This window comes from Lycorma delicatula, chromosome 3, assembly GCF_047948215.1.
Source record: "Lycorma delicatula isolate Av1 chromosome 3, ASM4794821v1, whole genome shotgun sequence".
Taxonomy (NCBI): Eukaryota; Metazoa; Arthropoda; class Insecta; order Hemiptera; family Fulgoridae; genus Lycorma; species Lycorma delicatula.
In genome coordinates, this window is record NC_134457.1 from 5,262,913 (window position 1) to 6,376,232 (window position 1,113,320).

The 1,113,320-nt window shown below is 32.3% G+C and overlaps 7 protein-coding genes across 14 annotated transcripts; 1 reads left to right on the forward strand and 6 right to left on the reverse strand.

The window, feature by feature from the left end:
• Positions 1–74,563: 74,563 nt before the first annotated feature.
• Positions 74,564–118,021, reverse strand: PIG-O (phosphatidylinositol glycan anchor biosynthesis class O). The gene is made up of 7 exons (XM_075359381.1): positions 117,061–118,021; positions 100,716–100,786; positions 96,207–97,721; positions 95,176–95,382; positions 87,132–87,334; positions 77,039–77,230; positions 74,564–75,239 (listed from the first exon to the last, which is right to left on the reverse strand). The coding sequence occupies exons 1-7, from the start codon at positions 117,900–117,902 to the stop codon at positions 75,042–75,044; spliced, it is 3,228 nt and encodes a 1,075-aa protein (XP_075215496.1). The 5' UTR covers positions 117,903–118,021; the 3' UTR covers positions 74,564–75,041.
• Positions 118,022–123,793: 5,772 nt separating this feature from the next.
• LOC142321361 (peroxisome biogenesis factor 2-like) lies at positions 123,794–184,194 on the reverse strand. The gene is made up of 7 exons (XM_075359384.1): positions 183,791–184,194; positions 165,089–165,166; positions 153,112–153,174; positions 139,829–140,011; positions 134,781–134,984; positions 130,212–130,424; positions 123,794–125,756 (listed from the first exon to the last, which is right to left on the reverse strand). The coding sequence occupies exons 1-7, from the start codon at positions 183,830–183,832 to the stop codon at positions 125,649–125,651; spliced, it is 891 nt and encodes a 296-aa protein (XP_075215499.1). The 5' UTR covers positions 183,833–184,194; the 3' UTR covers positions 123,794–125,648.
• A 91-nt stretch (positions 184,195–184,285) lies between these two features.
• On the forward strand, positions 184,286–197,167 carry Mettl4 (Methyltransferase like 4). Its single transcript, XM_075359382.1, has 6 exons — positions 184,286–184,716; positions 186,380–186,747; positions 189,294–189,670; positions 191,256–191,430; positions 192,773–192,950; positions 196,902–197,167. Exons 2-6 carry the CDS (start codon positions 186,493–186,495, stop codon positions 197,045–197,047), a joined length of 1,131 nt encoding a protein of 376 aa, XP_075215497.1. The 5' UTR covers positions 184,286–184,716; positions 186,380–186,492; the 3' UTR covers positions 197,048–197,167.
• Positions 197,168–201,869: 4,702 nt separating this feature from the next.
• Positions 201,870–278,586, reverse strand: LOC142321362 (UDP-glucose 4-epimerase-like). 3 transcript variants are annotated; one of them, XM_075359385.1, is made up of 8 exons: positions 278,433–278,586; positions 231,036–231,280; positions 229,130–229,243; positions 221,230–221,406; positions 217,328–217,508; positions 215,055–215,143; positions 211,724–211,916; positions 201,870–202,763 (listed from the first exon to the last, which is right to left on the reverse strand). In XM_075359385.1, the coding sequence occupies exons 2-8, from the start codon at positions 231,273–231,275 to the stop codon at positions 202,627–202,629; spliced, it is 1,131 nt and encodes a 376-aa protein (XP_075215500.1). In that variant the 5' UTR covers positions 231,276–231,280; positions 278,433–278,586; the 3' UTR covers positions 201,870–202,626. The 3 variants fall into 3 exon arrangements, with proteins under 3 accessions (XP_075215500.1, XP_075215501.1, XP_075215502.1); XM_075359386.1 differs by lacking the exon at positions 211,724–211,916 and adding an exon at positions 211,965–212,157; XM_075359387.1 differs by lacking the exon at positions 278,433–278,586 and having other exon boundaries at positions 231,041–231,184.
• Positions 278,587–309,432: 30,846 nt separating this feature from the next.
• Positions 309,433–873,347, reverse strand: LOC142320839 (facilitated trehalose transporter Tret1-like). Of its 2 annotated transcripts, XM_075358815.1 has the most exons (7): positions 873,221–873,347; positions 764,023–764,045; positions 670,992–671,018; positions 528,368–528,442; positions 466,389–466,460; positions 318,362–318,733; positions 309,433–310,613 (listed from the first exon to the last, which is right to left on the reverse strand). In XM_075358815.1, the coding sequence occupies exons 4-7, from the start codon at positions 528,398–528,400 to the stop codon at positions 309,630–309,632; spliced, it is 1,461 nt and encodes a 486-aa protein (XP_075214930.1). In that variant the 5' UTR covers positions 528,401–528,442; positions 670,992–671,018; positions 764,023–764,045; positions 873,221–873,347; the 3' UTR covers positions 309,433–309,629. The 2 variants fall into 2 exon arrangements, with proteins under 2 accessions (XP_075214930.1, XP_075214931.1); XM_075358816.1 differs by lacking the exons at positions 670,992–671,018; positions 764,023–764,045; positions 873,221–873,347 and adding an exon at positions 447,099–447,171 and having other exon boundaries at positions 528,368–528,432.
• Positions 873,348–908,322: 34,975 nt separating this feature from the next.
• Positions 908,323–1,052,144, reverse strand: LOC142321363 (DDB1- and CUL4-associated factor 6-like). 3 transcript variants are annotated; one of them, XM_075359388.1, is made up of 17 exons: positions 1,051,752–1,052,144; positions 1,023,579–1,023,733; positions 998,980–999,097; positions 995,073–995,251; positions 994,186–994,321; positions 992,449–992,606; positions 979,928–980,126; positions 969,265–969,451; positions 962,520–962,811; positions 954,829–955,214; positions 949,331–949,521; positions 945,474–945,608; positions 944,604–944,685; positions 943,370–943,534; positions 924,121–924,385; positions 913,822–913,927; positions 908,323–908,828 (listed from the first exon to the last, which is right to left on the reverse strand). In XM_075359388.1, exons 1-17 carry the CDS (start codon positions 1,051,843–1,051,845, stop codon positions 908,758–908,760), a joined length of 2,919 nt encoding a protein of 972 aa, XP_075215503.1. In that variant the 5' UTR covers positions 1,051,846–1,052,144; the 3' UTR covers positions 908,323–908,757. The 3 variants fall into 3 exon arrangements, with proteins under 3 accessions (XP_075215503.1, XP_075215505.1, XP_075215504.1); XM_075359390.1 differs by having other exon boundaries at positions 1,023,579–1,023,755; positions 1,051,752–1,052,137; XM_075359389.1 differs by having other exon boundaries at positions 924,121–924,373; positions 1,051,752–1,052,127.
• Positions 1,052,145–1,075,074: 22,930 nt separating this feature from the next.
• Positions 1,075,075–1,104,365, reverse strand: LOC142320840 (F-box/WD repeat-containing protein 9-like). 3 transcript variants are annotated; one of them, XM_075358819.1, is made up of 10 exons: positions 1,104,214–1,104,348; positions 1,101,486–1,101,623; positions 1,098,672–1,098,834; positions 1,094,036–1,094,178; positions 1,092,866–1,093,080; positions 1,090,319–1,090,473; positions 1,085,410–1,085,498; positions 1,078,966–1,079,088; positions 1,075,766–1,075,930; positions 1,075,075–1,075,469 (listed from the first exon to the last, which is right to left on the reverse strand). In XM_075358819.1, exons 3-10 carry the CDS (start codon positions 1,098,682–1,098,684, stop codon positions 1,075,386–1,075,388), a joined length of 987 nt encoding a protein of 328 aa, XP_075214934.1. In that variant the 5' UTR covers positions 1,098,685–1,098,834; positions 1,101,486–1,101,623; positions 1,104,214–1,104,348; the 3' UTR covers positions 1,075,075–1,075,385. The 3 variants fall into 3 exon arrangements, with proteins under 3 accessions (XP_075214934.1, XP_075214933.1, XP_075214932.1); XM_075358818.1 differs by having other exon boundaries at positions 1,101,414–1,101,623; XM_075358817.1 differs by lacking the exon at positions 1,101,486–1,101,623 and having other exon boundaries at positions 1,104,214–1,104,365.
• Between the last annotated feature and the right edge of the window lie 8,955 nt (positions 1,104,366–1,113,320).

The following is a 1,113,320-nucleotide window of genomic DNA, read 5'->3' on the forward strand; positions in this document are numbered from 1 at the left end:
AATATTTTCATTACTTTTAATTTTAAAATTTAATAACTATTACATTTATTTATTGGTTATTTATTAGATATTTATATAATTTATTTTTTACTTTTTAGAGGGTTTTTCTAATTTGTTTCCTTTTTTTATTAATGTTAATAAAGTTAAATAAAAGCTTTTTTAAAAAATAATTTTTTATATGTAATCAAATATATTTTTGTAATTTTTTTTTGTTTTTATGTATTTTTTTTCAATATTTCCAAACCTGGGCGTGCGTGGTATATGGGTGTATAAGATAATATAATTATGTATGTTATCGTTTTCAACAAATTAAAATTCAAATGCTTGTATAATAAATTTAAAAATGGGATTCCAGTATGTGTTATCTTAAAGCTTGTTTCTCTCTGTTAGCTTACGAGAAAAAGAAATTTAACAATAAATTTCAGTTTTTTCTTTTGAGTGTGCGTACGTGGAAGTCTTAACACTGAGTTCTGATTAACAGTTTATGTGAATAATACAACAAAATTGAAACCGGTACGAAATATTAAAACATTCGTTGTTGATTGTATTACTTTTTAAAATATTTAAAAATAATTCGATTTAATAGATGATCTGTTAGTTTGCTGCAATTTGTTTTTGAACCTGATGCGTTTAGTTATGACAGTGAATTTGTGAAAGGCTATTCGCGCTCGACCGAGGCTAGTGTAAATTTACAACTTTAACGTAATATAATGCCGTAAAAATTATAAAATATTTTATTCTGATAAAGCGCTAATTTGTTTAAAATATACACCAAACATATATCGTTTAATTAAAACATCTTTACTATTAATATCTACAGGCAACATCCATAAGATATCTATTTTCTACAGAAATAAGGTCCTTTCTTTAAGAAAAGTTTTTTTATTAAATTTCTGTTGTAAACTGTTTATTAATATGGAAAAAAATCATTACGTTACAGCAAAAGGATATCGAGATAGCAAATTTTTTCCAAAAGCTTTCCGCTGTCAAAATATCGGAGCAAACTGCCTGAAGATGGTGAGGGGAAGACACCCCGCCTTGTGACGATACCGGTCTCCAAACCCCTTCTTCGGTCTCTAGCCGTACCGGAGGTTGTCTCTTAAATCTCTAAATCCATTAAATATCGCAGTCATCGGTTTGCGGTTTGGCCTCTTGTCAGAATCCCACCGATACGAACGCCTCGGCAGATGTTTCCATCGGTGCATTTACTCCACTTTACTGTCGCCTTCGAATTAAGACTTCTTTCGATTTCGATCACCTTCTTGATTAACCAATTAACAGTTTCGTGGAAGCGCGATCCCTGCGCCTATCTCTAACAGTGAAAGACGCAAAATAGCCATTTCCCATAATTAAATTTCAAATTAAACCGTACTATCAAATATTTATTGTTTTAATCTACTAGAAACATCTAAATTTTATCATACCTCTAAAACAAATGTTAATCGCGACCACAATATTGTCCCACAGATTCACCTCTTAACATACTCATATTTCACACACACATATTTCAACATATTGAAGCCGCACATTTTGATAAAAAGGTTTTTGTCGAAATTCTAGAGGCTGGAAATATCGAATACAATTAAAAAGCAGTAAAAATCGTGTTTCCCACGTTTTCCTTACGTCATTTATTGTTGTTTGAATAAGTTCTTTACAAACTAATGTAAAAAGTAACAAGCTTCGGTTCGGTAAATATTGAATTTTTTGTAACGGTTTATCGAAAAATGATTGCGCTCTAAGTTCAGGTTCATTTTTTAATTTGCCAGATTATAACTTTTTCATGCGTTGACAAATACGTATATATGCGTTGTATAAACACGTACATCAAATATAATTTTTTCACAACCTACTTGTCTTACCGACTCAAAAAATATTAAATATAATAATATTTTGTTTAATTCAATGTTTCCAACTAAAGCGCAGATGACTACAAACTAACAAAAGTATAGTAGACGACTACAAAAGTTGTACGTCAGTGCTTCACTAGCGCTCCTTGTGGTGAGTTGGGTACTACTGAGGCAGTATACCCACTTAGCCGCTAGTTTATTTAGATAATTTTTGCACGATTTTGCAAACTTTATTTTTGCACATATTTTTTAATTGTTAACAAAGACCTTAATTAGGGGAATCTAGAAATATTAAGGGTGACCTTGGTGTACAGCCTCACCCCCTTGACTTTTTATATTGAAAATTTAATGGTATTCAATGCCTCATACACATAAGTAATTGATCGATTTAGGTCAAGATCGGTGCAATAGATCTGGAGATATAAAGCGATTTATAGCGCGAAACCGAAAACACGTACATACGAACATCTGGAAATTCTCCATCCGGTTTTTTGGGTTCCTTAGGTGTCAAAATGTCAAGATCTGGTGAGAACCGCATACCCTCAAATTGGAACGATTACAATGCTTTTCCTTCTAAAGCTATAAGCTCTGCTATAGCGTTAAAAAAAAATTCAATTTATTCTAATTAATTTAATAGTGGTGAAATGAAAACCGGCTGAAAATTACGTCAACAATTTTCTGCAATAGCTTGTTTGGTTGTCGACTGATTTTTCACAAATAAGATACTATTCTATTTATGATAAAAGGTTTTATTATTTTGGGTAATAAAAAGGATTTTATAAACTAACGATTACAGAGAAATAAGTAGAAATTGTAGAAAAAATTGATGTGGCCTCCAATTGAAATTTGTGTTTACACATTAATTTTTTACTTCTTAGAAACCTTTTGTAGAAATACGTGTACCACACATATAATTTTCTTCATCAATTCTATCTAAGAAAAAAAGTTTCTTTATAAAAAAAAATTGTGGACAGAAAGAAAAGTAAGGAAAAATCGCCTTTTTTCGTAAAAGATCTTTTTGTTCATTTTGATCCGAAATGAACAGCGGATGCTCTTTTTGATACCCTTTGTATAACAGCCATAGGACTATTAAAACTTAAGGTGAACCGGACCAGGAGTTTGGGAAATATCGACCCTTACGGAACTATACTCCTATCTTAAAAACGGCAACGCTTTTGGTCGCGATGATAAATTTCCTCGTAGTTATTCCAAATAAGGGAGTAGTTAATAATAAAATTTTCAACAATATCACTAAAGTAAGACGATAAACGAATAGTTTTAGCTGTATACAAATCCCGGGAAAGTTCGCAGACATCGAAGTATAATTAAAAAAAAACCTTTTTTGTATAATTATCATCGCCGTTCATCAAGGGTAATAATATTAAACAATGTTTACAAATTCAGTGTTTCCAGGAAATCCAAAACGGAAAATAATTTCTATTTTGCCTTTTGATTTCGAGACTAATTGTACAATAAGTTAATAAAAAAGGGAAAATTGTATAACAAAAGAATAATAATGATTTTATAAATATTTTAATCTTTGAAAAAAGAACGGACGGACAGAGACAGACAAACCATTTCGACAGACGAGTCCCGATGAAAACCTAAATATCGGATATCGGGGAATCTTCAGTTATAATATTAACTCGAGAACTCTTAATACGACCGCGAACGGCTACAACAGAACGGGATTACAAAACGGTGTGGAAAAGCAGAATATTAAGAAAAAATTTTTAAAGAAAATTTAGATTTTGCTTAAATCGTCAAATAAACGTTAACAAACGCCCTTGCGCGGTAAAGGTAAATATCCGTATCATAATTTTCATGGAAATTCAAAAAAAATTAAATAAAAATAAACAATTTTACAATCGATTCTTATTTACCTATAATAAATTAACATGCATACTAGCAACAGCGTTTAAAAGACGTATTGTTGCTATGGCAACATCTAACGTATTATACGTAACGGCGGACGTGTAGCTTCTGCTTCTCGAGGCGACGATCCCTGATGTAACAATATACCGTACAACATAGAAACATCACCCGTTAATTCTGTATCCTTTAATGTAGCGACTAATTGTGTCGGATCTGTACTGGCTCCGTTACCGCACCTGTTAAATCGAAGAAATAAAAATAAAATCATATTACATAGTCTATAAAAATTATGTTTGTCGAAAAACTATTAATTGAATAAGTTTTATAAAATATAATTATTAAATAAAAAAAATATTGTAATTATTATTATTATATATTTATTTCGTTTTAAACAATAAAATTTACTAAAATACTTGATAAATCTACTAAGTACATTTAAAATTTTAAAAACATTTATTTATTTTTTTTTTTTAATAAACAGGGAAAATAGCGGGCTAATAGTATTCCAATTAGAATTACCTAGAGGGCTAAAGGCAAAAGAAAAGACGCAATTTGCGGGTCACCGTCCAACGGATCGCTCACTCTTCCGCAATAAGCCGCCAGTCGATCTACTATTCCGATACTTACGGATTAACTACAACAAAAAAAAAAATAAATAAATCGGTATAAAATACAGCATAAAAATAATAACCTACCTAATACAGTCTGATTTTTGAGATATTTTAAACATCTTTGCATTTCGAATTCGTTTGTACATTTACTCATCTAGAATAACGTACAATGTAAGAACCGATCCTCAACCTTAAGTTTAAAAGTAAGCAGAAGATGAGATAAAAAATTAGCAAAGAAATGGGCACTTACAACAAAAGGGCAAGGACGCATAAAGATAGAAAGAGAGGATTGTACAAGACGATACGGTTATCCGAATGTACATGCTTTTTTAAATTTTTGGTAAACTCATTAAAAGATCAACACCTAATTAATCAAAACCAATCGTTATCAGAAATAATCGACATTCAAGTTTTATTTCTATAATTAAAAAAAATACACCCGTAAATCCTTACGGGTGTATTTTTTAATGGGTGTAGGTGAACACTACGATCACCTGCCATCCGGCAGGTGATCTCAAAATTAACACCGCGGCGTATATAAACAATAAACCCCTTAAAACAGGTAATATAGTAGCAAAGTTTAAAAAAATTCAAACTGCCTAAGCCGAACTCAAATAAATAATTACTTCGCATCGTTCGCACAAATTTTATTTTGGAAAATTTTAAAATTGAATTTCTCAAAACAGTCTTTATATAAAGTTTTAAATTTTAATAAAGTTATTACCATTGTACTACAAATTTTTCGCAAATCTTTAGCTCCTACAAGCAATTTTTCAAAATTATTAGGGAGCTAGAAATCGCTTTTCTAGTTAAAATCACTTTATATTATCAGGTGTCATTTTAGAAATATACGTTGAAAAGGCTTGAAACAAACAGTTTTTATGATAACAATCGATTAAAAAAAAAAATTAAAGTCTATCTGAAAATATTGATTCATGAGCAGCACACACTCGCAAAAGAATTCTCCTGGAGTGTTAGTTTAGAGCGAAGCGAAACCTTGTCCGGAAAATTCCGAAATTATTTTCTTTTTTCTTGTTTTTTTTTTTTTTTTTAATAATGTGGAATTCATCTCATCAGTAAATTAAGTGGTGTAAAAATATTTTTCAAGTATATAACTACTATAAATAAATCGATGTTAACTAATTGTTCGTATAAAAATAAATATTTTCAACAAAATTCTGACATCTAAAAAAGAAGTTGATCAGGAAGTAAAACTGTTAAAACCTTAATAAAGGATTTTTTTTTCATTTGTTTTAGCTACGTTTCGGATAATCTGGATAACTATCCGATGAATTTTTTAACTCATCGGACAGTCTTAACCTTTACTGTCAGTCGCTCTATAAAATCAATTATTTCCAAAAATTATCGCATTAACATTTTTCACAATATCAAATTATCACATTTCGATCGTGCATGAAGGTACGCCTATTTCACACAAAATTTACTGGGCAGTAGAATCGTGGTTTTCCGTAAGATTCTTGAAAATAATAACGAGTAGCTTTTAAAATCAAAAATTAAACTCGACTAAAGTATACGAGCACAACAATAGAGAACAATTTGCAAAGTTCCAGTGAAATTTATTTCGGTGACCTTCCTGAGAGGTAATTGTACGATTCTAGTACAAAAATTAAGTCTCTTAACCGAAAATTTAATAAAAAAATTTACGAATTTTCGTAAACCGAAGTTACTGTCCGGGTAAATTATTGGTTCACCCGATTCCTGACCGAACCTGGTGCGTTTAGGGCGTACCTCTTTGGAAGGAGAAGGGCGAAAGACCCTGAATGCCCATACTGCGGGGAACGAGACACACCGTAGCATTTATTTCTGTCTTCGACACGTGGATACACAAGAGACGCGAATGCGTCGCCCCTACAGAACAGATTGATGCGGAAAACATGGTGCTACCAAGCTTGCCGGGGCCCTCTATTTTGCGGCAGTGTCAAAACTGGTCACGGTAGTGCTACAACAAAAGGAGAGGGTTGCGAGGGAGTGAAGGACCTGCCGTTCGTCTGCACTTATGTGGATGGGCGGCAGTGATTAGAAGGGTGATTCTCCTGAGCCAGAAGATCGTAGTTCCGGTGGTGGCCTCCCTTCCGGGATTCCCTATTAGAGGCATGACAAAAAAAGACCGAGACCCGGTTGTTTAAATGACCCGACGTCGAGAACAGCATAGCCGGGCTTGGCGGATTTGTCCAGACGATTTGGCACCTTCCGGGAATGCGTTTATGCCTAAACGCAGGTCCGATCCCGGGAGGGTGGGGGGAAAAGAAAGTTTAAAAACTCCAAAAAGAAAAGCAGGACCTTCTTAAATCGCAGTCATGCACATCAGAAAAGTACAAACAACGTTCAAAATTAGTTAGTGGATTAGACAGTTTTGATCAAGACGTTGTAAGAGGAACAGTTTACGAGTTTCACGCAAAAAATAATGAATTGCCTACATTAAATAAATTACGTGAAGAACTTCATAAGAGTATTCAATTAAAGGTTCTAGAACTACATTAGCAGCTATCCTGAAAGATTTAAGGTTTAATTGATGTAAAACTTATAACAGAAAATGTTTGATCGAGAAAGAAGACTTCCAGTGGAAGAGGATGGAAATTTAACAAAATTTAAAGATCGCGTAAAAGAAAATTGTTCGATTGTTTATTTGGACAAGTCATATATTTTAACGTTTTAACGACAACAAATTTGTAATCGGATAACAGAGGTGCAGGAGTAAAAGTACCGATTAATAAAATCGATCGATCATAATCCACACTTGAGGAGAAATGAAGTTTAAAAAGCGTTTATCCTGAACGAGTTTAAAAAGCGGTGACTATCATGATAGCGTTAACAACAACAATTTCATGAAGTTGGCATCTGAAAAATTAATTCCTGATCTTTCCTCTTCCCAGTCAGTGGCTGTTATGAATAATGCGCCTTACTACAATTCTCTTCTAGTGAAGCCTACGAAGTTCAAACGGTAGGAAAAGTGGCATCTCTAATTGTTTAGAAAAGAAAAATATTCCCGTTAATAAAGCAACGTAAAGAAAATAATTGCATGAAAATTAAATCACATAGAAATTCAAAAATAAAATGCCATTTTGATGAATTTTTAAAAAAAAGGGGCATCAAGTTCTGCGACTTTCACCTTACCTTAATCCGATCCTTAAATCTTACCGATCGACCTTAAATCCGATCGTGATGGTACGGTCGGCTCTGAAAAGTATGTTGTTAGTAATAACGCAACATTTTTAACGTCAAATATTAAAAAACTAGCCGAGAAAAAATTAATAAAGATGATTGGAAACCATCCTGCGAACGTGTAAAAAAATCTGAAATTGAATATGAGAGGACGGAAGCGCTAATCGACGAAATGACAAATTTACCATACACAAATTTGCCTAGACAATGGTAGTGAAAGTTTGTTCGGTTGGAGACAGAAGATGTTGAACTTGCACAGGAATTGGACATATTATGCAAATTTCAATTAATTTTATAATAGTACAATCAACAATGAAAAACAGCTTACTAACAAACTTCTGAAAAATCTAAATGTACAAAAAAAAAGGAAAATAATAATTGTATATCTAATTTAGTGTAATTACGGATACAATCAATATGCATTCAAGCACTATTTAGGATTTGTCTAGTTTTATAATAACCTAAATTAAAATTGTTTTTTCGATCTTTATTTATCAAATTATTTACACTAATTACGTAATAATGAATTATAGCTAATAAAACCTGATAATAGTAATAAATTAAACGCGCATAAATAAAAGTGCAACGAATATTATCGTTATCTTATTAGACGAGAGTAGATGTTTTCAGGTTCGGTAATAATGCGATCACTACGTATGTGAAAATCATGATGAGAGCACCTCCAAGCAAGGGAGGAGTCACGAAACAATAAACGGCGTCGGAGAGTGCGGGGGCGGACAGGTTCGCGAGTGAGCGACTACGGGGTCCCCCGTACATGTGGGGGTCGTCTTGACGTGAAGAGGCCGCGGACGCTCCGCTCCCGTATCTGATGGCGTCGGCAGGTAGTAAGTATAAGGGGTATGTATATGTCCCTGGTTAGTTTATGATAAAGTTTGCTGCACTGATATAATGTATTTTTTTTTTTTACATATATATTTGAGTATTTTGCTTTTGATGTATATTGTCTTTCTAATGTTGGGGTAATTCCCTTTTTCTTGGGGCCATTTTGTAGTATATAGTATTTTGTATCTTCTGCATTCTGTGAGGTTTTACTGTTCGGCTGCAGGTTTTTGTTTTTCTGTCCGATCTATACATTTTTAGTGTTGTGTTGTTGCACTGATGGTGTAATATTAATTAATGTCTCTTTTCAGGCTTTTATTTTTCTTTATGTTCTTGCGGTTTTTTTTCTATGTTTATATTGTTGTGAGACTTGTTTTCTTGAGTTTTTCTTTTCTTGTATTCGTATATATTGTATGACATTTTTCTTTGTATGTAGTTTCATCATCTGTTTTCTGTATCTTGTTTGCTGTAACTGATGTGTTTCTGTTGATTTTCCTATTACGATGCGATTGCACTATGACGTATAAGTGTGTGAGTGGGCGTGTAACCCCCTTCCAGAAGGAATGCTTCGTTAGCGGTTCCAGGAAGGGTGGTATCCAGGGGTGGCGGTTTAGTCGGTAGTGCGCAGGTTTACATACGCGTATTAATAACATCTTGCGGCACCTGTTAGCGAACCCGACACTTCTTAGGCCTCCGTAAATAGGATTCCTCACCTCTTAGTAGTAATACAGCCTCGACCTTCTCCAACACAAGCTTTTATTTTCATTGTACGCACTATACATATACAGTCAACTGAACAGTTTGTTCTCCCCATCTATCGTCGATTCCGCACTGCATTACGTATTTTGTTTTATACATAGCCCTACAATATTTACTCCCCTACGGCAACATGTTGGCTTCACGCTATTTCACATTCATTGAGCAAACCGTATCGTAGTAAACAATAAAACTTATACGTAATAAAAATAAGAAAACATGAATGGATCGTAACGGACAACAAACACAATGAAACGTTAACTAAGTGCACCGTTCAATCAAAATTAATAACTGTAAAAATTAAAATTATTCTTTTATCAATTAACTACAATCGTTATTAAAGCTTAATTAAAAATATGGAATTGTTCAACCAGGAAAGGACACATTTTAGGAAGTGATTCTAAAGCCCAAAAATAAGAAAAAGTCATAGTTCCGGAAATGCTGTTTTAAAGTTACGGCTGCCGAAAATTTTCATTCTGGTTTTTCATCCGTAGGAAGCATAACGAAGTAAAAAATATTTTTATATTAATTATAGAAAAAATTAGTGGGTATTTGTAACTTGACCCGAAAATTATAAAAAGAGTAGTTTCCAGAACTTTGTAATAATATTTGAAGCAAGTTGACTAAAAAAAACAAGGTTTTTAGTAAAAAAAAATATTTTTTAGCTTTAGTATAAGATGATTTTGTTGAATTTCCGATTAACAAACAACTTTCTAATAAATTTTGTACATAAATCCTGATAAAATGTAGTATATTAATTCAATAAAGAATTCTACGTAAAATAAAACCTCTCATCATTTTATTTAGTCAGATGCGAGTTGCACCGGTGATTCCAACGGTACCAAAATTATGGCAAAACTCCCGTAATATCCGAAATACGCTTCTCTTGCGATAAAAAAACTCGTAACTGGCGTTTTAAAAATAGTTTAATCGAACTAGTACTCTGCAGAGTAATACATATATCAGATGGACATGTTAGGATATAACATTTTTATCGCCGTCAGTTATTTTCTTAGAGTTGTCTAAATTTTTCTTTTTCGAAAATTTATTGAAAAACTAAACTTCTTTGAAAACGAAAAACGAAACGCAAATGTTGTTTTATAAATTTTACGAAGGAAAGATCGATAACTATTAATTGAGTAACTGAATCTTTTGGATGACGCAACACAGCAAAGTCACCCGCCGAGTTACACGTGGAAGTTAGTAAAGTATTTATCGTATTCAAGATTTTCTTTCTAGCAAGCGTTGATTTCAAAATTTTGAAATTTTTCTAATGATAATTGGCTAAATTTTTTTTAATTTATCGTGCTCAGTGAACTTATTCCAATTATTAGATTTATTTTATTTTCGACAAAGCACTCGTCACAATCCAAAATGAGAAGTAGCGTAAAAAATTAACGAGAAGGTGTCCAAAGAGTAATTTATTTAAAAAAAGATATATTCTTCTATAAAGATCATTGCTCCTTCTGAAAAAGATAGTACTCTGCAGAGCATAAACAATAAACTATTAAATTTTGTATTATCTGAGATAAATATATATAATAAATCTGAAATGAAAAATAATAGTAACATGTAACATAAGTTATGTTACAGTAAAATCCTGATGCATTGCATACCACAACCACCTGTGTTGGATATCACTAAAATACTAGGAAATCCACCGAGTGATGGAATGCAATGCAGCTACATTTTTTGTTAATGTAATAATAGTTAGTTCTAATACAGTACTCGTTCGATTCTCATCGTCCTATTTAAGCCCTTGTACGGTACTCATTCGATGAACACAGATCGTCTTATTATTGTAAAGTTAGTATATACGCATAATTTACTATTTACGCATTACATATACGCATAACAATGAGTATTTAATAATAATTATATTATATAATTAGTATTTGCACGTGTATATCAAAGAAAATTGTATAGTATAGTATTAAGTGTTCATAAAGTTATTTTTAAAAACACTCTTTCGTTGTGTAAACGAAATATATATATATAAATGTGGCTCGCTTTTTGCAGGGTGCCATAAAAACTTGACAATACTGTTCAGTTGTTTTTATTGTTTTTAATTACATAAATTTTCCCAAAATTAAATTCTTCACAAACTGCGTCTTGAAGATTTTATTTCGTTATAGCCAACTTAACAAAGTAAATTTACGTCAAACCTAAATGAAGTCACCAATTATTAGGTTTTACAACAATTTTCTAGAAATTTCTGGAGAAACGTTTCGGAAACACCTTATTTTCAGTAATATTCCAAATAAAACCAGGAATTTTCTTCTATAATTTGAGTTCGTAGACTTTTAGTATAGCATTATCTGACTTTTAAACCAGAATCTGTGCAAAATCTTTCGCTACTCGTAAGTCATAAAAAACGCATATCCATACCTACGTTTACTGTCCTTTTTCATTATTTTGACGAAAAGAATACGTCCATAAAGAAAAGGCAGAACCTTCCTGAAACGCCCGATTTATATATTCTTTAGATATCCTATTGCTAATGCCGGATAAATCTAAAACTACGCAAACGTTAAACTGAGATCGGATGATTTACGCGCAGGCAAACTTTACGTACCATTTGTCATACGGAAACACTAATCAAGGTTACCTGAATGTAGCGGTTGAAATCGTTCAAAATTTGACACGAATTTCAATTTAAATTTCCCGATCTGCAATTCCAAGACGGCAAAAAATTATAAATAGATAAATTTCGTGAAACTGAAAGGGTGTATAAAGAATCAAAAAGGCCCAGACAAACCGTCATTGTTAACCGCGGAATATTTCAAGGTTACGGGTAAGAAGCAGCCCGCAAGTTAAAGGAAAATACTTTTATGACGTATTAAGAAATTAAATTAAAAGGTATACGGTTATTTTTCTAATTTGAATATTACGTCGTGGGACAAATAAGTCCAGTTTATATTATAAGAATTCAACTTTTATCCTTTTTGAAATGCTCTGTACCAAAAAAAAATATGATTTACAGAGTAAATCGATAATTTCTGTTCTTTCAGTATAATAGAAAAATCACGGCATTTATTTCATTATAATAACCGCTTTTCTTTACGTAAATCGTTTATTAATATATTTAATAATTCCGTTAAAGCCGTGTAGTAAACTAAAGAGGAAAGTAAACGGGTGATCTTCGAGCTCTAATGTGGACGTCAATGTCGAATAGGTGTAGCCATAAAATTTCTTGCGGGTCGTAAATAATGCACCCAAGTTTCGTTTCCCGTCAGAATATTGAAAACGGAGTCATCTCCGCGTTTTAGAAGCGCTGACATAACAGACGTACTCCACCCCATTACGATGGCTGCCGACAGAAAATGTCGGGAGATGGGTCAACTACTAGGAAATGAAACTACAAGCTTATGTTACCTGTCGGTTTGTGCGACATTTTGTTCTCCCGTTACATTCCAGTGCGCATTACATTTCAGTCGCTCCTCGTATGTACTGTTTGCCGCACAATTTTTTACTTATTCAGTTCGTCCCGATCTTTATTATAGCAGAAAGATACGTAAAAGTTTTGAAATGAAACTAGCCAAAATTTCTCTTCCTAATAGTAATAATATCCATTATACAGCCGGTCTCTACGGTGAACAAAACGAAGATATTAGTAACAGTACTGAAAATCACCCGCGATTCTGACGCTTAGCGAGCCGATACGCAACAACCGAATCCAGAAGAAATCATGGAAAACGATTACACTCCTCGATTATCCAGTAAAGCTCGGTAAATCCCTATGCCCTTTTCCCTTAGGAAAAGATACTTGTATCTTTCGCGTTAGGTCACTGAAACTGTTGTACAGCGTCACCTGATGTTTAATTCATTTTGAGGTTTTTTTAACTATCGCAAAAATGCAAACTGAACGTTAAGCACAAACGTTTAACCGACTTTAAGTATTTAACGCGTCTAAATTCATCTTTAAAATCGATATTTTTATTAAACTTATTTATATCGAAAAAAGAAGAAATTATATCGTAAAAATAATACTAACAAAAAAATTAATTTTACCGATTAATAAATTTAATATAAACAGTTACGCTTGTTATAAGGAGTTAAAAACAAACACGAAGTTCAGAAATTTGAATTTTCAATCAAGACATCTGATCCCCGACTCCGGCTTCTTATTAAAACTTTATGCAGGTAAAGATTATCAAAGCGTGATTTATGAAATAAGAGTAATGTAAACATAAAAAATTAGTTTTCAATATAAAAACAAATTATAATTGTGTTTACGAAAGTAATCTACGTCGATTTTTTTTTTTACAAAATTTAACCGTTATTTACCAGATAACTCGAATACTTACACGATGTAAATATAATTATATTTTTACGCGGGCCTTTAAAGAAAAGAGAAGAAAAAATTTATTAATGGTATTTAAAACAATTAAATCTTCGGTTAACGTAATAGACTAATTTAACAAAAAGGATGAGCAATAAAAGATTTACTTTAAATGATAAATATCCTTCAGATTTTACCGCGTATAAAAAAGTGTAGTATTTTTTTATTCGATTAAGTTCACAATAAATAAAATGACAAACGGATACAGAAACAATTACGTATGCGCTTCTGACCAGAATTTTAGCAACAGACGCAATAAATCGACGAATAACTTACCTAAGAATATATTGTAACGGAAGTAACAAATTTTCAGGTATATTGGAATTTCCAAAAGCACTATCCAGTGTAGTAGTCAATAACCTCATCAGAGCTCCTGTAAATAATTAATAAAATTCCTTCGTTAAATTCAAAACTGAAACGTAAAAAACTAAAAATAAAATAATCGACTGCAATATAATTAAAGTGATAAACAAAATAATAAACTAGAAAGTACTTATTGGTCATGTTTAACTTCATAATTTTTCAAATATACAGTGTAACTTCGTTAATTTAAGTATTGATAATTACACTTCAATAAAAAAAAATCATTAACCTCAAGTCTGACTAATTTAGTTTATCTCATAAAAAGTAATGAAAAAATATTCCGATAATTAAAAATTAAAATATATGTTTCGCTGAAATTTGAAGCGTACTAGTGCGCCAACGGAACCGTTCCGGCTGACATTCTACTATCCTTTTAGCATAAAAATGATTCCATCATTTTCGCAGTACAATACGTTGTTCTAATTTATTATACGATAGTCGTATGCAGTAGTTAATGTTTGTGTACGGTAATTTTACAAGAAAAGTAGTACTGAATATTTAAAAGAATAGTTACAATTGAACTAATGAAGTCAAAAACTCTAAACTTTGATTAGAATTACGCGTAGTACTTTATCAAATATTTATTTATTTTATTTATGTACGTTATGAAACTGATTTACGGTCCTTCACACTTTGCCCGTATCGAAATCGTTTTCATGTAAATCTTTCAATAAATCTTTTTTTTTTTTGTTTTCTTACTCTCTTAAGTCAAACTTTATACACAGCCGCTATTTCTTTAAGATTTTGGATTGAAATATCCCGATCGTTTCCCAATTTTCGAAACCTATTCGATTCTTTTTTTCATGAAATCGTACACATTACTGATTATCTTCCGAGCTTGCCGACTTAATTTTTTATGTTTCACCTTGAATTTAAGTTTAATCATTTTGCATGAAACTAAAATTATTATTATTATAACTTATCATACACACGATACACCATCGCAAACTAAATAAAACAAAAAACGGCACCGGCCAAAACGACTCTACGCTCTAAACCAGTGGTTCTCAACCGGTGTGCTTTCGAAGACGATGTGATAATGAAGGTGAAAAATAAATAAAAATAGTAAAACTCAAAATAAATTAAAAAATTCCAAAGGACTACCTAAAAATATTTACTCGTATTAATGAGAAATTTGAGTTCGCCAATTTTTACTCAACAGTTCAATTCGTGATGAAACTGACAAGCACACGCGCAATTCTTAATCGATTCTAGCCTCCGGAACCGCCGTAAGATATTACTTCTGAGGATGATATATATGAATGTAGATGGAATGTAGTCTTGTACAGGATCAGATCGACTGCTCCTGAGACGTTAGGTTAATTGAATCCAACCACCAAAGTCGGCCGGCCTCCGTGGCGCGAGTGGTAGCGTCTCGACCTTTCACCCGGAGGTCCCGGGTTCGAATCCCGGTAAGGCATAGCATTTTTCACAGACGCTACAAATCATTCATCTCATCCTCTGTACAGTAATGCTTAACTGCGGCTCCGGAGGTTAAAAAAAAAAAAAAAGTTTGAATAAGTGACTTCGTAGTAGAAAAACGTGTTGTTGGCTGCTCCGCTATTTTGTAGTTTTTGAACGGGTTTTTGTGGAATTTTTGGATACGGACTTTAGCGATTGTAGATTAAATTATTTTGGATACGTTTTTAAAGTGTTTGGATAACGGACAACTTTTTATTAGATTTTTCAGAGATAGACCTTACTGCCATAGGCAATAGGACTATATTCGAACGTTTTGCTCATGTACGCGCATGGACAGGCGAACAGTAGTTTACCAGCGTAGAAGTGACGTCAGTTCGACTAATAAACTTTTCATCTAATACAGTTGAGTGAAATATTCTGTCATAGACTCAATTATAAGAAGGAACTTTACCCTGCTATAACTCCTGTCTTTTTTTCAGATCCGGCAGAACAACTGGGGATCTATCCCGATCCCCGGACCCCCCCTATCACCCCTCCCGACCACCAAATTCGACCCCTACCACCCCTTCCGAACCCATGAAGAATGGCAAGAAAGAGGAAGGGGCTCAACAAAAGGCGAGTGGACTAGAAGGTTAATAAAGGAGATTAGACCGTGGCTCAGGAGGGGGTTTGGTGGGCTGAGTTTCTGGCTCACCCAATTCCTGACCGGCCACGGGGGTCCTTCAGGGCTTACCTCCATGCGAGGAAGAGAGCAGAAAGCACAGAGTGTAGATACTACACTATCCTTGACACAGCAGAACATGTATTTTTTGAGTATCACAGATGGGAATATGAACGTCGAGAATGCAAGGAAGTAGTAAGCACCTACCGATTTCAAAGGGTTACTTTCTTGGCTGTTTCACTTTTCAAACCGTAAAAATTGTTTAAATTACCTTTGTTAATAAAAATTATACACATTGTAATCAGAATAATCTTTTGTGGACGTTCTGTATTATTGAATTCTTCTTTTACTCGTAATTTTGAAAGTCAACAACAAATTGAAAACAACTAGCAACAAGTATCACGCCTTGACTTTGCTGCGATATGAAAAAATCGAAGTATTAAACAGTTTCAAAAATAACAAAGCGAAAAATTTACTTTTTAGTGTTTTTTTTTGGGAAATAGATTTTAATCTTTTAAGGTTAATTTAAATTTCTTTTGTAAGTACGGATAGGCCTATAAAGAACACTCACTACTCATATGAAAGTAGATCCTTCTCAAGAAACACAAAGATCCAGCGTCTTGTTTGTAATAAGAAAGCTAGACAAAGTGGAAAAGTGAATATATATTTTTTAAATAGGGTTTTTCAATTAATTTTCTTAAATTTTCGCGTGAAAATTTTTTCATACCGGAATTAGAATGCAAAGCGTTGATAACTAACTAATAAAAAATATCCCTGCATTGTCAGTAAAGACAATGTAATTTTTCATTTAAAATATCTTCCACAGAATTATCTGGAGAGAAATTTAAAAAGCGATCTTTCTGTACAGAATCATCGAAATCGGATTATTTGGTAAAAAACAATACATTAATGTAGTTAAAAATATATAATGGATTGATCGACAAACTCTTTCTTTTTGAAAGTCGATTAAAAATGAATTATTAAAAAAATTAATGATTATTCTATACTTTCTCAAACACATTAAAAAAAAAAATTTATTTTATAACAATATGTTCCACGATCAACATTTCATCTGGAATTGTTAGAATAAAAGTAGAATAGTCGCGTATAATATTGGGATCATTGTTTAGCCTTCTTTCTACCGATAAAAATCGTTTCTTTGCATTTATAAAAGAATCGTCTAGCCTTATATTATTGCGGTTACGTGGTAATGCTATTGCCACGATTAAAAATTAATTATTAAAAAAATTAATGATTATTCTATACTTTCTCAAACACATTAAAAAAAAGAAAAAAATTATTTTATAACAATATGTTGCACGATCAACATTTCATCTGGAATTGTTAGAATAAAAGTAGAATAGTCGCGTATAAGATTGGGATCATTGTTTAGCCTTCTTTCTACCGATAAAAATCGTTTCTTTGCATTTATAAAAGAATCGTCTAGCCTTATATTATTGCGGTTACGTGGTAATGCTATTGCCGATGTGCCTTAATTGTATCGAGTATAATTGCGTTGAAAATGTTTTTCGCAAATAGAACTTTCATTAGAAGGAATATCAGAGAGAAATAGAGAGTTGTGACCGATCATTTTAAAGGGCATTGAAAATAAAAATTTTAACGTAAAAAACTTCCAGTTAGGACAATCCTTTTTTTATGCAGAAATGGTTATTTTATTTTTTCAAAAATACTGAAATAGAATATAGATTGACAGAATCGATCCTTCCTAATGCTACTTCATGATATTTATTGATTTCTGGGCTCGTCGGTCGCGAAACGCTAAAAAGCAAAAAATCCAAGCAAAATCTTTTTTACCAATACTTTTTCGCTGTTACACGGTTTACAAGAGGCGGGAAAGTGAATTCTATTTTCTATTTAAAAGGCCAGAATTTACTAATTTAGTTTCCTTTTAACTATACCACGGACAGTCTACTACTTAAGCGAACAAGTAAGTTATTATAGATGAATGTTCTTTTCTGAGGTTTCATTTTAACCGCTAACGTCACATTAAGTGACTTACTGGCAATTTAGCCTCCATTAATGACATGGAGAACAGCCAAATTGAATAGCGGCAATAAAACCGATGTTAAGTGAAAACTATTAAAAGTGACCGACTAACTGTCGATTCTGTACGACTCCGTCAAATGTCAAAAACAAAAATAAAAAATTAAAAGGCGGTCGATCGTATTTTTAAAAGTTAAATATAACTTCTTCGCATAGTAGTGAATAATTTAGAAATTAAAAAAATTTTGACGGACGGTACCGTATACAAAAACTGCCTTGCACTTAGCTTTTCATAAATTTCACCGTGAACAAAACAAAAATTTCGAGACTTTTCAAAACAACAAATAAAGCACGATTTCTGTAAATGCTTTCAGACTTCACACCGATCGGCGTCTACCGCTGCGGCGATAAGAAGTTTACTTTCCTAATATTTAGTTTATCATCTCAGCATAAGTACAAATATTTAACGTATTACAAAAAGAAATATACACGCGTGTATTCTCGTAAAATGTTCACGCATTATATATAAGCATTAACAAAAAAAACAGGAACTCTTAAATAACGTTTAGACAGTTAAACGAAGAAAAATTAAATTTAGCACGCGCTCGTAACTCCAAACGATGTATTTTTCCGTACGAGACCACCATAGCCCAAGTATATGGGAGGCGACTCAAAAATTTAAAATGAAAAGGGTAGGGTTCAGACAGATCGTATAGCCGCCACTTCGGTTGCGGTTGTCGTACCCCGAAGTTTTTTACGTAAAAATTTTTTTTTCATTGATCTTTAAAATGATCTGCCACAACCCGACCCTTTCCGCTTAAAATTTTGAGTCGATCCCCTCATGAGAGCTCTCTGGTGGCTTGGGATGCGATGATGCACCTAATACTGAAAAAAGGTAGTTTCAAAATAATAAACGATTTGGTTTCCGTCTGAAAATTTGAAATGGCGTTTCAAAAACTTAATATTACGATAATCCAACGGAATATGTACTTCTATTATCAAAATTTACCACTTTCTTTACCGGCAGTTACTCTTATTCTATTTAGGCGTTTAGCGTTTGAGTTTTTGTAACAGAATTTTAAATATTCATCGATTTCCCGATTTCTTGCCGATCGATTAAAATCTTCGTGTTTCTTCAGTACCGCTAGAAGTTTTATTTTTTTTATTTTTTAGATCGGAAGAAAATTGTTTTCGACTAAATTTTATGCTCTTATTTTTATTTCGATCGTTTACAGATAAGAAAATTTTTAGAGTAAATGTTTTTCTGTTTACCTATTCGTATAATTTTCAGATGAGAAGGCAATTTTTTTTTAAATAAACATTTTCGTCGCTCTATTTTATTTTTCATAATTTTTTCCCCGAAACCAGTTAATACAAGAAATAATCATACTGTATAAACTGTGCAAGCTCTGCTCCTCTGCAGATGAAGGGTGCTCCGCCAAAGCAAATGTTGTAAGCTCTAGCTTGCCTTTCTAAGTATCCTGCACGTCGCGGGACTGTTTGTTTACATTCGGCCGGATGTTAATTTCCTAGAGTCGGATAGATTTTGTTCTGTAACATCCGAATATAATATCGATTCCTTAAGCGGAACTCCGAATAGTCAGAGCGCCGAATATTTTCCGGCGAACAGTCGCACATACATTCTCAAACATTCATTGAAACTTATTTAAGATTTTCAATGAAAAATATAGTAGAAGCTACAATTAGAATTCCAGTCCGTATGGACGAACCGTTACTAAAATATTACAAATGAGAGCTAAACGTAAACCCGAGGCTGAATATTCATCTGTGATCTAGAAACTTCAGTTAAAATTTAACATCGATCGGTTAAGCCGTTTCTTAGATACCGCTGTTACGTAACCGCAAACATCCCGTCAAAATTAAAGAAAGTTTTTAATAAAACTTATTACTAAAATATAGAACATTTTCAGACGACTAAGGATGGTCGAATAAAAAAAAACAAAACATAATATTCAAAATTATAATTTTCTTATACAATTCCTTCCATTACTTTACGGAAAGGGCGCAAAGCGACCGAACACATGCAGGAGTTCTTAAATCCATTATCTCCACAGGCGTTCGACTGAAATTCGATTACAGATTATTAAGCAGCACATCGGTGCGGAAAATCCGGGAATACAGGTAATTTTCTTACCGATCAATCGTATCATAAAAAGAGCTAATAAATTCAAACGTAAGGGTAAGTAACCAACCACCTTGTAACCCTAAATTAATAATCGCTACTAAATATTACTAACAACAGCAGAAAAAGAGTAATCTTTTTCGATTTTTAGAACTAAAAAATCTAAAAAAAACACTGTAGGGGTAATACCTGTTAAAATTTTACGTAGAATAATTTCTAATCTAAGTCCGTTATGCGTTTCTATCATATTATTTAGATTTCAAACTGCTACATTCGAGTTCGCGTCGCAGAGACGATATCAACGATACTATTTTTATCGTAGAAAGCCTGTCAGCTGTTAGATCCCGGATGGCCGTTTTGTAAAAAAAAACACTGAAACAGATATTCTGCTTCCGATACTCTGACTTTAATACGTAAAATGTTTTACGTACTTTCGGCTTAAACAAGAGCATTATAGAAAATAATTAGCAAAAGTTTTTAAAATCAGATAGTCGATTTATTTCACACGAGGTTAAACTTAAGTTTATTTTCAACTTTTGTTTTTATTCATTCAGATCGTCGAAGAAAGATGAATACTTTTTCAGTTAGATTACGTATGTAAGAGCAACTTTTACTATTTCTGTTAGACGTCGACACCTAAATTAGAAAAGGAAAATAAAGATATTTTCGAATAACTCCTGTCTAATGTTTTTCGTTAGAAATTCGTGAAATTTTCGAATTATAAAATCGGAAGGGAATTTTTATAAATAAATATCTTACTGATGGACGCTTTCATGGAAAAAGTACTACAATAAGCGCTTGGCGGAGTAAATTGTATTACTCCGACTTTATTACAACGTTTTGTCAAAAAAGAAAAAAAGAAATTAATTACACAGATAAAATCATCAAATTTTTCCGTTTAAAATTTATAAAGTAAGTGTCGTTTTCTTCTTCTTTTTGTCCGTAACAAATAAGGAAAAGATATTTTCGGAAAAGTAAAATTACACGACTAAAAAAAGTAACAAACGGCAATAAAAATATAATATTCTAACGCGTCGTTCATGTAACCTTTATTAGGAGGAAGCAGAGTATCTGTTCGGATGTTTTTTTTTTTTTTGCAAAACGGCCTTCCGGGATCTGACAAGCTTTTTACGATAAAATTGGTACCGTCTGTGCGACGCGAATTCGATTTAGCAATTAGAAATCTAAATAAAATGACGAGAACACATAACGGACAAAGATTTGAAATTATTCTACGAGTTAAAATGCGCGCGAGAAACGGCAGTTCTGTTTGGCGTTCAAGTACGCGCAATCGTGAATTAAAATTTTACGTCAAAATTCTACGGGAAAGGTTACAGTTTTTTCACGCCCACAAATACCCGGTAAAAACATGGGAAATGTCGTAACCGGTTCAAAGTTAAGCGACAGAAAATCATTTTAAAAACTTAATTTTTTTTAAATAATACCAACGTTAATAAAGAAAAAACAACGTAAAAAAACATTACATCGAGTTAAAGCTTCACAGAAAAAAAGCATTTACCTGACACAAGGATAACTATTACAAAAATATGTAAGTTGCTTTTTTAATAACTTATACTCTGCGATAACCTATATACAACTACATTTAAAAATTTAAATTAATTAATTTAATATATATTATAACTTAACACCTTAAATATAATACGGCGTTATAACTATTTCATTTGCGTTAATGAAAAAAAAAAAAAAAATACAACAGTTCCATTCAAAATCGACAACTTACATGCAACACATTTAAAATATTACAAGAACGTAACGAAATGAAAAAAGTAAATATTTCCTGACAAAGAAAACGACTGAATAAGAAGAGAAAAAATAGTACGGTTTCCTTATAAATCGCTGAACGGAAGAAAAGAGTGCCATTAACTCGCGCGTCTCCCGGTAGGTCGACCAAAAGAATGGGACCTGTATGAGAGTGAATTGCGCGATTTCTTCCGACTCGGAGATTCCAATTCTTTCCATCCTATTGTCATGCACGATCCACTCAGGTCGTAGTTTACCCCAGCGACAACTTTTTTTCTTTATTTTTACTGACGAAACCTAAAACAACCCTCCCATTATCGGGATAAAAATGAAAATCAAGAAGGGAAAGAAAAAGATAACAGCTGACAACGTACTTTTCCATGTGTAAACATTCAGAAATGTCAATTCCAGAAAATTATACTATAGCTGTAATTTCGCCCTCGTATTCATTCGCTTTCCTCACTTTATCGGCTCGCTATCTCTCTCTTCCTCTTAACAATAAAGAATAAGTAACCCGGGGGGTCGAATTGTAGCCTCGATCGGGTGGGGTGACGATCTAGAAGTCAACCCTTGCTTATTATTTTTTTTGCGATCCGATATTTGCAAATCTTCAGTTCGTATCGTTTAAAAGTTATTAAGCTACATAATCAAAAACAAAAAGAAAAAAAGCGAAAACTACACCCCTTATTCAAATGGCATAGAATAATGAAAACCGTTTCGATTATACTCTTACAGAACAAAATAACGAATGTAAAATTAAATTATCGGTGAAGCATCAAATATAATTTTAAGGGACTGTATAAAAGAACGGTATCGTATAATAAGTCGCTAGTAACATATTAATTATACGCGTAGTAACTAACCGAAGTCGTAACGCTTATATAAATTAATTTCCTAAAACGAAAATCGCGATCCGACGAAGAGGGTAGATACGGTAAGGGTCTCTAAATTTAAAACGGGTAGTAATAAACTGAAGAAAAGTTAACCGCGAGTTGCATAGTTATTTTAATCGTTTTTCACCGACCGTACATGTACGCTAAATATCAAACCGAGTCGCAAAATAGTACTACAGTTCTACACTTTTAAACATTAAAAGTCCGTTTCGCATAATTAAAAATTGTTTTTTATAACTTTAGCAAGTACTCTTCACAAACGTTAGACGGTCAATCGTGTTTTCATTGTACGAAGAGAATCGCCCACGAATGTATTTCTGTAGTTAGATAATAATACAGGTTTTGCTTTTACGTCGATAGTAATAACTATTTATTTTTATATAAACATCCCGTTCGAAAAGATTTTAATTCTCGTATAAGAAACATTCAAAGAGAGGCGAGTCGAGTTAAAAAGACGATGAAGATAATCGCAGTATACGTATACACTGTGTATGCATACATACTGTATACATTGAACTCGATGTTTCCAGCGTGTATCTGTGTGCAATGTGTGTACCTTCCATCAAGACAGCCCGCAATGTCTGAGAGAGACGACTACGTTTCGTCAGTATATTTTCAATTAATGAAATTTTTTAATAATTTTTAGTTTAAAAGAACGTGGATACCGGTGTTCTTTGGTGGTTGGGTTTCAATTAACCACACATCTCAGGAACGGTCGAACTGAGAATGTACAAGACTAAACTAACACTTCATTTACACTCATACATATCATCCTCATTCATCCTCTGAAGAATTATCTAAACGGTAGTTACCGGAGGCTAAACAGGAAAAAGAAGAAGTTTAAAAGAACAGCAGGTCGAATTCATATCGATTAACGATTTCCGCCGGTTCAAAATAAATCGACCCGAACGCATAATGTAATCGTTTTCCTACGACGGCTCGTATTTTTGTATTCCGTTATTGTTATAAATTCTAAGATTTTCTACCCCGTAGCACCGGTTAATAAATGAAACCTATGCGAGACGATTTTAATATCTGGCCAGAATAGCCCTATTTCTATCTGATAAAATAAGAGTACGCTCAAATTTTTATTTAATTCTTTAATTTTAATTAAATTATTATAGAAATTTAATTTTTATACGACTTAAAATTCATAAAATCGGTGAAGCCCGAAAAACAATTTACAGTCATCGAATAATTCCATCGATGACGCTAAAAAACTGAAGTATGTCGCAGTTATACTCTCTCTTCTTTATACTTAAAATCGTGTCGTGACATTCACTACGACTAGTAGGTGATAATTTTTCCGATTAATATTGCACACGTTTCGTTTTTATTATTAGAACTGGACGTTCACAAATTGCGCGATCGCTTTATCCCTTTTTACCTTTTCTCTGCAGGGGACATTTATAGAGAACATGAACAGCGCACCAAGGCTACTAACCCGTAATCGGTTGAAAAATACTTATATTTTACCCAAAAAAAGGAAAATGTCGTGACTGTGAATACATTAACTGCGAGAGACGTTAACTAAATACGTAAAAACATACACCAGGAAAGAAGGAAGAATCAGACGCCTTCGCAAAAAAAAATAATTAAATACCAGGGTAAGTCAATTATTATCCGCAGTTTAGTTATATTTTTGTTTATGTTGGTAGTACTGTCGTGTTGCGTAGATGACGCATGCGTGGTTTAATTGTTATGTCTATGCAGGTTTGATGCTGCTAGGTTAGTTCCATTATCCCTGCCGTTAACCATGGCCGCTCCGCTTTCTGTTTGCACCAAAGAACAACAACGTTCAGCGATCCGTTTTTTGTGATCCGAAGGTGTACCAGGGGCCGAGATTCATCGAAGACTTTCGGTACAGTACGGGAGCAGAGTGTTACCGCAACGGAGTGTCTACGAACGGATTGAAAGATTCAAAAACGGTCGCACAAGTGCTACGCACGACGAAGGAGCCGGACGACCGTTTACCGCCACAAATGAGGAAAACATTGAGCGTGCACGTGGCATGGTTTTCTTAGCCAGACGAGTAACTATTGATGAAGTGGCACATCATCTGCAAATTAGTTCTGCTTACGAAATCATCCACAACAGACTTGGGTTTCATAAAGTCTGTGCAAGATGGGTCCCAAAACGACTCGTACAGTCGCATAAACAAACGCGCTTGGACATCTGCCAAAAACATTTGAATCGCTACGGTAACGAACGGGACATCTTAGACAGAATCATCACCGGTGACGAAACACGGATCCATCATTACGAGCCGGAGAGTAAACGGCAGAGTATGGATGGAAACGTCCAAACTCGCCCTGGAAAAAAGTACAAGACCCAAACGTCCGCAAGAAAACTGATACTTACCGGTTTTTTGGGACTCACAATGCTCGGTACTGGAACATTATGAGGAAAGAGGCACGACAATAAACAGTGCACATTACAGTGAGACGCTTACTGCCAAGCTGAAGCCTGCAAATCGAAGCAAACGCCGGGACTGTTGTCGAAAGGTGTTGTGTTGTTGTACGACAATGCCCCCACATACTTCTGCCCACACTGCTGAAACGCTCCAAAAACTCAACATTGAAGTACCGGCTCGTCCTCCGTATAGTCCTGATCTTGCCCCTTCTGACTACCACTTGTTTGGTCCACTCACAGAGGCATTAAGGGGCCGTCGATTTACCTCGGACGAAACAGTAAAAGAAGCGGTGCATTCCTGGCTCGCAGCTCAACCGAAACTCTTCTTTTATGAGGCCATCAGGAAGCTTGTGCAACGGTGCGTTGAAAGACCAAGTGCGTTGAAATGCAAGGGGACTATGTTGAAAAACGGTGTACATGTAAGTTTAATATCTGTATTGCAATAAAATGTATAAGTACATTGCGGATAATAATTGACTTACCTTCGTAGATAAACACGTTGAAACATTAGGTATTTTGATAAATTCGCAATTTAAAACCCTCATGGATGTAAGTTTCTTGCCTGTTATTAGCCCTGATAAAAATATAGTACAAGTTTCTTGTGAAAGTAATTTGGGGACTTACGCGATACGGATAAAATTTATTTAGATGGTACGCTTGATTACAATTTGGAATTCTTCCTCGCGGTTATTTACTTTGCTTTTAATAATAGTAAACGGGCATTTCCTGCCCTTACACTTTTGCATCTTGCCAAATCTTGTAGATTTTTGCATCTCGCAAAAAAAAAATCTACAGAGATGTATTTCAACTGTCACAAGACAAACGTTTAAATTAAAATTTTGAGTTAAATCCGAAATATATAAAAGTTGATTTCGAAAAGAGTATTCATAACGCATTACTATCGACTCGGCCGGAAGCGCAATTAATCGGTTGTCATTTTAACCTCGGCCACAGTCTGTATAGAAATAATATTCAGATGCTAGATTTAGTAAAAGGGTATAAAACTGCGAAAAATGAAGCGGGGAGTAGGTTGAACTATGTATTTGGTTTACAATTTTTGGAAACTTCTGAAGTATTTTCTATTCGGTAAGCGAACGACCCCAAGAAGAAATATAAAAAAAATATTCAAAATGATTTAATCGACGCGTGCATATCGGAAAATGCAATGTTTCTACCGACGAAAGGGTCACTTTCACAGCTCCTTTAAAAAGAACGATAAACTGCTTGCTGTGAATCGTTTCACTCACGAACGCAAGGTTTTACAAAGCACACCTGCGTAAATAATTTTGAAACATTATATTAGAAATTCTAACAGATACTTACAACAAACTGAAAATATTAAACGGAACTTTTAAAAGCAAGGATCTTATAACCAGACGCCGAAAGGACTTAATACCATGAAACGGGCCGAATTGCAGTGTTTGAAACGTTTGAAGTATTTTAATAATCAATAATTTTAAAGGTATGACTTAAATTTAATAAGAAAAATTGTATCGTTTTTATAATTTGAACTAATTAAACTCCAGTAAATTCGTATATAGATTAAACGATCTAAATTCTTACACGTCAAAGAAATTTTCATTCATTTTTTAATTAATGTTTTCGTATTATTATGATATTAACCGCATTATTATTTATATATTTAATTAAGAAAAACAGTACGTAGCTGATCTGTTACAAAACATCCTAATCTAAACGGCAGTGCGCTGTTCGTGTAGAATTTTATACCCAGCTACTTAGCGCGCATTTCGAGGTCGCTATTAGATTAAAATTATTAATATAGAAATAATTATCTGGTAATTCTTTTAAAAATGAACGGACTATTATACTAGAACGATGTTGGCATCCTTAGAAGCCTTTAGTTTTGTGGAGAACGCATCATAACAAACGTTGTACTTTTTAAATATGTTTTTCATGGTCGTGGATTAAATCATTATTATTATTTTGGCCTTATATCTTGTAGACCTAACTCGATCTTTTTCTACCTCGATCGCAGTTCGATTATTTACTCGTTCACTAACACCAGAAGTAACGTTTAACATTTTGGCAGTAGCGACGTCCGATTGACCACTGCTGCGGAAGTTTACAGGGAGGAAATCGATTTCAACCGATAATTCGTAATGAATCTCTAATCATCTTTGTCCGATATCAATAATAATAAAATAAATCGATTGTAGTTCAGTCTAACTGAAAATTATTTTAATACCTTACTTTACTAATTACCAGGCGCATCATTTTGTCCGAATTGACGACTGCAAAAACAGACTGCACGTCTTAAATGGATTTTAAAGTTTCACACCGATGAATATGATGATTAAATTAATATACTAATCGATCCGTAGTTTGTATTGTAATGCAAACCGTTTTGCTGTTACTTCATACCTACACCCAGAGAAATAAATGATTTAGATGAAACGCAAAACTTCACTGCGAGTAATTACCGCAATTTAAAAAACTACACTCTTATCTTCGACGTGGCGCCAGACTTATCGAAAGCTGACCTTTTCAATTTTCTCACACATTAGGCTCATTATATAACATATATTCTAATTTCATGCAAAACACTTTCATCGATCATTCTGTAGCAATTTGATCAGCGGTTTTCGTTCCACAGTAGAACTACAGAACGTATAAAAAAAGGGGCTGTGTTTATTCAGCGTTGCAGAAAGGTTACGTTTTATTGCTTACAAAATGGAGCATAAAAATCGTGCTTCAGACAGAAAATTATATACTAAAAGATCTACATTCGTGAATGGCGAAAGAAAGAAAACGAATTGCTTGTAGTCGATAAAAACAAGAGGGGATTTCGACAGAAAAGTGCGAAATACCCGAAAATAAAATTTTGCAGCACGTACATGGAATATATATCGGTTTGGATACGTAATTTCTACAGATATTTGTTACGACGAAAGCCCCGGAAATCTCCGATGAATTAAATAACGGTAGGGATGAATTTAAACCCAATCTTAACCGGGTAAACCGATTTCTTAGCCGACATAGTTTTTCTATTCGAAGAAAGACGACGATAACACAGCGGCTACCAGAAGTACACAAAGATAAACCGACAAAATTTCAAAGATATGTCGTAAATTTACGAAAAAGGAACAATTATTACCTACATTAAATCGGTAATGCGGACCGGACACCGTGACTTTCAAAATGCCATCGACTATCAGTTGAAAGTGAAGGTGCAAGAGAGTTTGGATAATGAACTACCGGTTACTAAAAACACCGTGGCTCGGTGATGCTGACAGTACTTTCGGACGAGGAAAAATTATCCCCATATGTGATTTTTAAAGGAAAACATCTACCGAAAGCTGAAAAATTTCTACCCGATATCGTGGTACGAGCACAAGAAACGGGATAGATGAATAACGAATAAGACTGGACCGGATTAAATGCGTCTGGGAGCATCGAACATGCGGTTTACGGCTACGTACTAGTTATGGACAGTTTTAGGGGCCGTGCACCGAAGATGTAAATGGAAACCGATTGCTGGAAAGTATGATCAAGTTATTATTTCTGGCGGAATGACATTTATTCTTTAAACTGTAAATAACTATGTCAAATAGCCGTTTAAAACCAAACTCTGTACACGAACTCTCTCTCTTTTTTCCTGTTTAGCCTCCGGTAACTACCGTTTAGATAATTCTTCGGAGGATGAATGAGGATGATATGTAAATATGATATGAGTGTAAATGAAGTGTAGTCTTGTACATTTTCAGTTCGACCGTTCCTGAGATTGTGGTTAATTGAAACCCAACCACCAAAGAACACCGGAATCCACGATCTAGTATTCAAATCCGTGTAAAAATAACTGGTTTTACTAGGACTTGAACGCTGTAACTCTCGACTTTCCAAATCAACTAATTTGGGAAGACGCGTTCACCACTAGACCAACCGATGAGTTTCTGTACACGAACTAGATGGCCAATTCTACACACGAGACTACAAATTTGTAAAAATTAAGAAACCTTTACAGCTTCGCGAGTGGATTATTGCGGCTCGCTGAAATGACTGACCTAAGCCAGAACCCAAAATCAAATTTCATTTTGTCTAACGCAGAAAGAAAGAAATTTATTTTTATCACTGTTATAAACTTTTAATCCCACAAAAAAGTAAAACTCTACTAATAAAAATCATTATTATGTAAAGAAGCACATCATTATGACAGCTGTAACAATAAAAATAATTCTTATATGTACATTACAAGTGAAGAATACAGAATAATTAGCTTAACTAGCCGTGCATCAAAAATCTTAACTAGAATTCTGTACAGAAGAATTGAAAGGAGAGTGGAAGAAGTGTTAGGAGAAGACCAATCTGGTTTCAGAAAAGTATAGGGACAAGGGAAGCAATTTTAGGCCTCAGATTAATATTAGAAGGAAGATTAAAGAAAAACAAATCAACATACTTGGCATTTATAAACCTAGAAAAGACATTCGATAATGTAGACTGGAATAAATTGTTCAGCATTTTAAAAAAATTAGGGTTCAAATACAGGGATAGAAGAACGATTGCTAAAATTTACAGGAACCAAACAGCAACAGTAATAATTGAAGAACATAAGAAAGAAGTCGTAATAAGAAAGGGAGTCTGACAAGGATGTTCCCTATCCCCGTTACTTTTTAATCTTTAAATAGAATTAGCAATTAATGATCTTAAAGAACAATTTAGATTCGGAATAACAGTACTAGGTGAAAAGATGAAGATACTAAGATTTGCTGATGACATAGTAATTCTAGCTGGAAGTAAAAATTATTTAGAAGAAACAATGAAGGGCATGGGTGAAGTCCTACACAAGAAATACCGCATGAAAATAAACAAGAACAAAACGAAAGTAATGAAATGCAGAAGAAATAATGAAGATGGACCACTGAATGTGAAAATAGGAAGAGAAAAAATTATGGAGATAGAAGAATTTTGTTATTTGGGAAGTAGAATTACTAAAGATGGACACAGCAAGAGCGGTATAAAATGCCGAATAGCACAGGCGAAACGAGCCTTCAGTCAGAAATACAATTTGTTTACATCAAAAATGAATTTAAATGTCAGGAAAATATTTTTGAAAGTATATGTTTGGAAAATAACTTTACATGGAAGTGAAACTTGGACGATCGGAGTACCTGAAAAGATTAGAAAAGAAAAGATTAGAAGCTTTTGAAATGTGGTGCTATAGGAGAATGTTAAAAATCAGGTGGGTAGATAAAGTGACAAATGAAGAGGTGTTGCGGCAAATCGATGAAGAAAGAAGCGTTTGGAAAAATATAGTTAAAAGAACAGACAGACTTAAATATTAAGGCATCCTGGAATAGTCGCTTTAATATTGGAGGGTCAGGTGGAAGGAAAAAATTGTGTAAGCAGGCAACATTTGGAATATGTAAAACAAATTGTTAGGGATGTAGGATGTAGGGAGTATACCAAAATGAAACAACTAGCACTAGATAGGGAATCTTGGAGAGCTGCATCAAACCAGTGAAATGACTGAAGACAAAAAAATACATTACATACATTTCTAAAACAAATTAAATAAATAATATTAAAAAAATTGTGAATTTTCTGTTAACGTATACATAAATATGTCTACAAATAATGTTCATTAATCTCTTCTGATTGTGATTTATTTTTTACTTATTTCATTCATCCAATAACTTCACATATTTCATTTATTATTATTTCACATATTTGCTAACGAAACTTGGCCATTAACCGTTTAATCATTACAGAAGCTGCGGGCAGCACAAAGAAATATAGAACGATGTATGCTTGGAATTACCAGACGGGACAGTAAGACCATGGAACAGATTAAATAATAGATCAGAATAAAGTATATGATATCATCATAAAAGTTAAAAAATTGAAATGGCAATGGCAGGCCATGTAGCAACAAGAACTCAAGTAATGGCAAATGAATTAAATTGGGATTTGAATAGATACCGGTAGGTTTTAAACCCCAACAAAAAGACAAAAGGCTCATTGGATTGATGATATTACCAAGTGCATTTGACCGAATCGGCACAACACTGTATTAGTTGAAAACAAGTTGAAGAGGCCTTCATCCTACAATGGATTAATAATGGCTGAAATGATGATGAAAATGATTTCACATACTTATTAATATGGACTTCAACTGCTTCTAGTTTATTCTATAATTAACTGTGCATTTCATGCCCATCCATCCAAATGGATGAAAGGTAAAGCTGGAGCAGTTCCCGTTTTATCCATGGAGTTATCAACTACCCGTACCAGAAGTGATCTAAATATTGTATTATTATGCACCGATAATAATAGAAATATTTATCTATTTAGTAGGATAAATAAATCAAAATAAATAATACCTTTAAGCACATTTTGATTCTACCTAGATCAATGACCACTTTTTAAGATAAAATCAAACTATATTTTTAAGCGACAGATCATTTTTTAAAATTTTATCATACACATAGTCAATTAAAATCACAAAAATATATAAACATACTGAAATAGTTTGTCACAAGAAGCCTTACATTTAAAACACAAGAATTATTTATATAACATAAATTCAGAAGAGAAAAATATTAATAATGGATTGAAACCTGTAAACGTATACTGTCAATGGAATAAGTAAGTTTACACAGTTTAATATTCTGTCACATTATATGAATTGATAATATATAAAATTCCATTTCTACCAGTTAATACTTACAGTTACAAAAATAGAACAAACAAAAAAAGCTAAACCTTCTAAGAATAAGTTCTTGAGAGAAATTTTAGGGCTAACTTATAAAAATGGCATCGACAAATATATAAAATTTATTGAAATATACATATATCTATATGAATTAATATTAAAAGAATAAAAACGGTCGATAAAATGGAAGAATGAAAGTTAAAACCTTTGGGGAACAACAGTGCACAGTTACAAATCTAAAGGAAGATCTTAGCAAAGACAGTGAAACAAGAGAACTGAGGTACGTAATGAATGAAATTCACAGAAGAACACGTTGAAACTTAAGCAAAATTAAGTAGCCCAGATGCAAGGCCGAATATCACCCCTGCAAATAGGAAATCCCTTACTGACTTGCTCACCACGGTCAGTCATTTCACCTGATGTGAATTAAAAATCTTTCAGTTTTTCTTTTCTTATAAGGAACTGACTGCCATAATCATAAGCAAAGAAATGCCAACTGTCAGCACCATCCAAATAAATGAAAAATGTACCAGAGAATTATTTTTTACATTACTAAATTACAGCAACCAGTTTAAGTGTAGCTTTGACTGACGGTATTATCATTACTTTTTATATCCTTTTATCTTTCAAGATGCTGCTATCTAAGCCGTTACAAGCGTTACAGAAACACTGAGATGTAAGAAAATGTCAGACTATACAATTTAGTAATATACTGAGAACAACAAATTAACCTATTCTGAAACAAATCATTAATGCGGAATCTATCGCTTTAATTATGTTTGGACTCTTCTAACAGAATATAAATAAGATTTACAAAAACAAAACAACATATAGATGTGCATATGTTCACACAACATGAATAATGCAAGGGGCTCACAAACATCTGTCCAACAGGCACTATGCATTTTCTGTGTCGTAATTTACAGATAGCTGAAAAAATAAGATAATTTCACATCAACTCTGTCTCTGATGCACTCAAAATATAAGTCTTTTCCTATTACTCCTTTTTATAATAATATTCAGTTCAACAGATGATAGAAGATGTTTTATACATCTTATGAAATCAAAGATCCATTACTGTTAATATGATAATTCAAATGTACTTAGCAGATTACTTAATGCAAAGCAGCTCTTTACAGTTTCTTAATTCTTTCCAAGTATTTGTTGAGTTAAATCTTGTTTAGTTATTAAATAAAGATTATAAAAAAACAATGTTGCAGACACGAGTTTTTTAAACTTCAGTTTAACCGTAAATATGTTCAACTTAACATAAACATTCAATTTAATCGTGTTATTGGATTACAAATATTATTGAAATCTCTAAAAAGAGGATTGATGCCTGCTCCCCACAATTTCATTATATAAATAATTAGAAAAAGGAAAGAAAGCCTAGAAATAATTTGAAATATCACCTAATAACAGTTCAGTGTAAAGTAAGATCAGTTTTAAATTGTACTTACTGAATTGACTCTTAATTGAATTTGAATTAATAAAGTGAGAATTAAAATTAAACTCATTAAAGTGAAAATTAAACTCACAGATTTAAATTCAATGTGGAAGATCTAGCCAGGGTCAAAAATAATCTTAATCTCGCTATAATATTATCATTATCATTGTTATTATATAATATTATAATTCGGCAGGACTGGTGTGGTATAAAATTGTTGGTGTATTTTGTTTGTTTTTTTTACTTTTTGTGATGGGTTTTTGAAGTGGCTTGCTGAGAGTGGAGTACCAGTGGATCTAGTACATTTTTCTGATTTTAGTCAACTATATTTTTTTATTGAAGTACTATTTTATAAAAAAGTTACTGATCAGAATAGACTTAATAATTATTAAACTATAAGAAGGTTACATTTTGAGAGCATAATACTCCTATAGTACTTGGTTTGGAATCTTATAAACAACTGGTTCCCAATTTGTATATCTGAAGTCTGCAGTTATTTGATGAAAAATGCTCTTATTATCTTACCACATTCTGCTGTACTGAATTTAGAATGATAAATTGTTTATACCTGACCTATATAATAATTTTAACTTGACTATATAATACTTACTAGACTACATAATAATTTTGACTTGCACTTGTGGATATATTTTTTTCTTATTTTTGCCTTTTCTGTTTGTTAACTTAATTTCGTATTTTTTTTTTATTGACAATGGCACCTGGTAATTTGGTTTGCTTGGCATTTCTCCCGCCACTACTCCATTTGGTTGCCCTAAAGCATAAGACCGAATGTCTGTGCCACAAACAGTTACTGAACCTTGAAACAGTTTAGCGACTAGTGTCCTAACTAGCTCCTAGAGCTAACCTCCACCGCGTTATCATCGCCTGGTTCATACATAATTTAAAAGAAAAAAAATAAAACAACATAAACTAAAACTAGATAAAAATTAAAGTATATATAAGAAAACTACCAACTAATAATCACATAAACTAAAAAAAGGTAACTTAAAACTATTATCACGTAAATCTTACAACTAATATCACAGTCAACAGTAAAATAAAATTATATAAAACAAAAAACGAAACCACAAATAATTTAACAAAATCCGAAAGGGGTGTAAAGGACCCCTTCATGGAAAACAAAGATTAACTTTTTGAAAAAACTACGACTAATATTAACTACGGATACAAAAACTTAATATAGGTATACATTATATTTTATTAAACATATTTATTTTCCGTAGGAATAAGATTACCTGGTCTACCACTTGCCTGTCATTGCCTAGAATACGGTGAAGGTTTCGAGATATTTTAAATTTGTGACATAAGGCCGCATAACATACGCAGTCTAAAAGGATATGGCACACAATTAAATGGCAGTCGCATGTTACGCATATTGATGCGTGACCTGCTGACATGAGGTACTCTTGCGCGACTCTGGTATGTCCTATCCGCTATCGACAGAGGACCACTTCCTCAGTTTGAGTTTTTCTGCATGAGGAGTCCCATGGCCACACAGAATCTTTAATGTGCCGGAGTTTATTATCAAGGTCCACTCACCTTGCCACTTAGCTCGTAGAGATTGTTTTACATAATTAATAAAATCAAAAGTAGCAACACGCGTGGTGGAAGGAGGTTTTTTACATGCATCTTTGGCAGCGGAATCTGCATGTTTACCCGGAATCCCTACGCTGCTAGGGACCCAGTAGAAACTTACTTGAGTGTTGCGATTATTCAACTCAGCGATTGCATTGTAGATTTCGACAACAGGATGTCTGGAATAAACGTTTTCTAAGGCTTGGAGAGCGCTACACGAGTCACTCCAAATAAGGAAATTTCTGTATTTAGGGTTAATGACATTTAGAGCCTTATTTATAGCGTATAATTCACCAGTAAACACATTCGTAATACCAGTTAGACCAAACATATAAGTTAAATCATTGACAACAAACGTGCAACCAATGGTATCGTTCTGTTTCGATCCATCAGTGTATACCACCGTGTCTGGGTTCATCTCGGAGAGAACACACTGAAATATTTGCTGGAAGAAGTAGATAGTATTGATTGTTTATTGTATATCTTAAGGTCAAACATAAAATTTTTTAAGGTTTATTCCCCACGGAGGATATGAGCACGGATACATTGGAAAGAATGAAGGTGTATCAACATTTATGTGGTGCAGTAGACGTCGGGTACGGACACCTACAGGCGCAGTATAACGTGGATGGTCCTCATACCTTCCGATATTAGGATTCCTAAGGACCGAGTAAAAAGCCGGGTGATTTGGCTGAGAAAAATAAGATGCTAAAAGCTGGTCCCGTCTACCCCAAAGTGATGGCTCTCCACAATCTACAAGTAAGCTTGTGACAGGGCTTGATCTAAATGCACCTGTGGCAAGCAGAAGGAAAGCATGATGTACAGCATCCAGCATTTTAAGCACAGTATGACGAGCTGAAGAATAGGCAACACCATAATCTAAATGGAAACAAACTAAGGAATAATAAAAATGTATCATACTTGACCGATCGGCTTCCCAATTGGTGTTACTACGGACTCGCATCATATCTAAATGTTTGGAACATTTTGTTTTTAATTCTTTGATATGTTTGACCTAAGTAAGACGGTTATCAAAAAATACGTGTCGAACGTCGTTTTTATATCTAAGAAGATAGCGATGAGGTGCTGGCGGTGTAGGAAAGCATTTTTTATGGCTATTTCTATTGACATTAAATGGTCAATGGAAGATCGTCCTTGCCGGAAACCACTCTATTCTGGAGATAAAAGGATATGTCTCTCCAAGTACCATGTAAGCCTGCGATATACCATTCTCTCTATTACTTTGCACAAAATGCTTGTTAAGGATATAGGGCGGTAGCTTAAGGAGTAGGCTTTGTCTTTACCAGGTTTAAGTACTAGTATGATAAAGGCTTCTGACCAGCCGGGTGGGAAAACTTGTTCGGAGAATAAACCATTGTAGATGTTCCATAGATGTTGCAACGCCGAATTAGGAAGCTGTGAAAGCATACAGAGGCGAATGTTGTACGGTTCAGGGGAAGTGTCACGTGAGTTTCTAAGTGCGTGTGACAATTCCTTGGATACAAATGGGACGTTTAATTCGCCAACCGAATCACCAATGTTTAACGATAATATTTCTACCTGTATCTTGTACCTTTGGAAATTGTTATTTTATGATGAAGTGATAGACACCGAGCGGAAAGATTTTGCTAAGGTATTTGCCACTGCGGAAGATGATGAAAGGAGTTCACCTTCATCAATAAGACCAAAAATAGATTGTTTCGGTGATCCGAAAATTGCACGGATCTTTCTCTACACAGTAGATGTGGGAGTAGACCTCGTCCAAAAATACTCAACGGCATACCACTATGGTATAAATTTAGATGTTGAGTTGTAGGCCTACGATTAAATTTGCGAAGTGCCTGCCGTATATTCCTAATAGCGTGTTTGCAATCATCATTCCACCATGGACCGGAAGGACGTCTAGGATTATCCGATGTTTGTGGGATATATCTGTTAGCATTCTCAAGTATCATGGAACTAAAAGAGAAAAATTGGTCAAGGATGTGTGCACCATCATCATACATAGATTGGAAGGCTTTATGGTATCTGTTCCAATCCGCCTTTTCAACAATCCATCTCCGTGGCCTTCTTTTTACCTAGCAGTCAACACCGAAACCAATAATAATTGGCCTGTGATCACTGCCGTGAAAGCCATCACAAACAGATCAATTAAGATGAGGGAGTAAACTCGGTGAGCATACAGAGAGGTCGATGTTAAATACAGTACCAGATGATAAAGACATGAATGTGTGTGATCCATCATTCAGTAGACAAAGGTCTGTTTATCATATTTCCTCGAGTGGAGCAGAAAGTTGAGCCACAGGATATGGTGGGCATTGAAGTCTCCTACTATTAACGATGGCGATGGTATTTGCGTGGAGATTTAAGATTTCTAGTGCACTGAACTCAGAGTTCGGCGAGAGATATAAATTGCAGATATAAAATTTGAATGGGATAGAGACCTTCACTGCAACAGCAGGAATGAGGGTGGCTAGTTGAATCTTTGTAGCCGACACCTCAATATTCTTGAAAATAGCAACTCCACCACTCTCTCTACTGTCTACTAAACAGTCGTACCTCTCACAGAAATACCCTCTGAGTGTTATTGGATCTTGTTGTAGAAGATGTGTTTCTTGGAAGCACATGATTAGTGGATCATGTGCACGTGCCAATAGTCTAATATCTTCAATGCGGGACCGAAGACCTCTAACGATACACTGAATAATGTTCATAAGTATAGATAAATAAATTCAGGAAAGAATATAAAAATTAGTTGTATGTGATTCGGTTTTTCTTTTTGTATTTTTATTTTAAAGAACTCCGATGCCCTGGGGTCGGTAGTTCTTCAACCACATCCTCCAGTATACGAGGTGATGGTGAAGAAGATTTAGTGGAATGGGATGGCACAGATGACACCCCAGAGGGGGTGGTTACGTGGGTTCCCTTAACAGGCAGCTTATTAGATGGCTTACCGTCAGCTCTGATTACTCCTGCCCGTACCGGTAAAACTTTGGGAACAGGACCTTTCATAGGGATCCCACTGTTGGGTTCACTAACTGAGACGAACGACTTTTTGTTCATCTTTGACAGCTGTGGCTGTTAGTGATGCAACTGGATCAGATAACATCTGAACAAATCGTTTAACTCATTGTAGGATCCGCACGGTTGATTAATTAAATTTGTAGGAGCTTGTTTTAATGTAGCGGCAGCAAAAGAAACGAATCACTTGCACCTGTAATAACTTTATTTATCAAGAAAGGCGAAACCGTTTGCAGTAGCCACCTTCCTGATTATTTCGAAGAATAACGAATCGAATATTTTTAAATTTTATGTCAGACTGACATGCAATTCTCTTCGGTAGGACTTTTATCGTCGTCATGTAAAACTGACCGAGGCCTCTTCACAAGACTAAAATTGGTGGTTTACTCAGATTATAATGGTGGTTTACCAACCATTATAAGATTTTTTTTGTGGACTAGAAATTTTGGTCCCACGAATACCGGCGATATAATAGATCACTCCAGCAGAGCGCACGCGTACTGGAGCTAGAGCTAATTACAACTGGGTTCGCCCCCGTGCCCAGAGGACATCGTTCGAGACTTACCACGTAGAGCCATTCACCCACCGACTCGATAGTTTCCACCTTGGGTTACGGTTGCGTTTACACAGTGTAAATGTACGAAGAAACAGTGTAGGATGTTGTGTAATTGTGTAAAGGTATATGCTGTAGTATGTTTAGTATTCTTGGTGTAGTGTATGTGTATAGTATAAATGTTCTGCAGCTCTGGGTGTAGTAGGAAGAAAAGCTGCAGAGGCTAGGGCCGTGGGGATGCCAACCCCCAAAGTCTTAAAGATTAAGACTCCCCGTCGGGGTTCCCTTAGTTTTGGCGTGCCATTCTTCTATCGCAAGGCGGTAAAGCCTCCTACGCAGGCGGGAGATGAGTAACTGTTTGAAATTTCGAACCGGTGCACTGAGATCACCGTTCAGCTCCGGCAAAGGCCCGGCTCGAAAAAGCATCCCAAATACTTCGGCCTCCCTGCCTCTTCGCAATTTCTACATGACCGGCCGAACTTTCACCACTAAATCGATTGGGAGAGCCTTTCCCAATTCCGTGGTAGCCTCGTAGGAGGTTGTTTTAAAAACACCAGTGTATACTATTAAGGCTCTGCGCTGAGCACTCCTTAAATTTTGAATAAGTGTTCGATTTCTTTTCAACCTATGCGCCAAACGGACGCCGCGTAAGAAGCCATACTTTTGAAGATACCTCGGTACACCATGTACAATTGACGGCCCGTAATCTTTTCGAGCAATCCTTTTAAGCTTGTGCATCACAGAGACGGCGTCCCCTGCTACTTGCCTAATGTGGTTCCTAAACAGCAACTTTTCAACAAACAAAACATCTAAGTACTTATTAACTCGAACTCGGCTGATTACACAGCCTTTATACTTTAATACAGGGGTTACGACAGTATGATAATTTGTTGTCTGCACCCTTGAGAAACATAAAGTTCGTCTTGGGCACAGAAATCTTTAAATTTTGAATATCCATCCAGCCCTCTGCGGTTAACAAAGTCGCCTACACTCGGTCTTCCAACTGCGGTCGTGAGTTACCACGAACTAACAGAAGACAATTATCGGCGAAAGCCTGCGCCGTAATTCCTTCCGGAAATGTCAGTCCCAAAAATCCGTCGAATACCAGGTTCTACACAAAGGGACCGAGAACGCAGCCCTGTGGGCTTCCTCTGGTGACGAACTTTTCCACAACTAGATGCGCATCCTTAATCAGACAAATAGTCAGGTACCACGGCCTGCAGGGCTACGGGAACATTGAGGCGCTCGAACTCATAGAGGACAGAACTCAAACACAAGAAAGGAAATGCTACCTCTATGTCAATAAAAATTGCCAAAACGTATTTACAGTCGTCACTTTCCACCACGGCAAGAGCATTTATATTGCAATCCTCGATGCCAACCCCTTTCATTTCCAACAGATTGGGAACAGGCTGGGGTTGCTTTCCAATAGGTCGGAAAGCAACCCCAGCTTAAACACCCTGAGAACAACCAGCCAAGCGGTTTTCTTATGACAGGTAGCAGATGATAGAAAATATCCGGGTCAAGTTGGTCAATCCCCGGTGCCTTTTTCAGTGCCATTCGAGAATCCACTCAGTCTACATCTACGAGATCCACAGCCCGTCCGCCAGGGAATGGTGTCTCACCCGCCCTAACGCCGATTTCTGCTTAACCCTCCGGAGCATCTGGAAACAGAATATCAGGAACGCCTGGTAAGTTACCACAGATGTTAAAAGTGTGGTCGCGACCACGAAACCCGCATCGAACACTGAACAGCGCGTGCAATGGCTTTGGCCGGTAACATTCTTCGCGAGCTGCCAGGGGTTGCGCGTGGAGTCTTGCCAAAACTTGGGTCTGGCTTCCTTGGTGTCATGAATGTACTCATTACGCCGAAACATCCGCAGACTCTCAGTGCGCACGTCATCAACGATAATCCCTGTTAGGGGGCGACGCTGATTACTTCTCCTAGCGGACCTAACTCTAACGCGCAGCACGCTAAGGTCAGAGGACCACCACTTTTTCCCGGGTTTCGGCCTACATTTAACATACGGCTCCCCGGAAGCAGCTGTCATAACGGCTCCAGGCACTCTGATCAGCGAACTGGTCATTATCTAAGGGTCCGTCCATTGGCCGAGGCCACCGTAGGACCCTATCGCAGCTAGTCTTGATGGCCCGACCGAATTGTTCAGCCAATAATTCCACCTCCTCTCTGTGCTCCATGTGCCATTCCAACCCCTGTAAGACAGCCGTACACTCGCGTCGCAGCATGTCCTGATCCAGGCCCCTTAGTTAGAGCGACCCGAATCTGGAGCTCTTGGACTGCCACCGTAAGCAATCTCATAGATTATAAGCCTATGATTACTCACATCGGCCTCGGTCCAGACAGTCACCAAGGTGACATCGATATAACTTTCCCCAATTTCGGAAGAGAAAGTCGGCGGTTGTTCTGCCTCGTTAAACAAGTAGAGGTTCCTAGCTTCTAAGATATGTGCGAGATCAGCGCGTCTGGAGTCAGTAAGTGGTGAACCCCAGGCGGAAGACTTGGCGTTAGCGTCCAGAGCAACCAGCACTCTGATGCCCTGGAGACCGTCTAGAATCCGCCCCAACTTCGCCAACAAGTCATCGATACTCCATCCACGCTGGAAGTATCACGTTACCAGTACAACATCGGGCGTAGCCCTCGTTACTCGCACGACGGTGAATTGCTCGTCAGAAACCGAGGCATCCGAGACCGAGCCGACCACGATACAGAGAGCGGCCATTCCCCACGAGAATGAATAATATCAACCCCGTGGAAGCCGACCATCCTATCCCCGATCATGTATGGCTTCCGAATTAAGAGGACCTCGAGGTTGTACTCCTCAAGAATTCTCATGACTTCATTGCCCACGAGCAACACTCATTTGTTTGCTTGGCATTTCTCCCGCCATCACCCCATTCAGTCGCCCTAAAGCACAAGACCGAATGTCTGTGCCACAAACGGCTACTGAGCCGTTTGTGGCACACAACCGCATCTAGGAACTCCCACACGGTGCGACAGTGCGGCTCTCGCCATATTGACTCGCCGCTTGTGAGTTACCAATTTTCCCCATGACCTCTAAGTCCAAGGTAGCCTGAGTTCTGCCCCCCCCCCCTACAGTTGGGCAGTCGAACATCATGTGCTTGTTCGACTGGACCTCCCCACAAACGCAAAGCTCAGCAGCTGCCAGGCAGAACCGAAACAAATATTGGTTTAATTTACATAGTTGGAGAGCATACAGGTTCCCGTTATGATCAACACACATATAGATTAATACGCATTTATCATTATTTTAATATTTTTAATTTTATTATGAAAAATTAATTACTTCAATCATGACTGAGGACCAGTATCCTGCAAAGGTTCATAATGAAAAATTAAGGTAAGATATGTCATATCTCAATATTTGTAGAATGTAAAAAACTTTCAAGACATGTTCTAATGGTGAAAGAATAGAAGAAAGTTCATAAAAACATAGGTTGATAAACGCTTCATTAATGTCAGCTAGTGAAAGATTTTTTTGATTTCTGTGCCTTTGTAAAATTAACTCGTACTGTAATACTTGACATAAATCAAGGGATAAATTTAGAGGTTTTATATTATATGTATTCTATTTTGTTTATTTATTACCTAGTTAAATTGTGCCACATTTTTATGTTTTGTTTTTAATAAACTTCAAATTTCTTACATTTGTACATAAAAATAGTCACAAATACTAAATAGTTTCTGTGGGCTTTATTCATATCACTTTAGTTATACCAGTCAAATTTTCAACAAGTTTTGCTTCTAACCGTTACATATTTATTACCAATTTTAAAAACTTATTTTACCCAGAATATAAAACAGTGTGTTTATCACCCCAACCTTTTATCTTTTACCCCCAGATCTCTAGAAAACTACTGAACATACAGTTCTGGAATCTATTTTTTAATTTTTGGGGTCAAATTTCATATAACACCACTAAATTTATACTTTAATTTGGTTCTCAAGAATTAGTCTGGCTTAATTTTACCGAAGGCACAGAAATCAAGACAAAATCTTTCCCCAGCCGACACTAGCTCTAATGAAGCATTTCTGAACATTTGTTTATATGAACTTTCCTTCTTTACTTCCACCAGTAGAACATGTCCTGAGAGTTTGTTACATCCTTCATGAATCACTCTGTGCAATTATCTAAAAATCAATACAGACTTGAGAAATTAATAACAAGCTCAATGTAAATTTATGTAATAAGTATTAGCTCAGGGATGAATGTTCTCAATCATAAGTTAAAACTTATAGTTATCATAATCAAACTGGTTACAACTAACCCAGTTACAGGTGTGCCAATTTAAACAGTTTACCGTTTTCAAAATTTATTTATCAATTATTTTTTTTAACTTATGAAAATGGTAATGCATATATACAAATACATGTTCAAAAATACAAACTACTCTGATTCAAATATGCAGAATTATTCTTGCATCCATAATCAGCAGCTATTTCATAATACAGCTATTACAGATACTGTCTCATTTCTTTTTTTTAGTAATTATATATATATATATATATATATATATATATATATATATGAGAAAGAGAGAGAGAGAGAAAGAGACTTATATAGATTTTCCATTCCATATACTAAAGGTTAAAAATCATTTTTTAATGATGATGATCACTTATTACGAAAAAATAAATTTATGAAATAGTAATAATCCATTTACAGTGGATTGTGGTCTTGAAAAGATATTCTGAAATCAAACATACAAGTACAGTACAGCCCCACTATAATGCGGCTCAATATACCGTGGATATACATATAATGTGTTTTTTAACCTGTCCTCCAAAAAATATCTGAATAAATGAAAAAATAAAATAGGATGAAGAAATGCTAGTCACCCTACCACTGTTTCGATATCGGTGTAAAACCAACCATAAATCCTTTGAAATTGTCAACAATATGCTTCTAATATAACATCTGTCAGTCACGGCCAATTTTAAAGTAATTTACTTCGCAAAATAACATGGTTAGCCTATAACGTGGGTGTCACATGTCACCTGATAACCATGTTTTAGCATGGATACACTGTTTATAGAAAGTAATAATTTTTATGATTTTATTTATGTAAAATTAAATTAACTAACACAAGAGGATAAGTTTAAAATAAATAATAATGTAATTTGTATACACATTATCAACAAAGTATAGGACCTTAATGGAAAATGAAATTTAGCAAATAAATGCTCCTACCTTGATATGAACTATTTTTTTTTTTACTGCCACATCCTGAGCCCATAGGAGAGACATCTCAAACAGCAATCTTTTACAGCAAGTTTAGAAGTAGTCTACAGTACCTTTTAAATAATAATTGGTACCTTTTAAAATTTAGCAAATGCTATCGCTTTAAGAAGTTTTATTTTGTACGAGACCATTATTTGGAGGTGTACTCTTAATACTACCAATGCAGCATTTATTTGTTGCGTTATAACAACCTGTTTAATCTACTGCCATTCAGACATCTTTTATCTCTTATATAAAACAGAATGTCCTGACTGATTCATTGACTCATAATCAATGTACAACCAAAACTATTATAGGTAGACTCAAAATTTTCAGGGTACCTTCGTACCTTTAAGTAGAGATGCACTAAGAAAGGATTTTGCGAAATTTTGATTTTAAGGTGTTCAAATCGATAAAAAACTAAATTTTGTGTTAACAGCGCTATCTGTTGGACATAAAAGCAACATACGCTATACTAAATATTTTAGAATTCCATTGCTATGTTTCCAATATATGTGTCTGCTATAGACTAAAAAACTATCGGATCAATTTACGCGCGGGGAAGAAGGGAGAATGAGAAAAATCGGAAATAAGATAAAAAGGGAAGAAGGGGAAAATGGAAAAGGGGGAAAACAGGGGAAAGGAAATGTAAAGGGGAAAGATAAAAGAGGAGGGGGAAAGGGAAACAGGAAAAGAAGAAGGGGATTAAATAAATTTAATTAAAATAAAATAAAATAGTATTAAATTAAATTTAAAATAAATAAATAATTAAATTAAAATGGAATTAAAAAATTATAATATATAAAGCAAATAATTGAAGATGTCAAATGCAAAAAAATTGGTTGAGATTGAAATGGTACATTAGTAAAGCGTGGAAATGAAGTAACTCATTACATCTATCAAATAAGTAATATTAATACATTGTGTGCGCGCGCAGAGCAACAGAATGAGTGTGTGAGTGCTCCAGAAGAATATCGTAAAATTTTATATCTGTATTTCTGTTTAAAATAATGAAAAACATTCATAATAAACATGTGTCCGGAAAAGGCTTTGTTTTTAAATTAGGAATTACAAACAATTTTACCATGATTTTTGCTTAGCAGCAAAATAAACCTATACTGAAATTCATCGAAAACCAACTGGGAAAGAAGGGAGAAAGGGAAAATCCAGAAAGGGAAACAGGGAAAATCAAAAATGGCAAAAGGGAAGAGGGTAAAAAGGAATGAAGGGAAAAATTGAAAAAAGAAAAAAGGGGAAAATGGGGAAAAGGAAAAGAGATAATAGAAAAGGAAAGAGGAAGGCGAAAGGGAAAATGGAGAAGATGAAGGGGGAAGGGAAGTTTTGGAAAGGGAAACGGGAAAAACGCAGATGGAGAGCGAAGCGAGCCATGATCCTCTGATCGTGACGGGAAGCACAAGTAACCATATAGCACAAGCGAAGCCACGATGGGGATCCTAGATTTGAGATTGTAATATATTTTTTGTTTACCTTAAATTGTTTATATTAAAAAAGCATAGCGAGTGAAGTTATATCTATATTGTGGGCGAAATTGTGACGAGGTACATTAGTTATAATACATGGATGTGTATTTTTTATTTAAGTTTTGTTTTTTTCTAAAAATATTTACTTTATTTAGCACTTTGATTATTTAATACTTAAAAGTGTTTTTTTTTGTCATATACAATATGACAAAATCTCAGCAGGATTATAGTGTAAATAGATTTTAATTATTATATTTAAATGTTAAATAAATAAAAACCATCCCAACAGAACTGATAATATATTTAAACAAAAGTTATTTCCAAAATAAATCACACAGGAAAAGCAATTATATTTAATTAACATTCCTTTAGAGTAAATAGATATACTTTTAATAATACAATAACATTAATACAATAAATTAGAACAAAGTAGACGCTTCATAAGATCAACAACCAAAGAAAAATTTAATAGTGTACTTTGTTAGCGATTTCAGTAAGTATTCTTCATTTTTGCAATTATAAAGAATTCAAACAGCCTGTTTTAGCTTTAAAGCAAAGCAAGAGTACACAAGTTTGGTTAATTTAATTACTAATATCTCTGCTCACATGTTAAACTCATCAACAATCCTAACTGCTACCGTTGAGGTTAAAATATTAAGTTTTTATCAATAACAAAGTACAATCTGTAACTGAATAATAGTTTGCAAATAACATTAAATTAAATGATAAACAATTCTTTTTGCTACCTTAATGAAAATTGTATGCTTTTAAGAATCCAAAGTGTTTTATTTGTACTGTATAGTACATTAAATACACATAATATGAACAAATTCTTTTTTTTTTTTAATAACTCAAATTGCTTAAGTTAAACACATTAAACATGTTTAAAAGCTTATGATAAAAACTGTTAATTTACTTTTTTGAAGTTGCTGTATTATGAAAATTGTCTGATAAAAGTTAATTAGCAACTGTCCATTTTAACATTTTGTTTAGGCTCTATGAATATCACACACATAAGTTTTTATTACAGCTTAAAATTTTGCTTTGTGCCTAACAGTACCATGAAAATGTAAAGAAGGTTTAATTATAATTTCACAAAGAGTAAGTTATAAAGTTTGTTCATGATGCACTGTTCGCATGTATTGTGGCTTAATAAGATGTCAAAACCATATTTATGGTTCCTCTTAGTGAAAATATAGGGCATATTGTGAATTCTCTATCATCTCTTACCTATCGTCTTCTGAACTATTACCACAACACTTAATTCACACAAAGATCTACAGACTGTTCTGAGCAAAATTTCCCATCGGTTACGGTCAGCCACAGTTAACTGTACTGATGCAAATGCGGTTAGGCATAATCAGTAACGATACTAATAAGTTAATGAACACTGTAAATGTGATGGTGCTTATGTCTATATGAGTAACACAATACGCATATAATTATTTTTTCTCTTCTTATATTACCGCATAAGTATGTACGCAAAGGTTGCAACAAAACCACACGTTTTAATGATATAAAGTTTTATGTTGACACAGCATTTATCAATATAAAATGATAACTACTATTTAAAAATATTTTTGTTCAACGATATTTCTTAATAATCACTACAGATATAACAAACAACTTTTTTATTTCAAAACAAATGTCACACAAACACACCGGCCAAGTCAAAGGAAATTTTGATTAAAATTTTTATACTTAACATTAATAACTACATTTGTACTTGTTCAATATATACATAATAATATTATATACATACAAATATATATATATAAAATAATATTATTATAATCATTAAATAATAACAATGAGTACCCTTAATATACTATCGTGGATGAATCTACATAAAATTTCTAACATGTAGCTTTTCTAAGTACCAATTACAATAAAATATCAATGACAAAATTATCAGGTTGCACAGTTAAATTATTGGAAATACGGTAATAACCTACATGTTTTAATTAATTAATACAATGGCAGTAACATATGATAAATTCAACTCACATACTTAATATCTATAACAATTAAATAATAAACAGTCCTTTAAAACTAAACAAACACATAATTATTATTAATTAACGTTAAGAACTTAATATTAAACATACGCCTTTACTCACATACAATTAACACGCGCACATACGTATAAGGGTAGAACTCACCATATTGTCAGTTTTGTGTATAATAAAATTATTGGAAAAAATGAATTATATTCTAGATTAAAAAAACACTACAAAATAAGACGAATGTATTTTTGTAATTTGCTATTTAATATAAATATTCAACTTCTAATAACAAGACGTTAATGACACTGTAAAAATTTAAGTACATATAAATGCAACCACAGGGATCGTGTGACACTGCCTAACGGGTAGAAATTAATACAGGCATACTCATTTATGAAGAAAAGATTTATTTAGATACCACCAACAATGAAATTCAGTCTGAGAATGTGTTTTACGAAAACACATTTTCGTAAAATTCATACCAGGCATCGGCTGAGAAGTGATTATAACAGAAACATCCTTTCCTACAAATGTAAAATAATGTTAACAGAGTTAAGAATTTATAGCTACAGGTTTTATCAATAAGTATTATAGATTGTCAATATGAAATAAAATTTAAATCGCTATCACTGGAACGCCTGAAAAATAAGTACAATTATTCCCGTAACAAATCAAATTTTGTGAAAATCTTAAGATACTTTTCTTTATGCATATACTTTTAAGTTAAGGTTTTTATATTTTTTTCTTACAAATATTTCTTTTAAAAACTTTCTAATTGAAACGTTAAAAAAAAAACAGTGAAAGATACTATGTTTTAAAGTTACTAAAGATACTATGTTCTAACATGAATAAAAACCTATTTGGGTGGCATCTTTGGGTATGAAAGTAGCATTCTTTTTTCACTGGGAACCATATGTACAAAATTGATACACTACCAATTAACAAAACATATAAATAATCTTGTCTTTAAAGAAGCACTAAGTGTTGTTTGCCACAGAGGCAAACACTTATCACAAAAAAAATAGACCCATGTAACTTATCAAAAATAATAAAGTTTCATGGTAAACTGTCCAAAACAAACCTGCAGGTAAAATATTAATAGACCAATGATAATTCAACATTTCCAAAAATTAATCAATAACTTCTGCATTATAGAACACTCATACAAATGTATATTCTACCCGATAAAATAAAAAGCTATGATTACATAGCTACAAAAGAAGGCTACATGATAAAAAAGAAGTTAAAAAGTTATTTATGTAACATTGTAATAGAAGTTTTATAGTAATTTCTGGGGGGGGAATGTTATAAAAAAATTATATCTTTAAATATTAAACAGTTTATTTATTTATTTTTTTGTTTACAAAGTTACACGCTTAGTAAGTTATTCCTGTAATTAAGATTTGCATTGTTTATGACTTTGTTGAGCTTTAATCATCTTACACCTCACAGTAACAAAATCTTTTCTCATTACTTAATTATTCAAAATTTATCATCACAATATTCAATAATGAAATTCTAACAAATTATAAACAGCTGATTCATTGTATTTATTTATTATTTAATTAGTATAAAAAACTTTTTTTTTACTCCTACCACTACAAATCACATCTGCATTGTTTTTACTTCTTTTTATTTTCCCAAAAGGTTTTCATTCTTCTGCTCTGTTGTTGTCGCCTATCTTCTTACAATCTATTTAGTTTCTTCCTTCATTTATTTTCTCTCTGGAAACTTGATTCTCAAATCACTTTTCTAAATTTATCTCTGTCTTTACACAGTTGTTTGGATGTATAATGTTTTTAGATCTGTTTTTATTTCTTTAAACCAAATCGTCTTTATGGTTCTGTTTACGTAGAAATTAAATATTTGTTTTTTCTACGGTTCCTCAGTCTGCATAAATGTCCATAAAACATGTAAATCTTCTTTCCTGGATTCGGTCCCCTATTTTTTCTGTATATTGTAAATTTCTTTTTCACTTTTCAACTTGTAAATTACACCTTCATAATTTGATCCATAAATTTTTCATAAAAAAATTATTTTTAATTATTTATAAAAAGTATTTTTTCAAGAAAATTAATATTGTAATAAAAACATAACAAATATGTACTATAAATTCACAACTGATGTTTAAAGAAGAAAAATTTAGCCGTGAAATTGTTAACTTATTCTCTTATTTTACAATGAAGAGTTTTTAGATGTTAAGTAGAAAACATTTTAATGAAATAATTAAGAAATCGCATTAAAGTTAATAAAAAAGAAGTAAAAAACTTAATAATAATATTAAATAATATCTGTTTTTAAAAATTATAATAGAAACATATCCGGTTAAATACAAAGAAAATTTGTAAACCAACTTACAAAGAATGTGAAATTTTACTCAAACTAAAACTGAATTTTGAGCTTTTATCACAGTGAAAGGTAAAAAAGATGTCTGGATGCTCTTGAAATACAGGTGTGGAGAAGCTTATATGGACAACCAGACTCAAAAATGAACAAATGTAAAATGAATGAGAAAGAAGCTTATGAAGAATAATTCAGAATAGGAAACTAACTGCCTGAAACCATCAGAGAAGAGTTTTTTAAAACAAGAAGACACAAAAAGAGACCACTTCGGTAAAAATTAGATGGTCTTAAAGGAAATGTAAACTTTAAGGAACTTGAAAGTTTAGTTGGGAATAAAGAATAGAAATAGGTTTGCGTCAAAGGACCTACCTCTGACCAGATAACATAATTTAAAGATATGTTCTAAAAGAATAAAGAAATAAAATTATCAAATATTTAACTAAATAACTGAAATGTTTATTAGAATAGCTAAAAGGACTTTAAAAGTGGTTTTGTATAAAAATTACAAGAAAAATATTCCGATAACTAAAGAAGCAATTGTTTCTAATAATGGTATTCAAATAATGCAGACTAATAAAAATTATTATCCGATCATTAAAAAAGACAATTTTTTACAGAAAATAAAACAAAAAATAATTGTCCACATTTTATAATTAAAAAAATACTATGTTCTAACAGAATCTCTAGGGTCACAAGAGAATAGCAAGATAATATTCATACTAACTCCAGACATTATTTCCCTATTTGTGGTGCACACCTGCTTTTAACTACATGTCTAATCAGTCACTGCAGTTATCAGTATAACAGGCCTTCCAAAAACAATGTTTTTAATATAGGCATCTAGTACTGTTGTAACATGTTAAGAAAAACAATGAAAGAATTTCAGGAAATCTTTGGTAATCAGAGTGTATCCACATCTATTAAAAATATCTGAACACAGCAAACGTTAAACGTTTAAGAATTGTTTACAACTGTATTGAAATAAAATAAAAAGAATATTGTATTACTGATTTCTTATAAAGAAGTTACAGCAGAGGCTGAATTTTTTTACAACAGTTTGATGTAGCTTGACATCATGAACATAAATCCCAATACAATTAAAAGATACACACACATACACAGGCACGCGTGCACAGATATATAATTATTTCAAAAAATTCATTTTATAAAATTCAATTTGGCAAACATAAAAAGAAAAGATTCAGCAGCATAAAAAGAAAACAAAAATAAAAGCTGTAAATTTCACTTCAGCGACTGACTTCTGATAATTTAATATTATTTTTGTAGAGATCCAATAATTTTGGTAACTTGATAATTTAACTCGGTAGTGCAGGTAAGATAGTGCAATTCATCCTAAATTAACACGATTAATTTATGCAATCGGGAAGAATAATTCAACAATCCATTTATGTTAATAAGCATGAATATATAATATAAACTTATACATGAAATAGGCCTGCACGGTTGTCTAAAATGACGCTTCTATTCTTCACGACTAACTTCATAAATAACTTTTTTTACTGAGATTTAAATGGAATTTTTTCTACCAATAATATTTTAAATAATGTTATAGCAATACTGGAAAAAACATTGAATATGACATTAGTAAAATTAACCATAAGGAGAGATATCTATAAATAACAAAGTATGGAAGGGGGAGTATTTATGGAAATTACAGCAAATAAGTTTTTTCTTTTCATTTAACAAATACAATACAAACAACAAAGTAAAAGCGATGAATGTTTCTCAAAAATTAATTTTTTGTTTTCAAAAAACTTGCAACTTATTTAATCAAATGCATTAATTATATAAAGTAAAACCATGCAACAGAAAATTAATCACAAAATAAATAATTTTACTGAATACAGATAACAAACAATATTTCACAACATTAAATTTAATACCTAATTATAACAATATTACGAACTTAATTTTATTATGAAATATTTTGTTAACTTTGTTAACAAAATAGTACTTTGTTAACTGTTACTTCAAAAAATATAAAAGCTTAAGATTATGTACAAATATTACAAACAATTAATTACACATGAATAAAAAACAACTTCTTAATGCACGTGTTTTTTTTTCTAATTATACTAAAACATGAATTAATAAATGTCATGTAAAATATTTACTTTGTCTGATAATTTAGTCTAAGCATAATTAACAAAGAGAAATCAATAAATAAGATAACAGCTAAAGAAAAAATTCTTTAAAAAACAATCCTGAGGAATTAATACATAAAACAATCCAAAGATCAAGGATATTAACTAATCGAGAGATAGGATCGACAATGTAAATAGCAAAAATCATTCTATAAGTTAACACATCTGCTAATTTTTATAAATGGACCCAAACTCAATGTTTTCAGTGAAAATTACACAGTGTGCTCCTGTCCGTGCATGTTTAAAAAATACAACAGCAGGTTAAATATGTCAGAAAATTAAATGAATACATCGTATTCCTCCATACTTTCTTTCTAAATCAAACTACATAAATTTTATTTATTTTCTTTGCACCATTAATTTATTTGATAGCGATACAAGATTTATATAATGGTGATCAAGAATATATATCTTTTTTAATAATAAAACTGAAACAAATATCAGTATTATTTATGAATAAAATAAATAAATATCAGTATTTATTTTATGAATTTTATATGAAATGACTATTAAATAAAAAGGTCTTCAGAATTTAATATCATTTGAAAGCAGACTAACCTAATTATCATCCAGGAATTCATTTTAATCCTACAATACTAACAATGAGTAATTTTTACAAATATTCTGCTCCTTCACTCCACTGATTGTGTACCACATAGTCGTCTAGCAGTGCTGTCTTTGTTTATTTTAGTAGTGAACTTGATGTTAAAGTGTGAGTTCATTGTTCTGTCTGTATTCTATTGGCATTTTTCAGTAAGTTACATTTATTTTACACATAGTTAGCGTTATTAGAATATTTTATATATAAAATTTACTCATGTTTAGTATTAACAGCACAAAAATGTCTGCATAAAACTGACTCATCCATTAGTACTTATAGACAGCATTACTTCATTATAAATTGAAATTTATTACAGCAAGATGGCAGATACACTTGATGATGAAGGTATTCACCAGATTTTGAATGAGTTAGATGAAGAAGAAGATGATTATTTTAAAGTAGATTATGTCAAAAAAATAATTAATTCTGACGACAGTGACTGTGATCCTGACTACTGTCCTCTAAATGAGGAATATGAAAACGCAGAAATGGAAGTAGAATTAATCTGGATATCGAAGCGAGAAGAAAAATTGATGAACAAAGGAATGAAACAGAAAAAAGAAAAAGAAGGAAGTTAACTGAATTGACACCAGAACCCACTACACCTTTTTCAGTTGATGAAGAACAGAAAAAAAAACAGAAAAGAAACTTTGTATTATATTTCCTGAAAAAAATGAACTGTTTGGTAACAATGGATTCAGATGGAAAATAAATGCAAATTATCCCAAAGACAAAACAAAACATAAAAATATTGTAATATTCTACCTGGGCCAACAAAAAACACAGAACCTGAAGCAGACAGTTGTTTCAATTTATTTTTAGATAATAGTACACTGGATGAAATTTTAAGAACAAATGAAGAAATAGAGACAAAAAAGTGTTTGGATAAATAATTGTACTGTGAAAAACACGTGTATTGAAGAATGTAAAGCTTTAGCTGGGATTTTTATATTTTCTGCGGCTTTGAAATATAACCATTTGTCTTCTAAACTTTTATTTGATAGCGAGTATTGTAGAGACAGATATCATGCTACAATGTCCCAAGAAAATTGACGACTCACAAACACGACAAGTAAGACGAACTGAGAGTAAATCAGCTCCTATTAAAAATTTCTGGGATGATTTCAATAATAATAATTGCAAACAAAATGATAAACCTGGCTTCTACTGCACGATAGATGAGCAGTTATTTGGTTTTCGAAGCCATTGTTCGTTACGTATTTAGATGAGTAACAAACCGAATTAAAAAAAGTTATCATGTTGTAACAACGCTACAAAATATATGATCAAAGCTATTCCATACTTAGGTAAAGAATCTACACACAATAGGGAGCCTGTAGCAGGCTACTTTGTGAAAAACTGGTTGATGAACTGAGAGGCAGTAATGAAAACATAACTTCTCACAACTGGTTTACAAGTATTCCTCTTGTTAAAAAGCTTCTTACTGACTACAGACTGACAGTTGTTGAAACAGTTAAGAAAAATCTTTGTTTTTGTACTTGGATGAAATAACTGCGGTTTTCTATAAACCAAGAACCCAGTAAATTGGTGACACTTCTGTCAAGTATGCATGATAATGTTTCTGTGCAGACCCCCTCTAAAAAGTCTGAAATTGTCCTTGTACAATCAGACAAAAGGCGCAGTAGACATGTTGGATCAAATGTCAGAACACAAATTGTGAGAGGACGACTTGTAGGCGGCCCTCGGGTGTTTTACAATATTTTGAATATTGCTGCTATTAATGCATATGTTACATACATACATCAATTCTATAAAAAATCACCAGACTCCAACTAAGAACAATTGAGAATAGTCTTAATTTTCTCATAGTTACACAAAAAATTGACCACTCAATGACAGATGCAGCGCATTAGTATCCCGACTCTCGGTAGAGAACTAACAGCTATAATTCATAACGATCCTTAAAAATATTGCAATATTTAACACTACTAGAAAAGTAGATTTACAAAATCATACTGTGCTATGTGCAACAAAGAGATCTGCGAAGATCATCAAAAAATAATTATCTCCTACCTGTCCATAAAAAAAAACACACTTAACATTAAATAGAACTAATCTTATTTTATAAAATAAACTGCTTCATTATATTTAATTTTTTTGTTTAGAAGATATTTTCAAATTTTTAAAATTAACGTTAAATAAGTCATTATTATTATTGTCATTATTTTAAAAGTTAACAATAATAATCAACTCAATTTTCAAATGTTAATGCTTTAATATTACTATTATTATAATTGGTTGAAATAAACACATGAAAAACATATTTTGTAAGTATATTTTCTTGAAAACCTGCAACCATTTAGATATTATAACACAACGTACTAGTGAGTCAGTTTTACGCATCATTAGCAATAACATCAGAAAAATAACATTAGTACTCTAGGGTTAATATAAGAAAAAATCTGCAACAGTTAGGTCTACTGCATGAGAATTTAACCAATAAAAATCTCAAATCATTAAGATGCACTTTAAAAAAAAATACTGTAAAAAACATCCACCTTAGCATCATTATCAATCAATTGGTTAATAAAAGATATTCTTACATGGTACATGTTTCAGGTCCAAAATTAGTTAGAAGTATATTTAACTTTATTTAAATCACTCTTATTATCAGTAAACATTTGTTGTTCAGGTTTGATTAATAAATAATCCCACCCCAATAAACCTAATTATTTTTAAAAATACAAAATGAACTCTATGTTCCAATACAAATATTTTGTTAAATCAAAATTTAAACACACATATATATATATATATATAATACAAAAAAAACAAAATATATATATATGTATGTACACATAGTAAGGGTACAATAAAACAATCAGTCACAATCATTTTAAATTTTGGCATTTCTGAATAGCTTTCCTCATGCTCTGCAGAATATAAAGCATTATAACATATGCTCTAATCAGAATGAAATCTTGAATTGTTACACGAGTTTGTTTTTTTATTTATGGAGGATTGATCATAGTCCAAGATATATACATTAGAAATATTCAAATGATCAATCAGTAGAATGGTCAAAGTCCACTCTTTGTATAAAAAAGCAATCATAGTCCATACAACATAGGAAAGAACAAGCAAGGTCATAGTGAACAGCTGATTTTTTAATCACCTGATTTCTGTTGTATCTCAGTTACTGAGGTTAATATTATTGTAATCAATGCAATTACTGTGGCAGTAAATCGTTTATTTCAGTTTTATAATTTTAGTAAGGAATATCAAGTGAAGATGTACAAGAAAGTAGTAAAGAAGAAAGTACAAAGAAAAGAAAGATGACAGAGAGAATTTCAGATGGAAGGAAATCAGACATCAGTTTCATACTGTAAGATCCGATTGTCAGTGTAAATGGTATGAATGTTTTAAAATAATTTCATTACAAGAAAGAAATAATGTTATCTAAAATTTTAGTTTAATGCCATTTTACAATGACTGTGCTTACCTCCTAATGGTTCTTATATCCGATACCAATATTGCTCAATACAGACCGAGGGTTTATTGAGAGATTTGCCAAACCCAATAATCGTTAGTACATTTAAAAAATTTGTGGACTAAGAGAAGGTTCTACAATAGAGATTCCAGTTTGGCAACAAATAAACTAACAATCACTCTCAAACAAGCATTACCAACTTGTAATAAAGCTCCTTTTGATTGCAGGAGTAAACATTCAAATCACCAGCACAAGTTAAGTAAAGATATAGTTACAATGATACATCAACATATAAAATCCTTCAAAAGCCTTAAGGCTTATTAGAATTTAAAAACACCTCAAAGACATATTTAGCAGAACATTTACAGATTAAAAAAAAGTTTACCCAGATAATAAAATGTCATATTAAACATTAAGGGAAATATTTAATTCCAAACTTATTATAAGTTTTGGTTATCCACGGACCGATACTTGTAGCAAGTTCGATGAATTTAAAGCTAACATTAATGCATTGAAAGTGAAATTAAGTCAAACAGAAAAAATGTAAAAAGATTAAATTCCTTAAATAATGAAAGAAATCCTTCAGAGAGTGAGAATATGTTCCACAAAGGGAGAGAAATTTTATGACATTAAGAAAAAACTGTAGAAAACCTCAAAGTAGTTGTATAGCGATAGATTTTCAAAAATATTTGCCATTACCAAACAGTATTAGTAATGATGTTTACTGCAAGCAACAACTATCATTTTTCATTTTATATTCATGAGATTAGTACTTTTAGATCTGTTTTTACATCATAATAGTGATGGAACAGTTGCTAAAGAAGGATCAGAAGATGTAACTTCATTGTTTATCACTACTTAATGAATAAAGAAGTATGCAATTTCCAAATACTTAGCGACTCTTTATAAATTTAAATTTTTGTACATTGTGGTATATAAACTTGAGCACCTTGATACTGTGTCAATGGTATTTCCAATCAGAGGACACAGTTATCTTGTGTAAGTAATAAAAACATTGCTTGATTAATCAGAAAGCATCATGTGAGTTACCTGATGATTGGCGACAAGAATTTAAAAGGGCTCGATCAAAGCCAAAACCATTTATCATCCAGCATTGTAAGCAGGATACATTTGAGTCTTGGAAAAATTATATTTTTATAAAAAGTGCCAATTTCCTCCCCAGTCCATGAGAATTAAAAATTATGAAAATTGGAGGAGTAATTTTCTTCATAGGAAATTTTAAACAACCACTTTTCATAAACTTTACTTTTATTTTGAAAAAATTATTGGAAGATTTGTAAAATTATTTAGTGATGACTGTCAACCAACACTGCTTTACTCAAGTCCTTTGCCAGTTAAGGATGCAAAATATAAGGATCTGGACTTTTTAAAATGCTTCTGTGGGACTATGAAAATTAGACTTTAAAATTATAGGACTATGATCGTTCTTTTTCTAAATACAAGTGTGACTGTTATTTTCAATTATTTTTTGCAACATTGAGCATTACTCAAATGTTTTTAGTTCAAAGACTATTTTCAAAATTTATATCATTTATTTTGTGTACTAATTTTCTTTAAAACAAAACAGAATTTTGGAATTTAACTTTTTTTAAAAAATGTTTATTAAAGTTTTTTTTTTTAATTTCTCAAAAAGTAAAAGTATTTGTGACAATGATTGTTCCTTCCCTGCATCCTTCAATAAGTACATATACATGTGTGGCGGAGCGGTAACATCTCAATTTTTTATCCCAGTCATTTTTCATACCCTACAAAATTTCATCTTAATATTCCCACGAGTTCAAGTTTCAAAGCTTCTGTGGTGAATTAATTTATTTTGAAAAAAGATATATATATATATATATATATATATATATATATATATAAATTAGTGAATGAGAAATAAAACTTAATATAAAATGTTTAATTACAACATATAAGAAGAAACATTACGAATAACAGTAACCAAAAAAACAATAAAAAAATTACTAGTGTAATTAATGTTTAATGAAAATAATGTTCTGATAAAGATTTTACTTATGAAATCATTATAAAAAAAAGTCAGTGGAAATAATGAAACAGGGAAATTAAAAAATAAATATACAGAAACAGATAAAAGATAAAAAAACGTACTTTTCTTCTTATCGACCACGATCTATGTTCTAGTAAATATATTTGAAACTCATAACTTGTGTCGTGATAAAATAAATGTGATTTGCTTTCTTCAGCAGAAATGTGAATGCAATCACGACATGGTTCCAGCATTTCAGAAAACAAAAAATGCTGTAGATGCAAAACACAAGCTCTATGGAAATGTGAATTTTAGAATGGGATCACAATCGCAAGGATTATGAGAATTATATGTGATAGTACTGCAGTTCATTTACACAATGTTACGCAAGATAACTGCAATCAAGTACCGCATATGTGAACTTGGTCTGATCCACAATACTATTATCAATTCGAGTAATCGATAACGAAAACTTTGTGGATCAAAATTACTGAAAAATGCTGTAGCAACTGGTGTCAGCTAAAGGGTGGAAATTGATGAATTCCTGTTAACAAAGCGGAACTATAATGTCCGCAGGATGCTGTAATAGCAGCGGTGTCAGCAGCTGATGCCATAAAACAAAGAAATGTTCATAATTTGTTGTTGCTGAACACAAGAAACAATCACTTATAAACAAATCACTCCAAAAACAGTAATCTTGTCTGACAGATGGCAGTCTTATGTCATCCGCATCAACAGCTATCGCTGATAAAGAGTATGTGATGGTAAATTTCTCTGAAAATTTCACTGACCCCATTTCCAGGTTACACACCCAAAATATTGAGCAGTTATGGATGTCAGCAAAAAAAAAAAAACAACAAAAGAAATTGTGGGATGGTGACTACAATGTTAAGACAGCCAAGTGTGTATTTTTCTGGTGGTGGAAGTTAGAAAACGATACGATCCCCGTTGAAGTGATACTGCACGATGCTTACCCTCGATAAATAAGTTGCTCCATCACTACAGTTTTAACAGAAAAATGAGTTATGTTGTAATTTTCTTTGAACAAAATGTTAGAGTACAAAAGTTTGTATTGGCAAGCACATTATGGAAAATACCATTCAATATACAGAAGCAATAACGTAAAACTTTCAAATTCAAAAATAAATAATATTAAAATTAGGATTATTTATTAAAAACTTACTGCATAGAATAGTTATTAGTAGTCACAAAAATTTAACAATTTTTTTAAATTTTTTTTATTGTTTCTGATCTCAAGTTTTATCATTTCAAGGAAATAAAGTAGTATTACAACATATGCATACAGACAAACAAATATTAAACTATTGAAAAATTTTCAATTTAATCTAATAATATGGATCAGAATTCGCAAAACGTGAGGTTCTTAAAACAATAACATTTTATTCAGTAAGTTTTTACTAAATAATTTTGAATTCCAAATTTATTTTGTAAAAATTTAGTTAAATCTTATTAATTAAATTAAAATGTTGATAAAATAGATTTCAACATTAAAAACAAAGAATAATAGTCTTAGAGCTATTACTAAATAATCAAAAGTATAAAATGAAGATTATAAATATTACTAATTGTAAATCTACAAGCTCAAAGCTTATAAAAATAAATAAATAAATAAAGTCAAACATTCTATCTTATAAAACAATAACAGGCAAAAGTTTCTTTTAAAATCTAGAATAAATACTTAAATGAAAAAATGTAAATCAAGAAATATTAAATATTTGTATTGGAACAAGGACATAACTTTATTATAAGGTAAGCATAATAAAAACTGAGTATTTGTGTGCACAGGAAAATCCCATTAATTCAGTTTTTCATTATTTATAGATTCAATTTTTGCAATTCAAAAATGCATTATGCGGTAAAAAATTATCAGCACTTAAAACAAATAGTTCATCTTAAAATACTGATATAACAAAACAAGAAAACTGGCATACGATAATAAATCACAAAAATGTTTCACTTGTAAGGTTTCAATCACAATTCGGTTGGATATTTTGCGAACGCAAATAAAAAGTTGTACCGATATACTAACATAATCCATCAGTTAAAAGCAGAAAGAATAAAAAATATAAATAACAGAACTGTATGTTACAACACACCCTGTCAAAATTTAAATGGATGAATATTCTTCTAAGGAATTTTCATCCAGTTTAGATCAAGAGAAAAAGGATACACGGATTCCTGAAATTTACAAATGTTAATAATATAGTTTAAAAAATTTAGAACAAATCATACGAGTCCAGAAGTTTTTAAATCAACTTATTTATCTATAAAAAACAAAGAACTTCTATTTAATTGAAACTTATAAAATTCATTCACATAATTTAGCAATTCAAAAGAAGGGAACTTTTGTATGTAAAAATTCCTGTTACTTTTTTTTTATTTATATAGATTACACAATATTTTTGATTTATCAAAACACCTCAAGCTTTACAAAGTTTATTGAAGTAGTACACAAACATAATTTTATGAACTGCAATTTTAACTATTTATTTTAAATTTTTTTTATAAATATTTTTTATAAAATGATACAAATTCAAAAGTTTAGAAACATTTATAATTATGTTAATGTTTACTTTTTGCTATAAAATGTTAAATTAGTTAAAATTAATATAATTAATTATAAATCTTTTTAAACTTTTGTAAATTTGTAAATTTTAAATACATATATTTGTTTTACGTACTTATGCAAATATTTAAATTTTTACTCGATTCATTTATTTTATTTCAGTATAAATTAAGAAAACTAATGTCACATTTCCAATTAACCTGAATTTTTAAAAATCTGTATTAGTTACAATCCTGTAAAGTTTAAATTAACAGAATTATATATATATTTAATATTATGAGATAAAACCACCAAAACATAGTAATTGGATAAGTTAAATTTATCGTATTAATTTCCAATAATCGACTTATACAGTATCCCGCATCTTCAGCTGGTATTAAACTCTACTAAGTAATATCTATTACATTAAAAAATATTTTTTACCTGCTTGTCATTTTACTTGAAATTATGTTTTATATTTTGAATAATATTATAAGCATACATGTAAATTTTGCACTCTAGTACTGGAACGATTTAATATTTCAAGCAGGATATTGTGAAAACTAGTTACTGGAAATTAATATGGTAAGTTCAACTTATCTAATTACTGTGTTTTGATGGTTTATATATTAATTTAACAAAATCAATTCAATTCTTTTTTTGTTATTTCATTTGCCCATATTCTCCTCTGTACTAATTATGTCAAAGACAAAAATATAACCAGTATTCCACCAACAGTACAGAATTCAATAATGCCTCTTACCTTTTGTTTCATTCTAATAGCGCTTTCGAAGGTTTCCCTCATCATCAGTTAAAAAAAATTTTTTGTTTTTTATTTTTTTCAAAATCACACATTAAAACTTTGTAACATATAAAAAATATGTAATCATAAAATTAAAAATTTTTTTCACATACAGTACTGTACTAAGATCATTAATTTAAATTGTTATTATTTAAATAATCTGGCTGGCCACATGGAAAAAAAATGTTTAATTTAATTTTAAAAATAATTAATGTTAAAAAATTTTAATGTTTTAAGTATGTGTGATTTTGAAAAAATAGAAAACAAAAATCTTTTATTAATTGATGATGAGGGAAACCCTCGAAACCACTAATAGTACAAAAAAAAGCATAAGGTAAGAGGTATTATTAAATTCTATACTGTTGGTGGAATATTAGTTATACTTTTGTCTTTGGTATATATATATATATATATATATATATATATATATATATATATATAATAAAATATAAGTACAAAATAAAAATTAATTTGAATCAAGAACAGAATGCAGGTACATAATTTTAAAAGTTTACATAAAAAATGTTTAAAATATAGTAAGAAATCACAACAATTTTTGATTTTTGATGTAGTTTCAATAAAACTGAATGACAAAAAAAAAGAATTGGAATTAATTTCTTTAATCTTTTCACCGACAACGCAGTAATGTACACTGTACCAGGTGTGTAAATATGAAACTGGAATTTGCCCATAGATGGCCCTAGGTGTCAATGTAGTTACCGTCAAACCGCATTATTTGCGCTATTTTCTTTCTTTGACGGCTGACAAAGATTTTCAACTTATAACAATAGAAGTTTCATACAACAGTATAGTTTTAATTAACGTTGAATATGTCAAGTTTTGTATCTAAAAACTATGATTTGCGAACAGCATTGATTTCTTGTTACTATCTAAAGAAAACTGCTGCAGAATCAATCAAATGCTTGTCAAAGGTTACGGTGAGCATGCTGTTGGTAGAGTGCTTTGAGTGGTTTAAAAAAAATATTTCAAACGAGGCGATTTTGACATGAGAAACGAAAAACTTGGAAGACTACTGAAAAAGTTTGAAGACAGCAAATTGCAAGCATTGTTGGATGAGGATGACACTCAAACTCAACAACTCACGGATCAATTAAATGTAACACGAGAAGCCGTCTACATATGTTTGAAAGCCACAGGAAAGATCCAGAAGATGGGAAAATGGGTTCTATAGGAACTGAACGAAAGACAGCAAGAAAGCCAAAAAAACCACTTGCAAAATGCTGCTCTCCAGGTACAAAAGAAAGTCATTTCTCCATCAAATTATGACAGGTGATTAAAAGTGGATATATTTCGAGAATCCTAAGCGTAAAAGATCATGGGTGTCTCCAGGCGAACCACTGACATCGATTTCAAGGCCAAATCGCTATGCTCTGTGTTTGGTGGGATCAGAAGGGTGTGATCTGTGCTGCTAAAACCTGGCAAAACCGTTAATACTGAACGCTACTGACAACAAATGATCAATTTGAATTAAGCATTGTGAGTAAAACGACCAGAATGTCAAAAAAGGCAACACAAAGTGATTTTGCTACATGATAATGCACCATCAAACATAGCAAAACCAGTCAAGGAAACAATTGAGGCGTTCAGTTGGGAAATACTTTCGCATGCGGCTTACTCACCACACTTGGCTGTCCGACTACTATTTATTTAAATCAATGGGACATGCACTTTCTGAAAAGCTTCACTTCTTGTTCTGCCTCTTGTTCTTCTTGACTGTTCTGCCTCAAAACAGCAATATTTTTTTTTGATTTGGCATTCATCAAATGTCAGACAGATGGGAAAAATGTATAACTAGCGATGGACAATATTTTGAATAATATATTTTTTATCATTTTCATGCAATAAATGTGCATTTTCAATACAAAAATTCCATTTACACACCTGGTAAATGTACATATCAAGCTATGAATGTATAGGGATTTTCAATATTAAGTCACTTTATCAAATGGAAGTAAAATTCTACCTCACAATTGAATTTAAGTTAATTTTTTTTAATCTGAATACAAATATATTTTATGTTCATTTAATGAATAAAAACAAGTGGAAATCATATGTGCAGTTATAGCTAACAAATTTTCTTCAAAAATTAGTGGCGATTCAATATCTTATAGTAATTAAAATAAAGATTACCTTATTTTATTCTGACTGTAATGTAAATTTTACGGTTAAATAAAATATAAAATGCATGACTAAATAGTAACATATTTCACGTATTTTCAAAATATACGGAAGAAAAACATCACAAAATATGGTATCGATAAAAATTTTCATTAAAGAACAATCTAAAAACATAAAATCAATAAATTTTATAAAGGGAATGGCAGTAGTTTTCTAATTACAAAGAAAAGACTAACATACATTTTTAAACAACTTGATAAAACAAAAGTTATTTTTGCAACCACTAAGATAAAAATAATAAACTATCAAACGGATGTAGAAACAGCTAAGAGACTAATCTTATTTACAACTTTATGGAAATTAGCTTAATTAAAAATAATAAAGCTTAATAAATAGCTTAAATAATAATTATATAATAGATGTTTCATTAACATACAAAGTAAATACACATTTTATTACATCCTACTAACATTCAACAATAATCTAACGAAAAAAAATTACTCGCGGAATTAACTATAAAAATAAATATTAATAACAACAGCTTATTACCATACTGCCTGCTGCCCATGTGACTTAACAATTTCTGTATAACTGCGTATCACATATTACATTCATTCACAATTATTAACTATACAATTAAACAATCAAAAACCCACTTAGATCTGGATAACACGCAGACCAGAGATACGGCAAACACAAGAATATTTCAATTTATAAGTTATCTATATTTTAAATATTGAAAAAATTACTTTAGAAAAATCAAGTGTTATAATATAACAGGACCTCATTAAAATATTAAATATTATAGTTTGTCTTATCATGAAATATACATTAGGTAATACCTACGATTGTGTTTTACTGATATTAACACAAATATATTTAAAATATAGATGTTGTTATAATAAAAATTAAACTTATTCTAATGCAAACATTAAATTCTGACTATAGCTCTTAGATGGCATTTTATACAAATTCCAACTTTAATACATAAATAAACTGAATTTCTGTTTTGTAAAGCTTGTAATTTGATTAAGTACATGAAAATACCATAAATAGTTCTGCCAATGAGGATAAAAAATGGCAACTGTAACTAACTTCCTGAAGAACAATTTAGATAATGTTTAACAATAAAACGTAATTCATTACAAATTCCTTCAGTGAAATCTGTAGAAATTAAACTGATTATTTTAATGACAGTATATAAACATTTATTAAAAAAAAAATTTTATTTTTCATATATATACTGAACAGGCAATAACAAAATATGTAAGTTTAAGAATAATCAACTAATAAGTTCATTTTTTGGAGACCAAAATTATGTGTAATACAAGGGTGCATGCAAAACATAAAAATCTCAATGCACTACATGGTGACAGTATTACGGCCTGATGACAATTAATATAAAATGATCCTCTCAACTACAATACCTAAGTGTCATAAAAATTAAACGGCTTGTTCATATGAATTGTCAATGTAAAATTTGTAAGGATGTGGTAACAGCTTTTTGAGTTTAACACAACACAACAGGAAGTTTAATGCAACACAATGTATCTAAATTTGTCCCTACTGCAATAAAAAAATGAAATTCAAAGATAATTATTAGTGAAGCAAGGTGAGTTTATGTTTCTGATTGAAGTTAAATAAAGAATCATCTTGACTGAAAAACTGAGTTTCACCAACACCTGAAACAAACGGCCAGACAGCTTAAAGCCGAAAAATTAAGAGGATAAACTGTACATTTTCAGATAAAGCATGTTTTCACCAAAACACCCTATCATTGAAATTTCTAAATACAAACAAGCTTTGAGACTGGCATGTCCATGTTTAACAGAACTAATTCAAGTGTAATGTTGAGGAGTAAAAGCTATGTAAGATTTCTATTTTCATTTATATGGTCTATATATAAATATAAAATGATTGTGAGGATATTTATAAACCAGTAAAACCACTAGATTATTTAAAGCCAGATTTTATGAACATTTTAGGTATTATAAAAATAAAAAAATTGGGCTTTTCTAATGTTGCAGATCACCTTATAAATAATAAACATTCTATTTATGACGTCAACTCAAAAATATTATACTGTGTATGTAAATATAAACAAAGATTCAACTTAATCAACTTATAGACAGATTTTGAAGGAAATATACTCATAAAAGCTGCAATAGATAGCACAGTACCTTCCTAGATAATACTGAAATTTTCATTTATTTAAATAGTACAGTATCAGAATTTGCCTAGCCACATACAGGTTATTTTATATGCTTTTATTTTATTTTACTTCATATGCCTTTGCATATATATATATATGTATGTGTGTGTGTATGTAATTTAAACTTTTAATATTTTGTGTTTAATATGAAATTGTATACAAATTTAATTTTATATACGACTGATGATGCAGGATCCCACGAAAGTACTATCGTAAAAATTATAAAGAAAATAAAAATAAAAATAAGGTAAGAGTTTTCATACTTCTGTACATGGGTGGATTAAGTTAATTTATATTATATACATATACATATATATATATATACTTGTAAGGTATTTCTGCTTAATCTAAAAGTTACTCATCTAATAGTCTAAATATAATTGGAGGTGTAAACTTACTACATAATCACAAACTTTTTTTTAGAATAAATTTGTTATTTGATCAGCGAGATCAGTAACAAACTTTTAAGAGATTAGATTTCATTTTATATATATTACTGAAAAGATTTATAATAATTTTTTTTTTCACTTTTTTTACCTACGGCAATGCATCAAGAAAAGTAAAGAAGAAACAAAAATGTAAGCTGGGGTGTATTACAATAAGGAGAACATCATCCATTGATATGTTAGATCATATGAATGCAAATATTTTTAGCTAAAATGTTCTATGAAATAATACTATAAGAAACCATGGGATATAATAACTAAACTCAAAGTTATAAATACATTTAAAAAAAAAACAAGTAAAATAATAAAAATCATTCAGAAATATCTGGTAGTTCACATTAACTAATTTACTGACTACATTTATTTTTACCAAGGTAGTCAGTCAATAACAGCCGAATGGTTACAGAACCATTGTTGGTTCTGCAATCAACAATAGTTGGTTATCGCTTGTTTTAGCAAAACAAGCTATAAAGTCTTCATTTAATTTTTATGTATAATAAAGAATCTATAATTATTACAAATACTCCACAAAATGCAGTAAGTGTAAGTGAAAAAAACCATAAGCTTTTTCAAAATTGTAATTTCTTATAAATTGTTTTATAATGTCATTATTATTCAGTTATTTTTATTAATTCTTTTATATTACTTTATTAAAATCTGAAAAAATCAAATAGAAAATGTTTTTATACATCTTGACCATGAATAAAACATTTTATTATTTTATAAAAATGATCAGTGTCAATTAGTTATTGTACTTTATTTTAGTTTCTTTATAATTAAATTATCTTCCATCGGGCAAATCGTTTTTAGTTATTTAGAATTTAGTTCATTGTAGAATCTTCAACAATGAAAACATCATTGACCACAGACACACAAGAGTCACACATTTATTTCATAATTTAATCACAAATATTTCATACGGCCATGAAATAAAGTTAACTACGCAATAATGTCAAAAAAGTTAATCTTTTCTCAAAAATGTATAACGTTACTCATCATCGCTAATTTTAAATGATTAAAGTAAATTTTTTTTCTGATAGAAATTCAGTACTTCATAAATTTTTAATTAAATAAATATGCAAAATATGTACTAAAATAAACTTCATTTTATAATTTTTCACACAACATATATATTTAAGCTCCCTAAAAAGGGAAATAAACTTACAAAAATTTGTTTTAAATACCTAAAGAACATCAATGAACCTAACTCCCAAAACATTAATGAAATAACATAAAACTGTTAAAAACATGACACTCCATCGATGATCCTTTTTAATATAAATTGCTGATGCCAAATTTGTTAGTACTAAATCTCAATTTCAAATCATTAAGTTTGGCTGAAATACTACAACCAATATTATAAAATTTTAAATAATTTTATACGTTTGATCACTGCAGCTGTGAAGATTTTTTTATACACATACATTATATTTTTGATAAACTGACCAGCTGGATAATCTAATATGTCAATAATTTATGATATACCAAATATTTTACACAATTCTAGGTCTGAAATTTTTTTCTTTTTTTTGTTAAAATATTATACATTTTTTATTTATAGCAAATAATGTTTTAACAGATTCTTCCAATCTTTTAATTTAAGAAACTTTAACTTTCTTTAGAAAATGTGTGCAATCTATTTCTTTCCTAAATAAACTTTTCTAGGAATTAATGGTGTACTAGAAATGTGATGTTTATCCCGACTGGCTGCAGAATGAAAACATTATATCAGTTAAATATAATATATGACTAGCCAAAATAAGATTGACCAGTTGTTTGCTACCCTCAAAGAAACACTATATTATGTAGCCACACGAATGCAACAATAAAAAAATTGCCAAGTAGATTTATTTTTCAATCATTTATATAGGGGAATTTTTTTCAATATGATTTAATCCATTTTCCCAAGTTTTCTCAAGTAATTAAATATGAGAAGATTCTTGGAAAATTAGCTGAAAGCAACTAACAGGAGATGTGTGCTTTTTTTACAATTTAAAAAAATGCCAACAGAGGAGTTTTTGGTATAAAGGGATAATTAAACTGTTAAAAAAAAACCAACTGAGATTTTGTTCTGTTACAAAATACTTCATTCATAAATTGAAAAGTTGGCTTTGTTTTTCTTTAATATGTAGGTTTCGTATTTACCATAACACAAAAATAAAATAGTAACGCACTACTATTAATATTTTTAATGTCAAAACAAAAGAAAATTTATACTTCACTGATTTTTTACTTTAATCAGAGTACATTCAACCACTCTAAGGAGTTTAGTATACTACAACAGTCTATGGTGCCTAGAAAGAAGTAAATTGAGCTAACCCCTGAGTCTGGATTAAGGTATAATATAAAAGTTATGTGAATACAGAAATATTTGGTCTGTGCCATTGTAGAATTGACAATTCTAAATTCTTCTTGCCTCTTTATAAAACCAATTTTTTTTTTATTTAGTTAACCACTGTTGTATTAGTCATTGTGTAGGGTTTTTATCTGGCGCCTAAACAAGTTAAGAAAATATTTTGTTCAACTTTCAGTTTACTTTCATGAATATATTATATTTTTTTATAAAATAAATAATTAATTACCAATAAAAAAATATTTTTTATTCAATTACCGATTAATATGACTCAATTTTTATTGTTTTTTGCAGACATATTTTAAATCGATTATTAGATTAAGATCTAATTTAATGAGTATATTCTGAAGCGCTTGGAGAATCCTTCACAAATACTTTGATTACACCTTTTTGATTATAAATTATGTTTGATTATTATCTTCTACATAATGCACGACATATAGTAAATCTAAATAAAATATTAACTATAAACATTCTTTACTCTAATATGAATTGATAATAAATCTGAATAACTTTAGAAAAATTTATGAATAATTATGTTTCTCAGTAGCAAAGATCAGCATATGTGAATGAAGAAAAAATATTTTCATAGATATTTTTCTGTAACAGAGAGCATTTATAAAAGTATTAAAAAAATAATAAACATGTGTGTTTAACAACAGAGTTGCCAGCTACAGTACTTCCTATTGTTTTTTTACTTTTATTTTTTTTTTTTTATAAAATTGAACATAGTATAAAATTAACGATTCTTATCTGGATGAATTTAATGCAACAACAATATATATATATATTTTTTTTTTTTTTTTTTTTTAAATAATGAACAATACTGTAAATTTCCTTCATGTTATAAATGTAATACACTGATTGACCTTAAGTATTTTAATTATATATATAAATAATATTAATAACATTAAAATAAATTTAGAAACTTTATATTAGTAAAATAACATAATTAACCCTTACCGAACATTTGGTGGATATATTCATACCATGTATTTTTATCAATGTCAGTATGCGGATATATCCACCATCTGTTTTGATGTGTTAAGATCATTTAGCGAATATATTCACATTTTGTTGGTGAAAGATCCAACAGATGTACCTTTTATTTCCGCTAATAAACACAACATAACAAATCAATTTGTTAAATTTGAGAAGAAATTTACTATATAGGAAGGGAAATTTTGTTTTCTTTTATTAACAGCCCTGCTGATGCTACAGCAGATGCAGATGCTACTGTATTACCACATCTTCCTTAATACTCTGTTCATATAGTAATTGTTCAGTAATTTTATTAGGCGACATTAAAAACTGTCCTTTGTGTTAAGTAAATCTCTACTCCTGTGAAAAATGGTAATATCAATGAGTTGTTATTATTATTAATAAATCTTTTTCCGAGGGTGATCAATTTTTAATCATAAGCAAACTGATAATTATTTTCTTTAAAAAATATAGCGATAAGAATGTAATTTCTTTTTTATTTAAGGTATTGTTTTTGTATTTCAAAATACACTTTCTAATAAATTAAACTATTCTCATATAAGTCTACTGATGGATATATATGCATGTTAGACATTCAATTCAGACTACTGGAGGACATATCCGCCAAGTCAATGTTCAATTCAGCCTACTGATGAATATATCCCCGCACACATTTTTTGAGCCTAAAAAACTGGGAGAATTTTTTCTGTGATTTGGTCAAATATTATTCCATCAACAGACCATTTTTACGACGGTAATGAATAATTCGACAAAAAAATTGTATGAACACAACTCATAAAGAAATACAGATTAAACCGTAAAACTCACCTTTACTAAGACCTAAAAGGGTTAATGTAAATAAAGTAAAATTAATCTTAAAATGAGACCAAATTAAAAAGAAAATAAAAAAATTATGTAACACAAGCTGGCACTGCTGAACTTCATGTAAAGCCTAAATAGTAATATTTTTAATGAAAAGGTAAGTTTACAATTTTAGCGATACAAAGTACTGCCTACTGATGAAAAAGATCAATTTTTTCATTTAGGGAGATAAATTACTTAAAACATAATTTAGGGTATATCTAGCCTCTTCATTCCCAGGGTACACACACGTGCACTTTCCGTTTTTAGCTGCAATTTCTTTATAATAATTACTTTTTGTTATACCCTGCTGACACACATCAGTATATCCAGTAGTTCATGTTTCATTCACCAAACGCAGTCCAAATGCATTATTTCATTGAATTGTAGTTCATTGTGAACATTCAACATATGTGGAAGATGATTGTGACAACGTTGTCTGTAAGTAAAATATTTAATTTAATTTTTATATTTTGTTTTTGTTAATACCTTCTTAAAGTAGAAAAATAAAAAATCATTTATTACAATGTATAATTTGATTAATTTAACTGTTTAATTTTTATGTTAAAATTTACTTATGCACATGTGCACTTCAGGCAGTAGTTGTGTTTTATGGTCATGTGAGGTTATGTTACACTTGCTTGGAACCAGTATGTTTTTTTATGATTTTTTACATGTTTTTTTTATTTATATTTGATAAAAAAAGGTAATGATTTTTAATTTTTAGTATTCTTTTTGTGCTTTTTAAAATTAATATTGTTTGTAATGTATTTTTTTACTATTATTTTAATACCTGTTTTTCAAAATGTGATCATTTTTTTAATTTTCCTAATCTACATTTATTATTTACATACTGATGTGAGATTGTAAATTCTCTGGGTTTAATTAATGCACTTTTAATAGTGCTTGTCATTCTCTGATGACAAGCATATTTTGGGTTTACAGGGATCAGCAGTAAAATTACTCACTGAACATGTGCCAAAAGATAATGCATGAGTAATCTACACAGACAGATTTTTTTACTGGTATCAAGTCTGTTGAATATTTACTATTAGAACAAAATATTTATCAAATTGGAACAGTAATGAAAAACTGAGCTGGTCCTGGTTTTAAATAACTGCCAAATTATAAATTATTGAAAAGAGTTAAGCAGTTCAGCAAAAAAAAAGAAAAAAAAGCCTCTTAAAAAGGGTGGACAATAAGATATTGTTCTGCATTGGAAGTGTACCATTTTCAACTTTCAGGTGACGGTCAAAAGTAGATAAAAAGAAAACTATGTCCCTCTGCCTGCAGCAGTGAGGTCATGTAATAAATATATGAATGGCATTGATTTATGCAATGGACTTCTAGCACACTATCGCAGCAAGTTGAGAACTAGGAAATGACCGGTAAAGATTATTAACCGCTTTCTTGACACAGGTACAGAGTTGCTTAAATTGAGAAAAAATCAAAGTCACTGATGTTATATATACTTAGTAAAATTTAAATCTGACCCTAGAATAGGCAAAACAACAATCTTCTACTGTAGGTGTAACTTGAAAGAGTTACCATCATCAGATAATTCTGAATCTGAAGGTCCTTCCAAACAAAAAAAAAATGAAAAGCAGTACCTTCTCTGGAAACCCGGTATGATGGCATCAATCATCTGCCTGAATTCAGAGATGATAGTTTTGCATCAAAATCCAGATACCCTGAATGCAAGTCAAGGTGCAGAACAAAATGTGTAAAATGCAAAATTTAGTTATGCATTTTGAAAAATAATTATTTTAAAAAGCATCACATAAAAGAATTAATTCCTTTAGATTTTAGCATACATCTAGTTTTTAAGTCAGGTTAATTTATTTCAGTTTACTAACAATTTTGGTTCTTGTCAAAATGAAAGTAGTAACAAAATTTTAATCAATATTATCTTTGTTATAAAAATGAAATGAAAAAAAACAGTTTTCAGGAAGTTTTGTATTTTTGGTATTACAATTGTTTAGTAAAATGTGTATGAATTTGAATTTATTGTAATTAATTATTTTTTGACATTAAAGTCTTGTAATTACTTTTATTATAATTTTAAATTGATTTCCTCACTACATTGTCATTTTTTAACACATTGTGGACCGGGTTTAAATGATCTTCATTTACCCTAGTTCTGCATTTAGAAAAAAAATCATATCTTCACTCACCATTGTCCAAATTCCACGAAACTTACTTAAAATCATGAGGGGGAGGTTCTAGTATTACTTCAAGGTGTGGTGGTACCTCTGAAACCAGCTTCCTTTATGAAGTGGTACCTGGCAAAACTTACAAATGTACCTTGTTTCTTTTCTAAGTTTTGTTGCAGCCCACTATATGCTCTTGTAGGATATTTTTTCCCTCCAGAACTAACAATAACATCAAGAGCATGTTACTTCATGTCACTACTCAATTTATATTGGGGGGGAGGGTCACTAAATGAGGCACATTTGGTTGGTTGGGAGGGACCTGGAAGAACACTGTCAGTGTCTGAATGGGAGTCAGAACTTGTGAGATTTCCTTTACTGTTGGTGCCCAATTTTTTGCCATAAACAAAAGAAAGTTCTTATATGTAATTTTTTGGGGGGGTTCAAACAACTGTATATGCTGAATAAATTGAAAAGACCACAATTTATTAGGGAAAGAGCCACCTTCTTGTCTTTCTCATAACCGAGTAATATGACAAGTACTTATCTGCATGATCTACACCTTTCACACGGTTGTTGTATTCTAAAGTGCATACATGCTTGGATATTTTGTCTCCTGTTTTTCTGTTCCTTTTACCAGTTGTCTGTTGTTGGACTATCATGGATTGTTGAAATCCTTCTAGGATTTTCAAATTTTTCACTTTATCTTTCCAAGTGCACAGTAAACCTCTATCGATTCTTATTGTTCCACAAACTCTGGTTTTATTTTCCAACCTTTCAGCAACTGAAACACTATTGTAATAGTTATCTTGGTATACATGATGCCATAAACAAAGATTACAATCAAGGGCAGAAAGAATAATTTCATCCGATCTTTTACCTCCCCCAGTCTACAGTTCCATGTTACAAACATAACCTGTGTCACTTTCACATACCATTCTGACTAATAACCCATATTTTATAATTTTAGTAGGATTATACGTTCGAAACCGCAGCCTACCTTGGCAGGGAATCATTCCTTCATCTAAAGACAAATTTTGCTTGGGTTTATAAACCGTTTTGAATACTGGCTGTAAATACCCTCTTACACAGCTAATATGAATGACATCCTCAAGATCAAGTATGAATGGGCATTCATTAACGAAACACATGTGTAAATGTTCAGAGAATACTGAGTCACGGCTACTAACCTTTAGAAATAATAAGAAGTTCACAAAATATATAAGAGATGGCATGAGAGTTACCAACGTACAAAACCTGGTGATTCTCATGAACAGTCTTTTGACAATACAAGACAAATGATGAGAATTCTTATAACCGGCCCACAATGTGTTAACATAACCTGTTACTCCCTCAGATTCTATGTCAAAGTATTTCTTGATTTTAATTTCATTTACCTATTTTGTGTAGGTTATTTATTTTAATTTCAGGTATAATTTTCTTATTTTCTATCCAAAAGAAACAAATAAGGTCTAAAATTTATTTTTAATTAATTCAAATAACATGCCTTAAAGAAAACAATTGTTATTTATGAATTTGGAATGAAAATACGTACATCACCTGTAGATTATTATGTTCTGAAAAAAAAATGTTAATATTCGCCTAAAGTGCACAAATGTGTACCGCTTTAAAAAACAATAATAATACATTTTTTTTTTAAATTCCTTAGGTACCTAATATTTTCAATATTTTAACACAAATAAGACAATTATTTTTATAAAACAGGTGATGGGTACTTCTCGGGACTTAAGAGACTAAAGTTGAAGAAAATTACAAATATAATTGTGATACAATTTCTTGCTCAAACTGGATAAATTAATAGAATCTTACTTCTATTCAGCCTTCAAAGGGTTTAATAATTTTTTTTGTTCATCTATTTATCTTTAACAGCAGTAATAATTTTAGTGTATTTAAATGTGAATAATACAAAATATTCTGAATTTTATACAGTATTTGATAATTTCTTATAAAATTAAATGACTTTAAGGCCTAAATTTTTACAATCATGCGCAGATTTTCCCAAACTGGCTTGACAAGTTATTAATGTATTTTTCTCTTAAGGGTTATTAAAATAAATTAATTTATCAACAAGATGCAATAAACAAAAAGCACTAACAAAAAATGAAATTGCTAAAATTAAAAGACCTAACTAAAAAAGTGCAATAAATAGATAACACAATTTTCTTTAAAATATGTCCTAACTAATTCAGTGTTACCCAACTGATCATCAAAATTTACACTTAAAACTGCCTTATATATTAGGCACATCTTTTTGAAGATTACAAAACGCATATTTAATTCCCAAAATATGGTATTATAATAATAATAATAATAATATGGTAAATAATTTTTTTTAATCATTTTTCTTCCATTCTAACATTTCTAAGCGTATTAATATGTGCTTGGCAGCATGGGATAAAATTGAAAACACTCATCAGCAGTCACAACATTAACTAAAATTACAATTTAGGTTAGCAACTATATAAAAAAGGTATAACAAGTCTTAAGATATAATAATTATAATTTAATAATGTTTCATGACTAGGTTAACTTGACTTTAGCCGTCAGGTATAAATGTTAAATGTTCCCATTGCACATAATCAACAATATACCTTACTTTTAAATACTAAATATTACTGTAACAAGTAATTATAATAATAATAATATTAATAATATTAATAATAATAATAACATAATGCAGCAGTTTCTAAAAAAGTATAAAAAACAGTGACAACACGTTACCATATACAGTAAAAATAATAATAATAAATATGTTAATTTAGCATTTAGCACCACAGTTCTACAAGTGACTGGATCATCTGTGATGATCTTCAAGTAGTTGCAACATTCTATCTACACTCACTGTTACTCGATGTACAAGAATAACTCCGGCTAGAATACATGGCAGTGAGACAGTGAAAGCCACTCCCTCAAATATTAATTTTGGGGCAAATACCTTCCAAACCATTAAATGGCGAGAATGAATAGCAGCTGCCATCATGCACATAAAAACCTAAAAAGAAAAAAATATGGATAAAATTGTAATATAAAATTAGGGAAGACAATTGAAGTAAATATCTTCAAACAACACATCTGTACTAAAGACAGCTGAAATTCTGTTAACTCGCCAGAACTGAGGGGTAAAATTTTCTAGCTTATGGGAACCAATTTTATTGTTACTTTTTTTTAAGGTATCAAACAAAACGAAAATTTATATTAAAAAGAGTTGTTTTTAAAGCTAAAATAACAAATTTCATAGTAATACAACACTGTTTTCCTTCCCACTAAAGTATAATTGTCATCTATAAAATACCACAAATTCTAATATTGTACTAAACACAGTCAAGGCAAAAAATAACTTTTTGTAGAAAGATCTATTGTCACCAGAAAAAAACCATCAATATCAATAACAGGTTTTTTCCATAGACTATACTTCCTACCTTACCTAGAATGATCGTATAATTACATCCTGATCCTAAAGGGAAGGACACCCAGCATGTGACGTTTCTGGTCACCACATCACCCCCCTGCACCTACCCCTCTGATACGCTTTACTGGAAGTCATCTTCAAAATACCTCGGCAGTTGACATAGTCAACTGCAGTCTCGCCTCAGCCAGATGCAAATGCTGCAAGCGACATTCCCATCAGTGTACTTCTAACAAAAATAGACATGTAGAAAAAACACATCTCTGTTAGTCTTAAAGAAGACTAAATCCACAATCATCGGGTGAAAGAACTGAAATCACCTACTCGAAGAAGTAGCACAATTATTTATTTTCTGTAACAAGGTAAAAAATGTCAATAGGGATCTTAATAACAATTAAGGAGCATTCAAATAAAATTTATGCCAGATCTGTCAGTAAATATGAGAAATATAGAGAGAAACAATATTTTTAAAGAACAGTTAATAGAAAATTTTCTGCTCGTTTGAACAACTGTGTTGACTGCAATTTTGGTCTCATTATAATATATTTTTATTACTTTCTTTTTATATTTATATATTATTAAAACGTACCTAGACATAGCTGAAACTATGTCTAGGGTTGAAATTAAAAGAAAAATCTTTTTAGATTTTTTTTAGATTCAACACATGTTTTGGTCACAGATTTGATATTATCCACAAACTCGATAGACTAATTATTCTACCTAAAACCAGCTCTGAGACCTTCAGATACATACTTTTGTTTTTAGATTACCAAGTAACAACAACATATATACTTTGATGTAAAAACTATGTGTAATATTGGTCAGTTGTTATATTTCACAGCATAAAAAATAAACTTAACTGGGTTCATATATCTATAAAAACAAATAAAATCTGTAAAGCTTAGACAACATGGTATTACTAAAAGCACCATAAATCAATTATAGAAACAAATAGCTTGACATGGCAAAAGTAGTTTGCTAGTTACAATCAACTATGCGGTGCTGAAAACTGTGTTCAATCACAAAGATTGAACACAGCTATAATAGTAAGCTATATTACTCTATCAAGAACCTTTTGGTCAGAATGCAATTACAAAAATCTTAGTTAGAAGTTTAACTAAGATGTAAGAAAAAGAGAGAAAGAATTCGGTCTAAAACGAATATATGTGTACTTTCATAAAAAATATGAATATACACGAATGTGTAATTTAACAGCCTAAAATATAACGCACATGAACAATGATGTACAAAATAAACATTACAAATGAAGAATAATGAGAGGGTAATGTAAGACATGAGTGAAAGATCTCAAAAATAATAAAATTTAAGCATTTTAGTAATGCAACATTTGTTTTAATGAAAAAAATTTTGATCATATAACATACCCGTAATCCTTGGAACAAAATGTACCGTATAGCAAGAGAAAATAAGGCCCTTACTAGAACAGACTCCCTCTCAAATATTAGCAGTTCACCCCGTTTCACCTCAGCTGGATCACGATCAATCGCAAGTTTAGGTGCAACAGCATGAAGAGTAAATGGAGCAATCAACAACATTGGCAGTAACAATGCATGTACCTTAAGTTAAAAAATAAAAAAAAAACAAAAACATAACTTATTTTTGAATAAACAAATGTTTCATATAAATGATAGAACTATATGATAAAACTTCTTTTTTTTTGGCGAAGAACACTTTTGTGTTATCATCGCCCAGATTAAAATAATAACAAGAGGCTTCTTCTTGGATAAAAAAATAATAGCAAAATACGGTTATAACTATAATGGAAACTAAGATAATAATAGGAATAAAATTGAAATATTAAAAGAAACTTAACAATTAGGATAATACATGAAACATGAATAAAATAATATCAAAATTTTTATGAGTTAAATCTTATTAAGTATATTAATTCTTTTTGGAAGTAATAACACCCGGTCTAGTACATTCTTTTCATTTCTCAAAATGCACTGTATGTCCGTAGGCAATTTAAATTTGTAATGTATGACCGCACAGCACATGCAGTCCACAAGGATGTGGTGCATAGTCAAGTGGCAGTTGAATCGAACACACAGTGGTGTGTGCTCTCCACTGGCATCAGGTGTCCGTGAGTAGCTTTGGTATGTCCTAATCGCAATTGACACAGAACCACTTCCTCTAGGCAAACTTTCCTGCATGAAGAATTCCATGGCAACACTGTATCTTTTATGAGTATCTATGTAGTCTTTTATGAGTATCTATGTGTCACTATCTATGTGTACACTATCTATGTGTCTTTTATGAGTATTTATGTATCTTTTATGAGTTTATTATCCGCTGCAGCGGTCCAGTCATCTTGCCAACTTCTTCAAAGTGTATGTTTAATGGAATTAATGAAATTGGTAGTTGTAACTCAAGTGGAGAAGGACGGTAGGCTATACGCATTTTTAGCAGCAGAATCCGCATGTTCGTTACACAGGATTCCCACATGGCCAGGAATCCAGTAGAAATTCACCTGTGTTGTGAAAATTTAATTCGGAAATTCTAAGTATTTTGATAGCAGTAGGATGTCTGGAATACAAATCCTTTAAAGCTTGGAGGACACTATATGAATCACTATAGATAAGGATGTGATGATATTTGATCTAATGATATACAAGGCTATTTTGATGGTACAGAATTCAGTATTGTAAACACCTGTAATGCTAAGTAGACCATACACATAAGTTCTGTCATTTATAACAAAAGCAAATGCTATGATATCATTCTGCTTTGACCCATCTGTGTATACTACTGTGTCGGGGTTTGTCTCTGATAGAAAATTGTAAAATGTTTGTTGAAAGACAAAAGGAGTTAATTTTTTATCATAAATGGTGAGGTTGTGATTAAAATTAATGGGGGTTAAGTCTCTATGGAGGATATGTATGTACAGGAATAAGTTGGGAAAACAGAAGGCGGGTCAAAATGTAGAAGTTACATTAATCGCCAGGTACGGGTATATTGTTTTCATACCGTTAAAAATGAGGATTTGCGAGGGCTGCTTTAAAAACTGGGTGATTTTGTTGTCCTTTAAGAAGGGCAGAGTAAGATGCTAGTAGCTGGTCCCACCTATCTGAAAGTGATGGCCCACTGCATTCAACAAGTATGCTTGCGACAGGTTTGATCTAAACACACCAAGGCAAGACGAAGAAAAGAGTGATGTACAGCCTCCAGCATATTAAGCACTGTATAACGAGCTAAAGAGTAGACAATACAAGCATAATCTAATCGGGATCAGATTAAAGAATAATAAAAACATAACACACATGATCGATTAGCTCCCCGCTTGGTGTTGTTAAGGATTCTTAGCATATCTTGAATTTTTAAACATCTCGTCTTTAAATGTTTAACGTGTTTAGCCCATGTAAGATGACTGTCAAAAAGTAAACCTAGAAATTTAATGTCAGGAGAGATAACAGTTGGCTCTCCATTGAGCAAGGCTTGTGCAGTGAAATGGTCTCATAGACAAGAAAAGACTACACTTGTTTTGTTTTCTCCAGAGAGAATGAGAAGCCAGTGACTTTGGACCGAGTTTCAAGGTGAGATATAGTTTTCTGTAGTAGTCTCTCAGCTGTGGCTACTGAACGAGTTATGATATACATAGCAAAACCATCAACAAATAGAGAACATGAAACAGGTGGTTGCACACATTTAGTAATACTGTTGATTGCTGTAGTAAACAAAGTGGCACTTGGTACACTTCCTTGAGGCATTTCATTCTCCAGAGTGACGCTACTCAACACAGAGTCATAAACACAGGCACAGAATGAACAGTTAGAAACCCCTAATAAAGGCAAGCATATTACCTGCAACTCTTCATTCTTTAAGGGTATTTAGGATGCCTGGTCGCCAGGCTGTCATATGCCCTCCTGATGTCAAAGAAAATAGCAACAAATTGTTGGCCAGAAAGGACACTTGGATAGCTGTTTCCAGTGGTACCACATGATCAATGGAAGATTGTCCTTGGCAAAAACCACATTACTCTGGAAATATCAGCGTGTGCTTCTCTAAACCCCAGGTGATTCTCCCCATCACTTGGCACAAAACGCTCATCAAAGAGAAAGGTCAGTAGTCTGAGGAGCATACTTTATATCTACCAAGTTTAAGGACTGGTACAACAATTGCTTCCGACCAGATGGGTGGGTAGACTTGTGCAGAGAACGTATATACACAGTAGGTGATGAAGAGCCTAATTGGGAAAGTTTGAAAGCATACTGAGACAGATGTTATCAGGTCCAAGGGAGGTTTTCACTTAAGTTTTTTAATGCCTGCGACAACTCATTGAATATAAACGGAGTATTTAATTTGCCGAAAGAATCACCAATTTTTAACAGTATCTTTTCCATTCGTATCTTATATCATTAATATATGATGAAGTTAGAGACACCGAACAAAAACAATCAGCTAGGTTAGTTGCGACTGCAAAATGTAACGTAAGGAGTTCTAGTAATTCCTTCCAGTTTATGGCATAAGAAAAATAATATTATACAGCTATACAGTATTGCTGATATATTCTTCAAAAATTTGATTAAAAATATCTTTAAAATACGTATTAAGTGTTCCAACATACCGATGTCTAAATTCCGGAGGAAACAAGTCTGCAGGAATAATAAATACTTAATTCACTAGTTAGTCTGTGTTGTTTTACTGATTAAAATTTCATCAAATTTGTATACTCGCATGGCATTAGGCCTATATGCTTTTATAAATATAAATTTTTTGAAGTCAAAAGAAGACATTTTAACAAAATTGTTTTTCTTTTTACAGAATTTATAATTGTTAAAAAATTATCCATGGATTTTTGGTCAAACAGAGAAAGTTTGATAAAAGGAAGACATGGTAATTCAACTGATATATCTACTACTGAAGAAAAGGATATACAAACCGTGCTTTCTTCAAAAGATAACATTAAAGAACAAGTGTCATATACAAATAGAGCTAAACACAAGTATGATGAAAGTTATTTAAAATTTGGATTCACGTGTACTGGTGTGATGTTCCTGTTGCAGTGTGTGTTTTATGTTAAACAAAATTCACAAACAGTTCTTTGACTCCAGCCAAACTTCATAGGCACTTAGAAATGACACATACTGATCACAAAGGAAAAGACATGCACTTTTTTAAAAAATAATGTGACAACAATAAATAATTACTTTTGCTAAAACTGAAAATGAAAATGCAACCGAAGCATCTTACTGCGTTAAGTACCGCATTGCGCTTAATGGTGAAGCTCATTCAATTGGAGAAAAACTTATTAAGTCATGTGTAATGTGTAAAAGACATATAATAGACACATAAGACAATAGACACATATTAACGAGCAGACTGCTAAAAATAATAGATGCAGTACAATTATCAAATAATACTGTTTCACAACACATCAAAGATCTTTCTACTGCCATAAGGAGTTAATTTATCGACTGCAACTTTGCAGCAAGTATGCATTGCAAACAGATGAATCCACAAATTTTGCAAGACTAGATGTACTACTAGTATTTGTTCGTTACACATTTGATAAAAGTATTGAAGAAAGTTTATTCACGAGTGCATATTTACATGAAAAAACAACATGAGAAGATATATTCAATTCTATTAATGATTACATTATAAAACACAAGATCGGTTGGAGAACTGTATTGATATTTGCACAGATAGTGGTAAAGCCACAGTAGGAAAAACAGTGGGAGTTTTATCACGAATACTGCAAGTAGCTACAAGAGCCACCAGCAGTCATTGTGTTGTACATAGGCAAGCTCAAGTTATAAAAAAAAATTGCTATGAATTTATAAAATGTTACAAATGAAGCATTAAAACTGACAAGCTATGTAAAACCACGACCACTTCATTCCAGATTGTTAAAAATTTTGTGCGATGAAACGGTAATGAATACAACAAATTTTTACAACATGCAGAAGTGAGATGCCTACCAGAGGAAAAGCACTATTAAGGCTTTATGAACTTTGCAGCAAGTGCTCTTCTATGTGTAAAATAATTCAGGACATTTTATTGAATTTTTGAGAAATCCTTTAAAGTTGATAAAAGTCACCTATCTGGCAGATATTTTTACAAAGTGGAACAAAATTAACTTACCAGTATAAGGAAAGAGCATTACAATTTTCAGTACAAGAGATAAAATTGCATCTTTTGATAGAAAAATGAAGTTTTGGATTTTTTAAGGTGAACAGAACAATTTTAATTGCTTTCCTGCCTTACATGAATGTTTGACTGAAAACAATTTTAAAATAGATGAAGAAATTTCTGAAGTATTTTTAGAATACTTACATGACTTAGAAAAAACTCTTCTGCAATATTTTCCAAAAAATAGGGAGGGCAATTCCTGGGTTCGAAACCCATTTTCCATAACATCTAAGCTAGCAGGCTTAAGTGCAAGCGACTATGAAAATCTAATCGATTAAATAAGCGACTCAAATAAGCGATTTAAAGCAAAAGGAATAGTCATTAAGTAATTTCTTGGCGAATTTATCAGAAGTATATCCCAATCCCAGTTTATCATAACAATCTATTATCGTTTTACTTCCAGTTACCACTACATATTTATATGAAGCAGGATTTTCTTATTATGCTGCAATGAAGACAAAGTGCAGGAACAGGCTTGACACCACACCCAATATTAGAATTCAACTTTCTATTATTATATCAAGAAGATTGCAATTTTAAGACTCAACATCATCAAAGACATTAAAACCTTTACACCATTTTGATATGTGTTGTGGTTTAAAATTTAAATGATTACAAATATGCAAGTAATAAATAATTGATTTTTTCTTTTTTTTTAATTTTATTGTTATGATATTTGTGTTATGAATTATGACTTAGAATTTAAATAATTACTAAATAAAAAAAGTTTTTTTCTCATTCTTAAAATTTAAAAAAATATTATTGATATTTTTTTTTACTTTTTTAGTTAATTTGTTATTACCTACCCTTCAAAATATACAAGGTGTTTCATCAAAATTCCAGGATTCTCAGAGTGTTCCATTAGAGAAAACATTTGGGAAACCCTGATCTAATGTATCAAACTCAGGAGTTCAATGACAGGTATAAATTGCAGGTGTGTAATATGAACGGGACAGAGATCCCTATGGCAACTGTGGGGATGTGGCTAGCTAGTGTATCCTTGTAGCCGATACCCGTCCTGCATGAAGACAGCAACCCCACCACTTTCTTTACTACCAACAGTCATATCTCTCATACAAATAGCCTCTGAGAATAACTGCATCTTGTTGTAGAGGATGCATTTCTTGGAAATACATTCTTAATACACATGTCAATACCCATTATCTTCAATCTAAGAACAAAGCTCTCTGATGTTCCACTGGATAATGTTCACAGATGAAAATAACTACAGATAAATACAGAATTACAGATACATCAAAAATTTATTTACAGGTGATCTGATTTTCTGTTGTAAATAACACTGTGTCAGATAATTTTTTTAATATTATTCATTTGTCTTTCTTGTGTTTATAACTTTTATGAAGTGCTTGGCTTCTTCGGGCACTTCATCCCCTACCATATCCTTGAGACCTCGAAATGGTGGTGGCGATTTCAAAGCCTGGGAAACCAGAAATACCATACCAGGTGTTAATTTTTTAAGAGATCTTTTTAGTTTGCTGTGTAGGTGGTGTAATGGGGATTTTTTTGGCAGCATAGTGATTTAAGTGGTTTTCAATAAACCAATGTCGGTCTTTCTACTAATACCTTTTTTCTTGCCTGTGCTCTTACTCGATCTGAAAAGTTGCTGTGAGTGAGGTAACTTGATCACACAAAATCTTAATGATCTGTTTTAATTCATTGCAGGTTTCACACTGTTTATTACCAGCATTTGCAGGGGCTTCGTTTGATGAAGTGGTAGTAAAGAACACGTCTGATTTAACTAGGTTCTGGGAGTTCAATGTCTTTTTGTATTCTTTTCATGCAGCTGGAAATGACATTTTCTGCTCAACACAAATTTTCAGAATTGCATTTTCTTCTTTAAAAATTGGGCAATCACCGAGAAAGCAGAATTAAACCCTCCACAGCTAATACATTTTTTCCTCCTGACAGTCAGTATCTTTGTGGCCTTCTTCTGCACATCTAGCACATACTGTGGTTTCAGGCAAGAAGTTGTGGTATGGCCATACTTTTGACATTGGAAACATCACTGTGAGTTAGGGACAAATGGTTGTAATCTAACCAATAGGTGTCCAACTTTAATTTACTCCAGTGCTGTGAGTTGGTTGAAGGTTAAAATAAGGAAGGGAGTAGGTTGTTACATCCCACTCTGACGTTTCATTAATCTCTTCACCTCTATAACATCTTGGGAACAAAGCTTTTCGGCAATTTCGCCAACATCCTTCACAAGAAGATTTCGGCAAAAAATTACTCCTAAGCTAGTATTCACGGTTTTATGATATACTGCACTAGTACTTATACTGCCCACATTTATTAAACGTAAGAACAATCGATTCTGCATCTCACTGAAAGTCTCTTATTAGTATTGATCCACTCTTAGTTTTCTTATGTTCTTGGGGAAGCCGCTTGAACCAGTCTTATTGATCAGGAAAGATGAAACCTTATGCGGGGAGCCATCCACCTTCTTGATTACTGCGTAGAACTACAAATCTGACATTTGCATATTGCAGGTGTGATTTGTCACCATTTACATTATTATTTACCTCAGGACAATTATTGTCATTAGACAAAGCTAATGAAGGTCTATTCACAAGATTAATATTGGTGGTTTTTTTCAAATGGACCATCAACCATTAGAGTACCTGTGTAGCACTAATTTTGGCCCCACAAGTACCAGAGAAATATAGGACCACCTCTGCAGAGCCCATGAGTACAGAGCCTAGAGCTAAATACAAATGGGTTCGCCCAGGCACCCAGAAGACATCATTCAAGACCACGTACATAGAGACATCCACCCATCAGCACAATAGTTTCCACCTTGGGTTACAGTTACATCTCATAAAATGTTACAACACCACCGAGTGTAAATTTAATAAGAAACAGTGTAGGATGTTGTTGTGTAGTTGTGTAAGGGTATATGTTGTAATTGGTGAAGTGTATGTGTAAAGTGTTCTGCAGCTCTGTGAGTAGTGGGAAGACAAACTACAGAGGTTAAGCCCACGGGGACACTAACCCCGTAAGTCTTAAAGAATAAGACTCCTTGTCAGGGATGTGATAAAACTGGAACTCTGCAAGACATCTAGTGCAGTTTATTTATTTGGAACCTTTAGGTGGCTGTGACCCTTGTTTACTTTATTTTTATTATTATTATTATTATATATTACATATGCAATTTTTTTTTTACATTGGAAGTGCTTTTAAACATACTCATACTTTAATAAAATGAGAAAGATGAAATGATAATAAAAGTTGCCAGATCCTCGCCGAAAATCAAATCGCAGACTAACTGATCTAGAAGCAAGCTAACTGCTACATCAACCAGACATTCAGTTCACAAAAAATGTAACGTAAAAGTAATTGTTTACTATAAAACAAAAATGTATATTAGCAGTCAATGTTTTCAACTTTTTTTAAATCATCATTGAACTTGCGATTCAATTAATGAAGCCGCATGGAATTAAGTAGTCAATGTAAGACCCTTTCAGTTTTGCTTAAAGAAAACATAATTTGAAAGATAAATATTTGATTAAACTAAACACACACTTACAAATAGATAAGAATGAGATTTGCCCACTACTATTTAATTCTTTACAACTAATTAAATCATAAAATAAATCTGTTTCATCTGACACCAGTCATATAACAGTTAATATTAATATCCATACTACTATTAAATAATCATATATTAGTTAACGTTTAACAGCTGTCTACTATTTAACTTGTATAAGCATTTTAAATAAATAATATAATTTTATCTATATTAGTGTATCACTTAATTTTATAATAATGCCGCCAAGTATCTATAATTATGTGCACTTCTGCTAAATTACTGGATAGAATGTTGAAGGATTTAATAATGTTGAATCTTACAACAGTCATTGTAACAAACCTTAAAGCAACGTGAAAACAAACACAGAAATTCTTTCAGAATAATTTTACTTGCAATTTTAGTTACTGATACCACAAAATAGTCATGGAAAAACAGGATTCACCATAACTTTTCTCATGAAATTTTTCAAAAAATCCTGCCGAGTGAAAATTGGAAAAATTTCTAATTTTCTATACATATAATAGTATTTTTGCAGCTATACAGATCTATATTCATTTCTACTATGTAATCGCACTCAGTATTATAATATGATGCACTTTCCAGACTCTAAATGAATTTAATAACTCATTTATAACATAACTATATTTTATTTATTTTTTTTTTACATTATTATACATAAAATAAAATAAATAAGATAAAGTAGCTCAAATAAAAATTAACTATTCATAATGGTGAGTGTGCAGGTTATTAAATCTCCAGCTGTACAGTAAATTAGGCAGTCTCAACCAATCTGTGTACTATTTTTATATTTTTAAGTTCATGTATATTTTTCAAGAAAGTATAAATCACAGTACTATCAGAAGATAATATGACCTCAAAAATGCAATAAAAAATAATAAATACACCTGTAGATCAACTGTTGTGAATATAGAGCCCAATTAAATCATTATCACATGACAATCTTATATCATGGATTTTTTAGTGAATATTTTCACACTAAAATTATAATTTTTTTCAGGATCCTCACCCCTATTTCAAAGAGGAGGCGAATTCTCCTTTTTAGTCCCGAGAAACAAAAAAATTTAACAAATCTTTTTCTTTTTCAATGTTTACAAAACAGTCATTTGATGGCTATTAAAGCTTAATATTTTATATAAGCTTAATAAGGCTATAAGCTTTATTTTTGCATAAATTTTCAAAAGTATTTGGAAAATATTTTGCGGTTTTCTTTTTTCCAAAAGATTCACTTCATTACTGTTAACTTCAATACTGTACCCAATATTATTATTATACAAATGTTAAAAAAGGAGTTATTACATACAACCAAGAAATTCTCTAAACTATGTTGCCAGTTTTGCTACCTTGATTCGCTTATGCTTGAGTTAGCCAAAGGAAGCATTGGCTATTTCTTAAATCAATTTTTTTTTTAGAAAATAAATAATTGTTTTAGTTAAACTGTAGGCACCATTCTTTTGTTTATAATTATATATTGTTTTTCATTATATATTTATAACAAGAGAAGGGTAAGACAAAACAAAAATTCCTAAAATTTAAAAATATAGTTAAGCTGAAAAGGGTATGAAATAATCTATTTGCAATGAACAAAAAATAGTTACTAAATAATTTCTTAAAATCATTAACTGATGAGTCATATTTTTTAATCTTCAAGCAATATAGTTTTGTGTTATGTTTTTAATTAGGAAATAATCTATGCTGAGGGAAACTATTAAAAATTATATGTAACTACAACAAGAATATAGATCGCTGCTAACACGTACCATTTGGGAGCAAAATGTGTTTGAGAGCACAAGGAGTCCAGGGATAAGCAACGAGTCCAAATTAGATCCAGCTGAAGTAAGAAAGGCAGCATCCCAATGCAAAGAAGAGAATACTGGCTGATGACTAGTACTATAGAAAAAATGTACAGCTGATAAGCCCCAACAAACTATACTCCACCATGGAACATCAAATAACTGCACTGCTGTAGTAAAAAAAAAAAAATGTATTATCTACTTATCTCATACACATCATATCTAATCAATTACCTGAATAAGAAATCTAAATAAAAATGTAAAAACTTAAATTTAATAAATCTTAAAATTTAAAGATATGTACACTGGAAAATGATACAAAGTAGAGAAAAATTCACCACAGACTAAGAATAGAGCATAATAAAACATAGAACATAAAGCAAAATCAATCGGAATTGCCTAAAACAACAATTCTTATTTTGTTATTTAACTGTTCAAGAATAATTTTTTAAATTAATAACTATTTCTTTATTATCATTGTTTCAGTTACTATTTTTTATACACTAATTTCACAGAATCTACTGATTATGATTGATTTAACAATTGAAATGACCATCTAATTTTAGATTTAAGCAATTTTTTATTTGTAAACAGTTTGGCACTTTGTTTTCCAATTTATATGCATATATTGTCTTAAATTTAGGCTCTGAAGAATCATATTATGAAAGAAATGAGTGGAGTATACTAAGCATACAACCCACTACTACAGTCTGTATAAGTACAGATGAATTCTTAGAATGCATATGGACTACAATAAAAGAAAAGAATTAGTTAGATAGATAGATAGATAGATATAGCAGGAAGAGGTAAACATAATGAAAGGCAGCAACTATTAATGTGTAAATAAATTATATACGCACCAACAATTAAAACAGAAATTCACTATATTAATCACAACAAAACTTTTAACTAAAATATTATCTTAATTGGTCCTTTATATTAGTAACAGGAAGTGTTTATTTTCCAAGTGTAAAAATAACACTTTCATTAGTTTTATTTATATTTATTGTATTGCTGCTAAAAGTGTTTTCTGTTTAAATTTTCATTTTGAATCTTGTAACATTATATTATGAACCTTTTTAAATGAGAGTAAATTTTATTTATTCATTAATCTATGTCATTAGAATGATTTACGGCATTAGAACAAAGAAAAATATGCCGTTTAAAGTATTACATCATTCCAGTACTGGACAGCAGAATTTGCGTATTCATCCTTAATAAATCTCAATATTTATGAAACAGTAACAATTTCCACAAATTCAAAATTCACAAATTTAAAAAAAAATTAATTTAATGAAATTATAGAATTAGATACAAACTGACAATGCGGAGATCCTAAGAAAATAGATCCTTGGAAAAAGTTTATCATTTACTGTGTTTTGCTGGTTTAAATTTCATTTAATATTAAACTCTATAAAACACAGTGGTCAATATGTTAATGAATTATTTGAATTTTCAAAATTACACACACGCATGCACACATACAAAACATATGTAATACATCCTCAATATTCCACACATGGTTATGAAAAAAAACACCTTAATATTCACTTTGATTTTTTTAAATCCTTAATATACCGGGTTAACTATTGAAATTACTTCACGAAGTGTCAGAATGGGAAATAATTTTTTTTAATTAAATAAATACACTTACATACACATAAATTAAATTGTATACAGCTATCTGGATATATATTCATATATAATAATACTATATTAATCCGATCAACCTATGTACAGAATTAATAAATAAAATAAAATAGGGTGACATCTACTTTATTCCATTATTCATGCAAGAGTGTTTTCACGAGTTACTCGCATCATCAGTTGCTCCACGTAACTTTTACAAATCATTCATTATCAAATTACATACTAAAATCACAATTAAAATTGAAATTAAAAATAATTTTTATACTTAAGATTTAAAATTTAAAGATCATTTACCAAACTAAAATCAAATCAAAAATAAAATTAAAAATTTTTAAATTCAAATTTTGAATTTTTAGTTTTATTTTTATTATATAAATGAAACCATAACATGTGTAATACACTTGTTGAATTGATGCCAAATGTGTATGTGAAGCAATTAAGAGTAAAGGAAGATACGTTAATTACTAGAGATATTCACAAATTGTAAGATGTGATTTTTTCTAAATAAAGTTACTATTTATTAAATAACATCTGTGTTCAGATAAATTTTCATGCTACTGTATTTCGTTATTTGGTTTATTTTTTCCACACAGTTTATCAATTTCTTGCCATCTTTTTTTAATGTTTCTGCCTAAATTAGATAAAATATCCTGGTAGTATTTATTTTTTGAACTCTGGAGTTTCTATTTTAAATTATCAAGATTTTTTTGTGTAATATTCTATAAGTTTCTTGTTGAAAGGTAATTTGTTTTTCTTTCCCGCAGACTTATGCAATTCAGTGCTTAACCATGGTTTTTCTATCTACATCATTGCATGCATAGCCAGTTGATAAGTCTGTATTAATAAGTAATTTTTAATGATGTTAATATTCATTCTTTTTATTTTTATTGTTTTGTCTGGTGTGGCATATGGAGATTAATTATTTGGTTTGCATATAGATTAATCTTACCAGTGGTCTGCGATTTGTAGTACATCAGCTCTAAAAATAATGTTTAGTTATTTGTGGAGTGAAGTAAAACGTGTTAACCATGAAGTTGTTAACCCACACATTTGTGTTGGTTCATTAACAAGAGAATCAAAACTAAAATTAGACATAATAAATTTACATGCATCTATTAGTATTTCACTTCAGAAGGTTGATATAATATCGCCTAACGATAACATTATCTTTGTTTATAAATAGTATGAAGTCTTTAATTTCTTCTAGAATTTATGTAAAGGCATGTTATGAAGTATATACATAGCAATAATATAAATTTTAGTTTCATTTATCTGAAAAATTTACTTTTAAACCACCCGCAGTAACAACCAGTATTATTTAGAATGAACTTTAACATCTTTTTTTTTTTATATAAATTGCAATTCCACCAGATCTATAAACATCACTGCAATGAATATAGCAGTTATTATTCTCAATAGGATACAATTTGATCTCGTTACTATAAATCCAAGTCACAGTTAACAAAATACATATAGGTTTTATCATTAAACTTATTCAATTCACGCAAAAATAAATCAAACTTTTCTCTCTTGCTTCGAATATCTTGGACTGCACAAAGTAATAAATCATCAATGTTCATAGGTTAGGAGTATAGCAATAGAGAAAGAAAACACTAACTTATTTAAGTTATACTTATGTTAGATTGTTATATATTGAAACTTATGTAACTTAACTTATTCAAATCTTCATCCATTTCTAATATAATAAGTGACCTGCTTTTCTCAACATTTTGCACCAGATCTCCAAATATTTAAAACCTCTGTCACATCTTGCTGTTCTCATCAGTGCTTGCACTTTCTTTCTTTTTAAAGACAAGCTTTCATTTAGATATAGAGGATATCTGTGAAAGATTGAAGTAACGTGTCAGTCTCGTTTAATTCTTCTTCTTCTTCTTCTTCTTTGCAGTAATTCCTCTTCACCTATTCTCCTTGTACATTTTATCAATATTACTGAAGGTTTATCACCTTGGCCACCAGGAAGACGATAAAAGTTACTGATTTGTAGATCCGTGATGTTATATTCTACAGCATTTCCAAAAATCTAAACTACACTCAGAAGGTCTTCGTTTTTATCCAGGGTAGTTATGCAATTCAAAGCAGTTAGCTATGAAATACTGTTATAATTCAGAAACAGCACAATATAAGTCTTCATGTCCTTCTTAAGGTCATTAATTTTTCTAGCTTGAGCTTTTAACCTCTAAAGACTGAAGGAAAATTGCTTTTCTTGAAGATTAATTCTCTTAAGGACATCTTCAATATCTGTATGATAAAGTTTGATAGATTCTCTTAATTCTTGCTCCATTCTTCTGTTGTCTTCTCTCATTCCACTGAGTAGGTGGAAAATCTCTGTTAGCAAGATTTCTCACTTTTTTGAAACGTGTACATCAAAGTGAGAAATCTTTCGTTTCCAAAGACAAGCTTTTTCTCTTCTTTTGTGCGTCGTTCGCATCCCCATTTATTTTTATTTTTCATGTAGGAATTTGATTTGTTGAAACTGATTTCATCTACTTTCAAGTTTACACAAGCCCAGTAAAACTGGAAGTTGCGCTTATAACAAATTATTTTTTAATAGTTCCCACTTGCTAAACGATTTACGGCAGGCTTTGCAAGAGACTTTTGCAATTAAAAATTCAAGTTCATAATTAATTAATTCACCATAATACAAATATAAGACATAATCTACAATGTAAACAAGAGTATTAAATACACAAGTAATGCAATATGTGTATTCAATATGGAAATAAACTTACAATATACAAGATGTTCAGCTTTATTGAATAAAAAGAAATAATACAATCAATTTGTATTAATATATACATCTCAGATTAATATTTTTTATGATAAAATATTTAAGTTTTCTTAAAGAGAAAAGAAATCTATCTGGTTATCTTCATTTGTATGAAGATATACAGATCTCTCACGCACACGCACATGTGAAATCATACAAACGGTTTTAATTCTGATACTAATATAATTTTTATCTTTTACTGTAATGGAAATATCTATATTGGCTCCTTATTCACTCAAAGCAAAATATAAATCATACTGGGTTAAAGGACAGACCAGCCAAACAACAACCCAGGACATCAGAATACAAATAGTCTAGTTAGCTCGATTTTATTCTATCTAATCGTGTTACTTTTATAAGTCCATTATTTAGCACTTTGGTGTCAGTATTTGGTTTCAAATGAATGATAGTATATTACTCACAATGGCAATAACATTATAGATCTGTATTATATAAGAGATTTTCATTAAAAGACGTAATGATAATGCAACTAAACGATCAAGGTAAGAAATTAAATAAAGCTCAAAAAATTATGGTTAATTATCTATTTTGCATTTCGGTTACAAGCTTACATTCAATGACAGCTACCTACTTATTCATTTTAATGATAATAAATTAATTTTGCGACATGCGGAAAATGGTTTCTAGATGAAGACAAAGATTCTATACTACAAATTTTACATGTCAATATTTATATATTTATGTTTATATAATAAGATCACACAATCGGTGAAATCATTATTAAAACAGAGTAATCATAAAGCACGACTGTTTACCCAATGTTTTTACGGTCCTGTAATTTCAGATAATCAACATTTACATTATGAGTAAAAACACATAAATGATTTTTCCAGGGAAATATTTGGAGAACATAGATTTTTGATGCGATTCAAAAATATAGCAATAAATATTTCAGTATGTCAAACGACACATATGCGATTCTCACAAACTAGAAATAAAGCTGTAATTTTTATGTACTCGGCATTTAACTCAAACAGATTTCATGAGTTCTGAAAAAGAAGATATTTAAATTTTGAATGGTCTACATCTAAAGTAGCTTGGACCGGTTCTCAAGAATTTTTTTTCTTTCTTTTAGGGAAAATTTAGATTAAGACTATACCTTAGCGGAAACTTTTGATGACTATCTGTATGAGCATCCTGACCCCCATAGAGGAAGACACCCTCCACCACCCCTTCTGTACATAGCCCTTATAGGCTTTACTGGTGGTCATCTTCAAAACCTCAGCAGATGAAATATTTCAGTCCGCCTCATCCAGGATGACACTGATGCAACTGCCACAAGCGGCATTCTCATCGGTGTACTACTATCTACGGAGAAGTCGAACAAAACACATCAACCAAGTCTTAAACAAGACTGAATGGACTAAACCAGTGATTCCCAAACTGTACACCACAGCACCCTGAAAATCCGCAGCCTCTTCACAGGGGCACCACGAAATATTGTAAAATTTTGATAATTAATTGAACCAAGACATCTATAATTATTAATTTAAAGTAAAAAAATAATGAAGATACACAAGTTTTATTTATTTTTATCTCTTAATTACGAGTAGTCATACTTTTTCTCAGGGTAGGGCACCATGGATAAATTTTAATTGAAAAAGGATGCCACACTCGAAACGTTTGGGAACCACCAGACTAAACTATAACGACAATGAAGGAACTGGACTACCTACTTGAATAGGTATAAGAGAGTTCAACACACAACACAAAAAAACTAAAACATAACTGAAAACAGAACAATAACAAAAGTACAAGTAAGGGCAAAATCCAAACAGGGGCAATCCCCTCAACAATTCTTTTCTTTTGCTACATAGACTATAAAATTCTCCACAATTGCTCATTTGGCCCGGCTTCTCCAGTTTACATGGAGATCCAACGCTGATATGAGTAGATCAAGCAGACTGATGGTCTCGATGTGCATCAACTCATACTTTAAGCACTCATAAAGCCAAATTTCTAGTCTGTCCCTGAAACCGCCATGGCAAAAAAGAAATTACATCACAAATTTATAAGGATGTACCCAAGAGGCGTTGCAAACAAAATTTGGAAAGAGATCATGCGTATAACGCCCATCCTCTGTCTCATCCCACTTTGCCTGCCACAAGGTATTGCCATGTTGTCTAATCTCTCAAATTTTATCAGAAGTCAACTCACCAGACTTCTTAACAACATACCACTGCTGCTTCTCAGATGTCCTGATTTAAGCACTACTTGAATGTAGGCTCTTCCACCTAATCGACATTCAGACTTCAAAGTATTTTGCTCCCTACTGAGAGCCGCAAACTTTGCCTAAGACAACCGCCAATCTATGTCATAAACTATTACTTTTGGATGCCTCTTGGCTTTCAGATCGACTTTCACATTGGATTTTCCAACTTTGACAAAGTCTGGGATGACCTGTACGGTCTCATTGTCATCAGCAATGATGTCTAACCCCTTTTCGTTTCTCTAATGTTCTGAATTTTCATGTTCTACCTCTTTTGTCGAAGGATGACCTGAAACTCGTCTATCTCTTGGCTTTGTTTTTGAAGCTGCCCTCTCCTTTAGGTTGACGAACACAACCTCAGGCTGTTTCCAGGACAGACCTCTCGCTTTTCTTTTAGCACCTCAGCATACCATTTAAGGTGAGACAATCCCTACTGCGAGACCAAAATACGGGGAAGGATTCCCCAGACAATTATCTGAAATGGGTGAACCTACAAACATACATTAATGTTATAAACAAACAACAATCAATGGAGAAAAATAAAATATGCTAACAAAATAGCAACCAATTGGAAAAATGGGTGGCAATACTGATTGAGCATTCTCTTCACAATATGACTTGACATGTAGTTAGTCGTAAAAGGAGTGGGCCAAAGTCCAAGTAGTTATAAATGTTGAGAAATATTATATTTTAATATATGTCACTGTTTCAGTAAAATACTTAGGTATTTCAATAAAAAGCTTTAAATAAATATTTAATAAATATACTGGATATGCATACAGGTAAATTCAGGTATCATTTATTTCATTATAGAATATAAAATCAATCATAATACTACTACTAATATATCAAAACGCTGCATTCTACTCAAATGCATGGAGAAATAAGCTTCCAAACATTACGTTTTATGCTCTAAAGTAAATCTATAAAAGCTTATAAAAAAGATTTTTTAAGGGAACTACTGGTCTAAAATTTCAAATAAATCATGTCCAAGAAGCACAAACTGATGATATTTTCCATCCAAGACAAATCTTGATAACAAAACACCAAAAAAATTCATAATCCTGATTTTCAGGCTTTATTCTCTTAATCACAAAATGCAAATAAATAAATTATTTACACCAGTTATGTTAAATAAAGTTGTGAGATAACAAATTTCAAAAAGAGAAATAAAGCAACTCAAAAACAAAACATTTTTTCTTGAAAGGAATTAATTTAAGGTGGCAGATGAAGAACAAATTTTTCTAAACTACAATAACAATTTTTTCTGTATATATTTCATTATGTTTTTAACTTTTTTATCTAACTTTTACCAAATAATATAATTGAAAACTAATCCTTACTTGATAATATAATTCTGTTCTGCCGAATGATAGCCGATACAGCAGAAAATAAAAGTAATGATAAGACCATTAGCACTGCAGAAGCAGCTGAATTTTGTCCAAGTAAAAGACCTGCCAAAAGACAAAGGAACACACTCATATTGAGTAATGTTGCACTGTATGCAGTCGCAAGTCCAAACACAACAGGGTAGCCCTTCACATCACCTCCTGAAAACCAAAAAATAATTAATATCATAATGTAAAGCTAGTCTCATTTATATGCATTTAATAGAACTACAACTAAAACACCTATACAACATTTAAAAAATTGTTATATAACATTATTGCAGCCAAACAACAGTTCTGCATATCCATGAACTAACATTTAGTATTTTTCAGGAATAATCACAAATGACCATAGAAGTAGAAAAAAATACTTAATATTAAACTACTTAAAAAAGCAGATTAAATTCGATTCAGTCTAAGAATACATATACTGATTACATCAAATTAATTCAAATCTGTATACATTGTACATTTACAACAGTTAGCATATGCCCAACAATTATGATAAAAGTGAAATAATGCAATTTGAATTATGCTTTATGCCAACATAATTGGAATTTATAATCTTAAACTACTAGTAGCAATAGGGAGAACAGAAGACCCAAGATCACATTAAAATGATTCTACCAGCTCCAAAAACTAATCAAAGTTAAAGAACAATAGAACATTTTGCAAGTGATTTCATAAAAATTTCATTATTTCTGCAAATAATTACAAAAAAATTGATTTACATGAATTAATTAAAATTGTTTCACTAAATTTACTTCCAACTAGATAAATAAATCTATTTTATAGTTAAAATTTCCAATAGTTATTATAGTTTCAAATAACTTCTCTAATAATATACATGTAATGTAAAAGCAACATTGATCCCAACACAAAAACTGGCAAAACAAGAGATTCTAATATCATTCTCATAGAACAGAAGTAGTCTTTAATACAAAACTTACTACTATTGCAAAAAACAAAGAAAACAGATACTGTACCTGTTCGCCGAACCATCAACTCTTTCAGCTGATGGAAAAGAGCAGGAACAATATTCTCAGTTGGAATGACAGCAGAATCGGTCAGATGATAAACACTGAGAGGACGGACATACAAAGTCAGGATTCCACCGAGCGTCATCAGAATGACAGTGCGGGGAAGAAGTCGCAGTTGCCAAGGCACAAAGAGTTTCCCTTGAGTTTCAACTGGGAGTGAATGCAAGATCCAGTAGCCCCCTAAACTGACAACAGCAATGGTAGGTGCATATCTTGAGATGAACACTGTCGGCGAAAACCCAACCAAGTTTCCTAGGCTGCGAAGACAGATCCTACAGGCAGTAATAAACACAGCAAAACAGAGAACGGTCAAAAGGCACTGTGATGAATTCGATAACATTCTTTTATTCGGTAGACACCGAATTTGTTCCTCACGGCATCGCCAGTAACGTGAAGAAATTCGCACAATAACACTTAACAATAAAGAAAACATTATGACCTTCCCTCTCGATGAACTGAAAACACTCTTTAAAGTAAAGTTTTCAACAAGTTTTTGTTTTTTCAAACGATCCGGTCTTGTATCAAAAACAGAAAACCATAACAACGTAAGAAATAGAAAAGAAATAACTGACGACTCTTCTATAATATAACTGTTGGAAAATACTCCGATTACAGAAAGAAAAATAATTATCCTGGAAGCAAAATGTAACCAATCAGTAATAGAACTGAGGCCATACCACTTACCAGCAATAGAAGTCCAATGATGGACTACAGTGATGGCCATGACAAACACTGAACAGGCTCCAGTAGCAAAATATATTGAAATTTCAATGTTAGTAATGATCTCAAAATAATTAAGAATTAAAATAAGTAAAATGGAAAAAAATATGGCGCCATATGCAAAAAAAAGAAAACTACCATCCAAAATGTTCTGAAATCTATCACCCGGAGTACCATCGACAATAAGGAATGTAAGAGCCAGTGTTAGGAAGACGATAACTAGGCCTCGAGACATAGAAAATGAATCAAACTGTACCCACACTTGTTCACACATTTCTTTTAATGATTTTAAGTATTCACGGCCATCATTAATAAAATCAAAAAGTTCATCAGTTCCAACTAAATGTTCCATTTCCATTCTTAATTTATGATATTTATTTAAAAGTAAACTCATTTTTTCTACAGGAAATTGTTTATTATTTTTAGAGTATTCTTGAATGTATAACGTTGCTTGTTTTATATTAGCCCAGAGAGCAGATGTAACAATTTTCCAGTTTGAAGCGATATCCGAACTGTTCCCGCCAGCAGGAAGCACATTCGTTATAACAGTTCCAATATTGGAGAATGGTATCGGGACACCAAGAATAGTAGCCATTGTCGGTACAATGTCCACCTGTCGAACAATACCACTCTGTGATTCATCAACACCATTCTCACTATCTTCAGAGACAAGAACATGTCCAGGTGAATAGACGAACATTGCTGATGTTACTTCTGCTTCACTATCACCTCCATGATCCCCTGAAAAAAGATAAATCTACATCAACTTACAGTATCAATTAAACAGTTTCAAACAAAAATAAATTAATAAGCAAAAAATTAAATGAAATGACTCTATATGCAATATTGAATGCAATCATCAAATAAATATACTATTACTTGATAACAATGCACTTATTCAAATATTAACAAAAAAACATTATATTACATTATAAGAAAAAGGACCATATGCAATGTAATAGTACATATGTAATTCTACTACCAAGTGAGCCATATGGTGGGCAATGGTGGGTGATTCTACTACTGGGTGGTGTTTGTCCATCATGATGTATTCAACTGAAGAGACAGTTTTTATTGTGAAGTAATATGTTCACACAACTTCAATAAACTTGGTTCGTGAAAAGTTTCAAGGGATGTATTCTAGAAGTAATGTGCCTGCAAAATCAACAATTCAAGATTTAGTGAAAAAGCAAATTGTATTGGAAGAAGTCCTCAGAAGTCAACACGATAATTAGTCCAACAAACAGGAGTTTCTTGAACACTAAGTCGGCATACACTTCACGGTTTATGCTTACGTATAGTAAGCTTCACGAAAGCTTACTATACGAGTCTTGAACATGAATTAAAACAATATGATAAGGGAAAACAAATAAATTACTGCTAGTGGCTTTTACAAAATATTAGCGAAGGATTCTTTGAACCTTTTCTCTTCAACAGATGCAGTGTGGTTCCATTTATCAGACTACGTTAATTCTCAGAATACGCGGCACTGGACTACACAAAACCCAAATGAAACCAATCAGAAACCGTTCCAAGATTTAAAAATTGGTTTGTGGTGTGCAATTTCTGGAAGCCGGATTTTATCAGATCAATATTCACTGAGGAAACTATTAATACAGATCTATTTATGACTGTATGAAGAATTTACGCATAACCTGACTCCAGAAGAACTTTCTTATGGATACTTCCAACAAGACGGAGAGACTTGCCACACTTCCAATTGGTCTCTTGCTTGAATCCACTGAGATTTCATGAAGGACAGAACAATCAGTAAGGCCTTGTGGCCACCCGCATCTCCAAACCTATCGTCATGGGATTTTTACCTCTGGGTCTTATCTGAATGGGATAGTTCTCAAGAACAGCCTATGGATACTGGAACTGTTCAAAGACAATATACGACAACAGACTGTCAGGATTCAAGTTGGAGAATTGCAGAAAGTTTTTCTGAACATGATTCACCGCAGTGAACTTTGTTATGCACTGGATTTAGCTCTGGTGGTGAGCATTTTGACCGGAAACTTTGAAATTACATTCCAACATTGTAAACACTATTTGAAAAGCACTGTAATTGAATCAATAAATGTAAGTAATTTAATATTACTTTTCATTTTCATTATTAAATTTTTCCTGGTCTCGTTTTATTTGGCCCACCTGTACCACTACTATTACTACAAATGTAATACTTGAAAATCTTCCCACCAATTTATTTAAAATACAATTACAATAAATCTATGAAAACAAGATTAATGTCAATAAATTTAAAACAAAAAACAAATTGTTTATCAGCAATATGTACATGTACATAAATATGTGCTCAAAATAATTTTCAATAATTTTTTTGTGAACTGTGAATTAATTTGTAGTAATTTTTATGTTTAATGTATTTAACTTAAAACATTATTTCATGATTGTATTATGGACTTTAATCACATCTATTTTTTACCTTTTGTTTTTATATCTAAAACCTTATGTTTTTATGTAATTTATCTTATGATTTACATAATGTTTTATTATATAATGATCTGAATAAAAGATCTACTTCTCTATTTATTTACTTACCACAAAACTGAAATTATATTTTTCTTATTTTAATCGCCTCAAAACAAAGAAATGTCATGAAATAACATTCACTCAGATAAAACAAAAAAGCTTGATGAAAGTTCAAATAAAACACCAAATTGAAAATACAGATTTCTTCTTTTATTAGAAAATAACTTTTTCATCTATTATTCATAATCTATGAATATTAAAGGCATTATTATCAGTCCTTTAAAATTTCAGAACAGGTTTTATAAAGATCAGCGAGATGATGGATAAATCTGCACAACCCAGGTGCCTAACCACGCACAAAACTTATTGTTTTATTTATGAAGATACTCATGTTCCTCATATTCTCTGGCATGGAATGTTTTTTTAATTTTGAGAATAGCTCCACTGTTTTCGAAGTGATGAGCGACACATATCTTACAAAAGTTCTTCCTTTAATCAAACTTATGTAAGTTAGGTGCATAAAAAATGTAACCCTGCAGAAAGAAAACTCTTTAATAAAATGACAGTTATGGCATTAAAACATCTCATAGACAAAAATTGAAAAAGATAAGAAATAGAAGACAACTAAAGCCAAAACAAATTATTTTTATAACATTGCATTGAATACGGATTGTACATCATTTTAAAGATGAAATTAATCATAATTAAGCTTAGCAGTCCAGGGTAAGATTATGACCATACAGTTTGATAACACTTGAACTATTTCAGGGAGTAACATTCTAGAAATTAAAAGGTGTGAAATAAATGTAAAATACTGATAAATTAAGAAGCCATATTTAAATAAACCAATTCTTGCAAATCACAGAAGTTAAATAATATGAGTGCAGTTTCACAGCATGCTGATGACATTTATTGGTAGCTAATGATTACAGGAGTGAATGCCACTGGAATAATAAAAAACGTTTAAAGGATAATTACCTATTTTAAAAGAAACTTATTATAATTTCTTATTCTTGGCATAATAAAGATGATTTATAGTTCAAAATAAACAATACAATAAACTAATTGATTAATACAATAAAAGAAACAAAAAGCCTGTCTTAACTTTTAATTACCCAACATACAACATTAATATTACTAAAACATTATATACATATAAATATATATATCTACAAAACATAATTAAACCTACTGAAAATTGGGTAACTATAACAAATATTCCAAAAAATAAAAATAACTTATTACCTGTCATAGTCATTCCATGATCTCCAATAACAAACAGCATTGTATCCTTGTCCATCACTTCAATTACATCTCTGAAAAAAAAATTTTTTATTAAATATCTCTCCCTTTCTCATACACACAAACTCAACATTGAAATTTTAATCTTTTTTATTCATAGAGCAATGGAGTTGTTCTACTCCAACAGAGTAGAACACTGGTAGGAAAACAAGGGCACTGGTAGCAAAACTGCCTGCCCCTTATTTAACAAATATAGGAACTGATTAAGCGAGTTCCCAAGCTTTTTCAATTTTCAGTGCCCTTGCTGAATTAAAATTTTCCCAAGGCAGCCTGTGTCAAATTCTAACTAGTACCGCTTTGCCAAACAGTGAATAATGTTTTGCAAAGATTAGGTAAAAATAAATAAAATGCATATTAGATCACAAAACAACGTAATTGAACAAATTCAACTAAGTATGGCAGTAATTAGAGGAATGGATGAGCCTATTAATTGACACACACTTTCTCAAATCATGGAATTAAACTTCTCTTTCGGAACCACCGTTACGTATAACTTCAGAAGATGAGATGAATGACAATTTTGCATCTGGAACAAAACAGTGGAGACAAAGCATTTGCTCCACTCCAGACTGCTATCAGATATAAATGTACCAAGATCACAAACAAGCCTTGAGTTATATAACTAGCAGTGATACTTTTACAGACAGGCGTTCAACAATATTACTACTATCCATAAATTATACAGAACAAATCAAAACGGCACATCATTATTATCTGTTATTATTATCATTATTATTGTCATTATTATCTGTGGCCTCCACCTCCAAGCCAAATTCCTCCACATTTAATTCTTCAATTAATTGATCAAAGAGGTCTCCACTATGAGCTGTATTCTGTGGCCGATTGTGTTATTGTACAAAGGTATTTTTAAAGTAGCTTTGTGCAGGTATCAATACCAAGCAGTGCTTGGTATTGATACCTGCTCATAAAAAACTACCCTTTTGTAGATTTAACTCTTTTAGCCTCCTAGTAAAGTAGTTATGAAATTTACTAATTACACTTGAATGAGTGGTTTCCATTTGCCTGACAGCATGCACTCTGGTGCTGAAAATTTCATATACAGACCACATTATGAGCTCAAAACCAAAGTCCAAATAGTCACAATTTTGATCTTTACAGATCTTCATACTGGTTAACGATGTATACTCTTCATTTAGACTATCATAACACTTATTTCTGTTTAATAAAAATTTATCAATTTTTAAAAATGAATACGAGAAAAAAAATTTCAAAAATTTCACTTGACTTATCACAACAATATTCAGCTGACAATTTTCGAAAACTAATTTTACACTAAAACCTTTTGAAACAAACTTTATTTTTGCACAAATGCAAAGAACCAGAAAATTATTAAAACAATAGACAGAATAGCGACACATGATTTAGTACCATTCACAAAGGTTTCTGCAAACAGTAACCAACATTCTTAGGCATTCAGTTGATACTGAGTCACATGTTGTGCGCCACAATAATTGTTAAGTTTAAAAGTTGAACAACATATCAATTTGAAATTTTTAGTAAACTTAAATAGAACACAAACAGAATATTTTCAAAAAGCTTACTGACGCTTATGGGGAAGACTAAATTTTGTGTACACATTTTGAGTTGCAAAAATGATTCAGTGAAGGATATCAGAATGTAGAAAATGATGAATGCCCTGGACAACTTTCAACTTCATAAACCGAAAAAAATTAAAAAATTTAGTCAGACTGCTTGAGAAAATCACCTCAGTAAATACTAACATCACTAATAATGAAAAAAGCTCATCAAAACAAGTCCAAATTTAAAGCCTGCTCATTGTGTTTTTTTATGTCAAGGGAATAATTTTAAAAGAATAGGTTTCGGAAGGCACATCAGAGACCAAGCATTACTATAAGGAAATTCTGGCATAGCCAAGAGACTGTTAGAAAAAACAACCAGAATAATCATAATTTTGCAAAAAATCACAACACTGATCAAAATGCTATCATTTGTTTTTGCACTAAATATAATGTGAAGATAGATTCTGTTATTTTACAATTTACTAACAGCGTCCTTTGACTTATTGTTATCAAATTACTTAATTTTGTAACAAAATAGTCATTCAATAAACTATTTCATGTGACATATGAGAAAAATAATAGTGAAATGTGGTTTTTTGATGACTACTACCACTTTAAGATGATATTAGCAAACAAAAATGTAAAAATCACACAAGAAATGAAATGAGGAAAAACATTCTGTACAAATTTTTCTACAGGAATATTGCTACATGGGTGAATCAAACATAAATCAGAATTTTGTTGTCGGTGCATGGCTATTGGAGAGGAGCATGGCTTCTCAATATTGTACATAGGGATGCATGGAGGGGATCCCACTCTTAAAAAGCCAGCTCACTACTTTTTTTTAGTCAGTAACACAATGTCAGAGCAGGAGGTATCATAGCGTGTTGCACAACGTATTATTAATAAATTTCTCACGACAGAGTTTTGAAACCATCCAAAATTTTGAGAAGACTTTAGGCACAGTTCGGGAACAACACACTTAAAAAGACTAAGTGTATGATTGGTGTAAGCAGTTTTCAGAAGAATTAGTTGTAAATGAAGGTCACCAATGTCACCCAAGGACAAGCGCTACTTCTGAAAACATTGTCATGGTTTGTCGCCTTATCGAAAATGACCGTCAATTAACAATTTCAGAAATTGCTTCTGAGATAAAAATAAGGAACGGCAGTGCTCAGGTAATCATTACTGGCAATCTTGGATTTAAAAAAGTGGCAGCACAAGGGTCCCTCATTTTCTCACTGAAGGTTGGAAAAGCTATCAGTTACAGGTGTGGCAGCAGTTGTGAATCATTACCAAGCTGAAGGAGAATTTTTTTTGCATCGAATCATGACCTGTGATGAAACCTGGGTGCATCATTACACCCCAGAATCAAAACAGGCAAGTATGAAGTAGCAAAAAAGTGGAGAAACTGCACCCATTAAAGCCAAAACTCGACTGTCAGCTGGAAAGGTTCTGGCCACAGTATTTTTTGATTTCAAAGGAGTTTTGCAGGTTGATTTTCCCCATGAACGTTGTCCAGTGAATTCTGCGTATTACTGCCAACTTTTAAACAAAGCAAAACTCGCATATCATCAAAAAACACATCAATCTCCAATCCAAGATGTCATTCTGCTTCATGAAAAAATGCTCCGCCCCATACCATGTCTCAAACAAAAGAAAAAATTGCATCCTTATTCTGGACTTTACACTGGAGCACCCTCCATACAGTCCAGACTTATCACCCTGCAATTATCATTTGTTTAGAGCACTAAAAGAAGCACTTGGAGGGCAGAAATTTGAAGATGATGCTTCTGTTGAAGCGTTCATGCGCAATTGGTTGACATTACACACATTCATTTTATGATAGTGGGATCAAAATGCTACCTATCCGCTGAGAAAAATGTGTTTCCAAAAGAGGAAGTTAGATACAAAAATAATACTGGGAGTATGTATTTTTATTATCCTTAAATAAATTGTAAAACAAAAATTCCACTTTATATTTGATTTACCCTCATATATATATATATATATATAGATTCCCCATCAAAATAAAATTTTATGTATTTCAGCCAAATATCCAAAGGCAGGTGCAGGAAGTCGCATGGCACATACAGTAACAGTGGCACTGGCTGTGTTGGCTGAGCCACCGTATCATACACAATCGCACCCCTTTCAAAAATCAAAATTCATTTTTAGATATGAAGTAAGATGAGGTGCACTCATGTATGCGTAACGGAATGTTATAATTTAAAAAAAAAAATAGGATTGAAGCGTGGCGACGTGCAGGGTCAGGAAGGTAGTCTTTTTGCCTAGGGTGTTCGGGTCCACCCACATTCAAGAGTGGAGGGGTCGGGACTCCCTGATGATGGCATAAAGAACTCTCAAGGTATGAATGGGTCGCAAAGTGAAGGATGTGCAAAACGCACATCTGGAACTGTTAGATTAGGGACAGGATGGGTAGCTCCTTAGCGGAAGGGCATAGCGGCTATTTGTAAGAGGAATGTCGGTGTGTCCTAGTGAAGTCAGGGAGACCACAGTGGGAAAGCCCCAGAAGGTGGCTAGTGAGAGCAAACAGAGACTGCTGCCACAACACTCCGAGGTGACTGTGTTTTGCTTAAAGGCGAGGACCAGTTGCCCTGGTGGCGTTTAAAAACAAAACAAAAAAAAGAAGATATTTATCTGTAGAGTTCTTGCAAGCCCAAATTTAGTGAAAACCTCATTTATTAGAGTTGGAAATGGGGGAAATTTGCAATTATTGTTCAAAATTATTTTACCTTTCTTTACTCTTTCAAGGTCGAATTTCAAAAAATATGAATTGATTTTTAGATTTCACACGAAGATTACACACATCAAAAATCAAGTTGATATCTTCATTTGTTAACAAGAAATTAAAAATATAGTAAATTGCTTTGTTACTCCATTTTAACTCTTTATACTTAGAATTAAAAAAAAATCCTATCTTAGTTTGCTCTTACACCATAAAAGAACATATATTAAAATTTTCATCAATTTATCTTCAGTAGTTTTTGCTGGGCTTTCATTATGAATTACTCACAACATATATATATATATATATATATAAAAATACTAAAATCCATTTTATTTTCATATTTTAAATTGATACTTATAACTTGATTTATTTATATGTTGTATATTATAAAAATCTACCATTGTTAAGGTTTTAAAACTAACATTTACAAGCACAAGTATATAATAAACCATGATCTATATACACTGTTTATGTATGAGGAAATAAACACTTATTCTGAAGTATAGAAAACATACCAATTTATAATTAACAAATTTACAACCTTCACACTTGAAAAAATTTAACATAATAAATAACAGTAATGAAAATAAAATGAATGAAGTAAAATTTGTTTATAATAAATAAATTTAAAAGATGTACTCAATACACAAGTATTTGTTTCTAAATACAATGACTAGCGTAGGGAAACAACACATTACAATTTTTCAACAATTCATAATTCACACTTTAAAAATATTTAAACTATATTTAAATAATAACATTTCATTATCTCATTTTCTACTAAAAGATTATAATAGCAGTAAAATAATTAATTTTGTTTGAATGACTTTTATAACAAGCTTACACTCCTATAAATTTTAAGTTTTATTTCATCTTTTATATAAAAAAAAAAAAAAATTATCTAAGAGGTAAGAAATCACTACTAAGTACTCAACAGAGATTGTAAAATATAGAATAATATAGAATGGCATGGAAAAAATTTTTAATGTAAAAATAAGTGCTGTGTATGTGTATATAAAATTCTGGACGTTTATATGTTGTTAAAAAAGAGTTTATCCAATTTCTATATATGGAGTGTCTTGTATAGAAGTAAAGCACGGACAATGAGGAAGACTAACAGGAACTGAATTAAGGAATAAGAATGATGAAGTAATAGGTGAGAAGAAGATTGGAAACTACAAAGGGATGAAGAATGGTTGGGGAAGAAATAAATAGAGACAGTGGTGGTGTAAGAACCTGCTGCCGCCATGCAGAATACCAGATGATGATTATATATGTATATACATATATGGAGACATATGTATATACAAATAGTACATTCAAATATTGTTAGTTTGGTTTAGTTTGGTTGCCCTGTAGGTTCGTTGAACATTGCTCAGTAATAAACCAAGATGTCAGTTGTTGAGTTGTGATTGAACGTACTACATTTCATTTCATTTTGTGTTATTTTTTTACTTATTGCAATCAATAGTTGTGAGAAACATAACGGTCCTTTCAGTAGAATAACACATTTTTCTTGATGAACATGTCTTTCATAAAGGTGACAAGTATACAAGTGAAGAACAAGTCTTGTGAAAAGTTTCCAAATACTTATGTTCCTCACCGCAATGCAGTTCGAACTCTAGTCAAAAGGTTCGGTCAACATTGAAGTTTGGCTCTGTTGAAGATCCTGATCGAAGTGGAAGACCACTTAGAACTAAATAAACAAGCTACTTGATATTTCAGATGCTATGACTGAAAGTCCAACAAAGTCAACACGTAAGTTAGCACAGCAGCAAGATATCGGACTTGCAACCACACATAAAACTGTTAGGAAAAGAACTGAAACTTTTCCCCTACAAAGTAATATGTTCAAGAACTGAAACCAATTATTAATAATTGATCATCATGGCAAAAGACTAAATTAAAATTGGCTAAATTGTCAATGGTTTAAATGCTTTATTGACCAAAATTCAGTAGTATCCTTGACATTACATCTTTTACAGATGAAGCGTGGTTTCATCTGGGAGGGTATATTAATTCACAAAAACACAACTTTGGTTAACAATTAACCCCCATGAATTACATGAACAATTTTTACATTATACAAAAATTGGATTCTGGGTAGTATGAATAGAACACGCATTGTGGGTCCAATCTTTTTTTTTAAATTCAGTTAATAGCAATTGTTATTGTGCTGTTTTAACAAAGCTTTATTAGTCAGTTAACACAAGTAGAAATCAATCACGGTTGGTTCCAACAAGATGACACCACAGCTAAAAGATCAATGATTTTTTATGAATGTCTTTGGTGAACATATAATTTTGAGGGGTTTGTAGCCCCAGATTTCTTTCTATGGGAGGCAATGAAACGAGCATACTACTGCAACAGACCAAGCATGATTGATGAACTAAAAACCTCAACAGCATACATACTCTTGAATATATGCTGTTTCAAAACATCAACTGGTTAAAGTTCATGTGCCATTCCAGTACATCAGCTGGTTAAAGTGTTTTAAAAAAAAATGAAATGTGTGCAGTGTTATATTGATGTTGGAGAAGGTTATTTTCAACACCTTTTATCACAGAGTTCATTAGAACTTAATCGACAAAAGGTGATGAAGTCAACAAGCTAGGTTTACAGTTCTAAACATGACCTAAGCTAACTGCGATATGAAAATGGAGAAAAAAAAAATAAATGTGAAAACGCATTTAGTTCAATTAGATTAGTATCAAAGAATATTTTCAAAAAATTTGTCAAATTTTTTTAGACAATTTTATTCATTTTTTCAATGTACCTTTACGAATCGCACCACTAGATAGCAGTATTTGATAGTACTAGGAAGCATACAAAAACTTGATAATGTACTTGAAATAATAAAATTTATTAAAAGAATTTTACTACAGCTTGTTTTAATAGTAAACGCTGTTATGTAAATGAAACAATTTTGAAATTAATGATGAAACAATCTTTTTAATTCCATCACTTCTTTAAAAAAAATATATATATAAATATTAGTTTACAAGAGATTATACTACAGAGTGATTTTTTAGTCCTGTTACCCAATTGTTAATCTCTGGTAATTTTTTTCTAAGAAGGGGAATTTAGTTTTGTGACACGAAGTTGGTAGCGCTACTCAACCGGTATAGATACGGCAGTGTGAGTTGTCTCCTTGAGCCGTGTAAACTTTTGTGCCATTTCCGGTCGTGTTACGAATAGAATGTCTTTTACCATAGAACAACAAGTTTTCATTTTTGAACAATATTTTGCTACGAAATCGTACGCAAGTGTAAAAGAATCATTTCAAATTAAATTTGCTGGTGTTCCTCTGCCAGAAAAAATGTCAATTTCTAGGCTAGCAAACTGATTTCGAGAGACAGGTAGTATTTGCGGCAGAAAACGTAGTGGTCCACCGACTCGCTTGACAGATGACGTTTTAGAAAATGTGAAAACAAGATTGCTCAATTCTCCACGGAAAAGTTTACGAAAACTTTTCACGCAAGTTGGTTTGTCATATTCGAGTGTTCAGAAAGCCGTTAAAAAATTGAAATTGTATCCGTATCGCGTACGATTAGTCCAAGAGCTTCAGCCTCCAGATTTAAACAAGCGATTGCAACATTGCCGTTGGTTTAGGTCTCTCGTAAACGTTAACGGAATCGAATTTTTAAACACAGTTTTCTTTAGCGATGAAGCTTGGATCCATCTCGACAGTTATGTGAACTGTCGAATTTGGGCGGTTGAAAATCCTAACGCTTTACAAGACAAATCTTTGCATCCTGAAAAAATTGGTGTGTGGTGTGCGATATCTCGTCGTACAGTCGGACCCATATTCTTCGAACAGACAGTAAATGGTGAAGTATACAGGAATACTGTAAGCCAATTTGTGTCCCTACAGGAACCTCAAGAACGGTATTGCTGGTTTCAGCAAGACGGCGGTACATGCCACACGTCTCGAGAAACCGTGGATTTTCTGCAAGAGTTCTTTGATGATCGAATAATAAGCAAGGGCTTATGGCCACCAAGGTCCCCAGACCTCACATCTCCTGACTACTTTTTGTGGAGCTATATTAAGTCCGAGGCCTTCAAAAACAATCCTCACACTATTGATGAACTAAAGTCAATATTACAGACCTAATTACGAATATTTCCAATGCAATTCTTAAAAAGGTTTCTGCTAATAGGCTGAAAAGAGTCCGTGCGTGTATAACTGCAAGGGTGGACATGTTAGTTATATTTTTGTTTACGTTAGTAATACTGTCGTGTTGCGTAGATGACGCATGCGTGGTTTAATTGTTGTTACGTCTGTGCAGGTTTGATACTGCTAAGCCACCGGGTTGGTCTAGTGGTGAACGCGTCTTCCCGAATCAGCTGATTTGGAAGTCGAGAGTTCCAGCGTTCAAGTCCTAGTAAAGTCGGTTATTTTTACACGGACTTGAATACTAGATCGTGGATACCGGTGTTCTTTGGTAGTTGGGTTTCAATTAACTACACATCTCAGAAATGGTCGAACTGAGATTGTACAAGACTACACTTCATTTACACTCATACATATCATCCTCATTCATCCTCTGAAGTATTATCTAAACGGTAGTTACCGGAGGCTAAACAGGAAAAAGAAAGAAAGGTTTGATACTGCTAGGTTAGTTCCATTATCGCTGCCTGCCGTTAACCATGGCTGCTCCCCTTTCTGTTTGCACCAAAGAAGAGCGACCCGTTTTTTGTGGTCAGAAGGTGTATAAGGGGCCGAAATTCATCGAAGACTCTCAGTACAGTACGGGAACAGTGTGTTGACGCATCGGAGTATCTACGAATGGAGTGAAAAATTCAAAAACGGTGGCACAAGTGTTACGCACAACAAAGGAGCCGGACGACCGTTTACCGCCACATATGAGGAAAACATTGAGCACGCACGCGGCATGGTTTTCTTAGACAGACGAGTAACTACTGATGAAGTGGCACATCATCTGCAAATTAGTTACAGTTCTGCTTACGAAATCATCCACATCAGACTTGAATTTCATAAAGTCTGTGCAAGATGGGTCCCAAAACAACTCACACAGCCGCGTAAACAAACGCGCTTGGCCGTCTGACAAAAACATTTGGATCGCTATGATAACGAACGGAACATCTTAGACAGAATCATCACCAACGATGAAACACGGATTCATCATTATGAGCCACAGAGTAAACGGCAGAGTACGGAATGGAAACATCCAAAAATAAAATACAGTGAGATGATTACTGCCACGCTAAAGCCTACAATTCGAAGCAAACGCCGAGGACTGCTGTCGAAAGGTGTCGTGTTGCACGACAATGCCTGTCCACATACTGCTGAAACACAACTTTGAAGTACCGGCTCATCCTCTGTATAGTCCTGATCTTGCCCCTTCTTACTACCACTTGTTTGGTCCACTCAAAGAGGCAGTAAGGGGCCGTCGATTTACCTCGGATAAAACTGAAAGAAGCGGTGCATTCCTGGCGGGCAGCTCAACCGAAAACCTTCTTTTATAAGGGCATCAGGAAGCTTGTGCAACGATGGATCAAGTGCGTTGAAATGCAAGGGACTATATTGAAAAATGATGTACATGCAAGTTTCCTATTTGTACTGAAATAAAATTTATAACTACATTGCGGATAATAACTGACTTACCCTCGTATAAAATATGAACTCATTAATAAAATAAAAGACAAAATTAAAATCAATGTTTTCTATTTGGTTTTATTATTGATTTTAATTCTGTCTTTTAATTTAATTTTATCATGACTTCATATTTTATGTATATGCAATTTTTAATTTTAATTTACAATTTTAAATTTTAGAATTTAAAAAAAAATGTTAGTTTTATTTCTGTTTTGATTTAATTGGAAAAGGCTCTTTTAACAATTTTAAATCACTTGTATAGTACAGGGGTTTTCAATTTTAATGTGTAATTTGCAACGAAGGATTTGAAAAATTATATAGGGCAACTGAAGATGCGAGGTACTCGCGAAAACACTCTTGCTTGAATTATGAAATAAGGTAGGTGTCATCCTATTTTATTTTATTAATTCTGTACTTGGGTTGATGGATTAATATAATTTGTATAGTGCAGAGGAATATGATTCCAAAAAGGATCGATTTTTAGAAAAATATGTGTATATATATGTCGGAGAATAAAGTACAGTGGAGTATCTTCCGACAAAACGATGAGAATATTCTTTAGAATATCTGTATTTTTAGTAGTTTTAAGAAATGCACTATTACTTGTAATGTTTTGTAAAATAAGGTTTAAATTGTTTTATTGCGGTAGGCTTAGGCCTAGGTAGGCACATGTTTGTCAACGTAGTCGGGATCCCAGGACGATAGGGGTATCATAAAATTAATAAGGAAAAGGAAATATGCAGTAGGTATATTATTTGAGAATATTGAGAAAAGGTAGTCTTGCTTTGGAACCCAGATCGAACAGACGTCCTGGTGGTCGCGAATTCGTTATTTCCCTGAGCCTCGGTCTATCGCAAGTTGTTTTAGTATTGTTTGAGTTCTAAATTAAATTAATCTTATATTATGATTCGTGTACTGCTGAGTTATTGATGGGTGATAGTTATCATTTGTAATTGTTTCATTGTACGAGTTGTCTACTCATTTTTATTGGTTGAGCTTTATTATAGTCTTATATATTCTCCACTTGTAATAATAAAAGTGAGTGAAACACAAAACGTTGAATCCCTGACAGATCTCCTCTCCTCTCCGACATATATATATATATATTTTCCTTATAATTGTGATTATGTTATTTATGTTTATGGAATTATAATTATTAATAAAATTACGTTTTATTAATACTATAGCTTCGTTTATAGGAATATTTGTGTACATGTTTGTTATATCATATGATACCAACCTAGTATTTATTAACAATTATTACATTTTTTAATCTACTTGTTAACTGAAACCGTTTCTTACATTATACAATATAAGGTAAATTTATCTTATTTCTCAATATTTTATATACAGAGTGGCACAGGAAAACAGGAAATTTTGACAGCCCTGAGAAGCAGATAGAAAGGTGGGGGTAGCACAACTACCTGCCATTTAGTAAATCATGGACCGGTGGGTCGATACACAATGTGCATTTGTCGTAAAGGCATCTTACAAAAATTGTGTGTCACGTTCCATCTTGCCACACCATCAAGACACGGGTTGAGAATTTTAAGAAGAAAGGTTCAGCTCTAAAAACGAAACCACCAAAAGGTTAACAAACTCAACGAACATCAGAAAGCATTGAAGCAGTTCAAGCCTCAATCAAAAGGTGCCCACAACGATCGGCAAGAAAACACCCAGCAGTATTGAACCTAAACCAAACAACCTTTCGCCGAATACTTCAAAGTGATTTGAAGTTTCACCCTTACAAAATTCAAGTCGTATAGGAAGTGAAACATCATCAGACTATGTGATCCAATGAATTCCCATAAAAGTCTTTCAAAATCTCAGCATTTCCTTCCAGGAATGCATACATTTGAATGGCCATCAGCTTATGGGCACTGTTTTTTGAAATTGAAATTTTTTGTGTTGGGACACTTAATGACGTGTAATTTACTTTTTGTTTTTAACAATAGAACTTCTAAATTCATTTTTTTTTTACTTTTTTGAGAGTTACTTCAAAAGAGAGTTACTCTGTATATTTTTGGTAATCCAGCTAATTCTGGATTACTTTGTATACATGGATATAATTGTGTACAATATTTTATCTTATTATAATTTAGTGTTGTGTACTGAACACTATAATAATTACAAAAAAAAAGGTAGTACTAAATTTTCAAAAATTATTATGCAACACCTAATAAAAATAAAAAACATAATATTATTAATATATGAAATAATTTAGCAATTTTAAAGATAAGTAATAATAATAATAATAATAATAAGAAAATTGATATATTGTAAAAATATCATATTAGGGTCAATCCATTTGAAGTTGTCTCAAAAAACATAAGCTGGTTGCTCAACAAAATCAAAAAAAATTGAAACTTACCCGCTTGTTTCCTTCCTACATGTTTAAAGATCTTAAAACTATTTTATTTTTTATTTAAGCTACAATTTATTTTTTCTTTCATAGAGTTTACAAAAATAAACCGCTACAAAAATAAAAATGAATTCTTGAAAAAAGATGTAGTGGACTACTCAATGAAATCTCAGTTTGTGTAAGTTTTACAAGCATTTATGAATCAATATTGTATTAGGTTACTGGTATTGGTTCAGTTATCATTAAATTACGACTTGTCATTAATAAATTAAAAAAACCTATTTTAAAAATATTGAAAATGTCAACTTCAGCAACATAGGTGCTAAATATAAAAAAAGTATATAAAAAATGTAAAGTTCAAAGAAGACAAGAAACCCCCTTGGGACACTTATTTAGGGAGTCAAAATGGTATCACTTTTGAAAGGTTTTTCACAATTTTTGCAAGGTTATAACTTTTTTATTAGCACAGTACACAAGAAAATTTTTTATTCGCCATAAACATCTACAAAAACACTGTAAGTTGTGCAATTTTGAGATTTTTACCGCCAGCCCCATCAGAGTTATTTGATCCAAAATTTGAATTTTTAAAAAAAATTATTTTCAAAAATTCAATTCAAAAATTTAGGGGTAACTATATCACCATTAATATTATTTGGTAAAACTAACATATACCTACATATAAAAAAATAATTAAAACTGTGTATGCGCCATCCCTGCATCTTGAAAAAATTACGAAAAATTAAATTTCAGTTTTTCATGTTCAACTTTATTGGTAATTTTCTAACAGAAAGAAGAAAAATAGGTAAATAAACCTATGCATCGATCTTTTACCTTGAGAAAATATGAATTAACTGCTTTTTGTTTCATCTTTCTGGGACCAACAGTTTTTTAGTTATGATTTTTTCCATAAATCTTTAGAATCACAAAAATAGATGTGCACACTGTAACAAAAATGGGTGCCAAAGGGTAAACAGCATTAATATTTTTTTTTTTTTTTTTTTTTAATAGTTTTAAGATCCTAAAACATGTAGGAAGGAAACATGTGGGTTTCAATTTTTTTTTAATTTGTCAAGCAACCACCCTTGGGTCACTTCAAATGGATCGACCCATTAATGAATATAAACTTATTTAATAAACAGATTGAATCTGATAATAAATTGATAAATTTGAATTTGATAGACCTGATGCAACAATTAAATGGTTTGATAATATTATTCTAGATCATACCAGGGTGGATATAGGATGTTTTTAAATAAGACAACAAAGCATGCTGACTTTTCAATATTTTTTGACTGCATAAATTTTTAAAAGTAACATTTTTAGTTTCCACATTTTAATTATGAGTATTTTATAAATAAGTCTGCTGTGATGGAGCTATGCTCTGAAAGTACTTCAGACAAATAGGTATGTTATATAAATTAAATTTCCATTTACCAACAATTTAAAAAGTGTAATTCCTAGTACTTTCGGATCTGTTAGTTTAACTTAAAAACTATTATTGATTTGAATTTAAATTAACATCTTTTAGAAAATCCCTGAAGATGGAGCAACAGCTCCGAAAGTACTAGGATTTACACTTTTTAAATTGTTGATAAGTGGAAATTTAAATTATACAATTTTATTAATACCAACGGTGCCAAATGCTTAGTAAATTAAATCTAAATAGGTATGTGTTCTTCTTTTACTTTTTATGAACTGTATCAGGTGGTATAAAAATATTATTATTATATAAATATTTGATGTAGTGTTTGTAATATTTTATAAAATAATTTTTTCTCACTGTCATGCCATAATATGGGAAAGAGATTTTAATGTTAAATGGCAAAGTGGATGTATTTTGTGTAATTTTTAATTTTAATTTCTGATGAAGTAATCACTTTGAAAGCACTACAGTTGGTGTCTCTTACTTTTAACATACTGCATTTGGTGGTTTTGATTTTATAATTGATTAAATTATATATATAATACAAAAATATTTTATATATTTATATTACAAAACATTTCTTTGGCAATAATAAATATAATTAAAACATTGTAAATAGAGAGCTATCAACCAATTAACCTGCACCTTAAGCATTCATCAGATAAAAAAATAAATAACTTGACAGAATTAAAATAATTGATTCTAATATAAAACTAACAAAAGAAATTTCTAAGTGTTAAATAAAAAAGGAAAGCATTCTTCTGAACAAAACAATGGGAATTCTGACTAAACAGCAGTTGAATAAAAAAACAAAAAAATATCTTAGTTTCTTAAAAACAATCAACTCGGCTAAAGAAACACAATAATGGGTTAAACTCAGTTATATGCCCAGCAGACATTGTACTACTTCTAGATCACATCTCAGTTTTGTAAATCTTCTTACATTGCATTAGTCATCTAATAACAATTCACTGTTTGTAATCGAATTAAAATTTATCACATATTAATGTGTACAAAATTTGTATATTTAATCTTAATTAGATAGGGTTAGCGATCGAAGCAAGCATAAGTTTAAGTACAGTTGGTTAATTTATGTTGATACTGCATTAACTTCAGTACACAGAAACGACATTACCTAACCAAACTTAACCTATGCTATTTGTTCACTAACGTCATCTAATTTGTAAATTGAACAATGTTAGTGCATGTTTGTTAAAGCACAAATTATATATAATTTGTATATAATAATATTATTATTATAGTATAATATTTATACTATCTGCAATAAATTAGGTGGGACAGTGCTACTTTAGACCTCATGATGATGGTAGACTGTAAACTAAAGTAGGACCAAAATTAATTAAGTTAAGTTAATTCCATATCTAAACTTAACACAATATCAACATAAATCTAACCAAGCTTAACCTAATACTTGCTTTGCTCACTAACCTCATTTAATAAATATTAAACATACATGTTATTAATAACATAAGTGATAATTCTAACTAAATACAAAAGGGTATTGAATATTAAATAGTGATATTTAAAATGGTAGTTAATTAACACAAAAGACCAAACTTAAGCTTAAGTTAATTTTACCAGGTAAAATAATGATCTTTAATTAAAATTAATTTAAATAATTAATTTTATTAATTAATAATTTGAATCTCTAATTGAATTACATTAATAAAATGTGATAATGGCATACTGTCCACTAACAAACCGTAAATCGTTACTATATGACTAATGCCATCTAGCGGAGACTTAAAAAACTGATGTGATCTAGATGTAATATAATGTCTGCTGGGCATATAATGGAATGTACCCCGATCATTTCCTCACAGACTAAAGAAAATTATGGTCAATAGGTCAAAAAAATCCATTTTTAGTTACTTATTCATCCATAGATCAATATGGACAGGATTAGGTTTAAACTTATATGAACAGCAAAGTAATTATAATTAATTTTATAAATTCCTGAAAATACACTTCCAGACCTTTTCAGAGCTCTATGGAAGTTTCTTTCTCAAAAATGTTCTACATGACACTAATTTTTAAGCGGTAAAATGTTAAATTTGACTATAAATATATTTATAGCTCTACAAGAATAATCATTCCTATGGATAATTTAATACTAATTTTTTTAATCTATTACTAAGCCTAATTATATCATAATATTGTAAAACAAAAACTGATGTATGGCTGCTACGTTACAGAACTACTATGTTGCTGCCACTTTGTCACTCAATAATTGTAAATGTCAAATATAAATGCTGAAACTGTAAGTAATTGTTTGAACTATAACAATCCAAATTTGTACAAATACAAAAAAAATTAACTCAATTTCTCTCAAGTGAAAAAAAAAATGTTAAAGAAGCACCCATATAATAATAAGCTCCTTTTTTTCTCTGAATAGTTATTTGCAAAATAGTTCTTAACAATTTTCATTGGAAATATGTCACCTCCAGCAATTTATAACTGCATTAAAGAATTAAAACTATTAGAAATTCTATTGTACATTATGTAACTTAATTACCCAACAATAAACAAAAACTTTATCACTATATAAATATATAAGTTTCACGCTTACCTAATCACCTGATCCATTTCTTTTAGCTTTCTGTTCATTTCATGATGCAATGGACCATACCTATGCCCACAATGGTCTACACCAAGAAAATGTGCTATTATAACATCCCAATCCTTTCTTTTTATTTCTGGTACTAAATGCTCTTTAATTCCACTGTCCACAGTATCTAAATCCCACACGTTAAAAGAAGGATAGGAAAACTCTCTAATAAATCGTTTTGGATAAAGACTAGTCCAAGTATCATCTCCCATGAATACTATTCTTCTCTCAAGGCTGACCAACTGATCTATAATATTATCTTCACTAATTTCAGAAGTAGCAAAATTTGAGCCGATGTCAATAAATGTAGGTAAACTGCCAGTAGTTAAACCATTCAACCGCTGCATAGTTGCAGTTGGTGGATCAGCAATGAATTTATATAAGCGAGCATGCTTTGATGATTTGTTCAACAAATCATTTATCACAGTCATTTTATTTTGATAAGCAAGATTGTGTGAACTTTTTCTGTTATTATTGTATGCTACAAAGTCATAATGTAAGGCATCGATTAAAAGTACAATAACTTTGACTTTATTTTTGGTACAATGTTGTAAACTATCTATACCATAATTCAATTTCATAGAAAAAACATCTTCTTCAGTACAATCCAAAATCATTTCACCTTTAATGTGACGCGATTCCTCGTGCAAATGTTCACAGTAGTGGCTGGTGGATTTGCAAGAAGAATTTAAACTTAACACATCTCTGTTTAACAAAAATCCACGAGTAAACAACAGTAATCCTGACAATAACAAATAGGACACCCATATAATGAATAGGATGTATTTCCAAATAACTGCCATAACTATACTTGTAATATTTCATAACAACAATATAGAAAACAACAAAATTAAACAATGGCTTTTGTAATCAGCCATACTGCTATACCATAATATCAATACGTACACAAAAAACACGAGCTTCTCTCAGTAACCATTCTGAAATGGGAGGGGAAATTAATAACAGCTGTTTTAATTTCGCCTCTCAGAAGCACCAACATTGACGTACTTTATGTACTTACAGTAACGAAATAAATGTTATAATAATTTACAATTCAACAAAAATACAAACTTTGTTATTTTCGATTAACATATAATTTTTCCACCATATTTAAACTATAAAGAAAAGGTTGGGTCAATAAATGTTTAAACATAATTTAATTTGAATGTAGTCATAATGGTTTTATTAACAATAAAACCAGCTACCAGCTGCTACTAACAAATTGTTAATATAGTTTTTAGCAGTAACACAAATCAACAGCGGATAGAGTACAATAAAGCTTTGCCTACCTATTGCTAATAATTTTACACTATGTTTTTAAGAACGTGCCCCTGAAATATGAAGGCCAGTAGTAGTGGCCGCAATCGTTGGTTAACAAGTTCTGAATAGTCTGGAATACATTGCTTTTCTGTTGAGTAATGTACATTACATTACTGAGAGCTAGTTACATTACATTAGCCTAGTTACATTACTCTCAGCTCTGATGGCCAGTAGCAGTACTGGCCAAGTTAAAATTCGAATTCAGTTAATTTGCGAAGATGCGTTCACCACTTGACCAATATGGTGGGTTAGATAGAGTAGCTTTGGTTTTTCCCGTTCCTTACGTATCCAGACCGAGTTAAAATATAACCTTAACAGCTTTAACTTTGCTGTACTGTTGATCGTGCTACTCTCTTCGCATTGCTATTTCGTGTAATTAATACTTTTTAAATAAAGCGTGTTGTATTATCTAACCAGATGAGATCATCAGATTACTAATAACATGACAAATAGCAAATGCAAAAACAATGACTTTTACACTAGTCACAGCAGTTCGCGGGGGCAAACTTTCAGCTCATGTATTATAAAAGCTGACAAATATCATCTTTGTGTTGGAAAGATAGCGTGATGTAACAATGCTAACTATCCTGTATGGCAACACTATATAAATAAACGGTTAGGTATTTAATGAAAAAAGAGTTGTAGAGATTGTGAAAAACCTATAGTTGGTGTGCGTGTAATAAATTAATGGGTGTTAATAGAATAGACCATTATATATCATATGGCTTCACAAGAAAATATAGCTTCTCAAGTGGTGGAGAAAAGTTTTTTCTGTATACTTAAAACTGATATTAATGCTTATTTATTCTTCAACATGAATTAAGTACAAAACAAAGTACAGCAACAGCGATTCAGGAAGGAATTAATAAAGGAGCTAGTTGGAAATATGAGAGATACAAATATACAAGAGAGACCATCGGATTTAGTAGATGAAGGATTAAATGGTAAACTACTTCTGCTGTATCCTCTGGAAACACTGTAAACTTTAAGCAAAACATGTCAAAAACAACCGAGTCTTCATGCAGGGCTATGTTTTGAAATATATCATACTGCAAATAAGATTAGAGCTTAGGAAAAAATTTTAATGTATCTTGTAGGCTGAACTATATTTAACTTGTTTTAAATGTAATAAAAATATTACCATAAAATTGAAAATAGTATATCAATAAACAAGTTTTCTAATGTAATACATCTTTTTTCTTTATAAATTAAATACCACATTTCATGTCATAGTAAACAAAATTCAGAGCTAGTGATGCATAGAAAGAAAGCCTAGACAGAAAAAAGTGGCCAGACCGGCCATTACAGCTTACAGTACCGCTCACATGGAAAATATCCAGACTTAGCTGGGAGAAGGGTGTGGCCAGTAGGACTAGCAATCAGAGTGCAAAGGGTTAATATTTTTAGTTCAGTGAAATCATTGCCTATGGGTATGGGGCTTCGATCACGTAACACATTAAGATGTGTAGTCGCACGTAATTGTGAATAACTAAAAATGAACTTAAAATAATCACCCTGTCAGTAGCTATAATAGCAGAACTAATTATGGTTATTAATATAATCTTTTGTTGAACATGATAACGATAATATTTTAATGAAATAATATAATACTTTAAAATTGTTAATATTTAACAACTATTTTTCAAAATACTGCAACTTTTTGTTACAAAATTTAGTATGGAGCTACTTAGCAATACAGTACTTCAGCAAAGTACCAGTAATGTTCTTGTGCAGTCGTGTGTGTGTGTGGGACTGACTGACTGGCTAATATATGGGAATATGAAAGGAAACTTTTAAACAAAACATCTGTCTTTCATTCAAAATACTGAAAACAAGGAATCAAATGTTTTTTTATTTTTGCTGTTTATTATATTGAAATTCAGCCAGAGAATATTGAAAATTTCTTTTTATTGCATTGCTCAGAATTTGATGTCAAAAGCTTTTGGAAGCTTTGTGATTTTTAATCCTGATGAAAGGGAGACACAATATTCAGTTAGTAATCTTTCAAAAGTTTGTAGAGACTAGAGATTTTATTCCCTTGGTCCCTATATTTATTGATGCTTGTTTTTTCTGTGGCCATTGAGCCAGTTTCTGATGCGCATCGCTAAAGAAACTTGTCAAATATAGAATAAAGATAGTACATATGAAACTTACTGTAACACATTATATGCATAACTGATATATTTATTTCAGAAAAGGAGGTGATTAGCTCATTAGTTCATGGTTGAACTATTCAAACTTACAGTACCTTTATAAGCCATGAAAATGTTATAAAAGCTGCAGAGAACTCATGAAAAAATATCATAGTTGCAAATTACTTTAGCTAAATTGAGACTACAGTATATAGTAAATGAAAATTTAATGTGTAGGAAGACCTAAAGGACAACAATTTACAGGACAATAATTAGACTGTATCTCATAAAAGTCTTGGCCAGGAACTAACTTATCTTCAAATACATCACAGTCAGATACAATAAATATCTTACATGGTATAAAGATACTAATAATAAAAAATAACAATAAAATAATTCAGACTTAAGAAGGCTTTGATGAAAATTATCCCAAGAAATGATATACTTAAGATGGGAATATACATAATAAATTTAATAATAACGTAATGCTTAGTGTATTATTGAGGCAATTCAAAGCAAAACGTATGATTTCATTTCTTCGCAAATGAAATTAATTTGCCCAAACCAAGAAAATTTGTCATCTAATAAAATATCCAGAAATTTTCCTTTAAAGAAATATTGTTATCACTGTTGGGAATTTTAGTCAGTAATGTTACATTATCTGTGAGAAACATTATGCATTAATTTTATCCATATTACACACTGAATCTCACAACCTTTTTTAAATAATTTAAAAATTCATTCATTGTCTTCACCAGCTAAAAATGGCAATTTTTTTTTTAATGAAAATGCATTGATTTAAAATTTACTAACAAGAAATACATATTTTTTTCAGTCATCAATAAAAATGTTGATTTTTATGTAGCTAAAAACAAATGCAAGGGTGCTCATAAATTGTAAGACAGACTTTCTTATATTCTTTTACTAAATTCCAAGTGCATTTTTTTAATGATGTTTATGAAACCACTTGAAACAATGAATGCACAAAAAAGTTAATCCTCACCTTGGTTTTCTACATTAGTGGTCATTATCTGTACAATAAAACAAGATTTAAAAATTATTTAGAATTGATGTAACTTGTAAAACCTCTCTTTTAACCTAAGTACTTGTATCTTTATTTCTTTAAAAGAATACTTCTAATAAAAAAATTAGTTTAATCTTGTTTTAAAATTTGTTATTTTCTGTTCATTTTAATACTGAAATTTCTTTCAACAGTCGGTAGAAATTATGAAAATATTTGTACAGAAGTTGAATAATATAATTTGTATTGTTTTGTGGGTTGTGTAATTTTAATGTTCTATAAATTCATTAATAGATTATCAAAAAAAAAATTGCTTTTGTAAACTTCAGAGTAGAATTCATCTGTTATTAAGAATTTAAACAAAAGTTTTTGATCGATCACTTTCATTATGGTCACCATTTTTATAAAGATTGCTTTAACATGTATCCCTGTAGACAATTATATTTTTGCACAGAACCAAGTGTTTTAACAACATTACAATGAGAAGTACAAAGTTTTTTCATTTACAAAGGAAAAGGAACCCTTCTTAAACCTATTAAAATGTTTTGGAATCTCACATCAGAAAAGAAAGCACCTCAACTCTCATACAAAATAGTATAGTCTCAAACATTACAGTATGTGTCCCAACTATCTGACTTTCTTATATTTTGTAGTAAAGTGGTCATCTCAATAATCAGAATTTTTTTCAATTTTATGGTTATAAGAAGTATTAAAATTATCACGATTGTAACAATATTTATTATATATAGCCTTGTAGCCACTGGATATTAATTCTATTTGCTTGGTGCAGAAACATTTTTTTTTTTTATTTCTAAATTGGGTAAAAATTCCATATGCATATTAAATAGTCATCTAAATCTATGAAAAACTTGTAGACCTCTCATGAAGCACTTTAGACAGTAAAATTGAATAGTTTTGAATTACACTGTCTTCTCCCCTACTTGGGTGGGAAGAACCGGACCGATGTGAGAATATACACCTTGCACAATGCCAATTCAGTAGCAAAAGATTCCTGGAATGAACAACATCGTGCATTTGTTATAGACGTAATTTAATTCAGGCTATTCTGTAGTCAAAACTCTGCCGTTGTTTTGTACAAAATTTGGAGTTTGTATGCATGGTAGTGACTCCAGTCACAATGCAGTAATGTATTGCGTTAATCATTTTGGATAAATGGCTTTACCTTCAAAAAGGAAACCTGCAGGCCGTCTAAGTACAGTTTGTACCACCTTATATTATCAAAACTTTGCATCAGTCAATTCATACCATTGTGCTGGGTGTATCAGATCAGACTGTTTGCAGGATGCTGCATATGGATCTTCATTTTCATCCATATAAAATTGTAATAGTTCAAGAATTAAGCCATGATTTTCAAACCAATAAGACTGTGACAATTCAATTATAAACATTCTTATTAACAACATAATCATCATAATGTCAGATGAGGTCCACTTTCACTTTTCTGGCAACATGAACGGTCAAAATTTACAGTATTCGGCAAGAGAAAATACTTCACGACGGCCACTTCATTGTTAATGTGTAGCAGTATGGTGCACTATGATGCAAAATTTGATAAAATGACTTCCACTTAGGAAACATTGATATTAAATTATAAGTTTTTATGAAAATACTGATACAAAATGTAAATGATAATTGGAAATCGTTACCACTCTTTTTAAATGTTTATCAAAATAAGACTTTAACATTCTCACTATGTAGAATATGACAAAAATTAACAATTAAATTACAATAAAAAAAACTTCATTTAAATTCATATCAGCTCACTCTGTAGACAAATTAAAAAAAAAAATGACACCAACGCTCTAGGAATCATTCTACAAAATCTTATTTGTTCAACCTCTTCTGAAATTAAGTAATATAAAGACCAAGACAAATATACATGCGCATATGCAAAGGAATTTTTACTTTGTTTTTATTAACTTTAATTACATGAAATTTATAAAAAAAACATTTTATAATACAAAATGTAATTTTTCCCCAAGTGTTTCATTAAATATAACTTTGCATATATGTATTATTTCACTAAGAATAGACAAGTTTTTGCAACGTAATATATTTTATAAAACAAATGTCAAGTATGCAATATAGACCTTTATTTAAAGCAAATACCATAATGTCATCATGGTTTTAATTAGTTTATTTAAAGCATCAAGATTTTAAATGATGGAAACATAGGAAGTGATAAAAAACAATTTATAGAAACAGATTACATTCTTTTATTGTTAAGATTTATAAATACATAATCATGCTAAACATTTTAACATAACAACATATAAATATTTTCTTGAAAAGTAAGTGTAAATGAATATCCACTATCCATAAATACTAACTAATATTAAAATGGAGTGAATGGAAAATATACATAAGAAATAGAAATTTCTCTCAGTACATCAAACAAATTTCCTTTCAGAAAACAGTAAGCTTCCCAGTGTAGCAAATTCATTTTTTAAGAAATATTTTGAATTTTGATTGTTCTGTTCCATGTTGAGCCGGTTGATGCTGCATTCTAACATCTACTAGCACTGGCCGGCGAGTTAGTCTTGTACGACCATTCGAGAGCTGCCGGATCCCGCTCAGTGCGGTCATGATTTGTTTAATGTAACATTTCATTCGTAGTCTAATGCAACTAGTTTTATTTAGTATTTTAAAGTCTAATGTGGCTTACAGTTTTTATTGAAAATGTTCAATGGTATTATTCTGACTAATGTGTCATTTATTCATCAGTCTAATGTGACTTGTATTTCTCGATTATTATTATTCAAAAAATATCTAATGTGACAGATTAAATTTAATTATTCAAGAAGAATATGTTTTAATTTATTTCATCATCTCAACCATCATTTCAAATACAGTCCATACTTGCTCTACAACTTAACATTGATAAATAAAATATATAAATATATATTAGCTAATTACAAAATATAAACTTATTTAGTCATCCACAAGTACAGAAATAAAGAACACTGTTACCTTACTTCACTCTTTCAATCAAAGCACTTTCGAGCCTAAGCCCATCTTCATTAGTTTTTTTTAAATTTTTTTTTCTATTTTCACATTTACATTTTTTTGATAAGATAAATTTTTTAAAACAAATATTTGGGTTTAGTCAATAATTTCTTTTTTTAAATTTTAAAACATTAATACTTAAAATTTCCTTAACATTTCATCTAATGTTATTACAGTACTGTACTGATTATCTGATTTATTTACCAAAAATTTCTTGTCAATGTATTACCAACTTAAATAATGTTTATAAGAATGTCCCCATCAATCTCTGTCTGCAATTCATTAGGCTGAATTTACATTTATATTTATATGTGTAAAATCTTTCTAAAATTTCTAATTTTTTATAATTACTTTTGTGTTCAATGTTAACTTTTTCAATTATTTCTAAATTATTTTCAAATTATTTTATATTATGTTTATTAATTATTAAGCGGTCTGCAATATTCGAGAAACCTATTTTTTTTATTTTTAAATGACCTGAAATTTTCATTAAATCTATCTTTAAATGATCTATTTGTTTTTCCAATATATATTTTTTCATAACTATTGCATTTTATTACAAATACATATTTATAAATACCAGAAGAATCATATTTATTTTTTACTATTTTCTTATTGTAATATTTTCAATGTTTTATTATATGATTATCAGGTTTATATTTTTTATCATTATAATATATTAATATATATTAACAATAATAATAATATTAAAAAAAAATATATATATATAAATAATAATAATAATATTAATATTTTTTTAATTATATATACACATGTTTAATATAACAAACAATTACTTGAGTATTTGGGACAAAAAGTCAGTTTTCAGAAGAGTGAATCATGTGTTAATAAAAGTTAATTGATAAAATTAATTCTTTCTTGATGAAATCTACTTATTATAATAGTACTTTTCCTGTTTAATTCTACTACTACATTCCTGAATTATTGGTTTAAATTCTATAACCCACAAATCTTTCTGAAGTTTGTGTACTTTAACCCAAGTAATAAAAAAGTGTGCATTAAATTTAAATATTAGAAGAAAGTATTCTTCATAGACCAACCAATCTTGAATTTTGAGGCACTGTTAAAGAAATTATATTCTTAGCTGGATGTCCACATAATGGACATTCAAATTTTTTATCAGCCAACCTATTAGACTAAAACAGACAAAAACATTATAAACAAAAGAAAACATTAAAGTAGTATTAGAAAAAATAAAACATTTATTAATTACAAAGATAAAATCTGTATTTAAAGAAAAGTAAACATGTTTAAGATTTTTAATTTAACAAAGTAACAAGTTTTCATTACATTTCACTTTTACATTTTGCAAAAACCTGGCGAAAATGAGATCAATATTTTGTAGAATCCTGTTTGAAATGAATTTCTAAATCCAATGTTGTTATTTGTATCATGGAGTCTTTTTGTATAAATATCCTTTGCTATGGAAATCATGTACACTGTTAACTACACTTGACTTTGACTTGTTGTCAATATAAATTTACATAACAGATAAACCATTTTGTTTGATACATCTAAAAATTTACATTTTGTTACAAAGAAAAGAAAGAAATTTAAGTTCTTTAAATTTACTAACCAATTTGTATTGACAAAATCATATTTATCTGTGTAACTTGTGAAAAGATATGAGATGAATAATGTACAAGCTGAAAGAAGAATGATTATACTGTGAAGGACAACGTACATTAAATTGTAAAAAATGAAATTGCCATTAATTTGTAAACATACATACTTATAAACTACATTTTGTAAATGTAAACTGAGAAAATATAACATTTTTTTTATAAATTACAAAAAATATAATAAAGCATATACTGAAAAGAAGAGTTGAAAAAAGTTAATATTTTATTGAAAAGGAAAAAAATAGTTTTTTCACTACGTTCTTAACACAAACTGAAACTTATTTTTTGAAGTAGACACCAAATTTTAAATGAATTAAACGAGCACATGAGATACAGATAACAAAATTTATTTCATAAAGACTTTCAGCTAATTCTAAAATTTGGTACAGACTTCAAAAAATAAATTTCAAAGATTCTGTTGAGGGAGTAGTAGAAAAATGAATTTTCCCTATTAATGCAATATTTTTTTTTTATATTTAGTCAGTTCAATTTTTATCCACAAATTTTTTACTTTATTTTTTTTAGTTTTATAACTTGTCAAAATATGGACCAGCCTACAAAAGAGGCAGCTCCTAAGAGAAAAAAAATTCTTTTGAAACAAAGCAGGTTTGTTCAAAACGATTTAAAGATTCAAGTAAAAGTCTGCAATGGATTCAGAGTCAAGAGTTTGATATTGTATATGAGTAGAGACTGTCTAAGATGCAGGAATACATGAAACATAAGTTGACAAAAGAAATGCAGTTTGAAAGGAAACACTGACATGATCTGCCTATCTACCAAGTGAGACTCAAGAACAAAGATCACACAGTTTTTCATTAATTCATAATAATTGTACTTATAATTTAACGTCTGTAGAATGTTCATATCGATTGACAGCTGTAAGAGAGCACCAATATGAAACTGCAAAATGAAAGGATGATGAAAGACAGAAGATTTTACAGAGAATGTGTCAATACTGAGTAATCTAAGGCAGAAGGTTTTTGAAATGAAATAAATATGTTTTACTGCATGGAATGTAGTTGAAATGAAACCCTGGGATCATTCTGTATTGTTAAAAAAAGTTCATCCAAATTCGTACACTTTGTGAAAACAAAGCTATGCCTGAACAAACAAAAAAATAAATTTTGTTTGTTTCAAATTACTTTGTTACATTAGAAATATAGATTATATAAAACACTGCAAAAAAAACCTTTTACTGAAAAAATCTAAAAATAGATGGCCATTTCAGTCATTAAACAATAATCAATAGACACTGACAAACTATTTTATGTATAGAGTGTTCGAGCTAAAAATTAATGGATTGGATTATATTTAGAAAACCAGACATAACCTCTTAAACATAGGCTCAATCAACAGGAAATATCTCCAAGATTTGTTCTGTATACTCTCGAGCCCAGCAGAATATGCATGCACAGGCAAATTCACCAAATGCAATTGTAATCAGTTGAGATGTGGACCCCACACCAAAAGGTTCAGTGTGTGCTTTGGTTCATGGAGTTTCAATCAGTTACGTGGGTTCAACAGCATGTATGAAGTCTAAATGGAATATTGATCCTCCTATATCCAAGACCATTTGGTCAATGAGATACAATTTTAAGAGAGACTGGAAGCTTGGTTTCAGAAACTGGAATTCATCCAAACGTTTCAATTAGTGACGAGACTATAGATTGTGAACACAATGCATTCACTGCCAGTCCTTGAAAGTCAATTAGGGGGACTACTTACGAACTGCAAATTCCTTGTTCCACTGTTCATGACATTGTTCATTCATAAGTAGCTCTATTTGTGAGTGTACAAGTTACAATTCCCTCAATAAATTAAACTAAATAATTGCCGCCTGTGATATAATTTGCTGCAATGCACTGTGTTGAAAAAAATACTAATTATCTTGATACTTTTTTATTTATTGATGAGGAAACCTTTCATACATGCAGGAAAGTTAACAGACAAAATTGTCAAATTTGGGGTATTGAAAACCCCCATACTGTAATGGAGAATGAAAGCGACATACTGAAAGTCAATGTCTGGTTAGGACTGCACAAAAATGATGTCATCGGTCCATTTTTTCGTGGAGCCCACTGTAAAAAGAACAAATATCTCAACATGCTTGAGAACTTTGCTGTTCCTTAGATTCCAGCAGGATTCAGTTTTCAACAAGATTGTGCTCCATCATACTTTCATTGAGATGTTATACCATGTTGTTCTTAAAGAACACTTTCCCTGGAAGTTGGATTGTATGAGGAGGTTCAACTGCATGGCCACACAGATCTCTAGATATCACTACTTTGACATTTTTTGCTTGGGGATTAATTAAAAGTTGTGTGCACCAAAGAAATTTTTCGAGATTTGGATGATTTAAAATAGAATTGTTGAAGCTGTTGGTCTAATAATGTTGCAGATGCTCTTAAACATCTGGCAAGAGTTAGATTATCGTCTAGACATCTGCCGAGCTACAGATTGAACTTTACTAACCTACATTAAAACTTTGTGAGTTGCTGTGTTTACTGAAAAAAAAAAAATTATATTAATTGGTTCTTTTAATATAAGCTGTTCCTTTTAGATATATTTAGCTTGACATCCACTATGTAGATAAGAAAAAAGTAAATAAATGGCAAATGGAGTAATAGCAAGTATTAGAAGATGAACAATACAAATGAAACTTTAAATGAATACTATAAACAAGGGTTTTAGAATAAGAGTAAAAAAAACCGTTGCTTTCACCAACTCAAGTATAAAGTGAGCTTTTTAAGTTCACTTTATATTTATCAAAAACTTAAAAACATCTAAATTACTGAAACTCAGACCACCTATTACAACTTAGTGCCATATCTTATGTAAGTTGGATAAAAATTAAAAAAAAAAAGATAGCTTGAACTGTAAACCACCCAAAGAGGTATCCTTCTCTCACAAATTCTAAAGGAGGAGATAATGGTTTTATGACAGAATGCTTACACAAAAAAAAAATCAATAAATTACATTTGTATAGCTGATTTACATTTATAACAGGCCAAACAGTCCTTCGATTTTTTTTTTCTCTTCTATGTTCAATCTTTTTTTAGCTTGCCCCTACATAACCTAAATTGCAATTACTGTTTTTAGTCACTTTATAAATGCCTCCTATTTTAATATGTTCAGTTTTATCTTTAGCACTTTTGAGGACAGAGGATGGATAGATAGATTCCCCTACACTTGGCCAAGACACAGTTAAAGCTGTTGTTTTTTATACAGTCTCTGTATGTAAGGCAGTATGAATATCAACTGCAAAACAAGATAAGAACTACAATCTCAAATATATTTTTTATATATAGTATTGAAGAGTATTTAAATCAATTTTTTTTCAATCAGTGCAATGTTTGTTTATGTAGCTGTAGTAAACAAGATAACCTCTTCAACAGAAATAAGTTATATTTCAAAACTGTAATTGAATTTCTTTTAAAAATTTCAGTAAGGCAAATTAGTGAGTTTTAAGTTTTAAAATACTTTCCTAATTGCAGTTTTTTTTTAAAAGTTTTTAACTCAAATGATATCATTTATTTTAAATTATTATACTAAAAATTATTGTTTATTATTTATATTTAAATTCTGAGTAAATTTAATGATTTAATGTTAAAAAAATTAGAAATATATTTATTGCAAAAAAAGTATTTTATATGTTGACAAATCTTTGCTTTAAACAAGTAAAGGGATAATATTTTAAGAGATAGATTAGCAAATGTATAATTTAACTGCTTTTTAGAATAATCAACAACTTCAGAAAACCTCAAAACTCTATATAATCTTTCCTACAAAATTTGAAAATTTATGTGGTATGGAAGTAACTACACGTGGAAAAATTTCATTAACTGAGATCATAGAATCAGAATTCACTGATGAGTATAACTATCTAGCTATAAAACTGTAATTAAAAAAAAAATTAACATAATAAAATTCAAAAGCAATGATAGCGTTATAAAATAAATATATATATACCTCCAAACAATAATAACAAAATGTATGGATACAACCAATATGATGAGGTAAGATAGGAATATCATCACATATGGCACAATTTGTATCTGGTAAATACTCTTCTGTTCTTCTTTTTACTGATTTATGATCAATCTTACTTTTAGAGAGTAAATTAGTGATTTTCCTTTTTATAGACTGATAATTTATAAGCGGTAAAGTGAATGTTATCAGTTCCTGGAAATAAAAAATTCATTTGCCTAAATTTCTTCCACATTATTTACATTATTGCATAACGCATATAAAGATTTACTAAAATGATAGAATATATGACAAAAAATACTGCACAGTATAATAAATGATAAAATCATTGCAGAATACACATAATCATTGAAATAAATTATGATATATATGTTTAAAAATTAAATCATATGCTCAGATTAAAACTAAAGACCAGATGAAGTTATTTCTAGCCGTATACATCAGTGAGATGGATTGGTACTGTGTCAAGTTTTCCTGAAAAATAACTTGACTAAGAAACAAAGAAGCAATTTAAAGTGCATTATAATTCCTGTAATCCACAGAGTTCAAAATTTGTTTATAAGTAAAAAATTTCTTTCTGCAATATGCACTACTAATAATGGCAAATTTTAGAAACACAATGCTGTTTGATACATCACACTATCATTTTTAGTTTTCAAGCTAAAACAGTTGGAGTAAACCTGAACATTAACTTCTCACAGGATTTTTTGCAAAGGCTTAGCTCATTATAAATTCATTCCACACAGTCAGACAGTAAACAAAGAGTTTCACATGAATATTTTATGGCGTTTGAGAGCTGCTGTATACAGAAAGAGGCTTAAGCTTTGGGAAAACCCGAGTTGAATATTACACTATGACAACACGCCAGTTCTCACATATCGCTTCTTATTCCCATTATTTAGCAAAACACAAATAACCATAGTGTTTCACCCACCTGACTCTCCAGACTTGGTCTCAGAAAATTTTTCATTGTTTCCCAAATTGAAGCTAACCTTAAAGGAGATCAATTTCAAATCTTAAAAGAGGTTACAGAAAATATGATAAATCTGCACATCATCCTCAAAAAAATGTGTTTCACAAAACGTTTCAAAATGGAAGATACATTGAAAGAGGTGTATTGCCAGCAACAGTGACAAGCCTAAATAAAGTTGTAAATACATTAATAAAGTTTTTATTACACGCCTTTTTCTTGCACATTTCTATAAATATTCTTTCCTTGTAAGAATCTCTCAGAGTTCTGCTGCCCACAAAGTTATTACCGTAAATATGACACAATTGTTGATGGATTTTGAGTGTCCTTCCAATTACATAAAAACTACAATAAGTAATGACGAATTACTTAAGTAGCCACTGAAACAAATAAATGACAGATGGGAATGTCATGAGATTAAAGATTTGTTGTGGGTAAATATGCATGCATTGTTCTGTGGCAACTAGTTTATGTAATGGCTAATAGAAAGTCAATCCCAGAATAACCCTTGAATAAAGTTAACATTAAAGAGATAACAAAGTAAGAAATAAAAAAAAATAATTCTATTTTTGGCTGAATTCTTTTTATGTTTAATTAAAAAACTATTAAGTGAAATTTTCCAGAGTCAAGTATACGAATTTTCATAGGAATAACAAATACAAATTAAGGTTTAAACTAAATAAAAAAAAGAAACTGCTGTGTTTTTAATTTCACTGATTATATTATTCACTGTAGATCAATGTGTGTATTTTAAAGAATATCTATTTGTAAATTTGTTAATCTTAAAAACATGAATGTCATGGTCTGGTTTATTACTTAATGACATTCATTTTTTCTTTTTTCCTGAATTTTTACCATCCTCTTCCACTAAATTTCATATATCAGTGCAAACTTTTTTATATTGTTTATTTAGTTGAGTATTTTCTATTAAGAATTAAAATAATTATACCAAGTAAGTATAGTGAAGTAGTTAACATTGTAATGTTCATTTTTGTTTTGTTACAGTCTTCTGTTGCATTAGATGGTGTAATATTACACTAATAGCGGTTCTTCATATTTTCTGAAAATCATAGCATCAATATACAAGGGTGGTAAGCTTAGTCCCAGATGATAAAAAAGTAACTGTTTATTTTGTAAAACAGTGGTAGTTTTGGTTTGCAATGTTTTTTTTTTTTACTTCCCAGCTATAACTGCACTGAACAATTATAAAGTATGTTATATAAAAATAAAAAAGTAAGCTAATCAGGTCAAATATTGCATGTTAGGGTTTTCCACAATTTGATGTTTCATGGCCCCCATTAACAAAAAAAATACAATTTTGGCAATGAAAAAGTCCAGCAGAATGTAGGTATGTACATATGTTAACTTGTTTTCACTTATGTCTTCAGTCTAAACAATCAGATTTGGATAAAATTTGCATGATGACCTCTGTATATAGACACTGATGTTACTTAATTTTGGTCAAAATTAATCAAGGAGTCAGTAGATATGGACATCATGGGTGCCATACTAAAAAATTTATTCAAATTGTAAGTCATTTTTTTTACAAATTTAATGTTGCTTAGGTAGCTAAAATACTTTATGATTGTGCTTGTTCTTACATGAGGGTTATTTAAATATATACAGGAATTTTCCTGTGTGGTCTGAGGAAGAGCAGTGAGTTTGGTGGGGTGCTGTGGGTAGTTAGTGGGATATATGTAGAGGGGTACAATCTGCCAGCCACACCTGTAGGTCACATTCCCACATCAGTAGCAGTGTATCCGAACAGGATATATTATTGCCTGTTGCACAATGAATTATAATCTTGATTTCTCACCGACGAAGGTGTCCAATCCTCTGAAATTTTTACTTGACTCCAGGTACAGTTCAGAGATGCTACCCTGTCAAAAATTCAAGTGTTTTGCCTAAAAATTTCAACGTGGCTGTGATGCGATGGAGAACATCATCCACGGACCTGCATTACTGATGTCAACATTCAGGCTCATCGTGACCTTGTGGAAGATGGCCACCACATAATCGTCATTGAAATTGCATCAGAGGTGGGCATAAGGGTTGAGAGTGTGCATACAATGTTGTCAGACACTCTTGGACAGAGAAAAATGTCAGTGAGGTAGGTTCACATCTTATTGCTGAGGCATCAAGAAATTTTCTGGAAAGACAGCACAGAAAGAAATCTTTTATCAGCGACTTCTGAATTGCTCTGAGGAAGGAGAAGCATTATTGGACTGTATTGTGACCAGTGCCGAAACGTGGGTCCACCACTTCACCCCAGAAAGCAAGAGAACAAGTGTGGAGTACAGTAAAAGTGGGGAGAGAACACCAATCAAGAACAAGAAATACTTGCCAACCGGAAAATTTCTGGCAACTGTGTTTTGGGACTCAAAAGGTGTGCTGCTGATTGATTTCCTGCAGAAACTGTAGAGATGGTAAATGCGGGATACTACTACTGCCACTTGTTGGATTATGTCAGGGTTGTTTATCGCAACAAATGATCAAATGATGCTAGCAACTGATTTGCAATGTCCTCCTTCTCCACAACAATGTACAATCACATACAGCAGCTCAGACTCGCTATAATTCACTAAAATTCATTGGAGATCTCCTGAACACCCACCTCATAGTCTGACTCCATGTGATTTCCACATCATGAAAATCATCATGATTTTTTCACATGTTTGGTTTGCTGAAAGAAGCTTTAGGTGGGGAAAGATTCAAAAAAATGCTTCAGTCAAGCATTATGTGTGCAATGCTTTGCTGACTTTTTAAATATCAGGTATAAATATTACTATATCTTAAGTGTGATAACACTTTTTTTTTTGTTTTAATTCTGATTGGTTAATTACTGGTTGATTCTGTAATTATCTAGTATTACTAAATAAATAACTTTTCCACTTCAAGATATTCTCATTAAAGGCAGAAAAAATTGTTTTGTTTGAACTGTACATTTTAGCAAGATTAATATGGAATATATGAGAAATGTTCAAAGAAAATACAAAAATTTAGTTATACTATAATCAGTGCACAGAGTGTTGCTGGCTTCTAAGAATTTTTGGACTGAAGGATTATTACGGCTTTTTAAAATTCACAGTATAATAAAAACATTATGTAGTAAATTTAGATCAAACTAGTTTTCCACTAAAATTTGGCAGTTTAAAATCGGATTAAAAAAAAATAATTGTCACTTTGTTCATAATGAAATGCTTAAACTTTATGGTAATTAACAATCATTTTGTCACATTAGTTCTTGAGCTAATACGTAATGAAAACTTAAGATGGCCATCATTTTGAAGTTCATTAATATAAAATTTCTGAATGTTTTTTGTAGAGTATTAGTTTAAAAACATATGCCAAATTTCATTAAATACATATGCCAATTTGTTCTGGAGATGTAAATTTCTATTTAAAAAACAAAATGGTAAACAGATGGATAAAAAGATATTTTTGGACTATGGTTATAGGAACTTTTTATCTCACACTGATGTTAGAAAAATAATACTGAATTATTACATTTATACACACACACACACACGCTTATTTGTACATTATATTAATCATGATTATCAATAAAAAGGATTACTCACAATAAAACCATGCCAAAGTAATTCTCTTGTCATATACTGATAACCAGCAACCCTGTTTAAACCAGGTGAAGCAGTGGAAACTGGTTTTAATCTTAGAACTCTATCAATCAATGTAGGGTAATCACCATGCCGTAAAAACACCATTAAATTAATAAGACTTGCTAATAAAACAATAACTTCAACGGTAGATAACATTCTTTTTATCTAAAAAAAAATTCCAATTAATTCTACAGGTAAACTATTCTACTGATATTAGAATTTACATAAAATATCATCCTGAAATTATAGCATAGTATTTACCGAGAAAGAATCATTTTTAAAATTATATCTTACATACAGCTTAAAGAAAAAACTGATTTTTATAATATATATAAATATATTATACCATACTTTTTTTTTTAGTTGTATTTGAGAATTCAAAATAATGAAAAAGTTAAAAAATAATGTTAATTATAATTAAAATGGTAATAGTTAGTTTTAACAAGGCACTTAAAAAAAAAAAATTGTAATTTCACATTGGCTGATGAAGATCCGAGATCTAGACGACCTTACACTACAACAAACAATGAAAACATTGATGCAGTTCATGTATTGTCAGAATGATTTGCTCCCAGATGACATTATGGTGAGGGTTTCATAACACCGGTGTGTCAGATGGGAAGTCACAGCTTTCGAGACCAACTTACAATCTTCTGAGATCACTGAGGCAGAGGCGCATCAGGTGATCTGCAGTATGGCACAGCACAGGGCCCCCAGATATATCACAGTGGAGCTCCTCGTCCGAACGCTTCCAGTAGTTCTTGGTCTTCTAAATAGAATTTATAATAGGCTGCTCTACATAGGCCACTTTCTGGCATGTTGGAAGCATAGAGACTTGGAATTGTTGTTCAAAGGTGGCAACAAAGATCCTAATGTTAGTTCTTAAGTTTACTAACGCTCTTGCCTGTGATTGGTAAGGTTTTTGAGAAGGTCCTATATTTGTGTATTAATGTTAGATTAGTCACTGATCATTTGCCAATGGACAACCAGTATGGTTTCCGACCAGGCAAGAGCACTGAGGATGGCATACTAAAGATGGATATAGCTTCCTCTATTTCAAGCAAATATGTATTGGGGATTTTTCTGGACATATCCGGGGCATTTAATAACTTATGGTGGCCCTCTGCCCTGTTTCAAATGCAGAAGTGTAAATGTACACTAAATGAATTAGAAGTGCTCTCAAATTATTTCATCCATTGAACTGTTTCCCTGCGTGATGGTGGCTCGCAGATTTGCAAGACCCTAACTAAAGGATGCCCACAGGGCAGTGTTCTAAGTCTCCTTTTTTGGATTATAGAATTCGATTCCATGTTACATTTGAGATTGCCATGTAGTTGTCGTATCATTGCCTATGCTAACGATGTGCTACTGCTGACTGAAGTATATATAAGGTAAGATATATTTCCTATAGTGTATGATTTAGGTGTGATTAGATGGGTTTCCCCCAATCGGTATATCATCCAGTTTCTCACCAAGCATGGTGCCTTTCGAGCGAGATTGGCTAGGTTTTGTTTGGTGGATTCGAGTCAATGGCCAGATTGTGGGATTGATGTACAGTGGACCAAGTCCTCTATGTCTGTCCTGATATGAGGTCAATCATTCACGAGCTGTTAGAGAACTTGAGAGAATACATTCCTTTCTGGATTTCTGTATTATTTGGATGAACAATGAGGAGTGGTCTATAGAGGCTGGTTTTCTTTGCGCCCTTGTGGTGTGTAGGTCTGGAGAGGGAGTTTAATCAAGGTATTTGATCATGGTAGGATCCTGGGTGGCTAGGTTTTCGGCCTAGGCATTAGATTGGCTGGAGGTAAGAGCATTGGCATCGTGCCATGGTTATATTGGTATCATTTGTTATTTGATTTGATTTGGGGCTCCCACTGTCGAGGATGGCCATGCTGCCGGGGTATGGTAGCCCATGTGACCGCAGGCATGGCTTCATTCTGCTGGTGGTGGTCCCTGATTGTAATGGTAATGCTGCACGAGAGACTCCATGAAGGGATTGGATGGGAGTGCGGGGTTTGTCCCCGGTTCATGCATGAACCATAGGAGAATGCCCAGTGGCTGCCACATCATGGCTTATACTGACAATGGGTTGCTGCTGGTTGAGGGTGACTTGCGTGCTGAGATAGAACTCAGAGCAACACAGGCATGCATTGTGGAGTCTTCAGAATAAGATGGTTTTCAGTGTGGAGAAAACCATTACAATGTTACCTAAAGATTATCTAGCCGTGATCCGTCACCTGTGGGTTGTGATGGACGGCCTTCTGATTAGGTCTCACCATTCAGAAATATCTGGGTGTCATCCTTGAAGAGAGGCTTCGATTCAGGGAGCACCTTCAGTTGTCACAAGGAAGGCTATAGATGCTTTCTTTTGTGTTCGTAGAGTTATTCATCCCAATTGGAGGTTGAATTATATTGTACCATGCGTATTCTTTACAAAGGTGTCTGCAAGGCCATAATGTATGCTGTGCCTGTCTGGGCTCATCGTTTACAATTCCAATGTTATAGGGACTTTCATTGCAAGCCCAGCAGCGCCTTCTATTGTTAACTGTTGGAGGCTACAGACTGTCTCATAAGAGGCAGTCTCTGTGATCGCCGGCATAAAACCCATTGAAATTTTAGTTACAGAACACAGCAAGCAGTATGATTCTAAGAAAGGAGGCTTTGACTATTGGCAAGTTACGTTAGAATGATTCTTCTACTGGTCGATACACACATGGTATATTTCTAAATGTTAGGGAGCTGCGAGCAGTTAGGTTGGTCTCTCCCAATCGGTGCACAACTCAATTCCTTTCAGGACATGGTGCTTTTAGGAATAGTTTGTGCTTTTAGATTTGGTTTGACTGATTCAGACTTGTGCTCGGACTGTGGGGTCAATGACACTGTGAACCATGTCCTTTATGTTTGTCCCTGGTACGAGGCTGAACATACCAAAGTTGTTAGGGAGCTCGAGAGTAAATTCTTTTTTTGATATGCGAGTCAACTGGAAGACCTGCAGAAAATGAACTATCCTGGCTGGCTTCCTTCATTTCCTCACCCTGAGCAGAACGACTGAAGCGGTATAAGTAGAGTAGCACCCCAGATGGCTAGGGACCGCCTAGACAGTTGATTGGCTGGAGGTTGGCGTGTTGGCATCAAGCCATGGTTAGTCAGTAAAAGTAATGGTGATTATTGTTAAATGTTAGCTGTCGGCAGAACGATGACTGCACTGCCAAGGGTATGGGTAACCGTGCAGCTGTGAGGTGTAGAGTCGTTTTGACGAAGGCAGTTTTGAATGAGCAAGCAACATTGTTGGCGGGATGGCGACTGCACCACTGAGGGCATGGATTCCCATACAGCTGTGAGATGCAACGGCATTTTGATGATGGTAGTAAGTGAAAGTAAATATCACACGGGACGCTGATATCATATCAGCGATGAAGCTGAGTGGGAGTAGGAGGTCTGTCTGCGTCTCTCTGATAGACCAGATTGGCGTTCATAAATGAAACCAATCAGGGATATGAACTGACAGTTGAGTTCACTAAGAGAACCAGGAATAAATTTAGTTGATGTGTATAACATTTTTGGTGGTATGTTATTTATTCAACTGCCTCGAATATAAGACATTATGCACAAATTGGCTCTGTAAAGTGTAGAACTAGGTGCAGGGTTCGTGCTTCCGTAAACTCAGTTAGCTAGTTCAGAAGGAAACAATGTAGGACATTCAAGATGGCCAGATGTGGTCTGCGGCGAAGGCAAAAGCTGAGTTATAAATCACTGATGTAATTGTCTACAGAGGTATTTACATCGGTGGCATCCCAATGAGGCCGGGCTTATAACTATGAGATGTAAAAAGTTAGAGGACAAAAGACAACTCTTGTTAAAGCCCACCAGGGCTTGTAATGGGGGGGGGGGACTGGTGTGGTGACTGGAAGCGTCACAAGGCAGGTCTTCCCCTATGGGGTTGGAATGTGGCGACCGGTAACATCACATGTTGGGTGTCTTCCCTTATGGAGTTGGGGTGTACAAGAGTTTGCTGAGCAAGTGAGCATCTGAAAAGCATTACACCGTACAATTTAACAAGAAAACTTAACATGGATTGCATCTCTGCCCAATTTGTTCCACACGCTGACTAATCATCAGAAAGAGAATTATGTTAACAACAGTCAAAAGGTCTTGTCAGAAAGGCTTGATCTATTATAATTTATTTCATGTGATCAGACAGTAAACACAGAATTCTACAAAAAAATTTATTGACATTTAAGGGATGTTGTACACAATAGGGTTGAGCAGTGGGAAAACCTAACTGGATGTCGCACTATGACAAAGCGTCTTATCTGCCATTTTCTAGCAAAACTAATGGCAACCACTATGTCTCATCCACCCTACTCTTCAGACTTGGCCGAAGCAGATGCTTTACCAAATTTAAAATAACATTAGAAGGACATTACTTTCAAGCAATAAATAAGATTGAGAAAAATATATACAACAGCTGCACACCGTCCCCAAAATGAATTCAAGGAAATGTTCCAAAAATGGAACAAAGACTGAAGTTGTATTATGAGCAACAGGGAACTAATTTGGAGGGGGCAAGCCTACTTAAAATTGTAAATACAATAGTAAAGTTTTTATTGCACAAGCTTGCCCTTTTTTTAAAAACATTTCATACATAGCATGATAATTTAAATTAACATTGGGATGGAAAAAGGGATGTGAAGGAAAAATATTTTCAATAAACTCCTGGTAATCTTGTAGAACTATTAGAAAAGCATACATAAAGTGTAGAATATAATAAAAATATTATAATTACTAAATTATAATTGTCAGAGCTTTTTGAAATGGAGCAGCAGTGTGAAATTCATGCTGCATCCAAAATCAGCAATTTTTTTGTTATAAAACCAGTCTCTCTATTTTAAAAGATTATATTATATAAAAACCATAAAGACCATTTTTAATTAAAACATTTTCAATTTAAAATAAATAAAAAATGGATAAAATATATTAATAGTATTTAACTTATGGAAAATTACATGATGTAATTTTGAACTTGAATCTTCAGTGCTGTTAGATATTTGTGATATTTTCTGTTTTAAATATGTGCAACCAACAGTCAAAGCAATAAGTAATTGACCTTTCTTCTTTGTGAAGTCACTTCCATACTTCACTCTTAGCATTTGCTGTCCAAATGTTGCATGATGACGGCAAACAGAAAGCTGAAATAAACAAATAAATAACTTTTATTTGGTAAAACCTTTCTAAACTTCATTATCTTTACTTTATAAGTAACCATTTAAATAAGTACAGCTTGAATAAATATATAAATATTTACACATGTCAGAATATTTATATCGATATCTATACCAAATTTAATCTTATTAAATTTATTTATCAGTTGCTTGAATATAATTTTCAGTGGCAACAACTCACTGTACTGATTTTGCTTCAAAATGAAGAATTAATTTACTTATGATGTATTCTCAACTAACTAAAATTTAAGGCCTACAATTATAATTTTTTTTTTACAATTTATTTTGAAAATAGGACCTTAAGGACAAAATCAGTTGTCTTTCAACTGAGCATCATTGGAGTCAGATGTTGACAAATACTCTTCTCTAAATCAATAGTTATTATCTGGTCTGATAACTTCTATGCTAGAGTATCAATTAAAAATTTAATTGCCAAATTATCTGAGTTTTTTCATTAACAGAGTTATTTTGTACTTAACTTGCTAATATCATGGCAACATGTGTGATTTGCAGTGATAATATTAAAATTATAGCCAAGTCTCCTGCAGTACTTGTTCTGGAATATGTTATTACAAAGAAAGAATTGGATTATTTACAATCTGAGGGTCGAATTTGGGTAAATTTGGCATTTGAGTATTATGGTGTAAATAAAGATCAGGGGAATTGGTTGGAAGAGCAATCAAGTTAAACTGATAAAGTGTTACAAGTAATTGCAAATCTTAGAATTGAGAATATTCATCTGAAGAAGAGGGTTAAAGAGATGAAAACTTGATCATATGATAATGAATGATATGAAAGATAATGGTAATGAAAGATCTTACACAGTTGAAATTCACGGGGGTCCTTGAAGATGACAAAGATGTTTGTGACATTGTCAAAAAAGTAGGCATGACACAGGATGTAAATATTATTTATTACTCTACTGATGTCGAGTAATTGGCTGTGTGTTACCAGCTGAGCCAAGGAGGCGACTGACAATCCTGCAGATATCAATGCCAGGTTTGAGAGATCAGAAGATAAGCTGAAAAAATTGAAAAAAGGGTAAGAGAAAAACTTCATAGGTTTGTAGTTCAGAGCTCCCGCCCAAATTTTTTAAAGCCTAATTATTGGTAGAAAGAAATTGATTTAATTACTTATGAATAAATTGATAATTGAAATGAAATTTTAAAAGGTCGCTTTTATCAATATGAATTACAAAAACTAAACATAATGATGTATAGTGATTGAGAAAATAATCAAAAGAAAGGCCAATAAAGCTTATGTAAAATGGTTAGGTTTCAATAAAAGTTACAATTCATGGATAAATTTAAAAGATGTTGTATGAATGTTTGTTTATTTTTTTATATAGATTCGTAATGATGAAATTGTTTTTGTAGCGCTAAGTTTTATACTGATAAGTTATTTTTCCATGCCAATTTATTATTCAAGTAAAGAACTTGATGAAATTATTCATAAAATTATGTCTGCTGAAACATGCATAAAAAATATTATTTGTCATGAAATTTAAACTAATATTTTATTGATGTAACATTTAAAATTTATATATATATGAACTTAGTAATAATAAAATTATTGGTGAATCATTAAAAATAAAATAGGATAATGACAAAAAATGTGCAGCTCCTAACTTTACAACATTTGATTTTAAATACTCCTTCACTGAATCTGAAAGACCAATATATATAGTTGACATAATTACAAAGTTTATATTATGTATTAATGATTAATGAGTGTTGGTGTGCAGTGCATGTAAAAATAACTATTCAGAATGATTTTGACTATATTGATGTGCTAGACACATACTGTATGAATAAAATTCAATATGATTTCTTAATTCACTCATACCTTACATACCCAATTAGTAAAATTGACATAAACTTGACAATAACACATACATACATCTTGTTATATTTATATATACATATTCAATACATTTTGTTGAAAGGAATTATAATTTCAATATTCTATTGGTGTAACATTTAAAAAAAAAGTTTTATAGATAAATAATATGCAATTTCATGATAGTAATTTTGTTGGTGAAACAAGAAAAGAGACATCTTAAAAATGCTTGAATTCTAATCCTGCAACATTTAAGTTTAATTACTCGTTCAATCCCATCTGAAAAAAAACAATAAATTGTACAGTTTATGAGTTAATTAAAAAGTTTATATCCTCTATTATTGATTATTGGGATTGAATACATGTAAAAGTAACTTTTCATAATAATGAAATTATCGATGTGCTGGATACATTTTATGTGAATAATGAGAAATTTTTGATGAAATTCATGATGATTTGTTAATGTAGTCTTATATATATATACAATCAATAACTTGTTTTATTGAATTATAATTTCAACAACTTATTAATTCTCAATTTAAATATTTCATATTAGACAATGAAGGAAATAAAAAAATAAAAAAATCACTATTGGATGCAAATTCAAAATTGGGATAAGGATGTAGTAATTCTAAACAGTATAAACATAGTTCTTTGTTGACAAACACTATTAGGTGCATTATATGCACCCCATCCATTTGTGGAAAAACAAATATGTATGGTTTTTAATCTTCTTTTAATTCATTCAAATGGATTACATTTTAAAAATTTGTACATATTTTAAAAATCTTTACATCAACCATATTATAGAACAATATCAGAAATTATGATGCTAAATCTAGAATTTTGTAACTATGAATATACTGAAAACGATCAAATTATTTTACCAGAAATGGATAAATTGCATTTAATAATAATTTTTGATGATGTAATTAAGAAAAACAAAGCATTGTAAATGAATATTTTGCTAGAGGTCGACATAATGATATTGATTGTTATTTAGCGCAAACATACTCTAAAGTTCCAAAACAATTAATATGAAACAATTTTAATTTTCTAACGTAAGAGCATGTAAATGCTGATCTGTCAATTGAAGATTTTAAATATTTATGCAATCATTTATGGAATAAAAACCATTATAGTTTTCTGTTTCAATAAACTTCTAATCATTGATTAAACACTACATTAACACTACAAATCAATACATTAATGCTACACATTAAACAATTATAGGTTTTTAGTTGTGTAAGCTAAATTTATCAATTTTTATTTTTATTTTTTTATAACATCAATAAACTAATCGTTTCAATAGTGACATTTTTCTAAATAGAATTACGGGAAAAAGAAGCAACAATTGGTTAAAATAAATAAGTTGAATCTTTTAAATGTAAAAATGCAGCTTATATTATGGGTTTGGCAGAAGATGCTTTATTTGCTAAAATCTGTAAACTAATAATTGAACCTATAAAAGAAATTTAAGAAAGTGTTGAAAAACATAATAAACCAAAACCAATACCAATACCGCCACCAACTGATAGTGAAATTGATATTGCTAAAGTACATCATGAATTGGGTGATAGGTTATCTGCTATTAGAAAGACAACAACAAACTAGTAGTTTGCTAGCACAAGATTTAGAAGTTTCAGATGATGAATCACCATTTAAACAAATAGGACATTCAACAATGTTATCACAACAAACCGCTTTAATTGATAATGTTGATGATGAACAAACTCAAACTGCATATGAAGATGAAGAACCCATTAAATATACAGATATTGTGGCAGGTAGCCCATTTACACAAGTTTCTGATACACGAGAAAAAGATTTTAATGTTATAAAACAATTACAAATGTTAAGAGAAGGTTCAAAAGTTTCACCGGATCATGTGTATGGTATGATAAAAACAAAAAGATAAAAGCACTTTGGGTAATAAAAAAATTGAATTTGTAGAAGATAAAATCTATTTGGATAATTTTATCTATTTGACTACACCTCTGGTATTTTAGAGTTAATTTTTAAAAACCAGATTTGAGAAAAGTTCATACAATAGATATGCAAACTTATGGTGAAATGTTGAAATAAACTGGTGCTCACTTAACAGATGCTGGAAAAGTAAAAACAAACAAATCTTTTAAATACAATGAAGTAATTAAAAAAGGTTTTCCTTCAAAAAGAACTAACAGATCCATTTCTCCATATCAAACACCATCATCATCATATAGTAGCAATGGTTTATTGCACACACAATTTATTATAATCCAATCTAGCAATATTGAGACGATCAAAATGAATTGGTAGATAGATTGTACACTCTAAGGATATGTGCGCAGTGCCAACCAGATTCAGATTCCGAAAGCAGGTGCTGACAATAAGCGCAGTCAAGAAGATAATCAGCTCAGATGGATTTGCATAATAGAAGCAGATTTTAAGCGCAAAATCTGCTTCATTTCATCACATATTGTTCATTTTCAGTCATGGAGTCAAGTGACGAAGATGCTATCATTTACTCTGTGCATTTACTCTTTGAAACTAAAAAATAGTAAAACCAGTGTTCATGCTACTCGTATTAATAAGGTTAGACATCATTAAGGTTAGATATCTTTCAATCAAAGTCATCAAAATCACAGTCTCCGCAACCATATTTTATCTTAACTTTAATACATAAAAAAAATTTCAACTACTGTAACTAGCTTACTACTACACAAATGGAATACTTATTATACCAGTATCTGAAACCAGAATGAACATTTCATTCTGATGACTAGTCTGACTCAGACGAGCAGTTAGTTGGCACTGGAATATGTCGCCAGTGTGAGGCTCTTGTTTAAATATGTTGGTTATTCCGAAAGCCAATCAGTGCCGGTTATCTGTATCTGACTACCGGCTTTCAGTGTGCGCATACCCTAATGGGCGAATATGATTCTGGAAATATAAGTGTTTCAAATGAAATTTTATCCATAATTACAAATTGAAAGATGTTAAATTTGATTAATGTATTTGTTTTTATTTTATAAAATAAACTGTCACACTTAAACCTGAGTATTAAAAAAAAATAAAAAAAGATTTATTACAGGCCCACCAGGAATTGGATTTTCATTTACTGATGATGGAAATTATGAAATGAAAAATCATAGATTGTGTAATGCATCAGATCCAATTAATGACACGGATGCTGTCAATTTTCATATGATAACCAATCTCAGTGAATAGCTTATTGTGTTTCGAAAAAATGAATCAAGCTATAGATGAGTATGATATACACATTAAAAAGCACTTTACTGAGGAACATATAAACAAACTATCTGATGTAATTGATGATATAAAAATTTTATTGAATGCTAACATTAGCATTCAATAAAAGATTAAAAGAACTGGAAAAGAAAAATTAAGATTTAATAGATGTTGTCAAATTACTCATACCACAATCAAAGAATACGATATCAATAGGATAAAGCCAAATACAATCAATAATTAATACTCCAATTTTAATAACTAACTTTTTTTAATAAACTTTTTTTTTTAACTTTTTAGAAGTTGTAAAAATAATTTAATTAAAAGTAGACATCAATAAATCTATTTTATTTTATTATTTCATATGAAACATTTAGCTGGCTCAAATTCGAGCTAGCTAATTTACTCAAAATAATTGGCATGTCAAATCATTTTTTTGAAATATAAAAACGGCAAAAATTCAAATTCTTTTGATCAATAATGTATTTGAATAAAATTAACATTTTTTTATAAATACATATTGTAAAAAAAAAAATAAAAAAGGGCAAATATAAAAGGAAAAAAATATAAAAAAAGGAAATACAAAAGGTTCAGTAATCAATAAGGCTGTAGATTTATAACCATTTGAAGCTCATACTCTAGGTTACAATTGTTGTGGACCCAGAACAAAATTAAGTAAAAGATTAAAACATGGTGATAAAGGTATGAATAAATTAGATGAAGCTTGTAAATTACAAAATATAACTTATTCAAAATATTCAGATAATAAAACTATATCTGGAGCTGATAAAGCATTAGCTGAACAAGTTTTTTTTTCTTCCTTATTCCCCTATGCCGGAACCACAATTAAGCATAGAACAGCATAGGAGGTGTCCTTTCTACTCTAACAGCCCTTCCCACCTACCGACAGTATGTCTGGCATGGCAGGTCATGGGGGTTGAATCTTTATTTTATATTATATTAGTAAGCAACCCATTAGAGTACCCTGCTTCCTATGTAGTTTTTTTTTGCAATGATCCTATACGAGGCTATCCAGCTTCCAGTTGTATTCAAAAGTATTGTAGTATTGTAGTATTGTATTCCAGTTGTATTCAAAAACTACCACAAGGGGTCCCGATCCCTCATCAAGAACGGCCTACCTCAGCGAACCATCCTCTCCAGATCAAGGCTGCCCTCGCTAACTAAACACTCACAGTTATAAACGTTCAAGGTCCCAACTTTCATGGGATTTTGTCTTCAATATTCTAGAAGCGAGCTTCTCCACATTTCCCCAGGTCTGCCTACTGGAAAGCATATAACCAATAGTCCTCTCTGGAGTAAGCCAGGTCAAACCCAGCTTCTGTCGAACACCATTCCACCTACAACAGTGGTATATGGTGTGCTCCGGTGTAGTTTGCGATTCGCAGTATCTACAAACAGAGGTAGTGCATTTACCAAACCAGCACAGGTACCCCTTAAACTCCACATGCCCAGTTAGCAGCTGGGAGAGGTAGAATCCCACCTCTCCAAAGCCACGCTGAACCCACAGATCAACGCTATGTATAATGCATCTTGTCCATTCTCCCTTAGGAGAAGCATTCCAGACTTCCTGCCAATCTCTCAGAAGGATTTGTCTACCCAAGGGTGCCTTGAGACAAGCGTCTTAATAATGGACCCTGGGCCCTTAACTGGATGTAGCCGCGAAGCAGCTCCTTGCATCTCATTGATGGCTGAACAAGCTTGGGAACGTGTAATTCCACTAGATAGCAATTTAACTGAAAAAGCAGCAGCTTATGCTGTAACTAATGCAATGAAACTTAAAACTAAATTTGGAGGTAGATTAAAGTTGAAAAGAGGTGATAGTATAGAGAAAAAAGTTAATAGTAAAAGTATTAAAAAGAAATTAATAGATTCAATACCAAAACATGCTTCATATGATTACAAGTTGGTTGAATTGCAAAACAATTGAAAATTCCACATTTCAAGAAGTTTTTTCATTAAGGATGCATTACCTATGAAAACTGCAAAAAATGAATGTGCTATAGTTAATTTAGACTGTTCAAATGGTACTGGTACACATTGGTTGTATTATAAAAAAACTGATAAAAATAAAGATTATTTTGAAAGGAAATGACGTTTCTTTTATCAGTAGATAGAGATGGTAGTAGTTAAGTGATTAAGAATACATTTTTTTCCACCAAAAAAGGACAATATGAAATGGTTTAATAGGTTTACTGGTAACAGTATTCCAAATGTAGAAGAAAATAAAAACAATAAACTATGTTTTGGTTTGGATGATGTAGAAAGAGATGAATATAATAATTATGTAATAACTTTTTTCTTTTTCCTGTTTAGCCTCTGGTAATTACCTTTCAGACAACACTTCAGATGATGATATGTATGAGTGTAAATGAAGTGTAGTCTTGTATAGCCTCAGTTCGACCATTCCTGAGATGTGTGGTTAATTCACACATCACCAAAGAACACCGGTATCCACGATCTAGTATTCAAATCCAAGTAAAAATAACAGACTTTACTAGAAATTGAATGCTAGAAATCTCGACTTCCAAATCAGCTGATTTGGGAAGACACATTCACCACTAGACCAACCCGGAGAGTTAATTATGTAATGACTAAAAAAAAAAAAACATTACATAACTATACCAACAGGCAGTTATGAAATTGAAGATATTGGTGAATACATACAGGCAGAAAAAAAAGAAAGTTTAAGCATACAATTTCCATTAAACTAAACAATACATTTACAGAGTGAAATTAAAAGCACTGAATGGATAGATTTTTCAGATAAAGATTGTAGTATTGGAAGTTTAATAGGTTATGGATCGAGACTTTTGAAACAAAATGTAGCTCATGTATCAGATCAGCCAATTGCTCGTTTAAATGTGATATGTGTAAAATGCAATATTATTACAGGCAGTTTCAAAATTGGAAATCAAGAGCATATTCTGTATGCATTCCCATTAATTGCAGATCCTGTTTTTATAATTGAAAAATATCCATTGAATATTATATTTTTTCCAATAAATGTGAAAGAAATTAACAATTTAGAGTTACAATTGACTGATCAAAATGACAATTTATTAAATTTGCGTGGTGAACAAGTCAGCTTGTTGTTGGCATTGAAACTATGCAAATAAACTATTGCAAATAAATTATTTTTATTTTTTATAGATATACAATATGCCTGTTATCTATTATGATGATGATGATGTTTTTGTTAATAATGTCATAAAATAACTGAAGAAAGCATTAAAAAGTTAAAAGTTTTAGGTCTTGAAATTGTAAATGAAAAATAAAATCTTTAAAATGATAAAGTATTAAATTTAATACATCTAATAGATTTGAATCCACTTTATATGAAACATTTAGGTTGCTCGAATTTGATAAACTAATTTTTCAGTTTTCTACAATGGTAATATTTTTTGCAGAAAAATATATTCTTAAATTTACTTATATGAAATATTTTCCCATAAAAAGCTGATACTCGAATTTGAGTGTTAATAGGAAAATTAAAATCTTTTAAAGCAACAAAAAAGTATTGAATTTAAAAATCAAATTTTTCCTACATAGATTGCATAACGAATTATTTAAACGCTGAAAATTATCAACGACAACATGATTCATTGGCGTATAAGCAATACCACAAATATTATCCATTTGTATATAAATTCAACAAAGGTGCAGAAATTAGAGTTGCTATAAACCAACCAGATATATATACTGTTCCAGGTGATAGTTTTTTGATTATTTGCAGGAAAACTTATATGTGAAAATGGTAAAAAATAGACCATCATAACAGATTTGTTAAGTTTTACAGCTGCATTTTTATTTGAAGATATTAAATGTTTTAAATGGACAAGAAATAGCCTATACTACAAATGTAGGTGTAACAACCATTACAAAAAATGCAATTTCAATGACAAATTCTTTAATTCCATCAGCTGAAAGTGCTGGTTGGATAAGCGATGAAAATAAAATTTATATAGACAAAGATGATAATTTTAGTTTGTGCATTCCTTTATCAACGTCGAATCATTAATAAACAAAATCATTATAAACAATACAAAAATTAGTGTTGAAACGTAGTAATAATGATGTAAACGCAATAGTTACAGTAGTTTCAGATCATAAATCTATATTGGAAATAACTGAAATCACATGGGATGTACCATATTTAAAAGCTGCACCTGAATTTCATTTCGAATTGGTTAAATTGAGAGATACAAATGAGTTGCTTACGAAATTTAGAAATTAGGAACTGACGAATATCCATCAATCTCAAAAAACCAATTCTATAAAATTGAATGTAAAAACATCGCCACAATTAGACAAACTGCATTACGTTAGTGTAGGTTTTAAATCTGATAGAAAAGATAATGTATTTAAAGACATGTCAAAATTTGATTCTTGTAATGTGAAAAATATTAGTGATGATAAATTCCCTTCAATATTCATATGAATATTTATTTACAAGTAATTCAAATATTGATGTTTAGAATGTTTACAGAATTTCAAAAGTCATATTATAAAAGTATCAAGTCACCATACACTTTCTCAGACTAAAAAAAAACAGTTATCCTTTATTGATTGTTCTCAACAAGATGAAACTATAAAAATAGGAATTGCTGATTTGAAAATTAAAATTGAAACTGAAGAAAATACAAGCCCAATCCATCAGCACACTGCTTATTAATATATGATACTGTAGTTGGTTTTCCACAGAGTGTGAAAATACAACTCAATAACAAAACAAAAGTATTTTTGTAACTATGATCTGGTGTAATAGCTTTTTTTCTTCAGTTAATATTATTGTTTCTTTAAATTAAAACTTTTTTTTTTTACATCGAGTCAGTTGAATGCAAGTGGTAGATAAGCAGGTTCAAACTTGTTCGTTTCCTGTTTAACGGAAAAGAAACGGTTATTTATTGCATCAGTTCACAGAATAGCAGATGTGGTAGTTGATAAACAACATAATTATTTATTGCGTTGTTTCTTGGAAGACCGGATGCGGGTTGTAATAAGCAGGTTCACACTTGTTCGTTTGCGGTTTAACGGAAAAAAACGGTTATTTATTGCATCTGTTCTTAGAATAGCAGATGTGGTAATTGATAAAAAAAACATAATTACTTATTGCGTTATCTTGGAACACCGGATGCGGGATGATGATAAACAGGTTCAGACTTGTTCGTTTGCGGTTGGTTGAGGAGGGGGAAGTTTTTTCATCTAGTGAGTATAAATAGCGGTTCCTAAACAGCATAAGGATCATTCTAACGTTGACTACTGATACATCATGACAGACGACGCATCGACAAGAAAAGCTTTCGTTGAACGGTTAAATACAAAAACCGTTTGTCTAACCGAAACTAAAACTGTAGTGGCGATGACGGTTGGTAAACCGTATGACATATGAAGACCGTAGACACAAAATATGGTAAAAGTATTGTGTGTACTGTAAGAGGCAGCGGCGAGGAGGAACCGTTTAATGTATTCCTACCGACCGAAGCGGTTCTCTTCGACTATTGAAGAGGGCGAGGTCCAGTCGATATTAGAAGAGAAACTAACACTCGTATTTAAGGGTCGAGTCGGCAATGCGTACGATGTAGTATTCGACTAAACTTGGAGGTATTAGAAAAAACTATAGTCCTTTTTAAGACTACAACACATAACACATTACACAATCTTACACATATATACACAAAACAAAAAACACTTTAAACCCCCATTCAATAAAAACTGTAACTAACTATTGTTTTTTTTAAAACAATGTTTTCTTTTAAAGAAAACTATATTTAGTTACGTTTATTGAATGCAGTGGTTCCAAGGCCCGTGACACATCTGGTAATAGATTTATCTACTATCGGATTATGTTGCAAATGGTGAGGAGTGTTTAAATTTTTTTTTATACAACTTATTATGCGAAACATTTTTTTTCATGGTATTTCTTTACAAGACCATGATGCGATAAACATCAAACGTAAATGATGGATACTGGTAAACTTGCAATTGTTTCGCATACATACATGAAAGTTAACGGTTTTTTTTCAGATAGATCTGATGTGCAAGTTTATCGGTATCCATCGTTTGCGTTTGATGTCTATCGTAACGCGGTCTTGTAAAGACATATCATGAAGAAACTTTTTGTAGATGAGTGTTTTGTAGGCCTACTGGGGAGAGATATCACTCTAAAAAAAAATCTCAATGCGCCGCGGTTGCTACCTCTTGGGTGGTGTGGAAATGCGACCATTTTTTTATACACAGAATTCAAGTCTCTCTTTATTTTTGTTCGGAGTAATTTTTATAATATCTAACTTAATTTTTAGCTTATATTTTAAATCATTTGATTTTTTTATACGAGTGTTTTGTAGGACTATCGGGGAGAGATTTCACTCAAAAAAAAATCTCAACGCGCCGCGGTTGCTACCTCTTGGGTGGTGTGGAAATGCAACAATAATATGATCATTATTTTTTTTAAACTAATATTTTATATATTTTTTTCAGACGTACTACTATCCATCATCTACGATTGCAAAACAAATAGAGTACCGTATTGCGCGCCAGGTGTGACGTCGCAAGATGGCGGCTGGACTGCCCGCCACCGCCGCCGTCGTCGACCGCGACTTATATACAACTTATTTCGCTCTCTGAGTGGTCTAAGGCGTCAGTCAGTCAGTCGCGTCCCGCCGTGTCTAGGTTCGATTCCTAGCCGACCTGGTTTTTTTCACTTTAAATATTATTTATTTATTTAATTAAAACCGACCGGTACACAATAGCTGATCAACAGCGGTACCAACCTTTGAATTAATTATTATAAATAATATTCAAAGCGAACAAGTATTACCAACGTTGGCTACCCTGCAGAATTTCAAACATTCCGCTCAGGGAAAAGGGAAATTCCCACAGGGACAAAAGGGAAAACCAACATGGCGGACGCGACACTAGCGCTCTCCGCGGAAGGGGAGGGCAAAACTGACGCCGTACTCCTATTTATACACTACTGACATGGTATTGCTACCAGAAAATATCAAGACATTTACAGGAATGCTGATGAACTTAGATATGTAAGAACATTGTTATGAAAATCAGTAATAAGAAACTAAATGTACGATGGTCAGAAAGGATAATAAAAAATGTTACTCAACCTAGAAGGAAATGAAATTGAACAGGTGGAGTCCTTTAAATATCTTGGGAGCATTACGTGTGATGATATGAGATACATAAAGGAAATAAAAACTATAACTGCAATGTCAAAAGAAGCTTTCAATAAAAGAAGAAGCTTATTTTGTAGTAAGCTTGATAAATATCTGATGAAAAGACTTGCCAAATATTTTATATTGAGTGTAGCATTATGTGGGATGGAGGCGTGGACTTTATACAAGAAAGATGAGAAAAGATTAGAAGCTTTTGAATGTGGATCTAGAGGAGGATGGAAAAAATAAAGTGGACATGGACAGACAGAATTGGTAATAATGAGGTGTTAGAGAGAATGAGAGGTGGTAGATCACTAGTGCAGATTTTGAGATAAAAAACGATACTGGATCGACATGCGTTAAGGAAGGACTATTTGTTAAAGGTTGTCTTAGAGGGAACAGTAAATGGTAAGAGAGGGGAGGAAGATGAAGATGGAAACTGTTTGATGATATTATGGTAGCAATAAATTATGTTCATATAAAAAAGATTAGCTGAAAATAGAAAAGAATGGAAAGCCAATGGTACACTACACAAATACCTGAGCCAACGGGAGACTTGTTTACAGAACAAAGATGTGAAATTTAATGAAGATACTGATTTTTATAAACTAAAAAAATATTTTAGGAACATAAAATATTCACACAACCTTTGTGAATCATACTACCTTTGCTTCATATTCTAGGGAAATAGGTAAATATATCGTCCATCCCACAGTACAAATTATTTCAGTAACAAAAAATGTATAAACGTAAAATATGAATAAGATATTTAGAATGAATAAAATATAATTACAAAGCTAAACTCACTCTCCATATTCCATAGCGGAGAAGCGCATCCATTTCTGCTTCCCATTTTACAAGAAAACTGGCCTAAAAACCAAACAAAATCTAAATGAATTCATCATAAAACAAAAATTATTACTGGATAGATTATTTTATTCAGATAAGTAGATTAGGTAATTACACAATTTACAGATCATATCAAACATACAAGTACGTTTCTATCCGTATTCTCATACAGGTAACTTCTTTATCGCTTCACATCAAGGGATATAACAGAAAACTTCATTAAAGCAGCACCATGGCACGAGTGGTAGCATCTTGGCCTTTTATCGGGAGGTTCTGGATTTTAATCCCGCTCAGGCATGGCATTTTTCATATGCTACATTTCCATATTTCACATACAAGCTTCAAGCTTATGTAGCGATATCATCAAGCAAAAAATAAAAAAGAATAGTAATTTCAGTTCATATTAACATTTTAAATAATAATAATTATTGTAATTTTAAAACATTTAATACCACCAAATGTCTGCTCAAACAGATGACTAGTGACAAGTAAAATCCCAAAAATTAAAGAACATACAATAAAACATAAAAACTAACATAAATAAATATACACATTACACATAAACATCACAATTATTACACATTTAACAGTGTAAGTGGTAGGTCATAGTTCAAATACTCATCAATGGATGAGTATTTTTTTTAACAATAAACCTTTAACATTATTTTAAACAGTCTAGGAAAAGTATCATCAATCTTTTCTGTATTTTAAATATATTTTGATATACCCCATAGAAATCAAAATTTTACTAAAGGATAAAAAATCCCATGTATATTACCACTTTTGTTTCAAAATTTCTCACCTTTGCTGAACAGCTCATGTTAAAACAAACTCTATTATAATTCTTAGATAGGTTATGTACATGCCCTCTCGATGCTACCTTTCCCCAAACAATTTCACCGACTTCCCTGAGGCAGTCTTTTCACTATCCACATTTAATACTGAACCACTATTATTTCTGGACTCAGATGTAAACTGTGTCAGCCCTGTTTTAGATTTATTGAGCATTAGATTATTTCATTTAAGCCATTATTCCAATTCTATAATCACTTCTTCTCCTCAATTTTTTAGGTCTTGTTTGGAGTTCTTTTTGTAATAACTGAAATATCATCAGCGTACAGAAGTGATCTTGCTTTGGAGTTAAAAAAAATTTATTCAAGTAAATAAGAAGAGATGTTAAAATCAAACCTTGTGGGACCGTAAATTTTATTTTTTCCACTTTGATTCACATACACCTCCTGTATTGTTCAAAATAGTTTTCTGCGATCTGTTTTCTAAATAAGAGGATAACCACAAATTTCGATCACCCTGTACTTTCATAACTTATTTTTAAGTACAGCATGGCTGATGCAGTTGGACTAATGATCTTTGACAAATTGCAGTATATAGCAGCTCTACTTTAAGTACTTTAATTTGGAACCCTGTATATAGATATAAAAATTTTTTGAGAGCTACTCACTTCTACAGCTGACAATTCAAATGTATTACTTTCACAATAAATTTTTAAATCTCACTGACTACAACTGAAGAAGTAAAAGTATCTTTTACCAAGATTGCAGATCTGTCAAGAATCAAATTATTTTCCCTAACATAATAATCAGCCAATTTATAACCGTTCAAAATATGAAGAATATCTACATTGTCTGAATTTAACCGATGTTCATTAATGCTAATAAAAGAAACTCAATTTGTCAGATAAAAATAAATTAATTATCTTAATTACTTAATTTCTATATGCTATGATTTTTAATTTTATATGAATTATGGTGGAACAAAATAATTGAAGTGAAAGTTTGAGTAGTAAATGGCTTAATGGAGAAAAGCAAGATCGGAAGAGGCATTAGATAGGAATGATGTCTGTCTTTCACCTACCAGATAAAAATAAATTAATTTCATTTTTTTCCTTAACAGCACTCTGTATGTTTAAATATAGATTAATCGCTGAGGAAATAATTAAAATTTTTAATGTCCAGCTGATGCCTGAGGCTGACATCAGCTTTGATTACAAGTTTTCTACTTGAAATGTGAACTCATTTTTCAAAATAATTGAAATTTCAACTTGCTTAAACCTGTTAATTATAACATCTATTCTATCAACAATAAATCTATTTAAAAGCTTTTTTCCTAAACCACTGAAATGTAATCCATTCTTTATTTAAAATCTATGACCTTACATCTAATAATACATTTTTTAAATGCTAACACATATTTTTAATTTTCCTGCTTATATTCTGGACTCCTTTATTAACATATGACTCTGATATTAGGTCGTGTCTATGCAGAATAGTAATTAATATTATAGTGTTATGAATTTTGTAAGGTTTTTTTAAAACAATTACAGCATTGTAAGATTTGCAGTTGTAATAGTTATAGGTAAGAATAGGCCAAGTTTTTGAGCACACCAAGGTAAATTTGTTTATGAAAGAAAAACGAGCCAATTACTCATTAGTTAATATACAACACGAACTTCTGGACTCATGCTCTGTAATGAAGTACAGCTTTTTTAACCTAAAAATTTGTTTATTTAAGTTTGGTTTATTTAATTTATCCCAATCAACCAATAAGAAGTACAGTCACCATGATCACAACTTTTTTTCATAAAAAAGAATTAATTATTTTTAAGTAATAATTACTATACAAAAACAAGAGGTGATGCAAATACATGAAGGTTTTATTTTTTTTATTTTAAAGATAAAGCAAAAGCGCTACCACCTATGACAAAGACAAACAATAGAATGTTTCAAACTATGACCATAGAATGTTTCAATCTATGACCATAGACCGTTTCAAACTATATAAACCATTAATAAAATTTTGATAAAAAGCTATAAAAGATAAATAAATTTTCAAAAAAGAATGTTACTGAAATAACATAGTATTTAAATATACAACTAATTTAGAAATGAACAATTAAACAAAACCTCGTAAACAAGAAATGAACAAATTTTGAAAGTCAAAAAATTTGAAAATTCATGAATCTTGAACCTGCGCAGGACACAGCCGTAAAAAAAATTACAATAACAAATAATAAAGTGTAACATAAACGTAAGAAACATTTTTGGACACATCATCACCAAAAACAATAGCAATTCTCTGTACCAATTCAAACCAAACTGAAGACAGAATTCCGCATTGTGTACTCAATGTAAAAGAATGTAATGCACACAATCTAGTACAACAAAAGTAATAAAATACAGAATGGCTGATAATGAAATACAAAATCAGTCAATAATTAAGTAATAAATTTAAGGCATAAATTATCACCATGAAGATCGGCACCTGTCAATCTCCATGGCGAAGTAATAACATCTTGGCCTTTCATCCAAGGATACTGGAATCAAATTCTGGTCGGATGTGGAATTTTTCATGTTATAAAAAATAAAAATTTCATCTGCTTAAAATCCATTTCCCTATTCCCATGTACAAGCTTGTAAAGCCTCAATAATAAATTAATTCATCACACAAAAAAAAAATTGAAGAACATCCAGGGTGCAATAAAAAAGCGAACCTGGATGTCTATTTCTGGATTATAAATATAAAAATGAACAAAACGTTTTCTATGAAAAAATAGTATTTTCTTTCTGTTTGTTGTTTTATGTTTATTAAAGAAAAATGTATATCTCAAGAATGAATTAAGACAGCGTTTCTCAACCTTTCAGTATTTGTAACCCAATTTGCAATCATAATTTTTCACACCCCCCTCTCATATAATAACAATATATACAATAATAATCTATTTTGAGTATTTTGATGTAGTATTTGTCAAGTATTTTGAAAAGCATTTCATATGCTATTATGTACCTTTGCAAAACCGGATTTTCTGTGGTGGCTGCTTTGAAAACAAAAAATGGATTTCAGTTAAATATAGAAAAACAACTCACTGTGTCTATTTCTAGTATTAAACCTTTCTTTTAAAAAACCTTTTAAACCATTTCTTCAAAAAAATTTTGAAGACAGGCCCAAGGGAATCATTATTATTAAATTTGATTTTAATTTAGTATCGGTAAGTTAATTATTAAACATATTGTGCAGTACTGATACAATCCTATTTATAAGTATATTATATCAGTGTAAATGTGCACTTTATTATTTGTTATATTAGAATGTAGTTTGTTTTGCCCTCCTTTCAGTAAATTAATAATTTTTTTTAATATTAACTTTTTGATATGCTCATGCCTCCAATTTAGTGTTATCATGCCCTCCCCCCTAGAGGAGCATGCCTCACAGGTTGAGAAACACTGAATTAAGGAATCATTACAAAAAAAAATTACAGTGTAGATACCTTTGCAAATTTCAAAATGATGGCCACATCAATTTTTTAATTTTTTATATCTCGGTAATTGCTAGTTTCATCTAAATATTTTTGTTTCGCTTAAAGTTTAAGCCTTCTATTGCAAACAAAATGATGAATCCTAATTTTTGAAGATCGGTTGATATACAACCAAATTATTACAGAAAATCGATAACATAATTTTCAGCTGGATTTTATTTCACCACTATTAATTAAATTAATAGTGGCGATATAAATTAAATAATCAAAGTTAATTTGAATAACCTTTAATGATGTACATACTTTTGATGCTAATTAAACTACTGCAAATAAAGAAATTTGTGAAACATTATTTACATTGCAAAATGGTATTATGGTATTATTTAAAAACAAATAGTTGATAAATAATAATATTTAATAATAAATATTTAATTTATTATTTAATAATAAATATTAATAATTAATAAATTAATTATTAATAACATTGTTTTCCACAATTTTAAAAGAACTGCTCATAACAATGACTATGTGAGAATTATTTATAATAGGATTTAATAAAATTTACGTTATTACAATAAACAGCAAATTTATTCATGTGCGAAAACAGAATTTAAACAATAAATCATTGGTAACATATTGTAGTGGTTGGTTTTTTAACAATCATCTGATTCTTTTAAAAACTGTGATGTCAAAAATGTTTTTCAGTTCTTTGTTGTAGATGTTCAACATTGATCACTGGTGTAACGTAAACAATATTTTTTTGGTTTCCCCAAGGCAGAATCTACTTAATTTGTTTAGAATAGGTGATCCTACAAGCCCTGTTACTGGCTCTGCAGGACCAATCCGCTTTTAGGGAAGTGATTGTTCAAGTACTGGCAGACTTTGATAGTGAAGAGTGGTGGGGCACTATCATAGAAAACTATTTTATTCCTAATTACTAGGAGCTTTATCCAAATAGATCTGTAGGAAGTTTTTTAGGAAATGATAATGGTTAATTTTTAAATAGTCTTGGCAGGAAACATGTAACAATTCATGCATCTCTGATAACACAAGCCTAAACAATTACAAATAGAGAAACTGTATTTTATTACTACTTCGTATTTGGAGATTACCATTTTGCAAAGTAAATAATATTTTGCAAGTTACTTTATTTACAATAAATTTAATTAGCCATCATTTATTTAGTGCTAAAAATGTGAAAAACACTCAAGTTAACATTCAATTAATTTAATAGTGGCAAGATGAAATCAGTTAAAAATTGTCATCAATTTTCTTTAATAATTCGGTTGTTTGTGGACCAATTTTCAAAATAAAGCATCATTTTGTTTAAAATGGAAGGATTGACATTTTACCTAATCAAATGTATTTTGATAAAACTAACAATTACTAAGATGTAAAAGTTTAAAAAACTAATGCGGCCACCAATTTGAAATTTGTGAATGTGTTAAAAGTAATTCTTTATTAGAAAAAATTGGTTCAAACAATGTTCCAAATAATATTCCACATTAAGGTAATACAAATATAAATTTTTCTTTAAAATTTTGAAAATGGTGGAAAGAAGAAACAAAAGGGAAATTGCAATTTTTTCATTTTAATATTAATTTTTGTTCATTTAATATTTTGTTCACTTAAATATTTCTGTGTAGAATCCAAAAATGAATAACCAAGTAAACTTTTTTTGTTAAACAATGTGGAATATAATACTTAATAAAACAAAGAAACTGAAGAGTATTGATTTTGTAAATTAAATTCTTGAATTTAATTAAATTTAAATAAATTAAAAAAACTTTATAGTTTAATAAGTAGACAATGGTAAAACTGTTTAAAATATGATAAGTGATCCTTGTATATTTTTTTAAAAAAATATGCTTAAAAAAAAAATCAACAAAATTTTATCAAATAATTTTTTTTGTATATTTATTGATCAAATTATTGATCCCTGGTATCTCTTATCTTATCTTAGATGTAGAGAAAAAGATCTTCATACTTTTATCATACGTCCTTTTTTATTAAATATTCATGGCTTAATAAAGAGGTTCTAAATGTAAGTTGCTATGAACATGTAGACTCTTTAGTCTTTAAATAAATAAAAGTCTTTACACAGCAGTACTGACCTATAACAGCAACAATTTTATTCCAATACCTGTAAAATATTCAGTGTATGTGAATGAATGTTATATTATAAATCTAGTCTTAACATTCACCAAAGTAATTAAAAAGAATTATTCAACGATGATATATGGTAATTTTAAATTACAGGGAGTACAAAAAAGAATATCAGGATTTTAATTTGTTGTAATATCTCTCGAATGAGGTATGTAGTGTTGATTTGTAGAATGAATGGTTGGATGTGCACTGCATGACAAGAAGTGCTTACATTGAAAAAAATAATAAAATAATAATAAATTACTAGGAAAAAAATTGTGTTTCTCTCATTTTATTTGTGATTCATTACTGTAAGTCAAAGTTGAAAGATAAAAATTAACTTTAAAATGTTGATTTTTTTGTTTACACCCTGTACTTTCCACGGTTCTTGGGAGAGGGCACAATGATGATATACTAACTAACAATGATTCTAATGTGAATGAAACTTCCAAGATACAAGTCAATAGTAGATTGGAAAAAAGCCGTGAAAAGAATTAGAACCTTAAATTAAAAATGTAAAAAGTTTGAATGACTAAAAGATTTTTTGCTTCCCCTTCACATCAAGCTTGAATTGATAAAACAATTTGCAAAAGCATTATCAAAAGAAGAAAGTTTACATAAACTGGGAAAATTTAAAAGAATTACTTCATCAGATGATCTTGAGAAATTTCCGACTGACAAAGCATTAAAAAAAATATGGAAGATTGAAATAAAGCAAATGAAAAAGAAAGATATAAGAGTTTTGTTTCAAAGAATTTATTAAAAAATTTCTTGAAAATTATAAGAAAAAAATTTAAACATGCTGAAAAAATTCAGGGATTTTATTTGATGTGCTTGATAGTGCACTTTCTGAATTTGAATTTGGCTTTTCCCTAAAAACCTTGATGCTAATAGTGAAAAAAAGTAAGAAAAATTTCATTAATATTATAAAAAAGCAATGTAGACAACAGCGAAGAGGAAATATTAGCATGATTTAAGAATATTGTTTTATGGTGCTTAGAGAAGAGTTTATTTAAAAGAGAAGAAACTATGAAAGTAATTCTATATAGAAAAAGAAAGAAAATTTGAAGACTTTAGATTACATCCTGCAAAGTTTCAGACACTTTTGGCTTTAGTTGCTTGTATTTGGCGATTGAGTAAAGTGAGCAAATTTGAAATTAAAAAAAAATGAATAAAACTGAAGTTTCAGCTGTTATAATATACTTTCTTTTAAAAGTTTTAAACTGTTTTCTTTTAAAGTGAAAACAGTTCCATTTGCACGAAAAGACATGGTTTCAGTTTTTTGGGTTCTTGTAGTATGGTGCTCATCGACTACCCAATGTTTGCAGGACCATCACTGGAGAGTATTAAGCTTCACTACACGACAAACTGAAGAGTGCTATTTAGGCTAAACATTCACATTTGGCCAAAGAAAAAAGATGTGTTCTTTCATCAAGATAATGCTCCTGCTCACACGTTGTTGTTGCAAAACTCAAGACCAATGCTTCAAAGTAATTCTACATGCATCATATTTGGCTCCTAGTGATTACTTCCTCTTTCAAACTGAAGAGATGGCTCGTTGGAAAAAGATTCACTTCAACTGTGAATAAATGTGACATCTGAAGAAATCTTTTCCAAAGAAATTCTGAAATTTATTCGAATGAGTATATTGTAAAAATTAATGCAAGTAAAATAAAAAATTAGTAAGAATTTAATCAAATGTTAAATTGATAAAAGTTATTATAAATTTTTAAGTGTCAAGTGATCACTATTTGCATTAAGTTTAAAAAAGGTTATTAAATATTAGTATTTATAAGTAATATTAATACATTATTAGAAAATAAGAATACAAAATTTACTTAAAAAAGCCAATTTTGTTGCTCTGTGTAATATACCAATATTCTCCAACCGGCATTTATTTGCAAATTTTTTTAACAGTTCAGCATCAATTCAAAGAAAGTTGTTGATGAAAACAGGAAATTTAATGATCATTGGGAAAAAGATTATTTTATCACAATGCAGAACTCAATATTAACGTGTGTTTAATTTGTAGAGAGACAGTTCCTGTATTTAAGGAACATAACATTAAAAAGCATCACGAGACAAAACATACTGAATATGTAAATTTCAGTAAAGAAGCAAAAATTTTTAAGTTAACTGAGCTTAAATCACATCTGAAAGCTCAGCTAATTATGTTTGGTTAATCATTACAGCAACCATCAACCACTGTCAGAGCAAGTTATTCTGTTGCCATGTTGACTGCAAAGAAAATGAAACCATTTTCAGATGGTGAACTGGTGAAGGACTGTTTGGAAGTGATTATAAAAGATGTTTTGCCAGATAAAAACAAACTATTTTCAAGTATCAGTTTTTCACGCCAAACTATATGTCATCGCACCAATGACATTTCAGCTGAAATAGTAGTAACTTTGTGAGATAAAATTAACGAATTCAAAGCATATTCTTTGGCATTCGATAAAAGTACAGATATCTCAGGCACATCTCAACTTGTAATATTTATTCGTGTGTGAATGATTCATTCCAAGTGACAGAAGAAATGTTAAATCTTTTAAATTTAAAAGACTAGACAACTAGCGAAGATGTTTTCCAGGTGATTGAAAAGTGTTTAGCCAAAAATAGCTTAAATTTTCAGGCTCTTTCTGGATTAACAACAGATAGAACACCTGCTTTGGTAGGTAAAAATAAGGGAGCTGTAAAATTACTTATGGATAAGCTAGTTTGAAGAGGCATTAAAACCAATTTTTATTATTCTCTGTTTGATACATCAACAAAACTTATGTGCTCAAGTATTATCCATGAGTCACATTACGAACATAGTTATAAAGATAGTAAATTAAGATATCATTCACATGCTCTTCAGCATTGGCAATTCAAAGAATTCTTTAGCAAATTATCTTTTGAATATGTATATTTTACCAATCTGATGGCTAAGTCATGGAAACATTAAAAAAAATTTTTTTTTATTTACGGGAGGAAATAGATATTTTTATGAACAAAAAACAAGAATCTGTTCCTGAATTAAGTGTTGTTGACTGGCTGTTAGACCTATGTTTTTTAGTGCATATAACAGAAAAACTTAATCAGCTAAATAAGGAGTCGCAAGGATAAGATAATTTAATAATCGATGTTTGTAATTTCATTAAAGCTTTTAATTAGAAATTATTGTTATTTGAGTGCCAACTTAGAAATAATAATACTCAACAATTTCCACTGTTAAATACGAAGTGGGTTCAACAAGTAACGAGAATTTTTCATTGTTGTATTGGTAAACATGTCTAAAACATATCTGTACATTTTTAGTCATATTGGATGTTTAAGTCTGTTGTCAGCTGTCAAAAGGATAACACATATTTTGGTACGATCAGCGATTTTTTATTTGTTTAAATAATGGATCAGAGAATTTGTATTAAATTTTGCTATAAGAATGGAATAAAGTGTAGCAATATTTAAAATATTGCTTTTGGTGAGTCTGCTGTGAGTAAAACAAGGGTTTGCAAGTGGTATAAGTATTTGCAAGAAGGTTGTGAAGATGTTGAAGATGATGAGTGCCCCGGACGCCCCAGCACATCAACAACTGATCAAAACATGGAAAAAGTGAAAGAAATGATTATGAATGATTGCCGAATCACAATCAGAAAAGTCACTGATGATGTTGGGATACAACAATTGGCTCATGCCATGAAATGTTTTTGGATGTTTTGGTATGAAACAGGTGCAAAATATGTTCTAAATTGTTGAATTTTGAACAAAAAAATCAGCAAATGGAAGTTGCTCAGGAGTTACTAAACGAAGTCAACAGTGATATAGAACTACTGAAACATGTTTTAACAGGTGATGAAACATGGGTTTACGGATATGATGTTGAAAGTGGAGGCATTCTGGATTACCAAGACTGAAAGTGTTCTTAAATTTTAATGGCACAGTGCATCATCAGTTCTTGGCACAAGGTCAAATAAGGAGTATTACCTGCAAGTTCAATGCCATTTGTGTGAAACAATCCGAAAAAAAAGCCCAGATTTGTGGCAAAACAATTCATGGCTTTGCACCATGATAAGTGTGCGCCTGCTCACACTTCATTACTTGTTTGTCAATTTTTAGCCAAAAACAACACTGTAATAATACCCCAGCTGCCATATTTGCCAGACATGGCCCTGTGTGACATTTTTCTATTCCCAAAAATAAAGAGGACCTTAAAGGGCCGTCGTTTTACAATCTTAGATGAGATTAAAAGTGAATCGCTGAAGGAGCTAAACACTATTCCAAAGATCGAGTTCCAGAATTGTTTTCGGGATTGGAAAAAGCACTGGCATAAGTATATAATTTCTAATGAGGACTATTTTGAAAAGGATAACATTAAAGTAGGCGAATAATTAAAATTCTTTCAAAAAAACAAAAATTCTTGTTACTTTTTGAGCACACCTTGTAACTTCCCAAAAAGCCAACGTCACAATTTAAAATAGACTTACAACTGCATTTGATAGTCATTTCTCAAAATTAGCAAAATATGATCAACTTCAACACTCAACTATCAAAAAACCGATTCGTGGAAACATGATCCCCACGCCTTCCTCTAACACCAAAAGTTTCACATACTTACATCTATCTTCAATTAGACTCTGAGATGAGATCATTAAAGACTCGATCGAGTCTTTAAATACCAAAAATAGTATCCTCATACCAACAAAACCAGTGCTGATTAAAACGACGACAATTTTGTCCTATGATTCAGTTTACTTACAGTTTTCTTGATTTACTTAAAAATCAAGAAAAAATTCATAAATTTATTAAGCCTCTAATAAAATCATACCCTATCTGGTCCTCTTTCAGGAGTGAGGTCAATAATCGCTGGATCAGGTCAGGCATGGCATTTTCACGTGCTACAAAACTTGTCATTCATATCATCTGAAACAATTACTAATGGTAGTTCCAGAGATTAAAAAAAAACTAAAAAGTATCATTTGAATAAGAAAATAACAATAAAAAAAACTACTGCATTTACCAAAACAAATTCTTATTCACTGGGTTTCTCTTCTGCATTTGCAACAGAAAAATTATTTGAATTATCCTACAATATTCATCCATATCCTCCAACTTACTGATCTTAGCGACTTTGGAATAATTGTTTCCAAACATGAAGAATCGACTAGCTGTAAAGAAATTTACAAGTGATGAAATCATTGCCAAAATATCAGCCTTTGAAAGCTTTGATAAATCTTATAATAGGAATACGACTGAAAAATTTTACCGTCAATTAACTAAGTGAATCGTATGGATAGGAGATTATGTTCAGAAACAAAAAGGATTTTTTTCTAAAAATTGCTGCTTCTTTATTTCTGCACAGACTTATAAAACATTACTTGTAAATATAAATTCATTATGATTATTTTTAATTATACAAAGATTACCTAAGGAAATATGATATTGTATAGTGAAATAACATCTACTGATAAATTAACATAAAATAGTTAATTTATCAGCAAATGTATTCCATATTAAGCAGAAAATGATAAAAATACTCACCGACAAGAATTTAGTTGCCTTTGATAACTGATCTTTTAACATAGTGTGAGTTTCTTTATCCAAATTCACAGCATCTAGCTGTAATAAAGAAAAAAAATATATAACCACCAAATTATTTCAATTAAAGAATTCCTACAGTATATAATAGTAATAATTATAGTTTATAATTCCTATAGTTATGATTACATGAACTGCTGAAAAATGTTTAGCTACAAAAAATCTAATTCATTATAATAACTGGAGACAAGCATCTTTCACAAATAACACTGTATATATAAATTATCAATAAGAAATTACTACTTTAAAATGCATATAGCTATAATCATTCAAATAACTACATAAAAACAACAACATTTCACTTTTCTAAACCATCAAATTCTGTTAATACTATAATAATATTAAGTGCAATTTTATAAACATGAGTATATTTCTTCCTCTGGCGATGAGCTAATCTTACTAATTATAATTAGTTGGAACATGATGGTTTATTAGGAAAACATTAATGTTATTTGTTTAAATCATTAACTGGTAATCAATCATGACTCAATCATAATTGGAAAGTGTATATTAAAAATGGTAAAGTATGCCCCCTCCCGGAAGGTAAGCTTTGTAAAGGAACTGACTGTAATTCTGTAATTATAAATGTAATGGCCTTAGGGCTGATGACCCTAACGCTAATATATATAATATATATTCAACACAACACAAATATACATTAAAACAACTTCATTAACAATAAACACCTCTGCAAAAAGCAATCTGACAACACATTACACAACCTCTCTGTTTATCAAACAAGTTGAGATATTTAAATACAGCCTCCTCTACTCAGATTATAAATGTTTGACTTTCTTTATCTCTGTCATAACTAAAAAACATTGATTAATGAGAATATTTAAATTTATATTGTATATATATATTGTTACCACCACATATAAGCCTAATTTAATATCAGTGGCGAACGGTATAGCAACTCAGATGCGAATAAAAGAGCGGCCCACCAAGAGAGTGAATTCAATTCATTGTCGAACACCACCTGAAGAAGAACAAGAAGAAGACAGAAGAAGTTCCCTGGCCGGCTCAATGTGGGGCCTCCTGGCGTATGCCACATCCCCACAGGAGCAGCAGGCCTGGCAGTGGCCCATCGAGGGAACCACTGGACGCGGACGCTACCTTCCCGCTCAAGCTCCAGCTCGCCGGGCTTCAATCGCCCTCAGCGATCTGGAGCCCTCAATCGACTCAGCAGCAGGAGCCGGCCCAGCGTGGGATCGCTCGGGGAGAACCGCCTCGGCCGCCCCGGCGAAGGACGACCGATGCCAACCCGACACAGTGGGGCTCTGGGGGGCCACCACTGCCACTGAGGGAAAGGCTGGTCGGACTTCAATCGACGAGCCGCAACTCCCCGACTTCGCCGGGAACCAGCTTCCGAACCCAACAGCTCTTCTCACAGCTAATGAGATAGCTTACGGTGGCGGTCCAAGAGCTCCAGATTCGGGACGCTATAACCTAAGGGGCCTGGATCATGACGGGCTGCGGCGCGAATGTGCGGCTGCCTTACAGGGGTTGGAATGCCGCAGGGAGAACAGGAAGGAGGTGGAATTGATGGCTGAACAATTCGGCCGGGCCATGAAGACTAGCTGCGATAGGGTGCTACGGCGGCCTCGGCCAATGGACGGACCCTTAAGATAGTGGCCAGTCCGCTGATCGGAGAGTGCCTGGAGCCGTCATGACCGCTGCTTTCGGGGAGCCGTCTGTTAAACGCAGGCGGAAACCTGGGAAAAGGTTAAACCTTAGCATGCTGCGTGCAAGAGTTAGATCTGTTAGGAGAAGATACCAGCGTCGCCCCTAACGCGAATTATGGTTGATGACTTGCACGCTGAGGGTCTGAGGATCTACCGGCGCGCCCGTAATGAGTATATTCATGCCATCAAGAAAGCAAGATTGGCAAGACTCCATCCACGAAAGGCAGCGCAACCCCTGGCAGCTCGCGAAGTCATGTTACCGGCCAAAGTCACTGCACGTGCTGTTTAGTGTTTGATGCGGGTTTGGTGGTCGTGACCACACTGTAACATCTGTGGCGACTTACCAGGCGTTCCTGAATACTCTGTTTCCAGATGCTCCAGAGGGTGAAGCAGAAATCCGCGTCAGGGCGGGTGAGACACCATTCCCTGGCGTACGGACTGTGAAAACTGTAGATGTAGATTGAGTAGTTTCTTGAATAGCACTGAGAAAGGCACCGGGGACTGACCAACTTGACACGGATATTTTCTATCATCTGCTGCCTGTCATAAGAGAGCCGCTTGGCAGACTGTTCTCGGGATGCCTAAGTTGCTTTCCAACTTGTTGGAAGGTGGCTTTGGTGAAGGGGATCTTAAAATCAGGAAAGAATGCGAGTGAGGTCATCAGTTATCAACCCATCAGCCTCTTGCCGGTAATCGGCAAGTTGCTTGAAAGTCTGGTCGTGGAACGGCTCTGAGAAAGCATCGATATGAACTCACTTCTAAATCGAGGCCAGTATGGCTTCATGAATGGATTTGGTACAGAGGATTGCATCTTAAATGTTCTTGCCGAGGTGAGTAGATATAGATGGTAGGTTCTAGCAGAGTAGCCAGTTAGAAAGCAGCATTCTAATCACGTGACTTAAGCCACGCCCACTTACTCTATAGAGAGATTTACACATTACGCAGCCATTTACACATTTACAAGCAAAATTCCCATATTTCGCACTCTTTCGCGAGCGTCTGTGTTTTTATCATACTTTACACCATACACATGATCCATTGATACTTTTGGGCCTGTTTTTAACATATCTAAATACGGTTTTATAACTTCTTTATATTCTTCACTTGTAATTGTTTCTTGTATGTCAGAAACTTGTGTAAATGGAGGGTCTGGCATTGTATACACGGATTGAGTTTGTTCTGATAACACAGTTGAATGCCCTACACCTACTTCTTCTTCATCTGTAATTTATAAATCTTGTTCTAACAAACTCTTTTCACGCCTATCTTGATGCCTTCTAAATAAGGTAACAATATATCACCCAGTTCAAGTCCTACTCTATCTATATCAATTTCTCCATCGGTTGGAGGTGGTCTTGGTCTATCTACTTTTTCTTTAATTTCATTTATAGGATCTATTATCGGTTTGAAGCGTTTAGAAAATAAAGCTTCTTCTTCAGCCAAACTCATCATAAAGGCTGCATGTTTACGTTTAAAATCTTTATTAAGCTTATTGATTTCAATCATTTGTTTCTCCTTCTTCATTGTTCTAAGAAAAAAATAAAATTAAACACGATTATTTTATTAACATTAAACATTACGTTAAACGTTACGTTCAACAATGATGAATTTACCGATATTGTTTCTATATCGACCTTTATTTTTATCTTTCTTTTTATCGATAACTAGAAACTATATAGATTTGTGTTCCAAGCTTGATCACACATCGATTTAAAATCATCAACGTTTACATGATCATCGTAATGTGTTTTAAATTCAAATTGTCGTTTGATAAAAATTGAAAAATTACAATTGTCACGTACGAGTTGTTTTGGTATTTCAGTATATGTTTGTGCTAGATAAAAGCAGCATAACTTAGTCCTCTGAGTACTGCGCAGCTGAATGCAATGGAAAACTACAGATGTTTTTTTCCAAGAGAATGTGGCTCTGCATTTTCATATAGCAATGATGGAGGCGCCTTCCTCAGTAAAATATTCCGGAGGTAAACCAGTCCCCCGTTCGGATCTCGGGTGGGGACTACTAAGGAAGGGGTCACCAAAAAATTAAAAAATAACATTCTACGAGCGGAGCGTGGAATGTTAGAAGTTTAAAAAAGGTTGGTAGGCTAGAAAATTTATAAAGGGAAATAAATAGGATAAATGTGGATGTAGTAGGAATTAGTGAGGAAGAGGAGGTAAAGAAGATTTTTGAGGACATCGCAAGAGGTCTGAGTAAAAAAGATAAGGTACAAAATGTAGAAGAAGAATGGGAGAATGGTAAGAAGGAAATTCTTAAATCAGCAGAAGCAAACTTAGGCGGAATAAAGAGAACTGGTAGAAAACCTTGGGTTCTAGACGATATATTGCAGCTGATGGTTGAACGTAGAAAATATAAGAATGTTAGTGTGAAGAAAGTAAAAGGAACTATCGGCAATTAAGAAATGTTATAAACAGGAAGTGCAAACTGGCGAAAGAAGGTGGATTAAACAAAAGTGTTCAGAAGTGGAAAGAGAAATGAACATTGGTAAAATAGACGGAGCATACAGGAAAGTTAAGGAAAATTTTGGGGTACATAAATTAAAATCTAATAATGTGTTAAACAAAGATGGTACACCAATATATAATACGAAAAGTAAAGTCGATAGATGGGTGGAATATATTGAAGAGTTATACGGAGGAAATGAATTAGAAAATGGTGTTATAGAGGAAGAAGAGGAAGTAGAGGAGGATGAAATGGGAGAAACAATACTCAGATCTGAATTTAAGAGAGCATTAAAAGATTTAAATGGAAGAAAGGCTCCTGGAATAGACGGAATACCTGTAGAATTACTGTGCAGTGCAGGTGAGGAAGCGATTGATAGATTATACAAACTGGCGTGTAATATTTATGAAAAAGGGGAATTTCCGTCAGACTTCAAAAAAAGTGTTATAGTCATGATACCAAAGAAAGCAGGGGCAGATAAATGTGAAGAATACAGAACAATTAGTTTAACTAGTCATGCATCAAAAATCTTAACTAGAATTCTATAAAGAAAAATTGAGAGGAGAGTGGAAGAAGTGTTAGGAGAAGACCAATTTGGTTTCAGGAAAAGTATAGGGACAAGGGAAGCAATTTTAGGCCTCAGATTAATAGTAGAAGGAAGATTAAAGAAAAACAAACCAACATACTTGGCGTTTATAGACTTAGAAAAGGCATTCGATGACGTAGACTGGAATAAAATGTTCAGCATTTTAAAAAAATTAGGGTTCAAATACAGAGATAGAAGAACAATTGCTAACATGTACAGGAACCAAACAGCAACAGTAATAATTGAAGAACATAAGAAAGAATCCGTAATAAGTAAGGGAGTCCGACAAGGATGTTCCCTATCTCCGTTACTTTTTAATCTTTACATGGAACTAGCAGTTAATGATGTTAAAGAACAATTTAGATTCGGAGTAACAGTACAAGGTGAAAAGATAAAGATGCTACGATTTGCTGATGATATAGTAATTCTAGCCGAGAGTAAAAAGGATTTAGAAGAAACAATGAACGGCATAGATGAAATCCTACGCAAGAACTATCGTATGAAAATAAACAAGAACAAAACAAAAGTAATGAAATGTAGGAGAAATAACAAAGATGGACCACTGAATGTGAAAATAGGAGGAGAAAAGATTATGGAGGTAGAAGAATTTTGTTATTTGGGAAGTAGAATTACTAAAGATGGACGAAGCAGGAGCGATATAAAATGCCGAATAACACAAGCTAAACGAGCCTTCAGTAAGAAATATAATTTGTTTACATCAAAAATTAATTTAAATGTCAGGAAAAGATTTTTGAAAGTGTATGTTTGGAGTGTCGCTTTATATGGAAGTGAAACTTGGACGATCGGAGTATCTGAGAAGAAAAGATTAGAAGCTTTTGAAATGCGGTGCTATAGGAGAACGTTAAAAATCAGATGGGTGGATAAAGTGACAAATGAAGAGGTATTGCGGCAAATAGATGAAGAAAGCAGCATTTTGAAAAAATATAGTTGAAAGAACAAACAGACTTATAGGCCACATACTAAGGCATCCTGGAATAGTCGCTTTAGTATTGGAAGGACAGGTAGAAGGAAAAAATTGTGTAGGCAGGCCACGTTTGCAATATGTAAAACAAATTGTTAGGGATGTAGGATGTAGAGGGTATACTGAAATGAAACGACTAGCACTAGATAGGGAATCTTGGATACCTGATCAAACCAGTCAAATGACTGAAGACAAAAAAAAAGATAAAAACTATCAATTTTATTGTGACGACCCCTTGCAAAATAAGCACCGATATTATTTTGTTTCTCTTTGATTACATCATCAAAAATCATTATTGAATGGGGTTCAATCGACTCCGAGTGAGGGACTTGCTCGTTTTCAGTATATTCATAATTGCCCATTTCAGGATTCATCAATCAAATTCAATAGCATTCTATAGAGCGGTGGATGAATTGATTTTGAGAAAATGTACAAGTTTTGAAAACGTACTCCTCCGTTTTCTTGACCTAAAAGATTAAATAAAAACTACATTTGTTCTACCACAATTCGATGGATCGCATAATAGTGTTTGGTAAGAGAGATCTATGTTTACTTTGTTTTTTGAATGCATATCCCGTCATTGCGTTCACAATGGGGAATTTTGTTTTTTGTTGTACTTCCTTCATATCTCTCTAATTATAAAAAAAAAACTAAAAATTAATAAATTATTAAAAAGTTAAACTTATATCAATTCCAGTGATTGTATCAATATCAAAAATAATTTTTGATAAATCATAATCAAATTGTTTTCTAAATGACTACATCATCTATATCATAGAAATAGTCTTTATCTAAAACAGTGAACCATTTATGATAACAGCGATAATCTATTTTCAAATGTATTTCTTCGCAATCATTATCTATATCATAATTAATAGAATAGAACGAATCAACTGTAGATTTATTCTAGAATCTATCTCCATTACCTATATTTATAATCATCATATTCTAGAAGGAAAGAATGTTTAAACTTAAATTTTGAAGGAACAGAATCGTATTTATATACATCGACAATTTAAAGCATCATATGTTGATATATCATCATATATATATGTTTATATATATGTCGGAGAATAAAGTACAGTGGAGTATCTTCCGACAAAACGATGAGAATATTCTTTAGAATATCTGTATTTTTAGTAGTTTTAAGAAATGTACTATTACTTGTAATGTTTTGTAAAATAAGGTTTAAATTGTTTTATTGCGGTAGGCTTAGGCCTAGGTAGGCACATGGTTGTCAACGTAGTCGGGATCCCAGGACGATAGGGGTATCATAAAATTAATAAAGAAAAGGAAATATGCAGTAGGTATATTATTTGAGAATATTGAGAAAAGGTAGTCTTGCTTTGGAACCCAGATCGAACGGACGTCCTGGTGGTCGCGAATTCGTTATTTCCCTGAGCCTCGGTCTATCGCAAGTTGTTTTAGTATTGTTTGAGTTCTAAATTAAATTAATCTTATATTATGATTCGTGTACTGCTGAGTTATTGATGGGTGATAGTTATCATTTGTAATTGTTTCATTGTACGAGTTGTCTACTTATTTTTATTGGTTGAGCTTTATTATAGTCTTATATATTCTCCACTTGTAATAATAAAAGTGAGTGAAACACAAAACGTTGAATCCCTGACAAATCTCCTCGCCTCTCCGACATCAGAAGTGGGATCGTCTCCATCTGGTCCATCACCTGATCAGTGGAATACATTGTTTGAGTTTATGAAGTGTTGTATGCAAAAGCCATTATCGACAAAGAAAAGTGTTGCGTTACCACGATTTAATCCAGAGAGTGCGGGATCGGATTCGGTTGCTTGGTGCTCTGCAGCAGAACTGTGTCTATTAGAAAATCCTCTTCATCGCGCAATGTGACGTGTTTCAAATGTGGGGTAGCTGGTCATATTGCGCCAAACTGTACGGCTCCAGGTAGCAGCCGTAGCGGTCCAGGGAACAACAAGGAGACTGGTAGCGTCGAACGCCGTGTGAATCTTTGCACAGTTGCAGCTCCTACTGGTATTCTAAACCATCTTGGTGAGTCGTTTCCATATTGTTTTGATTCAGGAGCGGAATGCTCATTAATAAAGGAATCGATAGCGATTAAGTTTTCTGGACGTAGAATTAATGAATTAATAATTTTGAACGACATCGGAAATGTTGTAGTAAATTGTAGCATGCAAATTTTATCTATTGTAATTATGGATTTGTTTACATTAGAGATTCTTTTTCACGTTGTCCCAGATGAATATTTGAGTTATAATATTTTAATTGGTCGAGAAATTTTGAGCTTGGGTTTTGAAGTAAATATTTCTCAAAATAATTTTAAAATCTGTAAATCTAAAGTAGTAAATGAATGTAGTAAATTCGAAATTATAAATTTTGATAATTGCAGATACGGTAGAAGAAGCGTTTGAAAGACTTCGAGTGGTATTAAAAATTCTTATAGATGCGGGATTCTCATTTAATTTTTCAAAATGTTCTTTTCTCAAAACATCTGTTTCATACCTTGGGTATGAGATTCAAGAAGGACAAGTTCGTCCAAACCCTCGTAAAATAAACTCTTTGACAATGTTACCCGCTCGAAGGACCGTTACTCAGCTTAGACAGTTTATTGGCCTTGCATCTTATTTCCGACGGTTTGTCCCTAAGTTTTCACAAATCATGAAACCATTATATGCTCTTACCTCAGGTAAAAAATATATTGAGTGGACTGAGACACATGAAAACGCCCGACAAAAAGTAATTCATACTTTGACCAACGAACCCGTCTTAATTATCTTTGACCCGGATTACCCTATAGAACTGCATACCGATGGGTACGGAGCAATACTCATGCATAAAGTAGACGGTAAAAATAAAGTTATTGAATACTTTAGTAAAAGGACAAGCCCAGCCGAGTCCAGGTATCATTCTTACGAACTCGAAACTATGGCCGTTGTTAAATCTATTAAACCTTTTCGGCATTACTTGCATGGACGACAATTTACTGTTGTAACTGATTGTAATTCATTGAAATCTTCTCAAAATAAGATTGATCTTAATGATAGAGTCCATAGGTGGTGGGCTTATTTACAGGCTTTTCAGTTCGATATAGTTTATAAAGAAGGCAAGACCTTACGGGTTGTTAGTTGATGACAACGAAAATGAAATTGATATCTCTAATGTAAGACAACGAGCGATTGAAAGTATAGAGGAAAATGCTAATTATGAGAAGATTAGATTTGATAAAAATAAAGCGAAGGTTAATAAGTTTAAAATAGGAGATCACGTTTTGATTAAGAACGAAGAACGTAATCAAACGAAACTCGATAGGAAATTTAGAGGTCCATTCGTAGTAACAGAATTACTTGATACCGACAGGTACACACTAAAATCTTTAAGTAGTAGTAGAAGTTATAAGTATAGTCATGATAAGTTGAGAGAAATGCCTGAGAATTATATTCCTAATGAGTTGGATGTTTCCTCGGACAATGAAAGTTGTGCCGAGGAGACTGTTGATGTTGGTCCTGAAACAGGGACTATGGTTTAAAAAGAGACCACCAATGACGCAATGCACTAATGGCTGGCAGCAGGTCGTGGACCTGGCATTTTTATTTTTCGCACATGCATCAGTGTGTAGTCGTAACTGCAAACTAAATTAGTGGCTAATGTTAGTTTGATCAGGGCGCGATGGGCACCTGATGATGTGTCGGGCAGGTAGTTGTGGCAACTACAGAATATGCATGATACTGTATGTGGCATACAGGGTAGCCTAGAGATAGTGCAGAGGTCTATTGGTGGAGGAAATTAAATCTTATTTGACAGTTAAATGATAAGGAATAATGATTGATGGCTTTTCGATCTCTTGAGTACTGTACGATGACTATTTAGGATAATGAATAATTAATGGATTTCTCTTACTCGAGAGGACTTCTGAATCTATCTTTTGTACTTTAACTATTGTAAAACGCTTTATAATGACCGAGGTCAGTTGAAAACAAAAATTAAAATACCACTGTAACTCAGTGTTTTAGATACACCCGAGGGCGTGTGATTGTCAGAATGGCCGTGTCGGAGAATAAAGTACAGTGGAGTATCTTCCGACAAAACGATGAGAATATTCTTTAGAATATCTGTATTTTTAGTAGTTTTAAGAAATGTACTATTACTTGTAATGTTTTGTAAAATAAGGTTTAAATTGTTTTATTGCGGTAGGCTTAGGCCTAGGTAGGCACATGGATGTCAACGTAGTCGGGATCCCAGGACGATAGGGGTATCATAAAATTAATAAGGAAAAGGAAATATGCAGTAGGTATATTATTTGAGAATATGGAGAAGGGGTAGTTTTGCTTTGGAGCCCAGATCGAACGGACGTCCTGGTGGTCGCGAATTCGTTATTTCCCTGAGCCTCGGTCTATCGCAAGTTGTTTTAGTATTGTTTGAGTTCTAAATTAAATTAATCTTATATTATGATTCGTGTACTGCTGAGTTATTGATGGGTGATAGTTATCATTTGTAATTGTTTCATTGTACGAGTTGTCTACTCATTTTTATTGGTTGAGCTTTATTATAGTCTTATATATTCTCCACTTGTAATAATAAAAGTGAGTGAAACACAAAACGTTGAATCCCTGACAAATCTCCTCGCCTCTCCGACATATATATATATATATATAAACAAATGATTTTTCAATAAACTATTGAATGTGATTACATTGACATAAATTAACTTAATGAAGTTACATATATATAGAAAATAGCGGTCCTAAAGTAACTTTTGATAAATCACTCTCAAGTTCTTTTCTAAATGACTACATCATCAATATCATACTACTCATCAAAAATAGTGTCGCATATACAAACTCTTTGACGACAATCTATTTTCAAATTTATTGTTTTATCTAAATTATTATTATCAATAATAAAATAGATCGAATCAATTAACATTATTAGATTATATTCATCATCATTACAGTGATTTATACATTTCATTATATTCAAATGTAGATGATGAATTTGGTGAAACAATTTTATTATTACGAAGCTTCATTTTGGTATCTATATAAAAATTAACTTTTTTTATTCAAATAGACTAATGATAATAGTAGGTTTTTGATTTATTTACGAACCTAATTTAAAATTTTCAATTTATCGAAAATATTAGTCATTTTTGCAATTTTACATAATAATCATATTTTATAATTAATAGAATCATTTGGTGGCTCAGATTCAAGCGACCAAAATAATTCATATAAAGTCGTTTAAAAGGGTACAAATCCACTAGATTTAGTAATTTCTGGTATGTAGATGAATAATTTAAACTTTTCAATTTATAGAAAATATTGGACACCATTTTTGAAATTTTAAATAATTAAAAATACTTAAAATTAATATTTTATTGTTGTTAAAAATTATTAAATTTATATGCAACAAAATTCTGTAAAGATGGTGGGAAACTATTTCGAAATTGGATTCAAAATAAACAATCTAAAGAATTAATCCATTATTATTCAGAAACTTTGGTTACTCGGAATTCCGATGCGATGGGCCAAACACTATATATGTAATTAGTCCAAAAAGTAACAAAAATCAATTATGTTAACTAATTTCTGATTTGTAGATGAAAATAATAGAATATTATTACAATAATTAAAACTTCTCAATTAATAGAAAATATTAGAAATTTTTGCAATTTTATAAATAATTAAAAATATTTTATTGTTGATGAAAAAATATTTTTATACAGAGATAAAATGAGTTTAATAGATGTATGTTATGAACAGATAAGACAATTATTCATATGGTATCTTTGGTGATTTTAAGCTAATTATTGATACAAATACAGGTTTTTTAACGCAACAAAATTATGTAAAATGGTAAGAAACAATTTAAAAATTAGTTTCAAAATAAAGAACCTAAAGAATTAATTGAGTATTATTCAAAAACATTTGGTGGCTGGAATTCCAGCTTCCAAAATATGGTTAAAGTCGATTCAAAGGGTACAAATCCATTAGATTTGCGGATTTCTGGTACATACTTAAGACAAGAGTTAATTTTGAATTTAGCATGTTGGATATCAAAAGAATTCTATGATAAATAATTTAAAATTATACAGGAGTATATCATCAAAGATTTTAAGTCATATCAAAATGAGATAATATTGAACTAAATTCAAAGTTGCAATATATAGAATTCGAAAATAAGAGACTTATAAATGAAAATAATAGATGTAAATTTAAAACGTAACTTTCAAATTAACGAATTAAATGGTAATGTAAAAAAATAAAACTATGGCCACCCCATATTTATCTTCACTTTATCCACTCGATGAAAGTGATAGATAACTGTGTTATAATTACAGATAAAAATGAAGATGACGAAGAGTATAAGTATTATGCTATTCGTGTTAAAGAAGATACATTGAATAAACTTAGAAAAATATGTCCCAATTCTAAAATTGTTTATCAAAAATCAAAAGATCCAAATAGTATACGATTTTTTAATCTTGCTTTTAAAGATCTTAAATTTAAAAGAAAACGTAATCATATTAATATAAATATGGAATTTGATGGTTTTATACAAAAGTTGGATTTGTTGTATGAAAAAACTTTTAATACGTTGTAAATCACAACAAAAGTAGAAAACTAGTAATTTATTATTTTATTTTTATTTTTTTTAGAATACATGTCAATTAAAGCCGATTAGCGAAAGAATTACACAAGCTAGATGTAATTATCCTACTAAAAAGACGAATTAAAGGGTATAGATGATCTTGTGCAAGCAGATATAGTTGAAATGATACCTTATTCTCGATCCAATAAAGGTTATAAATATTTGTTGACCATAATCGATTGTTTTACTAAATTTGTATACGCTGTGACTTTAAAGAAAAAGATGGGAAAAGAGGTCGCGTTTGCTTTGGAACCAATATTGAAAAAAACATAAAATGAAACATTTTCAAACAGATCAGGGAAAGGAATTTTATAATCCACAAGGGAAATCCTTGTTGAAAAAATACAACATAAATCATTATTCCACATATTCAGATAAAAAAAACTGCTATTATTGAACGCTTCAACAGAACGTTGAAAACAAAAATGTGGACTAAATTCACAGAATATGGCAACTACAAATGGCTTGATATACTACAAACACTTGTTGACGAATAGAACGATACTATACATTCAGCTATATCATTTAAACCTAAGGATGTGAATAAAAACAACGAATCACAAGTATTGGCAAATCTAAGTAAAAAATATGATAGAAAAAAGTTGTAAAAATTAAATGTAATGTTGGTGATCATGTTCGTATAAGTAAACATAAAAAAGTATTTGAAAAGGGTTATCTACCAAATTGAACGAATGAAATATTTAAATACACATAGTTCACTCAGAATCATGTCCTGTAACATATGAATTAATTAATTCACGAAATGAACTCATAAAAGGACGTTTTTATCAACACGAACTACAAAAAACCAAACAAAGATGTATATCAAATTGAGAAAATACTCGGACGAAAAAATGACAGAGCCTATGTAAAATGGTTAGGTTTTGATAAAAGATACAATTCGTGGATAGATTTGAGTGATGTTTTATAATAGATGTTTTATTTTTTATTGTTATTATTACTCGAATACAGAGGTTGTGAATTTATGATAAGTTGAAAATGTTTAATTTGTATTATAGAGATCAAAGGTCAATGCTATAAATAATATCTACCTTTCATTGAAAATAAAAAAAGACAATTATTATAATGAATGATTGACAGCCATATATAATGAGAAGAATTCCCGTTAGCATACATCTATTATCTCTAAATAAAAATTTAAAAAATTTTTTACATCAATAAAATATTAATTTAATTATTATATAGATTAGTAAAAATGTCTAATATTTTCGATAAATTGAATAGTTTAAATTATTGTAATAATATTAAAAATATTAAAGAAAAGATACATAATAGGCGTTATAGAACTGAAAAAGTCGAGTTTATAAAGACAAAAACTGATGATACAAATTATTACATCAATTGAAGGATTTGGAAAAATATTTTTACCTCAAAGGTTCAATGATCTTACACTATCAGATTTGAATGAATTAATAATTCTAAAAAAGTTTATATAACATATAAGACTATGAAAAAACGTCTAATTGACATAATTATCATGATGTAGAGTAAACATGTGGTATTGATGTTCCATATTAAGTTGTACATATTTTAGAGATGTAATGTATTCGTTTTGTATGAAATGTAGATTTACGTCAACTCCGTCTCGTAATTGTGTCGTGGTTGAAAATAATAAAATACAATCTAGTTGTAGTATTTTTTAGGAAACTAAATTAACGTATATTAAAAAAACTAAATTAATTAACAAAATCGATTGTGCTAATAAAATGGATGTAGGCTAATTTTTATTTATTTATTTTTTTCATATAACGTCTCAATTCTAACGGTATATTGTAATGAACCCAAGCCAGTCTAATTGATGTTATCTATGGCCATCCTTTTGTCGTCATAGTACAACAGCGTCAATTTATTTGTAACTAAAGTGTTTATTGTGTGTTTGTTCGTTCTAAACAGTGTGATAGTCTTGTAAGTTTCCAAATCTGAATCGTCAAGACATGCTTCATACTCGTCAAACGTAATACGTTTTTGGACTATATGTTTTTTTTACACCTTTTGCTTCTTTCGTGTTTTTTGTTTGTTGTTTTAAATGTGTAGATTTTCGATGTCAACCCGATAAATTCATCGATTTGATTACCGTTTACTTCGTCTAAATTTACAAAGTACATTTTTATTTTTCAAGGAGATTCGGATGGTCTATCGGACAATCTGACGTATCGAAATGGTGAAACAGATCATCGCCTCGCATGTCGACGTAAAAATCATCGGTTTCAGTCTCGTAGGAGAGAATGGGCATACTGCATCAATATGGCGGCCGCCGCCATCTTGGAATTTCCCTTTGGGAAATTCCCAAAGGGAAAAGAGAAAGGTGGTGTAGGTCTGTTTAGGTGTGTATAGGTAGGTAGGTAGGTAGGGTAAGGGTCAGTGGCCCAGGCGATTTGTCGCGGATATCGGGCCATGGGTCCGGCGGGAATTTGGGGAAGTGGGATACTATCTCACCCAATTTCTGTCGGGCCACGGAGATTTCATGGCATACCACCACAGGTTTGGGAGACGGGACTCCCCGGAGTGTCTGTATTGCTGTGAAGAAGACACGGCCCACCACACTTTCTTCGAATGCGTCAGGTGGGACCACGTGGTTGACTGTGGATAATGTGGTGGGCTACATGCTCCGGGGAAGGCGAGAGTGGGATGCTGTGGAATCCTTGGTGACTCGGATATTGCGGGACAAGTCCGACGAGCAGCGACTGGTAGAGGAGGCGCCGCTGCAAGGCAGGTGACCAACCATGCTGGACGTTCAGAGGGAGCCAGGTGGTGCTCCATGCAGTTGGGTTTAGTCGGTAGTTTGTATGCTAGTTGATAATTTGGTATGTTGTGTTGTTTGTTTGTTTTTGAGGGTTTCAAGCGTAGGGCTTGGGTGTAATTGTAGAATAGGGTTGCTTGTCATTTGTGTGAAAGTAGGAAGGAAAAGGTGGTGTAGGGTATGTGCGATGCAGAGGCACGCACGTGGAAAGGTAAGCCACAGGGGGTGTGCTGGGGTTGGTGTTGTGTTAAGAAAAGAGGGCGAATGTGGTCGCCGAGTATGTCCGGGAAGGCAGCCTGGATGCAGAGGACGTTCTGGCTCCTTCATATGCAAGAATGAGGGTTAGTCGGGACGCTCCGATGATGCATCTGGGACCCTTAGGTGTGAGAGGTATGAAGCTAGCGGGAATTTGAGTTCATAAGTACTTAGGTGTTTTGTTTGCTGAAAAGGTGCTGTTTAGCAACCACACTGTGCAAGTAGCGGGAAAAGACGTCGTCTCTGTGATGCATAAGCTTAGAAGGATTGCTCGAAAGGATTACGGGCTGTCGGGCCGTCATTTGTACATGATGTACGGAGGTGTCTTCGAGAGTATGACCTCTTACGCGGCGTCCGTTTTGGCGCATAGGTTGAAAAGAAATCGAGCACTTATTTAAAATTTAAGAGTGCCCAGCGGAGATCCTTAATTGTATGCAATGGTGTTTTTAAAGCAACCACCTACGAGGCTATTACCGTATTGGGAAAGGGTGTCCCAATAGATTTAGTGCTGAAAATTCGGGCGGCCATGTGGAAATTGGGAAGAGGCAGGAGGACGAGGTATTTGGGATGCGGTTTCTAACTGGGTCTAAACCGGAGCGGAACGGTGATCTCAATGCACCGGTTCTAAATTTCGAACACTTGCCCATCTCCCGCCTGCGCAGGAGGCTTTACAGCCTCGCGATAAAAGCATGGCAGCAAAAATGGCACGCCACTACTAAGAGTAGATTCTTGTATAAGTTTATAAAGGATTTGGGAGGATGGTATGCCTCTTCTTCGTTTTTCAGGGCAACGGGAGCCCGAGTGCTCTCCAACCATGTAAATTTAAACCAATATTTGTTTCGGTTCCGCCTGGCAGCTAATGAGCTGTGTCTGCTGGGAGGTCCAGTCAAACGAACACATGATGTTCGACTGCACAGCTCTTGGGGGGGCCAGAACTCGGGCCAGCCTGGAACTTAGAGGTCAAGGGGAAAATTGGCCACTCACAAGCGGCTAGTCAATGTGGTGAGAGCCGCATTGTCAGACCGTGTGGGAGTTCCTTGATGCGGTTGCTTTGTTCAGCCGACATCAGTAGTTTATCTAAGGGAAAAGATTCCTATCATGCTGTTGTAGGAAGCTAACCGAGAAATATGGCTGGCTACCAGCCAGATTAAGGCTCCAAGCGCTTTAATGGTGGACAGGTACTTGCTGGCATTCAGCGGCTTAGGCGTTGCAGCGAATTTTATCTGACAAGATAAATTTAATTGTCGATAGTCATATATGTTATTATATATTAGTAGTTGACGGGATGCGCCTACCTATTTTGGTGATATATGACAAGTGGACGGTGAGACACGCAAGCGAATGATGTATGATACCACACTTATTCTGCTCACTCTTTTAGGTTAGCTCTAGGAGCTAGTTAGGACACTGGTCGCAAGACTGTTTCAAGGCTCAGTAGCCGTTTGTGGCACAGACATTTTGTCTTATGCTTTAGGGTGACCGAATGGAGTGGTGGCGGGAGAAATGTCAAGCAAACCAATGAGTGTGAGGATTTTCAGAAGCCCAGTAGACATAATTGTGGTGGTTCACAGTATGTTAAACTTGAATTACGCTTCAAGCTTATCAACTTATCAATCCACACAAACCTCCCTGTAAATTCCTCATCCTCACCAACTGTGCTAAAACCATTCACGGTACTCCAGCCTTTGATCTTCTGGGTTGTCCTTATTCATAGCATGTAGCAGTCTTGGAATGTACACTTTACATTCTTCAGAATGCATCTTACACTTGACTGGCTCATCTCACTTTCGTGTGCTCCCTGGTTCACTGATTTTTGCGATGATCTGGTGAAATGTTGTAACACCACAGCACTGGACGCTGAACCTTTAGCTGTCCATGATCGGTCAAATCTTTCCTTGTTCCAAACTCTCTCTGCCACTGTTGTAGTATCTCATTAATGTTCTCATACTTACAGTACCATTTCAGTTAAACCTTGCATTCAAGATACAATAAGCAAATCTCAGCTATTGTTGCTACTCGACTGTCTTTTGCTGCACTGACTAATATGACTGGCTTGTTCCACCACCAACCACCCATGCACGCGTGGCATAAATTGCCAGCTCCGCCTACCATGATAAATTTAATACCTTACTACACATAAGATTAATGAGTGTCTTTTTGTTTGATACATGTATTATTTAACTACAAACAGTTAGTTTTTATGGACCCCTCTGTATATATATTAAAAAAAAACTTAACACCATAATAACAGAAAAATCTAAAAAAAAATTAATACCAATAGTTGACTCTACAATTCCATCAATAATTTTATAATTACATAAACAAATCAAAAAGAAATAAAAAATTTAGAAAATAAAAACTCTAAAAACTACAAAATTTCTAACAACTACATGATTCCACGTCCATTACTGGAATAACTGATGTTTTTTTTTTGTTACTATGTTTTTTCTATTACTGCATTTGGTGGCGAAGTTGTTGTTTTTTGAATTGAATCAGCACAGTGGTCAATATGTAGATGAATTACTTGAATTTTCAAAAGGTTATATATAATTATATGTGTACAATATATATATATATATATACACATCATACTAATATAAAAGACTTTAATATATATATATATATTACTTTATAATAAATGTGTTTATATGTATACATATAAGAATTATAATGAATGTATATACATGTATATATGAATTATATAATTCATGTGGGATTTTATTAACCAGATTATTAAATTATTTTTTTCACATGCATTAAATCAATGCCCAGAACCTTTCTGTACCACAACTATAACAGTCTATGTAATATCTAGACACAAATGTTGTTTCCTCTTCCTCCTTTTCACAGCACTCATGAAAAATCTTGTTAACCACAAATTATTCTATCTGTTTGGGTTTGATCAATACAAATCTAAAAAGGTACCTATATTCAATCCAAAACTTTTACAAAAAACCAAAAAAGTTACTACAGTTTCTTAATTTGACCTTTTATTCCTTTGGATTTTAAATTGCAGTTATAAATTTTAATAAATCCTATCCAATCTGATTAAAAAAATATGTAGGAAAGTAGTTATATCTTTCTAGCGTTAAATTATATTCAAAAAGAACCAATATAAAAAACCTCTCGTTAATATTTCTTAATTAAAAAATAAATAATAGTTACACAAAAAATGAGGTTAGGTTATGGAATAACAAGAATGAAGATTATCGCATATTAAACAGTATCCTAACATGCACCTTAATAATTAACAATAGTAAGACGTTAACCTTACCAAAGTAACTCTTGTTGCTCGTTTTTCGTAACTTTCTGCCATTTTAGAAATAAATCTTCAACTTTTTAAGATCAAGAAGCGTAATTTTCTGAAATATTTGTAACTTAATTATTCTCTGGTACCTTCACTTCGGAATGTTACATTGTCATCTCAAACCGATTAGAATAAATTAATTTTAGTTGAGAATCGCAATTATGAAGGCCAGGTTGCTACCCAACCGAAAAATAAAGCATTCCAGTAAGTCCTTGCCGAAAAATGTTCATTAACTATTTCTGCAGCAAAGCAATATACATATGAAAGAAAAACTACTAATTACCCAAAGTATATACGTAGAAAAACTTTCTATCGGGTTTGAGTATAAAATTTGATAATTTCATCAATATTTTTTGTGAAAACGTTAAGATGAAAAGAGGCAATTTCCAGTGTTTATCGGTTTAAATCCTATCGATAGAACAATACACTTTTACATATCGAAATAACGTCGTTTTAAATGACGGCGATGTGTATTGTGAAGCCATGTGAGGTACTCTTAAATAGATAACTTGATAAGTATAATTTATTTCCATGTGTAATATATTTAATCAAGGTAATACTGCATTTTAATCTTCATTAACCGAAACAAACATAAAATGATGTAAATGCCAATTGCTTTATCGCATTGTGCTAATATATAAGTGAGCCGATAAAATGAGGTTATGTTATTGTTTACCTGTGAAAACTATAATCTTATTAGTAAATTGGCGTTATGTTTTATGAAGACGTGTACACATTTTTGGACTGTTATTTGAGGTGTAGACAGCAAAGGATATAATTGTCCAATAAAAAAAAACCATTGGAAGCTAATGAAGTACTTTAAGGTAGTCAATTCATTGAGCCACTCGTTTAATAGTAATTGGATATAAAGAATGTATTATCAAACATAAAAAGTAAGTAGCCTTAGTATAAGTGTAAATTTTCTTTCTGTTAAAATATATGCATATTTTTTTCAGCTTGTTTATGTAAACAGCGTTAGCTTCAGTTATATCTTATTAATGTTGTTATTGTAATAATATTGGATGTTTTCATGAAAAACTTATTTTTAAAATACTTAAGAATATGGAATAAAAAAAAAGACTAATCAACAGTAGAATTTACCGTTGTTTTATATTTGGCTAGCCATTCTATGCTGATCTTAAAAATGTTATCATAGTGTGTAGTAACTGTGAGTAACATTATTGACAAGTTTTTGTTTTTATTACTGTTAACCTATAAATTATTTTATTGTCGCATGACAATATTGCTCTTGATTCAGCCATTAGTGGATCTACTTTTGTATATAAAGTCTGTAAGAGCAATTCTGGGTATATAAGAAGTACAATATTTATTTTACATTTTGTTAGTCCAATATGATAAGATAATATGTCATTATAAAAATGAACTACAAGAAGATATATCATTGCTTTTCTTATTTTGATAATCATCTGGGCTGTTGGGTATAGGTCTGTAAATGATTTGTATTATTGTGTAATATAGCTAATCTAAAGCGCAGATGTAATATAATAATTGAGAGGTTAATTTTGCTAAATGTGTCAGATTTGTAGAACTTAGCAGAACATGTAAAATACATTAATTAACTTTACTAAGCATCTCTAATAATAAATCATTTGCTAATAAAAAAAAAAAAAAAAAAAAAAAAATATATATATATATAAAAAAATATATATATTAAATATATTTATTAGAAGAAATTTATTTGTATTGTTTTTATAATTTTTTTGTGTATTTTTATTTTATGTATTTAAATAATATACGTGTGTGTATGAAAAATATATTTTGGTCTAAAGGTCTGGTTTCCATGCATGCAAATTTAAATTCTGTAACATGATAAATTTTGGTTTTGAAATTGATAGTACTCAACTGACAAATATACTGTTCAGCTTTTTTAGTACATTTTTGTGCATGTCACAGATAGATTAATGGTGTTTAAGTACACAAAACAAGGTTTTTAGTGTTGGTGGTAAAATAATAATGATACTTCTGACAACCGTGGAGAAATTCTTGTGAACTTTCCTAATTCTACACTTCAAACCAATTAATATTTACATTTGTTGTAAGTTGAATATGAAACTGGAAAGTGCTGGTGGCCTGTAATCAGAAAGACCTAGAACTATTTGCACAGAAAACAAAAAAAAATATTTTAGAGACATTAATAAAGGTGCTCTCAAACATAAACTGAAAAGACTTACGTTAGCTTGTAAATACCCAGAACAAATTTATGAAAGATAGCAAAGGAAATGTAGTTTGTTATAGCCAGAATTACTTCATCTAAAAGTTGATTGTATAAATTGGAACAAAATTGTATTAGAATAATTGTGTAATTCAGTTGTTAAATGTTACCATGAATGCTGCATAAGAACAGAAGGGGAGGACAGTTTGAATATATCTAATGTGTATTAAAAAAAATGTTATTTACTGTTTTCTTATTATACTGGATACTTAAGAATTTGTTAAACAAAATTACAGAAAATTCAGGTTTATGCAATTTTTTTTTTTTAAATTCACCATTATATGCTACTGTAATCTGTCAAATTATAAATTTATTTGTTTCAGGTTGAAATATTTATTTTATGTTTCTACTTGTATTTTTACATCTTCCAAAAATTAGCATATAGGAATACACATGAACAAACTCAAAAGCTATTTATTTATTCTTTTAAAAAGAGATGAGTATTTTGTATTTTGGTAAAAATGGATGTATTATATCACATGAACGCTATATTGACTATATTTACAAGGAGACAAAAGGTTCTACAGAATTTTATAGCTTCTCACTAAAGAGTGATTTATTTAATATTGTAAGTCCGTATTTACGAGATGTTCAGTTACACAATCATCATTGTTTGAAAAATTTACATTGCTCAAGGAATAAAAAGAAGAGAAAGAAAAATAATTCAGAAGTTAACCTTACATATCATGAAGTAATTTATTTTAAACTGATTTTAGAACTAAAATAGGATAATCTAAGTGTATTAGAGTGTAGTTTATTATGGTTACATAGCTAAGAATAATTAAATTAACAGTGATTTGTTTTTTATACCATGCATTTGAACTGAAGCATTTAAACATAACTATATACTGCATTATCTAGCAATAGGTTGATTGGAGTTCAACTCGACTGACTGCAGTAGTTACCATGGTGGCTTCTAGAATAGTAACCTTGGGTTTGAATCTCTGCAAGGATATCTGGCATTTTTCATGTATCATTTCATCCATCTCATTTTTGTTAAAATATGTATGTAATATGCCTAAGATTTTAATACTAAAAAAAAGAAAATTAAAATTCACTTCAGAATCTATTTCTAAAACACTTCTGCACGTATTAGTATGTGTCCATTTTGTTTATTGTACAGTTGTTTCCTGCTCGTGCTGTTTGGAGCTTTAATCATATTCAGTCTCTAGTTAATATTAGTTTCTTATTTTAAAAATAAGCTTAAATTTTTAAATGCATATATTGAAATTTAATGAAACGCTGACTAGTATTGGTTTTTACTTTTTAAAGCATCTGGTTTTACTATAATTTTTTAAATTTTTATTGTTATTTAAAAAATGAGAGTTGGCCTTGGCCTAAAAACATTCTCATGTATTGGAAACTAATTGGCAAGAAATGGCAAAGGTAAGAATCCTTCACTTCAGTAAAAATAAAAGGAATACAGGTAACTGCTAACAACTATGAACTTGTTTAAAATACAAAAATAAAATTATTATTTTTTATCTCAATTTTTCAACCGATTTACTTTAAGTTTTTGGATGTATTTATTTTAAATATCAGAATAATTTCAGGCCATATGTTAATATGCTATAAAAATCCAATACTAAATGATGATGATAAAATAAATAATAAATATATTTTTTAAGTAAAACTGTCAAGCAATTATGTTCCATTGAAGTGTAAAAGAAAATCCAAACTAGAAGTCTAGTGAAAAATTCAGTATATTTGGTATAAATAAAGATTGAACATATATCAGAAATTGGGTTAAATTGAGAACTTCCTTATTTTTTTTTTTTAATTTGGTTAATTGTAAACATTAACAGTCAGTATGATAAAATAAAAAGTACTCAGTACATCTCTAGTAGTGGTGGTCTAATAGAAAAAAAGTTGATTTTTTTTTAGGTATTTGATAAATTTTTTTTTAATGTTTCATTGTTGATCAGTTATTTACAATGTACCTTAGACACTAAAACTTGGTGTAAAATGACCACCATTTTGGTTGAAGTTACTTAAAAATTTTTGTCTGTGTATCTTTAAATATATTTAAATAGTCACAATCTTACCAATTTCATTATTTTTTAAGTTGCCTGCCATAGGGGCTAGGGTCTGTAGTAGTCTGTTATAAAAAATAGATTGTTTCAATGTAGCAGCATTTGATAAATTAAATTTTTCTTTGTTTAGTGATTGAAAAGCTATCTATGGGTTCCTTACTTTATTAACAGTGTGTGTGCATGCAGGAACGTGTGTGTAATTAAATAATTGTAATCCATATTAGTTCATAAAAATATAATTATTTAAAATAATTATGATGCAAATATTTGAAGTTAATAACAAAATAAAATCAGAATTGAATAAAATAAATTTTTAAAGGCTTTAACTGAAAAACAGAAATTCAAGTTTATCTAATTAGTATTAGTTTAAAAGAATCATCAGTATATCAATACTACTTATCTAAATTAAAATAATTTAATTTCAAATTGATTTGCTTGTAAAACATTTAATCATTAGGTAATTTATTAAAAATGGAAACTGAAACATAACAAGCTCTTTTCTCAGAAGCTGAGCAAATATCCAGTTTTATTTTTGGATATTAATATCATCTATATTAAACTAGCATTGTTTTCAGTCAGCCTACTACCATGCTAAATGTTTGCTGAATGCTAGTGGTTTTTGTGTCAACTTACATGCTGATAGTTCTACACAAAAATGTTCCTGTTTTTTGTTTGGTACAAGTGAAAATTGTTATTTTTTAGGGATAAATAACAGTTTATTTTTTTCGCTTTTATTTTATAAAAATAAAAAAATAGTTAGTGTATTTGTAAATGTAAGCACATGACAGGTTTAGATTTTTAAATTGGTCTTTATAAATTATATATAAAGAAGATGAAAAGTTGAAATAAAGTTTTTACAGATATTTACTTGAAGCTGGAAACTTCATCCTAATAATAATATATTGCCTTGAAGTATTTTATAGAAGTGCATATGATTAACAAAAAATACGTAAAACTAAATAAGTTTAACACATTATTTTTGCAGTATGTACAGCTCTGAATTGTTGTTTACATGTATATAATTTGAAGAATTTTCAGGTAAAATTATTGCAAAAGGGCCTACTTACTAAAGTTACTTGAACTGAAACATATTTATAAATAAAAAAAGTTAAGCAAGCTTTCAAAGTAAATTAATATGTGTATTTGGGTAAAATAGTGCTTTTCTGTTTATAATTAATTTGATAGTAATATTTTTCTGTTACAGGTAAAATTTATTAAATCAATTTTTCATGAAGTTACAGCCAATGAAATTGTAAAAACTAAGTTGTTTAGCTTGGATTCTGTAATCGATGTAACCAATAATGTTGAAGCAAGAAGTGCAAGCAAGAGTCACTTTGAAAATATTTCAAAAGATTCAATCGTACAAGTATTTAACGGTAAAAATGAGAATAGTACTGCGATCATAGTTGTAATCGATAATAAAACGTATATTATACCAGCGATGTGTCAGTTTTTCAACTGTAACATTTTGGATTTACCAAGCAAAATCTCTGAAGATATAAAATTTGATTTCATTCTATTAGATCCACCTTGGTGGAATAAGTATATTAGACGAAAGAGAAAAAAGAAAGAAGAAGAAGGGCGAGTACTACATTTGGTTTATTATTATATATATTTTTTAATTTTGTCAATATGTATCATCTCTGAAAAACTGCATTGAAAGGTCTTATAAAAGTAGTTTAAATGAATAATATTTAGTCACACTCCTTATTTTCTACTCAGCATTAAAAGCAACATGTAATGTTTGCAGGAACAGAAAAAAATTTCCACAGCCTTCAATTTGTTAGGGCCTTCATACAAGGCAGATTATGTTCCTCTTTAGATCACCACGGCTGTCTAGCATTGAGAATGCAGTCTTATGACCATTAAACCTACTGCAAATTTATTTCATTGTTTTGAATACTTTTGATACATAAGAAACACTTATTTTTAAAAAGTAAAGTGTATTTGCTAGGCGAAAAGTTGATAGAAATTGTGCTTTAATATCCAATTTTATCTGACAATATGCATAAGGATTACAAAATATAAGGAAAAAGTCAGTTATAATGTCATTTGTGATTAGGTTTAAAATGTTTATCAATACAGACACTGTTCATTCTATATTCTTTGTTAAATCTTAAAAAATATTATCATTCCTCCTTAAAATGAATAAAAATATATTTAATTATTGATCATAAATAAAACATTCCCATAATTTCATAATTTAATTCACAAATTTTCATCTTCAATGAATAAATAATGTCAGTATAGATAAATATGAAGTAACAAATATAAAAATTGTACCTAATAAGTAAAGTACGTAAATAAAACTTTGTAATTATAATAATTTCATAATAACGATTAAAATAATAGTGGTATTCTTAATCCAAAAAAAATTACAATGAAATTGTAAACCATACGGTAAGAGTCTGGCAGATATCATTTCTTCAGTTCAAAAAACAAAAATTTCTGTAATATAAATAAAACTGTTGTTTATAAAATGATTTATTAATTTAGAATTTTATTGAAAAAAAAATTGCATGTTAGATATATGTAATAGACAATAGATGTAAAATAATAGATAATAACAATGTTTAAGCGTTCCATATAATAAGCAAAAAGTAGAAACACTTGTTACAAAACTCTTACTGGCCCGATTTCATTTATTAAACAACAAATAATCATGAAGGAAAAAATCTTTATAAAAACGTATTCATCTGGTGATGAATACATTTTCCACAAACATTTTTATGGAACTGATGTTTTTTTGTGAATAAATGTGTGGATTTTGTTGCCATAGCAACATGGAATGCTTGCCGTTATATCACTGAATATGTTTCACTGGTTTGTGGAAGGCATAAAAGTATCTTCTACTTTGTTCTTTTTTTTTTTAATACGCATACATAAGGTCAGGTCAGGTATATATATATATATATATATATAGCTACATGCTATATATACTCAACTTTTTTACTATAACTAAATTTTAATTTGTAATGAATTCACTACATAATTGTAGTATATAAAGGATAGAAATTATATTTCTATCCTTTTTTGTAAAAAAAAAATATATTATAGCCACAGATAAAACTGTTGTGCTGTAAATAAACACATTTATTATATGTAAATATGAAATAATAGATGTTTAAAATAATTCACTACATATTTGTTATATTTTTAACTCTAGGTATAAAATGATGTATGACAAAGAAATTTCATCAATACCGCTGCAAAGGCTATTAGAAAAGGATGGGCTAGTTGCAGTTTGGTGTACAAATTCTCCAAGTCATCTGAAGGCTTTAACTGATGATATATTTCCATCGTGGAGTATTAAATATGTATCGACTTGGTTTTGGATTAAAGTAAACATTTTAATATAGAATTAACTGAATTTCAATTTTTAAATTTATTTGTATATATTAACTACAGTTTTTGGTACACTGTTTATAGATTTCTATAGTTTATTTTCACGAAGAAAAATTTTTAAGTACAGAGGTAAATGTCAGCAGTACATAACTCTGTGTAATATCATCATTTATCATTCAAATACAGAACTATAACTAAAGAAAGACGTTTCTGTATATATTTATATATAAATCAGATGATTTTATATTGTCATTTAAATTTGTTAAACTTCAGCATTTTTGCACTAACTATATGTGCATCTGATCAAAAGTTGAGCATTCTTGTGAAGGCAGATAATCGTGATGAAATTTATGTTATGTGTTTACAAGTAAGTTTCATTGTAAAAAAATTTATTTTGAAAACTTTATAAATATTTTTCTTAAACTACCTTATACTACTCCTCTATATAAGGAAGACACTATTTACATTTTATTTATGTAAAATACTTCTCTGAATGCCATAACTATAATTAATTTCTTGTATTATTACTATCATTATCATCAACATAAAATAAAATAATATTCAAGATTTAAATGAAATTTTGGTTTTAAATTGTATAACTTGTGTTCAAAGAGTATCTAAAAATAGTTCAGGAAAAAATTGCATATCTTTTAGCATTATATGAAGTGAACTAAAATCTGCTTGATATCTATGGTTACCCACCGGGTTGGTCTAGTGGTGAATGCATCTTTACAAATCAGCTGATTTCAAAGTCGAGAGTTCAAATCCTAGTAAAGGCAGTTGTTATATTTACATGGATTTGAATACTAGATTGTGGATACCAGTGCTTTTTGGAGGTTGGATTTCAATTAATGAAACATCTCAGGAATGGTCGACCTGAGACTGTACAAGACTACACACCTCATTTATACTCATACATATCATCCTCTGAAGTAATACCTGACAGTGACTCCCAGAGGCTATACAGGAAATAAAATACCTATGGTCTACTAACGGAAGACTTGTAGACTTTCAATCATAGTCTCCTTTGAAGTAGTGTCTTTGTGACAACATAAAACAGCAATTCTTACATTGATAAAAAAATTTCCATAGTGTCCTGCTTTGGAATGGCCACAACTGCTGTCAGGACAACTGACTGCTGGACAATATCTGATGCACTCAGTGAGTTAACAAAAAAGCACGCTTGTAGCCTAGGCAATAGTGTTCTGCTCTGTTTTATTGTTTGCATTCAAATACTTTTAGAGAATACATATGATAAGATAATTTTTAAATAGACCTTATACAACTTAGTATAAATGATAATTAAAATAATTAAATAATTTAAAACATTTGTTTAAGGTAACTAAAAAAGGAGAAACAGTTTGTGAATTTTCTGATCCTCCTGGCAAACAACCTTATGAAAGAATTGTTTTTGCCTGTGCAACAGAACGTAGTAAGTCATATAAAAATCCTGAGGATAAGAAAATAATTATTAGCATACCAAGCGCTATACATTCGCATAAACCACCACTATCAGGTATAGTGTAGTTAATTTCAAATAATGCTTTGAATGATGATGATGATGATATGTTTGATAACAGATGTGCAGTAGAGTCTAAAGCTCTTAAATACTGTTCTGAATACAGTAAGTGTTCATTTCTGTTAAAGAATTATTTTATAACTTAATGGTAACATATTTATGTCTTAACAAAACAGTTAAATAAAATAGACAATTTGCAGAATATAATTTAGTACATAATTCCCTGTTATAATAGTGTGGGCAGTACAATTTTATATTAAAGGAATATCTAGGAATTTATTTAATATTACACAATTAATGCAGTTTTTATTCCATAAAGAATTTAACTGATATTATGCAGGCCAATAACATACCAAATACCATATAATAATAACATATAATTGACTGGAAAGAAATTGGTTTGCAACAGAAAAAAAAGCAACAATAGTTGTAAATACTGGAGCAGTTGTTTCATAAATATAGACATAAAATATTTCAGATGTTTTAGAAAAGTACCAGTTGATTTGGCTCCATATATTGAAAAATTTGTCTGCTCTCTTGACACACTGATATGGTTCATTATTGAGGTAAATTAGTTTGCTGTATGTATACAAACTAATTTTGGTTTGGTCTGGTAGGTTGTGGTATGTGTCCCAGAGTGTGGACAATTGAATGACACTTTCCATGCGCTCAGATTGTGCAAAGTTAATGTGTATGGTGACCAGGCCGTATGGACAGTTGTGGAAATCTTTATCGTCTACTTGGCAAAGGAGAGGATTGGGGAAGGCTTATGGGGTTCCACCTGGGTTTACAGTGTTGTAGATTTGTTTTAGGATTTAAGATTTTTTGTTTAGAATGGAGTTGCATATTGAACTCAATGTGCTGGTAGTAGGTCGTTCAGTTGTCAAATGATGAAAATTGGGCAACTTTGTTCTTACTTGTGAATATAAATACGTTATATGTATGTGCATTGACACTTAATAAAATATTCATATGCATAATGTTGTAATGAATTGAAGTAGAATATTTATAATATAATGTGTATTTGGTGAGTGGTTCACGATTATGCATGTACGAGGATTATTTTTTTCAAGGTCCGATCAGTCGCGAAATAAAAACCCGCACAAAAATCGGATGAACCTTTGCGCATATGTGTTGTGCAGCATCTCTAGTATGGCCTTCAATCACGCCGCGTCACTTCGTTTAGTTCTGAACATGCAGCTAGCACGTAAACATGTCTACAACAATAGCATCTCCCGCCAAGTGTGAAGTGCGTGCAGTAATTCAATTTCTTCAGGATGAGGGGTGTAATGCGGCTGAAATTCATAGACGAATAAGTAATGTGTATGGTGAAACCTCGAGTGACAGCAAAGTGCAATAATGGTGCAGGAACTTTAAAGCAGGACATGCAGATGTTCATGATGTAGGCGGTCAGGGAAGGAAGCGATCAACCGATGATCTCGTTGAGCGAGTGAGTGGATGAGGCAATTCGAGAAAATCGTCGGTTCACAATTTTTGTATTGAGTGATTCGTTTCCTGAAATTTCAAGGTCAGCTCTCTACACCATTGTGAGTGAGAGACTTCAGTACTGCAAACTGTGTGCAAGATGGGTTCCCAAGATGCTGTCCAACCATCACAAAACAATGAGAATGGACGCCTCCCTAATGTTTCTCCAGCGCTACCACAATGAAGGGGAAGATTTTTTGAACAAAATTGTCATAGGGGACGAGACATGGGTCTATTTCGAAGCTGAAGAAACAAAAGAACAATCGAAACAGTGGATGCATTCTCATTCTCCCAGTAAACCATAGAAGTTCAAGCGAACCTTCTCCAACAGAAAGTGTATGGCTACTGTGTTTTGGGACCGGAATGGAGTTCTCTTGGTGGCATTAATGGAACGTGGCACGACCATCACTGCAGCCTCGTACTGCGTGACTCTTCAACGTCTACAAAGGGCAATTCAGAATAAGCAGAGAGGAATGTTATCAGGCATTGTCTTTCTCCATGACAGTGCTCGGCCGCACACTGCAGCTGTAACAAAGAAGCTCCTGCAGTGTTTTCGTTGGGAAGTGTTTGTTCACCCACCATACAGCCTTGGCTCCATTCGATTTTCACCTCTTGCTCACATGAAACGCTGGCTAGGAGGACAATATTTTGGCACAGACATCGAGCCGCAGACCAGCGTAGAAACGTGGCTGAAAACACAGGCGGCTCCATTCTATGACGAGGGTATTGGAAAGTTGGTACCACACTGCAACAAATGTCTAAATCAGAGTGGCGACTATGTAGAGAAATAATGTAACTATGTAAGTACTTGTTACAAATAAAGAATTTTTTATTTTCATTATGGTTTTAATTTCATGACCGATCGGACCTTGAAAAAAAATAACCCTCCTAATAATATAATTAATTAGATATATAAACAATAATGTTTCTTGAAAAAATTAGTGCCCATTTTCTTGTGATGCTGATAATATTTAAATTGAAGAAAGATCTAAGTGATACCCAAGATATCTTCAAAAAATGTCCTACATTATATATTTTACTTAGTACTTTAAAACAGTATTTCCTTAAACAGCTAAACACTTTTTCTGGTATTCATAAAAATTTGTGGGAATATTCTCGGAATCTATTTTAAAAAACTTCCTTCAGAAGCTTTGTTGCATCGGTATATTTCTTTTATATTCTTTTCATATTGAGCACAATATATATATAAGATTACCACTGAAAACATTACAATATAAATAACGACTTCTTGCTGATATTCCAACAGATTTTTGTCTATTATTTTTAACATGCCAAGTGATTTTATCTTTTCTCATGGTAGCACCATGACAAAATAAATGATTGTCACGAGCACTCCTTGTAAACATAATCCAATATAATCATGCAGAAACGGTCAGCGTGCAGAAAACGGCTTCTTTTGAAACAAAACACAAGTTTATATGCTTTCAGAGGTATACTTTTTGAACTGTTATGATGTAGCAGTTATTCAATGTACTTTCACACAAATATATTGCTGTTGCTATTGTCAGAAAGGAAACAAGTAAATGGTGCTAGCCATATTGTAATGTACAGTGCCAATTTTTGACACAATAAGTTTCCTTCTAAGATTTCTATTTAAAATAAAACTGAAACTACAATATCTTTTAATCAAAGAAAAGAATAATAATTAATAAGAATACTTGGTTGAACTTTAAAATAAACAGACTTTAAAAATAAACAACAATTTTATTTTCTTTAAATTATTAGATAGTAAGGACCACTGTGTTAATAAAATTAAATTTTTTATGAAATATAAACCAGCATAATACAGTAATTAGACTTACCATATTAATCTCCAATAACTATTTTTTGTGGAATCCTGCATCTTCAAATTTGTAAATTTGCTCGTAATGTAAATGTATACTCAAAATACTGTTCAAAATATTAAACATAATTTCAAATAGAGTGACAAACAATTAATTAAAAAAATATGTTTTAATGTAACGGATATAGAATCTAATACCAACTGAAGAAGCGGGATACCATCAAAACTAGTTATTGGAAATTAATATGGTAAGTTTAACTTATCTAATTACTGTGTTTTAGTGATTTATATTTCATATAATATTATATATATATATATGTATAATCTCAAAAATCAGCATAATTCATAGAACTGACAGAAATCAAGATATTTTCAGGAAATAGTTGCATTTTTAAAGTTATCTTTTAAAGAATTTCAAAATTCTTAAAACTGGATAAATTAGCAAGTATGTAATATTTAAGGTGGATTTTTTTATTATTGAAAATTATTCTAAAAATTTCAAGGTTTACTGTAATAACATATCATCATATCTTAAGTCAGTAATTAAAATACTATTTAGGTTCTAATTTATCTTTAAATAATTTTTTTGTAGTAAATATTTTTATGAGTACATTTAGAATACAGGTAATCTTTGTGCTTATGTGTGATAAATGTTACAGAATTAATGAACGGTTACTTGAATGACACACCGAAATGTTTGGAATTATTTGCAAGATATTTGCTACCCGGATGGACTAGCTGTGGTGATCAAGTTTTGAGTTTACAAAATATAAGTCTTTACAACATGAAAATTTCTACTCCATGAATAGCAAGCATCATGATGTGTAGTATTTATTATTACATAAATATATGCACGAGATATTTTATAAATCATACAATTAAAGAAATAAAGACTAAGCAGAGTAATTGCTCAGCATTTTATTAAGTGTGGTTATTTTGTTAGTATTATTATTGCCCTGATCCTATTTAACGATTAAACAGATTATCATTTCTTGTCTAATGAAGTTACTTTATAGTAGAATTAGCATAAGTATTGTTAACACATTAAATGCTACAGAACATCGTGGAATGTCATGCTTTATCAACTGACAGCGCAACATAACAGAAATTGACTATAAAAAGAAATTGGAAACATTCACTATTAAGGTTTAAACTTATTATAGTTATTCAGCACAGTCCAATGATGTGCTTGATTATAAACTGTTATCGTTCAGTTCTTAAGTAGAATGTTAGTAGGCTTGTTAAACATCTGGAGTACTACAATGTACTTTCAAATAAAAATAAACAGAAGTGGTTTACAAACATATAAATAGATTTATTTTTTTACACAATCATACCGATTGAGTATGAACAATCAAGTTAGAGTAGAAAATTTATTTCAAGTATTTCCTCTGGTATAACTAGATTGTTTTAACCGTACAATGCATGATTTTTTTTTTATTTTCAGTGAAAAAATATATCTTGTTTAAAACAAAAAAAAAATATCTTTTTGGTTTTTCCCCCAGTTTTGACCAAAAGTAATCATTGACACTAGTTCTCTTTCTTTTTTATGATAGCTGCCTCAATTTCTGCAATGGGACTTCCTCTTTTCATTGAATCTTGCCATAATTTGCATATAAAGTCATAGCACTCTATTCTCTGAGTTTAGCAGTTATTATTGTATTTGATCAGCTTTTAGCAGCATAAACTCTGTGATAAAGTAACCAGCTGTTACAAACAGTCAAATCAAGTAAATGATAAAATATCCTCATGTACCATTTTGTAGTTCTCATTCTTATTTTATAGCAACGCAAGATAAGAGTTTATTTATTCCACTCCACCCATGTGGTGATTATAGACAGCCACAACTTCAGGACAATTAACTTCTTGAATATTTTTTATTGTTTCGTGGCACTTTTCTTTCCTCGCCAACAAAAGTTGAATGTAAGGTAACAAGGTAAGATTGTTATCTTTCCAGGCAACACAGAATAAATCAGTACCAACCAGTGAAGCATTCAGCTGAAAACCCCCTGCTTTTCATTTTTAATTCAGTCTCCATTGTTCATTTGATTTCTGGCAGTCGATTTCTTTGAACAGTACTCACAGAAAATGTCATTTTTTGCCATATAAACCATAAGAGGTACCACAGCTATATCAAAATTATCATAATATTTGTTATGATTTTTGTGTTTAGGAAATGAAGTGTTTCCATTTTATTAATATGCAAAAAATCTTCTATTAAATTCAAATCTATTGATTCCCATTGTTTCTTTAATAATGTGACTTATCAGTTCATCATCAAAAAAATAACAAAAAATTCATAAGGTGTTTCTAAATTCAAAATATCTTCAAGCAATACTGAATTATTTTCATCAAAAGGAAACTGCTTTGATGGTAACATGGGAGAATTTTCCCTTGAAACTGAGTTCTTCCTAAATTGAGCTTTTGATGTAAAAGATACAGGTACATTGTTTTCAGTCAACTAACTGAAAGTTCATCAGCATCACTCACAATTCATATATTTCTTCCATTACTATTTACAAAGCAAAAATTTTATTTCTTTACCTTTTGGCTCATGTCTCACTGGACTGACCTATGCTCTGCTGTATCCTCTTCACTAAGACTACAATCAGGATCTTCAGCCATATTATCAGTACAATCTTCACTTAAATCTGATAGTGAAAAAATAATATTGTAAATTTCATCTTGTAAAAGCGGAATCCATACCTAAAACCAAAATAGTAAAATAATAAATAGTAGGTGGTTATCATGCATAATTCTACATTATCAATATTATTTGTTCTAAGGTCCCAGTTGTATCATTTATATATATATTAGGCTGTATAAAAATAATATAAAGAATATTTTTTAAACAAAATTTTAAAGTAAAACACTCTGGCTGACAAATTGTCTAACAGATAGTTTTCACTTTATTCTATTTTCAATGTATGATGGGAAATATCTGGCGCAACAAATTTGTTGGTTGTATAGTAGTTGCATGTTGTGCCAGATGTGGAACATCTAAAAAAATACCAATATTTCAACAATAAAACTAAGATTCTTAAATGTTAATATTATATGAACTGTACATACCTGTGGGTTGTAGAATATAATTTTTTTGAACCAGTATAAGTGACAATTGATCCCAGTTGAAATATGAAAATGCAGAAAAATGCACCTAACCAAAAACTCAACTTCAATTACTTCACAATGAAATATCAAACAAGTGTAGCAATCTGGTGGCCAAATGGTGACACTATGCTCTTCAGTATAGGCAGACAAGTACTAAAATCTGTGGTAAATTTACATTACTAATATTGAAAGAAAAATAAAAGAATAAACATTAGAGACACTTAGGGTACATTATGTACCCAATTTGTTAAGGTGTCAATTTGTTAAAAAAAACATGCATAACAAGTGTCATGAATAAAAATTTGAAAAATTGCTGTTACCAAGATGTTAAAAATTAAAATATTTCAATGTTGGTCATTTTGAAATTTAAAAAAAATTATTTTCATGATGTGAATGTTGCACTCTGTTCAAAGTTGCTCCCATGGCCCATTGAGTTGAGGATGACATGTAAATGTGGTGTAGTCTTGTATAGACTTAAACCAACCATTCCTGAGACATGTGGTTAATTCAACCCAACCACCAAAGAACACTGGAATACTAGTTTGTGGATACTGATGTCTTTGGTGGCTGAGCTTTAATTAACCACACTTCTCAGAAATGTTCGACCTGAAACTATATAAGACTACATTTCACTTACACTCATACATATCATCCTTATTCATCACCAGAAGTGATACCTGACAGTGATTCCCGAAGGCTAAACAAGAAAAAAAACCACTGAAGTACACTGGAATCCACTGTCTAGTATTCAAATCCTTATAAAAAGCAACTAAATTTTACTACAATTTGAACTTCTGAATGTTCGACTTCAAAAATCAGCTGTTAAACAACTTACTTAATTACGATGATGAGTTAACCACTAGAACAGCACAGTGGGCTTAGAAATTTTTGAAATTTGACACGGAGAATCTCCAAATTTATTTTCTCTGTATAATATGTATGTTTAAACATGCATACCAAATTTGGATGAAATACCTAAAACTATTGTAAAAATATGAATTTTTATTGAAAAAAAAAGGGCAGACAGAAAACAAAACAAGATAGGTACAAGAGCTATTTATAAATTAACAGTTAAACTGTTCTTTCATGTCGATACTGATAAACCGAATACCCTTCTCATCTTTAGTAACAATACTCTCAAAAAATTCACTTCCATTCTATTGTATTGAAAAGTCAATGCCAATCCCACCCTTTTTTTTTTTATGGGCATCTATTAGTTATTTTGGTACCAATCGTGCACAATACTTATGAAAGGAAATCCAGTCTGTCAGTAACAATTCTGAAAAGAGTGAGGCTTGAATTTTGAGGAAAATTTTCACTAATTCAATAATTGTGAAGTGGTTTATCATGAATAGCATGTTCAATATTTTCAAAAGCTCATCATTCGCAATGGAATGATGCCCTCTTTCTTCCTTATTGGTGTACATTAGTTCGTCCTTCCCTGAATTTTTTGCACCATTCGCTTGCTGAACCATCACTTATTACTGTAAACTTTGCACAACTGTCTGCGTAAATTTCAAAATTCAGATGTTTCTTCACCTTGAAAAAATGAATGACACAACATACTTTGCAACAATCACCTCCATATTCACCCATGTACTACTCAAGTGGTAGATGTTGGTCAACCACTTACAGGTCTAAGTGGTTGAGGAACTACAGAAATGTTTTTCTTTGCCAAAAACTCATTGAGAGTGCACTGTGAAAGGTGCATTGTCATGATGCAGCATCATGAATCAAATCAAAACCATGCTAATTTGTTTCTTCAATAGTAATGGCATTGTCCATGATAGTTATTTTGTTGGTAATTTTCATTCTTGATTAGTTGGGTAGGGTCCATTTTCTTTTATTTTTAGGGGCTTGGTTTTGTTGTTTTCTTTATGGAGTTTATGCCTATAGGACAGACTGTAAATCAATATTTTTACCAAGAAATTCTTGAAAGACTGCGGAAAAGAGAGAATAGCCCACATGAGAATTTGTCACGTGAGAATAGCCATCAAAGACAATTGGATGCTGCATCATGACAATGCACCTTGTCACACTGCACTCTCAATTAATGAGTTTTTGGCAAAGAAAAATATTCCTGTAGTTTCTCAACCACTTTATTCACCTGACTTGAGTTCCTGCGACTTTTTCCTGTTCCTGACTTTAAAAGACACCATTTTCGAACAGCAGAAAACATAAAAAAATGTAACCGACCATCTGAAGGATATTCCGGTTTCTGTGTTCCAACACTGCTATGAAAAGTAGGAAAACTGTTTGAAGCGTTGTGTAGCTTCCCAAGGGAACTATTTCGAAGGTGATAGAGTCCATGTATAATTGGAGTGTAAATAAAAAGTTTTTCTGAACCAGTCTCATTACTTTATTTATAGACCTCGCAGAAAGAGTACTTGATGAATTTATGAACGTAAATTTTGTCAGGCAGGTCTATAGAAACATTTTATCTTCATGTTTGTAAAATCCTCTATAAGCTATAAAATAGAAAATTGTTATGATAAAGGATTTAATCAAGCAGAAAATTATTTAAAAAAATATTTATATTATTTAATTTTTTTTAAAAGATATACAAAAATAAAAATTTAATTTTTGCCCTATTCATATTAACATGAAAAAGGTTTATATTTGATATATAAATTCCATAATAGTACTTTTAAAATATAATTTTTGATAAATAAAATTTAAATTATGCAAGAGATAAACTTCAAAACAGTTCCACATATTTGATATCACTTTTGATATATCATTGTGAAGTACATGAAGAATTTAAGTAAAATAATATTGAGACAAAACTATATAATCACTGCTGAAAACTTATATTTTTTAGCATTCTCAATATCAACATTGACATTCCAGAACCACATATTCAGTAGCAAAAATTAACTAACAGTACGTGTTTATACTTTATTTTTATGATATATCCTCTGAAGTACTATTAATAATAATAATAACATTCATTGGCTCAGGAATAATCACTAACAGATGATGTGATTGTACAAAGTACTACTATTGATTATATATTTTTAGTAATTTGTTTATTTGACTATTGATTAAATTATCTTGATTAAACATGCATTTATCAAGTCAGTTTTTTAGATACATTTAAAAAGAACAGTTTTTTAAAAATAATATTATAATTATTCTGCAAAATTAATGAAAATAATACATTTGTTTCTTTTAACAATTTTTTAAATTAGCAGTTTATTGATTTATGAATAATTAATTTTCAGCCAGAACATCACCTGAGACTCACTTTCTTATAATTTTTTTCAAAATGTATTAATATCCATTAGTATGTAAACCATTTATGTTTGTTTTTATAACAGATGTAGCTATTCCATTAACTTTTGGTTCTTTGGCTACAGATCCTCTGTAACCTTCTGGATTCATTGTTTGCCATCTCCAAAAATCTTCACCTTTAAAAAAAAGATAAACTTGAATCAGTCGTAGTGAATTTGTTACAAAAAGAATAATGCATAATTAGATTGGTTTATAAATTTTCTCTTTTTAATATTTTATCTGTATTATGTATTAAGTTTTGTCAATTTTTAAATTAACAAGAAAACAAAAATAATATACTTCCAAACTGAAATAAATAATCACTTAACTGAAAAATATATATTTCACAGATATTTTATAATTAATATAATTTTCAAATACATTAATATAATAAGATTTAATTAATCTAAATTAAATTATCACTGCTTACATTAGGAATGGATTAATAATATCTTAACTCAACATTTCTCAACCTTTCAGTATTTGCAACCCAATTTTCAATCATAATTTTCATCCCCCCCCCCCCCCCACTCAGCTTGTACAATAATAATGTATTTTGATTTTTTTAACGCTTAAGCTACATTTACAATCTTAATTACAAACCTTACAAATTAACAAGAATAAGTAAATTTATTGATATTTGGCAACACTGATCTACTGCATTGACAAAACCAGAATCGATGGTTTTCTATTGTTCTCCATCTTACGTTCACAATATCGGATATTCTCGCGCTTCATGAGAAGTTCTGATTTGTCTTGAACATTCTGGAACGTCTGTGCAAGTGTGTATTAAATGCTGCACCTCGTTTGATTCCAGTCTCAGTTGAGTTGATCCTTCTATCGCTATCGAATCTATTTATTGTGAATGTGTATATTGTAATTAGAGTGTTAATTGCAATTCACGGTATTAAATATTCACGGCAACAGATTTATACAGAATTATGGATAAATTTTTAAGTGGGCATATGCAAGCATTAGATGGTAGTTATCAAAAAGCGCACAAACGAGCATGGTTTTGAAAATAAAATACAGAAAATATTCTCAAATTACTTAAATTTTGGGTTAACCAGTACTGAAGTAAATTAAGAAGTGCCCTCTATCTGTCATTTGCTCAAAAGTTTTGACAGCAGACAGCATGAAACCTAATAAACTTAAATGACATTTGGAAATGCTTCATAGTGAGTACGTTAACAAACCCTAAGAATTCTTTGAATTAAAATCATATGAAAAGTAAACATCATTTTAAAAAAAACACTTGCCTCTTACAAAGTTTCACATAAAATAGGCAGATGTAAAAAGCCTCACAACACTAGTGAAGAGCTTATTTTGTCAGCTACAATTGAGATTGTAGAAACTATGTTTGGAGATAATTTTGCAATTGCAGTCCATGCCTCTATCAAATGATACTGTTGCCTGTCAAATTGATAATATAGCTGAAGTCGTGTGCATCGGCTTTTCGGGAAGTTGTGAGACAAATTGTTTTCAATTCAGCTTGAGGAGGCAACAGATAGCAATAAAGATGCTCATTTCATTGCCTATATTCGACTTTGTGATGATATGTCAGCAGTAGAAGAACTACTTTTTTGCAAACCAATAGAACTCAAAGCAACAACACTCGCATTATTTGCTATATTAAATGATTTTATAAACGAGGCAAACATAGAGTAGAAAAATTGCATCAGAATATGCACCGATGGTGCTTGTTCAATGTCTGGAAGATTCCAAAGTATACAAGCAGTTGTGAAACAAAAATCTCCACAGTGTGTCTGGACACAGTGCATGATCCACACAGAAACTCTGGCTTCCAAAGAAAAAAGTCCTGGTATGAATATTGTTCTAACGATGGTTGTAACTGTAGTAAATTATATAAAAATGAGACCCCTAAAATCAAGAATCTTTTCTGCACTTGGTAAAGACATGGGTGCAGTAAATTCAGCATTACTATTTTATTGCGAGGCAAGATGGTTACCACATGGGAAATTTTTTACCTTGAATCTTCAATTCCAAGGAGCAAATACACATATGTTGGATATGAGTGTTAAAGAAAGCTCTATATGCTTTTTATAGAAAATTGGAATTGTGGAGCAGAAATTTAAAGCAAAATCAATCTAGAAATGTTTGCACATGTGAATGAATGTGTTTAAACTTACAAGGCTGAAGTAAAACATGCGAAAGTTATTTTTGTCACCATTGAAAATCATTTAGCCGTTCTGGCAAAGAATTTTAAAAAGTATTTTCTTGCTGACAACTTGGTAGTAAGTTTCGAGTGGGTTAAGGATCTATTTCAAAATAATCCTGAAGGGCTCTCACCTGCCAAAAAAGAAATCTTATAGCCTTCACGGCAAGTGGCAAAAACAAAATATAATTTAGTAATAAATCACTCCTTGAATTTTGGCCAGGTGTTCTTTGGTGGTTGGGTTTCGATTAACCACACATCTCAGGAATGGTCAAACTGAGAATGTACAAGACTACACTTCATTTACACTCATACATATCATCCTCTGAAGAATGATCTAAACAGTAGTTACTGGAGGCTAAACAGGAAAAAGAAAGAAGATAATGATGAGTTTTCTGTACTGAAATTAAGATAATTTCGTATACAACTACCATTTTCAAAATCTTATCATTGTAAAACCAGATTTTCTGAGGTGGCTGCTTTGAAGACAAAATGTAGCTCAGCTAAATATAGAAAAATAACTCACAAATTTCTATTTCAAATATTAAATCTTCCTTTGAAAAATTTTGCTCCACAAGACAGGCCCAAGGGAATTGCTAATAATTATTAAACTTGTTTTTAATTTAGTATCAATTTCTTTATTATTAAATGCATATACAGTACTAATACAATCCTGTTTATAAATGTATTATATCAGTGTAAATGTGTATTTTATTATTTATTATTGTTAGAGAATGTATTTTGTTTTGCTTTCCTTTCAGTAAATTAATAAGTTTTTTAATATTTTCTTTTCAATGCTTGCGTCCCCCATTTAGTGTTATCACACACCCCTAAGAAGCATGCCCTACAATTTGAGAAACACTGTCCTTAATTAATTAAATAAGTACTATTTAAATAAAAATAATAAATTAATCCATGTATAACCCGTAGCAGATGTAGAGATCTAAGTAAATTAGAAGTGGAAGAAAGATAAATACTGAGAAATATATTGTGACCAAAAAAAAAAAAATGGACAGTACCAAATATAACAAAAACTTATATACACAAATTGAAAAGATCACAGATACTATCAGAATATTAAGAATTGCATTCTATGGACATCTACAAAGAATGGATCTAAACAGAGTCGCACACAAAAAACCAACAATAACTGGTTTCAAGGAAGATTTAATCAAATTAGGAATAAATGATGCTGACACCAAACAACAATCAGCTCTGAGGAACAATTTACAAAGAATAGTGGGTTTGCAGGAGAAAACAAAATATCAGACCAGAACAACTTTAACTGAAGAAAGGAAAGAGAAACAAAGGAAGATTATGATAGAAATAACTTAACAAAATGGATTAATAAATTGAATCTTGTGGTCCAAAGAGGCCTATTCAAACAAAAAAAAAAGTAGTTCAAATAAAATGAAAGTTTACTGCAATGAATCATTTACTGATAAATGTTTCTAAAATAATTTTTTTTTCAGCTACAGACAAAAATAAACCAATTTTAATGTTAAATACCCTCAGTAAAGTGATAATTCTGTGTGATGAATCACCACTCCAAAATAATGTAATTAAACAACTTGATGTTAAAAATCTTCCCTTATTAGATTAAATTTTATGGCTGTTCAAATTTGTAAAGAAAAGTTTTTCACTGAAAGGATAGTGTAAACTAAATCAAATTTTATTTGTGACGCTAATCAATTGTTCTAGAGCTTGCAATGAACTAAAAACAGAACATTAGTGAATCATATAAACTGAATAAAGAACTAACATAGAACTCTTTTGCATAATTCAGCCAACTGTATATTCCCCTAAGTCTTGGCCATCAACACGTGATGTGAGATTGCACTGGTTGCATAATATCTTTGGCAAAGATTTCGAATTGTAACAACTCATCTTACTTGTGTAAAATTGGGCACAGTTTTATTTATTCCTGAATGATGAAATATCAACTACAATTACTTCAAAATGGCTTATGAATGAAAAACCACTGATCAAAAATGCCCGTATTGATGAAAAGTTATTTGCAGCCAATAACCCAACAGAGTATGAATTTATGTGTATATTTTACTTGGCTATAAAGACTGGATGATAATCACTAGCAACTGTATCTCTCAGTTGAACAGTACTTGATAGAAGTGTGAATTGCATCCAGAGAAATAGCAACACCCATGTTTTGCATCAAGGTTTTGGGAGCAATATTTCTAGCCGTCTCCTTCTCTCAGCAACTGTACAGTCCTTATTGCTCATACTCCAATAAGTTCAAGTTTAAAAATAAAGGGTGTTTGTAGAAACATTTTTTTAAGTAATAGTGTTATGGAACTAATTTACTAAAAATTATTGCTTAATGATGAAAGTTTATTTTAAAATTTCTTGAGAATGAATAAGTTGGTTTCAAAAAAGCTTCTTGAATTATTTGCTCCAAAAATTGTGAAGATATGAATTTTTGTTGAGCAATTCAATTGAACAGATTTATTCCAATACCAAATAAGCAGAGAGGCCAACAACATAAATTAACTGAAACTTTCACAGTTTTGATATCTTGTGTGCTAATGCTACTTTATTTTGAACTAATACAAAATTATTTCTCGTTTTTTATTCTGTAATACGAGTAATTAAAATCTTCATTTTTTAAAATAAAAAGTGTAAGTATTTAGTTTATTTGAAATAGTATTTTTGTAACATAAATGGTAAGTATTTGGATTAAATTTCATTTAGTTAAACATGACTTATTATTTTAAAACATGCACACAACGAGGCCTTGAGAATATGTTTCTTGTGTCTGTTTATTAATACATCCAAACCCAGGGTTCATGTTTCCCTCTCAAGGTGGAGACACAAGTTTGATCTTGATCTTCTGGCAATATAAGAAATTACCTCCTTTATCCACGTATTTTGAAAATATTGCCAGGAAAAATCATCCAGATACTTGTTATCATTTATTCTTTACAAGGTTTAATGCTAAAAAGTAGTCAAGAAGGAGTAGTTTTTTTTTAATTTCTTTTGTAGACAAATTTCAATAATATAATAAAAACTGAACAATATTAAAACTAACTGGAAAACAACACAGGAGTTCTTGTAATTCTTTATCTTTTTATGAAAGAAGTTATTATGCTTGAAATTAGTTATATCTACTAGTACAGATGGTTGAGATGAGAGCAGATCATTCTTGTCTTAGTTACATAATACCCAAAGTTTTTACCTAATTACAGTTTGGTTTTTTTTTAAATAATTGTTTTCAAATTTAATGTTTTTATTCACACTCTAAGGATCTGTTAAGTATAAAATAAACTATATAACAAAATATTTCAAAATAGAATCCAATCTCATTATAACAAAACCTCTGTATAATATTTTTTTCCTGGTCAGTAGTACATCTTTGTAAAGGGATTTTATTTACTCAAGTAAAAAAAATTCAAAATCTAAGAAATATCGTATTTCACCACATAATGGTCAAATCTTTACCCTTAAGGTAGAAAAACAGTATAAAAATTTTTGTTAGAATTTTTAGTTTAGATAACCTATATTGTAAAACAAAACCTGGCACAGCTGTTAGTCTGACGGTTATACTGGGCAGTTGCCATAACTTTCTTTAACTCTTTTGCTCAATTAACAGACAGCATAAGGAAGTGGTCATTGGCGCCCACTACTGTTTGTTATTGCACACTTGTCAGTTTTTCAGTATGTGTTGTGCTGAAAACAACCTGTCTGCCTGTTTCATAATAGTGTGTTTGGAGTTTTGTTCTGTGATCCTATAACTACCACAGTAGCTTTCAAAATGGAGAAATACAATAGTTATACTGCTGGTTTTAAACTAACACTTATTGATTATGTTGAACAGCATGGTAACAGAGCAGACAAACGACAGTTGTGAGTGAAAAGTTGGTGACACATGGCAAAAAAAATTTGAAAAAATTACTGAGAAAAAGAAAAAATGAAAAAGAACTGAGAAAAAATTGTGTCTGCATTGATTCAGTGTATGGCTCACAAAGTGGCAAGAAGTAAAAACATTTCTAAACAATTATTCCAAGGAAGTCGTGGTTGGGCACATAAATTTATGCAGCAGCACAACTTATTCATGAGTAGACAAATGTCTATTTGCCAAAAACTGCCAGAGGATTATGCAGAAAATGTTGTACAATAACATTTTTTATTTTTTTGTTTTAAGCACATGGCAAGCTGTTTTGTATGAATTATTGCAGGTAGGTAATGCAGATCAGACTGCTGTGCATTTTGATATGCCATTTAACACTTTCATCGCAAAAAGGGGATCATCAACTGTAACTGTCTGAACAACTTGTAACAAAAGGTTATGCTGTACCATAATGCTAGCTTTAATGGTTGATGTAAATAAATTACCAACCAACATAATTTTCAAACAAAAGGGATTACCTATGAGCCTCAATTACCACAGGGAATCCCTTGTTGAAACACAATCAAAGGGATAGATGGATTCTGAAAATATGATTAAGTGGGTCAAATTAGTCTAGAATAAGAGACCCAGGGCGTTGTTAAAATGGTTCTTCTAGTTATGCACAGTTTCCAAGATCACATCACTGATGAATTAAAGGAACTTTTATGAGAAAATAACACAGTAAAAATAAATCAACCCTGGTGGTTTTATCAGTCCTTTAACCCATAGATGTGTGTTTGAACAAGCCATTCAAAGACAATTTACACAGCCTTTATGTGAATTGGAAGCAGAGACCATCAATTCACAACTGGTAAAATTAAACATAATAGATCTAAGCATACTATATTAAGAATAAGATCTATCCTGTGTTCCTGGACAGTGAAGAGCTGGGATTCTGTAAAAATGGAAAGTGTACATAATAGTTTTTGAAAAAATGGAATTTCAACATTTACCTTGCAACCAAAACAAACAAACAAAATGTCATATTACAGGGATTTCTTTTGTTTCTTTCCAGGTTAGAAAAAAATGATAACCTGTCTGCCTGGAAATGCATGCATACAAAACAACAAAAAATCCTTAATCAAAAAATATTAGTAGGATAATAAAACATATTGACTAATAATTGTCTGGCATTACTACAAATATGTGAATAATTTGTTTTTTCTTATTTGAAGTGTATTTTTTCAAAAATCCTCAATTTTCATGTACGCTATGAACATATTTTGCATAATGGTCTTTGCCGTAGTTTGACAGGAAATTTTTGGGTACAGAAAGTGCAACCATTATGCAGTGAAATACAGTATAAGGCAAACATTTTGACAGCAGCAGATTTCAGAACTGTGGTCTAATACAGCATGTTAAATGGGGTTTAAGCAGATTTCAACTAAACAAACAAAACAATGCATGACCAAGTTGTTTTTTTTTTTTGACATGATATCTGAAGCCAAATATATTACATGTTCTAGGACTAATTAAACCATTAACCGATAACATTGTACTTCATAATACTGTAATACATATTACTTATCTTTTTTTATGCATATGGTTATAAAAGTCAAGCTCAACTGAAGTTTGTAGTTATACAAAGATAATAATTATTACAGTGGTTTTAATTTTATCAAATGACTGACAGTTTCTCATCACCAAAATATCCTATTACTTTATGCATTATTGTAACATCATTATTGTAATTATTTTAGACTACTTAAATCAATCTGTAAACTTGAATTTTTGGATGAGATTGATTTAGTGAGAGAAAGTATGGAGTATGCAAATTCTAAATGAGATTTAATTCAGAATCATCTAACTGACTGATCGAAATTCAGTCAGCCTCTGTATCTTAGTTATAGATATACCAGGAAGAATACTGTACATCCCAGCTTTTATTCTTGATTCAGTTTTTATATTTTTTATAGCTATTGCTCATTTAATATTTGTTTACCATCAGTAACTGATTACCTTGAAACATACCTTATAACTTTATTTTTTTATTAATTTAAGTAGTTGAACTACTAAACTCAATTATCCATTAGTGAATGACACAGAAATCAGGGAAACTCCATCCAGTGTTCTCTAACTTTAGTGACGTATGTGTTTATTGAAACTGGCTTTGACCATTAGCATTTTACAAATAAAATATCCCTATTGCTGGACTGCTAAATTTGTAACTTCCAGATTTTGGAAAACTATCAGATTGTAAGGATGCAGTTTATTATCCTATCCAGGGTCTCATTAATTTATTATTATTAAAAGTATGAAATTTCACTTTTTTTGAGATAGAATTGTTTATCATACACATTATCTTGGGTATAGGGACTTTATATTATTTTTTATTTTCATTTCTATCGCTTAAATTCCAAAATCCTCAACTTGGTAATGTTTTCTTTCCTAATCCTGTTATTTAAAGTTTATGTGCACAATCTGTTCAGTGAAAGAACACTGGTCATTTTTTCTGCAATAGTTCAGGATCCTGTTTCAAATCAAAGTAATAATACAAAATAGATGTCTTTAAGTGCATTACCTGGTATGATTATTTTTATTATTTACCAAATCTTTTTGGTCATTAGAGTTGAATCAATAGCACATGATCTGAAATCACAGGATATTTAAATCTCAACCGTTCCAGTATAGTGATGTTTATTAGCATTATATGATGTGTATATAGTTTATTATACACTTGATATTTGTATATCAAGAATATATATTATTGTATATGATGTGATGTTTATTAGTTTATAGTAAATCTATGATGTTTATAAAGAATATCTTCTAATACTCAGTTCCATTTCTCAAAAAGAATAATAGTTATAGTTACCGAATTAATATTAAAATGTTATTACATTTATAGCTTATTTCTAAAAGTTCTCTTGTCTCTCTTAAAACTATTCTCTATAATCTATCATTTATAGTAATAATCTAAATTCCACTATTTATAATAAAACTAACCTTAATAGTATTACAAAAAAAATCATGCCAAAATAAACATAATTTAAACCGCAGGAGTATATCAAACTTACACATCTGTTGAAGAGTGTACTTAGCTTCCCATCCAAGTTCTTCCTTTGCTAATGCAGTGTTGGCAAACATAGAGACGATATCGCCTTCCCGACGATCTTCTATACTGTAAGGAACTTTTGCTTTTGTTACTGTTTCAAATGTCTTAAGTAGTTCAAGTACAGATATACCCCTCCCTGTTCCAAGATTGTACATCTGTGAAAAAGAATGAAACATTTTTCTGATAGAAGAAAGTTCACTTACACATAGTTATAACATCTCGTGTAGGATGCCAGTCGAGTTCTTGTTCAGCAAGTTTGTTGTCACAGATTAAGCTGTCAACATCTCCTATTCGGCGTTCACATAATTTCGTGGGAATCTTGAGCCCACATACTTCCTCAAATATACCAACAAACTGCTTCACAGACAGCCCTGACCCAACACCAAGGTTATACACCTAGAGGTTATAAATATTATTGTAGAAATCACCCAAAAATGTTTATACAGTATACATGACATAACATATTCATGATAACTGCACGATTTATAGTAATAAATTTAGAGTTAACACATTTTATTAAGAATTAAAGATATGCTTTGTTTATTTAATGAATGAAAATAAATAATCATAGAATGTTTTTTATCAACAATAATAGACTAAAAGAGTTGCAATTTTTACAGAACTTTACAAATCAGAAATGTTTAGAAGGCTAAAAAATAATTTGAATTCATTTGTGTTGAACTAGTGATAAAAAATAAAAATTTATTTATTTTCAATAGTCACCAGTATGGATCTCATTGCAAGTGGCAAGCTTGAGAACAAGATTTTTGGTTGTCATATAAGTCTCTTACCTCTTATCAATACCATTGCCTGAATTATGTCATTGTGTATGTAATCTAAAATTATAATGAAAAGTTTTTCTAGTTAGATGTTATTTCAGCATTAAAAATTAGTAATAGTTGCTTGGTATGAAGTATAACAGGCGTGAAGGACAGGTAAAAAAATTTCATTTGAAGGTTTTCAATAACTTTTGTGTGATATAAGCAATATATACACAGATATTGTAATGCATCAGACAGACTACTTGTATTAATATTTGTGTCTGTTTCATATAGCAAGATGAAGTTTTATCAGAATAATCATCAGCTTTTAAACTGTCTTCTTGGGAAGAAAGTCAATAGAAATAGCCTTTTGTGCCTTTTAATAGCATTTTTTTCTGGTTGATGTTAACATTTTGAATTTTTGCTGTTAAATATGTGCATGATGCTACAGCATCATGCACCATTTTGCCATTTTTACCTATTCAAAACATCTTGGCAAAATATATAAATAAGCCAGCACTGGATTTCAGGAGCAGTTATTCTACTTATCAATGAAATGAAATGACTGAACATAGCCTGCATTTGGTGGAATTAGAAATTAAAGGCTAATTTATACGTGCTACAAGGACATTATTGTTATTTTTAAAGCTCTGTAAACTTGACATGTCATTGAAAACAGACTAAATTACTATAGTGTAAATCATATTTCTTGTAAGTTATATTCCTAAATTTAAAAATTCACATGCACATACACACACACACACACACACACACACACACACACACACACACACACACACACACAATAAAAAAACAATGAATAGCAATAAAACTGTAAAGAAATCTTGTCATTAGTTGGCAATTATTTTAAGAATGTATTTATGTGGAAAACACTGAAGTGAATTTTCATATTTTCCAGTTATATTGTTCTCTATCATTTTTGGAACTGCAAGTCACATTATAAAAAAAACTATAAAACTCAGCTTAATATACAAATTTTGATCAAAAGGTATCTGACATAGGTTGGAGGAGGGGAAAAGATAGCTACTATGGCTTCCAATTTTAATCTCCTTTAAAGCAGTCTATTTGTTGCTCTACACAATTAAGACAGCAATTTTTCTAAAACTAGAAACATCTCTGGAAGTCCTCTTTTGGCATGGTGAACCACTGTGATATCCTGTTCTTTGCTCACATACAACTCTTTCACTGATCCCTTCAGCTTAGAGAATAACCAGAATTAAGAAGAAGCAATGTCAGGAGAGTAAGGAGCTTGATAAACCTGTGAGGAATTCTCTGATCGCCCAAGCAATCGTTGACTAGGCTAGGCATTGTCATGACAAAATGCATATGGACCTCAATTTCTGGGGTTATTCCTATACACTCAAAACTCATCATCAGTTATCATATAGTCTTATGAAGTCAGGAATGACAGCAGCTTTGTCACAAATTTTGTGGCCACTCTATGCATGTTCAAATCACCAGTTATAATCACATATATAATTATCATTTATCCTAATGCCCATATATATGGCAATTTCTTGCGTAATAAACAGCAGTCTTTCATGATAAAAATGCACCCTTTCTTAATGATATCTAGATTTCAGCTTATTGACATTATATTGATACACAGATCTCTCTCAATTGAGGTTCACTAATTTTAAATTAGTTGCACTATTTTTTAATTTATTAATTTATAGGAATGTAGCCAAAAGCCTGTTGAATCTTACCCAAAAATATTTTTCAACACACAATAGCTTATTGTAAAACACGCCCTTCATATTCCTGCTACCACCATTTTGCTCTCTTTTCATTTAATAGTTTTTGACAATGCTCTTGTTATTTCTTGACTGAACTTTCCACTTACTCTTTTTTTCTGTTGCATACATCCACAACCATGCAGGTATCTCCAAACTTATATGCCTCCTATACATGTCAATTTTCTTATAATATACTTCCTATTCCACAAAAGTTCTTCCAAATTAGTCCTTTCTTTTTCCCATCTCATACACTGGCTTCTTATCTCCTCAATCCTAGGCTACATCCATTTAAAGAACATCTTAAAATAGATATATTAAAAGAAATTATTATTTTTAACAGAAATGAAAACAGCAAAGTCATCTCAACCTTGTTAAATTTGATGAGAATTGTTCTTAAATGAAAAATTTGTCTCTTTTTAATAAGAAAAATAAGTAAGAATATTTTTCAAATTCCATGATAAGGTGTGGTATTAAGAGAGCATTATAAGAAGAAACAGAAATCAAAAATTAATTTTGTATCCTATTTTATTGTATTTCTACTTATGTACTGCTTGCAATAATAACTCGTAAATTATTTTTAATAAAATTAAGCAAAAACTGAAAATCATGAAATAAGTAAAAATTATAGTTTAGATGTAAATGATTTTTATGTATCGAAGGATAAATGTACTAATGTACTAATTTATAGTCCTGTAAAAAACAGGTAGAAAAATACTGTCATAAAAACAACAAATTTAACTGGAAATATTATTAAATTTAATATTAATTTAGATACCTTCAGTCTGAGATGTTCTTTTTGCAATTTTTTAAGAGCTGCTACATGACCAGTAGCTAAATCCATTACATGAATATAATCTCTTACTCCTAAAAAAAAAGTAAAAAATACATTTATGTACTATAACCACATTTTACATTTCTTCTACACACTAAACTCTTTCTGGATTTCAACAGATAAACAAGATCTCTCTTACTGCAGAATCAAAATTGATTGGCAAAATTACTTAAGCTATATGAATAAAAATTTAATTTAAAATTAATTTCATATTAAATAAAGTTATAACCAACCACTGCTATAACTTTAGTGCAACATATTTTTTTAAAACAGATAAAAATATATTAAATATAGAACAATATAATTTTAATGAACTGAAAACAGTCATGAATTTTTATGAATAATTGTGTAAACTGATTCATAAATAAAAAAATAGAAGACAACTATCTAGACACAATAATTAAGTCTAAGTAGAAGTAAATGAAAGCAGTTTAATAGTTAAGGTAAATGAAAAAGAAAAAAATATTAAGGTCATGTTATATTTATTTTTCAATATAAATTCAGCTTAAAATACATACCCATTATTTTTTGAGAGCCATTGTTCTGAGAGGATCTGATGGCCTTGATTGGGTAGTGATTACAAAAAAGAAAAGAAAAACAATAAAGCACATCAACACTATTTAAGGTTTGATAAGTTTATAAATTATACCAGAATTAAAAGAAGAGTTTGTGCATCAACTAAACTAAACTAAAGGAATAATGCAATAAATGCTATTTATTCTATAAGAGCAGAAATCTAAACAGAAAATAATACAGTCTGTATGATTTGTACTGTATTTATCTGTACTATATTATTTATAAACATTACATTCACAAATAAAAAGTAGAGAAATTCATACAGATAATTAATGAACAGCACCACATGGCACGGTTAGTCTTATCGAGCATAAAATTTTTTTATAAATAATCTAATTTTAGCCTTTTTAATTATATTCTTCTGACAATCCAGCAAAAGCCACGAATAATAAGTAAGAATTAAATTAAATCTTTAGATTAATAAAATCTCATCAAGAGCTTAACCTGATGATTTATTGATAAAAAAAAACTTACACAGTGCAACCGAAGCTAACACACTCATCACACGAAGAAAACCGCTAGACTGAGAGCTCACATCATCGTTCCCACTCGAACAGAATTGTAATAGTAATAAATAATATTGTGTTACGTTGATGATGTAATTTCACTGGTATGTTGTTATTAACATACAAACAACATTATTAACATTGTCATTATTAACATTAATAACATTGTCTGCAATCCTGACCAAAAACTGAACAGCCAATAAACTAGTTATGCAGGGCAATTTTTCTGAATCTTCAAAATAGTTGTTCACAGCATCAATCAATTCACCAAAAAAGTCTTTCTTCTGTGCCATTTTCTTTGCTTCAGGAATAGTTGGAAATTACAGTGAGCTAAATCTAGTAATCAGAGTGGATATATGGTAGCAACTCAAGTGTCAATTCGCTCAATATCATCATTAAAAATCCTGCAGTGCGAACCAGCTTACTGCCTTGAAACAGCTTCATTTTCTCGACTATTTGCAGTCTGCATTTTTTCAATTTCATTGCTCAAATTTCCCAATAAATTGGAGTAAAACTAGCCACTGATTGCTTTTCCTTCTGTAAAATTGTCAATGAAAATTAGGCCCTTTTTGCATCTCAAAAAAAAAAACAGTGGCCATGCCTTTCCTATAAACATCAGTACTTTGTCTTCTCCATTGATCTGGCTGTTGTTATTATTTGTTTGAGTGTTCCTTTATCTCAGTGTATAGCAATGAATACAGGTTTCATTAGCGGTTATGAATTGGTGGAAAAATTCATTTGAATTTCTAATGAAACAGACTAAATTCTGGAATCAAACAAGTTTTCGGTAGAATATGAGAATGTAAACAATCTTGGTACCTATTCACATAAAGCTTCTTTATATATAAACATTTAAGTAGTAACAAATTTGTACATTCTGATGTGTGCTCACACCCAAATGATAAAAAAAGATGGAGGATCTGCTAAGTGGCATAATAAAAACAATGCAGTACTGTGCGACATCACATGAATATTAGCTATAAGAAGAACCAATAAGAACCAAATCATTAATTTTCTAAGTAAAAAATTTGTAAAAGACCCAAAATTTATGAAAGAAATTAGTAAAATCAAACTCTTATTAATGTAATATAACAAATATTATAATAACATATAATTATAAAAAATACACTTAACCTGTCCCATCTTGCGTATTATAATCACCACCAAAAATTGTCAGACAAGGCTTGTTTCCAATCGCTACTTGAGCCATATATGGCATAAGATTTGTGTATGCTTTTGTTGGATCTTCTCCAATTAAACCTGATGGATGGGCACCGACCGGGTTGAAATATCTTAATGATATTATATTCCAATTCTGAAATAAAGATTATGAATAGTAATATTTAACTTTAATTTTATTTATCAACAACACAATTTACTAGTATAGTTAATCTGGCAAGCCGACATTAACATAAACATAATAATAAATCATCAGTGTTTAAGAATTCAAAATACCATTACTAAAATACCATATATAGTGTATTTGTAATGAAACACCTGAAGAATCAATTTACTGTTGTAAGACGGTGCCAGTGAAAAATTGTGAAACAAAAGATATGATGAAAGGCATACTACTTCACAGAAAATGCATGTACGTAGAAAGATTCTTTGATTATGTATGAAGAAGCTTTTAGAAAAGCAATACCTTGTACAGAATACAAGAGAACTTAATATTCACAACAATGATGTATTGTTAATACTACCATTAAAAGATCTGTAGTTTTATCTAGATCTGTCTGCTTTAGGAAATATAGTAATATGTTCTCGATGTTCAAATAATCTAAAGAAGCACAAAGTTCCATTTCCTGTGCAAGTGAACATTTAATTTAATTTTACATATTTATTTTATTTTCTTGTGGCCATGGTAAAGATCTCATGAGATATTTCACAAATTATTATTATAATTTTACAAATTATTATTAAATTTCATAAATTCATTGCTCCTGAAGGAAATTTCAAAAAGTGAAAATTGATATCATGTTTATATCCAACTCTCTTATGAGAAAATCATTTATTTTATATGTATTTTATATCTTATTAACTGTTCAGAGTAGTGATTCGCAAGTGGGTACACTAAACACTTACAACCAATAAATCCTCTACCTTTTCAAGAAAAGACATCACAAATGTGCTATCATTCTGGAAAGTACCAATATTAGTGATGTTTTTGTTGACTTGTAAAAATTCTCACCAAAAATAATGAATTTACATATGAAATTTAATTTTCTTACTTCATTAAAAAAATTAAGTTGAAGAGACTTGTCAATGATATATTGTACAGTACACCAGGTGACAAAATTACAGGCACATTAAAACATCCTGCAAGCACACTAAAGATTCTTTAGGTCAACATATTTCCTTACAGTTCACCAAAAAGCAATTCCTCCTTATAAGTGTGGCTTGTCTGATGACAATTATTCCGCCAATTAACACGGATGTGTCATTCATAAAAATCTGCAAGGTGTTTATTATCCAGAGTTGTCTTGTGTCAAATTAATGGAAGGTAAAACCAGTAACAATATATTTCATACCTGCAGGTCTTCAACTGTTACTGAAAAAGGTCTCCAAAATTCTCAAAAGTCAATAACATTTTTAATCAACAGAACTTTTAATTCCTAATACTTTAAATATAAATCAACATTCAGTTAATGTTATTAATTTCTTTAAAAATAATAATTCAATGATAAGTTTCTGACACAAAATAAAAAATCTAATCACTGTTAACAAATTAAATTCAAGCACTTTGTAATAAACATCATGAATATTTTGCTTTTGGTCACTTTATTATTTAACTATCACTAATAGCTTTTTCCAACGAAAAGATGAACTTTATTTGACTCTTCCTGATAGAAAAATTGATGAAGAACTTTCTCACAATACTCATCAAGTACAGAGTGAGCAACATAAAACCGAACCCATAATGTAACTGCTGCAGAATCAGCAAGTTATGTTGGAATGAAATTTTATGAACGGTACAGATAAATTAAGAAAGGAAAATATAAAACGTAATTTAAATGTTGCATTCATTTACCTTATTGTTAGAAAAGATGTTCAAAATGACCACCTGGGCATCTATGCACTTTTGTGCTCAACTGATCATTTGAGAGTGGTCTAATGCAAAATGTTGTCAATTGTGTAGATTTCTTGTTGAATGTTCGTTCACCTTCATTTCATCAATATTGTGAGGATTAGATGCATAAACTCTCTCTTTCAAGTAGCCCCAAAGGAAAAAATTGCAAGTAGACAACTCTGGGGAATGGAAGTCACCGTCCTCTGCTAACAGCTTGTTCATTTGTGAAAGCTGCATGAACCCGATTCAGTGAAATGTTTGATGCATGACATATTGCTCCGTCTTGATGGAAGAGCTGAATTCTTTTCCATTATCAGTTAACTGTGCATAGAACTCTTCAAAAATTATGAGGTAAACTTGTGTATGGACAGTCCGGTCAAAAAATACTAGTCCCACTAAACAATTATCAGAAACGGCACACCAAACACGAATTTTCTCATCATGAAGTGAACGCTTGAATATCTTGTGAGGATTCCTCGCCATCCAATACCTGGTGTTCTGTGAATCAACATGGCCAAATAAATGAAACCATACCTCGACTGACATGAAATACGACATCAGGTGTATCTGTCCACAACAATGTTTTCGAGAAGCCAGTTGCATTAATCAAGTCTTTTCGGTTTGTCCGTCTCCTTCAGTTGTTGCACAGTTGTAACGCAGTATGATTTCAATTTTAATTCATGAAGAATTTTACAAAAAGATGTGTATTTAACACCAGATTATTGGGATAACTTACATAGTGATTTTTTGGACTGGCAGTAATTCTTTCGTTGTTGGCAATGGCCTGTGAAGTCCTAACAAAGGGTTGCCTATTTTGTTTTGCATTTGAAACCAAACATGTTGTATGCCATTTTTTAAATAAATCATGTACACTACTCTTTGCTGGAAAACAGGCATGCTGCAATTTTTCTATAAATACTTGATGTAATTCTTCAAACGATCCAGAACGCATGTAGACCTCAACCATAGCTATCCTCCCTTGGATTGAATAAGACATTTTACAAAAACACAACTGTACTCACAATAATGCAATGCAACAAAACATGTACTGCACTGACACATAACCATCTGAAAAATGTCAGCAACAATCAGTAGTAACATATGCATCCAATAGTCATGTTAGTTGTACGAAAGACTTTCATAAACAGTGTTGGGTAGCGGTTTCATTATGGGTTTGGAAAATTAGCGGTTTGTTGCTCACCCTGTACTATGACTAATAAGATTCAGAAATTATCATCAAGATGCAAACCTTCAGGAACAGGATTTAAATTAAACTATCACACCTAACACTCAGGCTCAAAGTACACCCATATCACTAAGCAACTTATATTTTCATTTTACTTTGCTCGCAATTTACAGTCCTCTGATTTTTAAATTTCATCACAAGATTTTAAAAATATTTTACACTTCTAGGTTCATAATACCAAACAGCTGATGATTTTTTCCAAAAGTACTAGCAATAAGAGTCTAGGGTAATTAATCTTAAGAAAGGCAATTTACTGCATAATAATGACAACTATTAGTCTCAATATGAATAATCACTCCCAAATGAAATCACATATTGAACCACAGCATAGACTGAACTACCTGATCTCCTATACTTTTTTATCACACCCAATCTTGGATTGATCAGATTTAATCTAAATGTAATTTTTATAATAAATGGATAAGCCATTCAGGAATGATTCATGAAGAAATAGACAGACTTTCATTTTTATTTTACAAACAGATTTTTCTGGATGCTTTGATCAAAACTGCAATAAACAATAATATGCAGTTATCAATGCAACAGAAAACTGTACACATGATTGTTCAGTTGTTATCTACAGGAACAATTTTACTAATGTGGATTCTACCATAGAGGTATTTCCACTTGTGACACATAATATTGTAAGAGATGCAATTTAATGTCTTGTACAGGATTTTCATAAATTAGTATTACTACTATGTGAATAAAAAAAATTACCTTGTCTGAAGCACTAATATCTTTAAGCATTTCTTCAATGAAATATTTTGTTCTTCCGTAAACATTGGTCGTATTACCAGTAGGATGTTCCTCAGTTATAGGTAAATGTTCAGGATTACCATACACAGTACACGAACTAGAAAATACCAGTTGGAAACATTGATACTGTTTCATTACCTGAAACACCAAAGGGAATGTTTTAAAAAAAAATTACATAAGTTTTGGATGGATAAAAAAGGTTGTTAATAATATTATCGAATGGGTAGTGTTTATCTCAAATCTATCTGAATGTAATTAAAACATTAAGTAAATGCCGGAATTGATTAATTACACATACTATGCATACATATGTATGTACTATATACATACACATTGTGACATTTGCCCAGTAAATTCACAAACTTTTCAATAAGAAATTTTCTGCTTACCTTATTCAGTTTTGTGGCCTTTTGTAAGCCTCTTCATTTTGAATTCACGACTCCCAGTGATTCTTCCATTTTTCAAAACATTTCTAGGATGGTTCATTTAGGATAATGCACAGTTCTACTAGCAAATTTTCTTTGTCTATAGACTAATAACATCAGTCTTTCAATAATATTTTTAATTTAGCAAATAAAAATAAGTCGGCTTATGTTTGGTCATATGAATAAGAAGATTGTGCTGCGATGATCATTTTCTTTTATTTTTCAGCAGAATTTTACAGATTGATAATGATGCTGGGTGGGAGCATTGTCAGCATAAATTTTTCATCACTTCATCTTCCAAGGATCTTTTTTTTCTGATAGCTTCAAGACAGTTCATAGATTAAAAAATAATTGTTCTCCTAGCTTGTGTAAGAGATTCATGATGAACAACTCAACACTTAGGATGCTGAGGTTGGCATGAACAAGGATCATGATTGTTTAAAGTTCAGCCACCTTTGAAATATTTCTATCTTTTGTACGTTTGAGTCCGACTTAAAGCCTCATTCCTAAATATCATTTTTAACATTTCAAATGTCTATGTAAAGGATATAGCCAATTTAATAAAATTTCAAACAGATTTGTTCCTTGTGAAAAATCACTCATTTAAAATACAAAAGTGATCACTGGCACATGTAGTAGTTGTTGACCCAAACAACCACAGTACAATTACCAAGCAAAATATTGCATTGAAATTTTTGCCAGGCTAGTTCCCAGTGTTGCTACTTGGCCAAACCATGTCACTCATTTCATTAACAGTACAACCTTGCATGCTAATTAAAAGGTTTGGAAATTTACCAAACTTTATACATTTTTCTCTACACACATGCATGAATATTAAATTTCAATAAATAAATAAATTTTTATTCCAATTGGAATATCATAATACATTATACAGATACATCAATATAAGATAAATTATAAATACAATCTACAAAAAAGAATATCGGGTTTTAATCTGTTATAATACAGAGTGATCATAAATCATTCAATGGATTTTAGGTATTAATAAAAAAATAACAAAGCAATGTAGTTATTCTTATTACTTATGTATAATGCATGGACAATTAATGGAGTTATTCCATTAATTACACCTTCGATTCTTCTTTTTAGTTCATTAATGTGATAATCTTCATTGAGTACACCAGCCTGACTTTGACAAACCCCAAAAGAAGGAAATCGAATGGTGTAGCATCAGGGGATTGAGGTGGCCAGGGAACTGGTCCAACAAGGCCAATTCGATGCTGAGGAAATTGTTCATGTAAATTCCAATGTGGTGGTGTGCCACCTTGTTGGAAGTAAACATTGGGATGCTGATGTTCAATTTGTGGTACTACATACTCCTGTAATGTCTTGATAAATAGTGATAACAACTGTTGGCTCAGTGAAGAAGAATGGTCTGATCACTTTATAGCAGTTAACGCACACCGAATGTTAAACGCACATTTTAATTTTTAATTTGTGTGTGTGTTTGTTGAACAGGATGAAAGTTTTCATACCCCAAATCCAACAGTTATGATCGTTAATGTGACCAGAAACATGGAAGATATAATTGTCAGAGGAGATTACCTTTTGTAAAAACGCATTATCTTCATTCACTTTATCAAGAATGTCCACAGCAAAAATGTAATGATGTGGTCTATTGTAATTTTCAATTACATGCACTGTCTGATTTTGAATGGGTGAAGAATAAGGATTTTTTAAAGAAGATTTACTTTTGGAAGACGGATTTACTTTTTATTAAGTTTTTGTTTAACCAACAGTATTGCCATTGGCAATAAGGAACATAATTGTCTGACTGCCACTGTTACATGTTAGTGCAGGTTAGTGGATGCATTTGTATTCAGTTGTTTGCAAACCAGGGTGGTTGTTATTGGTATCGGTAAGGGTTACAAAGTTGTCAGGACAGAATTGGGTTATTATTATCAGTAGAGATAACATTGTGGAACAAATAAATAATAATTAATTTTACTTATTAGCAAGATAAAGAATGTTCCAGGAAGTATTCACACTCACATCAAAGTCATCTGAATGCAGGAAGGAGAGTAGAACACCATTTGAGCAATCTTTTACCAGTCTGCCCTCCAACATGGAGGAAAAGCTAGAAAAAGCACCTGAAGTATCGCCTGAGCCTACAACCTCGAGGTGGGAGGATATGGAAGTTGTGGAAGGTTTACCCCCTAGATTGGCGATGAGGGAAGAAAGGGCGCCAAGAGAATCAAGACTAGGCAATCCCCCTCTGAGAAGGAAGGCGTACCCCTCAACCTGAGGAAAGTGGACAGGAGACTCAGACAGCTGGTGAAGGATCTTAAAAAGAATATCAACAAGAACATCAAGTGCAGCATCAAGGATATTGAGGTGCACTTTGGTGTTGCTGTTGGGGACTTTCACAAAGTGATCAATGCTTATTCTACCTCTCTGCAGAGGAATCAAACTGTAGACATAGCCACTCAGACTGCAGTCGCCACTGAATGCCTCGATGGGCTGGAAAATGGAGTCCCGATTGAGCATATGGTCAATTTCATAAAACAAAATTGCCCAAGGAAGCTTCTTGTTACAAAAGATGAACTTCTGGAGGCAACATCATGTATATCTCTCGCTAAGCCGTCATGATCTCCACTTCCAGGGAGCCATCTGTTAGCCGCACAGGTGGAGACCTTTTTTTTTTCTGTTTAACCTCTGGGGCCGCAGTTAAGCATTACTGTACAGAGGATGAGATGAATGATTTGTAGCGTGTGTGAAAAATGCCATGCCTGACCGGGATTCGAACCCGGGACCTGAGAAAAAGTAGTGGTCCTCTGACCTGAGCATGCTGCGCGCAAGACTTAGGTCCACTAGGACCTAACTTGATAATCCTCGTTAGGGAGCGTTGCCCCCCTAACGGGGATTATCGTTGAATTCGTGCACGCTGACAGTCTGCAGATCTACCGGTGCGTCCGTAGTGACTACATTCATGCCATCAAGAAAGCCGAGGTGTCTTCGGAAGAATGAACTCTTATGTGACGTCTGTTTGGGCGCATAGGTTGGAAAGAAATCGAGCACTTATTCAAAATTTAAGGAGTGCCCAGCGCAGAGCATTAATTGTATGCACTGGTGTTTTTAAAACAACTACTACAATGCTACCACTGTATTGGAAAGGCTCTCCCAATCGATTTAGTGGTGAAAGTTCGGGCGACCATGTGGAGATTGCAAAGAGGCAGGCAGGCCAAGGTATTTGGGATGCGGTTTCAAGCCGGGTCTGTACCGAAGCAGAACGGTGATCTCAATGCACTGGTTCTAAATTTTGAACAGTAGCCCATCTCCCGCCTGCGGAAGAGGATTTACAGACTCGCAATGGAAGCATGGCAGCAAGAATGGCACACCACGACTAAGGAATGGTCCTTGTATAGATTTATACAGAATCTGGGGGATGGTATGCCTCTCGTTCGTTTTTAAGAGCAACTAATATTTGTTTCAGTTCCGCCTGGCAGCTGATGAGCTGGGCGTCTGCAGGTTAGGTTCAGTCGAACAAACACATGATGTTCGACTGCCCAGCTCTTTGGTGGCGGGGGGGGGCAGAACTCAGGCTACCCTGGAATTTAGAGGTCAAGGGAAAAATTGGCTATTCACAAGCAGCGAGTCAATGTGGCGAGAGCCACTTCTCAGACTGTGTGGGAGTTCCTTGATGCGGTTGCTTTGTTCAACCAACATTAGTAGTTTACCTAAGGGAAAAGACTCCTAACACGTTGCTGTAGGAAGCTAACCAAGAGATATGGCTGGCTACCAACCAATTTAAGACTCCAAGTGCTTTAATGGTGGGCAGATACTATCTGGCATTCAGCGTCTAGACGTGGCAGCGAATTGCTGTCTTTGACGAAATAAATTTAATTATTGATAGTCAAATATGTTTTGGTAGTTGATGGGATGCACCTATCCATTTTAGTGATATATGACAAGCGGGCGGTGGGAAACGGAAGTGAGTGGGTATGGCACCACACCTATAGGTTATCTCTAGGAGCTAGTTAGGACTGATTGCTAAACTGATTCAAGGCTCAGTAGCTGTTTGTAGCACAGACATTCAGTCTTATGCTTTAGGGCGACCGAATAGTGAGGTGGCGAGAGAAATGCCAAGCAATCCAATATGCCTCCAGCTAGGGGCCGAGCCCAAACTGGTTGTTTCATTTAACTGCATTTCTCATGTCGCTATAATGGAGGCACTGGAAAATCACAGGGTACCCACGTACTTATGATGAATCATCAGATCTTACCTTGCGGCACGCAGGATCGAGTGGAACGTATAGGGGGTATTGGCTGAACAAAGCCTGCGCAAAGGTGTGCCCCAGTGATTGGTCCTTGGCTGACCCTTTGGACCTGATATATGATGGGGTATTCCAAGTACCCCCTCCACATGGTGTAACCGTAGTAGGGAATGCGGACGACCTCACACTGGTGGTGAAAGCTACCACTCAGCGAGACGCCACTGGGAACATAAGTGAAGCATATGTGGCGATAAATACATGGATGATGGGGGCGGGGTTGTCACTCGCTCCAGACAAGACTGAGGTGGTTGCAATCTCCAGGGTAAGGAGGAGACCGAAACTGAAACTAACGCGGGAGAATGAAGGATTGATGCAAGGCCAGCAATAAAACATTTAGGAATATGGAATGATTCCAGAATGAAATTTGGCATTTGTACCATAGAAACTACTAACAAATCAGAGAGGATGATGAGATTAATTGTTGCCCTTCTACCAAACACTGGAGGACCGACTCATTATCACAAGAGATTATTGGCCAGAGTCACATATTCCACCATGCTTTATGGGGCCGAGCTATGGACGGACGTGACAAAATACACAAAATATAAAGGGAAGCTTGAGGTGGTACATAGAAAATGCTGCTTCAAAATTATAGCAGTGTTCCGGACCGTCTCAAAGGAGGCGACTAAGGTCCTTGGAGGTCATGCCAATAGATCTAGTCATACAGTGAAGGACGAGGCTCTGGGAACAGCGACCTTTGCCACACGGGCACAAAAAACTCCTATCATTGCAAATTGAAGAGGAGGTACGTGAGGTCTGGCAGGTGCACTGGGACCAGGGGACAAAGGGCCGCTGGACCCATCACCTTATTGGTGACATTAAGAGTTGCTACAGGAGAAAACATGGCTCACTGGGATACAGTTTAACACAGTTCCTGACAAGCCATGGAGATTACAGGTCATACCTTCATAGATTTGGCCTAGATTATACGGATCTATGCCCTGACTGTGACGGAGAGGAGTCTCCATATCATATCCACTTTTGCTGCCTGTGGGTTGGTGGTGAGCATGAGGAGATGCTGGATGCTCCTGGAAGACATGTTCCATCTCGAGGATACACAGGACATCATGTTAAAGGGTGTCAGTGAATAGAGGGCAGTAGAAAAATTTGTCAAGAAGGTATTAGACAAGTTACACACCTGTGAAGAGTCCCTCAGGGAATAACATGCCAGAGGAGTCCTGTGACTGAGAGCTACAAGGCCCCCTGAGCATGTGGGAGTTGTCCTGGCACAGTGTGGTAGCCAGCACTCCGCATACTGGCACCTGACAGTGTTGCTCTCCCCTTTCCAAAGCAATGCTCTGTAGAGCAGTTCCAGGGAGGTGGGAGGATAAAAAAGAGCCTTCACATTTGTCAATTGCAATATTCCCAGTTATGAACTCGCATAAGTCTATTTACCTGGGCTTCTCTGAAGTTCCTCTTAGTTGAGCCACAACTTTCTTGGAGATGGCAGGTCTACCATCATGTTTTTTGTATACTACACTCCCTGTATCCTTAAACTGCTGATACCAATGTTTAGAGTATTTATTAGGAGGATCATGACTGTACTTTAAATGAAAATGTCTTAACAGTAATAATGCTTTATTTGCTTTCATGAAACCAAAATATGCACATTGCTTTCTCCTGCACAGTAGCCATTGCTAACTGACAATCCATCTTGTCATTATATCTCGGTGGCATGTTCATTCAAGATCATCAGTAACTCTAGTACCTACACTAATTTTTGGGAAAAAATGCTTCCTTCATGTTTTATTAATCCCCAATTGTGCTGAATAACTTATGTTCACTCTGTATTTCTTGGATGAGATGTACAGTGTTGATTTAAGTCTAGATTCAAAGAGCAAAAAACCAGTTCTAGTTGCATGCATGGTCATAGATTGAGACGCTATCTTTCTGCTTGCCAGCGCCAGCAGCAAAGATTGTGATTCTGGAACAGAATGCCTTCTGTGTTTTGCAGTTTGCTAAATGTGAACCAGTAGTTACAGTCAACATGCATTCTGTAGAAAGTTTAATTGTGATCCTCCAAGTGACAATAGCACTAATTATGCCATCCTCCATAGATGGCATAATCAGTTTGAAATGACCAAACACTGTGTAAAGGCAAAAATATGGGATGACCAAAGGTGTCTGAAGAAAATGTTGAATGTCTCAGGGAATCTTTTCAGCACAGTCCTAAAAAATCTATTAGAAATGTCAGCCGCGAACTAACAATGCCAGTGATGACAATGTGGAATGCTTTAAGGAAATGCATGCATATGTGTTTCAAAATTGCAAGATGGACCAGAGAATTTTATTTGGTAAGGAGGAGCATAAACTGTACGCCTCCTCCTCACTGGAATATGTCTGAACAGATTTCATTGAATGACATTTTTCCCAAACATTGGATGGGTCAGCACAGATCAGTGATAGAGCTTGTTCTTGTTTGTGGTGGCCTCGAAGGTCACCTGATCTGGCCCTGTGTGATTTTTCCTTTGTGGTTTTATAAAGGAACTTCTGAGTGTTCCCCTGCTACCTGCTGATATATGTGATTTGAAGCACAGGATTGAAGCAGCTGTTGCTTCCTTTATTGACAGATGTGCTGGTTAAAGTATGGGATGAACTCTGTTATCCATTGCATGTATGCCATGTGATGCAAGGTGCTCACATTGATCATTTGTAGGGAAATCTATAAGTGTTACTCATTCATTTTATTTGTGATTTATTATTATAAGTCAAAGTTCAGAAGTATTAAATAACTTTAATACTGCTTTTTTACACTCTGTATAAAAAGAAAATATAAGATAAAAAATACGTGAGTTTAAAGACTATATTAATTATTTAAATACATCACATGACATAATGTTAAGGTTAATACATTAAATGTAGAAGTATTACTAAAAAACAAACTTTGCAATTTAGAAGATGCTATTGAAAATTAGTTTGAGCACACATTTATGTACATGTTGAACATGATACAGATGAATTTTGTTCTTAACAAAATTTGTTCATTGTCTTATGACAGTTTTCATTACCCCTTAATAAAGTCACTAACTGGGTGAATGTCTGTTGCAAATTAAATTTTTTAAACAATGAAATAATACACATATATTATATTATTTATTAACAGACTTAACTAAATTCTAATAAGTTTAAAAAAAGGCTTACTTCTAAAAGATTTATTGTTCCAATAAGATTGTTTTTGTAATACAGAAGAGGTACTTGCATAGATTCTCCAACAGCTTTCATTGCAGCAAAATGAATTACACAACTAATCTTGTGCTATAACAAAATCATAGATTATTAGTATGATAATGTTAACATAAGAAAATAACAATGATATCAAATTTCTAATTAGGAAGAATAAAGCAAATGTATACATTGAAACAATATAATAATATTGTATTAGCTTATCATTTAATTTGGAATATATTGGAATTTATACACTACTAAGTTTTTAAAGGTGGCAAGCTGTAGCACAATCCAACTTGATGATATCCAATAAGCATTCACCAGGTAAAAACATATCCACAGCTGATTTTAAAAATTACAATTATGCTAAGGTAGTATGTATTAAAAAGAGGCAAATTTTGTATGACAGGATTTCCTGCAAAGAAATTGTTCCTGCTTATGGTAGAAGTGCTCATCACATAAAGTAGTTTACATCTGGATTAATAAATTCTCTCAGGGGCACTCAAAAGTTGTAGAAAAACACTAACAAAGTAGTCCCTTTAGATTACAATAGAATCAACATTTTTGCAAGCAGAAGGAATGATTTAAACTGGTAAGCACACAAAAATAAATAGAATAGCCATTTCAATAGTGTGCTTTCATGGCTTAACATACAGCATAATAATTCTCTAAAAAGTGTGCTGCCAGAGAGTCCAAGAAAACTAACTAAGGAACACAGAATGAACTGAATAGGCCTATACTTATAACATCACTCAGTATGTTGAAGAAGGCATGCTTAACAGAAATGATTCACAAGTATCATTACTAACCAAAGTGTGATTTGATAAAATAGAAATATTCGACATTACCTTAATGTAAGAAATTAAGGTTACAATCATTCTCAGCTAGTATGGTTACATTTATCTGTGTGCGAATTCTTAAGTGCTGAAAGCCTATATCCACAAGCATAATGGAAGTGCTAAATGTACTATGAAGTGCACTTGATGATCCTGATTACAATTTGAAGAAAACATCCAGGGCTACTATTAAAGGAGTATTTCTTCATTACTACAATGCCAGACCTCATGTAGCTCGATGAAACCAGAAGAAAATTGATGAATAAAGGTGAAAACTTCAATATCTGTTTTCCAGTCCTGACTTACATCTGAGTAAACTTCACCTGGTCAGCTACATTTTGGCAGTAAAAATTTTGCAAATTATAAAGATGATGAACAAGAAGTATAATTGCGGTTAAGGTAACAGCTCAAAGACTTTCAGAAGAAGGTTTTGGGGGTACTGCGAAAGAGAAAATTTAATGTAATCTATGGACAGGTGGAGATTTTGGTGAAAAATAGAAATATTCAAGTAAATTTCTTCCTAAGTACATGAAAAAAAAATTATGTGCCTTAGTTACTGACTTTCACACAAATTCGCTCACATTTGTTCCTAAAGAAACAATTCGCCTACCCCAGGAATTGTGCAGAATGTGGAAATATCTAACCAAACCAATTTTTATTTCAGTTATAATGCAACATATAAGATAAATGCAGCAAGTTTTGAAATATACACAGTATTATTAGTTGTTTATTGAATTATTAGATGTTTACTGCATTCTGTAGTTCATTTCTAGTAGAGTCTACACCAGTTTTTCTTTCTTAAGCCATTTTTTCAATCTTGATTGTCGTTTTTTTCTTCAAATTATTGATCACCAAAAAAAGCTGATGACATTAAAACTGATATAAGATACATTACTAATAAAAGTAAACTTAAAAGAAATTAAAATTAAACATTTTCCTAAAATTCATATGCATAACATATTTTTGAAGGCTGCCTATTAAATAGGTGTAGAAAACAAATGACATTTTGATATATTAATACAAACTTACAAAAAAAAAAAAAATACCTTACTAAAAACATCTTCAAGAGCAGCTTTATCAAGTAAATCACACTGATAAAAAGTTACAGGTTTACCAGTTATTTGTTCAACTCTTTTTAAACTAGGTGCTTCACCATTTCCATTAACTGAATTAGCAAAATTATCAACAGCAATCACATTGTAACCTGCATTTAATAATTCTACAATACAATGACTTCCTATATATCCTGCACCACCTGACACAAAAACATTCTCCCATTTCGCCATTTCACCTGAAACAGATAATACAAAAAAAAATCAGTAACACATTCTAAATCATACATACCAATCTGAAATGAAAATATACAATAAATATGTTGATGAGTTAAACTACTTCAAGTTTGGGAATGAGACATAAATATGCCTGTAGAAGCTTCAGTAATTATATTCTATGAGCATGTAAACAATAAAAAAAAAGTTGTGGCACACAAAATACCATATCAGAAGAGTTTCTAAAAAAGAAGTGATAGAAATATCATCAACATACAAACAACAAAAAATAATCTATTTTTTTCATATGAAATAATGAATTTCCCCATTTCATGTTTTTAAGTTAGAACACAGATTCATAGAGTATAATTTAATAATCCTACTTCATTAAATCTTTGTACTTGATAAACTATTTTAAAATTAATTTCTTTATCACTTTCTCTTGTAAAATAAACATACTTATTTCATTTTGTTAATCAAAAATCAGATAGAGATGGAAAACTTTCCCAGTGATGCTGGAAAAGTTAAGCCCCTCTAGCAAGTAAAAACTTCACTCTACATTACCAATTAAGAGTTACAAATATTAATTAGGATTAATAGACACTGGACCTGTTTTCTGCTGATGGAATTGCATAAATCTCCTAAGAGACATTGAATTATGTACAGAAATTATTTGATTTTTAAGAAATACTTTGAGACATGGGACCCTTAGTGACTGTACACTTTTAACCCGTTATAACCAAAATTAAATAATATCACTGAAGTCATCACACAAAATTTCATAAAAGTCAGCTAATATGTAAACATCAAGGAAAACGATAAATAATGAAAAAAACAAACATAAAAATTAGGTTTATTATCATCTCCTTAAATTGTCCAAATATATTTATAAAAAAGACATACAAATAAAATGGAATTAATTAATACAAGAATGTGATTTTTTTTTGTCCAGAAATAACAAAAAAGTTGTAAGTTTTTTTATGTAAAATTAAGAGATCAATCAATACTCCATAAACTAAATCCTTGTCCCATCCATTCTGAAGATATCAAGCAAAAAAGAGGGTAACATACATATATCCTTATGGAATTTTTCAATTGTAGAAGTGTGTTTTTTGGTTAGAGGGGGTCGTGAAACATCAAGATCTGCAAAGATACAGACATTCAAAATTTGAGCATATTAGCAGACTTTCCCTCATATTAATATGCTATACAGCTCCACACTCAGGAAAGTAAAATGAAAACTTCTTTTAATACAATATAAGCAAAGAATTTTCATTAAAATGTGAATACTTATTAATTTTCACGTTATTAAATTAATGACTTATAAATTCTAAAAAATCTATGCCAAATAATATCACTATTTTTTCTTGTTGGTAAGCATGGTTTTGTTTTGATTAGATTGGATTACAGGCAGTTTGAAATGTAAAGGTATAAATTTTGTCAATTTTAATGATATACAATACTTTCAATGTTTTACTTCAGTGACTTTCATTTATTACCTTGATTATGTTAAACTAATTAATTATTAATGTACATGCAAAATATAAATGTAAACAGTTAAAATGAAAATAGCATTTCACGTGGTAAAAAACCTAATGCATGCATAAATATTCAAGGCTTATCAAACATTCACTATTAATAATAAATTACAACATAACATGTTTGTAAACAGATAATTATAATCTATTCTGACTTAATATTTTTTTGAAAACCCTTTATGCTGCTCCAATATTTTATTAGTAATAGTGAACAAGATTGATAACCCATATATAAAAAATGAAAGTAAGTCTATATATTATTCCCGTCTGTTTTTAATAAAACTCTCAAGACTAATTTGGTCTAAGCCCTGGATCAAACTTATGTTACACGGAATTTTAAAAATACCTAACACATATTAATTACAATAGATCATTATTTTTACAAGCGTCACCCAATTGAAGCTGCTCCCTCTTGTTCATAAATAGTCCATTTTCTTACTAAGGTGTTGTTTACCAAAGAATTTAAAACACATTTTGATACACACAACATTTTTCGAGTTGTTGATATTCTGCTTGTAGGGTATTTATTGTATCCTGGGTCTACAATACCAGTCACCATGATAATTATGTGAATGCGCACGATAAACCAAATAACAATCAAAATAAAATAAAAAAATGGTAATCATAAAGTAACTGAAGATAGAATCTAAAATTTAATTTCTGAGAAGAGATTTTCTAGATTAGTAATGGCTTACGGAATTTACAAACTAAACAACTCAGTGAAGTCAAACCTCTACCACTCAGTGACGTCACAACATTGCAGATGATTACAACAGCTGTATGTCATTGCTACACTAGCACTCCTCGTGGAGTGAAGGGGTACAGTTTATTTTGCTAGTTTATTTTGAGCATTTTTTGGGGCGGGGGAACGATTGTGTAAAAGTTTTCTTTTTGTATTATTTTTTAATTAACAAATGTGCCTAAGAAAAAAAAGACGTATCTCAAGATTAGGAAAAATCTTGAGATACTGAAAAAAAATCTTGACCTTACTCTACAGCCCACCCTTGAAATTTTAAATTGAAAATTTAATGGCATAAATGCCCCATAAAGAGAAAAATAATCTGACCAAAATTTAAATCCTCTGTTAAGGTATAAAAAAATTATTCAGAAAATCATGGTCAAAATGGTCCAAAATCATCAACATCTTCCAGGTTTTGGTCAAAATAGGCCAGTAGTTATGAAGATATAAGGGGTGCGACACTGAACACAAACATACAGACAACCATTCGTAAAATTTCTATCTGGTTTTTTAGGTTCCTTAGGTGTCAAAAAGTCAAGATCTGGTGAAAACTGCATATGCTCAAATTGGGCAGATTACAATACTTTCCCTTCTAAAGCTATAGTGCTAGACAAGAAAGTAAAAATCATAAAAAATATTCTAAATGTTATAACTTTTGCAAAATCAATATTCTCTTTTGAACTATATTTATTTCATTTTTAACCTCCTTAGAGAAACTGTACACTATACTGTACATGAAAATTTAATAACCCTTAGAGGCAAAATTTATTGGTACAAAAAAATATTTTAATTTTAATTTTTTTTTTACATTATGTATGCTCTTATTATGACATAAAGACAGTTTTTGAACCATTACCTTCTTCAAATTGAAAAAATACTCAATGTATTATATTGTACATTTTTAGTCAAACAATACAGGTGTTAATAAATTTTTAGAAACAACAGAAATAATTAAACTTACAACTAAAACAATAAAATTAAATTTAACATTCTAAAAAGAATTATATAATAATTCTTTAATGCAAAGAGAATTAAATTAAGTCCATTTTTAGTTTTTTTCATGAAATAAAGAAAACAATTGCATTTTTTATTAAGGCACAAATGAACTTTATACCTATTTGAAAATAAAAATGCGACCTATATTTACCTCAGCCATTTCTTTTACACCTAGTTAGTTCTTTATTATCATCATGTATTGGCATGTGATCGACATTATCATATTTCACTTCAACAATTGGACTTGATTCATAAGTATTTCTTGATTTTTTTTTTATTTCATGAAGCTCTCCAACTGTTAAAGGTTGATTTCATGAAGCTCTCCAACTCTTCCCTGTTTTCTTAACTGCACTGACTTGCCAACTTAAATTCTTCTGCTAGGTACAATCTAAAATAAAGTAAATCCAGTATATCTTTTTTTTGGTGTATTAAATTGATTGCACGCAATTTTATATTCGATCCATGAATTGCATATTGTCATGTCAATGGCGTGAAATATTACGTGTAATGTCCATTTTTTGGAACGAAGATTTGTATGATACAAATTAACAAAATGATTGAGCAAGTCAACTCCTCCCGTAGCACTATTGTACTCCTTTACTACTTGTAGGCAAGATAAACTTACTGAAGATTTGCCAGATTTATCCCACTTTCTTAGACTATCATTCTCACCAACACCCATAAAATTGAAAGCAAGAACAACAGTCCTATTATCTAACCATTTGGTCATGATTACATAATTATCTTGGCAGACCAACTCTTTTATATTTTTTAAAAACTACTGTCATCAGTAAATGGAGGTTTTGAAAAATTATTTACTCTAGCTGTGCCTTAAGAAAAGATCAGTCGAGACTTTAAAATCTGTAGCAAGTGGTAATTCGTAGAGTAAATGTCAAAGGAGGGACAGTGATCTGATCTACTAACTTTTACTGAGCTCTAATGCAACAGAAGCCCCCAATACAAATTGTTTAATTCACTATCAGCATGTTCTGTTGTTCTACCTTGGTATAAAATGAAATTGTGGGGAAGACCACTCTTACCACAAAATATGACATTTTTTATCTCCCAGGGTAAGGGCTTTCCCATAACATACTGTTTAACACATATTTCCAGTAAAAAGAATTATCTGCTCATCAACACAAACAGATTTTTCTATTACTAATTGTTTACAATGTTCATTTATTTTATTTTAAAAAGGTGAAACTTAATGAAATACGTCAATAGTTTGATGATCAGTAGCAGCAGCACGAATATTTGATTCATTTCCTTCAGTAGAACAGTTTGTTCTATGCCACACTGGATGATGTTCTAAGTTATTAACAAAGTGCAGATTATTTCTTAATTTGAAGAATTTTTCTTTTGACATTCATGAATCTTGAAAAAGCCCAATTTTAATGCGTGGATCCCAGCAAAGTTCCACTCTGGAAATATGTTATGTACCTAATATAATAACGCTAATAGAGGCTTATAAGAATTTCAATTCTGCAGCATCACAATTTCTATAGTGTACAGTATTGTTCTGTATTGCATACATATTGGTCAACTCGATAACTTGCTCTACAATAGAGCAAGGTACATATTTACTAAAAAAGGAAGTTTACTTTTAAGTAACTTTCAGACATATCTGTAAATTCAGGGGAGAATAAAAGTTGTAAAAAATTTGTTCCCCATTTTATATTCTTTTAATCGGTAATAATTTCAGTAAATAATACTTCAGTACCACGTTTTTGGTCGTCATTTAGGCCTAAATTTGGTTGATTATACTTTAAAATTTTTTGTGGTTCACACTCTATGTTAATAGTAGATTTTCCATTCTCCAGTTGAAACAACTGTTTAGCAATTTCATCAAGTAAAAGCTCATCTCATCTCAACTCATCTGGTAAAAGCTCATTAGATTCACAAACTTCGTTCAAGACTGGTATAGTAAGGTAACAATGTCATTCATTACATCTTCATCGTCACTTAAAACTTCAACTTTACAGAGATTTCCATCGTTTAGCACAGATAAAATATTTTAAACTATATTTCGCGACATTTTATTTTAAACATGATTAAAGTAATGAAAATCTAGAAACAAATTCTAAGCATGACTCAATGAAGACACAAGTACGCATAACCTCACTTCAAAACAAATATATATTATGGAAAAATACTTAACAAGTGTGTATTAATCATTACAAAGAATTGTATAGTATACTATACAGCAAAATTTGAAAGGTAATAAAAATATTTTTAGCGATTATTTTGCTTTTAAAACATATGTGTATGTTATTAAATATTTTAATTTACTGTGTACATTATTACATATACCAATATAAAGTAAAGTAATAATATATATCAATTTTTTTTTTTTGGAACCATGTCAAAATGAGTGTAAATCAAGGTTGTTGACGATGCTGAGAATTTCCACAGGTGCAGTTGCAAACCTGTAGCTGTAGTGTGGTGGAAATTTAAAAATTATAGAGAACAGTGTACAGAATACTGTATAAACACAGTCTGTTATTGTAATAGACAAAGCTATCAAAAACTGTCTGTACAGTACACTGTACAATCCTGGTTAAAACTCCAGTAAAAAAAATCTGATAATGTTTTACTAATGAGGTTAATCAACATGTATTTTTTTAAGATAAATTTCAATCAAATCTTTTCTTAGAATTTTAAGAAATTAATAAAAACATTTGGTCATATTAATCATCAAACTATATATTAATTTATTAATTGATATTCAAATGTTAAAAAAGTCAGACTGCATTTATAAATATCTTTACAATTTGATCAAGATGCAAATTGAGAGATCTGTGTGTAACCCTTAATGAATATCAATCTGGCTTACTGTACAAGTGTAAGGCTGCTACAGTCTGTTTAAGTGTAAGATTGGTACGGTGGTTAGACGTAGTTTCAAGATTAGCTGATCTCTGGTTTAAGTTTTTGTAAGTGTCTTAACATTCTTGTCTGTCATTTCAGCTATCTCATCTTTCTTAATAAAATATATGAAAAACATGTTCAAGATGATACAACAATAAAAATAAATTTCTACCTTTTACTGTCTCAACTGACAGGAAGGGAATAGTTTTTTTACTCCTTAATTGGGGTTTTGTTTAGGAGGAATTAAGAGGCAAGTCTACCTTAGTTTTACTTGATGATGGTATTAGGGTGAAAATAATTTTTAACTTTTATTACAAAAGGTACGGTAAATTTTCTTATTAAAAATTTTTTTTTCTTTCAAAAACCCAAAGAATTTTACAATTTTGATAGCTTAGGTGATAATGCCTTACCATACGTGTTGAATCTGTTCTAATTAAAAATTTTTTGCTGTTTTAATGACTCATCATTATTAGGAAAATGTTATTTTCTGGATTCAGTTATCCAGCAGTACTGAGTTGGAAAAATTCAGTACACGGAGTGTGCAAATAATTTTTTTTTTTTAGGCTGAGGTGTATAGAACAAGGCCTGTTCTTCATAAAATCTAAATCTACTAAAAATATAGTGAAGAAATAATAAAATATATAAATGTTATAGATTCAGTTATTTGAACTATGTTACCAAAAATTATTATGATCTCTCATGAGTCTACCAGTAATTAGAGAACTTTTATGATTTGGATCAACCCATTTCTTCCCAGGCAACTAATTTGCAGAAATTACACAAGGTGGAGGCCACGTTCCAGCAGAACACGCCTGATATGGATGGATTTTTCTTTTTAATTTTTCATCTAAACTAGGCATTGAAGTCAGTAAATTCTATCAAAATATTTCTCTAGTAATTATGAACTATTAGGAATAATGAGGTATTTAAAAAAAGAAGAAAATTATTGCATTCAAAAACCTTGTTTATTAATCTTACTATTTTTGGGAGGGAGAGAACTATATATTTAGGTACACTTATCACATGAAATTTCTTTTTTTATACATTTAATGGAATTAAGGCAAGTCCTCTTCTCAGAACTACTAATGAGGAGAAGGTAGCTCACCAGACTGGTCTATTGGTTAACTCGTCATCATAAATCAGTTGTTTGTCAGCTGATTTTCAAAATCAAATTTTCTGAGGTTCAAAAATCCAAGTAAAATAGTTGTTTTTATATGAATTTGAATACTAGAAATTGGATACCAGTGTACTTTGGAGGTTGGGGTTCAATTAACCGCACATCTCCAGAATGGTCAGCCTGAGTACAAGACTACACCTCATTTACATGTTATATATATCATTCTCATTGGGCTGTGGAGGGAGGGGTTGCTTATTGTTTACTAGTTAATAGTAAACATACATGTTACTAGTAATGCAACATACAACCCACCGGGTTGGTCTAGTGGTTAACGCGTCTTCCCAAATCAGCTGATTTGGAAAGTCGAGAGTTACAGCGTTCAAGTCCTAGTAAAGCCAGTTATTTTTACATGGATTTGAATACTAGATCGTGGATACCGGTGTTCTTTGGTGGTTGGGTTTCAATTAACCACACATCTCAGAAATGGTCGAACTGAGAATGTACAAGACTACACTTCATTTATACTCATACATATCATCCTCATTCATCCTCTGAAGTATTATCTAAAACGGTAGTTACCGGAGGCTAAACAGGAAAAAAAAAGGAAAAAGTAATGCAACATGCACATTATTTATATTTAACAATTATGAAGAAATGAATGTTCATAATTAAAGTATATTAATCTTTAATTATTTCCCAAATTGATCAAAATAGTATGCTGACCTTCACGGCTGTTTCTGGTCTTTCACCCTGGTTCTGGTTTTTATTGCTGGCCAGACTCTGCATTTTTCATATGATGAAAAATTCAAAGTCTGTAATTGAGCATTAGCCTACTTGTTGCTTTGAGAATAAATAAATAATTTTAGAGAGATTTCAACATTAAATACCATTATATAAAGTAGAAAAATATATTTAAAAAAAGTAGAATATTATAAATGTTAACATAAAATTAAATTTTATAGCACAGAAGCATCACTTTACAATAACTACAACTAATAAATAATTTAGTTTTTAACAATTTCACCACTGACAACAAAAAAAGTATATGAGCAGATTTTTTTTCACCTCAAATTACTTTGAATTCACATTATTTATTAAATAATTTCATTCGTATTTAACATAATAAACCAAAATTGTGGAAATCAACTGAACCTGACTATACTTATGAAACAATTAATTTCAGAAATAATAGTCAAAACAGGTAAGAAAATAAGGCAAATAATACGTATACATAACAATAAAAATTATTTGTCCAGAAATAATTTTTATTGTTTAAACTAGTAAAGCTGCCTTGAGGCAAGGTTGTCTTAACAATCTAGTACAGCCTTGTTGTACATACAAATAATATAACTGCTAATAATATTTAAACACGAATTAAAAAAATAAGACATTTAAATATTTTTAAGTAGAAAAGATAATATTCACAATTAGGATTTCCATAGTGAAAAATATTCAAACATTTACCAAATATTAGCAATTTTTGCATATCTTTATACCTGTTATTCTGAAAGATTTCTTTGCAGGTGATTTTAAATCGTTATTTTTGTATCCAAAACTGGCAAAATATTTACTGTGTTCCTGTTCATGATGGTCAGCGATGTTATTAATTTAAATTTTAAACTTCTGTAATGATAAATTGAACCAGATTTTATAATAAAAAATTGTGTAAACTTACTTCAAAATGTTTTCAGTGTTCTTTCCAATTATTCTGTTTTTTACATTAGTATAAGGTGATGTTACTGCAGGTTTTTTTAAAAAAGGCAGACACATATAAAAAATATGGTCAAAGAGTTTGTCTGATCTGAATCGTATCTCTTTATTTAGTATTTCATTCTCATGTGATTTTGTGTGATTATACACTTTATAATGTTCAAGTGTATAACAGCATGTCTGTCCTTGTCTAGATAAAAGGGTTGTTGTCAATGTTGATGGATTTGTGATTTTTTATCTATGAAGCGATTAGTGAAAGTTGACTATGTTGAGTCTGAATATAGAACTGAACAGTGTTCTAAATCAGTTAAAAGGGGCAGTTTTAAACAGAAGTACAATGGATAGATAAAAGTCCTCCAAAGCAACACTGACAATAACCTTGAGATATTCTACACATCCACCAAAAAGGACAACGTCTTAATACAATTCCGTACCATGAAATATGTAAACTTATAACAACGATATGGTAAATGAATAAACACCATTCAAATCACACAAAAAAAATTACAAAATTAGTTCTTTTTATCATTATAAAAGTTTCAAATTTAAAATAACGACAAAATATTGTTTAAACTACTTATAACATCATTATATTATCACAAATTATAAGGATTAATAAAACAAAAGTGTAGATAGGAACACTGATGGGATTACTGTCTAATGTGACCAAAATTTTATTATCATTTCTTTGTATAGATTGGTACTGATTAGGTACCAATTTTTTACTAATAAAAATTATTATTAATAAATAATAATAGTAAATTAATACAAATTTTCAGCAACAACATGCTGAGATAAGGATGCGACCCTCAGCATGGAAAACCTAGAAGGGTCAAACTTACATCCACTGAACTGATAATGAGGAAGAATAAATTAAGTGTATTGGAAAAGGATGAATGATAACAAAGGAATTCACGGTAGTTTACAATCTTGCCCAGGACCCAAGTGGCAGTCTTGAGTTGTTTATCTTTTAGATGAATAAATCCATCATTTCAACATTTTTGCAAATTAAAATTTTTATTTTTCTTTGTTAATTACTTGAACTCTTTTGTCTTTAAATTTAAATTAAAAAATTCCTAAATTCAGGTTTGTGATAAACCTGAATTTCAGTCTGGTTCAATTTATCGTTACAGAAGTTTAAAAATTAAATTAATATCACTGCTGACCACCATGAACAAGAATGTAGCAAATATTTTATCAATTTTGCGTACAGAAATAAGCAAACTGATTAAAAATTTAAATTTTAAGAAAATTAAAATTTTGGGTATATAAAACGTAGTTTAAAGCACCTTAAACAAAAATATTTTTAGCTACTTGAACAAAAACTGAATTTTTCATAACTAAAAAAAAAAAAAAATGGCCATCTAAAACGTAGCTTTTAACACCAGCAATGTGCAAAAAAAGGCTCTTGTGAGTTAAAGCACATGCTATCTGGACCAAAGAAGACTGGAAAAATGTTGTTTTCCTATGTCACATTTTTATGTTCAGGGGCAAAGGGTTTCATACATTAGAAAAGTATCAGATGAAAATACATCACTTGCTCATATCCAACAATCAGTTGAACATCCCCAGAAAAAAGTTTTGGGGTTGTTTCCCACCTTGTTCATTACTTTCAATAGATCATATGTTGAAAAGTGATGGAGATACCAAGATTCTAAAGAAAGGGTTGTGACACAACTTCAAAACAAATTCCCACAAGGCAACTGAGTATTCCGATTAAATTTGGCGCCATATCGTACTGCCAAAAAAGTGGAAAAACTTTTTAAAGAAAGAAAAATTTAAGTGTTCCCACAGCCAGGCTATTCCCCAGACTTAAACCAAAATGAAAATCTTTGGGCAATAGACAAAAAGCAACTCTCAAAAATGAATTGCACCATAAAAATTAACCTCATTAAAACAATAATATCGGTATGGTTTCATGATAAAGAAATCAAAAACAATGTGTAGCACACCTGTTGAATCAATGCCAAACTGTCAATGTGAAATAATTAAAAATAATTACTAGATGTTCACAAATTGTATAGGTATGATTTTTTTTCTAAATAAAGTTACTTTTTATTAAATAACATCAGTGTTCAGATAAATTTGCACACTACTGTAATTTTGAGAAAAATACCATTAGGTTCAGAAAACAAGTTACAAAAGTACATATAAATCATATTTTTATGAGCTGGGTTTATTACCCCTAACCGTCTGATAAGGATTACATATTATTCCTACCTGGTAAGTCAACATTAAGAGAAACTTCTAAATTAAAAAAAGTTAATGTTTAGAGGACTAATGACCACCTTAAACCAATTCAATAGTTTGCCTATTAAGGGAGATATGATTTTTTTGTTTCAAAACCAAATTTTTTCCACCCCCCTGGGCCAATGGTTGGTGATATCAAAAAAGTTTACTTAAATAAGTTTTAGGCCCTTTTCCAAAAAAATAAAATAGTAGAAGTTTAAACTAATTTGATATTTTCTTAATAAGGAAATTATAGCGATATTTTGTTTTTTCAAAAAAACCTCCCCCATTTCCACCCCCATAGTCCGATTTTGACAAACTCAACTGAGATTTTGGGATAAGTTATTTTTAAGGAACAATTTGAAAGTGATTGGCACAAAATTACAGCAGTTATCGTGTCTACAAGAAAGTGAAATATACATATAAATGTATATAACTTTTGACTTGATGGTGGTTTTGGGGTCTGAGGGTTGTGAAACGTGAAGATATGTAAAAATTTTTCAGAAGTTGAATCATGGTGCCCATTACAACAGGTTCTTTCTTATGAAATCTTCCTAGAAGGAATTACCCCAGCATTTGCCACGATAGATCAATGAGAATTGTGGTAAAATCTTGATCATAATGATATCACATAATACAAAATGAATTACAAGACAAAAATCAGATGTTATTAAAGCCTATATAAATTATTTATAATAAACCCTTGAAATAAAATTAAAGTAAATATAGCATTCGCTAAACATAAAAAATAACTACAAAATAATTCACAATTCAGAAAATAACACAAATTATTTGAGCGCATATTTAAGTACTCATTAAATGGAACCCAGAAAATTCAAGAACTTTAAAAAAATTTGGATTATTATTACTTATGAATCAACACAAGTAAGTAATGTTTTTCAAAAGCAAATATTTTAGTTGTATTTCAAATAAATTCATAGGAAGATTATCTAAATTATTTAGTAATTTATTAAAAATTTCATCAAAAGTATAATAAGGGCTTGTAAATCAACATATTCTGTTGAGTTACACGAAAACAATTTTGTTGTCTGCTTTGATAAAGGTGGATGTAGTCGTTTCTTAAAGATAAGTGACTGTACTTTCTAGCAAAAATTGCACATTCATAATTACATTATACAAGGATAAGTTAATATTTTTAATTTACTAATATCATCTCATAGATTCATACTTATGGGTACCAAACAATGATTTGATCAATGATTTTTGTATCTTGAAAACTCATTCTGACTTTTTTGAGGAGCCTCAAAGATGATATTATTCTTTACATGGGAATGCCACCAAGCAAAATAAATATTTAATAGTGCTGACAAGTTTAAAATTTTTGAGCTAAGCTTTGAAATGAATTCATAAATTTACTCAATTTTTTTTTATTAATATATATAATTAATAAAACAAATAAAACTATTTGCTAAAGTATCAAATAAAGGCTGATCATAACTCTTAATTGTGTTTTGTTATCTGTAGCCACATAGTAAGTTTGTGCAGTATAAACAAATAAGCAGTAAGATTTATAAACAAATTTGAAATCTCCATTAATTTTTTTAAAGAAGTTTATTAAACACCTATAAATATATAATTAATGAATAGAACTCGATCAAGAGAGAGAAGGTTGATTCAAAATAAGCTGATAAATTTTAATAAAATCTGTTTCCTATTTAATCAAATATGGTCGGATACACCACTAAATCTTCTATTCTATACAATAATATCCATCAGTTAGTTGGCTGACTCTGCTAATTAAAAGCCTTACTCTAATAGAAATGCTCACAAATCACTTGTGTTACATAATTTATTTTTATTTTTTTATCATCGCCTCACTTTAATTTCAAACTAAATTAAATGGCTAAATCAATAATATCCTGTCTTCCAGAAAGGTTCTAGATTTGATGTTCCATATTTTTAATAATAATTTCATAAACCTTAAACTGGTGCAATATTACTAGTTAGTAGATTGATGGTATGTTTTTTTTAAATTCATGACTAAATTCTCAAACTCTCAAAGTAGAATACAACATTTTTCTCTTTACTTTTTTGAGAAATTTCTTTTGAAATTGAAGTTAATATTTAATTTTATCTATTTTTCATCTTTGAGTTTGCATTTTATTTTAAATGTCTGTAGACATATAACAAAAAAAATGTTGTCTATATGAAAAAAGTTATTTGAATGAAAAGCAAAAAAACTTGCATCTTGATAAAAGTTAAAAAAGGAATGAAAATAAATAATCCAAAACACTGATATTGAGGATGAACTAAGAAAACCCTCTGTGGAAAGTGTAAATACAACTTTTTTTGTTAAATATTCTTACTTTTTTCTTGAATTTTTGAACTGAAGTACTTCAAATAGCAGAATGAAAGACTATATTATCACCAAGGTCAATTCATTTGAAGTGTCCCAAAAAAACATAATCTGATTGCTTGACAAATTCAAAAAAAATTGAAACTTACCCACTTGTTTCCTTCCCACATTTTTCAGGACCTTAAAACAAATTTTTTTTAATTTTTTATTTAAGCCGTTTACCTGTGGTGGCCATTTTTGTAACGGTGCTCACACCTATTTTTGTGATTGTAAGGGTTTACAGAAAAAATCATAACTAAAAAAATCAAAGCTTCAAATAACTCTGATGGGGCTGGTGATAAAAATCTCAAAGTTTCACAACTTACAGTGTTTTTGTAGATCTTTATGGCAAATAAAATAGTTTTTTGTATATTGTACTAATAAAAAAGTTATAACCTCTCAAAAATCATGAAAAACCTGTTAAAAGCGATACCATTTTGACTCTCTAAATCAAAAACCCTCTTTTGACTCAAGGCAAAACCCTCTTTTGACTCAAACAGGGTTTTTTTGCCTTCTTTACACTTTACATTTTTTATATTTAGTACCTATGTTGTTGAAGTTGACATTTTCAATATTTTTGCTGAGAAAAAATACTTTTGATACAGTTAACAAATAGAGACTTTCCAGGAACTAAATTTAAATTTGGAAAAATGTGTTCTTTAAGAGCTGGCTCTAATGTTATTTGTCTTAAGTTTTCTTAACTGTTTTTTATGAGTTCTCAAAGGATCACAACAAAACAGTCCATACAGGTGACTGAATTTTGACAAAAACATTTTTTCATGATATTTACAGACACTAGTGACAACTAAATTAACACGTAAAAACATAAGTTGTTGGTTTCCATCACTAAATTCACAAATTTTAAAGAGTTCTTTTGTCACTGTACCATATATATATTTTATGACACTCTTCATTCACATAAATTACTACGGAACATTGTTCTTCCATTGTTTTATGTGAAATTTTTTGAAAATAATGTAAAAATTTGCAAATATAATATTATATTGAACAGGTCACTTACTAATGTCAGACTGACCAGTCTGTAACTGCAAATCTAAATGATGCAATAACCATAAATGAGCATGTTGCAATATGAATTTTCCTGACGATACGAAATGACTTCAAGCTCTGTTGTAACAAGAACACTGCAGTTGAATGGTTCAAACAAGTAATAAGTATAAAAATATTAGAGTGCCAAGAAGACAAGAAATCCTCTTGGAGCACTTATTAAATAAGTGCTCCAGTGTTCTTGTTATAACAGAGCTTGAAGTCATTAATCAAAACACTCCTGTTAATTAGTAAAGGTTAGCGAGCGTAGGTTAAGTTTGGTTAAATTATATTTATAAAATAAATAAATATAAAAAACCATTTATTAAAATTAATAAAGAGACTGTTTTGAATCTATGTTAAATTCTCTATATCGGCCCATTTTCCACCGAAATACGATTGACAACTTTGTTTTTAAATAAGGCTGTAGCTGCGGTGGCGTTAATACGTAAGTACCAAATCGTTTTTAGGGCCATTTAAGAACATGCTGCCGATTCATATTTACTCGTTATATTTAATATAGGTTCTTTTACGGTAATTATCTACGCAATTTAAACAGGCAGTTCTGTATGTTTGTAACTGATGCATCACAGTTCATGTACTGTATACATTTGGTGCAACAATAACCTTATTGCTATTGAACGGTACATAATCCTTGTCGCGAAAAGCAATTTTTTATATTTGTTTTTTTTTATAAAATTCGATTTTCAGTATTATTTAATCCTTTTACATTTGAAATCTCCAACAGGTCTTAATCACACGCGCGCGCACACACACTCTCTCTTTCTCTCTTTTTTTCAGTTATTAGATGGGATTTGCCAGATGAGTATGAAGTATAAAAAGTAAGTTTGAATTTGCTTTTTATTAATAAATACATTTAAATATTGAAATAGGGACTAAATATAGAAACAGAGCTATTCTAAAATGTCCGTAAAACAATTTTAACGGGTGGGGGTTTATAAGTGATGTTGAACGATCAAGTGTTTTTAAACGGTTACTGTTCTCACTCTGAGCCGTTTTCCCTGATTAAAGTTGCTTTCACCCCGCTTTAAAATTTTCACTAAAAACTGATGAAAAAAGAATGTCATCGTCTATTTTTAACGGTTTAAATTTAATCTTTTTATTTTTAAATCTTTTATTTAATTTTCCTGGAAAAACTTTACAACGGGACACCAAAAGAATTTCCTCTTCAAGATAACCGTACCGAAATCAGTCCGTTTCGAAGAGTAAAGGTTGTACAAAAAAAAAAAGTAGTAACCGAATCGAGAACCTCACCATCCGTATATCAGATCGATTAAAATTACCAACACTTCAATATTGACGATAATTTCTCTGAGTAATTTATAAATTCTTCCCAAAAATTTCTCCAAATTTTGTGTAGGAGTTTCTTAATTCAAAACATCTAGAAGCAATCTCCCACGTAATGAATTAAGTTACACCTGAGATAAGAAAAACAAATCGGTTTGTTAAACTTTTTTTTTTTTTTTTATAAAACGAAAGAGGAAGTACGTGCGTTTACTCGGTAACTTCTACGGGGAAGGTCAGCGCACCATATTTCCCAAGAAGTGAAGTACTTGCAAAGTCAAGGACGAAAGTACGTTAACCTTACATTGTAAACAGCGCAAGGATTGACATAAGCTGAACTAATAATAGTTTTAATCAGATACATACCGATTTAATATAAGAAACAAGATTTTATATATATATATATATATAAATAAACTAGCAGTTGTAATATAATATGTAAGAACACGACGCTTATCGTTAAATCTTTTAATTGAGTCGATTCATCTGGTTTACCGTATATTCAGAGGGGAGTGTCATAACAACAGATGACGGTAATAAAAATCGAATTTTATAGAATTTATTTCAGATCCATTTAAACAGACTACCCCCAAAACGGTAGTACATAAAAAATCTGATGTGGACACCACATGACGTCCATGTACGCTTATTAAATTACATATACACATGTTTTGCTGCACTTCATTTAAACTTATTTCATTTGAAAGTAAGGTACGATGCTCCACTTTTTTAAAAAAAGTGGACAGTTACACAATTGTTGAAATATTAATTTTTATTAACATCAAATATTTATACAATTATTAATTCATGAAATATTAGGATAGACTAAAAGTAACTTTATTACTGGTATTACTAGATCACCATTATTCGTATCTTCGTGAGTTGTTGATTAACAAACTTTTCAGATTTTTGGTGTGTCGTATAAATAAAAGTTAATAATGATTAAACTACACCGTTTAGTGTACTCCTGTCTCCTGTACGCTGGTTAAATGAAGTTTAACTAGTATTATATAATGCTTATAAAATTATTAGGTCAAAAATGCTCGAAAACAATATCGGTCACTATATATATAAACTTAAACGTGAAAGAACATATAGAGTGGTCATGCGAGGCACGCATCACTCGGAAGATAAATCAGAAATCATTGATGAATTGACGAAGTTAGGCCACAAGGTTAAAAACGTTACTGACGTTCTACATCGTCAAACGAAGGAACCGCTGCCACTTTATTTTCGTAGATTTGGAGTCCAAATCTAATAATAAACAAATTTTTGACGTGAGATCTCTCAACTATACAATTGTAAGCTTTGAAGGTCGGTATGTTAAAAAAGAAGTCATCCGATGTAAATGTTGCCAACGCTTTGGGCATATCAAAAACCTATGCAATCGCCCGCACCGTTATTTAAAATGTAGTGCAGATCGTGCTACAATAGTCTATTCTAAGGAAGCACAAGTTCCAGCTTCCTGCGTCAACTGCGGTGGTCAACACCCAGCCAATTACAAAGGGTGTAAAATTCATCAACAATATAAAACTAAGGTCTTTTCTCCCAAACCCACTTTATCTTCCAGAGTTGCAACTAATAACAATTCTACTAATAATAATAATAATTATACTAATGTCAATAATGACAATCTGAGCGCTAAAAGAGGAGATGTTCGTTTAACTAAGTCGAATAACAATGATTTTCATAATTATAATAGTATTAACGTTAGTGATGTTAAAGAACAATTTAGATTCGGAGTAACAGTACAAGGTGAAAAGATAAAGATGCTACGATTTGCTGATGATATAGTAATTCTAGCCGAGAGTAAAAAGGATTTAGAAGAAACAATGAACGGCATAGATGAAGTCCTACGCAAGAACTATCGCATGAAGATAAACAAGAACAAAACAAAAGTAATGAAATGTAGTAGAAATAACAAAGATGGACCGCTGAATGTGAAAATAGGAGGAGAAAAGATTATGGAGAAGAAGAATTTTGTTATTTGGGAAGTAAAATTACTAAAGATGGACGAAGCAGGAGCGATATAAAATGCCGAATAGCACAGGCGAAACGAGCCTTCAGTAAGAAATATAATTTATTTACATCAAAAATTAATTTAAATGTCAGGAAAAGATTTTTGAAAGTGTATGTTTAGAGTGTCGCTTTATATGGAAGTGAAACTTGGACGATCGGAGTATCTGAGAAGAAAAGATTAGAAGCTTTTGAAATGTGGTGCTATAGGAGAATGTTAAAAATCAGACGGGCGGATAAAGTGACAAATGAAGAGGTATTGCGGCAAATAGATGAAGAAAGAAGCATTTGGAAAAATATAGTTAAAAGAAGAGACAGACTTATAGGCCACATATTAAGGCATCCTGGAATAGTCGCTTTAATATTGGAAGGACAGGTAGAAGGGAAAAATTGTGTAGGCAGGCCACGTTTGGAGTATGTAAAACAAATTGTTGGGGATGTAGGATGTAGAGGGTATACTGAAATGAAACGACTAGCACTAGATAGGGAATCTTGGAGAGCTGCATCAAACCAGTCAAATGACTGAAGACAAAAAAAAAAAAAAGTTAGTGATAACAATAATAATAGGCTGAATATTTCTGGTCCTACCTACGCTGAAAAAGTTAAAATGAGTAGCCCCTATGATCAATAAACTATTGATAACCAAATTTTTCACGGGCTCATAAATGTCGTGGACCACACGTTTCAAAGATTTGAGCGAATGTTTGAAAATATGGTGGATAGAATAATTGGACTATTCATGAATCGTCTTGAGAAAAAATGAACAACCGTTTCAGATTAGCAATCTGGAATGTTAACGGGTTGTCTGATAAAAAACAAGAGTTAGAAGCTTGATATATAAGCAATAACTTCATATATAATAATTTTAAATTACGAACCGTTAGGCAAGAAATTTCTCTGAACTACATCAGTCAACGATATTAAAACCGTTTGGATCGGCATCCATATTATATGACGGTCAATTTATTGGATAAAACTACCAACGATTTTTCAAGATTAATGAGAAACAACATCCTTGATTTGGTATATCGATTCAATTAAGTGGATTTATAAACTAGCTTTTCGAAGTCCTCTTCAATTTCATTTCTTTTCGTTATTAACTCTTAACTTACAAACCACCCAGTCTGTAGCTTCTTAATGTTCATTCCAAATTTAACTTATTTACTTTACTAACGGCTCAATTTTATTTCTGAACAGATTTTAAAGTTACTGTAACGTTATAATGAAAAAAAAGTAATAACTTCTGATTTTATTTCATTTTTTTTTTATTACTGTTTTTTGTAAAACCTTTTTACAATCACGGGTTAATAATTGTTAATATATCAATATATTAAAATTTAAAAAAAGTTAAAAAGAATAAATTAAAAAAAAAAGTAAAAAAAGGAAAGGAGATGAAGTCTGATTCGATTGAAAGATCCAAATATTTCATTAATTAATGTTTTATTTGGCTATAACTGTGGAACCAATGAAAATAAGTACCACTTATGATATATCCCTGAAAAGCTCTCAATGAGGTCTTATAACTGCACTTAAGAAAAAGTTAAAAATCAAAATATTTTGAGATTTTGGCTTTTTTGGACACTTTTGGTTCAGTCAATTGCAATCAAAAGGGGAGGTGCACAACTAGATGTTATAACAGTCCTAAATCTAAAATTTCGACATCCGACGGCTAGTCGTTTTTGAGTTATGCGTATGTATGTATGAACATACGTACAGACGTCACGCCGAAACTAGTCAAAATGGATTCAGGGATGGTCAAAATTGATATTTCCGTTGAAATCTGAAAAAACCGAAATTTTTCGCGATCACAGTACTTCCTTTACTTCGTACAAGGCAGTAAAAAGAAAAAAAAATTAATTAGCGGTCGAGTTGTGACAGAAAAGCTACGAAATGCACTTTTAAAGTGATGGAGATGGATTAATGGATCCCTGTATTAAACCAACAAAAAAACATTTCTCAGATTATAATTATAAAAGGAAATTTAATGATTTATACTTCCATTGTGAAAAATGACTACCATTTTTTTCTTCAAGGAATACATCTAACCAGCAAAACTACACACTAATGAATACTGAAACGCGCTTTACTATAAATAAATATTATCTAATACCCGGAAGGGAACTCTAAGATTTAAATTTTACTTGGTCTAATTACAATCTCTGGAAGTTTATTTATTATTTTAATAATTACGGTCTTCACACACACACACACACACACAACCGGTTGTCTTTTCACACACGAGTATGGACAGGAAACAGTCGGAAACCAAAGAAACATGCAACAGAACAATAATTAACCTTTGTATATTGTATCTTTTGGCTTTTGTTATACGTCAATTAACATTTTTTTTTAAATATACAACATATAATATGAACATCAGTATGTTTTTCTATATATATATACATATAATAAAAATACAAACAAGTAAAAAAAAAATTAATTAATTAAATGTATAGATATATATAAAATAGATAGACACAGAAAGAGAATAGATAGATATAGAATAGATAAATAGATTGTAGTCCTACAGTTAGGGCGGCTTTTTCACGATTAGTTTATTTCAGACTCTATGTGTGTCAAATGTTTATCTTAATAAATGGCAGGCAGTAAAGGTCAGTAGGAAAATGCTGTTGAGCGGTTGCTAAAATATACATACTCGTATAATTAATAAAAGATATAAAATGTATATATATATATATTCATTTATAATAAGACTATAAACATAAAATTTTGTACGATCTTTTTATTCATTCATAAAAAGATATTATCTTTTTTACTATGTTATTGATCTGTAACTAATATAAAGAACCAATCGACAAACATTGTGGTCTGTTTGTGATCACACGTAGACATCCTGATTCTGTAAAGCTTTATATGATTATAGTCTCACCTATAACAAGCTTATAATTTTCTTAAATTATAACCGACCTGAAATAAATACAAAAAAAAGATTACAGGCTATCATCTTGATCCTGTAAAGTTTTGTTCGTGTTATACATACTGAGACGTTTTGGAAACGTCCCGATACACTTTTTAGGCAATTCTCCTTCACTCCAGATCAAAGGAGGAGAGAGTGAAAAAGAGAAAGACATATCGACCAAGATCCAGGAAGATAACGATAACAGATCTACATATTTTCATCGCATGACAGTAAAAACTGACTAATAATTTAGCCCTCAATGTAATAAGTAAATTCCGCACATGAAACTTATTTAGTGTTTTATTTCAGTTATTTAATATAACCGAAATATGTGGACTACCATCTACCATAAATATAACGGTAGTCTCATACCGAAAAACAAATAGTTTCGTGAAAATTTACTTTTTCCATATTTAATAGTCGAAAAGTTATTGAAGGGTTGTTAACGAGATGTACATAAAAAATAAAAAAACGGTAGTAGAAAAATTAAACTTTTAAACTCGGAATAAATCCCTCGGTAATAAAATTGTATTTTAGTTGATTCGCTTTAGATTTGTAGACCGATAAAATAAATTACACGCTAACATATCAATCGTTTACGAGATCTGTTTTTATGCTAATCACTTATCTGTACCTGTTCTTAAAAATAAACTGCATTAAATTCAATTACGAAGATTATCCACGAGTATTATTGTATGTATATTTTCGTCGGCTTTGTAGTGATATACGATGTATAACGGACCGGTCTTGTTACAATATTAATTCTTACCGATTAAAAAGAAAGTAGTAGAAAATATAATAACGGGAGGAATCCAGAAAGAGTCTAAAGGAATCCTTTTAGTAAAGCTAACAGGTCCGTTTGACAATCATCCTTTACGATACTGCCCGCTGACACACCTAAACAAATGTTATTCAATGTAAAGGAGTTACCGGACCAGGGTAGGATTGGGGAAATGTGAAGGCGGACGATCATTGTCACGTTTCGAATTGGGTTCGGTCCTACAGGTAAACAGGATAGGAGTATAAATACTCCGGGGAAGATCAGTCTGCGAGAGACTGCTACGATAGAGTTCTGCAAGACAGTACCTTTTTTTTTTATCTTCCTTCCCTAACTTCCCAAGACCGGCCCCGCAGTACTCATTAGTTTAAGGCACGGCCCCGCAGTACTGCATACTCTGCCTTAAGAAGATGCTTCTCTGTCTCTAACCGGCCGAACGATCCGCATCAGGCCTAGCTATGTTGTTCTAGGTCAGCCGCCCGACCGGCCGGGACTGGGTCCTTTTTGCTTTCCTTTGCCTCTAAGGTGTCAACCCCCCGAAGAGGGCCCTCAACGGGACTCGGTTCTTTTAAAACCCCAAACCCTAACCTCCCCAGGAGTCTCCCCCCAATCCTTGGAAGCGGAACGCCGGAGTATCCAATCCCTCATGGACGGTGCTGTTCACCCATCTTTAATCTAACCCCTCAACGTCCTCTTCGTTATCCTGCTTCTTTTTCTTTATCACGGCACCGTCATTTCCCTAATTAGGATCCAGTTTCTCTCCCTGTGCAGCATAGCCTCTATAAAGTTACCCGGAGTAAGCACACCAATTCTATAACCAACCTCCTCCCGGTATCTCTCCCATCTCTTATACATAAAAACCGGGTGCTCCACCGTATCTACAGCCGGGCAGTACTGACGTCTACTGGCCCGGCTCCTTTTCTTCTTAAATAAATATTCATTAAAACTACCGTGACCCGAGAGTGCCTGCGTTAGCTCAGAGGTTAATTCACAATGTTTCACCGTGGGTTTATATTCACAATAAGCCTCCTGGTCCAACAGCGGCTCCAGCCCACCTCTCCTGCCACTTCTCCAACATCATTCGCCTCGTCTCCCCACGACTCTTACCACCAGCTCTCTCCACCCTTTCCTTCGCCAGCAACGCCAACGGCAGTATCGAAGCGATGACGAAAATGGCCTCCGCCGACACGGTCCTATACTCCCCGGCCATCCCGATCGCCATCCTTCTTTGTAACACGTTATGCAAGCATAACTGACGATACAATGCAGGATCAAACGGGGCACCTATCTCTTTGGTCCCCTTCTGCAGCAGCACTAACCTCGTTCTCTTCCAAGCATCCGTCAACCAACCTTTCACCAAAATCTGATTAAACGCCAAAAGAATCTGGAGCGGCACCGCTTCAACCGTCGTCACCACCGCTTCGTTGGGGATGCCGTGAAGGCCCGGACTCTTCTTCCTCGACAATCGACTCGCCTTCCGATACAACTCTATCGACTCAAAGACTGGTAAAAAAAAAAACAAATTCATCCTAAAAACAAAGATTTCTTGTTACAATAAGTTATCGATATATGTTAATGCAATTCTTACTAAAAATCGAACGTATCTTAACTTATGTTATCGAGTTATAAGTTAGCAACAAGCTCTCGAGTGCACCAGACGTCATTTTTCAATTGTTTTTCATGTTAAAGGTGTCGATTGTAAATTCCATCGATTACGAAGAGAGCTATTCGATATTTAAATCCAAAAAAAATTCGTCGAATTAAACTCATCGCAGTTAGTGGAAGTGCACGGAGGTGTAATGAAAGAAGTAAACGAAGGTTTACCTTCATACTCGTATTTATTTAAAATACGAGTATATTAATTTAATATTCACAATGAATATCATACTAATATACTATACTAAATGATATATCGAATTTTCCATCGATTAGCAGCCGGAAACTTTATCATATATAATGTACAATTAGCGTTTCTTCAATGTCCTACAAATCTGCTAATATTTTTGATATAAATTTTTACTATAGCCGTAAAATCGCACGTTTGGTTAACAACAAACCAAATTCGGGAATTTTTGGCGGCAACTGAACTAAATTTTAGTTCAAAATCTAGTTTTGAATTTACCCGTAATAACCGATTTTTATCCGTACGACTTAAGATCGTTAAGAGAATTTATTTGAATTCAAACTTAGCATTAAAAAGAATGTAATCAAACTGTTTACTTTATAACGTGTACTGATTATTATTTGAATCCTTTAATAAATCCTAACTAATTAATACATTTGCAATTAAAGTTAAATATACAAAAAACCGATTACCAACAATTGAATTCGAATCGTTCAAACGATTTCGGAATTAAATTCCATCTTCAGGAACTCTCATATTCTTCCTATTTGTAATAGTAATAAAAACTTTACATGCAAATTATAAAAAAAATCGTGGTATTTGCTTACAACATAACAGTTGGTCGTAGTATTGTATAAAATTATGTCAACGTAAACGACCTGTCAATTTTGTATATGTCAATATTAGTATTGGATATAATATTAGAGTAACCGAGTATGTTAATAAATTTGTTTGGTCATAATTATGGTTATTATTTATAATATGTTCAGCAAAATTTGATTTATCTGAATGACCTTGGTTTATAAAATTTTGATTCTCTTTTATTCTTATTGGAAATGATCGATCGGTTATGCCGATGTATTTTAAATCACAATCCGCGCACTTCAAACAATATATTCCATATGTTTTTTTGTAAATTGACTTTGTTATTATTTTTCAATTTTTTTGCAGGATTCACATTATTTATATATATTTTTATTTTATTATTTATGTGTGCAGTTGTTAGCCCAAATAATTTAAATATTTTGTTGAATTTTTTTTTAAATTTACATTATATTCGATTTTAGCGTAATTATTACCATTATTATCGGTTAATTTTATTTTGTTTTTTATGTATATTTTGTTTTATTTTATTATACAATTTGTCTATTAAGTTTTTATTATATCCATTTGTTGTGGCGGTGTATTTAATAACATTTAATTCGTTCTTTAACTATATATTATCGTTTTTTAAATATTTTAGTGCTCTATATATTAGAGCATTAAATAGAGCCATTTTTTGGTTGCGAGGATGAAACGAACTGGAATGGATTATTATGCTTGGCTTAGCAGTTTTTACTAAAAATGTCAATTTCTAACTTATTATTATCGTAATTTTTATTAATTTTTAAGTCATTAATTTTTTTTAAAACAAAAATTTTTATTGTTTTCAATAAATTTGATGTTGTTTATAAAATTCATAGCATTGAATATATATTTTCCTCCGTTGTATTGTTCATTATAAATAATCAATACGTCATCCACGTATCTTTTACATAGTAATATATGATAAACCTTAAAAATATTATGCAAATTATTAGTCTCTAAATATATTAGTTAATATTGCTGAAAGCGGTGAACCCATAGTAAAACCTTTATCTCGAATACGTATGCATTTTATATCGGTTATAATTTTAACGTTTAATAATTACATTTTTGTTTTATGATCGTTACTTAATAACCGGGACAGAAGTCTCAGTCAGCAAACAGGTCAGCAGCGTAAGAATAAAGCAACAGATTAATGGATCCTTTTCTACAGAAAACTATGCACCGATACACATATTCTCTGTTAGATACCGTCTTAGTCGGGGGAACTAATTATGTACAAACTACACTCATTAATTTATTTTTACGGTCTACAGGAAAACAAAATTAAAATACTAATTATTAAGAATACTACAACTAACATATCACGGTAAATCTGGTTTTAAAAAAAATCGGTCAGATAGAGAAAAGTAATTAACGTATAATGAAAAACGAAGTCATCTGGCAGTCGGATTACTGATTTATTTTACTAAACCGAAGTTCAAAAACAATTTATTCAAACGATTCCATTATTTGAATAGTATGTCTTACATTACGACTCGTGAAAAGGTTTTAATTTAGTTTTAACTTACTCGTAAGTAAGTTTTAATTTAGTGTCCCTGATTAAAAAGAGTTATCTGTCGATCACTTATTAGGTTATAAGACAACAGTACAAAAATTAAGGGCCATTTACAACAGATTGAAACCGTTAAAAGTACACGCTTTTTAAAAAAAGAAATAAATAAAACAGCGGTCATATGACAGAGAATCGTTGGATACCTATGTAAGTATATAATTTGTGGAAAAGAGAAATTCATTAACTATATCGGTCGGATAATTATGTAGAATAAGGAATTATCCGTATATGGAAAACTACAATTCTTTGTTACAATATGAGTACACGTACGCGTGAAAGCAAGCTATTTTGTGAGCCCAAATGGCGCTAATATTCGTACACAAAAAAGTCAGATAACCGATAGGCAAAAAATAATAAACGATATGAAATTAAAGAATTATCGCCTAACGTTACGCGTAATATTTTCGTTTCCCATTTATCATTGTTTTGACAAATTTTTTGTTAATAAATATTCATTTATTCTAAATTCATGATACAGCCAAGTCCCAATTATCGGAGATAATAACCGGTAAGAGGATCGCGGATAATTCAAAATCGCGGTCGATACAAAAATTATATTTAATAAAGTAATACGTGTTAAAATAAGCCGATACTGTATTGCGGTTCAGTATTTATATTCGCTATTATATTGAAGTACAACAGTAAATAATAAAATAAAACAGTTCACTACACTTTACTATTACGTACCCTGGTAAAAGTAATATCCAGAATTTTATTCAAGATATACATTACAAATTTTCACTATCGCTAATACTAAACGTAAACTAATTTTACACATAGTAGTGTATGTACCACGCAATGCATAAACAAACTTTTATTAAAACTACAGTAGCTAATGATAAAGGAAATAAATATTAAAAAAAGAAGAAATTAATAAATTATGGATTTTACTCTTTCAATTAATTTTTTTTTTTTTTAAATAAAACTCGACTGATTGTTGTTTTAGTGACTGAAAACATTTTCTTTTAATTGAACATCGTAGTTTGTCTAGCATAATAATATCGCACAATGAATTATCGTCCTATCATATCCACAATCAACTATAGTACAACATTATTTAATTCAAAACAAGCAAACATTCAAGTAGCAAATGAATAAACGAGTAAAACCTATCGCAGAACGATAAAAAACTTAAAATTTTTAACTTCTTTTAGTTTTTATAACATTATTTTTTCCGAGAGATATCGCGGTTAATCGGGAGTTGACTGTATTTTTAGATGGAAGAAATCTACACTCGTATAAGTTTACTTAAAAACCAGTATGCAAATGACCAGGCTAAATTAATGTTAAGTTTGCCGGATAATATTTTTGCATAGTCTAAAAATGAATGTTAGACGTTCAATAATTTTCTACGTACAGGACAACTTTTCTAGCATACATGACATTACACAGATTTCACGTTATCTTCTTTCATATGAAATGACTGAAACCGGTTTTTTCATCGACATCGTACCGATTTAAAATATGTTATTTATACGGATGCGTCTAAAGCCGTGTTCCGGGAAAGTCCTACAACTGTGGGTTGTTTCTCATGCACGGCTTATACAGACAACTTAATTTAAAATATTTATCATTTAAATATAATATTTTTTCGTTTATTTAATTCAATGATTCTAACTAAAGCGCGCGCGCATAACGTATTTAATTCGGACGGGTGTGGCGGTACTAGCGGTGATGGTCAGCACTAACTAAACTAATGTAATTTTACAACTTACATGGAACAAATCTCGGCCTGTACGGTGGACAAACTGGTGTAGCCGCTAGGCTTAACGCATCAAGTACCGAGTCAACCGGGCGATCGATTTCGAGACCCTGCCAGAACGAACGACTTACTTCCTTTACACTTTAAATATTATTTAATTCTACCGCTCACCTGTAACGTCACAATATAACAGCATTTTTTTGGGTGGGGGTACGATTTTGCAATTTCCGGATTGACATCCGAATTTACCCCGGGAAAATCCAACTCCACGTCCGTGCAATAACATCTACGCAAACGTCCGGAGCGGCCAACGACATAGTACTTTAGTACTTCCACTTATGGTCGGCGAACAGGGCAACGGTCTTGCTCAGGAGTTCCCTTGTGGAGTACGGGATCGCCGGTCCCGAGCTGGTTGCGGTTGTGCTTTTCGGTTTCGCTGCTTGCAGCGGGGGTGGGAGGCATGAACGTGATTTGTTTTTGCTGACGCTGGGCGGAGTGCGGACGTGAAATGACGTGCGTCATTTCTTTTCCCCGGCTGTGGTGTGGGTTTAGGGTGGGCTGTTCTGAGCTTGCTCTGGCAGCCCACCTTAAACGCCGCTCAGTGTGTATCAGTCACTTCGGCCTTTGACAGGAATTGTCTCATGGGTAAGGGTATCGAAGCCCTTACTGCAACGAGCGGGCCCTGACACGTCGGTATCATGGGTCAGGCGGTACCTACTCCTCGGCCCGGGTTACATTTAGAAACGGAAGCTGCTGAAGGACCTGTTAAAAAACTAGGAAGACGGCTGTGGGACTCTTTGTGGAGACTGTAAACGACCTACAGGCATCACGGTTTTTGAAAGCCACGGAGATTGGTTTATTTGCTAATAAGGTTCTTCCACATCGCACGCTTAATACGTCCAAAGGTGTTGTAGTATGCGGAGACTTGCTAAATTGCATTGAAGAAGAAATCGTCGAGGAGCTTCATGCACAAGGAGTTGCTGTATGTCGGCGATTGAACAGGCGACGTAACGGAAAAGTCTTACCCTCCGCTTCGGATGTTCTGACGTTCAATAGACCAAAATTGTCGGAAAAATTTAAGCCTAGTTTTTATAGGCAGGATGTTCGTCCTTTCATCCCTACTCCGTTGCGGCGTTTTGGATGCCAGAGGTTCTGACATACAGCAGCGCGATGCAGCTAGGCGATAGCATGAAGAATGGGGTAAAAGTAATTTTATTCGTGCAATTTTTTGTAGCGTTTGAAGATTTGACAAAATTTCATTGGAAACGTCTTAAGTATTTTAACGTGTATGTTTTTAGTGATTTTAAATGGCAAAGACTCTTTACACCCTTGTCATATTGTGTTTCTTTTGAGGTTTTGTAATATACACTGACGAGTCTACTTCTGGATGATTTGTTATGATAAGACTATTGTACTGGCTACGTCGCTCTTGTTTTTAACAGGAAGGAAAAGTAATTTTTTTTTTCTCTTTTGATGTGGAAGTTGCTAACCATAGCAGTCAATGCTCCTAAAACTTTAAAAAAAATTCGGAATATTTCCATCCGGTTTTTTGGGTTCCTTAGGTGTCAAACGGTTAAGATCTGGTGAAAACCGAATATGCTCAAATTGGACCGATTACAAACTTTCCCTTCTGGGACTATATCTCTGCTATACCGCTATCTAGACGGGAAAGTAGCAGGAAGGAGTAGAACCAATTTCTTTTTACAATACACAAACCTTCTTACTACATTTCATTTACTTTCATACATATCATCCTCACTGATCCTCTGAAGTAATACCTTACGGTGATTCCGGAGGCTAAACAGAAAAATACGCACAAACTTCTGGATGTTTTATACTTCCTGTTACGATGTTGATTCTTTGTATAAAAAAGAGGTAACATGTAATAAATTATACTAAAGAGTAATTCAATGAATCGTAACTAGGTGCAAATTAACCGTGACAATTTATAATACAGGTCGCAGACAATGGACAATTCATGAACCTTGAAACTTGTCGCATCAATTTTAATTTTATCACCGTATTAATATCAATCTCTTATTATTATTAATACATTATTTATGATAAAAATTCTCTATTCATTGATAATAACATTATGCTAATAATAATTACTGTAAATTTTAATTATGAATTTTTACTTTCTTGTTCGAAGTAAAGGAAATATTGTGATCGCGAAAAATGGCGGTATTCAGATTTCAACGGAAATATTCATTTTGACCATCCCTGAATCCATTTTCAGTAGATTCGGCGGGACGTCTGTACGTACGTATCTCGCATAACTCGAAAACGATTAGCCGTAGAATGTTAAAATTTAGGATTTAGAACTGTTGTAACAACTAGTTGTTCGCATCCCCTTTTGATTGCAATCGACAGGACCAAGAGTGTTCAAAAAAGCCAAAAATCCAAAAAATTTGGATGTTGGAATTTTTTCTTAACGGCAGTAATCAGATCTCATTAGAACTTTTCAATGATTTATCATAAGTGGTACTCATTTTCATCGGTTCCAGAGTTTATAGCCAAATAAAATTTTAATTAATGAAATAGTCGGATCGTTCAATGGGAAGGCACATCGGTTCGAATCCGAATTCATTTCCTTTTTATTCAACTTTTTTTTAATTTAAATAAATTGATTTATTAATAATTATTAACCTCTGATTGTAGAAAAAGTGTGTAATTTAATAGGCGTACAAGGAAGTCACGTGGTGTCCAGATTGGATTTTTAAATTATGATTTCATTTTTCCTTATTAATAAAAGTCTTTACAACATTATGTCATCGCCCAATGAATAAAATGATTTCATTTTTAAGATTACAAAAGTAAAATTTTGCAATATAGATGTTGCAAATTATGTCGTGTAAAAGACGTATCGTTTGTCAGTGATGTAATTTCATTATATACTTGTTTGAAAAATAATTTTATTACAAAGATCCTAGGCAAGGTCGTTGTGTATGCATAAACTAATTGTGAGATCATCGTTTACCGCATTTACCTTCGGCAAAAAAACTTAGTTTATACGTAATAATGTAGATATCCTCGGGTCCAAATTCTACGTATTTTTGTTACGCGAAGGAAGTAAGAGAAGATGCACGCTTGTAATTGTATAGTATATTGACCTTCATCGGCTAATAAACACATACGTATTTTGTTTTAATCGAAAGCGTAATACTATTTATGATATCTACATACTCCATAATTATATGCTCTAAGTAAAGTGCATTAAATTATAAATGCTTAAGTATTATGAAAAGGTTTTTAATCTTTCCACCCGATTAACTCGTTTACTTCCAGTCGAGACAAGCAGAGTAAGAAATCCGTAATAGCTACGGATAATAAGGATCATCTTTAAAATAGAACTAACTTAAAATAACTTAACTTAATTAATTTAACTTTAAAATAGAAATGAAAGCGAGGAACAGATGAACGGTTTCAAAAAAAAATAGAAATAAACGTTTTTAAAAACAATAAAACCGACTCAAATACCGCATTAAAACTTTAACAAAAAAACTATTTCTTCTGTGTATATTAAAAACCAACTATCGACAGTTAATTTTTATATCGAGTACATTTACCTACTTTTTATTTTATTAATTTATTCTAATTAAAAATAAGAGTAGTTATTTGACAAAGAATGTCGACAACCTTTTGAAAAAAGCTGTATTTGAAATTTCTCAAGAAAATAAATTTCAAATAACAAAATGTCACGGAATGAGGTGTGATCAAGAAGTATCCGAGCTTATTTTTTTATCGTAGTTGTAACGCGGGAGAAGAACCGTCGTGGAATGCGACCTTGTATCTGTTACGAATGATTCACTGCTTTGCTGTCGTTGCAGCCAGTCGCTGCTTAAAACACGAAAGAAGTGCTAATCGTGTTTCAGTTGCTGTTCAAAATTACTGAACGCTGTGAGCAGAGATGTAATCAGTTAGAGGGTCTCAAGACGACCTCCGGTAAAGCTGTATTACATTTTGTCAGAAACTTGGTGATACGCAAGCGAGCCGTTAAGGAAGATTCAAACAGCTTTTGGTGATCAAGATACGGGTGTTACACAAATGAAAGTGTTATCGCCGTTTTCAAGATGACCAGACGTCTGTCTAAAGTGTCGAACGCTCTGGCAGACCTTCCACTAGCAAAATAGAACGAGTTCGACACATGTTGATAAATTATAGTCGAATAACAATTAGAGAGCTTGAAGATGAAGTAGGAATTTCATTCGACTCAGTGTAATCGCTTTTAGCAGAAAATCTCGGAATGCAGTGCGTAGCATCAAAATTTGTCGCAAAACTTCTCATTCGTGAACAAAAAGAAAATCGACTGCAGGCTGCGCAAGGCATTCCGGAATGTGCTAATATTGCTCACGATTTTATGAAAAAAATAATAACCGGAGATGAATACGGGTTTACGGCTACGACTCTGAGAGAAAGACACGGTTACACCGTTGGAAAACTCAAAGTTCTCGGCGACAAAAGAAAGCCAGGCGATCCCGAAGCGATGTGAAGGTCATACTAACAGCCTTTTTTTATTATCAAAGCATAGTTCATCGTGAGTATCTTCCTTAAGGACAAACTGCCGATCAAAGATACAACCGTAACTGTTCTTCGTCTGCTAAAATATGTTGCTCAACTATAAGAGACCACAGATTTGGGAAAATGGCGGTTGGAAATTTCATCCCTACAACGCTCAAATCCAAGCATCACAACTTAGCTAAAGATTGTTGGCAAAGTACAGACAGGATTGAACAACTTCAGCAGATTCCTCATTCACCAGACACGGCTACCCGCAATTTTTGGCTCTTTCCTAAGCTTAAATTTCCGCTTAAAGAAAAGAGATGCGACAAGAAAACTTATGGTATTCATTAAAAATTGTTTTGAAAAAATGCTTTTAACGATAGAAATCGCTGGGAAAAATGTGTTACGTTACATCAGAAGGGGCCTACTTTGAAGGGGATAAGTTACTCCATTAAAAAGGATAAGTATTATCGTTTTTATGAGCCGACCAATGTCGGATACTTTTTCATCACACTTCTTATACTGTATGTCAGCAAGCTATAACATTCAATAACTAAGCAACGATGAGGTATAAATATGAAAAATATCGTCAAACCATACACGTAGATGATATACCACATACGTAGGAAAATCAAAACGTAAACTGAAATTTAAACCGCCATTATTTTCATTTACACTTGCATAGTTGAAATATGCTTACTATTCAGTATAATTCTATTCTCTTACACTCACTTCTAACCTCCGGGACCACCGTTAGGTTTGATGAATGATTTTTAGCTTGTAAAAATGCCATGCCTGACCGGGATTCGAACCTGGGAGCTCCGGAAGAAAGCCGAGACGCTATCACTCGCGCCACGGAGGCCGGCACTTCTACGCACTTAGTCCATTTTTAACAACCTTTGGAATTCCTTGCAGAAACTTCTCGATTCGGTGCTTAGCCAAATTTGCACCGTTTTCATGATCTCTTCATCAGAACAAAACTGATTTCCTGCAGCTCTTCTTTCAGCGGATCAAAAAGATGAAAATCATTTGTAGCTAGGTCAGGACGCACGGTGGATTGTCCAATGATTCAGAACCTACGTTTGAAGGCAGCGAAGGATTGTTTTGTCGGATGAGCGTTATCCTGAAGCAAAATCGTATATTTTGGACTAGACTTTTGTCTTCACTGATTGCAGAAGATCAAAGAAGTTTTCATTATTTACAGTTTCCGCTTTAGGTATGAATAAAAAGTTGGATCTCCGATATCCCAGAATATTATCAAAAACATCAACATTGTCGATTACTCTAAGATTTAAACTGACGGAAACTTGTATCTAATCGACATTTATTATTCGTGAAATGAATTTTCTCATCTTCATAATGTTTCAAAAACTAGTGGAATATTTTCAAACGATTTTCTTTGCGGTAGTCTGTCATTTGACGAGAAATCTAACAAGCCAGAAGAAATTCAAAATGTTTAAAGAATAGTGGATGATCGAAGTCCTCGACTCGCGGCTTATATTCAATTCAGTTGCAACTTTACCGACGCTAAACGGTCGATTATTGTTAATCATTTGTTTAACAGCTTCGACACTATCATTATCCTTTGAAATGGAAGTACTATTTTTCCGTTGTTCACCATTAAAAGAAATTTTTGAAGCAATAAACAAAATTTATGAATAAGAAAGTTTTTTAAATGCAATTAAAAATTTAATTTTCAAAAATTAATAGAAAATTTTAAAAAATGCGATTTTTCTCAGAAGAATTGTACTCATAAATTTGAATCTAGAAGTTAAGAAGCGCTTTGTGAATTTTTCTATTTGTTTAACAAAAAGAAGAATGATTTTTCTTTTTACACTGCAATCCCTACCGATTCATCTGTAGGAATTCAGACACATTTTCTGTTTGTATCGATATAGTTCAACGTAAGAACAGCGATATAAAGTTATCTAATTTCAATTTACGTGTTTAATGTAACAGAGGTGACTATTTCCCAATACTCTGATTAATATTTGGAATAACCAGAAAAATTCGCAAGACGAAAAACCGTAAGCCCTGTAAGTAATAACAAAATGAATAAACGGTAGTAAAAGGATAAAATTTACTTTTCTTATAAGAAAGGTTCAAATTTGGCTATCCGAATGTAGAACATTGCTAAAATTCGTACTAGTGATGCAATACTGGAAGATAAGTCGTTCTTTTACGCAAATCTAATATTTTTATAATTGTGTGTATTACAAATTTAATTTTAAAACTTTTTAAAGTTGATTTTTTTTTCTCAAGTAATGTAGGATAAATAATTTTATCGGTAATCTTATAGGATGTAGTCGGAAGACGTAATCAATGTAATCTTAGTTATTAATTGCCGTATTTAATTTGTTTTGTAACCGTACATTTTCTTGTAAATTCTCCTGTATTAGGAGCAAACAAGGAACAAACTTTAAAGCTTAAAGAAAGACATAGAAACTTTGAAATGAAAAAAAAACAATTAGAAAGTTTAAAATGTTATAAAATTATTATCTGTAATTCATTTTACGATAGGTATTTATTAGTAAAACGACAGACTACTGTCTTAATTTTTTTTATTATTTTTAATCTAACAATATTATATAATAATATACGCTGTAACAACCACACCGAATTCCGAAGCGGATTACTTCATCTGGAAAGATCTGAATTCAAATACCGAAGACTAAGCACTTTTCTTACGCTACAAAATTCATCTAACACCAACAAAATGTAATTTGCTGTCAGCCGTTTTTGAAGTAAATAAAAACAATTAATTAATAATACCGTTATTTTAAAACATAATTCGTTTACTTATTATTGCGTCGGCAAGTAGACACGGATTTCGGATAAAAGGTCCTCGAAGGGATGCAAATTTTTAAAAGTTCACTTTTTGAAATTTCAAAGGGACTCTGCAAGAAAGGCGACAAGTTGCTAACGAAGCGGTTTCGCGAAGTTAAGAAACATTTTTTAAAAACTTAATTTTAACCAAAAAAAAAAAAGTATTATAGTAACCAAACACCTCGCAAAATACATTTCACGCTGTAACCGTTTTGGCATAACACGAAAAACATTATTTTCTTTAAATAATTTTAAGAAACCCAATCGCAGAAGTCGGTTTAAGGTAGGAAATCGGTTTGAAGGTTGTTCAAGAACCTCAAGAAATTTTTTTTTTCTTAACGATACTACTAAAAACTCGACGGAAACGATAAAATTTCAAGGTTTACGAGACCGTACACAAAACACAAAAACAATTGCGGACCAGTTCTTATCGTTTTTAACAATGCGGTACCGCTTTGTCAGCAATTCGACGACACCTTCCTAGATGAATTCATGCAGCGTCAGTAAATAAAAACCAAAATTGCGGAAAATCCTTCCAAGATCAGAAAATCCCTGTCTACAGGCCACCTCAATAAATAAATCATTTTTTTTTATAATTTGAAAAAGAATTAAAAATAACAAAAATCTAGACATAAACACAAAAGGAAGCAAAAAGACACTTATTTATCTTTCGAAACAGGACACTATTTATCTTTTGTCGAGAAGAAACTTATAATTTATCTTTAGATCTTTTAAACGCTGTTAAACACTGAAAAAAATTGTAGATGCTCCTATTTTGTTCCTCATTCTTTTTATTCTATTAATATGTATAATTTCATTTTATTAATGAAATGTGTGCGCGTGTATGTGTGTGTGTTTGTGTTTTAACTGCAGTTAAAATGTACACTTATTCTAACTCGACTCTAATTTTTTATTTTTATTTTAAAATACTACTTCTGTCCATACGTACATAAAATCTATCTGAATAAAATACTATTAATCACAAGAGGCTCGCTTAAAAATTCGCGATTTTTCGAGACATAAAAATGGGATGTCAGATAATTTTTTGACGCTCATAAATATAAATAATAAATTTTTAGCGAATTAAAAATAATAACTTATCCGCGTGTTTTTTTTTCTTTTTTTTTCACGAACGCGCAACCTTTATTAAAAAGCGTAGTCAATTATTCTTATAAAATAACACTATCCAACTCTATTAAATCAGATAATAGGACTGGTTCTTCGTAACTTCTGTCTACGAGAAACTGCCTTAATACGCTTCCGTTAATTAAATTATTGACCCGTTTTAAAAGTCTTCCGGTCAATTTATTTAAAATAAAATGAAAAATATGGAATTTTACAGAAACAATATTATTTTTCGGTGATTTTTAAAACGGTAATAATTAAAAGTTAAAAAACAGATCTTGAACTTTCAGCGTTTCCGTTAACGGGTAAATAATTAAATATGCGCTCAAATAATTTTCATTAACGACTTGTGAATTGTAATCTATTTTGTAGTTATTTTATGTAATTATAGTATAACGTATAAGCTTTAATTTTAATTCACATATTTATATTTTAAATAATTAATAAGAACTTTAATCGCTTCTATTTTTTATTTTACAATTAATCATGTATTTTGTTGGCGATGCTGTGATCAAGGTTTTACCGCATTTTCCCAATTTGATGTAACATTCCCTGTTACATCCGATGAAATGGTGGATTTATAATATTTTTTTTATTTGTGGAATATCATACCCACACATTTCTGATGTGATCAATATTATTATTTACTTATAAGAATAAAATATTTATTTATTTAGGTCGATAAAAATACAGATTAAAAATTATGTAATTAATAAAGAATGAATTTAGAATTTTTTTTATTACAATTTGCAAGTCTCTCTCCATAAATCTATATTTATATTTCAAATAATCTTAAGGTATTTTAAAGACAAACTTCGGTAAAGAAATGAAGTCATACTGATATAAAAATAAAAACAATTAGGTAATTAAATAAGACTGAAGTCGATATTTTACCCTCGTGAATTATTTAACTTCAAACTCAAAGGTAAAGAAATTACGCGAAAGGTATTACGAGTTCTGTAATTAATCAATTGCTTTTCCTTATTTACGATGATTTAATTCTATATATTCTAATAACTTGTTTAAACAAAGTAAAATTTAATTTCTTTTGAAATTTTATCGGTATACGGTATTACCGGTTAGAGCATCAATAATTAAATATCCTAAGAGGCGCTATCGTGACGTAAAGAGGATTCAAAGAATTGAATGTTTGTATAATTTTGATTACGATAAACCGGTTATAATAAACAGATTATAGGCAAAAAGCACGCGTATAAATGTAGATATAAGTTAAAAGCGGTTCAGTTTGGTTTTAGATTTAATATTTATATTAATCTAAAACCGATAAGGAATTACGTACAGTTTATAAAAGAAGATTATGTCCTTCCATCTTGAATAACATCTCCCGTTCTGAGAACCTAGTTTACGTTTGTATGATTCATATAATTTTTTATTTAGTACTTTTAACTATTTGAATACTAAGAGGTACAACTGAAAATAATTGTAGGAAGAGACGTTAAGAGAAAGATAAATACGTAGTAAAGAGAGGGTGAGAGTGGCAAGGCGAGGTCACTCGCTGGTTTTTTTCCTTCCTTTATATTCAGCGTGCCACTGAATAGTCGGTCTAACCGTGACATTACAAGTCCGAGTGCTATGTTAAATAATCACATGTAGCCCGACCTAGGCGTATAAATTAAATTTAATTTAACTAATTTTTTTTCAACTATTAATGTATGTGCTTGTAGTTCAAAGGATCGGTTGACAGTATAACTAAATTTTAGTAGATGTTTTTCTTATTTTGTATACTAGTGTATATATATATATATATATATATATATATATATACAGGATTTAGAAAAGTAGGTGTACCGTTAGGAAATGTGCAAATAAACAGTGACTTTTAATAAGATATAATACAGTTTAATTAATTAACAATAAAGTTATATACAAATTGAAATTAAGAAACATTTTTTGAGTATTGAAACTGCTTTCCTTCAACATTAACATGCATATGCAGCCTACATTTTACACTTAAGCATAGTTTGCTACCGATTTCGACTTCCAACGATCTATCCCTTTCTGGGATGCTCTCGTTGAGGTAAGTCGCATATTGTTCGGCAGCCTTATTGTCCTTCTCATAAACGCGTTGCAGACGTAAAAATGACAAAAACGGTATCCCTCAGCGCGCTTAAGATATTCGTGTTGATCTATAGCCGTATCGAAAACGACAGGTCCACAACACGTTTACACGAAAGCCCTATCCAAACCGAAACGCCGAGTCGATTCGATCGTTCTTGAATCGCTACAAAAGCGATTCCTGTCGAGTAATAGACCGAGTGGTGTGTATTAACGGCCCCAAAATATATAAAGTTTGTTTCACGGCACCGTTTTGAATAACACCCGGTATAGGTCGTCGAGAGTGAATCGAATCACCGCTGAGATCTCCATATCTTACTCTTACGGATTTCTTATTTAGGGTATTATTAAAGACAAAACTCTTACAAAAAAAATCTCCTAGAAATAAATGAAAATAAAGAACTTTGCAGCGAGTTCGAGTATAAAAAGTAAACTATAGCGTATTTTTTTTTTTTTTTACAAAATAGTGATGCTTCACCGCACTTTACATTTAGTCGCCATTACTTGGACGAGTACTTCCCAGAAAGGCAGTTACATCGGACAGAATCAACAGATCGGGTCGCACGATCACCAGATATAAAGCAATACATTCCTACCTTTGGAGACACCTAAACTCGAACATTTGCTCTAGCTTAGTTGAAAGTAAAACGGGTATCCGAAATTTTTTAAATCATTTTAATGTTTCTATCCAAATTTAAATAAATTTGTAATTTATTTAAATCCTGTTATAATAATAAATAACGATTTTAAGATCGGTATTGGGAAATGGCGGAAAATTGTGTTATTAATTAATAGTATTTTTTTAAAATTAATCTCTTTTTAAATAAATAAGAACGCCGCCATTTTACACTGAATATAGTACATACAAGTTTATTTACGTTAAGTTTAATTTGCCATTATTTAATGTTGAAATTATAAAAAAATATTCAAGCTTATTCAAAAGTGAGGATTAAATGCGGCAGAAAATTTTAACATCAATTTTCTGCAATAACTCGCTTGTTTTTCAGAAAGAAACTGTAGTTTGTTTAAAATGAAAGGGTTAACATTTTAGCTGATAAAACTTATTTGGTTAAAACTAACGACTATTTCGATGTAAAGGATTAAAAAAATGAATGTATTTACACCGTAATTTCCTTTTTTTATCTGGTTTTGACTTAAAAAAATTTCTTTAAAAAACAGAAAATGGCGGCTAGATGGAAAACGGAGGGGAGATCGCCAGTTTTTTAATAGAACATTTTTGTTTACTTTAATACTCGTGTGTGAACCGAAGTGAATAGTCAGGTATATTATTTTTGTACTACTAGCATCTGTAATATATATATATATTGTTACGACATATATGCTTAATTTAATATCGGTGGGCGATAACGGTAGGAACGATGTGGGCGGGGCGCACAGTATACGGACGCGTGGTGGGAGTGATGCAGAACACTCCCACCATAGCGGCACTGCAGCCCCACCACTCTCAGGCACCAATAAAAGAGCGTACACCACGAGAGTGAACGAAATTCAACGTCGACCACCACCTGAAGAAGAAGTTCCCTGGCCGGCTCAACGGCAGCAGGCCTGGCCGGCCCGCCGAGGGAACTGCTGGACGCGGACGCGTCCAGCTCGCGTCCAGTCCGGCGAGCTGGAGCGGGAACGGGAACGTTCCCGCTCCAGCTCGCCGGACTTCAATTACCCTGGGCGCGGCGAACTCAGCAGCAGGAGCCGGCTCAGCGTGGAATCACTCGGGAAGAACCACCTCGTCCGCACCGGTGAAGGACGACCGACGCCGACCCGAAACTGCGGGGCTCTGGGGGCCACAACTGCCACGCTGTTATGGGGACCCAACTGCCGCTGAGAGAAAGCTCGGTCGGACTTCAATGGACGAGCCGCAACTCCCCGACTTCACCGGAAACCAGCTTCCGGACAACAGCTCTTCTCAGAGCTAACGCAAAAAACGGCCCTTTTCAGGGTCACCACAAGGTTATGAAATACGTGCTGTCGAAGCTATTCGGCGACAATATATATATACTGTCACGTGTTCGCGGTTCGATCAGGATATTCAGAGACTAACAATTAAAAAATGTTTATATAATTACGATTTATTAGTTAAATAACATATATGAAATAACACACATTAATAATAATAATAAATTATATAAGGAATACAATCTACAGGTAGTTAAATCGTAAAAACTACAATTCAGTTCAATTGACAAAAGATATAATGACCACCTTATCCATATTTACACTCTAATATTTACACCAATTTAATCCAATATTTAAAAATTAAAAAAAAATAATTTAAACAACGACTTTAAAATAAAGATTTCTACTGATCGTGGCTAAGGCTCTTTTGCTGGAATGTACAATTATAAATATTTTACCTGAAGAAAAACAAACCAACATACTTGGCGTTTATAGACCTAGAAAAGGCTTTCGATAACGTAGACTGGAATAAAATGTTCAGCATTTTAAAAAAATTAGGGTTCAAATACAGAGATAGAAGAACAATTGCTAACATGTACAGGAACCAAACAGCAACAATAACAATTGAAGAACATAAGAAAGAAGCCAGAACAATAACAATTGAAGAACATAAGAAAGGGAGTCCGACAAGGATGTTCCCTATTTCCGTTACTTTTTAATCTTTACATGGAACTAGCAGTTAATGATGTTAAAGAACAATTTAGATTCGGAGTAACAGTACAAGGTGAAAAGATAAAGATGCTACGATTTGCTGATGATATAGTAATTCTAGCCGAGAGTAAAAAGGATTTAGAAGAAACAATGAACGGCATAGATGAAGTCCTACGCAAGAACTATCGCATGAAAATAAACAAGAACAAAACAAAAGTAATGAAATGTAGTAGAAATAACAAAGATGGACCGCTGAATGTGAAAATAGGAGGAGAAAAGATTATGGAGGTAGAAGAATTTTGTTATTTGGGAAGTAAAATTACTAAAGATGGACGAAGCAGGAGCGATATAAAATGCCGAATAGCACAAGCTAAACTAGCCTTCAGTAAGAAATATAATTTGTTTACATCAAAAATTAATTTAAATGTCAGGAAAAGATTTTTGAAAGTGTACGTTTGGAGTGTCGCTTTATATGGAAGTGAAACTTGGACGATCGGAGTATCTGAGAAGAAAAGATTAGAAGCTTTTAAATGTGGTGCTATAGGAGAATGTTAAAAATCAGATGGGTGGATAAAGTGACAAATGAAGAGGGGTATTGCGGCAAATAGATGAAGAAAGAAGCGTTTGGAAAAATATAGTTAAAAGAAGAGACAGACTTATAGGCCACATACTAAGGCATCCTAGAATAGTCGCTTTAATATTTAGAAGGACAGGTAGAAGGAAAAAATTGTGTAGGCAGGCCACGTTTGGAGTATGTAAAACAAATTGTTGGGGATGTAGGATGTAGAGGGTATACTGAAATGAAACGACTAGCACTAGATAGGGAATCTTGGAGAGCTGCATCAAACCAGTCAAATGACTGAAGACAAAAAAAAAAAACCTGAAGAATTTTACGATATTTTTTTTAAGTCCAACGTAAAGCACTGTAAAATCATATTTTCTCAGGTTTATATTTAATTATGATATAACTTAATAGTAAGCGATGATGACAAACACACAGAAATCGAATTTTAAAAATCATATAATTTTTGGTTTTAATAAATTTGCAATCGACATTATTGGGAAAAATTTTACTACGGGACTACCAGAGCGAAATCTAAAAAATGAAAAAGAATCATGAAAATCGACCAGTTCGTAAAACGTAAGACATAAAAAAGACAATGGATCAAATTTATTTTTATTGGAATCGATTAAAAAGGGAATTAAAAGTTACCCTATAAAAATGTGGCATTTTAAATTCTTGCTATTCTAAAAAAAATGAGATAACTTTTTCAAATTCTACCGATACATTTTTAATGCTTTTTCTAAAATTACAGAAAAAAATCTTCTTCAAGTAACAACTCCAAAAAACAAAACAGCTTGTAATAAATATTTTCAAAAATATTTGGTCTTAGACCGACTGGAAATTTTCCCACAACCAAAGGTTTACCTTTGGTAAACCTTTGGTTTACCAAATTGCATACACTCAGAATCTGACCCTAGGAATTTTTAAATAATTATATGTGTAGTTAGCGACAATTCTATTAATAAAATTCTATATTATGTTAAAGTATAAAAAATGAAGGTGAGATACGGTCTAATAGAGCCATCCTCTGTTTAATTTAACAACTAAAATTGGCGTTACGGTTAATTAAATAAACCTAACTATATTAGGATTAAAATAACTCTGGGATAATTCCCCTGAATTGAGATTATCAAGTTTTCTCTTACCTGCGCGATCACTTATGTCAGTTATGTTTGCACATTTAAACAAAATTTAGTCGGTGGTTCGATCCACCTTCCCAGAAGAACCAAAGTTTCCCATCCGTTCATCCATCTTGACCCCGTAGGGGAAGACACCCGCCTGGCTTCTTTTTTTGAGCCAGTCTGGCATTACGGCTCGCACTACAAACGAGAGGGCACGCCATTATTGAGAGGGCAGTAGTTTCCGCTTTCGGCAACGACATTTCAGAGTGAAACTGTCTACAGCCCATCGCATGAACAAAACATTCAATTAGGGAACATCCTAGTCGGACTCCCTTTTTTATTAAGACTTCTTTCGTATGTTCTTCAATTACTACTGTTCCTGTAAATGTTAGTAATTGTTCTTTTATCTCTTTACTTGAACCCTAATATTTTTAAAAGGGTGAACATTTTATTCCAGTCTACATTATCGAATCCCTTTTCTAGGTCTATAAATGCCAAGTATGTCGGTTTGTTTCTCTTTAATCTTCTTTCTACTATTAATCTGAGCTCTAAAATTGCTTCCTTTGTCCCTATACTTTTCCTGAAACCAAATCGTTCTTCTACTAACACTTCTTCCACTCTCCTCTCAATTCATCTGTACAGAATTCTAGGTAAAATTTTTGATGCGTGACTAATTAAGCTAATTATTCTCTATTCTTCAAATTTTTCTGCTTCTGCTTTGAAGAGCTTAACATCGCTATTTAATTGAGGATCCCGACTCAGGAAGACTCCCCAGCCAGCAAATGCGACTCTTTCCGGAAAGCGGAGCGCATGGCATCCTCCAAACACTAGGACTCCGAGTGTCGTATTCCTGCTAGGCCGGAAAGCGCTAGCACCGAAAGGACTTCAGGGGACGGACTGAAGTAGAATCACGCCGGGAAAATGAACCCCATATGCGCCTAGTTTCCCACGGTCAGCCCCGGTCAACAAATTCCCTGGTCTAAAGGATCGGAAAGCAGCTAGTAATTCCGTCCGTAAATAAAACAAAATAATTATAACCGCCACTAAATAAATAATAACCCGCCCGATAAATGAAAGATAGAGCAGCAAGGGAGATTTTTCCAGGTTCTGCGATTAGTAGGGAGATACAAATTCTCCCGCTATCCTTGAGTTCCGTTCCGTTCCGTTCCAGGAAGACTCTATGCTAAACGTAGTTTTGAGAACGGAGGTAATACGAAACGCGTCAACTATGAATGTTACAGTGACAATGCTACAAAGGACAAAAAATAACACTTAAATCCATTATGATAATCCTAGGTGAAATATAAAGTATTATTAAAAAAAATCACATATTTATTTAATTAATCGATCCCTACATGCATAATATCAAACCTTTTTAAATACTTGGACAAAATTTCAATTTTCGAAAACTATAATCAACATTGACTTTATACGTATACCTTCCCCCTTAAAATCTGTCACGAATTCACACTCCCTTCCTACCCTTAAGTAAAGCTTTCCATTTGTTGGGCTAATTTTCTAAATGCGTCGGGGCAGTATTTTTCTTCTTTAGGGCAATATAGGTCAATGTAACTAAATTTGATACGGCAGAACCATCTTCTCGAATGTTGTATTTCACCGACCCCGAGTCGGTGGACACCGAATATCTCCGCTTCGTACCCCGATTCCGATTTCAACATAACTCGCTTCTTCACAAACAAATTTGCAAGGACAGTCTTTCTCAAAACAGCGTTTAACTCGAAGAAGTGTATTTTAAGTACCGGTCTAAACGTTAAAGGCCTAAGAAAAAACATTCAAACGAAATTTACCTTTCTATAATCCTGAGAAAGAGATGCTCTCAATATTAGATATTTCTAGCCGAACTACGAATTCCGCTAAATAACAAACCTATTTGCCATAAAGATATTCGTTTTTATTCCACAACAATCTTTCCTTTGTAATGTATATCGACGTAAACTGATTATGCAGACAGATCACGCAACCTGAAAATCCCACCTGAAATTCATTACCTTAAACCAGGTGACACCGTTTTAATGATAAATTTCTTCCTTGCATAATCAAAATTTATGACTGAGGTATAATCGGCCAGATAAAGGTTTATCCATAAAGTAAGTGTAATAACCGTTGTAACCCTTGGCAATAAAAAGCTGAAGTGTTATTTAAACTAAAAAAATTTAGGAGAAAATAAGCACGGATATGAAGTAACAGAAGTAGGACGACTTTAAGCTGTAATTATATTTTCAAAATGGTTTCAAAACGAATTACATAAGAAAACTAAAAATCGGGTAGTTTTGTCTTTATTAACAGCTGCAGCCACCAAATAAACTTCTATAAAGCGGATTGCTACAGAAAAAAAGCAAATACCTACCAATTAAAAAGCTTTATTTAAAAATAAAATAAAAAGCTTTAAAAACGCTTTATTAAAAAATGTTTAAAAACCTATCAATAAAATTACACTGAAGAACTATTCGATTTTAAGGCTAGATTTCATATTTCTTTTGATGAATGTAGTACGCAAATCGTCGCGTCTTAACTTCAGCTACCCGTAATTAAGAAGTTAAAAATCGGTGACTGACATAAAACAAACTAGTTCAGTGCGATGGTATGCGCTATTTTTTGTGGCTAGAAAAAGCGATAAAACTTAACAAATAATAACTCTCTGGAATGGAGTTCAGCTACCTCAAAAGTTGTTAAGACTCAGTATCGCCGCAGAAAATACGTGAATGTATTATATCATACGTTATATGATGTTTCCTCTGCCGACTCTCAATAATTGATTTAAGATATACTTCAAGAGAATTAGGATTGAGTTTAAAACATGTCATTATTTCTACCTCAAAAAGTAGGCTTCAAGTTACAAAAACTGCTTATCATATTATTATTTGGCATTTATAAACATCAATAATATAGATCGATATTTAGAAAATTAAAAATGAACAAACTTATTCTCGTGTTTATATTACGGATGTAAAATCTATGCTAAAAAGAACAGTCACTTCATCTTAAAAATACTCTTGTAACCAAATGTTTTCGAGCAACATAATATTTCAATTTACGAGAAACGGCTTTATTATATTTTGTATTTTTAATAAATTACAGAACCATTTAAAAAAGTCTAAGAACAGTTTATTTAAATCGTGCACATTTTATTTAAATATAACACAACATATTTTCTTTTACTTTGTCGATGAATTTTTAAATATAAATTAACAAGACCCTGAATTTTTTGCATTTCCAATGCAAAACGTGAATATGAATAAGTGTTCGAATAATTTTAATAACGCCTTCTGAATTTTGAGTTATTTTATGTTTTTTTTTAAACTTAATATATTTATATATTCGTATTTAACATTATTAAATAATGTTAAGTTAATTAAGTTTAAAAAAAGTTTAATATATATATTTAAAAAAAATGTATATATATACATTTTTTTTTTTTGAGAATTAATATGGACTTTAACCGCATCGATATAATTAACAGTGTATTTGATGGCGTTGCTCTGATTAAGACTTTTACCATATTTCCCCTTGATCCATCCAAGCAAATTCTGGGGCTGTTATTTACCCATGGAATAGCATATCGATACATTCCTGTGACGATCTATGAGAATTATTATGTAACGACCATAAAAAAATATTTCTTTATTTATCAACGTCGATTAAATAATATGTCCCAACAAAATGTATACTGTTTTGCGATTTAGTTTTCTATTTAAAAAAAATATTTCGATTTATATCGATATAGTATCGACATTTTCGTATCGATATTTTTTAATTGTAATTAAAAAAAATTATAACTACCTGCACACGATACAATAGGTTAACACTTTTTTAAACTCATTTAATCGAAACAACTATCGGTCAAAATATTTTCGTAGTGACAAAATACTATTTCAAATATGTACCAAAATCAACTCTGTTTTAATTACGTGTAAACATATGCTTGTTAATTTAATCTTAAGATTATAGAGGATGTACAATATCAATAAATAGATGTACAATATCTATATAAATTAGGTCTACGTTATTTCATTCAGACGAATAAATTTAAAATATATTACCAAATAAAATAATATGAACTGAAATTTTGTTACGGACCTTGACTACCACTTAGACTTATCGGGTAGATTGTGCGTTTATTAAAACTAAGCAAGAAATCACTAAACAGTGAACTTTGTTAACAAATAAACTGGCTAGAACATATTTAATTCATTCACATCACAAAAATTTTAATCCGAAAAACGCCGCATTATTATTGGTTCAATTTTAATGAATTCGGAAGAGTTAATGAAGACGGATATTTCGTCTACGTGTACTAAAGTTTACGATCTGTTTAAATCGCATCAAAAATAAAATTATTTATGAATATTTAAATAATTTAAAAATACAATAGTCCACGTATTGAATTACTTAAGCTGACCGAAGAAAGCAATCGATTTTACAACTGTGTAACTCGTTAAACAATACAATAATATTATTTTAAAATAAAGCAAATTTGACGTTCAATCTTTTACCCGCAAGGTACCGGGTTCAAATCAGTCAGGCATTTCATTTTTCATACGCTATAAATTTCCATTCCGTATCCCAAACATAAGCTTCGAGCTTATTCGGTGAATTTATCTACCATTAAACAAAATAATTCAAACAAAAAATGCTTGTAAGGAGTTAATTACCGTAAATCAACAAAAACAACTTGATAATTTCTAATAAAAGTAATAACATCTTTATGGAATAAAAAAATCAACCGTTTTATGAATAAGCGACCGATCAACCGAATATCGAACAGTTTGAACTTTTTATTATACTTTTTCAGAAAGTTGAAAATATTTGTACGGATTAACAGATAAGTTTAGTTCAGTGTTTAATAATATAAATATTAGTGTAAATTACAGATGAAGAAAGAAAATATATATTCTTAATTTAAATTGCGTTAAATAAATAAATGAAACATTAACTTTAAAGCTAGCACTCACAGAATAAAACCGGGTAATCCAAACAGAACAATACCCCTCGTGACACTGGCAGGAGCTAGGATGGCCGCTGACTGAACAGTTACACCAGACGAGCAACAAGCTAACAGACGTCAGTTTCTAAACGTAGCCTTGCAGCAGGCGGCTCGTTCTCTACGTCCTCACGGTTGCCAACTCAACAACACCGAACAAAGTTTTGCAAAAGCATTCTTTCAACATCCAGCAGAAATATAGAACCATTTAACTATTTATTGCTTAACGTCTCTGTTTAGCAGCATCCATTGCGAAAACGCAGTATTGTTTGTAGTTTTTATACACCAACTCATCATTAACACAGTGCGTACGGTGAAAATAAAAGCTTGCTTGCACGAGGCAGACGGTTGCAGTGCAGGGCATTATCATGCTTTTTCTCGTAACATTAGGCTTATTCAGAAACGGAGTATTCTGCAATAAAGCGTCTTTAATTGTATTCATAAACAGGAAACATTCTTTCTACAATTAAAATTTATTATCAGTTTGTTTAATTTCAGATAATAATTTCTTCAAAAATATTTAGCGTACTTATAAATATTTCTTATTGTATTTATATACTTATATTGTGTTTAATATTACACTGGGGAACAAAAAATAACTTTTTTTTTTGTCTCAAGAAGAAAAATATGTGATTCTGAAAGAATTTTTTCTCCTGAATTCAAATATAATATCAGGTTTTCCCCATCACGCAAGGTTTCCGAGAGACAGGCAATTATAATTTCTAACATTTTTATACTTTCTGATTTCTTAACTACACAATATTCAGACATTTGACTCACCTAGAAAGTAATAAATGAGGATTTTCTGCTATATTTCGCCTGTAAAACATTCCTCTTGATGGTTCAACAATAATCGGCCAGCATATTAGGATTCAATTACCTTGATACCTCTTTTCCGTAGCTGAAATCTCCTGATGAAACTGTTCCCCGTGCTCATCTCTCATTGCGCCAAAATTTTCCAGAAGAAATCTAGGTGTACTTTTAAGGACATATTACAACCAAAATTTTTATAACACATAAAAAGATCGTTGACAGTATCACAATAATTTTCCACCTTTCGATTTTCCAAAACCTCTGAGTAACATTTTTGGATGCTTGCCAAGCTGCTTTCTCCAATGGATTCTGTAGTTTCTCAAACTTTTCAACATGCATTAGTGATCGTATTTGTGGACCCACAAATATTCCTTCTTTAATTTTTGCATCACTAATTTTAGGAAAATTCTGTTTTAAGTACTTGAAACCAGGAGTATTGTCCACGCCCTTGACAAAATTGTTCATTAATCCTAGTTTGATATGTAACGGAGGTAGATACACATTTTTAAGATTACACAATGGGTCATGATTTCATTTTTCTGTTCAGGAATGAGTGATTCGCTTTTTAGACCATTCTTTTCTAATGAAATAGTTTTTTCTGTTCCTACTATCCCATTCACACAAAAAGCAACAGTACTTTGTGTAACCAAGCTGCAGACCAAGAATAAGTGCAATTACCTTCAAATCACCACAAATATTCCATTCATATACTGCATATTAAAGCATTTCCAGTATAGATTTAAACTTTTCATATGTTTCTTTCATACTAGCAGGGTGAGCCACAGGTACTGATGGGAATTTATTGCCTTTATCCAGACACATAGTTTTTAAATTAACTTTAGAGGAATCGATGAACAAGCGCCATTCTGTTGGATTATGTTCATTACAAAGAGAAGAAATGTTTTAGCCGGGAAGCAAGCATCTCAGACTGTTTTTTGGATAACTTTAAATCTCGTATGAGATCGTTAAGATTTTGTTTAGTCAGTAAATGAGGCTCAGATGAACTGCTTTGTTCAAAAGTTGTATCACCAGAATCTGTTTCTTTTTCTTCCTTACTTCCATCAGACTCAGAGCTCTCTTCATCTCACATGTCACTTCATTTATGTCACATGTTTTGGACGCTTTGGTATGGGCAATTCTTCGCAGTGTAGGAACTGGTCTCATTGCAGATTGTAAGTTAGGTTATTTTGACATAACCCCTTTAATGTTTGTTAAGAAGAAATAACAGTCAGACGAGTGATCTTTGGGTTCCCTCCAAATCATAGGGATAGCAAATGGCATGTGGCGTGTACCATTTTTGCAAGCAGTGAGAAGCTTAGAACATTATAAAGCTTAGAACAGATATGTGGGGCCTAGGCCCTTGTTTGGTCCCCGACTTCACACCCAAAATAAAGTTCATAACACTTTTTTACTAATGGAGTAAGTTTTTACGAAGCTGTTCTAGGTCCTCGTTTCACCAGCAGGTGTCGTTTATCTATTTTTCGCGCTACCATCAAGGTTGTGTAATCAGCCGAGTTAGAGTCCATAAGTACGTAGATGTTATATTTGATGAAAAGTTGCTGCTTAGCAACCACATTAGGCAAGTAGCGGTTGACGCCGTCTCAATGATGCACAAGCTTAGGAGGATTGCTCGGAAGGATTACGGGCTGTCGGACGGTCATTTGTACTTGGTGTACCGGGGTATCTTCGAAAGTATGGCCTCTTATGCTGCGTCCGTTTGGGCGCATAGGTAGGACATAAATTGAGTACTTATTCAAAATTTAAGGAGTGAGAATATTACCATCTCGCCTAGATCGACCCCAGTAAAACCATTTCCTGCGCCATGTCTACTCGCCGGGATTCCGACCACCGGAAAGCCGATCGCAGCATCAGTCGCCCTGTCGACTAACCAGCCAGCTCCAGTCATCAGCCGTACATTGAGCTCTGACAGGAGGACTACATCTACACGCTGCTTCAGCGCCAACAAAGATCCCAAGCTCCCAAGTTGAAGGTCCCATCGGACCTTCAACTTCTGTTAGTATTGAGTTGTAAAATTCTCATTTGAGATGACACCTTGCCGTCTTGTAGTCCTCCTTACAACATATCGCGCATACTGTCGAGATGTCTCACATACGCGTCTGCACACAGACGCGATTGGTCGTGTCCAGGCTGACCACAATTAAAACAAAGTCGGGATCTGTGCTCGTCCTTGCAGTTAGTCGTCACATGGCTCGAGCCCCAGCATCTATAACATCTCTCGTCGGGCTCACAGATTTGGGCCTTACAATGGACTCAACCAATCCTTATTAGCGCTTCAGTGCGTTTAACTGCCGCACGGTAGGTCGAGATCAATCACGTTTTTAGTCTCCCTATATGCTGGCCGGATGAATGTAATTTTAAATTCCTCCGACCCACCTATGGTTTGAGCAACGGCCTCTTTGATTTCATGCTCACTGGTATATCGTGGTCAACATAATTCAGATGAACCACCGTTCTTCCTCCACTCCTCGACTTGAGGTCCACCTGAATATCAGCTACCCTATCACGTAGTACAGACTTGACTTCTGCTTTCTGAACACCCCTTAACTCTAATATTAATTTCGTCCTTGTTTCCTCTTCTCAAGGAAAGGATTTCCTCTACTTCTTCTCATAGTTTTTAAGAGGTCAGCGTAAGATCTGCCATTTCCTTTAACTATTACTGTCACTAACCGGGGGTGTGGACCTCTTTGTTCCCGTTATTTTTAATTCCGGTGCTCTCACTTTTACTTGGTGTATGAGAACCCGAACCTGGTCAACTCTGTCTTTGTACATGTATGCCATCATTTTTTTTGATAGTTTGGGTAAGTCTGCCTCCGGGTAAAACAAAGATCGGAGAGACTTCGTTTCATCAATTGTCCTTCTTATCGCCTTCAGTATTACAACCAGTGTTCTCTTCGTCATACGTCGATTCAAATTATATTGTACACCTACGCTTCTTTATGGAATGGGGGGTGTCTCTCTCCATAATTTCCTAATCATCCTTGGCGATATCTCCCACTTTGACCTCGTTTAACCTATGTGTGGGAAGTCCCGCTGTTCTGACGGAGGTCGTGGTAATAGACCACGTCTACTTCGTCGTCTATCAGTTCCTTCAACTCCTCTATGTGTTGGGTTACCTCAACTGGCCGTTTCATGGCCAACAGCTTAATTAATGGCTCGTCTGTTAACTTCTGAGTGAGAATACTCCGTAATCCAAGTTCCCTGAGACTGTCAGTTTGGGTAGCCTGGGTTATTACAGTTATAGTCGGGGACACCTCCTTGAGCCTTTATATATTCTGACTGGCATCTCACTACTTCGCTAGTCCAGCCCCCAGATTCTGCTTAAAGTTAAATAACTAACAGCAGTCCTAACTGGCTGGTAAGTTCGTCCATTGCGACTATTTCACTTTTCTCCTCTTCGGACGACATTTGTCTTTGTCTCTTCTTGCCAGATTTTACAGTTCTCTTTATTTTGGGCTGTATCGCTGTCCGCGAAGTTCCTGGTTTTGAAGCTTCCACGTATGATAGTGATCTTCTCCTCTCCATTCCTATAGTAAGGTTTAAATCACTTTCTAATTAAGAGGGTGTCGAGGGCCAAAAACCAATATCCTGGGCACTCCACACGCCATTTTCGGGGGAAGTAAAATGAATCTTTCCAAATCCAGGGACGGATTCTACATTCTCAACGTCGGGGTTGTACAACGATAGACAGCGTGCTCGGATTACATTTGCGGACGCTCACCTGGTTTTGTGTTAAGTGGTAGTTTCTTACAAGCTGTAAACGTAATGCCTGGCGTTGCAGCTGGTGTAGTTTTGTCTTTTAGCGGCATGGAGCAGCAATCCGGAGGGGATAGCCTTGGTAGCCGTTGACCCCTTCCCTCCGCGAAGGTCGATACGTAGGTCGCCGCCAAGACCGCGGGTTCCGGCTAAGGATCCCGTGGTCTGCGCGGGGAAGGTACCTCTACCCGCTAGTGTTCAGGTGGCATTGCACGAAAAACCTGCGGTTGCCTCTGTTTTGAGTTGTGTAGGGAAGGCGCGGTAGCTGAAACTGCACGAGGAGAGCACGTTGGCGATGGACGAGCCAAGTCGGAAGGGCGTCCTCTTGCGAAGTCGATGGTGGCTGATGACAGCAGTGTGGTGATCTACCCTGAGCTGGTCTCCGGGGAGAACCCTGTAAAGGTGAACCTGGGTCCAACAGTTTAGGGCAGATCGAGGAGATGCGGGCCGCGTGGTCAAAAACCTCCTCAAAGGAGTCACGTATTTCGGTCGAGCAGCATGTCGACTCGTACCTGTTTGAATGTAGGTTGCTGAGCTGACGTTAAAATATGAGAGCCTCCAGAGCGCTAACCGATCCTTAGATTCAGTAGTTGATCGGCTGTCGGGCAAGGTGAACCAGGTGGTGGAAAGAGTTAGGGACTTCAAACCGGCAACGAGAAGGGTCCTTGGTGAGATCCACACTTCTTTGAAACGGGTGGTTGAGAAGGTAAAAAAGCCTGTCTCCTTCGCTGCGGTAACAGCCGCACCTGGACCTAAGCGGGTTAGTCCGGCTATCAAAATTAAGCGGGCCACCGTTAAGGTGATCCCAGTAACGCCTGGTCCGAGGGCTTCGTCTGCGGTGACAGAGCTTATCCTGAGAAAGGTACTGGACTCGCGGAAAGAAAGGTTCCAGATCTCCCAGGTCATAGAAACAAGGGACCATGGAGTGTTCCTGGAGGTCATAAACGAGCAGCAGGCGAAGCGGCTGCTGGAGGCCAATGCTCTAAAAAAGAATGGGCTGAAGGCTCAGTTGCTGGCCGAGCGAAGGCCACAAATATTGGTGTACGATTTGCCAAGGGCAACGAGGGCTAAGGAGCCCGAAATCCTCAAGGCGATACACAGCCAAAATCCAGCAATGTATATGGCTGCTAAGGACTTCCTCAAGGGAACCAGGAGGGTCCGGCAAATTGGCCGGAAAGAAGCCTTCAAGGAGCCGCTGAATAATTGAGATCTTGCCTAAGGTACTGCAGGTCTTGGTGGCCGGTGGTCGGCTGTTCCTTGAGTAGACCTCTTGGAGGGTCGTCGATCATACAGAAGTACCCCGGTGCTTCAAATGTCAAGACTTTGGGCACACCTCTCTCCGCTGTAGAGCACAGACGTAGATGTGTGGTCATTGGACACAGGGCAGTTAACTGTCCTGCAAAGTGTACTCCTTGTGCCTTGGTAAAAGGCTTTGATGCTGGACACCAAGTAAGGGGCGGGCAATGCAGGTCGCACGACATAGCCCGGGTGAAGATCGTACATACTACGGGGTACGGCGACGCCGAGATTGAGGGAAGCTTTTGAGGACGGTCGTCACCATACCAAACGCCTGACTGGGACAGTTAAACCTGCATCGTTCCCGGGCGGTCACCAATAAAGCCATGAGGATTCTTGAGGAGTAACCTCGAGGTACTCTTGGTTCAGGAGCCGTACACGGTCGGGAATAGGATGGTCGGCTTTCACACGGGGTTGATGTTATTGATTCTCGTGGGGATCGGCCGCTCTCTGCGATCGTGGTCGGCTCGGTCTCGTTGGGTGTCTTCTGGATGCCTTATTTAATGAGAAATTCACCGTCGTGCGAGTGAATTTCATCGAGTGTACACTCGAGGGGGGTACACTCGATGTTGTACTGGTGTTGGGATACTTCCAGCTTGGATGGGAGTATCGATGACTTGTTGGCGAAGTTGGGACGAACTCTGGACGGTCTTCCGGGCATCAGAGTGCTAGTTACTCTGCTGGACACCAAGTCTTCCGCCTGGGGTTCACCACTCACTGACCCCAGAGGCGCTGGTTTCGCACAGTTCGTTGAAGCTAGGAATCTCTACTTGCTTATCGAGGTAGACCAAACGCTGACTTTCTCTTTCGAACTGGGGAAAAGTTACATCGACGTCACCTTGGTGACGAGCGATCTGCTTAGGTGTACAAGTAATTGGACTGAGTGTCCATAACTCAGTCCAATGAGTTATGGACTCATTGGACTGAGTTCAGCCGGAGGCCAGTGTGAGTGATCATAAGCTTATAACCTACGAGATCGCTTACGGTGGCAGTCCAAGAGCTTCAGATTCAGGTCGCTATAACCTCAGGAGTCTTTCTTTCTTTTCATCTTTAGCCTCCAGTAACTACCGTTTAGATAATTCTTCAGAGGATGAATGAGGATGATATGTATGAGTGTAAATGAAGTGTAGTCTTGTACATTCTCAGTTCGAACCTCAGGAGTCTAGATCAGCATAGGATGCGGTGAGAGTTTGCAGCTGACTTAAAGGGGGTTGAATGGCGCCTGGAGCACAGAGAGGAGGTGGAATTGATGGCTGAACATTTTGGCCGGCCCATCAAGACTGGCTGCGATAGGGTCCTACGGCGGCCTCGGCCAATAGACGGACCCTTAGGTAGTGGCCAGTCCGCTGATCGGAGAGTACCTGGAGCCGTCATGGCTTCCGGGGAGCCGTCTGTTAAACGCAGGCGGCAACACGGGAAAAGTGGTGGTCCTCTGACCTTTTCGTGCTGCGCGCAAGAGATAGGTCCGCTAGGAGAATATACCAGCGTCGCCCCGTAACGAGGATTATCGTGGATGACCTGCCACAAATGGCTAATGAGCCACGAAACAGTTTAGCGACCAGTGTCCTAACTAGCTCCTAGAGCTAACCTAAAAGCGTGAGCGGAATAAGCGTGGTACCATACACCACTCGCTTGCGTGTCCTACTTGTAACATACCATTAAAATGGGTAGGCGCACCCCATCAACTACTAAAACATACACAACTATCAGTAATTAATTTATCTTGTCAAAGACAGCAATTCGCTGCCACGCCTAGGCCGCTGAATGCTAGCAAGTATCTGTCCACCATTAAAGCGCTTGGATCCTTAATCTGGCTGGTAGCCAGCCATATCTCTCGGTTAGCTTCCTACAGAAGCGCGGTAGGAGTCTTTTCCCTTAGGAAAACTACTGATATCGGTTGAACAAAGCAATCGCATCAAGGAACTCCCACACGGTGCGACAATGCGGCTCTCGCCGCTTGTGAGTGGCCAATTTTTCCCTTGATTTCTAAGTTCCAGGGTTGCCTGAGTTCTCATCAGCTGACAGGTGAAACCGAAATAAATATTGATTTAAATTTACATGGTTGGAGAGCACTCGGGCTCTCGTTGGCCTTAAAAACAAAGGAGAGGCATGCCATATCACCAGATCCTGTATAAATCTATACAAGGCTCTACCCTTAGTTGTAGTGTGTCATGCTTCAATTGCGAGGCTGTAAAGTCTCCTCCGCAGACGGGAGATGAGCAACTGTTCAAAATTTAGAATCAGTGCATTGAGATCACCGTTCCGCTCCACTACAGGTCCGGCTCGAAACCGTATCCGAAATACCTCGGCCACCTTGTTCTCTTCGCAATTTCCACATGACCGCCCGAACTTTCACCAATAAATCAATTGGGCCAATACAGTGGTAGCCTCGTAGTAGGTTGTTTTAAAAACAACCATGCAACAGTGCATAGCATAAATTGTATGCACTGGGCACTCCTTAAATTTTAAAAAAGTGCTCGATTTCTTTTTAAACTATGCGCTCAAACGGACGCCGCATAAGAGGTCATCATACTTTCGAAGACATATCATAGGCCATATAACTATGTGTGTGTATATATATAAAATTTAAAAAAAAATTATTCTATATACAAATACTACATACAAAATTGTTACCAGCACAATCTTTAAAGAACAATTTGTCAGTAATGTTTTTCTGGCAGTCGTGTTTTTTTAATTTTTAATATTTATCTCTTGTTACAGAAAATAAATCTTTTATTCTAATCAGCACATAATACATCATGTAGATCACATCAAGAGGGTAGATAAGCTACTAAGTGTATAAAAAAAGGAACTGCCCCAGCATTTGCCTCCCACAGATGAAACCGTGGTAAAATTTGGTCTGTCTTTCATCGAAAAATTCCAGGTTTGTTTCCTGGTCAGACATAGCATTTTCACTAGCTACAAATTTTCAAATCTCACTTCCCTCTACTAGTTTGGCATCACCAGTTAAGTGTTTAAGTATTAAAATGGAACTCTAGGAACTCCAATGGTACACATAATGAATTATTCTCACTTAGATTATTTATATAATATTAGTACCCACTAAATTTTGTCATTAAATAGCTCTTTTAAAAATAGTAAAAAGAAAGTTATAAGATATAAACAAAGTTTATTTTTAATTCTTATAACATTCACAATTGTTATTTTTCCTAAATTATGATGACAAATTGTAATCCGTAAAAAGTTATAAAATATAATGAAAATCATAACACATAAGCAACAAACTACACATTATTTTTTTATTCATACTTACCTTTTTTTTTTTTTTGCTTTTTTTTAATTTGTATAATATAAACTCCGTTGGGCATAGTGCTTAGGATTAGACTTTTTAACTTTTCTCCAAAATAACAACTTTAACAAAAGTCAGATTGAGCCTCCACAAGCTGTACTTGGATGTATACAGAACAAAAAGGAGAAATTTGTCCAGTGACCTGAATCTGAACAAACTTTATCTATCATAAAGTCATACCCCACTATCATTTAACTACATCACAACTAGAGTTGTAACTCGGGACCTAGTCCTGCCACAGGTGACCTCTCGATAGTCAACCATGAAAGGTCTTTTAAGGAATTTTCCATCAGCTGAACCAAGTAACACCAGACTTCAGAGAAGGCAGCACTTGGATAAGGTAAGCTTCCACTTAGAAAATAACATGTGATCAGAAGCACTCTCTTTTTCTGTTTTAGCCTCCAGAAGCACTGTAAGATATTACTTCAGAGGATGAATGAAGATGGTATATATGAATATAAATGTAGTATAGTCTTTTACAATCTCAGGTCAACTGTTCCTGAGGTGTGTGGTTAATTGAAACCCAACCACCAAAGGATACTGGTGTCCATGATCTAGTATTCAAATCCATATAAAAGTAGTTACTTTTATATGGATTTGAATATCTTGCAAAGCCAGTTAAAAATATCATTAGAAAAGACAGAAATTATGCCACAAAAACCAACACAATTAAAAGAAGTAAACATAAATGGTAATAAAGTCAAAATAGTAACCCAATTAAGATACCTCAGAGAAATAATATCAAGCAAACTAAACGAAAAATCTTCAATCCAAACAAGACCAAACTCTAAATATTATTTTTACTTCTTGTATATTTGGCATTTTTTAAATTTTATCAAATAACTGAATCAAAATGACAAACTGGTTGGAACACTAGGGTCATATCATCAAATCAGGACAGTCCTGGTCAAAGTGGGACATGTTGTTAAGTCTAACTATTCCATTCTCCAAATGTTTTTCAATCTACTGGGACGCATACTTACAGCCACCATCACTTTAAAACAAACAACACAGTGTAGCTTTTTCTTAATTTTTATAATAAAATGAAAATTTGAAATTCAACTAACTATTGCTAACATTTTTGTTTCCTTTTCGAACTGCATGAAACGCCTGAAAATTCACTATATTTTGCTTTTACAGTGTGTTCATAAAGTATTGGTAGGGTTTCAAGCAGTTATAATGTTGGAACCAATCATGACAGAGACATGAAGTATATGTCAAAATGAAGAGATACTGTTTAAATTATCAATACGTAAACAAATTCTCATACCAGGGCATATATGTGCTGTGTTACAAGATCAATAGCCACATGAAGATTGTTGTTATCTTGTCATAATTATGGTTCATAGGAAGGTTCAATGTATTTTGTGGCTTCCTATATTTTAGTCAGTTACACATGTTAGGTGTGAATACCTCATCTCCTAAACTGTAACGATTGCAGAAAAGTAATGTTCACCAATGGGAGAAAGAGCTCAGAGAAACAGGGAGCCTGCTGTAGATACATGTCCAAGACAACCATCAGTATCAGATAAAACCATCGGTGCTATGTGAATAAGCTATTTATGTAGCAAAAAAATGAGTGCAAAAGTAATCTGTAGATTTTAAAGTTCTAAAAACAACTGTTTAAGTTTAAAGAGAAAATCACTATACTTTACCGATTATAAAATGTAAGTACTAATTAAAATTTATCCATAAACAAAATTAAATGATTTGAATTATACCAGATATTCTGCATAGGTTAGATCATGATGGAAAGTTTTTAAATAACTTTTTTTTTAATGATGAAGCTACTATGTTCATGTTTTGGGACAAGCATACAGCATAATGTTTTAATGTAAAGTACTGTACCTCAAAATGTCATGGAACACTAATGTGGCAGTCCAAAAGTTAATGTATGCATAATTGGATGAAACAGTTATTGGTTCCTTATTTTACAGAAAAAACTGAAATTTGAAACAATTTCCTGGATTTATTAGAATGGTATTAAGTGCACAAAATACCTGAGAATTCCATTCTCTCAGCATTAGGTGGGATAAGAAAGTAAGAAGTTTGACCTTTCTCTCCCACATAGTTTTTTATTCATAAGTTATGTAAGGACACAAGTGTTCTTTTTGAAATAAGAAGTTTGGGCTATTTAAAAGAATGGATCACACTAAAGCTGTTTCATCTATCACACTGGACATTCTCTGTCACATATAGCAAGATTGATTATCATTTTTATGTGTGTAGGGACATAAAAATAATGAGTGTATATCAAAATCTACTCAATAGATAAGAGCTGGAGAGTTTCTGATAAAGTGTTAAAGAATTAATGATAAAGTAAAGCAATACTCACCATCAAAAATTCAAATACAAGAAATAACACAATTTGACTGCCAAATAATAATGTGTGGCAGAATCTGTATAAGGCATAATGGGCACTTAAGGTATGTGCACGCGTGCACACACACACACACACACACACACACACACACACACACACACACACACACACACACACACGAGTCCAATGATTACATGTACAGCAATAGTTCACAACTAAGAGTCCATACTTGAAGCAGCATGAACTGGTCACTGTCTAACAAAACCAGCTTAAAGGACAACATGCAACAGAAAAGCAAACGACCTTTTCATTGATGGAGCTAAAATTAAAAAACTTCTATTAACAACCAAAAATGATGCCACCAGAAGGTTGCCACACACATAGTTCGACAACCATTATTCTAGGGAATGTATATCTCACAAAGGAAACAAATATTAATTAAATTTAATTTTAGAATTTGTAAATAATAATTAAAATTTATTACAAAGCAAGATATTTACATTTATCAGCGAAGTCTTTACAACTAATATTAATTTTTTTTTTCTATTATTACTTTTTCTTTAAAATCATTTTTATACATATTATTTACCATAATGTATACTTTAAAAGTACATTATTGTCAAAATATTGATGTTTTATAATTATGTTAATTATTTGTTAGAATTATTGTCAACATATAGGCCTAAGAATTAAAAATATGCAGCACTACATTATTATATAACATGATAATATATTCATTTGATTATATTACAATATTTTCAATCGCTGGTAATAAAAAAATATTTAAATTTAATTTATTATAAACTTAAATATAAATTATTTTGTATATTATTTATATATTATATTTTACACATACTGGAAGCATAATTCAAGGAACAAAAATACTCTGTTTAAAGTATTTACTAATTTTCATTTTATTATTACTTTTTTTAAAATTAAAATAATTTATGCTTTTGGGTTTTAATTCTGTATTCAAATTAAGTAAAAATGTTTAGTCATTTTGCAGTTTAGTCAATAATTAAAATGCACAGTTGCAAATGTCCAAATCTTTGTTCCTTAGAAAGATATCCAATGTCGTACGTATCCATGATTATTCATTATAACTGTACAACTATTTCTTTTATATTGTACAATCATGAAACTGATTTAATTCCTTGATTATGATCTCCAATACTGAATCGAAGATTCACACAATGAGATGATTTGTGAGTATTAATATAAAATAAAATATAAAATTTAAAAACTGAATGTAGTTTGTTGTATAGTGTTATTTGTTCTAAATTTTAATATTTTATTTTATCAAATTTATTTTTAAAGAAATATTATGGTTTTATTTAACTTCGAAATAAAATTTCCAGTATCAAAAGCAACTGACAAAAAATCATTTATCTTTTCAAAGTTAGATAAATTACCATATAAACTATTTCAGTAAATAGTTACCAATTGCAATACCCATAATATAGCAAATATCTGTAAAGAATAAGTTTCAATGATTAGTATAAAATGAAAAATGGATAGTATACAAATTTTTAACATTTCTCAGTGTTTATATAATTTATTTTTATATTCTTTACCATAACAATGATTTATTATATCGTTGTTAATCATGTATTGTAAAATGCATTTACAACCCATTTTATCTTTAGTTTACATAACCTGAATCTCTGAACCAACACAACTTTAGTTGTTTAATTTTTCAAATCAAAATAAAACAAGGGAATTAAATGGTAATATACTTTAGAAAATAAATTAATAAAAAATCTAGAGATTTTACTTTAAATTCTTTTTCCTAAAATGATAGTTTAAGTAAATAGAATAATTACACTTTTTATATACTGTGGATATACTATATGCACAGTATATACTATATATGTATATTTAGTGTAAATGATAAATCATACTCAAATTCAAAGTTATGATTACGATTATAGTTGGGTGCTAACTGTCTGTAAATAAATGTAACAAGTAGTATATTTACTTGGTATAAAATTTGCTAATAGATGGTATGCTATTTAATTGTATTAAAGATATTTTCTTTAAATTCATGCTCTAAATAAATGTTATACCTTTAATATCCATTTTTTGAAAATTTCTATTTCTAATTTAAAAAGTGCATGAAAACATATCATGCACTGTGAAAACATTTGTGAAATTTAAAAATGGAAAAAAGCAGTAAGTGTTGTTATTATTTATTTGATTGATAGTTATAGTAATTCTATTTCTATGCATGTTATCAAGACGTTTTATATATATATATATATGTGTGTGTCTAAGAATTTAGTGTTCATGCAGTAATGTAATAACTTATACAGTAATCAAAATTTAAACTGAGGAACAGTTTGAAAGAATTTAAATGCTTTGTAACTTCCTCCAAGAGCTTGGAAGGAAATGAAAATTAATATTTTGTACTTAAGTTTTAAAAAAAAATTTAGTCTGAAATTTTTAAAAATATAATTCATAAGTACTTATAAAGTTTATTAATATTACTATATTAGTTAATAATAATTTTTATTTTCACAATTACTTACAATTTGACTCATGATAATGAGTCAAATGTTTGATATTAATGTTGACTATATTTGTTTATATATATGCAGTGTCCCATAAATTTTCATACACAAAAAATAAACATTGCTTGCTGGCATTAAGATTTCCCATCAATGAAAAATGGTCCAATAATTCTGTCACCCCATATTCCAGCCACCACTAACTATGTTCCACGGCAACACTACCCACCTTCCCTTGAATCTTTGTTAGACTCATACAGTGAGAATTACCATTTTTCAGGTGTCATAAATTGCCATTTCAGGTTTGCTGATTAATCTCCATAAACATAAAAAATTGCTTCATGAGTATTTTTCCCACGTATGGAAACTTATGAGACACTCTGTATATATTTATATACATAAGTAACACATTCAAATTATGAATTTTGAGAACTATTTTTAGAATTAAAGATATTATTTCTTAAAACAACATATATTCAGTGAGAAAATTTTTGTACTTCTATTAAACACACTAATCAGTTTTTAAATTAATTTATAAAATTTTCCAAACTAATATTAATTCTAATGGTATTTTGAGATTGTCTTACCTACAGTATATATGTACATAAAATTAATATTTCATGCAGACATTACACGCCAATGTAATGTGCATTATAAACTGTGATTGCCAGATTATTTTAATATGTAACATATTAATCATTTTTAAGTAAGAAATTACTTAAATATGTATGATTGAGAGTTAAAATATTATTATATTTTACCATCCACATTAAATATATATTTTTTTTAAATTTAAGATAAGCTTTAGTGCACCATTCATTTACTTCAAGTAAATCTATTACCTTATTGAATGGACACTTTGACCAATAAATTCCTCTAATTCAGTTAAACAACAGAAGCTGAAAGAGCTTCGATTGGTTAACTGAAAATTAGAAATATAAAATAAATTTTCTTAAAGGTATATGTCAATTGAAAATTCATAGATAATAGACCTAACCTTTTTATTCTTTATGATAGACTTTTGTCCTATCTTCATTAAAAAATCTTTTAATAATTCTCATATGCACTCTGTAAATTTTGACAATGGGTCTTAGCCAAAAAAAGATTTTTTTATTTAAAATTGCTTATTGCATAAAACCACTGACTGTTTCAGCATTCATTGCAGTTCCTTATAAAATAGAGTAAAAGTTAGCAAATATCTAGAAATTACCTACAGTGATTGATTATACCATCAGTTTGAACTTTAGAAATATCCTTCAATTTATGCATTTGATTTCTCTTAATATTATTATCTTATTTAACTATTAAAAATTCTGTAAGTAAAATATCTTTAGTATATGTAAAATTCTTTTTGTATACCTAAAAAAACATATGATATTATTTTGTGAGTTTTGGTCCTTTATGGCTTACCTATTATAAGAATTTATTGTTATTTTTGAGCCATTATTTAGCTTCATGTTTTTAAGATAAATGCCATTTAAGCATCAATTAAAATTTTATTTACAACGTTACAACTTGGTTCTCTGTAACAAAAAATATTTATTTTACATATAATTTATTTTTAAAATTTATGATTGTTGTTAAATCAATTTATATCTAATAAATGAAAATACTTTAACAAATATGATTACAACATATTTATTAAAAGAATATAAATATACTATTTATATTCTTTTAATTTAAGAAATTATTTATCTGTTTATTATTTTTTTTATAACTGTCATTTATATTTATTTTTGTGAGATAAGAGAGATATTTACATACTGAAACACTACATTTTGATAGACATTATCAATAGCTGTTCCTTCTTTAATGTTTGTGCCTGCAAGTTAATAATTAATAACCAGGTTAATTTAATAGCTATCACTAATTTTTTGTGCATTATAATATTCAGGATATGTATTGTGGTAAAATAATATTATTTATTTATTGACCGATAAATTTATTTACCAAAGAAGCTTACAAAGGAGTTTGCACATGGTAATGTGAAAATGGGAATTTATAGAGGATGAAAAATGTCATGCCTGATCGAGATTCGAAACCAGGACCTCCAGATTAAAGGCTGAAATGCTACTGCTCCACCATGCAGATCGGATTACAGAAAGAACTCTTTTTCCTTTTATGAGTGAATATTGGTGTATGTGTGTTTAAGATGAACTAGGGTGTCACTCACACATTTGAATACTAAAAGAATTTTTTCTTTTAATTTTATGTTTTGACATTAACCTTTACAAATATCTTCATTATTCATATGCTTATGCATCTGAATAAAAGGTTTTAAAAGAGACCGTAAAAATTAATTTAAACAAAAACTTTTACAATCTGAATAATACATTAATAAATGAAATTGAAATTTATGTAAAAATGATCACTCCAGGAAATGTAGTAAAGCCTTACATACCTACAAAGATTTACACCAATCAAGTAAAAACCAGTCGCTCATGAAAAGGTTAAAGAGTAGTACTGCAATGATATATTTTACAAAGCTCATAACATAAGCCTGACCTACGTATCACTGCAAAACAGTGTTGTACTGAAGAAAAAAGATCCACTAGAAAATACATAGGTTAGGTTTAAAAAATCATGACATTACATAGATTAATGTATGATAATTAATTATGATCTGCTCAAAAGGTTTCAGCAGAGCAGAGATGACTGAATTCGGACTTCAATAAATGAAAAGTTGAACAAGCAGGCAGTATAACAGTGTCGAAGAAAAAAGTGAATAGCATTTTTACAAAAAACAAAATAATTTTAAGCAATACTTGGTATCCATTCTAAGAATAAATGACTACGTAATTCTAAAATCTACAATATATTATCATCTAATATTAGAAAAAGGCATGTAGGAAGACCAGAGAAGCATGATGATTTTTAAATTTGAAACTATATCATCTTATTCATGGAAGCAGACAGTAACAACTAAAATGAATAACTTTGGTAGAAATAGAATTGTATTTTTAAATGAATTTTTTGATTTCAATTATTTACTATTTTAAGACTGTACAAAATGAAAGGTATCCAGTTTCTGTATCACAAGTAATAACAAATATCATTGTTTGCAACTACATGCTGCATCACTTATTGAAGAATTGTGAACAAAATATAAATGGGGTATGTTAAACATTATTGGTTTTACTATTTTTTTTTTTTTTGATTGTATAGCTATTTTACATCTTTATTTATCTGTATAGAGTAGTTCAGTTTAATATAGAATTATCTCAATATTATAACAATAGTTATAAAACTTGTGTTACATTATTACAACAGATAAATGCAACTGAGAATAAATTTCTTTTACTGTTAACCTGATTTAATTATATCATCAACATAACTGGATAAATCTAAGTTTAACAATTTTCTTGCATTTATGGTTTCTGATGCTGTACAACAAATTACCTTTCTCATAAATTTCTGAAAGTACTCATAAAAAATATTTTTTAAATACTAAATCTATAAACAATTTTCAATATCAAACTATCTCTTATTCCAAATTTATATAAATTATACTCTTCTTTTTTAATTATATGATCCATTCAAATTATTAGTCATTTAAAAAAAAATTATAATTTAAAAAAATATTCTAATGCATTTTTATATGATAGAACTTTAAGAAAAAAAACTTCAAAATATCAAAGAGATGTATAAAATTTGAGATATGTTTGCTGTACTTAAATGCAATGTATTAATTATTTTAATTATAAATTGCTGTATTTTTGAAGGTAGTTTATATACTGCACTTCTGAAATCTATAAAACTAGTAAATACCAGAATTTATTAAAAAATGAGTGATTTTTTTTTTTTCAATCGACGACAAGCTGTAAAGTATGACCCCCTTCTATACAAGACAGGACTAGATGCAATCTGAATAAATTTAAGTCCAAGTAATAATAAAAAAATGTCGAATAACTTTATTTAAATTGAGATAAATCTTGAGCAAAATAGTTTAACAAAATTGGAAAAAGCCTCTAATGTAATTGGAAATAGCTTATAAATTTACATTCATATTTCTCATTATGATGAATTTGTTTTATTGTGACTGAAAAGATTAAGCTTGAACAAAAATATGTGGATCTTTCTGATGGGTATATATATCTGTAGTCTTTAATTGTAGTTGACTGAAATAAATAAGAATGAAAAATCTAAGTTTTTAAATTTATCTTATAGACTGTATTTCATAATATCATACTGATTTGAGATTAAAAATTTGAACCAGAATTATGAAAGAAATGAAGTTCTGAAGTTTAATATAAAATAAAATAAAGAGTATTAGTTAAAATATCCTGAGTCAATTCAGTTAGGATAACTTGGATATCCACATAAACAGGATAATATCACATTATGTTGGATGATTTATGAATAAATAATTGAATAAAAAATATATACAGATATTACAGTATTATAGTACAATTTTCAAAAAAACTGCTGAGATATCTTACGTTCCTACACTCTCTCTTATTTATGAGAGCTATTTAACGCTAATATATACATAAAAAAGCAATTTTTTTTGGAACATATATGTATTACTTGATATCAATGATTTAAATTAATTTTGTTGATTTTTTTTTATCAATAATTACCACTTTTTTGATATGTAGATGTCCAATAAATTAATTTTGAGTAATAATAATCTGAAACTAATTTCTTGATCTAAAGAAATTTATAATGTAATTAATAGTAAATTCTGTGTTTGATCATTTTTATTATAAAATATTTAATTGAAATTACATAATGCATATGTTAAAACTGTATTTATAAATCATTTTATAAATAAAGATTTGAAAGACTATAAAACATTTTCAACATGCCATGCATGTTTGTAACTTTACTATCATAAAATAAACAGATCAAGAATTCTAAAGGAATATTCTTAAAGATAAAATTAAAATTGTTAAGTAAAATATATTTTTGCATTCTTTCTTTGTTACATTTAAAAATACTCGCTCTTTTGATGTCTGTAGCTCAGTAGGTAATTATTTGTATATATATTAGGTGTAGTTTAAATGTTAAATTTAAATTAGGTTGTTTATAATTTTATAAGTAACCAAAAATACATTGAATATATAGATAATATTGAACTGTAATACTGTACATTGATGCAGTAAGTTATTGATAATAGTTAAAAAGTAATGTCTTACAGTGTTTTGATAGTTCATTGTTTTGACAGTGCTGTGTTTTATAACTAATTTATTTATTTATTTATTTTTTTTTTTATTGTAATGTAACAGAAATTTATGTATTGTAACAAAAAAAGAAAAATTAGAATTCTATCACAATAAGAATAAAATCACATTGGTTTACAGAGGGTTAATTAATTTAAAAAAATCACAATGAACCATCATTGTAACCAATTGCTTATCATATTAATAAATATTTATTACACTATCTTACGAGATTAATCTGTAATACCTACAATGCATTTTGTGCTATAATTTAGGATAATTATTCTGTAGTAACTGCACCTGCTTGTTTAGTGAGTATGCAGTTTATACATCGGTATGAATATGTGTATGCATAGTTATGCATACGCATAATTTAAATTAAGATTCGTATTATTTATATAACAGTTTACTTAATTAAATAAATATGGTACATACTGCATTATAAAATACATGTATTAGTCAATTTTTTACATATATAATATTTATTTTCTCTTTTACAAGTGTAAATATATGGTGCAAACATTACCACTTTTAGGACAAATCATGTAAATAACATACTGAGCTATAGGCTTAGTTGCAATAGATCTTGTTTCAATCCGACATTCCTGAGACACTGCCCTTTGCTATACCTCAACAACCAATTTGGCCTAAAATAAATTAAAAGGTTAGTTTACTTTTAACCGGATATGAACCAGGGTTTTGCAGTTTCACTTGACACCTTATTTTGAATGTACATAAATATCAGCCGATGTATAATGTAAATTCTGAATTATCAGTAGATATTATCATTTGGTTTTTGTTTTCACTGGAAATGTTTATTTGCTACTCATATATAATTATTGAGGTCATTTCATGAAGAGTCTCTAATTAGTTCAATGACCATGATAATAGAAATTAAAAGTAATACAAGAAAAATATAGTGGTGCATGAATCAGTTGAAATATGTAATGTTAAGCTGCATTTCTTGTCAGACAGTCAGTCAAGTGGATTAAACTACGCAGATTTTGTTGTTGAGTTTTGATTTTGTTACTATAATGGTGTTTTGTGTTCTTTCAGAAAAACATTAATGATGTTATGAAGAAACAAATTTCCATTACATCCTGCCTCAAACTCAACAAGATGGCTGCAGAAACTGGTGAGTGTGTTTAGGCTGAGCACAAATATAAGATTTGTTCAAGTGATGTAGGAAAAGAACATGAAGCTTTTTTGCAAGACTGAAGGAGAGTAATATAAAAGATTGGCATTTATCAGTAAATTCTGGGAGCTCAATATTCGGTGCATTTTTATAAAATTTGTATAGAGGTTGCTCAGCATTGAACTAAAACAGCACTGTGTTCAAGTTTTACAAGGCATAGCTCATCACACTGTCATTTTTCATGCACCTCTTGAGAATTAGCAGGAGCCCAGTATAAGTAATTTTATTTATTTATAAATCAACTTAAATGAAAAGTCGGTTAAAAAATATAAATGGGTTTTAAGGTAATTTGACGGTTTCATTTATTACTTCAATAATCCAATTAACAAAGTTCATCAGAAAATTTTATCTTTGGAGTTAATCTTGTGATATGGTTTGTAAACCACATTGCATAATACTTCTTATGCTTCTGTTTCTGAAAATCCCAAGGCCTGCGTGTTGCAGATCTCCACAGATCTGCTGTACGGCTAATTCAATTGCTCAACATTCTTGGGTGTTCATACTGTTTGTCTACCATCAACAAAAGATGAATAACTTACACTACTTTTAGCAATAAAAGAATTACCCATGATAGATAGAATTACTCAAAAGAATGGGATTGTGTCTACTAAGTGTAATTTTTCAAAGAACTTTTGTCAAGTGAAAATATAGATTTAGTTTTGATGAATGCTGTGACAACAAGAGTTCTCCTGTTTATTGGCTAGTTATTCATGGTGTACAGAATGGCATGACTGATAGCTCACTCTACCACTAACCAATAACCCAAAGTGCAAGTAAAAAAATAAAATAAATAAATTTTGAAAAAAATAAGAATATTTTATGAATACTTTGTATGTAACAATGAAAATAAATTAAATTTTTTAGATTGGAAATACATTAAGCATTCATATTCTGCTGATTATTTGCACAAATTTTCTAAAAATTGACTTCTTATATTGTATGAATCTAGTGAAAATTTATAAACTGAAAATCTAATTTATTAGAAAAATTTGGGTAGAATATTTAAACAAAATTTGAGTTAATTATTTTGTATACAGCTGATATGATTTATATATTTTTTTATAAATAATATTTATAATCATTTTTTCTTTATTTCTGCTAATTTTAAGCTACCTGCACAATTTTATACTTGCTTATGTTATTGCACAGTTGTTGTTTGAAACCAGATAACCCAAGTTCAAATCCAGATAAAGATTAATTTTTAACAGATCTTATGATCACTTTATCTTTGGTTGTTAATGGCCTCCAGTATCTCAGGAATGGTGTTAGTGTTATAGAATTATTATTCTTAAAAATAAACACTACTAGATTACCGCTTGCTACATTTGACCCAAACAATAAATGTTTAAAAATTACTGTATCATAATAGAAGTAGATGTAATTTTACATAAGCAATCATGTTTAGTTTTTATATAATATGTATGAGCAATTAAATTTAGATAGATATATTTTAACTATAATTTAAACAACATTTTATTTAATTAAAAAAAACAAAAAACAAGTAAGTTAAATGCATTTTGTTATTTATATAAAAGTAATAAGTAATTTATTAAAAAGTGATTCTTCCATATTTTATAAATAGTTAAGTTTTTGTTTTACTTAAATGCTAATTTTAGATACACAAAAATATTAGTAAATAACTTTTGTTTTTATATACAATGCATTTCTTTTATTATAAAAAAATATATTTACAATCAGCATTGAAAATATCAACAGTAAATATAATAATCATAATGTATCAATGTATTTATATAAATATTTAACACCTTAAAATTAATTAAGAAGCAGAATAGTAACAATTATGTACAAAACAATAAAAACACTCTTACTACAATACTAATAATACATAAATAATATCAATTACTAAATGCAGATCTAATTAATAATATTAAAGATAATAATATGTTTCATAACTATATATTTTTAATTATTTAAATCAGTCTACTGGTAAAACGTATAGTAAAAAATAGAGGTAGGGAAGAGAAAAAATTGACTAGTTATTTCTTTTCTAAACTTTTTTATCTAAGGCGATGGAAAATTTATACTTTATGCTACTTAATTCATTAAAAAATATTTTCATAAATAATCAAGTAAGTTACACGATGAGTAATATATATATATATATATATATCATTTGTTGTGTTTTATGTTTTTAAGTTTATTTTTTATAAGAATAGTTATGGTTACACTAAAATAGTAAATCATTAACCAAAATATAAAAAAGGTAACCATCTTATATTATTATAATCTACATTGTTGTTTTTTTATAATTTTTTAATCTTAGGTAAACATTTGACATGAAGTTTAATGAACAACATTAATGAAATTATCAGTAGAAATTGAACCCACATCTATTTAGAAAATTGTCTTTAAAATTTATACCAATTGACCTGGTGTATTATTCTATAACAATCTACAGACTAGATTAGGTTATATTATAGGTATATAGACCTAGGTTAGGTATATAAACATTATTCATTTAAAATTACACTGCAGATCACAATAGAACTATTGTTAAATTAATGTATACAACATATAAATTATTATTTTTGTTTTTAGTAAAAGTTAACAGAAAACTGTTATAGATAACAGTTTTCTAAGAATACTTTTAATCTGCTACTAGGTAACTGTATTCATTTTTTGTCTTCATTAAGAGGGTGAAGTAATTTATTTTTTATTAGAATAAAAAATTAACTATTATTTAAAATATGATCTAAATATTTTTAATTTTAAGAGATAGCAAACTGCATGTCTTTACTACTTAAATATAAATAATAGATTTAAATTTTTTTTTCAGTGGATTATTACACATAACATAAATTATGTAATAAAAACCACCTCATTAAATGGTCAAAGTTTAGCAGCTTAATTTTAGTTGGAAACCCTTCTCAGCTACTAATTTGGCATTTTGTGCATACCCTGGATAGAAAACAGAGGACTATCTACTCCAAATTTTCTATGATGCATAGGATTGCTACCCACTAAGTTTAAATAAAGAAGTAGCTGGCCTGGTGGCTGCTGTATGGTAGAAAAAAGGTGATACAACAGATGTACTTATCCAAGGAAAATGAAATAAAGGATAAGGAAAGGGGAGGGAAAAAAATGGAATATTAGAGTAGAATAAAACTTTTTCTTTTGATTACGATGATTTACTGTTTTGCCTAAAATCATTCCCTTTCAATTAATAACTGCATGCTGTCAGTATATCACAACTAAGTACCAAACTAGTCAGTACAATACTAAGTTTTAAAAACTTTTAAAAGAAAATATTTTTTAATTTAAATTCTTATTAAATTAATTATATAATTAATTTTTTTTTACTTTTAGTTTTTTTATTTTAAAAAAATTAAAAAAAATTTAATCAAATTACATTAAATTTTTAAACTGAGTGTGAATTTGATAATTATTATTAACAATTCTCATTACAGACGAATTTACACATTATAAATACTAAGTAAGTTGTAATTATTAAAACTATAAAGAACATATTTAAAATAATTATTTTTCAAAATCTCTATGCAGCTATCATTAACTTAAAAATAATATATTATTAGTTTTAAGAAATATTAAAAGTTATGTAAATTGTTTTATATCTTGTTTCCTGGAAAAAAATCCTTGTTAATTTAATGTATTAATTGATTGTTTTAATTAAATTTTTCTTGATATAAATAATATATGATAACCAAAAGTGCATAAGAATGTTTTTCTGTTTTTAAAATTTAGTCAATAAATTTTTCAGAGAACTTGGACCAATTGACTGGCCTGAAGGTATTTCAATAAAACATTAACTGGGAAACTTTTAAAAGTTAAACTAAAGCTGGAGAATTAACTTGTTGACCTAAAAAAAAAATATGTTGAGTTATCTTGGTGGGTCAATATTCAATTTTCCAAATACTTAAAATGTGATAAACATTCTCATCAGTGTTGAATTATAAGATTTTCATGGCATTTTATTGAAAATTATACTAGGGATCATAAGTTCTTAATGTTAGATGTTGGCCTTAAGAGTAGGATTATCACTCAATATATATCTATCTATGGATTATTTCTGTAGAAGATGAATCTAATTTGGTCAGTAAAATGGGTCTATTGAATAAAAATAAGTAACTACAGTTAAGAGACTACTTATCAGAATAAGCGAACACTTGTAAGCATAAGTTATCTCTTGATTGTAATTGAATAAAAGCAACATTTTACTTAAAAGTAAACAATGGAAAATATTTTGTGGTAGGTAAGTATACTCTTATAAGTGATTACTTAATTTGTAAGTACTCTCTTAATATTATCTAATAGAATGTATATATTATTTCAGTAACATAAAAACATGTTTAGTTATAGCTGTAACTACAATTCTTTTAAGACAAAGAATTTTATTTAGTCATTTGATATTGTGAGTAGAATTTGATATTGTATATTGTCAATTCTTCCTTTAGTGAGGAAGAATTGCTTGCAGATACTAGTTTGTGGATGGCTTTTATTTGCAAAGCTTTTAAAAGATTATGCTGTAGTTTTCAATAAATCCATGATCCTGGCAATTGTATAGGCCAAAGAAAAAGCATGGATAAAATTAAACAATAAATTTGCCAGAAGGAACAATTATACTGTTGGAAAGTTAAAAAAAATTCTTAATAATATGAAGACAGATGTAAAGCAGAAATGAACTGAAATACTACAGGAAACAAAAAGAATAAACTTCTTGAATCGGAAAAAGTGTTACTGGAAATGTTAAATTATGAAGAAAGTCTGGTTTTCCAGAAGATTGCAGGAGGCTGTGATCCTGCCACATGTGATCCACAAACTTAAAAAAATCAGATTGGAATTTGAATCGTGAAGAGCTAAATGAAAGTACACATTCTGAATTACTGCCTGCACAGATTACAGTAATTAAACAGATAGAGGAAAAAAAAAATTGTTTAGAAACTTAAAATTTGTCTACATTAGAACTCCAGCATCTTGTTTTACTTAAGCAACTAAATGCTGCCAGGTTGCAAAGCACAAAAGAACAATTTATCATTGACAGAATATCAGCTAGGGCCAAATCTGACACTATACAGTCAAGTGAAACTAGCTTTGAAGTGGAACAAGATGGTTTGTCATCAGATTTATGAGAATATATACAGTTGTAATAAAAATGACAAAAATAAATATTAATTGAATAACTGTAGACCTACTTAGCAAAAAAAATTATTCTTTATTTAAGACCATTCATAACTTGTAGACTACTGATTGTTATGTTTTTCAAATAAATATCCAGTTTTCTGAAAAAAATTACAATAAAAAACTGGAAAAAAATATATAAATGGAAAAAAGATTAAAAAACAAAAAGAAACATGACGCCTCGGCATAGCTCAGTCGGTAAGTTGTTGGACTGAATCTCCTGATTGCATAAACATTAAGGTCCTGGTTCAATTCAGCTAATTCAGTCTGATACCTTACCAATTGAGCTCCACCAAAGCATCATTTCTTACATACTCATTACTGATTTTATATTTATTTATTTTTTTAATACTTATTTATTGTTTTTTATTACAATTCATTTTGTTAGTAATAAAAAAAAAATACAGACGTGACAATAAGTAAATTAGATTACAGTTATTTACAAAATGAAACAAAATAAAAAAAGAATAAAACAATTGTTAGCCTTGGTTCTGTATCTTATGGGGAAACAGTGTTATGTGCTGATGGAAAGAAGTAGATGACATTAGCGCATTCTTCGTAGGTGTTTTCTACATTTTCTTCAGAATATTCAAAATTACCCTGTAAATATTTACTAATATTGTATAAAACAGTGCAACTCACAATTATTTTTGTGACTTTTTCCAAAGATACTATCACTTTGTTTCCTACAATTGGAAACCTTTGTTTCAGATGGCTGAATACTCTTTCAACTACGACCCTCTCTTTAGCATGCTTGACATTAAACAGTTCCTGTTTTCTGCTGACAGGGTTTTTAAATGGTGTTAATAACTATGGTGAAATTCCATACCTGCTATCTGCAAGCAAGCTGAAATTACCTTTAAAGTTTTACACATATTCTGGTATACTTAACTCCAAGTCTAAATCCTTGAATCATGTACACTTCCTGCCTGCTGACTGTTTACATTAATTATTATTTTAGTTGAATCACAAATGACTTGCACACTGAGGCTCACAAATCCTTTTCTATTCATATAATAGTCTCTGAATGCAGATGGTTTTTTTAATCCTGACATGTGTGCAATCAAGTTCACCAATGACTGTTGGTAAGTGAAATATGTCAAACCACTCTTCTCTAGCTGTTTCCATTGCCTCTAAGTCCAATGGAAATTTGATCCATAAATGTGCTTTCTCCTTTATGCTATTTATAACCTTACAGACTGTTGAATGGTGTACACCAAAATCTTGCACAACTTTCAGTTTGAAATCTGTTGTCACTTACGAATCACAAAAATACTTGCATTTTCTGGTATGAGTTGAGAGCTCTTTCTCTAGTTTCATCTTCTTCTCCCAAAAAGTAATACGAAAGGTAATCTATGTTTTCACTTTCAAATAGCAATAAAATCTTTGATTTGCTGTGGCTAACATCCTTTCTCTCCAAGTAAATATTCTCTTTTGAAAACCTTATAAACCCTGCCATATGTCTCAAATTAAGATGCAATAGTTACCAGTGCTGTGATTCAAGTATTATCAATAGTTACTTTAAATATAAATAAGTGTTCAACTAAAAATAAGACATTACTAGAAAAACCGTAAGTAACTTCTTATAAGATAAGTAAACACTGATTAAATTATGAGTTTAATTATTGAATTGAGAGAACACTTAATTTTTAAGTAATCCTTTTGTTTTATTCAGTTCGTTGTAAGTAAGTACTTAAAATGCCATAAGTAAGAAGATAATACTTTTTTTATTCAATAGACCCATAAAGGTGTTTTTATACTTACAAAAAGCCTAGGATTTTAGGTGTATATTGTATAAATTTAGCCTAATTTTTTTTTGGCTTTATTACATTACACAATTTCATTGTTTAATGTGTTTGTATAGTGTTTTATGAGACTGATAACCTAAAGAAAAAAATTAAATTAGATAATGAATGCTTATTTCTTGATTTTTATTTTTACAAATAATTATATTTAACCAAGGATATGTTAACTACATTTATATAACCTTACAGCAATACTGTATTCTATGAAAAAAATCGAATGTTTCATACCTTTATGATGTTTATTGGTTAACAATAGAATGGATATTCCCTTACGTTTAGCTACTTTATTATTATCAACCCAACCTTTGAAGGTATGTTGTACACACACACATACACACACACACACACACACACACACACACACACACACACACACACATATATATATATATATATGTATTCTTATATACTTGCTTTTTAAAGAAATATGAATTTTAAATGTTCCTTTTTGCACACACTATCAATAAGTTCATATCAATATACTCTAAGGTATTTATATTTAAGGAAAAAAGACTTAATCGACTTACTAAAATTTTTAATTTACGTCAGCACTTTATTTTTAGCATTTTTTCTCTTATAGAAAATGGCAATGGAGATTATAAAATACAAAATTTAGGGTCAATTTATTTACTAATAGCACTTAATGAAAAACCTTACAAGCGACACAGAAGGCTACAGATTATGTATGTGATTGTTTTAAGTCATTCTATATCTAAATTATTTTAATATTTAAATTCCACTATAACAGAACTTATGTGAAATAATATGAGAATAAAATTTAATTAATAAAAAATATTTTTACATGTTAATAGAAAATAATGTAGTTTAAATAGCATAAAATATATCTACTACATATTTTATAGATTAAATATTAATTTTACTTACTTATATTTTTTGACTTATGTAAATTATACGTTTTTTTTTTGTTGACAAAAGATTACAAATCATTAACCTAAAAACATAATCATTATATATGATAATTTTCTATAAAAATATTTTACCCTTGAAATCAGTGAAATATATTATTTACTTAAGTTTATGAGTTTAATTTATTAATTACATACAAACTGATCTAGAACACAGCTGATGAAAATCTGAAAATCGTAAGGTTTTTAAATGCTAAAGTCAGAATAAAATAATCTGAGGTTATACAAACAGTTTCTAGTATTACCGCTCTGATTCTGTGTCTTATTGTTATAGACCCAGAGTCAAGTTTTCAATTTTTTTCTAGTCCTAAATTATCATTTAAAGAAATGAACTTAAAGGATGTAGGTGTTGAAATACATAGGAAGATGGGAATTCTGAATTTTGTTGATAATGTTAGCAAAGGTTTTGAAAATAAGAATTGATTGAAATGTTAATTTGAAAACTCAGGTTTGGATAATTAAAGGTCGGCGATAATAAAGCAAGATATATCTGTTTGATTTGGAATCATCTATTAAAATTGGAACTATATCTTCTGGAATGTGGTGTGCTGAGATATCTTAATTAAGAGTTCTTAGAAAAAGGAAGTATGAAATATGTGAAATTAAATCTACACAATTATTTTCTCGTTTAAACAATTTTTTTACCAATGAATTGATAAAATGAATAATAGTAATAAGCAGGATTATTAGTATGTATCAGGAAAGTATACCAACAGATGTAATACCTGTTAGTGTAAATAACATAACTGTTGAGTAAAATGTAGATTAAAACATAGTTAACTTGAAAATTCAGGAAGTTGGGTAAGAAATAAATATAATTTTATTTTATAAATATAATATAATAATATATAAATAAATATATTTTAACTAGATTAATAATGTTGGATGGAAGGTATAATCAGCAGGAGAATAAAACAAAAGAATATTGTAAAGAGAGGTCAATTGGAAGATCTTACTTTCTGTTAAAGAAAAGTCGGGTTGAGATGATGAGGCCAAATTTATAAAGAGTTGTTTAAAGCAGACTAAACTCTGACAAGGCAGAGTGATTGAACCGGTTCAATCACTACTTAAGCAGTAGTTCACCAATTTAGAAAAATAAAATATGTGAACGCTCAAATTTTCTTTTTTTTAAACAAACAATGCCAAAAAGAGCATAAAAAAGTCAATACCTGTTATAATCTTTTTTCAGTTGTCACCTGGGTCAATCAATAAGTATAGTTTATTAAATATGATCAAAATGAATAAAAAAAAAACTTATTAGTAAATATTTCAAGTATTAGTATAAAATGCTGTAAACTAATTTTTGCATTAAAATTGTTATAAAATTTCTATTTAAATACTGTTTATATAATCATACTACTAAATGCATGATAACTTTTAAAAAATCAGTAAAATTTTGTTTCACATAGTTATGAAAATTTACTTATTATTGTGAATAATAACAATAAAAAATAATAATAATAAGGGTAATGATATAACAATAGTATTTTAAAAATTGTGTAAAATCTAAATAATATATTTTATTGTCATATGTATCATTTAAATGAAATTGAATTATTATTGTCATAAATGCTTTACAATCAATTACATGCACTTTGCTTTATTACAATTGTTAGACAGGTTGATGTTGTTGTAACTGCTTTGTTTTCTTTTGGAAACACGTGAATGACCCAATTCTTTAAGGCTTGAGGAGCATGAAGAACCAGGATATAAAATAGATTTTTAATACAATTGCTCACTTATTTATTGTCAAGTTACACATAGAAAGTTAGTTAAGTTGTACTCTCATGTTCTATTAAATTAATAATAAATATATCGTTTACTTTACTATATAAGAAACTTACTACCAGTAAGTTGCATGGTAATTAGAAATTATGAAATAAAAACTATAGAATGATGTAAATTTTTTCCATAGACCTGGAAGATCCCAGTGCAGTTCTGTACTAAATCAGCTCCCAATACTTATTTAATGCTCAAGTCAGATAATTAAAATGAGGAAAAAATAAAAACAGAGTCCTAACACGATGAACAGCTCAAATTCAATGATCAGCTGGATTTTGAAAAAGGATGCATATATCATGTGATACGCATACTGCTGTATCTATACTGGTCCAGAAGTAACTCTTTAGAGTTAAAAGAAGTTATACAACTTGTTCCATTGCTTGGTGATGCTGTATCTACGTTAGACCAGTTGTGGGGGTTACTCATAAGACATCGTACTATTTAATTGCACAAAATCCAATCTTAAATGACATTCAAAGCAGTTTTCAACAAAAATTTACTCCTAATATTTAAAAATATTATCGTCTTTAATAGGAAATAAATTTATACCTTAATTTTAATGAAATATTTACAGGCTAATGGTATTGTCATTATTTCTTTTAATTATAAATTAACTTTACACTATATAGAATTATTTATTGTCAATTTTTTGAATACCCCACTACAATGAATATTTTTTCAGAACTGATTTTTTTTAAACAGTTCAAAGTGCTTAGTTTGAATTTGAAGGTATTCATTATTGTAGCTTCAAAACATGAAAACATTTTTATTTAAAAAATGATGTATCTAAAAAATATATATATATATATATATATTTAAAAAAATGACAAATATTTACTCTTTTGAAGTAATATTATAATTGTTTTGAAAATATTTTTTTTAAATATATATATATATATATATACATGACATTTTGTGTCTTTAAAATTATTTTACTGTTTGGGAAGTTATAATCAAAAGTAATTGTTCAGATAGGGTTGATTAGCTAAAGGCACAGAGTAGGTATTCATTAAAAATATATGATATAATTAAATACTAAATATCTAATCTTATATAATAAAAATAAAGTAATGTGCGTCACAGATCGATTACAACCTCCTATCTTTCCTTTTGCACCTTTAAGTCCTCACATACCTATGATCCATTTCATCAAGATCTTTACCCTTTGTTTCTGGTACAAAACAAACTATAAAACACAGTCCTCCTACAGATATCGCTGCATACAACCAAAATGCACCATGCAAACCAAATAATTCTTGAAAATCTATAAAGGTTTTTACACCTATGAAATTGCAAGCATAACTGAATGACGTGGCGAGAGCGCTTCCCAATCCTCTGTATTCAAGCGGGAAAAGCTCAGCAATTAAAAGCCATGATATAGGGCTTATACCCATTGAAAAGGCGATAGTAAAAACTAACACACAGAGAAGAGGAATCCAGTCATACTGTGCTGCGATACGATCTCGATGCATATGTTCATAGTACGCAAATGAACCAAAACTAGCTAAAGCCATAGACATAAAGACACTGCTGGCGATAAGTAAAGGTAATCGCCCTACTGTATCTATTAAAAGTCCTGATAGAAGGGAAGACAAAAGCTGAACAAATGCTACTGCAAGTGCGCCGCTGTGGGGATCCATTCCACCAAAAGTTTGTTTAAAAATACTCACAGCATAAAAATTGAAGGCATTCGCCCCAGAAAATCGTTGAAATAACATTAGACCACATGTTATAAAAATCGGTTGCATAATAACTGACATATTATGTTTAGCAGATGTTCTGAGTGCTCTACTTCCAATAACATTTTCCCGTAATGTGGCTAATTCCCTATGAATATCAGCTCCTGGTCCTCTTAACCATTTCAAAGCTTTTACTGCTTCTTGATCCCTTCCTGTAAGCACCAGATAACTTGGTGTTTCTGGAATATATAAAACACTGATAAGCAGCATCATCGGTGCTCCTGCTATGACCAGTGCTAATTGTCTCCAGTCCAGATATGCTCCAACAGCAAAACTTACCAGCATACCAACATGTGAAAGTATTTTAAGAATAGCACTCAAACAACCTCTAATATCTGGCACAGCAATTTCACTGATATAGACCTGTAAATAAAAAAATAAAAAATAGTAATAATTAGAATTAATAGTATTAGTATTTTGAATTAAAATTAGAGTTTAGTTAGCTAATTTATTTACATAATATATTAAACATATTATTGGTTTTCTATGTTTAAAATTACATTAATTGTAATTTTGGTAATTCAGAAGTTCTTGACTGTGCTTTACATGGATGATCCAATGGGTATGTAACCCTATAGCTAAGAATTCTGGAATAACTTAACCAAAATCTTTTCAGAAAAATAGAATAGTTTAAATGCATTTATATTTGTTGTAACTGAATGTAAATATTCATGTTCTTAGGAGTGATGTTTAAGCTCCAACTTATGCAACAAGAGGAGGTTACAATATTTATTTACAAAGATTTCTCCAACCTTCATAAATGAAGTACCACTTGCTTTACCAAAAATTTGATTAATACACTCCAGTTATTAAAGATTTCAATATAGAATTATAAGTAGGTGTTATCTTCATTAACAGCCAGTTCCAGTTCAATTCACTGTAAGAAGATTAGGAAACCAGACTTAACTGATAGGTAATTCAGCCAATATCGATTAATTAAACATTAATGTCTAAGAGAGATATTTTAAATGAATAAAAAAAAAATTTTTTTTTTGTTTTTCTGATTTTAAAGATCTTACTTTGGCTGATTATAACTCAGAATTCATAACCAGATTGTTCCAAATTTTTAAGTTTTATTTGTTAAAGGTTTTAAATGAATCTGACAAACCTCTAATCGCTAAATTTTATACTTTTCCAATTTTTATAAAGATATATCTCCATAATTACAAGCAATGATAAATTGAAAAATTTTAATAATAATCTATTAATCAGAACTTCAGTTTAATTAAATAATTAAAAACTTAACATTTAACTTTGCTGACCTACGCGGCAGAGAAGTAGCATCTCTGTATTTCATCCAGAAGGTTCTGGGTTCAAATCTTGGTATTTTCATACACTAAAAAATTCATCTATTATAAAGCAACTTTAATCGGGATAAGCCTATTGTTATTTTGAGATTAAATTAATAAATGGTTTGAGATCAGGCAGGTTTGTTTATAACACTATAATATATAGTACTTCAAAATTAAAAATAATGTAGTTATAATATTTACTAGTTATATTTAGACAAAATAATATATTCAGTATTAGAGCTCTAAAAAAGGCTTTGTTTATCTGATTTATCTATAAACTCCATCAAATAAAGTTGGTCAGCAACAAATGTAGAAATAAAATTTTTATGTATAAATTATTAAAATCAGAACTAACATTTCAAAGGTATTTATCTTCTAACATAAATAAAAATAATATTTAATTGCACGGTAGTTAAGCAACTCCCCTGGAGAAAAAAGAGTGGTTGAAAAAAGCTTACATAATCCTTAGTAATACGTTTTCTATAATTTTAACAGAATTATTTAATGAGTATACGGCAGATATTTCTTCTTTATAATGCATGTACTAATTCATGTGTGGAATCAAATTAATGAATAGTTAAGAGATATTATTTATTTAATAATAACTACAACATAGAAGTTATATTCTTTCATTTTACTTCCTTTTTGAGTATTACCATATTTATTATTATTATATGGTTTATTCAATATAATTCATTTTCATTATCAACCTGTGTAACAAGTGGTGGAGTCTCTGCTTGGTGGCCTTTGTGGCGTGAGTAGTAGCATCACAGCTTTACATCCGGAGATCCCAGATTCGAATCCCTGTCAGGCAACATTTTCACATGCTAAAAAATTACCATTTTATCTTATCCTCTGAAGCAATACCACTTTGAGGGTGGTTCTGGAGGATCTGTCTTTCATCTAGAAGGTTCTGGGTTTGAATCCCAGTCAGGTTTCACAATTTTCATAAACTAAAAAAATTTATCTTCCATAAATAGATGAAACGGGGCGATTAGCCTGTAATTGCTTAATTAAATAAATAAAATAAAATTATACTTATTTGCATTATTTTTGTTGAATTAGCAATTTTCTAACAAAAAGAGGATAGTTGATATTAAATTACTCGCAAAACTAAGTACTCTTGCCCCATTGAATTTTGGTTTTTCCTTGTTGCTTAAATAGCCGATCTTTAAAACAATGATATGAGAATCTTTAAATTATCTGTATGTGTTGTATTATACTCTAATAATCCCTTATCTACTTTTTTTAAAAATATAATAGAACATTTTGAAATATTGAAAAGTACTATGTTCATTATTTGGTAGGTCCTTAAGAATAGTAATGCACAAAAAGAGCTACAGTCTATGCCAGAGCAAAATTCACTTTACTTTCAGAGATTACTCAAATAAAATTTTTGAAACAAAACCTGAAATTTAGGAATTAAACATTAGTCACAACTACAAAAAAGGAAAGGTTATAAAAAATTACCTTGATTGATAACGGCATTAGCTACAGAAAGCGTAAAAACTACAAAAATCACTTAGTTTGAATGATCTACTGGAACTAGTTTACTAAATATTTACACCATCGGTATTTTAACCTTATTTTCTATGCTGCTACTCTCTGAGAAATTCTAGGTGTTACAGATAAGATAGTTAAGGATGCAATTTGTAGTCTTATCAATGATCAACAATTTCTTCAAACAAAAAACTGATGGTTTAACATTTTCATTCTACAGTTATTTCTATAATACTATGTGATACTAATACAGAAAATGAAATTGAAAATACAAATATGAAAAGAAAGTGAAATTGAATAATTTCTGTTGATCTGAATAATTTTACGATTTAAATTATAAGTTATTAGAAAAAGTAAAGACTTGTTAAACATTCATTTATTGTAATTGCATTACATAAAATGTCTGAATTAGGTTTATATACAACAGTCAAGTAGGATTTTAGTTTCAACCAATCTCAGTTTCCTAGATCTTCTATGTGGAAAAATACAGTCACTATGATATGGTTTTTTTCACAGTATATTATTATTTTTTGTTTATATTATTTCTGTGTAAAAAAAAATCACAATTCTGCTGGTCTTTGCTTAGAAATAAAATACATTAAAGCAAAATATTCAATGTCTTAATAATTTTATTTTATTAAATAATAATTAGAGAAAAAATATCAATTAGGTTTTTATTGTTCCACAATGTGATTCAAATGATTAAAAACGTTTTTGAATTGGTAATAATTTGGCAGGAAAAATTTACATAATGTTTTTGTATTGTCAACTTTACTTATAAGAATTTTTTATACAAATAGTGGACATTTTTAAAATCTAATATAAGTAATAAAAGTGAAAATCAGTTCATATAAAAAGAATAAGAACATTTTCATTGAATGTACTGTTTAAAATCGATTCATTTAATGAATTAAAATTAAATATATTTTTGAATGAACCACCAAATAAATACACACTGTAATAGAACAAAACTCATCAACTGAGAACCATTTTTTGATTTAAGATCATTTTTAATATTTTAATGATTTAAATATAGATATAGAAATGTTATTTTTATAAAAATAAATTTTTTACGTGATTAATTCTTGAATTCTACAGTACAAGAAGAAATGTCAAGTCTGATCAAGATTTAAACCCATGACTACTGAATGAAAATCTGAGATGTTACCATTCCATCATGATGTAGTTACATCAGAGGTGAAATTACATTAGTATAGCAAATATTCAGTTCAGTTTTATTTACAAAGATATCTAATACAAATGAATTACAAAAATCGCCATATGCTGTTAGTATATTTATAAATGCAAGTCACAGAATTTAAACATTTGAAGCAAAAATGAGGTTAATAAAGTAGAGTGAAAGAAATTATAATGCTTGAGTAAATAATTAATTGTTCTTACAACAATTAATATTTGAAGAATTCTGTGCTTGATAACAAATTAAAACTAAAAGAATAAATTATTAGATTTTATCATATATGTAAAGTAAAATTGTAAAAGACTTCACAATCCTGTGAAATAAAAGTGTTTACAATTCTAGTTTGTTTAGTACTCAAAAATAGAGGTTTTGTTAGAAAAATATTCTCTGAAAACAAATTAATCATAATAGTGTAATAATTGTTTGAAGAAGCCTTTCACTATTCTGTAGTTCTGCTCCACTTACCTCTTTTATATTCAACATAAACACAAAAATAATCTGTTTTTGTTGTAAGATTTTGTAAACAGATACTAGGGAAGAAAAAAAAATGTTGCCAGATCTGCTTTTCATTATTAATGTAGATTATAATCTATTAAATTTATACCAATGTATATAATCAGTACACAATAGACATTTTTACTGGTTCATTTATGGTATTGGCCTGATTCCACAGATTCTATGTAAAATAAAACAATAAACTTTTTCGTGTGAAAAACAAAAAAATATGCTAGTGCAATACAAAAAAAATATACTCATAAATTAATGGATTTTTAGATCAGCATTTCTAGATTAACTGTGAATATAATGTTCAGTGAAGGGATTAGAGTTAAAGTATTTTCTCAGTTAGTCTGATTATTAATTAAGGGGCATTGTTTTTTATACAGAAATTTAGAAGGTTTGTATTAGTTAGGGGAGTAAACTACATACAGTAATATTGCAAACATTACTTTTTTTATAATCCTTGTAATTATTTTAGAAACTGAATGTAAATTGTTAAATTGAATGTCAATTTTGTTACAAAAAAAAAAATTGTTGTACATTCTTATTACTAAATAAAAACTAATAAAGTAAAGTAAAAGAATACAACATTGCGATTCTTCAAAATTAAACATTGTTAAAGAACAATTTAGATGATAGGAATCTTTAGATAAATTCTTGGATATAAACTTCTCTCTCTCAGTATGTGTGCGCGCTCGCACATCCTTAAGAATGTGTGAATATGCCTGCTTGTATCCAATTTTTTAGCAATATTTACAGGAAAGTATTGATAAACTGTTTTGAATGCAATACCTTTATAAAGAGCACATAATATATGTCCTTTATAATTCCCTTCATTTTGCCCTTTAAATTGTCCTTTACAATTATGCTGGCTCTGGGAAAATATTGATATGAACGGTTTTCGAAATCAAGGCCAATACGACTTCATGAAAGGGGTTGGCACTGAGGATTGCATTTTAAATGCTCTTGTTGAGGTGGAAAGTACCAACTGTAAGTATGTTTTGGCAATTTTTACTGACAAAAAGGCAACATTTCCTTCCTTGTGTTAGAATTCTTTTCTCTATGAGTTAGAACAGCACAATGTTCCCGTAGCCCTGAAGACAGGAATACATGACTATTTGTCTAACTGTACGATTCTGTTTAAGGATATGCACCTAGTTGTGGAAAAATCCATCACCAGGGGAAGCCAGCAAGGTTCCGTTCTCGGTCCCTTGCTGTCGAACCTGGTATTCGACGGATTTCTGCGATTGACATTTCCAGAAGGGGTCACGGCCCAGGCTTTCGGCAATGACTGTCTCCTGTTAGTTCATGGTAATTCAAGACCACAGCTAGAAGACCAGATGCAGGTGACTTTGTCAAACGCAGAGGGCTGGATGGACATGCAAAATTTAAAGATTTCTGTGCCCAAGACGAAGTGTACTCTTCTCAAGGGTGCAGACAAATTATCGTACAGTCGTAATCCCTACATTAAATATAAAGGCTGTGTAATCAGCCAAGTTCATAAGTACCTAGGTGGTTTGTTCGATGAAAAGTTGCTGTTTAGCAACCACCTTAGGCAAGTAGTAGCAGACTCTGTCTCTGTGATGTACAAGCTTAGGAGGATTGCTCGGAAGGATTATGGGTTGTCAGAACGTCAATTGTACATGGTGTACTGAAGTGTCTTCGAAAGTATGACCTCTTATGCTGTGTCCATTTGGGTGCATAGGTTGGAAAGAAATCGAGCACTTATTCAAAATTTAAGGAGTGCCCAGCACAGAGTCTTAATCGTATGCACTGGTGTGTTTAAAACAACCTCCTACGAGGCTACCACAATATTGGGAAAGGCTCTCTCAATCGTTTTAGTGGTAAAACTTCGGGTGACCATGTAGAAATTGCGAAGAGGTAGGGAGGTCGAGGTATTTGAGATGCGAATTTTAGGCGGGCCTGTACTGGAGTGGAACAGTGATCACAATGCACCGGTTCTAAATTTCAAACAGTTGCCCATCTCCCACCTGTGGAGGAGGCTTTACAGCCTCATGATATAGATTTATACAGGACTTGGGGGGTTGGTATGCCTCTAGTTTGTTTTTAAGGACAACGGGAGCCCAAGTGCTCTCCAACCATGTGAATTTGAACCAATATTTGTTTTGATTCTGCCTGGCAGCTGATGAGCTCTGTGTTAGCGGGAAGGTCCAGTCAAATGAATACATGATGTTCGACTACCCAGCTCGTGGGGAGGCCAGAACTCAGGCCACCCTTGAACTTAGAGGTCAAGGGGAAAATTGGCCACTCATAAGTGGCGAGTCAATGTGGCGTGAGCTGCATTGTTGGACCATGTGGGAGCTTCTTGATGCCATTGCTTTGCTCAACCGGCATCAGTAGTTTAAGGGATATAAGACTCCTACCGCTTGCTGTAGGAAGCTATCCTCCAGAAATGGTTGGTCATCAGTCAAATATAGCTCCAAGCGCTATAATATGGTGGCTTGGTACTTGCTGGCATTCAGCAACCTAGGCGTGGCAGTAAATTGCTGTTCTTGATGGAAAAAATTTTAATTACTGACAAGTCATATATTTTAGTATGTAGGCAGGGTGCATCTACCCAGTTTAGTAATATATGACAAGTGAGCAGTGGGACGCAAGCAAGTGGTGTAGGGTACCACGCTTATTTCGCTCATGCAGTTAGGTAAGCTCTAGGAGCTAATTATGATATTGATCGCTAAATCATTTTGAGGCACAATAGCAATTTGTGGCACAGACATTTGGTCTTATGCTTTAGGGCAACCGAATGGGGTGGTGGTGGGAGAAATGCCAGACAAATCAAAATTTCCTTTATAAGGGTAGGATAAAATAAAAATTTCCCTGAAGAAGGCCAGAGATTGGTTATTGGTCAACCGATCTGAAATATTGTCTTGATCAGTCTCGGTCAATCAATCAGAATAATATATTATAAAACTTTCACAGAAAGTTAAAAAAATTTTAATTCTAAATGATATAGATATTATGTATAATCATTATTCAACAATGAAGTTTCTCAATCATTATCATTGTATGAACTAAGTTTCCCAACTATCTAATTCCTATCTATTACAGATTTTTTTAAAACTTAGCTTTTTTAGTAAGCTAATTTGATGACTAGTTTCTAACAAATGTTGGACAGTCAACATCAGTCAACAGTACAGCAGTCAGTTTCTTTTATTTTTTTAATATTTATAATGAGCTGAATGTCTTATTCTTCATTTATTTAATCTAAAATTTTATAATTCTTCATTCTAGTTGTGTTTAAGTTAACCTCTAGCTGGGAAGGTCAAAAATAATACTGCATAGTTTTTTCAATAGTTTGTTTTACTGTTATTTTATATTAACAGTTACAAACTGTAGTGTTTTATAAATATTTAGAATAAAATAGGAAAAAAAATTAGTAACTAATTGTAAAAGTTAAAATTTGTTTGTTTTGCAAAAGAAATCATTAATGACTAAATCACTTACTCTGTAGGTCCAAAAGAATCTTTAGGAAACAATTATTATAATATTAAAGTGTTATTTTATTTTTTAAGTAAAATTTTGAAAATTTTCATTTTAAAAATTGAATTTAACAGTTGAAACAATAATAACTTAATTAAAAAAAACAATATAAGTAATATTACCTGTGATACCAGTAAAACAATAGCACAGCAGAATCCACCAATAAAACCAGTAGCAAACATCATTTCAACACTATTAGCAAAAACTGTAACGATCCATGAAGCTGAGAACGGAATCGATGTAAACACTAGCACTTTTTTTCTGCCAAATTTCATAGCAAGCCCTCCAAACATTCCTCCAAAGAGAGCACCTAAAAGGCTAAGACTAGCTACCCACGATGCTTGTTGTTGTGATATTGTAAATGCATCCGTAAAATTTCCAGTATGGATAGCATAATTTTGTTTATCTTGAAGTGATGCAATCGCAGGGGAGCTGTAACCTTTACCGAGACCTGCAGCAAATGATCCTAGTGATACCGCTAATGCAGCTAGCACCTGCAAGAGAAAAAAGTATATTTACTTAATCAGCTTTTTAATATATATATATATATATATATATATATATATATATATATATATATATATAAATATACAACCATTATATAGTTAAAAAATTATCTTAAAAATATCCAGCAAAAATCTGATTATTCTATATTTTAAATCATACTCACAGTAAATAATTTGGGCAGATTTTGTCAGACTGAGGAATCTGTAGGTCTATAGCTAATACCTTCTCTGCTAATACAACACTCCTTTAAATTGCAAACATTCCTTTGGAAAATTTAATTAATATAAGATTTTTCCTTATACAGCAGTTCTGTGACAAATTTATGGATGGAATTTTTAACTTGTAATTCAACTGCAGTATGGCATTTTGTTGTTAATCATGATTTTTAGGTTGCAATAACCTATCCACATGAATGTTTGCTCTGACAAAAAAAAATTATCTCACTGCATTAAGGCTGATAATGAAGTTATTTTAATACATTTGTTGAATTTCACCACACTGTTCCATTCATTTCACATAAAGTGCATTAATTTAAAAGATATTCAGCTCTGACATTTTTAAATGATAACAAGATTGAACTGTTTAAAAAACATTAAAATTCATAACTGAAAAGATCTAGGACCAGTCACTTCATCTGAAGGTAGGAGTGCTTAATCAGTAACAAATAGAAATTTAAATATATTCAAAAATAATTTAAACACTTTGTGGCTTATTCTTACGGATTTTATCCTTAACATGACTTGATCAAATTTTCTAATTTTTGTTCTTTCCACTTATCAAGATTTTCCACATGATAAGGAATAGACACAGTTTATAAGGGATGTAGATATACTAATTTGCACGATACTCAAAATACTCAATAACTATCAGAATTTACATACTAGTTTAATCATTGAATCTAACACGGGGTATAGAGTTGAAATTTTTCTGGGGTCCACATTGTCTTTAATTGAAATTTTCATTTTTCCTTTCCTCCTGAGCCTCTTATAAAAATCCAATAAGAATCCTGCGTCCTGGCTTCTCATTGGTTGCAAAGCTGTATTTAACTGAATCTATACTTTTATTTAATTGCAGGTACTAGACCCAGTTATCATTACCAGAGATACATACAATTTAAAACATATGAAAAATACTAAGTTTGATAGGGATCAGAAACCCAGAATCTTTTGTGTGAAGAAGTGAGATACTATGATTCACTCACACGGAAGTCAGCGTCACGATGTTGAGGTCAGGTTTAGATTTGGATATCACTCTTCAATAATGAAAAACAGGAAGAATATAAAAAGCTATACTACTTGATTATTGATATAACTGGAAAAAACAAAAAAATGCTCAGAGAACTTATAAAAATATTTTATTTAATATCTAACACTAAACGGTAATTTTGATTATTAAACTGTCATCCATCAGCAAACACTAACAAAAAGCATATGTAACAAAATAAATAAATAAATTAAATGTATAAATTTAGAAAGAGAAATGATTATAATTAAAAATAATAACTGACAAATAAGCATTCCTTTCAAAACAATAAAGAATAAATTTTTAGAATAGGAGTAAAAAATACAGTAATAGCTGTTTTTTTGGCATAATTTGATTTAATCTATTAGAAAGCACATACGTAGCTTAAAAATATTATAACATCGGTATGCTCAAACCTATAACTCAGAATGTCCACCATGACCTTAAGGATGCTGTTTATACAGGTCAGATAGACAAAATTTTACCTCAAGAAAGAGAGAGATAATCTTAAATCAATCAAGAAATTGTGTCTACTGATGATGGTTGCTTAAGAACCAGAATGGCCATCAATCTTTAAAGATTAAGTAAAAATTTTTGAGTATTTTCTGGCTTTCCAGTTAAATAGAAAGAATAACTGATATATTTTTCCTTCTCTTATTAATAATCATATGGGAATGTAATTCAGTACTTGCTTATTATTAATATATATTCACAGTTCTTTTGTACATATAAATTAAATTTATGATAAAGTGATATATAAAAGTTTGGTTACTTTTCATTTTATTTTTTACTTGGCTTTTGTAACACATTATTATTATTATAAATACTTCAGATGAATAAAAAAAGCGCATGCATACAGCTAAAATATTTATTATTATTATTATGTTTTAAACAAAATAAGTAAGTACACTTGCTTTTTTAGTTAAATATGACAAAAACTAATTGAATCAAAGAACAATTTGGTTCAATCAAGAATTCAACCTAAATTATTTTTACAACTGATTATGAACATTGTTTTTCTTTATAATTAAAACATTTATAAAAACCTTTTAAGAAGATAATTGGGTGCATGAACTCCGTGATTTATCTGAAGAAATATCAGGGTACTATGAGAGCATTAAAAATCAAAATAATAATAAGGCAGTGAAACATAAATAAACAAATTTAGTGTATTGGTGTTATAATAAATAATATATTCAGCTGAGAACATAATTCCAATCAAGAATTTTAGATGTGTAATTCCCAGGGAAACAAAAAGAAACTATTCCAGGATTTGCTAGGAAGAATCAAGGAAAAAATTCTCATTTAGTATTATCAAAAAAAAGAAAGCTAAAAAACAAAAAATTCAGGTTTATCTAATAATATTGTTTATAAATGCATCAATAAATAAATATTGCAATGAAAGCAAATCTTTTAATTTAATTTTAAGTAAATCGCTATTATACTGAGTAAAATGAAAATAGTCTTACTGTTTGGTTTGATAAAAGTACAAATCGATATTTTTTAGAATAAATTAGTTATTTTATAGTAAAGATTGAACTCACAACTCGTGAAAAGATCAGATTTTTAATTAATTAAAATGAATTTACAGGAATTATATTTATTAAAACAAAGATTTGACAATTTAGCAAAAAGATATTATACTGCTAGTATCCAGTTTTACTTCCTTGTATGTATGTATCTCGCATAACTCAAAAAAAATTAGCCGTAGAATGTTGAAATTTTGAATTTAAGACTGTTGTAATATCTAATTGTGCACCTCCCCTTTTCATTGCAATTGTCTAGACCAAAAATGTCCAAAAAAAAGCCTAAAATTCAGAAAATTTGGATTTTGGACTTTTTTTTAACTGCAGTAACAAGCTCTCATTGAGAGCTTTTCAGTGATCCCTGTAAGTGGTACTTATTTTCATTGGTTCCAGAGTTGTAGCGAAATAAAATTTTAATTAATGAAATATTTGATCTTACAAGGACAAGGCATATCAGTTCGAATCTGACTTCATTTCCTTTTTTTAACTTTGTTTTTTTTTTTTAATTTAAAAGTATTGATTTATCAATAATTATTAACCTATGATTGTAAAAAATAAATTACAATTAATAAAAATTCAATAATAATAATAAAAAAAAAAAATATTAAAAAATCAGAAGTTATTAGTGAAATAAAATTTTATGTACTTTTCATTTAAAAAAAATGTGTACATGTAATTTAATAGGCATACAAGGATGTCATGTGATGTCCACATCAGATTTTTATTACAATACATAACAATATATAAAACCAATAATGTCACCACACGTAGAAATATATTGGTCTAAAATGCTTCAGATTTTTTTATGGTACCTTAGGGTAGTTGTCAGTTGCAAATACATAGTTCACTGATATTTTGTTATATCAAAATTTTGTTCTTTGAGTTATGTATTGTGATGCAACTCATCATGTCTATGAATATGTGTGGTGTATGCAGTGTAGTTAGATGTGTGTGGCGCTATTCAATAACTTTTCCGTAAATATGTAGTAACCATTGTTATCATTTTGTGATATTTATTTGTTGATGAATGATTTCTCTGTTTGACCTCATAACCTGTCTAAACTACAATCATGACTTTAGTTTATGTATTTTCCAGTTTTTGTCATTCTTGTTATTGTATGTGAACAATGAGAGTCTTGTTATTTCATTCAACTTCAACCGTTCACACTTGTGTACATGTTACATAAGGAAAATTAATGGATCGCCACACATATATTTCAGAATTATATCATGAATATTTTATCTGTTACGGTTTCTAAATGGAAATTATAACTTATGTATTGTGAGGAATAGCAGCATTTTTTAAAATTTTTTTTATGGAAGTACAGGTGAGAAAAAATAGAGTAGTATTTATATGCTCGGCCCACATTATTAAAGTAATTTTTTTTCTCATCTTGTTCTGTACAGTTTTTGTTGATTCAGCAGTTTTTTTTATCTTTTCCTAATGACTTTTCCTCTTCCTTTCGTAATGTTCCCTATTTTTTATATAATTACCTTAAGTAGAAAAAAATGCATTAAAACATTTACTTTCTTTTTTTTAGTAAGCATTTCATTTAATGAATTTTTAAATATGTAACATAACAGTGACAAAAATATAATGACAAATTCTAGAATAGAACCTGGTTTAGGTTTACGCTTTGTACCATTTTGTTTACAACATTGACTGGCATGACTTCTCAAGTACAGCTAAATGTCAAAAGAAAAAAAGAAAATCAAATCTGTTTGAATTTTATTTAATTTTTTAAATATACCATCCCTCAGAGATGAAAATATAAATAAAAATATGACCAAGTCATCTCTCATCAGTGGAAGGAGGGAAATAGTGCCAACATTTTCAAAAACCTTTTAGTCTATCGACATAGAAATATATTATTTGTGGTTTTGTAAAACGTTTCAGTCAAAATATTTTTTTAAACTGTAAACTCAAATCCCCCAAAAAATGAAAACTTCTTAAATCAATAAGTTCACAGATTATAATTACACGACTTGCCATGGAGGCCCTCTATGCAAATAATTAGGAAAGTTTGGTGATGAAAGTTTGGGTATTTTATTATCAATATAAATATTTTCTGATTTTCATTATTGTTATTATTTCTTTTTTATGAAAATATTATCTTAAGGAACTGAAAATTTTGTTTTAAGAACTCTTATTTAAAATTTAAAAAAAGTTTCAGAAAAATATTTTTGTGAATATTATGATTAATTTTTGATTTGAAAATGTTTTCTTTAAAACACATCTTATGAGATGAGACATTTTAATAAATTTCTTTCCGCCAATAGAAGTAGAGCCATCATATATAATTTTTAAATAAAAAAATATAAAACCATTTACATTTTAAGGCGAACCATTTACAGTTTTAAGATAATAACTTTTACCTTAATTAATAATGTGCATTCATTTAAAACTGATTTATAATCTGTAAATAGGGTAGGTAGGTACATCGTGTTATAAAAATTCAAATTTTTAATTAAAAATACAGAACAGTGTAAAACTATTTTATAATGAGAAACTAAACTGAAGTTACAAACATAACATGATTATAATGGCTCAAGTCATGGTGCTTTCAGTTGTTTTTTCTATCATCTTTAGCAGCTGGTGGTACCTGTTTTTACTCCTGTCTCTTTCTGTTCTGCTGTGACATTTCTTGAGTTACAAAAATATGCATTTTGGATGCATTCAAAGCAAAGAACATACTAGACTTGAATAATCAGTGCATTTTGATTATTAATGTTTCTTTTTGTTTGTTTAATTCACAAAACTAAACCTTTTTCATGCTAGGGTAAAATATCATGTTTCTTGTTAATGGTGACTGACTAGTGATCTGCATCGATCAGGTGACTGTAAAATGTTGACTAAGCACCATTCACGAGTGCTTTTATGTTATCATTTTATCTTTATTAAAAGAAGCTTATTTTCCTTATTTATCTGTTTGATGTAGAATACTTTTCTATTAAATCAATTTTGTTTATGAGTAATGACCTTGATATTCTACATGTATATAATAAAGGACACACCTTAATGTACTGAAAAATAAAATTTACAAACAAAAGCATTAAACTAGGTGAACAATGATTCAAATTTATTATAGCTTTGCTGCAACTATATCTTAAATATGTTTACCAGACCAAAAAACAGTCAGTAATAACAGTCAATCAATGCCAAAATAGAGAATACCAAACACTAAAGATGGAAAATATTGACGGAAAGTGCTATAAGTTTTAAAAGTGAATAAGGTTCAGTTCGCCATTAAAAATAAATAATTTGCACAAATTTCAGGACAACCATCATGGACAAAACCATCACAAATAATGTGATAATGCATGACAAATTTACTTAACAAGTTTAGTTAGAATAAGTTCAGGTATTTTTAAACCGAGGTTAAACATTCAAACATAAAATGCAAAAAGGTTTTAAATACTGGTATTGAAAAATAAATGGCAAATACATTTAGAATAAATGCAATTTATTACAATAAATTAAAATAAATTTTTATTACAATTTTGTTAAACTTGTTTTGATGAAAGTTTAAAAGAATTTTTATATAAATTCTAAATAAATATTTTTTAAGTTTTGTAAGGCTTACTTTGAATTTATTTAACTGAAGTCACAAACAGCAACAGAGTGAATTTTGGTGTTTCCAGAATTTGAAACACTTACTAGATTCTACACATTTCTCTGATGGAAGAATAATTACTATATACAACAGAAAAATATTAATAAATAATTGATTCAGATCAATATATATTTATAATCATCATATATATATATATATATATATATATATATATATATGCTACTTTATGAATAGAAAAAGGAAAGCCTTTCTGTTTAGGCTTCAGAAGTTCTGTGTATTACTTAAAAACTCATCGATCCAAGCGATATTGGTTCTTAAAAAATTCTTCCTCCAATAAAATGATGGAAAGGTCTTTTAAATGAATTAGCAGTTAATAAAAAATGGGAAAGAAAGTATATTAGTGTCCTTCCTTGTCGACTGAAATATGCTGTTATACAAAAAAAGCTCAGTAGTTGGCTTTAATAGAGGTGGTATAAACTATTGTTTTTATAGCAGAAATAGCACATTCTTAATAAATGCATGGAAAAGAGAGAATTTTTAATTTTTTTAATTTTATCAAGCGACATGATTTTATATTTACCAAATAACGATCTGATAATCCATTCTTTTAAAAGACGCCCAAATATATTACATTTTTGATGGGAGTGTTGGTAACCACAATTATTGATGATGAGCTTAGCTTTTCATTAAGCCACTTCTGATAGAAATTTTGATTTTGTGGCAGAGAAAATCAATTGTCATTTAACAAGAAAACAAACAATGTCAAATGATGGGCAACAAAAATACTACTATTATCATTAACGGGAATATTATTTATGTTATTTCATCCACCAGAGAAACACATCACAACGATTTTTCCATATTTGAAATTTTGTAGATGCACTTACAGTCCAATAAGTCTTTGAACCAATAATTTTTTGATATTATCTTTGGAAGCAAGTAAACAAATGGTACAGCATATACAACAAAGAATATTGGAGTTTTAAAGCTATTTAATTTTGACCCATAGTAATAAATCACAAATAAAATGAAATAAAGCGTAACTATTACAGTTTTTTTCAATAAGTGCTCAATGTGAGCATCTTCCGTCACACGGTGTACATCCAATCAATAAGAGAGTTCATCTCTTAACAGAGATAAGAGAGTTCAACACTTTAATCAGCATGTCTGTGAGTAATAGAGGAATCAGCTACTTCAGTTCTGAATCTCATATCATGTAGATCAGTAGGTAGTGGAGGCGTATACAGAAGATCCTTTATAATACCCCAAAGGAAAAAATCATGTGGGGTCAGATCAGCCAAACAAAGAAGCTCTGTTGTTGGTCTATGTTAACTAATCAAGTATTTGGGGAAAACATCATTCAATGAATTTTGTTCAGAGAAACACCATTTAAGGAGGTGCACCATTTTGTGCGCCTCCTCACCAAATAGAATTCTCTAATCTAACTTGCAGTTCAGGAAAGAGCCATGTCCACAACGTATCCAAAAAGCAACACCTAATGCGCTTACTCGAGTGAAAAAGAACAGTCCATAAATTTTCGGTTAGAATATTTCGCAGAAAATATTATAAGAGTTCATGAGGATTTTCTGACCTCCAGATACAGACATTATGTGTGTTAACTTTTATATTTAGATGAAATGTCGACTCATCACTAAATACAATACAATCAAGAAAGTCGGTCATCTTCAAGCTGCAATATTTTGATCACGAGGCCAGTACTCACAGCATATGCTTCAAAACCTGTTGTGGATGTGAATAGTATGGGTAAATATGCAGGTGTTTCCTTACAACATTCCGCACTGTCATCACAGGCATTGCTAGTTCGTGGGCCAGCCTTTCTAATAAATATTTTAGGACTATGCAGAAAAGATTCTCTGACATATTAAACATTTTCTTCAGATACCCTTGGTCGTTCCATACCCTTTACTTTAAACAGAGGTCCGGTCATTTCAAACCAATTACGCCATTGATGATGTATTGTCAAACGGAGAATCGCAATTAAACTTTCTACCGAGTGCACTTTGAACTGTAACTATAGATTCATATTAAACAAATCGAAAAAACATAGAAGATATTTATTCAGGAGTTGCCAACTTTGCTAGTGGCGTTGTCATGCGGAAGACAGAGAATCGATCCATTGCCATGCGTGCAACTAAAATAGTTTATTTGCTGTTTGATTCTAGCCTTAAATCAGCACTATAAATTTCATTCTATTGTAATAAATTTAAAACCCGATATTATTTTTTGTACACCAGGTATATCTCTAATGAAATGAATAAGTGAGACTCTAATAAGCTCAGGTACAGTACAGTACCACTGCTATTCGTATCATGACTGCACACAATTTGGCACACAATAATTAATCAGTTCAGCGTGCCTGGAGGCTATGTAGAAGATTTAAAGAGATACAGTACTAATGATAGACAGTGATGTCAGCAAACCGGCAAAGGGAAAGATCAAGCGGTTAAAAGTGAAAACATAATTTGAAAGCAACATTTTTTTGGACAAACCATTAAAAATTGTTTTTCCCAGTGGGTAGCGGGTGACACTATTTTGATGGTCTGAACAATCTTCTGGTATGCAAAACCAGATATATTGATTGAGTCGCATAGAATGCTGCTCATCAATTAAAAAAAGTCATTATTTTATTTATATTACTGTTTAGTTGTTTAATCTAAAATATGGTGTCCATAAAGTTTTTCCATGATTACAAAAAACTTATTACAGTTACAGCTGTGTGGTTTGTAGAAAAAAAATAAAAAAATATCAATTTTTTTTTTTATATTAGTTTGTTGGAGGTAGAGGCAGAGAAGAGGGCATTGTCAATCCAGGAGAAAATGACGTCAATCCAGGAGAAGGCGCAATTTGTGTTTTGATATCTCAAGTCGAAATCACCGATTACGACTTTAGAAGGAAATACGGACGACCAGCATCTGATAGCAAGGAGAATGGAAGTGTAATCGACCTTGCGCGAATAAGGCGGCCATCCGTTAACAAAGAGAAGGTTGAGGTTGTGCGGCAAGCATTTCTACATAGCCCTTTAAAATCGTGCGTCTTGTGAACTACAAATTCTTCGGTCAACGGTGTACAAATCCTTACACAAGAAACTAGGGTTGCACCAGTATAAAGTTCAGATATTGCAACATCTACAGCCAGATGACGGCGCTCGTCGTGCGACCGAGATTTTGCAACGGATTGATAACGACAATGAGTACCTGCAGCGTGTGTTTTTTCAGATAAGGCTACTTTCTATACGTCAGGGAAAGTAAACAGGCGTAATGAGAGAATATGGAATCAGAAAATCCGTACTTTACCAAGGAAAAAATTAGAGATTGCCCTAAAGTGGATGTGGGGTGCGGTGTGATGCACAACAGAATCGTTTCTTTTTCTTCGAGCGAGCTAATATATACCTGGATATAATGCAACACTTTACTATACCTCGACTAAATGACTTGCAACTAGGGTGGTTTTCCAGCGGGATGGCGCAACATTACATCGGGAATTACTAGTTTGAGATTTTCTGGAGAATGATCATTTCATGGCAGATGGATTGGACGAGACGTTCCCACTCCCTGGCCACCACGATTACCAGACATAATTCCTTTAGACTTTTTCCTCTGGGGTTGTGTTAAGGACAGAGTTTATGAATCACCCGTTCCTGATCTGGAGACATTAAGACGGAAAATAACTGAAGCTGTTGCTAGTGTTAGCGAAGAAATTTTGGTCAACACGTGGCGAGAAATTGATTATCGGTTAGATACGAGCGACAAAAAAGCGCACTTGTTGAAGTTTACTGATATGGTAAAAAAACGTGAGAATTTTTTTCATTCTTTTGCCAGAAACCGCACTGCTTAACTCTAATATATTTTTTTAAATAGATTTTTGTAATCATTGGAAAGACTTTATGGACACTATTATTTATATTTACAGATTTAATCACTTTTACGACTGCTTCTACACAGCATTCTCAAAATTATTAATTATTTTTACAATAAAAAATGTTCATCAAACACAGATTTTCTTAATTTTATGTTTTGTTTTTCAATAAATGGTCGCACCATTTTAATATTCCTGAAACACTAATCTTCCACTCTTAGAAATGTTTTAAAATCGCTTGCATCAAACACGGACAAAACATTTGCGTGACCGAATCTCTGCTGATTTTTCAGTTTTTGCCTGAACTGTTCCTTTCTCTTTCAGATGAAGTGAGGTTTAAAATCGTTAATGCGGTTTTAGAAATTAGACGGAGTCGGAGTCATAATGAACGTACGAAAACTGAGTTTCGTGTCGGTCACGAAACTCAATAATAACTGAGAAATTATATTAAAAGTATTATAGTGTATAAACTCGCATCCAACATTCAATTTATCATGTCCGACAAGTTGATCGACAAACAAGTCAGTTAATGTATAGCAGCCTTAAACAATAAGGAATTTCAGAACAACACAATAGTCTAGTATAATAATAAAAAGTATAAAACCATTCAAATCTTCAAAATTTAATTCTTCATCTAAAAAAAGAAAGAATATAACCCCATTTTTGAGAAAATTAATGAACACGAGGTAAAAGTAATAAAGCTCCTCATAAGTACTTACTCGAATCAACTCGGTCCACAGTTAATTTCCGAACGATCTGTAGAAATTTTACTATCCGTATGGTCAATTCATGATGTATGTGTAATTTTTACAAACATCTGCACGTGCGGGGAGCCATCACGATATTTAATCGATCATATCGATTATTCCGTTGTTATATAACAACGAAGGGTCGGTCATTTATTCAATTATAAATTTATGAACACGTTAAATTTATATTTTTTAATTATTTTTAAATAATAGAAACAAAAAATTACAAAAATGTTATCGATGGATTACTTGTTTTAATCTAACTTGTATAAAAAGTGTTTGTTTTCAGAACAGCGCAACATTTTAAATGTATTAGCCTCTTAACCTCTTCCGTTTAAATTTTTTTCTATAAACGAATGCGTATTATGATTCAACACCATAACTCTTTCTATCCTTATATAATTTTTGGTGATTATTTTACATATTTTTTTTTATTCTATTTAAGTGTGTTTGTGTTTTATTTACGTGTATCTATTCTTTTAAGGCATTCCCTTTTCTTTTTTTCTAAACTCTATCAGCCTACTTCTTTTATTCTTATACTTTAGAAAATTTTACGGGAGTAAAATTGTGAGAAAATTTTACAATCGAACTATAAAAAATTGCTAGAAAATTTTACAGCAGCACGAATCCTTTATGTATTGATCGTTTTCTTCGGTTAATCATAAAGGATACATTTTATAAAATATAATATTATTATTTCGTATTATTTACTCTAGGATACGGAAGTTAAGACTTGTCTTATTACGAGTAATAAATATCGTTCTTATATATAATAATAATATATATATATATATATATATATATATATATATATATATATAACCGTAATATAATAACCGTATTATTATATATATATATATATATATATATATATATATATATATATATATCGTCGTATAAATAAATGCACTTACAAAAATTTAGTATTAAAAATTAAATAAATTATTGAAAACCTATCTTACGATTTTTTTAAAAACTTTTATTAAATGAATTTCGTTTTGTCTAATTTTATATAGGTTTGATATAAAAGGAACAACATAAAGGAAAATAATAAGCCAGGTTTACCGCATTGCGTGATGTTTCCTTACGGCTTGTTCAATAAGATATCGCCTCTGTTTCTGATTACGTCTTCGGTACGCTTCCTTTATCTTAGTACACAATCTTCAACGCCTTTTACTACAGTCAGACGCATGCGCGTGCGTGATCATCTATTTGTCTTTGCTTCTTCTTCGTTTATCGTCAAACACTGATTGTTTTTAAGCGAGTGCATATGTTTAATATAACACACAGATTCGTGCGACACCGTTTTCATTTATATATTTATCCTTCTTATAAATTTTACAAATTCCATCGTCGTTTCATTTATTATTTTATAAATTAATGTTTAGTTTTTTTTTTGTATAAGTTTCTTCACTGAACGATAATACCCAGTTTCACCTCAGGAACCGTAATAAATAAAAACAGAACCTTTGATTTTTACATCAACCTATTTCTTACAGTAAACGTCGAGTGTTAATTCAGGACTTGCGTCCTTCCCCTCATGTCGTCTAGTTCTAGTGCGGGTTTTCATCAAGAGTCTTCATCGGTCCCCCTGCGTCTTCCGTGGTTCTTCACGATATTACAAAAAAAACTAATCTTTGTAAGACCCCTACATTTCTCTTAATAACCAAATATTTCGGAATCGCTGTATTATTCTTCGGTCGAAACTTACTTCCATCCAAATTCTCCTTATCGCTACACTCGAAACTCTTTCTTCGCTTCGGATTTAAAGACAAAAACTAAAAAAATTGCAAAGTTCAAAAATGTGAAGACAAAAGCAAAAATCTTTGAAGTAGATTGTTCCATGAAAACGTTGGAAACCTGTGATCTACCAACTGCGGGCGGAGAAGCGGTCGGGGACGTCCTGAATCACTGAGATCTGCCTGGGATTCACCAGTCAGCCGCCTCCCACAAATTTCATCCGGGCAGAGGAGTCAGGTACTGCCTGACCCGCTATACCGATCCTATTTCTATTTTCCTGTTTAGCCTCCGGTAACTACCGTTTAGATAATGATATGTATGAGGATACGTTCAGAGGATGATATGTATGAGTGTAGATGAAGTGTAGTCTTGTACATTCTTAGTTCGACTATTCCTAAGATGTGTGGTTAATCGAAACCCAACCACCAAAGAACACCGGTATCCACGATCTAGTATTCAAATCCGTGTAAAAATAAGACCCGCTATACCGACATCCCAGGACTCGCACGTAGCAGTAACCGGGAAGGGGGATAAGCACTCCCCGTCTGCACGACGTTCAACGTCGGCAAATACAGACCTCAGTCGTGCAACATAAAGTTCAACATAAATTTTACGTATCCCTATGTTAACATTTCAGATCTTTACGATGAATATTCTGTCAAACATAGAGTTGAAAGTTTAACACTGATTTCAACGTAAATTTATCTTTAACTTCATATCTTCTGCAGATAATGAAACGACCCAGAACTCTGAGGATATAATAATATATTTATATGTATTTATGAAGTTTGAGAGACGATGCATATTATAGTAATATTTTTTATAACGTCTAAAAGAAAAATTCCTACATAAGCTTTTACTGTGCGCAGCAAAATTATTGTACGTAACTTATTACGTGTTTTCATTCTTTTTAAGTAAAATATCTGTCTATTGATGAATTACAGATAATGTTTTATTTGGGGTTAAATACCTGTAGGGTAATTCTTCAACGTAATCTTTTTTAAACGTAAAAAAGATACAGAGAAAGAAAAAGTGGAAATACGTAGAGGGTTTCTTAACGGTTAGCCCTTGCAGTACGTTACTAAGTAGACCGCTGAGAAGAAACGAGTGGGTGTTAGGGGTATATATAGGGTAGGATTTATGCGTAGCGGTAATATTTTCCTCTCAATGTTTACTCCTTACGTCATGCTTTGCTGTTAGTCTAATGACAACTATCTCTTTTTCTTCTTTTTTCTTTTATTTTATACTTCTCTCTCTCTCTCTCTCTCTCGTTGCACTATTTTACTTACTAGTTAGTCTTCTAATGACCCAGCCCCCTTGCCTTTATTACTGTTATTATTATTATTATTATTGTTATTACTGCTTTCACTACCACGAAGTCTTCCTCGTCATGTGAAAATGCTTATTGTCTACAAATCCTTCGTGTCCTTGTGCATTGCATACAATTTTCACTAATGTTCCTTCTTAACATCTATACTGAAACATATTGCTCATTAACTGTACTTAATTATTTTTTATTCCTGTCTTAATTTAATTTAAAATTTAATATATATATATAAAAAAGATTTAAATTTTTTGGCAGAAACACAATTTTTAAATAAATGAAAAATATTTTATTTTTCCTCAAGTATGATGAAATAAAATGGTCAATCATATATACGTATATATATATATATATTTTTTTTTATTTTTATTTATATAGTCTTCATAAGAAAACTGTAATTTTTTTTTTAATTCTTATGATTAAATTACTTGGAATCTAGTAGCGATTAAACTAACAACAGACAAAGTATGACGGCAGGAGTAAATGTTGAGAGGCAAATAATACCGCTTCGCATAAATCCTTTAATCTAGATTCTATATATAATAAAATTAAAATAAATCAAAAATAGATTGTAATTATTTAATTGATAAATTCGTAACCATCTTGTATTGTATTTGTATTTAAATTAAAAAAAAAATAAATAAATAAATAAAATATTTTAATAAGTGATAATGGAAATAGAATAAAATCATAATTATAAAAGTAATATTTAAAATTTATAATATATTTTTACTAAAAACGTGATAAATTTTGTTGTAGCTTATATTTTAGAAAGAACTATCATATGTACCGTGAGATTAAATTAGAATAGAAGGTTATTAATTAAAAATTTAGAATAATAAAATTGCTAATAATAATAAAATTTATTCGATTTCCTTTCGTATATTAAAAAAAAGTGTTACTTTTATTAATCTACATTCTAGGAATAACAAAACTCGAATGTAAATTCTACGGTATATCAGTAAAATTTAATTATCTTAGTCTATAAAGCCTCCTCTATGAATCATGAGACCTTGCCGTTGGTGAGGGGGCTTGAGTGCTCAGGGATACAGAGTAGCTGGACCGAAGGTGCAACCATATCGGAGAGGTATCTGTTGAGAGCCAGACTAAGGAATGATTCCTGAAAGAGGGCAGCAGCTCTTTCAGTAGTTGTTAGGGGCGTGAGTCAGGATGACTTAAACGGCCGTATCAACATCACTCAGTCCTCTGAGTACTGCGCAGCTGAAAGCAATGGAAAACTACAGCTGTTTTTTTTTTCCAAGAAAATGTGGCTCTGCATTTTCAAAAGCAATAATGGAGGCGCCTTCCTTGGTAAAATATTCCGGAGGTAAAATAGTCCCCCGTTCGGATCTCCGGGTGGGGACTACTAAGGAAGGGGTCACCAGAAAAGTAAAAAATAACATTCTACGAGTCGGAGCGTGGAATGTTAGAAGCTTAAAAAAGGTTGGTAGGCTAGAGAATTTAAAAAGGGAAATGGATAGGGTAAACGTGGATATAGTAGGAATTAGTGAGGTTCGGTGGGAAGAGGAAGGCGACTTTTGGTCGGGTGACTTTAGAGTAATTAACTCAGCGTCAAATAATGGGCAGGCAGGAGTAGGTTTCGTGATGAACAAGAAAATAGGGAGGAGAGTGGAGTATTTCAAGACGCATAGCGATAGAGTCATTGTAATAAGGATAAATTCAAAACCTAAACCGACAACGATTGTTAACGTCTATATGCCTACAAGCGCCCATGATGATGATGAGGTAGAATGTGTATACGAAGAGATTGATGAAGCAATTAAACACGTAAAAGGAGATGAAAATTTAATAATAGTTGGAGATTGGAATGCAAGCATTGGAAAAGGCAAGGAAGGAAATATAGTGGGTGAATACGGGCTGGGCAAAAGGAATGAAAGAGGGGACCGACTTATAGAGTTTTGCACGAAGTATAATTTAGTAATTGCCAACACCCAATTTAAAAATCATAATAGAAGAATATACACTTGGAAAAAGCCAGGCGATACTGCAAGGTATCAGATAGATTATATCATGGTTAAGCAAAGATTTAGAAATCAACTCGTGGACTGCAAAACTTACCCTGGAGCAGACATTGATAGCGACCATAATTTGGTGATAATGAAATGTAGATTGGGGTTTAAAAACCTGAAGAAAAGGTGTCAGATGAATCGGTGGAATTTAGAGAAGCTTGAGGAAGAGGAGGTAAAGAAGATTTTTGAGGAGGACATCGCAAGAGGTCTGAGTAAAAAAGATAAGATAGAAAATGTAGAAGAAGAATGGGAGAATATTAAAAAGGAAATTCTTAAATCAGCAGAAGCAAACTTAGGCGGAATAAAGAGAACTGGTAGAAAACCTTGGGTTTCAGACGATATATTGCAGCTGATGGATGAACGTAGAAAATATAAGAATGCTAGTGATGAAGAAAGTAAAAGGAACTATCGGCAATTAAGAAATGCTATAAACAGGAAGTGCAAACTGGCGAAAGAAGAGTGGATTAAAGAAAAGTGTTCAGAAGTGGAAAGAGAAATGAACATTGGTAAAATAGACGGAGCATACAGGAAAGTTAAGGAAAATTTTGGGGTACATAAATTAAAATCTAATAATGTGTTAAACAAAGATGGTACACCTATATATAATACGAAAGGTAAAGTCGATAGATGGGTGGAATATATTGAAGAGTTATACGGAGGAAATGAATTAGAAAATGGTTTTATAGAGGAAGAAGAGGAAGTTGAGGAGGATGAAATGGGAGAAACAATACTGAGATCTGAATTTAAGAGAGCATTAAAAGATTTAAATGGCAGAAAGGCTCCTGGAATAGACGGAATACCTGTAGAATTACTGCGCAGTGCAGGGGAGGAGGCGATTGATAGATTATACAAACTGGTGTGTAATATTTATGAAAAAGGGGAATTTCCGTCAGACTTCAAAAAAAGTGTTATAGTAATGATACCAAAGAAATCAGGGGCAGATAAATGTGAAGAATACAGAACAATTAGTTTAACTAGTCATGCATCAAAAATCTTAACTAGAATTCTATACAGAAGAATTGAGAGGAGAGTGGAGGAAGTGTTAGGAGAAGACCAATTTGGTTTCAGGAAAAGTATAGGGACAAGGGAAGCAATTTTAGGCCTCAGATTAATAGTAGAAGGAAGATTAAAGAAAAACAAACCAACATACTTGGCGTTTATAGACCTAGAAAAGGCATTCGATAACGTAGACTGGAATAAAATGTTCAGCATTTTAAAAAAATTAGGGTTCAAATACAGAGATAGAAGAACAATTGCTAACATGTACAGGAACCAAACAGCAACAGTAGCAATTGAAGAACATAAGAAAGAAGCCATAATAAGAAAGGGAGTCCGACAAGGATGTTCTCTATCTCCGTTACTTTTTAATCTTTACATGGAACTAGCAGTTAATGATGTTAAAGAACAATTTAGATTCGGAGTGACAGTACAAGGTGAAAAGATAAAGATGCTACGATTTGCTGATGATATAGTAATTCTAGCCGAGAATAAAAAGGATTTAGAAGAAACAATGAACGGCATAGATGAAGTCCTACGCAAGAACTATCGCATGAAAATAAACAAGAACAAAACAAAAGTAATGAAATGTAGTAGAAATAACAAAGATGGACCACTGAATGTGAAAATAGGAGGAGAAAAGATTATGGAGGTAGAAGAATTTTGTTATTTGGGAAGTAGAATTATTAAAGATGGACGAAGCAGGAGCGATATAAAATGCCGAATAGCACAAGCTAAACGAGCCTTCAGTAAGAAATATAAGTTGTTTACATCAAAAATTAATTTAAATGTCAGGAAAAGATTTTTGAAAGTGTATGTTTGGAGTGTCGCTTTATATGGAAGTGAAACTTGGACGATCGGAGTATCTGAGAAGAAAAGGTTAGAAGCTTTTGAAATGTGGTGCTATAGGAGAATGTTAAAAATCAGATGGGTGGATAAAGTGACAAATGAGGAGGTATTGCAGCAAATAGATGAAGAAAGAAGCATTTGGAAAAATATAGTTAAAAGAAGAGACAGACTTATAGGCCACATACTAAGGCATCCTGGAATAGTCGCTTTAATTTTGGAAGGACAGGTAGAAGGGAAAAATTGTGTAGGCAGGCCACGTTTGGAATATGTAAAACAAATTGTTAGGGATGTAGGATGTAGAGGGTATACTGAAATGAAACGACTAGCACTAGATAGGGAATCTTGGAGAGCTGCATCAAACCAGTCAAATGACTGAAGACAAAAAAAAAAAAAAAAAAAAAAAAGTCTATAAAGATTTAAAAACGTTAAAACTAAATATCAAGAAACCCTCAAAAAATCTATAAAATTGTTATCTTAAATTCATACACATAAGATTCGCTTAGATAGGAGTTATTTAATTATAAGAATTAAAAAAAATATTAAAATAACTAGCTTTCTTATAAAAACTATATAAATATATATACTGTTTATTTTTCTCCAACCAGTTTTCCAGCTACTGCCGGGTCAGAATGTGTGTGTGTGTGTGTGTGTGTGTATAGGTAAATGCGATTACCGCTACCGGCTTGCCAGGTCTGACGTAAATTGCAGGAATAATTTAGTTATCTAATTATTTAATAATTTAATTATTTAATTATGTTTAATTATCGGACAAAAATTTCAGGAATAAATTAAGTGCTGCAATCAAAATTGGGAAGCGGGCTGCCTGGTGTAAATTGGTTTAGGAGCTACATGTCGATCCGTGTGGACTTGCGTTTAAACTATCATGAAGAGGTTCGGTAGCCCCTCTCTCTGTTAACCAGGCAGCAAACTCTCCGCGCGGTACTGGATTTGTTTACCACGACAGAGGGTGATCATAGAGACGCCTTTTGCCGGCATGACATCGATTTACCTTGGCAGAATTAAAGTGGACTGCTAAATAAAATCAACGTCACAAAGGGCCTTGACGGTGTCATGGGGAGTTTGATGAAACAGCTAGTAGCAACACACCCGTGGATTGTCTTGGACACATTGAACAAGGCTTTGGAAAGCTATAGTTTCCGTAAGGCATGGAAAGTAGCCATACTAGTGCTTATACCTAAAAGAGGTATACGTAGAACTTGGCATACAGACCAATTTGTCTGCTCAAATATAGCTAAGCTATAGCATTGAGACTTTGGGCTGAGGTTGAGGAAAGAGGTGGATTCTCTCCTCGGCAAAACGGTTTCATCAGAGGAAGATCTACTGTGGATGCTATTCGTTATGTGTTGAGGGACTGAGCGGCTGGGAACCGGAGGACCAGAACCATACCTCTGATAATATTACTGGATATTAAAAACGTTTTTAATAGTGTACCGTGGTCGGTGGTTTTTGACGCGATCAGACGTAGGAATCTCAGTGATTATATCACGGCTATCTCTGCGAGAGAGAACTGAATGCTAGGACAGAGAAATTTTCCATGTACGGTGGTGTGTCCCAAGGCTCCGTGCTGGGCCCCATCCTCTGGGACCTTGTATTTGATGACTTGTTAGAACTAGAACTCACGGGGGATGCAGGGGCAATTGCATATGCGGACGATCTTGCCCTTTTAGTGAAGGGGCGTACCGAGGCTGATGTAAAAGACACTGCAACGGGAGCCATAGACAAAATAAGCTCGTGGTCAAAGGAGAGGGGGATGAGCCTCTCTCCCAGTAAGACCTCTATGATCGCCATGGTTGGTCGGAGGAAAGTAAGATAAATTAATGTTGTCATCGACGGCCTAAGGATTGAGGCAACCAACAGCATAAAATACCTGGGCTTATGGATCGATAAATCAGGAAGGTTCAACACGCTTATACGAGAAACAATTGAAAAGACTGAAAAAGTCATTGCAACCTTTGGTTGATTGATGGAGCTAAATGGAGGCCAAGGCCAAGTAGAAGGAGAATCATCTTGTCCGCGGCCATGACGTTCCTCCTTCACATGCCGTGCCAGCTTGGGCTGAAGCCTTCAGTATCAAGAAAAATGTTAGACGGATGGCCCTGCTGCAGAAAAGGGCGGCAATTAAAATAACTGCTGCATCACCTCGCGTGTGGCAGTGGATGTGATTGCAGGAGTCCCTCGATACATATTCGTGTGAATAAACTGCGGAGGGTGTACGAAGACCTTAAGTCAATTGAGACCAAAGAACAGCTGATGAATGAGTGCCAAGAAGAATGGGATGGTACATGCAGAGTTCGATGGACGAGAGTGCTTATACGAAGGATAGAACCCTGGCTGGAAGGAGACCATGGTGAGATGTGGGTTCCATGTCACCCAACTCCTGTCCGGGCATGGGGTGTTATCCGCATACCTTTATAGGTTTGGAAGAAGGAGCTCCCCATCGTGCATTTATTGCGGGAAGGAGGATACCCCAAACCACATCTTCTTTGTATGTCCGAGATGAATACAGACGAGGAAAGGACTCGGACTGTGATGGCCGTAATCAGACAACATCGTACACCACATGTTCAAAGGAAAGAGGAGTGGGACGCTGTAGACAGCCTGGTCGTCAAAATACTGAAAACTAAGGAGCAAGAGCACCGAGATTGGGGTGATGATTAGCGTAACCTTGAGAGGTTAATCCTAGAAGAAAACAAAGCCGGAGAGCGAATGGATGACGAACAGCCCCTTGTGGAGCCGGCGTTTGTTCGGGCTTGCGCGGGTGAACGTCGGTGATGAAACTCGGGGACTCCTAATCCCCTGAGCTCAAAGGCACCTCCCAGGGCTATGTAATGCTTAATTGCCGGTCCGCTCCCGGGAGGGAAGCTGGTGAGATAGGAGGTTTGGTCAGTAGGGCACTTTAACAACATCTTGAGGAACCTGTTGCGAATCCGACACTCTGCCCGTAAACGGGTTTCCGGTTCCTCCACTCACCAAAAAAAAAAGAAAAGAAGTCTGACGTAGCTGCGATGAAAGTGTAAATGCACCGGTAAACATGTAGCATTGTACAGACTCAGATCGACCACTCCTAAGAAGTGTGTTAATTGAAACCCAACGTACAAGGAACACCGGAATCCACAGTCTAGCATTCAAATCCGTATAAAAGCGACTATCTTTACAAGGACTCGAACCTTAGAACTGTCGACTTCGATAATCAGCTTATTTTGCGATGACGCGTTTAACCACTAGACTAACCCGGCGGGTTAAATATATATATACGATTAACCATTGAATTTCACCGTACCTGAAGAAAAATAAAACAACAGAGAATGATTTTAAGTTTATTAATGAGAATTAATCGACTATAAAATATATATCCTTCCGAATTTATCAACATTTTTATTGCTAAATATTAAATGCGTCAACTTGTTATATGTTACCTACGTAACGTAAAATACGTGTATAAATTTCATTATCTCTGAATAGGAAATGAAGCTCCAAAATACTTCCCTCTAAATACGGTTTAGAATTTTATACAAGTTTAGAATTTTTTTTATCATCTTCATTCATCCTCTGAAGTAATACATTACGGTGGTTTCGGAGGCTAAACAGAAAAAGAGAGAGAGACGGCTATGTGAATGCTACAGCTGTGCTCCTTGTGGCAAGAAGGGATTACTAATGTCGCAGTATATCCGCTTAGCCACTAGTTTATTTTGAACATTTTTTTAAGTCGATTTTGCAAAAATTATTATTTCTTAATCGTTAACAAATGTGCTTAAGAAAAATAGGAACTTAATTAGGCGAAATCTTGAGATACTGAGGGTGACCTTGATCTACAGCCTTATAGCCTAGACATTTTAAGTTGAGAATTTAATGACATCAATACCTCGTATATAGAAGTAATTTGACCAAGAGATATTAAGTGATTTATAGAGTGATACCAAACATACACACGTATATACGAACATAAATTAGATTGTATTTTAGGAGAAATTAGGAAGTTCGGTTTTAATCGATAACTACTAAGTACTTCTGCCTTCAAATATGATTTTACAATCACCTTACAAGAAATAGTGTCCCGGAATCGATGACTTACTAGAACCTCACCACCACTTTTCACACTAACAATGTACCGGTCGTATCGGTTAAGTGTCGTCAAAATCATTTATTTAAAAGTATATCAAATAAATAAGATATATTATAAAGTTTTGTATTTTTTAAAATAATATTCTATTGATTTCCAATTATATGAGAAAATACGTTTTAGATTTTGTTTGTTTTCTCGTAAATTTATTTCTTAAACGTTTTTTTAAAATCGCTCTTTTCCGATACATTTTACTGTTTTAAATTTATTTTTAAAACTATAAACTACTTTCTATTTAAACTATTTCTGGATAATTCCAGAAATCGGGCCAATTTCTATACTTTATCGCGAATAATTTCAGGTAAGAAAGTTTTTTTTTTATAAAAGGTATGAATTTTATCTCATTCCATTAGATTTCGCTTATCTCATTCATTAAATCTTTCTCGTTAACATATATGTAGAAAAACGTCCAAGATCGTACGTAATAGCAAAATTAAAAATGAACATCGTTCGGTAATAATGAGTTCGTTTGGATTTTTTTGACATTTTAAAAAGACAGAATTTTTTGGAATTTATCACCTCTTTCTACTGTGCGGATTAATTTGATTTTTTCCGGTAAGTTTAAAAAAACGAAATTAAACATAAACAGACGTTACGTTAAATGTTAATACTAATGCTTCATTTACATAGCAAAGCTGCTTTATTTGCAGTCGAATGAATTCTACACACGCATATGAAAGCGTTAAATAAGGCTCGTTGTCGGATAGGCTCGTGAACCGACTCAAATCCGTGAATCATGATCTCAATACGTTCACAAGCTCTGCAAAAAAAGAATTTCCTGAAACCGTTCTATAAGGTACGATGTACCGAAAACAAAACAAACGTAATAGTATGATAAGGAATTAAGCGAATATTTTTCTTTTAACTTTCAGAACAATTCAATAATCTGAGACAGCAGACCAAAGGATTTAATAAAGTTAAAACCGACTACATACTTATAACTTGCTCTCGTGGATGATAAACTCGTAAGATTGAGTTTTTGATTTGTTAACATTTACGAACTTAATTGCGATAGAAGAAAAGTAGCTTGATTTTATTTTTGTAGGAAAATGTCTTGCTACAAACAAACATATTGACTTAAATATTGTATAAATTACAGGATCATGAATAGTCGTCACGTAAAATTAATAAACGATTTACGATTAATGTTAAATAAATAATACAAATTAAGCAAATGATGCGACTCATTTTCTGAAAAATATATCATTTGCATGGATTTTAAGGTGAATGAGTTATAAATAGAAAATTCTGACCCCTGCAGGGGTAGTTCCTTTACGAATTTTAATTTTTCTAATGCACAGCCTGCGTTTTCTAAAAAGAACTGCGCCGGAAACGTAGTGTACTTCCCTTTTTCCCTTTTCCAAAAAGAATATTACTAAGTTAATTATGAAAAACTATTTTATTTTAACAAAGTCAAATTCCTAAAAAATTAGGTTTACTTACAGTTATAGCCTATTACTCTTAAAAGATGTTATTTCCTAATACTTTTTTACTTCCTTGTACGAAGGAATGGAAGTATTGTGATCGCAAAAGATTTCGGTTTTCAGATATCGACGGAAATATCCAATTTGACCATCTCTGAATCCATTAAGACTAGTTTCGGCGTGACGTCTGTACCTACGTATATATCTCGCATAACTCAAAAACGATTAGCCATAGGATGTACAAATTTTGAATTTAGGACTGGTATAACATTTAGTTGTGCACCTACTCTTTCGATTGCAATCGAATGAACCAAAATGTCCAAAAAAGCCCAAATTCCAAAAAAAAAATTGAATTTTGGACTTCTTAAGTGCAGTAATAAGCCCTCATTGACAGCTTTCCAACGATATGTGTCATAAGTGGTACTTATTTTCACTGGTTTTAGAGTTATAGTCAAATAAAATTTCAATTAATGAAATATTTGGATCTTACAAGGGGAAGGCCATCGGCCTTCGACTTGGCCATCGGCCAAGTCGACTTGGCCATCGACATCGGCCATCGGCCTGAATTCGACTTCATCTCCTTTTTTTTAACTTTTTAATTTAAATATATTGATTTATTAATAATTATTAACCCGCGAGTGTAAAAAAAACTGAAGAAATAAAATTGTAAAAAAATGAGAAGTTATTAGTGAAATACAATTTTATGTACTTTAAAAAATGTGTTTATGTAATTTAATAGGAATTATCACATATGTATATACGCAGTAGATTTGGTGAAATATTTGATTATTTAATATTAATTGAAAATTATAGTTTAGAATCGTATTATTTTTGTATTTTCTAGTTTAATTTTTATTTAATTACTATGAATTTCTGTTTAATTTTATCAACATTAAAGTGAACTACAGAGTGAATGAAAAATAGACCCTCATAAGAACAATATATACTCTGAGACATACATGCCCGACCTTTAATAAATTGCAAAATAATCTTATCTTTTAGTTCATTACTTCTCTGATATTGTCGGACAATATTCTCCCTAAGCCGGTCGATCATCATTTCGTTTGTTTTTTGCTGCCAATCATTTAATCGCTCTTTGGTTTGATATAATTCTTCTGATTTTAATTTCTGTACACGTTCTCTAATTTCCAAATTCTCTTTCTCTTTATATTCATCATCCTTTCTTAATCTTTTTATTCTTTCTTTGGTTTTTAACATCTTCTTTATATTTACCACCTCTTAACTTTTTTATTCTTTTCCTGTTCTTAACATTTTCTTCATCTTCAAATTCATCTTCTTGTCGTTTTTTTAGATATATTTCTTCATGTTATCTTTCTTTTTGCTGTATGATTGTTTCTTTTTCAGTTTTGATTATTCGCCAAATAATCCAATAATAAAAACTGAATATTTTACACTGTAAGGTCGAAATTAACATTTGTAACCGGTATACAGGAGTTCACTAAACGGAATAGTTTAATTATTATTAACTTTTATTTATACGACATACCAGAAATCTGAAACTTTTTTTAATCAGCAACTCACGAATACTTACCTAGTAATACGAGTAATAAAGGGACTTATACTCTATCCTAACACTCGTATTTCATGTAAGATTGTTGAATTAATAATTGTATAAATGTTAATAAAAACTAATATTTCAGCAATTGTGTAACTGTCCTCTTTATTAAAGAATTGGAGAATCGTATCTCACTTTCAAATAAAATAAGTTTAATGAAGTGCAGCAAAAAATGCATACATGTAATTTAATAGGCATACAAGGAAGTTGTGTCTACATCAGCTTTTTTTACTTCCTTGTACGAAGTATACATACTGTAATCGCGAAAAATTTCGGTCTTCAGATTTGAACGGAAATATCTATTTTGACCATTCCTGAATCCATTTTGACTAGTTTCAGCTTGACATCTGTACATTGGTATGTACGTGCGTACGTATATATTTCGCATAACTCAAAAACGATTAGCCGTAGGATGTTGAAATTGTGGATTTAGGACTGTTGTGTCATTTGTAACATCTAGTTGTGCACCTCCTCTTTTGATTTTTGGACCAAAAGTGTCCAAAAAGCCCAAAATCCAAAAATTAGAATTTTTGGTTTTTTCTAAACTACACTAATAAGCCCTTATTTATTTATGTATACATGCCCTCATTTATTTGTGTATTATTATGCGCCGATGATAATAAAAAAATTATTCGTCGACTGAAAAAAGAAAAAAAAAGTTAACATTTATTTTTTTATTTTTCACTTGACAAGAATAAACTTCGATACTACTAAGTATTTTGATTGCTTCGTAAGTTCATCTCAAAATCGTTACAAATAAAGATTGATTTTCATTCGTATAAATAAATGTCTAATCATCACAAAAAAATAAGCACAAATATTTTAAGTAAGTTTTTTTAAGAGGTTTAAAATAAAAAACAAGTTAATACCCAGAATGAAATATTCTAAGGAACGAAATATATTTTAAGGAAAAAAGTATAATGCCTAGATAAAATGCAACCCCATGTCCATCCGGTTACACCAACGCGTATGACCGGGCGGGTCATATTTTTAAAACATTACACATCAGCACCTTTACTTATGTCGGCCGACGACGCAATGCTCTTGTTTAGGAGCTCCACTTGCAGGGTACGGAAAATGGAGGTTTCGAGCTGTTCGACCTGTCGCGGTTGTACGTTCTAGGTTTCATTGCTTGCATCAGAGGGGAGGCTTAACCGTGATCTGCTTTTGCTGACGTCGAGTGGACTGCGTACGGGGAGTGCTTGTCCCCTTTCCGGTAGTAGAAAACGGGTTGGGGGTAAGCTAATGTGAGCTTGCTTTGCCGAAGTCCTGCGCCGTTCGGCGTGGGCCGGTCACTTCGGCTCTTGGCAGGGAGTATGCCGTGTGTAAGGGTATTAATCTTAGGCTCATACTACTACGTACGAGCCCAAGAACGTCGGTATAGCGGGTTAGGCAGTCCGGCCCAAGTTAAATCTATGGGAAGTGGCTCCCTGGATTCTTCCAGACAGCCACTTCCCAACTTTTGTTCCGGGGCGTGCCCAACCGCTTCTCAGCTCGCACCTTGGAACATCTTGACTGGAGTTTTTATGGATGGTTTCTTCTATTTTCACACATTCCGTGGCAGAGGAAAGAAGAGCATAGAATTCAGCGATGCAGAAAAGACGGATCCAACTAAATTTTGACCAAAAAGCAATGTAGTTTAAGAGAAGTGTAAAAGAAGATCGTCGAAGAAAATGAAAAAGGAGTTGTTGCTTATCGACGTTTGAACAATGTAAAGGAGAAGTTGTATCCTTCCCGTCGTATGTCCTCACCTTTAGCAAACCGATGTCCAGAAAAAATAAAATCTGGTCTCCACAGATACGTCCGTTCATCAAGGCTGACCATTGTGGTGCTTTGGCTATCAGAGATTCGGACGTACAGCAGCGCAATGTTAAAAACAAATAGATACATCTGTTCTTGTGGTGACCCACTTCATCTCGATGACCCGTGGATGATCCATCTAGCTGTGTCTATTGTCATCGAGGTCCAACTAGTTCTAAATTGAAGAAGAATGAAGCTAAAGTAAAAAGAAGAAGTCTGAACCTAATGTAATGCAGGTCGAAGTTCAGGTAGAGAAAATTCCCGATCAGGGAAGAAAACAGAAATGATGAGATTATGATTTTAGATAATGAAACCGTTAAAAAAGTAGCTGTGGACTACTGAAAGCTCAAAGGACTCCAAAAGAGAGAGCGAGCATTTAGCCGCCTAAGAAATTCCAGCGGGAATGCTTCCATCCAGTCTAGACTTGGATAACCCACCGGGTTGGTATAGTGGTGAACGCATCTTCCCAAATCAGCTGATTAGGAAGCCGAGAGTTCTAGCGTTCAAGTCCTAGTAAAGCCAGTTATTTTTACACGGATTTGAATACTAGATGGTGGATACCGGTGTCCTTTGGTGGTCGGGTTTCAATTAACCACACATCTCAGGAACGGTCGAACTGAGAATGTACAAGACTACACTTCATTTACACTCATACATATCATCCTCATTCATCCTCTGAAGAATTATCTAAACGGTAGTTACCGGAGGCTAAACAGGAAAAAGAAAGTCTTGACTTGGATACAATACTCTTCTCTCACCCGGTTCGGTATCATCTGATACCGGCCGCAAAACATCCTCGATCTCCATCAGCGGTATCTCTGAGATGGATGAAGATTTTACCTCCAAGGTCTTCTTCAGAGGTGGAGGGAGTCAGGAGAATAAGGAAAAGAAATAAAAAAGGTAGACCTGAGAAAGAACCTAGGCGATAAATCTTTTGAAGTAAGTTTTCTAAACAACTGACGAATTTATTTTAAGGATTAAAAGGCTTAAATCTATTTTAAGCATTGCACGGCCTTTACAACCGTTTTGATAGTTTTGGCGACATCTTTAGAAATGGATTTTACTTAAACGATAAGGCTCCTAAACACCGTCTTTTGCTGTTATGGAGTTTTAAGTTTCTGGGTTACATGTATTTTTAGGATTATTTGTTTGACAAAACCGATGTTTTGACTTGGACGCTATTCTTAATCAGAATGGGTAAGTTTTAGCGTGGAACAAAAGCTAATGACTAAAGTAGACGATGCTCGCTGCAAAATAAGAAACCTCGGTAGCTCGGTTTGTAACCGTGTTAGATAAGATGTTATATAATAGAATCGAATCCCATTATTCGTTTTGAATTTATTTCATCTGGATTCATTAACGGTAAACTCATCTTTTCAAATAAAAACAAAACTACAAGGACTACGATCCCAGAATAAATAGAGTTAGTTTTAGGCAATTTGATACGAGTCGCAAATAATTTCAAAAATACGACATTTTATATATTTTTTGGAAGAATGACAAACTCTAAGAAAATCAAGAATTTATGCCACTTATTAAAGGAAGTGAGGGGATGTGAGGATCGATGCGGTTTCCCGTTGACTTCTTCAGCTTGTCAAATACGGTTGCAACAATATTCCGATTTCTCCCACCACAATACAGATACTATTTAGTTCTACAATGACGTCTTCATTTTACTGAAGTGATAAAAATTAAATCTTAAATTTTTTTCTACGTAAGAATATTTGTAATGGTTATCGAACGATAATAATACTTTAAAATTCCGGCAGCGGGGCTCAAGGTATGATCTTATTTAATTGTATTTTTTGTTTAAAGTGCAATACTCGCCTTATCGTTCATCGATTTTCATAGTTTTAATATTTATAATTTAACTTTTTTTTTACAAACCAATAAACATTAAAGAAACATTAAAAATTATTCGTCGGTATATATTTTACTTTTTTAAAAACTTATGCACGAATACAGAACAAAATAAAATGTAATATTCTTTAGTGCATTTCTGGCGATAATAAAATAAAGTTTAATTTTACCGATCGTTAGAAAGAGGTAACCGCATCCCCTCGACTCTTAAAACAATTAAATGTTTTTTTAAATTTTTCATAAAGAGAATCATTAATTAAAACGATCGAAAATCGATTAAAACTAATAAATAGCCCTCACCAATTAATTACGTAGAATTCTCTTTTTATATGAAGTAAGGATCGAGTGGTAAAGCTTCTTTGAAACGTTACGTTAATACCTAATTATTTTATGCAAAAATATATTTATTAATTTTTTTAATACATTATGAGAAATTTCTACTTATTTATTGTTTAACAATATAATATTTAAAATATAAATTATATATATATATATATATATATATGTATTACTATTATTGTTATTATTATTTTCCTTTTAGTACAATTTGATAGATATGAATACAATAAACGCTATTCATAAGGCGATAATAGTAATAAAGTATATTGTAATAGGTAACGATCTAAATCACAGACAACATTATTTATTTCTAAATTACTCGTGCAGTCAAAATGGAATACTTGCGTATAAATGCTGATTTGAATCGGTTTAGTTATTATAATGTACTGTATAAGTAGTAGATACTTCTTGCACCGGAACTTAAGCGGGCCACCGCATTGTTAGCAGTACGGACCGCCCCATGGCGCAGTCTCCGATGCGATGCAAAATCGATTATGTAAGTTATGTATGTTTGTGTTCACAGTATATCGGCTACATTCATTCCGGTATTACTCTTTCACATATCTGTATGCGATTGTACGGTTGTAAAATATGGAATTTATTTTATTACTAACGATAATTAGTTATTCGTTACCGAAATTAAAAGAAATATGAAATAATACTGCTTCGTTTTAATTATATAAAAGTAATCCGTTTCAGTATTAATATCGTATCGATCTGTTAACATTACTTGTTTCATTATATTATTTTAAATTAAATAAAATTAAAAAAAATTCTGTAGATTTGGAAATAGGCAGATCTTGAAAGAAATAAACTAACAAATTACAATTTTATTTACATCTCACTAGCTTTGAAGTTATTATTTACCCACTAAAACCCGGTCGAAAAGACTGTAGCGTCCAAAAACCCGCAAAATTCATATAGCTTCTTTTTAAAAAGTATTTTTTAAATCTGATTTCCCTGCCCCATAAATGTTTACGAAATATTACATACCGTAAAGATATTTTTTTTACTATTAAAACCATAAAAGTATTTAAAATTTAAATAATTAAAAATCCGAACTAAAGATTTTGTTCTCCGATTAATGGACGATAGAAATCTCTAATAATAAACCAAATATCGTTTAAGAAAACCATAATAGTGAGGTTTCATAAATAAATATGCTCACACATTAAATTATTAAACAACGAAATTATATTATATATAAATTATATTCGATCGAACGCTACCTTGTTATTCGATAAATCATGTTATAAATTAACAGAAAGACCAAATCTACAAATTAAAATATTTAACGTATCTCTTTTGAATATCTTTTAACTCCGTCTTTTTAAAACGATAAAATGTTATTTTCATGTTATCGCATATTCCATACGAATAACATTTCTGGAATACGAACTGGATACTTCATATCTATAATTTTTCTTAAAATATAAAAATCAAGCAATTCTGATAGTTAGGTAACGTCTGTCAATTATACCAAGAAAATCATGTAGAATTTTAAAATTTTGTTTAACGGACAAAGTATTGCCGTTGCAAATTTGCATGAAATTAAATTTCTACTTTACTTGGGTTTAATTTCACTAAACAATGAAATGCTTAGGCGTCGATGTATTGTTATAATATGTACGATCCCTCAGGATGTTTAAATATGAGCTATTTCCTTAAAAAAAATTTCAAGCCGACAATAATTACTTAAAATTTTAAATTGCACCAAAAATTTAAATTTTGTTTAATCTTATACATATCGGTGAATTTTTTCTGAATTTATCGAACTAAAAACGATAATTGATTTTGCTGTTTCACAGAATGCTGCTTCATCATCGAAGATCACACATTCATTAATATTTTCTTAATTATTCCGCGTATCCAAGAATATTTTATAACGTGGAAAAATTTTCGAATTTGTGATCATTTCTTTAAACGTGCACTACTCGTATTTTTCATCCTTAAGAGTTCCAATCGCGATCATCGATGTCTATTATTAATGAAACATTCGCACGATTAATCCCACTTTTTAAAATGTAATAACGTCTTATTCACTTAAAGGAACGATGTAAAAATTCTACTAAGCGGTAGAAATTTTCTTCGCTTGAAATTATACGATTTTGTCGATATATTTCTTCCTGATTTTCTCGTCCTAATGTTGGTTTTTTCTCATTCGTTTATAAGTGTGAATAATAGTTACTCGACCGAGAGGTTTTTTTTACGAAATGTGTAAAAAACCGTTTCCTTAGACCAGTCGATAAGCTTAAAAATTCACTACCAAAATTTATACGTCTGTCTATTTTAATCGAAAAGAATTTTAACTTAAAATTATATGATAAATGCTACCAAAAGTTTCAAACTTCAAATTAAATTTAATCAAATCAAAAGCGATTATGTCGATAATTATTAAATCTTACATATCGATAATTTAAAGCGTTAATTATTATTTTTCTGATATTAAAAAGTTAATTCTCGATAAAAATACTAAATACTCGCTTATTTACTTTTTATTAAATACTGTAGCGGAACAGAATTCTGCTCCCGTAGAGAACCACAGGATTTATATTGAAAAAAAAAATCTTTTTTTAATTTCCTTTACTTTAATTTCGATACCATGGTGTCTTTATTAAATTAAAATTAAAATTAATGTTACTTTTCCATTTATTAATATTAGGACGCAAATAAAATTTTTAATCTAACGATTTTATTCTTCAGTTCAATAAACAAATTGAAAATTATAAATCGTATCTTATCAGCTACTTTTATATTTTAAATTAGACAACCGGACTGTACGACTACACCAGTGTGATTCAACGGTTGTACAACTCTTTATATTAAAATATTTTGAAATAAAATTGTTAATAATTATTTCATTAAAAACAAGAATCGAACGAACCGGCAGAGGTATGCATTACGATCATCCTCTTCACAATCGGGAAATATCCTTTTTGTAAAAAAAGAAAAATGCAACTTAAAAAAATATCCAAAAAGGAGATTTTTTGAAAACTTTGCCATTTTAAAGGAATTTCAACGATAAGTAAAGTAACTTACAACGATAAAAATAAATTAACTTATGCCAGAAACTAAGCTTCTATATCAATTTAATTAACAGCTTTATTAATTTAAAAACTTAATTAAATACTACGTATTAAGCAGCAGCTTTTTATAACTAGAAAAATTACAAATTATCTTTCTTTCTTAAGCGTAAAGCACCACGCTTAATTTTTTTACCGTCATCCATACTATTAAGTCATCGTGGTTATTAATTTTTAAGCCCAGGAGATAAATAAGTCCTTAAATATTTTTTTAAAACACCCTCGTTAAACTTAATTTGTTCTTAGCAAAAGGATTTGTACTTTCTTTTATACTTCCCATTTTTTTTAATTTGGTTTATTAAATTATATTTTAATTACGCTTCACTTTCATATACCTCAAAAACAGTGAAGTATATACAATATAAAAACTCAATTATCTCTTTTTACTTTCTATTTTCTATTCGTTATTATATCGTGACCCCCGTAGGGGAAGACACTCATCTTCTGACGATCCCGGTCGCCACACCACCCTTCCGTTCCTAACCATAATGGGTTTTACCGGAGGTCGTCTTTTAGACCCTCTACACCTGATGAACACATCACAGTCATCGGTTTGACCATTGTCAGAACGCCACCGATGAAAACGCCTGGGCAGATATTTCCATCAGTGTATTTACACGCCGGCCTCTGTGGGGCGAGTGGTAGCGTCTCGTCCTTTCATCCGGAGGTTCCGGGTTCGAATCCCGGTCAAGCATGGCATTTTCACACGCTACAAAAATTTTCATTCGCCTCAACCTCTGAAGCAACATCTAACGGTGGTCCCGGAGGTTAAAAAAAACAGAAAAAAAGTGTATTTACACACTTACGTAGATCTTTTCTAACTACGACCACCTACTATCACTTACAACCCTCAACTATCAAATTAACCTCTTCGCGTAAGCGCTGCCCCTGCGTAAAGGCCGTACTAATTAGTCTTAAATGAAATAAAATCAAAGCCATCGCTACATTTTATTAATTCTGACAATTATTATAAGTTATTAAGGAAATTTAAGATAAAAGTTGGGTGGAATATAATTATTGCATAATGTCTAGGTAATATTTACGCTTAAAATTGTTGCATAAGGTTTGATGTTCCGTATTTATTATTAAATTATTTGTATAAGGAAGATTCTACGTGACGTTAGGATTCCAGCATACAAAAGCCAGGCGGGCGACAGAGATAGGATTCTCACTTAGTCAGGCACACGCGTAGTCAATTTGTAGTAATCAATAGACAGTCAGTCAGACAGATGAACGCGATCGCCGCAATCGTCAAGAAACTATACTAGCAGTCACCGGGAACAGGAAACAGCCAAGGTGTCGGCGGCCGTTCCAAGAAAGTTACACTTGCACCGCTCCACCGTCTTTCCTGACTGACTTTGAATAGCGGTTACCAGCGACGACTCCAGACTGACAAGACATCGATCGATAGAGATAAAAAAAATTCCTTTAAAACATGTTTTTTATCAAAAATTTCTTTCACAAATATAATATTTATAATATGTTAATAATAAAATATATATGAAAGACCGCAACCCAGGTAGCTGGACTACCCGCTCAACCACGGGGGCTAAACACTTCTTATTCATTAACAATGTATCTTTTTTTAAGTTTCAAGCTTAATGATTTTTTTTTTGTTTCGTATATTATAAGGAATGGCAGAAAAACTCCTGGAATACACGGAATACATGTAGAACTACTGCGAAGTGCAGGTAAGGAAGCGATTGATAGATTACACAAACTGGTGTGTAATAGTTATGAAAAAGGGGAAGTACCGTCAGACTTCAAAAAGAGTGTTATAGTCATAATACCAAAGAAATCAGGAGCAAATAAATGTGAAGAATACAGAAAAATTAGCATAACTAGCCATGCATCAAAAATCTTAACTAGAATTGTGTACAGAAGAATTGAGAGGAGAGTGCAAGAAGTGTTAGGAGTAGACCGATTTGGTTTCAGGAAAAGTATAAGGACAAGGGAAGCAATTTTAGCGCTCAGATTAATAGCAGAAGGAAGGTTAAAGAAAAACAAACCAACATACTTGGCATTTATAGACCTAGAAAAGACATTTCATAACGTAGACTGAAATAAAATGTTCAGCATTTTAAAAAAATTAGGTTCAAATACAGAGATAGAAGAACGATTGCTACTAACATTTACAGGAACCAAATAGCAACAGTAGTAATTGAAGAATATAAGAAAAAAGCCGTAATAAGTAAGGAAGTTAATAGCTTAATGATGTTAAGGAACAATTTATATCCGGAGTAGCAGTACAAGGTGAAAAGATAAAGTTGCTACGATTTGTTGATGATATTGTGATTCTAGCTGAGAGTAAAATGGATTTAGAAGGAACAATGAACGGCACGGATGAAGTCCTACGCAAAAACTACCTCATGAAAATAAACAAGAGCAAAACGAAAGTAATGAAATATAGAAATAATGTAGATTCCAAAGGATATAAAAATTGGCAGAGATTATGGAAGTAGAAGAATTTTGTTATTTGGGAAGTAGAATTACTAAAGATGGACGAAGCAGGAGCGATTTAAATTGCCGAATAGCACAAGCGAAATGAGCCTTCAGTCAGAAATATAATTTGTTAACATCAAAAATTAATTTAAACGTCAGGGAATGATTTTTGAAAGTATATGTTTGGAGCGTAGCTTTATATGGAAGTGAAACTTGGACGATCGGAGTATCCGAGAAGAAAAGATTAGAAGCTTTTGAAATGCGGTGCTATAGGAGAATGTTAAAAATCAGATGGGTGGGTAAAGTGACAAATGAAGAGGTGTTGCGGCAAACAGATGAAGAAAGAAGCACTTGAAAAAATATAGTTAAAAGAAGAGACAGACTTATAGACCACATATTAAGGCATCCTGGAATAGTCGCTTTAATATTGGAGGGACAGGTAGAAGGAAAACGTTACGAAGTCTTTATGTTGTTACACAACGATGTTTTGTGAGAATTTTTGCGATATTTCTTGAGGATAAAATACCAGTCTGAGATATTAAATCTGTTCTAGAAAAGACTAAACAATTTGAACCAGCGGCGGACTTCTTTGGATAATTGCATAATCAGGATAATCGATTGTTTACTTCATTTCAACGTACGGGTACGTATAAGTGATACTATAAACAATTCACAGGTACCGAAAATAGAATTCACAGAAGAAAATATTTTTTCTTCTATAATATAAAGAAATTATTTATGTAAGAGGTTTTCTTAGTTTAAAATTATGATTAAGAATATTTCTTATTTACTTTAGGGTCTACTTTTTAAAATATTAACTTGACGAATATTCTTAAAATTAATTTAACGAAATATTACAGTATTTCCAATATCGATATTATTGTTTAATATTTTTAAATAAATTACAATTTATTAATTAAATTATTTGTACGAGTCCCCAAAAGTTTATTACATTTAAAAAAATATTTATCAAAGAAGAAAAGAGAGAGAACGTTTACTTCATGAAGCTTTGATTTTAATTCCGTTCAAAACATTTAACATTCTATTGAAGTAACAGTAGTTGTTTATTGCTAAAGTTGTTCAGATTGAAAATCACAGCAGTCTTCAAGAAATTTCTTTCTTTTCGAGTTCAATGATTCATGAAATTAGATAGAAAAAAACAGCGAAATAAAATCTTGATGCGTTTCATTTTTTTTAATAAATATTTTATCACTACCGACTGTCTAAATGGTTTTTCATTATTTTTGACAATAATTAAGATGTACTAATAATATAATATATATATCATAATTTTATAATATTATTATGTTCTGAAAATTCAGATATTTCATTAACATACTTACCGTTGTGCCGATTAATGTCAAAATATTAATTTAAAAAAAACACCGTACAGAGTATTACAGAAAAAATCTAATAAATTACGAATAGTTAACTTTCGCGGAATCCAGCATCATAGGTCGTTACATAATTTTATAATTATATGCAAAAAAAAAAAAAAACTTAAATGAAGACGAAAAAATTTAGCGATCGTAAAATTAAAATAACTGAATATCAGCTGGATTATGTAAATTAAAAATTTCATGTAATTATGTGAATAAATGTTGTTGCCAACTGTTACAGCTCGTTGTGTCTTTAATTAAAATGTCAATTTCAAAAAATATCTTTGATTAATCATTTTATGTTTTTCTTTAAATTTAGAAACGTTTATTTTTTTGAGTACATTCACTTTTTTATCGTCGTTACAAATTTCTAATTATTATAATATAATTATTATTATTAATAATTATAACATAATTATGTAATTAAATGGAAGAGTCGACTAACAAGAGGAAGCAGCTTCAAATCGACGCAGAAGTAAGCAGATTCTTCGAAATCGATGAGTTCTGAACAACCCAGCAATGAACCATCAACCGGTCGCAAGAATAGTGAAAATGAGGTTAAAACACAGAAGAAGCAGCTCGAAGCTAATCAGTGCAGGTTAAAACCAAAATAGAGAAAATCCCATTCAGGCAACAGCGAAGCCAGAAATTTAACTACTAGAAAAAGATGACTTTGAACTCCAAAGATGGAGCCTCCGAAGATACAGAGGCCCTTTAAATGAGGCGCTGAGACGCATACTGGAAACTACTGACATATGGAGCGTTCCGAGACGTATTACCCGAACTTCAGGGACTAAAAATAGTTCACATCGACATAGACCTATTTTGCTTTGTTTCCGGACACCATTTTGTGATTTTCAGCAGAAAAATTATTTCTCAGGAACGTATAAACCTATTTTAATTAAATTTTTCGACCAGAAGTGTTTTGTTCTATAAAATAAGAATTTTTAAAATGTCTCCTTCAAAATAGCGGCCACCTTAATCTTTTATCTTCAATATCTTTGTAATTATTTGTTTGACTAAATTTTTACTTTTACAAAATTTATTAGGCATTTAATTTTGAAAAAAAAAATGATACCTCATTTGTAAAAATCCGTTGAAAAACAATCGAGTTCTTGCAGACAATTTAACCTTTTCTTTTTCCTGTTTTGCCTCCGATAACTACTGTTTAGATAATACTTCAGAGGATGAATGAGAATGATATGTATGAGTGTAGTCTTGTACATCCTACGCTTGCGCAATGTAATGCAAGCGGATAATTTTTTGCTGTTTTTATTTCATCCACTAAATGTAATAAAAATTATTAATAATATATTATAACAAATTTAATAAATTTTATAAAATTAAAAATTTGATCAAACTAATAATTACGAGATACTGAAGATTAAAAAACTAAGATGGCCGCCATTTTGACATTTTTAAAGATGACGTTTTAAAAATGTTTTATTTTGTAGAACAAGACTACTTATAGACTACTTACAGTCTTAGATCTACCAAATTTAATTAAACTAGGTTTACCCGAGTCACAAAATGGGTCCAGAAGAAAAACAAAGCAGTAGTTACAGATTGTAGGTAGTAACAGCCAATCAGAGAGCAGCATTCTGATCACGTGACTTAAGCCACACCCACTTTATTCTAGAGAGAAATTTACACATTATGCAGCCTTTTACAGGCAAAATTCCCATATTTCGCAAGCGTAATTAATGATTCTTTATTGTATATACCTTCAGATTTGTGAGATGTCGCAAAATACATTAAATTTAATGCTCAAACAGCTGGCTTGATGATAAATGTATCATTAAATGTAGGTCATTCATACGAATTAAATATCACAATATTAATATATCTTATTATAACACACTAGATCGTGTGCATGACATCATGGGATTCCCCCAGCTGTAAACCTTTGTTCGCGTATGCGCAATAACATTTTTCATAACGAATATATTATATAATACTTATATTATGAGCGCTTCATCCGCCCCACAAGCTTTAGCGGGAAGTTTATAGAGTCTCAATCTGAAGCACTGTTATCGCAGTTTGTGCGGTCAGCAAAAAATGACGTTGGGAGCAGGAGATCCTCCGTGATTTTCTATGGAGAATCAATCAATCCCTGTGGCCTCAGACAACCTGGAGTTCGACATCGAGGCCTTCAAGAAAATGGAAAAAAAAGAAGAAAAAAAGGATGTAAACCAAAGGGTAAACCAAGGCGTTGGAAATTAAGAAATTGATAGTTCTTATCTGATTTGATCTAATTTTGTGATTTAATGTTTTTAATTTATTTTGATAGTTTTTTGATTACTTTTCATTAGATACGGTTTGAGTGTTTTTAAGTGTTTTCTAACTTTTTTAGAACTGTTTTTTAATGTGTTAGTTTTAAGTATCTTTAAGTGGCAAGGGCCCTTTTTACCCTTGTCATCTTGTGTTTCTTTTTTGGGATTTTAATATCCTTCGACAAATCAATTTCTGGATGATCTGTCATGACAAGACTAAGTCGCTAGTGTTTTTATCAGGGAGGAAAAGAAAAGTTTTCCTTTTCTGTATTTTTTTTTTTTTTTTGATGTGGAAAGGTGTTAATGATCGCAATGGTTGATGCACCTAAAGCTTCAAAAAAGTGTCATTAGAGAAAATATATCTTAATGACACTAAATATTAGCGTTTAATAATATTCTACATTTATGTTCTCATTGCGTCAATGTCCATGGCGGAGCGGTAACTGTCATTAACTCGGAAGGTTGTGAGTTCAAATCCGTCAGGCTTGGCATTTTATTATTACATCCCGCAAAATTCATGAACGATAATGTATGTAGTAGGGTGTACATATGTAGTAAACGGGGGGAAGGAATAAATAATTATTCAAATTTTTTCACGGTCTGATTAATATTCCATTAAATTATATCAGCAACAGTTAATTATTCGAAAGTACACATTTATTTGTTAATTTATTTAAAACTGTTTTACATTTAATACACATTTTATTCAGAGAAATTAAATTTCTTTAAGTTACTGAAAAAGTTAATTTTGTACGTAATTACACGAAATAAAAGTAAAAGAAATTGTATTTTCAAAAATTTCTCTAACGTCATTATTTATTTGTTAATATATAACTGTAAAATATTTTAGCGTTCTTTTGATATATTAGTTTTATTTTTTATACGAGTATAAATAAAAATAGTTCTGTATATACCAAACATCTCGGAAATTTTTGGTACCTCGTCGTGAAGCTTACGAGCAGATGATAGTGACAGTAGACGGATGACATACAGTAAATTGGATTTTTCGGTTCCTAGTGGAGTGGAAAAAAAAGAAAGAAATACAGTAGACTGTGTATAAAAAATACGGAATATTTCCTGTATGCAATATTAAACTTCTACTTAATGTATTGATTAAATGATATAAAAGATCGATAAATCACACACACACGCGCGCGCGCGCGCGCGTATATATAAATTTACGTGTCGCTGCATTAACTTTAAGTTTATTAAGTTTTAATATTAGCTATAAAATGATAAAATTAAGATTTTGTACACAGAAGTTAGAGTATGTTTAAATGAATGAACTTTACCGAATTTTTATAGTGTTCTACAAGAAGCATACTAATTAAGCTATTCTTTAACAAGAATTAGCGAAGAAAGTTTAGTCGAGAAATAATATTCTGAATAAAGATTTAAAAAAAAAATAAAGTAAGTAGAAATATTAAAGTATTTACTTAACGTCTTTGTATACCGACTAAGGAAAACAATGTAGATGCTCGTCATACGCACACAAATACACATTTATTTATTTGTATTTAACTTTCATCGGATGCTGCGCGCTATTAACTATCTACTATTAATATTCAGTAGATAAGATTTATACGGTTAATTAAGCAACACAACCAAGCGGTTGTATCCGATATGAAATAAAAGTACTCCTTAAACTGATGTAGTCATTTTGAATAATAGCAAGTAACAATGCCAAACTTACTAAGAATACGAGGAGTGAAATGGTTTCCCACATCCTACTACAATACACTACTTCTCAGCATGTTAAACTCGCTTTCAAAAGAAAAAGAAAAACTTGAATGGCCTAGAATTAAAAATGTTTTACTTTGCCGCTATTAAGATCGTAGATCTTTCTCTACGTATTAATTTTATTTAAGATAAGGCAATCAAAAGGTTTTCTAGAGTAGAACCTTTGTCTTTTCTTTACTTAAGATAAACAACTTCACCGACTCTAATAAAAATATAATCGTCCACCCTCGGCCCCTTAAACATTTTTTTGAATTAGTATGACTTTTAGGGATACATACCGAAATAAAAAAGTACATAAATCCGAATAAAAGCTAGTGATAATATCGATTGCTTTGTGTAACAGCTGATGATGCTATTTATTAGGGTCAAAACACCTTTGGGCTGGAAACGTACATATAGATTATAGACTGTTACATGGTACGTCATACAGGGTTTCATAACTAAATACAAAATATTAAAATACTATAATATACATTTAATAATTATGTTATTTTAAAGTAAATGATAATCAGCTCTAACATTAAAAAAGAAAATTACAACCGTTTACATTTTAAAAGATATTTTAGGTACCAGTTCTGACCTATTTTCAACAGTAAAAAACGTTTAGAAATTAAAAAAAAACCTTTAAACGTTTTTCAGAGTTCATTTATTTTAATACTTTTTCCCGTGAAATCTATAGAAAAAAATCTGATGTGGACACTACATGACTTCCTTGTACGCCTATTAAATTACATATTCACACTTAAATTATATATATTCACAATATTAAATTACATATTTTGCTGCACTTCATTTAAACTTATTTCATTCGAAAGTGAGATACGATCCTCCAATTCTTTAATAAAGTAGATAGTTACACAATAATTGCATTATGGTGAACACCACATTACACTACTTTTTTTTGTAATGTCCGTATCGGTATTTTATATTAGTTTATACATTAATCTTGTTTCACGTCGCTGAAGTAGTTATGTGGTGTAAGTGATAATGAGTCGGATACGTAACCGTGGACACATCGGTTCGAATCCGACTTCATAAACATATATATATGTTTTTTAACTTTTTTTTAAATTTAAATATATAGATTTATTAATAATCAGTAACCTCTGTAAAAATTTTTGAATTAAAATAAAAAGTACATAAAATTTTATTTTACTTATAATTTATGATTTTTTTTCCATATATATATATATTTTTCCATATATTTTTTCTTATTGTTATTATTATTTATTGTAAATATTTTTTTACAATCAAAGATTAATAATTATTAATAAATCGATATATTTAAACAAAAAGAAAAATTAAAAAAAAATATATGTATATGAAGTCGGATTCAAACCGATGTGCCTTCCCCTTGTACTATCCAAATATTTCAATAATTAAAATCTTACTTGTCTATAACTCTGGAACCAATCAAAAATGAAAACAAGTACCAGTTTTGATATATCATTGAAAAGCTCTCAACGAGGACTTATTACTAAAATATTCAATAGAGGGCTTATTATTAAAATTCAAAATTTTTAGGTTTTAGAATTTTTTGTCACTTTTGGTTCAGTCGATTGCAATAAAAAGGGGAGGTGCACAACTAGATGTTACAGCAGTCCTAAATCCAAAATTTCAACATCCTACGGCTAATCGTTTTTGAGTTATGCGAGATAAATACTAACGTACTAAACGTCGTACTAACGTCACGCCGAAACTAGTCAAAATGGATATTTCCGTTGAAATGTGAAAACCAAAATTTTTCGCGATCACAATACTTTTTTACTTCGTACAGGAAGTAAAAATGATTCTCAGCTAGAGAAAGTCAAAAACTGTTTCCGTAACGATAGAATGAGATCCCCAGGAGGAATCGAGTCATTTTTTTAAGAATTTCACGGTACGTTCTTTGAGTGTTATTTAAAACCAGTTTTCCAAGAAAAGATGTTCCAGGAATTGCTCTTATTTAAAATTTGAATATTTTTCGTTGAATATTGGAATTATTTGAATTGTAAACTAAATTGATTTCTAGACGTTTTCTTGTATGTAATTTTCATTTTCCATTTTGAAGCTTAATAAAAAAACTTACATAAATATATATATATATATATTGCATATACTACTGTATATGCAGTGTTCTGGGACGTATTTCCCGAATTTCAGGTACTAATTCAGTACACCAAAATGAGCAAAAACATACATTCATATCGACATAACTCCTATTTTGCTTTGTTTTCCTTCTGGACACCGTTATATGATTTTCAACAAAAAAACTATTCCTCAGGAACTAGTAAACCTACTTCAATTGAATTTGGCAAATCTAAGAGTAATGTCTTAAACTACAAATAAAAAATTTTCAAAAAAATTCTTTCAAAAATTAAAAAAATGGCGGCCATCTTAATTTTTAATCACCAATATCTTTGTAATTATTTGTTTGATCAAATTTTTATTTGTAACAAAATTTATTAAGGGTTTTATTTTGAACAAAATGACACCTTATTTGTAAAAATCCGTTGACAATCGATAGAGTAATTGCAGACAATTAACCCGGAAGTAAGCACTGCCTTTATTTCCACCACCAAATGTAATAAAAATTAGTAATAAATAATAATAGTAAATTAATAAAAATTATCAGCATGCATTACAATGCGCAATTTAACTGTCTTCAATAATTCGATTGTTTATCAACGGATGTTTGTAAATAAGGTGTCATTTTGTTTAATTAAAGTTTATCCGTTCCTGAGAAATAACATTTTTGTTGAAAATCACAAAATGGCGTCCAGAAGGAAAACAAAGCAACTTATGCCGATGTGAACTATTTGCTCATTTTGGTGTCCTGAATCAGTACCTGAAGTTCGGGGAATACGCCCCAGAACATTCCGTATAATATAAATATATATACAAAAAAAGGGTTGAATGAATTAAAATTAGATACAAATTGTTAAGGGCTTTTTAATTTTCTATTTAACGATTTTAGTGAATGAAGAGCAACATGTAATGCCAAAAATATATAGTTTATATGAAGATAAAAAAAATGGAACGCTTATTAACAGTAATTAAAATTTTTACTCAGAATTAACATATTCTACGGAAATAGAAATAATTTGCAATTTTTTTTTGGTTTTGAATGAAATAAAACGGTATGAAAAGTAATCGATTTGAAAAACGAGCTATAAAACTGATTTTAATAATTTGTTTACATTAATCACAATAATAATTATCGATTTTTATCTTTTACATAAATATTAATTCAATCCTTATAATTCCATCACCTGTTTCTGTATTTAGAAATATTTCTTAAGCGATAGGTTTAAAAAAAAAAAAATAGTCTTTATTGCATATTAACACAGAAATTTATTAGCATGCTTTCTATGTATTTATAGATAGGTAGGAAATAAATAAGGTTTTCAGATAAAAATAGGGAAAATGACAGAGAGGATCTGTGATATCGATATACATATATATATATATATATATATATATCGAATCGAGATACTGTATATCGAAATGTTCATGAAGATGAAGTAATAAAAGGTTTATTACATTCTGGGTTTATTAGACCAATTTAAATCTGTTTAGTATGCACAAAGGAGTATACTTTCTCATAACATTTCCATCAAATCTAGAATATATGATCAGATTTGTTTAGAAAATTTATTCTTGAAGAAATTTTTTTTTATAGTAATGAAAAATGTTCGATTTACAATAAAAAGGTTCCTAATTTTCATCCATTTAATTTTAAGCTCTAGAACTTACTGTTAAAAGCTACAGAAATTAGTAAATATGTTTTACATATTTTTAATTTAAAAAATTTACTTGTAATTACTAATCATATTTGTGTATTTTAAATATAATGTTTGAAAATAAAAGATTTTGAATATGAATTGTAAATCAATTTCATCTCGACAATATATAATTTTCATTTATAACATTAACATTTTTCTATTACTAATTAACAGTAAACAATCTTTACTTCCTTGTACGAAGTAAAGGAAGTATTGCGATTACGCAAAAATTTTTATTTCAGATTTCAACGGAAATATCTATTTTCACCATCCCTGAATCCATTTTGAGTAGTTTCGGCGTGACGTCTGTATGCACGTAAGTATCTCGCATAACTCAAAGTATGCACGTAAGTATCTCGCATAACTCAAAAACGATTAGCCGTAGGATGTTGAAACTTTGGATGATTTAGGACTGTTGTAACATCTAGTTGTACACCTCCCCTTTTGATTGCAATCGATTGAACAAAAAGTGCCCAAAAAAGCCCAAAATCCAAAAACTTTCGATTTTGGTATTTTCTTTACTGCAGTAATAAGTCCTCGTTGAGAACTTTTCAACGATATATCATAAGGGTACTTTTTTTCATCGGTTCCAGAGTAATAGCCAATTAAATTTTTAATTAATGAAATATTTGGATCTTAACAACGGGAAGGTATATCGGTTCGAATCCGACTTCATCCGTTCTTTTTTAATTATAATATATTAACTTATTAATAATTATTAACCTCTGATGGAAAAAAAAATTACAATAAATAATAATTCAAAAATAGCAATAAAATAAGAAAAAATCAGAAGTTATTAGTGGCATAAAATGTTATGTACTTTTAAATATGTGTATATGTAATTTAATAAGCGTACAAGGAAGTCATATGGTGTCCACATTAGATCTGGTGAAACGTCTGATTATTTAATATTAATTGAAAATTATAATTTTGAATCATATTATTTTTATTTATGCATTTGTTTATTCATTTGTATGCTTGATAATAAATATCGCGGTATAAAATTTAGTAACCATCTACCGTTTCATTTTTTCCCCATTTTGTTGATGGTTACATCATAATAATTTAGAAAACATAGTATTAGATAGATATAAGACATATACTTATTTAAAGAGTAATAAAATGACTTTTACTCTTACCTAATATTTCAGGCAAGATTCTTGAATTAATAACTGTATAAATATTTGATGTTAATAAAAACTAATATTTTAGCAACTGTGTAACTGTCCGCTTTATTAAAGAATTGGAGGATTGTATCTTACTTTCAAATGAAAAAGTATAAAATTTAGTGCAGCAAAAAATGTATGTGTGCAATTTAATAGGCGTAAAAGGAAGTCATGTGGTGTCCACATTAGATTTTTCTTTAAGAATTTCCTGTAATTTGTTTTAAATTAAATTTTACATTAATATTCACAATATTAATGTAGTATTAATGAGTTAAGCTTGTAGTTAAACTCGTCATCGTAAAATCAGCTGATTTTCGAAGTCGAAAGTTTTAAGATTTGAATCATTGTAAAGGCATTTGCTTTTATATGGATTTGAATGCTAGACTATAGATACCGGTCTTCTTTGGATACGGATATCAATGAACGACACGTAACAGGGGTGGTCGACCTGAGTCTGCTCCAGACTTGATTACCGATAATTATTTACACTTACATTACAGCTACGATAGGCCTGGTAAGCCGGTACCGGTAATTGCATTTGACTATACAAACACAAACACACACACACACACACACACACACACACACACACACACACACACACACACACACTAGATCCGCCAATAACTGGAAAAGTGACTGGAGAAATATATATATATATATATTTCTCCAGTATATATCTATATATATATATATATATATATATACATGTATATAATAACTGATTTATTAGATAATTATCAAATTTATTATTAATAAAAAAAAAAAATCACGGTCAAAAGATTTTAGGGGAACACTCAATTACTTGTAAATATGTGATAGATTCTGAGATGAGATAGCTTAATGGTTCACATCTTCCATACAGTTTGTTTATTCATTAATCCCCCGAGTAGTTAAACGATAATAATAGTTGTTTGTATAAGGTCAATCTAGATAATAATTTCATACATATTTTTACGATAATTTTGTCTAAAGAGTATTTTTTTCTACCCTGATAATATTATTTCGGAACGTCGATAATTTATTTAAAATCTTTCCATTTTATGAGTATCAAACGATTTCAGTTTTTCGATTCTGAATAATTGCCTATCGTATACCTTCCTCTATTTTGGCTTATTAAATAAATAATTCTTTTATAGGGAACGGTTCATAATAATACATTACACAAACCAGATAAGGAAAGGATGGGTCCTCTAATCTACGATAAAAAAAAAAGTATTGCCGCCTCAAGCGTTTGCCTGGATGGATTGAAATAAATCGTGGTAAAACCTTGATCAGAGCAGCGTAACAAAATATATAAATAATTATAAAAAATAAATAGATTTAATTAAAATCAATTATTAATAATTAAAAACATGTAGAACGTCTCATAAAGAACCAAATAGTATTTCGTGGCATCATCTGCGAGTGAAAATAAAGAAAAATGCTCACATAAACATTAGTTCGGAAAGCATCGTTTTCGAGTAATAGTTTTGAAATATTTCGCTCTGATTTCTGCTCCCAAGATTAAAATGGAGCCATAATGAAATTCATGGAAAACTTATAAAGAGGCCCCATCACTCAGTAGTTTATCCTCTATGAATATTTTTCTTAAAACACATACATTGGTGTGAGATGGATAAAGTGACGTGGAAGATGTTGTTGATACGATTGGAACGAGCGGGGAGGACTGTTTATTGCCTGCCTTTTGATTATTGCTAGTCTGCGTCGAGCATTACCTTTTGAACAAGATTGCATAATCGTATGTTGTTTGTTAAAATGCGGTTAACTGTTGAAAAAGGTGTATTCGTGATGGAAATTTACTTAGAGATGATATCTCATGTTATGTGTCAGCGAAAGTTCAGGGAGAAATTTGAAAGGGATGCAACAGTGCAAATCGTTACTCAGAAATTAGTTAAACAATTTCGTGAAAAAATTGGTGTTAGTTCAGAAACGCGCCCGACACAGATCAGTCCTAAAGACGCAGGTCGTACAAAATATTAAAGAGGCAGTTACAAGATCTGCTCATATATATTTGCAGAGACTACGGCCGGAAGGAACATTTCACTAGGTAAAGTCCACACTGCAGTGAGGAGAATGCTGATCGTATCGAATGCAGGTTCTCTACGAGCTAACGAAAGCCTAAGTGCTAAAGCGTCACTTATTATGCTAAACGGTTAAGAGATTCATTAGAGCCGACATTGGCGTTTTTGAACAAGTGTATTTCACAGATGAAACGTGGTTTCTCCTCGGCGGGTATGTTAATAGTCAGAACTACCAGACCTGGGGGTATTGAAAACTCGGACATTTTGTTTGAATCTTCCCTATACCCACAAATTACACCATACGCCATTAGGCGTATGGTGTGCGGTTTCTAGGTGACGAATTATAGAGCCCTTATATTTTGAAAAAACCTGTGGGTGATGCCATTTACCAAAAAATTATTCAACAGTTCATAACCTTGGTGCAAGAGGATGAGCGTGACTAGTTACAACAGGACAGAGCTACTTGCCGTACAGCTCGTTCTACTATGGAGATGCTACAGGATCTATTTGGAGGAAGAATCTTTCCAAAGGATTGCGGCCATCAAGATTAATCTATCCAGTTCGACTTGTTTCTGCGAGGTTACTTAAAAGAGATTGTTTATAGGAGTAATCCTCACACCCTACAGGAATTAATAATAAGGATTACCGATGCCATCCGGGAAATATTCCTAGATAGGGTACTGCTAATAAGAGCAGCCAGGAACACTGTCAAACGTGTTGACAAGTGCTTAGAAGTGGACGGACTTCTGTGAATTACTCTGTAAGTGTTTGCAAACGAACAATTATTTATCGACTAAGCTAAGTGACGGGGCCTCTTTTAAGTTGAAACCCTGTACCTTTTGAATGAATAAAACGAATCATAAAACTGTATCTCTAGTAATTTGTGATAAAGAAAAGATTGTTTTAAATACCGTAACACGAAATATTGTTGCCGCAAAACAACTTTTTTGCGTTCAATATATAACGACTTCGTTAAACTGCCAGAATACAAATAAACTTTTACAATAAAGTTTGTCGGAAATTTGATTCTGAGAAAAACTAAATAGTTAATTCGACTGAAGGCGAAGGATTCTGAAATTTAAAGAAAACAGACCGAAATGCGGTATTATAATTTTAAACCGAAACAAGATTTGTTTCAAAATCGGAAAATATCTAAAAATAAAATCAATAGAAAAATTAAAAAAAAAACATTAAATAAAACGATACTTTTACAACCGAATCATAGACCAACTGAAACAAGAACTAGGGGAATACCAAGGAGGATTTAGACCATGGCGAGGCTGCCCAGAACAAATTCTAAATTTAAAATTAATTATAGGGTTTCATAAGTAATAAACAACTGGTAGTGACTTTTATTGAATTCAAGAAAGCATATGATTGTGTACATCGACAATCCCTGCTAAAAATCCTGAGAAATTCTGGGCTTCACCCAAAACTAGTCAAAATCATCGGACTAACACTAACGGATACCAAATCCAAGGTTAAATTCAGGGGAGAAATATCTGATCCATTCGACATCAAAACAGGACTGAGACAAGGAGATAGACTGTCACCGCTTTTATTCAACTGTGCCCTTGAATTTATAATACGGGATTGGAAAAAATTAAATTAAGATAACGTTAAAATAGGAAAAGGTATCTCCGTAAATCGCCTAGGCTTTGCGGACGATTTAGCCCTGCTATCCCAAAATATAGAAGAGGCCAGATACCAACTGTCAACACTGGAAGAAATTGCAGGAAAAATTGGTCTAAAAATTTCATACGAAAAAACCAAAATTATGGTGAGAGACCCGCTATGCATAAGCAAAGTAAAAATAAGCAATAATGACATAGAACTAGTAGAAAACTTTAAATATTTGGGGGAAAACATCACACACAACCTCCAAGAAAATCCAAACTGGAATGAAAAAATAAATAAAATCATCAAAGCCACAATAAAAACACAAAACATCTATAACAAAAAAATGCATGTCCATAAACACAAAAATAAGACATTATAACTCAGTTATCCGACCGGAAATACTTTACGGATGCGAAACCATATTTGGACCGTACAAGACAAGGTTTACCGACAAACTGGAAAAGATTGAAAGACAGATTCTACGACGATGCATCGGGAAAAACATTAAAAAAGACGGGATTTGGAGAATTATTCCAAACGATTTACAAAACGATCATCCCGATAACTAATAAATTTAGAAAGAAAAGAATTTCCTTTCTAGGTCATATTTTCAGAACGGAAGAGACCAGACTTATCAGCCGGATAATCGAACTTTTCTGGAACAAGAAAAGCAGACCGAACTGGTTATACGAAGTACAAAAAGACATGGAGGAATTAGACATAACCCGTGAAAACCTAAAAACGAAAACCGTAAACTATGAGAAATTAAAAAATAAAGAAACAAGATTCTTATGAAAACCCAAGAAAACAATAAGCCGGGTGTACTCTGAACAAGAAAGAGCAAGAAGATCTGAAACCCTTAGAAATTACTGGCAAAAAAGAAAAGTTGAAAAACAACAAATCAGCAAGAAAAGAAAGAACTTGCCAAAAAAAAAAAATGAACGAAATTGATCCATTATGGCCTTAAAAGTAAAAAAACACAAAAAACAATGCTTTATTTACGTTATTTAAATTTGATTGCATCACAATCAAATTTATTAATAAAAATATTAACCTATTTTATTTAAAAAAATATTAAGAAACAAAAATTAATTATTTACGTAAAAATAGGTTTGAAAAGAATATATTTAGAAATCTTTTTGTAAAACGGCAATATTAACAGACGATCAGTAAGTGAAATACGTGCATCCATTCGAACAGGTCTTTACGCTTTCAAAATTGAAGAAAAAATTAACCGGCACTTGAGTATTACTTTCTAAAAAAATTAGTTTTCAGTTTCAAACAAAGAATATGCAGACATAATTTTTTTTTACGGTTACCAAATGGAATTACACAAATTGCAAATCTTGAATAACAAAAAATATCGCTAATAAAAGGATTCAGAATTCGAAAACCTTCGCTTCAGTATTAAACTGTTTACGCAGGATCGTTTCTTTCCCATCCTAATTTTGCTGAAGTACGTAGTATAGGCGGGTGAAGAAAACAAATTATAATACGTTATCGTGCCGACCTCCGTGACGCGAGTGGTAGCGTCTCGGCCCATGATCCGGAGGTCTCAGGTACGAATCTTGGTCAGGCATGGCATTTTCACGCACGCTACAAATCATTTATCTCACCCTCTGAAGCAATACCTAACGGTGGTTCTGGAGATTAAAAAAATACGTTATCGTTGAAAAGAAAATTCAAATCGATAAAGTTTAACGGTCCTACTTATACCCGCTGAATGATAGAACAATACTGTAACAGAAACAAGAGAATTAATTATTAGCCGGATCGGTCTGAAGAATTTAGTTAATTGAATCTCAAAGCTACTAATTTTAATGCTAATCGACAGTTATGTTAACATTTAAAACAAATTTATCTAAGGCAATTTAGCAGTTTTCCGAGGTAATACTAAAGTGCCAGTTAAAAAGAACGATAGTGATTCAACATAGCAAGAATTATATCTGAAGTATCTGTTCCTTTTAAATTTATTAAAAAATGAAAATAAATTAACGGCAAAAATTCTAAGAACGGAAAATAACATTAAACTAGGATTTCAAGTTATGCATATTACTCGTACGTTTTAGGTACGATTGTAACGGGTACCATGATTCGACTCCCGGAAAATTTCGACATATCTTTGCGTTTCACACCCCCCAGACCCCAAAACTACTGTCAGTTCAAAAGTTTATATATATATTTCACTTTCTTGTGGACACGATAACTGCCGTAATTTTGCGCCAATCATTTTCAAATTGTTTCTTTAAAATAACTCGACCGAAATTCTCGGTTGAGTTCGTTAACGACCAAAATAGGACCATGGGGAGTGAAAATGGGGGGAATTTTTCGAAAAAGAAAATATATATCGCTATAACTTTCTTATTTATTAAAATATCGAATTCGTTTAAAGTTCTTACTATATATTTTATATATATAAGAACTTAAAACTTATGTAAGTAAAGTTTTTTGATATCACCAACCATTGGCCCAGGGAGTGCAAAAATAGGGTTTCGAACACAAAAATTCATATCTCCCTTAATAGGCACAGTATCGAATCGGTTTAAAGTGGTCGTTAGTCCTCTAAAAATTATCTAAAACTTTTGTCTGAAACAATTTTTGATATGACTAACTCTTACGGCAAGGGATGACCAAAACGTTGCTGGAATTGTAAGAAGATGGGGCTTATCGTATGCAAAACATGTGAAACTTTTTTCACATCCAACCATTGTCGTATTTAGTAAATCTGAAGTTTTTCTTAACTTTAAGGTGAAACTATTTTTTATCCCCTACTAAGCACCGGTGAAATCTACTTTCGCCTTTCGGCGTGCCGAAAGGAATTTTTTATTAATCTGTTAGAAAAACGTAAACGTTTATTTCAGAACGTAGAAAGAAGGAATTTATATGAAAATTTTTTACTTTTAAATCACGATTATACAATGTATTAGTAAAACAGAGGAAAGGATTTTTTCTACATCGCGGTAAGGGGGAGGTTACCGTTCAGGCGAGCCGTAGATTACTACAGGCCGTGCATTGTGCAGTAGAACAGTGTAAAAAAGATGTACAAAATGAGTGCACGCGGCCTTCTGTACAACCCTTAAGATGACAACAAAACAACGTGTAGGCAACGCGACCAGGTTTCTCTTTTTATAACAATACTTCCTTGTACTTCGTGCAAGGAAATATCGTAATCGCTAAAAATTTCACTTTTCAGATTTCAACGGAAATATCCATTTTGACCATCCCTGAATCCACTTTGACTAGTTTCGGTGTGACGTTTGTACGTACGTATGAATATGTATGAACCATCTCGCTTAACTCAAAAACGATTAGCTGTAGAACGTTAAAATGTTGGATTTAGAACTGTTATAACATGTGGTTGTGCACCTCTCGTTTTAATGGCAATCGAGTTGACCAAAAAAATCCAAAAAAACCCCAAAATAAAAAAAAAATTGGTTTTTGGTCTTTTTCATGACTGCAGTAATAAGCCCTCATTGAGAGCTTTTCAACGATATATCATAAGTCGTACTTATTTTGATCGGTTCCAGAGTTATAGCCAAATAAAATTTTAATTAATGAAATATTTGTATCTTACAAGGGGAAGGTACATCGGGTTCGAATCAGACTTCATCTTTTGTTTTAATTTACATAAATTGATTTATTAATAATTATTAACCTCTGATTATAAAAAAGGTTTTACGATAATAATAATTCAATAATAACAATAAAAAATATATATATATGAAAAAATATCCTAAGTTATTAATGAAATAACATTTTATATACTTATCATTAAAAAAAAAAAATGTGTATATGTAATTTAATAGGCGTAAAAGGAAGTCATGTTTGTCCACATCAGATGTTCCCCGTTTGCAACGTTAACTTTTTCATTACTTTTATTTATTCTTTTCTCAATATTATTACAGGCGATTTTTCTTATGAATTGAGGAATATTATTGTTGTTATATTTCAAGTACAGAAATCTAAACAGCTTTCTCTAAGTGCTGCTTCCTTTATTACTCGATCATTTTTTATCTTTATTCCGTATTCGAAATGGTGCACGCATACAAACTTCCTTTGTGCATGACTGCAGTCTATTTATTAACTTTTGTCAAATTACACTCATGAGGGTAGTATAATTTTTTTTTCTCTTTGATCCGATGTTGTTTAAAAGATTGTAATTTATATCAGGTATTATTTTTTTTTCCTTATCTGTGATTGGTAATATCAACTTTTATTATTAAAACTCTTACATTTGTAAATTAGGAATATCTTCACGTTCACTGTATATGATGTTTTAAATATTTCTTTATTATACGATTGAAGAAAAATACTAGAAAATAAAATTTTAGTTTTGGAAATTTTTGTTATAATCACCTTGGGATAACTTTCCGGTTCTGGTAAGCAGTAGTTCAAAATATTAAAATTTATTTTAAAACAAATATATTATGTTATTAAAATTATCTTTACAGAAATTTTAATTTTATTATAATAAAACAGATTTATTAAAATTAATGTAAAATGAAGATTTAAAAATAACATTACTTTACTCTTTTTATTACAATGCAAAGTTTAACTGCTTGCACTGGGATTTACAAAATTAGTTAATATAAATAGTTTAGTTTAGTTAATATATAGCATAGTTTTATGTATATATATATATATATCTTAATCCTACACTTTCCGAACGATAGTTATTATCATAGCTATCTATACTAAGCGGTATATAACTTGGCAGGTGACATTGCAATGTTACTGTCGAAAAAGAAATCATAGTAAACATTTAATTACACCATTAGATTCATCAAACTGTTTAAACAGTGCTTGCCATTTACTTTCAGTTTTCTTTTTGTTCTAGTGAAAACAGTAAAAACTTGGTTTTTTCAGGGAAATTTTCGGAAAAATAAAATCTAAGCAGCTTTAAAAAATAACTGAGGACGATAATAATCTGATATTCTAGTGTGTTGTTCTTCTAACCCAGCGTTTCTCAACCTGAACCCACCGGGTTGGTCTAGTGGTTAACGCGTCTTCCCAAATCAGCTGATTTGGAAGTCGAGAGTTCCAGCGTTCAAGTCCTAGTAAAGTCAGTTATTTTTACACGGATTTGAATACTAGATCGTGGATACCGGTGTGTTTGGTGGTTGGGTTTCAATTAACCACACATCTCAGGAGACTGTACAAGACTACACTTCATTTACACTCATACATATCATCCTCATTCGTCCTCTGAAGTATTCTAAACGGTTCTAAACGGTAGTTACCGGAGGCTAAACAGGAATAAAGAGAGAGAGCGTTTCTCAACCTGGGGATCGTGAAATTAGCCTACAACTACACACGTAAACAATAATTAAGTCATGTTATGAAACTAAAGATGATTTATTATAAACATTTTACTTACATTCATAAATACGCCTGTAAAGAAAATAAATTAATGAGACGGTTGCGTTTGTTTTTCATTGAAAAATATCTCCATACGTGCATCTATGTTAGAAAAACACAAAAGAAATTTGTTTTCCATTGATAAAAGACGCTTCATATATTTAGTTTTTAGCGTAACTGTAGACAAAGTAATCCTTTACACTGAGGTAAGACGTGATGAAAGGGATTGATATTTTCAACGCTTCCGTGACTAAATTTACATATTCACTTCGAGATAGCAAGCCAAATCGTATCTAAACCTTCAGATGTGAATTGTAGTTGTATTGTTTTAGCGGGAGACATTTCGATGAGCCAGTCGTGAAACACAAACGGGAACTTAACAGCTGCAACAACGTTTTCACTAATTGTTACCGTCACGTTCCGGAAAATACACCGCCGAGTGAATTTTTAGCTGACGTCAATGCACCTTCATGCTATTCATACTGTGGATAATTTTATTTCTTTGAAGGTGAATAATCCAAATATCATGCTTCTTAATGAAAGTATGATCTTTGGCTGTCATTAATAAAATGCTTTTATCACGTCCTTGTAAATTCACATTCAAGTCGTTAAAATGCGAAAAATGCTTCATCAGGTTGTGGGGTTGGGAGTCACGAAATAAATATTATATATATATATTTTTTTATTACTTTTTGGAGGGTCGTGGAGCTAAAGATGTTGAGAATCACTGCTCTAACCCTTATCGATCATTCTGCCTAGTACCGGCTCCATTAAACCTTTTTTAAAACCACAATGGCTTTTTTTCAAATAAGTGCACTCCGGAAACTACAGGTGATTGCGATAAATTTTGTTTCGTTGGAATCATCGGTGAATAAAAATTCGGTTTTAAAATCGAAAAAAAATGATGGAAATGCGAGGTGGAAGTAGATTTGTAAATATTTTTAAATTAAAAAGGTGTTCGTGTAACTGCAGTTCTTTCGTTTAGGTAAAGTCTGGTTAGACGTGAACATACATACTGCATTTTACCTTTATAGATTTTTTATAGAAAATATTGATGATTTTAACGTTTTAATAACATTGTTTCTACATTTTACTTTTGACGACTCAGTAACACTGCAAATTATATGGCGTCTAGTTGATTTAAGCTGAAATAATAAACTCGGTAGTGATCTTTAGCAAAATCATAAAGGCAGTTGTTTTAATATGGATTTGATTGTTAAGACTGTGGATACCGGTGTTCTTTGGTGGTTGGGTTTCAATTAACCATACGTCTAAGGAGTGGTCAACCTGAGTTTGTTCCAAACTACATGTTTACCTGTACATTAATAAAACCAATCTTTTTTTTTATAGTACATCGCACTACATCTGCAGCTACGTCAGGCCTGGTAAGCCGGTAGCAGTAATTTACATTTGCCTACACACACGCGCGCGCGCGCTCACTCACTCACTCAGATCCGGTAGCAATTTGAAACTGGTTGGAGAAAAATATAAATGTTGAATCTTTAGTTAAATTTTTCTTAAGTTGATAAAAGAAATCGACTTGTATTTTATTACAAATTTTCCTCTGAAACTCACAAATACGATCTAACCTATGAAATTATACATGAGAGAGAAATTTTTTTATGAATGTCCACTCTGGCGGTTCCACAGAATTGGGTTAGATTGTTCAGAATACGAGTACATTTATTAATAATTTTAATGTGTAAATAATTTAGTAACGATCTAACATTTTTAAAGAAAATAAAAAATAATATTTATTAATTATGGTACTAACTAAATAAACATTTAATGAAAAATATATTTAAATTTAAAAAAATAATAATGAGAGGGAGATTTAAACGATTTAAACGATTAAAAATAATTCTTAATTATTTAAATTTTTATTATTACCTGGTATTGTATTTACCAGTTTAACTCTGATCCGAAACGATTCCGTACAAATAGGAGAGTATGACAACCGTTTAACGACGGTGGACCTATTTGATCACTACCGGACGAAATAAAATATCTTGTTTACTCTGATTGTAGACGATGTGTTCTGAACCCAAGCACTGACGATTTTCGTTGAAATAACGTGTTAAAATTTTTTTGTAAAGAATAACTACACCCTTTCCTGGTCTGTTAATAACAACAACAACAAAAAAAAACCTGTAATCAGCAGTGAAATTCTATGACAGCCCGTTGAATGTAATTTTTTTTTAATTACTAAATCGAGTTTTTCACTGTCGTTAAAGAGACTAGAATTTTTTAAAGGACACATCCGGCTCTTTTGCAACTTGAAACGTCTAATCGATTAAAAGGAAATATTGGAGACCTATTTTGACTCCATTTATTAGATTCTTAACTACATTTTATTCGTTTATTTTATTAGCATCGTTAATTTTAATATGATATAATTTTTAAAAAATGTTTTAGACTCTTTAATTGTTAATATTTCATCTTTCTATCGGATAAAAACAATACAATACCCATTTCCGAGGTCGTAATAATATAAACTATTTTGAGAACGATATATTTAATTTTTAATTTTAATTTTCTATCTTCTTGAAAAGAAATTTAGTGTGATGGAGCGTTTCTGTTATTAGGTATAACCGCTAATACAGAACAATAAATTAATTTAATCGTTAAGCGTTGCTGAGAAAACCTAAAGGGAGTTCAACGAATAAAAAAGAACGAAGTTAATATAAAATATAGGTTAGGCAGCGGTGTAAAAGAAACAGTAGGGTATCTTACCGGAATGAACGTTATGTTTCTAGTATATATATAAATATATATAAACTACTGTATGCGGAGCAATTTCTGTTTCTCTAGTAGCTTGATCTACTAGAATTATTTTGTTCTTTATACAATTTGAGGTCGCTGCACAAGATAGTTACCGCAATAAAGCGTGACCCGGCACCGGATTCCTTTTCCTGTAAAAATACCTACTACTTCTACCCTCTTGATATTGTGACCATAAATATGAACAAAGCTGCCCGTTTTCTCTACGGTTTACTGTATAATGGAAATCGTTGTACTGTTAGAGGACCACTACCGTTCTTATGAAAAAAACTCAACAGGAAGTGTAATATTTATTTTCATCTTGCAATTGTTATATAAAACTGCACGTACGGTGCCGGTAACTTTTTTTTATCCAGTCGATATATTTACTGGTATACTTACACTTGTCTGAAACGATGCTAACCTGGCTTTTTATTTATCTATTGGCACGCTCTCAAATAATGGAATGGAATGGAATGCAAAGTTAGCGGGAGTTTATAGATTTTCCCTTCGGATCCCAGAACCTGGACAGAGTCCCTTGCTGCTGGATGATTCAATCGGGCGTGTTTTTTTTAAAAGGTTTATTTTTTAAGTGACGGGTCTAATTTTTCAAGTATTGTCTTCAGTATTTAGTGTTTTAAGGACGGATTTAATTGCATTCCAATCCGTTGTTAAACCGGCGTTATCAAACCCATTTTGTGGGCCGACCGCGGAAGGCTAGGCTTATGAAACCTGTCCTCCCGACGTAATTCTCCTTCAGACCGTCCGCTGAAGTCCTTTCGATGCTAACGCTTCATAGGCTAGCAGGAATACGCCACAACGGGGCACTAACTATATGGAGGGAGCAATGCGTCCCCTTTTCCGGTGGAGTCGCAATTGCTGATTTATGTTAATTTTTATGTAAGTTTTAAAGGAAGGGTTGTGTAGAAGCTCTTCATTCACTTCTGTTATGGCTGCCTTTCAGGACGCATCTCTGCTGGGCTCTGTTCCGAACTCCTGTCCGTGATGTTGGGACGTCAAATAATGATAATTTAAATCTTCATTTGAAACTTTTCATTGAAATTTCAATTCATTTCTCTCAAATTTTTTTGAACACGTTGTTTCCTAGTTTTAACTGGAGTTAAACCAACGTTATGTAACTGTTGTATTACTATTATAATAGAAATTATTTTTTAATTCGATCAATGAAGAAGATCAACAGGCAGAAAATGTTCGGGCTGCATAATTTTTCTATCCGTTAACAATTTCACCTCTATCTGCTCGTAACTGTTTATCAACCGATTTGAAGAAATAAAGGTATCATTTTGTTTAAAATAGAACGTTAGCATTTCATTAAGTAAAACATAATTGATAAAAATGATATTTACGGAGTACTTAATGATTAAAATGTTTAAATGGGCGATAAATTTTGTAATTTGTAAACTTATTTATTTTGTAGACGGAGGTGGGTGTACGTAAAACAAATTTCATTAAAATATTTCAATCCGTTGATATAAATTTTTATTGAAAAAACACAAGATACCATACAATGGGAAAATGAAGCGAGGTTGTATTTTTATATATACGAAATTTTTTGTTTATTTTTATATCCTCAGTCAGTCCCTTAAATGTGGCCAACACTTCCCGGGACACTCTATATTCTCTATAAAAAAAGGCAAACTGGCATTTTTAAAATCGGTCTACATTCATTTAAAGTTATTTTTAAAAAATACAACCTACTTTTGATTTAATTCTGATCGAAGAAAAACATTGGTCTTAGTACTTCTTGTGTAAAGGTTAAATCTCACTGAAATAAAATTAAAAAAGAAATAAGGTGGGAAGTCCAGTCAAAATGAAATCCTACATCAATTAATACGTACAGAAGATGTTTCCAAGTATAATAAACCTATAAGATTCGTAAGTAGTCAGCATTTTTGATCGTTTATTCATAAATTATTGATATTAGAAATCGTTTATTTTATTTCTTGATTTCATAAAAATTTAGGATATGAGTGAGTGGGTTAAACTATTTTGAGTTCCTATTAAAAAAATAATGGTCGGGTCTTCTTTGATTTTTTGTGAGAATGTCACCTCATTAATTAAATGATTATATAGCATTGACAAAAAAATGAATTTGACATATACGATTAACGGTATTAAATTCGAAACAGATTAATAATAATTATTATTACTAATCTTTCTAGTTAATATCTAAAAAGCTCGACAGAAAAGCAAAACTGAAAATATTTCCATTGTACGTTTTCAAGCACTGCATCGAGTTAAGGCGATAATGAAATATTACAAATCAGATTTCAGTCACAATTTTACCTAATAGACGATCTCAATAAAAATATATTTACTCATATTATGACTGAAAACTAAATTTTTCTTGATTCTGTATTCACACTCGATTGCATTTAAAAAAAATAATCTGTTAAAAACTGCCGGTTAAAAAAATCTATTAAAATTCTCCAATAAGTATAAACCACATAAAATTAATCGTCAAAATAAGTTTAATATCATTAGAATATACTAGTATTACGTAAGTAATAAAGATTACAAACAATGATAGGTTCTAATTTGATCCTTGCGGTACACCGAAACGGAGGAAAAAACTGAATTCTTCCGACGAAGATCCATCAAAAAAATAAACTGTTAACGATTTCTTAAATATGACTTAAAATCAGTTTATGACTTTTCGACTAAAATCAATGTTTTCTTCTTTTTTTGTAAAATTTTACCGTTGATATTTACTGAATGTCAAATTAAAATAGTTATAACTTTCTGTTACAGTATTGTTCATTCATTAAGGTGGTAAAATTTAGGTCCGTTAAACTTTATCGATTTGAATTTTCTTTTCGACGATGAACGTATTGTAATTCGTTTTTTTCACGCGTCTATAAGACCTTGTTCTTGGCGTTCCACAGAATATGAATTCGGATGGAAGAACTGATCTTGCATAAACACTGTAATACTGAACCAAGATTTTCGAATCTTGAATCCTTGTATTAAAAGATTTTTCTTGTTATTCAATATTTCAACTTACGTATTTTCAATACGATAACTGCAAACAGAAAAGAAATCATGTCTGCAAAATATTCTTCATTTGAAAGCTAAAAACGCATCTTTTAAAAAATAATACTCAAACGCCGGTTAATTTTTTCTTCTATTTTGAAAGCGTACAACAAAACTGTTCGAATGCGATACACGTATTTCAATTATTACTCCCGCTTACAATTACTGAGGGATGAAAATAAATTTTGTAGCAAGCGAAAATGCCATGCCTAACCGGGATTCGAACACGGGACCGCCGAATGAAAGTCGAGATCCTACCGCTTCACTACGGAGATATTACATAAATTAAAAACTAGCTGGTATATGTGCAATATAAAAAAACTTGTAAATAATACCCATAAGAAAAAAAAAACGATTACAAACAAAATAAAAATACATAATTACCGTATAAAACGATGTACGAAGCACACCATTTTGTTTAAGACACATTTTGCGGTTGCAAAAATAGCCTGCGCGTCGTACATCGATTTTAAGGTTTCACGTTGATGATGTAATCGGTAAAGTTAAATTAATTGATATTAATCAGTCGGTACAGGATTGTAATACAAGTTAGCTTTGTCTTGACTATGAACCTACATCTAATGAAACAAAATTATTTAGATAAAACAAAAACTTGGCTAAGAATAATTATCAGTATAAAAAAAATATCTACGACGTAGCGCCAAACATGTGAAGCTGTCCTTTATATTTTTCTCACCGAGTGGCTATTCTTATTTCATACAAAAACATTTTTATCGATAATTTCTAAGCATTTTATAATCAGTTTTGATTGCAACAATAGCCGTTCAATATGTAAAAGGTTCGTGTACCGTAAAATTAAAGAACAAGTGAGACTTTACTGTTGCAGAAACTTTACGTATTACTACTTACGCAAAGGAATAAGGAAAAATTAATAATAAATGTAGCTGCCACCATCTTGAAAATAATAATAATAATAAAAATTACGGTAAGTGCCCAAAACTCAATACAACTTTTGTCGTCTTTTTTTAAACAGTGCAGTATGTGAATGTATGCCTTCGTGATACACTTATTGTGGCATAACATGCGTCATGTTGGCCAGTGTGCACTCTTCGGTAGTGTTATATGGAGTTCCTGTATGGCTGGGAGCGTTGTCGAGGAACGCGAGGCGTTTGGTTATGCAACAACGTAGGCTAAACATACCTATCATCGCAGGGTATTGTGTACGATCAGCGCCGAGGCGGCATCGGTTATAGCTGGGGTACCGCCCGTAGACTTACAAGCGCAAATGAGAGCTTCAATAGCGGCCGGACGGGACAGAAAGGAAAAAATTGACGGTCTCTACATGGCTTGATGTGACAGATGGCGTGATTCGGACAAAGGAAGGTGGACCTATGGGTTCATAAGCGACGTCAGGAACGGGTGGAGCGAAAGCACGGTAACACAGGCTACGAAACTGATACATAAAACCCCTTTATTTCAGTCGATCTTTATAAAATAACCAGAAAACGCCTATAAGTAAAGCAAAAAAATACTTATAATAAAATAAAATAAAAGTGTTCAGAAGTGGAAAAAGAAATGAACATTGGTAAAATAGACGGAGCATACAGGAACGTTAAGGAAAATTTTGGGGTACATAAATTAAAATCTAATAATGTGTTAAACAAAGATGGTACACCAATATATAATACAAAAGGTAAAGTCGATAGACGGGTGGAATATATTGAAGAGTTATACGGAGGAAATGAATTAGAAAATGGTGTTATAGAGGAAGAAGAGGAAGTTGAGGAGGATGAAGTGGGAGAAACAATACTGAGAACTGGATTTAAGAGAGCATTAAAAGATTTAAATGGCAGAAAGGCTCCTGGAATAGACGGAATACCTGTAGAATTGAGAGGAGAGTGGAAGAAGTGTTAGGAGAAGACCAATTTGGTTTCGGGAAAAGTATAGGGACAAGGGAAGCAATTTTAGGCCTCAGATTAATAGTAGAAGGAAGATTAAAGAAAAACAAACCGACATACTTGGCGTTTATAGACCAAGAAAAGGCATTCGATAACGTAGACTGGAATAAAATATTCAGCATTTTAAACAAGTTAAGGTTCAAATACAGAGATAGAAGAACAATTGCTAACATGTACCGGAACCAAACAGCAACAGTAATAATTGAAGAACATAAGAAAGAAGCCGTAATAAGAAAGGAAGTCCGACAAGGATGTTCCCTATCTCCGTTACTTTTTAATCGTTACATGGAACTAGCAGTTAATGATGTTAAAGAACAATTTAGATTCGGAGTAACAGTACAAGGTGAAAAGATAAAGATGCTACGATTTGCCGATGATATAGTAATTCTAGCCGAGAGTAAAAAGGATTTAGAAGAAACAATGAACGGCATGGATGAAGTCCTACGCAAGAACTATCGCATGAAAATAAACAAGAACAAAACAAAAGTAATGAAATGTAGTAGAAATAACAAAGATGGACCGCTGAATGTGAAAATAGAAGGAGAAAAGATTATGGCGGTAGAAGAATTTTGTTATTTGGGAAGTAGAATTACTAAAGATGGACGAAGCAGGAGCGATATAAAATGCCGAATAGCACAAGCGAAACGAGCCTTCAGTAAGAAATATAATTTGTTTACATCAAAAATTAATTTAAACGTCAGGAAAAGATTTTTGAAAGTATATGTTTGGAGTGTCGCTTTATATGGAAGTGAAACTTGGACGATCGGAGTATCTGAGAAGAAAAGATTAGAAGCTTTTGAAATGCGGTGCTATAAGGAATGTTAAAAATCAGATGGGTGGATAAAGCGACAAATGAAGAGGTATTGCGGCAAATAGATGAAGAAAGAAACATTTGGAAAAATATAGTTAAAAGAAGAGACAGACTTATAGGCCACATACTAAGGCATCCTGGAATAGTCGCTTTAATATTGGAAGGACAGGTAAAGGAAAAAATTGTGTAGGCAGGCCACGTTTGGAATATGTAAAATAAATTGTTAGGGATGTAGGATGTAGAGGGTATACTGAAATGAAACGACTAGCACTAGATAGGGAATCTTGGAGAGCTGCATCAAACCAGTCAAATGACTGAAGACAAAAAAAAAAATAATAAAATAAGTGGAAGAATGAAATTACGTGATAACTGATGGACAAGAATTTCTTACCGAAGATGTTTTTACAAGTTTAAGAATACCGGAAGATATTTTAAAGCATTTTTGGTTTTCTTCAAAATTATATGAATACAAATGCTGAGATTAAATGATTATAAAACCTTTTCTTTTTTTAAAATACACAAGGTGTAGTTTAATACACAAGGTGTTCAATTACATTACAAATATTAAGAATAATTTTTAAGCATAAGCCCGTTTCTTTTTTTTTTTTAATAACAAATGGATTATTTATCTGATGAAAAATTGCTAATTGTTTTAAACGCATCTTCAAAGCGAGTCGTTTAATATTTAATAATTTTTAAATTTGTTTTTTCATACGTTTAACAAAAAAAATCTTTTTATTCATCAATTTAGGGATAATTTTCGTGCTGAGCTCGGGAACAAATTTTTTACTGCGATATAAAAGAAAACCAAAATTTATTAATAAAATAATAATAGAGTAAATATAAATGTTGATTTAAATCGTATATAAAATACTCGTTATTTTTTAAATATTTTAAAATACTGTTTAATATTTCACGTAATTTAACAAAAACGGTGAGCGATAATAATGTCCGACGCATCCTGGCTAACGTTGTGGGGTTATTTAGGCTGCAACGTATTCCGTTTAAGCAATAATTCAAACACGTTAAAGCCTGGTTTTATAGCCGTGTACCGTATATCTTCCGTTATTGTTATTTTGGAGTACTAATATGAAGCAGTAGTTTAATACACGATTTGCAGTATATTTAGTAACTAAAATACATAAATGTACGTGCATATACTGAAGATGTATGGGATAAACAAAGCTGATTTGTAATTTGTGTACATAAAGTCTATTTATTTACACGTTTACAAAGTAAATTAACCGATTATTTTACTGTATTACGTACGTAGTTAAACTACGAAGCTTAAATACATTCGCGGTATTATTTCCTCCGTTGCAGAAGAGCATCAGCGCGTTTACAATCGTGTAACCCTACAACTATTGCACCGGTTTTCTTGGCTTTAATAATATCAAATATTTGTCTATATCCCATAACTAACTAAATGTACACGGTGATAAAAAAAAAAATCAATAAACAATCGATACCAAATTTTCTTGACTGAAATAATCATATTATTTGAAACTCATCGATCGAATAAAATTTTCTAAAAAAACAGTTTCAAAAATAAATATACGAATGTATTATATGGGTTTTACGATAACATTATACCAGAAAAATAATTATAAAACTTGAAAAATATTCCACGCATTTTTTCCTTTACTATTTTAGGTCGGTAAATTTTGTACAGAAGACTTTTGTTTATATATTTATGTTTACAGATGTGCAATTTTTGCTAATATCAATACTCACTTATTCTTAAAAACTAACTATATTCACTTCTATGAAATAACACAAAGAATTGTTTTCGTGTAACCGGACGCGATACTTCGGCTTAGAAGAAAAGATATTTTTCCGTTAACGTTTTTAATAAATTACCCGACCGTTAAAAAAATCTTTCTGCAGATTTATTTAAGATACATTTAAAAAATTGTCTTTTACAGAAACAATATTAGTCTGTCAATAAATTTTTAAATATTATAAAAAACTGAATTCTGTAAATCCGTTCAACATGTACTTGAAATTATTTACATTAACGGAAAATATAAAGCCTTTTGCTTTATACTTTCCGTTTGAATTGTAAATGTGAACACAACAATTATAACAATTCAAATAATTATAAGGAAATTTATAAAAATTATAATTTTATTAAAAAAAAAAAACAAACTGTAGATAATTATTTCCTGTGGCTGGTTCATTGATTTGCAACAAAAAAAGAAAAATCAGCTATAAGAAAGAGGAAAAGGTTTTCTTATGCATATTTTTGGGAGGACTTCCGGTTAACTGCCTATTTTTAAAACAAAATAAATAAAACGGAGAAGTTTTGTGAGGTTTACGGTGGGTGACGGTTTAGTCACCCGCCAAGATATTCGGCGCAAATCAAGCCTAACAGAATGTACGTGCAAGTAATCGTATCGCATGATTTTCTATAATCTCTCAAAGAAAAAATTTTATCGTGTAATTCTTAAATTTTAGAATATTATTGCGTTTGATTTTAGACAAGACTAGACGGTTGGAGATCCATCCCCAGGACCCCCCCAGAACACCGGGCCACAGACCTTACTTCCCTCACCAATTTCCGTCTAGCCGTGACCCCAGAAGTGTTTCGGGTTGTAAGAATATCACTGATAAATAAAAAAGTATTCAGGATTTATAGAAATCTTAAAAAACTAAATTACAAAATACAGAATAGTTGTAACTCCGGTAATTTAAGTACACCGACCATTGACGAGGAAAACTTATTTCATTGCCGCGGTGAAAGAAATTAATTTCAGTCTTAATTATTATTCTTTTCTTCTTTAATTAATATATTTAACTGACAACTTTAATTGACGGTCTCTTGGGGCCGGACTCGGTCAAAGGGTTAAAACCTTCCCACCCTTAGGTTAACGGTTCTAACACATTCGTGTTAACAAATATATCCTACAAATTTGAAAGCAATCGGTCGGTTGGTTCTCGTTTAATGTGAGAACATACACACAAACTTGAGGCTTTATATATAAGATTTTTTTTTTAAATTTTACCTTACAAATATTTCTAGTCAACAGTTTATTTCACGCGTACTTAATTTTCTTTTTTAATTATTATAATATTTTTCTATTAATATTTTTAAAACTAGATAGGTATTTCCTAATTTCAAGACGGATCGATTTATTTATACTGTCCCGTTTGTGTGAAAACATTAATCACAACTTGTTCTGTATTATAATTACTAGCTTTGACGCAGATAGATCGCTTACTTCTCTAAACAGCTGAGACTTAATTTAACCCTTTACACTTGGGTATATTATAAATTTTTCACAAACGAAAAAATACGTATATAAAAATAAAGTATTTTTATATTGCGAATTGATTTTCTTTAAACCGCTTTATATTCTTTATTTTTCTTACTTCTTTTACATTTGAAATTTTTTAGTCTGTTTTACGAACAAATACTTTGTTATTTTTACAAATACCTCATTTCTACAAATATTTACCTTCAATCGTTCAAACTGAACTTTAAATGTTATATTTATTTCTTGAACAATTTCCTAAACAATTTTTCTCAAAATTATTCGATTTTTATATAATTTAATATAAAATGTAGAATTTATATTTGTTTAAGCGATAGTAAATAGTAACAATAATTATGATTTGGGTACTTTTGCGGAATTTCACAGCGAAAATGTTTCCCTCTTTTTCACGAATCGTTATACTTTATTATATTTTTTAGATGTATATAAATTGTTTATTTAACGTTAATTAGAGGAGATTAGTATCGTCATGTACGATTCCGTGCACGAAATACGAAAGACGAAATACGCATCGTGCGTATTTCAACACAATGTAACTAAACGTAACCTACGCTCACACTACCATCGCCTAATTAATATTAAATATATAAATTATAATTATAATTTTTTTTTTGTTTTTGAGTATGAGATTCCTAAAAAATGTACAATTTTTTGTTATTTTTACTATTATCCATTTCTACCGCTGATATATTTTAGGTACAACAAATTGTAATTATAAAAACATTAATCTAAGTATTCTTCACTTCACCGGTTAGTATGTTATCTGTTTTTACCCGATCTCAATAAGTGAGGAAAACTTCTGTTAAACGCATCGGTATTCCGTAAAAATTCTAATGTTAGACTAACTACATGAGCGATTTTCTCAACGTTGGATTGGCCGTGACGGACTGATCCCTGACCACCTCCATCCTCTGACGTTACACCGCTCGATTCGTTTCTTTGGGGGATCGTTAAAGATAGGGTGTAAGCGACGAAGGTAGTCAACTATAAACTATAAACTAAAAATAAGGATCGAAAGTGTAATTAACGGAATAACTACAAATGTTATTCGTAACGTGTGGCGTGAAATTGAATATAGTCTAGTCATTTACGCGCCAGAAAAGGTGCTCATGTGGAACTTTTTGAAGTTAATAAGTGTTGTAGACAAAACCGTTTAAAATGTTATATTCAACTATAAAAGAAGCACTCGACCATATCGCTTTACAATTTTTTTATTAACACCTAAAATGCGCTTTACAATTTTTTTATTAACACCTAAAATGCGCTGAATAATTTACGTTTGCAATATATTTACTTCTTTATGTACTTTAAGAACTGTAAGCTAACAGAACACTTCCGATTACAGTTCAACGTATAAGATGAATTTTTCTGCGTGTGAAAAATGCCAACCCTGATCGTTATCAAATCCAGAACCTTCCAGATAAAAAAATATAATATTAGAGGTCTGAACTACGTAGCTCGTATTCCGAAGACATAGATTTCAATTCTCAATTTGATCTGAAATTAATTAAATTTATTCATTTAAAAAAACTTATTAAGATACTGCAAAGACACAATCTAAAATAATTATGCGGTATCCACTTGAAGTAAAATCGTTGTTTGACGCTCGGAAATATGAATCATGAAGACCGATGTTTAGAAAATTATAGTGTTATTTTATTCAAGAATAAATTTATAAACATACGTTATTCAAACTATATAAACGTAAGAATATACGATCTCTGCTTAGAAAAATAGTCACTTATTCTTCAAAAATAAAAATATCCTTTTCTATTACACAGCGCTAGACAATAGAACCGTTTTCCTTCCTGTAAATCAAAACAATATACTTCGATTGACGAGAAATCTCATAATTATGCTAATTAAACATTCAAACGTAACTCATAATTTTTTGAATTTTGTTTAACATGCAGATAATTATGCGCTTAAATAATATTCCTTAACGCATTCGGAATTGGAAATTATTTTTTTATATTTACGTAAATACATCTTTACATATTGATCTTAAAATTATTTCATTTCTTATTTGTTTTAAGAATTAAATTATATCTATTTTTTATTTTATTTTTATAATTAACCCAATATTTTGTGATGCTGCTCTGATCATCCACGTTTTACCACGGATTACCTTTCCAGGCAAAGCCGGTGTAGTTCCTTTTTTTATCAGCGGGGTAGAAAATCTATATCCTGATTGGATCTATGTAATGTATTCTTATGAATCGATGAAAATAAAATATTTATGTTTTTATATATTTATTTATGAGTAAAACGGACTGTACGCAAACTTCTTTTTCAATTATCGCAGAGTACAAATTCCTGCAAGAATCTAATATTATGATACACACAAAAACTAATTTTATTTAATTAATTTTATACGAATAGCTAACTAAATGAGTTTCTTTTAATTTGAAAACTTTAAGTCGAAATGAAAATAAAGTTTCAATTTTTGAAACTTAAAGTGTAAGTAATGCTATTCCTCTTTTGACGTTTTATAAAAGATAGTCAAATTTTAAGTGGTTTAAATTTTCTTTAATAATGACTTTTAATTTTCTGAAACGGTTCATAATTTGAAAAATCAAATACCGAAAAATGATCGCTGATTAAAGAGAAATAACCCTCTGAAATCGGAACCAAAGAGATAAATTTCATGTTAAAAAAATATCCGAGTTATTTTAAAAACAAAAATACCGGCATCAATCGGGTAATAGTTAAATTTATTCGAATAATTTTTGAAAAACGTAATTATACCGTGCAAAAATAGGTTATTATGAAATTAACAAATAATTCAATCGGTAAAGGGTAAATAAGAAAAAAATTTGAAATTTCTTTCCACACCGGTTGGGGTAAGAAGACCCTAAGATTGTAAAGGTGTAAAATCAGAGGTAACGGTGTTATATAAAGTTCTGCCGAATGGTAGAAGATCACAGTACGATAAAAAAGTAATCGTCTATTGAAAGTCGGTTTTTTTTTCTTCTAGGAATTAGGCGGTAGGTATTTAGCGGAATTTTTTCAAAAAAATATGCTCATTCTGAGATGCGGTAATTCCGAGTAGGTGGTCTTAGAGGGAATGTTGTATGATAATTTTTAGCATGTGAAAAATACCGTTCCTGGCTGGCAGTTAAACCAGTAAATTTATTTTTGAAAACAAAATAGAGTAATTTTTTGGTTTACTACTAGGGCTTCGAAATTAATTATATTTCTTAATTGTTTTTCAAAATTGGTACATACACGAAGAGAAATTTTGTATCTTTTTCGTGAAAATTCTAAACTTTTCAACGCTATAAATTCAAATTCAATTATTTAAGTGACATATTTTGATATATTGAAAGACAGGCGTAACCGGTAAGGGTCAAGAAAATCGTTTTTTTCTTTTAATTTCTTCTCGGTTTATTTATCTCGAGTCATTCGATATCAGATTCATAACTGTATCTTAACAAATAATTTTTGTATGATTCTTTAAAAAAATTGCGTCACAGCTGTTATCAAACAACGACGCCCAAATTTGTCAGTAAAACTGGCAAATTTACCAAAAAAAAAAACTGTTCTTACTCCCACAAAACTTCTCTCCCAATGTCTGTCTGTTCTTCAAGCTATAAAGACAATATTTCCAAGTTTATCTGATGAAAAAAATGTCTCCACGGACCGATGCAGAACTCCAACGAGTATCTCGACCGCATAATTTGGAACCGGTTGCCAAAAAATATTTTTGTGCGAAAGGAAACAGAGTTTTGGAGTGCATGATGCAGTTTCAACATTTAATAATTGAAACATTAGCAAATGTAAAGTTCTGCATCATCTTTAAATCGAACCGGGTCTTAATGCTGTAAAAATTTTAAAAAAGATCGATGAGGAACGGTAACCGAGGCGGAAAAAAGGTAAGACAGATAAGCTGAAAAAAATGTTAAAGTTAGAATATCAGAAGCTAACACTGATGACCGAGATTATGAAGTTGTTTTAAAACAATGGCGTAAAAAGACTTGTTCATTAACTTTTAAATCCCGTTTTTCAAAAATCATATTTTTTAATATTTATGACCCGATCAATATCTTAGGAATCACCAAAGATAACTTGAATTTTTTGGTCATTATTCTATATATACGTATCTTTCAATAAATCAAGAATTATGAAGATATGTGAACAATTATCCGTTAAAAAAAAATAGTTCCTAAAAAATTTAAAAAAGTTACAATATTATTAATTTATATTTAATTAGGGAAGCGGTTTATAGTTATAATTCTTGATGCGTCTAATCTACTTAGAATACCAGGTAAAAAATTGAAACCTGTAGGATTAATAGTTCCCGAGATAATGGATCTTTAATGCAGCTAAAATTAACATAGCAAAGGGTAGGCGGTAACGACTGCCGTAAGTGATATTTTTTCTTCAGATTTTTTATCAATTTTAAATGAAGTATTAATTTTAATATTTATCGAATAGAGTTTAAATCTATTTCAATTAAATTTTATAATATTTTTTTATTATTTGCTAGTTTTAATGCGCAAAAATATTACTGAACTTTATAGAAATTGTATGTAATTTTCATTAAAATTTTGGATAAATTGAAGAAAATTAGTGTAAAGAATATAAAATATCATGCACTCATATAAATAATTAACAAGATGAAATTTTTATTTGGATAATATTTGCGTAAATAGAAACTTTGTCTACATATTATAAATTTTAATGGATTATAAAACGGGAGAAATGCAGCGATCGCATGACATGACAAAGAAGAACCTCGCGTTTATTTATGAGAAAAGGAAACAAGAATAGATTCTATAGTTCTAAACTACGAAAGAAAGACTGGAGTACTAGGCCGACAAATCCTTAAGACACTCCTTTATTCAGACACTACTTGCTGGCTGAAAGCCAAATATGCGTTCCGGCTTCGGTCTGCACTTAAGGGAAATAGCAGGGCTATTGAGATTTCTTCATCTAGTCGATAAAGATTTAAAAACAATGTTACAAGTAACGACAATGAAATAAAAATTCTCATTTATTAAGAATTAAACGAGAAACTTTGCAAGTTATTCATCGTATAAAAATAAATAATTTTCTTAGTCATTAATATTTAATTTCCTCTCGTCTAAATATGAAAAGAAAGATTTTATACACACAGCCATGATAAATTACAACCTGTTACCAAGGGAAATCATAATCAAAAAGAAACATCTTTAACTAGTAAAAAAAAGTGTGTAAAAAAGTAAAGATTTTTCAATCGCACTGCATAAATTGAAATCTCTTTTAGAATGTAATCTTTGTTTCCGCTACGCCGCAAAAAAAAATATATATATATAGTTTATAAATAATACATTATGTAATGATCTACAATAATAGCCGTTAATTCACGAATGCGTAGTAATTTTACCGTATTTTTTCTACGGCTGAAAAAATACTGGGATTATTGATTTAAATCGCCGATATAATACAGTGTTCACGGAATATTTCTTTTTTTAATTTTCAAAAAAAAAACATTAGAAAATACATTTCTGTAGCAATAAGTTCTGCATTTTTCTTTAATATCGATCGATGTTGAAGAATTTCTTCCTCAGAATCCAACATAATTAACAAAAGGATAAACAGTGTATGCAAAACTCGCTTACCGATCGGTGTAATTTCAAATTAATCTCTGCTTGCGAACTACTAAATCGGATTAAAATCAAAGTATTAAAAAAAAAATCAAAGTAATTCAAATGTTACATACAGCCGTAGAAAAAAAATAAAACCATTATATATACTTACATATCTGTAAAACCTACAGTGCAATTAAGTGTCAAGATTATAAAGAAATTAGTTAAATTTTGCTAATGTTGATAGATCGATGAAACTGATATTTAATAAGACGTATCGTTAAAGATGTATTTTTATTTGTTTTGTTTTTATTATATTTGGATTTTTATTTGTTAAGACGCATCACTTTAGTGAAATCACATAAAATAATCTAAAAGGTGATGAAATTTTGAGATGAAATTATTATTAAGGTGAGGCGATTTGTTTCGACATCTCTTGGGCGGTTTTATTTTTATAAAGTCTCAAATCGGCGTGCAGATACTTTCTGCCCCGAAAGCAGATGATCGCAACGATATATCAACAAGAATAGCAACGCTAAGGGCACAGTTCCTTTCCAAGCGGTTATATGCGCAAGGTCAGCAAAGACCTACCTAAACTCAAACTTTTCTATCTGAGCGATTCTAATTAAACCGGTTCAGACGTAATTACTTTTCCGACCATCAAATGAGTTTATTTTTTTTTTTTTTTTTAAGATCGCTGATGACTGTAAAAACCGGTTATGAATTTATTTCTGTTAGTTTTTCTACAGTTTTAAAAATATTTTCTGAAGTTCGATAATCGTTTTAAAACATTTTCACTCTCCGATCTGATGCGAGATTTCAATCCGTGACCGAGGTGGGGGTGGCGCAGGCGCGCAGACTGTTCGGGAGAGCGGCTGTGTCCGAACCACCGTGATGGTGCGGTGCGGTAGCCGAAAATCGACAAACCAGGCTTAGGGGCCTCCATATCGCATGAGCCATAAACGGAATAGTGCGTCAGACGCGTTTCCGGGGTCGCGAGTGAAAAGTTTTCGCGAGTTATATAGTTTGAAGACGTGAAACACGGTAAGTCGCGCATAAAACAAAAACGCGGTCTAAATTTAAAAAAAAACTTACAGTAAGACAAAATATCCCAGCAATTGCGACTCCTCCGGAAAAGGGGACGCATTGCTCCCTCCTTATAGCTAGTGCCCCATTGTGGCGTATTCCTGCTAGCCTATTAAAGAGTTAGCACCGAAAGACTTCAGTGGACGGTCTGAAGGGGAATTACGTCGGGAGGACAGGCTTTATAAGCCTAGCCTTCCGCGGTCGGCCCATGAAATGGGTTCGATAACGCTGGTTTAACAACGGATTGGAATGCAATTAAATCCGTCTTAAATTCACTAAAATAATAATAGACAAAACTTGAAAAATTAGATCCGAGATTAAAAAAAATAACCCTTTTAAAAAACAAGCCCGATTAGAATGATCCAGCAGCACGGGACTCTGTCCAGGTTCTGCGATAAAGTAGGGAGTAATAGACTCCTGCCAACTTTGCATTCCATTCCCAAAACATTTTCAATATGTTGGAGAACGTAGTCAAATGTTTTTATATCAATTCTGTAATATTCTTTATATTTTCAGGTATTATTTTAACCGTAAGTACAATTTGTTAGATCGTGAATCTATCGTTGTTTTTTTTATAAAATTATAAGTAATACTTTCCATAACCGAGTCATACCTCTCATCGGAAAAACTAGATATATTCGCAGGATCCAAACCTGAAGCGAACTAAAACGGTAAGAACTTTATTTAATTAGATGCTAGTTTTGCGTTGCCTGTCTCAATGTCATGTTTCACCATCGAAGGACATCCAACAGAATTACCACTGCGCCAGAATTTAACCTAACTGACGCCTGGCGTTAATAATGGACTACAAAGCAGAATAACCAAATCCCATGTATTACTCAAAGGTCGCCGGGTTTTGACTCGCCACGTAAGACATGGTGAACGCTAAACAGAATACGAATTCAGCACGATAGATGCGCCTATTTCCTGTATAAATGGGGTAAAACACCGACGGCCCTTTGTGAGGGTAGTGAAAATCAAACCTTTAGACACATCACAGAAGTTTGCCCTAGGACAGCTTATGAAGATTTCCTGATGGCGATTACAGAATTAATAGCATATATTAGTTTGTTAAATCTTTGTTTGTAATTTTGTCTGTAATTGGTGTTGGTTTTGATGCCATACGCTAAATAAATAAACCACTGCGCCGGTTAGATCTGTCCGCTTGCAACGGAAACGTACTTTAAGGAAGCGTTCAACAGAAAGAACCAGTTATTATTTAGCGAGAAGAAATTATTTTATTTTATTTTTTAGAGCGATAATTTAAAATATGTTGTATACTTTTTCTCTTCGATTAAGCTTATTTTATTTTACTGTTTTCATATAATTAAAATTAATTATTCAGATATGGGTAATTACATCTAGAAATCGTTTATACAGACTGTGTAACTTTTCGTATTTAAAAGTGTTAGACTTAATATATCATGGTATTCAAAAGAAAAATTACAACGTACTAAACTACTACTGGAAAAATATACCGATCGAGATCGAACTGAGAACTTCTCTTATTGTATATAGGCTACACAGTTTTTTAATCGTTTAGCGAATAAAGATCATAAATATATACATGCACAGGAAATTGTTTTTTAAATTAAAAAAAAAAAAAATTAATTTAAATTATAAACTGTGATTACGAAACGTCATTCGGTAATTTATTAATAGTAAGATAAAAACATGTCAACTCAGGGTTATCTACATATTATCTACAATAGTAACCTTGAAGATAATAACCTATTTTTTTATTTAATGGAGTATTTTTTATTCAATGGACTATTTTTTTGGGAATGTTCAATTAAGTTTGTAATTTTTATTTTTAATTCATAAATAGATACAAATGTATTCTTTGTTTAATTAATTTTTCATTTTTAACCTTTTTTATATTACATACTAGATGCTGATTAAAAATTGTACATAAGTTTTAAAATAAATATGTAATAAGATATAAAATGTAGTATGTATCTCGTTTAATTTGATATATACGCGTATATATTTAGAATTACAAAATAGATAGATTATGGACTGACCAGGAATGCGATACTTGCCTGTCAGAAGAATATCGCCTAAAGTGTTACAAAACTGGAATACAATATATTAAACCTACATAACATTAATGAAAAATAAACTAGGTACTCGTTACAAGACGGTCCTAAACAGCTGAAATAAAACCCGCTGAAAATAAATCTATCCCTAAGCTGATGATCGATAAATAAATATTCATAAATAATTACTTAAAATATTTATAGAAAATGGAGAGAGAGTTTGTAAAAATTTTACGTTTTCCAACTGTGTTTGCGGGTCGGTCTATATATACTATATATTACCATCACCGTCGTGGCATCGCCCGCGCTAAACGGTTACTTGCGTTTCCCGTTGCGGTCAATTTTGTTTTTTTATTTTATGTTTCTTAATCAAGTAATCGGAGGCTGGTGCAACCAGTCTGTACTCAAAATATATATTATGTAAAGTTTACAAACGTCACCGGTGATCGAAATTCTCTATATAAAACAACTTACTTGGGCTTTCTTCTGTTATAGCTGTAGATATAACATTTGCATTAAGTATATATATATATATATATATATATATATATATAGTGTTAATAAAGTATCACAACTCTTAAATAGCTTAACATAGAAAAATGAACGTTAGCAAATGTTCTTATTTCAAAACCATTTATTTTTCGATATGAAACCACCACACCCCTAGCACACAGGTAGATTTACCATGTTCTTTAAAATAATCTGTCAAAATTTTACTCTTTCCATTTAAAAGTTTTGATTTGCCTCAGATGGGGGCTTGTGAATGTGGTCGGCTGCACCTCAAAATAGGTCGTTTTGTGGCAAGAACACTTGGTAAATTTCATTTTTACGCTTAATGTTAAAAAGTTATTTAAGAGTTTCCGTATATTATTGACACTTAGTTCTTATATACATATAAATAAATATGTATATATAAAACTATATAATTTATGCATGCACATATATATTATATTATATATATATATGAATAAGAAAGTTTTTCTATTTGATTTTTTGCAACAGCATCACCAATCAAGAACCAACCGACCGATTGCTTTCAAATTTTCAGTATACATTCGTGTTATCCCAGAGAAGGTTTTAAGCCATAGGTCAAGACCCTAGCCCCCTCGGGAATTATATTTCTGTCACCGTGAACTAAAACGACTAATTCGTTTTTCTTTAACGAATGTAAAATATTTAATATTCTCACAACCATGAGGAAAATGAATCCGTCGGGGGTCCATGTTGGACGGTCGGATGAGCAAAGCAAGCCCTAACCGGCTAGAGTATATATCTTTAAAAAAAAAATTAAGATAATATCAAAACCACCAAGTAAGGTAAAAAAATGTTAAGAACACTTTCCTAACTGGCGCGTTTTCAAGTTAAGTTACTTCATCTTCAGTAGTTAAAATTACAAGGTTACAAATCAAATATCAGCATAATATGCTTTGTCATTAAAATAAAATATCTTTCATATACCATGGTATCCTTTACTGATATTTTACATGTAACCTTGTACTTTTAACAACTGAAAATTAAGTAATTTAACTTCGAAAGCGCACCAGTTAGGTATGTTTTCTTACCATTTTTTGACTGTATTTGTTGGTTTTGATATTTATTTAATTATTTTACATTATTCAATACAGTGGATATAGTATGTTTGAATATGTACATGTATTATATATTTCAGAAATTAATTTTATGCAAATTATAAATTATTATTACTAATAAATATATCTTGTTTTCAATTCTAACGTAAGAAGTTTAAAAAACCAGCAAAAAATTTATCACATTTAGAAAATTAAAACTGTAATCTTGTAATTATAATTATTTCAATCGATACCCAATCGGTTGAATTCCAGAATCCTCTGGTTTAAGATTTTAGTGATTTACTAGCTAAAGAAGGACACAAAAGAAAAGTTAACTCAAGGAAAAATTAATTAATATAATTTTAAATAAACTTTTTATCGATGCATAATACTAATCAGAAAGTCTGCTCTGTCGTGATGCATCGAAACAGTTTTGCAAAAATAACCGAGGAGAGTTTTTTAATATTATTTCTAAGGAAGCGAAATTAAATAATTTTAGGTTGTTTGGTTATAAGGTACAACAAAAATTCCAAAATTTCTTATTTATTTTATTTCCACTTAAACTGGAAATAAATTAAAGTCGACTTTTGGAAAATATATTATCTAATGCTATGCGAAATGCTGTAAATAAATTTATATAATAGTACTATTTTTTTTTTTTGGTCAAGTTTCTTCGGGACTTGAGTTTAATGAAATCTAATTAACAAAATTTCAGCCGTAAATTAATAGCAGATCAATCTAATAACAATGCATTTTTTTTTTTTGTCTTCAGTCATTTGAGTGGTTTGATGCAGCTCTCCAAGATTCCCTATCTAGTGCTAGTCGTTTCATTTCAGTATACCCTCTACATCCTACATCCCTAACAATTTGTTTTACATATTCCAAACGTGGCCTGCCTACACAATTTTTCCCTTCTACCTGTCCTTCCAATATTAAAGCGACTATTCCAGGATGCCTTAATTTTTGGCCTATAAGTCTGTCTCTTCTTTTAACTATATTTTTCCAAATGCTTCTTTCTTCATCTATTTGCCGCAATACCTCCTCATTTGTCACTTTATCCACCCATCTGATTTTTAACATTCTCCTATAGCACCACATTTCAAAAGCTTCTAACCTTTTCTTCTCAGATACTCCGATCGTCCAAGTTTCACTTCCATATAAAGCGACACTCCAAACATACACTTTCAAAAATCTTTTCCTGACATTTAAATTCATTTTTGATGTAAACAAATTATATTTCTTACTGAAGGCTCGTTTAGCTTGTGCTATTCGGCATTTTATATCGCTCCTGCTTCGTCCATCTTTAGTTATTCTACTTCCCAAATAACAAAATTCTTCTACCTCCATAATCTTTTCTCCTCCTATTTTCACATTCAGTGGTCCATCTTTGTTATTTCTACTACATTTCATTACTTTTGTTTTGTTCTTGTTTATTTTCATGCGATAGCTCTTGCGTAGGACTTCATCTATGCCGTTCATTGTTTCTTCTAAATCCTTTTTACTCTCGGCTAAAATTACTATATCATCAGCAAATCGTAGCATCTTTATCTTTTCACCTTGTACTGTCACTCCGAATCTAAATTGTTCTTTAACATCATTAACTGCTAGTTCCATGTAAAGATTAAAAAGTAACGGAGATAGACAACATCCTTGTCGGACTCCCTTTCTTATTACGGCTTCTTTCTTATGTTCTTCAATTGCTACTGTTGCTGTTTGGTTCCTGTACATGTTAGCAATTGTTCTTCTATCTCTGTATTTGAACCCTAATTTTTTTAAAATGCTGAACATTTTATTCCAGTCTACGTTATCGAATGCCTTTTCTAGGTCTATAAACGCCAAGTATGTTGGTTTGTTTTTCTTTAATCTTCCTTCTACTATTAATCTGAGGCCTAAAATTGCTTCCCTTGTCCCTATACTTTTCCTGAAACCAAATTCGTCTTCTCCTAACACTTCCACCACTCTCCTCTCAATTCTTCTGTATAGAATTCTAGTTAAGATTTTTGATGCAATGCATTTTATAATTTGCTTAATTAAATTACCGAACTGTATATTTTTTTTGTCGATTACTTCAGTAAAATAAATATTATCTGGATAATTAATAACAAGGAAACTATAATCTTTACAGAAAGAAAGTGAAGTCGTAACGTAGTCTCTGTAGACCTAAAGTAATTTTTAAACAACCTGTCAGATTGTCAGTAGTGTAGACCACACCGATGCTGCCTAAGGCAAACCGAATGCAGTATTATGATGCATAATGTAGACCACTATCGGTTACGTGTGTGTCAGCGCACAAAGGGTTAAGGCGGTTTAAATTATGTTCTGATGTTGAACCGCTGGGTCAGTAAGGGATGACATGTCTTGAACCTTTCTCGTAGATAAATCATTAAATTTGATTTTTAATTATTTATATTAATGTAAAATATAAATAAATAAGGAAATAATATCGTAAAAAAATTTCAGGTATAGAAATCACATTCTATAACTTAAATGTCATTTTTATATGTTTAAATTAAGTCGACCGAGAGCGTTAACATAATTTTCGTTGATTTTGTTTTTATTAATAATTTTACTTATTAATAACTTTTCTTTAAAGAAATACTAATTTATCGTCTAAAACGTGTTTTTACATCGATAAATTATAAATTTATTTTTTTAAAGAAACATCAAAGTCATTTTTCCTGAACAATGTGTGTTACACTTTTTACTGCCTCATAAAATATGCATGTCGGAATTAAATACCATTTCTTTGCAAAGAGATTTAACATTAGACAAGCTAATTCGTAATCATGAGCTCCCGTAAATTTATTTTACGCTCACAAGTACGTGTTTCCTTCACGTTTTAAAGTACTCGAATGAAAATATATCCCGAATGTTTTAGTTATATTTTAATTTTTAAATATTTGTTTGTCGTATTCTTACATAGATAAACCTTCTGTTTAAATTATTTAAATCTCTTAATGCGCTACCGGTATCTAAATGTGTTTCTCTTGATAAATTGTTCTTTTTTATGTTTAAACATCTCAAGTTTGTCCCGTGCATGCAGCGATCTTATCTAGACGTTAGATATTTTAAACTGTACCAGGAAGCCAGATCTTATCTTTTTCACGGTTAAATTATACATTGAGATAAAATATTACCGCAATATTGCGTAAATAACTTACGTGTGTGAATACATATACCGCATTTGCTCGAATGTACGTCGACTTCAAATATAGGTCAACCCCACGTTTTTGAATTTCATTTTTAGGCAAAAGGTTGGTAGAAATCTTTTTTTTCACTACATAAAATTTTACCTCCGATAAGAAATTAATTTCGAAATTTATTATTCAATTACATTATACTTTATGTATTTAACTTACTACTTTTTCGCGTCCAAATTTGGGCGAAAACCTTATACAATTTCGCTCGTTTCTGGGGAGAAACAATTAAAATAAATAATTTACTTAAAACGGTTTGAAGCTAAATAGGTTTAAACTGAGAACGAACACAAAGTTTATATACAATGAAAAAAATAGAAAAACTGTTATGAATTGGACACATCTATGTAAAGGACAAATTCAAAATTCTCAGACCCAAAGAATAGGATTTTAATACAACTTTACGTAAAGTACAACTGTGTTTATTAAAAATATGGTTTCAAGGAAATGGGAAAATTAAAACCATTTACCGGTTACGTAGACTCAGTTAGTCATCTGTTTTCTTTAGTCTGAAAATGTAAGACTATTTTTGAAATTTAATTAATACTTAATTGTGGTATTTATAATAATAATAATAACAGTAACATTAATAAGATTGATAATAATAATAGGTAATAAAATAATAGATAATAATAATAGGTAATAAACAAGAACAAAACAAAAGTAATGAAATGTAGTAGAAATAACAAAGATGGACCACTGAATGTGAAAATAGGAGGAGAAAAGATTATGGTGGTAGAAGAATTTTGTTATTTGGGAAGTAGAATTACTAAAGATGGACGAAGCAGGAGCGATATAAAATGCCGAATAGCACAAGCTAAACGAGCCTTCAGTAAGAAATATAAGTTGTTTACATCAAAAATTAATTTAAATGTCAGGAAAAGATTTTTGAAAGTGTATGTTTGGAGTGTCGCTTTATATGGAAGTGAAACTTGGACAATCGGAGTATCTGAGAAGAAAAGGTTAGAAGCTTTTGAAATGCGGTGCTATAGGAGAATGTTAAAAATCAGATGGGTGGATAAAGTGACAAATGAGGAGGTATTGCGGCAAATAGATGAAGAAAGAAGCATTTGGAAAAATATAGTTAAAAGAAGAGACAGACTTATAGGCCACATACTAAGGCATCCTGGAATAGTCGCTTTAATTTTGGAAGGACAGGTAGAAGGGAAAAATTGTGTAGGCAGGCCACGTTTGGAATATGTAAAACAAATTGTTAGGGATGTAGGATGTAGAGGGTATACTGAAATGAAACGACTAGCACTAGATAGGGAATCTTGGAGAGCTGCATCAAACCAGTCAAATGACTGAAGACAAAAAAATAAAAAATAAAATTAACTGAAAGGTAGTTATTATTATAAATATAAACAGTAATTAGTCATCATAACGAATATAAAAACGAAAATAAACTACAAAACAACTTGAAATCCCGATCGAATCAAATAGGGGTAATTCGGCCTCGTATATAAGTCGAGATTTTATATGGAAAAATGTACGAAAATCCTCGACCTGTATTCAGGCAAATACGGGATATATCAATGTGTGTGTGTGTGTGTGTGTGTGTGTGTGTGTGTGGTGGGAGGGGGGCACTATGCCCGGCCGAAAATATAAAAATCTTATTGTAAACGAAATTTAAATTTATAAAATAGATTATGAATCACATTTCAGACACTAATAATGAAGTTTTATTAACGGTGGATCATTACTATTTTTCACCTTCAATTAAAGAACTATATTAATGAAAATTATTTCTAGACAAAATATTTAATTTTAAAATTAAATTATGCCTTTTTTCAAAAACGATTATTTATTTACTAGAATTATTATCTTCTACCCGGTGATTGTTTTGTAATTAGTTTTCATTGATTATCAGAAGAGATTCTTTGTAGGAAAATATCAACAATTATAATTAAACAAAACATGAATAAATTTGTTTCATTAAGTTTAATTTTATAATAAATGTATTTTTTAATAAACTGATTACTAGGAAGGAAAGGAAGATAACGAAGGATGCAAAGTAGTTGAATTGCAAAATCCCGGTTCGGATCTCGTTACGCTTAGAGTTCTTCACACGCTTTAATATGACCATTACATCTATCACCTATGTAGCGAATGAATCCAAAAAAAAAACATCAGTTAAAATAATTTTTTACGAGATTTATTTTAAGATCTACATTATATGCATTTTTTTCTATAATTCATTGAAAGTGTAAAAAAAACTCTTTAGAAATATTAAAATAATTTTCTACAAAAATTGTAAATTTATAATAATAAATTTGATTAAAACCATACTAAATCGATAATCACCTTAAAATGAAATATGTACAACAAATAATATGCTTAGTCGTGAATTGCACGACTTAGTTAAGCCGCTGTCTTTGAGAGAAATCCATTTCCCTGTATCAAGGAAGATTAAGAAACAAACTGGAAAGACATTTTATTAATACAAATTTTATGCTGAGCCTTTTTGATTCGTTCACTTAGGAGTCGCACTAGCGAGTGTTTTCACAATCCATATCATCTTATCATTTTATCCCTTTATCTGCATTATAAAGTCTTTAAAAAAAATGGCAGAAATGCATCGTATGACTTCTTGCAAACGACAAATGTCGAAACACTATTTTTAATGACCGTATTTAGATGGATAAAGAAAGAAAAGGAGAGAAAAAGAAAACAGGTTCAAAGCGTTATAGTAATTTAAACAGAAAGTTCGTTTTTAATGTGGTTAGAACGTAAGAATCATTTGATAGAAAAATTAGGTTTTTTATACCTTAAAACTGGTGCTTCTTATTTGGCTGGCCTTTCCCTTTTGTTACTTTTTATTAAATTTTTGGTTTTAAAACTATTTTGAATATACTTTAATAATATATTTGCCTACGACCAAAAAGTCAATATTTTTCTTCAATAGAGATTAGTCTATTATTCTTATATGTTTATAACTCCTGAATTGACAGATTTTCAAAATACAAATTTTTACTTTTTTATAATGTTTTAAACTTGCTCATTATGCAGTTAGATTACCAAATTTGTTAAATTTTAGAATTTTCACATTTCTTTACCAGATAACGAAGGAGATTATGATTCAATTTACTGCTACCTCCCTCCCCCCTTACAAATGCGTTTCTAGGCCTTAAACAAAAAATGCTATTTTAATTGAACTAGAATTTTATTTAATTTTTATTTTATTATTTAAATTTTCAAACCGCAATATACTGGATCAATCTTTTTCAATTTTGTTGATTTTAAAACTTTTGTGTAAATTTTCCTCTACGTTCGATTTTTATATTTTTAGAAATTTGCAGCACCATAAAGAAAGCCGGTGTTATTAACCGGTAGACACCGGTAGTTAATAATATCGGTATTATTAACTAGCGGTATTATTAAATGTTTGTTTTCATGTCGATGTTTAGGTGATTACCAAAGGCATCTGGGTTTAATGATTCTTGATTTCTGAATTACCGAAAAGTTTTAAATTTTATACTTTATTATTTCCAAGCCTGCCGTTCTGGTGGTCGCCGGCGTTATACACGTTCTCCTTTTAGCAAGGGAGAACGTTCTCCTTTTTGCCCGTCGGGCAAAACCTCCTGCCCTACCTCCTGTAGGCCGCCTGGCCTACAGGAGGCGACGGGCAGGCGAAGACCGGGAGACCATCGCCGATGGGGAACGGACTCGCACGTTCCTCGTCTGGCAAGAGACCTGGGAGCGCGAGACCAGAGAACGACGGACCGCAAGACTTATCACTCTTGTCATATCTTGGATAGAGCAGGGGCGAAGAGAGGTGGGGTACTGCGTGACCCGTTTTTAACGGGTGATCTCGTGCTTATCTCCTTGCCATAGGGTAAGCGCCGTCTCCCGACTGACTATTGCCCCGGTGTACGGGTCGACCCGAGCACACCTTTTTTAAGTGTTCTCGGTGGACGGGGGATTGAGGGTAACTAGAGGAGGATCCCGGAGCATTGAGCCCTCACAATATGGTTGCGATGATGCTCGGTGACCTGAATAGTTGGGACAGTGTGACCCGATTCGTCGGCAGCATTCTCAGGACCGAGAAGGGCGACCTAGATAGTCCAGAGCCGGGTGAAAATTAAGTAGCACCTTCTCAAACTAGTGTAGGAGGACTCGGCCTGAAATAATGTGTGAAACGTTTCCTGATAAAAACCACCCCGTTTCCGGGGTGGTTTTAGTCGGTAGTTTACTGATTGCGGTTGGATAAGACCACCAGTGGGAGCCTGACATTTCGTGCATAAATGCACTTCCATGTCCCCACCAAAAAATATTATTATTATTATACTTTTACCGTCAGCGTATTATATTATCCGAAAAGGGAATTTTTCTAGAACTTCACTAAGTTTATTTGACCCGATACTTTATTTACACGATGTGGATTTTTACTTCCAAAGCGGTAATTTAATTTTTAATGTTTTTAGTAGTACTCCAATATCCTGGATCTTTGTTCAGTCAGTGAAACCCTAGCAATTACGCCGTGAAATCACGAATTTTGCACCAGCCGTCATGTAAGCAGGTTCATCTAGTCCAACCACAACTCGGCAGTAATACCAACCAACAGGCCATCTCCAGTTCGATCTACAAATTTAGTAACGGTTGTAAGATTATTAAATTATAATATAATTATTATTTACGTCAGCAATACAATAGTTTTTAAAATACACAGTTCAGTGTAAAAATAACAACTCTTTGTTTTTAATATCTACTAATTTGAGATAAACTATCAGGAAAATGTTGAATAAGTATCCTAAAATATAATTAAAGATTTTTCTATAACTTTGAAATTACACTCGCGTAAGAACATCCCAACCCCATAGGGGAAGATATCTGTCTTGTGACGCTTCCGGTCGACACCCCCTCCCCGGGTTTTAGCTCTGATGGGCTTTAACGGAAGTCGTCTTTCGTCCTCTAACTTTTTATATTTCATAGCATAAGCCAGGCCTCGTTGGGATGCCACCGATGTAAATGCCTCGGTAGACATTTACATCGGTGATTTTTAAACTCAGCTTTTGCCTTCGCTGTAGGTCTCGTCCGGACATCTTGAATGTCCTACATCGCTGCCCTCTGAAGTAGCTAACAGAGTTCGCGGAAGCACGAACCCCGCGCATAGTTCTACATTTTATAGAACCAATTCGTGTGTAAACGTCTCATACTCCCGTAAAATCAAACAAAAAATGGGGTTCTTTTTATATATAATTTACCGTAATTTATATAGGTTCTTTTACGTAAATATAAACTAACAAATTTACGCCGATAAAGGAAAAAGATTTAAAGTATTAAAATCAATTCTTTGCAAGAAGTGATGTAATATAATAACTGGTCAAAGACAAGTTTTTTCTTAATATTCTAACGAATACATTTTACTGTATAAATAAGCTCAAATATATCATTGAAAAACTGTAACACGAAAAAAAGCCAATAAATCATTTTTAAGCAGTAGCAGAGAAAGTAACTTTTACAATTTGGGTTAATTTCGTTCCAGCATTTATTTTGATAAAAAATCGTTCAATTTTTGAGCGGAAATATATAATCACATGTAAATCGTAACCAAATGATTTTTGGAGGCTTGATGTGAAACACCAGTCACTCCAAAAGGTAATATAACCTTGCCCAAGAAGAACAAGTATACTATATTATGCTTAATAACGACGTGAGAACTTATATCGTTTTTTGTTACTTTCTTTATCGAGTCAGCACATCTAGCCAGCCCTAATAAAAATGTTATTTAGCTATACAAATTATATCTTCATTCTTTCTACGTACATAAAATGTTCATATTTTTGGCTTCTATCCCAATATTTACAATAATATTGGAAAGTTATTTGTAGAAGTCTTGAAAATATGTTTTGAGAAAAGAAATGTATAAGTCCTACGCGGTTTTGGAAAAAAAATTAAAACTGTTTAAAAAAAATAATAAATAATAATCTGATGTGAACACTACATGACTTCCTACTACTCCTATTAAATTATATATACACAATTTTTAAATGAAAAGTGCATAACATTTTATTTCATTAATAAGTTCTGATATTTTTTCATATTTTATTTTTTTTTTATTGTTACTATTGAATTATTATTTATTGTAATTATTTTTTACAATCAGAGATTAATAATTAATAAATCAATATATTTAAATTAAAAAAAAAAGTTAAAAAAGAAGGATATGAAGTCGGATTTGAACCGATGTATCTTTCCCTTGTAAGATCCAAATATTTCATTACTTAAACCTTTATCTGGCTATAACTCTGGAACCAATGAAAATAAGTACCACTTATGATGTATCGTTGAAAAACTCTCAATGAGGCTTATTACTGCAGTTAATAAGAAGTCTAAAATCCAAATTTTCTGGATTTTAGGCTCTTTTGGACACTTTTGGTCCAGTCGATTGCAATCAAAATGGAAGGTACACAACTAGATGTTACAACAGTCCTAAATCCAAAATATCAACATCCTATGGCTAATCGTTTTTGACTAATACGAGATACATACGTACGAGTGTACAAGACGTCACGCTGAATAGTAAAATTGGATTCAGGATGGTCGAAATGAATATTTCCGTTGAAATCTGAAAACCGAAATTTTTCGCGATCACAATATTTCTTTTACTTCATACAAGGAAGTAAAAAGCAATTTAAATAATCCGTATTCTTTTCTCTTTAATTTTCCGTAGTCTTTAAAAACAAATTCCAATATAGAAATATTTTGATGGTTATATTACTAAAAAAAAAAAAAAAAACAAATAAAAAAATACAAATAAAAAGCACTCTACGGAAATAACATGGGAGTTAAAACCGTTTTAAAACAATAGGTTCTACTAAAAAGCAAAAGCATCGATCTGCTGCACTTGTATCGTTACCTTAATATCCTCCAGCAATGCAAAATAATGATTTATGTTATTGTCTTTTTCATTTTCTATACAATTCGTAACAGTTTCAAGAAACCTTCCTCATATTTTATTTATTTATTACACATACGTATGTACCGCTATGGTAATTAGTATTAATTATATATCAGAAAAATATTGTACTTGTCGACTAATTTTGGTAATTTTCAGGATCGATTGATTAAACGCAGTTTGGACAGTACAAATTATATTCTAACTGGAGCACTAGCTTTTTAATACTTTCTAACCGCTGTAATACTTTCTTTCTTTCTTTTTCCTGTTTAGCCTCCGGTAACTACCGTTTAGATAATTCTTCAGAGGATGAATGAGGATGATATGTATGAGTGTAAATGAAGTGTAGTCTTGTACATTCTCAGTTCGACCATTCCTGAGATGTGGGGTTAATTGAAACCCAACCACCAAAGAACACCGGTATCCACGATCTAGTAAACCGCTGTAATACTATCAGGCCGTAAGCGGTTGTAATATTCTGTGTCGTCCAAGAACTTATTATCTCTTACTAGACAACTTATCTTCATTAGTTCGATCTTTACTGCAGCTGCTGGTGATAGGGGCTGATGAATTACAAGTATATTTCTCTTAAAGTTAAGCTAAACATATATGTTGATATACACGATGTTAATAAAGTACAGGAACCCTTAAATAAATTTTTAACAATTAAATATAGAGAAATGAAACTTAACCGAAGAAGGCCTACTGCATCGGTTAAATTTGTCACCAAAAAACGATGTATTTTTTAATACACACATCCCGTGCCTTTATGGGGAATTCAAAAATTTCAAATCGAAAGAGTAGGATTGTAATATGATGTTTTAAAGGGCATTGAAAACATAATTTCACTTAAAAAAGATCGATTTACGACAAAATTAAATGAAATGGTAGCGATTAAATATTTACACTGCTATTTTCAAAAGTGTTCTACTGTACCACTTAACTAAATCATTCAGTTAAACGTTTTTGAGTCGGACCCTTTGGAGGCCCCTGGACTCTTAAGTTGGCTTTAAACTATCTACAATTAAGTAGTTTTGTACGATCTGTTGTTTAATTTTTAAATATTTTATAGTTAATCGCTTAAACTACAACATACGCGTATGATTAGTAATTGTATCAAATATAGGGAAAAAATTAAAACAGTACCGAATTAAAAACAAGATAATTTATAAAAACCCACATCGTTAAAGATATCTTTTAAATTTGTTATATAATAATAGAGAAGAAATGACAACGTAACTTAGAAAGAATAAGAAAAAATATTTTTTTTCCTATTCTTATAGTTTTTGTTTAGCGACTGATTTTATTTTTAGTTAAGAGTCGCGTGGAGCTATAATCGTGTCCTTTTAGTCGTCTTGAAGTTTATGATAGAATATGTAAAATATGAGGATGTTAAAAAAAAAATTAATAAAAAACGCTCAAGATTTCGTTTAAATGATGAAAAATTCTTGTGTTGACGTTATCTAAATCATAATGTTATATAGTATATGTGTGTATATATATATACAGTGACATTATGTAACTGAAAAACACAAATTATGTGATGGAATACTCTATAAATCATCACCTTAATGACTTTAATGTAATGACCTTAATGTAACTTCATGAATACTTTTTAAAAATTGTAACTTACGCGCACGTATACAAATATTAAATAACGCCGCATACGCTTGGCCCCATTCAGAGCAAATTTTACGTTACTTTGTGATAAAAGTTATCAGTAATGCCGCACATCTTTTTATTTTAATTTAAAAATAAATAAAGAATAACAATCTACTAGAAAATTTATCGGCAAGCGTATTTGTAAAAGTACATAAAAAAACGTTAATATCCGAATATGTAGCTAATTATATATAATATATTGTAAATGTAATATCTTTACCCTAATTAAATTAAATATATAAATAAAACGATGTTAAAATAAAATACATAAGATGAAAAAATAAATTAAAAAATTATAATTAAAACAAAAGAAATAAATGCAAAAAAGCAACAAAAAAGCTTGTTTTTTTGAGGTAGTAATGGCTCAGTTAAATTAAATATGATGCATTATTTTAAAAATTCTAAAAAAAAGACGCGCTATACTTTTAATGATAACAAATGCTGCCTGTTAACGGAAAAAATTAACAATCACTCTTCGTTCCTCATTCTTCTTAAGAAGTATCGTTATTTTTGTGAATTGCATTGCTATTTTCAGGTATAATCGCAAGATCACATCTACTAATATGTACCTATATGTATTTTCTTACCTAGAAATAATTTTTTTTTCATAAGAAAAAGAGGTCGGCAATAATTTAATATGCTATATTCTTTTCCCGTTATAGTAAAATCTAAAATCTCGTTTTTCCGATCGTTGCTTAACTGTAAGTTGAATAAGACGAACCTTTTTCACGTACCTGTTGATTATTAGACTCCAGCCTTTTCGCTAAAATTATTTAATTTTATTATTTATTGCATTTTAGAAAATTTATCGGTATCCTATTTTATTTAAATGGTTATCTATAATTACAAACACGAAAGCCTACGTTCTTCGACTTGCTGAAAATCTAGAATTTCGAAATTTATGACGTTCTGACAACCTTAAAAGATAAGCTAATCGAATATTACGCTAATAGTTAATGTTTAGCGGTTGCAAAAGAGTAAAACCCGAATAGTAAAATCTTTTATATACCTTTTTGGTAGACGCTTAAAGCGATTAGAAAAATTTTCGTTATTATCCCTGAAAAATAATAAATACTTATCGATCGATGAACTTCAAATCCTTTTCTATTCGATCAGGATTATACGATAGCCTTTCATAAATATTTATATGAAATGTCATCAGTAAATATTAAAATAAAGGTTTATTTTTAGAGAGTTTATCTTATAAGGTCGTAACAGATTTTAATCTGAAATAAAATATCGTTGTAATTTTTTTTCATAAAAAAAATTGTGACAAACAGGCTGTATTTCTTGCGATACTAATAGAGATATTAAATAAATATCATATCGGCAAACAAATCTTAAAAGGTAAAAGTGAAGTCGATCTACAAATTTTTCACACGTTTCTGTATTCTCGGTGTTAGAGTCTGATCGTTTAAAATTGGCTACGGTCTAAATTTTACATCTGTTCGTCTGACGTATAAAAATCATGTTCGCATTTTTTTTGTTTTTTTTTAAAATTAGCAACGAACAACAATATATTTGTTTTTGGATTTAGCAATAAGATTAAATTTGGAGATAAAACATTATCTGAAAAAAGCTCGATTTTATTTCATTTAACTCTTCAATCTCTTTGTAATAATTGTGTTATATGTCCAAACAAAAAGCTAATAGATTAATTAGCAAATGCTTATCGAACGAGACTGCGGGAGTTGTCCTTTATTTGTTTTGTTTGTTTTTCTCCGACCGGTTTTACAGCTACTGCCGGGTCTGGTGTGTTTATAGGCAAATGCGATTACCGCTGCCGGCTCGGCAGGTTTAATGTTGCTGCAACGTAAATGTAAAATGTAAATGCATCGGTAAACACGTAGTCTGGAACAGACTCAGGCCGATTACTCCTGAGACGTGTGGTTAATTGAAACCCGACCGTCAAATAACACCGGTATCCACAGTTTAGCATTCAAATTCATATAAAAGTCTTTACAAGGATTCAAATCTTAGAACGTCAATTTCGATAATAGGTTGATTTTGCGATGACGAATTTAACCGCTAGACTAAATCGGTGAGTTAGTCTTTTATAAATTACTCGAATTTATGCGTTATTAAAATATGGTAAAATAATTTTATTGCTCTACTTGGAAGTCGTAAGAAATATTTCAGCGTAAAAGAAACAGGACTCTGACGAACTCAAGGAAGTGGAATACAAACTCTCATCAAACTACCGATGGTTGGTTGAAAGAACGTTAAAACATTGTATGTTTATCCCAGAAAAAGAGCAAGTTAGGGAAGAGAAAAAATATTTTATACTTAGATATATGTTAAATTAATCCAATGTGTTAAACAAAGATGGTACACCAATATATAATACGAAAGGTAAAGTCGATAGATGGGTGGAATATATCGAAGAGTTATACGGAGGAAATGAATTAGAAAATGGTGTTATAGAGGAAGAAGAGGAAGTTGAGGAGGATGAAATGGGAGAAACAATACTGAGATCTGAATTTAAGAGAGCATTAAAAGATTTAAATGGCAGAAAGGCTCCTGGAATAGACGGAATACCTGTAGAATTACTGCGCAGTGCAGGTGAGAAAGCGATTGATAGATTATACAAACTGGTGTGTAATATTTATGAAAATGGGGAATTTCCATCAGACTTCAAAAAAAGTGTTATAGTTATGATACCAAAGAAAGCAGGGGCAGATAAATGTGAAGAATACAGAACAATTAGTTTAACTAGTCATGCATCAAAAATCTTAACTAGAATTTTATACAGAAGAATTGAGAGGAGAGTGGAAGAAGTGTTAGGAGAAGACCAATTTGGTTTCAGGAAAAGTATAGGGACAAGGGAAGCAATTTTAGGCCTCAGATTAATAGTAGAAGGAAGATTAAAGAAAAACAAACCAACATACTTGGCGTTTATAGACCTAGAAAAGGCTTTCGATAACGTAGACTGGAATAAAATGTTCAGCATTTAAAAAAAATTAGGGTTCAAATACAGAGATAGAAGAACAATTGCTAACATGTACAGGAACCAAACAGCAACAATAACAATTGAAGAACATAAGAAAGAAGCCGTAATAAGAAAGGGAGTCCGACAAGGATGTTCCTTATCTCCGTTACTTTTTAATCTTTACATGGAACTAGCAGTTAATGATGTTAAAGAACAATTTAGATTCGGAGTAACAGTACAAGGTGAAAAGATAAAGATGCTACGATTTGCTGATGATATAGTAATTCTAGCCGAGAGTAAAAAGGATTTAGAAGAAACAATGAACGGCATAGATGAAGTCCTACGCAAGAACTATCGCGTGAAAATAAACCAGAACAAAACAAAAGTAATGAAATGTAGTAGAAATAACAAAGATGGACCGCTGAATGTGAAAATAGGAGGAGAAAAGATTATGGAGGTAGAAGAATTTTGTTATTTGGGAAGTAAAATTACTAAAGATGGACGAAGCAGGAGCGATATAAAATCCCGAATAGCACAAGCGAAACGAGCCTTCAGTAAGAAATATAATTTGTTTACATCAAAAATTAATTTAAATGTTGAAAAGATATTTGAAAGTGTATGTTTGGAGTGTCCCTTTATATGGAAGTGAAACTTGGACAATCGGAGTATCTGAGAAGATTAGAAGCTTTTGAAATGCGGTGCTATAGGAGAATGTTAAAAATCAGATGGGTGGATAAAGTGACAAATGAAGAGGTATTGCGGCAAATAGATGAAGAAAGAAGCCTTTGGAAAAATATAGTTAAAAGAAGAGACAGACTTATAGGCCACATACTAAGGCATCCTGGAATAGTCGCTTTAATATTGGAAGGACAGGTAGAAGGGAAAAATTGTGTAGGCAGGCCACGTTTGGAGTATGTAAAACAAATTGTTGGGGATGTAGGATGTAGAGGGTATACTGAAATGAAACGACTAGCACTAGATAGGGAATCTTGGAGAGCTGCATCAAACCAGTCAAATGACTGAAGACAAAAAAAAAAATAATCCAATAAATTCTGCTCGTCTTTGAACTCAGCCGAAATAAGGAAATAAAAAGTGTTATTACGATTGAACTACCCGTTACCTGCTTAACCGGAAGGAAGGGTACAACTAATTCTATTATACACTAAACCTGATATTTTTTTGTGTCAACAAATTTTTCTTGTTTAAGCAATCCGATTTACTAGCATTTGATACTTGGTTGTTGCATGACCTTTATTCCATAGTCTCCGACGTTTTTATGTCAAATGCTACAAAGTACATTTTTATTTTGCTACCTTAAATAAAAACGTTAAACTAAACTTAGATATGTAAGTTGTCAACCGTATTTCGACGTCTTACTCCAATATGATACTTATGATATTACCGCGTGTTCGCGGCTCGATATTGAGAGATTAACAATTTGAGAATTTTTGTATAATTACAATTTATTATTTCAATAATATAGACCGTAAATAAAATAAGACAAATCAGTAATAATAAAAGTGACAATAATAATCGGCAACAACAAACAATAATAATAATATGAATAATAACAATAATCGACAACAACTGTCAATAATATTAATAAGTAATGATTATATACAAAATAAATTTAAAGCAAAGTCAGAATTTATTTACAGGTTGTGAATCGTAAAATCGAAACACAATTCAACTGACAAGAGACAGCATAAAGACCGCTAACATTTACATCTTTAACAACTAGTCCTGTATTAATTAGAATAATACAATAGATAAGACAAGTATAAAGTTCATTCAATACCGTTTTCTGCACATACCTTGGCCGTTTTCAAATAAAACTACTCCAACAATATATGAATGAGTTCAATTCCTTATCCCTTTCACTAATTGTTTACATTCATTCACCGAACAACTTCCCACGAGGTCTCCCACTATTCTCACGGAATGCTTGTGACATCACTTCACACGTTGTACAAACATGCACAATCTCGGTTCTTCACTCACTCGCATAATAACTTCTCGCTTAAACTGATCTTAACTCGTCTTTCCTGGTGTATATACTACTAACTTCTTGACCTACATATTCAGACGCAAGTTGAAGCGTGAGAACCAACGTCCGAGTCCTTACATTTTCCCATGAATTCCTACTATGATCCCGTAATTCTTCTCATGGAACATCTGTGATAGGTGTGTCGTTGGGTAATATTACAAAGAACGATTGTTGAACGGACCTGCTAGCCTTAGGATTCCTTTTAGTCCCCTTCAGGATTCTGTTCATTATTATATTTTCTACTACTTTATTCTTAATTGGCAGGAATCCGTTACTCAGGTCCAATATACCGGTCTTGTTAGAATATTTTTTTTTTGTCTTCAGTCATTTGACTGGTTTGATGCAGCTCTCCAAGATTCCCTATCTACTGCTAGTCGTTTCGTTTCAGTATACCCTCTACATCCTACATCCCTAACAATTTGTTTTACATATTACAAACGTGGCCTGCCTACACAATCTTTTCCTTCTACCTGTCCTTCCAATATTAAAACAACTATTCCAGGATGCCTTAGTATGTGGCCTATAAGTTTGTCTCTTCTTTTAACTAGAATATATGTTATATATATATATAAAATAGCACAATTAAATAAATATGGTAAAATAAACAATTATAAAAAAAATTAAAATAATAATAAATACAAGTCTGTATCATTTTGAGATCTTACTTTCGTCACAACCAGTAGCGCGTGTCCGTATGACGGGTTATAGGAGTGTTGAGATATATATATATATATATATTGCAATCGCTCAATCGCTGCAAGATAAATATTTACACACATTCTACTATCTGCTATCAGACTAATGTTCTTATGAGTCTAAAAATTGCAAAAAGTTATTTTTTCTGCTTCATTTTTAAATAAATAAATACCATATTTTTATAAAAATTATTTTCTGGAATAAACTTTATCGCGGCATGTATGTAGGTTAATCAAGCCGTCCGATAGTCGGTCAGTAATGTGTAATCCTGTTTTGAGTCAAGATGCATTCATCTTAAACGAGGTAATTTGAGTATTAATAAACGTCGAAATGGATCGTCAGATTTTTACGCGAGATAAGTCAGCTTTTAGCTCGTTCATAGTTAAATTTAAGGGTTGTCATCATAATTTTTTTTCCGTTAAATGAAATTTTGTTTTGAGGTGTATTCAAAAAAGCTATCGATGTTAGAGAAAAAAATTAATAAACCCTAATTCGACTAATTCTAACTGGCAAATAATGCGATAAAATTACATCAAGTAACGATGTAAAATTGTTTACTTGATGTAAAATTACATCAAGTTTTAAAGGGTTGTTTGTCAAGTCTTCTTTTTTTAAAAATATGTATTCAAATCATTTGAAAGTTTTACGTTTCTTACAAAGTCCTACTGACTTTGGAATTGCAAGTCCTACAAACAAGTGACAATGTTTAATCGATTCATAATGAGTTCAGTATATCGAATAAAATATGCAGATAAAATTACGATTAGTTTTTCCTTACATAAAGGTGAGAGTAGATCGGCGCTACGTGGAACGGGATACGATTATTGCCAAATTCTTCGTGGTAAATAGTGAATCGATTCACTGCAGAAGGTAGCTATGATTCAAAAGCTATCATCTCTATCACTGTAAACGGTTATTCCAAAAAAATTAAATATTATTTTATGCGTTTAAGCGTGATTTTCTCTTCATTAAAATAATAATTGTGAGAATAGAAAGAGCAATTAGCAAGGTGATACTATTTTATTTTTGTAATATATATATATATATATGTATGTGTGTGTGTGTATGCGCGCGCGCGCTAAGTGCGTGCATGCATATGCAGTTGTTTCAATTACGTATAATTCAACTTATCGTAGTGACCTCAATTATCCGGCAGCGCCACAGTTGTGTATTTACCGACTGGTAGTAAGCCATACGTTATTGCGGTAATAATCAATGCTATATGTTATTTGAGTTGGTGTTTATGTTTTATGTGTACGCGCGCATCTATGTACACGTGTGTACACTATTATTTGATACTGGTAGTCGTGTTTAAACCGCTGCCACATTTGCTGCAATACCTAACTAACATTGTTCACCCCGTCAACCCTAAATCAACCAAATTGTCCATCTGCTATTACATGTTTGGAGCATTAGAATCGATTCAGTTTGTTTGTTGCATTTTTTATAAAAGAGAATATTTATTGAAAATCTGATTTATATTAAAGGTAAATAAAATATTTCATTACATCGACTACTAGTTTAACTATCCATTATGTTAATTCTTTTTAACGATAGACTAAGTTTACATAATTATTTTAAAAGAAATTAACAGAAACATTTCTGACGTTACAGGCGGTGGATATATGTTGTTTTGTCAAAGAGAATCATATAGTAATATTTGTAACGTAGGTTTCAGATCGGATACTATCTATTTTCTTTTGACTACGCGGTAGGATAGTTGTTTACCCACCGGGTTGGTCTAGTGGTGAACGTGTCTTCCCGAATCAGCTGATTGGGAAAGTCGAGAGTTCCAGCGTTCAAGTCCTAGTAAAACCAGTTATTTTTACACGGATTTGAATACTAGATCGTGGATACAGGTGTTCTTTGGTGGTTGGGTTTCAATTAACCACACATCTCAGGTACGGTCGAACTGAGAATGTACAAGACTACACTTCATTTACACTCATACATATCATCTTCATTCATCCACTGAAGTATTATCTGAACGGTAGTTACCGGAGGCTAAACAGGAAAAAGAGGATAGTTGTTTATAATTATTCATCGATTATATTCACGGGTGTAGCTTTCGAATTTTAATTCACAATATAAAGCATTTCAAAAAAATTATTTCCATATGACTTTTTTTTGCTACGATCTAGCTTAATTAGAATTAAAACTAACAGCTCATGCGGAGGTCCGGGTTCGATTCCCGATCAGGCACGGCATTTAAACACGCTACAAAAATTTCATTCATTTCATCCTCTGAAACACGCTAGTCTCGGAGGTAAAAAAAATTAACAGCTGATTCTGAAAAAAAAGAATTTACATAATAAACTGGCCAATTTTCTCAACATAAACACATCGTATTTGTTATTGACTTCAAAAAATTCTAATCGTACCGTATCTCTTCGAGCGAAAGAAATTTTATTATTTCTGAAATCACTCAAAGTAACTCCAGTGAGAGATTCTGCTCACGCTTATCCAGCCATATTGGTATTTCAGTCAATGAACGCGCTGATAGTATGGCAAAAGAGGCTTATTTGTAGCTTATTTCACTAATCGCGTTGTTTCTGATGGTGGTTCGTAATGAGTGGCAAAGCAAGTGGAATGGTACCACCAAACAATAGACTTTGTCCAGTTAAGTATACTGGCTCTTCATTCAGGAGAAACTGTCGAGAGCGAGTTATTATTTGCCGTTTGCGAATAGGGCACTCTAGATTCACTCGTAGACATCTCGTGAATCAGACCGATGCGGCTACCCCACCGGGTTGGTCTAGTGGTGAACGCGTCTTCCCAAATCAGCTGATTTGGAAGTCGAGAGTTACAGCGTTCAAGTCCTAGTAAAGCCAGTTATTTTTACACGGATTTGAAAACTAGATCGTGGATACCGGTGTTCTTTGGTGGTTGGGTTTCAATTAACCACAATCTCAGGAACGGTCGAACTGAGAATGTAAAAGACTACATTTCATTCACACTCATACATATCATCCTCATTCATCCACTGAAGTATTATCTAAACGGTAGTTACCGGAGGCTAAACAGAAAAGAAAAAAAAGACCGATGCGCCTGTTTGTGTTCGCTACACAACCAGGTACATCGAACCTACCCGTACTTGTGCATTCCACAAGTATTTGGTGTACCGCATACTTGTGGAATGTGTCTGTTATATGGCATTGCGTTGGAAATTTATAAATTAGGGGCTAATATCCGTAATATTCTAGGAAAAAATATAACTGCTATAGAATGTCTTGTTGTTTCTTAAGGCCGTGCGTCCTGTATTCGAATATTTAATGTTTTTAATGCGTTTCAGATTTTTATCATTTTGCCTATTATATTGGGCTTTTTCATCTATAATTTTATTCTTTATATTACTGTTATTTGGTTAATAAATCCGTGATATTTAGCGTTTTCTGTTATAGAACTATTTCGTTTATTGTAGAAACATTGTTTCCCGGCGCTATTAACGAATCTTCGTTGTGCGGAACAAAAATTGCAAAAATGAATGATTGTCGTAAACCATTTAGAAATCAATATCCATAAACAATAATAATTTTTTAATTTTGTTTTGTTTTCAATAGTTTCTTCTTCGCAAAAGTAAAAAAATTCACGGGGTTTAGAGGTTTTGTTACATTATTCTTAATTTAATGATTTTTTTTTTTGTAAATTAACAAAATGCTCATTCTATGAAGTTTCTCAGAAAAACAAAACATTTTCAGAATCTTATGTTCATGAGCAAACCCTATTTCATTTTCGGTCCGGTTTCATTTTCTTTAAAGATATTTTACTAGCGTGCTGTAGGTTTGTGGATTTCAAATAGACTAAAAAAAGGTAAGAAACAGAATTATGCTACCTTCTGAATTTAACGAGTTAATATTCGTTAAGAAAAATTAGTAACAAATTTTTATTTTACGGAAAAGTAATACAAGTTCAGAGTTTATTTAATGACTACCCAAAATTACATAATAAAAAAATGATTTTAAAATTAAAAAAATACGATATTTTAAAGCGAGGACTCAGCTTTCTTTGGATTTTTATTTAACATCACCTAATTTTTAAGAAAAATGGAAATTCATCCTCTTAATTACGTACAAAAATGAAATTTATTTTTATCAAAAATTTATTTCTAAAAAATATTTTCGTAATTTTGATTAAATGCTGTTTAATAATGATTTCGAGGATAGTCATCGCAGTTAATTATAGTATTTTTTGACATTCAACCTGTATTTTAATTTGAAGATAGTAAAAATGATAAATTTTATTATTTGTTTGTAATTTTTTCTAAGGCAATAATATTTACCGGACCTATAATGACGTACTGGTAATACAGCTAATAGGATATAGGTTATCGCTTCTTACGGTTATACTTAATGTTATTTATTTATTGATGCAGCAGTTAGTAACTCAAGGAAGCATCGTTTATCCCGACAAGGCAGCAGCACAGATTAGTTCTGTTTATTTTGTCATAGAAAAGAATTGTCTTTTTATAGAGCGGTAAGGTTGTTTTAACTACACGTACAAGATTACACTTCATCTTAATCGTTACTATAAATTACTACTACACAAAATTACTGTAATAAATAAAATACAGATCTTTAATGTAAAATCCATTTTCATACGCTATACTGACATGTTACATTTTATTTTTTTAACCGATGAGTAATAAAATAAAATCTTGTTTATATAACAACAACAATACGTGTCATATGTAACAAAAAAAAAGATAAATAAATCATATTACAAGGCAATTCTCCAAGTAGTATTTCCGAAAATAACTATATTAATATTATGTAAAGAATTTTTAAATTAAAAATAACAGAATGGTTTTCAAAGATATTACGAACAAAATATGTTAGTATTCTCTTTATCACCCGACAAGTTATACAGTATAATGAGATTTTTAAAAGCAAGTTCAGATCACCAGACTTGACTTGTTTTAGTACTTCATAATGATTATTTAACTAAAATCTTACGAATTATAATGAAATTGTAAAAGTAAAAAATTAAACTTTATATTTTACGTAGTAATATATACATATAGATTAAATTATATATTTTGAAATTAAAACAATATATTTAAGCGATATAGATTTTTAGAATAATCGCTTCAGTCATTTGAGAGTGTTTAGCGCGAATAGTACAGTTTTAGGAGAGTAAATGCTGCCGTAACCACCGGTTACTATGCTATGCCACCTAATGGCCCCCTACGCATTAATATCAGACAGTAAGTCACATTCTCACAGCCAGCGCCGATCGGCGTGAGAAATTTCCAATTTCTAAAGCAATAGGGACAGAAACCGGCCCCCGACGCGCTCGTCGTCCGATTCAGACACGATTTGTCTTAATGAAACGTTCATTTTGGTTTCAAGTATCTGACCGATTACTTATTTTAAACGATATTTAAATAGCTAATTAAAAAATTTACGATGATTTTTTCATATATGTATTTCGGTTTAATCTTTGTATTTTTCTAACCGATTACTGTTTTTATTTAATAATGTTTTGTGTTTTTATTTCTTAATAATTAATCAGAAACTCTAGTATCAAATGTGTTTGAAAGCTACACAAAAAATTGAGTAAACGATTTAAAAGTTTCTCTAAATTGTAGTATAACTTTTCTCTTTCAATTCTAAAAAAATCGAATAACTTGTTACAATCTTAAATTTGAAGCGTTAAAAGCAATTTAACAACTGTTTAATATTTATTATCCCTTTCATTTATTATCTTCTTTTTAGTAGTCTTGAATTTGCATGTTTTATGGCTTAAATTACTGAAAATTATTATTTGACGGATATTTTTTAAGTCTTATTAATAATTTCTTCAATTTAACAGAGACTCCATTCAGCAAACTTCTATTCATATAAATCTTACATTTAAAACGAGCCGTTTATTCGTTCTATAAAGAAGAAGAAATATATATATATATTTTATTCATTTTATCTCGAACAAACTTAAAAGAACGTTTTTGTATGCGATTCTTTATTTCACACTTAATACTTATTTTTGGTTTCGCGACCAGACTTCTATCCTGACGTAAGCTATTTGTCTGTCTTCTGCATGGCTTCATCTTTAAATTCTCTCTCTCAGTTCGTTTCTTTTTATGTTTGTCTCTTTTCAGTTTTTGATGTTTGCTATTTATATATGTATACGCGTTTGTTATTTCTAGATTTAGTTTTATAAAGTTATTTATTACTTTGAAAAGAAACCGTATAAAATTGAAAAACTGATAGATTGCTCCTATATTTTCTTTATGACATTTCAATATTATTTATCATGTATATATATATATATATATTCTGTTTAAAGGTTTCATTTAAAATTTTTATTATTTATTACCTACAATGAAAAAAAGTATATATATATATATATATATTATTTTTTTTATTCAGTAAGGAATTATATGAGGAATTGATTATATCATATTTATTTATAAATAATGTTCTACACTCCCAGCAAATAAATGAAATAATATATTATTTCAGCATAAATTATATAAAAAAAATTTTAAAATTAATGTTAAATTTTCGACGATTCAGAAATTTGGCCACATATAACTGCAATTCAGAATTTTTAATTCTCTAGCTACGTTAAATTTTAACAATTAATGACAATAAATTTATATTCTATTTCTTAATAGTTAATTCCTATAATAATTCTTAGTTAAACATGACCGTATTTAGGTAATTAAAATATTTTTGGAGTTAGATTTTTAAAATACGACGAAAATTATATTTCCTGTAAAGTGTTAGAACTTGGTAAGAAAATTAAATCGTTTTTCTGGATGAACTTAAAAAAAAAACAATAATAATTTATTCTCTAATTGATTCTCGACATTATTCACAATGGTAAAATATTTTTTATCAAATTAATTTCATGGGTCTGCCTAAGGTCATAAGAATTGTGTTTCTGTTGAGAGCATAAAAATAAATTAATAATTAATTGCCGGTTAATAAGTACAATTATTAATTAACTAGCCGGCCGTCTAACCAGAACCTGGACCCTCGGGCTCAGTCAGCCCAGGCGAATCCCGGAGCCAAGTCAGGGGCTCTTCGGGGCCTACCCCATAACCGCAGAGTTCACTTCGCTCGCCATTTCCAATTTGCCAGGGGGACCGGCACCCTGGATGCCCGCAGAACTTGTTTCGGTCGCCATTCCCATCTATCCAGAGGGCTCCACTCTATGGACTCCCGCACTGTACTATTAAGTACAGTGAGAATTATCTCACGGTTGTGAGAGTAATACCGATAAATGATAATTATAATATTGAGACTTTATAGAAACCTGAACATGAAACTAAGTTACAAAATATAGAATAATAGTTACTTACTTCTTCCTTCCTTCTTTTTCCTGTTTAGCCTCCGGTAACTACCGTTTAGATAATACTTCAGAGGATGAATGAGAATGATATGTATGAGTGTAAATGAAGTGTAGTCTTGAACATTCTCAGTTCGACCATACCTAAGATGTGTGGTTAATTGAAACCAAACCACCAAAGAACACCGGTATCCACGATCTAGTATTCAAATCCATGTAAAAATAACTGGCTTTTACTAGGACTTGAACGCTGTAACTCTCGACTTCCAAATCAGCTGATTTGGGAAGACGCGTTAACCACTAGACCAACCCGGTGGGTTAGAATAATAGTTACTACGGTAACTATTTTTAAGAACGAAAATTTCTCTGCATGTTGGCAAAAGTATAATAACGAAGTAAAAGGATTAATCTATCTTTTCTTTAATTCACAACTTCACCCCTCTTGGGGGCGAAGAAATAATGAATATTTTTAATGCCTTAACCTTCAAGGGAGCTGGACCTCACTCGATGGCTTAAAACGATCCCTGGGATAACACGAGTGTATCCTGCAAATCTGAATGTAATCGGTCGGTTGGTTCTCGCGTGAAGAGATAAATAAACAGGCAAACTCTATATATATATATATATATATATATATATATATATTTACATTTCCGAATAACTGTGATCTGTTAGATCAAGAGTGTACCTGATGGATGCAAAGTTTAGAATTCAAGCTACTAACAAATACCCGTTTGAATTTTGAAAATCGGACGACTGTTTTCAGAGATATTATAAGAGCGCCCCATTGCATCTTCCAAAATAGCTCCCCAGGGGCACCCCGTTTCTTAACAGTTGATGGGTGATGATCAGTCTAGCCTTCCACTATCTGCTCGCACACCTAACCGCTCTAATCACATACGCAGTCTCCACAGGAAGCCCAATGTTGTTAAACAGAAATTTTTTTATTTTATTTTATTTAAGATAATATTAATTCTATTATTTTTGTAATATTATTCAATCGATTGATTCGAATCATTCAGTTCAAACCCGGCTCACACAGCGAAAGAGACTCACAGTTCATTAATTCAATTCATTAAAGTTTCTGCTTCAACCGGCAAATCTGCACTACTATATACATTTTTTTTTCGAGGTGAAAAATATCTACAAACCTTTTCAGCTATGCCAATAAACATAGGTAAAAATTTGGGTGTGATTGATCGAGTAGTTTTTTTGTTTATTCCGAACAAAAAAAAAGCCCTCTTACTCTATATTAGTATTATATATACAACATACAACATTTGGTGGTCGGAATTCCGACCACCAAATGTTTTCACAGTCGGCATTCCGGCATCGGTTTTTTTTATAAAATTCAATTAACTCTTTTGATTGTTTATTTTCCAACAGATGTTTAAATTGTTTTCCACCACCGTCATTACCTATTGTTTTCTGATCTCATGTTTACGAATTGCAGATATTTTAGAAAAATATGACGATTCTACAAAAGATATATCTGAATATCTTACATTGTTATATTCGGAATTACAAGAAACTGTAAACGTTATCGATTATAAACTTAAAAGCGAAAATAAAACTTTTAAAAAAATTATATTGAACGTATGGAAAAATTTTCCGAGTTAACTATACGTCAATCGCAACATAAAAACGCTGCGTCAATTATATTGCATAATATTGCTTATGAATTGATGTATCAAAAAGAAAATTTAGAAAACAAAAGAAATCCTCTGTTGAAAAAATAAGTTCGTTTATGTTTTAACATAAATGAAAATGATTATATATATGAAGTGGTACTTGAATTGTATAACAATTTAAAATAGATAATAAATTTTTTTTATGATATTCTTTATATATTAGACTGCAAACAATTATATTCATATCTCCGCATTTGTATAATGAAATTTGCAGTTCTAACCAGATAATACCTATCGTAGAAGATTTATATAAAGAATGTCTAAATAACAAAACAATACGTGTATCTAAAGGACAGTTACGAATTATGACGTCTTTATATTCAAACGTTTTATTAGGTTTAGATCTTGAAAGTGTAATGTTGTATATTAAACACCAAATGGGAATCGGTGCAGTAACTGTTGTTATAAAGCATTTATTGACTGGAATTTGTAAGGAAATTTCTAAAACTGCTTTTTCTAAATCGACAAAATATATTTTTATCTCTAATTAATCTGTTTAAAGATAAGTATTACGGACCGCTATTAGACAAAATTTTACATATGTATTGTAATATAAAATATAAAAAACATACAAGCAATATATTGCAAACCCAAATGATATTTCATTATTTGCAAAGACAGCAATCAATATAGTTACAATTAATATTTATTCGTCAAAATATCAATTATTTTTTTCATATAAAACAGAATAGTAATTTTAAATTGTTCGTATATAAAAATCAAAATTATAACAGTATTATTGTTTACTATTTATTAGCGTTAAATCAAATTCCTTTACATGAATATTCTTGAAATGAAAGACTTCAAGTATATCATAGATATCGTAAAAGTTTGTCTTCCATACGACAGTATTACAGTAAAACGTATGTAATTTTTAGATGTGTAATTTAATCGTTTTTATTCAAAATAGCGTATCGTATAATTATATAAAAACAAAAGGTTTATATAATGGTACGTCTTTTAAAAAAATTAATAAATACAAATCAGCAGATACAGATAAATATAAATATAGAAAAATAATCTCTAAAAAAACACAGAAAATTCGAAATAAAAGACACTATAAAACAAATTATGTTAGTTAAAAAATAAAATAATTATATATGGTAAGTTAAAAAATAATACTTGTACTGAAAAAACAAATAAATTTTGCGAAGACGTTATAACATTATCAATACGGATTCTTTATTGTTTACAGATTCTAATTGGTATTAATTAGACTGTACTTAAACATTTTAACATCGATGCACTGCAACCAATAATCTTTTGAATAAAGATAAGTTTTGTTATATATATATACATATATATATATATTTAATGATGTTACACAATCAGATTTCAATGATGTTAATTAATCTAAAGATTACGTAAAGATATTCGTATATAAGGATATTGATTTTCCATATTTATATCTAATCTATTAAATGTAGATTTATAACATTATCACATAATTGCATTGTGATTGAAAAAAAATAAGATCTAGTTGAAATAATAAAAAGTTTTATTTTTTTCCGCAATGATTTTTTTAAAAAAAGTTTTGTTAAATAGGCACTTTTTTTTTGCTTACTTGGTCCGAGTACTTCGAATCGACATGAAACCACATCTAGTATAATTAAGTGAACAATTGTAATGATGACATGGTATTGCTGTTACGCGTAAATAACGTACAACTAATGTAATACAATTTTCACAACACATAACGTGCAGCTGGTGTAGCCGAACGGATTAAGGCGACAAACAACCGCAACCCGTGGACAGCTGGTTCGAAATCCAGCCAGTTTTTTTTTTTTCATTTTTTAATGTACGCGAAATGCAGATAAGTAATAATTTCTTATAAACATACGTACCGGTAATAATTTTAGTTGTTTCGTCTTTAACCTCATAAAAAGCCGAGGTGCAGATTCTCGCGTCGGCTTTATTATTGTAAAATTCAATTAATTTTTTTTATTCTTTCTTTATTACAATACTATGCTTTAAACGCTTTCCCAGCATTTTGACATAATTTTGTGGTGTAAAAAAACCCGTATTTGTATTGATAATTAGATTAAAATCGGTGAAAATATCATATGAATAGTTATCTTTTATTTGTTCGTATTTTTATTATGCTATTACGCATGCGTAGAAAAAATGTAATTTACACTAAGTAGAGATTAAAGATCAATGCTATTGTAATATCTATCTAAACCAATATATAAAAAACAACTAATTATGAATGATTGACAGCTACTATAGGGAATCCCCTGACGTCATAGACCGTCTATAGTATGTTAATACTATAAAATGCATTTATAACAAACTATGAATTGTGATGTAGAAGCTGTTTGATCGATAAATTTATTGTATTTTACGGCTTTATATGAAATTATTTTAGTCTGGCAAATCTGAAGGAACATATACAATAAAAGAATCATTAATTTTAAAAATGTTTACAACCCGTTTTCACGGAAAGTAATGATGACCGATTGATGCAGAACCTCGTCATAATTTTTCTTAAATTTACAAGATAAAGGAGTAGATATATTGAAAAATTCATACTTAAAAGCGGGTTTGAGGTGAATTGATACATGCGAATTTTGCTCGCGCTAGTATTTTGAGAACGGTGGTCGCTAGACACATGGGGTTGAGGCTTATCGTTCCGGAGGATCGCAAAGTACTTTCTCCAGAAGGCCTTTCAAAATCGCATCAGAATTGGCCTAGGACGCACTGTTTTCGAGATACGCCCTTGTTTTTATTTAATGAAAGATATGTCTGAGAAATCCCGTTTCTTATGTATAATAAAAATAAAATAACATCAGTTGTCAATCATTAGCTATCACAACTATAAAAAAGTAAAATTTACAACAACCGCATTCGCTGAAAGTAATGATGACCTACATCATAATCATAAATTAATCATGGTGTTTTCGGTTAAAAAAGATGTTTTACTATGAATTTTTCAGTAAATCAACTGTTTCAACGTGTGAACACACATTCATCCTTGAAAAGTAGCCGTTCTTTAATGTATTAGAATAAACCCGTGAAGAGACCCTCAGGTTCAAACGTCATTTTATCTGTTGATTATTTTTTGTAATTTTGAAGGCATCTCAAACCCGTGTTTTACTCATATAAACACAGTTAACACACATACTGCTACAGCGAAGAAGCAAATGAACGCAATACATAACCCCACCGCCGAAAATGTGTTGTCTCTTTGGAAACGCTTCAAGGACAGACTTCTTATGGTTTGCAACACGCTCTATAAGGTTATGAAATTATAAATATATATATATATTTTTTTTTTTTTTGAGAAGAGGAATAGAAATAATAGTAATATGAATGAAAGAAAAATTTACGATAAGACTGTACTTTTCTTTACCACAACCGAGAACCAACGCTTTAAGTGCTGTATAATCCCAAAGTTATTCAACATATTGCCGAATCTCATAGCAAAACGAAATAAAATCGTAAGATTTTTAAGAAAACTAAGAACATTCGAAGAAAAAAATCCTGTCACTCGACCATCTGCACCAAAGAATAATAGCATCCGTGGAAGCCATTCCTGCATACATGTTCGCCATAGTGTGAAACGAGTTGGATTATCGGTTTAACAACTGCAGAGCTGTAAACGATGATCATATTCCGTTACCGTAAAAGGTAAAAAACCTTTAAATTTTATACTTTTGTGTAATATAACACATACATTTTATAGTTAAAATGTAATGAAATAATTTAATTTAAATAAATCGGTTTTTTTCGAATACCAGATATATATTTTACAACAGAATATTTTTGTACATAATAATATGGTTTATGAATAAAAAAACCCAAAGTAATTTGTTTTACGTAAATCGTTATTCAAGGATTGAACATTATGCATGGAAAATTAAATCAATTGAATGATAGCCTCCGGCAGTGACACAAATCCTGGTTCTTACAAACTTTTCTCACTACATTAGAGCAATATTTAAAAGTTATTTGGACAAATTCGTGATAGATGTTGGTCTTCCGGTGTTTGAATTTTGTCGGCATGTTAGTGTAGACTCATTCCTTCAGGTAGCATCAAAATCGTGCTGAAATCTGGCGAACGAGGTAGCTGATAGATATCACTTTGGTAGAATAATCTTAACCGAAACGGCGGTCATTTAATACTTTTCACAGTAATTTTCAAAAGTGGCTGATTGTACATCTAGAATAATAGTGATCCTTTAAAAAAACAAAATAGATCGTTTTGGGTTAAGAGGATTTGCTAAATTTTATTTTTCTATGCTGAACTGCTGAATTTTTTAAGGGTTTTCATACCCTGTTAACATCCGGTATACATAATATCCGGATACATCATGTGTGTGTGTGTGTGTGTGTGTGTGTGTGTGTGTGTGTGTGTGTGTGTGTGTGTGTGTGTGTGTGTGTGTGTGTGTGTGTGTGTGTGTGCAAAGAAATATGGGATAACTGAACCAATTAATAAATTACTTGTGACATTAAACACCTCTTAGGTAACAAGCAGTACTAAAAAAAATATAACTAAATTACACAATATAAATTTATTTAATAAATATTGCATGAAAAAGATTAAACCACAAACAAATATTTGTTATTGAATCGCTTAAAAATAACATCTCTATATTAACGAATTCAAATGACCGTACCTTTAGAACGAATAAAAGACGTGAGAAATTTGAGGCAGAATGTTGGAAATAGACAAAACTCGGTCTATCAGTCATGTATTATGACGTTTAGATTTAATTTGGACGCGCAGAAGATAAATAAAAACTTTTGAAGACAAATACAAGAAGATATATATATCAGATAACTGACGAAGTATTATATAATATTCGTGTTGCGGTTAAAATGAGTACAATATAGAAGGAATAGAAAATAACATCAAATCGGACTCTAGAAAAAAAATTCGAGCGCTTCGGTCCCGACATTTATAGTACAAAAAAAACAAATGATCTCGCTTTACGAGTATCTTAATCAGAATCCGAAGATAACATAAGAGTTAGATTTCTTATCTTACAATAAAAAACGCAGGATGCGTAAACCAGTTAGTTTTAGAATAACTAAACCGGTTTAGTTTTTGAATGACTGTCAACACGGTACAACACTTTTTTATTCTTTATGTTTGTAATAACAATAGAGAAATATTGTAATGTAATAAAGCCGGCTGATTGTTTAGCGCTTAAATGTTACAGTTCGGATTTATGTATAATGTTCATTTGAACATGAAGCGAGGGGAAAAAGTGGGGGGACAGAGAGCGAGAGAGAAAATGTAACTCAATACAACAGAATACAGTGTGGGTCAGATGTACTCACAATGGAATGAAATTGTGAACGGAGAGTGAACGAAGAGCGAGCGTTGGGCTGTTCATGCATAATGCAAGCGTTTAATGACCGCTCGCTCGCTTTGCTAGCTCTTCTATTAGTCCACTCACCGAACATGCGGTTACTGCTCATATCATTATTATTTTAGGCATTATGTTTTTGTATTAACCCCTTCCCTTTTTTTCTTGTACGCACGCTCTTGTATCACCCTCTGTAGATTATAGCCTCGTATAATAATATACCGTTCAAAGCGTGTATTTGTTCCATCCAGTACGTTGAAGTATATAAAGTCAAGTAGTCTTCAAGTAAAAATGATCGTCGGCAAAATTTCAAAACAAGTCGTATCATTCGCAGCGTTACTTTCTATTATAATGCAGGCTAATATTTGATTCTACACTTAATGATTTGGGTATAATATAAAAAAAAAGTTTTTTCTTTTCCCCTTTAACTCGGAACGGTTGTCAGAAGATTTCAGGGATGTAAATTTATTCTAACTCTGTCACGATAAATCAAAAGTTCTTGTTGAAGGACAAAAAAATATAATAGTAAAGCTTTCATCGATTATTTGTTTACTCTTCTTTGTACACAGAGATTATTCTTACTTTTGAATTTTGATCATGTGAAATGTAACCAGCTGAAAAAAGGTTTTTTCATTTCTTTATTATTATTATTATTATTACTTAGTATATAATTTTTATTTACTATTATATTTTTTAAAGAATTATTATTATTTCCTAATGTGTACGTTGATATCTGATCAACTAGTTAACAATAAGCACCCCTTCCCAAGATCCAATGAGATGAGGATGATATTTGTGACATGTACGACACCACCACTCTAAAGTAACGAATGTGAAAATCGCATTTTTCAGATTCGTCAGTCTACTACTAATCTGAACGTCCTGCATCTTGTGGTAAATTATCCAATGTTTATCTCTTTTAGAAAGGCCAGTATCTTATCAGATTTACGAATACTTGTATATCTATTTTGTGGCATTAATAGTGTACGACTAACGGATAAATTATTCCGTAGTCTTTGCTATTACAAAACTCCTCTCGACTTAATCTTAACGAATAACTCACATTCGCGAATTTCCACTACTTATTTTAACGTTCTTCTTGTATGTAATTATTTGCATTCACGAATGTATCAAATTCATTTTATAGAGGTACCTTTCTTTCTTTCTTTTTCCTGTTTAGCCTACGGTAACTACCGTTTAGATAATACTTTAGAGGATGATATGTATGAGTGTAAATGAAGTATAGTCTTGTACATTCTCAGTTCGACCGTTCCTGAGATGTGTGGTTAATTGAAACCCAACCACCAAAGAACACCGGTATCCACGATCTAGTATTCAATTCCGTGTAAAAATATTTGGCTTTACTAGGACTTGAACGCTGTAACTCTCGACTTCCAAATCAGCTGATTTGGGAAGACGCGTTAACCACTAGACCAACCTGGTGGGTTTTATTGAGTTACCTGTTGTGGTTAGTTTTAAACGTACGACTACAATATTTCAGTAGTTCAAACAAAAACCCACCGGGTTGGTCTAGTGGTTAACGCGTCTTCCCAAATCAGCTGATTTGGAAGTCGAGAGTTACAGCGTTCAAGTCCTAGTAAAGCCAGCTATTTTTACACGGACTTGAATACTAGATGGTGGATACCGGTGTTCTTTGGTGGTCGGGTTTCAATTAACCACACATCTCAGGTATGGTCGAACTGAGAATGTACTAGACTACACTTCATTTACACTCATACATATCATCCTCATTCATCCTCTGAAGAATTATCTAAACGGTAGTTACCGGAGGCTAAACAGGAAAAAGAAAGAAAAAGTAGTTCAAACAAAGGATAACAGTAGTAATAAATACTTCTCTTTTCACAAGTCTCCATCAGGTTTTTGATAACCATAACACACGTCTCGTTACATAAACAATACATTTGTTTACATTTTCAAATAATTTTGTAATGATTGTTTAAATCTGTGCATTTATTGTCTCTCTCTTATACAGTTAATCACACTTGTGATGACATCATAATTGTCACATTAACTTTAGATTACTTGTCATCGTTGCTTTAGTTTTTTTAGTATTACAGTTCAACCCACCGGGTTGGTCTAGTGGTTAACGCGTCTTCACAAATCAGCTGATTTGGGAGTCGAGAGTTACAGCGTTCAAGTCCTAGTAAAGCCAGTTATTTTTACACGGATTTGAATACTAGATCGTGGATACCGGTGTTCTTTGGTGGTTGGGTTTCAATTAACCACACATCTCAGGAACGGTCGAACTGAGAATGTACAAGACTACACTTCATTTACACTCATACATATCATCCTCATTCATCCTCTGAAGAATTATCTAAACGGTAGTTACCGGAGGCTAAACAGGAAAAAGAAATTATTACAGTTCAATATTACACTTATTCTCTTGTAATATTCTAGAGTTTTTATCTGTTGTAATTAGCGATGTCAGGCTGGTATTATTTTTGAAAAATATAACAGATGCTGCTTATGGATTGCTTTCAATTTCAAACAATCAGCTTCAGTCGCGATGACTTCCGATGTTCGGTATAAAGGTACATCGCAATATAAAAGATAATATTTTAATAAGTACTGTGCAGATGTTTTAATAAATCTCACATTGAAATAATTATCAAACAAAAGATACAAATAACAGTTTTTTTAGGTAACGATATCAGATTTAGTTGTTCGTTATTATTATTTTTGTACATTATAGAACTAATTTATTTTTTTATACAGATTTCTTCCTGAGTTCAGATGATATCGATAATGATCCTACTTTTAATCCTGATAATGACAACAATGACGATAATGAAACCGATTTCGGTTTCAGCGGGAAAGGAATCAGAAGGGGGTCTATAATTTCTAAGGGAATTCCACCACCATCATCAGATCCTAATACTTTGATGGAAAAAATACTACTAATATTATAAGTACCTCTATTAATCGATCTAAATCAAAGTCAGATCCAAGAAAACGATATAAAGGCGACCCCTGCTAACCGGAAAAGAAGTAAAAATAGGATTCTTCGGTTAATAGGAGAATCATATGAAACAACTACAGAGAAACTCATTGTTGCGAAATCTTCGAGACTCCCTGCATATCTTAACCGTCCAAATCACAAATGCTCTGATTCTATTCCAGAAGACGCGAGAAAAGAAATATACAAACATAGAAACTGTACAAACCCAGCGTGAGTTTTTAATTTGTCATATTGAAGTAGATAACCCACCGGGTTAGTCTGATTTGCGAAGAGTTAACCGCTACATCAGCCTGGAGGACAATTAAAGAATTGCAATAAAAAATCCCTCGAATTTCTTGTTAAAACCTTTGTTTTCTTTCTTTCGAAAATTTGCAATTTTTACTTCCAAAATGTTAAATATTTAAAAACCTGTGAATTACTTGAGTTATTACAAGGAGGGGCAAAAAAATAATTAAGTGAAGAGAAAGCTTTAAAATAATACCTTCGAAATTTTTTTTTTACCGTAGTTGATTTAAAATATTTTTAAAAAAGCAGTATTATATTTATAAATATAGATATAAGCTATAATCGGGGCTCTTAAAATCTGTAAAAATTTTAGATATTAAAAATTCCTACTATTAATGCCTTCGCTTCGTCAGTAGTCGCTACTAGAAATATTTCACTTCGTAGTTTCTAGGTACTTACTGTTTGTGCTATGTACACACAGGAAGATATAAAAAAATAGTTGTTTCATTAGAGCAACTATTTTAATCAACTTTAAAACATCGATTTTATCCCTAAAATCATTTTATTATATTGTTATTTTTATAATATTTGTAATAAGAAATAGTTCTGACAAATACGAAAATATTTAGAGTAGAATAATCGAATTTATAAATACCTCATAATTTTACGAAGTTTATTTTGAACTTAGTAATTTTAATTAATTTTTTACAAGAATATATAAAATACGAAATGTGATCAATTGCAATTCTACCATTCGCTCATTCAAAGATACAACAATATCACAACCGGTATTCGACAACAATATCCCAGCAACAATGGACATAAGGAAGGTAACGCATCCCTCGACATAGTTGCATCCTGTTACTGATTACAACGATTTAATTTTACAACATTTCATCGTTATAACTTTAATCGCCTCTAGTTCCCATAAAAGTATAATCTTAAAGGTTTCTCCTTCAATTTTCCCGCTTTAACCAGCTCACCGATCCATCGCGGTTCATCAATCCATCTTCACACTGCCCGTCAACTGAGCATTCTAAACTTTGACAGATAATACTATCGAAACGTTTTGACACGCTATTGTTTCTAATGCGTATCGGAACGGAGCAGAAAGTTAACCTCCGCTCGCACGTGCGGTGGGTAGACGGTTTGAGGATAAGTCTGACTACTTTTTATATTAACGAAACGCCTTCTCGAAACCGTCTCCGATCGATATTTCATTAATCGATTCTAATTAATAAGAAACGCCGAATTGAAAATTAAGAGATGTGATAAGTTACAAACACACTTACTATGGATCCAAAATAAATGAACAAAACTGTGTAAGTCATTAGAAGTCTTATAGATTATCATACGATTCGATAAAAAGTATTTCTCCTTGGAGGCATCGGAATTGAAAAAGTCAATGAAATAAAAATCTCACGGTACTAAAAAAGTATATAAATTGGTCATCATTATCTCGTAAGAGTACGAAAAGCGCGCGGTAAATAATTATTATCGTCCAGAATCTGAAATATTTTAAATGAAAGTATTCAGTATAGTTGAAAAAATTAATAAAATTCATGAAATCAGTTGGATTTTATGCATTTTTAATATATGTATTTTATATTTAATCCGAGCTATAATGTACTTACTGATCTTCTATTTCAAATTTTCTTTTAATTCTTATTTTTACATATATTTTAAACTACTATTTTTTGTCGGTTTATTTTACTGAGTAGTGGTTTTTTACGCAGATCTTAATTTTATTTGTACAACACTTTGCGTAGTTCTTCGCTAATACCTTATCAGATTTTCCGCATTTTTCTGTTTGTTTACTTCGGAAAACAACGGCTTCGTGGTCGTTCGCCCACACAAAAGAAGAACAAAATAATCGTCAGAAAACGTTTTTTTTTTCAATCCTTTATAAACGAACTGAATTTTCTTATTCGATACTTAGAGGAAAATGATTAATCGTACAAAAAGCACGATCGTTAGTAATAATGGTAAAGTAGCCTTCGAAGAGATCATACTTTATAAGACACGAGCGGCGAGTGACAGAGAAGATAGGTACAGAAATATTCATCTGTATTAATTGCACAATTTATCGGTCAATTGTGATCGGTGTTCAATAACTTGTCCGTTTTGATTAATTTGATATATAATTCGAATATTTATTAATAAATGGTCTCAGATTTACCGCTGTTCCAATTACGTCCAGGCGTAGAAAAGGATAATCCGTGAAGGTTTGTGAGCAAGATAATTTATAACAGTACACGGTGCTAGATTTTTATCATTGCTGAATATCTTACTTTATGCAGCACACAGTGCAAGTACAATAGGGCTGCTACCGCATTACGTCTTTTCTATAATCGTCATACTAGTTTTATTCAAATATATTATTACAAACTCTTCAACATATGTTTGCTAAGGGGCTAAACTGTTTTAATAGGTGTGTGTGTGTGTCTATCTCTTTCTTTGTATATGCATGTGTAGAAAAAAACGGGGAATATGTACATGCATACAACGCGTTATCATGATAATCGTAAAATAGGAGTGGCCTCCTCATCATAATTTTACTACACTGCATGTTGGATAATAAATTAATCTATAATATACAGATTTATATATATAAAATATATATTTATAAAAAAAATTATCGGTTAAAAATAGAAATAATATCTTGTTCATAGCCTGCTACGATTATGTAGATTACTTAATTATATTACTTAAAATTCTAAGTAGTGTGTGTTTTGTTCTGGTTGTTATATTATTTTGTCGTAAGTTAACAGGCTTTTAAAATAATAATCTTTTTTTTTATATAAGTGATTTATTCATTAACCTTCTGTATCTCAAACTTATAATTTTTCGTATATATATAGATATATAAACGAATTGAGGAAGAGGGTGTTTGTTTGTTCGTGAACGACAAAAAAACTACTCGATCCATCGCAACCAAATTTTTACCCATGTTTATTGGCATAACGGAGAAGGTTTTTGATATATTTCATCTCGAAAATATATTTTTAGTAGTGAAGATTAGCCGGTTGAAGCGCAAACCGGCTAATGAATCGATTTAATGAACCGTGAACTGTGAGTCTCTATCATGTCTAAGCCGGGTTTGAACTGAATGATTCGAATCGATCGAATGAATAATATTTCAAAAATAATAGAATTAAATTTACGTTAAATAAAATAATATTAAATTTGAAAAATATTTGTTTAACCATAACGGGCACCTATAGGGACTAGTGTGAGGCTAGAGTTGCGAGGTATGCAAGCACCCTCGTGGGAGGCTAGACCCACCGCCACCATCAACTGGTAACAAACAGCGTGCCCCTGGATCGCTGTTTTGGGAGGTGCAATGGGGCGCTCTTATAATATCTCTGCAAACAATCGTCCGATTTTCAAAATTCAAACAGGGTATTTTTTAGTGCCGGCTTCCGTGGCGCGAGTGGTAGCGTCTCGGCCTTTGACCCGGAGGTCCTGGGTTCGAATCCCGGTCAGGCATTGGATTTTTTCACACGCGCTAAAAAACACTCATCTCATCTTCTGCGAAAAAAATTGCTTGACTGCGGACCCGGAGGTTAAACAGACAAAAAAAGGCTATTTTTTATTGGGTTAAAGGCTAACTTTTGCACGCATCAGGTACTCTCTCGATCCTAACAGATCTAACGAGTGATCGGAAATGTTATCTAAAAATGATAAATTACTTTTTTCTGAAGTAGCCTTATTATTGGTTTTCAAAGTAATTGTTGAAATGATTCACGAACAAGTTCTAAAGATTCGTCATTTAAAACTGCTGACGGGCCGGACCGTTTTCGTTCATCTACAATACCGGATTTTCTACACGCGACCGTGAATGAAATTGACATATTAGGCACGTTTGATAACTGAAATCGCATGATAATCATTTTATGGAACACCTCCATTGACAGTAAAAATAGGGAGATATTACTCGATTGTTGCGTATACATTATTGCTACACGTTCAAGCATTACCGACCCTCTCGTTAGTGTCAATAAAAAAGAAATCCCACTTCAGTGGATTAATGAATTCAGGTTTGCTCACTCTGTATATATAAAACTTATTTTTATTATAACGTATTTATTATTATCGATAAAATTCTAAAAATAAGTGTTAATAAAGGCGATCTAATGAGTAAAATTAATTCGTTAAGAATAAAAATATTGCTTATTCTTTAAAATTTCACTTCAATTGATAATCACAATTATTGAAGTCGGTTAAATAGAAAATTATGAAGACCTTAATAAGTAAGTTGTAAAGCATTACGGATTTATTTTAAAAGAAAGAGGGAATCCTTCTTATGCATCACGACTTCAGAAACGATGACACAATAGCAGAGATAAAGAAAACATTATTTTTATTTATTCATTTAATTAATAATACAAAATGTTTAAAAATTACTCTTCAATTTTGCTTGCTGCTGCTTTAAATATATAACTTTCAATAAATCTTTGTTCTGTTTTATCTGAAACGGCATTGTAGAAGTATAAAATTGGATTTATGAATATAATTTTTACGACTGTTATAACAGTGCTGAAATAAACTTACTAAATTTAATTTAAGTTACCGGGTATGTAAAATTATCTTGTTTCTTAAATCAAAATTAGACAGGAAGATTAATAACAGAAAGTTTTGTTATCGTCCGACCTATTTATTCTTACCTTGGTAACATATTCCATCGTTCAATTTTCTTGTTAATATTCATTTATTAAAGATTTTATTATTAATATTATTATTTTATTATGTCATCACCAACAAAGTAAGTTTTGTTATTGGAAGTCGGTAAAAGTAAGAAGAGACGACTGCGTTGCTCTATTATTATTTTTGTTTTCCTTCGCTTTTCTCTTATACCTGTCTTGTTTTAGTTCTCTCCAACACCGTTAAACTCTTTCGTTGTCGTTTATTTATTCCATTCGAATAATTTAAAGTTATGACGTTAAACTGCTACGGCGATCAATTAAACAGTAATTAGTCGTGAAAAGTCTGTGCTTACAATCTAAGTCGAATCTTATCGCTTTACTCGTAGTTATTTCTTTTTCGGCTTCGCTTCTCGGTCGTTAAGAGGTATAATTATAGTACTTAAATATTACGAGCTAAATTAAATTATATGTTTATAAGGGTACAAATACAAGACTAAAAGTACCGTAACTAAACTAACAAAAATCACGGTCCTATCGTATCGCAAGATAATTAACGCGAAAGTAATTCCGCGATTGTACTAAACTTTCACTGAACCGACGCGTTAAACGTTAACTTTAAAGCGATAAAATTTTGATAGCTATTTAAAAGTTTGGTGAAAAATTAAAGAAAAATAAGATAAAAATACGTAGGATTATTCTGTACCGTGAAAATATGAAAAGAAAAATCAGACCAGATTACAAAATAAAGAATTATGTAAAATTCTCTCCTCAAAAAAAATGAATGCAGGTTCAACAAGCCTTAAACCGTTTAATTATTATTATTATTTTTTATATGAAACGCATTTTAAGTATTGGCTCATTTTAAGCATTCTAAGTAATCTAAAATTGAACTTTGAAAAAAATTTAATTTATCCTAAGTACTGCTAGAATTCTAGAGAGTATACATAACTGAAGGTCAAGACAGTTTAGATTGGAATTTCAAACAGATCTTCTTAAACGATTCACTAATACACGCGTATGAGGGGTAAATTTTAAATAGCTGCAGCTGTTAAGAACGTCTTTCAAATAATGTTTTGGAAGACGACGAAGACCTGCAAGCTTGAAACAGAGTTTAACATACGGAAGAACTCGAAGGTAAGTGGCTAGCGAGATAAGAAATTCAGATTGAGAAATGGAAATTGATGTTTGTAAGTCGGAGACGTTACATTCAAAAAATAGTCCACGCTCTTTATGATGAAATCGACAACAGAAAACGTTTTGGTACTTTTTCGATAAAAATAGCATTTTTAAAACTGTATGTTCACAGTGCGAACATGTTCTCGGCAATCACACCGGGATCGACGTGCTTCAACTGTTTTAATAATCATATAAAACAGTATTTTTGATAACATTGAATCTTATTTGTCGCTTATGATGTTTTTATTTATTGTTTATTCATTTTTCAATTACGCGTTTATTATTTGTATGTGTCTATTTGTTATACTAATTAATTTAATCTAATTTACAGAAGCATAAATTAGAGAATGTTTTCAATAATATTTCAGAAAAATATCAACTAAAGTAATTTCGAAAATTCAACGAGAACGTTGCAGTAGATAGCAACTGAATCAGAACGGTAGAATCTTTATAAATGGGAATAGGGTAGCGCGATTACTGACGGAATGCGTCATAGTTTTAAAAATGCTGTCCTTTAACTGAAAAGATATGAGTTTTTTGAGCGGTGTAGTGGGAGAAAATGTGTAGAAGACGAAGAATTTTGAAACAAGATTGTTTGGTGCGATGGAGCGTTATTTATATTAAACATCTGAGACTCTTCAAGTTGTAAAAGAACAACGTAAGCATTCGGATTGCATTGTCAGCACGGTGTTCAATCGAGTCATTATTTAAAAAAAAAAAAAACTGTGATCGGTGCCGTTTAATTGCTCTGACAACTAGGAATTTGTCATACTGCGCAATCATGAGTTCAAATTTGAGGAATTTTATAACCGACAAAATAAGGCACTTCCCAGCTACCGAGATGATATAAGGGACTGTCTTAAAGAAAATTTTGCGACCCAGTATATCGGATAAAGAGTGGGTATTGTATATTTTTGGTGATCTCCAGACCCATCGTTCTTCTCTGGGTAATGACCGAAGATAAAATTTATGAAAAAAATGATCGACAACAGTTGATGAATTTCCAACAAAGGGTGAAAGAAAACATAAAAAAAACATATTTGATTCTATCGCTAATCAAAATCTGTCGTATTCAAAAAGAGGTTACTTTTATCAACATTCTTGTTCGTAATAGTCGATGATAAGATTAATTTGAATTTAAAAATGTTTTTTGTTACGACAAACCTAACCAAATCGTAGAAAAATTTATTTCAAAACGTTTTCAGTTGCTTTATTACCATTTTATATGAATCCGTGGCTTCTATTGTCATAACGGTTCTACTATTGGCTATTTGTTTTTCATTAGACAGGTTTATATTAAGACTTGGATCGAAAAGTGGTATGATTTGAAATACGTCTGCTTTTTTTATTTTTGTCTCTGTTTATTTACCATATCATACATTTATTTATTCCATAATCTTCAAGAGGATAAAGGAGAGGTCCTTTCTTTTTACGTATAAGCAGAATATCGAAATTGACATCGATATCTCTATATTTGAGATTTATGCGTCTATGAAAGATTAGCGTATGTCGATCGCATCCTTTTGCTAACAGACGATTTAATTTATGTATTCCAGCGTCATAGTTTTCGTCGGATGATCGTGTTTTTTGTGCAACGATTTATTTTGTTTAATTTGTCATTCTAAAGGCTATATTGTTCCCATTTTTTTTTCTTTTAAAGAGAACTACTTTCTTCTAGTCATTGTTTATACAGAGTGTCCAAAATGAAAGAAAGAAACTTTCAGGACATGTTCTACATGTAAATTAATGAAAACAGTTCACATAAACATAGGTCTGGAAACTCTTTGTTTTTGAGTTACGGCTACCGAAATAATTCGCTCAGATTTCAGCTCTTCTAATAAAAAGAAACCCTAATATAATTTTTGGGACTCAATTTAAGAAAAAAAGTTGGTGGTTTCTTATGAAATTTAAGCTGGAACGTACGACAGAACAGGTCCCTGAACGGTAATTCCAGTTCTTTTTAAGACATTCGACATAAAACACAAAACTCGGTGTCGAAAAACAAGCTTTCTATCTATTTGTAATACAATAGCTTTTGAAATTGGTTAATAAATGCGTAAGATTTAGTAACAAAACTTATAGAGAATTAATGTAAATACAGCCAATAAAAAGGTAAATAAAAACTTCAAAAATCTGTTTTTTATTGAAGTAAAACGGACGAGAAGTAGACAGAAAATCGGATTTATTCTGTAGTTAATAAATATTATTCTTAACATTTTTTCTTCTTTTTTTGTCTTCAGTCATTTGACTGGTTTGATGCAGCTCTCCAAGATTCCCTATCTAGTGCTAGTCGTTTCATTTCAGTATACCCTCTACATCCTACATCCCTAACAATTTGTTTTACATATTCCAAACGTGGCCTGCCTACACAATTTTTCCCTTCTAACTGTCCTTCCAATATCAAAGCGACTATTCCAGGATGCCTTAGTATGTGGCCTATAAGTCGGTCTCTTCTTTTAACTATATTTTTCCAAATGCTTCTTTCTTCATCTATTTGCCGCAATACCTCTTCATTTGTCACTTTATCCACCCGTCTGATTTTTAACATTCTCCTATAGCAGCACATTTCAAAAGCTTCTAATCTTTTCTTCTCAGATACTCCGATTATTCTTAACATAACAAAACTAAAATATGAAATGATAAATGATAACGAAATAACAAATCTCAGTTACAATAATTGCTCAAATTTCCCTCCTTCACAATGTACACAGCACTCGGGCCTATGTAAAATATTTCTGGTGGCTTTCCGAATCATCTTAGGATAATTTCGTATTTTAATGAGTAACGTTTCTTTAGTATTAACTTTTTGCCGTTATACTATCGTTTTCATATGACCCCAAATGAAGTAATGTAGTGGCGTTGTTAGGTGATCGTGGTAGCCGACTGAGTGGTCCAACACGTCCAGTCCCGTTTAAGAAATAGCATTCAAGTGATTTATAGCAACTAAGAAAAATGGGCGTTGTACCGTCGTGCTGGAAAATGATTTTCAATCTAGTTTGTAAACGTACATCTTTCGAAAGAGCAGAAAAATTATTTTTCAATAAACGGTCGTATGCATCTCCCGTAAGTTTTTCATTGTAAACAAATGGTCCCAGAATTTTGTTATAATAATGCCGCACCAAACATTAATGGGAAATCTATGTCGGAAACTAGTTTTATTAGTACCTTAGTATTGTCTTCCCTCCATAAATGATTACTTTTAGAACTGAAGACACCGTTTCTCGTAAAAGTGGCTTTATCAGTAAATAAAATTGAATTTACCTTATCAACGTTGACTAAAAGCCGATGACAAAGGTTTAATCGCTGGGAGTAATCTGTTGTCCGCAATGAATCTTCGGCAGGTGGACAGGATAAAGATTTCCTTCCCTTTTGGGTGCACCACACCTTGGAATGGAATGGAATGCAAAGTTGGCGGGAGTTTTACAAATTCTCCCTACAAATCGCAGAACCTGGACAGTGTCCCTTGCTGCTGGATGATTCTATCGGGCGTGTTTTTAAGGGTTTATTTTTTAATGACGGGTCTAAGTTTTCAAGTTTTGTGTTATTTTATATTTAAAATTTTTAAGGACGGATTTAATAGCATTCCAATCCGTTTTTACGAGCGCTCTCGAACCCATTTTATGGTCCAACCGCGGAAGGCTAGGCTTTGAAACCTGTCCTCTAGGCGTAATTCCCCTTCAGACCGTCCACTGAAGTCCTTTCGGTGCTAACGCTTCATAGGCTAGCAGGAATACATCACAACGGGACACTAACTCTTTGGAGGGAGCAATGCGCCCCCTTCTCCGGAGGGAATCGCAATTGCTGATTTATTTTAATTTAATTTAATTGTAAGTTATGCAGGAAATGGTTAAGTAGAAGCTCTTCATCCACTTCTTTGATGGCTGCCTTTCACGGCTCATCTCCACTGGGCTCTCCTGTCCGTGACGTCGGGTCGAGTAGATGGTCTTCTTTCTTCTTCTTACAGATGACCTCTTCTTTCTTCTTTGGCCTGCACTTTTGGAGAATTGGCAGTAATCGGAATTACATACCGTTAACCTTGATATTCCCTTGACCCCGAAGGGCTGAACGAGGGAAAGTGCAGGTTTCTTCTGTCTTCTTTCTTCCATGCTGTCAGTGGCCGCTGGGCAGGTATCTGCTGGGCTCGTTCCCTCTTCTTCTTTCTTGAAAGGAAAGGAGATAAGAGAGCTTACAATTTTCCACACCTTGTCTTTTGACAAATTAGTGCGACATGAAATTCACCTCAGAAACAAATCAGAAATGACCCTTTCGTTTGTAAATGGTGATACACCGAAGAAAACGTTTTCGTATTTGGAATCCGCTTTCTAGGAAATATCTCCTGATATTCAGATTCAAAATTTTCATTACAAAATCCATAAACAAAAAATATATCGGCATATTCCTCGTCAGAAAGATGAAACGGCATTTTTACACTTCGATATGACAACACTACACTTCCTTCATCTGGATGATAATTTATGACAACAAATTCAAACGAAGAACAAAATTTTCATTGTCAACCAATTAATAAAAGTTTTAAAAATATTTCTAAAATAACATACATTTCAATTTTTTTTGTAATTATTTCGTTTACCTGTATAAATTATTGAATATACACAGCTGAAATACTGTTTTATAAATTTTTTATTTCTTTTAAAATTATTATCAGTAATTAGCGTTTTTGTTTTTCAAAAGAATGTTTATTAGGTACAAAATAATACGATTTTCTGTCTGTTCGTATCTTTTGTTTCAATAAAAAACCGGTTTTTAGAAATTTTTATTTACTATTTAATAACTGTATTTACATTATTTCTTCAGAATTGAATTCTCTACAAGTTTTAGTAATTTAACAATTTAGTCATTTAACAAAACTAGTTTAATCATTTGACCAAGCTATTGTATTACAAATCTAAAAAAAAACTTGATTTTCGACATCGAATTTTGTGTTTTATGTCGAATATATTAAAAAAAAACTGAAGTTACAGTTCTGGAACCTGTTTCATCCTATTTCCCGGCTCTAATTACATAAGAAACTACCAACGTTTCTCCTTAAATTGAGTCCCAAAAATTACAACGGGGCTTCTTTTTATTAGAACAGCTGAAATACGGGCAAAATCTTTCGTTAGCCGTAACTCGAAAATAAAGCGTTTGCAGAACTATGTTTATACAATTTGATTGTTCGTCTAGTTAACAGAAAATTTCAATTTATATTTAACTATGTATACATTTTTCAATCACCTAAACTTTATCGTTTACTCCTTTATAAAAGAGTAAAGAGAAATAAATAAAATTACAAAAATGAAAAACTTCCCTGGAATCGTAATGACGTTTATAATCTATCGGTCGCCTTGTAAGCTTTTGATTGTCATTGCTAATCATTCGGTTTACTCCTTCGTTCACCGATTTAATGTAAAACTCTTTCTTTTTCCTGTTTAGCCTCCGGTAACTACCGTTTAGATAATACTTCAGAGGATGATATGTATGAGTGTGAATGAAGTGTAGTCTTGTACATTCTCAGTTCGACCATACCTGAGATGTGTGGTTAATTGAAACCCAACCACCAAAAGAACACCGGTATCCACGATCTAGTATTCAAGTCCGTGTAAAAATAGCTGGCTTTACTAGGACTTGAACGCTGGAACTCTCGATTTACAAATCAGCTGATTTGGGAAGACGCTTTCACCACTAGACCAACCCGGTGGGTTGATTTAATGTAAAACTGTTAAATAGATGGAATACGGTATTAAGACGTGAAAACATTAATAAATTCCTCGATGATTAAATATAACCTCCGGTCGGGTTGTTAGAATGTTGCTTTCTTAAAAGTAATTTCTAAACTAAATTCTTGAGGGACATATTTCTAAAATAAGCCGATAACAATTTTATTTAATGAAATGTAACTAAATTACTGTTAGGAATTTATTGTAAAATAATATAAAATTAATATTCATATCTACCAATAAGGTCACAAACTTATTAATTTTAAATACAGTAATCATTATAACACAATTAACGTTAAACACTGTATTCGTATACTCGTATTAATCGACGTTTATTATCTGTTAAAACAATACTGACATTCAGAAGAAATAACATTTTTTCTTTCAGTAATAATTTTCCTTCTGTTAAAAATATATCGATTTTTAAATGAAATATTTATCATTTCTGGTTATTAATTGTTACATTAACACTTGGAATCGTATCGTGGTTGTATGCATATACAGATTTTGTTTTTAATTCGCCATACTCAAATTATCGATTTATGAATGTTAGAAATTATATACGAATAAAGTTTTGCTTTTTAAATATTTCCTCTAGTATAAAATTATTTAAAAATATACTTTAAGAAATGCAATTCTAAATCTGTTACGACTAATATTCGTTTTTAGATTAATTATTTAACTACGGTCAAGTAGTTTTCTGCAGATACCCTTGAATAATAGTAGCTGCTCGATATATTATTGTCTTTCAAAACATTTTTGTTATACTTTAAAGAAATGTGTTTCTTAAGATGTTGTTCTGTGAAGCGAATTTATTACAGAATGTTGAATAAGTAAATCTTTATTCCGATCGGTAGACATTGTATAGATAGTGTCAATAGTCATCGGATAATTCTTAAAAATTTATAAGAGAAATGACAAAAAATATTTTGAATTTTCTCTTTTCCTATCTACCGCATACTAAACCATTAAAAGAAACGGAAAAAGGGAGTGATCGAGTCGCTTCCTTGTTAGTTATCGGGTTTATTCCTCGTGCATCGCACAGATAAGCCGGGCTCCATCCGATCGGTTGTAGTAAATTTTTTTTTTTAAATACCCCCTCCCCAAAGCCGGACCCACAGTTAAGTATAACGTTAGTGTCCTTTAATTCTAACGGGCCTTCCCGCCCACCGGCTGGATCTTTTATTTTATGCCTGCCTCTAACACCCATCGAGGAAACTCCAGATCCAGCAATGCCGTAATCATAATCCCCATCCCAGGGGCCGCGTCTCGATCTTTTGAGTGCCTTATGCCTCAAATGGGGAGTCCGCAAGGTGTTCCCTCGCGCCGGTACTTTGGTCTTAACTCCCCCCTAAAAGACGTCAGGTTCAGATGATTATCGTCACAGCAGAAAGCGTCACACTTCACACATGGAATCCCCAGCTGATCATCGGAGCCAGCACACCAGAGCATACCGGCCCTCACAGCCGGGGCTGTCGTGCTTCGTTTCGTGTTGTTTCGTTTATCGGAACCGAAAGTTGCAAGAAACGTAATGGTTATTTAGGTAAAGGAACGCATATTTTTCGTTGAACACGTCTTTCGTGTAGGTGACAAGTATACTGATTTAGCGAAGCACAAGTTTTCTGAAAAGTTTTCAAATAATACTGTTCCTCACGGCAATGCAGTTCTTATTCTTATCGATAAACTTCGAGCAACAAGCTCTGTTGAACACGCTGATTGAAGCGAAAGACGACATAAACGAACAAAAGATGCTTGATATTTCGGATGCTGTGGCCGAAAGTCCATCAAAGTCAACACAAAGTTAGCACAGCAGCCAGATATCGAACTTGTTATCGCACATAAAGCTGTAAGAAAAGAACTGAAACTATATTTCTGTACAAATTAATTTGTATTCAACTGAAATCTACAGATCATACCAAAATACTAAATTATTGTCAGCGGTTAAACGTTTTATCGACCAAATTTCTGTAGGTATTCTATACATTACATGGCCGTCAGGGCCTCACAATACCCAGTACTGAACAGTGCCAGCCCATACCCACTGGCGACCAAATTGCTCATTTTTCGGGTACACGTACTGCCGATTCTAACATATGCTTATCCGGCATGGGGAGCTTTGTTGAACTCCACGCTTCAAAAGAAATTAGAAGACGTCCAAAACATAGCGTTACGGAGGATAGTTGGAGCACCGTGGTTCGTCAGATACGATGCGGGACTACACACCGTATCCGAGGTGAGGGTGGCGCAGGCATGTAGACCTTTCGGGAGAGCGGCCGTGTCCGAACACGGCCATCTCCGGGACATCTGCCGAGAAGACCGTACTCTGCAGGGTATAAGAAAACGGCCGCATGTCGTATTAAACAAACCACCGTGAAGAGGCGGTACGAGAGTAAAAAAAATGACAAACCAGGCTTAGGATCCTCTATATCGCGTAACCTATAAATTGAAACCGCGAAAGTGACCGTTTTCAGAAGTAAATTTTGTTAAACTATAAAATCCTAGACAACACCCCACACCGTCCCACGAAGAGACCACAATTTCATTTAGTCAGCATATGCTACTCCCTCCGGAGAACGGGGCGCATTTTTCCCTCCAAATATGTAGAGCTCCGATAGGCGCATTCCTGCTAGCCCATAGGTGCTGGTACCGAAAGGACTTGAGCGAATGGACTGAAGGGGAACCACGCCGGGATTACTAGGCTCAAAAGCTTAGTCTCTCACGATCAGAACCAGTAAATAAATTTCACGCTGGTCCATACGGATAGGAACGCAAATTACCAAATCCGTCCATAAATAAAACTTAAAATTTATAACCGCCACTAAGTAACCGATGAAACCCACCCGATAATAGAAAGATACAGCAGCAAGGGACATTGTCCAGGCTTTGCGATCTATAGGGAGAAATATTGAAACTCCTGGCATTCTTGCGTTCCGTTCCATACTTTTTGTTTGACTTCAGTCATTTGACTGGTTTGATGCAGCTCTCCAAGATTCCCTATCTAGTGCTAGTCGTTTCATTTCAGTATACCCTCTACATCCTACATCCCTAACAATTTGTTTTACATATTCCAAACGTGGCCTGCCTACATAATTTTTTATTTCTACCTGTCCTTCCAATATTAAAGCGACGTAATGTATGCCGTTCCATACATTACGTTTTTATAGATCAAGTGTGGTTTCATCCGGGAGGGTACATTAATTCACAAAATATACGACTGTGGTCGACAATTAACCCCCATAAAATACAAGAACAATCTTTACACGAAGCAAAAAGGTAATCTGGGTCGGTGTGAGTAGAAGCGCATTGTGGGTCCAATCTTTTTTTGAAAAGAGAGTTAACAGTGATCGTTATTGTGCTGTTTTAACAAACTTCATTAATCAGTTAAGAAATCAATCACGATCATTTCCAACAAAATGACTTCACAGCGCACTAAACTACTGATCATTGATTTTTTTACGAAATATCTTCGTGAACGAGTCATTTAAGGGTTTTGTGGCCTGCACGATCACCCGATCCGACTCCCCCAAATTGCTTTCAATAGGGGGCAGCGAAACAAGTAGTGCATCGCAACAGACCGCGCACGATTGACAAACTAAAACCCGCAATAACGGCCTACGTACGAGACATTCCAATACATTCAATTTGTTTTTAAAGAGTTTAAAAACAAATTGAAACGTGTGCAGCGTTGTGTTGATATTGGAGGAGGTCATTTTCAATACTTTTTATGAACTGTTCCAGTTATAGTAATATTTGTTAAGAAAGTTACGTCATTACACTTCTATAATTGTATTGCACAGTAACTTCCCGGACGCATGTATAAAGCATACCTATTCATTGATATATCTGAAAAAAATTGTTTTTTTTTTCACAAATATAGTTGCACAATTAAATACAAAATAACTGTAACAAAAAGTTATAACTCTGTTCAGTCGATCTATACTAATTTAAACTTTAAATAAATTCATAATATTATGTTATTTTACAGCCATAACTTAGTAACTAAACTAACTATATCATATATGCACTTATGAAGAAAAGTAAACAAAAAGACTTACACTACTTTACATAAATTGATGTCTTTATTACAAAAAAACAAACAGAAATCAGAAATATGTTCTCGCAGAATCCATTAAAAATATTTAAACGTTTTACTTTTACGAGTATAATGAAATATGCATGAAACAATAAATAATTCCGATAAATACTTCTTTCTTAATTAATTCCCGTTATAGAAACAAAATATTTGAATTTTGTTTTTTTATTTAGTGGTTTTATTATCATAAGTATTCCTGTATTACTAACATAATTTTTTCATAAAATATTTATCTAATGTGATCTATTGAACGATAGAAAAAGTATTATCATTTCACATTTTTGTACGTTATCTTCTTTTACTCTATTTCTAATAAAATAAAAAAAAAACCGTATTAAATTTTTCTATGCAAAATGTTTACTAAATCTATTTAGTAAAATTTGAAATTTATTTTATTTAAAGTAGAGGTATAAATAAAATATAATTAATATGTTAAAACCCGTTAATTTTGATTAAAGATTTCGGTTAATTGAGGTTCCCCACAGACGAATAAACTTACTACATAATAATTATAATAATATTATACGTACAGAAATAGATATTATAAAATAATATTTAAATTGAATATAAATATAATGAGTGGTTTTTCCTGAATTTATTTATTCTTTTAACTTTGGCCTCTTCAAAACTGTTTTTTATGTTAAAATTTTTAATAGATGCGACATAAATTTTTCATAAGGACTTGATGAATCTTGAAGATGTCTTGATCCTATGAAAAGGGGGATACAACATTCGGAAATCCTTAGTAGACTATAATCGATTCAAAAAAATACACCGGATTCTAAGATTTACTTTAACTGATGAACCCTCGATTATAGTTTTTCGTGATAAAATATATACTCAATATTTGTAAAATTAACATGCATTTTATTTGTGTGTGTTTATTTTTTCAAATAACGAGCCTTAAAATAAAACAACAGTAGTTTCTATTACTCGTTACTTTTTCTATTTAGAATTAGCATACTACGCGATTCTAATATAAATTAACTGACGTAAATAAAAATTTCAGGTTTAACATTCGACAAAGATTTCATTTAAAAATATTAAACCATCGATTACATTTTTGTAAACGAAATATTTATAGTAAATATTAATATATAGTTCATTGTTTTTTTAAAAATAGAGTTATAGGAATTAAAATGTAATAAATTAATATGTTAAAAAAATAGACCGATTTCGATCGATGAGTCATACAAAAAACTCCGAAACTTCCGCTTAGCTTTATCTAGGGCGTACTAAACTACGATCGAAATATTGTTTAAAATTATAATAATTAAGATTCAAATTCTTTATTTTTATTACGATCGGAAATAAAGAAAAAAATTCAAATAAACCACCGCTATTGTTGTCAAGATAACATTTATTAACATCTAAATTATAATTGTACGCGTGATTAAACAATCGTTTTAAAAAAATGTATCACAGAATATCATTAAAAAAAAAATCTAAGTTTATATAACTTAAATAAACCTTGTTTTTTCTTAATGAGGTTTGTAAATATAAAAATTCAAAATTAACCAAACAATTAGGATAAACGCTATTTTAGAAACGTGTGACCTACATGATAATAAATATAATAATAATAATTTTACTATTAACGGGTTGATCGATCGATTATCATAAATATATATATATATTAAGCTTTCTTATTCATCGGATGCAAATTAGTTAAGCGATTTTTATTTCAGAATATACATTTATTCATATTTAAAAAAAAATGTTATTAGTATTAATTAGTGGATAAACTAGTTTTTGTTAATTTTATTACCGATAAAGAATGTATATAAGGTTCAAATTTTTACTTACCCGACGTTTGTTGTTTCGAACTTCGTGTAACATTTTATCCAATTTATCCATTTCACTGACTAACTAACACTAACTAGAAAACAAATAATATATTAATTAATAATAAATAAAATTTAAAAAAATAAATAAAAGTAAAAGAGTATAAATAAAAAAAACTATTGGAATACGTAAACAAATCATAACCTAAATTATATAGGAGTTCTCTAATCGTTATTTCTGTCTTGTTCTATATGAATTCTTTGTAATAAAGCAATTTATTTTATCGCCTTTTCTTATCTTCATTTATATTCATATTACTGTAACAATATATATTTAATATTTTTAAATTTTAAAGTTTCTTTTTATGTTTTATTTTTGCTGGTTCATGTTAATAATAAAAAAACGATTTAAAAAAATTAATTATATAAATGTAATTAAAAAAAAATCTATTTACAAGAATTTGATAAAGTTTTACTTATTTTCTGTGGAATTCAAACGTGATTTTATTTCCTATTTTCCTTACAATAATCCCGCGATTTTACAAATAACCTAAATTAATTAAAAAAAGAAGTCATTTTCTGTTAAGCAATTACGAATATATTTTGTCTGTGTAGAACGGTAATAAGAATTTGTATTTCCTTTTAAAAGAAGAGATTTCTGAAATGTAAAATAATCTTTTTTAGAATAAAATTAATCGATTAGAAAAAATATTTTAAAAACACAATAAATAAGTAAAGATTTTTAAACCTAAAATATAATTCCAAAATTATCAATTATAATAAAAACTATAAATACTGTTCTCATATTTTGTTAAATAATTATACGTAATTATATCTTATATATTATTTTCACTTAATCGTTTACAATTAAAAATAACTTTTTATTTGAAGTATTTATTGCACGATTTCTAATCGTCGAGGATTATTTTTCTGACTATTCCAGAATGCAGAGATAAACACCACGACGTGTATAACTTAATTATTCGTTTTTGGCAAGTAAAAAATTGAATGAGAGTACACAACGTTTTACACAGTCTGAATAAACACTAAACACAAGCGTCTGTGTGAAACGCGGATTCACCGATTTAGCCTTGCGCATCATAATAATAGTAGCCTCGCACCCAGTCTATTTTGTGCGAAAAACGCATAAAAATTTAGCTACAATAAGTAGCCACCAATCTGTCCGTTTTCATATATACCTATTTGAATTATATATTTTTCTAATTAATTTAATATTATTTTTGCTGATTTTTACTTAAACACAGCTTCACAATAATTTGTATGTTTTTTTCAAATATGACAAATTCTAATTAAAAAAAGAATACTACTTCAGTAAACATTAGATGGGAAAAATTAAAAAAAGATCCTAATTAAATTCTGTCGCATTTTGATATGTTTTGCTTTAAATAAACTTCGAAATTCTTAAGTTTGTATTTAGTTTATGCGGGTCTTCTTTGTGTCATTTTAATCAGAATCAAACTCTCTACAATTTTTGTTTAAAAACTTAACGAGTTTATTACGCATTTAACAATGCTCTTTTACGGCAAACATAAAATATTTCGATTACAATATTTTGTCTTTTACCCGAGATTTCTCAAAAACTATTAAAAATACAGTTCTGGAACCTTTTTTCAGGTTATATTTCGTATAAGGCTACTAAATTTACCCCTTAAATTTGGGTTCCGAAGATTACAGTCTGGCTTAATTTTACCGAAGGCGCAGAAATCAGGGCGAAATCTTTTGCCAACCGACACTCGCTAACGGTAAGTCAATACGTATGTAGAAAAAACAGTTTATTTTTACTTTTTTAAATAAATGGTTATTTAAAAACTCATGGACAGAGTAATAATCTTTCTGTAAAAGGAAATCTTTAAGTTATACAGTGATTTATTAAAATTGACAACGAAAGCATAATAAGACCGTTTCTCCAAAGTCGATTATTTTGTTGAGTTACTGAAAACGGTTGTTATCCTGTTTGCTAAAGGTGAATACTGTTATTTTTTAATTTAATATAAGTGAACATTACCGTCCATTTCTTATCAAAATGTGTTTACTAACACGTACCGAGTTTCAGATCCAAATGAATTTAACGATTAATTAATTTAAATCGAAATATATCTGTTAAAAAATGTTATTTATTTTAAATTAAAAACAAAAGATTTTAAATAAATATAAAGAGGGTATCACGAAATTCTCCCAGGACTTTCATAACCTATTTTACTCACGAAAAAGATGGAAACGATTGTATTAAACATATGTCCGAAAATGCTTTGTTTGTGAGTTACCGCTAGTGAAAGATTTCGCTCGGATTTCAACTACTCCGGTAAAATGAGATCCTATTGAAATTTTTAGGACGTTAATTAGGGCTGAGAGATAGTTTAATTCGGTCTTTTCGGTAGTTTTTGTTTTTGACCTAAAAAATAAATACAATAGGTCTCAGAACCGTATATTGAGTAGATTTTGAGAAACGGAAACCAATATTTGGATAAAAAGACCTTGTTATTATGTTTGACGTACAATAATTTTGTTAAACGGGTAATAAACACAAATTATATTATTTTTAGAAACAGTACATTACTACAATTGTCAGAAAAGTATATATTTAATGTAAACAAATGTCAAATTATTTTTTGGTGGTGTGAAGAATTTGTAAAAAAAATTTACTGTTAAAATGGATTTAATGTTTTAAACCGGAAGCTACACAACAATTGTAAAATAAATATAAACAAATAAAAATTCCTTACATAATAATTTTTAATTAACGACAGAAACACAGTAAATTATTTGAAAAATTATTATTTCAAAGTTGGTATTCTTCATCAGCTCTTGTTATTACAAAAGCTGATCCATGATGCGCAATACTGTATTAGTTTTTAAATCATTCTGTAAGGTACAATAAGTACTATACTGTGAATTGTGCTGTCATTAGCGAAGGTTTTCGTGAATTTAATTTCAAGTTAATCGGTTTGGCATTGAAGTAATGCAGTACTTATTTACAGCAGAGGAATACTCTGATACGGTATGTGTGTAGTGGTAACGCTACAGCTACCACAGTAGAATATGAAAAAAATCCCTCTCAGCACCCCAGAAGGCGGAAGTAGATTTCATCGATTTTTATCAATTTGGGGATAAAAAATATTTCCACCTTAAAGTTAAGAAAAACTTCAAATTTACTCGATACGGCTATGGTTGCATGTGAAAAAAAGTTTCACATGATTAGTATACGACAAGCCCCATATTCTTACAATTCCAGCAAACGTTTGGTCATTCCTTGCCGTAAGGGTGATGATCATATCAAAAATAGTTTCAGACAAAATTTTTAGGTAGTGTTTAAATGACTTTAAATGAAAGTTAATGTAGGTAATGTAAAGATGACCACTTTAAACAGATTCGATACTATGCCTATTACGAGAGGTATGATTTTTTTGTGTCTTCGAAACCCCATTTTTTTCAACCCCCTGAGTCAATGGTTGGTGATATCGAAAAACTTTACTCAGGAACGTTTTAGGCCTTTATCCAAAGAATAGTAGGAACTTTAAACGAATTCGATATTTTATTTAATAAGAAAGTTATAGCTATATTTTTTTCCGATAAAGCCCCCCACTTCCAACCCCATGGTCCGATTTGCCCGTTAACGAACTCGATCGAGATTTGGGTCGTATATTTTACGTATAAATTTGCAAATGATTTTCGCAAAATTATGGCGATTTTCGTGTCCACAAGAAAGTGAAATATACATATATATATATATAAACTTATGAACTGACAGTGGTTTTGGGGTCTGGGGTATGTGAAACGCGAAGATATGTCGAAATTTTCCGGAAGTCGAATCATGGAACCCTTTACAATAAGCATTTTTGTTATGAAATCTACCTAATACGTTTTCCGAATCTCAGTATTCCAGTTACCCAAACAATTAGCACCACTTTTCACAATCTTCGGGAAAATTCGTATCAGCTACGAACGATCTGCAACACGACGATAAAATTATTATTTATTGATGAAATTATTATCGATTCAGTTCAGCGCAGTCCAGGCATAAGTACACGACGTCTTTTTAAGCGGACCGCAGTTTCATGTTCGATGGTTTGTACTCTTAAATAAAACAAGTTTTATCCTTATTATCCCAGCACGATGGCGCGCCTCCCCCTTCCATTTGTGTCGTTTCCACTCACATAAATCATCATTTCCCGGAGAAATGGATCGGCCGTGGAGGGCCACATTCCTGGTCATCAAGCCTAAGCTGAAATCGTTAGATTTTTGCGTCTGAGGGTGGATAAAAAATATTGTCTACAAAACAAAAATCCACTCTCGTAAAGAATTAATTGTCCGCATTAACCAAACTCTTTTAAGTGATGTAAAACTTTGTAAAAACAAAATTCTCCTTCACGCTTTTCTTGTGCCGTTTCCACTCGCTAAAATCATCATTTCTCTGAGAAATGGAACGGTTGTGAAAGTTCACCTTCCTGGCCACCAAAATCGCCTGATCTAACACCTACACATTTTGGATCCGTAGATGGATGAAAAATATCGTATACTAAACAAAAATACATTCTCTTGAATTAATTGTACCCATTATGGATGCGGCTTAACAACTTAAGGACAGCCATGAAGAACTAAAAAGAGCAACAGACAGTACAAAAGAGTGCTAAGATATGTGCTGAAAATAATGAGGTCATTTCTGAGTATTTATATAAACTGACACGTATGGTTTAGTGTACTGTTTCTAAATAAAATTCGGTTTTTTTTGCTTTTCTTTGTTTTATTCAACATCTCACACCATTTTGTTCAGAATTAAATTCTGTATAAGTTTTGATTAAACGTTTTTTTGAGTTTATTACTTATTTAACAATGTTATTAATGTTATGTCAAACAAAAAACAGGATTTTTAACCACTATTTACTGTTTTTCACCCTAAATTTCTCAAAAACGAGTAAATATATAATTTTGGAACCTATTTTATTCGTTTTCTCAGGTCTAAAACCATAAGAAACCACTAATTTTGCTCTTTAATTAACTTTATTAAAATTTCAGTACGACCTCATTTCACAAGGCTAGCTGAAATCCCAACGAAACGTTTTACTAGCCGTAACTCGCAAACGAAGCATTTTAGGAAATTGTTTATGAAAACTTTATCTATTATTTTCACGAGTAGATAAGGCTATAAAAGTCCGAGCAGAACTTTCTGACACACTCTGTATTCAGATAATTACTTGAAGAAAAAAAAATTGGGATATATATTAAGCGAAATTAAAAATTAATAAGACGATTTTAAGTAATGTCTCTTTAGAAAATAAAACTGCTTGGAATAATCAATTTTTAAAAACTAAAAAGTAATCCTAAAATTAAAAAAATTAAAAAATAAATAATAGATAGTTGACGGTTAATTAAATAAATATAAGAAAAAATCAAACTAAATAAATAAAGATAAAATAAAATAATCTTATCGTGACATATATTCAAGGGTGTAGGAAGAAACCTACCAACGATGTGTAGGAAAGAGGAATAAAATTAAGTTTAAATAACATGTCGTAATTTGTAGACCTTATAAATAAATTTAGTTTATCGTTCCCATCAACTTTGCTTATTATCTGTTTGTATTTTTATCTCAGAATTGATGCGTCAACATTCTTTAAAATTAGTTTTTTTATAATCCATAATTCCTCTTTTTAATGTGAAAAATAACATTTTGTTAGTTTTTGAAAGGTTTTATATATATATGTAACAAAACAACAATTTTTTCTCGTACGTTATAATATTTAAACGGCTAAATGGTTTAAATTTAATCGGTTACGAATAAAAAATTCAAAATAGATAATTCCAAAAATAATTTATTGCACCACTTACATACAAATCAAATTACAATGTTATCCGAATAGCAAAGGAAATTTTTTCCTGTTTAGACTCCTGGAATCACTATCAGGTATTACTTCGAATGATGAATGAGGATGATATGTACGAGTGTAAGTGAAGTGTAGTCTTGTATAGTCTCAGATCGACCGTTTCTGAGATGTAGGTGGTTAATCGGACGAGAGTGACGACTGTGGTGTCAGCCAAAATTAGAAACAAGGCACCGAAGGAGAGGGGCATGCAGACTGGAAGACTGCAGTTGACCTGAGGCGGAGAGACTTATGCCGGACGGCTATGGAAGGCCAGCCTTAGGGGATGGTCGGCGGAGGCTCCTCGGAGTCGTCGTTCGCCGATAATCCCCTGGGGACGTCGCTCTGGCTATTCTAATTCGGTGATAACAGCGCCCAGGTTGTCGCGCAGGGGCTGTGTACATACCATGCGGATTAGGTCTGTCCCCTGCGTGACTAGAGGGGGAGGTTTTTTAGCGGGTGAGAGCCCCGCACTTGCCGTCAGAGCGGACCTGGCGGCGGCTGGCAGAGCTTTTTCCTCCTCCTACGGAAAAAAAAAACACCAAGGAACTAGTATTGTTGAGCTACTACTAGAGGCGTTCGTGTTTTGTGATGCTTTGTACTTGCTGTTCGATTCTTCGTATTCCGTTGTTATTGTTTTGTTGTTAATTTCATTGTGCGAGTAGGACATGATAGCTTCCGGATGCAGAGTCGAATCAGTTATCAGAGACTCTTCGCGAGCGGAATAAGAGGAGGGAGGACAAATACGCAGTGCACTCGATGCGGCGTCAGTGTAGGTCGGCTACCTCCTCGATATCCGGTAGTGATGATTCATTCCTTTCACCGATGCTATGTATCTGGCCGAGCTGTACAAACTGGTAAAATTACACGTACTTTGATTTTGCCGCAACAAGCTTAAGTTGTTCTAGAAAAGAGTCATGATATCTTAAGACTGTCGCCATACCATCCAGACCTCGACCCGATTGAGCTCATTTGGGCCGAAAAGCTACGTCGCTAGTAAAAATATATCTTTAGTTTTCTTCAAGTTCAAACGCTAACCGAAGAGAAGATCGCTAGCACGAGCCAAGAAGACCGGGTAAGGACGTGCGACAACGTAAAAAAAATGGAAGTCGAGTACTTATCAAAGGAAAGTGAGATCCTGACTCCGAGAGCAGTGATTAAGACTCAGATGACATGAGCGGGATCAAGCCGCTCGAGTGAAAAAGTGAAGGTACTTGAAAGAGTAATCGATGACGTTTTTTTCGATTTGTATAAAATACGCCTTGATTAATACTTCTTTATTGTGCTTTGATGGTTAAATAGTGCTAATAGTTAAGTGATAAGTGATAGATAAAACCGTAACATTTTGTTAACCGTTTCATTGAAGAGTTAGTACAAAAACATATCGCTTTTACTATTATTATAATAAAATTTATGAAATAATTCATAATAGTTGTAATTAATCGGCAGAGAATATGCTTTTCAATATTACATTACCTAATTATTCTATAGCGCTATTACAAAAACATACTTGGTTATCGTGTTTTATTAAATAATTTTTCATTTATTGGAAAAATTTGGATTATTAAAATAATATGTGTAGTTCATATTACAAGTAAATTACCGTATTATAAGATTATATTTTGATTTTAATATTATAAATTCAAGCTAAATACATTAATTTACACATTCATAAAAAATACTTCTAAGTTACATATTAATGAGGTATATTACCAAATAGTTTGATTTTAATGAATGTCGGTTTAGCAGTTAGCAGTTAGTCACATTAGCCGTACTACAGACGTCAGTCGATAGAAGGGAGCATGATGTTTTCGGCTAGTAACGACATGGCCGCACGCGCAAATAGTTTGGCTCACCAGTGTTTTATTCGGTTTGAGTAACAAATAATCAATCGGTATTCTCACTCGTTTCCGTTTCTTAGAAAGGAAGTTATAACTTTTAGCTCTCATTACAAGTAATTGATCTTTTTGAAATTTAATAAAAAAGGGTGCTCTCATACCATTAATGAAGACGATTCTGGTAAGATGAAAAAGGCGGATGAATTTGTTCGCTTTAGATTTTTGGGCAATGCAGCGATCTGTATAAGTCAGTAGAATTGCGGATAAAAAAAGCATTTCAGTGGTGAGTGTAAATTCGTCCCGGGTCTGTTTAAATGATTATACTAATCCTTTAAACGTTTTTCTGCAGCATTAACGGAAATTTAAGATTATTATTTACATTCTTATTTTTTACTTAAAGGTTAACCTTATTCTCAGAAAAAGAATACTGATTGTCTTTTAAACAAGCATAAAAAACATACTAGTTGCAAAGCCGAATTGTACCGTAACTCCATATTTTTATCAGTATTGCCAACAAATTAAATTTTTTAGGATGAATCTGAACGGTGTTTTACTAATTTTTAGAGAAAAATTATATATATATATTTTTTTTTATCTTACACACATTGGAAAAACGTAAAGTTTTAGAATATATGAGAGACCTTGAAACAAGCCGTTTAGCGATACAAAATACTCCGAATCGCAAAAGAAACATTAATTTCCTAATTTATATTAATTATAACTTATAGTAATTTGGACGAATCGGTTTTTTTTTATGTAAACGGGTCCTCATCACAGTCCTGACCATCATCCTGCTTTTGACATACAATTAACAACACATCCTGGCACGACGATCCATAAATAACTCGAGATACGGGAGTGTATTCATTACAACGTCGAGGATCGCAGTGACTAAGCCTTGCTAAATAGATATCCGGATACTTCCAGAATATCAAACGAATCAAATTAAATTTAAACGTTCATCCGGATCTGATGTCTCCTTTAGTGGGAACTTGTCCCACCAACAAACACAAAGAAGAAGAATAAAAAAAGTAAGACGAAATGTATTTTGAGTTCACCTGAACATATGCAATAAAAGGAATGAACTTAGAGAATTAATGAAACATTTGCGCTTAAAAAATTGATTGATCCGATGATCAGAGATCACTAAACTATCCCAAAAAGGAAGATTTATGTATTTAATGAAGATTTAATATGCGATTAAAATATTCGGAAGATTTTTTACACACTTTAATGATAAAAAATCAGTTGTGAAAGGTAAACGGATACTTTTCTGAGGTAGAAATTCCAAAATTTGGCACCGGTGGTTCGGTTTCGGAAGATGTACGGAAAAGATTAAAAAACACAATTAAAATTAATTATCTTAATCTAGAATGCTCTAGAATTTAGTCGATTTTTTTTTAATATAACGGTATTATTATAACTTTTTATATCGTAAAAGTATAGTTGTATCTCTTGATTGTTTACTTTTCAATTTATTTCGTTTTTAAATCTTACGATGTTTCAAAATTATATGCAACTATGCTGAAACGATTTTTTTTTGTATGCTGTTTTGTAAAATTTAATTGCAAGTGCGAATCGATCGGAAACGCTCTCACTTACCGGATTTCAATAAATGTTACAGGGTATATTATTTTTAATAAAAATTTGATTTTTATTCGTAAAACGTAACTAAATAATATTGTATAGTATGACAGATACTCGATTCACCCACCGATCAGTAGAATAATCTTTCAATTCATAGTTCTTAAAATTAAAAATTGTATGTGACAGTTTTATAAAATTACTTTCGCACATGGCGTGCGAAAGAGATAGACGTATAGGACGGGTGGAACGGTTTAGTCATTCCTTTACGAAAACATCTAGTATAACTACTTACACAGTATGCGATGCAGTACATTGTCAGAGTTGTAGAATTGTTTCAGGATAGTTAATAGCGCGGTAAGCCAGCCGTCAGCCTATGCTCACAGCAATACGCCACCCGATATAAAAGAATGTGGACTAAATGTTGAACTTTCGTATTTAAAAAATATTTTATTTTTTTATTCAATTTTACGAAGAAAAGATTTTAATATTTTAACATTCTAATATTAAAAAAATGAATACATAGAAGATTGATATTAGAATACGCTTGAAGAAATATTTTTTTGTCGGTTTAGGTGTAAACAACGTTAGCATTTAATACAAATTTAATCTAATTATAATAGGATGCGCACAACTGTACGTATGACAAAACGTAAAAAATAGGCACGTTGCTGAAATATAAAAATTATATTACATGTTTACTTATCTTTGGAAATTAAAATAAGTTCATTTCATTTCATAACGTACACGATAAATATTTGTACACGTTCAAAAATATAAACTACATTTTTTCAATACTAACATTTAATATTTACAGCGAAGTAAAAATGAATATAAATGATGAAAAATTTCGTGCACTAATAACCACCGGCTGAGAGATGCAGATGTTTTAAACATATTTTGAGCATCCGACAAGCGTCGATGATTAATGAATATAGTTTTGAGTAATATTAACCGTTGTTTTGCTTTTTTATTTTAAAAATAAATAAATATATCGCTTCAAAAAATCGTACGGTAGACGTAGATTAATTATTTCATTTAATCGGATTACTTTCAGGATATTAAAACAACTGCTTTCTTTTACAATTAAAAATAAGACAAATGATGTATTCTATTTTCAAGATTTATAAGTAAACGGCAATATAATTATAATTTCGTAGTGTTTTACACCGCTGTTCTTAATTGAATCGTTTTAAAATGTTTTTAGTTAAACCGATTACCTTGATTTCTGTCTTATTATCTGATCGGAAATACCATTACTAAAGCAAAAATCTTAATTTCGTCTTAAAATCTTTTTCCTTAGAGAAAGATAGTTTTTTTTGTTTTTCTAGCAGAAGTTTTTTCTTAGATTTAAATACTAACAATTTTTCGCAGGAAAATTATCTCGGACAAAAAATGAAAGAAATTAAAATTTAATAAAAGAAAAAAATCCACAGAAAATGCTTAAAAAATTTTGAAAACGAGACCGCACTCCTTTTTTGGTAAAACTATTTCTTTTATATGGTTTACTCTTGGAATAGAAATTTTGCCGAAAACTTACAATAAAAAAGTATTAAAAGCAATAGAACTTTAATCTTTTTCGTCAACGAAAGAATTTCTAAAACTTCACAAAAAAAAAAATGTAAACGCGCTTGCCAATCATGTAACTGTCAACACAAGGTGCTTCCACACCTTTACTCCCTTTCTGATATAAGTCCATATAAAAAAATAAATATTAGATCTAATGTTGCGCAATGCAATAGGCCATACACAAAAAAATGAATGATTCCTACCAGGTTGAATTTATGTGGTGATAACGATACAGTAATGCTGTTATTTTTTTTTATGTATAATTAAAAGCAATATTGTAAAATTTAAGGTTCTTCGGTAACCTTATGACTGTTAAAATGTGTAATTATGTAATATTATATAATAATATAATATTACATAACTACATATTTCTAGATGTAATCTTTTAGGATATATCTTTATTCTAAAACCAGTAAAACGTTAAAATAAACAATGCGAAACGATTTAAGTAAATGCAAAAGATATTAACATAAGTAAGATAAAAAATAAATCGATCAAATTAAAGATAGAATACACTAAAAAAATAAATCTAAATTTTACAGCAATTAGAGGTGGCGGTTACACTGTAAAATTTCATACGAGTATATCGAATAATTTTAAGAATATCGACTTACATGAGTGCTTACAATCTCAGCGATAGAAATGCTGCCTATCAAGAAAAAATTAAAAATGGAAGTGTTTTATATGAATTTTATGGGATGATATTTTGAAATCCCGTTATAAAAAAACCGTTCCCCTTCGATAGAAATCATTTTTTGAGTTATTTTCCAGGGATTTATTTTATCATTAGAGTTCAGGAACAAAAATTAAATTAAATGACATTTAGATAAAGTTTTCTTGTTCACATTTTCATTACTTTCGAAGAAGACTGAGTTTGAATTTATTCGTGGGAGAACGATTAGATATAAATTGATTAGAGATAATGTTAACGGTACCAAAATATCTAAATCAATTTTCGAAATGGTGGGTATTATTTCAAACACACAGTAGAAACTTTATTAAACAGCCTTTAAAGTTTGAAAGTAGATAAGGTTTGGAATATTTAATGAAATACTTCAAATAGTTTTTGTAATAGTAATCGGCAGGAAATAATGTATTCTGTTATTCTGATAAGTCCCTTGACGCCCCCGATCGGATTCATTTCTGTTCTTCCTACTTATAGCAACGACTTCTTTCACGCGTATCAGGTTTCGGAAGAAATACCAACAACATAAGCCAGTAGGTAAGATTTAGATACGGTAAGGGTAGACGGATACGGTAAGAGATAGTTTTTATAGAAGATATTTTTTTGGAATTTTTATCGAAGGTCTCTTTCAGGTAATAAACACAGACTTTGTTCTACTTATCCGGAGGAACACGGGTTAATTCAATAAGTCATGATAGGTAGATAAAAATAATAACCTATTAAATTAATTGTAAATGTATATTATTTATTATTAAAAAAAAAAGTTGAATAGTTGCAACATTTCTTAAAAGAAACTAACTTAAACGTCTTCAAATTTCTAAATTTTGTTTTGCCTTAAAAAAAATTATAACTCACAAAAACATAAAAAAAGTTCCCTAAATTTTTATTCGAGTGCAGAAAAAAATTAAAATAGATCTTTGGACGATCCTTAAGGCTTTAAAAGGGATTTGAAGATAGATATAATTGTAAAAAAGATCATTACTCACTCTCACTTTATCTCAGTATTTCTTTCTTGCAATATAACTTAGCGGTGTATTTATGTCTTGAGTTGATTTTGTAATACGAGAATTTATCTTTAGACCTAGCTTCTGTGAGTTACGCATACCAGAAATTCCACGTTCGGCATACTAATACCTAGACTCGAGTCATGTATCGCATATTCTATCACATAGTTATACCACAGTTAGTTTTTCTTAAGAAAATTGATGTCGCAATTAATATTTCTCGTAAACTTTAAACTTTACGCATTCTTTGACGTTAATCAAAATTCTATTGTACATTATTATTATTAAATTGTAGGAGTTCTTGCCAATCGTATTTTCACACGTAAAAATTTATTGTTCTGTTCATGATATGCCTACATAATTAGTAAATACTCCTATCTGTTAAATACAGAAAATATTAGATCATATTGACTATTGATAATATTTAAAAAATGTATACTTTTAGTAATTATTTTAATTATTATTGTTTATCTATTTGCGTATAAAACGAATAAAACTTAAAACTATTGCATGAAAATAAACAAGAACAAAACAAAAGTAATGAAATGTAGTAGAAATAACAAAGATGGACCACTGAATGTGAAAATAGGAGGAGAAAAGATTATGGAGGTAGAAGAATTTTGTTATTTGGGAAGTAAAATTACTAAAGATGGACGAAGCAGGAGCGATATAAAATGCCGAATAGCACAAGCTAAACGAGCCTTCAGTAAGAAATATAATTTGTTTACATCAAAAACGAATTTAAATGTCAGGAAAAGATTTTTGAAAGTGTATGTTTGGAGTGTCGCTTTATATGGAAGTGAAACTTGGACAATCGGAGTATCTGAGAAGAAAAGATTAGAAGCTTTTGAAATGTGGTGCTATAGGAGAATGTTAAAAATCAGATGGGTGGATAAAGTGACAAATGAAGAGGTATTGCGGCAAATAGATGAAGAAAGAAGCATTTGGAAAAATATAGTTAAAAGAAGAGACAGACTTATAGACCACATACTAAGGCATCCTGGAATAGTCGCTTTAATATTGGAAGGACAGGTAGAAGGAAAAAATTGTGTAGGCAGACCACGTTTGGAGTATGTAAAACAAATTGTTGGAGATGTAGGATGTAGAGGGTATACTGAAATGAAACGACTAGCACTAGATAGGGAATCTGCATCAAACCAGTCAAATGACTGAAGACAAAAAAAAAAATTTGCGTATAAAAAATAAGTGTAATGTTTTTTTTATATTTCTGAAAATAAATCATTTCTTTAATATCTTAAGTTAAAAGAAAAACATTTCTTCGTGAGTTGGCCAGATAAAGAAAATTATTATGACGAATATGATGTTTCTCTTTAAAATTATTAATTTCCATAACCATGATCCAGTAATCGTTCCCTGTTTAGAAAATGTAATGTATATTATTTTACTCCTAAAAAAAAAAAAACCACACTTACCCGACAGTGAACTGTAAAACTACCTCTGATTAATAATAACACGTATTTAAACGGGAAAAATTTTCTATCTCGGTGAACTTTTGCATTCCGTAGCTAATTTTTGTTTGAGATTATATCTTATATGTAAGTACGAAAAACAGGTTTTATCGATAAAAAGTCGATTGCAGATTAGTTCTAACTCCAGAAACTGGATAGGAGACTCAAAGCTGCCCTCAGCAAACTGCAGTCTATAGATTTCCATAAACTTAGCTCTAATCCTACGGATATCAGTACAAAATCACCAAAGAGAAACGGCTCAAGGATGATGGCAAAGGATGGTCAATAAGAATCAAGGGATCCTGAAACCAAACGGCCTTTTTTAAAGGAATAATTCAAACCTGTTCCTAACGATACACACACGTTCCGCTCGTTATTCTTCGAGATATCTGTGGACTGTTCAGCGATTTTGAAGCAACCGGTTTAAATACATGTTGAAACAATTTGTTTTCCTCCAGATTCAAAAGGAATACCTGAGAACCGGTTCAGATTTCATTAGAAAAAATTTTCCCCTGTCTTCGAAATTGTACGTCACAAAAAAAGCATGAACTGAATTATAAACCGTTCACCAAATTATTACCGGTGGATTTAAATTGTGTTACAAAAGTCACAATTTTACAATAGTTAGGCGATGATATTTACCATTCTCAAGATCTAGATATCCTTTAGCGGTTCATCTAGGTTTAGGCCGATGACTCGTTCCGGCTTCACATCTCATTTTTGATCTTCCAATTTTTAACCCGCATAAAGACTTGTACTCTATCGCCCTTCGAGTATCCGTTTGTGAGGCTACTCACTTTTCCTTATACCCGGATTCACGGTCAAATTTTAGATGAGATGATAACACTAAAATTCGTTCTATATGTTATTTTTGAATTTAAATTCCCACGTAACACCTAACTTTTCTAAAAAATCTCATTTCGTTTATTTCTATAGTTCGGGTGCCCAACATTCCAAGTTGTTTAGTAAGAGAACTTCATGATTATACAGATTTAAGCTGGGTCTCGGTATCGTTTTATCGTGATGTATATTCACTCCCCGTTTTAATTAAGACCTGACTTTATCCTCTGCGTAAGATAGATTGCGGCCGATATACCGGAAACGTTGAACTCGCTTGACGACTTCATTATGACCTGTGTCATAAAATACGTTCTGAAATTCAAGATTATTATCTAGATAACAGCATACAACTGACGGCTAGTGCGAGGCTTACACCTGCTAAAAATCCTCTCCCTCAAGTCGCACAAGGGCCGGACCTAACCCGTGGGGCATATACAAAGCTCTCTCTCGGGCAACCGCTCAGGTACACCTAACGCCGACATAGAACAGCAGCGACGAGGCCTCAGGGGGCAATTGACGGACAATGACTCCGAGAAGCCACCGCCGCCCAACTGCATCCACCATCAGCATATCTGTGACAGCCTGTCGGCCATTACGTCTTAACGCTCCCAAAACCAGTTCCATTTACAGCCATTGCAGGGGAAATGACCAAAATATCCCCATTCGCTTCTTCTATCCATTTTGTGTTGGATATAGTCTTCCGATTTGGCTCGCTGACTATGATGATGTCTGCATTCAGCCTAGTGATCACCTTCCAACAGGCATCCATAGCCCTACTGCTCCGGTTTGCGTTAAGTTACGGTAAACGCATTACTGAGACCTGCTTTCTACTCGACATTTACAAGAATTATTTTACATAACCGTACAATATTCCTGATCGTGTCGATAAAATAGTATATAAAATATTTTAATGCTTATCAGAACTTCTATGTGTAACTGTTATTATTTTTACAGTACTAGGATAAATCGTTTAAACACGGTCGAAGAAAACAGCCTGCTCAATTAAGTTAACTTTATTCCAAATCTAGATGAACATTAGTATATATCGGCCACCCATTTAAGCTGGGGTGTAATATACAGGCCTATATGTTGTTCAACCATCAGATTAAATTTATATATATATATATATATATATATATATATATATATATATATATATATATATATATATATATATATATATATATGTGTGTGTGTGTATTTGGATGCATAAAAAATTGTATAATCCAATACTTTCTCTATCAATACTGTTATATTTTTATAAAATGATCTATCCCAAAAATAAGATCAATTAAATTCCTTACGGTTTTACATTACAGGTCTAAATACGTTAGTATTTTATAAGATTTCCACGCTAACATAAATGCGTATTCGATTTTCACTTCAAATTAACATATTAGATAGAAGAAGTATAGGCCAGACAATCGAGCATAGTAAAGCATTATCTTTGTTAGATATAACTGTAAATAAGTTAATTGAAATAAATTATGAAAGAGGAAATGACTAATTTAATAACACCTGATTACTAAACAGATTGTAATTACCGAGTTCATGCGTAAATGATATTACGTATCTTGTTTGTAAAAGAATGAGAGATAGATGAAAATACATTTCAGTTCTGAGAATAACTTAAAGTCACGGTTTTTGAACAATATTTATGAATTTTTATATCATTTGAACTACTAATTCAAGCATCCATTTAACTGTTTTATCAACTTTAAAATTATTAACTGATAATTTAAATGTAACGCAAGTATCAACACAAAGAAAAAAACAGAAAATGTTTGTGAATGTGGTAATTACAATAATATCTAAAAAGGGAAATAATATAATAAATTATTACTATTTTATTAACAAAGAGATTTATGTTAAATTTCCAAACTCCCTCGTTAAATTATTACAGAATCCAGTAGCGTTTTTAAAATTATAATAATAAACAAGTAAAAACAGTATTTGAAATCGGTTTAAAAAAATCCGACCTAAAAAAAATTTAATTTAATTCTTTAAATTTCAGCTTTTACAAGTAGCTATCAAATTAAAAATCAGCTAAGAAAACACAGACGAAGCCGACTCAAAAAATTGAAAGAACAGAAAATGTGTTATTTTTCCGTTTTAATGCAGTATTTACTTCATTTTACATTATATTTTCCCGACTAGCGCTATAGCTTTAGAAGGAAAAGTATTTTAATCGGTCCTATTTGGGCATATGCGATTTTCACCGGATGATGAAGTTTTGACAACTAAGGAACCCAAAAAATCGGATAAAAATTTTCCGGATGTTTGTATGTACGTGTATGTGTTCGGTGTCGTACTCCTTATTTCTCCAGAACTACTGGACCGATTTTCACCAAACTTGGTTAGAATATTTCTATGTATGGCGCCATTTCGTTGATGCATAGACGCCATATTTCATTGACGCCATTAAATTTTCAACTTAAAAGGTCAAGGGGGTGAGGCTGTACAGCAAAATCACCTACTGCAAGGTCATCGTATCGAGATTTCACCTAATTAAGATCTTATTTTTTGTAGGCGCATTTGTTAATTAAAAAATAATATTTGTAGAAACAAAATTTTCAAAATCGCATCCCCCAAAAAAAACATGCTCTATATAAAATCAATAGTACCCTCTCTCACCACAAGGATCGCTAGTGTAGCACTGACGTACGGCTGTAGTCGTCTGCTATATTGCGACGTCATAGGTGACGTTAGAATTAAATAAATTAATAAAATTTAAATTGTAAAAAAGTATTTAAAGTGGCCGCTAGTACCGCCACACCCGCGCGAATGAAATACGGTATGCGCGCGCACTTTAATTAAATAAACAAAAAATATTATATTTAAATAAAATTATAAATATTTTTAATTAAGTTGTGTGTGTAAACCGTGCGTCAGAAAAAAAACGACTGACGGGAAAAGTCCTACAACTAACTGTCTTGTCAGATTTTTTTTTCAGTTGTTTTAAAATGTTACGTAAGGTTAAGCCAAGAAAAACATTTGTCCGTATGCCGGAAGAAACTTAAAGGCGAGTAACCTTAAATTTGATAAAAATAAGAATAATGCCGAGAGAATATTTTAAATACCGGTTAAATTTTTCTGGAAAAGGAATTAGGTATTTTTTTCCCGATTACAGTTTTCTTTATTTTCAAGCGAAGGCGATTTAATATTAGAATGACACAAGACTAAATACAATTAACATAACCTTAATGATTGTGAGAGACTTGACACGTATCGTAACTTATTTCTAAAAATTACACTACCATCTTGAAGAATCAGAAGCACATCACGAAAGGCTTACTATGGAAAATAAGGAGTGAAGTGGTTCTCCATGTATTTTTCATCGAGCCGAGCCTAATATATGTTGTATATCAAACCCGCCGAAATGCAAGTGATATTCAGCTCTACAAGTGACACCCTCACACTATTCACCACAGAGTATAATGAACATCATTACTCCCAAAGAAAGCCATTCTGATTATACCTCTTGCAACTCAGGTAATCTACACGCGTCAATCCGTTGATGACTGGGCTAAATAGTGTAAAGCCACAAATTAACGTACTCCTTTCTGTTGAGATAAAAAGTTTCCCGTAAAATCTTCCGGTGTTTATTATAGTTGTGACTTACGTAAAACATCTGAAAGACAAACGAGACCAATCGAAGTTACTTTAAGGTGATGGTTATTAATAATGCCAAACAAGTAAGCTCTATATCTTAAAAAAATCGAAGGTAGTGTTTGTAGGGGTGAATTTCATGTACATATCGACGGACATGTTATACTGACGTATATTAGGCTCGTTGAAAAAGACAACGGGAAACCGCTCTACTCCTCATATTTCTTAGCGTATTCCGAGATACGGTGATGTTTCTTATTTGATAATGGAAGTGATATTTTTGGAATTCATTTATTTCTAGTATCAGGACGCTTATACCGTTCGGTTTACTTATAAGGTAAAAATCCAAGTTAGGATACACTTATTTCTATTTGGAATTAATTTCTGGGTTTATCAGATTACTTTCGACTTTAGTTTTCAATAAACGGCATTGCTCAGAAGTGATGGATCTAAAACTGAATAAACCGACTTCGTGCGTTATTGCATTCAGAGTAACAGACTGTTATGAGTCCGTATCCGTATCACCTCTTTCTACAAAAAGGGAAATAATAATGCAACTTCAAAAATCACAATTTAATTGCTTTTACTATGCTTTTTTTATTGCTTTTACTTGTTATTCGATTGTTATTCATAAAAATAAAATCGTACTCAAAAACTGAATGATTTAGAACATTAATTATTTCTAAAAAATTTTCCGCCGCCTCTTCACTATACCATTTGAAATTGCGTTTAATTAATTAAATTTAGTTTTGTACTGTCTAATAGAACGTATTTTCATTTTTATTGTAAGAAATATTTGTAAGTAGTTAATTTTAATTTTAATAATAAGACTTACCTGTGGAAAATAATGGGACACAGTGGGACGGGGACTGAGCACCATCGGATTCATCAGTTGGGGGGTCGTCATCTGGAACATAATATTTTCTATTATAATACTACGATATTAGAAATAAAAAATAATTCACTTTTTGTATCAGTTTTAACATCATTTAAAGCACAAATCTTTTTATTATTAACTTTTTTTATATTCTAAATTATGCAAGAAACATTAGTTATAAATTAGTACGAGGTGTATGAGAAAAGTAATGAGACTGACTTTTTACTTACCAAAGTTTTTATTTTTTTCAAACAACAATATTATCCCGTTCAAAGAAATTCCCATGGGCAGCTATACATCGGCGGAGTCGTTGTTCCCACTGCTGTTAGCTGCGCTGGAAGGCTTTAAACTGGTCGGTCACAGTCTTTTGAATGTTCTCAAGAGTTCCAAAATGACGTCCTTTTAAGACACGTTTCAATTTCGGGAAAAGGAAAAAGTCACAAGGACTCAAATCAGGTGAATAGGGTGGTTGAGAACCGTAGGAATGCGTTTTGAGGTCAAACATTCCGTGATGGAAATGGCCGTGTAACACGGGGCATTGTCATGATGAAGCATCCACTTGTCTGCAACGTCTGGTGTCACGCGAATCACTCTTTTCCTCAGCGTTTGAAGGACACCTTTGTAAAACACTTAGTTGCCGGTTTGTCCAGGAGGAACAAATTCTTTATGCACGAAACCCCTACTGTCAAAAAAACAAATCAGCACCGGTTTTGATCTTTGATTTGCTCATTCGACATTTTTTTGGTCGAAGAGATGACGGAGTGTACCACTCTTCCCTTTGCCCCTTTGTTTCAGGATCGTATTCAAATATCCAGGATTCATCACCTGTGATCACACGGTTGAAGAATTCTTGGTCGTGGTCAATCCTCTCAAGAAGATCAACGCACCGTTTCTTCGATTGTCCTGTTCCGTTGTGAGGTTTTTCGGCACCAATTTCGCACAAACCTTTCGCATGTCCAAATCGTCTCTCAAAATTTGATGTCACACGCTCAACGTTTTCGTCAGATTTTGAATATGAAGGTCTCCCTGAGCGAGGTAGTTCTTCAACGTGTTCTCGGCCTTCCAAAAATTATTTGTGCCAGCGGAAAACTTGTGCTCTTGATAGGCAATATTCCCCATAGGCCTGTTTCAACTTTTCAAAGGTCACACTTGCGGATTCCCCAAGTTTAACACAAAACTTGATTGCACAACGTCGCTCTAAATTCCGATGCTCTATTTTCGTAACACACAACTTCACTGATGGCGCTGTCAAAAATAATGTGTTGGCTGAACGGGATTGAAACTCGTACTGAGTATGTGGAAGGGATGAACAAACCGGTCTAGTACATACCGGTAGACAACAATTTGACGGTATTAGGGCAAGGGTAGGTGCCAGAAGATCAAGCAGACTAATATCTTCAAAAAACAGTGACAATATTTAGTTCGTAGCGAAGAAAATAACGAAAAGCCGAAAAGTTTCGACTAGAAAACGCTTTATTTTTTATTTTTATTTGGGAATCGGCCGTCATCATTGAGCAGAATTTTCCCCATCAATTTAAAGTTGTATTCCTCGAAAATTCAATCAGTTCAAATATTAAACCCTCAGCGACTACGGGTTGAGCCTACAATACAGCCGCGTGTTACTCGAGACAAGTAAATTTTATGTTTTCTTTTTATAGAATTTACGGATGATTGATGAAAACCGTTCCCATTTTAATGACTTCGATGAGAATAATTCGCATTTTTAAGATACTACCGATTAGCAAATTACTTATCGATACTATTGTTTGTCATTCAGAACAAATAACGGTGTAGCGTACGGTTTCTGTAAAATGAATCATCGAATTGAATTATTTTACTTAATTACTTTTTAGTTTAAAAAAGCGTTGCCGTATTAACTGTGAAAGAGGAATCGTTGTAGAGATGTCTGAAAAATTTTCATCCCGAATATTGCAGATGAGATCGGGGAGGACTGATTCCAACAGGGTGAAACCACACTAGAACTCCTAATCCTCAACTTTCAATCAGTAGCCTACGCGTATAAAGTCGCCGGATTTGACGGCTCTACTTTATTCTTTTGAGACTACGTAAAAAAAAAAAAAAAAAAAATGATAGATGTTAATTTGCCAACTTTAGCCGAATTAATTAACCGAAATCGATGCACAATAATACCAACGGCAACATTCCAGTCGGTAATGAAAAACGAGTTAAAAAGAAGATAAATTTGCCAACGCTTTGGTGATCAGCATTTGAAAGAAATATTTTCTTAAACTGTACGAAAAAATCACGTTTAAACTAAAAATTTAATTAAAATTAATCATTTTTTTTTCATACATTTTGATGTCTCGTTCTTGTTTACAAAAATATGGAAGACTTTTGGTCAAATTTTTATGTAATACATCTTAATTACCATAAAAATTAAGTAAATAGGAAAACAAAGTTACGTTTAAAAATCGTTTACAAAAATCTTCTTTTTTTTTTAAATTTAAACCAGGAAGGCCATTTTAATTGTTAAACAATCATCATCCGACGATGAGGAAAATATCTCTAAGAAAACAAATAAATAAATTACGAAAAAAACAAATAGTAGTTGATAAATAAACAGTATTATTGCAGTGTTATATAATGTTTTCCCCCGTTTATTTATTTACTAATTTTTTTATAAGTATTATATTTCCTCAGTTTCTACTAACGATCATCGTTTAACAGTCGAAATTGCCATCTATTTTTAAATTTTAAGTAGGATTTTTGTGAATGGTTTCGGAACATAATCTTTTTCTTATTTATTTCAATAAACATTCAGCGTAACCCTTTATACGCATAAAAATCAAAGTTTCAACCGGAACTCTTGTTTGTTATTCTAGTTTTTTAATTATCGTTAAACGTCTATTAGCCCGGTACGTAGTACATTAATTAAACCGTATACTTATTTATCTGCCAGTGGAATAAATAGTTATCTGATCCTTTCATTGAGGTAATCCATTATACCTGAATATGAAAACGTATCTTCTTTGAAATAATTAATTAACTAATTATTAACAGGTTGTGCTAGACCTTAGATCAAAATGTACTTATGTTAAATAACTTAGAAGAGTGAGTAACAAAAAAAAATAACGCTACTGAAAAACTAACGAAACGACAATAAAACAGCAATTATAAAAATGTATTCTAGAAACCTTTCTATATGTATTCTGCCTGATACGGAAGGAGCTTATTCTTTAAAAATTTTCCTATAAATTTCGGGTTATAAAATTGTGTTAAGGCGAGTTGTTCGTAAACTAAATTTGGTAGATTTTTTTTTATACCTATGTTTAGCAAATTACCTGTCTGATTTTACAAAAAAAGACAAAAAGAGTTTATTGATCTAAAATACCAGCACTGTTTCAATTTATGAATTTAAAAAAAAAAAAAAATTGAATAGAGTTGAAGTTTCCTTTAGATTTTTTTCGTTTTACCCGCGATTTCCTTAAATCCTTAACTAAATAATAATTCTAAAATTCCTTAAATTCTAAATAATAATCCATTCATTAATACTGATAAAGTGTTCATTACACAGCTAGTCAACTGTAGATCTGAATATCGGTACATATTTAAATAGGCTTGCCGTGTTAATACATAAAAAATCTATTTGGCTTAACGAAGACAAGGCGAAAAGAGTCTTGACGTTTTGATACCTATAGAACCCAAAAAACCAGATGGAAATTCTCCGGATACTAATGTTCGTATGTACGTGTGTGTGTGTGTGTGTGTGTGTGTGTGTGTGTGTGTGTGTGTGTGTGTGTGTGTGTGTGTGTGTGTTTGTGTTCGGTGTCGACCTCTAAATTACCTAATATGTCCAGAACTACTGAGCCGATTTTGAACAAACTTAGATTAGTTTTATATATGGGGCATTGTTGCCGATAAATATTTTCAACGTAAAAGTTAAAGGGGTTGAGGCTGTAGAGCAAGGTCTCTCTCGTATCTCGAGATTTCGCTTAATTAAGTTCATATTTTTCTTACGCATTTTTGTTAACGATTAAAAAATGACAATATTTGCAAAACAATTTTAGAAAATCGCATCCCCATCCCAAAAAATGTTCTAAACTTTGAAGCTTTGTTGTGATCGCTATGATGGTTCTTTTTCATTGCAGTCTTCTAATTACGCGTATAAATTGAATCTTTACTTAATTGGGAGTCCCAAACCTCACCGAGCGGCCGGATCCGATCAAAAGTTATGCATTTTTAATATTTTTCTTCTTTCCCTTTTTTATTGTAATCAAGCCTGCTTTAAAATGATTTTTTATAAAATTAATCTTTGAATCCCGTTTTGCGGTTCGCGCAAAAAGTAACAAATATGGTTGTGTGAGGTAACAATTTATACATTTTCAAGGGCGCTGAAAACGATTTTAATATATAAAGATATTGAAATAGAAGCTCTTTTTTACTGATAACATATTTGAAATTTGCGATTTTAACTTCAAGCCGTATTATTATCTTGTAATTATAACGTGTGTCCTACAACTGTCTTGTTAGTTTCTTTTTTTTTCCGTCTGAAAATGTTTGATGGAAAAAACATCCTATATCACTGAAATCACAAACTCTGATCGACCACTGCAACCTAACGCACTCTTATAGATTTAATAGATAAAACTTTACCTCAAAAAAGTAAGAGAACAAACGATGAACACTACTTCCTTATGAACCAACCGATCAACTATATCCCTTCCCGTGAACAATACTTAATAATCAGTAATCAGGGAGCGATAACTATTTAATATACATATGATTTTGGACAAAAAAAAGTTTTAATAAATTAAAAATTCTGAAAGATTGCTGACTAATCGTCATTTGACATAGGGTTTTACATCATGAATCTCCAATATATAATTTTCGTTTATTACAAATACGTTTTCTTTAAACTATCTTTAGTAAAGTGATTTATCGATCAACTTCTGGGATAATTCGGAGTATAGCCGATATATTTGGTCTTTTTATTATTTTATCGGACCTTATTAAAATTATAATTTTTGATTTTCTTTGCTTTTCATAAATTACGTACATTTTCTTTACAAATCAATTTATCGTTCTTCAGACGGGTTTATTTTCATTTCATTTTTCGAGGACACAGGACAATTTTCGAACATACGCTTAGGCACGATACTGTTAAAATTGTAATTTTTAAAAATACTGTCGCGTGTTCGCTGCTTTATCAAGATATTGAGAAATTGACAACTGACAATGATTATTTAATTAAAATTTATTAGTTTAAAAACATAAGCAAAACAAAATAAATCAATAATAATAATAAACGACAATAATAAACAATTCACAATAATCATAATAATAACAATAAATGTCAATAATAAACAAATAGTAATCACAACCACAACAATAATAATAAACAGTGGCTACATACAAAGAGAATTTAAAGTAATCGTAAGGATTTATTTACAGGTAATTAAATATTGAAAAACTGAATTTAGTCCCATTTACAACAGATATTAGCAAGACCGCTAATCTTAACACGTTTAATCATTAATCTTGTATTAGCAACAATAGTACAAAAATAGATAACACAAGTATTCTTTTACTGCAAATACTTTTGCTGTTTACAAAAAAACTACCCTAAAAATTTATGAATGAAATTTTGAACATTTGTTTAGGTGTGTAAAAAGGAAGATTGTTAAATTGACTTGTTAGTTTTCTAAAAGGGTTTCTTTTAGCCCCTTTCTGGATTCCTCCAATTATTATATTTTCTACTACTTTCTTCTTAATTGGCAGGAATCCGTTACTCAGGTCCATTATGCCATACCATATAACAAGACCGGTAGTCTTGTTACAATACATTTTATTTTGCTGGTGTAATGAGGGCAATACGTAATTTTGGTTCATTCTTTCTCTTTTCCTGGTTTCTTATTGATTTTAAGTAAGGTTTCTTTACTTTTTCGTTTAGTAGATTTTTCTGCACGCTTGTTTCAATATTTCTTGTAAAACTGTATAATTTATTAACTTATATAATTATTTCCTCAAGTTCTACTGATAATAAACGATGAAACCGCCGTGAATTTTTAATTTTAAGTAACATTTATGTAAACGATCTTTGAGCGTATTCTTGCGTTTCAATTTTTCTTTTCATTTTTATAGCTTAAAATAAGATAAATTTAACGCACAATAAATAATGTGCACACACACACACACACACACATATACATATATATATAATAAATTAAACAACCGTTAAATATTTATAATCATTTTTACAAACAAAAAAAATCCACTGAAAATTTATATTTTTTATTAAATTGCTTGATCTGTAGGTAACCATCCATGGTGACGTACGTACATGCACGTTCTTGTTTTCTGGTGTGCTTTTAAACGTGTGCGTTTGCTGTACATGTCTCTACTTTGTATGCCGCATTCGTTCCCGCGGTTTACATTCACTCCAAACTAGTGTACCGCTCTGTAGGATAAAATTGAAGTGACGCGGTACGAGCGAACATTGGGGTAGGACGCTGTGGCGTGGCTGTACACGGGCCAGGATACCGTTGGTGGAACACATTTTCGAGGGCTGTGTCAAAATCGATCGGTCTGTTCCTCTCACCCGCATTCTTTCCTCTTTTAGTCCCGACCCCTCTTTTCCCTTCCGCTTACTCCCACCAAAAGCTACCCCTATTCAACTCTTTTACGTTGAAACTCAAACTTTTTATGTTTTTTTTTTTCACCTATCCGCACTCATTTACTACCACATTACTTGTTTGTTTAATACTGTCTCATTTTGGTTACATAGGGACATACATTTGTTTAAAAAAACAATTATAATAAATAAAATAAAAAATAATCAAAGTAAAAAACAGAAATGGTTCTTTAATGAGTCTTTCTTTATAAAGAGTAACCATATTTTTTTTAATGATTATTATTTCAAAATTGACGAACGTTTAATATTGTTTTCCACTAAACTGAATTTTGTAATTCACTTTTTTTCAGTCATTTGAGAGGTTTGATGCAGCTCTCCAAGATTCCCTATCTAGTGCTAATCGTTTCATTTCGGTATACCTACTACATCCTACATCCCTAACAATTTGTTTTAAATATTCGAAACGTTTCATGTCTACACAATTTGTTTCTTCTACCTGACCCTCTAATATTAAAGCTACTATTCCTGGATGCCTTAATATGTGGCCTATTAGTCTGTCTCTTCTTTTATCTATATTTTTGCAAACGCTTCTTTCTTCTTCGATTTGCCGCAACACTTCTTCATTTGTCATTTTATCCACCCATATGATTTTTAACATTCTCCTATAACACAACATTTCAAAAGCTTCTAATCTTTTCTTCTCAGGTACTCCGATCGTCCAAGTTTCACTTCCCATATAAAGCTATGCTCCAAACACATACCTTCAAAAATCTTTTCCTTACGTTTAAATTAGTTTTTGATGTAAAGAAATTATATTTCTGACTGAAAACTCGTTTCGCCTGTGCTATTCGGAATTTTATATCGCTCCTGCTTCGTCCATCTTCAGTAATTCTACTTCCCAAATAACAAAATTCTTCTACCTTCATAATCTTTTCTCTTCCTATTTTTACATTCAGTGGTCTATCTTCGTTATTTCTACTGCATTTCATTACTTTCGTTTTGTTTTTGTTTATTTTCATGCGGTTCTTGCGTAGGACTTCATGCATCCCGTTCATTGTTCCTTCTAAATCCTTTTTACTCTCAGCTAGAATTACTATATCATCAGCAAATCATAGCATCTTTATCGTTTCATCTTGTACTGTTACTCCGGATATAAATTGTTCTTTAAAATTCAGTAATAGCAGCTTATTAATTGTTCTTATTTACCCGCTGTTATAACAAAAAATATTATTAAAGGAAACTATTGCAATGGCTCAAAACCTCACCCGGTTTTGGGCATTTTGGTTTTGGATTTATTGAATCCAAAATGAGAAAATGTACATCGAGATTCAGTGTGTTCGAGAGAGTTGGTTTATATTTGTATGAAAAACTATAAACCAATAAAATAACCGCTATGTATTACTGAATTTATGATTAATCTACGTCGAAATTTGGCATTTAGGTTCCCAGACTGAGATTAAAAATCCGCAAAATAAATAAACACTATTATTATCTTTTATATATATATATATATATATATATTTTTCTTCTTTCTAATATCTGTAATAATCTGTTTTTGTATATTATTTATATCGGCTGTACAAAGAATTTAGCTCTTGAGAAAACATTTAATTTGGATCTTCGTTTACTCGTCACGGTTCTCTGAATCGATTACGATTGTCGAACCATTCTTTCATCGCAATTTTTACTTATATAAAATATTTTTACCCTGGGGGACACCTAATTTTGCTAAACCATAAGAAAACAAGATAGATTAATTGTTAAGCAAAAAAAAAAAAAAAATCAGGACTGATTTTCCGTAAACTGAAGCCTAACGCGATTAAATGAAGCGGTCAGTCGCATCATCCCATCTCAACAAAATGTAGTGTTTACAGTCAGATTTTTCAGCATAAATTATACGTTTGGTATCAAAAAATACAGTCGGCGTTCCTTCTACTCGGAATTTTTGTAACCTCGATATTAAATATATCGATTTCTTGGTACACAGCCAAATTAGACTTTGAAGTTTTGTTTTCGAACGGTATATGATTTTTAACAATTTTATATCATCAGAAATTTGTAGATCAGCCTATCCGTTTATCGTCTTGTTTCAATTTTCTTCCTTCTTTGAAGCTCTCAAATACAGTTACTCTTCATAATATTTCATCGAAATATATACTATTTTACACATTTAAACATTTTCTCTAATTTTGCGCAACTTCATGAAAGGTTCCGTTTAAATTTTACTGTGACAACCGTACAGGTTGAAAGTAGCATAAGCTATCACACAATTTCTTTCTAACTAGTACCACTGATCCCGGACAGATAGCGTAATAGTAAACATGTAGTCGTATCGGTCAGTATCAGTCCCGGAACATAAACGTCACTGTGCTTAAAAGATAATATTAAAAATAAATTTTAAATAATTATTTTAAAACCTATATTTTCTTTATCTTCAGCAAAAGAATACGACCTGAAATTATTTGTATCTCTTCGTGAGACATTTTTACGTATAATTACCTTGTACTGTGAAACATAAAATCCAGAAATATTTTATTTTAAGATAATACCCGGTCGTTAAAAAACAATATTTTAAAGTAATTTATTTAACTCAAGTTGACGAAACTTATATTTTAAATATTAAAACATAGTTTTTTTTCTGTTCACTTACCATTATGTCAACCGCGTATAAGTGTAGTAGCTCGGACTGTAAATAGCGTGTCCGGGTGCGGTAGACTTGTCTAAATTTTATCTTTAAATTGTATTAAATTTTAATGAAAAGCGGACAAAAGTTCTCTAACGACCGGGAGAGGGGCTAAACTAGGCCAGTAAAGTTTCAGAACCGCTTTTCCAACAACTTTTTAATTAACGATTATTTTTTTCTTTAGTCTCATTAGCGATCTGATATAAATCATTCCTGAACAACGGTAATGCTGAGCTCAAGGACAACAACAGATATCCCATGTTGTGTACAATTGCTAGTACAATATTTTGGCTATTACAATTCAATTCTTTATTTATTTTTTGGTCAGGAGTGTTCATAATATTTTCACCTACTTCGAAAAGAGTACTATAAAAATTCAATACAATTAGTATTTATAATTTACGTAAAAATTAATAATATCTTGGTTTAATATTAAACTTTAAACCTCAGCAATCGAGATAATACACTTTCTTTCAGCATGTTTATACAGATTATAAACTTCTTTTTATAAATTTTTATGTAGAGATTTGCACAAAAACCGAATTAAATTAGGTCAATACAGTATAAACAGCTGTACAATATCAATTATAAAGAAAAATCTAGTAAAAAAAAAAAATACAAAGGAAAACCCCAACAATAAATTTCCAGAACATGTCAATATACCAGCGCAAGAAAAAATAAACCGGAAGGAAATAAATTATATGCTGACCTGTCAGTCTGCTGCACGAAAATTTACATCACTAAATCAAAACTAAAAAGACTTTCTGTGATTTTTTTATTTAGTCTACATCATTATTCAATCTTTTACAAGGATTTATGGAGATCAGGTAGATGCTGCAGGATTTGTAAAGGAACGAGCTAAATAAGGTATAGTTTAGCTTAACTTTCAAAGCTAATCGTATATTCGAGAAAGTGTACTTACACTGTTTACGTTACGTTAATGAGAGATAGCTTATGACTACAAAGATCCTTTTTGTTGCAAATATATGATCGGCTTATATTTTAATCACTATTATACATCAAGAGTTACAGAAAATATTTCAATAAATCGAATCTTTATCAAGTAAACATCACGTTAGTGTATATATGCTATACTGACATATTTTTTTTTTTTTAACTGAATTTTTACGGACATCGACTGCTAAGGTCATTAGCCCTCGTCACATTCTTTAAAAGAAATTATTATCTCCATCAGGATCGTCATATGTAAGAGTGTAAATTTTTAAATAAAATAAATTTTATTTAAAAACACAAACTTCACAATAAACATTAAAACATGAAAGACAAGGACAATCACAAACACTTACGGGGTGTAAAGGGCCCCAATATTAAAATTTGAGATAGGTTCTCAAAAGACCATGAACTTAAAATTAAAATTAAACTAATCAATACCATATCTTTCTTTCTTCTACGAAGTCTCATTTATAGTTTGCTTAAGCACCCTCGGGGCGACCAGAACCGCCGTTGAGCAGTATATCAGTCGTGCCAGGGTGCCGTGGCAGTTGAATCCTTCTTATATCAGGCCATAGGCATGCACGGCGTACACCCATAGCCTCGCGCCCTCAATCCACCCTTGAGGGTCCCCCATATTAATTAATACTGACATATAATATATGTCTGACATATAATATAATATTAATACTGACATATTAATTTTTATTTAGCTGAATCGCGGTGGTTGAAAAACTGTTTATTCATATAATCATTCGTATAAAAACTGTTTATTCATTCGTATAAAAACAGCTGTTTATTCATATAATCATAAAAATACATGTAGTTTTATAATATAACGGTTTTAAAAGTAAAGCACTACAATTAAGAATATAGTAAATCCAAAAATGTAATTGAACAATATAATGTAATTAATACTCGATGTTGCTGAAAGTAACTATAAATATTCATATAACAGTAATAAATAATTTATATAAAAAATTAATGAATAATACTTATATGCATCAGTCATAATCGTTTCTGTAACTACTTTATTTCTAGTGCCGTTGGATTCACGTTAAAAAATGTAATACACAGACAGATCAGCCGTTTTGTCGGTTGCATGGATATATAACTGGATCGTTAGCCGACTGTTATAAAGCAGCTCGGTTCTGTGTAGAATTTTCCCTACTCAATTACGTCGAGCCTGAGAGTAACTGATTCACGCCTCATAATCCTATTGTTTTTCTAACTTTTCTGAATAGTGTGCGTTGTGTTTAGACTTCCGTCGAAAAGAATTTGAATATATGAAAATTTTACAAAGTTTATAGGCAAAATTTATAGTCTACTAAAATTAACTAATTTATAGTTTATTTGCGTCATAAATATTCCGAAAAATCATTAAATTCATTTATCTGTTAGCTTTAAAATTAAAATTCAATTTTTTGAATTGAAGTTATAAAGGCTAACTAAATGAATTACCTACGTCGCTATTTGAATTAAAATTATCTTTCATATCTATACTAAGTATTTAAAAATAATTAGTCATCTAATGCTAATAATCTGTCTTCAAAATTCGAAACGTCTTAATATTAATTAAAATTATAATAGCATGTGGCGGTCAAAAATCGATAAACCATCTATTTTAAGTGTAGACGGCGAAACTTCAGCTTATTTTAGTACTTCTTCACCTTTGACTTTATTTACTAGCTGTATTGTACGTTTAAACACCTTGTTTATTTTTAATTTTACGGTTTCTATAAAATTCGTGCTTGCCGAAAAACTTATTAGTTAGTTGTAGATCATGTTTCTTTTGAAATCTTTTTAAATATTTAAAACCAACAATGATTTTTTTAAATTCGATAACCCACACATATGTCACAGCATTGCGGCTTAATTTTAAAATTTGATAAAGGTCCAATATAATACAAACGATGCGGTTTATTACAGCGATTTAAAAGTACGGTTCGTCAGGAAACATACATCCTAAATTTTTCAAAGCCCATATTTGAAATAGTTCCAACGAAAGTTACATTCTGAACTTTGACTCCCACTTTATACACTTTTAAAATTTGTAATAGATTTACCGCTATTATTTTATTTATAAAAGAAATAACCTATGACACATTTGAAATTTGGCACTATTTAGATTAACGTTACTATTTAAATATAAAAATACTTCTCGTAAAATACGTGGAGAATAGATAAAACGCGAAATTCATTTAAAGTAGAAGGATTTGATAAGCAAAATTTACATTTTTTAAATATCTGTAACACTTAGAAGAGTAAAAATATTTGCCGAGCGCACACCTGGAAAAAGCAAACAAATTTCTCACGACCGCACAAACATGCACGCACAATTTTGAGCACTGCGCTAAATAACAAAACAAATATTCCTTGTTCTTTAATGTATACCAATTTAATAAATTTATGAATGCTTACACACATATTTTTCTTTATTAATCTAATAAATATTACCCAAAGAGTAGCCAAATTTACAGTATTGTACATATAAACGCATAACAAAGTAACAAAGTTTTGCGTTTATATGAACTGTAGTTTCTGATTTACTTCGGTTTTTAGGTTATAGATTACTTTTTTTTAGATCAGTTACTTATAAATCGCTATGAGATTTATAGTAAATACATCAAATTTCAATGATTTCTTTTCCACTAATTTTAATTGATTTTATTTTTAAATGAAAATTAGCTGGATGGTCACAAGGCGGGTATCATCTACTACGAGGTTCAGGATGGGGCAAATTCCATCCTCCCTGGGACTGGGAACCGACACTCTCTGTAAAAGTAAAATGAAACACGATTATGAAATAACCGAAAATAACAAAAATCATATGCTTATGCAGATGAATGATATTTCGCTCTCCTTCTTCTGACCCTAGTAATGCAGAAAAGTTAGGAATATTTTTTTAGAGACGAACTAGGTCGGGCGGTCATTTTAATAAATAAATAATCTTTATTCTGATCGGTACATAATAACACATTATACGGATCATTTCATTATAAGAAAAATTACAAATATAAAAACAAATTATAAGATAAAAAATAAATTTGTTTAAAGTCCATACTAATTATTTAAACACAAAAATGAGTAATTTATTAAAAATAGAAACGAAAGTAAAATAAGTTCCTTTCTCGTAAGCTAAAGTATTCTGTTGAGTTAAACGAAAACAGTTCTGCTGTCTGTTTTGATAGATGTATTTAAGAATAATTGATTATTCTTTTTAGCAAAAATAGTAAATTCATAAATAAATACACAAGGTTAATTTAAAATATTTAATTTTCTAATTATCGGTCTACACGAATCATATGCTTATGGACGCCAGATAATGATCCGACAGCCCGTTTTTGCCCCCTTAAGAACTCGTTCTGACTTTGTGAGGAAGTCGGAGGAGATGACGTTATACTTTTTTGTAATAAAAATGTTTAGTGATCACAAGCCTAGCGTTTTATTAAGCAGCTTCAGTTCAAAACAGTAACGCTTGATTTTATTAGAAACGAAATGAATTTGATAATTCCGCGACAAATTGTCATTTAATAAATACCTAAATATTTTGCTCGGTAGACAACAAAAATATTATTGTTATCATTAACGAGAATTAATAAAGTACGCGATTAGAAATTTTACTAAATAATTTTTTGAACTGCTATCATATAATTTTCAATCCCTTTTATAATTACCTTCAGATATAGGTACAGTTGTGTCGTCTGCAAAAACGTTTACCATGAATGGCTCAAGATTTGAGGCAGGTCATTAATAAATAGTAAAAACTAGGAAGACTACTTGTTTACGTACTGTAATATATGACCTAACCGATATTGTAAGCAGAACTTCTAATGTCAAAGCTACTAAGTTTTTCATCGATAAAAAATGTTGAACTAAATCAAATGCTTTTCTGCGATCGCAAAAAATTGAGAATTGAATAAATTTATTATCTACACCGTTTAAAATATTTTCCGTAAACTGAGAAATTTTCCTAAAACCTTTTTAAATACACTATGCTTTTAAAGAAATGTTAAAAGTCATTTTTTCATAATTTTTTCAATTACTTTAGAAAATACGGACAGAAACGAAATTTAACTATAATTTGGTAAATAATGTTCAGATTTTTTTCTAAGGAGGGAATATCAAAGCCGTAATAAGTCAAGTAAGTCGCGGCTGGGAAATATTTACCAGCCGCCATAAGATTCCTTACAGATTCAGTTGTTTAGTAATGCAAGATGAAAGTACCACATTAAAATTAAAAAAAAAAAAAATTCTTACAAATATTATTTATTTAATTATTTTTATTATTTAATGAAATAATAATAATATTTTATTCCTCTGTTTTATAAAACAGAGGAATTACTAAATCCAGGATAGTTAACGCAAACGATAGTTTGTTAAGGAGTGTGTTGTAGTTATTTAAAATTTAAAAATATTCTGGATAGGGGTTTTGAAATTTAATTAAAATTACAAAAAGCTGAAAACACAGTTGTAGGACTTGCCCGTCACGCGGCGTTTTTCTGATGCACGGCTTAGACACACAACTTAATTTAAAATAGTTATCATTTTATTTAAATATAATATTTTTTGATTATTTAATTCGATTATTCTAACTAAAGCGCGCGGGCACACCGTATTTCATCGCGCGGGTGTGGCGGTACTAGCGACCACTTTAAATATTACTCATTTATTTAATTCTATCGCTCACGTGTGACGACACAACATAGCGGTCAACTACAAAATCTATATGTCAACGCTACCCTAGCGCTCCTTGTGGTGAGAGGAGGTACTATTGACCTAGTACACCCACTTAGCCGCTAATTTATTTATAGCATTTTTTGGGGTGGGGTGCGATTATGAAAAAAACTTTTCTGCAAATATCAGTTTTTAATTGTTAACAAATGTGTCTAAGAATAATAAGACCTAAATTAGACGAAATCTCCAGATACCTTGCTGTACAACCTCACCCCCTTAATCTTTAAGTTGAAAATTTAATGGTATCAATGCCCCATATATAAAAGTAATCTGACAAAGTTTGGTCAAATTCGGTCCAGTACTTCTGGAGATATAAGGTGTCCGACACCGAACACACACACGTAAGTAAGAACATCCTGAAAATTTGAATCCGGTGTTTTGGGTTCCTTAGGTGTCAAAACGTAAAGATCCGGTGAAAACCACAAATGCCCAAATCGGACCGATTACAATAAATTCCCTTCTAAATCTATAGCTGTGCTACAACGCTAGACGGGAAAGTAAAAAAAAATAAATTACAAAAATTCTAATTTAAATAAACATACAAGGCACCAAACCCGAACAGGATTTAACCTTTGTTCAGAATTGTAAAAATAAATCATAGTAAAGTTATTGGGAAGATGAAAATTTTATACACTTTAAATTTTTACCTTATTATTATAGCAAGGGTTTCTCCTCTTCGCAGAAAGAGCTTTCCGTTATTAGTCAAGTATACATTAATAATAACAATGGTGTGACATTACACCCCTAGCAAAATTAATAATTTCTATCACTTAAATATTAAGACCGATCAAGATTTCATTAATTTTCATTAATCAAGGCTTCCTCCTCTATGAATCATGAGACCTTGCCGTTGGTGAGGGGGCTTGAGTGCTCAGGGATACAGAGTAGCTGGACCGAAGGTGCAACCATATCGGAGAGGTATCTGTTGAGAGCCAGACTAAGGAATGATTCCTGAAAGAGGGCAGAAGCTCTTTCAGTAGTTGTTAGGGGCGTAAGTCACAATGACTTAAACGGCCATATCAACATCACTCAGTCCCCTGAGGACTGCGTAGCTGAAAGCAATGGAAAACTACAGCTGTTTTTTTTTCCAAGAAAATGTGGCTCTGCATTTTCAAAAGCAATAATGGAGGCGCCTTCCTTGGTAAAATATTCCGGAGGTAAAATAGTCCCCCGTTCGGATCTCCGGGTGGGGACTACTAAGGAAGGGGTCACCAGAAAAGTAAAAAATAACATTCTACGAGTCGGAGCGTGGAATGTTAGAAGCTTAAAAAAGGTTGGTAGGCTAGAGAATTTAAAAAGGGAAATGGATAGGGTAAACGTGGATATAGTAGGAATTAGTGAGGTTTGGTGGGAAGAGGAAGGCGACTTTTGGTCGGGTGACTTTAGAGTAATTAACTCAGCGTCAAATAATGGGCAGGCAGGAGTAGGTTTCGTGATGAACAAGAAAATAGGGAGGAGAGTGGAGTATTTCAAGACGCATAGCGATAGAGTCATTGTAATAAGGATAAATTCAAAACCTAAACCGACAACGATTGTTAACGTCTATATGCCTACAAGCGCCCATGATGATGATGAGATAGAATGTGTATACGAAGAGATTGATGAAGCAATTAAACACGTAAAAGGAGATGAAAATTTAATAATAGTTGGAGATTGGAATGCAAGCATTGGAAAAGGCAAGGAAGGAAATATAGTGGGTGAATACGGGCTGGGCAAAAGGAATGAAAGAGGGGACCGACTTATAGAGTTTTGCACGAAGTATAATTTAGTAATTGCCAACACCCAATTTAAAAATCATAATAGAAGAATATACACTTGGAAAAAGCCAGGCGATACTGCAAGGTATCAGATAGATTATATCATGGTTAAGCAAAGATTTAGAAATCAACTCGTGGACTGCAAAACTTACCCTGGAGCAGACATTGATAGCGACCATAATTTGGTAATAATGAAATGTAGATTGGGGTTTAAAAACCTGAAGAAAAGGTGTCAGATGAATCGGTGGAATTTAGAGAAGCTTGAGGAAGAGGAGGTAAAGAAGATTTTTGAGGAGGACATCGGAAGAGGTCTGAGTAAAAAAGATAAGGTAGAAAATGTAGACGAAGAATGGGAGAATGTTAAAAAGGAAATTCTTAAATCAGCAGAAGCAAACTTAGGCGGAATAAAGAGAACTGGTAGAAAACCTTGGGTTTCAGACGATATATTGCAGCTGATGGATGAACGTAGAAAATATAAGAATGCTAGTGATGAAGAAAGTAAAAGGAACTATCGGCAATTAAGAAATGCTATAAACAGGAAGTGCAAACTGGCGAAAGAAGAGTGGATTAAAGAAAAGTGTTCAGAAGTGGAAAGAGAAATGAACATGGTAAAATAGACGGAGCATACAGGAAAGTTAAGGAAAATTTTGGGGAACATAAATTAAAATCTAATAATGTGTTAAACAAAGATGGTACACCTATATATAATACGAAAGGTAAAGTCGATAGATGGGTGGAATATATTGAAGAGTTATACGGAGGAAATGAATTAGAAAATGGTTTTATAGAGGAAGAAGAGGAAGTTGAGGAGGATGAACTGGGAGAAACAATACTGAGATCTGAATTTAAGAGAGCATTAAAAGATTTAAATGGCAGAAAGGCTCCTGGAATAGACGGAATACCTTTAGAATTACTGCGCAGTGCAGGGGAGGAGGCGATTGATAGATTATACAAACTGGTGTGTAATATTTATGAAAAAGGGGATTTTCCGTCAGACTTCAAAAAAAGTGTTATAGTAATGATACCAAAGAAATCAGGGGCAGATAAATGTGAAGAATACAGAACAATTAGTTTAACTAATCATGCATCAAAAATTTTAACTAGAATTCTATACAGAAGAATTGAGAGGAGAGTGGAGGAAGTGTTAGGAGAAGACCAATTTGGTTTCAGGAAAAGTATAGGGACAAGGGAAGCAATTTTAGGCCTCAGATTAATAGTAGAAGGAAGATTAAAGAAAAACAAACCAACGTACGTGGCGTTTATAGACCTAGAAAAGGCATTCGATAACGTAGACTGGAATAAAATGTTCAGCATTTTAAAAAAATTAGGGTTCAAATACAGAGATAGAAGAACAATTGCTAACATGTACAGGAACCAAACAGCAACAGTAGCAATTGAAGAACATAAGAAAGAAGCCATAATAAGAAAGGGAGTCCGACAAGGATGTTCTCTATCTCCGTTACTTTTTAATCTTTACATGGAACTAGCAGTTAATGATGTTAAAGAACAATTTAGATTCGGAGTAACAGTACAAGGTGAAAAGATAAAGATGCTACGATTTGCTGATGATATAGTAATTCTAGCCGAGAATAAAAAGGATTTAGAAGAAACAATGAACGGCATAGATGAAGTCCTACGCAAGAACTATCGCATGAAAATAAACAAGAACAAAACAAAAGTAATGAAATGTAGTAGAAATAACAAAGATGGACCACTGAATGTGAAAATAGGAGGAGAAAAGATTATGGAGGTAGAAGAATTTTGTTATTTGGGAAGTAGAATTACTAAAGATGGACGAAGCAGGAGCGATATAAAATGCCGAATAGCACAAGCTAAACGAGCCTTCAGTAAGAAATATAAGTTGTTTACATCAAAAATTAATTTAAATGTCAGGAAAAGATTTTTGAAAGTGTATGTTTGGAGTGTCGCTTTATATGGAAGTGAAACTTGGACGATCGGAGTATCTGAAAAGAAAAGGTTAGAAGCTTTTGAAATGTGGTGCTATAGGAGAATGTTAAAAATCAGATGGGTGGATAAAGTGACAAATGAGGAGGTATTGCGGCAAATAGATGAAGAAAGAAGCATTTGGAAAAATATAGTTAAAAGAAGAGACAGACTTATAGGCCACATACTAAGGCATCCTGGAATAGTCGCTTTAATTTTGGAAGGACAGGTAGAAGGGAAAAATTGTGTAGGCAGGCCACGTTTGGAATATGTAAAACAAATTGTTAGGGATGTAGGATGTAGAGGGTATACTGAAATGAAACGACTAGCACTAGATAGGGAATCTTGGAGAGCTGCATCAAACCAGTCAAATGACTGAAGACAAAAAAAAAAATCAAGGCTTAAGATAAATTCATCCGCAAATTTTGTATAAATTGTTAGAGTATCACACAAAACTCCCTATAAATCTTGACTAACCGGCTAACGTGATTAAGTATAAAACTCCGATATAAGAGAATCGTGTAAAAAACGAATTATTTTTCTCTGAGAAATGTTTGGAAAAACGTCAGTCATGTTAATATCACTTTCTGATGGTGTTAAAAAAAAGTAAATTTCCTTCTACAAAGGAATGCAAGTACCTTTTAAATTCCACCCTGTCAATTTTAAACATAATCTAAAAGATAATATATAAATTAAATTTCCATCAAAACAGTTTTTACGTCAGGTAGATTACATTTTTAGCCGAGCGGAGATGGAATAGAAAAGAACAGGTGTTTAATTTTAAGCAACAGATTTGTTCAAATAAAAGTAATATAATTGAAGGAGACATGCAACTACGATTTAAAGGGAGAAGGACGTTAAAGATTCAGTTTTGGCTTCAGGTCAGATTAATTGTTTAGAATACGGACCGCTAACATTGCAAAGAAATAATAACTTAATACGTTTTTTCTTTCTGTAAATCTCTTCGGATATAGCTAACGGGTAATTATGTTTCTTTTCTTTTTATTGCCTAAAAATCAAACTTCGATTTACAAATACGTATTATACACTAAAATATGTATTATGTATTTATTCACCGTTTATAAAAGCATTTTTCTGAAATTATTGCTGCTTTTGATTTTCTTCCGATATTTAGTATTTTTGTAAAGGTCACTGTTTTATCAGAACCGTTTTATAATACATTAATAAATTTATACGTGTATATTTCAGGAAATTAATATACTTTACAGGAGAACTCCTCTCAGTTTAAAATACGGGATTAAGATAATATTAAATTCCTTACTCAAAAAGTTACATGTAAGTCAATAAAAGATAAAAAGTAACAAAAAGAATATAATGATAATGGCTTAGAATTTTTGATATCTTTTTTTTTCTCTTCAGTTATTTGACTGGTTTGATACAGCTCTATCTAGTGTCAGTCGTTTCATTTTGGTATACTCCCTACAATCTAAATCTCTAACAATTTGTTCTACATATCCCAAACGTTGCCTGCCTCACAATTTTTCCCACCTACCTGCCTCTCCAATTTAAAAGCGACTATTCCAGGATGCCTTAAGATGTGGCCTATAAGTCTGTCTTTTCTTTTAGCTATATTTTTTTTCCGAATGCTTCTTTCTTTATCGGTTTGCCGCAACACCTCTTCATTTCATCACTTTATCTACCCGTCTGATTTTTAACATTCTCCTATAGCATCGCGTTTTCAAAAGCTTCTAATCTTTTCTTCTCAGATATTCCGATCGTCCAAATTTCACTTCCATATAAAGCTGCGCTCCAAACATATAATTTCAAAAATGTTTTCCTGATGTTTAATATAATACATTTAATTGAAAAATATATATTTTAATTATATTTTCAAATTATTGAACTAAAAATAGATTCATTGTAAATCAACATATGAAATAGATCAGAATAATTCACTTTATTCATCGATTGAGATTGTATATCCATATGTACGGATCCCTGAAAAAACGTTTAACATTTTATTTTATTTTAACATTAAGGTAAATAATTTTAAAATTGTTTTTTGTTACTTGGACAATGTACAAACATATTAAATTATTCTGTTGTCTTAAATGCATCCCTTTCTCAAATGGATGGCTCTTTCTGTACTTTGTGAGTGGATTGGAGGCTAGTACGGAAGTTGGAAGGCCATTAAAACAAAATTATGTAAATAATAATTGAACGGTGAATTATTCGTTGTTTCTCATTTATTTTTAGTAAAAATGTTATTTTATCACTAACCTAGAGAAATTACATTTTAATTTAAATCCGAGGGTATAAGATGATTGATCTTTATTTAATTATGGTTAGGTTTAAAAATCTAAATTTATAAGTTGAAAATTATGGGCAAAAGTTAGGAAAATAATTATATTTAATAAATTGAAATTTTTCATCTGTAATCAATATAGTTTATCTGCAGCTATTTTCTTTTGTATTTTTAGAACAGGTTACAAATATTTGCTCATATGGCATGAAAAATGTCTACTATTTTGTGAATTAGGCTTTAAAAAACTATTTTAAATGACGTTATGTGTATATTCTTCTCTAGTTACTTGAAATCTAATTTATAATTGTATCATATATATATATATATGTATGTACGGATGTGTGGTGTGTGTGCGTGCGCTATCAAGGACCCCTATATATGAGTTTCTTGAGCGTGGAATTTAATATAGTTATATGTGACATTTTCCAAGTGATATGAAATTGTGCAATATCTTGAATACGCTACAGAATAGATTGTCTTTGATATTAAACAAACAGTTTAGTAGTCTGACTTTTGAATCGTATAACGAATTAAACGACTTCAAAAATTATATTTATAAGGAAAATTTGATTACATGAATCGGTTCGTGAAAACCGGACTTTTTTTTCATTTCTTTCCCCGGGCCGGATCAACGTAGGATAAAGACAGCCCGGGGGAGTGTCCATTACTCTAACGAGCTTACCCGCTTACCGGCTGTAAGTCCGGCATGACAGACAGGCCTGCCGGTAGGATCTTGATTTCCTCTGCCACTAATCCACAGCGCAAAGCCACCAGATCCTACAAAGTCGTGCCCAGCGACCACACCCTGGAGCCGGAACTCGGTCTTTCATTGCCTGCCTCAAACAGAGGCACCCCGAAGGTCACCTCCGCCGGGACTCGGTCTTTGAAGCACCTGTCTCTAACAAACACAACCCACAGGTCACATCTGCTGGGGCTTGTTCTTATCAGCTCCGGGGCACTAGAGTCCCTCTGTTTCGTCATCGACCACCCACCCACCCAACTGGCCACCCACCTAAGCGTGGACAGACGCCGACTCTATAAGGTGTTACTCCACAACTCACGGTACTGAAATGAACCGGAACGTCCCCCAATAGGAGAAACTGAAATTCCAGACGCTTGACAACAGCCACCTTTAACAAAGCCTGTGGCTTTGTGGAAGGTGTCTGTGAATTAATTCAAGTCCGGTCTTCACCGAACTTTGTAGCCGATTTCAGATGTTCAGTGCGTAACAAAAGTGAAGAGAAAGATATTCTACACTTTATTCGGTGTCCTATTTTAAGTGCGCGCGCGCGTTTGTGTGTGTGTGTGTGTGTGTGTGTGTGTGTGTGTGTGTGTGTGTGTGTGTGTGTGTGTGTGTGTGAAGAAATAGAATATATCAATTTCTAGAGCCGGTGTTAAGTAAATTGAAATCCTAGTATTATAAACTCCAGCTAATTAAAGAATTTAATTAATATTGGATTATAAAAATTCCTAATAATTGTATGTAATTGTTTAAGGTAGTGGAGGCGTATTAATTCTTACCTGTCACAAGGTACCGCCATGTTGTTCAATTTCTCGAATTTTATCCGAAGTTTTTTTTTAACTCAACGGACTTCTTAGCAACATACCGCTGCTGCTTCTCAGACGTAATCAAGTCTATCGATTTCACGCCTGCAATCACCAAGACTGCCTCCTGTGAAATAGTACGGTAACCACCCGTTATCGTTAACAATATTAGACAATGAGCTCGTAATAAAATATCCCTATAACTTTTACATTTTAGCCTATCCGCCCAAACAGGCGCCGGTATAACATAATAGCCTCGCACATGCCTTTATACAGAATGCTCATGGTCTTAAAATTAAGACCTCAATCAGGATTGACCACGCGTGTGGTCAATAAAAACAACAGTCGATACAATTAAAGCTCTGCGCTGGGGACTCCTTAAATTTGAATAAGTGCTCGATTTCTATCCAACTATGCGCCATTACGAGTGCCACGTAAGTGGCCATACTTTAGAAGGCACCTCGGTACACCATGTAAAATGGACGGGCCGACAGCCCGTAATCCTTCCGAACAATCCTACTAAGTTTGTGAATCACTGAGACGGCATCCGTCGCTACGTTTGATATGATTGCTAAACAGCAGCTCTTCATCAAACAGTACATCTAGGTACTTATGAACTGTTCCTCGGCTGATTACAAAGCCTTTATATTTAATATGGAGATTTTGACGGCATGACAACTTGTCTGCGTCCTTCAGAAGCATGTACTTCGTCTTGGGCACAGAAATCTTTAAATTTTGATTGTCAATCCAGCCCTCTACAGCTGACAAGGCTGCTTTTACCCTTTCTTTCAGCTGTGGTTGTGAATTACCCCGAACCAAAAGGAGACACTCATCGGTGAAAGCCTAGACTGTGACCCCTTCTCGGAATGTCAATCCAAGAAATCCGTCAAAAACCGGGTTACACAGCAAAGGACCGAGAACAGAACCCTGTGGGCTTCCCTGGTTACGGACTTCTCACAACTACGGGCGCATCCTCAAACACAGTCATACAGTTAGACAAATAGTAACGGAAAACGGCCTGTACAGCTTCGAGAACAGTGCGGCGTTCCGACTCATAGAGGCACAATTCCAACACAAGGAAGGAAATGCTGCCTCTATGTCTATAAAAATTGTCAAAACCTACTTACAGTCGGCGCTTTCCACCTCGGGAAGAGTGTTTAATGCAATACTCGGTGCCAACCCCTTTCACGAAGCCACTTCGGCCTTCATTTAGAAAACTGTTCATATCAGGCTACTATCAATGCTGTTCAAAGAGCCACTTTCCAACAAGTAGGAAAGCAACCTCAGCTAAGGCACTCCGAGAACAGTCTGCCAAGTGACTCTCTTATGACAGGCAGCAGATGGTGAAAATTATCCGGGTCAAGTTGGTCAGTCCACGGTGTCTTTTTCAGTGTCATTCGAAAAACCAGTCGGTCAATGTTTACGGGATCCAGACACCGCAAGCCAGGGAAGGGTGTTAATCCCACCCGAACGCCGATTTCTGTTTCACCCTCCGGAACATTTGGAGACAGAGTATCAAAGAACACCTGGTAAGTCACCACAGGTATTAAAGTGTGATCTGGTCCTGACTACGAAATCCGCATCGAGCACTGCAATTCGAGGACGTGCAATTTCTTAAGACACATAATATATATATATATATATATATATATATATATATATACATACACACACACACACACACACACACACACACACACACACACACACACACACACACACACACACAGAGAGAGAGAGAGAGAGAGAGAGAGAGAGAGAGAGAGAGAGAGAGAATATATAATTAATATACCAGATAAGAACTTAAAACCAAACGGAGCCGGATCGACTGATGTTATTTGAGTGTCATTTATATCGTCGCTACTTCGTTGTTACTACTAGCGTCACTATCGGTTGTGTATGTTATACTCCCTTTTATTCTTATAAGACGTAAACTGTTCATGTTTCAGTGCAGTAAAGTTTTGTTCTTTGTAGTTGTGGTTTTGCAAAAATTCTTATTCGATTGAGGAGGAAAGGATTGTTTCATTGGAAGTTTGTACTGTCTAGATCCTTTCAAGAAAGGCGTCAAGTTTGTAGAAAAATTTCCAAAATTGGAAATTTTTACGTCATTACGTAAAACATACGTCATTAAAACATATAATGACGTAAAACATACGTCATTACGAACGCAAAAGCCGACCTTCCGTTAAAATAACAGAAGCCAAAGCCGAAAGGAAAACTTTCCGGTCCGAAAATATCTATATTAAAATAAAATCATAGCAGGGTGAGGTAAAATATACATCTTGCCGTAACATCGTTGGTGATTTAAACATTATTGTTTAACAACTTAAGAGAGAGACGAAACACCAACGTCTTAATTATAACGACCGGCTTCTAAAAAACGATTTCAACAGACAAGTATACTCGATGATATATTTCATGTCAGACGAGGAACAATTTCATTTACCTGCGTGTGTAATTAGCTAAACAACAGATATCGGATGACTGGAAAACCTCACCAAGTGTTTGAGCGACCACTTCACGATGAGAAAATCGGTATATGGTGAGCTCTTTCCGGTAATCGAAGATCGGGACCCATATCTTTTGACCGGACTGTCAATAGAGAAATGTATTTACAATTTTCGAATAATTCTACCCTGAGTTAATAGATCGTGAAAACGAATACGACTTCTTCGAACATGTTACACATTTCGCAACTGCGTTTACCGCTATATCAGTTGGTTTTAAGTTGTTTATCGGTCAAAAGAATGAATGATGAAAAGAAATTGTTACACGATAAAAAAATCACTACGCAAAAGTTAAAACAAAAAAAGATTAATGATAATAAATGAAAAAAAGCATCTTTTAAATTTGAAAATTTCTTCTAAAATGCGTACTAAGCTACAAGTAATAATCATCATTATTTTGGTCATACAAACGGATTCAGCTTCCTTCAAAATTATGTACATAAGTAATTCTAAACTTTATGATCTTCAACCTATTTCTTAAAATGTTCCCTAAATACATCCTTAATGAGAAATCGACAAAAAGAATGGAATTTTAATTTAAAAGCACAAAGTTTACGATACTGTTGATTGTTATCAAAAATAATAATCATTCCGTAATTATTTCATTTAACAACGGTCGGCCGGTTTTTAACTAAATTCGAACCAACAAATGAGTATATTACCAACCAATAATTGTACAAATGATTTGTATTTCTTCCAAATCAAAAATTATTTTTTTAAAATTTTACAAATCACGAAAGATTTTCCACAAATATTTATTTTAATAGTAAAGGTAGGTTGCTGGTAGGTAAAGGTAGGTGCGTGCGAGTAATAGCGGCGCATAAGTTTGCTTGTGTGCGTGTGTACAAAACTTAAAAAAAAAAAACTTTTCCTAACATTTTCCTTCATATTTCACTTCACATGAGTTGTACCTCCTTGATGCATTTTGTAAGGAAAGATGAATCAGAGTTGTTACAATAACTGAAGTGGAATCATAAATATGTATGTTCTCTAGGGTATATATATATGTTTGCTTGTGCACCTATATAACAGTGAAGGAGACTATGTAGTGAATACACTGTCTTTTTGAATGAATATTTTTCATTTTTCTATTGTGACATGACAATGGGAACCTGTTACATTACATGAAGTACTTTGTTCTTATTCTTTTTCTTCTCATCGGAAGTTATGAGATTTATCCTTTTAGTCGGGTTTGTTATTCACGTCATTAAAAATAATGTATAATGGAACCTTGTTAGTCGTTAAGAAGAGCACATGGTTTTAAATTTAAAGCAGAGGGCATATACTTTAAAAGTCCGTTTAAACCGAAGAACATTTAAAATTTACCGATATAACATTAACCATAAAATATTCATTTATTTTATATAAATGTGAAATTGAATGAATTCTACCACATTTTCTTCATTTTTTATTAATAAGAGAATGTTTCTATTACTACTTAAGTTTCGGCAACGAAAATAAATAATTTTATATTTAAACTACTGAAATTCTTTTACGCCTTACATTAGAAGGTTTAAATTTTGTTTTTACATTAAATAAATTACAGTGTTTACTACTCGTATATACCTTATCATCAGTGCTCGAGTTTCCGTCGTCCATAGAACTGCAATCATCTTCGAAATCACTTAACCACAAATAATCGTACACAAATAACCACAAATAATTTCACTTCCATCGAAATCGTTCGAAATACAACACTCGATAGATTTTTTAATCAAATCATCCGATATTTCTCTTCTAGCCGCAGTCACTACTGGCAAATCTGTATCGAAAATGGTTTTATTAATTTTACCAGATTTTATAGTCTCTTGTGTCGTTTTGGTTATCGAGTTTGTGTAGTGTTAACGGAGTTTAGTTTTAACGGCTCTTTTACGCAGAAATTCCATATCTATTCCATATCATCTATTTCCATATAAATCGCGTTTTTCCGCTGAAATGCTCTATTTTTTTTTTTTTTTTTGTTTTAGTTACGAGAAATTCGTTTTCTTTCTTTTATCACTCAAAAAAGTAGAACTTTAGGTTTATCTGGCATTTCTTCCACCACCGCCCCATTCGGTCGCCCTGAAGCATAAGACCGAATGTCCATACCACAAACGGCTACTGTTCCTCAAAACGGTTTAGCGACCAATATCCTAATTAGTTTCTAGAGCTTACCTAACTGCGTGAGCGGAATAAGCGTGGTGCCTTTCACCACTCGCTTGCGTATTCCACCGCCCACTTGTCATATATTACTAAAATGGGTAGGCGCACCCCGTCTACATAGTAAAATATATGACTTGTCAATATATAACGCTGAATGCCAGTAAGTACCTGTCCACCATATTATAGCGGTTTGAGCTATATTTCACCGATGGCCAGCAGTTTTTCTAGGTTAGCTTCCCTTGGCTAGCGGCAGGAGTCTTATATCCCTTAAACTAGTGATGCCGGTTGAACAAAGAAACGGCATCAAGGAACACCGACAATGCGGCTCACGCCACATTGAGTCGCCGCTTATGAGTGGCCAATTTTCTCCTTCACCTCTAAGTTCCAAGGTGGCCTGAGTTCTGCCCCCCCTCCCCCCCAAGAGCTGGGCAGTCGAGCTTTACATATTGAACACAATGAAAAAAAAATGACTGATAAAAATGTTTTCATATGAAATAGAAATAGCCAACGTGAGAGAAATGCAAAAGGCAGTTTCCGATAAGACTGGCGCCAGGTCATAAATAATTGAATATTTTAATACGGTACAGTAATTGCTCATAGCCAGGTTTATTATTCGTTTCTTAATCGTTTTATTTCACTGGATTTGGTTTGTAGTCAAAACAAAGCATTTTGTATTACAACTCTATGAATTTACTTTTATATATTTGTATACGTATATAATTTTAATGTTTAATCATGATCAACGTGAAAGTTTAAAATTTATGTACGACGCGCAGGATATTTTTGCGGACAAAAATGTCAGGACAAAATGGTGCAATTGTTATGCGGTAATATCTAAATAATAATAATAAATAATGCAATAATAATAAGCAAATAAACAATAGTTACCGAACAGTACAAACGATCGTTTCGTTTATAGGAAAAAATAAAAAACTGTTAATCATAAATTAAAAATTTTTTACTTTTTTAGGCAACGAAAGTGTAAATGATAAAAATAGCTTAGAAAGAGTGAAAAATTACTGTAACAGATTGGACCTTAAACTAATGCACCTTCCACATGTAGGATCGGCTAACATGCTAGCCAATTACTGTTGGACATTAATTCGGGATTTGCCAGAGGCTATTTATAAAAGAAAAGCATCAGCGAAATCATTCTAACACAGGTATGACCGTGCAAAATTATAAATTTTACAGATTTTAACTATATTTTTCCTTAGTTTTTTGAAACGTTTATTTAAAACTTAAGGTGATAGAAAAATTATATGTATAGATCTGTAATATACGAAACAAAGCAATTCAAGAAGTCGTATTACACTTAAGAGGGAAACATTAAAAAATTAGTTTTTTGTGTATCAGTGTAATTATACGAAACTGTTAGGAAGGCCTTAACCCGTTTACAGGTTTGTATTTAAACGAAGAAAAGTCGTTCCTTTGATCGTTCTACTAACTTAATTTGATTTTAAAGAAAACCTCAACATTTTTATACGGCTTTGGTTAAACGCAGAAGCAGTCAAATCATTTTAATTATGATTTTAAATATTAACTTCCACTTGCATATAAAAAACAAACTAGTAGTTTTAATTAATTAAAAAGTTGTTAATTATTACTTACTGAAATACTTTATATGGTTTTTTATAATTTTATCGATAAATATTTTAATTAGATTACCAACTTTGTTACCCAGTTTCAGATTAAGAAGAAAAATAATATTTTCTAATAAATTAGATAAAAAACAAAAGAAATACTTCTATTAAATTTGAGCACGTTCATTCAATATATTGAATGGCTAAGAATTCAGCCTTAAAATATCTAACGAATATTTTAGTCCTTTTTAGTATTTTGGATAAAGAATTATTTCGGCTATTAATATGTTAATATTCACAATCTGAAGTTTCAATTTCTGTTGAGTTCTCCCTATATTTAAACTAATAAACCCAAATGCGTCGTCTAGTCTGGGTGAAAATTATCCGATTTCCGGATCGAAATCCCTGGAATAAACCTTAAGTTTTTCTCTTAGTGAAATTCGTTTCGTCATGCGATCCCTTCAAGGGTAGATTTTTTCTACCGCGACCATTTTTCCATATCTTTGATCCCTTCTTCTCCATTTTCGGTTGATGTAGATCTATACCTTGGACATTATGAACGTAGAACGTAGAATAGCCGGAAAATTACAGCCCAGTCCCCATTATGTATTCAGCCGGAGATATACTCATATTTTGCTGTCCGAAGGCTGCACAATAAGACTAACGATTTAAATGGCTGTAGAGTTAACTTGGGCCTCCTAAAATATAATACAAATAAATATACTTCTCCTACAACTAACGCGTAAAATGTGGTGGAAGTGTTTCCCTTTTTACGCCCATTCACGTAAATAATTAGTAACTTTAACACTACTACTTGAAAAATTTGAATCCCTGTTTTACTTAACAAGATTTTATTTATTTCTTTTCTCAAGCAACTACAGGTTAACCGCCCGATTACGACCGCTGATGAGAGTTTAATTATTTCTTTAACTTGACTGGAATTCAAAACTAGGACCTGTCGAATTAAAGGAAGTAACGCTACTACTATATAATACTCTGGCCTCCGTGGCAAAGAAATGTAATTCTTTTTTAACTAAAAAAGGAAATCTTACGGGCTATGTTTTTTTTGTTACATTTTTTTTTTGTATTTATGTTTATGAATATATAAAATAAGTAGAGAGGTTGTTTTCTGTAGTTATTGATAACTATATATAGAGAATTTTTAATCTTTATATATCCATTCCCGCTTACATTTCTGTTTAAAATATTTGCAATAAATGTTTTATTTGTCTAATTCAGAAATTAAGTTTATATAATCGATTTAATAGAATATATTATCGTGTCGAACCTATTTTTGTCCGTAACAATTTTAACTTTTACAATAAAAGTACTCAATTTAACTTTTATAAATATTGTACTGTTGTGAAATCATTTTGGTAGACATGTATTGTCGAAATTCAACTTTTCAATTTATTTTCACTTCGCTTAGAAAAGCGGTTAACAAAGTTAAATACAAACTTTACTTTAACAAAATGGAAGACAAACATAAAGCTAAGTTAGTTTCCCCATCGAGTGCGCATTTTGATTTCGTATTTTTTTTTTAGATAAATATTTTATCGTCAATATTTTTTTTATAAATGTACGGCGCCGTGTCAAATTATGAAGCTTAATTTAGGAATTACAATGTAAATTTTGCTTCCCTGAGGCCCCGCAAATTTTATTAAATTTCCCTTCTGTCGTGTTTTTTTTTTTTCTATAATAATAATAGAAAGCTAGAAAAATTATTTTTTAGCCTGTTTTTTTAAAACGTTTCTCACACTTTAAAACACCGTAGCGTAAAAATTTTCCATTACGATATTTTTCTCAGGTATTTATCTGAAACCGCCTATTCGAAATTAAACATTTCAGTTCTTTATCATATAGAGAAGCGCTAATTTCGGAAGGAAAATTTAGAAAAATACATCATTCATTCCAGGAATTTTTTTATTCTTTTTTTTTAATATTATTTCTCATGCAATCAGTGTTCAAATGCCGTATAGGGTTAAAATTTCCATCTTTAATTCTTACACACCATTTCTCTCTATTTTTACAATTCCTCTCTCTATTAGAGGAATTGAAGAAATAAAATATCATATTCTTTCCAATATAATTTACTGGAAAGAAATCATTTTATCCCATCTTTTCAACATACTTTTAATTCATTCGTTCGGTATGTGTGAACCATCAAAGTCTACATCCTACAGCTTTCTGGGCCGTATAGATCCTTTAATGAATCGACTTACTAACTAGTAATACAATCATTTTACCATTATACTAGTATTTCCACTACATCCATATTCTTCTTCTGCGTCTTTGTAATATGTTACGTCACAGACAGACGTACATCATCGTCGGCCTCGCTACAGTTTTATGTTCTCTTTTTATCATTCCACTTACTTTTACAAAGTTATTTCCTTTATTTCAGTCTCTAGTCCTTCACTGAAATCTACAATCATCCTTTAACTCTTAATTTGATCTCGAGTACTCGAATTTATTTGCCGTTAATTTTGCAACTTATAATTCTATAAACACTTCTCCCTTCATTTATTATACGACTCTGATAATTACTTTTACTCCTTTTAAAAAGTAATCTAGTAATTAAATCTCAGGTACATAAACAAAGATATATTCATATCCTTTTAAAATAGACATTTCCTTAATATCGCACTAAAATCCAATTAATGTGAGTTTCATATGTTTTCTCTTTTATTTTTCATTAATACTGATCTATTTTTAATTTAATTAACGAGGTACAAAAATTTTTAAGAAAAGAATTTTCTATCATGACAGTAGATACAGATTGCTAACTCATAAATTATATTTTTTAATAGATAATCTCATACAGCTTCTTTTTTTTTCTTCCTTCGTGTGTGTGTGTTCTGCTTCTTTTGTTGCAGATACCAACAGCCACCACAAAAACAAATGGTTTCTTCACTGCGGCCACGCGGTCCCCCCAACCCCTTCTCAGACACACGTGTGTCTGAAGGTTAATAATTACGTGGAGTGAATAATTTCTGTTTACTTCTTCTAAGAAAATCGCCGCCCCAAAACCGCGATCGCGAATAGGTATCACCATTTGTAAGTTCCCTATTACCTTCCTTTCCTTTCAAGAAAGAAGAAAGAGGGAACGAGCCCAGCAGCCATCAGCCCAGCAGTCACAAGCCCAGCAGCCACCTGCCCAGCAGCCACTGACAGCACGGAAGAACGAAGAAACCTGCACTTTCCCCCGTTCAGCCCTTCGGGGCCTCGGGAATTCCAAGGTTTATGGTATGTAACTTCGGTTACTACCAATTCTTGGAAAGTGCAGGCCAAAGAAGAACGAAGAGGTCTTCGGAAGAAGAAGAGGGAGAAGAAGAAGAAGATGAAGAAGAAGGAAGACCAACCACTCGTCTCAATATCACGGACTGGAGTCCGGAACAGAGCCCAGCAGAGATGCGTCCTGAAGGGCAGCTATACCAGAAGCGGATGAAGAGCTTCTACACACCTCTCCTTTTCAAAACTTACAAGTTAGATAAAATAATCCAGCAATTGCGACTCCTCCGGAGTAGGGATCGCATTGCTCCCTCCTTATAGTTAGTGCCCCGTTGTGACGTATTCCTGCTAGCCTATTAAGCGTTACCACCGAAAGGACTTCAGTAGACGGTCTGAAGGGGAATTGCGTCGGGAGGACAGGCTTCATAAGCCTAGCCTTCCGCGGTCGGCCCATAAAATGGGTTCGATAACGCCGGTTGAACAACGGATTGGAATGCAATTAAATCCGTCTTAAATTAACTAAGTAAAAATTACCAAAACTAAAAAAAAATTAGACCCGCTATTTAAAATTAACCCTTTTAAAAAAAACAAGCCCGATTAGAATGATCCAGCAGCAAGGGACTCTGTCCAGGTTCTGCGATAAAGTAGGGAGTAATAAACTCCCGCCAACTTTGCATTCCATTCCTACGGCTTTTTGTACATATCTTAAATCAAATTACTAATTCAAATTTCTGGAATAATACACGAATATATATATATTATATATATATATAAATTTCTAATATTAAAAAAAATATAATTTAACATTTTAATTAAGTAGAATAGATTTAAATATAATTAAAATAAACGGATTAAAACTATATTTTCAAGAGGAATCTGCAGTAGTAATAATACCTCTTATTTAATTGGCCGCTAAAAGAACCGTACGGTTCTAACCACGGCAGTATTACTTTAAGTTAAGTATAAAACGCAATACTGAAAATAATTTTTTTTTATTATTGAAAAATAATACTCCTGATTACGAGTATATCATTGAATCAGAATTAAGAAATATTCTCTACAGTTTGTTAAAAGATTATTTTGATTTTTATTATTTTGCTAAACTAACAAAGAAAGATAATCGCATACTGAATCTGGTAAGTAAAGCTATAAAAAGTACGGTAGCCGAAACAAACATTATGTTTAATGAATTTAGACCGGTTTTTATAACCTTAACGAATGAAAAATACTTGCTTCCTTCTAACATTAAAATTAAATTCAAAATTGGTTTTGCATAATTTTTGTTCGGTTTGAAAATTTATCGCCAATATAATAAATATGCAAAAATAACAAAAAAAAACACAATTACTGAAAGAGGTGAAGAAATATTATGTTTTTCAATATAGCTTTATATTTACAGTACAGTTTTAACTGAACACAAATCCTGCTGCAGATGGTATAATACGAATTAAGTAAATATAAAATACAAGTAAGAAATAAAAGATTGCAGTTACATAATGCGTTTCAATCGAACTTCTTATTCGCTTGAACAAGAAAACAGAGAACTGGCGTTACTTTTTAATTGATAAAATACTCTAAATCTACATCCGTGTTACTTAGATTTCAAACTGTTGTAGTGGAATTCGAATTGTACTAACGATTACAATTATAACAAATCTGTCGAAAAACGCCCGTCAGATCCCATAATGCGCCTTGTTTTGATAGATCTCTAAATTTTACTTTTCCAAAAATATCCCGAAAACCCGTGTTTTTTCTACCTCCTCGCGAATAAAACAGAAAAAATGACATTTTTTTTGGAGTACCAACAGCTGAAACGAAGTTATATATTTTCTATGAAAAACGTTTCTTTTCTTAAAAACCTATTGCATCAAATAAGGATTCTATATCGGTATTTTAAATTTGTTTACAGTCAAAAACTGCAAGAAAAAAATGGCTATCGAGTCAGTTGATTTGTTTACTTAATTTAACCAGAAAAACCCCAAAGATAATAAAATTAAACCGAAATCTAAAGATAAGTTTATAGCTAATATTGAAGCTTAATTAAACAAAATGGCGTATAACTTTTCATTTTACACAATTCAATATGTTTTTTTTTGTAATTCCTTAAGTAAATTTTATAAATATATAAGCCGATATAGTATTTATTAAATCTTTTAAATGTGTTTAATAGACAAATAATGAATGTTATCGATACGACGTTCACATACTGCTTAATTTTTAGATTTTTTTTAGTTTATATGTGTAATAAAACATCCGCTTTAATATTTAAGGGGATTCTTGAGTCCATCAGGTAGTTTTAAAAAAAATAATAATATCTGTCCCTGAATTAAAAATGATCGTCCGATTTCTATACGGAAATATCCGGAAAATAATTCCAAAAATTACAATTATTATACGAGTGTAACCGGATTTTCTAATATGTTATAATATCTCTCGCATGAGGTGTACAGCGTTTATTAAGGCTAGAAAGGACTTAAATCAACATTACCGTAGATCGATCCGAAGAGGTTACATATGCGTCCTTACCGTTTCCAGGCGTTACAGGCTTTGAAGCTTACTGACTTCGCTGCGCGTGTCGACCCTGCGATAGAAATTTTGCGGCTTAAAGACGACAACTTTCTTGATCGTATTGTGTTTTTTCTTGTCGAAATTTCACGTTAGTGGAAAAAGTTGACAAGCGTAATGTCTGTATCTGAGGATTAGAAAATCCTCATAAACTCTTACAGTGCGAAAGAGACTTTCCAGAATTAAATGTTTTCTATACGGTATCCCGGCAGTAAGTTTACAGGTCGCTCTTTTTCACTGAAACAAGCCTAACAGGAATCTCTTATGTGGATATACTGCAAACACGGCTCTTTCTTCAACTATAACGTGAAAAAGAGAATTTTATTTTTTATACAAGATCTTGTGTTTGTGTCTGCACTACTTACTGATATACCCGATTTGAGGCACAGGATTGAAGCAGATGTCGGTTCCATTACTCCAGACATGCTGGTTAAAGTACGGGTCAAACTCTGCTATCGGCTGGATGTGTGCCGCCAGACGAAACGCGTTCATATTGAACTTGTGTAGGAAAAAACTGTTAACTTACTCTTTCATTTTATTTGTGATTAATTATTATTAGTCAAAGTTAAGAGTTATTAGGCAGCTTAAAACCAACTTTTTTGTTCAACTTATATATCAAAAAGCTGTAATAGAAAATGTTTTTTGGAAAATGTTTTTTCTTAAAAACTTTGTTCAAATTTCTATAAATTGTTTCAAAAACAGTACCGTAACATTATTAGATTTTCTTTTCCTTGTTAAATAATATATTTTAATATGTTTTTAAGCGTAGAACTTAAGTTCGGGTTCTCTCGAAAAATTTGTCGGCATAACACATCTTAAATTACGTTTAAAAACGAATTAAATGAACATAATTTTAGATAACAATCGTATCGTTCAAGATTGTTTGTACTTGTATATTTATCGTTTAAATTTTTGAATTTCTGATATGCACGAAGGGTTTTCTGATTTTTTTTTTTCAGTTTATCGGGTCAATATATTGTTTGCATTTATAAGAATAGGTTTAAAAATATACCTAGTTTGTTTCATACTTTAAGTGTAAAAAAATTAAAAAAAATAGTATGTAATTCAAATTTAAAGGTGTAGACCTACGCGTAAATTTTTAAATTAAAAAAACGGTTATTTATTTTTTCAAACACAACCTTTCCAATAAAATAAATAAATGATTTCCATATGCCGTAAATAAATAATTTTGATAAGATTCTTTTCTTTTTTCTTTAGATATTGCAACGAACGATGAAATAAATAAAACATTAGGAAGAGATTTCAAATTTAAATCGTAAAATATTGACTTTAATGCTTTAAGATGAATCGGATCTTTTTCAATTATAAAACGAATTAAAATGAGGAGAATAAAACCGAAAGAGAAAAGCGACTGATGGTTTGAAATTAAAATAAAATATGACTTTATATATAAGAGAAAATTAATTTAAAGTTTAAGCCGCATTTAACACGAATGAAGACAAAAGATAAGGCATATTTCATGGAGTTACATCATTCTATTTTTCGTAAATTCAATAATACAATTATTTTGTATAATTATAACTTAAATAATACTATTTCCTAAACGGAAGCGTCTTTGAACATAAGGGTCGGGAATTCAGTCTACGGTCTTACGAGTATATGGAATGTGAAGACCACCGCTTCGAATTGTTGTCGAAACTAATTTTCTCCTTTTCGTTTAACCGGATAAAACTTTCGAAGCCTAAAGAATGGGAAATATTTATTATGTACCATTAAATACAATGTATTCTGTAAATAATTCACCGAGAAAATCCTACTAGTAATTGGTGAATAGTTTCTAAAATTTAACTTCCCATAGGTAGAATCACAACGCTACTACTTCTGCTACAATTATTATTATTGCTGTTAGTTTTTTTAATACATCAAAATAAGTTAAAGAACAACAAATAAATTTAATTATTACATTTTTTTTTTATACGTAAATAATTTCACTGGATTTCATTCGCAATGAACTCTATTATTTTATTTTACTCTATTCTTTATCAACAATTCTGTTACTCTTTTAAACATTATTTACTCAATTCCGTCTATATTTCGGATTAACGGTAATACTTTTAAAATTACGTAATACAATACAGACTATTTATAACGGTACATAACTTTTTAATACTCTAACCGTCCGTAATTTGTATACATTTATGACCGGCTGACACTATTAAATTTGAAAATATATTTCTCAGAGCCTAACGAATTTAAATAAATCTTAAGAATTTTATTATGAAAAGAATGATACCTTGTTTCCTTAAATGTTATTAAAATCGAGTAATGACGGAAGTCGTTTCACTGAGTCGGTCTGATTTACGGGCCAATTTTTATTTCTTAGATTAATAAATGAATAACAACTTGAATAAAGATAAAGATAACTGTTTTTTTTTCCAAATTATATATTAAAAGATAAATATTTTACCGAGTTCTATTAAAATAATCCCAATTTATTCTTTATAAATGAATTGCAACAACATAAACTGACCGACAGGTAGAATACTAAATGTCTTCGGACATAATTTATGATAATAGTTACTTTTTTCTTATTTTGATAAAGGAATCTAATTCCAAAAGGTTTTCAGTGTATTTCAAAGACAATATATATATATATATATATATATATATATATATATATATACCAGCGGACTCGACAGACGTTGCCCTGACGCGGCATTATTCTGTAATAAATGCACACACATAAATATAAGTAACTTAATTAAGTTAAAATTAGCAGGAATGTGTTCTAAATTTCATTAAAATGACTATTAGTATGATATTATCAGTTTGTGATTGTTTTATTATTGTAATAGGTTTATTGATTAATTATGTATAGTATGGTTAATATTTATTTTCACTAAATATTGAGATGTCAGATGAAAATTGAATTAAAAAATTTAAACGTCGTAAAATTAATAATTAGTGTAATTAATAAATTTTCATCCACATTACTACTAATTTTCACTTAACGTCATTCTAAAAAAGTACCTTCAACATACTTTTTTTTTATTTAATAATTTTGATGTTTCATAACCATGTAACAGCTTAATTAATCAATTAATGATAAAATTAAAGCGCTGTAAAAAGGCAACGTAGTTAAAATTTTAGTAGACATTTTTATCATTTTTATCATTCTTTATTTTAACATCTATTTTACCAAATTTTAGATAATTGTAAATTAAAAATAATTTTAGAAAACTTTTTATAAAATTAATCAGCAAAAACATTATAAAATCAATTTTTTAAATATACTTTAAACTATATTATAAGTAACTTGTATTTTAATTTTATAAATGTTATAATTTAATTTACAAACTTAAATTTTTATTTTCAAAGAGCCGTTCAATACTTCTTCATAAGTTGCATTGAATCAAATGAGAACTGAGAATTTAAATTTGTAGGTTAAGTTGATTGTTATTGAATGCACGTGTATACATCATTAAAATTCATGAAAAATCATGTAAAATATTCATTTCAATACTACACCTTACAAATTTGCACAATGTACATTTTTAAATTAAACTTTAAAACGTTATTTCAATGAATAATATTCTCCATACGCGCGCAATTCTAGCAGACTCCCCAATGCTTCGCTATTGCTAGATCTGAGTATAGATACAGATTAAATGACAAACAATTGAAAGTTTCATAAAACCTTAAAAAACTGAACATTAGCAATTTAACAAAATTTAACCTTTCACTTTATAAAAGTCAGAATGTAAATAAATCCAATTGTCAGAACAGCACTACCTATCGGACTTAATTCAAACTATTCTCTAAACACAGTAGTCCCTTAAATACGAATTTTAATGTAAGAACAACACTAAGCTACGACGCAAGTAACTGATATGCGAAAAAGCAACAAAATAAAAAAAATCCTAGAATCCGATCGCAGCACCAACTACCGGGTTTAACTGATAAACCAGAAATTAAAAAAAAAAACTTCTAAAACGCGATCGCAGCTCTGTCTACCGGACCCACACGCTGCCTATCGGACCCAATTGTGAATCTTAACCATCTTAAGATCAACAACACATAAATAAATTTAAAAAACATTTTCACTTCAATACTGTAACTTACAAATTTGCACAATGTATATTTTTTAATTACACTTTAAAACATTATTTCAATAAATAATAATATAATATTTCTCAATACGCGCTCAATTCTAAACGCGATCGCAGTGCTGCATACTTGTTACTTAATCAGTTGTGATTTTGTTTACATTGGCAACGGCCATACGGGCTCTTTGTGATTGGTCGTTGTGTTTGACAGCGGCCATCTTACATTGATCTGATTGGTTTTCCTTTGTTTAAATTTCCATCTAATTTATTAGCCTCTTATTTATTAAAACCTGTTTTCTCGCGATTTTTTGTAACACAATAACACAAAATTACGAAATATTTTTCTCAATTTGATCGCAGCACCAACTGTCGGGACAAACTAAAATTAAAATAGAATATTATTGAATATTCGATACTGCGATGGTAGTGCAGTCTGCCGGATCCAATGTAAAACATTCCAAAATCAATAACTACTTATAAATAAAAAATTAATTAAAAAAACATTTTCCAGTGGACCAAATTGTGAATCTAAATCATTCTCAAATCCCCTTGAATACACACACAAAATTTCATGAAAATCGGTCCAACCGTTTAGGAGTTCACTTTCATACACACGCACACAAGAAATATATATGAAGAATATAGAGAAAGAAAGAGAAAGGAAGTTATTTAAAATAGGTAATATTAAAAGTAATATCGATTCTGATTTAAACTTTGACTGTGAATATTTTCGAACACTTGTTTTAATTAAATTTAAAAAATAATTTTTATAACCAAAATCATTCATTTATGAGTATTTTAAAAAACCCGGAAAAGTAATAATCATTCTGTTTTTGCGGGATCGTTATGCAACTCTGGCTACTTAACACTGAGGGAGAAAATTACTGATAAGGCCTTAGTTTTAATAATTTCAGCCAATATATATATCCGAACGGGAAGATTTCGCCATGTGACGACTCCGGTCTTCATGCCGCCCCCTCCGAACTTAGCCCTGATGGGCTTTACCGGAGGTCATCTTAAATTCTTCAGCAACAGACATCTTTCAGTCAGAAATGCCTTAGTCAAGATGCCACTGCTGCAAATGCCACAAATGACATTTCCGTCGGTGTAAATCCTATAAAGTAACATAACGAAAAATAAATAACAAAAACTACTCCTACGAAATACAGTGAATCGGATAAATTATCAATTTCGAGCTAAATGCCCCCCAAAAAAAAAAAAAATATTGAAGGATAAGTATTTGAACATTTTGCTCTGCTGATGAAAGTGTATAAGTCTCCTAAGGTATATTGAATTATGAAAAAAAAAATTTATTTCAGTAAAATTTTGAGATTAGACTCATGAAGACCACATTCCTCAAAATTAAATAACATTAGTGACTCATAATGTGAAAATCGATTAACTCGGTCATAAGATATCAAGCTAAAAATTCTTTTTTCATCAGTCTGATGAAAAAAAGCAAAAAACTAAATACGTCTTATTATCTCATACCCGTGAATGAAATCATCCAAATATTTTCTCAAAATGATGTATTAATGTAATGCAATCATCTAATTAGTACAAAAACGTGACTATCTCCAGAAAATACAAAAATTAAAAAACTGTTTTTTTACCGCGTATTTCAAAAAGTCCTTCCCCTTGACAATTATGACCGAAATCAAATGGCATCAATGTCTCGTATACGCGAATCATTGTAGAAAGTTTTATCCAAATAGTTCTGTCAAGTAAAACCAGGGCAACATACAAAGATGGGTAACGTGCGTATATATATCCTTCCGAAATTTGTCAGTTCTAAAATTATACTTGTTTTATTACAGTCGGTGGTCATTAAATGTCAAGATCTACAAATATATCGAAATTCAAAATTTGATCTGATTTGCAAAAACTGTACAGTACAGCTACGTAGTCGGAAAAGTAAAAAAGTTATGTTTTTTTTGTTTTTTTACGTATTATCGATTATAGACTTTTTCTACCGCTAAAAATCTTTTTTGTAATGGTCACAAGAAAAAAGAAGATTTGAACTCTAATTTTTCATAATAATATGCTATTTTTAATGTTACAAAATACATATACGCGTTTCATATCCGACATCATTTTTATATAATTTATATAAAGAATTTATTTACTGAAAATTTATAGAAAATATTAAAGCCCTATTAATGAAGTTGCGATTTTTCAAAAACGTTTTATAGATTCCCAAAAAGCGTTTTCAAAAGATTTTACAAAAAAGTATTGTAACAAATAAAATAATGAGCAAAATAATCTTCCATCCTAACAAGGAAATAATTGGCTGTGAACATACACGGTTTGATTGATGAATAACCCGGGAACACGCGAGCGCACGCGCGTGTCTGTTAGAAGAGGGACCTGCAACGGAAGCTGTGATGAATGGGCTGCAATACCCTCCCCCTAAGTACTCTCTCCGAACATACCTCACCGAACCTCCCTTAACTCTCACAACAGGCTTTCTAGTACACAACTAGAACCCTTCAACCCTTATGTCCCTAACTAATATGCGGCTGACATATACCTACGCATATGAGTTTGTGTGCCTGTGTGATCTATGGTTTTTATATATAACTCGCATAAACTAGTATACATAAATATACGTATGGAATATCTCCACAGAATTGACTGCTGACATAGACCCCGTGCTTTACTGCATTGCACGATTAATAAAGAAATCTGTCAATAAGATATAGTAGTGAAGTCCACAGAGATTATCTGACAAAATAGAATCGCTAATTTAAAAATACTAATAACTTCGAACAAAAAAAAAGAAGAAAAACATTCATTACGTTCAAATTTCGAATGATACTGATTGCACTAAATTCAATCGCCTTATAATTTATTTTCGCCTATAATATCAAAAAATACTCGTATACTTTGTAAAGAAGTATTAAAAGAACATAATAGTGAAAAATTGCTAGTATTACTGTTTAACGAATATAATTTTCTATTCTCTATTTTTCATGTTTTTAAAAATTAAAATTTTTATTTTTTATATTAATCAGTTGGCAAGGTCTGTCCGGACAGGTAGTATTATTTACATCAGTTTATTTTTATAAGTGATTATTTTAATGAAATGTGAATGTTTGAACTATTATTTTTTCCATCTTCAGACTACGTTTCTGTTTATTTGCCAAACATCAAGCACAAAACATCAGCACTTTTAAAATTAGCAATTACAGGACCGTCAAAAAAATTCGTTCATTATTCGACTATATGTTCTTACGATGAAAGAAACGTCATCAAACCTACAACTATATACTTAGAATAGCTTGCCGTGCTGGTCAGTCTTCTTATAAAATTTTACATTTGCACTGATGAGTAACCCGAATTTAAAGTCAATAACTTTATTTATAAGCATAAATTACTTTTATTTATTTTTAAACAACAAATTTTAAATAGTAAATAACAAAATTTAATAACGATTTAATTTTTAACCGTCTAGAGGATATCTCACACTAAAATAAGTCATACACACATTGAAACTATATTCGTTAATAATCATTTTCATTCCGATAAAACTATACCGACTTTTACAATATTTTACTATGACGATTATACTGGGCAGATTGTTATTTCACGGTCTTATGAAGATTAGTAAACCTTTCTAGGGGTGGAAAACTTTACCGATACGCAACGATTTTCCGATATTCTGCCGATAAAAATCTACAGATCTTCTACGTTATTGATGATTGCTTATCGCTCAGAACTTATTAACATAGATCTACCTAACTTTGAAAACGGTAAGTAGAAATGCGCTTTCATGTATTTTTATTTACTTAACGTTTTTAATCGTACGCACTCTACGGTAATCCGCACTGCCCTGAATTAAAAAGCATACTGTATGATAAATTACTAAAATGCAAGTTCAGAAATTTAAACGATACTTTATTTTACTTAAAAAAAATGTTAACTTCTTAATCCAAACTTTTAAATACATAACGATCGTAATGCTAGCATCTCGTTGAACCGATTACGAGTTTGAGTCTCGACTGAGATTTTCAAATATTTTTTTATAATTCTTTTCTCGTAACCGTACACAAATAATTAAACTAGTATTAAACATTCGACTCTTTTGCCAGAGTAAATAAATAACCGGAGAAAAAATGTTACATGTATAAATTTAAATAAAAACAACTAGTGGTGGATATCGGACGTTGGAGGTACGTTCAATTAACGCATTTTCTAGAAATAACTGTACACAAACAAGTCTTAATAAATCTACTGTAGAGATTTCGAGAAGTTTAATACGAGCAAGAAACTGTTTCTAAGTAAATAATATATACCTTTTTAACAAACTGTAAATACTTTTAAAAACTCTGACGCATTCTTATATATAATGCATGCAGGCAGCTTTCTGGAAGTTTTTATTTGGCTAGAGAAATTGTTCGACGCTTTTGTCACCGTCTCAATACGCACCACTTCCTCATACTTTTCTTATAAAAATTTACAGTCTAACATTAGATCTTCCCCTATTTAAGATCTCATAGTTTTTCTGATATTATATTATTTTAAAAAGGAAAAAGTGAATCCTTCGACGAAAATTATGAATTTTTCAAACAAAAAATAAACATATTCTTTAAAAAAAATATAACAATTTTTGATTTTAGAAATTTAAAGATTTTCCTTTATTTTACTCCCGATTCGATTAATAGAAAAAAACACTCGACTATTATTTCGTTGCAATTTATGTCAATTTCAACTTTTGTTAAAATTGAGAAGTATTTTTTCTATGCGAACGAGAATTACAGTCAGAAAACAAAAGAGGAAGGATCCGACATAACTACGAGAGTAAGTCAATTATTATCCGCAATTTATATTTTTATGTTGGTAGTACTGTCGTGTTGCGTGGTTTAATTGTTGTTATGTCTGTGCAGGTTTGATGCTGCTAGGTTAGTCCCATTCTCGCTACCCTGTCATTAACCACGGCTGCTCCGCTTTCTGTTTGCACCAAAGAAGAGCAACGTTCAGCGTTTTTGTGGTCGGAAGATGTTTCAAGGGCCGAAATTCATCGAAGACTTTCGGTACATTATGTTGCCGCAACGGAACGTCTACGAACGGATTGAAAAATTCAAAAACGGCCGCACAAGTGTTACGCACGACGAAGGAGCCGCACGACCGTTTACCGCCACAAATGAGGAAAACATTGAGCGTGTACGTGGCATGGTTTTCTTAGACAGACGAGTAACTATCGATGAAGTGACACATAGTCCGCAAATGAGTCACGGTTCTGCCTAAATCATTCACAACAGACTTGGGTTTCATAAAGTCTGTCCAAGATGGGTTCCAAAACAACCCTCACAGTTGCATAAGCAAACGCGCTTGGACAATGCCGAAAACATTTGGATCGCTACGGTAACGAACGAGACATCTTCTTAGACAGAATCATCACCGGTGACGAAACACGGATCCATCATTAGGAAACGGAGAGTAAACAGCAGAGTATGGAATGGAAACATCCAAATTCCCCCCGCAAAAATACGTTCAAGACCCAACCGTCCGCAAGAAAACTGATGCTTACGGTTTTTTGGGACTAATAAGGCCTAGTACTGGTACATTATGAGGAAAGAGGCACGACAATAAACAGTGCGCGTTACAGGGAGACGCTTACTGCGAAGCTGAATCCTGCAATTCGAAGCAAACGCCGGGACTGTTATCGAAAGGTGTTGTGTTGTTGTACGACAATGCCCCCACATACTTCTGCCCACACTGCTGAAACGCTCCTGAAACTCGACTTTGAAGTACCGGCTCGTTCTCCGTAGTCCAGATCTTGCCTCTTCTGTCTACCGCTTCTTTGGTCCACTCAAAGAGGCATTAAGGGGTCGTCGATTTATCTCGGACGAAACAGTGAGAGAAGCGGTGCATTCCTGGCTCGCAGCTCAACCAAAAACCTTCTTTTATGAGGGAATCAGGACGCTTGTACAACGATGGACCAAGTGCGTTGAAATGCAAGTAACTATGTTGAAAAATGATGTATATGTAAGTTTCCTATTTTTATTGCAATACTGCAATAAAATTTATAACTACATCGCGGATAATAATTGATTTACCCTCGTATTATGAATGATGTGTAATTATTATAATATTGATTTTAAATAAATAACAATAAATAATATAGAATGCATATTAACTTTATTACATCTCTACTTTTTCGAGTACAACATAAAAGTAACAATTTAATACAGTATATTCAACTTTATTCGAATTAATGGAATCGATTAACTGTAAATAGCGACTGTTTTAATAAACGTACTCTCTAAATTTTAGTATTTATTTTATTCGGTAAAAGCTGTGGAATAGATAGTTGTTTGTATTGTTTGAATATTATTTTGCAGTTTGTATTGGTAAATAAACATTTAGAAAGTTTTATAATACTGTTCAATATAAACTCGCTTTATGTTAAAGTTGTTTTAACGTGTAAACAGATCTTGTTATGACCGACACAATCTGCAACACTATAAAACGAATTGAGTGTTTGTTAACGGTGGATGGGGTTCGGTATAACAACAAAGAATCATCAAAATCCGGGCAGATGACGGGCGTAACTAAAGTACTTCGTTTGAACAGCGGCTTTCGGATGCATTGTGCCGGTTGCAGCCGATGTTTTCACATTTACACGCACCTATACAAACATAAATGTATTGTTTACACCTTTTATTTGATACCGTACAATATGGTTCTACATCAAAAACTACCTGATTAGTTACTGAAATGATAATTATAAAAACACGGCTTACCGGATTAAACAACGTTAAATACTAGTTTCTACATAACTTACCCCGAACACGTGCGCTATTTCTCCAAAACGTTTAAAATCTGTTAACGTAGTGGATCTTAAACATTTCTCTTAAAATAAATTAGTAAAATTAATTATACGGAATTTGACGACACATACCTGTTCGATAGCGATTATCGCTGCATATTAACCGTTCTAAAAACATTTTCTCCAGTTGGCTTTCACAAAAGAGATTCTATTTTACCTTACTGTTTACTGTCATTCGCATAAACTCTTACCGAGATGACAGGTGTAATGTTAATTACAATACTGTAAAAAAATCTGATGCGGACACCACATTACTTCCTTTTACGCCTATTAATATTACATATACACTTTTTTTTTAAATGAAAAGTACATAAAATTTTATTTCATTAATAAATTATGATATTGTTTCATTTTTTTATTGTTATTATTGAATTATTATTTATCGTACATTTTTTGTTTTTTTTTACAATCAGAGGGGAGTAATTAATAAATAAATATATTTAAATAAAAAAAGGAGATAAAGTCCGATTCGAACCGATGCTCCTTCCCCGGGTAAAATCCAAATATTTCATTAACTAAAATTTCATTTGGCTATAACTCTGAAACTAATGACAATTAGAACCGCTTATGATATATCGTTAAAAAGCTCTCGATGAGGGTTTATGACTGCAATTAAGAAAAAGTTTAAAATTCAATTTTTTTTTGATTTTGTTCTTTTTTAGACACTTTTGGTTCAGACGATTTCAGTCAAAAAAGGAGGTACACAACGAGATGTTAAAACAGTCCTAACCCAAAATTTCAACATCCTACAGCTAATCGTTTTTGAGTTATGCGAGAAACATACATATGTTTCTCACGTCTGTACGTATACATACGTACAGCCATCACGCCGAAACTAGACAAAATGGATTTAGGGATAGTGAAAATGGATATTTTTTTGAAATCTGAAAACCAAATTTTTTCACGATCATAATACTTCCTTTACTTCGAACAAGGAAGTAAAACCGCTGCAAATCTAGACTTTTAACAAATAATAAATTGAAATACAAATGCAGAAAGTGTGAACGTTTCCTGTCGAGTAAAACTTACTCGTAAGTGAATCCACGCACTCTTCGATGGATCTAACAAACAGTAGGCATATATCGAAAAAATGTATCGTATACAAAACGAATAACAATTATCTTGAATTAAATTCGTATAATAACTTTCAGCCGTTGCTTGTGCGTAGAATGCGTTTTCGCTGGTGAAAATTATTGCTTTATTCGATTTGTGATAGCACGGCGTATAAGTTACAGTAAGAGTTTATTATTTTTGTATTCTTTTTATTTTAGATTCACGCAAAATCTCTAATGAAATTAAATCGACAGTGAAACGTAAAATATTAAATCGACAAGGTCAGGAAATACCAATAATGTGTACGATTGTATGAAAAAGAGAGAAGATAAACTGAAAATCGATTCAAAAGTGTGGTGATAGAAAAGCAGCCGAGTGTAAAGTATCGCCAACGCGAGTTATGAAAATTAGAAAACATTAAAAAGATTTCTTAAAGGAATTACATCAAAACTCGTCGAAGACTCCATATTCTTTCAGTACATTCAGAAAAATACATGAATCTTGAAAAAACCTGTCACAACGGTAAATCGATTTCATAACATACACAAGTATTGTAATAATTACTAGGTAAAGTAATAACTATGATAATTCTAATTAAAGTACGAAGTAATTATGTATCGTTTAATTTTTATATTTTAATTAATTCAATTAGTAATTCATTATCCGGTTTGCTCGTAAAATTACTATTACATGCATGTACTTATTACTTCTCCGAACAATTTTTATACAATAAATTACCAGATCCAGGTATAGTAATACTAAAAAATAATGGAACCTTATATTTTGCTAAAAGGATAGTAAAACGTCAGCTGAAGTTTGAACTCGCTAATAACCTTTAAATATCACGGTGACACCTACAAAACGAATTAATTTTCTTTTATCGCTATAGAAGTTCTATCGGAGAGAGAAGAGGTTCAAAAAATAAAAAAAACGATGTGCCTACACAAAGATAAGTTTCCATCCGCGAGTTGCAGCGCAGCCCCTTGCGGCTCGCAAAATCAGTTACCGGCCAAAGCCATTGCACGTGCTGTCCAGTGTTCGATCCGGGTTTGGGGATCGTGACCGCACTTTAACATCTGCGGCGACTTACCAGGAGTTCCTGGATACTCTATTTCCAGATGTTCCGGAGGCTGAAGTGGAGGTCGGCGTTTGGGCGGGCAGTTACGCACTTCCCTGGCGTACGGACTGTGGATCCCGTAGATATAGAACGAGTGGTTTCTCAAATGGCACTGAAAAAAGCACCGGGGATTGACCAACATGAACGGGATATATTGTACTATCTGCTGACCGTGACAAGAGAGCCGCTTGGTTTGAAAGGCTGGTTATGGAACGGCTCTGGGAAAGCATTGAGATGAACGGTTTTCTAAATCGAGGCCAGTATGACTTCACGAAAGGGATTGGCACCGAGGATTGCATCTTAAATGCTCTTGCCGAAATGGAAAGCGCCGACTATAAATATGTTTTGGCAATTTTTATAAACATAGAGGCAGCATTTCCTTCCTGTGTTACAGTTCTCTCCTCAATGAGTTGGAACGCCGCAATGTTCCCGTGGCCCTGCAGGCTGTAGTACGTGACTACTTGTCTGATCGCACTGCTCTGTTTAAGGATGCGCACCTAGCTGTGGAAAACCCCGTCACCAGGGGAAGCCCGCTCGGTTCCGTTCTCGGAACCTTGCTGTGGAACCTGATATTTGACGGGTTTCTGGGATTGACATTCCCAGAAGGGGTCACGGCCCAGGCTTTCGCCGATGACTGTCTCCTTTTAGTTCTCGGTAATTCATGACCGCAGCTGGAAGATTGAGGCCAAGCCTCCTTGTCAACCGCACAGGGCTGGATGGACATCCAAATTTAAAGATTCCTGTGCGTAAGACGAAGTTTATGCTTCTCAAGGGTGCAGACAAATTTTGGTACAGTCGAAACAACCGAATTATGTATAAAGGCTGTGTAATCAGCTTACTTCGAGTTCATAAGTTCCTAGGTGTTTTGTTTGATGAGAATTGGCTGTTTAACAACCGCAATAGGCAAGTAGCGGCAGACGCCGTCTCCGTGATGCACAAACTTAGGAGGATTGCTCGGAAGGATTGAGGAGACTATGGGTTGTCTGGCCGTCAAATGTACATGGTGTACCGAGATGTCTTCGAAAGCATGACCTCTTACGTGGCGCCCGTTTGGGCGCATAGGTTGGATATGAATAGAGCACTTCTTCAAAATTTAAGGAGTGCCCGGCGGATAGCCTTGCTTTTATGCACTGGTGTGTTTAAAACAACCTCCTACGAGGCTACCACCGTATTGGTAAAGGCTCTCCCAATCGATTAAGTGGTGAAAGTGCGGGCGACCATGTGAAAATTACCAAGAGGTAGGGAGGCCGAGGTATTTGGGATGCGGTTTCGAGCCGGGCCTGTACCGGAGCGGAACGGTGATCGCAATGCACCGGTTCTAAATTTCGAAAAATTGCCCATTCTCGCCTGCGAAGAAGGCTTTGCAGCCTCGCGATGGAAGCTGGCAGCATTAATGGTACGTCACAATTAAGGGTAGGTCCTTGTATAGATTTATACAGGACCTGGGGTATGGTACGCCTCAAGTTCGTTTTTAATAGCAACGTAAGCCCAAGTGCTCTCCAACCGTGTGAATTTGAACCAATTTTTAGCTAAGGGAAAGAATCCTTCCGCACTGCTGTGGGAAGCTAACCTAGAGATATAGCCAATTAAGACTCTCAACGCTTTAATACGGTGGAGAGGTTATTGCTGGCGTTCAGCGACCTAAGCGTGGCAGCGAATTGCTGTCTAGACGAAATAAATTTTAATTCATGGATGTCATATATATTTTTAGTAGTTTACGGGGTGCGCCTAACCGTTTTAATACAAATATTACAACAGAGCGGTCGGGACAGGTAAGCCGGTGGTTTATGTCACCGCGCTTAGCCCGCTCACACTGTTAGGTAAGCTCTAGGAACTATTTAGGATATTGGTGTGGTGAATTTTAGGGAAACTCCATTTATAAATGTGATTCACCTGAGAAATTTGCTGTAAACTTTTAAAAAGACATAAAATAATATACAAATAAAACATAATATAACACAAATAACATTCTTGTGGGACTTAAGTAATATTCTGATTAAGGAAGCGGTATACAGAAATGTAAATATATACTTAGTTTTGAATAGATTTAATTATATTTTTGATTTTTAGACTATCTAATCAAGGAAGAACCATTATATTTTTTCAAGAAGTATTGTTTCAACTATTAACTATTTAAAAAAAAGGGATTTTATTTGATTTATGATTTTTTAATTAAGGTCTTTTACTACCTTTTTTGTTTCTGGGTGCATAACGAACTGTCGTTATTAGCACCCGGACACAATATTACTGTAGTAAACAATTTACATAAACTTAAAAATGAAATAACAGTAATGAAAAACAAATAAAATAAACCATTAAAACGCGAAAAATCACAACGAAAAAATTCTACATACAATACAGCATAAATGTAAAGTGCTTATGCCATATGCTAGAGTCGAAATTAAACCACAACAAAATACAATATTAAAAATCTAACTTAAAACAAAAAATTACCTTTTGCCATATGCCAAGTGGCATAAATAAACACAATGTATTAATAATTAAATATTTGAGTAGAGATGCACGCCCTTAAGAAATGGTAAGAAATTTGGTAACATCGTCATATTGTTCCCTAAACTATTGCCGAATAACCGGTGCAGTCTACAAGAATGTGATGTACCGTTAGTCGGCAGTCGCAGGACACAAACTGGTGCATCGGTCTGATTCATGAGATATCCATGAGTGAGTCTAGAATGCCATAATAAAAGTGAAATAATATTCTCCTTTCGAAGGTTATCACTGCATGAAAAGCTCTACGATGACACACTGTCAACCGGACGAAATTTATTGTCGATGGTAGTATTCCATTTATTCTGCCACTCATCACTAACCACCCTCTTCAGAAAACAAACAAGATCGTTCCAACTAACGCGATTGGTAAAAAAAGGCTGCAAACAACCCTCATTTGCCGCACGATCAGCGCGCTCATTGCCTGAAATTTCAATGTGCCTGGGAATCTAGCAGAAGCTCACAGTTGTGTTACGTTGTCATTTCAGAAATAATAGACTGTATATAACAGACAACAAGGTGTCCGAAGTACAATCGTCTGCAAGGCACTCGTGTAATCCGAAGAGACAAGTACGTGTCATTATGTAGGGCTAATTGTAATTAAGGCTTTATTAATAGCACACACTGATGCGACAAAAACACTGGCGATGGTAGGAAGGCCAAACATGTATGGTCTACCACCAACCGACAAAATTATCGTGTTTAGAGCCGTCTGTATAAACTATAGCGTCAGTATTCACGTTATTTACGATATTATAATTTTTTTTTTGTAAGATAACAGAATTTATATACTTTTTTAATATTGACTAAGACTAAAGCAATAATTTACGAGATACGGCCATCAAGGGGCTTAATAACGTTGACTAACCGTAAGACCTAGAGCTAATTGTATATTTAGAAAGAAGAAAAGGCGATGAGCAAAGTGGAAAGAGGGTCCTTTCTGTCCGCTAACCAGGCTAATACAAAAAAAAAGAATACGAGGTATGTAAGAAAAGTAATGAGACTGACTTTTTACTTACCAAAGTTTGTATTTTTTTCAAACAAAAATATTATCTCCTTCAAAGTAGTTTCCTTGGGCAGCTATACACCGGGGGAGTTGTTGTTCCCACTCCTGGTAGCAGCGCTGGAAGGCTTCAGCTGGTAGGGCTTTAATTGGTCGGTCACAGTCTTTTGAATGTTCTCCAGAGTTCCAAAATGACGTCCTTTTAAAACATTTTACAATTTCGGGAAAAGTCACAAGGACTCAAATTAGGTGAATAGGGGGGTTGAGGAACCGTAGGAATGCGTTTTGTCAAAATACCCTGATGGAAATGGCCGTGAAACACGGGGCATTGTCATGATGATGCATCCACTTGTCTGCATGTCTGGTCTCACGCGAATCACTCTTTTCCTGAGCCTTTCAAGGGCACCTTTGTAAAAAACATGGTTGACGGTTTGTCCTGGAGGAACAAATTCTTTATGCACGATACCCCTACTGTCAAAAAAGTAAATCAGCATGGTTTTCATCTTTGATTTGCTGATTCGACATTTTTTTGGTCGAGGAGATGACGAAGTGTACCACTCTTCCATTTGCCCCTTTGTTTCAGGATCGTACTCAAATAACCATGATTCATCACCTGTGATCACACGATTGAAGAATTCTTGATCGTTGTCAATCCTCTCAAGAAGATCGACGCACACGTTTCTTCGATCGTCCTTCTGTTCCGTTGTGAGGTTTTTCGGCACTGATTTCGCACAAACCTTTCGCACGTCCAAATCGTCTGTCAAAATTTGATTTACGTTGAAAGTGTTTAAATTTAACTGTTCACTCATAATTTTTATTGTTAAACGACGGTCTGATCTCACAAGAACCCTCACACGCTCAACGTTTTCGTCAGATTTTGAAGATGAAGATCTCCCTGAGCGAGGTAGATCTTCAACGTGTTCTCGGCCTTCCAAAAATTATTTGTGCCAACGGAAAACTTGTGCTCTTGATAAGCAATGTTCTCCATAAGCCCGTTTCAACTTTTCAAAAGTCACACTCGCGGATTCCCCAAGTTTAATTCAAAACTTGATCGCACAACATCGCTCTAAATTCCTATGCTCCATTTTCGTAACGCGCAACAAAAACACAACTTCAGTGATGACGCTTCAAAAATAATGTGTTGGCTGAACGGAGTTGAAATTCGTACTGAGGACGTGGAAGGGATGCACAAACCGGTGTAGCACAGACCGGTAGAAACAGCGTTGCCAGATCGCTCGCAGTGTTACCAATCTCATTACTTTTCTCACACACCTCGTACATATAATAACCAGCTTCTAGTAATCAGAAATAAAAATATTAACGCTTACATTTTAGCAAGATAATAAATAAAAAAATATTAATAATGTTTTAATTAGAAGTATGTCAGATAAATTATTATATTAAATATTCGAGAATTATATAGAAAAACATTACGATCATCTGAACGATGAAATAATATCGAAACGATTGTTTACCAAGAAATTAAATTAAATACTGGATGAACTGTAACCATCTAAATATTAACTACAGATAAAATGTATGCGTCTCAGGTAGACTTAGTATCGCTAATCGCGAGAATAGAATTCCCATTAATGTTAACGATAATATTTATTCTGCCTGTAACGTAAAATTTTAGGATGATTAGTCGTCGTGCGACGATCAACATGATTTCATTTGTAACAAAATCAAATCGTACTGTTTTCCTCTTTGAAGCGCCTTAATAAAACGCTTGACTTATCATCATGAAACATTTATTATCCTTAAGTCCATTCCTGTCTAACCTATATCATCTTTTAGAGGCTTCCTTTAAAAGTCAGAACGAGTTAGTAAGATGCAAAAATTTGCTGTTAAATCATTATCTAGCGCATAAGTATGATTCATCAACTTATACTTGTGTTTATGCTTATGGCACGATCGTGCTAGAAAAAAGATATTCACTTATTCTTAAAAAAAAATAAAAAAATAAATTATCCACTTTATCATACTAAAACAACAAATCTATTTTCGTTTAAGTAGAATAGTTTGCTTTTCGAGAAACGGGATTATATTCTTTCGGTTTTAATAAATTAACAAAACATTTAAAAGATCTTTCCACCGATTTATTTAAAACTAAAATTAAAAGATTTTTTTTCAGGAAACACCTGTCGATGAATTTTTAAATAATACTAATTTTTTTTTTAAATCTGATTTTTTCCACCCCGTTCACAGCGTACATATAAATTTGTGCTCAGAATAATTTTCAGTAGCACCTTGTGAATTATTTTCTGGTAATTTATTGTATTTAATGTTTTAATTAAACACCTTAATATTATTTCATATACTACTGCATTTGTATTTAAAATTATTAATGTACACTTCAATTATATTTATTTTTGTCTTGCAATCTGTTTTTACATTTATAACCACAAACGTATTAATTATTTTATAACGACGTGATCTAAAAATTGTATTATTATGTACAGATTAGTTTAATTAATATTTATTTATTAATAACATGGAGTTATGCTGTCGATAGTATGTAGTTGTGGTTGTAACCTAGAGAAGTTTATTATAATCTATTACTTTCCTTTTATCTCTTTTTAATTCGCATTACTAAAAACATCGAATAAGAAACTTAATTCCCTTAATATTTCTTCCTTTCTAGATAATCGCCTGTTTATGTCGCAGCTCAATAATTGTGTGTGTGTGTGTGTTTTGTGATATTAATATATCTTGAGACATTTGTTAGCCTATCTATCCTTTGCACAGCGCTACTACGAATAAAATCTCTACTGCGAAAGCAAGTAGGCTAATTTCTATGATTTGTTTTATTGACCGTAAATATGCAGCGTGTTAAATAATGATTTCGTTTTGCAGAAATCCCTTACACATGTACGACACATTAAATTGCACGCACGCACACGTAAACACAGGCTGTATTAAGTGTATATATATGTGTGTGTGTGTGTGAATGTGTGTATGTTTACAGTAACTTCTGTCGCATTTGTTGGGTTTGAGAAGCCACTGCGGTTCTAGAGTAAAACCCATTAGCGTAAATCTGAACCCTCTTCCCGTTATAACTTCCAATAGATTTAACTTCTCTTTTTCTTGTTATTATTCGTGTATCTTCTCTTCAATCTTGTTTCAATATTCGTTTTTTATTCTGATTTCGTATTTATGCTAAAACGTTGTCGTTAATCGTTCATTTTTTTAAATAAGAAATTTAGTTGTAACTTATAAAATTTTCGATGCTTTGTTATAAATATTTTTTGTGTATTTTAAAACGAGAAAACGTAAGATTTTAATTTAAATTTTGTTTTAGCCCAAAAAATGTGTATCTGGAGGAAAATTCTATTATATCCTGATTATAATAGCCGTATTATGAACCTACCTACGTTTCTTATTTCTATATCCAGCATTGCGTAATGATTTCACGAATTGAAAATGAATTTTCTTTACGTTTTCAGGTACGAGGAGTATGAAGTTAGTATTCAATTGTAAACCTTTATATATATATATATATATATATATATATATAGAGGCCTATATATAAAATTTTGTCGATCGAAAATTTCCAAAACTACTTGATAATTTCATTTAAATTTAGATATGCTGAGATTATAGATATCTTATGTTACAGATATGCTGATAAGCAGATATTACATAGCCTTACAGCACGCTCTAAACACATTACATTTCAATATTCTCCATTCTGGAACCGATCGATTCCAAGGTATTCTTACTTTTAAATCCCGATAGTAAAATTAAACTAAAAACTTCAACTTCAAAAAGTAATGAAAAAATAATCATTCTTTAATTTAATTTAAATGAGCGCTTCAGAACCACAAACAACAATAATAAAAGCCGGTCTATTACGATGCTGCTCGCACAAAACGTACTAATAATATTAGCGTTTTACGGTTGAAGAACTTTCATTAATTCTCTTTTAAGTGTTATTTTCAACATATTATGATTTTTCGGGGCTTCCGTAAATGTTTTTCAAATGTGTGTATCGTCAGATGGTTTTATCTTCCCAGCACCTACACAAGATCTGAACATTCCAACTAGGAGATGTTCTCAGTTAACAGGTTTAGGATAATTGGCCGCTTCATTCCCCTTCACCCTTCCTCCATAAACATAAAAATTACCTATTAATGTTTCGTAAGCAAACCGGATAAAAATATATAATAGAGATTAATATAAATTATCAACACACTCTGACAAATAAACGACAGAGGGCTGGTAGGTCGATGGCCGCTAAAAGGATTTTTAAATATTTAAATAAGTAAGTAAATATTTTTTAAATCTTTACCTTTTTTAAAAATAAATTTACGAATTTCTGTCTAGTTCGAACAAGAAGTTAGTTTAATTTCAAAGGAAATGTGATATTCCTGAATCGTAAAATTTCCATTTAATCCAGGTGTTTTTCCGCAGTCAAATGAATAAAAGTTAGTAACTGATGTGTAATTTTTACTTACCGGTTTTAGTATTTGCAAAAAATCAGTTGAATAAACGATTACTAAAACCGCATAGTAATACTAAAAGAATTTAGTACCGGCCGGAGAAATCTTTGTATTGCTAATGTTAGTTGTTACTAAGTTGTAACGCACATAACCTTGCAAATAAACGCGTTTTAACACGTTTGTTTTGTGTCTAGAGTGCAACTGATGTATCTACCTATTCTATTACAATTATGAATTTGCGTCAGATAATACGCGCACCAAATATGTCGGTAAGCAGCGATGAAGATGAATCAGGAAAAGTAATCGATAGTAAGTCAAAATTGAGTTCTGTATCGGCCGGAAAGAAAAAGGCTTGGAAAACTATAATTCAGGAGTATTCACAAACGTCAGGAAAAATGGTTAATGTCAGTCGGTTATCTAAGCTACTAAACATCATGAAGACAGCCGTTAAAAAAGCAAACTGATTTCAAAGAACAGGAAATAAACAGGTAAAAATTAAAACGGCGGGAGAAAGGTTTCCTTGAAATAACGAATGAAAAGGAGAATCCTGTATTCGCCAAAATTCGTGGTGGTTTAGCAGTAGGCAGGAAGGTACATAACTAACTTATCTGTAACAACACAGACAGACGCTGACTACGTTCACAGAGAAGAACTCCTTAGCCGAGAGAAAAGAACAAACTTCCCCAAAAAAATTATCAATGCCAAAAAAGTGTTCGAAAATTATGAAAACGATGAAACTATAGAATTATCTATATCCCGATTGCAGCTTATAGCTCTGTTACAACAAATAGAGTCGAATAAAATGCAAATAGAAAGGGAGCAATTAATGAGCTCAAATGTGAAAATTATTCCCTCTCTTTGCGATCAGTCGAATCAAACTATCGAAGAGTTGGACGATATTTTAGTTTTTTTCTCCTTTAGTTGAAATAAATTACATCCTAAAACCTTTTTCCTTTCTCAAAAAAATAAATAAATAAAATAAATTAAAAATATTTAACCCGTTGTTGCATACGCGCATGCGGGTGCACGTACATTCAGTACGCTGTACTTACACCTACATTCACTGTAAGTTCATACGCACACACTAAAGCGGCTACTTAGATATTATTATTATTATTATTGTGTAATTTTAAAATTTTTTGTTATTTATTTTGATGTATTTTTATTAAATCTTTAAATGAATTTTCGGGGAAGGAAAAGGACATAAATGAAAAGTACGAATTTACAAAATATAAAAAATCTATCCAGTTATTTGCTTTAGCAATAAGTTTGTCCATAACAGCGTTAATACTGTAGAAAGATGGACACCAGAGTCCTGTACAATCCCGCTTTAAAAACCTAAGACCCCAAGGAATCTTAAAAAAATGTCCACTTTTTTCCTACACGACCTACTAATGTTTATGGCTTTTCTTGGGATGTAATTTTTCCTCTCACGAAATGGTATAAACATCTCCGTGGCTATGACTGACTTAAAATTAGTCTGCTCTTCATCAGACTTAAAAAACTGGTAGTTATTATTATGCTCATGTGATAATTATTAGCATTTATTCAAAAAAAAATTATTAGCGGTTACTAAACCTCGAGAAAAATCTAATAAGTTCTACGGTTAGTTAGTAGTTCACCTTTTATTCAAGTAGTTAAAAACAGCTTAGTAATAGTAACTAGTAAATTTTTTTCACTTTACCACCGGTGTAATTTTGGATTTTTTCTTTACTTAGAAGCCCTCTTTTTTTATTTTAATTCATAGTAACTCATAATAGACTTCAAACACCATTAAATGTCATTATCTGACTTTATGTAAGTTTTAAGGTGACATTTCTGAAATTATAATTTAATGGACATAAAATGTGAATAGCACGGTAAAACGGTCATTCAAATCCACTTAAAATTAGCACTACATCAAATTTTTATTACACACAGAACAACGTAGCACCGAATAATAACATCTAATCGATGAGGGCATTAAGCTGGGTATATGCCGATGATCTTTTTCCGTACAGGAAAATTTATGTTGGGTTTTAAATCATCGATACATTAGTTTAATAAAAGAATTATATTTCTGTTAAATTTAACGTTTTTTATTTTTGTTTTGTGCGAGTAGAGAAAAAATGGTAAAAGAAACTTTTATATTTTATAATTATTGATACCATAATAATTAATATCAGTTGATTATTTTAAGTGATTAGTCGTTCATTCAGTAAGGAATTTATGTTAATGTTGTAATCGTCTCTGGCCTTACAACTGTTAATAACTTAATTTAATTGGAGAGGCTGCATTTATATTAGATCAAAATAATTAAGTTGCATAAGCTTTGCTTATTAGTACAGAGACAATTAATATATGCTATTAATACATAATCACAGAGCGATTAAATATATATACGATTACGAAATTATAAGGAAAATATAAGAATTATTGCTCAATAATGGCGAGCAAGGTGAGAAAATAAACATATCGTGTCATGGACATGACACGATATTCGAGACGTTATAAGAAAAAATTGTTGAAGTTTGACGCAGGCAGTGATGTTCGTACCGTGTAAGGCAATAAAAGAAGATCGTGTTTGATATGACTGATAATATCGGAAGAGAGTTTTTAAAGCGATAAAATAATAAAATAAAAAATCAATAGATGTCTGTTGACGCTTCAAAAAAATACAGAAGAGTTTTATTTATATTGCATATAAGAATATTTATTAATATTAATAATTTATCAAATTTGTTGTAAAGTATAAGTTTTTTTTAACACTTACCGCATTTATTCGAGTACCCCCCATCGGGATACTAGTCCATCCGACCTGATTCCTGTGTTCTGACAATAACTCCATTTACCTGTACGGTAGGAAGAGTTTTTCTTTTAAAAACAATGTACGGAGGTAATCCATCAGAAGTAATGCAAAGCATAACGCTACATCTTTGTTTTTCATTACCACCACCAGTGCGAATCGTAACACTTTTTTCACCTTTTTTGTTTACGGTTTTGTCAAATGGCATTTCAAAATATACGGGGGTTTAATCAGCGTTTCCTATTTGAGAAGGCAAATAGCCTTTATCTTTTCTAAGATTTATTATGTATTTGTGAAAATGTAATATTTTTTGTTCATAAGCGCCTGGAAGTAGTTGAGAAACGGTCGTCTTTCGTCTTATTGACAAATCATTTCGTGCAAAAAATCGTGTTATCCATCCAAGGCTTGCTTTAAAATCAACTTTATTTAACGACTTAGCGATTTCACGAGCATATGACTGACACATTTCTGTCGTGACGGCATAACCGCATTTCCTATTTTCCATAACAAAGTCGTACAATTTTTTTTCTATGTCTGTGTATTTTGGTTTTAAGCCACGAAACGCCCTTTTATTACCAGCGCCTTTCACCAGAAGTTGTTTCTTCTTACGCCAGTCTCGAATGCAGCTTTCATCTACGTCAAATTTTCTTCCTTCCGCCCGATTTCCAATTTTTTCAGCCTCTTCTATAACGCGCAGTTTTTCATTTACCGTAAAAGATCGTAGACGCTGTCCTTTTGTACTCATTTTAATGCCGTAATTAAAATAAATCAGCGTATTAAACTTTAAAAGATACACTAAACAGATAAAATGCACATAACCGTCCACATATACAAACAGTACAATGACTATGGCGAATAGACAAGACGACGATGGGTAACTGATACTGTAACTGTAGTGTCATTAGAACCGGATGCAGCCTACACGGAATGAATCAGTTTTATAAAAAATCGCAACTTCGTTCCTATCGATAATCTGAATCTAATAATTAAGGATGTATTCTGTATAAGCGGCATCCGGTATTCATAAAAGCCTAATATAACTATATTTATGTGATTAAATTTAGGTACTTCTAAGAAAACGTTTACTTTACATAAATTATCCTGGCTAAAGGCTATATTTCAAGTAAGCCCCGCACTCCTATTTTTTCTCTCCAATTCAAGAAAAAAGTGCGGGGGTACTCGAATAAATACGGTAATTAAGATCGCTCAAAACTACATTACGATTGGTTTATAGAACAGCGTATTGTATTTCTTGAATTTGTAGTCGTTATTCCTTTCACATTCATCGGTCGGTAGAGAAGGGAACTGTCTCTTGAATATTTTTTCGTGATCGGTAGCGATTTTAATCAGCCACAAAAAAAGTACGCTGTGATCATCTAAAATAATGTAACTATAATTTTCATAATATTTTAGTCTTTTGAATTATTAGTAGAATGGTGTTTTAATGATCGATAACTACCTCTTGTACAGTGTTCATCATATTTTTATCGATCGGTTACTACAGAAGATGTACGATAAAACCTTAACGAGATTAATTAAAATTTAAATCTTCTGGGATTATGAATAGACCGCTATTATTTAGATTATGTTGATTATTGTAACATTTTCTTAAGAAAGATGGAAATCTGATATTGATATTTTTCGATAATTTATGTGCTTAAACGTGAGTATATTGGAGGTCGAACAGATCAATTTTAAAGATGTATTTCACTAAAAACGTAAAAAATCAATCAACGATGTATCCTTTTCATAAGAAAATTTTTTTCGTGAAACTCAAGGAGATAAACTCAGCAGATAAGAAGAAAAGTGAGGAGAAGTGGTTCGATGTTACGTACTTACTTTCTGTACTAGTATTATCAGAAATCACTTGTAACGGCCTTTGTAAATCCAGCTTAAATCGATCGGCTAATGCATAATACATCCTCTATTGTTTTCTTATAGTCTTATAGAGAAGCTCTTCTAGAATTATTAGAAAAAAAAATATCAAAAAAAAATTCTTCTCAGTTTTTGTTTTGTATTATATTATACATTTTTTATAAATAATTCATATATATTAAATAAAATTATGCTTTTTTTTACATTAAATGCAGACAAAGCTTTTTAAAAGTCGGTAAATTTTTATTACTTCTGTTTTCTTAATTCTACGTCTCAGACATTTCAGTTAATTTTTAATAGTGCACTGTATTAACATCGTGTCCGGGCGCTGATAACGACACTTCGTTGTGCGTCCGGAAGAAAATAACAATTGACTAATTACAGACATATTTTTACTTATCGTATTTTCTACCTAATTATTAGTATTAATTTACTAATACTAATATTAGCAGTACTTATTTTGTCGTACTAAAAATGATTCATTCCGAAATGAATCGATTTAACATTTAACCGGAAAATAATTTAAAAAACAATAATTAAATCTATTTTGTGAATATAAAAATCTGTTAAGTTATGAACTAACTTTACGACAGCACTGATCTAGAATAAGATTAATTACAAAAACTTTTAAACCCGAGCTTACAATTTACTTAGTATATCTAAGCAAACAAAATCTAAATAGATCGTAGCCTACATCAATTTCTGTATTTCCAAGTTTCTTTTTAAAGTTTGAAAAGTAGTACAAAGGTTTTATATATATTTTAACGTAATATAATTTTAATTGGGTTCGGTAGGATAATGTTATAGGCTTATAAACTTCACCTATATTTCTTAAAGTAATCTAAGGTTGATATTCAAGTTTCCGACGTCGGTTAAGAATTTAGATTTATAATATATTACCGCATTTATAATATTATTTATTACCGTGTCAATGTTTAACGTAATTTATTTCCGATTAATATTCTTTGAAAGTTGATTTTGTTAATTTAAATGAACTCAAAATTTTAATTTATCTTCACAAAATTTAAACACCATCGTGTAACATTTTTTAAAAAGTTATCACGATCGATGTACTTTTAATTGTATTAAAGTGATAAATTAGTATTTAATATTGTTAATAAGACTCATTAGTATACGAGTATACTGTGTTAATTTATCGTCACAATCGGGGGACCTCAACTCTTAATAATATTAATGCTAAATGGTAATTTTTTTCGAGTAGGAATTTTTATTCGATAAAATTTTAAATATTAATAATTCAGCATAAAAGATTATTAAAAACTATCTTGTTACACGTTCTTCGTATTAGGTTATTTCTCTTTCAACAGATTTTTCTTCATTTTTGAGCGTCGTGGTCGGCTAGTAAGCGAAGATTGGAACTAACAAAAAAATTGTTATATTCATACTATCGACATTATTATTCTCATATTGTTATATGTCTGATTATGCATTTCAATTTTCTGATTTACATTACCATCCTCATCGCGAACTTTAAACTAGGTACTGTTAACTTAAAAAAATACTAAATAAAATTTAAAAAAATAATAGGTAAGTATCTTTTTGATCGTCGGTTGAATTAATTGTGCTTTCTGAAGAATGAACCCGAGTCGACGGCAAGATTAACACCGAATTACACCATGTGATCTTCAGTAAGGTAATAATATTTAATAACGAGAAAATAAAAGTCAATAATTTTATTTGATAAAACAATAGAATCGTTATTAAAAAAATTTAAATATAATTTATTTTTACCAGTAACCGTGTATGGTGAGGAGCGGCCAACATTTTGAGTCGATTTTGAAGCAACTGTGTTTGGATTTTTTACGTCTGAAACATAAATAACAAATAAATGTTGTAAATAAATTATAATCTATAGTGAAAGTAACATTTTCATTTATTAGTTAAATTTATATCTAGGCTATTTATAATTTATTCGCTAACCCCTTTACTATTTAAATATTAAATCGGATTACAGTTCGCATATAAAATAATAATCTAAGAAAGGTTGTAACAAATGCCGGTAGCCGTAACAAGATCGTAGTGGACGATCTGATCGAGATATACGTAACTAGCGACTCCTTTTTTACGAGTGCACAAAAATGACATATCCAAGAATAATAAGCATCCCGTCCCGGCCACATTCCAGAAAACCGGAAAGGTGGTTCCGCGTTGCTAGCTTGCCGGTGACACTTTAATTACGATCCCCGCAATATCTGGCTGTATAATGAACATTTTTACTCTCAGAATAAGCGACTCGTATCTCAAACCGTTTTGTCATAAGAGATCGGAAAAATAGCGTATAGCAAACCGATTAATATACGTTTTCCTTTCGAATATAAAACGATTCGTTATATAAAATACCTCGACACAGGAGAGAAAAAATATAATGTAAGGAATATTACAGAAATTTACGGCATGTATTCTTAAATAAGGACATTTCAACTCGTTGAATTTTAAAACGTAACAGAAGCTTGAGGATTTAAGAATGACATTAAAACTGATGATATCAGTTACATAAATTCGTGCTTGTAAGGGATTCAACCGCGTACAATTTACGGTTAATTATTTTTGTTGAAGTAATAATTTAAGAGTCGCATAAGACGTTTCATTAACAAACTTTTCGTTGAAATATCGGTTTTACAATTTTAATGGCGCTTCTAATGAGTCGCAAACCCATAAAATTGGCAATTAAATTTATTAATAGCTTCATCTTAAATACGACTCGTAAAACAAAACAATCGACTGTAAATGGTTTTTATATTATTTATTTAGCGGGGGGGGGGGGGAAATAGGTACCATAGTTATTTGAAAATCATGGAACTATTTACTATTTTAATTTCAGCTAAAATGTTTCGGTCACGATGTTCCTTGAGCAAACCTTAAAAATTTTATTTTGTCCCCGGACTGTTACACAGTTCTTTAATCGCATCTTTCACGTACAAAATTAAAAAGCAACGGGAATAGGCTACATTATTTTATCGCTTCTGTTTTTTTCATCTTACCTCTCTCTTTTTCTTTCTCACCTTTTACTCTTTTTATAGTTATTACTTTCAGAGTTTAGAAGACGTAGATGCGCATAGGGGATGTAAAGCAGTACTGGGACTGCTAATCGAATAGTAGAGGGGATGGTGTATCAGATAGCAAGAAACCAATCACCGGCTCGACAATCCATTCTCACCCTCCCCGACGTCTGAACTTTACAAAATTTGACTAGAAATACCTCATTCGTATACAAATTACAAGCATTTAGAAGCAAAACGTATCGAGGTACTTTACAAAATTTGACTAGAAATACCTCATTCGTATACAAATTACAAGCATTTAGAAGCAAAACGTATGAGGTACTTTACAAAATTTGACTAGAAATACCTCATTCGTATACAAATTACAAGCATTTAGAAGCAAAACGTATGAGGTACTTTACAAAATTTGACTAGAAATACCTCATTCGTATACAAATTACAAGCATTTAGAAGCAAAACGTATGAGGTACTTTACAAAATTTGACTAGAAATACCTCATTCGTATACAAGTTACAAGCATTTAGAAGCAAAACGTATGAGGTACTTTACAAAATTTGACTAGAAATACCTCCTTCGTATACAAATTACAAGCATTTAGAAGCAAAACGTATGAGGTACTATTTCTGGACGGAAGGGTTCGATTAATTTATTATTTTATGGTTCTCGGTTCTTCTTATGGTTGACACATATAAAACATATAAGGTATAAATTCTTCAAACGATTAAGGAATCAGAATCGCTTTCTCTGAGAGTGATGATATCCACTGAACAACTACTGCCAACAGTGAATGAAGTACAGGTGACATAGAGCCGAACAATTTCTGCGTTTCATTGATCAGGTACGCAAATCTGCAACAGTATATTTAGCTTTGTGAAGAACGATAAAAAAAAGACATATTTTTTTATTTTCCTTAATATGCCTTGCACGGGATGGTTGTTGTCTTGAGAAAGGCTATACCGATTTCAGAAGCGACTTCCATTTCTTAAGAGGTCGCATGGAATCCTATTGATTACGTCATTAACACATATAATTTCTCATTTTTCTCATTATAATCCTGAACATTTTATCAAACTGATATATAAGCTCTATAAACGGCCATCTAAAGTAGCTTTAGCTTTGTTCTGGAGTTAATGTGACGGCTATCGTTTTTTACAGTTTCCTATGCGTTTTATGAAACCGAATTAGTATAATGCACTTTAATATTTGCACTTTAAAACGTAATCGTAATATTTTTAAAAAGATCTTTTTACAAGAGATTAATTTTCTTGACGCAAGATGGTCGTACATTAACGGTTTGCTAAAATGACTTTTGGTGAAAGGCTAACGTGTTCAGTTTGATAAACGTGTGAATTTCGAAAATGAATCATAACCGATAAAAAGCATACTCATAATATTGAGATTATGATATCAGATTGTACCGACTACGGTGACAAATAAGTCTGGAGAATAGAAAATAATTTAAATCCATAGTGCTTTCCATTAATAATTAGACATTTTTAAACAATATATAGTGAATTCAAAATATTTTGAAACTTAAAAAACATTAACCTCGCTATAAGTATATCTTTTTTACTTTCCCGTCTAGATAGCGCTATAACTCTACAAGGGAAAGTAATGTAATCGGTTCAATTTGGTCATATACGGTTTTCACGGGATTTTGACGTTTTTGTACCTAAGGAACCCAAAAACGGGATGGAAATTTTCCGGATGTTAATGTTCCTATGTACGTGCGCGTGTCTCTAAATCACCTTATATCTCCTTAACTACTGGACCGATATTGACCAAACTCGGTCAGCATACTTCTATATATGGGGTATTGATGGCATTATTTTTTTTAACTTAAAAGTTCAAGGAGGTGAGGCTGTAGAGCAACCTCAGCTTCTCGAGATTTCGCATAATTAAGATCATATTTTTCTTAGACACATTTGTTAACGATTAAAAATAACAATATTTGCTAGAAAAGGTACAAAATTGCACCCCCACCCCCCAAAAATGGTGTATTCGTCTGCCATGTTGTGACGTCACAGGTGAACGGTAGAATTAAAAAATTGAATATTTAAAGTGTAAAAAAGTAACTCGGTCAGGCCGGGTCTAGAACTCGATCGCCCGGGCGATTCGGTACCTGGTGCGTTAAACCTCGAAGCTACACTGGTCTGCTGACCGTTCAAACGAAATTTGTTCTATGTACGTTGTGAAATTATATTAGCGCCGACCGTCGCCGCTAGTACCGTCACACCTGCGCGATATAAATATGGCGTGCCCGCGCGTTCTAGTAAGAACCATTAAACGCTGCTGTATGTAGCCGCATGACAGGAAATTTGTATAACTGTGTTGTCAGCTCTTATTATAGGTATACTTATTCTAAAAATCTATCGGTCAAAGAGTTAATGAAAATTTTAATTTTATTAAATTTAAAAAAGGACAGATAATGATGAAATATAGAGGGAGAACTTTTTGACCGATGAGAAATGAAATGAGAATTTTAATTGTACAGTAAGTGGAAATATTACCAACTTTACTTGACTTTTGAATTATCTCCCCCCCTTTCTTTTGGTATGGAAAAGACGAGAATTTTAATAACTTCACATATTAACTTTTTGTAATTTTCTTTCCACATAGTTCGTAAATGTCTGTGTCTCCTAGCTATAATTTACTTTTATTTCACTATTATTCTGTTTATTTACTTTTATTTTCTGCGGCTTACGCAAAAGGATTATTGCAAAATAATTCTTTGTTTCTAATACTCTTATTTTTTTTTAATAATTCTGTCAGTATAATGTGTGTGTGTGTGTGTGTGTGTTTGTGTGTGGCGCGGCGGGGCGTTTATGTGTATAGGTATTGCTTACGATTAAACAGATACCAAAACCATGTGTATTTCAATCTGTATACGTATATATATATTATATTTTGATGTTCCACGTATTTACATTTATATTGGAATTTGGTTGATCGCATAAAATTTGCGTGGCCTAATACAGAGTAAAAGCTTGTCTGTTTTGATAAAATTGCTTTACTAAACTGATTACAAAATCTCGACAAGAATTTATTGGCATTATAAATAGCTAATATAAACAGAAAATATTTGGATAATTTTCAACTTCAATTAATAGTATTATACACGCCTTTAATATGCTACACATTCAACAGTCTGCGAATTTGCATTATTCATATGATACGTACGGAGCAATTTTCTACGTGCAGACACACACACACACATATGTATATATATATATATATATATATATATATATATATATATATATATATATATAAATGCTTGAATATTATATAAATATGAGAAATTTAGATTTACTTTATTTCCTTTTTTTAATGATGTTGGACAACCTTTATGGAATGACATAAAATTTAAATTTATACTCAAAACCAAGAAATATAATTATTACCCCATATAAACATAAAATTGTTAAGGATTCAGTGCCAAATCATTAATGTATTACATGTATGTATGTATGTATTACAAAATACATTAAGTATTTTCTAACGGTAATTTTGGTACTTTTGGATATTCTAAGCGTAAGGTATTTTAAGCGATTTATTTTTGATTATTTATTTACGGTTTGTTTCGATTGTGTAACTCTAATATGATTGCACTTTAAGAAGCGATAACAAATAATTCATTTCTACTAATAGGGAAACGACGGACAGATAAGTCGACAATTAGAATAAAATAAAATAAAAAAGAAGAGGAGGTTACGGTAGCGCCGCCATTTTCTACACTCTAAAAAGCTGAAATTTTTTGAAACTCGTCAAGTAATGTATCGATTTAAAATCCATGAAAAACAAATTTCAAACTTATTTGTTATTAATAACACGTATGAAAAACAATATTGTAAAAATCAAATATATGAATTATATTAATTATGAATCGAATAACAAACTAATCGTAATAGATATTTAAAGAACAAGAATAATAATTTGCCGATCTCCATGGCGGAATGGTAGCGTCTTGGCCTTTCAACCGGAAGTCCCGGGTTCAAATCCCGGTCAAGCTTGGCATTTTTCATACGCTATAAAATTTCTTTCCACATCATATACCACGCACAAATTCTTCAATCATATGCGGTGATATCATCAAGCCCCCACACAAAAAAAAAATGTGGATGGGGCTCTAAGTATCGTTGGCCCTAAATATAGGAGCATTCTTATTTGCAGTCACGCGTACAGTGCTTTCCAGGCGTTGGAAAACCTTTATTCCGGATATCCTGTCGTCGTTAATATAAAATCGCTGAGTTAGATAAACGAAACAGGGGGGTAGGTTTTTGCTGGATCCCTAGCCACGTTGGAATTCTAGGTAACGAGAGGGCAGATTCTGCTGCGAAAGAAGCGTGTATTCAACCTCCTTTCACCACCCGAGTTACTATCTTTGATTTTATCAATCATATAAAACAATCTACGAGGTGGCAAAGTGGCTGGACGGCTGCCGTCGATAATAAACTTCGAAGGATTAAAGATTCAGTGTTGCCGTGGGGCTCCTCTTGCAGGAACTCTCGTCGTGAGGAAGTATTCCTCTGCCGGTTACGGTTGGGGCATACGAGGATCACGCACGAATATCTGATGTCAGGAGGAGACCCACCCCTGTGCACACGATGCAACTGCCGCATGACTGTGCACCACATTCTCGTGGAATGCATATGTTATGCGGCGTTGCGTCGTCAGTTTAATATACCCAGCAACATTCGTGATATCTTGTGCAATGATGGCGGGATTTTGGAACGGATGTTTCTCTTTTTACATGGTACTGGGTTACTGCAAAGGATTTAATATACTCATATATGTTTTTCTGTAAGGAGAGTTTTTTTAGTAATTTTAACCTTTATTTTCGATTTGATTTTTTAGTTCTATGTGTTTAATTTTACTATCCGGGGAGGGGAGTTTTGCACAACCCATCGGAGTTGGGTAAGTTTTTATGCTTTCTTTATCTATTATTTTAGCTTTTATATTATATCAACTTTGTCTGTGGTATTAGTTTTGGGTTTTGTTTTGCTTGCTTGGCTTGTTTTAGTAAATTTTTATTGTATGGTTAATATTACATTTACACCCTGTGTGGTTTATTATTTTGAAGTTATTTTACCCTTTTAATTTTTTTTTTTTGTTGGTGGGCGAAAAACGCCTGGGCGTTATCATCGCCCGGTAGTTATTGTTAAAAGGGTATCCATAACTACCGGGCGATGATAACGCCCAGGCGTTTTTCGCCCATAAACAAAAAAAAAAACAGTTCGAATATGATATCAAATGCGGTGCAGACGTGTTTACCTGAGGACCGGTTTGCAATAAGCTCGTACGTATTTTTCCTATTTGAGATCGCATCTGAAAGTTAAAAGTTTTAATAAAATTATTATTGTTTCATGTTTTTAGGTTAATTTTATTATTATTATTATTATTATTATTATTATTATTTATATTTAAATGTTTGCTTTCTTCTTTTGTCTGTTTTGTTTTTAGTGTTTACAGTTTAGTGTATCTTTTTCCCAAAATAGAATTGTTTAATATCTTTTAATTTTATTTAATACTGTATTTATTTCTGTAGAAAATTAAAAGAAAATATCGTCTAACTTGAAGGTCTCTGACCTGATGGAGATAATTTTATCATTAATTTGTTAAAATTATAGTTAAAAAAACTCAAATATCGCGATACTAAAACTAAATGTATAGACTAAATTAACTGTTAGTCAGCTAATTAATCGACTGTAAAACACTTGTTTAAAATAAAAACTCTTATTTTAATATTGTTTTTATTTTTTACTAGAAAAAAGGCGGGCCACAGCCCGCCGTGAAAATGTCGCGTGATTTATATTTCATTAGACATGATTTTGTTAAATGTTTTTGCCGATTGTAACTAAATACCGTTCACAAATTAAGCGTATTAACGAGTATAAACTTTTACCAGAAAAGCTTTAAAATCTCTAACATTTTTAGCCGTTTCTTCAGTTAAAATTTTTTAACACAGCAACTCTAACCTCAATGTTTTCTTTTTTTATCCCCGAAACACAAATATAATTTTACGTAAACGGTTCGTATACAGGAGTATAATTGTTCGAACGAATGAATCCTTCCACTGCGCGGAGCGCTCGGCGCACCACGTGGTCGCTCTGCGCCAATAACAGCTAAAATAAAAATGCGGGCGCATACATCAAACAAACAAATAAACCCGTACACCATCTTTTTTTTTGGGGAAAGATTAGTAATTTAATTATTATTGCCAAAAAGTAGAATAATTGACCCGTAAACTCTTTTGTTCCTTAAGTCTCCTGAACCGGCTTCAAAATTGTAAAGAGCTTTTCAACCTGTATAAAATAAAATTTCTAGTACGCCTATTTAGCTTATTTAATATTATTGAAGATAAATTCGAACCGATTTGAACATAAAATTTACAAATAACTATTAACAGATATTACAATCGCTCATTTATAATATTACAATATCATTATATCCTTCATCACATGTGCGAATAAATCTACTTGCAGGTATTGTGCGATACTGACCACTATGACCGACACAATCCTACCTTAGAAAATGGATCTTGAAATTAATAAAGTCCTTAAAAATAGGATAAAGTATCTTATAAGTAGTACGCGTGTATTTAATATAAATAAGGTTTTTTTTTAATTTGATATAGTTCTGTTTTTTATTAATAAAATATCTTAGGAATAAATTTAATTTGAAGAAAATTTAAATAATACAGCAATCACTTATTTGATCTCATTTATATGAAAAATAACTTATGTTACCTGGAATAATGTTTAATAAAAAATAAAAACACACAAACCTAAAAGATGCATGTATCATTTAAGAATAGACCATTACTTTAAAATTTATTTGATAAAAATTTAAAAATGTTTTCAAAGTTGTTCACATAAATAAACCTGTTATATTAGTACCTTAAAAATAGATAATAAAAAAGACAATTTTATTTTCTAAAAGTTTCACTCGTCTGGAGAATAACCGATAATTTTGCGTTCAAATGATATATTAATGCAAACAGAACAGTATAACATTTAATTTATTTAAAAACTTAAAAAATATGTCTTCTCTAACTAAAAAGACACTCGGTCTGATTTGAGATTAAAATTGATTTATTAGAAAAACTAATTATCGTTAAATTAATTTTTCATTAATTATACGTTAAGTGAAATTTTAATTGAACAATCCGAGCTAAATTTTGTTTTAATTTTTTTAAATTTGTATAACTATATTAAAACTAATACTGAATTTTTTTTTAGCTGAAAAAAATATTCGTATTATATTAATTTTACTTGAGGATATATGTATATTATTTTAAAGTATAATCTAATCGGTTTTTTAAAAAAAATTAGAGTTCAAATACAGAGATAGAAGAACAATTGCTAACATTTTCAGGAACCAAACGGCAACAGTAATAATTGAAGAACATAAGAAAGAAGCCGTAATAAGAAAGGGAGTCCGACAAGGATGTTCCCTATCTCCGTTACTTTTTAATCTTTACATGGAACTAGCAGTTAATGATGTTAAAGAACAATTTAGATTCGGAGTAACATTACAAGGTGAAAAGATAAAGATGCTACGATTTGCTGATGATATAGTAATTCTAGCCGAGAGTAAGAAGGATTTAGAAGAAACAATGAACGGCATATATGAAGTCCTACGCAAGAACTATCGCGTGAAAATAAACAAGAACAAAACAAAAGTAATGAAATGTAGTAGAAATAACAAAGATGGACCGCTGAATGTAAAAATGGGAGGAGAAAAGATTATGGAGGTAGAAGAATTTTGTTATTTGGGAAGTAGAATTACTAAAGATGGACGAAGCAGGAGCGATATAAAATGCCGAATAGCACAAGCGAAACGAACCTTCAGTAAGAAATATAATTTATTTACATCAAAAATTAATTTAAATGTCAGGAAAAGATTTTTGAAAGTATATGTTTGGAGTGTCGCTTTATATGGAAGTGAAACTTGGACGATCGGAGTATCTGAGAAGAAAAGATTAGAAGCTTTTGAAATGCGGTGCTATAGGAGAAGGTTAAAAATCAGACGGGTGGATAAAGTGACAAATGAAGAGGTATTGCGGCAAATAGATGAAGAAAGAAGCGTTTGGAAAAATATAGTTAAAAGAAGAGACAGACTTATAGGCCACATACTAAGGCATCCTGGAATAGTTGCTTTAATATTGGAAGGACAGGTAGAAGGAAAAAATTGTGTAGGCAGGCCACGTTTGGAATATGTAAAACAAATTGTTAGGGATGTAGGATGTAGAGGGTATACTGAAATGAAACGACTAGCACTAGATAGGGAATCTTGGAGAGCTGCTTCAAACCAGCTAATGACTGAAGACAAAAAAAAAATCGGTTTTTAAATTAATACAAAATATATTACTGAATACAAAAGAAATTTAACTGATTTCATTAAACCGTTTATTTTGATAGCCAAAAGTTAATTTGTTAAGAAGTTTTATTTTCAATTGAATTTATTACATCGGATAAAAGGTGGTGACACATACGTAACGATATTGCATGGAACGCAGTTTTTCACAGAAGTTGAAACTTCTTCGATATTTTATTGTACTTTTCTAGAAATAGTGAATAACTTGTTTTTTAAAGGTAACATTTTTTTTCTTATCACTACAGGATGGCGGAATCGGTTAAGAACGTAATGAAAATAAATTAATCGATTACTTTAGAACCCGATTATTTTTTTTAGTACTAACAAGGCTAGGTAGCCGCAAAAGTTTTTGAAAATATTTATTAACTTTTATTTCAAAATACCTCACAAGCAGCAGGAAATTTTCTAGGAAAATTATCAAAGCCGATAAAATTTTAAAAACTGTCATGGAGGGCCTCCGTTCGTTTTATATATATTTTACTCACCAAGGATCCATTTTAGAAAAGGTCTCAGAGGATAAGGTTCAAAGTAAGTAGAAACAACTTTCAGCTTTTGATTTAGAACACTTTCCGTAAAAAATTCTTCGGAATATTGACAGGTAGTTCCCAGATAATAGGCAATAATAAAAAAAAATGTATGTCATGTACTTCAGCAGTTAATCCAGCCGAATTTATGTTAAATGATAAATTTTTATCTCAACGGCTTAAGTTCTTCATTTAAAAAGTGAAGAGGTTTTTAAATCCTTCCGCTCACTTAACTCCCGTTCAATTTAATCTAAAAACGATTTCAATTTACTTCTTTAGGATTGCTATTTCAAAATCCAACTTCGATTATAATCGGTTAAACGAATCATTTAAAATTACATTTTCAAATTTCATTAAACAGGGATTCAAACTGCATTTACAATCTAACATCTCTTCAACAAATATTTTACGATTCTGTACACCTATTCAACATATAGTCGGACAGGGAAAAACGTTTTGAACAGTTAATATTATTTTTATTTCATTACAACTTGAGTATTCTATAAAAGATTAAAACAGGTAAAGATATTTCTTGGATTTAAAATTAATATACAGTATGATTTTTTTTATCAACGCCAACTTATGTACAGGCTTTAATTGTCCTTTTACAAGTAAGAGAAAGGAAATGGAATCCCTGTAAAAGTTTTTAGAAAATTGTTTAAAAATATTTTTTTTCAAGAACATTTATTATTATTATTATTATTATTATTATTATTAATTCGCTCCGACCTCTTTGGCGTAGTGGTAGTACCTCTTCCATTTTTACTGAAAGTTTTCAATTCGATTTCTTTTCGGTTTCTACATTGCCACATCATAGATTCTCAATCATCGATATCAGTAATTGTAGTTCGCTGAAGTACCTCTCGTTGCATAAAGTATATTTATGTAATTAATTAAATAGAACCTTATTTAGTTATAACGCCTCAAAATGATTTTTTTTTTTTTTTTAATTCTTCCGAGCTATTGGTTGGTTATTTCTCTCCAACAAAACTTAGATGTATTTTTAAGTATAAAAAGTGGCCACGAGAGATTCTTCAAATTTTCTTCTTTTTAAATTTTATATGTAAGAAAAAAAATCGAAAATTCAGTTCAAAGTTTTACAACCACCGATCTTCGTGGGGAAGTAGTAGCGTCTCAGCTTTTCATCCGGAGGTCCTAGGTTCGAATCCCGGACAGCCATGGAATTTTTTCAGTTGCAATAAATTTCCATCGGGCTGATGATCGCAGCAGTTGATACCCGTAAAACTAAAAAAAGCTTTAAAATTTCGTTTCGGTACATCGGAAAAAATGTACTTTTCATCAGAGTCCGTATCGATACGTAAATATTTTTTTTTTTTAAAGATGTAATTTATGACACACCAGTTTGCTAGAGAATATGTTCATTCATTAAACATTTATTTGAAACTGAATTAAGCTGTTCTGAAATAATTTGCAAAGATAAAAGTAATAGTAGATGCTAGTATGAAGAATTTTCTTTCATTTTGTACAAAATGGAAGGATATCGTGAAAATATTATTAAAAAACACTTAAATTTTATTTTTAAATAAGAGTGAACGATATGTTTATTCCCAACATGATGGAAGTTGCTTAAGTTTAAAACAGATTTAGACAAAAAAGCTAAAATTAAACTAAATGCATTTTGCCATTTTTTTATATGATCACAAAAAACAGATTGTATTATTTCGGTTAGTACTGATTAATATCGGTACTAGCTTTTAATACTGTTGCTTTTAAGCTTGAGAATAATATAATAAAAGTTAACAATTCTCGTAAATTGCTTCAAAAAACTTTTTTTAACCACCTACGAGTGATTCAAAAAGGATTTCATACCGAATTTGGTACCAGCGTTGTCAAAAATGGAACATTTACTGGTGCGGAACGTGCTCGCTATGTGTTTTGGTTTCACCATTTGCAATCAGTAACTGTAGTTCAATGTAATTTTCGAGAGAATACGGCAGGGAGTTCCCTAGTACGCATACAATTCACCCTTGGCACCAAACCTTCGTTGGGAAAGATTGTTCCTTTTAAACATACAAAATCACCAAGACGCCTACGCGTCCCTGAAACTGGTGTGCAACAACTCAGAAAAAGCTTTGACGTAGTCTAAACAAATTTGGCCCGTAAACGATTGCGCTTGAAGTGATACAAGCTAACCGAGGTTGAACGCATTACAGATGACTACAAAATTTCTCAGCTGCAGTTTTGGGTAAAAATGATGAATAGAATTGCATACAACGATACAATTATGGACGATGTAATTTTTAGCGATGTGTCAACGTTTCACATCAGCGGCAATGTGAACACCATAACTGTCAAACATGAAGTAGCGAAAACCCTCATGAAACTCTGTAGCAAATTCTTAATAGCCCTTAGGCCATGTTTTTTTGTGACCTAAGCAAAGACTGTACTGACCGTTCTTCTTTCAGAAGGCAAAAAATTGGTACCTGAAAAAAAAAATGGTAAGGTAAATGGTACGTTTTATCTGGCCGTACTTCAAAATTGTCTAAATTAAAGATCTGGTTTATGATATCACCTCTGCCTGCTGGTCTTGTTGAGCTAAGACTTCGAATTAACGCCGCAGCTGTAGAGGTAAAGCCCGACTTTCTGGCTACAGTTTGGAATGAAATCGACTTCAGATGGAATGTATGTTGTATTACAAATGGGAGCTATATCGAACCAAAAGTGAATGTTGGGTGACACACTTGATGTGTTTTTCTATGAAATGAGAAGATCTCAAGCAAATTTGCAAGTCATCCAGATAAATTTTTATATGCTTTTAAATTTGTGAAGTCCTTTTTGAATCACCCGTTATATTCAAAAATATGAACATCAGAATGTTATATAATCTTTTTTTTTGTAGAAAGAATTATGAAAAGTTTATTTTACTTGGATATTATCGATTTGTTACCTTTAAACAAATAAGAACTGCCAAAAAGACTCGATGCCGTAGCCATGACATTTCCTGTTTACCTATACTGTCCACAGTTTTTTTTTTTGGGGGGGTGATCGGTTTGAGTCAACAGTCAGTATAACACAGGTATAACACCGGTTCTAACTTCCATATCTTCTTTCCTTGATATGCTATCGGTTTTGTTTAATTGTTTTAAATATCTGTTTTCTTTTAGTTACATAAAATAAATAAAAAAGATAAAAATGTTATCTCTTTGACCTCGGTTTGTTGCTACCTTAGTAAGAAAAAATAGGTAACCTTTGTTTAAAAATATTCTGCTTTCTCAATAATACATTTATAATTTAAATTTATTTATTATACTTATTAACAATATCAATATTTATAATATATAAACTTAATTAGACGCAGTTGAATTGAATTTACTCAATTGAACTCAGTTGAATTGAGTTTATTCCGTTGAATTCAACGGAATAAAATCTTTAAATTTCAGTTATTTTTTTCAAATGTTATTTTTCCTTCTTTTTACTCGGTTAAAAACTTTTAAAACTTTACTTTTTGTTTAAGTAAACCGAGTAAAGTACGGTGAATGTGTGACTTCCGACGTAATAATTATTTAACTCTTAAGGATCGCCTTACCACCTACCCAGCAAGGGCGTCTTACTGAAAGTTTTATAGTTTAGTCAGATACTTTCGTACAATTTCAAAAAGAGCGAGGTTGTTCCTTCAAGTATCCTGTAATTACTTTCGAGTGATTCTTTCATTTCTGGAGAAAAAACAATTTAAATCGGTAGATAAAAATACCGTTATCAGTAATACAAGGTGTGTGAGTAAAGTAATGAAATTGGAAACACTGGGAGCGATCTGGCAACTCTGTGTCTACCGGTCTGTGCTAGGCCGGGTTGTTCATCCCTTCCTCATGCTCAGTACGAGTTTCAACTCCGTTCAGCCAACACATTATTTTTGACAACGCCATCAATGAAGTTGTGTTTTAGTTGTGTGTTATCAAAATGGAGCATCGGAATTTAGAGCAACGTTGTGCAATCAAGTTTTGTGTTAAACTTGGGGAATCTCAATCCAAACTGTCAACCAAGTGTTTTACAAAGATGTCCTTGAAAGGCTCAGGAAAAGAGTGATACGCGTGAGACCAGACATTGCAGACAAGTGGATGCTTCATCATGACAACGTCCCGTGTCACACGGCCATTTCAATCAGGGAATTTTGACCTCAAAACGCATTCCTACGGTTCCTCAACCACCCTATTCACCTGATTTGAGTCCTTGTGACTTTTACTTTTCCCGAAATTGAAACGCGTCATAAAAAAGACGTCATTTTGGAACTCTGGAGAACATTCAAAAGACTGTGACCGACCGGTTGAATGCCCTACCAGTTAAAGCCTTCCAGCTCTGCTACCAGAGTGGGAACAACTCCTCCGGTGTATAGCTGCCCAAGGGAACTACTATGAAGGGGATGATATTGTGGTTTGAAAAAAATAAAAACTTTGGTACGTAAAAACTCAGTCTCATTACTTTTCTTATACACCTCGTATGTCGGTTCCCTCTGGGTAACCTCTGATTTCATGGAAATCTATGAGATGCTTTTAACTTTTTACCTAGCGGGTAATTTGTTTCATGCTGCAATTCGTCTGAGGATTAAACAGATATTCCTTTTTACTATCGGCTTCTCTTTCTTATCCTTGATCTGTTCTTCCCGACTTTTGGTTGTAAGAGCTAACCTCTCCCATTAGATTTATGTCGTGAATGAACGGATCTGATTCGGTGAACCTTCGGGGTGGTTTGGTGAATTAACTTGCTGGGTACTAATTCTAAGTTTAGTTTTTTGTCCGATGGCTGAAAGATAAGTCTGAAGCGGCTTTTTAGTGAAGCTATGCCTCCAAACACACATATTAAATTCTTTTCTGTAATTTTTAGTCCATTCATTAACACTATTTTAGACTTGCTACAATCGTATTAATAAGGGTTCTTCTCAGAATATTAAATGACAAACATTTTCATTTGAAAAAAGCAAGGTACATATTAAATTATACGAGCCAAATTATATCAGTCTAGAAGTATAATTTTTAATATTAATTCTATTGGTTATTATACGTAAGCGATTTAATATAGCAAAAAACATATTAAAACATTTAAAACTCAATAAAGTGAAACGATATACAAAAACAAAGTAATAAGTTCAAACTTTTGATTACTTTGACCTTATCGCCTTTTTTTCAAGGGAAAAAAGGAAAACCAATATCGACTAAATTGAGCTAACCTCCCGTCAGTTGGAGCCGAACATTTGGCCTGTAAACCAGTTTATTTGGTAGATAAAGTCTACGTACGTTTTATACACTTGAAAAAGCCAAAGAGTTTAAGCTAAACGTCCGGTAAACTCGACGTAATATTTGTTTTTGTCTGTCTTTATTATTATTTTAATTTATATAATTTCAATATTTTTAATATTGTATTTTATATAATATGTACGAAAATAATTAATTTTAAAGAATGTATTGAAACCGAACGTCTTGATTCAAAAAGATCGGTACCAATATAGTTACTATACAGATACATTAATACGAGTATATTACCATTCGGTTATTAAAAATCATTATATCTTGCGCTCGGCTTCTAGCAAGGATTTTGTCCTCTGCTTGGAAACGCTTTTGGTAAGAGTTTTTTCTATTTGTTTTTTTTTTTTTTTTTTTTTTTTTTTGTATTTTTGTCATCGTTGTTTGTAAGAGTTCATTTCATTTATCTCATCTCCCTCATTCAAATAATATTTTCTGTAAATGAAAATTAGAGATAGTCTTACTTTTATAAAAAAAAAGAAAGATGAAAAATTCTGTTATATGTAGGGTTTTATAAGGATCACTTTCAACAGAAGTTGATAACTTTTCGACGGAAAAGTTGTGGAGTGCTATCGCATAACTCGCAGGAAAACGCTTTTATAGCACTCAATTTGATTTACGTAGCAGCTAATTACATCAATAAGCCGGTGAAATTATTTCAGACTGATGACCACACATATACACGAAGAGAAAGAGAGAGCGCGAGAGAACATTTCGACAAAAAGATTGAAATATATTTTAAAAAGAAAAAAGATAAATAATTTAAAGAGAAATATAAATGTTTTTGATAAATATTTAAATACGAACTGTACCGAATGGATTAATAATTTAGATGGGATTTTCACAGAATAAAAAATAAAACAGTCATATATATATATATATGAATGTTACTTTATTGGATAATCCTTAAGTTGTGATAAAAAGAGGAAAATATCGTGTAACTGATGATGAAAGGAACCTTAGAATTTTAATTTAAATGTATCTCTTCTTATTCTGTTATACTACTACATAATTCAACCCATTATTAAACTTATCAGATCGTTGAAGAAATAAAAAAAAACCACCCTTTCTACTTAGTTTGTCACTTTTAACTGCTTTGCTTATTAATGGTTAACAACTCAACCTAGGGCCTTATTCAAAAAAATATGAATTGCGACCGCTGTGACTGTTTTATGCCGTAGATTCTTTTTATTTTTATTCCTTTCTTTTCTCTTATTTTATGTTATTTAATATCCTTTTCATTCGAATTTTTGTCCGTTTTTTTTTTTAGAGTAAAAAATTTCTTATATAAACGCTATAAGTATTCAACCTAGCCGGCACTTATAATTTTAAACAAAAATCCCTCATAATTTACTATCTTAAGAAATCCTGTCGTTGTACATTATCTTTTATCCATATAGTTTATGTATGTTGCACGTTCTATTATTTAATTATACGAAGTAGTAATATTTTTACCGCTAATTAGGGTTCTGAAAATCAAAATTTTTTAAAGGAGATATTTAAATCGTAGAATGTGATTTAATGTTTAAATAATTTTTGGTTTTGTACTGAAATAACAGAAAAAGATTTTTAGGCTATGCCTACGTCTTTCTATAGCTAATTCATTATGCCTTTCTTCTTTTCATACTGTATTTAATCTTATTAACGTTTTATAACCGGCAAAGCATTCTTAAGTGTTATATAAAAAGTAATTCAGGTTGTTTTGTCCCCTTTTATTATTCCCCTTTCTTTAGAATTTATTTTATTGTTTACCTTTATTTCTCTGCATGTTTATTTATATGTACAGTTTTCGTTCCGTTTTAAAAAGTTATAAAATTCTTGTTCCGTAATAATAACATTAATGTTTTTATTTTACGTTTTAGACGGAATAACTAGTTATATTTATCTGGCTTCAAATTTTTTATTATCAAAAGAAGAATTTAAATTCGCGTTAAATTAAAATTTCACTACTTAAGTAATATTTAAATAAAAAATTAAAATACAATCTATATTCATTGAACTTCATCGTAACTATATGACGTGCTTTAAGAAGAACCGCGCAAGATAAAATAATAAAATGTAGCTACTTGTACAGATGAATAATTTTGAATAACTGCATTAGTAAAGTCGGTAAAATAAATGAAGCGTAGCGATATGTCTGCACGATTATGTAAATGAAAACGTATTATCCGACGTCAGAATTTTGTATTACTTTTCGTTTTTACATTTTGAAGAACTCAAATAAAAAATGTATTACATTTTCTAATACATTTATATTACAATACCGTTTTTGCATCATCCCAAGCTGTTTTTTCCCTGTATTGTTGATAGTATCTTGCTAAAATTAAAAATTTAGTTTACTCGATTACAAATTAAAAATACATTATCGAAAATATTTATTTAAAAACGTATTAAACGTTTTAAAACTTTATACGAGGATTATTTTTTTTCAAGGTCCGATCGGCCGCGAAATTCGAAAACCCGCGCAAAATTCGGATGAACCTTTGCGCATATGTGTTGCGCAGCGTCTCTAGTATGGCCTTCAATCACGCCGCGTCACTTCGTTTACATCTGAACACGCAGCTAGCACGTAAACATGTCTACAACAATAGCATCTCCCGCCAATTGTGAAGTGCGTGCGGTAATTCGATTTCTTCTGACTGAGGGGTGTAATGCGGCTGAAATTCATCGACGAATAAGTAATGTGTACGGTGAAACTTCAATGAGTGACAGCAAAGTGCGACAATGGTGCAGGAACTTTAAAGCAGGACGTGCAGATGTTCATGATGCAGGCGGTCAGGAAAGGAAGCGAGTGTCAACCGATGATCTCGTTGAGGGCGTGGATGAGGCGATTTGAGAAAATCGTCGGTTCACAATTTCTGTATTGAGTGATTCGTTTCCTGAAATTTCAAGGTCAGCTCTCTACACCATTGTGCGTGAGACACTTCAGTACCGCAAACTGTGTGCGAGATGAGTTCCCAAGATGCTATCCGACCATCACAAAACAATGAGAATGGACGCCTCCCTGACGTTTCTCCAGCGTTACCACAATGAAGAAGATATTTTGAACAAAATTATCACAGGGGACGAGACATAGGTCCATTTCGAAACTGAGGAAACAAAACAACAATCCAAACAGTGGATGCATTCTCATTCTCCCAGTAAACCAAAGATTTTCAAGCAAACCTTCTCCAACAGAAAGTGTATGGCTACTGTGTTCTGGGACCGGAATGGAGTTCTCTTGGTGGAATTCATGAAACGTGGCACGACAATCACTGCAGCCTCATACAGCGTGACTCTTCAACGTATACGAAGGGCAATTCAGAATAAGCGCAGAGGAATGTTGTTTATCAGGCATTGTATTTCTCCATGACAATGCTCGGCCGCACACTGCAGCTGTAACAAAGAAGCTCCTGCAGCGTTTTCGTTGAGAAGTGTTTGATCACCCACCATACAGTCCGGACTTGGCTCCATCCGATTTTCACCTCTTTGCTCACATGAAACGCTGGCTAGGAGGACAACATTTTGGCACAGACATCTAGCTGCAGACCAGCGTAGAAACATGGCTGAAAACACAGGCGGCTCCGTTCTATGATGAGGGTATTGGAAAGTTGGTACCACGCTACAACAAATATCTAAATCGGAGTGGCGACTATGTACAGAAATAGCGTAACTATGTAAGTACTTGATACAAATAAAAAATTTTTTATTTTCATTGTGGTTTTAATTTCGTGACCGATCGGATCTTGAAAAAAAATAACCCTCTTAATATACACTCGTTCCAGGTTTTCGTAATAAATTTTGGAAAATCCCTTTATTAGCTATTGTTTAAAATTTAAAAGAAAATGTACAGACCGTCATACGAGACTGATAAGTCTAGAAATAAAGTAATTATGTTCTTTTTAAACATATCAAATATTGTATAGTATTATTTATTCGTAGTCTGTCTTTAAAAGCAAGTGTTATTTTTATAACTTGAAAAACCAATTTGTTATTTTAAAATATTATTACATCCCAGGAATGGTCGGTCTGAGTTTTTATAGCAGCGGGATGAAATCTGAAGCTTGTAGTCAAGCGGCTAATATGCTGTATGTCAATGATTCTACGAACACTTCTCATATCGGGGTTTACAAAACGAAAAACTAAACTTCTTCGTGATTCGATAGCAACCTCAACCGTTTTACAATTTAACGAGATTTTTATTCCAAATCGATATTAAGTACCATCCAAATCGTTTATTTTACAATATTAATTACAATAAAATTATCCTGAATTATTTCACTTTTATTATTGTTTGAAAATGTTTTTTAGGTATTTATTTTCGATGTCACTTGGACATTTCAAAAGAATTCCTCTAAGCTGCCGGTCTTCCACCTAGTTTCGGTAGGACTCCCGTTTCTTGACGTTATTTTGCAGTACTGGTGATTCCTTTTTCCTTTTAATTTTCATACTAACGGTCAACAGAACTGGCAAATGATCGGATGAAAAATTATAATTATTCTCAACATTAGTGTAAAAAAGGAAAAACTGTCGAGATGACATAAAAATCATAAATCTATAAAAAAATATCCGGCACCTTCGCTTTCATCCGTAGACCAGTATGTAGGCTGCAGTCCAAAAAATTACACTCAGCCGCAGGTTGTCAGTACTATTTTTCAAGGCCCTCCCTCGAGTCTTTATGAATAGAGACCCCCAGCTTACGTACTTCGCGTTCCAGTCGCCCCCACAACAAAACGGGGATCCAGAGTGCCGAAGAATTTCGAAAACAAATCATCTGTAATCGCACGATGAGGAGGATAATAAACAGCAGAGACTACGATAGATCCAAGCCAGTATAATATTTCTATCGAGGTCGCTTGAATATGTTCCGTAACTGTAGTATCTCCATCTGCTCTACCATCCGGGTGATTAGACTATAGGTAGAAATACAAAAAGAAATGTTGTAATCTAAAGGAGATTTTATTAATTTCCTTAAGTTTAAGCTGTTCGTTAAAAAAAAACTTTTATTTAAATTAATCAATTAATTATTTTTTTTGAATAAATGTTTAAATTTAAATATTTATTTATAAATTGATACTCGCCTTTAACCCTTTAAATTTGTCCACTCCCTCCCTTTAACACGGTTTTTCTCATATTAGGTGAGTTATTTTCAGACTATATTAATTTAATGCAGCTTAATTTCGGAAAATATTTAAGTATTTCTATCTAGTGAAATAATATGGAAAGTAGATTTAAGTGTTAATCGAGGGTGATATTAACGAACAACGTAAATGAAAAATTCAAGAGTGTGCTGTATGTTATTTTTATTGTAAATTATTAAATTTATAAATGTTTTTTCATACTTTTTATAATTAGTTTGTATCTCTGAAATTAATATTATTATAGATATTTTACTAATTTTCTTAATTTTTTTCATTTATATACACAAATATAAACACTAAATTGGTTTCTCTATTAAATATTTTTAGAAATAATAATTTAATGTTCGTTTATCTTACTAATGCAAATGAGGAAAAGAAAGTATAGAAGAATTAAAAAATAAAGCCGATGGGGTAGAAAAAATGTATACTGATTTATTTAAAAATGCCTCAAGATATTTAGTTTTCTCATCGATACATATCTTCCGTTTGGAGTTGGAAATATGTCCGAATCATTTTGAAATAGCTGAAATTGACCCGGTACATAAAGCCGAAGATAAAAATAATGCAAATAACAATCGACCCATTTCGTGAATTTATAACTTCGCAAAACGTTTTGAAAAACTCCTTCACAAAAGAATAATAAATTTTCTAGGTAAATACGAATTAGTTTCTAAATTCAATACGCTTTTAAAAAAGTTATTAAAAACAAAAGACGGTATTGCGAATACCTTTGAACAAATTTATGAAAACTTAGATAAAGGAATGTCCATTGCAGCTGTGTTTTTGAACTTAGCAAACGTTTTTGACACCGAGAATCATAAAAGACTAAAGCAAAAATTATATGATATCGGTATAAAACAATTATCGATTAAGTTAATAAAGAAAATTATCAGTTAAATTAAACGGTATCCAAAGCGAATTAATTGATTAATTGATGGAGTTCCCCAAGGCATAACATCAGGGCCACTATTATCTATTATTTATACGAATGACTTATTTGAATTTAAAAATACTAATCATGTCATTTGCGAATGATTCTATGATTATTTGTACTGTAAAATACACGGGATAACGTATATAATTTTTGAATGAAAGTTTATTATGCATAAAGATTGGTTAGATTATAATTTACTAGCCTTAATTATTAACAAAACATTTCGTATCAAATTGTCTAATCGTTGTGATATTGCACCCGATACCTTTACAATTAATATAGATAATTACAAGATTTAATAACTCCAAATACTTAAGTATTTTAATCGACTCTAATATGAGATGGATTATAACATGCCAATCTCAATTAATAAAAGCAAATATATTATCTATGTTCCAGGAAGATTAAGTAAGTTACTAAGTCGTAAAAACTTACGCACAATTATCTATGGTTTATATAACAATGTAATAACGTTTGGAATTTTAGCACGGGATTCTGTAAATAAAACAGTTTATGAACTTGCCAGAATAATGCGTGAAATAATAATTAAAATAGCATTTAAGAACGACATATACCGTTAAACTTGAGAAAACAGTATGATTTAGAATCTGTTACTCATCATTAGAATGAATTGAAAGTGTTTTTTTTTTTTACAAGTATTAGCAACACAAGAAATAAAAATTTACAATTCAATAAAGAAATTCGCAAAATAATTCAGAAATTTATTCCTTATAGATATTTTATCAAGCATCCGGAAAGTCTTAAAAATATAAGAACAAAAAACTTAAAAATAAAATTAAAAATAAGTGTAAAAGCTGAATTCAAAGAATTTATATAATTAGTATTACTTGGGTAATATTGAGTATATACTACTGATTAAGCACAGTTTATACTTTCCAAATCAGCTGATTTGGAAAGTCGAGAGTTACAGCGTTCAAGTCCTAGTAAAGCCAGTTATTTTTACACGGATTTGAATACTAGATCGTGGATACCGGTGTTCTTTGGTGGTTGGGTTTCAATTAACCACACATCTCAGGAACGGTCGAACTGAGAATGTACAAGACTACACTTCATTTACACTCATACATATCATCCTCATTCATCCTCTGAAGAATTATCTAAACGGTAGTTACCGGAGGCTAAACAGGAAAAGAGAGAGAGAAGCACAGTTTATGAATTATCAAATTTGTAATTAATTTTAAGTTGTATAAAGATATTATATATATCCCTGCAGTATATTAAGACGATCGTATCGTAGACGATCCGTTTCGGAAAATAAATTTACTGAAATATATGTTTTACTAAAGTTATTTTGAAGAAAAATTATTCTGAAAGATAAAAAGAGAATATTCCTGGAATAACACAAACAGTAGATGAAACGAATGAAGAATCGTATTGTTATTTATTGTTTAACGATTTTTTTGTCATTAAAGGAAAGGCATTAAAGGAAAATAGACAAATGTTTTAGGGCGACGCATGTCGTAGAAGTTAGGTTTTTAAAGTAAGTTGTATAACGGGAACAGTGATATAATGATCTTTCTCGGAACCGAAATGATCTTGTTTGGTTATAATGGTACGACGTCAATTAAAAGCGATGGACGTGGTAGTTAATTAAAGAGAATTAAAAAAAAAAAACTATGACGAGTTTACTGTATCGAAATATTAACTCGAATAGACGCTGCAGTTTATTTAATTTCTTTGTACCTACTACTCTTTTGTAATGTTTATGAACACGTGTACGCAACGTAACCACGAGCACGCATACACTTTTTATTCCAGTAGATATTTATTAGAAAAAAAGAGGTCTGTTTTAGTCAAACAAATCCCTTTTGTTGAGTTTCTCGCCGGCTAAGCATCGTAATCGACTGAATTTCTAGTCGCAAAGTTTTGAAATATTTCAAGTTGAATTATATCGCTTAAACACCGTGAATAAAACTTCATTAATTTTACAACCGCATTCGTATTTTGGTGCTTTATTGCAAAGATTTTTAATTTAAGCTTCCCAAGAGAAAAATTAAATTGTTTACGTTCTAATTAATTTAATTTTAATAAGTCAAATATTATATAAATACTACGTAGGTATACTTTATTTATTTTGGTAACAAAATCTACTTAGTTAAAAAAAATACCAAAATAACTCCGGATTTTTATCGTAACAGTAAAATATCTTTGCTTTTTATGAGTTTAAAAGACCATATATTACCTACCTATCACTACAAGCAGTGATATAGTGGCATTAGAAGCTTACCTGAATAAACCATAAGAGAAGCTCCAGAAATGGAATGAGGAGAACGAGATGTGTGTCAATGCCTTGAAGACCGAATTTTAGCTCTTGTCACTTTCAACCAATGAACATCATATAACTTTGACCTACGCTCAATAGAAAGTAAAACGAAAAAAATCAGCGATGTATAACTAAGGGCAGTCCTAGACAACTGATTCATTTGGGCAAAGCATACAGATCATCTGGTAGAAAAAGGTGAAAAGCGTCTTGGCCTGGTTAAGAGAATTATTGATACGAAGTGGGAAGCAAACCCAGACGAATTGTCTATGACGTATAAGTTATGTGACACCTGTTCTCGAGTACGGAAGTGAACTACTCATTATAGCACCGGAATCTACTATCAAAAAAATTGAAAAAAGTACAAAATAAAGCTCTCAGAGTTATCACAGGAGTCCCAAAATCAATTCGGTACGGCTATGCAGTTGCAAACATGTATAGAACACATACGAAATGAAATAAGAAACAACATAAGAAATCAACATAAGAAATGAAATTGCAGCGTTTGGATATTGGTTATTAGAAGACCTGTAAACCTGCCACTACAAGATTTAAAACCCAGGTCGCATTCACGAATAACATAGACTTAAATAGAGAAGATAAAGGACTTGCCATTAGTACTAGAGAAAATTTCGTTATGATTCCACCAAGAATCCCTACAAAATCAGCAAAAGCCAACTTACAGTTCCTGCAGCCGATAAACAAACAAAGCTGCTCAAGGAGAGAGCTAAAGAAATTTAAAGAGCGGTACCCCACATCCCTATGTCTACACGTGTTCACAGACGGTTCTACAAGAAAGAACGGAGGAGCTGCAGTTTATACAGAAGTTTTCCAGTTATCAGAGCCTGTGGAGAAGGTAACTTTGACGGTGAGGTCAGATCAGTTTTTCTCGCCTTGGAATCCATTAAAAAAATCAAACTTCAGAAAATCGTTATCTTGATCGATTCGAAAGCTGCCATAATTGCTGTTTCTGATGCTTTCTGCTCTTCCACAAATCAAGTTAATATGAGTCAGGAATCGATTGAGGAGTCGATTTTAAAAAGCATACAAGTCGTGTTATACTAGATACCGGCACGCTGTGGGTTATCGGGGGATGAAAAGCTGATCAATTAGCTGAAGAAAGTGCCAGAGAGGAACAATCCCATAAGCCAATACCTTTTGTGACGGCAAAAAAAATTAATTAATCATCAATTATGGGAGAGTTGGAGTAGAAACGGCGGCTAGAGTTTAAGGAGAAGCAATGGGCATCACTCCTAACGAAAAGGGACGAGTGTCCAAGTGGTAAGACAGTTCCATAGTTTCGAATGAAGACGGGATACGACTATCTCCAGAGCCACCTCCGCACCATTGGAGTCGTCGAATCAGCAACATGCCCACTGTGTCGACAAGGGTCTATGACAACCCTGCATCCATTGACCTGTCCTGAATTACGGGACGTTAGAACCACAGTAAAGAGTGAGGCTAAAGTATACAATTGTACAATGCGTTAACTTTTGCAAAGAAGTGGATAAAATAATCCGCTTCTTTACACTGTTTTGTTCTTTATTATGGCTTTGAGGCAAGTAAAACACCTTAAGTAAACTTAATGCCAACTATACCGAGTCGCTTTCTAATATATTTAATATCTTATACTATTATTTTTATACACAAGAATAGCAAATTCGCTACATTACTACAACGAATAGTTTGAAAATGTCGCTTGTATTGACGAAATCGGCTGGACTTCGAACAGTTTGACGGTTCGTCATGTGATTTGCAACAGTAAAGTTTTTAACAAAAGAAAAATTCAACGGGAAACCTCATCCTTGGAAATTCCAATTATTTTCTTGAATAACTTTACTTCTTAGGCAATCATTAGGTTACAGCACTCGACAGCAGCGTAGAATGCAGTTAAAGTATTTACATTCATTTAATGATGCTAATGTAGTTCAGGATAACTAGATTGTGAACGACTAGCCTTCAATTTAAGAAACCGTAACAAAGTTTTCAACCGATTCGAATTCGCCTCAAACCGGTTAATATTTTAACTTAACAAATCACTGCCCCCCCCCCCCGGCCGGACCGATTCTACTATCTCACTTTTTCAGTGATGAATAAAACCGAAGTTTTTTAGCGTGATTCTAATAACATTACCGTTAGAAGAGAAATGAGATGTGCTACTCGCTTTGTAAACTATATCTCTGTTTTTTTGTTCAGGGTTCGTAAACCGACCGACTGTATTATTCTGAATCATGTTTTATGTTATAAAAATGTTGAAATGTCTTGTAGTGTTTTCTATTTAAGGGTTCTAAAGAATGTTTTACAGCAAAATTTTTATTAAAAAAAAACAAACGAGAAAAGACCTATAAAACCTTTTATTATTTATCCAAGAAAATTCCAATTTCCATTTTTTTTAAATAAAAACATCGACATGTTTGGTGTCACAGTATTATCGGTGTATTCAGTCGGCTTAAGGCTGCATTTAAATTTACCAATTCAAAATAATAATTTGTGCCGATTGAATAGTCGGGTTATTGCGAGCATCTCTAGATATATTTTTATTTACTACAAATAAAAATATGCAGCCGATGCAACATAAATAATTTATGTTTAATCAAATTTCGATGTCGCTTGACGTACAATTTGTACGAACGATTTTTGTTTTTTTGGAGATACGATTACCGCATCTTTTATAATTATGGTATAAATCTCTGTGAACAAACAAGAAATATTTGTTTTCCAGAAGTAATTTTTATTCTTTTTATTTGTTAGTTTTAATATTTAATCTTTCGTATTTTATTTCTTAATATGTAATTAAAATATTTAATTTTAATTAATTTTTCGGTAGATCTACGGTGTTAATAGGTTTTTATTTATACATTTTGAAAAGGGACGACGTATAGCGGTTGTGCTACGTTTTGTAGACGGAAATCATTAATCTCTTTTAGAAAAAAAAAGAAGTAAATAAAGTAACACTAACTTCGTTTTTTACTTATTAAAGAAACCTTCGGTGTCTTATTAACTCTTTTATACTTTTTCCTCTCGTTTTTACTCGTCCTCCTTATCCTTTTCGTTGTATGATATTTTTTAATATTAATCGCTATTATCTTCATTTACATTTTAATTTATTTAAACAGTATACAACAATTTCTACGATAATAATATGTAACACATTTAGTTATTATACATTCCAGTTTTTTAAAAACGGCTTTTTTAGGTTAGTACGGTTTCTCCATCTGTTTATCAATAGACTTTAATTATCTCATTTGATAAACTTCTTGTACCTATTTAAAATAAAACAAATCTTTGTTACCCGGTAAATCATAATTAAATGAAGTTATTATCTGTAACTTAGAGTAATTTAATTTTACTTTTACGATAATTTAATTTAAGTTTTCATTTATTTACGTTTCAGAAATTTATGACAATAATCACGTTTAAATTCGTTAACTAGAAAAATATTTTTTTTTTTTTTTGTGTAGATTGCATCGATTTAGGAATCTCATATAATAAACCTGTACGTTTTAAAATAACTACGAAAAGGTTTTTCTTGCCTTTCCTTATCGTGTAGTTTGAAAAAAATAAACAATAGATCTTCTGTTAATCGACAGCTTACTCAGTTTACATTTTACAACTGATCGAATCTATTTAAATTTATAAACAGATATCGTGAAAACGATTGAGTGAATAATTCGTGTCTAATTTAATATTTATCTTCAACATTATCTGCTTTTTACAGAGTTTAATTGAAAAGGTGAAAGATTCCTCCTAAGAATCCTTGCGTACGAATTCCGACTTTATTACGAGTTTATCAGTAAGCAGAGGTTTACCCTAAAAGCGTTTCTACTCCGTAAAATGACGTCTTTATACAGCCATCGGATAGGAAAAGTAGCGTCTGTTTAATTTTATAAACATAGCCTTGCGGTGCGAACAATTACTAAAGACGTTTTACTGAAGATCCTTTGGATGGATTCACTGGCTCGATCTCCCAAAACATTTCGGGCTAGGAAGGAATGAAGAATAAAACAAACCCGGTGAATATTAATAAAGTAATTTATATTCTTTATTAATATAATATTAACAACACACTGCTATGAAGAGTGGAAAACCCGTTTGAAGCGTTGCGTGGCTTCCCAAGGGAACTATTTCGAAGGTGATGGAGTCCATGTATAATTGGATTGTAAATAAAAATTTTTTCTGTACCAGTCTCATTACATAAAGAAAAAAGGAAAACCTTTAAATGAGGCAATGGCAGTAGTAAATTGCTATAAAAAAAGACGTTATAATTTTCTTAAAAGTTTAATATTATCTTACAAATATCCTAAATGTAAGTTCATAAATTATGATAATTAAAATGTTGAATATTTCTTGGACTTAAATACTATGTTAAGTTGAGTATAAATAGATTACATAATTTTTTCCCTTTTACTTTCCTGGCATCGTATCTCTAAAGATACGCTTTTTAGAGGTAAAAGTTTGGGATCAAAATCTCCAGGTCAGGGTAAGTAGTTTTTTAGAGTCAATTCTCAAAAATTTTGCAAACAACCCCACTTTATATTAAGCTCAGTGCACGCTTATCTAACCATTTTTTAAAAAAATTTGTCCCAAAATTCCCCCTTCCCCAAAAATCGAAAAAAGCGATCTTTTTATTTATTTCATATTTTTAACTGTAGCTTTTAATGTTTTCCTAGGTCGGTAGCAGTGCACGGGGAGTCGATCAAAGTTTAAAAATATCGATTTTTTGAATTTTTTTAATAAATTTTTTGGTTTATTCAAACCTTTAATATTACTAAAAGTTTAAATAATAATATTACAATAAAGTTTCATCTTAAATAACTCCTGCCAAAAAAAGAAATCACAGATAACTTTTCTAATGTATCATTTTTTTCCACTATATAATAAAACAAAACCAATGCCAGAAAAGTATTACAACTTTTTTGTCAGATTGTTTTTTTTTTTTTGGATCTAGTTAAAGCATGAGAAAACAATTTATATTTCAATTGAAGTAGTGCATTTAAACTTTATTTTTAATTCAAAACCGTAGAAAAAAATTATATTTAAAAAATTTATTTAAGTCATAGAATATACGACTTTAGAAATTTTTATAAGGTAAGTATCAGAATATATTTGAACGATAATCGATTACGATAAATTTAATCTAATCCGAAAATTATTTCATATTTCACTTTTTTTGTTGCATAAAATAAAAGATGTGGACACCACATCTTCCACATGACTTCCTTGTACGCCTATTAAATTACATATACACATTTTTTTCTAAATGAAAAGTACATAAAATTTGATTTCATTAATAACTTCAGAGGTTAATAATTATTAATAAATTAATATATTTAAATTAAAAAAATTCCCTTGTAAAAAAAACCAAATATTTCATTAATTAAAATTTTATTTGGTTATAACTCTGGAACCAATAAAAATAAGTACCACTTATGATACAGTGCTGTAAAGGTTTCAATGAGTGGTTATTACTGCAGTTAAGAAAAAGTAAAAAATCCAAATTTTTTTGGATATTGGACTTTTTTGGACATTTTTGTTTCAGTCGATTGCAATCAAAAGGGGAGGTGCACAAGTAGTTGTTACATCAGCCCTAAATACAAAATGTTAATATCCTCCGGCTAATAATTTTTGAGTTATTCTAGATACATACGTACGTATGTACAGACATCAAGCCGAAACTAGACAAAATGGATATTTCCGTTGAAATCTGAAAAATTTTCGCGATCACAATATTTCCATTACTACGTACAAGAAAGTAAAAGTAAATGAAAATGTATACTAGAAATGAAATAATTATTGCAGCGAATGCGAGAGAAGAAGAGAAAATAAATAAATAAATATATAAAGAAGAGAAAGAGAATGAAAGAGAAGTGATGAGATCGCGTATAAAGTGATGAAGTCACCTTTTATGTTTGATTTATGAAGCGGTAAGAAATACGGAGAAAATAGTCTTTTAAAAAACCTCTGCTCCTGACAGATGTTACAGAGTAAATGCTGGCATGTTATCAGTGTTGACATATTATTCCACTCCAAAATGTTTACGTATGTATTAAAGATAATAGAAATAAAAATAGCATTAAAAAGGAGATATCGTATACGAAAATTTGTGTGCATCATTAGTTGCAGCTTCCTTTTTTTTAATTGTATAAGTCAAGGATAGATTAAAAAATTATTAATGAATGACCTACTAACGCAAATTTATTAGGGTTACAGCTGTTGTGAGGCTGACAGATATTCTTGTATACTTTAAAACGGCAAAATTAACAAAAACCACGATAAATAAAAAATTACAAAAAACAATTAGGCAAAGAAAACGTTTAAATAGTTTAATAATGAAATACATTGTCGGTTGATGAAAATAAGTTAATGGCACATGGCCTCAATTCCTAACAAAGATTGTAAAAATGAAAACTTTAAATTAAAATGACTTTAGGCGTTAACAGTGCAAGTTGTATAAAGTGCGATTATATCATTCAGTTTCAACATCAACCGGTTAAAAATATTTTAACAATAAAAAACTGTATTATAAAAATTACAGCTTTGTCAAAATCGGTAATAAAGGACACATCAGTGAAGTAGGAAAATTTAAAAGCTCGGTTATTCATTTGAAATTCGAATGAGAGCGTTGAACTCGATGATACATTTCATGCCATTTAGTATCAAGGAACAGCGGTTAGAGTGCACATGTGGTTTCTGTATTAAATCGTTTTATAAATACTGTGACTCCTCGACAATTGTAGTAAGGTTATCTATCTCGCTAAAGGTTAAAATTCTGTGTCAAGGGCTGGAACCGTCGGTTCATGCAATCAATTTACGGATTAAAACGTTTGAGGAAACCGGAAGAGTTCGAACTGCCGTGACACGCATTCCGAAACGTTCTGAGATTAAACACGCATCGGCATTAAATATCAGTTAACCATCGACCCGGCAATCTTACACAAGGACTTAAGCCCTCCCCTCCCCACTATAAATTCAAATCCTTCAGGAATTAAAAGATGCCGATTCGGTTGCTAAAAAGAATTTTTGTCAAGAAAGTTTACCGAATTGTACAAGCACGGTCACAATATTTTTAAGGCGTGTCTATTAGAGGTTTAAGAAAGCTTTCCGGAGCGTATCAAAACCAAAAACGGGAACATTGTTTGGCAAGCTAATCTTCTGATTTTATCCGCAAGCGACTTTTTTCTTTGGAGTTACTCAAAAGCAAGGTGTATGTCGAGGGAATGCAAACGTTGATCGTGTTACGACGAGTAAAAGAAAATTACCAGTTAAGACTGCAAGAGCGCGTAGATCGTATTGGAACCCACCTGTCAAACGTTATTTAAAACGTAAAAGTAAAACGGCACGTGTTACTAAATATTAGTTTCTATTAAAATTGTTAAATGCTTACAACTCTTAAATCCGGGATCTGATTTTCTCCAAAATTCAAGTTAGCTTTGTTATGTAAAGCGATGTACTCGCCCGTTATTATGCGTCAGATTTCCAAGTTTGTCGTCGTATGGCAGTTTCATTTTATACCTGATGAAGAAAGAAAGAAAGAGGTAATGATTCGTTAAAAACTTTCCCGCGCAATGAATACGTTTTTACGTATGAATATAGGTCTTATTGATATCAAAACACTATTAATTACGATTAAGAATTTATTTAATTTTTATTCTAATCTATTCAAATTTTCAAACCTCAATATCTCAGTAAATAGGGAATAACTTTTTCCCATTCAAGATTTTTTGTCTAAAATTTTCCCTAGCTTAGTTAGGTCTTTTTTATTTTTCTTTAAGTTCATTTTTAATCTATTTCAAATGTTTCTGAAGGATAAAAACATTTTTAATTAGATAAAAATATCATTAAAGTACATTTTTATTTCCGTGTCAACGTTTAGGTCAATATCGGAGGCATCAACCGTAAGGGAATAGACTGCATTTATGAATCTATTCAATAAGTTTAGTTATTTTATTTTTCCATTACTCCTATTTATACGATGTAATTTTTATTTCGAGTACGATAATCTAATATTCATTATATTTCAGTTCTCTTTGTCCAGTACGTCGAACCTCAGCAATTACTCCTTGCATTGGCGAGTTGTGTACAGATCGTTATGTAAGAAGGTTCAAATCCAACCGCAGCTCCCTCTTTTTTCCTGTTTAGCCTACGGAACCACCGTAAGGTATTACTTCATCATAAGAAAATAATATGTGTGTATGAATGTAAATGAAATGTAGTCTTGTGCAGTTTCAGGTCGACCAATCCTGAGACGTTTGGTTAATTAAAACCCAACCGCCAAAGAACAACAGTATCCACGATCTAGTACTCAAATCCGTATAAAAGTAACCGGCTTGACTAGGATTTGAACCTCACAACCTTTGATTCGAAAATCAGCTGATTTACGATGACGAGTCCACCGCTGGACCAACCCGGTGGGATACAGCTAATATCCGATGTTCAAACAACAGGACTTATCAGTTGCGATCTAGAGATCTACAACGACGGGTTTTTTTTTAAACTCCAGATCCACCGTTAGGTATTCTTCAGAGGATGAAGACGAATAATTTGTAGCGCTTGTGAAAATGCCATGCCTGACCGGGATTCGAACCCGGGACCTCCGGATTAAAGGTCGAGATGCTACCACTCGCGCCACGGAGGCCGTTTACCACCACGGGATTAATTATATATAGTCAAACGTAGACCTTTAAGAGTGCTTTTTTATATGCTTATTAATTTTTTTAAGTGTAAAAAGATCAGAGCCAAGCGTAACATGAATTATATATTTTATAATGTTTAAAAGTATAAATTATCAAAATTTATTATTAATTTTTTTAAACAAATTAAATGTAAATTACATCCGGTTTTTTTTTGTTAATTTTCTTTATTTAATCTCTTAAATCAGTGGTTCCCAAACTTTTCCGAATCCCGGCGCCCTTTTTCAATTAAAGTTATTCCATGGCGCCGTACCCTATGTAAAAGTATGACTACTCGTAAGAGATAAAAATAAATAAAACTCGTCTATCTTCATTAACATTTTTTTTTACTTTATTAACATTAAACTGATGCGATGGATGAGCCAACAAATCACTGAACATTTTCTCAAATCGTGGAATTAAACTGCACGGCCACCCTCATTTTCTTTCCACGTTGAGTTTTGCTCTATACTTGCTTTTTATTACAGCGACCGCCGAAAACCAAGCTTCGCCTAAATACGACGTTGAAAATGGAATTAAGATCCGCTGAGCCTTATTGCTTAGAAGGTGATGTTCATCTTTGATTTACATAAAAAATTCTGTCAATTCCACGCTGCCAAATTTTGCCTTCAAACTGTTGTCGCAAGATAACTCTATAAGATTCTCTTCTTCCGTAGAAGTAAATTCAGACAAAGCTCTAGAGTTAAATGCATCTTGAATCCACGCAAACCTATCGAAATTTTCGTTTTGAAAGTATTTCGCAATTCAGATAATTAACTGTGATAAGTGCCCTTCAAACACGGTTTTTATATGTTGAGAAAGAGCAAGGTCATTTGACGTCAAAAATTTCTGCAATATAAAAAAAAAACAATCTTTTCCTGCATCTTCATTCGATTTTCTTCTCCATAGTTTGAGTTTTTTTTTATAAAAACTGATATTTTTTCTGTTGACTTCAAAAGGTGCATGTTTTTCCCTGTCGAGAGAGATTAAGGGAAATCAGCTTTTCAAAAATTTCGCATAAATATGTCAGTTTTATTAAAAAATCGGCATCATCAAAATCTTCTGCATGTTTGTATCCTTCCTCTTTAAGAAAAATAAAAATTTATTCCTGCAATTCAAACGTACATGATAAAGCATTACCACGAGAAAGTCATCGTGCACTGCTATAGTACAACAAAGACGACAGTTCGGCTTCCATATTTTCACACAGTTTTTTTAAAATACGTTGCTTTCAATGGACGAGATTTTATCAAATTTAGCACATTCACCACACATTCTAACACCTGATTCAGTGCAAGTCTCAGATGCTTTGACGCAAGCGCTTCTCTATGAATAATGTAACGGGTCTACAGTGCATTTAGTGATTTGTTTCGAATAAGTGCCTGTAATCCTCCATGACAGCCAGACGTGGAGCGAGCTCCATCAGTACAGACACCAACGCACTTTGGTCAATTCAAATTATTTTCAGTTATGAATATATGAAGAATCTCAAACAGGTTCTGATCCTTTGCTCCTGCAATGATATTTTAACAAAACAGAAGGTTTTCTTTAATATTATTACCATTTATACACCACAGGATAAAAAATGAGCATCCTTATTATTATCCGTAACCTCATGTAGCTGCAATCTAAATTCCAACCCACCGGGTTGGTCTAGTGGTGAACGTGTCTTCCCAAATCAGGTGATTTGGAAGTCGAGAGTTCCAGCGTTCAAGTCCTAGTAAAGTCAGTTATTTTTACACGGATTTGAATACTAGATCGTGGATACCGGTGTTCTTTGGTGGTCGGGTTACAATTAACCACACATCTCAGGAGCAGTCGAACTGAGAATGTACAAGACTACACTTCATTTATACTCATACATATCATCCTCATTCATCTTCTGAAGTATTATCTAAACGGTAGTTACCGGAGGCTAAACAGGAAAAAGAAAAAGAAAGAATCTAAATTCCACTTCTTTAATTTTATCAGTTAATTGATCGTTGATATCCTCCGCCATATGTTGTATTCTATTTTTTGGACAAAAGTAATTTTAAAAACAGCCTTCCAGCAGACTTATCAATCATGATGTTCACCATATCTACGGCAGCCTGTAGAATAAGTTCTTCTGCGATGGTATGAGGCTCCTTGCATTTCGCGATTTTGTAAGACACTTTGTAAAATGCTATCAAATCGTTTTTTGGTATAAAAGCAGTCTTAAAAAATGTATTTTTTTCTTGTTTCAGTTTTTTTTTAACTTCCTAGCAGAAGAATCACAAGGTTTGCCAATCATGCTGTGGTGATTAGCTTCTAAATGGCGCTTCAATTTACTTGGAAGCATACACTCTGCTGCCAAAACTTCCATACAGAATACACATTGTGGTCTCTTTTCACCATTAATTTTTGTTGACGTAAAACCAAACTCTATATAGCCGTCATCATATTTACGATATTTTTGTTTCTTCACAGTCCTGCCACCGGTTGAAGGCTTACTTTCTTTATCTACACTATTACTCTTATTATTACTGTTCAAAAATCGGTCCATCATTAAAGATACAAGAGTAAAAAATCAAAAAGTATTTATCAAAGGCAACAAACAAGTAATATAACACAGTACTACATGAACTAATTTACATCGCTGTTTATTTATATGAAGCGCTGAGTTTAATTTCAGTAGACTTAGATTATTAACCGACTGACTGAATCGAGCCGGCAACGCTTACTAATATGCTTTCCTCAAGATCTTCCAGAACAGTCCAAATCTGTCGCGAAGGGTCTGCGCGATCGAGAAGTCGCAGCGTATCCGGCTCGCGTTTGCTATAATATTCTGCGCCGGCGACCTTATTTTTATACAGCGTCAAGTAAAAACAAGCCACAAAAATAAATTTAGATATTTTTAGCTATTTTAGATATTTTTAGATATTTAGTTACGACAAACGTAAATGTTTTGGTTCAATTAATTACGAAGCTTTTACAATATTTCGCGGCGCCCCTGTGAAGAGGCCGCGGCGCACAGTTTGGGAATCACTGTCCTAAATCTTCTCACATTTCCATGAATCTTAGAGAACAAACTCGAAATTAATATACAAAAAATAATAAACGAAATAATAAATGAAAATTAATACAATAAATCAGATTAGGGGAAAGTTTTTAATTTAATAAATTTTTCCTTACAAAATTCTTTAAAAATTTATTATTTTTTTATAAGAACATGGGAATATAGGTAACCCGTTTGTCTGTAAAAAAAGTAATCCCGTAAGATCCCACTTAGTTAAATAACAACTGAATATATTACACGTTTTTCGAAAATAATAAACCCCGGGAATAAATAATTTCTCAGTTATCTCTAATATCTAAAGTAAAACGCAACGATGCGGTTGTTGGGGGTCGTTGCCAGTGTGTTGTCTTTGAAGGTCTTTTTTATTTCAGGTTAAAAGAGAACACGTTTACCAAATTCCGGCAGGTCAACTAAAGTCGAATCTCGTCGCTTATCGAGGATATAGGCACCCAGGTTATTTCTGCTTCTAACAGACTCAACAACGGTAATGTAGCCAAGACCGCAAAATACCGAAGGCATGAGCTTCTTGAACGGATACGTAATCGCTTTCATGCGGGAGACGTACAAGTAACATCTGTGTCCTGGCGTTCGGTCTGGAATGTAAAAGAATCGCGATGGATCATCAGAACGTCGGTTCCTCGCTTCAGGCTCTCTCTTGCTTCCAATATCGACCGTTTGTTACAGGGTAGCCCTACCGATTTCAATCGGGTCTCCAAGATAACAACCCTCTGTGTCCAAGGAAGTGGAAAAACGACCGTGAGGTATAGAACAGAGGATTTTCTGGGGTAAATTCTGTGAACCCGTCACCGTTAAATTTTTTTTTTCCTTTTCCTACTTCTGCACCAGCTTGTGTATAGAACACAAGGCTTTGTTTTTTCTATATCTTCGTTTTAGGTCTTATGGGTTGCGGGAAATATTCTTTTAGTCTCTAGGACCGATAGAAGGACAGAGAGAGAGAGACAGAGGAGAGGCTTAGAGACCTTGACTTTTTAATTTTTTATATTTAAAGTAGGGATTAAAGACTTAAAAGAAATATTTTAGCGTCAAAAAGAAACAAAAATGTTTAAATTCACTAATGTTTTTATTTTTTGGCTAAACTTAAACATTTAAAATATGTATGTTTTATGACACTAATCTTTTCTCTTTTATAATAATTAATAGATATAAAAAACCCACATCCATAAAACGTATCGTTTTGTATTAGGAATCGTATTCAAGATAAGTAGGATTTTAAAAGCCACTAATAACTTAATTTGCCAATTTTATGGACTTGCTATTCATTAAAAGTACCTTTGAAATTGTAAACCTGATGCTTTAAAAAAAAGTAGGTTAATGAAACAAAGTACGTTAGTGGAAATCTATTTACATTACCCTTTGCGCACCTACCTCTCTTTGCTAACTTATTACATTTCTAATCGAAATTTGCAACTAAAATGTATTTTAGTTTGTCAATGTAACCCGTTTGTCACATTTCAACACGTTTATCAGACTAATCAACACGTTTATCAGAAATAATCTAAAAAAAGAGAAAAAAAACTGAACGTAGTTAATTATTTTCTAAACATATTCGTATTCGTTATTCTTTTAAAATTTTATTTGCAGACTTTGAAATAAAAATTACCTTATCATCCGTTCATTTTTTATGTACATCGTTTTGGTAGCCGTGAAGCACGTGATATTTTAACAATGAGCATATATTTGTACGTCAGATAATCAATTAGTCAATCAAATCAAGTATCGATCAGTTGGCGCCCTCAAGAACCGTTGCTCTATTAAGAAGTAATCCGTGGTCTGTTCGCTGCATAAAATATACATTATGAAAACCCTGCAATAAATCTTACGAAAACAATATCTCTATATTCTTAAAAGGAAGGAATACATTTTTTAATGTAAAAAAGTTATATTTTGTTATACATAAATAACTTATATTATTTATTATACTAACATTATTATAATCTAATCGAATTTAATATTGACATCGATAGTGAAAAAGGTTTCCAAAAAATTTATTTTGCTCTTTATTGAATTCTATATTACTTTTGCAGAATATAAATTACGAAGCATTCAATTCTTCGGTTTGTAGTTTTTATTTCAACCAGGCTCCCTGTATTACAGCAGATTATAATACGCATCAGCTGCATAACATAACCGCACATTAATAATATTACATATACTATAAGCTCTTTCAAAAATAATATTGTCAGTCCTTTAAAGTCTACAACGACTCGTTTATAAAAATATACTAGTCATAAATAATAATTGTTTGAATTCTAATTATAAAAGCACATCACAAAAGTCTTGTTTCCGTTTTGACTCGTGCATTCGATTTTCTTTAGCAGCTTATTTTTATATCTTTATTCCAAAGTAAACTCGTGTACTTAAACTTATGAAACGGATAAATTGTCGTTTTAATTCCATTAACATTATTTACGGTTTTACAAATAAGTATCTCATTTAAGGTAGTAGTATGGTGATCGCTTATCCTTCTGAGGAGATAAAGAATCAATCTAAAAGAAACCTTTCAGTTTTCTATACACTATAACTGTGTTGCCTCTACTCTAGCTTCTTAGATAAGAAATATCAAATCGACCGAATTCGTTTATTAATTTGCTTTGTAAAATGTAACGAACGTTGTAAAAAATTTGGTTCTCTTGTGTACAGATTTAAATTCTGTAACGGGTTAAAAATTGTGGATTTGCGGTCGGTATTTATCGGCTGATATAATTACAATTCTGTTATCCGATTCATTCTTGTACTTGTACTGAGAATATTTTCATCTGGGTAAAACAAGAACGAGTTTTTATGCTTCAGTGTCAGTGGTAAATTAATAAGGATATTACGACCGTCCGTGAAAATTTCACGCCAGATTTCCTAATCCCCCGCTACCGAATCGACAATATTACTGGAAATCTGAGATAAAATTGAAAGCGAAATAGTTCCTTTGAAGATTAATTAATTTAATTTTAATTGTAATTTTTTTTTAGTCGATCGTTTACTACTCCAAGAGCTGCTCCACGATCAAATAAGCCTATAACTAGTTGCAATTAGAAAACAAACGACTTGTTAAAGAGTCATTAGTAGATTATTAAAACGTTAACCGCAAAGGCTTTCGTTAGGCTGGAAATAATCGGAACAAATTTATGAAAAATTCTAAAAAAATTGAAGCGCTGTAGACCGACATTATTTAACGTGTCCTGTGAAGATAATTTTGACAGAAAGGTGAAATACGGACGGAACTTATAATTCGTTGTGAAGCAGATTGTCATATCTCTATTTTAACAGATATATTTTAACGTCTTAAATTGAAGTCCGGGTGAACCATCATATTTTAGATTATCGGTCTGATGAAAATCCTTCTATAATTATGGAAAAGAAACTTAATGTACCTTATTTTCTGTGCGAAATTAGAAAGAAACGTGTTGGGATGTTATTAGTTTAGCGGAAATGTAACAGGTAATTCTTGTCTTAGATGTTAAAGGTGTTTATTAAAATTAAAAGTGTTTTGCAGTAAGATTAGACTTCTCACTATGTTCTTCAAAATAGAGACTACCTTGATTCAAAAGTATAGTGAGTAGATAGGATACCAAGGAACAATTAAATATACGGTTACCGCATCGATACGATTTGACGTTTTGCGATTTTATTTTCATCATCGCCTCATGGTGTTTATTGAAAATTCGGTTTATATTATAAATCAGGGCAAAACGTATCGGAAGAAAACTGTAATTTAACAATTAAACGCTGCTAGGGATGCATACGACCAGAAATTTGACATCACACCGTTTTCTGTGATGTGTATTAAATACTTGATTGTAAAAACTATTTGTTAATGGTTAGGAAAATGGACTTTTACCTTGCATATGTGTCATACAGAATCGGCACTCATCGAAACATTTTTCATTACTAAATACCAGCACTGAAACCGATTCTGAGCTCATATAACTTACATAAATAGTCAAAATTAGTACAAAACAACATTTCATGCGCGTGAATTTTTTAATTATAATTTTAAAATAGATGCTTACTGTAATTTAAAATTTTCACCTAATTTATAAAATAAATATTTAAATTTAATCTTTAAAAAAAAGGATACGAATGGATTAAGCGAGCGTCACGTTCAGGGTTATATATCAATAGCGAAGCGAAAGAAAAATGGAACAGAGGATAAGACTGTTGCTACGGTCGGTTGTAAAGACTAGATAAACTGTTTCTTTCAGCCCGAGATGCAACATTTTATGTATCGGAATAAAGTAGTAAGAATAGAAGATTTAAAGGCAAGAGTACCGGGACGAGATAAAAGGAAATTGAGGAGGAAATGAGGCTCTACATAATTTCCCTCTTGTCGCGTAGAAACCGTTTAAATAAATTATTATTATTATTAAATCTTTATTTATGTTTATTTGTTTGTGCACCCTCTTGCCGTTTTTTTTTCAAGTTCATCTTGAAAAACAGACATTAAAATGATATAATACTGAAAATTAAAATGATTACTGTAAAATGTTTAAACTTTTTCTGATTTACAAAGTGAAATTCCTTTTTAGTGATTACATTTAAACTTTTATTTGGGTATTTTTAAGAACATAAGCCAGAAATAAAATTACTTAAATAATTATAAAGGATGATCGATTTAAGGAAGATATTAAAAGCAGGCTAACGTAAAATATTGTCAGTCTTATGTTTACTGATAACAAACAAAACATATAGGAAGTTAAAGTCATTTTTGGAATTACAAGTAGCATTTAATGGCAGCAAATATGGATAACCGGAAAGGCAAAGAATAGAAGCTTTTGAAATCTATTGAAGAAGAATACCGAAAATTAAACGGACTGATTTACGTATTTAATCGGGTAATTCACGCACGATTTGGAGCAAACTTTTTTTTTCTCTAAAAGTAGGGACGAGATTTATGCGAGGAAAAATTTTACATGAAACTAAAATGCGATAATCAGTGAGAAAATGTTATTTATTTGACAGAGTATTTTATTTTTTAAAAATTCAGGTGAATGAATTACGCGAGTAAATACGATTGTTTGAATTGAAAGGGCTTTAAGAAAAATCGGGGATAAAAGAATCCTATGAAATTTCTTACCAGAAGAACTAATACGATAGGTTACGTACCGTAACACCCAGGGTTAATAATTAGTTAAGTGACAAATGGATCTATAAAAGGTAAGAAGAACTTTAAAGAGATACAAAGGTTACAGCTTCACAAGTAAAAATAAATAAAGATAATTGAAATGTTGGTTATAGAAGTCTGTTCGAACTAAAAGATCAGCCCAGAACAGAATGAATGGGGAACTACATCCAAATCAATCCAGAGACTATGACATTAAAATATTTAAGATAATGATTCGGGAATCATCTCTAGTACGACTAACTTAATTTTTTTTTTATTATATTTTAATATAAGTGTTAGAAGAAGACCAACTTGGTTTCAGGAAAAGTATACGGACAAGGGAATTTTAGCGCTCAGATTAATAGTAGAAAGAAGATTAAAGTAAAACAAACCAACAAACTTGGCATTTATAGACCTAGAAAAGGCATTCGATAACGTAGACTGGAATAAAATGTTCAGCATGTTAAAATAATTACGGTTCAAATACAGAAATAGAAGAACAACTGCTAACATTTATAGGAACCAAGCAGCCACAGTAATAATTGAAGGACTTAAGGAGGAAGACGTAATAAGAAAGGGATTCCGACAAGGATGTTCCCTATCCCCGTTACTTTTTAATCTTTACATGGAACTAGCAGTTAATGATGTTAAAGAACAATTTAGATTCGGAGTAACAGTACAAGGTGAAAAGATAAAGATGCTACGATTTGCTGATGATATAGTAATTCTAGCTGAGAGTAAAAAAGATTTAGAAGGTACATTCAACGGTATAAATGAAGTCCTACGCAAGAACTACCTCATGAAAAAATAAACAAGAACAAAAGAAAAGTAATGAAACGTAGTAGAAATAGCGAAGATGGACCACTGAATGTAAAAATAGGAAGTAAAAAGATTATGGAGGTAGAAGAATTTTGTTATTTGGGAAATAGAATTACTAAAAGTGGACGAAACAGGAGCGATATAAAATGCCGAATAGCACAGGCAAAACGAGTTTTGAGTCAGAAATATAATTTCTTTACATCAAAAACTAATTTAAACGTCAGAAAAGATTTTTGAAGGTATATGTTTGGAGCATAGCTTTATATGGAAGTGAAACTTGGACGATCGGAGTACCTGAGGATAAAAGATTAAAAGCTTTTGAAACGCGGTGCTATAGGAGAATGTTAAAAATCAGGTGGGTGGATAAAGTGACAAATAAAGAGGTGTTTGGCATATTGATGAAGAAAAAAGCATTTGGAAAAATATAGCTAAAAGAAGAGACGGACTTTTAGGCCACATATTAAGGCATCATGGAATAGTAGCTTTAATATTGAAGGGGCAGGTAGAAGGAAGAAATTGTGCAGGCAGGCAACGTAATATGTAAAAGAAATTGTTAGGGATGTAGGATGTAGGGGGTATACCGAAAATAAACGACTAGCATTAGATAGGGAATCTTGGAGAGCTGCATCAAACCAGTCAAATGACTGAAGACAAAAAAAATATAATTTATTCGCCTCTAGTTTTTTATCGATTCTAGCGTTTAACTTAGGAAAATATTATTTAGCGCTAAATAAATCGCTGCAAGATACTAAGTGAAATAAGAAAAATACGTTAACGTATTTTTTATACTCCCATGTTTACATTTTTACAGCCTCGATTAATATTCGTACCGCACAGTAAACAATTTTGAGACATTAAACAGCGGTTAAAACAACTTGTTTAAAAGAGAAGTACATTTGCCAATAATTGCAGTATTGATTAATTTATTAAGCAATAGTACTTTAGAAAGGACTGAACAAGAGGTAAAAGATTTTTAGAAACAAAATAACGATTTTAAGGAAGGAGAATATATTACAGCATATAAAGTTCGTAGATGACATGGATTTTTGTCAGGGGATAAGACAAAGTTAATCAAAAGATGATCTTAAAATTAGAAGACAGTCAGAATACGATGTGAAAATGGATGAAAGAAAAACAAATGCAATGAAGATAAGAGAAGATAAAGAAATGTATGTGTGTACAAAAGAAAAAAGAATTGAACAGGTAGAAAAATACAAATATTTAAGTAAAACTTTAACCGATAATTACAAAATTGAAAACGAATAAAAACGAAGAATAATCTTGACTAAGTCGCAACAGAAAGGAAAAGCATTTACATCGTAAGATGGAGTTAGACTTTCAAGAAGTTTTATGTTTGGAGTGTGCTGCTGCTCGGATGAAACATGGAAACTAAGAAGGAGAAAATGGGTGGAGTTACCTAACTCCATATCCTCAAATTTAGTTAGAATATTAAACGGGGTTAGACCAGTAACGGCAAAAATTAAGAATAAGAAAACTAACCGGCAAGGACATATGTGAGAGGAAAAGAGTTGATTAAAACTTTTTATAGATGAATGAGCTGAAGGTGCAAAATAGAGAGGCCAGAAAAGAATAAAATTAGAGACGACTTAAAACTAAATGGAAGCTACCAGGATATTAAAAGTTTAGTTGAGAATAAGACAGAGAATGGAAACAGAAATGATGCAAAGGACCGGCCGTAGGGCAGCTAATTTTTTTGATGATGATGAGGATGACAGAAAAGCGGCTTAGTTGCAAAAACTAAAAACCAAACGTCTCTACTATTACAAGCAAACGGGTTAACTTGTGATTTAGTAAGTTAGCACTCTAAATCACAAGACAAAAATTTTATTATTAATTAAAATTAGTTTCCCAATATAAGAAAGATAAATAATTTATTTAGTAAAATCGCTGAATAAAAATCTATAGCGCTTTACTTAATTGCTTCTAACAATAAATAGAATTTTTTCACGATTATAACGGCATCAAAAATACAATATATATTTTTTCTTTACAATTTAATTATTATTATACGATCAGGATCCAGTTCAACAAAATTTTGCCCCAAGCTAGATGTTTGTTCATGACAGCTGTTAAAACTACACTCATTATTATGCTACTCCGAACGTGTATTATGGTGGATTTAAAAATACTTTTTTTTCTTATTCCAAACAAAATTAAAAAATATATATTTGCCAAATGCTTAAGTAAAAAAAGAAAACTCTTTAATAGGATATATCTTCCTTATATATAAAGCCGAAAGTTTGTTTGTTCGTTTTTGCATTACGCGAAAACCAACCAACCGGTTGCTTCCAAATTTTTAGGATACAGTCGTTTATATATATATATATATATATATATACACGATGGAAGGGGAGTTGGGGGGTCCGAAAATGTATCCACCCAAATCCGAGATCGAATTTGGTGAGGACGGGAGAGGGTATAGGTGGTACGGGGGTCGGGATACGTAAAGATACTGAAGGATTTGGGTACGGATCAAAGAGTTCAGAAGTTATAACAAAAGGAAATTCCCCTTATAATTTACCTCTAACCCATAGAAGGGTTAGAGGTAAAAGGGTTTTTCTCTACTCAACAGGCAGAATCCACGAAAATTTTATGTCCAACTCTTAGACGTAACCAACTTACGTCACGACCTGCCTCAAGAAGACAAATAACAGAAAACGTTATACTAAATTACCGGGTTATATTGTACTATTATACATTGTGCCTTACGGAAGAATAAAACAGTTGTTGAAAAATCACAATAACTAATCAATCCGTCAGTTCTTTGATGGTTGGGTTTTAATTAACCACACCCCTCAGGAGTGATTTCCTGAGACCGTATAAGTCTACACTTCATTTACATTCATACATATTATCCTCATTCATCCTCTGAATGAGGATAATAGGATGAGCATAGGAATGAGGATGAGGATTTTAGCCTCCGGAACCACCGTACGGTGGTTCCGGAGGCTAAAGAAAAAAATAAGTATATATATATATACTTATTTTAATATACTTTATTTTAAAAGATCAGATTTTAGATATTACGCCGACATTTTTGACATCGCTTGTACTTTCTACAATAAGACAAACGGATTATGTTGCTACACAGGTGCTAGTTCAGACAAATTGTATGCAATTAGTGAGTCAAATGCTTTTATTGAAAAAAAAACATAACTGTATTTAATATCAACAGTAAAATATGGTACTTTTTGCTGCAATATCTTAGTTGATCTACAGAAATACGATATGTATTAATAATAATAACTATGAACAAATACTAAAAGGGAGCGGTTAAAAATAAAAAATATATAATTATGATTACTTAATTTTTTGGTAGGAAAATAGTATGTAGTAATGCATTTCTTTTTTAAAATATACAAATGAATGTTACAAAATTCATTAAGACATGCACTTTTAAATTCAGAAAAAATCTATAATCCAAACTTAATTAAAAATCAAATAATACTGTAATCCAGAATCATATGTAATATATACAGTATATATAATCCAGAATCATATATATATAAATTATTGACTCTGATCAAGACTGGAAATTTGGGAAATATCTTCTCACCATACAAATTGTTTACAACGTAGAAAATTTTTTATTAAATTTGCTTTTTCTGCTGTTCAGCAGTAGAATATTTTACAGAAAACAAAAATTCTAATTTTAGGGCCGACGTTGAATATATAATATTATTTTGAGTATTAAATAAATGGATTATATTATTTCTGCCTACGGATACCCTCCTCAGCCTAAGCTAAGGAGGGTTAAACTATTCGGTAATTTAGGAATAAACTTTTTAATTAGCTCTTTATTCTGTATTGAGCATCAAGAATTCAATTAAAGGAGATTAATGATAATTAGTCTATAATTATAAAACTTTTTAATAATAGAGAAAATATTGTAATAATAATTACAGTGAAAGAAGATGAAAACTAACTGTTAAATAATGCTTTAATTGCAAAATAGTTATTGCAGTGAGTAAACTTTACATTATAAATTAGGTTAGGTTTTTAAAAACGCAATTTAAAAGTTTTAAAATAGCTTCATATACTTCAGTATAGTACCTAAGTTTTCCATTATAAAATTATAATTATTGAAGTTTTTTCCCTTTTTTATGAAAGTAAATTACGCTCGCCTATTTGGCTTTTATTATTTACTATGTAAAGTATTTATCTTTTTATCGTATAAATTCTAAACAGAAGAATTGAGAGGAGAGTGGAGGAAGTGTTAGGAGAAGACCAATTTGGTTTCAGGAAAAGTATAGGGAGAAAGGAAGCAATTTTAGGCCTCAGATTAATAGTAGAAGGAAGATTAAAGAAAAACAAACCAACATACTTGGCGTTTATAGACCTAGAAAAGGCATTCGACAACGTAGACTGGAATAAAAAGGTCAGCATTTTTAAAATATTAGGGTTCAAATACAGAGATAGGGGAACAATTGCTAATATGTACAGGAACCAAACGGCAACAGTAATAATTGAAGAACATAAGAAAGAAGCCGTAATAAGAAAGAGAGTCCGACAAGGATGTTCCCTATCTCCGTTACTTTTTAATCTTTACATGGAACTAGCAGTTAATGATGTTAAAGAACAATTTAGATTCGGAGTAACAGTACAAGGTGAAAAGATAAAGATGCTACGATTTGCCGATGATATAGTAATTCTAGCCGAAAGTAAAAAGGATTTAGAAGAAACAATGAACGGCATAGATGAAGTCCTACGCAAGAACTATCGCGTGAAAATAAACAAGAACAAAATAAAAGTAATGAAATGTAGTAGAAATAACAAAGATGTACCACTGAATGTGAAAATAGGAGGAGAAAAGATTACGGAGGTAGAAGAATTTTGTTATTTGGGAAGTAGAATTACTAAAGATGGACGAAGCAGGAGCGATATAAAATGCCGAATAGCACAAGCGAAACGAGCCTTCAGTAAGAAATATAATTTGTTTACATCAAAAATTAATTTAAATGTCAGGAAAAGATTTTTGAAAGTGTATGTTTGGAGCGTCGCTTTATATGGAAGTGAAACTTGGACGATCGGAGTATCTGAGAAGAAAAGATTAGAAGCTTTTGAAATGCGGTGCTATAGGAGAACGTTAAAAATCAGACGGGTGGATAAAGTGACAAATGAAGAGGTATTGCGGCAAATAGATGAAAAAAGAAGCATTTGGAAAAATATATTTAAAAGAAGAGACAGACTTATAGGCCACATACTAAGGCATCCTGGAATATTCGCTTTAATATTGGAAGGACAGGTAGAAGGGAAAAATTGTGTAGGCAGGCCACGTTTGGAATATGTAAAACAAATTGTTAGGGATGTAGGATGTAGAGGGTATACTGAGATGAAACGACTAGCACTAGATAGGGAATCTTGGAGAGCTGCATCAAACCAGTCAAATGACTGAAGACAAAAAAAAAAAAAAAATTATTTTTAGATCATCGGAATCGCTTTTATTTATGTATAGGGCTACAATAATTAACGTAACTTACAATAAACAAATTAGTAAATTTCACAACTGTATAAATATAACAATAATAATAATCTTTATTCAATCTATATACCGTAATAAAAAAAAATATAAAAAATATTTAGCCGTAGTCGTATCCGGCCCTTGGCGATTCCAATTCCTTGTAATTTACCTGTAGGTTTTACGGGTTGCTTGCCATTTCCTTCACAATGTGGTTAATTGAAACCCAACCATCAAACAGCACCGGTATCCATAGTCTAGTATTCAAATCCAAATACGAGTAAAAACAACTGACTTTACACTCGAAACTTAGAACTCTCGACTTCGAAAATCAACTGATCTATGACGATTTTAACCACTAGACTAACCCGGCGGGTATTTTTATTAAAATTGTTATTTTTAATTCCCCAGTCGAAATATTTAAAATATCAGTGCTAGCTAGGGTTATGTAATTCTTTATATATTTGTTTTTATATTTTATATTTGTTTTATATTTGTTTTTACATTTAGTTCTAAATTCCGTAACTTAAACTCAAAAAAATCCCTTTAATTTTTTTCTATCAGCACTGAAACAAAATACGAGAAACTTTTAAATTTTTTTATCGTTATTAGTTTTTTAAAATAAGAATTTTTCACCGATTACTTTTTACTTTTATAAAAAAAGATAACTTAGAAAAAACAACTGTCGAGGAATATTTAAAACAAAAAACCGTACAAAGCGTAAAACAAAAACTGAAATAAAAACGTCCTTCATTCAGCTTTGTTATAAACTATTTAAATTAAAGGAAAATACATAATTTATATTCAAAACTGATATAAAATTAGTCGAACTTCAAATTTCACTTGCTCAGAATTATTTTTCGCTTTCCGTAAATTTTTCTAACCGTATTATAAGACCCCTTGATTTACTCCGTTAGCGGAAAGGCGAGGAAAACGCCTCGCCCGCTCGTACTATACGTCCGATTGAAAACACAGAATTAAAATGATTTAGCATTCTTCATGAATGACAGTACAGTCACTAACAACGAAACGGCTGCGTAAACAAGTACAATGTATCTGCTCTAGTTTACGCTAAGAAAAGGGACTGTTTTCCTAAGGGCTCTTAAGGTATTTTATAGTTATAATGAAATTCTTACTTGGTTTTGATTTTTCCATCCTGAGGATGACTGAAACTATATATGTAAGATAATATTATTAAATTCATCGATCGTATGCTAAAACAGTTTTCTATCTTTACCGAGAACCGAAGTAATAATTTATTAATAAAAATCATTCCGTATTGAAATCGACCGTTCGAAAGTCTTTTTCAAATACTTCAACGAAACCATTGAGCTGACGTTTTTCGATCTCTTAACAGAATTATGAGACGTTGAAATCGTGTTACCGAAAAGCATACGAAATAACGCACTTAAATCAAAATTCCTGTAGATTTAAAAATAAAAATGTACACCAACCTATAACAGTAATGCAGAAAAATAAGTTAAAAATTTAAACAGGACTTTCTCTTATAAAAATACTACTACTAATGCTATATACACACGCATACATACATACATAAAAAACCATCGCGTACATGAGAGTTAGTAGTGTCTTCAGTTAAGAAAAAAAAAGCCCTAATTATAGCTGTGTAAAGTAGTGTATTTTTTATTTCTATAACATATAATTACCACTGATATTTTCCTAATACTAATGTGGATTAATAAAACTGACATGATTTAATTGTCTGATATAAGGATGTTCATAAAGTCTTTTCGTGATTACAAAAATTTACTACAAAAAATTATTACAGTTGCAGCTGTGCGTTTTGTGACAAAAGAAAAAAAAAATATCAGGTTTTTTTAACCCTGGTTTGCTGAAGGTAGAGGCAGAGTAGAAGGCACTATGATCAACTTTTATAAAATGGCGTCAATCCAGGAGAAAGCGCAATGTGTGTTGTGGTATCATGAGTCGAAATCACATATTACTGTGCGGCGAAATTTTAGAAGGGAATACGAACGACCAGCACCTGATAGTAAGAGTATCGTTGCGTGATATACAAAGTTTAAGGAGAGTGGAATCGTAGTCGAATTTCTGCGAACAGGGCGGCCATCCGTGAGCGAAGAGGAGATTGAGGTTGTGCGGCAAGCATTTCTAATAGCCCTCCAAAACCCGTCATGCTTCTCGTGAACTAGGGATTTCCCGGTCAACAGTGTAAAAAATTCTACACAAGAAGCTAACGTTGCACGCGTATAAAGTTCAGATTTTGCAACATCTACAGCCAGATTACGGCCCTCATAGTGCTGCCTTTGCGACTGAGATTTTCCACTGGATTGTTAACGACAACGAGTACATGCAGCGTGTGCTATTTCCTCGTCATCAGACGAGGATATTTTTCACAGCTCAGGGAAAGTCAACAGCAATAATGTAAGAATATGGGGCTCATAAAATCCGTATTTTATTAGAGAAAAAAGGATTCCCCTAAAGTGAATGTGTGGTGCGGTGTGACGCACAAGAGAATCATCGGTCTCATCTTTTTCATGGAGCGATCAATAATAGCTAACACTAACATTTACCTGGATATGCTGCAACACTTTGCTATACTTCAACTACATGACTTGCAGCCTAGGGTGGTTTTCCAGCAGGATGACGAAATACCACATCGAGGATTAGTAGTTTGAGATTTTCTGAACGAATCATTTCACGGCAGATGGATTGGGCGCGGCGGTCCCACTACCTTGTCACCACGATCACCAGACATAACTCCCTTGGACATTTTCCTCTGGGGTTATCTTAAGAACAGAGTCTATGCATCACCCGTTTCTGATCTGGAGACATAAGACGGAAAATAACTGAAGCTGTTGCTACTGTTACAGAAGAAATGTTGACCAACACGTGGCGTGAAATTGATTATCGGTTGAACACTCTACGAGCGACAAAAGGCGCACATGTTGAAGTTTATTGACAAGATAAAAAAATCTTGATAATTTTTTCGTTCTATATTTTTATTTCATTATTAAATGAAATAAAATTTTACCCGGATTTAGTACATTTTATTCGAATAATGAACTTCCCATTTTACATTACTGCAGTATATATTACATTATTTTGTACAGGTGCATAATTATTTATCCCTAAGAAAGTAAGATAATATATTTATAGTTCTTTGAGTAAAACAGTTCGTTATCGTTTTAATAATTTATACTACCAGATGAAAGTAGCGGTATAAATGTAACCGAATCCTCGGCGTGTGGGTGTTTTAGCCCTCGTTCTCCTCAGCTCACTATTCAAGTTTCCATAATCGGTAATGGGAATATTCTTCACCTTGAATAACTACTGAGGATAGACAGTGGCGCCACGATACCTAACTTTAAATAGATTACTATTAGTCCATATAATTAACTTACAATTATATACTATATTGTATACACCTCGTACATTACTTTTATATACGAGTAACTTCATTATTTAATGTTAATTTTTTTTAACGCAACACTACTATTCATTTAATAATATTATGACTGCATCGATTCGTTATCTTACCTTATGGCTACCGATATTATATTTTATAAGTATCCAATTGATGATTTGTAACGACACGTTTCATAAATATCAGTCTGCTTTTAGCATATATACTGAGTATTTTAAATTATATGACTAAAGTCTTATTAGTCTTAGAAAAAGAAAAAAAAGGAGACAATACTGATTTTAACACTCGAAAAAATTAAATTAAAAACTAATAAAATTTTTATTAAATGTAAAATGGAACTTTTTAAAAGTTAATCTTCGTAAAACTCAATAACTCGTGCCCTGTTTTTGAATTACCAAGTTTGAAAGTATTTTTGAAATCTCTCTGTATTCCAGATTCCGTACATGTTCTTTTAAAGGTGCGAGTTTCTTTTCCTTTATACTACCGCCAATCGTTATCGATGAATTAATAAATTTCAGAGATAATTTTCAGTAGTTTTACAACACAAACTTATGTAGCGATTGTGTTTACAACATTGTTAACCGCTCTCAAAATTTTATAGATCCAATTACTGGGACGCATAACCGGTTAAAAGGCTGTAGAGAATGGCAAAAAATAATCTTCGTCGAAATAAGAAATCTACGTATTAGTGATATTTATGTGAATTTCTGTAGCGCCCGAAACTAGAAGTAGAGGGTCGGAATCCGTTCCACTACATTCTGAAAATTACTGCCGCATTTTGCTTTAGTTTTTTTTAAGTACAATAAATATCATTTACATACCATAAGAAGCTTAAATACTTAGTCAAATTTTATACGTGCTTATAATACATTTTTTATAAATATTTAAGCCGCTATATTATTATTATTATTAATAATAAAATAAATAACATAAAATTCCACTGATAAACTGGCGAACGGAAGATGACCAGGTGTGATTCCTAGTATGAATATTTAAATTTTAATAAATTAAAATCTTTAACCGATTAAAACACGAAATCCACTAATTATTTTTCTCCAGAATAGTGCTTCTCTTAGAAGTATAAGGAGGTAACATAACAGTAGAAATTATCAAAACAGCTTTGTCCGCATTTACGAATCAGATAACATCGTGTTTTAGTTGAGTACGTGTTAGAACGACTTTGACAGTCGGTAACGAGTGAATTAGCGATCGATAAATGCCACTAGTAGCCGATTAGCACCGATTATATTGTAAACATCCTCGTACCGACGCTATAGTGTTTTCTAATAACACCAGAATGAATCGACTCGACTTCTGTAGTAAATTAGAACACTCGATTCGAATTGTTAGATCTTAATTTAGCGCCACGTTCTCTTTACCGCATAATATTTGTTCATCTTATAGAGTGTTTATTACAAACGCTTTATTATTATATTATTATTGAAATCTATTAATAAACAGGCAAACAAATATATATTCTTGCGCGAGTAGAGACTAGTAACGTATACCGTCAATCAAACTTAATTACAGTGGTCGAAGATGCTTCAACATTCGTTTCCAAATGTCACATTTGTCTTATAATACCCTCAGCTGTATTAAGGTAAACTTCTATTCACGAAAAAAAAAACTGTAAAAAAAAATCATTAGTTTTCACTTATTTCGAAACTGAAAAAGGTAAGGTTTCTATTTCAACCAGATTATTTTAAACAGATCCCACATTGCACCGGGGTAAATAATTTTTAAAAAAGGACGACCTATCCTGAACGAATAAACTATTTTCTTACAAAATTTTGCATGCGTTACTTTAAACTGAAATGATTATTCGTAAAATTTGATTGTACTTTACAAAATATTACTGTAAGTTTCTTTGTTTATAAAATAAGATACTATCCCAACATTTAACAGTTTAATTAAACATTTAATTACTGTCTTTTCACTAAAAAGGAAGGACAGGAGACAATTTCTGTTGTCATTAATCCAAACCAAAAATTTACCTACAAAATACGGAGGGTTTTTCTTTATCTTTCGGAAGAAATCCTTGTACAATTTATAATTTGTATACGTATAATCTGAAACTTTTGTATAACTTTATTAACTCTTTAACGCGGTAACTTTAAATCTAGACCCGAAATTATTTAACGGGTCAGAGTAACTAACAAACGCCTCCCATGCGTTATACAAACTCATAGCTTGTACGATGTCGCCCTTCCTTCTGTGTCGCATAAATCACTAAACAAGCTGCGGTTCGGTATTAAGAATTATCCGATCGTATTAATTTAGTTTGATGAAAATTATAGTTATTAAATATCGATTCATGTTTGCGCGTACAAATGTTATAACAAATTTCACACATTTCTCATTTTACATAACGGATGTTTTTTTTAATAAAATATGTACGAAATTTAAAAATATATATATATATATTTCTTTAGTGCTGCTCTAAAGAAAGGAAAAGCAAATAAGAGAGTTATCGCATCATACGTTTAACGTCTCGTACCACAAAAATATCTACAATTACTTGAAATCAAACAGAAAGCACAGCAGAAGATAAACAGTTCGGTTTCATATAGTGAACGGGTAAAAAATAGATGATTTTGGTCCCCAGATTATTTTTTTCCCTCGGCGCAAAACGAAACGTCGTTATCAACGCCCGGACATAATGTTTACTATACGAAACAATCTTAACAACACCAAACTTAAAAATTAAGTAATAGTCTAATAAAAAAATAAAACCAACAATTAAAAATAATGAAAATCTAACTTAAAATAAGAAAATTACCATCTGACACGTCAAATACCATAAATATAAGAAACACATTATAGTAAGAAAAAATATCAGAATATCAAAATCCACTACCTTATGAAATAGCAAGGCATTTGATAACATCGTCATATTGTTCCCTAAAATATTTCGGATTTTAGCCGAAATAATTTCGCAATGCCGCATAAGAAGGATGACGTCTACAAGGATGAGACGTACCGTTAACTGGCAGTCGCAGCGCAAAAACGGGTGCATTGGTCTGAGCCAAGAGATATCCACGAGCGAGTCTAGAATGAACTATTAAACGGCTAATAATATTCTCTTCTCGACGGTTATTACTGTCTGAAATGGCTCTATGGTGACACAGTGTTCTTAACTGGACGAAGTTTATTGTTGATGATATTATTCCAATCACTCTGCCACTCATCACGAACCATCCTCTTCAGAAAGTACACAAGATTGTAGCAAACAACGCGATCAGTGAAAGGAGCACCATCAAGGCGCGCTCGTTGCCTGAAATTTCAATATGGCTGTGGATCCAGCAGAAGCTCACAGTTGTGTTACGCTGAGAACTTTAGAAATAATAGACTGTACATCACAGACAACAGGGTATCTAAAGTACATGTCAGTAATCCGCTGTAAGGTAGTCCTGTTATCTAACCGTACAAGTACGTGTTTAAATGTCGGGCTAATTATATTTAAGGCCTTTTTAAAAGCATAGAGCTCGGCGAGGAAAACACTGAAGACGTTGGGAAGACCAAGCATGAGTGTTCTATTGCCAATCGCAAAAGCACAACCGACAGAATTATCGTGTTAGAGCCGTCTGTATAAACTGTAACATTCGGATTCAAGCTATATACAATATTATTAAATTTTTTTCACAAGATAACCGAATTCGTGTACTTTTTTGATATCGACAAAGATTAAAGCAATAATTTATAAGGTAAGGCCGCTAAGGAGAATAATATAACGTTGAGTAACAGTAAGAACTGAAAGTAAATGTATATTTACAGAAGTAAAAAGGCGATGAGATCGGATGCATGTCGGCCGTTCCTGATATCGATTAAGACGCCGGTTGGAGAACACAGCTTCAAAGGTCGGATGATTTGATTGTGCTTTAATGCAAGCTACGTAGAAACAGATCATTTAGTTTCGTCTGTGCCAAAGAGATAGCTCACCACAAGTTTACTAATAGAATTACCACGGGACTTGAACATAACGCATCTGTAGCAAGGCGGACAAACGAATGATAAAATAGATGTTAAAAGCGGATGAATAAGCCACGCAGCCGTAGTACAAGCAGGAGCGGACCAAAGCTCGTTAGTAGCGCAACACACATGCTCAATCAGTTTCCTAACGACTATTATATAGAACTCTCAGCTTTTTTTTGGCATTGTTTTAACATTTTTTTGACATTTTACCTTCAACTCCTTTAGTTTCTGCGTTTAGTACTGTTTTCCTTTCTTAGCTTCATTCTTTAATTTCTTGTTGACGCGTTTCGGAACCGTTGTCAAAAGGTTTTGTACTTCAAAGAGTACAAGTTTTGACAATGGAGTCCGAAACGCATCGACAAGAAATGAAAGAATGAAGCAAAGAATGGTAAGCGGTACTAAACGTAGAAACTGTAACGATCTATGATAATGATCTATAATACTATTATCTATAACGTACAAGACTTTGGTAGCGGATATTGGAGGAGATGAAGATAGGCGAGCTGTGATTCAGAAAGGAAATTCAGAAACGATATGGATTTATCGATAAGAGAAAAATTTACTTTGAAAATAAATAAAAGTAAATAAAGATGATGAGATTTCAAAGAAATTATGATGATAAAGTAAATATTAAGGTAGGGTAATTTTGTTGTTGAGGTAGCAAAATTACAGAGTAGAGGAAGTAATGGAAATATTAAAAGTAGAACAGAACAAACGAGAAGAATTTTCATGCGGTATTAGATATCCATCTAAGAATTAGATAAAAATTCTTGAAAATGTTTGTGTGAATTATAGCTCTTTATGGAGCGAAACGTAAACTATATAAAGGCAATGAAGGAAAACTGTAGAGGCCTTTGAAATGCGGTAACAAATTATTAGTCGATAAAATTCAACACGAACAGCTTTTAAGAAAAGTAAGAGCGTAAAAAAATTTTTTGAAAAATTTTTTAATGAAAAAATCAAGATGGAATGGCGTAACATCCACCTTAATTTAGCTTGGTGGTAAAAGAACTTGTAAAAGTAAAAAAACAATAGAAGAAAGTTGAAATAGACGAACAGATAATTGAGAATGATTTTTTATGTTTTTTGAACACTTTGTGTTCGAGGACTAAGTTTTATTTAATGATATTAAAGATTAGGTAAATAGCTTTTTAAATTTCGGTCGAGTGAATGTCTATGATTAAACAAGACGACGCGATATAGAATACAAATATTCAACTACATACGTCAATTTTTAAGTTAAATAATAAATGACTGTAATATTAAAAAAAGTCTCATTCAATGAGGACTATTTGAAATTACAGACTCTATTTAGGCTCCATTTGACGCCATCTAGCGCGGTTAACTCTGGTTGGTGCAACCCCGGTTCGAAGCCGGTTTAAAGTCACCCACGTTTGCCAGTCCAGGTCATGTCAGTCCAGAATTACAGAAATTCTCGTATTTTAATATTTGATAAAGTAAAAAGATTAAATTTTGTTAATTTTCGGTACACTCTGAATTTTTAATGTATTTTCGGCACATTCGAGCGTAGTTCTAACGAAGAGCTTTCAAACACCCTGTCAAATCCTTTTCTACATTAATTAGAAGTCGAGATAAAACATATAATCCGACTTCTGCTAAACCCTTATATATCATCTTATTCATTGGTAGGAAAGAAATTTAACCAATAATTAGTTGTTTTCGTTAGTAATGCGCACAACATTATATGTTTACAAATGAAAAACGGTGTTTTAAATTTTACGAGTAGATCTTAGAGAATTTTTATAATTAGGTTTAATTTAATAGCGACAAAATAAAAAAAAAAAAAATGATTTTATGATGGAGAAATCATGCGCTACAAATCTGTCAAAAACCGTTGAATGTTTCAACAATATAACAATTTAATAAACTGTAACGTAGATGAAAAATTAAATTATTTGTAAAAATTAATTCTTAATTTGCTTATCCGCTTAATTTTATTACTTTTTCCATTTTTCTTTATGTTATGCGCTTTCGCGGTGTCTTCTGTTTCGTCAGAACGTATGAAAATATTAATCTATCTACTCAAATAAAATTTTTAATAAATTAAAAAATTTTATTTTACGTTAAAATAATAATATTAATCGCAAAGTTTATATCTTCTCTAGAATTATCATCGCTGTTTTGAGTGTTATTTTCTGCCCTTCCTAGCATTATCGCTCGTAACATTTGTAGTTGGCGCGTTTTGGAATACCTCAAAACTAAAGAGTGCTAAAAATAATTTTGAGAATAGACGTACTCTGAAACGCATCGACTACGAATGTTTATAGTGACAGAATTACGAAGGGAAAAAAATAATACTCAAATAAAATAATAATAAATAAAAATTAATTTAAATAAATAATATCGGTTAATTTTACAATCACCGATGTCTCATTAAAACAAATTAAAAAATATGGCTAATCTGAACACAGTAACATCATTGCATGTATTATTAAAAGTTGCGCTTGTATAATTAATGATTATTACAGACTCCAACGCTTATAAAACAAACGAAGTTAAAAATTTCTTTCGTCATATCATTTTAGAATTATTTTTGAATTTCTTTCTATTAAAATACTAACACTGGATTTAATCTTAACGAAAATATACATATAAATTTTCATTTATTAATTTCTTAAATATTATAATTTTTATAAGAAAATACCTTCAAAATAATAATAATTACAATTGTGATTTGTGAGTAATAATTAAAAAATACTTACTTGATTAATTTTTTTTAATCTTTATCTAAAAAATAGGAGTAGATATTTCAATAAAGTTAATGAAAAGAAAATTAATCAAGTATTTCTTAATTATTACTTAAAATAAAGACACTACACTGCCTTTAAGAACACATTATCTTAAAATATTGTAGCCACTTAATTTCTCTTTTTGTTGGAAAATAGTCTTTGCATCGATGCGTTTTTATTAAAAGCTATATTTTACACAAAAAATTATTCGGCAAATTAGTTATAAATTGAAACGATTTTTGGATAAATGATTTTGTTTTTAGTAATTTGGAAGAGGGCACTACAGTTTTTAAGCTATTTAAGATGTACATAATATTTACCAAATTTTGTACTTGTGGTATAACAATTTATGAGGTTACACCTGTAAAGTGACCCCATATTTGAAATGACGAAATGACGAAAATATTCGTCAATGACGAAATGACGAAACCCCATATTTGAGTAAAGTTGCTCCTTAGCCTTTTTGAAAGAAAATTTTACGTACTAATTTTATAGATTGTAAGGAAATTCTAAGATGCATTTTGATTCAATGATGATGTCATGCGTTACAAGTCTGTCAAAAACCGCTGAGTGTTTCAACAATATAACAATTTAACAAACTGTAACGTAGATGAAGAATTGAATTATTTGAAAAAATTAATTCTTAATTTGTTTACCCGCTTAATTTTATTAATTTTTCCGTTTTTCTTTATATTATGCGCTTTCGCGGTGTTTTCTGTTTCGTCAGAACGTATGAAATTATAAATGTAGGATTAAAAACATAGAAAGTTAAAAATGCAGAGATATATGTTTATATGAGTCTGTTTTTATTTTTACGAAGCAGAGATTTCTCTGTGAAATCGCTTAATAACGAGGAAGAAAATATTTAGAAATAAGTAAAATGAGAATTAATATTTTTAAGTAATGATATTTGTCGATAGAAATATTTCATGATATGTTTAGATTGCCGTTCTCCGTGGGAAAGCGATAACGTCTAGGTTTTTCATCCAGAGGTCCCGGATTCCAACTCCGGTTAGGCATGCATTTTTCACCCGCTAAAAAAGTCATTCATCATCCGCCAGTAGCTGTAAGGGGGCGGAAGCCTCTTGTTACTTCATAAATAAATAAATAAAATATTATACAGAATGAAAATGAATTACCCTTCAGCGTATTTTAGGGGTTAATGAAAAATGAACAAAGCAATGTACCGCGGGTTGATTGTTTTTAAAACATTAGTGTAGTTACTACAGTTACTGTTGAAGTTAAACGAACACGACTACGCGAAGTAATGACTGGAGGGATCGTCAGTTGAGCGATGGCTACCGTACAAGAGAAAGCAACGGGCGGATTACTGTTTCGTGAAAGACGATTTGTTATTACTCCACGTAATTCTTTTCGTTCAGGGTACAGCCGTGATCCTCCTACAAATACTTTATTAAACGTTGGTATCAGCAATTTAAGGACACAGGAAGTGCAGTACAAAAAAAGGTGCCGGAAAACCTCACGTTTCCGAAGAAGTTGTGGATCGAGTAAGAGAAACTTTTCAGAGATTCCCAGGTACATCGTGCGAGTTTAGAACTGGGAATGCTGAGGCCGACAATCGTAAAGGTTCTACATACGCACCTACAACTTCAAATATATAAAATTCAGTCGGTACTTGCAACTGAATACGACGATAAACCAAGCCGTTACAATTTTTCTGGGGAAACGTTTGATAAAGTAAACGAAGATAACGCGTTTTTCGAAAAAGTAATCTCTCTGACGAAGATGAAGCTACATGCTATGTTTCTCGTCACGTTAACCGTCATAATTATCAAATCTGGGGTAGGAAGAACCCTCATGCCGATAGGCAAACACAACGTGATAGCCTGATGATTAAAATTTGGTGTACGTTGACCGATTATGAAGTGATCGGATCACTGTTCTTCGCCTAGCCGACGGCTACTTGGGCTAATTATCTAACGTGTTGTAGTACCAAAAAAAAACCACAAAATGAACATCGGTAACCCAACGTTTACTTTCAACATGATGGCGCACCACCACACTGAGGTTTACACATTAGGAACTTCCTGCACGAACGATTTCCTCAACGTTAGATCGGCCGTGATGGACCATTTCCCTGGCCAATTCGATCCTCTGACACACACAAAAAGAACCACAAAAGGGACTTGTGTGAAACTTGAAGTTAACAAGAATCGTAAAAGAACTGTTTGAAATGCCCTGTTCAATCATGAAACGTAAATACTTTTTTTATAATAACTTGCGCTTTATAATTTATGATCACCTTTATCATCCACCGCAATTTATGAGAATAAAATCAAAATATGATCACATGAATGAATGATATTTAATATAGTAATGTGATTAAATAAAAACGTAATAATGAAAACATTAGACTAATGGTCACGTGTTCATTTTATCGATCTGCGATGAACGTAAGTAGGAAATTTTAGATAAATGTTACCGAGCATGTAATTTTCAAGTTTGACTAGACTGAATGCATATTTTACAACAGATCATGAAAGACGTGTTGGCCTATAGCAAATCGATACATTTATTCGCAAAGATTATCAACCTAAATGAGATCTATTATAGAAGGGGTTTTGCTGTTTTTTCTCGATGAACTTAAAACCGATTTGAACGATTCATAAAAATTGTAAGTACCTGTAATCAAGGAAGAGGTTGTTTGCCGAATACTGAGAACTTTAACTAACCCTATTACTTTGATTTACCGACTTCGATTGCGAAGCGAGCGGGGGTACCAAAATTAGTCGAGTGTCGAATATTGCGACTGCACTGTTATGTGTTCAATTAAACTTTTAAGTAACACTCAAGGCTTTGATTTTTAACGATATAGACTTCCTTTTTTGAATTTAAAAACATACAAAAATGAATGCTTATAATGAATTTTGAATTAGTCTGCGGGGTTAAAATATCTCTAACAACTGTTACGATAATGAAAATATATATAGTTTGTAATAGCGATCTTTAAATGGTTAGTGAAAGAAAAAAAAATTGATATTAAAGTTATAATAAACGCAACCCACCGGGTTGGCCTAATGAGGAACGCGTCTTCGCAAATCAGCTGATTTCGAAGTCCATGAGTTCTAAGGTTCAAATCCTAGTAAAGGAAATTACTTTTATACGAATTTGAATACTAGATCGTGGATACTGGTGTTCTTTGGTGGTTGGGTTTTAATTAACCACACATCTCAGAAATGGTCGACCTGAGACTGTACAAAACAACATTTCACTTACACTCATACATATCTGACGGTGATTCCCGTAGGCTAAAGAGGGAAAAAAGTTATAATAAACGCGAAGAAGATAAACAAAGATTATAATCTTTGAAAAGGAATAAATAGACGATACGTTGAAACTTAATAATAAAGAGTAGAAATGTATTTCTGAGAATTGAAAACAGTAAGCTCTCATTATAAATTATATGTCGAGTAAATCAATTCATGACATTCTTTTGGAAATTTTCCAAGACGAAGATAGAAGACAGACTAAATATATGAAATATGGTTAAAACTTGTAATAAAATAGAACTTTGACTGCAGCAAATGAAAAGAAACAAATTTGAAACGTTAGCAAAAACGTTCTCCTTGATGGTTTTCTTATGATATTTCTAAAAAATTCTGTATATTCCGTTTTTGTTTTCGTTGATAGAATATATATTCTAGAATGTTTTTCTATCATTTATTTCTACATTTCCTTTTCTCGTCCAAACATCATGTATTTTTGTTTATCGAGAATTTAAAGTTGCCAGGCAGATTAAGTATAAGAAGCGTTACTTTTTCATCTGAAATATACATTGTCAATATTCACGACGTTGTTTAAAAAGAAAATAAAAAATAAATTCTAGCATGCTCGGTTATAAATCCGTTCATTCCTTGCACAATAGTTGTTTCAGTCATATGGGCACTCACGCTGGTCGGAGACTACTTTTTGAATATTGTTAAAAAGATGTTTTTAACGTCATTTTCATGTTTTCAGCGATGTAATATTAATTTTATATCAAATGAAAAAAAATATATATTGTGAAAGTACGGTGAAATTTTTTAACACAGTTTTATCGTTACATCATAATTTTTTAATTTCAATTTAAAAGAAAAGTCTTTTAAAAATAAAAAAATAAATTACGTGATATATTTTAATGTATCTACTAATTACGATGAAAGGTTTTGCAGTAATAAAATGGTTCTGAAAGTGTGTACCTTTGCGACTCGGGGAGCCGCGAAATATTACAAATATTCATAATTTTATTTTGATTTTCTGTTCAATATCATAGGACGCAACATCTATCAGAGCGCTGCAAACCACTTATCTACAGTTGAGGGAACCTACGTAAACGGTTACTAGATGACGCGACAGTAGTTTCTCGATTCTTTTAGTTGTTTCTCGAATTTTTTGGTATTATAAATAAATAAATGTGGGTTTCTCACGATTTTAATGTTGAAATAGTTTTATGGTTCTGTATCAAGTGAACAGGGCCGGATTGAATTTATGTGCCGTTTCAAGTAAACTTTTTGTGGCCGTCTCATATTTTTGTACTCATGTCATATTATTAAAATTTGAAAATTTTTATCTAAATTCAGACGAAACATACGACCTCTATATATTATTTAAGAATAAAATATAGAGATATATACTAAAAAAATAAAAACTTTAAAAACATCTATCTTTCTTTCATGAAAAAGTTCTCAACAACTGTGCAAAATTGAGTTTTAGCTAATTGACTCCTATCGAAATGGTAACTAGTATCGTTAGAGATAGCATGTCAGGTTCAACGAGCTGCTTTCGGTGTGAGTCTTCCTAGAATCGAGTCTTGTCATTTTAATACTTTTAGGATAGGATTAATAAATCCCGTAGGAATTTACATATTTCAGTAACAACAAAAACGATAATCGACCGTTCTAATTGAACTACCCAAATAGTATTCGATTCACTTTACTTTACTTTTATTCAAGTAGGTATCACTCATTTTTTATGAAGCAGTTGTAATAATCTTAAGAATTTTCTGGGTCTTCGTCAACGGGTTAACATTAGTACAAGGTGACACCAGAATAACCGTTTTTTTCTTTTTTGGTACATTCTATATAGTTAAGCCTGCAGTGAACCCGTTACTAGTCAAGGTTTAAATAGCGCAAACATACAGATGAGCAGTACCTGTCTAAAGTGTCTGAAGTAGAGTTGGCACTGTTGTTGATAGTACAATGGACGGGATAGTGTACAGCGACAGGATAAACGACAGGACGTCGTAGTAAAAAACGACGCTCCAGCGATTTATTCCCGTTCTGAGTTTTCTAAACTTTAACTAGTAATATTTTGTTAGTCACAGGAATTAAAGACGGGATAGATTTCTTATTTTCTCTTAAACTATTATTGTTTGTTGCGATCTCTTGTATGTAACGCATGCATACTTTTCTATGAATGAAATGACGAGTGAAAAAATGCGTACGAATGAAATCACGAGAGTAATCGATTTAAAGTCAAGATGCTGAACTTCAAATCGATTTATAATTACACATAGTACCAAACTTTGATAAGAGCACACCTAAAATAATATAATCTGAAAGTATGAATATGTGACTGTTCTTCACGTGGAATCGGTCTACTGAATCTAACAATAATTTACAAATTTATGTAATAAATTAAACAAACTTGTTAACATTTTACGGAATCAAAATTTTATAAATTAATAACTCAAAGTTAAATGATTGTAACGGAAAATTAAATTTTGCTCTGAATTGCGGAGCGGAAAGATCGATAAATTTAATAGTAGTAAATTATTACAAATTGCTTTAACCTACGCCATTATTATAGAACTCCTAAAGGTCAATCTCCATTCGGAAATAGCCGTTAATCTTCAATACTTCGACAACTGTTATGAGTTTAATTCTTTTAAAAGGCTTTACTCAAGAAGAAAAATGATTTGCATAAATCAAATACAGAACGTAATTAAATTACAGATACTGTAACAGATACAGCGTTTTAAGCTACCTGAAAATTGACGCTAGTCATTCCAAAAAATTACATAGATTCCAAATCATTCCAAAAAAAAAACATGTTCTGGCAGGCTTACTAGGAGATGCTTTCATTATGCTGATTACTTTTATAGAGAACATCATTACTGTTACAAAAGGTATCTCTGACTAGTAGCGCTTGGACCTTAAATATTTTACACCACAAGGAAAGGAAGACTTCAACAGAACGTAAACCAACAAATTAATGTAGCCCTACTCCTTATTAAAAAAATTAATGTACCGTTTTTTTGTTGAAAATTATAGAATATATACAGTATTTCCTAGGATAAAGCCTAAAAATGAATTTTAATCAATTTATTTCTAGATTATTTCACTTATCTACAATAAATAATTTACAGAACCATCCCTTCTCTAAAACCCACCAGTTGGTCTAGTGGTAATCTCGTCATCGCAAATCAGCTGACTAAAAGTTCTAAGGCTCAAATTCTAGTAAAAGCAGTTACTTTTATACGGATTTGAATACTAGATAGTAGTGATACCGGTGTTCCTGCGGTGGTTGGGTTTCAATTAATCACACGTCTCAGGGATGATCAACCTGAGACTGTACATGACTACACTTCATTTATATTCACACATATCATCCTCACTCATCCTCTGATGTAATATCATACGGTGGTTCCGGAGACTAAACAGAAAAAAAAGACGAAAGAATTCGTGCTTGTTTTTAATTTTACGAAAAAGGAGGCGCAAGGTGGACCGATCCTTCTTTAACAAGTTCAGAAACAAAAAAAAAATCCCTACTCTGTATCTGGAATTACGTTTCGGGGGGTTTTCAAGCTTTTTTTATATATTTTGTATTGCAAAGAGTAATTTTTTTGGGAATTTTACAATCATATCGGAAAATATTGTTAGTTATCAATGTCGACGAGCAAAACCTTTAGAAAGTGAATAACAGTTTAATGTTCTTATGATTGACGAGGATTCTTAATAAATTTATTAGCCATCGGTTCCCCAATTGTTGTTCAACGATGAATTTCTGGTTCATCTATGAAAAGCATATAAACTGAAATAAATACAAAACGAATTCAAATTTATAAAAGTATAGATATAGTAAGTTTATCAGATATCTAATTTTTGCCTATTACGTACATTATTTTCAAAATGATGAAATTATTTTATTTAATTTCATTTCGCTTCATGTATTTTTACGTATTTTTTCCCTTCAAATATCGACAACATCTACATACATTTTGCAACATAAAATATGTACAAACAATATGAAAACTAGAAAAATCTCTCTATATGTTTAATACGCACATGTTTAATGTAACATACATATTTTATGCAAAATTACTTTTTTTTAAATTATTATTACTAATTAAAAGATTAGTTTTAATTATTAATTAAAAAGATTAAAAATTATAATTAATAATTAACTATTAAACCCTGAAATAGTAGCACTTAAACTTAGAATGACGTTACATTAGATTAAAAAAACCTAATTACGGGATTTGAAAAAGGATAGATAGGTAATTTTTTAATTTACTTAATTTTTTTTCTTAATATATCTTTTTTCTGTTTATTTTACAATAAAAATTATAATAATTTTTTAATAAATATACCGTTTTCTGTGCACCTTTCTCCATTTTCTTTTCTTTTTAAATATTTTTATTTATTTCTCAATTGCGAAATAAACTGTCTTATAATTCAGACTAACTCACTTCGACAATTTCTGGAATAAATTCGGTTGTTTTTAAACTTATTTAAAAAATGAAGTTATATTTTATTCACAATTATTGACTTACAATTCTTTCTAATAAAAAAATGGTTTTAAACGTATAATTATTATTAAAGTTGCTGATGAAAAATCTTCATAATTATTATTTTCATCGAGAATCTCCTTTTACTAAACATGATATATATTTCGAAATATACCATCTCATTCCTTTCTTGAGATACAAATTTTATAACTAAAAAAAAAAACAACACCAAATCGCAGACAAATGTAAAAATAAAAATTTCGATTGTATGATTAAAGAAACTGTTTTTCTTATTTTGATACGACCAGTCTACTCCCAAAGTTTCTACGCATATTTCAGGAACACTCTCCAGTGTTAAAAGTTAATTAATTGTTATAGAATAGCCCCATTTTGTTTTCTAAGATATACTAGAAATTAATGAATTTTTAAAATTAAATTTTTTTTCTATTTATTTTTTATTATATTTTTATAAAGGCTTAAAATTAGCTACATTCTCCAATTAAAAAAGAATTATCTGAATGAAATAATGAAATTTTTTTACTGTAAACGTTTTAACGAGAATTTACTGCGAGAGAAGTAATAACTCAGTCGTTTGAGCTATAACTCCCTCAGTTATTATACTTAGAACCTAAACTTAAAGTTCCTTCATCGTATTCTCTTTTGTACATCGCAATCAAGCTTAAGAAGCGGTAGTAAAAGCTCTTTTAATCGTTTTCTTAACTGAAACCTTTTATCTCAGCTTTACTTTTCTATTTATCATCAGTAAATTACTGAAAAAGTGTTATATATTTTTTTTTTCACATCTTTTTTTAAGGAATTCTACTTTACGAACAAATGTCAGATATCAAAGAAAAACTCTTAATAAATAAAATTAAATTTAAGATAATTAACACAAAGTTACCCGTTCTAGTTAGGATTATATGTCGATCTATTTCTAGGATAATTATTTCCTACGCGAGTGATTTTTTATTTACTACCCAAAAGTGAACCGTCGATCATAATTTTGTGTCAAAAAAATTTTCAAAGTCTATTCAAAGTTTTATTTGCTTCAATTCTTCTTCAGTACCCGTGCAATAACTTACCGAACTGAATTTTGTAAATTATGAGAATATTTATTCCAAAGAATAAACAGAAGAAAACAAAAGATACTGAAGTATTCAAAAGAGGGAAGAACGGAATCCAAATTTGAAACTTTAAAATATAATTTATGAATGTATTTTAAAATTCGAAATCTAAGCCCATAGAACCCATTATTATTAAGTTTATATCTTTACAAAAATATTTTTAAGATCTTTTCAGATTTTATAATTTTTTTTCTTTCCCCGCTGTATAATTACATTGTTTAACTGTACAGTAAGGGAAAGTATATGCAAATCGGGTCAAATTTTGTAACTGTATTTTGTTTTTTGTAGATCATGACTTATGGTTTTGGTTACCTCTGTAACCAAAAAACATAATTCTAGTTTTGAAAAATTCCGGAAGAATATATGCTGGCCAGTTTTTGCACGATATATTCCGACTGACCGATGTGGATGAGATTTGACAAAATAACTTTTGTGATTGATGCCATTTAATTCTGGCCAGGCTAGATATATACGGACTTCCGGTTCTCGTTCTCAAAATTTTTTCAGAATTAAAAATTTTTGTTATTATTCATTGTAACTAAAATGCACTTAAGTAGATAAATTAAAAATCATTTGTCACTGCGCTTCGTTAAAAATTTCAAACGCATTATCAAAGTTATTAGAAATATACATATATATATGATTCCTGTTCGGTTAATTTAGTAAGTACGTGCGTTAAGTAAGTAATAGAAAAAAATTAAGGCTGCAAGCTGCCGGGTTCAGATTATTTAAACAGCAGGGATCAGGTAAAGTTAGTTAAATCGATCAATAAAGTTAGACACAAATCGATAAGTAATGTTTTAATTTCTTTCAGTTTCGTATGAAACGCAAATTATGATGAAAAATCCATTCTAAGCAGATAACGGACAATACCTAACTACAACACCAAAATAATTAATTTGCAGTAACCGAAATACAATATAAAAAAAGATGCATCCTCAAGACTGCATTTTTATGTACGCCCCAACTAAAAAAAAAAGCATTTAGAACGCATTATTCAACCGATTAAGAAGTCTTTTACAAATATAGCAAGGTCTGTTCCGTGGTAGCATCTTTGTTTTTTATCCAGAAGTTTTTTGGATTCGAATCCCGATCAGGCTTGACATTTTTCATACGCTAAATAATTCATTTATCATAAAGTGATTGTAATCGGATGTAACCCTGTTGTTACTTAAAGAGTAAACAACATAAGGGGACTTTGGACCCCTTGCATCTGATGGTTTTGACTTTACATACTATCTTATTTGGGAAACCGCTTTTGTTTCTTAGCAACAGAATTTGTAATAATTAACGCATTATTGAGATCCGAAGGCCCCCGAGCACGAGTCGAGCGGTTTCACTTCCGAGTCGGACAAACATACTTTCATCGAATCGTATTAATAGAGGGAATAACAATAAAATAATCAAGAATACTTTGAATTTAACATAAACTTGAAAAGTATCTCTTAAAAAAAAAAAATACATCTTTTAGTAAGAAGGGACTCGATTTCATATTAACTTCAACCGATTAAAAATCCTCTATGGCTCTCGTTCATGAAAATTGTGAAAAAAAAATATTTTCTGTTAGCTCCAGAACAATTGAAAAATAAAACAGGAAAATCAATTATATTTTCTAAATTTAAAATATTGATCCAGGTAGCAGATAATCTCCTGTAAAACGTGTTGCCGTCAGCGTCTCACAATTCTAGTTACTAGTTACATAAAAACGATACGGTAAAGTAAACTCGCTGTAGAGATTCTGCCGAGCTGCTCATCCAAGGAGTCAGGGCGTTATTTATCCGTATATAAATTTACTTCGCAAACCTTCCATGAAGTTAATGAATTCAACGCTAAACTTTTGAGGAGAACGTCGGTACAGAAATTCAGACGGACATTTTATTTATATTTCTCATATTAAATATTGATTTTTTATAACATGTGTCCACGATTTCAGAAAAACTCTCAGTTACTTAAAAATTAGTGAGAAAATTATAATGACGGAAAACTACTAAAGAACGAAAAGCATACAGACGATCACATAATGGAACTTTTAAACTAATTTCTATTACAAACCGAAGACATTTTTTTCAGTTTAAATTAATATTATTAAAAATATTAATTTAATTATTCAGTTCCGTCAGACTTCAAGAAGAGTGTTATAGTCATAATACCAAAAAACGCAGGCGCAAATAAATGTGAACAATACAGAAACTTAACTAGCCATGCATCAAAAATCTTAACTAGAATTCTGTACAGAAGAATTGAGAGGAGAGTGGAAGAAGTGTTAGGAGAAGACCAATTTGGTTTCAGAAAAAGTATAGGAAAGCAATTTTAGGCCTCAGATTAATATTAGAAGGAAAATTAAAGAAAAACAAACCGACATACTTGGCATTTATAAACCTAGAAAAGGCATTCGATAACGTAGACTGGAATAAAATGTTGAGGATTTAAAAAAAATGACAGTTCAAATACAGAGATAGAAGAACGATTGTTAACATTTACAGGAACCAAACAGCAACAGTAATAATTGAAGAACACAAGAAAGAAGCCGTAATAAGATAGGGAGTCCGACACGGATGTTTCATATCCACGTTACTTTATAATCTTTACAAAGAACTAGCAATTAATGCTGTTAAAGATCATCAAAGGTGAAAAGATAAAGCTGATGATATAGTAATTCTAGTTGAGAGTAAAAAGGATTTAGAAGAAACAATGAACGGCACGGAGAAGTCCTACGCAAGAACTACCGAATGAAAATAAACAACAAAACAAAAGTAATGAAATGTAGTAGAAATAACAAAGATGGACCACTGAATGTGAAAATAGGAGGAAAAAAGATTATGGAGGTAGAAAAGAATTTTGTTATTTTGGAAGTAGAATTACTAAAGATGGACAAAGCAGGAGCGATATAAAATGCCGAATAGCACAGGCGAAATGAGCTTTCAGTCAGAAATATAATTTTTTTACATCAAAAATTAATTTAAATGTCAGGAAAAGATTTTTTAAAGTATATGTTTGGAGCGTAGCTTTACATGGAAGTGAAACTTCGACGATCTGAGTACCTGAGAAGAAAAGATTAGAAGCTTTTTAAATGCGGTGTATAGGATAATGTTAAAAGTCAAATGGGTGACAAATGAAAAAATTGTTGCAGCAAATCAATGAAGAAAGAAGCGTTTGGAAAAATATATTTAAAAGAAGAGACAGACTTATAGACCACATATTAAGGCATCCTGGAATAGTCGCTTTTATATTAAGAGGGTCAGGTAGAAGGAAAAATTTGTGTAAGCAGGCAACGTTTATAATATGTAAAACAAATTGTTAGGGATGTGGGATGTAGGGGGTATATAGAAATGAAAAGTCTAGCACTAGATAGGGAATCTTGGAGAGCTGCATCAAACCGGTCAAATGACTGAAGACAAAAAAAAATTTAATTTTTCATAACTTATAACTTATAGTTTGGTAACCTATACCAATCGCAATAAATCTAGGGCGGTTAACCGACGGTATTTATTTCGAAATTTATAATTTTCGTATAATGGGTTATCGTCTAAAAACCTCATTTGCAAATTATAAAAGTATTTTTGACTCAAATTAATTGATGTTCGAAATTTCAGAATCTCGATTACGTCCGAACAACCTTATTAATAGTAAAATGTCAAATAATGAAATAGAATAATAATCCATTTATTATTTGACTATTAACTGATCGTACAAAAAATATTTTTCTTTTACAAAAATCTTAATTATTCATTTTAAATCGGTCTCATCTATTAAAATGTTTACGTAATAATATTTTACCTTTTGTTACGGCGTTCTTACATACTACTATTATTAGTTTTTTTTTTTATTTCTGTGTAATTCTTTTGATATAAAATAGTCATGGATTGCGCTATCGGTTAGGCATAAAGCTTTTGTTTTACTTGATCCTTCGTTATAGTAATCTATTCAGGAGTTCAAATAGACAGAGAGAGAACAGAATTGAAGCCCATTCAAGGAGATTCCTCATTTCTGGCAGTGATGGAGAGATCATTAGCGGTGCCTAGCATCAGTCATGTTGAGGGAGAAAGAAAGAGACGGAACGGGTCTGCCATTAGGAAAACGGGTGCAAGAGTGCGAGATCGTAAGCTTAGCCCTCCCCTTTGAAACCTCGACTATCCGTCCTTGTTGCACTGTCACTTATCTAGCATTTATATTACGCTGCCGACAATCTTTCTTTCTCTTTTCAAAGCTTCCCTTTCACCTACTCTTCTCTTTTTAACGCACGAACAATGAACTTAGTTACACTTCTTTTACTATGTCCCTCCCCTCAAATGATTTTAGAAGCAAGGTGTATCGCACTTTAAAGTCCAAAATAGAGATACTACGCATCACTCTCTTCCTCGCAAGCTCGTTTCGTACCTCACTGCTAACTATACTTGGGATCTAGGGAACTTCATTTATATTTTTTTTCTTAGTTTAATTACGACTACATTTTTCGTTGTGTAAAATTACAATTATTATTTTAACTTAAAAAACAAGTTGATACATCGATATTAATTACGTCTTCGGTTAAAATAATTAAATAATCAAACAATAATCCTTTTTAAATGTCAAATATTAATTTCATCTTCCTTGGGTATGCGATTAAAAATTTAATTATAGTTTAGGTGAAAATTTAAATCGAACCAAAACCTAACATAATATTTGCGTACCAAAATACAAAATAATTTAAACAAGGCTTATGATTCTAATAATAAGATGAATTTTAAATTTAATTACTGCATCACTATCCTATAGTACACGTTTATCGCTATGCGGCTTACACCTTATCAGTTAACTAATATTTTCTTTCTTTAGGATACGTAAAACGTATCGTTTAAAAAACAATATTAAAGAAAATATTTTGCTCTGTATGCAGTCGAAATCTAACATTTTTTCGATGAGTCAATCATCAAATCAGTCCATGGAATTATATATCAAGCCGTAAGAATTTTTTTTTAAGTATAGTATTATGTAATCCTCGGTTTACATATAAGAGGAATAGGGATACCCCAAGAGCTTAGAATAGCGAAGAAGGTAATGTGGAGTGACCGGGGGGAAGAAGGTTTATCAGGTAGAATTTAGAGTAGTGTGGACTGTATTTTTGATGAGATGGTAGATGATGAAATGAAGCAACGCTACGTTCTTCATGAATCGTTATATTTAATTTTATGTCGCCCTTGACATTTTGATTGAATTACAATAGTTACATTAAACTTAAGAATGTATGACGCTTTAGTCATAATTGAACTTAAACATTATGAAGAAAATATGAGTCCCCTTGGACTGAAATGAAAACACGACCGCACTGTGCGGGATTCTTACGTAGAATATAACTAACGCTAATTGTCCATCAGGACGAAAAGAAAAATGCGACCGCACTGGGAGGGACTCTAAAGTAGAATACTAGTACGAGCTTCACTTCCGGTTAGCGCTAGCACCCCCTAGATCGCAGCACCGAACGGCTCGACATGGAACGGAACACTATCCTCAAAGAATTGCAGCATCAGATAAACAATCTCCTCAGAAAAAGGATGCGGGACACTCTTACTCGGGATGAGGTACCGTTTATCGATTGACGATTTTACGTCGAACGGGTTAAATATATGCTTCTACAAAAATCTCTTTTCTAAAACGAAGGATCGCACGAAAGTAGGCTCAGGCTTCCTAAAGAGATACTCTACCTCATTACCGGAATTGTTCGAAGAGTGAAAAGTGCATGTCTGATGTACAAACATTTTCGATCGACACCGACCGATGTGTTCCCCTAGGAATATCTAGTATGTCCTGTATTTTGGTGAGTTGTGAAACTTAAAAGTATTGAGTGAAATCTAAACAGAAGACCTTAAACCTTTTTATTGCATATACCATTATCTTATATTTAATCCCTTAAATTCAAATATAGTTTTCAATAATTACAAATGTAAATGATTTCTGTTTTGTAAGAAAAAAAATACTTTTTATGGTAGATATATTTTTAAGATTATAAGGAAAAATCAGAGTCAGGTTATGAATAACCGTATAAAAAAAGATAGGGTTTACATGCTTATTCGTTCGCATTAACTGTTAGCGTTTCGTTGGACGTAAATCTAGTGCCATCTTGGCGTAGAGGAGGAGTATTCCCCTTATTTATAGTTTTTTTTTTTTATAAACTTAATTATTTTTATATGTTGAAAAACAATATCTACGAGTAGAATCCATAAATACTTAAAAAATATACAATTTTATTGTAGTTAAAAAATGTTTTGTAGAAACAAAACTGTACTTTACAACCTGTTGTAACACAAATACTTTTATACCGGTAGAATCTTGAAATAAAAAACTTAAGTAACTATGAAAAAAAGTTCCGTTTAAAACAGATACAGGTAGATGTGCTCTTCACTTGAGAGTCGATGCTTTGTGAAATACAAAAAGAAAAAGCAAACTTAATTATGCGGAATGATCAGTAAAGTACCCCTTAAAAGAAATTAAAATTTTCATCTGTATTATGTTGTTTAATGTACGACGTTATGATAAAAATAAACAGGTAGCAATATTCACTCGCTTAGCAATATCCACTAGCTGAATTCATTCGCTTTATTGACATCTTGCAGAGTGTAATAATTAATTCGCCGAAGAAATTGGTCATGCTTCAATAGTAAGACTCCGAAGACTTCAATAGTAAAATGGTGAATGCTGGTAGTAGCTACACGAATAGGAGGACAAATTCTGGCAGATCTGCTGGAAATAACTGGGTGTCGCTGTTTTAACGATGGCACCCCTACCTACGTTGCCAGAGGCCACCAGTCGGTCTTAGATCTGACCATCCTGGATAACAGATGGAGAGGAGAACAATACCACTGGATGGTCCTCCTTGATGAGATTGCCAGTGATCATCGTGCAACGAGACTAGACCTGATAGACGCAAATCTCGAGCGAGTGGAGTATCCCCGTCCACTGAATTTCACAGCCGATCAAATAGAAGTAATAGTTAATAGGACAGCTGATAGGTTAAGGGACAGGCAGCAACAGACCCCTGAAGCTTTATCGAATATAGTTATGCAAGAGATAGACAGGATGGCAAATAATACTGCAAGGAGACGAAATGTATATTGGTGGACAGCCGAGATTGGTAAATTGAGACAAGAACTCCAGTCCTTAAGGAGAAGGAAACAGAGATTACTTAGAAACGGTAGAGAGGAATATCAGCATGCAGCAAGAATGTATACAGAAACCAGAAGGGCCCTGAATAAAGCCATTAAAAAGAAGAAAAGAGAATGTTGGAGGAATCTCTGTAAAGAGCTAGACACTGACCCATGGGGTCAAGCTTATCGCATAGTGACGAAGAGATTCGGAAGACGATTGCCTGTGCTGGACAGGGCAAATGCAGAGATACAGGTAGCGAATTTGTTCCCCAGAACGATGGCTGAAGACAGTGGACCACACCCTGTGAGGGCAGGAGGTTTACCATCGACGAATTACAACAGGCAGCCAAAAGTCTGGCATTAAAGAAAAGCCCCGGGCCGGATAGGATCCCCGCAGCGGTAATAAAGGGTTTGATCAGGAAGACTCCCTGGGAGTTATTAGAAATCGCTAGCTATGGCTTAGAGAGGAAGTTTTTCCCTGCATGTTGGAAGGAGGCCAGGGTGGTCTTCCTCCCTAAAGGTGCACCTACGACTGAGGACGCCACTTATAGGCCGTTGAGTCTGCTAAATACCATGGCTAAACTTGTAGAGAAGATGCTAGCGAGCAGAATTATACAGGAATTAGAACAGGGAGTCGGGATCAGTGCAAACCAATATGGTTTTTGGCAGGGGCGGTCCACGGTGCAGGTCATCGGTAGAATTTCGAACTGGGCCGACGAGGTCAAAAGAGGAACTTGGCGTACTAGACGCATACCGTTGATAATCTCACTTGATATAAGGAATGCCTTCGGATCAGTTAGCTGGAGACATATAAATAGTGCGATGACCTCAATGGGGCTGAGCCCTTATTTACGTAGACAAATTGAGGATTATCTCTCCGACAGAAAATGTAGCATCGAGGCCCAGGAGGGAAGGATACATTTTGAGATGCACTGTTGGGTGCTGCAAGGATCAGTCCTGGGGCCGCTGCTATGGTTGCTTGTCATAGACGACCTCCTGCTTACAAGTTTCCCTGATGGAGTGGAATTGCTGGCTTATGCGGACGATCTCGCAGTCCTGGTGGAGGGCAGAACGGTTGATCACGTACAAGAAAGAGCGAACGCGGCCACCCGCATTATATATAAGTGGATGGACTCTAGGGGTCTGAGTTTGTCATATGAAAAGTGTCGGTGTATTGCCATAACAGGTAGAAAGGTACTAGACCCCATTGCTGTATTTATCAACGGTTATGTCATTGTGGAGGTTCACAGACTGAACTATTTGGGTGTCACCCTCCAGAGGAATAGTAAATACACTGAACACATAGATAACATCTGTAAGAAGGCCGAAAATATGGTGAGGAGTCTCAACATCATAATGTCAACGCAGAACACCCCTAGGGCATCCAAGCGCATGACTGTTAGCATCAACAATAATATATTCACTCATGTATGCGGTACCTGTATGGCATCAGGCGATAGACATTAATCGTAACAAGGAGAAACTTGTCAGAATACACAGGAGGATACTACTTAGCGTGGTGGCCGCTTATAGGACGGTGTCCTACCAAGCACTCTGTGTGCTTGCGGGGGTGCCACCGATCGATCTTATCGCGAAATACAGGGTTTAGAGGTCTAAGGGAAAAATAGAACAAGAGGCCAAAGAGGAAATCAATACTTTGTGGCAAGAAAAATGGACCGATGATGGTGCGGGTCGATGGACGAGGCGGCTCATCCCTGAGATTACACCGTGGGTAAGAAGAGGATACGGTGAAATGGATCATTACCTGACACAATTTTTCTGTGGACACGGCGTATTTAATTATTATTTAAATAAAATAGGCAGAAGGGAAGAAACAACCTGTATGTATTGTGACCAACTTGACGATACGTAGCACACCTTTTTCATGTGCGACAGGTGGGCCGTCTTGAGATTTAATCAGAACATCAATGGATTAACACCTGACAATATAGTGCAATTTATGACTAGCAGTGAATATAACTGGAACACAGTAGCAGGTTACGTTAGGCAGATTCTAATCCAGAAATATGTCGATGAAAGAAGCAAAGGATATTAGTATAGACTTGGGTAGGGAGGACAGCCTCAGCGGGGAGGGCCGACATGCCGAGGTGTGTCGGTTCTGATGAGCCGCTGGGGACTCCAGGGGCTCTAAGTTAGGAATATTGAAAAGGAAGATCAGTGAAAAGACCCGACACCACGCCACGACAAAACAGGTATGGCGTGGTGTCAGAAATGGGCAAATCTAAATAAGGAACTCTCAAAAAGAGCTTACCGGTAGGCCGACCTGCCTTGCCGGTATATAGCCGGTAGGTGGGGAGGCCCATTAGAGTCAAAAGACACTCCCCTGGGTGGCGTAATACCAACAAGTCGGTCCGGCCCAGGGGAGTTGAGAGGAAAAGAAAAAGGTAGCAATATCCACCGGGTTAGTCTAGTGGTGAAGTCGAGAGTTCCAGTGTTCAAATCCTAGTAAAGGCAGTTACTTTTGCATGGATTTGAATACTATATCGTGGAAACCGGTGTTCTTTGGTGGTAAGGTTTAAATTAACTACACATCTCAGGAACGGTCGAACTGAGACTGTACAAAACTACACTTCATTTACACTCATAGATATTATCCTCATTCATCATCTGAAGTAATATCTAAACGGTAATTCCAGAATGCTAAACAAGAAAAAGAAAGGTTATTCAGCTAAATATTCATGCTAGAATGACGGAACAACATAAAATAGAATTGATAAGTTTAAAATGAGCGTATTTTTTTCACTTAGCTGTAATCGGATTTACTTTTTTATATACACAGGCCAAATGTTTTTGTTTGTTTTTTTTTGCGGATTATTATCGTGTAGGAAGATTATTGCAAGAAAGTTTTGAAAAATGATTTGGTTTTCACAATTTATTTCAGTAAAATAAAATTACTACTATTTATTTATTTTATACTAGCTTCCCGTCGTAAATTTTTACGTGTACTTTAAGAAACTTCGACGGTCCATTTCAACATTTTTAACCAAAACCAAATAATATTTAATTTGATAGTAAGTAAAGCTAGCGAAAAGTAAAATTTACAATATGCTAATATTTGACGTATTTTATACTGGTTCCTAATCAAATTACAGACAGCATATTAGTTAGAAAATATTATATTAATCTAACGACAGCCGTCTGATTAACACAAGTGCAATAACCGTTTTCGATTTAGATGACCAAATAAGAGTCACACCTTATTCAAAAGAATGATACAGCCACCTTCAAGAATAACAAATTTCCATGAACGACGTTCTAGGAAATTGAAATAAGTGATTTTTATTGTCTTCTTCCCTGAATCTATAAGTATACGTCAAACCACCAATATTAACGGTAATGTTTAGTCATATGTGAGACTACTTTGTTCACCAGAGAAATTTCATACATAATAACATCATTACTCTCAAGAAACCAATTCTTATCCCCTCTTTTCCCTATCATTCTTTCAGATAATGGACTCGGATGAGAGATATAACTTCTCTCATTCCTGTTTATTCTAAATTCAAAATTAATCTTTTGTTAGCATATCCTTTACTTTTTTCTATCCTTTTTTTAAAAGATTTTTTTAAAGAAATTTGTAAAACATTTTATTCCGATCTATAAATAGTTATTTATAATACGGATCACATCAAGAACAAGTCGGCGCGATTTTCTCCAAATTTAAAAAATGAAGTCCTCTGAGTGTTTGCAGGGACAGATCAAGGGAAACCGTGATTAAACCTCAATCTGAGTAGCATCATAAAATACAAATTAATTAAGAAATAAAATTGAAGCAGTTAAAGTACAATTAATAATTGTATGTAGTATATTATCATATATATATATATATATATATATATATATAAATTAAATATATGAGACACTATTTTATTTTAATAAAATCATTTCAAAATTAATAACAATTCACAAGATATTAATGAAAATTATTTGAACACAGATTAAACAATTGAGTAAAAAATTCACGTTTTTTTATTATTATTATTAATTATTTCCTTGTACGAAGTAAAGGAAGTATTGTGATCACAAAAATTTTCGGTTTTCAGAGTTCAATGGAAGTATCCATTTTCACCATTCCTGAATCCATTTTGACTAGTTTCTGCATGACGTCTGAACGTACGTCTGAATCTTGCATAAACGATTAACCGTAGGTTGATGAAATTTTGGATTTAGGACTGCCGTAAAATCTAGTTGTGCACCTTCCCTTTTGATTGCAACCGACTTGACCAAAAAGCCCAAAATCCAAAAAAAAATTGGATTTTGGATTATTTCTTAACTGCAATAGTAGCCCTCATTGAGAGCCTTTCAACTTTATATCATATATGGTACTTATTTTCATTGGAGTTATAACCAAATAAAATCTTAATTAATGAAATATTTTGTTCTTACAAGGAGAAGGCACACCGGTTCGAATTCGACTTCATTTTTTTTTTAATTTTTTTTATATTTAATTGTATTGATTAATTAATAATTATTAACCTGTGATTGCAAAAAAAGTTTTACAGTGAATAATAATTCAATAAAAGCAATAAAAATAAAATAAAATTATGTAAAAAATTTAGAAGTTATTAGTGAAATAAAATTTTATGTACTTTTAAAAATGTGTATATGTAATTTAATAAGCGTACAAGGAAGTCATGTGATGTCCACGTCAAATTTATTTAATTAGTATTATTGAAAATCTCATCAGTGATATTGAGTCTGTGAAAGAAAATATTTTATTTTTTTAAATAAATTCAAATTTATTGGTGAGATCTTTTAAATGATTTTGTAATTAATTAGATGCAGCAACAGAAACATAAGGTTAACATAAGGTTAATCTATCTAGATAATCTCTTCTAGAATTCCGAATTAAAAAAACCAATAAAGAAAGTCCTAAGACACCATCACAAACCCCATTATTTATTTGGTGTTTGGGGTTTGTGATGGTGTCTTAGGACTTTCTTTATTGGTTTTTTTAATTCGGAATTCTAGAAGAGATTATCTAGATAGATTAACCTTATGTTAAAATTTTTTTTTTTTTGTTTTCGTTAATCCTTTTTTGTGTTTTAAATGACCTTTCACACAATTCGAAGAATTGCGCTGAATAACACCACTAAACAGTTCTGTTGTCTGGTTTGATAGTAGTCGTTATTTGGTTGTTTTTTTTTTTTTTAATCAACAATTTCATATTCCTATTTATAATGCACGGGTAAATAAAATTATTCATTTACTAAATATAGATTCATAAGACTCAAATCAAACAAAGTATTCACAACCCATCTTTGTATTCTGAAAATTATCTCTGAATTTGTTTTAAGATTAAGAAATGATATATATATTTCAGATAGGCATATACTCGTATATGCCTATCATATACGATAATCATTAATAATGATGAAAAAGCGCTTTAAAACAAAACAGTACAGATTTTACTTTCCCGTCTAGCGCTATAGCAGAGCTATAACTTTAGAACGGAAATTATTGTAATCGGTCCGATTTGGGCATTTGTGGTTTTCACAGGATCTTCAGGTTTTGACACTAAGGAACCCAAAAAACCGAATGAAAATTTTCCGGATCTTCGTATGTACGTGTGTGTGTGTGTGTGTTCGCACTCTAAATCACCTTATACCTCCAGAATTACTCGACCGATTTTAACCAAACTTGGTCAGATTACTTCTACATATGGGGCATTGATGTCATTAAATTTTTAACTTAAAAGGTCAAGGGGGTGAGGCTGCAGAGCAAGGTCACCCTCAGTATCTCAAGATTTTGTCTGATTAAGGTCTTATTTTTCTTAGTCACATTTGTTAACAATTAAAAATAATAGTATTTACAAAAAGAAATGTTTGCAAAATCGCACCCTCATCCCACAAAATGCTTTAAACTAGTGACTAAGTGGGTATACTGCGTCAATAGTGTACCTCCTATCATCACAAGGAGCGCTAGTGTAGCATTGACGTGCTAAATTATGTGGTGTGTGTATGCGTGACGGGAAGTCCTACTAGTGTTGTCAGCATTTTTTTTAACTGAAACGAAATCACTTTAATAGTCCAAAAACAATTTTTTTCATCTAACAACACATCCAACAGAATACGATTGTTGCTCTCACATTGTTCCGCAGGTCCAGGGTTCAAATCCCGGTTAAGGTATTTTTCATACGCTACAAATTTTCATATTCACACTCCCATTCAGAGAAATTCTTTGAATGCTTCTCTAATGAATTAATACAAAAATAAAAAAAGTAAAAATAATAAAGCTAACGAGAGTAATTTTTCTTTCTGCATACATGCTATTATAGACCTAGAAAAGGCTTTCGATAACGTAGACTGGAATAAAATGTTCAGCATTTTAAAAAAATTAGGGTTCAAATACAGAGATAGAAGAACAATTGCTAACATGTACAGGAACCAAACAGCAACAATAACGATTGAAGAACATAAGAAAGAAGCCCTAATAAGAAAGGGAGTCCGACAAGGATGCTCCCTATCTCCGTTACTTTTTAATCTTTACATGGAACTAGCAGTTAATGATGTTAAAGAACAATTTAGATTCGGAGTAACAGTACAAGGTGAAAAGATAAAGATGCTACGATTTGCTGATGATATAGTAATTCTAGCCGAGAGTAAAAAAGATTTAGAAGAAACAATGAACGGCATGGATGAAGTCCTACGCAAGAACTATCGCATGAAAATAAACAAGAAAAAAACAAAAGTAATGAAATGTAGTAGAAATAACAAAGATGGACCGCTGAATGTAAAAATAGGAGGAGAAAAGATTATGGAGGTAGAAGAATTTTGTTATTTGGGATGAACGAAGCAGGAGCGATATAAAATGCCGAATAGCACACGCTAAACGAGCCTTCAGTAAGAAATATAATTTGTTTACATCAAAAATTAATTTAAATGTCAGGAAAAGATTTTTGAAAGTGTATGTTTGGAGTGTCGCTTTATATGGAAGTGAAACTTGGACGATCGGAGTATCTGAGAAGAAAAGATTAGAAGCTTTTGAAATGTGGTGCTATAGGAGAATGTTAAAAATCAGATGGGTGGATAAAGTGACAAATGAAGAGGTATTGCGGAAAATAAATGAAGAAAGAAGCGTTTGGAAAAATATAGTTAAAAGAAGAGACAGACTTATAGGCCATCCTGGAATAGTCGCTTTAATATTGGAAGGACAGGTAGAAGGGAAAAATTGTGTAGGCAGGCCACGTTTGGAGTATGTAAAACAAATTGTTGGGGATGTAGGATGTAGAGGGTATACTGAAATGAAACGACTAGCACTAAATAGGGAATCTTGGAGAGCTGCATCAAACCAGTCAAATGACTGAAGACAGAAAAAAAAAAAAAAAAAAAAAAAACATGCTATTAATATATGTAAAGAGTTTATCTTCAAAATTTTCTCCTCTTTTTTTCAATTAATTCAGGAGGAACTAATTACATTAACGTTTTCAATAATATTTTTAAATTATCTACCGATTTGTTATAAGTAATTATCTGGCAGATTTTTAATGGAATAGGAAACCGTACGATAACCATCAGGTTTTACGAATTGTTTTCTTTTAAGTAAATCACATATTTTAGTTAAACAGAATGTATCACGACGTTTTTCCAGGATTTTCATAACATATTCTACCCGTAAAAATAATGGGAAAAGTTAATAATAAACATATGTTCTAAAATGCTTCTTTTGCGAGTTATGTCTAGTGAAAGATTTCGCTCGGCTTTCAGCTACCCGGTGAAATGAGGTCATAATGAAATATTTAGAAGTTATGTAAGGAGCAGAATTTCTTATTGTTTTTGGACAGAAAAATGGAATAGAATAGATTCCAGTACCATGTATAGTGTAGGTTTTATAAGAAATTTGAGATGAAGACAAATAAATTGAGGTAAAAACCATTTTTTTTTTTTTGACGTACAATGCTCTGTTTAATAGGTAATAAACACATAAAACATTTTACAAACCTGTAGGAAATTTAATTTTAAACAAAATGGAGTAAGGTAAGTCGAATAAAACAAATAAAAGTTTAAAAAAATTGAATTTTATTTAGAAACAGTACTCTACGCTCATTATAGGTACCATTTGAATATAATGTTAAAAAATGAGCCCGCCATTTTCTATACGTTTCTTGGTACTCATCTGTACTGATTTTGTTACTTTTTTTCGTTCTTAGGGCTGTCCTTCAGTTGCTCAGCCGCATCCATAATTCGGACAATCAATTATTGAAGTGAATGTATTTTTGTTATGTATACAATATTTTTCACCCATCTCCAGATGCAATCCAAGGTGCGATCTTGGTCGCCAGGAACGTGAACTTTCACAACCGTTCCATTTCTCAGAGAAATGATGATTTAAGTGAGCGGAAACGGCACAAGAAAAGCGCGAAGGAGAATTTTGATTTTGCAATTTTTTTACATCACCAGAAACAGTTTGGTTTTAGTTTTGCATTAAACATATCTCACCAATCTAGTAATGTACTGTTGCTAAACAAAATTCCAATTTTTCTAACTTTTCTTTGTTTTATTCAAGTGATCTTACACCGTTTTGTTAAGAATTAAAATCTCTACACGTGTTGTCTAAAAATTGTGTGTGTTCATTACCCATTTAACAAAGTTGTTGTACGGTAAACAAGAAACACAGCGTTTTTACCCGAATTTATGGTTTTCACCCCAGATTTAATAAAAAAAAGTACTGCTGATATGATTCTGGGACCTATTTTATTCGATTTTTCAGGTCAAAAATCAAAAGAAATCCCTAATTCTGTCCCTTAATTACCATTCTAAAAATTTGAGTCCACCTCATTTCACCGGTGTTCCTGAAATCCGAGCGAAATCTTTCACTAGCCGTAACTCGCAAACGAAGCATTGTATGTTTGTATAAACGTTTTCCATTATTTTCACGAGTAGAATAGGTTATGAAAATCCCGAGAGAACTTTGTGATACATTCTATATATTAAAACGAAAAATTTTATACAGTTAGTGTTTTCTTTTTGTATAGAAATCATAACACGAACAAAATGCTAGTATATCGCGCTTGCTTCTCTCCGCCAACTTATAAGACAATACAGTAAATCAGCCAACTACGTAACCTATAAATTAAATTCATTTTCTCCTAGAAATAATTTTATTTTTCGATTTCGGTCAGCTAAAGACCGCGAACCAACTCGCATTTTTTACATTTTTCATTCTTTCTAAGTGTTTATTATAGAAATAGTTTTTATTATTATTTTTTTAATGGAAAGTTAATATAAGACTTTTACTAAGATTTTAATATGGAAATGTATGCGCCTTGTATAATGAAGCTAAATTTCTAACTGTTTTATCGTCACTTTTTTTGTATAAGTTTAATATCCGTGTGTGTGTGTGTGTATACATATATACTTTATATAATCGATACCTATAGATTAACTCTATGTAGTTATTATAATTTTTTATTATTTCTACTATTATTGATATGTGAAGCAAGCGTATTATCGTAATACAAATCCATAGAAACAAGAAATAATAGATCCATTCGACTAAGGTAAACATAATTATAGGGATAGATAAACACAACCGGTGATGATAATGATGATGATGATAATAATAATAATATTTAACAATGAAGAATCTCCTGGTGGAATGAGTATAAAGTTTTTATGAGGTATAATAGCGTAAGAAAAAAACTAGTCGGGTATTTTTCACCTTTAGTGTCTATATTCTTCGTTCGACAGAGATAGTAAGCGGATCTGTTGTTAAAGCTTTTTTATCGGTAAAACGTTTTTTTATATCAGACAAATCCATTCTTCAATGACTTATTAGAACGCTGTTTATCGCGTTAAACAAAATGGCAATTACTAAATATATAAAGCCTATTAATCCGTATTACCATATATAGAATATCTTGCAATTCATATAACTTATCTATATTCCGATCAGTACTATTATCGACTGCTTTATAAAGCCTAGACAGCGTTAACAGAGTTAATTTATTTCTGCTTACATTTACAGAGTATTCATCAGTACCTTTCCTTCATCACTAAATGTCGCGAATAGAACACTTATATTATTATGTTTTTTTTGTTTTTTTGGCTTCAGTCATTTGACTGGTTTGATGCAGCTCTCCAAGATTCCCTATCTAGTGCTAGTCGTTTCATTTCAGTATACCCTCTACATCCTACATCCGTAACAATTTGTTTTACATATTCCAAACGTGGCCTGCCTACACAATTTTTTCCTTCTACCTGCCTTCCAATATTAAAGCGACTATTCCAGGATACTTTAGTATGTGGCCTATAAGTCTGTCTCTTCTTTTAACTATATTTTTCCAAACGCTTCTTTCTTCATCTATTTGTCGCAATACCTCTTCATTTGTCACTTTATCCACCCATCTGATTTTTAAAATTCTCCTATAGCACCGCATTTCAAAAGCTTCTAAACTTTTCTTCTCAGATACTCCGATCGTCCAAGTTTCACTTCCATATAAAGCGACACTCCAAACATATACTTTCAAAAATCTTTTCCTGACATTTAAATTAATTTTTGATGTAAACAAATTATATTTCTTACTGAAGGCTCGTTTCGCTTGTGCTATTCGGCATTTTATATCGCTCCTGCTTCGTCCATCTTTAGACATTCTACTTCCCAAATATATGTTTTGTATATTACATAATAAATAAAGCGTAATTTAGTTATTATTTATTACAGAAATATCAAAATCAATCTAGCACGACACAGATGAGTTTTTATACAGTTAAAATATCTGCCGTTGGAAAATTTAAGAATTAGATGGAAATTTTGAAAAATATTCCTACGGAGTGTTACGTTTTATTACATTTAAACATGAAAAACAAGGACAGGACAAGGACATAAATTAAGAATTTTTGAGGTGTGGTGTCAAAAAATTATTCTGAAAATTAAATGGATCGATAAAAATATAAAATGAAAAAATACATTCAGCGTTAAGGACTTTAGTTCTAGAAGGAAATGTTTATAATCCACCGGGTTGGTCTAGTGGAGAACTCTTCAATCTCAATACTCGTAAAGCAACTGATTTGGAAATCGGGAATTCTAAGGTTCACATACCAGCAAAGGCAGTTATTTTTATACGGAGTTGAATAATAGATTGTAGATATCGGTGTTCTTTGGAAGTTGTGTTTTAACTAACCACATCTCAGGAACGGTCACCTGAGACTGTACAAAACTACACTTCATTTACACTCATACATACCCTTACGGTGGTTCCGGAGACTAAACAGAAAAGAGAGAGAGGGAGCGCGAAGGAAATTTTTAAGATAAAAACAATAAAGGAAGATAAGCATCAGAATATGTTATAAAACTGATCATTCATTAAGTGGTAGAAATAAAATATCGGAAATAAACTGAAAAAATATGATTACGCTCAAAAATCGTTCAGAAGCATTTTTTTTTTTAAATTTAAAAAGAATTTTGCAAACAATTTATACGCGTAATTTTGTTCTCCGGCTCATTTTAATAATTATTTCATTGAGGTTAACGGTTTGATATAAAGAAGTCATAAGACCGGTCATTCGAAACAACGATAATTTATTAGTGTTTCAATATTTTTAATAAAAACAATAAATTATTTATTTGAACGATAATTAAAAGACAAAAACTTTTATTAGATCCGCTTCTATTACATTAAATAAAATCGCAAATTAAATTAAAAAATTAATTTGTCATCTTTAAATTAAGTAACAATAAATTAAGTCCACCGCTCCAAAACTCTCAGCATATTACATCTAATGCTGCATAGAAATTTTCAGCAAAAAGTTTCTATAATAAGCCCCTAAAAAATTTGCCGGGTGAGATATTACTAGTTGCCTTTGATGAAAATATATGTAAATACTCAATAATAATAGAGAATTTTAATGCGAAAGTGGGATCAATAAAGAAGCATATGGGTTGTACGATATTGAAAAAAAAAAGCCGCCTGTTAGAATTTGCTAATACAGCGGACCACGTCCTCTACGTCTGTCCCGTATTCGATGTCGAACGTTCACGAGCTGTTAGGGCACTTGAGAGAATATATTCCTTTCTGGATCTCCGTATTAATTGAGTGACCCGCAAGGAGTGGTCTATTCGCGCCCTTGTGTAGGTCTGCAGAGGGAGTTTAATCGAGGTACTCGATCGTAATAGGATCCCAGGTGGCTAGGGTTCCGACTTAGGCGTTGGATTGGTTGAAGGTAGGCGCACTGTCATCGTGCCACGGTTATATTGGTATTGTTTGTGATTCGATTTGGGGCTCCCACTGGTGGGGGTGGCTGCACCGCTTGGGTATGGTAACCCGTGCGACCGGGGGCGTGGCTTTCCTCCGCTGGTGGCGGTCCTGATCGTGATTTGATAATGCCACGCGAGACTCCGTGATGGGACCGGGTGATGGTGCGGGGTTTGTCCCCGGTTCCTGCGGTGACCGGAATGAGGTCACTTCCCCTTGTTAGGTGACCTAAATTGATCGACTTATTTGGGTGTATGTCTGATTTTCTATGTTGCGTAAGACATAATTTTGATCGGTATAAAGTGTAGCACTGATTTATCTTTAAACTCGTTCGTTTTCTGAGGCATTCACAGTCACGAACTGTGCTGCCAAATCTGGACTAAACGCGGAGTTCGCGCTTCCGCGTTTTCGGTTATTTAGTTTGAGGAAATCATGTTAGGTTAGATGTGAAGATGTCCGTTTACCGAACCTCGCTAATTCCTACTACATCTACATTTAACTTACCCTACCCCTCTTTAAATTTTCATACCTACAAACCATTTTTAGACTTCTTACATCCCATGCCCCAACTCGTAGAATGTTTTTAATTTTCTGAGACTTCTTTCTTAGCAGTTTCCACCCCGAGATCCGAACGGGGGCCCAGTTTACCTCCAGAATATTTTACTAAAGAAGTAAAATCCTCCATCTTTATTACATGAAAGCTACATTTTCTTGGAAAAACGTTCGGTGGGAAGAGGAAAACGACGTTTGTCAGATGATTTTAAAATAATTAACTCGGCGTCAAATAAAGGGCAGGCAGGAGTAGGTTTTGTAATCAAAAAGAAGATAGGGAAGAGAGTAGAATATTTCAAAAAGGATAGCGATAGAATCATTGTTAACCGGGATAAAAACTAAACCTAAGCCGACAATGATTGTTAACGTCTATATGCCTACAAGTGCCCTTGATTATGATGAGGTAGTGTGCATACGAAGAAATTGACGAAGCAAGTTACCACATAAAAAAAGGTGAAAATTTAAAATAATAATTGGAAATTGAATGTAAGCATCGAAAAAAGCAAGGAAGAAAATATTGTGGATGAATAGGAGGTACGTGGATGAAAGAGGGGACCGACTTATTGAGTTTTGCACGAAGTACAATTTGGTAACTGCTAACACCAGTTTAAAAATCATAATAGAATATGTGCATAAAAACAGCCGGGTGATACTGCAAGTTTATCACATAGATTATGTCATGGTTAAGCAAAGATTTAGAAATCGACTCGTCGATTGCAAAGCACATCTAGGAGCAGACATCAACAACGACCATAATTTAGTGATAAGTAAATGTAGATTGGGGTTTAAAAACCTGAAGAAAAGGTGTAAGATGAATCGACGGAATTTAGAGAAGCTTGTGGAATTGAAGATAAAGAAGATTTTTATGGAGGGCATCGCAAGAAGTCTAAGTAAAAAAGATTAGGTAGAAAATGTAGAAGAAGAATGGGAAAATGTTAAAAAGGAAATTCTTAAATCAAAAGAAGGCAACTTAGGCGAAAAAACTTGGATATCAGAGGATATATTGCAGCAGCTGATGAATGAACGTAGTAAGTATAAGAGTGCTAGCGATGAAGAAAGTATAAAAGGAACTATCGACAATTAAGAAATACTATAAATGGGAACTGTAAATTAGAAAAAGAAGAGTGGATTAAAGAAAAGTGTTCAGAAGCGGAAAGAAAAATGATCACTGGTATAACAGACGGCGCAGAAACGAAAGTTAAGGAAACTTTTTTGGTACATAAGTTAAAATCAATGTCTTAAATAAAGAAGGTACATCGATTTATAATACGAAAGAAAAGGCTGATAGGTGAGTGTAATTTATTCAATAGTTATACGGAGGAAATGAATTAGAAACCGGTGTTATAGAGGAAGAAAAGTAAATCGAAGAGGATGAAACGGGAGATACAATATTGAGATCTGAATAAAATAGAGCATTAAAGGATTTGAATGGTAGAAAGGCTGCTGGGATAGAAAGGATACCTCAGAATTACTGCGCAGTCTAGGTGAGAAAACAATAGAAGGAAGGTCAAAGAAAAACAAACCGACATACATGGAATTTATATAGATTTAGAAAAGGCATTTGATAATGTAGACTTAATAAAATTTTCAGCATTTTAAAAATGTAGGGTTCAAGTAGAGAGACAGAATAGTTAATATTTACAGATACCAACTCCAACAGTAATATTCGAAGAAGCAGTAATAAAAAAGGAAGTCAGGCTAGGATGTTCCCTATCCCCGTTGCTTATTAATCTTTACATAGATTTAGCAGTTAATGATGCCAAACAACAGTTTATATCCGGAGTAACGTGCAAGGTGAAAAGTTAAAGATGCTACGATTTTCTGATATAGTAATTATATCTGAGTAAAAAATTGTTAGAAGAAACAAGAAGTGGCACTAATGAAGTCCTACTCAAGAACTGCCGTATGAAAATAAACAGTACCAAAACGAAAGTAATGAAATGTAATAGAAATAAAGTAGATGGACCACTGAATGTGAAAATAGGAGGAGAAAAGATTACGAAGGTAGAAGAATTTTGTTATTTGGGACGTAGAATTACTAAAGATGGACGAAGCAAGAGCGATAAAAATGACGAATAGCACAGGCGAAACAAGCTTTCAGTCAGAAATATTATTTGCTTAGTGAAAAATTAATTTACACTTCAAGAAATATTTTTGAAAGTATATGTTTGGAGCGTAGCTTTGATGGAAATGAAACTTGGACGATCGGAGTATCTGAGAAGAAAAGATTAGAAGCTTTTGAAACGCGGTGCTATAGGAGAACGTTAAAAATCAGATGGGTGAATAAAACGACAAATGAATGATAAAATATACTCTTCGAGTTTAAAAGTGAGAGAAAAAAACAAGGATAAAAAAGAGAAGAAAATAATGAAGTGTCAAAATTTTAGGCGGCGTTAATATCCTCTCTTCTCTTTGAAAACCGTTGTCGTTACACAGTAGAGGATAGGAAATGTCCTTCACGAGTAAAGCTGTTAAAGATAAGGGACTCGTTATCTCCCTCTTCTTGTATTTTGTCCCTGTGGAGTAGTAAGTTGTCGGATTTTAGTGTACGACCGATTCCAAAATTCATTCATTTCTCTCCCATCGGTTTCATCGTTATACTTATATGGTTTTTCCCCTTTGTTAAGACTTTTTTCTTTACGAACTGTTATGACAGTTTAAGATAAGGTTTAAAAGTAAAACATAAAATAGCTTTATTTAATTATTTTTAAATTAACTACTACAGGTTCTATTGTAATAGATTTTTAATAACGACGAAGTTAAAATTGTTGTAAGCATATTTGTAATTAAAATAAAACTTAATTAAGAAAAATAGCAATAATTAAACCGAATTTAAAAACGATACATTGAAAATAGTATTTTTTTAAATTCTTTTTTAAATTTGATTTATTTTATTCGGCGTCTAATTAGGGTCAATAAGAAAATAAGAAAGAGTAATAGTTCGGTTTCAGTTTGTTATCGACTTCAAAATTCAAAATTAAAAAAAAAAGAAGTGTTATTTTTTTTACGTTTTGTGCTTTGTTCTAAGTCTTTTATTTCATTCAATTTTATCCGATCACCCCTTAATCGTGAAAATAATTTTAAAAAACAGGATTTTTTTATACTCGTGAAAAAAATAGCAATCCTTTTGTTTTCCAAGTTACAAACAAAAAAATTAAATTGCGATAACCATTCGTTCAATAATCGTTGTTATTTCCAAATTACGGTCGTATCACAAACCCATGTCGGTTTCAAAGTCATCTAGCAAAGATTTTTCACTTTTTCACGTACCATTTTATTGATCCGAATGTACTTTCTCGTAAAATATAATAAATTTTCTTTTAAATCATTCAGACTCACATCCACTTTGTAATACACTAAATAAATAACATCTTAATAATTTCTTATGCCGTTGAGATTACTTTTTTTATTTCATTTTACCCGTAAATTCCAGGCGATTTAGAAATATTTTTTGATAAGCTAGATTCGACTTAACTTGTATTAAAAACATTCAAAAACTCGTTTTTTATTTTCACGAGCGACTAACTTTTAGTCTGGCTTGAACCCTCTAAAGGCTAGAGGTAGATTTACTTCGGGTGTGCAACTAAATACTGGCGTATTTAATATCGTTTATAAATTAATAATACATTTATAAACGATATTAAAGGTGCCTTATTGTAGGCGCAATATTGTATTAGGCCTTATTAGGTCTATTAGACCTAATAAGGCGCCTACTATTTGTTTTTTTCTAATTTAAAGCTTTTAACTTAAAGAAGAAGCGTTATGTAATATTAGTGGTATTTCTTTGTACAACATTATATACACTAAATGATTTAATTGGTTGTAAAATAAACTGCTCGGTTGATTCTACTTAGTTGACTACAACCACCAACCGATTAACCTTTCTTAACCGAACAAACAAGCTTAAAAAACATTTCGTTTCTTACATTTCTTTCTATAATTTGTATTTTTATATTTATATTCAAAAGAAACATGAGGATCTTCCAGCTGTTATTTTCATTTATTTAATTAACAATCAAATATAATAATATCAATAAAATTGCTATAATTCAATTTATAAGAGTACAATTTACAATTTCTATACATTTATGAATTTTAAAATAATTAACATCTGGTTCAATTTAGCGTCTTGACTTATAATTTTTATGTTCGAACACCGGAATTTTATTTTTAAATGACAAATATTATTTTTTTAATTTTTCGATATCAAAGTTAAAAAATTGATTCAATAAAATTCAGGTTAGACGTACTGTTTTACAACGATATTACAAATTTCTATACATTTAAGAATAACAAATTTTCATGAAATTTTTTTTTAATTCTACGAGAATAGTTTTTAAAAAGAATATTAGATGAGAGAAGATTAACGTTTAAAAAAAAACTTGAATCTCGATTAAATCTTTATTCTAATCGAAGATAAAAACATAGATCATGTAGATAAATTATGAAAACATATTAAAAGATAAAAAAGATGTTTGTTTAAAGTATAGATTTATGTTAATTATTTATATATAAATAAATAATCATAAATATAAATACATATTGTTAATGTGAATAAATTACATTAAAAAAATTTCACATTAAAAATCCGTTACTGAAAATGGCTTCGAACAAATATTTATGTACACTTTGAACGCAGGCAAAGCGAGGATTTTGTTTTATTTTAAATATTTATTTAAAAATTCAACTTTTTGTTAGAAGGGGCGCACAACGAAAATTCGTTATTAGTGTTCGAAAGCAATGTTTCTACAATAAAGAAACTAGCTCCATAACGAAAAATGTTAAATATCACAGATATAAAAACTAAATAACAGTAATATAAAAAGTAAAAATGAACATCAAAAACCACAATGTCTTAGGCAAAATAGTGAAAATCTAAAATACATTATTAAACATTAAATATTCAAATTCAGACGCGCGGCCTTAAGTAACAACAAGACATAGGATAACCTTGTCATATTTATCCCTAAAATATTTCGTATGTTAGCCCCTAATTTAAATTTCCGACGCAATGCCGTATAACAGACGCACTCCACAAGTATGTGATGTACCGTCAGTTGGTATTCGCGGTGAACACAAACAGCTGCATCGGTGTGAGTCACGAGTGAGTCTAGTGTGCCCTATTTGCAAACGTAAAATAACTTCACGACTGTTACTCCTGCATGAAAAGCTCTGCAAAAAGGTGATACAAAGTTTTTAACCGGATGAAGGTTATCGTTGATGATAGCGTTCCATTCACTTTACCACTCATCTTCACGAACCACCCTCTTCAGATAATAACAAGATCGTTAAAAATAAAGTAATTAGAGAAATGCGGTTCTAAACAAGCCTGTTTTGTTTCATTATCGGCGCGCTCATTACTTAAAATTTAAATATGGCTGAGAATCCCGTAGAAGCTAACTCTTGTCAATTCAGAAATAGACTGCATCTCAGGGACAAGATGTCTGGTATGCATATCAGTAACCGCTTATAAGTCACTCATGGGATCTGAACAGACAAGTGCTTGTCGATATTTTGGGCTAATTTTATTTATAGCCTTATTAAAAATATACAACTCGCGACGAAAACATTGATGATGCTCGGAACCCGAAACATTTATGATCTATTGCCAACCACAAAAGCACAACCCAAAGAATTATCGTGTTTAGAGCCGTCTGTATAAACTACAGCATCACAATTCATACTGCTTACAATATTATAAAATTTTTCTTGAAGGTAAGATTTTTCTTGAAGAACGGTTGGAGAAGAAAAGATTAGGATAAGTGAGGATGTTGGCACATAACACCTTTCTCCTTTTTCAAGATCCTCTGCACAAAAGTGACTGTTTTCGGAGATAGCTCTTCTGATACAACAATACCACGGAAAAAGATCCCTCCCTTGCTAGAATTTATCGTATTATGTGGCTCTATCACTTCGTCCTTCTCTATGTAACTAAGGACTAGGAGCTTCCGACTCTGTTCGTCATTAGTCAGCTCGGTCAACAGGGCGCCACTCCAAAGTTTTTAATTGAATTTGAAGAGCCACTAGCTGTTACTGTGCACTTACGTATTAAAAAGGGAAAAATCTTTGCAAATGATTTACCATCTTTTAGTAGATAAGTAGATAGTATATTACAGTAGATAATATACTATTTCTCTTGAAGATTTTTGTATGAAGATTTTTCTAGTACTTTTTAACATACCGACAAACACTAAGTAATATTGTACGAGAGAAGGCCGCCAAGAGGGATAATAACGTTGACAAATAGTAAGAACTGGGATTAATTATATTTGCAGATAAGAAAAAGCTCTGATACCGGTCGAGGCAGTAGATCTCTACTGTTCCTGACATCGATTAAGATTCGGATTACAGAACACTGCGTCAAAGTTCGGATGATTTGGTCGCGCTTCAATGAAAGCTACCTAAGAGCACATCATTTGATTCGTCTATATCAAAGAGATGATTTAACACTGTCTACTAGTAATCTTACCAAGGGACTTTCACGGAACGTAGCAACATGAATAGATGAATGATAGACCGCATCGAACGTTATAAGAGCGGTGGCCCGCACAGACGAATAAATCAGCAGCCATAATCTAACCGGGAACGGACCGCAGCTCGGTAGAAGCGCATGCATTTTCGATCAACTCCCCAACGAGTATTAGGTAGAAGCAGTGTCTTGGATATGGTATATATGGCCGCACACGGACAGAGATGTAGCCAATTCTTATTCGCTAAGAAAAGGTTGGAGAAGAAAAGAATAGGATAAGTGAGGATGTTGGCACATCAACACCTTTCTCCTTTTTCAAGATACTCTGCACAAAAGTGACTGTTTTCGGGGATAGCTCTTCTGATACTACAATACCACGGAAAAATATCACTCCCTTGCTAGAATTTAGCGTATTATCTGGCTCTATCACTTCGTCCTTCTCTTCCGGCTTCCGACTCTGTTCGTCATTACTCACCTCGGTCAACAGGGCGCCACTCCAAAGTTTTTAATTGAATTTGAAGAGCTACTAGCTCTTACTGCGCACTTACGTATTAAAAAGGGAAAAATCTTTGCAAATGATTAACCATCTTTCTTATAATTCCCTACAATAAATCGTATACTAGATAATTTAGCGATCTTTGTTTCATTTCTCGTTTTGTTATTTCCTGACACATCTTCGGCTGACAAGATTAGTCAAAGTGTTTTTAAACTCCGGGTTTTGTCGAATTTTTTCAAGTAGACCAACAACTATAAAGGATTATTAATTGGGACTGACGTACATTTCCGCAGATATACGGTGGAAGTCGAACATCCGTATGTAATTATAAATGAATCAAAATTATATTTTAGCGAGATTATCGGCAATATAACGGACCACTCCAGCAAGTGTGCGCGTATACAAGCTAAGGCTTCATACAACTGAGTTCACCCTGGTACCTAGAGGACGTGGTTTGAGATTCAGTCTATTGATTCAATTTATCCACCCTTCGGCACGATAGTTCCACCTTGGGTAACTTTCGCGTTTCATAAAGTGTGGCAAAATTACCGAGAGTAAGTATAAAAAGAGACAGTGTAAGATGTTGTTGTGTCGCTGGATATGGAAATATGTTGTAATTTGCGTAGTGTTTGTGGTGTAGTGAATGTGAATAGTGTAAAATGTTTAGCAGCTCGTTGTATAAAAGGAAGAAAACCTGCATAGGATAGGGCTGCGGAATTCATCAACAGTATGCCCTTTCTCGTAAGCCAAAGTATCGCGTTAATTTATACAAAAAATGTTATGTTGTCTGTTTTGGTAAAGGTGGATATTATTATTTTTTAAGAGTACGTGACTTTTCTGTTTAGCTAAGATTTCTCATTCATAAATACAAGCAGAAGGATAAGATAACAAATTTAATTTTTCTAATATAGGTGTACACGATTCATAATTATGTTGCAGCTACGTTTATATTTTAAAAACCCGTTCTGATTTTTTTTTAAAAGAGCGTCTCAAGAACATTGTACTTTATACGAGAATACATGTAGGTGTAATAAGTATATAAATAATAATAATAATTGACTATGTCTGTGTTCTGGCAATAAGGTTACAACAATTTCAAGAGAGTTCATCATTTTACGGACGATATTTCTCAAAATGTTTTGTTATTCGATATTTATAAGCCGAGACCAAGTAAGATAATAATAACAACTGAAAGCTCAGACGATGATAAAGCCAAACGGAACGGTTTTATTTTGCTAAATTCGACAGAAAATGTACAATTTTCTCTATTTATTTATTAATATTTTGAATACATATTATCGATTACATTTACATACGTAAATACAACAAATTCAGATAAAAAATACAGTAAATGCAAATTAAAAAATAAGACCACAAATATTAATGAAAAATAATTTTTTTATTTGCATTTTATAAGCTACACATTAAAAAAATTAAATTAATAAAAGTCATTTTTAAACAACCTTCACTCATTCTGAACTACCAAACCACGACTGCATAAAAGTTTTCCTTTCACGGATGCTATGTAACGACTGGCTGCGATGACAGCAAAACAGTCAACATGCAACCGATACGAATCAAGTTCACATTCCCCGACGGTTCTCCTCCCGCGCTACAACTGGTTACACAATCAAAAATAACGTCTGATACTTTTTTATCGCACCCATATTCAAACATACATACATATTACACCCACCCATATACATATTTCACCCGCACTTCGTAACACCCAAAAAATTAACTCCGTATAACTTTATTTTTCGAAATGTGGATTCTTCTATGATGATTTTATTTGATTTCTTAATTCTGTCAAAAAATATTGAAATTTACACTCGGCTCATTGCAAAAAAATAAGGTTATATGTAAGTATCTATGATTATAAAAAACCGTTTAAAAATCAAATTTAAATAAAAAAATACTTTCAACAATATACATCTAGACACTGAAATACAAATGAACGTTTTAGCAAAAACAAGCACTTAACGCGGCTGCGGTCACGGCTAGGAAAGCAGCTGGCCGCAAGCGGCAAATTTGTATGGAACTCCAATGAATAAACGCGCACGTGACCGGTGCGGCCAGAGGTTTGTCATTCTAGTCGCCATGACCAACCGAAATCTTGCGAACAAAATTTGTATTAATTGTAATGGAACAATGCGCACGCTAGGCGACCAGTATGCATGCGATCAAACGGCGACCTGTTCAGTTTTGTGCAAACATATACAAAATTTATTAAATTGTAATTTTGGTGCGTAATTTAGCAAAAAAAGTGCAATGTATATTTTTCAAATTCGTTTATTTTACTTTTTTTTTTAAATATTGATATAATGTAGGAAATTGATTTCGATACAGAAAAATTCATTTCTGAAGTTAAAGAAAGACCACGTTTATAGGATCCGTAATCCAATGAATATTCCAACAAAAGTTTCCTACGCACAGACGCAATGATGTATCTAATGGTTACCTCTTAATGGTTGTCTGCAATCTTATTTAACAAATCATCAAAACTGTTAACTGACACGCTTGTGAAATTGAAATTTTTTTTTTATGTTGACGAAGATCACAAAAAAAAATTACAAAAATGCCTTTTCAAAAACGACTTCGTAAAATGGGATATATCCAATGCTTTTTCTTTGACTCTTCAGCGTTTATATAAACACACAATCGCAGCTATCTTGGTGACATCCATCTTGTGACTGGACGGCCGAGGCGCGGCCACCACCTTGACGGCCGTATGTAATGCGACCTCGACCGGCCGCAGCCGTATAGTGTGCGTTTACCCTTGAGAAAAAATAAAAGAACCTGGAAATCTTACTATAACAGATTTTTAAGTAAACTTAAGTAAAAGTCATAAAAAATGTAGGTTTTACATATTCAAAATCAAATTGCTTTTCCCTAGAATTTTTTTTCAATAGTTTTGTTAAAATCCTTTAAAACATTTTCCCTTTCGATTTAAAAGTTTAACGAATCATTTATAAAATCGAAACAAAAATGAATGCGAGAACTGAGTAGCTTTTGTAGGTATTCGACTTAATTTTAAGTGGTTTATTCTCAAACATCGAGCTAATGTTGTCTGTTTCGGAAGTTTTAAAAGGTTTTTTGTCGCTTTTATTGTAATGTAATTTATCTTGAGTACGTCAATCTTTGTTTTTATTTTACAAGTAAGAGTAGGTAAAAAACGTATAGTAAAACAAAAATTATTTAATCATCTAGCCGAATGCAATCTGCAACTGCTGCGATTAAAAAGAATACATTGAGCTAACATTATTTAGGAAGTGTGGTTGTATTAAAAACGTTTTATTAGAGCTGTCTTTGCAACGGTCTTTTACGTTGCCCGATTTGGTTTTTCCAACAAACCGATTCGTCAGGTTGCGAGAGACTGGAATCGAATCTAAACAACCTAATTTTTTAGATACAGTTTGTACATAAGTTGTGTAGGATTTCTTACTCGTAATCGAGTCTTGTGAGTGAATGTTCACCGGGCTCCCGATTCCGTCTAAATTCCAAAAGGTTGGAACAGCATTAACAACATTAAACTCCACTTCATTCTCAGTAAAGAAACGAACAGATTTCGGGCAAAAAAGTAGTTAAGTCGGAAGAGATTCAAGATTCAATTACGGATATTTATTGCCAGAGATAGATGTAAGTGATTGTAGAACATTTTTAAGAACAGAAAGTAAGTGTTTCAGCGAATTACTTAGTACGGTAAAACTATTTATTGAAAAATAAAATACGAAATTGGAGCACTTGTGTACTGAAGAACAAGGAATTAGCACCTGCTTGTTTTATAAGTTGCAAAAAAAGATCGACGTTACGTTTAATTAATTACTTTCCGAAGAAAAATGATGATAGTAAAACTAAAAATATTTAAACTAACAAATAAAAATTTTAAAAACAAATTTCACGAATGAGTTAAACATACTGAATTTCAACGCTATGTGAAGTCGGCCGGTCGGTTAGACAACGCTATTCATCATCCAGCAATAGGGAAAAATTTTGGGTGAGGAAATCCTGAAGTCGGATGGTTTGTTCCTAATTACTGCGCTAACGTAGGGTCAACTAATTCAGCTATGCAACAGACTTACAATACAATTCGATCGGATGATTCCCCCAACCGTTCTCAGCGAGTCGGGACTAAAGAGCTCTTAAGCTACTCTAACCTGAGATACTGTCAGGTCTACCTAGTAATACGATACACTTTCACCACCCGAGTTACTACCTTTGATTTTATTAATCGTGTAAAACAATCACCGAGAGCAAGGTGGCAAACTGACTGGGCGACTACCGTCGATAATAAACTCCGACGGATTAAAGATTCAGTGTTGCCATGGGGCTTCTCTTGCAGAAAACTCGTCGTGAGGAAGTGGTCCTCTGCCGGTTAGGGATAGGCATACTAGGATCACAGACGAATACCTAATGTCAGGAGAAGTCCCACCCGTTTGCACACGATGCAACTGCCGCATGACTGTGCACCGCATTCTCGTAGATTGCATATGTTATGCGGCATTGCGTCGAAAGTTTAATTTACCATGAAACATCCGTGATATCTTGCACGAAAATAACGAAATTTTGGACCGGATGTTTCTGTTTTTGCATGGTACCAAGATACTGCAAAAAATGTAATATTATCATATATATTTTAATGCTACAAGAGTTTTTGATAATTTTTAACCTTTACTTTCAATTTACATTTTTCTAGTTCTATGTCTTTAATTTTATTATCCGAGAAGGGAGCCTTTTGCACAACTCATCGGAATTAGGTAAGTTTTATATAATTTCTTTATTCTGTAATTTTAACTTTTATATTTTAAAGACTTCGTCAGCGATATTAGTTTTGAGTTTTATTTTACTTACTTGGCTTTAGTTTTAATAATTTGTTTTTATATTATTAATATTACACCGTATAAATTTTATTATTTTGGAGTTATTTTACCCTTTTATTAATAAAATTCCGGGCGATGATAACGCCCAGGCGTTTATCGCCCACAAAAAAAGAAGAAAAAAAATTACACTGATGAGGATGCTCTTAATCACAATTTCACTAATATTTTTTAATATGAATAGTATTAGCACTAATAATACGTCACACAATCGTTTATCTCGCCCGTACTCTTCGTACTGCAACTATATATGAATTCGGCTTATAGGAAAGTAAATTTTTTTTTAAACAAAAGTAACGAAATAAATTTAGATTTTCTTCCAATATTACACTAATAATTGCTTTTGTAGTAGAAAAATCTTACCTACCGGGTTGTTCTAGTGGTGAACGCGTCTTCCTAAATCAGCTGATTTTGACGTCGAGAGTTCCAGCGTTCAAGTCCTAGTAAAGTCAATTACTTTTACACGGATTTGAATACTAGATCGTGGATACCGGTGTACTTTGGTGGTGGGTTGGGTTTTTCAATTACCACACATCTCAGGAACGGTCGATTTATATTTGTTTTTTAGATATTTTAAATGTTAAACACTACATTTCATTTACACTCATACATATCATCCTCATTCATCCTCTGAAGTAATACCTGAACGGTAATTCCCGGAAGCTAAACAGGAAAAAAGAAAGTAGAAAATTCTTATTACTGTAACTGAGCGAAACAAAAAGTTACACTACATCGCGAAAAAGATGAGATATCCCGTGAAAGACGGTTTTAACAGTTTTAGAAAGAAATTTAACAGTTTTTTCATCCGTGGTTTCATATGTAACACGGAGATATTATAATAAACTTTAAATAAATTCACTATAATGAACTTGATTTTTATTTTTAAGTGGTTTGTTTCAGTTTTAGTTTTCATCTGCTAGAAGTAAAGTATTTATAAGATCCATATCGTAACACATGGACGAGTGCATGTTAAATATAGTCCGAAATTTGTAGCATGTGTTAAATTCCACTTCATCTCTAAATCCTGTACTCCGCTGAACGAGGGGCAAAAACGTTACTATCTACTAACGAGATAGAGATTTTTCTTATAATCTTTTCTGAATAGGTCCTCCACCATAGTCTATTATTCTATTATTACGCAACATTTTACTGTTTACAGACTTAATAGGTGAATATATTAATATTCATCATATAATATATTATATATGCGTAGTACTGTTTTCCATGACATCGAAGTGATTTCCCACATTACGAGTTTACTGATGTGTAAAGTAGGAAACCCTGTTTTATTCTGTCCATTTATTTGTTCACTAAGTATGTGGCAGTATAAGATAACCTTTCCATATCCCGGAATTATTGTAATCAATAATTTTAAACCCGGTACTCCTTACAAGTAACGCCTAGGCTTGTCTATCACCTAAAATATGAATTCACAAAGATCAAATCAGTTTTCGGGCTGACAGAATATTTGCTGGTTATTCTGTAAAACTTAAATTTGCGCTTGTCAGCTGTTTTTCCTATCTATTTACATCAACGTTAAGTTTAGATGAAAGCGGTATATTTTATACGTCGAAAATATAACCGGTGAATATTTTTAATAGTAAAGTTTATTTTAAAATATCTTCATTCTCTTCCCGACAAGATCTTTATTATACCGATTCTGATAATATAATGACGACGTGGGGATAAAAAATTCTTTCAACGGAGGTTATATACTACTGTGACTCGTATAAACGCTATGAGTTTTTATCCAAGTTAATATTCCATAATATTTTCATTTGGAAATAGTCGGGATTCGATTATTGTCTTTGTTCCGTAAAACAATATTTGGTCGTTGAACTACATAAATTGCTTACTTGTAATCTGTTGGTAAAGGAGTAGGCATCGGATTAGTGTAGAAGGTATAACTAATTAGTAAATAGCAACAAGCGGAATCGTTAGTTGTGACGGTCGGGGGTGTTTTAGGACTACAAAAAAGCACGAAGAGGAAGAACCGTGGAGATATATTAGGAGAATTTCGGCAGAGCCGTTCGGCTGTATCGGATAGGGTCGGCGGGCGGTACGGATGATGGTGAACCGTAGATCGATATAGTAGCGGCGCTCGGTCAATATTTGACCCTGCAGAGGAGGCAAGAGGTCCAAAACAAACCGACCTACAACTCGGCACAGGCTTGCACTCACTCGTTCCATCGTTGTCTTTCGCTGCACCCTACCGTCTAGTCGTACTTACTATCGCAGAGATACATCGAATAGGTATAGTCACTCTAACCGTCGTTTGAACTCGTAAGTACCTATCGGATTCATATATACGTAAATTATTATGCGTACATATTTTCCGCCGATTTCCATTGAATTTTAACCGTAACGTTACGACCGCAATAAATATATAAATAGTTTAACAGGATATTCGTTTACGTATAACTTTATGATTTATTTTATTTAATAATTTTATTACCGTTCGATAATAATTTTAGTCGATAATACTATTTATATCGAAGTACGTAAGCCGTTATTCTTTCATCCTAAATTTAAAAATTATTAACGTGCACTCTTTAAACGGAAGTATTTTAAAACTTTAAGACCATAATCGGATTATAAGAGAATACGTAAAAACTAAAAATGATTTTCATTCAAAAAAAATGTTAATTCTAACGAAAATACAAATACAGTGAAATCTCCTCTTTCGCGCTTCCCGTATTCGCGATTTCGTTATTCGCGGTGCAATGTTTTGCGTTGTCTTTTTTATATTTACGACTAAAATTTTCCTTATATGCGTTCATTACAAAATTATTAACGTGCACTCTTTAAACGGAAGTATTTTAAAACTTTAAGACCATAATCGGATTATAAGAGAATACGTAAAAACTGAAAATGATTTTCATTCAAAAAAAATGTTAATTCTAACGAAAATACAAATACAGTGAAATCTCCTCTTTCGCGCTTCCCGTATTCGCGATTTCGTTATTCGCGGTGCAATGTTTTGCGTTGTCTTTTTTATATTTACGACTAAAATTTTCCTTATATGCGTTCATTACAAAATTATTAACGTGCACTCTTTAAACGGAAGTATTTTAAAACTTTAAGACCATAATCGGATTATAAGAGAATACGTAAAAACTGAAAATGATTTTCATTCAAAAAAAATGTTAATTCTAACGAAAATACAAATACAGTGAAATCTCCTCTTTCGCGCTTCCCGTATTCGCGATTTCGTTATTCGCGGTGCAATGTTTTGCGTTGTCTTTTTTATATTTACGACTAAAATTTTCCTTATATGCGTTCATTACAAAATTATTAACGTGCACTCTTTAAACGGAAGTATTTTAAAACTTTAAGACCATAATCGGATTATAAGAGAATACGTAAAAACTGAAAATGATTTTCATTCAAAAAAAATGTTAATTCTAACGAAAATACAAATACAGTGAAATCTCCTCTTTCGCGCTTCCCGTATTCGCGATTTCGTTATTCGCGGTGCAATGTTTTGCGTTGTCTTTTTTATATTTACGACTAAAATTTTCCTTATATGCGTTCATTACAAAATTATTAACGTGCACTCTTTAAACGGAAGTATTTTAAAACTTTAAGACCATAATCGGATTATAAGAGAATACGTAAAAACTGAAAATGATTTTCATTCAAAAAAAATGTTAATTCTAACGAAAATACAAATACAGTGAAATCTCCTCTTTCGCGCTTCCCGTATTCGCGATTTCGTTATTCGCGGTGCAATGTTTTGCGTTGTCTTTTTTATATTTACGACTAAAATTTTCCTTATATGCGTTCATTACAAAATTATTAACGTGCACTCTTTAAACGGAAGTATTTTAAAACTTTAAGACCATAATCGGATTATAAGAGAATACGTAAAAACTGAAAATGATTTTCATTCAAAAAAAATGTTAATTCTAACGAAAATACAAATACAGTGAAATCTCCTCTTTCGCGCTTCCCGTATTCGCGATTTCGTTATTCGCGGTGCAATGTTTTGCGTTGTCTTTTTTATATTTACGACTAAAATTTTCCTTATATGCGTTCATTACAAAATTATTAACGTGCACTCTTTAAACGGAAGTATTTTAAAACTTTAAGACCATAATCGGATTATAAGAGAATACGTAAAAACTGAAAATGATTTTCATTCAAAAAAAATGTTAATTCTAACGAAAATACAAATACAGTGAAATCTCCTCTTTCGCGCTTCCCGTATTCGCGATTTCGTTATTCGCGGTGCAATGTTTTGCGTTGTCTTTTTTATATTTACGACTAAAATTTTCCTTATATGCATTCATTACAAAATTATTAACGTGCACTCTTTAAACGGAAGTATTTTAAAACTTTAAGACCATAATCGGATTATAAGAGAATACGTAAAAACTGAAAATGATTTTCATTCAAAAAAAATGTTAATTCTAACGAAAATACAAATACAGTGAAATCTCCTCTTTCGCGCTTCCCGTATTCGCGATTTCGTTATTCGCGGTGCAATGTTTTGCGTTGTCTTTTTTATATTTACGACTAAAATTTTCCTTATATGCGTTCATTACAAAATTATTAACGTGCACTCTTTAAACGGAAGTATTTTAAAACTTTAAGACCATAATCGGATTATAAGAGAATACGTAAAAACTGAAAATGATTTTCATTCAAAAAAAATGTTAATTCTAACGAAAATACAAATACAGTGAAATCTCCTCTTTCGCGCTTCCCGTATTCGCGATTTCGTTATTCGCGGTGCAATGTTTTGCGTTGTCTTTTTTATATTTACGACTAAAATTTTCCTTATATGCATTCATTACAAAATTATTAACGTGCACTCTTTAAACGGAAGTATTTTAAAACTTTAAGACCATAATCGGATTATAAGAGAATACGTAAAAACTGAAAATGATTTTCATTCAAAAAAAATTTTAATTCTAACGAAAATACAAATACAGTGAAATCTCCTCTTTCGCGGTTCCCGTATTCGCGATTTCGTTATTCGCGGTGCAATGTTTTGCGTTGTCTTTTTTATATTTACGACTAAAATTTTCCTTATATGCGTTCATTACAAAATTATTAACGTGCACTCTTTAAACGGAAGTATTTTAAAACTTTAAGACCATAATCGGATTATAAGAGAATACGTAAAAACTGAAAATGATTTTCATTCAAAAAAAATGTTAATTCTAACGAAAATACAAATACAGTGAAATCTCCTCTTTCGCGCTTCCCGTATTCGCGATTTCGTTATTCGCGGTGCAATGTTTTGCGTTGTCTTTTTTATATTTACGACTAAAATTTTCCTTATATGCGTTCATTACAAAATTATTAACGTGCACTCTTTAAACGGAAGTATTTTAAAACCTTAAGACCATAATCGGATTATAAGAGAATACGTAAAAACTGAAAATGATTTTCATTAAAAAAAAATGTTAATTCTAACGAAAATACAAATACAGTGAAATCTCCTCTTTCGCGCTTCCCGTATTCGCGATTTCGTTATTCGCGGTGCAATGTTTTGCGTTGTCTTTTTTATATTTACGACTAAAATTTTCCTTATATGCGTTCATTACAAAATTATTAACGTGCACTCTTTAAACGGAAGTATTTTAAAACTTTAAGACCATAATCGGATTATAAGAGAATACGTAAAAACTGAAAATGATTTTCATTCAAAAAAAATGTTAATTCTAACGAAAATACAAATACAGTGAAATCTCCTCTTTCGCGGTTCCCGTATTCGCGATTTCGTTATTCGCGGTGCAATGTTTTGCGTTGTCTTTTTTATATTTACGACTAAAATTTTCCTTATATGCGTTCATTACAAAATTATTAACGTGCACTCTTTAAACGGAAGTATTTTAAAACTTTAAGACCATAATCGGATTATAAGAGAATACGTAAAAACTGAAAATGATTTTCATTCAAAAAAAATGTTAATTCTAACGAAAATACAAATACAGTGAAATCTCCTCTTTCGCGCTTCCCGTATTCGCGATTTCGTTATTCGCGGTGCAATGTTTTGCGTTGTCTTTTTTATATTTACGACTAAAATTTTCCTTATATGCATTCATTACAAAATTATTAACGTGCACTCTTTAAACGGAAGTATTTTAAAACTTTAAGACCATAATCGGATTATAAGAGAATACGTAAAAACTGAAAATGATTTTCATTCAAAAAAAATGTTAATTCTAACGAAAATACAAATACAGTGAAATCTCCTCTTTCGCGCTTCCCGTATTCGCGATTTCGTTATTCGCGGTGCAATGTTTTGCGTTGTCTTTTTTATATTTACGACTAAAATTTTCCTTATATGCGTTCATTACAAAATTATTAACGTGCACTCTTTAAACGGAAGTATTTTAAAACTTTAAGACCATAATCGGATTATAAGAGAATACGTAAAAACTGAAAATGATTTTCATTCAAAAAAAATGTTAATTCTAACGAAAATACAAATACAGTGAAATCTCCTCTTTCGCGCTTCCCGTATTCGCGATTTCGTTATTCGCGGTGCAATGTTTTGCGTTGTCTTTTTTATATTTACGACTAAAATTTTCCTTATATGCGTTCATTACAAAATTATTAACGTGCACTCTTTAAACGGAAGTATTTTAAAACTTTAAGACCATAATCGGATTATAAGAGAATACGTAAAAACTGAAAATGATTTTCATTCAAAAAAAATGTTAATTCTAACGAAAATACAAATACAGTGAAATCTCCTCTTTCGCGCTTCCCGTATTCGCGATTTCGTTATTCGCGGTGCAATGTTTTGCGTTGTCTTTTTTATATTTACGACTAAAATTTTCCTTATATGCGTTCATTACAAAATTATTAACGTGCACTCTTTAAACGGAAGTATTTTAAAACTTTAAGACCATAATCGGATTATAAGAGAATACGTAAAAACTGAAAATGATTTTCATTCAAAAAAAATGTTAATTCTAACGAAAATACAAATACAGTGAAATCTCCTCTTTCGCGCTTCCCGTATTCGCGATTTCGTTATTCGCGGTGCAATGTTTTGCGTTGTCTTTTTTATATTTACGACTAAAATTTTCCTTATATGCGTTCATTACAAAATTATTAACGTGCACTCTTTAAACGGAAGTATTTTAAAACTTTAAGACCATAATCGGATTATAAGAGAATACGTAAAAACTGAAAATGATTTTCATTCAAAAAAAATGTTAATTCTAACGAAAATACAAATACAGTGAAATCTCCTCTTTCGCGCTTCCCGTATTCGCGATTTCGTTATTCGCGGTGCAATGTTTCGCGTTGTCTTTTTTATATTTACGACTAAAATTTTCCTTATATGCGTTCATTACAAAATTATTAACGTGCACTCTTTAAACGGAAGTATTTTAAAACTTTAAGACCATAATCGGATTATAAGAGAATACGTAAAAACTGAAAATGATTTTCATTCAAAAAAAATGTTAATTCTAACGAAAATACAAATACAGTGAAATCTCCTCTTTCGCGGTTCCCGTATTCGCGATTTCGTTATTCGCGGTGCAATGTTTTGCGTTGTCTTTTTTATATTTACGACTAAAATTTTCCTTATATGCGTTCATTACAAAATTATTAACGTGCACTCTTTAAACGGAAGTATTTTAAAACTTTAAGACCATAATCGGATTATAAGAGAATACGTAAAAACTGAAAATGATTTTCATTCAAAAAAAATGTTAATTCTAACGAAAATACAAATACAGTGAAATCTCCTCTTTCGCGCTTCCCGTATTCGCGATTTCGTTATTCGCGGTGCAATGTTTTGCGTTGTCTTTTTTATATTTACGACTAAAATTTTCCTTATATGCGTTCATTACAAAATTATTAACGTGCACTCTTTAAACGGAAGTATTTTAAAACTTTAAGACCATAATCGGATTATAAGAGAATACGTAAAAACTGAAAATGATTTTCATTCAAAAAAAATGTTAATTCTAACGAAAATACAAATACAGTGAAATCTCCTCTTTCGCGGTTCCCGTATTCGCGATTTCGTTATTCGCGGTGCAATGTTTTGCGTTGTCTTTTTTATATTTACGACTAAAATTTTCCTTATATGCGTTCATTACAAAATTATTAACGTGCACTCTTTAAACGGAAGTATTTTAAAACTTTAAGACCATAATCGGATTATAAGAGAATACGTAAAAACTGAAAATGATTTTCATTCAAAAAAAATGTTAATTCTAACGAAAATACAAATACAGTGAAATCTCCTCTTTCGCGGTTCCCGTATTCGCGATTTCGTTATTCGCGGTGCAATGTTTTGCGTTGTCTTTTTTATATTTACGACTAAAATTTTCCTTATATGCGTTCATTACAAAATTATTAACGTGCACTCTTTAAACGGAAGTATTTTAAAACTTTAAGACCATAATCGGATTATAAGAGAATACGTAAAAACTGAAAATGATTTTCATTCAAAAAAAATGTTAATTCTAACGAAAATACAAATACAGTGAAATCTCCTCTTTCGCGGTTCCCGTATTCGCGATTTCGTTATTCGCGGTGCAATGTTTTGCGTTGTCTTTTTTATATTTACGACTAAAATTTTCCTTATATGCGTTCATTACAAAATTATTAACGTGCACTCTTTAAACGGAAGTATTTTAAAACTTTAAGACCATAATCGGATTATAAGAGAATACGTAAAAACTGAAAATGATTTTCATTCAAAAAAAATGTTAATTCTAACGAAAATACAAATACAGTGAAATCTCCTCTTTCGCGGTTCCCGTATTCGCGATTTCGTTATTCGCGGTGCAATGTTTTGCGTTGTCTTTTTTATATTTACGACTAAAATTTTCCTTATATGCGTTCATTACAAAATTATTAACGTGCACTCTTTAAACGGAAGTATTTTAAAACTTTAAGACCATAATCGGATTATAAGAGAATACGTAAAAACTGAAAATGATTTTCATTCAAAAAAAATGTTAATTCTAACGAAAATACAAATACAGTGAAATCTCCTCTTTCACGGTTCCCGTATTCGCGATTTCGTTATTCGCGGTGCAATGTTTTGCGTTGTCTTTTTTATATTTACGACTAAAATTTTCCTTATATGCGTTCATTACAAAATTATTAACGTGCACTCTTTAAACGGAAGTATTTTAAAACTTTAAGACCATAATCGGATTATAAGAGAATACGTAAAAACTGAAAATGATTTTCATTCAAAAAAAATGTTAATTCTAACGAAAATACAAATACAGTGAAATCTCCTCTTTCGCGGTTCCCGTATTCGCGATTTCGTTATTCGCGGTGCAATGTTTTGCGTTGTCTTTTTTATATTTACGACTAAAATTTTCCTTATATGCGTTCATTACAAAATTATTAACGTGCACTCTTTAAACGGAAGTATTTTAAAACTTTAAGACCATAATCGGATTATAAGAGAATACGTAAAAACTGAAAATGATTTTCATTCAAAAAAAATGTTAATTCTAACGAAAATACAAATACAGTGAAATCTCCTCTTTCGCGGTTCCCGTATTCGCGATTTCGTTATTCGCGGTGCAATGTTTTGCGTTGTCTTTTTTATATTTACGACTAAAATTTTCCTTATATGCGTTCATTACAAAATTATTAACGTGCACTCTTTAAACGGAAGTATTTTAAAACTTTAAGACCATAATCGGATTATAAGAGAATACGTAAAAACTGAAAATGATTTTCATTCAAAAAAAATTTTAATTCTAACGAAAATACAAATACAGTGAAATCTCCTCTTTCGCGGTTCCCGTATTCGCGATTTCGTTATTCGCGGTGCAATGTTTTGCGTTGTCTTTTTTATATTTACGACTAAAAGTTTCCTTATATGCGTTCATTACAAAATTATTAACGTGCACTCTTTAAACGGAAGTATTTTAAAACTTTAAGACCATAATCGGATTATAAGAGAATACGTAAAAACTGAAAATGATTTTCATTCAAAAAAAATGTTAATTCTAACGAAAATACAAATACAGTGAAATCTCCTCTTTCGCGGTTCCCGTATTCGCGATTTCGTTATTCGCGGTGCAATGTTTTGCGTTGTCTTTTTTATATTTACGACTAAAATTTTCCTTATATGCGTTCATTACAAAATTATTAACGTGCACTCTTTAAACGGAAGTATTTTAAAACTTTAAGACCATAATCGGATTATAAGAGAATACGTAAAAACTGAAAATGATTTTCATTCAAAAAAAATGTTAATTCTAACGAAAATACAAATACAGTGAAATCTCCTCTTTCGCGGTTCCCGTATTCGCGGTGCAATGTTTTGCGTTGTCTTTTTTATATTTACGACTAAAATTTTCCTTATATGCGTTCATTACAAAATTATTAACGTGCACTCTTTAAACGGAAGTATTTTAAAACTTTAAGACCATAATCGGATTATAAGAGAATACGTAAAAACTGAAAATGATTTTCATTCAAAAAAAATTTTAATTCTAACGAAAATACAAATACAGTGAAATCTCCTCTTTCGCGGTTCCCGTATTCGCGATTTCGTTATTCGCGGTGCAATGTTTTGCGTTGTCTTTTTTATATTTACGACTAAAATTTTCCTTATATGCGTTCATTACAAAATTATTAACGTGCACTCTTTAAACGGAAGTATTTTAAAACTTTAAGACCATAATCGGATTATAAGAGAATACGTAAAAACTGAAAATGATTTTCATTCAAAAAAAATTTTAATTCTAACGAAAATACAAATACAGTGAAATCTCCTCTTTCGCGGTTCCCGTATTCGCGATTTCGTTATTCGCGGTGCAATGTTTTGCGTTGTCTTTTTTATATTTACGACTAAAATTTTCCTTATATGCGTTCATTACAAAATTATTAACGTGCACTCTTTAAACGGAAGTATTTTAAAACTTTAAGACCATAATCGGATTATAAGAGAATACGTAAAAACTGAAAATGATTTTCATTCAAAAAAAATTTTAATTCTAACGAAAATACAAATACAGTGAAATCTCCTCTTTCGCGGTTCCCGTATTCGCGATTTCGTTATTCGCGGTGCAATGTTTTGCGTTGTCTTTTTTATATTTACGACTAAAATTTTCCTTATATGCGTTCATTACAAAATTATTAACGTGCACTCTTTAAACGGAAGTATTTTAAAACTTTAAGACCATAATCGGATTATAAGAGAATACGTAAAAACTGAAAATGATTTTCATTCAAAAAAAATGTTAATTCTAACGAAAATACAAATACAGTGAAATCTCCTCTTTCGCGCTTCCCGTATTCGCGATTTCGTTATTCGCGGTGCAATGTTTTGCGTTGTCTTTTTTATATTTACGACTAAAATTTTCCTTATATGCGTTCATTACAAAATTATTAACGTGCACTCTTTAAACGGAAGTATTTTAAAACCTTAAGACCATAATCGGATTATAAGAGAATACGTAAAAACTGAAAATGATTTTCATTCAAAAAAAATGTTAATTCTAACGAAAATACAAATACAGTGAAATCTCCTCTTTCGCGCTTCCCGTATTCGCGATTTCGTTATTCGCGGTGCAATGTTTTGCGTTGTCTTTTTTATATTTACGACTAAAATTTTCCTTATATGCGTTCATTACAAAATTATTAACGTGCACTCTTTAAACGGAAGTATTTTAAAACTTTAAGACCATAATCGGATTATAAGAGAATACGTAAAAACTGAAAATGATTTTCATTCAAAAAAAATGTTAATTCTAACGAAAATACAAATACAGTGAAATCTCCTCTTTCGCGCTTCCCGTATTCGCGATTTCGTTATTCGCGGTGCAATGTTTTGCGTTGTCTTTTTTATATTTACGACTAAAATTTTCCTTATATGCATTCATTACAAAATTATTAACGTGCACTCTTTAAACGGAAGTATTTTAAAACTTTAAGACCATAATCGGATTATAAGAGAATACGTAAAAACTGAAAATGATTTTCATTCAAAAAAAATGTTAATTCTAACGAAAATACAAATACAGTGAAATCTCCTCTTTCGCGCTTCCCGTATTCGCGATTTCGTTATTCGCGGTGCAATGTTTTGCGTTGTCTTTTTTATATTTACGACTAAAATTTTCCTTATATGCGTTCATTACAAAATTATTAACGTGCACTCTTTAAACGGAAGTATTTTAAAACTTTAAGACCATAATCGGATTATAAGAGAATACGTAAAAACTGAAAATGATTTTCATTCAAAAAAAATGTTAATTCTAACGAAAATACAAATACAGTGAAATCTCCTCTTTCGCGCTTCCCGTATTCGCGATTTCGTTATTCGCGGTGCAATGTTTTGCGTTGTCTTTTTTATATTTACGACTAAAATTTTCCTTATATGCGTTCATTACAAAATTATTAACGTGCACTCTTTAAACGGAAGTATTTTAAAACTTTAAGACCATAATCGGATTATAAGAGAATACGTAAAAACTGAAAATGATTTTCATTCAAAAAAAATGTTAATTCTAACGAAAATACAAATACAGTGAAATCTCCTCTTTCGCGCTTCCCGTATTCGCGATTTCGTTATTCGCGGTGCAATGTTTTGCGTTGTCTTTTTTATATTTACGACTAAAATTTTCCTTATATGCGTTCATTACAAAATTATTAACGTGCACTCTTTAAACGGAAGTATTTTAAAACTTTAAGACCATAATCGGATTATAAGAGAATACGTAAAAACTGAAAATGATTTTCATTCAAAAAAAATGTTAATTCTAACGAAAATACAAATACAGTGAAATCTCCTCTTTCGCGCTTCCCGTATTTGCGATTTCGTTATTCGCGGTGCAATGTTTTGCGTTGTCTTTTTTATATTTACGACTAAAATTTTCCTTATATGCGTTCATTACAAAATTATTAACGTGCACTCTTTAAACGGAAGTATTTTAAAACTTTAAGACCATAATCGGATTATAAGAGAATACGTAAAAACTGAAAATGATTTTCATTCAAAAAAAATGTTAATTCTAACGAAAATACAAATACAGTGAAATCTCCTCTTTCGCGCTTCCCGTATTCGCGATTTCGTTATTCGCGGTGCAATGTTTCGCGTTGTCTTTTTTATATTTACGACTAAAATTTTCCTTATATGCGTTCATTACAAAATTATTAACGTGCACTCTTTAAACGGAAGTATTTTAAAACTTTAAGACCATAATCGGATTATAAGAGAATACGTAAAAACTGAAAATGATTTTCATTCAAAAAAAATGTTAATTCTAACGAAAATACAAATACAGTGAAATCTCCTCTTTCGCGGTTCCCGTATTCGCGATTTCGTTATTCGCGGTGCAATGTTTTGCGTTGTCTTTTTTATATTTACGACTAAAATTTTCCTTATATGCGTTCATTACAAAATTATTAACGTGCACTCTTTAAACGGAAGTATTTTAAAACTTTAAGACCATAATCGGATTATAAGAGAATACGTAAAAACTGAAAATGATTTTCATTCAAAAAAAATGTTAATTCTAACGAAAATACAAATACAGTGAAATCTCCTCTTTCGCGCTTCCCGTATTCGCGATTTCGTTATTCGCGGTGCAATGTTTTGCGTTGTCTTTTTTATATTTACGACTAAAATTTTCCTTATATGCGTTCATTACAAAATTATTAACGTGCACTCTTTAAACGGAAGTATTTTAAAACTTTAAGACCATAATCGGATTATAAGAGAATACGTAAAAACTGAAAATGATTTTCATTCAAAAAAAATGTTAATTCTAACGAAAATACAAATACAGTGAAATCTCCTCTTTCGCGGTTCCCGTATTCGCGATTTCGTTATTCGCGGTGCAATGTTTTGCGTTGTCTTTTTTATATTTACGACTAAAATTTTCCTTATATGCGTTCATTACAAAATTATTAACGTGCACTCTTTAAACGGAAGTATTTTAAAACTTTAAGACCATAATCGGATTATAAGAGAATACGTAAAAACTGAAAATGATTTTCATTCAAAAAAAATGTTAATTCTAACGAAAATACAAATACAGTGAAATCTCCTCTTTCGCGGTTCCCGTATTCGCGATTTCGTTATTCGCGGTGCAATGTTTTGCGTTGTCTTTTTTATATTTACGACTAAAATTTTCCTTATATGCGTTCATTACAAAATTATTAACGTGCACTCTTTAAACGGAAGTATTTTAAAACTTTAAGACCATAATCGGATTATAAGAGAATACGTAAAAACTGAAAATGATTTTCATTCAAAAAAAATGTTAATTCTAACGAAAATACAAATACAGTGAAATCTCCTCTTTCGCGGTTCCCGTATTCGCGATTTCGTTATTCGCGGTGCAATGTTTTGCGTTGTCTTTTTTATATTTACGACTAAAATTTTCCTTATATGCGTTCATTACAAAATTATTAACGTGCACTCTTTAAACGGAAGTATTTTAAAACTTTAAGACCATAATCGGATTATAAGAGAATACGTAAAAACTGAAAATGATTTTCATTCAAAAAAAATGTTAATTCTAACGAAAATACAAATACAGTGAAATCTCCTCTTTCGCGGTTCCCGTATTCGCGATTTCGTTATTCGCGGTGCAATGTTTTGCGTTGTCTTTTTTATATTTACGACTAAAATTTTCCTTATATGCGTTCATTACAAAATTATTAACGTGCACTCTTTAAACGGAAGTATTTTAAAACTTTAAGACCATAATCGGATTATAAGAGAATACGTAAAAACTGAAAATGATTTTCATTCAAAAAAAATGTTAATTCTAACGAAAATACAAATACAGTGAAATCTCCTCTTTCACGGTTCCCGTATTCGCGATTTCGTTATTCGCGGTGCAATGTTTTGCGTTGTCTTTTTTATATTTACGACTAAAATTTTCCTTATATGCGTTCATTACAAAATTATTAACGTGCACTCTTTAAACGGAAGTATTTTAAAACTTTAAGACCATAATCGGATTATAAGAGAATACGTAAAAACTGAAAATGATTTTCATTCAAAAAAAATGTTAATTCTAACGAAAATACAAATACAGTGAAATCTCCTCTTTCGCGGTTCCCGTATTCGCGATTTCGTTATTCGCGGTGCAATGTTTTGCGTTGTCTTTTTTATATTTACGACTAAAATTTTCCTTATATGCGTTCATTACAAAATTATTAACGTGCACTCTTTAAACGGAAGTATTTTAAAACTTTAAGACCATAATCGGATTATAAGAGAATACGTAAAAACTGAAAATGATTTTCATTCAAAAAAAATGTTAATTCTAACGAAAATACAAATACAGTGAAATCTCCTCTTTCGCGGTTCCCGTATTCGCGATTTCGTTATTCGCGGTGCAATGTTTTGCGTTGTCTTTTTTATATTTACGACTAAAATTTTCCTTATATGCGTTCATTACAAAATTATTAACGTGCACTCTTTAAACGGAAGTATTTTAAAACTTTAAGACCATAATCGGATTATAAGAGAATACGTAAAAACTGAAAATGATTTTCATTCAAAAAAAATTTTAATTCTAACGAAAATACAAATACAGTGAAATCTCCTCTTTCGCGGTTCCCGTATTCGCGATTTCGTTATTCGCGGTGCAATGTTTTGCGTTGTCTTTTTTATATTTACGACTAAAAGTTTCCTTATATGCGTTCATTACAAAATTATTAACGTGCACTCTTTAAACGGAAGTATTTTAAAACTTTAAGACCATAATCGGATTATAAGAGAATACGTAAAAACTGAAAATGATTTTCATTCAAAAAAAATGTTAATTCTAACGAAAATACAAATACAGTGAAATCTCCTCTTTCGCGGTTCCCGTATTCGCGATTTCGTTATTCGCGGTGCAATGTTTTGCGTTGTCTTTTTTATATTTACGACTAAAATTTTCCTTATATGCGTTCATTACAAAATTATTAACGTGCACTCTTTAAACGGAAGTATTTTAAAACTTTAAGACCATAATCGGATTATAAGAGAATACGTAAAAACTGAAAATGATTTTCATTCAAAAAAAATGTTAATTCTAACGAAAATACAAATACAGTGAAATCTCCTCTTTCGCGGTTCCCGTATTCGCGGTGCAATGTTTTGCGTTGTCTTTTTTATATTTACGACTAAAATTTTCCTTATATGCGTTCATTACAAAATTATTAACGTGCACTCTTTAAACGGAAGTATTTTAAAACTTTAAGACCATAATCGGATTATAAGAGAATACGTAAAAACTGAAAATGATTTTCATTCAAAAAAAATTTTAATTCTAACGAAAATACAAATACAGTGAAATCTCCTCTTTCGCGGTTCCCGTATTCGCGATTTCGTTATTCGCGGTGCAATGTTTTGCGTTGTCTTTTTTATATTTACGACTAAAATTTTCCTTATATGCGTTCATTACAAAATTATTAACGTGCACTCTTTAAACGGAAGTATTTTAAAACTTTAAGACCATAATCGGATTATAAGAGAATACGTAAAAACTGAAAATGATTTTCATTCAAAAAAAATTTTAATTCTAACGAAAATACAAATACAGTGAAATCTCCTCTTTCGCGGTTCCCGTATTCGCGATTTCGTTATTCGCGGTGCAATGTTTTGCGTTGTCTTTTTTATATTTACGACTAAAATTTTCCTTATATGCGTTCATTACAAAATTATTAACGTGCACTCTTTAAACGGAAGTATTTTAAAACTTTAAGACCATAATCGGATTATAAGAGAATACGTAAAAACTGAAAATGATTTTCATTCAAAAAAAATTTTAATTCTAACGAAAATACAAATACAGTGAAATCTCCTCTTTCGCGGTTCCCGTATTCGCGATTTCGTTATTCGCGGTGCAATGTTTTGCGTTGTCTTTTTTATATTTACGACTAAAATTTTCCTTATATGCGTTCATTACAAAATTATTAACGTGCACTCTTTAAACGGAAGTATTTTAAAACTTTAAGACCATAATCGGATTATAAGAGAATACGTAAAAACTGAAAATGATTTTCATTCAAAAAAAATGTTAATTCTAACGAAAATACAAATACAGTGAAATCTCCTCTTTCGCGCTTCCCGTATTCGCGATTTCGTTATTCGCGGTGCAATGTTTTGCGTTGTCTTTTTTATATTTACGACTAAAATTTTCCTTATATGCGTTCATTACAAAATTATTAACGTGCACTCTTTAAACGGAAGTATTTTAAAACCTTAAGACCATAATCGGATTATAAGAGAATACGTAAAAACTGAAAATGATTTTCATTCAAAAAAAATGTTAATTCTAACGAAAATACAAATACAGTGAAATCTCCTCTTTCGCGCTTCCCGTATTCGCGATTTCGTTATTCGCGGTGCAATGTTTTGCGTTGTCTTTTTTATATTTACGACTAAAATTTTCCTTATATGCGTTCATTACAAAATTATTAACGTGCACTCTTTAAACGGAAGTATTTTAAAACTTTAAGACCATAATCGGATTATAAGAGAATACGTAAAAACTGAAAATGATTTTCATTCAAAAAAAATGTTAATTCTAACGAAAATACAAATACAGTGAAATCTCCTCTTTCGCGGTTCCCGTATTCGCGATTTCGTTATTCGCGGTGCAATGTTTTGCGTTGTCTTTTTTATATTTACGACTAAAATTTTCCTTATATGCGTTCATTACAAAATTATTAACGTGCACTCTTTAAACGGAAGTATTTTAAAACTTTAAGACCATAATCGGATTATAAGAGAATACGTAAAAACTGAAAATGATTTTCATTCAAAAAAAATGTTAATTCTAACGAAAATACAAATACAGTGAAATCTCCTCTTTCGCGCTTCCCGTATTCGCGATTTCGTTATTCGCGGTGCAATGTTTTGCGTTGTCTTTTTTATATTTACGACTAAAATTTTCCTTATATGCGTTCATTACAAAATTATTAACGTGCACTCTTTAAACGGAAGTATTTTAAAACTTTAAGACCATAATCGGATTATAAGAGAATACGTAAAAACTGAAAATGATTTTCATTCAAAAAAAATGTTAATTCTAACGAAAATACAAATACAGTGAAATCTCCTCTTTCGCGGTTCCCGTATTCGCGATTTCGTTATTCGCGGTCCAATGTTTTGCGTTGTCTTTTTTATATTTACGACTAAAATTTTCCTTATATGCGTTCATTACAAAATTATTAACGTGCACTCTTTAAACGGAAGTATTTTAAAACTTTAAGACCATAATCGGATTATAAGAGAATACGTAAAAACTGAAAATGATTTTCATTCAAAAAAAATTTTAATTCTAACGAAAATACAAATACAGTGAAATCTCCTCTTTCGCGGTTCCCGTATTCGCGATTTCGTTATTCGCGGTGCAATGTTTTGCGTTGTCTTTTTTATATTTACGACTAAAATTTTCCTTATATGCGTTCATTACAAAATTATTAACGTGCACTCTTTAAACGGAAGTATTTTAAAACTTTAAGACCATAATCGGATTATAAGAGAATACGTAAAAACTGAAAATGATTTTCATTCAAAAAAAATGTTAATTCTAACGAAAATACAAATACAGTGAAATCTCCTCTTTCGCGCTTCCCGTATTCGCGATTTCGTTATTCGCGGTGCAATGTTTTGCGTTGTCTTTTTTATATTTACGACTAAAATTTTCCTTATATGCGTTCATTACAAAATTATTAACGTGCACTCTTTAAACGGAAGTATTTTAAAACTTTAAGACCATAATCGGATTATAAGAGAATACGTAAAAACTGAAAATGATTTTCATTCAAAAAAAATGTTAATTCTAACGAAAATACAAATACAGTGAAATCTCCTCTTTCGCGCTTCCCGTATTCGCGATTTCGTTATTCGCGGTGCAATGTTTTGCGTTGTCTTTTTTATATTTACGACTAAAATTTTCCTTATATGCGTTCATTACAAAATTATTAACGTGCACTCTTTAAACGGAAGTATTTTAAAACTTTAAGACCATAATCGGATTATAAGAGAATACGTAAAAACTGAAAATGATTTTCATTCAAAAAAAATGTTAATTCTAACGAAAATACAAATACAGTGAAATCTCCTCTTTCGCGGTTCCCGTATTCGCGATTTCGTTATTCGCGGTGCAATGTTTTGCGTTGTCTTTTTTATATTTACGACTAAAATTTTCCTTATATGCGTTCATTACAAAATTATTAACGTGCACTCTTTAAACGGAAGTATTTTAAAACTTTAAGACCATAATCGGATTATAAGAGAATACGTAAAAACTGAAAATGATTTTCATTCAAAAAAAATTTTAATTCTAACGAAAATACAAATACAGTGAAATCTCCTCTTTCGCGCTTCCCGTATTCGCGATTTCGTTATTCGCGGTGCAATGTTTTGCGTTGTCTTTTTTATATTTACGACTAAAATTTTCCTTATATGCGTTCATTACAAAATTATTAACGTGCACTCTTTAAACGGAAGTATTTTAAAACTTTAAGACCATAATCGGATTATAAGAGAATACGTAAAAACTGAAAATGATTTTCATTCAAAAAAAATTTTAATTCTAACGAAAATACAAATACAGTGAAATCTCCTCTTTCGCGCTTCCCGTATTCGCGATTTCGTTATTCGCGGTGCAATGTTTTGCGTTGTCTTTTTTATATTTACGACTAAAATTTTCCTTATATGCGTTCATTACAAAATTATTAACGTGCACTCTTTAAACGGAAGTATTTTAAAACTTTAAGACCATAATCGGATTATAAGAGAATACGTAAAAACTGAAAATGATTTTCATTCAAAAAAAATGTTAATTCTAACGAAAATACAAATACAGTGAAATCTCCTCTTTCGCGGTTCCCGTATTCGCGATTTCGTTATTCGCGGTGCAATGTTTTGCGTTGTCTTTTTTATATTTACGACTAAAATTTTCCTTATATGCGTTCATTACAAAATTATTAACGTGCACTCTTTAAACGGAAGTATTTTAAAACTTTAAGACCATAATCGGATTATAAGAGAATACGTAAAAACTGAAAATGATTTTCATTCAAAAAAAATGTTAATTCTAACGAAAATACAAATACAGTGAAATCTCCTCTTTCGCGGTTCCCGTATTCGCGATTTCGTTATTCGCGGTGCAATGTTTTGCGTTGTCTTTTTTATATTTACGACTAAAATTTTCCTTATATGCGTTCATTACAAAATTATTAACGTGCACTCTTTAAACGGAAGTATTTTAAAACTTTAAGACCATAATCGGATTATAAGAGAATACGTAAAAACTGAAAATGATTTTCATTCAAAAAAAATGTTAATTCTAACGAAAATACAAATAGAGTGAAATCTCCACTTTCGCGCTTCCCGTATTCGCGATTTCGTTATTCGCGGTGCAATGTTTTGCGTTGTCTTTTTTATATTTACGACTAAAATTTTCTTTATATGCGTTCATTACATTATGTAACGATATTAAAAAATAGAATAGCAGTGTAGGTAGAGTATGAACGTGAAGAGAGAAGATACGATCCCTGGAAAACAGTAAAATGCAAAAAGCTTGCCGAAGGTATTAAACTATCCCATGGTCTTACCATGTAAACTAGCAGTTAATGATGTTAAAGAACAATTTAGATTCGGAGTAACAGTACAAGTGAAAAGATAAAGATGCTACGATTTGCTGATGATATAGTAATTCTAGCCGAGAATAAAAAGGATTTAGAAGAAACAATGAACGGCATAGATGAAGTCCTACGCAAGAACTATCGCATGAAAATAAACAAGAACAAAACAAAAGTAATGAAATGTAGTAGAAATAACAAAGATGGACCGCTGAATGTGAAAATAGGAGGAGAAAAGATTATGGAGGTAGAAGAATTTTGTTATTTGGGAAGTAGAATTACTAAAGATGGACGAAGCAGGAGCGATATAAAATGCCGAATAGCACAAGCTAAACGAGCCTTCAGTAAGAAATATAAGTTGTTTACATCAAAAATTAATTTAAATGTCAGGAAAAGATTTTTGAAAGTGTACGTTTGGAGTGTCGCTTTATATGGAAGTGAAACTTGGACAATCGGAGTATCTGAGAAGAAAAGGTTAGAAGCTTTTGAAATGTGGTGCTATAGGAGAATGTTAAAAATCAGACGGGTGGATAAAGTGACAAATGAGGAGGTATTGCGGCAAATAGATGAAGAAAGAAGCATTTGGAAAAATATAGTTAAAAGAAGAGACAGACTTATAGGCCACATACTAAGGCATCCTGGAATAGTCGCTTTAATTTTGGAAGGACAGGTAGAAGGGAAAAATTGTGTAGGCAGGCCACGTTTGGAATATGTAAAACAAATTGTTAGGGATGTAGGATGTAGAGGGTATACTGAAATGAAACGACTAGCACTAGATAGGGAATCTTGGAGAGCTGCATCAAACCAGTCAAATGACTGAAGACAAAAAAAAAAAAAAAAAAAAAAATGGTCTTACCCGGTTTTTATAGATGCTGATCCACGTTTGAATAGAAGCTTAATCTTTAAGGGCAAAATTGAAAATGTCATTCAAAAATACGCAGAACTCCACACGGATTTAAAAACAAGAACGAGACAACGAAAAATTACAAATTTTTGTAAAGATCCAAAATACTGTAGGTTAATTTTGAAAATGTTCTTTACAGTAATTTTAGTTGTAGAGTACGTCATACTGCAGTGCTGGTTTCGTAACTTTTTAAGGCGATTACAGAGTACGATTTGAATATCTAATACAGTATATACTGTACGTATTGTAGTTAGTTTTTAAATCAAACAGTTCGGTAAGCGGTTACGAGTAAATTAGCAAATATCCTGTATTTTGTTAAATTTTTTTGTGCGGTGTACCTATGTACTGTAATAAACCAGTGCTTATAATTAATGTTTCCGTCTGTATTTCATGAATAACATCGCCCTAAATAAGTACGCATGATTTTTTTTCATTTTACATAGAATCTAACCGTTCTTCCTTAAACGAGTATTAGTACCGTTCTATATTATCGGTTTTCTGTATTCGCGGAATTTTTACGTTCTCTAACCCCCGCAAATAAAGAGATTATTACAGAAAAATTTAAAAAATCTACATAAACGTATAAGTATGTTCATCGATAAATAAAAAGCCTACGATAATACAGTAGTGTGTAGTCTAACTCTACCGGTTAATCCGCTAAAAAACACGACAATGACAAGGAATAGCGTGAAAAAGTTTTTGAAACGGAATAATTGTACACCTTTGACTATTAAATACCGAAAAGCCATACGATGTAGATATTCCATACGATTAACTTTAAAAAGCTTTCTTTCCTAATACAGATCAGCTGCTATTATCTCCAGTTTATTTTGATGGTTTCTTAATAATTCATGTTTCTGATATTATTCAGTAATAATACTTTTTTTCTATTTTCTCAGCATTATTCATTTTTGTACAGATACATATTGTCTTCCCTTTTTTTGATTATTTCCCTTATATGTATCCTTTTTCAAATATTTGTAAATTTTTTTCTCCTGTTAATCCGATAAACTTTACTATCGAGATGTTTGGTAATAAAGAAACTTTTTATTACACCAAAACCTTTGTCGATTATAATGACGAAACCTGATAACGCTATTTAAAGAATAAAAAAAAAAATATCGACTCGTTTTCAAAATCTTATTAGTGTTATGTGTAATATTCCATTACCCATATTAATTCCATTTCTAATAAACTTCGAAAAGATATTTTGAAGTACGATTTACACTTGGATTTATTACTAAGTACGAATAGTTCGACTTATCGGTGATGTAATCAGCAAAGCGGTTTTTTAATTTAGCTTCCCTGAGTACAGTTCCTCTTAATTGTTTTAGCTTTTTAAATTCTCTCTTTTAACCGCGATTATTAACCTCCACCAAAAACGAGATGCTGGTAAATAGCTACTTAGTGAATAAATAATACCAAAATTGTATTTTTTTTTTTTTTTAAGTTTATACGCACGTTCTATCAAAGTATATATTGGTTTTAACAAGGGTCTTCTTTTTATGGTTCTTTTGCCGATTTTACGACTGAAAATTTATAATCTTAAAGAGTAGGATAGCAAAATAACAAATGAATCGCATTAAAATTTGGATCTGGATCGGAATACTTACGTCATTGATTTAAACATTTTAATGAGATTTTCCTTTAGCGGTGTGTAAACTGTATCTGCTAGGTAGTAGCGTGTAAACGTACGTACTAAATCACCAGCCAATCACAGCGCAGCATTTATGTCACATGACCTAAGCCCCCTACCACCTAAATCGCCCTAAATCGCCATTATGGAATTCTCCTATTTCCCTTTTCCACTGTTGGAAATTTCCTGACTCATTTTTCCCTTCCTTCCCGATCCTCAGTCTTGACATTTCCCTTTTCCCTAATTCCCCATTTTCCCCATCCGCCATTTTTAAATTTAACTTTTTTCTGTCCGACATCTTGGAATTTCACTTTTCACTCGTAGGAAATTCCCTTTTTCCTCAGATAGGAGGTTTGAAAATAATCGGCCATCTTGGAAATTTGCACTTCCCTCGTCCAATCAATTTATATTGATTATTTTTCAAAGATTAGTAGTACACCTCAGCTGATGTGGTCGTCTGCAATGATGTATGGACAGGCGGGAAGTTTGAAATTTGGCAGCCGTTTTGGAAAAATTACCATTTCCCTGGACCAATTGGACCGAGAAGTTTGAAATTTCACAGGTTTACCGACTGATTATTTTTTACTTTTTTTTTTTGTCTTCAGTCGTTTGACTGGTTTGATGCAGCTCTCCAAGATTCCCTATCTAGTGCTAGTCGTTTCATTTCAGTATACCCTCTACATCCTACATCCCCAACAATTTGTTTTACATACTCCAAACGTGGCCTGCCTACACAGTTTTTCCCTTCTACCTGTCCTTCCAATATTAAAGCGACTATTCCAGGATGCCTTAGTATGTGGCCTATAAGTCTGTCTCTTCTTTTAACTATATTTTTCCAAATGCTTCTTTCTTCATCTATTTGCCGCAATACCTCTTCATTTGTCACTTTATCCACCCATCTGATTTTTAACATTCTCCTATAGCACCGCATTTCAAAAGCTTCTAATCTTTTCTTCTGAGATACTCCGATCGTCCAAGTTTCACTTCCATATAAAGCGACACTCCAAACATACACTTTCAAAAATCTTTTCCTGACATTTAAATTAATTTTTGATGTAAACAAATTATATTTCTTACTGAAGGCTCGTTTAGCTTGTGCTATTCGGCATTTTATATCGCTCCTGCTTCGTCCATCTTTAGTAATTTTACTTCCCAAATAACAAAATTCTTCTACCTCCATAATCTTTTCTCCTCCTATTTTCACATTCAGCGGTCCATCTTTGTTATTTCTACTACATTTCATTACTTTTGTTTTGTTCTTGTTTATTTTCATGCGATAGTTCTTGCGTAGGACTTCATCTATGCCGTTCATTGTTTCTTCTAAATCCTTTTTACTCTCGGCTAGAATTACTATATCATCGGCAAATCGTAGCATCTTTATCTTTTCACCTTGTACTGTTACTCCGAATCTAAATTGTTCTTTAATATCATTAACTGCTAGTTCCATGTAAAGATTAAAAAGTAACGGAGATAGGGAACATCCTTCTCGGACTCCCTTTCTTATTAGGGCTTCTTTCTTATGTTCTTCAATTGTTATTGTTGCTGTTTGGTTCCTGTACATGTTAGCAATTGTTCTTCTATCTCTGTATTTGAACCCTAATTTTTTTTAAATGCTGAACATTTTATTCCAGTCTACGTTATCGAAAGCCTTTTCTAGGTCTATAAACGCCAAGTATGTTGGTTTGTTTTTCTTTAATCTTCCTTCTACTATTAATCTGAGGCCTAAAATTGCTTCCCTTGTCCCTATACTTTTCCTGAAACCTAACACTTCTCCTAACACTTCTTCCACTCTCCTCTCAATTCTTCTGTATAAAATTCTAGTTAAGATTTTTGATGCATGACTAGTTAAACTAATTGTTCTATATTCTTCACATTTATCTGCCCCTGCTTTCTTTGGTATCATAACTATAACACTTTTTTTGAAGTCTGATGGAAATTCCCCATTTTCATAAATATTACACACCAGTTTGTATAATCTATCAATCGCTTCCTCACCTGCACTGCGCAGTAATTCTACAGGTATTCCGTCTATTCCAGGAGCCTTTCTGCCTTTTAAATCTTTTAATTTTTTACTAAATTAATATTAATTATTTATATTTATAATTTTTCGAAGGTCGGTAGTACACATCGACTCTTGCAATCAGTCGTGTGCTATGATGTGACGTCACTTAAAAATGCGGTTGTTTTTTATCCAAAATGAATACATTTTCTAAAAATGTTTACTATTACTCGTTAAATATTAATTCGATAAAATACATTTCTAACGTTACTGGGACTACATCACAGCGGTTAAAATTATGAAATCAACGAAACTGTGTTTTCACGTTGTAAATAATAGGCGATTCCAAAAAGACTTCACAACTTTAAAACATATAAAAGATTTATTGAGATTATTAAGAGTTTACAGATTCGGTTGAGCTGAATTTCATAAAAAAACACATTGTCATCCGAAATTCACTTTGGTTCGTTATGGCTTCCATTTTTAATGCGACATACATCCCACTTGAAGTCGATTTCATTCCATACTGTAACCAGCAAGTCTGTTAACTGCAGAGGGATTCTTTACCTCTGCAGTTAAAAATTCAAGAATGAAATTTACCAAATGTTCCCACATCGAAACTGGCCATGGAGGTAAAACTAGAAAAATTCAAATAGAGAAAGGTTGTGACAAATAATTTTAAAGGGCATCGATAAGCAAAATTTTTTATGTGAAAATTTTTGAACTTGGACAATCCCAACCAAAAATAATTGATAGTTAATGTTTTTCACACCTTTCAAAATGGACTAAATATCTATTAAATAAGTATTCAATCGTAAAACACAAAAAAAAAAGAATAAAATTTAGCTAACGCTAATAACTCAAAACTATCTATTTCTCGGTATGAGCCCGGAACTTTGGATATATTGTAGACCGTTTTTGAAATTGAAAAATATTAATTGGCGTCAATTTGGCTAACGTTTTCTGAATTTTTTTAAGTCAAAATATTCGTTTTTCAATATCACTTTAAAATGATTTTAGTAGGTCTCAGGGTGCTGAGGTGCCCGAGTTCGTCCCAAGGCAACTGTCTTCCCATTTGGAGGTCAGGATTAGTCTCATACCGAAAAAATTGATCGCTTTCAGATATTAAGATTAGATAAATTTTATTTTCATTATTTTGTTCAGTAACGTCGGATAAAAGGTTATAAAAACTATTTTTGGTCTCAAAATTCAAATTAAATGTTCCGAATATAAATTTCTCTTAAAAGAAATTTGTTCCCCAAAATTTAATTTGAAAGAGAGCCTTGATGTAAAGGTATTATTTGTATTTCTTTTTGTTTGACCGAAAATATGGTGTTTTCTTTGAAAAGAGGAGAATCATTATCAGCTATTTTATGAAATATAACCGCTAAATAAAACAAAACATAAATTATATATGTTTGTAACGATATAATAGAGTATTCACGCGTGTTAATCCTTTTATATTTTAGCTCTGTTATACATCTGTATTTATCATACTGTTTGTGTCATACAAATTACTAGTTTTCAAAACGTCCCCCTGAGAGACATTCTCAACCCGTCTGAAGATTTAGATGCGACTGCAAAATCGGGTTGGAGAAAAATATTTATTTAACTGTCATGTATTTTTTACGATTAAAAAATTAAAATTGAAAACATATTTTGCTACCTACACAAGCCGCTCTTAAGAACTTCTCCTAAGGTTACTTTTTTCTATGTTCTAATTTATTTACTACATGCCTATATGTAAAAAATAATAGTAATGAATTCAAATATATAATTACTCTGATGAATAATATTATCGTTCCTCATCTGTTCTTTTATATACTGAAAACATCTGTAGAGATATCTGTAGTTTACTGGAGAAAAACATTTAATCTCGAATGGTTTTTTTAATTCCTTTTTAGAAATCTTTTACGTTCACAATAAATGAATGAATAATTCTGTTTATTTTGAGTTGTCGCTCAAAAATATACCGTAATAACCACATTATTGATATAACCGACTAAAATTACTGATAATTACCGACAATGTTCCAATAATTATAGTTTTTTTTTTTTATATATAAATATGGAACAGATGTTCAACAACACACTGTTTGACGGCTACTAATTGACTAAATATGACATCACAATTAAAATAGTTTACTTAAGATAATTGAAAATATATTTTTTCATTTTGAATGGGCTTCATTTTTTATTTATTTATTTTTTTTAAACATACAGATATATTTTAAAGTATATTTTTTTTAGCTTGTTTTGTTCGCGCAAAATTTGAATAAAACCGTGCGATAAAAAAAATACCGATCAGATATGTTTATTGTTTATTTCACACAAGTTTTAAATAATAAAAATCAGTAGTTTGTTTCTCTTGTTTATGAATTGTTATAATTGTTTTTGTTTTCTGTTGAACTACCGATGTTCTGTTCTCTTACCTTACTTTATGTGTGAACTTACATTAAATGGTTCTGTTTAGGAATAATACTATAGTGAATGTAATATCTAAAAGCGGGTCTGCAGTACGTTATGGCATCCCCTCCGCTCTTATTAATATCACGCAGCGCGAAACTTCCTCACATCAGCGGCCATAGAAGTGTATTCCAAAGGTAACATCGATTAATTTGCAATGACATGCGTGGTATCAAATTATGACATCACTGTTACAGTGACGAAATATGTTCTGGTAATTTGTTATAGTAAATAAAATTATTTTCTTTAAGGTGTACATGAATTGATTTATTTATTTTTTGAAAGTAGAAGAATAAGTTTTTTTTTTCAAGTACGCTAAACTAAGGTTTAGCTACAAATAATCAGTACCAAATACGTAATACAAAAGTACATGGAACGAGCAGTTTATTTATTATAGGATATAATGTTAATATTTTATTTGACGAGGCGTAGTTATTTACGAAAATTATTTCTAAACAGCACGTACGTACCGATAATTAATAATCTTTTGAGCTTTATAGGCCTACCAAAGTACGTAATAAAATGATTAAACTGTACATAAAAATACATATATAAATAAAAATATGTATATAAATTACATATAAACGTGAGTAAAAGTAATATACTTGTAATCATTACTCGATCGCTATCACGTGATATCACTTCCAGTCACCACCATCTTGTTACGTGCCTTCCGACCGGCATCTTGTCACGTGACTTCCGATCGCCATCTTTGATGACGTTATTTCCGACGACCGGGCTCCTATTTCTGTACTATTTGTAATTTATTAGGCATTATTACCTAAGTGTATACGTAATACTTTTGGTGAAACATCTGATTATTCAACATTTATTGAAAATTATAATTTAGAATCGTATTATTTTTGGATTTTCTAGTTTATTTTTTGTTAAATTTTAATTAATTATTCTGGAATTTCTGTTTAATTTTATCGTTAATTACAGAGTGACTGAAAAATAGACCCTCACAAGAACAACATATACACTGAGGCATAAATGCCTGTTTTTAATAAATCGCAAAAAATTCTAATTTTTTATTTCATTACTGCTCTGATATTGTCGGAAAATATTCTCCCTTAATCATCACTTCGTTTATTTGTTTTTTGTTGCTTATCATTTAATCGCTCTTTGGTTTGATGTAAATCTTTTGATCTTAATCTGTGTAAATTAGAGATCTTAATCTGTACACAGATTAAGATCTCTAATTTACAGATTTATCTCTAATTTTCAAATTCTCTTTTTATATTCATCATCCTCCCTTAATCTTTATATTCTTTCCTTACTTTTAACGTTTTCTTCCTCTTTTCGTCTTTATATTTATCATCTCTTTATTTATTCTTTCTTTCGTTTTAACATTTGCTTTCTATTTATATTCATCTTCTTGTGGTTTTTTTGAGCTACATTTCTTCATTGTATCTTTCTTTATCCTGTATAACTGTTTCATTTTCATCTTTCATTATTTACCAAATAATCCAATAATAAAAACTGAATATTTTAAACCGTAAGGTTGAAATTAACATTTGCAACCAGTATACAAGAATAAACGGAATAATTTAATTATTATTAACTTTTATTTATACGACGCACCAGAAATCTGAAACTGTTGTTAATCAGCAACTCAAGAAGATACTAATAATACGAGCAAAAAGGGACTTTTACTCTATTCTAATATTTCATGTAATATTGTTGAATTAATAATTGTAAAAATATTTTATGTTAACAAAAACTAATATTTCAGCAATTGTATAACCGTCCACTTTATTAAAGAATTGGAAGATCGTATCTCACTTTCAAATGAAATAAGTTTAAATGAAGTGCAACAAAAAATGTGTATGCAATTTAATAGACGTACAAGGACGTTCATGTGGTGTCCACATCAGAATTTTAGTTACGGAAATCGATCCGTAATGTATGATTTACTTGTATAACTAAAATCGTCTAAAAGTAAAATATTATTTAATCAAACAATTTAAAACGTTTTATCGTTTCTATTCAAAATATCAAAGAAAAACTAAAATACAATCCAAGGTTTAGGCTAATTAGAAAGAGAAGGAGTCGGTAACAGTTCAAAATAATTTATTTTTAATCGGCAGACAATACAATCTCGATTTCTGTAACGTTCAATCGTTGTCATTTTTCAGGTTATGGGATGTACTATTCCGAGTTCTGATCAGCTGCAGCAACCTGAGTTGATGTCATTTCATTCATTCTCTTTCCATATTTATACTTCGTTAGTCCTACTTCAATTCTATTTTGCCAACAAATACCTATTCTTTAATGCTGACGTTGTTTTCTCTTATATTACCTTTACTTTTATAATATTACAATGTTTTAATGAGAACATCCCTTCATTCCTTTCAGTCCCTTTCTTTTTTGTTACTAGTGTGAGATATCATTCTTTCTATTTTATTTAACCTCAAATAATTTTCTGCTGATTCATGTCTTTCTATTTTTATTTTTATTTCTCAGCGAATATTCATTTTTAAAACTTCCGTAGCCTACTTACTACTTTACTATTGATCAATGGAAAAATTAATTTATACTTTATTTTTACTGAAATATATTACAGAATATTCTCATCTGATATTCATCTGTGGAAAAACGGGTAATCCGTCAAAAATTTAAACTGGAAAAAAGATTACGCTATAAAAACAGTTAAAAAATAGTAAAAGAATAAAAACGGTGAAAACAACGGAAAAGTAATATACAAATAACATTAGAAACATGTGACTAAGCATGAATACGTACTTTGATGATGCTCATCCTAAGAAGAGAGGCTTCGTTCCTTAGTATGCCTATTTATTAGGTTCCTAGGTCCAATATATGTACCCGCTTTATTTATCTTACATCTTCCCAGTTATCTAAAAGGTTAACAGCTAGTTAATTTACATAGTCATTAAGACCTATTTTGTACTTAGTATCAAATCGATCGACTTCCTCTTTAACACACGGTTACCCCTAAGTAATCGCGATTCTTTGTACCGTACGAATCATCGAGCCTGTGTGATATATCTCATAAATTTATTCTGAAACGCTGAATAATCGCTGGTACAGAGGATGAGATGAATTATTTGTAGCGTGTGTAAAAATACCATGCTTGGCCGAGATTCGAACCCGGAACCTTCGGATGAAAGGTCAAGACGCTACCACTCGCGCCACGGAGGCCGGCCGATGATTTCGTATGTCTAACCTTTTTAACACCCCTATGGAAACCGGTCCCCGCCGTTAAGCAAACGCAGTTCCTATAGGCATGCCGTGGCAGCAGACTACCACCCCCTAGCTTGACCCTTCTACTAGGGCTTCTCCCAACGGGGTCCCCACGGTATCGACAGAGACCATAGACATCCCTCTTCTGGCATGCCCACGACCCCCTCCCCGTAGGGCTACCCTTGCTATCTATCCTATAATGGGCGACATGTCCTCTACATGTCCCCATTACCCCTCGCGACCCATCTCGTTACCTCGAGGGTCCCTAGTGCTTCATCGAGTAGCGCCGACCCACCTACCTCTTACATGTCAGGTGGATCATCACCCTCTCCACAACAGGGCTGCCTCCCTGGTCCTATACGTCGCCACGCTTCGTCCCTCTGCCCTGCCCACTGCTTTTTTTATAATTTTAAATTGTTTTTTTTTCTGGTTAAAGATCATTTTGTACAGAAGTAGCTTGTTAGGTAGGGAAAACCAGTATAGCTCCTTAATCTTGATATCTAGCCGTTTCCTTTTTTCCTTAATTCCATGTTAGACGACAATCTAAGTAATGGCTTATACACCATAGATATTCAGCTCGCGGGATGTAACCTCCATCTAAATGACTTCCTGGGTAGTCACTTCTTATAATCGCGAATGTCATGCGAGTCGATTTCGCTTGATCGACCTTTATTTTCCATTTCTTCAACCGCTCACTATAAGTTCTAACTCTGATTGCAACATTGTCGAGACTTGAATAACTTAAAACTTTCGCATTTTTTCAAAGAAAATAAATTCAAGTCTCCAAAAAATTTTAAGGTAATTAATTAATTTTTTAGGAAAAATTTACTTAAAGGTTAAAATGATCAATTTAAATTCGAATAAAATTTGGTTTTAATTAGACGAGTCTGTTCTTTAGTCTGAGGTCATTGAATAATTCCCCTACAATTTAACATTACTAATCATATAAAATACTGTACCTCTTTCGAATGTCAATATTTCTTTTTTCTTTTTTTTTTAACTTTGCAGGAAATCAAAGCCGAAACAAGTCGTCTTAAAACTAACCACTACATTAAGCTGCTAGCCGAATCATGAAATCCTAAAAGTTCAAAATTTTTATTCAAATAACCTTTATAATAAATAATTTAATACATAAAAAGAGCTTCCTATCCACGCCATACAAATACGCAATCAAAATATTTTGTTTGTTTCTATATGTAATTGTCTTTAATATCAGCAGACCGGTACATTTTGTTTTTGTTTTCTTCTTTAGTTTTATATTATAGACTAATAAAATCAATCCTTTCTACAGAGAATATGTCCGTGCTATAAGAAAAAATTTGTTTTTCCATCGACATATTTTATTTTCCGTTATACCAACGTTTCTTATAAAGAAAATGAATAAAGTGTTGTGAGTAGAAATATTGTTTTTCTTTAAAAAGATTTTACACTATATAATACAAAAACGTAACCTTGTTTCTAGCGTAAACAATACGATAGCTTGTTTCAACAATGGATTTTATACGTCTTAAGACTTGTACGACACTAGGTAGTGCTACCCGTACTTCTTACCTACGCGCCTATGAAATTATCTTTGCCTCAGGTAGCGAGAGAAAATCGCTTCTTTTTCCCCCTTATCAATATTGTTTACAGAACTGTGCATGAACTGATTAGAATTAAGGGTGTATTTTCTGCTTTATTATTTTTATTATACTAAAAAAATTAACCGAACAATTTTCCAAAATATTAGACCTCTCATATAAATAGTAAAATCTATCGTTAGACTACATTTGAAAGACTTAAATTTATTCTCAGTTACGATAAGTAATAATGAATTTTACGCATTATGGAAATAACTATACCGCTTGTAATAACCTGCAATTCCATTTGTTTACGATCGAAGATAACATTTCTATTAAACACATATAATTAATCTTTAGGTCTACTTATTTTTATTATCGTAATTCTACATCCAAAGATTTTTGTAAAAGTATTAAAGTTTTTATTTAATAGATTTTTAATCGATTAAATGGCGTGTATAAGAAAAGATACTTCTGGTTACGTATAGTTACCAGAAAGCATTACTCAGCTTAGGACCATATTTCACATTTATCTTACTAGAATAGAAAAAAAACAAACTACGATAAACCTATTTCAGAACATCCGTTACACAATTTTTCAACTTCAGAACTACATTTTAGATTCTTTAAGTACAGTGATTTATCCTAGCTCCAGCATACATTAGTTTTTCATTTTTTTTTTTTTTTTTTTGATCGACGATTCACTACATAAGCTTATAAGCTTGTGCGAAGGAATACGGAATTGAAATTTTATAGAAAATTAAAAGCGTCATGTCTGATCGGTATTCGAACTCGGGACCTTGCAACGAAAGGAATTTAATCGGTGATTAGCGTGTGAAATTGTTTAGAAATCACAAAGAGTAAACGAAGGAAAACTTAAAGTTAATATTCGGTTATGTTTTTAATAATTATCTAAATAAACTACGAGTACAGAGGGTCCGTCCGATTCTTCCAGTCTTAAGCACTGAAAACCGATGTTAATATTCTTCTAGTAATTTTATCTTAGTTGTGTAATTATAATTTTCAGTCATTCAAGGTTAAGAGAGCATAAGTATAGCCTGGTAACTAAAAAATTATTGCCTTTCAGAACCGCTCAGGAGTCACGTTCAAATCAAGGCTACCACGGATTCAAGACAATACAACCCGACCGTCGGTGATTATCAGGATTCGTATATTTGAAGAAAAAAAAATATTATACTGGTATTTTGGGGTATTTTACTGAGTCAGGGAACGTTTATTTTATTTATGGTTTGTTTTATCGTGCGGTAAATACAACGCGAACGTGAACGTTTAAATAATGGATAAAATATTAAAAACTTGTACCGTTATATTATGATTCATTAAAAATAAAAATTGGTACCGTATCTAAAAAAATATTGACTCAAATTTGCAATTTTGGACTGTTTTCCATACCTCCGCGTAGCAATATACAAATAATGCCGACCTAAATTAACAACTGTTATTTTTATGATACTGCTTTTATGATATGCTGTTTTAACGATAGTGGATGAACCACTATCATTTAGTAGTTCGATTATCATTGGCGGTAGCCATAGCCCCAACATATGCAAAGATTGATACCGATCATTATAGAACGATTAATCTTTCAACATAAAACTGCTCTCGTCCTTTCTTTTTTTTTTGAATAAACGAAACACTATCCGTAGATGTTTGGTTTATTATTTTCTATCGATTACATCACTAATTGTAATAAGAAGGGGGAAATATAAAAATTAAAGTCATTTATAAGATCAACGTTGAAAAATATTCATTATTTTTATCTAGGAACGGAATGGAATGCAAAAGTGGCGAGAGTTTCACAAATTCTCCCTTCGAATCGCAGAGCCTGGACAGTGACCTTGCTGCTGTATGATTCTGTAATCGGATGTGTTCAAGGGTTTATTTTAATGACGGGTCTAAGTTTTAAGTTTTATTATATTTTATGGACGGATTTACGATTAGCATTCCATATCCGTTTGGACCAGCGTTCTCAAACCCATTTTTGGGTCCGACCGCGGGAGGCTAGGCTTTTAAAATCTGTGCCCCCGACGCAATTCCCCTTCAGACCGTCCTCTGAAGTCCTTTCGGTGCCAGCGTTTCATAGTCTAGCAGGAATACGCCACAAAGGGGCCCTAGTTTTGGAGGGAGCAATGCGACCCCTTTTCCGGAGGGAGTAGCAATTGCCGGTTTAAATTAATTGTAAGTATTAAGATATTTTATGGTATGGATAAGGAGAAGTTTTTCATCTACTTCATCAATGGCTACCCTTCACGGTGTTTCTCTGCTGGGCTCTTTTTCCGGACTCCTGTCCGTGACGTCGGGTCGCGTAGCGGGTCTTCTTTCTTCTTTTTCTTCTTCTTCAGATGACCTCTTCGTTCTTCTTTGGCCTGCACTTTCCGAGACTCGGCAGTAATCGAAATTACATACCAGTAACCTTGATGTTCCCGTGGCCCTGAAGGCTTTACGGGGGAAAGTGCAGGTTTCTTCTTTCTTCGTTCTTCTGTGCTGTTGGTGGCTGCTGAGCTCGTTCCCTCTACTTCGTTCTTGAAAGGAAAATTTTTATCTACAGTTTTGAATAAATTATCGACAGTACTTCAGGTAAGCTGACCGTTGAAGGGGGGGATTCCCTTTTCCTCCTTTTTTTCAAAAAAATAATAATTCAAATTTTATACAATAAATAAACATATTAATATTCTTCAAACAAAAAAATTATTTTCTTCCTTTTTGTCAGGATGTAAAACACGTTCAAACAAGCAAAGTTAGAAATAGAATTGCTGACCCAGCAGATACTATTCTACTTTAGAAATGTAAAATTTAACATCGTCCAGTTTTTACCAACCATATTCATTTTAAATTGATTTATAGATAAAACTCTATTGTTAAAACATGAAACCTGAAATTCTAATAACGCTAGACACACCGTTATAAAACGAACACCTTCCTCTTTATGTTGAGAAACGAAGTTATAATCGCTTAAATCAACGAATTCCAGTTTTGACCTTTCATTACCGATTAATTTATGAAACTAACTACGATTATGTACGTTATCTTCATCGAGATCCGATTTTTTATGTCCCCACCCCCTTATCTGCGGATTTTTTCAAAAATTTAATAACATCAAGGTCCGATATGCACTCGCCATCCACTAAATTTCAGTCGCTTACATTAATACAATTCAAAGATGTGAAGTGTAATTGAATTTCGTAACCCTCCCTACGCCTTCAAAAAAAAAATCAAAATGAGTCTTAACTCTTCCTAAAACATATTTTTTACAGATGACGGTTAAATAACAAAAGAATTAGAAAAAAATCAGCATAGATTGAAATTTGTAATATTTGAAATATTTGGTTGGTCTTTCAGCAAATAGTACTAACTAATAAAACAATAAGAATATAAGAAAAAATTTACTCTTTACATATCTTTATCATGGACAACTGAATGTGAAAATAGGAGGAGAAAAGATTATGGAGGTAGAAGAATTTTGTTATTTGGGAAGTAGAATTACTAAAGATGGACGAAACAGGAGCTATATAAAATGCCGAATAGCACAAGCTAATCGAGCCTTCAGTAAGAAATATAATTTGTTTACATCAAAAATTAATTTAAATGTCAGGAAAAGATTTTTGAAAGTGTATGTTTGGAGTTTCACTTTATATGGAAGTGAAACTTGGACGATCAGAGTATCTGAGAAGAAAATATTAGAAGCTTTTGAAATGCGGTGCTATAGGAGAATGTTAAAAATCAGACGGGTGGATAAAGTGACAAATGAAGAGGTATTGCGGCAAATAAATGAAGAAAGAAGCGTTTGGAAAAATATAGTTAAAAGAAGAGACAGACTTATAGGCCACATACTAAGGCATCCTGGAATAGTCGCTTTAATATTGGAAGGACAGGTAGAAGGGAAAAATTGTGTAGGCAGGCCACGTTTGGAATATGTAAAACAAATTGTTAGGGATGTAGGATGTAGAGGGTATACTGAAATGAAACGACTAGCACTAGATAGGGAATCTTGGAGACCTGCATCAAACCAGTCAAATGACTGAAGAAAAAAAAAGAAAAAAATATCTTTATCAAGATATGGAAAAAATCCCTACCGTTATATCTCCTCTTCTCTTTGAGGATTTTTTCAAAGGTTTTTTAGAGTCATTGCCCTAGTCATGCTAAAAATATTTCAAGTTTTTATATAAACCTGTTTATTAGATATTAAGCAGAATAGTGGTCAACAAGTACTTTTTAAATACGCTTTTTTAAACGTGTTTAACATTAAAAAACTTTTTAAACGGGTTTTTCAGCACGTTTCACTAACACACACACACACACATACACACACACACATATATATATATATATATATATATATATATATATATTGCTCTATATAAAGATGAATGGAATTATATATTAATTTACATATAATTTCAAGAATGTTAAACAAAAAAAAACTTTACATAGAATACATTGAAGATAAAATTATACGAAGCTTTTTTTAAAGTACACAGAGTCGATAAGAATTTTTAAAATGCCAAATGGTGTTCAACAAAATCGAAGAAACCAATTTTCAGAGCACGTACACCACGTCTTCAACTCGTATAAGAATTGAGGCCGCGATCCAAACAAAACAGAACAATGCATAACCCTTCCCCTCGTAATTACGATCTAATCCACATCGCGTTTCTGTCCCGGAAAGTTCTAGTACGAAAGAAACCGCCTTCAAATGATAACGAATGAATTATTTATATATTATTTTGATCTAATATTTTTACTATACGCAGGGAAGAGTTCGGAAATTAAAAGCGATAGAAGAACACCGCATCATAAAAATATGTACAAATCCGATGAACAGACAAAAATTATTAATTATTATTAAGATAAATAATTTTAAAAAAAATTCAATGTAGGAGTAGGATATTTAAACCTTGAATACAGTTTACGAATACATTTTAAAACTGAGTCTACGTAAGGAATATAGAGAAATTTAAGTATTTTTCGTCAGCGTTTAGAAAGCTAATTTGATAGGGAGGGTGAGAATGGTTTGGTAGTGGCTGCCTTTTCCTTACAATGAACTATCGTTGTACATAATCTCCTTCATTGTACCATTAGTAGTGAATAAAACATTACTTCAAACGACTCGGAGAAAATTAATACCGTGGAATATTAATGTAGGTGCACCACTAAAAGTGATACTTAAGTTTACTCTTGTATGTTCCTTAAAAAAAACCTCGTGATTAAAATAAAAAATCGGAATTTACAAGCAAATATTATTTCTACCTAAAAGTCATAAGGACGTTTTATAATCGTCCTTGTTAGCAGGAAAATAAAATAAATGAAGAATTTTCTTTGTTGAATCTGTTTACAACAAAAACGGGTATAACTATTAAACCAAAATGGGTTGTCGTAATAAAAAACCTTTACTTTTACGTTTTATAATTTCGTGTTTCATATTTTTTTCAAGTAAATGGAAAAAAAAAGGTTTTATTTAAATATTACTATTTTTGAAGCTAAATTAATATCCTTTTATAAATTTTTATATGATATCTATTTTCATTTAAACAAAAAAGTAATTTTTGTGCCGATTTATTTTTATGAAACATATAATTTATATTTACACTATTTTGAGGGAAGAGGACTAACGAATGTCATACTCGTATAAAAGATTATAAAAACGTAGCAATTCCCGCAGAAGAGGGATATAGTCCAAGAGCTAGAGTCGAAAAAGTGGTCTGATGTTTGTGGTGGACGAAATTTATTGGAAATCGACATATTATTAAGGTACGTTACGAATCCGAAAGGGCTGACAGTTTTGTCAGAACAGGGACAAAGTAAGCTAAGGTGAAAATGCCATTTTCCGAGAAACCCTGTCCATCGATGTGGTGCTTGAAAATTTGTACAATGAAAGTCAATATTGTACTAAATCGAAAACAATGTACTAAATTCGAAAGGTCTGACAAGTAGATTTGGGCGAAGGAGTTGGCGGACAGAGATAAAGTTGGCCAATATTTCTGCAAAAACATTTCACCGCGGATAGGTCAGCCGATTGAACCACTTCTTCCTTAACATTTAATAACGCATGTGTAAAAATGGCTGACAGTTTGGTTAGTATATAAGGTAGTAAAACGGGGTTATATTGTCGCGCCCATGTATGCGCTATACGCGCGGCGCACACATACGAGCCCTGTATGTTGTAAATAACTTAAGTAAATGCATTTTTTATGCTTTATAGGTTCATTAATGTTTAACAATTTAATTTTGCGAAAAATTTCTCCCTTCAACAATAGTTTAGAGCCCATTTACATATCCATCTTACAAGAGAATACTCATCGTGTAAGGAAATGTTATGAATGGTTTACTATCTATATATGAAAATAGTATATTATGATCTATTTAGTTAGGAACTGTCCACAAACTTAAATAAATCGACAAACAAATTAAAAAAATTGTTATGTATTTAAATTAATTTTTTTATGTAATACGAGAATTTCGACTTATACAATTTCTATACTTTCGTATAATACATAATAGGATACCGTTAATTTATACAGATATAAATTTTCGACGATTCACAAGGATTATTTGAAAGAGAATTGGAGCAGATATTTTGGTGGCCTTCTTTACGTCTGCAACAAAAAGTTTACTATTTATCACCGATCAATCTTTCTCATACAGACACGTCAGTAGTCTATGCCACACTGATACAAATATTGGAAATAACTAAAGAACGTGGACAAACTAAAATACAATCGGCACACGATTTGGCAATTGTTAAAGTAACTTTAGAAATACAATTTGAAGAACTACCATTTTTAATCGTATTTTTATTCATCCAGACGAATTTCATTTGTTTATGACTTCAAAGAAGGTCCACAGGAAATATATTGACGGCTGCGGCCTTTCGACTCTTATGGTTTCATCTAGGCTTTTAGCCGGTGGCTCGTTAAATGGATTTCTTTCCGGTAAACATTATAACAGACGCAAGCGTCTATATCCAAAAATAGTCGCAACTGTTACAAACGCTGCATTTTTAACAATTTTTAATAGAAAATCAACTTCTTATTAATAATGATGAAATACGGCAAATAATTCAGAAATTGCAAAAAGAAAAATTAAGTAATACAGTATTAGCAGGCCTTCGTTTAAAATATTCAGTCTACAAACGCGATACTTTAGATGGCAAACGTGTCAAGACTGCAAAGTTTTATATGATTTTGATGAAATTGTTGGAAAACAATTTAATATTTTCTGAAAGCATTCGCACTGGTGATTTTGATACTTACAAATTTATAATATTAAAACTAACTAAATTGTTCTTTATATTCGATCAGCAAGATCGGACTCGATGGCTTGAACATCATGATAGTTTATTGAAAATGGAAATTTCGCATCCACAAATCTATAGGGAATTCCAGTGAAGAATGTTGAGTATTAAGAGAACGAGGTATCGATTCTCAAGAATTCCTATCGACTTGACCTTAGAACAACAGCAAATCCAAACAGCTGCAATACGTTTAACTGGTATTGCCCACTTTACCGACTCAATTTCAGCTTGACAACGACGGGAAAAATATAGCAGTATTTGTACCACAATAATTCCCCACTTGTACGACGTAGCTGACCTAAAACCCATCAAGACACAACCGCAGATTTAGAAAAGAGTAATTAAGTCAAACTAACAAATAAAAGCTTTGAAAAATACTATAAATCAGAAAATGAACCTTTTTAAACACCATGAAGTCAATCATAATCAATTGTATAATATAGCCACTGGAAAGACACTTTAGATGTCGTGGTTGATTTCTTTTTGAACATTGAAAATAATGGAAATCATTTATTAATGAGTGTCTAAATCCGCAAATCGTTTTGAAGAACCAGTTAAGCAAAACAAAGTACTTAATTTCGCATCAACAAACACCAAAAAGAAATTTTGGAAATAATAAAGTACGGGAAATTCGGCTTCAAAGAGATTTTTTCGGGCGTTTACTTGCTATCCCAATAACAGAAAAACCATTTATTACAATCGTTCATTCTTATCCCATTACACATGTATTCGTGTCAATGTGTCATCCTGGCGGAACCATTTGCACTACCCCAAAATCGAAATTAATTGAATGCTTACGAATAAAAAACAGTACTGTACCTTCGCAAAGCGATATAGAAAAAAATTGATGGGTTTTACTAATACTAAAACTTTAATATCTGCCACTATTTATTACCGATTGCCTGGGAGAATAGATTTATGAAACGAATAGAACTGAGATATAAACTCAGATTCTGGTAAAAAGTATTTTTTTTTATAAATTACATATACGAATAAAATATATTATATAATAATCGTACTATAAGATAAACTATAACATCGGCTGAAATCTCGTTATTAATTAAAATAAATACTGAAACGAGATAAAACATTTTACCGTTTAAATTAATTGGCTATTCGATTTTTTTTTATGTTGAATCTTTAATTTAACACCAAATTGTTACTTTCTCTGAACGCATCCAAATAATTTCTAAACTTTATAAGCCTGTTTGTAAACGCGGGACTGATTTAATCATAAATGATATTAAGTTAATGTTACCGATTCGTAAGTTATTAAGAAAAAACAAAATGAGTATTTTTTTATTGTTTTTTAAACAAGTATTTATTCATGTTAACAACAATCGTGACTTTTTTTAATAGGCTAACGGCTAAGAACATTTCTCTTTTGTTTATTTACTTTTTACGTGTTATTAAACTAAGAATTACCTTTAACTGTATAGGTGATGTCATTGTTAGTGTAGGTAGAACTGTCGTTAACAAATAGCTTACAGCTATATTTATAATATAATTTATTCATTTTTTAATAACGTGTTAATCAGTGCCTCAGTAATTTCTTTGATGCGGGAAAAGTACTCCTCTATTTAATCAACTACAACTAATAATATTTCTACGAAGAAGAATGTTTTATTGCAATTACTATTATTATTTTAATGCTTGTTCTGATTATAAGATTCACTGTACTTTCTGGATTTTTAGTTCCCTAAACGATCGGTGTTGGTTTCAAGATATTGCAACCGCAAGACCGGTATAGCTAGACCTGATTACTGAATGCGGCGCGATTAAGGTGACGTCACAAGTGATGGTTCGGTGAGTTACTATAAAACTATAAGTGAACGTATTAAATTTCATTCGGAAATTATTAGGGTAGTTTTACTTGTGAACAGCAAGAAGTTTACTTGTGCAGTGGAAGATCTTTATACTTGTTATCAATTGTACTATTGTTGTTAATACAAGTTCACGCTAGTGACGTCTTTTGTCGACGGGACTGACAATCTCATGTTGTTTGTCGGCAAAAGTTCAAGGAGGAATTTGAAATAGGAAGCACCAGTAAAAAGTGCTATTTCAAAGGTAGTTAAAACGTTTCGTGAAACAGGTACGGTTTTAGACCAGAAACGTGTCCGACACATGTGTTTTAATGACGCAGGTCGTACAGAACATTAAACCGGCAGTTACAAGATCTCCTCATAAATATTTGCGAAAACTAAGCCAGGAAAAGAGCATTTTACTACGTTTAGCCCACACTGCAGTGACGAGAATGTTGAAAGGTTATTCGTATCGAATGCAGGTTTTCCACGACATCACTAATAATGATTACGCTAAAAGGGTTCACTACTGTCAAGAACTTCATTAAAGGAGACATGGGCGCTTTAGATCAAGTGTTGTTTTACAGATGAAGTGTGGTTTCATCTCAGTGGATATATTAACAGTCAGAACTATCGAATCTTTTCTTTCTTTTTTCTGTTTAGCCTCTGGTAACTACCGTTTAGATAATACTTCAGAGGATGATGTGTATGAATGTGAATGAAGTGTAGTCTTGTACATTCTCAGTTCGACGATAGCTGAGATGTGTGGTTAATTGAAACCCAACCACCAAAGAACACCGGTATTCACGATCTTGTATTCAAGTCCGTGTAAAAATAGCCGGCTTTACTAGGACTTGAACGCTGGAACTCACGACTTCCAAATCACCAAATCAGCTGATTTGGGAAGACGCGTTCACCACTAGACCAACCCGGTGGTTCAGAACTATCGAATCTGGGGTACTGAAAGTCCACTCATTTTCTTTAAATCTTGTCTACACCAACAAAAAATAAGCGTATAGCGGGGTATCAATAGAACAAATAATACGACCCTTGTTATTTTAAAAAAACTGTGGATGTTGCCGTCCAACAGAGAAATTATTCAACGTTCATAGCCTTACTGCAAGAGGATGAGCGTGACTACCGATTACAAACGGACGCTAACAGCATTGAAACGCCTCATGTCTTCGCAGACAGCATCACGGGCGTCAAAGCGCCGGATCATAATGTCGGCGGTTACATCTATCCTGCTTTACGCAGCCAAGGTGTGGGGAGCCATACTGGACATTCGACGGAACCTCTCTAGACTGCAGAGCTTGCACCAAGGGTCCCTGCTAGGAGTTCCTGCGGCATACAGTAAAACATCATTTGAAGCGGTGTGTATGCTGGCGGGTGTTCCTCCTATAGATCTTTTAGTGCGGTACAAAATCGACAGGCACGCTGGGGTGGCCGCGGCCTTGACGGTGACTCTACAAACTTGACAAGAACGTTGACTGACCTATGGGAAGGCGGAGTGCAGTAGGAGGGTGGTCCCGGACCTGACGGTGCGGTCCAGGAGATACGGGGACATGAATTCCTATGTCACACAAATGTTTACAGGTCATGGCAACTTTTGGGCGTATCTACACCGCTTTAGCAGGAACGAGCCCCGACCTGCATGTTTTGTATTGAACGAGATTCGATGGAACACCTTCTGTCGCATATACTATCGACGGCGGCCCACTGGAAGGCGTTCGATGAGTACGCACGGGTAGTACTGCGGTTCAAGGATGTAGAGGAACGACGGCGGGGCTACTAGTAAAGGGACCGTTGGACAGTTCCAGCTACGAGGACCAACATGCCGAGGTGTGCCGTTCCCGAAGAACAGATGGAGATTAAGGTGAATTACGGCATTCCAGTCAGCTGGACTCTTCTAATGTCAACAGAGAGGGAGTTACGACCGCTGTCCCGGTAGGGGATTCCCTTGAGGGTTTCCCATTACAGGCTAAGGCACCTAAGGACCGAGATCCGGCCGCTGGTGTGGGGGTGTCAGGATCGGCATACCTGGTTCTGACGGCTCTGCACTAGGGATTGATGTGCAAAACAAAAGATCCAACCGGAGGGCCGACCTGTCATGCCGGATGTAAAGCCGGTAGACGGGAAGGCCCGTTAGAGTTCAGGACACACCTTTGGGCTGAGTTACACTTAATTGTGGGTCCGGTCCAGGGGGGGAAGTAGAAGAAAAAAAAAGACAGCAAAAATTGCCGTACAGCTTGCTCTACTATGGAGATGCTACAGCATCTTTTGTGGAAGAATCACTTCTAAACGATTGTATCACCAAAATTCCATGATCTGACTAGTCCAGACTTCTTTCTGTGGGGTTATAAGAAATTGTTTATATAATAATAATTTTTATTATCATATTACAATAATAATTATCGAAAGTGTATTTGATTAAAATAAATACTTTTAAAACAAATGCAATTTAGCTTGTAAACAATTGTTGAAAAATACGAGTATAATATAATATGAGTAAAATATAAATAAAGATTCTCTGTGTATGAAAACTTTTATTGATATTTTTAGATATTTTTCAATAATTTAGAGATAAGCGCTCGAGAGTGTATGCGCACGTAATTTAAAAAAAAAAAAATATATATATATATATATATATAGAGAGAGAGAGAGAGAAATCAGAAATATCCATTTCCCTTCGTCAGTTTATACAACCTTTTTTTTTTTTTGATAGCTGTTCAGATATTTTACGTGAAATTTATACTACTCACTTATCGTATTTGCTAATGTAGACGTTTATCGACTTTTTAAAAGCATTTGAAATCGAAGGCCATTCGTAACATTATTTTTTTATTTTTACGTCTATATGATTTCAAGTAATTTAAGATGTTAATTTTACCGTATAATATACGCTTTGTATAAATTAGTTTTAATTATCAGATTTTATATAATGATCGTTACAATAAAATCGATGACTTCTAAACTTCTTGTTATTAAGAGCTGCTCTATCCGTAACAAGTTTAAAAGATATTGCAGAAAGTTTTAAAACCTTTTTTTACGATATAAAAAAAGGAATTTAACTTATCTTACCGTGTCAGCGGTTTAATTATTCATTAGTAAATTAAACAATCGCTTGATTAGATCGTCAGTTACTTATTTTCACGGAGCCACTTTGCTTCGCCTAAAAAGTAATTTATCTTCATTTCCTTTAATTTGACTTATCATTTTACGTTTCTGTAATGAAATTAAGTAATCTAACCGAACTTATTCGAAAGGTTTTTACGTTATAATTAATTTTTATTTTATCTTATGCGTGCGTGCCCAAGCGCACCCGCACTACGCACGTATACCGTTCAAAAGTAATATTATCGTCTTATTATACGACTGTGACACACACTAAATCATATACGTATTTACGTAAAATATTCAACTCGATATATTTTTTCCTTCAAAGAAAATATTCTTCTAAGCACAACAGACTACTTATATAAAAAAATTAGTTATAACGAGTAATATTAACCGCTACCGAATAAAACATTTTAATCGATCTTAATTGTATTATTTATTATTATTAATAATAATGAAGTAGCAAATTTTTTTCTTACCTTACGTCGTTCATGCAGCCAAAACGTCTGTAAAAAAATTAAGTATCAATATTAGTAAACAATTTTACTTAAAAAAATCGTACAAATATTTAAGCACAATCGGAAATAGGTTTTTTAATAAATTTCATCTAATCTATATCACTTAACCTTTCTTTATAACAGAGTTCAACGTTTTAATATGCTATCGTATCTTAAGATCTAACATTAGACTAATCGTTCAGTGATTTTGAGATGAATATGATATTGTTAAAAATAATTTTTTATACATCGTGTTATTTATATTTTTATTATTTTTAAGTTATTAGGTTTGATTATTTTATTGTAATTTATTTTAAATCATATTATTTATTAATCACTACAATAACGTTATAGACGAGTAAAAATTTGAATTATAAATTAATCAGTGTAGTATAATTTTGTTCGGTTAATTACATACGTTTTCATAGTAATAACTGTCCAACGATCCTGTCTATTTATTTTAGAGATGTTTCAATTACCTGTTTTTTTTTTGCACGAGATAAGCTCGACTAAGCTTTTCCGTGGGAATATGAAAATTGAAATTTGCTGGCAGATTGAATCGACGTAATATTTGATTTTACAACAATTTAGTGATTGTTGTACAACGGTTCTATCGTATAATTTACCAGATTATATGTATGTAGCATTAATTATTCTTTATTTTTTACTGTCTTCTAAACATTAAGCTTTAAGTATATGGGAATCGGCGTTATAAGAACTGTAACATTTTGTTTTAAAATAAAACAAAATTGAAAAAAACATTTAATAATAAATACTTATTTTTTCTTTAGAAACTTAACTAATAAAATATTATTGACCCTTTCGTTCGCATAATCGTTACCGTGTTTGCGTGCTACACCAAAGATCTCGAGTTTTAAACTCGGCTAGGGTCTAGATAATTTAAAACCGACGTAATCGTCACTTTAGTAGTTAATTGAAAATAAAAATTAACGACTTAAGTAAAAAATAAAATAGACAGGCTAAAAAAGAACTTACAAAGATTATTTTCTGCTTATTATTTTATTAGGAGTCGATTAAAATAATTGTGAGACGCGATAAATAACGTACGAAAAGATAAATAAATTGTACTTGAATTTCACCATTTTATAACGTTTGTAATGTACAATTACGATTCATTAATTTACCCAAGACAGTTCTGTTTTATAAAACAACAAAAACTATTAATATTTATTTAAACTTAATTAGAAACGAATTAGTATTTTGTATTCTGTCATACGCAAAATTTAATAATAATCACATTCGTTTATACAAGCGACTGAGAATTCAAGTTGATATTATTTGTTTACATAAGAATTAAATGTTAATTACCTTGTTTTTAAGACTAAAAATAGTGTGAAATAATCTTCAATGTTGAATTAAACTAATAGCAGTCGAAATAATAAGCTACTTTGTAGCTTAACAGTAATTAGCAAGAGCAGCGTTAATTTGCGTGCTAAAAATAGCCTTATAATAATACTTTCTCATAATTTTCATTTACATATTTCTCTAGGTCGTCCAATTCGAAGCTTTTATATTTATTGAGAAACATTTCAAAGAAAACGATCCGATACACGTGTTGTTTTACGAGACATATTTTTCAATAAACTTAAAATTCAACAGTTTGATAATAATTATATTATCAAATCATACCTTTATATTAAAAAAATACCTGATAATACCGTGTTTGCGTGGACACCATATGACTTCCTTGTACGCCTATTAAATTTTATGTACACATTTTTAAAAAAATGAGAAGTAGGTAAAATTTTATTTCATTAATAACTTCTGATATTTTTTCACATTGTTTTTTTTTCTTTCTTTAATGTTATTATTGAATTATTATTTATCGTAATTTTTTTTACAATCGAAGGTTAATTAATAATTATAATAAATCAATATAATTAAATTTAAAAAAAAAAGGAGATGAAGTCTTATTTGAACCGATGTACCTTCCCCTTGTAAGATCCAAATATTTCATTAATTAAACTTTTACTTGGTTATAACTCTGGAACCGATGAAATTAAATACCGCTTATGAAATATCATTGAAAAGCTCTCTCAATGAGGGCTTATTTCTGCAGTTAAGAGAAAGTCCTAAATCCAATTTTTTTTTGGATTTTGGTCTTTTTTGGACACTTTTGGTTCAATCGATTGCGATCAAAAGGGGAAGTGGACAACTAGAAGTTATGAAAGTCCCAAATCAAAAATTTCAACGTCCGCGGCTAATCATTTTTGAATTATGCGAGATACATACGTGCATACGTACAAACGTCACGCCGAAACTGGTCAAAATGGATATTTCCGTTGAAATCTGGAACCGACATTTTTCGCGATCACAACACTTCTTTGTAAAATTGGTTCTGCAATTACTCTGCAATTAATTTAGTTACAGACTTCAATGGGATATTAAAACAGTCATTACATCAGGCCAAAGATAAACAGCACGAACCGACTATGCTCACTTAATTGTGAGAGGTATTTAGGGAACATAGCTTTACTCGCACTCAAAGCCTTACTTCAAAGGCATAAAATAATAGTTATTTCACTGACCGATTAAGATACAGAATTCGTATAGGGCTTAAAACATTCACCGCCTTAAGCGCTGTCAAATGAGTCACACTCAAATTTGATCTCTCGATTCAGATAAATGTTTTGTAACAACATATACATTTCCTCACCGTTAAAAATCTATTCAAATCGCCGTATCTCAGCGACCAATTAAAATACGGAATTCGTTTTGGTCTTAAATACTTACCGCTACGAGCCCTATCAAATGTCTCTACACCTACTTGGATTACTCGATTCCTAAAAAAAGCTTTCCGAGAATGTTAATTAAATTAAATTAAACAAAAGGACAAACTCTGGGCAGAGTAAGAATCTACTTACCAACCGGTCTTTAGCCGTGGACAATTATACGTACGTTGCCCTATCGCGCGCAAAATTTTCTAAAAATGTGAAAGCGGTAATGAAACCTAAAGTTCCACGCACAGCTGGCTTGTAGATAGGAATAGAGATGCGGCTATCCGCAACGTTTCCGTTCTCCATGCGGTTTTAAACATATCCCGAGGTGATGGTTATGGTTACCACCTGCTCTCTAGTCTCTGCCTATATTTCTCCTAATCGTGGTCATTATGCTTTTGACGGATTCATTCATAACTTGGAATCTCTACTAAGAAACCCGAGCAAACCGGTTATACTAACCGGAGACCTTAATTCCGAATGAGTAAAGCGTGGAGTTTTAAGGTCTACTAAACGTAGGTATACACTGGCCTCCATGTTGGGGGCAATTGGGATGATAGTCGTTAACTTGCCTGAAGTACCCACTTTTATTGATCGGAGTCAAGGCTCGGTTGTGGACGTTACGGCCATTTCTGAGAGAGACGGGCCGCATATGGTGGAATGAAATGCTCAGGATGATGAGATTGCTTCTGACCATCGGCCGATACTTTTATCTGTCTTGCGTGATAGACTAGTTGGCCCCTCCTCTTTCAGAGTTTGGAAGCCTAGCGCAGTCCAAACTCAGAGAATCGTGGAGGTGGCTGCAGCCACTTTGGTTCCTCTCAACTACATAAAGTCTTGAGGTCTTAATGATAGCCCTTCAGGAAGCGTGTAGTATGGGTAGGCCATGGGACGGGAACACAAAGAAAAGTGTTCATTAATGATCGGAAAACGTTGCTGGGTTAAGGTCGGCAGGATTTGCTCGGAGACGGCGCCTTCAGCGGGTCAGAGTACGTAATGATGACTGCGTTGTTGAATTTCTGGCTGGTTATCGTTCGGCGAAAAGAGAACTTTGTTATGCAATCAAAAAAGCAAAGGAAGTTGCTTGGCAAAGATTAATCAAGGATCTGGATGAGAATTCATGGGGATGAGCCTATCAGGTCGTTTCGAAGAAACTAGGCCGTGTTCTCCGTAAACTATCTAGGCCAGGCATTCAGGGTAGTCCTAGAATTATTCCCATGCCACGAGGAGCGGTGTGACAGGTTAGAATGTGACCATGATGTTCGCTTCACTATTGGGGAGTTGATGTCGGCAAACAGGAAAATAGCCATTATGAAGAGCTCTGAGCAGGACGCTGTACCGGCGGTTGTTGTCAAAGCCTTTGTGGGGAAGCACCTATGATTGGTCCTACAAGTTATGAACGAGATACTGAGGAGGTGCTCCTTTCCAAACGTCTGGAAGAAAGCCCGTCTAGCTTTAATTCCTAAACTGGGCTCTGGCGCCGGTGGAAATACTAATTATAGGTCAATAAGCTTGCTGGATATTATGAGCAAGACATTAGAGCGACTCTTGGCCGAGTGTCTAAGGGCGAAGATTGATACGTCTGGTGGTTTCTCTCCCAAATACAAGTTTGTATTTGTGAAGGGCAGGTCGACCCCCAGTGCTGTTAGATACGTGTTAGATTGGGCCAAGGCTAGAGCTGGAAGATCGCGGAGAACGAGAAAGATTCCTCTGGTAGTCCTTTTGGATGTTAAGGGGGCTTTTAATTCGTTGCCATGACCCGTGGTTATTGGAGCTTTAATAGAGAAAAGAGTTTGTGATGATCACTTATTTGCCACGTTGAATAATTACCTGCATGAGCGGCTCATGACACTCTCGACGGAAGATGGTCAACAGGACTTTGCGTTCCTGGGGAGAGGGGACTCCGTAAGGCTCTGTTTTGGGCCCACGGTTGTTGTGGACCCTCTTGTATGAAAGTTTGCACTCGCTCGAAAACTTGACGGTGACTCCCAAATTATTGCATACGTCGATGATCTGACGGTGTTAGTACGAACACCGCCACGGTGATTTGGCGGTGGTAGCACGAAGGGATAGGTAGAAGATTCAGCCTCTCGTGCGGTAACAAAAGTTAGTCCTTGAATGGCCGACAGGAAGATGAGCATGGCCCCCCACAGCCTGTTTGGTGATGGTGGGTAGGAGGCAGGTCCAGAATATTATAATTCAGGTAAATAGAGTTAGAGTAGCCACGTCGGGGTGTATAAAGTACCTCGGCGTGTAAATTGAGAAGAATGGACGTTTTAATGCCCACCTAAATGAGATTACCAAAAAACTCCTTGAACAAAAAAGCTGAAGGGATCGTGGGAGCTGTATAAGCTCTTGAGGAATAGATACGGTCCCAGACCAAAGATTAGGCGACTTATTTTTTCGGTGGTACTGTCAATGCTATTATATGCAGCGCCTGCTTAGCCGGACATCCTCACAGTAAAGTGAAACGTAAACAAATTGAGCTCTCTTCAGCGGCGGGCTGCTATACTTGTAGTATCGGCATACTGCACCTGTCTCGGCTAGGGCTATGGAAGTTATTGCTGGCTTCATGCTCTTAAGACTGAAAGTGGCCCAGGTTAAAAGATCCTATGAGGGTAAGCCAAGAAAAGAAGCTTTTATACTTGCTATGGATGAATGGCAGATGGATTGGGAAGGGGCTCCGCCACATTTATCTCCTTGAACATGGAAATTAATTCTGGATCCGTGGCCGTCGATTCAGAGGAATCATAGCAAGGTGGATTACTGGCTCGCCCAGTTCCTTTCGGACCGCAGTGAATTCGTCAGTTACCTACATCGATTTCGTAGGAGAGAGTTACCGGGATGTATATTTGTGCCTCTGAAGATACCCCGGAGCATAATGTGTCTGATTGTCCTAGATGCGACGGAGCAAGGAGAGAAGCCAATCTTGAAGGGCTGATCCCTGCAAACATTACGGAATTTACGTTGCAGAAACAGCGTGAATGGTCCACAGTGGTGAGAATGGTGACGGAAATACTCAAAACCAAGGAGGAACAGTTTGGATTTGGGGTTCAGGGCAAACGTAGCTGATGGCAATTTTCGACAAGTAGGAAGATCAGAAATTGATTTCCAGAAACAGCCTTTGTAAAGACCTCTAGACAAGAAAGAGGCAAAGACCGAGACCGTAGAGTGAGTGAGGGAGCGATGGACAGACTCCTGTGGAGCTGTCCTTTGTCCCGCTTGCGTGGGTGGAGGGTGGCGATGAAGCACAGGAACTTCTGATCCCCCGATCTCAAAGGCATCCCCCGTGGCTGAGTAATGCTTTATTGCGGGTCAGGCCCTGAGGTGAAGGTATTGATGAGGTACTTAGATTATTTAGTCGGTAGGGCACAGGAACACATACGTTTTTTTAATAACATCCAAGGGAACCTGCCGCTAGTCCGACACTTTTCCTTCTGAGGCGTACGTAACTGGTATTCTCCCCTCATCAATAAAAAAAACAAAAAAAACAAGGAAGTCTTATAAACCAAAAAGCAAATTATCTATTATAATTTAAGTTAATATATTGACTGATTCTGCGGGGAAACACGGGTCCCCAAGTTTCATTTAATTTAATTCGATTATAAAATTTAATTCAATGTCTGACCCACTCGTTTTGAGAGTAACGTTAAATAAATACCTATGACTGAAAAACCTTCTTTAACTGTATTTTTTAACAGGTACGTTAAATTAGATTTGAACTAGTTTTACCCAGTATCAGAGAAAATGTTATGTAAATGCTGATCAGTAAATTATCGAACCGATTAAAAAGCTAATAATTATATTTACTCATCTTTCGTCGATAACAGTAATATTTTTAGATATACACCCACACCCTTACCAGAAATACCGTACCGTCAGTTTAGCAATCTGTTAAGATGCTACAGGCTAAGCCACCAAGATGGATCATCTAGATAATTATTTTAATTTATTAGTATATCAAAATGACTGTTGAAAGCTGACAAAAATCAACGCTAACGGCTAAATATCAACATATAACAAAAATTTTACTTATTGTACCTTATTTACGGAAAATAATTACTTACTGGAGAAAAGAAATAATCAGGATCCGAGGGACTATTCATCAGATGTAAAATAAAAAACGAATAAATACGGTTGCATACGAATTATGTAGAAGAATGTTAGCTTTGGACAACTGAAAACATGAGCTATGTTCTATTAACTACATTTAAAGTCATTCAGTGACAAGACATTTACTTTGTCACATTCGAAGACCGCTTTCGGCAAGACGTGCCACACCTCATAGCTGCATGGACTACCATACCCTCGGTAGCGCGGTCACCTCACCACCGACAGCAGTTCCGCAACTCGACTTTAACAATTACTAATTTAACCATACTACGCGAGGCTCGCTGCCAATACGCCTATCTCCGACCAATCAAATGTCCCGGCCGAAACTCTAGCCACCCGGCAACCTACTCCGTTTAAACACTTTCAGCCGACCTACATAATGCAAGAAAACAGAGGAAACCAGCCACTATGGACCATTCTCCACGGGCCTTCCAATTAATTCGGACATCCAGAAAAGAGTTCACCCTCTCAAGTTCTCACTCTAACTACTCTGGTACGTTCAGCCTCGAACCGGGGACAGACATAGAGGACATGGTGCACTGTGTCGTCAACCCCAAAATTCGGGAACAGGCTCGAATCTGTTAAACGAAACCTAGCCAAACTTCCCCTAAAGGCACCATGCCTGGAAGGAATTGTGTAATGTACCGATCGGGGGAAATCCACCTAACCGCACGCAAATCAGACACAGCTGAGAATATTCCATGCGTGTAACGACCAGTAGGAGAGTCATCCCACCTGGCAACCTCAATTGCAAAACAGAATCGAACTCAATAATCCAAAGAAGGGTACTCAGTACGCTGCCCTGCTGGCATCCTTTATACAGAGTCTTCCCTACTTCTCAGCTACCATTACGAAGGGCAGCAGTCCGATGGCTGAAATAACTTGAAAGAACTGAAAAATTTATTATTTTGCCGGCATCTTTATTTCTGTAGCGCTTATTTTTACGGCTCGAAAGTATTAAAGCACCTGCTGCACAAAAATTACTGTTAATCTTGATTTTTGTGAGAGAGAAAAATGATGTACGTTTTGCAGTTTGACCTTGTGGTGAAAAAAGTGACGGTATCGCTTTAGAGCCGAGTGAAACTAATATTTTTTGTGGATTATGTGTGAAGATATGGAACAGTACAATCTGTTCAATGAAAAACCGACGGAAACTATTCGTTCAATCCACACTTTCCTTAGTAAATCTGGCATAAGGTGGGTTTTTATTACTATAAAAAAATTCAATATTCGGTTTTTTTCTAAATTAGATCGTCTACAACGGAATGTTTATGGTGCTGTAGATCTGTTTCAATTTTTCCTGTCTTAAAGCAATGACTATAATTACAGTATTTGTTTACGGGTCGAGGGCTTATCTATAACCGACCTTAACATTGCAAATAATCAGTGTTCTTACGATTGCGGTCAACGGGAAAGATACATTAGCGGTGGTCGAGATAAATAATGAGTTCACATACGGCTTATAAATAGTACCGTTGAATCGAATTTGATCCATATTTTATCAGACGATACTGTTTTTCAGAAGAATACTACTGAGTTCAAATCGGTTTCTTAATTCTCTTTTTGACGCAAGAATTCTTTTAAATGCTCAATCGGGTTTAATTACCTGTGTAGCCTATGAAAAAGTACACCTAACTTACACTGATGTGACGATTAAGAGCTATAAAAAAGGCTGTAGAAAAAGCCTATACTCGTTTGTGTACAAAAATATACTCTACTTTTACTTTATTTTCTTTATCATTAAAAAGTAGTAATAATAATAATGGTAGATAGTAGCCTATTAAAATTTAAATCATGAATCGTTTAATTAATAGATCTATTTAATAAATTTATTATAATTAATTCAGGTAGTACAATTTTAAATTATACAATTGAATAGGCGTTTATCCTACTAAGAACGATAGCGGTATTTAAACTTCATTCCCTCTTAAGTCCAATAGCAAATAGGATTTAAACCATGCTAGATTTAACTTAAATAGCCGAATTTGAAAGATTCAATTGAAATTACAGAATCTATAGCCATATTTTCTTTAATCGATGCAGTATATCTACGACATCGATAATTTTTTATGCTATCGACTACTTTAATGGATTATATTTAATGGAAGGATCGAAAATGTAATACTGATATTCATTAGTGTTCGTGGTTATTTAATAAAAGTACACGTAAGTAGTTTGCTTTTGTACAGTATAAATGTATAAAATATTTACTTTTTCTCTATTCATTTTTTTCTATTTTATTAAGAAATCAGAAAAACGATAAACAGAAAAAATATTGCATAAAAATATATCGTAAGGAAAAAATGCACACTCATCAGGAAAAAATTTAAGCTTAAAGAAAATGTTAAATCATAAATATGTTGATATATTCACGTTAAATAATACTAACAATCGTTGTCATCATCTTCCTTCGCTATATTAGGGCATTGTTACTATTATTCGCTTTGTTACAAACATCTTCAGTTGTATCTAAACAATTTTACTGTAGTAAAGATATGAAATTATTGAATTAATTCTGGAATTTTACCAACGTTATTAATATTCCTTCAAAAATTAAGCGATAGGATGATTTTTTGAAAAAATGTTCTTTCATACGTATTTTCATTATCCATTTTTACGAAATGGATATTGAAAAATTAAACAAATTTTAAATTTATGAAATTTAAACAATAAAAAAACGGCAGTAATAGGTGTAAGTCAAGCGACCCAAAACGTTCGTCGATCTAAACTAGTAAGTTTTGTTATAGATTTACAAGTTTCCTGGCGAGACAGTTATTTCGGTGTGACTGTATTAGACAAGGTCAAAACGCATACATCGCGTGAGACGTCCTCCCTCAGTCTGTGTCAGTAGTTTCGCAGCGGTACGCAGTTATCACAAGCCTAGCGTATATTTGTTGTGTTACATTGTTTGATCGATCGGTTTTATTCTGAATGCCGGAATGGTTTTACGGCTAATCTTCCCGATCGTGATTGTTTTTAAATTATTGTCTAAATTTTGTAAAACAGGAAATAGTACATACAACCGACCGGAAACAAAGTGGTCGTCCGTAAGTGTTACATAATGACTGTTAGTATGCCATTCACTATCGGTTTTACTTTCTCCAGGATAGTCGTTCTAGAGATTCTCTCTAGAAGAATTCTATGTTTCTATGAATTAAAACAAAATTTACAGAAACGTTTTATCTTAAATCTGTTCAATAGTACTTATATATTTAGGATATTTACGATTTATTTTGTTAGAAATTATACTTTACCCTTTGTAACTCTGGATGAGAAAATTATAGTTCATGTACATTCAACAATAAATAACGCGAACACAACTACGATTTTTCAAAAAAAAAAAAAATTATTTTTCCTTTTCTACGTTTATACTATTTTGTGAAGGACTGCTCTTATTTAATTAGATAATCAACTGAAAATGTTATTTTTTGCTCTTATTCCACTTAGGTTGTACATTTAACACGTACTATGAACACAAAATAACAAGAACATAAAAATAAATTAAATTAAATTTCAAAAATATTTTTAAATAGTTTTTTCAAGAATGTGTTTAGAAATTTAACTTAAGATCCGGGTCCTTAAGATTCGGGGGGTTTTCTCCCTCTCTCTTTCTATTTCTCCCCTTTTTATTTCTGTCTAATATCTTCTCTTTGGGAAAAATTTTTTAACATGTATTTTATCGGATGTTATTTCAGATGGTAATTTAACCGTATTCGTCACGAATAAATTTAAAATTTATGAAATCCTAATCGTAGTAAACAACAGATTTGATGAGAAAACAAAGCTAGATAACACATAATTAAGTCGATTATATAAAAGTCTGTGTCTAGATAGCTTACTTAACCTTGATGTATTTACAATTTTAAATCTCTTGTTTATCTATTATCTCCTTAATAGAAATAATTTATAAACAACAACAGAGAAATTTATAGACAACAGAGAGATCGTTGAAAGGTTTTTTTTTGGAATATTTAAAAACGCTGTGTAGGTGGAACAGAAACCGGTTTGTAGAAAAATAAAATATTACAAGAAAAATTATTACGATATTTTTTACATATGTAATTACAATTTACAAATATCGATAAAGGAATAATCTGAACGTGATATTAAATTTTATTTTTTGTAATTTTTTTCTCTAGTAATAATTTTTTTTTAGTTAACAATTAATTGATTAGTTTCTTAATAGATTATTAAAAAATTGTTAATTAATTTGTTTTCTACGAGTTATTTTTCACATAAGAGAAACGTTTAATATTCGTTTTTTAATTTATCGTTGACAAGTAATCAACGTTATACAGTGAAATATTATAATTCAGTTACCTTCAGCCGGATTAATAATTATACGGGACAGGATTTTCAATTTTATTATCCTAAAAAAAAAAAAAAAAAACATTAACCAGAATGATTTTATTACGTAAAGAGACATAGGCTTATTCAATATTATATAGACCTCGTTTTCTCGTATAATAACATTTTTATTTAGTTAGTTGTATATAATACAGGTTTCGGTTTTACTTGACTGATAGGCCGTATTACATATCATGAACTATTTATATGTGGATTTTCATATTTTCACACAGTTTGTCTATAGCAGCCTTCTCATAATTTAACAATACATATAAAATAGATTGGAAGGAAAAAGAAAAATGGAGAAGTTCATTTCTTCCAATGCTAGTGTGTCTGACATTTTTTATTTAATTTATGCTTATCTTTATAGATTTTACACACACACACACACACACACACACACACACACACACACACACACACACACACACACACACACACACACACACACACACACACACACACACAGAGAGAGAGAGAGAGAGAGAGAAAGAGAGAGAGAGAGAGAGAGAGAGAGAGCGAGAGAGAGAGAAAAGTTTTAAAGGAAATATAGCAACGTTTAAATAACTTTTCAATTATTTAAAAAATAACAAATTTAGCAAAAGTTTATATACCAAACGAATTAATTTTTGGCAAGAGACCACTACTCGGGGTAAACTGTAGACCAATTTTGATATTAGTTGTAAAAAAATATTAAATGGTCAACATTTTGGTTAACTTGTCGTAGCCCGATGACTTTTCGTCACAGTTTTTGTTTTCAATGCCCTTTAAAATGACGTGTCACAGCCGTACTCTTTCCATTAGAACGTTTTTAGTTACCCCCCCCCCCCCTGACTGATCCAAGTTATCAAAATAAACATGATTTTCCTGCTTAATTTCTTCTCTGACCGCCATTTTGTTTTTTTCAAAAAAATGTATAAATATACTTGATTTAAAAGTCTGAAATTCGGTGTAGAGAAAATCCTGTTATTCAATTCTCCTTGGTAGACACGACACAACGATTCTGTAAATTAACGACTTTTAGGAAGTACTTACAAGCGGCTAACGAATGAAGGGTCTTACTCACGGCATAAATAGTTCTCCCACGTTATAAGTGCCAACGGCTCCTCAAAAAGCGGATGAACAGTGTTGGGTACAGGGCACTCTATTGTCCTGAGGATGGGAAACTGTCTCCAAAAACGGAGGAACTTCTTAAAGAAGTCGACATATTAGAATACCCGCTGACGTTATGGGAATCCCATAACGGAATAACCCACTGTATTAAAAATCCTAGTGACAGTCCTTTGTATTATTCTATGATGCTGACTTCTGTTAAATGTTGCGGAATAGCTTCTCATTGGGATCTTCGGGAGAAACAACAAAAGACGTTAAGGACGAATGGCGTAAAGAAATTTGCAATATCAAGACTTTATTACATAGTAGAAAATTAGAGAATCTCAAGTGGGAAAAGATAAATAAAATGGATATCTTAGGACTAGATGAAGTAATGGGTAAGAATTGATGAAATAGAGTCGAGAAATTATCATATTTTATTCTGGAAAAAAACACAAAAAGTAAAAAATTTGGAACCAAGGCACATTTTCCTGCGCCTAAAATACTTTTGGAGTAATTTTTTTTGGAAACGGAAAAGGGGTTTAAGTGTGAATGTAGAGGTGCTTTTCCTTCAAGAGGTGGCCCTGGATGAATCAACATCAAGTCTCAGTTAAAAATCGGAAACATAACAAACTAATCAAAGTTTTTAGACAAACAAAAAATTGTAATCATCGCACTTCAAAAAATAAGATTCGTGGACGAAAATACAACCGACCCAGAAAATTATATGAATTTTCAAAGGAAAATTGGAAAAAGAAAAAATATGAAATAAAAAATGAAAAATAACAAATTCGAGAATAATCTTTATAATAAAAAGAAAATATTGCACTGTCAAAAACTTTCATTCACGTCTGAAAGTTTAGCCCTGGTAACAATATAATTTGGGAATGAAAATTATTCATTAATCAATGGTCATGCGTCAATTAATAAAACTAATAAAAGTTACCCAAACAAAGGAGAAGAGTTTTGGATGCGGTTAGAAAACACAAATCCATAAAGTACCAAAAGATATCAAAATTTTATTAGAAAATTTTAATGCACAAATTTAGATAGAAAAGTACACCAAAAACAAAGGAAATTTCTCAGTTAAAAAAAAAAAAGAAAAAAAAAGTGGATAAGACTAACTGAATAACGTAAAGTGGTCAATCTGAACCTACGTCCATTTCATTTAAAGAGCTCAACTGAAACCCATCGACCTCCCAACCCGAGTTTAGAAGAATTACATGTCGATCATATTTCCATTCCTTTAAGATTTCAAAATGTTAAAGTCAAAAACGTAAACATCAAAAATAATTCATTATCTCACAACAATCAAGCTGTTGTAAGGAGTTCATCTCATAAAACAAAATTAACATAAGGCCAACTATTCAAAAATTAAAAAATAAAGCAAAACCAGATTTGAGATTGAAAATTTAAGGAATAACTCAGAAAATTAAAAAAACAGTAAATCCAAAATTAAATCAAAATAAGAAATATCAAATAAATTCTTATTAAATATAATAAAAAGTAATTCAAATTAAGAAATAGCCTAAGTTATCTGCCTTCTAGAAAGAAACAGAAACACAGATAAGTCGAATGACATGTGAAGAAGCTATGAATGAAAAAAATCCTTTCGGCACGCCGGAAGGCGGAGGTAGATTTCACCGGTGCCAAGTAGGGGATAAAACAGATTTCCACCTTATAGTTAAGAAAAACTAGATTTACTCAATACTACAATTGTTGCACGAGAAAAAGGTTTCATATGTTTACTATACGACAAGCCCCATCTTACAATTCCAGCCATATTTTGGTCATTCCTTGCCTTGTTCAGATCAAAACTTGTTTCAGACAAAGGTTTTAGGTAATGTTTAGAGAACTAATGACCACATTAAACCGATTCGATAATCTATCTATACTCTATTAGTTTTATCTATTAGTTTTAAAATTCTGAATGGTCAAAACCAACTGGGTTAAGATAGAGCCACTTCAGGACTTTCATCAAATTCGGTCCTACTGTTAAAAGTGATGCTCTGCTGACATATAGACTTTCATTCCTTTTAATGTAGATATTTGAATGTTTCTTTGATTTAGCTGGTAAGAAAATTGTCCAATAGATCCTTACGAATAATATCATTGTTAAAATAGACGTAAAACAAAAAATACAGTTATTCTGCGTAGATACGTCAATTAAATTTGTATGTCTTCATATACGAGATGTGTGAGAAAAGTAATGAGATTGGTAACACTGCAAGCGTTCTGGCAACGCTGTGTCTACTGGTCTGAGCTAGACCGGTTTGTTCATCCCTTCCTCATGCTCAGTACAAGTTTCAGCCCGTTCAGCCAACACATTATTTTTGAAAGCGCCATCAGTAAAGTTGTGTTTTTGTGTGTTACGAAATGGAGCATCGGAATTTAGAGCGACGTTGTGCAATCAAGTTTTGAGTTAAACTTGGGGAATCCGCGGTGTGACCTTTGAAAATATGAAACAGGCCTACGGGAAACATTGCTTATCAAGAGAACAAGTTTTCGCCGGCACAAATCATTTTTGGAAGGCCGAGAACACGTTGAAGATCAACCTCGCTCAGGAAGACCTTCATCTTCAAAATCTGACGAAAACGTTGAGCGTGCGAGGGTTCATGTGAGATAAGAACGTCATTTAACAATAAGGATGATGAGTGAACAGTTAAATTTAAACACTTTCACCGTAAATTAAATTTTGACAGACGATTTGGACACGCGAAGGGTTTGTGTGAAATCGGTGCCGAAAAACCTCACAACGGAACAGAAGGACAATCGAAGAAACGTGTGCGTTGATCTTCTTGGGAGGATTAAAAATGACCAAGAATTCTTCAATCGTGTGATAACGGGTGGTGAATCCTGGATATTTGAGTACGATCCAGAAACAAAGCGGCATAGAGAAGAGTGGCACACTCCGTCATCTTCTCGACCAAAAAAAATGTCGAATTGAGCAAATCAAAGATTTGCTGATTTGCTTTTTTGACAGTAGGGGTGTCGTGCGTGCATAAAGAATTTGTTCCTTCAGGACAAACTGTCAACCAAGTGTTTTACAAAGATGTCCTTGAAAGGCTCAGGAATAGAGTGATTCGCGTGAGACCAGACGTTGCAGGTAGATGCTTCATCATGACAATTCCCCGTGTCACACGGCCATTTCCATCAGTGAATTTTTGACCTCAAAACGCATTCCTACGGTTTCTCAGCCCCCCTATTCTCCTGATTCGTGTCCTTATGACTTTTTCCTTTTCCCGAAATTGAAAAGTGTGTTAAAAGGACGTCATTTTGGAAGTCTGGAGAACATTCAAAAGACTGTGACCGACCAGTTAAAAGCGCTACTAGTTGAAGCCTTCCAGCGCTGCTACCAGGAGTGGGAAACACGACTCCGCCGGTGTATAGCTGCCCAAGTGAACTGCTGTGAATGGGATAACATTGTTGTTTGAAAAAAAATAAAAAATTTGGTAAGTAAAAAGTCATTACTTTTCTCACACACCTCGTATATACTTGTGTGTAAGTGTTAATAAAATTTATTAATAGGTATTTAAATTGAAAAAAATAATGATTCGATAAAATAATAAAGTTAAAGTAAATTTAATTAATTTAAAGAAAGGCAAATAATTTTATTTTATTTATAAAAGCGAAATGCGACTGACTTTCTTTTGTGAAACATCGTCTCACTTCGCAGTTACCGCAAAGCACCGGTTGAAAAAAAATAAAGTAAATTTATTTTGACCACCGGAGAGTTTTTTTTTACAAGAATAATGTTCCTATCCTGACATGACCCTGACCTACCTAACACCTACTTACCGACCTAACTTTACACTCCTACGTATTCAATTCCTCTTTATCTTCACGACCTTAATTACGGTCTGTGTTGTACGACTCGGCCTTTTTTACGCTAAAAATAATAAAATAAAAAATTCTACTTTTTCGGATACTTTTATTCAACAAATATTTACTGTCATTTCTTATTTAGGGGTAACATTCAACAAATTATTCATTTTATTTTTATATACTCGTATGATGATAGTAGCAGAAGGAAAATTTTAAAAAATATTAACACAGCCACAAAAAAAAAATTAATATTCTAATAAAAATAAAATATAGCTAACTCGTTTTTATTTAAACTATGTCGGAATAGATAAAACGTATAAATAAAAACAATACTATCTCCGAGAGTAAATCTGCTGAATTTAATTCTAGAGTATAAAAAAAAAATCTTCTCTAAACTCCAAATTTAGAATGAAAAAAGGTAACTTCTTGTCGCTGTTATTATACTTCTTGTAGGAACTAAAAAACAGGCCGTACTTGGCCTGTCGTTAAAAAATTGTGATTTACTGAAAAGTTGTTCTGTATCTGATAAAATGAAGGTTAATTATTTCTAAGTTAAATCTTAATTAGTCGTAAACCTTTGCGAAATTTTTGTGTTTTTACCATTGTTTCTCGGAATAATTACAGAATGTCAAATGAAAGATATGTACTATCTTAAAAAAAAATATATATTAATCTGTATCAGGGTCACGAACGGACAGTCATTGAGTAAAGTAGCAATCGCTGAATGATTTCAGAACTTTGAATATTGTAGGAAACTTATACTCGATCAAAATGTTACAAAAACCTGTACCCGGACTAAGGGTTCATTTCATATTTCATAAGAAATATTAATCGCTTATGAAACAAGACATTTGTGATGTGGTTTGAAAAAATACTGATTTCCGGTTCGTTTTCCTACTGTCCGCCATTTTGTGTTAAAGAAACGTTTATATCTGAAGATGATATAGAGGATTCATTATAGTGTTTGATGCACTGATTTGCGCTAATTTTTTTCAAATAAATAAAACATTACGGTGTAAACACGTTCAAAATTTTCAAAATGGAGGGCAATTAAATTCTTTATTCTTTTATAAATCGGTAAGTAGTAGTTTTATTTAAAAAAACGACGTTCAAATACGTTAAAGTAGCCCGCCGGGTTGATCTACTTGTGAACGCGTCTTCTCAAATCGGCTGATTTGGTAGTCGAGAGTTCCAGCGTTCAAGTCCTAGTAAGTCGGTTATTTTTACACGGATTTGAATACTAGATCGTGTATACCTGTGTTCTTTGGTGGTCGGGTTTCAATTAACTACACATCTCAGGAACGGTCGAACTAAGACTGTACAAGACTACACTTCACTTACACTCATACATATCATCCTCATTTAAGGACATCCTCCGGTAATTACCGGAGGCTAAACAGGAAAAAGAAAAGAAATACGTTAAAGTACGTGGTTTTTTAACGACTTACTTCAAATGTTAGCCTTTCATTGTAAAAAAAAAGAACTCTATTTTTTAAAACCGATCGTAAAACAACCAAGTTATTACAGAAGATTAACTATAATTTTTAACTGAACTTCACTTTTACAGTTGTTAAAATAATTAATTTGAATAAGCTTGCCTTTTTTTAATACGTTTGACCGTAAACAATCAAAACTGGTTGTTTAAACTTACTATAAATAAATTTACGTGTGAAATATTATTTAATTTCCAACTGCGGTCTTTTTATTTATCCGTTTGACACCATCAACGTTTAACAATGATCGAGTGAAGATTATAGGAAAACAATAGAATTTACGACCGCTACGAAATTACATGAAACAGCATATTTATTTTAATTTGAACAAAATTTAAACGACATAAAAATCGGCATACCGATTTTACTTTCAATTTCCCTAGAACAAATGGTTGTCACTCCGCCGTTGACAATACACTTGCAGCCGATAATTTAAAGATTGTATCGCTCAAAAATTCCTGGTGTAACTGTGATACGTCAAAACCCCTCAATTCTCGCATATGATCCTCAAACCTGAATGCTGGTATACTGTAAACCGTACTTTACACGATCCTCAAAAGTAGAAATCTACGTTTCTATCGGTTATATCAGACGATCAAACCAATAAAGATAACGAAAAACAGATGATTAAAGTTTAACGTTTAAGTTTATTAAAGTTTATAGTTTCACCTTACTAACGCCTCTAGAAATTTCGTTGCTTTTAATAGTTGTGTTTCAAATATTTATTATTTTATTGTTTCAAATAAAATGAGTGGAAAATCAATCCGACTTAAACGTATAATGTTTTTCAACGTTCTGATAGTAATATCCTAAATGAAAAGGGTTGTTAAAAAAGATATTAAAATGTTTATATTATTTGTCAGCAACCGGTGAAAAAATTTATTATCTGTCAGCAAACGGTGACATAATATTTATATTGCTAATTGTAGTGATTTATCCATTAACATATAGTAGAAAATAGCATAAAATTAGTTTATACAAAAGTAATTTATTTTCTAATGTGAAGAAAAGTGTACTGTGCAGGTTTATGTAAAAAAAAGGAGAAAAAAATATATTCAACTAAAAAAAATTACAAAAAAAAAACACGGTTAACTTCTTTTTAATTTATATTATTTTCGAATTGAACATAGAGCTTCATCCTTTTATATTATCTAAAAGACAGCCCAATCCTTTTGTTTTTTCATATTTTTGTTCCCAAATAATTATCATAATTTACTTCTCTATTTTTTACTAGTGTTAAACATTTCGTAAAAAATTCGTGTTTTTATATCCACACATCTATTGTACATCCCGTTGCGATTTGTTGTAATCTCCTACAAAATTTTACAAACGCAGAAGCAACTAAATCTTTTTCGGGGTGCTGAAACCCCACATCAATAACATTATTTTACAACTTGAATCGGCTGACCTGTGACAGCTACTAAAAATTATTTCCTACAAAATAGAGTTTGTTCAACAACAAATTTACAAACAATTTACTTCATAATTAAACACTGATAGTGTTTTTTTAAGTTTATGAAGGGAGTAAAGATATCATTCAACTGTGAACGTCAAGGAGAGTAACATTTTCAGCAGTGCATATTGTGTTTCTATGTATGTATGTATGTACATCGGTTTATATCAGCCGACATTTGGACCAAACATGCCAAAAAATAAAAAATGTATACTTAATTAGAAAATCAAGAACGACTAATTACTTGCTTTTATCAGCAAAGATTTGAAATATTTTGCTGTTTTAGTATTTCTAAAGCACCTACAATCAAAACGGTCTAAGGAATTCTGTCATTACAAATCACGGTGTAAAAAAAAAAAAAAAAAAATTATTTAAACCTTTTATTTAAATATTTTGCGAAAACCTTAAAACGATTTAAAACTAAACAGAGGTCGTTTACATTTCAAAATTTAAATGTCACTAGGTCGATTATATTAACTTAAAAGAACTGAAATCAATTCTATTTAAATTAGAAACTCTTTTTAGATATAAAATAAATAAAACTCGATAAATGTTTAGTAGCTCGTTTAGAATGATATCACCATTGATGATGACAATACGAAAATAATTTTTTTCAAATTCTACCTCATACAAAAAAAAAATTCCATCATATATTTGAGTGTAATTATGCGTTATCTCAGGTGCTATAAACATAACGGTCGTAGAAGACATGACATGAGACAAAATAATTTCCAAAAAATAGCACGTGCATTTATAAGAATAACCCGCATTCCATTCCCCTCTTAATAAGGAAAATGAAGAAGGAAATAATTTCTTGTTTCTTTTACACTAAACCGAATATGTCCTCCCGATCACCATACCAAGCCCGTTGAAATATAAGTAATATTTAACGTAATAACCGGTTCACTTTGTTCACCACCGAGATGTAATGTCGTACAAACAACGTAACTCTCAGAGAAAACAATTCTGACGTGTACCGTATTATAAGAAAGATCAGAATAGATAGAGTAAAATACTCCTTTTTTTACGTCGGAGGAGGAGAAATCTCTAACAGACAACAAAATGTCCTTACAAATAAGGACATAGATATATAACCGGGCGGTTATCATAGATATAAAACCCCTCCTTCTCTACAACACGCGAAGACTGGACCCGCCATAAGCAAAACACAGCTGACAAGCCTGCTCAGCGCAGCCACTGCCCAGACCGGACGGTAACAGCAAGTAAAAACAGACCGCGGTCAAAGCAGAGAGCTTTTACCGCGATTTACATCATATATCTCCTAAAGTGAAACTTGGACAATCGGAGTATCTGAGAAGAAAAGGTTAGAAGCTTTTGAAATGTGGTGCTATAGGAGAATGTTAAAAATCAGATGGGTGGATAAAGTGACAAATGAGGAGGTATTGCGGCAAATAGATGAAGAAAGAAGCATTTGGAAAAATATAGTTAAAAGAAGAGACAGACTTATAGGCCACATACTAAGGCATCCTGGAATAGTCGCTTTAGTTTTGGAAGGACAGGTAGAAGGGAAAAATTGTGTAGGCAGGCCACGTTTGGAATATGTAAAACAAATTGTTGGGGATGTAGGATGTAGAGGGTATACTGAAATGAAACGACTAGCACTAGATAGGGAATCTTGGAGAGCTGCATCAAACCAGTCAAGTGACTGAAGACAAAAAAAAAAAAAAAAAAAATCTCCTAAAGGAATACCTTTCGTCCAACCACGCTCCAACGTACATCACTGAAGTACTGAAAAGCGCAGGCACCTTGTACGCGTAAGGCGATGAACCCCAGTCTCGTGTTTGGTGGCCTTCCAGCCACGACCAACACCTTAGTCTTATTCGGGGTCAATTCCAGTTCTTTATCGAATTGCCAGCCACACACTAACACGTTGGCTTCGTTTCTCTTGTTCATTACGTTCTGCTCGGTCCAACTCACTGTGACCATAACCTCGTCATCGGTGAACGGGACCGGGGCAACACCTAAAGAGAACGTCAACCTCAGGACTCCACCGTAGAAAATATTCCGCAACAGGGATTTATTCACTAACCGCAACATCTTCCATTCCACTGATACGTACTCGTTTACCAGGCTGTAGTTGAACGCATCTAAGGTCTCGAGTGGGACCGCCTGAATCACAATCCTGACCATCTCAACCGGAAGACCATCAGCCCAGGACTTTTCTCGGGCTTCATCTTCCGAGTGCAACAAGCAGCTACTCCAAAGAGAACCAAGAGATCGTGAGCGATAATATCCTTCCTTCTAGGTCACAACCTTCTGGGACGAGCGCAACTACACAACTTTGTAGTTGACCATCAGTAAGGACTAGCAGCCTCCACCCGAATTTCTTTGCGACGATCCGGTATCTACGATCCTAAACGTCTCCGTCGATCTCCCCGCACAGCTACCCCCAACAGTCTCTTGGATTTCACGATGGCCAACTTATACCTCCTTCTAGACTCGTTGAAACAAACTCTTGCCAGTACTCTCCGATCCAGATCCGTCCCACGGTTTAGTCTCTGGATCTGCCGACGAGCTGACCAGTAAGCTCTCCTCAGTTCGGAATGTTCAGCCAACCCGGCTTGGCCGGAGTTGGTCTCCTGACAAAAATCCGGTGTGCTGTGTAACCTGTGTCCCTCCACACTATACAAGCACACATCGTCTGACTGGGACGCAGCTCTCTCCTGCCGCCGGCTTTATCGCAACTGAAACACAGTTCGAGCGATCAGGACCCTGACACTTAGCCGCTACGTGTCTTGGCTCCCAGCACATGAAACAACGCTACTCCTACTCTATCGTAACAACCCGACAGAGAACCCGAGCAATCAAAATTTTAGACTTCTCAGTAATGGCTTTTTCTTTTCTTTTTTTCTGTTAAAGATGTGGGGAATTCCATTTACGGACGCCTAAGCAGTGTCGTGATCGCTAACAGGTGCCACAAAATGTTATTAATATGCGTATGTAAATCTCCGCACTACCGACTAAACCACCATCCTCCTGGTACCGCTAGTAAAGTATTCCTTCTGGAAGGAGGGTGATACTCCCACTTACAGATTCATACGTCATAGTGCAATCGCATCACAATAGGAACATCAACAAAAACATATCAGTCACAGCAAGCATGATACCTCGCAATACATCAAGATACAGAAAACAAATTATGAAAATATATACAAAGAAAAATGTCACATCAAACATACTGCAGGATACAAAACACAGCAAAAAATACTTCAGAAATACATAGAATACACAAGAAGTAACATATACAAATAAAAGAGAAAAAAAAATGAAGAAAACATCAAGACTCACAACAATATAAAAATCATATAAAATAAATCATCAAAACCAATCCGGCAAGTACATAAAAATGAGAAATTCATAAATATTACACCATCAATGCAGTAACGCAACACATATAAACGCAAACATTGCATAAACATCAAAAGCAAAAATGCTCAAATATAACAAAAAAACAGAATTATAAATCAAAAACATTACATCATAATATCAATACAGCAAACTTACATCATAATCTAACCAGACACAGATATATACCCCTTATATTTACTACCCGCAGACGCCATAAGATACGCGAGCGGAGTGTCCGCGGCCTCTTCACATCAAGGCGACCCCCACATGAACGGGAGATTTCCTAGTCGCTCACCTACGGTCCTCCCCGCCCCCGCACCCTTCAACCCGCCTATTGTTACGTGACTCCTCCCATGACTGGAGGTCTATGATTTTCACATACGTAGTGATCACTTTCCAGTTTTCTTTCTTTTCTATCATTACGTCCATCAGCTCCTCAGGCTGGAACATCACTTCCCTGCCTAGTATGTCAAGTAGCTCTGTCCTAGATCCTTCGTATCTCGGAAATGTAGGAAGAACACACGGTATGGCGTTTCCTTCTCCTCCTTACCGGGCAGTTCTGTTCATCGTCAAGGCCGTACTTATGAAGATATGCTCTGTACCCCCATGACTCGCCATAAACTTGGTAAGGCAGTAATCCAGCGAGCCATGAGCTCTCCCTCGCCAGCGCCTTACATCTTTCACCAGGCAATCAGTAATGGCTTTGGCTGTCCTGACAGAAATAATTACCGAAGAGTTCTTAGTATCGACAAAAGCCGGCCTAACCAACGATAGCCTAAAACTCGCATGTGGTGTGCCCGCCCTAGCTATACCCTCCCTTATCGCGCTCTCATCAGTTGTGGAATCAACGCCCTTGATAGGGACAACGACCCTTCTATTCGCCCAACCGCGAAAAGAAACATCAACGCCCGCTACAAGTTCATGAAGAACGATCTCAGATATTCCGCCGCCTTAGCCTCATCCTTACACGAATGTGAATTTCATTATTCTTCCCTCTCCTAAAGAAGAGAATCTCGCCCACCTCCCCCTACACCATTTCTTTAACTTTCTTAAGATGGTCTGCGTAAGACTTTCACATCAAGAGTTCTGGACTGGACGGCGTTCTCCTATTAGGGTCTCTTCCTGCAGCCTTCTTGACTTCTCTGTCAAAGGAGATATCAAACCTCTGGTTTTGCATTCTATCCACCTACTCAAGTAAACCGCTTATCAGACATGCCTAGTCTGCTGTCCTTTAGACCAAAGATCAACCTTTATGAGCCCTCCAAAATCTATTTCACAGTCTCTTATTTAAGGAATATTGCCGGTCCTTCACTCTCTGCTGTATTTACGACTAAAATATACTCCTTACTGTAGTAAATTTTACGTAACATCTGCGCAATTACGAGGTAATTGTTTGTAATACGCTCCAACAGAAACTGAAAACCGAGATAAGGCGAAAACGTCAGAGCACTGTATCAAAAGATGTAATTCTATTGCAAGAAAAGGCGCGTCCCCACATCGCTCAGAGATCGGGAGAAACGCTCGAGAAGTTGCTTTGGGAGGTGTTGCCACATCCTCCTTACAGCCCAGACCTCGCCCCGTCTGATTTTCATTTGTTCGGCCGCTCATAGAATTTTAACACGGGATTTATTAAAAAATAAATCGTTTTTCTCTACATCAACCTGTTAGTTATAGAATGTCTCTCGTAATTCTTCAGAGGATTTAAATTTTTTTTCCTACTACGAGTAGTCTTCAGAAAAATCTTTGCCCGTTTTTAATATGTGAAAAGACTGATCCGTCTAACACTTTTTATGGTAATTATAAGTCTAGGCAGATACGAATGTTTAATGACAGATGTGTAAATAAAACTATCTGACCGTGACACAAGTTAACTTCTCGTCCCGTTGTAATTCATTTCAAGTAATAAAAAAAACGCTACACTTTTTAACAAGGTTAGTAAACAATGTGATGAACACGGCTTTTTTTATTATTATTTTTTAGTCTATAGACACCAGTGTAGCGCTGTAACGAAAAAATTACATTTTTAATACATAACTGACTCGTGTGCAGAAATATAAATAGATCTAGGAAATGTATTAACGAAGAAACATTCAATGTATAATTAATTTAATGAATGACTCCTCTTCATAAACGTGAATCTCATTTGCTTGCAAATTTTATTCCCTTTTTTCCCCCTTTTCTTTATTATTATTTTTATTTTGCTACAACTCAGTAGCGATCCATTAACCCAGTAATAAGAAAAACAGTAAAACAATGTTAGGTCTACAAAAACAAGAAAATGATTCAGCCAGGCTGATAGATAGGCAGAGAACCCTTCATAAATTAAGCAGAGCATAAAAGATTGTTTTTTTCTCTACTATTTTCACCTGTCACTTCTATTAAATTTAATTACGACTCGGTAAATTAATATTAGACGAACATTATTAAAATAGCCAGTAAATATTAAACAAAATTAAGTCGTATACAATTAGTAAGTGTATTGAGGCACAGACGCGTAGATAAAATCTATAAGTTTTTCGTAGATGCTAATTTAATTTAATTTTGAAAATATTTCAGAAATTAAATTATAATATTACTCTGAAAGTTTAGAGAGCTCAGTCGACGCACAGGCTGGGGATGGATCGGTAAATGGCGGTTTCTTGCTTGTTACGACGGCCTGTCGCGTTTAACATTTAACATCATGAAAAAACACAGAAAAAACTTTTTATAATTAATAACAGAACCGGTTTGAAACAGTTTTCTTTTATATTCTGCTCTAATGAATAAAAGTAACTTTCTGAATCCTACATCCTCAAATATTTTTGCAAATTATCTACTTCAATTGTTTCATTTTAACTTCCAAAACACGCTACTCTACTAAAAGATATGATTGTTACGTATACTGATTAGAGAGTCTTCAGTAGCCCCAAAAATTATCCAGGATTATTCTACGGGGACAATTTCAACTTTAGAATATTTTACATAAGACTGCAGATATCGCAAAAACTTCTGAAAATTTTAGAATAACGAAAGAATCTTCTCTGATAATAAAAATTAATTTTCTAATGACAGTTTCAGATGCACAACACTCAAAGCTTACACCGCATGCAAAAGAAAAAACTAACTTGTTAAACCATGGTTGTTTATTATTTTCATCGATACGACGAGTTTATGACAATATTTCAACAATAAAAATCAGCATTTATAATAAACATTAAATGTTTTTTTACAGGTTCAAAAAAATTACTCGATGAATCTGGTGATAAATAAGCTTAAAATAATAACTGACTGGATGAACCTTTTGTTAGCTAATTAGGAAAACCGAATGACAAGTGTGAAATGACAAGATATAAATTATTATATAAGGGTAGTTTTATCGTAGTTTGTTTCAAAATATAAGTCTTTGTTTTTACTGGTATTTTTTTACAACAAAGATATGTTTATTAAAAAAAAATTGTAGAGCAAAATTTATATAGTAATAACCAACACAGATTTATTAATCCCCAATAATGCATATCTCACTAAAAATATATTATTTGTATTTTGATTTTTTTTTAAAATTATTACTACTTACCGCCAAAAATGCTGAACATTTTGTTTGCTCAAAACCCAAACGAATGTTTCAGTTTAGACATTCCCCGACTGGGAGTCTTATACTTTATGACTTTGGGGGTGGCCCCACAGTTCAAGCCTCTCCAGCTTTTCTTCCCGCTACATACACAGCTGTAGAACATTATAAAGTATGCATATACAACAAGAACACCACACAAATTACAACATATACCCTTACACAACTACTCAACAACATTCTACACTATTTCCTCTACATTTACACTCGGTGGTATTTCAACACCTTACGAAACGCAATCGTAACCCAAGGTGGAAACTGTCGTGGCGATGGATGGATGAATGTTTCAGTTTAGACATTCCCCGACTGGGAGTCTTATACTTTATGACTTTTGGGGTGGCCCCACAGTTCAAGCCTCTCCAGCTTTTCTTCCCGCTACATACACAGCTGTAGAACATTATAAAGTATGCATATACAACAAGAACACCACACAAATTACAACATATACCCTTACACAACTACTCAACAACATTCTACACTATTTCCTCTACATTTACACTCGGTGGTATTTCGACACCTTACGAAACGCAATCGTAACCCAAGGTGGAAACTGTCGTGGCGATGGATGGATGAATGTTTCAGTTTAGACATTCCCCGACTGGGAGTCTTATACTTTATGACTTTGGGGGTGGCCCCACAGTTCAAGCCTCTCCAGCTTTTCTTCCCGCTACATACACAGCTGTAGAACATTATAAAGTATGCATATACAACAAGAACACCACACAAATTACAACATATACCCTTACACAACTACTCAACAACATTCTACACTATTTCCTCTACATTTACACTCGGTGGTATTTCGACACCTTACGAAACGCAATCGTAACCCAAGGTGGAAACTGTCGTGGCGATGGATGGATGAATGTTTCAGTTTAGACATTCCCCGACTGGGAGTCTTATACTTTATGACTTTTGGGGTGGCCCCACAGTTCAAGCCTCTCCAGCTTTTCTTCCCGCTACATACACAGCTGTAGAACATTATAAAGTATGCATATACAACAAGAACACCACACAAATTACAACATATACCCTTACACAACTACTCAACAACATTCTACACTATTTCCTCTACATTTACACTCGGTGGTATTTCGACACCTTACGAAACGCAATCGTAACCCAAGGTGGAAACTGTCGTGGCGATGGATGGATGAATGTTTCAGTTTAGACATTCCCCGACTGGGAGTCTTATACTTTATGACTTTGGGGGTGGCCCCACAGTTCAAGCCTCTCCAGCTTTTCTTCCCGCTACATACACAGCTGTAGAACATTATAAAGTATGCATATACAACAAGAACACCACACAAATTACAACATATACCCTTACACAACTACTCAACAACATTCTACACTATTTCCTCTACATTTACACTCGGTGGTATTTCGACACCTTACGAAACGCAATCGTAACCCAAGGTGGAAACTGTCGTGGCGATGGATGGATGAATGTTTCAGTTTAGACATTCCCCGACTGGGAGTCTTATACTTTATGACTTTTGGGGTGGCCCCACAGTTCAAGCCTCTCCAGCCTTTCTTCCCGCTACATACACAGCTGTAGAACATTATAAAGTATGCATATACAACAAGAACACCACACAAATTACAACATATACCCTTACACAACTACTCAACAACATTCTACACTATTTCCTCTACATTTACACTCGGTGGTATTTCGACACCTTACGAAACGCAATCGTATCCCAAGGTGGAAACTGTCGTGGCGATGGATGGATGAATGTTTCAGTTTAGACATTCCCCGACTGGGAGTCTTATACTTTATGACTTTTGGGGTGGCCCCACAGTTCAAGCCTCTCCAGCTTTTCTTCCCGCTACATACACAGCTGTAGAACATTATAAAGTATGCATATACAACAAGAACACCACACAAATTACAACATATACCCTTACACAACTACTCAACAACATTCTACACTATTTCCTCTACATTTACACTCGGTGGTATTTCGACACCTTACGAAACGCAATCGTAACCCAAGGTGGAAACTGTCATGGCGATGGATGGATGGCTGTCCATAGTGAGTCTCGAACGATGTCCTCTGGGTATCTGGGAGAACCCAGTTCTATTCTCTACCTCCAGTACGCGTACGCTCTGCTGGGGTGGTAGTAATATCACCGTATCTCTTTAAATATCTCCCTTTAAATATTTCGTTGGTGGTTGTTGGTCCGCTTGAAAAAACCAACAAATCTGTGAGCTTAAAAAACTTCGAGCGACGCTGTCAGCCGAATATTTGTCTGGAGGTGAAACGAGAGATAACATAACGAATGCATGAATATCAGTATTACAGTTTATTGTAGTCAAATACAAGGAAGAAGCATTCTTCTTCCTCGTTTCGTGACTCCTCCTATGCTTGGAGGTCTCTCATTATGATTTTCACACACGTAGTGATCGCCTTCCAGTTTTCTTTCTTTTCTATCATTGTCCATTAGCTCCTCAGGCTGGAACATCACTTCTCTGCCTAGTATGTCAAGTAGCTCCGTCCTAGGGCTTTCGTATCTCGGATACGTGAAAAAAAAACAAAACATCTGTAAAAGTTTCACTTTTCTTAATTAACAAGTGCCATGTTGGAGTGTAAGCTCTCCAAAACCAATTAAAAACTTAGGAGTGGAACTCTTTTAATTGAGGTTACTGATGAAGAACAGGTTCATAGGGAAGAAAAAAGTGATGGTGATGTTTGACCACATAATACCTTAAATTCCAGCGTGGGGGTTATCTTTTGCAGTTACTTGGCTGGTATTGAACCGTCAGAGATAATAGTAAACAGTTCCCGCTGTCAATCACGTTTGTTCAAATGATAATGAGGAAGGAGAACGATGTTGATGTATTAACATCTTCGGTAATTATAATCTTCTGTATTTCGACAGTCCTTGAAGGAATACAAATAAGCTACCTGTCTGTCCATGTGCGGCCGTACATACCAAACCTCAGACGCTGCTATCAGTGTCAGGGTTTTGGCACACCAAAATTGGTTACACTAAGGAACAAAATTGTGCACGCTGCAGCTATGCGGTACGTAATGACAGTGCATGTACTAAAGCGGAAAAGTATGTAAATTTTAAGTAATTGTTCTCATACGCCAAAGTCTCTTAAATGCTTCATTTACAAGGAAGAATAAACAATAATAAGGATAATTACTGAACAGATAGTGTCATTTCCTGTGGCTCGTCGGGAAGACAGAAAATCCATCAACATGAAGAATCTTGTACAGTCCGATGTTGGTTTTGTCCTGGCATATTCCAACAAAGTACCAAAGAACAACAAGTGCTCATAAATAACTGACCAAGATGGTTCAAACTTGTGAGAAGTAAAGAGCTTCACAGCTGCAATTACAACACTAAGCTCTGGCAAGAAGTTATCTTCTGCTAGAAAAACTGGTGATGGTTTATTTAACTTCACGTCACTAGTACACAATCACAAAATATTCCTGCTGCATAATAAATTATGCAGCAAACAACCAAGCTCCCTGTAAAGGTATCTAATAAAATATCATCGCTTGCTATGGCATCACCGTCCTTCCGGGCTTCCAAATCCCTCCCACCATCTGGAAATTTCTACAAGAACATGGCGGCGGCTGAAGAAGCAAAGCACTCTTCAAGATCATAAAATCAAAAAGAAAAACCGAATAGTATTTGATAAATAGTTTGCACGCAGAGCCGTTATATATAACAAGAAATAACTTTTTCCTATGGCTATAAATATTATTCACTGTAATGGTCTCCGTTCTCGCAATGTGGATACTGAAATCCTACGAAAGGAAGAAAATGCTTTTATAATGTGGCTACAGGAGACTCACCTCCGTCCACAGGATGATGAGTCCTATCGCGGATACGTATGCGAAAGATATGACTATCAAACTGAGGGCAGAGGACGAGAAAGTGTGGGTGTTTTCCTAAAGTAAATAGTACTGACCACGCGGATACCACTGGGTACAAATATTCATACACTCTAGCGCCATTCAATATTAATATCTGCAAATTATATCTTCCATCAAATTGCGACAACAGCGAGGATGATCTGTCCAGTCTGTTTCCCCAGATTCCGATACCCTGCCTAATAATTGGCGATTTCACCATTCTTGGAGCTCATCGTCATGTTCTTACCGGGGAAGTATAGATGATCGACTGAGACAGAACCTAGATCTCTCTTTTTGAACAATGGATCGTAAACGTTTGTAACATCTTTATCAAATACATCTTCATGCATCGATCTGTCATTGTGTTCAGCATTCCTATTTCTAGGTTCTAAGCTGGCTCTTTTCCAAAAACGTTTTGGAAAAGCGATCACAGACCGATTGTTATCTCGGTCGGTAATAGTGATTTACGTCAGAGTCAACTACGCAGACGGGTGGTTGGGAAGGCAGAGTAGATCGGATACAGATTCATCTAGCCAATACGATGAAAGTGGTGACAGGATCCACCAACGTTCCATGTTTCCACACCTGATATCTAATAGTGCAAGTGAATATTTTTCCTTAACATCTGGAAAACCAAGATGACCCTTGATTGAACGAAGAATTCAGGAGAGCATTAAGAGATCGTCGCAGGGCTTTGCGTAATTTCCAACGTAGGCTTACGACAGAAATGCTCTGCGTCTACCGCAATGCGAGGGCTGTGTGCCGTCGGTTTTTCAATGTGCTTTCGTGAAATCATGGCTAAACTATGTCGATACTATTTCTCGGACAACTCCATCATCAGTTTTTTGGAGAAAGGTACGGGCTATGAGTGGATCAGCACAATCTTCAACGCCGATTGGGCTAGAAACCAACCGCATACCTGTTCCCGCGCTAATTTATGTGACGAGTAAGTTTGGTTACTCTATTAGGTCAGTATTATTAACATCACCCTACCGTTCTGAGTTTATAAGGTTGCAGGTATAAAATGTGCTTTTTATTATGGAAGATTTGCAAAATGAATTAAACATTTCTTTTTATTTTGATGACTTAGATATGCGTTGAAAAATTCTCGTGATACTTCCTCTAGAAATGACAATATCAAGTTCGTATGTTATCTCACCTCCCGAACAGTGCAATACGACATCTTTTGTCTATTTAATTAAAATATTTTCTGACCAGGTGTTTCCAGATTCCCGGTCAGAAGCATCGGTCATCCCCAAACTGAAACCTGGTAAAGATAAATCATGCCCTTCCTTATCGTCTTATATCCTTTACCAGTACCTTGTTCAAGTTGATGGAACGTATGACAAACCCGTTGCTCAATGTAGTACTTTGAGAGTAACGTTCTAATTGCCCCCGAACAATGAGGTTTTCGCCAAGGTAGATCGCCTGTTGATCATGTAGTTACCTTGGAATCTGTTATTCAAAACGCCTTCCTACTTCGCCAACGTCTGGTTGCAGTATTATTGGGTGAGAAAACCCATTATGTGTTCTTTATTTGTTGGTGGTTTCTCATCTTACATAACATCTAGAACTTCAGCTACTGGCAAGAGGGTGATTCAAAATTCAATTTAGAATCGTTGTGTAAAATGCCTGGATTCATATTGTCTCTGGAGAAAACGAAATTCATCTGCTTTTCACGGTTGAGGAAAAATACTGACCCTCAAGTGTTTTTACATGATGAACCAATTGAAGCATATACACGGGTTAGATTTTCAGGACTATGATTTTACTAACGACTAACATCGGTAAAATATGTAAAGGAGCTGAAGGTAAAATGTTTAAAAATGTCTGTCATGCTGAGAGTTTTATCTAATACTCGATGGGGATCTGATAGAGAACGCATGTTGCGCTTCTACTGAGCTCCTGTCCGTTCCCGCTTGGACTACAAGTATGTGGCTTATTCGTCCACTCGGTCCACCGCTCTTAGAATGCAAGATGCAGTTCGTAATTCGTTCTTGTTACAGACGCATTTCATTCAAGCCCTATGGTAAGTCTACTGGTGGAAAGTCGTGAGCCATCCCTTTCGAATCTACTCCAGATACTCTGTTTTCTATGAGATTCCGTGTGTTACTTCGAAAGTTAATCACCGTAAAACAACAGTGAACTTCTGCTGGATCCCCAGCCATATCGGGATTTCAAACAATGAACGCGCTGATGGTACGGCAAAGGAGATTTTTTTCCAGCCTCCTTTCACCAATCGCGTCGCTTCGAACAATTTTGTCTGTTTTCTGAAGAGATTGGTTCATGATGATTGGCAAAACAAGTGGGATGCTAATACTAGCAATAAACTTCATCCAATCAAGAATCTTGAAGTTCATCATGTAGAAATAACCGCTGAGTAAAGGTTATTATTTGCCATTTGCGAATAAGGTACATTAAGCTACGTCATGGATAACTAATGACGCAAACAGATGCACCCACTCCTGCACGCTGCTACTATGAACCTATAGTGCAGCGCATTCTTGTGGATTGTATCTGTTACGCGTCATTGCGTAGCAATTTTAATTAAGGGGCTACGAACTATTTCCTCTGAACTGGGAGAAAGTTACAACTACGTCACCTTGGTGACGGGGGACTTGCTCAGGTATACGAATAGTTGGCCTGTCTGGCAAGAGGCCATTGTGAGCGGTCATAAGATTATAACCTATGAGATTGGTTACGGAGGCAGCCTAAGAGCACCAGATTTCCGACCAGAAAGTCGATAAACCTTAAGAGGCCTGGATCAGGAGAGTCTGCGGCGCGAGTGCGAAGGTGCACTACAGGAGTTGGAGTAGCGCAGGGAGCGGAGCGAGCAGGTGGAACTGGTGGCCGGGCGGTTTGGCCAGGCCATCAAGACTGGTTGCGACATAGTCCTAGGTCCTAGGCAAATGGACCGAGTATTGTGCGGCGGTCAGTCGGCTGATCTAAAAGTGCATGGACCCGTCATGACCGCTGCTTCTGGGCAGCCTCCTGTTAACTGCAGGCGGAGACTTGGAAAAAAGTGGTGGCCATCTGACCTTAGCGTGTTGCAAGCAAGGGTTACATCTGCTAGGAAACGGTACCAGCACTAAAATAGCCCCAATGATGCGCGCGCGGAATATCTTCAGATGTACCGGCACGTTTGTGAAGAATATGTGCTATCAAGAAGGCGTAGCTCAGATGGTGGCGGGACGACATGCGCAAGGTATAGAGCAATCCCTGGCAGCTCGCAAAATCTTGTTACAGGCCAAGACCACTGCACGTTCTGTCCGGTGTTTGATGTGAGTTTGATGGTCGAAACCATACTATAACACCTGTGGCGACTTACCAGGCATTCCTGGATACCCTGTTTCCAGATGCTCCGGAGGGTGAAGCAGAAGTCGGCGTTCGGGCGGGTGATACTCCCTTCCCTGGCGTACAGGCTGCGGATCCCATAGATATCGAACAGGTGGTCTCTTGAATGGACTGAGAAAGGCACCAGAGATTGACCAATTGACCCGGACATCATATACCATCTGCTGCGTCTGTCGTAAGAGAGCCGCTTGGCAGACTTTTCTCGAGGTGTCTAAGCTGGGCTTGTCTTTCCGACTTGTTGAAAGATTGCCTTGGTGAAATTTAAGATTGCCTTACTCTTAAAAACCGGAATGGATCCGAGTGAGGTCGGCAGTTATCGGCCTATCAGCCTCTTGCCGGTTCTCGCTAAGTTGCTGGAGAGGCTGGTTGTGAAACGGCTCCAGGAAAGGATTGCGATGAACGGTTTTCTAAATCGAGGCCTATATGGCTTCACGAAAGGGGTTGGCACCAAAGGTTGCATCTTAAATGCTCTTACCGAGGTGGAAAGCGCCGACTGTATTGCATCAGTTACGCGTCAATGTGTCGCAAGTTTAATCTAGAGTTAACTTTAAGTATATCGTAAATATGTATGGCTATTTACTTTAGTGAACAGTACGTTTTGGCTATTTTTATAGAAATAAAGGTAATATTTCCTTTCTTGTGTTAGAGTTCTGTCGTCTATGAGTTGGAATGCCGCAATGTTTCCGAAGCCCTATAGGTCGTTCTGCGTAACTATTTGTGTAATCGCACGGCTCTGTTTAAAGATGAGCGCCTACTTGTAGAAAAGTCCGTGACCAGGGGAAGCCCGTAGGGTTCTGTTCTTGATCCTATGCTGTGGAAATTGATCTTTGACGGATTTCTGGGATTGACATTCCCAGAAGGGCCTATTGAATGGGCCTTATTTATTACGGCCCAGGCTTTACTCGATGACTGCCTCCTTTTAGTTCGTGGCAATTCACGACCACACTTGGAAGAAAGAACGCAGACAGCCTTGTCAGCTCCAGAAGGCTGGATGGGCAATCAACATTTAAAGATTTCTGTGCCCACTACGAAGTATATGCTTCTGAAGGGCGCCGAAAAATTATCATACAGTCGAAACCTCCATATTAAATACAAAGACTGTGTAATATATAAGCAGAAGCTGTGGGCATCTAAAATTTCTTGATGTTAATGAATTAAATATAGAAAAGGTATTTAGGCATAAAGGCATTTAGATTGAAATTTTAAGAGGTTAAAATTAGAAAATATAAATTTAAATAATTCGTCGATGCTCAGGAAAAAAAAATACTGTCACAAGTAATATATCGATTTTGACTATAATATTATATTGTATATTGATTGCAATTATTATTTTTATAGTGTACGTTAAAATATTTAAGAGAAAATCACTTGTATCTGATAATCAAGCCAGGAGTTTTTATTTGGGGAGGGAGGAGTTACATTACAGTAAAATTCTGACGCATTGCATTCCAAAAACCACGTGTGTTGCATATCATTAAAATACCAGGAAATCCACCGTGTGATGGAATACAATGCAGCTACACCATTTTTGTTAATTGTAATAATAATTAGTTCATTTACGGCACTCATTCAATGCACGTCATAGTCTTATTATTGTAAAATTAGCATGTGCGAATAACATACATTATATTATTACAACGAGTATATTTAATAATAATTATATAATTAGTATTTGCGTGTCTATCAAAGAAAATTGTATAATAATAAAAAAAATGTGTATTATTTTTAAGAACACTTTCGTTGTGTAAAAATATAACTTATATCTACTGTGCCAGGACTACAAGTGCATTCTAAGCGGTTATTCAATGTAATAGTTACGATTTAAAATACGACATCTGACATGACTAATTTGAGTTATAGATATTAAAATGGTGACTTTTAAATTAGAAGTACGTATTACAGAGTTAAATTTTGCGCTTTCTTGTTTTACCATCTACATTGTTTTATGTTCTATATAGATGTTTTATTGTTTGTAATTTCATCCAGTTTTTGTGTTCTTTCCATTTAAATTTCCCTTTTTTATGCGATAACCTTTTTTTTTATTATTCTTTTAATCGTATATTTTTCCTTAAATTATCCACTAAAGAGAAGCAATATTTAATAAAATGCATTCAAAAAGAGCATCTTCGTTTTATTCTTGCAAAAGAAAACATTTTCATTTACAGAGTGAACTACAAATTCACTTGCTTAGAAAATGCTATTCTCTACGTTGTTTTATTTATTTTTTTACGACCTAATAGTGAAAGAGGAAAGACAGTAACTGTTGTGTTATATAATGGGACGACGCATTTTAAAAACATAATAAAAAAAAATATAATCAACGTCAGGGTAATATTTTATTGTGTATCATGTAATTTGATATTGCAGCTGTGTTTTTTTTTTATTTACTTAAATTTGTCGGACTGTATCACATCAAATATATGTAAAAAGGGATGTATATTATATTTTTAACATCTATTTACTTGTATTACTTTAAAAAAATAATAATAATTTCATATTTTTATACCACAAGTGGTACAACCTAAAACTGTATTTCATCCACCCCTTTAGTATACAACAACACCAACAGGCACTAAGATATAACAAATTTATTATTTTTGTTATATTCTTGTTAAAAAAATTACTAAATCCTTGTGCCCGAAATGCATTTTTCTGGATTAATTATGATTTTTTGTGTAATAGTTCTGTTAAATTGAATTGTTACACGGTCAAACTCTTTCTTAAAAATATTTTTTTTTTTGTCAAGAAATGTATTCAAATGTAGAATTTTATTATACTGTTCTATATTCAACAACTTTCATTGATTTACAAAAAACTAATTTTTTTTAAAATTTATTGTTGTATTAACATATCTGAATTACTGCCTAAAGTTAATTAGAAGTGCGAGATAATAAACATACATCTAATCTACCAAATTCGATTCCCGGTTTGGGCTTAATAATTTTAATTAAGAAAAATTAATAATTATCCGCTAACAAAACTCTTATTTATTCACCATTCATGCATGAAAGATTTTTAATGATAGTAATTGATTTCAAAATATGTTAATATTTTTTAATAGCTTTTAATAAAGTATGGGCTCGTCAAGTCGACAATTTTGTAGGATTGTTTTATTTTATTACCCACTTTCATGATTCTTTTATCATTTTGTATAGGAAGTTTCTCCAGTGGTCCCGTTACAATATTTAGTTTTCAATTAAGTTTGGTGGAGAATTCTTTAAACGAACAATTACTTTAGTCTTCATTGACGATTTAAAAGATATTTTTTTGTTCTTATCAGATATTTTTCGTTGCCATCATAATTTAGTTTTGGATTATTATAGCATATCTCTTTATTCTGAGATCGGTATGTAATAATATACCATATACATTCTTCTTATCTTCTTTGATTCCAAGTTCTCGGCTGGAGGGGACGGCTGGCCGCGCAACCAATACGCTGCTGTGGATGCCGCAGGATTCCGAACTTTACTCACAACGCTTTTCCGTGCTTTACGGTCTATAGCGATGATCCTTGCCTGATCGAAGTCAATTCGCCGATTCCTCAGGTCATCTGCAATTTCTTTTATCAAACTTTTCTTTGGCGCAGATCTTTGAATCTTCCTCTGAGTAGGACGTTGCCTACAGAGGAACCGGTGCGGCAGCGATCTGGGTCCATCCGGCACACATGACCAAACCATCTCAGCCTCCGCGTTTGGATCTGCTCTTTGACTGTTGGTTGCTGCTCGCGACTGGATTACTTCTTTATAAGAAAAACTATAAATGTAAAAACCAATCGTAAGGTAAAAAATAGGTGTGATCAAAATTCATATTAATTATTAAAATAGAAAGACGTGAAATATCTTAAAATAAATGCATGTAGATAAACTTTTTATTGATTTTACATCTTGTAGTAGAATATTTTTTTAGTTTCTTCCATTTAACATAGTAAACGAAGTAGAAAAATCAAAACATCTTCTCTAAAGGTGATTTTGGTGGTGGGGTAGCAGAAACATAAAAAATACTTATTTTAATTTTTAAAACTTACAATTGGTTTTAAACATACAATGATAACTTTACAATAAATTTTATCATAAATTATGAGTACCTCCAATCCAAAAATACATTTTAGGTAAATTTTTCAGGTATAATTACTTTTCCACTCTACAAGAATAAATAACCGATGCTAGAAAAATATTACAAGTTTGTTGTCGGCTTTTTTTTATTATTTTTTTATTAATATTAATTTCATCCATAGAGTAATACTGTTTCGTAAAATTAAATAATTTAATCGCATTTTAGATAATTGTTGGAAAAATATTTTAAATGTTTCGCTAATTCATTAAAAATGACAATAGAAGCTTAAGAAGACCCTGCTAACCGTCTGGTTAGACAAAGGTGGATATGGTTATTTTTTAAAGAATAAGCGGCCATTCTTTTTAGCAAAGATTCATAAACACAAACACAAGAATGAGTTAACATATTTAATTTCCTAAATAAAATTCTACACGTTTCATGCTTGCAGGCGCCAAACAATAACCAGACAGTTTTTGTATCTTGAAAACTCGTTCTGATACTTTGAGACAGGCCCAAAGAGAAGACATTACTTTATACGAGAATTTATGTAGATATGATAAATCTTTAATAATGATGATAAGAGTTTTATTAAGGCGCTTCAGAACAAAAGATTACGGCTTGATTCTGTTACAAAAATTATCGACTAATAAAACATCGAAAAATTTCGCTTTATGTGCAACAGAAATATTATTATCATTAATGAAAATTCCATCCACGTGATTAACAACTTTACGCGTACGAAGAATCACAATGCAACGGTTTTATTCATATTTAAAATTAGGATGAACAAACCTAACAGAAAAAATATATAAAGCTTATTTTTGTTAACGTTTAAACAGAGCATATTGTAACCGAACATCAGTGACACATAAGTTGACTCGCTTTTTTTAATGCTGTATTTTAAAAAAAAATAAATGCCTGAACTACAAACAGAAGTAAAGCTAAAGTACAGTTTTCACTTAACTGCAAGCCAAAATGCACAGTTACTTTATTAATTTAGTCTATTATAATTTATTTACAAAACCGAGTAAAATTATTTATAGGTTAAAATCACTTTCCTTCTGAAGTAAAAAAAATCTTAGACTTCTTATTTACGATTTACATAAATATCGATATTTATATTAAATAGTTATTTTTGCGGAAAAGAAAAGAAAATTATCATTAATCGAAAGAAAAAAATTTGCCTATAATAATTTTAAAATTTCATATATTTGTGTAGAAATTTCGATACAAATTGGTAGAGAAAATCTCTACTTACAAGAAAAATTCAGCTCACTAATTATTAAAAATAAGTCTACATTTCTGAATAAGAAAGTAAAAATTCAAGGAAGAAAATAAATAGAATTCCTACTTTTTAAGTTTTTGCTAACGTAGAATAAATTTACAATTTTTATTGATGTCATTCAACGAATATTCCGATAATATTATTTTTAATTCTATTAATAATCTTTTTTTACATCGAACTTAAAAGATACAATTAGGATCGCCTTTTTCTTTTATATTTGTTAAATTTCGAAATTTACTTTGTACATAAGAAAACCGTTTTCAACTGATAAAAACGACACGGTGATGGAAGAAAATCTAATTGACTTCTATTGAAATGATCGCTCGCTTCAATAAATAGTAAAGTAAGTATGTCTTTTGTCGGTTTGTCATTTAAAACCTTTTCTGACCTTTTTTCTTGATATTCATAATTTTAAGTGACATTTCATAGCAACAAAAGTTTTTGTTAGTGACTGACAGAACAGTGAAAAACTGAACATTTATTTACTACCCTTAAATTTTGTTTTAAATGTTTATTACTGTGCGGTTAATAGAAGGTAGCCCTTCATAAGGATAAATTGACAGCAGGTTAAGTAATTTTTTAAGAATTGTATGCTTTTGTAACACTTTATCAAGATCTAAAATCTAACATTCCACCTGAATAGGACTGATTTTTGTATTACCTGGAATTTTTACTTAGTAAAGATTACATATTTGTGATGTTTAGATTTGTGGATGGGGCCGATATCTACATCACTGACTATGTGACAGTGTACTAGTAGTATAACCGTAAAGCAAATTCATATTTAATTAAAAATTTTACGCATTAATATCAAATTAAATTCTTGAAAAAAGAGTCTAGCAATACCTTTAACGTTTGATTATTAAAAAAAGGAAAACTTACATTTTTTCTATAAAAAAAAATGTTCGTAACTTACTTTCCCGACTATAGCGGATAATTATGCAGCTATAGCTATGTCGGTGTACATGTCAATAAAAAAAAAAATTAAAAAAACGGACATTTTTAAGTTTTGTGTGTTAAGGAGACATTTAAAAAACTTTTTTAACAATATATGTAGATTGTAAATAATAATTTTTTATATTCCGATGTTCACGAGTCGAAAAAATTTATTTTTGTCAGACAGATGTTTGTGAGCATGTACGAAGGTAGTTTTCCTTTATTTGGTCTTATAATTCTAACCCACCGGGTTGGTCTAGTGGTTAACGCGTCTTCCCAAATCAGCTGATTTGGAGGTGATTTGGAGGCGAGAGTTCAAGCGTTCAAGTCCTAGTAAAGCCAGATATTTTTACATGGATTTGAATACTAGATCGTGGATACTGGTGTTCTTTGGTGGTTGGGTTTCAATGAACCACACATCTCAGGAATGGTCGAACTGAGAATGTACAAGACAAGACTACACTTCAATTACACTCATACATATCATCCTCATTCATCTTCTGAAGAATTATCTAAACGGTAGTTACCGGAGGCTACACAGGAAAAAGAAAAGGTCTTATAATTCTAGAACCCGAAGACCGATTTTCTTCAAAATTGGTATCAGTTACCACCATCGTGGAGGGGGGAAGAATATATTACATCATTGCAAAAATTTGGAAAAGTTGTATAGGTGTTTTGGCGAAATAGAATTTCAAATTATTACTGGACCCTTTAGCAAAACCTTTTGTTACAAATTTTAAGTTAATTGAACAAGATCAAAAATTACCAAAATTTATATTTAATATTCACTCCATCCCCAAAAAACACTATATAATATCCTTTCTTACCTATGTCTTGTTTCAGAAAAGGAGTTAATGGGAGTTTTTGCATCTATACATATTTTTCAACGACAGGCCTTCAAACATCTATATGAGATTTTTGACCCTTTTTTCTTAACTGCATTAATAAGACTTCATTGAGAGCTTTTCAACGACTTATCATAAATGGTACTTATTTTCATCGGTTCCAGAGTTATAGCCAAATAAAATTTTAATTAATGAAATTTTTGGATCTTACAAGGGGATGGCACATCAGTTCGAACGACTTCATCTCCTTTTTTATCTTTTTTTTTATATATTGATTTATTAATAATTATTAACCTCTGAATGTAAAAAAAGTTTTATAATAAATAATAATTCAAACAATAAAAAAAAATGTAAAAATATCAGAAGTTATTAATGAAATAAAATTTTATGTACTTTTCATTTTAAAAAAATGTGTATGAATAACTTAATAGGCATACAAGGAAATCTGTGGTCACATCAGAGTTTTCAGTTAACTTTACCCGAATGAGTAAATAATTAATTTTTTCCCCTTTGAGTATTAGATTAGAGGTCCCAAAATGAACAAAAAAATCATTTATTTGCGATTTAAAATTTTTAATTCTCAAAACGTATTAAATAATACACTAAAAAAACTTAATCCTCCCCCTTATGGGAAAGCAAGCTTCCAGTTTTTTTTTTTAAATTGAATTGTTTTTGATTTCGATTTCAATTTATTTAAAATCAATTTTATTGAATATTTCAATCATTAACAAAAGCCCCAAATTTTTGGAAACTTGAAAACATATTTTTCGAGATTGTGATGCTAATATACTAATATTACAAATTTTGGTTATTGTTTTATTTTTTTGAGTATCGCGGCTACAAAAATTAAAATTAAAAGATTAATTATATTGAAAATGGATTTAGATTCATATTCAGTTCATGGGATTGAAGAAACTTTTCCCCTGCTACGATAGAAAAAACTTTTACTTTTTTTAAAATGAATCGCATAACTTGAACACCGTTGCCGGGAAAGTTAAATAATTCATTGCTTTATAATTTTTTTAATTAGTGAATTAACGCTATCCTAATTCACTAAACTGAAAGTATAAGGTTTAAACTCCCAAATCTGCTATTTAAAATTGTTTTCTTTATTAATAGTTGTTAATAATGTTAGCAAATATCGCTATGCAGTAACCAGTCGAGATTGTTATAAAATAAAAAAATTTATTTATCAAAATTACTAACATAACCGATGAGAACATTAATTACATTTGAAACATATAGCTTAATATAAACGAAGTGTGATTTCAAAGCGCATTCAAAATCTAGTCCTGCAGATTTTATTTTGTTACTGACCCGTAACGTGTACGTTATCTTTTCACTTTGTAAAATCTCTTTGATTTTCACAAAATCTTCACGGCTTTCTATACGTTCTTCCCGTACACCACAAAAGAAGATCTGCACATAATTGCATTTATTTTATTATAAAATAAAAATCGCTAGAGTCAGATAATTATTAATTAATCGCCTGTATGCTGTTGATAAAATCTGTATAATAACTTTTGATACATGTGTATTCTGTTTTTATATAGGTATTGCATACAGCGATCGGATTACTGGCCAAATTATTACTAGGAAGCTTAATTTAACCCAAGTCAAGGTGACGTTCTCGAGAAGATATTGACAAATTTTCGTGATCATAATAAGCATTGTTATTACATATTACGGTCGAAAATGAATGTATAACGGCTCTAAAAATAATAGTAATAGTATTTAAAACATAAATGGTTAACTATACTGTAATATTTTCATATCCAAATCAGTATGTCTACTGCAAAGCTGTCCCACCCCCTCTCAAAATCACTTAAACTATGTTACTCTCACAAACTCCTTAAGTCTAAGTCATAAATTGTAGCTACCCTTTAATAAATTTTCAACTGTTAAACGTAGAAAAATGAAATACTCCTTCCTATCTTGAAACGATTAATTTTTCGGAATCAGATTATTAGTTTGAGGTGCCATTAGCCACTATTGAAAAGTCGTGGAAAATATAAAATCCTCGCTATTTTGGTGAGTGGTTACAGCCCGAAATTTTCAAGTCATACGCTTTCGTTTTCGATTCTCTTTAAAATACGAGGGTAAGTCAATCATTATCGGCAATTTAGTTATATTTTTGTTTATGTTGGTAATACCGTCGTGTTGCGTACATGACGCATGCGTGGTTTAATTATTGTTATGGCTGTGCAGGTTTGATGTTGCTAGGTTAGTTCCATTATCGCTGCCCTGCCGTCAACCATGGCTGCTCCGCTTTCTGTTTGCACCAAAGAAGAGCAACGTTCAGCGATCCGTTTTTTGTGGTCAGAAGGTGTATCAGGGGCCAAACATTCATCGTAGACTTTCGGTGCAATACGGGAACAGTATGTGGCCGCAACGGATTGTCTAGGAATGGATTGAAAAATTCAAAAACGGTCGCACAAGTATTACGCACGACGAAGGAGCCGGACGACCGTTTACCGCCACAAATGAGGAAAACATTGAATGTGCACGTGACACGGTTTTCTTAGACAAACGAGTAACAATCTATGAAGCGACACATCGTCTGCAAATTAGTCACGGTTCTGCCTACGAAATCATCCACAACAGACTTTGGTTTCATAAAGTCTGTACAAGATGGGTCCCAAAACAGCTCGCACAGCTCCATAAACAAACGCGCTTGGACATCTGCCAAAAACATTTGGATCGCTATGGTAACGAACTTTGACAGAATCATCACCCGTGACGAAACACGGATCCATCATTACGAACCGGAGAGTAAACGGCAGAGTATGGAATGGAAACATCCAAATTCCCCCCTGCAAAAATACGTTCAAGACCCAACCGTCCGCAGGAAAACTGATGCTTACGGTTTTTTGGGACTAATAAGGCCCAGTACTGGTACATTATGAGGAAAGAGGCACGGCAATAAACAGTGCGCGTTACAGTGAGACGCTTACTGCCAAGCTGAAGCCTGCAATTCGCAGCAACGGCCGAGGACTGCTGTCGAAAGGTGCTGTGTTGTTGCAAGACAATACCCATCCACATACTGCTGCCCACACTGCTGAAACGTTCCAGAAACTCGACTTTGTAGTTACTTTGTAAGTACTGGACTTTGTAAGTACTGGCTCATCCTCCGTATAGTCCTGATCTTACCCCTTCTGACTACCACTTGTTTGGTCCTTTCAAAGAGGCATTAAGGGGCCGTCGATTTACCTCGGACGAAACAGTGAAAGAAGCGGTGCATTTCTAGCTCGCAGCTCAACCGAAAACCTTCTTTTATGAGGTCATCAGGAAGCTTGTGCAACGATGGACAAAGTGGGTTGAAATGGAAGGGAACTATGTTGAAAAATGATGTACATGTAAGTTTCCTATTTGTATTGCAATAAAATTTATAACTACACTGCGGATAATAATTGACTTACCCTCGTATTTCACATACCTACTTTTTCCATTTAATAATTTTCTGTTTCACTCTCTCAATGGGTGGTTCGGGTGTGATGTTCTTGTAGCGATTTTGAGGTATAAGCAAATGTTAAATTTCTTTTTTCTATCTTAGTATTGAAAAGTTAATTAAAGGCTTTGTATAACAATGAATATATATATATATATATATATATATATATATATATATATATGTGTGTGTGTGTGTGTGTGTGTGTGTGTGTGTGTGTGTGTATTTAGAGAGAGAGAGAAAGATACGAATAATTAGCATCCGGAACGATTTTTAAGCCGAGTAATAATGTTCATGTAATGTACTTGAGAATTGTTCTAAACTAATGTTAAATTTATTAATGAGAAACAAACATTTTTATATGTTGCATCGCTCTTTTAAAACCGATGAAGAATTTAGGTCTGACGTTAATGAATCGTTACGTTAGGTAGAGCTAACTTTATAACAAGAATAATTTTTTTACTAATTTTTTTTTCTATTTGTTAAGACATTTCTGGATAAAAGCCAGTAACGAATTATATACGACATTGAAATAGTGTACTAGAATACACTCCCATTAAATTTTTATTGCTTTTTAAAAATGCTCTTTATTTACCAAACTGAATTTTTTTTATTATCCGATTGATATTAATCACCAAATATTTCAAATACTTTATTTACCTTATCAGTAAAACCTAAGCCAGTGTCTTTTTCGACCCAGCGAATTAAGTTGTTTTAATCCGACCTACTGTTGTTTTTGTGTCTGTGATGCAATTAAACGTTCTGTGAGGAAAATAGAGCTAAAATATCCGTTTTACACCTTCTATATTCAATTACGATCGACAATCGCGTTTGTAGCAACACTTTCTAATAATTTTGTTTTACTTCAACCGCATTAAAGAGTTTGATTTGTTAACTTTAGTGATGAATGAACGAACCACCGGGTTGGTCTAGTGGGGAACGCGTCACCCTAAATCAGCTGATTTGGAGGTCAAGAGTTCCAGCGTTCAAGTCCTAGTAAAGCCAGTTATTTTTACACGGATTTGAATGCTAGATGGTGGATACCGGTGTTCTTTAGTGGTTGGGTTTTCAATTAATCACGCATCTCAGTAATGGTCGAACTGAGACAGTACAAGACTACACTTCATTTATACTCTTACATATCATCCTCATTCATCCTCTGAAGTATTATCAGAAAGGTAATTACCGGAGGCTAAACAGGAAAAAGAAAGAAGAAAAGCAAGAAATGAACGAAGTCTATTTTTCACCGAAATAACATACTTTACCTACTTTAAAATGATGATTGTCACTTGTGACTGAAGGTAGTAGGGGTGAAGACGCCAGCCGCTCTTTCTCAAGCGGTTTGCTTGGCATTTCTCCCGCCACCACCCCATTCGGTCGCCCTAAAGCATAAGACCGATGTCTGTGCCGCAAACAGCTACTGAGCCACAAAACAGTTTAGCGACCAGTGTCCTAACTAGCTCCTAGAGCTAACCTAAAAGCGTGAGCGCAATAAGCGTATACCATACACCACTCGCATTCGTGTCCCACAGCCCACTTGTCATATATCACTAAAATGAGTAGACGCACCCCGTCAATTACTAAAACATATTTGACTTCCAATAATTAATTTTCTCGTCGAAGAGAGCAATTGGTTTCCACGCCTAGGCCACTAAATGCCAGAAAGCACCTGTCCACCCTTAAAGCGCTTGGAGCATTAATCTGGCTGGAAGCCAGCCATATTTCTCGGTTAGCTTCCTACAGCAGCGCGGTAGAAGTTTTTTTTCTTAGGTAAACTACTGATGCCGGTTGAACAAAGCAACCGCATCAAGGAACTCCCACATGATCCGACAATGCGGCTCGCGCCACATTGACTCGCCACTTGTAAGCGGTCAATTTTCCCCTTGACCTCTAAGTTCCAGGGTAGCCTGAGTTCTGGCCCCCCTCAAGAGCTGGGCAGTCGAACATCATGTGTTTGTTCGACTGGACCTCCCCGTAGACGCACAGCTCATCAGCTGATAGGCGGAACCGAAATAAATATTGGTTTAAATTTACATGGTTAGAGGGCACTCGGGCTCCCGTTGCCCTTAAAAACGAAGGAGAGGCATACCATCCCCCCAGATCCTCTATAAATCTATACAAGGATCTTCCCTTAGTCGTTGCGTGTCATTCTTGCTGCCATGCTTCCATCGCGAGGAGTAAAGCCTCCTCCGCAGGCGATAGATGGACAACTGTTCGAAATTTAGAACCGGTGCATTGAGATCACCGTTCCGCTCCGGTACAGGCCCGGTTCGAAACCGCATCCCCAATACCTCGGCCTCCCTGCCTCTTTGCAATTTCCACACGGCCGCCCGAACCTTCACCACTAAATCGATTGGGAGAGCTTTTCCCAATACGGTGGTAGCCTCGTAGGAAGTTCTTTTAAAAACACCAATGCATACAGTTAAGGCTCTGCGCTGAGCACTCCTTAAGTTTTAAATAAGTGCTCGATTTATTTACAACCTATGCGCCCAAACGAACGCCGCGTAAGAGGTCATACTTTCGAATATATCTCGGTACATTATGTACAAATGATGACCCGACAGTCCGTAACCCTTTCGAACAATCCTACTAAGCTTGTGCATCACAGAGACGGCGTCCGCCGTTACTTGCCTAATGTGGTTGCTACACAGCAACTTCTCATCAAACAAAACACTACGTACTTATGAACTCGAACTCGGCTGATTACACAGCTTTTATACTTAATACGGGGGGTTACGACTGTATGTTAATTTGTCTGCACCTTTGAGAAGCATAAACTTCGTCTTGGGCACAAAAATCCTTAAATTTTGAATGTCCATCCAGCCCTCTGCGGTTGTCTGCGCTCGGTCTTCTAGCTGCGATTGTGAATTAACACGAACTAACAGGAGACAGTCATCGGCGAAAGCCGGGGCCGTTACCCGTTCCGGGAATGTCAGTCCCAAAAATCCGTCGAAAACCAGTTTCTACAGCAAGGGACCAAGAACGGAGCCCTGCGGGCTTCCTCTGATGACGGACTTTTTCATAACTAGGTGCGCATCCTTAGAGTTTTTCTTTTATCACTCACCTAAGCGTGCGATACCCACCTAAACCAGTGTAAGAAAGTAATATATTATTATAAAAGGCAAGCAAGTCTGAAGGTCCGTCTACTTATTTCCTATCGCATACGGACTCTCCTTTTCAATTCTATCTGGCGTTACTAAATGAATTAGCTAGCAACATTGTATCTCTCTCTTGTCAAGAGAGGTAATTAGGAATTAAAAGATTAAGAAAAGGGGTCCTTTTGAAAAAATAAATTTAAAACAGTAGATGACAAATAAACCTGACCCGTGGAACCGACTACTAAACTGACTTATCCTGTACCCGACCCGGTTAACACCACAAAAACCAGCCGGTGTTTTGATAGACGGGTTGCTAAATCTAGAAGGTGATCGAAGATTATATAAATTTTATTTTTACAAATCTTTATTTTATCAACAAAATAAATGTTATCTGAACGGTACAAAGCGCTTTAATTACTTTTTTTTAAATACTCACTTCCTAAGTAATTTGAAATTAATAAATCGTTTTGATTTTTACATTATCGAATTAATACTTAAGACTTTACTTTCCTCCTAATTTACAGTTTTCTGAACGGGTTCTCAACTCCTAAATGGAACGGGGCATTTTTATATTTATTTTTAAGTAAATTTTTACTCAAAATAAAATAATTTGGATTTTCGTGTTACCGATTCGACAAAGGATATCGAGAAATATAAATTCTTACAAGTGCAATATATTTACTCTTAAATAACTAAGATAAGTAAATCGTATGTCGCAAATAGTAATTTTTATTCTACTATAAAATTTACAGTAACCAATAAAGATTTATAGCAAAATAAAACACGAATATTACAGTGAGATTACAATTACAAAATCGATAATAAACTTATTTAATTATACTATTTAATTAGATTATTTAATTATACTATTTACTAAATGAAACTCGCTTATATTTTTATCGGTGAATAATAATACGATGTCCCGGTTTAGGATGAACTAACCGAACAACTTTTCGTACTTGATCGCAGAACGGAACACTGTCGTACTTTTATCGCAAATCGGAAATACTCGTGAGCTCTTATTCAACTGTTATCACACAGTGTCTTTTCATCTTACCTTCGCACACTTTCTTTGAATTTTAACCTGCTGTCAATCGATGGCTTTCGGCAGTATTTTTATCCCCGAGATTAAGGCTTATTCTGACCTATCAGAAGCCGATCCATCCTTTTGTTCATACGTAATTCAAGATTTATATTTTCAAAATACCAATTTTCCGAACTTGAACACTATACTAAATATTCGTTTCGTTGTTCCTCTTTGTTGTCGTGTGGTTTTTCTCTTTTTTAAGTCTTGTTTGCCGTTATAATTTTATCACTTTCTGTCTCTTTCTTATTTTTCCGAAATTCTCAACTCGACACTATATTGAAATTTCATATGTCTGTAATTGTATTTTGATACTTTAAGATAAAGAATTGAAGCTGTGCAAATTAAAAAAAAAAATCTGTTAACTTTATTATATATCATATTTATTATTCAATTCACTTTTTTCTTTGATTATCTCTATACGATTATTTCAACTCATTTCATCCCTTAGTACCAAACAAAAAAAATACTTTCAGTAGAAAATTGACAAAAATTTATCAGTCAGCAAAACTTTTATAGATATAAATTAGTAAAATTATTAACAAATTTCACAAAAAGACAAAACAGATATTGTAATTATTTTTTATTAAACATTAGAATAAAATACAAATTTTAAAAATTAAAAAAACAACAAATAACTATCTATTTTGTAAGAAATTCAGCAACACGTAATAAAATCATTGAAATATTTTCTTACTGGTAAAATTTTTAATGAAAATAAGTATCATCTTTTATTAAATTTGTTACTGTCAGATTTGTTATGCAATGCTAATTTCTTTTTTATAATATTTCTATTTTATAAATTTTTTATAATTTTCTTTAATTAACAGAAGAAATTTAGAAAATTTTCTAAATTTATCTGTAGAAGAAGATGTAAAACATAAGCACTACGCAAAGGTGGAAAAAGTTCAGAGAAATTACGACCGTAAACAAGATGGTTGTTATGTTTGTTAGCCTAGAAATGTCGACGTCATTCAGTTACCCGACCGAACTGAAAATCTGAAATCTATGTTATCGGATTCGAATGACCTGCGATGGATTTTTTTTATTAAAGGTTATTGCGATTTTTGTATTTATTTAATCCTTACTTGCACATCCTTAAATTATTAAAATTCTAAATCTAGGCATATAGGTATTATTACTTACATAATTAATATTATAGAATTAATTATTTGTAAATCAACATTATCTTTTAGTAATTATTTTTAGCTAGGGAATTACGAAAGAAAATATTTGCATTATTTTTAAGTTTTTTAAAATGATTGACTGAATATATCATATTAAAAGATTATTCTTTAAAGGGAAGATTATTAAAATAAAATGATAAAGACTCTGTACTTCTGCTAAATGTTTTGTCACATTACAATTTAATACAGCATAACGTAAAGAAGGAAGAAGGTCGATTTGGGATCTGTCCGGGGATGCAGAGTAAAATGTAGCCGTAAAGAACGTAGTACAAGACAGGGTAAGATAGACAGAGAGCATGCACACATTTTATATATATACACACACACGTACACAACGATTAAAGAGATTTATTGCATGGCCTTGCTCTCCTCCCTGGCGGGTGGTAAAAGGAAACCTAGCTCCTGGATGGTGTAGGTAGGTGGATCAAGCGAAGAGTTGTGTATCGTCGAACACGGCACGTTTTCTCTCTTACTCAACAGTTTGCCCCTATTCATTCTAATAATTTTCACTGTGATATATATAAAACATTATACCCGAACCGAAGGAGACGTAAAAACGATATTCACACACATCTTATCGGTTACGCCAGCCAAACTGGAAACCTTTATCGAAACCTTTTCTATTCATCCTTATTCCCTTTCTAATAATCATTACGGTATAAAATTTAAGCCAGAAATTGGATTAAAAATTTGACAAAGGAAAGATTACATAGAAATTCTATGTAATAATTTCCACGAAACGCTAGGAACCGCCGGTTTCACATAATGGTGATTGAAAATACTATTAACATGAATTAAATTTGACCGTAATAAATAAAATCATTTTATTATTTAACAATTTATTTAAAATTGCATATCGAAATAATTCCGACGTTTGCTCGGATTTATTATTTAGCCGGTCGTAGGTGATTTAAGCGAACGAATAAACTAATTTCCGGTGGAATTTGATAACCGGTTATCTTAAATTCTACCGGCAGCTGTTATCAACTCTAGCTGGGACTGGTAAAAAATAAAGTGACACGGAGCAACGGTTTAGTTCGTTTCAGCCTTCTTACAAGAGTTTCAATCGTTTAATAATTCCTGGACGTTAACCCGACATATCTCTTAGATACGCTTAACACTATTAATTAGACAGCGGTCGGTTCAAGAAAAAGTATGACGTATCGGGTAAGCTCAAACACCCACTTCGGTTTCCATGTAATTGACAAACGACAATTTCATTGCATTTGTCACCAGGGTTGGCTGTACAGTAAACCTTATTAAGGAAATTTTGATCGATATTTTGTATCTCATGTATTTCACACACATTATTGCTGAAAGAGAAAAATCGGGATAAATTGTTCAAAGTAACGAATAATTAATACCTTTTTCTGTCTAGAAATGATGTATTACATACACTATCTTTATTAAATACGGAATAATTATTATTTTAAGTGTCATGAAATGTAGTTACAAACATCTCAAACGATGTAATTTTTAGCTACTAAAAGAAATCATTACTTTCAAAAAGTTAACAAAATATTATTCTCCTATCACTGTGACAATATTTGGAAGCTATTTCCGTTCTTATAACACATGATAAAAATTAAAAGAAACAAAAAAAACAATCGTTTCGAGTCGATAAATTGAAGCACCTAAATAAAATACCTAATTAAAAGAAAGAAAAATATATAGAACGTCAGCTATTACGGATGTGGATGCCATAATTCGTTAGAATTATTCGTAATTCGATAGTATTATTTGTGCGACTTTCCAATCGTACTATTTGGCTTAAAGGTATCCCTATCTGAGTCCTTTCCTTTAGGATTTTATAAAGGATCTTGTTTACGTGCCTCCGCTTTGTATTCCAGGAAGCTTTGTATTCAACACTGAACCAATTTTACCCAAATTCTGCACAAAAACCCATATAGCACGGCTGACGGGACCGTATCATTCCCTTAGATACTGAGGTAGAGTCGAAATAACAGTTTTGCAGCCGTAAAAATATATCCATTTTTATAAAAGGATTTAACCCAGCCATACGCTATTCATCCGTGTATACAACCAATAGAATATAAATAAACAATTGATTCGTTATAAATTAAAGAATTAGAAAGAAAAATCTGTTGTTATCGAATTTTGTCAAAAAAGCGAGGTTAATAATCGCTTGGTTCGATGACGGACCTATTAATAATGTTATGTACGGACCGAATTGTGAATTTTCTACTTTTGTTGAAATCGATTAAAAAATCCTCGAAATAGATATTCTTTGGCGGTTAGATTTCAGTTAATCACAAATCTCAGAAGTGGTTAACCTGAGTCTGATCCAGACTACATTTTTACCCGTGCATTTACATTTACATTGATGTCTGCAGCTACGTCATGCCCGGCAAACCGATAGCAGTAATTTCATTTGCCTGAACACCCACCCAGACCCGGTACTAGCTGGAAAACTGGACATTTGGACATTGAAAACGACAAACAAGTCGTGTAGCGATTCGTTTTGACTTAATTTATTTCTTTGAATAGATTTTTGTTGTAAGAATCGATATTGCTTTAAGTGAAGTCTGAAGAAGAAGAAATTTAACAGTTGCCTGTAATTGTATCGTACAAATTTAATTGATTTTGAATTCGGGTTAGGCTGATTACTGATGTAAACCTTATGTATTAGATATGGTGGTTTGCTAATCGAATATCTACTGAGAACTTTCATTAATTAATTAATTAATTAATTAATTAATTAATTAATTAATTAATTAATTAATTAATTAATTAATCCTGCTCGTGTATTTGATTTTAAAGAGCTGTCCAAACATCTCAGTTTAATTTACATTAGACAGATCAGTATCTAGATTCACTCACCATGCGGGCAACGAAATACTCTGCTCTGACATCCTACATTTATATTGTATATGTGTGTGTGTGTGTGTGTGTGTGTGTGTGTGTGTGTGTGTGTGTGTGTGTGTGTGTGTGTGTGTGTGTGTGTGTGTGTGTGTGTTTGTGAGGAAGAGATAGGTTAGAATATTTATATGGTGTATTAAAGGGAGAAAGGTTGGAAAATCTATTGGACCGTATGAGCACTGGTAAAGTCTCTGAACACAACATTTCAATTAGGTATTTTGAGCACTTTACAAGAGTGAGTGTATACATATTAAATGTATATACTGAGTTCTACACACTACAACAAATAATATCAAATCAAATTACGAATTACTTATATCTTTTTCTGTCATTATTCACCACATTTCTGTTTCGATTATATAAATTACTATCTAGTCAACAATAGAAATAATTGTATGAAAAACAATCATATAATTAACGATCGATATTAATTAATTAATATCAGAGAAAAATCAGACAGTTTTTAGTAGATTAGCTCTGTTACGATAATAAACATTACATTTCCGACGCTGAAATAAATATACCGCAACAAAAAATTCCTGCTTTATTACAGACATCGTAAGAAGTGTTTAAACGAAAATATAAACAGGTTCAAAACAAATCTCAAAATTTTTCACTTTTGACAGATATTGTCATGACCAGAACGTTTTACAATCAAAATCTAAGTGGCATAAAAATATCATATCTTTGAAAACATTTATTTAAACAAGCAAATTATCTACCCTTAGGCAGGCTCCTATTTGTTAGCGCTTCCTTTTAGATTGCCTATATTTTTTTACTGATGCTGAATAATTTTTATCAGGTTCCATTTCTTTTAATTTCTCTTTATTCTTTATTCTGTCTTTTAATTGTTTATCGATCCCCTTAAACGCTTCTTCTATCACATTTTTTAGCGTCTATGTTTCACATCCGAAAAGAGAGTACACTTAAATCCCGATACTTCAAAACGCGATTCTTCAATTTCAATTCCCATCTAACTATACAACCTTACTGCATTTAATATTTCTATTAAATCCTTCATTTTAACTACTGCAATTCTTGTTTTCATTTGGTTTTCACTTTTATAAATTTCTGTTGACACGGACCTAATTGCTTTTTTTGTATTATTCATTCAGTTCTTCGCTCCTTCAGATGTACATCGTTTTATTCTTGAATATTCATTACTTTTAATTCTATATTTTTAATGGCTTCAACAAACAAATTAAACCAATTTTTGGATAGGCAACATCCTCGTCGCACTTCTCTAATTAGATCGCTCAGTTTATGTTTCTTTTATTTTTATAACGTTTACGATTCAGATAAAATTCTTTAATTTCTCGATTAAATAAGGATAGCAAATATGTCAAACATTATTTTATTTACTTACTGGAAATTTATTCTCATGTATCGATTTTTAAATTCTTATCTTAATGAAAATACTCCAACCAAATTTCCTTTTTCTAAAGTCATCTTTAGGAGTACATTTACGAAAATTAAAACTTCTAAGCGATCAGAGAACAGAACCGATTACGAGTGAATAGGACTTCTTATTCATGCATACATACTTAGTACCTAAATATTAGATTGCATAGAATTAAGTTAAATATTTCCAGTTTATCGGGACTATAAACTGGAAGAACCAAATCCCTCTACATCATATTAAAAATTTATATGTACACCGTTACTATTAATTTTCATGAAATTTTTCTTTGATAAAAATTTTGAAAAGAAAACGTTTCAAAAATTGTATCTATACAACTTTTTATTCTCTTGGCGAATATAGCCAGAATAGCCTTATTAAAGGGGAAAAATATGGTGATTGTGTCATAAATTCAGCAAAAAAACAGCTAGAGCTTCGTGCTATTCAACAGGCGAATATGCATGTCCTGTGTGGAACAGATCAACGCACACCAAAAAGGTTGATATAGCGCTGAACGAGACCTGTCGTTTAATAACGGAATGTATGAAACCCACTCCTATTGAAAAGTTGCACCGAGCGGCGGGCATGGAGGAACCTGGAATAGTCGAGCTGAAGCCGAGTACATTGAACGGTTCAGACAATCTTTCGATACTCGACATACAATGTACCAGATGGAGCGACCACCCCCTCCGACACTGAAATCGAGAAAGGGATTTTTGAACTCTACATCTATCGAGCCCCCTCCGTGGTTCCCAAAAAGGGCTCCAACACCTCCAGGACATGACGTGGACTGGCAAACGTGGGTAACTTTAAACCGGCTTCGAACTGGGGTTGCACCAACCAGAGTTAACCGCGCTAGATGGCGTCAAATAGAGCCTAACGACCTGAACTGCGAGTGCGGTGAGATTCAGGACTCTGAACATCTCCTAAAATGCACCCTCTGCCTAACCAAATGCACACTAGAAGATCTGTGGCAAGGAAATGCTTCTGGTGTTTCGGTGGCACAATATTGGTCGCAAAGGTTATAATGTCTCATCGCTCGGACACGAAAAAGTAAAGTAAGTGTGTCAAAAATGCGGGATTGGGTTTATGGGAAAGGTATGCGTTTTACGATCCATATATATATATATGGTTTCAAAATTTTTCCTATGTATGGTTTCAAGGAATACGTTTTTGAAAATCATATCAGTTGGAAATGGAAGATAGAGAGAGAGTGAGAGAGTCAAAGTATGTCAGTTAGAGTTTGATACGAAGGAGAACAAGAGAAAACGACAGAAACAGCTGGAGAGACTGAATTTAATAAGAACTAATAAACATGCTATTTTTGATCACGGTAACCTCCACGCCAGGTAAGTAAGTATCTGTCTTGGGGCCACTCCTTTGGAATCTGGTCTATGACGAAATTCTCGGGCTGAGTTATCCTCTGGGTGTTTTCCCAGTGGCTTTTGCTGACGACCTGGCCTTGGTTGTTACTGGAAAAACTGAAGTAGAGGTATCGGAGAAGGCAAACGTAGCGATACGAATGGCAGAAGTCTGGATGTCCACTAAAGGCTTAAAACTTTCGCATGGTAAAACAAAATACGTAGTCATGACAGGTCGTAGGAGAATATCTGACATCCTAATTCGAGTAGGGGGTAATCTTGTCCAGCAACAGACTTCAGCCAAATATTTAGGGATCTGGCTTGACAAGAGGAGGAGTTTTACGGCACACGTGAATGAAATACGTAAACGAGCTGAATGCACGGTCAAAAATCTTAGCAGATTACTCGGTAATATGACAGGATCCAGAACTGCGAAGCGTAAGATTTACGCTCGCGTAGTTAATTCCATCTTACTTTACGGTATACAAGTCTGGGAAAGAGCTCTGCGTGCCGACAAGAACAGAAGAGCCCTTGAAGGAATTCAACGGCGCATGGGCTTAAGAGTGATATGCGCATATTCTTCAGTCTCCACCGAGGCAGTACTCGTAATTGCAGGGGTTCCTCCGCTTAAACAACTGGCGGAGATGCGAGTGAGTATAGCATGTGGACAACCTTCTAAAGAAGCATACGAAGAGATGCTGCGTAATTGGCAACATCGTTGAGATGTAGCCGACACGGGACGATGGACACATCGTTTGATACCTTTGATCCGACCGTGGATAGAAAGGAAGTTCGGGGACATAAATTACTGGATAACGCAATTTTTTACAGGGCATGGGTCGTTCAGGTCCTATTTATGTGCGAGACTAAGGGTAGATAACAACAACTGTCCTTACTGTGGGGCATATGATTCCCCTGAACATGTAGTATTTGAATGTAACCGTTGGACTGAAAGCAGGCAATCCTGTGTAAGACGTATAGGGCCATTATCTACGGAGAATGTGGTGGATAAAATGCTACTTAACGAGGATAACTTTAATGTGATCTCGTCGTTTATAACCGCAGTTATAAAGAAGAAAGATGAGGAAGCTCGTCAAGAAGAAACCGCTCGCTGATGACGGCTTGTCGTAGGTGGAATTTCCACCTACGAAATAAAAGAGCTAACCGGTGAACTGACCTGCCGTGCCGGACATACAGCCGGCGGGCGGGGAGGCGAGCTAGAGTAAAGGACACTCCTCTGGCGCGAGTCAAACTTGATTGTAGATCCGTTCCAGAGGAGTAGGTGGGAATAAAAAAAAAATAAATAAACATGCTCTTTAAAAATAGATAAATAAAAGAATGCAAACCAAAAGTATTTGTAGTTATATATGCAAATTAGCGTATTAAATTAAATATACTAAAATGCACATAAGGATTTTAATACATGCATATATTATGTAATAAAAAATATATCCAATGTATTATGGTATAATAACAAGCACATTAATAAAATAAGAGTGAAGATTTATCTCTTTACAGTTAATTACTTAATAATAAACTAATTGTTGTCAATTGCTTTCTTTTACGTAACCTTTTACATTAGTTTGATAGTTATCTCCGACCAATTTTCCAGCTAATGCCGGGTCTTTGTATAGGTTAATGCGATTACCGCTACCTGCTTGCCAGGTCTGACCTAGCTGCAGACGTAGTGAAATATAACTGCAAATGTACAGGTAAATATGTAGTCTGGAAGAGACTCAAGATGAGCACTCCTGAGACGTGTAGTTAATTGAAACCCGACCGCCAAAGAACAACGGTATCCATAGCCTAGCATTTAAATCCATATAAAAGCAAACTACCTTTACAGGGAATCGAACCTTAGAACCCTCGACTTCGAAAATCAGCTGATTTTGCGATGAAACTGTGATCTTTTAACCCAGCTGTAACCCCAATGTTTTCCTTTTTTATCCCCAAAATACACCGGCAGAGCAGAAGAACGGCGCACCACGTGGTCCGCTCTGCACCGATAGCAGCTAAAAAAAGAATGGGAGCACATATATCAGACAAGCAAACCTACTCACCAACCTTTTTTGTGGGAAAGATATAAGTTAAATTGATGTATTTAATAAATGTGTTTATAAAAATAATAATATTTTTAATAAAAAGAATATTATACAATTTACCTTTGACATACGTTCAAAATATTAATTATACAATATAAATTATTACATATTCATTGTAATAATAATGTAAGTTACGCGTACATGCTAAAATAATAAGACGATGTATACATCGAATGAGTTCTATGCAGAGATTTCACACGTTCTTGGTTTGAGTACAACTAAATAAAATATGTTACGGTTAAAACAAAAGCTGCAGTCGCCAAACCATCTAGCCAGGGGCCTCTGCCCCTTAAGAGTTTTATTCGGCTTTAATTGATTTTAATTACTTCAATTTTTTCAAAATTAAATTCTCTACTAATTTTGTCTTGAAATTCTGTACGGTTATTTGTAATCTAATAAAATATATTCACGCCAGCCTTAAAATGGAGTGCTCAAATTTTTGGGATACTATAATAATATACTCGGAAACTACTGAACCCATTATACATTTCTGAACCAATTTTTCACGTGAAATCATCCGTTTTACTCAGTAATTTGTGTCCGTAGGGTTTTATTGCGGCATTAATTATGCTTTAGAGGATAAGTCTGGGCGAAATCCTTTGCTAATCTTACCTTGAAGACTTATGTTTACAAGAACGTTTTTTCATTATTTTGATGAGAGTAATACGCCTAGAAAGTAAGACGAAAACGTCCTGAAATATCTCTGTATGTAACGATCGACATGTGCTTCCTCCTCGAAAACAATCTGAAAGCAGAAACTGAGCACTTTTATCTTACTTCGGTCATTTTTTTACAAGCAAATTTCGAATAATAAACAGTATGCAAATAAAAGGGTTCAATCTCTCAATTAATATGTTCATTTTTACATTACTGTCGGTGAAATCTGAAATTTTGTACAATCATTACTCACGATGTGATTCAATACCACAAGCCGGAAGTGTACATACAAATTAAAATGTATGACATGTGATTATTGTTATTCTTTAATGTGCCGGTAGAATAAACACAAATAGTAAAATTTTTGTATGTAACACCACGAAAAATAAAATCTGTTTTTTTTTTTGGCACGTCATCATTTACTAGAAAAACATGAAATAAAATGTGCTGAAATATGAAAATAATTTACTACTATGCTACAGTATAACGATAATAGATCGATCGCTAACACTATCAATACACATCTGAATATTTTTTACCTTTTAAATTTGAAGATTAATAAATAACTAGCTACTTAATAAATGGTTGTTATGTTACATTTTTCCCTAATTAGTTTTCTATTAACTTACAACTTCATTTCATTAATGAAATGTACCTACATACCGTTTTTTCTACAATTACTTTTTAATCTAAGAAGACTTTACGCTTGAGTGATACGCACACAAAGCATTTCAAAAATGTTGACATATCTATGAATTTTAAAAATAGAAAATCCGTTTCTTTTTGGAAATTGGAAAATTCTTGGTAAAAAATAAAATTCTTTTAGGATTTCTTTGCGCGTTTAGTACGAATGTAGTCTTCAGCGAACTAAAAATAGACTCAAAAATTTTTTTAGCGATTCTTTAGTTTTTTAAACGTAAATAATGGATGTCCCGGTAAAATTTGACGGTTTTCAAACTTAGTGAGACGGTTAAGTTGGCTGAAAAAAAATAATACCGGAACATTGCATTCATTGCATTTACTATTATTATATAGCTTTCCCTTTTTGGAAATTACACGAATACGGTCAGTTCGACAACGAAAGCGTTACTCATTAATTTATTCATACTATGGAAAAAACCATCCACGACACCATGCAGCAAATTAACGTTTTTTACGGTAACGTAAGTCTCATATATAATGCGTTCCTTTAGCTGATGCTCATTTCGTGGTTCTGCAGCGTAATTGTTTTTTAAGTGTACTTCCATTGAAATCCGAGATAGTGCAAGCGTCTGCTGCTGTAATCATCTCAGCTAGATATTATTTCCTCGAAAAAGTAGGGTCAAAGACGCCGAAAGCTGATAACCCGCACCGGCTTATTACAGTAGCGGTAAATAATAGTTTTGCAAATATCTGTTGAGAGGTTTATCATTCCGTTTATATCGATTCGATTTGTTGACTTACTCGGATAGATGTAAATAGGATTCATCTGTCGTAATAACCCTTTCAAAACACTTCGATCGTGATTTAAAATGTCTAGTGTTGCGAAAATTATGGTTAAAAAATTTAAGTTTTTAAAAATTATTTTCATTTTTTTTTTTTTTAATTTTAATTCGTCATTTTAATTGCGTGAACAATATATGGGTGTTAGAAGTATTCCATAAAAGGGAGTATTATAATGTAGAAGTACAAATACAGAGTCTTCATGAAAGAATGGTGGGGAGTCTGTAATTCAGACCTGAGCCTGTACAAGACTACACTTCATTATGATATTCATAATATCATACTCATTCATCCTCTGAAGTACGGTGGTTCCGGAGGCTAAACAGAAAAATAAAGAGATCAAGGCAGTAGGAAAATTTTGAGGAGTATGTTTGTAGCCCTGACAGCCCCGTTTGTGTAACAGCAGTTCAAACCACCACACCAGTTTTTGTATTGTTGCGAGATGTGTTTAGTTCGTTACTATGTTCATTGTTCAAGAAAAAAAAAATTGTGTTTTGCGCACACTGAATTAAAGTCCGTGATTTCAGTTCAGTGAATATGGAAAAGAGCCACCTCATGAAAATAATATATACAACGTCGATACAAACAATCCAAAGAAAGTGGATTTGTTCTCAAAGAAAAATCAGCCGGCAGACCACGAGTATCAGATGAAACTGTCAAACGAATTAGACAATCTGCGGTCAGAAGCCCTAACAAATCTATCTCTTGTCGAACGCTCAAGTTAGATAATCCGAAAACAACAATTCGCAAAGTTTTACACAAAACATCGAAATTACACGCATATAAAATCAAGCTACTAAAAAAACGTTTCGATTTCGCTGTTGAAATTTTCCACAAAATTAATGAAAACAAATCATTTTTAGAAGATATAATTTTGACGGTTGAAGCTACATTCCATATTAATGGACGTGTTAACAGACACAATTCTCGAATAGAGGGATTTGTAAACCTATATGTAATTTTTGAAAAAACGACGCGACACGCCTAAAGTTAATTTTGGTGTGGTGTAATGAAAAAATTTGTAATCGGGCCTTTTTTATTCGCTGAAAAGACCGTTAATGGAAATGTTATCTCGATATGTTAAACGATTACTGCTTTCCTCAACCGGATGAACTCGAAAACGAATTAATTTCTGACAAGATGGCATACCCCCAAACGTTAATGCATTCGTCAACCAAATTTTGAACGGAAAATTTGGGCATAAATGGATAGGCCGGAAAGACCTAAACGCTGGTCTCCAAGGAGTTCACACCTGATACCTTGCGATTTTTTTCTTGTGGAAGTATATAAAAGTATTGTTTATTCGCAAAAATTACGCGACCTACGTCACTTATAAGAAAGGATTAATGAAGCGATTGTAACCATAATAGAAAATTTGTTAATTCTGGTATGGGCAGAAACTGAGTATCGATTGAACATTTGCCGATTCGACTGATTTGCCGATGACTGATGCTCATACTGAAGTTTATTAGTTACGTAAAAAAATGTTTGAGATGACAAATTCTATCAATAAAAACAACATCAACTGTTTTATATATAGATATACACTTTTTTTGCATTTAATCCATGTTCAAAATCCTTCCTTTTTTTCCTGTGTTAGCCTCCGCTAACTACCGCTTAGATAATACTTCAGAGCATGAATGAGGATGATATGTATGAGTGTGAATGAAGTGTAGTCTTGTACATTCTCAGTTCGACCATACCTGAGATGTGTGGTTAATTGAAACCCAACCACCAAAGAACACCGGTATCCACGATCTAGTATTCAAGTCCGTGTAAAAATAGCTGGCTTTACTAGGACTTATGTTCAAAATCCTACCATTCTTTTATGAAACCCCTCTAAGTAAGTAAATAAATGTCTACTGATAATTTAATGTAACATCAGTAATGTAAAAATCAATTATTTTAATTCATTTATAATTTTTATTTTAATAAAATTTATTTTATTTCTTATACTTCCTAACTTCCAGACTTAACACTGGTCCTAATACTTTTCTCTTTATCTGGTCGGGTAAAAACTACATAACTCGTTACCTATTCCTTCTTGCTCGAGAATATTTTTTTTTTTTTTTACAGATATATTTAAAATGTTATCTAATAGGCTTTTATCTAATAAGCTAATATTTACAAATATTGTAGTAATTTTTTTTTTATATTGAATTTATAAAAAAAAATTGGCTTTCTTTCAAAAAAAAAAGAATAACAAGTATGGCTTGGATGCTTATAACTGACAACCTATAATTATATTCTGTCAGATGTCGACGATTCTTTGTTCATTTATTATAGACCTGTTTCTCACTCCACTGACAATTTGGTAGAGAAGTTTGAATACTTTATAAGCAGTTTATATTATGAAATACACATGTATGTACTTTTTTATCTTTCGTTTTCAAAACAATCAAACAGAAAAACAAATTGGAGCATAATCAAAAATAACTGCGAAGTTTTTTTTAGGATAAAGTAAGATTAATCGGTTTACGCATGAAACAATGATGGACCATCAACGAGTAACTCTCTGGATTCCTACCTAATCCTTTCACGGGTAACTTAAAAACGAAGAAGAATTTCATATGTCCCGCGACATACTAGGATGATATTTTTACTGTGTTCGATATTTCTCATCGTACTAATTTTTAAAAATTAAACGAAGTTAATAAAAACATAAAAATCCCAATAATGGATATCCCTGGGTTATTTATAACAATCAGAAATTAGAGAGTAGCGAAACTTATTATATCATTAATTATTCGTAGAATGTTATCTATTATAACATTAAACCGTTATTCTCTGCTTGCATATTTCGTTGGCAAGAGCTGTTAGATTCAGTCTATCTCTTACCTTTACATCTTTCTGATATAAACTTTTACCAATCCGACCCATATAAGAAGTCGTAATGTACATTCTGACTTTTGGAGGTTCCAGTGGTATAGCTGTTTTTAAACCAAATTTAAACTTTCGATTTAGAGTGCATAAAGCAACTATACTGCTTTATATTTATTCTGCAAACGCAGTCATATCGTTTTGTAGTGTTCCGTAAGTTTTTTTTTTACTATTTACTACTTCTTCATTTGTATGTATTTGTCATCCGTTTTATATATACTTTTTCCTCGGTATCAGCCGGTGATGATTGCTTAACAATCAAAATGATGATCAATTTTTAGATCTTAAGTAAAAAGTTTTTAATCGATTATTAAATATTTAAATGTTTTTCAACACAAAAGGTTTAATTAATAACCGATTAAATTTTAATTTTTTTAAAGGATACTCTTAGATTCTGTCAAATCATTCTTTATGCGACAATTGAAATATTTTCTTATATTATTGGCAAAATAAAAGAATCAGAATATAGGTTTTCCCTACAGCTGTTACGAATTTTTTATTTTCGCTTTCGGATTAAAAAAATATTTTTTGTTCATGCTATCACGTTTTGATAAAATACTTCCTTTAGCGCATTCAAACAAGAAGTTTTTAATTTCCGAAATATTTTAGTCGGCTTTATTTCTGGCTTAATAAATCAAAAAATAATCTTTTTTTTTTTTAATTTATTTTACTTTAACATAAAAATAAAAAAACCATACATTTTTAAAACATCATAAAATCGTTGGTATCGGTGAATTTTATAAAAATAATAAGCGAAAATTGTATGGTTTTTTCCATACAAATATTATCGTTTTAATATTGTAATGAATGACCGCAACTGTAAACACGGATGAAATTTTCAGGCGATAATATTTTTTTCATTTTCCAATAAATTAGCCACCTTACTTATACCCGGATAATTATTTATCAAACACTGTTATATTCTAAGAAAAAAACCTTCATGTAATTTCTCGTTGTTATTTCTATCAATTTGATTATAATCATAACTTACGAAAGATAACTTCGGATAATCATACTTGTATTCTTTTTACTTACCGCGAATTACGTCGCAATTTGTATTCACATAAGAAATAAAATTAAAATATCGTTTGACGTAATTGTTCTTTCGTCTTACAATTCATTTCAATGTCGACAATTCAAATCAATCGATGATAAATTCATTCGATTTATTTATTTATTAAACACTACATAATATTAATAACTGCAAGCTTCACAATCCTCTTGAATAAATGAAAAACTTCACTACCGATATCCTTTAAAAATTAAAATACCCAGACACACTTCCACAGACCGAGATCGGTACAGCAGTAAAACAACCAGAAGGTTTTTTCGTTAAGTATTCCAAAAAATGGATCTCCTTGAAATTCATCATATTTTAAAATCAAATTTATTTCACGATGTAGAGGTTAATTTTTTTTTCATATATAATTTACGCTAATACAAATGACTGGTTCTTATGACAGGATAGAAAAATATTTGGGAACCTCAACAATGGAGCGTAACAAAATTAGAATGTAAAATAATATTCAAATGTATTAGTCGTAAACGAAATGTGTTTTTTAAATACAGGCTTTAATTTTTTTTTTTTTTTGTCTTCAGTCATTTGACTGGTTTGATGCAGCTCTCCAAGATTCCTTATCTAGTGCTAGTCGTTTCATTTCAGTATACCCTCTACATCCTACATCCCTAACAGGCTTTAAAAACCGGTTACAGGGAAAATTAACGATCTGGGACATTACTGCGTTTTTATTTCTTCCCAGAAATTTGTATTTAATTACTCGTTTTTTGATAGATAATTAATGCTCGACTTGTCTGTTCGTCTGATGTTTTAAGAAATTATTAATAATAAAGTAATAAATTATTAGGTGAAAAATCCTATATTTATGTTTAACGTAAAATAAATTTGTTACGTAAAATAAAATTGTGACCGCACGGCCATTTGGCCGTGCCGTCACCAGGATGTCCATCGGGGAAGAGGAATTGTGAGGAGGAAAGTTGGTGGGATGTATTATCACTTCTGCTACCTCTCGCCCGATATACCCTTTGAAGCTTATTGAGAAATCCTGGCTGTTCTTGCTAGGGACATTACTGCTCATCGGACGGCGTTATTAGGGAGCGACTATAATGCTTGGTCTACATCCTAGGGGTCCGTCAGGACAGATCAACAGAGCAGGCTGCTTAACGATTTCATTGCAGAACTGGATATGATGTGTATGAATGTAGGGTGTTTTCACATTCAGAAGACGGGACACTGATTTTTATTGTTGATGTTACGTATGCCGCCTCAACGCTGGCTCCGAGAATTTGGGACCGGCGAGTCTACGAAGGGTTCATCGCCAGTAACCATCAGGCGGTGACCGTGACTTTAACTAACCCTGGTACAAGTGGAGATAGAAGTATCGTTCAACAGGGCAGAAGCGCCAGAGGTGTGGACCCGATTTCCTTTGCAGAGAATCTGAGTCTGCGGATGGTAAATGAAGCCCACAATCCAGAAGACAAAGCCACTCGCTTGGTCGATTTATCGGTGTATGATCTACAGCTTCCTAGAAAATACAGTAGGAGAGGTCGTCCTCCGGTATACTGGTGGACGGCTGAGATAGCGTATCAGAAACGGGAATGCTTACTGGCCAGACGTGCGGCGACGAGTTCCTAACTCTATTCGGCTAAGTCTGTATGTTTGGCCTTACATAAGGAGAAGAAAAGAGAGTTGGCACGGCTGATAAGGGATACAAGCCGATGTTGCAGACGGTTAATTGAAGAGATAGAAGCGGATCCTTGGGGAAAGTCCTACAGGTTGTTAGTGAGAAAAGCATTGAAACCTAGAACACACAGTGGCCCGAGGTGTGACAGAGGTTGTGTGCATAATTAAGGAGCTCTTTCCCTACGGGGATGAGACACTGGCTGATGTGGAGCCTGATGTGGTGACACTGCCGTTGTTTGAAGTAGGGGAGCTCTATTCAGCGATGTTGCGAGTGCCCTCGGAAAGGCACTGAGCCCATAGCCTGCCGAATATGGTTGTTAAGGCTGCAGTAGGAGCTGATTGAGGTGATTTTAAGTGTGTACAACACCTGTTTGAAGGAAGGAGTATTCCCTTTGAGGTGGAAGCGGCAGAGCCTGGCCTTGATTCTGAAACCGGGTAGAGACTTGACGTTGCCGCTCTCCTATCGGCCTTTATCTATGATAGATAGATTGGCCGTTTTTGAAAGAATGATACTGCAACAGTTAACCTGCGCCGTGGAGAGGGTGGGTAGACTCCACCGAAATCAATACGATTTCATTAAAGGCCGATCTGCACCGGGTGCTTTTGCAGATGTAAGGAGTGTGGCGGAGCGAATCATTGCTGACCCGCCGGAGATGCAAAGGAAGGATGTGCGTTCTGGTCGCATTGGATGTGAGGAATGCGTTTAACAGTGTTTCCCACGTCGGGATCAGACGCGCGCTAGAAAGGTTTCGTGTTCAACTATACTTAGTTCGGATCATCTGCTCGTATCTTAATGTCGTATGTTATCATATGTAATGTCGATGGTGGCGTCCTCGAATGTTTAGTAGACAGAGAAGTACCCCAGGGGTTGGTCCTTGGACCGACCCTCTGGAATATAACTTAACGATGGAGTATTTAATGTACCACTGCCTCCGAAGGTGACGATCAAAGGCTATACAGATGATCTATTATTTGTTATCGAGGCGGATACATGGATGGAGGTTGCTTTCATATTATCATTTTATCATATATCATCTATCATTTATATATCATATATCATTTATCATATTATCATTTAATTTGAAAATAAAATAAAAATAGAACAAATGCGATGAAGTGAAACAAAAAAGAAAATAATGCTAAATTTAAAATTAAAACATAATAGCATGTACTCGTACATCACAGGTCAAAGAATTTCGTTCTTTAAGTAATAAGATTATAAAAGATGAACGATGTAAAGAAAATATTAAAAAATTCAACCGGTTTAAATTATTAATAGTTTATTATAGGGAGAAATAATTTGTAAAAAAGAAATATAAAAGAGAAAAACACGCCTTTTTATAGTAAAGTTCGAAATAAAGCCTGTTAAAATATAATATGAAGAATATAGAAAAATTAGGATAATCGGTGGAATTCGAAATGAATTTTTTAAACAAACTGAAGGAAAAAGATGCTACGGCAAATATTTACAATAAGAGAAATAACCGAGCCAACGGATTATTTATTAAATCACCGGGTAATTTAGTAATGTAAGAAAGTATACGACGTAACACTTCCAACAACAAGGGTAGAATACATAAAGAATATAATTAAAAATTTACGTAGTAATATGTACGCTAAATATTTTAATATCAGCACAAAATAAAAACGAATAGAAAAATCGAACGATAACGAAGAAAAATTCTACTACAATATTTTTTTTTTATCTATAAGAACGATGCTAAATGGATAATAACTTATATTACTGGAACGCTGGAATGCTGTCTCATACGAAAGTGAAAGTCGGAAGATCGAGGCCTACGAAATAAATAGACTGGAATCATTTGAAAAGCAAAGCTACAGACTGACCCTAAAGATCAAACAGACTGATAACATTACTATTGAATAATCGATTCTAGTTGTAATGAAAGAAAGAAGTTTCTGGAACCCACTCAAAATAAGTACATACACGTCGGTAAAATATATGAAAGTGTTTTAAAAATCGTTACTGAAAGAACGATAAAGAGGAAGAAAGAGACTCGATTAAATCACAAAAATAATGGATGACTGCAAGATTTGAAGTCGTTAAACTTTGAGATGAAATTTATTAATAAAATAAAAACTCAAATACGAACTTATCAATCGATCATTTTATATAAGTAAGACATTTATGTAGCCGATGAAAAAAGAATTACAAGGTGTGCTGATATGAAATTTTTTAAATAAGGTGTGGATATAATACCGATTTGAACAAATAAAGCAACGACACAGCTTGAAAATTATTTGAACTAAACTTTCAACTTTTGTTTCGGATCGGAATTAAAATCCGATATAAATTTCAACCGCTGTAGTCGTGCAAACCGACTAAATTTGACGTGATCCGGTTGTTTTAAAATTAGAGTAAGTCTGTAGTTTATAATTACATTTTTTCTTTTTCCAATATTTACTTAAGAGAGGGTGACAGGGGTAACAGACGGACGAGACCGGCCTATCTCTTAGCTATTCCGATGAAAAACATAAATGCAAATGCAGAAATAAATAAGATTAAATGAATTCAAAATCGTTTGATTTGACCCGCACTGTATTAGAGAACCTGGTTTACCAGTAGTGTCAAACCGGTTAATGCTAATTTCACAATGTTTTATATCATAGCGTTGATTTGAGCGACCGGTCAAGCATTATTCTAGATCGCGAACTAGAAATGAAACACGATTACCGACTATTATCGATTTACGATTATTAATAAACGACTTAAAATTGACTTTCAATCTGTATTTTTACTATTGAATTTCGAAATCGTTGCTGTTATCGTGATTAAACATAAAATCTCTAATTCACGAACATTTCCATCTCGGTTAGTCGAGTCGAGGTATAGCAAAATACATAATGGAAAACGGTAGATTTTTAAAAAATTATTTCACATACTATATCGAAAAGACAATAAATAAATAAACGATATAATCTACCCCTCCGACATTTTACCTCTGTATCGCTCCACCGGCTAGAAAAAATTATGTATACCTATTTATAAATCATCCTTTCTTTTTCCTGTTTAGCCTCCGGTAATTACCGTTCAGATAATACTTCAAAGGATGATACGTATGAGTGTAAATGAAGTCTAAGTCTTCTACAGTCTCAGTTCTACCATTCCTGAGATGTGTGGGTAATTGAAACCCGACCGCCAAAGAACACCGGTATCCACGATCTAGTATTCAAATCCGTATACGAGTAACTACCTTTACTAGGACTTGAACGCTGGAACTCTCGACTTCCAAATCAGCTGATTTGAGAAGACGCATTCACCACTAGACCAACCCTGTGATTTAAATCATCCTACCAAATTATAACTCTACGTCGACTTCTTCCTAACGTATCAAGCAAAATACAAGCCGCACCTATACATTACTGTGGATTTTTTTAACTTTATCACTTAACTTGATGCAACTACCTTTAACTTTATCACAGTTTGATAAAATATTCATTCGTTAACTTATTTTGATTTACTACCGTTCTTAAACAGGTCAAACTAAAATCTCGTAAACGTTCAGTCGTTTATTCATTCATATTATACGTAATTATCACCGACACAAACTTTCTACGGCTATGATCCACGTAAAATATCTGAGATATAGGAAGCAGTTGTCAAGAGTCTCTTTCTCTTAGAAAGATGATATTCATTACACTGCCGGTCTCTGGCGGTGAAGAGAAGTAAATTTGTTTGTAATGGTGTATATCACGTTCTTTCCGTGAACTTAGTGAATTAACGCAAAACTATAATCGTTTCGGCGGTGAAGACCTTAATAAGTCTAAAATCTGACGATAACTATTCTTTAGAACGGCTAAATTTCCGAAAGAGATTTTTGTTTCGCGTCAGGTCATTTAAAATCTTACAGTATGACATATTTACATAATTATATGTGTACTTATTTTTAATGCCGTAGATTCAACCTGCTTGAATAAAATAAAACAAGAAAAATCATATTACGGTCGACTTTTAATTTAATATCTTTGTGTAAAATTATTTAATATTAAAAACTTGACGTTAACATACGTGTATTTGTAGATATATCTGTTTGATCATCGGCCCAAGCTTTTCGATTTATTCTACCTTGCAATTGTTTCGGCGATAGGCGGTATTTGAATTACATATTGAAAATGCTAATATTTTATTTCACCGTCCGGTGAAACAGGAAATTAATTTTTTCACGGTTTACTACCTACCCGATAAAAATTCAGTGTACAAAGACTCCCGTTAAATTCTAACGCGAAGTGAATTATACGTACAAAATTATTTTCAGCCGGCTTTACCGCGCTAGAAATCGAATTGTATTTCGGTAAAATAGACGTTTCTATGTGCCTGTTTGTCTGTCAGACTATCTATCTCTGTATCCATCTATATACCGTTTATCTACTGACACCGACTGGATAATAGAATCAGTGACCGATCGATCGACGAACATTTTCTTTTGTCCTTTGCATTACTAGACCCGTTATTAACGATGCACGTTTGTTGTCCGTCTACATATAACTTTCAAACGAAGTTAAACACAACGCGTATATTAGTAATGATACTAATACTGTATTTCTAAAATTTTTGTTTTCCCCTGAAGAGAAAATTTTATTGAAATGAAGACTTTAAAAAATAATTCAGTAAATATATACATATAAAAAAAATGAATAGCGAACCCCGATTTCATACATTTTTAAAAAAAAAATATGCAAGGTCTCGATGACAAAATTATGAATAATATATTATTTACCGAAAATTTTATTCAGGTGTCACAGATTTTTCTAAAATTACCGAAGTTCTTTTGTAGACTACACAACATATATATATATATATAGGACAAGAATAATTGAAATAGGCAAAGCATGGATAATCCATGCTTTGCCTATTTCAATTATTCAAAAACCTCTTCAGGACTTTACAAGGAAAAACGAAGAATAAAAGAAAAAAAGAGTTCTTCGAACAGCCAAATCGCTTGTGATCGTTCATTTTCTATTTTTGGACAAATAATCCCCACGATTATCATCCGATCGTTACGATTAACAAAACGATGAAATCAAATTAAAAAAATGCAATTTTTAGTATAAGTGTAACGTGGTAGATATTAACGAAACACAAATAATTTTGTTAAGTACAGCATCCAACAATCGAAAATGTAAAATGAGATTATGAAAAGACCATCGTAAACAGAATTACACTTTTTTTTTTTGTGTTCAGTTATTTCACTGGTTTGATGCAGCTCTCTTTAATTTTTTCCTCTTTAATTTTTTCCTTCTACCTGTCCTTCCAATATTAAATCTACTATTCCAGGATGCCTTAGTATGTGGCCTATAAGTCTGTTTCTTCTTTTAACTATATTTTTCCAAATGCTTCTTTTTTCATCTATTTGCCGCAACACCTCTTCATTTGTCACTTTATCCACCCATCTGATTTTTAACATTCTCCTATAGCACCGCATTTCAAAAGCTTCTAACCTTTTCTTCTCAGATACTCCGATCGTCCAAGTTTCACTTCCATATATAGCGACACTCCAAACATACACTTTCAAAAATCTTTTCCTGACATTTAAATTAATTTTTGATGTAAACACATTATATTTCTTACTGAAGGCTCGTTTAGCTTGTGCTATTCGGCATTTTATATCGCTCCTGCTTCGTCCATCTTCGGTAATTCTACTTCCTAAATAACAAAATTCTTCTACCTCCGTAATCTTTTCTCCTCCTATTTTCACATTCAGCGGTCCATCTTTGTTATTTCTACTACATTTCATTACTTTTATTTTGTTCTTGTTTATTTTCACGCGATAGTTCTTGCGTAGGACTTCATCTATGCCGTTCATTGTTTCTTCTAAATCCTTTTTACTTTCGGCTAGAATTACTATATCATCAGCAAATCGTAGCATCTTTATCTTTTCACCTTGTACTGTTAAGAATTACACTAATACACTATAAATAATCTATAAAATAAAACAGAAAAAATAAAAAGATTTAAATATTACGACAAATTTAAAAATAAAGAAAAGAAATACATTTCAAATATAGATATCTGCGCTCGCGCGTGTGTACATTGTTTTTTACTTTATTTTATTGGGAAACTGCTAGTAATCTAATGGATAAAAGAATCACAAGGAAAGTTACTTAAAAAACAGTACCTCAGTAAAGCAAAAGAATAAAAATTTAATTCTCTTTTTGCCAATTACATTCTTTAAAAGTCTATTCTTCTGGATGTCGCTACCATCAAAGATATTTCAGCTTTGTTGACCACGGTTTAAAAATTTACGCACTGGTCTAATCAAATTAGATTTTCTTTAATAGTGATAGAAGCTGACCTCTTTTAATTGCATCACCTCTCTTTGAAAAACAAAATTGCAGAATATGGAATATCCTTTTATTTCACGTTGTATGACGAAAATATTAATTTTTTTCCAAGCCGGTTTTTTCTGTGTCGAAAACAACTCCCTTATTATCTTCATATATTTCGGACCGACATTCGATTTTATACAACCGTTTCTGAGTTCTACAAATTTTTGTAAGCTTGAGAGTATCTTTTTTACTCTTTGAGGTCTTAATCAGGATATCTGTACGGACTCGATTTTTCTGAAAAATCAACTCATAATTCGCGCGTCTTGAAATCTTGTGTCTTCTATAGAAATTGCATCGTGTTTATCGAAATGAAGAGATTTGCTTTCAATTTTCAAATCATCACCTTCAAAGTGAATTCCGTAAACATCGGTCTCATGTATTACATCGCTTACGGTATCGAGCATGTACTCCCTGAATTGGTTCGCCTTCGAATTGATTCTTAATCTGTGCCATGACCTGCAGCTTTCCTGTCGGTGTCTCGAGCTTCTCTTCTACCGCAACGGATGAAATATACTCTTCCCGTGAGAACATAAGTCTTTTAGGTGTAAGCACGACCCTCCTCTGTTTCCGTAAATCAGCATGTGAAGTAACCCTGGTGGAACAATTCCCTTCAGTTTCCTTCCGCTCGTTTACTTACAACTTCTTCGGCGAGTTCGATCATTTCTTTTCTCTTTGTTCTCTTCATTGTAGTTCGATAACCGTCCATACGTACGTCATCATCGTTTTCATAATGCTTTTCATTATCTTTTATTGCGTTATGTGGATGGCCAATCGGAATTAGATGGTGGCGAAAGGCGGAGCAAGCATAAGTTTACCAAAAAACTGCAATATTCTTGGTGGAGAGGGGTGACCTTGACCTTTACCTAGAAGGGGTAACTCGAGAGGACATAAGTCAAGGTTGTCGAGATAAGAGAATCTTTTTACGTAATCGTTGAAAAGTTATTTAAAGGTTCCCTCTCTTGTACGTTAAACATCACGATACCTTATATATTACATATTTAAAGTTGAATGCTTGTCGTTTCTTTACACTGTTACTGTATATTTGATTCGAGAAACAAACAAAATACAAATATACGTATGTACATTGATTATTATATTTCGCTCGAACCCAGGATAAAATGTAATTATTATATTACGGTAGAACTAGAGTATCTCTAATATTTATAATGCACGAGCTGTATAAAAAAGTACGAGCTGCCTCTTTTCTAAAAATAGATCGATCAGGCTTGGACACATAGAAATAAGGGTAATAAAATATTTATCACATTTTACATTATGAGTGCAACATTATCTTAATTTTGGATTTTTCACAGGTGTTTATATGGATTTCCTTGAATATTTAAGGTCTAGGTTATTAAATCTCATTAATAACTAAAAATACTGAATAGGATAAAATTATATTATACTAATTTATTTTATTAAATAAAATAAACTTGTTTACATTAAACATTAAATAACTTTAATTGTTTTTTTTTTTAATTGGAGACGATACAATTTCTAAGTTAAAAGGAATGTAAATCGCTTCATATTTACATCAACCGGCATTTTTATATGTCGGATTCACATAGTTTTGCGGGTAAGGTAAAGTAATCGACATGTTCTTGTAGGTTGTTTTAGCCTATTTTTATAAACTAATAAAAAATTGTTTAAGCAAACCGTTTACTGCATTTAAATTTTAAATCGATGAATCGAAAAAAGTCATTTCTCGTTGTAATCTAGTGTCTGTCCTGCGGTATATTTTAATTTACTTCGTTGTCAGCGAGCAAAAGCTACCGACGCTGACGACTGGATGAGGCAAATTGGATTACAGCTTCAGTAGAGTTTAAATTAAATTTCACTGCCATTTAAAACTTAAATCCAGTTTTTCTTCATTATAATGCACCGGCGATTTTAAAACCGGTTTTTTTAAAGATTCAGATGATGATAAACGCATTTTTCCCGGCTTAATTAAATTTTTAGTATCAGTACTCATCATATTAAGGATAAAGCCCAAACCTCCATCTCGCTAACCCTCCCCCTACCGTTCGCTTTTCGTTCATCGTAATTTCCCTTTTTCTTTTTTTTTTTAATCTCTCGCTCTATTCATTACCATCCTCATGTGGTCTGGGTTTTTCTCTCATCGCCTTCTCTTAGTTTCTTCCCCCTCTTTTTGACGCGTCCTCTAATACCGTTCTACTATCCACCACGTTTTTACGGAATTAGGTCATAAGAATAAATCGATTAAACTACGACCAAAAATAGAAAAAAACGGAAATCGAGCCCGTAAATTACATCTGGGAGGGTTCGGTTCCTAACTAATTAAACCTATAACTCGATCTTTCAATTTTTAAAATTAGATTTATTTCCTATAGTTAATACTTTAGTTATTTTAATTTTTAAATATGGATATTACTTAGCCTATTCTTATGACTTTTATTTTTTATTATTTACTCAGACAGAACCGAAAATCTTTTTCACACTGAAAAATAGAAATAATAAAAAATATTCTTTTAAGAAAAATATACTTTTGTAAAAAATATTATATATTTACAAAAAAACTAAATATAAAAATTAAAAAATTTATGTATAAATAGATATACATATATATATATATACATAAGGGTATATATATATATACGTAAGGGTATAAAAGTATTAATGTACTGATTGTCCGGGTTAAAGTGATCCAAAAGTAATGGTCTATATTTAGAAAACCAGTCGTCGTAAGCCTTAATCGATAGGAAATATCCTGAAGATTTGTGCTGTATACTCAAGGTCAGCGGAATGCGCATGCGCAGACAAGCCGACTCTCAATGCAGTTGTAGTCCCTTCATTTTCGATTACTGTTTATAGGTATTCGGTATCCCAAATTGGACAACTGTGTCTATTAATCTTCCCGCATGTATGAAAGGTTGCCCGATCAGTAATTAACAACGTATCGAGAATATTAGGATCGTTTTCGACACGGTGCATTACCTCTGCAGCAAACTGAGGATATCAGTTTCCTGTAGAGATATTAGTCGGCGATCCTTTGGTTAAATGCGACGATGGAATTGTAACTTGTTCGTTCGGAAAAACGTCGTGAACAGTAGAACAAGGAATTTTCAGTTCGTAAGTAGCCCTCCTAATTGACTTTCCAGGACTGATAATGAATACATCGCGTACACGATCTGAAACTATTGGATGATTTCTATTTTGTGAAATTGAGCTTTCGGTCTATCTTAAAGTCGTATCCAGCTGACGAATAGACTTGGATATAGGACGATCCATATTCCATTCGTACACTCTAACACGCGTAACCGAATGAAACTCCACTAGCTAAAGCAGACACTAAACATTCTGTTGTGAAGTCCACATCTCGACCGACTATTGTTAACCGCATTTTCAGTCGGCTTGCCTGCGCGTGCGTATTCCGATGACCTTTTGAGTATACAGAACAAGCTTGGAGATATTTCTTGTCGATTGAGCCTACGCTTAAGAGATTACGAATATTTTTCTAAATATAGATCATTACTTTTGGATACCTTCAGCCCGGATACCCTGTGTACTATAGGGAGTATATCACCCCCAACCGAATAGAGGCAGTGTATTTAATGCATTGTTTTTCGATAAAAAAGGGGAACATCGATCTGTTGTTTTACACTATCTCTTACAGAGTTTGTACTGTACAAGAAAGAAACAAGGAACAAGGAAGATTAAAATTAACGTTCAATTACTGTATATCATAATAATATTTAAAATTTTAATATTGTTCTGAAGGATATGTAATATAAATTTTTTTCTTCTTCGGGGTTATGGGCATGGAAGCTTTGGTCATTAGCCAATTTCCCAAAAAAAAGAAAGAAAAAAAAGACTTAAATACTTTCAATATTTGATATTAACAAATGAAAGACTATTAAATGATTCTCGATAATAAAAGGAATATTACAAAACTCAAAAATCTTGATCGGTAAACCTATCGCATTTGTTTATCGCCTTAGTTTACCTTTCGGCCATCTTTTCATATATCATTTCTCCATCCTCCTTACGGCCTCCACCTCTGATGAGCGGGTGTCTGAAGCCTCGGAACATTGAATATTCTTCCTTTTCAGATACCAGTGATTTCTGCGGCCGGCATCAAGTAATGTTAAACTAGATGGAGCGGTTAGTATGGTAGTTAATTAGTCCAAACTTGATGCACTCCCAGTGATGTATTTGGAAAGACCAAAGTGTTCGCTCTCTCCTTAGGTGTCCTTTGAGCTTTTGGAGGTTCAATAGCTGCTAGTTGTACAGTCTGTGTATTCGATGCTTTCTCTACTGTAACTTACATCTGCATCGCACCAAGCTCAGACTTTTCTGCACCCTTGCCACATCTTCCTTTGCCTTATGACTGGTCGAAGGGCTAATGTTTTTGGCTTTTTCAGATGTTTCCTCATACTTATGTACAACGTCCATCTGTGGCTGCATCTAGATTATTATGTTGTTTTTTTTTAAATCTTGATAAGCCTCTCTCCTTATATTCCGCCTCTATTTCTGCTCTGAGGTGAAGATGCATTCCACAGAAACATGTAAACTTTATGAGTTTCCAAAAGCTGCAAATAAATTTACTCGTAGTTATCACATTCATTCGACGCCACTGGCTATTTTAGAATAAACTAGTTAAAGTAACCTAAATTAACAAGTTAAAATTTAAACCGTTAAATTAAGGCTTTTTTAAAATAAGTTTCAGGAATGAATCGGACATATTGACGTTTCAGAACTTTTTGAAGACGGCCGGCCGGTCCGACAACGCTAGTAACATCAACTAACAATAGCAAGAAATGGTTGAGGAATCCTAAAGTTAGATGGTTTGTTCCTACCGACCGCCCTGACGTTGTAACAACCAATTCGGTTGAACAGCAGTCCTACGTACAAAAGAAATTTTATAAGGGGCGTATAAGTATAAGGGGCGTGAAATTGTCTCGTCTTTGTAAAAATGATATCGACATAGCAGTGTTAATAAATTACTTTGTAATATTGTCAGTCAGGGCGTTCTTCATGTAGACAGTATGTGAATTTTCAAAATACATATTATAATATTGTAGTGTTTCACCCTGGAATCCTGAAAAGGACAAACCCGTTGGAAGACCTTGAAGGGAGTAGTATCGTATCGATATTTGTTAACGGAAAATATTTTGCGCAATACAGCCTGGGAATTAGGATCGTAATTTAAAATATTTGTTCAAACAAAATTTTGCTGTTTCGTAATATATAAATGAGATTGTTATACTAAAGATGCCGGTACAGAGTTTTGGGTTTGTAGCGCTTATTTTTAATTCACTCGTTAAACGAGAGGTATTTGACAGCTCTTTTCGAGGGATATATAATGACCAAACGTTTTATATTTATATGTAGGCGTGTAAAAACCGATATATTCTTGAAAACGGATCTAAAACATGCGTCTTATTCGTAGATTCTAAATCATTAAAATCAATATATACTGTCCTACTGAGGGAAAGACTAAATTTCGATTCTGAAAAAGATTTTGATCAGAGAAAATACATTTTTTTTAACAATTCGTACGCAGTTCAATTTTTATTTTTTATTCGATTTCGATTTCGACTTCGATTCGATTTCGCAATCGTATTTGCTTAATTTTAATTAAATCATTAATATCTATTGAAGATCATAGTTTTAACGATCATCTTCGATTTCTACTTCAACAGTCGAAATGCACACGTATCTGTATCACATAAAATAAACCCTACTTCATTTACAGTAAACAGCTAACGAGCCGCCTCAATTCTATTTTATATTTGATAACTACTTTTATATGGTAAGACGATAATATGAATATTTAACAATCACATCTTGAAATCATGAATATTTTTAACATATCTTCTACATGTAGACGTAAACAAATAATTCTCAAAATTATTGTCTGTTAGGTAATGAGTTTAAATAAATTTACGTATATATTAATTTTCTATATTTTAAAATCCTCCTCTATGAATCATGAGACCTTGCCGTTGGTGAGGGGGCTTGAGTGCTCAGGGATACAGAGTAGCTGGACCGAAGGTGCAATCATATCGGAGAACCAGACTAAGGAATGATTCCTGAAAGAGGGCAGCAGCTCTTTCAGTAGTTGTTAGGTGCGTGAGTCAGAATGACTTAAACGGCCATATCAACCTCACTCAGTTCTCTCAGTACTGCGCAGCTGAAAGCAATGGAAAACTACAGCTGCTTTTTTTTCCAAGAAAATGTGGCTCTCTGCATTTGCTGCATCAAATCAGTCAAATAACTGAAGAAAAAAAAAAAAATTTTAATGTGGATGAAGTAATAATAAAAATGTATGAAAATGAAATTAATCGGATAACCTCTTAATATGCATACACAGAAATTAAATGTAATATGCAATTATTGCACGTTATCTTTTTTTTTTAACACAAATAAATTAATTTTAATTATCCGCTAATTTTGCTTGTTTTTTTTTTCGGAATTATTAATGCATATTTTCTTATCTACAGTCATTAGAGTTATAGTACTATTAATCTCGTAATTTTAAATGTTATATTTTTATAGCGCTTTAAAATTGTTATTTGCTTTTTCTATTTATTTTTTTTTTAATAATAATCGCAATGCAGTAATAATTTATTAACTGATAACAAAAATTTAATCACACGATTACTTTTTTTTGTATTTATACTCGACATTTAACTCTCTCTACACAATGTAATGCGTTACTTTAAAATGAACTTAATTGCATTAACATTGTTTAATACATTATTATATTTACATTCCATGAAATACTATGAACATTCACAAGCAATTCAAATTATTTATAGTTTTCCTCGTGAATACAATAATTAAAATGTAAAAAACAGGACCTATTTAATTATATTTGTTAGATTAATTAGACTTATTATTAAAAATAAATTTATATATGTATATATTTTATCATCTTTTATATAAAAATTGATTTTGAAATTCAAGATTCATCTTAAACGTTCAATTTCTTTATATATATATATATATATATATATATATATATATATATATATATAATTAATATATATATATATATATTAACATTATTTTAGATTAATAGTAATATCGTTCACGTTATTTGTTCTTTATTTCGTGTTAAAAGCGGTTCTGATTTCCGTTTCACATGCACTTTCACCTTCCATTCCTTTCGTCGGCTCAGACTTATTCTCTAGGGTAACGTTCGAACCGTTCTGTCTTAATTAGGAATGCCACACCTTCACAATTTTGTCTAATAAGTTTTATTTTGCTACAGAATATAAAATTATATCGCGATTAAAAATTTAATAAAAAAGTAGTAATAACTTATTTATTTTGTTTTGGAGCTTTAAAAATTAATTTCACTTCGTAAGAAATTGTATTACATCTTATCTAAACTTTTAATATTTCAGTAAATAAAAGCTAAAATATTAATAATAATATAATAGCTTAATAAATAATTTAACTGAAAACAATGAACAGATCATCACTCTATGTTTATTTCTAAAACATTCCTCTGTAGAAAAACAATGATTACACTAAGCGCCATGTAAATTGGTCAATGAATTTTACCTTGTTACTGTTACGCAAAAAAATTATAATAAAATTATAATTACACCGTTCGAATCACCAATCTTTTCTGCATAGAATGTGTAACACATCACTTGCACGTTACTTGTAGTTTTTTTTTTAATTGGCGTGAAAATAGAGAAAATTACGGTTTTTAAGGAGGTTTTGGGAAAATTATATTTTAATTAGCTATAACAAAAAAAACCTACTGCGATAGAAATTGAATATTTTTACAAGCCACCCATCTAATTTTTATTTCTTACTCTTCGTAATATCGATTCGATAAAATTATCTTTTAAAACGTCCGTGTTATATTCGAATCTGTGTTGCACTGACGATTCCGATGACACCAAATTTAACGGAAAACGCTGTTTTGCAAAAACACGTCACAGGCATTTTAAAGGTCGCATAAACTAACAGATACTCACCGAACTCTTATTCGTATGTCTGTTAAACACAACTGTAATACAGTTGCGAAGAAGCGTAGAAGTGGAGCAAAGAAGAGGATAAGGATTAAGGAGTACATATTTCTTTCTGGATTACTGACAATAAGCGACATTCTATAGGAGTACTGGAACAGGAAATTAGTAGCCCGACAATCCACCGAACGAACCACACACATAGAACGTAATACTCCGCTACAAATACACTCTTATTCTCCTTATCCAACAATACAAACATATAAATATAGCAGTACCGACAAAGAGAAATCATTAGTAAACAGCATGATCAACGAGCAAGTCGTAGACTGCAACATACACACAGATTGGAACAAGGGGAGATACTGTGCAACTATATATATTGTGGCAATCCAGATCGACAGTGCACAGGTTGGTTTCAATTATTAGAGAAAAAAATGTTGCAAAAAAGACTCCGTTGAAAACTTCTGGAATCAACCTCGTTCATACGAGGAATACGAAGACGGACTCTATAAGACATAGAAAGAAGAACTACAACCACAGGAACTACAGATCTCCGAATATACAGATAATCTTCAACAGATTAATAACACAGATGGAGAAACCGACGGACTTAACGAGGGCATGGGCGTGGCCGAATCAAATGACGGACAAAGTACAGTACCCGACAATAATAAACAAATACGGTGCGACCATCTACATTGCGCCGAGACGTTACACAACACTACCGACCCTACGGAAGAACGGGATAACGCTAACGAACGATCAACTAAAAGAAATAAAGGAGGTGATTGCCAGCACTCACGCTCACAAATTTGCTCCGGATCCGCTACCGGATCTGGATTCCACTTTCCAACTCCTGGTGGGTGAGAACGGGAGGCTTATATATACTTAGTCTTAACGAATACGTCCAATCATACTACACGACGGACGATTTGGTCAAGAATATCAACGATTACAGAGCAAAACTACGAACTACAAATGACATGGGTCCAGCTGGGCCACAACAAAACGGAAGTGAACTGTTATATGACAAAAACAGAGGAAGATACCATAACAGCGATAACAAAATCACGAATGGAAGCGATGAAGACATTGCAGACGGACAATGAATCTCCACGGCGGAGATTCAAAGTATTAATAATACATCTAATGATAGATCGAGAGGACTCAGCCCCACCGCCGGAACATTAGGTACAACAGAAAAAGAGGCCGTTAAGCGAAAGGCAAAAACTTTCCTAGCAAAAAACTGAAACTACTCGTAAAAGTATACTAGCATATACCAAACATGAAGTATACAGACACAAACCAATTTAAGTATACTGACATATAATACCAATTAAATTATATTGACAAAAAATTTCTCTCTCTCTCTATATATATATATATATATATATATATATATGGTATAAAGTATACTGACGAGTATTGACATATACTCGTATTTATGATCCTTCAGTTTGTAATTGCTATATTTTACATTAATTAATCGCTTTATTTGTGGAAGTAATTTTGGCGTCAAGTAGCCTGCAATTGTTTTATTGTTTTCTTTTTTTTGATACCTTATTTACACATATTAAATAAGAAAGTTAGGCCTATTAAGGAAGACAAAAGACATAATCAGAATAGAATACAGGATAGATTAAAACAAAATCAGATAATTAAATCGTTAGCTGTAAGCTGCAGGTAATTAATTGCTTAGCTGTACTTAACAATTATTGGAATAAATTGGAAAAAATAAAACGTTCAAAAGCAGCTTACATAAATTTTAATTAAAAATATTAAAACTAGATAGGCGTTTCTATTGTTAAACAACCATCATCAGTGGGTACTAAGGAAATGATGTATAAAGAAACGAATAAAATAAATCAATATTATTTAACGCGTAAAGAATACTTTTGAACATTATAAAACGAGTATTTTCAACAGAGTTTTTGGGATTTTCTACAAGACCCCAGCCATAAGATTTTCATTACATCTTGTTCCTAACAAAACTATTAGGAAACAACTTATCTACCAAATTTGAAACAATTGTCTCTTATTATGAAAATTCGAGGTTTTTTAAAATAACATTTGCCCCGCAAAATTTAATCTAAAAGGCTACCTTAATACGAATTACGAATAACCATTGTTCTTCAGAACTGTGTGACGTTGTGCCAGCCCATACGTTTTTCAAAAAGCTTCTTCTCACTTTTTCGTCTCCAAATGAATTTCCAAAGGGATGAATACACTAATTAACGGCTAATACCTTTCTCTCTTCGATTTCTTCTGAGCTTCTCTGAAGCCCCCATCAAACAAAATATATAAATATAGGGTTTTTTCAACAAAAAATAAAAACATAACCAATGCTGTTTTAGGGAATAAACAGATTGAAAGCTAAGACAGTTAAAAATCATATAAACTATGGAAACCTCAACTCAAGAATGCCCACCACCGCAAAATGCATAAGGTTTACAGACGCGCGCGCGCACACACACACACACACAAAAGATTAAAATTCAAAGACGAATTTTTTAAATTTTAAATTGAATTTTAGATTAAATTCTCAGATAAATAGTGGAAGGAAGATTAAAGAAAAACAAACCAACATACTTGGCGTTTATAGACCTAGAAAAGGCATTCGATAAGTAGACTGGAATAAAATATTCAGCATTTAAAAAAAAATAGTGTTCAAATACAGAGATAGAAGAACGATTGCTAACATGTACAGGAACCAAACAGCAACAGTAATAATCGAAGAACATAAGAAAGAAGCCGTAATAAGAAAGGGAGTCCGACAAGGATGTTCCCTATCCCCGTTACTGTATAATCTTTACATGGAACTAACAGTTAATGATGTTAAAGAACAATTTAGATTCGGAGTAACAGTACAAGGTGAAAAGATAAAGATGCTACGATTTGCTGATAATATAGTAATTCTAGCCGAAAGTAAAAAGGATTTAGAAGAAACAATGAACGGCATAGATGAAGTCCTACGCAAGAACTATCGCGTGAAAATAAACAAATACAAAACAAAAGTAATGAAATGTATTAGAAATAACAAAGATGGACCAATGAATGTGAAAATAGGAGGAGAAAAGATTATGGAGGTAGAAGAATTTTGTTATTTGGGAAGTAGAATTACTAAAGATGGACGAAGCAGGAGCGATATAAAATTCCGAATAGCACAAGCGAAACGAGCCTTCAGTAAGAAATATAAGTTGTTTACATCAAAAATTAATTTAAATGTCAGGAAAAGATTTTTGAAAGTGTATGTTTGGAGTGTCGCTTTATATGGAAGTGAAACTTGGACGATCGGAGTATCTGAGAAGAAAAGATTAGAAGCTTTTGAAATGCGGTGCTATAGGAGAATGTTAAAAATCAGATGGGTGGATAAAGTGAAAAATGAAGATGTATTGCGGCATATAGATGAAGAAAGAAGCATTTGGAAAAATGTAGTTAAAAGAAGAGACAGACTTATAGGCCACATACTAAGGCATCCTGGAATAGTCGCTTTAATATTGGAAGGACAGGTAGAAGGAAAAAATTGTCTAGGCAGGCCGCATTTGGAATATGTAAAACAAATTGTTAGGGATGTAGGATGTAGGATGTAGGGGGTATACTGAAATGAAACGACTGGCACTAGATAGGGAATCTTGGAGAGCTGCAGTCAAATGACTGAAGACAAAAAAACAACAAAATTGAATTTAAAATTTGATATTGTTCTGTTATTGTTTCTTCCACAATGAGGATTTTGCATCATTATCGATGAAGTAAGTTTCCAAATATCTAATTTTTGTTTATTAACTACAAATTTAGGACTTTAGTTTTAGAACTTTTTGTGATCAGTTTCCGTGCGGGCTGGGATTCAGCCTATTTCTTTAGTTTCAGTCATTCTTTCGGTTTCCCCAACCTATTCTAAATTGAAAACTATTGACTTTAAAATTCAATTACTAAACGCCCGCTCAGTTGAAGGATTAAATTTATCTTTAACATTTCCGAGGCCAGAGGCCAACTTTCTAGACGGTAAGTTTAAATTACGATTTTAAAAAATTGGGATCAAATTTGTATTTTTTCTTACTCTATAAACGCTATTAAAGTATTTTTATAGTGTTTTAAACATTATGATAGTGTTAATCGATATAAAAGGGGTATTCCTTTTGGTTAATTTATTTATTTTTAAACACACTATTTTCTTAGTGGCTAGTTTGTAACTAAGATGGTCGTTAAATGATCGAAATGACCGCCTAATTTTTCTGGACTTTAAATAAACATTTTTGAGTTTTTTACTTTTTTTAATTTTCAGTTTAGAAATTGAATGAGTAAAAATTACAAATATATTTAAATTGCAGTATTATTGTAAATTATAAAAGCGAATAAATAAAAGAAAAAAAAGGAAATAAAGATAAATGTAATTTTTTAAATATCAATTTCATAAGCGAAACTGGTATTTAATTTAATAATATAACGGAATTCCCTCCTCTATGAATCATGAGACCTTGCCGTTGGTGAGGGGGCTTGAGTGCTCAGGGATACAGAGTAGCTGGACCGAAGGTGCAACCATATCGGAGAGGTATCTGTTGAGAGCCAGACTAAGGAATGATTCCTGAAAGAGGGCAGCAGCTCTTTCAGTAGTTGTTAGGGGCGTGAGTCAGGACGACTTAAACGGCCGTATCAACATCACTCAGTCCTCTGAGTACTGCGCAGCTGAAAGCAATGGAAAACTACAGCTGCTTTTTTTCCAAGAAAATGTGGCTCTCTGCATTTTCACATAGAAATAATGGAGGCGCCTTCCTTGGTAAAATATTCCGGAGGTAAAATAGTCCCCCGTTCGGATCTCCGGGTGGGGACTACTAAGGAAGGGGTCACCAGAAAATTAAAAAATAACATTCTACGAGTCGGAGCGTGGAATGTTAGAAGCTTGAAAAAGGTTGGTAGGCTAGAAAATTTAAAAAGGGAAATGGGTAGGACAAATGTGGATATAGTAGGAATTAGTGAGGTTCGGTGGGAAGAGGAAGGCGACTTTTGGTCAGGTGATTTTAGAGTAATTAACTCAGCGTCAAATAATGGCCAGGCAGGAGTAGGTTTCGTGATGAACAAGAAGATAGGGAGGAGAGTGGAGTATTTCAAAACGCATAGCGATAGAATCATTGTAATAAGGATAAAATCAAAACCTAAACCGACAACGATTGTTAACGTCTATATGCCTACAAGCGCCCATGATGATGATGAGGTAGAGTGTGTATACGAAGAGATTGATGAAGCAATTAAACACGTAAAAGGAGATGAAAATTTAATAATAGTTGGAGATTGGAATGCAAGCATTGGAAAAGGCAAGGAAGGAAATATAGTGGGTGAATACGGGCTGGGCAAAAGGAATGAAAGAGGGGACCGACTTATAGAATTTTGCACGAAGTATAATTTAGTAATTGCCAACACCCAATTTAAAAATCATAATAGAAGAATATACACTTGGAAAAAGCCAGGCGATACTGGAAGGTATCAGATAGATTATATCATGGTTAAGCAAAGATTTAGAAATCAACTCGTTGACTGCAAAACTTACCCTGGAGCAGACATTGATAGCGACCATAATTTGGTGATAATGAAATGTAGATTGGGGTTTAAAAACCTGAAGAAAAGGTGTCAGATGAATCGGTGGAATTTAGAGAAGCTTGAGGAAGAGGAGGTAAAAAAGATTTTTGAGGAGGACATCGCAAGAGGTCTGAGTAAAAAAGATAAGGTAGAAAATGTAGAAGAAGAATGGGAGAATGTTAAAAAGGAAATTCTTAAATCAGCAGAAGCAAACTTAGGCGGAATAAAGAGAACCGGTAGAAAACCTTGGGTTTCAGACGATATATTGCAGCTGATGGATGAACGTAGAAAATATAAGAATGCTAGTGATGAAGAAAGTAAAAGGAACTATCGGAAATTAAGAAATGCTATAAACAGGAAGTGCAAACTGGTGAAAGAAGAGTGGATTAAAGAAAAGTGTTCAGAAGTGGAAAGAGAAATGAACATTGGTAAAATAGACGGAGCATACAGGAAAGTTAAGGAAAATTTTGGGGTACATAAATTGAAATCTAATAATGTGTTAAACAAAGATGGTACACCAATATATAATACGAAAGGTAAAGTCGATAGATGGGTGGAATATATTGAAGAGTTATACGGAGGAAATGAATTAGAAAATGGTGTTATAGAGGAAGAAGAAGAAGTTGAGGAGGATGAAATGGGAGAAACAATACTGAGATCTGAATTAAGGAGAGCATTAAAAGATTTAAATTGCAGAAAGGCTCCTGGAATAGACGGAATACCTGTAGAATTACTGCGCAGTGCAGGTGAGGAAGCGATTGATAGATTATACAAACTGGTGTGTAATATTTATGAAAATGGGGAATTTCCATCAGACTTCAAAAAAAGTGTTATAGTTATGATACCAAAGAAAGCAGGGGCAGATAAATGTGAAGAATACAGAACAATTAGTTTAACTAGTCATGCATCAAAAATCTTAACTAGAATTTTATACAGAAGAATTGAGAGGAGAGTGGAAGAAGTGTTAGGAGAAGACCAATTTGGTTTCAGGAAAAGTATAGGGACAAGGGAAGCAATTTTAGGCCTCAGATTAATAGTAGAAGGAAGATTAAAGAAAAACAAACCAACGCACTTGGCGTTTATAGACCTAGAAAAGGCTTTCGATAACGTAGACTGGAATAAAATGTTCAGCATTTTAAAAAAATTAGGGTTCAAATACAGAGATAGAAGAACAATTGCTAACATGTACAGGAACCAAACAGCAACAATAACAATTGAAGAACATAAGAAAGAAGCCCTAATAAGAAAGGGAGTCCGACAAGGATGTTCCCTATCTCCGTTACTTTTTAATCTTTACATGGAACTAGCAGTTAATGATGTTAAAGAACAATTTCGATTCGGAGTAACAGTACAAGGTGAAAAGATAAAGATGCTACGATTTGCTGATGATATAGTAATTCTAGCCGAGAGTAAAAAGGATTTAGAAGAAACAATGAACGGCATAGATGAAGTGCTACGCAAGAACTATCGCATGAAAATAAACAAGAACAAAACAAAAGTAATGAAATGTAGTAGAAATAACAAAGATGGACCACTGAATGTGAAAATAGGAGGAGAAAAGATTATGGAGGTAGAAGAATCTTGTTATTTGGGAAGTAAAATTACTAAAGATGGACGAAGCAGGAGCGATATAAAATGCCGAATAGCACAAGCTAAACGAGCCTTCAGTAAGAAATATAATTTGTTTACATCAAAAATGAATTTAAATGTCAGGAAAAGATTTTTGAAAGTGTATGTTTGGAGTGTCGCTTTATATGGAAGTGAAACTTGGACAATCAGAGTATCGGAGAAGAAAAGATTAGAAGCTTTTGAAATGCGGTGCTATAGGAGAATGTTAAAAATCAGATGGGTGGATAAAGTGACAAATGAAGAGGTATTGCGGCAAATAGATGAAGAAAGAAGCATTTGGAAAAATATAGTTAAAAGAAGAGACAGACTTATAGGCCACATACTAAGGCATCCTGGAATAGTCGCTTTAATATTGGAAGGACAGGTAGAAGGGAAAAATTGTGTAGGCAGGCCACGTTTGGAGTATGTAAAACAAATTGTTGGGGATGTAGGATGTAGAGGGTATACTGAAATGAAACGACTAGCACTAGATAGGGAATCTTGGAGAGCTGCATCAAACCAGTCAAATGACTGAAGACAAAAAAAAAAAAAAAACGGAATTCAGATATTATATTTTTTCTTAACAAATCATTTTTTTCTTAAAACTACAATAGAACTCAATAAATAGATGAAAATTTGCGTTTTATATGAAGAAATTTTCCGTAATGAGAATACGGTTTTTCCCCGATAGCCTACATTTTAAGTCATATCTAATTAAATTTGAATAAAGAGTAAACCGCAATTAAAATTGTAATTCGATTATTATTATTCTTTATCGTTCCTTTGTTATTTTTAGTAATTCATTTTATTACCGCCCAGGCATACGCATTATTTTTATCTGAACAATACGATTACGCCCTCTTGTTACAGCAAATATATTACTTTTATTATTGATCATGGTCCGTTAGTATTGATAGAAATTAATTATATAATAATTTCCACTTAAAACTATTTTTATTATTATGTCCGACCGCTTTCGGATATTAATCCATCGTCAGGAACATTTAATATATGTTATGCATTATAATTATTTTCTTCACAAATTAATATATTAAATGAATTTTGAATTTTAAAAACAAAAATTGTAAGATCGTTTTTGACGATCAATTGTATTTAACTATTAGTTAAAAATAATATCGACGTTTTTCGTCATGATAGTATGAAGCTCTCAATTGTTATATTTATTAGTATGAATCGGTACAACCAAGCTAAGAATCAATGTTATTGTTTAATATCAAATGTCGTTTGTTCATTTATCAAAAGTATACGTAATATTTTTCCATAATAATTGTTTTACGAAAGTTATTGGAATATTCAAGACAATTAATAAAATTATCTGGGTTGCAATTATGATTATTTTCTCTGATATATCTTAATGTATATATAGATATATCTTCTTCCACTCTTATGTATGTTCTGATAACGGTTAAAATTATCGTGATATCGTATTATAAAATGTAATAAAGATTTAAATACATTTTTTTTTAAAGAATAGAAATAAATAAGTTTCACTAACAAATATAAAATATACTAAGTATTTTTATTTGATTACATTTCAATATTAAAAGATGGTGAAATGCCGATAAAAAACTGCTTTAATACCAATTTTTATTCGTTTTCTTTCACACCGAACACTTCACTAAGGAAAATAATGACAAAATTTTACAATTTTATTTATAGATTCTCATAAGCGAACGGCAGTTTTTAGTAGAATACCGTTTTGTCTAAAATTTAAACAAGACAAGTCTTATTATTTAGTCTATAATAATTTGATTTTATTTTACTATATTCTAAAATAATCTGTTATTTTGTCATTTTGTTAAGTTAATAAAAATTAACATTTCGGCAACATATCTTTATAATATATAAAAATAAGATGTTATAATAAAAGCATTTGAAGATGCTTAATCAGATAGATCGTCGCCGTTAAACCATTTGACCTTTGAGAATCTTAACGAGTAAATTAATTAACCGATTTTTTTATCTCAAATTATATTTACAATCGATTTCGTAGATTAGAAACAAAAGTTAATCTCATGACAATAATAAGCTATAAAGGAGTTTCCCTTGAAGCACATCAATTAAATACATTCTACACGTCAACAATAAATCAAAGGTAGCGTAAGCATTGACAAAATCCGACTAGAAACGAACGAAAAATCATAATAACGTCCCGTACTACGAATAAAACGAAAACATAAAAAGAACAATAAAATTAGAATGATGGTAAACGTAAACGTAAATACTTTGATGACGCTCAACTAAAGAGAGTCCTCGTCCTGAGTATCAGTTAGGTCCTAGGTCCGATACACGTACCCGCTTTAATCGCCATACATCTTCATTAATGTCTAAGAAGTTAACAGCGAGATAATTTACGCGGTCGTTAAGAATTATTTTATACTTAGTTGCAAATCGATCGACTTCCTCTCGAACACACCTAAGTACTCGTGAATTTGGTTGTTCCGTACGAACCGTGGCGCCTGTGTAATGTACTTAATAAATTTATCCTGGAAATGCTGAATAATCTATAAATTGCCAGAAATATATAGTCATTCTACCGATTAAATGAATATATAAATCTGAAAGTGCCCAAGTTAAATTTGTACATAAACAAACATCGTTATATTCATCCGGCATTGTGCTCCGAGTTAAAGTTTTTCACAAGTTAGTCGTTTTCGACGAATGACTTCTGGATTCCATACCGTTAACGCACCGTGATATTTCTTACGATATCCGAGCAGTGTATATAAATTTATATGTACTGTATTTACTTAACTGCTGTAGTTCTGTCGTAATATTATAAAGTTTAATTATAATTCAATACGATTAAACTGAAAATAAATTTGATTAAATAAACAAAAATAGAGCAAAAAAATATGAAATATTCTAACATTATATATCTAATAAAATAGAATATAGAAATACGAGTAATTTCGAAATAAGTTTTGAAATTACTCATATCAAATATTAGTACATCGATTTGTATTATGAGTTTTCCGTTATCACTTTCACTTTATTTGTACTCCATTAAGAAGTAACTGACATTAAAATGAATGTCGTTGACGTGAGTTACCCGGAAACGATCGGGAAGATGGTGAAGTACATATAAATTCGGTTATACTTACTGAAGTTCGTATCTAGGAATTCAAATAAATGCGATTAAATTGTAATAAATAGCCTGCGATGAATTTCTTATAGTTAAAATAAGTTGTTAAAAGAATTAACAAGTAACAAACAATTAGTAATTACCAATTTTTTTTCTACATTTGCTTAGTACAATATTAGAGAATCCTGCAGGATAAAAAGGTCGGGAAGGTACAAAAAGGATTAAAAAAAAGGTTTTCTCGCAAAATATCACAAAAGTAATGATTTTAGAAAAAAAAATTAAATCTTATTTAAAGTTAATAAACTGTTCATAGTCTGGTCTTTCTTTTTATTTTATCAATAAAAATATGTACGTATTATTAAAAATAAAAAAATCGTGTGAAAAGATAATAAATTTCTTAAAAGGTCAATATCTTCTTTTTTTTTAATTTGATTTGAATTTTTTTTAAATTTATTAATTAATAACTATAAACTATTTCGATAATTACTCATATGAAGCTGCGTTTGAATCGTCTAATTTACAGAATTACTTTTGCAATGTGAAAATATTGATTACAAGTCTCACACTGCTGTGCCGCTGCCTATGCTTTGAAATTCAAATAAATATCGCAAAATTATTTATTCTACGATACGCGCAATTTTAAATAATTATTGTTTATGTTGTGGTTCCCAAAATTTTCCTAATCGCGGCGACCTATTTCAATTAAAGTTTTTCCACGGCGCCCAACCATAAGTAAAAGTATGACTACTCGTAAGTAAGAGATAAAAATAAATAAAACTCGTGTTTCTTCATTACTTTTTTACTTTATTAACATTAAATTAATAATTATAAATGTCTTGGTTCAATTTGTTATGAAGCTTTTACAATACTCGCGGCGCCTTGTGAAGAGGCGCCGCGAGTACACAGTTTGAGAATCACTGGTTTATATGATTGTTTTTTTAAATTACGCGATTTTTTTTATTAACGTTTAATAGATCTATTTGAATTTCAGAATACTATACGTAGTGTGGCATTCTGAAGTACAATTATATTTTTTGTATTGAAATGTGTGCATTAATTTTTAGTATCTTACAGAGAGATAATCGTTGTTGAAGTAAAATTCATATATTCAAACCAGAACGAAAAAAAAGCATTTTCTTTCAGTAATTTATTAAATGAACGTTTATTATTTTAGTTTTACAGTCTCTGATAAGTTAAACTTATTTTAATGAGAACAATTAAGTTACAGTTGAAAAAGACTTTTCCCGAGAATCAAACCCAAGACCAGACGATTTTTTTTTTCGAACCTTTTTAACCGCTCAGGGGCAACCGGTAATCGCCTAGAAGACGCTGCCTCGATCGGCCCAGAGTGACGTGGCTGCAGATTAACCCACCCTGTGCACGCAGCTAATCGCTGTCCTACCCGTCCGGGTCCCCCCGGTTCATTGAAACATCATAACCACCGCTTTTGATTTCCACGACTCCCTTCCCCAGAAAGGCTACCCCCTACCCTATACTCTAATCAGAGTCCGGGTATGCACCCCACGCATACCCCCCCCCCCCCCGCCCCCCTAACTAATCACGCACCCACCTCACATACCTTGAGGGTCGTCAATGTTTCATCGGAGCGCCCCAATCCAACCACTCTTGCATGTGGATGAACTAAAAACGTCCTCAGCATTGAGGCTACCTCCCTTGTTCCTACCCGTGTCCACGGTTCAACCCCTGGCGACCTTTTTTTTCATATAATACACTCATTTATACAAACATGTGTTTCCTAGAATACTCCTAGCATTTCTAGGAGTCATATTTTTTTGAAATCTAACCAGTCATGATGGACCTAAAATCCTGCAGGATAGCAACAGAAAATGGCAAAAGGGATAAAAACTTACAACTAGACATAATTAAATGACAAGACTTCACAAGTTCCTTATAAATAACACAGCAATAGTCCATGCTTAATAGAGAAGTAAATAAAAGACACATATACAATTTTTTTTTGTGTACAAGAAAAAACAAGACCAGCCGATCTAGAAGCCAGCATGCAAACGGCTGGTGTATTACTTTTATTACGTTTTTTTAAATTTAAAAAATTACACTTAATAATAACGTCTAAATCTTAACGATTAAATAGTTTACTTTCTAAAAATATACGAAAATCATTTTTTTAAATGTTTTTTTAAAATTATTATAAAATGTTAAATTTATTACACTAATTTTATAAATGCAGATAAACTCATATTAGCGATTCCGTAAGGGTCTGAATTATACTAGAAAATTGTACTTATTGCAAATTTTTTAACCGATTTTTTTTTTAATGTCTACCTAGACTAAGTAGTAATGCAAGCGATCCAAAAAAAAATCCTTTGGGAGCAATAATAGGGATGAAAAACATCAAACTTTAAAATATTGCAATATATTCTATATTGCAAATATAAATTTTTTTTTTAATTTAGATTTATAATATTATTAAATTTCCTCCATTTAACATAGTAAACGTAGAATAATCAAAAACTTTTCTTAAAAGGCCATTTTAGAGGTGGGGAGCAGAAAAAATAAAATTATTGACTTTTTGTGTTATTAAAAGTTTTTTTTTATTTAAACTTAATGTACAATAAAACTTCATCACAGATTTACCTTATCCCAAAAAAGAAATCATAGATAACCTTTTCCTGTATAATTATTTTTTCACTACGTAAAAATAAATAACCGATGCCAGGAAATCATTACATCTTTGTTATCAGTTTTTTTTAAGCGACTTCAAAGGATGTGTTATGTATTCGACCCGTATCAAAAATATAGCAATTTTCCTATTAATGAGATAGAAATAAATCATGTTACGATCGACGCAGCTGCTTTTCGCAGTAATACCATCATGTTGAATAATGTTTTTAGAAGCCAAAAATCATTGAAAATTGACAAAATGAAACTTTTCAAAAAAAAAAACGTTTTCACAGTCCGGCGAGATGATAGGGACCATTGGGAATCCTGATATTCTATATGTATGCGTCACGTTGATTGTGTTTTTTATTTTTTTTTGTTAGGGCAGGATATGTAAGTTTCTGCACCAGATATGTAGCACCGTTAATAAAATCATCAAAAATCGAGATATCTCGTCTACAACTTTTTAGACCCCCATATACATTATGTAATAATAAACAGCATGTCTTTTTATTTATTTTTTTAAAGATGAGTCACTGAAAAACAAGTAAGATAATTACTTGTTTCTTAGTACAAAAGAAAACAAGTATCGATCTCCATGGCGAAGCGATAGCATTTTAACCTTTCAACCGGAAACTCCTTTGGGTTCAAATCCCGGTCGGTATATTATACATTTTAGACGTTAAAACGTTTCTATTTTTTTTATTTTTTTTATTTTTTCGAGCGTGAGATAATCGTAAAAAAACTATTTATATCTGTAGTCATATTTATGTATTTTGAACATTTACCGACAATCTTTGTAAGGTAATGGTAAAAAAAAAAAAAAAATCAAATCTAAATAATTCACATAATCAACTGATATAATAACGACTTTTTCTTTTGGTAACAGAAAAAAAATTAATGACGTAAGATTATTTCGTTTAATTCTTAGATATTGATTGCGCCTAAAAAAATTTAGAACACAAAAGATTAAGCTCTAGATAAAACACTACTGACATATATTTGCGATTATGTTCGACTATGTACGTGTCGGTTTAATTAGTATTAGGTATTTTATATGATTATTTTTGAAAATTCAGTGTAAAAATAATTTAATATAGTATTTAAAATAAGTACATTACCTGGCAAATAAATTTATCAGCAACTGCAAAAACAAAAAAAACAAAAATTATTTCAATTTTATTGTAACATAAATTATTGAATAATCGATTTTAAAAATGTTTTCACAATTTTCATAAGCTAAAAAATTTATTTCATATAAAACCAATTAAAAAATAAAAAAAGGAGTAGGATAATTGGAATATGGCTTTGACCTGTAATTACCGGAGAAAACATTTGAAAATATTAAATAATTAAATTAAAATAGAAAATTATTAAAAAATTAAATTAAATAAGCAGGCTACTCGAATGATAGAAGCTAATATTCGCTTAAATTGTGAATAACTGTTTCAATCTTTTTCACCCGTACCATAATGTCGCTTATTTTAAACCGTTACGCGATTTTTTATCGTGAAAAACATGAAGATTCGTTAAGTAAAGGAAATTATTATTTCAAACGCTGAACCAAATCAATGCAATGCAGTGCAATCCGTGCACCAAATGTCTTTGGTGCACGGATCATTTTGACGGGGTTTGTGGCCGTGGCCTGCACAATCGCCCGATCCAACTCCCCCAGATTATTTCTACGGGGAGCGGCAAAACAACCAGCGTGTCACAACTCAACACGCATGATTGACGAGCTAAAAACCGCAATTACAGCATACGTACCAAACATTCCGATACATTAGCCGGTTAAAGAGCTTAAAAACAAATTGAAACGTAAGCAGCGTTGTATTGATATTGGAGAAGGTCATTTTTAACAACTTTTATAAACTATACCGGTTATTTTAATACCTGTTTCTATTAGACTATGAAATAAAACTACAAACTAATAATTAAGAAAGTTTTGTCCATAATTCCAGTGCAGAGGAACTTTCCGAACGTAATTGCAAAATACTATTTTTGAGAAAAATTAACGGATACTAAAATTTTAAATATTCGATACATTAATGAACGTAAAATATTTATTTAAAAAAATATATATATATATTTCTTCTGCCGTGAAAAATTACTGTTGCTGAAAATTGTTGTTGAGAAAAGTTAAGTTAATATTTGTTTTTAATGTTCGAAAAAGTTTTCTTTAAAAAACCAAGCATTAGGTACGTATGTTTGATGAAGCTGTCTGTCAATATATGAAGTGTTAAAAAAACGGAAGTAAAGTAAAAAGCCTAGCTGATAGTTAGATGGAACTTTTTAATATTTCACCTTCAAAGTTTTTTCGGGAAAGTTCATATTTTCCTGTTCTCCCGGGAATTCGATTCGCTGATCTACACTATATATATATACATACATACACACACGCACCAGCGTTTCGCTGTCGCGGCTTCACCCGCAATATTTTTTTAATACCAAACTTATTTATTTATTCGTATAAATAAAGATTGTTTAATCAAAAATATTTGTTTTCAGATTTTCATTAAATCGCGATAAAACAGTAAATAAAAATGTATATTACAAATATAGAAGGAAGATAAGATAAACAACGAATTCTATCCCAACCTTATAATAAAGAATAACAAAAAAGGAAGATAAGAAAACTGAACGATCTTTGTCAGACCAATCCATCTTAATTATGAATTGAAATAATAATAATCCAATATAAGCTGATAAGCAAACGCCCAATAAAAATTTTAAAAAAATGTATTACAACCCCCACATCTAGATCCCAGTCGCGGTCAGGATATATTTAGCCGGTCATGGTTCGCTTCGCGCACCCTTCCTGTCTAGCAGAGAGTTTTTCGCCTTGAATCCCGCAGTGTTCGTTAAACTCATGCTAGTGAGAATAATAATGGTAAATAAAAATTAAAGCCTGTTCAATTAAAAAAAAAAAATCAGTGCATTGTAATTTCTTCAGAGCAATATTTTGGTCAGTACAGGACCTGAAACTTTGAGTGATCTAAGAATGTGGGTTTCAAAACACTCCATCTTAAAAACATAATTTACAACTGGTTACCCGTACTCCGACCGGGTAAAATTGTATTTTTCCCGGTTCTTAGTGTTCCCCGACAAACACCACAATAAGGTAACCGTACGTAATTCGTTTCTCATATTTTAAATACTTTTATCTTATTTTTTTAGTCAAATAACCAACCAGAGGCAGGTGCAGTCAGTCGCGTTGTATATACAGTAACAGTGGCTGTGTTGGTTGAGTGGCCGCGCCGTACATAACATAAGCGGTCGCACCCCTTAAAAATTTCCTGTTCAAAAAATAAAAGTTTCATTAATAATTGAAATTAAAACAATTTCTACTAACAAATTATACATTTTGTAATAATTTTATTTACTTTTGAAACTGGTGTATAATTTAATTTTTTTTAAATATTAAATTTAAGGTGTCACTGCAGGTATAGCCTAATTTATTCATTTCTTTGCTATAAACAGAAATTAAAAATAATATTTCTGTTTAATCATAAAAAACTATATTACTTAGACACATTTCATCACTTTTTCAGAACATAGTGATTTCTGGAATAATCTGCTTATATGCTTTTTCATTTACCGACTTAATAATATGCATCAGTCAGGAAATAGCTTAGCTTACAAAGGATTAAACGAAGTTTTTTCTTAAGATGATTTTATTGACCATAGCTTAGCAATGGGACTACAGAATACATATTTCTATCGTGCCACAAATTTCAAACCTGAACCCCGGACTCGATTCGAAACCTCTAGGTTGAAGGTAAAGACGTTACCATTCACTATTTCTCGTCATGCACATAAATTTTTTTTTGACTGAAGGAGTTCCGCAGAAAAGTCGATTACAAAATTGTTCCACTAAACATTTAAAGTTAATTTCCAAATTATGTATAAAAATCTAATCTAGACTCTGGAAAGAGTAATTTTCATTTCAGAAATGAACATTTTGTTATTGTTATTAATAATAATACCGTTTTATTTTTAACTACAAGCTCAGTCCTCCTCTATGAATCATGAGACCTTGCCGTTGGTGAGGGGGCTTGAGTGCTCAGGGATACAGAGTAGCTGGACCGAAGGTGCAACCATATCGGAGAGGTATCTGTTGAGAGCCAGACTAAGGAATGATTCCTGAAAGAGGGCAGCAGCTCTTTCAGTAGTTGTTAGGGGCGTGAGTCAGGACGACTTAAACGGCCGTATCAACATCACTCAGTCCTCTGAGTACTGCGCAGCTGAAAGCAATGGAAAACTACAGCTGCTTTTTTTTCCAAGAAAATGTGGCTCTCTGCATTTTCACATAGCAATAATGGAGGCGCCTTCCTTGGTAAAATATTCCGGAGGTAAAATAGTCCCCCGTTCGGATCTCCGGGTGGGGACTACTAAGGAAGGGGTCACCAGAAAATTAAAAAATAACATTCTACGAGTCGGAGCGTGGAATGTTAGAAGCTTGAAAAAGGTTGGTAGGCTAGAAAATTTAAAAAGGGAAATGGGAAGGACAAATGTGGATATAGTAGGAATTAGTGAGGTTCGGTGGGAAGAGGAAGGCAACTTTTGGTCAGGTGATTTTAGAGTAATTAACTCAGCGTCAAATAATGGGCAGGCAGGAGTAGGTTTCGTGATGAACAAGAAGATAGGGAGGAGAGTGGTGTATTTCAAAACGCATAGCGATAGAATCATAGCGATAGAAACTGGTGAAAGAAGAGTGGATTAAAGAAAAGTGTTCAGAAGTGGAAAGAGAAATGAACATTGGTAAAATAGACGGAGCATACAGGAAAGTTTAGGAAAATTTTGGGGTACATAAATTAAAATCTAATAATGTGTTAAACAAAGATGGTACACCAATATATAATACGAAAGGTAAAGTCGATAGACGGGTGGAATATATTGAAGAGTTATACGGAGGAAATGAATTAGAAAATGGCGTTATAGAGGAAGAAGAGGAAGTTGAGGAGGATGAAATGGGAGAAACAATACTGAGATCTGAATTTAAGAGAGCATTAAAAGATTTAAATGGCAGAAAGGCTCCTGGAATAGACGGAATACCTGTAGAATTACTGCGCAGTGCAGGTGAGGAAGCCATTGATAGATTATACAAACTTGTGTGTAATATTTATGAAAATGGGGAATTTCCATCAGACTTCAAAAAAAGTGTTATAGTTATGATACCAAAGAAAGCAGGGGCAGATAAATGTGAAGAATACAGAACAATTAGTTTAACTAGTCATGCATCAAAAATCTTAACTAGAATTTTATACAGAAGAATTGAGAGGAGAGTGGAAGAAGTGTTAGGAGAAGACCAATTTGGTTTCAGGAAAAGTATATGGACAAGGGAAGCAATTTTAGGCCTCAGATTAATAGTAGAAGGAAGATTAAAGAAAAACAAACCAACATACTTGGCGTTTATAGACCTAGAAAAGGCTTTCGATAACGTACACTGGAATAAAATGTTCAGCATTTTAAAAAAATTAGGGTTCAAATACAGAGATAGAAGAACAATTGCTAACATGTACAGGAACCAAACAGCAACAACAATTGAAGAACATAAGAAAGAAGCCCTAATAAGAAAGGGAGTCCGACAAGGATGTTCCCTATCTCCGTTACTTTTTAATCTTTACATGGAACTAGCAGTTAATGATGTTAAAGAACAATTTAGATTCGGAGTAACAGTACAAGGTGAAAAGATAAAGATGCTACGATTTGCTGATGATATAGTAATTCTAGCCGAGAGTAAAAAGGATTTAGAAGAAACAATGAACGGCATAGATGAAGTCCTACGCAAGAACTATCGCATGAAAATAAACAAGAACAAAACAAAAGTAATGAAATGTAGTAGAAATAACAAAGATGGACCGCTGAATGTGAAAATAGGAGGAGAAAAGATTATGGAGGTAGAAGAATTTTGTTATTTGGGAAGTAAAATTACTAAAGATGGACGAAGCAGGAGCGATATAAAATGCCGAATAGCACAAGCTAAACGAGCCTTCAGTAAGAAATATAATTTGTTTACATCAAAAATTAATTTAAATGTCAGGAAAAGATTTTTGAAAGTGTATGTTTGGAGTGTCGCTTTATATGGAAGTGAAACTTGGACGATCGGAGTATCTGAGAAGAAAAGATTAGAAGCTTTTGAAATGAGGTGCTATAGGAGAATGTTAAAAATCAGATGGGTGGATAAAGTGGCAAATGAAGAGGTATTGCGGCAATTAGGTGAAGAAAGAAGCATTTGAAAAAATATAGTTAAAAGAAGAGACAGACTTATAGGCCACATACTAAGGCATCCTGGAATAGTCGCTTTAATATTGGAAGGACAGGTAGAAGGAAAAAATTGTGTAGGCAGACCACGTTTGGAGTATGTAATACAAATTGTTGGGGATGTTGGATGTAGAGGGTATACTGAAATGAAACGACTAGCACTAGATAGGGAATCTTGGAGAGCTGCATCAAACCAGTCAAATGGCTGAAGACAAAAAAAAAACCGACGATGAAACACGGATTTCGTATTATACGACAAAGATAAAACTGCAGTCAAGCGAATGGTGTCAACCTCAATTACCAACCGTACCGACAAAGGTGAAGCCACAGCCATTTTGATGCAAACTGATGGCCACAGTCTTTTGGGATCGGTTTGGCATACTGCTGATTGATTTCACGCCACGTGCCACGACTATAAATGCAGAAGCCTACTGTAAAAGTACTATATAAGTTACGGCGCGCCATTCAAAATCGACGACGTCGTCCTGCTGCACGATAATGCACGTCCACATGTTGCGGGTCCGACACGTGATTTACTGAGAACATTTGGATGGGAAATTTACGATCACCCACCATATTGCCCGAAATTAGTTCCTTCTGATTACAATTTTTTGGGGAAATTGAAAATTATTGAGCGGTAATTCGCGGGTGACGATGAACTTAAAAATGCTGTTAATCAGAGGCTAAATGGACTGCCGGCAGAAGAATAAGACGAGAATATATTGAAGCTGGTGTATCGTTACGATAAATGTCTTAATTCATGCGGCGATTATTTAGAGAAGGTATGTAGTTTAAGACAAATAAAAAATATTTATAAAGTTTTCAGAATAGATTTTCTTACAATGAAACGGTCTTTAATTTAGAGATAATCTCTCGTAGATAAATAACTGTTCCGGGGCTTTCTAATAAGTCTTCATCTTTTTTAATGTTAGAAAATTGAAATTTCAAATATTTTTAATGTTAATAAATATTTATTAAAAAATGTCCTCTGTGCTCAAACGTACACTTGCATCGTTGGTATCTTTTAAATGCGGCAAAAGATATTCCCTGAAATTAATATTTTAAAGCATAATTAATGCATTAGCTTTAAACGTTTCTTCTTCTTTTTTTTAGTTTACACTGAAAAAGTCGATTTTTAGCTAGTTTTTTTTTTTTTTTTTTTTTTTTTTTTTTTGATAAATCACCCTTACTTATATAGATATATATTATTACAAAATAATAAATAAAAACAAAGTGATTTTAAAAAAGTATCATTACATATATTTAAAATATATCAACGATGCAAGTGTATGTACTTCTGTTTCAGGACCTAGGATATTTTCTAATAAATGAATATTTACTTACTTTAAAAAAGATGAAAAACTTAGTAGAAAGGACCGGATATTTGTCTATTCTTATTAGAATAGACAAATATCTAACTGTCTATTTCATATCTAAAATCTTAGTAACATTAGCATTTCACTAAATTTTACCATATAATCTTTAGAATACAACTTATATTTTTTCCATTACCGAATAAACGCTTTGATATTTTCATATTTTTACTCATAATATATGCATATTTTTCCTATTCTATCTTTTGTTCCCAGATCAGTATCTTATTGAGTTTTTTTATTAGTTTCAATCATCATACTATTTCTATTCATACAAATCTTTTACGCGCTTTTAGTCTTTCGATTAGCGCATCTTTTATGCGCTAATTTTATTTATGTTTTTAATACCTAAATAAAATAGCTTATAAAATTTCTCCTTTTTTCTATTACCGATGGTAGATAATCAGAAGTAAAAGTAAGGTAACATAATATTTTGTCGTAACTAAAATGAAATGTTTCATTATAAAATAAATTTCATATTAAATTAATAAATAACGTACTATCTTGTCGAATATTGACGAGTTGATTGTTTATAAACTTATTCAATATTTACTAACTACAAATTTGTTTTCTTACATATACAAATTGATTCCAAATCGCACGGCAATCTTTCTCAAAAATTTTCTACAGCCAGAAATAAGAAAAAAGTTCATATAAACGTAGGTCAGAAAAAAGTTTGTTAGCGAATTTCGGCTCGCGAAACATTTAGCCCTGCCTTCTGTTCCCTCTATGAAATTAAACTGTACTATAATTCTTGGGTTACAAATCGAGGGGGTAAATTTGGTTCTTCCTTCTGGGTTTTGATCTAATAAATTGAATAAAAGTGGTTCCAGACCCCTATCTTGCTTAGGATTTAAGAAAGTCGCGGTAAAACACGAAAATTTTTTGTTGGAAAATACACTTTTTTAGGTTTGGAATAAAATAACTTTGTTAATTTACCGATAAACAAACAAAAATTTCTTTATAACATTGTACAGAATTTAATTCTGAAAAAATTAATGTTAATAAAATCTATTCAAATTAAACACAAATTTGAGAAGTTCAACTTTAATTAGAAACAAACCACACAAACAATATGAAAAAAGGTAGCGAATAAGTAAAACTGTATTAAGACCGGCCGAAATCGCCAGTAGAACCCGAGACCCGCAGTTTATACAGCTACTGCGACTTACACGCCAACACCGATGTATCGCGCCAACATTTGAACCTCGGCCTCCCGCTCACAGCCGGTGTTATCTCTACCGCTTTATAGTTATACGTTTGGGCTCAAAAACAGAAAGGTCTTCAAGTAATAATGAAGTACACGGGATTAATTTAACGGAAGGATTATCGCTTAACGATAGAAGTTTATTTTGTAATTTCTTTAGAACTCGAATTTCGAAGAATCCTTAAATTTGCTCCGTTAATTGTGAAAATACATAACAATTTCCGCTAGGTAGTCGACGGTATAGATTAGTACTTCTAGTACTGAATGACCAAACCCATCGGGTTGGTCTAGTGGTTAACGCGTCTTCCCAAATCAGCTGATTTGGAAAGTCGAGAGTTACAGCGTTCAAGTCCTAGTAAAGCCAGTTATTTTTACACGGATTTGAATACTAGATCGTGGATACCGGTGTTCTTTGGTGGTTGGGTTTTTCAATTAACCTCACATCTCAGGTATGGGTCGAACTGAGAACTTGTACAAGACTACACTTCATTCACACTCATACATATCATCCTCATTCATCCTCTGAAGAATTATCTAAACGGTATTACCGGAGGCTAAACAGGAAAAAAGAGAGAGATAGAGTACTGAATGACCAGAGACTGACCATAATATAAATGTGATGAAACGTGCATGGATTTAACAATATCTCAAGCAGCAAATCTACTTTATTCTGAAGTCTAGATTACAGTATGAAATACAGATTTATTCTTCTTTTTTTTTTACTCCTGTATAAACTTAAATTCTTTTTTAAAACGTTTTAAGCCTTTAGTGTATATAACGTTTAAATATATTTTCGTAAATTACTGTAGATAATCGAATTAAATCCAGTTTCAGATTGAATTTACGGAGATACTTCAGCTTGAAGAAGATTGTTTCGTGCGTCTGTTTATCCAATCCTACCTGTGTTTACGTAGAACACACGAGTATAATCAACATCTTTTGAATTCGAGCCGCCGGCAACGTGACCGATCGTTTCCTGATATACAGGTGCACGAAAATGTTACCGGGAAACATCGGCCGGACATTTTTTTCGGAAATTATCGTTCAGTTTGTACGAGGTTTTAAACTTTAAAAAGTAAATCGTTTTATTCGTATTTCTCGTGTTTTGATTTAAGAGAAAAGATTTTATATTTTTCCTGCGACAATTATAGCTTCTGACCGACTACATTTGTAGGAGACAGATAGGTCTGCGTATAACACTCAGAATGATGAAAATTCATTATTGTTTTTCATTCGTAAAAATTTTATTATATTGTCCTTAAGATGCCAACGTTTAAAAAAAAGTGTAGTTTATATATCTGGGTGCGGGCAAGATTGTAAACTTTGAATTCGTACGCCATCATTAATTTTAAACGTTAAGGCTTATGAAATAATTTAAACTACAATTGCCGTATATACAAACAGTGATTTGTAGTTTAATTAAAACTGATTGTGTTTACTGAAATATTATGTTTGAAATAAATAATACTGAAAATAAATTACCGTAATAAACACACATACAACAAAATAAATATCCCTCTCGGCGTTCAAACAAAATGAAAATAAAATCTTGATAAATAGTTTCCTTTAAGTAAACCGCATTAAGACCCGTTTACTTATAAACGGGAGAAGGTCTGGTATATTATTCATCAATATACAGTGCATGCAAATTATTTACGTAAAGTTCTATTTGTTAAGTCGCTTTGATGTAAAAAATAGTTTTATTATTTTTAAGTCTAAAAGCTAATTTCACTACAATTGATAAATATTTATTACCGTTTAAAATCGCTCCAAATACCTAATTTAATTTATGAACAGGCTATTATAAAGTAGCTTACCGACTCTAAAAGAGAAACACTAAAATAATAATAATTCAAATTATTCTTAACGTCTGTATCCTTAAATTTATAATAATTTTTACAACGTCTTGGTACGACAATGAATTTTTCCTTTATAACCAAACCGACCTTATTTAATACAAAAACTTTCTCTTAAAAGTCTTATACAAACTTAAGTTATATAATACAGCTAAGCTTAACTGCTTATTGAATTTATCTAAGCTTTGTATTAGTATTAAGTTGCAACATCCAACCCTTTTTTAAAGCTAAGCGTTTTATTAAATATTTTCTTAAACGGTGAACAATATCCAAAAGTTTAAAAAAATGAAAATTATGTATCGGATACTTATATTTAAAGTTTATACTTACTTTTTTTTTATAAAAGTATACATAATCAGGTATTACTTCTAGATAATTTAAAAAATAATTTCCGATTATTATTCAGCGTATAGAAATATACCTTGGTAAATAATCTTAACAAAAATGTAAAAAAGAAAAGAAATGCAAAATAATCTGCATCTTTACAAACGTGACCGCATCTAAGCGACAGTAGATAATGTTTACACAAACCGAGTAAAAACTGAATATTCGTACGTACTTTTTTTTGGACGATTGATTCAACAAACAAGCTCAAAGCTTGCGCATAGTAATATGAAATGGAATTTTTTAGGCTATGTAAAATGTTGTACTAACCGGGATTCGAACCCGGGACCTCCGAGGACCGAGACGTTACCACCGAGATCGGCGAAGTGTATTTAAAAAATATAAATATTTTTTTTTTAAATTAATAATTGTGATTTTCTTTAGTCTCGGTAGGGCATCGCTGTAAATCTAACGCGTAAGCCTTCTGTATAAAACCGTGTAAGAACCACCCAGGTTTGGAAAATTGAAAAAAGTAGAAAAATTACCGTTACTATTTTGAATTTTATTAAAAAAAATTACTAAGGAAAACTGAGCGTACCTATTATTTGTATAAAGTCAGTAAATCAGTCTGATAGTCGAATTTTATACAGAAGAATTGAGAGGAGAGTGGAAGAAGTGTTAGGAGAAGACCAATTTGGTTTCAGGAAAATTACAGGGACAAGGGAAGCAATTTTAGGCCTCAGATTAATAGTAGAAGGAAGATTAAAGAAAAACAAACCAACATACTTGGCGTTTATAGACCTAGAAAAGGCTTTCGATAACGTAGACTGGAATAAAATGTTCAGCATTTTAAAAAAATTAGGGTTCAAATACAGAGATAGAAGAACAATTGCTAACATGTACAGGAACCAAACAGCAACAATAACAATTGAAGAACATAAGAAAGAAGCCCTAATAAGAAAGGGAGTCCGACAAGGATGTTCCCTATCTCCGTTACTTTTTAATCTTTACATGGAACTAGCAGTTAATGATGTTAAAGAACAATTTAGATTCGGAGTAACAGTACAAGGTGAAAAGATAAAGATGCTACGATTTGCTGATGATATAGTAATTCTAGCCGAGAGTAAAAAGGATTTAGAAGAAACAATGAACGGCATAAATGAAGTCCTACGCAAGAACTATCGCATGAAAATAAACAAGAACAAAACAAAAGTAATGAAATGTAGTAGAAATAACAAAGATGGGCCGCTGAATGTGAAAATAGGAGGAGAAAAGATTATGGAGGTAGAAGAATTTTGTTATTTGGGAAGTAAAATTACTAAAGATGGACGAAGCAGGAGCGATATAAAATGCCGAATAGCACAAGCGAAACGAGCCTTCAGTAAGAAATATAATTTGTTTACATCAAAAATTAATTTAAATGTCAGGAAAAGATTTTTGAAAGTGTATGTTTGGAGCGTAGCTTTATATGGAAGTGAAACTTGGACGATCGGAGTATCTGAGAAGAAAAAATTAGAAGCTTTTGAAATGCGGTGCTATAGGAGAATGTTAAAAATCAGATGGGTGGATAAAGTGACAAATGAAGAGGTATTGCGGCAAATAGATGAAGAAAGAAGCATTTGGAAAAATATAGTTAAAAGAAGAGACAGACTTATAGGCCACATACTAAGGCATCCTGGAATAGTCGCTTTAATATTGGAAGGACAGGTAGAAGGGAAAAATTGTGTAGGCAGGCCACGTTTGGAGTATGTAAAACAAATTGTTGGGGATGTAGGATGTAGAGGGTATACTGAAATGAAACGACTAGCACTAGATAGGGAATCTTGGAGAGCTGCATCAAACCAGTCAAATGACTGAAGACAAAAAAAAAAAAAAAAAAAAAGTTGAAAGCATAGAAACTACAGTAGGTGTTTACTTCGATTACTGTCATCGGTTTCCGTCATTCGTAGAATTGCAGTTATCATTGTAATCAATATATCACAAATAACCATTCTCACTTCAATCAAAAGCGTTAGAAATTCAACACATTGAACGATTCTTTTAATCAAATCATCCAGAATTTCAGACTCAGCCACAATAATCTACTAACAAATCTGTATAATAGACGGTCTCTTAATTTCACCAGATGATATACAATTGTGTGTAGTGTCAGCCATGGGTTGTGTAATGTTTACAGATCTTGATTTTAAATCGTCAGGTTACGCACATATCTAGAGGTTGAAGAATAAATGTCTTTATTTATTTTGATATATAAAGTCTTCGCTTTACATCATCGATCGTATGACTCCTAAAACCGTCCATTACAAGCACGATTTTCGAAAAGAATTACAAAACATGATTTCCGAAAGAAAGAAAACGAATTTCTCGTAGCCAATAAAACAAGAGAGCATTTCGGCAGAAAAATGAGAAATATCCGGAAACAGAAGAAAAATAAACAGCTTCCAGACACTGATTTGTCTGTGCGGACATATTCAATCCGGTCCTGTAATAATTCGCTATTCATCTATCCCTTTTCTTTGTTCATACGGCAATATTAAATGAAAATTTTCCACCTTTCGGTAAACATTTTCTTTTAAAAATTACATTCGGAGGTAATTTTTCCCCGTATTGAAGGTACTGTCAGTATCATCCAGCAATGTTGGTTTTCATAATCGGCAGTTCGTATCTGAACATTATTTCTGCACCAGTATTTTCAGTTGTAAGCCGATAGCGTTTCGAAATTCACCAGTGTCTGTTCTTGCATTCGCGATTTCACCTAGTGAATAGTTGTTCCTTTTTCGCAAATTAATGACGTATCTTTGAAAGTTTGTCAGTTTATCACCGAACGCTTCTAATAACCGCAAAGTTATTGACTTTTTCTATCAGAAATACAGGCATCTAAAATTTGAAACAATATTTTTTAATAAATATTTTAAAATGAAATATTTAGTCAAATAATTATAATTTTCTCGCTGATTACCAGCTTTTAGTTTCTTTGTAAACCGATGTAAAATCGTTTCCTCGTATAAATCATTCACCTACCCTTAGATAAAATAAGTTAGTCAAAAAAGTGCGTGAATTACGCTAGTAAATACGGTATGCGGGCAAAGAAAACGGCGTACCCAGTTAAAATTAGCTTAAAATTCATCCCTACCGATATTATCTTTTAACGGAGATTTTCAGTGCTTTCATCTGATACACATTTCTGTAGATATCCCTTATTCAAACCCAAAAACATTCTACATTTGCGCCGCAAATATTTCTTCTTTTCCGGATATTTCTCATTTTTCCGCTGAAATGCTGTCTTGTTTTCATTCGCTACGAGAAATTCGTTTTCTTTCTTTCGCCGACCACAAATGCAGGGCTATTTTATATCATATTCTTTGCGATAGCACGATTTCCATGCTCTTTGCGTCAGCGATAAGGCGTAACTTTTCCGCAACGGTGAATGAAACCGGTCTTTTTTTTCATTCACTCTGTAGTCCTACCGCAGATGAAACTTTTACGTACTGAACGATCGATGTCGAATTTAAAATCGGTCGTAAAATTACTACAAAATGATCGATAAAAATGTTTTCGTATGAAGAGCTTATGTATAAGAAAAATCTGATGTGAAATTTCCTTGTATGCCTAAAAAATTATATGTACACTTTTTTTTTAAATGAAAAGTACATAACATTTCATTTCATTAATAACTTCTGATATTTATTTATTTATTTTTATTGAATTATTATTTATTGTAATTTTTTTACAAGCAGAGGTTAATAATTATATATATTTAAATTAAAAAGTTAAAAAAAGGAGATGAAGTTGAATTCCCGATGTGCCTTCCCCTTGTAAGATCCAAATATTTCATTAATTAAAATTTTATTTGGCTATAACTCTGAAACCGATGAAAATAGGTACCACTATATCGTTGAAAAGCTCTTGATGAGGGCTTATTAGTGCAGTTAAGAGAAAGTCAAAAATCCAATTTTTTTGGATTTTGGGCTCTTTTGGTTCCAATAAAAAGAAGAGGTGCACAGTTAGATGTTATAACAGTCCAAAATTAAAATTCAACATCCTACGGCTAATTGTTTTTGAGTTATGCGAGATACATACGTACGTACTAACAGACGTCAGCCGAAACTAGTCAAATTTTCTTTTTCTTTTCTAATACTTCTGCTTTCAGTATTAAAAAATTAATAATATTTCAATAACAATTTTTTTTTAAATTAAAAATCAATCAAAAAAGTTTAAAAAACCATTTGAATTATTTAACTACTTATATTTTTATCATAAAAATATAATTTTTTACATAACATATATGTCGTTATGTAAAATTACGTAAATTCATGACGTATTTTCTATTGTCCTTGTTAAAAACAGAAAACTAAGTAAAAAGAAAGCTTTACAGTATTTATTTTTGGAACTTTTCAATTCAGTGTAAAACGGCTCCATACTAAAATATATTATTTTTACAGTGAACCTGAAGTAACTTAAGAACTATTTAAGAAGTAAATCTCGAAAAAATTTTAATATGTTACTGTATTTCAAGTTACAATATTTGAAGCCGTATTGCTATATAGGCAAATAATAAAAAAAAGAACGGTTTCAGGAAAATGACATTTTTTCTATCGGTTATATTTTTTAAACGTTATATTTATTAGGCGAGTTATAAATGCATAATAGAAAGAAAAATTAAATAATTTTTAATACTTATAATTTATACATTTCATAATGAGAATTATAAATTGAGATTACGGGGGAATAAGAACACAAATAAGCGTTTGCGAATTATACTGTATGATTTTATTTATATTTTTGGGAATACAGAAGGAAAATTTTGTATCGCTATTTTAGTATAAATTTTACAGAAAGGAATTCTTATTACTCTGCCAAGGTAAAAAGTGATAAGCGTTATCGAGCTCACGGAGACCTTCCGAGTGAAAAGTAGAAGTGGTATCTCTCCGCTCGTGAAAGGTCAGTTTATTTAAACGAATTTACTGATATTTGAATAAAGATGGATTCTATATTAATATTTTTAAATCGTTTTGTCATTTTTGATAATATTCATTTTTTTCTACCGTGTTATGTATCGGAGTAGAAATACTTTGTACGTATGCCACAGATTATATTAAAAGAATCTTTATATAAGTATCAAATAAAAACTCGCTTATTCTTTAAAGCCAATATTATAAAATTAATTCATCGGAATTTATTTTAATCACGGTAAAGATAAACGGACAAAAATAATAACTTTACGCCCCTCAAACGGTAGATATATTAAAACAATTCGATCTATCATAGGATTCGCTATGATTAATAGCTATAAACGCGCATACGCGAGCATACAATACACAAAAAATAACTGCTGAATTGAAATAAATTTAAACAAGAAGCGTATTTTGCATCTATCAAAAATTAAAAATAACTGGACGTTAACGTCATACATTAAATTTGTTCTATTAAAGAATATTTGGCATAAATTATTAAAAAAAATAATAATAATAGTAGTGATTTAGCTGAAAATTTATACTACTATAGTTAAGGGTGAGTGCCTATATGTGATTGCTTCTACTGTACTCTCGAGGTAATCAAAAACTGATTTTATGGAGGGCTGTTATACGTGATATGTCCATCAACACTCTATTGACAGCTCAGCACATTCTCTCCCCTTCTTTTTATGTCATAACGCTTTAACTCTTATCATTTCGTTGCGGGATGCATTTTTCACCGCTCAGTTATTTATAAACATTATCTCTATAAAAAATATGACAAAAGAAATCGCTACTTTCTGAATACAATCTAATATAATAATTCGGCGAATTGAAAAATATTTATTATATATCGATATAGACTTGTAGAATATTTAAAACGATTTATTATCAAACCTCAGGTTTTCCGGTTAGGTGTTAAACGCCACCGTTAAGCTCGATAAGCTTGTAAGTGAAAATAAAGTTTTATACGTTTCGTACGAGATAATTACGATAAATTATAAGCAGAATATTTATTCGTTTATTTTTTATATTAACATTAATGACCTCCGGAGAATAGATTTTACAAACTCGATTATTCAGCAGAACGCATTCTTTAAATACTTGAATGAATAATCTATTGTATTCTACAATGAAAAACAGCAGAAAAATACTCAGTTTAGAGTATTATTATAATAAATGTAAGTTATTTAAAAAACAAATCGGATTATTAGAATAATGCATTTTTCATGTCGGTAACTGTTCTAAATTATAATCTACGGTATACATAATTTTACTTTACACATTCCACGGTAGAAAAAAAATTAATAAAGCTGCACTCGGCTAAACGCATCATTTTTAAGAGATTATCAATGAAAATAAACCTAATTCGAAAATTTAAGCGATAAATTAACTTTAATACATAATTTAACTTTAATTAGCTTTATACGAATTGAAAAATCAAACGCCTTGATTTTTCAATAAATTTTTTACGTATAATCTTGAGTAAATTAAAAAAAACCTTGGGTTTGATAACAGTTAATAATTTTAAACTAAATATATTTAAAATTAAAACCTAGAATTCGATTATTAAACAATCATCATCAGTGGATCTCGGAAAAATGAAGTACGAGGGTCATTCGATGTAATTAAAGCACATGTAGCTGTTGAGGCTAAACAGTCGGTAAAAGGGTTATCAAAACCTGTTAGGGATGTAGGATGTAGAGGGTATACTGAAATGAAACGACTAGCACTAGATAGGGAATCTTGGAGAGGTGCATCAAACCAGTCAAATGACTGAAGACAAAAAAAAAGGGTTATATTACTTAACGAACAGTAAGCCGATAAACCCTACGGTGACTTCTGATCAGCTGTTTAAATGAAATTTTTTTATTTATATCCCCAAAATCTGATTTTACGATGGCGAGTCCTTTTGATTTTTACGGGCTACTCTAACAGCGTGCAGAGATTTTTTTTTTTTTGTTTCTTGAATGTGAAAAACCGGTCAATATTTATTCTCTTATGACCGAACAATACCGAAAAAGTTGTACGAACCGCAGAAAGTTTTACAACCGGGAAGAAAAATTTAAATACTGCCGAACTTTAGTGACTGAAGAGTACCGATCTGGACGCCCGATCGAAGTTTCAACTCTAGCGCTTGAAATTCGAATCCAAAAAGTAAAAAATTACTAGTAGGTCTCGGTATATTTCATAACTTCATCCCGACAAGCTCAAGTACCGACAGTTGTTGTACAACTGTCTTCCAGTTGTACAACAACTGTAAGACAGGTTCCAAAAGAGTCACCCATCGGGTTAGTCTAGTGGTGAACGCGTCTTCCCAAATCAGCGATTTGGTAGTCAAGAGGTCCACCGTTCAAGTCCTAGTAAACTCAGTTATTTTTACACGGATTTGAATACTATATCGTGGATACCGGTGTTCTTTGGTGGTTGGGTTTCAATTAATCACACATCTCAAGAATGATCGAACTGAGACTGTACAAGACTACACTTCATTTACACTCATACATATCTTCCACTGAAGTATTATCTGAAAGGTAGTTACCGGAGGCTAAACAGGAAAAAGAAATGGGTTTCAAGAGTGCCAAAAATCACCATGAAGAGACAAAACTTCGCATGCGCGCAGGGCTGAAACAACGGTATCAGCTCTAATGATGGATTTGTGCACAGTATTCTAATCTGCGATGAGACAACGTGGATTCACCATTATGAACCGGAATCTCAACGACGGAGCATGTAGTGGAAGCGCACGAGTTCACCTGTAAAGAAAAATTTCCGAACCCGACCATCAGCAGGAAAAATCATCATCACAATCTTTTGGAATGCAAACGGCCCCGGTTTTTGTAGATTTATTAAAATATCAGAGAACAATAAACAGCGCATGATATTGTGACATGGTTATGGACAAAGTAAAACCAGCAAAGTAAAACCAACATCCTGGATCTCAACGTAAAGATATCATTGTGCTTCACGATAACTCCCGCTAACACACAGATCACGTAACACGAAAAATCGTATCGGGAAGTACTACTTCCACCCCGTACATTAATGACTTCGTCTCGCCGGATTTCCACTTTTTTACGATCCACTTAAGGAGGCGCTACGCGGTAAGAGGTTTAATGCCAATGACGACGTCAAAGAAAGTGAGCTAAATTGGCTCCGATATCAAGACAAAGATTTTTTAACATCAGGCATAAATAAGCCGATTTAGAAACGAGATAAGTGTATTAACGTTGCTGGAGATTATATTGAAAAAAATTGAAAAAGTTTAAAAATAAAGTAGTGAAAAAAGTGGAAATCATTGATTAAATAAAGCGTGTATTACGGTTCCAAATACGGAATCCAATTTAAATATATATTTATGAACGCTGAGCTACAGATGTTCTCTCTGGTCTTCTACATTTATAAATTGTGATTCAAAGGCTCCTTTATTTTATTTCAATCTTTTTTCATTTTGCCCCACATATCGTTAATTGTATTATTGTGGCCTCTCTTTTGACGGTTTTAGTTTTCGTTTAGCCTTTCCGAGGACCAAGGGTCAGTTTCCTAAGTTTAGCAGTAGGCGATTTAAAAATAAAGTTGTGATTTTTTTTAAAATATTGTTTATTCTGTTACAATGTGCAATTTTTATCCATCCCCCCCCCCCATAATTCTATATTCTTAGTAAGTAAGGTTGTTTCACTGCATTTATTAGTTGGTTTTTGCCAATTTTTTTCTGTATGCAGTCAATAGACTTTCTAATAAAACCGCTAAAAACAATTATATTTTTAATGAAATTCATTTCTCTGCGATAAGCCGCCAGATCAGGCTGGACCGGGTACGCTACGTAACCTATCGTATTAAAAGCTATCGACTTACGAGGCGTATGAGAGAAGTAATGAGATTGGTAACACTGCGAGCGATCTGGCAACTCTGTGTCTACCGGTCTGTGCTAGACCGGTTTGTTCATCCCTTCCACATGATCAGTACGAGTTTCAACTCCGTTCAGCCAACACATTATTTTTGACAACGCCATCAGTGAAGTTGTGTTTTTGTTGTGTGTTATTAAAATGGAGCATCGAAATTTACAGCGACGTTGTCCAATCAAGTTTTGTGTTAAACTTGGGGAATCCATGAGTATGACCTTTGAAAAGTTGAAACAGGTCTATGGGGAACATTGCTTATCAAGATAACAAATTTTCCGCCAGCACAAATCATTTTTGGAAGGCCAAAAGGTTGAAGATCAACCTCGCTCAGGAAGACCTTCAACTTCAAAATCTGACGAAAACGGTAAGCATGTGAGGGTTCTTGTGAGATCAGACCGTCGTTTAACAATAATGATGATGAGTGAACAGTTAAATTTAAGCACGTTCATGGTATATCAAATTTTGACAGACGATTTGGACATGCAAAAGGTTTGTGCGAAATCGGTCCCGAAAAACCTCACAACGGAACAGAAGGCAATCGAAGAAACATGTGCGTTGATCTTGAGAGGATTGACAATGACCAAGAATTCTTCAGTCGTGTGATCACAGGTGATAAATCCTGGATATTTGAGTACGATCCTGAAACAAAGCGGCAAAGCGAAGAGTGGCACACTCCGTCATCTCCTCGACCGAAAAAATGTCGAATGAGGAAATCAAAGATCAAAACCGTGCTGATTTGCTCTTTTGACAGTAGGGGTATCGTGCATAAAGAATTTGTTCCTGCAGGAAAAACTGTCAACCAAGGGTTTTACAAAGGTGTCCTTGAAAGGCTCAGGAAAAGAGTGAGAGCAGACATTGCAGACAAGTGGATGCTTCATCATGACAAAGCCCCGTGTCACACGGCCATTTCCATCAGGGAATTTTTGACCTCAAAACGCATTCCTACGGTTTCTCAACCCCCATATTCACCTGATTTGAGTCCTTGTGACTTTTTCCTTTTCACGAAATTGAAATATGTCTTAAAAGGACGTAATTTTGGAACTCTGGAGAACATTCAAAAGACTGTGACCGACCAGTTAAAAGCCTTACCAGTTGAAACTTTTCATCACTGCTACCAGGAGTGGGAACAACGACTCTGCCGATGTATAGCTGCCCAAGGGAACTACTTTGAAGGGGATAAATATTGTTGTTTGAAAAAAATTAAAACTTTGGTAAGTAAAAAGTAAGTCTCATTACTTTTCTCACATACCTCGTATGTACGTGAATTTCGCCGATTCATTAATCTTCTTATTTCATTAATTTTATTTTATTTTATTTTCACCGTCTGACCGTACCGTAACTCAATCGTCGCCAGCCGGTCAAGCGACAGAAGTTGTGCTTGAAAATTGTAAAGCGCGTACAACAAGCATCCTTTAGTACAAATATTAAGAAAAGGGGAAGTGAAACCGTAGCTTTCTTTAATGATCTGAGTATATAGTAGGGTAAAACCGTATCAATCCTACCGATTTTCAAGTACCACTAGATCGTCCGACCGATAACATTACTCTGTTTACCGCACGACCTCGTTGTTCAGTTACCATCGTTAATGTCAGAGAAAATATTTGTAATCGGCGTTTCTCGAATCCTTTCTGCCGTGAAACAGTGCCTTAATCTTTTTCTAACATTTTGCATCTCCTTTTATGTAAAACGATAGAATAAAAAGTAAAACCTAAATTTCAAAGTTTTTGTTAAAAATATTTTAACTGGAATTTGTCGTTATCGTGATTATTTCCATACTTTTTTCGGCTAGAATCGTTTTCAAACTGAATACGCTATAGCCTGATGACTTTCACCGGTCGGCTTTCTTGAATCTCAAGCGAATTTGTATCGAAACAGTCGATTAATTGTAAAATTAGCCTAAAATGTTGTTTTGTTACTGATTTTTACATAACTAACCGGGTATTCAAATATAATTTTATTCCTTAGTAACCTCCTTATTGTACTCAAAACCGTTTCAATATTTAAACCCTCAATAAGATTACTTTCAGTTCGAATAATAACTAAAGCTCATAAAAATGTCAAAGATGTTTGTAACCCGTTATTTTTTTCTGGTTTAGGACCGGCTATTAAAAAAATATGAGATTGGAAATAGCATAATAAAACTTGCGATTTTCGTTTTAGAAAAAAATAGTTTTAATTATACTTTAATCGAACAAGCTTAGTATCCGTAACACAAGTCGTTACAACGATAACAGATTAACCAAGATCAAACTACAATACGGTGTAAAACATCAGTTTTAAAACATTTGTTTATTGTTATCGGCTAAATTCGGGGAATTAGTAGCTTTGGAACCGCTACCGGCTGTTAACGAAAGTAAAAGAGCACGTATGTTTTCATGTCATCTTGCCAAATAGTAATTTGTGAAGAACGGTCTTAGAGGTTATTAAACCTTTCAGTGCACAAATTCTAAAAATGATCTGTGTGTTTATTTTTATTTAGATACCTTAACTATTTATACCGTTACTACATTTTTATCTTATATACGTGGATAATTCTCGCACATATTTATATTTTTGAAAATGACATTTTAAAAAAAAAAAAAAAAAAAAAACAATAGTTTGCATATATGCAATTCTTTGCTATCGTATGCAGAGAATTTAAACTAGATTTTCTGTTATAATGAAAGTAAACAATGTTCAAAATTTTATAGACCTAAATTATAATTAGAAAGAAATGCTTTTCAAAGAGGGGTGCTACGTGTGAATAACCGTGTGACGGATAGATAAGCGGAAGGCTCAGAAACATTTAAAAACAATGTAATAGTTACGGATAACTTCTTGGGTCGGTAGGGGGGAAAAAAAGATGGGCTGCAAAATTTATTGATGTTTTATAACATACCGTCTGTTGGCTTACTATGCTGAAGACATAGGAAGAGTATTTTTACAGATTCTTGCACGTATAAACCGTTTTAATGCAAAATGATAATTTTTTTAAAAAATTATACGGTGGAAACTGTACGTTAAAATCAGAGAATTTTGTGTTCTATCGATCGACAGCGGTTTGTGAAATCCCATGGTAAAATTATTAAAAATGTTTATTTGAGAAATAGTCGGCCGGTCGGATGTTGTACTCCATTACTCTTTACATCCTATCCTTAGTTCTTCGTTTCCTACATTACTATCTTAGTCTTCCAGTGGAGTTTTTACCTTTTACATATAATTAATTAAAACTAAATAAATACTAAAACTGGATGCCTTAATTTACGGCCGACCGACCTACTCGGTCTCTTTACAAGATAGTCACAAAACTCTTTCCTCTTCTGAGTGTCTTAAAGATATTCTCGTCTCGGATTTTGTCGACCTATTTAATTTTCGACATCCTTCTCCGACATCAAATTTCAAAGGCCTCATCCTTTGCCTTTTTGTTTCTGTAATCGTTCGCGTTTGATTATCACACCGTACAAATATTTTATAGAATTTTTAATTCTTAGATCCGCGTTTGATAAAGCAGATTCCTTTCTGCACATTTCTCCTTGCTTGAACCGATCTGTTTTTGATGACAGTGCATTATTTAATTAATTCTTAGTAATTTTACTGCTAAACAAAAAATGTCTTTATCTTTTAATATACTATGTTCTTATTCTTTCTATCTCTCGCGTTTCATTATATTTGAATAACCGTATTTATTTTTCAGATTCTTTGATTCTACGGATCTCGGGGTGAACTCTAAGAAACCAGATGGTCCGCATCAGGGAGGCCAAACTCATGAAACGGAAAGGGTAGGGTTTTAAAGCAAAATTTTAAAGAGTATTGAAAAATAAAAATGTAGATGTAAAAATTTCCGGGTGACGAGAACGCCAAAATGGCATCCATTTAATGTTTTTACGCGAAAGTTTCACAACCTGTAGCATTTCTTAACTAACCGCTCTACGGTGAAACGATAAAAAAAGATTTAGCTACCGCTCTTACCTAAAATCGATCTATTTTTCGGTATATATATATATATAAATATATTTTCGGTAAGACCGCTCCTCGGGATGAATGAACTTTCCCTCTATGAATCATGAGACTTTGGCAATGGTGAGAGGCTTGAGTACTCAGTGATACAGAATAGCTGGACTGAAGGTGCAACCACATCGGAGAGGTATTTATAGAGAGCCAGACTAATGAATAATTCTTGAAAGAGGGCAGCAGCTCTTTCAGTAGAGTTAGAATTTAAAAGGCCATATCAACATCGCTCAATCTTCTGAGAACTGCGCAGCTCAAAACGATAGAAATTTACAGCTGTATTTTTTCCAAGAAAATGTAGCTCTCTGCATTTTCATGTAACAAAGATGGAGGCGTCCTCGTTGGTAAAATATTACGGAGGTAAACTACTTTCCCGTTCGGATCTCCGGGTGGGAACTACTAAGAAAGGGGTCACTAGAAAATTAAAATATAACATCCTACGAGTCGGAGCGTGGAATGTTACAAGTCTAAAAAAGATTGGTAGGTTAGAAAATTTACCATCCAGTATGGATTTGAATATTAGATCGTGGATACCGGTGTTCTTTGGTGGCTGGGTTTCAATTTACCACACATCTCAGGTATGGTCGAACTGAGAATGTACAAGACTACACTTCATTCACACTCATGCATGTCATCCTCACTCATCCTCTGAAGTATTATCTAAACGGTAGTTACCGGAGGCTAAACAGGAAAAAGAAAGAAAGAAAGGTTAGAAATTTAGAGCGAAATGGATAGGTTAAATGTAGATGTAGTAGGAATTAACGAAGTTCGGTGGGAAGAAGAAAACGACTTTTGGTCGGGTAATTTTAGAATAATTAACTCGGCGTCAAATAAAGGGCAAACAGAAGTAGGTTTCGTAATGAACAAGAGACAGGGAAGAAAGTAGAGCATTTCAAAAACCTAAGCGATACAATCATTGTAATAAGGATAAAATCAAAGCCAACAACGATTGTTACGTCAACAAGTGCTGATGATGATGATGAGGTAGAATGTGTATACAATGAAACTGATGAGGCAATTAAATACATAAAAGAGGATGAAAATTTAATAACAGTTGGAGATTGGAATGCAAGCATAGGAAAAGGCAAGGAAGGAAATATAGTGGTTGAATACGGACTGGTCAAAAGGAATGAAAGAGGGGACCGACTTATAGAGTTTTGCACGAAGTATAATTTAGTATTTGCCAACACTCAGATTAGAAATCATAGTAGAAGAACTATATACACATGGAAAAAGCCGAGCGATACTGCAAGATTATCAGATAGATTATATCATGGTTAAGCAAAGATTCCGAAATCAACTTTTTTGTTATTTCAATTTTGTTATTTGCAAAGTAGAATTATTAAAGATAGACGAAAAAGGAGCGATATAGAATACCGAATAGCACTGACGAAACGACCTTTCAGTCAGAAATATAATTTGCTTACATCAAAAATTAATTTAAACATCAGGAAAGCATTTTTGAAAATAAATGTTTGGAGCGTAGCTTTATATGAAAGTGAAACTTGGACGATCCGAGTACCTGAGAAGAAAAAATTAGAAGCTTTTGAAATATGGTGCTACAGGAGAATATTAAAAATCAGGTGGGTAGATAAAGTGACAAATGAAGAAGTATTGCCGCAAACTGATTAAGAAAGAAGCATTTCGAAAAATTATAGCTAAAAGAAGAGGCAGACTTGTAGGCCATAAGGCATTCTAGAATAGTCCCTTTGATATCGGAGGGACAGGTAGATAGGAAAAATTGTGCATGCAGGTAACGTTTGGAATATGTAAAACAGATTGTTAGGGATGTAGGATGTAGGGAGTATACCGAAATCAAAAGACTGGCACTATATAGGGAATCAAAAAAGAAATGACTGAAGACAAAAAAAGAACAGGATGAACTATAAACCGCATTTGAAACGTGTGAAAAATAATTAAATATTTGCCGCCATTTTGTTCGTTTTTTATAATGCTTTTTACGCCAAAAGCTTTTCCGATGACCTTTAAAATGATACGTCGCAACCCTAGTCTTTTCATTTAAAATCTTTCAGATACCCACGTATGAGCTCTGCGGGTGTTTAGGATGGGGTGGTCTCGTACCGGGGATAAAATAGATGGTTTCGAAATCAGAACGTTTGATAAATTTCACTTCTCTTTATTTAAATGTTATATAAGGGTTTACATATTTGTTAAGTCAGTATCTCTTTCAACGATATTTCAGTCGCAATTTTAACATTTATTACGATTGTCCAGTTATTTAACAGTTTTACCGATCGAAGAGGATTCCTAGATTAAAAAAAGGTTCGCTATCTCATAAGCAAATACAGTGTACAGTAAAACAGCTCTAATTCGAATCACAGACACCAATATATTTTTTTTTTATTTAGGGATATTTCTATTTAAAGAGGTAAAATAATGAAACTCAAAAAAAATTGTACAGAGAAATTTCATTATTTAATAAAAATTTATGTTTATCTATAACAATGTACTACAGTACTAAATTACATTAGAAAAGACAAAATGTGTTTAGTATTATATAAAAATTAAATTAAAATACAGTACAATACCTTTAATTATTTATTGAAAAGAGTGTATAATTTTTATTTTAGTTTTTTTTTTTTGGCAGATTTGAAAATCAAGGGCATTTTCAATCTTCACTAATGCACTAAATATCTTCTACTTCGCTTAAACTTTTGAGAAATGTTTTAAGGTTATTTATTACTGGTTTCGCTCCATTTCTGTAATTGTAATTTCCACTTGTTCAGTTTCGTCTTCTTCAATGGAATCCTTATCAATGGTTGAATGTGACACAGACGTGATGATATCATTATCGGTTGGATATCATTATCGCAATATCATCAAAATTTGCGAACAAATCAAATGAAATTTTGTCCCTACTAATGTTAATATTTTTACAAATTACACTTTATTCTTCTTCTGAAATAGAGAAAGGGTCTACAAATTCATCTTGATTCTTTCCGGATGAAAATCCACAAGTTTGAAGCGCAATTAACAATTGTTTCTGGGCAGAAATTCCTCCACGCTTTATCAGCGAAACGTACAGCCTGTAACATGGTTGTACACGTTTTCCTGCCATCTTCAATATCTGCTACAATTTCACACACAATTTCACTTCTGTAGAGTGTTTCGACAACTCCGGCGACCGGTGATGGAAATAAACAAGTAAGAAGTTGATTAATATTAGGTATACAACACGGATAAAATTCATAGTCCACACTAAAGATCGCTATACACTATTGAAGTGAATTTACTGCTATTTAAGCTTTTTTGGAAATCGTTTACAGTATGTAAATTCTTTATTGAAAAGTTTAAAAAAACGTTTACGTCAAAGAAATAATATGTATATCGTCATTGAAATTTTCGAATAAAGGAGATGATTTAATTAAATTTAAGGGGGATTTTTCAAGGGGACAAAGTAAATATTCGATTTAGGGAGTTATTTGAATTAAGGAGGTTCGATTTAGGGAGGTTTGACTGTATTACTATTTTGGACCATTTAAAATGAAATTACACTTTAAAAATGAATCATTATTTATAGCTTTAAGATTTATAAATAGTATATGAACTAAATTTAATGACTCATAAGTAATTTTATAAACAGTTAACATAATTATTTGAAATATTTACGATATAGTTAAATATCACATGTTGCTTGACCTAAAGGTGACGTAGTATGAACGTTATAACTATGAATACATTAAAGTACATATTACACTAACCTATTTTTTTTTTTTTTTTACGATTAGTTAGAGCAAACCGTCACGTAAATAAAAAATCTCTTATAGAAATTTAAATATCATGAATTATTGTACTCTGAAATAACTTTCATTGGATTCTATTTAATGAACTCTCCGAACGAAGAATGTATTTTTAAAATTATTAATTGATTTATATAAAAAAAATGTATATCCTACATTTATAATTATTTTAACGCAAAAAAAAATTGTTATTTATTACTTCTCAAGATCACTATCGACTAATAGAATATATTTACATAATAAATCACATTCTTGGCGATAAATATCCCTAATAAATTATATTATGTTTTTTTTTTTTTAAAGGCAGTGTCACTAATTAACATAAAAATGTCAATATTTAAAGTTTATTAATTATCCCATAATAGGAATAACAAAAAAAAAAAAAACTTTTCAGGCATTAACACTTACAGATATTTTATCTGTTTACTTGTTCGACAAATTTTTGCAGAATCATTAAGTATTCATTCTTACTCTCTTCCCAATTGATACAACATTATCCATACCCAAAATTAATTAAGTAAACTTGAAAATTCTAAACTAGCAACCTTAAAAATTATTCGTTGGGTGGATTGCAAACATTTAAATCGTTATTAAATATTTATTTATTACGCTTGCTTGAATCATATGAATTACGTCATTATTTCTTAAAGCTCCCTCAATAAGTCAAAACGAGTTATCAAGATACAAAAACGGGTTATCAGACCATTGTTTGGTGTTATATAATAATGTACACAATATTTAGAACTTCTTTAAAAATACTAGAGAAGCAAGAAAATGCCTTTAAAGTCCAAGATTTAGTGAAGGGAAAATCCTGATGTCTATCCTAACAATCTATTAATGAAATTTATTGCATTATTTCTTTCATTAATACAGTTATACTTTTACTGTAAATCACCGATAGTATTTCTGGTTTACTGGAATTACTCGTGACGTCTCTTACTCGTATTGAGCTGGATTCAGGACTCGCTCGGTGGGGTTGACGTCTCGCAGACTCATATCCGTGATTCACACCCGTGACCTTCGTTGTAACGCCTCGCAGACTGGTTTTAATAGAACTGTTTTCCAGACGATCTTACTCTGAATATTTATACTTCAATGCCTCTTTACCTAACAGACCAGACCAAAGTCGAAACGTGGGAACAGTTGACCGAGGTTTTTGTTCCCATGAATTCCAAATCTTCATGTTTCTTTTTCCTGTTTAGCCTCCGGGAATTACCGTTTACGTATTACTTCAGAGGATGAATGGGGATATGTATGAGTGTAATCTTGTACAATCTCAGTTCGACCATTCCTGAGATGTGTGGTTAATTGAAACCCAACCAGCAAAGAACACCTGTATCCACGATTTAGTATTCAAATCCATATAAAAATAACTGTCTTTAGTAGGACTTGAACGCTGGAACTCTTGACTTCCAAATCAGCTGATTTGGGAAGACGCGTTCACAAGTAGATCAACCCGGTGGGGTTAATGAATTCCAAACCTGGCTCTTCTCACCGTACAACAGGTGTTCATTGTGTTAGCGGGCAGTATAAGAAAAAACAATTGTAAAACGGACCTATTCTTTACAAAAAAATGTTATTTTTTCCCTTTCTGGATTTCTGCAATTGTTATACTTTATATTACTTTTATAAAATTGTTAGGAATCCGTTATTCAGGCCCGCTATACCGGTCTTGGTACATTACATATATATATATATGAAAAAAGTCTATTTATGGATATGTTGCGATCTTTATTATTAAATTAACGAACATTTAAAACATTTTTCATCAATTTATTTAAATATTATACGAGTATTTACAATATTTTCTTTCACGAAAAAATATTTCTTTGTCAATGAATTTTTAATCAGCGCAATTAACAGATTTTTTTTAATTATGAGTTTTCTGCTTCCTGTTCAACCCATTCAATTTGTGCTCAAATAATCTCATTAACTTCTGAATCGGGAAAACCTTTTTTGTTATTTATATTTAGTACCTCCACTTATTTACTTTAACGTTATTTGATGGTTTCGTATTTTAAATAATTAATGTCTTATTTATTTTTCTTAATCTTTTTTATAATCTGGGATGCATCAGAAAAAACCTCGTTTTCAAAATGTTTTTTACCCAAAAATACAGACTAATATGTAATTATTAAAAAATTCTTTAATCGCCGATCTCCATGGCGGGGCTTTAGCGTTTCGGTCTTTCGTACGGAGGTCTCGGGTTCGAATCCCGGCTAGGCATGGCATTTTTCATACGCTACAAAATTCCATCGTTTTCATATCCCACGCGCAATCTTTATGCGATGATATCATCGAGTCAAAAGAAAAGATTATTGAAAATCTGAAACAATGAGCGTTGTAGTGCCCGGAAATTACAAAAATACACATCACAAAGTAGTCGTTTCCGATTTCACAGATAATATTCTCCTCGATAATTATTTTAATATTTCTAATACTTCTGTTGCCCCCAGCTTAAAAGCTTTGTTGTAGAAAATCCATTTTCGTGGGATAAACTACAAAAAATTAATAGTTTACTACAAGAAAAACATTTCTTTTGCTTTGAAACGTCTTAATCGACTTTAGATAAGATAGATAACTTTGGAATCTATTAAACATTTAATACGCCTGTATTTCAAACCGAAATACAATAGTACTATGAATATATACATATAATAGGAAATTATTTCCGCGTTATACAGCCTAATATTATTCTTTACCTTTTATATTTATAAATTACCTATCAATTTCTTGTAAATTTATTTACACTTAAATTTTTTATTTTATTTATTCAACTTGTCGATGAATTTTAAATAAAACTATAATTAAGTAACCTTAAATCTCTTCAACTCTATAACGTCTATTTAAATAATTTTTAAAAAGTGTTTTTTTCATGTAGTTACGCGTGTTTTGTTTCATAAATATTAATGAATAAATATAACCATTTTTTATACAAACTATAACCGATAAATCTATTTTATTATTCTCTACTTTGTGATATCGCTATTTTCAAGGTTTTCTACTATTTCCAGGCAAATGCTGAAGTAGTTTTTTTCTTCCATATAATAGCAAACCTACCATCCTTGTGACTCGATCGTATAATAATGTATTAAATTACCGACCGAATAAAATATCCATTTATGTTTTATTTTGACTAAATCCTTGTATATTTCTTCATTTTATAAATTAATATTTCTTTTAAAACGTACAAGGATACGAATATACGTCGCCGGATCGTATCTATAAAAAAGGTGCGGTTAAAAGATATAATCTATTCACTTTTTTCGATCGAAGGTGAAGGAATATTTATTATGATGATTTTAAAAAGGAATGAAGAACGGTTTCAAACGAGTGATCGTTGGAAAAATGTAAATAAATAAAAAAGAATGCTAGGACAAAACGGGCCGGTCATTACTGCAATTTAATTAATCTGTCTACTATCATTAAATACTGTATGATTAAGATTTACGATGAAATTCATCAAGATATTTTTCTTTTAATATTCTTATCGTATATAATAATTACGAATATAACCGAATATAAAGCAGAAAAATTAAATTAAATTCAAAAATTAATTATAATATTTGAAGATTGATACTTGTGTACATAATGAATATGAATAATTAATCTAGCAGGAGAAGGGTTACAGTCGGAACATAGTATCTATTACATTTATCGTAATTCGTTTGACATTTCAATAAATTGTTTCCTTCTTTAATTACGTTAACTGAAATTCTCCTCGATTTTCTTTAGCTTAACTCGATTTTATTTCCTAAAACAGTACAGCTATTATATGCCAAATTAAACCTATGTGATATATTAACGTTAATATTTTTTATTTACAAAACAAGATAAAAATTTAATTTAAGCCGATAAACCGCTGAAAGAACTGGAACTATCTGTCGATTTTAAACATACTAAAATCGTCTATAACACGAAAATAAACCTGCGTTATTACTCTACTTCAATTATGCTTTCTACACGCGAAACCCTTTATGTGAACGGTTATATTAAACGGTTAAAAAAAGATATTAAAAAAAAATAATTCAACGGTTTTTATTAATACTAATCACATTTATTCTATAATTTTAGAACGACCTACCTTTTATCCGGTTAAGCTCACTAAAGACGTTTTTAAATCGTAATCGTAATTAAGATAATTAATTTCAGTTTTTATATCAGACTGTTGAGAGAGAGCCGCTGCTAATGCGACCGACTTCTCGACCATCCTTATCTGATTCATAAGAAATAGATTTCAGAAGCTTTATTAATTTCTTATTCAGACTGAGCTTGTAGTTAAAAATAAAACGGTATTATTATTAATAACAATAACAAAATGTTCATTTCAGAATGAAGATAATTACAAAAAATTACGTAAACATTTTATAGGCATTACCACGAACTGGTCGTTTATCAGGTTGAGTTCTAATATTTAAAAAATTTACTATAAATAAATACAAGATTATAATAATTAAAAACAATTTAATTTCCAGAAGTAAACCAAATTCTACTACCATTAACGGCTAAATGAAAATAAACAAAAACTAGACATAATAAAACTAAAATAATAATCAGTACAATATGTACAAGATAATCATCAATCCAAACCCAGTCTAATGAACATAAATTTTATTAATTTAGTTTATGACCTCACCTTTAAATTATAATCGGTATTATTAATCCCTTCTTATATAACAAACTTTATTTACAATCATTTATTTTTTGCTAAGTTTACTATTATTACACAATTTTTTAAATATTTACTTCATTACTCATTAATGTGTACGAACATTAATAATGTTCATACAGTAGTACTTATGTGTATCGTATAAACTGCAACGATGAGAGTCCATAAGTGTAATCATGTATGTCCCCGTATTAGACAGAATGAAAGAGAGAGTTATGTATAAGATTCATCGCATGTTTTACAGCAAAAATTATTTGGTATTATTTAATTATAGCGGTCAGGGACGTTTCTTTTCCGCATTAGTTATGATGTATTTATTAATTTACATACATAGGCTCTTCTTCTACGATGTTAGGTAATTCTTGCAGGAACTGCCGTACAAATCGCTGTTCTTCAGAATTACGATAAAGAATATTCAGACATGTATAAAAATGAATGACCTGATAGTACTTTAACTAAAGTAGATTTTTTTTTCTAAACTGTAACAAAACGTTACTGTAAATCTCGGTGCGCGAGTCAAGATTTTTGAACCTAATACAGGAGACAAAGCATCGGAAAATAATAACCGATTTTAATTTACTACGCCATCATCGTAACGGTTGGATCGGTGGCTAAGTTTTTACACCGATTTTCTAATTATTAAATAATATTTAAATTACTCATTTACGTAGCGATACGTCTCATTTAAATAATACAGTTTTTTATTTACTAGAATATTTGAGAATTTTTTAAACCAGAAAAACTAATTATTCTACACTTACGATAACTTATCCGTTTCTTTTTTTTTCTGTTTAACCTCCGGAACCATCGTAAGGTATTACTTCAGAGGATGATATATATGAATGTAAATGAAGTGTAGTCTCAGGTGTACAAGGTATGTGGTTAATTAAAACCCGACCGCCAAAGAACACTGGTAACCACGATTTAGTATTAAAATCCGTATAAAAGTTCCTAGTAAAGATCGCCGGCTCCGGTCCGGTCTTTACTTCCTAAAAAAGAAAAAAGTCTTGCTACTAAAGACCGTAACTGAAAATTCAGTCTCAAATACTGAAAGATTGAGAAACGCTATGTTGTTGGGTTATTTCTCCATCCTGGTTATTGTTATCAATATTTCCTGCTATTTTGAGGACCGTTTAAGAAATTAATTTGTTAAAAAAATTTCGAAATGTAAAGGAAGGAATATTTTGTAAGACGGTAGCCGGGAAAGAGTTATTAGATTCGCTTTCCATATTCTGTTGTTTAGGACAAATTGAAATTTTCTATAACTCCCCTTTATGGTAATCTCGCATCGTTCAAAAATGCAATTCATCGAGCTAAACGCATTTAAAGATTCTTTTGAATAAATCTTTCTTCAGTATATTCCAAAATATAGTTATTAAACAGAAGTATTTATTCGGCTTTAAAAATATAGTTTTTTTATTAACGGTTTGATTTTTGTAGCCATCATTTTTTTACCGGGATAAATCAGTAATGGTTTCCTTTGTAATCGGTGACTATCTATCAATATTAACTATAATTTATTGTATCTCTCAAGAATTTGTTTAATGAAATCCAATTTACTGTCTTCTAGTACAGATTTTAACCGTCAACATTATAACCGTCAACTTTATAACCGTCAACCGTCAACCGTCGACTTTATAACCGTCAACCGTTATAAAGTTAATATCGCTTAGATCCATTAAGATAAGATCAACGAACATATTACAACTTTTTTTGCTTTCTTTTTTTTACAAAATCACGGCATGGTATTTTTCCAGATTGGTGGAGAAGAACTCCGTTTATTAACAAATTTTCACACGTTACATCCTGTATTCTTGTTCTATTCTTTAGGATAAATTGAAATTTTCTATAACTCCCCTTTATGGTAATCTCGCTAATACACGATTGATCAGAGTTATTTTAGAATTATTTTTTTATAATATTAAACAGTTTGTGAAATATAATTTAAAAATGAATTGCATGTAAAATAAAAATAAAGGATCGACTAATGTAGTGTAGCACAAAACAGATGATCTCATTACACTTGACTTTATTAAACGGTCGCGCGTTGAACTCGTCTATTTATAAAATCAAAACAGGTGAAGGCTCTACATCAGAGTTAGATTTACACCGAGACCTAAACCGTAATTTGCGTTGTTATTCTGAAGCTATTAATTTTTATTTATTAATATTTTACTCACATTCATACATTCAATTAGAAAAAAAAATAATAATAATACTTATCTATATTAGTAACCCGTGCTTTTAAATTTGATTCTCAATTTAATTCTCAATTTTGCATTAAAGAAATACAATTACTTTTTTGTCTTCAGTATTTCCGATCTCGCAATAATATTTGTTAAAACATGTTATTCAACAGACAAAAATTAAGAATAGAATGAAATTTTGTTTCAATTTAAAAAGTCTTTCTGTAAAACATATATCGTTAAAAATTTTGCAAAAATAAATTATTTATCCTTAAAAAAAATCTAATGTGGACACCACATGACTTCCTTGTACACCTATTAAATTCCACATACACATTTTCTGCTGCATTTCATTTAAACTTATACCGGTTAAACTTTATTTAAATAGGAGTTCACTAAATGGAATAGTTTAATTATTATTAACCTTTATTTACAAGACAAAGACACACCAGAAATCTGAAGCTTTTGTTAATCAGCAACTCACGAAGATACGAATACTGATCTAGAATAGTATATTACACTTTAATATACTATTCTAGCATCGTATGTAAGAAGCATATTACGCACAAGTGAAAAAAGTTACGTATTTTCACGAGTGCGTAATATGCGTTGTACTGTCATGTACTGTACTTTTCCAACGATCAGAATTACTTCCCGATAACAAAAAAGAAAAAGATGTTATTTTAATGATACTTACATTTTTATTAAATAGAAATAGATATTTGAAGGATAGAGTAAGTAAGTAATCATTCTTATTATAAATTAAAATATTTTTTCTAGTAAGCACAAATATTTTTTTTTTAAATATTATTCGAATTCAAATGTCAACGGTATTTAATAAAATAATTTTCAACAATCACTTTAAATTAAATACAATTCAAAAATGTACAGTTAGTACCAACGTAACATTTTATTTTATTGTTCAGTCAAATAATTAATTAAAATTATTATTTTTTTTAATAAATATATAATTTTTAGAAGATTTTGCTAAGAAAATTCAAAAATAATACGATTTTAAATTATAATTTTCAATTAATAATAAATAATCAGATATAGCAAAATACTAATACAAAATATTCAATTATACACAAGAATAATGGCCCTAAAAATTTTCTTAGTTTTTTATCATTTAATATATTAATTTTGTTTCACTTCACTGAAGTAGATATGTAGTGTAAGTGAGAACATTTCAGATTCGTAACCGTGCACATATCGGTTCGAATCCGTCTTCATAAACACATATTTTTTTAACTTTTTTTTATTTTATTTAAATATATTGATTTATTAATAATTATTGACATCTGATTATAAAAAATTTTGAATTAAAATGAAAAGTACATAAATCTTTATTTCATTAATAACTTCTCATTTTTTCCATATTTTTTTTATTCTTATTATTGAATTATTATTTATTGTTATTTTTTTTTTACAATCAGATGTTAACAAAATCAATGTATTTAAATAAATTTAAAAAAAGTTAAAAAATATATGTATATGAAGTCGGATTCGAACCGATGTGCCTTCCTCTTGTAAGACACAAATATTTCATTAATTAAAATTTTATTTGGCTATAATTCTGTAACCAATGAAAATAAGTACCACTTACGGGATAAATCGTTGAAATACTTTCAACGGGACCTTATTACTGCAGTTCAGAAAGAAAAAGTTCAAGATTCAAACTAATTTAAAGGTCTGACTTTATACACACTTTTGGCCCAGTCGATTGCAATCAAAAGAGGAGGTGCACAACTAAATGTTACAACAGTTGTTAATACAAAATTTCAACATCCTACGGCTAATCGTTTTTGAGTTATGCGAGATACGTAAGTATAGACGTCACGCCGAACTAGTCAAAAATGGATTCAGGGATGACCAAAATGGATATTTCCGTTAATATCTGAAAACCAAAATTTTATACGATTGCAATACTTCCTTTACTGTGTACAAGGAAGCAGAATAATAATATTATAAAAATAATAATAATATTTATAAAAATTCAGATTTTCAAATTAAGAAATAATATAAATTAATATGAATTTAAAATTTCCTAATAACTAAACGCTGAATTTATCATTATTAAATATTTATCACTTTCCGTCTGAAATATAATATTGCTGAGTGTTCTTGGTTCAACAGGATATTGAAAGGCTAACATACTCACATTTTTGCAATTTTTCAACTTTATAAAAATTTGGAAATTTGCGAAAAAACCTGACGTGATGGAAAAAAATTAAGGTTACTTTCGGATTTAGCGCTAAAAAATTAATTTCCACCAAAGTCTTCTAAACATTTGTTTTAAACAACATTAAATTATACTTTCAACTATGCTCTATGGATTGTGAAAGAGTTAAAACACATCTCATCATAAAAATGTAGACTTTTAGTAATCTCAGGGTTTATACAGCATTAGTGTGAGAGTGTTATAAACTACATTCTTTTAGTCAGTTCTTACGTCAGTTAATTCTCAGAATTAATTATTTGCTTTTTTTACGATTGCCGAACTGAATTAATAAGTTGGCCGTACTTCTGCACTGTGTGACACATTAATCAAATAACTGAATATAAATCTTACGGTCGGCTGTTTAGCGGTATCGTTTTATTAAATTTCTGCGAAGAGGAAATAATAAATTTATTATTATTTCTTTGTAGTAAAATCAATTAATCTTTTAAATGTACATGGGTTTTTATTAATAAATAAGTTATTGAATTCATTAATTCGAGGAACTTTTTCATTCGGTTTTAACGTGACAATATTCCCCTTATATTTAATTGAGAAGTAAAATAAGATAATTGTACGCACTACTGGCAGTATTCCCTGATTACCTTCTTTAAGCACATTAAGAATGAATATTAATTTTAATGCAGTTTTTTCATACCCATTTTTCAATTTTTTTCTGAAGTAAAATCGAGCGTAATGGTTGTTACTAATACCAACCTAACGGAGGAAAATTAACGTGGAAATTTTTAGGAGGCAAAATTTTGTTGTATTCTACAATAATTTTATTAAAAATTATTAGAGATACACATCTGGGACCTGTTTGAATCAATTCTTCGTCTCAAAAACCATTAAAGAACATAAAATTTACTCCTTAATTTAATTAAGCCAAATTTCAGTACGGCTTCATTTTATCCTTGGAGAATACAAGGCGAAATTATTCGCAAGCTACAACTCAAAGAAAAGTATTTCCGGATCCATGTTTATGTTAACTTTTTTCATTTTTATTTGTAGTAAATGTTTTAAAATTCTTTTTGTTTCTTTGTTTGACATTATTTATGCTTACACAAATTAAAAAAAATAATAATAATAGTTACCTACGAATGAAAAGATCTCGTAGAATTATACTTGCGAATCATTTGATGAAAAACATTAAGCCTTGTACCGTATTCACTTTTTATTGTTTCTTCGTAATTCTTAATATTTGAAATTAAAGAAAACCTGTAGGGTTTTTTCCTCTGACGGGGTCTTAATTTTAAGACTTTAGGGTTGGCGAGCTGCTGAACCTTTTACACCGTACACACACACCACATCACAAATTACAATATATTCAGCCTTACCAGCAACATAACATCTTACAATGTTTCTTCTTACCCCCAACAGGAACTCTTACTCTTTAAGACTTTGGAGGTTGGCGTCCTCCAAAGATGCGCGCGCTGATCGTGCGGCAAAAGAGGCTTGTATGCAACCTTCTTTCACTAATCGCGTTATTTCGGATGATCTATTCTGTTTTCTAAAGAGCGTGGTTCGTAATGAGTGGCACGGTAAATGGAATGCTACCGACAATAATAAACTACGTCCAGCTAAGGACACGGTGTCATACTGGAGCTCTTCGTGTAGAAATAATCGTCGTCAGGAAATTATTTGCCGTTTACGAATAAGCATGCTAGTCTCGCTCGTGGACATCTCATGATTCGGACCGATGCAACTGTTTATGTTCACTGCGAAGTGACGCTTATGACGGTACATACATACTTGAGGACTGTGTCTGTTATGCGGCATCGCATCGGAAATTTAAATCTGGGACTAACATCAGAACTATTTTAGAGAACGATACGACTACCTTATTGAATTCTAATGATTTCTTAAGGCCGAACATCTGGATTCAAAAATTTGATTATTAACATGATCTTTTTAGTCTATTTATTCCATTTGGCAAACACCAAATGAAAAAATACCATCTGGCATACGTCAGGTGGTATATTTGTTCTTTTAAGTTAAATTTTAATTAATGTATTTCATTGTGGTTTTATTTATCTTTTAGCGCACAACACTGGCACCTTCCATCTATACTGTGTTTATATTACTTTTGCATAATTTTTAAGTTAATTTTTTATTATATAAATATAATATAAAAGCGTTCGGACGCTAATGAGGACACTTCGTTTTGTACAAGGAGCACATTCAGAGAGTCGCTAAGAAGGCGTATGATGCCTTCGTCGCCATTCGTAGGGTGGTCCATCCCGATAAAAGTTTAAATTTTAAAACAATGAAAATTTTGTATAAAGGTGTACGCGAGTCGATTACGCTTTACTCAGCACCTGTTTGGGCAAACAGAATGAGTTATAAAAGCTTCCGCGATATTCTGTTGAGGGCTCAGCGTCTCCTGTTAAATATTGCGACGGAGGAGCTATATAACTATTTCACGTGAGGCAGTTTCAGTTATTGCAGGTGTTATATCAATTGACGACCTTGCGACGTCAATCAATCAACAATCGAGAAATAGAGGAGAAATGTTTTAGTATTCGGCAGGACAGATGGGATGAGACGGCAGAAGTGCGATATACACACGGTCTCTTTCCAGACGTAAAGGTTGGGAGTCGCCTCATGGATCTCCCCGAACCGGCAAGTTACTCGGTACCTTTCAGGGAATGGCGCATTTCGAGAGGGGCTGGCTCGATTTGGCTTGACTGACTTCGGTCAGTGTCCGCATGCTTAATATCGGATGATGCATATCATGTGTTGTATATCGGTTCAAAATATGAGTTCAGACGTGCAGAGGTAGTCAGAGAGCTTGAAGGTATCGGCTCGAGTCTGGATCTGCGGACTAAATGGAAAGTTAGAGATCAGTGGGATATTGTTGAAAGATTTTTAAGGTTTTTGGCTGGAAAGGATTATAGAGAATGTTTAATGTGAATGGTAGCCTAGGTGGCTAGGAACCCGTTTGGGTTCTTTTCCGCCAGAGTAGGCGCTTACGGTACTTGTATCCGGTTGTTGTTTGATATGTCGTTGATTGATTTATAGGTGATTTTGAGTGCTTTGGAATAGTAGGTCAAAATTCCGATGTCGTGAAAAATTTTTGAGAGTACGAGTTTTTTTTATAGCTGAATAGGTAAATTTTTATTGGCTATCGATTTTTTGATCGGTTTAGGTGAGTTTGCAAAATATGCAACAGAAATGACAGAAATGTCTTTCGAGGCATTTTCATCGGTGCCATTCTGATAGAGGCCGTACTGATGACTGAAAAGTTATTCAGGATTTGGAAGAGGATTTGGAAGATGACCTCCCCTGAAGCCCATCAGGGCTAGCAACGGAGAGGATGGTGTGGCTACCTAGATCGTCACAAGGCTGGTGTTTTCCCCTAAGGAGTCAGGATGGGTGTTCTTTTTAGGAAAAACTGCACATTCTCAAATATAAAATCAGGATTAGTTAACATTTTTAATTTTCTAAATATTTTGGTATACACGATTCATGTTTATAACCGCCGAACAGTCATCCGCTTTTTTACCTTGAAAAGTAGAACTGTATTTATGAGGGAGCTACAAGAGATGATGTTATAATTCATATAACATACGTAAGCGTAATAAATATTTACTATTTATCCGAGCTTTACGTTTTGTTAAAGCGCTTCAAAGGTCCTTAATAAGCGCCTCAATCGATGTTATCATCGTAAGAAAATTTGTCATCTCATAAAAAAAAGAAGAAATATGTTGTTTCTTTACGCAACAGAAATACTATTGTTATCATAAATGGAAATTTATCCACACTTCAGCAACGGTAGGGTTTTATTCATATTTAAAGTTAAATGGTTACAATCCATCCAAAAAATAGTTTTTTGAACTGCTGCCGTAAAATTTTGAAATTATAATTATTCTGATAAGATATATATATATATATATATATATATATATATATATATAGATGTGTAATTTGCAAAGAGGGTAATAATGAACGTTTCTAAAGTTTGAGGCAGATCATTAATAAACAACAAAAAAACAAGGGCTGAACCCTTCCAACTATGTATTTTTAATCCCGGCGATTATACTTCTGTTGTTTATATATTTTTGTCATTTATTTACTGTTTTCTTTCAGACATTAGATTACCAATAAAATTATACATTATAATGTACCATTTTATGTATTGTTTATTTATTTATTTATATCAGTTTACCGTAAAATGGCTCGTATTAAATTAAAACTCTTCCTCTAAGCAAGGAAGATACTTTTATAGAAAAAATATCCTTTCATTTTTGTATTCAAAATCATAGTTTCGTTTTTAAGTTTTTATCAACGCCTAATAAAAACTAAAATGAACTAAACTGAATTTAGGCGAAAATAAGCAGTTTTCACTGCATTAAGGGTACAAATTACCCCCGATCTCTCAGATGGAGTGTAAGCAAAAAACTTCCGCCTCTCATCACTAAGTTTTATAGGCAGTTTTCACGCGTTACAAAATATTTCCGATCAAAAATTAAGGAACAATTGTTAACGAGCACAGGTCTGTACGGGGAAAAGGCCTAATCTATTCTTCCACAGCAGAACACTTTTATATTCATAAATTGTATTAATGAGCTATAGATATTTGGATTCTTTCTTTAAAGCTTATAGATTTTTGACTTATTTTCTCGATAAAAACCATATCGCTTTGCCTTACTTTTCTGAGTTTAAATCTCCTGTACATTATATATTTACATCTTCTGCGTGTATCGACATGGAAAACATTTTACGTTAAAAGTATTATTGAGATTTTTTTTTTAGATAAATACTCTAAACCGTTAACAGTCTTTTATTTGTATACAGTAAGTTAAAACTGAAGCGTAATGGATTTTTACTTTGATAAAACAACCTAAAAATGTAAATCGAACGAGTGGATCGGATTATCGAACGACCTGATCTATTCAAACCGTTCTACCTAATCTGCCATCAAAGCCAGATGGCTTGATGACGGTTTACATTGAACAGAAGTTAACCGAAAATAAACAATGATAGTGGCGGCGACACGATTCTAAAATATATGGGATGCAATATATTTTCAAAAACACTCGACCTTGACATTATATTTAATAAGACTATAACAGAAAAAAAATTAAAACAAAATTCTTGCATGCATCAAAAAAGAAAAAATCACTTTTAAATAAATTTTAATCTGCGATGAAACTAAAATAATTAAATTCAGACATCATAATTTTTTTATATTTGAATGATTCCCAAATTTTCATACATTTTCTTTTTTCAAAATATTTACCATAACCTATCCTCTTAAAGGATAGCATCACCCTTTCCCTAATACTGATTTTTACTATCATTTATAGTAACATTTGGAACATATTCGTGTAAAATCGAGTACATATTTCAACACTCATAGTATATACTAAGGGGTCACAAATCCTGTATTATGTACTATTATGTTAAATTTCGCCGCCAGATAAATTCAACCCAGACGGAATCAATCATTCCTTGGCGTGCTCTCCATCGCATTACGCTACATATGATATAAAAAAAATTGCGTCAACAAAAATTAGACTTAAAAATGAGACTAAAAACTAATTTAAAATAAAACGTTTGTTAGCCTAACGCGCCGGTAATTATTATGCGGTTCAACAAAAGGTATGTTTAAAATTTACATTAAAATTATACAGTATCACATCTTAATCGAAAGGATCCAGAAGTTTTTTCCATGTTATATTGTTTAATTCAATGAAATTTTCTAAAAATTCATTCTGGTAAAAATTTAATACATTATATTTTTTTTTTGTAAAATACTATTCTTTAATTTATTGTAAAATACTAAATAGTAGGTTTTTTTACCAACAAAGAAGAAGAAAAAATAAGTTTCGGTTAGAAGGCAAACACGTTTATAATTTCTAGAAATACCAATAAAAAAGCTCATAGTATACATTTTTTGGTTTAATTTTTGTTCCATTAATATATTTTGGTTAAAATTATTCCTGAGAGAATAAATGCCAACAAAATTTAACATTTTATGATCATATCTACATTTCAGTCATGGATAAGAAAAAATCACGCAACTTATTTCTTGAAAATTAATTTAACCGTTCGTGAGTAATAGTAAAAGAATTTCAAGAAAAACATTTACAAAATCTAATTTTTTTTTGATTTTATAATAAAACGGAAAGATGTTATGAAAAATAATAAATCTAAATAATTTACATCAAAAAAGTAAATTTTATGTACACAATATAGATAATACTGATTTTTATTGTAGATAATTATTTCCTTCTCATATTAATACGATTTCTAATGTTAAAAAAATTCTGGCAGTTGTCGTTTATTCGCTTCTGGATGTTTAATTTCATTATTTATCGTCGACAGTAAAATTCTCTTGTGAATAAAAGGTAACTTCCAGCGGCTTCGTCAATCCAACCTACTTTTATTCAGCGCAAAAAAAAAACAACAAATAAACCGGTAGAACAGAAGATAAACGTGACATGAATTCAGAAAAAGTTAACCGCAAATATATTTTAATCTTTAAAAAAGTACCGCTGTGTATTAATTACCGGCGAGCAAGTAATACGGTATATCTTTATAAAATCCCCTTTTCGGGTAAGCGGTTATCATTGCCGCTAATGAATTCCAGCTAGTGAGTATCTCCCACGCAGATGATGTAGCGTTGCTAGTGGAGGCGGAAACAAGGTTTGAGGCTGTAGGCAAAATAACCGAGTCGTTTACAAGGATTAGCGAATGGATGGCTGGGGTAGGACTGGATTCGGCTCCTGAAAAGTCAGAAATGGTAGTGGTGATCTCTGCCGCCAGGGGGAGGCCAATTTTATGTCTTTGGCAGCAAAGAAATTGTGTTTCCGGTGGTCATAAAAAAATCGGCCATCCAAATTGGAAACCAACAAATAACAGAGGTCGAAAAGATTAAATACCTGGGTGTGACTTATGAGAGGAATTGCCGGTTCACCCAGCATATAATAGACGTATCTGCCAAAGGTGAACAGATGTTGTTTCAGCTTACAGGACGGTCTCCTATGAGGCGTTGTGCGTGTTGTCTGGGGTGCCACCAATAGACTTAATGGCCCTAAATAAAGTCGAGAGGGCGCAAGGCCTCGAAGCAAATGAAGCAAAAGATAGACTTAGACATAGATGGCAAAATAGATGGCAGGAGGATGGACCAGCCAGACGCACGAAGGAGCTGATTCCAGATCTGGCACTATGGTTAGACAGAAAATATGGTGAGTTAAATTATCATATCACGCAGTTTTTTACAGGTCATGGCAATTTCAATGAGTACCTCCATCGTGTTGGAAGAAGGCCAGGTCCAGAATGTATGTACTGTGAGAGAATTGACGATGCAGAACACACATTTTTCGGCTGCGAGAGGTGGGCAATTAAAAGGAGGAACTGTGGCATAATAGGTATGAGCCCAGCAGAGGTCCTAGAGCACATGTTGAGGAGCGAAATAAACTGGAAGAAGGTTACGGAATTTATAGTAGCAGTATTAACAGAGAAGGATATAGATGAAAGGCGACTAGGTTACTAGTGTAGAATAGGGTAGGGTGGACAGCCTCAGTGGTGATAGACGGCACGCTGAGGTGTGTCGTTCTCAATGATCCACTGAGGACTGCAAGGGTTTAGATAGGTTCTGATGAAGAAGAAGAGTAAGAAAAGGCCCGGTGCCACGTTACGGCTATTCGAGGTATGTCGTGGTTACCAAATGGGCAAACAGAAAATCACTCAAAAGAGCTGACACCGCGAGCCGACCTGCCATTCCGGACGTTCAGCCGATAGGCTCGTTAGAGTTTACCAGACACTCCCCTGGGTGGCGCAATACCAACCAGTCGGACCGGCCCAGGGGAGTAGAGTGGGAAAAAGAAAAAAAAAGGTGGTCATAAAATACTTGGGAATCTGGGTTGACTCCAGACTAAGAGTTAGTACTCGCATACTCCGGGCTTGTGAGAATGCGGAGAAAACGATGAGGCTTATCGCTATCCTAGTCCCGAATACCCGAATATAGAGAGCCCTCCCAACATAGGAGACAATTGCTTATTGGTGTGGTCTATTCAGCCCTGATATATGGCGCCGAGTTGTGGGCGGGCGTTGTTAGATTTGCCAAGTACAGGGTAAATTGAAATCCATCCATAGGAGTTGTTGCATCAGAGTATCCTAAGTTCTTTTTTCCTTTTTCTCTTCCCAAAAATCTCTTCATTCTTTGACTGTCTACCTGTTTTCTTTGTTCTACACAATTTGCTCCTCTTTTCTTCATTTCTTTCACTTCAAATTTCGTGTTCATGATTTTGCTTCTAATTTTTTCTTCTCTCTCCAATAATTTCACTGTTGATCCCTACTTGTCTTAGGTTCTGTTCTATTTCATGATATCAATTCCTGACCGAGTCGTTCACTACATCAAAGATCCTCTTCGTGAGGATTTTATAATAATAATATTATTATTATTATAGCAATAACAATAATAATTATTAATAGAAAAATATAATATTATTATTACGATTAGATAAATTTTAAAGAAAAATAACGCATTTTAAAATAAGCCAAGTAATTGGATTAGCAGCATAGATAATTTTAAAAAGAAGAGAAATAAAAGTCAAAGGAGAAGCAAAAAAGAGGAAAAGAACTCAGAAAGAATTATTTTCAACTATTTTTGTACATTTTATAAATCGTTGCTTCTTTTGTTGGAGAAATAAAACAATAAATTCTTCACATTTTTTTCACTAGTTCTAAAAAAGGAGAATTTAATGAAAAATGCAGAACAAGATTTTGTCGTTTTCTATTATTTAATACCTTTAATTTAACGCCACATATTTTTTTATGCATATAAGAAAGACTAATGTTTTTTTTAAAAAAAAAGCAAACCAAAATTTATACCACACGAAATCTTTTTATCGACCTCCAAACCTTTTCAATTACAGTTTTGCCTGTGTTCTTTTGGTTGAAGTATATGTTTCATGAAATATTTAACCAATATTTGTTATTTGATCTATAGTAATCAAGAAAATTATATTTTAATTATTAAAAAGTTAATTATTAATAAAATATTACTGAATTAATCAAACGCTATTTTTTTCGTACCACCTATTTTTAGTGAAAATGATAGCTTGAAACCTCACACTTCGTTTATATATATATATATATATATATATATATAATGTTAATTTAATTAAGGAAGGAAACCCCCTAAAATAACATTCAACTGTTGAATCCATCTCGAACCGATGGGACGACTCAATAATTTTAAGCGGAAAGGGTAAGGTTGCGATATCATCATTTTAAAGGGCCTTTCAAAACCGAAGTTTTGAAGTAAAATAAATAAGGGTAATACAATTTTAATCAAAATAAAATCGTTTAATATTTTTCACTGCAAATTTCAAAAGCGACTTGTACACCACAAATAGTAGTCTCATATTAAAAAATAGATCGTATCGAAGTAGAAACATTTTATTTTTTGGAGGAGTTTCATTGTTGAGGAGTTGTTTGATAGTGTAGACTACTTTTGAAACTAACTGTGGGAAATATTAAATATAGTCATTTTAGTTCAAGTTATAGCCCGACCTTTTTTAAGTCACCTGTGTTCTTTTTGTTTGTTTTTTTTAATTAAAATGTTTCACACGTTTCTAAGTGCTTGGGGGTGTGGTGGTCTCATGCCGAAAAATAGATCCATTTCTAGAAGGAGCATTTGCTAATTTATTCTTTCAATGTTTTAACGGTTGAAATGTTATTTAAGTGTTCCTATACTTTACTAGCACGTTTTGTGCGACTGTTTATATATATATAAATATATATATATATATATAGAGAGAGAGAGAGACAGGAAGAGCAAGAGAGAGAGATAGAACTACTTTTAATGTGAGAAAAAGTTTACTATTTATTTGGAGGAAAAGAAAAGTTAGAAGTATAAGTAAACGAATTAAAAGTAGATAATTAAAAACTAGGAACCTAATGTTTAAATGCTGACAACTTTATCTATAACTATAGATTACTTCATTTGTTTTATTTCTATTTTGTTAGTCTTATATCTAGCTTTTAATTTGTCTCTACTTCGGTAGGCTTGCTTATTTACTGTCACAATACTGTTAGTACCTCAGTTGTGCTTTCTTTCATATTGCACATTGAAATCAAGAATATAAATCAAATACCCGTACTAGTAATACAGAGTAAAACGTTGTTAAACCCTTCCCGGGAACCGAACCTCGGACTAGATGATTTATACCTAGCTGACCGCTTAATTCTGTTATCTTGACCGATGATCTTTCAACAGTGTATAAAGGACTGTAAGAATCATTAACTTTATCCTCCTGTATTCTTTTAATGTACGAGGTGTGTGAGAAAAGTAAGTGAAATTGGAAACACTGCGAGCGATCTGGCAACGCTGTGTCTACTGGTCTGTGCTAGACCGGTTTGTTCATCCCTTCCACTCAGTACGAGTTTCAACTCCGTTCAGCCAACAAATTATTTTTGACAGCGCCATCAGTGAAGTTGTGTTTGTTGTGTGTTACGAAAATGGGGCATCGAAATTTAGAGCAACGTTGTGCGACCAAGTTTTGTGTTAAACTTGGAGAATCCGCGAGTATAACCTTTGAAAAGTTAAAACAGGCCTATGGGAAACATTGCTTATCAAGAGCACAAGTTTTCCGCCGCCACAATTCATTTTTGGAAGGCCGAGAACACGTTAAAAATCAACCTCCATCAGGGAGACCTTCAACTTCAAAATCTGGCGAAAACGTTGAGCGTGTAAGGTTTCTTGTGAGATCAGATCGTAGTTTAACAATAAGGATGATGAGTGAACGGTTAAATTTAAACGCTTTCACCGTACAGCAAATTTTGGCAGACGATTTGGACATGCGAAAGGTTTGTGCGAAAAAGGTGCCGAAAACCTCACAACGGAACAAAAGGACAATCGAAGAAACGGCTGCGTTGATCTTCTTGAGAGGATTGACAACGACCAAGAATTCTAAAATCGTGTGATCACACGTGATCAATCCTAGATACCTGAGTCAATCCTGAAACAAAGCGGCAAAGCGAAGAGTGGCACACCCCGTCATCTCCTCGGCCGAAAAAATGTCGAATTAGCAAATCAAAGATCAAAACCGTGCCGATTTGCTATTTTGACAATAGGGGTACTGTGCATAAAGAATTTGTTTCTCCAGGACAAACTGTCAACCAAGGGTTTTACAAAGTTGTCCTTGAAAGGCTCAGGAAAATAGTGATTCGCGTGAGACCAGACACTGTAGACAAGTCGATGCTTTATCATGACAATGCTCCGTCTCACACAGCCATTTGCATCACGTAATTTTTGACCTCAAAACGCATTCCTACGGTTCCTCAACCTGATTCACCTGATTTGAGTCCTTGTGACTTTTTCCTTTTCCCGAAATTGAAACGTGTCTTAAAAGGACGTCATTTTGGAATTCTGGAGAACATTGAAAAGACTGTAACCGACCAGTTAAAAGCCCTACCAGTTGAAGCCTTCCAGCGCTGATACCTAAAGTGGGAACAAAGATTCCGCCAGCGTTTAGCTGCCCAAGGGAACCACTTTGAAGGGGATAAATATTGTTGTTTGAAAAAAATAAAAACTTTGGTAAGTAAAAAGAAAGTCTCATTACTTTTCTCACACACCTCGTTTACAAATTTTTTAAAGTTCGCGCGCTAAAAATAACTGAGTAGTTAGTTAACCAGTTGAAATAACTATTGTTTTTTTTATTTTTTATTTTTTTTTATAATACTTGACCAGGTAATTTCATAGTACCGTAATTTCGCATTATCTGATAGCACCTTTCTTCTTTGTCAACTTATTTATTAGTTACATTATAGGCTATTATGTATAGTATTACGTATAAACTATAGCTATGCGCTGATGGGAAATTTTTTTCAGTCGCCGCTTTGCCCTGTAGAATCATACCGTGAATCCTATTTATAATTAATTACTGTCTCTGCGAAAGTGATATAGGAACTGAAACGAGGACGCTTATATCTTTTGATGTTATGTTCACCTAAGAAGGAATGACAAACAAGATTTCCTTGAACTCTTTGCAGTCCGTACACAAGTTATAACTACGATTTAACTCAAATAAATCATTAAAACTTAATTTCATATTTTATAAAATAACTCTCAACGAACAGTAGATAGGGAAAGTGAAACGTTAAGCGCTCGACTGAGTTCACAAAACTCGCAAATTGCGGTGACATCTTTACAAAACTGTTACAAAGGATTTACTTTTAAAACACATAAATTATTCAAAGTAAAGATGTAATTATTTTCTTTTACGAAATGGATTTAAAAAATATTTCAAACGTAAATTATTCTACAGTACTTACGATTATTTTACGATCACTTTATATTCTTCAAGGGAAAAAGTAGAATTTTACAGATTTTTAACATTTAAGGCCGATGTAATGCAGTTAAAACTAATATTAATTATTATTATATTTTTATTTGCCTGCATCTTTTATAGTTACCAATATAACGATAAAAGATTTGCATCGACGTACTTACAAATAAACTTACAGACTAACGTTCTGGTTTACGTATATCGATAAATATGTCATAAAAAATCAGCTGGTTTGAAGAAACAAACTAATTTTTTTGTTTCAAACATTATATAAATGATACTTCCAACTCCGCAATGATAAATAAGTAAATTAGAAAATTTTAAATAGTATTGAAACGTTTTGATAAAAATAAATTCTCTTACATAATCGTAAAAACATAAATAAATATATACAAGGAATAGTTGAATTCTATTTTTGAATCGTTTATTTTAGATTTTATCATAAACTGTTACAATACGACAACAATTTCATTAAAAATAAATATAGTATACTTTTCGTTAATTTTTTCGATAAAACATTAAGGAAGTTACTCAAAAAATGGTCAAAAATAAAAAAATAGTTTTCTATTTTTTCATAATTTAAAATGCGCTAAATTCAAATAGTATTTATTATTCATCTAAGTGGTTGAAAATTAAATTTTAAAACATCGATGTCGAATCAAGGTTTTGTCATCTTGCCAAAACATGTTATTTTTTTAATTTAAATAATTCGGCTGTGAAACGATGTAAAAAATACTCGTTAGCCTTATTTGAAAGTTTCATCAAATTCCTACTTTTAGTACATATATAATTCTTAATTCTACATTAGTTTTATTGTAGCGTTAGAAATTAAATGTTCTTCTAACTCAAACAAATCTACCGGGTAATTAAAATACTAAACATATTTTGTATACGTTTACGTCTATTGTTTGACTACCGATTTTAAAGACTATATTTATTAATCGAATCAAACCTACTGTAATTGAAATTGTTAAATATGTTTGCTATTAATTTAATTTTGTAAAATTAAAGGTTTTCAATTAATAAAAGTAATTCGACAAAAGATGCTTACGTTCGAAAACGTAACCGGTTTTCACTGATTACTTATCAGGTTTGTACTTTTTTTTCAATGTTCTATTCCTTGTAACAAACGAACACGTTGTTGCACCGAGCGATATTCTGGCCGCAAAAAGAATCATGATCTTATTTTCTTAACCGTATTTTTATTAATGTAGGTTATTTACTATTTACACGGAACTAAAAAGGATAAAATCTAATTTGACTAAATGAAAAAGATTTAAAAAATTAAAACTGCTTTCTTTCACTAGAATTTTAAATAATGTAACAGACTGATTCGTACACAGCGTTTCATAACATCAGGTGAAAGAAAGGTTCAACGAACTAACAAGAAGTATAAGCTAATAAATAGAAAATTGTGGTACTATCACAAGAACAGGTTTTTGCTCACCGCTAAATATTTATGCGTTCAGCGAATAGGAAAAAGATCTTGTTGAAGGTTGTACATGTACTGTAATTTAATTAATATTAAGAACTGCACCTTTCGGACAGCAATATATTTTATTGAATCAATATTCAATAATATTGATTCAATAAATATTAAATACTTTATATTAAATATTTCAAATATTAAATACTATCTATAGTTGCAAGCAAAGAGAATGCAAACTTGCTTTTACCGCAGCAAGCATTATAAGTGAATGTAATAATAGTTAAATACGTATTCTAATTTTTTCTTCATAAAATATTACAGTTGTTAATATTAATTACATATTTCATCATTATTAGAACCTTTTCAGTATCATCTTTTCTAGAGTTTCGACAACTTAGTCATCGTCAGAATACACCTTATGATTTAGCTAAAATCGTTTGAAAAAACTTAATTTAACTGGAACAATGATAAATATTACACTTTTACAAAATATTAATAATTTACTGGAAAAATTCTGTTTACATTATGTAATAGATATTAACAGTAAATAGATGTACGCGCAGTTCATTATTAAATTCTCATTTTTTGATTTCATTTTTCTTGTATTAAGTACATTTTTATACTTACGCGCGATAATCCAAACAATTAGTATTCCACAACGTTTGATAATCGGACCTTCTTCATGAGTTATAATACTAAAAGAGTGTGTAAAGAGATGGCTAAGTCAAAAAAAGGCCACATTAACCTATGGAAAATTTACTAAGCGTATTCCTTTACTTACCGGCAGACTGGCTTGTTAGAAAGTGAATTCCATCGGTTAACTATATGACGATTGTTCTTCACTTTTCAATAGGCCGAGCAAACAAGTGCGGGAAAGGAAGAAAAGAAAAGGCAGTCTCAGTATAAAAGCAACAAAAAAAAAAAAATCGGACGATTATTTTCATAATAAAACAAATTGCAGTACGTACTATATTTTTCCGACAATGAAACATAAACCCTTGTACTCTGCTTTAAATTAATTTAAATTATTTTACCGATATATTTATTCGGCTAACGGTTAAATGATTCTTTATAAATTAAATCAAGTATTTAAATATTATTATATGCTTATTTCAGTACGGATTCGCGACCGTACGAATACGATTTAGTAAGCGTATTTAGGTACTATTAAAAATAACGACGCCGGCTTTATCTTTGAAAACATAACTTCAACGTATATTGTCTACGAAAAATCTTTTTATCTTTTTTTAAAATAACGTAAACCGAGAATTGAAATATTTCAGTTTCGCGTCCAACCTCCGGATATTTGATGCAGCGGTCAATTATTTGTTTATTTTAACAGAAATGTGGAATCTGAGAAACAAAAAATATTAGAAGGACAGCAGAATTCTTTTAGTATAAATGGATTTTTCATTTTCCGAGATTCTCGCTCGATTTTCTTGTATTTCTTACGATTTTTTTGCCTTTATTTCTGCACGCTATTAAAAAGCTATTGAAGAATATATAAAGCGATATTATTTTTTTCAGTACGGCAGATATCCATGATTTTCATTAAATGTGCCTGTAAGAAGAGAAATTATTTTGGTATTCCGATAGGGATGCGGTAGTGTGAAATTTCATTCACCTACATACGATTTTCTGCCAGGTGGTATGAAATTGTATAATATCTCGAATAAGATCCAAAGTAAATTGTCTTTTGAAATTAAAAAAGTTACCGTCGTCAGCCTTCTGTATCGTATAAGGAATTAGAGAACATCAAAGATATTTATTCAAAGAAGGTATTTGTAGTAAGGAAAGTACCATTAGAAGCAACCGGTTCACGAAGGCCAACGTAGAATTAATTTATTTAAATAAATACTTATACGCAGTCGGTTACAGAGATGGAAAAGATATTCTGCATTTTATTAATACCCAATTAGTCTACAACCCAGATTTTTGAAGATGACCTCCGGTAAAGTCCATCAGGACTACATAAGGAGGGGAAACGTCACATGGTGGGTGTCTTCCCCTTCAGAGTCAGGATGTGGTTTTCTAATCAATTAAGACGGAAATATTTAGGAAAAATGGAAAAAAAGCGAATTGAGTGAATACGAAAAGAAAGAATATTTGAATGGCAAGAGCTGGTACAATTATATTAAATAATTATTGCAAGCAAGCCTGGTACCATAGCCTCCAGTTAATTAAACAATTTAATTACTGTTGGAAATAAGACTAACTCTTAATAATTATTTGAAAAGGTTTAAGGTACTTAAATTTTATAAGTTTACATTTCTTTCTAAATCCCTAAAAAGATTTATTTTGAATTAGCAAATCTTCAAACGGTTCTTGGATCAGGAGTATTGTCAAGCGATTATACTTTTTTGTTTTTACATTATTGTACGCTTATAAATAAAGACTTATTATTATTATTATTACTATTATTTTTATAAGTTGTAACATTTTGTAATCTCAGTATTTTTGTACATACTAGGGAATACTTGCTTGTCAGGTATTTAATTTCTATAGAGCAAGAAACTTATTAAATTACTAAAAATTTTGTATTATATTGTTGAAGCTAAAAATTTTTTAAATATTTAAAATCTTTAGTTAAATTATTGAGAACCCACTGAATTCGCAAACCGTTCTGCAAGTAAACGAGAAGAGATCGTTCGACAAATTCACGACAAAGAAGTTCTTTTTGTCCTGTTTAATCGGTTTCGAGTTTGGTGACGGGGTAATATACACGCATGACAAATTCATTAACCTCTGCTGTCCGTCGCATTCGTACCTTCTGTCAGTCCATCGAGTAGTCTTAGACAACAGCGGATTATTTCCCTGAAACACCTTCAGCAAGTTTCCAGTCGCAGAATTCCAATCCTTCAGCAAAGTCACAGCTCTCCTCTACATGAAGGCGGCGCTGTCTACCGATCCCACCCGCTGCAGGGCTAGAAGCTGTCAGATCCGAGGCCTTCTCTTCTACTCGTGGGTGCGGATATTATTCATCTTCAAAGGGTCTTCAAACTTTCAGAGACGGATTGTCGCAGTCCGTGTTTCATGCGGCATAGTCAGCAGCCTATAACTACCGTACTGGGTACTGTTAATACGTTAAGTACGACTAAAAACATTTGAAGTAAAAGCCTACCTGTCTACGCGATTCGCCTGCTCGGGAACACCTCGGATCACTACTTTCCGTACACTCCATTAGAATTGCTCTGACAGCTTATTATTTTTATTATTATCATTACTTTGATAATCTGCAATTGTGTAATAATCCGACGAATCTCTGGTCGAGGAAGTTGTGGAATTAGATAGATCGAACTGTTCTTAACCGAATCTTCTTTTTCTTACTGGATATCGAGGAACAAAGAACTACCACTTTCGAGTATCCTTCTGTAATTGTTTAAATGTATTAGACTGAACCCTCTTAGATTGAATCATCGCATTAACACCATTCTTCCAAAATATTCCACCTCTCAAAAATCCTTGAATCAAATCGATATCGTTTGTTTAATCTCAAAACTCCGGTTCATCTAGCAATTTCTTTGTGCTTTTAACGGTTGAGATTTAAGACGTGTAATTTACGAGAAGGAACTTCCTCCTTCAGGCGATCGTGCTCACAGTTAAATATCACCGCTCCAGACGTCAGATTTAGATTTTCTCTAATTACTGAGATTAGGCTTGGCTTCCGTCAGCTTACGTCGACAGAACTACGCCCCTCGAGCTACAGCCGGCTTGCCGATTGAGTACCCTAACATTCCATCCTACCGTTCAGCTTAACAGAGCTCGCTTTGGAATCAGTATAAATTCTCACGAATGAATTTTTATGTTTTATGCGACGTTTGGATCATTGCGTAACATCAATCAGTCCCCTTTTGCCCGAGTCGAACTTACATTCCGGATAGCTCCGAACACTTTACGTATTTGATAACTTTCATATTTTGGCTTTCCATTTAAGCATAAAACGACTACAAACAGCGTATATTCAAATGTACGATTTCTCTGTGTAGATGAAAGAAAAGTAAAACTGCAATTACTACCTGAAATCGATTCTAAATTGTACATTTAAAATTTTTTTTCTGCAGATATTTCTGCGAGTTCGGGCACATACCTTTGTTAAGCGAACATATCTAGAAGATGTCATCGTCAAATTCAAAGGCTCACCCCCTATTTTTGGATTATTTAAATTGAAATTTTTTATTATTTATTCTTACATAAAAAAAGTTATCGAAACGGAAAATATATGTTCCGATCTGAAAAAAATGTTTACGATGTATGTCGATCCGATTCATAATTTTCTTCCGGCTTAAATTTTAGTTAATTGCAAACCTGATATCATAATAATATTAATTCACGGTGGAGTCGCATTCATTTTGTAATTTCATACGCTACATCGTTATTCGGGTTAAACGATCGATAATTTTGATAATGTATGCGCACAAGGGAGATATGGAATGACTACAAAGGCTGGCCCTACCCCCTTCCAACAATAGTAGCATACATCTCCGCGTCTATCGAACCGCTTCAGTGTGATACCTAGTACAGTCGATATCAACATTCTTGTGGTTCACCTATCGTAGGTTTCTGAGGTAACCTGTCGGTTATCGATCAGGTATATACATAACCATTAAAATACGAAAATCAATCAAATTCTTATTATACCGATATCACTCAAGTGATATAATCGGTTAAAACCTGTCTTTGCCGACTTGAAAGATAATAATAGTGTATTATATTTACACTTTTACTGTTTTTTTTTTTTTTTTATTTTTTTTGTCTTCAGTCATTTGACTGGTTTGATGCAGCTCTCCAAGATTCCCTATCTAGTGCTAGTCGTTTCATTTCAGTATACCCTCTACATCCTACATCCCTAACAATTTGTTTTACATATTCCAAACATGGCCAGCCTACACAATTTTTTCCTTCTACCTGTCCTTCCAATATTAAAGCGACTAATCCAGGATGCCTTAGTATGTACCCCATAAGTCTGTCTCTTCTTTTAACTATATTTTTCCAAATGCTTCTTTCTTCATCTATTTGCCGCAATACCTCTTCATTTGTCACTTTATCCACCCATCTGATTTTTAACATTCTCCTATAGCACCACATTTCAAAAGCTTCTAATCTTTTCTTTTCAGATACTCCGATCGTCCAAGTTTCACTTCCATATAAAGCGACACTCCAAACATACACTCTCAAAAATCTTTTCCTGACATTTAAATTAATTTTTGATGTAAACAAATTATATTTCTTACTGAAGGCTCGTTTAGCTTGTGCTATTCGGCATTTTATATCGCTTCTGCTTCGTCCATCTTTAGTAATTCTACTTCCCAAATAACAAAATTCTTCTACCTCCATAATCTTTTCTCCTCCTATTTTCACATTCAGCAGTCCATCTTTGTTATTTCTACTACATTTCATTACTTTTGTTTTGTTCTTGTTTATTTTCATGCGATAGTTTTTGCGTAGGACTTCATCTATGCCGTTCATTGTTTCTTCTAAATCCTTTTTACTTTCGGCTAGAATTACTATATCATCAGCAAATCGTACCATCTTTACCTTTTCACCTTGTACTGTTACTCCGAATCTAAATTGTTCTTTAACATCATCAACCGCCAGTTCCATGCAAAGATTAAAAAGTAACGGAGATATCCATTTTACTTTTACTGTTATCCATCGATAAAAATGTATTGACTTATAATACTTTAAAATTTATTTCGATATTCGTATTTTATTATGATTATTAAAACACTTTTAATTTTACGTTTCTTTTTATTGGTGTGAAAATAGAAAAAACCACGACGGCGGTTTTAGGAAATTTTGAAAGTAAAATTTGGAGAGCTATCCTGACCCCATAGGAAAAGACACCCTTCATGTGACGGTTTCTGACGCCGCGCCACCCCTTGCGTACCTAGCCATATGGGCTTTACCGGAGGTCATCATCAGTACCTCGGAAATGACATCTTTCAGTCAAGCTTCAGCAAGGATGCCACTGATGCGAATGCCACTAGCGACATTCCTATCGGTGTCGTACTAACTAACAAACTCAAAACAAAACACATCTAGCCAAATCTCAAACAAGACTGAATGACTTTCTAAGAACGAAGAAACTGAACTCTACCTATCCGAAAGGTAAAAATGAAACTCAACACAAAAACACTAACAAAACGTAACAATTAAAATAATTAATTAACATAACAGTAACATAAAACATAACTAACGAAAAACAAACAAAACTATAATCAAACAGAAACAAAAACAGCAACAGTTTAACAAACCATAAAACAAAATAACAATAAAACCAAACATAAACACAAACAAGAAAAGTCCAAGCAGAACATCACACCCCTTCAGTGAGCCTTTCTTTTGCCAAATATGTAATAAAACTTTCTACGATCAACCACTCGGCCCGGCTTTTCCAATTAACACGGAGATCAAGTGTCGACGCGATAATATTAAGCCGACAAATGCTCCCCGTGCGCATTAAGTCATACCTAGCACATTCATATATCACATGATAAGCATCGTCCACATTTTGCTCGGATTTCAGCTACCCTGGTAAAAAAGCGCTCGTACTGACCTCAGTCGGCGTTCTTCCATCCGCCATATACAAAATCTAACCTCAAACCCAGTTATCACCTTCGTAGTTTCCATGATAACGTAAGTGAGATACCAGAATCCGTTCCTAAACCCGATTTCATAAATGTAGAAAGAGCTGTCCTCTCCACAAAATCGGGAAATTTGCACTGCATAGCGCGTGTTATCCAATATGGATTGGGTGAAGTAATAGTTATCACCAAAGAACTTTTCCAAAGAGACCGAACGATTGAAATCTTTTCGATATAACAGCACTAAAGATAAAAAAATACTTGTCTCGGTAGGATATTATTATTATTTCAGAGACGAAAAAATTAAATGTAACAGGTGCTGCTGTTCTTGTGGAAGGCGGATATTTTTTAAATGCTGTACATCGTTCTAGATGATTGGTAATCTTCTTTTGTTCTTCGATGAAGACAGCGGTGCAATTTGAAACTCTGTTTAAAGACATGATACGGTATTTGGAACACATATCACCGGAATCGATTAATAAGCTTTTGTGGCATGATAATAAAGAGAATCACATAATAGAGTGCATACTGTTAATGGTGAAACGGAAGAGTCTCTTTGCAATACCCTTAAACAGCATTTGAATATTATCAAACGAACAACCAAGAGTGAAAATGACACTTTATTCAACAAATTTTTTAGGTGGATGTGATATGCATAAGAAGAGAGTGGCGGGAGAAATCAATATTATTGATAGCCTTAGAGGAATGAGCCAGTAGTCAAGTTGAGGTTCTAAAAAGTAAACGTGTCAACTTGGATGATATCTGTCATACCAGGTGGACCATTAACAACCGAAGAATTTTCAATAGTTTTAACTACTACTTTTTCAAGCAGAATAGTTCAAAAGTTTCAGCCGATACCGGCCACATTTATTTTGGTATTACCCTTCCGTACTAGCAAACATGATATTAAGCAAGTACTTGAACCATATAAGGACCGGCTTGTATGTAATTACTAATTGAAAAATCTTTTGAACAAAAATATAAAAAAGCTCTAGATTAGAATAAAAGAAGCTAAAGAAACATTATATCATTACTGAGAATTGGCATTTTTAACAAGAAAATTTACATAACTGCAACTCAGTAAGTATGGAGCAGGCTCCATTCACTAATATTGTAGTCAACGTGAAACGTGCGGCTTCCCATCTCAGTTACGATTCTTTCATCGTCCTTCCGGATGAAGACTTCGTCTCTCACGTTCCTGAATGTCGTCCAATTGATGTGTGCGGTAACAATCTTCGCGTACACAATTGTGTTTGTGAATTTATCAGCGGTTACTTCAAGATACTAAAATTACGTGTACGAAAGAATGGTATCAAACTGTTGTGGGAAGGACCAAATAAATGTGGAGTCATTGACGCTGACGAGTTGGAGTTGGAGTTGGAGTTGGAGTTTTTAAACTTTAAATATTATTTATTTAAAGTGTGACGTCATATCATAGCAGACGTGCACATTAGTTATACGTCAGTGCTACTACTTTGATATATTATGTAAATTAAATAATATTTAAAGCGAACAAAATAATTACGTTGGCCACTCTGTGGTTATATACGACCGCTGACCTCGTGATTGAAATGAATTTCAAATAAACAAGAACTGAAGATGTTGGGATGGAAGTTAATTTTTTATTTTATTTTTGGCATCATACAAAAAAGGTTTTTTCGGCTTTGGAAAGTTTTTTGTCGCCACAATATAACCGCCGTGACGTCACAACATGGCGACTGCGACCCTAGTTCTCCTAGTGGAGAAGACGGAACTAGTGACCCAGGGGACCTATTTTCTACTACTCTTAATGTTCACCTGCGTTTTTTCTCCTTCACATGACTCTTCCACGTCAGACGGTGATACAGATGCATTCCTAGGTGCCGCACACACTGTTAGCATGCGGGATGAAAACGCCATTAAGTTGATCTCGCGAGCAGTTTTCCATTCTCATCGCAAACGTAATATGATTAGACTTAGATTTCATTTAATAGGCCGCTCGATAAATTAGACCAGATACAGTTTGTAGTTTAACAGAAGCTACGATAGGGTCAACATCCACAACCAGGATTGCCGTGTCATCTTCAAACGATGAAAATGTTATATTCTCTGGAGTCGGGAGGTCAGCAGTGAAGACCTAGTATAGAACTGCCCCAGAACTGAGCCCTGAGAAACACCCGATCCAGTATCAAAGAATACAGAAAAGTCTTCATTGTACTTCATTTGGAAAAAACATCCGTCACCAGGCAGTTATGTGAGATCAAATAATAAGGTTGGGAAAGGCTCCTTTTCAGTTTACAGAGTAGGCCAGGAAGCCGAACCTTACCAAAGCCCTACTAGACAAAAAAAAACAGTCGAGTAATACATCTTCTCTTCTAAGCACTAGCTGATAACGTTGAAAAACCTGTGTGTTTGTCAACGATTGCTGAATGACCACGTCTGAAGCCAAACGATGGTCAGAATAACACGCCATTTCTCACAAATCGCCCATATTCTCAGGGCCTTTCAAATAGCTTCAATAAAATAGGTAACAGGCTTATCGGTCTGCATGAAGCTACATCATAGGTCGGCTTACCCTTTTAAGGGACCATTACCATCTGCGACACCTTCCATTCCGTCGGAAAGCTCGTAGTTCGAAGAATGCGATTAAAGAGATGTGATATACAATTGAAATCGGTATAAGTAAAACAAATAATTTAACATAAAAATAATAGAGGATCAATAATTTTACCATATTTCTTCACTTAGAAATAAAGTATATAAAATATTTTTTTTTTATATATATATCAATCTGTCTCTCTCTCTCTCTCTCTCTCTCTCTCTCTCTCTCTCTCTCTCTCTCTCTCTCTCTCTCTCTCTCTCTCTCTCTCTCTCTCTCTAGATATATATATATATCAGATATATATATATAACATATATATATATATATATATATATATATATATATATATATGTTATATATATATATATATATCTGATATATATATATATAGAGTATATAATGTTTCGCTAGCCCTAAGTCTAAACAAAATATTTCCAGACCAATATTTATATTAACTTTTTCATTTCTTTGTGCAGAAATTTTTTTTAAATTGTGCAGAAATTTCCTGAAACTATATATATATATATATATATATATATATATATATATATATATATAGAGAGAGAGAGAGAGAGAGAGAGAGAGAGAGTGAGAGAGATAGAGAGAGAGAGAGAGAGAGAGAGAGAGACAATTCATAGGCATATATTCCTCTTATCAAACAAATGAAAAAAATTAATATAAATATTCGTCTGGAAATATTTTGTTTCGACTTAGGGCTAGAGAATCATTTCGCCCAAACTTTTGCTCTAAAGGATAAATAATGTTATATTAAAATTTTAAGGATCCAAATCATTAAGCAAAATTAGTGATTTTGTATGCTATCTCATATGAAAAATTGAAAATAATTGATCCTACAATTATATTTCCGGTAGTTTCCTATTTAACTGTTACAGAACAAAAAAACTGGAGTTGAATAGCACGATTTTTTAAAATTTGCCCAAAATTGATTTCGTTAAATTGCCGATAACCAAATAACACGTTAAAGAACATTTGTAAAAAATCTATTTTGAGAAATTGAATGTAATTAAGTTAATAAAAATTAATAAAATTAAAAAAACTCATTTTTATTGTAAAACGAAACGTATTAAAAAAACCTGTACAGTGTAGTGGTCTTATACCGAAAAATAGATGGTTTGAGAAAGGAGCATTTACTAAATTCCATTTTTCTACGTTAAATTGTTAACATTTACGTGTTTGTTAACATTAAAGGTTGCCGTACTTTAGAAAAATACTAAATAAAATATTATAAATTTTTAATAAAAAAAAAATGTAAACATTTCCCTCTTATAAAGATTATTCTTTTACTATGATTTTAGACAAATAGCAAGACAACAAATTAGCCAAATTTTAGAGAATATAGATTTTTTTTAATGTTTTTTCCTCCGGTTAAAAATACTCAAATATGATCACTTCACCTGCAAACTAAATTTTAAAAATCGCCGATATTTTTATTATTTTATCCGGCATGAGTTTCCATTATAAAATTTAAATCATAATAGAATAAAAACAAAGAAAGAGAAAAAAGCTCGATTTACAATGAAAATTTCCCTAGAAATAAATAATATATTACGACCATAAACGTTTTATTGAAAATAAAATTAAATCATTAACTTAAAAAGCTCTATTTCTGAGATTAATATCAAGATCTAGTCGTGTAACTAATATGTACCGAATCGAATATTTGTTGGGCCTTCCATATAACGATATGCATCAGTACTAAATGAATATTCGTTTACTTCTTTGAGTTAACGAGGAGTGGCATAACACACGCATTTTCTTAGTAATTATTAAACGATTAACAAATCCTTTTTAGAACAGTTTTGTTAATAGGAAGCATTAATACAAAGGATAGATTCAACTAAACAGGGTTACAATTAATTAAAAATTATTATTGTTAATTTAATACAACGCACCTTGATATCACAGAGGAGTACTGTTAACTCCTCGGTGATCGGTTTCGATCTATTTGAAAAGAACAAGTAATTAGTTATCGATAGATAAACTTACGAAAGTAACGCTACCGTTAATTTCTTTTTAACTTCTTATGTAACAGTTTAAAATTATAAATTTATGTTAATTGTAATTTATCTTTTATAATAGTTCATGAAGTCAAGATCGTTTAATAACCGAAAAGAAATGTTAAGCGTTAAAGAAAAGTACTCGTGAAATTCTTTGTTACTTCACGAAAAATATTTCACAAACAAAATTGCAACAGGCTAAACAACAAATGAAATTATGAATAATTGAATTTTACATTCTGTTATACGACTTTTTTAAGATTATTTACGGCAATGGAACGTGTCTCGGATGGCATATGAATACAAAAAAAGATGTGAGGAAGACGATGCGGTAAACGTACACGCTTAAAAGTAGGAGATTTGTAAGAAAGCGCAGTCATAAAAATGAGATTTACAGACAAGATAACGATTGTAGAATAGTTATGAAGGGGTTTTGTAGGTAACCTATTTACTTACAAAACTTTGTTGCTTAAAAAATCGTATAACAACGAAGTAAGAGTTGACGTCCTGAATTTTGCGTTACACATCATATTAACAAAATAATTACCTGTTAATAAAATTTCGGTGCAAAGAATTACAGATACATTGAATATATTTAAGTTTACATACGAACATTCAGTAGTTATGGAGGTGTAATTTTACAAGATGTAATTACCTAAAAAAAATCTGCTCGCTCATTTACGTTCTTTCTCTTTCTTTTTAATACTAGAGTATTATTTCAATTTTTTGGAGCTTCATGAATTAATTCACCGCATATGCTTGAAGCTTGTACATGGGGATATAGAAATTAAATTTTGTAGCGTATGAAAAATGTCTTGCCTGATCGGGATTTGAACTCGGGACCTCCGGATGAAAGACCAGGACGCTACCGCTCCACCGAGATTAGAAATTTTATATTAATATATATTTATATTACATTTTTTTATAACAACACAAGAGTTTTTTATTTGTACTATAAATTGTTATATTTTGTTATCGTTTGATTCTGTTCTTATAATCTATAACAGCGATAATAATTTGATAAAAAGAGAATGTTTTTCTCTTCTAGCTCGGGGAGAACCGCCTCGGCCGAGCCGGCGAAAGACGACCGACGCCGACCCACACTGCAGAGCTCTGGGGACCACCACTGCCACGCTGTAGTGGGGACCGACTGCCGCTGAGGAAAAGCCCGGTCTGATTTCAATGGACGAGCCGCAACTCCCCGACTTCGCCGGAGACCAGCTTCCGGACCCAATAGCTCTTAGAGCTAACGCAAAAAACGGTCCTTTTCAGGGCCACTACAAGGTTATAAATAACGAATTGTCGACGCCATTCGACGACAACAACCCTTCTCAGGGCTACCATAAGGTTATTAATTACAACGAGCCATCGAAGCCAATCGACGACAACAACCCTTCTCAGGGCTACTACAAGGTTATTAACTGCCTAATTGCCACGTGCCATTCGGCGACAATATACAGTACAGGATTGCAAGATTGACATTTAGGCGGGCACGCCTCTAGCTGTATCATCTATTTCAAGTTTCTTTTCGACTCAAGCCAAGATATTGAAAAAGCTATTTTATCAATCGGAATGGATTCAACTAATATTTATGACGATACATATTTCATTCGGATCGAATTATCTCTTGGAACAAAGGGATTATACGTGTACACAGTAAAACGCCCCACGCACTTTTCAAAGCCTTTTCACGCACTTTTCTTGGGAGTGTTTTCGATGAATAATTCCAAGAATAATTATTGCACGTACGCTGTATATTTTAAGGAATTAATTTCATTAATTTTCTTCGTAAACTATGATGTAAGTCACAATTTTTTGAATGAATATAATATATTTTTTCTTTTCGTTACATTTTATTTGCTGATCAATGTTTTCGACTAAAATATCAAACTGGACGCTTGAATTTTTTACGGGCATCGACTGCTAAGGTCATTAGCCCTCGTCACATTCTTTAAAAGAAATTATTATCTCCATCAGGATCGTCATATGTAAGGGTGTAAAGGGCCCTGACATTTTATTTAAAAACACAAACTTCACAATAAACATTAAGACATAAAAGACAAGGACAATCACAAACACTTATGGGGTGTAAAGGGCCCCAATATTAAAATTTGAGATAGGTTCTCAAAAGACCATAAAATTAAACTTTCAGCTTATCAATACCATATCTTTCTTTCTTTCTTCTACGAGTCTCATTTATAGTTTGTTTAAGCACTCTCGGGGTGACCAGAACCGCCGTTGAGCAGTATATCAGTCGCGCCAGGGTGCCGTGGCAGTTGAATCCTTCTTATAAACAGGCTATAGGCATGCACGATGCACGGTGTACACCCACAGCCTCGCGCCCTCAATCCACCCTTGAGGGTCCCCCATGCCATCATCGGACACACCCCGACTCACTGCTCTTGAATGCAGGTGAGCCAAAATGACCTAGGCAAGAGGGCTACCTCCCGTCACTATACGTGCCACGCTTCGAGACTCCCTTATATGTATATATAAAACTACCGCTTAGAGATTCTTTTGTCACAGCTTTAAACATTCATTTTATAGACTTTTAAGAAGTCCACTGGCGTGTAAAAATGCAACTATATTTTCTTCATTTCCATTATCCAGATCAGCTCTAATATTATTTGTAAGACGGAACCTCTTTCTGAGGTCCTCATATATGGTACACTCTTCTATTAGATGCTTGATTGTCAGGGTTTTATTACAAACACCGCACATTAGTCTTACTTCGCCGGTTAACATATATAAATTTGTTAATCGCGTGTGACCGATTCTAAGTCTGGTTACCGCTACTTGTTCACGGCGAGTCAACTTAAAGTCGCTTTTCCATTTATAAGGAGAAGTTTTTACTGAGTTTAATTTTGTATTTAAACTCCTCCATTCAGCGTTCCACTTATTTCTTACTATGTTTGTTAGACGGTTTTTAACATCTGCCACTCTTACAGGAAATGCATCCAAATCATCGCAGACTGTTGCCTTTCAAGCAGCTTCGTCTGCTATATATAATAGGACGGTAGCTATTGGGGTCTGTTAAATTTTTAGTTTTCTTTGGTATTGGAACAACATGAGCTTTTTTCCACTGCTGCGGGTACGTTCCATCCCGCCATATTTGATTATAAAGTTTTAATAATCTGCGTTTTGCAGTGGTATTCAGCTGCCTGATCATATTATAATGGATTTCATCCGGACTAGCAGCTGTGTTACCTGCTTTTTCCAACGCTTTCGCGAATTCTTCCATTTTAAATGGTACATTATATGAGTAATTATACTCAGTTCTAAAATTTATTAGAGCTTCGAGTTCTTCTTTTTTGGTTCGAAAACCTTCCTCGTAGTTGGCCGTTTTGCTGGCCTTTTCGAAATGATTGGATAACAGCTCTGCAATTTCATATGGAGTATCTTTTATTTCATCTTCATCTTGAAGGCTAGTTATGGGAGCAAAATCATTATGCCCACAAATCGCCTTCACTTTCCTCCAAACATCTGATGCAGTAGTAGTTTTGTCGATGGATGACACGTATTGCTGCCAAGATCGTTTTTTCGAATCTATCATAAGACGTTTTGCATACGCCCTGTATTTCTTAAAGGCAACAAGATTTTCTATACTAGGACGCTTCTTAAAGGCGTTATACGCCCTTTTCTTTCTTTTTATAGCCTCACTTATTTCATCGTTCCACCATGGAACGGGTTTCTTTGTAAGTTTCCCAGATGTTTTGGGAATATATCTCGATGCCGACTGAATTATTGCATTTGTTATGGCGTCGACATCGTCTCCGATAACTCCAGTTGTTTCCGGGAGTATCGTTCTAGCTGTGAAGCTCGTCCAGTCTGCCTTTTCAAATAACCATCTTTTAGGGATGGGATATATTGTTCTTGTAACATCAGTTACAATTTGCACCGGGAAATGATCGCTTCCATGCAGATCGTCTATGACATGGAAGCTGTACCTCGGTGCTATCGATTCGCTTATAAGTGCAAGATCTATACAGGACGTCGATCCATCTCTGGCATTGAAAAAGGTTCCTGATCCGTCGTTTAAAATAATAAGTTCTGAATTCATCAGGAACCCTTCCAGTTCTCTTCCACGGGGATCTACTCGATCCGATCCCCAAAGAGAATTATGAGCGTTAAAGTCACCCACCAGTAAAACAGGTGGGGGAAGCTCGGAAATTAGTCTTGCTATGTCATCCTTATTCCAATCAAAATTCGGCAAGTATATGCTGCAAACAGTGATCTGAAGCGGACGCTTCATTCTAACGGCGACCGCTTGTAGGTTTGTGTTTAGAACAACCGCTTCGGTGGTAGCTCTAGTCGATGTTAATATAGCTACTCCACCTCTAACTCTTACATTTGGCGGTTGATCTCGCCGAAATATATCGATTCCTTTTAATTTAAAATTTTCATTTCGGCGGAAATGCGTTTCTTGCAGACATATACAAATCGGGTCTACATCATGTACCAAGCGTTGGAGCTTATGGATGTTTGAAAAACATCCATTGATGTTCCATTGTACAATCGACTCGCTAATTTTGCTTCAAAGATCTTTTTTGCTTCAAAGTAGCTGACTTTTTGCAGGGTTTTTACTTCCTGCGCAGCTACTTCGTCTTTGTAAACAGGACAGTTCCTGGATCTATAGGAATCCTGTCCTCTGCAGTTTATAAAGGTAGGAGGCTCTTTACACGGCTCTCCTTCATGAACTTCATCACCGCACACGCATATTTGCGGCCTCTCACACCTTACAGCGGTGTGTCCAAAGCGTTGGCATTTAAAGAATCCCATTGGTTGCGGGACAAATGCCCGCACATCCAACCGATGTATGCCCGCTCTTATCTTCTCCGGCAAAGTAGGCCGGTTAAATGTAAGAACATGGGATGCTGAAGGTAGGACTTCGCCATTCCTTCTCATGTTCAACCTCCGACATTCTAATACTCCTTGCGGCGCTAATTCTTCTAAAATTTCCTGCTCCGTACAGTTAAGAAGATCCCGACAGACCACAACACCCCTTGAGGTGTTGAGCGTGCCGTGGGGATCAACACGTACAGTTAGTTCTCCAATTTTTTTAAGACCTAGGATCTTCTGTGACTGTATATCATTTACAGTCTCTACATGAAGTCCTGTGAAAGTTTTCCTAATTTCCTTAACAGGGCCTCCAGTACATTTTGTTATTTCTCGAGCGATGAGGAATGGACTCACCTTCGAGAAATTACCGTCTTCTTTTGTAACAACTAAGTATTTTGGCTTTGGAACGTTGCTTCTGAAGAAAGCTTTTTGCAAGCTTTTCCTAGCCTCAACTTCAATTTTACGAGATTCCGCGCTCTTTCTCCGTTTTGCCTCAGGCGAAACGGCCGGTTCTAAACGAGGGTGTTTACGTGAACCCTCTGCCACGTTTAGTTGTTCAGTTTCCATGAACAAATAATCCCTTCTGTAGTAAGGCTAGCCACCGGGGTACACCCCCACTCCAGGGCTACCAACGCTTATTTCCTCCTAATTTCGTACATCTATTTTTTTTTTAAATTCCTAGATTAATAATAAAATTGTTTTTAATGGGCTCGATAAATTACTTCTTCTAAGTTCCTAAAATCCATAAATTTTCTATTCATTATTTTTTTAGCCCTAAAAAAATTTAAATATTTTTTTAGGCTTAAAGAAATACTTAAATATTTTTTTAAGCGTAAAAGCAGCGGCTAAGAACGAACTAAACCAAATTTAACTCGTGATCTTTCCATTATATTTAAAATAAAAATTAATATATTTCATTACCTTGGAATCGTTTTACCGTTCAGTTGTTACATCATTTATCCCATTTCTCTATTCCGATTTTTATTAATTCTCAAGCTCCAGTGATGATCAGTCCTAACGGTTTCTAGTACAGCCGAATACTTTTTCGTGTCACTCGATTCTATGGTTGGCCGTAAAGGAAACATCACGACCTGTACTTTTCCTAAGGTGACACTTTAATTCGTGTCGGAAAAGAAATTTATTTTGTTGCCTATTCAACGCAAAACCGTTAACAGTAAAATCACCCGTCCATTTGATCCGCTTCTCGTTTTCGGTTAGTATAGGTGAGATCCATACTGCTGGATCCTAATGAGGGTTCTGAGACCCGATATGTGGGTCTAATAATCGATATGTGATGATCGACCCGGAGACTGTTTCAAAAAGTCTAGTATTCTAACGATAATCTGATAGGTTAGGGAAGTGGTTATCGTATAAAGCTGGGTCCCCCTAATCTTTCCTGTAATAAATACTGTTTAACTTGTGCACAGCCTGTAAAATAATTTGTAGGTGATGATGTAATACCAAGACTTAGTCGAAAATGAAACTTTATATCTTTTGATAATTGTAAATTTTTCAATTTACTATACGCTACGGCGGCTTTTGTAACTAATCCTAGTAAGACGCATTGAAACTTTGAAAATGTAAACATGTTCTACCAAACACTCGTATTAGATTTTAGAAAATTAAGCGTACATAACTTGGTAAACGATTTCGCCGTAGTATATTGGGTATATATTGAGTCGTCAGAAAGAATAGAAAAAACGTAATTACAACTTTAGAATTATCAATCTTTTCCGATTTTTTTTTTTTTTTTTTTTTTTTTTTATATTCCCACCCACTCCTCTGGAACGGATCTACAATCAAGTTTGACTCGCGCCAGAGGAGTGTCCTTTACTCTAGCTCGCCTCCCCGCCCGCCGGCTGTATGTCCGGCACGGCAGGTCAGTTCACCGGTTAGCTCTTTTATTTTGTAGGTGGAAATTCCACCTACGACAAGCCGTCATCAGCGAGCGGTTTCTTCTTGACGAGCTTCCTCATCTTTCTTCTTTATAACTGCGGTTATAAACGACGAGATCACATTAAAGTTATCCTCGTTAAGTAGCATTTTATCCACCACATTCTCCGTAGATAATGGCCCTATACGTCTTACACAGGATTGCCTGCTTTCAGTCCAACGGTTACATTCAAATACTACATGTTCAGGGGAATCATAAGCCCCACAGTAAGGACAGTTGTTGTTATCTACCCTTAGTCTCGCACATAAATAGGACCTGAACGACCCATGCCCTGTAAAAAATTGCGTTATCCAGTAATTTATGTCCCCGAACTTCCTTTCTATCCATGGTCGGATCAAAGGTATCAAACGATGTGTCCATCGTCCCGTGTTGGCTACATCCCAACGATGTTGCCAATTACGCACCATCTCTTCATATGCTTCTTTAGAAGGTTGTCCACGTGCTATACTCACTCGCATCTCCGCCAGTTGTTTAAGCGGAGGAACTCCTGCAATTACGAGTACTGCCTCGGTGGAGACTGAAGAATATGCGCATATCACTCTTAAGCCCATGCGCCGTTGAATTCCTTCAAGGGCTCTTCTGTTCTTGTCGGCTCTTTCCCAGACTTGTATACCGTAAAGTAAGATGGAATTAACTACGTGAGCGTAAATCTTACGCTTCGCAGTTCTGGATCCTGTCATATTACCGAGTAATCTGCTAAGATTTTTGACCGTGCATTCAGCTCGTTTACGTATTTCATTCACGTGTGCCGTAAAACTCCTCCTCATGTCAAGCCAGATCCCTAAATATTTGGCTGAAGTCTGTTGCTGGACAAGATTACCCCCTACTCGAATTAGGATGTCAGATATTCTCCTACGACCTGTCATGACTACGTATTTTGTTTTACCATGCGAAAGTTTTAAGCCTTTAGTAGACATCCAGACTTCTGCCATTCGTATCGCTGCGTTTGCCTTCTCCGATACCTCTACTTCAGTTTTTCCAGTAACAACCAAGGCCAGGTCGTCAGCAAAAGCCACTGGGAAAACACCCAGAGGATAACTCAGCCCAAGAATTCCATCATACACCAGATTCCAAAGGAGTGGCCCCAAGACAGAGCCTTGAGGCACTCCACACATCACTTTGAAGCGGAAGCAGGATCTACCCTGGTGACAAACAACAAACCTATCCTGCAGGTAATTCTGGATAATTCTTCTTAGGTATCCAGGAATATCCTTATCTCTCAACGCTTGTAGGATCGCATCCCATTTCAGCGAATTAAAAGCATTGCTCACATCAAGCAATATCACAATTGGTATCTTCCTGGTGCGCCAAGTACCCGATGCCGCTTCGTCCACCAGACGCATAACTGTCTTAACAGCACCCACCGTAGAACGCCCCTTACGCAATCTTTTCCGATTTATATGTATAAAACAACACTTTTGTGTTGTTTTTAGTTTTCTTTTTAATAGCTTGAAGATAGAAAAAAAACACAGTTTCGAAGGATATTTTTAGAAAAGTAAAATTTAGATAACTAAAAAAAAATTAATCGACGGCGATAAAAATATGATATTTTAGCACGTCATTTGTTTAACCCTTATTTACCGTTCTGCCGAGTACCGGTTCAAATAAACGATTTTTAAAACGCCCGTGACGTTTTTTGCAAAAGAAGCACGTTCCAGGATCAAACGATAAATCGAAATGTAGTCTGAATCTTCTCAGCGACACGAATTCGACTATAACAATTTGTAATCGAAATAAAAAGATGAAGGCGGTAGACGAAGATCTGAAACTATTTTATAAAATAAAAAGGCGCTTCTGGAACGCCAGTTCTCTCGTTCTAGTACAGTCTGGTAGCAACGCATTATAAAAGAAGAGTCCACTTTTTATCCTACTCCTTTTATGAAATTTATATTGTATAGATTATTTCGACAATTTATCAAAATTTTTCAAAATTTTTCTAGAAAAGTTAAATTGATTTAACTTTAAATTTGTTTTGAATAAGCTAATCCCGCATAATTATTTTTCAATGCAAACATATGAAAAAATATATATATTCTGTACGACATATTAATTAATTGTCCTCTTTTCTTTTTATATGTTCGTTTAATTATTTGCGGTTAATTTCTGGAGTAATGATGTTTGCACTAGAGGAATCAGCCGACTGTAGAATAGTCTTCCACAAAATTACCGAAGGAATCCAAATTTACAACTAGTAAGGAACTCAAATTCTTATTTTTTTTAACTCAGACCTACGTAATTATTGTATAGTTTACTGTTTAATTAGTGCTTCCGAAACAGCTTATAAAAACACGAAAATTCGTGTTTTTATAAGCTTAATTAGTAATTCCTTTTTTAGTCATTTACAAAATTATTTTGTGCTGCTGATCTGTAAATATGTTAATAATTTAGGAACTGCTATTTTAATAATATTAACAGGTTTAAAAATGTATGTTAAATATAAGAAAAATAAAAAACTGGTGATTTTTTTTCTAAATTAGTTGTTCATATTAGTAATCTAATAAGATCAAAAAATTAAAACCATGTATAACTACATATAACTAACAATGAAATATCTTCATCTGCACAACTATTCGGATATAAACACTAAAAAAACAAGTTTACGATATAAACGAAAACATGTTTTATCTTGAACTTGTTTTAGAAAAAAAATTCCTTTCTCCACGCCGGAAGGCGAAGGTAGATTTCACCGGTGCTAATTAAGAGATAAAAAAAATATCCACCTAAAAGTTAAGAAAAACTTCAGATCTACTCAATACGACAACGGTTGCATGTGAAAAGAAGTTTCACATGTTTAGCATGCGACAAACCCCATCTTCTTACAATTCCAGGAATATATTGGTGATCCCTTGCCGTAAGGGTTGGTCATATCAAAAATTGTTTCAGACAAAAGTTTTAGGTAATGTTTAGAGGATTAACAACCAATTTAAACCGATTCGATACTATGCCTATTAAGGAAGGTATGATTCTTTTTTCAACCCAATTTTTTCAACCCCGTGAGCCATCGGTTGGTGATATAAAAAAAAGTTACTTATATAAGTTTTAGACCCTTATCCTACGAATAGCAGGAACTTTAAACGAATTCGATATTTTACTTAATTAAAAGTTATAGCGATGTTTTGTTTTGTATTTTTTTTTTAAAACCCCCCATTTCCACTTCCATGGTCCGAGTTTGGCCGTTTACGAACTCGACTGAGATTTTGGGACGAGTTATTTTTAAGGAACAATTTAAAAGTGACTGGCCCAAAATTACGGCAGTTATGTCCACAAAATAGTAAAATATATATATATATATAAATGTATATATAAAATTTTGAGCTGATGGTGGTGTTGGGGACTGGAGGATGTGAAACGCGAAGATATGTCGAAATTTTCCGGAAGTCGAATCATGGTGTACTCATTACAATAGGTAGTTTTCTTATGAAATCTACCTAAAAACCGCAAGTAATCCGATCTCGCATTTATTTATGTATAGTAGCAAAATGAAAAGTGAGCCACAAAATACAAAAAAGATTGTATAAATATTGCATAAAATGTGCGCAATATAATTTCATTTGCACACATACGTAATCTAAGCTTAATCATAATGGAAGAAGATTATAACTAACTCGCAAACTGTCATAAATCTAAGAATGACGTTTAATATTATATGTTGTAGTTTTCCATGTGAAATACAGAACGCGACCTTTTTCATATAAACTGTCTCATTCCATCCCTTTCCAACCGTTTTATTTTCTCTTTAAAGTTAGTATACAAAAATGCTTATTTGAAGATTAGTTTAACGAAATGAAATCGCTTTACAATTTAATTAAAAAGTTTAAAATAATATAATATTTGAAAACATTTGTAAGCAAATTTCTTTATACATAATGTCATGAAACAAAGTAAATCATTTCTTATCCTACACGTCGCTCTTTTATAATAAAAGTACTTTAACTTTATTCGCATCGTCGTTCTTGTAACGTTATTATAAAAACAGACTGTATAATTTAACATTTCTTGGACGACAAATACCGTTAAATTTTTAACGTGAAATTATACATGTTTTTGTGGAACTCGATACAATACTTCAGCTTACAAAAACGCCTTATTAAGTTTTGTTTGCCATTTTTACAATTTTAAAAAATTTCCCACCAGTTTATTTAAAATACAATTAAAAGATTTTCTTTTGTAGAAACAATATTTCTGTCAATGAATTTTTAATAAATCAAAAAACCATGAATTTTTTTCATCTCCGTTCAACGGAGATGCAAAAATAATTCGGTTTGAAACCTTAATCGCATCTATATTTTATTTTATAATTAATTGTGTACTTTTTTATGCTTCTCTGATAGAGATTTTACTACATTTTCCCTTGATCCATTCAGGCAAATGCTGGGAGATTTCCTTTTTTATATCCGTGGCGTAGCAAATCTACTCATTCTTGATGTATTGTATGTCATTTATTACGTACCGATGGCGGAGTGGTAGCGTCTCAACCTTTCACCCGGAGGTCCCGGGTTCGAATCGCGGTCAGGCATGGCATTTTTATGCGCTACAAATTTCCATTCTCATAGGGAAAAATCGATGCCCATCATCTCAAACAATAAACAAAATTAATCGGTAGGAAAAATTAGAACTTTAGATTACAGCAACACAATTATCACCGTAATTTGCGATATTTAGGTAAATTATTCGATAGGTCTGGAAAGTTTTTCATGCCTCTCCACAAAATATTTTAATTATTATCTCATCAGATTAACTAACCTAACGATACTTGTCCTGCTTTAGATAAATTTCAGTGAATCCATTAGGTAAATAGACCGGAACAATCCACACAATGATATGCAATATGATAAAAGAAGCAAGGACCCACCCTCATTTTACCCTATAGGTCTACGAAAATGAGTATCAGACAGTATTTATTTTTTTTTACTGCTTATTAAGAGAGTTATTTTTGATAAATTTCTTTTATTACGCCTTTTAGTTTTTCCCTTATCTTGAAGGAGGTTTCAATTTTATAAAATTATATTTTATATAATTAAATATGAAATAAATAAATTAAATTTTGTATTATTATTAAATTATATTCTTATATTAATAAATATAAATGTAATAATTATAACCAACACGCCGAAGAGTCCACCTAGAAACAAAAACACAAGCCATAACATACGTTCATTAAAACTCCTTAGATTTAATATTTAATTAATTTTATCTCATAGAATACAACGATTAATTTTCTTGTCATCTTATTACGCTATCGCAGTATGCATATTTCAAGACTTATTTAATATTTTAAGTTGTTTTGTTGTCAAACAGTAATTTTAAACAAGAAAATACATCGTAGTTAGTTGAATCCTACGTTCATTTAGCTTACATTGTTTAGTGTACGCGTAGATTGTGGTTATACTCTAGCTCTAAAGGTGTTTTGATATATTATACTGAAGTAACGAAAGATCCAGTTAAGACAACGAATACTCATGAATATACCATGTATAGTATATAGAATACATATATATATACATGTTCTCCGTACCGGTATGTATTAAAACTTACCGTATAACATTCCATTCTGAGACTAGAGATTGTCAAGAGAAGACGACAGATATTACGAGAGAGAGATAGATAGATAGAGAGAGAGAGAGTAGCTTAAATTCGTTGACTGTTATGTTATACTGACTTCCATCATCCATCTAAAACCTATTTTAATGTCACAACGTTTCATATCTACCGAATTCAGTCCACAGTTTTCATTAACGTAGTCAACCAATTTTTAAGATTATAGTTCTTTATTTACTTTAAATTTATTGACCAATTTTCTTTTTAACAATTTATAAATTTCAATTTTTAACATTTATAACGACCGAGGTAGATAAAATATTAATGGATGCAGGGTAAAATAATGTTGACCTCATTTTAAATGTTAGACGAATATTTAAATGTTGTAAAACAATATTACACTCGAGAACAGTTTAAAGAAATTTTACTTAAAATCTAAAACCGGATGGCCATTTTATTTTTTAAATGATCATCATCAGTAGACTTCCAAGAAAAGTATATATAAGAAAATAAGTAAATTAATTTTTAATAAATAAATAATAAAAGAAGAAATAATAATAAGTACTTACTGATAAATACTCCACCACGTACATCAGAAACTCTTAAGAAGACTAAACAATAGGAGATATTAAAATCATAAATTCTATTTTAATTTTGCATAAGTATATATATATTTATTATTACTATTTTACTACTTATTTTATGTTTTTTTTGTTTTCCGTATGGGGAGGAAAAAGCTGTGCCAGTCGCCGTCAGGCCCGCACTGACGGCAGTGCGGGCCTACTACCCGCTAAAAAATCTCCTCCTCTTATCATGAAGGGGCCGGATCTAAACCGTATAGTATGTACACCGCCCCTGCATGATTACCCAGGCACTCTACTATCTAGATGACCGGAAGGCTTTCCCAGGGGACGATCGATGAGCGACGACTCCGAAAAGCCCCGCCGCCCCCCCTAGAAGCTGACCCCTCTTCATCGCCAGTCATCGAACTCCAAGTCTCTATCGATCCGCATCTCCTCAACCTGTCTTCGCCTCTCCTCATTGGCCTCTCCTAACATTGTTGAGATCGTAGTCGAGACACATTTCCGTTTATCGCTATTGCTGAGCATCACCTCGATGATAGTGTTGGCCCCCTCCACACCCTGATCCTCGAGCACCACTCTTAAGTCGCGCGCCATCTAGGGCAAAAGAACACCACATGCTCTGTTGTATCCAGCCACTTGTATTGAATCGTGACACTGACTTGTATTAAATCTGCACATCTTGTACAGGTAGTCCCGGAAACATCCATGTCCAGACAGGAACTGGGTGAATTCGTAGCCTGTGTTACCGTGCTTTCGCTCTACCCAGTTCCTGACGTCGCTTATGATCCCATAGGTCCACCTTCCTTTGTCTAAGCCATGTAGAGACCGTCAGTTGCTTCCTTTCTGTCCCCTCCGGCCACTATTGAAGCTCTCATTTGCGCTTCTAAGTCTATAGGCGGCATCCCAGCTATAACCGAAGCCGCCTCGGCGCTGACCGCACGATACCCCGCGATGATACGTATATTTAGCCTACGTGATAGCATAACCAAATGTCTCACATTCCTGGTCCTCTACAACGCTCCCAGCCATACAGGAACTCCATACAACACTATCGAAGAGTGCACACTAGCCAACAGTTTCCTCTTCCCCGTCTAAGGGCTGCACTTATTCCTTATGATGTTGAGTTTCTGCACCACATTTTCGCCTCTCCTCGCCGCCTCCTCGATATGGTATAGAAAAGGACCGGTTCTTGTCCAGCCACACGCCTTAATACTTCGCGGCTGGGCTAGAGTGGACCATCGTGTTTCCCACTCTAAAATACACTAAATTTAGACTGCGTCTCCCAGTCATAACAACCACTTTCACTTTGACTTCAGCGAGCCGTAGACAATTAGCTATTAACCACCTCCTAACCGTGTCAGCCGCTGCACCGGCTGCCATCAGTTCCTGTTCTGTTTTGTGCACAATCACAAGCGCTAAATCATCGGTGAACGCCACCAGGGTGATGCCAGCACTCTTAAGGCAGCACTGTCCGGCGGGCGTCACCCTGGTGGCGTTCACCGATGATTTAGCGCTTGTGATTGTGCACAAAACAGAACAGGAACTGATGGCAGCCGGTGCAGCGGCTGACACGGTTAGGAGGTGGTTAATAGCTAATTGTCTACGGCTCGCTGAAGTCAAAGTGAAAGTGGTTGTTATGACTGGGAGACGCAGTCTAAATTTAGTGTATTTTAGAGTGGGAAGACAGTGCTGCCTTAAGACATCATCGAAAGCAATGCTCCACAGGACCGGACCCAGCACCGAACCCTGGGGGACACACCTCTTCACCGGAAATTCACCACCTTCTGAGCTGCCCACCACATATCTGTCCTTAAAATATTCGTGCAAAACCCTTCGCAGGTATACCGGGATTCGTCTGGTTTTTAGTTCACGAAATATAACTTCCGATGGCAGCTCATTAAATGCATTGCGTATATGTAACATCATGACCGCTCCTACCTCTCTCGTCGCACGATCGCATCAACTGTAATTATTATTACTACTACCGTTTATCTATTTTTATTTATTATTGAAATCAAAATGCATCGTAAATAGTATTCCAGTAAATAGGTTGGTACATGCTTTGAATTCAAGTAAATTGAATCCTAAACACATCAAGTAAATCGCTAATACAGAACATTATTACTTAAAAATCATTATGAATTATAAATCCTACTTTACAATATGAACTATTAACGATTTAGTGGGAAAAATATTGTGCGTACATTAAATTTTTTTAATCGTTCGATATATTTTGTATACTGTCGTAACTATATCTTTTCTAAATAATCTGATATAAATCTAGAGTGCATCTAAATAGTAGCATCACTTTTACCCAATGTAAATGGAATTTCCCAAGGTTGACAAAACACGTCCAATTCCGGAAATCTAAATTAGTAGAGACCTTGAAACTTTGTTTCGATTCACAGGAAGTAAATACACTACCGACATTGTTACATTCAAGTGAAGTGCAAATGAATATTTTATACGTGACAGTAGTAATAAATAAAATATAAAATCCTATTTGCACACACACACACACACACACATATATATATATATATATATATATATATATATATATATATATATATATATATTAATTATTAATATATATTAGATAATATTATATTATAAATAATAAAATTTTATATATTTATAATATAATTTTATTAGTGTCCCACGAATTAACTTTTAGGACATGTTCTAAGAGTGAACATGTCATGTTATTTTGGTGAAAATGAAAACATATAAACATAGGTCTGGAAACGTTTTGCTTTCGAGTTACGGCTAATGAAATATTTCGGCCGGATTTCAGCTTTTCTAATAAAAAGAACCCCTACTGTAATTTTTTGGGCCAAAATCAAAGAGTAAAGTTGGCGGTTTCTTATGTAATTTGAACTGAAAAATAGGTTCCAGAATTGTAACTCCAGTAATATTTAAGATAACCGACGTAAAACACAAAATTCGGTGTCGAAAAACAAGTTTTTTTTTAGGTTTGTAAAACAATAGCTTTGTTAAATGACTAATAGATTCGGAAGTTTTATAACAAAATTTATAGAGAATTGAATTCTGTGAAAATTAATGTAAATACAGCCGATAAAAAGTAAACAAAAAATTTTAAAATCGGTTTTTTTTCAAGCATAACAGAAGAAAAATAGACAGAAAATCGTATTATTCTTAATATAGTAAATAAATAAAATACATGAAATTATAAATGGTAACAGAATAACAAACTTGAGTTACAGATAATTATTCAAAATTCCCTCCTTCACAACGTACACAACACACTGCCCGACGTAAAACATTTCAGGTGGCTTACGATATCATCTCAGAATCGTTTCGTATAAATTCAATAGAATTTCGTATTTTAATGAGTAATCCTCCTTTAGTATTATTGGTTAACTGGCATTTCTCCCACCACCACCTCATTCGGTCGCCCTACAGCATAGACCAAATGTCAGTGCCAAGATACGACTACTGTGCCTCTAAAACAGTTTAGCGACCTCATTCCTAAAAGCTCCTAGTGAGCTACCTATCAGCGTGAGCTGATTAAGCAGGGTGCTATTCACCACCCGCTTATGTGTCCAACTGCTCACTTGCCAAACTAATCTAAATCGGGGAGGCGCACCCCTTGTTACTAATTACTAAAAGTCAAATAAACTAAAATAAAAGACAACAATTTAAGCTGTCACGCCTTGGTCGCTGTATGCCAGCTAGTGCCTGTCCACCATTTAAAGCGCTTGGAGCTTGTATCTGGCTGGTGGCTAGCCATTATCACAGAAAAAACTTCCAGCAACGGCGCTGTAGGAATCAGTAATAACCAAGATTAATTTTAAAAAACGCTAGTGATGACGGCTGAACTTCGCAACCTCATCGAGGAACTCCCACACGTCCGACAATGCGGCTCTCGTCACACTGACTCGCCGTTTATGAGCGGCCAGTTTTCCCCCTGACCGCTAAGTTCCAGGGTGGCCCGGTCTCTGGCCCCCCCCAAGAGCAGGCAGTCGAACATCATATGCTCGTTCGACTGGACCTTCCCGCAAACACACAACTCATCGGCCGCTAGGCGAAACCGAAACAGATATTGCTTCAAACCCACATGGTTGGTGAGTACTTGGACACCCGCTGCCCTTAAAAATGAATTCGAGTCATACCATCCCCCCAGATCCTGTATAAACCTATACAAGAATCTTCCCTTAGTCGTGGTGTGCCATTCAAGTTGCCATGCCTTCATCGCGAGGCTCCATAGCCTCTTCCGCAGGCGGGAAATGGGCAACTGAACGAAATTTAGATCCGGTGCATTGTGATCACCGTTCCGCTCCGGTTCTAGCTCGGCTCGAAACCGCATCCCAAATGCCTCGGCTTCGCGACCTCTTCGCAACTTCCACATGGCTGCCCAAACTTTCACCACTAAATCGATTGGAAGAGCCTTTCCCAATACAGTGGTAGCCTCGTAGGAGGTTGTTTTAAAAACACCAGTTCTTTAGTATTAACTGTTTGTCGGTATGCAATCGTTTTCATATAGACCCAAAATGAAGTAATTTAGTAGCGTTAAGTTAGGTTATCGTAGTGTTTCTGCATGAGACCCACCGGGTTGGTCCAGTAATGAACGCGTCTTCCCATATCAGCTGAATTGGAAGTCGAGAGTTCCAGCGTTCAAGTCCTAGTAAAGCCAGTTATTTTTACACGGATTTGAATACTAGATCGTGGATATCGGTGTTCTTTGGTGGTTGGGTTTCAATTAACCACACATCTCAGGAACGGTCGAACTGAGAATGTACAAGACTACAGTTCATTTTCACTCATACATATCATCCTCATTCATCCTCTGAAGAATTATCTAAACGGTAGTTACCGGAGGCTAAACAGGAAAAAGAAAGTGTTTCTTCATGAGGAGCTCCACGGTCACACAGTGTTCTTAATTGAAACATTTTCGGAATTTAATTCAAATCTGCTGTTTATTTATTGAGCTCTCTTTAAAACACATACACACACACACAAAAGCACAGACGAGAGACACTGGGTGCAGTCATTATTTCTGAAAATCGATTGAAATTAAATCGTGTAATTTAATAACAAATAATCACCGAAATGGGGTTTTTGTTTTTCATACTATTTGTTTTAGGTTAAAAAAAAGTTATCAATTAACTTTTCTTTTTAAAAGCTTTTATTTAACTCGCTTTAGGAATAATCAAATCTTGCAACTGCTGTATCTTTTGATCTATCGTATGAAAATCAATGAAATTTGGTACACGTATGTAACTTCGATGACAATACAGCACTACGGTGTCGGAATTTGATGTGACCCACCCCCACGACCCCACGCGCTACCCCTACGCTAAATTCACGCATTTAGTTGAAAATTTTCATTTCTCATGAACTATCGTATGAAATGATTGAAATTTGGTACACGTATGTAACTTCGATGTGTAAAAATAAATATTTTTACTTTTTTAAAAGCTTTTATTTTTAGTCTTAAAAAAATACAAAAAAAAAAAATATATATTTGATTACATATAAAAAATTATTTAAAAAAAAGCTTTTATTTAACTAATATTAATATTAAAATTAATAAAAAAGCAAACAAATTAGAAAACCCCGCTAAAAAGTAAAAAATATGAATTAAATCAAATTGAGGATTTTAAAGAGAAAAATATAATAGATTAACAAATATAAAAATGCACTGAAAAGTAAAAAATAAATTATATAAATATCTAATAAATAAAAAATAAATAAATGTAATAATTATTAAATTTTAAAATTAAAAGTAATGAAAATATTTAGTTAAAAGCGTGGCGCAGTTTTTATAACAATGTTTTCGAATAAGTACTTATAGACATTTGCTGCATTTTAAAATATATATATTTTTTAATGAGATTGTTTAGTATATGTATATTCTTTATTTATATCTGTAATAAAATAACTCAAGTTTTAATTCTTTGATGGTTCAAATTTGCACCGAGATGACCTTTAAGGGTTAATAAGATTAAAAATATAAATTAAATTTAGAAATCTTGCACAAAGTTATTACATTTTGACGGTAATCTGAAAAATTATTAATTATTATAATTGTAATCGTAATTATGAATTCGTTAAATAAAAATTCATAATTAATTAAAATGAAACTTTTAGTGGAAAGAGTGCATTCAATTTGGCTTAGATTACAAGCAAAATTCGAAGCTGAACTTCAACTATGTGAGAACACGTACAAAGAAAGCGAGTGGGTGCATTTGCCCAGATTGTTACTTGTAACTAGTCAGTCCCAACTGGAGAGGTTCCAGCAGACTTTTCCGCCTCCTCGCGTCGTTATTGAAAATGAAAATGAAGATTAATTGTTGTAGAAAATAATGTTGTGTTGTTTTAAATAAATTATAAAAACTGCGCCACGCTTTTAACTAAATATTTTCATTACTTTTAATTTTAAAATTTAATAACTATTACATTTATTTATTGGTTATTTATTAGGTATTTATATAATTTATTTTTTACTTTTCAGTGCATTTTTATATTTGTTAATATATTATATTTTTTTGTTTAAAATTCTCAATTTGATTTAATTCTTATTTTTTACTTTTTAGAGGGTGTTTTTAATTTGTTTCCCTTTTTTATTAATTTTAATATTAACATTAGTTAAACAAAACCTTTTTTAAAAAATAATTTTTTATATTAATCGAATACATTTTTTTTTTTTTTTGTTTTTTTTTGTATTTTTAAAAAATATATTTCAGAAAAATATCTAAAATTATAATTAAATAACAAACGCGTGCGCATTCGTGCAGCGATAATACATATATACATCGGACATCAGCGATTAAAAAAAATTAAAAGATATCTCTACCCTTCAAAAGCTGTAGCCTTATGAAATTCCTCCCTTAAAAATATGTGCAAAACTTAGTTAATATACTAAACCAAATACGCTTGATGCTTACTAAATTAATCGGTGTTACTCCCACGTTCAATTTCCTTTTATCATCTACATTCTTTCAGACTTCGCTACGTTTTAACAACTGCCTGTTTCAAGGAGATAAAAAATTTTAATTTTATAAAATGTAAGTGCTTTCAACGGAATATATATGTGGTTTGTTATGAACGACAAAAATAACTTCGATTTTAAACAGTATTACGAAAAATTACCGCCTGTTGAAATGGATTTCTTTTTATTATCCATCCAAATCCGGGAAAAATACGAATATTTTTACGTTCAGTGTGATAAATCTACAATATCTGCGCACTGTGAATTTATATGCAGACGGTGTTTAAATTTTATAAAATATGTATTCCCGATTCCGATTAAATAAAAGAAACTCTATTCTTTTGTTTTAATTATATTTCCTGACAAACATCTTCAAAAGCAAATTGTACTTATTTATTCAGAAAATAAGATTTAGTAGACAGACATTAATTTTTATAATAATAAGATTTTTTCTGATCATATCAAGAGCTATCGTCAAATTAAATCGCTTAATATTAGACCGAAATGAAGAGCGTTATTGATCGGGCTCGTAATCGTACGGCACAGAATATTCAAAATACAAAACCTTTTTCTATTGTAATGAAAATTTTTAGACTTCCTTACATAGGTTTGGATTCTATAGAGTTTCTTTCATACAATTGCATATAATCGGGAAAAACTATTTCATTATAAAAAGGAAATCACAAATGTTATAAATGTCAATAACTTTCAACTTTATTTTTATAAATCGGAAATAACAATCATCCTTGTTTTTTGACTTCAATTTTGCATTAAAAAATTGATAATTAAAAAACTATATGCGGAATGCGTTACTCTTGTTTGAGAACCTAAAAGTATGATATAAAAGAGGACATGAAAAAATTTTCTTTTTTATTATTAAAAAATGTAATTCGGTAATAAAATTTAAATGTAACTTCAGCGATAGAAGAGTAAATTAATAAAACACAAAAGCTTATTAAAGGGAACGAAGATCTTATGTAAGTGAAGTCAAAATAATGTAATTATTTTTGGAATCGATCACCTGGAAGAAGAAAATCTGGAAAACTTAGATATAAGATTATCTCGACCGACGCAGAAATACTCTAGGTATTGAGCTATGCGAAACGATTTTTAATTATATTCAGCGATTGGAACGGAACGAAACGCAAGAATGGCGGGAGTTTCAATATTTCTCCCTCCAGGCAGAGCCTGGACAATGTCCCTTGCTGCTGTATCTTTCTATTATCGGGCGGATTTCATCGGTTATTTAGTACCAGTTATAAATTTTAAGTTTTATTTATGGACGGATTTGGTAATTTGCGTTCCTATCCGTATGGACCAACGTGAAATTTATTTACTGGGTTTGACCGTGAGAGACTAAGCTTTTGAGCCTAGTAATCCCGGCGAGATTCCCCTTCAGTCCATCCGCTGAAGTCCTTTCGGTGCCAGCACCTATGGGCTAGCAGGAGTGTCCTTGTTATTTGAAGGGAGAAATGCGCCCCATTATCCGGAGGGAGTCGCATATGCTGACTAAATGAAATTGTGGTCTCTTCGTGGGACGATGTGGGGTGTTATCTAGCTTTTTATAGTTTTAACAAAATTTAATTGCGAAAACGGTCACTTTCGCGGCCGGAATTTTCGCGCGGCCATTTATAGGTTACGCGATATAGAGGCTCCTAAGACTGGTTTGTCATTTTTTGACTCTCGTACCGCCTCTTCACGGTGGTTCGTTTAATACGGCATGAGACCGTTTTCTTATACCCTGTGGAGTACGGTCCTATCTAGTCACATGTATAAAAACGGTTGCAGTTACCGATTTTTTATTTAGCCCTCCGACAAGACTGTCGATTATTTTAATCAGTTGGAGGGTCGTCGAGTGGCCTGAACCCAAATTGCTCAGGCCGTACTCCTTTTCCCAAATGCCGCCTTAGTCCCTCTAGGAAAATCCTTTCAAACAGTTTGACAACACTGGTAATAAGGAGATCGGCCTGTAATTCTGGGGAAAGAGCAGACTTTTCCCAGGTTTGGGTAGGCATACCACCTTTGCAGTTTTCCAACAATTATTCGGAAAATATCCAACGTAAAAAATTGACGTGAATATTGTGGTTATGGTCGCTTGGAGAGCTGCATCAAACCAATCAAATGACTGAAGACAAAAAAAAAAAAAAAGTTCGCTATAAGAGCGGATGGAACATTCCGGAATGCTCGGGCACCAATCCCGTCAACACCCGGAGCCTTGTCGGGGCTTGTGACTTTGATTGCAGCGGAAATCTCCGCCTCAGTGACTTGGTCCGTCGGTCTAGTGGGGCGTCCTCCACCTGTTTTAAATGATCTACGAGGAAGGACTCCACCTCGGTTGTGTGGTCGTCGTTCGGGGCGGGAGGGGGTTTGGAGTAAATTGGTTCTCCAGGGTGTCGGCGAAAAACTCCGCCCTGTCCGCCTCCGAATATACCAGAAGGACTCGTTGCCCCACAACCGGGTGGCGGGGCTTCTTTCCTTCTCGTAATGTTTTGTTTAGCCTGAACACCGAGGAGTGGTCGTCTGAGAACTAGGCGAGGTATTCATTGCTCTCAATGTTGTGCCAGCAGCTGTTTCACTCTGTCCGTTTGAATGTAAAAAGCCCTTTTATCATGAGAGGACAGGGTGATTCGGTATCTCCTCCTCAGTCGGCGCTTTTCTGCTATAGCATCAGAGACGTGAGGTGGGAGATTATTACGGATAGGCCTCGTGGTCTTTTCCGTAGAGCTGTTTGACAGAACCTCGGTCATTGAAGATCTGACACGTTCGACCGTGTCTTCGATTTCCTCCGGTGTGGTCAGGAGTTCAGGATGCGCTGATCTGTAATCCCGTTGGAGAGTTTTCATAGAACCTTTTCCAATTCACTGACCTTCAGGGTATAGTCGGGGGGTCTCGGCCGCCCCCGGCTTGGCCCAACTCCAATAAGACAGGAGAATGGTCCGAGCTGAGGTCTTCTATTGTTTCAATCATAACCAGAATTGTTACCGCCTTCATGATTGCGATGTCGAGTACATCAGGTCTCGATCTGCCCATTCGATGAACGAAGGTGGGCACCTCGGGGCCGGCGTGCTCGTGCCCTTTCGTATCAGTTGTTTGTTCGCGTTCAGACACGTCTCAGACAACAGTATCACATCTATTAGTAGATCCTCGATCAGACGGCATAGTTCTGCCGTCTTGCCTACTACTGAATTGGCGTTCCACTGTAGCAGTCTGAGAGTTTGCCTAACCGTACTTAGATAGCAGGTTCATGAGGCACTCTAGGATGGACTGAATACTTCAGAGATTTTGCTTGGAGCAGGCGGGGCAATATTGCTATAATTTCCGGTAGGACATCCTTAATTGTCACTTGGTGACAAGAAATCCATACCGGAACTCTCCTTCCGGAGTGCAGTTATATTGATTTTGCCGCAGGAGGGGCCGGGAGTCCTTAACGCCTTTTTGGTGGGGCGTGGGGCTTCTGGGACTTTGGTGTGTTTGCCCTTTTTTTCTGCAGAGCAGGTTTCGTTGCAGGCTTGTTCGGTTTTTTACCTCCACCTTTCTTGTAACTATTGCCGGTTTAGGCTTTGTTGGTGTGGGGGTAGGTGATTCCCCTTTTTCCACCGTCACCATTGTCGCCGGTAAAACTACCTGTGGCTGGGGGCTCGGTTTTCCCTCTCCGGCAAGTCGTGCCCAGCTACGTCCGTCAGTAACAGCGGATGTTTTCTGGATGCTCTTTTGCTTGTTCAGCTGCTCCTTATAATAAGGACAGCCCCTGTAATTGGCGGGATGCGGCCCCTTACAGTTTGCACACGAAGCAGGCTCTTCGCGCGGCTTTAGAAACCTCGCCGTGTCGTGGTCTCCACCACATTTCTCGCAGAGCTATGCCGTGCGGACGAACGAGTGGACGAACTTTTGGCATCTGTGGCATTGGGGCGGACCCCCTCGAGACACAAATGCGGTCACCTTAATTCTACAATAGAATAAGTTATCAGGTCATAAATGCCCCTGGTGGCTGGCGTTCGTTTTGAGGCGAGGAGGACGTGGGGGTCTCCCTTCCGTCCCTCGTCGTCAGCTTTTTAACTGAAACTGCCTGGTAACCGAGCGAGGTCAGCTCCTCTTTCACCTCTTACGGGATGGCCCCATAAGGGATGCTCCGGATAACCACTTTGAGCTCCCTATCTTTTGGGAGCTGATAGGAGTGAAAGGCGAATCCCTTGGAATGCAGAAAACTCTGTACTTTCCTGAAGTCGCCTTCGCTGTTTAGTTGCTTTACTTTTGGCGCCTCTTATAATGGCGGAGATTGCTCTCGCCAGCGTTAGCCACTCCATGGGGCAGTCCAACATGATAGGTGGGATTTTCTTCCGCCTAGTGACCGGATGTTAGTTCAATGGACTTTCGGATGTAGAAAGGCAAAAGAGGCGTAAGGTGTCCCAACCCCGTAGGGGTACCTTGTGACGCTTCCGGTCGCCACACCACCCCTCCCGTACCTAGCCCTGATGAGCTTTAACGGGAGGTGTACGGTGTCAATCGATATTAGAAGGACCTTATTTAAATTTGGACGCAAGAGATAAATATTAAAAATTAAAAAACACGACTGTCAAAAAAATTATCGCTAACAAGCATTGCTGTTTAAAATAGGGTAATTAAAGATCGTGCGGGTGACAATTTGTATATAGCATAATTTTTTTTTCTAATTTATTTAAACATATACGTAGCGTATGACACTCCCGGGAACGTAAGGATTCCAACGCGGGATCATACAACAGCCGTCGAGATGTTACAAACATATGTTTGTTCCATAGGTGGAACAAACATAAATATATTTCACAATTATAATAATTTAGGGATTTATATTTTATTTTTATCAGTTTTATATTTGTAAAAATCTGTGTTAATAAGAAATTCCGTCGGACACAATCGAAAAATATCATTTAAATCGGTTTAAATACAGTATAACTATTATTACAATTTGCTGAATTCTTTTTTGTCTAAAGTTTGCTGAAGTCTATTTTGTCGTCACTGAATCTATGGATATACATTTATCTAAGAATATGCTTTCACATTAATTTCTAGTAACGATGTAGTTTTTAAATACATTCGTATGCTATGCAACGTTAAATACGGTCCATTCCTAATTACATCAGTTAATTCTTGTTCTGGTTTGGTTCCGTCGTGATTTTGTAATATACCAGCAAGCGCCTCGTTTGAATTTTGAAAATCGGTAGATCGGTTACAAAGATATAATAAATTTCTGAATAACAGTGATTTGTTAGATCGACAGTGTACCTGATGCGTGCAAAAGTTAGCCCTTCCAACGTACTAATAAATACCCCGTTTGAATTTTGAAAATCGGATGATTGTTTGCAGAAATATTATAAAATCACCCATCTCACCTCCCAAAACAGCGTCTCACAAACACCCCGTTTGTTATCAGTCGATGGTGATAATCGGTCTAGTCCCAACCGCAATCCCAACGGAAAGCCCGTTATTATTAAACAGATTTTTTTTTAATTTATTTAATATTATTATTTTATTTTATTAACGTAAATTTAATCCTATCATTTTTTAATACTATTCATTCGATTGATTTGAATCATTCAGTTCAAACCCGGCTAGTACAGTGATAGAGGCTCACAATTCTCAGTTCATTAATTTAATTCATTAAAGTTTGTGCTTCAACCGGCAAATCTGTACTATTACATATATCCTACGATACTCCCGGAAACGTAAGGATTCCAACGCCTGGTCATACATCTAAATCGGTTCGACCGTTTACGGTGGAACATACATAAATACATCCTAAAAAACATTACACTGCTTTTTATGCAGTCGTGTAAAATCTACGATAAAACGATTTATTATTGACGCCGAATTCTATCGGTACGACGAGCTCGTTCGATTTTACAAAAAGGATGATGAAGGTAATAACAGTCGATAACAAGAAAAAGAGAAAAAGGACCCGAAAAGAAGGCAAAAGAAACAACGGCTGCAACCAAAACCATACCCGATATTTTCTGCAGCACCGTCCGAATCAACAGAAGTTAGATTTCAATTCAGATGGTAGTATATCTAAATATTTCAGCGTTTTGTATATAAAAATATTAAAGAATGAAATTAATTATTTGAATTTTAAACTGTTTTTTTTTTTTAAATATAAAATTTTATTTTAATTTGGAACTTTTATTACGGATAATTACTTTACGTTTAAAGTAATTTTCCTAATATAGTATTAAATGTATTCCTGCAAATAATAAATCTTGTTTTAGGAGAGCGAATGGTGGTCGCGTAGGCTCTTGATAAAATTGATATGTAACTCTTAGTCTGTGTATGTACTTCCTATTTATTTAAACGGTAACTCATAGTACCAAGATTTCGAAAAGACTTTATTGTATTTAAGTTTAATATAAAACCGACAATTTTCTTATTTGAAAAAGTTTTAATGGAAGTGTTCGGGAGTGGGTTTTGAGTAAGTAAGCAATTCTAAAAAAATACATCGATAACAACCTCCCATCGATTGTCGGGACAGATTTTCAGTCGCTATAATTACAACAACTTTCAAGAAACATTAAAAATAATAGATTAAATGGGGACGGTAAAGATTTGTAGTACATGTTTGAAGATTTTTTTTCTAATAATTTCAAAGGGCTAAATTAACGGTGATTCCAAGGAGAAACTACAATTATAGGGGAACGAGGTGCTTGCTTATTTAATCAATTTATGTGTTTCTAGTATAAGTGGTGCCACGTGTAGATTTCTTTAAAGCGGAAACAAAAATATTTTTCAATTACCTTCCGATAAGTGTAAAATATCGAACAAAATTTATTAAAGTACACGACGTGCGACCCTAATTCTTCCAAAGTGGAAGTCGAAGAAGAAGATGATTGTAAGAATAAATTAAAGTTATTAACAGATGAACTCGATCCGGTAGGAAACTTAGAAAATTATATTAAATTAGTAAAAGAGATTATTGTAGAATGCGTAGATTATGGTAGCCGTGTGCATGGCCGTAATAGTTTCCATTTTAAGCAAAAATGGTTTTAGATGAAGCGCCATAACAGTCGGAAAAAAGTATTTAATTTTTTTTATGCCGTACAAAGAAAAAATTTAGAGGTGATTCGTGAGAAATTCTTAAAATTTAATGGAATGTAGATGCGGATTTGAGAAAAAAAAGATTGAAATGAATACACCGATAAACTCAGGGAGTTGAAAGATTCTGGTCGGTTCTGGAACCCGGTTCGTTGTTTTAAACGCAAATATTTTCATTATATAACTATCTGAGATAAGATAAAGCATTTTAGTAGTCTTCTCAAACTAAAGATTGTATCCTGCAGGATGAGTTTTGCAGAACCTTATACAGTAAATAATATTTTGACCTTCCTTAACCGGAACACCTCTGACCTTTATATCGATCTGTCAAGGTTTCATTGAATATACGTTAAGGATAGATATTAGAAATTCTGTCTCCGTTGAATGCAACCCTGCCTCCTCTTTCTTTTTTTGATCCCATCCCCTAGGCCCGGACCCGCCGCGGAAGCACACTCGGTCCTAAGGGTGCCATTGCCTTTAACCTTCCGGGCGACCATGCCGGAGCCGGCTATGCTGTCCCCAGCATAGGGTACCACCCGGTAAGCCGGAACTAGGTCCTCTCATTCAACCCACCGGGTTGGTCTAGTGGTTAACGCGTCTTCCTAAATCAGCTGATTTGGAAGTCGAGAGTTACAGCGTTCAAGTCCTAGTAAAGCCAGTTATTTTTACACGGATTTGAATACTAGATCGTGGATACCGGTGTTCTTTGGTGGTTGGGTTTCAATTAACCACACATCTCAGGAACGGTCGAACTGAGAATGTACAAGACTACACTTCATTTACACTTATACATATCATCCTCATTCATCCTCTGAAGAATTATCTAAACGGTAGTTACCGGAGGCTAAACAGGAAAAAGAAAGAAAAGGTCCTCTCATTCGCCTGCCTCAAATCAGGGGTCCCCCAAGGGGATCCCCTAACCGAGTTTTGGTCTTTATTTGCCTGCCTCAAATCAGAGATACCCCAAACAGCGGACCTCCGATCGGAATTCGGTCTTTATACTTTCCCTTCCTACTCACCCCGGGAGTCCCCGTTCACTCATCGGAAGTGCGACACCTCAGCATCGCACTCCTCATGAACGGGGCTTTCCAGCCACACCCTACACTAGCCCACTAGGTACCATCCTTTTCCTCTTCAACTTCCTCTATCGCATTCCTTTTCAAAATGTTGCCCAACATCCTACCAATTAGATTCCAGCTTCTAGGGTTACAAACATTGCCTCTATTACATTATCCGGTGTTATGGCACCAACAATAGCCAGCACTTCCCTCCTAGCCTCCTCCCTTCTAAAACAGTTAATCACCGTGTGTTCAACCGTATGGTATTGCCCACAATACCTACACTCCGGCGACTTCCTTCTCTTCCTGTTATAGTGGAACTTATTAAAGCAGCCATGGCCAGTCAAGAATTGTGTCAATTCGTAGTTGACTTCACCATGTTTCCTGACCAGCCATGGTTTAATCTGCGGCATTAGCCTCCTCGTCCAGTTACCCACCTGACTCCTTGACCACCTCTGCTACCACTTATCCAACATTTCCTCCTTCGCCTGACTCTTCGGTTGCCCTTCTGCTCTTTCCGCCATTTCGTCCGCTACAAGATCCCACGGCGGCATCCCAGCTATCACCTACGCCGGCTCGGTCGAGACTGTACGATACGCCCTAACTGCCCCAACAGCCAAGGGCCTCTGAAAGCTTAACAATTAGTTCCCGGCCTTCTTCTTCTTCTTAAACGTTCGTTTTCATGCCGGACCAGCATACATGATGACGGACCGAGCCACCGATACCAATAGCCTCCTTTTCGCCAAAGTCGGTCCGCCAATCCTGCTCATTAGCCTGCACACCTAACCCTGCCTCCCCTGTCTTCTTATATCCATATCCTGCGGATCCTATTCCTACTCCTGTATTTAGTGGAGAAAGTTTGACCGACTTCATACTTCCAACCATCGATATACTTTTCACGGATGGTGCGCAAGAATGCTTTAACGCATGACTCATTCAATTTATCGTGGGATAATCTGAGTATTTCTTGGCGTTATTTTTTTTCGAGTTACCTATCGTTATAGTTTTTATAGCAACTCTTATAGAAACCGATCGTTAGAAATAATTTCACTGTCTTATATCGCGTCGAACAGTCCAGTTAAACGTTTAACACAGGCCCCCTTTCGGTAACTTCAGTACTTCAGCTGAAATTTCATCAGAGCCTATTGTTTTACTATTTTTATCTCTCCGTATCGCATTAAACCGTCTGCTGAATAATACATGGCCTCTTCATAGCCACCTTTTTAATCCGTGTCGGAATGACCGTTCACCTTCTAAAGGCTTTAGAATTTATCGTTTCCGTGTTTCTAATTTTTTTTATATATCCTCAACAAATTTTCCATTTAATATCGTTTCTAGACCTACGTTTGACGGTAATATAGTCTATCTGATTTCGCAATACATCGTCATATTTGTTTGCAGGAATCTCTAAGTATACGGTTGTCTTTCGAGTTAGTTAGAGAACACGTTCCTTATGCAAAGTTCATTCTCTTCACAAAACCGTACAAACCGGTCGCCCCTACCTTTCCTAATTCCAACAATCTTACCCTACTTCCATATCCCCACCTTGCCGTTTAGAGATCGCCCGCCAGTATTAAAGTTTTCGCCATCCATCTGCTGCAATTCAATCCTAATTTTGTTTTATTAGTATGAAAATACATTTTCTGTGTTTAAATGTTAATTTAGGCGTTTATTTTGTTTAATTAATTTCACGTTTCAAAGAAAGAATGTGGATTTCTATAAAAAGAAATTAAAAATTGAGATCAAGTCAAATTCGATTGCAAACCTTAGATCTAACCTCCTGCTGTTTGAATTAACGTGAATAAATATGTAAAACTAGTTTTTAAAAGCTACAAATCAGTAAATACCGGTCAGTTATTTTGACCGGTATATATATATATATATAAATCACGTTAGAAATATATTTATGGAAATATATACTACGCATAATAAGCACAAGCGAAACGAGCCTTCAGTAAGAAATATAATTTGTTTACAACAAAAATTAATTTAAATATCAGGAAAAGAGTTTTGAAAGTGTATGTTTGGAGTGTCGCTTTATATGGAAGTGAAACTTGGACAATCGGAGTATCTGAGAAGAGAAGATTAGAAGCTTTTGAAATGCGGTGCTATAGGAGAATGTTAAAAATCAGACGGGTGGATAAAGTGACAAATGAAGAGGTATTGCGGCAAATAGATGAAGGAAGAAGCATTTGGAAAAATATAGCTAAAAGAAGAAACAGACTTATGGGCCACATACTAAGGCATCCTGGAATAGTCGCTTTAGTATTGGAAGGACAGGTAGAAGGGAAAAATTGTGTAGGCAGGCCACGTTTGGAATATGTAAAACAGATTGTTAGGGATGTAGGATGTAGAGGGTATACTGAAATGAAACGACTAGCACTAGACTTTCAGATGGAGCCTTAAGAGGTGATATTATACTTTTTCAATATCGGATAGAACAATTATCTTTTTTTTAAAGTGATTGATAGCAAAAACGTATCGATTTTGATTGAATCGGATACCCTTTTTTACGTATTATAAAATAATACAGTACCCGTTCATTTAAATTTCTTAACGATGCGAATAACAGTAACGTTTATTTTCTTTAAAGAGGTTTAATACATAATAAATAAAATATTATAAACTGAAATAACGAAAAATAATAAGTTAATTAATCTAAATCTAAAATTATCAACTTTTTGTTTAGATAAATAACCTTTTTTTTATGGTTAATATATACGTAGTAACTGAAGCTATGACGGTTTATTTCTCGTAGAAATAAGTAACTCCTAATATAAATTTTGAATAGCTTTCTACAAATTTTTATTATTTTATTAAGCGTTCATACTAAGCGCCTTTTATCATTTCGTAATGCTATCTTTAAATATTATTTCGATAATTTAATCGATTTTTTCGTTATTTAAAAAGAAATATATACAAAACCAACTCGGCGTAATCGTAGTCGCGCGCGCCTATAGAGCTAAATATAAATAGAAACAAAATACGACAGTGATTAGGAGTAATTATTATTCATTTTATAGAATTAAATAAGAAATCCGATATTCTTATTTAAAGAAATTCAAGTAGGTGTAATAACTGTAACTATTTCTGTTGAAGAGACGTCTCAGAGTATTTCCTTACAACGGAATTATTTAACTAAATCTAACTACTCGCTAAAAAAGATTTAAATGGAGTCGACTCGGTATAAATGTAATTTGACTTCGTAATAGGAAGTAACCGGTCAAATGTGGGCGAATAAAAAGAATGCGGTAGAAGTTTAATTTTTTTTCTTTTAATAATCGAAAGATCTAATAAATTATAAAACAAGATTCGCTCAAAAACTCAATAAACATTCTGCTTAAAATCTGATGAAGATATCCATATCGATCGTTAAGTAATCGACCTCAGTTTTTGCCTAGGAAAAAGTATATAACAAAAATTAATTAGTTAAAAAATAAGAAATAAAAAAATATTATTCAACAAAGAGTTTTTACGAAATACTACAAAGGCTTCGAAAGACCTTCAAAGACCGAAGAGGAATATTCGAAGTAGTACTGAAAAAATTGACAGCGTTAACTTTTCAAAGGCCCGCATACGCGGCAGAATATTCTGATTGATCAGCGGATCGAATGTCTAGCGGTAAGATTGTGAATTTGCGATGATTAAACTGATACCGTTTTTATCTCCGCATGTATTTTAAGATACTATATAACCTAGGTTTTTAAAAAGAAAAAAGACTTTGCAGGTAGAAAAGTTGATAGAAATTATTCAGAAATATACAAAATTATATCGTTTACCGTACGAGAATAAAAAAAAAAATTAAGGAAAAATTCTACTATCGTTTGCGATCGGGTTTAAAATTTCATCGAAACAGTTAATTCTACATCCTTTCTTAGGTATGACATCAAAGTGTGAAGTCATCCGTAACCGTTTCTCTTTACATTACTACCACGGGCTCGAAGGATCGCTTGAATATATTCCTTAAAAAGAAAGAAAAGAATACCGTTCCAAAAGTGACTTTTTGATACGAATAAACTCAAGAACTTCTTTAGCGCTAAACTTGCAAATTATTTCCCGTCGGTCTGCAGGAGGTTTAAAATGGGTATATTTGGTAGGTTTTTAGATTAACGGTTAAAAACGCGACAAAGGACTTTATTTTATCATTATTTCTTAAAAGCGAGAAAATGAATTATAAAATAGGTATGAAAACGTTTTTGGAAATCGAATTTAGTAAACGACTTTAGAGATCGATTTCTGCAGAACGTTTCAAAAGATTCTGACGCTATTTCACTAGGTAACAGAGGGAAAATTACTGCGTGTAATTTTTATATCGGGCTTTATTTCAAAACATACACCAAAAATGTTTTCGAAAATATAAATACTGGATGTCAGGAACGACAAAATAAAATAGTATTGAGGTTTTTTTTTATATTTTGGATTTTATGGCGATAAATATCCCCAAGATTTAACGGTAACAATGTCCCGTACAGACAAATATTTGGACCAAACTAAGTTTTAGTGATCACATAGTCCGAAAATATTTATCAAATCGCAGGCAAACAGATATACAGTAAATTTTTAGAGTAGATTTTTTTGTGATTTTCGGATGGAGGAAGAAACATGTATCGTCGGGATTTGCAAAAATCTTCCCGCGCCTAAAACTTTGACCGATCACCACCATACTTTCCCTTAGAGCAACAGGTATATAGCAATTGTCGGGAAAGTAAAACATTCAAGTGCCTTTTATCGTTTTGGTCGATCCCAATAGAAAGCGTAAATTTAGGTCAAAGACATTTATACCGCAATTCAATACATGCTTTAGACATTTTTTAGCTAAATTTACTCTTTCTATCGACTAAAACGATAGCAATTACTTGAACGTTCTACTCTTATTTTAAAAACACTCGTTTTTTTATGGCGTTCCGTAAGTACCGTTTACTTAACGATTATATCTATATATTATATTATTAATATTTAATTATATATTATCTTATGCACATACTTCGTATTTTATCCTCAATGACAAGTGATGATCGTATAACGCCGAAAATTTTAAATAATTTTGTTAAAGTTCTCTTATTTACAATTTATTTCAATAACACTTCAGAATCACAGCTCAGTATTGTTTTTTTTTTTTTTTTTTTTTTTTTGTAAATTTAATATTAGTATTTCAATAACAGTTTAATTATAACATTATCCGTTAAAACGATACTTTTAACGACGCTACTTAAAACGAGATAATATTCTTTTTTTATTCGCAAAATTTCCGATTTGATAATTACGCCTAAAATCTGCCCGTATACCTTTAAATTGCGTTAAGGTCTACCCGCTCTTCTTCAAATAGGCTTGATAGGAATCCTGTGTCAAAAATACTATATACAGAATTAAAAATGTATACAACGTCGGCTAATACTCTTCCAAAGTAAAATAAAAATTTAAAACACCTGTTTAAAAATCTAACTTCTCAAACGTTGAAAAATCAGAATTATATAACTCTATCCGTTATTTTACGCGATTTAATTCTATTCAAATTCAAATTCATTCGATTTCTTTTTTTAATATACATAGTTGATTTTAATAAAAAAAAAAAATTGAAATCGATATATGTTCATAGGTTTAGTTTATATAAATTAAATTCAATAGCCTGACGACATCGTTTCAGTTAATGTGACAAAATGTGACTGTTCAAACATAGTCGGTTGCGATTTTTTTTTTACGGATTAATGTAAGAGTATATAGCAGCGGTTCTCAAATTTTCCCCTACCACAACTATGAAATTATTCTACCATCATCAAACGGTAGGGTTTTGCAAACAGTGTGTTAATTTTAGTGTATTCTTAGTTTTTTATGTTATGTACATCTCACCGGTCGGCGCAGTGATTGCCTTGAATTGAAACTCCTCTTGTAGTTTTTCCTTATGTTCGTGTGTTTACTCGATTCGAAAAAGGTTAAAAACATTAAATATTAGGGTTTTATTGTGGATGAAGGCGTAAAGTGGAACCCTCACGCTCAATTTCTAAATAATTTTTCGAAATTCATTTCACTTGAAATTTTAAGAATTAATGATATAAAAATTGTACACTGGAATTATTTAATTACGATTGGATCGTTCGAGAGGTAGACGATCAAACGGGAATACTTATGATAGAAAAAAATTAATCATAAACCACTTAAAAAAATAATAATAATAAAATTAAAATAAATATACTAGTTTTAGAGTGTTATAAAAATTTTAATGTATTACCCTTAAGGCAACTGCCTAGGAAGAGGTTACTTATTTTTCCAAGTCCAGATGAAATTTACAAAAAAACTGTCAAAAAAACTGTCAAAGTATACCGCACGACTTTCCCGGCTACCGGTCAAGTCATTATTACCTAAAAAAGATTTAAATGTCAAAATTCCAAATGTATATATATATAAAAATGTTAAGTTCGTTTGTGTACGGTTCAAAAACTCAAAATGTTCTGCACTGATTGAGCTCAAATTTTAGCACGATATATAACCCGCATCAAAGATTGTTTTCATCTATTATTAATAAATCTATCTATCTATTTTTAATTTGTACAGTTTTTTAATAAATAAGAGGCTAATAAATCAGACGGAAATATAAACAAAGGAAAACCAATCAGATCAATGCAAGATGGCCGCTGTCAAACACAACGACCAATCACAAAAAGCCCGTATGGCCGTTGCCAATGTAAACAAAATCACAACTGATTAAGTAACAAATTTCTTTGAATTATATTTAACAGCTAAAACATCTGTATTTTATTAAAAAAAAAAAAACACCAAACAAAAAGAAAAGCCACCTAGAAGGATGACTTACAGTAAATAAATTAAAACACCCAAATTTCTTATAGCCCAGATAGATTTAACACTATGCAAACAAAAAAAGTCGAAATAACCAAATACACAGAAAATAATATCCCTACATAATGACCAAACAATCCTTTGTTAGGTTAAATATTCACTTTATTGTGAATTTACAGAAGGCATTTACAACGAAGCATTGATAAATATTGAAGACAAGTGCTTAGCTACTGCAAATAAAGTTCTTAGTCAATTGGGAATGCCAGCACCCACCCGAGCTGCGATTGCTTCATTTGATGTGGATTTACGCCGTGAACAGAGTTACAACATTGGTGATCTTCAGTCATATGTCCAATCAGACATTCCCAAATTAACGCGTGAACAGAAAGGCATTTATGATCGCATAATGCAAATGATAAATGACGGAGTTGGGGGGACCTTCTTCTTGGATGCGCCAGGAAGAACTGGGAAAGCATTCCTCATTAGATTGATTCTAGCAACGGTTCGATCAAAAAATGACATAGCCTTAGCTCTTGCTTCGTCTGGAATAGCTGCGACATTGTTACCAGGTGGAAGGACTGCGCAATCAGCTCTGAAGTTGCCATTAAACATGCAAATCATCGAGACTCCCACGTGCAATATTTCCAAAGCATCCTGTATGGGAAAAGTATCACAAAAATGTAAACTCATTGTTTGGGATGAATGCACGATGGCACATAAAAAAATCGCTTTTGATCGATCGTTACGAGATTTGCGTGGAAACGTTCAACCATTCGGGAATGCTTTGATATTGTTCGCAGGAGATTTTAGGCAAACATTGCCTGTAATTTCTCGATCGACACCAGCAGACGAAATAAATGCTTGCCTGAAATATTCAACACTGTGGCGACACGTACTTACATTGCAGTTGACTACGAATATCCGTGTCGAGTTGCAGAATGATCCATCAGCTGATTCTGTTGTGATTCTCACAACAGTTACTGGACATTGGAAACGGACAGCTGCCAGTCGATGAGACGTCTAGACGAATATCATTTCCTTATAATTTTTGTTATTTAGTAACATCGAAAGAAGAACCGATCGAAAAAGTATTTCCTGATATTCAAATTAATCATAGAAATCACGATCGGCTCAGAGAACGAGCTATCCTTGCCGCAAAGAATAAAGATGTCTATCAACTTAATAATGTTATTCAATCCAGCATTCAAAGTGACGAAATTACATATAAGTCGATAGACACCGTTGTGGAAGCAGATGAACTAGTTAATTATCCAACGGAATTTTTAAACTCACTTGATCTGCCAGGGATGCCACCACACATATTAAAATTGAAAATAGGTGCGCCAATTATCCTGTTGCGGAATATTAATCAGCCAAAACTCTGCAACGGCACGCGACTTGCAGTTAAGAAATTGATGAATAACGTAGTGGAACCAACGATTTTAACGGGGCCTTTCAAAGGTGAAGATGTCCTCATTCCTCGAATACCCATCATCCCGACCGATACACCATTTCAATTTAAAAGATTGCAATTCCCAATTCGATAGCTTTTGCAATCACAATCAATAAAGCTCAAGGTCAATCTTTAGAATTGTGTGGTTTAGATTTAGATGCGGATTGCTTCTCACATGGACAACTGTATGGGCGTGTTCCCGAGTCGGCAAACCAGATAGCCTTTATATCTACGCAGACAGTGGAAAAATAAAAAATATTGTATATCCACAAGTATTGCAAGATTAAACTTTTATGAAACGTATGCTTTGTTTTGTTTCTCATTTCTCATCCATGCAACCACAATGTGCCACAGCGAAGCGTGGCGGGTACAGCTAGTTTCTAATGAAAACGTTTTGATTTTTGAGACTTCCTTACTCTGTGAGAAAAATTTTGTAAAACTTTTTATAAAGAAATGATCTTTAACAACAAATAGACGTAAAAAAGAATTTTTCAGAAATAAAGCATTTCTTAGCTTTATTTTTTTACTTTTTGACACGTTTCGAAACCACTGCATTTCAAAAGTTATTGTACTCTATAAAACTACTGTAATGTTCAGTATAATAAATTTTGACGATACAGAGGTTACAAAACGTGTCAACCAACACGTGATGAAAAAATGAAACTAAGAAAGGTAGGTGGCACTAAACATAGAAACTACAATAATCTAATAAAAGATAATAACAATTATTATCTCAAAAAACAAAAAATTGGTTCTTACTTTGAATTAGGGGTATTATACTGTAGGGGTCAAAACTACTGAAATTTAAATTGATCTTAAAGTGACAAAGAAAAATAATCTTATTTTTAAATATAGAAATTAAAAGAAAAAGTAAAAAAAAAAAATTATATTTTTTTATAGATGGGGAATAAATTTTTCAAGAATGTTCTAAAAATATCCATATACAGGTTAAGCTTACCAAATTCGCTTAAGTAAATATTCTGTAAATCTAACACCCTCTCCAATAAAGGCTAAAACAATAATGTAAAAAGTTTCAAAAAACCTTTCAGAATTTTAGGTCCGGGGCTACAATTTCAAAAAAATTGTGGATATTTGTTAATAGCTCTAAATATGAAATAAAAGTCTTTTAAAAGTATTTAAACCGATGGGAGATATAGCAAAACAAAAAAAAAACATGTATTTTAGTTTTAAGAAACGGAGTTTGATTTTTTAATTCTTTTTTATTACTACTAATGTACGCAACAATTTTGCCAAAATAAGGTTTTCTCTAAAGATTCTCAGAAGAAAATCGAAATGACTTTTTTCGCCGTGTCTCCCTTACCGAATTTTGAAAAAGAAATACGATGAATACTCCATATGTGTAAATATTTGAGCCAAATTTGAAGGAAACCAGTTCGATCAATTCTGAGATATAAAATCAGAAGCAGTGTGACGCACATACATATGTGCACACGTAGATACATATGTTTTTTTGGTCTAGATGAACTAGTAGGACCCTAAAACATAAAGATTTGCAAAATACCCGATACCGCATTTTTTACACGTTCACCGTACTTTCCCTTTTAATATAAGCTACTATCCGGTTTGTCTAGTCAGAACCTGGCCCTTGGGACTCAGATCAGCCCAGGCGAATCCCGGAGCCAACTAAGGAGCTCCTCGAGGACTTCCGAGACCAAGGGGTCTACCCCATAGCCGCAGAACTTGCTACAGTCGCCATTCCCAACTACCCAGAAGGATCCATCCCCTGGACCCCACACTTTACGTTATTCTCATGGTTGTGAGAATAATACTGATAAATAATAATTATAGTATTGGGACTTTGTATAAAACCTGAAAAAGAAACTAAGTTACAAAAGATAGAATAATAGTAACTACGGTAACAAAAGTGCACACACCTTTGACGACGAAAAATTCATAACTTATTTTGTTTGCCATGAGGCAGAAATATAATAATGAAGTAAAAGGATTAATCTATTTTTCCCTTAATGAATATCTTTAATTCACAACTTCACCTTCCTTAGGGTCGAAGAATAAGGAATATTTTTAATAACTTAACCTTCAAGGAAGCTAGGGCCTCAGTCGATGGCTTAAAATCTTCCCTGGTATAACACTACTGTGTCTTACAACTTTGGAAGCGATCGGTCGGTTGATTCTTGCGTGATGCCAGAACAAACAAACAGAGAGAGAGAGAGAGAGAGAGAGAGAGATGGATGGACAGACTGGCAGAAACTTTCGGCCTTAGATATATAAAGCTACACAAGTTGATAGAACTAACGTCGACGTCACTTTCTTGTTTCCTTTCCAACAGCAGAAACAGCTGTGCGCTTATGTAAGGTGAGTGTGAATCGTCGCAGTTCAAAATGTTCGTCTCTGAGTATTGTATAAATATTAAAATTTACATTCTTTTTCAAAAATCGTCGTCAGAAACGTAAATGTTAAGTAGAAGCTTACGAATGGAATTAGCCCTTTTGAAAGGGTCGTGTAAATTCTGATATTTTCGCTTGTAGAAGGCGTTCCCCTTCTTCCCATATGAATCACGAAGAAAACAACGAGCGTATTCGAATCGATAAAAAGAAACCGTCGAGAAGATAATACCAAAAGTCGGAATAAAGTAAAATTGCTATAGCATTCGTAACCGTGTGAGAACGATCACGTTTTTTTACAATTTGTTTTAAAAATATTGCCTACTCATCGATTGATGCCGATGACAAATGATCCTACAAATTTGAAAGTAATCGGTCGATTTATTCTCGGGTGATTCAATAAGAAACAAACAGACAACCTTATATATATATATATATATACACACACACACACACACACACACACACACACATATATACGTTTCCGGATAACCATGATCTCTTATATCGAGAGTGTACCTAATGCATGAAAAATTAGCCTTCCACCTAGTAACAAATATCCCATTAAATTTTGAAAATCGGACGATTGGTTGCAGAGATATTATAAGAGCACTCCATTGGACCTCACAAAACAGTGCCCCAGGGCGCTGGTGTGACAGGTGTGAGGCTGTATGGGGATTGCGTGCGTGCGATTATTAAACAAACTTTTTTAATTTACTTAATATTATTTTATTTTATGTAAATTTAATTTTATTATTTTTGTAATATTTTTCGTTCGATCGATTCGAATCATTCAGTTCAAACCCAGCTCACACAGAGATAGGGACTCACAGTTAATTAATTCAATTCATTAAAGTTTGTGCTTCAACCGGCAAATCTCCACTACCCTATTACATATATAGAAATACTTTATTTTAGAGATTTTTCTAGATGAAATATATGTAAATATCTTCTCAGTTATGCCAAGAAACACGGGTAAAAATTTTGTTGCGATCGATCGAGTAGTTTTTTATTTATCCCGAAGAAATAAAAACCCTCTTCCTCTTTATATAATAGTATACATAGATTCTAGTTATATTCGCCAGGAAAATAAAAGTGATAAATATGACTTTAGAAATATCTGAGATATGTTATTATGAATAGTAAATCAAAATTTAATTGCTGTAAACTGACGATTATACTGTGCAAGTACCCAAATATCTGGTTTAAAACCGAATTACCTTATTAAAAATTGCACGAATCGACTAATAAAGAGATTAGCTATTATGGATTATAGGAAATTTTTATTTTAAATTAGATTTTATGGTGAGAATCGTAATAATTTCATAACTTACTACTGTATAAATCATCTATCGTTATTAAAAAAACGATAACGGAAGCTAATCAGTGTAATTGTTTTTACTACTAGTTTATCTAGATAAAAAAAAAACATATAATTCTAATTTTTAAAAACTTTTATATCTTGATCAGTTACGTTCACTGTCGATCGCATTTGTTACACTCTTTATGACTCAACATCCAGACAAAATTGTTGAAATTAATTTGAAACATATATATATTTTAAAGTTAAAATTAAAGTTAAAACATATAAATATTTAGATGTTAAAGAACAATTTAGATCCGGAGTAACAGTACAAGGTGAAAAGATAAAGATGCTACGATTTGCTGATGATATAGTAATTCTAGCCGAGAATAAAAAGGATTTAGAAGAAACAATGAACGGCATGGATGAAGTCCTACGCAAGAAATACCGCATGAAAATAAACAAGAACAAACCGAAAGTAATGAAATGCAGTAGAAATAATGTTGATGGACCACTGAATGTGAAAATAGGAAAAGAAAAGATTATGGAGGTAGAAGAATTTTGTTATTTTGGAAGTAGAATTACTAAAGATGGACGAAGCAGGAACGATATAAAATGCCGGATACCACAGGCGAAACTAGCTTTCAGTCAGAAAAATAAATTGTTTACATCAAAAATTAATTTAAATGTCAGGAAACGTTTTTTGAAAGTATATGTTTGGAGCGTCGCTTTATATGGAAGTAAAATTTGGACGATCGGAGTACCTGAGATGAAAAGATTAGAAGCTTTTGAAATGTGATGCTACAAGAGAATTTAAAAATCAGATGGGTGGGTAAAGTGACAAATGAAGAGGTGTTGCGGCAAATCGATGAAGAAAGAAGCATTTGGAAAAATATAGTTAAAAGAAGAGACAGACTTATAGGCTGCATACTAAGGCATCCTGGAATAGTCGCTTTAATATTGGAAGGACAGGTAGAAGGAAAAAATTGTGTAGGCAGGCCACGTTTGGAATATGTAAAACAAATTTTTAGGGATGAGTGATGAAGGGGGTATACCGAATGAAACGTCTAGCACTAGATAGGGAATCTTGGAAAGCAGCATCAAACCAGTCAAATGACTGAGGACAAAAATAATATATATATATATTTTAACTAAAGCCAGAAAAGTATTTCTAAGATTGGTGATATCCAACCACAAAATTGTTTTCTCGAATCGCTTAATTTGTTCAGTATAGTATTTACGTTAAATATTTTAATTGTCATGTTTTGTACTTTTGTATTGTTTTGGCAAATAAATAGATATTCAAATATATATATATAATATAATGCATTAAATTTTACGGAGCATCCTTATGGTATACAGGGCATTTAATTTACAGTAAGATAACTCTTTAATGTTTAGGGAAACGTATGATAGAAAACTTCCTTAAAGTGGATTCATTCTGTTTAAAGTGAACTGATGTTATGTAAAGTATAAGTTTTAACTAAGCGTTTTCAATAGAAATCTAAAAAACTAAAATAAGAGAATCACGAATCAAAGTCGAACACTAATTCATAAAATGACGCTAACGTGTTAGTTTACACGCACGAATGAAAGAATGCATATTAGTGAAGACCGACGGAAGCGACATGACGTTGCCGTGTTTATACGAGAAACTCTAATGAAAAGTCAATCGCGTACACAAAAAAGCGGCGAACGATTTCGAAAAATTAAATAGATATAAAACTTCTTTACGGAATAATAAATAATTTTGAGAAACCCGCACCACATCGATTCAAAAGTTAACAGGAAATAAAAAACGTAGTTTCTAATCGAAAAAAATTCACTCCGGTGGTCAGCGATAAAAATACTTTTAAAATTCATTACGATACTTTTAAATTTGTAAAAATTATTTTGCGAGGGTTTTTTTAATAAATAAAATAGGTCAGCGGATATGATTTATCTAAAAGAAATTTTGAAAGTACGATTCGATTTTCCTTTCTTTTCACAGAAGTTGTAAACCTATACGACATGGCAACTGCGCGGTTGAGGTTTGGAGTCCTCAAGCTATTCGGATAACATAGTATAGTATCTTGCTGTTACTATAATTGATTTTTAAAATCGGTTATAAGCTGGTCTATGTTACAGTAGCAAGAATGAAGATTTTTTTTATTTCTGAGCGATCACATATAGACTTTAAAAAAATAAACATGTATTCTTTTGATCGAAGTAAGTAATCATCGTATTGCGCTTTTATGTTTAACTTTAATTTTTTCCTCCTCGATACTATCGACTGGTTTAGTAAATTATTTTGTCAGTGTAAATTTAACAGAAAAAGGATTCAAACTGCTGTTTGCTTTTTAAATAAAACAACTTTAAGATACAATAATCGTTAACTTTAATAAAATTAACCTTAAATATTTGCCGACCTCCGTGGCGCGAGTGATAGCGTCTCGGTCTTTCATCCGGAGGTCCCGGGTTTGAATCCCGGTCAAGCATGGCATTCTCACACGCTACAAAAATTGTCATTCATCTCATACTCTGAAGTAATGACTAACGGTGGTCCCGGAGGTTTAAAAAAACCTTAAATTATTTCGTTGCTGTACTTCATTCCAAATGTAAATACACTGTACTCATTTATTTCTTTATAATATTTTTGTTTATCGAGTATTTTCCGATACTCTTTTAATAGTGATTATAATTAAATATAATAACGGCATTTAAAGTAGAATGTTGATTTTCTAAAACGCTGATGACTATAGATTAATATTTCACTTTTCTATAAGAATTTTTGTGAACCGTTTAAAAATATTTGAAGTGAAATGAAAATATTAATTTACAGCAAAATGTAAGAGTTTATTAATAAGTTAAACAGCGAAGCAACAATCTTTGTGAAACTTAACCGCAATTTAATTTACGTAATGAAAATTAAAAAAAAAAAAAAAAATATTAAAACAACTTAAATACTATTTATCGTTTACACCTACTGGTTAAATATATTAATTTTTTCTCCAAAGACGTTAGAAATTTAATTTCCCGGGAAAACTTAAAAACGACTGTAGCGATTATTTCATGTCCTGAACTTAACAGATGTTTGAATACGCAACATAAAAAGTTCTGTACCGTTCACCTTTCATGTTGATCCGCATAATTGTTTAAGTATAACACTGGCCGGCCTCCGTGGCACGAGTGGTAGAGTCTCGGCCTTTCACCCAGACGTCCTGGGTTCAAATCCCGGTCAGGCATAGAGTTTTTCTCACACGCTACTGCGGACCCGGAGATTGAAAAAAAATAAAGAAAAAAGTATAACGCTGAACTATTCTATTCGTTTAAATGTAGCCCGATCTGCGAGTCACTGTTAAAATCATGTTCCTAATATTTCTTCTCTAAACGATCGTTTAAATTTATTACGAAACTTATTTAATAAATTATAGGTAATCAAAAAGTTCAGTTATTATTGATTATTTATTTACCGACTAATAGGCCCCATTACAGGTACCTTGGCGTTGTTTTTTTACGGTCTAAAAAGCATTTTATAACGTTAGTAAAAAAACACCGAACCTAACTAAGATTCAAACTCAGAATCTTCCGAATAAAAAGAGGACTGTCTTTCCCGATGATGACATATTTTATGGCACCGAAGTTAATTTAGTAATGGGAAGAAAGAAATGAAAAATTTTCTGGAGGGTGAGACAAAAGATAGAACACGTAAAATAAAGAATCAGAAACGCTGGATATACCGATTTAAAATTAAAATATTACCGGAAAATAGAAAACAATAGGAAAGTACATCGAATCGTGAAATTGTGACTTGTCAATCCGGATTAAGTTTTTGTGGCCCTTCTATTCATTTTTGTTTAGCCTCCGGAACCACCGTAAGGTATTACTTCGGAGGATGATGTGTATGAATGCAAATGAAAGCGTAGTATTGTACAGACTCAGTTCGACCACTCCTGAGATGTGTGGTTAATGGAAACCCAACCACCAAAGAACACCGGTATCCACGATCAAGTATTCAAATCTGTATAACGTTTTTGTGACCTGTTTCACAACATCCATACTACCAGAGATGAGTGTTACCTTCCGACTCCCTAACGCGAAACATCAATCGCTGTTTGTTACCTTTGTCTATACTGTTCTAAAATTCGAAATCGGTGCAAGACGACTTCATTCAAGTCGTCTCCTGGTAAATTCAGTATCTTTCTCGCAAAAATAATGCGACTACAGGAGCGATTCAAAACAGAATTTTATAATTATTATCAGGAACAAAATTAAGATTCCTGATGGAAAATTTTTTTTTAATCCACAAAATCGTTTAAAATTTTAATTACTTTAACTTTTCGCTTTAAAAATTTGTTCTAATACAATAAACGGTAAAAAATTATCGTAAAATGAAAAAAAAAATTTTCGATTGAGTTTATATCAAATCCGCTTCTCATTACATCACAAAATCGGTTAAAGCAATTTTCTCATTGCGTGTAAACAAATACGATTGAAATTTAAACCTATGATTACGATTTTTGTTTGTTTCATTCTGATGTGTTATAAAAATATCGAAAGAAAATATTCAGAAATATTTATAGAAAAATAAAATCAATGTCATATAGGTTTGATGGTTTCGTCTGCGAACGTATCGTCTTTTAAATGAGGCTACTCTACCTATAAAGGTTTAACTGAAATTTAAACGAGGACCACATTAGCTCTGTTAGAAAGTTTTGTCAAAATCGGATTAGACCATCATACGGCTGTATAAATATAACACGCGTGACGTATTTGGTGTGAATTTACTTTCGGTTTTCACCGAGTAAGAAATTTATACAAAAACACGATGTACGAATAAACGAACAGGATAGATTTATTACGGTTTATTTATTCCGGAAACAATACGCTAACGCTAAATTAGTTTTTTGATATTAGATGAATTTTGTAGCGTATTTTAGAAGAATCCCAAGCCTGACTTGCATTCGAACCCAGAACCTTCCGAATGAGAGCCAGAGAGGCTACGATCCGTCACGAAGTAGGCATATATAGCCTATTGAAAAAGTACAGCGCAATAAAGAAAGCGTGTACAATTAAATATAGGAATGATTAAATAAGTACATTTTTTTATCAAAACTGCGCTGAAATAATACTGATAACAACTAGACGGCCAAGAATGAATGCTTAGATAATAAAACTAGGATAGACTGAGTGGAGTAGCTTAGTAGCAAAGCCATTCCCTGGTGTCGTACATCGTACATCGTACGTCGGGCCTCAAATAATTAGAAAATATATACAAATAAAAATATAATAATAATATGTTCTCGCAAATCTTTGTGAAAGTTAAAATGTATGTATTATTTTTTTTTTTTTTTACTAAAATAATATTCCAGCATAAAACATCAGAAGCCAATTTTGATTAAAATAAGGCGCCTCAAATTTTACATTATACAATTACTATATAAGTAGTTATTGCACATGAAAATACAATTTGTGTTTACTATCAGCACTCTACCGTGAGGAAACAACATAATCTACTGTTCCCAAATGAAGGATTAAAATATATACAAATCAGTGGCTTTATACCCTCTAGTCTAGAATTTCTTAGAAAGTGAAACATGTAAAACACCAAGTATCAGCACACAAGAGGCAACATCTTTCTCCGAGAATAACGATGTTCATTATACAGTCCTCGTGTATAGGACTGAATATCGATCGCACTTCGATGTACTCGACATACCGATACGAGTGTATCGGCGACTGGAAACGGGTTCACTTTTCGCTCTCTTCAACAAGTCTAGCACGGAACGCTCGTTATTTTTTGAATAGGCTAGTCCGTTTTAGGGAATGACTTCGTCTCGTATCAGATCGCCTTAAGGATACGGCGCCTAGTATATAGAAACCCTAAGTTTAACGATCGACAGTTTTCGTTTCGCGGTTGAAAAACTTAACATATGTTTTGCGAGTTCGCCAGACGCGGCTTCGTTTTTACCCTTATCGAAAGAAATCTTTATTAGGCGTACTTCATACTGCAAATCGTTCGACGTTTCTGATAGTTTACATATCGATACGAAATGCGCGTGCGAAATGATACGCGATATAATTTCCCGTATGAGGAAACGATTAGCGATTGAGGAGATACTATACATTAACTGCATTTGCTGGCGGTTTTTCTTGCGGTGGCTTGATCGCAATAAACCGTAAAGAATTGAAAAATTTCCTTCATCAGTAATATTCTTTAAGATAATAAAATTGTATTAGGCTAAAATTTTGAAAAATATGGGTTTTAATATCTCGTTTTTTTGTATTTTTCTTCCATAATGAAGCGGAAAAAACTAGTTTTTCCCACAGAAGGGTAAGCATCGGTTCGAGTGACCCAAAAATATTTTGATAGAAGTTGTCAAATCTTTGTCAATTTTTTCTTCCTATCAATTTTTTGACAGAATTCAAAATAAACTGCGTAATCACTGTCTCTCTCTCTCTTTTTCTATTTAACTTCCGGAACCACCGTAAGGTATTACTTCAGAGGATGATATGTATGAACGTAAACGAAGTATACTTGTATAGCTCAAGTCGTCCGTTCCTGAGACGTGTGGTTAATTAAAACCCGACCGCCAAAGAACACCGGTATCCACGATCTAGTATTCAAATTCATATAGAAGAAACTGCCTTTACTAGATTTAAACCTAAAAACTCTCAACGTCGAAATCAGCTGATTTGCCAAGACAAGTTAACCGCTAGACCGGTCCGGTGGACTGTATAATCACGTGATAAAAGTTCTCTAGAGGAGAGCTGGAGTATCGCATATAAAATTAAACAAAGAAAAACTACTATATAATTTTTCTTTGTTTCTTATATTGTAGTATAATATACCGTAAATAATTAAAAATAATTATAAACAAAGATATAAATCATCCCTCGTTTCTAAGAAAATACAAGCATATTAATACAGATTACCGCTATTACGAATGCAAATAAAGTATTAACTTTAAAATACTAGTACAATAATCATCCGACATACTACTGGCTTATAATAAATTACTAATGTTTTCTGTACAGTTTTTACAATTTTTTTTCAAGTTCAATCATTTACGAATCGAGGTCGATAGTATATCTTAACGAGATAATAATTATTATTAACAGCTCACTAAATCAGGATAAATTAGTAATTTCAGCTGTGTTTTTGTTTATTTAATTATGCTCTTCAGAGACTATTGACGATTTTAGATTTTAAATAAAATATCTGTAAACGTTTGAAATGCGTTATCTTGTTTTACGCTAATTATTTTTATAACCGTTTAGCACAGCTGGTTATTTGTATTTTGTAAATTTAATATTAATACTTAAAAAATATAGTTCAGTTATAATATTAATCGGGCGATAAAAAATTGTCCGTAAAATGTTATGTTTAACGCTAATAATAAATATTATAAAAATAATCTTTTTTTAATCGTGAAATGATATATCATCAGGCAGTCAAATCGAATTTAGGGCTGTCTGCTTAACTTCAACGGACCGATTCCGCTTATAAAGTAAACCGCTGCCAAATTTTAGCGTGAAAATATTTGTTTACGGAAACGAAAATGTTTATAAAAAGTAAGCTAATACTTTTGCAAAGTAAAATAAAAACTTAAAATTCTCGTTAAAAAATCTAAGCGTCTATCGAACTTTGTAAAATCAAAATAATATAAATTATTCTTTTCTAAACTTTTAATCATTTCGTCACCTAATTTTAAGTTTTAAATAACAGTATTATAAATCGGTTTGGATTTAAGTTTGATTTTTAATTCGATAACCGTTTACCACAGTTTTTATTTTTGTTAGCATATAAGTTAACAATTTTTTTATTCCAAAGATATCGAATCGATATTTATCACGTAAGATATTTTTCAAGTAATATAATTAATTATTTTTAATTTATTTTAGTATTTTTTGGTTATATAATTTGTGTATCTAATTAATAATTCCGGTATTTCGACGAAACACGAGTTTTAATACAAATTTTTCATACTTTTTTTTCAGCACAACTTTATCTTAAAAGACCTACAATTGGAAGTAAATATTGTGTAAAATAAATTTAACCGCTCATTATATCATATACGTATTTCAACTCGGATTTAGTTTTTCTTAAGTACGTTTTTTGTATATTTGTTCGTTGTATGATACCAAAATAATAACGATGGAAAAAAATTACAAATACAAATTTACTCGTAGTCGAACATTAATTACTAAATAAATACTATATAATTTGTATTCTTCTCTGAATTAATTTATTACGTATTTTAATCATTTTTTACTTTTACGTAAACAAAGACACATAGCACCGTACAAATAAATATATATATAAATTTATTTACTTATTGGTAATTCAAACCCACGATAAACCTATCGCGGTAATATTTTACCCGATGTTCCACAAAAATTAATTTATGTAAATTATTTTGTTTTTTTTTTAATTTTATTAAACATTTATCCTTTACAGAATATTTAAAAAATACACTTATTTTTAAATAAACAAACAAAATAGCGATAACAAACAAAGCTATATCAATAGTATTTTTATTTCGTTTTTTTAGCCAACGCTACTACCAATAAATTAGTAAGATTTAACCGACGTAAACATTGTAATTATTGCAAATAAGGCAAACGCGTTTATTTAAAAATTCCAGAAGGTGTAGTCGATTCAAAGAGATGCTATGAAAAAATGTAACCTAACACATTTCTTAAATCGCAGTACAGTTAAAGAAAATTATATTTAATAACATAACTATAATTAAAGCAGATAATAAAAATTGTACAATATTTCAATAACTCAATATAATACGAACGTGTCAAAGTACTTGCCTCGGGGCAGTGGGAGATTTGCGCGGCATCCCGTGCCGACGAGTGCTGCTGGTTACCCGGCCGCACACCGACTGACTTCTATAAGAGGGAGAGGTAAAGAGAACGGAACAGGAGAGACCGACACGAGAAAGAGAGGAAGATCCTGACACTGCGCCAGACAGAGCCGCACCGGCCCCCGGCTGCCCCGGCATTGTGTCAATGGGCCACCTCTCCTGTCCTCCTGTTTCGTACCCTCTCGTTCTGTTACGTCGCTTTCTCTCTATCTCTTTATCCCCTCCTTTCCGAATTCATCCCTTCCACATTTCGCTCTAACCCCTTCCGCATTTATTTTTCGACTTAATCCTTCTCCTTAATATTATAAAACGACACGCATTACGAACGAGTATGCGATCGCATCGCCAGTTCATGAAAAATCTATCGACGTTAAGACTTAATCCTTCTCCTTAATATTATAAAACGACACGCATTACGAACGAGTATGCGATCGCATCGCCAGTTCATGAAAAATCTATCGACGTTAAATATTTTATGTGGAATAATCGTTTATTCTCAATAATTAGATATATTTACTCGGTCGTACATATATGATATTTTGAACTGCGACGATTCACACTCGTCTTACATAAGAGATACTAATAATCTCTCATCCATCGTTTCCTGTAAGTTGTGCGGGTGCACGGCCGCGCAATGATTTTAGAGGTAATGCAATAAATTGTACAGAGAAATATATTTCCCGCACATATACCATCGGCTGTTGTTACGTAAGATGTACTCGATGATACCTTTATTTGAGACTACGGAGTAGCGTACACCGGGAATTTATAACTACTGTTCACAATAAAAACGTTATTCGGTTATCGATAGTTCAGCGCACAAAAAATTTTAATGTTTACCGATGATGGAGCCAGTGTTATGCTCTGAAAGAAAATTGGGGTAGCAGCAGTTCTCAAAAGAGAAATATCGCATTTAACTGAACAACACTGAAGCGCATAGGGAAAATTTAGAAATTAATGATGCGTGGAAAAATATATCTATTATGCAAGATATACAAAATTTTATTAGAACCGGGTTCACAGTGTTTTACCGATTTAGTATTAAAAAAAAAAATTTTGAAGAATTAGTTCAAGTATTAGAGGATGATGTTATATCATTTAAACCGTTAAATGGACTTGAAGGTTATCCAGGAATTTCGCAGTCGTTACTTTAGTAAAAAATTACAATAAGTTAATTGAGTAAAGGTCAGATAGCAGAATTCAATGACCCATTTGAAAAAATTTTAACCGATTCACAATATCAAGTGGCAATGTTTGCTCAGAAAAATATATTAGAAGATGAGCTTGTATCCTTGTCCGATATCTACAAAAAAGCGATTTAACAATTATTAATGATCATCGGTATGTAAAAATTAAAATTAATTAACTAAAAACTCAGTATCTGGCACACAAAATGGTTTGGAGTGAAGGTGAAAGAGAAATATTGTCAGAACATCAAAACGATATTTTAATAATCGGCTAATTCGATTTATTGAACGCGTACGTTTGAACTTAGAAAGCAGATTTCCAAACGAAGAATTGAAAGATCGGCCAGCGCTTGATAATGAAATTGTTATAAATTCAGAACATAGTTTTGATATTCAGGAAAAATATAACACAGCTGTCCAAAAAAATATTCAGAATTTACAGCAAATAAAAACATTGATACAAATAAAATACGGAAGAAATATTCAGAATTTAAATTTTCAATTTTAGAGAAAACAAAACTAGGATTGTTCAAGACTTTTAACTTTTGTCCAAACTAACCCTGAATTATCTAACGTTTCCTTTCCATATAACATTGTAGGAATTTTTCAAAAATCCAGGGCAGACTAAAACGTGGATTTTGTGTTATGAATTTCATAAAAACAAAATACCGAAACAGACTCGAAAATGAACACTCGGGTGACCTTATGACAATTAAATTACGTTTAGCCTGCGCTGAAGAAGTAGATACAAATGACGTTTACAAAGAATGGATTTCTGTGAGACAGAAGATAAAAGGTTAAGAAGAATTTTAATCTGAAATAAAACAAGTTACGTAATACATATTTGAATATATTATATAATCTTTACTTATTTATATAATAACGATAAATAATTTTGTGCAAATTGATTTTTGAATAATATTTTTTAGTTTTTATTGATTTTTTATTTTTTTTTTGCGCGAAGCTCTGCAAAAATTAAAGGAACCTGTGATCTCATCACGTGTAAGCCATCTAATGAAATTACTTAAATCAATCGCGCGACGTAACAGATAAACTTAAAAAAAATATATGTATGCGTATGATGTAGGCGACTCGAACAGAGTTACATACCTATCTTCAAGAGTAGTAAATACCGTGCTAGATCGATCAAGAAAGGTGAGGAGTAAAATAATCTCTCGTTGCCTTCATTAATCCGTCTAATATACCTTACGCATCAGCACGCTAAGCCCGCTCAAAATTAGGTTATTTTACAAGTGGCGCTTCACTCTATTCATTGTAAACTCGACTATAAAATAAACAGTATTATTCTCAGAGAAAAGAAATATGGGTGAAGCCTCGCCGCTTAATATGCGTCATAGCCGTTAAAAATACAAAGAAAAATATTATAAAGTAAAAATTAACGTATTTTTTCTATAAAAAAAAATAATAGTTCTGCAATGAAAATACAGATACCTGTACATTTATACAAAAGTGCTATGTCGGATGACATGATATAATCGACTGGGATTCGATAACATGTTTTTATGTTACGATCATACAATCCGCGCGGTTTCTCAATTTTAGTAAAATCTTAAAATTTTATCGTCGAATTTGAATTATTTTTTAACGTATAATTTTGGAAATTCGTGTAACCATTACTTTCTATTCTCATTACATCTTTGTAATTCCATTTTTTCTTCGATATGTAATTATTTGCTTCGGCGTGTCGACAATACGAACACACAATCGCAACCGAAAAAATATATAGAGAATCTGACGTGTCTTTTACAGGGACCTTATAAAATAATATCTTACAGTTTGTGATCGATTATTTTTTGGGAAACTCTTTTCTGTGCTGGGCCCTGTGTTGTATTCCATATTCGCTGCGAACATTGCGGTCCTGGATGATTGCATCGTCGCCACGTTCGCCGATGACACTGCTATCCTGGCCGTTAACGAAAACCCTGCCCTAGCCTCGCAGAACCTACAAATGGCGCTGGATCGTGTGTGCGTGTGGCAGAAAAAGTGGAGGATTATGGTTAATCAAGGTAATTGCTTGGTTAGCTGGCATCTCTCCCGCCACCACCCTATTCGGTCGCCCTAGAGCATAGACCAAATGTTCCGTGCCAAAAAACGGCTACTGTGACTCAGAAACAGATTTGCGACCTCGTTATACTAATGCTCCTAATGAGCTCCTACATTGCGTGAGCGGTTAAGCAAGGTGCCTTAATCAAGGTAAGTCGAGGCGCGTCACATTTGCCATGCGGAAAGGTGACTGTCCCGATGTGTACCTCGATGGTGTTTTGATCCCGCACACGGAGACTGCACGGTATCTGTGACTTCACTGGATCAGCGTTTGACCTGGAAGTGTCACGTGAGGATGAAGAGGAAACAACTAAACGCAAGGTACAGGGAACTTCATCGGCTGCTACGGAGGAACTCAGGCCTCACGTTATCCAACAAGATCTTAATTTACAAGTCTATCCTGCGCCCGATCTGAACGTACGGTGTAGAATTGTGGGGAACGGCTAGTACTAGTAATGTGGAAATTATACAACGATTTAAGAACAAAGTTGCGAGGGTAATTGCCGAAGCTCCGTGATTCAGGCGGAATGATGAGATTCAGGATTATCTGGAGCTTCCATCGGTTTGTGAGATCGCACAACGGCGCAATGTCAAATACCTGCAGAGGCTTGAGAATCATGTAAACCAGTTTGCAATTAATTTACTCCATAACAGCAGAGACGTCCGACGGTTGAAACGAGCCCATGACTCGACTTAGGGTTTGCGCAACAGTTTGGAATCTAATACCGTCAAGTTTAGTGGTGTATCTAATTTCTTGTTACTTCTCTTTCTTTTTATTTTTATTTTTTTTTATTTGTTATTAATGTTTATTTTGTGGACTATATGGTGCTGAAATTAATGGTTTTGTGATTTATGACTGAGCTTGAAATTTCATATCTGACTTTAAGTTAGCTTGCAACTATTTATTGTGTATTATTTATTTTGGAGGTTCCTTAAGAACCTTTTAAGAACTTAAAAGAACTTAAGTTCCTTAAGAACTTTTGTCAGGAAACTTACTTATGGCTCCGCAGGAGAGCTGATTGTAATTATAATTGAGCAAAAAAAAAAACTCTTTTCTAAAGTTCGTTATAATTGAGCGGATGATATGCGTTCCGCTCTCCGAACACGGATACTAGAGATCGCGCTGTGTCGCAGAGATTTATCGGTTTGTTTTGGTTAACGGATTGATGCTGAAAGTAAATAAATCTAACTTTTAATTAATTTATTATTATTATTATTCAATAAAAGCTTTCTAAATAGGTAAAAATAAAGCATTATCGTATTATATCGTTACACCGGTTTCTTTCGAAATCGCTTTCTAATTACAAAAAATGACACGCTAACAACTCACATTTATATCCGACAAAATTTACATCTTCGTTAAAGTCGATGCGGTTTGTGTATCTCTGAAGCATTAGAATTTTTTTCCCTGTGATTTATTTTAATATTATTAATAAATTGCACGCATTTGTTTAGTCTTTACTAACATATAACCGACAGTAACATAATGTGTAATGTTTAAGCATCTATTTCAAGTAATACATGACTCCGTGAAAATACTGAATATTAATCGCCGTCGCTGTTGGTAATTAAAAAAAGATAAGTAATTATAACTTATTTACTTTTTTCTGTCCGCTTAATCTAAGTTCAAGGTAAGCAAGTTTAAAATTGCTACAATACTGTAGTAATTTTCCATTATTCCGAATTTTTATTTGTTTTTATCCATTCGAATTCGCTCTATGATTTCTGTGAAGCAGGTGTTCTTAAATCACTGATTTTGTAATTCTCTCGAGATTTAACCCGTAAATTAGGTCTAATTTTGACCTGCAAAATGACAGATTCTATGACATTAATATTGAAAGTCGACTTAGCGACGCACACTTCGGAAATAAAATGATCTGTCGTGTCTATTGCCGTTCGACGATTCGGGTTACAACCTTTCGATGGAACTGTGATGCGAAGGCTAAGAATAGCTACGCGGAAATAATTTCCCCGCGACTCTGCGAAGTAGAACTCTGCGAAGCCTCGTAAGAATAATCCGACATAAGCAGGCAGAGAGCGAATCTTTCGCTCGACTGTGTGTAATGGGGTGAATAGAAGCTATGTACGCTTAAATTAGTACACTAATTATAATATAACGACTAAAACTGTCATCGGCATCAATCGATGAGTAGGCAATATTTTTAAAACAAATTGTAAAAAAACGTGATCGTTCTCACACGATTACGAATGCTATAGCAATTTTCCTTTATTCCGACTTTTGGCATTATCTTTTCGACGGTTTTTTTATCGATTCGAATACGCTCGTTGTTTTCTTCGTGATTCATATGGGAAGAAGGGGAACGCCTTCTACAAGCGAAAATATCAGAATTTACACGACCCTTTCAAAAGGGCTAATTCCATTCTTAAGCTTCTACTTAACATTTACGTTTCTGACGACGATTTTTGAAAAAGAATGTAAATTTTAATATTTATACAATACTCAGAGACGAACATTTTGAACTGCGACGATTCACACTCACCTTACATAAGCGCACAGCTGTTTCTGCTGTTGGAAAGGAAACAAGAAAGTGACGTCGACGTTAGTTCTATCAACTTGTGTAGCTTTATATATCTAAGGCCGAAAGTTTCTGCCAGTCTGTCCATCCATCTCTCTCTCTCTCTCTCTCTCTCTCTCTCTGTTTGTTTGTTCTGGCATCAGGCAAGAATCAACCGACCGATCGCTTCCAAAGTTGTAAGACACAGTAGTGTTATACCAGGGAAGATTTTAAGCCATCGACTGAGGCCCTAGCTTCCATGAAGGTTAAGTTATTAAAAATATTTCTTATTCTTCGCCCCTAAGGAGGGTGAAGTTGTGAATTACAGATATTCATTAAAGAAAAAAAAAGATTAATCCTTTTACTTCACCGTTATATTTCTCTCACAACGGCAACAGAAATAAGTTATGATTTTTTCGACGTCAAAGGTGTGTGTACTTTAGTTACCGTAGTTACTATTATTCTGTCTTTTGTAATTTAGTTTCTTTTTCGGGTTTCTATAAAGCCTGAATACATTAATAATTATTTATCAGTATTATTCTCACAACCGTGAGAGTAACGAATACACTGCGGGGTAACAGGGAGTGAAGCCACCTGGCGAGTGAAGTGAGCTCTGTTCGAATGATAAATAAAGCGAGCTCTGCGGTACTGGGGTAGGCTCCGTGTCCTAGGGAGGTCCAGAGGTTGGTTCCGGGTTCACCTGGGCCGATCTAGACCCCGGGGTGCAAGGATGGAACCCCTATCGGCTAGTGTATATGTATATACTATTATATAAAGAGGAAGATGGTTAGAGGGTTTTTCTTTGTTCGGATAAACAAAAAATTACCCGATCAATCGCAACGAAATTTTTACTCGTGTTTATTGGCATTAACTGAGAATGTTTTTAGACATATTTTATCTCAAAAAGTTTTAAGTAGTGGAGATTTGCCGGTCGAAGCACAAACTTTAATGAATTGTGAACTTCAGTGTCTATTACTGTGTGAGATGGGTTTAATTGATGATTATGAATATTTATTCTACATTTCTGAAATTCCGAGTTTCAGGAGTTAAAATGAATTTTTTCATTTTTCTGAAACCCTGTTATTTTTTTAATTTCTCGGCAACAAATGAAGAAATCCGATTAATATTTGGTGAATGTTATCTTCATGTCCATAAACCAATTTCTAGATTTTTGAAAGTCGACCTTGAAAGGGGATGAAGAAAATTTTAAAAAATTTTGAACAATAATTGTAAATTTTCCCGATCCCGATTACAGTAAAATAGATATTCAATAGTTTTGGGCTTGCAAATATTCTTCAGATAAATATTTAAAAACCATTTTTGGGTTTTCTTAAGCCCGATTTTTTTAACGGGTGCAAAGATACACGGCGCTGTGGCTTAACCAACATAGCCACTGCGACCGTTACTGCACGTGTGACTGGCTGCACTAGCCCCCGGTTACTTGACTAAAAAACAAAAAGATTGACTACGAGAAACGCAAGGAACCATATAGCTAGTGTGTATAAATACACTAGCATATACCCGTATGTGCGTGTGTGTGCGCGCACACACACACATACATTAAGAAGTGAGCTAATTTTATTAACCAAAAGATGGCACTTGCTTGTGGCAAAATTGTAGCAAATACCCCTTTACTATATAATTCTTCCTTTGCTAATTATCGAGGAACCCACATTTCCTTACGTTACTAACATCCTTTATTCGTTTTAAAATTGTAATAAATATAAAATATTGCCACTTTAAGAGGATAATATAAAGAGGAAAATACAACGAATATTGTTACTGTTACATTGTGTTACGGTATTTAGCTACTATCGAACAGAAATTATATTATAAATCGGTTAGTTCCTCCTTTTCCCTTAACAACAGAAAAGAGCAAAAATAATTAAATTAAAATAACCACTTACGGTACATTTATACAGTACGTACACCAACGTATGAGGTTGGAGTGAAGAGGATTATTTTGGTTCGTAAGCATTTTTTGATAACCCTTGTTACCGATTAAATCGCTTAAATTTTGCAAATTAATGTAATAATTTTGATAGTAATAAATTATATGTTCACTGTAAGCTATAATAACAAATTATACAATGTTATTTACAGATTAAAAATGAAAGATAATGAAAATCTTAAGAATGTATTCAAATAAAAACAAAAAATTAATAAAATATTCGTATAAAAAGATCGACTAGTATCGCTTTAGAAATGTTTCGATAAAAAGATGAATCTGTAAGAAATTAACGATCTTCAATAACAAAAGTTAATTCCCCATGAAAAACAAATCATGATCATAACCGCATAATAAGCGGAACAATAATTCAACGAATACGCAGAGAAATGATAAATAAAATAAAATATAAAAGTACACAGATTAAGAATAAACTTCACACGCTCGTGAACAGCTGGTGCAAACTACAGTGGAACGTCAATTATCCGATTAACAATCCGACTATCCGGATCGATCTTTGCATGGTCTAATCTGGTTACAAGAAATCCAAATAATTGAAAAACGAAACAAACTGTATCATACTTACTTGACATATCATTCTAATGTTTATCGGATATTATTATATTTATACTGTACGAAAACAAACGTATAAAAAATAAGTTTATATCAGTAAAATTAAAAAGTTATTCGAAAAATTCATGCAATACAATAAAAGTAATTACAGTATTACGCTACAAAAAAAAATTAATGAAAGGAAATTTACTTGTAAAAGAAACATAATTTACAAAAATTGTCAGAAAGAAATTATAATTTACTATTCTACTGTTTTATAAAAATTGTATTTAAAAAACTTACAAATTACAAAAAATCGAGAAAATAAAAATACGTTTAATAGAATAAAACGTAGTATAACATTTTTTTTTATTAGAACAGAAAAAATAAGCACATTACATAATAGTTCACGCTCGACCGACTAATGTGTTTCCATCGATCTTTTCAGAAATTAATTTTATTAGTTTAAGACATGCCTAAATTTACGTACGTTTAGTGCTATACGAATTGTAAAAAAGTCAATTAAAAATTTCAGTAAGAATTAAGATCGATAAATATACATTTCTTGTTGAAACAAACCTTTATTGGTATAGTATTTAAGAAGTTTTAAAGATGTGTGATTTTTATTTTTTTTAATCCTCAAAACTAGTTATCCTAAGATCATAAAACATACTAATACTATCGACATCCAAACGAATTGAATTATATACTTATTACGTACTACAGCCTTAACCGCTGTAAAAGACCGGCCAAGTAAAAGAATCCAAAAATGCAACTGTTTCTATATCTAACATAATTATTTAAAAGAACTTAAAAATTCTGCGGAAACAGTTCAAAAAAATATCACTAGCTCTATTCTAATCGACCAACTTTAAATTTGAGTAAAACCGTTAGTCGCATTGTCCTCCTCGGTTACGATGTAAAATTGTTAATCGCGTGGATAGAAATCTCAATAATGATAACAATAGCATTTTTATTGCCCTTTTTTAAGTGAAATTTCTAAGGTTTTATTACACGACACGTTATTTTGGCATGATCGAATCGATTTCGTTTGCGATAAAAATCAAACCTTAGTGTTATGTTTTGAAGGGCCTTAAAAAATTAACTGTCATCATTATAAAATATTTATTACACTTACGTATTATCTCTTTTGAAGAATTATATATCTAGGGTTGGAAGGTGGCTTTGGTGAGGATGCTCTTAAAATCAGGAAAGGATCCGAGTAAGGTCAGCGGTTATCGACCCATCAGCCTCTTGGCGGTAACTGGGAACTTGTTTGAAAGGCTGGTTGTGGAACGGCTCTGGGAAAACATTGAGGTTAACCGATTTCTAAATGGAGGCCAGTATAGCTTCATGAAGAGGTTGGCACCGAGGATTGCATCTTAAAAGCTCTTGACGAGGTGGACGGCGCCGACTGTAAATATGTTTTGGCAATTTTTATATATGTAGAGGCAGCATTTCCTTCCTTGTGTTGGAGTTCTGTCCTCTATGAGTTAGAACGCCGCAATGTTTCCGTAGCCCTACGGGCTGTAGTACGTGACTTACTTGTCTGATCGCACGGCTTTGTTTAAGGATGCGCGCCTAGTTGTGGAAAGGTCCGTTACCAGGGGAAGTCCGCAGGGCTCCGATCTCGATCCCTTGCTGTGGAACGTGGTGTTCGACGGATTTTTGGAACTGAAATTCCCGGAAGGGGTCACAACCCAGGTTTTCGCCGACGACTGTCTCCTGTTAGTTCGTGGTAAATCGCGACCGCAGCTAGAAGACCGAACGCAGGCAGCTTTGTCAATCGCAGGGGGCCTGATGGACATTCAAAATTTAAAAATTACTGTGCCCAAGACGAAGTGTATGCTTCTCAAGGGTGCAGTAAAATTATCATACAGTCGTAACCCCCGTATTAAGTACAAAGGCAGTGTAATCAGCCTTTGTGTGTACTTTAACTAGAGAACTGCCGTTCTACGCGCCCTTTTTTAGTTCATAAAATAGTTTCAAATCTACGTTCATTTTATTTCGATTTCAAATTGTTATAGTCGAATCGATGTTGGACTGACGATTCCAACGATATCACATTTATAGCAGAAAGCCTGACGGATCCATTCTGGATCCGTCAGGTCTCTCTTCTCTTTTAGAGAAAGGGTCACGAGCGTTTTAAAAATTGTTTAATCGAACTATTACTCGATATATAAATACGAATTAGATAAACAACATGTGTGAATATTACATTTTTATCACTGTCGGTTATATTTTTACAGCTGTCGACATTTTTCCACTATTCTAAAGTTTCCCAAAACATTTTTTTTTCTGCTTGACATAAATAAGGAAAACGGAAAACGATACATAAGAATTGAAAACAGAATTTGGGTGACGTTTTCCGTTATATATTTTATCTCGCAAAGATTAATGATTCTAATGGTGTAATCCAATTTTCTTTGACGAATAATAATACAACAATCACCCGCCTAGTTACAGTAAATAGCGCTTAGTACAGGAAACAAGTCGATAACCCTTTTATTTTAACGAATTCAAATCGTATTAGTATTTTATGATAACGGGAACTTTTACTTTAATGATAATAATTCAATTTCTTTTTTTAAACGGATATAAAAATATTCATGCAAAATATCAAATAAACCTTATGTGGGTTGTAAATGACCCCGGACAGCATAAGGAGAGTTGCGGTAAATCGCCTACGAATTTTTTCTTCTTTTAAACCGTTTGTTCATTATAGAATATTAGTTATTTAATACCACGCTGTGAATGACCCGAATGGGCGGACATTTTACTACAAACAAAAACCATTAATTATTCTTAAACGATTATTAATCCGTTTGAAAACAACGGGTATAATCTTAACAATGTTAAAATTTTCAACGTATTTCGGTGAATTTAATTGTATGCTAGTTAAAACAGCTTATTTGTGCCCTAGACCTACCATAAATTGATTTTAAAGCGTTACAGCTATTCATTCATACTAAATGTAATAAGATGATAATATTAAATCTATTGTTCGAGTAAGTACATTGATTTCATTTCCTAAATAGGAACGAATATTGATTTTTGTATTTTTCCTGATTCTGAAAAAGAATATTGAATCGTAGGAATACACCAGATCTCCTTTTAATTATTTAAAAACAACCGAATTCATCAAAAATTTTATTCACTAAAAATAAACAATTTGATAACAAATTCAAACGGAGGCGTAACAAAGGTCCGAAGCGGTGTTAAGTTCTGTTGTCTGGTTTGATAGGGAAAATATGCTTATTTTTATTTAAGGAATAAGCAAAGTCTATCATTTTTAGAAGAAGTTGCACATCCATAAAAATAGACACCAGAATTAATTAATACTTTTAACTGTCTAAATAGGAATCATAACGATTCATTTGTATGAGCGCCGATCGATGATCTTACAGTTCATTTTTGAATCTTAAAAACTCGTTGGTATTTTTGAGTAGACTCTAGACATTGGTTTGCTTGGCATTTCTCCCGCCACCACCCGATTCGGTCGCCCTAAAGCATAGGACCGAATGCCAGTGCCAAAAACGGCTACTGAGCCTTGAATCACTTTAGCGACCAGTGTCCTAACTAGCTCCTAGGGCTAACCTAAAAGCCTGAACGGAATAAGCGTGGTACCATATACCACTCGCTTGTGTGTCCCACCGTCCACTTGTCACATGTATCACTAAAATGGGTAGGTGCACCCCGTCAACTACTAAAACATATATGATTATAAATAATTAAATTTACCTCGTCAAAGACAGTAATTCACTGCTACGCCTAGGCCGCTGAATGCCAGCAAGTACCTGTCCACCATTAAAGCGCTTGGAGCTTTAATATGGCTAGTAGCCAGCCATATCTCTCGGTTAGCTTCCTACAGGAGCGCGGTAAGAGTCGTTTCCCTTAGCTAAACCACTGATGATTGAACGAAGCAACCGCATTTAGGAACTCCTACACGGTCCGACAATTCGGCTTCCGCCACATTGACTCGCCGCTTGTGAGCGGCCAATTTTACCCTTGACATCTAAGTTCCTGGGTAGCCTGAGTTCTGGACCCCCAAGAGCTGGGCAATCGAACAATATGTGTTTGTTCGACTGGACCCCCCCCAGACGAACAGCTCAGCTGCCAGACGGAACCGAAACAAATATTCGTTTAAATTTACATGGTTAGAGGGCACTCGGGCTCCCGTTGCCCTTAAAAACCAAGGAGAGGCATACCATCCCCTCAGGTCCTGTGTAAATCTATACCTTCCCTTAGTCGTGGCGTGCCCTCTAGTCGCCATGCTTCCATCGCGAGGCTGTAGAGCCTCCTCCGCAGGAGGGAGATGGACAACTGTTCGAAATTTAGTACCGGTGCATTAAGATCACCGTTCCGCTCCGGTACAGGCCCAGCACGAGTCCAAAATACCTCGGCCTCTTTGCCTCTTCGCAATTTCCACATGGCCGCCCGAACTTTCACCACTAAATTGATTGGGAGACTTTCCCAATACAGTGCAGTCTTGTAGGAGGTTTTTTTTAAAATACCAGTGCATACAATTAAGGTTCTGCGCTGAACACTCCTTAAATTTAGAATAAGTGCACGATTTCTTTCCAGCCTATGAGCACAAACGTCACGTAAGAGATCATACTTTCGAAAACTCCTCGGTACACCATGTATAAATGACGGCGCGACAATCCGTAATTCTTTCGAGGAATCCTTTTAAGTTTGTGCATCACAGAGACGGCATCCGCCGCTACTTGCCTAATGTGGTTGCTAAACGGCAACTTCTTATCAAACAAAACACCTAGGTACTTATGAACTCTAACTCGGCTGATTACAAAGCCTTTATATTTAATATAGAGGTTACGATTGTACGATAACTTGTCCGCACCCTTGAGAAGCATAAACTACGTCTTGGGCACAGAAACATTTAAATTTTGAATGTCCATCCAACCCTCTGCGGTTGACAAGGTCGCCTGCGCCGGGTCTTCTAGCTGTAGAGGTGAAATACCACGAACTAACAGGAGACAGTCATCGGCGAAAGCCTGGGCCGTGGCCCCTTCTGGGAATGTCAATCCCAAAAATCCGTCGAATACAAGGTTTCACAGCAGGGGACCGAGAACGAAACCATGCGGACTTCTGGTAACGGAATTTTCTACAACTAGGTGCGTATCCTTAAACAGACCCGTACAGTTAGACAAATAGTCACGTACTACGGCCTGGAGGGCTACGGGAACATTGCGGCGTTCCAACTCATACAGGACAGAACACTAACACAAGAAAGGAAATGCTGCCTCAAAGTATATAAAAATTGCCAAAATATATTTCCAGTCGCCGCTTTCCACCTCGGCAAGAGCATTTAAGATACAATCCTCGGTGCCAACTCTTTCTTGAAACCATATTGGCCTCGATTTAGAAAACAGTTCACTACAATGCTTTCCCAGAACCGTTCCACAACCAGCCTTTCAAGCAATCTCCCGATTACCGGCAAGAGGCTGATGGGTTGATAACTGTCGACCTCACTCGGATTCTTTCTTGGTTTTAAGAGCACCCTCACCAAAGCCACTTTCCAACAATTCGAGAAGCAACCCCAGCTTACGCACCCTGAAAACAGCCTGCCAGCGGTTCTCTTATGACAGCCAGCAGATGATAGAATATATCCGGGTCAAGCTGGTCAATCCCCGGTGCCTTTCTCAGTGCCATTCGAGAAACCGCTCGGTCTATATCTTCGGGATCCACAGCCCGTACGGCAGGGAATGGTGTCACCCGTCCTGACGCCGATTTCTGCTTCTCCCTCCGGAGCATCTGAAACAGAGTATCCAGGAACGCCCGGTAAGACGTCACGGATGTTAACGTATGGTCCCAACCACCAAACCCGCATCGACCCTGGACAGGACGTGCAATGGCTTTAGCCGGTAACATGACTTAGCAAGCGATCCCCGTCAGAGGGCGACGCTGGTATTTTCTCCTAGCGGAATTACTAACTCTTGGGCGCAGCCCAAAAGTCAAAGGACCACCACTTTTTCCCAGGTTTCCGTCTGCGTCTAACAGACGGCTCCCCGAAAGCGGAGGTCATGATGGCTCCAGGCAGTCTCTGCTCAGTGGGCTAGCTACTACACAATGGTCTGTTCAATGGCCTAGGCCGCCGTAGGACCCTATTGCAACCAGTCTTGATGGCCCGGTAGAGTTGTTCAGCCATCAATTCCACCTCCTCCCTGTGCTCTATGCGCCATTCCAACCTCTGTAAGGCAGCCACACATTCGCTCCGGTTAGGTTTCGTTTGATGGATTCGAGTCAATGGACGGATTGTGGGACTGATGATACAGTGGACCACTTCCTCTACGTCTGTCCCCGATACGAGGTCGAACGTTCACGAGCTGTTAGGGAACTTGAGAGAATACATTCCTTTCTGGATCTCCGTATTAACTGGACGATCCCCGAGGAGTGGCCTATACTGGCTGTTTTTCTTCGCGCCCTTGCAATGTGTAGGTCTGCAGAGGGAGTTTAATCGAGGTACCCGATCGTGGTAGAATCCCGGGTGGGTAGGGTTCCGGCTTAGGCATTGGATGGTTGGAGGTAGGAGCATTGGCATCGTCCACAATTATATTGGTATTGTTTGCGATTCGATTTGGGGCTCCTGCTTGTGGGGTGGCCACGCCGCCGGGGTATGGTAACTCTTGCGACCGGGGGCGTGGCTTTCCTCCGCCGTTGGCGGTCCTGATCGTGACTTGGTAATGCCACGCGAGACACCAAGATGGGACCGGATTGGGGTGCGGGGTTTGTCCCCAGCCCCTTCGCGGACTGGAATGAGGTTACGTTTCTCTTGTTAGGTGACCTAAGCTGGTCGGTTTATTTGGGTGTATGTCTGATTTTCTATATTGCGTAGGACATAATTTTGATTGTTATGAGTGAACTCAATCGTTTTCTGAGGCATTCACAATCCTGAACGGTGCTTTCAAATCTGGACTAGGCGCAGGGTTCGGGCTTCTGCGGTTTCGGGCAGTTAGTTTGAGGGAATCATGTTAGATTGGATGTGAAGATTTCAATGTTCATGTCCTTGACAGTTGCCCTCTTAATTTTTTTAGCCGGAGCCTGGACTAGCAGCAGTGGACTAAGCCGCTTAGGCCCAGGGGTGGCAGTTACCGCGGCGAAGGAGATAGGCTTCTTAACCTTCTCCTCCACCCGTTTAATAGTTCGTGAAGTTCGCCAAGAGCTTCACCCGTCATCGACTTGAAACTGACTCCATCACCACCTGGTCAATCTTGCCCGAGAGTCTTGACACAACTGTATCAAGGGCCCGGTTGGCGCCCTGAAGACTTTCACACTTTAAAGCCAGCTCAGCAACCATCAAACTACACTCAGACAGGTAATAGTCGACTAACTGTCGAGCCCACCGAGCCGAATGTCTATGAGGCTGCAAGATCCGGATGGCAGACAGACACGGAGGGAGACGTAGCTTTTAAGGATATCAGCCACAGAATTGCATGGAGACTAAGTTACAGAGGCAAGGGCATAGTGGCGGTAGAGACGTCTATAGCGCTAATTGTGGGTGTATATATATCACCTAATGTTGATTGTAGAGTATGTAACAGTTCACTTGATGTGCTGCAAAATGTAGTTAACAACACAGATAAAAAGATTATTATGCTGATAATAATTATGTGATTTCTTTGTGTTAATTATGTGATAATTATGTGATTTCAACAGCAGATTGATGGCAACTGGCAGTCGACGCATGAATAAAAGAGGAGAATTGTTAACTGAACTTATGGAGACCGTTAGTTGCCATTGCATAAATGATGATACACCAACCTTTGAGGCCAGGGGGTCACACCTCCATTCTTGACCTAGCAATTTTGGATAACAGATGGAGGAGCCAACAGTGGAACTGGGAGATCCTCCAGCAGGACATAGTAAGCGACCATTATGAGGATGTTGATTCTAGAGGACATTAGTTTCAAGAGTAATGATCAAACTCCTGTACTTAGATTTTCCGTTGATCAAATAGACGTGATAACCAACAGAGTGGCTGCCAGACTGTCAACGATGGAGAACTTTGCGCCAGAAGCATTGTCTAACATTATCAAGCAGGAAATGGATAGGGAGTCACGTAATGGAGTCAAAAAGCATATGGTTTATTGGTGGACAAAAGAGATAGTGTACCTGAGGCAGACGTTACAAGCTAAAAGACGCATCAAACAAAGACTCAGACTAGTAGGTGGGCAGAGATATCAGGAAGCATCCATTAAATACATTGATGGTAGAAGAGCCCTTAATAGAACAATAAGGAGAGAAAAAAGAGAGCATTGGGCTAGGTTATGTGCTGATTTAGATAACGATCCATGGGGGATGGCCTACAAATTTATTACTAAAAGATTTGGAAGATGACAACCCGTTCTTACAAAAGAATGTGCCGAAGCACAAATACCCAGTCTTTTCCCTCGGTTGAGGAAACCATGACGGTTGAGGAGAGTATCCCTACTGAGTGTGACAGTAGACGATTTGCCTTAAGTGAGCTGCAATATGCTGGGGGCATGTTGGCCATTAGTAAAAGTCCAGGACCGGACAAGATTCCAGCGACAATCATCAAGAGCCTTATTAAAAAAGCGCCATGGAAAATGCTTGAGGTGGCCAGCCACGGGCTGATTAATAAATCTTTCCCGGAGTGTTGAAAAGAGGCTAGGGTTGTCTTCTTGCCCAAGAACACAGGTATAGGGGGACAACCGACCTTTGAGCCTTCTCTACACGATGGGGAAGGTTTTCGAAAAAATGCTGGCTGGCCTCATTGTGCAGGAGGTGGAGGAGGGTGCTGTAATTAGTGCAAATCAATATGGTAGATCCATCGTACATGCTATCAACAGAGTAGTGAACTGGGCTGATGAAGCTAGAAGCGGCACTAGGCAGACGAGAAGTATTCCTCTACTTGTTTCTCTCGATGTGAAGAATGCATTTGGATCCATCGCATGGAAACATATAAATACAGCACTGGTAGAGAAAGGAATTAGTCCATACTTGCGGAGACAGGTAGAGGAGTATATCAGAGATCGAAGGTGTGCAGTCAATTCCCAAGAAGAAGAGGTACTTTTTAGCATGTGTGGTGGTGTGCCACAAGGCTCAGTGCTCGGTCCACTGTTATGGGTCCTGGTCTTTGATGGAGACCTCCAGCAGACATACCCTGAAGGGGTTCAATTTTTGGCTTACGCTGACGACTTGGCAGTACTCATTCAGGCCAAAACAATTGATGAGGTAAAGGATAAGGCAAATTCAGCACTCGAAATAGTCGGTAGACGGCTGCATTCAAGAGGACTACAGCTCTCGGTGGATAAGTGCAAATATATCAAATTTACCGGTAGAAGAGTGTTGGAACCAGTGGATATATATATATAGAAGGTAATAACATTGCTGAAGTTCAGGTATTGAGATACTTGGGAGTTACACTGCAAAGAAATTGAAGTTTTACTGAACATGTGTTGAACGTCTGTCATAGCGCAGAGAAAACGATTAAAAACTTTAACGTTATTATGACACAGCATAGAGCTCCTAGGGTATCGAAAAGGAGACTACTTGCGACAACCGTAGTCTCATCAATTTTGTATGCGGTTCCTGCATGGTGGCCCGCTATGACTATTAACAGGAACAAGGACAGATTAAAAAAGATACACAGGAAGGTATTGCTTGGAGTAGCATCCGCTTAGAGAACGGTCTCATATGAGGCCCTCTGTGTGCTTTCTGGTGTGCCCCTATTGATCTCATTGCTAGACACAGGGTTGAGAGGTTTTTAGGACGTGTGGATAATGAAGTCAGACAAGATATTAATAATATATGGCAGGAAAGATGGCTGCAGGCTGGGGTAGCCAGATGGACATGCAGACGCCACGCAGAAATAGATTACCACATCACACAGTTTTTAACTGGCCATGGGTGCTTTAATGAATACCTCCACAAATTTGACAAAAGAGATCAACCTACGTGCATGTATTGTAACGAACGTGACGATGTAGAGCATACTTTCCTGAATTGCCAAAAATGGCAAATGCTAAGATACAATGCTGGTATTGACGGAAAGACTCCGAGAGAGATAATAGATCATATGCTCAGTAGGGTAGAGAATTGGAGAAAGGTTGTAGAGTTCATAAGGTCAGTCCTTAAACAAAAAATTATAGATGAAAGGAATATGGGTTTTTAGATTGTAGTTTGGGTGGACAGCCTCAGCGGTGACAGCCAGCATGCTGAGATGTGCTGGTTTCGATGAGCCGCTGAGGACCCCTTGGGTTGACTGCTAGGTTTTCTTAACTAAGTTAAAAAAGGGGAAAAAATCTCAAAAGAGCCAACCGGTAGGCCTGACCTGCCATGCCGGTATATATCCGGTAGGTGGGGAGGGCCTATTAGTGTAACGGACACTCCCCTGGGTGGCGTAATACCATCAAGTCAGCCCGGCCCAGGGGAGTAGAGAAAAAAAACTGTCGAGCCACCGCCGAAATCCGAGACTCCTTCTTTGAGGAGAATTTAGTCCATGCGGACTGCATCGCCTCGATCCTCCCCAAACCATCAGCCCCAGAGCCAGACCTCCCTATAGAATGCTTCGCGCCAAAGATCTCCGGCTTAGGGCTGAACACCACATCACTGTCATGCACTACCTTCGACTTCGTGAGAAGGCGCACTTCGGACTGGTTTAACCCTCTACAGCCTCGCTCTCCCTGCACGGCTCCAACTAACGTTTTCCCCGCACAGCTCGACGCAGAGGTTTCGGCAGGATTTTTAGTGCAATCCACCGGTGCACAAGGACGCTTCACTACCCTCGTGGAGACCTCCTTTGCAGAGAACTCCTCAGAAGGGGCTCGGTGGAGACCTGCCGATTAACCTTCTCGGCTGGTAGGAGTCACTGGCTACCAGATCCTTGGGCAAACCGACCAAGTCGTCCATGCAACCTCCTCCTGATTGCTCCATAGTAGCTTTAAATTAAAGAGCAGCGACTGAAACGACAGGCACTACGTTTTAAGCCTGAATAAAACTATCATCTATCTCAAGACCAGGTGAGCGTTTACAATCACTTTCCCAAGTAAGGAGGCCATCTGTTCTCACACAACCCGCTCGAGAAGTCAAAAACTAAAAGCTCTTGCCAGAGGATCTAGAAAAATTCTTTGGCCTCACGAACCTATGAAATTGGGACACGATTTAACAAAGGAAACGTCCTTACTTAGCCGACAGTGGCAGTACTTTTAAAGAGCAAAGAACCTGCATCAAATTCTGCTTCGTGCTTAAAAACTTGGTGGAGAAACCCATCGCATGCTTGTGGAAGCATTTGGTGACAATGCTATGAGTAAAAGTAACAACTGAGTTACAAACGATTCAATGATTGACGAACGACAGTCGATGACGATGAGCGTTCCGGAAGACCATCAACAAGCGCAACACCGGAAAATATAGCGAAAGTGCGAGAGGCTATTGTTGCAGATCGTAGACAAGCAATGTTTTTTAACTATTTTTTGATATGAAGGAATTTTGCATAAAGCTTTAGTAGCTTGTGCATAATAAATTTTCTCTCTTCTGTTGTTTGTTTCTGTTAGGTTATGTTATTTCTGAAGTTCGGGTTTTTTAATCCTGAATTAAATATGGAAAATATGAACATATACAACTATCAATTGTAATAAATGCAATAAAAAGACAAATAATTTTTACGCTTTATGTAGATCAAGCAAGTAACAATTTTTAATTTATTTATTTTTTAACAAAATAACTGATCCTATTACAGTGTAGGATGTGCGATCTATTATTTTACATTTTCATATAAATTTGAAGAAGTCCTTCGGTGTGGTTTTTACAGACAGCAAATTTAATCGTTTGTTTTTGTAACCGGTGAAGAAAAAATAAATCAAATTGAATATCCACATCCTATTATTTTTGTTTGCCTACAAATAACTTTGAAACAACACAGGTCTCCATTTGAATCACAACACACAACACTTATACAGTATGTATCCGACACCAGGATTACTTAGCAACCGATTGTTAAATGAAGTCAGAAAGAAAAATAACCATTATCAAAACAAAAAAAAAATTACTAAAAATGAAGTATTAGTAATCATTTATTTTGCTTCTTAATTTTTTAGATTGTTTTAACTATAATTGTATTTTGTGAAATAATTATGCGATACATGTTTACTAAGAAAATCTACTATCGGATTAAATATTATCTGCGGCAGAAGCTGAGGATAAGTATTTAAAAAATAGACTAATAGAATTTTATAATGTATTCAAAAAAAATTTGTCTAACCTTAGTATTTCTCAATCGCCTTCATAAATCTGTCAGATACTAATTAAAAGATTTTTTAGGCAAATCTTAAAAAAAAAAATTGTTCAACCTTTATTTTTGATGACCATACTTTGAATAATCCTTAACTTACTTTGAGTAGCTCACAAAACCCAAAAACTAGATAATTTCAAAACTTAAGGCATTATTATTCTTTAAGTGTTAAATAATAGGTCTACCATATCAGCAAATTTAATACTATTACAATTTTATAATTTTTATGAAGATTATATAACTCCAAAATTTTTTTTTTATTACATGATAAATGTGACTTGATATGCATTCAATGATGCCAGATTTCTTTCAAGTATAAAATTAAAAAATATTCTTCGTAGTTAGCACCTTCTACACTTTAACCTAACAGTATTATAAAAATTCAAATTAAAAAATTTACTATTCATGATTTTAATTGTTTTCTGATTTATTACACTGAATTCATACCAGAACGGTACACTGTACTGTTCTGGTATCTCTGATAAGAGATTTCCAAAGGGAGAATCAGGATACCACAAATAACAAAAAAATTAAAGAGAAGCATACAACTATAGTTCTAGTTATCTGAAACAAACACATTGCTGGCCGCTATTTTGTTTTGGGTATCAGAATCTAGTCTTAGCTATATCATTTTTCTCATCCCATCAAGCTCTTTAAAATGATTTATCAAGTGACCATCGGTTCCATTTGAAATTTTTGAGTTGCTCCCCCACCGGGACTGGTGGGGAGGTGAAGGTTACTTTTCAGGCACCAATACATATTCAGACATTTAACGTACTACACAAAGCAATATAGAAAATATTTAAATTTCTTGACTTTGCATATGATAATGTGGAATCTATTTTGGAGGTATATCAAGTCCATACAAAATCTAACTACTTTTTTTCGTCTTTTTACAATATGTCGAAAATTATTCCACGTTTCCAAACTCATTAGTTACATGAAAACATTCATTCATTTCAGAAGTTAAAATTATGCAAAAGTGGAAATACAATATTTTGGACTAAAAATATTATTTTTTCTTATTTATATTAATATAATTTTATTAATTTAAATTTTGAGTTTTCTGTTTGTAATTATTATAGTTTCCATGAAAACATCTTTTATTATCAAATTTAATGTATTTTTTAATCTTTTTTCTCCCTTCTGATAAATATTAGTATGGTGTTATAACATGAGTGAAGAGACCGGTTTGATTAGTGTTTTAGAGATGGGGCATAACTGTAATGGAGAAATGGCGGCAATTTAAACAGAGAGTCAGTAATTGGATCGTATTATGGTGCACCTGTTGTTCATGTACACATGATGCTGAAGAATTAATTGAGCTGCCATTACCTTACTTACCTGGTAAGTAATTACATAATATGCTCAACTGTGTCTTTAACAAACAACCCCAGTTTAATTAATTCCCTCGAGTAAAAATATGTTGAGTAACAAAAGGATGCAAAATAAAGATAAATATCAACGGTTTGTAACTCGGTTAACAATTTGGACTTGTAATTTTTTCATAGATCGCATTTTATTTAAATTGAATTATACCCTTACACAAATTCTTGGGAACCTTAAGGATTCTAATCTCCAAAATATAAAATTAAAATCACTCGAGTTAAACATCACTGGACTTAATTTTCTTTTGGAAAGTTAACTTTAGAATATGAGTTATCAGCGGACAATACACCTATGGTTGATACCTCTTAAAATGCACATAGTACTATGCATATAATTAGTTTACAAACAGGTTTTATATCATCTGTCACCTCATTCATTTCATCCTTCTGGTTAAAATAATACATTTTTAAACCCGTGTTTGAATTTATTTAAAAAAATAATAATGTGTGTTCTATTTATCTGTTTTTTTTTTGTCTTCAGTCATTTGACTGGTTTGATGCAGCTCTCCAAGATTCCCTATCTAGTGCTAGTCGTTTCATTTAAGTATACCCTCTACATCCTACATCCTTAACAATTTGTTTTACATATTCCAAACGTGGCCTGCCTACACAATTGTTTCCTTCTACCTGTCCATTTATCTGTTAGAAGTGGCTATTTGGGCTAAAGCTTGTTTTTTCCTTATGGTCACCATACTGGAAATAGGATTCACAGATAACATTACAGATAGAGCCACCCCTTCATCTCTTAAAGAACTTATTGTAAATCCAGGTACAAAGTTAAAAACTTAGGGAATACCGTGAAATAAAAAGGGATGAAAAATTAGGGAAAAAATAATCGGTATGAAAGTTCACGCACAGAAGAGCTAAGGCAAGAAGAATCATGGAAATAAATTAACCGTCCAACCAAAGGAGTGCTTAAAGCCTCCTCCAAGCTGCTGGCATTTATCTCACCCACATACGATCGGAACAGAACATATGGATCAGTGATTTAATAATATTAATAGGTCGAGTTCCCATACACTCATTTCCTAATTCTAACATTACACTGTGTGATGCAATTGTTTGTAGTAGAAGATATTCAGAATTTTGTTTTCTGGTTTTCAGTAAAAATGGTTTTTAACAAATTTATTTACTTTTTCTTGAATATAATTACATTAATTTTTTCATCGTAAAATACTCTAAAAAATTGTTGTCTTTTAAGTTTTATTTGGCTATTAGCAATTTAATTAATATTATACAAATATATGCACAACTAAATTGTATATTTAGTCGCATATAAATATACACTAAATACACAATCGGCTCAAAGAAAATGTGATTCAAGCACTTAGATAATATAAAATATCACAGGCTAAACTTTAATGAGGCCAGAGCAATGGCCATGTATTACCATACATGGAAGCATCTTGTTAGTGAAATCAGACAACCATTGGCACCCAGATCAGCATATGTGTATGGGGTTAGGAGTCGATCCAATTCAAACACCAGCTAGGGATCAAAAGAAGAAGAAAAAAATTGTGATAGTCGATACAAAAAGTATAATTTCTCAATTTCATGTTTTTAATTTTATCAGCAAGCAATTGGTTAATATTATCTGGAAGTCTTCAAGATGTGTGTGTAGCTTAAATTACATAGGTACAAATAAAAAAGGGTGTTTCTATAATTTACATTGATAAGATCCTTTATTCATTAATTTTTAGTGCAGTTCCCAACTTCCATCTTTTTGTTCAACAGTTGTGTTTCTTAATTCCATTCTCAAAGTCAATTCTTTCTCAAACCAGCTTCAATAAACTTAATTACAGTTTGTATTCTACCTCCTAAAAATATTTTGTTGGTTCAAGTGTGTTAATGGCACAGGCCCAAATCATGATTGTATGGTAGATGTGGCAGACTGTACCATATGAGGTGGCAGGAAGTTACCATCGTTAAAAAATCAATATGAAGACTAGCAATTGTCTTGAATCCTCACTTACTCATTGTCTGAAGTGGATTACTGGCTTTACATTTCCATTCAACTGAGTTGGATTCTATGGTGCATTAATTTTGTTTTTTTAGAAAGGAATCTGCAATAAATAATACCTTTTGAATCCTAGAACATGGGCATTTTTTTCAAGCAAGAAATGTTTTTACTTAGTCTTTCAACTGTATACTTCTCTAAATGGTGGTAACAATTCTCATTACTGGTTAAAATAGATATTACAATTTTTTGTTTGTTACTGTAATTCAACTACCACAAAACTTCTCGTAAAGATTATTTTTTTATTGCTGAAGCAGTCTGAGTGAGTCTTTACTACGGTAACTTGTTTAAACTTTATTTATTACTCTTGTATTTATTTTTTATAAACTGATTATATTATTTTTATGTATAATTTTTGATATCTTTTCCAGGTCAATTTATCATTATTCCTGAACCAAGAGTTGATCAATCTCAAGTTTTATCTCCACGTCCGTATGCTCCATACAGTCGTAAAGTGCCCTCACAAATTTTTCTCAAGTTGCAATCAGAAATAGAAAAACACGAACAACCAAAATATAATCAAAACGAAGAAACTATTCCTACAGAAGTTTCATAAAAAAATGTCTATAATTTGATTAAAAAACCAACGCTAACATAGAAAAAATGGATCCTCCTGTTTGAATCCATATTTGCTTTGGTCAGTAAATAAAGCTGTGATGACTAATACAAATAACAAAAACCAAAAATCTGTTTACAAAAATTTATAATTTTAAATTTACTGTTGAAGGTATCCTGTATTTGTAATTCACGTTTATGATTTTGAATGCATGTCATAAAATGACAGAAAAATTGTGAAATTGTTTAAATCGTTTATTTTATTTTTTTGTTAGCTTTTTTTTTAAATATATAGCTCATATAGCGTCTATATGGCCCTTGTATATAATATATTCATGGGGGTAGTTACATTACCCGTTCATATATTTTTGAGCATGTTTTCATGAGAATAAACATAAACTATCTAGGCCACCATTTAAGAAGAGAATGTCTGCTCAAGACTGCAATTTGAAGAAGTGGATGAAGAGAGGAAAAGGAGGTACTAAATGATATGATTCAATTACAAATGTAGGAAGATATAATAACATTAAAAGAACTGGCATAGAATTGCAAAACACAGATAACTATAAAGTGAGGAGTGTACTAGACATGTTATATCAGAACCTACCAGAAAGCAGAAGATGATTGCTTGATATTTTTAAAATGTACATAATTAACACATTAAATTTTCATTTACCTAATAAAAACGGAAATAATCATTAAATACAAATATTAATGAAAAATGAGTTTCATATGAGAATAAAGTCTAACTTGAAAGAACAATGTAATCTAGATTAATTGGTATTTGATTTAATAAAATTTTGTTAGAAATATGAAGAATAAAACAGTCAGTCAATAATACTGTATGAATTTAAGTATAAATTTTCCCCATCATTCACATTTGCCACAAAATGTTTAGATTTTTTTATTTGTTCTAATGAAAAAATGAGCTGGGTCTTAGAATATACAACATTTGTATAAACAATGTTTTGTTACAAAGAGAAAAATAAATTGTAATATCCTGCTGCAGGTTAAAAGGGGTTCAGCAACTTCTTATTGTTTATTACAAACCCACTTAAGTGAGTTTAAATTAGAACTTACAACTTAAATTAGAATTAGAACAGCGGACTGCTTATCTCCCAAAAAATAACACATTTGCTTTTCCTTTTTATTTATTCTAATAATAATTATGTATTGCACAGAAATATTATTATTCTAGTTGTCTGCCTAAATTATATTTTAGTGTTGCAAAAAAAAATATTTTTTATAATGTCAAATCAAAACAATTATCATTAATATTATCTAGTGAGGAAATAGCAAATATTTATGATATTTCAGTCACTGTTGCCACTTAAAATAAGTTTAATTCAATGATTTCTTAAAAAAAGCCATGTCAACAGATTATTAATAAATTACATCATTCTCCTTCTTAACAAAAACCCGATCGCAAGACATCAAATTTAGAACCATCATAATTTGGATATAAGTTAGAAAAACAGCAGTAATAACAGTGCTTGCATTGTAACACAAGTCATCACATTCTTTATCAGTCATACAAAAGTGCAAATATTTATAAAAAAATTCTTAAGAATGTAAAATTTAAAAAAAAATACTGTATACCTCTAGGACAAACAATTAAAAATAAACTCCATTTTTCTTAGAAAACATAAATTTGAACCATAAAAAAAGATGTATAGGTATAGATTTAATTTTTTTTCTCGGGTGCAAAAAAAGAACAGATAATTTATAGCACGTACAAATTTACATGAACTTTCTCTATGATTTTATTACTTTTACGATTAAAAGAAGTTCTGTTTTTATAATATAAGGTATTTGATTTTCAGTTCTCATTTTTCTTTCTGTACCCTACGAGCATATTTAGTTTTATTTTTGCAAAGAAAATAAATATTTTATATGAATATTTCTGACCATAAGAAATACTTTTCCATTTAATCCTCTACAAAAGCCATGTCTAATGGATTTTTAAAACTTAATCATAATTTTAAAAAGTATAACTCTGTGATTGTTCTCACATGTAGGTACTTGTGTTATTGCATTATTGTCAAATCAAATGACGTCAATACCTTGATGCAATGAATTAGAAAATATATGTAGGTAAGAGTACATATTAATTGTACTAAAGTTGCTCTTTAGTGAACATTAACTCATAATCACTTGCACAAATAATAAAATAATTTTTTTTCAAACTTTCCTTCACCCAGAACATGAAATAATGCTCATGTATTAATTTGAATACGTGCAATTTCTATGAACTCAAGGTGTCAGAATTGCAGTACATGGAATAGTACTTTTTTTTCATCAAAGACTAACAGAATATGACAATGTTTCATTGGCATTTTATACATATTTTAGCAATTTTAATATTTGTTGGTTTTAAATATACGTGTATATATGTATATAGGTACTGATACTGATATGCTATTTCATTTTGAAAGTAATACATTTAATTTTGTGATTTTTACCTAGATTAAATTTTTTGTTTGAATGAAAAAATGGAATGGGAATATTCTTTCTTTCTACCTTTGCATTCCGATCATAAACCCAGCCAGCAAATGTAGTCAACTGTCTTGTAACTTTAGTCACTAGTGTGTTCCCAATAAGACCAACAATCCAAATAGGTAGTTAGCGGTTTACAATTTCCGATACTGGGAACTACTGAATAACCTTTTTTTTTCTTGGTGGGCAAAAAACGCTTTGGCGTTATCATCGCCCGGAATAAAATTTTATAAAAAAATACTAATAAAAAAAAGCAGCCTTAAAAACTAAAAAAAAAAATTAAAAACTTACAACTAATATCACAGCTGAAAAATCTATTTTTAAAAACACTTAAAACTAAATCACAGCTGCAAAATATAAAATTAAAAAAAAGCTTAAAACTAAAAACGTAAAATTTAAGTAAAATAACAAGAGTTTAAATAATCCAACAGGGGTGTAAAGTCCCTTGTCGGATAAGGGGAAGACTAGAGAATTAAGATCAAAAACTAATCCTAGTTAAAATATAAAATATTAAAAACCTAAAACTTAACAACATAAAATATCACTAAAAAACTTAAAACTAATTAATAAAATATAAAAAAAACTTAAAATTACATAAAAACAATATGTATGTATATAAAAACCAAATAAAATGAAATAAATATAATGAACTCCGAGAGGAATGTAAAAGGCTCCTTCTCAGATAACAAAAGAAAATATAAATTTAAAATCAAACACAACAGTAAAAATACATATAATACTATTAAAAGGTATGTAAAGTACTAATTCTTCTAAGACATTGGTTTGCTTGGGATCTCACGCACCACCACATTCGGACGCTCTAAAGCATAAGATCGAATGCTGCTACAAACAGCTAATGAGCTTCAAATCAGTTTAACAACCAGTGTCCTAACAAGCTCCTAGAACTAACCTAAAAGCGTGAATGGAATAAGCATGGTACCACACACCACTCACTCGCGTGTCCCACCACCCACTAGTCATATATCACTAAGATGGGTAGGCAGACCCTGTCAACTGCTAAAACATATATGACTATCAATAACTATATTATCTTGTCAAAGACAGCAAATTTGCTGCCACACCTAGGCCGCTGAATGCCAGCATGTACCTGTCCACCAATAAAGTGCTTGGAGCCTTAATCTGGCTATAGCAAGCCATATCTCTCAGTTAGATTTCTACAGCAATGCGGTAGGAGACGTTTCCCTTAGGTAAACTACTGATGTCGGTTGAACAAAGCAACCGCATCATGGAACTCCCACACGGTTCGACAAAGCGACTCTCGCCACTTTTGAGTGGCCAATTTTCTCCTTGACCTCTAACTTCCAGGGAGGCCTTGAGTTCTGGCCCCCACAAGAGCTGGGCAATCGAACATCATGTGTTCGTTCAATTGAACCTGCTTGCAGACGGACAGCTCATCAGCTGCCAGGTGGAACAGAAACAAATACTTGTTTAAATTTACATGGTTGGAGAGCACTAGGGCACCCATTGCCCTTAAAAACGAAGGAGAGGCATACCATCTCCCCAGATCCTCTATAAATCTATAAAAGGACTCCCTTAGTCGTGGTGTGCCATTCTTACTGCTATGCTTCCATCACGAGGCTGTAAGCCTACCCGCAGGTGGCAGATGGGCAACTGTTTGAAATTTAGAACCGGTGCATTGAGATTACCGTTCCGCTCTGATAAAGGCCCGGTCTGAAACCACATCCCAAATACCTCAGCTTCCCTGCCTATTTACAATTTCCACATGGCCGCTCGAACTTTCACCGCTAACTCGATTGGGAGAGCCTTTCCCAATACAGTGGTAGGCTCACAGGAGGTTGTTTTAAAAACACCAGTACATACAATTAAGTCTCCGCACTGAGCACTCCTTCAATTTTGAATAAGTGCTCGATTCCTTTCCAACCTCTGCACCCAAATGGACGCATGGAAGGGGTCATACTTTCAAAAACACCTCGGTACACCATGTACAAATGACAGCCCGACAGTCCGTAATCCTTTCGAGCAATCCTACTATGCTTATGCATCACAGAGACGGCGTCCACTGCTACTTGCTTAATGAGGATGCTAAACAGCAACTTCTCATCAAACAAAACACCTAGGTTCTTATGAACTCGAACTCGACTGATTATACGGCCTTTATACTTAATACAGGGGTTACGACTATGATAATTTGTCTGCACCCTTGAGAAGCATAAACTTCATCTTGGGCACAGAAATCCTTAAATTTTGAATGTCCATCCGGCCCTCTACGGTTGACAAAACCGCCTGCGTTCGGTCTTCTAACTGCGGTAGCGAGTTACCACGAACTAACAGGAGACAGTCATCGGCGAAAACATGGGCTGTGACCCCTTCCGGGAATCTCAGTCCCAAAAATTCAGTCGAATACCAAATTCCACAGCAAGGGACTGAGAACGGAGCCCTGCAGGCTTACCCTGGTGAAGAATTTTTCCACAAGTAGGTGCGCATCCTTAAACAGAGCCGTGCGATCAGGCTAGTAGGCACGTACTACGGCCTGCAGGACCACGGGAACATTGCGGCATTCCTACTCATAGAGTATAGACCTCCAACAAAAGGAAGATAATGCTGCCTCCCAGTATATAAAAATTGCCAAAACATATTTACAGTCGGCGCCTTCCACCTCAGCAAGAGCATTTAAGATGCAATCCTCGGTGCCAATCCCTTTCATGAAGCCATACTGACCTTGAATTAGAAATCAGTTCATATCTATGCTTTCCCAGAGCCGTTCCACAGCCAGCCTTTCAAGCAACTTGCCGATTACCGGCAGGAGGCTGATGGGTCGATAACTGCTGACCACACTCAGATCCTTTCCTGATTTTAAAAGCACTCTTACCAAAGCCACCTTTCAACAAGTCGGAAAGCAACCCTAGTTTAGGCACCCCGAGAACAGTCTGTCAAGCGGCTCTCTTATGAGAGGCAGAAGATGATAGAAAATATCCGGATCAAGTTGGTCAATCACCGGTGCCTTTCTCAGTGCCATTAGAGAAACCACTCGGTCTATATCTACGGGTTCCACAGCCCGTACGCCAGGGAGTGGTGTCTCACCCGCCCTAAAGCCGGCTTCTATTTCACCCTCCGGAGCATCAGGAAACAGAGTATCCAGGAACGCCTAGTAATTCACCATTGATGTTAAAGTGTGGTCACGACCACCAAACCTGCATCGAATACTGAACAGCACCTGCAATTTTGGCCGGTAACATGACTTCGCGAGCTGCCAGGAATTGCGCTCCCAGCAGCAGAATCTGCACGTTCATTGCCCATAATTCCTACATGGCTAGGGATCCAGCAGAAACTCACTTGTGTGTTCCGATGGTTCAATTCGGCGATTGCATTATAAATTTCGATGACCAACGGAGGTCTAGAGTAAAAATCTTCCAAAGTTTGGAGTGCACTAAACGAGTCGCTAAAAATAAGGATATGACGATATTTTGGGTTAACGATATTTAAAGCCTTATTGATGGCGTATAGTTCTGCAGCAAATATACTTGTAACATTAGGTAGACCAAACATATAGATTCTGCTATTAACAAAAAAATGCGTATCCAACGGTATCATTCTGTTTCGATCCATCTGTGTTTACTATTGAGTCTGGGTTTATTCTGGAAAGGATATGGTGAAAAGTTTGCTGGAAGACGATAGGTGGTGTTGATTGTTTCTTGTATATGGTAAAATCAAAAAATAAAATTTATAAGGCTAATTCTCCACCGTGAATATGAGCAGGAATACGTTGGAAAAATAGCAGGTATGTACGTTTAAAAGCTGTAATAACTGACGGATACGTACACCCATATGTGCAGTGGATCGTCCTCATATCTTTGTAAATTAGGATTCGCAAGAACTGCGGTAAAAGCCGGGTGATTCGGTTGCCCTTTAAGGCGGGCAAAGTAAGATGCTTAAAGTTGGTCACATATATCCCAAAGTAATGGTTCCCCGCACTCAACAAGTATGCTAGTGACAGGGCTTGATCTAAAAGCCCCTATAGCAAGACTGAGAGAAGCGTGATGTACAGAATCTAAAATTTTCAGTGCAGTATTACGCGCTGAAGAGTAAGCGATACAACCGTAATCTAACCGGTAACGAAGTAAAGAGTAATAAATTCGCAACATACATAGCCTATCTGCTCCCCACTTGGTGTTGCTAAAAACTCGCAGCATATCTAAAATTTTGGAACATATTGTTTTTAGTTCTTTGACCCACGTAAGACGGTTACGTGGGTCAAACACCCACGTCAGAAGCAAAATCAAACCTAAAAAATTGATATCGGGAGCGATAGAAATTTGCTATCCATTGAGATAAAAGTTGCAGAGTAGATGGGTCTCGCAAGCGAGAAAAGACTAAACATTTTGTTTTCTCAGGAAAAAATGTGAAGCCGGTCAGCTTCGACCAAGCTTCACGACGAGAGATTGTATTTTGTAGTAGTCTTTCTACTGTGGCTGTTAAATGGATCGTAATATATACGGCAAAATCATTAGCAAATAACGAACATGAAACAGGTGGGTGCACACAATCAGTAATAATGTTGATGACTATAGCAAACAATGTGGCACTTAATACACTTCTCTGAGGGACCCCATTCTCTAAAGTGACGCTACCCGATAGAGAATCTCCAAACCAACACAGAAAGTTCGGTCATTTAAGAAACCGCTGATAAAAGCCAGCATGTTGCCTTTTACTCCCCATTCTTTAAGGGTATTTAGGATACAACGTCGCCAGGCCGTTTCAAACCACCCTCGAGATATCAGAGAATTTAGCGATAAGGTGCTGGCGTAGCCGGAAAGCGTTCTGAACTGCAGTTTCTAATAACACTAAATGGTCAATGGATGATCGTCCTTGTCAGAAACCACACTGCTCTGGAGATAAAAGGCCATTTATCTCTAAATATCATGTAAGTCTGCGGTTGACCATTCTCTCCATTACTTTACATAAAACGCTTGTTAAGGAGATAGGGCGGTAGCTTGAGGGGCTTTCTTTGTCTTTACCAGCCTTAAGCACTGGTATGACGGTGGCTTCTGACCAGACCAAAGGGAAAACTTGCGAAGAGAAGAGAATAAACCATTATAAATATATAATAGGTGTTGTAGCACTGAATTTGGAAGGTGTGATAGCAAACTGAGACGAATGTTGACAGGTCCAGAGGAGGTGCCACGCGAGTTCTTAAGTGCATGTGACAACAACTCATTGAATGAAAATGGGGTGTTTAATTCACCAATGTTTAACGATGGTGCTTCCATCTGCAATTTGTACCTCGGAAATTGATTATTATATGAGGTATGGGACACCGAACTGAAATAATCTGCCAAAATATTTGCCACTGTAGTACGTAATGTAAGGAGTTCCCCTTCATGAATGGATTGTTTCGGTGATCTGCAGATTGTACGGATCTTTTTCCACACAGTAGACATGGTAGTAGTGCATGACATACTGGTCACGTATTTCATCCAAGACTTCCTCTTAGCATCCAATACTCGATGACGTACTGTTCTAACCCTATGGTATAAATTTTGATGTTCAGTTGTTGGTCTGCGATTAAATTTGCGTAGTGCCTGCCGTCGATTCCTAACAGTGTTTTTGCAATCATCATTCCACCAAGGAATGGAAGGATGTTTAGGTTTACCCAATGTTTGTGGAATATATCTATTACCATTATCAAGTATCGTGGATGTAAATGAGGAAAGTTGATCAAGGATATCTGCACTGTCATACTGTGATGGGAAGTATTTATGATAACTATTCCAATCCGCTTTTTCAACAATCCATCTCTGTGGCCTTTTTTCCACCTCATGGTTGACATCAAAAGCAATAATAATTGGCTTGTAATCACTGCCATAAAAGTCATCCCAAACAAACCAATTAAAATGAGGGAGTAAACTCGATCGTCAATCTTTGACAGTGTAGCAGAAGATGAGGATATAAATGTGTATGACCCATCATTCAGTAGGTCCAAATCTTGTCTCACTCTGTTTATCATATTTCCTTGAGAGGAGCAGAAAGATGAGCCCCAGGAAATATGGTAGGCATATAAGTCTCCTATTATTAACGAAGGCAACGGGATTTGTGTGAGGAGAATTGATATTTCTTGAGCATTAAACTCAGAGTTTGTGAGAGATACAAATTGCAGATATACAATGTAAATGGAACTGAGACTTTTACAGCAACAGTAGGAATGAGGGTAGTCAGTTGCAGCCTTGTAGCCAAGGCTATTAATAGCCTAGTCGGCAAAGCTATTTTCAAGTTGTTGCTATTTTCATTCTGCATGAAAATAGCAACTCTCCCTACTATCTACAAGACAGTCGTATCTCTCACAGACATAGCCTCTGAGTGTTATCACATCTTGCTGTAGTAGATGTGTTTCTTGGAAGCACATTATTAATGGTTCATGTGTGCATATCAACACTCTTAACATCTTCAATGCAGGACCGAAGACCTCCACTGAATGCTCATAAATAATGGTACTTACAGCAGTATTACAGGTAAACATATGACAAAATTAGTTATAAGTGATATGGTTTTTTTCATGTTTTTGATTTTAAAGAACTCCGATGTTCTGGGGTCAGGCGGTTCCTCAAGCATATCCTCTAGTAAATGAGGTGATGAAGTTGGATATTTTGAAGGATGGGGAGTTGTAGATGACATCCCTGAAAGGGTGATTATGTGGGTTCCCTTAGCAGGGAGCTGATTAGATAACTTATACTACTACGTTTCATTATACACCTTACTTCTATAACATCTTGGGGACGAAGCTCATTAACTATTTCAGTGATATTCGTATCTAAACAGTCTCGACAAAAAATTACTCTCCGCCTCGTATTTAGAGTTTTGTGGCATTCTGCACTGATATTTATATCACCCATATTACAAAGATATAAGATAGATAGACTCTGTTCGTCATTAAAAGTTTCAGTCAGAATCGATCCGGCTCATAACTTTCTAATGTTTTTCAGGGAACCACTTGAGGTTGTTGTTATAACCTTGTTTATCAAGAAACATGAGACCTTTTGGGGGGAGCCACCTTCCTGATTTATTGCAAAGAACAACAAAACATATGTTTTTAATAAAGATTTAATGAACTCTCTTCTACCAAGCTATTACCCTCGTCAGATAAGCTGAACTGGGTCTCTTCACAAGATTAAAATTGGCAGTTTTTCAGATGGACAACCAGCCATCACAGTATTTTTATTTGAAACTGGCATTTTGGTCCCACGAGTACCAGCGATAAAACAGACCATTCCAGCAGAGCGCACGCATACTGGAGCTAGAGCTAAATACAATGGGTTCACCTGGTGCCCAGAGGACATCATTCGAGACTCACTACATAGAGTCATTCACCCATTGGCACGATAGTTCCCACCTTGGGTTATTACAGTTGCGTTTTTTAAGATGTCAACATGACAGAGTGTAAATGTAAGAATAATCAGTGTAGGATGTTGTTATGTAGTTGTGTAAGGGTATATGTTGTAATTTGTGTAGTGTTCTTGGTGTTGTATATGTGTATAGTGTAAAGTGTTCTGCAGCTCAGTGTGTAGTGGGAAGAAAAGCTGCAGAGGCTAGGCCCATGGGGACGCCAACCCCCAAAGTCTTAAAGAATAAGACTCGCCGTCGGAGAAATAACCATATCGCCTTGACAGGGATGCTAGTATACATATATAATACACATACATAATACAGGCATGACTTCATCTTCAAAGATTTCCATTATCACTTTTGAGCTGTATGGACAACCTAAATACCTCTACGTAAGAAAAGACACGTATCTTCAGATATCTGCCCCACCAACTGCAGTCTTGGATCCCCCTTTCCAGTATTAAAAAGAATTTGATTTTCTCTGTCGCATAGGTTAACATGACAATGGTTACTTGATAGTTAAACATCGTGTTGTTTTTCTTGACATAAAGTCGTGCAGTACTGCCAAATTAACGACGGCTCTACAGGCTATACATGCTGCTTGCATCTAGGTTGAATCGATCTCGTTATTTAATTGGAGAGTTGGGTTTAAAAAATCTCTGCTTTATAAAATTATAAACTACTCAGAAAGAATGATGTTTAAGTTAATAAAATTCTGTAGTAATAGTTTTTATTTACAGACACAATATTTAAAAAAAAATTTTAAATTAACAGTTGAATGAATATTAACAATTAAAAAAGAAAATTATGAAAGAGTAAATATGTAATTAGAATTTAATACATTTACTAAAAAAGTAATTCACTACGCAAAAATGATAATAATTAAACAAAAAATCTGATTAATATAAAAATGTAATGATGTAACAATAAATGATAAATTTAATAAATACAATTTCACTTAACTTTTTTCAATATATAACAATAGAATAATAATATATATAAACATTGGAGACTTATCAATCTAAAAGCTGGTTCACGTATTTAAAAATGTTTAAACTCACTATGCACACACTCCTATGCTCTCTATCTTTTCACACATCATACACAAGTAAACAATACATTAATTTATTAATCACTTCCATTGCTAGTTCCTTCACCACCTGGGCCAACACGAGAGCCAGGACGAGTTCTTGATCTACCTGCAAATAAAATAAAACATAATATTAAGAAATTAATTTAAATATGAAAAAAGGTAAATCTCTAGTTAAATAAATGTGTAAAGAAAGTTTCTCTCAATAGTATAGGCATGTTCTTTTGTTGAAAAATCATTCATACAGATATAGGTCAGGAAACAGGTGAAATCTTTTCCTAACTGAAAGATTTCACCCAAATTTTGGCTATAAAGATGATCAAATAATGCTTTACTAAAATTCTACAGATATAAACTATTAAGCAAAATTAGTGGTATACAATCTTACATGAAAAATTGGTCCCAAAACTGTTATCTCCAAAATTTTCCTAGAAAATTGCTGTAATACCCCAAATTGTATTAGAAAAATGCACAATCACTCTTTTAGATTAAGTGTAAACTTATTTGTAAAATTTTCAGTTACCAAATAAAATTTCATAAAAAATTTGTAAGAACTTATTCTGAAAAAATACTGTGATTTAAGTAAATAAAAACTGAATAAGATTTAAATACCCATTTTCATGGAAATGAAGCTACAAAATTCTTAAAATCTTACACTGCAAATAGGTAAGATTCTTTGCACAGTTGTATTGCGAATGTACACATGTGTTGGCCTTTATTTGTACAATCTCAGAAAAAGTTGATAAAAAGACTTAAAATTTTATAGGATGACTTTTATGTTCCGAGGCACTGTCGTTGAAGATTTGAAAAATCTGTCAACAGGGTGGACATGATACAAAAATACAAATTTTAATGAAAGCTGTGTTTTTTTTATATTGTAATTTAATAGTTAATTATTAGTGTATGATATGTTTTAGGCAGGCCACATTTGGAATATGTAAAACAAATTGTTAGGGATGTAGGATGTAGAGGGTATACTGAAATGAAACGACTAGCACTAGATAGGGCATCTTGGAGAGCTGCATCAAACAGGTCAAATGACTGAAGACAAAAAAAAAAAAATGTTTTAAAACATACTGCAAAGTTATTATTCAAAATTATTTCTTCCTTTACTTCTTAATATATTAGGATTATTTCACACAATTTTAACTGCATTGAAAATTCATATCCTTATTGTTCTTTTTTAATTATTTTCTGTTTTATACCAATGATTTCATATGACTCAATTGATAATAGTCCATTGGGATTAGGTCAGATGACATAGGAAGCCGATTAATTGATCACCTCACCAATTCAACTGTTCATAATAATTCTTGAATCAAATAATTCCTAATTTCTTGACAGAAATGAGAAGCCCCATCACTTTGAAAAATCATTTCTTGTTTCATTAGTAGTGGAACAACTTCTAAAGATATATAAAATTATTTTCTAAGAAATTTAAGAACAAATTTTTCATCAGGCCATCTTCCACATTAACAAAGCAAAATATTGTGTAAACAGTGAAGAAGTAATTTTGAACAATTATTAATAGTAATAATAAATTTGGAAAAAAGATTATGTAAATTTTTTATTAAATAAATTTATTTATAATGTCTGATTTTGTTTATAGATAATTTCCAATATAGACAGACTCATGTTTTGATTTTGATGAAAGTTACTTTTCTTAAATTTTTCTTCATTCTCAGTTAAGTTACATAAATTACTTATAGAACAGTTTTCACTTACCAACAATCTTTAATAGTAATGTTCGAGCGCTTTCGGATTATTAATCCACTTTCAAAAACAATGAAGTGTAATACATTATAATTATTTACACATCATTAATTATACTAAATTGAGTTTTATAAAAATATAAACATAACAATTGATCATCAAAAGATAAAATAAAGTTAACGTTTATCAGTCATGACAGTATGAATGTGTCAATTGTTATTCACAATGATAACAACTGAGACCTTTATACTGACATGATAGATAACATTAACACTATTTTATCTTTTAACAATCAATTGTTATATTCATATTTTTATAAAATTCAATTTAGTATAATTAATGATATGTGAAGTAAATAAGTATAATGTATAACAGATTCATGAGGGTGGATCAATAATCCAAAAGCGCTCGAACATTACTATTAAAGATTGTTGGTTAAGTGGAAACTATTAATAAATAATTTATATATTAATCCCAACGGGCCATGCTTAATAAAATTAAGTTACATAAATTTTCTCAAAAATGTTAGTAGTAATACAGTTCTATAAGCTGTTTTATTCAATTTTTCACGTCAAAACCCATATGAAACCATCAAATTTATGCCTTAATTTTAGTTCTGAAGTTTTTATTTGGTATGCCTTCATTATACCCTTGGAGCAGAAATCAGAGAAAAATCTTTTTGCAAGCTCTAACTCTATAAAAAGCATTTCTGGACTCATATTAATAAAAAATTTTCTCTTTAATTTCTTTTACAGAACATGTCCTAAAATTTTTTCTGTTTCTTCGCAATGTGCGTTTATATACAAGTACACAAAGAGTGCTAAGGAAAATTTCACAATGTGGACTGGATCATCACAGGCAGTTACAAGTTAGCACATGTTCAGAGAGATCCCAACCTGCAATATAACTAATCTGCTCACTGCCTTAGTGCCATTTGCATTTTAGCTGTTACTGAAAAGAGACAGTGATGTTGCGGTTGAAAATTGAATACCAGCCAATTTTTCATGTGAATTAAACGCTTATCAGTATTTAGAGGAAGTGGCTCCTGTGCTTGGAGAGGATTGTCTTATCATACAACAATATTTAGGTGGTACTGAGTTTGAAAGAGGAAATTGTGGCCTTTAGGACACTCCAAGGCCAGGTCGACCAACTTCATTGGTGACTAAGGTAAATATGGTACAGTATGAAAAATTTTGAGACACGCTTGTGACCTACCACCAAATAGAGGTGTCCTTAGGCACTGATGCACCAGTAGTTTAAGATATTATGTAAGATCACTTTCAAGTTAGAAAGCTTTGTACAAATTAGATGCAAAACTTGGCCAACCATCACATTGCATGTCACGTTTCATTCTCCAATGAAATGCTATAAAAGTTTGAAACTGGGAAATTTCCCTTAGTAAACAGTACTGTGATAGATAACAAAACTTGCCTGTACTATTATGATGTCCTGACCAAGGCTCAGAACAAAGTGAGAATGTTTGAAGATGAGGAAACCCCCATGGGCTATTCAAAACTCCAGATCAGTGAAAAAGAGAATGGTGGCCATATTTTTTTTAAGTGTGAGAGTTTTAAAGCAAGTTGTGATTGCCAGATTCTCAGAAGAAAGTTACAAGAAAGTGGTGTTCTGAGGAATGCCAGCCTAAAGTTGTCAAAGCTTTCAAGAAGCTGTGCCCAAACTCAAGGATGAATACATGGTTTTTTTACTGCAACAATGCATCGCTTGAAAGTTCGCGCAAGTATTTTATTTCCAAAGCATTAATGAAATGACACAATAAACAACCATCGTTCTAATTTTAACTAAGAATACTCTCTGGAGATGATAAGCCTAATAAGTTTGTACAGTTCAGTTAGGTATTTACACACCATTCAATTCTGGAGAAGAGTTCTATTTATGGTAGTCTTAGCCTCACTTCAGATTATTTTTGTATCTGGTAGAAAAACTTTTTGAAATATATATTTAAACTGGTCAATGCAAAATCATTGATCAGAAATAATTACCCCCATTCTGGGTAACAATACCTCCTCCTAAGGGATTTTAGATAGGATGTATGTTTCCTGTCCAGAAGGAACCTTAAACATTCCTTGGTTGAGGTTGCTGTTTCACTCAATAGTCTTTCTACAAGTTGATCATTCCTTTATTCACTCTTTCACTTATTTTTTAACCTTTCCCCTTAGTGATATTATTTAGATACACAGTATTTGAGTTACGGATATGGGGACTCTATGGGTTACTGTCTTCAATATCTGCATGGTTCGTGGGATGAAATTGCTTATCAGGGGAAGGAGTCTATCAAGTAAAGCCACGCCTCCAATCATTTTTAATACATAAACTATGAACAAAAAAAAACGATGCTCTAAGTAATTATAATGTAAACGATATTTTTGAGTTTTTGTAAAAATTTTTAAACCAAAAATTTATTAACATTATCAAATATTACATGTAGGTGTGTGCCTGTATATGGATTCAATAAAGACTGTGCGGAATAGATTTCTAATATTCTTATATTATACGAAATTCAAAAACTTCTGTCCTTTGGAATATTACACTCAGAATCTGATAAAAATTTAACACTGAATAAGACAGGAAATCACCTCGCTGGTACTTTTTTTATAAATTTATGAATCACTAGGTGGAACTTCCATGTTGCTGGAGCTTGTTTGTATATGCCTTCAAATAGACCTAGAACCGATATATTGTTCATTATTCCAAGAACTAATACACCCCATGATTCTAAGGGTTTTCTCTGTTGTTAATAGATTAAATCTGACTTTCAAAGTCAGTTGTTTATATACTTTAGTTAGTATAGTCAGTTAATTTAATTAAGCTAAAACATTTATTAAATGTCAATAACGTTCTTATATAGAACTATCTGTTACCCTTTGTATTACTATTAAATAAATAAATAATCAGCAGCAACAACCAGATAGGTACAAATGTTTTGTAAAATAACTCACCTTTTTCATTACAACTTTTGGACAACAGTAAGCAATTAACAACTACAATTTTTAAATTAACAAAATCTTAGAATGACAAACCCAAACAGAAAGATGAAAACCATATTATTTCTGTAAACAGGATTTTACTGAAAATCCTGTAGGAGTCTCATACAAATTAAACAACATTTAAGTTAACATTTTTAATAAAGTAGGGATATATAATCCAGTTACCCTTGAAATTAATATAAAATGTAAACTTTTATTTTTGAATAAAACTTATTCTTTTTAGATTTTTGAATATTTTTTAAGTCAAGGTCATTATTTTAATTTTATAACTATCATTTTATTATTTTTTTTAAATAATCTACATCTATTTGATAAAACTACATAACAATCTTTGGTCGTAAACTCTGCATTTAAAGAAAAATAAAGCAATAAATTATCACTTACGTCTTCTTATCTGATTTAAACATGCTAGCATACGAATCATAAATGATGCAGGTACAGTTATAGTATCCTTAGTTTCTTCCAGCATAACTTCATTCCTTTTCATTAACTGTGACATAAGAAATTTAACTGAAATTAGATATTTCTCTATTCATGTACATTATTTTGTTTTACACCATTACCATAAATAATTAAAACAATAAACATTAAAAACAATAATTGTTCTTAAAATGCATAAAACTTTAAAGCAAACTATGAATAAGCAAACACATATAAGTTATGTGTCTTCTACCTGTGGTAAATCAACATACATAATTTGTTACTCTTTACATGCACGGTACGTTCTCATCACAAATTAATCATAAATAGCATACTGCAGGATGTTACAGAATATCAAATATGCAGTCACAAAGCCTCAAATATATATCAAAGTTGTCTAAAATGTATTTAGCTTAGGAGGCCTCAAAATTGAAAACACATTTATGACTATTGGAAAATAACATTATGAGACGACATATGCACCGTTTTTTTCAATAACTTTTTGCCATTTTTCTGGCAGTACGATAATCCCGTTGCTATAGAACTACTGTGGTTTTCAGTCAAAAAATTAAGACATGTGGTTTGTACATGAGTTTTGAAACTAACGGAACACCAATCAGGGAGTTCTGCAGCAACCGAAACAAATGATAGTCTGCGGTGCCAGGTCTAGGCTATATGGTGGAATACAATAAAACCTTCAGTCAAGTACTCTCAATCTCTGACAGGTCATTGAAGTTGTATGCGGTCTGGCACTGCCAGTACAGCAAACGATACCCTTTCTGTTGATCAGTTCCAGCCGTTTCTTTTGAATTGCTATGTGCAATCATGCCTGGCAGCAGCATCGGTTTGTGATGCACAATGCCCTTCCAATCCCAACAAACACACAGCATAACCTTCCTGGGTGTCAGTGGGAGCTTTGCCACAGACTATGGAGCTTCTCCTTGCTTTGACCATGACCTTTTTCGCACACTGTTGTTGTACGTTATCCATTTTCCATCACTCATGATCAACCACTTTAAAAATGGCTATGTTTCATTACGTTTCAGTACAGAATTGCAGATAGAAATTTGATCTAATAAATTTTTCTGAGTCAGATCATGCAGCACCATGAAAAGAAACGTCAAGTTTATTTTCGTGTACAGCTACTCAACAGTTTAATACTGTTTGGTGATGGATGTTTAGGTCACTGGCAATATCATTATTACTTATGTGCCAGCCTTCCTCAATTTTTGCCAGAAAACACTAATGCTATCTTGAACATAAAAGGCTCAATACTTTTTAGACTACCTATTATATATTATAATTACATTATACCAGGTGATTAAAAAATAACTTCACATCTTTAATAGCACATAAAAATTTATTTAGATAACTTAAAGATTCAGTTGAGATTTCATTTCATACCACAACACATTAAATTTTGACTCTGATAGTTCATTACTACCGAATTCAGCCACCAGAGCTGTCATCGGTATTATTAAAAATGGATACATTTACTGGTGTGGAACGTGCTTGCTGTGTGTTTTGGTTTCATCAATTGCAGTTCAATGTAATTTTTGTATAGAGTACAGTAGGGAGCCTCCTAGGAGGCATGCAAATTACTCTTGGCACCAACCTGCATTGGGACAGGTTGTTCTCTTAAACATAAAAAATCACCAGGATGCACATGCATTCCTGAAGCTGCTGTGGAACAACGTGGAGAGAGCTTTGCCTGTAATATCAAGAAATCAACTTGACATGCGCCAACATGAGACTAGCATTCCACAAATGACTACTTGGCACATGTCATGTAAACGATTGCACTTTTTTCTTTCGTGCAAACAATTGCGCTTGAAACCCATATTAACTAACTGTGGTTCAACAAACAACAGATGATGACAAAGTTGCTCAGCAGTAGTTTTGTGTGGAAATGATGGATAGAATTGCAGATAATACATTTTTAGATGTGTAATTTTTAGTGATGAGTCAACATTTCAAATCATGACAAGGTGAGCACTCATAACTGCCAAATATGGAGTAGCAAAAACACTCATCAAACTTTGTAGCACATTCATGATAGCCTTAAGATCAATCTTTTTTGTGCCCTAAGCAAACAAAAGACTGTATGGACTGTTTTTCTTCCAGGAGGCAAACATAAATAGTGTCGTTTATCTGGACGTGCTTCAAAATTTTCTAATTCCTCAGATGATGATGACCAATATGGATGCTAATACTATCAGCAAGATTGCACACGCCTCACTACTGCCTAGAAGTCCAAATTTTTCTTGAAACTCGATTCCCAGGTAGTTGGGCTGGTCGTGAAGGTCCAACTACTCCCCAGATTTGACCCCGCTACATTTTTTCTAGTGGAGTTTTTCATTAAAGATCGGCTTTATGTACCACGTATCCCTGCTGATCTTGTTGAGCTAAGACTTCGAAGTAATGCCGTAGCCGCAAAGGTAACGCCCAACTTGCTGGCTACAGACTTGAATGAAATAGACTTCAACTGGGATGTATGTTGCATTACAAATGGAAGCCATATCAAACCAAACTGAACATTGGGTGACATGCTTGGCATATTTTTCTATGAAATGAGACCTCAACCAAATATAAATTTTTATATCCTTTTAAATTTTTGAATCGCCCAGAATTTACAAAATGTCAGTATATTCTTAAATTTGTAAAATTATATTTATAAAGAAATCTTATATATATCTTAACTATAAACAATTAAATAACTAATGACATTATAACTATATTGTATTAAACTAATATTATATTCTATAACTATACTATAACTTTTTTATTATTTTTTTTTAACCTCCAGGACCACCATTAGGTATTGCTTCAGAGGATGAGATGAACGACAAGTAGTGAAAATGCCATGCCTGACCGGGATTTGAACCCGAGACCTCTGGATGAAAAACTATAACTACATTATATTAAATAACCACTATCATTAGATAATATACATTGACTAAGAAATATAAATATATATATATATATATATATATATATATATATATTTAGTAAATATTACAGGGTAGTACTAGTCAATCTGTAAACAAACTGTTAATTTTTTTTGTTCATACTAATTTAACATAAATCACATATGCTAGAAGTAATAATTAATTCTACTCTACTTATTGGAGTTTTTTAATATTTATTTAATTAATTGTTTTATGTTGTAATTTATCTTATTTTACCCATTTACTGATGTCCTCAGAAAGAAACTCAGAAGAATAACTACTTAAGAATCCAAATTTTACTAATTATATAAATAACTGAGGGGAATACATGACACATCTACGTTTAAGATTGGTGAAAGAGAATCAGGTGTTTTGAAAATCAATACCTTCTCTTAAATCATGTTTATTTAACTTAATAATTTTATTTTATTTCAAGTTTTAAAATATTTTCCATCTATTTGGTAAAATACTAGATGAGATTTTCATCATGCACCCTGATTTAAAGAACAATACTGCAATATATTAATATCAAGCAAGCCTTTATTATCTAATTTAAACATGCTAGCCGATTTAAAAATGAATACAAAAAACGTTCCCTCATGACCTTGATAATTTTTTATTTCCACTTTTTCAGCACTAAGAAAATCATGAAAGTATCAGAAAATCCAAATGCAGAAAAAAAATATAAAAAAAGACAAAAAACATATCTGATATGCAGCATAAAACTGTTCATCACACAGAGAAAATTTAAAATGTGATTTACCAATTATTATTGAAATTTATTGATGATGGAATAAATAAGATGCGATTAATTTCACTTATGTGACCAAATAGATCTGTCATGTCTTTTTTTAATTACAAATCTAACTACGTTTAATAATAAATAGATAATTCCAATTTTGTTCTCATTAAGAAAGATAATGGTCTTACTTGTTGCTCTGTGAAGCAATATATCACTGGTGTCAAGAATACTAATGTGATATCATATCATACCATGTCATTAATAACAAATTCTCAAATATAGCCAAATTTATAATGAAAATGATACAAATAGCTAATGCAGAGTGTTACTTAACTTTGGTATTTATATGATCAATGAATTAAACCACCTTAAACCACTGACATAATAATAATAATTAAAATTATTATTATGTATATCAATTAATACATAAATAGGGTTTTTATAAAAGAGTGGCGGGGTTTTGAACGTGGATTAAATGAAAACAAAAATACTTAGTTGAAGCTATTTATTTATTGAATTTGTCATCTCAAACAGTTTTTTATATAACTAATAAATTTCAGTATGTGCACCATTAGTCACTCAGCAAATTTCTAATCAATATTCAGTTTCTGCTCATACCAGAATTAACATATCTTCTGTTACTGTTACAACTGCTTCATTAATCTTTTCTTTAAGTGATATATATCGCGCATTTTTTTTAATAAACAATGTTTTTTATACATTGTTTATTTCCCAACGAGAAAAAATCACAAGGTGTCAGGTCTGGACTCCTGAGAGACCAGGGACAGGACCTTGCTGGCCTAACCATCGATGTGCAAATTTTCCATTCAAAACCCGGCTGACTAATTTATTAAAGTGCAGGGGTGCACCATTTTGTTGGAAATGAATTTGTTGTATGTTTTTGAGTTCACCCAGATGAGAAAGCAGCAACTGTTTAACGTATAGAGATAAGCATCTCCATTAATAGTCTTTCCAGTGAAGAAACAAGACCCAATTACACAAATTTTCATCATACCACACTAAATATTAACTTTCTTGTGTCACGTAGATTCTCAAAAATTACATGCAGGTTTTCTGATCTCCATATTCGTGAATCATGTCTGTTAATAAACCCATTAATGTGGAATGAAGCTTCATCTGTAAAAATTATATTGTCCAAAAATTATTCGTTTTCATTAATTTTGTGGAACACTTAAACAGCAAAATTGAAATGTTTTTATATATCATCAGGTTTCAATTCCTGCAGTAACTGAATTTTATATCAGTGTAACTTTAATCTTTTGTGTAAAACTTTGTGAACTGTTATTTTTGGAATATCTAACTCAAGGCTTTGTCGAGAGATGGATTTGTTAGGATTTCAGATTGCAGATTGTCTAATATATTGAACAGTTTCATCTGAGGCTCGTGCGTGCTCTGCCAGCTGATTTTTCCTAAAATTACAGACTAATTCAGCCTGCCACAAAACACACTGCTTAATCTGTACCATACTGTAGTATAATAATGTTATTATACTGTACTTCTTCTAACTTCTGTAACTAAAGTACATAATTATAATGTCTGAAAACAATTGTAAATTGTTTTCAAAATAAAATCACAATAGCAATAAAATAAATTTAAGAAATAAAAATTACAAAATTTTAATAACTGAAACTTATTCCAAATTTTGTAAACAAATATGGCAGAATTGGTTTATAATGATTTCATCAACCGAAAAAACTTTAATACACAGAATTAATAAATGCAAAGTATTTACTGGCAAAAAGGATGTGACATAAGGACAAAGAAAACTTAATCAATAATTTAAGAGGTATTCTGGAACTACATTTTTTTAAATAAACTCAAGATCAAAAAGAAACATATTACTTTAAAGATCAGCTTTTTAAATCAAACTATTTTTTCAAACATGTTTAATTAATCAGATTAAAAGTAAACCATAAAGCGCAAATTGATTAAGAAAAAAAAAAGATTTGGCCTAACAGTTCAAGTTTTAGTTTAAAAGAATATAGAAAACTAAAATTAAATGTGATATTTTAATAACTGGTTTTTTTGTGTAATATTCAACATGAATTAAGGTCAAAGTAATAACATTTCTAAAATTACATACAAAAAATTACTAAACTTACATAAAACAATAAGGTGAACTTAATTACGTACAAGATTTAGAACTCTATATACCTCAATTCCCAAAAATACACTAATTTATAAAAAAAAATTCCAACTTTTACTGTTGCTATACTGTTTTAGTTTAATAAAACAACAAAAGCCTACCTGATATTACATCATAGCAGCCATTACAATATAGATAAAAATTACATTAATACCGTAATTTCATCCACTTTGCTCGTAGTATCTTTTTAAACCAAGCATCAGAAAGTAAAGAAGGTCAAACAAAATACAGAGACCGATGCACACATACATAAATCCACAGAAACATACATTTACTGAACAGACAGAAAGAGAATAATTTTTTTTCAATCTTTAGCAGTTTTAGTCCCCTCTTTAAACTATTCATCCATAACAATTTGATCAACAATAAGGTCCACATTCAAAACCATTAAGTAACTCTCTAAGAGTTATCTCTTTATAAATGGATAAAGACTGGTTGCAAATTATGGCGGAAATAATGCTATAAGAAATCATATGTGCATCCTGGGTGGAATGTTAAAGGAGTGTGAAAGATTATTTACAGAAAATTAAATATGCCAAATAGTGGCATATTTATACTTAATAATAATTTCTTTGAGCGATAAAATATTTCAAGAATGATGTGTAATCAGGTTATGAAATTCTATAAACAGTAATGTTATCTTATCTAGTGCCTATGGACAAAACTACTATCTATAACAAGGTATAACTGCTACCAAACTGCCCGTGGAACATACACATACACATACAAGTTGTGTATAATGTATAACTTTTTTCTTTTTCTTTTTTTTAATTGAAATACTAATGGTTTAACCTATCTGACCTTAACATTATTTAATGGAACTTACTTTTTCATTTGTAGTAATTGTTAATAACATTGAAACTCGATATTTCATGATTATTAATATGAAGAAAATTTAAATAAAACCGATTTAAATGGTTTCAATGGAAGTAATAAAATAATGTCATGTTGATTTTGTTGATCGGGAGGATGTGGTTTGATTGTTTGGCACTTTTTGCTATGCAATACACAATGAATTATTTACTTAATTGCCAAGTATGGCTCTGGGGACTATGTCAAGTTAATTTCTGGCATTATAGAAAGTCTTTAAAATCACAAACTGTCATTTCGATTTAATCAATAAGATTTATTTAGTAACTACTAAATTTGACAGCCACTGCTTCAATATAAATTGTATAATAAAAAAAAATTACATTTAGAATTTGAGACAAGATTGTTAAATTTCGATCATATTGATAAGTAGATTCATTACCGGAACAGCTTGATTGAGAAACTAAGAGAAATCCTTTGGTTAAAGAAGGAATTATTACCTCCAGTGAAATAAAACTAAATAAATCTATTCTCCATAGAGGTGATAAAACAATAACAAATATGACAGTGGACAAGTGAAATCCAGATGCATCATATTTGGAGAAATATGGGTTGGTCGCTTGCTGCTATAACTTCATGGAGCTTAGGTCTCGTTTTGTCTTCCATAGGCTGCATATACACTAGTACACCCTTGGACTATGTTGTTCATGCCCTGCTGTGGGATAGGGATGTGAAACGCTTAAATAAGGGGGAGTTTCTTTTTTTGTAATTTGTGGTACGAATAACACTGTTGGTGGTGGTGATGATATTCAGAATGTAAATTCAGTTTACGACTTGATCGATAGTGCGATTCTTTCTTCTAAACATATTAATCTAATATTAGCAACATTACCATATAGGTATAATTTATATTAATTGAAAACAGTAAAATTTTTGCTGTAAGTAATCATATAAGAACTGCTCGAGGAATAATATAAATTAACTGATATAAACCTATTTATGGATTTTATCATGCTAGACTGGCTTCAATTTGAACTGGAAGGGGAAAAATCTAGAACAAAAGTTGTTGAAATTGATTGACAATGTGACTGACAAAAATGTGATGTAATTCTTATGGTGGTTTCAATTTGAATCCTGATTTTTCGTTTCCAAGACTAACAGTACTTGTTCATCATTAATTATGTTAGATCCAAACTTTCATTCCATAACTGATTTCCACTGAGCTTTGTAATGTTGCTCAAGGATCATTCTACATTATTATTGATGAGATCCTTGATTCCTCAACTTCCTACAGCTGAATTCTACCATTTAGATAAGGTAACTGAATATTAATCTCTCTAATACAGATGGCTCTCGTGGATCTCCTCTTCTTGGGTTTGATGATAAATCAACATCATTTTCAGGATATAAACCCTATGATTATATTCTAAAGCTAGTTTATACTAGCTTTAACAAAATGGATAACAAAGAACGATGGCCTCCCCCATTAGTCCATTACAGCAGTCACTTACTGTATATATATATATATATATATATATATATATATTATGAATCGTATAAATTTTTTTATAAGAAAACTGAGTCAAGTTAATACTTGTACAGTATTAAAACACTGATTTGCAATTAAACTATCTATTTTTATATATTAAAACAATTGTAAATTTTAAAAACTACACCTTTTTAATTAAAATATGTTTTATATGATAACTCACAATCATCAATTAGTTAACTAACACACAATTTCTAGAGTTAACCATAACTATCAGTTACTAACACATGTTTATAAATTCATACATATGAGTATATGCAAGCACAAACTAATGTCAGATATGTACACAAATATTAAAAATGCTATATCAATCTCACTGTTTTCACCTACTCATGAAAAGTTTTATTAAAATAATAAATAAAAAAATTACTTCGCTCTAATTTTATAAAAAATAAAATTATCTTGAATCGCCGAGATAAATATTGCAAGGGATTTGAGAAGTAAATTAAATTAAAGATTTCAAAAGAAATTGCTATGAAAACTGGTATGACCAATAAAGAATACAATCATCTAACTCATTAAATTAATCAAAACACCTTGTGTAGGTAACAATAAGTAAAAATTAAATGTACAAGGGTCATTCAATAATTAAACAGACAAATAAATAGCTGTACAGCAAAAATGGTTTATTAAATAAATACAATTTTTTTGTCTACTTTTCTAATAATACCCACCAACTTCTCTGCACTTGCCTTATCTTTTTACGAGTCTCTTCTTATCCCCTCAGCAAAGAATTTTTTATCTTGATCTTGAAACCAGTTTTGTAGTTTTTTCTTTACCTCTTCGTTGTCATTGAACATGATGCCATGCAAAGCTTCTTTCATGGCACCAAACAAATAAAAAGTCAGAAGGGGCAAGGTCATAGCTGTACGGAGGATGAGACAGGAGCTCCCAACTCACTTTGCCAATAGTTTCCAGCATCAGTTGTGTTGTATGAGGTCAAGCGTTTTCTTGAAGAAGAAGCACACCTTGCCCCCTGTCATCCCGGTTATTTCTTCTTTAACATAGGCTTGATTTTGTTCTCAATCATGGCTAAGTAGTATAGGATGTTGAAAGTGCATTGCTCCTTCAAATAATCACAGAAAATCGGACCATGGACACTCCAAAAGACGGTTAACATTACCTTACCAGCCAATGGTTGCGTTTTGAATTTCATATGGACAGGTGATTCAGGGTGTTTCCACTACATGCTTCGACACTTGCACTCCAGCTCAAAATGATGTATCAAGGTTTCATCACAGGTTAAAATCACATCCAAAAATGCGTCACCTTCATTATTGAAATGATTTTTGAGTTCAGTGCAAATGCGAAATTTCTCAATTTTGTGAACAGTAAGCTCTCTGGGAACCCACCTTGCACAAATCTTACAGTAATTCAGTTTGTTTTGAATGATGGAATGAGTTGTTCCAACACTTGCTCAACATTTTTCAGCAATTTAACTGTAAGTGGTCAGTCTTCCTGGATAAGTGAATCAATACAAGAATCTAACGCTGTGGTCGACACTGTTACCAGACATCCAGAGCGGTGCTCATCGGTCACACTTTTGCAACCATTTTTAAACTTTTCCACCAACACGTAAAATCTTGCACGGTTCATGCAATTATTGCCGTATTGTTTGTTCATATGAGAGAATATTTCTGATGGTCATACATTTTCTGAAATTAAAAATCGGATGACAGAACACTGTTCTTCAAAAGTACTTTCCTCGAGCGGACATTCCATCCTAACTACAACTTTAGAGGTTATGTTTATGAAAATATTAATCAAACAGCTGACTAACACTCTTCGCAAGGTTGCCAACTAACACTTAACAAAAGTTTCAATTGCCTGCATTAAGTGTTTCCTTTACTAAAAATGTTAGTCTATTTATTACTGAATGACGCTTATAATTAAATAAATAACAAAGTTTAAATTAGATACAACGGCATAAAAAATGGATCTCTTGAAAAAATTAATTCATATAGTAAAAGAAATCATAAAAATAAATCAAAATATCATTTTAATTAACAAAACTAACATCTATATTTATAAAAAATGATCATCATACCTCATCGGCCATTTCCGTATCAAAAACAGGCTCTTCATGGATAGGGGCCCATAATTTTACATCATAATCGATACCCGAAGTCGCCAACAATGGCAGTTGAGGATGTGGCTGAATACAATTCACAACATGATGGTCGGCTTCAAGAAGCATGACAAGACGGGCTGTATATCGGTCCCAGATGAACACATGACCGCAATCAGATCCAGATAAGATGTAGTCGTTACCCCAAAATGTAGCTTCCTTGATCATGGTCCTGCAATAAAATCTATCGGGGTGCAAGGGTTCGTGCAAGGACAATATTTTAATAAGACTTATATATTAAATGATTTTATAACTCACACGCATATCACACTAACATGCATCAACCATGAATGCATGATGCCAAAAAAAGCTTCCGGTTCAATCTTGGAGTGCAAAATTTGAAAAAAAAAAAACAATAAACTTATTAAACCCTCAGTTTCGCTTTTTTACAGTATCACTCATTAATTCTTCAATAACTGTTCATAAATTATTTATTATATATGCGTTGGCAATGTATAATAAATAAAAAATAATTCCACATTTCACAAAACATAAGTAAGGAAAGATCATTGGTTGTAGTCATTACAAAACTAGATAGATTTACAAACTTCAAGACATGATGCAATGATTATGAGGATGAATGCCATCGTTTTAATTTTTAATTATTACAGTAGCGAGAAAATTAATCTGAACAAAGGGAATTTTTGTTCACTTGTAGGGAATTATCAATCTGTGGCAGACTGCTTGCTGTGTTGTGTTTCAGGTTTTGTTGTTAGTTCATATACAAACAGAATTGTGGTTTTTGTGCTTTTATAATTCATTGTCAATTAGTTTTTGGTGACCTTGTGAATTTCTGTTATAAGAAATTACTTTGTATACCTGCAACCAACCTTGTGAACCTTCTTATTCGTTTAATATTAATTTCTAGTTAATGCAATGGATACAACCCGACGAAAGCAGTCAAAAATTGTTGCTCTGTCCCAACACACAAATGATTCAAAGGCAGAATGCCAGTGAATGTAGTGTGGGGTTAAGTACTATAAATGAAATCGTGAAAAGGTTTAAGGAAACAGGTTTCATCTCTGCACAGAGAAAAGGTAAATGTGAACGGAAAAAAAAGAAAATCACGTCTACACAGGATTGATTACTAATAAGAAAAAGCAAAATTGTCAGCTGATGACCTTAATAGAGATTGAGAGCCAGTGGGACTAATATTTCTGATATGACAGTTTGTAGAAGATTGTTGACAGTGGGAAGGATTGCTCGGAAATCTAAAAAGAAGCAGTTAGTGACACAAGGTGTAGACAAAAAGACTTCAATGGGCAAAGAAACATAAAGAATGGACTATTGTGAAAAAAAGTTATTTTTCAGACGAGACTCATTTCTTTGTCCAAGGGGTGAGAGTAGCCTGTATTCTTAAGTCAGCATATGAGAAGACTACTATGCCAGCATACCTGCAACAAGCTCCCAAACACCCAGCCAAAAAGATGTTTTACATGTGAAGGGCCAGGAGCACTTATGCCTATGGATGGGATGATAAAATCGAACCGATACATTAACATATGCTAAAAAAATATAGTCCCACTTACGCAGAAGAACCCAGAACTCATTTTCCAACAGGACCTAGCACCATGTCACTTACCAAACAAAGGAAAAGAGTTCTTCAAAAACCAAATAATTTGAGTGCTCTTGTGGCAATGGAACCCCACCAACCTGAAACCCACTGAAAATGTATGGGGCATACTAAAAAGAAGACATGGGAAAATGAATTGTAGCACAAAAACTGACCTTATTAGTTCAGTGATACAGGCTTGGTTTCGAGATGAAGAAATCAAAAATCATTGTTCTAACTTAGTAGAATCAATGCCAATATTGTGGATTATCTCATCAAGGATGAGATAATCAAAAACAAAGGAGGACACAAACTATTAAATTTGAGTAAGTTTGAATATTAAACATTTTTTCTTTCAAAAATAAGATTTTCTGTTAGAAATACTGTGTTCAGATTGATTTGTTCGCCACTGTATTTGTCTATACACACGATAATAAGTTTGAAGGATGGTTTATCTTTAGTGCTATCATCAATTGCTGTAAAAGGCACGATTTCAATTGCTTGAACAACACTAAAGTGTTCAACAACAACACTATGGACTACGGGCACTAGAAGTGTCCATAGTCAGTTCCTTTACAAATAAGAAGCAACTTCACTGACTTAACTGATATTTTGTACATTATCCACATAAAAACTTTACATAATTAGATACTTCTACCAAGTTTTGAACAGCATAAAAATTTTAACTTTCTGAAACACTGAGAATAAAAAGTATTTTACAAACATATAAGCTAGAATAATTAATCAATAGACATTGTAATAATTAATAAACATCTTAAGCAAAAAAGGCAAATAATAAGCAACCACAGAATGGACTGAGTTTAAACAATAGTACTGAAATAATAATAATAATAATAATAAGTGACAATGTTATGAGAATGTTCATTGAATCTGAGATAATGAAAATAGTCCTAAACTTAAATCAGCTAACTTACAAATACTGTAGTACAGAGTGTTCCTATAAAATGCAAACCATCATTAGATACAAGATTCCATTCTTTAAAATGACTCTTGTGCAACTATTTTCAGAGCTTGTGAATAGATATTGACCTTCAGTTACATAAGTTTTAGTGATTTTTACTGTAGAATTTTCTTCAAGGTAACCCGAAAGAAAAACCTAGAGCAATCTAGACAAAACAATCTGGAGCTTTCAGCAGCCGTAAGCCACAACCGATTCGATCACCAAAGGATTTTTAAAGTAAACAATTATTATATTTACGTAGTGTGATAGTATGCCATCATGTTCTACTTAACAGCATTGATCATCCTCTTTCAAGAGTATGCAATAAATTCCAATAGAATATTCTGATATTCTGCATTAATGGTGTACTACAAAGAAAATATTACCAATAACTTTTTTTTGTAATCTCACACCAGTTGCTCATCTTCTGAGGATGAAATGGTTCTTTACTTCCTTGTATGAAGTAAAGGAAGTATTGTAATCGCAAAAAAAATTAGGTTTTCAGATTTCAACAAAAATATCCATTTTAACTAGTTTCTGGGTGATGTCTGTACATATGTAAATTTCTCGCATAACTCAAAAATAATTAGCTGTAGAATGTTGAAACTTAGTATTTAGGACTGTTGTAACATCTAGTTGTGCACCTCCCCTTTTGATTGCAGTCGACTGGACCAAAAGTGTCCAAAAAAGCACAGAATTAAAAAAAAAATCTGGATTTTGGACTTTTCCTTAACTGCAGTAATAAGCCCTTGTTGAGAGCTTTTCAACGCTATTATCATAATGGTACTTATTTCCATTGGTTCCAGAGTTATAGCCAAATGAAATTTAAATTAATGAAATATTTAGATCTTAGAAGGAGTACATCGGTTCAAATCAAACTTTATCTTTTTTTTTAATATTTTTTTTTATTAAAAATTATTAACCTCTGATTGTAAAAAAAGTGTTACGATAAATAGTTCAATAATAACAATAAAAAGAAATCAGAAGTTATTAAATAAAATTTTATGTACTTTTAAAAATGTGTATATGTAATTTAACAGGCGTACAAGGAAGTCATGTGGTATCCACATCAGATTTTTATGACAAGTATAAGGATTTTTAACAATCTAAATCCTGTTTATATAGCTATACAAATGGAACCATGTCTCATCGGAAAAAATTACAAAGTCCGAAACATATATCCCCATGCACAATTGACAAAACCAATGACAATATTGCAGCCGTTTATCTTTTTCTGGATCAACTAGTTGATGAACAGTTTGAATTTGTTATAGACATAGATTTAACTGTCTTTTGCCCATGAATGATTCAATTCGGCAAATTAATTTCAGCTGAAAACTGTCCAGTTGATTATTTTAGTGAAGCAGTTAATTGGTTACTGATTTCCGAGAGTGTATCTGTATTCAATATTGTCCTTGATCTTTTGTGCTTGTCATCATTAACAGAACCTGCCAATCTAAATTTAGTTACTAAACTCAATGCTTATTAGGAGCTGGTCCAGCTCAGTATTCATAGGCACTGATCATGCATACCTACAATGATAATAAAAACTCATTCCTCTCATCGACTGCTTTGCTGTGGATACAGATCGTAGTCCACTGCATCAGCACAATAGTCAGATGTTGGACAAGTCCGTTACAATAAAACATGAGAGAGTAAGGTAGTCAATTCAAACTTTATAGGCTGATCAACGGTTATGTTTTATGTGGGAAACATTTTATATTAACGACATCATAAATAAAATAAAATTAAACAAAAGAATGGATTTAAAGATTAGTGTTATGTTATCTCCAACTTCATTTAGTAATACTTTTTTTACAAGCCTAAAACATAGCAAAAGTAAAAAATTAATATATTTTGAAAAACCCACAAAGTGAAAATAAAAATTTAATAAAACACGTACTAGATAATGTAATGACTACAAGTAAGATATCAAGTATAGAAGAAAAAGCCAAATGACCACAAAAAGAAAAAACATATTTTTTTCTTACAGACTAACAAACAATTGACATAAACCAAATAATTTTGAATTTGATTTAATGTTGTGAGAATAAAGAGTTTAATAAATTTAAAAAAAAAAGATAATTATAAAACAAACAGTGGCATGTCACAACTGCCCAACTAAACTAAAAAAACACAACAAAAATTGCTGGATACTGATTTACACTCCAATACATCGTAGCAAAACAATATAACTACAATATTCATCACAAAGAAAAAGTTTGTCTTTAATTTCAATTTTATAATAGATGATATAAAAAATGTAGACTTTAAGTACTCAAAAAAAGTATATTAAAAATATTATATTCTGTATGTATCCTTATGATAGATATTTTCTGATGATTGGGTTAGTTATTGTAAACAGTTTCAGAAAAACTGCTGTTTAGAAGTTCCAGTAATTTTTTAGTTTCTTGACTGTAGCTCTATTGCTGCTGTGGCATCTATACTATTATATAAACAGGAGGGTTTTTGTTTGGGATAAACAAAAAAAAAATGGTCAATCAATCGGAACCAAATTTTTAATCATATTTCTTGGCATAACTGAGAAGGTTTTAAGATATATTTCATCTCAAAGAACCAACTGATTGATTGCTTTCAAATTTTCAGGATACATATGTATTTTACCGTGGAAGGTTTTAAGCTGCAGACCGAAGACCTAGCACCCATGAAGGTTAAAATATTAAAAATATTCCTTATTTCTTCATCCCCAAGTTGGGGATTAAACATCCCCAACCTTTAGTTGTAAATTAAACATATTCATTAAGGAAAAAAAAGATTAATTCCTTTATTTCAATATTATATTTCTGCCTCCATGACAAAGAAAGAAGTTATGAATTTTTCGTCGTCAAAGGTGTTACTTCAGTTTCCATAGCTAATATTGTTCTGTTGTTGATAATTTAATTTCTTTTTCAGTTTTCTACAAAGCCTGAATGATTTAATTTTTACTTATCAGTATTATTCTCAAAATCATTAGGATAATGAAGGGGTCCACAGACAGAGCCCTAACAATAGACTGAAATGGTGACCAAAGTGAACTCTGTGTCCAAGGTGCCATCCCCCTGCAACATGGGAACGGCGAGTGAAGTGAGTTCTGTGGCCCTGGGATAGGCCCCATGGCCCCAGGAGCCTGTGAGTTGGCTCTGGGTTCACCTGGGCCCTGAGCATCCAGGTTTTGGTTAGTTGAGTCATGTAGTAGCTTATAAAAGGAAAGTATAGCAATTGCTCAAAATTGCAGGTATCAAGATTTTTGCAAATATTAACATATCCAAAAAAAAGCCCTTAGTTCAAACAACACAAAACAGCTACACAAATCTGGTAAATGTATGTATGAGGCGCATTCATAAAGTAAGAGCCGTTTGGTTATTAAAAAAAATTAATTTGTGAGAAAAGGTTTTTACTATGGTTTTAGTTTATTACATAATCGCCATTCAGTTCTAAGCACTTTTCGTAATGTTGCACTAGTTTCTTTAACCCCTCTGCATAGAAGTTTGCCACCTGGGAATTGAACCAGTTGACAATGAGTCTTGAGTTCCGTGTTGTTTTCAAATCGTTGTCCACCAAGCCATTTTCAAATGCAAGAAGAGGAAGTAGTCGCTAGGTACAAGGTTGAGTCTATGCGGAGGGTGGTCAAAAAGTTCCTAACAAAAATCTTCTTGGTTAAGGTAGTGGTGTGAGAACATGTGTTGTGAAGGAGGATTACGCCGGATGACAGTTTCCTGCATCGTCGATTTTGGATTGCACATCTCAGTTTGGTGAGCATTTCGCAGTACACATCAGCTGTTATTATTGATCCACGTTCCATGAAATTGACAGAAATGACACCCTTTCCATCCCAAAAAACAGTAGCCAACATTTTTCGACTCAAGTACAGAGACTGCTTAAACTCTTTCGTTTTGGGGAACTTGAATGGCACCACTGCATTGACTGTTGGTTTGATTTTCTGTTGGTATAGGATATCCACGTCTTGTTGCCTGTACCAACGTGGGAAACCAATCATCTCCATCTTGTCGACAGCGGTCCAAAAACGCTCGTCCACTGCACATTCTTTGCTCTTTGCATTGGTTGGTGAGCATTTCTGGTACCCACCTTTCACACAATTTGTGATATCTGAGCTTTTCTGTGACAATCGCATAGATAGAGGTGCACATGACATATGGCAATGCATCAGCCAGAGCACATATTGTCAATCGCTTATTACATCACAGTTTTCGGTTCACTTGTTCAACAATTTCATCGGTCTGAATACTGGACCTGCCACTCCGCTCTTTGTCATGCAAATTTGTGAGGCCATTCTTAAGTCTCAACAGCATTATCTAAAATTTCCTTCACTCACTACTGTAGGTCCACACACTAGGCCCAACTACCAATGAATTTCAGCAGCTGCGGATCCTTTTTACACAAAAATCAAATCACAGCATACAGTTCACAGCTGGCGGGAGAAATGATTATCGTGGAGATTGCGATCTGCATTTACCAGCAGGCAAATGAGTACTGAATCAAAATAACAACTGCAGTAGCTTCGTAAACAGCCAATAGATGGCCCTGCATGTGTGAAACTGTGTTCAGACCCACTAATATTTAAATATAAGCCAACGTTCCTTACTTTATGAATATACATGTATACATACATACATACATGTGTACTGATCTGTATTTTTATTAATATCTCCAAACTGGCTCAAACAAATTCTTCTTCAAACAATTCAAAAAAACGTTTATACATGGAGCAATGAATTTAGAACAAAAATAAAAAAAAGGAAAGGAATAAATGGCCGAATGTGAGGGACTGGATTCAGGATGTTAAAATAAACACAATAAAAGCTGATAACACAGTTATAGGAATTTCCCATCACGTGGCTAAAGCCGTGTTCCAGGACAGTGTTCCAGGACAGTCCTACAACCGTGAATGGTTTCTGATGCATGGCTTACACTACATACACAACTTAATTAAAATATTTTTAATTTTATTTAAATATAATATTTTTTCATTTATTTAATTCAATGATTCTAACTAAAGAACGCGCGTATACCATATTAATTCTCGCAGGTGTGGCAGTACTAGAGGCAATGGCTGGCACTAACTAAACTAATATAATTTGTTTAAGTGTCAAAACATCAAGATCCAGCGAAAACCACATATGCCCAAATTGGACTGATTACAATACTTTCCTTCCACCTCTGCTATAGTGCTTCTAAACAAGAAAGTAAAAGTTCATGTGAGCAAATCCCCCGTTTAGGTTCATTTTCCCACATCTGCCAATTTGTGTTTTTCAAAAAAATATATAACTTAAGAATGGAATGAGATAATGAGATTTGGTGTACATGCACCTAACAAAATCTTTTACAAAATAAGTAAGTTTGAAAATTTTACCTTTAAATATTCCAAATTGAAGGTCATTAAAAATCTGTTAATTATTAACAGCCCCATAAATATTCATTTTGATAAAATAATGAATAATGTTCCATTACATAAATTTTTAAGCCTTTCATTATAACAAAATGACACATTTGTTCAAATCTGTTGATAAACAGCTAAGATATGACATAAAGAATTAAAGTGGGTCGAAAAATTATATGTGAAAACGGGTATAAAATTGTCTCACTGCACATTTTATATTTTATTTGTTTTCTTCTAATAGCACTGAACAGAATTTACATTAAAGTACAAAATGTAACTAAAATGTATTCTTATAAGGGAACTGTACAACAGATTCATTTTTACATGAGTTAAACATTGCCGCACTCAGTGAAATATCATCAGAACCTCCAGGAAAACTGTAAAACAGATTTCTAAAATCATTTACTAAATTCGTTATCTAAAATTGATTTTTAAAATCATTTCCTATTTATATTTCATAACTGATTTGATCATATTTAAGTAACAGTGATAATAATGTTCACTAATATTTAAAAAATAGTGTATTTGAGATAAAATCTGTTAAATTTGAAGCCACGAGAGTTATGCAACAATTTGTTAGCTTTTCTTCATTATGTATTTTAACAGCTCTATTATAGTAAGCGCATTACGAATATTTTATTAAAAGGGTTACGTTATGAAGAAAATAAATTTTCATTCAAAATTCTGTGAATGTAGGCCATCTGTTCATAGAGTACTTCACAGTACTACATAATGAAGTAGTAATGACAGCATTCTATTCCAATCCAAATATGCAACACAGGTTGACGGGAAGAAGTACAGGTCCTCACCATTAATAAAATGTTTTCACACACAATGACTAGTACAGTACTTTAACATAAATACAAAAAAGTTAATAAAAAGATAAAACATAAATAAATAATTAATTTATGAAATAATACTTAAAAAGTGGTAATACTTAAAATCTACCTTTCATGGAAAGGCAATTTTGCATTAGGAATTTGTAAAAATGAAAGTCTTTCAAAGTCTGATGATATCATCAAAGTTGCTAATAGTAATAAATGGTTTTTAATAATTAAAATAGCTTTATGATTACTTCTTTGCTATCACTTCAGCCATTTTATAAAGCGCTAAATAATTGAAACCTTTCATACACATGCTGCAGAACAAAATATTCAGTAAATTATGGATCAAAGTTAATGAGACATCACATAGTATGCCGGATGTGGGCTGGTTCTTTGGTCCACATCCACAAAACCAGTCGCTATGAGTAGCTACGAGTCGGGCCAAACAGCTGATCCAAAACAATAGAATAATGGTATTAAAATGTGTGATTTTTAAGATGTATTCCCTATCAGAATGGGAATTAGGAGGAGCCCCAGCTTTACCCGTGAGGCACTTCAACAATTAAGACATATGACCACTGCACTGAAAACAAAGCTCAGAGCAAGTCAACTGAAGGCAGACCTCTACTAAATAAAAGGATGTACCAACTCTTCAGCCCCTAGCATCCTCAACATGGAAAATGTAGTACAACTAGACCTGTGTCAACAAAAGTAATAATGGGGAAAGGGGATCAAGATAAGGAAAAGAGGCAAGTAGTGAACACAAGACTATTAACACCATTAGGGTGATCGGGGTAATTTGCCACTTTGCCCAGGACTCGACAATATTTCTTAAAGTACCATCTTTTGAGTTTATTGGATTTTGTTTATAAAATATAGACCTTTTAAAGACAAGCTTAATCTTTTAATGAACTCTCTATTACATAATACCTTTATGTAAATATAACTGTGAGATCTTCCGTCTCGTTTAGCAATTATATTTACATAGACAGAATCCCTGAATTTAGCAGTTATCAACTAAATACAGTTGGTATTTTTTTAAGTGTACTTTTCTTTATCACTTTAGAAGTAGAGGTTAAGTACAGCCGTCTCTTGATATTGCTCACATGGAATACATTTACTGCTTTCATAATAAATTAATCCTTAATTACCAGTTGTATTACGAGAGGTTATCTCTAAAGTAAAGACCATTTCATCGTAAAAAAAATTTATTCTGAAGACTTTATAAATACTTTTTATTACTCTTAAACTACATACCGTACACTACTTCTCTACATAATTACCACATGAATTAAGACATTTATCGTAGCGATATATCAGCTTCAATATACCCCTGTCATATTTTTGTGCTGCCAGTCCATTTTACATACCGTACACTACTTCTCTACATAATTACCACATGAATTAAGACATTTATCATAGCGATATATCAGCTTCAATATACCCCTGTCATATTTTTGTGCTGCCAGTCCATTTAGCCACTGATTAACAGCATTTTAAAGTTCATATCACTCGAAAATGTTTACCACTCAAAAATGTTAAATTTCCCAAACAAATGGTAATCAGAAGAAGTTAAGTCTGGACTATATGGTGGGTGGCATTTTTAAGTTCATCATCACCCGCGAATTACCGCTCAATAATTTTCAATTTCCCCAAAAAATGAAAATCAGAAGGAGCTAAGTCCGGACCATATGGTGGGTGATCGTAAATTTCCCATCCAAGTGTTCTCAGTAAATCACACGTCGGACCCGCAACATGTGAACAAGCGTTATCGTGCAGCAGGACAGTGTCATCAGTTAGCCACCCATGTCATCAATTTTGAATGGCACGCCGTAACTTACATAGAATTTTGCAGTAGGCTTCTGCATTTATAGTCATCCCACGTGGCATGAAATCAATCGGCAGTATACCAAACTGATCCCAAATGACTGCGACCATCAGTTTGCATCCAAATTGTTGTGGCTTGACCTTTGTTGGTGATTGAGGATGATGCCATTCACTTGACTGCCGTTTTCTCTCTGGCGTTTAATACAACATTCATGTCTCATTGCCAGAACAAATGGATTAAGGAACTCATCACCTTTTTCTGTGTAGCGCATCAAAAATTCCAAAGCAGATCCCGTTTTGATTTTTTTTAAACGTTCCGTTACGACACGCAGCACCCACTGTGCACAAACCTTTCTGAAGCTTAAATGGTCATGAACAGTGCGACCATTAACAGGTCAATACCTGTTAATGGTCGCAATACTGCGTTGATACTGGTTGATACTGATGTATCAATTACATCAGTAAAAAGAAGAACCAAATCAGAAATCGTTGAGCGATGATCTTTTCTGATTTCATCATTGACGTGTTTCAACAAGTCCTTGGTGATTATCGAAGGCCTCCCTGAACGTTCTTTATCATGCACATTAATCTATTATTTCTAAACCTTTCATACCATTTTCAGACGTTTCTTTCATTCATTAAATTATTACCGTACACAGTAACCAACTGCCTATGAATTCCATCCGGCTTAATGTTTTATTGTTTAAAAACGTATGACTCCACGTATCTCACAGAAAGCAACAGCATTGATTTTCCTATTCACTTTATAATGTAATAACTCACATGTAATCAACGATATAACAATGCAACTACTTATAGACAATAATGCAGTGTGTACATTACTTGCGTGGCCATGAACAACACAGGTTCGCCAACCATAAGGAGAGAAATTTCCCAGCAGTCTTTACTGTAGAGATATCCCTTGTACACTACTTTATGTAATGATTGAATTAAGAAATTAAGTTTATTATTCTCCATTTTATCAAAAAAGTTATTAATCCATCATAAAGGTCTACCTTTTATCAATTTCTTATCATAAAATGTTATTCGTTTATAATTCAATAACTTAATTTATTAGCTTATAGAATTTTATACTTTGGACTATTTTGTAGAATACAACTCAATGACTATACTGCTTACAGGAAACTTCCAAACAGTTGACTAATAAGTTACTTTTCTACATAAAGTCAAACTTCATGACTTTCAGTGATGCTCAGATTCAGCAGAAGAAAGTGCGTGCTGGATCACTAGAGTAACAATATTAATTACACAACCATCCCTGCAATGAACAGAGTAAAAGCCTCTTATAAGAATGAAAATCATCTGAACTTCAATGGGCTTAGGTATATGACAGTAAATGTAATTACTAAAGGCAACAGCAAAACAAAGATTTAAAAGGTCAACTATGAAAAAAAATTGCTTTATGCAATCTGGTTAAAGCATTCAGTGGTGAAATTTAATTAAAACGGAAGAAATTTATAAAAGATTTTCACCGACCAAGACAATTAAATCATCATTAAGGAACTCACAACTGATTAAATAATTATGTATGGGCAGTTGCAGTTTTTTTAATAAACCAAAAAAATTTAATTTGTCTACATAATGATATTTAAAGATCTGATTTATATTATTTCTTCATATTTTTACAATCGATCATTTCTACACTGGATCACCAGTAGGATAATGTTTAGAATCTTCAAAAATCATACTTAGACAGGTGTCCTGAGTTCTGTAAAACCTACACTTTGGCACACTAGTAATAAAATTTGATCCAAAAATCATTTAGCCTGCAAACCCAGCCTCTACTTTTTTGGGTCAAGAGGACTGTAAGATCACAGGGTTTTCTCTGAAAAGTGCATATGACAATTCAGCATTTCATCAGATGTTTGGGAATGGAAATATTAATCAAACACAGCTTAATTATAACTTTTTTAATCGTATAAATAAACAACCACAGTATTAAGTAGACTACTATGCACAACTGGTCGATCAGGAATCCTCTGATCCGAAGTAATATTCAAATTAAGTAAACTTACTTTTAATTTGACTTTAATGTACATTAGATTACCTTTGGCCATCTAAATTCTATTAAAATCAGTAGTCATGTGTAATCAGCCTGAACCAAGACCAACTATTACAGTTAAGATTACAGCCTGATGAAACAGTGTTATATCATATAAGAATTAAATAAAAAAGAACCTCCATGAAAATACTGAAAAAGTTTATCAAAACATTATTAGCTTGACTCTTACAAAACTGCATGCGTTTAAAATTCAGTTCAATAAAGTAGAAGAGTAATACCTGGTCTATTGTTTTGTAAGCAAAAATGTAATAGCAGTAAATATGAAAATAAAAATGGAAAGAATAAAGCAATATTTTTTGGATATGACAAGCATCATAATTTTACTACAATATCTGATATGATCTATCTTCAACGAAAAGCATTTCAGTTCACTGATACGGATAGCATGAAAACACTGATGTTACTATAGTTCCACATAAAACTGTAATCACACTCTATGGTATAGTTAGTTCATAGTTTCTTATTAAATATATTCTTTACGTAAATTGGAAAAAAAAACCCCCCGCAAGGTACACAACAGAACACCACAAACATAGAAATTCAAATTTTCCCCGTACAAAAAATATACAAAAATAAATAAAGAATTGCAAACAACAAGCACATGAAATAAAATTTTAAAAAATTCATTTTCTATTTTGATACATGATAGTCATGATACTTTTTATAATTTATAAAAAGCGATGATAGAATATCTAAAAAGTAACAAGCATTAAAAATGCCTTCTAGGATCAATTTTAATCACAAAAGGTTAAGAATCAATAACAGAATTTTGTCACTAAACTCAATGACTCAATAGCTTCCAGTAATTAATGAGGTAAATGATCATAATATTCCAAGACATGTACAATCCAAATTAAAAATAATCTGCACAAGTATAAATTTTTAATTTCTCTCAATATCATTTTTTTTTTATTACTGCCTCAGCAAAGTACGTAAAATATCAAAACTGTAAAAGGGTATAGTTTGGCAACCATTTAAATATTAGCCTGATAATTTTTGAGATAATGCCATAAAATTAACCACCAATAAATTACAGTTTGACATTTAAATTGGATACATATTCAAATCTAGTTAAAAGTTCTTTCCATTCACGAAACAAGCTGATTAATTCTCATTCATCAGAATATGAGAGTGTCACTTTTCACAGCATCCAGATGCTCCCAGCAAACATGGTAGATGGGGTTTGATGATGACTATTACATAAAAATGTCTTTCTGGATATTTATATGAACATCATTATATCTCTTCTTTTTTTTCCTGTTTAGCCTCCGGTAACTACCGTTTAGATAATTCTTCAGAGGATGATATGTATGAGTGTAAATGAAGTGTAGTCTTGTACATTCTCAATTAGACTATTCCTGAGATGTGTGGTTAATTGAAACCCAACCACCAAAGAACACCGGTATCCACGATCTAGTATTCAAATTCATGTAAAAATAACTGGCTTTACTAGGACTTGAACACTGGAACTCCCGACTTCCAAATCAGCTGATTTGGGAAGATGCTAGACCAACCCGGTGGTGGGTACATCATTATATCCACTTAGATTTTATTATCACACTTAAACTACAAAATTTAAAACATAAACCATACATTTCTAATTTAGTGAATTAAATGACATTACTTATTAATTCACAAGATTGGACTCTTATTTACTAGATATAAAATCTAATTAATCACTTTAATGTAATAATTATCATCAATTATAGATATTCTAAGGTTCGTATGCATTTGCCTCTTGGCAAGTACAATCTTTTTTGTTTCCTAGCTTTTTACAGAAGTTAATGGTAATAATTAATTCATCAAACCAGAATTTCAACTGATGATATCTATGTACCTTAAAACATTTTTAACTGGAGTTAAACCTGAGCTGTTCAGCATAACAGTTTGATTGCCATAATGATATAACTGTTATGGTAACATCAGATAACAACGGCAGATAACAACGGTAGCATCAGCCAAGTAGTAGTGATGCTAACCATCACTGATGGTTAGTGATGCTCCCCCAACCACTGGATTAATTTATTCTGTTTAAATGTTTATAACAATTTTTTTTAATAGATCATTTAAAGTTTATGCACCTCAAATTTAAATTATAGAGTTGAGGAATGCGAGACAAAAACACTAATGCTCGGTTTAGAGAGAAGAAAGGAAATAACTGGTAGACAGTGAGAAATACAATTACACTTGTGGATGATCAAAGAGGGAACCAAAATAATGGCAAAGATGGTCTTTGCCATCAGTCAAATGTAGTTTTACTTATTCCAATTTTTATTATTTTAAATGGATCAATAAGATCCAAAGTAATAGTTTATTACAGACTATATATCACAGAAATGTTTATAGAAAAGAAATCAATACGAATCTATAATCTCTTTTTAAGACTAATTAAACAGAATCAAAAATAATCAAAATTTTTAACAACAGATAGTCCTTGAGTTACATAAATTCATTCATATTTACGAAAGAAATTTTCAATATAAGTAAAATTTACAAACTACACTTACATCTGAAGTATTAAATTTCTGAATTCTATTTTAAGAGTCATCTAGCGAGTGAGACATGAACTGTGTGCTCAAAAAGTACTCCAAATGTGAACCATCTGAGAAACGAAATGCTGTTAGCATAGACTGAAGTTACAAATTATAAAAAAATACAAAGGTGGCCAGTGATTATCTTCCACAGCATATGAACTTGGGGCTTGCAGTATCGACAGTGAATATAGTAGTGCAAAAAGTTGTATGTATCAAAAAACATATAACAATTGCAGTCTGTATGAAGCCGACAATAATAACAAAGAAACAAGAGGGTGCTACCACGAAGATGGAAATGCTGCTTACCTTATGGTTAAAGGATCACATCCAGAAATGTAAGCCTCTTAACCTGATGATTAGTCTAAAGCAAAAAGTCTGTTTGAAGAACTGAAGAAAACGTACTCTGGTAAACATAAACATTAACATTTTCAGCAAACAATGGCTGGTTTGCCAGCTTCAAAAGTGGAGCAAGTTTTCACAATGTGCAAGTGTCTAGAAAAGCTGCAAGTGGTGATACAAAAAACAGCAAACACATTTCTTTTGAATTTTGAAGCGACTGTAGAAGAAGGTTGGATAAAACTGACCTTTAATATAACAAACTGCCATCATGCTCTTACATCAATTTAGAAAAAAAAGCAATGCCTGGCCACTAAGCATCTGAAAACAGAGTGATGCTATTGCTTGGTGGAAATGCAGCTGAGACCTGCAGGTTGAAACCATTGTTAATCCACAACTCTGAAAATCCAAGAGCACTAAAAAGAGTTATCAGAGCAACGCTTAATTTATCAATCCAACAAGAAATCATGGCAGATTCTGCCATTGTTCTGAGTGACTTTCATCCTTATTTTTAAAGTGGCATTTCTTCCCCTCCAATATGATTCCAATGTTACTATACTTGAACCACAATGTGATAGCAAACTTTAAAGCATACTATTTACAAAGAACATTCATGCAGGCAACCGAAGCATTTGATGTAAATTCTGATATCACACTATGAGATTTCTGGAAATAATTTAATATTTATGATGCAATTAAGATCTTTGGAAAAGCACAGGAAGATGTAACAACTACATGAATTAAACAAGTGTAGAAGAAAAGCTGATGACATGTTCAAGAAATTGAGCAAAGAAATAGTGGATCTGCCTAAACAACTAGAAACGCAAATGGATGTACAAAATTTAAAGGCACTAATCGAATCACATGATAAAGAATTATTGAATATTGATTTACTGGAGAGGAAGCAGTAAAATTTTGTAAGGAAAAAAGTAAAGAATCTGAGCTGGAAGAAGGCCAAAGATATTCATTATGAAAGAAATGCCAATTGCATTTCAGGAATCAAGTTCAGGTTTGGCACGGTTCAAGAAGATAGATTTGAACTCACTGTGCTTTCTTAAGGTATAAGGAATGGTTGAAAATTCCTTTGCATGTTATACAGAAATATACACGGAGAGAAAAAATTAAATACCACTAAATAATTTTTTTAAAAAGATCACCAGCATAGCAGCAATCATTTAGTTGACAAAATGGCATCCACTTTATGTGATTTCACTTCCTTGATATGAAGTATTTGAAGACTTGGTTATCCTGGTAATTAGGTAATTAACTAATGTTGAAATGTTATTAATTACTTAATTTTTTTACCATCAACATTGTAAGAATACGAGGTCTGTTCAATACGTAGACAATTCCTCGGGTCCAGTTGGTTCCAGTCAAATCTGCTTGGCATCACCATGTCTGTGCAGATCAGTTGATTACAACGCAGTTTTTTGATTGCAAATATCATTATTGGTTGCTTGGCTACACGGTTCGGGCAAATCGATGTCTGACCATCAGAGAGCTTGCTGAAGAGTGTGGGATATCAGTTGGATCATGTTATGAGATTTTTTTGAAGATGCACTGCACCAATAGTTTTTTCATTGTGACAACGCTACAGCCCATTCAGCCCTCAGAACTCTTGAGTTTTTGGCCAATCACTCGATCACTGTTCTTCCTCACCCACCCTACTCACCTGACCTCGCTCCTTGTAACTTCTTCTCCAAACTCAAAAGACCTTTGAAAGGAAAAAGATTTGAGATGATTCCCAAGACTGAAACAAATGCGATCAACTGAAGAATATCATAAAAGAAGCGTTCCAGGACTGTCTCCAAAAGTGGAAACACCATTGGGATAAGTGTGTGCACAGGGAAGGATAGTACTTTGAAGGGGACCCAGACAATTAAATTCTAAATAAAGTATATTTTGTTTTATGACATTACTCTACGTATTTTCTGAACAGACCTAGTAAAAGGTTCTGCACCCTATTTATAAAGCATATTATGTAATTGACTTTTTGCACTGCATTATTATTAAACAGTATTTTTTTATGTGTGTTTGCAACAAATCTTAGATTCTGGTAAAAATTTGACTTAGGTAAATTTTGAATCGCACAAAGAGCCTAGTAACAATCTATTTATGTAAATCGAGGACTGACTGTATAATCCTGAAGAAAACGCTTGAAATTCAATTTACAGCTGAAATCATACTACAATCAAGTATAAATGACTAAATACATATTCGATTAAAAGTTCCATTGTTAATCCACAACTCTGAAAATCCACAATAAAAGTCCAGCTTTTCTTTTAAGTAGTCAGCTAAACTATGATATACACAATACATGTTTTCTTAACATGGCATATTGCATCTTTATTATTTCAACAAATGTTGTAAGCTCTGAGCTTAAGGAGGCCAAATTGGTTGCTTTCTCCTTATTTCTAATGAATATACCTAAAAAAAAATTTATACAAATTATATTTTAAGAAAAAAGGTCTTCACTGTTTGTAATTATAACAAGATTTCCTAAAGAAGTGAATAAAGTATTCAAAATAATAAATAAATACATAACTATAACTAGAAAAATTGTGATTATTTTAAATGATGAGCATAAGTGGGATAACTGTCTTTTTTTTATAAAAGTTAAAATTTTTTCTTACTGAAAGTAACAGAAAATAATATATATATATATATATATATATATATATATATATATATATTTCATGACATACCAACCTGTCTTCATTACTTACTATATATATCAACGAGCAAATAGAAAATAGCATTTCAATTTTCTTTTAAAAGTTTAGTTCAAGGGTATTATTGAAAATATGACTTTCAAAATGTTTCTCCCATCAGTTTTCACTTATTTATTTTTAAAATAGAGTAGTTGCATTATTATTAAGTTATTTATTTGGATTTTGGTATATTTAATAGTAGTAGAATTTGAATGCTTAGATTACATGTCAAAAAAAGCCTATTTGATTAAACATATTAAACTAATATATGCAAAAGTAAATATCATAAAATATCAATGATATAAGCTATTGATAACTATGAATATTAAGAAAAAAGGATGAACACAAATAATGATTTGTGTTCTTCCTTTTTTATAATGATATAAAAAAAATTTTCTATGAGCTTCCTACTTAAGCGAAGTGGTTTACATTAATTTCTTCAATACTATCTAAAACAGTAAACACTTTCAAAAAAGCAAAATAAAAATAAATAATTCAATGACAATCTTTGTTCTTTTCTGTAAGTCATTTTTAATATTTACTATGTAGGGGATTAGAAGGATATTTTCTTAATATTGTGAATTGTATGTAAACAATTAAGGGAAAATAGATTAATGACGATGCAAGACTGCAGCTCATTTTCTCTCACATTTAAAAATGTTTATCATCTATTTCTTATAAAACAAATTTATTACACAAAAATTATCAGAAATGATATATTAAGAATATATATTTTTTCTCAGTCTAATTTTTCTTCTAAGAACTTTATCTTTGCAGTTTCATAGCCTAAGTAATTTTTCACAGTCTTTCTATAATTAATAAAATATGTACATCTTATAATATTTAGTCATTGTTATCGTTATATTTGCGTAATCATGTTCTTAAAGTAGAGCAAGACCTTATTCGGTCTATACCAATATGAATTAAAAACAAACTTTTTACCTTGCATTACGATGCCCAGTATACTTCTGTTTGATCGGTACTTGTCTTAATTTTACTCTATCATAGTGTTCATACTGTGCTGACGATGATGGTGATGAAGATGATATTCTAGATTCTCTTTCAGGGGCACTATCAATTTGCCTTGAGAGTGGATCCTGGGCCATTCTATTTCAGAACAGAAACAAAATACGATTATATGGTTACACAAGTATTTCAAATAAACAAACAGCAGAAAGTGAACAAATCCACTGAACACTGACATTTACTTGAGACAGAAAATAACAACAAATAGCATATGAGAAACAATGGCCAGTCAGAAGGAGAAAACAAACAATATTTTGGTACAAAACTTTAGAAACAATCGAGTGAGAGATGAGATGCCATTAAATGAACGTAAGTTAATTGAACTCATAAATAATTAAACTTACATGTGTCGAGTTATTTTGACAAAATGTTGGTTTAACATGGACTGATTGCTGTAAGTGAATCGATCATTCTGAGTCAAATTCCTGACAGAAGTAATAAATTTTGTATGAATGGAATTTTTCTTATCAAATGCACACATCCATTGGATGGCCGATAGAAAATTTCTAAGGCTGACCTTCACTTTCTGTGACTTCAGTTAATATGCTAAAAGTAAGCAATACATAGAAATATAAATGCTTTTTTTTATTTGAATTGTTAATCATGATAATAAATTAGCAAATGTGAACAGTCTGCACAGGAAAATCAATTGAACAATTGGAATCGCATCTAACACTTCAATATGAAGTGGATTATTAAACATGATTATGACCCTAAAAACATCCCTACATCGGAGAATTATTTTGGAAGATGTTATTATTTCTCAAGATGTTCCAGGAGTTATACAGACAGGTTAAAAGAAATCCACTTACTACTTGGCCACAGAAATGTAACACCCACAAAAATGATTAACTTATATGATGATGAGGAAATCTAGCAGGTTATAATTGAAAATCATTGCTTTTCATTTATTAACAAACACAACCAGCATCAAATATCTCTAGAAAAAGAGAATTAAGCTGAGTTCATTACTTCCTCAGACCATACAGTGATAACATTCATACAGGTGTTGCGTATAAGGATCAGGCAAAAAAATCTACTTTTATCTGACAATTCCTAAAAATTCAGTTTATATGTTATGAGTATATAATAACAAGCTATAAGAGAATTATTTACAGACAAAGATTTAAAATTATACTTCAAGAATTACCTTTTAAGTGGTGGTGATGTGACTGCAATATCGGTCTCATCATCTGAATTTAAAATCGATTCATCTTCCTCAGACATGGGTTCTGAAAATAACAAAGAATCTTTACTATTACACCACAAATTCAATATTTTTTTTTAACAACAAAAAACATTATTACTTTTTAACATGAATTATTTTAGATAGTTTTCATTTTTATAATTTTTTTTCTTATTACTAACTTGATAAATTAGAGTGCGAAGAGAAAAGAAATATAATACTATTTTATTGAAATTAATCTTTTTAGAATTAATCTTATTACTCTGTACTGTTAAATTGTATTAAACAGACTACCTACTGCAGAATATTGAGAAAAGACATATCTTACCTTAATTTTTCATTCAAGAATTTTTACAGGATCCCATACCCTCAGTCATGATTCAAATAATTCTGTTATTGCCTAACAGTTATTTTGTTATTGCAATAATGGAATTATTTCAATCGTGACTGAGGATGCAAGATCCAACAAAAATACTTCATGAAAAATTAATGTTTCTACGATATTATGTTTTTATATGAATTGACTGTGCTGTGCTGTTTTCTAACACACGACTGAGATTCCAAGCGATTTTAATGGAGATTCTTTTCTTCACAAGCTTTTTTACCATCCGTTGTTCAATATTTACTACGTGGTTTATTTAATAAAATTAAGTATTAATATAAAACTATGAATTGTAGGGCACAAAATGTTAAAAATTTCAGGAAAAACCACAAGCAGATTATAAAATTTAGTCACCTACAATATTTTTAAAAAGCATCCTATAAAATTAGATTTAATTACTTGATAAGTTAAAATTATTAATTAATTATTAATAAAACTAATAATGAACTTACCGACAACAGTAGGTGTGTCCAACTGGTGAGAAGAAGATGAAAAAATATTACTACAACTTGGACCACATATACCAGTAACATTATCAACACCTACATCTACATTATCATCAGTAACACCCACATCAGTAACAGCATCTGAAAAAAAGATTTAACACAAAAATGAAGATTAACTATGTATGGTACGCATCACAAAAACACTGCATCTCATCAACTTTCCAATTGAAAAAATTGGATTTCAAGCCACATTAATACCTGATGTATTCTGCGAGGGAGTTGCAATTTATTGCTCGATTTTACTGCAATAGGTTACAAATTGCAATTTATTCAAAGAAAACCTATAAAAATTGTAGAAGTTACACATAAAAAGTATCCAGATTTTATTACCAGTTTTATCCATCATCTGATTCAGAATTCCTTAACTTCAATCAGAGATAACAGAAATTATTAATTTCAGTCATTATTAAGTCACTTATTTATCATAAATTTAGTTTTATCCACCATAAATATGATCAAAAGATTTTCTGGTCATTTCAATACAGCAATGATTTAAGTAAAAGAAGAAATTGCTATTTCAGCTCTAAGTATTACCATGCTGTGCTATTTTCTACCACAAATTAAGATTCCAAGCAATTTTAATAGAGATTCTTTTCTTCACAATCTTTTTTACCATCCCTGTTGTTCAATGAAATTTTGAAACTACGTATGTAACCAGCATGATATATAATACAGTCATTCTACTCAATGTATAGACATTTAATAAATGTTAATCCATATATGGCATATCCACTGGACACTGCTAATTCAAACATGAAATAAAACATTTTTTCTTCATTCATATTTGGTGTATGAATGGTGTATGAATTTTTTTTTCTGTGATATTGCCTAGGCATTCTGAAGTTCTTTTTACTTCCTTGTACAAAGTAAAGGAAATATTGTGATTGCAAAAAATTTTGGTTTTCAGATTTCAACAAAAATATCCATTTTGAGCGTCCCTGAATCCATTTTGACTATTTGTACGTATGTACCTTGCATAACTCAAAAACAATTAACCATTGGATGTTGAAATTTTGGGTTCAGGACTGTTTTAACATCTAGTTGTGCACCTCCCCTTTCAATTGTAATTGAATGAACCAAGTGTCCAAAAAAAGCCCAAAATCCCCCAAAACTTGGATTTTGGACTTTTTCTTAACTGCAGTAATAAGCCCTCATTGAGAGCTTTTCAACAAATATCATAAGTGGTACTTACTTTCATTGGTTCCAGAGTTATAGCCAAATAAAATTTTAATTAATCAAATATTTGGATCTTGCAAGGGAAGGCACATCGGTTTGAATCAGACTTCATCTTTTTTTAACTTTTTTTTATTAATTTAAATATATTGATTTATTAATAATTACTAACCCATGATTGTAAAAACATTTTTACAATAAATAATAATTTAATAACAAAGAAAAAAATCAGAAGTTATTAGTGAAATAAAACTTTTTGTACTTTTAAATATATATGTAATTTAATAGGCGTTATAACATATGTGTATATATAATAGATTTGGTGAAATATCTATTATTTTATTTAATATTAAGTGAAAATTATAATTTAGTCATATTATTTTTGGATTTTCTAGTTTAATTTTATTTAATTATTCAGGAATTTCTGTTTAATTTTATCTACATCAAAGTTACCTACAGAGTGATGAAAAATAGACCCTCATGCGAAACCAACGTTTCATTAGCGAACACATTTCAGCTTGGGAAACTTTTAGCCCTGCTTTCTGCTTCCTCTGTGAATTTAAAATGTACTAAAATTCTTGGGGGTACAAATCAAGGGGTACATTTGGTACTTCCTTATGGTTTCTGATCTAAGAAACTGAATAAAAGTGGCTCTAGACCACTACACTTTCTTAATTATCTCACTAGGGCTTCAAGAAAAACAGGATAAAATACTAAAACATTTTGTCAGAAAATACACTTTACGTTCTGGAATGAAATAATTTAGTTAATTTACCAATAATCAAATAAAAATTTCTAGTTATGTTTAATGAACTACATTTCTTATGTTTGGCTATAGAATCATCTCCTGTGAGATTATTTTACAATTTGGAATCACACTCTCTCTCTCTGTGTGTGTGTATGTATATATATATAGTTATAATTTAAGGTAGCTTCTGAATTCAAGTCTTTTAAGGCTAGGCCTTTTTCAAACACATTAAAGAATTCATTTCTCAACATAAAAATAGGGAGTATAATTATAATTGGGCATTAACCTGTAATTATAAGAGTAAAAAAAAAAAAAAAGAAGCTAACAACAAAGTGTTAAACCTCCTGGCATTGGTTATTTATTCTTATACGAGGGCGGTACAGAAAAAAGTACGTTTGTGCCTAGCATGGAGATGGGAGGGGATAGAACTACCATCTTGGCATCAAAACATTTCTAGACTCAGTTCGCATCATGGTGTCGTAACGTACGGACTGTGATTTTTCTACTTTGTTTGTTGTGAATTATTGTAATGTGCAATTCAATAGAAAATCCAGCGATTGTGTGGTGCGTTCAGTGATTAGGTTTTTACTGGCAAAAAACCTGAAACCAACTGAGTCATCTGCAACTTTATGAGGTATATGGAGGTGGAATAATGAGTGGAGTGAGGCAATGGTGCATTCAGTTTAAAAATGGCCACATGATGAAGACCGCAGTGGTCAGCCTAGCCTTGTGACTGATGAACTGACGATGAAAATCAATGATAAAATTCATGAAAATCGCCACATTATGATTATGGAACTTTCACTTCATTTCCCCCAAATATCACAAAATTTATTGCATGAAATTGTATTAGGGGAGCTTGGTTATCGCAAGTTTTGTGCAAGATGGATGCCAAATATTTAAGGCGGCAGATTTCTACAGAGAAGGAAAAAAGCTTGTGCATCGTTATGAAAAGTGCCTCAATTTAAATGGCGACTATGTAGAAAAATAGTTTAAGATTGTCTCTCTCAGCTGTATATAATAAAATTTCTTTTTTTTATTTGGTTGGTGTTTTATTTCAAAACATAAGTTACTTTCTTTTTTTTTTTTATATTTAAGGCAAATTTTTTTTATTTTTAATGATACGATAGGCATTTACATATACACTGGGATTAATATAAAGTAGAGTTGTTTGTAAAATTTTGAGAAAACTGACCCCAAAGAAACAAATGACCACACCCTCTGAAGATATCAACCCCAAACTTTTACAGTCTCCCCATATATGTTAGTCTACATGCCAAATTTTATCAAACCCAGTTTACCCAGTCAGAAGTTATTATGCTACAACACACCAATAAATGTACGTATATACAAACATTAACCCCTTCACTTCCTTTTTGAGATCCCTGGATCATGAAATGTCAAGAAATGTAAAAAACCCATACCCCATTTTTTGACAGATTACCATACTTTTCTTCTTGCAGCATAGCTCTAGAGCTGCGATGCCAAGAAAGTAGTAATAGTAAATATTTAATTTGATTCCTACACTATTACTTACTACTATTAAGATAAAAGCACAGTTACAATTCAGCAGTTTTTTTAGTAAATAAATGTAATACAAAAGTAAAGAATAAATCTGACTATCTCAACACAACAAAATTTGTAATAAATATGTTATATTATAGATTTATAGGCAATGATCACAACAATTATACATGAAATATTAAGAAACTTGATAAAAAAATTGTTAAGTTTAATCAACAGAAGTAGAAAAATACACAAAGTTCTGTTTATAAGGTAATTAAAAAAAAAAATTATTCCTGTCACATTTATCAGTACACAAAGTGATGCGATAGTGTTAGATTTATACTAGAATGGAATTAATCACAATATGTCACATTACCTAGACATGTTCCAGTGGAATCAACCGTAGCAGTATCGGTAGTAACAGTTGAAGGAATAGTTGTTATAGTGGGAATACGATGATTATCAACCTGTTCCCGGTTCAACTCATCTCCAACACTCATTGTTATTCTTGAAGCAGTTGAACCCTTATCTGAATAATGCAAATTAACCATCGGTTCTGTGCCATGTCTATAAAAAAAGTAAAAAAATAAATAATGTAATACTAAATATCTGAGTTAACAAAGTATTTCTGTTACTACAATAAATCAGTTTTGCAAAGGGCTGTCTGTAAAGTTGAGATCAAAATAAATAAATAAACTGTTGACTCTCTCTTTGTGATAATTAATAAAACAAAAAAAGAAGAAAAAAATCACATAAAAAAATAATGAATGAGAATAAGATAACCAAATCAAGGACTAAAACTTATACCAACAGATTGTATTACAAAAATAATCCTATTACAACAAATGAATGACAAAACAGGCCAGCATTGTACTTGCATTTAATGGTAATTACTAATAATTAACTTAACAAACATTCTTTTTCATGAAAAAAAGGAATATGTGTAATATTGCTATAAATGAATGTGTAATTAGCAAAAATAAATACTTAATGCATAGAAATTAATAAATGCATTCAAAAATAAATAAATAATTCAAAATAATAATAATAATTCAAATAAATAATAATAATTCAAAATAAATAAATAAATTAAAATCTTCTTTTGCCTAGCAAACAGCTACATAAAAACCTTTAAAAAAAAATACACGCACACAAATTATACACATTTACCTTATGTATTATATTACCTAATTAAAGTATTTCTATATGTCCATGCTGATCTAACAAATCCTATCAATCCCCTCCAGTCACTACCATTTAATAATTCAATGATCTGCTAAATTCCTAAAAAGATGGTGCCTGGTTTTAGCCAATCTTATCTCATTAAGTACCGGACATTTTCCAATAAAATGTTTCATATTTTCTTCCCCTTTACTACAAGATGTACATAAACGTTGCATCCCTTCCTAAAATTTAAACATCACAGTACACATTGAGTTTTCAAAACAACAGATAAATCATTTCTAGAAAAACTTAAAGTAGCCCTTAAAATAATTTTTACTGCCCAGATCCACTTTAAACAGCTATTTATTAAATGAAATGTGCTCTCTGGGCCCATTCCCCACATTTTACCCAAAAATCTTTTCTCATACTGTCTAGCAAACTGTCACGCTGTCTCTCCATTCACAAACTTACTTATTTTAGTTTCATTATATCACCCTAATCTACCTTTCAATTAATATAACGGCTAATATATGAGGGCAGTCATCTTGCATCAAGTTTTAATACCTTTAATATATAATTATAATGAAAATGGGAAACATAATAAAACAGCAGCTCCCTCGTGAATTCTAAATGAATCCCATAATTGAAAATGGTCCAAGGTAACGACTTTTTAACAAAAAAAAGAACCTCTGCAGTGCTTCCAATTCCTCGTATCTAGTATAACCTCAAACTTGTCCTCCATAATTCACCACTGCTCTTGTCACGCATCAAATACCTAAAACTTATTTTTAACAGGTTTTAATAACCACATTATTTCACATATTATTTAAACCAAATTTAGCCGCCTTCACTCTTTCAATCGTATATATGCTTAGTGCCACACTAGTAATATGGATGGCTTGTTTCTCCTTTTTTTTCAATTGTGCACTATTACTGATAATGTGTTTTTTATGAGTTAAACATATTTCAGATTGTTTTTTTTTTGCAGTCAATCACATTTGGTTGAGTTGCATTTCATGCACATTAGCGATATTTTATCCAATTCTTGACTACCTGGCTGTCTAACTTCAATACAACATATGAAAATCTCATTGATTTTAAATCCTGACTTTCAGTTTGGTTTTGGACAGCCAGGAAATACTTGTGGTTTGGTGAGCAAACTGTCTAGCTATTTTGAGGGATAGCTGTTTTGTTTTATCATGGGTGTACTATTGTTTTCCTTTTTTTTACATTTTCAGGAGATGTTTATCAGGTGTGCAGCAGCAGTTTTAACTGCAGGGATGTAGACTGAAATTTATCGATCGTGATAGTTTGTTGTATGCCATTCCACATATAATGTACTGAATTAACTACTACTGAAGTAAGATGTCTTGAATTGAAAAACAGAACTTTAAAATTTTTTGTGAGGAAGGTCTGAAAATTTTATCACAATTTAAGAAGCAATTAAATGATATTTATGTTTAAATTAAAAAAAATTAATACATCTACTGATGAAGAAAAATCATCAAGTCCAACTAATAATTTTATGGACTGACCGAGAATTATTGAAGAAATTAATGATCGTAATTCACGCAAAAATAATACAATACTATTTAACATAAAAGAACTAAACAAAAAATTTATCTAAAAATAGAAAATATGATTTTAATGCAATTAGAGATAATTTAAATAAAATTTGTGAATTAGATGATAATGCGATAATCATCCGATTCACTGAATTGGATTATCATCCAATTCATTTTATCAATTTAATGTTATCATTTTCATCTCGAAGAATTTTTATTAAATTCTGACTCGGTTTATCAAAATATAATTAAAAGATTATAATAGCACATTATCAATTTCAAAATAAAATAAAATAAAATAAAATAAACTTAAAGGTACAATAAAAGTTAGCTCTGATCAAACTAATATAGAAATAAATTATCTTGAATTGAGATTAAAATTAGGAAACTTAAATAAAAATGGTATAAATAAAATAAATATATTAATTTCCAACCAAAAACAGTAAATTCTTCTAAAAATATACCATCATCAAAAAACCAAATAAGTGATATAAAGATAACATTTTATTACCAAAATGTCAGGGCTTGAAGACTAAACTCAAAGAATTTGAAATTTCTATATATTTTGTCTTATATCTATATGTTTGTTATGGTATAATTATTTTTACTGAAACTTGGTTGAGTCTTGATATTAATAATCTGGAATTAAAATTATTCAATTTTGTTATACAGAGTGAGTCAAAGTATAGAAACCACTCAGCAACTTTAAACCTGTTCCAGATAGAATACTGTGACTTTCAGAGTAAGGTAATGATGATCAACCTACCTATTATGGTTTTCCTAAAGTCATGTGTCAAAACTCTCAAACTTATACATCAGGTATCAAGATTGTTAATACTACTGCAATTTATTTTAGATACTTTCATAAACAATCTAATATTGATGATATTTCTTGTACAGACTGTCAAAATTTTTCCTTTTATAATGAAAAAAATCTGTTCCATAAAATCAAACATCTTTAAAACCACAGTCATAACTTTCCTTGTTGACAAAGTTTGACGGGCTTTCTTTGGCTTGCATGGAGAACTGGTATGGTCCTAAGCATTGACTGTTGCTTCGTTTCAGTGTTCATGTAGGCCACCCAAGTTTCATCCCGTCACAATTCTCTTCAAAAAACTTTATCCTTTCGCAAAAAAAGGAGTATGAAAGGGGAAGACTATGGCAGAGCCATTTGTTTGGTTCAATGGATCTCTCCGAGCAGTTTTGGAACCCACTGAGCACAGAACCAACAGTAGCCTATAATTAATTAGCGACAATCACATACAAAACTGTACAAGAAATTTTTAGGAATTGTTCGGAAAATTCAGAGATGGTGAATCTTCAATTTTCATCCATTTTTTCGTCAATTTCACTGACAAGACCATCACTCACAACAGAAGGCCTGCCACTCTTCTCTTTTTCATGGAAGTTTGTCCTTCCATTTTTTAAAAAATTGGACCCATTGCTACACTACTCACACACAGTACACAGCTGATGATCAATGTTTGCTGCTGAAACATTTTGTGCCCAATGAAATCTAATGACAGCCCTTTTCTGTTTTTTCTAAGAGATCCAATTACAAATGTACATTTCTCATAAAGATCTTGAGCAAGTTTTACAAATGTAAAACAATTATCAGCAAATAAGCGGTAACCTTTATTCAAATAGTAACCAATCTCAAGTAACCGAACAACATTATATGCAAGACCTTTTTTTTTTAGTTTATTTTTTGTAGGTTAAATTTTGTTGGAGTGACAGATAAAATTTTAATCTATATATTTTTTTTACATTTATTTATGTAATGTTGATCCTTTTACTTTATCTCTTTCATTGTTTTTAGCACCTCTATAACAAAAAAAAAGACAAGCAGTAATGTGAAATTGAGTCACATATCATCCATAACTTAATGTCCCATTTATGGTGATTCTTATTAGGCAAGTATTTTAAGAGTTCATTGTAATGTTTGGATTCAACTAGACTTTCATCTACTCAAATGTATTTGTGTGATGTATGATAAAATTTGGAAACTGTGTTAACATGATCAATTAGAGGTTGAAATCTGTTTAGAGGATCATAATTAGGATCACAGCATGTATTGTATTATCAAGCAAATAAAAAAACTTTAAAATAGCATAAAATCTGTTACTGCTAAGCATTCTATTAAACCAAGATGTGCTCTGTAAATTGTATGTAGAATTGCTGGCTATTTATTCAAACCCATGTTTACAAGTATGGCTAAAAAAAGCTTTAAATTCACGTACAGTGACTTGTTTCCATGACTGTAACCTAGGTGAAATATAATGTTTCCCATGAAAAAACTGAGTAGCATAGCGGTTAGTTTCTGTTACAAAAAGATCAATTACAGCACAAGTAAAAATCAGATTGAAATATTCAATGAGAAGAGGTATGAGTGGGACAATGTTTGGGCCCAGACAGCTCATTGAAAAAAAGTTTATATATAATTATTTTCAGTTACAATAATACAGCACAATTATGTCTAACATAGTGAAGTACTTAAAGGTTAGAGAAATAACATTTCAAGTGACTGATCTTTCGGTTGACAGGGAACTTACATCATGAACAGTGAATTCATTTTTAATATAGATAAAAAAATATATTAAAATTTATAATGCAGAAAAATAAAATTATGTAATAACAATTTCATTTTTTTCAGCTATATAAGATTATATAATTTCACCCAAAAGTTATTAGAATATTACTTTCTTAACATATCCTAAAAATTATATCTATCTGGATCCAAAAGGGTTAAAATTGTTCATAATTTATTTAATAATTTTATTACTTTTAAACATTTTACAATGTACATTATTAATTATATACGTTACATTACTTTTATTTAATAAAGCCATTATTTTTACATATTCTACAATGCATACAATTAATTATATAAGAGTATGATACATTATTTCTGTAATGTCATCAGGACATGAAATGTGAAATTTAATATTATAAAGATTTAATATCCAGATAGTCATATAATAAAATTGTTTTTCTCTATAAATAATAGGTGACTTCCCAGCATTGAACTAACAAAGGCATTTACTACAGGTGAAAGGTATCATTAATTATCTGCATATGTTACCCATAGTCAATAAATAAGTGAAATAATCTAATATAAGTAAACAAAAATGTAAAATTAACTTACTTTTCTATAAAACCATGTCTCATGTTCGATAACTGATCAGTTAATGATCTAAGGCTTTGGTCAGATGCAGTACTACTATTACTGCTACTACTGATACTACTCGTAATATTTGAAGATAATGATTGTAACTGAGTCAAGTCATCACAACCTTCTGTTGATGATGAAGATGAAATCGCCGATGATGTTGTATGGATACCTGTCAATGTCTGAGCTTGCTGACTAACAGCAGGTGATTTAACAAGAGAATAAGATGAATAAGTTGATTCAAATGAAGGCAACGATACAACCTCTCCGCTAGTAGTTGATGTAGCAGCAACAGGAACATTTTGTTCAGATTCAGGATCGGCAGAACACCAGATCGGATCTATAGCTGATCCTTCTGATCCCTATCATCAAAAGATTAAAATCCTCTAGTTAAATTTACAACATAACTAAAATAAAACTTAAGATTTTCATCGAGATGGCTATTATAATAATTTAATAATAAAATCAAAATATTTTGAAGCATATATCATAATTATTTGCAAAATAAATATTTAATACTGTTACCAGCCTATTCTTGTTACTCCACTGGGTTCGTCTAGTGGTTAAACTTGTCATCGCAAATCAGTTGATTTCAGAGTCAAGAGTTCTAAGGTTCAAATTCCAGTAAAGGCAGTTAGTTATTTTTATATGAATTTGAATACTAGATCGTGGATACAGATGTTCTTTGGTGGTTGAATTTCAATTAACCACACAACTCAAGAATATTTGACCTGAGACTGTACAAGACTACACTTCAGTTACATTCATACATATCATCCTTATTCATTCTCTGAAGTAAACCTTACGGTGGTTCCAGAGGCTATCAGAAAAAGAGAGAGCCTATTCTTGGATATATATTTTTTAGACTATACAGTGTCTCTGTTTCTTAACAATAATCCTGTTTGCAACAAAATCAAAACTCATACTGTTTTGCTCTGAAGCGCCTTAATGGAATGCTAAGCTCGTCGTAATTATTAAATATCTATTATTATACTAATGTATATTCTTATATGAAATAAAATATCATCAAAAGTCAAAACAAATCTTCAAGATACAAAAATCGGCTATAAGATAGTCGTTTGACATCGGTAAGTGTGAATCATACAAACTGATATTTAGAAACTGAAAAATGATTACTTATCTGCACATTTATGTTAGTGAAAGTGCAATTTTGCTAAAAAGAATAATCACATACATAAAAAAATAACAATATTCACCTCTATTTTTTATCCTTTATCACAAAATGGAATTGTGAACAGTTAATGGAATGGATTCAGAACAGTTAAGACTGTTAATTAAAAAACAAGGTGTAGTTAAGGAACACATGACTAGATTCAATAGTTACTTAGGTAAATCAGACTATGTTACTCAGCTTAAATTTCAACAATTGTTGTCGGATTTTGAAAAAATTCAAACTGAAATCGACATTTTAGATGATTCTGAAAGCCATGATGATGATTGGGATCAATTTGAAGATACATTCTATCGATTACTATACGAGCCCAAACTAAAATTCAGCAGCTCACTAAGGTTGACAATATGGGTGTAAACCACGAAATAACCGACGAAAATAAGGAGTCAAGTTGGGCTTATCCCCGCTTTTCCTAACCAGCTATCAAGCTGCCTACATTTTCAGGAGATTATGATGAATGGTCATCATTCCAAGACAGTTTAAATCTTAATTCATGACAATCCAAATCTATCTAATTGTCAGAAATTTCATTATCTCAAATTGTCTTAAAGGACAGTGCCGCCAGTGTCTTACAATCTCTAGAAGGGTCATCCGATAATTATAAAATTGCTTGGGACATCTTAGTGGAGAGGTTTCAAAACAAAAGGTATTTAATTAACAAATACATCTCTCAGCCATTTTCAATCTAGATAAATTAGACAAAGAGAGTAGTTCTAATTTGATCAAATTAATTGGTGTACAAAAACATACGCGTGCCATTCATAAATTAGGTCAACCCACTGAATACTGGGATACTAATAATTCACTTGATTATCAGAAAGTTGGATAAATCTGCTCACAATCAATGGGAATCAGAGATAGATTCTAACAATCCGACATAGATCTCAAACTGGAAATTTAAATCAACTCAAACAAAATTCAAAAAATAATACATCCATGTTTAATTATCTTCTATAAAGAAATGTTCGTTATGTGACAATTCCCACCCATTGTATTTCTGTGATAAATTCAAATCATTATCCATTAATGACAGAGAAAGGGAGGTGTGGAAGTTAGGACCATGCTTTAATTGACTGTCTTCTGGTAATCAAAATAAAAAATTGTGCTGCAGGCTCATGCAACTTTGTGATTTATATCACAATACGTTATTGCATTATTCAAAAGGACAAATAAATCTTTGAATCCTGAATCAAATGCATCAATTTGCAAGGCTGAATCCGGTAGTCAAAATCTATCAATTGTGTCCACATCAGGTATATAGCATCCTTCTTCAATGTTGTTGTCTAGTGCCCTAGTGTCTTTTCTCAATCATCGTGAGGCTCCTAATCTTTGTCATGCACTATTAGATTCAGGGTCACAGTTAAATTCTGTGACTGAAAGGACGGTAAGAAAACTAGGCTTGCCATTTGCAAATGTGCCTGTAGAAGTGAATGGAATTGGAACATCCACTACCAAAACTTCTAAGGTGTTCAATGTGTCATTAACTGAAGATTTAATACATTTTCCTTCACTATTGATTGTGTAGTCCTGACATCTATTACCAAACATTTACCCACTGTGCCAATTGAGAAATCGGACATGAAAATTCCACTTAATGTTCAATTAGCAGATCCTCATTACAATCAGCCAAGTGACATTGACTTGCTCATTGGAGCAGAGTTATTTTTCGACTTGCTTTGTGACAGAAGACTAAAATTTCATGATTCGTCTCCAACCCTTCAAAATACAATATTTGGTTGGATCATTTCCAGCAAAGTAATGACCAGCAAAGTTATGTCACACATAACTACAGTTTGGCATTTATCTACGCTGGACAACACAAATAAAACCATACAGAAGGTTTGGGACAGAAGATGGTAGCTTCGAAAGGCAGTACACCAGAAATGATAAACTGTTGAAGACCTATATATGAATACAACCTTCATGGATGATCTTGGAAAATACTGTGTGCCAATCCCCTCAAAAGGTGATATTTGTGAACTCTGTGAATCAAAGGATTCTGCATTCAGAAGATTTTTATATCACTGGAGAGGCACTTACCCGATAACCCAGAGATGCATTCACAAAATCCAATTTATGAAAGAATATGAAGAGCTAGGACATATGAAGGAAATTACAAAGGTTGAAGAAGCTAATTCATCCAAGGCTTATTACATTCCGCATCATGCAGTGTTACGGGAAGATTCCACATCCACCAAATTACAGGTAGTTTTCAATGCATCCTCAGAAACAAGCTCTGGTGTTTCATTGAATGATATCTCATTTGTGGGTCCAACAGTACAATCAAATCTTGTCAGTATTGTATCAAGATTCAGAACACATCCATATGTTGTAAAAGCAGATATTGAAAAAATGTATCGTCAGATTAACATCCAATCATCTCAACAAAATCTATTAACTAATCTTTTGGAAAGACCAGCCAGAAGATCTTATTAAAACATTTAACTTGCTGATATCACTTACGGCACCGCTAATGCTATTTACCTAGCAATGAGAACTTAAAAGCAGCTAGCATTGGATGAAGAATCCTCCTTACCAGTCCCATACAAGGTAATCGTAGAGGATTTTTTGTGGACGATGTTATGACTGGAGCCAAGACAATAAAAGAAGCAAAACAACTACGACGTGATTTAAATGATCTGCTTTATCGAGGCGGTTTTCATCTTAGAAAGTGAAGCACTAACAAACCTGACATTCTATCTGACATACCATTAGAAGATAATGGCTAAGGGTTGCATTGAGATTAATCAAAACACTGGGTCTTACATGGAATCCAAAATAAGATGTATTTCACTTTTCTTTTCGTGATGAAAAAAAGCTTTAAAAACAACTAAACGCACTATTTTGTCAGCAATCTGAAGGATTTTCGATCCCCTTGGAATTAGGTCCAGTAATTTTAACCGTGAAATTAATCATGCAAAAATTGTGGTCCTATTCACTAGGATTGGATGAAAGGGTACCTGATAAATTACTTAAAGAGTGGACTCAATTTTAAGAGTCATTGCATACACTATCAAACATTCAAGTCCAAAGGGCCATAGTCCCTAAACAGAAAGGTGTTCTGAAGTTAGAGATACATGGATTCACAGATTCTTCAGAATCTGCTTATGGTGCCTGTATATATCTCAAGCGTATTGACCTTGATGGAATCATCACTGTTAATTTAGTCACGTCAAAATCTCGTGTCGCTCCATTAAGGAAAATTTTGTTACCCAGACTAGAGTTGTGTGGTGCTTTGTTGTTATCTGAACAATGCAAATCAACCGTTACTGCATAAAATCTTCAAATTGATTCAATTACATATTACACTGATTCGGCTATAACATTAGCATGGATTAAAGCTCCATCTTCTCATTGGTCATTTGTTGCTAACAGGGTATCTAAGATACCAACCAACATCGACATCAGTTCGTGGAAGCATTTGAAGAGTCAAAACAATACTGCTGACTAACTGTCGAGAGGCTTAATGCCAGATAAGATTACAAAGGCGTATTGGAAGGGGCCTTCATTTTTGTGTAGGTCACAGGAATCTCCAGAAGAGCCAGTTACTCTACCAACTGGTAATCAAATTCCACAGCATCGTCAAGCAGTGTTATCATGTGTTACAGGTGAAAACCAAATCATCAATTTAAATAATTTTTCTAGTTTTGCAAGGGCACAACATGTAATGAATCACTGTTTACGCTTTATTAATAACTCTCAAAGCACAAAATTCACACCTTTGAGGTCCATTATCAGCTTCTGAACTTCGATTAGCAGTGCTTTGGTAAAAGATTGTGCAAAGGGAATCATTTCCAAGTGAGCATAATGATTTGCAGCTAGGAAAACCACTAACCAAAACCAGCAAACTCATTTCTCTATGTCCATTCTTAGACAAAAACAATGTAATAAGAGTTGGTGGAAGATTATAGCATTCAGATTTAACTGCAGATCAAATTCACCCCATCATCTTACCAAAATCATACATTTACTGACTTGATTGCCAGACATTTTCACATCAAAATGCTTCATGCAGGGCCACAGATTGTTAAACACCATTCGTCAAAAATATTGGAAGATCAATGGCAGGAGTTTAGCTAGTAATATCTTCCATCAATGCATCACATGCTTCAACGTAAATCCAAAACTTCAGACGCAAGTCATGGGTGATTTACCAAGATCAAGAGTTCAAATACCACCTCATCCTTTCTATACCATGAGGGTGTAGACTATTGTGGTCCATTTCATGTTAAATTAAGTAAACGAAGAGGAGCTACACCAGTAAAATGTTATATTGCACTTTTCATTTACTTTAGTACAGTCTTTACATTTATAACTAGTAGAAAATCTTATTACAGTCTTTCTTGGCAGTACTTCAAAGATTTATCTCAAAACAGGGTAAACTTGGGTAAAGATATTTACTTGGATAACAGTACTAATTTTGTTGGTGCTCAGCGAGAACAGCTACAACTAGCCGAGTTACAGAATAACGAGGAATTCATGAGTTCTATCTTAACCTTTCTATTTCACGAAGGGATAACGTGCATTTAATACCACCCAAGGCTCCACATTTTGGAGGTTTATGGGAGTTGTAAGTCAAACTTGTCAAAACGTACTTAAAACGTATCATGAAGACATCAGTTTTAACTTACGTTCAGTCTGTAACATTATTAACACAGGTAGAGGCATGCATAAATTCACACCCGTTACTTCCTTTATCAGATAACCCCATCGATATTTCTCCTTGGAGATTGATTAAGAACTCCTCAATTCTTAATCAGTGATGTAATCACAAATAATCCTGAACCTTTCATAACTAATCGTTCAGCAAATAAGTAATCTCACTGGCAACAAATCCATCAATTGTTGCAACACTTGTGGTCACGAGACTATTTGAATGGACTACAGCAGAGAAAGAAGTGGACCACTTCTTCACCTAATTTACGCACTGGTGACAAGGTTGTCATCAAGGAAGATTCTTTTCCCCCTTTACAATGGAGAATGGCCCATATTGTGAAGCTTCATCTAGCGGGAGATGGCAGGGTTCGAGTTGTCACTGTTGGGACTTCAAATGGCCTATTGAAGAGACCAATCAGCAAATTATGTCTATTGTCAGTTTCCCTCTAAGAAAATATATTAGACATTAACTTGTTAATATTGTTTTTATTGTTTACGCGTAGTTGTGTATTTGTTATCGTTTATGTGTACATTTGTGTGGTCTTTTGAAGCAGCCTCTTGAAGGTGGGGGCATGGATAAGATCGTAAGTGCTCTTATTTGTTTACTATTTACATTCTGTTTGTTTACATTCTATGTGTTAAAACATATGCGAGACCAGCTGGGCCACAACAATAAGGGCATAACAAGAACTTGTTTATTTACAATACACTAAAAATTTGTTAAAAAACAGTGCAAAAATTGTTTCATGTGAAGCAACATCAAGCAAACTGTTTCCTTTAATCTATCCAGGTAGATGCTGGGACAGTTCCTTTTAATTCGTAAAGTAGCATATCTAACCGTTCCTAATGTAATTATATAATTTATTAATATTTAAAAATTTATTTATTTGTCAGACACATGTAAGCAACTAGTTATTATTATAAGACTATTCTGCAGGAGGTATTACTTACCTATGCGCAGACCTGATTACATAACTGAAATTACAGACTTAAATTTACATATACTACTAACTAAATGCTCAAAATCATTTCTTCAATATCGACCTTCATCATTACAGATTAATAATCGTTATATTATTTACAATTTTTGCAGGAATCTTAAATTTACATTTTATCATTACCAACTTTTTTAATCTGGTGTTAACAGTTTCATTTTTGCGTTCAAATTTTTAAGTTTCTGGAAATTCAATGTAAAACATTACGGCATCGAATAATGCCTTTTTTTTCCCTATATTAAAATAAAAGATTTGTTTATTTATTTATTCATATTCAAAGTATAAGATATTCATCTCAATTGGATATCAATTTAAGATCAATATAAAATAGTATAAGCCATTTTCAAGAAAAAAATTTTTGAAAACTTATTCACTGAGCCATTCAGATAAGTATTACAAACAAAAATTGAAATTTGTTTTCTTTTTTCTACAATTTAGAAAACTGTAAAATTATGGATAATCCACAAAGTTAAGCCAGCCACCTTAGTAAAGGTTAAAATCGGTTTAGCAAACTCAGCTACTGATTTGTACCAATGCTATACCAAACTTCATCAAGATCTACAAATTGCTCCTTTTCTTGAAGTTTAGTAATGGAAATACAAATATACAGGTCCTTCAAAAGATTAAAGCAAATAATTATTCTAGATGAAACGGTTCAGCGATATATAAAAGTAGCTTAATTTTATTTATTTAGATGCTAACAAGCCTAACAATTTTTAATAATATAATTTAAAAGGTTAAAGTAGCATTTTTATAAAATAGATTTCTTACAATAAATCAGTTGTTGGCAGCAAGGATCGGTTATCTATATTACAATATCTTACCTCTGCATCACTGACTGGACTGTGGTGAGGTGCAGTAATTGCAGCAACAGTACAGTTTGGTTGGTCAGTATCAGATGAGTTAGCAGTCGACTGTGGTTCAATATTACCGTCGACTACTGACTGAGTTACAATGTCAACAGATAAAAGATTAACTTGAAGCTGTTGATTAGGAGCACTATTGTTGTCGACTTCATCGAGATCAACAAATTGTTCTTGTTCTTGATCATGTTCTGGTTCTGGCAAGTGAACATGTTCAATGTTGTTCTCATTATCCTGTTGTTCCTGACCGATCCTGAGAATAAATAATTTAAGTTATTGATTTAAGATACTACAATATTTACATAAAATGAAGTAAATAAAATTAAAGTACTAGTTTAGTTCATAATCAGTAGCCCAGTAAAACAAAAAGAAAGTATCATGTTGAAAAGGATCATTACAATACACTTATTAATTTGGAATTTTATTTTTAATTAATCACTGTCACTGTCAATGTCTGTAGAAGAGTTACCGGTAGTCTCCAAGTCACTCTGCCAAAGGCGATCGTCTTCACTACCATCAAGTTAATTAGATATTCCACATTTTTTAAAACTCTTCCTTACTAATTTTGTGGAAATACCTTCCCAATCATCTTTTATCCAAACACAAATCTGGTTAAAATCTGGGCGTTTGATTCTTCCTGTAAGTGTGAGAAAGAATTTTCATCAGCCATCCATTTACTGTACAGTTGTTTTATTGCAGATTTAAACAGCTTATTAATGCAGACCTCTAGTGATTGTAATAGAGATGTCAATCCGCCTGGAATTGTTACTTGGTCTGTCATACTCTTTTTTAAAATGTCTTTCACTTTACCAGTCGTATGCCCCCGATAACTATCCATTACTAGCATACCTTTTTTTAAGTAAATCTCCTGATCGCCTTTACCATACACACCTGATCCAATCTAAAATTAAGATTCAACCTGATTCCTGTGCTCTGATAATAACTCCATTTACCTTTACGGTAGGAAGAGTTTTTCTTTTAAAAGCAATGTACAGAGGTAATTTTGATCCATCAGAAGTAACACAAAGCATAACACTTCACCTTGGTTTTTCATTACCACCAGTGCGAATCATAACACTTTTTTTCACCTTTTTTGTTTACGGTTTTGTCAAATGGCATTTCAAAATATACGGGGGTTTGATCAGCGTTTTCTACTTAAGAAGGCAAATAGCCTTTACCTTTTCTAAGATTTATTATGTATTTGTAAATGTAATACTTTTTGTTCATAAGTGTCTGGAAGTCATTGAGAAATGGTCGTTTTTCTTCTTATTGACAAATCATTTCGCGCAAAAAATCGTGTTATCCATCCACGGCTTGCTTTAAAATCAACTTTATTCAATGACTTAGCGATTTCACGAGCATATGATTGACACATTTCTGTCGTTACAGCATAACTGTATTTCCTTTTTTCCATAACAAAGTCATACAATTTTATTTTCTATTTGTGTATTTTGGTTTTAAGCCACGAAAAGCCCTTTTATTACCAGTGCCTTTCTCCAGAAGTTGTGTCTTCTTACGTAGTCTTGAATGCAGCTTTCATGTATGTCAAATTTTCTTCCTGCCACCCGATTTCCAATTTTTTCAGCCTCTTCTATAATGCGCAGTTTTTCATTTACTGTAAAAGATCGTAGACGCTGTCCTTTTGTACTCATTTTAATGCCGTAATTAAAATAAGTCACCGTATTAAACTTTACAAGATAAACTAAACAGATAAAATGCACGTTAACTGTCCACATATACTAACAGTACAATGACTATGACGAATAGACAAAACGATGATGGCTAACTGATAATGTAACTGTAGTGTCATTAGAACCAGATGCAGCCTATACAGAATGAATCAGTTTTATAAAAATGCCATAATTTCGTTCCTATCGATAATATGAACAGGATGTTAATAATTAAAGATGTATTCTGTATAAGCAGCATCTGGTATTGATAAGTGAAAGCTTAATGTAATTATATTTATGTGATTGAATTTATATTATTCTAAGAAAACGTTTACTTTACATAAATTATCCTGGCTAAAGGCTATGTTTCAAGTAAGCCTCGCACCCTTATTTTTTCTCTTCAATTCCAAGAAAAAAGTGCAGGGGTATTTTGAATAAATACGGTATTCATCTTCAAAAACACTGTAGGCATAGGCCTATAAATTGGTGTTTTTTGTTTCATTACATCTGGCTCAGCTGATGAGTGACATCCAGCTGATGTTAGATTTTAAATAAAAACCAATCAATTAAATGATTAACCTAAATAAAATCCATTTACGTTTTAATGCAATTTTTTTAATCAAATAGTATGTACCAGCATGGTACATAGCCTACATGTTTCACACTTTGGTCAGTTAAGTTATGTCAACTCTAAGAAAATATTTGGTTTAATGAGTTACTGATACTTGAAAATTTTTTGTTAATGCTGTTTATTTAAAATAATTACAAAAACTTACTCTACATAAATTACAACAACAAATGTTCAAACTGGTGCCCTATGGGGGATATTCAATAATTAAAGAGACAAATTGAAGTAGAAATGAAACAGTTTGTAGGAGTTTGTACTTTCATGACTAATTGGCATCACTGAGATGAACTAAGAACAGCTGACAGATAAAAACTGTACTCTTTTATAACCTCAACATTGCATTTAACAATGATGCTCCGCTTGAAGTTTCCACATTAGTTAAACAACGTTCAGTGATCTGTTTTTTGCTTTCTGAAAGTGAAAAACCAGCTAAATCTTTTCTTGAATGATTTTACAGCACGGTGAAAGTTGTACGAACAGTGGAAATTTTTATAAGTGGGTAGAACAGTTCAAAAACAGTCAAACCTCACTGACTGACAAGCAACGTCCTGGCCGGCCAGTTGAAGTGTCAACTCCTTCGCTTGAAGCCTGCATGGGCTTCACATTATTCGTGAAGACTGACGTATTACAGTTGAACGTATAACAAAAACAGTCGCAGTAAGTGTTGGCACAGTTACCATTAACAAGCTCAAATATAGCAAAGTGCAAGGTGGGTCCTGAAAGAGTTAATGCAACAACACAAGAAACAAGTGTGTACACACTTCATAGAACGCTATAAAAGGGAAGGTGACACTTTTCTAAACAAGACTTTAACGCGTGATGAAATTTGGGTTCACCATTTTGAACCAGAGACTGAAAGACAATGCATGGAATGGAAGCATACCAGCTCACCTGTTCGAAAGAAATTCAGAATGCAAGCATCAGTGGGAAAAGTCATGTAGACCATCTTTTGGGATGCCCAAGGTACCAATTTTTGTAATTATTTGGAAAATCAGCGTACAATAAAATGTCTACTACTCCGGCATGCTGATGAAAAAGTAAAGCTAGCAATGAAAGAAAAATGTCGTGGATATAAAAAAAAAAAGGCGTGATATTGCTACATGACAATGCTCCCCCCTCACACTGCCCAGCTGACCCAAGAAACCATTGGAAAAATGGGTTGGGAGATACTAACACATCCTCCCTAGTCCAGATTTGGCTCCCTCAGATTTTCATTTGTTTGGTTCACTCAAGGAGGCATTACGTGGAAAAAAGTTCAGCAACAACGAGGAGGTCAAAGAATTTGTGGGAAAGTGGCTCAAACAATACAACAAAGAGTTCTTTCCATCAGGTATAAAAAAACTAGTTCATCGTTGGGACAAGTGTATTAGTATTGGTGGGGATTATGTTGAGAATAGTAAAAGTCTCATTTTGTAAAAATACACAAGTTTTTTTCTACATCAATTTGTCTCTAATTATTGAATGTCCCTTGTACTTCTATGCATTTTTAGATATATTTTAAAAACGACCCTTGAACATTTAATAGAGAGTCTCGATATCTCACCAGATGTTTGTTATATCAACAAACATCTTTCATGTTTTTCAGGGGTAGTTTTTCATGTTTTTAGGGGTAGTTGTTACTTCTAGGTAAACCTTTTCTTTAAGGTAACAACATAAAAAAAAAGTCTACTGGAGTAATGTCAGGGGAACAAGCAGGCCAAAGAACTGGATCAGCTTGACCAAGCAAACGATCATTGTATTCGCGATCCAAAATTACTCTGGTGATAATTGAATAATGTGCAAGAGAGCAATCATGATGACAACACATCGTTCTTCTCTTCTCTAAGGGTACTGTTCATCAAGGCAACTGATTTTCTAGAAAATCTGCGAATTTCTCTCAATTCAAATTTCCATCGAAAAAATGCGGTCCTATTAACGTACAGTGTATGATTCCACACAAAACATTGATGTTCTGCTTCACTTAGCTACTGTGGATTTTGCACTGCCCAATAATGCGTATTATGTCTGTTTACTGCTCCATGATTAGTAAAACCTGATTCATCAGAAAATAGAACATTAAGAAAAAAATGTTGATATACCAGTACTTTCTCCAACGCCCATCGACAAATTAACGGTTCCTATTTTTGGCCCTCACACTTCTAGCATCACTAAACTGTTTTACAATTCTGTACAAAGAAGCACAACTTGGAATATTTCTACCAGGGAATCACAGAGCATAAAAAGCTACTTTCTGATCAATATTTCTCGTAAAGCAAAATTACCTCAGTTTTTCTCCAATTTTAAATCGTTCCATAATTTCCAATACATAGAAACTAATTAATTTAATATTTATTAATAGTTTGTGAGAAACAAAGTAATACAAAATTAATTGAAAACACTGATAATACATTCACTTAGACAAATGTCATTTGAAACCTGTACTTCACTTTTAGGCTATTTTAAAAAGTCTGCTGTGTTTACATGCTCAACTTCTTTTTCTTCTGCTTCATTATTGTAGCATAGATTGTTTTTTTATTTAAAATTTAACATCAGGTGGATGTAACTCATCAACTGGGCCAGACCTAATGCGACTAAAAACACCAATTTATAGGCCTACAGCATTTTTAAAGATGAATAACTAAAAAACTATCAACTTTAGAAAAAAAAATATGTCTGAAATAAAAATACAGGTTCCTATTAAAAAAAAATTAAGTTGACCTTTATATCAGACAACATAGGTGGTGAACTTATTTCCTCCTTGAAATGGGAAAACTAATAGAAAACATTTTTTTCCTACAATGTGTAGTTTTTGAGATACAGATGTACCTCAATTTAAATGGAACAACTGATATATAACAACATAAAACTTGTAAATCTATATATAAATTCAATGTATTTGTAATCAATATATATAACATTATTAAACTTCTAAATCTATATGTAACATCATATAATTAGTGCACGTTGAGTCCTTGAAGACTGATCAAAGACTGTTCTGATGACAGAGCCATGACCTACTAATATATTAGTACAGAGCCATGAATCTGTCAGGAGCTGTGTGAACTGTACAGAGCTGCTGAATCATCGCAAGCCAACTGCAGCCAACACAAACTGAGTGAATCCAGATGGAACCGTGTATTCGTGAAGAACTGTATGAATCTGACCATAGCCAAGTACAGCCAAACAGAGCTATCCAAAAAATCTTTAAATTTTAAATGTTTCCTTGCTGATCGTCTGGGGTCCTTCTGATTGAGGCCTGAACTGCTTCACTGTTTTCTGGGGTTCGTTGAGTTTCTTGACCTCCTGGTGGTTTCTTTTTTAGAGCTGAACCCATCTCCTCAAACTTTTCAACCTATAATGGTGCGGCAAGATGAAACATGGCAATGACATCAGAATTCCAGTTGAGCACCAACTCACGCTGTCACTGTTCTTTAAAATGCCTTCACGGCAAATGCACGTTATGCACCAGCCCTCTGATCCATGATTACTAAACGGCAGGGACAGTTGTGCACAGAAGGATGCCACTCCAACCTTTCTAACAGCTCCTCAAAGCTGCCACTACTACTTCCAAAATTTCCTGTTTCCCTGCACCACCCTGTACTTAAGAGTTGAAAAATGATGACAAAAACTCCAAAACTGAAAGTTAAAAACAAATTATGCAACTGATGAATGGAAAATTGTACTAAATGGTGTGCAAATTCAGTAATTTATAATCCTTACACAAATGTAGAGACGTGAAATAAATTGATGGATGGGCCTAAGCCCATCCTCAGTGATATTTTTTATAAACTCTTGAACTGTTTATATTTGCACAATAAAACTATTAGCTTTTTACATTTTGTTAAAATTGTTTGTTTAAATTAAAATAAAAACATTTAAAATAAATTTAAAACAAATATTTGTTCAGTCAGGAATGAAAAAGTGTTACAATAACTATTAATTTATCATATTTATAATAGTTATCGTAATACTTTTTCATTCTTGACTGAACAAATATTTGTTGTGAATTTATTTTAAATGTTTTTTACAATCTTTTAAATTTTTTACATTTTTAATTTTATTTTCAACAAAAAATATTTACAAAATGTAAAAAGCTAATAATTTTATTGTATAAATGTAAATAGTTTATAAAAAGTATCACTGAGGATGGGCTTAGGCCCAAAAGCAAAGCGATGGAGTAAAAGATTAAAGGTAAGAGTGTTTTTCTAATTCTGTACTTTGTGGAAGCTAAAAGAATATTAGATTATATAGATAGATATAAATTTATTTAATTATACATCATCAAGTAACTACAGGCTTACATCTGATTACAGTTATATTTATTTTTTAAGATGGAGTAATTAATTTTGTAGCATGTATATAACAGTGCTGTAAATAGATAAAAGTAGTAATTTAAAAAAAAAAAAAACATTAAAAACAGCAATCTTACCGTTCTGAGCTAGACATATTATCTTCATGATCATGATCATGTTCATTCTCATTTTCATTAAAAGGCTCATCCTCACCACCATGGCTAAGAGCAGCTCTTGTAGCAGGATCATTTAACATTCTAGACAGCACATCCGTCATACGCTGCATTAATGTTGCATGAAGGGTAGGCCTAGCTTGTGCAACATCTAAATTAAAACATCCAAAAAAAATTACAATGAAATTGCAAACCATACAGTAAGAGTCTCTGCAGATATCATTGCTTCCGCTCAAAAAAACAAAAATTTCTGTAATATAAATAAAACTGTTTTTTAACAAAACAATACTCATGTCAAAAAAGGAAAGACAGTACATTTTTATTATCAACACCTGTTATTAATATAGAATTTTCTTAAAAAAAAAAAATACACATTAAATATATATAACAGACAATAGATATACAATAATAGATAATAAGCAATGTTTAAGCGTTCCATATAATAAGAAAAAAAAACCTCTTACCGGCCCAATTTTATTTATTAAACAACAAATAATCATAAAAGTTATATTATTTCTGTAAACATGATATGTATTATTCGTTTTTAATAAATGAAATCGGGCCGGTAAGTTTTGTAACATTTTTTTTTCTTTTTTTACTTATTATATGGAACTCTTAAACATTGTTTATTATCTATTATTGTATATCTGTTGTCCATTACACATACTTAACATGTATTTTTTTTAAAAGAAAATTCTTAATTAATAACAGGTTTTTGTCTTTTTTCTTACAGGTCTTTGTCTTACCTTTTTTGATATCAGTATTGTTTTGTTGAAAACAGTTTTATTTATATTACAGAAATTTTTGTTTTTGAGCAGAAGAAATGATGTCTTTGAGACTCTTACCATACGGTTTACAACTTTGTTGCAATTTTTTTGGATATCACTGAATTTGTTAGATTATTCTCTTATTTTTTTTATGCATTACTGATTGTTAACTTATGAATTTATTAAAATTGATTGTCTTTCTGGAACAAACAAATTGAATTTCACCGCCAATTTTTTTTGTTGACAAGTCATATTTTTCCTTTTCACCATACCATTTTTCACTTCATACCATATTTTTCCTTTTTTAATAAAACTAGTATAATGACCTTTACAAATTGAATATCCGTGATGTAATATTGCACTTATTACTTTGTAAGTATAACCCTTGATTTTTATCATTAAATTCGATTTTACAAATTGAATTTATTCCTGTTTTATCTATTCCTTTTTTAACAAAACTAATATAACCTCTTGCAAACTAATACTTTTTTCTTTTTTTTTAAAGAAGTGGTGGGAATTAAAAAAAATTATTTCATCTTCAGTATTTTCATTTACATAAGAGCATTTACTATTAAAACACAAGCTGTAGTATTTTATTTTTTTTTTTTAATTTTATTATTTCAAGTGCATTAGCAGGTTTCTGTACGTTACTTAGTACTAACAAGTACTGCTTTCTAGCAGTGCGATTTGTAAAGGTACATTAAAAAAATGAATAAAATGACATATTCAAGTCCTGCAGTTCATCAGATGGAAAAAAAAACATTGTCTAACAAAATTTGAGGTATTTTTTTAAAGTATTCTTTATTATACATCTAACTGAACTGAAATATAATGTTTTCACACTTATTTCCATCCCACATTTTCATTTCACTGTTAGGTTAGGTCATGTTTAGAACTGTAAATGTAGTTCATTGCCTTTGTCGCCTCTTACCGACGAAAAGTTCTAACAAACAACATGATTATTAACAAATCTTTATTAATTTATCTCAATAAGTACAAACAATCAGACAAATTAAATAACATATAAATCAAAATTATAAATTTAAGAAACTACATCAAAACTCCAAAAAGCCCACCTTTCAATATGATTTTAAAAAGGTAACAAAAAAAATGCATAAATAATTCTTTCTCTTCTTTATGGAGAGTTATACGGTGACCTGGGTGAAAACAAACCACTGTTTTGTTTTTTTAATCCATTTTAGTCTACAGAATTTTAGGTTTTATTTGAAACTAAATTTAGACAATTTGATTCGAGAAAAAGTTTTTTTATGGATTTTTAAAGCGAGGTTTGTCATGACGCCAGTTATGCAGTTTAAAAGAATGACTTTGAAATTTATGTAGATTATTATTATTATTTATCCAATTTATAAGTTCCTAATTTCAAAAAGAGCGCTTGACATACCTGTTATACTACAGCTGGCATTTGTAAGGAGTAACTACTGTTCGTTTAGCTTTGAGCAGAATTAAAATTAGATGATAGGAAAATATCAGATGGCCATCTTAGATCAGTTAAATGAGAGTAAATTATTCTCTGGATACATGATGTAAAGAGATTTTAACATCCTTCTAATCTTTATAATCAGATTCATAATCTGATATGTGTTATAAACTACTCAAATAGCTCTCGTTTCTTCCCATACCATCTGTTATTGACATTACTCTTATAAAAATTCTTTTAACTTTCATTACCCACAAACACAGAGGCATAAGTGAAGTGAGATTTTACCTAAAATTATCAGATAAAAATCCATTTTTTTTTAACTCCACTAATAGAATATAGAAATGCACTTATCTCATAAAGTAACTATGTACTGTCAGCTTGACAATACTGAATTTTTTACATTCTCTCTTTAGAAAAACTAGTTTTATTACAAATCTCAATTTCAAAGTAAATAAAGTTTTTATGATTTCACTCACGTTAACCATTATGTACATTATTTTTTTGGAAAAATTACTTTCAAAATAATAACACAGATTGTGAAAAATCTACAATTCATAATCAGACAAATTTAAAAAAAAAAGGATAAGAATTCAGATGAAATTTTAGAAAATCATCTCTACTGTGATTAGTACAATAAAAGTTTTAAATTAAATCATCATTTTAAAGTGAACTATAATTTCAAAAATGAGATATTTACTCTCAATTTCCTACATATTGCAAAACAAATTCATGTAGCCACTACACTCATCAGAAGATAAATATCTGCTTCTGTTATTACAAAATAAATGTAACATTGTATTAAAATACTACAAGTCTTAAAATGAATGGAATTTCTTAATAGAAGTACTAAGTGAAATTATTTTTCACAACAAACAAAAACAAACTAAGTTTCAGTTATGTGGCATGATGAATGTTGCAAAATTATAATGATTTTTTTGGATGTCGAGATGTACTCTTGATGTACAAGCAAAAGGAATGACTTGATGTTAATTTTCACATCTAGCAAATTAGAAATACACCAAGAATACAATCAATGAGTTTTTTGCAGAATTCTTAACCTGCACAGTTACTAAAGGCATGTTTTTCAAGTAAGGTTCATTTAGAATTTGCTATCTGTATATATATATATATATATATATATATATATATATATAGGCCAAGACACAGAAATAAAAAGCTGCTTTTATGTTTAAAAAAAACTGCAGGAAACCAATTGTACCACAGTTTGTAAGATCAACATGTACACGTTTCCAACTTCTTAATTTCTTTTTGTTATTAAACAAAAAGAAATTAAATTAAATTGTTTGTCTTTAAACAAAGTTTAAAGAAAAAAAACATAATCTTTTTTTAGTTTTTTGCTTCTAATTGAAAAGTAATAGAACAATCATAGTACTTCAATGATAAGAAGTTCTAGACAAAATACCTTTAACACAAGCCTTTGAATGACTTGATTGGTCTATTTTTAACGGAAACTAAAAAAACCTAAAAAAATCCTTAAAAAGGCATTTTTTCAAAAATTCATAGCTCGGTCAATTTTGAAGCTGTAGCAATAGCTCTATGCAAAATTGTAGTCAATGATATAAATATTGTGTGCAAAATCTGGGTGCTATCGGATAATAGTTTTTGCACAATTGCATGCTGAATTTTGTATGCACCAATTTTATACCTGCCTTGCACAGTGTGCATTTTCTCCAGAAATGATATCTTTAAAAAAGATTTGGAAACTAGATAAAATTTACTACAAATCGTCATTTTACACTATGTTGTTAAAATGTGTTAAAGTAGGTGAAAAATGCACTGAACATGAGCATATTCGGTCTAGCGGCTGTAAGAATTCAGCGGTGGGAGGGTACAGCAGTAGCAAAGAAGTTGTATATATAATAAAAAGAGGATTCGGCATGCATTTTATCAATCATCACAGTGCATAATAATATCAGTAACTACTGACGATTTCAATAATGGTTTTTTTTTCATTTTGAGGTAACTCAACCCGCATAATCTGAATATGTACGATTTGATGGAAAACAATAATTAAAATACCTCTTCGACTTTTTTCATCACATATACTAGTTGTGTGCATATTCAACAAAAAAAATTGTATCTATAGATTAAAATTCATTTTTTATGTTAATAACAAGTTCACACATTACACTGAATTATCATTTTTGATTGTCTTTGTGTATAAAAATATGAAATATTGTAAAAATATAAATATAAAATATAAAAGAAATATAAAATAGAGTATGAAAATATTGTATTTTTTTCTTAAGCATTATTGTACAATGCTTCCTTAATAAAATTGAGAATAACATTCCTGTCCATTAGTTAATGTGTGTTGTTTCATACATTTCAAATTTTATATGTACAGATTTAACGTAACTGTAGATTATATATAAAATTATGTATATACATATAAATTATATATGCGAGTATACAGAATACATTTCATATTCAACTACTATACATGACAAATAAGGTCAAATAGGAACTTTAAATATTGTTTTCCACCAAATCCAACTACACATTCAGATTGCACAGATATCCCAAAATGAAAAAAAATTATTAAAATCACATCAATAGTTGCTGAGATAATGCACTGTAACAACTGTTAAAATGCATGCAACATGCTTCTATTACTATATACACAACTTCTCCACCGCTGCTGTACCCCACAACCGGTCAAGTACTTTCAGCCGCTGGAACAAATATGTTTATGTTTAGATGCATTTTTCGATAATTGTGAGCCTGAACATCCTCACCCTTAATCTTTTTCAAATTGAAGTATGTTGAAAAATATGTTATTTAATTAATAAAAATACAAGTTTCAAAAGTCGGAAAAGTGAGATTACCATAGAATTCTTCCTCAGAATCTGTAATCGCAGTAACATTGTTATCAGCTGTTTTGGGCAACTCATCACAGAGTCAAGATACAATGAAGCATGACTGGACCATAAATGATGAACTCGGGTCTTGTAGTCCCTGTATTTTCTTTTGAAAACCTAACCTAATCTTTTTCTTTTTTTGTTTTTACCTCTGGGACCACCGTATTGTTTCAAAGGACGAGATGAATGATTTAATAACTAACAGTGGTCCTGGAGGAAAAAATAAATGCTAACCCAACAACCGATTGCGAAAGAAAGTTCAGTGCCGGTAATTATGGATAATTCACAGTTATCACACGCTATGGTACTTCTGAACAGCTAGCCATAACTCAGCGCACTACAATAATAATAACATCGCAAATGACCTTTGGGCGTTTTATCAGCTATGAAGCCTACACAGATAAAGACTACTTTCAGACAACTACTAACTACTATGTTTTTCTGTTTTGTACTAGTTCAATTGTCCATCACATTCCAATACAAGAAATATTTAAGTTGAGGTAATTGTGAGCCTGTATGTACATTTCAACATATTTTAACAACATACAAGGTCTGTTCAAAAAATAACTCAACATTTTTAATTACACGCCAATGGAGATATTTAGAGAAGTATGGTTGGCAACATTAAGTTCTGCATAACCTCCTCTGTAACCATATGTTCTTGGATTATTGATATCTCATTTAGTTTTCCTATTACTGTTATTTGAGTGCAATGTGTTTAAGTGTTAGTAGCAATTTTTATAATGGGTAATTTTCTGGAAGAATGATACAATGAAAACGTTTGCATGAAACTGGGAAATAGTTTCACAGAAACATTTCAACTTTTGAAACAAGCTTATAGAGATTCTCTGGGTCATATGCAATGCAAAGAATTGACAAAAAGGAATGGCTATGCAAGTAAAGAGTTCAGCGTGATTTCTTGACTCGTCATCTGTGTCTTTCATCTGACATGCCACTTTACTTGAATGAGAATATCTCTCTCTCTCTCTCTCTCTCTCTCTCTCTCTCTCTCTCTCTCTCTCTCTCTCTCTCTCTCAGGAAAGGAAGGCAGTTTTGATGATGGCAAGGAGGGTATAGGACAAGAAAGGCAAAATATATATGGATATGAAATGGTAAAATCCTGATGCGAAAACCAAGGGTAAATCAACAATTGTAAATTGTTTATCACTTATTTTTTTTATAGGTCTTCTAAGATTTTTTTAGATAAAATATATATATATTTTTTTTGTTTTTTTTGAAAATAATATCTTATTTAATACAATATTAAATACTCAACATAATATCTTATATTATTCTATATGCATCTCTTGTCAATTTCACTAGATTGGATATTACATAATTTATTTAGTCTATGTACCTTTAACTAATGTGTATTTATCTTATATCAAATCCCACATAGCATTTACTATCACTTAATCTGTTTAGTCTATTTTCTTTGTTTAGTCTATGTAGTTGTAAATGAGTTTATTTATTTAGCGTTTGTAGATGGTACCAGACAAGGACAAAATATTTTTGTGTTTAATACAGAATATATGAAGTATGAGAGAAAATTTTAATTTGATGTAATTGGGGTTGAACAGATTAGATAGCTTACCCGGTCTCTGTTGTTCTTACTGAAACATAGATCTACAGTGATGAAATAAATAATTATTTAACTGATAATTATCACCGCTATGCTAATTGTAATTACACCTACAGGTCTGGAGATGCTGCTATATATATAGATCCAAAATCAATGCACAAGCTGATAAGATTACTATGGTTTCCACTGACTGTTTAAAATTAATTCTGATGTGAATGATTGTAATTTTATTATCTCATAGTATTTAGATTACCATAATTTACCTTTTAACATTTCTATTGATGAACTCAAAGACTACATCACGAATATTAACGATAGGATTCTTTTATATGCAGGTAATATACACGCATATAATTTGAAAACAAACGTTTTGACTGATAAATACAAATTCACTTTATATAGCTTTGGAATGGATTCACTTGTTAACGAGCCAAATCGACTGTAAGTTTAGTGTTTTTTGTATTTATTATTTGTAAATTGAACAAATGACATCTATCCAAGCCCTTCTGTTCAGCACAATGACATTACTGATCACTCTATAATCACATTACATGTAATGTAAAACCTGATATTTTACAATCCAAAAATAATTACTGTCGGCAAACATCTTCTAATCTGAAAGGAAGCAGCAGGGAAGAATGAAAATTAATAAGCTGATAGGTGAAACTGGAAGAGATAGAGAAAACAAAAGTAAAGAGAGAAAACAGGGCTATTGTAACCTATAAGCTACGAATAGCTAACAAATTTAATGACCATTTTTTAATGTAACTAATGACTTTCCTGATAAAAGCATAGATTTAGATGAAAAAAGGTCGATCAAATATAATTTATTACTTGATCAAAGTAAAATTTATCTTTCTTCAGTGTTCTTTTTTCCCCATATCATCTGAAATCGAAAAAGGTGAAGGTACTGATGGAATTAGAACTGAATCAGTTAAGATAAAAATTGAACACAACTCTTACATTCAAACATTTATCTATAATATGAGCACAGCATCTGAAAAAAAAACTGTTATCGTTCCAATATGTAAGTCAGGAGACAGCGATTGTTCCAATAACTACAGACAGATTGCTCTACTAGCCGTGCAAAGATTTTTTGAAAAACTTGTTCAGATACAACAATCAAGCTACCTTACAAAACTTAATTATCAATTTGGATTTAGAAAATGGCTCTAAATCAGAAGACACAATGTTAAATCTTCTAGCATCTATTTATGAGGAGGCTTCATAATGACAAGAAGGGTGCAAGCCTCTACCTTGACATTAGGAAAGCATTTGATACTGAAGGCACAATACTTTTTTAAGTAAACTGAATAATGCTGGGTACAAGGGGTCTGCAATGACTGATTCACAACTTTTTGGTCAAATAAGGTTCAACAAGTTCGTATTTCAGATACGGTGAGCACCGATGGTCTAATAAAGTAGGGGCACCACAGGCATAGGACTCTCAACCCAGCTGTTCCTAATTTTATATTAATAAATATTAATATGTTTCCATATTAATAAATATGTTAGTTATACTATGAATTAGTAAAGTAGGTTTCAGTATGGGATTGTGATATAGGGAGGTGTTTATTTCAAAATTAACCACTTAGGTCAGAAATTTATAATACACACAATACCTAAAACATCTCATTTGTACTCATTCCTCACTTGTTTTTGTTTAGAGATAGGGTCCCTTACACTGAGATATTTATATTTTTATAAAGTTCTCATAAAAGTGGCCAATACTCATTATAACTACACAGGTAGCAATTATAATTTAACACTTTTAACACTGATGGGTATAATTCTTTCACCAAAACCCCACGAAGAAATATAAACTGTAGATACTTACTTGTAGAACTATATATATATATATATATATATATATATATATATATGTAGATGGCTCCCTGTAAAATTGGAACCTTATATAGGACACATTGAGCAAGTAGATATTTTTAGGAGTGCATTAAAGAAATGGCTACTGGATAGTGATGATACTGAATTATTCTCAATCTGTCCAAAATTCCCAAAGATAGAGCGATATTTTTGCACTCTGCCAATTTGAAATGACCAGTTCAGCTTTATTTGCATGCGGCTACCAAGAACCACTTCCCCTCCATGACTACCATGCAAGCATGCTCTATTTTTCACTTAATTTTTCAAAGAAGTTTAAACAAGTTTTACATAAATTTTTGGTCAAAAATTTTCAACATTTGAAAGTATAAGTCTTGAAGAACAGACTGCACTTGAAAAGGACATGAAAAAGTTCTTATAAGCCAAACTAATTACAGTTTCTTGAAGAGTCTTTTTCGAAACAAATTACAATATCTCAGCAACAAATAAACCAATTTTCTTGCGTAACCACTCACTGAATTCAGAATTCCAAGAGATAACTTTGAATAATAACAAAAATACTAAAATAGTTGTATTTCAATAAATACTGGCTTTGTAAAACAACCATTTTTAACAGTTTTTCAGCTTTTTTGCAGTAACTAATTAACAGAATTCATTTAAGGGCTTAAATTATAGGCACTGCAAATGCCTACAACTTTTATTTAAAATGTTTTTGTCTAGGAAGTTTACTTTGGCCTACAAAATTGAAAAACCGATTTTCACCACCTTTGAACGACTGCAATTTTGTCCAGTTAGTGAAAATTTTACCCAGTTGCATATAAACAAGTTATACTTACCCCTAGTCTACAACCTTCCCTAACTCTACTAATTTTTTACCAAAAAAATCCCTATTGACTGAACAACAACGGAATAATTTAAAAGTATGGTTATGGTATGCAATGGAAAGTAAATAATTTATTAAATTCTTTTATTCTATTATTGTGTGCTTTATATAGAATAGCTGTTTTGTTGTAACAAATATTTGCTGGTATCTCCACACAAACAAATCTCAACAGTACCTAATTTGTCACTTTGTGTTCTATCTTTTACCTTTAATAAGTGAACCAATCTTACGAGAAGTGTCAACAAAAAAATTATTAAACTGTATATATCCTTTTAGGAAATAACTTAAAATTTCAATTTTTTAAAACGGTATTAAACTTAAGTAAAATAGTATTAAGCTTTATAGAAATTATTTTGTGAGAAATAAAAACCATGAAGAGAGAATGAGGCTACTGAAACTCTATACAAGATGTATTGAAATTGAACACAACTATGCAGAAAAATAGTAAATAAATGTAATTTTTAAGCTTAAGCAATGAATTTTGTTTTTATTTTTCAACATTGTTTTTTATTTCAAAACAAACCTTACTTTAAAATAAGCCTTGAATTTGTGCAGAGGGTTCTAATAACAATTTCCTCCCTACATTCCTTCAGTTATACGCTGCCATTACAACAATAACATTATAGTCTATATACTGATGACGTGTCACAATACCATCAGAAAATATTATGAAGTATTCAATATACTCTGCTACAGGCAAATTTCATTAAATACAAATAATTCAAGGAAATTCCAAGATATTATTGAACACGAGTCTCGCCTCAAAATGGTTTACTGTATTTATATTCATATATGTATATAAACATTTATAAATATTATTTCATATCAAAATCAAAGTGCATTACAAAAAAATTGTGGAAAACTACACATAAAGAAACCAAAATAATGTTCCCGAACATATAACAAGATCTATCTGGATAGGTAAAATAAATATTTCCAATCAATTGTTTTACACCACCACTAACCCTCAGCATAAAAGACAAAGAATTTTAATGTAATACAGTAACAACCCTGCTTTAATAATAAATGAACAAACAAGGATTAAAATGATATTTGAGTAGCATGATGATGACAATAAAGGATTGAAAATCCAGATCATCTCCATACACACTGTTTAAACTCAACAATTAAACTATATAAATTGCAATAATGAGCATTTTGAAGTAAAGTTACTTACTACAACCTTTGTTTTACATTATTTACAAAACCACTAATAAAATTACACTATACCTCCACTTCTGCCCGGTTCTCTTTCTGGTCGTGCATCAGGTCCAGTATCAGACCAGTCACCCCTTAATCGTAATCTTCTTATAGGTGGTAAACTAACAACAGGAACCTTAACATCATCCATGTCTACGCAGTTATCACCATTATCATTATCATCTCCACCACAATTATCTTGTTTTAATAGCTGTGAATGATTTTGGTGCTGCAACATTTAATAACATATAATTTCTATAAATATTAACCGACATAAAATTAACTGATTTAACCTTATTAAAATTTATTTAACAGAAAATCAATTTCCAAATATAAGTTTTTTATATTAAAATTTGAATAGATGTAATAAAACATTACAAAAGCAAGTCTTTTTTTAATTGATTTATGGCTTAAAATTAAATAGAACATTTAAATAAATCAATTGGTGGTTTAACATGTTTGATAAAAATATTAATGCTAAATAATAAAGATATAAAGATAATCCAGATAAAAACATAATCAATTCAATTTAAATTTGGAGTTTTATGGGCACTACTTACAATATAGTAGATAAAAAAAAAATTCAACTTTTGTCTGTAAGGTTGCTCCTTCTTAAAGCACCACCTTTAACACTAGAAAAAGCAATAATAAAGTTCTGTACCGATTTGCCTATTTAATGATTTATTTTACTTCTCTACGGTTATTTTAAGTACAAACATAAACTACAAAAAATACATGTTTTACAAACTAGAGTATTAAATTATCAAAAAATAACTATTAATTTGAAACATCAAGCATATCAACTGTTACAATAAAAAAAAATTGTAATAAAAATTTTCCACTAGAATCAAATTCAAAAGTTAAAATTGAGAAATATAAAACTATGATGTACATACAATAAAACAGATTTTGAAGGAATCTTGTCTAAAATTTTGGAAAATGTGAGGCATGTAAAAAATAAAATATAGATAAGAATGGAGTAAGGCAATGGGACATTAGTACAACAAAGCTCCTGGGTTGGTCTAGTGGTGAACGCGTCTTCCCAAATCAGCTGATTTGGAAGTCGAGAGTTCCAGCTTTCAAGTCCTTGTAAAGCCAGCTATTTTTACACGGACTTGAATACTAGATCGTGGATACCGGTGTTCTTTGGTGGTTGGGTTTCAATTAACCACACATCTCAGGTATGGTCGAACTGAGAATGTACAAGACTACACTTCATTCACACTCATACATATCATCCTCATTCATCCTCTGAAGTATTATCTAATCGGTAGTTACCAGAGGCTAAACAGGATAAAGAAAGTATAACAAAGCTTGTTTTTCAGTCTAATATAAACTAATTTTCCAGCGAGTTTACCTTCTGGATTTAGATTCTAGGTTCAAATCCTAGTCAGGCTTGACATTTTTCATATATTACAAAATTCATCCACCATAAAGTGACTATATCTGGGCGTAAGCCTCTTTTATTAGTAACGCGAAATTCTCAGACCTCACCAACTTGTGTGTTTTGAGTGCTCCTCAGTAAAGTTCATAAAAAAGTGGCATTTTTTGAGTGTATGGTGATAAATTTAAGTTTTAACAGTGTATTTAGTGTTGTTTTAGAGATGTATAAGTTCGGAGTGAATGATAATTAGTATAAAAATAGTTACAGTGATTTTCTGGTTTCGTTATAAAAATATGTGGTGAGCCATATTACTAGTTTTAATATACTGTAATGTACAGCAATTTAGTGGTTAGTTTTACTACTAATACTTTATAAGTTCTAAATTAAAGTTTTATAACATTAGATTTAGATTTTAAGATAGCTGTAATTAGTTAGACTTGGAAAGTGATAACCTACAAACCCATGTGGCCAGACACTAGAATAGGTTATTAAACATTGTTCAATAAAATTGTGCTAAAACTTATTGTATATTATTAAAATAAGTTAGTTTAGGACATGTGATGTATTTTTTTAAACCACAATTCTGTGTTTTAGAGTGTAATTATAGTTTTAAGGAATTTAGTTAGCATGTGATCAACTAGCAGAAGCTAGCAAGAAGAATTAGCATGGTAGTTGTACCAACATATGATTTCTTAATTTATTAATCTAAATTAATAATTCAAGAAATATTGTAGAATAATCTCGTAGCAGTACAGCACAAGATTCAAAGTTTGAAATTATAACTTAGAAAAATTCTAAGTCCAGAGGCAAGTTATATAGGAAAATACCCATTTTGTTATATCTCTCGACTAGGGCCCCCTAGCCCCAAACCTTTTGGGGTCTAGGCTGAACCCTTCATACCCCCCTCAAGTTTCATGGGAAGCATTTTTGTATTTCCCCGGACTTTTTTTAACCACCTAACCCTCTCCTACAAAAATGTTCACAAAGTTGAGATGAACCTGCACAGTGAATACGGGCGAGATCGGTGAAAAACATTGAAGATATTGGCGATAAAAAATGAAGATCAACAAGGAGAGGCAGAAATCATGATGGACGAGTCCCAGGTTGAAAAGGAGAGAGGCGCCAAGCAGCTCAGAAAGAAGCATAGCAATGACTCTTTTAACAGTGAGGAAGCTGTCCTGGACAAAGCATCCCAGACAAATAAAGCTGTAATAGATATGATAGACTTGATATCCAAACTGACTAGAGAAATGCAGGATGCTAACTAAGCATGTTGCTAAACACAGGCAAGACATCAGAAATGGTTGATGCAGACACACAGACGGATGAACCGAAAGGATTAGACGTAAGGTATATCCTAGATCAGGCTCAAAGGAAGAATTGAAAGAAGCCGTAGGAAGAAAATCGCCAGCCCAAATATACACCAGGGCGAAAGTTGTGGAGAGGACATGTCAACAGAGCTAATATTTGAGATCGACACATGTGGAGGCGGAAAAGACAAGGTATCTGAAAACACCAGAAGAAAGGCCCCAGGCATGAGGTAATGACTGGAAGGAAGACCTCCTGTCGCAGAAAGGGCGGTAAGAGACATCTCGGGAACCACGGTTGTCTGTAATGATGAAATTGAAAAAGACAACGAAGCTGGGAGACAATTACCTGGTCTTCATACAGAGAGACAAACAATCAGCGGTAGACCAACTGTTGGCAGCAACTGGGAAGATAAGATGACGTCTACAATGGAAAACATACTCTGGTTATGTTAAATAATGAAACGGGAGACCTAGTCCAGAAAGTCGCAGTACATTAGGGTAGGAAGCTTGACAGAAACATTAAAGTATACATGAAGGGAAGTCCTATGCTGACCTACTCAGGATGGTCAACAGTGGGAATGGTATGGCGCACAACATTCTCTAAGTTTGGAAAGGACAAGGGGGATACCGTAGAAGTAAGACTGAAGAACGGAGAGAAAATGGTACCAGACCTGAAAGGAAGAATGGCTGCAAGAACTCCAGCGATACAAATCGTGGGCAGAGGTGTGGCATCAAGAAACAGGTTGGCTCATATCAAGGACCTTGACATTGAAGCCATGGAAACAAAGTTACTACAGGCAGTCACAAGGGTCTGGGTGGACATACTACGGCTAGGGTCACATCACTGAGGCCAGCATACAGCGATTGTCAAAATGCGACAGTCATACTGACAGCTGCAGAAGCTTATCAGTTTACCTCCTAGTAGGATCATTGTGGGCTGCCAATCCTGCCGTGCAGAATTAAGGACGAGAGACATGCACTGCTACAGATGTAGCGACAGCGGCCATGTCACAGCGAACTGCAGGGGTCCAGACAGAAGGAACTGTTGTTTCAACTGTGCGGTCAAGGACACAAGAGGACAGAGTTTACATCACCCTCGAAATGTCTGACGTGCAATGAAAATAGTCACAGGACTGGCAGCCATGTATGTAGAACACAAAAATGAAGTGCATTCGACTTAATACTAATAGAAGCATGGCTGTCCAGGTTCTGGTGTGGCAGACAGCAGTTACCACTGATGTAGACTTCATCCTCTTGTCTGAGACTAACAAGCGCATTACCAAGAATGGTCCCTGGCAAGTTGACCTGAAAGGAGATGCTGTTCTTGGAGTAGCCTCTGGGAAATATGCAGTAGAACGCCAATCATTGGCAGAGGTTTTGTGGCAGTTGCACTGACTGTGTCCTCTCATCAAACTCAGTGTATACATCTTATCAAACTGCACTGATGATAGTTTCCAACAGCTACTACGGGACCTAGACAGACACATCAGGCCTGAAAGGTAACAGATCATACTGGGTTGAGATTTTAATATGGATGTATGAAATTAGAAGGCACCAGATCAACAAACAGGAGTTACGAGCTGGCAAACTTTCTGTCTTCCCTGGAGATCATAACCCTAAATGAACCCACTGTCCTAACATTCATAGGATGAGGCAACAGGTCAGTCCTGTACATTACATTGATATCAGAAGTACTAGGCCCCTGATGGATAGGTGAGAGATCAGTGAAGAGGAATTTGACACAGACCACAAGGCAATAGTCTTTATGGTCGGAGACAGACACCCACACCATCAGGGAGCCCCTCCAAGATGGTGGCCATCGGAACACCAGGCGCAGGCGCAATGGGTACTGGACACCACGATAGAGGAGATAGACAACGTCAAACCTCCAACACCAGAACTATTCATGATGGCGCTAGCAGAGTAGTGCAGACAGACTGCGCAACAAGGAGAACAAAAAAAAAAGGCAAGTTTACTGGTGATCAGCCAACATCGCATCCCTCTGTAGGGGACACCCAGAAAAAGAGACAAATGTTATTGCAAGCCAACAGGAGGACTGGCACTCCCCAGAGAGTACTGCAGGGAAAGCAATAGTGGGTAGAGGTATCTTCACTGGCCTCTCGCATTCTGTCAACAAAGGAGAGAGAAGTGGAAATATGGGAGGGAGACTGACTGCGATTAATCAGGAAGGACGCAACATCACCAGGCCTGCCAGGGCCTTTTCGGGTACACCCAGAGCCAAAGCAACAACTTAGATGTAGATAGTAATATTTCCTTTTCGTACATAATAATTAACCCTTGCAATTTTCTGTAAATAGATGTAATTGTGTAACGTTTTCACTAAAGTGAAAGGTACACCGATGAAGTTATATAAATAACGATATTTGTATTATATAAATAGCTGTCTTTGTATCATGTAATTTTGTAAAGTGTAATCATAACTGGAGTTCCTGCTATTGTAAACGGGAGCACTGTGTTGTATCTCCACTGAAATACATGGTGGATCACTAACAATTTATATTTGTACTAAATTATACTATGTCCCATTATTTTGTAAATAGCTGTGTCTATATTGTGTAATTTTGTAAACTGTTATAACGTGTCATGTAACTTCCATAAACAGATATTTTTTACAAACAGATATACATGGAGTGCATGCATAACCGGACCCTGCCTAGGTATAGGAGTAGGAAGAGTAGCTCCCTGGGGAGGAGCTTCACAGCATCTAGAAGCAGAGGTCGTCTTGCTTCAAGGAACCAGTGAAGACCCCGATGGAAGGTCCAAAGAGCGGACAAGATGCTGGGTGGGTGGTTTGTCTCTGCCGCATCACTTAGGGCCAGTCGAGGCAACATCTTTTAGGCGGTTACCAGTGCCCCTGAGTAGTTAAAAAAATAAGAAGAAAAAAGCATCTCTTATCACTCTGAGAATAAATAAATAAATTATTCTTACTGTAGTCTGGTATTATCATATGAAATGCGTTCAGACTGCCAATATCATACTCACAGAGTCCAAAAAATTGAATCATTACTTTCACTATCTACTAAATTCATCTAATATAACTGAATGCTATTTTCTTTAAAAATGTAATATACATTTAAAAAAATAACACAATAAAATGTAATTAAATATAACACAAAGACTACAAAGTGGTGCTTAGATTGTATAATTACCATTAAAAAACCATTAAAAAATTTAATTTATTAAACACTAAAGGAAGCATAACTATACAAATACATTGACAGAAGACAGTTCAACTGAGGCAAAATATAGCAAGAAAATGCAAAGACCTTGAATCAAAAGAGATTTTAAAATCTTGGCCACAATTGCAAATCAGTGCATACCTTAAGCAACAATGTATAATCTTTAGCATAAAAATCAAAGATTTTACAATAATCCCTTCCATTCGAACGTACTTGTCTCAAGAGTTCTAACTCAAATAGGCACAATAAAACACTCAAAAAAAAAGCCTGCGCAAAGTTTTTGTACAATCTAACCAGCTTCTCTTGATATATGAACAAGCAAATAAATATTTATTATAAAATAAGTATATCTCTACAAAAAAAATGACCTAAATTTTCACTATTTCATAAATTTTGGTTTGTTATGAACTAAGCACTAAATCATACCTCTAGCAAACTCTGCTACCACAATAATTTTCATATAATACACTTTGAACAAATTAACTGTACCTTGAAAAAATAAATATTCTTAAAAGTTACATATCTAATAAGGACACCAAATTTTTTTTAAAGTTTGAGGTACTTTTTATACACAAAATAATAAAATAACACCCTCAGCTCTCATAATCTATGCACACAGGGCAAATGCATCAAACAGAGCATGGACATCCTACATGAAATGATAGAATAAGATGATTTAGAATGTAATGCCAAAAGGAATGATAGTGTTTAATGTGATGATATGATAGGATGTACAGCTCTGTCTAGATACCACCCCTAGCAATATTAAATTGTCATCACTGGGTGTTTTACTATCTGTTATTATAAAATTTATCAAATGTAAAATAAATAACACAAACAACATATTTGCACTGTAATAAAGCTGTCATTCTTAACTGATAATAGTGGTATTCAATTGTCAACAGAATAAATAATTGGCATGTTAACTCAACTGCAAGAACAGCCTGTAACAGAACATTTTTTAACAGGTTATGCTTCATGAAGCATAATAGAACAGAAACACATAGTATTTGCACTATTATACACTTAGAGTCACTGTTAATCAACAACAGAATAAATATTCGGGAAGTTAAGGCATCCTAACTAAAAGAATATATACAGTAAAATTCTCCATTCTGGAAGCACTGCAGGTTGCGCTTGTTATGACTTATTTATCAGAATTTAAATAATTATAAACACAGCTTGCATGCAGTGTTTTGAATATTGCTATATGTGCTTTTGTATCAGATTTTTTAAATTAGGGTGAAATTTGATGTCTTATCTATAATTAGCTATGCACAATACTGTTTGTACAGAAGTTACTTATTCTTCTTGATAACAGATACCAATGATTAGTCGGTACTTTTTGTAGATTTGAGTGTAGGAATTTGTAAAAAAAAAAAACTGACATTAAGGAAGGAAGTAGAGAATTTTTTTTCTCATGTATGCATTCCAATCTGTTCAACTATATAAATGAAGTGTACTCATGAACAAACTCACACCAACCACTTCTGAGATGTATGATTACCGTATCACCAGTATCTACTATCTAAGAACCCATTATAAAAGCAACAAACGTTTACTAGGATTACACCTAAGAAACTTCGACTTCAATAATCAGCTATTAAACAAGTAATTTGTGACAGTACCTCTAGACCAGCCCAGTGGGTTATTTAATACTTATAAATTTATATAAGAATGCATTACAAATATATTACAAGTTTTTTCTATGTTCCTCAAACAATATTTGCTTATAAATAAAATTTTACACAACAGAAAAATAGACTTTATATTAAGAGAATATTAATCATGAAATATTTTTGTTAACAGATATCATCAATTTACATTGATATATTCCATCACAACCATCACCTCTTTCTTTTTCCTTGTCATATCAACTATTTGTTACTGTAATATTTCCCAATCTAGAGATATATTTCAGGATACTATATAGTACATATTTTAATTAAATTTTTATATGCTTTAGCATAAAATCTATTTAACGATATGTCAAACCAGGTACCACCTACTTTTTATGGATAGGAGCTGAAACCTAATATAATTAAGATCTCATGCATAGAAATATTATTACTACCGTACTACATTTAAGTTTAAACAGTGCCCTGACTAAATGCTGAAATTTTAAAATGCTATTAAATATCCCTCTTTCTTGACCTATTATGTTTAAAATTTAATGACATCAATGTCCCATTTATAAAAATACTTGACCCAAATTTCAAGATTCAATGACCAGGCAGTCTATAGATATTTACCAAAATAGATAACAAATGTATATACAAATTTATGTACATATATCCTTCCAGAAATTTCCACCATTTTTTTGGTTAGAGAGTTAAAGGAAAATTTAGAACTAGGTGCCGGATACGCGCTTCCGCGAACTTGGTAGCTAGTTTAGAGGGCAACAATGTAGGACATTCAAGATGTCCGTATGAGGCCTGTAGCAAAGGCAGAAGCAGAGTTAAAAAAAAAATCACCGATGTAAATATCTACAGGGGCATTTACATCGGTGGCATCCCAACCGAGGCCTGGCTTATTACTGTGAGGCGTAATCACTTGATGATCTATAAGACGACTCCCGTTAAAGCCCATCAGGACAAGGAATAGGGGGGGGGGGGTCACCGGAATCGTCACAAGGTGGGTGTCTTCCCTTACGGGGGTTGGGATGTCCTCAATGCTCATCATCAACCAAGCTAGTGTGACCATATTTAAATTCAGCTGCCTATCTTTTACGGTAGCAACTGATGGCACAGAGTCCCCGTAAACAGCGTCCAACTCTATTTTAATTTGCGTAGGCGTATTGCCTTCCAAATGCAAGTATTTAATCACGGCACGAGATTCAATTTTTTCCATTTTCACAAAAACATTCACAATGACTTACTCAAACGATTATCAAACAACTGAGTATCCAAAATGATTGAAATTTTAGCGAGTACCTTTCAACACATGCACAAATACATTTCCTAACTTTTGTTGACAAGTGCTATCATCTTCATGTTGAGGCTAAAAACTTTTCAGACAACCTCACATGATCACACATAAATGTATATATAAATTTCACCTACCCTATTAAGTTATTGTTTTTCACTATGTGTATGATGATATTTGTACTGATTCATAGTTTGCCTAGAATTTGTTTATAGAAATTTAATTAAATACTGAAAAAAAAATAATTCTTGCAAGTAATGATTCATCAAAGGAAAATTATTTTACTATTAATGGTATTTGATGTATGAACCACCTCCTCTTCTTCTTGTTGTTGTTAATAGTATAATTATTTATTCATTTTCATGTATTTGTAACTAATTACAATCACCTGATTTTTTTTGCGATGAGAAAAAAATTTTGAAGTGAGTAGAAAATGTCAAGCCTGACCAGGAACCAAACCCAAGACCTTCCACATGAAAGGCAAAGATGCTGGCCACTCTTTGCCGTAGAGGTTGGCAGATTCAATTTTCAAGGAGATTCATAGATAAATGAACAATCAAAGTGTGCGCTCAAGTAAAACAAGTTCATTGCATTTTTACTTTGTGTACAATGATGTAATGATTTTAATTTTTATTCTGAATCTGCTGTGAACACTATCAAATCATTTTTTGACAAAAGCTTCAGAATTCCTAAAGTGAAGTGATGCATTACCATCCAGGCGGCTTTTCAACAGACACTACAGGAGTTATATAAACTAGAGGGGTACAACCGCTTATCTTTTTTCTTTTTTTTTTTCTTTTATTGACAATCGTTAAGCATTACAATAGCCTGTCACCAAACTAAAATCGAATTATCATTAACAAAATGCACATTTTGATTACAATCTATTAACAAACACTACTATGAAAATATTCTCTACTGTTTCCATGATCCAATTTGGTGCGAGAGACAAGACATCTTGGATTCGCACAACTACGGTTGCAAAATGACAATGGCCCTGCCCATTCTTTTAATCTGATCCAGGATCTTAATTAATAGAGCACAAAATTCCTCAGAATCACCAAGCTCCTTACTTTTCAGATATGGCTCCATGTTTATACAGGGTCATTCACAGGAACCGGATGTTTTTAAAATAATCATAAAAAGTTGAATATTTACTTTAAAAAAGTTTTATTGGTAGTGAAACACTTGTTAAATCAAAGCATTTGTTACTTACTCATGAACGAAAAATTATGTCCGGCAAGTGATGTCCATTTTGGGCAATACATTGTTGTAGCCTTTCACGGTAACTGGCCTCAATTCTTTGCAGCATGTCTACATCAATCTGGGTGACGTGATGATGAATTGCGATGTTGAGATCCTCCAATGTACGCGGTTTATTGCCTTACACATGCGATTTCAGAAACCCCCACAGAAAAAAACACAACTACTCAAGTCGGGGGGCCGAGGGGGCCAAGGAATGTGGCCGAATCTGGAAACAATCCGTCCCAGAAACAAGTTACGGAGAACAGCCATCGTCGCTCTCGCTGTGTGCGCTGTAGCTCCATCCTGCTGGAATAACACATTTTGAAAATCAATTTGCCGGTTTTGTAACTCAGGGATGAAAAACGTATTCAACATCGCAATTTAACGATCAGCTGTTACAGTTACAGCAGCGTCAATTTCTTCAAAAAAATATGGTCCAATAACACCGACCTTTCTTATTGCACACCAAACAGTCACCTTTGGGCTATGAAGTGGTCTCTCGTGAAGTTGATGTGGGTTTCTTTCTGCCCTATACCGGCAATTCTGTTTGTTGACAAAGCCACAGATGAAAATGGGCTTCGTCACTCATTAACAATAACAAATTTTCATTTTCTTCAAAAATGGTAAGCATTTGTCGATAAAATTGTAATCGCTGCGTAAAATCTTGCTCGTTTAACTGCTGTGTCATGCAGCAGTTAAACGAGAGCCGTCATGGCTATCTTGTAAGGATGGAAATGCAGGTCTGTATGCAGAATTCGTCTTACCGTACTTGTGCTCATTTGAAGCGCTGCTGAATGCCGTTGAATAGAGCAGCGTGGGCTTCTGACGATGGCTTTCCTTACTCGTTCGATGTTCTCCGGAGTGCTAGCAGTTCGTCGGGGACCCGGTGGTTTTTTCTTCAATATTGAACCACTTGTTCGAAGGTTGTTTACCCATCGCAATATTGTGTTATGAGAAGGGACACTTGCATTACGATGGATATTAAACTGACGGCGGAAATCTCGCTGAACAGCAGTTACAGATTCGTCATTTCGCACAAAACTGTCATACGTGTAGAGGCGTTGGTCTAGCGTCCACGGCTCCATCTCAACGATTAAAATGTAAATGCTATGAACAAAGGAAACGTCAGACACCAGCCACATGCCCCTCCCACCATGAATGCCCGAGTACAACCCACTTCAAAAATATCCGGTTCCCGTGAATGACCCTGTACTTCCCACAAAAAAAAATCTACAACAGACTTCAAAAAACTATTTTAAGTCTGTTTTAAAGACCTTGATTCTTTCAAATTTCTTTTAGTTAGTGCTAAACTAATGGTTAATTTGTTAATGGTGCTCATTTCTAGTTGATTTTATTTCTTTAACTTAATTTACATAAAACATGATTAAACTTAAAAAAACATTCCCTGGTAATTCAATTCATTCCCTAGTATTCATTATATTGATAATAAAAAAAGCATGCAAAGAAGAATAAGTAAACCACTACCAGTGTACTTCACCTGGAATAGCGGAATTTATTTTTTTATTAAATTATTTTTTATTATTTATTTATTTATTATTTTTTTTATAAAATCATCAAATGATGTCAATATCATCATAAAATGCTATATCCTACTTCCACGATCTAAAAACTAAAATTAAGTAAGGAATTTTGGTTAAATTTTGTCAATGGTAGCAATTTTGTGCTCTTTCTCACAAAGTACTACTTAAATATATATAATGAAGTTTTTTTTATTATTTATAAACTTTTCAGTCAAAAGGTTTAAAATAAAACCTCAAACATTAAAATTGGGATCCAGTCCTTTTCTCAGACTTTCTGTCACCAAAAATATCAGCTTATTAAATCATATAAATAACTGTTATAACTTACCAAAATTATTAAAATACTATTTTCTAAAAAAAAGTTCCTTATATAGTTTTAAAACATGGACAGACACGGAACTGTATCACACTGTATTATATATCTTTAATTTATTGATACTGCATAGCTACTATTACATTATAAATGTAATAGTTTTAGCTTTGACTATTTATTGTAGTTAGAATTGAGAAAGAAAATTGATAATTGTTAGGTGCTGAGGGCTGACATCCAGAGTTTCCTATTTTTTGAAGGCTATAACATTAAATCTGGTTTAAACTAATTTATTCAAACATAATGATTATACATCTAATATGACGCATAAATATTCTGTTTATTAACAATAAAAATTTGATCTTGGAAACTAATTGCCACAGAGCTTTAAATAAATAACAATTAGTAGATTTAAATTATTCCATACAACTTCAACAAGGAAACATCTACATAAAAATTACTGTCTGCAATAAAACATACAGTTGAGCTGCCTAGGGAATTTGTCCCTGCTCCCCTACTTTCATACTGATTTAACAAAAAATTATAATAATTTTTCTCATAAAAAATTTTCAGACTGAAATAACTTACATGCTGCTAAATAAAATAAATTACTTTTAAAAAATGGGAAATACATACTATAGTACTGAACAGATAAAGATGCTCAGAAGAATAACTGACTAGAATGTCTTCACCCTCTGGTGAGAATGCGAGAGATGTTATACGATATGATTTTCCTTCTAAACCCGGTGCTACTAGTGCCAACACTGGACGGATACCACTACGATGTGAGAAACCTAATAATAACATAAATCTTAAATAAATAATACTAGTAATAAAACAAATAAACAATTAACATAAAATTTAAAACCTCAAAGACAATAAGCAGCTGAATTTACACATCTGTACTATTATATAAGATCATTGTTTTTGGCCCAGGATAATGTTAGGAACTACCAAATCCTACTTGCATCTCTTCTGGCATCCCTTATTGATAATATCCCAGTGATAATATTATGCATAAATAATGAAGTCTGACTATTGCAAAACTATCATATATTCACAATCTAGGATTTAATTCCTCAGATCCAGAAAGGCGACCACCCATAGGTTTAGTAAGGTTCCCGTGAGCAGTCCAGAACTACCTTACAACCCATTGCTACCATTACAACACAAAAAAACTGACATTTTGCAATATCTGAGTTGCATTTTTCAAAAAACATGTTTTAAAGACTGCAACTGAACTTATACAGTACTTATAAGTATATACAGTACTTATAAACAGACTATTTACTCTTTAATTAACTTTTAATTAATATTTAATCATAAAATATATTTTTGCCTTCAATAATATGTAAATCAAAAAAAGTTTAGCACAGTAGTGACGTTTTTTAGTAGTATGCACTCATCTTGTCTACTGTACTGCAAAGGACTTCAGATCAGATTTACTCTACCCCCTTAAATTAAAGCAAAAGTAAAATGATAATGATGTCAAAGAAGTTCAGGTCGCATTGACCCTTCACAATTAACATTAAAAATGGTAACAATTTTACACTCAAATTGTTATTATAAGTGTTCATTTGGAAATTATATAAAAAAAAGGAAAACCAAAGGTTGCAACCAGTAAGAATGTAATTATAATGATATTTAACCATTCTTTTTAAATACATATTTTGCTTCTTAAGTCTACATAAAACTCAACAGCATCATAACGGTGCCACAGAGTTCACATTCCTTCAGTTAGAAGATGAAATACTGTATTTTAACTCTTCCTAATCAAAAATTGCCCCTGTATCTTAAGGAAAAGAAAACAATACAATTATTTTAATGATTACAATTCCTAGCTGTCTAGAATTTTAGTCAAACTGCATCTCCCATAATTACTAAAAATTGAAATATTGCAATATTCAATCCAAACCTTTCTGCCTCTGAACAGAAAGCAAGAAACTCTATGATTAAATTTTAGATTTAATTTTTTAAGAATTCTACCTTAATAGAATAGGAAAAGTAATGCCGTAAAAAGGTTTGGGATCCTCTGAATCCCCAAGTCTCTAACTCTCTTAAATAGTAAAAACTGAAATAATATAATGTTATAGAAGCATATTTTTGCAATGCGGTTCAGCCCCCAGGGAATATAAGACAAGCTAGATGTGTTTAAGAAATTTGAGCCTCTCATTACTCAGGTACCCTAGGACTCCTAGTCCATTCATAAATAAAATCACAACTACTGTAATATTTATACCAATCTTTTTAAAAAATCATTCTACTTTCGACTTAATGGTGTCAATCACATTCAGGACACTCACCCTATTGATTAACACAAATCTTAATATATTTTTAATTAAATAAAAAACCAATTTTAAAATATCAACTTACCAGATGATTTAGTACCAAGCATCCTTCGGTCAAATAATCGTACAGTACTATCTGAGCAACCGATTGCCAACTGATGTGGAACCATATTGTTTATAGTAAGTGCTGTAACAGCTCTTTGACAAGATATCAATACATCCTGTAATAACAATATAAAATTAATATCAAATAGAAAATATTGATCCTTGTACACAGCATACGTAGTAAGAAGAGTGCCCGGGTTAGCAAGTGGACTACATTATTAATCAGAAGTTTTCCAATTTATTATTTTTATCATCTGTACATAGATATCAATTATAGTAAAAATAATGAAAAAAAAAACACAATCAAAGTCTACATTTTTAAACTTATGACTGTCAAATAATCATGATCGATAAGAAATTTTAACAATTTTCAGGAATGATTCTTCTTTACAACAAACAGAAGAAAAAATGTACAGTAATGCACATCCACCAAATAATTAATTTTCTTTGTCTGTTTGTTTTTCTTAAATAAATAAAAAATTAATCACTTTCTCTAGAAGATGCTAATCCTGGATAAGGCAGTATAAACTGTACACCCCAGAACCTGCTGATTCTACAACTTTGAACATCTTAAAATTGAAGATATGACATTATGGCAAGGGGTAGTGGTAGTCAAAGCTACATTTAATACGCCATCTCCTCTAGATCACCAAAGTTAAACAATGTCAGGTACAGTTACACCCTATGCCGTTTAATTCATAAAGAGCTAACAACCATAACAATGAATGCCACTTAAAATATTTTTTTTAGATATTCTCTGCTATCTACATTTTGTAGACGGCAATAGGCGAGGTACAATACAGATATTAACACATATAAAGTATTTTAAATCTAAATCTACTTTATAAGTCACATAGCTGTTATTACCTCTTGACAATCAGACTTATTACAACTTTCCTTTATTCTTAAATCGAAGCATCTAACTGTATAATCTTCCCCGCAACTTAGAAATGTATGGGGATCGCCAGGTATGGTAGCTACTTCATATGTTGTACCGGTATGACAATTAAACTGACAGTTGTGAGTATCTGATGGTCTAACGAGATCTTAAACAAAATAAAAACAATGAAAAAATTATTACTTCCAAATTTTTTAAGTAATACAACAGAGATAAAAATTTTAAATAATAATATGATGGAGATAAACAGTAGCAAAAATATTTTAACATAAAAAATTATAATTCATCTCCTTATATTACTGAGGACAAATATTTAACAAAAAAATCTAAAGATATAATTTTTCCCCTGGCTATAAGTTATACACCAAAGTTTATAACTTAGACTCTTCTTTATAACATAGTCTCTTCTTAAAAGTAATAGACATACTCTGTAAATGATGGAAGTACTAGAATACAATCTTTTAAAAAAATCTGAAACACTGCTACATAGTTTCCTGCACCGAAATATAATTATAAAATAAGAAATTTGCGACTAAACATGTTGATTAATTCACTTTAATTCAGAAAACACTAGTGCGTGCAAAAAAACCAAATTTAAATAATTAAAAACTATTCTGATTTATCACAGAAAAATCACAATCAGAAAACTACTCTGTTTGATCAGAGTAAACGGTTGTGTTAATTTGTGAGAACTTAGCAGCAGTATATCTTGTGGAGTTCTTTCTGTGACAATATTATTCTGAGATGGCAATTTTTAATAAATAAAACAATTTTAACAGAAAATTACTTACACATAGCGTAACACATAATACATGCATTCAAAATTCAAATGTGGGAGATAAAATCAAATAAATAATTTTCTTTTTTTTTATTATTTATAACTTTTTATTATTTTTCACCTAAACATTAGTCCTGGAAAGAATCTCTTACACAACTGTGCATTAATCTATTTATTATATATATATATATATATATATGCACACATTCAAGAGGTGGATCAAAAAATAAGTTACACCCTTGCCGTGTTCTTGAACTGAAAGGGATATATATATTAATGTCTTGTGGTGGCAGCACTGGTTGTGTTGTCTTCACACTTCCCCAGCAGCAATTCTGTATGCAGTATGTGTGTAATGTCGTCAATATGGCGTGGTTTCCTTTTGTGGGCAAAAAATTACAACTGTTGTGAAATTCATTACCAAATTGTTGAGGTATACAATAAGAATGCAATGTCATACCCCTTGATCACAAAATGGTGCCAGATGTTCAGAAACGGAAGAACAAATATGAGTGGTGAACTGTGTGCTGGGCATCCTTCAACTGCAAACATGATGGGTAACGCAGAACGCGTGAAAGAAATTATCTTGAGTAACCAATGCATTAAAATTAAAGAGATTGCAAGTGAACTTAACATCAGTTATGGCAGTGTGTTTGCGATTATTCACAATAAGCTTGGTTACTGTAAGATGTTGCACAATGGGTGCCACATCTGTTGACCGACAACTACAAACATCAACAATTTGCATCTGGTCTTTCTTTTCTTCAACTTTATTCCAGAACTGGTCCACAGGTTTTGAAACAAATCATCACTGGGGATGAGAGCTGGATGCTTCATTACACGCCTGAGAGTCAACTAGCATCACACGGAGAGACAAAAATTCGAAGCAACCAAAAAAAGTGAAAACTCCCCACATGTTCAAAAGGCTATCCTGATACTCTTTTTCGATTCTGAGCGAGTTGTTTACAGTGAATTTATGCCCTGAGGAACAACAATAAATGCCAAATCTTACTGTGAGACTTTAAAAAAACTGTGTACAGCTAAAATATCGAAGACCCAGAAGATTGAGCAATGGGGTTGTTTTTCTTCACGACAATGCTACTCCTCATTCAGCTCATGACAAACGAGTTACTGCAAAAATTCAAGTGAAAAGTGTGGTACCATCCGCCTATCCGTGACTAAGCAGCCTGCAACTACCACCTGTTTGGTCCTCTCAAGTCAGTCCTGGGAGGAGAGCATTTCACTAATGATGATGAAGAACTGAAGGAAGCAGTTCTTAGTCAGTTGAAGGAAATTGGACAAAATTTTTATGAGTGGAATTGAAAAACTTGTCACAAGGAATGAAAAGTGTTTAGAAAACAAATAAAAATATGTAGCTTTTTGTTCAATAAAAAAAAGATTGATAATATAAAAAATACATAAATTCTTCAAAAATATTATAAGTTCATAAACACAAAGTCTGTAAATAAAGTAATGAGACTGGTTCAGAAAAACTTTTTATTTACAATTCAATTATACATGAGACTCTTTCACCTTCCAAATAGTTCCTTTGGGAAGCCATGCAACGTTTCAAACAGTTTTCTCACTCTTCATAGCCGTGTTGGAACTCAGAACCAGAATATCCTTCAGGTGGCCGGTTACATTTTTTTTTGTTTTCTACTGTTCAAAATGGTGTCCTTTGAGGTGTTCTTTTAATGTTGGGAACAGGAAAAAATCACATGGACTCAAGTCACATGAATAAGGTGGTTGAGGAACTACAGGAATGTTTTTCTTTGCCAAAAACTCATTAATTGAGAATGCAGTGTGACAAGGTGCATTGTCATGATGCAGCATCCTGTTGTCTTTGACGGCTGGTCTCAACGCAGGTAACTCTTTTCCACAGTCTTTCAAGAACTTCTCGGTAAACATATTGATTTACCGTCTTTTCTGTAGGCAAAAACTCCTTATGGACAATGCCATTACTGTCAAAGAAACAAATTAACATGGTTTTGATTTCTAATTTGCTCAGTTTTGCTTTTTTGGGACTTTGTGAGTTTGAAGCATGCTACTCCTTGCTCTGGCATTTTGTTTCTTCGTTGTACTCAAATATCCAAGATTCATCACCAGTAATAACATTTTTTTTAGAAAATCAGGATCAGTTTCAATTGCCCCTAGATCATGGCACACTTCCACCCTGTTGTTTTTCCGTTCAACAGAGAGATTTTTTGGGACCAATTCTGCACACTTTTTTTTCATGTTCAATTCATTTGTTAAATTTTGATGGACTGCAGTACAGTTCGATTTCAATTGTTCTGACAGTTAATCGCTAGTTGTACCGTATCAAGTATCTAATTCAACATTATTATCAATTTTTGATGTTAACAGTCTTAGAGAATGGATCATTCGCAACTGATTTCCGACCATCTGAAAATGCTTTAAACCACCTAAAAACCTGATCTCGTAACAGAGCGTCATCTCCATAAGTCCTTTTCAATTTTGAAAAGTTTCAGTAGCATTCTCACGGAGTTTAACAAAAAAAACCTGATTGTACAACTTTGCTCATAATTAGTATAATTTATGTAACACAACAAAAACTCATTTCATGAAACGTTTGTTTACGTCTCACGTGGCAAAAATAGACTAAAATTATTAATGCCTAATATAAATCAGCTATTCATATAACCATATGTTTACTAGTAATTTTAGTGTTGCCACTTTGGCTGCCAAAAAAGACTAGTCTCATTACTTTATTTACAGACCTCACGTTCATGCGCTGTGTGTGTGTCTGTGTGTGTGTGTGTCTGTGTGTGTGTGTGTGTGTGTGTGTGTGTGTGTGTGTCTGTGTATGTCTCTCTGTGTGTGTGTGTGTGTGTGTGTCTGTCTGTGTGTGTGTGTGTGTGTGTGTGTCTGTCTGTCTGTGTGTGTGTGTGTGTGTGTGTCTGTCTCTGTGTGTGTGTGTCTGTGTGTGTGTGTGTGTGTGTGTGTGTGTGTGTGTGTGTGTGTGTGAGTGTGTGTGTGTGTGTGTGTGTGTGTGTTTAATATATATAATATTATTAATACTATTAATATAAAATATAAATTTTAGATAATTACAAAAATGTTAATATTTTAATAATACATACCAGTAAATAATATGATTCCATCACCAGAACATGATATAATATTCTTATCACCACTACAAGGTAAGAATTTGGCACTAAATATATTTGCCCTATGACTCGTTTTATAATCTGTCAGCATCTTAAACAAAAGAAAAATCATAAAATATAATTGTATTATTTTGACTATCAAAATACATTGAATACTTACTGCATAATATTAAAAAAGTGCTGTATAATAAAAAAATATACCAGATGGACTAATAGGTTATGACAAATTTGAATTATACATCATTTAAGAATCTGCAACATACTGAGGAACAAGTGCATTATGGAAAGCAATCTTTGGAGTTAGCCATGTAATCAACAAGATGAAGTGATCAGTGATTCATCTTTGCTGTGTGTAGATTTAGATTGTAAAAGTGCAAAATGCATTTTAATTGCATTTCCAGATTACTCAACATGATTTTATCACACATCAAGGACTAAAGTGAGTTCAAGAGTTAGATGCTAACAGGAATATTTTATCACGTGTTACTAAACACATCTTGGGATTCAATGATAATAGTGTGCACACTTTTTCTAGGGCATGTAATTCCAAGGTTTTGGGATAACAGTTAGCATCCAAGATCTTCTTCGGATCTATTTGCCTCCAGAAAGGCAAATATATAACGAAATGACAGATAAGTCTCATCACAGGGTTGAAGTACAAAGTATTTTACTTAAAATACTCTTTCATATTTAATTAAGTAATCATCTCAGACACAAAAAAATATAAACCAGAATTTGTTTGGGTGTTGATATGAGATTTGTTTATTAGATCTGATTAGATTTTTGTTTCCTTCAACAAAAATACATTTTTTCTACCAGAGAAGGAGCTTCCTGATCCTCTCATCAAAAACACAAGATGTTTGTCACAACAACCAAATGGTCCCATAATGCTAGATTTCAACATCAACACTGAATCTTTCCCCTCCTAAAGCTCCTTTCAACAAACCAAACATGTGGAAATCACATGGTGACAAGTCTGGACTGTATGGTGGGTGTTCAAGGTGTGTCCAATGAATTTTAGCGCAAGATTATTGTAAAGTCTGAGCTGCTATATGTAACCACACATTGTCATGTAGGATGACTTTGCAAATCACTGCCAGCATCATTTGCAGAGCAAAATTCTGATTTATATTTGAAGGACCCTCTTACATAAAACATAATTTACATAAAAAATAAACAAGATTAACAAAATTATTAGAACTGTCTCTATAACGGCAGGACTGAGTCCGCAACAGACCAATTCTTTAACTGTAATTTGACAAATAATCTGTTCAGAGATATAATTTACTGTGACCAGCATTGGCAGAGTGGTAGCATCTCAGTCTTTCATCCAGAAAGTTCTGAGTTCATATTCCAGTCAACTGGAATTTTTAATGATAGAAATTAAAGAAGTTGGATTAAGGCTTTAGCCTTATTGATGTGGAGACACTGGTTTTCAGATCTTCTGCACTAGTGGCTGTGAAATGAGTTTCTTCTATATCACACATTATCTCTACAAAGGAGTGTTCAAGTGTTTTTACTTGCACTTTTTTAATTTATAATATATGCTCTCACTACAGAAGTCAGTAATATTTTTCCTTCATATTTTCCCTCATTTTTTACTTCCTTGTACAAAGTAAAGGAAGTATTGTGATCACAAAAATTACAGTTTTCAAATTTCAACGTAAATATCCATTTTGGTCATCCCTGAATCCATTTTGACTAGTTTTGATGTAACGTCTTACGTACATATGTATGAATCTCACATAACTCAGGAACTATTAGCCATGGGAAGTTGAAATTTTGAATTTAGCAATATTGTAAATAAGGGGAAGGCGCATCAATTCAAATAAAAAAATTTATCGTTGTAAAAAAAATTTTACAATAAATAATAATTCAATCAATAAAAAATATGGAAAAATATCAGAAGTTATTAATGAAATAAAATTTTATATACTTTACATTTTAAAAAAAAGTGTATATGTAATTTAAAAGGTGTACAAGTAAGTCACGTAGTGTCTACATCAGATTTGGTTAAACATCTGATTATTCGTTTTTGTTTTCATTTTTTTGATGATTAATTTATAATAATTTTAAAAACATAGTATTAGATAAGTATAAGACACATTTATTTAAACAGTAATAAAGGGATTTACTCTATCCTAATATTTCAAGAAAGATTGTTGAATTAATTGTATAAATATTTGATGTTAATAACTAATATTTTAGCAATTGTGTATCTGTCCACTTTATTAAATAATTGGAGAATTGTATCTCACATTCAAATGAGATGAGTTTAAATGAAGTGTAGCAAAAAATGTGTATATGTAATATAATAAGCGTACAAGGAAGTCATGAGGTGTCGACATCAGATTTTTTTTATAGAAATACCAAATTACAAGTAGCTATAAAGAGATCTGATATCTGTGACGGAGACTGGTAATATGTCTATACTACACTACTGTTTTCAGTGAAGTATGAATACAGTTACTAGAAGTAAGATACAAATAATGATGTTGCAAGTTGAGAATATAAAAATTAGACTTATCTTAAATGAGAGACTTTTTTAACTCCACATTAAAAATGATTTCATTACTTAATGAACTTAATTATATATTAAAACTGTACAAATGAAAAAAGTGGATTTTAACATTAGATGCAGTTAGTTACATACAATTCATCTGGCTTTTTTTAAATTTATTACTAAATTAAAAAATTTTCAATAACCCCAAAACCACATTTCAAATAGCTCTCTTTCTACTTTTACTATTGTCCATGTTTCACTATCAGAAAGAACTATGTTCCACACAAATAATTTTTAATAGACGATCCTAATTCTTACAACCACATCTGATATTAAACTAATTTTTTTAATCAAAGCTCGCCATACTAGCGCCTGTCTGCTTTTAATCCCTACTTTACTAACGCAGCTTTTATAATTTTAATGCATAACTAACAAAATTCTCCCACACGATTCTTTAATTAATTAATAATGTGTTTATTGTAAGCTAATTAAAAATGTTTATCCTAAAATTAATAACGACAGTACTACACTTTCTCATCAAATGTTTGAGTACTAAATTTGAATAAGCTACACCAAATCTGGAGAGGAAGCTGAAAATTTTGACTAAAATCTTTATTTTTTAAATTTGGAAGTGATTTTGGGAAAAAATCACAAGACAAAATTTCCATCTTTTTTACAGCTCAAAACTCATATGATTAAACGTTAAATAAGTTCGGTCCCAATCGATGCATTATCTCTTATCCTGTCATCTCCTCATCCCTTTTGATGTGTATACCCAAAATTTTAGTAGCATCACTGTCTCACATGCAGAGCTCACTCTACCAATATTTGTCAATATACACAAATAGTGTATACTGACAAATCCTTTCTTGCACTTCTTTACAATTAATTAACTTCTTGACCAAAAAAAAAAGATCATTTTTGACACAATTACATATTTTGAAATACTTATATTTAATATTACTTATCACTAATTTTTATTATTATCATTACATTTCATTATAATATTATTAAATAGTGTGTACTATATAATAACAGCCTTTTTGAGTTAACAGTCTGTAGGCACCGTCAACAAAACACATACGCAATATATTGCATGAACAATTGGCATGAAGAAGTTATGTGACAGAGTGCCATGTTTGCTCATGCCCGGCCAAAAAACATTTTAAGCGATTGTCTCAGGCTCTTTAGGTGCAATCCAGAGGAATTTATACATTGATTTATGACAGTTGATTAGATCTGGTTTCATTACACTTCAGAGGTAAGCAGTAGTTTAAACAAGGGTTAAAAATGGTTAACCTGTTTAAAAAAAAAAAAAAGGAAAAACGACTTTTGCTTGAAAATGTTAGGAAAACTGTTTTTTTGAATGTACATAGAATAATTTTTATTGATTTTCTTAAAAAGTGTGAAATAATGAATGTTGAATATTACGTGACCCTATTGCAGCATCCCAACGATAAAATTGAGGAAAAGCAACCGCGTTTGGCAAAAAAGTGCTTTTCCATTATGACAATGCTCCATCACTTCACTCATAGCAATGGCAAAAATCAACGAATTATGATTTGAATTGCTCTAACACCCTCCATAACTGCTGATCTGACTACCAATAATTAACAATGTTTCCTAACCTGAAAAAAATGGCTTTGTGGGAGGATATTTTCGACTAATAATGAAGTTATTGCCACTGTGGATGATTATTTTAAGGAGTTGGATAAATCGACATACCAAACTGACATAAGCACTTTTGCGAAATGTTGGACTAAGTGCGTAGAACTTAACGATGTCTATGATGAAAAATAAATGAAAATGTACCCAAAAAAATATAGTTTTCTTAACTAGGCCCAGAACTTTTCACTCTACCCTCATAATTAGTGTTTTTATAATAATTTAATACAAAATTATGTCATAATTAAATATTGTATAATTAACTCTATTAATTAAGAAATAATTCCTTTAATATGATAGTCAAAATAATGATTATATTTTTATATAACCTACATGAATCACTTTTACAGAAATGTTACTTCAATGATCCACTGCTTCATTATAATTTTATAATCATTTACTCGGTATGAGCCAATACATCAAATGTCTAAAAAAAAACTAACCAAATAGTAGCTACTACTAAACACAGCTACAAGTGAAAATATCTAAAACAGATTAATGACACCTAACAAAAATAAAATAAATAAATAAATAACATACGTAAAATCCTACTTATATGTAAGTTAAAGTGGCTTTACAGCCATATCTTCTTTCTACTTTAATCGTGATTCTCTAAATTTCTTCCTCTTTATAAAAAATCCAAAAAATATTTTAAGATATATTCAGTCACATTGTAAATCTCTGCGTTACAATTATTACAGTTACTCTTTCTAATTAGTAAATAATATTTCCAGTAACTTCACGAATATGATAAAATGAAGTTTTTCTTACCGACTTACATTATACAATTTTTTAAATATGAAAATGCACTTCTCAAAGATCTGCCCAAAACTACTGTTTAGTTTCAATTTAGAAATGAAAAGATCAACTGTCAGTCCAATTCCTGTTAACTGTAGGAACTATGATGGCACCTTTTTTTTCTCTTTTTTTTTTGTTGAAGAGGTGGAGGAACGCTATTTACAGGCATCTAAGCAGCGTCAGGCTTGCTAACAGGTTCAGCAAGATGTTATCAAGCGCATATGTGTTCCTGCACACTACCAATTAAACCTCCACCTCTGGCTAACCACCTCTCCTGGAAAACACTTGGGTAGCAATACTTCATGAAGGGAGAAACACCCAAACACACACTCACCACAAAACAAAAATAAAAGTCACACGCAGACAACAAATTAAGCCAAAAGAATCAACAACCATACACGTCAACATAAAAACTGTCAACATGCCAATACACACCATGTGTGATGACCCCTGGATCAATGGTGAAAAAACTAGACTAAAGTTGTAAAAACATCATCTGAAAACACTATTTCCGCATATCTTTACTTCATCTCATCAAATCCTATCTTTACTTCTTATTTTATTTTATCTCAAAATAAGTAAACAGGAAAGAATTCATAAAATAAATACTATTATTTTTCTCCTTAATTACCAGAATCTCAACCTTATAAAGGAATTTACCATAATTAACTTCCAAAGTTGATCGCTGACAACTCACAACTACATTACCAACAAATCCTCTGTAATCTAAACAAAATATTTAGTAAAAATGTTTTTTTACAAGAAAAAGTACAGAAATCACTTCAATGTAGCTTATCAGGAGCAACATAACATTAAATGACACTTTATGGTTTTATCTAATAAATACATGTTCTCATATTCTTAGTAATGAAAATTAAATTCAATTTCAAGATTAAATTGAATTTCTACTTTACAATTAGACTGTCATAGGGGCTAATGAAATATATTACCACAAAAGAACGACGATACAAAATCTAAAGATCAATTAAATTTTTTATCATTTTTATTTAAAACAAAATGATGAAAACATCACACTGTTTTCAGTTTAAGATTACTGATATTTAAAGTAACAATTTAGTTTTATTATGAATAAAGTCAGATTTAATACTTACAGTATTGAAAATAATAATGAAGTTATTAAAAACTAAAAGAAGTAAAGTTAGATAATAATGACATTTTGGTTTCTTAAGATATGTATAAATAATAAACTCCCTGTTAAAGAAACTTTAAATATTGCTAAAAAAACTACTTTATAAAAATAAAATAAATAATTTTGTAGTAGACCAAACAATTATTAGAACTTACTATTCTTAACCACAATTATTGCACATTTAATAATGAATTTTACATATACGAAAATGGTTTTTTACTGATAGATTCTCCTTTACGTAGCATTTTATCGAAAGTATTTTTACAAAATATGGAGAAAATATGGAGGATATTATTTTATACAATATTAAACATAATCGAAACAAAATAATGAATCAGATTTGTACATGACATTTTGGTCACTTTCATAAATAAATAAATAAATTTAGAACATACAATAATACTTCATAAACTTGATCTTGATCAAAATATAACCCATACAGTTGAAACTGAACAAAACAACATTATAACTTCTTGACATAAATATAGAAAAAAATGATAATAAGAAACTAGGATTTTTTTTTGTCTTCAGTCATTTGACTGGTTTGATGCAGCTCTCCACGATATCTACCTAGTGCCAGTCATTTCATTTCGGTATACCCCCTACATCCTACATTTCTAACAATTTCTTTTACATGTTCCAAACCTTACTGCCTGCACACGTTTTCCCTTCTACCTGTCCCTTCAATATTAAAATGAGTATTCCAGGATGCCTTAATATGTGGCCTATAAGCCTGTCTCTTCTTTTAACTAAATTTTTCCAAATGCTTCTTTCTTCATCAATTTGCCGCAACACCTCTTCATTAGTCACTTTATCAACTCACCTGATTTTTAACATCCTCTTATAGCACCACATTTCAAAAGTTTCTAATCTTTTCTTCTCAGGTGGTAAATACTTTCAGATGCAGCTTATTCATCAGGCTTGTCTCTGTACTATTTATTGGCATCGATGGGACACACACTTGCTAAGCAGTGCTTCACTTCTAATGAAAATGGCTCGATGACTGGTTTGCCTCAAAAGAGCAACAGTGTTTTTGGTGTGACATTCATAAATTGTCAGAGAGATGGGAAACATGTATTAGCTAGTGATGGAAAATATTTCGAGTAAAGTATTTTTTATCATTTTCATACAATAATCGTGTATTTACTATACAAAAATTTCAGTTTCATATTTACACACCTGGTATAATTAATTGCTCTATTTACCATGTTTGTGTAAGTACTAAATTTGTGTGACCGTGGGTGATTTGAAGCTCTATATATAGTGATTTTGTTAGATGTGGGTTTCCTATATACTGAAGTTATAAGTTGATTGCTTTCATTATTAATTTCTATCTTAACAACTAGATAATTTATTTTTTTATTATTATCAAGTTCAAAGGTAAATTTCAATCCACTACAGTAGAAATTGAAGTTTTTCAAAATGATTAAATGCTCATACACGTAACTGGATTATAGACTAAAAAAATATTGTCAGCATATCTAGTCCATAATAAAATATGCACATAAGTTATCCCATAAACAACTTTACTTTCAAACTCCTGTAAATAAACTCAGATAAAATGGGTGACAAAGGAAAACCCATCAGTAGAGTGTTTTACTGGGTGTAATATTTGTCATCAAATTTAAAATAATTCCGTTTGCATATATTTCTTATAACAACATTAAAAAATAAGGGATCTTAATGATCCCTTTGTGTTAATTTATTTTTTATTATGTTAATAGTTTTTTCTACGGATATACTAGGATACATAATACAAAAATATCATATAGCTAACCATCTTAGTTTTATCACTAATTTTTAAGTCTTTTAATTTATTTACTAATTCATATCCATTTTTTATATTATATTTGTAACCTAAATTTATTTTATTTCCAAATATTTTAGCAATTACTTTAGAGACAATGTAAGAAGGAGCGGTTTTGATAAAGGTCGCATAGGTTTGTGTATTTGTGGTAGTCCATTTAATACAGGTGCACTTGGTTCGTAGAGGTACAACCAACCTTGTGTGATATATTAAATTATTTTTATAATTGAAAATGTTGCGGTATTTTATTATTAAACTTAAAGTAATTCTTAGAAATTTTTTAGTTGTCCTTTATTCCCTTGAAATCGTTCTCCAATATATATTATTCCATCAAATTTTTATATTTATCAGAATACATGATGACCGGCATATTAGTTTTGTCTGATTTCAAAATAATACTATTATTATTATTTAATTTATTTTTCCGGTGGTAAATTATCTTTTTCATACAATAAACATGTATTGTCTATACAAAAATTCCGGGTTCATATTTACAAACCTGTTAATTGTTCTTTAACATCATTAGCTCCTAGTTCTATGTAAAGATTAAAAAGTAACAGGGATACTCCCTTTTTTATTACGGCTTCTTTCTTATGTTCTTCAATTATTACTGTTGCTGTTTGGTTCCTGTAACTGTTAGCAATTGTTCTATCTTTGTATTTGAACCCTAATTCTTTTTAAATGCTTAACATTTTATTCCACTCTATGTTATCAAATGCCTTTTCTAGGTCTTTATAAATGCCAAGTGTGTTGGTTTGTTTTTCTTTAATCATCCTTCTACTATTAATCTGAGCGCTAAAACTGCTTCCCTTGTCCCTATACTTTTCCTGATACCAAATTAGTCCTCTACTAACATTTCTTTCACTCTCCACTCAATTCTGCTGTACAGAATTCTAATAAAGATTTTTGATGCATGACTAGTTAAACTAATTGTTCTATATTCTTTACATTTATCTGCTCCTGCTTTCTTTGGTACAATGACTATAACACTCTTTTTGAAGTCTGATGGAATTTCCCCTTTTTCATAAATATTACAGACCAATTTGTATAATCTATCTATTGCTTACTACCAGCACTGCATTTTAATTCTGCAGGTATTCCATCTATTCCAGGAGCCTTTCTGCCATTGACATCTTTTAATGTTCTCTTAAATTCAGATCTCATTTTTGTTTCTCCCCTTTCCTCCTCTTCAACTTCTCTTCTTTTTCTATAACACCATTTTCTAATTCATTTTCTACGTATAACTCTTCAATATATTCCACCCACCTATCAACCTTTCCTTTCGTATTATAAATCGGTGTAACATCTTTATTTAATATATTAGATTTTAATTTATGTACCACAAAATTTTCCTTAACTTTCCTGTAAGCTCTGTCTATTTTACCAATGATCACTTCTCTTTCCACTTCTGAAAACTTTTCTTTACTCTACTTTCCTTTCGCTAGTTTGCACTTCCTGTTTACAGTATTTCTTAATTATCGAATTCCTTTTACTTTCCTCATCACTAGCATTCTTATAGTTTCTACATTCATCCATCAGCTGCAATATATCCTCCGATATCTAAGGTTTTCTACCAGTTCTCTTTGTTCTGCCTAAGTTCACTTCTGCTTATTTAGGAATTTTTAGAAAACCAATATTACCTATAACAATTATTAACAATATTTTCATACATCCATTCCATCAAAAATTGATACATGTAACACCAACACTAACGGATGGAGCATTAAAATATATAAATGATAATATAATATTAAAAAACAAATTAGATTTAAATCAAATCTATCTCATCACTAGTACAAAGGAAAGATAACAGATAATTTTACTACAATATATAAATAAAAATAAAATTATATAATTTTAATAATTTAAAAATTAAAAATATAAAAATTTGGTGACAAAATTTAGGTAACCCAAAGGCAGACCAGTTTAGGATTTTAACATTCCGAATATTTGCGCAAGAGCATTTCACAAAATAAATGTTCAAAATATATTTTCATTATGTATAAACAGTTGTATTTATGCCTCTAACTAATAAAAAACCCAGAATAATTTACAAACTGAATCCACGCGAACTGCAACCAAAATCTTATAACCGTAATAAATTAATGTCATCACAAATTGATAACCATATTTTTAGCTCACTTTTAAATCTATACAGATTGCTAATAGCTCTTAGTCTTAGGAGTAAGTTATTATACATACGTGGTGCACTATATGTAAAAATTTTGTGCAATAGGTAATTTTTTGTATAAAGTTTAATATGTCTTTTATGCCAGAAGCAGAATAGGATTCCGTACAAAAACAAAGTGCATAGCACTCAGGGTACTCATTATTTTCCTATTCCTAGAGATTATAAAACTGAGTACCACGAGTGTTATGCACTTTGTTTTTGTACGGAATCCTATTCTGCTTCTGGCATAAAAAAGTTTATAAAAATATAAATACTCTAAAGGAAGTAAATTAAGATCCCTAAATAATGGAAGAGATGGTGACATACATGAAAGCCAAAATTTTAATGATATGTTTTTGTGCTGTTAATAACGATTTAATTGTAGATAAATGGGTTCCTCCCCAGCAAACAATTCCATAGGACAAAAGAGACTCAACAAATCCCAAATACAGACACCTCAGTATAACCCAGGAGCAGGCATTCCTAATCAAATAAAATTGTTTAATAATCCTCATCAATTTAATATTTATACATTTTACATGATCTCTCCATGTCAGAAAGGAGTCTAACACTAAACTTAAGTATTTCACTGTATTGACCCTTTCAATCCACAAACAGGAGCAGTCAATATTGGTATCTCTGGAGGATAGATTAATTTGTCATTATAAGAAGTCTTTTTATGCAAATTAAAGTGCATGCATTTGGCCTTTGGGCTGAGTATTAATGAAATTTTAGAAAACCACCAGCTTAGTTTTCCAAATGCTGATTAATACATTGATTAACACTGCTTATATCGGCAGCATAATAAAACAGTGCCATGTCATCTGCTTAAGCAGTTATCTTCTCCTTCAGGTAGGCATTACAGAGACCATTAACATAAATTAGAAAGAATACTGGACCCAAAACTGAAACCTGAGGATCACCACATTTTATCATTAGCGCTTCACTAGTTTCACCATCCAGTGACCACCTGTTCCCTATTATTTAGATAGTCACTAAATAATTCAAGGCACAGCCTCTCACACCCATAAAACTAAGCACGCAGTTTCATTATCTTTTCATGATTTACAGTGTCAAAAGCCTTAGTTAAGTCAATAAATAACAATGCTGTTGATAAATGTTCATCAACAGAACCATAAATATCACTTGCCAGCCATAAAAGAGCATGCTCAGTACCAAGATCCTCATGGAAACCGAACTGATTATTACTAAAACATTTATTTTTAAGAAGTTAATTAAACAAAATTTAATGCACTTTTCACAAATTTTAGAGTAAACAGATAAAAGAGAGATTGGTCTGTAATTCCCCAAGTTACCACAATCTCCTTTCTTAAAAAGCAAAACAACAGCTCTTTTCATTGCCATGGGGAATTTACCCGTGACTACAAAAAAATCACAAATAAATTGAACATCTACTATTTCAAATAAAATTTGTTTTAGAATGGAAACAGATATGCCATCACCACCAGCAGCTTTCTTGCCATCCATTTTTTTGATAACAATAAGAATTTCATCGCCAAACAGAAGAATTAGAAAGGGCAAATCCCTAAAATTATAGATTCAGAAATACTCATAATTAGCCATGCTGACGGCATTTATAGTATTTAAAGGGTTAGTAGGTAGAATCGGTTAGTCTGTAACGCTAGTAAAATAATTATAAAATTCATTAACAACAGAATGAGAATAGGAGACAGTAGGATTATCAAAAACCAGAGATTCAATACTTGCTTTAGCAGTTCTCTGCCAAGCAAAACATTAAGAACCCTCTACTGTTTACGAGTGTCACCTTTGGTGTTTTCTAATTTATTATAATAATATTTATCCTTAGCTTTACAAAAATCTGCATGTAATTTATTCCTGAACGATTTGTAATATTTGATTAAATTCTCATTATACGGCTGATTCTTAACCTTTTAATTCAGATTTCTTTTTTTAACCCTCGCAAAAAAACTATTAACCCAAAGTCTGAGAGATTTATATTGATTTTTTTTTTTAATTATTTTTTTTTTGAGATGATTTTTATATATTTATTTGGGAATAATTTTAGTATTTTTGTTTATATGGTTAAACTGTCATAAGCAGCTGACAGAAAGGCACAGATTGAAAAATAGCTTCCCTCATTTCACTCTGTACGGCAGACGACTTTAAAGACAGAAAATCAATCTTTTTAGAAAAGTTGTTTTTGTGGATACTATACTCAGAATGGCATCCTGGTTTACAGACAAAACTCAAATGAAATCCAATTGTAATGTTATGATCATTAACACCCATATCATCCATACATATCTGACTCTAAAAACTAATATTACAGACAAATCTAACCAAAACATGGTCAATGCAGGTATCGAAAACAGATATAATTCTTGTTGGAGAAGTAATAAAAGTTTCAAGGCCAAAACACAAAATTAAAAGTTTATACTCAATGATATGTGGGTTAGTGGAATTGTAGGAATTCTTAATATCTATATTCATATATATTCATATATTAGATAAACATAAGTGCAATTCTGATAAGAAGGATTTAATCATATACTTAAGCAGCCTATAAACGGCTAACAATAAATTCATTTTATCAAAAGAAATTCTAATTAGTACACAATTTGCCGTAGTGAAATCAATGAGTGCTTGTGATGTTAAAGCTTTTTTAATAAAAACCATAACACCACTATTACAATTAAAAAATGAATTAAAATTATCAATATTAAATAAATGTACCTCACAATCAAACAACCAAATTTCAGTTAGAATAATGACATCAGGTAAAACATTACAGCAATTTAACACTGCTAGAAAGAGTAAATATTTTCTGCATACTCCTAATATTTTGTAGAACAAAACTAATACTATGTTTAAAAGTATTACATTTATTAAAGTTAAAATTAATGAAATAATTTAATGAAGCGAAGTTATTTACCGTAGCCATATTTCATTTAATATAAAAAAAATAAAAATTAGCTTACAGATTTTCCAGATCATCCATGTAATTCAGTTCTATCACTCTAGTATTATCAGTTTTTCGCAGAAGAATTTTCCCACTGCTCAACCATAAGTACTTGTAGCCTTTCGATTTTTTAGCTTCTCTTGCCGCAGCAAAAGTCTTATGCCATGAAGGACACTGGGTTACCTGATGTTGTCATGTTGATGTGTCTAGTTAAAACGTCTCGCTTTACTCTCCTTGATTTCATCTTTCACACTTCTCCAAAAAAAATCTAGCAATTATTCCCGCCAGTGCAGAGGACTCTTTATTATGTTTCTGCAGTCTATGACAAGCATTGATTTCGGTTTTACTTATATTAAAACCTAAACTCACTCCGATCTGCTTAATTATGCCACACACATTCTCATTTGGTTTATCTATTAATCTACTATCTTGGTTTATTGGTTAATCTACTATCTTGAGTATTGTTCCATATCTATGACCCTTTTTTCCAACTGATCAACTTTCTCCCATAAACTAATGTTTTCTGCTTTAGAAACTCAATTTTTGCCAAATACGAGTGAAGTTTATCATTATTATCTTTAATTACTGCATTAATTTCAGAAATTTTTTCATGGCAATTTTCAATCAAATTACCGTGCTCTTTTTCACTAACCTTAATGTCTCTTTTAAGTTCATCTCTCAATGATTTTATTACTAACTTGTATTCGCATTACCATATCTGAAAATGTTATATTATATTTTCACATAACCTTTATAAAAATTATTTTTAAAACAAATGTTCCTAACTTTGCAGAGTACAATAAACAGATCAAATGCAATCAAACTCATCCCATGCTCCTGCTCCAATAACTGACAGAACTTTGTCTAATGCTTTCTATATTATTTAATATGGTATTTTTTTTTTTTAATTTAATTATATATTTTTTTAATAAAAAGTAACATATCTGTTATACTAAAACTTTAATTTTATTGATTTTTACATTTTGGTTTTGATTGGAAATATGCATGAAAACACAGTGAAAATGACACGATCTTATAACTCTTTTGAAGGATTTTTTTCCCCGTCTGAAATGCTTAGGTGAAAATATTCTCTTAAGTTAAATTATTTTATATGGGATCAATACATTTAAAGAATTTATGTGATACAGGCTATACTTAAAAACTAACATTTTCTGCTTGAACCGCTCATAGTGAAGCATATCATTTTATGAGTTTTCTCTTCATCAGTAATCGATTCAAGTATTAGCTTTTTTATTACCTCTTTTTTCTACTAATTTGTTATTCAGGATAACGAAACAGTGATGATTTTATCTATCTAAACACCCATTCAATTTTTTTCTCTGTACAGATGATTACTGAATATACTTGGTAGTTTTATAAATTATCAATGATCTTAAGTGCAAAAACATCAGCTGTTTTATACTATCTAGTACTCAGTCTTTTTTTGCTCCTTACACATTTATTATGATTTAAAATTACCTTTGAAAAGGCATCGGAAATAGCACATTACCAAATATAAAAGATTCAGTCACTGAAAGTTTCTTGAAGATTATACTATAGTATTTTCAAAATAATGATAACAAAGAAATGCATGTTTTTGAAGGATGAAAATAGAACCTTTTTCCTGCTTATTACGTTTTTAAGTCATTAAAAAAAAAAAAAATCATAACCAATTATTGTTATCTTGTAAAACATTAGATGTAGGAAGCAATACATGTGTGTTCAGATAAAATTAGAATCATGAGGAGTACTGCAGTTATGTAATTCACTTATATTGATTAATGGTGACCTTGCCTTGCAGGTTTCTAATTCTGAGATGTTCACTAGCAAGAACTGCAAAACATAAATTATTCAAGTTGCGCATATAAAATAAGACTATATTAGAAATACGAAAAATGATCCATGATTAAATTCTCTGTACAATACAAGTAAATTTAAAAATAACAAATGCGAATATTAATGTTATTTAGACATAACACAAGTTTCATTTAAATTCTACCAAATTTCACCACAAGTTGAAAGTTCTAAATAAAAAACTTATCTGGAAGGACAGAAATTTCTTACACCATGAGCCTAAGACAAGGAAAAGCAAAAGCATGTAAAAAAAAAATGCAGCACGTAATTTTTACCACACCCAAGGGCTATTTTAAAAATTAAAGCACAAACAATCAGTATAGTTTTGTTTTTAAACAAGTAAAAAAATGTAATAATCACAAACAAATAAAATTAAGTCATTTAACTTCACTTAAAGCTTACTTCAGTGAAACATACACATTAGACACATGATCAAAATAGTATATCTTGAAAATTCATCCCCAGAAATTTTCATTAAATAAAATCGCTTATTAACAAATATTTGAATTAATTATTTTATTTTATTACTACATACTAATATATTTACTAAAAATATGAATTATTACAAACTAATCCCAGAAATACAACTGAATATTTTATTAACAGTAGTCAACTAATGTTAACCTAAATTTTTATATACAGAAAAATCTTTAATTGGAAAACTTTCTAACAAAAGTTATATATTTTTTAATTACGTGAACGATTAAAAGTGAATCATTGCTTTACCTCATAGCTTTACTACTGTAAACAGCAAAAATTAGGAAAATAAACCTACTTCACATGGAAAATAAAAATAATAATTTCCCAACTATAAATCCTAATACATAGCATAATCATATTGTAAAAATACAATTATTGTAATAATTTAATTTTATTGTAATAATTGTATTGTAAAAATACAATAAAATGTATTCAAAATACATTATTCTACAAGGAATGTAACTTATTATATAGCCATAATAAAAAAAAAAAATTATTTTATAAATACGTTTTTATTTAACTAATTAAAAAATTTCAATACGTGAAAATTATTGAATTAAATAATAAATTATTTGGAAACATTTTCCAATAAAAATGTATTTAAAAAGGTACTAAAAAAAAAAAGAAACATAATTTCACTTTCATATTAAATCATGAATAAATGTTTATAAAACTCCTTGATTTAACGTCTTAATAATAATAATAATAATGTACAATGATGATATAGAAATTTGTTTCGTATTCAAAGTAGTGAATGTACTTTTATGTGAACATTCATTTACTACATCTCTCAGCTACATTTAATTATAATAATGCATATTGCGTGAATTTATTAACAAAATTCCTTTACATTTTATATCACAAATAATAAAAGCATGGGGCACCATCTAGTGTAGTACCTTGAAACTCCCTGATTGTCCTAGAACAATGCAGTTTCCACCAAGGCAGATCATCTATTGATCATGTAGTTGCCCTGGAAGCTGCTACTCAAAACATCTTCTTATTTCACCAACACCTGGTGGCTGTATTTTTCGACTGCAAAAGGCATATGACACCAAATGGAGGAGAGGAATCCTAAATACAGTTTATGAATGGGGTTTAAAAGGTAATCGTGCATTTACCAGGGGTTTCCTCAGTAATCAGTCCTTCCAAGTTCGAGTTGGAACAGAACAACAGTATCTGACAGTTTCACACTAGAAAACGAAGTTCCTCAGGAAAGCGTCCTAAGTGTTACTTTGTTAGGAGTAGCCATAAATAGCGTAAAAAACAGCGAACGAAAAGTGCTTATATGTTCTTTTTTTTGTAATGATTTTTCAATTTACGTACCATGTAGAATGTTAGCTACATGCAAGAGGCTGTTACAAAACACAATAACCCGCTTAGAATCATGGTGTAAATCTTCTGGATTCATGTTTTACCTGTAATAAACCAAGTGCATTTACTTTGTACCATTGAGGGAACAAGTTGACCCTCAATTGTATTTACATAGTGAACCAGCTGAAGCATGCATGCGGGTTAGATTTCTAGTTATGTCGTTTGACCAACTAACATGGGTAACATTTGAAGGAGCTGAAGGAAAAATATCTAAAAATGTTAAGACATGCTGAGAGTTCTATCTAATACCCATTGGGGAGCCGATCATGTACGCATGTTGTGCTTCTAAGGAGCTCTGATCCAGTCCCACTTGGACTACAGCTGTGTAGCTTATTTATCGGCACAGGCCACCGCACTGAAGACGCTTGATGCAGTTCATCACTCATTCGGATCCATCTTGCCATAGGTGCTTTTCACTCAAGCCCTGTGGTAAGTCTGCTGGTGGACAGTGTGAGCCATCTCTTTGTAATAAACGGAAGCAAATAATATGCTCCTATGTGGCTCACATTAAAGCGTAACAAACTCATCCAACCTTTGATGTGGTATTCTTGAACCAGCTGTTAATCAATACCAGGAACAGCCAAGATCTACTGCTCTGCTAGGCATAAAAGCTCAATGCCTTTTCTAAACTCTACGTTTACAATTGCCTCTAGTCCTTACTGTTGCTCCCATCTTATTTACCCTCCTTAGTAGCCCTCTCACTAATTACTGCTTTGATCTTTGTCAGTACAATATAAAAAGGACACAAATCTTGTTATCTTACAAAATGAATTTTATAATAGTGTAAATAGCAAGAAACCTGATGTTAACAGTTTACACAGATGGCTCTACAAACACTAATTCTGTTGGTTGTGGTTTTGTTGTTGGTAACAGAACATACATGTTTGGCCTTACCTAACATCACTAGTGTTTTCATTGCAGAACTGTATGCTATTAACATGGCCTTACACATAATTACACCAAAATATCGACATGTTCTTGCTTGCTCAGATTCCATGAGTGCCCTACAGGCAATTGGATGAAGCGTACTCTAGACACACTACTGAATGTGAGATTCACTGGGTTATTTTTCAAATGACTAGATGTAATACAACAGTGAGCTTCTGCTGGATCCCAGCCAAATAGGAATTTCAGACAATGAGCGGGCAGACAGTGCAGCAAAGGAGGCTTGTCTCTGGCCTTTCACCAATCCGTGTCGCTTCTAACGATCTTATCTGTTTCCTGAAGAGGTTGGTTCACGATGAGTGGCAAAACGAATAGAATACCATGAACAACAAACTTCACCCAATTAAGAACACTGTTTCACTGTGGAGCTCCTCATGCAGAATTAATCGCCGAGAGGAGGTTATTATCTGCATTTGCGAATAGGACGCACTAGGCTCGTGCATGGATATTTGATGATTCAAACAGATGCACCAGTTTATGCTCGCTGCGACTGCTGACTGACAGTACACCATATACATCCTTGTGGATGTTATGCAGCATTATGTCACAAGTTTAAGCTAGGGGCTAACATTCAAATTATTCTAGTGGATGATAAAATGAATTTATCTTATTTTTATAATTCCTTAGGGCTGTCTTGATTATATTCAAAATAGTAATTTTATTATCGTAATCAGATATACAGCATACCTTTGTGTTTTTATTTTTCTCTTAGCATACACAAATTTTTCATTTTAAGATGTATTTTAATTGTTTTTAAAGATGTTTTCTTAACTCTTTTTTAAAAATGAAATTTTAACGTTTAAGTTTTTTTTAAACACGTACATCACGTTCGTGCAAAGATAACGCCAAGGTGTTTTTCGCCCAGAAAAAAATCATTGTATTACATTATGTTTTACAATCATTTCATTAATAATATACAATGTAATACAATGAAAATCGCCCCGTGCTTTTATTATTCGTGATATAAAATGTAAAGGAATTTTATTAATAGAGTCATACAAGATAGATTTATAATTAAATGTAACTGCGAGATGTAATAAATAAATGTTCATATAAAGGTAAATTCACTATCGTGAACAGATTTATACATCAATATCAATATAAAATGTTACCTGAATTTAATCAAAGATTTCATATTAAGTAAGAAAAAATGTGAAAGTGAAATTATTTTTCTTTTTTTACTGCATCTTTAAACATATTTGTATTGAAAAATTTTTCCATAACAATTTATACTTTCATTCAATAATTTCCAACTAGTGAAATTTCAGTAATTTTTACTTCTTTTTATGAAGTAAAGGAAGTATTGTGATGGCGAAAAATTTCAGTTTTCAGATTTCTACGGAAATATCTATTTTGACTAGTTTCGGCGTGATGTCTGTACATACATATTATGTAGGTACATACGTATGTACCTCGCATATCTCAAGAACGATTGGCTGTAGGATGTTGAAATTTTGAATTTATGACTGTTGTAACATCTAGTTGTGCACCTCCCCTTTTGATTGCAATCCAAAAAAAATTTGGATTTTGAACTTTTTCTTAACTGCAGTAATAAGATCTCATAGAGACCTTTTCAAAAATATATCATAAGTGGTACTTATTTTCATTGGTTCCAGAGTTATAAGTACAAAAAATAAATGAAATAATTTCCAAAAACAAGAAAATAGAATTCCCTTCAAAACAACTTTAAAGCATCTCTAAAAGGCTGACAAACACTTTTAATTAATGAAATATTTGGATCTTAAAAGGGGAAGGCACATCGGTTCAAATCAGATTTCATCTCTTTTCTTTTAACTTTTTTTTTTTTTTTTTAATTTAAATATATTGATTTATTAATATTAACCTCTGTAAAAAAGTTTTTACAATAAATAATAATTCAATAATAAAAGAAATATGAAAAATATCAGAAGTTATTAATAAAATAAGATTTTATGTACTTTTCATTTTAAAAAAAAATGTATATATGTAATTGAATAAGCGTACAAGGAGGTAATGTGGTGTCTGTCCACTTCAGATTTTTTCATTAGTTAATAAAACATAATTTTTTTTCTCAATTAGACAAAAAAAATTACTGTTACAATTAGAAAGTATATTATTAAGAAACTTCTCATACACAATCTCATCGAAATGTGTTAATTTATCACTTTTAAACATATTGTGTAAATGATTACATAACTTGGCACAATTGTAGATGGATTTCTTCTGAAACATGATGATGCAGCGAAATGCATGAATAACGAATTCAAACACGTTTGTGCAAAAATCTAAGAGCAGTAATTCATTGACACTAGTTAACAGTTGTTATAAAATACAACCAATCTTCATATTATAGGCTATTCATTTTCTTGCTTAGCAGAAAGCACTGCTGACTGACACTGCATCGAAGTCTTTCATACACATGCACAGTTGTTTGAATTTCCATTATTGGCAAACAACAAATTTTCCATGCAAATAGGTTTTTTATGGAATTTTTTGTTATAACAATGCATTGTCATCAACACCAAGAATGCGTATAAAATTTTAGTCTTCTATCTCATCTGGAAGTGTGTTAAATATTGCAGACAAAATTCTGATCATCCCATCGTGCAGCACAGAGCAAGTTAAATAAAAGCATATAAAAATATGTTATCTTAAATACATTTTAGTTATTAAAGAAAATAATTCATGAAAAGGCTGCTGAATATGATTTGCGTACCCAGTCAATAAATTCTGAACATTTAATGGACTAATTGGTAGTTACACCAATTAAATAATGAAAATAAGTGATAAAAAACTATCACTTATGCCAGTCAAGAATATAAATTACTACACAAAATCTACAAAACTGTAAAAGATCCTTAACATTTCCAAAATATATTATGTATTATTATAAATACAAAATAAGAAAGAAAGGAGGGTAGAAAACATTAAGATTATTATACTATCAGTCTGTTATACTCGTAATAAGGACTCAAAATATTTAACTAGATGAACTTAAGTACTAAAGGCTCATTACGTGAAAGAAGTACTGCATGAAAATCAGTAAAGTTTCAGAAACTCAAAGGGTATAATGAAGGCACTCTTACCACCAACATAAAGTTCTGAGAAGAAATACAGCAATCAGTGTGGATTTGCAAACCGAACTCTTAAGGGCATTAGATAGTGTCAAATGGAAATACATCAATAAAATCATAAATATAATTTATTACTTTTTATTGATATTAATAGTAATAATTTTTTTTGGAATACATGCTGTAGATGGGTGAAAACAACATTGCAGTTAATGTTAAAAAAGTGCATTTGCTATACATTTACTGGAATATTACCATAAATGCTGGTAAAAGTAAACCTTTCGCAAATAGAATCCCTTAAGTATAACAACAACAAAAAATTGAATAGGTGAACCAAAAAAGAATAAGGGGTTCCATAATCTAATTTTCTCAAAGCTGACTTTGACTTATATTAAAAATTGTTAATATTCAGAAGCGGCAAAAGAATGAAGAGACCAAGTTACTCCCATGCAATATACAAGAAGTTCTCCTATTACAAGTTCCAATGACCTTCTCAGATGGCAGATGTCCTGCAATAGTACAGGGCACTCTATTTCCCTGGGATTGGGAAACTGCCCCTATAAATGGAGCAACTTCTTCAGGTAGTGAATAGAATCAGATTAAAGAAGGCAATGGAAAACAACTGTAGTAAAGATCACAGTGATAATTCCTTCCATTACACTAAGATGCTGGCTTCTGTTTAATGTTAAATAGCTTCTCATTCAGATTATCGGAAGAAGCAGTGAAAGAAGTTAGAGGACCAATTGCTTATAGGAACTTGGAATATCAAGACATTGTTAAAGAGTGGAAAGTTAGAGAATCTCAAGAAGGAAATGAAGGTAAATAAAATGGATGTATTAGGACTAACTGAAGAAGTTACCATATTATATTCTGGAAGAAAGAAAGGAAAGTAGAATGGAAATAATTATAAGGAATGAAGTAGCCAAACGGATGTAGAAAGTCATGTTATATAAATGATCGGTTAATTTCATCAAGGATAGGAATATTACCAAAGATTTAGTTAGTGTAAGTGCATATGCCAACATAAAATTATGAAGAAGATACTGAACAGATGTGTGAAAGTATTAAAGATGTAACAGAATCAAAAAAGGACTGTAGTATTTTATTAACGAGAGAGTGGAATGCTGTGGTTGATAAAGGTAACGAGGGAAGTGTATAGTAGGAAAACTGGGTTTAGGGTTAAAGAATGGAAGAGGAACAAATTAGTAAAATTTTGCGAAGAAAAATATTATTTAAAACCCACACTTGCTTCAAAAATCATGAGGATATATACTTAGGAATTTCCCTGGTAACAAAGCTCACTATCAGATAAAATATATCTTAGAAGATAAAGGTATAAAAAGCTGTTAAGAAATTTAGCAGATTAAGAGGTGCAGATATCAATAGTGATCATAAGCTAGTTGCGATGGAAACGAGAACAGCTTTAAAGAAAGTAGAGCAAAGAAAGGTAGTTAAGAAATGTAATTGTAGTTTAAGGAAGTTGAAGATCTGAAGAAACTGAGAAAATAATGGGAGAAAAACTATTGAAGGCAATTAAACAAAGCAAAAAGGAGAATAAGAACAGTGAGAAGACCTGGATAAGAATAAAAAGATGCCACAATAAAAACAGCACAGGAAGAAGTAGGCTATGATGGAAACAGAACCAAGAAATCATGGCTAACAACACAAATGCTAAAGAAAATGAAAGAAAGGAGGCACAAGAATAAGACAGGGGAAAATGAAAGAGTGATCTATCACATAGTAAACAATGAGTTAAGGAGAAAACACAAAAAGTTAGAAAAAGTGATTGAACTAAGAATGCAATTATAATGAAGATCTAGAAAAGAAACAGCAGTACGATATGTAGAGGAAAGTGAAAAGCATTAATGAGATAAATGGAAAAGGAATGGTTAACCAAGAGAAACTGAGGATAAGGATGGTAAATTGCTGCAAGAGAAGAAGGAAATATAAGAAAGATGGAAGAAAAACATGGAGGACCTGAGAAGAGAGAAAACTAAGGAACTACATAAAGAAAAAGAATGGGAGATAGCTGAAGAGAATAACGACCATCAATGTTAAAATGTGAAGAAATAAAAATGAACAAATTAAAAAAATAAAAAATCGACTAATGTAGATGAATTTCCCATAGAATTTTATAAATGCTGAAAGGAGTGAAAGAAATTGTTGAAATGTAATAATAATACAGTACAGAAGAATGGCCTGAAGACTTGAAAATGGTAGTGATATCTATTGCAAAGAAAAATGTTATCAGAAAATGTACTCAACACAGAGCAAATTTAATAACCTGTGCCGCAAAAATATTGTTAAGAGTCCACAACCAGAGGTTGTAAGAATAATAGCAGAGAATGCAGGGGAGAAAGTTTGGCTTCAAGAAAGGGAAAGGAAACATGGCATCTACTAAGGTGGTTGGAGAAAAAAATATTTAGAGAGAAGAGAAATGAGTGTGTGTTTTGTAAATCTTGAAAAGGTATTTGATAGTCAAATGAGAGAAAATGATGGAGATCCTTCAAGAGAAAAAAGTAGACTGGAAAGACAGGAGATAATATAAAGAATTACACACAAGACAAAACAGCAGTAATGAAAGTAAGTAAGAAGTACTGAAGAGGATGGGTCTAGTTTGAGGTGTTAGGCAAGAATATTGTCTCTCACAGACACTGTTCAACATTTACTGAAGATATGATAAGAAATATATAACAAGAGAGAGAAGAAGCCATAAGCTTAGGAAGACAAAAAATAAGTTGCATAAAGTTTGCTGATGATATAGTATTCCAGCTGATGGCACACGTGTTTCAATGATTGTTAACAGCTCTGGAGGAAGGAATGAGAATAAATATAGGAAAAATTAAAATAATCAAAGTAAACAAAGAAGGTAAGGACAAGTGAAGGAAAAGTAGTAAAAGTAAAAAATTACAGATATTTGGAAACTATGGTGACAGAGGACCAGAGGATTGGAAGAGAGCAAAAGAAATAAGGATAGCGATGGAAAAGGAAGCCTTCAGTAAGAAGAGGAAATTGCTACACAGTAAAAATCTGGACTTAAGTCAGGGAAGAGTTTAACCAAATGTTGTATACAGAATGTCCTCTTGCAAGGTAGAGAAGCATGGGCAATGAGGAAGAGGGAAAGGACTGGCTTTTGAGATGTGCTTATGGAGAAGGATGGGGAAAGTATGATGGATGGATAAGGTAAAGAATGAGGAAATAATGAATAGGATTAAAGAAAGAAAGATTATTCAGAAAGTATACAAAAGAAAAAGAAACCCGTTAAGACATGTAGATAGAGGAATTGAAATCTTGACAACTGCAATAGAAAAGTTAACAGAATATAAATGGAAGCAAGGAAGAAGAAGCATTAAATTAAAAGATGAGGTGAAACTTGGAAACTACAAAGGAATGAAGAGAAAGACTCAGGACAGAAATGGATGGAGAAAGCTGTAGTGAAAGAAACCTACAGACAGACAGAACACCAGATATTACTCTCACTCAAAAATAAACAACCATTTCTAGAGAAAAAAATTATAAAGTTTGGAAAATAACAGATTTTCAAAATCCTTTTGAATGAAACCTATCTTGGCCAAAATATTTTAAATAATTAGGCCATAACATAAAATGAATGCCTTAGATTTTTTGAAAACTGTTTTATTGTAAATTTGACAAGTTCATAAATAAATAATCCATCTATTACTCTTCGCAAAATAAAACTATGCAAATAATAAAAATTAGTAAATAATTCAAACACAACACTAGCATTAAACACCCGACCAAAACTCTTTAACTTCAAATTTATTTATAAACTCTTAACTTCAAAAAATAAATTATGCTTATACTAGGTACTTACTTTGTAAGTATAAGCATGTGACACAACCAAGTGTTGGTCGTCGGAACCCGAGAGAAGCAAGTCTCCATTGTCGCTCCAACAGATACAGTTGACACACCCATTGTGGATAGGGAGTTTCCGCAGCAAACCGAGCCGCTGGACTAAATCGAGACTTCCTGCATGCACACGCAAAATAAGCTGTAAACACGATAACAATACTACTGTCACAGAAGTTCAACAATAACTACTGTCACAACACCACAATAAAAATAATTTATAACCTTTCAATGTATGATATCGCACAAACTGAAGACATGAAAAAGCTTTTGCAGGTGTAAACAAATATTTCTGATACATCAAATGATATTTATTTAAAATACGATTTCATAAATAATATGAGTGAATTATGATAAGCAGATCCTCTTAAACTTTCTCATAAATGAATATAAAGCACATCACAATTAAATTTTCTGCCTGACAAGAACAAAAATTGTATTCTTTATAAAAAAAAAAAAATACCACATTAATATCGGGAAAAAAGAATAGAAACTTATTTAAAGAAGTTATAATCAATTTATTTACTAAACAATTAACATTTTGCTAAACTATGTATAAAGTCAAATGAATGAAATCAGCAGTTTAACAACTCTTTTTAGCAAATTTGAACTTTATAACTATCACTATAAAATACATCTAATAGGAAAACAGCATAATTTTTTGCAATTTTTAATTTATACTATTAAAACCTTTTCACAGATGCATATTTAAGTAAAATCAAAAAAAAAATCAAAAGCCAATGCCAAAATGGGAGGAGCAGCCAGAAAAAATTTCTGGACATATTACTGCTGATATACTATCTACCGGAAGTTTTATCGGTCAAAGCTGAATATTGAAATTTTGTACAATCTTTTACATATTTCATATATGAGAAAGCATTAAATATATTCAACGCGATTAAAGAAACTTCTTTATTGAACATAAAATTTTGCGTTGATGTGACTGTAATTATATAGCAAAAACTACTTTACAGTGTAATTAAAAAAGCAAAGAAAAATGCTCAACAACTGTTTACATTTTTTTTTTTGTAGCTTGTTCTTGAGTATTTTTTATTGCAAGCAATCATATATATATATATAATTAATTTCTTTATAACTATTTCACATTTTAACTGCATCATATTATTATTACTACTACTACTACTACTACTACTACTACTACTACTACTACTACTACTACTACTACTATTACTACTACTACTACTACTACTACTACTACTATTTCACTTCACCATTCATTAAGCATAACTCATTCTTTGTAAGTTTTATATGATATATATGCATTTCATAAATTGCAATGTAAAGAAGTTTACACATAACATTATAAAAGAATTTAAAGCTAGATAAAACCCCAAAAAATATTCATTCAGGTATAATAAACAACATTGTTTTAGTGTAAATTTTAATTAATAATTATTCCACAATAACAGTAATATGAAGAGACAAACATTCGGCAAATTAAACGGTCTTTGAAGTTAATAGATTAAGAACAAATCATTTGAATATTCACAATATTCAGTTACAGAGGAACTGACCACTTTCTAGTTTTTTAGTTAATTAGAATCTTATTTATTTATGTAATAAAGTAAAATGTTTAATAATTTGAAATAATAATTAAAATTCCAAAATTCTGAAAGCAGTCTACATAGATATTCAGATCTAAAATGCTTTTTGAAGTTCAAAAATTTACTGTTCAATGAAAAAATATCAATTCATTATTAAATGAATGGGTGATGCCCAACACATTATACAGCAAGAAAATTATGATCATATTTAGAGAAATAAATACAATTTACCTATATCTAATATCATCAAACTTAAAAATTATGATAAATGATTTATTTTTTGTTAGTTTTTATTGCCTGATATTTTCCTTTTTTACTGTAAGTCGAGTAATAAATTTAAATTGGTTTTAACAATATTAAAAATAGTAAAATTATTTTGTTCTTTTTTCATTACTTTATTATTAACTTTTTATTAATATTGCTCCAGAATGTATATGAATTATTTATATAATGCATTTTACAAGTTGTGGCTGAAATATAATTCATGCTGGAATGTAACAGAACAAAAATTTGCTGCCATCTTGTAGTTTTATTCCCTTACTAACATTTCAAAACTTATTTACCCACACTCTCTCATTTTTTGCCAATCACCACTGTTATGAAGTCAAATATTCCTGCTATATCAATGCATCTAAAACAACAATGTGCAGTGATTGAATATTTAACAGCAGAAAAAGTAAACACTAATGACATTCATCATCTAAAGGTCATTTATGATGATGAAACTACTGGTCGAAGTACTAAAAGTAGGTAAGTGGGCAATAAAATTTTGTGCATTAGAAGCCAATACAGTATAATATTAAGGATGAACCTTACAGTAGTTTACTGGTTTATGTAACTAATAAGAAGCACCAAAACGTAATGTATAAATAGATACCAAATGATCGTTGCATCATCACCCAGTTAGGTATACCAAAAATACAAGCAGAACATATTGCTCAATTAGGCTACCATAAAATCTGTTCATGGTAGATGCTATGCAATGTCAAAGAAAGTTGAAATTTGAACCTATTCCACTCACCCTCCATACTCTCAGATTTCTCACCTTTCTATTCTCCCTTCTTTCTGCAATTAAAGAGGGATATTAAGGGTATTCATTTCACCATGAAAGATTAACTGAAGTAAGCGATAAGCTCAAGGATCAACGAAAGATTGCAAACATTCTTCAAAGACAGAAGAGAAGATTGGTTCACTGTTGAGAGAAGTTTGTGAGTTATGAGCGAATGTGCATTAGGGTCATTCCATGTCAAGTGGTCCAGTTTTGAAAACCATCCCCAGTTGACCATCTCCAAATATCATCAAATTTTTGGTGGAGGTTCCCCATGGTCTGAAATGCCATTTTACCAAATTACAACTCTTTATCTGCTATGGATGATTTTTTGTGGCCTCTTGAAAAAGAGGTACTTATAGTTTGTGGATACATGTAAAAATTGTTATCTTTGACTAACAATTTTGACGCCAATAATATAGATACAGATTCAAATGCTGGTACTGTTGGTTAACTTTTAATGCTATATCCAAATATGTTAGTCCCAAGTTTCTTTTGGAACCTGGTTTTGATTTATAACAGCTGAAATTCAGCCAAAAATTTGTCATAACATTTTGGAAGTCAAAGTTTGAGCTTATCTAATTTCTTTTTCTTTTAATGAGATATGTAATTTAGAAAAAGGAATAATTATGTGTAGAATCCTGCAGTTTCAAAGCAATTGGAATCTTGCCAGGAGAAATCCATCATGAAATTTGATCAAAAATGTTTTATCATGATTTTTGGCCCCTCTTCAAAGGATTTCAGGTATACCTTCTCAATTTTATTAGTTTTATAATAGATGGAAAGGGCAGCTTTTAAACAACATAATCCATGCATTTTGTTTTTTGGCCCATATATTATAGAAGATAAGAAAGCTTTTCAAAAATCTTTTGCATGTGACAGATTTTTAATCTATGGCCATTATAGTTAATTAAAACAGCTTGGTAGGTGGTAAAACATTAAACGCTTCAAAATATTAATTTTTTTAAAAATGTTCTACAATTTGCAATATCTTGAAAAAAATTTGCAGTGTTCCAGAAATCTTTGCACTAAAAATTGATTTTCTAAAATGTTCTAGAAATTTCTAGAATGTTCTGAAACTCCATTCTACAGAAAAGTATATTAGTTCTGGAATATTCTGGAAAATTCCATCTCCAAAACATTCTAGAAATTTTTGAAGAAAGTGTATACAAGCATCAACTTTTTGTGAACTAGCGTAGTTGTTTATGAATAACTTCTATAATCAGTTGACATTTACTGTTATCTCCAAGTGTGTTTTGAATTGTTTTAAAATGAGTGAAGTTCTTGGCCCCTGCCATTACGGCAAGCCTGATGGCTCTGAATGCCACAAATCTTTAACGTTTAATTATAGAAAATCTTTTCTGTTTCCTGTGAAAGAAACATCAGCAATGGACAAAAAACTTTTACAGCGGCGATCTGGAATTAGCTTTAATGAAGATGCTGACATATGTTGCTATCATAAACTGTTTTGCTGACGAAGTTTGCATTCCTACAGAAGGACTTCTATAATTTATTCGGAAGAGAATTGCACAAAGTCAGAAAAGAATTGTGGCCTATTGATATTGATTCTGCTGACTAATTAAAAGCTTTAACAAATTATAAATTCAAGCCAGGTCAAAAGTTATGGCAACGTAAGCAAGAATTGGCTCAAAGAGAGATTCAACCAAAGGATGATCAATCAGAATCTAGTGATGTGGAAATGCTAGAGGCTTCTGGAAGAATGGATGCTTCATTGTCACCATTTGGAATCTCTCCTTTGAAGCTTAAAAATGTCAGCAAACGAATTCAAAAGGCTACCTGAAGCAAAAGGTAAAAAGAGCACAAGATGCTACTGCTACTACAGAAGCAGCAGCTGCTGGTTTAAGTGTTACTGATGTAATGCAAACATTAAAGAATAAGCAGTGTCAAGGATGTTAAGATCTGGACATCCTGACTGAGAGCTCAAAGCCAAATTTTTGATCTAAGCTCACCCACAAGTTCTGATTTTGATATTGGCACCCAGTAGCTGGAGTATTGAGAACAGAGCTGATGAATTCCAGGTTTCAATGCGAATGGTGAAGCAGGCCAGGAAGCTCAAATCTGAAGTTGGTATTTTGATGATACCAGAAAAAAAAGGAGGGAAAAACCCACGGGTCTTCAAATTTTTTGAAGATGATGAATTTTCCTGAATTATCCAAGAAAGAAAGATTTTGTTTCAGTTACGATCAATGGTGAAAAATTTCACATGCAGAAACATCTACTTCTTTGCAATTTAAAAGAGATGTTCATGACTTACTGCACACATTATGGCTGTGAAATTGGCTTCTCAAAATTTTATGAACTTAGGCCAAAGTGATGTATTGCAGAAGGTGCTGCTGGTACACATTCAGTTGGTGTTTGTAAAATTCATCAAAATGTTAAGCTCATAATAATTGCAATATCCATCAAGTATGACTACAAGGTATTGATTGAGAAACTGTCTGCAGTTTAGAATCTAAGGATTGCTTGCTACAACATTATGAACAGGGTCCTGGAAAAACTGGATTGGAGTCCTATTTATAAGATGGGCTTAAAGATTATGACTTGGGGGAACTAATAGAATATAAGCAGTGGATTCATACAGAGACACATTGGAGATGCAACAGGTGACTATGAAAAATTTTATTAAAGAGCTTTCCTTAAAGGTTTTTTGTCTGTCTAGCCACCATCTATTTTGTTTCAAAACATCAAAATTCATATTTAAAACAACTGAAGAAAAATTTAATCATACCATTATCTTGATGAATTTTGCTGAGAACTATTAGTTTGTTGTGCAAGATGCTGTACAGGGATTCCATTGGGAAAACAGCCAAGCTAAACTGCATCCACTCATAGTTTATTACAATATAAAAGAGCTTCAGGAACAGCTGAATGAAACTTCTTTGGTACTAGCCAAAGAAAATCACTTTGTGATGGAATTGGCGGAACTACAAACGATTAGCAGCAACATGCCAGACTTCTACAACCGAAGGAAAACCAGATATTGACACCAAGAGACTTATTTGAATTTTGTTAAGAAAATATACCAGGAATCAAATTCTTTTTTTATTCCAAGAAAAGAAGTTGAGAGAATCTGACCTGAACAGGAAAGCCGGTTTACTAGTTATCACACAATTGCTGGAACAAATGAGAATCACCAGTTTAAGCCAGTTAGCAAAGTTAAAATCCAACTCAACAGTCTCAAATGATACTTCAGTATTTGAAGCTGATGTTTACGTAACAGATAAACCTATTCAAGGCATATTACTTACCATCTTACAACCAGGCCAATATGTGGATTGCATGTATGACAATACTTGGTGGATTGATATTATACGTGATATATCTTTTGAATAACATGATGTCCTCATTAGTTTTATGCACCCTCATGGTGCAGCTTGCTCTTATCACTGTTATCATTGGCCTCCAAGAAAGGACACTTGCTGGATTCCAGAACAGCACATTTTTGGTACTCTTGAACCACCATCAACGACATCATCAGGATGACAATATATGTATCCAGAATACACCCAGTCCATGACTGAGAAACAATTTTAAGCCGAGGTGGAATAAAAAGTATTGTGCTAAAGGTTTCTGACAATTTTAGATATTTTTATTTTATTTTGAAGCTACTGTGTTCTATAATATTACAATATAATATTACTTTATTGCACTGTTATTACGACTACATTTCATTTTGTTTATGATTTTAATCTTTTTTGTGCATATGTAATAAATATTTAAAAAAATGCTTTTTGTTACAGATATATTAGTTGAAACTGTCTTCTCTCCATTCAACAGGAAGCAAGGTACAGCTAATACAGTTAACAACTTTGAACAAGCAGGCACCAAAACAGATGATATTACTTAATAAAAGATATTACTTTCTACTAGAGAGTATTCATTTAATCCATAAACATTAAGGAAAACTTGCTTCCTGAGTGAATGATGCATTATCTTTCAACTGTTTTTTTCTGCCACTTATAAACTAAGAGTCAAAAAACAAACTGCATGAATTTTGTAGTTTAAAAGTTGCTCTTTCTAACTATTATAGAACTAAAAAAATCTAAGAAGGGATACCTGTAATATATAAGCTTTAAAGGTGAGTAAAAAATAGAGTTAAAAACATTTTTGACCAATTTTGATGATGAATATGTCCTGACATAAGCCTCCAGTTGCTTTAAAACTTTTAGGATGTTACACACAATTATGTCCTTTTTCAGGTTACGAAGTCTTGTTTCAATTAAAGATAAGGAATTATATAAACTCTAACTTTGACTTACAAAATGTTGCAACAACGTTTTAGCTGAATTTCAGCTGCTACATCTCAAAACCAGGTGATAAAAGAAACTTGTGAATAATATATTTGAATTCAGCCAAACTATATTATATTAAAAATTACTATATTATATTTGAAATTTTAACCAAAAGTATTAAAACTCAAACCTATACCTTTATTACCTTCAAAATTATAAGTCAAAGTTAAAATTTTTTGCATGTATGCGCGAACTACTAGTTTACCCTTTTTTCAAGAGATCACAGAAAATCAGAAATAGCAGATTTAGAACTACAATTTGGTAAAATGGCATTTAATATCACAGCGAATGTCCACGCAAAGTTTGATGAAGTTTGGAGATGGTAGACTGGGGAGCCCTGGTCTACTTGACAAGGAATGACCCATTCCATTTCAACCGTCCCTCATATTAAAAAAAAAAATCTAGCTATTAAACCTGGTTAATAAAACGCAAATCCATAACAAGATTTGCTAAAGCATTCTTATTCTTTTAGAGGATAAACTGTAATAAACCATTTTATTAAATTTATTTTTAATTCACTAATTACAAGAAAAAAAATCATACCAGAACAAAAGATTTTGTTAAAAAAATATTCATGTTATTAAAACACAGCATAAGGATACACTACACAGGCATATATTTGCACAGGAACATAAACCAGCTTATAAAGATACCATGGTTTTAATTGTAAAACTGGGTGGTTATCAGATTTGACATTTTGCACATCATACAGAAATTCATACTAAAAAGAGACCCTTCATTACAAAAAAACATTTTCTCAAGAAAAAAGTAGTGGGTTCTATTAGGCAACAATCAATAACAGTTATAATACAGTTAAATAAAGAATAAAAAATACTGTGCAATTCTGATTTCAATAAAAATATATATATATATAGAATATAAAAATCAATTCCTTTCGTATAAATATTTTAATAACCGCTACTATAAACAATTAGAAAGAACAGTTTACATCTGACTTATTTTACATAATTCATCTTCTCCCAAATTACAACATGTGGTGTTCATTTTATGACCTCATTTACACACACATTTTAACAAATAAAATGAAATATACGAAATGATAAATAAAAAATGCCAAGTCCCCTAGCTGAAAATCTAACCTGATATGATCCTTTTTTTACTACTGAAAAACAACAATCTCTCTAACCAGTGTAAAAGAATATTAATTAATATAATAATAAAAGTATTATAAAATACATGGGATATCTCTAAAGTAAAGACTGCTGAGAAATTTCTCTTCTTAACAAAGGTGGCTAACCTGTGTCGTTCATGGCCATGCTAGTAATGTACACAGAGCATTGTTGACTGTAAGTTGTCATGTTGGTAGTATATTTGATTACGTGCAAGTTATTACATTATAAAATGAATAGGAAAATCGATGTTGCCTGAGACTGTGAAATACAAGGGGTCATACATTTTTTTAAACCACCAAAACCATTCATTGTTGGCTGCTGTGATAATGTAATGAATGAAAGAAATGTCTGAAAATGGTGTGACAGGTTTAGAAATAACAGAATTAATATGCATGATGAAGAACATTCAGGGAGGCCATTGATAACCACCGAGGACTTCTTGAAACACATCAATGATGAAATCAGAAAAGATTGCAGCTCAACAATCTCTGGCCTGGCCCTTCTTTTTCCTGATCTTTCAAGAGCTGTTATTGATCGCATTGTTCATGACCATTTACGCTTCAGAAAGGTTTTTTGCACATCTTAACAGAGCGTCACCAAAAAAAACCGAATGAGATCTGCTTTGGAATTTTTTATGCGCTACACAGAAAAAGGTGATGAGTTCCTTAATTCAATCGTTACTGGCGATTTTGTATTACAAGCCAGAGAGAAAACGGCAGTCAAGTGAATGGCTTCATCCTCAATCACCAACCAGACCAACAGAGATAAAGCCAACACCCATTTGGAAGCAAAGTGTTAGCCACAGTCTTTTGGCATCGGTTTGGCATACTGCTGATTGATTTCATGCCACATGTAACGACTATAAATGCAGAAGCCTACTGCAAAACTCTACGTAAGTTACAGTGCACCATTCAAAATTGGCGACACGGGCAGCTGACCAATGGCGTCATCCTGTTGCATGATAATGCACATCCACATGTTGCGAGTCTAACATGTGATTTACTGACAACATTTGGAGGGGAAATATAAGATCACCCACCATATAGCCCAGGCTTATCTCCCTTTGATTACAATTTGTTTGATAAATTGAAAGAATTTTTGAGTGTAAGCAATTCGCAGGTGACGATGAACTTAAAAATGCTGTTATTCACTGGCTAAATGGACTGGCGGCAGAAGAATACGATGAGGATATATTGAGGCTGGTGTATCGCTATAATAAATGTCTTAATTCATGTGGTGATTATATAGAGAAGTAGTAAAAGGAATGTACTTTAAGAGAAATAAAAAATATTTAAAAAGTTTTCAGAATAAATTTTTTTACAATGAAACAGTTTTCACTTTAGAGATAACTTCTCATATAATATAATAGATTACAGACAAAAAAATGTATTAAAAATATACTAATTAATATTAATAATATTAAGGCCCAAAAGGGCCAATATTAATGATCTCAAAAGGAGAAAACATTAAGAAATCAGAAAAAATTAATAAGAATAGAAAAGAACAAATTAATGAATGATTTAATGAAGAGATGAACATTATAAAGATGCATTTAAACAATTATACTTCTTAATTTTAGTTAATCTGGAACAAATTTTAAAATAATTTTACGAAGACATGAAATAAACATTTGACAGAAGGTAAAAAGTTATAACATTAGTAGAATATTATTATAACCTTCATAAAAAACATATAATAAATAAGAAAGAAGAAAAAAGTAACTGCTACACAAATTATTCCTTTATCACTTGAGATAGAACTGCTGACAGCTTTAAAGCATGAACTCCTCAACTTGTCATTGAATTTGCTCCAAATACTATCAAAAAACTTTTAAAAAATACATAAAACACTCTTGAAAAAATAACACAAAATAACATATACTAGTGTAATCTGAATAATTAAACAATACTAGCATTCTAAATGAAGGTAAAGGCAGATATATATATAATGCAATGCTTTTTTTGGTTTTCCTGAATATGTAATTAATTTTTAGCTAGTAAATTCTCTTTATGTAACAATATATTGGCAAAAATAAGTAATTAAATATGTTAAGTTTTTTACATGAGAATTGTTCTGGTTCAATTATCAAATGGCTATTTCTTTTACAATTCAGTAACTAACAATTAATTTTAAAAAACTTAACAGAATATCTTTTACAAATATAATTTTACTCATCTTCTCTTTTAGAAACTTATTTTATAGTGGGAATTAGTAAAGATTAATATACTTTACTGTAAAGCAAAGCTACTGTTCAGAAAGAGGCAAGTAAATATAAAGACAAAAATAAATGGCTGCTGCAATTTTACTAATATCAGTGATCCATCACAATGTTCCAATTACTATTACTATAATATTTCATTCAGAAATAGAATACTATGATTATTTCAATTACTATTTTCATAATGCTTCATTCAAAACTAGAAAATTCTGATACAAAAAAGTTCCCGACAAAGCTGTAGAGAATAAAACTCCATGAATATTTTGCTCTCACTTATGTCTATAATGGTATATATGCAAAAAGGAATTTAATAAGAGCGGCTAAGAAAAAATTAAAAACAGCATCCATGCATTTTTTTTAATACAAAATTTTATCCAAAACCTTGCTTTCACAAAACTTGTTAAATATTAGTTTTTGTAGCTCCTGAAGTATAACATGTACTGAAATTGATAATTTACTAAGTAAATAAATTTCTTTAAATTTAAGGCAGCCAAGTTAATTTTTTGTGATTTATGCACTTTAACCTAATCTAGAACAAACAGTTAATAAAAAAAATCCACACAACACAGATCTGTTTGAATGTGATCTAAAGACACCAAAGATAAAATGCACTTTATCTACATATGAGAAGAATTACGTCGGTAGAAAGTTTACTGGCTACAGAAACTTATATTACAATATCAATATCATTTTACATAAGAATAAGTGATAAAAATAGGCACATAAAATTTAAACCAAAAATTACCAACAAAAACTTTAAGATTCAAAATAAATTGTTAATACTCAACAATTCATTCACACTTTTATCAAAATTTTGTTATCATATCCTACACAAAAATAATATTTACTGAGCTGGAATAGAATCAAAAACAATAAACACCGACCGCTAAATAAACATAAAATATATTTACTACACAGCTAACTGAAATAAATAAAAATAAAAAAACGAGGAAAAAAATAATAAATATATATGTATAATTATAACATCATAATCTCTGTCAATGGCCTAATATTTTTTTTTTGTTTTTTATTATTTTATACATTTCAGTTAGCTGTTGTAGTAAATGTATTTTATGTTTATTTACTATATTTATAATGCTTTGATCATAAACGACAGATCATTCTTGGTCCATTTATCATGAACGCATTTTTGGCTAGTAACTATTTAAAAGAAGCTGAAATTTTGCCAAACTACATTTTTAAATAAAGTCTAACTACCTTGAATGTATGTTAAGAAAGAAGAGCTAATGTTGAAATAACTTAACATATAAGAAAATGAACTTAAAATAAATAGTTCAGACACAGCAGTAAGCAATTAACAATATTATTTAACAAATAACCACCATAACACGTACAAAGAATTATAATTAAAATTACCTTCACAAAAAAAATATGTTAAGTAAATAATAAACTCTAATATTTTAAAATAACAGTCGACAGCAACTAGGTTGGTGTATTTAATTATTTTAAATTAACTTCTTATATTTTCTACCAGTATCACTAAACGTATTTAATAATCCTTCAAATATTATTTCAGTAAAGTGGCTATTTAAAACAAATGGATGATGTAACAAAAAAAAACAAGCTAATGATACATCACCATAATCTAAATGAGTATATTAATTATATATGTATTATATTATTATTAATAAATAATGAACAAAAAGATTCACTCCATTATTCTGCCCAAATAATATTTGGTGGTAAATTATATATATATTTTTTTTTGTATTATACAATATTATTATTATATTTTATTATATTAATATTATTATTTTGTAATTTTATACAATCTGAATATCTGCAAAATAATGTGGAATATAAACTACATAAAATAATATGTAAAGTAACTATTATAAATCAGATAAATTTTTAATTTTTTTTTAGATAAATATTAATATTGTATAATTCCCAGTGTGTGGCAATTAGACAAATTCACTTTATGTGGACTTACATCATAATTGTAACGTTCAGTCAAAAACTTTATAACCAATTCATTTAGAATATATTCTCACGCAGGCAAATTATAATATATAGAGCTGAATGCTAAATTTACAGAAATTCTTAGAAATTACAAATGCAAACTCCTGTATAACAGAAATATAAAATATTTTATTTATAAGCACTGACAAAGGAACCAATCATTTGGGATGAGTTACTACTGGCTGAGGCAGAAAACAGCCAGTTCAATGGAAGGAAATTTATATAATTTTTTTTTAATGGCACAGCCATCTTTAAGAAAAACAGCAGCCCATATCTGACTTACTGGAAAGAATGATGGATAAAGTGATTTCCCACAGCCATCTTCATCAGAAGCCAAATATAATGTTGCACTGAAATTCAAAAAACAGTCAGATATACAAGTGTAGACGTGACACCTTCACTTTCTTCACCACAGGATGTGATTTACGATAAATATCACTACTCTCTGACACACAAACTCCGGCACAACTTGTGCTTCAAGTGGTTTATGAACATCAGTTATAAAAAACAATACAGAAAATACGTAAAATAAATTATCATTGAAAAAAAAAGGTAGATAGTCACTCAGATGTATAGAAGGTCTGTCTTTAACTACAAGCACCTGACATGTGAAAGTGGCCATTAAATTTGCAATGCATAAATATCGATATCATACTAGTAATAATATAGTCACACTAGTAACAGCTCAGGCCATATGAAAATACAAAAAAATGGCAACCATAAGCACAATTTATAAAAAATAAAGTGTAAAAGTATGCCTTTATTGCTTTTTATAAGCACTACAAATAAACACACTACCAATATATTACAATGAGTGGTTCCCAAACATTTTTGAATTTCAACATGTTTGCTACATCCAGATTTTCCCAAGGTACCCTATGTTAAATTCTAACAATTACATTTTGCCAAGTAACCAATAATCTTTTGCAAAAATAAATACAATTTTGATAAATACAATGTTGATCGCCACACATTTCTCAAATAATGGAATTAAAAAATTGGACACAGCCTTCACTGGACATTTATTCTCCACATTGATTTTCACACAGTACTTAGATATTACCGGAAAACTGCTGAAAACCCAGCTTCACATAAATAAGAAGTTGCAAATGTAATTAAAATTCTCTGAGCATTACCATTTAGATATGGTTATTCAATTTTTTTATTGACATTCAAAGTTCAATTAATTCCATCCTACTAAATTTTGCTTTCAATGCGCGGTTACAAGAAGTGAGGACAACTGAATCAGATTTTCTTCTTCTGCAGCAGAAAATTCAGATGGATAGTGGCATTAAATGGATCTTGAATCCGTGCAAATTAATTGATATTATCATTTTGAAAATATTTCTCAAAGTAGGTGAAAAGCTGTGATAAACATTTTAGGGTTGTTATGTCAAGGATTTCATACCTCAAGAGAAATCAACTCCATTGGAAGTCAAAAATTGTTGCAACAAGGAAATATTCCTTGCCTCAGTCTTCATTTATTTTTATTTTCCATTGTTTTAGGTCTTTTTTTTATTAAACCTAAAATTTCCTCAATCGATGCATGCTCAAGAGGTGCATGTCGCTTCTCTGCAGGGAGAAATTCAGAGCATTCAACTCATTCAGTATACTGCTCTTTAAGAAAAATACAAATTTTTTGTCATACTTTAAATTTACAAGATGACAATGCATTACCAATCCATCACTAAGTGCTATTATACAACAAAGATATATGTTCCGATACCATACCTTCACATAGTTTTTTGAAAAACTCGCCTTCAAAGGTAAAGTTTTTATATAAAGTTTACTACTACATTCATTACATATTCTAAGACCTACATATATTCTAAGCTACATGTTGGACGCAGATATTTTGACACAAGTGCTTTCACTCTAAATGAAAAATGTAGTGGAACCACAGTGCTACAGAGGTCTTTGCTTTGAATAAGCACATGCAATCCTCCATAACAGCCAGGCATAGAATAAGCACTATCAGTACAGACAGCAACATATTTGGCCCACTCCAAACTGTTTTTGGGTAAGGATCTTGAACAAGTCCTGAAGCTTTGCGATAGTAGTGATACTCTTATAGAAGAGGTTTTCTACAATGTTATTGCCACCTATAAACCGTACAAATAAAATAAAGTAAGCAACATAATTATTATCTGTGATTTCATCTTGCTGCAAGCTAAATTCCTTCCCTTTTAATTTTTTAATTAACCGTCATCAAGAGGTCCTCTGCTATGAATGTATTCTGTAGCTGATTGTGTTAATGAACAAAGGCACTTTCTAGGGAAAGTGCTTCCCAGCAAAATCACAAATCATAATGTTCACTATATCTAGAATAGAATGAGTTATTCTGAAATTGAATGACACTTCTTACACTTGGTGATTCTATGTACTACTTTGTAAGAGATGCTGTAAAGTATCGCTTGGTACTGATGCCTGCTTATAAAAATCTCCCTTCTGATGACCTAAATCTTTTATTTCTTGCTAAAATAGTCATAAAGTTTACTAACCACGCTTGGATCAGTGGTTTCTAAATGACATTTCAACTTACTTGGTAGCATGCAATCTGGTGCCAAAATTTTCATAGACAGAACACATTTTAGCCCCTCTTTGCCAACCGACTTCTGTCGACACAAAACCAAACTCAAAATTGTCGTTGTATTATCAATTTTTATGCGTCTTCATGCCTTTGGTTGACGATGTGCCGTCTTCATTTTCACTCTAACAATGATTATCATTGTTAAGTAAAAAAAACAATCCATTTTTAAAAATGTATTCTACAAAAAATACTTCAAAAACTTCACTTGACTTGGTCACAACAATATTCAGTCGATACAATCTACAATAACTAATTCAATACTAAAACTAAGCAAAACAGACATTTATTTATATACGAAGACAAAGCACCAGAAACTTCGAGAAACTATGCTGGAACATCTAGTACCCATTTACAGAGGCTTCCTCAAACAGTCATTAAGAGGTTTGTACCAGCTTTGCTAGATGTCGCATCCTATGACATTGAATTTAAAATGGATACAAAATTAAAAATTGTGTAATATTTTGTGGCACTGCTATGAGAAAGTAACAGCTCCCCAGGCCACACTTTGGGAACCATTGTTATAGTGAATCATCAGACAAATTACATTCTTGAACAACTGTCTACAATTGGAAAAACTTACCACAGACAAATAAATAAATTTAACATTTTCAAATTCCATTAGTGGCTTAGGTAATGAGTGTTCAAATCAATAACTTTTTCCAATCAATAAGCACTTGAAATAGATTAAAAAGTAATTTTAGGCCCAAATAAATTACACTTAAGTTCAAGAAAACACTTAACCCCTCCTTACTGATATATAATTATGTATGGATAATAAAATGTACAACTTAAATTTATTACAATAAAACCCTACTTCAGGAATACAGTGAGAAGAAGAAAAATAATTAATTTTAAAAACCTTTATAATACTTAAGATATGATGGGTTTTCATACTATTTGGTAAAACAACCAGTAACGGTTTTTATCAATATTCTTAAGTAATATCTATAACTGCTTACTCATTAACCAGTAATAAATGCTATTAGCAGAAACCAGGAGTAAAACCGCATCTCACATGGATTGAATTCAGTGACCTGCAGTTTATTAAACTGATATAATAATATAACTGTTATAGTAACAGTTAAACTGTTCATATTCTACCCTCAATTCATACCCTTCACTTTCCAGAATTCTACTTTCTGAGAAATTTCAGATGCAATAAAATCAATATTTTGAGGGTTATAGTTTCACCTTTATCCAGAATATAAAATTAGTAACGTTTTAATTTTAAAGAAAGATTTCCAGAAACCTCAACCATAAAAAAGGATGGTGAATGGGTTTGTTTGTTTGGTGTATGTGGTCACGCTTTTATTTTAGCTGCTATTGGTGCAAGGTGGACCATGTGGTGCACCAGGCAGCTGCGTGAACAATTCAGAATGATTTATACTTCTTGGAACGATTCATTCGTTCAAACGATTTTTATACTTCTTTATATAAACAATTTATCTAAAATTATATTTGTGTTTTGGAGATAAAAAGGGAAAACATTGGGGGTTAGATCTGTGTTAAGAAATCACAACTTAAGAAACAGCTAAAAATGTTGAGGATTTAGAAGCATTTTGTAGTAAAAGTTGTTTTTAGTATAATTAATGAACATTATTTAGTTACAGTCGGTAAACACATTTAACAAAATCTGTCTAATGAAACAAACCGTGTAACATTTTCACAGCAGGCCCACCTTTTTTCTAGTAAATTAATAAAAAGTTAGAAACACAATTAGTGAAGTGGACTAGAGTAGAGAGTTCACACAAAATGAACGTGTAACAAGGTTACACGTTATTAATTTTAGCATTTAGCAATTTAGGTTAGCAATTCATTTATAAACTTTCTTTTTAATGAAAAAATCTTATTAGTTAAAATTAAAGTATAAGTATTAGTTAATTAAAGTAAGTCTATTAATAAGTTAATATGAAAAAAGATGTTTCAGCAAGTAGTACGTAGTAAACTGAATCTTTTATAAGCTGAAGGTTCTGAAATACTTATAACAGAAGAGAGCACCCTAGAAACTGAGGACATTAATCTTTCATTTTCTAACAAAATTTCAAAATACAAAAATGGGCTGTCAGATCATTGTTTGGTACCCATAAATATGAATCGCTTCAGACTTACATTTAGGAAATTTAAAATGTTAACCTTGTGTTTATACTTATCAATGTTCAATCTTTGCTAAAAAGAAGTTATTTATTCTTAAAATATAGTAATATCTACAATTTATTTAAAACACAACCAAATATTTATTAGAAACACTATTACTATCAATGAATTTTTAAATAATATAATTAAAAACTCATAATTTTCGACATCCCTGTTCAATGTCCACATAAATATGTATTCAATTAAATTTTCATTAGTATTTTCTAAGTTTTAAATTCTGAAGTTACTTTTTTTATCTATTATCTTCATGTGTTTGTGCTTTAATATTATTTCATGAGTTTGTATTTTTAATAATTAATGCAGACTTTAATCATTTTTTTTTTTGTCTTCAGTCATTTGACTGGTTTGATGCAGCTCTCCAAGATTCCCTATCTAGTGCTAGTCGTTTCATTTCAGTATACCCTCTACATCCTACATCCCCAACAATTTGTTTTACATACTCCAAACGTGGCCTGCCAACACAATTTTTCCCTTCTACCTGTCCTTCCAATATTAAAGCGACTATTCCAGGATGCCTTAGTATGTGGCCTATAAGTCTGTTTCTTCTTTTAACTATATTTTTCCAAATGCTTCTTTCTTCATCTATTTGCCGCAATACCTCTTCATTTGTCACTTTATCCACCCATCTGATTTTTAACATTCTCCTATAGCACCACATTTCAAAAGCTTCTAATCTTTTCTTCTCAGATACTCCGATTGTCCAAGTTTCACTTCCATATAAAGCGACACTCCAAACATACACTTTCAAAAATTTTTTCCTGACATTTAAATTAATTTTTGATGTAAACAAATTATATTTCTTACTGAAGGCTCGTTTAGCTTGTGCTATTTGGCATTTTATATCGTTCCTGCTTCGTCCATCTTTAGTAATTCAACTTCCCAAATAACAAAATTCTTCTACTTCCATAATCTCTGCAAATTTTTATATCCTTTGGTTAATCTACATTATTTCTATATTTCATTACTTTCGTTTTGCTCTTGTTTATTTTCATGAGGTAGTTTTTGCGTAGGACTTCATCCGTGCCGTTCATTGTTTCTTCTAAATCCTTTTTATTCTCGGCTAGAATTACTATATCATCAGCAAATCGTAGCATCTTTATCTTTTCACCTGGTACTGTTACTCCGAATCTAAATTGTTCTTTAACATCATTAACTGCTAGTTCCATGTAAAGATTAAAAAGTAACAGAGATAGGGAACATCCTTGTCAGACTCCCTTTCTTATTAGGGCTTTTTTCTTATGTTCTTCAATTGTTATTGTTGCGGTTTGGTTCCTGTACATTTTAGCAATTATTCTTCTATCTCTGTATTTGAACCCTAATTTTTTTTAAATGCTGGACATTTTATTCCAGTCTACATTATCGAAAGCCTTTTCTAGGTCTATAAACGCCAAGTATGTTGGTTTGTTTTTCTTTAATCTTCCTTCTACTATTAATCTGAGGCCTAAAATTGCTTCCCTTGTCCCTATACTTTTCCTGAAACCAAATTGGTCTTCTCCTAACACTTCTTCCAATCTCCTCTCAATTCTTCGGTATAAAATTCTAGTTAAGATTTTTGATGCATGACTAGTTAAACTAATTGTTCTATATTCTTCACATTTATCTGCCCCTGCTTTCTTTGGTATCATAACGATAACACTTTTTTTGAAGTCTGACGGAAATTCCCTTTTTTCATAAATATTACACACCAGTTTGTATAATCTATCAATCGCTTCCTCACCTGCACTGCGCAGTAATTCTACAGGTATTCCGTCTATTCCAGGAGCCTTTCTGCCATTTAAATCTTTTAATGCTCTCTTAAATTCAGATTTCAGTATTGTTTCTCCCATTTCATCCTTCTCAACTTCCTCTTCTTCCTTTAATCATATCAATTTTTTTTTATAACTGGATCATTCCACATCAAATCAATGAAAACAAATGCACTTCTCAGATTCACGTCCAGTAATTCAAATAAAACTACAGGTTTAGTTCTACCCACGAAGTGATGAAAAATTTTTTTTTCAGATTTTTTAGTCACTAAATTTTTTGCATAGAACCCCATAAAAAAATTGCAAAAAGCAAAGTTTGGGTAATTACAAAAGAATAAATTTTTCAGCTCTTATAAGAGATAGAAAGCTCATTTTGTTGTAATTTTAAAGCTCTTGGAATGGACTCTCATATGACAAGGCTTTCTAATAGTTGAAGGTCACCAAAAACATTATTTGATCTTGAATATATCCAAGTGTATTTTTTTTAAATATTTGACAAAAGTATATTTTTTGCTTCCTAGTGTGTTGTACATGTGGTAAACATTTCATAATGGGATCAAGTTACAAAATAATTTTATTTTAGATACAGCAGAATATTCCAATTGTTCCCCCTATGTGGCAATTGCTAATTTAGAATCAATCAATGAAAACCTTCCAGTCTGGGTCACTTGAGGCAGAAGAGTAGCATGTCATGACATGCAATCCAGTGACAAAAGAATGTATGTGTTTCATCCTGTTGAGACAAGTAAAGTAATATTCTGTCTGGATCATCTCTTGGAACAGAAAGTTCAGTGGTCTACTCTCCAAGAGGTTGGTCATATTTATAAAGTGAGGCAAAAAAATAATTTTTTCAAATTTTTCAATCACTTTGTTAACTGAGCTTGTCTTTCTCTACAGCTTTGGAATTTTAAGACCAATTCATCACATCCTTGGACCAGAATACACTGAACACCACAGAACCATAAACTTCTACAGCTTCAAGTAAAGTGTACTGTTAGGGTATTCCATTTTAATTCAACAAATGATCAGTGCATCACTATTTTTGATTTTGATATTTGGTATATGATAAACTAGTATTGGCCAAAAAATATATTTAAAAAAAATTGTTTTTCTTCAGTAATAGACTATTTTATAACTCACAAACAGGTAAAAACAGCCATTTTTGTCATTTTTTTCATTGAGCTGTAGCATTCTTATTTTACATCGTACAGAGGGTTAAAAAGAGATTTTTTGAAAGAGTAAAGATGGAACTTCATCTTAGTGTACTCAAAATTCATTTTATTACATAACCAGATCTTGTAATGTTTACTGAAGTTAAGTTTACAAATTGTTTTTGTTTTTTTCAAATTTTGGGCCCAAAATAAATAATGAAGGCCTTAGGGTAACAGGACTGTTTACCTTTTAACTCTTAGGTATTAGTAATACTTATTAAAAAAAATGGACTGTTACCAAGTGTCCTTCATTAAAAAAAAAATGGCTGCCAAAGTGTAAGATTTTGAAAATGTCTCATTTTTGGATCTAAAAACCACATGAGGGTCAGTGGCAAAAATCTGAGATGTTTGCAGCAGTAAGTACTTTTTATATACTTTAAAACCATATAAAATTTATTTTGTTACTCAAAGGGTTTGACAAGAAAATGAAGGCAACATAACCGCTAAAAATACCATTCCTTCTGACTGTAAACAACATACCCAAAAATACTGATGTTATGTATTTTTTTCAAATTATAAAAATTATAACTGAACTTATTAAAATGAATAAATTGATAATCAATAAATAGTCAATTACAAAATGATAAATAATCAGTTACAGAATGATAAACATAATTAATTCACTTTTACCTTATTTTACTCCTGCTAATGGAATTTCTGAATAAATCTTGCACTTTTTCATAGCAAACTTAATTAATGTAACTTAGTGTTCTTGTCATTTTTTTTTGAGTCCTCATTAATCTTTGGTTTAATCTTGTCTCCTCTTCCAGTAGTTCATAGAAAAAGCTCTGAAGGTATGAGAATCTTTAAAATATTTTCCAGTTGAATCCAGTGTTCAACTGGAAAATTGTTTTCCAGTGTTTGGTTATTTCTCAATGATTTCTTGAATGAAGTACCAGAGGACCTTGTGGATGGAAAACGTTACTCCTCTTCATTTTCATCTACTTTGACTTCAATGACTTCGTCTAACCACCACTTGCCATTGTATATGCAGCAGACATAATTTTTACATTCTGGCTTTGGTAAAGCTATAAAGCAATCAGAAACACTCATGTCCTTGTGTACCGATACTAACGTAAATGTTTCTCTTTCAGAGGTCGCCCAGATTTTCAGAATACATTTCTGATTTGTTGGAACGTAACTGTGAAATGCTCTTGTTTCTGGGACTGTTGTAATTACCTGATAACAAGAATTCAGGTATTCTTCAGTCTCTTGAACATTTCTATTGGAGCAGAAAATAAATGTTATAGCTTTAATATTGTCTTTGCAATAATTGTACATTTCAGAAGGTGTAACATTTTGATTATTGACTGTCCTTTAAAAAGGCTTGCTTTAGTCACACACCTTTTTACAGTTCTACCAATACCATCACATGATCCTTTTCAATGGTATGAGGCAAAAAAATGCCAATCATCTGCAATTTCAAATCTTCTTGATGGTAGCACAAATTTATGAAATTTTGTTGTTTTATACTGGGCTGAGGAACCAACAGAAAAATAAAAAAATTATTTAACTTGTGGTAACAGTGTTTTTACCTTATGTATAACTTGGTTTTGGAAGCATAACAACAATGTAGTGTTGTGCATCAAGTACTCACTAATCACACAGTAGCTTTGGCTTTGTAATTTTCCTTCTTTTTTAAAATATATGAGAAATGGCTGTACGGTAGCATAAGTTTTTGACAGTGATATGATTGGACTTCATCCTGTATCACAAAAGGAAAATTCTCAGAGAAGTCTCCCATTACAATACATTCACCCTCCAACAAGTTTTCCTTTTTAATGTTGAGGAAATTAGTTTGTTTCTTTGCAACAAAATGATGACTTTTTAGAAGATTTAAATTTTCAGTAAGTTTTTCTAAGTACTCTTGAAATGAAAAAATTTGAGTAGCTATTTCACAATGGTCAACAGATACCTTACTGTTTGAAGATAATTTCAGAATCAAAATCATCTCAGCTCTCTTGCAGTAATCTGAACACTTCATTAGTGCTTGAACATTTTTCACACTGACAGCATGCGCATTTCATTTTCTATATCACATTGCACGGTTGAAAGAAAAATTTTATAATCAAATTTCATTTTTAGAGCATATATCCTAAGTTTTACATTTTGGTGGGTGACACACACACACACACACACAGTGAATACCTGACCCACCAACCAGAACACAAAATTTAGGTCTTAAATCAGAAAATTTTGAAAAACCAATTTTTAAATTATATTTTTCTTTGAAGGCTGTGTACAATTCTTTTAAGTTACATAAGATAAGCTTGAGTATTAATTTTCTTCCAATAAGTTTGCCTTACAGAGACACAATCCTTCTTGTCTGGGATCATTTGGCTGTGCTCATCATTCTGATAAAAATCTTGGATACATTTAATAACATTTTCATCAATTACGTGACTTGTTTCTTTTTGCTGATTTTTGACAAAATTTCACTTGTTTTAACTAATTGTTTGGATTGACAAGCTAAATACTGACACTAAACTCATTTTGAATTTTTAAATGCTCCAGCTGCTTGGTAATAAACTTAAAATATTAATTTTTTCCTGGGTAGATGTAACTGTTTTCATTTTATCCTTTATTTTAATGATTAATTCTTCATATTCCCTACCTAAATCAGCATAATTTTGTGGTACTGAACTGGTTTATTCTGTAGAAATATTTAAATCAAAGGAACTGTTTAATTTACTGGTAACTGACTGGGCTATTTTTGTAACTTTATTTTTTAAAATTGGTTCCTTTATGCTGCTTGATAATTTTTGAACCTTAACGGGGGGAACTGAACAAGCTTTATTCGACTTGACTATAACACATTGAAGCTCAAATATACCTTGACAATCCGGTTTGCTTTCTGTATCATCTTGGGGTTTTTGTATTTTGTTTAAGCATTTTGTACACAATGCTCTGCCTGGAATTAATTTTAAATTTGGATTGCTTGTTGAAAGTGTCAAACATATTTCTTGAAGAGATTTCTTGACTGGTTTAGTGTGACAGCTAAAGGGGTCAGAGCAACTTTTCCCATATAAAATGCAAGGGTTCTTACAATAATAATACAGTTAGTACAAATTACAAAACTACCAATTGCACCTCGCTTTGTCTTATTCCAGTTTCTCTACAACTAAAATAAAAATTTCCCTAATTAATAAAATTAAAAATAAAAGATAACGCACAAAAGAAAACTTCAGTGCTAATAAAATTACTTTATACAGAAGTGTCCACTACCAGACTACAGCATTAACATTAGCAACAATACAACAGATTACATTGAAATCAAAACAGTAACAAAGACTTCTACAATGTTTACTTACATTCAGGATTACGCAAATATTCATGTCCATGCATGTCTATTCACTTTCTTGTCTAAACATGAGTTTGTGTGTATGAGTTGTACTTTAAGTTACACACTATCTAAAATATAAGCTATTTCATTACACACATATCAAAATATTTTGTATAGTAGGCCTACATTACTATCTGAAAAAATACATGCTGTAAATTTTGTGGATACATTATTCATGGTTAGAAGGAATGGTATTTTTAGCAGTTTTGGTGGCTTCATTACTTATTAACCCCTTTGAGTAACAAAATAAATTTTGTATGGTATTAAAGTACATAAAAAGTACTTACTGTTTTAAAAATTTTTGCCAACTGTCCACATGTGGTTTTTGGGCCTCAAAAATGAGACATTTTCAAAATCTTACGATTTGGCAACCATTTTTTTTAATGAAGGACATCAACAGTCCACTCTTTTTTTTATAAGTACCACTAGTACCTAAGAGTTAAAGGGTAGAAAACAGGCCTGTTACCCTAAGCCCCTCTTTATTTATTTCGGGCCCAAAATTTAAAAAAACAAATTGTAAATGTAACTTCAGTAAACATTACAAGATCAGGTTATGTAACAAAATGAATTTTGAGTACACTATGATGAATTTCCATCTTTATTCTTTCCAAAAAGCCCTTTTTGACCTCTGTATGATGTAAAATAAGAATGCTACAGCTCATGGAAAAAGTGACAAAAATAGCTGTTTTTACCTGTTAGCAAGTTAGAAAATGGTATATTATTCAAGAAAAATATTTTTTTGCCCACTACAAGGTGGGTGGATCATATACCAAATATCATCAATAAAATTTTTGAAAATCTGTTGAATTAAAATGGAATACCTTTCCTGTTGCAGCAACCCATTTGAAAAGTCAGGGCATAATTCCTGTAAGAAAAACCTGAGAAGTGTAAGCAAGAACAACTTTGTGCAAACATTTACTTTTCTTAAACAAGGTTACAAAATGTGTGATACTTGCCCCAAACAGTTAGAAGCATCTGCTAAAAATAATGCTGAAGAATCTACTTCTGATGAAGAATTTCAACAATTAGATCCTTTGTGTTCCCCAGAAAAAATAAAACTGTAAATGCTCGGAACAAACTTTTGATTGTTTTAAATGATTCATCTATTCAGAAAAAATGACTATGTGAGAGAAAATACCCTCAGGAAGATCTTAAAAGAGCAGCAGTAGTGTTCAAAAGCTAAATATTGAACATGGATTCAGATTCTTAGGCTATTACATATATATATATATATATATATATATATATATATATATCCTCTGACTATGAAATTATCAACAAACTGAAGGAAATATTTAATTCTACAAATGATAAGGGCATCAGGATGCAAATATTGACAAGGCTCCCTAAAAGCTGGACTTTAAAAGACATTCAAGATGAATTTGAAGTATCAGACTACACTGCAAGGAAACCTAAAAGTCTGTGAAAAAAAGAAAGTTGTCATCTCATGTCCCGATCCTAAATCTGATAGAGCTTTAGACTTTGAAATAGCAGAAAAAGTAATTGATCTGTATGAGAGTGAGGAAATAAGTCAATGATACCTGGAAAAAAAGATTTTATTTCTCTTAAGATAAATGGAAGACAAGAGCATGTTCAGAAAAAATCCTGTGTAATCTCCATGAAGCTTTTGCACTGTTTAAACAAAGGTATTCATGGTTGAAAATAGGATTTTCAAAGTTCTGTGAACTTTGCCCAAGTACTGTGTTCTTGTAGGTGCAAGTGGAACCCAGAGCAATTGTGCACACAATGCCCCAAACCGGGTTATGCATTGTAGAATGAAAGAATTGATAGAAGGTCCAGTTAAGTATTACAAAGATATTATAACATATGTAGTGTATGCTAATCCAACTGAGGCTTGCAACTATGGAAATTGCAAAAATTGTTCTGGGCTGAAGAAGTCAAAGAAAGGATTGAGGAAGCTTTCAAGCTCAACTGCATTGAAAACATCACCTACAAACAGTGGATACAAGTTGGAAAATGAGCATCTCTTGAGAACATTAGTCAAACCTACTGAATTAATCAGTATACTTTTAAAAAAACTTCCGACACCCATTTCTTCTTCGTCTACAGTCCAGTTACCTAACCCATCTGAAGCAATCTCTGAAAGCATGTGAATAACTTGTAAAGAAGGTGAATATCTTGTAATCTGGGACTTTGCTAACTATTCATTCATTCTCTAGGAATGCAGCCCAAGATTTCCACTGGAACAATGCACAGGAAACAGTTCACCCCTTCACAATTTATTTCCAAGATCCAACAACAAAAATTATCCATAGAGAGATTCATACATCTCTTTTATAATTTCTGACTGTCTCACACAACACAACAGCAGTCCACCTTTTTCAGAAATATTTAATTGGTTTCATGCAGTCTCATTTTAGCACACAAAACCAAGTCTGATCTATTACTACAGTGATTGTGCTGCCTCTCAGTACAAAAACACTCAATTTTTTCAACCTCTGTTACCATGAATCAGACTTTGGAATCAAGAGAGAGTGGCTTTTTTTTGCTACATCTCACGGCAAAAGTGCATGTAATGGTGTGGGAAGGACTATTAAAAGACTTGCAGCTACAGCAATCTTCAAATGACATATAATGACCAGATCATGACTCCACAACAGTTGTACAATTGGGCAAATGGACACATTGAGTCTATACCATGTCCATTACAATACAATTGAACAGCATAAAGGAGGAGAAGAAGAATAAAAAGAAGAGGCTATGAAGAGTAGGGCAATAACAGCAAGAACTATATCAGGTACTCAGAAACTCCACTTGTTTTGTTCCACTAAACAAGAATCAGATGCAAGTGAGGGTGTTTTCATCTTCCAACAACTCAACAGTATCAAGCACAACAAATATTGAGGATGATCTTGAATTCACAGAAATCATTGGGTTCTTGATCTGCAGATATGATGGACACTGGTGGTTCGGGTACGTTCTAGAATCAAAGAGGAAAATCAAACAGTGAAGATGAAGTTCTTACATCAACATGGACCTTCACCTTCCTTCCACTAGCCAGACTTTGAGGATAGGATGTTCTTAATGTACACAGGAGTGATGTTATTTCAAAAGGGTAGATCCCAGGGTAAATCCAACTGGAAGAGTTTATAACCTCTCAAAGCAAGAAGTGAACAATGCTAACTAGAAGTTGTAAAAAGAAGTGTACACTGTGCAATTCTCTAAATATCTTTGAAAGCTATTTGAATTGCAGTTAAGTGGTGAGTACATATATATTAATTATTTTATTTGACCATGACCACATTGCAACCTTATGAAATGTTAACCACATGTAAAACACATTAGGAAGCACAACATTTTTTTTTAAATTTTTATTTATTTTATTATATTTAGGAATATTATAGAAATATATTAAAAATAATTCAGAGAACTTAGCATCATCTTTATTTCTTTATTTTTCTTGAATTCATGCACATTTCATTAGGTCAACACCAATTGAAGATGCATTAATAAACTCCTCTGAAAAAATAAACAAATCCTCTGTAACAAAAAGATGTAACTAGACTAACAGTAGTCAAAATAGGCAGACTTCATCATCAGACATCAAGCTTATACACCTGAGTTATAGTTTACGTCAATCTAACACACAATTTCATCAGAAAGTAATAAAATAAAGTAGTATAAAACCAACCACAAAAACATTTTTAATAGGCCTATATGAAATTAAACTCACTACTCAAATAACAAAGCACAGGTTCCACATTACAAATTTGAATTAGGCTTATACCTTGAGTAGATAAAACATTCATAACCTCACAAGTTATCAATCCATATTTTACATTTAAAAATGAAAATGTAAAATGAACTACTAGAAAAGCAAAACATGAAGTCTAACTATGAGAAAACAATACACTTTGTCATCACTTGCAATAGTAAAAAAATAAATAAAATTTAATACTGTAGCTTCTCAATGTTTGCAGCAGTTGGTGCACCCCATAATCATAAATTGTTCTGTACACCAATAACCCACCTTTAGAGCTCTAGGAATTTGAAATACAAGATGATAAATATATGCCATCTACTACTTTGTAAGAAACTATTTTGTTTACAGCACAAGAAGAAAACAATAGTTTGACACAAAAAACATTTCAAGATTATCAAAATTAGTCAATTTTTTCATACATGAATAAAAAAAGATAACACAGGTTAGCTTAGATACATGATTAATAAATTAACCTACTTCAAAATCATCATAGCAATAATCACCATGTTAGTTATTAAAAAGCTAAGAACAATTCAGTTAAATCAGCTAGCTTTCATATCTATATAAGTCTCTATAAGTCTTTCATATATCTATATGGCTAAAAATGAACCTATGTAATAAAGCAAAATTATACAGTTAATTTAACACTAGTTTTAATTATAGATATTAGTTTCTTGTCCTGGGATTAAACGGTTTTTTAGTTTTTAACAAAATATAGGGCAAAAAATGAAGTTCTTCAAAATTTAAAGCCAATATGTCTAGAACCAAACAGTCTCTTAAATGACTATTAGATTCTATGGCTACAGCATTTTTCATCTAAAACAAAGAAGCTAAGTTTTGGTTAAATAATTATCATATCGTGTTAATTAAGTATTGTTACTTGAAATAATCTTCATGTAATTAAAACATAAAAAAGTTTTAAAACGAAGTTAAAATGCAAATATCAGACCAAACCATTTAAAATATTTCCTTCTTATACGAAAATACAGCATGACCACTCCACAACCAATCGATGAATAGTTATATTATGAAAAGGTACGCAACAAAATACTAACAATTAACTAAGTTTAATAATTATAACACACGGTCTATTATTATAAGCATCACTAACCTTTAGCACTATTGTATAATTTAATCCTATTTGCTTCGTGATATGGCTGTTCGTAGATATTACGAAAAATGCTGTTAGGTTTTTTTGTCTTCATACCGTAGCAGGAAATTAAACAACGTAAACCAGACTAAATCATTTTAGAGAAAAAAATTATGTATTAAACGGCAAAATTCTGCCACTTGCGTTTCATCACAAAACAATATTTTCAAGGTTTAACGTTTAGAAACATAAGCGGTGGAAGTTGTACTGTGAACGAAAAATAACTGCTAACAATCACAGCACTACCTTTCTGCTACCGTGACGACTCTGGAGGGGGTCGTAGTGGGTACAGTGCCAAGAGCCGAATTGAAAATGTTGTGTTCTAAATAATGTGACATCCACTGAAAATTTTGATTACCACAAGAACGTAATTCTACATGCACAATAAATTAATAAAGAATTTACATTATGTTTTTCCAAGATAAAAATGTGAGAAGCTATGAATTTTGAACTAGGCAGAAAATGGAATGTTATTTACTGGGCATTTGAACAGAAAATTCTCTCAACTTATATAATCAAATAGATGAGAATGACAATTATATAATTTAAATGTTAAATGACAATTACGTTAAATAAAAGAATTCACTGAAATTGTTTGCAGAATTATTTCCGTAAAATTTTGTTTTGTGAATTTTTGAATTCCTAATACATATAAGTGCTAGATAAGTTAAAGTAATAGCATTTTTGTTTTTTAAGTTGTTTAAATTGTTTAACATATGATGGATTAAAAGGTTAGACGCTTTAATACAACATCTATCTGCATATAGTTGATTCGTTTGTGTTCGTACACAAGTTACATTTTGCGAATCTAGTTAGCGCATTAGCCAACTCCCGTCCGTTATCAAATTGAATTACCGGTTTAAAATCTCAATTTTTTTTAAATCCTACAAAAAATATAATAAAAGATTTCTGGGCTAGGTTTTAATTTTATACGTACACTATGATTTGAGATACTTTTTTATTACTGCCAATTCGTCAGTCATTTGAAGAGTGGCGAATTCACCATATTAACAGTTGAATTTTTGACAATTTTACATACAATTTCTTTCAGATCACTTTTTGTAGAAAAATTCTCATCCTGTATTAATACGATGAAATCTTACTGAGACTTATAAAATATGCAAGAGTAATGTATACTTCTGGGCAGTTTTTATTACATAAATCATGTTTTCTCATAGATGACCAATCTGACAATAGGCTAAAAATTGAATACATATTTACTAGTTGTAGTGCCCAAATAACTATATAACATAAATTAAATAATTCTATATAACTTTAAATTTATGTAATTTTCGATTGGGCAGTAATATACAGCAGTGTGCAAATTAACTGAAACACGTATGGTATTTGATAAAAAGTACTAGAAAAAAATCATAAATCATCCATAACATTTTGTGAATATTAGTAATTAATATGTCCTCCTTTATTCTTTCACTTCACATACATTTTTTGGCATCAATTCAGCATGTGCATTACACATTTTTTTTTCATCATGAAACCATGCTGATATAACTGCTTTAATGAGGTTAAGTTTTGTGGTATAATTTATTAAGAGTCGTTTTTTGACTACTGTCCATAGATTTTCATTTGGGTGTCTTGGGATTTGCCTGGTCACAGGAATTCTTTAAAATTTTGTTCTTTGAAGAATTTTTTCACTTTTATGGCAGGCACCAAATCTTGTTTGAACACTCCATTGACTTGAGGAAATTTGTTTTGAAGTTGTCACAACCTTTTCCTTCAGAACCTTGACATATCCATCACTTTTCATCATACCATCTATTGGAATTAATGAACAAGGGCTTTCATCAAATGTAAAGCAATCCAGAAAATATTATTTTCTGGGATTTTTAACCAACTGCTGAATATGAACCAGGGTTAATTTCCACCTGATGCTTTTCTAATGTCTGAAAATAAAAATGTTACTTGTCAGAAAACATAACATTTTCCCAGTCTTCTTTGGTACCCACACGAGCCTTTTTTTGCAGATTCTGGTGTTAAAAGCTGCTTTTTAGTTGGCTGACAAGCTTTCTGTACAGCTGCAAAAAGTTTACTTCTAACAGTTGTCATGGGTAAATCTGTTCCACTGGCCTAGATATAAGTTCAAGTTTAATAATTAATTTTGAATCAAGTTTAATTTTTTTCACTAATAACCGATCCTGTGTTGGAATAGTTATTCTTTTACAACCACATTTGGCTTCCTTTGAGGTGAAAAGGAAACAGCTCCTTTAAATTATTTTAAAATATCATTCACTGTTGTTCACATATAGCTTCTGAGTGTGGTGTTAGAATGTCATGATTGTATCATTATGGCATGCTCAGAAAAGGAAACAATTTTTGAATGTTTTTTTTTTGTTATATCCATTATTGTATATTCTAAACACAGTGAAAAAAGAATATGAAAAGAGTATTTTATATTAAATAAACTTTCAAAAACACTATTTATAACATGAAAATTACTAAATAAAAAAAACAAATAACTTCACATTACACAGGCAACTTAAAGAATGGGTATGATCAAGCAGTATAGCCACAATATAGAAATGTAAAAAAATTCCCTGTATTCAGATAAATTTGCACACTACTGTACTTGCTTTGGATCACAGACCATGTGATTTTTATTTATATTTTTTATTCACTTAACTAAGTTTTGTTCTCATCATTTACATACAATAAATCATAATTGGTACCAAAGAAAATTCAGCTGCAGGAACTGTGGTCCACAGATTGATCAAAGAGGGCAGTAACATAAAGGGAACAGAATCCAATCTCATTTCTAAAATAGGGCACCACATTTCCTTACCAGTTAATCAAGCAGTTCAGTCAATTCATAGCATTCTTGGTAGGCTCAAAACCAGCCAATTTAAAAAATTAATTGGTTTGTAGGCTTTATCTAATGCCATTCACCGTGTGCTACTTGTTAACATTGATTTTCATGACTAACAGTGTATTACTTTTCAACTGTATTCACTTTATATAAATTTTTATAAATAAAAGTGTAACTATAGGGCATATAGTTTAAATCCAGGCTTCATTTTTTGCTGCATATAGTATAGAAGTTAATTTCCTAATACCATTTATTTTTTGACTTACTTGAAATCACATTGATTATCAACAAATAACACTAAAGATAATGTATGTTTTTCACCACTAATCTGTATGTTATGGAAAATATTTTTTTGCAATTGTTTATAAGTACAGCACAGCCATACAGATTAAGGATAATCAGAATAATTCTTAACAAAGCAGCTGCAGGCAGCAGTTTAAAGCAGAAAACCCTATCACTGTGTGAAGTATTATTTTTAAATGTTGTCACATACGAAAAAGAACAAACTATTTTTGTTACCAATAAAAGATTTTAGTTATAACACTTGTAACAATGAAAAATTTCCTACATAACAAAGGGAAAAAAGATAAAAATGAAATGATACTGATAATATGGAAGTTAACATTTTTACTTCCTTGTACAGAGTAAAGGAAATATCGTGATTGCAAAAAGTTTTGTTTTCAGATTTCAACTTAATTATCCATTTTGACCATCCCTGAATCCACTTTTAATAGTTTCGGCATGATGTCTGTACATATGTATCTCGCATAACTCAAAAACGATTAGCCATAGGATGTTGAAATTTTGGATTTAGGACTGTTGTAACATCTAGTTATGCACCTCCCCTTTTGATCGCAATTGATTGAACTAAAAGTGTCCAAAAAATCCCAAAATGCAAACAATTTGGATTTTGGACTTTTTCTTAACTGCAGTAATAAGCCCTCTGAGAGATTTTCAACAATATATCATAAGTGGTACTTACTTTCATTGGTTCCAGAGTTATAGCTAAATAAAATTTTAATTAATGAAATAGTTGGATCTTACAAGGGGAAGGCACATCAGTTCGAATCAGATTTCATCACCTTTAAATATATTGATTTATTAAATTATTAACCTCTGATTGGGAAAAAAAATTACATTCATGAATAACAAAAAGCATGATAATTAGCAAATCGACCAAAAGGGCAACAATTAGGATTGGGGGAAATAAAGTTGATCAAGTGGCAACCTTCAAGTACCTGGGGTGCATCATTAAGGAAGATATGAAGTGTGATCAGCAAGTTATAGCACGAATTGCTAGAGCAAAGGAAGTATTCAGCAAAATGAGGAAAGTGCTATATACCAAACTAGATCTGTGAACTAAGGAAAAAATCTGCAAAATGTTTTGTGTGGTATGTGCCCTTTATGGGGTAGAGACATGGACTATTAGGAAGGGGGAGGAGAGAAGATTGGAGGCCTTTGAAATGTGGGTTTGGAGGAGGATAGAAAAGATCAGCTGGACGGAGAGAGTTCGGAATGAGTAGGTGCTTCGTAGAGTAGGAGAAGAGAGGGTGATTATTGAAATAATAAAAAGAAGAAAATGCAGTTGGTTGAGACTGGCTGAGACATGACTGCCGTTGGTGACGGCATTGGAAGGTTTTGTAACGGGGAGGAAAGCAAGAGGTCAGAAACGAATGAAGATGATAGACAATACAAAAAAAGAAGTTACTATAAAATGAAACGGATGACACAGAATCGAGCAGAATGGGGGATGGCTATGTGAAAACCAGCCTTTGGGCAGAACACTTATTATTACATTATTAATAACAAAGAAACAATATGAAAAAATATCAGAAGTTATTAATGAAATAAAATTTTATGTACTTTTCATTTTAAAATGTGTATATGTAATTTTATAGGCGTACAAAGAAGTCATGTGGTGTCCACATGAAATTTTTTCTTAAGAAAAGTTAGAATGTAGACATTAATTTTTGTAAATTTAGTTAAAATTTAAAGTATTGCAATGATATTGTACATCTAAATAATTTGAACATAAGCTTTAAAGCAGTTTACAATTGTAACAACTACTTTAGGTAAATTTTTTTATTAAATGATTAATACGCCATATATGCTCAAGGCTTGTGAGTGAGAATATGATTATAAAGTATTTATAGCCTAAATATATAAATATTAAGTATTTATATTACATGTATTATTATTAAGTACATAAATTATTTATAGAAAAATCCCAAGGCTGAATGGGATTTGAATGCAGAATCTTCTGGATGAAAGATGCTACTATTCTACCATGGAGGTTAGTACTGACCATACCTCCATAGACTCTGGAAGCTACACCTACCAGGTACTTTGAGGCAACCTTGATACAAACTGGAGCACTAAAAATGTAATTTTAAGGAATACCTGGAATATAAACCCAACGAACATGAGATAAATAAATTTTTTTGAAAGTTTTCTAAATACGATTTTCCAGAATTTAATCACAATTTTTAAATTATACTCTTATGTTTTCTGCAAAACAAAAGAAAAATTGTCACCAAAGTCAGTTTTTCAACCATTAAACTGATCTGCCTGAATTATGATCAAATTTTATGAAAAAAAAACATTATTGATACAACCAGATTCTCTATAAAGAGATTTTTTTAACTTTGTTTCATTAAATTATGATCCAAATTCTTACCCCCAGGTATTTTGGAAAAATTATTTTCTGAGACCACAACAATTTCTTTTATAAACTCATTTGGAGGAGACTCACTATTTTTATAACATTTGATTTTTAAATGTAACAAGTTTCAGTATCATTTTTTTTTTTTGTTCCATTACATCCGCATATAAACAATATTTTAAATAATAAAATTCGGTAACAGTAGTTTAACCACAAAACTCAATATAGTAATTTATTACGAGGGTTATTTTTTTTCAAGGTCCGATCGGTCACAAGATTAAAACCACAGTGAAAATAAAAAATTTTTTGTTTGTAACAAGTACTTACATAGTTACGCTATTTCTTTACATAGTCGCCACTCCGATTTAGACATTTGTCAGCGTGGTACCAACTTTCTAATACCCTCGTCACAGAACGGAGACGCGTGTGTTTTCAGCCATGTTTCTACGCTGGTCTGCAGCTCGATGTCTGTGCCGAAGCCAGCGTTTCATATGAGCAAAGAGGTGAAAATCAGATGGAGCCAAGTCCGGGCTATATGGTGGGTGATCAAACACCCACCAACGAAAATGCTGCATGATCTTCTTTGTTACAGCTGCAGTGTGCGGCCGAGCATTATCATGGAGAAAGACAATGCCTGATGACAACATTCCTCTCCGCTTATTCTGAATTGCCCTTCGTAGACGTTGAAGAGTCATGCAGTATGAGGCTGCAGTGATGGTCATGCCACGTTCCATGAATTCCACCAAGAGAACTCCATTCTGGTCCCAGAACACAGTAGCCATACACTTTCTGTTGGAGAAGGTTCGCTTGAACTTCTTTGGTTTACTGGGAGAATGAGAATGCATCCACTGTTTGGACTGTTCTTTTGTTTCTTCAGCTTCGAAATGGACCCATGTCTCATCCCCTGTGACAATTTTGTTCAAAAATTCTTCTCCTTCATTGTAGTAGCACTGGAGAAACGTTAGGGAGGCGTCCATTCTCATTGTTTTGTGATGGTCGGACAGCATCTTGGGAACACAACTCGCACACAGTTTGTGGTACTGAAGTCTCTCACTCACAACAGTGTAGAGAGCTGACGTTGAAATTTCAGGAAACAAATCACTCAATACAGAAATTGTGAACCAATGATTTTCTCGAATTGCCTCATCCACTCGCTGAACGAGATCATCGGTTGACACTCGCTTCCTTCCCTGACCGCCTGCATCATGAACATTTATATGTCCTGTTTTAAAGTTCCTGGACCATTGTCGCACTTTGCTGTCACTCATTGAAATTTTACCATACGCATTACTTATTCGTTGATGAATTTCAGCTGCATTACATCCCTCAGCCTGAAGAAATCGAATTACCGCATGCACTTCACACTTGGCGGGAGATGCTATTGTTGTAGACATGTTTACATGCTAGCTGCATGTTCAGAACTAAACAAAGTGATGCGGCGTGATTGAAGGCCATACTAGAGATGCTCAAAGACAACACATATGCGCAAAGGTTCATCCAATTTTTGCACGGGTTTTTATTTCACGACCGATCGGACCTTGAAAAAAAATAACCCTCGTAAAAATAATAATTAAATCTTTTCTAGTACATTTTTTCATCAAAATTTTTTAAGATTTTGTCTGTTTATATGTTAAATATTAATTTCCTATGCAATTTTTTTTATTTTCTCTCTGGTACTAATACACTTATGTCCAGTTACAGCTATCCTTAATGTTTTTTTACAATAAATTAATTTTATAAAACAATCCCATTTCTGACTTACAAAGCAATTTAAGTCTAACAAAGATAAATTCACTAAGACGAATCTTAGTTTAAGTAAATCAAACAAATGTTACATTTTGTTAATAGAAACATTATTTATAGATTTTCCACAAAACAGAATTTTTACCATTTGAGAATTTTAAATCAGAATTACTAAAATAGATTTTTTATAGAAAATTAATAGCAATATGGTAACATGGCTAAAAAATATGAGTTATTGGATTTAAACAATTGAGGAAGGAACTGCATTATATTTGAGAAAAGCTTTTCTGGAAACATTAATTAATTAATTTACCTCTTTACTTATTTTTAATTATTGCTGATCTAATTTTTTTGGAAAAAATTGATAACATACAGGAAAGAAACTAAATAAAATTTATGAATAACCTTTCAGCAACTCACTACAATAAACAACTATAGAGACAATGATATCAATAATTAGTCCAACTCACTATTTTAATCTTCTATATAAATCAGTCGCTACTTTTCTTTCTTTCTTTTCTTTCTTTTTCCTGTTTAGCCTCCGGTAACTACCGTTTAGATAATTCTTCAGAGGATGAATGAGGATGATATGTATGAGTGTAAATGAAGTGTAGTCTTGTACATTCTCAGTTCGACCATTCCTGAGATGTGTGGTTAATTGAAACCCAACCACCAAAGAACACCGGTATCCACGATCTAGTATTCAAATCCATGTAAAAATATCTGGCTTTACTAGGACTTGAACGCTGTAACTCTCGACTTCCAAATCAGCTGATAAATCAGTCGCTACTAAAAGAAATATATTCTAATAAGATAATATACGCAAGGTAAACATATGTATTTCATAAGGTAAGAATATTTACAAACCTTTTTTGCTAATATAGTGAGCGATATATTATGGCAGGATGTAGTTACAATTTAAACAGGATAAAATCAAAATGAATAATAAAAAGAGAAAAATTCTTCAGTGCTTATAATACAAAAACTGTTTTTTTTTTCCAATAAATTGTTCAAACGTGACTTTTCAGGTAGAAGAGACAAATTTTACGCTTGCCTGAATCAGATATCTTACACTGGCAAGATACCTTATACTTGGTGTAAATTCTACACCAACTATTTTTAAAAAATGGAGCTGGACTTGATGAAATTTTAATCCTCTTTTTACATTTACGATATGTAATCTATTTAACATATTCTTAACATAGTAAACTGACAAAAATATAATAATAATAATCAGTTTTGTAAAACATTTAATTCACTGAAAAATATTAACAAAGTACAAAAAATGAGTCATTATTCTATATATTAAACATTTTCCCTTAATAAAAATAAATAAGAAGGTTAACAATTAGATAAAATATAATAAATTTAATAATATTATTATTATTAATAACTAGTCAAAATAAATAATTACTAATTTAGTTATAAGTATTCATTAAATTCTAATTATAAATATAAATGTTTAGAATTGTTTTTTAAATAAGGTACAACCAAATATACTACACAATATTAACGATAATTGATATAACTAGTATCACATAATAATATGTTGCAAAGATTAATTATTAATTTCAAGATAATACAATAAAACCTGACCAAAAGCACTCCTAGCTGTCCTAAGTTTCCTAGTCAACTGGCTGAAACAATTGAGGAAGCCTCATTCAATGAAACCAATAGCTTTCAGTATAATAAATCTACATTTCCTCTAAGATTAAAGGAAAACACTCAACAAACAAACACAAGTCAATGACCAGCCAAATATATTCATTACATTCAACAGTTACCTTTCTATATTTGTTGTTCAAGGACTGGACTTAAATAATTTGTTTAAATAAGCTAATCTGTGTCTTTTAGCCATAATTGTTTGGAATATTTATTTTTCAATCTACAAATAATACTAACTCTGTATGTTTCATTTTTTATATATTCATCCAGTTTTTAAGAATCACCTCCTAGATAAAAGTTAATTGATTTATGACTAATTAACCCTTTTTTAAGATACATTTTTAACTGAAAATTAAAAAAAAATAGACATACAGAGTTCTGGGAGTTTTGGAAGTACATACCTGATTTCATTCTGGAGTAATGTAATAACTTTTTTTTACAGCACGTAAACTATGAAAACACACAGTATAACAGAAGGATCAATGATTAATTAATAGAATACAAACGGATCCATTCAATGCGAAAACAAAGGCTAGACTGAATTCAGTAAAGGTGCTTGGAAAAATTTTCACAGAAGAGCAAAGTAATCATTAATGACAACAGTAATAAACTATCAAAGTTGTAAGAGTGCTGCCATTCTAAAATTTTATAGAAATTGAATCATATGTTAATTAATTAACTTAACAAGTGTTATTTTCTAAGTAATCTTACAGAATATTAATATCATTATGATACAAGACATAAATGGAATACAGACCTTTTTGAAAATTTATTACATTCCCATCATTTTACTAAAACGTTTTATATAGGCAAACAAGGGTTTTGCTTATAACAATGTTTTACTGTAGTAAATCATTTCTGTTTTATTTTTTCATATTACTTCAATTAATCTTATTTAATTCAATTTATAAAACTAATGCATATGTCAATTATTAACAATTACTTATTTAATTTACAAATCTTTAGGTTGCTACTGTCCTAAATAACATGTTATTCATACTTAAATAATGAGTAAAGGCAGTTAACAATAAATTAGATTTGGAAAAGATCTAATTAAAAAAGTAAAAGCAAAAATAGTTACATGATTCAAATGTAGATTAAGAGGACAAATATCTGACAGCGATGGGATCCATCAATATTTTTAAGTATTTAAGGATAAAAGTATTATATCAAGTGACCTTGTTTTATTTGGACAAATCAGTTGTCCACCTGAAAGCCAGTTGACTTTCAAATGCACGAAAAGCGTATGCAACATTACCTATGTTTCCCAGGTTTATAGTAAAAGAATAGGGTGGAAATTACTTTCCCCATAGAAATATATATTGTATAGCATTATATCCATTAAAGTTGGACAAAAGTAAAAGCAAAATCAATGTCCTCCACAATGTATTGACTAACAATTATTAATCGACTAAGATTTATCTAAATGATGCAAATAGAAAGGTAGCTCAAAAACTATAAACACAAACAAACAAAGATCAATGTTTTTAATGTACGATTAAGCTTAATGATGAGGTGAATGTGTTTATAGTGAAACATTAAGAATAGCAATATAGTTTTTGAAGCATATTTAAAAATTGTGGTCAATGCATTTCCATACATTGAATATGACTACTGCTCAAAACATATGAAAGCTTTTAAACAATGCTTAATGAAAATAAATAAATTTGTTTTGATCTGAAATCCTGACAATTTCTCAATCTCTCAGCTTAATTATAAACATACAATCATTATACTGGTTTGATTCATTCTCTAAATACTGCATACAAGGATCATTCAAATATAAACCAAAATTTTGCTGCAAGAACTGAGGAAGAGCAATGAATGTGGTGGGCCGCTGTGGATAGTTAGTTGAATATGTGTGAAGGAGAGCAACCGGCAAGCCACACCTGTAGATCATCTTCCACATCAGTAGCAGAATGTCTGAACAGAAGGTACCATTGTCCATTGTACAACAAATTGTAATCTGATTTATCACCAACGAAGGTATCAAATCCTTTGAAATTTTGACTCGACTCCAGGGACAGTTCGAAGATGCTACCCTGTCAAAAACTCACATGTTTGATTGGGTCAAAAACGTTTGCAATGATGCAGTGGAGAACAAAAGTCACAAACGTTGTCTGTGTATTGTCATCAATGCCGACAACATTCAGGCCGTTCAAGACCTTGTGGAATGTGACCATTACATAAGCACTTCTGAAATTGTATCAAAGGTAGACATAAATGTTAGGAGTGTACATACAGTGTTCTCAGACAGTCCTGGATACAGTAATGTGTTAAAGAGGTGAGTTTCACATTTTCTCATCGAGGCACAGAGAAATGTCTGGAAAGATATCTATCAAGAGGCTTCTGAATCTCTTTGTGTTAGGAGAGGAATTTTTGAACTGTATTGTGACCTGGGATGAAAAGTGGGTTTACTACTACATCCAGGAAACAACAGAACAAGTATGAAGTAGTGGAAAAATGAGGAAGGGGCACCGATCAAGGCCAAGAAACACTTGTCAGCTGGCAAAGTTCTGGTAACTATGTTTTGGGATTCAAAACATCAGCAAAAATAGTTATTATATGATTCAAATGTAGATTAAGAGGACAAATATCTGACAGCAATGGGATCCATCAATATTTTTAAGTATTTAAGGATAAAAGTATTATATCAAGTGACCTTGTTTTATATGGACAAATTAGTTATCTACCTGAAAGTCAATGAAAAGCTTATGCAACATTACCTATGTTTCCCAGATTTATAGTAAAAGAATATGGTGGAAATTATTTTCCCCATAGAAATATATATTGTAGAGCATTATATCCATTAAAGTTGGACAAAAGTAAAAGGAAATCAATGTCCTCCACAATGTATTGCTGCTGATAGATTTCCTGCAAGAATGAAGTATGGTAAGTGAGGCGTACTGTATTCTCATGTTACTCATTGCACCTCTTCGCTGCTACTAGATCAAATATGTGAAATCAAAGATCAACACACAGTTACAGATTACGGCCCCTGCTCTAAAAGAGTGCGAGCAGGACTACGAGTAAAGGCCCCTTTGCTCGAAACAGGGACTTGCGACCAGGAGTCGTTGCCACTCTTTTCGCCGCGATGAGGCGGGTGCTCGAACAAATCATGCACCAAATTCTCTGAATCCTCGTGAAAAAGGTATGAATTGTCTCAACAATAAGGGCGCAAAACTGTTGTAACAGTTCTCAGACAGCAAGATTGTGAAACTGGGGAAGGTACACACTCGACCACCAACTCAAAAATAGCACTGAAAAAGACTTTATACAACACAATCTCTGCTCGTGAAAAGAGACCAGAGATTAATGTGGCATACTACTGCCAACTGCTGGATGACATCACGGCTGCTTATTGCAAACAAACACCAGCAACCGATTTACAAAGACCTCCACAATAACACATGGCTGTATACACCAGCTCAGACTCGTGATAATTTTGCTAAGTTTCATTGAACACTTACCATACAGTCAAGACTTATCATATGATTTCCACATGTTTGGTTTGCTGAAAGAAGCTTTAGAAAGAGAAAGATTCAGACGATGCTGCATTTGAGCATTATGTGCACAATTGGTTGTTGGGGTGCAGTCATCTTGTTTTTGTTTTTTTTTTTGATGAAGTGATCAGGAAGCTACCTGTCCAGTGGAGAAAATTTATTTCTGTTGAAGGAAACTATGTAGAAAAATAGGAAATTTATTTGTAATTTTATCTAGTATACATAAAGCTACGTAAATAAATTCTGGTTTATATTTGAATGACCTCGTACGTATCCTCATCCAGAATACATTCATTCCACAAGACCAATAATAAAAATACTGGAAAGTATAAAATGGAAGAAAAATTAATGACAATGTAGTTGTAAAAAGTGGTTGTGATAATTTATCAAAAAACTTGAGACAAAGGCCAAAATTACTGAAATAAATAAAATAAATAAGTTTTCAAGATGTAGTTTAAAATTAATAAATTAAAAAAAAAAAAACACAAATTATATAAATAAACAGCAACAACAGCTAATTAATTGGTAAAAAGAAAATTACCATTTAGTTTAACAATGAGAAAAACATTAAAGAAAATCAAGATTGATAAATAATATGCATAATTGTATTATCTAACTTTATTATATAAAAATATTAAAAGTAAAAATGACATTTTAAATTGAAATTTACAATAATAAATGATTTTATGGTTTCTATAAAACATGCCACTAAGATTTCTAACCAAATACTGGAAAGACTTTAATCAAAATGATAAAACTTTTATAAGAAAAGTAATTTTATCAAAATTAAAAAAAACAGGTAAATCTTTAACATGAATGGAATCACAGGATTTTGTTATTTATTTTTTCATATTAATCAGATTTCATATAAAGAACAAAGAGAAGATAATACAAGAGTGAAATGAAATGAGTGTATAGTAAAGTAATTTAATGACTTTTTAAAAATTTAACTTTTATTCATAAATCAATGAACACAGCACAACAAAAACATAACAATGACTATAATGTTAGTAGGTTTTACAAACATCATATTCAGTACAGAATTCTTCTTCAGAATCATTATTTTTATAAGCATTAACTCGAACTGCTTCCATGATGTCGGTGTCAGCAAGAAATGCTGCTATCTATAAGAGGAACTAGTAGAACACTTAATTGATACACAATGTGAAGAATAACATATCACACAGTGTAGGTTCTTCACATTGTATTGTTTCTGATTTCAAAGAAATTCAGCATGAAATAGAAAATGTTTTGAACTGTAGATATAACATTCCATGTTGTTCATAACAAGTACAAGTATTCAGAATAATAACAGATTTTTTTTTTTTTTACATCACTAAACTAAACCGAATGACTACTTGGAATAAGTAATTCATTGGAAGTGAATGAACCACACACATAATAATGAAAGGAAGGGAATGATATTTTATAAAACGGCATGGTAAAAATGATGTCAGATGTAATTTACCATATATAACATAAACTATTCTTTTTTTTTTTTATATATCAAATTATGAATTTGTTGCTCGCGTTAAAAATATTCTATATGGATTTATTTATTCAATTATGTAAAACCCAAACAAACACTTTTTGTACTAACTTATATTTTTCTCATAAATGTTTTATGTTATCTATGCATATCATATTGTAAAATAACAGCATCTGTCAGTAGCTTTGAAACATTCATAAAAATATAATTTATACATACATACATATATAGATGTATGTAACAATATATAATGTTAAACATACTTCACCCCATTTGATGATCTATATCAGAATCATACTGAGTTTAAAAAAGATTACCTCGATAAGTTTTTAATAAACACTAAAATTTAAGATTTAAACAAAAGTTAAAACTTGAACATTTGAATGCATTTTAATATTTTATCCTCGTAATTTATTTTTTTCCTAAAACTACATTTATTTATTTCAAATAAACAGGATAATACCCCATGAACACAAAAATGGTACAATTTATAACAATAAAGATGCTATAAGATAGCACTAATTATATAAAACTGTAATTATGTTATAAATTTAGTAACAAATTTTTGGACTTGATTTTGGTAGTATGTAATGACAAATTATATAAATTACACCAGTCTGCATTATTATTTGATAAATCAGATAAACATGAAAAAGGAAATCTCTGATGTGAACTGATTTGAACGTAAAAATAGTAATTATGCCTTAGATTTCTATTTAGAACATACAAATAAAAAGTCTGAAGTAATTCAGATAAGTCAAAAACATTATTAATTATTTAATAAGTAAACAATAAGTTTATTCTATCCATTGATGAACTTAAAGTGAAAATTTTAAATAAATTTGAAATATCACAATAATTTTTATTAAAGTAATAAATAGGCGTTCCTAATTTATACAGTGAGTATCTGGGAAAAAAAGATGAGGCTTTTCAATTAATTTAATTTGAGTAGAAAGCTTAGGTCTCCAAATTCTGAAAAACTGAGGAGTGTGTTAAAACCAGTAAATATACATAAGTAAAGATTTCTAAAAGAATCTTTATTCTTAAAATTTTTTGTTATGATATCATATCACCATATCAAATTATCTAAATTTTGTTTATTTGAGACATGTTTCTATTTACCACATATATTTGGTACTAAATTTATGGGTAATATGCACTGTAAAAGCATAATTATGTAATTAAATATATATTATAATATATTACTTACTGATGACCAATTTGTTTTCAGAAATAGCACGGGAATGAGGGACTGTTATTTTAGGATTGTGGATTATCACTGAAAAGACATTAAAAAGACAAAATTAGCTTTCATAGATACTGAAAATAAAAACATTTGACAAAGTGAATTGAGATTGCTTTTTAAGATTCTGAAGGTGGCAGGTGTGAAATATAAGGGCAGAAGAGTGATACATAGTTTGTATCACTCTTAGTATCTCTTATCACTATAGTAGTAGTGATAAGGTGTAAAAAACATCAAGAAGAGGCCGGCAGTGTATGACAGGGCTGTACATAATCACCTTATTTGTTTAATGGTTGCATACAGAAAGGACTGAATGAGGTAAGAGAAAGGTTGGAGGAAGGGGGAGGAGTAAAGATGCAAAGAGAAAAAGTAGATATGGATAAATTTTCTGATATAACAGTATTGGCAGAGAATGAGCAAGATCTAATGGCAATATGAGAAGAGATGGAATTCAAGCTCAGTACAGGATACAATGGCAGGTCACCAAAGTAAACAAGCAGGTCCTATTGGTAGACTGCTGAGATTGGTAGGCTAAGACGATTTATCATGAATGTCTGGCAGACTACAGAGAACTCCATACCTATTGACAGGATGAGCTCAAAAGGACTAGGCAGGATCTGAAGTACGAGATCTACAGGACCAAATACCAAAAGTGGGGGGAACCCTGCAATGTCCTCAATAAGGATATCTGAGGAGACAGCTACAAAATTGTTACTGAAAAAATTTGGTAAGTGTCTTCCCATACCATACTCGACATGGCCACTCTATTGAGTTATGTGAGGTTCTCTTTCCTAGATGCGATGAGACAAACCGCTAGGAAATAGCTGTTATGACATCCCACTTATCATCACCAAAGAGTTTGTGATTGTAATAGCAAATGTGGAAAAGCCCACGCATGGACGGCGTGCTGTGGGAGGCAGTCGAGCTTGTTGTAAATCTCACTCAGTGGTGCACGGTTGATGCATTCAACTATGCCATCAACCGGGAATGGTTCCCAGACTCCTGGTAGTCTGGCCAAATTGAGCTCTTCGGTAAGGAGGGGGAAACAAGTCAGCGAACCAGCATCCTTTGGGCCAATCTGCTTGCTCAATTACCTGAATAAACTTTTTGAGAGGGTGCTGGTTAACAGGCTCAACCAAGAGGTGAAGGCAACTGGCATTGTAGCGACCTCAATTTGGCTTCTGTAAGGGCAGATGCCATACCTACACTCATGACTAACATCCAGGAGGCCAGATCGGGCTCAAGGCATATTTGATGCCAGCGGTGATCCTGTGATGTAAAAAAAGCATTCAACAATGTATCGTGGGGCACAATATTCGGGTACTGAAGAGTTATGTCGTCAGTCCATACCTAAGGAGGATAATCCAGCGTTTCCTCTCCAAAGATCAGCAATGGGTACTGAGAGAGAGAGAGATACAGATCAGAATGAATTGTAGCATTCCAAAGAGTTCAGTGTTGGAGCCAACACTGTGGAATATCACATGTCGAAATCCTGTTTGTCGCGCTTCCCATTGGGGCAGCCCTTACCGGGTCTGCCGACGACTTGGCACTTGTGGTGACATCGAAGTTGGATTGGGCAGTAATGAACACTGGGAACAAAGTGATAAATATTATTGTTTTGCGCCTGCAGGAGATCAGGCTTCAGCTTTCGCCAGAGAAGACCCAAGTGGTTGCAGTATTGGGTAGGCTTGGTCCTGATTTCATTTAGGGTTGGCACCACAGTAGTTTACTCTACCCCTACAGTGAAATATCTCAGGGTGTGGATAGACAAGAATGCCATGTTCCAGAGGTACGTAACAGAAGTGTCGATCAAAGCCGAAAAAACAGCTGCCGAGATTAGTCAGATAATGGCCAACATTGGCCATTATCTATTGGGGGTCCTCGCATATCAAATTGGAGGGTCTTGTCTCAGGTGGTGTTCTTGAAAGTACTGTACAGAGCCCCTGTCTGGTCCTTCATGCTGCAGAGCAGGAGAACCCGTGCAATTCTTAGTCGGGTGCACAGGGCTGTCTCGTTTTGGATATGCTGCGGCTTTAGGACCATCTCAGACAATGCCGCCGGCATAGTGACCAGACTTGCACCCCTGGATCTTGACATTCAGAAATGAGAGGAGATGTACGGATGTATAGGGGAGTGAGTATGGCGAAGGCATTGCTTGTCCGCAGGTGGCAGGAGAGACGGGATCTGTCAAAGACATATGGACCTGCAGACTAATCCCGGACCTCCAGAGATGGCTGTTCCAAAAAATGGAGAACTAGGATACGAGCTGACCCAGTTCCTTACTGGTCACGGATGTTTCAAAACATATTTGTGCACAGAGGAGGACACCGTGGAACAAACGATGCTTGTTAGCAATTGGTACCTGAAGCATAGAAAGCATGCAGGATAAAACTTACCCCAGAGAACATCATTAGGACTATGCTACAGACCAAATGATCGTGGCTATGATGCTGGTTAAGATATTCAAACCAAATTAAAGGAAAATGTCCAGGGGTGAATAACTACCTCCAAGTCTACCTTGGGGCAGGTCTCTAGCCCCAAGAGGGTCGAAGTTAAAAAAAAACTCAGAATACTGGTAAGTTTAAGGTGTGGGGCCAGCAATGGAGGCACAGATGGAGACAAGACACATGGGTACTGCAATAATATCATAAGGAGGCCCGGCATCCCATGTTGTAGAGAGGGAGGGGTTTTAGTAGGTGCAAGGGAGAGTCCCACACTACCATGGGGTAAGAGACCACATGGTGCCTATAAAACATATCATTCAAGTAAATAAAAAAGTGGTACTGTGGGAAAAGTGGTACTGGCCAATATTATATATATTTTTGACAAGACTGTAGTCAATGATGGATAACCAGCAAGCTAATTAGTCAAAATAAAGGTGAATAATTACCCATGTGACTTTTAGAGTTTAACGTTAACGTACCTGAAACAAAACAATTTCTTAGGTGAGGTGGGATGTCCAAGGATTCATTTAGCAAAGCCATTGGAAGGAATTCGATATGATACAAAGGAACAATAACTAGTGAAGTATCAAAGCCAAAGACATCAGATGGCGTGCTGTTCATCAAAACATAGAACACACTGCTCAAGTGTAATGTGATCCTATGTGCTGAGTAATTTCACCTTACCACAAAAAATAAATAAAATGGCATTGTAGTTTTTACAATAAAAGTAGTTGAACTCAGTAATTGTAATTTTTTTTTATGAATTTTTATGTACTGTTCAAATGTTATATGTAATTTTTTACATATTCATGATTTAAATTATGATTATAATTATTTATGTAATTATTATGACATTTAAAAATAAATAAAAAATGTTTAGAGTGAAAAAAGAATGATTTTATAAATTTGTTGTTGATCTCTAAATGACATTAAAAAACATTCTTTCATACCACTGTCCTCATTTGAGGACAGAGGTTTTTCTCCCTTAGGAAACTGAAATTTCAAAATTTCTTTCACCAAGTGTCTAAGTAGTGTATAAGGTATAACAGTTGTGAAATTCAAGCAATTCTACAAGAATTTTAGTTTTATAACTTAAAAAACATGGTTTAGTAATTATAAAATGACAGTAATATAAAGAACTATAATGCAATAAAAGTATAAATAATGATTTTATATGTAAATAAAACAATAAAGCAACAGAAAATATTATTATTACAGAAAGCAGCTGTATTAAATAAATTCTATAGTTAAAATGCACTAAGAAGTCTCTGTCCTGCAATTTTTTTTTGTTATAATCTTGTAATTTGTCAGAGCATTTTAAACATTTTTTATCAGTAAAATAACCTTTTTGCAGCACATCTGTAATTTATTGACATGAAGCTTCACTACTTGTTTGCTAAACTAATCAAAAGGTTGTTTCAATTGATGAGTTCAAAAAACCCATAACTGATATCTAAAGACAAATAAATATGTCAAGATCTGATAAATCAGTTACTGGATATAAATTAATTTTTCTGAAGTATTTTAATATTAAAAATATTCTATATCATATGTGAATATGTTCTACGAAAATTAATTATGTTTCACTTTTATGTTACTCTTAAAGAGAGTAACATATTTTAATCACGGTAATCATTTTAAACCCCATTTATAACAATGCAAGTTATAATGTCCATGTTACTTTGAAAGTAACACGGACATTCAGTAAATTAAATAATAAAAAATAGCACTGCTTCTGGAAGTACACATCTGGTGCCTACACAGTTCATCTGAAATAATTTTTAAAAAAACACTATTTATTTTGTACTTTTAATTATTGTTATAAGGAGTCAGTTAACTAACTTATTTCCTGAATAAGTTTGACAATTTCCCTTAAAAATTATCATTCCCTACAAACACAACCATTAATGTAGTCAAATAATTGTAAAGATAAAATTTTTCTTAAATAATTACTATTTTTCATATTAATAAAATTAAAAAAAAATATCATATAATGTTAATTTTCACCATATAATATAATGTAATATATTAATGTGGGACTGCTTCTAAGTACTTTTACATATTGCATCAATAGCTTTATAATCTGTCACATAGAGATAAACTGATTTCTTTTAGTGGTTTGTTTATTATTGGTGATTATCTTTAAAATACAATAAATATATATATATGAATCAGAAGATATTAATCTCAAATTAGAAAACATATTGTGAATTAAAACAAATATCAAATATAACGACTTCTAAACTATCAGCTCCACAGTAGTAATAAGCACAACAAATAACACCTATGATAATGTGAATTAAATTTTAGAAAGTTAATATTAAGTTTTACTGATAACACCAGTTTTAATCCTACTAAAAAGTAATAACAGTGCATTATTATTATCACTAACTGATTGCAATAAGTTATTGAGTGAACAATTAATTTTATAATTAAGAATTTATAAAATTAATTTCTAATACTGACAAATTTTATTGTTTCTTCAATTTTTAGTATTTTTGCAGAGATTTCATATCAGAATGTAATTTTTTAATATGATTTAAGTAAAATTATAGTTTAAAATATTACAATTATTAAGAGTTATATTTACCATCTGAATTACAGACTAAAATTTTTATACACACACCTCATAATTTTAAATTAATTTTTTAATTACATCATATAAAACACTGCGATGATGAAGCATAAATCTCTGCAAACATACTAAGCAACGAAAAAATAACAAAAGCAGCAAGCACAAAGAAATTAATTCTATAAATAATCATATTCCGCTACTAGGATACAATTTCCTACACTAAATCAATAGGAATTTTACTTTTTATTAATGTTTACCTACACTGTAGTTGAATCATTAATTCTAAGGTAAAACTCTTCTCTAGGAGCAGGTATTTTAATGTAGAAATACAACAGTTCAAAAGACTGTATATAAAAAAATTAATCTAACATGTTAAAGACTAAATATAGTTTATTTTCAAGATTTTCTTAGAACTCTTTAATGGTATAGATAATTTCTTCTTATTCCATTAGAAATGCACACTCAACTTTACTGATTTATGTACTTGGCTTTAAACATCAACTGACATGCCATCAGCTCAATTAAGGAAGTTAAGGGAAGTCTACTACAAGTCAATTAGATCATTAATTTAATAATAGTAAATTATGTTACGGTTAATAATTGTCTCAAAAAATTGCTAGACTTAAGTCAAAGTTCTTCAAATATCACAGCACTTTGTTTCTAGGCAAGATAGTAAATCACTGTCATCGTACTCCTGTAGGTATTTCCTCCTCAAGTTGATCGTTCCCTTTCTCTACTACACATGTTTCCTTATTCTTTATGTTTTCTTCCTTGGACAGGAACAATGGGAATTATTTCCACCACTGTCCTGGCTCCACCTTCAGCGATATACAGGTGCCTCTTACTGCTGATTCAGGTTTCCGTGCTTAGGGTCACGGTGTAATTTTGTCTGTGGGACAGTCCAAGGGTTAAATGATAAGCCAAAGCTGACAGCTGAAGTGTCTATTGAGTAAAAACCAAGCCTCTTACTCCTAAAAATGTAAAGTCTAATCGTGGTGTTTCATCATCACATATTCTTGTTTATAATCTTCAACACATATACTTAATGCTTGCTACTTTCACAAATAATGAAATCTTGAAAAGTAATACTGAAGATTTCTGTACTAACTAGTATTGAATACTAAGAGTTACATATATGTAACTCTTGTTTTAGAAGAGCATTCTTAAAATATCTTGATATATTTTAATCACAAAAAATTAAAAATGTAATTAAAACAATAAAACTTTTTAAGCATAATAAATTAAATAAAAATGACTAATAGAAATATCCAATATCAGATAAAAGGCACTAGAACAGAATACCCTGTGGTTCTAAAGAAAAGGAAAAGAAACAAGCATCATTAAGAACCATAGAGCAATAGGATAGTGGCATTATAATTAGTAATAACTATAATACTGCTGTTTTCCATTATTTCAAACTGACTTTTAAGTCACAGAAACAACTAGACCCAGAAGTTTCAAAACAACAGTTTTAACAGTTACAAAAATAAATTGTAATTACTCTGAATTTTAACACCTTCACATTTAGCATTAAAAATAAATAGGTGATTTAAGTACTCCACGATCAACACTTAACATTGTTTTTTAACAACCAGAATTCATATCTGTAGTAAATTAAAAAAAATGTTGCCTTAGATCTTTGCCTCTACCTAAAAACCACGTTAATGAGTAAAAATAAATCTATAAAACTACTTGTAAAATAGTCATAAAACTACTAGTAAAAATAAATATATAAAAACTGAAACAATAGTTTCAATTTATACCAAAGTTTTAGAGGGGCAAGTTTTAGTGTAACAGATTCATGTTACACTACACGCCTGAAAAATTGGGACTTTTCAAATTTTCATGATCGAGTTAATATATTTTTAGTAATCTTATCCATTAAAAAAAACATATAAACTAAAGAAAAGTTTATAAAGAGTAACATGTTCTTTTGGAATGCATTTGTTACAGCAAAAAGTGAGAATCAATTATTATTACTATTTTTACTTATTTATTTTTTTTAATAAAAGAGGTAAGAACTAATATCTTAAAATAATATATCATTATAATATAGTTTTATACTAAAATAAATCACGTCGATGAGAATTTCAGTTCCATTAAAAAAAAAGTGATTCATTCCTTGCAAATCTTTTCATAAAATGAGTTCTTAAAAAAGTAAATGTAACTGAAAATTAATTGTAAATGGTTAAGTGACAGCAATGGAGGATCACTATACATTTGAAAGGCCAGCAAAGGTTACTTTGTGGTGAAGAGTAGAGGAAAAAAGTTTTTGAAAAAAGAATTCTAAGAGAGAATAGTTTAAAATGGCAACCACTGACATCTTAGTCAAAGATGTTGGTTGATTGGTCTAAACATAAAAGTGAATTTCCTTTCCTTTATTTTTCTGTAGCTGAAGTTAAATCGATTTCAAGAAGTTAAGTATTTTAAACTTTGTATCAAAATATAAAGAGATATTTGTAAAATTAATTAGCTTATCTGAATTAAGTAGTTTAAATACACATTATAAAATTAAGTAAAATATAAATTGTTCAGCCAGATTAAGAAAAAATAATTTTCTAATATGATTTATAGGCAATTCATAAAAATAAATAAAAAATGTAAGAAATTTAATTTATTTTAAGAAACACTATTAACAAGTTTCATCATTGCAATAGCTCAAATATTGGCATTAGGGATTAGTAAACTGAGAGCAGCATCCTAAAATTGATAAGTGAGAAAAAAGGATAAATTACCAACAGCCACAACGATGTTTAATAAATTAGTTATTATTGATCAATAATCAAAAAGCAATGAAAAGTCCAGTTTCATTGCATGTTGTTAGCATTTATTAATAGATAATAGTTGATGTCATCTAAAATTATAAATAAGAAAATTAGAATAAGTGATTTCATCAACTGATTGATTGATTAGTATGATACTTTGAAGAACGTAACTGTACTGTCTTAGAACACCAAAGTACTATTATTATAATTGAAGGTTACAGAAAGATCTTAATGAAGTAAAAAAATAACTGCTCTATTCTAGACCTGGGAATATTAAAACTTGTGTTATATATATATATATATATATATATATATATATATATATATATATATATATAATAATATATATGTATAAAGTTAATGAACTTAAAAAATGCAATGAAATAATATTTCTAATGTTAGATATTAATTACTTTAAAAAATAATCAGGTAAACCTGTATTTTATTTTTAGATAGTTTAGACTTCACTGAAAGATTAAAGAATGCAGAACAAGTTGGCAAAACTTGTTCATCGAAAGATATATATCTTTGCTAGAGTAATCACTTGAAAATATGCTGTGAAATTGAAATTGTAAGTCTAGTTGTTTTGTACATTTGTTTGGATAAATTTAATATTGTATCTTAAATCAACATCCAACTGCTATTGAGTAGTTGTATTACAATTATCCGAGTGCCATTACAATTAACAAAATGCATCTTCAGTTTGCCATACTTCAATAGAGTTGTCAGTACAGCCGATTGCCAAAACTGGACTGCAGTAATCTATCTGTAAATAAAAATTTTTTAAAAATTACATTCATCTTTAATTTATGTATAGATTTAATGTAACATATTTACATAAGATCATGCAGCATTAATAAAGTTTCATACTATCTCTTTCTTTACATTACTATTGTACAAATTAATGGAATCGATTAAGGATTCTGTAAACCATCATATTTCTAATCACGGCTTCTAATTTTTCTGACAATAACAATCATGTAAGAATGAATTTAAACTGAAACTTTCATCAAACATATTTTCAAAAATTTCAGGAAAAGATAGACAAATAATATTACTTACTGTAGCTACTTCTCCAGTTCTTTCATTCAGTTCTGAAATTAATTCAGGAGGTTGAGTAGGAGCATATATTTTAACAGATTTATCAGTAGAACCAACCATTATACATCCAGTACCATGCCACACAGATGTTAACTTATGATGAGGTTTAGCATCGAGGTGAAAGTACTGAAATTAACAAAGCCAATATTATTAATGTTGTGAAACCGATAAAAAATGTTTCAGGAATAGAAAGAGGTAAACAATTTCTGGCTTCAGTATTATACAAGCACCATCTCAAAATGTAATTTGATCGGTTAAAATTAATAAATAGGAAAATATTTATTTTACGTATAACTAATCTAAACACCTGCATTACTTCACATAGGTATCAACATTCAGATGGTCACCGTTTTGTAACATCAGCTTTTGCAGAGCTTCATTTCATTAATCCCATAATTAATCTCCTCAATGATTTCAAAATATTGACCAGCTCGCAGATTTTCATTTAAGTGAAAAGTTGGTAAACCTCTGAGGACCAAGTCTGGGCTACAGGGAGGTCGGTTGAAAATAACTTACTTGAACTGCTGAAGTAAAGCCTTTCTATAGAAAGATTGAAAATTGAAATGCTTCAGCATAGTACAGGGCGTTCCTTTTGTGAGCAGCCCATACTATTTTTTTTTTTTTTTTGGGTAGACTGGCAAAGCGTCTTCATTCAATGGAAAGGCTTCAGGAGTTTAGTAGGTCTACAGAGATATTTTGAGATTTGGAGTCAGCTTTACTCCACTGTGCAATAACTAACAGACAATTTCCTACCATCTGCACATATCTACGATCATTAGTTTTTCCATGTTTATTCAAAGTAGTTGTTTAGTACTATCAGCAACATTTGCAACGAGTGTAACTTGCACAAATCAAGAGCTGCAGTGAAAATTTGAGTCAAGCTTGATAGAAATTTTACTGAATTACACAACATGATTTAAGAGGCTTAGGGAGAGGACTCGCTGTGCTGGACACAGTGCTACAGATGGTTCAGGTGTCTTAAAAGCGGCAGAGAATCAAATTAAGTCATCGCTCGTTCAGGAAGGACATCAACAGAAATGTTCCACATCACCTTATTGATCAATTTTGTGAGATAAAATTGATGTTTAACAGTTCGCAAGATAGTAGAAGAGACTCTGATTTTGGTGACTTCATATCACAGAAATATAACTGAAAAATTACGAACTCAACATGTCACTGCCAAGTTCATTCCAAAACTCTTGACTCAAGAGCAAGAAGACTATTGAACAGTAATTTGTTTTTAATGTTTTTTTAGTAAGCATTTAGTTTTTTTTTTTTTTAGAAAACTTTATAGAGGACATATAATAAGATTATAGATTACCAATAGCTACTTAACATCCACCACACTGTATTGCAACCTACTTATTTTTAGCAGCCGATCAAAAGTCTGATTCTGATTTTACCATAAATTAATTCAGGATAAAAAAACAAAATTCATATATGTTATCATTAAGATTTATATTTAATTATTGATACAAATAATTTGCCATTATTGATAATAATTTTACTTCTTTATGCCTATAAGCAGGTAAAGTGCATGTTTCATATAACTACTACTACACCTGGAATATTTCAGAAAGCTATATTCAGAAATACATGAAAATTAACAACAAAATGCTACATTCATTTTACAAATAAAACTATATTTTATTCCTGTAAAATACAAACTTAACTCATATTGAGGACTTCGCACTTTGAACAAGTGTCTGAATATCTACGTTACACACATTAGTGATGTCCACTATAAAACTTGATTACCTTCTGCAAACAGGCAACTTTTTTATCAAAAGGTATGTTATTTTGCAATTTTTTAAGGATTACTATTTACTGCCTTTTTTTTAATTAGAAAAATAGGCTATTCTTCTATTGCAGAAGATCAAATACAATCTCTGATGTACAATGTTTACAGTCATTACGGAAACCAAACGTAAAATTAGACTGATACTGATAGTCAAATGACAAATAATTGTACAATTCTGTACCTTGCTGAAAACTAATAACAAGCTTTTTAAGTGTACAGCGTTCACAACACATGTACTCTTCCACTGTGATTGTGTTATAAAAAAAAAATGTGTGTGAGATGTCATTATAGTTAACTGCCGATGTGATACCATGTAATCTATTTAATATTTTTGTACATTTGATTATTCTTTATGATTATCCTTAAAACGTTCTATATTGTTTAATTCATTTTTTGAAATTATTAATCTTTTATTGGATTTATTTTAGCATTTACTTTTCCTTCATAGAATAATATCGACATAGAAAGACAAGACTGCTTCAGATCGATTGATATTTCTAATAAGATTTTGGTTAAATTATTAATGCTATATAAATAGTTTATAGTAAATATTTCCAAAGTTATAAGAATGGATTGTTATGGTTTTAAAATATGATCTGAACTAGGTGAAAATATTGTCCTTGTTTTGTTACAACGGTCTACACGGATTTAGTTTTAATAAAACAAAGTACGGACTCAATTACGATTTTAGATATTTTTGACTATGTTATTAGTTCTTTTTGATCTATTTGGCTTGTTCCTAACTAGTTAATATTTAGAACTCTTTAATTTTAGATTTCCTAAATCTAATCTAATCTAATCTAATTTGGTAGAAAAAATTGTTAAAACATAGCCAATCTATATTAATTCTACAGAATACATTTTTATACAATTACATTCATTATTAGTTAGTATTGAATGATTCAGTTTAGCAAAGGAAGTAGCCCTAGTCACTAAATCATTACATTTAGTCTGTTAATCCTCACAGCAGATGCCAGTTCACTATAGCTGCCAAAAGTAATATCGGAAGAGTTCAGACTATCATACGCAGTAAACATCTGTTGACTGACTGCATAGATTCATATACATTACAGATATATATATATACGTTTTGTTTTTTCATTTTTTTACAGTTAAACTAATAAAGCAGGCAGTAAAAGTCATCACTGTGGTGAGGTAAGGGACATTAGATGTTTTATCAAAAACTAAGCTATGTCCTTCCTTCTGTAAAATAACACCTGGGAATGCTGAGCACAAAAGAAAAAATTTAAATATTGTGAATAACTTTATTAGTATTTTGCTACATTCTTATGCTATTTGAAAAAAAAGAAACTAAAAAGCAATAATACACAGTCAATAAAAACAAAATTAATACACTTACACCACGCTTCTTGAATACACCATTGTTGATACTAATGATATGTAAATAACTTTGATTATCACCGATGTATAATAAATTATTATTGTAATACATACTCATAGGAAATGACTTATTACAGCTCACCTGTAGACAAAAATTTACAAAAAAAGAATAAAAATAAGTACACAATTTTTTTTATCAACGTATAAAATAAAAAGTAAATAAGAAAATATGGGCCCTCATCTAATCCCCACCCATGTGCTGCACACACAGAGATGAATCTTACGTGATGTGACACCTTGATTTCAAGATAGCATGTAGAACATATTTATATGAAATTCTGCACAACATAAAACACTGTTCATCACTATCAAAAGTGAAAAGCAGAAGGGTCCCTTTAAAGTCGATCAAAAACTGTACATATACAATACTCATCCCTTTTCTTTCAAAGAACATATAATTTTATGGAGCATTACTGTCAATGAAAAATGGTAATATACAACTGTTCTGAGCCAAAATTGTAATATATGAGCCAAAAGCCCAATTCATAGAGTGGAAACATGCTGTCACCCGCTGTCAAAATTTTGAAATGTCAATCAGCTCTGAAAAATCGCAAAATCCTTATACTGAATTTCAGTCTATATAATGTAATCACCTACAAATAATGCTATCACCTACAATAGTGTGCAAATTAATCAGAACATAGGAAAGTTTTAATTTATGTCTGTAATGTAGCTACACTGCTTGACCACAGCCATTCTTTAAGTTCTGTCTACTGTGAGGTTATTGCTTTTTTTTTTTGGTTATTTAGCATCATACCACCGGGTTGGTCTAATGGTGAATGTGTCTTCCCAAATCAGCTGATTTGGAAGCCGAGAGTTCCAGCGTTCAAGTCCTAGTAAAGCCAGTTATTTTTACACGGATTTGAATGCTAGATCGTGGATACCGGTGTTCTTTGGTGGTTGGGTTTAAATTAACCACACATCTCAGGATTGGTCAAACTGAGAATGTACAAGACTACACTTCATTTACACTCATACATATCATCCTCATTCATCCTCTGAAGTATTATCTAAACGGTAGTTACCGGAGGCTAAACAGGAAAAAGAAAGAAAGAGGTTATTTAGCATCATGTTATAAATAGTGTTTTGTGAAAGTTTATTTTATTTTTATTACAAAATCCTAGTTTTGTATTCTTTGTTCAACGTGTTTGGAATATATAGTAATGGATATAACTCCAGAAAGTGTTCAAAAATTGTTTATTTTTCTGAGCATAACATTTTGACACAACAAATAGCTTCTGAGTGTGGCATCGGACTAGGGTCAGTGAATGATATTTTACAACACTTTAAAGAAACTGGTTTCTTTTCACCTCAAAGGAATGGTAAATGTGGCTGTAAAAGAAAAACTACTCCAAAACAGGATCAGTTATTAGTGAGAAAAGGTAATCTTGATCTAAAATTATCTTCCGTGGAGTTAAATTGAGAATAAGTATCCAGTGGAACAGGTTTACACATAGTAACTGTTGGATGCAAACCTCTTGCAGCCTCTGGACAGAAAAAAGCTTGTCGGTCAGCAAAAAAGCAGCTTTTAACACCAGGAATGTGTAAAACAAAAGAATGTTGTGGGCCAAACCGCATGCAAACTGGACCAAATATTGTTGGCCAAATATTGCATGAAGACTGGAAAAATATTGTTGGAAAAATATTGTTTTCCGACTAGTCACATTTTTATTTTACATACCTTAGAAAAGTATCAAATCAAAATATATCACTGGTTTATATCCAACATCAGTAAAACATTAAAATTAAAATAAGCCCAACTGTGTTGAAGAGTAGTCAAAAATTTCTCTTTCTTAAATATGCAAATAAAGTAAAAATAAATTTTAAAAATATAGGAGTTTGAAAGCTTATTTTCTGATTTTTTCCTGTTACTTCCCTATACTATGTGTGAATATAATGTTACATAATCTACTACACATATTTCTTTAAAGACTAATACTGCAATAAAGAAAAAAATATTACTTTGAAAATAGGATAAATGCGAGTATTATAAAAGGTAAATCCTGAGTATAATCAGGAAAGAAAATTTTGCATCAGTATAGTTTAACAACATATGTGAGTACAGAAAGTAAGTACCCTTTCCATACATGGCCATCAGATTGCTGTGATCATCACCCCATAAATACACATACATTGTTATTCCTTGTTTATTAGCTCACCATACCTGCTCATACAGGCAATGCAGTGTGTTTCCAATTTGAGCAATTAAAATATTTGAGATAACTAAAGGACCCACAGATTATGAAGTAACGTCTGTTATGTGGTTTTTAAATACAAGAATTGTGAAAACTGCTGAAATTTATCTGCAAATTAATGATGTTTATGGAAAAACATAATGAGTAAAATAGAATGTTGAGAAAGTGAATCAGACAACTTATCATCCTAACTAACAACAGAAGAGCACCCATTCTGAACATCACTGTGCATTTCTTCTTAATTAAATCCCTTTTAACATCAGTCTGATCACACTGGCATGATGTTTAAAGTAATATATTGAATAAGCTGAAACCAAATTATAATGCATATAATAAATTACGTTATAAAAGTAGTCCATGGTGCTTTATTCAACAACAAAATGCTATAATTATCTTACTATTGTAGGTAAAGATTTTGTATATTTTATACCTAAATTCTCAAGATTATTACTTTTCATTTGACATTAAATTAAGATCGGTGAGAGAAAGGTGCTGTATTCAACCAAAATATTCTCAAATTCAGAAATGGGAGAGATGGTATAATGAGACAAGGTCTTCAAAAACAATTCTAAGTAACTTTCAACCAAAGCAAAGAAGAATAATATTGCCTGATGTGGAAAGCATTAAAAAGTTGTATATAAAATCCCATGAGATAGGAATGTCTCTGAGAATCTATGAACCGGGCTGAAAGAAAAAGAAGGTATTTATATAGAATTAAAAGTAAATGTATTTAACAAGTCTAGCATGAATTAATAAATTATACATATACTAATATCTTCAGAATAGTATCCAAATGGTTACAATTTATTACATTATTACAAGGTACATTTGGTGTAATCAATTTTACTCAAAAACCTCCAGTTCATGATTAATTAAAGATTATATCCCGAATCAATGCTGGCAATGGTTATTTAAAGAGTACCTGCTTACCAGATGAGACAACTGAAACAAATGTAACACTCATTTAAAGGGTTAGAGAATCCCAGGATTCACCCTAAATATGTAACGGTTTACCAGTGAGAACTTAGGCTGTGTGTATTAAGTTAGAATTTAAAACAAATAAATTCTGACCTCAGTAAAATTTGACTTTATATTATGGAAAGCAATTGTTAATTTATTTCAAGCACACAAAAATAGAGAGAAAAATCATACAACATAAACTGCTGATTTTAATAATACAATAATTTTATGTAAAACCCTTCCTTGAATATTTTAACTTAAACAAGTTAAACATATAAAGGAGTTTAAAGAACTAACTCAGAAAAAAAAGCTAAAGATGTTTATGTATACAAATATATGATCTTTAATCTGTATTCTAACAATACAATGGACACTTTGGTTTATAACTGTATAAACCAGTGATTTCTAAACCGTGTGCCGCAGCGCCCCAGGGAGCCACACCCTCTTCAAAAGGGCGCCATGAAATATTGTGAAAGCTTCATAATTAATTGAAGCAAGACATCTATGTTTGGCCTAAATAAACAAAAAACAATGTCAGAAGCTAAAAATACCTAGATTTTTTTGTGTGGTTTGTTTTTACTTGATCCTATATAAAAGTAAAGTCGCCGGTGCAAAATATTCTAGCAAAGGCGAGCCGGCAATGCTGCACCTTCTCAATCGTGCCGTATGATCGCACTAGACACGTCGAGGTGTGTAGACCCTTTGTGACAGATTTGGACTGTTCTGGAAGATCTTGCAGAAAGCATATAAGCAAGCATTGCTAGCTCGATTCAGTCAGTCGGTTTATAATTTAAGTCTATTGAAATTACACTCAGCACTTCATATAAATAAACAATGATATAAATTAATTCATGTAATATAGTTAGTGTTGTATTACTTCTCGTTTCTTCTCTTTGATAAATAGTTTTGTGATTTTTTGCTCTTGTATCTTTAATGATGGACCGATTTTTGAACAGTAATAAACGTAATAGTGCAGATAAAGAAAGTATGTCTTCAACCAGCGGCATGACTGTGAAGAAATGAAAATATTGTAAATACGATGATGGTTACTTAGAGTTTGGTTTTACATCAACAGAAATTAATGGTGAAAAGAGACCACGATGTGTATCGTGTATGAAAGTTTTGGCAATGGAGTGTATGCTTCCAAGTAAACTGAAGAGCAATTTAGAAGCTAATCACCACAGCACGGTTGGCAAACCTGTGATATTTTTGCCAAGAAGTTAAAAGAACTGAAACAAGAAAAAAATACATTTTTTAAGACTGCATCAATACCAAACAACATTTTGCTACCATCTTACAAGGTGGGGCTTACAGAATCGCAAAATGTATGGAGCCTCACACCATCGCGGAAGAATTTATTCTACCAGCTGCTGTAGATGTGATGAACATCTTGGTTGGTAAGTCTGCTGAAAAGCTGCTTTTAAAAATGCCTTAACACAATTAGTCAGAGAATGAAACATATGGCAGAGGATATCAACAATCAATTAATTGAAAAAATTGAAGGAGTGGAATTTGGAATGCAGCTAGATGAGGCTATGGATGATAATAATAAGGATGCTCATTTTTTATGTTATGGTGTATAAATGGTAATAATATTAAAGAAGATCTTCTGCTTTGTAAAAATGTCATTGAAGGAGTGAAGGCTCAGGACCTGTTCAAGATTCCTGATATATTCATATCTGAAAATAATTTGAATTGGCCTAGTGGCGTTGTTATCTGTACTGATCGAGCTCGCTCCATGTCTGGCTGCCATGGAGGATTACAGGCACTTAGTCGAAATGCACCAAATGCACTGTGGACCCATTGCATTATTTATAGGGAAGCGCTTTGTCAAAGCATCCGAGTCCTGCACTGAATCAGGTTAGAATGTGTGGTGAATGTGGTAAATTTTATAAACTCTCGTCCATTAAAAGCAAGGTTTTTTAAAAAACTGTGTGAGGATATGGGTGCCTAACGTTCGTCTTTGTTGTACTATAGCAGTGCACGATGGCTGTCTCATGGTAAAGTTTTATTATGTACCTTTGAATTACTGCAAGAAATTTTTATTTTCCTTGAAGAGGAAGGATACAAAGATGCAGAAGATTTTACTGATGTTGATTTTTTAATAAAACTGACATATTTATGCGACATTTTTTTGAAAAAATGAGATTCCCTTAATCTCTCTCTGCAGGGGAAAAACATGCACCTTTTGAAGTCAATGGAAAAATATCAACTTTTATAAAAAAAAAAATCAAACTATGAAGAAGAAAATTGAATACAAATGCAGAGAAAGATTTTTTTTTAATGTTGCAACAATTTTTGGCATCAAATGAACTTGATCTCTCAAGATATAAAAACCATGTTTGAAGGGCACTCAATAAAGCTAATTATCTGGTTTGAGAAATACTTTCAAAATGAAAAGTTTGATAGATTTGCATGGATTCAAGATCCATTTAATACTAGTGCTCCATCTGAATTTACTTCTGCGGAAGAAGAGAATCTTACCAAGTTATCTTGTGACAACAGTTTGAAAGCAAAATTTGGCAGCATGGAATTAACAGAATTTTGGATTTCAATAAAAGATGAATATCTCCTTCTAAGTGACAAGGCTCAGTAAATTTTAATTCTATTTTTGACGTTGTATTTTTGTGAAGCTGAGTCTTCGGCGGTCGCTATAATAAAAAGCAAGTATAGAACAAAAATCAACGTTGAAAAGGAAAATGAGAGTAGCCATGTCCAGTTTAATTCCACGATTTGAAAAAATGAACAGTGATTTGCAGGTTCATCCATCACATTAATTTAATGTTAATAAAGTAATAAAAAAAGTTAAATAATAAAGATACACAAATTTTATTTATTTTTATCACTTACGAGTAGTCATACTTTTACTAAGTTTAATTGAAAAAGGGCGCTGAAACTCGGAAATGTTTGGGAACCACTTGTATAAACATTTTTTGTAATAATAAAAGTTTGCTTAATAGCAAAAAAAAACTATTCATTACTTAATTATAAAATTTTTTTTTTAAATTTGTTTAGGATTATTCTTTATAATTAATGACATCCACAGAAAATGAAAAACAAAAGCTCTCCTGAACTACAGTGATTAAAATCAAAGGCCTGCCTAAATAAACACACAGAGCTGAAACCCGACATAAAGTAATTAAGCAATGGATATTTTCTGAATGTGAGGCAAAATCAGCCAACTTTCCTCCTGCTTAAAAATTATATATTGCTAAGTTAATAAATTTCAGAAAATAATAAATACTAACAGTTATGTTATTAGTCACAGGTTTATAAGTACGAAGATCCCAGACAGCAATAGTTCTGTCTTCACTTGCAGAAACTAGATAGTTATCACCTAAAAAAAAAAAAAACAATCATATAATAACAGTAATTATTAATTTTAACAGAAACAACTTCACTTATTTTCATTTGATTCATTAGTCAAAGAGGTGAAAAATTTAGAAAATGGATAAATATTAATAATGTGGTTAGAAATTCCACTAAGGCTGTTTCTCAACCTGTGGGGTGCGCCCCTAAGGGAGCGTAATAACACTAAATGGGGGCACAAGCATATGAAAAAAAAATTAAAAAATGTATAATTTACTGAAAGGAAAGCAAAAAAAACATATATTCTGACATAATAAATAATATAATACACATTCACACTGATACAGTTATAAATAGAATGGGTATTGGTACTGCACAACAATTACTTAACAATTAACTTATTAACACTAAATTAAAAACAAATTTTTTAATTATTAGTGACTCCCTTGGGCCTGTTTTGCAAAGCAAAGCTTTTTGAAGGAAGGTTTAATATTAGAAATAGACACTCCAAGTTCTTTTTCTATATTTAGCTGAGATCTAAATTGTGTCTTCGAAGCAACCACCGCAGAAAAGCAGAAAACCTGGTTTCACAAAGGTAGGATGTTGAAAGTGGTAATAATATACGAAATGGATCCCAAACCCACTCATAACTTGCCACCAAGTTGTCATCATCCCAACCCCGTAGGAGAAAACACCCGCCTAGTGACGTTCTGGTCGCCCCCCCTCACACACCATTAAAACTAAGTTGTCATCATCTCGATTCCCCCCCGAGGGGAGAAGATCCCACCTCGTAGCGTGTCCGGTCGCTACACCACCCCCTCCGTTCCTAGCCAGTAGTGGCTTTAACGGAAGACATCTTCTCGCCCTCAAACTGATTGTGCCACACAGCTTTCAGTCTAGGCCCCGCTGAGATGCCACCGATGCAGATGCCCCGAGGGACATCTACATCGGTAAAGATTCACCCAGAGATAGATTTATGTGTTTATGCCTTCAGAATGAAGACAACGGACACCTGCAGCTACCACGTCGCCCTCAAGAACTAAGCTAGGAAACCTAACTGCGGAAAGAAGACCCCGCGCCTAGATCCTACTAAAAAGAGCCACTTTCTGAATGTCTCAGATCCGCACTAACAACCTCTTAAATAAACTTCCCACTAAAGTTTGTACATCGAAATTTAGACCTAGTTCCCTTAAGAACCCCGCTTAATACTCAAAATGAGTTTCTAATCTGACTCCGCTCCGGTCCGCCCGGGAGAGGAGACTTAACGCCTACCCCCGCACAGCGCCATCACGGAGTCCCGCGTGACATTCACCATCTTTCGCAGACTGCCGCCAGGACTCCCCCACATACCACCGAAGTAGTACCCAGAGAGGCCCCGCCGACAGCGTCGTTAGCTCACTTATGCCCTCGTCGGAGCGCGACCGCACCCACCGGGCGAGAATAATCCCGCCCGCCGACAACGGCCGCAACTCCGCCGACAGCGTATTTAATATCATACCACCAATACATCTACCGAGGCACGCTGCCTAAGCGCCTACCTTCGGTCAATCAACTGTCCAGACGGAACCTAACCGCCCAGGCTTCTAACCTAAATCCCTTCTGCCGCCCTGCCCTTGGCAAGGGATTTCAGGAAGCTAGCCACTATCATCCATTCACTGCGAGTCCTCCAGTTGACTCGCAGATCCAAAAAGGAGTGCAATCTCTCGAGTTCCCTACCAACTCTGGTACGTTCAGCCTCGTACCGGGGACATGTGTACAGGACATGGTCCGCTGTGTCCTCGACTCCGCATTCCGGGCATAACCCGGAATCAACCAACCTGAACCTAGCCAAACTACTCCTAAAGGCACCATGTCCCGAAAGAAATTGAGTTATATACCGATTGGGGGAAACCCAACTAATAGCACGCAAATCCCTAACATCTGGAAAAATACCATGCGTATATCGACCCGTGAAAGAGTCGGCCCACCTAACTTGCCAAGCGTCAAAACCTTGGTCTTCAATTTCCCGCATACACCCGGTGGTAAGAAGACCTGCCTTCTTTGAGATATACCGCTGGCTACGCTCTGTAGCCGAAATGTCCGCTGGTTTGATGCCTGCGATCACAGTTACTGCCTCTCGCAAGACAGTCCTGTAACCACCGACAACCGCTAATAATAGAAGTCTCTGGGCTCGTAAGAGGATATCCCTATAGCACTGAAAACGCAAACGATGAGCCCAGACGGGCGCAGCGTACAACAGTATGGCCTCACAAACGCCTTTATAGAGAATACGCATGGTACGGTAATTCAACCCCCAATCGGGATGGATCACCCTACGAACGCCGAAGAAGGCGTCTATAGCCCTCTTCGCCACAAACTGGAGGTGCTCCTTGAAGAGAAGTCTCTCATCAAGGATAACACCCAGATATTTTTGAACTGTGACATACCTAATTGGAAGGCCGCCCATTACAACCCGCGGATGACGGGTTGCAGCGAGTCGGCCCTTCAAGAACATCATATAAGTTGTCATCAGCAAGAAAATACTTTTTAAAATTCTTTGTCAGCATGGCTAAATGATTTTACGGTTACAAAAACAACTTTCACATGTTATCCTTCAGCCTTGTAAGTTTTAACACATGCATTCATTTTTTGTAACCACTGCTAGGTTTTTTCTTTAAATTTCTGTTCCAGAATTCCAATTTTCTACAAAAAGCATTTACTTTATTATTACTCATATCCAAAATATGTGTATTTGCTCCTTGGAGTTGAAGATTCAAGGTATTTAATTTCTCGAATATATCGACCAAGTAGTTCAATTCCATCACAAATAAACCATCTCTAAATTTCTCGGCTTCCAGTTGATTCTCCTCTTCTAGAAAAATGGCAATTTCATTTCTTAATTCATAAACACATTGCAAAAATTTCCCACATGATAACCACCTTGCCTCACAATAAAATAGTAACGCTGAATGTACTGCACCCATGTCTAAACAAAGTGCAAAAACGATTTTTGATTTTAGGTGTCTTATTTTTGTATAATTTATAAAAATTTACAACACAATATTCAGACCAGATACACCGTGGAGATTTTTGTTTCACAAGTGCTTGAACAAACCCTGCTTCTCAGGGTTTGTTAATGTACTCACTATGAAGCATTTTCTAAATTTCTGAGCAAATGACACACAGGAGTCTTTTCTCTTCATTTACTTCATCACTGGTAAACCCAAACTTTAAGTATATTTTCTTGATTTTATATTTAGATCCACGCTCGTCTATACACTTGATGCTTCACTATTGTCTAATGTTCACTTACGTCCACTTAAAAATTTATCCATGACTGTATAAATCTACTGCCATGAATATTTAATACTGTGAATTGCAATTAACATGCAAATTACAACAGATTTGATAGCGATCAACTCACTTAAGACTGGCTGAAATTGAACAAGGTGCTGCATTTACACATGTCTGCACAGACAGTCATGCAGACATTCTAGAATGTTCCAGACAAATCGGATATTCACAAGAAGCCGCGAGAATACTTGATATGGTGGACAAACAACAGAGAGAAATAGACAGGCATCGATTCTGGTTTTGTCAATGCAGTGGATCGGTGTTGCCAAATATCAATAACTTTACTTATTCTTGGTAATCTGTAAGGTTTGTAATTAATGTTGTATTGCAGGTTTAGCGTCAAAATACTCAAAATACATTATTATTGTATACACTGTTATTGTATGAGAAGGAGGGTGCGATAAATGATATGACTGAAATTGGTCCCAAATACTGAAAGTTGAGAAACGCTGCACTAAGGTATGAAAAATGGATTACTTCAAGCTTTTACTGACTGAAAAAACAAACTACTGAAGTAAAGTACACATCTTAATATGAAAAAAGTGAAAAGTAAATTGGTATCAATAATTTAATTTTCTTCAAAGAGGAGAATTATTTTCTTATTTTTTGAAAAATAAAAAAATTAAGTTTTTCTTAATTATTTAACTTATTCTCATCCAATTCCTTTTAGAAGTGTTCGACTATAACAGGGCAGTTGAGAAAGGTAAAAGAAAGAAATTTTTTTATATACCTTAATGACAGTCATATTAACACCTTTGCTACTGATTACATCTAGATCAATATGCAATGTCTACATTAAACTCTGGAAAGAATGAGTTTTCTTGTTTTAAATATTGTAAACATATATTTTAAATTGCAATAATCTAATTTTTACTTGTATGTATGCAACACATAGATATAATTTTAATAGGGTTTTATTTGTTTTCATTTGTAGGCAGCAAGATTGATTCAATAACTTTTTGTTTCCTTTCTAATTATCTTCTTATCTTAAAATATCTGTTCTGTTTAACTTAATTTTAAAAATTATGATTAACCAAAAAAAGGGAAAAGAACAGTTAACATTTGTATAAACTTTTAATGAAACTGTGCTTCTTAAGATTGAATATCTTAAGGTTAATTTTTTTTTCTTTACAAAAACTATTCCAATATTTGGAAAAATGAATGCAGAGATGTGTTTAAAATTTTTATAATAATAAAAAAAAACAGCATTAACCTTTTTTTTGGTTAATAATACAATCAATACGGAAAAAAATTAAAAATTAATGAATAGTTAAAGAATTAAGAAAAACTGACTCAAAAGCTTTTTCACTCGTACTCAAAAGGTTTTTGTAATATTTATAGTAATTTTCCCCACAATTATTATGAACAGTTCAAAATCTATAAATTTTAAAGAAAATAGTTTTATTCATGAAAAATGATTCGTTTATAAACCTATAAATTCTGGTTTTATTTATTAAAATATTTTATATAAAGTTATGTAAGTTTGGCAATATTAAATTATCGTAAAAAATTTACCAGATAATGCTAGAGCGGTAATGGCAAGACGGTGAGGTGAATATTCTCCAACTGAATCTTGACAACGTGGATCAAATAATATTATTCCAGTATTGAAAAGACCAGCAGCGACTAGCTGAGACCGACAGGCAACTGACAGCACCGATCCAGTACATCTGTATTAGAAAAAAAATTATCTAACAGTTTTAATGAAACCAACATTACCGATTACTCTAAAAATAATTTTTGTTTCATACTCTCCAGTTCATTACAATTTGTTTTTTTTTTTAAATCATTCTAGTGTTTGGATCAGAGTACAAAATGGGTCAAGACTTTTTAATAAATCTAATTTAGAACATGTAGCAGCTTCCTAAAATTTTAATTAATTGAGAGGAAAAGGAAGTTTTCACTGGAAAACAAAATTTGGATTTTCCAATTAAATAATTGCTTAAGTCTTTTTATAAAAATTGTTATCACTGGACTAATACCATCTACTAATTAAGTCATGAATTTTGGTCCTACAAAACATTGCTTAATTAATGTAGATATACAAATACGCATATGTATAAAAATAAATAAATATATCAGCTAATTCAAAAAGGACTTCACAAATTTAAAAGCAATTAAAAATTTACTTAGATAACTTATAGATTCAGCTGAGGTCTCATTTCATAGCAAAACACATCAAGTTTTGGCTCACATAGTTCCATTAGTACCGAATTTGGCCACCAGCACTGTGACCAGTGTTGTTAAAAATGGATATTTACTTTGGGAGAGGTTGTTCTGTTACACATACACTATCACCAGGACACCCACATATTCCTGAAGCTGCTGTGGAACAATCCAGAGAAAGCTCTGCACATAGTACAAAGAAATCAGCTTAATGTACATCACGAGAGACTGGTGGCATTCCCCAAACACCTGTTTGGCGCATATTATGTAAATGATTGCACTTTTTTCTTTTCCTGTTTAGTCTCCGGAACCATTGTAAGGTATTACTTCAGAAGATGAATGAGGATGATATGTACAAATGTAAATGAAGTGCAGTCTTGTACAGTCTCAAGTCGACCATTCCAGAGAAATGTAGTTTATTGAAACCCAACCACTAAAGAACTCTGGTATCCACGATCTAGTATTCAAATCCATATAAAAGTAACTGCCTTTACTAGGATTTGAATCTTAGAACTCTTGACTTCAAAATCAGCTGATTTGCGATGATGAGTTAACCACTAGACCAGCCCGGCGATTGCACTTCGAGCAATATAACAACTAACTGTGGTTCAATTACTTACAGCTGTCAACAGAGTTGCTTGGCTGCAGTTTTGTGTGGAAATGATGGATAGAAATGCTGACAACAATACATTTTTAGACAAATAACTTTTAGTGATGAGTCAACATTTCACATCAATGGCAAGATGAACACCCATAATCGTCAAATGTGGGGTAGCAAAAACCCACATGAAACTTTGCAGTATATACGCAATAGCCATAAGGTCAATTTTTTAGTGCCCTTAAGCACCAAAAAAAGACTGTATGGTTCCTTCTTCTTCCAGGAGGCAACTGTAAATGGCATAGTTTTTCTGAACAGCTTCAAATTATTTTAATTCCTCAGTTAGATGATGATGATGACCAAGATTGATGCCGCCTTTACTATCAGCAAGACAGGGGCACCTACTCACTACTACCTAGAAGCCTGAAATTTTCTTGATACTCGATTCCCAGGTCGGTAGATTGGTCGCAAAGGTCTAATTGCATGGCCACCTTGCTCTCAGTAGAATTTTTCTTGTGGGTTTTAATTAAAGATGGGTTTATAACCAACTTTGCCTGTTGATCTTGTTGGGCTAAGACTTTGAATTAATGCCAAAGCTGCAGGTAATGCCCGTCTTGCTGGCTGCTGGCTATAATCTGGAATGAAATCGACTTCAGGTGGAATATACTCACATTACAAATGAAAGCCATATTGTACCAAAGTGAATGTTGGGTGACAAACTTGATGTGCTTTTCTATGAAATGAGAGCTCAGCTGAATCTGTTAGTTATCTCAATAAATTTTTATACGCTTTTAAATTTTTGAATTTTTTTTTTAATCACTCAATACATATGCTGTGGACTTACACAAACATATTTTTTCCATTTCTTATGTCAAAATTATGAGTGTTAATGTTTCTTTTAGAACCTATCACTTAGAATTTATTACTGTTTTATAAATAGAAATAAACAATGAAGGAAAAGTCATTAATTGTGCAGATCTCTATAATACTGTTTAGATTACTTATTATCTCAAACATGCACTAATCTCTTTTGCAACCTAAAATCTCTAATTAGTCTCTCAAATTATATTTATATTAATAATTCTTTATAAGAGAGTTTTCAGGAGCATTAAGAGTGTTTCATTTTCAGTTGTTTTAGGTGCAAAAAATTATTCAGCAAACAAGAAAATTAATGACTTTTTTATTAAGAAAATCCATTTCAATAACATGATGTATGAAAGGTAAGTTACTACAGTACTTTAAACAAGAAACAATAATTTTAATAATTATAATTACAAACAGTTTAAACTAATGCTTACATGAATGTTGAAATTTCTCTTAAAGGATCATATCTCCACAGTTTAATGCTAGAATCCCAAGAGCATGAATACAGTGAATCATCATGAGCAGCCAAATCCCATATCCAACCAGTATGTGCAGTTATACAGTGTGCAATTGGCTCATCAGTACCTTTTACAGCATCCCATAGAGCTAACGTGCGATCCCTGGAACCAGACACTACAATACGACCGCCCTGAAAATAAGATAATTAAAAACACGCTTTAAAAGAAAAAAATCAGATTAACTGCAAGAAAATGCAAAGATAAAAAATCTGTTACCGATTCCACCCTCAACCATCAAAGGCAAAAGTTAATGTTAATGTACAATCTTCACAGGAAAAAGTACTACATTTAAAAGAATCAAAATAGCAATTTTTTATTAAATGGCTGCCATATTAAAAAATCTGTCCATCAGAAAAACTTTTTAAATATATTCAAATGGCTGATAAATGTTATAATTAAACATATTTAAACACTAAAATTGTTATAGAAACTAAAATAAGTTACAGAAGATTGAAATTGCTCAACGTAAATTGAGATTTCACAACCAGCATTAAGAAATACAAGATATTATTGCTGTCAAATTATTTACATTATTTTATTATTAGAATCTATTTATTATTAGTTTTAAAATATTTTATTTCATATAAATATTTTTATTAAGAAATAAAAGTAGGAAAAGTGATAATATACCTCTCATTTAGATTTACAGTATTAAAAGAAACTTTTTCTAAGCCGGGCATGAGATGCTTGTTATTTTTGGAATGGCTGTGCTACTTTTGAGAGTGACTTGTTCTTATGTCAGGCCACTTGCAAATGTTTGGTTATGGCACACAAACTTTTATGTTGTCCTAAATAATAATTCTACCTCATAAACAGCTGTTATAAAGATAATGATTAAAAATATAATTTAATTACTTTTCCAGATTTACAAAATAATATGGTGTTACTTATTCTCTGGTATTCTTATACTTTCATAGTTACTATTTTCTATTTCTTTAAAGATTTTGTACTACTTGCAGTAATGCTTTGAAAATTATATTCACAGTAGCAACCTTTACAATTTGAATTAATCTATTTAGGAAGCAATCTTTATGTTGAATGAATACAACTAATGAAATATAAAATAAAAGGAATACACAATCTTACATTTAATAATTTTACAGCATCAACGCATGAATAATGCTTATCTTTCCATACTTTTCTCTTTAATTTATGTTTTTTATTTTTCCATATATCCAGTTCACTTTCTATATGGTAGCAAAGTTCAGTCCATGTTAATGACTCAGACTCTATTGACACAGAACAAAAACAAAAGCAAATTTAATTTCTTAAGTTAAAAGAAACTATAAAATGTTAGTATACCCTTATTGCAATGATACTTCAGATAGACTAAACAGAAGACACAAATATATATAGCCTGAAATAAGAATTATCCTGGAAACAAGGGACAGATGGTTTTCTGCTTTATATTAAAACTTTCCAATATAAGAAAAACGTAAGCAGGGTGAAATTAACGGAAATTTTGAGTTAAAAGGAAAGACAATAGTCAAGATTTTAATAATAAAAAAAAAACAAAGAAAACTAAAAGTAAAAAACTGAAAATAATTTTTTTCTGTTATGTTTGTTATTGTAACCCCGTTCTTTTTCCAAATTTCTTCTGATACCTAAAGGGATAAGGAGAAGGGATTTGATGGGAATTTTACCAGGTGTTCATCCAAAGTCAAATCTACTAAGCAGTATAGAAATTTACAGCAGTTAAAAATCTGAATCACTATATCTCAGGTTTATACCAGAGCTTCTAGCTAAAAGACAGAAACACTACTACTCCTACATAAAGATCAACAATATGGTTCCTAACACAATATAGCTAAATTGCTATTAACAGCACTGAAATTAGTAATAATGAAATTCAATAAGAAAAATAGTAAAATTAAAATAATCACAAAGGAGTATATAATTAAAGTGCGAATTTTTAAGTCCTTACATAAAAATGTTATACGTAAACTTAACAATGAAACTAAAGAATATGTAATAAAAATAAAAAAAAAAAGATTATAATTCTTGCAGGTAGCCAAAGACATATTTGTTATAGTTTAATGAAGAAAACAGATTTCATAAACTTGTTGGCTTTGTTAGTTAAAATTCTTCCTTTAATAAGGTGGAAGTAATGGAGTTGCAACAAAATTTTCAAGATAAACCAGTAGCATTTTGTGATTACATAACACAAATAACAAAAAAGTATTTGAAGAATACATTTGCACATGAACTTAAACCTTAAACAAGATAATAAATTATTTTATACTAACAAGACATAAATTCATAAATAAATATATTTTTTTATTTATAAATCAGCATGAAAGAGTGAGACTTAATCCTTTAAAATAATAAACTTAATGTGACTCGCTTTTTAAATACTTGCAAATGATTTACCTGTAGAGCTAAATTAGACAATTAATTAAAGTATGGCAAAGTTCTCAAAATGTATAAGCACCATCCAGATTTTGTGTAAGTTATAGTGATTTTGTATGAGTGAAATTATTTAGTTTTTAATATTACTGTTTTCCTAAGTGATCAAAATATGAGAAAAATAGTGAATACTAGCGAATTTCAAATTCGAAATAGAATCTGGTTTTAATATTGAATAAAATTATGAAAAAGTATTTTATTTATTTTGTATAGTGACGAGTTAAAAAAACAAAGTATATAAAGTTACAGTACATCCAAGAACACATATTCAGCTTAATTACCTTGTAGACCTCTAACTGAAGTCTATTAAGTAAATTACATGGTAAGACCTTTTGTTTAAAAACGTTTGTGCGACAAATGCTAGGGGAGAGAAACCCTTAATACTTTCAACTAATACAGCTGATGAAATCCAAAATGTACTCATATGATCTTGCATATCATCGACCTTGATTTTGACAAAATAATTAAAATTGACAAGGGTTAAAAATGAGCTGTGATATTTTAAACAGTGACTGTAGTTTACATAATAGATGCTGCTAACAGTTTTAATTAAAATGAGATTAATATGCAAAATTAATTATTGAGGAAAGAGATGAAGTTTGTAAATTTAATGTTACATAAAACTAACACAGAGTTGTTAGGTATAAGACCTGAAAAAATACATCTAAAAGATATAAATGAGTCTTCTGAAATTATTAAACAATATCATAATAATAATCATTATATTAAAATGTAACAGATTGAATAACTGAGAAATATATTTAATGATTTACGATTGCATTTAAGAATAATTACAACAAAACATGATCACCCAAAGGCAAGTAATCCTGAATGAAAAATGCACTTGCCACCCAGTAAGTCGAATTACACTATAAGTATAGATGCTAACTAAAATCGATAGATATGAGAGAAGTCACTCATAGTTGTCATTCAAGACACGACTAACAACAATAATACTGTGTCAAAATAATGGAATTAAAGCAGGAAATTCATATACAAGTAAATTTCATCAAACACACAATGTTATCAGATACCAGGTGTTGGCTTTGCAACATTAATGATGACTAATGTCAAATGATGATTGATATGTATTGATCAGTTTGCATGGACATTCTTCAGAAAATGATATTGCAAACAAAAGAGTGTACAGTATAAGCATAAAGTAGTTCTTTTGGCGAGAGTCATGACAGAATTCTAGTTAATTTTCTAACGACTTATCTAAAACACTATGCGAGTAACAGTTTCATCTTGTTACATGCTACTTTTGAATACCTGCTGAACTCAGCAGCATCAACCAAATTATGTAAGCTTGATGATAATGTTTTTAGTACATTTATTGGGGCGAGCGACCAATATAAATGACTTTGCAAAAAGGAGCTTATCTATATCTTTGAAAATTTAATTAATTATAAAATTACCTAAAAGTTTAATAAATATGAGAGAAAATACTGAAATTAATAAAACAAATAAGTTAACAATTTAACAGACATAAGTGATAGTACAAAATTTCACTTGTAAATATATTATTTTGTAATTGCAACAAACAACTAAGAGATGGAAAATAAACTAATTGAAGCAGTAAAGACTTTTGTCAAATCAAATTGAAGCCAGCAAATTTAAAAACAATTGTAAACAATTCTCATATTCTTATGAGTAACTGTTACTACAAGCCTGCTGATGAGAACACGGTTCATCAGAACCGTGAAAATAATTGAAAACTTAGAAAATAATTCCTCCTGATGTACTGTCAGTTTCTGACCCAAATCATCTTTTCTAAGTCAATTGTATTCAAATTTTATGTTTGATGCTCAGAATTCGGCTAGATTAATGCTTAAGCTGAATGCTGCAATATTTTTAAATTTAAAAAAAAAATCTAATATTATAAAAATGGACTTCTTGATTGTTATCTGAAGAAAATAAAGAAAAAGCAAATGGGAGATGCCTTGGCTATAATTATTTCTTAATGTTACTGAGAGAGCAATGAATTTCATTATCATACCAAGTTACTGATGATAAAAGCAGGGATCTACCGTAGAATTACAGAAAGTAAACATCAATTAAAAAGAACCTTCATTCAAGAACTCCTTCATAATAGGAAAGCTCAAGACAACTCTGAACCCCCAGAAAGTGGTAATTAGCATACTCTGAATATAAAAGATTTCTTATTTATTGATATGTCAAATGGATTGATAATAAATTCACAGACTGACTACAAATTTATAGTTAAGTACTTACTTTGAATACAAACCAGCTTTATTATAAAATAAATAACATTAAAGGGTACTTACGTATTAACGCCACTGCAGCTACATCTAGCTTTATTTAAAAACAAAGTAGTCAATCGGATTTCGGTGGAAAATGAACAGTCTCTTTATTAATTATAATAAATGGTTATTTATATTTATTTATTTTATAAATATAATTTAACCAAACTTAACCTACGCTCGCTAACCTTGACTAATTAACACCGTAATTTTTTGAGTATTTATTTAATAAATTCAGTAATTATTGCAATTGTTTATTATTTAAATAATCAAAACACTCCTGTTAATTAGTCAAGGTTAGCGAGCAAAGCGAGCGTAGGTTAAGTTTGGTTAAATTATATTTATGAAATAAATAAATATAAATAACCATTTGTTAAAATTAATAAAGAGACTGTTTTGAATCTATGTTAAACTCTATATCGGCCCATTTTCCACCGAAATCCAATTGACTACTTTGTTTTTAAATAAAGCTGTAGCTGCGGTGGCGTTAATACGCAAGTACCCATTAAAGACAGCAACATTTTACTTCATGATAATCCTCACCTGCACTTTTGTAGCAGTAACTGATCAGATAACACCAGATCATCAGACATTTGGCCAGAAGGAATAGGCATCCATTGTATACCTCTGATCTGGCCTCCAATGATCTTCATTCCTTTCCAAACTAGAAGAAATTTTAGGCAGCATTCATTTTTAAAGTAATAACATTAAAAAAAAAATTTCAGTTTAGCTGACAAAATCAGCGACAGCTTTCTATAATGATAGAATAAAAATCAATGGGTTAATGTAAGAACAGTTTAAATTTAAATAGTTTTGTTATTTGTACATAATTTTTAATTATAATTTATTGTTTTCAATTAATTACAGCCAAATGTCGTTTATTTTTGGATGACCCTTACATATAATAATTCTCCATTTGATATGGGCACACAAATTAAATTAAAGTAATTACAGTTTTACCTGGGTCCTGCAGCAAAAGAACACATGCTATTTATAAAATAAATCATAAAAGTTAAAAAGAAAAACCTTTAAATATAGATAAATTACATTACCACAGAAATCCATTAATGGTAATTTGCGATTTGGCCATCGTTTATTTATGCGACTTTTCCATATAGACGGATCATTTAATATATCATTAAATCTTTTGCAAACAAAGCTGACTGAATCGGTTAAAAATTTTGCATCCAAATATGAACATATGTGTAGAAATACCTATTAAAAAAATAAATTTAATATAAATCAAAGTATAACAAATTGATTTCTATATTGAGTACCGTTTACCTTTCTTAGCTTCATTCTTTTATTATATGTTGACATGTTTCAGAATAACCCCATTGTAAAAACTTATTAAATTTAATAACTATAAGTTTTGACAATGGAGTTATTCCAAAACATGTCAACCTATAGTAAAAGAATGAAACTGTAAAAGGTAAATAGTACTCAACAGAAATCATAGTGTTCTTGGCAGAAAATATAATAATAATTATTATCTTAATAACAATTAAGAGAAATTGGATTAAATGACTAAAAGTGTATAAGAAAAAATTAAATGAGTATATTAACTGCATAACTGATTAAATAATCAAATTCAATCCATCAAACAGCTGTTTATTGATAAAATAATGAGAAGCATAAATAACAGTATGCATATCTTTTATAACTTATAACACATACAATAAAAGCATGCACATAGTCAACATTATTTGTTTATTATATAAATTAAAAAGCATTATATTGTACTGCAGTTAATATTTTTTCCAATTTTGTTTAATTATGTTGTTTGCCAACAATAAACTATTAATAAAACAACTAAAACAACAGGGGCAGTCCCTCTGTAGGTTGAATGTCTCCTTCCTTTCCAGCTTGTTTTTTTATTCTTTACTGTTAATTCCTTTGATAGTACTGTAGCATCTGTATCAGCCACTACCATAGCACCATTTGGTAACATGCTAGCGACTTTTAGAACCAGCAATGCCATCACTTCTTCTCTGACTTAATGGAGTGCTGACTCTTCAGGACTATTTGTGACTATTTTCTATCTGGTAGAACACAAAATCCAAACTAATGACTGAGCTTCTGTTAGGTACACTTAGGTCACCTGATACTCTTGAAGTGGCGGTAATAGGAGGGGAGCAGCATAGGATGAAGAATCTACATGTATTAAATATTGTTAAATAAAAGGGGTTTTTGTGATTCTGCTAAAGCATCAAGAAGATATTTGAATTGTAGCTGGTTATTAATGATACTGTTACACTGAACATTTCATACTGTATGTAATATCATTATATTTTTGTAAAGATCTGTTTATATATGGTATGTAGTAATTTTATATATGCAAAAACGTTTGATTTATGCAAGTGTATTTATGTGTACTTTAAAATATGTTTAGAATGACCTAATCATTTCTTTAACAATTTACAATTCAAATCACATTACCCTTGAATCAAAGATGGAATTACAAGACTTTAAATCTTCCTCTATCCCTAATATTTAATACATCCTCTCCACCTATGATACTGCCCTCCGATTATAGATAATTAAATCAAAGTCCACTAATACGGTAGATCACTGGTATTGCTCATTATCAGAGCCAAACACATCTATTCATCAAGAAAAAGTCATCGCTACAGCAGAGATACTTTTAATTTTAAATTTAAATAATGCAACTCTCTTGTTTGGTGCTTGTTGGCAGTATATCCCTCATTCATGTAAGCAAGTGGGTCAATAGTTTGTCACATCAAGAATATATCTATCTATTCACAAAAAATATTAAATTTTAGCTATTACCTGCCTTTCAAATATGTTACTTAGGGTGTCATTCACTTCACACAGTAATAAAGATTCTGACATGTGGTATTTAAATTGTTATGGTGGTGTCATGAGCAACCTTGGAATATTATACTTTAAAACTGAATACCGGTTGAAAAGATTCTTTAACATTATTTGCATGAGCAAGCTAACGGCCTATACACAAGATTTGGAAGCTTAAAATTTATAATAAATTTCAGTTACAATAACACCAAATACACTTGTATACCAAGTACTCAGGAACATCCATCTGTTAATCATCAAATAACGATATGACTGCATAACTAGGACTTACTTGTATTTTACTAATATTGGCAATGCAAAAGACTAAACTTTGTGTACTTAGAAGGAATATGATTTATAAACATAACCAAAAAGATAATGATACACTAGATGACCACTACATCTGGATTCAATGGATTGACATCGTGATTATCAGAATGTATACTGGCAATATAGTACAGAAATCTATTTGGTACATAACCATTCTAACTTGCTGTCACTCATATGTAGTAGTAAAATATCAATTATTCAATTATTTTTACATGATATTTTTTTTAATATATGGAGTGTTCTATGATTCTTTTTAATTTACTTTATTGGAATTTTTTTATGACTATTTATTTTATAATCTTAATTCAAAAATAGAAACTACTAATAAAAATAAAACAAAGAATATTATTGGTAAATTAAAAGAAACATTATTTTTACTGATAAAACAAAAATCACTTTTATTATTTATAATAAATTTCAAATATAATAAGGACATAATTTAAATGACAATCCATAGTCTTGTAATAAAATCAGCTTAATTTACTACTAAATTAATTGTTACTCAATTTTAAATTGCATTGATAAAAAAAGTTTCTATTTTCAATTTATTTGACTCAGTAAAGCATTGATTTAGTTTCACATTTTTTATTGATGAAAAATTTAGTAGCTATGATATCAAAGGAGCTGCTTACAACTGGTTAAAGTCATACCTTACCAACTGTAAACAGGCAGCTAAAATTTCATCTTCTGATAAGACTACAATGTAAAATGTAGGTCCTCACTTCAAGATGTAGAATGCAGAGTGCCACAAGAAAATGTCCTCGGTCCCTTGCATTTCTTATTGTTTATTAATGATCTGCCTCAAAATCTTGAACCATTCTTTGTTACCATCTTCATAGATGACACAACTGTATCTATATCTGAACATAATTATTAAAAAGGACTTCAAATTCTACATTAGCAGTTAAAAAAAATTATTCACTGGATGGATTGTAACCATCTAACTTTAAATATGATAAAATCGTTGCATAGTATTTCTCAGGTAGACGTTACATTGCTAATCATGTGAATAGGATTCCCATTAATGGTAATAGTAGTATTTCTGTTGCCTATAAAGAGGGATTCTGGGTGTTTTATTAGATGTAAAATTTCTTGGGATGATCAAATTGATTTCATTTGCCATAAAATTATGCCATACTGTTTTGCTTTGAAGTATCTTAATAAAATGCTAAGCCTTATTGTCATTATTAGATATTTATTATGCTTACATATATTCCAGCCTAAAGTATAATATCAATCTCTTGGAGCTCCCTTAAAAAAACCTATAAGGAGTTTTCAAGACTCAAAAATGGACTGTCATATCATTGCTTAAGACCCAGTATTAATCTTAATACTGATTTAGAAAATTCTGAATGTTAACTTATCTTAGTGTTTATGAATGTGCAATCTTTGCAAACAGCAGTTAATACAAAATAACAATAATTAAAAATAAACATTACTAAAAAATATACTGTTTTATGGTTCTGAAGAGATATTTTACCCATATTTTCAGTAGCTGAGCAATAATTAACTTCCTTTTTTAAATTTAAATCTAATTTTATCAAGCTGATGTATGGAAGGTTTTTATTTACAAGTAACTGTATCCAGCTGTCAGAATGCATTGAAAAAGCAAATGTGAATTTCTTAGTTTTTCTTAGTCAATGCTATAAGTGGTGTGAAAGAGCTTCAACTGCCAGAATTGTGGTGTTCAACTCTTGTAATAAGAAGAAATATGTAAATACGAACTGCAAAATAGTGAACGGGGATTATTATTTTCACTAAAGGACAAATGTAAGTAACATTTATGAATGAATGTAAATTTTTGTGAAACAAGATTTCCAGGTTAATAGTATAGCTGCACTTTTGGCAATATTATTAGGCCTTTTCTGTTTTCCCCCAGAAAGGTTTTTACATTACGTATTTGCAATTGCTCGTATTTAAACATATTAAAAATATAAGCATTATTGCTTATAACCTAACACTGACTAATTAACAGTAATGTTTTGATTATTTAAATAATAAATAATTATTGAATTTATTATTTAAATAATAAAATCATTACTGTTAATTACTTAAGGTAAGCTTACTATGCAAATGAGGCAAGCATAGATTAGTTTGGATAGATTATATTTATACCCACCAAGTTGGTCTAGTGGTGAACGCATCTTCACAAATCAGTTGATATCTAAGTCGAGAGTTCCAACGTTCAAATCCTAGTAACAGCAGTTACTTTTATACATTTGAATACTTGATTGTGGATACCGGTTTTCTCTGATGGTTGGGTTTCAAATAACCACACATCTCATAAATGGTCGACCTGAGACTGTAAAAGACTATTATTTCATTTACACTCTCACATATCATCCTCTGAAGTAATACCTGGTAATTCCCGTTGGCTAAACTGGGAAAAAAATGTATAATTTCTCTGCAAATACCTTCAAAATACCCACTGACTAACTAGTTTAAATATGAGCAATTACAAATACGTAACATAAAAACAACCATTGCGGGGGAAAACAGAAATGGCCCATATCACTTACCAACACTGTCTAAGTGTATAAATTTAAATGAAGTTTTTTATAGAGATAACACATTTATTATCTCAACACATATTCTAGCAATTTTGATATTTCATCCTGTGATTTAGTCAACAGACAAGATGTTTCAATGAAAGAAATGGAGTAGCAGAGAAATGTAAGTAATTTTATTTGACTGATACATAGTTAGGTATATACAATTAAACAAAAAAACGAATTTATTCCTTGAATATTTCCTCAGTTAGAAAACAACCTCCTTATTCTAAACTCTACTTCAAATGAAATTCCTATAGTTGCCGGAATAAATGTCAAGACTTATTTTGCAAAGGTTATTATCAAATAACTCAAGGTAAATCAATATAGTCTGTATACTCATAAATGAAAAGTAATCATTAAGGAGATGGACCTAAAACTATTTCCAGCTTTTATCCAAGAAAAATGCTTAAATATTCTCGATAGAAAGCACATTGATGTAAAGTATTCATACATCAGTTTTTTTCTTATGGAAACTATATTAAATTTTTGTAACTTATCAAATGGAACAGACGGTCTATGTGCACAGAAAAATTAAATATGGATTTCTACACATCCCGTAACGCACAAACGATTACTAAACGGTTAATAAATAAAGTTTTTCATCAATTATAGGTTAATGACTTCGTGCATAACCTTAAAACGTTTTTCAATACATTCACAAGTAGTTGAAAGTAAATTTGTCTTACAGACTGACAGATTTAAAAAGCACGTGCTAAATGCCCTTAGAAAAGAAAATTTACGTAGCAGATACTGGTGGTTCAATGATTAATGTATTCAACAACCCACCAGATTCCTTATTTGGCAAAATTAGAAACATATCTTTTGTGAAAAGAAAATTACAAGGTAACATCACACACTGCAAAATAAAACATTTTTTCTTAATTATTTCTCCACTTACTTCAACAGGAAGTGTGTCTAATGTGATTGTAATATCATTTTTATTTTCAGATTCATTCATTTTGCAATTACAAACTCATTACTATCACTGTAACCTAATTTAGAAATCGAATAAACATTCAACCGTAAACACAACTTAATCGACAGCTGGAATGGTTGAATCGTAGTTATATTGTTTTATAGAAAGCTAGTTCAAAACCTACGCTATCTACAATCACGGTACCGTACTACCAACATATTATTTATTTCTGCTGTAGTGTCGAGTGACATAAATGGAAAATTCTATTACGGATTTCTTTCTTACTCGTCTTTTTTATTTTATATTTCATTCTATAAAGTCTATCGTTACAAAATTGTAAAACAAGTTATGTCGTAAGTTACACGCTGCAGAAGTTATGCGATCTATGTAATATATAGATCAAAATAAATGATGTATTTTGTATTGAACAGTATGAATGTATGTATCTGAATAAATGTATATAGTTAAAAAAAAAAGTATTTATTTTTGCCGCAAAGTTGTTTTTTATCAATAATCTGGTTGAAGTGCTAGAAATCTGATAGTATTTAGGGAATGCAGCCCTTTTTACTGTTTAGCCTCCGGGAATCACTGTCAGGTGGTATAACTTCAAAGGATGATATGTATGACTGAATGTAAGTGAAGTGTAGTCTTATACAGTCTCACGTCGATCATTTATGAGTTATGAGGTTAATTGAACCACAACCGCCAAAGAACACCGGTATCCACGATCTACTGTTCAAATCCGTATAAAAATAACTGCCTCTATTAGGATTTGAACGTTAGACTCTCGAGTTCAAAATCAGCTGATTTGAAAGACGCGTTCACCACTAGACAAACCCGGTACGTTACTGAATGTACAGAGTTGAAGAAACAATTTTTTTATTAATAGGCTTAAGGTTTTAGGATTCCCAACACAATTTTTACCTAATTCCCTTTTTTGGACAGATAAAAAGCATGATAGCATTTATGTGAATTCTCAATTATTATTCTTTGTTAAACTTAACGTTAAGCGTAGTAATTTTTCAAAAAATACATTTTTATGTCTTTCCTTAAAATTTAACATGATTTTTCTCTGGGTTTTTTGCTAGCTTTTTCATAAAAGGGGCTCAAGAGTCATCATCTGTAAAGTTAGTCAATAAATAGATTCATAAAAAAATATTGACGATAATCTGTAACAGTACTCTCATAAATTGATTAGAAAAAAATGATCTAAAATCAATATATTTTTATAATTATTCTAAAATTCAGATTAGCTATTAAAAGCTTAAAAATATTTTCAGACAAACATTTATTGAAAATTTGTGATTTTTCTTACCTTCTTCATACTACTGGAAAAAAAAATACGAAGCATTAGATATTAATTTCATGATAGGTTTGAAAGCAATTTTTTTATCATTACAGCAAAGATGTACATTGCTTAATGTGTAATTGATATTGGTTTTGACTCCATTTTTCTACACTGTTCACATTGACTTGCTTTTTAATAAAAAAAAGTCTAGTGAGCTTCTAAGTAAACAACCAAATGATAACATTTTCTTCGATTTATTTTTTAAGGGCCTGCTAGGAGCGTGTAAAGTGATTTCCTTCTGCTTTCTGCAACTATAAGTCTTTCCTTGCCATTAGGCCACTAACAACTGATCTTCTTAATTAAAATATTGAAACTTTTTCATATAACTTAGTAAATTACAAAGGCGTTGACATGTGCTATCTATAAGGTCAAAGAAATGTAACGTCATCACTTGACTTTTTGTTAACACTGTTTAAAATTCTGTCGCAATCAGCCAAATCAACCTTCCCATTTATTTATTGTAATCAGCCATATATTTGAAGCAAGGAATTCTTATTCTGGTTCCAATGTTTTGCCGTATTAAATAATTATATACAATATAGTAAAATAAGAACAGGATTTTTTAAAGGTAGTTAAATCTTAAAAACCTGAATTCAGTCCAATTGACTAAAGACATTATGACCGCTAACATTAACATCTTTAACAACTACTAATGCATTAATAACAAAATAATATAAGTCTAAGGTTCATACAGTTCCATTCACTGCAAATAACTTTCCTGCTTACAATAGACTACCCTAACAATTTATGAATGGGTTTAATACTGTCACTTTTCATTATTGTCTACCAGTAAATCACCGAAAAACTTTCTGCATTCATCCACTGTCCACACTGGAATCTTGTGACATCACTTCAATCGTGTTGAATACAATTGCAGCACTACGCTTATACTTGCTTCATATACCTTTCTTAATACTGACTGTTTCTCTGGTCCAAAACAGTAATTATATACCCTTACCTGCAGAACCGGCCATATTCATTAAGTGTTGAAACATGAGAATTATCATCTACGTCCTTATATCTTTCAATAAATTCCTATACTGGTCCAGTAACCCTTCTCATTGAACAACAGTTGTTGGAGGTGTGCATTGACAGTATTATAAAGAATGATTGTTAACCAGACCTATTAGCCGTAAAAAAGGATCCCTTCTGGATTCTTTTCACTGTTATTTTCAAATATTTTTTTCTTAATTGAAAGGAATCCATTACTCAGATCCATTATATTCGTCTTGTTACAATATTTTATTTCTAAAGTTTATATTACATTATATATGTGTTTGTATACATATAAAAAATATATAATAGCAGTATATATTGAGAAAGACTAAATTTTTTGGTGATCCTACAAAATATAACAAAAAGGTTAATGAGTAGTCCCAACAGTAGTTTCAGTTGCCACGTCAAACAATATAAAATTTATAAACTATATTAAAACAATAGACTCATGAGTCCTGTCAGGACCCAAATGATAATGGACTTCTTCTTATATACAGTAGAGTTGCAAAAGGAAAACTGATTTCAAAAAACTAATAAAATATAAAAAAAATAATTTTTCAATTCTTGAAATCTTGATTTTTGAAGTCAACATCAAATTGAAACCCTTAAATTTGACACCCACTTTAAAACTCAAAATTAAGCTCAAAACTACCAATGCATCTTAGAACCCAATAACAGGCTTAGAACAACATAAAGCTACAAAGGGAGTATGGGATATTTTCCACCAAGAATTTTTGTTAATTCTCAACAAAGTGAATAAATTAGTTTTCTGCATATTTTGCTGTATCTGTAGTTAACCTATTGAAAGATAATACACAACTATTGATTCAGTGAGTCCCCATAGCTTTTGTTTCACAGATATAAAATTATAAGAAATGAATGTACTTCTGTCAGTGTCGTGAAATTTAAGAATAATTCTACTGATCTTCTACACATTTTTTTTAATTTTGTTAAATATAAGTTTCTCCCATTTTTTTATTGTAAATTTTATATTCATTCAGTATCTTTACATCAACCACGTTTATCAACAGTGAGCACTTTATGTATACTTTTTTACTGTTTTTACTTCCTTGTGTGAAGTATTGTAATCATGAAAAATTTCAGATTTCAATGGAAATATACATTTTGACCATTCCTGGATCCATTTTGACTAGTTTCGGCGTGACCCTCTGTACGTATGATGTATCTCGTATAAATCAAAAACGATTAGCCATATGATATTAAAATTTTGGATTTAGGACTATTATAACATCTAGTCATTCATGTCCCTTTTTGATTGCAATCAACTAAACCAAAAGTATCCCAAAAAGCCCAAAATCCAAAAAAAATTGAATTTTGGACTTTTTTTTAACTGCAGTAATAAGATCTCATTGAGAGCTTTTCAATGATATGCAGGTATTATAAATGGTAATTATTTTCATTGGTTCCAGAGCTATAGCCAAATGAAATTTTAATTAATGAAATATTTGGGTCTTAGAAGGGAAGCCACATCGGTTCGAATCAGACTTCATTTCCTCTTTTTAACTTTTTTAATTTAAATATAGTGATTATTATAAAGCTTAATAATTATTAAGCTCTGATTTTAAAAAAATAATTTACAATAGATAATAATTCAATGATAATAATAAAAAAAAAAAAAAAATATGAAAAAATATCACAAGTTATTACTGAAATAAAATTTGATGTACTTTTCATTTTAAAAAATATGTCTATGTAATTCAATAGACGTACGAAGAAGTCATGTGGTGCCCAGATCAGAATTTTTCTTCTAGATATTTTTGTTCCAAAATGAATATTTTTTTTGTTCCTCAATAGGTATTTGAGTTTTAAACTAGCTATTGCTTTATCAATTAAATGATTTTTTTTTTATTTTTTATAAAAACTATTTTTTTTCAAAATTAATAAGTTTCTGGTTATTTAATAGTTATAATTTGATAGGCTGAGAATAAGTACTTTTTTTTTAAACTCCGGGACCATCATTAGATATTGCTTCAGACAATGAGATGGATGACAAGTATCCTGTGAAAAATGTCATGCCTAACCAGGATCTGAACCCAGGACCTGCGGATAAAAGGCCGAGATGCTACCACTTGAGAATAAATACTTACTGTAACAGTACATCACTGTATTAGAAGGCAACAAATTATGGCTGAGCAGAAAAAACCTTACCGATTATTTGATCATTTTTATAGTGCATATGTACATTGTGTATGATAATAGTTACAAATTTAACAGTTTATAAAAAGTGGCTGAAAAGTTGTTGAAAAATGGAAATTTCTATTAGGACAAAAATACTGCTGTTCTACAAAGTGATACAAAATTTATTATAGTGAGTGCTAAGCACTTGTTATTTAATGCCTGCTGAAAATATTTAATGAAAATGAACTGAGGAAGAGTTTTTGCTGTTTATTTTTAAGAATATCTCATTACAATTAGTACATGGAAGGTTTGGATCATTAATCAATTCAACTATGCATATAGTATTAAAAATATTTCAAAAAATATATTTTGCAATAAAAATTATATGACTATATTATTATAACCAGTCAACTGAATTGTTTTTGTATAACTGAACACAATACTTCGGCTTATAAGAAAGGTCCTTACTGTGTTTCTGTTGCCATTTTTAAAAGTGATCAAACCATGTAAAAGATCTCTATACCAATTTATATAAATTGCAATTAAAACATTTTATTTGACATTAATAATATTACTCTGATGATTTAAAAATAATAAAAAATAACTTAATTTTCTGAATCCCATTCAATGTGTATATAAGGGTATGCTCAATAGATTTTCATTAATTCCTTCTGAATTTATTAAGCAGTTATTTTTGTATTTAATATCTTCATATACCAAACCTTAATATTATTTATTTATTATACTAATCTTAATATTATTTCATGTATTTTAAATAAATAATATGAGCTTTAATCAGACTTATTTTTTATTTTATGACTGTGTGTGCTTTGTGATGCAGCTCTGATTAAGGCTTTATCAAAGTTTCTCTTGATTTAAATGGGCAAATACAGGGGTAGTTCCTTTTTTTATCCATGGAGTAGCATATTAACCCATTCCTGACATGATATACATATTGCACTACCAAGTAAAATCAGAATAAAAGATTTCTTTATTAAGTCTTTCTAAAAGAAAGTTCCTAATGCTCCTTTTCTAAGGAACTCAACTATAATGCATAGTTCATTTAATGTTTTCATATCTGGTAATGTTAAAGATAGGCATTGAAGCTGAGAATATATAACTTCACTTTAGAGAGCATATTGAACAGACATGCTTCAGTCTCTGCATAAATAACTTCAGTGTTGCTTCAACAGATTGAGGCACCTTATTTATCCTGCTAAAGAATTGATTATCAGTTAAGATATTCGTAAACAAAGTGTTTGAAGATGAGGCATCCTTCCCTGTCGGAGAAGACACCCACCATGTGACATTTCCGGTCGCCATGCCATCAACTCCATAACCAGCCCTGATAGGCTTTGCAGGAGGTCATCTTAAAAAACTTCAGCAATTGATATATTTCAGTCTTGCCTTGGCCAGGATGCCACAAGCAACATTCCATTGGTGTACTACTAACTAAGGTGAACTTATGGAAGTCAAAACATGTCTTAAACAAGACCGAATTACCTAAACGTCAAGTGAAGGAACTGATATCTACCTACCCAAATAAGTAAAAGTGACTTCGACACACAACTCAACAAAAACATAAAACAAAACTAAGAAACAAAGGAAGGCCAGTTGGGTCCCTACACCCTTCTACAATTCTTTCTTTAGCAAGGAAAATGATAAATTCTTCTACTATTAACCATTTGGCCTGGTTTCTCCAATTCTGCTCAATATCCAAAGTCAACCCAACAATGTCGAAATGACAAATCACCTCTGTTTGTGTGCTTCTCATTGTACTTTGAACACACATACAGCACATGGAAGGTGTCATCTGGTACCCCACACTGCAGGCACAAACTCGAATCCACCAGGCCAATCAGGCAGATCTGCCCCTTAAAGCACTGTGTCCTGAAAGAAACTGAGCAACATACTTATTTGGGAAAATCCAGGAGGCCCCTGCAAGCAACTAATATCTGGGAAGAGATCATGCATACACTGCTTGTGTCCCATCTTGCTTGCTATAATTCCTATCCATAATACGCGATCTGAATCTTTTCAGAAGTCAACTCACCCACCTTCCTTGCACATATCATTCCTGCCTCTCTGTCAAATGAATATCAATTGGTTTCACACCTGCAATCACCAAGATCGCCTCTTGAAATTATTTGGTAACCACCCATTACCGTCAGGAACAAAAATCGTTGGGCCCTCAGTAAAATGTTACGATAACTTTTAAATTTCAGCTTATCTGCCCAAACAGGCGATTTATTTAGAATTATAGCCTCACACATGTCTTTGTACAGGATACTCATGGTCCTAAAATTGAGATCCCAATCAGGATTGACCACACATTGAATACCAAAGAAAGCACTGCAGGCCTTCCCCGGGACATATTGAAGATGATTCTTGAATTGAAACTTGCCTCATTTAACCCGTAGGTGAAGAACCCACCTTGTGACACTTACGGTCGCCACACCAGCTCCATTCCTAGCCCTGATAGGCATTAACAGGAGTTGTCTTTCGCTCTCTAACTTTTACATCTCATAGTAATAAGCCATGCCTCGTTGGGATACCACTGATGTAAATGTAATTTTAAACTTAGCTTTTGCCTTCGCTGCAGGCCTCATCCGGATATCTTGAATGACCTACATCATTGTCTTCTGAACTAGCTAACCGAGTTCGCGGAAGCATGAACCCCGCGCCTGGTTCTACACATTATAGAGCTAATTGAGTGTAAATGTCTCATAATATTCGAGGCAAATTGAATAAATAACATACTACAAAAATGTTGGCTGCAATAATGAAAATTATTCCTAGTTCCCTCAATGAACTCAACTTTAGTTTATATCCCTACAACTTGCTGCATTTCAATTCCCCCCCGGAAAGAGAAGAAAACCCGCCTCGCAGTGTGTCTGGTAACTACACCAGCCCCTCCACTCCCAGCCATGACTGGCTTAATTAGAGGACATCTTTTTGCCCTAAAACTGATCACAGTCATCAGTCGGGCCTCATGCCCCCAGAGACATCCACATCAGTAAATTTCATCCTAGTCAAGTTTGCCTTCAAAGAAGACATAGACACCTAACTCTACCACGTAGCCCTCAGGGACTGCTTAAACTAACTGCCTACCCAAGTGCCTAACTCTCTAACTCTATTACCAACCTATCATCACCTAAAACCATATGTACCCACTTCACAATATGATTGATTTAGTAATTTCCATGCCACGACAGCATATATTAATAAATTTAGTAATTGGATTATTAACCAAGTGTGAATGAAAATGTCCCAGAGGTCTGGTCCGTTTGGGAGCTGAGTATAACCTCTAGTCTCCCACTTCAGCTCCAACTTTGAGGACCTCTTGGATTTAACGCTAAGTTGATCGCAACTAACATTTACATTACTTATTTGCCCCTTAATAAGTACACTCCAATTCAACAAATCACCATGCTAAAGTTAGTCAATCATACTTGGGAGACTGAAAATCACTCTCCTGAGCACAACCCCCCAATGAAACTTGAACTACTCTAACCAGGACTTGGTGACAAGCACGCCTACCTCCAGCCAATCAACTGTCCGGGCAGCACCCTAGCCACCCGGGTAACTAACACTAACTGAACCCACAATTGCCAGTGCAGGATGTGAGAAGTAAGGCAGCAAAGTAAAATTGTTGAAAATACAGCAGTAGAAATTGCCGAGAAATAATTCTGTACCAGGTCCTCTATAACTACTCAAACAGCATTTCAGCCAGAGACTGAAGCAACTCAAACTAAGAAGATTAGATCAATCCATTCCCAATGCAAAAGCGTCCCTGCAAGCAGGAACAATAGTTTGCAGAAAAACCCCCACAGTTCATCACCTAAGTCGTGCCAAAGAAGCGATTTAGCAATCGTAGTAGACCTAAACCAACAGCCTTTTGCATCAAAGAACGGTAAATCATTAGCATGTGAAGAGACCATAAAAACCGCATGATAAAGGTAGATCACCCGCTAGTAAAGGGCACTTCAAAAAGGCAACCCCGAGACTCACAACAGTTCACCTAACACTACGCACAGACATCAAGCATTCAATGAGAAGTCCTAACTATCTAGGGAATTGAAGTATAGTTCTACTGCACATAAATAACAGCCATAGTCCTTACTGTTGACCAAATGTCTACACTCCGCGTAACCTTTTACAGTTGACGCAGGATGGAGCCTCGGCTTTTTGCGGACAGCTGTCACGCTTGACTCTTCTCGCCACAATGCACGCAGACTGACACATACTTACAGAATTTGACTCTGTGGCCAAAACGACAGTACTTAAAGCACCTTTGCACATCAATGTACTCTCTGACTCGACAGGATGTGGGATCGAGATACAACCTATCCTCAGACACAAACTTTTTAAGAGAATAGCACTAAGTTAAAAAACACTGTGATACCGCTGGGCATCATGCTTCCCCGTCTTGAAGAAACAGTCTGATGGCTGAAATAACTTGAGAGCACTTCTAATTCATTTCATGTACATTTACGCTTCTGCATATGAAACAGGGCAGAGGGCCACCATAAGTTATTAAATGCTCTGTATATGTCCAGAAAAATCCCTAATACAAATTTGCATGAACTAGAGGAAGCTATATCCA

Excerpts from the sequence above, each read along its gene's own strand:
- LOC142321363 (XM_075359388.1), bottom strand. The coding sequence starts at position 1,051,845 with ATGAAGACAAAAAAACCTAACAGCATTTTTCGTAATATCTACGAACAG. Across the intron at positions 949,522-954,828 it reads AGACATGGTTTTATAGAAAA|ACATGGCACAGAACCGATGG; the intron begins GTAAGTTAATTT and ends CTTTTTTTATAG. Across the intron at positions 944,686-945,473 it reads GGACACACCTACTGTTGTCG|AACCCATGTCTGAGGAAGAT; the intron begins GTAAGTTCATTA and ends TGTTATTTTCAG.
- LOC142321362 (XM_075359385.1), bottom strand. The coding sequence starts at position 231,275 with ATGGCGAAATGGGAGAATGTTTTTGTGTCAGGTGGTGCAGGATATATA. Across the intron at positions 229,244-231,035 it reads TTGAAGATGTTTTTAGTAAG|CACAAGATTAGTTGTGTAAT; the intron begins GTATTTTTTTTT and ends ATTTTGTTATAG. Across the intron at positions 215,144-217,327 it reads TAATACGCAAGATGGGACAG|GAGTAAGAGATTATATTCAT; the intron begins GTTAAGTGTATT and ends CTTTTTTTTTAG.
- LOC142320840 (XM_075358817.1), bottom strand. The coding sequence starts at position 1,104,273 with ATGAATGAATCTGAAAATAAAAATGATATTACAATCACATTAGACACA. Across the intron at positions 1,075,931-1,078,965 it reads GTGTATTCAAGAAGCGTGGT|TACTTTCACCTCGATGCTAA; the intron begins GTAAGTGTATTA and ends TGTTAATTTCAG. Across the intron at positions 1,075,470-1,075,765 it reads GAACTGGAGAAGTAGCTACA|ATAGATTACTGCAGTCCAGT; the intron begins GTAAGTAATATT and ends TTTTATTTACAG.
- Mettl4 (XM_075359382.1), top strand. The coding sequence starts at position 186,493 with ATGAGTATTTTGTATTTTGGTAAAAATGGATGTATTATATCACATGAA. Across the intron at positions 186,748-189,293 it reads TTAACCTTACATATCATGAA|GTAAAATTTATTAAATCAAT; the intron begins GTAATTTATTTT and ends TTTCTGTTACAG. Across the intron at positions 192,951-196,901 it reads GCATAAACCACCACTATCAG|AATTAATGAACGGTTACTTG; the intron begins GTATAGTGTAGT and ends TAAATGTTACAG.
- LOC142321361 (XM_075359384.1), bottom strand. The coding sequence starts at position 183,832 with ATGGCAGAAAGTTACGAAAAACGAGCAACAAGAGTTACTTTG. Across the intron at positions 165,167-183,790 it reads GAGCAACAAGAGTTACTTTG|CTAGATGCTGTGAATTTGGA; the intron begins GTAAGGTTAACG and ends TCTTTATTACAG. Across the intron at positions 134,985-139,828 it reads CAAGTTCAAAATTACATCAT|ATAAAAAGAATGTTATCTAC; the intron begins GTAATTTTCCAT and ends ATTTTTTTTTAG.
- PIG-O (XM_075359381.1), bottom strand. The coding sequence starts at position 117,902 with ATGGCAGTTATTTGGAAATACATCCTATTCATTATATGGGTGTCCTAT. Across the intron at positions 100,787-117,060 it reads GAAATGGATCAGGTGATTAG|AGATGTAATTGAAGTGATGG; the intron begins GTAAGCGTGAAA and ends TTTTTTTTTCAG. Across the intron at positions 77,231-87,131 it reads ACACATTTTGCTCCCAAATG|GTACATGCATTGTTACTGCC; the intron begins GTACGTGTTAGC and ends TTTTAACTTAAG.
- LOC142320839 (XM_075358815.1), bottom strand. The coding sequence starts at position 528,400 with ATGTTGGCCGCTCCTCACCATACACGGTTACTG. Across the intron at positions 318,734-466,388 it reads TGTCCCATTATTTTCCACAG|GTGCTAGCTGCATTAGCGGT; the intron begins GTAAGTCTTATT and ends TTTCTCTTGCAG. Across the intron at positions 310,614-318,361 it reads TTGTTTTACTGGTATCACAG|GTCTATATCAGTGAAATTGC; the intron begins GTAATATTACTT and ends TTTTATTTACAG.